General features: G+C 43.2%; 3 protein-coding genes across 13 annotated transcripts; all 3 read right to left on the bottom strand.

Moving 5' to 3' along the window:
* Positions 1-34,994: 34,994 nt before the first annotated feature.
* ITGB6 (integrin subunit beta 6) lies at positions 34,995-257,122 on the bottom strand. Of its 2 annotated transcripts, none has more exons than XM_073634069.1 (16): positions 256,917-257,122; positions 164,912-164,988; positions 150,260-150,339; positions 132,703-132,907; positions 126,553-126,799; positions 122,745-122,907; positions 119,893-120,054; positions 113,696-113,791; positions 88,389-88,478; positions 75,492-75,626; positions 66,883-67,291; positions 58,640-58,862; positions 54,096-54,193; positions 50,358-50,477; positions 39,716-39,882; positions 34,995-36,745 (listed from the first exon to the last, which is right to left on the bottom strand). In XM_073634069.1, the coding sequence occupies exons 2-16, from the start codon at positions 164,970-164,972 to the stop codon at positions 36,659-36,661; spliced, it is 2,343 nt and encodes a 780-aa protein (XP_073490170.1). In that variant the 5' UTR covers positions 164,973-164,988; positions 256,917-257,122; the 3' UTR covers positions 34,995-36,658. The 2 variants fall into 2 exon arrangements, with proteins under 2 accessions (XP_073490170.1, XP_073490171.1); XM_073634070.1 differs by lacking the exon at positions 256,917-257,122 and having other exon boundaries at positions 34,995-36,515; positions 36,633-36,745; positions 164,912-165,212.
* A 40,892-nt stretch (positions 257,123-298,014) lies between these two features.
* Positions 298,015-829,727, bottom strand: RBMS1 (RNA binding motif single stranded interacting protein 1). Of its 10 annotated transcripts, none has more exons than XM_073634059.1 (15): positions 829,350-829,727; positions 447,162-447,337; positions 397,268-397,326; positions 382,299-382,390; positions 354,016-354,173; positions 348,254-348,333; positions 337,787-337,893; positions 336,635-336,693; positions 333,493-333,583; positions 329,334-329,384; positions 321,876-321,986; positions 319,291-319,344; positions 316,432-316,512; positions 313,738-313,824; positions 298,015-300,365 (listed from the first exon to the last, which is right to left on the bottom strand). In XM_073634059.1, exons 1-14 carry the CDS (start codon positions 829,422-829,424, stop codon positions 313,747-313,749), a joined length of 1,272 nt encoding a protein of 423 aa, XP_073490160.1. In that variant the 5' UTR covers positions 829,425-829,727; the 3' UTR covers positions 298,015-300,365; positions 313,738-313,746. The 10 variants fall into 10 exon arrangements, with proteins under 10 accessions (XP_073490160.1, XP_073490162.1, XP_073490159.1 ...); XM_073634061.1 differs by having other exon boundaries at positions 336,647-336,693; XM_073634058.1 differs by having other exon boundaries at positions 337,778-337,893; positions 829,350-829,726.
* On the bottom strand, positions 306,882-309,382 carry LOC141147798 (uncharacterized). The gene is made up of 2 exons (XM_073634975.1): positions 307,714-309,382; positions 306,882-307,587 (listed from the first exon to the last, which is right to left on the bottom strand). Exon 1 carries the CDS (start codon positions 309,199-309,201, stop codon positions 308,188-308,190), a length of 1,014 nt encoding a protein of 337 aa, XP_073491076.1. The 5' UTR covers positions 309,202-309,382; the 3' UTR covers positions 306,882-307,587; positions 307,714-308,187.
* Positions 829,728-1,153,433: the final 323,706 nt, after the last annotated feature.

Raw genomic sequence — 1,153,433 nt, 5'->3', positions numbered from 1 at the left:
GGAAAACCCTTTTTAAGGTGAGGTTTCTGACGTATCTTTTCAAATCTTTGAATAATACGAATGGATCAGGTTTGTTGGATGGGGCAAAATTGAAACCATGGCTCAACAAGGATGTTTCTGCAGAGGATGTGTTGGGACAAATTAAAGATTTTAACAGTTTGCATTTTTTGGATGGGTTGACGTCTGTGTCTACCTCAACAAATAAATAAAAAAACATCTAGGGAGCTATTGGATCCAAAAGTGATGGGTTCACTATTAGTGAATCCTGAAAAAGTTGTGGTTAATGTGCCATTATTGTTCTGGACTATAATGACATGTGACTCAGAAATTGTTTCTGGCCTCATAGTAATGGCAGCAGTGTATAATGTTTCCACTGAAGTGGCTGGATCTGTCATTTTTGTCTGGCAAGTAGTGATGGGAGATATATGTGAGGGAAGATCATTACAGGGTTGTAAAGCTAAAATAGAGGGACCATGATCCTTAGTTATCTGCATTAGGTCACTCATGTCCTGCAGCGATGTACTACTATGAGTCTGAGCAAAAGTCTCAGATCGAGGACGATTGTAAAAATTGTTTAGGTCATGCAATAATTTGTTCTGTGGAGGTTTTTGGATTGGAATATTATTTTTTATGTGCAGTGCTATCCATAGGAGGATAGGGTCTCAGTGCATTTTGATGGCCATGGGTATTTTGTCCTTTTGATATTAGAGTTGTAAGGAGGATTAGAGGCAAAGGATGATGAGGCACCAGCTTGATGAAGCTGGTAAGGGGATGGTGAGTGATATGCAGATGGCAAATGGGGTATAGATTTCTGCATGTAAAGACTTTGTTATTGGTGTAATCCTTAATATCACGCCTAAATTTTCTTAATTTATTGTAGATAAGGTCACCGCCTTGTTTTTTGGTGCTCCTTTTAAGGATGTCTAACCAGGGTAGGGGGACCTTATGACCCATATCAACTATCACTTGGGATAGAGTTTGTACTGACTTCTTTAGTTGTTCAAATTTTGATGTTCTATGTTTCACCAAAATGTGAATCCATTTTGATGTACAGAATTCGGTCAAACTACCATCTTCAGATTCCAAAAAGGAGCAGTTTTTTAAATTTCAAAGGCCTCTAGGTGAGATTCTGTTGTCCAAATATTTATTTAAAAAATATTTGTCCCACCATTGGGAATTTACAGAATGCATAAGGCGTTCCAGTTTCTTAAATTTCCCACATAATTTGTATCGTATATTTTTATTTAATGAGGTGTTGGGACAAAAAATAGAAGGGGGTAATATGGCATACAGTTGATCCAATACACTATATTTTTGTGACTCTATTTTTACAATAAAATCAATACTGAAAATATAGAAAAAAGGATGGAACTTAAAAGGTGTTTTTGATGGAGAGTACTTATTATGCTATGGTTATGAAGGTTTTAAGAAGTGCGTTTGCAGTGAGACCATACAAAAAAACTACATATATATATATATATATATATATATATATATATATATATATATATATATATATATATATATATATATGTATGTATATATGTGTGTGTGTATATATATATATATATATATATATGCAATATTACCAACAATGTTTCTGTAGAAAAGAAAGAACAAAAACGATTATATGGCAAAACATATAAACATATGTAGTAATCTCATAAAATCATTAAACCAGAAAATGATTGAATATAATAATAAAAAAAGTTTTAGGGGAAATAGCAACCATAAAAGGATGGACTTACTGAATGGCCAGTGACATTAATACTAGCTGTTGCAGCCAACAAAAAGCTTCAATAGTTAAGCAAAAAATACAGTGGATAGTGGCGCAGGCTGTAGTATATAGAATGCAACATGAGTCCATACAAGAGTCCTTTGAGCTCTCTAGCTCTGTGTGAGAAGACAGTCTGTAGTATCATGGCAGCCTTGCAGGGGGAGTTGAAGCACACTCTAAACATGTGAAGAAAAAACACGAAATAGGCGCCTCTAAGTAAGACTGTTATGTTTTTCTCCACATACCTGTTTAATTCCTTTAAAAGGTATGTTTCAATGTAGCAAGCCTTTATGTAAGACTTGTTCTTTTGTTAAATATGGCAAAAAACAATTCACCACTAAAGAAAAGACGTATATTTTAGGAGATTTCTACAATTATGGTTCAGATTTTGTAGTTTACGGCCTTGTTTGTCCTTGCCATCTACTGTATGTGGGATACACCATACGACCACTCCGCCGGAACACCAAAAGAAAATAGAGGTGGGCAAGGACAAACACAGTGTTCCCCGCCATTTTGCTGAACATCATAACAAGTGCACTGAGGACAAACTAGAAAAAAATCTGCGAGCCACAGAGAACTTATTGCCTAGAAATTATCACTAATCAGCTGCATGCATAGAACACGTCTCATATAGCGTGCAAACAATAAGTGAAACAGAAAAATATGCTGCGCTAAAAGTGTACTATATTACACTATGTAATATTAGATACAAACTAAAACACATAAAAATATTTAAACGTGTGCCCTCCTAAATTGAACACAGAATACTGGTGACTGAATGGTTAAAATAAATACATTGTTAAAATAGTTGCTTCATAATCCTGAAAAATTGCTGAGTATAAATATACACAACTATAAGTGTAAACACACTGAAGTGCAATAAACAAAATCAAATCAAATAAACATGCTAAAGTGCATCATAAATAATATTAAATAATGCAAAAAAAGTGCCAAAGTCCTTATTGTAATATAAAAAAGGTGGAAGTAAAATCCTGTAAATAAATAGTAGCAAAAGTGCTTATAACAAGTGTCCACAGTAGTTAATTTCCAGCATGCTCATAACTTCCTCTGTGCTGCAAAACCATGCCAAAGGTGTGATCCGGTGGCCCCCTAGGTAATGTGCTCACCTCAGAGCGTGCGACACAGCTGCTACACTGGGTCAAAACACGCTATTGAACCACAGCAGGGCTCAGTACAGATCACCGGGTCTCAGGCTGCAATGCGGTTTCCAAAGAGATACATGAGAAAGAGAGCTTGATAGTGTGATATCGTTTAAAAATTGTATTAAATATTGTAAAAAACACACTCCCCAAATGGGGTACTTACACTCTTAAGGTGCGTCAGTGCACTGCTCTATAGAAGACGTTTAAACAGTACAACAGTCTGGGGGTATGATAGGTGTCTCATCACTAGCAGATACGCTGCCACTCGCTCCGTCCTGGCCCCTCCCCTACGCGTGTTCGACACAGGGATCACGTGTCTTCATCAGGGGGATTATGATTGGACGGCCACTCTATCATTTAAATACAGCGTCCGTGGCCATTTTGTCATGGACCGCGGACATTCTAGTGTTGGATATCAATTAAATTGGAAATTAATTGGAGTCAATTATACGGTAGGGGGCAGAAAATAAATTACTCAATAAACATGAAGCAAAATATTTGGTTCCTACGGTCAGTAAGATTCCGGTGATTTATTATTTACCGAAGATTCACAAGAACAACATTACTCCCCCGGGAAGACCAATAGTGAGTGGGATCAATTCACTAATATCCAGACTGGGAGAATGCATTGACCTTCATTTGCAGCCCTTTGTGAGCAACATGCAGGCCTATCTTAAAGATACTAAACATATTTTACAATTATTAAGGGAATGCCCAGTAAATGACAAATGATGATGATGACAGGTGATGTAGCTTCACTTTATACCAATATTGACCATGAGGGGGCCAAGGATGCTGTCAAATGGGCCTTAGAAACCAATAATGACATTGAGGTGAATTTACGTGCATTTATCCTAAAGTAGTTGGAATTCTGTTTGCAAGATAACTTTTTCTGGTATGATAACAATTTTTATTTGCAAGTAAAAGGTATTGCTATGGGCGCAAAATTTGCCCCAAGTGTGGCGAACCTGTATATGGCCAAATGGGAGGTGGAGGGTATTCTGGGTGAAAATCACACAGGTATCATGTTGTATAGAAGATTAGTTATATAGTTATTGGCGTCTATGAATGATAATGATCAAAATATTTCTCTAACTTGAAATATTAGTAGAGATAAAATACACTTTTTAGATTTGGAGATATGCAACACCGCACGGGGTATTGAAACTAAATCTTTCTTTAAGGAGACTGATCGCAATTCTTACATCCCCACCACAAGCTGCCACTTCAGACCATGGCTTGATAACATACCTCGAGGTCAATTTGTAAGAATGTGTAAAAACTGTACACTGGATGAAGATTTTGAGATTGACATCTGACATGTTAAGCAAGATGTTTATGGATAAAGGATATCATAAAGATTTTCTTGAAAGTGAAAGAACCAAGGTCAGGAACCAAAAGAGAGAAGATCTATTGAAAGAAAAAGTTATGAGTAGTGGAACCAATGATGATAGTGGTACATGTTTAGTACTAGATTACAATCTGCAAAGTAAAGAAGTGGAAAAAATCATGAAAAATCATACAAAAATATTGGAATGTATTGAAACAAGATATCCATCTTAGGAGTTGCCTACCGGAAAAGCCACGGTTTGTTTATAAAAGAGCACCAAATTTACGAGATCGCCTGGTCCATAATGTTGTTGAACCACCCCCTCCGAAACCTAAGATGTTTTGGGATTTAAAAGGTTTTAACGGGTGTGGACGATGCTATAGCTGTATAATGCCCCGTACACACGGTCGGATTTTCCGATGGAAAATGTCCGATTGGAGCATGTTGTCGGAAATTCCGACCGTGTGTGGGCTCCATCGGACATTTTCCATCGGATTTTCCGACACACAAAGTTGGAGAGCAGGAGATAAAATTTTCCGACAACAAAATCTGTTGTCGGAAATTCCGATCGTGTGTACACAAATCCGACGAACAAAGTGCCACGCATGCTCAGAATAAATAAAGAGATGAAAGCTATTGGCCACTTCCCCGTTTATAGTCCCGACGTACATGTTTTACGTCACCGCGTTTAAAACGATCGGATTTTCCGACAACTTTGTGTGACCGTGTGTATGCAAGACAAGTTTGAGCCAACATCCGTTGGAAAAAATCCATGGATTTTGTTGTCGGAATGTCCGAACAAAGTCCGACCGTGTGTACGGGGCATAAGAGTTCCTGCTATTATTAAGAAAGTAAGAGAATTCTATAACCCACATACCGGACAGGTGCATACTATCAGAGATTTTACCTCTTGTGATACTATAGGGGTTATTTATGTGGTTAAATGTCCCTATAATTTATTGTATGTTGGTCGCACAATAATGCCCCGTACACACATTGATCGGACATTCCGACAACAAAATCCATGGATTTTTTCCGACGGATGTTGGCTCAAACTTGTTTTGCATACACACGGTCGCACAAAGTTGTCGGAATTTCCGAACGCCAAGAACGCGGTGACATATACCACGTACAACGAGATTATAAAAGGGCAGTTCAGTACCAAGCGCGGCACCCTTTGGGCTCCTTTTGCTAATCTCGTGTTAGTAAAAGTTTGGTGAGAGACGATTTGCGCGTTTTCAGACTCGTGGTTTTCAGATCGTATTTCTGGTGTTCAGTTTGTGCTTGTGGGTTTGTATCTGGTCTTCAGTGCGTGCAGCGAGTTACCTTTGACTTTGTCATTGTGTTCTTGTTCGTTCGTTACTGATTTTCAGGTCCCTCTTCACAGGCCTTGCTGTTCTTCAGTGCGTTCTGTTACTCCGTTCTGAGCAGCCAACCGTTTTCTAGCCATGTTGCGTGTACGTACTTATCGTGCTGTGCAGGAGCTTGGTGTTGGGGTCCTTACTTTGACACAAGCCCAGTCCATGAACAGGGTGAGGAAGAGTTCATGGACCAAGAATTGGTTGCTCCAGCGTGACCAGTTCTGTCACATGCCTTTGCTCCGTGAGATCCATGAGAAAAATCCTGATGAGTCCAGGAAATTTCTCCGGGTGACGGTCCCTGTATTTCACTGTTTGTTGACTTTGCTAACCCCTTATATCAGCAGGGAGGATACCTGCATGAAGCAAGCCATCACTCCAAAGCAGAAGCTAGTCGCCACCCTGCAGGTCATGACGACGGGGACAAGCCTGCAGGACCTTAAGTTCTCGACAGGCATCTCCCCCCAGGCTCTGGGGATCATTATCCCGGAGACCTGTTCTGCCATCATCCAGGTCCTGCAGAAGGAGTATATGAGGGTAAGATTTTTATCCTTTAACATAACATTTTTTTGTATTCAATGTTTGATAATATATTGTATTTCTTTCCTCAATCCCTAATTATCATGATTGTAATATGCTGTGAATGTTCCCTTTGTCCTCATGCATACTGGATTTTTATGTAATTTGTTTTTGTCCTTCATACATATTTGCCTTCACTAACCTCCCCTGTATGCTCTCCTGGGCCTATATTCACCTCGTGTAGTCACTTAACAATGTATTTTGTCAGCTCCATAGTAGTGCTTTACTCTAAACACCCCCTAAAATGTGTAAAAATGTGATTTGTGCTTGAAATTCTGGCAGAGTGCTAGAGGCTTTTTTTTGGGTCCCAAAATCATTTGGAACCCTCCCTCCCCCCCCCCCAACTCCTAACTCAGCTGATACCAATCCTCTATCTATCCTCAATCTTCATCCTCTGCTGACTTTGCCAAACCCATACACACTATACCCACCTCTTTTGTGGTCATATTTATGGATGATTTTCCCAAAGCATGTAGTGCAAGGACCTGCCTGAATACTTTCAAATGGTACTGTTTATAGTTTTTGTATCCTATTATTATCTTGATAGGTAATATCAGAATGTAAAAATGTGCTAAAATGTGTACAGTGTGTATTTATATGTTTGTATTATGACACTTCTTACCTGTCCAGTGGGCTGCCAATAGTGTAAGTAAGGAGGGGCTGGCCAAAGTAATACACATTTTTTAGGCATTCATCTCTCAATGAAGTGGAGAGGTTTACCTGTCCAAAACATCTCCCCCCCATAAATTTGTATAAAATGGCCCATGGGAGGGGGGAGGAATCTGATAGGTGGACCTTATACCTTTGTCTTTAAATACTCCCTAAAATAAATGTTATACTGATGTTGGCCAAGAATGTTTGTGTCTAATTTGCTTTCCATGTTTATGTGCAAAATGATTAATTTATTTTTCTTGTTTGACTCCACAATTTCCTTCCAACCCACAGGAATGGCAGACTGTGGCATCCCACTTTGCCCAGCGGTGGGACTTTCCTAACTGCAGAGGAACAATTGATGGGAAACATGTCCACATCGTCCCACCACCCTACTCGGGGTCATACTATTCCAACTACAAGGGGTTCAATAGTATTGTGATGTTGGCGGTGGTGTCGGCTACTTACGAGTTCCTGTATGTGGACATGGGGAAGAATGGCCGGATGTCAGATGGTGGAGTCATCGCCCACACGGAGTTCTATAGGCGTCTCCAGAATGGTAGCTTGGAATTGCCACCTCCAGAAGAAAATGCGGAAGGACTCCCATTCGTCTTCGTTGCGGATGAAGCTTTTGCGCTGGGGGACCATCTTATGCGGCCATTCCCTATGAGGACTCCAACCCCGGACCAGAGGGTTTTTAATTACCGGCTGGCCAGAGCCAGAAGAGTGGTGGAGAACACGTTTGGAATAATGGCCAGCCGATTCCGCCTATTTCTTACACCGATACACATGGCGGAATATAAACTAAATCACATCATCCTGGCTTGCTGTGTTCTCCACAACTTTTTAAGGAGAAATTCTGTGAACTATGCTGGCTCAGTTGGGCCTGAAGCCGGAATTAATCTCAATGAACCAACCCAGCTTGAAGCTGGCCGTCCTGGCTTGCCCCCCCAGAGTGCCCACGAGGTCCGTCTAAGATACATGGAATACTTTGCGGGTAGGGGGGCCATCAATATGCCAGACAATGTCTGAGACATTTTTTAAATACATTTTTTTTTTAACTGAACAAATATTTGCTTAGATTTACTGCTTGTCTTTCTTTTAGCTGACCCTGACTGAAATTTGGGGAGTCGTGAACATGGCGTGATTGTGTAAAATTAGAAAGCACTGTTGGGTGTTATTTACTAAAGGCAAATACACTTTTCACTTGAGACTGCACTGAAACTGCACTTGTAGTGTAAAGTGGATTTGCCTTTAGTAAATAACCCCCATTGCCACTGAAAACTCCAATTTTACAACAAAAAATGCTTTTGAACATTGAAAGAAGAAGCCATACATTGTTGATTATCAATCTTTTTGATCCAAGCACAATCACATGTGCATTTATAAAAGGTTTTTAGAACAAACCAACATGTTTGTTGTATAACAAATTTTTAGGTCACATTAAAAGTAGAAAGTTTCTTTTAAGGTAAAACAGGCATGTTTAAAACCAACAAGAAATACACAAATCTGGAACTTACAAAGTTCAACTTTTGTAGAAATTGAAGGCAATATCAGACATGAGTATTTCTAAACTGTATTTGATATTGCGTTCAGCAGATGGGGTGAAGTCACCCCTGGAAAAGCCAAATTTTGAAGATGCACACAAATTGTCGAATGTCAACATGTGCTAGCTGCCATCATGGGGGATCAATGGACGTGTTTTGTGGGTGCAACCCCTTCCTCTCAGCTACTTTATTATTGAGGAAGGGGTTGCACCCCCAAAACGCATACATTGATCTCCCGTGATGACAGATAGCACATGTTGACACACTGTGTGCATCTTCAAAATTTGGCTTTTCGAGAATATGTCAAAAATGTGCAAAAAATTTTCACGCAAAAAAAGCTGAAATAATTAGGGATTTCAAGGGGTTTTACACTCTCCCTAAAACATCAATGATGTTCTTCATTTTGTTTTGAACATCACTGATGTTTTGCTTGATGTTTTCCAAGTCCCTATTACACCCCATGATCTCCCCGATCAGGATCTGGGAACTTTCACTGGTGAAATCACCTTCATCAACAACATCACGATCACCTAAAAATATTAAAAAAAACATTATGTATTATAAATATGCCAGCATCCATCTCTTACCTGGGCCTGTGGTCGCAGACACTCACCTGTTGTGGTGACAATTTCCACCACGTCTCCCTCCTCCTCCTCCTGTTGTGTTTGTGGGATTTCCCCTTCTTCCTGAGGTGGGGGGTCTGTTGTCTCCTCTGATGAGTGGTGTCCTCCAAGTCTTTTCTCCCCTATGTAAAAAAAAAATAGGTATACTTAGCACACAGATATTTTATGACAGAAATAGGAATATAAAACATTGCTTGGAAGTGGGGTACAATTGTCTGTTTTGGCAGAGTTCCAAAATGAAGAAATATTGTTGTCCTTTGTCAAGCTTAAATACTTACCTGTTTTGTACAAGCTTCACAGATAGAGTCACCCATGGCGAATACACTGGAGCACCTGTGTGGGCCCCCTAATAAAAAGGGTGTTCTGGTGTCCCACACTAATGCTCCAGCGTCCCGATGTGTAAACAGCTGCTGAGTGTCCTCTCCTTACACACAATATATTTTGCATTTCATTCTAGTTACAAACCCATCTAGACACCAAAATTATTTTAAGAGAAGGGCCAGAAAAAATGTATTGAAATGCATCTGGACAAAACATGGTGTTTTATTGGCCGAACGAACAATGTTTCCTACGAACGAACATGAACATGAAAGTTGCCATTTTAAACTGTACAACAGTAAAGAAAAGCACATGGAGCAGCACGAACATAATAAAAATAAAGAATAGGAACACAGGACAACTACTTACTTTTTTGCAGCACTCTCCTGATCCTTCTATACTGATCGTGCTCCCTTAATTTGAGGTCCGACCACCATTTCCTGAGTTGATCCTTGGATCGCCGTACCCCAAAATTACGGTGCAGACTTTTCACAACTTTCGCCATGATCTTGGCCTTTCTGACATTGGGGTTGGGGTAAGGTCCATACTTCCCGTCATAGTCGGCCTCTTCAGTATGTCGACCATCTCCACCATCTCTACAAAGGACATATTTGATGCCTTAAATGATCTCCTCCGGGATCGTGACATTTCTGGCTCCGGCCTTCCCTCCTCCTCCTCCTCCTCGTTGCTGTAATTAGCACTCACCTGTTGTATCTCCACCATGAGCTCTTCCCCAGTGCGCCAAACGAGAAGGGGCGGGGAATAGACTAGAAAGGATGTCAGGGGCAGGCAGAGCTTCACGCATGCGCAGTGTATATAAAGCATAACACGCATGCGTAGTACGTACGATCTGTGAGCGGAGGAAGGAGTATCGTAAGCGTCAATCGTGATAACGAAGGTAACATTTAAACTTGGGCCTATACTGCTTAGAGATTGAGGCCTATATTGGGACAAGATCAGGAGACTTTAGCCTGACATTAGGGTTTGTCTTGTGTATTGCATATAAAATGGATGGCTTCAATGACCACAATTTCCTCCTCCTGTTCATAGACAAATACAGGGAGCTGCCCTGTCTGTGGCAGGTCAAACACCGGCAATATAATCATAAACAAAAGAGGCAGGCAGCGCTGGAGAAACTGCTGGAGTTGGTGAAGCCGGTGGTCCCCACGGCAACCATCCCCTATTTAAAAGCAAAAATTGGTGGCCTGAGGAGCACATATCTTAGGGAGCGCAAGGAGGTCCAGGATTCCCAGAGATCCGGAGCTGCAGCAGATGACATTTATGTCCCCAGGCTCTGGTACTATGAGAGACTGCGATTTCTATCAGACCAGACTGAAGTCAGGGAATCCCTCTCAACCCTTCCTTCCACTCTTCCTTCAACCCTATCTTCCACCCCAGCTGAGGCTTCCGATGCCCAACCTGGGACTTCCAGCCAGGAAGAAGTGGAGGAGCCTAGCTGGAGCCAGGTATATCATTCTTCTACAGATTTCTGGTCAATAAATAAATGATGTTTACTAGATGTTATTATTGATCACTAATTGATTTAATAAAGTGTTTTACATATCAATAGACAGTAATGGGCAAAAATAATTGGGACAATAATGAAAAATGCTGGGCTCAGAATGATAGTCTGTTATATTTGTTAACATTCAATTTGCAACAGTAATGAGATGAAAATTGTGTGTGATTGATGAAGAAAAAACTAAAACTATGTCCCTTTTTCATACACAGGAAGACCTCAGCCAGGAGGAGGCTCTGGAATGTGGCACACAGGAGGAGGCTGTGGAATGTGGCAGCGAGGAGGAGGTGGGGGTTAGTGGCAGCCAGAAGAAGGAGGGGGTAAGTGGTAGCAAGGAGAAGGTCGGGCCCAATAGGAGCCTCACAGAATCCCAGGTCCCTCCCCTCCACCTTCCGAACAAAAGACCCAGGAAGGGGAGTAACGTGGAGGATTCAGCACTCAGGCTGATTCAGGAGGCTTCTGCGTCCCTCAGAACCACCCCCACCCATGAAGAGGCCTTTGCCTCCATGGCTGCCACAAAACTGCAGGACATGCAGGAGGGGCAACGCCTCATGCGTGAGGACATCCTTTATAAAACATTAACTAAGGGGGTGAAGGGCGAAATCACACCCAAAACCCACCTGTGAGAGTTGGACCATCCTCCTTCTCCTCCTGCCACAACTCCACCACCACAGACACAGCGTGGAAGAAAGACAAGAGTGATGACCCTAGGTTCAGTCTGGCCTGACAAAAGATGCAGGCTCTTGTATGACCACAGCCTGGGGACATACATGTCATCTGCTGCTGTTCATGATCTCTTGTACTTCTGGACCGATTGTACTCCCTTATATATGGACTCCTCAGGCCACCAATTTTGCATTAAAATAATTGATGTGTGCCCTGGGGGCCAAAGGCTTCGCCAATTTCTGCTGTTTCTCCAGCGTTGCCTCCCTCTTTATTTGGTTATGAGCCCTTAAGAAATTTTTGGTTTGATTTATTATACTCGCCTATGTGTGTTTTCCTTCAAAAAGGACAGTTTGTGAGGAGGCAGGTACATTTCAAAAATACAATGTGAAATTAACAAGAAACACCAACACCAAGCAATCTCCTTGAGATTAAATAATACAAGATAATAATGGTGTTGTGGTAACTTGACACACAAAACACACCCAAAAATATTCTGGAGTTAAAAAAAACAAAAAAAAACACAAGATCAGGCTTTAAAAAAATCAAAACAAAAATGATTTAATCTAAAAACATCAAAAAAAAATATAAATAATGATAATAAATTTTCGGTAGATGTGACAAATAAAAATATTATATTGATGAAATCACGATAAATAATAAAGAAAGACGTTTGTGAGAACTCTGTGTGAATATGAGCAGCAAAACTACTTCATTCTTCTAGCATTATATAGAAGAACAGAGTGCGCTGCATTAAACAATTTGAAACATTGCAGCGTGACGAAAGTGCTATATCCATTCTGAATGCTAATTTTTCCAGACCAAGCAGTTCCGTCTCGGAATTTATTCTGAGCATGCGTGGCACTTTGTGCGTCGGAATTGTCCACATACGGTCGGAATTGACGCAATCGGATTTTGTTGTCGGAAAATTTTATAATAACAAGACTCAGGTGCGCTACTAATGTCTATTCAACCCACACATAAAAGGAAATGGTGGCTGAAAAATGAATATAAGTGTAAAACAAAAATAAGTAATTAACGTGACAAAAGTCCCCTTAGGAATGAATAGTAAAAAAACCAATAAAAAATCAATTCAAAGGGATTTTAAACAGTCATGGAATTCCACATAAGTCCTTTTCATAGGAGAAATTCCCTATAGAAGGTTTTAGGATCCTAGGATGAAATAGAAAAGGCGGCCGCTTACCAGATGCATGGGACCCCTATTACGGGGGTCTAACAGGCTCAGATACGGTAAATCTTGCAGGTCGGGGCAGTTATAGGAATTCCCACAAACTCAGATATTCACCTGCTTCCAAACTCCCACTGGCATAGGCGATGTCCCGCTGGGTGAAAAAACAGCTGATCTGTACTGAAACAGCTGATCGGAAGAGCAGCTTGTCTGTGTGTTAAACCGCAATCCTTCTCCTGCACCGTGGAATCAGAAAAGCCGGCCAGCTTGGTTCCGCATGTATAGAGGGGATTAGAAGAGAAAAGCCTCCATGGTGCAGTAATTAAAAACTTCTTTTATTTATTAAAACCACGATGGGCAACAAAAGTTTGGCAGAAAATCAAAAATCACACAAATGCTGGAGCAGTGTTTCCCAAGCCTCCTTTCCCAGCCGATGCCTCTTATGGAGAAACGCCAGTGTAGGGTGGAGCTATGAAGTCTGACGTCACCACACAGTAGCAGTTTAGCCGTAATGGGAAACACTGCTATATATATATATATATTTTTATATATATATAGTTTCATTTTAGTTTTTAATTTATATTATTTAATTATTAATGTTTACAGACAAAAATATTTTTTACATATATATTTTAAAAAGATTTTTTATTTGGTTTCACCATACACGGTGCAATATCGGTTGCATTAACCGATGACCGGTCTATGCATAAAGGAACCAATGAGGAATCTATGCATTGTAGGCTCTTTTACTTTGTTGTTATTTATGTAGTGGACATATTTGATATATGCACATATGTTAATATTTTATGTTCCATGTTTGACATAAAAATTGAGTACTGCGGTATATTATACATTAGTAGGGTATGGTGAGCTGAACATCATCCTGGATAAATAGACAAATTTCTTCTGCATAGTTTAATATATTCTCCCATTTAAAATCTCACATCTAGTGATGGTTGTCACTGTATTCTATATTGGATTATTTGCACTTTACATGGCTTTATATTATTGGCATAGATACGATTGGGTTTGCCAATAGCTGTCCGCTGAGCATGTCTTAGTATTTAGTGTTCCAATTTAATTGATATCCAACACTAGAATGTCCGCTGTCCATGACAAAATGGCTGCGGACGCTGTATTTAAATGATAGAGCGGTCGTCCAATCATAATCCATAATCATAATGAAGCTACATCACCTGTAGACATAACCACGTTGTCATTTACTGGGCATTCCCTTAATAATTGTAAAATATGTTTAGTATCTTTAAGATAGGCCTGCATGTTGCTCACAAAGGGCTGCAAATGAAGGTCAATGCATTCTCCCAGTCTGGATGTTAGTGAATTGATCCCACTCACTATTGGTCTTCCCGGGGGGAGTACTGTTGTTCTTGTGAATCTTCGGTAAATAATAAATCACCGAAATCTTACTGACCGTAGGAACCAAATATTTTGCTTCATGTTTATTGAGTAATTTATTTTCTGCCCCCTACCGTATAATTGACTCCAATACATTTCCAATTTAATTGATATCCAACACTAGAATGTCCGCGGTCCATGACAAAATGGCCGCGGACGCTGTATTTAAATGATAGAGTGGCCGTCCAATCATAATCCCCCTGATGAAGACACGTGATCCCTGTGTCGAACACACATAGGGGAGGGGCCAGGACGGAGCGAGCGGCAGCGTATCTGCTAGTGATGAGACGCCTATCATACCCCCAGACTGTTGTACTGTTTAAACGTCTTCTATAGAGCAGTGCACTGATGCACCTTAAGAGTGTAAGTACCCCATTTGGGGAGTGTGTTTTTTACAGTATTTAATAACATTTTTAAACGATATCACACTATCAAGCTCTCTTTCTCATGTATCTCTTTGGAAACCGCATTGCAGCCTGAGACCCGGTGATCTGCACTGAGCCCTGCTGTGGTTCAATAGCGTGTTTTGACTCAGTGTAGCAGCTGTGTTGCACGCTCCAAGGTGAGCACATTACCTGGGGGGCCACCGGATAACACCTTTGGCATGGTTTTGCAGCACAGAGGAAGTTATGAGCATGCTGGAAATTAACTACAGTGAACACTTGTTATAAGCACTTTTGCTACTATTTATTTACAGCATTTCACTTCCACCTTTATTATATTACAATAAGGACTTTGTTCACTTGTATTGTGTGGCACTTTGGCACTTTTTTGCATTATTTAATATTATTTATGCTGCACTTTAGCATGTTTATTTGATTTGATTTTGTTTATTGCACTTCAGTGTGTTTACACTTATAGTTGTGTATATTTATACTCAGCAATTTTTTAGGATTATGAAGCAACTATTTTAACAATTTATTTATTTTAACCATTCAGTCACCAGTATTCTGTGCTTAATTTAGAAGTCCACAGAGGGTTTGAAAGTCTGGATCGTAGAACAAATTCCTAAAAATCTCTCTGAGGCTGAGAATTTCCTCAGATTATACGAGCGCGAGACATACTGTTTATATTCATTAGACACATTAAATCCTGGAGGAATTAATGAGGAATTAGAAATATCCACCATATTATAAAATTATGTCTAATTATACCTCCCATTTTCCTTCCTTTCCTCAGGTGATGTTCTATATATTGATTACATACAAAATACACATAAGATAACAGGGGTGGTAGGCTGCTCCATCCTATAGTAAGTAATCCTTATAATGCATACATTTGCCAATCTGGCTTTGATATGACCCTGTATTTCTTCAAAACACTCCCTTCACTTTTCCTTATTACTTTTCTCTTTTTTTCTTACCTCTCCTTTTCTCCTTTTTTTCCCTCCTCTTCCCCTCCCCCCTCCTTTTCTCCTTCACCCCGCCCCCCATTTTTTCCCTGCCCCCCCTTTTTTCTCCTTCTTTTTCCCTTTTTCCCCACCCCTCCCTCACTTTTCTTTCCTAGTCCCTCTCCTAGTGATATATTAATTACACCCATTTTTTCTATTAATTATATATTAATTATTGATATATACATTAATTACACCCATTTTCCTATTCATTTTAATTCAAGTACTGCATTCATGATCTGTTCCAAATAATTTTATTCATAACCAGATACTAGAGCCATATATATTATTATTATGAAATATATATTTTTTTATATTAAGAATAATCATTCCCACATAATAACTAATATATACCATCATCTATAAAAATAACTTATTCATAATAATATTAATTAATCCCCATCAAATTTCATTAAACACTATTCAGGGCTCCAGATTAACTGGACAAAATCCTCCCTAATGCTCATTGATGAAGAGGGAAAGCCTCCCAATCATAACTCCATACCCTTGGCCACATCCTTTAGGTATCTGGGAGTCATGGTGACACCTACAGTATGGGAATATGGGAGGCTGAACATCTCCCCAATACTGCAGAAATTTTGAGATCGGATTAAGACGTGGAACTCACTCTGCTTGTCGATTGCTGGTAAGGTGAATCTGATAAAGATGATGCTTATGCCCCAGCTCTTATATGTGCTCTATAATTCTCCAGTAGTGGTCCCCTTGAAGACATTTAGAATTGTCAACTCCCTATTCCGCCTACTAATTTGGAAAAATCGTCCCCCCAGTATTAACCACTTGAGCCCCGGACCATTATGCTGCCTAAGGACCAGAGGTCTTTTTCCAATTTGGCACTGCGTCGCTTTAACTGCTAATTGCGCGGTCATGCAATGCTGTACCCAAACGAAATTTGCGTCCTTTTCTTCCCACAAATAGAGCTTTCTTTTGATGGTATTTGATCACCTCTGCGGTTTTTATTTTTTGCGCTATAAACGGAAAAAGACCGAAAATTTAGAAAAAAAATGATATTTTCTAATTTTTGTTATAAAAAAAATCCAATAAACTAAATTTTAGTCATACATTTAGGCCAAAATGTATTCGGCCACATGTCTTTAGTAAAAAAAATGTCAATAAGCGTATATTTATTGGTTTGCGCAAAAGTTATAGCGTCTACAAACTAGGGTACATTTTCTGTAATTTACACAGCTTCTAGTTTATGACTGCCTATGTCATTTCTTGAGGTGCTAAAATGGCAGGGCAGTACAAAACCCCCCCAAATGACCCCATTTTGGAAAGTAGACACCCCAAGGAAATTGCTGAGAGGCATGTTGAACCCATTGAATATTTATTTTTTTTGTCCCAAGTGATTGAATAATGACAAAAAAAAAATATTTACAAAAAGTTGTCACTAAATGATATATTGCTCACACAGGCCATGGGCCTATGTGGAATTGCACCCCAAAATACATTCAGATGCTTCTCCTGAGTACGGGGATACCACATGTGTGGGACTTTTTGGGAGCTTAGCCGCGTACGGGACCCCGAAAACCAATCACCGCCTTCAGGATTTCTAAGGGTGTAAATTTTTGATTTCACTCTTCACTGCCTATCACAGTTTCGGAGGCCATGGAATGCCCAGGTGGCACAAAACCCCCCAAAATGACCCCATTTTGGAAAGTAGACACCCCAAGCTATTTGCTGAGAGGTATAGTGAGTATTTTGCAGACCTCACTTTTTGTCACAAAGTTTTGAAAATTGAAAAAAGAAAAAAAAAATGTTTTTTCTTGTCTTTCTTCATTTTCAAAAACAAATGAGAGCTGCAAAATATTTCATATTTTTTTTTTTAAATCATTTTTATTGTTATCTCAGGGAATGTAAATATCCCCTATGATAGCAATAGGTAGTGACAGGTACTCTTTTTTGAAAAAATTGGGGTCTATTAGACCCTAGATCTCTCCTCTGCCCTCAAAGCATCTGACCACACCAAGATCGGTGTGATAAAATGCTTCCCCAATTTCCCAATGGCGCTATTTACATCCGGCGAAATCTAAGTCATAAAATGCTCGTAGCTTCCGGTTTCTTAGGCCATAGAGATGTTTGGAGCCACTCTGGTCTCTGATCAGCTCTATGGTCAGCTGGCTGAATCACCGGGTGCATTCTCAGGTTCCCTGTTGAGACAGGAGAGCCAGAGAAAAACACGGAAGACAGTGGGGGGGGGGGCATTCCCTCCCACGGCTTGTAAAAGCAGTCTAGAGGCTAATTAGCTGCTAGGATTGCTTTTACATGAAAGCCGACCACTGGCTGAAAAGAATGATACCAAGATGATACCTAAACCTGCAGGCATCATTCTGGTATAACCACTCAAAGTCGTGAATGGCATACCTGAAGACAAAAAAATGGTTAACAATAAAGCACAGTAAACGGTAAAGTATAAAAAATTGCATACCTGAAAAGCAAACATGATAAAACATAACAACAATAAAACATTGCAGAATAGAATACAGTAAAAAAGAGCAGAACAATAGAGAGAGAGAATAGAGAGAGAGAACAATAAAACGACAACTATTTTTTTTATTTTATATATTTTTTTTTTTTGACACTTTTTTTGTAACTAACTTTTGTAACTGTAACCGGTTCCAGGTTCGGGTCTCTCAAAATGCGATGGCATCTTGGGAGACCCTGTGAAAGTGTGCCTAGTCTGTGCAATGCTGTACCCTACGCTAATACTCAACTAATGAATGGTAACATTCACCAATGCAAAGACCAGGATTGTCAGGACAGGAGGGACAATAATAGCGGGTGTCACGCCTATATACGCGATTGCTGCAGACACAACATCTTTTTTGGGGGGGTTCGTTGGGTAGGGGTACTCGGGAGGACATAAAAATGCCTCTCATGCAGCCGACTGCATTTGGTTGGGGATGTGAATGGGGGAAGTACGGGCGCTGCAGAAGTAGTGGGTTCCCAATTAGAATTGGCGAATGCAGCAGGAAGGGCATTATGGGCACGACGGGCCTGTGTTTGTCTTTTTGATGGCAGCGGGACACTACTTGTGCTTGCCACCTCACCAGCTTGAACTGCACTTATGGGACTCGCCACGTCACCAAGTGTTACTGCAGTGCTGGTTTGACTACGACCGGGGTGTACTACGCCGCTGGTGCTTGCCAGTTCAATAAAAAGCTACCAAAAAAACTGTTAGCGATCGCAGGGATCAGGCCTGACTCTGCGAACGCTGCAGTTATGCGTTAAGTGTTTTGTAAGTGACAGTGATCGATCGATACTGCACTTGGGTGGGCTGGGCTGGGCCGGGCGGAGGGGCAAAATGCAGGTGCTAACAGGTATCTGGGCTGATCCCGCTAACACTGCGTTTTTGGGAACCCTAAACTGCTGGGGACGCTAGTATAGATCTGATCGGATCAGATATTGATCCGTTCAGATACTGTACCACTAAGGGAGGTGTATGCTGCGTGCATGGGTGTTAGCGGTACTGGCGCTAATCTGACGCTGCCTGGGGCCGGTGCTTGCCAGTTCACCAAAACACTACCAAAAAAACTGTTAGCGATCGCAGGGATCAGGCCTGACTCTGCGAACGCTGCAGTTATGCGTTTAGAGTTTTGTAAGGGACAGTGATCGATCGATACTGCACTTGGGTGGGCTGGGCGGAGGGGCAAAACGCAGGTGCTAGCAAGTATCTGGGCTGATCCCCCTAACACTGCGTTTTTGGGAACCTTAAACTGCTGGGGACGCTAGTATAGATCTGATCGGATCAGATATTGATGCGTTCAGATACTATACCACTAAGGGAGGTGTACGGTGCGTGCGTGGGTGTTAGCGCTACTGGCGCTAACCTGACGCTGCCTGGGGCTGGTGCTTGCCAGTTCACCAAAATGCTACCAAAAAAACTGTTAGAGATCGCAGGGATCAGGCCTGACTCTGCGAACGCTGCAGTTATGCGTTTAGTGTTTTGTAGGTGACAGTGATCGATCGATACTGCACTTGGGTGGGCTGGGCGGAGGGGCAAAACGCAGGTGCTAGCGGGTATCTGGGCTGATCCCGCTAACACTGCGTTTTTGGGAACCCTAAACTGCTGGGGACGCTAGTATAGATCTGATCGGATCAGATATTGATCCGATCAGATACTATACCACTAAGGGAGGCGCATGCTGCGTGCGTGGGTGTTAGCGGTACTGGCGCTAATCTGACGCTGCCTGGGGCGACGCATATCACCGCCGGGCGATTAGGGGGCTAAACCTTTATTCGGTAATAAACGGCGGGTGCCCTGACACTATAAAAAATAAACGAACTAACCAGCGTCAACCGTAACGGTTATACAGTGATCAGTGGTGAAAGGGTTAACTAGGGGGCAATCAAGGGGTTAAAACATTTATTAGATAGTATATGGGGGTCCCTGATGCTATAAAACGCTGACGGCGAACCTAAATATTTACCTCACTAACTAGCGTCACCAGCGACACTAATACAGCGATCAGAAAAATGATCGCTTAGCGACACTGGTGACAGGGGGTGATCAAGGGGTTAAAACTTTATTAGGGGGGGTTAGGGGGGTACCCTAGACCTACAGGGGGGTAACAGTAACTGTGCTAACACTGTAACTGTCACAAACTGACACCATGCAGTAATCAGAAAAAAAAAAAAAAAACCTGCTTGGTGTCAGTTTGTGACGGGGGGGTGATTGGGGGGGGGATCGGGGGGCGATCGGGGGGGGGGGATCGGGGTGTTTTGTATGCCTGGCATGTTCTACTGTGTGTGTGTGTGTGTGTTGTGCACTCACATTGATGTCTTCTCCCCTCGGCGCTGGAACGGAAACTACCGAGCCGAGGGGAGATGACATTAGCATACAGCAGCAAAGGAATGTTCCCATTGGCCGGCGGCGATCGCGAGGGGGGGGCCACGAACGGATGGCCTCCCCCTCCACTCCGATCGCCGGGGAACAAAACGGGACCGCCTCCGATCGGACCCCCCACCCACGGGAGGCAAATCACGTACATGTACGTGATTTTGCCTGCCCGTGCCGCCTTGCCGACGTACATCGGCGTGAGGCGGTCCTTAAGTGGTTAAACTTGAGCATTTACAGCGCCCTAAGGATAAGGGGGGGCTAGCACTACGGAACCCATGGTTATACTATTTGGCAGCGCAGCTCCAGCACCTAATAGGGGTTATGGGTGGGGAAGCTGACAGAATGAGTAATGCCCGCAGCTCTTCAGAGAAGGTGATGCTACACACGGTGAAATGAGACTCGGTGCCAGCGGCACTCGAAGCTCTAGCCTTTGGGAAACCAAATAAGAAATACCCAACCTATAATCTTCTCCAAAAAATTTGGAACAAAATCAGATACATACAGGGAGTGACAGGATACACAGAGTTTACCCTGATATGGTCCAACGGAACTTACCCAGAAATAGCACAGCTACAGCTTGGGGCCTTATGGAAGAGATATGGGGTGATATACATACTGGAAATTTTTCTAAACGGTATTCTAATGCCTTTTGAGGTTCTGCAGGAAAGACATGGCTTGCCATTCAATATGCGGTTTCATTATATGCAATTGAAACATGCCGTGAAGGCACAGAGCAGTGCTTCTGAGTGGTCTCCTTCACTAGCACCATTATTTAACCTAGTCTTGAGAGCTGACAACACTAAAGGTTTCATTTATCAATGCTATAATATGCTCCTGCAGAGTTTTCTGAATAAACACCCCTTGCGAATGATGGACAAGTGGGAGAGAGATGTGGGACAGATAGATGGAGACCAGTGGGAGGAGATTTTACAGGCAGAACCCACAAGCTTGCTGAATGTATCGCAGAGGCTAACACAACTATATCTCATCTTGAGGGTGTATTATACTCCGCATAGATTGCATAAAATGGGTCTCAGACCTACTCCGATGTGCACTAGGTGCAAAAGAGATCATGACGATATGATCCACCTACTGTGGAGGTGCCCGAAGCTTCATTCCTATTGGAGTGGAGTGGTGGATACCATAAACAGGGTATTTCAGATCTCTATGCCTACTGACCCAAAATACTGTTTGTTAAATATATTGGAGGTTTTTGAATGGGAGGAGAGCGTCAGAACAGCAGTTACCAGGACCCTACTGTTAGAACATAAGATGATAATTCTCCACTGGATTTCAGAGGACCCTCCCACAGTTAAGGAATGGATTTCCGCAGTTGGGAATATGATCAGTTTGGATAAAATGGTATATCAGCACAGGGGATGCTCCCGAAAGTTTGAGAAACTTTGGGGCCCGTGGCTGGATGTACCTGGACTGGTCCCGGTGGATCTAGTGATGGGTAGATTGTTGGGTTTGAATGCTGGTTAATTGCACTGGTACAGTTAATTGGTCAAACTGGAAAAAGACGATGGGTCACAGGGAAGCACGGGAGGAGCAAGAAGTAGAGGGCTAGATTGGTGCGTGTTGTGCCTTACCTATGATGGAATTACAGCCATTATGTAAAGAGTTTTTGCATAATATGCATTGTAACTGTGTATTGATGAAGCCTGGCTATTTATGTTTATGTTGAACTTGATAAACTTTTCTTTGGATAAAAGAAAAAAAAAAATCATTAAACACCATGAATTTGTCCCATGCGTGCAGGCAGGTCTTGTCAGCTTGTATGGCTATATAGTCATAAAATTTCCTCATATACTAGCTATATTTATATTATTGTTTATAGAAATAATCAATTAATACCCATCCAATTTTTTAACTAATCATCATGAATTTATTCCATACTTGCAGACATGTCTCGTCAGCATGTATATAATAATTTTGTCAATCAGTAATTGAGTCATATGGTTATTATTGTTTGTTGTTTGTTTTTAAAGCGTATACACAATTTACATATTATCTTTGTATTGATGATTCATTCTTATTGTTTTATATTATTGTGCATTGAAGTATGTAGAGAGATATGTATTTATATATCCCCCTTTTTTACTCTATCCAATTTTATCTATTAACAAAGATTTTGTATGCCTCGATTGTATGTATGGAGTGCAGTTACAAATTTTCCCCACCTGGTAGCAGCACCACCAAGGCACATAAAAAGGCTGTTTACAGCCTATTCTCGTTAGCTTGACAAAGGAGCGTGCACTGCAAACATCTTCTCAGTGTGCACGCTCTGAAACGCGTCACAATAACGTCTGTAACGCCATCCCGCCATACACTGCATTCCATCCCTCTCCTGTGATCCACAAGCTGTGCTCCAAACCTCGTTCTGGATCCCATCTGAGCGCCAAGAGATTCCTGCTGGCCAGGATGCCGGCCCCATGCAGATCAACAGGACGAAATCACTGCTGACAGCCAAGACAGAGATTGTGCATTTTCACTGGACTCTACTGTGCCTGTTTAAAGATACTGCAATGTGAGGTTTTTAGTATGCTTTGTCTATTAAACATAACAGTCTTAACAGTCTTACTTAGAGGCGTCTATTTCCTGTTTTAAAAATGTACATGCCAACAGTTTTTTTTCTATGGATAGCTGCCATTTTAAACCCTGGTTATACAATATTCCAAAAGGTCAGCTTATAAGAATCAAGAGGAACTGCACAAGAGAAGAAGACTTCATGACTCAGGCAACAATAAACGGAACTAGGTTAAAAAATAAAGGGTACACTTATTCATTCATACAGAATCAAATTGACCTTGTCAGTAAAATGGACAGAACATCAATGTTACAAACTAATAATAAAAAAACGCAGTATAGCTCGGAAGCTCCCTGTCTAATATTGGACTTTAACATCCAGCACCAAGAAATAGAAAAGCTGGTAAAACAACACTGACACATATTAAAGAATGACAGACAATTAAATAGCATTCTTCCGGAAAAACACAATATTGTTTACAAAAGAGCTTCAACTTTTAGCGATATTATTGTAAAAAATGTTGTGGAACCACCTCCCACAAGAGGTTTCACATTTTTTACAGGGAAAGGTTTTTTTCCCTGTAAATATTGCTATGCCTGTCAACATTCCAAGAAACCTCAGAGAAATTAATTGATTTTGCAGCAACTAGGGGTAGTCTACGTTCTTCAATATAGTTGTAATTTACAGTATGTGGGAAGAACTAAAAGAGCTTTTAAGGAGCATGTTCAAAATATTGTGAATAGTTTCCCTAAACATAGTGTATCGAGACATTTTGCACAAATTAACAATAAATACCCTACACATTTACAGTTTTGGGGTATAAAAAAAATATAATAGATCATGGAGAGGGAGCCACATGGTGAGAACCATAAATCGGAAGGAATCTAAATGGATACACACTTTAAGGACACTCACACCTGAAGGTTTGAACGTTGCATTCGACCTTAACTGTTTTCTAAGCAATTTCTAATATATATGTGATATCATTTATTTATCATTGTTCATGTCAATATTATGTTATGCTTGGTACTTCATTTCCGGTGAGCGGCACTGATATATACATTTTATTTGATTGTCGTCATGTCTATTACTTTTTTAGACATCAATTTTATGTATACATATATCTTTTTTATACATATCTTAATTTTTTAGAACATATCTGCTTTTTTATATTATTAATTATCAACGGATTAAATATGGACTACAAGAAAATGACCACGTTGTTTTTTGCCCTCAGAGTCTATGTTGCTTATTCAAACCAAGAAAATAGCCACAATGTCTATTTTGACATTGTCTTCAAGAAAATGGTCGCTGATCAACTTCCTGTCCCCGTATATAAATACAGTTACCAACGCTCCAATCCAGTACTCCTGTGAAGTCACGTGATGTGACGTAACACGTAGGGCGTGGCTGAAGTGAGGCGCGGACCGGAAGTGATGTGACAGGCATTCTAACGCTGTTGTTTTTATCTCATTGCATTTTATTATTAACATATTCATTTATAAGGAGCAGGGCATTATTGTTTTCTAGTGGGATCTGTATCATATGTAGTTATTTTGTTTCCAGCGCCACATTCAGTGGTCATGCAGTTATGTGTGGTTAAAAAAATTGAAGATTTGCTATGTTAAAAGGAATGTCTAGAAAATGTAATTTTGCCCCAGCAGTACCCTGAAAAATGTTCCTTTTACCATCAATTCCCTATGAAAAATAGCAGTACACTTCCTGTGCCTTGAACCTCATAGGTGTATATCTGCAGTGTGAGCTCATCTAAGGCACTGCTATTCCTCTGACTGCCAGTCTTATGGGATTTGGATTTAGAGATTGTGGAGCAACTCAATATTAAAGCAGTAGTTCTATGAAAAGGAAAGTTCTCCTTTTACTGAAAATTGTATGAAAATGTGCTCCAGCAGATTGCACGCTGTAGTTCCTCCCACTAGCTTATATGTCCTATAGTGACCATGTTGGAATGGGAAGAGTAAGTATTCACTATTCACATGCCCAGTAATGTGGAATACCTGCAGTGGTCATAGACAACAAAGCACCAGAATCTGAAAACATGGGCAAAGTGAGTATAGTAGATGCTCTTCTTTCCAGGCTGGGCTTAATTTACAAGCTACTCTACAAAAAAGTGGCAATCGGTCCGGCCTCAACTATAAGGCTGGGTTCACACTGCAGTGCAGAGTGTCTCACAGCAGGGGTCAGGTGCGTCCCTGTTTTCCATTCCAGGGACGAATAAGGCCCAAATTTTTAGCCAGATTTGGACCTGAAATGGACCAGAAGATGCACAGGACTCTTCTGCAAACTGCTCCGCAGCCATCCCAGAGCTGTGTGAACCGGCTCCTTTGAGAGCCTGTCACAGTCTCCTAACATACGAATTGGATGTGGAGAAACACGCATCCAATTTGCACTAGTGTGAACCCAGCCTAACTGGTCTTTGCAGCAAGGTGTATATGGAAGGGCAATGCACATCACAAAGAAACAAAAGATTTCCCAGCACACTTACCAGACAGCCTGCAAGACAACCAAATTGGCCTTGTCTAACAGTTTACATTAAAAACAGAGGGTTTTGTTTGCACACATTTGCAAATATATGTAAGCCGCAATGCCCATGTCAAGGGACCTCTGTATATAATGCGGTCCTAAATTTAAGTTTCCAGAGCCTTCATAGTAGAAACACATATAATAATGGATGCCTTTAAGGAGGGGTGAGCTCGCTCCAGGCATACCTGCCCTTAATTTTTCCATTCTTATATGTGCTCCTACTATGGAGGCTCTGGAAATTTAGTTAGGACTGCAGTATATATACAGAGGTCCCTTGGCATAGGAACTGTGGCTTACGTATATATTTGCAAATGTGTGCAAACAAAACCCTCTGTTTTTAATGTAAACTGTTAGACAGGGTCAATTTGGTTGTATTGCAGACTGACTGCTAAGTGCACTGAGAAATATTTTGCTTGTTTGTAATTTGCAAGTTACCCTGTGTTGACAGAGTCACTAAAGATGAAACAGGAGGTGATAAAATGTACTTTATTTGGGAACACTTTTATGGTGCAAGGAACAATGGGTAGTTAAAGCAGAGAAAACTGCATTGTGCCAGAATGCTGATAGTCACAAAGTGTTAAAGATCTAGGATCACATGTGAGCCAATACTGAAAAATTATGCATCATTGATACTGGCTACCCAGGGTTCCTCAATATCATAGAGAACCCCATAATATTATTGCCACTATCTCTCTATCTCACTATCTCTACCACAGTTCTCTCCCTCTGTGCATAGATGTCAACACTTTGCAAGAGCTAAGACATGTTGATATTTTGAGTTTATGAATGCCTCCTCCTTCTGAGTCATGGCGCCCTCCTACACCTCAGTCCTGGCTTTATTTGTAATGTCACTCCTGACTTAACCTTTGGCTGCCAGGGGATGCCTTCCATCTCCCATTGCACCTCAGGTGGATAATATATATTTTCTGAAAGCAGAAAACCTGTACAATATAAAGTAGTTGCAAAGGTCACACAATATTTGTACAACTGTTTATCAAACCTATACTTTCGGTAAAAAAAACAACACATTACCATTCATTTTAAGGCCTTCGTATTGACGTTGCATTGCGGCCATCTCAAGACATATAGGGGGTTATTTACTAAAGGTAAATCCACTTTGCACTGCAAGTGCACTTGAAAGTGCATTCACTGTAGTCCTGAGGGGGACATGCAAAGAAAATAAAAAACAGCATTTTAGCTTGCACATGATTGGATGATTAAATCAGCAGAGCTTCCCCTCATTACAGATCTACCCCTCAGATTTAAAGCAGGTGCACTTCCAAGTGCACTTGTAGTGCAAAGTGGATTTGCCTTTTGTAAATAACCCCCATTGTGTCTGAATGGCTTTCCAGCTAGCATGGCTTGTAATGCCATCCTTGTGAGTCTATTTTTTACCTTTATAAAGAATAAATATTTTATACAGAGAGCACTAGATTTTGTCTTCTCTTTTTACATACTTATCCCTTATGGAGATATGATTGGGGTTCTTTGGAACCCAAAGAAGCAGGTGTCTTAGAGGAAGGAGTGAAGTTTATCAGCATCACGTCATTAATCTCCACTATCCCCAGAGGGGAAAACTGATGATTTGACTCATGTGCGAGGTGAACAGCCTTTGAGATTGGTGGAGGTGAGCACAAGCACTTTGGATACTTTTGGACCAGTGGTGAATTGATAATTTTGGATTCACTTCAATCAATCACTTGATATGTTTGATGAACCTTGACACACTTATATTTCTATGAATTTATATCCATTTATTTTGCATTTTTTGGATATTAAGTATATTGATTAATACAATTTGTTTTGATTATTTAGTAGCACAGCACGGTTTCTTGCCATTTATATAATTTGAGTGGAGTGAGAGCACTTGTTAGTAATAGCAGCTACTGCCATTTATCAATTACTTTTTTTCACATTTGTTTGGTTGCTCAAATTGCTATTTATTCATCTCTTTAAAACAAAGCAATCAGTAGCTTTAAATGTTTAAAACACAAGGCCCGCAGGCCATTTTTTATTGCTATCATACCTCTCCTGCAGCTGTACCCCCCTCACTCATCTCTCCCCCCACCTTTTCTCAGCAGTCAGCAACAGAAAGGAGGACAGAGCTTATCCACCAGATCCTGCGCTTCTCAGTGCATCGGAGACTACTCAGACGGAACATCATGGCAGAACCATGTTCTGTCTGCGTGGTCTCCAATAAAGTTTCTTTTGGATGATACCAGCGGTGTGCAACCCTTCTTTTTAGACTTGCATCATCTGCAGCAGGAGTGTGAATAGGCTCCATTTCGGTCTGCATTGGTCCTCCACAGCTTAAGTCTTATGCCCCGTACACACGACTGGACTTTCCAACAACAAAAATGTGGATTTTTGTTCGAAGGTTGTTGGCTCCAACTTGTCTTACATACACACAAATGTTGGCCAACAATTCCAAACGTGGGAACGTGGTGACGTACAAGACCTACGACGAGCCGAGCAAAAGGAAGTTCAATAGCCAGTGCGGCTCCTTCTGCTTGATTCCGAGCATGCGTGAACTTTTGTGCGATGGACTTGTGTACACACGATCGGACTTTCCGACAACAAAGTTTTGTTGGCGGAAAATTTGAGAACCTGCTAACCAACATTTGTTGGGGAAAGTCCTACAGCAAATGTTCGTTGCAGCATACACACGATCGGACTTTCCGACAACAAAGTTTTGTTGGCGAAAAATTTGAGAACCTGCTAACCAACATTTGTTGGCAGAAAGTCCTACAGCAAATGTTCGATGGAGCATACACACGGTCAGACTTCCAGCCAACAAGCTCACATCCAACATTTCCCGTCGGATAATCCAACCGTGTGTACGCGGCATTAGGCTATTACTAAAATTTGTAATAATTGAATGCAGAGGCAATTATTTAATATGATAAAGCAGGGCTGGACTGGGACAAAAATGTGGCCCTGGACTTTATCCAGACCGGCCCAGGGCACGGCACATCAGGGCACAGCACATCAGGGTACAGCACATCAGGGTACATTGCACATCAGGCCAGAGAGCAAATTGGGGCACAGCGCACTTCGGGGCAACAGAACACAGCACATCAGGGTACAGCACATCAGGGTACATGGGACACATGAAGGTACATGGGGCACATGAGGGTACATGGGGCACATCAGGGCACATTTGGTCACATCAGGGCACTTTCGGCACATTCAGGGCACATCAGGCACATGGGACACATCAGGGGACATCAGGCACATTCAGGGAACATCAGGGCACATGGGGCACATTCAGGGCACATCAGGCACATGGGGTACATCAGGGCACATTCAGGGAACACCAGTGCACATCAGGCACATGGGGCACATCAGGCACATGGGGTACATCAGGGCACATTCAGGGAACATCAGGGCACATGGGGCACATTCAGGGCACATCAGACACATGGGGTACATCAGGGCACATTCAGGGAACATCAGGCACATGGAGCACATTCAGGGCACATCAGGCACATGGGGTACATCAGGGTACATCAGGCACATGGGGTACATCAGGGCCCATCAGGCACATGGGGTACATCAGGGCACATTCAGGGCACATCAGGCACATTCAGGGAACATCAGGGCACATGGGGCACATCAGGGCACATTCAGGGCACATCAGGCCACATGGGGCACATTCAGGGCACATCAGAGCACATTCAGGGAACATCAGGCACATCAGGCACATGGGGTACATCAGGGCACATCAGGCACATGGGGTACATCAGGGCACATCAGGGCACATTCGGGGCACATCAGGCACATTCAGGGAACATCAGGGCACATGGGGCACATTCAGGGAACATCAGGGCACATAGGGCACATTCAGTGCACATCAGGCACATGGGGTACATCAGGGCACATCAGAACACATTCAGGGAACATCAGGGCACATCAGGCACATGGGGTACATCAGGGCACATCAGGCACATGGGGTACATCAGGGCACATCAGGGGACATTCGGGGCACATCAGGCACATTCAGGGAACATCAGGGCACATGGGGCACATTCAGGGCACATCAGGCACATGGGGTATATCAGGGCACATTCAGGGAACATCAGGGCACATGGGGCATGTTCAGGGCACATCAGGCACATGGGGTACATCAGGGCACATTCAGGGAACATCAGGGCACATGGGGCACGTTCAGGGCACATGGGGCACATTCAGGGCACATCAGGAACATGGGGTACATCAGGGCACATTCAGGGCACATCAGGCACATTCAGGGAACATCAGGCACATGGGGTACATCAGGCACATGGGGTACATCAGGGCACATTCAGGGCACATGGGGTACAATCAGGGCACAGCGTTTACTTGTTGTTTTCTTCACATGCAGGCAGCCTCTGTAGTAAGTTCTCTCTCTCATGTCACGCTGCTGCTGCTCCCCCCGGCGGCCCCTCCCCCTCCTCTCTTCTTGTCCATCCCAGATGACGTCACAAGCAAATGGAGATGGACGAGAAGAGAGGAGGAGGAGGGGCCGCCGGGGGGAGCAGCAGCAGCGTGACATGAGAGAGAACTTACTACAGAGGCTGCCTGTGCTACTCTGCATGCATCTCGATCTACCCGTCAGGCGCCAGCTGTCGGCGATTGACGGGTAAATCGTAGACACAATAGGCAGCCGCTGAAACCGGCCCACTGAGCCATTCGGCCCACCGGGAAACTCCCGGTAGTCCCGATGGCCAGTCCATCCCTGTGATAAAGAGTAGATGCATTTATATAGTCTTACAGATACAACCATAATGCTGATGCGGCCCTCGATTAAATTGAGGTTGACATCTCTGGTCTACAATAAACAAAGCAAGACATTACCTAAACAAAAAAAGACACTTTTTATTATCATAATAACCACCAGTAATACACATATTATTTTAAGTTACATTTATTGCAGTTGTTCTATTCAAAAATACAGATAATAGAAACATTTTTAAAAATCAAGATTTTTACCTCAAACAAGGACCAGCCTATGTTCAAAACATTTTTGTACAAAAAAGTTGATAATGTATCAAATTCTTCAGCTACAAAACAACAACTATTCTCCATTGACGGAACACTATAAAGTAGCAGAGTAACCATTTAGTAGTCTGTTTTTTTTTATACAGTCTTTTATACACCAGTGTTATATGTGAAATATAAAAAAAAAGGTCAGTTATACACATTCACACTCAAAGGAAACATCCAGTCTTATTATTTTAATTCCATTGGCTAGATTGTTCAACAGGACAGTAACCCTAAAAAGTGTGTTACGTCATTGTAAAATAGAACTAATGCCATTTACAAAATTCACTATATTTACTGTTTGAAGATATCTGAATTTGTATTTTTTTATTTAGTATGAAGACAAGCTATGCATAAAGTTCTGTATGGTCAGCCATTTTTAGTAAACTTAGAAAGATTTGTTTTATGACTTCTAACAGGGTGTGCAGAAAATTGACTGCCCCAGGACCTTTCCTCAGTTACCCAGCTCTGTTTTGTATCCGCAGCTTTTACATATGAAAGTCCACTATATGATAAAAAGTTTGAGGACTGACCATCAGGCCTATTAAATGGCCAAAAGTATGTGGCTAATCCATAGCACCGGTGTTTCTAGTGAAGGGAACTGAACTTTTAATGCTACAGCACACAACTACATTTTAGATAATTGTTCTCTTCCAACCTTGTGGCAACAATTTGGGGATAGTGTTTTTTTCCTCTTGCGTTTCTCATTACACATCGGTAACCTGAGCTCTTTGGCGAAATGGGCAGAAATTCCATCAAAAACACTCCAAAATCTTTTGAAAAGCCTTCTGGTTACAAAAGCTTGCTTTGTAGAGATGCATTTTTAAAAAACGTTTCCAAAATCGAAGCCCCAATCCCACTCTAACATACTAGTGCTTCAAGTTAGTGTTATTTAAGTTATTTAAGTGCTTGCTTTTCTAAAGGTCTGTAGTGATATCAGAGCCATCGAGAATAAGCTTCACAGGTTCTGATGTATTCAGGACCTTTAAGGGTGACCCCCATTCTGGTTAATACATTAATAAGTAAATCAATGGTGAGAAAGATATTAAAGTAATTAAGTAAAAAAACAAACAAAAATCACAAAACTTTTCAACCATATGACACAAAGTAAAAAAAAACAAACCAAGTCATAAAAAAAGATTTCACCATTTAAAAACATTTGGAAGTGTGATGGTGAAACTATTGCCATAGCAGCTCTATGTTGTGGTCAAGAACAGGTTGCTTCCTTAATACACTAGTGACCACTGAAGCTCAGAGGTGACAATAGTGCCCTAGTATACTGCATGTGCTCTCTGGCTTAATTACCATGATTTGTATGTAAAACCTTTTTTTTTTTTTGCCTTTGGAAGAAGTTCCAGTATTTTGCTACTGTTAAAAGAAATTTCTAAGAAAACAACATATCTCTATATGTAGTAGCATGGGAAGGTTCCCCTACCAAAAGCTCCCTGGTCTTGGTATAGGAAGCTACAACTGCATATTGAAAGTGAATCTGAACTCAAACAGTAAACATTTTTCTATGTTATAGGAAATATATAAAAATGCTTATTATGCCTAGGGAGTACCTTGAAAAAATCCATCCTATGTTTTATATACCTCCTATTTTTTTGCCTTGTGCTTTATACCTACATATCTGCAATGTGAAATCATTAAAGGCACTGTAGCTGCAACTGCTAGTCTAGTCTAATGAGATTTGGAGTAAGATTACCTGAAATCATTACTGTACTACTTAGTTCTCCTTGCTGGAGAAGAGACTGTACCTGAGGATCTGCAGTGCACGAATCTTTCTGATTCTGCTTAATCTGTTTTGTGGATTTGTGTCCAACTCTCCTGTTGCTTTTTGATTATTACCCCCATCAGATCCCCAGTCACTGGGGAAGGGGGGTAGCAGCTGTGATACGAGAAAGCAAAGTTTCTCTACCAAGATGGCCATCTCTACACAGTGCAGAGTAATGTATGACAAGTAAGGCTTCATTTAGATGTGCAGTTGGGGGTCAGTAAAATGCACAGTTGAGCTGCGTTTCTGCCACCTGCTAACCGTCCCCCTCAAATAGCAATAGACAGCGGATGGGGGTGTTTACATGCTGCAATCATAATGCTTTTCACCCACGACAAAGTTTACCCGACATGTGAATGCTACACACTTAAGCAAATTGGGTAGCACCACAAACGCTCCGCAACTGCATGCAATACATGTGGTGTGTTAGCAAAAATTGTAATAAAACAGGCGTCACATTGCTTCCTTACCATCTGTCAGTAGCTTCTTAAGTGCTATCCAAACGTGGCTTCAGAGGAGGACACACGTCTAAATCTACCCTAATGGAGAAAAGAACAGCTGAATGGTGATCATAGGCAATACCAATGACTACTCATTAGCCATTCTGTTTGCCCTTGTTTTAGAACACAACTACTTTGCTGGTTAGGCTTCAGTTAACTAAGAAATATAAGCAAGGGGAGCTTTGAGAGAATGAGAGCCCTCCATTAGTGTGCATAGAGGGCCTGCAATCAAATTTTCTTGAAAAGCAAATAACGTCAATCTGAAAGCAGCATGAAGTTGACAGCAATTTTATGAATTGCTGTTGGAAGGTCTATAGTTTTGATAATATTTTCTTTAGTGAAAACACCAGTGGTATATAGATAAAATACCAATGCTAATTCAAGTCTTATTTTAGGAAATTAATGATTTCAGGTTACCTGTGAAACAACTATGTAATATACGGTAAAACTGCATTTTAAGGTCTGTCAGTAGCATCAACTAAAGATCCAAAATCTTCAACTATTTTTATAGCAGCAAATTTGATCAACGGTAGATTGTAGCTCTATAAAACCCAGACCTTTCCTGTTCAAGATGATGGTATAATTACCGCCTTCAAAAGTTGGAAAAATAAGCACAGAATATATGCCAATAAATCTGGAAAAACAATATTTTGTTTTAGTCTAGTAAAACAGGAGCAAGATATACAGTATCTCACAAAAGTGAGTACACCCCTCACATTTTTGTAAATATTATTATTATATAATACACTACTATATCTTTTCTTGTGACAACACTGAAGAAATTACACTTTGCTACAATGTAAAGTAGTGAGCTTGTATAACAGTGTAAATTTGCTGCCCCTTCAAAATAACTCAACACACAGCCATTAATGTCTAAACCGCTGGCAACAAAAGTGAGTACACCCCTAAGTGAATATGTCCAAATTGGGCCCAAAGTGTCAATATTTTGTGTGGCCACCATTATTTTCCAGCACTGCCTTAACCCTCTTGGGCATGGAGTTCACCAAAGCTTCACAGGTTGCCACTGGAGTCCTCTTCCACTCCTCCATGACGACATCACGGAGCTGGTGGATGTTAGAGACCTTGCGCTCCTCCACCTTCCATTTGGGGATGCCACACAGATGCTCAATAGGGTTTAGGTCTGGAGACATGCTTGACCATTCCATCACCTTTACCCTCAGCTTCTTTAGCAAGGCAGTGGTCATCTTGGAGGTGTGTTTGGGGTCGTTATGTTGGAATACTACCCTGCAGGCCAGTCTCCAAAGGGAGGGGATCATGCTCTGTATCAGTTTGTCATAGTACATGTTGGCATTCATGGTTCCCTTGATGAACTGTAGCTCCCCAGTGCCGGCAGCACTCATGCAGTCCGAGACTATGACACTCCCACCACCATACTTGACTGTAGACAAGACACACTTGTCTTTGTACTCCTCACCTGGTTTCCGCCACGCACGCTTGACACCATCTGAACCAAATAAGTGTATCTTGGTCTCATCAGACCACAGGACATGGTTCCAGTAATCTATGTCCTTAGTCTGCTTGTCTTCAGCAAACTGTTTGTGGGCTTTCTTGTGCATCATCTTTAAAAGAGGCTTCCTTCTGGGACGACAGCCATGCAGACCAATTTGATGCCGTGTGGTCTGAGCACTGACAGGCTGACCCCCCCACCCCTTTAACCTCTGCAGCAATGCTAGCAGCATTCATACGTCTATTTCCCAAAGATAACCTCTGGATATGACGCTGAGCACGTGTACTCAACTTCTTTGGTTGACCATGGTGAGGCCTGTTCTGAATGGAACCTGCCCTGTTAAACTACTGTATGGTCTTGGCCACCGTGCTGCAGCTCAGTTTCAGGGTCTTGGCAATCTTCTTATAGCCTAGGCCATCTTTATGTAGAGCAACAATTCTTTTTTTTCAGATCCTCAGAGAGTTCTTTGCCAATAGGTGCCATGTTGAATTTCCAGTGACCAGTATGAGAGAGTGAGATAACACCAAATTTAACACATTTGCTCCCCATTCACACCTGAGACCTTGTAACACTAACAAATCACATGCCACAGAGGAGGGAAAATGGCTAATTGGGCCCAATTTGGACATTTTTACTTGCCAGAGGTTTAGACATTAATGGCTGTGTGTTGAGTTATTTTGAGGGGACAGCAAATTTACACTGTTATACAAGCTGTACACTCACTACTTTACATTGTAGCAAAGTGTCATTTCTTCAGTGATGTCACATGAAAGCTATAATAAAATATTTACAAAAATGTGAGGGGTGTACTCACTTTTGTCAGATACTGTACATAGAAAGTAAAATAAGGTTTATGTTTGTTTAAGTAGATAATTAGACTGAAGTATATACTGAACAGAGCGCTATGATCGAAGTATTGTCCCGATCCAAGATAGCTCTAATTTATCACTGCAAATTAATTCTTTGTGGCCTATCAGTATAGAGGGCATGGAAACACACAGCACAAAGATCCTTTTGCTCAATCAGCATCTAACAAAGAGATGAATGTTGACATAATTTTGGAACTTGTGCTAAAGGTTTGTAAGCTAGCTTTAGAAAGAGTAGGGAATGGCTAAGACCTGTGCCAGGTTTATTCTCTTCTAGTTACGTCTCATTGGGGAGAGATCTCTCCAAAGTGATAGGATATCCTTCTTTATACAGCTGTCTACCCATTGGAAGATTTCCCCACACCACCTATACCTGTGACAACTTAAAAAAGTTTGGACTTACTTTGCACTACTTTGTCTACCGAAAATAGTGGTCACCAGGACCAACAGTGAGAGTCAATAGGGTAAATTTCCCTCTGTGGTGACAGAGACAGCAATAGGAAATGGGATCTGGGTGGATCCCAAGATTATTGTCAGGAACCCTGCAGAGCCTGGACTGGCTCTGTGATGTCAGTCGACAACAGGCTTTAGCACACTGTTGGCTATATCTGGGTCACAGGAGTGCACAACTAAGTGCACCTATGTGACCCACAGGAGAAGTATGGCTAACAGAGCTTTGGCCATACTTCTCCTTTATGTTTGAGTTTACATGCACTGTAAACCAGTCATTATTTTGTAGTGTTATTATAAAAGTAAACACACTGAGAAGCTGGGTTTTGAATTACAGTTCTATTGCATGAACTTTTTAATGAATGTGCAGCAGGTCACTGTAGTGTTACTGTAGAGAGGCAAGGTGTCACCAGCACACTAAATTATGTAGAGAATTAGGGACATGTATTGTCACAAGCTTACAGTGCATAATTGTACCTATGTTTGCATCATTTGGTATGTCAGTGATGCCTTGTTGCCACTCTATTCTTTACCATAGAATGGGACCATTCCTTGTTTTGTCATTACAGCACCCACTACCACAAAGTTTAAAGCTGTGAAGAGTGCACTGGATCTCACTGTAGTGATAATCTCTACTAGCTTAGCTTGTCCCAAACACTTTTGAATACCACATGTTCCTTTTCAGAAGTGTTTCTGCAACTGTGGCATTGTGTAACGTAACCATGGTCATAGTAGCAATTATTGATCTTAAGAGTGATGCAAAAGCACAAAGTAGAAATAGTGCAAATACAATGCATAAACACAGTTCAAACAGCAATATGCACATACCATAATTTACAGTCCTTTAAGAACACAGAGGGCTCTTATTATTTTGCTACGGGCCCCTTTATTTGCAGTTATATCCTTGTCCGAATCAACGCTTTATTCAGTAGTTCTTTCTTCTTCAGCACTCTGTGATGCATGGATTCTGCCTCGGCCTAGGGCTGTGAACGGATGAATGGCAAAGTCATGAATTTTTACAAGAACTAATGAACTCTCAGCTCAGGGCCTTGAATTGTGTAGAAAACTCCAGGAATCTGGAATACATTAATCTTCTATACCTCCGCATAGCCACTGGAATATGTCCTCACGCTGCGCCGTCTCTTCTTATTGCTTTCTTATAGGTGACATTTTTAAATGTACTGATGGTGTCTTTGTACAATGGGTTTGTATCCTGGAAAGAAAAACAATTCAACTGGTTACAATGCTGTGTTGGCACTGACACTGAATTATAATATATTGCTAACAGGGTCATCAAACAGTATAGTGTTCAGTACTTGAGAAGAACAGCCTTCTTCAATAAATAGTGTAAGAGAAAAGGGCTGATTTTAAAAGTTTAGTCCATTGCTTGGACCATTTGGGGTTTATTTACTAAAACAGCTCTGCATGGAAACCAATCAGCTTCTAACTTCAGTTTGTTCAATTAAGCTTTGGCAATAAAATCTGGCAGCTGATTTGTTTCTGTGCAGAGATGCACCAGAACTTTCACCCTCCAGTTCTAGGAAATCAATCCATGTGTGTCATGTTATACACATATTTAAAGGGGCTGCAAAGGCAAAAGTTTTTTTTATCTTAATGCATTCTATGCATTAAGATAAAAAGCCTTCTGTGTGCAGCAGCCCCCTTCAGCCCCCTTAAAACCTATCTGGGGTCCCTCCCTATCCAACGATGTCCAGGAATGTCCAGGAATGTCTCAGCCATCCCAGATTCTCCCTCCTGATTGGCTGAGACATAGCAGCAGCGCAACTGACTGCCACCGCTGCCAATCAAAGTCAGCTAGCCAATCAGGGGAGAGAGGGGTCAGGGCTCCATGTCTGAATGGACACAGGGAGCTGTGACTCGGCTTGGATGTCCCCATAGAAAGCTGCTTGCTGTGGGGGCACTGAACAGGGGGGAGGGGCCAGGAGCACCAAAGAGGGACCCGAGAAGAGGAGGATCCGGGCTGCTCTGTGCAAAATACACTCCAACAGAGGAGGTAAGTATAACACGTTTGTTATTTTTATAGGAAAAAAAACAAGACTTTACAATCACTTTACGGTGTACCATGCAACATGATTGTGTACCTTATCCCTGAAACCCAAACCAACCTTGTCTGAATCATTTGGTGCCCCTGCCAGGGAAAATACTTTTCTTTTTATTTTATTTAGTGCGCTGCCCACAGAGACATGCCATCAAGGCCTGGGATCCATGAATCACAAAACACGGCAGCAGCTAGGCAGTGAAGTCTCCACAATTGTAGTCCTGCCACACAGAAGGCCTGTGCAGAAGCTGGGACTGGGGTTAACAGAGCCTGTGCATTGTGTCTGCAATGCACTGATCCCAAATGCAGGCTTCTCTGACACATAGGAGTTGATTTACTAAAGGCAAAACGACTGTGCACTTTGCAAAGTGCAGTTGCACTCTGCAAATGCAGTTGCTCCAGAGCTTGCACAGTCTATTTGCCCTTAGTAAATCAACCCCATAGTGATTGCATTGTGGACAGCCTTCCCAGAAGAGTTGAAGCTGTTATAGCTGCAAAGGGTGGGCCAACTCGATATTGAACCCTATGGACGAAAACTGGGATGCCATTAAAGTTCATGTGCGTGTAACGGCAGGTGTCCCAATACTTCTGACAACATAGCGTATGTTAAATTCATTCTCACTTAAAATATAAATGAAAGAGAGCAAAACATTGTTTATGATGCATACGGGGAGATTTACTAAAACTGTAGCACTCAGAATCTGGTGCAGCTGTGCTTGGCGGCCAATCAGCTTCTTCAATTAAGCTTTGGCAATAAAACCTGGAAGATGATTGGTTTCTATGCAGAGCTGCACCGGATTTTGCACCCTCCAGTTTTAGTAAATCTCCCCCATAGCGATTTAGCAAACTAAATATCATCCAATTAGGGTTTATATGTACTTTAGAGATGGTAAATGAAAGCTGAAAATGTTTTAAAAAATTATTTTTAAAAGTATTAAATCTTCTATGACAGTTTAGTCATTTGGTTTACAGATACTCATGCATATTAAGCAATTTTGCACATATGTCCTTCCATTCTGATAATTCAAATTTCCTGCCTGATGGCTAACAAACTAACTGTAGGCATATTAACCAGAGTAGTTACTGTATATCAACAATGTAAGTATGCCCAACATTCCGATAGAATAGATCGTCGTGCCACAAACTTCTGCAGAGATGGTCAAGTAGTAAGCCTACCTACAGTAATTGCGGGATTTTGTAGGATGCCTTGCTTTCCACCATGGAAATTTAGTCTGTCTGTCTAAGGATTTCCCTGTACAAGTTAACTGTTAGTTGTAGCCATTTCCAATGCCCCTTCTGGACTGCAGAAGTATTGATTTTAGAACTTGAAACTCAAGTGTGAGGCAAAAATAACAGTTTGGCCCCTTTCATACATACGGCCCCTTTGTCTGTTTTCCATCCATCCGTTGACAGATGAAAAACGGACATCAATGCATCTCGATGGAAAAATGGATGTAAACGGATCCATTTACATCAGTTTATAGCCACATCCATCAACATCTGTTTTTTTTAAATGGATCAAAGGCCTATTTTTGTTCCAATCAATGGTCCGCATGTGTAAAAGGGGCATTCATTGTTATAAAAAAGAAAACAAGTGATTTTAGGTGAATTATGTTTGTAGCAAAATTATAATTTTCTCTATCAGTGAAAGTTCACCAAAACAGAAACCCTCAATTTCACTCACTGAGCTGCTTTGGGGATTTTTTTTTTCTTTTTGATCGTCATACTCATTTTTTTTGACCATCATGCTACTTTTTTAACCATCACCCTAATTTGTTTCTTTTTTACCACTAATGTACTGTGATCTGTAGATATGATAATTATTGGCAGGGTTCCTCAGTGTTAAAAAGTTTAAGAAAGACTGGCCTAGTGGCAAATGCAGCTGGAATGATGTGTATGCATTACATTTACGGAGTCATCTACACCAGCGTTTCCCAACTCCAGTCCTCAAGGCGCCCCAACAGGTCATGTTTTCAGGATTTCCCTCAGATGAAACGGCTGTGGTAATTACTAAGGCAGTGAAACTGATCAAATCACCTGTGCAAAATAATGGAGAGCCTGAAAACATGACCTGTTGGGGCGCCTTGAGGACTGGAGTTGAGAAACACTGATCTACACACATACCTGTGGCCATTTTGCTTTCAATCTCTCTGCTTCAAATTTGGCAACTTCCTTCCGATCATGAAAGGATACCAGCAGCTTCCATATACACAACACCACAAAGCCAATTAACACAATGGCAATAGAGACACCCGTTAGGATCATGGGAATATTTGGAGGCTCAGGACAATCTAGAGTTTGAAATAAAAATACAAAAAAAAATGTAACATTAGAAAACACCATGAAAATTTCAGAATGTGTACCTTATAGCAAATAATATAGTTGGTCTTGTGTAAAAAAAACTGTAGGACAAAAAAGCCAAAGTGTCAACAGTTTAAATTATGTACTTGAAAATACATATTTTTTGTATATATATATGTAAAATATATATATATATATATATATATATATATATATATATATATATATATATATATATATATATATATATATATATCATAAATCACATCTACAAATGACCTACAATCATAGGCGTGCGCACAGGGTGTGCACCCTAATCACCCTGTGTGATGCAGATTCCCCTCTTTTAGACCCCCTGATATTTCACCAAAGCCCCCTAAGAGCCCTAAGCTCCTGAAAAATTGTAAAAAATAATAAAAAAATAAAATAATAAAAATAAAAACAACTGACATCGTCCACTGCCTTACTGACACCAATCTCCAATATACTGTATATACACATGCACACACACGCATATGTGTTTGAGCTTTGGTGTGCACATCCTAATACAATAGGCCGTGCACACCTGTGCCTACAATACATAGTGAGTTGCATGCTATTAATATTGGCAAATATTGGCTGGTCTACAAGCACTAGGAATAGATAGATAGATAGATAGATAGATAGATAGATAGATAGATAGATAGATAGATAGATAGATAGATAGATAGATAGATAGATAGATAGATAGTGGGCGGGCGGGCGGTCGGCATGTGGGTAAAGCTGAAAGTACAACTAAAGGAAAAACGTTTTTTTAAGTTTTGGACAGAGCGGAGAGGGATTAGAACACCTGACAGTTTTTATTGCTGTCTGTCTCCGTTAGGGAGATTTCACCCTCTCTATTTGTCCTGTTTACCATTATCATTGAAAGTAAAAGAAAACTCCAAATTTTAGGGTTGTCCCCAGAAAAGTAATAGAGGGGAAATCTTCCAATGGGTACACTAGTTCTGGTGATGTGGGGGTCCCCAAGAAAATTCCCTTAATTTGCAGGGATTTCATATCACTTTTTGTTTGGGGAAAGGAAGTGAAGGGAGATCTCCGCAATGGGAAACAGATTGTGAAAAGAAGTCTGACAGGGGTTATAATCTTCCCCTTTTCTATCCAAAATGAAGAAAAAAGTTTTGTCTGTATTTCTACTTGAAGTTTAGTTAAAAAAAAAATCATTGTTTGCGCTACACAGCTTCAGCTACATTACTTACCTGTCATGAGGAATGTCTCACAATGTGCAGGCTGCTGGATTCTGTAGAAATTTCCACTGCAGGGCTGCCCTGTCCTCTTCCTGCTGCTGAACTTCTAGCACTGTGGGCCTAAGGCCGGGTTCACACTGGTACGACACGACAGTCGTACCACTTTGGATCCGACTTTGCCCTGCGACTTGAAGTCCGACATGCGTCCGACTTCAATGAACAGTGATCTGACTTTGATCCCAGACAATACCAGGCACTGTGTCTGGTATGAATCATTAGAGGGAACTCCATGCAAAATGTAAAAAAAAACGGCATGGGTCCCCCCCAAAATCCACACCAGACCCTTATTTGAGCACTCAGCCAGGCAAGTCAGGAAAGGGGGCGGGGACGAGCAAGCGCCCCCCCCTCCTGAACCGTACCAGGCCACATGCCCTCAACATGGAGGGTGGGTGCTTTGGGGCAGGGGGGGCCCTGCGCCCCCCACCCCCAAAGCACCTTGTCCCCATGTTGATGAGGACAAGGGCCTCTTCCCAACAACCCTGGCCGTTGGTTTTCGGGGTCTGCGGGTGGGGGGCTTTTCGGAATCTGAAAGCCCCTTTTAACAAGAGGGTCCCTACATCCCGGCCCCCCACCCTATGTGAATGAGTATGGGGTACATTTTACCCCTACCCATTCACCTAAAAAAAAGTCTCAAAAATAAAACGCAGTACACAGGTTTTTAAAGTAATTAAGGCAGCTCCGCCATCTCTTCCGACTCCTCCCCTCTCCAGCTCTTGTGCCTCCTCTGCTGATATCTTCTGCCTCTGCCGGTTCATCTCCCCTCTCCGGGTCTTCTCCGCTCTCCGCCGATGTCTTCTAGCCCTCTTTGGTTCTTCTCCCCCATCCGCTGTCTTCTGCCTCTGCCAGGTCTTTCTGCTGGCTTCTCGCTCTTTGCTGGGTCTTCTCCCTCTGTTCTTCTTCCGATGTTGACTCAACGCTCTCTCCCGCTCTAATGCTGGGTGCGCGGTGTGCCACTACTTATATTGACATGGAACGGGGTCACTGGGTGACGTCATCGGGAGGCCCGTCCCTTATGACGTCACCTCCCGGTGCATGATAGGCGGTGACGTCATAAGGGGCAGGCCTCTGGTGACCCCGGGGACAAGAGGACAAGATGACATGGGGATAAGGTGCTTAAGGGTGGGGGGCGCAGGCCCCCCCCTATCCCAAAGCATCCACCCCCCATGTTGAGGGCATGCGGCCTGGTATGGTTCAGGAGGAGGGGGCGCTCGTTCCTCCCACTCCCTTTCCTGACCTGCCTTTTTTTGGCATGGAGGGTTTCCCTTAAAATCTATACCAGACCAAGGAAGGAGGGGGAACCCATGCCTTTTTTAAAAATTTTATTTGGCGTTGAGTTCCTCTTCAAGATCATCAGAGCACGCCAAAGTAGAATCAGTTAAGATGGCGATCCGACTTTGATCCAACTTCAGTGATATTCAATGAGCTGAAGTAGGATCAAAGTCGGACTAAAGTAGTGCAGGGAGCATTTTCAAAGTTGGACCAGTTAAGATGGCTCCCATAGGAAACATTGATTTCCACATGTCATCCAACATGAGCTCCCAAAGTTGGAGCATTTGTCGTACAAGTGTGAACCCGGCCTCAACAGCTCCAGGTCTCCAGGCTCAGCTGCACTAAAAATGATCCGACAGGGACATGCCCACTCCTGTCCTCTCTGTCTTTGAGAGAAGTCATTTTTTTGATTACACTACCTATTACACATTCTGTAAATGGGGGAGAGTCCGATCAGTCACAGGAGTCACTTCCCATAGAAGAGGACAGGACAGTCCAGCAGTGAGAATTTCTACAGAATCCAGCAGTCTGCAGATGAAGGGGCATCCTTCATTATAGGTAAGTATTGTAACTAAAGGTGTAAAGAAAAAAAATGCTTTTTAGATAAACTTCAGCTTAAAAAAAATCTATTTTTTTCTTTTCTATTGCTGTAGCTCAAAAAAGCATGGCTGTAAATTTAAAGTGATGTCTGAGAAATAACTGCATGACTAAATTGTATCTGATGGACCATTCTGCAACCACTAGATGTCACTGTGAGCTAAGCGCTGCTTTGCAGACGTATTGCAGACCTGAGGATATTAAACAGCTGTTATCAGACAAAACAAGGTATTGAGAAATATATTCGGAGACAAATCCTCTTTCATGTAGCAAACGGGATAAACATCTGAATGGCTTTATTGTGGCTCTAATAATGTTTGGCATAAACTACTATTGATGAAAGATGAACAAAACTGACAGCTTTCATTCCTTTAAAATTTTGTTTCAAATATTTTTTTTGGGTACAATTTGCTTTATATGACTCCTTAGGGTAACGGAAGCTGCTTTTAACTATCCTGAACCTATCCTTTATGTCAAAAACAGCCCCTTATTACTTCCGTTATTTTACGGTATACTTTCCATTATTACAGCAACAGAACACAAATAATAAATATATAAAAAAAATAAATAAATATGAAGAACATTAAATGAAATAAGCTAAACTATCCTAAATGCACAAAAAGCCCCCAAAACATCCTCTAAATTGAGGATCTCCAAACTTTCTAAACAAGGGGCCAGTTTACTGTCCTTCAGACTTTAAGAGGGCCAGAGAGTGCCCATTGGGAGTAGAAAAGGTCCCAGTGGGAATAAACAATGCCCCATCTTTGGTGTCAGTGGAGGGAATAGTGCCCCATTGTTGGTGTCATTGGGTCCCATTGTTGGTGTCAGAGGAGGTAACTATGCCCCACTGTTGGTATGAGTAGATGAAAGAGAATGATAGGTATCCCGGGGGCTGCAAATCAAGTCAAAGCCTGCTGTGTGATGGTGAATGCCAGTCTCAGCCTGGACCCCCGGCCTGGCCACGCCACTAACGCATTTCACTCCGCCCACCAGAGCTTACTCAAGGAGCAGGAGCAGACTTTGACTTAATGTGCGGCTCCCAGGACACATATCACTCTCTATCATTGGCTGGAGTATAGATGAGCTCCCTTACTGGCCATCACTCACAGCGGTGGGCACAGGACTTTCGTCTCATACAGCCTGAGTGGCTCACACACATATCTTGGTTCACTATCAGTAGATGAAAACCTTGCCCCAAGGGATGGATAAAAGCAAGGAAAGGGCCGCAGCTGGCCTTCCGGGCCACAGTTTAAAGACCACTGCTCTAAATAAAGGAAAGAAAGTGATTCTCATTTTAAGCAAATATCACCAGAGAAATTAAGCAGTTTTACTTTTTAAGTTTTTCAAAATTTGCCAGAAACACCCTGTCTGTTCATCTCTACTATTAATAAAATAAGAATAGGAAGAAATAACTACCAAAACTTCTCATATAAACAGTATCCTTTTAATCTAAATTTAAAAAATACAACTAAAAGTAACTGTCAGGTTACCTCGAGGCTAGGTGACAGATGCACACCGTTGGGATCAGGAGTGCACCGCAAGGCAGTGGACCCTACGGCTGACTGCTGCGGATCGGAGTCCGGGTATAAGGAAGGCAGGGCCGCTGGAACACCAACACGGATCCCACCGGGGTTAGAGCATAGGATTCCCTGGGGCACGGAGTCTAAGAGCCAGCAGGTGTTCACCAGAGCCTCTAGTGGTGAGGATGGACTGGGCTGCAACTGGCTCCGGGTCGCGACCCCCAGGGTCCCCCAGCTCACAAGAGATGGGACGATTGTATCATTTTGGTGCAGACAATCCCTCCACAGGAGATGGCTCTACACACTGCCTTTGTCAGTATGGATATTGGGAAGATTTTCTTTCACTTTCTGTTCCCCAGATACAACTTTGTAATAGGTGAAAGATTTGCCCTCGCCTCCTGTTCTCGTGACAACTGTAAAATTATGGATTTTCAATCACTTTTCCGTAGACAATGGTAGGGTGGATCTTGCAATGAAGACATATAGACAGGAACAAACCCTTACAGGGATTCTACGTGTTCTCTAATCTACCCAATACTTAGCTAGAGATAAACCTAAAGTAATGCTGGGTCACCTGTACAAAATGCTAAGCCTGTAAAAGAAGAAGTTCTATACTTAGTGATGGCCCATGTGTTTGAACCCCTGCTTTGCTGCTCCCAGGAATATGCAATACCTATTCCCCTGCCACAGACACTAGGGGTTCATTTACTAGAACTGGAGAGTGCAAAATCTGGTGCGGCTGTGCATGGTAGCCAATCAGCTTCTAACCTTCAGCTTGTTCAATTAAGCTTTGTCAAAAAACCTGGAAGCTGATTGGTTTCTATGCAGGGCTGCACCAGGTTTTGCACTCTCCAGTATTAGTAAATCAACCCCATTGCCTTCTCCTGCCAGCTTTTATGTATATACCTCAATAAAGCATTGATTGCTCATATACATTGGATGGCTTGCCCATATAGGCAACAATGTATAGGAAAATTCACGCAAGAGTGTTACAACATGATATAGACAACGAAAACCCTTGAGCAAAACAAGCCATTCTGCATGGCAATACACGTAATTCGACTGAAATGTTTGCACGGCATTCTGTCAGCTCAAAGGCTCTCATTTTCATTCTTTAGAAATTGATCAGAGTGTCATGTGACACTTCAGCTTTGAGACAGCTGGGAAACGCTGACAGATGAACAGACTGATGATTACTCAGGGGATTCCACGTCAGACAACACTAGAGAAGGGCTGTGATTTACAAAAAACCTAATTCAAAATACTTCCCTGGAGATAAGCCACCACCCTGGCCATCACTGTATTAGCTGACCTTGTAACGGTGAGCTGTAAGAAACAGGTGATCACATATAGAGGACAGCACATGACCATCACACCCATGAGCTGGAAATCCCATTCCCAAACCAGGCACAACAATATGGAGTTGGTCCACCCCACCCCCTTCCATTGTGCCTCTAATGGCTTACTCTCTTTTAGGAAGGCTTTCCACAACATTTTTGAGTGTGCTTGTGGGAATTTGTGCCTAGTCAGTCAATAGAACATCTGTGAGGGCAGGTATGGATATTAGTTGAAAAAATCTGGCTCACAATCTAATGTATCGCAAAGGTGTTCACCTGGGTTGAAGTCAGAGCTCTGTTCAGGCCACTCAGGTTCCTCCATGCCAAACCCATCAAACCATTATCTTTATGGAGCTGGCTTTCTGCCCAGGGGCACAGTCAAAATGTAAAAGAAAAGGATCTTGCATATACTCAGCTTGTAACTACGTGTGATGACGCCCCATAGCAAATCAATGAAAGGGCCCACTGCCTCCCATCTAGTGACGTTGTATACTAATTGCTTTCACTGCAATAGTTGTAGAGCAGTGGCGGTCAACTTAGTGAATAAAGATGGCTGTGAGTGTGGCCCGAGATGTCCAGAGAGCGGAACAATACCATAAAATGTGCATTAGCACCCAGCTACGAACATACTGTTTGTTCTGTTTTGCCGCATTGCAGTACACCAGCAAAAAATTTGCAAGTCCATTAATTGTTGCTTTGACATGCGTTGGCAGCCTATTCTTAATAAATGGGCTGCCCTAACACAAGGGGGGTTATTTACCAAAGGCAAATCCACTTTGCACTACAAGTGAACTTGGAAGTGCAGTCGCTGTAGATCTGAGGGGGGACATGCAAGGAAAATAAAAAACAGCATTTTTGCTTGCACATGATTGGATGATAAAATCAGCAGAGCTTCCCCTAATTTCAGAGCTTCCCCTCACATCTACGGCGATCTACAGCGACTGCACTTCCAAGTGCACTTGTAGTGCAAAGTGGATTTGCCTTTCGTAAATAACCCCCAATGCACGTTACATGTGCATTAATGCATTGCAGTGAGTGTACCATATACAGTAGGTGTAAACAGGCCCTTGAAGTGGATTTAAACCCATATACCCAGTGAAGTGACTAGACTCAGACAACACAGAGATAAAACAAATCCTTCTACATAAGTTGTACCTGTTTATCTGCACCCTTCTTTTCTCTACATCTGTTTAGAGTACAAAATTTATAAAAGCTTGTCTGAGCTGTCAGAAGAAAGGGGACGGAGAGCTGAAGTCACATTCTGCAGATCTCAGTGGGGAGAGCTCTTATAGCTGATTTGAGGGAAAAGACACACCCCACTTCATACAACACACAGGAACAGTGTGGAAGCTGTCAATCAGCTGTAGATCCCTCCCCTGTTATCATTTTTCTCTTGGTGTCAGGAAAACTTGTCAGAAGTGACTCATGCTGATAGGAGAGGAACGAAGTAGCAGACAGAAATGACACTTAGTGCTCTTAATTGAGACAAGTACACACTATAGAGAGATATGCTTTGTTCATATTTCATGTCTTAGGTTTACAATCACTTTAAGGTTTAATGTACACGGGACGTCTTACAACCTCTCCTAAACAATTTAACGACAGATAGTAATCAACGTTTAAAAAAGTCCTTTTTTCCGCATTTGCATGCCGCGTTTCTTTTTTTTTTTTCAAATAGTCAAAATTTAAAAATGCCTATAAACGAAATGCGGCTAAACGCAAGTTACCGCATTTACAAGCTGTGACAGGCATTTGGCGTTTCAAATGCCTCTGAACATCCGTCCTGAACACATTTTTGTTTTTACTTTCCAAAAAATGCTTCTAAACTCAACTGCCTAGAAACGACTATAAACGACCCTGTGTACATGTACTGATAAGATAACATAGATAGAATTCAGGAGCAGCTGAAAAAAACACCCAACTGCTCCAAAACATCCGTTTACCAGCAGCAGTGTATATGAAGTCTAATGCCCCGTACACACGGTCGGATTTTCCGATGGAAAATGTCCGATCGGAGCGTGTTGTCGGAAATTCCGACCGTGTGTGGGCTCCATCGGACATTTTCCATCGGATTTTCCGACACACAAAGTTGGAGAGCAGGAGATAAAATTTTCCGACAACAAAATCCGTTGTCGGAAATTCCGATCGTGTGTACACAAATCCGACGGACAAAGTGCCACGCATGCTCAGAATAAATAAAGAGATGAAAGCTATTGGCCGCTGCCCCGTTTATAGTCCCGACGTACGTGTTTTACGTCACCGCGTTCAGAACGATCGGATTTTCCGACAACTTTGTGTGACCGTGTTTATGCAAGACAAGTTTGAGCCAACATCTGTCAGAAAAAATCCATGGATTTTGTTGTCGGAATGTCCAAACAAAGTCCGACCGTGTGTACAGGGCATTAGGGTTGCATGGTAAATAAAAAAAAAAAAACACTTAAAGGGGTTGTAAAGGTTCATGTTTTTTCACCTTAATGGATCCTATCCATTAAGGTGAAAAAACACCTGTCAGTGACCGGCCCCTCAGCCCCCCCCCCCTCGTTTTACTTACCTGAGCTCCTTCATCTCTTCGGCAGGGACACACTGTCCCTCTCTCCACAGGGTTTGGGTTCTTGATTGGATAGATTAATTGCAGCGCAGCCATTGGCTCCCGCTGCTGTCAATCAAATCCAATGACACGGGGGGCGGGGCTGAGTCCGGCATTCGTGTCTATGGACGCAAATGCTGGACTCGGGAGCGCACCCGCAAGGTAACCCCCTCGGGAGAATGCTTCTCCTAGAGGGTTATCTGATGCAGGGAGGAGCCATGAGAGCTGCCAGGGGACCCCAGAAGAGGATGTTCGGGGCCACTCTGCAAAATGAGCTGGTCAGTGGTGGTAAGTATGACATGTTTGTTATTTAAAAAAAAAAAAAAACGATCCTTTACAATCACTTTAACAAAATGCATGGCATTGTGAATGTCATTTTACTGCGGCAAAATGGCACGGCTGGGCGGAATGACGTTATTTTACGTCACTTCGCCCTGTGACCACTAGGGACGCCCGCTGCTCGCTCCCAGAGCCGATGCGAGTGCCCGGCGGTCGCATTCACTGCCGGGCTCCCGCGATCGCTGCTGACACACCGAGAACCGGGATCTGTGTGTGTAAACACACAGTTTCCGGTTCTCTGAGGGGAGAAGAGACTGATCGTCTGTTCATACAAAGTATGAACAGCGATCTGTCATCTCCCCTAGACAGTCCCCTCCCCCCCTTCAGTTAGAACACAGAGAGGGAACACAATTAACCCCTTGATCGCCCCCTAGTGGTTAACCCCTTCCCTGCCAGTGACATTTTTACAGTAATCAGTGCATTTTTATAGCACTGATCGCTGTATAAATGCCAATGGTCCCAAAAATGTGTCAAAAGTGTCCGATGAGTCAGCCATAATGTTGCAGTCCCGATAAAAATCGCAGATCGCCGCCATTACTAGTAAAAAAAAAATAATAATAAAAATGCCATAAAACTAACCCCTATTTTGTAGACGCTATAACTTTTACGCAAATCAATCAATATACGCTTATTGCGATTTTTTTTTACCAAAAATATGTAGAGGAATACATATCGGTCTAAACTGAGGAAAAAAAATGTTTACATATATATACACACATATATATATATATATATATATATATATATATATATATATATATATATATATATATATATATATATATATATATTTTTTTTTTTTTTTTTTTGGGGGGATATTTATTATAGCAAAAAGTAAAAAATAATGCGTTTTTTTAAAAATTGTCGCTCATTTTTTTGTTTATAGCACAAACAATAAAAATCGCAGAGGTGATCAAATACCACCAAAAGAAAGCTCTATTTGTGGAGAAAAAAGGACGTCAATTTTGTTTGGGTGCAACGTCGCGCGACCGCGCAATTGTCAGTTAAAGGGACGCAGTGCCGAATCGCAAAAAGTGCTCTGGTCAGGAAGGGGGTAAAATCTTCCGGGGCTGAAGTGGTTAAAGAAGTACTGTACTAAAAGTAAAGCTTTAAAAAAATCATTCCCTACTTTTCCTTTACCATAAATGTTTATATTTTCCTTTTTTTATATTTCTGGATGCAGAATTCAGCATAAAAATAAATTGCCAATATACGGTTTGAACATATATCTTGTAATAAGACTCTATACGATGGATCATATGGGAGGGATCTGCGGCACAGGCTCGAACGCGTCTTAAAATTCAATCAATATGTCTTTCCACGCTGTATATTTGCCTGCTTTGCATAAACCTGATAATGGGTACTGCTTATAAAAACATATTTCCGCGCTCCCTGTCAGCGGTAAACGAGATAAGATATATGCACTAAATAGCCGTATTGTGTTTGCCAGCCATTTTGTTAGGCCAGCTCAATTTGTCACATTTCCACCGCTCACATTATAATCTGTGACAGACAATATTAAATGCCTACCGTTTTGGCGCAGGTTATAAATGACTTTCTTTCCGAGCTCGTCCGTGGCCATCCAAAATGTAATAGCACATTCATTTTCACCTTGCATGCTACAGAAAATAGATTTATCCTCGGAGAAATCTGAAGGGATGAGAAGAGAAAGAGACAGCTGAAATAAAATGCATGACATCAAAACAAAAGGTCTGATGGATTGTCATGTCAAGTCCAAGCTCACCAATGGTTAAGATGGAAGCAGACGGAGAAAATTGCCCGAGAAAGTTCAATATTTCGTTGTTTTTTTGTTTTTTTCTGTCTTGGTTACAGGGACATACCTGCGTCTGGCTTTGATTATTCTTGTCTAAGTACATTCCGGATATGTCAGTCACCGCTGCTCATCTGAAGCACAAAATGGCCGCCTAATTCGGCAACCCTTAACAACGTGACTTGGACTGAGCCAGAAGCACATAATAGTCTCATTTGTGTTAAAAGGCAACCGAGTGTTTTCTATTACTTCCAGTTACCTGTTCGGTCTTAGCAAAAATTCTTTTATTAAGGGATAGTGATACCCCAAGGCGGCGTCTTACCATGCATGGCTTGCTATAGATTGTCACAACAGTTGGAATCACTTAAGTAACGAAAACCAGGAATGTCAACCCTGTGAAATGCGACTCGCTTGCAGAAAGAAGAGGAAAAGTTATTTATGGTTAAGGTCTCTGTGAGTGATGTATTACTCCCTGCTTAGTGGCAGATACACGCTGATAAGATCCTGTACATGGCTGGAGAATAGATTGTAACTGTGGCTAAAACAGCTTATATATTTTATGTGTTATTACAGGAAAGCCACTGAGTGCTTTCAGTAAGAATTATTTGTGTGCCTGTAATGTAATGCCTACCTGAAACAATTTTTACATTTAATAGTAGGTGGTAGGTGGTATGTCCTAATAGATACGGCACCTCATCCCTAAATGATAGTATATAGGAGGGACAAGGAAAATGGGATTATTGCGGTGCCACAAATAGATTAGAACATGTTTTTATAAAATTATATTTTTATTAATATATAAATCTAAAAAGTATACATAGTTAATACATATACATTCTGAACAGATGAAATCAATCATATACAAATAACCATCGAAATATTGACCGACACCAAAGATGATAAAAGGTAGTCGATAATTAATTCATCCCAACTAGTTTCGCCAATACATTGGCTTCATCAGGGGATTAAACAGTTAATACAAACGAATAAAAATGACACGTCCCAAACTCACGGGACCCAAAGTCAGTACCATCAAGTAAGCGGACGAACCCAACCCTGTAATTGGCTACAGGGGGCCCAGGAGGTGCCTAGAAAAACCTATTTACACATATAAAAGGCACAGGAAAATGCGCTGGATGGATAACAATGCTGTGATCAATGCGTAAATCAAGAAATGTCCGTAATGGCCTGGGAAGCAAACAAAAGCAAAGGCCAATGTTAATAGTAAGGTGCACAGTGCACTTGGGGTGCAGCCTTCAGAGAAACTGGACAGGGGAATCCCTCACATAAAGCCAAGCCTCCAGATGGATCCAAGGGATATTATTGTCTTAATGAAGCACAACCGGACCGCAGCGCATATCCAGCAGCAAGTGAATGGTTTTTTTAGATTTTGATTTTTTAGATTTAGTTTCAGCATTTTTACATATGCTATATTACCAAAAGTAATGGGACGCCTGCCTTAATGCCGCGGAATGTCCAACAGAAAAAGTCCAACGGAAGCTTTTCATCGTCTATTCCGAACATGTGTATGCCTCATCTGACTTTTTTTTTCGAAAATTCTGACGGACATAGAAAGAGAACATGTTCTACATATTTCTGACAGAACCAGATGCTATCGGGAAAACCGCTCATCTGTATGCTGTTCCGACATACCAAAAACGACACATGCTCTGAAGCAAGTATGAAATGGAAGCTATTGGCGACTGGCTATTGCACTTCCTTTTTCTAGTCCCGTCGTACGTCACCGTGTTCTGGACGGTGGTGTGACCGTATCTAGGCAAGACCGCTTGGGCGGAATTCCGTTGGAGTTCGGAGAAACCTTCTGAGTTTATTCCGACGGCAAAACCGGTCGCGTGTACAGGGCATTACATGCACATGAACTTTAATGACATCCCAGTTTTAGTCCGTAGGGTTCAATATTGAGTTGTCCCACCCTTTGCAGCTATAACAGCTTCAACTCTTCTGGGAAGGCTGTCCACAAGGTTTAGGAGTGTGTCTATGGCAATGTTTGACCATTTTTCCATAAGCAGATTTGTGAGGTCAGGCACTGATGTGGATAAGAAGGCCTGGCTTCTATCGGGTTGAGGTCAGGACTTTGCGCAGGCCAGTCAAGTTCCTCCACCCCAAACTCACTCATCCATGTCTTTATGGACCTTGCTTTGTGCACTGGTGCGCAGTTATGTTTAAACAGAGAGGGGCCATCCCGGGAGGGAGCAAGAGAAAGTGGCTACATTCTTACATACAGTGGGACTGTGGTGAACAAATGTAGTCACTGTTTAACAGGAACTGGATCACAACAGCAGTCAAAAATAAAAATGGAGATTTGAAGGTGACTGAGAGCAATATAAGGTACTTTTTGGAGTTAATAATACATAAATGAATAGAATTTCTTTTAAACCAGAGTTTAATGTCACCTTGATCACAAATTGGCTATTGGACAATCTGACTACAGTAAACTGAAAATGAGTGTTGGGAGAATTGCAGCAATCACTCCGTATCGCTACAGCTGTGCCCATAACTGATAGCTGTGAATTAAAGTGGTTGTAAAGGTTGATTCAGGTAAAAAACATTCTGTGTGCTGCTCCCCCCACAATCCCCCCTAATACTCACCTGAGCCCCCTCTCAATCCAGCAATGTGCACGGGAGTCCCAGCTGTCCCAGGTCTCACTCTCTCCTCATTGGCAGAGGCAAGCAGCAGAAGCCATTGGCTCCCACTGCTGTCAATCACAGCCAGTGTCTTATGGACGCATAGAGTCAGGCTCGAGAGCGAGCATGCACCAGGTCAAGGGGAAGGAGTCAGGAGCGCGGGCGGGGGACCGAAGAAGAAGAGAAGCTGCACAAAGCAGGTTTTTTAAACTATGCCCTTAATATCGCTTTAATTGTACATCAGTCAGTTTATAACTCATGCCCCCTGCCAGTTAAATGGGATGAGAATATTCATTAACATCAGCGTATACAGTCAGTTCTTGATTCCTGGCAGGAATGTATTTATCATTCTAAAAATGGGGCAGATACCCTGAGCTCCTACCACACTAACAGCTCCTACTGGGCTATTATATTCTAACAGCCGGCACCGCCGGTCAGCCAGAACTCTCAAGCAGTGCCTGCATCTGATTGGATGCAGTTGTTTGGCTAACAATTTTCTAACAGACTAATTCCACAAAATTCCATCCAACAATCAACTTTTGTTGAACAAAACAGTGCCAGTAGGGCCAAACACTACTTAAATTTTGGCAAAGCCAGCCGGAATCAGCAGAAATTTGAACAGTATATGGCCAGCTTAACACAGAATTCTACACATGTACGAAACCAGATAAGATGAGACCTTTTAGTGTTACTTTTTTATAGTGGGCAGCACAGTGACATCATTTGGTGCCAGAGATGACATCATTCCCATGTAGGGTCAACATAACCCTGTGAAAGAATATCTTTGAAAGCTTTATTGCAATACCAGTTACTACAAGCATACTACTTACTACAAACTTGCTACTACGAACCTTGATCTTTGCTGACCGTGACATCCATTAGGTGACATGTCTCTGCACATGCTGCTCTTTTCTCCTCCTCTGAAAACAGATGGCATTCTATACAGGGTCTAGGAGAAACAACATACAGCTCATCAGTTACTAAGAATGAAGACAACATACGTGTCCCAGCCAACACCGAGCCAAGCATTCTATTGTGAACTTTCGCAGGACCTAAGTCATTGTGCTGAAAGCAGCTTTAAAAAGTCTCCACTATCTCATGAATTGCATAGATATCCTGCAGGCTAGCTTTGTCAGACAATCCTGTATGATAAACAGCTCTTTAGTCATCTTACCTGAATTCAATGCATAATCAGTTTTTTTTCATAGCTTAAATGTCATGCTCCAGACTCCTAACCTTGCTCCTGTCACTGCCCGAGGGCCCAAAATTCATCAAAACTCTATTTAGAGTATTGCATTTAAAAGGATCCGGTAAATAGGGCAATGCTTTAAAAATAATGAAGTGGCTTCATCTACATTTACTTACACCAAGGGGTCCTAGCAAAATCATTACCTGGGCCCCCCTGGCTCTCTAGCTTAAAAGAAATTCCTGCTACTGAGACACAATATTCTAAGCTTTAAAAGATCATCAAGTTTTGGAGTGGAGATATTAGTGCAGACTTTTTTTTTTATTGGAATCAAAATTTGAAAATATTTTTTATTTATCACAGTGACATTATAAACTTCACATGAGATTTAGAGTTCATTCTAAGATACAGGTTGGGGGTTGACTTTAGAAGTTACATTTGGATTGAGAGTAGTGATCAGCTTGGGTTTGGTCCGAACCCAGAAGGCAGATGTTATTCCTGGGCCTATGAATTGCAGCTGGAACATTCCCCACCCCACAGTTGCATGTATACAAAGGGGCAGGGATGCATCTGATACCATTAATCTAACAAGGCCACATTAGTTCGATAACATTGACCATATGGCTATTTGGCCATATTAGGTCAATATTGGCCATATTAGGTCAATTATGTCACTGACAGCTGACTTCAAGGTTTACCCGAACATGGGTTCGAACTGAACCCAGAGTCAAACTTTATCCCAAGTCAAAAGCTAATGTAAAAGTATATCTAAAGGCAACTGTTTTTTTGTTGTTTTGGAAAAAAAATGTTTGTGCTTTACATATACTTTTAAGTTTATGTGGTACTGTATGTCGAGGTTAAATATTTGGTTAGGTCAGCAGGTGGCTATTACTAATTCAGGTGTGATACTTAAAGGTGAAATACAACCAAAGCTCGTTTGGCTGTAATTCTCTTCTGGATCACAGGAGTGCAGTTTGTATTGCACTCCTGTGACCTGTTTTCGTGATAGCGGGCTGAAGCCCACTGTCGGCTGACATCATAGAGCTGGTCCAGATTCGAGAAAGATCGCAACCATATGGTCGTGATCCACCCACATGCCTGGACCAGCACTCGGCTCAGCCTTTCAGTGCACCGCTGAGAGGCTGAGCTGGCTGTTCCTCCCCCTTCCGGGAACTGACATTCACCAGCTCTCTGCTCAGGGAGCTCTGAGAACCGAGCGATCGGCTGTGTTTGATCACTCGGTTCTCAGTGTTAGAGGTGGTGGGGGACAAATGCAGCATCGGACTGCATCCAACTAGGTAAGTGTGATTCTAAAATTCATTCCCATACTTTTTTAGATAACACTTACTGTAGATAGCAGTTTCGTATGTTGAAACTTTGAGTGCAGACATTTCTGGGGGAGAAATGGCTACTTCAGAAATGAACCAAGGCCCAGTTTTTAGAAGTAAAAACATCTAACATTGATGCATATTAATTCCACTCATGGCTGTCGCATGGGGATTGAAAGAGCATCCTCAGCCCTGTGTATGCTTCAAGTCTTTATTCTTGTCTGTTGAACTGAAAGGCATGGAAGAGGAGTATGTGGGATTAGCATAAATCCCATGGCTGTGCCCTGCATGCACAATGCACAGGGTCACTTTATGACCTCCAAACATTACCATTTGCAGAGGACATTTTCTAAATGTTGTACCAATTAAAGTGAGACAGGGCAAGTATGAGCAGGGTAAGGTAGATCAAAATGCTGCATTTATGGAAGGGACCAAGACACCTCTTACTACACTAAAATAAACGCACCTTTGCTGGGACTACTTTTTTTCTTAAAGCGGAGTTCCACCCAAAAGTGGAACTTCCACTGATCTGCTTCCGCCGCCCCCCCCTTCGTTGTCACATTTGGCACCTTTCAGGAGGTTGGGGGGGAACAGGTACCCTTCCCAACTTCCAGGAGACGACACTGCGGCGCTGTCCCTGGGAAGTTCGGCCCCCCTCCTCCTTCCCCTGCCACCGGGCCAATTAGAAAGCACCGCAGCAGGGAACCGACTGTGAAGCCAAAAGGTTTGACTGCCGGTTTCCCTCATGAAGAATGGTGGTGGCAGCACCCGACAGCTGATCCAAAAATTGGCTGGGGTGCCGACATTGTGGGCTCCCTGGACAGGTACGTTTCCATATATTAAAAGTCAGCAGCTACAGTATTTGTAGCTGCTAGCTTTTAATTTTCTTTCCCCAGGTGGAACACCGCTTTAACATTGTAATGCGATATCCAAATGAAAAAAAATCTACAGTGTATGATTATTTTAAACGACATCAGAACAGTTTACATACCAAAAAACAATGACATATTGATCATACATAAATATCAGTGGTGGGCCGTCAGAGTCAGCAAGGCCTTTTTGCTGGCCCAAACATTGCCTAAACTATCAGAATCACTGACTTGTCTTTTAATAGATTTTTTCCATGGATATGTTATTCCCAATAGTCTAGTCTCTTCCTTTCATAGCTTTTCGACTTAGTTTCACTGCTTCCAGTAATGTTAGAGCTTTTATTCAATCATATTTCAGCCATGATAGCCATCACGTGTTGCCAGGTTCAAAGAAATTTGCCTTGAGGCGTTCAGAATTAACGGTGCAGACACCTGTAGCTTATGGTAAATGTCAATGAAACTGTAGATTTAATCAGATTTTGAGTTGGTGACACTCGGGCCATCTAGCAGGCGCACAATCACGACTGCATCCTTTTCTATTTTTCCAGACCTAAATGTGACAGATCATATGTCGCCTGATGTAAATGGACACAGCAGACCTCTGTGTATCTCTACTTCTGTGGCCTTCTGGGATATGTGAAAGTTTTATATAAATAAATAAAATCTGACCATTGTAAGCACCTCTTTTAGTGGTAAATGGTTTGTCTCATCCCTGTAAACTGATACTTCCATGAGAGAGCTTGTTATTTAAAAAAAAAAACACAGACTTACTGGCTAGATCACCAAATTAAAGTAAAAGAAAGGCTAAAAAAGAAAACAAATGCAGCCATCACATCTAAGAATTGTTAAGCTGCAATATAATAAATGTTTTCTTTTGGGTTTAATGACACTTTAAGTAATTTTGCTGATATATAGGTAGTCTAGGCTTTGTCTGTGTCCCTGTTTTTTCTGTACTGAATTTTTAAAGGTAAAGCCAAAAATTGCTGGATTAATTCTGGTAGGACATCACTGAAGACCTAGGTATGAAATGCAGGGCCCACCACTGGTGATTATCATGAGTAAAGAATAAGTGCAATAACCAAAAATCACAGACACACGGTAATAACAACCTATCAGACCTATGACAATGCTTTTATCTTTTATGTCGCTGAAGCCCCTTAAAATCTCCTGGCTTAGTGTGTTTAGAAACGAATGGCCATGAAGAAGACCATGCCCCCCCCCCAGACTTTTACCAACTACTCCTTATCACCTCTTCCTTCATACCTTTCTCTTTTGTACTGTACCTCTGACTTTTTTAGAAATAAAGTTGTATTTGAACCTCTTAGCAGTGGTGTGGCGCTTCAATATCCATTTTTGTTACGTTACACTAAAAGCCAAGGAGACCATGGAGATCCTCTGGGGTGTAGAAATTGCCCGCTTGGGGGCAAATAATTTACATCAACATTAATACTTGGAGATAGCAATACCAATGAGATAACCTTACAGGTGCAGTGCTGTTATAACCCCTTTTCCTCAATAATCCTTTTCCAAGTCTCCAAGTTTTCCAAGTTGTGCTTAGCTTGGCATTGTCATTAGCTCGCCACAGCCCATAAGGCCCAAGCAAAGAAAATCCATACAATGTTTTTTTAAAAAGAAACAAGCATTGAACCTGAGAAGAAAAGCTAAACAACACCTTCTACTACTGCCACCATGCAAATGAAACAAAGGGGAGGTGGGTGGGACTCATTTTGCTTATTTACATGGAAAATGGTCAGTTTCATACCTAAGCTCAACACAAACCATCAAACCCACCTACCAGCTTTTAGGATTCAAAAAACGAAGTCCACTCTTCTTTGCTAACACCAACCTTTTAAAAAAACGTTAAGCCTTGGACTGCCTGGCCCTACCCCAGTCAAGCCTCCCCTATGCTAAATGCTCCAGGGGGGTACATTGTAGACTGCAATGCTAAATTACATGATTGTTCAGAGGAAAACAAAGCTAAATGTAAAATACACTTTACAACAGCAACTTACCTTTGAAAGTCACAGGGATCGCCACAAGTTGGACACCTCTCACAAGTATCGCCAGAGACGCCTGCGCCGTAGCAGATACACTTTCCGCACTCACATTTACCTCTTCCACTGCACACAATTCCACTCTCCGAGATACAGGGGTCTATGTTTATGGTACAGTTACAGTATGGACCGGTCCATCCACTGTGGCAAGCGCACTCTCCACATTCACAGTTTCCATGTCCTGTAAAGGTGTCATAATGCAAAATTTTAGCCTTATCTCACCAGAGATGCTCCATAGTTAATTCAAATGATACACAGACCAAAAACAATTATAATTTACATATCTATGAAAGTTTTCAGCATCTATTGATCCTTCATTTTACAATATCTAAAATATATACAATATTTACAATTTTGAGAAGTGTGGAATTCTTGGAAAAAATTTTTGAACTCGTCTCAATTATTGTTGTTCCTTCAATGATTTAGGGCATCTCACCAAAAAAAAAAAAATTGTGGCTTCAAATTGTGAGATATCATCCTAACTTATGACTTACTTTTGCATTTGTGGTGAACTGCATTCACACCCGCCTTCGTCTAATACATATTGATAATATACAGTCATCCTAATAGTTTGGATTTGTTATTTATTGTTATTGATATATACAGTAGTTACATAGTCACATAGTAGGTGAGGTTTTAAAAAAGAAGAAAGTCCATCAAGTCCAACCCATGTGTGTGATTATATGCCAGTATTACATTGTATATCCCTGTATGTTGCGGTCGTTCAGGTGCTTATCTAATAGTTTCTTGAAGCTATCAATGCTCCCCACTGAGACCACTGCCTGCGGAAGGGAATTCCACATCCTTGCCACTCTTACAGTAAAGAATCCTCTACGTAGTTTAAGGCTAAACTGCTTTTCTTCTAATTTTATTGAATGGGCACGTGTCTTGTTAAACTCCCTTCCGCGAAAAAGTTTTATTCCTGTTGTGGGGTCACCAGTACGGTATTTGTATATTGAAATCACATCCCGTCTCAAGCGTCTCTTCTCCAGAGAGAATAAGTTCAGTGCTCGCAACCTTTCCTCATAACTAACATCCTCCAGACCCTTTATTAGCTTTATTGCCCTTTTTTGTACTCGCTCCATTTCCAGTACATCCTTCCTGAGGACTGGTGCCCAGAACTGGACAGCATACTCCAGGTGCGGCCGGACCAGAGTTTTGTAGAGCGAGAGAATTATCTTTTTATCTCTGGAATGAATCCCCTTTTTAATGCATGCCAATATTCTGTTTGCTTTGTTAGCAGCGTATAGATTGCATTCGTATTTTTGCCACCCAAATGCATTACTTTACATTTTTCTACATTGAACCTCATTTGCCATGTAGTCGCCCACCCCTTTACTTTGTTCAGATCTTTTTGCAAGGTTTTCCCATCCTGTGGAGAAGTTATTGCCCTGCTTAGCTTAGTATCGTCAGCAAATACAGAGATTGAATTGTTTACCCCATCCTCCAGGTTGGGGTATGTAATTGAATGCTAAATCATTTACTGTCTATACAGTATATATATGTTTAGCACATCTTTAATAAACATATATTGGAAAAAAAACTGTGGAAGTGTAGAATGCTTGGGAACTTTTTTTTAACTCGCTTATTTTCGTTCCTTCAATGACCTAGCTCGATTTAGAGCATCTTACTAAACTCCCTCGCAAATTCCTCCCTCATCTTCATTAGTTTTTTTTTTTTCTTCCTTTTTTTCTTATATTTTCTTTCTTTTTCTCTTTACTATAAAAATTGTGGGATATCATCCTGTATTCACACCAGCCTTCCTCTAATGCTTTAAGAGCGAGCCGATGTGCATAGCCGCCGGCCGCAATGTCCACTGGCCTCCCGCTATGTCCGCCGGCCACCCGCGATCACTTCAGGGAGCCAGAACGGGGATCTGTCAATGTAAACAGACAGATCCTCGTACTGACAGGGGAGTTGAAAGAGATCTGCTGTTCCTAGTGATTAAGAACAGCGATCTCTCTCCTGCTCCAGTCAGTCCCATCCCCCCACAGTTAGAAACACCTCCCAGGGAACACAGTAAACCTCTTAATCGTCCCCTAGTGTTAACCCCTTCCCTGCCAGTGACATTTACACAATAATCAGTGCATTTTTATAGCACTGATCGCTGTATAAATGTCAATGGTCCCAAAAAAGTGTCAAAAGTGTCCGATCTTTCTGCTGCAATGTCGCAGTCCCGCTAAAATTCACAGATCACCGCCATTACTAGTAAAAAAAAAAAATTATGATAAAAATGCCATAAATTTATCCCCTATTTTGTAGACGCTATAAGTTTTGCACAAACCAATCAATATACGGTTATTGCAAATTTTTTTACTAAAAATATGTAGAAGAATACATATTGGCTGATGAAGAAATTATTTTTTTTATTTCTTTTTTGGATATTTTTTATAGCAAACAGTAAAAAATATAGTTTTTTTCAAAATTGTCGCTCCTTTTTTGTTTATAGCGCAAAAATAAAAGCAGAGGTGATCAAATACCACCAAAAGAAAGCGCTATTTGTGGGGAAAAAAGGACATCAATTTTGTTTGGGTACAACGTTGCACCATCGCGCAATTGTCAGTTAAAGCAACGCAGTGCCGTATCACAAAAAATGGTCTGGTCTCTAAGGGTCCTTCCAGTCCTTAAGTGGTTAATAAACATATATTTGAAAAAAAAAATTCTACAATATCAGAGTGTGAAATAATGAAAATGTTCATACTTTTTCCACTTTTTTGGCCCTAGTATATGTAGGAATGTGAGTTAAAGGCCTTAGATTGTAAGCTCCTTGAGGGCAGGGACTGATGTGAATGTACAAAATATACAAAACGTACCATAAGTTTACATACCCCGGCAGAATTTATGATTTCTTGGCCATTTTTCAGAGAATATAAATGATAACACAAAAACATTTCTTTCACTCATGGTTAGTGTTTGGCTGAAGCCATTTATTATCAGTCAACTATGTTTACTTTTTTTAAATCATAATGACAACAGAAACCACCCAAATGACCCTGATCAAAAGTTTACATACCCCAGTTCTTAATACAGTGTATTGCACCCTTTAACATCAATGACAGCTTGAAGTATTTTGTGGTATTTGTGGATGAGGCTCTTTATCATCTCAGATGGTAAAGCTGTCCATTCCTCTTGGCAAAAAACCTCCAGTTCCTCTAAATTCCTGGGCTGTCTTGCATGAACTGCACGTTTGAGATCTCCCCAGAGTGGCTCAATGATATTGAGGTCAGGAGACTGAGATGGCCACTCCAGAACCTTCACTTTATTCTGCTGTAGCCAATGACAGGTCAACTTGGCCTTGTGTTTTGTATCATTGTCATGTTGGAATGTCCAAGTACGTCCCATGCGCAGCTTCCTGGCTGATGAATGCAAATGTTCCTCCTATTACTTTTTGATAACATACTGCAATCATCTTGCCATAAATTTTGACTACATTTCCTGTGCCTTTGTAGCTCACACATTCCCAAAACATCAGCGATCCACCTCTGTGTTTCACAGTAGGAATGGTGTACCTTTCATCATAGGCCTTGTTGACTCCTCTCCAAATGTAGTGTTTATGGTTGTGGCCAAAAAGCTCAATTTTGGTCTCATCACTCCAAATGACTTTGTGCCAGAAGGTTTGAGGCTTGTCTCTGAGCTGTTTGGCGTATTGTAAGCGGGATACTTTGTGGCATTTGCGTAGTAATGGCTTTCTTCTGGCGACTTGACCATGCAGCACATCTTTCTTCAAGTGTCTCCTTATTGTGCATCTTGAAACAGCCACAACACATGTTGTCAGAGAGTCCTGTACTTCACCTAAAGTTATTTGTGGGTTTTTCTTTGCATCCCGAAAAATTTTCCTGGCAGTTGTGGCTGAAAATTTAGTTGGTCTACCTGACCGTGGTTTGGTTTCAACAGAACCCCTCATTTTCCACTTCCTGATTAGAGTTTGAACACTGCTGATTGGCATTCTCAATTCCTTGGATATCTTTTTATATCACTTTCCTGTTTTATACAGTTCAACTACCTTTTCCTGCAGATCCTTTGACAATTATTTTGCTTTCCTCATGACTCAGAATCCAGAAACGTCAGTGCAGCACTGGATGAAAGATGCAAGGGTCTGCCAGGAGTCCAGAAACTCATTGACCTTTTATACACACACACTAATTACAAGCAAACAGATCACAGGTGAGGATGGTTACCTTTAACCGCTTGCCGACTGCCTCACGCAGATATACTGTGGCAGAAGGGCTCGTACAGGCAAAACTACGTACCTGTACGTTCCCCTTTAAAAGGAGGCCAGCTGGCGCGCGAGTCGGGTCGCGGGTCCTGTGGACTCGATCGCCGCGGGGATACCCACGATCGCCTCATGGGGAGGAAGAACGGGGAGATGCTAATGTAAACAAGCATCTCCCCGTTCTGCCTAGTGACAGTGTCACTGATCTCTGCTCCCTGTCTTCGGAGCAAAGATCAATGACGTGTCACACACAACCATGCCCTTCACAGTTAGAAACACGCCCCTAGGACACACTTAACCCCTACACTGCCACCTAGTGGTTAACCCCTTCACTGCCAGTGTCATTTACACAGGAATCAGTGCATTTGTATATCACTGATTGCTGTATAAATGACAATGGTCCCAAAAATGTGTCAAAAATGTCCGATGTGTCCGCCATAATGTCGCAGTCACAATAAAAATCGCTGATCGCCGCCATTAAAAAAAAAAAGAAAATTATTCATAAAAATGCTCTAAAACTAGCCCCTATTTTGTAAACGCTATAACTTTTGCACAAACCGATCAATAATCGCTTATTGCGATTTTTTTTACCAAAAATATGTAGGAGAATACGTATCGGCCTAAACTGAGGAAAAAAATTGTTTTTTATATATTTTTGGGGAATATTTATTATAGCAAAAAGTAAAAAATAATGCGTTTTTTTCAAAATTGTCGCTCTTTTTTTGTTTATAGCGCAAAAAATAAAAAGCACAGGGGTGATCAAATACCACCAAAAGAAAGCTCTATTTGTGGGAAAAAAAGGACGTCAATTTTGTTTGGAAGCCACGTCGCACGACCGCGCATTTGTCAGTTAAAGCGATGCATTGCCGAATCGCAGAAAGTGCTGTGGTCAGGAAGGGGGTAAATTCTTCCGGGGCTGAAGTGGTTAATAGCTATTCAAAACCCTTTGTGTCAACTTGTGTGCATGTTATCCGGCCAAAATCACCAGGGTATGTAAACTTTTGATCAGGGTCATTTGGGTAGTTTCTGTTGTCATTATGATGTAAAAAGAGTAAACACAGTTGATTGATAATAAATGGCTTCAGCCAAACACTAACCATGAGTGAAAGAAATGTTTGTGTTATCATTCATATTCTCTGAAAAATGGCCAAGAAATCATAAATTCTGCCGGGGTATGTAAACTTATGAGCACAACTGTATACATAGTTACATAATAGGTGAGGTTGAAAAAAGACACAAGTCCATCAAGTCCAACCTATGTGTGCGATTATATGTCTGTATTACATTGTATATCCCTGTATGTTTTGGTAGTTCAGGTGCTTATCTAATAGTTTTTTGCAACTATCGATGCTCCCCCGCTGAGACCACCGCCTGTGGAAGGGAATTCCATATCCTTGCTGCTCTTACAGTAAAGAACCCTCTTTGTAGTTTAGGTTAAACCTCTTTTCTTCTAATTTTAATGAGTGGTCACGTGTCTTGCGCAAAAAAAGCTTTATCCCTATTGTGGGGTCACCAGTATGGTATTTGTAATCATCATTTGAAATCATATCCACTCTCAAGCGTCTCTTTTCCAGAGAGAATAAGTTCAGTGCCCGCAACCTTTCCTCCAGACCCTTTATTAGCTTTGTTGCCCTTCTTTGTACTCGCTCCATTTCCAGTACATCCTTCCTGAGGACTGGTGCCCAGAACTGGACAGCATACTCCGGCTGGACCAGAGTCTTGTAGAGCGGGAGAATTATCATTTTATCTCTGGAGTTGATCCCCCTTTTAATGCATGCCAATATTCTGTTTGCTTTGTTAGCAGCAGCTTGGCATTCCATGCCATTGCTGAGCCTGTCATCTACCAGGACCCCCAGGTCCTTTTCCATCCTAGATTCCCCCAGAGGTTCTCCCCCAGTGTATAGATTGCATTATTATTTTTGCCACCCAAATGCATTATTTAACATTTTTCTACATTAAACCACATTTGCCATGTAGTTGCCCACCCCATTAATTTGTTCAGATCTTTTTGCAAGGTTTCCACATCCTGCAGAGAAGTTATTGCCCTGCTTAGCTTAGTATCATCTGCAAATACAGAGATTTGAACTGTTTATCCCATCCTCCAGGTCGTTTATGAACAAAATAAATAGGCTTGGTGCCAGCATAGAACCCTGGGGGACCACACTACCCACCCCTGACCATTCAGAGTACTCTCCATTTATCAGCACCCTCTGAACTCGCCCTTGTAGCCAGTTTTCAATCCATGAACTCACCCAATGGTCCATGCCAATGGACCTTATTTTGTACAGTAAACTTTTATGGGGAACTGTGTCAAATGCTTTTGCAAAATCCAGATACACCATGTCTACGGGCCTTCCTTTATCTAGATGGCAGCTCACCTCCTCATAGAAGGTTATTAGATTGGTTTGGCAAGAATCAATTCTGGTCTGTAATTCCCAGGGATATATTTTGGGCCCTTTTTAAATATTGGTGCTACATTGGCTTTTCTCCAATCAGCTGGTACCACTCCAGTCAGTAGACTGTCAGTAAAAATTAGGAACAATGGTCTGGCAATTACTTGACTGAGTTCCCTAAGTTCCCGCGTGAAAACTGAGGAGAAGAATAAATTCAATACCTTTGCCATCTCCTCATCCTTATTCTTTTAGGGGCCAATATGGTCTTTCCTCCTTTTTTTAATGTTTACATGCTTAAAGAATTTCTTGGGATTTTTTTTTGCTCTCCTCCACTATGTGTCTTTCATGTTCTATCTTATCTGCCCTAATTGCACCCTTACATTTCTTGTTGCATTCTTTATAAAGTCTGAATGCTGATGATGATCCCTCAACCTTGTATTTTTTGAAGGCCTTCTCCTTTGCTTTTTTATGCATTTTTACATTGGAGTTAAGCCATCCATGACTTTTGTTCGCTCTTTTAAATTAATTACCCAATGGGATGCATTAGCTAATGCCCTAATTTAATATGCTCCTAAAGCAAACCCATCTCTCCTCCGTGTTCTTTGTTCCTAATATTTTATCCAAGTTCATGCCTTCTAGCAAGGTTTGTAGTTTAAGAAGTTGGCACTTTTGAAATTCAGTGTATTCCCCTTATGTTTCCTATTTGTGTGATTTATACTAAAGCCAATTGACCTGTGATCGCTGTTTCCTAAATTGCTCCGTATTTCCACATCCGTGATATATTGTTGGTAATCAGTAGAACCAGTAACGCTTTATTTCTAGTTGGTGCGTCTACCATGTGAACCATGAAATTGTCCTGCAAGACATTTAGGAACTGGCAAGCCTTATGCTGGTCATACACTATACGAAAAATCGGCCGAAATTCGGTCATTTAGACAGTTCGTTCGTTTTTCGGCCAGTTAATGGGCACAAAATCGATAATCATTGGGACATTTTTGAGCCGAAAAAACGAAGGACAAGTTTGGAAATTTTCTGCCGAACGAACGATAAATTGAAAGGTTAATGTGTTTCCCGTCCGAACTGTCTGCACTAGGTATATGTAAAAAAAATGAACAAAAAATGCAATCATTATGTCCGCTGAACAATTTATCGTCATTACATGATGGCACTATCATTTGCGCTCACGGCCGAACGTTTGTTTTTCAAAAATGGGTTTGGCCGATTTTTCGTATAGTGTATGGCCAGCATTAGACAAATGCGTGGTTCCCTCCGCCCAGTCTATGTCTGGATAATTAAAATTATGTTAATTCTTTCCATCCTTGCTGCTAATCCAACTTGTGATAGGAGATCTGTCCCTCCTCCCTCAGGTTAGGGGGCCTATAGCATACTCCCATATATATTTATAAAGCGCTGCGTAAACTGACAGTATTATATAAGTACCTGTAATAAATATATTTTTTATGTAAAATGAGATCCTCACATTCAGTATTATTGTTCTTTCGTGTGAAAGATTGCCTTTATTCACCGACATAATCATTCTGTGCTATTATGCCTAGAATGTTTTAAAAACGTGATTTTACCATTGTTATATTTACCTCCACATATAAGTCCCCTGTGCCGAACACAGGAAAAGTCATCGCATTCACAGTGAGGTCCATAGACACGTCCATATATGGATGGATTACAGAAGCACTGTCCACAGAAGCACTCCCCGCGGCCACTGCACGCATCCAGTTCATTGCAGGAGCTGCTGTTCAGAGAGGCCTCATTACATTCACACTGAGCTCCTAGGAAGCCTGGCTTACATACACACACTCCACACTCCAGCGAGCCATTTCCCTGGCTGCACTCGGGGCTCTCCTCCTCAGCTTCTGACTTGCATGAACAAGAGCAGTCCGATTGAATCTCAATCTCCAGGCTCTCCTGAAGACCCAAAGGCTTTATGGCTATATGTCGTGTTTGCTTGGTGCAGGAAGTTGAGTTTATTGTCACACTGAAGGAAACCTAAAGAAACAAATAAATACATAAGAATCAACTTGTTTTATTTCCTTATGATATATATAGGCTGACACGTCTATATATAAATGTTTTCACACAAGGTTTACTCAACTTTTGCCAAAATTCACACAACTGTAGAGATGCACCAAAATTTGGGCAGCTGAAATATAACGGACGCAAAATGATGTTTTCGGCATTTTGCTGATAGAGAAAGAGGTGCCGACATTGGCGCTGATAACACACGTGGTTTTGCTGCGATTTTACCTCAAATTTACTGTGCTTATGGTGTTTTATTTATAGGTCATGTGACTCAAAAGCCACATCAAAAACCTAACATGGGTGCCTTATTGATGCATTCTTGTGCAATTTCTGACCAAAAATGCCGGAAGCAAAATTTTTAACACATCAACGGAAGCACAACAGGCCAGTGCGAAGACATACTGTACATAGCATTTAAAGGGATGCATTTTTCTTGAGCTTTTCTTGCGCTAAAGGTGCCGATAATGTCTAACAATACATTCACATTAATTTAAATTCATGATAATAATTAAAAAAAATCGAATTATATATAAAAATATATTATTTAAAAAAAAAAAAACTAATTTTCGGTTTTGGTTTAGACCAAGTGCATCTTGAATTTTCGGTTTCAGCACCAAAATTTCTATTCGGTTCACCTCTAAAAAAAAAATGTGTAAATCTTGGGTGAAAGATAAGAGAATGTAGTGTAAAAAAATTACAAATAGACTCCATTTATTTGGTCTATCAATTGGTACACATTCAGCTTCTTCTACCGGGCCTACAGATTCCTAGGTGTTTTGATGGTACGAGATAAAAATCCAGGCATGTCAAAATATATATATCCTATCACAGCTTACTAAACTATAGAACATTCACCCTACTTGTATTATTATTAGTTTTAATAAAATAATTTGTCATCCAAATTCAATAATCCAAAACACCTATAATTGTTGAATGAATACAGCAAACGAACAGTTTTGAAACAAACATGTAAAATGAGTTAACAAGCCAATCTAAAAACCAAGCACTTAACAGATACTTAATTTCCTTGGATCCAATTCAAGAATACAAATAGCTATAAAAACATTCTATTAAACTAAATAATCAGAGATAAATAGTGATTTTAATTTTGAAATTACCGTTATATCTGTTTTTGGGTTTACAGACATCAACATGAAGCTAAAAGTTTGCTGGTTCTGAAGAAAACAGTATTTGTGTTTTTTATTTTCTAATATTTTTTACTGTTGGTTTCTATACCTACTATGCGCTCAGGTAGATTTATTCTTGTTTAATACTTTATAATGCTTCATTTTCTGAACCCTCCAGATCTCATTGGAATACTACATCATGAATTGTACTTTTTTATTCTTACTGCATTGATGTAACTTTTTTTTTCACAATATCTTGTCAAAATAAAATTAGCATTATAATAAAAGTCATTGGTTTGGAACTGGGTTCAGTTTTTTCTTCTACATGTCACTGGCTGTTTGCTTGTTCTGGTGCAGCGACTTACTAAGCAATGGAGATATAAAGAAGACAGAAACAGACAATGCAGGATTGAAGTCAGTAGCAGCTTTCTATTCTGACAAGGAATCAAGCAGGTTGGTAACAAAAAAAAAATCTGTAATTACACAAAAAATCTTTACACGAAAAGGTCAGGTTTTTTTTTTTTTAGATACCTACAGAGACAATATCATTAAAATAAAATTATTTATTATTTTTAGATTACAGTTTGATAAGAGCATAAAACATTGTGGCAACAACTGTTCACTGGACAATTGCACAATAGAAGAATAGAAAAACGTTGCCTGGTGTGATGAGTCTCAATTTCAGCTTTGACATTCAGATGGTAGGGTCAGAATTTGCCGTAAACAACATGAAAGCATGGATCCATCCTGCCTTGTATGAACTGTTCAGGCTGGTGGTGGTTTATTGATGTGGGGGATAATTTCTTGGCACGCTTTGGACCTCTTAGTACCAATTGAGCATTGTTTAAACGCCACGGCCTACCTGAGTATTGTTGCTGAAAATGTCTATCCCTTTATGACTACAGTGTACCCATCTTCTGAAGGCTCTTTCCAGCAGGATAATGCACCATGTCACAAAGCTCAAATCATCTTACCACTGGTTTCTTGAACAGGACAATGAGGTCACTGTACTCCAATGACCTCCACCGTCACCAGATTTCATTCCAATAGAGCACCTTTGGGATGTGGTGGAACTTGAGATTTGCATCATGGATGTGCAGCCAACAAATCTGCAGCAACTGTGTGATGCTAGGATATCAATATGGACCAAAATCCCTGTGGAGTGTTTCCAACACCTTGTTGAACCTATGCCACGAAGAATGAAGGCTGTTCTGAAGGCAAAAGGGGTCCAACCCGGTACTAGCAAGGTGTACCTAAATTGGCTGGTGATTGTATGTACAGTGGTACCTTGGATTACGAGCTTATTTTGTTCCAGAAGCATGTTTGTAATCCAAAGCACTCGTATATCAAAGCGAGTTTCCCCATAGGAATCAATGGAAACTCATATAATTGTTCCAGTGTCACTACTAGTGTATGCAGTACCGCATGTGGTCAGAGGTGGGGGCGGGGGTGGCGCCGGAGACACTTGGAAACGCTCGGAGACCACTCAGAGACACTCAGAGACACTCGAGAATGGGGTGTTTCCAAGTGTTTCCAAATGTCTCCGAGCGTCACCGGTGCCCCCTGCACCTCTGGCCACATGCGGTACTGCACACCCCAGAGGCTTGAATCCGTCTCATCTTGCGAGACAAAGCTCGCAAACCAAGTCAGGATTTAAAAAAAAATAATTGATCGTATTGCAAAACGCTCGTAAACCGCGTTACTCGCAATCCGAGGTATTACTGTAACTGCATAACTGTGAACATGGCTGACATAGATGGTGAAGGTAGGAGATCAGCAACAAGGACATGGAAAAAAGTTCTGCTTTAAGCCTTGGACCTATTTTTTTGGAAAGGAAGTGCTTTTTATTCCCCTGAGATGCGACTAAAAAATCTTTTGATATGTTTAATGCCATTAATGTTAAATAAATCATTAGATTGATTCCAGTATATATGTGTAAGCTATCCTTTGGATGCTTCTGTCCAAGTCTATTACACACCTAATTGGGAAAGCCCTACATTGGCTATAGTGATGAAACATCCTTCATCTACGGCTATGAACGCTTATAACCTCTTGGGTAGGTGCCCAAATATATGATATACAGCTTATAATGTAACTACAATTTAAATAATAGCTATGGCCTCTGCATATTTATTTTCCAGCTGGTAGATTATGTTATGAATAAATGTATATTAATATACTCTCATATACACATTTCTTAGAGCAAATATGATCTGCATAGGAGTCCTGATGGTGTGGCTTTTCTCTAGATGCCCCTGTGCTTGCGTATGAGAACTTTTGAAGGTTTGAACTATGGCACAGTAAGGCCCCTTTCACACTGGGACGTCTGCGCGTCGGCGGTAAAGTTCCGCTATTTTTAGTGGCGCTTTACCGTCGTATTTGCGGGGCTATTCGGGCACTTTTTAACACTGCAGCAGCGCTTTGCCAGCGGTATAGCCACGCTGCCTCATTGATTTCAATAGGCAGGAGCAGTGGAGGAGCGGTATACACACCGCTCCTTCACCGCCCCAAACAAGCTGCTAGCAGGACTTTTTTTAGCGTCCTGCCAGCGCACAGCTCCAGTGTGAAAGCCCTCGGGGCTTTCACATTGGAGAGACAGCAGCGGCTCTTTCAGGGCACTTTGCAGGCGCTATTTTTAGCGCTGTAGCGCCTGCAAAGCGCCCCAGTGTGCAAGGGATCTTACAGATAAAATAATTATTTGATGTGCACATTATATATACACAGGATTTTCACTTTGATAAGGTATTGTTTATGCACTGATTATCTCACTTTCTCTGCATTTCCGTGTGGTTGTTTTAGATATACAGCCATTATCCACCCCAAAAAAACAGATCTTGTATCTGAGAAACACATGGGGAAGATTTACTACACTTGGTACACGCAGAGTCTGGTGCAGTTGTGCATAGAGACCAATCAACTTCTATGTTTTATTGTCAAAGCTTAAAGTGTTACTAAATCCACAGCAGTAAAATCAGTCTGGACATGCAGCATAGCATGCTTGTTATACTCACTGTGGAACCTAAGGGGTTAATCCTCCGCATTGTGTAAAAAGGCTGTGTGATCTTGTACGCACAGATCATCCTCTTCTTCCAAAACAGGTCCAGGTAAAGACAGAGTTAATGGAGTCAGGCTGCACATGCTCAGTATGGTGTGTATTGCTATAGAGATTTTTTTTTTTCCTGAGAGAGTGCATGTGGTCAGCACAGGGCCAATTAGCACTGTCCAGACAGAGGGTCAGGGAGCCCTGCATACTGATATGTCAATTGTGGGAAAATGAAAACTCCTCCTACAAGCTTTAACAAGACACTGATAGAAGTCACAAGACTGCTATATACTGCTGACGAGAAATATATATCTATATATATATAGCTATAGATATATCTATATAAATATATCTATATCTATATAGATATATCTATATGTAGATATATATATATATTTTTTTTTCTGCTATAAAACATATTCAATAAAAAAAAAATGAAAAGAATTGAATTTCTTCATCAATTTAGGCCAATATGTATTCTGCTACATATTTTTGGTAAAAAAAATCCCAATAAACATATATTTATTGGCTTGCGCAAAAGTTATTGCATCTACAAAGTATGGGATATTTTTATTTATTTATTTTACTAGTAATGGTGGTGATCAGCGACTTATAGCGGAGCTGCGATATTGTGGTGGACAAATCAGACACCTAACCGACACTTTTTTGGGACCAGTGACACTAATACAGTGATCAGTGCTAAAAAAAATGCACTGTCACTGTACTAATGACACTGGCTGGGAAGGCGTTAAACATCTGTGGCGATCAAAGGGTTAGCTGTGTGCCTAAGTTGTGCTTACTCACTGTAGGGGAGGTGCTTTGATTAGGGGAAGGCAAAGATCTGGGTTCCTGCTTAGCAGAAACACAGGATCAGTACCTTCCCCTCTGACAGAACGACAATCTGCCTTGTTTACTTAGGTTAAACAAGCTGAATTTAGAAGCTGATTGGCTACCATGCACAGCTGCACTCACCAGTTTTAGTAAATCAATCCTAATAACTTACATACATAGTAGGTGGTGTATAGGGTTAGATATATACTAAAGAGGCTTTAGCAATAGAAAAATAAAACAGTTGTAGACACAATGTTTTTTATGATCTTATCAAAATCTGATCTGTAAATAAATAATACAACACTTACTTTTACTAATCTTGTCTCTATCTAAAAAGTCAAACTTTTCATTTAAATAAATGCCTTGACTACTGCAACTCACTCCTCATTGGCTTACCTTTAAACAGACTATCCCCCCTGCAGTCCATCATGAATGCAGCTGCCAGACTTATCCACCTTACAAACCGCTCAGTGTCTGCTACCCCTCTCTGCCAATCCCTCCATTGGCTGCCACTCGCCCAACTAATTAAATTAAAAATACTAACAATAAGTTACAAAGCCATCCATAACTCTGCCCCCAGCTACATCACTAACCTAGTCTCAAAATACCAACCTAATCGCCATCTCCGTTCCTCCCAAGACCTCCTGCTCTCTAGCTCCCTCATCACCTCCTCCCATATCCGCCTCCGGGACTTCTCCCGAGCCTCGCCCATCCTCTGGAATTCCCTACCCCAATCTAATAACTGCACTATTTTCTCCATTAGCTCATCCCCCACAGCTATTACCCTTTTGTATAACTTGACCCTCCCTCCTAGATTGTAAGCTCTAACGAGCAGGGCCCTCTGATTCCTCCTGTATTGAATTGTATTGTACTTGTATTGTCTGCCCTAATGTTGTAAAGCGCTGCGTAAACTGTCGGCGCTATATAAATCCTGTATAATAATAATAATAATGTACTCGACAAATTCTCTTTAAAATGTATCTAAAGAAAAGAACAAAAATGTCACATATTACAGCTAAGCAGTCCTTAGATGTGGCGGCTGCATTCTCTTGAATCGATGTCACCCTAGGCAACTAACTACTGTTTGAAACCCCCCTCTCCTCATCTTTCTGTCACTAGGCGAGCTGCTCAGGGCTGGTAGCGCTACTGGAGATAAAACTGCAGAAAAAGTTACAAGCTCAATGGATTTCAAGCGGGGCCAACAGCTATTTTTTGCAGTGTTAGAACAGGTATGACAAACACGCTTTTAGTGAAATATTTAATTAACCAAAAAAATGGAGCAAATCAAAAGAAAAGAAATACATTCTTAGGCCTGATTCACACTTGTGCAGGTTGCAGTTTGCATACTGCAGGTGCATTTTGTGTTTTTTCAATACACATCTTTAAACCATTGAAGTCTATGGAACCAAAAACCAGAATAAAAACCCTGGCCCTTTCCATAAAATGCACATATGTGAACTACATCCATAGGAAACCATGTTAAATGGACTGTAGTGTGTTTCTGCAAAACTGAAAACGCACAAAAAAATGCATAGGTGTGAACCAGGCCTTAGGGTTTACATGCACCTTATAGAATAGACGGTGGTGTGCTAAATCAAATACTGTTTTTTTTTTTTAATTTATGTGTGGGCCTATAAAAAGATCTGGATGATAGCTTTGCTCCCTCTACTTACAGAGTATCCCTCCGCCTACAAATATTTTCAATAACGTAAGCTACATTTGACTCAAAATTGGCAGGAAACAGTCACATGATAGCAGGCCGCCAATAAGCTGTGGCTGTGGAAATTCCTCACCCTGCAGCCACACGCATAGCTCCCAACTGTCCCTGATTTCGAGGGACTGTCCCTGATTTGGAGCAATGTCCCTCTGTCCCTCATTCCTCCTCCTTTGTCCCTCATTTTGGTCTGATCTATATAGATGTATATAAAATGCTTTTTATTTATCAAAAAGTGTTTTCCAGTGCTAAACCTTAAATCTTATTTCTAAATTGCTGCATTTGTAAATTCCAAAGACCAATATAAAGGAATAGTAGTGGTTAAAAAGGCACTTGTTGGTTTAACCAATCTTGTTTTTTTGTACAATTCTCCTTTAAGGGGGCGTGGCAAGGTGTGTATTATGCCTGCATACTTTTGCCGATAGGTGTCCCTCATTCCCATTTCAAAAAGTTGGGAGGTATGCACACGTAACAAAGAGGCAGGGATGTTGGTGACACCATTGACCGATTATAACCTCATGGCCATATTTATCAATAACATTATCCAGGTATATACCAATGACGTCACCATTTTGTTACTTGTGGCTACGGGATAGGGAATGGCTGCAGCTAATAGGGCTAGAGTCCTGCTATCATGTGACAGTTTCCTGCGGATTGTGGTTGATCTGAGTACAGCTCAAACCTTAGCTCATCCCTAATTAAAAATAACAATGTTAGCGAGCGCCCCCTTTGTGGCTGTGACAGGTGAGCAGAGCTGGCAACAGTGTAGTTCCAGAATGATAAAAGTAATATGCGAATGAGCCTGCCGACATCTAGCCAAACGCACATCATGTTACGCACACCTCCCAACATTTTGAGATGGGAATGAGGGACACCTACTAGCAAATGTATGTAGGCATAGGACACGCCCCCCTCCACACCCCCTTAAGGGAGAATTAACAAAAAAAGTTAATTAAATCCGCAAGGGCTTTTTTATTTATCACTACTATTCCTTTATATTGGCTTTTAAAATTTACAAATGCAGCAATTTATAATTTGGATGAAAGGTGTAGCACTGGGAAACACTTTTTTGAAAGATAAATAAAGCATTTTTTATTCAACTATATGGACCAGACCAAAATGAGGGACAAAAGAGGAGGAAAGAGGGACAGAGGGACTTTGTTCCAAATCAGGGACAGTCCCTCCAAATCAGGGACAGTTGGGAGCTATATGTTACGGATGGACTGACCTTTATTTCTGAGAATGGATTACATGTGCTCAGATTTCAGAGATAAGCTTGCAAACTGAACTCTGTAATTTTCAAAATACTGAAAATAAATATCTATGAATAATACTTCTAGATCAACTCTTCCAGGGATAAAATCGACTTCATGCATACTAACTTTAACTATGAATAAAAGGCCCTCTAAGAACTCTCTTTCTAAAATTGATATATATATTCTGAGTACTCACTCTGTCCCCAACTTTAATTTGCTGGCACCGCCTGCTGTTTGGGGTGGATGTTTCGTTGTTACAGTGTGCGGTGAAGAAGAGGTTAAGTCCTTCGGTGTCTCCAGATACTTCAAGCTCAATTTCCGACCTCAGTTCCTGGAAACAGAGAAGTGATTCAGCAATATTGCTAACACTCCAACATTAACATTTAGCCGATTTTCTGCCAAGATGTCAGCAATTTCTCGAGTCCCCTTAAAGTGCTCCGTGAGTCATGCCAGCTTTAGTCACCTTTTCAATATGGCGAAAATTAGATTTTTATGTATTGTTTTGCTTTGCATTTATGTAAAACAATGACATAACTATACAGTATGCATTAATCTAAAACCAAGCCACTCAGTCAATTTGTCATTAAGCCATGAACGATTTTGAAATAATAAACCGGGATTTCCATAATTCAATGCTTCAGTTTCTAGTGTAGTTTAGAGATTAAGGCTCAGTTCGCACTAAGTAGACTCCAAAGTGATTTTCAGCGCAACTTTGTAGTCAGACTTTAATAAGACTTTGATGTGACTTTGAAAGGACGTTTACACTCTGTGGCATTGAAGTTGTGTCAAAGTTGGATCAAAGTAGTACAAGAACCTTTTCTAAAGTTGGAGCGACTTAAGTAGTGCTAATTAAGACAGCTCTCATTGACTAACATGGGATTTCACATGTCACGTGACTTGGGGTCTCACAAGTCGGATCCCAAGTCGCGGCAGTGTGAACTGATTGGTTGTTACAGTGATCTGTGCAGGAGCCTTTTTATGGCACCCAATCTAAATGCAGCCTTTACTGCTGCACAGTCTTAAACTGGCCACAAATTGATTGACTGCTTGTGCTGTTTTTTTCCTTTCCCAGTTGGATCTCTGCTGTACAGGGACTGCATGAGGCTGATATCAAGTCAAATGTACATACTTACTTATTTAGGTACTTTTCCCCCTCTTACCTCATTGGCTGGGTTGTCCTTAAGGTGGTTGTAAACTTTAAAAAAAAAAATTTAAAATAACCGACTTGCATATACTATACAACCCCGATCCTCTTCTTCTGCTGGTGCTCCAGGCTCCTCCTCTTCATCGGGTGCCCCCACGGAAAGCCGTTTTCCATGGGGGCACCCGTGTGAACACGCTCCCGAGTCCCGCTGCTGCGTCCATTGACACCGACAGTGGTCCTCAGCCCTGCCCCCCCACTCCCATGTCACAGGATTTGATTGACAGAATGGCTCCTGATGCTATCAATCTGTCCAATGAGGAGAGAGACAGCAGCTGGAGCCGCTGCGCTCGTGCACATCACTGAATCAAATTGAGCTCAGGTAAGATAAAGGGGGGGGCTGGGGGGGGGCGCTGGAGCACAGACAGTTTTTCACCTTAATGCCGCGTACACACGGTCGGACTTTTCGACCGGACTTGTTCGACGCACGCCGACAGACCAAATCCGGCGGACAATCCGATCGTGTGTGGGCTTCACCGGACCTTCAGCGGACTTTTCCAGTCGCAAAGCTGACGGACTTTAGATTTGGAACATGCTTCAAATCTTTACGTCGCAACTCTGCTGGACTCAGAAATCCGCTCCTCTGTATGGTAGTCCGACGGACAAAAACCCAAGCTAGGGCAGCTATTGGCTACTGGCTATCAACTTCCTTATTTTAGACCGGTGTACGTCATCACGTACAAATCCGTCGGACTTTGGTGTAATCGTGTGTAGGCAAGTCCGGTCGTTAGAAAGTCTGTTGAAAGTCCGCCAAAAGTCAGTCGAAAGTCTGTCGAAAGTCTGTTGGATGGGCTGTCGGACTTTTGTAGCTGAGAAGTCCGACCGTGTGTACGCGGCATAAGGCTTTACAGCCACTTTAAAAAAAACATACTCACATGCCTAGCGAAGCCAGCCTTGTCTAGTGTAACCTGTTGCTCCAATGCTGCATGCTGAGTCCCACCCTGCCATCTTCTCTGCTTATGTCATCAGGGGTTCGGCTGTCTCTCCTGAGTTTTTGTAGCTGGCCCCCTGATTATGTATTGCAACACATGTGATGTGATATGGATTGTCCTGCGCATGTGCAGTGTGGAATATATTACCCCAGCTGCTCACAACCACCCGGGGTGCATGACGTGAGTATTTCAGGAGGTCATGGGCAGCCAGGGCTATGTCATCCTTGCTTAGGCAAGAAAGTCGGAAACTCTATTTGTTTTTCTAAAAAAAAAAAAAAAAAAAAAAAAGATACTGTAAAAAAAATATACAGTGTGTATATATATATATAGAGAGAGAGAGAGAGAGAGAGAGAGAGAGAGACAGTCCCCGATTTACGAACGGGTTAGGGACTGCCTGTTTGTTCTTAAGTCAAACTTGTTCATAAGTCGGAAGCGCATGCGCAGAACGGCAGAGACATCGTTTTCCGATGCTCTGTCAAGTAGCCGTGCATGCGCAGACGTCATTTTCCGATGTTTTCCGCTGTTTTACAATGTTTTCCGATGTGCCCGCCGTCAAAAAGTGGCTGCGCATGTGCAGAACGTCACGCCACCTCCCGTTCGTAAGTTGAAGTCGTTCACAAGTCAGAGGTTCGTAACTCGGGGCCTCCTGTATATATATTTTTGGTGATTCTGTTACGCGAGAGGGGAAGAAGCAATTCAATGTAAAGAAGGAGCCTAGGTTCACACTTGTGCGTCTGTACTTTCATGCATTTTTATGTGCTTACTTTGAAGTCCATGGGGCCAGAAATGCACTAGGCTTCACCAAAAGAAGAACTTGCACTGTTTTCCAGGTTGTACGGAAGTGTGTTGCTTAGGTGTGAATGGGACCCATAAACAATAATCATATTCCTATTGTCACGCATTGTCCTGAGATGACTGAAACGTGACAAATAACACATGTGTGAACCCCCCAGTTTTCCATATGGAGCTCATTCACACCTATGCAACTTGCTTCTGAGCGACTTGGAAAAAAGTGCAGGTTCCTCTTTTGCTCTATTTTTGGACTCATAGACTTCAATGAGAGCTCATGAAAAACACAAGAAAATGGAATGAAAAACAAAAAATGAAAAAAAAAGAGCATTAATAAAGGATGCAAATGCAGAGGCAGAAGTGTGAACCCAATAATTACAGAGTTGTATATTTGGGGCTTTTCTGTCTGCCTAGAGTCCAGCTTTAGCTTTGCACAACGTATGTTTGGTTTCTGGATGAAAGATCTGTAATGAAAGAATCTCAGACAAGCTTCGGCTTGTAAACCCAGAAGCTCATTGACAATCCAAGGCCTGAGGACACTGCAGCTGACTGCCGAGGAGAATTTACTACTGTTTATAGAAACCTCAGCAAACTCTCAGTGTAGGAGACTTATGTGCTTTCAGGAGTCTCCTTTTGTATGGCTTTACTATGACTTTACTCATAATTCTCCAAAACAAACAAAACGAATCACAAAGTGTGGAAATAATTCTTACTAACACCCACACATCTATAGATCAGACAGTGACATTGTGACGTATAATGTACTAAACCTAAATTTATGATCTTATATCTATATAAAGATAAATGTGTAGAGAAAAAAAGTGCAAGTGCCCTGTGTAGTGTAGTATTTATAAGCTGCGCTTAGCTTCTTTAAAGAAGTATCATGTACAGCACACCAAGGGACATATGTTATATTTAATCTATATTTGGATTCTGGTCTCTTTAAGGGGGATGATTTTGGTGTACAGTTGGTGTACTCAGGGGTTTATACCTGTGCAGGGTGAGGGGTTCTGGATAGTCCGATCAGAAAGAAGAAGACTAACTTACAGTCCTTTTTGAATTGATAATTTCTCATTTGTAACCCAGAATTAAAGGCTTCAGAGAGATATTTGTGTGGAAAACAGGGCCAGATCCAGCCTGTCTGATGTGGGAGTGCAGTAAATATGTCAGGGGACAGAGGATGGGAGGTCAGCGAGGCAGTGTACAGGGGGTCAGCAGGGCAAAGGACAGGGTTCAGCAGTATGTAGGGCAGTGTATGGGGTCAGAAAGGCAGAGGACAGGGGTCAGTAGTAGGCAAGGCAGAGTTCAAGGGTCAGTATGTGAGGCAGCGTTCAGAGGCCAGTATAAAGTGATGCAGAGGACAGATTTTGCCTAACAGTGGGAGGAGCTTAAAGGGGGCGATTAAACAGAATCTGTGCCCAGTCGCTGTATACTTTCCATATATATATACCACAGTCATTGTACCCACAAAACACTCTACTTCCTAAGTCAAAAGTGACAGTGTCACAGAAATACTAAAAACCTCAAAAAGAAGGATCATTTTGAAAAGTGATCATGTTGTCTGTCTGAGCCTACCTTAAAGAAGAACTTAATCAAAACCAGTAACTGTTGGGACAATAAACACTTCGGTCAGGACTATGTAATGTACAACATAATGTATAGAATGCAGGAGTCAGAGTAACATACAAAAGAACATGTAGAGCACAGCAGCAGGACAAGTCCACCTGTTCACATGAGATCCAAGCCCTTACATCAAGAATCCCCATCAGATTCTCCCTTAGAGTCCTCCCTCTACATCAGGGTTCCCAGAGTCACCCCCTCTAACATCAGGGAACTTAGAATCTTCCCCTTACATCAGGGACCCTTGGGTTCCTCAGCCTTACCGCAGGGTCCCCAGAGTCACCCCCCTTAAATTAGGGTCCCCAGAGTCACCCTTACATCAGGGTCAACCAGAGTCAGTGAACAAGTGTGTGCAGGGCAAATGACCCCTAAAGGGGAAGAGGGGCCTACTGTGCCCTGCCACACACTGCACACCGGGAGTAATCCAGCTAACCCCCGGAGTACCAATCCCCTGCCACAGGAGGATTTAGCTTTTTAAAATAGACCCCCCTGCTGCTCCGATTCCCCTGTATTGATCCCCTCACCGATTCCCCTAGGATGGATCACTCCTGTGCTCATTGTTGTGTTACACTATGGGGATGATTTACTTAAGGCAAATCCACTTTAAACTACTCAGATCTACAGCGACTGCACTTCCAAGTGCACTTGCAGTGCACTTGTAGTGCAAAGTGGATTTGCCTTTAGTAAATCAACCGCTATGTGATTTATTATCATTTATCTGTTTTCATAACTGGGTTTATAATTTCTCTATGTCTTTAAGCTGTGTTCTTCTGTCTAAGCTGAACTCTCTCTACCAACGTACTTCTGTATATCCCCTCCCCTTCCTTCTCTCTGGTATCGTTGCTCAGTATTCCACCATGCTGTAATCATCTTTCCATGTGGCTAACAACATCAATGTTTTTCTACCTATGAATATCCTTCATTAAACGGAAAATTTGAAAGGCTTCATTGTCTGTCTCCTCAACAACTGAGTTTATTCATCGAATTAACCTGTCTGAATTGATGCAGGGGATAAATAGATCACCAGGTTGTATAAGCCCTATATGAAGCTGGAGATAAGCTTATGGCCTTGTAGTTGAGTCAGAACAGTGGAAAAACTGAGTTTCACAGCATAATTACAAGACTTCTGCATGACAATACTGATACAGACAAGAGTTACTGCCCTCATTGCAAGAAAGAACAAGAGAGCAGCATGTGTAAGCCTCATAACCTTAGTCCAGGCTGCATGGCTGGCTTATCACTCACTCATTAACTGCCTGTGTCATCATGAGTTACAAAGTCTCTGAATGTGAACACACAGGAGCCCCAGCACAAGACCCTAAGCCAGTTGAGTTACCCAAATGCTCAGTCAAACCAACTTGGGAAGTAATGGAGAATTATGAAGCTTTAAGAACTGAATTGACAGCTAGCTTGAAATTATTATGGGAAAAAATTGTTACTTAATCGAACACGCTGTCTGTTGAACGTGAGCTATTGCCACTAGAGGGCTCCATTAAACAGCTGTCTGCCTCATATGAGCTTTATCAGTTTACCAGTAATAAGTTAATTAATGTCTTACAAAGTATAAACATGGAAGATTCACTAGAGAAATTAAAAAGGACAAATTAGTGTATATTTAGTCCACAAACTATGGTATATATATATATATATATGAAAATCTATCAATCCTGATGTACTGAAGGCGTATCTAATTTCTTGAGGCCTGAAAATGGCAAGACAGTACAAATACCCTCCAAATTACCCTTTTTGGAAAGTAGACAATCCAAGGTATTTAGTAAGAGGCATGGCGAGTTTTTAAAATATTTTTGTCGCAATTTTTTGGAAAATTAAGACATTTTTAAAAATTGCCTTTTTCACATTTTTTTTCTACATCTTGTCACCAGTGCAGTACAGTGTTATCATATAACTAGTGTGGCGGTGATCAGGGACACTGACTGGTGACAGTATGTGTAAAAAAAAAAAGAAAAAAATAATACATTTTTTTTCTTTTTTTGTTACATTTGATGCATTACAACTGATGCACCCCACAGAGAAAACAAATTGTACTGGGAGAGTATGTTGGTGGTCATTACTGACCCCTTCTAAAAATGCCAGTTGTCTGGCTGCCATGTTTATCCAATCTAGAAAGAGACAGTTTTTTCCAGCAAACCAAATTAAAGGCAGAAGCAAAGATAGAGTTGCTACAAGACACTGCATCTCACAGATCTGTTTCCACCAGACTTTCTAAGAAGTCCTCTAAAGTCCTTACGTCTGAAGACCCACTTCCTGATTGGCTGAGAGGAGAAGCAATCATTTTGGCCACCGAGGGAAGGAGGAGGGAAGCCACCGTGAAGCTGGAGATGCAGGGTGAAGCCGCCGCTGAGGAGGAGGAGTAGGAAGGAGCCAAAGCTGCAAGATTGGGTAAGTGCGGGGCTGGGGGGGACGGACGAGCGATGGACGGATGGACCGACCGGGGGGGTTTAAGTAACATTAAACTCTAAAACAAATTCTATTCAAGTATGTACTCTTAATTCAAAAAAGTACCTTCTATTGCTCTCAGCCTCCTCCAGATTATTTTTTTTTAGGCACCCTGTCCTAATCACTTCAGAGATAGACTAGGACAGTGGTGGCTGGTGCTGTATATTTGGGGGGACAGCAAACAAGACACCCATTGCCCCCCCCAAAGTATACAGCAGCAGCCGCCACTGCCCTAGTCTGTCTCTGAAGTGATCAGGACAGGGTGGCCAAGTTCCTACATACAGTGGGACTATGGAGATTGAACGTAACCAACCTAAACAGCAAGTCAGATCAGAGCAAAAAAAGTAAAAAATCTGGAGGAGGCTGAAAACAATAGAAGGTACTATTTTGAATTAAGAGTACATACTTGAATAGAATTCGTTTTAGTGTCACTTAAACTTTCAATTGTGTCAGAAAAGTACATTTAGTCTTTGAATAACACTGCACTTGTCCTCTGATACACTCACAGAGAAAGGGCATGCTGGAGCCAAGCCGTGACTCACACCGTGGAATTATGTGTCATTATTGCTCACTCCACAAACATTTTGAAAAGTGATTACTCGCTCCATATGTTTTAGATGTATACCTGTCATCCAGAATTATTGATTAAGCACTTAGTACTTTATGTTTTACTGCTGAGTTGATAAAAAAACAACTGATGCACCCCACAGAGAAAACAAATTGTACTGGGAGAGTATGTTGGTGGTCATTACTGACCTCTTCTAAAAATGGCAGTTGTCTGGCTGCCATGTTTATCCAATGGTTCCACTTTTTTTTAGAGCCACTGACCTGGAACAGGTATACAGATTTTGACTTCCCCGTCCCTATCATACCAATTGGGATGCAGCCGCTGCACGGACACAGGCGCTGCTCCCAATTTGAAAATGTGAGGTACGGGTACATGGCCCAAACGCACACGGTCTTCAGGTGTGTCATCTTCAGATGAACAAAGCACTACACAGGAAAAAAAAAAAAGAAAATACAAAAACATGCAGTTCTGCACGCTGATGTCAAATCAACAGTAATTTGTTTAAATAAAGGTTTTAGCTGTTATGCCCCGTACACACGGTCGGATTTTCCGATGGAAAATGTCCGATCGGAGCGTGTTGTCGGAAATTCCGACCGTGTGTGGGCTCCATCGGACATTTTCCATCGGATTTTCCGACACACAAAGTTGGAGAGCAGGAGATAAAATTTTCCGACAACAAAATCCGTTGTCGGAAATTCCGATCGTGTGTACACAAATCCGACGGACAAAGTGCCACGCATGCTCAGAATAAATAAAGAGATGAAAGCTATTGGCCACTGCCCCGTTTATAGTCCCGACGTACGTGTTTTACGTCACCACGTTCAGAACGATCGGATTTTCCGACAACTTTGTGTGACCGTGTGTATGCAAGACAAGTTTGAGCCAACATCTGTCAGAAAAAATCCTAGGATTTTGTTGTCGGAATGTCCGAACAAAGTCCGACCGTGTGTACGGGGCATTAGCCAGGCTGTTTGCGTCTATTCAGTCACACAGCCTGGCTTAGCCCTATCCCCTGCTCTCTTCCCAATGGCTGTGACTGACAGCAGCAAGAGCCAATGGCTCCCACTGCTCTCAACCAAACCTGTGAGAGCCAGGAGAGGGGATCATAGCTTCTGTAAATATGCACAGTGCTGGATGGAGATCGGATCAGGTGAGTATTTGGGGGGTGGGGTGGGTGTAATTACTATTAAAAGTTTTCTTTTTCCCTAAATGCAGAGAATGCATTAGGCTACAAGATCTTTTAGCAAGCACTTTAATCGCATGCCCATGCACAGCCCAGTGTACAATTTTGGCAGCTGCCGAGATGAATGATGTCATTTCAGTCCGGCCAATCAGTACTGGAACCTGGAAAAGGACCGGCCAAAGTGTCCATGGTGTATAGTTCTGCTTTAAAGCGGAACTAAATCCTCCTCTCCTTTACAGCTAAGGAAACTGCCATTTTAGCCTCTGTTTGATCTGTCACTAATGCAAAGTCCATCTAAATCTATTAGTCCACCAAACATAATCCTCTTCACTGATTGACAATGGTGCTGCCAAACGGTAGCTTTGTTACTGCTGTATAGATGCATTCTAGGAATGAATGTAGCCACCGTAAGACAGGAGGTGCATTTTTGGCTGATCACCAGGTGAAAATAAAGGAATAAAAGCCTGAAAAAAAAGACTAATGCAGCCACCACATCCAATGATTGGTAAGTTACAATATATTACATTTTTGTTTTTGGGTTTAGTTACACTTTAAAATCTACTAAAGTCAAGATCAAAACTTGCCCCATCAGTCATCTAAAATGTAGATACTGTGTAGTACCAATGGTAATCTTTAAAGTATCCCTGTGGAGTCCTCTTGTATCCTTGGTCCATAGTCTACATAGGACCTCAACTTCTACACTTTGTCAACATAAAGCCCTTTCCCATCAATTAGATAAAGTTTAGATACTGTGTGCTACCTCCAACTACCATATTAATCTTCAACGTGTCCCTGTGGCGCCATCTCATATCCTAGGCCCAGGCTGTATTTGGGGCCTTGACTTCTGCTACAGTCAAGATAAAGCATTGCCCCATCAATCGTCTGCAGTGCAGACACCTTGTTAGACTTCCAAGTACCAGTATTAGTCTTCACAGTGTCCCTGTGGAACCCAGTTGTATTCTAGGCCTAGGGCAGATTTTGACTCCTGCCGTAGCCAAGCTGAAACTGTAACAGAATAGATAATCAGCCAAATGATCAGTCAGAGAGTAACCTAAAATAACTTTTTAACTGTTTACTAAACAGGTCCAATGTTAGAATCAATAATGCAAAACAGGGTCCGAATGGCAAACAGCAGGCATACAATAGAGAGTAATAGAACACAGATTATGAAATCTACACAAACAAGGACTCATTACAGCAACATCTCTATGACTCAATCATGGTAACACGTTGCTGCATAGCATAGTCTTTATAGGACTTTTAATAACAGACAGGCTAACTGAGAATCTCTGCATTGCTAAAACACAACACAGGCACTTGCATTGTCCTCATAACAGCTTCTCTCGCAAGGAAATCCAGGATAGCTTTGATAACACAGGTAAACAGCTGGGAAGAATCTCAGAAAAAAGGACAAAGCTCCACTCTACTGCAACTGCAGTATTCTGGTAGCATCCAGGAGGTGCTCCCCACAATGCTGGGGTCTTTTTGAGAAGCCACATGCTATTAGGATCCTGATTGACTGCCTACACGCTAGGTCCTGATACTGGAGGACCTCCTACCTGGCAGTAGATAATTTTCTTAGCTACCTCTGCCTCATCAGGTGTGGCCTAACTGAGCTGCTGAGGGAGGGAAGGAGAGAAAAAACATATTTTCTCTGGACCTGTCCAAGAAGTCAGTGTGTTGTGAGAAAAGGACGTAAAGGAGCCTGTATCTGAGAACAGTGAATAAATTAGCCTACACCATATACTCTTAAATGCCAGAGTCTCTACTGTCCTCGAAGTTGAAAGAGGGTGGAATTTAGTATAGAGAGTAAGCAGGGATTAATCTGAGCCTAGATTTCTAAGGTATTTACAGGGACAAAAGGATCAATTTGAACACTAACACAGTTACGTACAGGCACTACAATGTTCTGCAATTTAGGACTGTTATAACCATTGTAAGCCAGTTCAGGTTCACTTTGCAGAGGCTACGTAAGTGACCACAGTGACTTAATGATATAGCTAGAAATAGGGTTTTCACACACTGATGCCTTTTACTACACTGTTTGCATAACTCTCCATGGTAATCAATCATTGGGCTTAGAATATGCTAACTGTGCCACTGGCGATCATGGAGGAGCGAAGGGAGGGACTTTTCATTCTAACTCCTGATAGCTATTTGAAAGATAAAACCTACGCACCATGCCTACGTACTGACAATATCATTAGAAGCCAGTCTTTCAGCCAACTGCTATGAAATGAAGGAAGATCATTTTGTTTATTTTCATACTAGCTCCATCACAAGGTCCCGAGCTTCAGTGACCATCCTAATTTAATGAACTCTTCAAAATAAACTCCTATGGCTTTGGTGCTTGGTGCTGTAGAGAGCCATGCATGGGATAATATTGCGCTTTCCTCCGTTCCTTGCCTTGCTAAATTAAATTTCCCCCTTTCCTTGGCTTCATACTGACTTAACAGCATTATAATAGTCTTAGTCATGGGCAGCTTTATTTTGTAAGTCTGGGCCATTAACCAGCTGCTGCAGATAAAATAGTGTGTCATATTATACAGCCATTAATGTCAAATGTGATTACACAGCCAAGATGGGAAGAGGATAGAGATGGAGCCTAATGTAGGCTTCTGAAGAACAAGGCCTGAGTTCATTACCAACGCCGCATGATTCAACATATCTATATTGGTTTTGCCACTGTAGCACTTAAACAGAGAAGCGATTTGTATCATCAGAATCCCCATGAAATCAAATAGTCCAATAATGGAGTTTTTAACCCATCTCTAGCCAAGGGGAACAGCAAACCATTGCAAAGAACAAAGACAGGGTCCTTGCAGAAATGAGTAACATTTATCTTGTAGCATCCCATTATTGCTTATAAAGATGCTGAGATTACATTTTTGGCTTTACATGCTTTAAAAAGCAAAGCTGATACATGTGAAACACGTCTACACCCTGGAAAAATTGCCCAAGTAAGTAAACTCTTTTGAAATGGGCACCAGTAGGCTTCTACCTTGATGCAGTCAATAGTTCCCGCAGTCACCGAATAACAGTGTCCAGGGAATGACAGATCTGTGCATCAGGAGTAGTAATGTCGACTAATGTGGATTGCTTTTCTGTTTTATTTCACTCTATGACTTCTCAAACAGGGTGACCTTCCCCAGGCTTGGCTCTTGATCATGGATCATCTCATAACAGTTTGTAACCCAGTATATACTATAAATATAATATTAGCAGAGCATGCAATTATTTAAAGCGGAACTAGACCCCCAGAAATACATCCCTCACCAATCTCTGTCATCTTCTCCCCAGCTATTTCTGGGTGCTGGGTTTTCAGCCTTTTGATTGGCCAATGGGAAAATGATGGACATTCAATTGTAAGCTCCTCTGGGGACACGATTTAATGTCAGAGGAACAATTAATTGTGCAATATGTTGTTACTATATCAATATGGGAGATAAATTCTCTTAAAGGAGAAGTCCAGCCAAAGTTCGTTTGGCTGGGCTTCTCCTATGGGTCTCCGCTCTCTGCTGACGTCACAGATATCAGTCCAGGCACCGTGTCATCACGACAGTAGAAGTCTGGATCCGCCAGGTGCCTGGACTGATACCCGTCTCAGCCTCTCAGCGAGCCGCTGAGAGGCTGAGACGGCCGCTCCCTGCCCCTCCACAGCTCAGCGCTCCAATGAGCGCAGAGGGAGAGGAGCAGAGAGCTGTGACTGACAGTCTGCAGCTCTCTGCTCACGGAGCTCTGAAAACCGAGCGATTGGCGGGTTTCGATTGCTCGGTTTTTAGTGCAGAGCTCCCGGGGGACAAATGCAGCATCGGACCTATGCTGCATCCACCGAAGTAAGTATGAATGTGAGAAAAAAAATTCCCATACTTCTCTTTTAAGCCTATTTCACACGGGCTTCAACTTGTAAAAGAGCAGTGTGAACAACAAGCTATGACAAAGCATTTGCAGAGCTTTCAGTGAGTTTTGTTGAAACTTTTAAAGTATCAATCAGCTCCAGTTTGTAAATGTTGAACGCAGATCCTAGTGGGAATGTCGATTGCCACTTTAAGCAAGCTGCTAGCAGGCTGCAACAGACTTTCAATAAGCTTCAAGAAGTGCTGAAGCCTGCTAGCAGGATGTTTAAAGTAGCAGCCAGCACTTCCATTAAGATCTGCGTTCCACATTTACAAACTGGAGCTAAATGATATTTTAATCGCTTCAACAAAGCTTTCTGAAAGCTCTGCAAATGCTTTGTCAAAGCTTCCTGTTTACACTGTTCTTATACAAGCCAAAGCCCCTGTGAAACAGACTTAAAGGTGCTCAAAAAGCAAAATAAATAAGTAAATAAATATAAGCCTTACTTTGTATGCAGTTAAAATCAGCTGTAATATGTTTCTGGAGTCTTCTTGCAGCAATCCAACTGTGGCTCCAGGTATGAGCTTGGTGTAATTCTACAATAAATAATGAACACAAACACGTTAAAACCATAGCCCACAGGAGCGCATGCCATGCCTTCTAGAAAGTTTTTGCCCAAATGTAGAGAGAATGCGATTAGAGCTTTTTCCACTGAGATTATTATAAGCATGTACTTCTACAGCCCATAGAATGCTTTCCTGTGTGACAGAAATGAGTTCTTATATTGTGCTGAGGTGGTGATTTTTCCTCCAGGAAAATGCACATAAGGTTGTTGTGAAAGAACATCTACATTAATTTTTTATAGTGTAGCTGCCACTTAAAATGAACTGCAGGCAGATATATAAAAATGTTTTCCACTCATAAAGAATCGCAGAATCGCTATCTATGTATGTGTATATATATATATATATATATATATATATATATATATATATACACACACACACAAACACACATACATATACACATATACATAGACACTGTATTACCAAAAGTATTGGAACGCCTGCCTTTACACGCACATGAACTTTAATGGCATCCCAGTCTTATGCCCCGTACACACGGTCGGACTTTGTTCGGACATTCCGACAACAAAATCCTAGGATTTTTTCTGACGGATGTTGGCTCAAACTTGTCTTGCATACACACGGTCACACAAAGTTGTTGGAAAATCCGATCGTTCTAAACGCAGTGACGTAAAACACGTACGTCGGGACTATAAAAGGGGCAGTGGCCAATAACTTTCATCTCTTTATTTATTCTGAGCATGCATGGCACTTTGTCCTTCGGATTTGTGTACACACGATCGGAAATTCCGACAACGGATTTTGTTGTCAGAAAATTTTATAGCCTGCTCTCAAACTTTGTGTGTTGGAAAATCCGATGGAAAATGTCCGATGGAGTCCACACACGGTCGGAATTTCCGACAACACGCTCCGATCGGACATTTTCCATCGGAAAATCCGACCATGTGTACGGGGCATTAGTCCGTAGGGTTCAATATTGAGTTGGCTCACCCTTTGAAGCTATAACAGCTTCAACTCTTCTGAGAAGGCTGTCCACAAGGTTTAGGAGTGTGTCTATGGGAATGTTTGACCATTCTTCCAGAAGTACATTTCTGAGGTCAGTGCACAAAGCAAGGTCCATAAAGACATGGATGAGTGAGTTTGGGGTGGAGGAACCTGACTGGACTGCACAGAATCCTGACCTCAAGCGGATAGAACATCTTTGGGATGAATTAGAGCATAGACTGCGAGCCAGGCCTTCTCGTCCAGATCAGTGCCTGATCTCACAAATGTGCTTCTGGAAGAATGGTCAAACATTCCCATAGACCAGGAGTGCCCAACCTTTTGAAGAGTGAGGGCCATTTAAGTCACTTGTTAACCGGTCGAGGGCCACAATGAAATGAAACAGTTCCGAATGTAAATTTTTTAATTTTATTTTGAATAGCATAATAAAGATCTTAAACAACAATTGGAATCATCATTTTGTGTGTCCCCAATACCCATTGGATGTTTACCCACTGTTTACTCACAATCACAAAAAAAAGAGTGGATGACACTAGTGTGAACACTGACTATGTTTACTTTTTATAAGGGACTCTATGTCAGGTTTTATTTCAGTTATTCCTAAGCGGAGACACTGTTCCAGGTGACAGTCCGTTAGTCTTGTTCTAATTTTCGATTTTGCATGCTTCATTCTTGAAAAAAGTTGTTCACAAAGGTAAGTGCTTCCAAACAGGAAGAAGACCTTAGCTGCGTTTCTTCTTAAATTTGGAAAGTTGTCCTTCGACAAATACTTCTGATAAAAACTCAGGATGGGTAGTTCAGAGTGTTTGATTTTAAGTTCGGCATTAGCCTGAAGTTCAACTAGTTCCATCTGAAGATCTCTCTCCAGCAGCCACATCTGCAGAGAAGGGGTTGATCACCAGCATCATGCTCTTCTCCTTGAAATCTGTCCTGGAACTGACTCTGCAGCTGACTTATTGCAACGACCTAACCAGGTGCATACTCTGCGACCATGGTTTTCAAACGAGTGAGATTTCGACTCTCCAGTTGACTTTTGAACAGTTCCAATTTCATTAGAAAAGACTTGACGTGGTTAAACATAGTGTGAACCAATTGATTTTTTTGATTGAAGCTTTATGTTAAGTTTGTTCAAATGAGAAGAGATGTCTGTAAGAAAGGCAAAGTCAGCCATCCATTTGGTGTTGTTAAACTCAGTTACTGGTTTGCCTTTTCTGTCATGAACTCTTGGATGGCATCTTTCAATTTAAAAACCCATTGCAGCACTTTTGCACGGCTCAACTATCGCACATCACAAAAGTAGACAACATCATTGGGACCTTTATCATATTCAGTTTCAAGAAAATGTTGGAATTGCCAGTGATTAAAAACCCTTGCCCCGATGAAGTTCACAATCTCAGTGACAACTTTAATTACATTGTCAAATCCTAGGGATTTTGCACACAGATTTTCTTGATGAATGATGCAGTGGCAAGAGATGAAAGTTGGAGAATTTGATTCTTCTCTTAAAAGTGCCACAAATCCAAAATTCTTGCCAATCATACTCGGGGCTTCTTCTGTCACCACTCCTACAAGATCTTGGATACTAAGCTAATATTTTTGGAGGATAACTTTTGTTGCAATTATCGACTCCCCTCGTAGTACCTTTCAGTGGACACAGTGCTAAAAATTCTTCCAACACTTCTAAATTGTCGTTCACTCCACGAATTAAAATGGCTAGCTGAACAGTGTCTGTTAGGTCAGTGCTTTCATCCAGGGCTAAAGAAAAACATAAGAACCTTTTAATTTTCTTCTCCAAGGTTTCTTCTACATTTTCAGCTAATTCCTCTACTCTTCGTGTGATTGTCTGTCTAGATAGGCTTATTTTTTTGAAGGCATCAATCTTCTTAGGGCACATGCCTTCCACAGCTGCTAAAATACACTCTTTTGCGAATTCTCCGTCCAAAAAAGACTTTGTTTTTTTTCGCAATAATTTCAGCAATCACAAAACTTGCTTTTTCTACGCTGTTGGCATCATCTGACACTCTCTTAAATACAGACTGTTGTGATTTCAGTGACTTCTTCAGTAAGTTTATCTTGTCTGTTCGCAGTAGACCCTGAAGAGATTTGAAATTCTTTACATGCTTTGTTTCATAATGTCTTCTAAAATTATATTCCTTCGCAATCGCAACCGTTTCCTTGCATATTAGACAAAGAAGTATAGATCTGTAAACTTTTCACCGAAATTCCGAGACACTTCACCATGACTTTGCTTCTTGGCTGTTTTGGATACATTCGCCATCATTGAGCTGAATGACAGAACTTGAATACAGGTCAGGGGTAAGCAGAGATGGCGATCTACCTGAACAACATGAAAGAGATCAAATATAACTGGGGTTCAGGGTTTTTTACAATTTCATTTTTTATTTGTTTTTCACAATGCTTTTGGGGGGGGGGGGGGGTGGATGGTGTCATTAGGGCAGTGGATAGTGTCAGTAGAGCAGTGGACATTGTCAGTAGTTTCTTACTTTTATTATTCTATTTTTTATTATTTTTTTACAATGTAATTTTCTATTATTTTTTTTTTCCGTGTGGTTTTGGGGGAGGGGGCAGAGGACATTAGGCCAGCGGATGGTGTCCGAAGTTTTTTACTTTTATCAATGTATTCTTTTTTATAAGTATATTTTTATTATTTATTAAAAAAAGATTTAAACACTTTCTTTTTTTAAATTTTATTTTATTTTCTATTATTTTTTTACATTTTTTAGCTGCCCTTTCAGGGGGCTTCGGTGAAATATCAGGGGTCTATCAGACCCCTGATGTCTCACTTTTGAGACAGAGTTAGGGACTAAGGATAGAAATGCCCCAGTCCCTTTCTCTGCAGTCTCAGCTGCACTGGACAGTGAATAAATGGGAAGTGCTCTGTGCTGAACGGCTTCCTGTTCATTCACGTTGTATATCGGGTGTAAACTGACAAAAGTCGGTTTACATCTGCTGCTCCATAGAGGTGAATGGAGGGTCCGACTGGGTTTGCCTGAAAAACAGATGGATGGACCTGATCGGACCGATCGTGTGAAAGGGGCCTAAGGCTGCTATCACACTGATGCGCTGCGGTTTATCTGCACCGTGGGTTGGCGCTCAGTGCACCTGTGGCTTTCCTGTGGGTTGATTGCACTTTGCCTAGAAATCTATTATATCCTGCAGGTGTGGTGCACTTTCTGAAAGCACACCAAAACTCCTGCATTCAGGTACAGTGGTTGGTACACTGATAGGTATACTGCCGGGTACACTGGCTGGTACAGTGGTGGGTATACTGATAGGTACACAGGTAGGTATACTGGTGGATACACTGGCTGGTACACTGGTGGGTACCCTGGCTGGGACAGTGGTGGGTACCCTGGCTGGTACAGTGGTGGGTACACTGGTGGGTACCCTGGCTGGTACAGTGGTGGGTAGACTGGTAGGTATACTGGCAGGTACACTGGTGGGTACCCTGGCTGGTACAGTGGTGGGTACCCTGGCTGGTGCAGTGGTAGGTATACCGGTGGGTAAAGTGGTGCTATTGCTGGGTGTTTGGTGTGCTCCTGTACCTTTAAGGAGGGGTGGGCTCCCCTTCAGTCCACCTGCTCTCATTTATCCATTAAAATGCATGTGCCTTCACTGTGGGGACACTCATAGTTTAGTGTTAGGGCCAAAGATACAAGGGTGCCGTGACGTGGCTCTGTGGCTCACGCATGCGTTTGCAAATGCGTGCGGACTAAACCCTTGTTTTTAACGTGTACTGTTAGACAGGTCAATTTGGTTGTCTGCAAGCTGGTGGTAAGTAGGCTTTGGTTTTTTCCTGGGCATTCCCCAGACTTTGTTGGTACCTGTTTTAGCCTTCCAATGCCGCTTACTGCGATAGCCAGCTATAAATGAGGGTGGTGGCAAGCTTTTGTTATCACTGGTGGGTACAGTGGCAGGTACACTGGCTGAAACAGTGGTGGGTACCCTGGCAGGTACAGTGGTGGGTACCCTGGCTGGTACAGTGATACTGGTGGGTACAGTGGCGAGTACACTGGTGGGTGCACTGGCAGAAAAAGTGGTGGTATTGTAGTGGGCACCCTGCCTGGTATAGTGGTGGGCACACTGCCTGGTATAGGGGTGGGCACAGTGCCTGGTATAGTGCTGGGCACACTGCTGTGTATGGAGAGGAAAGTTGATACTCACTGATGTGTGCAGAAACAGAGTCCGCGCTACAGGAAGCATGCGGCTGCAGTAGAGAGCAGAGCCGATGCTTCCAGTATAGCACCGGCCCTTGTCATAGGTTGAGTGATACCAAATGCACTCCGCCTGTGATGGAAGCAATACAGGAAGCATCGGCTTTGCTCTCTGCTACAGCCACATGCTTCCTGTAGTGCAGGCTCTGTTCTACACAATGATACTTGGAGATAGAGGGTGAGAAACCTGCAATCAGAGGGGTTGGGCACCTCTGCCATAGACACTCCTAAACCTTGTGGACAGTCTTCCCAGAAGAGATGAAGCTGTTATAGCTGCAAAGGGTGGGCCAACTCAACATTGAACCCTACGGACTAAGACTGGGATACAATTAAAGTTCATGTGCGTGTAAAGGCAGGCATCCCAATACTTTTGACAATATAGTATATAGTATTTCATCCAATCATCCACAGTCCACGATTGCCTTTCCTTAGCCAATTGTAACCTTGTTTTTTTGTGTTTAGGTGTTAGAGATGGCTTTCTTTTAGCTTTTCTGTATGTAAATACCATTTCCTTTAGGCGGTTTCTTACAGTTCGGTCACAGATGTTGACTCCAGTTTCCTCCCATTTGTTCCTCATTTGTTTTGTTGTACATTTTCTGTTTTCAAGGCATATTGCTTTAAGTTTTCTGTCTTGACGCTTTGATGTCTTCCTTGGTCTACCAGTATGCTTGCCTTTAACCACCTTCCCATGTTGTTTGTATTTGGTCCATGTTTTAGACACAGCCGACTGTGAACAACCAACATCTTGTGCAACACTGCGTGATGATTTACCCTCTTTAACCTCCCTGGCGGTATGATTATTTCGGATTTTAGGTGCTGAAAGCGGTACAATTATTTTGCATGGAAATTTGGTGTTTTATATTGTAGGTCTGTAATTCTTAACAATAACACACTTAAATCTGTCCAAACAAGAGTCTAGTAGATATCCCGGGTATGATAAAGTTTGAAACACAAAAACATAAATTATAATATAATAAAAAAAAATAAAAAAATAAAAATAAATAGTAATAAAATTAATTTCCACACGATTCACTATCGCTCAATTCTGCAAGTGTTCTAATTTACTATCGCTGTTTTCTAGCTGGTCTAAAGCCATTTTTGACGTAAAGGGACACTTTTTGGTTGCTATGGACAATCTCCAGTTTCCAGGCAGAAAGAACAGTATATGCAATATAAAACTGCATGCAGGGCATGGGCCAAAGCACTGGGGACAAAAGGGATGTGAAATCATTTCATACAGTACTGTAATCTGTAAGATTACAGCACTGTATGTGTTATGATTTTACACTTTTTTTGAATTTGCCGCCAGACTCCGCCCCTGTGCGTCGCGCCGCTCGCAGGGAACGGAGCCTGGCACGGAGAGGCTTTGGAGGAGGACAGAGCCCGCAGACACAGCGGGGGACATCGCAGGATCCCGGGGACAAGGTAAGTAAGGAGGCACCAGGATCCTGCGATGTAATCCCGAGTGTGGATCGGGGTTACCGCTAATGGTCCTGAATTTTAACCCCGAGCCACACTCGGGAAAACCGCCAGGGAGGCTACAGAGTTTGATAATCCTCTCCTTTTTTTCAATTGACATCTCTGGTGTTGAAGCCATGCTTCATGCCAGTCCACTTGTTGCAACAGCTCTCCAAGGTGTGATCACTCCTTTTTACCTACATACTAACAAGCAGATTTAATCTGATGCAGGTGTTAGTGTTTGTAATGAAAATTTACAGGATGATTCCATAATTTTTTCCTCAGAATTGAGTGATTCCATAATTTATTCCCTGTGCTTGTTCTATAAATCTAACTGTTACTGGCCACCACAATTATTTTTCTTGATTTCTTTTAGTGTTTCTTAAAGCCAGAAAGTTGCCATTTGAAATGCCTTTAGTTTTTGGCCATGTCTGCGATCTGCTTTTTTTCTACAACAATAAACAACTGAAGGAACATCCTCAGGGACTGGTGATTCCATAATTTTTGCCAGGGGTTGTATATATTGTACATATACAATTTAATCTGTCTTGATATCAGCTTTCTGTATTTCCCTGCAAAGGAGCACTGACATTGGAAGAAGGAAAGGAAAGCACTTTGTAGCCTACTGTCAGTCAAGAGTGAGTGATCACAGCCTAGGAACAGTCTGGTGGCCAAGCCGTATTACTTAAAGCGGTATTAAACCCCAAACCAAAAATGGAATATATTGTAGCTTACCAATCATTAGATGTGGTGGCTGCTTTAGTCTTCCTTTCTTAAGGTTTCCCCCCCTGTTTTAACCTGGTGATCTGACCAGTAACACACCTCCTGTATTAGAGTCTCTGGATGAAGGAGAACAGGAGGCACCTTTGGTCAGCAGCATTGTCAGTCTGGGGGGAGGGGAGTGTTAGATGTACAAGTAGATTTAGATACATTAACAAATTGAAGCCAAACGACAGCTCACACCGCAGTTACACAAGCAGTTACAGTAACAGTTTTTTTTTTTCTTTTGGAATAAAGATTTTACATGAATAAATAGAATCTGATCACTGTAAGCACCCCTAACAGTAGTAAATTGTTTATCGCAACACTCTAACTGCTACATTTGAAATAAAGCTGTTACAAAACAATAGACTTACTGGCTGGATCACCAGATTAAAATAAACGAAAGAAAGCTTAAAAAAGAAAACGAATGCAGCCATTACATTGAAGAATTGGTAAGCTGCAATATAATAAATGTTTGCCTTTAGGTTTAATACTGCTTTAACGGCAACAGAGAAAAGTGAGGTCACCAAGTGGTTAGTATCTGGCAGGGACTGTAATCCGATCAGATGTGCTACCGGCGCAAAACTAAAAATGTACTAGTTTGCTGCAATCATGTAAGCCTACACAAAAACGGTAGAGTATCAATAAAATATAAAAGTGGATTGCGCTAACTTCTGTGTATGATACCACTGCTGAAATAAGCAAAAATAGGATATCTATCCTATGTAGCGTGTTTTTCTGTATCAATTAATATTGTGTCAAAAATATACTGTTCACATTATTTTATTATTATATTATTTTGTCACTGGTAACACTATGTGGACAGTTAGCGCAATCCACTTTTATATTATATCTGGCAGGGATTGCTCAATCATAAGTCTGGCTGGACACTCTTTCAAATTGTTCAATTGAAATACAAAAGCTATTGCCCTTTTTTTTTTTAAAAAAAAAGGTTAGCAAATCCATGTACCAAATGCCTAACAAACTGAAACAAGTGAAGTTTTGCTTTAGCTTAGCTGTGTGTGGTCACTTCTTCCCCCCTCCATGCTGTATCTGTCCAAGCCTGAACTAGAAATACAGGATGTGCACCTCATAAAAGCATGGTGGTGATTACGGTAAAAAATCTGTAGTTGTGTAAGGCCCTTTATAACACATCTATGAATGTGTGCTATATACACGCGTGTTTGAAGGGAACATATAGTATTTTCAGTTATTTTTAGATATCCATGAAATAGATCAGTTTGATGAATATAAATGTATCAATGTATTTTACTGTTAACCACTTCAGCCCCGAAAGATTTGGCTGCTCAATGACCAGAGCATTTTTTGCGATACGGCACTGCGTCGCTTTAACTGACAATTGTGCGGTCGTGCGACTCTGTACCCAAACAAAATTGACGTCCTTTTTTCCCCACAAATAGAGCTTTCTTTTGGTGGTATTTGATCACCTCTGCATTTTTTATTTTTTGCGCTATAAACAAAAAAAAAAGGCGACAATTTTGAAAAAAACACACTATTTTGTACTTTTTGCCATAATAAAAAGAAATAGCTAATTTTTTTCTCAGTTTAGGCCGATATGTATTCTTCTACATATTTTTGGTAATAAAAATGGCAATAAGTGTATATTGATTGGTTTGTGCAAAAGTTATAGCGTCTACAAAATAGGGGAAAGATTTATGGCATTTTTATTTATTTTTTTCTTTACTAGTAATGGCGGCGATCTGTGATTTTTATTGTGACTGCGGCATTATGGCGGACACATCAGACACTTCTGACACATTTTTTGGACGATTGACAATTATACAGCGATCAGTGCTATAAAAATGCATCGATTACTGTATAAATATCACTGGCAGGGAAGTGGTAGGGGAAAGATAGGGGAAAGATTTATGGCATTTTTATTTATTTTTTTTCTTTACTAGTAATGGCGGCGATCTGTGATTTTTATTGTGACTGCGGCATTATGGCGGACACATCAGACACTTCTGACACATTTTTGGGACGATTGACAATTATACAGCGATCAGTGCTATAAAAATGCATCGATTACTGTATAAATATCACTGGCAGGGAAGTGGTTAACACTAGGGGGCGATCAAGCTATTAACTGTGTTCCCTGTGTGTGTGTTCTAACTGTAAGGGGAGGGGACTGACTAGAGGGGATGGCAGATCCTGAGTTCCTAGCTATTATTATTATTATACAGGATTTATATAGCGCCGACAGTTTATGCAGCGCTTTACAACATTAGGGCAGACAATACAAGTACAATACAATTCAATACAGGAGGAATCAGAGGGCCCTGCTCGTTAGAGCTTACAATCTAGGAGGGAGGGTCAAGTTATACAAAAGGGTAATAGCTGTGGGGGATGAGCTAATGGAGAAAATAGTGCAGTTGTTAGATGGAGGCAGGATAGGCTTCTCTGAAGAGGAAAGTTTTTAGAGATCGCCTAAAAGTGGATACATTTGGAGACAGTCTGATAGATTGGGGTAGGGAATTCCAGAGGATGGGCGAGGCTCGGGAGAAGTCCTGGAGGTGGATATGGGAGGAGGTGATGAGGGAGCTAGAGAGCAGGAGGTCTTGGGAGGAACGGAGATGGCGATTAGGTTGGTATTTTGAGACTAGGTTAGTGATGTAGCTGGGGGCAGAGTTGTGGATGGCTTTGTAACTTATTGTTAGTATTTTAAATTTAATTTGTTGGGCGAGTGGTAGCCAATGGAGGGATTGGCAGAGAGGGGTAGTAGACACTGAGCGGTTTGTAAGGTGGATGAGTCTGGCAGCCGCATTCATGATGGACTGAAGGGGGGATAGTCTGTTTAAAGGTAAGCCAATGAGGAGTGAGTTGCAGTAGTCAAGGCGAGAGATAACCAGGGAGTGAATCAGGAGCTTTGTGGTTTCGTTGGTTAGAAAGGGACATAGTTTAGAGATGTTGCGGAGGTTGAGGCGGCAAACTTTGGAAAGTGATTGGATGTGGGGCTGAAAGGAGAGTTAGGAACTCACGCTCTGTCTCTCCTCACAGAACAGAACAGGGATTTGTGTGTTTACACACACACTTCCCTGTTCTGCCTCTCATGCCCACGATCGCTCGTGGCCGGCGGCCAACGCGACCGTTGCCACAAGCATCGGCACCCCTGCAGTGCCTCCAGCTATCCCGCTTAAAAGAGCTGACGTATAGCTTCAATGGCTCGCGGGAGCGTGCCGACCTGCCGCAGTATAATGACGGCGACTGGTCGGCAAGCGGTTAAAATACAGTACCTTTTTTTGTATAGTTTGTAGTTTTACATGTACATGGGGACCACCATATTTGCTGGCTACATTGGGCTCTGCTTCCTGCTTTAAGGGTTCTACACAAAAAAAGTCTTGTGACATTAACAGTATCCTTCAGTGGAGACAGCTGAATTCCATGATTTGGAAGGGTGTCCATTTGGCCATATAGGCAGGGCTGTGTTTTGGCCTAGGCCGACAAGGCCTAGGCCTAGGGCGGCACTTTGCGGGGGGCAGAAAAAAAAGCCGCTCCCCGCATGAAAGAAAGTCCCCCCACCCAATTCCCGGCTCCCGCGGCCACCCCTGCACACATGCACCCCACGGCGGCCGCCTTGCTGTAGCGGCGCTGCTGTGTATGGGCGTGCTTGGCAGAGGGTGGAGGGGCGTGTGTATGGGCGTGCTTAGCAGAGCTCACGCCTCTCCACCCTCTGCCAAGCACGCCCATACACAGCAGCGCCGCTACAGCAAGGCGGCCGCCGTGGGCTGCATGTGTGCGGGGGGCAGCCGCGGGAGCCGGGAATCGGGTGGGGGGACTTTCTTTCTGTCATCCGGGGGGGGCGGCATGTGACTCACGCCCCCATAAGCAGCCGGTGAGTGGATAGGATGCCCAGTGGCTACAATTGATGGGCACAGTGGCTGCAATTGTGCATAGGATGCATTAAGGTGAAAAAACACAAAGGTTTCCAACCCCTTTAAGAACTACAAGCCTACATCCACTAAGGCTGTCGGGACTTGTAGTTCATTTACACACAGAGCTCTGTGTATGAATGACATGGCCGTATGAGTGGAGCCCCGCACGGCTGCACTGCTTTCAAAGACAGACACTTAGTAGGGGGAACTTCTCCCCATACTGCTGGTACAGGGAGAAGGGGACGGTGGGCGGCTGCTGCAGCATTGGGAACATGTTACATATTCCACCCTAAAATTGGGTGGCACATGCAACATGTTTCCAAAGGTGAGCTTATCCTTTAATTTTAGGTGCATTTTGAGTACATATGCGATACACCAAAGAAATACCCATTACAGCATTTTCTAAGGTACAAAAGGTCTCTTGGACCTGAAAACGTACCCAAAAAAAAAAAAAGCTGCATGTGGTCTTTGCCTAAAAAAAGTACCGTATTTTCGAACCTAGTGATGCGAGCAGGCCCCATATCAATAAATGCTGCTACAACATGTCATGTTTCACAGGAAAACATACACCCTTTTAAACTATATTACCCTCATTTTATTGGAGAATCTCCTGCCAGAAGGATAATTACCCAACTGTGACTTTCTGCCAACATTCCTTAAATTACATGGCAGGCACAATATCACTATTTTACATGGAACTCTGCCTGCAGCCATTTGTTAGCAATACAAATATTTCTTAATATTTAGATGTGTACCCTGTGCCTGGGCTGGCAGTGTTGTGATAGCTGACGTAAAACAGAGCTTTTATAGGGAAGTATCACATTTCTTCATCCACTTGTTCGTGCTGTAAAAAAATCAACGATGTTGTAAAGGTATATTTGTAATTTAATATTTTTACAAATATTGTAAGTAGAGAAGATCAAACCGGTTCACTTGAAGTGTTGCTAAACCCACAACAGTAAAATCAGTCTGTATCTGCAGTAAAGCATGCTTGTTATACTCACTGTGGAACCTAAGCGGTTAATCCTCTGCATTGTGTAAAAGGGCTGTGTGTTCCTGTCTTCTCTGATCCTCTCCTTATTTTACTAACTCCAGGCCATTTTATGATTGAACAGAGCATTAAGAGTCAAGCTGCACATGCTCAGTTTGGTGTGTATCGCTAGAGAGATTTTTTTTTTTCTCTTGGGAGAGTGCATGTGATCAGCACAGGGCCAATCAGCACTGTCCAGACAAAGGGTCAGAGGATAACGAAAACTCCTCATACAAGCTTTAACCAGACACTGATAGAAGTCCTAAGACTGCTATATACTGCTGATGAGAATAGATATTTAGCAGTTTATATTTACTAAAACTATTGCATTTCCACGTTCTGTGTCCTGCTGGAGACCGGATATAGTGAATGCAGGGTCCTGGGTTTAGTAACACGTTGAGTCAGGAATCTCGGTGGTGACAGTAGATGAGGCAAGTTAGATCACAGTTAAGCGGGGCTCCGCATGGGTGGGTTCACTCTGTATACCAGTTAATTAGTCTAAAGGGATACTTATCAGTTAAAGTGACATTAAGCAATATCCATATTCTCCAAAGATAATCCATACACATCAACTACTTAAAAGCCCTGATTTTTTTTCATAAAATAATTTTCTTCTGTGTTTTTCTGCCTCCTTGTAATGTCCTCTATGAGATCCCGAACCTCTCCTTTTCTTCTTCACCTTTGTTTATCTGGAACACGCAGTGCACATTAGTTGTGGCTATGTGTGCTGCTCTAGGCATACTGCAAATCCCATAGTCCATCTTGGGAACAAACAAGAGAGGGTGGCTGCGTTCCTACATAGAGTGAGAACATTGAGAACGAATGTAGCCACCCTCAAACAGGAAGTCAGATCACAGCGACAAAAAAATAAATAAATAAGAGAAAGGAATTTGGAAATTTGGAGGTGTAATAGAAGAGACTTTTTGAGTTAAAGTGGACCTAAACTCACCTTTCTTTCAATGATCCCCATCCCTCGCCTGCATCTTCTGCTAGGTGCCGGCCTTCGGCCACCTGCACTAAAGAGCCTGCCTGCATGCAGTTTTTGGCAGCAGGACTTTAGTTTCTTTTTAGAAAACATACTTGAGTAGAATTTTTTTAAGCCTGAGCTTAATATCACCTTAGCTTTATTAAAAAATAAAAGCAACCCACAACCTATCTCAGATATATACTTACCTGTACACTAGAGTCAATGGATACAGTTGAAGAGTTTGTAAAACCAAAACTTTTGCATTAGATAGTAGTCTCTAGTACGGAATTTCTCAACTAGGGTTCATCCAGGAGCTGCTAGGGGTTTCTTGAGCTATGAGCAGTTTCTGCCTTTCAGATAAGGCCTAGTTCACACCTATGCAGATTGCAGTTTGCATATTCCAGGTGCATTTTGCATTTTTCAATACACGTTTTTGATCCATTGAAGTCTATGAAACCAAAAACCAGAAAAAAAGTCCCTGGCCCTTTCCATCAAATGCACAGATGTGAACGTGACCCATAGGAAACCATGTTAAATGGACTGTAGTGTATTTCTGCAAAACTGAAAACGCACAAAAAAATGCATAGGTGTGAACCAGGCCTTGTAGATACAGTGTATCGGGAGATTATTCACAGCGCTTCACTTTTTTCACATTTTGTTATGTTACAGCCTTATTCCAAAATGGAATAAATTTATTATTTTCCTAAAAATTCTACAAACAATATTCTGTAATGACAACATGAAAGAAGTTTGTTTGAAATCTTTGCAAATTTATTAAAAATAAAAAAACATTAAAAAAATCACATGTACATAAGTATTCACAGCCTTTGCTCAATACTTTGTTGAAGCACCTTTGGCACCAATTACAGCCTCAAGCCTTTGAGTATGATGCTACAAGCTTGGCACACCTATTTTTTCTTTCTCTTTTGCAGGACCTCTTGGATGGATGGGGAGCGTCGGTGCACAGCCATTTTCAGATCTCTCCAGAGATGTTCAATTGGGTTCAAGTCTGGGCTCTGGCTGGGTCACCCAAGGACATTCACAGAGTTGTCCCGTAGCCACTCCTTTGTTATCTTAGCTGTGTGCTTAGGGTCGTTGTCCTGTTGGTAGATAAACCTTCACCCCAGTCTAAGGTCCAGAGAACTCTGGAGCAGGTTTTCATCAAAGATGTCACTGTACGTTGCTGCATTCACCTTTCCCTTGATCCTGACTAGTTTCCCAGTTCCTGCTGCAGAAAAACATCCCCACGGCATGAAGCTGCCACCACCATGCTTCACTGGGATGGTTTTGGCCAAGTGATGAGCAGTGCCTGGTTTCCTCCAGACATGACGCTTGCCATTCAGGCCAAAGAGTTCAATCTTTGTTTCATCAGACCAGAGAACTTTGTTTTTCATGGTCTGAGAGTCCTTCAGGTGGCAAACTCCAGGGGGGCTGTCCTTTTGGCAAAACTCCAGGGGGGCTGTCATGTGTCTTTTACTGAGGAGTGGCTTCTGCCTGGCCACTCTACCATACAGTTCTGATTGGTGGAGTGCTGTAGAGATTGTTGTTCTTCTGGAAGTTTCTCCTCTCTCCACAGAGAAATGCTGGAGCTCTGTCAGAGTGACCATTGGGCCTTAGTCACCTCCGTGACTAAGGTCCTTCTCCCCGAGCGCTCAGTTTGGCTAGGTGGCTCGCTCTAGGAAAAGTCCTGGTGGTTCCAAACTTCTTACATTTACGAATGATGGAGGCCACTGTGCTCATTGGGACCTTCAATGCTGCAGAACTTTTCTGTACCTTTCCCCAGATCTGTGCCTCGATACAATCCTGTCCCGGAGTCCTACAGACAATTCCTTGGACTTCATCTCTTGGTTTGTGCTCTGACATGCACTGTTAACCGTGAGACCTTATAAAGATAGGTGTGTGCCTTTCCAAATCATGTCCAATCAACTGAATTTTTTCTTTTTTTACAAATAATACTGAATTTACTACAGGTGGACTCCAATCAAGTTGAAAAAACATCTCAAGGATGATCCGTGGAGACAGGATGCAACTGAGCTCAATTTTAAATGTGTCATGGCAAAGGCTGTGAATACTTATGCACATGTGATTTTTTTTGTTTTTTATTTTTAATACATTGAAAGATTTCAAACAAATTTCTTTCACATTGTCATTATGGGGTATTGTTTGTAGAATTTTGAGGAAAATAATGAATTTAATCCATTTTGGATTAAGTGTGTAACATAACAAAATGTGGAAAAGGTGAAGCGTTGTGAATACTTTCCGGATGCACTGTATAGTAAATTATAGCAGGGATTCCCTGAGACCAGAAAGTTATTTCAAGGGTTACTCTGGTTTGAAAAGGTTGGGAAAGGCTGCTATAATAGATACAGTAGCTAAGGGATAAAACCCCTAGCAGTTTATTTTTCGCTGCCTTTGTCCCCACTGGGTAGATTTTCCTTAATTTCTTGTCCTAGAGATGTACCAGGAAGTTAGAGGAAATTTACCCCAAACAAAAAAAATTCTTCTCTTGGGGAGTTGTCACAGGATTAGTGTCCTCATTAGAGGGGGTGACAACTCCCAGGTTTGGGACTTCCCTTCACTTTCTGCCTCAATGACATTGTTCACTAGAACATATAGAGGGGTAAATTACTCCAACATGCACAAAAATGGCAAAAAATCCCGACAGAGAGTCGAATCCCTTCCCATACTATCCAAAACGAAAAAAAAAATATCCTTTACATACACATCAAGTATGGGTCTGGGGCTGGCAAGAGTTTTTTACTTTAGTTCAGGATGTAAACATTACGGCAGGCCGTGAATTAGAAAATAAAGAATACCCATGGGGCAGGGGGGCTGGGATACTTTGGGTTGAGGGGGGATAGAAAGGATAAACTGTACTCATCTTTTAAGCAGAGAGTCAGCAGCAATGCTGAGACAAGGTCTTCTGACATTCAAAGTGAAGGTGCCAACGTGCACCTTCCCCCCCCCACGCCTTCTCCGAGCTGAGATGAATGGAGCCTTACATGTCCACACAGACATGTACAGTGTCCAATGAAGGGTTGAAGGGTGACAAAATAACACTCCCTAAGATTACCATATTTTAGTCCACAGAAATCTGAGCGGAATGGGGGGAAGTTTTGTCACATGGATAAACTGCTGTAATTTAATCATAATAAGTATAAGAAAAGAGAGCTGGGTTAGGGACAGATGTGCACGCCTGGGTGCAAGCTGTCTGCATCCAAGGGCGCACATCCTAATTGACCTTATGCATGAACCCTTAAAGTGACACTAAAAAACAAACCACTTTTTTTTTTACAAGTTTTAAGTTTACATATAAGGCCTCATTCACACAGGTAGGTATTATACAAATAAATAAATAAATAAATGGGGATGATGGGTCTAATAAACGCAACTTGAGGCTTTCTAAGGCTCAGTGAGGGGATGCAACTTTTTATTTAAACTTTCCACTAAACTCTCTGTGTAAGCGGCAGTGCTGAGCTGTCATTGATTCTGACAGCCCACTCTTGCAGAGCAAAAGAAATGGTTAAGGTAATGTGGAGCAGTGGTTCTCAACTGTTTTGAGACCAGGGCCTGGCAAATTCTTTCTAATCCTTCCATGCCCCAACAATAAAAAAAATAAAAATTATATCTGCACAATAAAAATACGGGAATGCAAATATGTAATGAAATCCTGGAAGGCTCTGGGTGGGGCTGGGTATCATTGTTGGGGGGGGTTGTGGAATGAGTAATGCCGTGTACACACGGGCGGACTTTTCGGCATCAAAGGTCCGACCGTCTTTCTGACGGACTTTCGATAGACTTTTGACAGACTTCCGACGGACTTTCGAACGAACGGACTTGCCTACACACGATCACACCAAAGTCCGACGTATTCGTACATGGTGACGTACGACCGGACTAAAATTAGGAATTTGATAGCCAGTAGCCAATAGATGCCCTAGCATCGATTTTCATCCGTTGGACTAGCGTACAGATGAGCTGATTTTTCGACCGGACTCGAAACATGTTCCAAATCTAAAGTCCGTCTGATTTTCGACCGAAAAAGTCCGCTGCAGGTCCGGTGAAGCCCACACACGGTCAGATTGTCCGACGGATTCGTCCCGTCGGACTGGTCCGGTCGAAAAGTCCGCCCGTGTGTACACAGCATTAGGGGACTCTACAGCAGACTTGATGGCCATGTAGGAGTTGAGGTTTCTGGAGGGGGCTGTGGGGCACTGTGAAGACTGAGGGGTGTCAGGGAGCCTGGAGCCACTATAAGCCTCTAAGGAAGGTTGGGAGGCACTATGGAAGCTTGGAGGCACTGTGGGAGGTTAAGGGATCTATAGCGTGCCAGAGGCCTGGGAGAAAGGAGGTCACAACCCGACAGTGGGCCACAGCCCGATGGTTGGAAACCACTGATGCAGAGTCAAAAAAAATCTCACCCCAGCCTCCCCCACCCACCACGGTGCCTGAGACTGGTAACTCTCCTGTCTTGTGTCATCCAAGCCCTGGACAGCAGGACTCCTCTCCCCCCAACATCCCCTGTGTGACATCGATTTCCTAATAATGTACTACTCTATACGTAGAAGTATATTACTTTGTTACAAGGCTGCTGTTATAGTCACTGGGATCCCCCTCACCCAGGAACGGAACGGGATCCCCGGACCCTCCCGTCGCTCCACCACCCCCACTCTCACCGCTCACCATGCCGTCACGGCAAGAACGCTATCCGCTGATCTCAGCTGTCAGCCTCCAGAGCAGCCCCACAGGACACACTGCGGCTCCGGCCAGCTCCGCTAACGCGGCCCGCCGCTCACCCCCCAGCCTCCATCGGAAGCCGAGCACTCCATCCTACCGGGCCCAATCAGCAGACGGGACCACAACCACCTGGGAGGCGAGCATCAGGACAGCCCGCGGCTCGGGCCTAGCCCGTCGGCCATCTTGGTCCACCCAAGAGGCCGCAATCTCCACCCTTCTCCGGAGCTCAGCCAGATCGCCACCCAGCAGGTCAGTATCAGGACCCGCTCCCTCCCGACCCTCCCAGGTCTGCACCGACCTACCTCCAGGTAGGACCCACCATCCCTCGGACCCCCTCTGCACGGTCCCCGTCCCCTCTCCCCAGGGCACCACCGCAGCCACCGTCCAATCATCCCCACTGCTCTAAGTCACTAGACTCGGGGGACAGACCACGGCTGCGGCATAGCTCTGGCTAGCCAGCACCTCATAACCCTCCCACACCCGTCCAGGGGGCTCCGTGCCCTATTTCACCTTGAACACCCCCTGCAGGGACACAGGTTAACACCGGGAACCAGGATTCCACGGCTCTGGCCTGACTAGCGTCCTCCATAGATCCTCCAGGACGCAGGCACCACCAGGCTAATCAGTAAGCCGGCACCCCCCTACCAATTGCCCCCTCCCCCTTGCCTCCGGATCTTCCTGCTCAGGTAAGCCCACTGGGTACCCTAGCAGTTGATACAGGCTCCTCGAGTCGATCGCCCTTCGGGAGGTCAGGAAGGAATTTTTTCCTCTGCTGTAGCGATTGGCTAGCTCAGCTAGGGGTTTTTTGCCTTCCTCTGGATCAACAGGAGGGAGGTAGGTAGCCCCCCCATCACCCCCAGTACACCACACCATCATTCAGCCGGCAACTATATCTCCAACAGCAGAAGCAGCCATCCAATCCTTCCATCCCCCAGCAACTCAGCATCCTCCTTCAGCAACAGTCTTTACCATCATGTGCAATTTCAAGTACACTGCGGACGCCCTCCACAGGCTAAGAAACACCGCCTTAACTTTACCAACCGCCACTCAAAAAAGACTAAAAAAAGAAAAATTATTACGGACCAAACCACAATCAAACCATCAAATACAGGGAGACACCAATCCGACCACAACAACTAGCATGCGCCCTGATCAACACCAGATCTTCAGTCAAGCACAGATTGGAAATCCATGACTTCATCACCGAAAACAACATAGATTGCCTCTTCATTACAGAAAGCTGGCTAACATCCGACTGCAACACCATTCTAACGGAACTGGTGCCTGAGAACTACAGCATCCTAACTGAGCACAATAGGAAAAAAAGGAGGAGGCCTAGCAGTAATCTTAAAATCGCACCTTGTGTTCACCAAACCAACTTCACAGAACTCAATGCCTTTTATGGAAACACTCTCCCTGCGGCTTTAAACAACACCCCAAGACACCATGCACATACTACTATGGTACAGACCACCAGGACCAAAGACCAATCTCCTTACACCACTCACTGAATTTATTTCAATGCACACCCTGAAAAACAAAAATTTTCTGATACTTGGGGACTTTAACCTCTGGGCAAACTCTACCCAAGACCCTATCGCGACCGCCTGCATTAACCAACTGGAAGAACTAGGTCTTCAACAGCTGATAAATGCTCCCACGCATGGTTCAGGACACACGCTAGACCTCATCTTCAAACAGAATATGGACATCAACATATTCGACAACACACCGCTTCCATGGACAGACCACCAAGCCATCAAGTTTAAAGTCACCACCAACACCACCCTCCAAAAATAGAAACATATAACAACAACTTAAACCTCTCAACGGAACAAACACTCAACTTCCTAAACAAGGCACTACTACAAACAGCAGACTTCGTGGCGCCAAAACGCAGAACACTCATCCGCAAAAAAAACTCCAGATGGTTTAATGGCACCCTAACACTACTCAAACAAGAATGTAGAAGAGCTGAAAGGGCATGGAGAAGAAATCCTACCAAGGAAAACCACACAAAATACAAAGTACTCACTGTGAAATACCACAAAGCAATCTTCAAAGCCAAAAAAGAAAATTTTTCGAGCACCATCTCAACTGCTTTAAACCGACCACGGGAACTTTTCAAAATAGTCCCCCAATCAATGAACCCTACCTGCTTAGAGCACCCAGCAAATGATACTCAAGAATTCTGCAATGAGCTATCAAATTTATTCATCGACAAAATTGACAATATTCGGAAATCAATTCATCAGAAAAAAACAACTCACCCAAAGCAAGAAGAGGATATCGACATGAACATCACAAAACCACCAGATTTCTCTTTAACACCAATCTCCACTGACACGACTAGAAACATTATGAGAAGTCTTCGAGACAGCACATCTCCAAATGATATAATTCCCACAAAACTCCTGAAAGAGTGTTCCGACATTCTGGCCCCTACTATAACACACCTCATAAATCAGTCATTCAAAGAGGGGATTGTGCCAACCACCCTCAAGCAAGGTATCATCAAACCCCTACTAAAGAAACCCAATCTCGACCCTAAGGACCCTAACTACCGCAGACCAATAACAAGCCTCAACACCATCTCCAAGATTATGGAGAAAGCGGTAGTACAACAGCTACAGCACCACCTGGACACACACCAACTCCTGGATCCTCTGCAATCAGGCTTTCGCCCAGGGCATGGCACAGAAACAGCACTTCTCAAAATATGGGACGATGCCCTGGAAGCAGCAGATGACGGAGAATCATGTCTCCTGGTACTATTAGACCTCAGTGCAGCATTTAATACAGTGGACCACAATACTCTACTCGCCCGCCTCACAGAAGTGGAAGGAGTCACAGATTCTGGTCTAAAATGGTTTGCATCCTTCTTAGAGAATCGCTCTCAGACAGTGAGACTGGGAGAATTCACCTCTGAAACCCGCATAATCTCCTGTGGAGTCCCGCAGGGTTCACCCTTATCACCAGTCCTATTCAACATCTACATCCGCCCACTCCTCAAAATCATCAGAAAATCGGACCTCTGCTTCCACTCATACGCTGATGACACCCAACTGTACCTTTGCATCACCGGACGAAAAGACCACCATCAACAATTAGAGAAATGCCTCACTCTGATAGATGACTGGATGACCATTAGCTCCCTCAAACTCAACGGTTCAAAAACAGAACTTCTTCTCCTACACGCTAACCAAAATGCCAAAAACAAGACTCCATGGACACCTCCCACCATCTTAGGGCAGACCGTCTCTCCGAGCACCAAAGTCAAGAGTCTCTGAGTTATCTTTGACTCAGAAATGACAATGGATGCACAAATAGGATCCGTAGTTAGCGGATCCCACCATCTCCTCCGCCTGTTACGTAGACTTATCCCCTTCATCCCAGAAGAGGACAAAGCAGCAGTAGTTGGAACAATCATCAATTCCCGACTCGATTACGCTAACTCGCTCTACATAGGATTAACCCAATATCAGCTTGCTTGCTTACAACTCATCCAAAATGCGGCGGCAAGACTGTTAACAGGAAAAAAACCCTGGGAGTCAATCTCCCCATCCCCGAGGAGCCTACATTGGCTAACCGTAAAGAATCGGATCACATTCAAGACCCTCTGCCTCACCCACAAATGCATACAAGGAAACGCGCCCCAATACCTTCGAGAGAAAATAAAATACTACACACCCAATCGCAATCTTCGATCATCTAACCAAAACCTCTTTCTCATTCCCAAATACCGCTACAAAGCAAAGGGAGAACGAAGATTCGCAGTCCAAGGACCTCGGCTATGGAACGCACTTCCGCCCCACATCCGCATGGAAGAAAACCACCTGGCTTTCAGAAAAAAACTCAAGACCTTCCTCTTTTAGAAGCTGACAACACCAAACGCATTAGCGCCTTGAGGCGATTCAGTTCGCATTTGCAGCGCTTTATAAATTTTTCATTCATTCAAGGCATAGTTGGTAAAGCTTACATAGTCCAAACTTCAAGAAGCAATTCCACCTAGCTCACTTGTAAGGAGTGCTCTAGACTCTGGCTATAATGGATTACAAAGACCTCAGATTAAATACATTTTATGACTTTAGCACAGCTGTAGTGTCTTCTGGATAACAGTAGCAAACTGGCTGTTTTCCCGTGTTGCTTAGAATTAGCTTTTTTTAGTCATTTATTTTGTTTAAAAATACAAAACAAAGCTTTTGTCCAGATCATGTTAAGCAAGACATATTTCACTGGTAAAATAAAATCCGACCAGATGCAAAAATAAGAGAACATTTTCTGCATCTGATGCCAAGTATATGACATATCAAACATTAACCATATTTTTCTGATTATGGTTTCACATTCATAAAAATAAATTGAACACGACATTTCATGCTCAGATCACATCTGCTCTGCGGCTCCACTTCCCTAAGTCATTCAATGAACGTTATCAGATGGATAGCCAAGTCTTTCCTTTTTTCTTCATAACAAGAAAGAAGATTCCTTTATTTCAAAGGAGCCATGATGCATATTAAAATAAGTAATGGGTTTTAAAGATTACGATTCAAAATATCTACATTGACTTTGCCACTGTAGCACTTAAAGTAGACCTAGACTCAGGCAGCTTTATTCTTAAAAAAAAGTGTGAGACAAGTCAGTTGTAAATGATATAGGGACTCTGGATCATTAAGTAATGGCAAATCTCAATTTGAGACAGCAATCCTTCACTAATCTAGCTGAAAGCTTTTGGATTTAAAGGGGAATTCCACTTTGGTTCAAAATATATTAGAGCATATAAAATTGACACAGAAGCCATTTTGTATTTAAATGTTATTAAAAATGACCCTTCCATTTCAATCTGAAACTTCTGTATTTTTTAAAGCTGTCCCCAAAATGTAATGTAATATAGTAACCTGGAGGTCATTGTGCAGAAAGCCCCCAAACATGTCATTTTCTTATTGTGTGATTGGCTTACTGAACTTCTCAGACATCTGCAGTAGAAAACAAATATAATTTTAGGCATCCTCAGCAGTAGAAATTTCACTTCAGTTAGATATTCCCTAAGTGGTAATTATTTTTAAAGGGATGCAGACACTGCAGCTTCCATCTATAGAAATGTTCCAGGTGACTATAATGAAACAGATTTTCCCATTCAGAAATCAGTCTGTAAAGGACACAGGGAAACAAAGCTTTTCAGCAGAACAGAAAAAGTTAGGACTATGCTACAGTTTGTTAAAATCCCTGCAATGTACATTGATCACCCAGCCAGGATTGTTTTTTTTTCCTTAACAAAATTAAGTGTTATTAAACCAAGGACCCTGCATTCACTAAATCTGGTCTCCCACAGTACACAGCACATGGAAATACAATTATTTTAGTAAATATAAACTGCTAAATACCCTTTTTCCTCAGCAGTCACAGTAGTCATGTGACTTCTATTAGTGTCTGGTTAAAGCTTGCAGGAGGAGCTTTCATTCTGCTCTGACTGTCCTATGAGAATGCAGGACCCCTGACCCTCTGACTGAACTGGCTGATTGGCCCCGTGCTGGTCACATGCACTCTCCCAAGAAAAAAAAAAAACTCTCTAGCAATACACACCAAACTGAGCATGTGCAGCCTGTCCCCTGGCTCTCTAAATATAAGGAGATACATTGGAGTCAGTGGAAGAAGGAGATGATCAGAGTAGACAGGATCAAAACAAACTTTTTACACAATGCAGAGGATTAACCTCTTGGGTTCCACAGTGAGTATAACAAGCATGCTTTACTGCATATACAAACTGATGTTACTGTTGTGGGTTTAGTAACACTTTAACCACTTCAGCCCTGGAAGATTTTACCCCCTTAATGACCAGAGCATTTTTTGCAATACCGCACTGTGTCGCTTTAACTGACAATTGTGCGGTCGTGCGACGCTGTACCCAAGCAAAATTGACGTCCTTTTTTCCCACAAATAGAGATTTCTTTTGGTGGTATTTGATCACCTATGCGGATTTTTATTTTTTGCGCTATAAACAAAAAAAGACCAACAATTTTTGAAGAAAATGCAATATTTTTTACTTTTTGCTAAAATAAAAATCCCCCAAAAATGTATAAAACAAAAAAATCTCTTCGGGCTCTTTCTCACGGGGCGGATCAGTGATGATCTGCCCCGTGAATATCCGCTTGCTCAGCGGGGATCACTCCGCCGATCCCCGCTGAGCAGGAAGATGACAGGTGCATCGCTGCACACTGTGCAGCGATGCACCTGTCAGAGCGCCGCTCTCCCCTATGGGGGGATCGGATGATGACGGACCGTAGTGTCCGTCGTCACCCGATCTGATCCGAAAACGGATGGAAAAGTAGGTTTTTCCTCCGTTACACTTTTCGGATCGGAGCGGGTCGGATGTCAGCGGACATGTCACCGCTGACATCCGACGCTCCATAGAGATTCATGTATGTCCGTTTTTCATCCGAAAACGGAAGGATGAAAAACGGACATACGGATCGTTAGTGTGAAAGAGGCCTTCCTCAGTTTAAACCGATATGTATTCTTCTACATATTTTTTAGTAAAAAAAAAAAATCGCAATCGTCGGAATTGCCACAGATGATCGCATTTTCGGATAGGAACTTTTCCCGACCGAAAAATTGAGAGCATGCTCTCAATCTTTTGCTGGCTGGAATTCGGCCAGCAAAAAAACGATGGAGCATACACACGGTCGCATTTTTCGATGAAAAACTCTCATCTGTCGTTTGCGGGCTGAAATTCTGATCGTGTGTACGCGGCATGAATTTCTTTAACAGGAACACAAGGGCAAGAAAACAATTTGTCATTAGTAGAGTTATAGAAGACTAGAATCTCCATTAGCTTTTTATTGGTGTGTGTGTCTTCTTTGGAGATTGCCCCCCACTTCTTGTCTCATTGACAACTTTCTTACCAAGATAGTAAGCAGAGGGAAATGCAATGGGATGCAGACATGGACATGGACATGGACAGGGGTTCTAACTCTTCCCTATTCTATAAACAAAACTATTTTGGCTGAGGATAAACTATACATACAGCTACAATAATAGTAAAAAAAAATCTACAAATGTTGTAGTTATTTTTCCTACCGTAATGACTAACCCAGTTTTCTAGTAAGAATGAAGAGGGAACAAAGGCTGGGTCTTGTTCTTACCTGATACAGAGGAACTTGTTTTTCCGTAACAGCAAAAATAAGCAGAATATTATTCTCCACAAGCTTCTCAATCAGCTGACCAAGAGACGGATATTCCTAAAGCAGAAATCAAACAAGACATTGGTGTCCTTTTATGAAAGTGCGGTAAAATACCGCTTTTCAGTTCTCAGGCATTCTCAGAGGAGATCGCTCTCCTCTGAGTGCCTGTTTATGAAAGTGTGTAGATCGCTTCTCATGTTGAGTTGAGGAGCGATTTACAAACGCCGGGAACTCCTGAGAATGGCTCCTCTCACTGTAATCTCGTGTGATATAGCGGGATTACAGTATGAGGAACCATAAAATACAAAGTGTAACACGAATCAGCACACATTATTCCCCAACATATTAATAAAATAATAAAGATAAATTCCCCCTACACAATATACATTAACCTAATTATAAAAAAAACATTGTTTTTATCAATATTTAAAGATCATACATGTTCCTATTTAAATGTGAATGGTGTATAGTAAATGAATGTAATGCACATATGTAATGCAGCTATACACCATTCATATAAATGCAAAATACATTTATAATCATTAAAAAAATAATTTTAATAAAGTATACAAGTATAAATATTTATTAATAAATTAAAATAAAATATATTTCATTATAGATAAACATAAAAATTGATAAACTGGTGCGATGCGAGAACACTGCGAATCCACTGCGGGTTCCCGCATCGCACCGACTCGCATGTCAGTTCACACTGCCATATGCGAATCGCTGGGGAGTGTCAATACATTGTTAAGGACACCCCCAGATCAGCTTGCATATCGCACTGCGAACTGACAGTTCGGACATGAATCGGATTACATATGTGTGAACACACATGCGATCCGATTCTGGTCCGAACAGAAAAAAGGGTCCTGTGCGTGTTTGCACCGAATGCGGTGCGATATCAGCCATACTATCTGTACAGCTGATATCGCACCGCACAGACATCGCATGTAATGTGAATGGCAGTGTGCTGCAAATAACATGCGATGCCTGTGCGATGTCCGGCATCGCACAAGTGTGAACTGGGCCTAAAAGTTAACACCCCCAAATCAGTTCGCATATCGCAGTGCGATCTGCAAACTCAGACAGTAATCGAATCGCATGGGTGTGAACACCCATGCAATCCGATTCTGCTGTGGACCAAAAAAAGGGTCCTGTAAGAGTTTGGTCCAAGGGCAATGCAAATTTAGCAATACTATCTGTATGGCTGAAATCGCATCGCACAGAGATCGGATGTGATTTTGCACTGCGGTGCGAATCACATCCGATCTCGGACACCGCAGCAGTGGGAACTGGCCCTAAATCATATTGCATTTGCACCAAAATGGTACAGGACCCTTTATTTGGTCCGCACTGGAATCGGATCGCATGGGTGTGAACACCCATGCGATCCGATTCCTGCACCATTACATAGTTCGCACTGCAATCTGTGAAATGATCTGGGGGTGTCATTAACTTTACATTGACACCCGCAGTGGTGCGCAGATGTCAATGTAGGTGCGATGTGAAAACCCGCACAGGAATCACGCTGGTTCACGCATCGCACAAGTGTGAACCCAGCCAGAGACGTGAACATCTAAAAAAAAAAAAATATATATATATATATATATATCTATATATATAGCTATATATAGATATATATATATATATATATATATCTATATATCTATATATGTATCTATATATAGCTATATATATATATATATATATATATATATAGATGTATATATATAGATATATATATGTGTATGTATATATATATATATATATATATATATATATATATATACATATACACACACACACACACATACACATATATATATATATATATATATATATATATATATATATATATATATATATATATATATATATATATATATATATATATATATACACACACACTATAAATTCCTATCCTGCTGGTTTTGGGGTGTGTAATGGTGGGGAAGGTGTGCTCTGACTGTTTGGTGAAAGAAAGAAGTCAAAAGACTTCTTTCTTTCTCCAGAATATCAGCCAGTTTCAGGCTTCTCACTCTGATTCTCCACTTCTGAAATGGTGAATCAGAAAGTGAGAATTCTGTCACAGATCGCCAGTGAGGTGTGGAGATCGCACCTTCATAAACTGGCCGTTTCTGTGAATTCTCACAGTGCTGAGATAATCAGCGGAGAACATGTTCTCCGCTGATTATCTCAGTTTCATAAACTGGTAAAGCGCTGAGATCAGCGGTGAGACTCGGGATCGCCGCTGATCTCAGTTTCATAAAAGGACACCATTGTGTATTCTGGTGTGTATCAACTGGTTACTGACCGTAAACAAAGGAAAGTCATTTGCAAGTCAGATGGTTTGCTGTTCTCACACTTCTATTTTTACTTCTACCTTCCACTCAAAAAGACACTTCTACCTAGAATGATAGAACCCTGGATCAAATTTGCAAACTGCCCTTTTTTTGGCTACACATTGCCTGGTTCTTTCCTTTTGGATCCCCGGAAGTTAAAAATTTGAACCTTCTGTTGAAGAGGCTGCATGTCTGTAATCAATTTCAGATAAGAAAGTACTAAAAGGGTTTTCTGATACATCAATGCTGATTTTATTATTAGCTTCAATAATGGAATGAATAACATCATAACTATCTCACTTTTAATATATTCTTTAATTAGTATGTTAATCAACAAATTATTAAAGCAACAGTTTGCAATTAAGCAACTTAGACTCTCGATAAAAGCTAACATATGGCCTCTTACAAAATTAGACAATGTAATTTAGCCCTCTATTTTGTCTGAACATAAATAAAGCAAAATCCTGCACGTACTTTCCTGATCTGACATTTATTAGTGCAGATATAAGAAACTCATGTAGAAGGTTCAGCAAAGCCAGTACCAACTACCATTTCATGTGCTACAGCAAGCTTCCTCAAGGTTGTGGGTTTGCTAAATCTCAAGACTTTGATACTTTTGTAATATCTGAGTTTGACATGACAGCAGTCACTGTATATTATATATTGCATAAAATACTTAGGCCCCTTTATTTTTAGCGCTGTTTTACCGTCGCTTTTGCGGCTGTATTAGGCCGCTAGCGGTGCGGTTTTAACCCCCGCTGGCGGCCGAAAAAGGGTTAAACCCGCTCGTTCAGTGCGGCTATAGCCGCGGTATTACCGCGGTATAGCCATGCTGTCCCATTGATTTAAAAAAAAAGACCGCTCCTTCACCGCTCCAAAGATGCGGCTCGCAGGACTTTTTTTACCGTCCTGCCAGCGCACCGCTTCAGTGTGAAAGCCCTCGGGCTTTCACACTGAACAAACAGCGGAGGCTGTTTAGGGGCGGTTTGCATGCAGTATTTTTAGCGCAATAACGCCTGCAAACCACCCCAGTGTGAAAGGGGCCTTAATGGCTTTAGCAAATGCAAGAACTACCTGGACAAGGTAGCTCCTCCAAACAGTACAGCTTTTTCAAAGGAGGTCTGAAAATCACCCACAACCACTTTACACATTTAGGCAGGGGAGAGTTGCCACCTTTTCTAAAAAAAAAAAAATACCATACCATCCTACAATTTCCTTCCTTCTAAAAACACTGTAAGTCCCATTCTTACAGACACATATTTAATCATGCAAAAACTGTTGCAGCTTTGCATAGAAACCAATCATCTTCCAGGTTTTATTGTCAAAGCTTAATTAAGCAAGTTAGAAGTTGATTGGCTACCATGCACAGCTGCACCAGATATTGCACTTTCCATTTTTCGTAAATCAACCCCATTTTGTCTGACTGAAACCTTTGAATGAGGGATAAGTAACTGCTCTGACTTATGCACATACTGTGACTAAATCTAACCTTGAGCTACAGAGCTCTATAAACAACAGGTTTTGATGAATCCAAGGAGCAAAGGAAACAGAGGAAAACACGTGGAGCCTAAGGCTAAGACACCACCTGCTGGCTGGATAGCAGACAACATAATATTTACAGTGCATCCGGAAAGTATTCACAGCACTTCACTTTTTCCACATTTTGTTATGTTACAGCCTTATTCCAAGATGGATTCAATTCATTATTTTCCTCAAAATTCTACAAACAATACCCCATAATGTCAACATGAAAGTAGTCTGTTTGAAATCTTTGCAAATTTATTAAAAATACAAAAACGTAAAAATCACGTGTACAGTTGTGCTCATACGTTTACATACCCTGGCAGAATTTATGATTTCTTGGCCATTTTTCAGAGCATATGAATGATAACACAAAAACTTTTCTTGAGGCTGTAATTGGTGCCAAAGGTGCTTCAACAAAGTATTGAGCAAAGGCTGTGAATACTTATGTACAAGGGAAGTTACTGGCGCACAGAATTTAGGGTATATGATAAAGCCAGCACTCTATATACACATGCTGGTAGGTTAATCGGCTTTTGTCCAAAATTGGCCTTAGTATATGAGTGGGGACCTTGAATTGAGGGTAGGGACTGATGTGAGTGTGCGATGTACAGGGTTAGGGATAATTGTAGACACGCACCCACACTCACTTGGGTTGAACTGGATGGACTGGTGTCTTTATTCAACCTTACTAACTATGTAACTATGTATATATAAAAAAAATACCAATGTTCAGGATGATAATGGTGAATCTATAGAATGTCAATAGTCCATGGTAGTTGGTGGTACAATAGGGAATTCACAGGACCACCTGCGGCTGCTATCCACCTGTGGCTGGCTCTGTGTAGGCCAAAGGAAAAAAGCAAAGAGGGAAGGAAGCGCCAGCTAAGTGTAATATCCCAGTAAAACATTTTTAATGAAGACAGATTAAAAACACTCACAAGATTAAAATGTAAAAAGACTCATCTGGTCACACTAGGTGTGGATGTGAATCCTCCTGATCCCATCCTGCAGGACCGCTATACTCTGTTGGGCATGGAGATGGCTGGCTCGGGAGCCTGGAGGAGCCCCTGGAAGCACGGCGGAAGTGACGGTACCGGAAGGAAAGGAGGTACCAGGTGAGGTGGTACCCAGCAGCTGGAACAGATTACAGCGGTCCTGCAGGACATGATCAGGAGGATTCACATCCACACCTTGTGAGTGTTTTTAATCTGTCTTCATTAAAAACATTTTACTGGGAAACTACACTTAGCTGGCACTTCCTCCCCTCTCTAAATACTTATGTACAGTAGATGTGATCTTTTTTCGCCTTTTATTTTTAATAAATTTGCAAAGATTTTAATACAAACTTTTTTCACATTGTCATTATGGGGTATTGTTGGTCCAATTTTGAGAAAAAGAATGAATTTAACCCATTTTGGAATAAGGCTGTAACATAACAAAATGTGGAAAAAGTGAAGCGCTGTGAATACTTTCCGGATGCACTGTAAATAATAAATTATAATAACATTTATATGTAACAGTTCATATTTACCTAACTAAACTATTTATTTTTAACCCTGACCATAATAACTAAACAAAATACATGAAAACCACCATACTTTCAGTTTAAATTAAACAATGTTTTTTTTTTTTAATTGGGCAGCCTATGGCTGAGACATTGTGGCTGATTGTGCGGTTTTAATAGTAACTTATATAATGACATTGACTGGCCAGCTTTGCCCCTCTCCCCATATGTGTTACTGATAGGACAGTTAAAGGGGTTGTAAAGGTAAAAATTTTTTCACCTTAATGCATTCTATGCATTAAGGTGAAAAAACTTCTGACAGAACCGCCGCCCCCAGCCCCCCCGTTTTACTTACCTGACGCCTCGAAAGTCAGCTTCGCGTTCCCGACATCTGTTCCTCCGCTCACCCTGGCCGCTGATTGGCTGCAGTGGATGGATTGAAAGCAGCGCAGCCATTGGCTCGCGCTGCTGTCAATCACATCCGATGACGCGGCGCGCCGGGGGGCGGGGCCGAGTGATACAGCGAGCGGCTATAGCCGCCGGCTGTATCACGGGAGCGCGCCCGCAAGCACTCACCACCGTGCGAGGGAGCTCGCATTAAGGTGGTGAATGCTTGCGGGGAGGAGCTGAAACAGCCGCCGAGGGACCCCAGAAGACGAGGTTCGGGGCCACTCTGTGCAGAACGAGCTGCACAGTGAAGGTAAGTATAACATGTTTGTTATTTTAAAAAAAAAAAAAAAACACCTTTACAAACGCTTTAAGTATACAAACAAAATGACATATACCTGGACAGTTGACATGTAGTATTCATTATTGCTGTCTAGATGACACTGACAATCATTGGGTATCACAATACCAGCCAGTTTACTGTCCATACCATAGTGGGAATCAGCATCTGCCACAAACACCAGCAAATGCATCGATCTGTTCCTCCATCCAATCCTGTCCTGAATTTCAAATAATTGATATTAAAACAGTTCTGTTTGAATAATATGACAATATAAACAACAGCCTCATAACAACTCAAAAACAAAATACATTTTGAAATGTTACCAAAAAAGTAAAAATGCCCCATAGTACTTTCAACCCCGTATGCAAATTTTTATTTGACAGGCAACACTACTCCGCCTGTTCCTTCCTTTAAAGAGTTTTGTGCCATGTTGGGGTGGTATTGTATATTTCCTCTACATTTCTCTGTTTGCAACAAAGAGGAATAGACAAGGCCTTCCCAGCTTGAGTGTGGCTTTGGGCCTGGGAGAGATGACTAAGGCTCAAGTGAATTGTAAATACAATTAGGTAACCTTTATTTTTTTGGATAGACAGAGGAGGGTTGTTACTTTATGGGTCTCCTTTGGGGTGATTTCAGTTTTCATCCTGAGACCACTGCCTTTTCCTGAGATATCAAGTTTGAGTAGAAGACAGCACTGGACTAGTGCTGCTCGCTGCTGTCTAGAGGCAAGTTACTTTGTGGCAGGTGTAAAAAAAAAAAAGGGAATTACTTCCAATGGGTTGTATCCCAATTGTAGGCAGTAAGTGATAGACTCCGTTGGGGTCTAGGACTGCTACCTTTCTGATACTGACAATGGAGGCCTTACCACAGTGAACACTTTGGGTGATTGGAGAGGAGCACCCGGTGTTCAAAAAGAGAAAGGTCTCACGTGATGAATTTTATAGTTTGTTTTTGGAGATAAAAGTAAACAAGTAGAGCCAACACGTTTTGGGGGAATTGTCTCCCCCTTCTTCAGGGCTAGTATATAGAGAAAAAGATACATAGTAAAAACCCATAGCTAGGCCATAGGATACATACAAAATGCAAAAAAGAAAAAACATCTGTGTAGTTGAAAATAATTTAAAGATAAATTAAAACACGAATCAAAACAATACTTAAAATTGATGGAAAAGTGTTTCTGTTTGCTTATGGGCTCTAAAAGAGAATGTGGTCAGTGGTCACATCTGTAAAAGAGAGATTAAATAAATAGGGCTATGAGACTGACTTGTATTTCTGGAAGAGTGGTTTGCCTGAGATAGGCTTTAAGCATGGGCGTAGCATAAGGGGTTGCAGGGGTCACAATCGCAACCCTGCCCCTAGCTCCAGGGGGCCCCTGCAGCCTCCCTGCCATATTATCATATCGTCAACAAGTCCAGCTCTGATCTGCCCTAGGGCCCCACAGCCATGCTCCAGCACTCGGCTTCCACTTTGCCTTCCACAGGCCACACCCCTCTGTTCTCATTGGCTGGGAAGAAGCTGTGAGCCATTTTAGCCCAGGATGGGGAAATGTCTGGCAACATGGAATGGTAACCAAGCTCAGTGAGTTAAGAAGAGGAGAGTGCCGTCTTGTATCCATGATACGACCAATGTCACTGGTGAGGTAAGACACCGCTCAGTGTCTCCTAGTCACCAGCTGGGTTTCTCCTGTACCCCCCACACCCGGAGATGTCCGCTTACCCCACTTCCCTGACAACTGGGGAAAAGACACACATCTCTGGTAAGTTACCTTCCCCCAACATCTGCCAACACTGACAGAGAAACCTTCAGAAAATGCTAAACCAAATCCCTTAACACCTCCCGAGGGGCCCCTGAGGGTCCGCAGGTTCCGGGTTTTGTGTCACAAGGCTTTGCCCCCCTATATCTAAGTTGCGCCCCCCCCAAAGCCCCCTGACCACCCCCCCCGCCCTGGATGCTATGCCTGGCCGCTGAGCTCCTTTCCCATTACGGCACTCTATACTGCTCCTCCTCCGCAGGGCTGAAATCATGTTCCTTTACAACACAGCCAGTCAGCCACAATCTGCACAGGGTGTACCGCCCTACTGCAACTGCACTGCCATTCTGACCAGAGAATTTCACAGGTCTGGACGGCAACATAAAAGCCAGATACACCCTGTGAAGGCTGACAGACTGTGTGTAAAGGAATATGATTTCAGCTCTATGTAGCGTGGGGGGAGAAGCTGTATACAGTGCTGGGGTGGGAAAGTAGCTCTGCCAGGTGACCTGCCAGAGGGTCTATGTCCTCTAATTTTTAAGCGGTGATCCCTGTCCTCTGATGTAAGGAGTAACTCTGGGAACTCAAAACTCTTAAGTCACTTTGAGTATCTTGGTGTGCGGTGGGTGTATCAGCACGCACAGTGGAAGTGGGGGGGGGGGGGCTAGCTCAATTTTTGCATCAGAGCCCACATGCTTCAAGCTATGCCTCTGCTAAGGCTTTGTTACATGTCACTGGCAACCCAGGGAGTGTGTCAGTTATCAGTCCTGTATTTGGTTTCAATTTGGTTTCAACCTTCCCACCTCCTGAGTCTTCCAGCTGATGCTTTCATGTTATGGCCAGTCTCACTGGTCAATGGTGGGCTAGGAAAATGGGAGGGCGGTGGGGAAGCTAGACTTTCACAGGTCAAGTCAAGATTAATGTATAAATGCAACAGCCTAAATATTTACTGACTGGTTTGACTTTTGCTTGTGCATTTGTCATCAAATGCTTAGTCTGAATTTCTCTAGCTTGTAATAGTATTACGGTAATACGTCCTGTCACTCAGTTTAGAAATAGTGATCATTTGGCACACTGTCCTTTCATTAATGTTACTTCAAACCACATAATGACAGTTTCAACTCACAAAATGGAATTTACACAATAAAGAAACGTACTTTGCAGACAGTTGCTTGCATGATTGCATCAAATCCCCCCTCTGGAGTGTCGATATTTGCTGAAATTGTCTGTTTCTTCACAATGTCATTAAAATCTGTCGTATTATGGGTCAGGGACAAAACATGCTTGTATCCAAAGGTTGGTAAACAAACTGCATATGGACTGCAAAATAAGAATATCAATTAAATCCCTTGGATCTCTTGAAGGGAAAACAAACATTTTTATCGTCATCATTAATATTAATTTAATGTAGGAGGGATAAACAATTGGTCCAAGGGTAAACACAGGCATAGTACACTAGAGGACTGTATGACGTGGTGGGGTGTACAGCAATTTGTGAAAAAGTGATCTCACTGTGTTGTGGTTCAAAGGTTAGGGTGGTTGTGCATTCAGCTCTGACTGAAGGATGTAATTGATTTATTTTTATATGTTAACAAGGGTTGATGTTTAAGTAGATAAGAGAACTAACCAACCAAAATTTAATGTCAAGTAACCAATAAACCACTAATTTTGCAGCCAACACCTGGTGCCCAATTCAAATAACTAAAGTAATATTTTTATGTGCAGTCTTATGATCTGAGTCAGTCCTTGGGTTCTTATATTTCCTGGTTACATTTATAATATCTCTCTACCATGGGACTCTTGTGATGATGTTTGGTTGTCCCGTCACCATTGGTTGGAGGTGAAACCTGCAGGTTCAAGATTCTCGGTTCTATCAATTTTATAGGCAGATTATACACCATAATGCTTTGCATGGCCTTTAAACCATGGCCAGCAGGCTTAGAAGGCACAACAAGGGGGCTTTTGGTTGAGCCAGCCCCTCACTATAAAACGGGGGTGGTGGGGGGAGATGGCAGCCTAGAGCAGTCATAGAGGTTGGTTTACTAAGGCAAATGTGCTGTGTACTGCAAGTGCACTTGCTCTAGACCTGAGGGGAAGATCTGAAATGAGGGGAAGCTCTGCTCACTTCTATCATCCAATCATGTGCAAGCAAAAATGCTGCTTTTTTATTTTCCTTGCATGTTCCCCTCAGATCTACAGCGACTGCACTTGCAGTACACTTGTAGTGCACAATGGATTTGCCTTTAGTAAATCAACCCCATGGTGTCAGTGAGTTGGAAGCTATTACAGGGAAAATATAGGGAATGCTGACAAACTGCACAGGGAGGGATTAAGATCCATTAGGAAACTACTTTTGTTCTGATTCCTAGCTTTTTGGGGAATCAACCTTTTTGCTGCCCTCTTTTTGTTGTTTTTACTATTGAGGGCATTTTTGTCTTTCATTTGATTTTGATTTTGGTTGATTTGTTTTCTTTTTTTACTGCAAGGCTTTTTTTTCCATAGGCTGGTATTTTCATGGTTCTCATTTATTTTCGGGGTTTATTCTTTTTAATTTTACGTTAATAGGACATTTTTTTCAGGTCAACCTGCTTTTTTTAAAAGAGTTTCCATTAAAAAAAAAAAAAGGGGGGCATTGGTTTCAGGAGTGGTATTTGAGGGTTTTTATTTTTTTGGGTTGTTTTAAAATTTTATTTTATGTTTATTACTTATGTTTGTGGTGCTCAAATTAGAGTTCTCACTAGTTGCTGACAATCTGTTATTGAAGCTGCCTTTTATTCAGAGGACACAGCTACATTATTTGAAATATAAAAAAAAAAAGCTAAGTGCAAAAACAGTGTGCATCTAAACCACCTCAGGTTATATCCCTCACCTTCTCTGCATCCCCTATCTCCATAGATAAAAAATAACAAAAAATAAGTTTGGCATAACCCAGTTAGGCCTACTATCTCTAACATAAAGTGCCCTGCTGCTGGCCAATTTTACACTGTTGTATCCTCTGCAGTACCCTGATTTCTGTAAAGTCTCAGCTTGGGCTCTTTGTTTCTAGTAAATTTAGGTCTAACTATATGCATTTCTACTGCTGCTGGCCAGTTTTACACTGCTGTGTTATCTGCAGATCTAAATTGTACAATGATATTATATAGTTTATGGTGAGCTTTACAGACTTCTAGGGACACACTTCTGTTTTCAATACTACTGTCTGCATGTCACTACAGAGGTGGGTGGAGGGGGAGGACAGGTGCAGGGTGTGTGTTCATGAGGTTACCTGGTGAAGTACTTCCCGAAGCTTAACAATTTCCATGTCCTAAATCTACATACTAGGAAGTCATGAACTTTTGTATTTAACAAACAGGAGGCTGAGGTAATGCCTCACCCTAAAATACATGGAAAGCTTTTGCTTTTCTGCAACTGAAGTACATTAATAGTAAATTGCTACTATTACTACTATTGCTGGAATTTAGAAGAAAAAAAAGGTGAACTTAGCCTTTAACAACAATATTGACCCCTATAGAGGAACTCTCTACAAAAAGAAATTAAATCCCTTCTTAGTTATAGGAGCAGGTGTCTTCATAGATTACACCCAGCTGTGACATATCCTTTCCCAGAAACAGCATTCACCAGGACAGGAAATAGAGGGACATCTCTACTAAGAGAACAAAATATTACAGCGCACACATGCAAAAAAGACATTTACCTCCTGCAAGGCTATTTAAAACACCTGAACATTTTCAAAAAATATGGGGATTTGGTCACACCATATTGCTATATGGTGCTTAAGCCCACTTACTGCGACAAAGCACCATGTAGCAATATGTTGTGACCAAATCCCCATGTTTTTTGAAAATGTTCAGGTGTTTTAAATAGCCTTGCAGGATGTATATGTCTTTTTTGCATGTGTGCGCTGTAGTATTTTGTTCTGTTGTATGGTCTTATGGCTGCACCAGCTATAATGCATCTTTTAGGGTGTGCCCCCCCCCCAAATATCTTGTTTATCTATTGTATGGATTCTAACCAAATCCTTTTGGGCAGGAGCACACCACTCCCTCATCAGTGCCTCTCATTAGTGTCCACCTGTGTCATAGGTGGAGACCTTTAGTTCTCCCATATAGAGGAGTGTATGGCTCCCATGGTTCAGAGAAGCAGGATCTCCCACTCTATGGATAGTGTAGGACCCACTAATCATGGGGTACTTTGTCGCAGTAAGTGGGCTTAAGCACCAAATAGCAATATGGTGTGACCAAATCCCCATATTTTTTTTAAATGTTCAGGTGTTTTAAATAGCCTTGCAGGAGGTGAATGTCTTTTTTTCTTGTGTGCGCTGTAATATTTTGTTCTGTTTTATGGTCTTATGGCTGCACCAGCTTTAATGCATCTTTTAGGGTGTTCCCCCCCCCCCAAATATCTTGTTTATCTCTACTAAGAGGACAAAGACAGCAACTAAATCATTTATGATACAGATGTGAAGAGTTAGAACATCCATTGCACTTGAAATTCTTTCAACTTTCCCTTACTTCTTGTCCTGTTGACCGCTGTGTACGGCACAGTGAGAGGGACTTTACTTAAAAAGAACACAGACATCAACTATTGGCTGGAATCCCATTTTCAAAGATGAGAATCTGGTTTGCAGAAAAGGTGGAACCTTGTGGCACATACTGAAAACTAGGAACATTTCGAGACAGACATTTCTCGGGACCAAACTATGATATAGATGTTGCATATATACCAAAATTAATATGCTGTAAAACACTGTAATACAACTAATTGTATTCACATGTGAAAAAGTATGGGAATGTTAGTTCTGTGTCAAAGGAAAAAAAGTGATGTCATTTTGGCATCCAATATAATGTTCGAAAGTACCAATGCTGTCATTTTTCAGCAAGTCACAGATGAGTAATACGTTATACATTGGAGTGACTACAATTGATTCAAGGAAAGCTTCTGACTAAAAATGAGTAAGTTACTTACTGGCAAGGGTTTTCCATATCTTTCGGAATGGTTTTAATATACGGTGAAACTGGCTTCTCTACAAATGACCCGAAGCCAAGGCGAAAGTTGCTGGTTAGCTTGGACATCTCTTGTGACAGAGTGGACCCCAACACCCGAATGGTCCTCAGATCATCTTTCATGGAGGCTGACAGGTCCATTAAGTAATATAAATCTACGGGATAATCTTCACTTTGACGCACATGGACTTGAAATGTTACCTCTTTTGCTAATGAAAAAGCAGAATATAATAACTATTACATATAACACTAAACTCAACAATATCAGTGTTGCCATTCTATCAGATTGAAATGTACTGACACAACACCCAAAAATGTAATGGCACAGCCAAGTTTTTACTGGCATTTCTGAAAGTTACAAAATTACAGTTTTAAATGCAAATGTCAGTATTTAGGCTACAAACAAGCAATTAGCAATGTGATTTATCAAAGTAAAAAGGCAAAAAATAAATGTATAATTTTATTTTGGATATAGTAAGTAAGTAGCTCAGGGACAGGACTCATTGCGGCTCCGGCCAATTACACAGCCTAAGTGCGTGAACCCGGAAGGAAGACTGGGAGAAGATGGAAGCCCTCTCAGCAGTGACAGCGTGCCACTGGAGGGCTGCGTTTTAAGGTAAGTATTTCATGATGTGCTAATATGCGATGCATACTAGCACAGTATGCTATTATTTATTTTTTTAATTGCAGCAGTTTACTACCCCTTTAACCACATCCCGCCTGGCCTATAGCAAAATGACGGCTGGGCGGTGGTTTTATTGTTGTGACTGGGCGTCATATGATGTCCTTCACAGCATGCCGCTCGTGTGTGCCCCTGGGGGTGCGCAGCACGGCGATTGCTGGTACGGTCTGTCGCTGGGACACACCACATCTCCAAACACAGTAAAGAGCCTATGAGGTAGATGTGTCCAATCACAGGTGATCACAATGTACATAGGAAGTGTCGGTTATCGGCATTCCTCTATTCACGCTGACAGCACGAGAGTAGAGGAGAGCCGATAAATGGTTCTCCTGACAGGGGGGTCTGTGCTGATAATTAGTGCATTGATTATCAGTGCAGTCCTATCAGCGAAACCTGCCAGTGCCCACCAGTAATGCTCACCCGTGCCCACCAGTGATGCCAATCAGTGCCCATCAGTGATGCCAATCAGTGCCCATTAGTGCTGTCTTTCAGTGCCCATCAGTGCTGCCTATCAGTGCCGCCTATCGGTGCCCAACAGTACTGCCTATCAGTGCCGCATATTAGTGCCTCCTCATCAGTGCACATCAGTAAAAGAGAAAAGTTTACTTATCTACAAAATATTGTAACAGAAACTAAGTAAAACTTTATTTTATCCAAAATTTTGGTCTTTTTTCATTTGTTTAGCAAAAAATAAAAAACTCAGTGGTGATTGAATACCACCAAAAAGAAATCTCTACCTGTCTCCAAAAAAAAAGATAAAAACTTCATATGGGTACAGCGTTGCATGACCACGCAATTGTCATTCAAAGTGTGACAGCCCTGAAAGCTGAAAATTGGCCCGGGCAGGAAGGGGGTGAAAGTGCCCGATATAGTGGTGAAGGTGGGGAAGCCTCTCCGCTGTCAGAATACAATAGCTCTGTGGGAGGGATTCCCCCAATCACCTCCAATGTGTGGATGGGGGAATCGATTATTTTCTTTGGTTCAACCTGCTGATTGAATGAGAGAAAATACATCAGGATTGGCCTGCCTCACTAATCATGGGAATGTACCAAAAGCTGTAGGTCTAATCATCTTAATAGGGGGTCCGTGAGACCTGAAAACTGTTTTAAAGGTTCCTCTGTGTTAAAAAAAAAAAGGTTGAGAGACTGCTGTAGACTGAAGATAATCTACAGCCATGAGTCACACAGAAGCGAGCCAGTAGCACGGAGATTGGAGTAAAATACAATAAAATCTGATTACATTTTAGCTTGTTTGGCTTACATGTGGACAATTTTTCAGCGCTGGAAAAATGAGTAATACACACGCTGTTGGATTTGTGATGATTCTGTTAAAGGGCATGTACGGTATATCTGCCAGCTGCTTGTTTAAAGTGGCAGTTATCTCTCTCAATAAAGAGGACCTGAACTGTGGAAGATGCACCTGAAAAAGGCAGACATACGGCAAAGGACTAATCATGAGTATTGCCTATAGGCTCCCTCCAGCTGATTTTTTTTAAACATTGCTGAACTGCACCCAATTCAAAAAACCTGTACTTCTGGTGTTTTAATTTGAAATAATAATTTATATAAACCAGTCTGTATTAGTGTATATGGTTCTTAGAAGCAGATTGGATCAATTCAATACTGATATAAATGTGAATTTATTCTATGCAGTAATTTAAAGTGATACTAAAGGGTTTTTTTTTTTTTCAAATAACAAGCATGTCATACTTCCCTCCACTGTGCAGCTCATTTTGCACACAGTGGGGTCCCTCTGCAGCTCTCTCAGCTCCTACCTGAATCAGATAACCCACTGGGAGAAGCGCTCTCCCGGGGGGGGGGGGGGGTTACCTTGCAGGAGCGCTCCCGAGTCCAGCATTCAGCATCCATAGAGGCCGAATGCAGGACTCGGCCCCGCCCCCCGGTGGCCACGTCATTGGATTTGATTGACAGCAGCGAGAGCCAATGGCTGTGCTGCTATCAATCTATCCAATCAAGAGCCGAGAACCCCAGGCAGAGAGACGGCGTGTCCCAGTGGGACAAGTTTGAGGGTTCAAGTAAGTAAAACGGGGGGCTGGGGGGACGGTCACTGCCAGGTGTTTTTTCACCTTAATGCATATGAAATGCATTAAGGTGAAAAAACACGAACCTTTACAACCCCTTTAAAGCTGATCTCCAGCCTTACCTTCAGCCTTGCACAGTTGTACAGTCTCCTCTCCTGTACTGAATTTGCTTACTCTGAGGTCACTGCACACTGTGAGCTTCTCACAAACTGTATTAGAATTTGCAACAAGTCAGATTGAGTTTGTCACATTTCTTAGCTGGAGGACATACAGCATCCTCTAAGCCTTTCCTCCCCAACCTGACTCTTCTTGACCCACCCTTTCATTCATAGGATTTCAGGACTTTAACCACTTCAGCTCCAGAAGATTTATCCCCCTTCATGACCAGGCCATTTTTTGCGCTACGGCACTGTGTTACTTTAACTGACAATTGCGCGGTCGTGCAATGCTGTACCCCCAAAAAATTTAGTACCCTTTGTTCCCACAATTTTCTTTTGATGGTATTTGGTCACCTCTGCCGTTTTTATTTCTTGCGCTATAATCAAAAAAAGACCGACAATTTTGAAAAAAGACCAATTTGTTTTTTTTTTACTTTCTGCTAGAACACTTCAATTTCTTCATCAATTTAGGCCAATATGTATTCTGCTTCATATTTTTGGTAAAAAAAATCCAATACATGTATATTGATTGGTTTCCACAAAAGTTATAGCATCTACAAACTATGGGAGTTTTTTTTTTACTAGTACTGGCGGTTTTCAGCGACTTATAGCAGGACTGCAATATTGTGGCAGACAAATCGGACACTAACTGACACTTTTTGGGGTCCAGTGACACCAATACAGTCAACAGTGCTAAAAAATATGTATTGCTTTTACTAAGGGAAGGCATAGATCCGTGTCCCTGCTTTGCAGGAACACAGGATCAATGCCTTCCCCGCTGACAAAATGGCGATCTGCCTTGTTTACGTAGACAGATCGCTGTTCTGCCTGTGTACTGTACAATCGGTGGGTGTCAGCAGACATCGAGTCCGCAGTACCCGCTGCTGGGCACAGTGCGCACCCCAGACTAGAAAGTAAGTGTCAGATCACATACTAGGTACGTGATCTGGCGCAGAGCGGCCCCCTGCAGTATATCTACGGTGGGTGGTCGTGAAGCGGTTAAATCATGGGTTTCTTCCAGGTACTCCAGTTTCCTCCCACACCCCAAAGACATGCTGGCAGGAGCGTTGCTAAGTCTACAAAAGATCTGGGGCTAGAGCCCATAGCAGCGTAGTAAAGAAAGTCATACGCTTGGGCGGGCATACACATGTATATACAGTAATATACATGTGGGTGTATATATATCCCCAGAGAGCCCCCCGCTTACATCAGAGTCCCCAGAGAGCCCCCCCTTACATCACCTTACATCAGGGTCCCCAGAGAGCCTCCTCCTTACATCAGAGTCCTCAGAGAGCCTCCCCCTTCCATCAGGGTACCCAGAGGGCCCCCCCACTTACATCAGGGTTCCCAGAGAGGCCCCCTTACATTAGGGTCCCCAGAGAGCCTCCCCCTTAAATCTGGGTCCTCAGTGAGCCTAGGCCTTAAAATCAGGGTCCCCAGAGAGCCTCTCCCTTACATCAGGGTCCCCAGAGAGCCCCCCCACTTACATAAGGGTCCCCAGAGAGCCTCCCCTCCCCTTGGGGACCCCTGCAGAGACTCGGGGCTATTGGCTTCAGATTCGGGGCTATAGCCCCAAAAGCCACCCCCTAGCAACGCCCCTGCATGCTGGTAAATTAAAAGAGTTGTAAAGGCAGACGTTTTTTTTATCTTAATGCATTCTATGCATTAAGATAAAAAGCCTTCTGTGTGTAGCAACCTCCCCAGCACCTATTAATACTTATCTTAGTAAATAGTGAAAGTGCAGCTAGCAGCTCACCTCATGACGTGGACCCCTGACTTAACAGATGGGTCAAATGCTGCTTCCCTTATAGGGTCAAACACCAGGAGTCTTTATCGATCTTTGATATCTCACAGAGCCGGATAATCAAGCAGGCAGCACTGACATATGTCAGACCAATCCAATTGTCCTCAATATGGGAGCCGGAATTTGAATCTGAGAATATTTTGTTTGAATATCACTATTGTCAGGAATAATCCCAGTCCCCTGATCGATAAAGACTCCTGATGTTTGACCCTCTAATGGAAGGCACATTTGACCCATCTGTTAAGTCAGGGGTCCACGTCATACGGTGAGCTGCTAGCTCTATCCGTGGTGGAAGCTTTGCACAATGTCACCAGCTTGACCTTTGACCCCCGGGTGAACACTCTTTGGGAATCTGTTTATGGACTCTATTTGAACATTTAATATTCACTTGCTGCACTTTTACTATTTATTTTTCTAGCTGGGATTTGATTTGTTGACCTTCAGTGTTCAGCTGCTTAATTGATTTGCGCTGATTGATTTTTTTCATTAATACTTATCTGAACCATATATCTGTTCAGCGATGTCCACGGGTCCCTCGGCTGTCCGGGACTCTCCTCCTAATTGGCTGAGACACAGCAGCGGCGCCATTGGCTCCCGTGGCTGTCAGTCAAAGTCAGTTAGCCAATCAGGAGAGGGGGGGCGGGGCTGAACAGCAGCTTCGTGTCTGAATGGACACACAGAACTGCAGCTCGGCCCAGGTGACCCCACAGCAAGGGTGACCCCGTAGCAAGCTGCAAACAGGAGGGAGGGGCCAGGAGCAGCGAAGAGGCACCGGAGAAGAGGAGGATCCGGGCTGCTCTGTGCAAAACCAACTGCACAGAGCAGGTAAGTATAACATGTTTGTTATGTAAAAAAAACAAAAAAAACAAGACTTTACAATAACTTTAATTGGCTCCTGTCTGGATTGGCCCTAGTATGTGTATGTATGAATGTCAGTTAGGGACCTTAGATTGTAAGCTCCTTGAGAGCAGGGATTGATGTGAATGTACAATATACTGCATATGTGTAAAGAGCTGCATAAATTGACGGTGCTATATAAGTACCTGTAATAAATAAATACACGATGGCTCAGCATCAAAAACGGATGTTACTTAAGACAGTCTGCATGCAAATGCAGTTTGTCGCACAACACCTACACTTCCAGACTGAGGTCCACCCATCAAGGTATTTTGACATTTGCTGAGGGCTTTTAGTACTAAAGCAAGGTGATGTTTTTTAAAGGTAGCTTTTTACAAACCCCTGCCAGCCCCTTTCACAGCCATGATCTGCCTGCACTGCACGGAGAAGCACAGAGATCCAGGAATGACAAGATAAGGCATATATGGAAAATGAAACATTTAAAAATGTTATTAGCATGTTCATAAAAGTGAAAGGAGGAACCAGGGAAGGCAAAACATAAGCAGATTAAACTTCAGCTGAACGCTTACCTGGCCTCAGTTTTAGCACTAGCTTCTGTGGGGTTATCTGTGTAACATCTAAACTGTTTGCCTGGGCTCCTTCACTAAGTGGCTTACTCCTGTGTATTTCTACTTTAGATTCAGGGAATTCAATGTGGCTTAGTAGACAACCCTTTGACAAGAGAACCGCGGGAGTATCACATCGTGCAGCAACACCTGAATAATCTGTAAAGTTCTAAAAAAAATAAAAAATAAAACCGGTACATTATATGGCACATAATTATATTAAGCACATATATCAGTTTCACAGACTAGTTGTGTGTTATTACACTTAGAACAATGCATTTGGCTTTATTAAATAATGACAGTGCTTCTAATCCCCTCGATCTCTTTATTGCTCATAGCAATAGGGAATCACACCCCGAGAAAAGTGATGTTCCTCCTGTGTTATAAAGAACAGATAGAATCCTCAGCTGTTGGTGGGCCTGCACATCACCAGGGCCCACACACTGATATTGATTCACTTTTCCATGCCTCTGTAAAGTCAGCTCTAGTTGTGCTGCATGATACAAATGGTGTCTTTTGTTTAGTTGGATGTAGGAAATGAACCTGAGAGTTTAGAAATGGCTCAGTGAATTCCTCCCACAGTTTTTTTCGCACTCTGGAGATTCATGAGAAGCCTAGATGAAAAGTTATCACTCCTCCGTGCTTTGATCTAGAGCAAGCGGCATGACTAACTTTAGTGATATACCTAACTGCATGGCTTACAAAAATACCAGGTGTCTGTTTGAAAAAAAAATTATATGGAACATGCAAGGATGCTTCTGAAAAATGATAACTGTAGAGATGAGGCAGAAGTTTCTCCACCACCCTCCCAACAGAGAACCTTTGTTACCTCCAATCACCCGTATGAGCGGGATCCAATGGGGATTTCACTTACATAATAGCAGGTTATTATGGGGTGAGAGTCCCCATACTCTTTTACATCACTGCACTAATAAGGAAATTCTATAGTTTCACCTTAGGATATAACCAAAGGTCACCAGTGATAGGTGTAGAACCCACACTCCAATGGCTTCCTGTGGGGAAGGGGTCCAGGGAATTGCTGTGCACCCTGAATAGACCCTGACATTTACTAGAAAAAAGCTCAATAAACTTCTTTACTGTTTCCCTTAAAGCTGAGCTTCAGGAAAAGATGACCCTTGCAGTGGGGCCCTCCCAGCACTTCAAGGATTAAATGATTGTTTCATCTAGGGCAGGGTTCTCCAATCCTTTGGAATATTGTAGCCACGTATTATATTTTAGAAGTATTTATGGGCCAAAAAAAATCTATTATTTTTTTAAATAAATGAGTTTCCCCTTACATTAGAGTCCCTTCTTAAATCAGGGTCCCCACTACAGTTCCTCTTAAATCAGGGTCCCCATCAGAATTCCCATTATTTCACAGTCCTCCATTGCATTAGGGTTCTCATCAGAGTTCCCCTTACATCAGGACAAAGCATATACCATAGGCAGTCTCTACTGACCGGAATCCTCAATCTGTGCACATTGAGGTTATACCACTGAAATTAGCCAGGGGCCAGAGAAAATCTTTGAGTGGGCCAGATTTGGCCTATGGACAATACTTTGGTGACGCCTGGTCTAGGGTAAACAGAAAAAGCAACTATACTTACCTTCCCTGGCAGTCAGCTCTCTTCTCCTCTATCTAGCGCTCTGGGTAGTGGACTGCCCCTGGGGATGCTAATGTACAATGCAGGACTGCTGGTCCTTCATTGCATGTGATGATGACAGAGTACCTGCAACCAACAGATCAGCATAGATAAGGGGTTTTGGTGAACCAAGTGTGCAGCTGGGAGGAAGTCTGAAGGACTAAGGAATGAGGTAGGTATGTTCTCCTCTAGACAAAATAAGCATTTGTCCTTTGCAGTATGGTGGAAGCTCCAATGCAAGGGTAATTGTTTTTCCCAGAGTTCAGTCTAAGAAAAGAACAGGACAGGAGACAGACATTCAAATATTTACATATTCCTAACAAGCAGTAAATAGGCTTTAAAACAAGCCCTCGTTGACAACTGCAGCTATAGGCACTGTTGAGCAATGTATCCTCAAAATAAAAAAGGGTAAAGTGGTTTAAGTTTGGTCTCAGCACTTTTCCTGGTCTCTCTTCCTGTACACCCTCAGTACTCTTTACATTAGAGACAAGAAGGCTGGCAGAGGGGAGCTGAGCTACAGAATGGAAGTTGAAGTAAAACTGAGAAGCTTCAGCTGAAAACTTTGAGAAAAAATTATTCCACAGTTTCTGCAACTTTGGAGGTCTTTGAGAGCTTGTTTTTTAAGCTTTGTCTTGCCAACCTAAGAAAACTTTCAGAATATTGATCAGGAACAAATTTTAAAAAGCATTATACAAAACTTTTAGCTACCTTCAAATAGTTTTCTTGATGCGCTTTTAGCACCTTTGACTCCACTCTGGCACCTTTGAACATTGACCCTAAGGGAAGTGCTAACTGTTCCAGCAAGCTGATTTAAGCAACAGCAGCCAGCATTCCCAATTGATGGTGTCATATAAAGGGGTTAGGGATAGGTTTCATGTCAGGGCATGGCTGTACACATTGTATTTATATTTATTTTGTGCTCTGAAAGCCCAATGCCAAATACTAGCATACTGATCTACTCAGTGCATAATCATACATGCACAGCAGGTAACAGCATCGATGTATTGCACCCCACAGACCCCCGGAGGCATGGTGGCGACCCCCAGGGACACAGTGGGCAGACATTCTATCTCAGATTTTTAGGTACGTGGGATAGTAACAGATGGGCACCAGTCACTTTAAGTACAACAAAAATGTTTAAGCTCTTACAGTGAAGTTCTCGGGAGAGAGGGGTAGGGGCTCAGGACACCCAAGACAAGCAGACTAGCGGACTCCTCCAAAAAACAGACAGCAGTTCAGAAAAGAGCCTTTAAGCAGTACCTAGTGTTCTGTATTTTCTTAGCAACAGCTGTCCATCCTGTTGCTTTCCCAAAGCTCTCAACAGTTTCTGCCTATGGAATAATCTCTGGTACTTAATATCAGATCCTCATCAGATCTTTCCATGTCCTATAGCAGGCCCAACTCACAGAGCCTTAAGCACATGGTTAGGCCTCAGGCTTCAGGATTAATCACACACCTGCTCCACGCACACCTACCCCAGGTCAGGGCCTGGGTGGAAGAGAGCGATCGCTTGGCCCAAAAATGTTTAAGCTCTTACAGAGAAATTGTCAGGGGAGAGGGGTAGGGGCTCAGGACACCCAAGACAAGCAGACTAGCGGACTCCTACAAAAATAGACAGCAGTTGAGAAAAGCGCCTTTAAGCTGTACCCAGTGTTCTGTACTTTCTTAGCAACTGCTGTCCATCTTGTTGCTTTCCCAGGCTCTCAACAGTTTCTGCCTATGGAGTAATCTCTGGTATTTCATATCAGGTCCTCATCAGATCATTCCATGTCCTATAGCAGGCCCAACTCACAGAGCCTTAAGCACATGGTTAGGCCTCAGGCTTCAGGCTTAATCACATACCTGCTCCACGTACACCTACCCCAGGTCAGGGCCTGGGTGGAAGAGAGCGATCGCTTAGCCTCCCCAAATATTTATAAACTCCCTCAGCATGCACCAGCACTAAGGAAACTCCCACTGCAAATATTTGTAAGCCAGTTTTACTGTAGCTCATCATACTAACACCAAAGGTAGCAGTGACATCTGCTGGAAAAAAGAAGGAAATACAGTTACACTGGATTTAGGGATAATCCAAATGATCAAAAAAACTACAAGTCAGCTGGGTTACCCACCACCCAGCAAAGCTAAATTTAACCATTAGCCCCTATTTAAGACAGGCTGGCTAGACATGTTTATACAATCAATGTGAATTTAGTGCCATCTGTGTTGATTTTGATAATAAAGGAATGCCCTTGCTTTCACCCTGGTATCATATTTTCAGTTTATCCTTTGTGTGCAGCAGAATGCTAACTGGCACTGCGTTGAAAGGGTTGGATAACTCCTCCTTCAACTCAGCATTAAGGGTCTGATCAAGTCAAGCATGGAAATTTTGTATTTTAAGAAAAATGAGAGGCTCCCATCATGCCGCACCGAGCATGGTGGTCTCATCCCTATACATAGGAACAAAAGAAGTGTAATAACCCCCTTGATTGAGACTTTAAATAGACCACCCACTCAAAAAATACGAAAAAATGAAAACTTTAATGATACAAAGACATCTAAAATTCACAAGTGTAAAAGATACACGACATAAATTACATGGAATATCATAATAATGTTATACACATCTTGATATGAGAAAATGAATGCCCAGATGCCCGTCGCGTTTCCGGTATAAGTTGTTAAAATACCTTCATCAGGGGTCAAAGGTTCAGATAATATTTAGCATTCAAAAGTATTCCAGTGTAATGATTCCATGTGAGCAGGTACTAAGGGCCGAAGCGTCCCTATTTATATTATAACGTGCGCAGGTTAAAATGTTGTGTGTGTATGGCACAATCATAAGGTGCACATCAACATCGACATCTATTAAATGACAAATATTCATAGATTAAGCATCTGAGAAGGTGGGACGATCGGTTTGCTAAACCCAGTAATGGAAGCTAAATAGCCCAGGGATGAATATCCAAGTATCCCACCACAGATGAATCCTGTGGTTTTGGCTGTGCGCCGTGAGGCGTGTGATGCCTGGATGTGTGTCTGGCCAGCCCACACATCGCTATTTAGCCTCCATTACTGGGTTTAGCAAACCGGTCGCCCCACCTTCTCAGATGCTTAATCTATGAATATTTGCCATTTAATTGATGTGCACCTTATGATTGTGCCATACACACACACAACATTTTAACCTGCTCACATTTTAATATTAATAGGGACTCTTCGGTCCTTAGTACCTGCTCACATGGAATCATTACACCGGAATACTTTTGAATGCTAAATATTATCTGAACCCTTGACCCCTGATGAAGGTATTTGAACAACTTATACCGGAAACGCGTCGGGCATCTGGGCATTCATTTTCTCATATCAAGATGTGTATAACATTATTAAGATATTCCATGTAATTTATGTCGTGTATCTTTTACACTTGTGAATTTTAGATGTCTTTGTATCATTAAAGTTTTCATTTTTTCGTATTTTTTGAGTGGGTGGTCTATTTAAAGTCCCAATCAAGGGGGTTATTACACTTCTTTTGTTCTTTTGTATTTTAAGGGACTCAAGGACCTTGTTGACTGGCTCCAAGGATCACTCAGGCACTCATATTCCACATCTTTTGCCATGCCACAGTATGCTTGTTTAAGGTACGTAACAGAAACTAGACATTCGGGCAAATAGCATTTTTAGGAGACAAGCAATGACTGCTTCCATTCTCTTACAATAGTTGTACTTTAAAGTTAGCTTCACTGAAACTGATGTTGAGTTGAAGCATGGCCAGCTCAATGATGTCATCATCTCATGGCTTTGACAACAGCGTCATGGCACCAGGACCTACAGATATACTCCAAGTTCATGCAATATTGCATTTTTTACTTGGAAATTAATTATAATTGTAAGATTTATTATATCGTAACAGTATATATACATTTTTTGTTGCTATTTAACAAATAAAACTTGATTGGTTGTTATACTGTACAGTGGGGAAAATAATTATTTGATCCCCTGCAGATTTTGTATGTTTGCCCGCTTACAAAGGAATGAAAGGTCTATAAATTTTTATCATAGGTGTATTTTAAATGATAGAGACAGAATGTTAACCATTTGCAAATAATCGCTCCAACAGTTGATGATGCCCATTATGATGGTGAGGCCCATGATGGTGAGGTTTGAATAGAAGAAAGAGATTCTGTGGACAGGAGTATTTTATACACATAACGAGTTGTCTTTAGGAACACCTTTTTAAATTGACAGGACTAATCTGTGTACCACATGAGCACATACTGTAGCCAGTCTGTAGAAGCCAGAATTATTGTTGGTTGGTAGGGGATCAAATAATTATTTTACTCACTGAACTGCAATTAAATGTATAACATTTGTATCATGTGTTTTTTCTGGATTTTTGGTTGATATTCTATCTATATAATTTAAAATACACCTATGATAAAAACTATAGACCCTTCATTTCTTTGTAGGTAGACAAACTTATAAAATGATTATTTTCCCCAATGTAGACAACAGTTACACCTTTGCTCCAATTTTTGGAAATCAGCATTTTTGTTTATCTTTATTGGTTTTTGCAGACGCAGCCCTGTAGAGCGGACTGTTGTTTTAACACACACTGCATGTAGGAGCAGGAAGGAGTAACCGGATCATCGGCAATGATGTTTGACACTGGCACCCATTCAGGACCTCCTGCGTTTCACTAGAATACCAACCTGAACAATTAATCATTTACCCTCCAGAATGTTTGCAGGCAGCAAATTCCTTGTGCGATCTCATGAATCACTTACTAAAGAAGAACTCTGGTCTAAGCAAAAAAGCAGATTATTCATTAAAGCTGAACTCACAACCAAGAAATATGGCCTAAATACAAGAGACGTGTTTATTCTTACTTGAATCTTGGATTTCCTTGTGCATTTCCTCCAAATCTGTACAGTAATGCTGCATGCAGCAGCTCCTGTAATTTTCCCAGTGCAGGAGCTTCCTGTAATAAAGACTGCTCTCTTTACTTATACAGGGTGACTGGTCATGTCTCCGCCCCCTCCTGCAGCTTTCAGCAGGCAGCCTGAAGTGGGTGGTCCTGCTATGTCCTTCCCACAGATCTGCTCTGTTATTGGGGAGATTTCCCTTTACTTCCTGTCTCATAGCCAAAATGGAAAGGGAGAGGAAATCCCTCCCAGAGTAAGGGACATCCTTGGTAGTCACCAGGGTCGCTAGAACTAGTGTCCCTATTGGAAGATTTCCCATTTTTTCCTGTTCTGGAGACAACTCAAAAATTTGGTATTCAGTGTTAATGGTCACCAGGACAAAAAGAGAGGGCGAATCTCCCTAATGGGGACACAGACAGCAAAAAAAAAAAAAAAACTTAAAATGATACTAAACATAGAAGTGTTAATTGCCATAATTCATTCACGTAAATATATAGTGTATCACGCCACTGTATTTGTTTTTTGTTAATCCCATAAGTACCATATTCCTGCAGCGCTGTTGTGTGGTCAAATGATCTTTCCAGTTCTATGGCATCTGCAGGGAAATATCTTTGGGAGGAGCTTCTATTACTCTGCTAATGTATACTCTCTACAGTGTAAGTCTGTGTCTGGTCAGCCCCGATTGGTGCTATGCCAGTCATATGACAAGAAAAAAAAACAGTTTCAGAAGAGCAATTCAAATTAGATTATAAATATCAAATAACTGTTTTACTGCTCCCTATAATACTTTATTGAACACCAAATGTGTATTTTGTGTGCATTAATATGGTGTAAGCAGAGTCAGAGATGACCGACACTAGCAGGGTGGATAAAAATCAATGATTTAAAAAAAAAAAAAAAATCTGATTTTTCTTTATTTAAATCAGATCTTTTTTGATTAAAATCAATTTTTTGGATTTTTATTACATTTATTTTATTAAATTGTTTTTTGAGTAAAAATCTAATTAAAGATTTCTTTTTTTTTTTCAAAAGAATTTTATTGTTTATATATGTAAGGTTACATAAACCATTGAACATACACATTGAACAGAGCATTATGATCTATAACAGGGAGAACAGTCATTCATAAATTCAGTTACATTGCATCCCCATATGTTGAGGTGAACTATGTGTGCTTGAACAGATCTTTTGCATGTTTCAAGTTTAGATCTGTTGGGGTTGTGGATTTGTAAGGGTTTCCAAGTCCCATTTGTCTTGTCTAGTGAGTAAGCTGTGTTTAGAGGTGTGTCTGTCACGAGTCATGGTATGTGATTATGTATATGTATAACCCCCCAGGGGCTATTCGGGGATTTTCTCCACTTAGAAGGTTGTTTTGTGTAGCACTGGATGTGTTGATAGTGGAACAATAGCATTGTTCATTGGCATCCTGTTCAATTTGCTGATAGTAGGTTTATCGGGGGGGGGGGGGGGGGGGGGGGGGGGGGGAATAAACAGGGAGTAGGTGGGGGAAATTATAAGTTATAAATTCCTAAATGGGTTCTCTTAGGCATGGTGAAGGGGCTGGTGATCTGAGTGTATATGAATGTGGAGTGGATATAAAGAAGAAAGAATAAATTATATTATTCACTGCAGGCGGTTTCCATCTTCATTGTGGGCATTTGAAGCCCACAAGCATTTATTTCCTGGATGTGGTGAATGCTGTGCTCCCAGCATTCACCGCTCATTCCCGCACATGCTCAGTGGCATCCTGGGAAGCCTGAGACTAGCTCCCAGGAGTCTGGGAGAGGCTAGAAACACGCCTACTCCCACGGGAGGAGAACCAGGAAGTGCAAAGAAGAATAGAAAAATAAAAGGTAATTACGGCGATTTAAATTTTTTTAAACGGCATGTCAGCATCTAGGCAAGGAAAAGAATACATACAGATATTGTTCAAAATTTGGGTGGAACCCCGCTTTAAGTAGAGCATATTCTGAGGTCGTTTGGTAGTGCTTCCAACATGCCCATTTGACACCACATTTTTGAGGTGTGTCTCTCGCTATGTGAATTAATTCCTCCATTTCAGCGGTCCTGTTAATTCTGTCAAACCATTCTTTAATTGAAGGGGAGATACGGGATTTCCAGTGCACTGGTATGCATTGCTTTGCTGAATTTATCATGTGCATCTCCAGCGATTTGTGGTAGGTTCGGTGAGATAGGCGTGAGTGGTGCAGGAGAAACTGCAAGGGGGTTTTGGCTAGGTCGTAGGTGGTGACATGAGTAATTAACCCATGTACTTCTGTCCAGAACTCTTGAATGTGGGAACAGTCCCACCATATGTGAAGTAATGTGCCTGGTTGATCCGTACATCTCCAGCATTCCTCAGGAATTGCTGGGTTAAATTTGTGAAGTAAGGCAGGTGTGCGGTACCAGCGAGTCTGGATTTTGAATCCATTCTCTTGAGTGGTCACATTGATCGATCCCTTATGGATATTGATATACATTTTTTCCCATTCTTCTGGCGAGATAGATATGGACAAGTCTCTTTCCCATGCAGCACACATTGTCGAGTTGTTGGGCTTATGGTCTGCGAAAAGAAGGGAGTGCGTGATTGAAATCAAATGTGTCTGGGGTGATTTTTGAGAGCAGAGGTGCTCAAAAGGGGTCAGTGGTCTGGAATGGGAATATTGTTTGTCAAGTTTTCTTAAGAAGTGTGTGATCATGAGATATGGTATCTGATATGGTATCTGGTATCATACCAGACATGAGTCTGGTATCTGAGGTTTTTCATGTTTAGACGAGAGGTGTGATGCGGAACAGAATGTTTCTAGGTCATAAAAGTCGTAAGCCAGAACCCTTTCCTCAGACCAGTGTTGCACTAAGAAATTAGCATGCATGCCTGGGGGAAAGTCCGGGTTTAGTCGGATTGGGGTCATTGGGCCTTGAACTGTCGAAAGGGAAGAGTGTTTGCAAGTCTTGTGAAAGCATTGTATGGTTGGTCCAATTAGAGGGTGGAGTTTCGATTCAATAGGGACATGTCGTTCCAGAATCCAAGGCAAAGTGGCCAATGAACGATTTGTGAAAGATTCTTCCAGTCTAACCCAATCTTTTGTGGGTCCGTGAAGGTTCCAGTCCAAAATTCTGGTCAGGTGTATTGCTTTATAGTAATTGATAAGATCTGGTAGACCTATTCCTCCTAGATGTTTGGGTAAGGCTAATTGCGAATATTTAATCCTGGGTCTACGGCCTCCCCAAATGAAATTTGAGCTAATGTTTCAGTAATTTTTGAAAAAGGTCAGTGGTACGTGGATCGGAATTGTTTGTAGTATGTATAGTATTCTCGGTAAGGCGTTCATTTTAAGAATCGCTTCTCTTCCGAACCACGAGAACACTGGTCTATTCCAATTTTTGAGATCTTCTGTTTAGTATCGGCAGATAATTTTTCTTGTACAAGTCTGATAGATTTGCAGGGAGTTGTATGCCCAGGTATGTGATCACCTCTGTTTGCCATTGGAAGGGGAAGTTTGCTTTGCAGTGTGCGACCAATGACGGGGGCAAGGAAATGTTAAGAGCAAATGATTTGGTGAAATTAATTTTGAGATTGGAAATTAAGCCAAATTTTTGGAATTCGTCAAGTAATACCGGTATGGTAATGTGCGGATTCGAGAGAAATAGGAGAATGTCATCCGCATAAGCGGCTAATTTGTATTCTCTTTGTCTGGTAGAGATACCACTTATGTCGGGATTGTGCCGTATGGAGCATAGTAGGGGTTCGAGTGTGAGGACAAAGAGAATGGGGGAAAGGGGACAACCTTGCCTGGTACCATTGTGGATGGGGAAGGCATTTAACAGGGTGTTATTCACTCTAATTCTGGCTGTAGGTTTGGCATATAGAGAGAACATGAAACTAAGCATACGCGGGCCTAAGCCTAAGGATTTTAGAACTGCAGCCATATAATCCCACGACACCCTGTCGAATGCCTTCTCCGCGTCCAAAGAGAGAAAAAAGATTGCCTGGTTGTAAGTTGTCATAAGGTGGCGTAGGTTGATTGCTTTTATAGTATTGTCCCTGGCTTCTCTACCAGGGACAAAGCCAACCTGGTCTCGGGAGATGATTGAGGGGAGTAATGGTAGGAGTCTATCGGCTAGTATTTTGGAAAAAATCTTGATGTCCACATTAAGTAATGAGATTGGTCTATAATTTGCCGATTGTGACAGGTCCTTATTATCTTTAGGTATGACTGTAATGTGTGCTTGGAGCATTCCTGGAGAAAGTGGGGTCGAACTAGATACGGAATTGAATGCTTTTAAGAAGGGTGTGCTTAGTGTGTCAAAGAATGTTTTAAAGTAAACCGCCGATAGACCATCGGGGCCCGGGCTTTTGCCTGACTTTAGGCTTTTGACAGCCTCTTTAAGTTCTTAGAAGACTCTGAAGAAATTCCCTTGGGGCAGTGCTTTTCTAAGAACTGTTTAATTTTGTTTCAGCGTTCTTCGGTGGAGGGTGTGGGTATATTTGGTTTGTCTATGTTATAAAGTGTCATGTAGAATCTCTCGAATTCGTGGGATATATCGGTGTTACTTGTGTATGTGTGTCCTTCTGAGGAATGTAATTTGTGAACTGTCGTTTTGGCTTTCCTTGCTTGTAATGCTTGGGCCAATAAGTGCCCACTTTTGTTTCTGTTCTTCTGTTTTTGTAGAACAGCTTTTGAGTCAGCATAAATTTTTTTCTTACATTACGACCCAGTTCTTCCTGTATTAGTTTGCGTGTTTCAGTGAGATCTAGGTAAGAATTTTGAGCTAGAGTCCGTTTGTGGAGGGCCTCCAATGTTTTGAGTTTCTGAAACAGGTTTGTGAGGGTTTGTTGTCTTTCTCTTTTAATAGTTGCTGCCATTGAGATAAGCCTGCCTCTTATCACACATTTGTGTGCTTCCCATTGGGTTGGACTGGAAGTCTCTGGTGTATCGTTGTCCTTAAAGTAGTCAGTCAAGCATGTCGTGAGTGTCGATATTCTGGACTTATCTGTCAGTAACATGGGATCAAGTCTCCAAATATTAGTATACGTGGTTTGGTCGGGGAATGTCAGAGTAATAGTAATGGGGTGGTGGTCCGAAATGGTCATGGGTTCTATTGTCGCTTTGTACAGGAGAGGGAGGATCCTTTGAGTGAGAAATAGATAGTCCAGTCTTGAATATTTTTTATGTGGGGCCGAATAAAAGGTGAAGTCTTTTTCTTGTGGTCTGAGGGTGCGCCATGTGTCAATAAGAAGAAGTGATTGGATGCTCAGTTTGATTTGGCGTAATGCTCTGTACGGTAGGCTTGATGTTCCCGTAGATGTATCAAGGAGGGGGTCTAGAGGTACATTAAGATCTCCCCCTAGTATGAGCATGCCACTTTAGAAAGAGGTTAAGGCATGCAAGGTTTTGCGGATAGATGGAACTTGGGATACATTGGGGCAGTAGATGTTTGCTAAAGTGATTGGTCTATCTCGTATTTTCCCTTTTAGGAATATGTATCTCCCCTGTTCGTCGATTAACGTGTCTGTGATTTTGAGAGATGTGTTTTTAGAGATAAGAATTGTGACTCCTTTAGTTTTGGAGTTCGGAGTTGGAGCGTGATAACTGATTGGAAAGTCTCTATTGGAGAGTTTAGGAACTGCTTTGGTTGAGAAGTGAGTCTCCTGTAAGAACACAACATCTGCTTTAGTACTCCTCATGTATGTTAAAACTCGAGAGCGTTTTTCTGGTATATTGAGACCTTTAGCATTGAGCGAGACTACTTTGAGGGAGACTTTTTTTGTCATGGTGTTGGTAGTGGCCATAATGGTTTGTGGTGTAGCCGTATCGGTATGGGCTTTCCAGAGGAGGGAGGCAAAAGAGGGCCCGTGCGTTAAGGGTAGAGGAAAGGGGGGTGTATAGAAGTGGGGGGGGGGGGTGTCTAGTATGAAGAGTGTGGGATACGAGGGGTGGATTATTTTTGGGGTAGTAGGAAGGGATGTGGGTGAAGACTAAATAGAGCGGTGTGGTCTTCGGTTAACTGGTGGTGATTAGGAGTTTTTCCAATAATCACTAATAATGTGTCCAGTAGAGGTCAGCCGGTACTCACAGAGTCCGCTGTGTGTGGGTGTGATTGGTTGAAGTTCCGAGGTGGAGTGGTACTCTTGTTCCGTTGAGGTCTGGGTTTGTTATGAGGGTATTGGTTAGTTACAGGTGGCAAATAAGCCTGCGTAGGTACGGATCCGAATGGGATTAGGTGTGTGTGTGTGTGTGTGTGAAGGCGGATGTGAAGAGCAGAGGTAAGATTCTGATACTGAAGCCTCAGTCTGTGTAGTTTGAAGGTACGTGTAAGTGTTATGGGAGGTGTGATTGTCAATGTTCGTGCAGAATACATAAATGCTTAACATTCTGTACATGAAAACACGAGATGTTTAACAGGGTAACACTGTTAATGGTATAATAGTATCATAGAACAAACAAAACCTATATAACTCTATATAAATGTAATAACAATGTAATAACAGTACAAGTCCCGCTATAATCAGTGTATGGTCGTGTTCCTGGAAAAGAGGGGAGGGGAAGAGGGAATCCAGTCTTCAGGACCGGGTGATGGCTTTGGGGCCTATGTGTTTGCAATAGGCAGAGCAAGGGTCTCTAAGGGCCTGGTATTTTGGAATGGAAAGTATTATGTGACTTCATGTGTGTGTAGCAGGTCAAGGATTGGCATCTTTTTAAGTCAGTCCATACTCAATATTGGTACATTGGTGCGTGGTGATCAGGGTAATGGTTGTATGAGCCCTTTCTAGTTCAGGGTGCGGGTGACAGTTAGGGTCAGCCGATGTTGGTAGCAATTAGGCATTGAGTGTCACTTGTGAAGGGGTACGATAATAGTACCTTAATTGAAATTTCATTTATATTAGGTCTCTATTAGTCATTACATACATAGTATGACATAACTTGTGTTTGATCCTCGGTGTCTAATCCACCGAAATGTTTGTAGTGGTATGGTATTGTATTATACATATCACCATCGGCTGTATTTCTATGTTACATACATTCTAAAGATTTATATTCATAAATAATATTACCTTAAAGGTGTTTCCCATCTTAGTTTGATGTTAATTAGGTATAATCAGGTAGGGGAGTTAACAAAGGCATTAGAGAACAGGGCTTTTAGCGGTTTAAATCAGTATAAATTCTGTCCTGCAATAGACAATATCAGTTACCGTATGTGAGAGTCTTCAACTTATCAACGAAGGATAAATTTTGTGGAGAGATAATCACAACAAAACAAAGAAAAAAAAAAACCCTGTTGGTGATAGAAAAGACTGAGTACAATGTTAGTTTGAGCGAATTCCATCAGTTCCACATCTGAAAACATGGCCGGGGGGGGGGGGGGGGGAGTAAATGCCAGGGCTGTGTTTTCCCCCTTCTGCTAAGTCAGTCATAGTGAAGATGTATGGAAGTGTTTTACTCCGGGTAGTGTGATAGTAGAGTTAGCATTGATTTCCTTAGATCCTCTGATGGCGGACTGACCTAGATCGTTGCCGTCCCTTTTCGTTCTGCTATATTGTTAGCCCCTGGGAAGCAAAGAGTAAGTCTCCAAGTATGCGGGTTGACCTGTCTCAAGTAGTGCTAGGAATTGTTTATGGGTAGCATTGTTAGGCTGTGCATTTGGGTGTGTTGTCAGATGATCGACATCCAGAGGTTTGCTCAGGCATTGGGATGGTGAGGGCGGGATGAGGGCTTCCAGGAATCATGTCAGAGTGCGTCTGCGGGTAAGGGGGAAGGAAAGTAATAGCGAGGTCTCCAGCGATTGTGAGTTTCGTTCGTTCTTAGTGGAGGAATCTCTACCTTATTAGGAATGTCTGGCTCTGCGGTGATCTGGGGAAGCAGTCGGGCTCCCATTTTTCGGTACCTCTGGAGCTTTTGGCGGTGACAGCGGAGGATGGGTGCGGCGACGTCTGATGCTAAAGTGTTCATTTCCTGCTTCAGTGATGCCATCCATGGATGTGGCTCTTCGTAGTGGTGGTAGGCGGAAGTCGCTGTACCAATCGGGTAGATCTATCAAGGGTATATTGAGGGTTTTGCAGAAGTGTTCTAGATCCTCTGGTACCCTGAGGTTCGCTGTGTGATTGTTGTGACTTGCTGAGAGGCAGAAAGGGAACTTCCAGCGGTAAACAATTGCTCTGGATCTTAGAACATCTAACAGTGGTCTCACTTCCCTCCTTCTCTGTAGGGTGATAGTGGATAGGTCTTGAAAGATCTTAATTTCAGTGCCCTGAAATGTGAAATGTGAGGTGTCTCCTGTTTCTTGCTTTGCGCAGTATTTCTTCTTTCATCAAGAAATCATTCAGGCAGCATACGATATCTCTAGGCGGATCTGTGTCCTTACCTCTTGGGCGCAGTGCTCTGTGTATGCGTTCCATTGCTATTGGAGCAGCGGGGGGGTCTTTCCAGGAGATCATTGAAAATGGCGCTGACTGCTCATGTGACCTGAGCGGCTTCCACGGTTTCAGGGAGACCTCTAACTCTTAGGTTGCGGCGTCTGCCACGGTTATCAAGGTCCTCCATGTGGCGGTTTAAATCCCTCAGGTGGATGGCGTGGGATTCTGTCACCTGTTGGACATGGCACAGTGAGGCATCATGGCGATCTTGTGTTTCCTCTACTTCTTCCACCCGCAGGGCGATGGCCTGTATGTCAGAACGGAGGTCTGAAATAGCCGCTGATAATGTGGATTTAATATCCGCTGCTACCGAGCGGAGGTCTGCCAGGCTCAGTGCAGAGGTCGGATTCGGGTCCTGTGAGGGAGGACTGCAGCTCCGATCCCTCAGTGTGTCTCTGCTGTAAGAGCGCGCCTCGTGTGAGGAGGTCTGAGACGCCATTGTAGCTCCCTGAGGCCGGGTCCGGAATATCTCTGGTATTTGACGGCTGAGCTGCGTGTCTTGGTCCCTGGGCGAGCGGGAGCGTGTTGCTGAGGCACGCCAATGTGTTTTGTTCATGTCGGATCCGCTGCGGGGTTAGTTTAGGCAGATGGCTGGACCTCGGGAACAGGAGTTCAGAGCTTACGTGTCCATCTAAGGAACTGAGCCAAGCCACGCCCCAAGATTTCTAATTAAGATACGTTAATAACTTTGTTTATTCAGCATGAAATGATGCTTGGCTATGTAGCATGAGGCTGTATATTCTGCAATATTTAAATTTTTGGTAAATTCATTCAATGAATCCAAGCTCTGCAAGCTGAGATAACATGCACTACATTGATGCATTCACACAATTTCACAGTAACCATGAGATAAAACAATGTTCAGGGATATTCCTTTATCCCATTGTTTTGCAAATCTTGGTACACTACAAACTGTATGATGGAATCAGTTCTGATATCGCTGTTTTACTAACCTGCCAGCTTATTATTTTAAATAGGAAACCTTCATTTTGCTTGCAAATTTTAAAGATTCTAACTACCAGCGAGAATGAGTCCTTACATTTAAAGAGCAGCTGTCATTTCAGACCATCATGGCAGCGCCTGTTAGCGGGCATCCACTCATTTGCTGCTGACACGTCCCTCACCTTGTTGAGTCACTGACACATGACCAGCCGTCCCATTAAAGTTAATGGGACTGTCGGCGAGCCAACAACGGAACAGAGGAGGAGCCACTGTGGGACAGAGGTGATAGGGACAGAGGTGATAGTTGCTGTTTAAAAATTATGATTTAAATTAAGCCTTTTTACTAGTGATTTAAATTATGATTCAAATTGTGATTTAAATCGACTTGATTTAAATCAAATCCACCCTGGACATTAGCTTTCAGTTTGTTCAAATGGCATCGGCATCCAAGGCTCTTTTTTACTTTGCAGATATAAGTAATTACATTTGATATTAACAGTAATTTGTATTAAAACTAAGCATGTTTGTGAATTTCTAAGTGAATGTCATTAATCTGCATACTATATCCCACCCAATAGTGTTTAGGAAAAGGAGGACATAAAGGAGGAGGGAGGGGGGAAAGTGTAATTTACCACTGTGTATATGCCCACGTATGTGATTCTTTAGTCACGTGGGCTGCATAGATGAGAAAAATTAGAAAATTAAGACCTTAGGAGGGACTGAAATTAAACATGCTCCATTGAGGACACCAGATGCTCTACACAATCTCAGGTTGCAGTGGGGACACAGAGAAGATGGGAGGGACAGCTGAAGGCAGGATCAACCGGGTATATTTCACTCTACACAAAACAAACGCCTTAGTGGCTTTGTAAGTATGCATACTCTGTTATGTAGCATGTAATGAGTTTTTCATAGTCTGGGTTTAATGACACTTTAACAGGTGTGATTACTCTCACCTCTATTCAAAACGTAAAAAAAAATATATAAAAAAAATGTTTACCTTTAGTTATTCTTTTAGTGAACCTATAATTTAGGGGTGTCAAACTCAATTTCATCGTGGGCCGCATCAGCATTACGATTGTCCTCAAAAGGGCCGGTTGTATCTGTAAGATTAGATGTCCAGCACATCCCCTCCCCTTACATTAGATGTCAAGAGCCACCTCACCATCAGAAGTTGAGTCCCCCACTCTCCCTAACATCACAGTGCACCCCCTTTCCTTATGCTGCTGCTGGGAAGAAGCTGGATGCATTGCTTGAAAGCAGAAAGTAGGGGTCTGGAGGAGGACCAGAGGAGGGCTGGAGCTCTCCTGCAGCTACAGGAGAGGTGTGAGGGCCACATGAAATGGCCTGGAGGGCCGGATTTGGCCTGCGGGCCTTGTGTTTGACACCAATGGTTTATTCTATAGAGAAAAGGCACGCTATACTTACCTTCCTCCTGCTCCCACTCAGAATGGGCAAATCACATGTACACTTTAAAACTTAAAATACACTTTCTCAGTAGAAGGGACTAATATTATATTTCTGTGTGAATTGTACTTTGCTGTGAAATATGTTGACTCGTATAAATAAAATAATGCAGCTCTCCTTTAATTCTAGAACAGGTCGCAGAGCATTACCTTTTGGGAACACCAAGCGCAGTGTGGTCCTGATTTCAGGCAGTCTCCACAAGTCATTGCACTTCCCAGAGAACAAGAGCCTAAAATTCAATAGAGATGGGGATAAGTATTAGTACTTGTGTAATATAACATAATCCTCTAGAAATGTTTACTTTCTGTGTGTTTGGATTGGGATTGCAACATTATTCAAGCAATGTTGTAAAGCCGAACATCAATATTACCATAAGCACAGGGATTTTTTTCTCATAGAACAGGTGCAGGAACTCCCCCCTTCTGAGTCACCCCTTGTATCTGCCCCTACCCACCTCTGAGCACCATCCCTTAGTTCCACCCCCTTTCCACCTCCCAGTACCGCCCATTTTAGAGAATACAGAACCAAATATAATTTTGTGCTACTTAGTAATCTGTATGGAATGTGTTACTGATAACAAGAAAGACAGTAAAACAGTGAGCAACAGATCCCCAACCCCCTTCAGCAGCAATAGATCCCTCACACAACAATAGACTTCCACCCCCCCCCCCAGCAACAATGGACCCCCCGGAACAAAATAACTCCTAAGCAACAATAGACTCCCAGCAGCCAGTAATGCCGCGTACACACGGGCGGACTTTTCGACCGGACTGGGCCGACTGACTTTTGACGGACTTCCGACTAACTTTTGAACGAACGGACTTGCCTACACACGATCACACCAAAGTCTGACGGATTCATACGTGATGACGTACGACCGGACTAAAATAAGGAAGTTCATAGCCAGTAGCCAATAGCTGCCCTAGTGTGGGTTTTCATCCGTCGGACTAGCATACAGATCAGCAGATTTTTCGACCCGGACTTGAGTCTGTAGGACAAATTTGAAACATGTTCCAAATCTAAAGTTCGTCAGATTTTTGACCGAAAAAGTCCGCTGCAGGTCCGATGGAGCACAAACACGGTCGGATTGTCCGCCGTATTCGGTCCGTCGAACCAGCTCGGTCGAAAAGTCCGCCCGTGTCTACACGGCATTAGGGTTGTCACCTCAAACCTTTAAACCCGAACACATATTAATTACACAGGTTCTATGGCTGGTTAAGGTGGTAATTAAACTCACTAGGTGCCTTATCTGCATTAAATTAGCCTCAGAACCAGTGGCGGCCCATCCATAGGGAGCGTACGAGCGTTGCCCCTCCACGCGGTTCAAAAAAAGCCAGCATCAATAGACTCTTCAGCATACCCCAGCACTCCTTGCCATTACATGCATTCAGTGCTAGAGGTGCTGGAAAAGCGTTCCCCTGCGTTCCTGCTGAAAAAAAAGCCCTGCATAAACATATATAATGAGTCAAAATGAAGATGACAAGAGATGTTGGATTACAGTCTCCTGTTCTGTCCAATTTAGGTCTCATTCACGTGGGCAGAAAAAAACATTGCATTTAGATGTGTACAGCACATAGTTTTGTATGCATCTAAACGCAGCACTATAGTAATCAATGAGCCCATACACACAGCTACGTCCACATATGAAAGTGGACGTAGCTATGTATAGTTGTGCAAAAAAACAGTCGATTTTATGCATGTAGATCTGAAGATTTTACTCACGTACGTGATCATGTATGCGACTTGAGTCTCACAGAATCCCGTGACAAGGGAAATCACATTATTTTCAATGGTGCCTGTCCACATTTATGCGACTCTGTGCGATGCGATTTTGGAAAAGGTTCTGTGCTACTTATTTCAGTGTGATTTGGGTCCACAGAATATGAAAACCACATCCAAAGTCCCAGTGCATACTCACTCTGAAAATCGCATCCAAAGCGCATCGCAGTAATGTGAACCAAGCACTGAACTTAACTCTACCACTCTGTCCAATGTATGTAATAAAGTTTCCATCATTACTCAACAACCTTTTAAACTTTCCCTTTGTTTCCCTGGAGGTATAAATATATTATATTCACCTGTTCTCTTCCTGATTGAACTGTGCCAAAACTCCCACGTGGGACAATCCAACCATTTCATCAACCAAATGATCTTACTTCTTACGGAATAAAAAAAACCCCAAAGCAGATATAAACCCATGTAAAATAAAAACCAGTGAATTTCCTCCTGAACATGACCGAACCCTTGTATTACATATGCGGTGTCCAGCAACACAACACCTGTCCTCCGTTCTCAGGAAAATATACTCACCACAAGAATGCAGCACACTCACAAGTTTGTGTTAATACAATTTTCAAAGTAAATACTCAACCTTTCAACACAAATATGTGTCTTAACCACTACTGTGCACCGTGCCAGCTCCGTGACCACAAGTAATCCTTTAAAAAACAAGACCTGGTTCACTTATTTTACACAGACTTTCCTCTATCCGGGGAAGTCAAGGATATGGGCAATTCCAGGGCCTATGGGGCTACCAAAGCTGTTGCTTGGTTTAAAGTGGACTTGTGACCAGGATATAAACATTAAGACCCCTTTCACACTGAAGGTGCTTTTCAGGCGTTTTATCGCTAAAAATAACGCCTGTAAAGCGTCTGAAAATCGCTTCTAATGCCTCCCCAGTGTGAAAGCCCGAGTGCTTTCAAAATGGGGCGGTGTGCTTGCAGGACGGAAAAAAAAGTCCTGCGAACAGCATCTTTGGGGCACTCCTAAACCGCCCGTGCCATTGAAATCAATGGGCAGTGCTGCCGAAGCACCTGCAAAGCACTTCAGCAGCAGAGCTTTTAACCCCTTGTTAACCCCTTCTTTGGGGTTAAAAGTGCCCCGCTCCCGCCCGCACAGGGCCAGTAAAGCGCCACTAAAACTAGCAACGCTTTACCCGCTCCCCAGTGTGGAAGGGCTCTTAAAGCGGAGTTCCACCCAAAAATGGAACTTCTTCTTCAAGGGAAGGTCCCCTGACATACCCCCGCGCCAGAAGGAAGTTCACCTCTCCCCCCTCCCTCTCGGCAATCATCTGGGACACGCACAGGTCCCAGATGATTGCCCAGCCAGTCACAGTGCGTATGCGCAGTGCGTGCCCAGCTGTGAAGCCACAGCCGGGCGCCCACAGTGACAATGCCGGCTCAGCCAAACTCAGCCAAACAAGCGGGGCTTCGTTCCCCCACCTCGCTGGACCCCGGGATAGGTAAGTCTCCGATTATTAAAAGTCAGCAGCTGCAGTATTTGTAGCTGCTGACTTTTAATCTTTTTTTTTGCCGGAACTCAGCTTTAGGTATTTACAGATTGTTTACAAGCAGAAAAGGAGCTTAGCTTGGGCTCTTGACATCACTTCCCCTTGGCGCAGGAAGGGCTCAGCTCTGCCCCCTCCCTCTTGTCAATCATTTGGGACACTTGACAGGTCCCAGATGATTGCGCAGCCAATCATGACGCCGCTCGCGCATGCGCAGTGTGTGCCCAGCTGTGAAGCCACAGCCGGGCGCCCGCAGTGACAATGCCAGCGCCGCAGAGAGGAGGCGGAGACAAGCGGGGCTTCGTTCCCCCGCATCGCTGGACCCTGGGACAGGTAAGTCTCAGATTATTAAAAGTCAGCAGCTGCAGTATTTGTAGCTGCTGACTTAAATTTTTTTTTTTTTCCGGCGGAACTCCGCTTGAAGTATGTTTGTTTACAAGCAGAAAAAGAGCTTTGAAACAACCCTATTTTGTATGTGGGTGCGAGGGCTATGTCTCTAAAAATTGGACTTTATCCCCCAATTATACATACTATGTAGAAAAATATAAAACAAGCCTCCAATTAACCAATATAAGAGTGGCGGATGTATTGTCACTACAAATAAAATATAAAAATAAATACAACTTTATTTATATAATAAAAAACACATACACTTATTGAAAAGTAATCCATATCCCAATTGTAATCATGATGATACAATTGTAGAGTATTAGTGGATCAACGCATTTCACATATATCCAGTGCTTCATCAGGATCCATGTGCCCTTAGTTTACATGGGTATGGTACAATATAGTACAAGATAATATGATAATGCATTAAAATGTTGTACATTTCCATACATATATTATAGTACATCACACAGAGGAAGACCGAGGAAGAGAAGGAGAGGAAGAAAAATGTTTTTCTCCTTTTTCTCTCCCTCAGTTTTCCTCTGTGTTATGTAATATAATATATGTATGAAAATGTAAAACATGTTGATGTATGCTCTTATATCTTTCATTGTAAATATTGTATTATATTCCATACCCATGTAAACTAAGGCCACGTGGATCCTGATGAAGCACTGGCTATATGTGAAACACGTTGATCCACTAATCATCATGATTACAACTCTTTGGGATATGGATTACTTTTAAATAAGTTTGTGTTTTACTGTATAAATAACATTGTATTTACTTTTATATTTTGCTTGTCGTGACACAATATATTCCCCCCACTCCAATATCCCATATTAGTTAATTGGAGGTTCATTATATTTTTCTACAGAACTTTGAAACACACTCTCACTGACCACTGTAGCTACAGGATTTGCTGAGCAATTAATTCTTGTAGCTGACAGCAGAAACACTGAAATCATCTAAGACAGGGGTGTCAAACTCATATTCACTGCAAACTGCATCAGTAGTATGTTTGCCCTCAAAGGGCCAGTTGTATCTGGGGTGAGCTACTTACAGATTGCAGGGTTCAGGAGAGTGTAGTGTACAGAATTCCGGGGTGCTTAATGTACTTAATGCAGGGTTTATGGGAGTGCAGAGTTCAGAGTTCAGGGGTGTGCTGTGTACAGAGTGTAGGGTTTAGGGGTAGGCTATGTACAGGGTGCAGGGGTTAGGAGTGCATTACGTACAGAGTGCAAAGTTCAGGAGTGAACTGTGTACAGAGTGCAGAGTTCAGGAGTGTGTTAGGTACAGAGTGTAGAATTTTGGGGTGCATTGCATACAGAGTGCAAAGTTCAGAGGTGTGCTGTACACAGAGTGTGGGGTTTAGGGGTGCACTATGTACAGAATGCAGGGTTTAGGGGTGCACTCTGTACAGTGTGCAACATCTCATTTCCACCCCTCTCATCCTCCTGGGCTCTGACCTCTGCACACATCCCTCTTAATACCTCCACAGCCTGCATCCCCTCTCCCCCCCCCCGAGGTTCTGTCTCCCCTTGCAGGAAAATCATTCTGTCAGTTTCTGGAGATCTGTCCCCGCTGTGCCCTGCAGTGAGTGCCTTGTGGGATCTTTTAGAATAGAATCGGGAGCCACCGAGGCCAAAGCTATCACTGTAAACACAGAAGCCTTCTATGTTTACATTGGGAGCGGGAAGCAGAGGGTGAGAGCCAGAGCTGGCGCCGGCTGAAAAACTGTGAGGCCCACGTGACTTGGCCTGGTAGGCCGGATTCAGCCCGTGGGCCTTGTGGTGCCATATGTGATCTAAGATATTCTCTCAGTAGATCACTGCCCTTCCAGCAGAAACTTGAAAGCCTTCTGTTCTTGAAAGCTAGCCATAGATGGACCGAAATTTGGCTGGTTCAACAGGGATCCATGAGTGGCCACTGCTGCTCAACAGAAGTCAATCCATCAATTTGACTTCTGTCGAACGGACCTGTTGGAAAAAAATGCTTGATTAGCAGCAGTGCTGATCTTTGTGAAAAGGAAAGATGTGTATATATCGCGCTGTCTGCTATAAATTTAACTGAATAAGCAGCTGACACGTAACAAGTGATCTAATCTTGCAAAGGAATATACTATGTGAGAAAGTGCAGCGCTAGAAAGTATTTAAATAGTCTTAAGGCTATTTGATATATTACAACCAGTGATATTTTATAAATCTGTGATACCATATAAAAATATTGTGTAAAAGATAACTATAGTTAAGTAATGGTGTTGGTTACATAAACTTAGTCCATATAAAGGTGACACATAAACTTAGTCCATATAAAGGTGACACAACAAAATGTGACACAAAAAAATAGTAAGTGTGTTGATAGAAGATCCACCACTGCTCTTAGTAAAGGCTTACCAGAAATATTGGACCCAGATGGGCTTATACCCACTGGGTCAATCAGGCTTGTAAAGTGGGGATCCTTGATAGTAGCTACCGCAGAGGACACAGTTCCAGGTGGCCCGGGTGCTTGCAAAGATGTGTTTTTTAAAGATAGGTCCAATCAGGCATCAAAGTTATATGTGAAAGAAATATGAGAGCACATAGCGTAATACTGTATAAAAAAAGGCTCATAGCATGTTTATTAAGGGTAAAAAAACTCACATTTCTTGAAGATAAAAAAGCGCTTTGTAAGTAGAATGTGTGGCAGTACCAGTGGTGTCAGTAGGGGACCCCAGATGATGTCCTAGAGGACGAAACGCGTTGGCACGGACTACTGACACCACTGGTACTGCCACACATTCTACTTACAAAGCGCTTTTTTATCTTCAAGAAATGTGAGTGTTTTTACCCTCAATAAATGGCCTATGGCCATTTAAATCCAAAAAATGTGTTGCGTATTTATTTAAGGTGATGGTTGGTATAAGGGTAATAGAGGTAAGCTGTGGCAGCCGCAACATCAGCCATACTTCTGGTATGTCTGGTAAAGTGCAGTGCATTTCTCTGTATGTTGGGAAAGCACGCAAATGCACTTTCCTGACATGCAGAGAAGTGCACTGCACTTTACCAGACACACAGGGAGCCATTAAAGGGATTGTAAAGGCAGAAGGTTTTTTTTTATCTTAATGCAGTCTATGCATTAAGATAAAAAGCCTTCTGTGTGTAGCAGCCTTCCCAGCACCCCTAACACTTACCTGAGGTCCCTCTCTGTCTAGCGATGTCCTTGAGTGTTTCAGCTGTCCGATATTCTCCTTCCTGATTGGCTGAGACACAGCAGCTGCGCCATTGGCTCCCACTGCTGTCAATCAAAGTCAACTAATATAGTATAGCTAATCAGGGGAGAGAGGGGGTGGGGCCAGGTCGGGGCTCCATGTCTGAATGGACACAGGGGGCTGTGACTCAGCTCAGGTGCCCCCATAGCAAGCTGCTTGCGGTGGGGACACTAAACAGGAGGGAGGGCCAGGAGCACAGAAGAGGAGGACCTGGGCTGCTCTGTGCAAATCCACTGCACAGAGGAGGTAAGTATAACATGTTTGTTATTTTTATAAGAAAAAAAACAAGACTTTACAATCACTTTAATTGTTAATGGCACCCCCGCGTATCTGCAAATGCACTGCATTTTTGCATGCATCAAACCCCATAGTGCCGCAGCACCATTTGGATGTTTGATATTTTCTACCCCAATAACAATGTTGACTAGGACAAACTGAGAGAGTGATTGTCGCCATCGGTAAAAACTCCAGTGAACTCCGGTGAAAACTTCTTCCCACACTTTCCAATTTAGATTTATTCCTAAACACAAATTTTAAATGAAGCAGAAGAATTCTCACTGCACAGGTATGATCCACACCAGGTGTAAACTTTTCAGTTGTCTCCCAAGATAAAGAGCTCCAGGTGCTGGCTAATGCTGAGTCATGTTGAAGGCAAGAAAATCCGGACAGCCGCACTCAAGGAAAATGTGGTTCAAAGTTGATTTATTATAAATTCAAGGACATAGAGCATACAAAATACAGTGGCAGAAAGTACAGGAAATGAGCTGACGCGTTTCGCACCTATGCCAGGTGCTTACTCATAGCTAACAATAAAGGGAATGAAACCACATTTATACTTTCTACTCAGAACCATGTGACTGTGTAATAATGATCAAATCTATATCAGGTGTGATCTAGCAGTGCGAAGTATGTGCACCTGTTTGTGTACAACCAGTGCTGTGAAAAAAAAGGTTACTGTAAAAATATACTAAAATGTGTGTGGGGAATGGGATCTACTGCAGACAGTGGAGATCTAAAACCATATACCGTATTTATCGGCGTATAACACACACTTTTTTCCCCTTAAAATCAGGGGAAAATCGCGGGTGCGTGTTATACGCCGATCCCCTGCGATCCTGAGCTTCAAAATCGCTGACCGCGATTTGAAAATGGCGCCGCCGGCGCCGAAATACACAGAGCCGGTCCTCGGCTCTTCTCGGCCACTTTCGGCTTCACTCGAGCGCCGCCCGAACCTCGGCTAGGTTCGGATAGCTCCGCTCACAGTCACGCCCATCCCGGGCGGGACTACGAGTGGAGCTGAAAGGGAACGAGAGCCGCCGAGAAGAGCCGAGGACCGGCTCTGTGTATTTCGGTGCCATTTTCAAATCGCGGTCGGCGATTTTGAAGCTCAAGATCACAGGATCGCAGGGGATCACAGGATCGCAGGGGAGCGGCGCCATTTTCAAACTGCGAGCTGCAAGGTTGCACTGGGGCAAGGCTGCACTGGGGCAAGGCTGCACTGGGATAAGGCTGCAATGGACACTGGGGAAGGCTGCACTGACAAGGTTGCACTGACAAGGCTGCACTGACAAGGCTGCACTGACAAGGATGCACTGACAAGGATGCACTGACATGGCTGCACTGGGGCAATGCTGCACTGAGAAGGCTGCAATGATGGGCATTTAAATGTAAGTTTTTTTCCCTTAAACTTCGCTCCTAAAAGTTTTTTCCCCTTAAAATTCCCTCCTAAACTTGGGGTGCGTGTTATACGCCGATGCGTGTTATACGCCGATAAATACGGTATTTATTTAATTTATAAGTGGATACATATGTAGCCTTTTTGTATTTGCATTTTTATCTAGATACATGGTCCCGTTGAGAAAGATAAAGGAGACACACATTTGGATGTCTCATACAACCTCGTGCCTCATTTACATACCAGAAGTTTTCCACATTACATTTATATATTTTTTTTTTAACATCCCCCTTTTTTATACACCTTTTTCATACACTATTTCATAGTCAATGTATATATTATTTATTTATGTATTTTATTATAACATTATGTGATATTTTGAATTTATTAATACATCATCATTACTGTCACGGTTGTTCGTTCAACGCGCCAATCATATATTTTCTTTAAAGTTTCACACTGAAAATATATATAAACACACACACATACGTTTCCTTTTCAGTATATATTTTATACTGACATATTCTTCATATTGACATCTACTTATTCATATTCACTATTGTTCACAAGTCATAGAATAATTATTTTCACTATTTATTCATTCCCTTATATTTTTCACTTTTAATTTTTTAAATTTTTTATTTTTTTATTTTTTATCTCAATTCAAATTTCTTTTTAACATTTACAATTTCACTAAGTTCTCTCCCGTTCCCCACACACATTTTAGTATATTTTCACAGTAACCTTTTATTCACAGCACTGGTTGTACACAAATAGGTGCACATACTTCGCACTGCCAGATCACACCTGATATAGATTTGATCATTATTACACAGTCACATGGTTCTGAGTAGAAAATATAAATGTGGTTTCATTCCCTTTTTTTGTTAGCTATGAGTAAGCACCTGGCATAGGTGTGAAACGCGTCAGCTCATTCCCTGTACTTTCTGCCACTGTATTTTGTATGCTCTATGTCCTTGAATTTATAATAAATCAACTTTGAACCACATTTTCCTGGAGTGCGGCTGTCCGGATTTTCTTGCCTACCTTCAACACAAATTTTAAATGTTGGGGCTGCCTCCTGGTAGGTTTTACCCCCATCATGACCAGGATATTTTTTGCTATTCAGCACTGCGCTAATTAAACTGGCAATTTCTTGGTCATGCAACACTATGCAAACAAAATTTATATATTTTTTTTCACAAAAATAGAGCTTTCTTTTGGTAGTATTTAATCCCCATTGGGTTTTTTTATTTTTTGTTATAAAAAGTAAAAAATAGTGAAAATAGTTTCTGCTATAAAATTATGTGTATATCAATTGGTTTATGTGAATGTTATAGCGTCTACAAACTATGGTATATATTTGTGCTAAAACGCCAGAACAGTACAAATACCCCCCAAATTACCCCTTTTCACAATTAGTTTTTTTTTTACATACTTCCACCAGTGCAGTAGAAGGTCATCATATGGCTGGCGGGGCAGTGATCAGGGATACTGACTGGCGATAGTAGGTAAACAAATTTTTAAATCATTTTTTATTCAATTCTTTAAACATGTTTTTCTTTTTATTATTTTTTTTGTTTTTTTTCAAGACTTTTTATTTATTTTTTACATACTCTCATCAGAGTAGTTCATAGTGTTCATGTCCATAGTGACACTGTACTATACTGGGTTGGGGTAATCAGGGATTTGTATTTTTATTTTTTTACACTATAATTGCTTATAACAGTGATGATCACTGTTATAAGCAATAGTTTTAGCTGTCATCTATGGCTTTCATTCATGGCAGCTTGCTTACTACTGTGATCTGTCATTGGTTACAGCTGTGGACCAATAACAGCATCACAATAGTACGCAAAACAGTCATAAATGGATAAATGGAAGCCATTCATGACAGTTTTGTATACATTGCAATCATGTGATCGCTATGATCAATCAAAGGGATCACATGATACCAAGCACCTAGGGAGGCATGACCGTGCGTATGTGTTCAGCAATGTACCAGTACGTCACTCAGCCTGTAGCTACCACCCGCTCTCTAAAAGTACTCTGAGCGAATCTGCAATTGGTTAAGGATTTTCTAAGCATACTAATTACCTGGCTGTGTGTGTTATCAGTATTTTCTATGTCAATGTCCCAGTACAAGCATGATTATTACACAGAGTGCAGTCAGAACTCCCGACTGCAGAGTTGTTCCAAATCAGCACAACAACCAGGCAACTAGCATTTTTACATCAACCACATTTTTGTGATTGATGTAAACAGATCAGGAACTTTTGCCAAGTACACCCGGCCAGTGGTCTTATGACACTACTCAGCACTAAGTGATCCATCCAGGAGCATGTATCTCTGGGGTCCTTGCAAGGTGCCTGGTTCCCTGTTCAGCCGTTTAGGTGAACTATTCTTAAAAACTTTCCCTCCCCCCTCCTCCTATCTTTCCTGTATAAAAAATATCTGTGTACTTATATTTAATCCGGTCTGATCATGTGGTCCAGCAGCTCTGGCTCTCTTGTGTCAGTGAGTGGCTGCTGCAGGGGAGAGGAGGGAGCACCAACAACAGATGGGCCATGGGAGCCTATGGGTGATGTCGAGGCTCCAGGAATTTACAACTGTTGCTGAGCGCTCTCTTACACAGGGCAGCCAGAGCTGCCCGGCCAAGTGACCTGACCTAATTAAAAAGTAAATACACAGATCTTTTTTATATAGGCTACGCAAGATAGCTAGGAGTAGGGGAGGGAATGTTTTTAAAAACAGTTATAGTTAGCCTTTATTACCAATTTATGGCATTTTTATATATTTATTTTTTCTTACTAGTAATGGTGGCAATCTGCGATTTTTAGCTGGACTGCGACATTGCGGCGGACAGCTTGGACACTTTTGATACTTTTTTGGGACCATTGACAATTATACAGCGATCAGTGCTATAAAAATGCACTGATTACTGTGTAAATGTCATTGGCAAGGAAGGGGTTAACACTAGGGCGCAATCAAGGGGTTAAATGGGAGGTGTTTCTAACTGTTTACATTGACAGATCCGCGTTCTGGGTTTCTGTGGAGCAATCGTGGGTGGCCGACGGACATCGCGGCTGCCGGCCACGTGCATCGGCTCCAACATCGTGCTGCATGCGCTACTTAACCCTCTTAAAGAGGCCGACGTACACCTACGGCGATTTGCCCAGGAGAGCCAACCTGCCGCAGTATAATGACGGCGGCTGGTCCTTAAGCGGTTATAACACCTCTGCAGGTAATCCGTTGTTGGGGTACAGTGTAGCATGACCACGCAATTGACATTTAACCACTTGCCAACCAGCAGCCGCAGTTTCACTGCGGCAGAATGGCACGGCTGGGCAAAATGGTGTTATGTTATGTCACTTCGCCCTGTGGCCACTAGGGGCGCCTCCTGCTCTCCCCCAGAGCCGATGCGAGCAGCGATCGCGGGAGCCCGGCGGTGATAGTGACCGCTGGGCTCCCGCGATCGCTGCTGACACACTGAGAACTGGGATCTGTGTGTGTAAACACACAGTTTCGGTTCTCTGAGGGGAGAAGAGGCAGATCGTCTGTTCATACAGAGTATGAACAGTGATATGTCATCTCCCCTACACACTCCCCACCCCCCTTCAGTTAGAACACACACTAGGGAACACAATCAACCCCTTGATCGCCCCCTAGTGTTAACTCCTTCCCTGCCAGTAACATTTTTACAGTAATCAGTGCATTTTTATAGCACTGATCGCTGTATAAATGACAATGGTCCCAAAAATGTGTCAAACGTGTCTGACGTGTCCGCCATAATGTTGCAGTCTCGATAAAAATCGCAGATCGCCGCCATTACTAGTAAAAAAAAAAATAATAATAAAAATGCCATAAAACTATCCCCTGTTTTGTAGATGCTATAACTTTTGCACAAACCAATCAATATACGCTTATTGCGATTTTTTTTTTTTCACCAAAAATATGTAGAAGAATACATATCGCCCTAAACTGAGGAAAAAAATGTGTTTTTTATATATATTTTTGGGGGATATTTATTATAGCAAAAAGTAAAAAATAATGCGTTTTTTTCAAAATTGTCACTCTTTTTTTGTTTATAGCGCAAAAAATAAAAACCCGATAGAACACCTTTGGGATGAATTAGAGCGGAAACTGCGAGCCAGGCCTTCTCATCCAACCTCAGTGCCTGACCCCACAAATGCACTTCTGGAAGAATGCTCAAGCATTCCCATAGACACACTCCTAAACCTTGAGGACAGCCTTCCCAGAAGAGTTGAAGCTGTTATAAATGCAAAGGGTGGGCCAACTCAATATTGAACCCTACGGACTAAGACTGGAATGCCATTAAAGTTCATGTGTGTGTGTGTAAAGACAGGTGTCCCAATACTTTTGACAATATAGTGTATACTAAATCAAGAAGAGGGAAGCAAATTAGAGAATTTCATTGTAATGCCGTGTACACTTGAGTGGACTTTTGACGGACTGAACTCCGAAGGACTTTTTGACAGACTTTCGATGGAGTTCTGATGCAACGGACTTGCCTACACACGATCACGCCAAAGTCCGACTGATTCGAATGTGATGACGTACATCCGGGCTAGAATAAGGAAGTTCATAGCCAGTAGCCAATAGCTGCCCTTGCGTCGTGGGAAAGATTTGAAACATGTTCTATTTCTAAAGTCCGTCTGATTTTTCGACAGCAAAGGTCCGATGAAGCCCACACACGATCGAATTGTCCAGCGGATTCGTTCCATTGGACCTTTGCTGTCGAAAAGTCCGCTCGTGTATACACGGCATTAGAGTTTACATGTACTTTAACCCTGATTTTTGCCCTTAATCTTCACATACCCCTACATTTATACTTATGCAGCGTACACACAGTCGGACTTTTCATCCGGACTTGTCCGACGGACGCTGACGGACCAAATCCGGCGGACAATCCGATCGTGTGTGGGCTTCACCGGACCTTCAGCGGACTTTTCCAGTTGCAAATCTGACGGACTTTAGATTTGGAACATGCTTCAAATCTTTACGCCGTAACTCCGCCGGACCCAGAAATCCGCTCGTCTGTATGCTAGTCCGACGGACAAAAACCGACGCTAGGGCAGCTATTGGCTACTGGCTATGAACTTCCTTATTTTAGTCCAGTGTACGTCATCACGTACGAATCCGTCGGACTTTGGTGTGATCGTGTGTAGGCAAGTCCGTTCGTTAAAAAGTCAGTTGGAAGTCCGTCGAAAGTCCGCTGGAAAGTCTGTCGGACCAGTCTGGTCGAAAAGTCCGCCCGTGTGTACGCGGCCTTAACCTAATCCCAAAATCGAAACGTTTAAGCCTCATTCACACAGCCAAATCGGCCCTGGTGCAGCAGGTATGTTGTGAAAAGCTGCTCCCGGGAACCCAGGTGTGACAGCCAAGGCCACAGAGCCTGTACAAAGCAATGACAGGTTGTCAGAAGCCACAGTTGCCAACCGGTTTTCAGACGTAATCACACAGCCAGCGATTACCTGCAGTTAGGGACCGATGATCCCCCTTGTTTACAAAGAGCTTGAGTCAACAAGCTGGAAACCACAGATGACTGCTGGCTGTGCGATTACATCTGAAAACCAGTGACTGCATAATACAGGCTCTACGGCTGTCTGCGCATACCTGGGCTCGCGGGAACAGTTTTTTGCAACATCTTTGCTTCACCATGACATTCCAGTCTTGTGAATGAGGTTTACAGTGAATATAGCATGATAATAAAATAACAGTAATACAATAAAGACAAAAATAGTATTATCAAAACAAACAAAACTTTATCACAGCAATAAAAGAAAGGCTGTAAAAAGATTACAAAAACTACATTTTTTGTGTGCAAAATGAAACATTTGGCTAATGTTGGCTTGACACACAAACACATAAAACTATTTTATGAATGTCAAATTCACAAATTATGCATTATTGGACGTAATCAATGGAAGGGATATACCGCCCAATCAGTCTCCAGCATTCGCAAAGTGTTTGCAGCCATTCAAGACATTAACATTTCAAAAATATTTAAGCAGAGGGCCTTTCATGGCAGAAGCCTATGTAACAGAAACAGGAAATGGGAAATAATAATAGTAAAAATACAGTGTTGGTCACAATGGGCGTGTATACATTCATCATATCACAGACGCTTTGAATGGTATTTTTACGACCCCCGTGGTAATAATGAACTTCGGTCTTACCTTGTACATGATTTTTCCCATGCAGAAAGAATGCTAAGAGACAAATCAGTTCAATCCCCATTCGTTTTTACTTCTGGCTGGATGTAGAAAAAAAAAATGAGAAAGGAACAATATTAACTAGTCTTCCGCCTTGTAGAGATGAAGTGGGATCTATATGTGGGAACAGGTAATAATCACTAAAATTCCTCGTGAATCGGAAGCAGGAATGGAATGTACTATAATCCACACTAGACAGGCTTGAATGAGCTGAGCAAGAGCTTGTAAGGAATGAGAGAGTCAAGCAGGTAGAAACACCTATCAGCATAACCCCGCCCACTTCCTTGTTATTGCAGGTATCCTTACCTAAGAAAGTGGAGAACAGGGGAAGGCCCCGTGTGACAGCCCTGTACAGTCACTGGCATTTCTCCCTACACGGCTCAAGTTTCTAATCTGAACATCATATTGTTTCATCCTCACAAATCCCTCTAGGAATGTCATCTTCCTTTTATTTTAATTTAATTTAATTTTAATTTTTTAATCATGCTGGAAGACAGATATGATCAGATCTTTGGTGCAGCTGAAGTGACTATCTGGTCTCCTTAGAGGGCGTGCATAATTTTTTTAATACTTGAAGAGTGAATATGGAGGTTGACCGGGTCAAGAAGTCACAGAGATTTATAACAACTGAATAGATGTTCTACTCCTTCCCCATTCTATTAAATAAAAGTGATTTTGCTGCCATCCCTGTCTGTTTTAGGCTTGGTTCAAACTGCCGTGACCTGAAAGTCGAGCGAATTACAGTGCAACTTTCCTAGGCGACTTTGAAGCAACTTCAGGGAATTCCTGTGTAATGTTCCTGTGATATTGGATACAAATCACATCAATTAAGATGAGGATCCGACTTGGAGACAACTTCCATAAAAGTATGTGGGCACAAGTATATAAATACTGTATAATAATAATAATAATAATAACAAGTCGGATAGATGTCGCCTTGAAGTAGTGCAGGAGCCTTTTCTAAAGTCAGAGCGACTTCAGTAGTGCTAATTAAGACAGCTCTCATTGACTAACATGCAATTTCACATGTCATGCGACTTGGGGTCTCACAAGTCGGATCCTAAGTCATGGCAGTGTGAACTGAGCCTTAGGGCTCTTTCACACTGGCGATCCGCCCAATGGGATTTTGCTTTGCTCAGCAGTGGATCGATCCGCTGATCCCCGCTGAGCAGGCGGATGACAGGTCTGTCCACTCACTGTGCAGAGATGGATCTGTCAGAGCCCCGTTCTACTCTATGGAGATGGGATGAAAACGGACAGCCTGTCTGTTTTCATCTCATCCACCAGACAGGATTGGATAGCAGCGGGTGTCAGTGGACATGTCACCGCTGACATCCACCGCTTCATAGGAGTGAATGGAGTGTCCGATTAGGTCCGCCTGAAAAACAGACAGGCCGACCTGATCGGAAAGCCCGTGTGAAAGAGGCTTTAGAGAGTTATTCTATCACTTCCTGTATGTGGAACATTGGGATGGTTTTACTAAAGGCATATAGACTGTGCACTCTGCAGTTGCTCCAGAGCAGGAATCTCCAAACTATGGCCCAAGCTAAGGTGTTGTAAAACTCTGACATTCACAGACATGACTAGGCATGATGGGAATTGTAGTTCCTGAACAACTGGAGGGCCATAGTTTGGAGACCCTTGCTCCAGAGCATAGTAAATCAGGGGCAGTTCTGCTGAATTCCATCATCCAATCATGTGCAAGCATGTGTTTTCTTATTTTAATTACATGTGATTGAGTATTCTTTGCAAAATGAAGCTTCATCTCATTTACTAAGCTCTGGAGCAATTGCACAATCTGTTTGTCTTTAGTAAATCCACCCCAAGGCAAAAAGTGAGGGCAAAAGCAACCCTCTCAGTTCCCAGAAAAATCAAGATAAAAAGTGCCTGACTGCAGCCTCTGTGAACCTCCAGGAGTGTAGTATGCCAATGTCCCTTGAAGCACACCATGGTTCCATCCATCAGTCTCTTATGTCACTACAGGACTCAACAGAGATGTAGAGGTCAGATGATGGAGCCATGTCATGTGCTCATTGAAGTGTTGAATGCCAAAGAGTCTTAAGGAGCATTTAGGGTTGGCTCAAAAGGAGGTTGAGAGAAGTGAGTATAAAAGCTCTTCTTTTGCAGGGACTAAAAAAAAGTTTGGGAAGGAGTTGGCCTTTAACATTCACCAACCCAACTAATAGGGGTGGGTTGAAAAGGCATATGTAAACTGTTAGGAGCTAGCAGGGAACTTAAAAGAGTAACCTTTGAAGCAGAGTGTCAGAGAGGGAGAGCAACAGAATTAGGAGGGTCTGATAAAACCATGAAAAGTCTCCTTTTTGACAGTCCGTTTAAATATTTTTTAACTTGGAAGATTACAGAGATAATAAAAAAAAAATCATATCTGCAATAACTCCTAGGTGTAAAAGACTATCTGGGGAGAGAAGCAAGCCATAACCTTCATCTAGAAGAATATTAGGTTGACAGCATTTTGAAATCACTATTGTCTTTAAAGAACTAAACCTTCCTATCCTTTACAGCCAAGGCAAGCAAAGGCAAGCTCCTATCTTCCTTTGTTTGGTGCTGCACATGGGATCAATTATGACACCAGCCATTTGATGGCTTGACATTTATGAGAACAAGCAACTCTGACAGTTATTATTCATGGCATGCATAACTCTTTAGGAAACAGTTACATTGATGGATTAATTTCCACTTTATGTTTTAAGATTTGTGACAAGCTTTGCTATTATCTTACTTTTTTTGGAAATATTCTCCTAATTGGAAAGTTAATATTGTACTTTTAACACATCTTGTATAGACTAAGTGTTTTGAAATACAAACAAAGAAACAAGAAAAAATGTTGAGTGCATAGTTCTTGTGGAAGAAGGGGTCCATTCATGAAACAGAGAAAAGACGTGATCCTCAGGATCGCGGCTGATCTCTCGTGTATACCAGTTTATGTAGCTGAGATGGGAAGCTGAGAACATGTTCTCGGCACCTTATCACAGAACCCAACCATTCTGTCACAAACGGCCAGTTTGTAAATGTGAGATCTGAAGATCTCACTGGCCGTTACTCTGAAAAATCTCCTTACCGGAGAATCTGGGAGAGAAGCTGGTGCGATTAGAGGAAGAAGACTTCTAAGAAGACTTCTTTCTTCCTATATATCAGCACCAGTGGGTTAAACATTAATATAAATTATATATATATATATAATATATACATATAAACAGGTGCACTCTCATAAAATTAGAATATTATCAAAAAATCTATTTATTTATTGAGTGATATATTTCAAGCATTTATTTCTTTTAATTTTAATGAATATCGCTTACAGCTAGTGAAAACCCAAAATTCAGTATCTCAGAAAATTAGAATATTACATACAGTGCCTTGAAAAAGTATTCATACCCCTTGACATTTTCCACATTTTGTCATGTTACAACCAAAAACGTAAATGTATTTTATTGGGATTTTATGTCACAGACCAACACAAAGTGGCACATAATTGTGAAGTGGAAGGAAAATGATAAATGTTTTTCAAAAATGTTTACAAATAAATCTGTGAAAAGTGTGGCATGTATTTGTATTCAGCCCCCCTGATTCAATACTTTGCAGAACCTCCTTTCACTGCAATTACAGCTGCAAGTCTTTTTGGGGATGTCTCTACCAGCTTTGCACATCTATAGAGTGACATTTTTGCCCATTCTTCTTTGCAAAATTGCTAAAGCTCTGTCGGATTGGATGGAGAGCGTCTGTGATAAACAATTTTCAAGTCTTGCCACAGATTCTCAATTGGATTTGGGTCTGGACTTTGACTGGGCCATTCTAAGACATTAATATGCTTTGATCTAAACCATTCCATTGTAGTTTTGGCTGTATGTTTAGGGTCATTGTCCTGCTGGAAGATGAACCCATGTGCCAGTCCCAAGTCTTTTGCAGACTCTAACAGGCTTTCTTCTAAGATTTCCCTGTATTTGGTTCCATCCACCTTCCCATTAACTCTGACCAGCTTCACTGTCCCTGCTGAAGTAAACCATCCCTACAACATGATGCTGCCACCACCATGTTTCAAGATGGGGATGGTGTGTTCAGGGTCATGTGCAGTGTTAATTTTCCGCCACACATAGCATTTTGCTTTTACACCAAAAAGTTAAATTTTGGTCTCATCTGACCAGAGCACCTTCTTCCACATGTTTGCTGTGTCCCCTAAATGGCTTCTTGCAAACTGCAAACAGGACTTCTTATGGCTTTCATTCAATAATGGCTTTCTTCTTGCCACTCTTCCATAAAGGCCAGATTTGTTGAGTGCACGACTAATAGTTGTCCTGTGGCAGATTCTCCCACCTCAGCTGTGGATCTTTGCAGCTCCTCCAGAGTTACCATGGGCCTCCTGGCTGCTTCTCTGATTAATGATCTCCTTGCCCGGCCTGTCAGTCTAGGTGGAGGGCCATGTCTTGGTAGGTTTGCACTTGTGCCATACTCTTTCCATTTTCGGATGATGGATTGAACAGTGGCCTGTGAGATGTTCAAAGCTTAGGATATTTTTTACACCCTAACCCTGCTTTAAACTTCTCCACAACTTTATCCCTGATCTGTCTGGTGTGTTCCTTGGCCTTCATAATGCTGTTTGTTCACTAAAGTTCTCTAACAAACCTCTAAAGGCGTCACACAGAACATCTGTATTCATACTGAGATTAAATTACACACAGGTGGACTCTATTTACTAATTAGATGACTTCTGAAGGCAATTGGTTCCACTAGATTTTAGTTAGGGTTATCAGAATAAAGGCGGCGGAATACAAATGCACACCACACTTTTCACATATTTATTTATAAACAAAATCAAAAACCATTTATCATGCCTTCCACTTCACAAGTATGTGCCACTTTGTTTGGTCTATCACATAAAATCCCAATAAAATACATTTACGTGTTTGGTTGTAACGTGACAAAATGTCGAAAACTTCAAGGGGTATGAATACTTTTTCAAGGCACTGTAAGACCAATAAAAAAAGGCTTTTTAATACAGAAATGTTGGCTTACTGAAAAGTATGACCATGTACAGTATAGTATGCACTCAATACTTGGTCAGGGCTCCTTTTGTATGAATTACTGCATCAAAGCAGCGTGGCATGGAGGTGATCAGCCTGTGGCACTACTGAGGTGTTATGGAAGCCCAGGTTGCTTTGATAGTGGCTTTCAGCTTGTCTACATTGTTGGGTCTGGTGTCTCTCATCTTCCTCTTGACAATACCCCACAGATTCTCTATGGGGTTTAGGTCAGGCAAGGTTGCTAGCCAATCAAGCAAAGTGATACCATGATCACTAAACCAGGTATTGGTACTTTTGGTAGTGTGGGAAGGTGCCGAGTCCTGCTGGAAAATGAAATCAGCATCTCCATAAAGCTGGTCAGCAGAGGGAAGCATGAAGTGCTCTAGAATTTCCTAGTAGAGGGCTGCGCTGACTTTGGACTTGATAAAACACAGTGGACCAACACCAGCAGATGACATGGCTCCCCAAATCATCATTGACTGTAGAAATTTTACACTGGACTTCATGCAACTTGGATTCTGTGCCTCTTCACTCTTCCTCCAGACTCTGGGACCTTGATTTCCAAATGAAATGCAACATTTTCCACAGTCTGTGATAATTTGGGGAGCCATGCCATCTGATCCAAGAGTCACATAGGATGGCAGCATCCAATAGGATAGCTCCCCAAGTGACCCAGGAAACCATAGAGGAACCCTGTTCCTCTGGACTTCTTCAACAACAGTGCCCCAGCGTAAGAGTGTCACCTGTTGTGGAGAAAGTAGACTGCATCTGCCTACACACTGCTGGAACGGAAGAGATCAGGTAAGTAAAACTGCTCTTATCAGTGCCTTTACCCCCCCCCAGCCCCCACATATACTTATCTGAGTCCTGTATCGATCCAGCACTGTACTTGACTGGAGGTCTTCTCTCCTCTCTCCATTCTCCCACAGGCTTGGCTGAGAGCAGAGGGAGCCGCTGTTAGTAAAATCAGTTGAGGAAGAGCAGGGGACGGGGCTGAGACACACTGTGTTTGTCAATAGACACCCAGAGCCCAGCTAGGGAGCGAGCCTGTATGTGTGCTTCCATAGGAAGCAGCTTCTTATGGAGGAGCCTATTCCTACTATTACTTTACTCACACCATGGATATGTAACTTTTAGTAAGTCTCCACAAGTTTAGTACGTGAACCATGGCACAGTTTGACAAGGGATTATGATAATACAATAAACATGTATACCTCTGTCAAAATCTCCTCTGTTTTATAAACATGATCCCCTTCTCGGCAGGGGATCCAAGAAAGGGAATACTATTGCACAGAGTAGGTAAATATAGCATGTTTTTTTATTTTCGGGAAAAAAATTAAACTTTAACCCTTGCCGTGCAGGCACAGTCTCACTGCCAGGGAGTACTTTTAAGTTTTCTGGAATTCAGCTTAAAAGCCAAATGGAATTTTTAGGTTACTTAGTAAATCAACAAAATAGATGCCAGGTGCACCAAGACATAAGGTGTTCAAGGTCCTAAACTGTATTTAGAAATCAGCCACAACAGAGTAGAAAAGCCGATCCACTGCAGAGAAGGACCCTGCCTTCCTGTATGGTAGCAGTGGACTGACACACCCTCTTATGAGTCAAACTAGTCAGCAAAGCTCATTCTGTCCTCTGATTGGAGAGCTCCAGCTCTAACTCAACAGGGGGCATGTGGGACCTCTACAGAGAGAACAAGGGTTCCAGCACAGGTTTTTCTAATCAGGTTGTGGCTTTCTAAGGCGTAGTTTACATGCATTGCTCTTCAGAGGGCAGCACAAGTGAAAACGAGGACTTAAAGTGGTGTTCCGGCCGAAATTATACTTTTTAAATAAAAATACCCCTATAATACACAAGCTTAATGTATTCTAGTAAAGTTAGTCTGTAAACTAAGGTCTGTTTTGTTAGTTTATAGCAGTAGTTTGTTATTTTATAAACTTACAGCAGGCCGTGGCCATCTTACGTCTGGGCATCTGAAGCCAGACTGTATTTCTTCCTAGATCTCATCCTTGCAGATCTCGCACATGCTCAGTGCAGCACAAGCAGTGTAATAGGTTTCAGGTCAGGTTTCCATAGCAACAGCAGTGTCAGAGGAAGTTGCCGCCCCTTCCCAGAAGGCATTGCAAACAGGAAATGATGCGATGGGCCGCGGCCAGGGAGGAGGAAGTGAAAAATGAATACAGCAGATATACAGTAAGTGCTGAGAAAAAAAAATTAAAAATATCCAATTCGTTTACAGTGCACAGTTTAATGAGGGATGCTCAAGAGTTGTAAAAGTGGGTGGAACTCCACTTTAAGAAAAGAAACTTGAAGAAATTGATGCACCTGAATGTATTTAATAGACACTGAAAGTTCAGTTGGCTTTACTATTCGATCCTTGTGAGACCTTTAATTTACAGACTTCCCACATTGTTCCTTCTTTCGGAAAACAAGCTGCAGAACAAGTGATTTAGCCGATACTTGGCCATGATCACAGATACGGAGCCTATTAACGCATTTGTCAACCGATAACTCTGAACTAACTGAGAATAAAGAGCCTGACAGGGTGGAACATTCTGGGCAGATCTTAAAGATATACAGATGAAAAGCTAATGGATTTCCTGCATGCAGGGAGAGGTTACCTTTCACTTATTCTTTCAATGGAACCTTCCTGGAAAGATGATTCTACAAGACTTTTATTAAAGAGACACACCAATAAAAAAAAATTTTGGTGGTTATAATGGCGACTGCCTATCTGTGAAATGACTTTCATTCCTGAGCAGTTAGTCCTTTCTTTCTCAGTGTCCTTCAAACATTATGGCTGCTTTTGTAAAGTCAGACACTCCCATTTTTTTATTGATATTTTCTTTTCATTGATAATCTCACATTCTTTTATTTAATTTTGGATAGAGTGGAGAAGGGTTAGAACCTCTGTCTGAATTTTTCTTAATTGCACCTCCACCCATCAGCACCTGGAGCACCAACATCTGCTGTACCACAAGTGTCTTTTATGGAGTATCAATAAATTTGGAGATATTTAGGCGCATGTATGGAGTTGCGGATTGTCTTCTTCTACTAATGGGGTTAGGTGTGGCGCAATTTAAAAAAGGGTTGGGGACTTGTGCATTTCTTGTGGGTACAGCAGCTCATTCAAATAACTGAGCTGCTGTACCTGCTTTGTGTGCATGCAAATGCATAGCACTGGTGTGAACCAGGGCTTATTCCTTGTCAGGACAAGAGTACACAGAAAAAAATGAGAGCAGTGATCACCAAAGTACAGCCCATGGCCCACTATAATGTTTTATCTGCCCCGCTGCTGATATGCACAGTCTCTGCCTCCCCCCAAAAGCTGACGTGCAGTGCCTCTGCTCCCCCACCTCCCCAAACAGTAAGGGAGGGCTCTCATGGCAACCTTGAAATAATTACTCTGATGAAGACCCTGATGTAAGAGGTGACTTAGGGAAGCTAGGGAAGTGATGGGGGACTCTTTTGTGGGATCTCCAATTTAAGGTGGGACACTCAATGTGTCTCTAATGTAAGGTGGGACACTGATGGGTACTCTGATGTTAGCAGGTACATTGATGTGGACCCAGATGTAAGGAGGGACACTGATGGGGGACCTAATGTAAGAGGGGACTCTGTTGAGAAGGGTGCAGGCTGAATTTATTTTTGTTTGCTCTTTATTAATGGCTTATATTTGTACCCTTGTACTGAAAAATTGGGAGACTCCTGGCCAAGACATACACTTTTACCAATTGTGTCTCCCCTCTTTATTTGCCTAAAACTCTACCAACACACTAACTCAAAAATATAACACACATGCAGCTTGCAATATGCTGTCTTCTCACTGCGTATTGTCTAAATAAAATATGCTAAGATTATGAATCCTTTCTGCAGATTGCATACTTGCTTTACATTCCATGTATAAGCCACATATTTCCTAATGGTATGTACATACCAGAGCAGTAGATGTACAATGTAGATAAGACGCAGGCCTCCAAGGGAAGGGGATCATGTTTATAAAACAGAGGAGATTTTGACAGAGGTATACATGTTCATTGTATTATCATAATCCCTTGTCAAACTGTGCCATGGTTCACGTACTAAACTTGTGGAGACTTCCTCAAAGTTACATATCCATGGTGTGAGTAAAGTAATAGTAGGAATTTGATTAGATGAATCAGTTAGTAGGGACTTTAGAAATGCTTTGGATACTCCTAGTTTAGAGCAGGCTGCTAGGCTAATTTAGTTAGCGCCTCTGTAATCATTGGAGCTGGGTTTGATTGCTTTGGGCTGTTCAATGTCAGGCTGCTGTTCTGCTACTTACCGCTGTCTTCTGGAGATCTAGAGTGCAGAGTCCCAGGGTCCAGCCTTGTAAAGTAGACCCCCTGTGCTGGGGGCTCTGCCTTTGGGGCAGAGAGAGAGCTAGAGAGGAGAAGCCTGAGCATTCCTTTTGGAGACATTGAGGTCCCTGCTAGGCTTAGCTGGGGGGCCTACTGAAGAGAGCCTGGATGAAAGACTGAATAGAGCCAAGAGAGCAGTTGTAAGAAAGCTCCACTATTCTGGGACAAAGTAGGTTTGATCCTGCTACACAGTGGGGAAGTGACTGTGCAAGCAAGTGCAGCCAAAAGTTGTGAAAGACAGCCAAGAGTTTGCAATACTGCCTGAGTGTGCCCAGTGCAGCCAGGAGCTGTGCAATACAGCAAGGAGCTGTACAAGTCAGCCAAGAAACAGTATAGTGCATAAGGTTGTGAAATACAGCCTACATTTTGTACAGAGCAGCCAGAAGCTTAGCAAGTCCTCTAGTTCTACAGTTTAGGGTATCCCATGCTCTCCACCCCTATCCAAGTTCCTGTTCAATAAAACCCTAAAAAGAAACCCCCAGACTGATTCTTGAGCCAAAGGAAGAATGCTGAAAATGCCTTGTGCCTGGCAGAGCATACTATGAGTGGGGGAAATAGGCCCAAATTACCAGCGGCTCCTGCAGGGTAGTGCTATGCTTGTAGTGAGTCACATTACAGGTAACTTCACCTACGGCATCCAGTTATGGCTTATGGCGAAGAGCCATTCATTTTCTGTTTCGAGAAGTTTTTTTAGGAAACAACAAAAGAAAATGTCAATACAAATGGTACAAAGAAATCTTAGTCTAAATAGAATGTAAGATAAAGCATAGCTAGGGCTCATTATACATACTTATGCATGCTCTTGTATGTGGGGGAAGCTGGCTCTTGTATGTGGGAGAAGCTGGCATATGGAATTTTTTTGGTGTGAAATGGTTTATAAGGTAGAGAGAGAAGATAAGCAACAGAAATTAGGAGAGCAGGTGAAGGAGAAAAGGGGAAAGGCCAACTTGGGCTCAGAGGGACCCCACAAACACCTCTCCACGCAAGTTATTCCCTTTCAATCTCTTTTTGAAGTTAACGCTGCAAGCTTAGAAAGCTTCTATCGAAACAGGTGTCTGATGTGTGCAATAGCCCTGGACCGAAAGTGAGGCTTGGTTCTGATGGACGTACAATGGAGTGTGTCTTCCTTCAAAGGAGTTGATCTGTGACGAAGGTATAGTGTATATGGACCTGGTTATGGTCCTAGGCTGCTACCTCTCTGATTGTGACAAAAGGAGCACATTAAACTCTGTGGTGGGTATTGAGGAGTGCCTAGTACAAATGTTCATATTACTTGGAGGTCTTTTTGAAGCATTTATTGGTTAAGAGCAGGGGTCCTCAAACTACGGCCCTCCAGTTGTTCATGAACTACAATTCCCATCATGTCCCAGTCATGTCTTTGAATGTCAGAGCTTTACAATGCCTCATGGGATGTGTAGTTCCAAAACAGCTGGAGGGCCATAGTTTGGAGACCCCTGGTTAAGAGCATCAAATGTAGCTAATATTGAGGAGCACTTAGTACAAAAGTTCATGCCAGTTAGAGGTCTTTTTTAAAAGTTTACTGGTTAAGAGCATCAAATACAGTCAACCTTCGCTGTATTTGATGCTCTTACCAAATTAACATGTCAAAAAGGCCTTTTAAATTATACTAACCTTTGTACTAGGCTCTCCTCAATGCTGGCTACATTTGATGCTCTTAACCAATAATCGTTTCAAAAAGACCTCCAAGTCATATGAACTTTTGTACTTGCCACTCCTCAATACCCACTGCAGAGTCCATCAAATAGGTTGAAGGTAATTATCTATCCATGAGCTGGCGGTGTGGACAAGGGTGTTCCCATGCCCTGTACACACGATAGGATTTTCCGACAACAAAATCCATGTTTTTTTTCCGACGGATGTTGGCTCAAACTTGTCTTGCATACACACGTCACAAAAATCTTGTCAGAAATTCCGAACGTCAAGAACACGGTGATGTACAACACGTACGACGAGCCTATTAAAATGAAGTTCAATAGCCAGTGCGGCTCTTCTGCTTGATTCTGAGCATGCGTGGAATTTTGTGCGTTGGAATTGTGTACACATGATTGGAATTTACGACAACGGATTTTGTTGTCGGAAAATTTGAGAACCAAGTCTCAAATTTTGTGTGACAGAAATTCCAATGGAAAATGTCCGATGGAGCCCACACACACACCGTCAGAAAATCCTATCGTGTGTATGGGGCATTAGGGTCCTAATAGATATGGGGCAGCCATGGGCACTTAGACAGCAGCCCCAGTCCAGAAAAATAAGGCACTCAGAAGAACATCACAATAACCTTGCAATTAAACTGCTTGCACCACACCTTATGCTAATCTTTGTTTCTAATTTACATAGCTATTGAATAAACTAATACTTGGACATAATAATGATGACATAAATGAAATAAAAAAACAACTGCTTTGAAAAAAAATAAACAAACAATGCAGGTAATTTTTGGCATGCAGTAATTTATTAAGATTGACAGATTCTCAAACTTGTCTACCTAATTTAGTTATAAGGGGTTGAGAGGCAAGATACACCTACTGGTGAAGATGTGGGAATGAATATACAAGAAAATAACATAACTGAAGAAAAACAAAGATTAAAATATATTTGTTTACAGGCTCATTCTTGGGATGGCAGCAACAATTCTTGCACAGGGAACCTGGAGCACTCAGTAGAAAACCCTTGGTAGGTTCTATGGGTTCCAGGAGCTAGCAGCTGGGTATGGAGAAATGTAGGCATTGTGTCATACAGTTTAGTGTTTCCTTAAAGTGATTGTAAAGGCAGAAGGTTTTTTTTTTTTTAATCTTAATGCATTAACAGCTTGCCGACCAGCCGCCGCTGGGCGAAACTACCTTACATCGCTTCGCCTTTTAGCCACTAGGGGCGCGCGCGTGTGCCAGGAGCTGATGCGAGTGCCCCGTGATCGCTCGTGACAAGGGAATAGAGACTGATCGTGTATTCGTACAAAGTATGAACACCGATCTATCTCTTCCCCTAGCTAGTCCCATCCCCCCTACAGTTAGAACACAGTGAGGGAACACAGTTAACCCCTTGATCGCCCCCTAGTGTTAACCCCTTCCCTTCGATAGCACTGATCGCTGTATAGTTGTCAATGGTCCCAAAAATGTGTCAAAAATGTCCGATCCTCTGCCGCAATATCGCAGTCCCGAAAAAAATTGCAGCTCTCCACCATTACAAGTAAAAAAAAAAATAATAATAAAAATGCCATGAATCTATTCCCTATTTTGTAGACGCTATAACTTTTCCGCAAACCAATCAATATATGCTTATTTCTTTTTTTTTTTTTACCAAAAATATGTAGAAGAATATATATCGGCCTAAACTGAGGGAAAAAAATGTTTTTTTTTGTTAAAAATGTGGGAAAAATGTGGGATATTTATTATAGCAAACAATAAAAGATATTCTGTTTTTTTCAAAATATCTTTTGTTTATATCGCAAAAAATAAAAAACACAGAGGCGATCAAATACCACCAAAAGAAAGCTCTATTTGTGGGAAAAAAAGGACGTCAATTTTGTTTGGGTACAGTGTCGCACGACCACGCAATTGTCAGTTAAAGCGACGCAGTGCCGCTTCACAAAAAAATGGCCTGGTCATAGAGCAGTCAAATCTTCCGTGGCTGAAGTGGTTAAGATAAAATGCCTTCTGTGTGCAGCAGCCCCCCTAGTACTTATGTGAGCCCCATCTAGATCCAGCGATGTTGTAGGAATGTCTTGACTGCCCGGGACTCAACTCCTCATTGGCTGAGACAGCAGCGCAGCGACATTGGCTCCCATTGTTGTCTATCAAAGTCAGTCAGCCAATGAAAAGAGAAACGAGCGGGGCCGGGCTGCAGCTCAGTGTCTGAATGGACACAGGGATCTGTGACTCTGCTCGGGTGTCCCCATAGCAAGCTGCTTGCTGTGGGGGCACTCAACAGGAGGGAGGGACCAGGAGAGCCGAAGAGGGACCCGAGAAGAGGAGGATCCAGGCTGATCTGTGCAAATCCACTGCAACAGGACATGTTTGTTAATTTTACCTAAAAAACCCCCAAGACTTTAGTATCACTTTAACCATCTTCAAAGGGATGCTTCGCTTAGAGGTGGTAGTGGGTCAAAGTTCTACTGGTCACCTATGACTGTGAGAACATTTCTTTTTGAGGAAAAACAAATGACAGGTAAATGTAGGAATACCCAAATTTTGGTCTTTTCCCTTCATATAGTAAAAAAATAAAAATCTCAGTGACTATAAAAGTAGATCTAAAGTCAAAAGGTTTTTTTTTTAAACCTTAATGCATTCTGTGCATTAAGGTTTAAAAAAACCTCTAAAACCGCGTACACACGAGCGGAATGCCCGACAGAAAATGTCAGACGGAAGCTTTTCATCGTCTATTCTGATCGTGTATGTATGCCTCATTGGATTTTTTTTGTTGAAAGTTCTGACGGACCTAGAAATGGAACATGTTCTAAATATTTCCGATGGAACCAATTCCTATCGGGAAAACCGCTCATCTGTATGCTGTTCCGACGGACCAAAAACGACGCATGCTGTGAAGCAAGTACGAGACAGAAGCTATTGGCTACTGGCTATTGAACTTCCTCTTTCTAGTCCCATCGTAGGTGTTGTACATGTATGCAAGACCGCTTGAGCCGAATTCCGTCGGGGTTCCGTCGGAGAAACTTTTGGAGTTTATTCCGACAGCAAAACCGTTCGTGTGTACAAGGCATAATACCTATATCGATCCAGCACTGTGCCCATCTACAGTTGTGCTGCCTTTTCTCCCTCGTCTCACAGGGCAGATTGATAGCAGTAGAAGCCATTGGCTCCTGCTGCTGTCAATCAAATCCAGTGAAGAGGGAGCTGTGGGTGGGGCTGAGCCACGCTGTGTGTGCCTAGGGTAGGGTGACCAGACATCCCCAGTTTCTGGGGACAGTCCCCGAATTGAGGACACTGTCCCCAGACCAAGTCTGTCCCCAGTTTTGTCCCCAGATTGGATTTGAACAGGGGCTGGGGCAGATTCAAAGACAGCCCATGCAGAATAAAAATCTGATTTGCACCCCCCTCTCCTCTGCCGCTCCTACTAGCTTATGGGAGTTTATTTTTTTCCATTATCTGTTCCCCTTTTTGATGATCATGTGCTGGTCAGAGCAGAGGGAGTATTTCTTCAGTTTGGGGCGCATGCCGATTCAGCTTCACTGGCATGTTCTTCTGCCTTGGCTCAAGTCCTGGCCTGCTTATCTCCTTGCCTTCCCTGGTGGAGTGATCTTCGCTGCTCCCCACCCAGTAGTAGCCGGGGCCCGAAGAGTAAAGGCCCCATACACACTATCAGATTTTCTGCTGATTTTTGTCTTCAGATTTACCAAAACCATGTAGTGCAAAGGCCTGCCTGATTGCATACAAATTGAAACTCCTAAGGTTTGACCTCATATTATATGGTTTTGGTAAATCTGAAGGAAAAAATCAGCAGAAAATCTGATAGTGTGTATGTGGCTTTAGACTTGACAGGATGTGAGGTGGCAAAGAGTCTTCGATTACTGCCAAGTAAAAAAAAAATATGTCCCCGGATTTCATTTTAAAAATCTGGTCACCTTAGCCTATGGACGCACACAACCCAGTACAGGTGTGAACCCGCACGTGTGCCTACATATGGTGGCACACAGAAAAGGGGAGGAGCCAACAGTGCTAGTGGGGAACCCCAGAAAAGGAGGTTTGGGGCCGCTCTGTGCAAAACCCTTGCACAGAACAGGTAAGTATAACATGTTTATTATTTTGATCAAAAAAGTTTACAACCGCCAAAAGAAATCCCTATCTGTCAAAAAAAAATGGCATAAAGCTCATTTGGGTGCAGTGTTGCATGACCGAGTGGTTGGCGATCAAACTATCACAACATTGAAAACTGAGAAATGGCCTGGTAATAAAGGGGAATATACATGCTGGTATTCAAGTGGTCAAAAGTGCAGATAAGGGTACCTTTGTTCTTCATTTGAAACAGCACAACATAGACATATAAACTCATTGTTTTATCAAAGGGTTTCCAAGGCTGGAGGTGCCTGCATGGTGAAGCCCAGACTGAGAATCAGAGGCCGGCTGTACCGCACTGAATGAAGATGAACAGCTTCAAGTAATAGGCTCACATGCATACATGACTGTGCTTGCTCACGTGAATGTGCATGGATGTGTGAGAGAGCCCTAATTTGATTTTGCTTGCAAGAGACAGTCTAAATATTGTTCATAGAACCGGTATCTATGTTACTGTTTTGGTTTTTGAGAATTTACCTTGGTTACATGGAATAGAAAATTTGCAGTTGTATGGATTATCTGAATTATTTAAAGTCTTTCGAGTGAGGTGTTCTTCTGTAGGAAGCCTAAATATGGGCTTAGCTGACATCTGCAAGACATATTGCTGCATGTACCAGCATGTTGAGTTTTTTTTTTTTTCTACAATTACAAAGTGAATTTACACGCAGGTACACATAGATCCACATAATGCTATCATCAATTACATTTTATGTAACTGAGCTGGTATGCATTCGTAATTAATCAAAAAGTACACTTTGGAGAAAACATAGACACTCTAGATATATTCAGTAGAGTTAATTTTTATTAAAATTAATCAGATCTTTTTTTTTTAATTGAACTGCAGACAGATATGAAATACAAATGTATGCAGCTCTGTAATCATTATTGTATCAGTAAACATATTTATTTAAAAAAAAATACCTTAAAGTGGTTGTATACCCTAATTTGTAATTTTTACCTACAGGTAAGCCTATAATAAGGCGTACCTGTAGGTAAAATTAATATTTCCTAAACCTGTATGATTTAGGAGATATTAACGCAGAGGGCAAGATGTCAGCTTCCTCAGCGTGGACAGGGCTGCGATACGGGGGCTTCGATCTAAGGGCCCTTTCACACTGGGGCGGGGGCAGCGTCAAAGCGCCGCTATTGTAAGCGGCGCTTTACCGTCGGTATTCGGCCTCTAGTGGGGGCGGTTTTACCCCCCCGCTAGCAGCCGAGAAAGGGTTAAAAACCACCGCAAAGCGCCTCTGCAGAGGCGCTTTGCCGGCAGTATAGCTGAGGATCAATGTATCACTGAGGATCAGTGTTACAACAGCGAATATTCAATCGCTGTTGTAGCACAGCTAGGTGGTATCGGAGCGCACTCCGTGCCCACCTATATTGAAGCCTAATAGAACCTCTGGCTCTAATCAGTGCTTCAAAAAAACAGCCCCCCCACATTGGAATTCATGCGCCGGTTTCCTGAAAGGGGCTGGACGCATGAATGGGGGGCAGCGATGGACAGGGGCCCTTAATGGACGGGCTGCCCCTGATAATGACCCAAAGCACACAGTAAAAATGAGCACACAGTGGATGAAGGAGAAAAAAGGTGAATGTCCTTGCATAGCCTAGTCAGAGCCCAGACTTAAACTCCATTGAAAATCTGTGGAATGACTTGAAGACCGCAGTCCACAAATGGACACCATCAAATTTACCTGAACTTGAGCAATTCTGCAAAGAAGAGTGGGCAAATATTGCAAAGTCTAGATGTGGAAAGTTAGTAGAGACATATCCCAACAGACTAAAGGCTGGAATTAAAGCAAAAGGTGGTTCAACAAAAAATTGACATAAGGGGGTGTCCTTTTTCCAACTCAGTGATTCTGCTTTTGATTTTTTTTTTTCTGACATGTTAGTGTTATATCTTTCACTTGGATGTTATAAGTTGCACTGAGTAAATACAGCTGGATAAAACAAAAACTGTGTCTGTCTTCATTTCAGGCTCCAAAGCAAAGGGGGGAGATTCTTTTCTATACCCACTGTATGTGAGAAATGTCAAAATTGGCCCAGTTTTGAAGTGGTTAAACTCTAGGCTTCGGCTGGACAGAGCTCGATGGTGCTCTGAGTCTAGAATTCTTTTGTGCCTAGAACGTGCGTATTGCAATGTATGAGATTTTTCTCAAACCAGCCCTGCTGTTGACAGCCTGTAAAACTTAATGCTGCAGCTGGACGGGGCTTGATGGGTTTTAATGGTGCACCGAGTGTTAATAACAATTAGGGCAACATGCACTGTAAACTGGGGGTGTTTAGCTCTTGTGGTAGAGGCGTTTGTCAAGTCAGCACTTCGGGTTAAGGGGACAGCAGCCCTATTAATCGTTTCCCAACCACCCCATAGCAGCTTACATGCTGTGCTGAATTACATATGATATATATATATATATATATATATATATATATATATATATGTGATTCTGCATTTCCGGGTTTTGGGCGTGAGTACTCGCCGCCAGTGGCTGGCTCCCGCTGTGATCTTACACAGCGGGAGCTGATCAGCGGGTCCCAAGGGCTCAATGTCCACTAGGAACCACCAATCGTCCATTAAACAAGGCAGATCTGTTAGTACAGAAGACATGGATCCTGTGTTTCTGTTTAAGCAGAAACACTGATCCATGTCTTCCACTAGTAAAAGCACCTCCCCCACAATAGTAAAGCACAGGTCAGGCACACAGTTAAAACTTTGATCGCCCCTGATGTTAACCCCTTCCCAGCCAGTGTCATTAGTACAGTGACAGTGCATATTTTTATCAATGATGACTGTAATAATGTCACTGGTCCCCAAAAAATTGTCAAAAGTGTCAGGTGTCCGATTTGTCTGCCGCAATAATCCCATAGTTTGTAGACGCTATAACTTTTGCACAAACCAATCAATATACGCTTATTGGGATTTTATTTACCAAAAATAGGTAGCAGAATAAATATTGGCCTAAATTGATAAAGAAATGAGATCTTTTACATTTTTTTTATTAGAGCAGAAAGTAAAAAATATTGTTCTTTTTTTCAAAATTGTCGGTTGTTCTTTGGCTCTAGCGCAAAAAAAAGTAAGAGGTGATCAACTAGCACCAAAAGAAAGCTCTATTTGTGGGAAAAAAGGACATATATCTTATTTGGGTACAGCATTGCACGACCCCGCAACTGTCACTTAAAGTAACACAGTGCTGTATCGCAAAAAAATGGCCTGGTCAGGAAGGGGGGTAAGCCTCTCGGAGGTCAGGTGTTTAAAAAGAATCAGGAAGTCCAGATAACATAAAGTTTCCCACGTAGGTGTCCACTTCAGCAAAATACAAACAATGGAAAACGCCAAGCCACCCGGCTCTTAAAGCTCACTCTGCCTCGGCCACAGTACTCCACTGCACAGGTTCACTCTTAAGCCTCTAGGAAGAGGTTCTCTTGATACCTCAGGCACTTTCACTCCTCCAAGACTCACAGATTCCTCTGGTCATCTGGACTCTCTTCCGGTTGCCTCATTTCTAGTCTCTTAAACTTGTAGTCTCCCAGACTTTCTCAGCTGGCCCACTCCTCTTGTTGGACGAGCCCTGTTGATGTCATTGTGTTACCCACAAACTTCAATTTTAAGCGCTTGATCCACTTTCTAAATGTGAGTCTTTCACAATTTTCTTCTAATACATTGTACGTTTATACGGATTCACACTGGAGTATTTTCTTTTTTGGTCATGCTAATTTGAACACTTGAGAGGATTTGGTCTGACAAGTTGGCTGCTTCTGAAGACCTCTTCTTGGTGACATCTCTTGACCAATTGGATTGCCTTACAACAGGCATGTCCAAAGTCCGTCCCGCGGGCCAATTGCAGCCCGCATTCCAGTTTTGAACGGCCCACCTGGTTATTTGGACATATATATCTTTTGTGGCCCCCAAAGATCTCCCAGTGCCGGGGCCACAAAAGATATATATGCTGGCTGCCTTGGAGGGGACAGGGAGGAGGCGGGACGAGTGCCGTACACACAGGAGAATTTCCTGTTTACACGGCGACCTCTGTAATAGGAAGTCCATCTCCTGCGCTGCCATTTGATGACTGTTCTGTCCATCTGTTACGTACCTGGGATATGAGTCTGACGTGTAGAGGAAGGCCTCTCGTACAACTCCGGCTCGAGGACCACTGGTAGTGATACAGCAGCCGGTGGGGTATGAGTGCCTGTAAACAGTTCAATAGTCCGTGTAGTAGAGGTGATCAGCAGGCAGATAGTAGATGAGCTGACACAATGCTTGACTGGTGGCAGGCTGGGATGAACCACAGAGCAGTACCAGATGCAGGCTTGCAGGGCTGGAAGCTGTAGCAGGCTGGATGAGCGAGATGCAGGGTCAGACAGGCCGGGTCGGTAATAATCAGGCAGATCAGGCATAGACGGTAGGCAGAAGAGAGGTCAGGTCACAAGCCAAGTAGTACCGGAAGATCAGCAGACAGAATCAGCAGGCAGGATCAGAGTCTATGGGAAGCCGGGATCAGAACAGGCAGCAGGCAATCACAGGTAACAACAAGCTGGATCAGAATCAGAGGTCACACAGGAAACAGGATACAACACAGGAGCTGCAGACCAAACAGCAATGAACCTCTGTAGGAGCTCTGTTTAAATAGCCCGCCTGACTTCAGTATTAGTGACAGGTGTGTGTCTTAAAGTGCTAGTACGCATGCGTGCACGCCGGGCGCTTACATGGAAAGCCTGTCTTCCCTGACACCATCAAAGGAGACAGGACTCTGTATTAAAAATGCCGCCGAGAAAACAGGAGTTTTTTCTGTATGTAATCTTTTGGCGCTCATCCCTACCCCCTCCCTGTCCCCTCCAAGGCTGCAGATGGATGGGCATCAAACAGGCTGCACTGGTGAGTCTGCATTCCTGGCAATGGTGGGTGCTGCATTCCTGGCAATGGTGGGTGCTGCATTCCAGGCAATGATGGGTGCTGCATTCCTGGCAATGGTGGGCACTTGTGAGGCTGCAGATGGGCACTGACCCTTATTTTGCTTCACAGTTCTTTATTTAAAATTGTATTTTTTTTCCTGAAACTACCCTCTTAAAGTGAAGGTGCGTGTTATACGCCATCAAATAAGGTATATCCAAATAACACGCCCGAGCTCATCTCTTTACTCACACACAGCCACAAAGGCAAGAGAATTCTTGTTGAGCGGTGTATTAGTGCTCAAATGAACACACTTAGACCGAATTTTAATGGTTCAAAGAATGTCAGGCAAAATGGTCGGCCCTCACGCATGTTCACTTTATCAAATCTGGCCCTCTTTGAAAAAAGTTTATATATGTACATATATATGTATGTACATATACATATGTATTTCAATTGTTTTGAGCCCTGCACATAATTTCACTTTTTACTTATTCCTTGATTTACACTTATCTTATGCCCTGTACACACGATAGGATTTTCCGACAACAAAATCCATTAGATTTTTTCCGACGGATGTTGGCTCAAACTTGTCTTGCATACAAACGGTCACACAAAGTTGGTCGGAAATTCCGACCGTCAAGAACGCGGTGACGTACAACGAGCCGAGAAAAATTAAATTCAATAGCCAGTGCTGCTCTTCTGCTTGATTCCAAGCATGCATGGCACTTTGTGAGTTGGAATGGTGTACACACAATTGGAATTTCTGACAATGGATTTTGTTGTCGGAAAATTTTATAGCCAGCTCTCAAACTTTGTGTGTCGGAAATTCCTATGGAAAATGTGTGATGGAGCCTACACACAGTCGGAATTTCCGACAACAAGGTCCTATCACACATTTTTCATTGGAAAATCCTATGTACAGGGCATTAGTGTTGTGCTAGCTGCTACTAGATATATGTCAGCGCAATATATACACATATTTTTTCCACTCCTCTTGTTCCTATGGCCTGGAACCTCTCCCACATGGAGTACTGTTTCAAGTGGATTGCCTTGGTTTCTAGGCAGGAACACACCTTCCTCCTGGCTGCAGCAACAGCAACTCCAACTGCTCCCCTAAGCTAGATCTGTCTTATATTGATCTTGCACTGTATATTCACACAGGTTGTAAGAGTCAAGCAAAGCATGACACCGGATTGAAGGTTCCATCCAGCCCAAGACAAATCAGGAGATATGCATTACCATTTACCACCAAATGAAAGCCCAATATGTCCTGAAAAAAAAAAACGCGGTATAATCCACCTGGATACACAAAGCAAGTTGTGATGATATGTACGGTTTTACTAACACAAGTTTCAAAACTGGGCTTAGGCATTAAGATTTGTTTAAAGCTTAGGTGCGAAGGGTTGGTTTGTTCCATCCTGTTCCTTCTAATTTTCTCACCATTACTAAGAAAACGAAAATTGATTTAAAAAAAATCAAGTAAACGTTCTAAAAACAGAGCAGTGTTGTGACGACTATACATTACTAGATGTGTTGAAAGGTGTGCTGTGATGTGGTAAATGCTTTGTAAGACTGGAGTCGGTTTACACAAGCTTTGGTAATCATGCCAGCTTTCATCTAAAGATCAGAAACTCTGTTTTATATTCTCTCTTCTAAACAATTCCATCACTCTGGAATTGCCCTTGTCTTTTATATATCTCCGTACGTACAGCACCAATGATCTCATATTTCTCCCCTAAGGATTCCACCTATCTGACAAATTTAATACTGGACAAGTAAATCAGCAACTGACTTACCCTAGTACATCACCATAGCGCAAAAAATAAAAAACGCAGAGGTGATCAAATACCACCAAAAGAAAGAAAAAAGGACAAATTATGTTTGGGTACAGCGTTGCATGACCACGCAATTGTCAGTTAACCTCTTCAGATCCGCGCTATTGCCAAATGACGGCAACAGCACGGACCTACATTGCCGGGACGACGTCTATTGACGTCGTCCCGTGCATTAGCGGCCTGTGCGCCCCCTGCAGGACGCGCGCGGCGTGCTCGGTGATCAGAGATCACAGATCAGAGTAAGGGTGTCGGTCCCGACCCCTTACCACATGATCAGCTGTCAGCCAATGACAGCTGATCATGTGATATAAACAGAGCCGGTAGTCGGCTATTTTTTCTCCTCACGCAAAAAAAGCCGATCACCGGCGGCCGTGAGAGGGACACCAGTCCCGATCACGACGATCATCTGTGCCCCCTGCCAGTGACACAGCAATAGGCAGCAGTGCCGGCTACCAGTGCCCACCAGCGTCACCCATCAGTGCCCACAGTGCCATCCATCAGTGCCCACAGTGCCACCCATCAGTGCCCACAGTGCCACCCATCAGCATCCACATCAGTGCCACAACAGTGCTGCACATCAGTGCCACCTATCAGTGCACATCAGTGTCACCTACCAGTGCCCATAAGTGCCCATCAGTGCCGCCCATCACTGCCCATCAGTGCCACCCATCAGTGCCCCCCATCAGTGCCCCCCATCAGTGGTACCTATCAGTGCCACCTATCCGTGCCACCCATCCGTGCCACCCATCAGTGCCACCCATCAGCGCCTATCCGTGCCCATCAGTGCAGCCTATCAGTGCCCACCAGTGTCGCCTCATCAGCGCATATCAATGAAGGAGAAAAATTACCTGTTTGCAAAATTTTATAACAAACTATGAAATATGATTTTTTTTTTTTTCAAAATTTTCCATCTTTTTTTGTTTTTTTAGCAAAAAATAAAAATCCCAGCTGTGATTAAATACCACCAAAAGAAAGCTCTATTTGTGGGAAAAAAATTAAAAATTTAATTTGGGTACAGTGCTGTATGACCGCGCAATTGTCATTCAAAGTGCGACAGGTTGGTCTGGGCAGGAGGGGGGTTTAAGTGCCCAGTAAGCAAGTGGTTAAAGCAGTGCCATATCGCAAAAAATGGCCTGGTCATGAAGGGGGGTAAATATTCTGGAGGTCAAGTGGTTTAAGTGGGTACCAAACACAAAATACCTTCATGTATACAATGCATATAGGTGAAACACCTTCAACTTTTACAACCACTTTAAAGCAAATGTTTATTATCCTTTTGAGATAAAGGTTTTACAATAATGAATAAACGCTGATCATTGGAAGCACTCCTGTCAGTGATAAATGGTTTGTCTCAAGCCTCTAACTGTTACTTTTGTTGGACAGCTTGGTCTGTTAAAGGAGGTTGGAAAATGACAGAGGATCACCAACCAGAAAACATATGGAAAAAGACAAAAAAATTGGTAAGCTGCAATATAACATTTTTGTTTTTGGGTTTAATATCGCTTAAAGTGGTTAAAAACACAGAAGGTTTTTAATCTTTATGCATTCTATGCATTAAGGTAAAAAACCTCCTGTGTCCAGAATTCCACATCTTTGCCGCTCTTACAGTAAAGAACCCTCTACATAGTTTAAGGTTAAACCTCTTTTCTTCTAATTTTAATGAGTGGCCACGTGTCTTCAGCAAAAAAGTTTTATCCCTATTGTGGGGTCACCAATACGGTATTTATTAAATGAAATCATATCCCCTCTCAAGCGTCTCTCCTCCAGAGAGAAAAAGGTTAAGTGCTCGTAACCTTTCTTCATAACTAATAACCTCCAATCCCTTTATTAGTTTTGTTGCCCTTCTTTGTACTCGCTCCATTTCCAGTACATCCTTCCTGAGGACTGGTGCCCAGAACTGCACGGCATACTCCAGGTGAGGCCGGACCAGAGTCTTGTAGAGCGTGAGAATTATTGTTTTATCTCTGGAGTTGATCCCCTTTTTAACGCATGCCAATATTCTGTTTGCTTGTTAGCAGCAGCTTTGCATTGCATGCCATTGTTGAGCCTATCATCTACTAGGACCCCCAGGTCCCTTTCCATCCTAGATTCCCCCAGAGGTTGTCCTCCCAGTGTATAGATTGCATTCATATTTTTGCCACCCAAATGCATTATTGTACATTTTTCCACATTAAACCTCATTTGCCATGTAGTTGCCCACCCCATTAATTTGATCAGATCTTGCAAGGTTTCCACATCCTGCAGAGAAGTTATTGCCCTGCTTAGCTTAGTATCGTCCGCAAATACAGAGATTGAACTGTTTACCCGATCCTCCAGGTCATTTATGAACAAATTAAATAGGATTGGTCCCAGCACAGAACCCTGGGGGACCCCACTACCTACTCCTGACCATTCCAAGTACTCCCCATTTATCACCACCCTCTGAACTCGCCCAGTTTTCAACCCATGTACTGTACAGTAAATGTTTATGGGGAACTGTGTCAAAATCCAGATACACCACATCTGTGGACCTCCCTTTATCTAGATGGCAGCTCACCTCCTCATAGAAGGTTAATAGCTGTTCTTAAAAGAAAAAAATTTGAACAAAATTTGCCTAGTAAATGGCCAGCTTGACGGAGGGCAAATAACTCTTACACTGACCCTAACACCAGCTTAACATCTATGTAAAAGCAAAACCTTTTTCTAACTTTGGATAGAGTTTGGAAGGATTAGGGCCCTATAAAATGTGTGTGTGAGGTTTGTTTCCCCCTCTATCCTGGAGATTTCCAGAATCTAGTGGGAGGGAGAGTCAAGCAGGCAGCCTGAATATTTATGCAGCTCTAGCCAATCCCTGGGGTGGTGTTCCCAGATGGTGGTTGAAGGAAGCATAAATAGTTTGGAACCACGGAGAGGGGTTCTTTTGCTAGGAGAGAGGTTCTCAGCCAGGAGGGCTGCCTGCTCTTCCTGGCCGTCCTGCTGAGGGTCCAGCCTGTTCATCGAAGCCCCAGCTATTCTCAATTTGAGGGGTGTGACAGACCTCTTGGCACACGGCTTGGGTACTTCCGCCAAACCGTGCCTCATGCCCTCCATACCCTTCCAGCAGACCGAGAGCTAATACCAGCCCTTTACCCCAAGCAGCCTACACAGACAAGACGTTGAGATAAAACCAAAGGAATGACTGTTTATTGAACAGAAATTCAGGTTTTTATACACTTCAAAGGTAGGGCAATGACCACATGAACAATAAAGCAAGATATTGAAATGGAACGACACTCATTGAGAAGAAAATGGCTGCACACCCCGGATAACGTTATAAAAATAAGGAATTGTCCATTTTTAACAAAATGTCAAAAGAGACTATAAACACAGTCAATCAAACCATCAGCTGTGGTACAGAAAATAAAAACAACGTTGCTGATGTGACAATCACAATAATATATAGAAATCAAATAATGAGGTAGATTGGTACATGATTCGTGTATATAAATGCTAACGCATTTCGACCCCACCGGGTCATCTTCAGAGGATTGTTGTAGACTGTAAAAATGTTTATGGGGCGTGGCCAAGATGGCGAGGTAGGCGGCTGCTTTTCCAGAGAGCTCCGCTGATCCATATAGAAATCTGGATCCATCGACCCTAAAAACTTACCAATCCCATCCCTGTTGACTAGTGGGGGACCGGGGATCCTATTTCGGACAAGGAGTGGGGAACATTTTCGATTCCTGGCGCGAGATTGGGGTCCCACTGCGCTCCCGGCCTAACACGGGTGACTAGGCTGAAGCCTTTCCTGACGGGCCGCGCGGCGAGCCGGGAACCCCCTGCCGCGATCGGATTGATTACCGGGCCTCGCTGGCTGCTGCGGACCGCAGGTGAGGGCGGGAGAGGGAATCCTGGACTGTACTTAGGCCGTGTTCTGGGCCTGGACTCTCTCCCCCCCGCGCGATTTACTAGGCCGCGACTGCGGCCTTTCCTGGAGCCCCAGGGCCGCCGGATCGATAGGAGGAGTGCTGAATCCTGCTGGCCTAGTGGAGGGGGCCCTGTGACCGCTGGGAGAAATTGCCAAGCCACAGGAACAGATCCTGCAGTGCCCACATCCCTTTCACCCCGGTAGTGAAGTGAGGTGGCTGGGCTGAACATCCCTGTGGGCCTGTGTAGACCTGAAGTCAGCGGCTCCTGAGCCATTTGTTTGCAGGTGAGGGGGGAGGACTGTTAAGGGGACACAAACTTTATCCTACCCGCTGCTTGAACACCCCTGACTTCGCAGACAGGCTTCTACAACCAATTCCTGAATACTGCCCGGATCTGGGCCCCCGGCACCTGAATGAGGCGCCGGAATTCCAGCGCAAAATATAGTAAAGGGGGTAAGAGGTTGACCTTCCCACCGCAGCCGGACTCCCCCCAGACGCCTACCTGTCCCCCTCCGGAGGCCCCTAAAATACACGGCACCCACAGAGTCCCGCAGACAGACACTATGGAGTCGGATGACTCTCGGCCCCCCTGGTTGGCGGATGTCATGGCGGCCATTGCAACTTGCCAATCAACACTAACAACAAAGATTGAAACAGTTCAGTTGGACATGGGTCTAATCCGCCAAGATATAGATAAAATCAGATCACGAGTCACTGAGACGGAGCAAAGACTGAGTACCACCGAAGACACCATTGCGGAACATGGGGCATCACTCCGTACTCTCCAAACTAAAGTAAAGGCCCTTTAATATAGAGCCGAGGACGCGGAGAACAGGAACCGGCGTAATAATCTTCGCATTGTTGGTTTACCGGAGGGGGTGGAGGGGAATAACCCTACCTCCTTCATAGAGGGTTTGCTCCGTGACCTTCTACCCGAGGCCCGCTGGTCACCTTATTACACGGTGGAGAGGGCGCACCGCATCCCGCCTAAGCCAGGGCCTCCTGGATCCCCCCCTCGCACCTTCATTCTACGTCTACTTAATTTTAGAGATAGAGACGAAGTTCTCCGTGCCTCTAGAAACGTTGGGGACCTCAGATTCCAGAACACAAAGTTGATGATCTTCCCCGACTATTCGGTAGAGACCCAGAAGCTTAGGAAATCTTTTGACCAAGTTAAGGCGGCTCTGCGATCACGCAACATTCGATACAGTGTACTCTTCCCTGCTCGCCTGAGAGTCCAGGATGGCGAGACAACTCATTTCTTTACCTCTCCAAGGGAGGCCTCAGCCTGGCTGGATTCGTTACAGGTTATGCCCGGTTCAATCCATGGTGCAGGCAGACTTGGGAGGAGACGTTTATTACCCCTTCCAGGGAAATTCTAAGATAATGCCCCTGCCAAAGAACTTGGTCAGGAGACCGTTGAAATATGAAGTTCCTTTACAACTGCTTGTTTTCTTGAGGGGTGTTGGGAACATTTATGTTCAGTATCTTCACCCAAAGATGGATAGACTTTACTGTGGGGTCACAGTATGGGATATTTCCCCTTCATCTGACTTTCTAAGTCCCCACAGCCTGTTGTATCACAAGCGGAGCTCTCAAGTGTATAAGCCAATTGAAATGCTGCTTCCCCCCCGTGTGAAGTTTCGGGGGGGTGAGTTTGACCCTCTGTTGCAGCTGGCGAGCTGAATAAGTTCCGGATTGAAACCCGCCTCAGTTTTGGGGGGTCGGGTGGGGGGTGGGGTAAGTTCCCCTATTAGGGCTATTTTTATTTTCATCTACTTCAGTTATTGGGATCCTTTATCTGTTTTTGGTTTGGTTTTGTTTTTGTTTGTTATTTGTGCCAAAATAATTGACTTATCAGCATTGCACTGTCTACAAATGTGTCCGGTTCGGGTCCCGGGGTCCAGTCCGAGAGCCGCGATTTCCATTGATCCTAACATTCTTAACACTCCTGGTGTTCATTTCCTCACTTAACATCATATCCTGGAACACCAGGGGACTGAATTCCCCAGTTAAACGCTTCCTGGTGTTCCAGTTCATTAAATCTTATAACCCACAGATATGTGTGCTCCAGGAAACGCACCTAACAGGTCGTAGGGTTCTGGCCCTTAAAAAACCATGGGTGGGACACCACTACCACTCCACGCACTCCACATTCTCTAGGGGTGTAACTATACTGGCATTGAAGTCACTTCCCTTTCGGCTCTTGGATTTGGCCCTGGACCCTGATGGACGGTACGTTATTCACGCTAAAATATATTCTCTAACGTGGACTATTGTGGGCTTATATTTGCCTCCCCCGGCCTCCTTGCTGGTGCTCAAACAGATCACCGGTAAGATGGCCGACTATGCCTCTGATACGCATTTGTGGCGGGAATGGCGGCGGAGCCGGGACCCTCCTCCGGAACACTGGGGGAGCCACACATGGACTGCCGCAGCTGCGGCGCGGTCCCTGCCGGGGAGGGTGAACGTGGGGAGTGGATCCTAGGCACCTGCATATCATTGAGGTTAATTATCCATGGTAGGTTTCCCCTTATAATGGCATGGAGCATTCTGGGGATTTGTTGCATTCCCCAATTCTCCACCTGGACGCCCTAACATTGGTTGTACCTTTTGAGAACTGGTAAGTTTATCTCCACATATACCTCTGACTCCATGGTGTGTGCTTCATGCCATGGACGCTTCTCTACTTCCTTACACCACAAACGATCTAACTGACTCATTGATATACGTTTTTTGACACTACAGATCCTCCTACACAGTGTACATACCCAGTCGGAATATTTGCTGTGTGACTTTATACACACACACCTTTCCTTCCTGCTGAAATGTATTTTTCTGCAACATACACGGTACCCACACCTACTTTAGTTTACAATGGCCCTCTTTCACCCTCACTTCTCCACATACATGCACCTTTTTGTCATCTTGGGGTTTCCCTTTTATTTATTTATTTATTTATTTCATGGTTTGTTGGGTGTCATTTATTTTTATATATTTTTTACACTTACCACTTGTCACTTTAACCTTCACACATACACTGCTTATTATACACTAGTACTATCACTCACGCCATTCTTCAACCCAATGTATCTGGATCCCCTTCACTCTTTTCCTCCCCCTTTTCCCTTCCCCTTCTTTCCAGCCCCCCGTTTTTCCCTTGTTGGCGTCTTTTCTTCCTTCCTTCCTCACCAGTTTTTCCACACACCTTATTTTCCTCCCTTTCGTTCCTCCCTCCCTCCATTCTACTTCCAGACACATTGGCTACAATATGAGACATATTGTCTCATATAGCATATAATACCTCTATTTCAGGCATCACTTATCCCCCTCCACCACTCCCCTAGGCCTCTGGGATTGCTTTATATGTGTGACTCCTCGCAAGACACGCACAGGCAGTCTGACTCCCTCTTGGGATCGTGCGGACCGGTTGAGTTGGACCAAGCAGGGGGATTTCCCCTTTAGAGGCTATCCAATACGGCTTAATCTATTATGATCGGTAACTATATATGAACATGTCCAATACTGTTTTCTCCCTTATTTACTTAGTATATTTTTCTCATTATGAACTTCAACTTTTATAAACATTTTTACAGTCTACAACAATCCTCTGAAGATGACCCGTGGGGTCGAAACGTGTCAGGATTTATATACACAAATCATGTACCAATCTACCTCATTATTTGATTTCTGTATATTATTGTGACTGTCACATCAGCAACGTTGTTTTTACTTTTTGTACCACAGCTGATGGTTTGATTGACTGTGTTTATAGTCTTTTTTGACATTTTGTTATTAAAATCCCACTCACGTAACCTCATGTAGTACTCTTGTACCCTCTTTTTTGCTGCCTAGAAAACCCCACGGGGGACAATTCCTTATTTTTATAAAGCCAGATATTACCCAAAACGTCACACAATGGTTAGATAATGAGGTCGAGTTCACACCAGACTAATCCCATCATGTAGGAACCTCCAAGAGGATTAGCCAACGGACAGAAACAATAAGTGACTCAATTAACTTAATTAACAATGGGAATTCACACCTAGGAGGCACACAATGGGAGAGACACACTTTACAATAAACACCTTAATAAACAGATTATAGCAAGAAACCCCAGCATCAGGTTGTTTTGAGCTGATTATATTAATGTCTACTCTGAGTCTAGGGGGAGGAGTGAAGCAGTCATTGCTGATTTGAGCATGGAGGACCCAAATCTGTATCCGGGTCCTCCAGTTGTCAGAGTCTGTGTATTTCGGGGAGACATGGAATTGAATCTGAAGTAAAACCACTCCAAAGGTCCCCAGGGCACACACCTCCCAAAGAATAGAGCCACCTAAAACGCCAAGGCCCATAGTCAGTATGCAAGAGGCTAGCCTGCAGTCCAAAAGTCCCTGTCCCGGTTGGGTCTTTCATAGGGGGCTATTCAAACCCAAGCCCTTTAGGAGCCAAAGAAGGATGCCACTGAGGACTTGCCTTGGGAATTGCACAGAGGAGCCTGCCTACTGAAGTCTGGAGTAGACATTTCAAGCCTTGGGGGACACTGTGAGTACAGACCTAAGAGGAGAGCATCTAAGTGACTGTTGCTCTTGTTAACCCCTGCTACACAATGTATGAGGCTTTCTTGGCCTGGGATGTTGCTACAGGTGCCCCAGCGCTGTCCACTTCATGTCCTATTAGTAAGGGGACTGGGCCAGAAAGCTGCTACAAGGGAGAGTGTCCTCTTTATTTCTGTTAGTGTCTTAGAGTATCCCATAGCTTCCCAAACCCCATCCAAGTTAACTTGCACTACACTTTGAAAAGGCAACCCCTAGACTGTTTTCTGTGCCAGAAGTGTGGAAGCTGCTGTTTGCCTGGCTGGGGTTGCACTAGTGGGAAGAGAACCTGGGACACAAAACCAGTGGCACTTGCGGGGGTAGCGCTAGACAAGTACTAAAATCAAATCCCCGCCTATTTCCAGAAGACAGCTGCTTTTACATATAGCAGGCCGGGATGTTCAGCCACTTTACTTTTATACATATCTAAACTCCAAAACTTTTAGTCTTTTTCGGGCTTCTTCCCCTTCATTTTAATTTGGTGATCCTGTCAGTAACACACTTCATGTCCTAGGGTGACAACGCTCACCTTATCTATAGAGGAGCAGCATTGTCACCATCAGACAGGATGACTAATACTTTCCAGTTTTGTCTTCTCTATAACATTGAAGGTTGGGGTTCTGTAGTCCTTAGAGATAGCTGGAAAAATGTAACTGAAATGAGCGCAGCAGTTAGCAAGAAGTTAACAGCCGAGAAGATTTCTGTCGGGATCAACAGATACTTTTTACACTAATTGAACAGATATAACAGAATGCATTCAGTGGTATATCTGTTGAAAGCTAAACTCCAGCTGGATATAAAATACAGAAATTATGTAAAATACACAAATTAATACAGTTCCATATTCATTGCTAAGTCATTATTTATTTTTATTGTTAGCATTGTAAGGATCTGATTTTGACTCTGTATTAGCAAGATTAAATCCTCTGTACGGCAGAGCTCAGACTGCAAGAAGCAGCACAAGGATCCAATCATTTGTGCTGCAGTGCTCATGTGATAACAAACGGCATGCTCATAGAAGGAGAAAGCAGAGTGCTTGTCATTCTGCTTATTCTTCTTCACTGTCCAATCACAGTCTGGAAAGGGATAAATGTAAATGTAACTTAATTTCAGCAGAAAAAAATCAGGTCTTCTGCCTTGGTAGCGGAACTGTGCTGTGTGGCAGAGCTGTGTAAACCTCAGAACTGAATGGTCAGAAATACAAATACTTTGGCAGGTTAAACAGCCTCCTTATATGTATTAATTTTGTGTATTTGACCTATTTGCTTGGATTTCAACTTTGACTGTCAGATTAAGCATTGCATTGGATACTGTGCAACAGTAGAAAAAAGCAGAGCAGTCAGTACGCGTTCCCTGATAGAATTTCAAGGGATTATTTTCAGTTCTGAGTGGAGCAAGCCTTTAAAAATAACAGTAGATTAAAATTCTATTGTAAATATGGTACAGCTTAAAAATGAGCAGGTGTAAATGGTGACATTGGACTTTAAAAATAAAGAACTCACCCAAATACAGGCTGTGTCTTCTTCATTGTTTTATGGAGCACAGTCGGGACTTTATTGGAGATTCATATCACAGCCTTGGCTGCATTGCTATGTGCTCAGGTGCCGTGCCAAGCAGACTCTCCCATCTCTGGTGCCTTAGGGCAAAGTGACTAAATCCGACATTTTTACTTCACATGTTGGGTCTGGGAAATATGAATGTACTCGGGCAAAAAGACACAGAGCAGGACATGTGTGGACAGTTTTCCAGACGGATCTCACAGACATTGCTAGAAATTAGATTGTGCACCAGACTGCTTTGTTTGTATTGCCTTAAAAGTAGCAGACGGCTTGTGCTTGCTGGCAATGGATGGATTACAGATGGTGTATTGAAGAGACTTAAAGTGGTTGTAAAGGCACAAAGATTTTTACCTTCATGCATTCTATGCATTAAAAAAACCTTCTGTGTGCAGCAGCCCCCTCAGCCCCTCTAATACTTACCGGAACCCCCTCTCGATCCAGCGATGTCCACAAGAAACTTGGCTCTCCGGGACTCCTGTTTGACTTTTTGCAGCAGAGGGAGCCATTGGCTCCCACTGTTGTCAATCACAGCCATTGAGCCTGTGAGACGGAGGGGGCAGGGCCAAGCCACGGCTCCATGTGTGAAGGGACACGCAGAGCTGTGGTGCGGGAGCACGCCTGCTTGGGTGCCCCCATAGCAATCTGTTTGGGGGTGTGTAAGTATAACATGTTTGTTATTTTAATGTAAAAAAAACTGAGGGTTTAGTAACACTTTAAAGTATTGAAACCCAAGTATAAAAATGGATTATATTGCAGCTTATCAGGCTACATTCATTTTATTTTTTCACACTTTCTTTTCCTTTATTTTACCCTGACATTGGCTCTGGCATTGGCCTTGGCATTGGTCCTGACATTGGCTCTGGCATTGGCCTTGGCATTGGTCCTGACATTGGTCCTGACATTGGTCCTGGCATTGGCCTTGACATTGGTCCTGACATTGGTCCTGGCATTGGTCCTGGCATTGGTCCTGACATTGGCCCTGACATAGGTCCTAGGGTGACAACCGTACTGAGTACATTTGTCACCCAAGGACCAGAAGTGTGTTAGGACTACATAACACCTCCTTCTCTTCTCCATAACGGGGAGATAGTGTCAGGGATCAATGCTGTGACGGGAGTCACTTGGGACTGGGGGGGGGTGTGTGGAACCCAGAATCCTTTGGGGAGGTTGGGAAACCCTTGCTTCAGTTCCCCATGCACCTCCTATGTGTAAGTCACCCTGTGTCCATTCAGGGCACAGGGTGATCGAGAACCCCAGTCTGATCTGTACTAGTCAGACTCACTGAACAATCACACTGGAATATTGTATATATGTATATATTGTGTGTTGTCTCATGCTGTTGGACTCTTTGCTGAGATCGTTTGTGGTGTGTCTGTGTCCCATTGTTCTATTGTATCTGTCTGCCTTGTGAGAAACGTATTATGGGATGGATATTTTTTTGTGTTCCTTATTGCTGATTGGACAGTTTACCCCGCCCTAAATCCAAGGGAGGGGGCATTGTCCCTGAGTGGATATCTGTTGTTGCATGTGTTTCGATAAACAGTTCCATGTTCAAGCTGTGTAACTGAGCTAGTCTCACCTGGTTCTTACAATATATGGGCTGTAATATCTGATATCTGAAGTTCCAGACTGGAAGAAGCAGTCTGATGACGAAAGCACTCAAGTGGAGTGTGACGGGATTCCGTTACAAATGCTAACTGATAAGGCCCCTTTCACTTGAGCGGTCCAATCGGGTCCGCCTGTCCGTTTTTCGGATTCTCCATTCTCCTCTATGGAGCGGCGGATGTAAACAGACTTTAATCTGATCCGATAAAAACAAATGGAAGGGGATCTGTTCTGTCTGGCCGAATAGGTTCAGAGGGTAGTCGGGTGTAATAGGCCAGCTGGTCCATTTATATCTGACTGCCCATAAAGCAGAGTGGGCTGTGTCGGTGTCCATTCTGCATAAGCAGAGCAAACACAGACCTGTCATCTCAGCTCAGATACAATAAAATGCTTTCAATGGAACATTTAACAGACCAAGAGGGAGCAAATAAGGGCTAGAGTTTACATATACTTTTAAGCGGAACTAAGCTGTATCTGAGCACCACAAACTAAAGACGCTGTTTAATTTATTTTTAACATCTTCCCACCCGAGTTATACCCGAAATACGGCAACAGCGCTAGCTTACATTGCTGGGAGGGCATTTATAGTCGTCCTCCTGTGATCACGCTGCCTGAGCGTCCCCTGCGGTGTGCGGGCGGTGCGCTCTGTAATCGATGCATCCTTAGGACATAGCTGATCACAGATCGGGGTAAAAGACCAATAACAGCAACCCTTTACCACGTGATCAGCTGTGTCCAATGACAGCTGATCATGATGTAAACACAAACAGCTTATTGGCATTCCTTCTCTTACGCTGACAGTGTGAGGAGAGGAGAGCAAATAACCGGCTTGTTTGAAAAGGAACAGCTACACTGATAATCAGGGCACTTATTATCAGTGTCTTGATTATCAGTGCAGTCCCATCAGTGCCCACCAGTGCTGCCAAACAGTGCTCATCGGTGCTGCCAATCAGTGCCTATCAGTGCCTCCTCATTGGTGTCATCTATCATTGCTGCCTATCAGTGCACATCAGTGCTGCTCATCAGTGATACCTGTCAATGCCCTTCAGTACCACCTATCAGTGCCCATCCGTGCCACCTATCAGTGCAGCCTCATCAATGCCCATCAGTGATGGAGAAAAAATACCTGTTTGCAAAATGTTATAACAAAATGAAAATTAACTTTTTTTTCCCTAAAATTTCTGTCTTTTTTCATTTGTTTAGCAAAAAAAACAAAAAAAAAACAGAGGTGATTAAATACCACCAAAAGAAAGCTCTATTTGTGTGAAAAAAAATGATAAAAATGTCATATGGGAACAGTGTAGCATGGCCGTGCAATTGTCATTCAAAGTGTGACAGCGTTAAAAGCTGAAAATTGGCCTGGGCAGGAAGGGGGTAAAAGTGCCAAGTAGGCAGTGGTTAATCGCTTGCCGACCAGCCGCCGCAGTTGTACTGCGGCAACATGGCTCAGCTGCGCGAATCTCCGCCATGTTACGTTGGTAACATATTCGGCCACTAGGGGGCACGTAGGCGCCGCCGGAGGGGCGCGTGCGCGCCCTCTGCTCGCCCATGGAGCCGATGTGAGTGCCTGGTGGTCACCAAGAACCGGGATCTGTGTGTGTAAAAACACAGTTTCCGGTTCTCTGAGGGGAGAACAGACAGATTGTCTGTTCATACAGAGTATGAACAGCGATCTGTCATCTCTCCTGCATTGTCCCATCCCCCTTCAGTTAGAACACACACTAGGGAACACATTAACCCCTTGATCACCCCTAATGGTTAACCGCTTCACTGCCAGTGACATTTTTACAGTAATCAATGCATTTTTATAGCACAGATCGCTGTAAGAATGACAATGGTCTCAAAAATGTGTCAAAATTGTCCGATGTGTCCGCCATAATGTTGCAGTCCCGGTAAAAATCGCAGATAGCTGCCATACTAGTAAAAAAAAATTAATACTGAAAATGCCATAAATCTATCCCCTATTTGGAGACGCTATAACTTTTGCGCAAACCAATCAATAATCGCTTATTGCATTTTTTTTTACCAAAAATATATAGAATACATATCGGCCTAAACTGAGGAAAAAAATTTTTTTTTATATATTTTTGGGGGATATTTATTATAGCAAAAAGTAAAAAATATTGCGTTTTTTTTCAAAATTGACGCTCTTTTTTTGTTTATAGCGCATAAAATATCGCAGAGGTGATCAAATACCACCAAAAGAAAGCTCTATTTGTGGGGAAAAAAAGCACGTCAATTTTGTTTGGGTGCAATGTCGCACGACCGCGCAATTGTCAGTTAAAGCGAAGCAGTGCCAAATTGCAAAAAGTGCTCTGTTCAGGAAGGGGGTTAAATCTTCCGGGGCTGAAGCAGTTAATATTCACAGCAAACTCCCCCATACATCCATGTCTCTGTGCTCTATTCTGTTGAGAAATCACTTTGAAAAAACACCCCATTTCTAGCCATGGCCATCTTGAGTAAGGGTAGATGATTCATGTAGCATTTTTTAATCCAGAAATCCATCTGCCCTTAGCTCAGGCATGCAAGTAAATATAGTATAACTTCCTATCTATTTACTAATAATAGCAGCATAAAGATTACAAATAGTTAATGTTGACTGAGCAAGTATGTTCTGCTTTAAGCTGCCCACAGACACATCCACGCTATACAGCGGGATTGGATAAATCTTCCACTGCGCCACCCAATGTTGCTCATTAAAAGGTAATTGGGGCAAGCCGCAACCGCCCTGCGGTGCTGTGTTTTAGCCTTTTTAGGGAGGTAACATTTTGCCACCTCCCCACCATGGATCGCTTTCAGAGGGATGGCATGGGCTGTTGTGCATGTGAATGAGCCCTAAGGGCTTGTTTACAGTAGCTTTGGTCTCTGAAGAGTGATCCATGTTCTGACTGTTCCTCAAAGAGCATTTGACAGCGATCAGGCGTTGTATTGCTTGCTTTAACCCCTAAAACCCCACCCTAGCACACTTGAATAGGTTGCTCTTGGCAGGCGTAGTGTTGGGACTGAAGGTATAATTTGTACTGTGGCCATGAAGCAAAGCATCGCGGCTGTGGCATGTATACACCCCTGGTCACTGCTGCTGCAATTAAAGGGGGAGCAAATGGGGACAGTAAAAACACGGCTCATTCATAGGGTTTTACTGCTGCTACCACTAGTGTGAACGAGTCCTAAAGCCAGCCATACATGGCTTGTAGACATGTGCAATTTGTTTCCTTTCCGAATTCGTCTTTTAATAAATTTCGACAAATTCGGAAATATCCGACTTAACGAAAACCCGTTTAGCAAATTCTTTCCAATATTCGTTATGTTCACTAATGGCCAAATTTGAAAGGAAATTCCAATACCTATAATTTATTAGTTAGTTATTATTAGTTAGTTATTCTTTCGAATTTTCGGATTTTCTTTCTTATTTTGGGAATTTCGAATTTACGAATTTTCAAATTTTCAAATTTACGAATATAACGAATGATCCAAAAAACGGAAAAAAAAATGATGAATGAAACAAAATGGAAAAAGATTTTCAGCAGTGCACATGGCTTGATCCATTGATCCACTTGGGAACAACCAGCCTGTCGGATTTGTCTGCATGCAATTACTGCCAGAGGCTATAGCTGCTACCAGTAATCATTGTATTCTGCTGGCCGGAAAGGTTTCTCCGCGCCCGGCAGAATACAGTAGCGCTGCGGGAAGCATGACTGTGTTTATTGAGGAGTCAAGCAATTTTGTTTCCTTCCACCAAATCATATCATCTATGGCTTGCTTTGCCACCCCACTTTTATTATTCAAGCTGCTCTAATTTCTCTGAATTCTGATTGGCTACTGTTAATTACTGCTCTTTGCACATCATTATTACTCTTTGCATTACCTCATTAAAGTGGAACTCCAGCCAAAGCATTTCTTCTAGTATTGGGTGGACTGTGTGGGGGTTAGAACTTGGCAACGTTTTAGTGTTGCGTCTCATTTCATAAAATTGAGGATTTTTTTTTCTGGTGTTCAGAGTGAAGGAAAAACTGTAAGGAAATGGATGGGTTATACAGTGCCTTGCAAAAGTATTCACCTCCTTGGCTTTTTACCTATTTTGTTACATTACAGCCTTTAGTTCAATTTTTTTTTAATCTGCATTATATGTGATGGATCAGAACACAATAGTCTAAGTTGGTGAAGTAAAATTAGAAAAATATATACATAAAGCTATTTTTCAAAAATAAAAAAATGATGATTGGCATGTGCATATGTATTCACCCCCTTTGTTATGAAGCCCGTAAAAACTCTGGTGCAACCAATTACCATCAGAAGTCACATAATTAGTGAAATGATGTCCACCTGTGTGCAATCTAATTGTCACATGATCTGTCATTACATATACACACCTTTTTGAAAGGCCCCAGAGGCTGCAACACCTAAGCAAGAGGCACCACTAACCAAACACTGCCATGAAGACCAAGGCACACTCCAAACAAGTAAGGGACAATGTTGTTGAGAAGTACAAGTCAAGGTTAGGTTATAAGAAAAATCCAAATCCAAAATTGATGATCCCTAGGAGCACCATCAAATCTATCATAACCAAATGGTAAGTACATGGTACAACAGCAAATTTGCCAAGAGACGGCCGCACACCAAAACTCACGGACTGGGCAAGGAGGGCATTAATCAGACAGGCAGCACAGAGACCTAAGGTAACCTTGGAGGAGCTGCAGAGTTCCACAGCAGAGACTGGAGTATCTATCTATACATAGGACGACAATAAGCCGTACGCTCCATAGAGTTGGGCTTTATGGCAAAGTGGCCAGAAGAAAGCCATTACTTTCAGCAAAAAACAAAATGGCACTTTTTGAGTTTGTGAAAAGGCATGTGGGAGACTCCCAAAATGTATGGAGGAAGGTGCTCTGGTCTGATGAGACTAAAATTGAACTTTTTTGCCATTAAAGAAAACGCTATCTCTGGCGCAAACCCAACACATCACATCACCCAAAGAACACCATCTCCACTGTGAAACATGATGGTGGCAGCATCATGCTGTGGGGATGTTTTTTAGCAGTCGGGACTGGGAAACTGGTCAGAGTTGAGGGAAAGATGGATGGTGCTAAATACAGGGATATTCGTGAGCAAAACCTGTAGCACTCTGTGTGTGATTTGAGGCTAGGAGGGAGGTTCACCTTCCAGCAGGACAATGACCCCAAACACACTGCAAAAGCAACACTTGAGTGGTTTAAGGGGAAACATGTAAATGTGTTGGAATGGCCTAGTCAAAGCCCAGACCTCAATCCAAGAGAAAATCTGTGGTCAGACTTAAACATTGTTGTTCACAAGCGCAAACCATCCAACTTGAAGGAGCTGGAGCAGTTTTGCAAGGAGGAATGGGCAAAAATCCCAGTGGTAAGATGTGGCAAGCTCATAGAGACTTATCCAAAGGGACTTGGAGCTGTGATAGCTGCAAAAGGTGGCTCTACAAAGTATTGACTTTAGGGGGGTGAATAGTTATGCATATTGACTTTTTCTGTTATTTTGCCCTATTTGTTGTTGCTTCACAATAAAAAAAAAAAATCTTTAAAGTTGTGGGCATGTTCTGTAAATTAAATGATGCAAATCCTCAAACAATCCATGTTAATTCCAGGTTGTGAGGCAACAAAGCACGAAAAATGCCAAGGGGGGTGAATACTTTTGTAAGGCACTGTATATCAGTTAAAGAAGAAATCCTCTAACTGCGACATGGCCATCAAGCTTCAAGTCAGATCTCCAGCTAGAATCTGAATGTCATTATTAGTCAGAGGATTTCTCCAGTAAGCAGTTTGTTTTAAAATAGATCCAGATGTGATACAGAGTGTGAAGGAAAATAGAAGTTTTATTTTTAGTCTATTACAGGATATAGTGAATCAGCACATGTATAGTGGGGATATTTTTTGCACAATACTGATGAAAAAAAAAAACATTTTAAGGGGATGTCAGCATAGATTAAAGGGGCCTGCCATTATTACCTTTTTTTTTTTTTTAATTGCTATCTCCCTGGCTGTCATTCTGATGCTTTGACTTCAGGGCTGTCTGAGAAGCTGACCTGGAACAAGTTTGGAGATGCAGAGTTCTGACACTCATGGGGGAGATTTACTAAAACTGGTTCACTCAGAATCTGGTGCAGCTGTGCACAGAAACCAATCAGCTTCTAACTTCAGCTTGTTCGGTTAAGCTTTGACTATAAAACCTGGAAGCTGATTGGTTTCTATGCAGAGCTGCACCGGATTTTGCTCTCTCCAGTTTTAGTTAATCAACCCCTCATGCTTGTTCTGGGTCAGTACCCCTGCAGTCACAGAGGTCAGTGATGGGTTTTTAAAGTGCTTTTACTGATCGTTAAATCCCAATCTAACGTTCAGTCTAAATGAGTTACATTGTACATGTAGTGCTACCCCCTCAGGAGTCGCTGAGTATTTTGGGTTCCATGTACACTTCTGTGTCCTGTTTGGAGCACAACCCCTGCTGACACCACCATAATACCTTGGTCAGCTATCCCCCTGGTTATCACACAAAGGATAAACACCCCTATTGGTGAATAATTATTCAGTTCATATTAAGGTCAGATTAACAGTAGTATAAGCACAAAAATTCAACTTCTGATGTACACAAAAGAGGAGCACATACAAGGAATAAACAATATAACACAGAACAGTGCCACTTAAAGTAGACCCAATTGCCCTGCAGAGTTTAAACATTAGCTCTCCCACTGAGAGGATTTCCCCAAAAGAGAAAAGAAGAAGAAATGTTAGGCTGGCTGGCTTGCAGGCTCCCTGTGAGCCAGGGTTTAACTATCCAAAAAGTTTGGTGAGAAAATGTGTCATAACGAATCCATCACAGAACACGGGAAAGAATCTTCGGCTTGATGGGGCCCTTATGTTGGTGCACAGTAAAGGTGTAGTCTCTTTGAGTGAGAAAAGGCATTTCCCCAGGGATGGTGAAATAGCAAGCAGAGTTCCTCTCTAATAGATGGCAACAAACCTTGGAAATCACTTTAAGGACATCAGATAATTATAGAGGTTGCTTAAGCTGGGAAGGGGTGGGTGCAGAATTTAGCAAAGATGCGTCCCTTTAAGTCCAGAACTGGGCTTGTGAAACTTGCTTTTTCCTTGGGTAGAATAGGTCTGAAGTGGAATTCATACAGAGTTCCTGCTTATCAGGGAGCGTTAATGCTGAAGTCCTGCGTGCAGAGCATCAATGAGCAGTTAATAGAGATAGGCTGCAGCCCTGAATGGGCTATGGAGTCTGTGTCTCTATGTAGCAGTATGTACTGTAGGAAATCTTAAGCTTAAGTAACTGGCAACCAGAAATAAGCTTGTAACCTGTGGTAGCATGGTATGGGTTAAGAACCCTCTCACCCAGTCCTTCAGTGTAGCAGGGGGAAGTAATGACCTTGCTGTTGGGGGGCCCCTTTTCTCTCTGTCTACCTACAGATAAAGTGGTGCCAATAGTGATGACCCAAATCTGTCTGCCTGCAGGCTATCCTGCCTTCCAGTGTGATCAGCAATCTGAAATCTCCCTTTCAGCTCTCCGGCCCGATCCAATGTGGACAGTGTCCTCCTGGATCCACACTACCTGATTATACACGTCCTGACTCTCACAGTCTTCTCCTTTCTACCCCTGAATGTTCCCAGGCTTTTCTTTTCTAAAGGCTTCCGCCCCTTTGCCCATTCTTCTGGGATCTGTAGTTCAGCTCCAGCTTATCTGAGTGAAGAAATCCTACTTGTAGCATACAAGTCCCAATATTCTTAACATTGTTATACTAGATCCTGTATTAGCTAAACTGCAAAACACTGCCATCATGTGGACATTTAACATCCTGCAACCAGTAACAATGCAGTGTCTTACATACTGTATACAGTATATACAGTATATTGCAGGTACTTTAAAACAAATGGTGTTCAAAGCCTTACAGTTTGTTTCTTTTAGAAAGGAGCCACAGCCTGAGTAAAAAAAAGCCTTTGCCCTGCCAGCATGATGCAGAGAAGGCCCTTTGCTCTCTGTGTGGACGCAGTGGTCTTTCTGGCATCTGGCATGCTGCCTGCTGAGTCAGACCTATAGCTCTGCAGCCAGCAAGGCTCATCCTCCCTGCTGATTGGAGAGCTCTGGCCCAGGTTGTGGCTCAGCACAGGGTTTGTCAGACCACTGTTTAAACACAGAGAGCAAGTTGGTATGGAACAGACCTTTCTACAATTGGTGCACCTGGAATGGATTTAATTTAAAGCTGAATTCCATTTGTTTTGACAGTTACATTGGTCCAGCTTGGAGCAAAGTAACTATCCATGTGACATACCTGGCCAATCCCCTTGAAAGCTGGAAATCACTGTAGTAGGCTCAGCTACTACAGTGATTGATGTCTTCCGGGCTGAGCAGCTGCCCTGCTACTTAGTAAACACATGAGGTCACTTGCTTGCCATGAGTGCAATTCAGAGACGCGTTCTCTAATTGGATGAGGTGGATCGACAGGGCAGTGACATTACAATCACTACCTGATCCAATCAAAAAAACGCTAGGCATTCATTGAGAAGATCAAAAGTGTTCTTTGAATGGCGCTTATGCCGAGCTGGTGACTTCCTGTGTTTACTTAGTAGCATGGCAGCCACACAGTACAAAACCCAGGATCCAGGGGCAATCTCTGTACTAGCAGTGCCTACATTCTGTTGGCAAGTGGGACTCACAATAAAACCAGGATTTAAAGTGTCAATAAACCCATACTATGAAAATCTCTCATTACGTGTTATATAACAGAGTGTGCATACTCACAAAGCCACTAAAGAATTTGTTTCATGCAGAGTGAAATATACCTGGTTGATCCTGTCTAAAATGCCCCACTGCATTAATACCATTGGTCGTCAAGGATGACCTGAAAAAGATTGATTGGTCATGGCAGGGGTCCTCCCAATCTATCCAGTGAAGAAAGACAGGCCCTGTGCGAATTAGAACAAGCCACAGATTTAATTATAAAATAAAGCAATAAGGGCGGAAATTTTGTGCTGATTCCTAGTGATATGTATGAAAAAGAGATCCTTAGACAACTAGATCTCTACCTATGAAAAAATCTCAGTAAACCCATTCCCAACCAGTGGCGGCCCATCCATTAGAGGCGCAGGGGCGCCGCCCCTCTATCCATGCGTCCAGCCCCCTAATCTAAATGCAGGGCGCCGGACACATGAAGTCCAATGAGGGTTTTTTTTTTTTCTTGAAGCACATGATTAGAGCCTGAGTCTCCTGATACCCGTTTCCTGATTGGCTGAAAGGAGAAGCCATCCTATTGGCCTAGACAGTTGGGGATCCGTATTGGCGAACACGTCAGAAGTATTAGGAATGCCAAAAAGGGAGAAAAAATGCAAGAGGTGAGCCTCTTAGCGGAATTCCATGACGAGAGACCTGAGGGAATGAGAGTCAAAGGCATTTACACATTGAATTTGCTGACATGCAGAGGTGATTTTAACACCATTCTGCTACAAATAGAAAAAATGTGGATATACAGGTCTAATACTCTCATTCCCTCAAGACTCAACACAGAATGCAACTTTACGTGGGTTTCCCTGCATTCAATTTGCATGACAGGCAAGTGTGATGGGCTCTCAATTGAGCCGGTTCACACATGTCCGGGGCGGCCATGGTCCGGATTGAAAAAGGGTCCGGTGCGTGTCTGGGTCTGGTTCAGGTGAAAATTCAGGGAAAAATTTGGATCTGAATTGCACCCAAAGCGTTGAACAGACACGCACCGGACCCCAGGCACGAACCCGCTCCACATATGTGTAAACCCGGCCTAAGTCACATAAATTTGAACGGGTTCCATTGAAATGAATTGGCTGTGGCTTGTCATGCGACTTTATGTATCCAAAGTCACACGACAAGTCACACAAGTGTGAATAAAGCCTAAGTCACTAGGCTAAACCACATATGCTCCTGGAAATGTTCTTCCGGCCATGTCTTCTTCTCCGATTATTCTTTCTTAGCAGCAATCAATAACCAACACATGTATGACAATAGAAATATGGTCATCAGCACAAACACTTGCTAAAGTATCTCACAAAAGTGAGTACACCCCTCACATTTTTGTAAATATTTTATTATATCTTTTCATGTGACAGCACTGAAGAAATTACACTTTGCTACAATGTAAATGTATATTTATATATTCTTAGCAAAGACTGGAGAATAAAATGGCGGTCATTGCAATATTTTATGTCATGCGGTATTTGTGCAGCGGTCTTTCAAACGCAATTATTTTTGGGGAAAAAAATACACTTTTTTAAATTAAAAAATAAGAAAACAGTAAAGTTAGCCCAATTGTTTTCTATAATGTGAAAGATGATGTTACACCGAGTAAATTGATACCTAACATGTCATGCTTCAAAATTGCGCACGCTCGTGGAACGGCAAAAAACTTTGGTACTTAAAAATCTCCATAGGCGACGTTTAAAAATGTCTACAGGTTACCAGTTTAGAGTTACAAAGAAGGTCCTGGGCTAGAATTATTTCACTTGCTCTAACAATTGCGGCGATACCTCACATGTGTGGTTTGAACACTGTTTACATATGTGGGCGCGACTTGTGTATGCCTTTGCTTCTGTGCGTGCGCTTTGAGGGACAGGGCGCTTTACAAAAAAAAATGTTGATCACTTTTATTCCTATTACAAGGAATGTAAGCAGCTCTCCCGCCATTCATAAAAGTGATCTTGGGGCAAATCAGTCGTTGAGAACAATGTTATGGTAAAGCGGACTGCCTGCCGTTTAAAAAAATACCGGGGTTATGGCAGCTATCTGCTGCTCTAACCCCGGTATTTAAAGGCAAAGTAGCGATGTATATCCATGGTGGGTGGTCCGGAAGTGGACACTGACCGGTGTTCTAATCCCTCTTCACTATATACAAAACGAAAATAAAAGTTGTACCTTTAGTTATACTTCAAGGTTGGCAGTAAAAGGGCCTTAATATATTAAGGGGCTTCCTGGAGCTGCTGCCATCTCTGAGAATATAATACAGACCTAACACAGTGTGGTTGTAGGAATGCTAAATGTTGGAATATCTTATTTAAAGGAGGCTTTTGCAGGCCCGCTTCACTCCTAATAGCACTTAGTCTGATCCCCCTCCTTTGTGTATACTTGCCGCCTTCATTCCTTGACCTTTTTTTTCCATTGTTAAACGGCTGAGGAGACAGTCGATATATCTGACCACCACATTAGAAGTGTTGAATGTGAGAAATGGTTCCTCCAATCCATCAGTCTCCGGAAACACTTCAGGGAAATGGTGGCCCAGCTCATGAATACGTATACGTCTGAGGAGAAGTCTACCTGTCTGAGCCTCATTTATAACCCTTCCCTCCCTGCTTCCATTACAGCTCTCTCTGTCAGAGTCAATGATCGCTCCGGCCTCACCGCTTTTTATTAGTCCAATTTTCTGGCTCTGCATGAGGATAAGAGAATGTATACTACCAAAAGCTGGATTTCAGCAAGGTGATGCCATCTTTTACCCAACCTCCTCTGCTGAGACGACTATGGGAGAGATAATAGTGATAATTATCAGGCTTATACAGTATAGTGATATTAAAGAATATGTTACGCAAATATTTAATATTCCTGATATGTGCCTGCTGTACCAGGTACTTGTATGGGAAAGTATCCTGTTGTCTTTATATTGCTTCCTTTATGTAACCACCCCACCCCTTTTCTCTTATTTCAAACTGACCAATCTAGGCATAGAAGCTCATCCTTCCCAGCATGGTCAGTTTTCTGGCTGTGCTGATACAGTCTGCCTGTCCTTCAGTGTCTGTGTTGTACCAAATACCTTCCACTTCTTAATAATAGACTTCACTGTGCTTCTGGGCATCGACAAAGCCTTTGAAATTTGTTTGTATTCATCTCCTGACTTGTGCCTGTCCAAAACTTTATCCCAGAGATCCTTTGGCAGTGCCTTGCCACCCATAGTTGATTGTTTGCTTCAGTTGCACTACAAGGGACTGAAATACTCCAGGAAAGCTCTTTTCATGCTGAGCTAATCAAAATGACCACAGCTGATCACCGTTGAAAGTCAAATGGCGTTGTGTGCCACTGAGAAGGTGATTAGCTACACCTGATTGAGTTTACAAGTCATTTTTAGGAGGCGGGTGATCCTTTTTACTACTCAGTGATTTTGTTTTTGATTTTTTTTGTTGGTGTTATATCTTTCACTTGGATGCTATAAGTAACTACAGCTGGATAAAACAAAAACCGTGTCTGTCTTCATTTCAGGCTGCAAAGCAATGAAATTTGATTCTTTTAGAGATGGGTGATTCTTTTCTATACCCACTGTATGCAGCTATAAATTAACTTGGACATACTGTATATAGCGATTAATTAACTGGGACATATATGGCAATGATTTTTGTGGGACATAATTTGGACATATATCATAATGAATTTATTGGGATATATACCATAATTAATTGATTGGGACATACTGTATACAACAATGGAATTATTGGGACATACTGTGCCTTGCAAAAGCATTCACCCCCCCCCCCCTAGGCTTTTTACCTATTTTGTTACAATACAGCCTTTAGTTCATTTTTTAAAATCTGAATTATATGTTATGGATCAGAACACAATAGTCTAAGTCGGTGAAGTAAAATTAGTAAAATATATACATGAAACTATTTTTAAGAAATAAAAAACAGATAATTGGCATGTGTGTATGTATTCACCCCCTTTGTTATGAAGCCCATAATAAGCTCTGGTGCAACCAATTACCTTCAGAAGACACATAATTAGTGAAATGATGTCCACCTTTGTGCAATCTAAGTGTCACATGATCTGTCATTACATATACACACCTTTTTGAAAGGCCCCAGAGGCTGCAACACCTAAGCAAGAGGCACCACTAACCAAACACTGCCATGAAGACCAAGGAACTCTCCAAACAAGTAAGGGACAATGTTGTTGAGAAGTACAAGTCAGGGTTAGGTTATAAAAAAATATCCAAATCTTTGATGATTCCCTGGGAGCACCATCAAATCTATCATAACCAAATGGAAAGAACATGGCACAACAGCAAACCTGACAAGAGACGACCGCACACCAAACTTCACGGACTGGACAAGGAGGGCATTAATCAGAGAGGCAGCATGGAGACCTAAGGTAACTCTGGAGGAGCTTTAGAGTTCCACAGCAGAGACTGGAGTATCTGTACATAGGACGACAGTAAGGCGTACGCTCCATAGAGTTGGGCTTTATGGCAAAGTGGCCAGAAGAAAGCCATTACTTTCAGCAAAAAAACAAAATGGCACATTTTGAGTTTGGACAAAGGCATGTGGGAGACTCCCAAAATGTATGGCGGAAGGTGCTCTGGTCTGATGAGACTAAAATTGAAGTTTTTGGCCATCAAAGAAAATGCTATGTCTGGCACAAACCCCCCAAAAAAAACATCACCCAAAGAACACCATCCCCACAGTGAAACATGGTGGTGGCAGCATCATGCTGTGGGGATGTTTTTCAGCAGTCGGGACTGGGAAACTGGTAAGAGTTGAGGGAAAGATGGATGGTGCTAAATACAGGGATATTCATGAGCAAAACCTGTACCACTCTGTGTGTGATTTGAGGCTAGGATGGAGGTTCACCTTCCAGCAGGACAATGACCCCAAACACACTGCTAAAGCAACACTTGAGTGGTTTAAGGGGAAACATGTAAATGTGTTGGAATGGCTTAGTCAAAGCCCAGACCTCAATCCAATAGAAAATCTATGGTCAGATTTAAAGATTGCTCTTCACAAGCGCAAACCATGCAACTTGAAGGAGCTGGAGCAGTTTTGCAAGGAGGAATGGGCAAAAATACCAGTGGTAAGATGTGACAAGCTCATAGAGACTTATCCAAAGTGACTTGGAGCTGTGATAGCCCAGTCAGTCCCACCCCCCACAGTTAGAACACACAGTGAGGGAACATATTTAACCCCTTGATCGCCCCCTAGTGTTAACCCCTTCCATGCCAGTAACATTTATACAGTAATCAGTGGCTATTTTTAGCTCTGATCGCTGTATAAATGTCACTGGTCCCAAAAAAGTGTCAAACATGTCCAATCTGTCTGCCGCAATGTTGCAGTCCCAATAAAAATCGCAGATCGCCACTATTACTAGTAAAAAAAAAAAAAATAATAATAATAAAAATGCCATAAATATATCCCCTATTTTGTAGATGCTATAACTTTTGCGCAAACCAATCAATATACGCTTATTGTGATTTGTTTTACCAAAAATATGTAGAAGAATATTTTTTGGGGGACATTTATTATAGCAAAAAAATACAAAATATTGTTTTTTTTTTTCAAAATTGTCGTTCTTTTTTTGTTAATAGCACGAAAAATAAAAACCGTAAAGGTGATCAAATACCACCAAAAGAAAGCACTATTTGTGGGGAAAAAAAGGCATACATTTTGTTTAGGTACAACATCGTACGATCACGCAATTGTCAGTTAAATCGACGCAGTGCCTTCCGGGGCTGAAGAAGTGGTTAAATGAAGCAGTGACCTGGTAAAGTCACATGCCTCCATCCCTATCTTTATGAGAAAAAGAAAACAAGAGGTGGGACTTTAAATGAAGCACGCAGTTAATATACCACAATTAATTGATTATAAGATATGTTCCACAATGTATTCATTGGTATATACTGTATAACATAATGAATTGATTGGGACATATACCACAATTAATTTATTGGGATATATACCATAATTAATATACTGGGGCATACTGTATACCACAATAAAATATATATATATACAGCAATTAATGTATTGGGACATATATTGCAATTAATTTATTGGGACATATAACATAATGAATTGATTGGGACATATTGTATAACATAATGAAATTATTGGAACATATACTGCAATGAACTGATTTGGACATATACAGTAATGAATGTATCAGCACATGTGCAGCAATCAATTTATAGGGACAGATACAGCAAATAATTCTTTGAGATCAGGAAATGCTGCAACCAATCAAGAAAAAAAGAACCGTCATCACATGATGTAAGTTGTCTATTGAATTTTATCAGGACCATAGAATTCCTGTAAATAGTCCTGTCTATGCGGTGATTGTGCTTCTATTCAGGTAAGCTGGTAAAATCAATTCTTTCCTCAAACTGCCTGATTAATCTAAATGTTCAATACATGAATCACTGTCTAGCGTACTGAGATAGTGTGTGGGTGTGTGCCAGTTGTTTGCCATGTGTTTGCTGAATTCAGACCTCTATTTGTACAGGATATCTTGGCTCTAGTGCTGCATTTTCTCTATTTCCTCAAGAACTAGACAAGACGTCACAGTTCATGTTTGTGTCACACTTTCGCACAATGGTATTAAAACCTATTCTGTGACATGGGTATGTCTACCATGTAATTCCATCTGATAGCAACCACACAAAGGTGAAATATCGGTTTTGGCTGGAGTTTGCCTTTAATGAATGGCTGAATGGAGCTAACTCTAATGCCGTGTACACACGATCGGAAATGCCGCCAGCAAAATCCTATGAGAGCTTTTGGTCGGAAAATGCGACCGTGTGTATGCTGTATGTGTCGGACTTTTGCTGGCGGAATTTCAGCCAGCAAAAGATTGAGAGCAGGTTCTCTATTTTCTGGGTCGGAAAAAGTTCCTATCCAAAAATGCGATCGTCTGTATGCAATTCCGACGCACAAAAAATCACACATGCTCAGAATCAAGTATGAGACAGAAGCGCTCGGTCTGGTAAAACTAGCGTTCGTAATGGCGATAGCACATTCGTCACGCTGCAAATTATTGGATCTTTTAATGCAGCGCATTCTTTTGTTCTTTATAATGCTAGAATAATGAAGTTGTTTTGCTGCTGATATTCACACAGAGTTATGACAAACTGATTTCTTTATTATTTCTCGTGATCTCATGAATAATCTTTTTGAAGCCAGATTTCCATAATAATGTTTAGAATTATTTTTTATAATCATCTTTTTTTATTTTTAATCAAGATCTCCTGTTTTTTGGATTATTTTTCAATTAGTTTCTAGTGATCTCCATAATTTTTTTTTTTTGTGTGTAAAGTTTCCACAACAACATTATTATCTTGTATTTTTATAAAGCTCAAGGAGGTTGGTTTGTGTTGGTGTCCCTTGTTAATTTGACATTGTATTTTTGAAATGTACCTGACTACTCCCAAACAAACTGTCCTTTTTGAAGAAAAACACATAGGCAAGTATTTTCATATAAAAAAAATCTCCATTTATTCTGGCTCATAATAACAAAATAAAGAGCAAGGCAACGCTGGAGAAACTGCTTGAATTTGCCTTTTGCCTTTGGCCCCCAGGGCAGACATCAACTCTTTGTAAATTAAAATTGGTAGCCTGAGAAGTCCATATTTAAGGAAGCACAATCTGGTCCAGGACTCCCGTAGACCAGGAACAGCAGCAGATGACATATATGTCCCCAGGCTGTGGTACTACAACAGGCTGCGTCTTCTGTCAGACCAGACTGAACCCAGGCCATCACTTTCTTGTCTTCCCTGCAGCCTTCCCTGCAGCCTGTGGCTCTGGAGGTGGGATTGTGGCAGGAGGAGGAGGAAGAGGAGGATGGGCGAGCGCACATAAGTGCATGTTCTCACTAATTTGGCCCCTCAACCCCTTCCAAAGGGAAAAATTAGATTCTCACACATGAAGCGTTGGCCCTCCTCTATTTGCTGAAATTTGGCAGCTACATAGCAGTCATAGGCCTCTTCAGCGTCGGGGGGTGTTTTCAGGGCTGCATTGGCCTCCTTAATGAGGCCCAGTGCTGCCCCCTCCACGTTTATCCCCTTCCTGGCCCTTTTTGTTGTAAGGCGGAGGGGAGGTACCTGGGATTGATTAGGGGCTACAGGGCCTGGCCACCTCCTGGCTGACACTTACCCCCGCCTCCACCTGTGTGCAGGGCTGGACTGGGACAAAAATTTGGCCCTGGACTTCATCCAGACAGGCCCACTTTAATTGTGCAAACAAGCACAAAAACAGTATATAAACTATACGCAATTGTGCAAAAAAACATAAGTAGCATAACATAAGGAGTCCTCACTAACCTCTTTTATTATTTCACTTATTCTCCTCTGTATTTTTCTCATCTTTCTCACATCAATGTGTGAGGTTGAGGGCGAACCGTGCAGCCATTACTTTGACAGGCTGTCACTGAAACCGGCCCACTGAGCCATCGGCCCACCGGGAAACTCCCTGTTGTCCTGATGGCCAGTACATGCCTGCCTGTGTGCCACATTCCAGAGCCTTGTCCTGGCTGAGGTCTTCCTGTGTATGAAAAAGGGGCATAGTCTTAATTTTTGGTTCATCAATCACACACAATTTTCAGCTCATGACTGTTGCTAATTTAATGTTAACAAATAGAAAAGACTATGATTCCGAGCCCAGCAGTTTTCCTTCTTGTCACAATCATTTTTTGCCCCTACTTTCTATTGATATGTAAAACACTTTTTGTTAAATCATTCATTTGTTATCAATAATAACATCTAGTCAACAACAATAATTTTCGGACAATAAATATGTTAAAAAATACTATACCTGGCTCCAGCTGGGCTCCTCCACTTCTTCCAGGATGGAAGCCCAGGTTGGTCCTTGGAAGCCTCAGCTGGGGTTGAGGGAAAGGTCGAGGGAAGGCTGGATAGAAGTGTAGAAAGTGATTCCCTGGCTTCCATCTGGTCTTCCAGAAACCGCATCCTGTTGTAGTACCACAGACTGGGTACATACACATCCTCTGCTGCTGCTCCTGATCTCATGGAAGCCTGGACCCTATTAAGCTCCTTCCTATACGTGCTTCTCAAGCTACCAATTTTCTTCTCCACAAACTCAATGTCTGCGTTGGGGACCTGCGTCTTCATAAATTGCAGCAGTTTCTCCAGCGATGCCTTCCTAGTTGGTTTATTGCGATATAAGGGGTTCTTAACCTCCCACAAATTTCTCATATCTCTGTATTTGTCTATGAACTGGCCCATGAATTCAGGGTTTTTGAATTGTTTCATATTTCCCAATATAGGCCTCAATCTAGAAACAGTATAGGCCACTGATGTCCCAAGTTAAAATGTTACCTTCGTTATAACGTTCAGCACTTCTGGTCCTCCTTCCTCCGCACACAGAACGTAGGTACGACACACGCATGTTAGCTTTATATACACTGCGCATGAATGAAACTACGCCCGCGTTGCCTGCCACCGACGTTCTTTCTAGAATTTTCCTTACCCCTTCTCTTTCGGGAGATGAACATGGTGGAGACACAGCAGGTGCGTAATAGCAGTAACGAGGAGGAGGAAAGCCCGGAGCCCAAAACGTCCCAATCCCGGAGGAGAAGATTTAAGGCCTCAAATATGGCCTTTGTAGAGATGGTGGACATCTTGAAGAGGTCCGACTATGAGTGGAAGTATGGACCGTACCTAAACCCAAATGTGAGAAAGGCCAAGATTATGACTAAAGTTGTGAAGAGTCTGCACAGGAATTTTGGTGTACGACGATCCAAGGAGCAATTGAGGAAACGCTGGTCAGACCTGAAATTGAGGGAGCAGGATCAGTACAGAAGAATCAAGAAAGTGCTTCTAAAAAGTAAGTAGTTGTCGTGTGTTCCGACTATTATAGGTACATAGTTACATAGTTAGTTAGGTTGAAAAAAGACACAAGTCAATCCAGTTCAACCTTAAAAACAACAAATAAATAAAATAAAAAATAACGTACAATCCAATATACCCAGGGTTTTTTTTCTCAGAAAATAGGTGCAGGAACTCACCCTCCCCGCCCAAATCCCCGCCCCCCCAACCATGCCCAAACCCCACCCAACCACGCCCCAAACCCCAAACCCCAGACACACCTTCCTTAGAGGAGAGCATATAGACCTGTGTACAGAGGGCAGGGGTCAGCAATATGTAACATAGAGCCCAGCACAAAGAGAGCAGTGGTAAAGCAGATGTAATATGCAGTCCAGCATACAGAATGCAGGGCTCAGGAGTATGTAACGCAAAACCCATTGTACAGAGTACAGCATTAATAAGGAGTACCATCCAGAGGCCTTTATTATGTAACATACAGCACACAGAGTATAGCAGTTCTGAGTATGTAATGTACAAGGTGTTCCAAAATTCTCACCCTACACACAGTGCTATACATTACATACTCACTGCTTATCTCTTTGCTTACCTCTGTGTCCTCCATCCACACCCAACCTCTGCAACCCTCATCCACAGCTCACCTCTTCTTTCCCCTGTCCACAGCTCCACTCTGCACCCCTATCCACAACTCACCTTTGCCTCCACCCTTCAACATCTCACCTCTGCAACCCTCTAACTACAGCTTACACCTCCAACTCACCTCTGCACCATATTATCTCTGCTCCCCTTCTGCACCCCCATCTAAAGCTCACCCCAATCCACAGCTCTCACCACCCATGTTTCTCCTCTGCACCTCCAGCTTCCCCTACAGCTCTCACCTCTGCACAGCCGGCATCATTCTCCACAGCTCTCATTTTGCACAACCTGCCTTCTGCCCTCTGCAGCTCTTACTTCTGTACAAAGCTCCCTCCTTCCCAGTTCTCCTCTCAAATTTCCACCCCCCCCCAGATGTCCTCTCTGCTAAAATTCCCCCTCTCCTCTCTGCACAAATCCCTGCCCACTTTCCCAGCTCTCCGCTCTGCATAAATCCCCCCACTCTCCTCTCCGCACAAATCCCCCCCCACACTTTCCCAGCCCTTCTCTCTGCACAAATCCCCCCACTTTCCCAGCCCTTCTTTCTGCATAAACTACCCCCACTTTCCCAGCCCTCCTCTCTGCACAAATCCCCGCCACTCTCCTCTGAAATCGCCCCCCCCACTTTCACAGCCCTCCTCTCCGCACAAATCCCCCCCCACTTTCCCAGCCTTCCTCTCTGCACAAATCCCCCCTACTCTCCTCTCCGCACAAATCGCCCCCCACCACTTTCCCAGCCCTCCTTTCTGCACAAATCCCCCCCACCACTTTCCAAGCCCTCCTTTCTGCACAAATCCCCCCCCTCCTCTCTGCACAAATTCTTAGCCCTCCTTTCTGCACAAATCTCCCCCCCCACCACTTTCCAAGTCCTCCTTTCTGCACAAATCCCCCCCGCCACCACCACCACTTTCCAAGCCCTCCTTTCTGCACAAATCCCCCCCCTCCTCTCTGCACAAATCCCCCCCCCCACCACCACTTTTCCAGCCCTCCTCTCCGCACAAATCCCCCCCCTCCTCTCTGCACAAATTCTCAGCCCTCCTTTCCGCACAAATCCCTCCCACTTTCCCAGCTTCCCTCTATGCAAAAATTCCCCCCACCTCCACACATACTGTACATTTTCCCAGTTCTCCTCCATACTCAAATCCCCCCACACACTTACACAGTTGTCTCTGCACAATCCCCCCCCCCCCCCTTTCGTTCACAGTTCTCTCCGCAAATTCAGCCTCTGCGCAGCTCTCCCCCCCCCCCCCCGTTTTCATTCCAAACTCCCTCACCTCTTCCACCAGCATTTCTCCAGTCCACCTGGTATGCGCGGGCTTTTTTTACAGCTGATTGAGGAGCTGTAGCTGGGGCAGAGTTTCAGGGCTCCTCCGCTCTCCCTGCTACAATGTGACTAGAGGCGGGGACAGAATCTGCCTCCTGAACTAACACAGGCAGCTGTACATTGCCGTGTTGTGTCTCGTAAAATCACAAGGGCTGCACAGCACTTGTGTGTCATGCAAGGTTGGAGCAGAGAGGGCTGTCATAGGTCCCGGAACGGCGTTCCGCCGGAAAAAAAGCCCTGAATATACCCAATTTTATACCCACAGTTGATCCAGAGGAAGGCAAAAAACAGCATAGCATGTTCCAATTTGCTACAGCAGGGGAAAAAATTCCTTCCTGATCCCCCAAGAGGCAATCGGATTTTCCCTGGATCAACTTTACCTATAAATGTTAGTACCCAGTTATATTATGTACATTTAGGAATGTATCCAGGCCTTTCTTAAAGCAATCTACTGAGCTGGCCAGAACCACCTCTGGCGGGAGTCTATTCCACATTTTCACAGCTCTTACTGTGAAGAAACCTTTCCGTATTTGAAGATGAAATCTCTTTTCCTCTAGACGTAAAGAGTGCCCCCGCGTCCTCTGGGTTGACCTTAAAGAGTATGGGCGGCACAGTGGTGTAGTGGTAGCACTCTCGCCTAGCAGTAAGAAGGGTCGCTGGTTCGAATCCCAACCATGACACTACCTGCCTGGAGTTTGCATGTTCTCCCTGTGCCTGCGTGGGTTTCCTCCGGGTACTCCGGTTTCCTCCCACACTCCAAAGACATGCTGGTAGGTTAATTGGATCCTGTCTAAATTGTCCCTAGTATGTATGAATGTGAGTTAGGGACCTTAGATTGTAAGCTCCTTGAGGGTAGGGACTGATGTGAATGTACAATGTATATGTAAAGCGCTGCGTAAATTGACGGCGCTATATAAGTACCTGAAATAAATAAATAAATAAAGAGAATAACTCAGCACCAAGTTCACTATATGGACCCCTTATATATTTGAACATGTTGATCACATCCCCCCTTATTCTCCTCTTCTCAAGAGTGAATAAATTCAGTTCCTCTCATTTTTTCCTCATAGCTGAGCTCCTCCACGCCTGTTATCAGTTTGGTTGCCCTTCTTTGCACTTTCTCCAGTTCCCCGATATCCTTTTTGAGAACTGGTGCCCAAAACTGAACTGCATATTCCAGAGGAGGTCTTACTAATGATTTGAACAGGGGCAAAATGATATCTCTCTCTCTGGAGTCCATACCTCTCTTAATACAAGAAAGGACTTTGCTCGCTTTGAAAACCGCAGCTTGGCATTGCATGCTATTATTGAGCTTATGATCTACCAAAACCCCCAGATCCTTCTCCACTATGGATTCCCCCAGGTGTACTCCCCCTAGCATGTATGATGCATGCATATTCTTAGCCCCCAAGTGCATAACTTTACATTGCTCAACATTAAACCTCACCTGCCACATAGTCACCCAATTAGACAGAGCATTGGGGTTGGCTTGTAAATTGCAGACATCCTGTAAGGACGTTATTCCACTGCATAGCTTGGTGTCATCTGCAAAGACAGAAATGTTACTTTTGATCCCAGACCCTATATCATTTATAAAGATATTAAAAAGTAAGGGTATTATTACTTGCATGTTGCTCCATGTGCTTTTCTTTACTGTTGTACAGTTTAAAATGGCAACTTTCAGGCTCGTGGGCACAGTAATCGTTCGCAGTAAACATTGTTCGTTCGCCAACTAAATACAATGTTTTTGACAGATACATTTGGTCATGCTAATTTGTATTAAAAGAAGTTTAGGACATTGTTGTCTAGATGTGTTTGTAACTAGAATGAAATGCAAACTTGATTTAGTGTAATGTAGGGAGAGGACACTCAGCAGCTGTTTACACATCTGGACTCAGGAGCACTAGTGTGGGACACAAGAACAAACTTTTTAGGGTGTCCCACACAGGTGCTCCAGTGGATACTTGGGGTGTCTCCATGTGTAAAACTTGTCCAAAAAAGGTAAGTATTCCAGCTTTGTTAAGGGAATAGATCATGTCTTCAGCTTGGAACTCTGCCAAAACAGACGATTGTACCCCACTTCGAAGCAATGTTTCACATTCATATTTCTGGTCACAAATATCGGTGTGCTAACTATACCTTTTGTTTCATTCTCATAGGGGAGAAAAGACACAGGACGTCTGAGGACACCAGGGACCCCCCACCTACTAAAGAAGGGGAACTCAGCACACAACCAGAGGATGTGGAGGAAGGACAGGTGGTTGAAATAGTGACCACAACAGGTGAGTGTCTGACACCACAGATTCAGGTAATAGAGGTATGCCTGCATATTTATAATACATGGTGTGTATTTTTCTTTTAGGTGATGTACATGTTGTGGAAGAACAATCTACTCATTCACCACTGACAGTGCACAAAGGCTAATCCAGGATATAATGTTTTGTAGTAGGGATTTAGACTTCATAAAGGAAAAAAACAAGGAGATTGAACAAAGAATGAAGAACATGATTGATGTATTAGGGAGAATCTAAATCCAAAAAAATTACAATTTTTTTTTTAAAGAAAATTTACCTAAAGTTTTAATACAGTTTAAAAGCCAAATTTGGAAGATGCACACAGTGTGTCAACATGTGCTATCTGCCACCAGGGGATATCAAAGTACGCGTTTTGTGGGTGCAACCCCTTCCTCGCAACTCTAGTAGGTGAGAGGAAGGGGTTGCACCCCCAAAACACGTCCATTGATCCCCCATGATGGGAGATAGCACATGTTGACATCAGGCATGGGATCAGGAGGGAAATCCCCATTTTGACTCCCAATTTGTGTGCATCTTCTAAATTTGGCTTTTACAGGGGTGACATCACCCCATCTGATGAAGGCAATATCAACACATTTTTAACACTATAATGTCTGATTTTGCCTTCAGTTTTTCAACGTTGAACTTTGTAAGTTCCTGAGTTGTGTATGTTATGTTTAGAAACATGCCTGTTTATGTAAAAAAAAAAATTTCAAGGTAAAACTTTATAAAACCAAGATGTTATTTTTTTACCAAAAAAGGTTTTACAACGCACATGTGCATGTGCACGGAGTAAAAGGTTTCATACTCAACAATGTGTGGCTTCTTCTTTCAATGCTCAATACCAGTTTTTGTATTAAGTTGGTGTTTACAGTGACAATGGGTGTTATTTAAATAATGGAAACACCACTTGGCACTACAAGTGCATTAGGAGAACCTAGGAGACAGATAAAAAAAAAACACAAGCAATAAATCAAATTCAAGATTATATCATATCAATTTTTTTTTTTATTTTGAAAATATTAAAAAATTTGCTGGCTTAGCACTGGCCCCCCTATCTGTAAAATAATCAACATATTTTTGACGCACTTCACGGGCGCTATGGGGGGGCAAGCCAGGACGGCCAGCTTCCAGGGCTGTCAGTGTTGGTTCATGAAGTCCGGCCTCAGGCCCAACTGAGGCTACATAATTAGGAGCATTTCGCTTTAAAAAGTTGTGCAGTATGCAGCATGATAACACGATGTGGTTAAGTTTGTACTCCGCCATATTTATTGCCGTTAGAAATAGGCGGAACCGGCTGGCCATTATCCTAAAGGTATTCTCCACGACTCTTCTGGCTCTGGCCAGCCGGAAATTAAAAACCCTCTTCTCCGGGGTGAGGGTCCTCTGGGGGAATGGCCCCATCATGTGATCACCCAGACCAAATGCTTCATCAGCAATAAAAACAAATGGGAGTCTTTCGACGTTCTTTTACGAAGGTGGTAATCCCAAGCCACCACTCTGGAGATGTTGGTAGAACTCCGTCTGGGCAAAGACTCCACCATCTGACATCTGGCCATTCTTCCCCACGTCCACATATAAAAATTCATATGTCGGCGACACCACCGCCATCAACACGATACTATTGAAACCCTTATAATTAAAATAGTATTACCCCGAATGGGGTGGTGGGACGATGTGAACGTGTTTCTCATCGATTGCCCCTCCACAGTTGGGAAAGTCCCAATGCTCGGCAAACTGGGAGGCCACAGTCTGCCATTCCTGTGGCGTTGAAGGAAACTGTGGAGTCAAACCAGAAAAAAAACAAATTAGTACTTTTGCACATAACATTGCAAGCAGATTAGACACAAACATCAGTATAACATTTATTTTAAAGAGTATTTAAAGACAAAAAGATAAGGTCCACTTATCAGATTCCTCACCCCCTCTGATGGCCCATTGGAAAAAGTTTAGGGGGGGGGGTTCTAAATGAGTTTGGGAGCCAAAAAAAGCCTCTTGCACTCTGCCTGAATTTAAGGACACAAATGACATTTGAACACTTTTTTAGGGGGTGTTTAGGGTAAAGCACTACAATGGAGCTGACAAAATACATTGTTAAGTGACTAGGCTAGGTGTATATGGGCCCAGGATAGCATGCTGAGGAGGTTAGTGAAGGTAAATATGCATGTAGGCCAAAAAAGGAGCATTAAAAGCTTACAGCATGCATGAGGACAAAGGGGACATTTACAGCATATTCCAATCATGGTAATTAGGGAATGATGAAATAAATACAATACATTAGCATACATTAAATACATAGAATGTGACGTTAAAGGAGAAAACTTACCCTAATATAGTCCTTCTGCAGGATCTGTATGATGGCAGAACAGATCTCTGGAATAATGATTCCCTGAGCCTGGGGGGAGATGCCTGTAGAGAACTTGAGGTCCTGGAGACTTCTCCCCATCACCAAGTACTGCAACATGGCGACTAGCTGACTAGCTCCGAAGTGATGGCTTGACGCATGCAGGTGTCCTGCTTCATAATATAAGGGGACAGCAAAGCCAACAGACCTTAAAAAACGGGGTCCGTCATCCTGAGAATATTCCTGAAATCATAAGGATTATTCTCCTGGATCTCCCGCAGCAAAGGCATATGAGAGAATGAGAGAATTGGTCATGCTGGAGTAACCAATTCTTGGTCCATGAACTCCTCCCCACCCTGTTCATGGACTGGGTTTAGGTCAAAGCAAGAATCCCAACACCAAGCCACCGCATAGCACGAACTCTACGACGAGCACGTACCCGCAACATGGCTTCAAAACAGTTGGCTGGTCAGAACGAACTAACAGAATGTACTGAAGAACAGCAAGGCCTGTGAAGAGCGAGCTTAAAATCAGAAACGAGTGGACAAGAACACACTGAAAAACAGATACGAATCCACAAGCACAAACTGAACAGCAGTAATGGACTGAAAAGCACGAGGCTAAAAAGCGCAAATCGTCTCTCACCAAACTTCTACTAACACGAGATTAGCAGAAGGAGCCCAAAGGGTGGCGCACTGGCTATTGAACTTCCTTTTTCTAGTGCAGTCATACCTGTTGTACGTCACCGCATTCTTGGCGGTCGGAATTTGGTATGACCGTGTGTATGCAAGACAAGTTTGAGCGGAATCCAAAGCCATCATACCTTTTTCTGACCAAAATTCCAATTGTGTGTACACGGCATTATCCATAGATACTGTCAGACACACCCAGCCTTTCTACCAGAGTTCCTAGAACATCAGCACATGATGTGTACAGTATGGGTAACAAACATCAAAAAAGAAGAGAACACATTCAGCATCGATTGCAGAGCTCTTTAATACTGTCTGCTGGGAGATGTAAACATTCTTCGCCGACAAGCATTAGCTGAGAAACAAGAACATTTACTTTACTTACAGAGTTGAAAATTGAAGGATTAAAGAGTGGCAATCTCTGCAGAGTTCCTTTCCATCAATTGCAAATCTTTTTGAAAAGCCTTTAATACAATGTTATAGAGCAGGGATCTCCATACTATGGTCCAGGGGTGAAATTTGGCCCACTGCAAGACTTTATCCGGCCCGCAGCTAGGACCAATGGCCTCTCGTACAGGTCTTCAGCTAAGCCTACACTCTCGGTTTCTCTCCAGCATCCACAAATTACACCCCCCCTCCAGTCGCCAGGTTCCCGAGCTGTGGTGTCATTCTACCGTCGTTGCTTGCTAGGACCCCTGGTGTCCTGACAGCCAATCACATGCTTGCCCCAGCTTTTACAGAAGGCTAGCACTTCCTCCAGACAGATCTACTTTGTCTCTGCTTGATGCTACAGTTACACTCCCAGGCTATGCTGTAAGTGTGCTGGGGAGGGACTCTGATGTATGAAGGCACTCTGGTGGGGACCCTGATGTAAGGGAGGACTCTGATGGGTTTTCTTGTGTTAGGGTGAACTCTGATGAGGACTTTTATGTAAGGTAAGACCCTGACTAGGACTCTCATATAAAGGTGAATGCTGAAGGGGTCTTTTATGTAAGGTGGGCTCTGAAACAAACTTTAATAAAAAGGTAAACTCTGATGGGGACTTTTATGTAAGGAGGGCTTGGACTGGGACTCTCATATAAGGGTTACCAATGCCTGCTAATAGGAAATACTTTGTATTATACTTTATTAATATTTACTATCTCTTATGTGCTGCCAAGTTGACATATATGTATCTATTACGTTTATGCCATGTGTATGTGCAGATATATGAAATTACTTTTTTATCTGTTTTATATTATTGTTACAAATAAATAATGTTTACCAACCACTCTACCTCCTCAAGTCAATTGCCTCATTTAAAGTCCCACATTCCCTTTTCTGTTTATGTACTCGTACCCGGGATGGAGGTGCATATAATGTGCCTCATTCAAAGTCCCAAACTCCCCTCCTCTTGATCTCATATAAGGATGAACTCTGATGGGGACTTTTATGTAAGGAGGGCTCGAACTGGGACTCTCATATAAGGATGAACTCTGATGGGGAATTTTATGTAAGGAGGGCTCGAACTGGGACTCTTATATAAGGGTGAACTCTGATTGGGACTTTTACATAAGGAGGGTTCTGAGTTGAACTCTAATATAAGAGTCCCAGTCAGAATTCCTCTTTACATAAAAGGGTGAACTCTAATGGGGACTTTTATGTACAGAAGACTCTGATTGTGACTCTCGTATAAGGGTGGACACTTATGGGAACTCCCATGTAAGGGGGGGGGGGACTCTGAGAAGGACTCTCATGTAAGGTGAACTCTGATGTATGAGGGCTCTGATGTAAGGGCATAAGTTTTATTCATTCAGTTATAAAACTGTTGAAGCCCGTGAATATTTGTAAAATATATGATGTGGCCCTCATACTAAATTGTTCGATCAACTTAGGTACAATCAGCCTGCTCATACATGGTTCGAATTTTGACTGGTCCTTGTTGAACCGACTGTTTTTTGAACCTTCTATGGCCAGCTTAGCTCTAGTATGTTTATGGATCCTCCAACATGACTAAAACTGGCCATAGATGGATAGAAGTTCAAGCAAAAATTCTTAGGAAAGTAGAAGGAAATTTGTATGACAATTCTCAGAACGTCGTTCAAGATTTTGTTTGCTTCTAATATTTGATTTTGGATTAAATGGACTTTACCCAACAAAAGCCACATACACTTTTAGAAATGCGTTCATTCAAGAAAACATTTCCATCCTGCTCCTTCAAATTTTCTCATAACTGCGAAAACAAATGTCGATTTGACCCACTAATGTTTAGAAAAATTAACAAACTTTCTTAGACCATTTTTTTCTTTAGAATTTTCATTTCAAATTCTACCCATCTATGGCCAGCTTTACTCCATAAGGTCCATCTCACATTAATGATTTGCTAGAGACAAAAATAACTAATCTCAACTCGCTGACTAATTATAAATATGTAACTCTACCCCCGAAGGAGCAACTTGGTAATTTGGTTTCTCGATTCTGCACCTGGACTCTAAGAACACCCTCAGCCCCTTCTGTCACACCTGGTTGAGTAAAAGTTATTGAACACACTTATAGGAACACACGTGTGGATACCTTTAACTCGACTGTGAATTAATATCAAGAAATAGAAACAAGATTGTTTAGTGGTCAATGAACTTAATGTGTTGGTATGGGTTAGAGCAGTGGTCTCCAAACTGCTCCAAGAGGGGCGGATGTGGCCCTCAGCTTGCTTTTATCCAGCCCTTGGAGCATTATTCCTCCCACAAATACAAGGCACTATTTCCTTTACTGACACCAACAATGAGGCATAATTTCTGTAACTGATACCAACAATGGGGCACTATTGCACCCACTGGCACCAGTGATGGGGGATTGTTTACTCCCATTGACCCCAGGGCATTTCTACTTTCACTGGCCACAGTCCAGTAAATTGACCCTTTGTTTACAAATTTTCAAGACCCCTGAGCTAGAGTCAATGGTGGTTTGAGCATAAATGAGCACACAGAGGAAAGATTCAGGCACAGTTGCTAAACAATGTGATCCCTAGACTGAAGAGACTTAGGTTACACTTTTGTACCAGTTAACAGGCATCAGCTCATAAATCAGCGCAATCAATAATAAGCAGTGCATATAAACATTAACTGCAAAGTGAATAAAAATACTACAACTAATCTAGAGTGCACACTAGGACAATGGCTAGGATATGGTGCAATGCCCCCTGAGAGGCACCTCTTTGCATAAGCAGTAGGTAAAGGTCTTTGTGTGGCACCTGTAAAGGGACAGTTTTTAGTCCTAACTCTTCCTAACTGGGGTCCAGTTGTACCGTTGGTGCACATGAGACTAGTCTCAGTCAAGCCTGCAGGCAACAAAAAGACTACTATATGTCTGTATGGTCAGTTCCTAAAGAGTTCAGGCTCTCTTTAGCAGAAGATAGTAAAACCCCACTGTAGCAGCAGCTCCCCAGTCCCAAAGATATTGCAGCTCACTGTTGCCTGACTCAGTCTATTAAATGCTTTCTGCTCAGCAGCTCCTTCCTCTTGCTGATAGAGCTGGTAACCAGTTCAGCACTGCAGGGCAGCAGCTACAGAAAGCAGTGTTTTGCTCACTCTCTATTCGTAGCCAAGCACCTAGCTAAACATAATTTATTCACTGCTCAAACAGCAAGATGTTCCTTCTTCAATATCTATCATGACAGGTCTCTAGAACCATGGAAAAAGAGAGTCCTTAGTAAGGGAAGAAGGAAGAAATGTTTTATTAACATACTCCTTTTTAGGTAGCCATTGTCACAGCTATATTGACAATGTTTTATGCTTTATGTTAGCTGTGGGTAGTCAGGTACTTGTCTGGATCTCATGGTGATGACAACTGTAGGACTATGTTATGCTAGTTGGGTGTTCACTGTTTATCAGTAACTTGCCAAATGGGTGACCTCCTGTGTTCAGTAAGCAGAAGGGCCTCCATTCAGCATGGGACTCAGAATCTAGTGAAGATCACTGTAGTAGCAGTGCCTACTTCCAGTGTGATCGGCCAAGTATTGTATATTTAGAGCTATATTGGTCCAAGCTGGATGAATGTAACTATGTAAAATATCCATACATGGAATTCATCTTCAAAGCCGAACTCTGGTCAAAAAAAGTGTTCCTGCACTGGTCAAGAGTTTGTTTTTGTCTAGGGCAGGGTTCTCCAAACTATGGCCCTCCAATTTTCCATGAACTACAATTCCCATCATGCCTTATCATGTCTGTGAATGTCAGACTTTTACAATGCCTCCTGGGACATGTAGTTCCGCAACAGCTGGAGGGACGTAGTTTGGAGATCCTTGGTCTAGGGGACTGGATAAAGCTTATACTCATCCGATCCTCCACTCCACATACAATGGTGTTCCATCATGATCCAGTGGTGGACTGTTCCAGACATCCTCACATCCAGAGCAGGTCTATGGGCATGATGATATCAAGAACAGTCTAGACCGCCTGGGGGGGGGGGGGGGGGGCAGGAGCCACAGGGAGTGGTCTTGAATAAATAAAGGTAAATATATCATATTGTTTTCCAATCCCCTAGGCAAAAGTGAGTAGTTGATCCATGCAGTGCAGGCACAGGCCCACTGCATGGGAAAACTTTTTTGCCCGGAGTTCAGTTCAGCTTTAAGCAATGGGGTGACTACCAATGGAAAGGTGTCGGTTTGAAGGAGGGCAGTGAAGAAAGAAGATGGTCTTGCAAGTATTTAAAGAATACCTGTCAAAGGGTGATTTTTCTCAGCATGGTAAAGAGAAGTTATGGAATGAAGCATTTGTACTTTAGTAAGTAAGCTATAGTGGAGTTCCCTGCATTGTAAGGACATTAGCTCCTTTAGGGTAAGGACTGATGTGAATACTTAATGTATTCTGTAAAGCTAAACAAAAATTGTTGTTTCGATATAAAAAAATTCTTAATGGGTAAAGACATAAACTCTCGTTGAAAACAAATGCAAGACCCCTGTATATGGCCAACGTTAACGAAGGCTTGTACACTACGTCTGGCACTCTTTGGGTGTTTTACCGTCAGTCGAGTATTCAATGCTCTGCTCTGTTTTGGTGTTCAAAGTTCAGTGAGCATGATAAACAAGCAGACGAGAATGAGACAGCGCTGAGTGTGCGGCACCCTGAGACAGGTGAGGACAGGGAGAAAGAATGAAAGATGAGTCATTGGGAAATAGACAACAGCGGAGGAGTCATTACATCACTGACTGCTAACAGAAAAAGAGTCTATAAAGGAGGCAGATAGGGTCATTCATGAAGTGCCAGCTATGCAGGGGCGGACGTGGCAATCATCCAATTTGTCCAACTCGATCATAAGCAGAAAGCATATCAAAGTGCCCTTTTAGTCCTTCCTTGCGGCCCTCTTAATCTTTCCTTGCAGACCTCTTACTCATTCTTTGTGGCTTGCATCCAGCTTAATAATTGGGTCCCCAATTGTTCTGTAGATAATAAGGCTACATTTTTTTCGGCAGGAAGATATACCAGAAGATATTTCTTGCACCTTTAAAAGTCTAAGCATACATCATGAATTATTACATATTTTACTATATATTTGTAATTTGATTGCTAATTTTCAGAATGACATTTAGCTCATTTCTTCTGTTGGCTGTTTGGCTGGCTATCAGGTATTAAGGAGGAATGAGCAGACCTGATAGGCAATCCAACGGCCAACTGAAGAAGTGTGCACGGCTGGCTGACAACGCTGCTGTTAATTACAAGGCAGAAGCTTAGCGATGTCAGCAGGGCCGTCTTTAAGGCAGGGCAAAAGGGGCAGCTGCCCTGGGCCCTGTCATTGTTGTGGGGCCCAAAGCAGCTGCCTCATACTTGCCAACTATACCAGTTTAAATTCCCTTGTCCCTTGAAGTTTTAGTCCCTTGCTGTGTCCTGATATCTCAGTGTGAAGTGCTGCTACTAATGCTGCCCAGCTCTGCCCTATTGTTGTGTACAGATGACTGCAGACCCTGTCTTTACATGTAAATAACCTGCATTCATATGTAAATAGCAGCAGCATTCATATGTAAATAGCTTCATCCGGCGGCATAGATATGTAAATAAAGGCGGCATTCATATTTATATTTTGCCCCCTGCAGTGAGGAGATGATGGGCTGTAACCTCTAGCAACCAATCAGTGAGCAGTATTATTGTACAGTACTCTCTAGCAACCAATCAACAAGCAGGAATCATGTGTTGTAACATCTAGCAACTAATCAGTGAGCCGTAATGTGTGCTGACACCTCTAGGAACTAGTCAGTAAGCAGTAATGATACAATGTAACCTCTGGCAACCAATCGCAATCGCTGCCTGATCTGATACAGTAAACGGATTTTAAGTCTAGCTGCTATTTATTGTATGTCTCAGAGCAGGGGGAGAGCGAAATTGAATGGGGGGGGCAAGAAAACGTTTGCCCAGGGTCCAATCAATATTAAAGACGGCCCTGGATGTCAGCCTGAAACAGGAAGCGCCGTTACTGGCAGGATCCCTAGGGAAGAAACTTTTCAACGGATTTACAGAAAATGATATTCTTAAGAAGACTGTATACAGCGAGCTATGATACCAGACATAATGAAAAATACATTTAGGGTTTGCATATGCTTTAAAAGTATCAAAAGAAAGGCCATTGTTGATCTGATGTGATCTTTCTGAGCTGGAAAAAATTCTTTGTGATCCAATGGCTCAGTACTTTTGTGACTTCAAAAGTACTGAGCCATTGGATCAGTATGATAGACAGAGAAATAGCATTTTCAGAAAGAAAGATCTGCCACCATACTACCTCATTTCAAGATTCCTTCCTTCTTTTTTTTTTACAGTAGCAGTTGCAGGACGTTAGATATTTTGAGACAGAGGAGTTCCATTCACACGAGCGTTTTTCTGCTGGATTCCCTACGCCTGACTATGCCTTACTACCAGGGTTGCTGATAGGCCAGTACAACCGACCCTGTTGTACCGGGTCTGGCATCCTCAGCTCAGCGGGGGGGGCACGGACAGCCCCACATACGGCGCAGAGTAAAAACAAAAACAAACCGGCTTTCTAAACTACACCCCCTCTCAGCTGCTCCAGCTAGCTGTATTATTGCTATCTTTGGGCCCCTCCTCTCTGATGATGTGGAAGTCGAGGAACTTTTTTCTCAGTTTCAGGTGCATGCGCAGTGCATTCCGTGCCCGCTCCACTGCTTAAAGTACCGGCCGGTAGGGTCCCGTCAGGTAGGCTGTAAGGGGCCCCTTGATTGCTATCAGCTGCCCTGCTTACTACTCAGAATTCCATTCTTTCTGATTGTGCCTGTTCACACTTGTACTTTCAGTCATTCTAAACTCTACTCCCATTGCTCAAAAAAGTGCATGCCTTTTTTTTTTTTAGGTTTAAGTATTTAGGTGTTTTTGATCCCATAGATTTCAAAGGAATGCCTCTAAACAGTGTTAATTTTAGTCTTAGGACTAAAATGGCATTTTAGTTTTAGTCCCATTTTAGTCTTCTGCAGTTGTTTTAGTTTTAGTCGTATTTAGTTGACTAAATCTCCAGTACATTTTAGTCAATTAAAATGTCCTACGTTTTAGTCGACTAAAATCTCCAGTGCATTTCAGTAATTGCAATTTAGTTTTAGTCATAGTCTTTTGACTAAAATGGCATTTTAGTTTTAGTCTCATTTTAGTCTTTTAACTAAAATGACTTTTAGTTTTAGTCGTATTTTAGTCATCTCAATTGTTTTCATTGTATTCGTATTTTAGTCGACTAAAATAGTATTCATTTAGTCGACTGAAATGTTTTAGTCATTTTAGTCGACTAAAATGTTTTAGTCGTTTTAGTCGACTAAATTAACACTGCCTCTAAATGTGTGATACATACGTTTTCATGTATTTTTATGCCTGAAGAGTTCCTCTCCTGCTTCCCTTACCTTGCCCAGGAAACAAACTCCTGAAGCCTAAACCATGTGCAAAAACACCTGAAGAACCCCTGTAATACGCCTGAAAAAAACCTGAAAAACACTTAAAAATCGAACACTGTACTTAACCCTTTGCTTGTCAGCAAAGCCATGTGATTACATTATTTTGTTGATAAACAAAAGGTTCAGGTTGGCTCTGTTTATCAAACATTGTTCATCATATTAGGTCTTAGGGCTCTTTCACACGGGGCGGATCAGTGATGATCCGCCCCGTGAACACCCGCTTGCTCAGCGGGGATCGCTCCGTCGATCCCCGCTGAGCAGAAAGATGACAGGTCCATCGCTGCACACTGTGCAGCGACGGACCTGTCAGAGCGCCGCTCTCCCCTATGGGGGATCGGATGATGAGGGACCGTAGAGTCCGTCGTCACCCGATCCGATCCGAAAACAGATGGAAAAGTAGGGTTTTCCTCCGTTACATTTTCGGATCGGAGCGGGTCGGATGTCAGCGGACATGTCACCGCTGACATCCGACGCTCCATAGGGATACATGTATGTCCGTTTTTCATCCAAAAACGGAAGGATGAAAGACGGACATACGGATCGTCAGTGTGAAAGAGCCCTTACATGGTGATCATAAGGCTTTGTTAGAAAACAAATCCATGTGATCCCTTTTTTCTGAAGCAAATTTTGCCTAAGAAGTCCTCCTGGTAAAATCTGGGGCTAATTTCGACTACACTTTTTGGCAAAGGTGACATTTCACTGCAAAACCAATGACTGAACACAGGTTTTAATTAATATTAGTGAATTATTACTTTATTGTTTAGAATTTATACTGAAAGCAGTTACAGTGTCTGCTTTGTACATGATGTCTTGTATGCAGTATTTTGGATATTGTTTAAATAGCTACCAGGATAGCACAGTGATTGCCTCAAGCTCCCACTCCAGGCATTTGCTGAGCTAGGTTAATTCTGCTGAAACAAGTTTGGAAGAAGCTAATAACTGCAGCTGTTCCCTCCGTGTTATTTTAAATAATTCTGTGTCCAATTTGTGTGGGTTCACAAGGTTATTTACTGCTGAAGGGACGGGAATTATTTGTACTTTAGTGAGTAAATCTTTGGCTTTTGCTCTCAATATTTAAAAGGTCTTATAAGCACTTCTATGTCTAACAAATACAATATTTTAATATTTGTTTTTAAAGGCAAGTTTTGGGTCAAATGCATTTTAGATTTTTCTTTATTATTTATGCCAAGTGTTCATTTTACAAATAAATGTTTTATACAGAGTGCAGCCATGGCTTTTACACAGAAACTTCTAAACAGAAACCACATCAGTGCCTTACCCTTGCCATGACTAATGTATAACCTATTTGTTTTCAGATATAAACCTATACTCCAACCTTACCCCTTATTTATTAATGAAAACCAAACAACTTCTGGAGTAAAATAGGCCGTAACAGCCTTAATTTATTAAACCAAAATATATATATATCAATATAAATATATTTTAAATAACGTAAACATTAAGGCTCGGTTCACACTGGGGCGACTTGTCAGGCGACCTAGTCGCCTGACAAGTCGCCTCCCGTTCTGTGCTATGGAACCGTTCTAATCGGAGCGACGCAAGTCGCTCCGACTTAGAAAAAGGTTCCTGTATTACTTTGGGGGCGACTTGGGGCGACTTGCATAGACTTCTATGCAGAAGTCGTCTCGCAAGTCGCCCCGGCAGTCGTTTGCAGGTCGCCTCGCTGAGGCGACCTGCAAGTCGTGCCGCCCATGTGTGAACCGAGCCTAACATTATCAACAACAACTGTTACGACAAAACCTTCAGCTCCTCCTAGTGTTGGTCTTTGCAGGTCCACCAATAACCACTCCTCTGTATCCCAAAAAATTTGACACTGTGGTCCCTCTGCCGTGGGTTTTTTAGGCCTCAAGCCGACAGGCTGACTCAGAGACGCCCACTTACCGCAGTGCCCCATAAACCAAACTCCAGATAACCTCCGTTATCTGGTTACCACCTTCAGGACCCATACCACCAGCAGATCCTGACTCTCCGTTCCGAAATCTCATCCTCACCCGCAAAGACCAAACACCAGCCACAGCAACGACGTCAATACTGCTCTTGTCCTGTAAAAAAAACAAGGAAAACAAATACAACACACAAACAACCTGCCCAAACATTAAAATAACTTTTTTGGGCGGGAGGGCGGGAACTTTCCTTGGCCCTTCTGCTTCCGAATGGGGGAGGAGTCCACCCCTACATTTGCTAAATGATCCCTCCTCTCAGCTTAACCTGCCAATCCTATCCTCTAACACATCCCACCAATCACTGCAAGGTTAACAATGTCATGTAAGCCCTCTGCTTACTTCGTTGTTAACTCATGCAGCGCCGGGCTTGTCTTGACTAATGTATAACCTATTTGTTTTCAGCTATAAACCAATACTCCAACCTTACCCCTTATTTATTAATGAAAACCAAACAACTTCTGGAGTAAAATAGGCCGTAACAGCCTTAATTTATTAAACCAAAATATATATATATCAATATAAATATATTTTAAATAACGTAAACATTAACATTATCAACAACAACTGTTACGACAAAACCTTCAGCTCCTCCTAGTGTTGGTCTTTGCAGGTCCACCAATAACCACTCCTCTGTATCCCAAAAAATCCGACACTGCGGTCCCTCTGCCGTGGGTTTTTTAGGCCTCAAGCCGACAGGCTGACTCAGAGACACCCACTTACCGCAGTGCCCCATAAACCAAACTCCAGATAACCTCTGTTATTTGGTTACCACCTTCAGGACCCATACCACCAGCAGATCCTGACTCTCTGTTCCGAAATCTCATCCTCACCCGCAAAGACCAAAAACCAGCCACAGTGACCAAGGGGAATCCCCTTACCCTTGGGAACCCCTCCACACCCTCCATGCTCGCTGTGCTCCATCCTGGATCCCCAGGGCCCACAGGTCAGTACCTATATCATTCAGGTGCACTCTGTCTCCCCTCAAGTACCGCCATGTCTCCACCTCCAACTCCAAGTGCCTGATTCCTAAACCCCCGTTCCTCACAACAAACTTACTGATGTCCCTGTTTATCTTGTGTTGGGCCCTATTCACTCCCTCCACTGATCTGGCCATCCTCCACGATGTACGAGCCACCATGTCCGACCAAACTATGATCATGTCCGGATAAGACATGCGCAGTCGCAACAAATCAAATTTAACATCTCTCGTAATATCCAGCATAGACCTTACCCCCAAATCATTTCCCACGTGCAAAATTAATACAATGGGCGGTTTATCCATCCGTGCAAAACGGTGTACCTCCGGGACCACTCTGCTCCATAACATGCCCGGAAATCCCAGCCACCGGACACACGCTTCCTGTCTGGAAAAGTCCAGCTGGCGCCCCTTTGGTCTGACATCCGCCCTTCTTGCCCCCCAGCACACATATGAGTGGCCCAAAATCCATATCAGGCACAGCTCAGCAGCTGCAATAGAAAAAAAACAAATGTACTAATCACCCCAACTTACATCACAACCCCCAATACCCCTGCCAGGCAATACCCGTTTCTACAATAGCTGGGGGCGGACATATAGCCTAAACATCCCAGACTCCCAACACCCAATGCGCTTCACGGCCTCATCATTCAACCTACACCTAGCCGCTTCCGTCACCGCCCCTATTCGGAATGAATGACCGCTGGCCTCCGTCCTAAAAACCCCCTAACCACCTGCACCGGACACAATGATGAACCCTGCAAGGGATATAAATGCACCATCCTGCCTCTACCTGACTGATCCATTTTGGATCTGCGTAGCAGTATCGAAACCCCTTCTTCCTTGTAATGAACATCCCGACACCCAATGCCCCCTTGAACCTTCTTGGAGGGGCTAACCAATTCCCCAATTGTAAATGCCCCAAAGAAGGCCAATAGAAAAGCCACCTTGAACAACTCAGCCTCATAGTCCGAGGAGCATACACCAGCCAATTGCTTGAGCATGCCCCCCAGAATATCAAACGACACTGGACGCCTGACGTCTTTCTGCCCCACTGTCCTCCTATATCCTTTTAGAGCTTGGCGCACCCAGAAATCCTTCGTAAAATCCGGCAGCCCTTGCCATTTAAACAAAAATGCCAAGCCCGCCATTTTTTTTACTTAGGACCGACCCCGAGGCCCCATCCTCCATGTGTCTAGCTAAATAATAAAGCACCATCCACTTCACTTCGGGGCCCAGTGGATCTTCCCCTACCCCTTGAAGGAAAGCCCACCATTCCTGCCATACCTTACCATACGCAGCCCACGTGGACTCGCTCACCGACTTCCTGATCCATCCAGCGACTCGTCCAATGCAATCATCCACAACCAGTCGGGACAAGGAACTCCGTGTTGCTCCGCTGCCGGCGCCAACTCTCGGAACCTGTCCCACTGAAAGCGAGATAATGCATCAGCAATCACGTTTTCAACACCTGGCAAGTGCACTGCATGAATAAACACATTCAGTTGCAGGCAGCGCAAAACGAGGTCCTGCAACAGCCTTATAACCGGCGGGGATGATGCAGATACTCTGTTGATCACCTGCACTACCCCCAGGTTATCGCAATGGAAACGCACCTTCCTATCTGAGAACGATGCACCCCACAGTTCCACTGCCAGTACCACTGGAAACAGTTCCAGTAGCACTAAATTATTTGTGAACCCCGCAGATATCCACGACTGCGGCCACGGACCCGCACTCCATTGGAAGAAGGCCCAAAACCCTGATGCTCCCGCTGCATCGGTGAACAACTCCAAATCGAAATTGCTCACCGGGCCGGACATCCACAACGCTCTCCCGTTAAAGGATTCCAGGAAGCGATGCCAGACACATAAATCCTCCCTATGCACCTTCAGCAGGCATGCAAAGTGTTTCGGCCATCGCACTCCAGCCGTGCTCGCAGACAGCCGTCTGCAAAACGCTCTGCCCATCGGCAGTATCCGGCAAGCAAAGTTGAGCTTCCCCAACAACGACTGCAGTACCTTAAGTTGAACCTTGTGCTTGCCTAGCATATTGTATCCCTTTTTTGAGATCCTCCAGCTTATCCTCAGGCAACCTGCATTCCATGGCCTCTGAGTCTAGCACTATACCCAGGAAGGTAATAACCTTCCTGGGCCCCTCAGTCTTTTCGGGTGCTAGTGGTATGCCAAAACGCTGCGCAATGTGTTCCAGTTTCACTAGTAAAATCCCGCATATCCTGGAATCTGGCGGTCCCACGCAGAGAAAGTCATCGAGATAATGTATAATGGAGTTTAAATAGGGCACACGATATGGAGCAACCCATAGGGAGGCATTGGTCCACGTAAAATTGGTTGTTCCAATGACACCCCAACAGCCGGAAACTTTCCGGATGGACTGGGAGCAGCCGAAAAGCCGACTCAATGTCGGTTTTTGCCATCAACGCCCCCCTCCCATACCGGCGGACCCAGCCCACCGCTACATCAAAGGACGTGTAACTCACCGTACACTCCTCCGGGTTAATAGCATCATTCACCGACCCCCCTTTTGGGAAAGACAGGTTATGAATTAGCCTAAACTTATTTGGTTCATTCTTAGGAACCACTCCCAAAGGGGAGACCACCAAATCGGAAATGGCGCTTCAGTGAAAGGTCCCCCCATGCACCCCAATTCTATTTCCTCACGCAGTTTTGCCAAAATCACGTCTGGATGTAGCAAAGCCGATTTTAGGTTCCTTGGTATCGGGGGAACCACCTCCGGTGCACCCAGTATCCTGAAACCTTCCCTAAAACCCATCTCCAATAGTCTCGCCGCTTTTGTGTCTGGATACCTACCGAGAAATGACCGCATCCTTTCCACTATCACCGGCGTCCTCCCTCTTGTGCGCAGAGTCTCCAGTCCTGCCCTTTCCTTGTTTGAAACATCTAGACAGAGGGTGGTCTCCGCTGGTGAAACTGTTTGTCATACCTCAGCCACGCGGTGCCCCCGTATACTCTGTATGCTTCCACTATGGAATCCATGTAACAAAAGAGAGCTGAACAATGTTCAGCGTTCTTTTCTCCAATCACACTTGCCATGATGGCGAATGCCTGCAGCCAATTGGCAAACGTCCTCGGGATCAGTCTGTACCTTCTCTTTTCCTCGTCCTCCTTCTTGGAGTCATCAGGTTTCACTCTATCAAGGTTGAACTTCTCTAGCGGCAGTAGTGAAAATATTTCCACATACTCCCCCTTCCATATTTTTTCTCGCACTTCCGGTTTCAAGTGAGCCCCAAGCGGCCCCTCAAAATACACATATACCTCGCATTTTGAGGAATGCGCCAAATGGACAATATCTTGTCTGTTCATGGACTCACCCTCCCCTGCAGCCTTAGGTGGTGTCTGCATCACCGGCACCGCGGACCCCGCCCCTGTCTTAGCAACGGCAGGCGGTATGGTGCCCGCCTCTTCCCCGTGTCCCGGAGCCCCATCAGTGGACCTCTCTTGTTTTTCGAACCTGCCCACCAATTCCTTGATACCTGCCAGAAATCCCAGCAGGCCACTCTCAGCCCCTCCTGCCGAACTAGCCACAGAGCCTCCCCCCCTGAGAACCTCTCTACCCCCCGTCAGCCTGTGCTCTGACCCAGGGTGTGCCTCTACTCCCTTAGTGCGGCCCAAGTCTGCCCCGCCAACAGCCTCCCCACCATCAGGTAAATTTACATTGTACTCACCAGGCTGCACGGGTGCAGTCCCATCAGCCGACCGTTCTGACTCCCTCGCTGGGACTTGCCTCCTGGGCACCTCTTCATCCGACCCGGACACTTCTCCTTCCGATCTCCGTTCAGACCTCTCCTCCTCCTCACCAGACAGCCTTCCGGGGGACACGGCCCTGGATGCCGAGGGTAACACAGCAGTTCTTGCTTGCCGCCATGCCGCATACCCGCCCACCGATTTCCTGGTCACTTTTGATGGGCCGGTGCGGTCCACCACTGCCCTGTCGGTCATTTCTTGTCTCGACGTCCTCCTCCCTCCCTCCTCCTATGGCCTGGTGGCCCTGGCCGTGGGGGTGGAAAGCCCAGCCACCTCTGCCCGTGATCTCCCTCGTTGAGGCCCTGAATCTGCAGGCAAACCGCGGGGGCAGAGCCCACCTGTGTCCGCCCCCCCCCCGCGTTGTGTCTCCCGATCCACCTTCCCTCTGCGTGCTGACAAGTCTATGCCTAGTGGGGGAAGTGCTGTTATGCTGCCCCCGCTCTTTCTGTCCGCCCGTTTCGCCGGGGGGCCCGATGGAGCCCGCCCTGGGCCTCTCTGGGGTGTTGTAAACCTGGGTGAGGGATCAGGTGAAAAACGGGATGGCGGCCAGGACCTCCTCCACGCTCGCGCCCCCCCCCCCCCCCATTACCGGGTAGCTCTGCAGTCTCTCCCAGTACCTGTCCCAAGGTCTCAGCAAGCCAGGATGGTCCCTGGTTGACTGCTTCATGCCTACAATGGGCCAGCATCTCCTCCATAGCTGCCACGCTGCTACCAACACTTGGGACATTAAAAACAAGTGGCTGAACTGTGGTTTTACTGCTTCCCAACTTCCCAACAGTCCATGAAGCTGTACACATGGTGTGGTCACAGCAAGTTTAACGCAGCTTGTCAAGTTGACAAGTGGCACTGAATGTCAAATTTTCCCATTTGAATCAATTAGGCCACAGGGCTAATGCTTGGATCACAGTTGCGGTGATTTTTTTCTATTTTAAATTGCTATTCGCTATTCCAACTATCTTGGAGACCACTTTTCTCTGGTTCAAATATTTTAGTAAGCATATTTCAACGTACATATCAATATATATGACAAAAAAAGCGTCAAATCAGGAAAATTCGGATAACATATTATAACATCATGACATAAAGTGAGGGAAAAAGTATTTGATCCCCTACTGATTTTGTACGTTTGCCCACTGACAAAGAAATGATCAGTCTATAATTTTAATGGTAGGTTTATTTTAACAGTGAGAGACAGAATAACAAAAACAAAAAAATCTAAAAAGTTACAAATTGATTTGCATTTTAATGAGTGAAATAAATATTTGATCCCCTATCAATCAGCAAGTTTTCTGGCTCACAGGTGTCTTCTATACAGGTAACGAGTTGCGATTAGGAGCACTCTCTTAAAGGGAGTGCTCCTAATCTCAGCTTGTTACCTGGATAAAAGACACCTGTCCACAGAAGCAATTAATCAATCAGATTCCAATCTCTCCACCATGGCCAAGACCAAAGAGCTGTCCAAGGATGTCAGGGACAAGATTGTAGACCTACACAAGGCTGGAATGGGCTACAAGACCATAGCTAAGCAACTTGGTGAGAGGGTGACAACAGTTGGTGCTATTATTCGCAAATGGAAGAAACACAAAAAAACCGTCAATCTCCCTTGGTCTGGGGCTCCGTGCAAGATCTCGCCTTGTGGAGTTTCAATGATCATGAGAACGGTGAGGAATCAGCTCAGAACTACACGGGAGAATCTTGTCAATGATCTCACGGCAGCTGGGACCATAGTCACCAAGGAAACAATTGGTAGCACTCCACGCCATGAAGGACTGAAATCCTACAGCGCCCGCAAGGTCCTGCTCAAGAAAGCACATGTAAAGGCCCATCTGAATTTTGCTATTGAACATCTGAAAGATTTAGAGGAGAACTGGATGAAAGTGTTTTGGTCAGATGAGACCAAAATCAAGCTCTTTGGCATCAACTCAACTCGCCATGTTTGGAGGACGAGGAATGCTGCCTATGACCCCCAAAACACCATCCCCACTATCAAATATGGAGGTGGAAACATTATGCTTTGGGGGAGGGTTTCTGCTAAGGGGACAGGACAACTTCACTGCATCAAAGGGGCGATGGACGGGGCCATGTACCATCAAATCTTGGGTGAGAACCTCCTTCCCTCAGCCAGGGCATTGAAACCTTAAGGACTTATTGTCTTACAATACATGTCTTTTATATTATTACTTTGTATTGGATAAGTTTCAGGAAACAAGACATGGTCAGGGCAGGCAGAAGATAAGCACAAACAGAAGACAAACCCGGGGTTTGTACACGGGAAGTCAGACACTAAATGCACACATCACTAGGCAAACAGGAGCTCAGAGAACTCGGAAGTTGCTCAGGCAACGTGGGCTGCACTGACTATGTCTTATAGAGGTGGGCCAGGAAGTGATAGAAGGCAAGGAAATAAAAACCCACACTGTAGCAGGTGACACCCATAGGTGAGCACAGAAGTCAAACAACACATGTGAAAAAAAAATCAGTGGTCTAGCAGAACCATTACAGCAGGGAGGTAAGAATATCACAGGCAGGAAACTGCAGGCTAAACCATAGCAATCCACTGCAGATTGCTTTCCAGAGACAGCCGCAGTGTCGACCCCACTTAAGTAAATTTGTCAGCAAGAGTTAAAAAGTACAAGTGGAGTGGCCTAGCCAATCTCTAGACCTTAATCCCATAAAAAATATGTGGAGGGAGCTGAAGGTTCGAGTTACCAAACGTCAGCCTTGAAACCTTAATGACTTATTGTCTTACAATACATGTCTTTTATATTATTACTTTGTATTGGATAAGTTTCAGGAAACAAGACATGGTCAGGGCGGGCAGAAGACAAGCACAAACAGAAGACAAACCCGGGGTTTGTACACGGGAAGTCAGACACTAAATGCACACACCACTAGGCAAACAGGAGCTCAGAGAACTAGGAAGATGCTCAGGCAACGTGGGCTGCACTGACTATGTCTTATAGAGGTGGGCCAGGAAGTGATAGAAGGCAAGGAAATAAAAACCCACACTATAGCAGGTGACACCCATAGGTGAGCATAGAAGTCAAACAACACATGTGAAAAAAAAAAATCAGTGGTCTAGCAGAACCATTACAGCAGGGAGGTAACTAGGTAATATCACAGGCAGGAAACTGCAGGCTAAACCATAGCAATCCACTGCGGATTGCTTTCCAGAGACAGCCGCAGTGTCGACCTCACTTAAGTAAATTTGTCAGCAAGAGTTAAAAAGTACAAAACAAATGTCATCCAAAAATAACCTGGACAGACTGTAATTAAAGAATACACTTGAATAGATAACTGATCTCATGTTCATTTTGAGAACTACACTTGGGAAAACAAATTTTGATCTTACACATGAATCTCCTCTATACGCCCACCTCTTGCCTCCCAAACTACTCCCATGCCCTGAATTCCAATTAACATTCTCATCCTCCTAAATCTTCATCAACAAGAGTGGGCGAGTGTTAGTAGCGGCAGCACTGGGTACTATTCCCTCCACTTCATCAGACTGCCAGCAAAACAATCGTCTTATACAACATTTGAAATATAGTATTATAGTATTAAAGGAGATACTTGTCACAAGCAGATACTTATCTGAGCCTTTAAAAAGTTTAGGAGTCTTACTGAGTGTTTATTCACATTTGTGTGTTGCAGTGATGCAAGCTTAAACACATGAGTTAATGCCCGTTATCGCAAATCAAGTGCATGGTATAGTACAGTGCAACCCACAACAGCGAATCACAACCAACACAGCATGTATTGTATTGACCTGTCTTGCAAAAAAAGGGGTCAGTTGTGTTTTGTTAATCTATTGACTTGCATCTAGTTTTAATACATGGGCTGCCTCAACGCAATGCATGTTAATGCATGTTAACACACCAATATCTTAAAAGTGCGTAAAGGTGAGTTTTGCATTTTCAGATGGATCTACAGTTGCAAACACTTAAGGGCCAACTGTGAGAATTACAAAAATTACCCTTGTGGTGGGAACCTCTGTGGTGTTCAACCTTAATGCACACCTTTGAGACAAAAGAAAAAAAGTACTGCACCCGTCAGAAGCTCTCCTCTCATTATTTACTCATAGCCAATGGGGCCGCTACACTAGGGGATGAGGGATAAGGTGTAATATCTACTTTCACACTTTGGCAGGCTTTCTCTATTCCCTTGAAGCCACTTCTGTTATGTGCCCTGGATCATGGTCACATGATAATGTCATCAAGTGGGCCCCACTACAAGGGTAGGTTTTTTTTATTCCTTACGTTAGGCTTTAAAGTTGTTGTAAACCTCAGACATCAAGTTTTAGCAAAGTATACCCCTGTATAGTGTGTACTTGTCCCAATCCAGAGCATGAAGTGTTATTTCTGTCCACTGCTTTGTTTCTGTTATTTGTATTTGTATAGTCACTTCTGACAAGTTTTCCTGACACCAAAACCAAAAAGTTGATAGGGGAGGGACGTCCAGCTGATTGACAGCCTCAGCTCTGTTCCTGTGTGCTGTGTGAAGGGGGGTGTGTCCTTTCCCTCCAATCAGCTGTCAGAGCTTTCCTCACGAGCTCTGCAGAGTGTAATTTCAGTGTAATTTCAGCTCTCCGCCCTCTGCTTTCTGGAAGCTCAGACAAGCTTCATAAATTCTGCAGTTTGAACGGCTGTACAGAACAGATGGCTGCAGATAAACAGGTATAATTTATATAGGTGGTTTTGTTTCATCTATGTGTATCATCTGAGGCCAGTCACTACACTGGGTATATGAAAGGCTCTACACAAGGGGTTTTGACAGGGGAATCTTTCTTGCCGAGCCATTGTCTGCTCTTGGCGAGGGGGGTGGGGGCGGGCGCGGGAAGAATTCCTCACCGGAAGAAGACAGTGATCATCACTAGTGGCTATAGCAGCCGCTAGTGATAATCATAAGAGAATCCCGCAGGCTGGTTGTACCTAAGTTGATTGATCGATCAACTTGATACTGAATATTCAGCCTGCCCATTAACGGTCTGAATCTCAGCCGGTTCCTGCTGAACCCTCCGAGATTCAAACCGTGTATGACTGGCCTAAGAGGTGACTCTCTTACTTTGGAAAGGTTTTCTTTCACTTCCTGCTGTGTCTGCAGTACAGGAAGTGAAGGGAAATCTGCCCCAATGGGATGGAAAGATAAGGTAAGGTTATCTACTCTATCCAAAGAGAAGAAAATATGGGATTTTTGTACTCACTGTAAAACCTTTTTCGCTGCATTCATTGAAGAACACAGCCCCTGCCCTCATTTATGTGGTTATGCCATGTTTTACCAACGCTGGGCTGTTTGTTTGTTTGTACCTACCATCCTATTCCTGCAGGTGGCACTGTATCCCATCAGTCAAGATCTAAAGATCCAACTGTGTCCTCCAAAGATCACAAAGAAAATGATTTTAACGCCAAGTACAAAAATCCAGTTTCTGCTTTTAGATATATTTTAACCAATTGCAGACAGTCACATCATTAGGCTAGAGCTACACAGGTGATTTTACAAAGCTCAGATGAACTACTAAAATTACTTGCAAATAATTCCTAGAAGTAGAAACTGATCATTAAACAGATGGAAAAAGTGACTCCCTATGGAATAAGCTACACAAGAAGCATGTAGCAGTATCTTGTGATGAAATTGATTGCTATACATGTTATATGTGAAACTTATTTGATTCCTCTTATATTTCCCTGAAGTATATAAAAAGCCAATTTCCATTTTGGACAGAGAAAGGAATGTTATAACACCTAACAGTTTTTTTGCCATTGGGGTTCCGTTTGAAAAATGTCCCTTTATTTCTTGTCCTGTAGACTCAACAAGAAATCTCTAAAGTGAGGGATGCCTCTTCTTAGACAGTTGTCACTGGAATATTAACCCCCAATTAAAAGATTTCTCCTCAAGTTCTTTTCTGGTGACAATGCAAAATCTTGAATTTCCCATCACTTTCAGTTTCAATGACATTGGTCACCAGTAGGGATGAGTTTGGGTTTGGTCTGAACCTGTCAGTGCTGGCCCAATCTGCTGCAGCCATTCTCCAGCCTGCAGCTGCATGTACACAATGAGGCAGATATGCGCACAGCCATATTGTATCAATGATGTTACAGGCATCCCCACCTCTTTGTGTACATGAAGGTGAGGGGGCTGACCGAGCTGGCAGTGACAGCTTCCTTTCGGCATTGGCCAAAGGTGGGTTCCGACCAAACCCAAACTCATCCCTAGTAACCAGGACAAACAGAGAGAGTGAATCTCCCTAACGGGGACACAGAGTAGTAAAATCTGCTAGAGGTTCTAACACACTATCCAAAACTAAAAAAAAGTTTTGAATTTAGATATAGTTTAATGTAGTTCAAAAAATATTAATTACAATGTAACAGTTCTGGCACTGTAGTATTGGAATAATCCTCAGCTCTACCAACTATAGTGACTAAAAAATATCAGTCCTCGATGTTGGCTTCAGTAAGTTTAGTAAGAAATGTCATTACTTCATCAGATGGGAATACCTCTGTACTATTATTTACAGTCATTTTCCTCTGCCTGATCTCTGCTTGTGTATCCATTGGTCCTTCGTGTCATTATGATTGGGTTGTAGCAGACACCATGGGTGTGGTAGAACAGAAAATTGGAGCTCAGCAAAGGCCAAGTCACCAGTAACATTCATGGCTCAGATTTCTGTACTCAGTGCTAATAAACTGAATATAAATATCACAGGGCAGTCTGCAGCGTAGGTGCTAAAGAAGATTCTTGACAGCAGGTGTGAGTTCAATGAATAGCAGACTTAATCCCTGCGTGGCCTGACCATGGCACTGTCGTAGCAGCTGCTTTCATCCTGTAAATGCTTTAATCCACACTTTATGTTTTCATTTTATACCTTATACATACAGAGAGAGGAACATTGAATATATATTAAAATGAGAACACTTTTTCTTTATTTGTCACAAAACAGTTGCTTATATTATCTTTTTATTGTACTGTGTACTTCTGCTGCAATCCTTCTTTATATTCAATTCTTGTCACCCGCGCACACCAGATTTCTTTTCTTTTCTTCCTTCACTCCTTCTTTTTTCCTTCCCTCCCTTTCTTCCCTTTCCCTTCCTTTCTTCTCTCCCTGTCTTCCCTTTCTCTTCCTTTCTTCTTTTCCTTCCTTATCTTCTTTTCTTTTCTCCCTTTTTTCCCCTTTCTCCCCTTTCCTTCCTTCCCTCCCTTTCTCTTTCTTCCTTGCCTATCTTTCTTTCCTTTCCTTCTTTCTCTCCCTTTCTCCCCTTTCCTCCTGTAGCGCTGGTAGATTTTAATCTACAGCTGATAGGTAAATCTAGTGGGTTACTTATTATAGGAAGTTAGATTTGCCTCTGTTCCAGCTTGGCTGACGTTGCGTGTAGTTCCACACTGTGCCGGTGGGTGTTGTTGTCGCCATGGGCCAGTGTTGGAAAAGCAACGTGTTGAAGCGTATGAGTGCTCCTCTGTCCCGGAGATAACTCGGTGGAGGTGGTCCTCCGAGTTGCATTCTGGGAGAGGGTATTTATGGGACAGATGCCATGTTCTGGGGTTCGTTTTCAGCCACCTGCTGGCCCTCCTGGCCGACAGGTATGTGTTAAGAGTACCACCTCGTGGTCCTCCGTTCCGGAGGCCCACGTCGCTGTGGCGCATGGGTGGGCCCAGAAGCTTGTCTGGGGCCTACCACAGCAGCAGAGGAATGGTCCTGAGCTGTCTATCCTGAGTGAAGAAGCTGGACAACCAAGAAGATCCCAGGGGAGGACCCGTCATGGAAGGATCATGCAGAGTGCTGGTCTGGAGAGGGGCCTGGTGACTCGGTTGGAGGACGTATCCTGAAGTAGTCTTACTGCATAGTACTGCCGGGTTGGCTTAAAGGTTCAAGTACTGTATCTGACATTCATCGCAAACCATTACATCCTGTGGCAGAGGATCGTACGGGTTTTATTTCAAACAAGTCTGTGGCAGAGACTTTTGTTCATGCTACATACTGGCTGCTAGACAAGTGAGAGAGGTCTATCCAGGCGGGCAAAGATTGAATCCCACAAGGGGAGCGCATTCAATTACAAGTGTTCAATTACAAAGAATGTTCTGAAGAATACTAAGGAAAGGTATATGAGCTTCCCTGCAGCTTTCCTTCTGCCTCTTTCCTGATACTTCCTTTATTTGTTCATTAAAGCATTGGAAAACCTACTCAAGTGTTTGGTGCTTATATCGTCCAGAGGTAAACTCAACGGAACCCTAGACCCGGTGCCGGTGAAACAGAAGTATCGAGAGTGAAGGTAACAAGCCCACTTTAAACCAGCAACTCCACCGAGAGTTAGTGCTACACTCCCTTTCTCTTTCTTCCTTCCCTATCTTTCTTTCCTTTCCCTTCCTTCTTTCTCTCCCTTTTTTCCCTTCCTTCTTTCCATCCCTTTCTTCGCTTTCACCCCCCCCCTTTCTTCACTTTGCATACCTTCCTTCCTTCCCTTCATTTCTTCCCTTTTACTTCCTTTTTTGCTTCTTTAAGTGTCCTTCCCTTTTTCTTTCCCTTCCTTCCAATCTATATACACTATATTGTCGAAAGTATTGGGACGCCTGCCTTTACACACACACGATTCCATGGACCTTGTCTTTTTCCCTTTTGCCGTGTACACACGGGTGGACTTTTGAGCATCAAACATCCGACATTCTTTCCGACGGACTTTCAACGGAGTTACGACCGGACTTGCCCACACACGAACAGACTAAAGTCCGTTTGAAAGCCCTAAAGTCCGTTCGAAAGTCCGGTCGTTTGAACGTGATGACGTACGACCGGACTAGAATAAGGAAGTTCATAGCCAGTAGCCAATAGCTGCCCATTTTTTGTCCGTCAGACGAACGGATTTTTTGATCGGACTCGAGTCCGTCAGAAAGATTTGAAACATGTTTTAAATCTAAAGTCCGTCTGATTTTTGACAGAAAAAGTCCGCTGGAGGTCTGATGAAGCCCAGTCCGGTCAAAAAGTCCGCCTGGGTGTACACGGCATTTCCCTTTTTTGGACCTTGTCTTTTTCCCTTCCTTTCTCTCTTTTTTTTATTTGCTTGGTTCATTCTTACCTTTCTCTCTTGCTCTTCTTTCTTTATTTCACCCCTTCCTTTCGCTTTCCTTCTTTCTTTGTATTCCCTTGCCTTTCCTTCCTTTCTTGGTATCTTTCTTTCATTTTTTCTATACCATCACTTTTTAATCTTATATTTCTATATGCATCTATCTTGGAACGTTCTATCTATCTATCTATCTATCTATCTATCTATCTATCTATCTATCTATCTATCTATCTATCTATCTATCTACAATCTGAATCAGCTCTGCTAGATGATTTAGTGAAAACTGAATGATGATGTCAGAAGATCCAGAAAATACCTGGCTGACAAGAAGGAAAACCTTTTCCCTAATTAAATATACACTGAGGTCCACATGAATTTTCTAAAAAAGCACCTGACCACATCAAACAGAGCTGTATGGGGCCTGGAACTTTCCCACATTAGCAGAGATGAGTCAGCGGGCACAGCGCACACAGGGGGGTCAGCCGGAAACTCCCACTTCTCTATCACAGCTTTCACTCTGGCAGGCCGGGTGCTACTGACACACCAACAGTCCTCCAGACACTCCAGTGTCAAAACCACTTCCTACAAATCTCATTCATATGTACATATGTGCCAGCTGTCTCTGCTTTCCAGGGACTGGGCTTTAAATTTGTCTCCAGCAATGTATATCCAAAAAAATACCTGATTTCCAGTTCCGATCAATTAAATAAATTGTATTTCTACATGGCGGGTGTAGTTATCATAAAGGAGCCAACAGACATAAGATTTTTCTGATTTCAGCCAGATCAGGCAGTTATGACAAAGTTAGCAACGACTTAAAAATAGTAACTTAAAGCCGAGTTCCAGCTGGACCCATGTTTATTGAAAGTCAGCAGCTACAAAAAGTGTAGCTGCCGACTTTTAAGAAACACACACTCACCTGTTCCACGGTCCAGCGATGCGGCCTCCCGAAGCCTCCATTCTCCCCCCCCCCTTTCCGCGGCACCGGCATTGCAAGTGTGGGCACCCAGCTGTGACAGCTTGCAGCTTCGGCAGGGTGAGAGGGGGAGAGGAGGAGTCGCCTAGGCCGTGCGGGCAGAAGTGGGAGCTGGGTACCTGTCAAAACTAGGTACCCGCCCCCCCCCCAAAAAAAAATGACATGCCAAGTGTGGCATGTCAGTGGGTCAGGGTACCTTAAAGTGGAAATTCCACTTTTGGGTGGAACTCTACTTTAATTTGGGGTCCATATCTAACAATGACTTAATATCTGTATCAAGTTTAAAGTGAAACTCCATCCAAACAATTACACATTTGTATATATGTATGTATATGTTAATTATTTGTTTTTATCAATTTACAAAATATGTTAGTAAACAGAAAAAAAAAAATCTAAATCAAATCAATATTTGGTGTGACTACCCTTTGGCTTCAAACCAGCATCAGTTCTTACACTCGCACAATTTGTACACTTGCACAAAGTCAGGGATTTTGTAGGATTAGTCAGTTGTATGATTAACCAATTATACCAAGCAGGTGCAAATATACGTTGATTTTGCTGGAAATGAATTTCAGCGCTCAGCAAATTCTTTCCAGTCTGGGAATCCTTGTACTTGTAATTACTGGAACAGTGTCTATGCACATATAAATATCAGCTAGATTTCATATCCCAATACAAAAACATTCTTATATTGATAGTAGGAGACAAACCATGTCCATGCAATTGCAGGTTATGAAAATATATTGGATCTCACCCATGTGATTGTCAGTATCATCAATCCCAAGTCTGGTTTCAATTTTGTATCAGAATTAGCATTTAGGATTACTGAGCACTTGACGTGGATTGACGAAATCATAAGATATCAGTATCAATCCAATACTAGGCCAGTTTAGTTAGGCTGCATATATTGAAGTGGATCAATATCCCATGTGTCTAAATAGATACAGTACTTGGGTTTTATTCCAAGAGGGAGATAAACGTTGTGGGCCTATAGGTTTGATATTTATTTCAAGTTTGAATGTGATATGATGTACAATCATTATATATTGGGCACAGGGCCCTGCAACATTTTTAATTGTTTTTAACAATGTATTTTATGTGAAATAATAATACAATCTCATATAATATATTATTATAATATACAGTATATATATATATATATATATATATATATATATATATATATATATATAATTATTCTCTCTCTCTCTCTCTCTCTCTATATATATATATATATATATATATATATACACACACACACACACACACACTCACTATTACCAAAAGTACTGGGACACCTACCTTTACACGCACATGAACTTTAATGGTATCCCACTCTTAGTCCGTAGGGTTCAATAATTAGTTGCGCCCCCCCGCCCCCTCTTTGCAGCTGTAACAGCTTCAACTCTTCTGGGAAGGCTGTCCACAAGGTTTAGGAGTGTGTCTATGGGAATGTCTGACCATTCTTCCAGAAGCAAATTTGTGAGGTCAGGCACTGATGTTGGACGAAAAGGCCTGGCTCGCAGTCTCCGCACGAAATCATCCCAAAGCTGTTCTATTGGGTTGAGGTCAGGGTTCTGTGCAGGCCAGTCAGGTTCCTCCACCCCAAACTCGCTCATCTGTGCCTTTATGGACCTTGCTTTGTGCACTGGTCCAAATCATTTGGTGGAGGGGGGATTATGGTGTGGGGGATGTTTTTCAGGGGTTGGACTTGGCCCCTTAGTTCCAGTGAAGGGAACGCTTAAGGTGTCAGCATACCAAGACATTTTGGACAATTTCATACTCCCAACTTTGTGGGAACAGTTTGGGGATGGCCACTCCCATTTCCAACATGACTGCGCACCAGTGGACCAAGAAACCCAAAACTTTTCAAATCCAATTGTCACAGGGACAGAAAGGTGAAATCTACTGAACAGGGGAGCAGACAGCAAAAGAAATGTTACAGTGGTGTTAACCCTTCCCTATGCTATCCAAAAAAGTATATTATTCTTTTTAATCAGTTGTTCATCCTAAAGGAATAATGTTATATAGTTGCTAAAAACAAAACTAGTAACAGTCAGACCGGGAACAATAATATGTCTCTAGGTCCTTCTCATCACCATATGAACAAGGTAGCCAAACGCCCAATGGACACATTTTTAGAATGCTTTTTTTTTTTCTTTGATATAAGGCGCTTCTTAACTACAAAAGTGTTATGATTTACTAAACCTTTTATCCAACGTCAAAATTATTGCATTTGTTTGTTTTTTTTTAAGCCAGTATATAAGCTGTGAATGGTAGATAAAAAAATGTGTGGTTTTAACCAATAACTTTTGCATATTAATTCCTCATAATTTGCATCAACTAGGGGTAGGGCAAGGGTGTGTCCTTTGGTTTGTGCTAAAATGTGTCCCACATTCCCTGTTGGAGGTATAATCACTCCCGCTGGCCCACAATTGCTCTCTAGTAAATAAAACCTGTTCGTCCCCAAGGAAAGAATTAGGTTAGATATAAGCCTATGGTATTTTCATAGTTGCTAGCATTGAAACAATCAAACACATACACTTTATGTGGTTATTAAAAAAAATAAAATAAATAAAGACTATCATATTAACAATGGATAAGACAGCTTGCTGGTTTGAATGATCTTTTACGAATGAGAAAGAGGAGTAGGAGCTATCATGAGTCAGCAAAGATATATTGAAGTATCAGTTGGCTCTGCAGAGATCCTCAATCATAAAAAGAGTGAGTACAAAGGAAGAGTGGACCTTATCTGCAAACACTTGTTTATGATGAGTAAGTGAACACCTGCTGTGGTTGGACACACAACGATAAAATAAATCAATATGCCTCCACTATGAGTAATTTACCAATTATATCACGCATTTTAGATGCTGAGCTCATACTATATTTGTGAATAGTAGGATACTGTGTACACCTACATTTCAGCAGAACCACTGAAGACGAGGCAATGATAGCGCTAAATAATATGCTGTCACCTTCCCATTCAGGCCACAGTGGAAGTGTCTCATGATAGGCCACCCCTACCCAACAAAGTATTCTTCCCATCCCGGCTTCCTTGCCTCCTCCCCACTGCAGGTGTCCACCTTGGGTAAGCTCCAGAGTTAAGTGGGGTTGGAGCGTACCCAGGTGATTGATGCCACAGCTCCCACTACTTGACATCGTACCTGCCTGAAAACTGGCTAATCGGGTAACAGTACTGCCACATGGGGAAGGCCACATGCTTTTCCATTAGAAGAATGAAATGAGTAGACCTCATCTGGACTGTGCAGTTCCATTTTGGGCACCGCTTCACAAAAAAGATATCGGTGGAACTGAGGAACCAAACTAATAAGAGGCATGGAGGAGCTCAGCTATTGGGAAAGATTAGCTGAACTGAATTTAGTCTCTCTTGAGAAAAAGCAATTAAAGTGGTTGTAAACTCTGTTACACCACTTTTACCTACAGGTAAGCCTATAATAAGGCTTACCTGTAGGTATCGTGAATATCTCCTAAACTTGCACAGTTTAGGAGATATTCAGTATATGCCCTGCTGCCGACATCATCGGCGCATGCGCACTGAAGAAACGGCTCGCTGGTGCCGTTTCTTCAGGACTCATGCCGTGAGTGACGTCATTGCGGTTCCGGACAATCACAGCGCCGGAGCTGCGAACCCAGAAGTAACTCTGGTGGAAGATGTTGGCCGTGTACTCGGAGTACCGATGCCGATTCAGGGCATTGTTCTGAGGTAAGTATTCCATAATGAGTATGCGATGCAAACTAGCTCATTATGCCTTTGTTTTGCAGGGGGGTTTTTTGTGTTTTATTCTGAGGTTTATAACCTCTTTAAGGTTAAGGTTAAGGTATAACTACATTAGTGATCCATATAGTGAACTTGGGGTAGAGTGTTTTATTCACTTTAAGGTCTTTGCAACGGACAAGGGTGCACTCTTTACGTGAAAATGTGGAATAGACTCGCTCAGGAACTAGATCTGGCCAGCTCAGTAGATTGTTTTAAAGAAAAGCTGGATGCATTCTTAACCACTTGTCTGCGGAAGATTTACCTCCCTTTAAAAGCAGACCTTTTTTTGCTATGTGGACTGCGCTACTTTAATTGACAATTGCGCGGTCATGCAACACTGTGAAATTTTTAGCATTTTTTTCACATATATAGAACTTTTTTTGGTGTTATTTGATGACCTCTGTGGTTTTTATTTTATTACATAAATGAAAAAAGACCCAAAATGTTGAAAATATAAATATTTTTTACTTTTTGCTATCAACATAACCAATACAAAAAAATCTAATTTCTTCATAAATTTAGGCCAAAATTTATTCTGCCCCATGTCTTTGGTAAAAAAAAAATCCCAATAAGTATATATTTATTTATTTACATGAAAGTTATTGTGTCTACAAATGACAGTATAGATACTGGAATATGTATTTATTTATTTATTTTATACTAGTAATGGTGGTGATCAGTGACTTATAGTGGGACTGTGATAGTGTGATGGGCAATCTGACAGTAGCTGACACATCTAACTAGCTGGGAACTGACTAACTGCCACTGACATCACCAGTGATGCTAATACAGGGATCAGAGCTAATAATATGCACTGACGCTGTACCAATGACACTGGCTAGAAAGGAGTTAACGTTTGGGGCAATCAAAAGGTTAACTGTGTGCCTAGGAAGTGTTAATGTGTGCTAATTTTATTAAGGGATCTTGGTTTTTTCCCTGCTTAGTAGGGAATGAAAAAACAACAAGATCGCCTGTCACTATACAGAGCTCTGTGATGTTTACCATCACAGAGCTCTGTCCATGAATCAGTGAGCCGATCAGCAGGTCCCGGCAGTCATTCACTGGCCGATCCAGCACAGAAGAGCTGATCTGCTGCCGTATGTAAGTTATGCAGTCGGTAAGCGGTTAAATGCACAAAATATAACTGGATACTGACATTTATATTTAATAACACCAGGGATTGTTGATCCTGGGAATATCTGATTGTCTGTTGGGGGGATCAGGAAGGAATTTATTTTTCCCCAATGGAGCAAATTGGACCATGCTTTATAGAGGTTTTTTTTTTCCTTCCTCTGGATTAACTGTGGGTATAGGATGGAGGTTTTCTATTTAGTCTATATAATTCTTTTTTTTTCTATTGGTCTTTATTTCAACTTGACTAACTATGTGAGGGCTCTAGTGAGAAAAATTAGCTGCACACCACCAAACGTCCAACAGGTTTATTGAAAGACTGCCACCAGGAATAAAACAACGGACCAAGGGGTGACGGTGTTTCACACATACATTGTGCTTGGGCTCTGTCATGGCTGAGAGGCTGCAAGGGAATGAGAATTGCTGAGTATACCATACTGGGGAGGTTTAATTATTAGGATGTTCTTTCAGTGTGGCCTGAATGGGCAAGGTGCTTCCTTAAAATTCCAGCTTTCTGTCCTTCTGAATTCTGATCCACCTGAATTTCTGAAGTGTGATATAAGGTAGAGCACATATGTCAAACACAAGGTCCGCGGGCCGAATCTGGCCCGCCAGCCCTTGCTATGTGGCCCTCACACCCATTTTTAAAGCCAGAACGTGGTGGAACTTCATTCTACCACCTCTGGGAGAGAGAATGATCTTCCTGCAGGGATGCCGCCTACACAGATAGCTACTAGAGCCGAGCCAAGTAGGCGAGAGAGAAATTCTAGGAAGCTTTGGAGTGGGTTGGGGTTACACACGCTGCACTCTGTACACAGCACACTCCTGAATTCTACACTCTGTACACAGCACACTCCTGAATTCTACACTCTGTACACAGCACACCCCGGAATTCTGCACTCTGTACATAGCACACTAACAAAACTCTGTTCTCTGTACACAGTGCAGCCCTGAACTCCGCACTCTTCTTGTAGCGCAACCCTAAACCCTGCACTCTGTACATAGCGCACCCCTAAACTCTGCTCTTTGTTCACAGTGCATCTCTGAACTATGTATGTAGGGCACCCCATAAACCCTGCACTCTGTATACAGTGCAGCCCTGAACTCTGCACTCTGTACGTAGTGCACCCCTAAACCCTGCATTCTATACATAGTGCACCCCTGAACACTGCACTCTGTACATAACGCACTACTGAACTCTGTAAGTAGGGTAGTCCTGAGCTCTGCTCTCTGTACCTAGCGTAATCCAGAATTGTGCACTCTCTGTGTAACGCACTCCTAAACCCTGCACTCTATACGTAGTGCACTCCAGATACAACTGGCCCTTTGAGGGCAACCATACTGCTGATGCGACCCGCAATGAAATTGAGTTTGACACCCCTGAGGTAGAGTGAGGTGAAGTGAACCTGTGCACACTTAAAACATCCAATCATGTGAGGTCTCCTTTACACTTTTAAGTAGTGGTGCTTTACAATATGTGGTAATTTGTGTATTAAGGAGCGCTGCCTTAAAATAGCCCAACCCACCACAATGCACACAAAACCAGACATGTGCCATTATTTTCAATGTACCCCACCACAACACAAAGATGGTTCACATCTATGCATTGAGGAGTACTGAAATGAATATGCGTTGAGGTGCGCTTTAACAGTGCCGAGCCACGGTCATCCAGTGCCCATGGAGAAGATGCCACATTGTTTTCTCTTCTACCCTGGTTTATTATGCAGGAGTTAGTACATGCCGATCATCTGAGATCCCACATCCAGATGTCACTGCTCTTGTCTCAGCATCACTGCACAGCTCTAAATCCACCAATCTAGTTTTTTTTTTACACAGAAGAGTGCAGTGATCTTTTGGATCTTTTACTGCTGAGTGACTGTAACTAGAACCAGACTGGCAAGGGACAAGACTAAAGACAGGGTATGAATGTGATGAGGAGGACACAGCTCATCACACATCACCTCCCCCTCCCATATGAAAACACTGCTCCTGGGGCAGCTGCCCCTCCTGCCTCCCCTCATTCCGGTCCTGGCTGGTAAGGTGTATCATGGTACTATTAAAAACCAAGAAGCCAAAAGTTTTCCCTACTCTGCATTTTACCATGCATTACCAAAAGGCATAGGTGTGAAGCCCTTCTCAAGGACCTTGATGTACATGAATGTATTGTTAGTAATTAAATCAAAGAACATGTCCAGATTCAATAAATGCAACCCTGAGCCACAGATTACTGAACTTCTTGGCAATCTTTTACATTTATTCCTCTTCCCCCCTTTTTATTTATAATAGCTACTTATATATTTTCTTTGTGATATTCCCTAATTCATAGAAACCACAATAGCATCAAATAAATAACCACATAAATAGTATTATAAAATAGACCACCTTGCTAATTCAATAAAATAATAATAATAATAATAATAATAATTTTATATATATATATATATATATATATATATATATATATATATATATATATATATATATATATATGTATATATATATATATATATACACACACACACACATATATATATTTATTTTTTAATTATTTTATTCATAGTATTACTATTAAAAACTATAGTAAACTCAGATGAGATTCAGCATTCAGCCCTAAATGTAAAATTACCTTATTAGATAGTTTAAAAAAATAATAAAAGGGAAAGTAAAATAAAACTGCAACTGCTATTTGAATAACCACAACACCTTTCATCTGCTAATTTTTTAAAAAAAAAATCAAGGATGCCTGATGTATCAACTGGAAAAATAAACTACCCAAAGAACTAAATAATTTACTTTTTATCACTGTAAATCCTATAGTAGAGATCTGACAGCTGCATTTGATTGGTTGCTATGAATACCCCAATTGCCTTTGTAAGCAGATCCATACCTATCACAGAAGACAATAAAAGAAGACTACCTACCTCTTGGCCTCTTACATCAGAAAAGACTCGGATTCACAAACAGATCCATTCTTAGTGTTTCCTCTTGCTGCATTATCATTCACCCGACCTTGATGCAAATAAATTAATCGCGCTTGGCTACTAAGAGTCGAGATAAAAGCAGATTAATTTTAATTCACTTGTGAGTGATTCTGTGATAAAGCCCATCATTTAAAGTCCTACAGGGATAAAGCAAAAGTGAATCAGAGCATGCATGCTGCATGGGGCCAAATGCTCAGTTAAAATTAGACGAGTGAATGCAAACCACAAACTGACAAATGGCAAAGTTATGTCAAAGTATGTCTTATTCTGAAGTGGTGTGTAACAGGCTCCTGGAAGCCCCCTTATCTCCCTCCCCCTCTTTTAGGGAGGAGAAGGGTCTGACTTTAAAAAGAAAAGGGTCAGGCACCTAGATAGAAGAAAGTTTAGTCCTGATACCAGGTGTACAGGCAAATTAATGGTGCTTGAATTATTTGTGTGCGTTCATGGGAAATAATTAGTAATTCAGGGATGTTGTTTCAGCTGTTGCTTATCTTCTGCTTGTTATATTTATTATCTAACAACAAATGGGGAACATTTTACACCTTACTGTACCTGTGTTTAAAAGCGAAAAAGGAAGTTAAAGTCGAACACTAGATATATAATGGTTACGCATGAGTGTAGCTCTATGTTCATTAATACTTAATTAAAGCTGAACTCTGGGGTAAGCAAACATTATCATAATACAAAATAAATGTTTATTCATTCTTTAATCTTGGTGTGCTTTGTGTATTTTTTCTAGATCTGTGCAGTAGTCCAGTATTAAACTTTTCCTCTGTGCAGGAGCTTTCTGTAATAAAGACCAGTCACTGCTGCTCTCTCTCCTTGTGCAGGGTGGCTGGTCTTGTCTCCGCCCCCTCCTGTAGTTCTCCTATAGTGGGTGGGCCTAATGTGCCCCTCCCACAGCTCTACTCTCTACAAAGGCTATGTGCAGTACAGTGATGATGTCTTTCTACTTTCACAAGGTAATATCTAGGTTTGTAAAGGCATTTTGTGAACACAAAATAGTTTCCTTATGAGGCTATTAAAGAATGATGTTTAAATGAAAGTTTTTTTTAAAACCTCATGGAACCGAAAACTCAGGGCAGATTCCAATTGCTAAAAGCAAACAGCAATGTTCTCTTTCATTTTATGGAATATCGAACAATATTTTTGAGTGATAGCTATGAGTAACAAATTAAATTTTGTACTTTTTTTATTTTTATTATTATTTTTATTAGTAGTAGCAGTGGTGGTGGTGGTGGTGGTAGTAGTAGTAATTTTATCCAGAATTTAGATTTTCAGTTATCATTAATCATTCACAATATTTGCTTTTTAAGACCCCTTTCACACTGAGGCAGTTTTCAGGTGTTTTAGTGCTAGAAATAGCGTCTGTAAAGCCCCTGAAAACTGCCTCCCATTCTCTGCAATGGGTGCTTTCACACTCAGAGACGTTAGAAAAAGTCCTGCAAGCAGCATCTTTGGGACAGTTTGGGAGCTCTGTATACATCTGCATCCACAGCCTTACAGAGCAGGTTCGCTGGACATCATCTGCGGCTACAGCCATAAAAACATGTTGGTAGGTTAATTTGATCCTGTCTGAATTGGCCCTAGTATGTGTATGTATGAATGTGAATTAGGGACCTTAGATTGTAAGCTCCTTGAGGGTAGGGACTGATGTAAATGTATAATATATATGTAAATTGCTGCGTAAATTGACAGCTTTATACAAGTACCTGAAATAATAATAATACAGAGTGGGTTCGCTAGAGCGCAAGCCACCATCCCATTAGAGGCCCCCCCACTGTCTGAATCCACCAGTGATGCGCAGGATTGGTAAGTGGGTTGCAAACCCACCAAGCACTCTGCACCACAAAACCAAGCGAGTCTCCAGTTACACAGATTGCCATAAGGCTCCTTAGACACTACCATACTTACTTACGCTCAGATCTTAACCCCTCCCTGCACCTGTTGCTTGCCCTTTTCATTACTGTTAAGCCTTGTTCAAGTTATTCCTGTCCAGTCCCCACCTTCTTGAACTGGAAGTATCTGGAAGCCACTCAGCCTCACCATTAGTGCACCACCAATGTGGCCCCAACCACGCCGGAAGATATGACTATTTTTTTTCTCATTTTGGAGATTATTCTTCACAGTTTCATAGTATTTACATAGACTTTAGCAATTTTTCACCTTCCTGAACACTGAAGTCCTGCAGGCAGACCTAGCAAAGTCACTCCAGGCAGCATAGCCTCTGGGGGTTTATACTATTAGTTTCTAGCTACCCGTATGATACTCTAGGTGACTCTAACAGTTTAAGCTAATCAGTAAAACTTGGTCCCTGTTACTCGCAATTGTCCTGTTTTTAAGTGTATTAATACCATTATTGTTCATTTCACCCCTTGCCTCTGTCTGCCTTTACCTATTTTTTGACAATATATTTAGTTTGTTCTACTAATTGGTCTGGTGTTTGCGTTCTTTGAAATAGCATTATAGCTGGGTACTGGTGTCACCGTCTGTGATTTCACTGTGAAATTGTTTGTTTGTGTACTAGCATGGTGTGTCAGAGGGGCTGAGGTCTTTGAGAAGATCGAGGCCAGCAACAGAGGATCCGTCTTAACTAGCAGCTCCTTTGGGGTAGTGCTACAGAAGTGTTGGAATAGAGTTGTGGAATGGGTTAGGAATATTGTTTTTAGAATAATATCTGAAATGTAATATCTGAAATGTCACTTTCAGCAGGTGGTATCATGTGTTTCTATAAATTGATTCATCATTCATCATATCCAGACATTGTAATGATCTTATCCTGACCCACTCTACCTTGGTTGTCAGTGATATTACCAAAGGTGCAATCTGATGCATATAGAGGTCAGGTTGGTTAACTGGCAGATGCGCTTGGAAACCAAGAGACTCTCAACAAAAACAGGTGACCTGACACTATTGTAGGTCAGCTTTAGCTGGCGTCCAGTCTAGCTGAGATACTGTTATTAGTGCCCAGAGGTCCCTATACAGTCCTATGGAGTATCGGGCATGGGGTGCTGCACACACATTCAGTATCATGCCCTCTAGTGAATTTTTTACAGGACTATGTGGAAGTGATAGTGAGCAGTGCTGGAACAAATACCCCCTCTAGGTGCTATGAACTACTTCAGCATCATAGTTTGCAGGTCCTGCTCTTTTGGTACACACCCTCTACTAAAGTGCAGCCTCTTCTGCCTACCCCTCAACCCGGTCCTAGTACTGAGAGATCTCCCTTTTGGGAAGACACTAGTAAAGATCTGGAAATGTATGGAATTCTGTCTGACTTGTCAGTTTTGGATGGGCCTGATCTATAATTTAACATTTGTTATACATATTAATGTTGTGTATGTTATCATGCTCATAGGAAACATAGTGCTACAGGAGGAAATTACATGATGGTCCTACTGTATGAGCTGCAAAAGTGCTCATAAATTTCTATATGGCATTCCCAATTAACGCACCCTAAACAATTTTTTTTTTGACACAGTGAAAAAAACATAGTAGGACTGACAAAGCAATTTTTTTGCTTTTCTGCATATGTTTAAAGCTAAAGCTTAGGTATAGATATTTTTGCATTGTTATATCAACCAGCTTGGACCAGTGTAAGTATGTATGCTCCATACTTGGGTGAACCCCATGAAAGATGGAAATCACTGTAGGAGGTCACGGTAAAGGGTGTAAGTCCTCAAACTAAGTCCCATGGGAGAGTAATGAGGTTGCGGCGAGTAGCCTCTCACCACTATGCAGTCTGTTGTGTAGCCTACTCCCGTTCTCTGGTGTCCAGAACCCTGGACATTCAAGGGGTGCCTCCTGTGGAGCCCATGTCTCGCTGGATTATCCCTTATGAAGTCAGAGATGCCTCTCTCCTCCAGTTTGCTGCATCTCTCTGAAACAGTCTCTGAGTGAATTTAGCAGCACAATCCAACGCCAACATCATCGTGAACTCTGGCACCAACCAGCATACTCCAAAATATCACCTCTCACTCCCTACATGAGACTCCCCATGTCCAGGTGTCTCCTTCCTTTTTCCTCCTCTCCCAGCACACCATCTCTCCTGGGGCTTGAAGTTCCATACAGTACTTTCCTTAATAGAGGTTGTCTCCTGGTGGACTACATCCCCCATAATTTCAGGCAGCTCCCAGCAGTTCTTTACCATTCCCTGGGCAGACTTTTCCTTTCCCAGGCTGTACTGCAGCCAATCACAGTGTTTTGTATCCTGGTCGGTGGCCTCATCTCTGGCCAAGGCTGCAAAAGTCTCTGGCCAACTCTCTCTCTCCTCCCTGTAAGGCCACTCTGCACACCCATGGGCAGGGAGGGAGAGATGACATCTACTGCAGTTGAATTATCTGTATGTGGGTGGCTGTATATACTACTAATACTTCATATTCCCATCGCACACGTTGCTGGTATAAGCTCTCAAGGTGTCCAAACGGGTAGTGGTGTCCAAACGGGTAGTTTACTGCATGATCACAACACAAGAAAGGTGCAACGTTTCAGAGTCACGCAGGCATGCCTACCTTGTGGCTGTATATACTGACACAGCCTGGTCTGGGAGGCAAGGGCAGGGGGATATGTTACCATGTTATTTCTCAAAGTGTCTGAAATAGGAACTGTCTGTGTTCATTGCAATCAGCCAGATTCAAACCTGCACTGGAGGGTTCTAGTTTAACAATGAAAGGGAGAATCTGATTGGTTGCTGCTTATTTAGACACTTGGACAAGTGAGACCCATCCCTCCACTGCTTATTGGCATAATGGAGAAGGGAAAGCTCCCATTGCATCTATATATATTTTTTTTTATATCCTTGAATTTACAATTCAAATGAGTGCATAGGTGCTAATTTATAGGCACAGCTAATAAAATGGGACTTTCCTGGAAAACTCCACCATGATGCTCTGGCATTTTATAGGGGTGGTAGTTTATTCATGCTGGCAGTAGTTTATTGTTTTTACTTCTTCCTTTAATGTTTAATCAGAGCTGACTAGGATAATCAGACCTGTATCTGCCCCAATAGGAACAAATAATCTCTTTCATACTGTGCCAGATAAGGTTCACATTGCATTCCCACACAGCTTTAGTAGGAAAGTACCTACATCCAAAGTCTTATGACCATCAAAGAGGACCTGATACTTTGTAGTAAGCCTTAAACCAATACTTGTGCCACATTTGATATTTCTCACAGCAAGATCCATTATAAAAAAAAAACAAAAAAAAAATGAGAGAAAAAAACAAAACAAAAAAAACCCCATAAAAAGTTAAAATTGATGGGCAGCACAAAAAAAGAGAAATATGTGAAAGAAAGAAAACACATTTTTAAAGTGACTCTAAACCCTAATAGTGTACCCACAGCTAAATGATAGGGCACACTATCAACCGCTGATTTACATGGCTTTTTTTTTTTCCTTTTGTAAAGTGGTGGTCACATGATTTTTTTTGCAGCCTGGGGGTGGAGCTTAGCTGGAGCAGGTCACGCGTCCTGTGACGTCACCTCAGCTTTTTAAGCTCCTTCCCCAGGCATTGCAAAGAGGGTTGAAACTGTCAGTCAAGGATCTGATCTGCCTGCCACTAAGCTCAGCACAGGACAGCTCAGAGGCTTGTATAGAGCTGGAAATCTTATGTTCCAGTCTGTGATCTTTCAGCTCCTGCTCAGCTGAGAATGCTCCATGATGTGAGCTGGATGCTCAAATGCCAGTTCTGGTCCAGTAGACACTGTTAGGTCTAAATTTTCTATTGCCCGCTCTCAGCTGATGAGGTAGAACTGCTGCATGCTTGGGAAGCACGCTGACAATATTGTCAGGATCTACCCTGCTGTCTGATTGACACCTGGCTCTGAGCCAGGCACTTCTCCCCCCTCCGCAACTCAACGCTCTGAGCTCTGGAGGGGCAGAACAGAGAGTGGTGACTGACAGCCACTGCACTCCACTTGGAGCACACCGAGAACTGAGCCATCAGCAGACATTTAATGGCTCAGTTCTTGGTCTTAGGGCTAGTTTACAACACAAAAACTTCCTCCAGAACCGTTACAGATGTGTTTGTGAATGCATGTTTTTTTATGTGTTTCCAGATGCTTTTTTTCTTCCTGTTTTTGTTCACTGTACTGGGGTCCGGTGCATTTTTGATGCAATTAGGTGCATCCTGGTGCGCTTTTGATGCATTTTACCACGTTCTGGTACAGTTCTGTGCAGGAAAAATATAGCACGTTGTACTTTTTGTTTCTGGAACCGGAACACACTGGAACTGCTATCAGAATGAATCTCTTCTGAGAAGTTTTTCTGACACCAAGAGAAAAATGGTGACAGGAGAGGGATCTCCAGCTGATTGACAGCCTCAGCTCTGTTCCTGTGTGCCGTGTGAAGAGGGGTGTGTCCCTCCCCTCCAATCACCTCTCACAGCTCTCCTCACTGAGCTCTGAAGTGTGTAATTTCAACTCTCTGCTCCTTTTTTCTGAAGACAAGCTTTGTAATTCAGCACTTTGAATAGATGTAGAGAAAAGACTACAGATAAGGTACAACTTGGTGTGCGCAGCCTATTGCATTAGGGGTGTGTACCCCAGAGCACAAACACACATGCATGTATATCAGCAGAGCAGCGGACAGTGTCAGTAGAGCAAAGATTGGTGTCCATAGTTTTTATTTTTATTATTTTTTACAATTTTATTTTTAAAATGATTTTTTACAATATTATATTTTCTTTATTTTTTTTACAATCCTTTTAAGAGCCCCGTGAGGGGGGCTTTGGTGAAATATTGGGGGGTCTATACAGACCTCTGATGTCTCACTTTTGAGACAGAGAAAGGGACTGAGGACAGAGCTTCCCTAGTCTCTTTCTCTGCAGCCTCAGCTGCACTGGACAGTGAATGAATGGAAAGTGGTCTGTGCTGAGTGGCTTCCTGTTCATTCACAAACTGAAGCATAATAAACATAGTTTACTATGCTTCAGTTAACAATGAACACAGAAGTAACTGGTATAGATCAAGAGAGAGAGAGGAGCGGCACCACTCTGAGTGCAGTATGTCAGTTGAAATTCAATGTTTAATAGAAGTAAGATCAACTCACATTTTGGTGCGATATAATGTGCATGGCATAAGTAGCTTGGGCTCATGTAGTCCAGCTGGGCAGCGGTGGTGGTCAGCAGTTAGACATATGCCCGATGAAGGAGCACGCATGCTCCGAACACGGGCTCGACCACACCCCCCGTCCATCACCGCTGACGTGCTTGTTGTGTGATGACTTCAGCCTTGGAGCCTTGGGAACCACTGGAGCCACCAGGAACTGCAGACCACCACCGCTGCCCAGTTGGACTACAGCAAGCCCAAGCTACTTATGCCATGCAAATTATATCTCACCAAAACGTGAGTTGACTTTTATTAAACATTGAATTTTAACTGACATACTGGACTCAGAGTGGCACCTCTCCTCCCTCTCTCTCTCTCTCTCTCACCCATATCCACAGAGTCGCTTCTGCTCTCTACAGCTGGCTGTCCACACTGATTCAGACCAGAACCCCTAAACCCTGGTCTGGTCTCAGCAGTAAATGAACTTTGCCTACTTGCATACCTGGACCTTGGAACTTTTTCCATATTGCACTAGCTGCGTTTCTAGCGCTCCATCTTTTTTCATTTTAATCTCTGGTACAAATCACTCACTCAGTTCATTCAGAAATGGAAGGGGGCAGTTAATGAAATATTTACCGGCCTCTTCCCCCGCTCTCCATCCTGTAACATCCCCCTGCAGCAGCCGGCGGGAGAGGAGAGAAGGGAATCCGGAAGCACTGCAGGGGGGAGACTTGGGGCGCTAGGAAACAGGGGAAATTAGCACTGCACAGGGGGATTAGGGTGTGCCCAGGCACACCCGGAACACCCTGTGCGCACGCCTATGATAGAAGGATTTGTTTCATCTCTATGTATCATATGAGGCCCCGGTGAATTTTTTTCGATCCATCTATAGCCAGCTTTAGTGATTTAGTTTTAGTTTCAGTTCTTTAAACCTAAAAGAAGTTTAAAACCCTTCCCAATCTGTTAAAAAAAAAAAAAAATTGGCTTTAGATATTAAAATAAAAAACAAAACTGCTGATCACTTGGCAAAAAAGTCTGCATTCTAATCTGATCTGTACTGTAATCTTGCTTTGTATGTGACAGATCCACTGTAAAATCTTCTCAGATGTTCCCCCAGTCACTGTGACACCCGAGCCGGCCGCTATGATCCTATTGTGCTTCTACTGACAGCTATAATGTCATATCGTTCTTTGATGTTTGACCTATATAGGACCTATACATAAATTTGCACAAGCAGATTTCCACAGCCATGATAGCTATTCCTGTTAGAGTTATTCAGCTGTTATCATGTTCATCTTTATTTGAAGTGTTCCAATAGCTGGTATGTTTCGGATATGTTTGTCAACTTTCATTTAATCTTGGTTTAGGATAGTTCTACTAAATACCTTTGCATTAAATAAACTATAATAATCTCAGATCCGAATATTAATGCTGAAATGAAGTAAGCTGACAGGGCAGCTGGCCCCGAGTGCGCCTTTCTCTTGGAAGATTATGGAGGAATGGCTTTTTCTTGTAGGGCTCATTCACACTCTCTGCTATGAACTGCGTTTTTCTGCACTGAATAAACACAGGGCATCCCAGGGCACATAGAAAACTATTGTTTTTAGGGTTGCCAACTGTTGGGGATTCACCCGGACAGTTCGGGTTTTTGAAACCTGGACACATGATTCAAAACCCGGACTGTTTTGATATTATTCAGAAAAGAATATGGCTCGGAACAGGGCCTGACAGGAGAGGGAGGGGGCACTATGTGTGCCGCATTACTATTCTCTTTGGAGTGCCCAAAGGTGTCCCAGGTCTGTTACAATCCTATAGTGTATACTAAAAAAAAAATTGCTGTGCGCCGACTAAAGTGTTTGGGTTTGGCTTGAAAAAAAAGTGGCAACCCTAATTGTTTTCTATGTGTCTCATTCACACTACAAGGCTGGTGAGAGGGGCAGTATGAAAAATTCAGCACACTGGATGGCACTGCCCTGCACTGCAGGACAACTCCGAGCTGCCGACATGAAAGGAGAGATTTACTAAGCCCCCCGGTTCACACTGCACAGTGCGGGGAACCGCATGGGAGTTTGAACAGGAATCGCATCGCATTCTTGCTCTACTCACATGCAAATCTTCAGCAGTGCGATTTCAGCCATTATTCTGTATTCTGTATGGCTTAAATCACACTGAATTGGCAACAAAAACGTGCAGGACCCTTTTTTTCACCAGAATCAAATTGCATGGTTGTTCACACCTATGCGATCCGATTCTGCAAATTGCACTACGTTTTGCAAACCGATTTTGTGGTGTCGTTAACATACACTCCCGCATCGATTCACATGAACGGAGTGAAATTTACATGCGGTGGGGAATCCGCACAGAACGCGAATTTGCAGCACACAAGTGTGAACCTGGGCTAAAGCTGGTGCACTCAGAATCTGGTGCAGCTGTGCATGGTAGCCAATCAGCTTGTTCAAGTAAAGTGATTGTAAAGGATCTTTTTTTTTTTCAAATAACAAACATGTCATACTTACCTTCACTGTGCAGCTCGTTTTGCACAGAGTGGCCCTGGACCTCCTCTTCTGGGGTCCCCCGGTGGCTCTCGCGGCTCCTCTCTGCATCAGATAACCCCCTAGGAGAAGCGCTCTCCTGAGGGAGTTACCTTGCGGGTGCGCTCCCAAGTCCAGCATTTGCGTCCACAGACACGAATGCCTGACTCGGCCCAGCCCCCCTGGTGCTCGCGTCATTGGATTTGATTGACAGCAGCGGGAGCCATTGGCAGCGGGAGCCAATCTATCCAATCAAGAGCCGGGAACCCATGGAGAGAGTAACGGCAGGGACGCGCCAATGGAAATTCGGGTCTCAGGTAAGTAAAACGGGGGGGGGGGGGGTGGCGGGCGGCTGGGGTGCCGGTGACTGCAAGGTGTTTTTTCACCTTACTGCATGAGATGCAGTAAGGTGAAAAAACACGAGCCTTTACAACCCCTTTAATAGTTAGTAATAGTTGAGTTATTATTAGTTACTATTTCAGATTTTCAAATCTTCAGGTTTTCGGGTTTTTGAATGTCGAATTTACCAATATTCGAATTCATGAATATTCGGAAAAATGCATTAACCACTTGCTTACTGGGCGCTTAAACCCCCCTCCTATCCAGACCAATTTTCAGCACTGTCGCACTTTGAATGACAATTGCACAGTCATACAACACTGTACCCAAATGAAATTTTTATCATTTTTTTACCACAAATAGAGCTTTCTTTTGGTGGTATTTGACCACCTCTGCAGTTTTTACTTTTTGTTAAAAAAAAAAGTAAAAAACTGAATTTTTAAAAAAAAAAATCTTTTATTTTTTTATATTTTGTTATAAAAAATTTAAAACAGGTCATTTTTCTGCTTCATTGATGTATGCTGATGAGGCGGCAGTGATGGGCACTGATAGGCGGCAGTGATGGGCACTGATGGGTGGCACTGATGGGCAGCACTGCTAGGTGGCACTGATTGGCACTACAGGTGGGCATTGATAGCTGGCACTTGTGGGCATTGATAGGTGGCACTTGTGGGCACTGTTAGGTGGCACTGTGGGCACTGTTAGGTGGCACTGTGGGTACTGTTAGGTGGCACTGATGAGGCAGACGTGCCTCTTCCACTTCGGGACAGATGTCCCTCACATCCGAGCTGGGGATCGGCTTTTTTTTCTACTCACGCTGTCAGTGTCAGTGGGTGGCAGTGATGGGCACTGATGGGTGGCAGTGATGGGCAGCACTGCTAGGTGGCACTGATTGGCACTACAGGTGGGCATTGATAGCTGGCACTTGTGGGCATTGATAGGTGGCATATGTGGGCATTGATAGGTGGCACTTGTGGGCACTGTTAGGTGGCACTGTGGGTACTGTTAGGTGGCACTGATGAGGCAGATGTGCCTTTTCCACTTCGGGACAGATGTCCCTCACATCCGAGCTGGTGATTGGCGATCTATTGTTTACATCATGTGATCAGCTGTCATTGGCTGACAACTGATCACATGGTAGGGGCCGGGACCGGCCCCTTACTTGGATCGGTGATCACCCGAGCCTCCGTGGCTCAGTGATCACAGCGCACTCAGGGCGCGCACCCTGCGGCCCATAGACGGCCTCCTGGGAATTCAGGTCCGCGCTGTGGCCGTCATTCGGCCATAGTGCGGATGTGAAGTGGTTAAATGGGTTTTCGTTAATTCGAATATTTTCCAATTAACAAATTTGTTGAAATTCGTTAAAAAATGAATTTGAAACGAATAAACTTCTCGATCCCCTTCAGTCCAGATTTCGTCCCCAACACTCCATGGAAACCGCTCTCCTTAAACTCTCAAATGACCTACTAACAGCTAAAACCAGCGGACACTATTCTGTACTACTTCTCCTGGATCTCTCTGCTGCCTTTGACACAGTGGACCACCCCCTCCTCCTCAATGAACTCCACTCCTTTGGTCTCCGTGACTGTACTCTTCGCTGGTTCTCATCCTACCTATCCCACCGCTCCTTCAGTGTCACTTACAACTCTACTTCCTCCTCTCCTCTTCCTTTCTCCATTGGAGTCCCCCAAGGTTCTGTTCTTGGACCTCTCCTTCTCTCAATCTACACCACCTCCCTGGGTCAGTTGATTACCTCCCACGGCTTTAAATATCATCTCTACGCTGATGACACCCAAATCTATCTCTCCACCCCCCAGTTCTCTCCATCTGTCTCCTCACGCATCACCAACTTACTAGCAGACATATCAGCCTGGATGTCACATCACTTCCTCAAACTCAACCTATCCAAAACCGAGCTCATGATATTTCCTCCCTCAGGTTGCTGCGTCCCCTAATTTCTCTGTCAATATCAACTGCTCAACTATCAACTTGCCCCCCCACGCCAAGGTCCTAGGTGTAATCCTGGACTCTGAACTAACCTTTCAGCCCCACATCCTATCGCTATCCAAAATTTGCTGCCTCAACCTCTGCAACATCTCCAAGATACGCCCCTTCCTAACCAATGTCACCACAAAGCTTCTAATCTACTCCCTCGTCATCTCCTGCCTTGACTATTGCAACTCCCTCCTCATTGGCTTACCTCTTAATAGGCTATCCCCACTTCAGTCCATCATGAACGCTGCTGCCAGGCTCATCCACCTCACAAACCGCTCAGCGTCTTCTATACCCCTCTGCCAATCACTCCATTACTTGCCACTCAGTCACAGAATTAAATTCAAGATATTAACTATAATTCTCAAAGCCATCCACAACCTGGCCCCCAGCTACATCTCTAACCTGGTCTCAAAATACCAACCTAATCGTTCTCTTCGCTCCTACCAAGACCTCCTGCTCTCAAACTCCCTTGTCACCTCATTCCATGCTCGCCTTCAGGACTTCTCCAGAGCCTCTCCCATCCTCTGGAATGCTCTACCCCAATCTGTCTGATTTTCTCCTACTTTATCCGCTTTCAGACGATCCCTGAAAACTCATCTCTTCAGAGAAGCCTATCTGGCCCTCACCTAACAGCTGTACATTTATCTTCTCAATCGGCATATCACCCACAGTTCTTACCTCTTGTACCTCTTGACTAGGGATGAGCTTCGTGTTCGATTCGAACCCATGTTCGACTCGAACATCGGCTGTTCGATCGTTCGCCGAATTGCGAACGTTATGGGCCGTTCGCGCTAAATTCGTGTGGCGCGTCACGGCCCATAATTCACTGCGGCATCGCAGTGCATTGCTGGCTGATGATTGGCCAAGCATGCACTATGACCCGCATGCTTGGCCAATCACAGCGCCGTCAGTAGAGAGAGCTGTAATTGGCCAAAGCCAGGGTGGCTTTGGCCAATTATGGCTCAGGGGATTTAGTACACACCCCACACTATATAAGGCCGCCTGCACGGCGGCCCTGTGTAGTGTGTGTTCCGGTGTGCTGAGAGATAGAGAGAGAGAGAGACAGTGTCATTTGATTTGAGTTAGATAGATTAGGCAGAACAGTCAGTCAGTTAGCTGCACTTACAGTGTATTGTGTATATATATGCATCCCAGGTGTTGCATATATATATATACACTGTATTCAGTTTAGCTAGATCCGTTCCTGTTATCTTCTATCTAGACTATTTACATTTAATGCAGTGCGTCCTGCTCACAGTGTTCAGCTAGATCCGTTCCTGTTATCTTCTAGACTATTTACATTTAGTGCAGTGCGTCCTGCTCACAGTGTTCAGCTAGATCCGTTCCTGTTATCTTCTAGACTATTTACATTTAGTGCAGTGCGTCCTGCTCACAGTGTTCAGCTAGATCCGTTCCTGTTAAATTCCTACTGACAGGCAGGCTTGTCTGGTTACAGTATATAAAGCTACCTGAAGAAAATTACAGGTGTTCTATTTGATCCTATTAGTACCACGGTCAGGCAGCTAGACTATTTACATTTAGTACAGTGCGTCCTGCTCACAGTGTTCAGCTAGATCCGTTCCTGTTATCTTCCTACTGACAGGCAGGCTTGTCTGGTTACAGTATATAAAGCTACCTGAAGAAAATTACAGGTGTTCTATTTGATCCTATTAGTACCACGGTCAGGCAGCTAGACTATTTACATTTAGTACAGTGCGTCCTGCTCACAGTGTTCAGCTAGATCCGTTCCTGTTATCTTCCTACTGACAGGCAGGCTTGTCTGGTTACAGTATATAAAGCTACCTGAAGAAAATTACAGGTGTTCTATTTGATCCTATTAGTACCACGGTCAGGCAGCTAGACTATTTACATTTAGTACAGTGCGTCCTGCTCACAGTGTTCAGCTAGATCCGTTCCTGTTATCTTCCTACTGACAGGCAGGCTTGTCTGGTTACAGTATATAAAGCTACTTGAAGAAAATTACAGGTGTTCTATCCCAGCTTAGTGCAGCTACAGGCCATTAGTATGTCTGGAAGGCCAAGAAGGAGAGGCAGACAGTCACAAGCCAATAAGAGAGGGCAAGCAGGCTCTGTGTCTAGTGCTGGTCGTGGAGACGGTGCATCCTCATCAGCACGTGGCCATGGGACACGCTTGGCCTTTTTTTCGGCAGCTGGCCGTGTTGAGCCGCAACATGCGGAAGACTTGGTCGAGTGGATGACCAAGCCGTCCTCATCCTCCTCATCCTCTCTCACCCATGCCCAGGGTGCTTTGTCTGGCAAAGCAGCGGCCTCTTCCCTCAGCTCAATGTCATCAGTGACTCCTTCCCTAGCTCCACCATGTCCTCATGAGGATTCCCTCGAACTGTTTGACCACAGTGTTGGGTACATGCTCCAGGAGGATGCCCAGCGTTTGGAAGGCTCTGATGACGATACTGAGCTCGATGAAGGCAGTAACATGAGCACGGACAGAGGGGGTGCCCAAGAAGGACAGCAATCTGGCAGTCATGCTCCCCCTGCTGCAGCATACTGCCAGGTTTGCTCCAGTGATGAGGAGGGAGGGGATGATGAGGTCACTGACTCAACGTGGGTGCCTGATAGGAGAGAGGAGGAGGAGGAGGAGGAGGAGGAGGAGGAGGAGGAGGAGGAGGCGGCGGCACATCACCAACGAGGCAGGATGCCCTCCAGGGGCCAGCCTAAGGGCAGCACATTGACTGCATCACACCCCAAAGCTCCACATGTGCAGGGCACTGCAGTCTCTGCGCGTTATTCAAAAAGTTCTTTGGTGTGGGCCTTTTTTGAGACGAGTGCATCAGATCGCACCGCTGCTATTTGCAACATATGTCTCAAGCGTATCTCGCGTGGCCAAAACATCTCCCGCTTGGGTACCACATGCTTGACCAGACATATGTTGACCTGCCATGCAGTTCGTTGGCAAGCGTATCTAAAAGACCCACACCAAAGAACAAAGAGGATCTCTCCTTGCTCCTCATCAGCTGAGATTTCCAACCCCACTAGACCTTCAGTCCTCTCTGAGACCTGCAGTGAGAGGAATGAAGGTGTAGAATTAGGTGTGTCACAGCCAAGTACTTGTGGGCAATCTGCTTTTGGTACACCGACGTCAGATTGTACCAGGCAAATTTCCCTGCCCCAGCTGCTGCACCGCCGAAAGAAGTTTGCTCCCAGCCATCCACATGCCCAGCGGTTGAATGCTAGCTTGGCAAAATTGCTAGCACTTCAACTGCTGCCTTTTCAGTTGGTAGACTCTGCCCCCTTCCGTGAGTTTGTGGAATGTGCGGTTCCTCAGTGGCAGGTACCCAAACGCCACTTTTTCTCACGGAAGGCGATTCCGGCTCTCTACCGGCATGTGGAAGGCAATGTCCATGCCTCGCTGGACAGGGCGGTCAGCGGTAAGGTGCATATTACCGCTGACTCATGGTCCAGCAGGCATGGACAGGGACGTTACCTAAGTTTCACGGCGCATTGGGTGACTCTGCTGGCAGCTGGGAAGGATGCAGGACAAGGTGCAGTAGTGTTGGAGGTTGTTCCGCCACCACGCCTCCAAAATGCTGATTGTGACACACCTCTCTCCTCCACCCCCTCCTCTTCTTCTTCCTCCATGGCCTCTTCCTCGGAACCAGCGGTGCTCCGTAGGCGTTCAAGGGGCTACGCAAGTACGCAGGCCAAAAGATGCCATGCGGTGCTTGAGCTGGTGTGCTTGGGGGACAGGAGCCACACTGGGGCAGAGGTTTTGTCAGCTCTGCAGGGGCAGGTTCAGAGGTGGTTGACGCCACGCCAACTTAAGGCAGGAATGGTGGTTTGCGACAATGGCACCAACCTCCTCTCTGCCCTCCGACAGGGACAAATGACCCATGTGCCCTGTTTGGCTCACGTCCTTAACTTGGTGGTGCAGCGGTTCTTGGGCAGGTACCCGGGCTTACAGGATGTCCTGAGGCAGGCCAGGAAAGTCTGTGTGCATTTCCGCCGGTCATATAATGCCAGTGCTCGGCTGACGGACCTCCAAAAGGAGTTTAACCTGCCCAAGAACCGCCTAATCTGTGACATGCCCACCAGGTGGAACTCAACGTTGGCCATGCTGCAGCGGCTGCACACGCAGCAGAGGGCCATCAATGAGTACCTGTGCGACTATGGCACCAGGACAGGGTCAGGGGAGCTTGGTTTTTTTTCCCCACGCCAGTGGGCCATGATCAGGGATGCATGCACTGTCCTGTCACCATTCGAGGAGGCCACGAGGATGGTGAGCAGTGACAGTGCATGCATCAGTGACACTGTCCCCCTTGTCCACCTGTTGGAGCACACGCTGCGTGGAATAATGGACAGGGCACTTGAGGCAGAACAGAGGCAGGAAGAGGAGGACTTCCTTAGCTCTCAAGGCCCCCTTTATCCAGACAGTGTTCCTGCGCGCCCGCCGATCACACAGGAAGAGGACGAGGAGGAAGAGGAGGAGGAGGAAGATTGTGTCAGTATGGAGGTGGAGCCTGGCACTCAGCATCAGCAGCAGTCTTTAAGGGATCAGTCCCAAGAAACACATGGACTTGTACGTGGCTGGGAGGAGGTGGCTGCGGACCATGTCGTTCTTAGTGACCCAGAGGACTCCGGACCGAATGCCTCAGCAAACCTACGCTGCATGGCCTCCCTGATCCTGCAAAGCCTGCGTAAGGATCCTCGTATTCGTGGTATCAAGGAGAAGGACCAATACTGGCTGGCAACCCTCCTTGATCCACGTTACAAGGGTAAGGTTGCGGACCTTATCTTGCCATCGCAGAGGGAGCAGAGGATGAAACATCTTCGGGAGGCCTTGCAGAAAGGTCTGTGCAACGCGTTCCCAGAGACTGGGAGGTTACAAACTCCTGTTTCTGGACAACGTGTTGCTGAGGCTTCGGTCAGTCAAAGAAGGAGCGGTGGAGAAGGTGGCCGTCTGACCGATGCGTTCAGACAATTTTTTGGTCCGCAGCCCCAAGGTATGATCGGTTCCAGCAACCATCGCCAGCGTCTGTTTTACATGGTGCAGGAATACCTAGGGGCAAGATCAGACTTGGACACCTTTCCCACCGAAAATCCTCTGGGTTACTGGGTCTTGAGGATGGATCACTGGCCAGAGCTTGCACAGTATGCAATTGAGCTACTGGCCTGTCCTGCATCCAGCGTTCTTTCGGAACGCACATTCAGTGCTGCTGGAGGCGTGGTAACCGATCACAGGGTGCGTCTGTCCACCGACTCGGTCGATCGGCTGACCTTCATAAAAATGAATGAGTCTTGGATCACCACCAGCTACCAAGCACCTGATGCTGATGTAACCGAATAATTTTTTTTGAAATCTCAGATCCCTTCAAAGACTGCCTATGCTGATGCTGAGTGACTATCCCTGAGTAATTATCCTCTTCCTCCTCAATCATCACGCTGATAGCTTGTAAGAACATTTTTGGTTCTGGGCGCCACCACCAGTGCCTAAGGCACAATTTTTCAGCCCCTGTTTAACAGGGGCGTGTAATTACAATTTTTGATGTAATACTTTGCAGCAGGGCTCGTTCCTGCATTCCAACTAGAGTGTCTGTGAGGGGTTGCAGTGTTGTGGCACCAGCACCAGTGCCTAAGGCCCAATTTTTCTGCCCCTGTCTAACAGGGGCGTGTAATTACAATTTTTGATGCAATACTTTGCAGCAGGGCTCGTTCCTGCGTTCCAACTAGAGTGTCTGTGAGGGGTTGCAGTGTTGTGGCACCAGCACCAGTGCCTAAGGCCCAATTTTTCTGCCCCTGTCTAACAGGGGCGTGTAATTACAATTTTTGATGCAATACTTTGCAGCAGGGCTCGTTCCTGCGTTCCAACTAGAGTGTCTGTGAGGGGTTGCAGTGTTGTGGCACCAGCACCAGTGCCTAAGGCCCAATTTTTCTGCCCCTGTCTAACAGGGGCGTGTAATTACAATTTTTGATGCAATACTTTGCAGCAGGGCTCGTTCCTGCGTTCCAACTAGAGTGTCTGTGAGGGGTTGCAGTGTTGTGGCACCAGCACCAGTGCCTAAGGCCCAATTTTTCTGCCCCTGTCTAACAGGGGCGTGTAATTACAATTTTTGAAGCAATACTTTGCAGCAGGGCTCGTTCCTGCGTTCCAACTAGAGTGTCTGTGAGGGGTTGCAGTGTTGTGGCACCAGCACCAGTGCCTAAGGCCTAATTTTTCAGCTCCTGTTCAACAGGGGCATGTAATTACAATTCTTGATCTAATATTTCACAGCAGGGCCCTGTGAGGGCTTACAGTGTTGTGGCCACAGCAACACCTAAGGCCCAAATTTCTGCTGAGTATATAGGGCAGGACCCTACTTTCAAACATCTAACTTACAAACGACTCCTACTTGCAAACGGAAGGAGACAACAGGAAGTGAGATGAAATCTACCCCTAGGAAGGGAAATTCTTTCCTGTAAGAGTTAATATGGGAAAACAATTTCTCCTTTCCACTGATGCTTTCCAATCCTTGTTCCACAAAAAAACCCAAATTTTCAAAAAACATTTTTCATTGGGACAAAAAAGTGAGGTGAAATCTTCTGAAGAGGAGGAAAGACAGCAAAACAAATGTCACAGGGGTGATAACCCTTCCCTATGTTTTCCAAAAAGCTTAGAAAAGATTTTTTGGCTGGAGCTAAACACGTTAAAAATGTTCAAAATTACAAACAGATTCTACTTAACAACAAACCTACAGTCCCTGTCTTGTTTGCACCGCCTGTATACTGCTGTTCAGAGTATATAGGGCCTGGTGGCCCCACACCTTTCCTTATTTTAATTTGGGTGCGGGGTTCCCCTTAATATCCATACAAGACCCAAAGGGCCTGGTAATGGACTGGGGGGTACCCATGCCGTTTGTCTCACTGATTTTCATCCATATTGCCATGACCCGACATGACATTAAACCCGCAAGCAGTTTTAAATGAGATTTTTTCCTTTAAAAATGACATTTGGTGCAGGGACTGTTCTAAACATGGGAAACACGCGTCACTTTACAGGCATACTATAGACACCCCCCAGGTACGATATTTAAAGGAATATTTCACTTTTTTTTTTTTACTTTAAGCATCATTAAAATCACTGCTCCCGAAAAAACGGCCGTTTTTAAAAGTTTTTTTTGCATTGATACATGTCCCCTGGGGTAGGACCCGGGTCCCCAAACCCTTTTTAGGACAATACCATGCAAATTAGCCTTTAAAATGAGCACTTTTGATTTCGAACGTTCGAGTCCCATAGACGTCAATGGGGTTCTAACGTTCGTGCGAACTTTCGGTCCGTTCGCGGGTTCTGGTGCGAACCGAACCGGGGGGTGTTCGGCTCATCCCTACTCTTGACCTTCCCTCTTAGATTGTAAGCTCTAAGGAGCAGGGCCCTCTGATTCCTAATGTATTAAAGTGTATTGTATTTGTACTGTCTATCCTCAAGTTGTATATATTGTCTATATAAATCCTGTATAATAATAATAATAATTGCACATGTCTACTATAGACCCCTTCCAGTGACAATAGATCCCCCAGCAGCTAGCATCAATAGATCCTCCAGCATATCCCAGCACCCCTTGCCATTACATACATGCAGTGCTAGAGGTGCCAAAACTGCATTTCCCCCATGTTCCTGCTGAAAAAAACAGCCCAGACTGGATCTATGGAGGAGCAGCATTGTGGCTGTTCTTTTACAAATCCAGCTGCATTTGATGTGCACAAAGATCATACATCTCTTAGGGCTAGTTTTACAGATCAGGGAATTGTCCAATTTTACTCTTAACCTTCCTTTAGCCTGCTTTTCTCCTGGAAGTCTAGAACAGAAACTTTCACAGAGATCTTCCACTATGAGCGCCATGTCAGGGGAATACCCCTAATGATATGCACTCTCCTGCTCTGGACAGGCTGCTGCTTTGTAGCAACACTAATAGTAACACCTGTCATGTTTCTGATTCATGTTTTCTCTACATGAGAGCCTTGCTGAGCCCCAAGTGTCTTTGCAGTTACTGAGCACTGATACATGCTGCATCCAAGAGCTTGTTCTCCTGCGGCTAAATAAATCAGAACAGTGAGCGGGTCAGGTGATTCATTACTTCCAGCTCTTTTCACATCCACCATTGTCTTCCAACTTTTTTTTTTTTTTCTTTTACAAATCTCTTTTTTTCTTTTTCTACCCCTCCCAGGCATGACCTATTCTCAGGTTTTTCTGCCCCCTTGTGGATAGAGGGGCTCATTTTCTGGTTATATCAGGCAAAACTCTACAGTGATGGTTAAATAGAGGAGTAGAGAGGTACGATCACTTAGCATAGGTGAGCTGAAGTCACCTGAGATATCAAATCAAGTGCGGAAAAAAGTATATTTTCACTTTTGACACCTACTTTATATGTGTTTATATGTTCCCATTCACATAGCATAACTTAAAGAACATATAAAAAAAATGCTCACATTTTTACTCAGTTTTTTTCCAAAGCTTATATGTAATGTTAATGAAGGGGGCTAAGGAGCGAACGTTTACCACTTGAAGACCAAGCTTTTCTGTATCAGTAATCAGTATTTTTTGCTAGAAAATTACTTATAACCCCCAAACATTACTATTATTATTATACAGAATTTATATAGCACCAACAGTTTGCGCACTTACAATATTAGGGCAGACAGTACAGTTACAATACAGTTCAATATAGGAGGAATAAGAGGGCCAACATTATAAAAAAGATTTTTTAGCAGAAACACTAGGAAATAAAATGTCAATCATTGTCATATTTTTATGTCGCACTGTATTTGTGCAGCGGTTTTTCAAACTGAATTTTTTGGGAAAAATTACTGTTATTAAAAACACTTTATTTTAATGAATAATAAAAAAAAAAAAAAAAAAAAACCACAATATATACCCCAATTTTTTGTATAATGTGAAAGATGATATTACGCCAAGTAAATAGATACAGTGGGGATGGAAAGTATTGAGACCCCCTTAAATTTTTCACTCTTTGTTATATTGCAGCCATTTGCTAAAATCATTTAAGTTCATTTTTTTCCCCTCAATGTACACACAGCACCCCATATTGAGAGAAAAACACAGAATTGTTGACATTTTTGCAGATTTATTAAAAAAGAAAAACTGTGAAATATCACATGGTCCTAAGTATTCAGACCCTTTGCTCAGTATTTAGTAGAAGCACCCTTTTGATCTAATACAGCCATGAGTCTTTTTGGGAAAGATGCAACAAGTTTTTCACACCTGGATTTGGGGATCCTCTGCCATTCCTCCTTGCAGATCCTCTCCAGTTCTGTCAGGCTGGATGGTAAACGTTGGTGGACAGCCATTTTTAGGTCTCTCCAGAGATGCTCAATTGGGCTTAAGTCAGGGCTCTGGCTGGGCCATTCAAGAACAGTCACAGAGTTGTTGTAAAGCCACTCCTTCATTATTTTAGCTGTGTGCTTAGGGTCATTGTCTTGTTGGAAGGTAAATCTTCGACCCAGTCTGAGGTCCTGAGCACTCTGGAGAAGGTTTTCGTCCAGGATATCCCTGTACTTGGCCGCATTCATCTTTCCCTCGATTGCAACCAGTCGTCCTGTCCCTGCAGCTGAAAAACACCCCCACAGCATGATGCTGCCACCACCATGCTTCACTGTTGGGACTGTGTTGGACAGCTGATGAGCAGTGCCTGGTTTTCTCCACACATACCGCTTAGAATTAAGGTCAAAAAGTTCTATCTTGGTCTCATCAGACCAGAGAATCTTATTTCTCACCATCTTAGAGTCCTTCAGGCGTTTTTTAGCAAACTCCATGCTTTCATGTGTCTTGCACTGAGGAGAGGCTTCCATCGGGTCACTCTGCCATAAAGCCCCGACTGGTGGAGGCCTGCAGTGATGGTTGACTTTCTACAACTTTCTCCCATCTCCCGAATGTATCTCTGGAGCTCAGCCACAGTGATCTTTGGGTTCTTCTTTACCTCTCTCACCAAGGCTCTTTTCCCCCGATAGCTCAGGTTAACTCAGGTTTCTGTCAATATGGGGTGCTGTGTGTACAATAATGAGGAAAAAAATGAACTTAAATGATTTTAGCAAATGGCTGAAATATAACAAAGAGTGAAAAATTTAAGGGGGTCTGAATACTTTCCGTCCCTACTGTACCTAGCATGTTATGCTTTAAAATTGTGTAAGTGAATGTTTATCATAGCCACTTGAAGACCAAGCCTTTTCTGTACAATTTAATACAGGAGGAATCAGAGGGCCAACTATATATATATATATATATATATATATATATATATATATATATATACATATATATATATATATTTTTTTTTTAGCAGACACCCTATGAAATAAAATGGCAATCATTGTAACTTTTTTTATGTCACACTGTATTTGCGCAGCGGTTTTTCAAACTCAATTTTATGGGAAAAAGTACTTATTAACAATACTTTATAAAGAGAACAGTGCAGAGCGCTGGACAAATGTCATGAATAAAAAATATTGTGAAATTATTGTTAAAAAAAATTAAGCAATCAATAATAAATAACACCTAATAATAATGACTAGTGAGAAAACAATAAAGCAAAAATTCCATATGTGATGAAAAGGCAGATACAGTGAATACAAATAAAAGTTCTGAATTATAATGTGAGTAAAGTCCAAAAGTTATTCCATGCGGAGTTCTGGATCAGTAATCCACCGCCAGTGCTGCCCACCACCTGGTGATAATGTAATGAAGGCTTATCAGAGAGCAAGCGACTACCCTTACTCAGGGGGGTCAAAACAGGCATAGTAGAGGGAGAAGTAGCGATGAACTTCGATGGATATCCCTTGAAAGACTCTGTAAGGAATCTTGCCAACCTGCTTCCTGAGCGACTACTCTACAACAGAGCGCCAATTCGGAAGATGTGGTCCCAAAGGTACTTCCTGTATGGTGATCAGTGTTCATTCCCAGAGAGACCAAGAGGAGATGAGCCACATATCCAAAAAGAAAAAAAAGGGGGGACTCCAGTAGTGCAGATAACCAATACTATTTTGGCCACTTGCTTCCATGAAACTGAACTCTGGCTGGATCTGCAATCTGTTCAGGTCCACTCTCTCTGATATAATGAGATCTAGCTAGATTATTAAAAATACTTTATTTTAATGAATAATAAAAAAAAACAAAAATATATACCCCTATTTTTTGTATACTGTGAAAGATGATATTACGCCAAGTAAATAGATACCTAACATGTTATGCTTTAAAATTGCGCACGCTCGTGGGTTAGCAACAAACTATAGTACTTTTCATAGGCGACGCTTACCGACATAGGCGACACCTTTACAGTTTACCTGTTTAGAGTTACGGAGGAGGTCTAGTGCTAGAATTATTGCTCTCGCTTGGACGTTCGTGGCGATACCTCCCATGTGTGGGACGAACACCGTTTACATACGCGTGCAAGCATGGAGGGATGGGGCCCATGTTTTTCCTTATTTATTTTATTTTTACATGTCCCTTTTTTTATCACTTTTGTTCATATTACAAGGAATATAAACATCTCCTGTAATAGAAATAAGGATGACAGGTCCTCTATATGGAGAGATCTAGGGTCAAAAACACCCAAAATCTCTTTATTACCTATAAAAGCAAAACTATTTTTTTTTTATCTTCTGCTTTAAAAAAAAAAAAAAAAATACTTCCACCCCGGGCCAGAAGTCGCTCCAGTTCTTCAAGGCCATAGAAGCGATCATAGACACCTCTGTGACCAGCCAGTGTCACCATCTGATCGATTCTAAAGTGAGCTGGCAGAAACTGTAAGCCTGAAAAACACCGGTGAGCAGCGGGGGGGGGGGGGGGGTTATGGGGATGCTGGGGGGTTGTCCCGTCCTGCTGCTTCTGAAAGCAGTCCAGTGGCTCATGAGCCTCTCAGAACAGCCAGCCGCCTTCTGACAAACACAATACCGGGGTAATGGCTGATATTGTCAGCCATAATCCCAGTAAACCACAACGTGGTTGCATATTGCAGCTGGCAAGTGGATAATTAACCTTATCTGTAATGTGCTGGCAGATCTTGTCATCAGTTGTATACTAAAGTTGAACACTGTAGGGGTTGCATAAAGCTGCTGTGCCACCTTTGTGGCATTAAAAAAGTGCAGCCAAAGCTTGTTTGGCTATGCTTCTCCTATGGATCACAGGAGTGCAGTTCCTTCTGCACTCCTGTGACCCGTTTTCAGCCAACAGTGGGCTGAAGCCCTGCTGTCAGCTGACGTCACACAGCCGATCCAGGATGAGGAAAGATCGTGACCATATGGTCGGGATCCACCTAGATGCCTGGACTGGCACCTGGCTCAGCCTTTAAGCAAGCTGCAGAGAGCCTGAGCCAGATGCTCCTGCTCCCTTCACAGCCCAGCTCTCCAGTGAGCAAGGGATGGGGGGCAGAGCAGAGAGCCAGTGACTGACAGTCAGCAGCTCCCTGCTCACGATGCTCTGAGAACTGAGCTATCAGTGGTGCTTGATTGCTCAGATCTAGACATGTGCAGAACGAAAAAATATGTTTAGTTTTGATTAGTTGTTTAGAATAATTATTGTTATTTGTTTTTGGAATTCGCTTAGTTTATTCGTATTCTAATCCATTCAAATTTTCCAAATTCAGATTTGAATAGTTTTCAAATCAATTTCGAATAGTTTACGAATTCGAATAGTTTTCGATTTGTTTTCCAATCTCCAAAGAGAATAATATAGAATAGAAAATAAAGGAGAAAAAAATATAAAAAAATATAATAGAATAGAAAAGAATATAACGGAAAATAAAAGAATATAATTTATTGGAGTAAAACAGAACAAAATATAATAGAGAATAAAAGAAAAGAATAGAATAGAGTAGAAAAGAAACAAATAGAAGCCTTGATCCACTTTTATCTAGCGAGTGCTTTTTTTATTGTCTTTTATACTTTTTAATTAAATCGGAACACCTAGATGGAGGCGCCCTCTTGTGTTTGTTTTTTATATGCGCATTAGGATCTCAAGCCATAATTTGAGTGGAGCTGCATCCATTGTACCTGGTGTTCCCACTCTCCTGGCCCTCTCATGTGCCCCATTTAATGACGGTTGGGTTCCAGTCAGCGCTATAGCTTATGTTTTTTTTTGGGAGCATACGAGGAGTTCAAAAATTCATATTATGTCTTTGGTGAATTTTCTGATTGCCTAAGGCTGGCCATACATTATACAATTTTCTTATTTAATTTCCTTTCATGACTAAGCCTATTTTTGAAATTTGGTGTTTACAAGATAAAATCCGTATTTTTTGCTAGAAAATTACTTAGAACCCCCCAACATTATATATATTTTTAGCAGAGAATCTAGAGAATAAAATGGCAATTGTTGCAATATTTTCTATCACACGGTATTTGTGCAGCGGTGTTTTAAACGCAAATTTTTGGGAAAAGGGACACTCATGAATTTTAAAAAATCCAAACAGTAAAGTTACCCCAATTTTTTTGTATAATGTGAAAGATGATGTTACGCAGAGTAAATACCAAACATGTCACGCTTTATAATTGCAATGGCGACAAACTACAGTACCTAAGAATTTCCATAGGCGACGCTTTAAATTTTTTTTACGGTTACCAGGTTAGAGTTACAGAGGAGGTCTAGTGCTAGAATTATTGCTCTCGCTCTGACGATCGCAGCTATACCTCACATGTGTGATTTGAACACCGTTTACATATGCGGGCGCGACTTCCATATGCGTTTTCTTTGCTGCGCGAGCTCGCGGGGATGGGGGCGCTTTAAAAAAAAAAATGTTTTCTTATTTATTTTATTTATTTTTACTTTTATAAATTGTGTTTAAAAAAAAATAATTTTTTGATCACTTTTATTGCTGTCACAAGGAATGTAAACTTCCCTTGTGACAGTAATAGGTGGTGACAGGTACTATTTATGGAGGGATCCCTCCTTTGCACTTCACAGTATTCACATTGCCGAAAACGGCGATTCTGAATACTGTGTATCTTTTTAAAACCGGCACCATTGGCAGCCGAGTAAACGTGAAGTGACGTCATGACTTCGCTTCCGCGTTTACAATTAGAAGGCTGGAATGAAGCTGCCCACAGCTTCGTTCCAGCCCGCCCCCAGCTGCCGGAGGCAACCGATTGGTCATCGGGCCTCCCGATGGCACGGGAGGCCCGGTAAGAGCGGCGGGAGGCGGCGGGAGGGGGGGACGTCCCCTCCCACTGCTCCGGTATAACAGCCGAGCGGCTTTTAGCCGCATTGGTTGTTATATCTGGATAGCCGATCGCCTGCTGTAAACAATGGTACCGGGATGATGCCTGCAGCTGCAGGCATCATCCCGGTATAACCCTGGAAAACCGAGTACGCACACGTACGCTCGGCGGGAAAGGGTTAATTTCCTTTAGATTTACCTTCCACTATGTAGTGCAAGGGCCTGCCTGATTTCATACAAATTGAAAGTGTTTAGGTTTGACCTCATATTATATGGTTTTGGTAAATCTAAAGGAAAGTTGTACAAGTTAATTGTATAATGTATGACCAGCCTTATGCCGCATACACACGGTCGGACTTTTCGACCGGACTGGTCCGACAGACTTTCCAGCGGATTTTCGACGGACTTTTGACAGACTTCCGACAGACTTTTTAATGAACGGACTTGCTTACACACGATCACAACAAAGTCCGACTGATTCGTACGTGATGACGTACACCGGACTAAAATAAGGAAGTTCATAGCCAGTAGCCAATAGCTGCCCTAGCGTCGGTTTTTGTCCTTCGGACTAGCATACAGATGAGCGGATTTCTGGGTCCGGTGGAGTTACAACGTAAAGATTTGAAGCATGTTCCAAATCTAAAGTCCATCAGATTTGTGATTGGAAAAGTCCGCTGAAGGTCCGGTGAAGCCCACACACGATCGGATTGTCGGCCGGATATGGTCCGTCGGACAAGTCCGGTCGAAAAAGTCAGACCGTGTATAAGCTGCATTAGGCAATCAGAAAATTCACCAAAAACATAATATGAATTTTTGAAAAAAGTATACCAGGTTTTTAAGTACACCAGTGTGACAGGGCCCTAAGTAATTGATAATTGCAGCACATGTGGCTTACCTTTTTGTTGATTTATAATACATAAAAAGTATAGTACACAGAAGGTTTGGGCAGTGAAGGGACGAAATAGCCACCACATCCCAATTGAAGGCAAAATATAGGGATACAAAAAAAAATTGGCTTTTGAAGGTGCCAAACAATGAGTTTGCAACAGAATCATATGAAATAAAAATTGTTGTTTTATTCAATATCAAAATTTAAAATGACAAAAAAATTTGTCAAAATATGCAATTCATACAACAGTGCAACCAAGTCTGCTCTACGTGTTTCGTCCAGAAGAGCTTACTCAGGAGACTTTAGAGTGCTGCATAGGGTTGATACTATAGGAGAAAAAAACTAATATTTGTAAATATTTACAGTAGATTGTCATTACAGTTACATTAAAGACATATTAACATACATAATTATACAGAATAAATAGTATTAGACTTTAAAATATAACTACAGAACCTACAGGCTTCCCAAAGCAATAAAATGCCAAAAAAAACTGACATGTACTTTTCAAAACACACTGTATGGCAGCATAAACAAGGCTAAGCTCCGGGGGGGGTGTGTGTGTGTGTGTGTGTGTGTGTGTGTGTGTGTGTGGAGTGAAATGCGTTGGAGGCGTGGCCTGGTCGGAGTCCAGGCTGAAGTTGCCACTCCATTCATTGCAGTAGGACACCATGGATGTGCACCTTCTAGGGGTTACCCTTCCTTTCTTGAACCTTTGCAGGAGCCAGGATGCGCTCCATCCCCTGTCAGCACTCTAGTAGCAGCTGCCGATGCACTCAAAGTGCTCAAACTCTCAAACAAATAATACTATGAGACAGCTGAATTCACTATTATTTGCACACACAAATAAACAGATCAGGGGAAAAAATGTGTTGTGCTGCCTCTTTAAATTATTAATTCAACAGAAATACATAAAATCTATTGTGTAACAGTCAAACTGCTATATAAAACATATAGTAATATCCAATCAATATAAATCCCAGTCAGGGGCGTAACTAGAAATAGCAGGGCCCCATAGCAAAATGTTGTATAGGGCCCCCCTGCAAACAGCCCCCCCCCACACCTGCCCTAGTGTCAATGCAGCGTGACCTGTGCCACATACAGCGTGACCTGTGCCCCATACAGTGTGACCTGTGCCCAATACAGCCTGGTCTGCCTGTACCCCATACAGCCTCACCTATGCAGAGGAAGAGGAAGCCACCCGGATCAGCAGAGAGCGGGATTGCCTGCTGTAATAGCTTTCATTTGAATTTCCTGTCTTCCCGGGGCTCATCATCACATAGCCCCACCTCTTGGCCCGAAGCCTTTGATGACGTCACATGTTCTGCATTGGATCGGCGTTCTGTCTATCAAAGGCACCGGGCCAAAAGGTGGAGCTATGTGACGTGAGCCCAGGGAACACTGGAAGTTCTAATGAAAGCTCTTACATCGGGCAATTCAGCTCTCTGCTGATACGGACAGCTTGCCTCTTCCTTTCCTCTCTCTTCCCCTGGCTGGAAGACTGTGCCGGCGGTGCTCTTATCCTCACTGGGCCCCACTCAGCTGCGGGCCCCATAGCGCCCGCATGGGTCGCTATGGTGGTAGTTACGCCCCTGATCCCAGTGCTTAGTATTCATCAGTGATAAAATAAAAGTCCATCTACCTATGAAAAACATGCTTCAGGTGTGTGAGATCCATCCAGCGCTCCTCCGCCTGCACACACAACTGCTTACCAGAGCCATAAATCCCACATTCTGAGGTCATACAGAGCTTTAGCACAAATCCCGGACGACGGCTGGATCAGACTATTTCCCCTTTTCGAGATGACAATATCAGTCTCCACAACTCAATATTCAGGAGGAAACAGTGAAAAACTCCATAGTGTAGTATTATGGACACCATTTTTTGTTGTAAGAGATATCAGTACTTGCAAACAAATATACTCATGCAGCATAAGAGAAAACGCTGTGCTTTCTCTGGTGGGAGTACGATCGTCACCTCTACATTCTGGGGAACTTGGAATTTAGTTTTAATGCAGAGGTCCATAGACGTCAATGGCAAGGCTTTCATTTAAGGTGCAGGCCTATTTTTTACACTAAAGTTAAAATAAAGTTAGAACTTAGAACCCCCAAACATTATATATATTTTTTTTCAGACAGCCTAGAAAATAAAATGGCGGTTGTTGCAATACTTTGTCACACCGTATTTACGCAGCGGTCTTACAAACTCATTTTTTTTGGGGGAAAAAAAATACTTTTTTAAATTAAAATTAAAAAAAAAAAAAAAAAACAAACAGTAAAGTTAGCCCAATTTTTTCTTTTTATATTGTGAAAGATAATGTTACGCCGAGTAAATTGATACCCAACATGTCACGCTTCAAAATTGTGCACGACTCATTTAATGGCGACAAACTTTGACACTAAAAAACCATAGGCAATGTTTAAAAATGTCTACAGGTTACCAGTTCTGCACGTGGGGACGGAGCGCTTTAAATGTATTTATTTGTTTTTCTCTTATTTATTTTATTTATTTATTTTATTTTATTTATTTTATCTCTTTTGTTGGTATTGCAAGTAATGTAAATAGAAAAAAAAAAACATGACAGGGCCTCTTTAATGTGAGCTCTGGGGTCAAAAAGACCTCGGATCTCATATTTACACTTAAATGCAATAAAATTTTTTTAAAAAAAGTCTTTTTTTTTTTTTCAATAAAGAAAAATGGTCCCTAAGGGCGTTGGGCATTAGTGACGTTTGACGTCGCTTCCGTCATCCAACAGCATTGAGTCAAGTGGGGGCCATCATTCCCTCACTCGATTTCCTGCCTCTCAGTTGACAGCATCAGATCGTCTCCGGCGCTACCGACGGATCAGGTAAGAGGCGGAGACGACCGAGACGCAGCGGGAGGGGTGCCGCAAATAAAAGTGGTCTTTTGGCAAATCCGCTGCAGAGACCATTTTTATCTCAAAGCAGACCGCCCCCGTTTAAGAAAGTACTGGGGTTATGGTAGCTATCTGCTACCATAACCCCAGGATTTAACGTCAAAGTACGGTCCAGAAGTAGTTAAAATGCATATTACATACACTATATCGTCAAAAGTATTGGGACGCCTGCCTTTACACGCACATGATATTTAATGGCATCCCAGTCTTAGTCCGTAGGGTTCAATATTGAGTTGGCCCACCCTTTGCAGCTATAACAGCTTCAACTCTTCTGGGAAGGCCGTCCACAAGGTTTAGGAGTGTGTCTATGGGAATGTTTGACCATTCTTCTTCCAGAAGCGCATTTGTGAGGTCAGGCACTGATGTGGACGAGAAGGCCTGGCTCGCATTCTCTGCTCTAATTCATCCCAAAGGTATTCTATCAGGTTGAGGTCAGGACTCTCTGCAGGCCAGTCAAGTTTCTCCACCCCAAACTCGCTCATCCATGTCTTTATGGACCTTGTTTGTGCGATTGCGCAGTCATGTTGGAACAGGAAGGGGCCAAACTGTTCCCACAAGGTTGGAAGCATGAAATTGCCCAAAATATCTTGGTATGTTGATGCCTTAAGAGTTTCTTCACTGGAACTAAAGGGCCAAGCCCAGCCCCTGAAAAACAACCCGACGTTATAATCCCCCCTCCACCAAATGATTTGGACCAGTGCACAAAGCAAGATCCATAAAGACATGGATGAGCGAATTTTGGGTGGAGAAACTTGACTGGCCTGCACAGAGTCCTGACCTCAACCCAATAGAACATCTTTGGGATGAATTAAAGCCGAGACTGCGAGCCAGGCCTTCTTGTCCAACATCAGTGCCTGACCTCACAGATCTGGAAGAATGGTCAAACATTCCCATAGACACACTCCTAAACCTTGTGGACAGCCTTCCCAGAAGAGTTGAAGCTGTTATAGATGCAAAGGATGGGCCAACTCGATATTGAACCCTACGGAATATGACTGGGATGCCAATAAAGTTCATGTGCGTGTAAAGGCAGGTGTCCCAATATTTTTGGTAATATAGTGTACATTCTGATGAGTTGGTGACCGGTATGAACAAGTCCTGGTCAATGACTGTTAATGCTATCGACTCCAAATCCGAACTTCAAAAATGTTAACACATGACAACACTGCTACTAAAAAAAAGCACCTCTACACACATGTATAGATCTAAATTGGCCCTTAAAGTGGTTGTAAACCTCAGACATGAAATGTGAGAAAAGCATATCCATCTATAGCAGTGGTCTCCAAACTGAGGCCCGGGAAGCGGGTGTGGCCCTTTGCCTGTGTTTTTTTCTGGCCCCTGGGGACAATATTTCATCTTCTGACACCAATGGGGCATAATCCGCCCCCCCCCCACTGACACCAATGAAAGGGCACAATTTCTCCCAATGACACCAATGAGGCACAGTTCCTACCCAATGACACCCAACGATGGTGCATGGTTTACTCCCACGGATGCCGGGACATTTTTTTTACTTCCAATGGCCACAGTACGGCCCCCTAATGTCTAAAGGACAGTAAACTGGCCATTGTTTAGAAAGTTTGCAGACCCCCTGCTCTATAGTGTGTACTTGTCTCAATCCAGAGCACTAAGTGTCATTTCTGTCTGCTGCTTCATTCCCCTCCTATCAGCATTAATCACTTGTGACAAGTTTTCCTGACACCAAGAGTAAAACGGTGACAGGGGAGGGATCTCCAGCTAATTGACAGCCTCAGCTCTGTTCCTGAATGGAGGAGGGGTGTCCCTTCCCTCTAATCAGCTGTAAAGCCTCTCCTCACTGAGCTCTGCAGAGCGTAACGTCAGCTCTCCACCCACTTTTTTCAGAACTCTCGGACAAGCTTTAAAAATTCTGGACTTTGAACAGATGTAGAGAAGAGAAGGCTGCAGATAAACAGGTACAACTTATGTAGGCGGATTGGTTTCAATTCTGTGCATCACCTGAGGCTAGTCACTTCACTGGGTATATGTAATGGTTTACAGCCACTTTAATATCATATATATATATATATATATATATATATCTATAGTATATTAAAGACATTTCTTTCTACAATGCAGCCCGGTCCAATGCTGCTCTGAAGGTCTCTTGCAGACTTTCCTGGTCCAGGTTTGGTCTCATCTACTTCTCTAGACTATTCTTGATTTTCTCGGTCTACTATTACACATGGATCATCCCTCTTCTCCTCCCTGACTGACACCTTTAATCTGTAGAAGTGAGCAGCAGGGGCAGGGAGGTATTATGTTCAACAGCTGCCCTGAAATGAGACTATTCCATAGGGAATGGCAGCGGCACTGTTATTGCAGTTCTTCTATTCCACCGTGACGGCTCTAAATGCTATTTTATATAAATAGACAGCCTTAGATCCCCAAGACAATGGCTGATGCCATGTGAGCTCTTTTAGCACTATATCTCACTTGTCTAGAAGTGTAAAGCTGAGCAGCTCCATACACAAAAAAAAACACAGAAATCCATTTTACTTACCAAAGGATTTGTATTTGTCCATTCAGTCCTGAGATTCACACAGCTCTGCCACTTTATAGAGCCCTGTCTGGCAGGGCGGTAGACATGGTTTTTCTCTGCTGCAATTTGGTTACACTTACATTACAAGTGTCAATCATTCCCTCCCCAGCCTGTGATTGGACAGTGGAAGTAGCATAGCATTTTGACCCTCTGCTCTCTCCTATCAACATGCTCCTTGCGCTGTAAAACTGATTGGCTCCTTGTGCTGTTTCTTCCTCACTCAGCCCGAGTTCTGCTGTACAGGGACTGCAAGAGGCGGGCACCAAATTGAATTCTGGTACTTATGCTGCTTGCATTTTTTAAAGCCCAACTCCGGGCAGATTAAAAAATAAATAAAATAGTTCTTTTGACTAGGGTTGTACCCACACCGCAAGGGTTAATAGTTCATTTTGTCTAGGGGAGAGGAAAAGTAACTTTAAGACCCCTTTCATACTAAGGCAGTTTTCAGGCGTTTTAGCGCTAGAAATAGCACCTGTAAACTACCTCTCATTCATTGCAATGGTTGCTTTCACACCCAGGCGGTGGGCTTGCGGGACGTTAGAAAAAGTCCTGCAAGCAGCATCTTTGGGGCGGTTTGGGAGTGCTGCATACAGCGATACCCAAAACGCCCCGCCCATTGCAATAAATAGGAAGCGCTGCAACGCTGGAGTTTTTAACCCCTTCTTTGGGATTAAAAGTGCCCTGTTAGCGGCCAGAAAGCTGAGCAAAAGCACCGCTTAAACAGCAGTAAAGCGCCGCTAAAACAATCGGTGCTTTACTGCTAATGGCCGGTGCTTTCAGTGTGAAGGCAGCCCAATTATCCGAATCTCCGCTCCCCCACCATCCGGCGGTGGACTGTCCCTCTCCATTCTCACATCCAGAGCTTGGCTATGGACCCTGCTCTGGTCTTTTTGATGTCAGGATCCTAGAAATCTGGAGCGGAGGGGTGCAGAAGCTGTGGGGACCAGTTTAGCTGCAGGGAGGAGCGGCGGATTGGGAAAGTATATCTCTGTTTACTGTTCCCCTAGACCAATGTTTCTCAACGCCAGTCCTCAATACGCCCCAACAGGTCATGTTTTCAGGATTTCCCTCAGATGAAACCGCTGTGGTAATTACTAAGGCAGTGAGACTGATCAAATCACCTGTGCAAAATAAAGGCAAGCCTGAAAACATGACCTGTTGGGGCGTCTTGAGGACTAGAGTTGAGAAACACTGGTCTAGACATAAACAAGCAATTAACCCTTGCAGTGCTGGCACAGCCCCCCAGCACCCGCCCCACCCCCCCACACACATACTCACTGCAGGGGATATTATATTTGTCTGGAGTTTTGCTTTAATAATAAAAAAAAATTAAAAATGCAATTAAAGATGCATTGGAGTGGAACTAAAGTCCTGCTGTAAAACTACAAAGCAGGCTGACTCGCATTGCCAAAGAGACTTGCACTCATTTGCAAAAAATTGCACCTGCCTGACGGCTTTGCTGTACCCTCCAGCACTGTAAACAGAGTTGTGCATGTGCAGCTTAGCTTACAGTGCCAGGCTGGTCTCTGCATGCTGGGATGACGACATTGGGTTGGCTCTGAGGAAGAGGGAAGCCTTAAAACGTGTTAACCTATGGCATAGCTCCCAACTGTCCCTGATTTTGAGGGACTGTCCCTGATTTGGAGCAATGTCTCTCTGTCCCTCCCCCCCTCATTTGTCCCTCATTTTGGTCTGATCTATATAGTTGTATATAAAATTCACTTTTTATATCTTTCAAAAAGTGTTTCCCAGTGCTAAACCTTTCATCCAATTTCTAAATTGCTGCATTTGTACATTTAAAAAGCAAATATAAAGGAATAGTAGTGGTAAAAAAAAAAGTCCATAACCAGTACAACCTGGCAACTCAACAGCTTCTCCATATAAAATTTTATTGTAGCATTATAGCAGTAACATCATCCAAAAACTGACGCGTTTCGGCCTAAGTCTTCATCAAAACTATGCACACTAATTACATTATACAGCGGTAGAGCTTGGGTGAGTTTTCTTTTGTAAAAAAAGTCCTTGTGGATTTAACCAACCTTTTTTCTGTTAATTCTCCTTTAAGTGGGTGTGGCAGGGGGCGTATCCTATGCCTACATACCTTTGTTAGTAGGTGTCCCTCATTCCCATCTCAAAACGTTGGGAGGTATGCCTATGGTACTGTACTGCAAGATAACCCTTTGTGATGTGGGTGTTCCATCATGGACTTGAGCTGATGGTTTTATGAAAAGCTGTGATACAAGAATTCGTTTGTGAGTATAATACTCACCTGTTTATTTATTAAATATATTTATTGAGGATAATACACTAGGCCTGTGCGTAGGGTTGTCACCTCATCCCTTTAAACCCAAACACATATGAATTACACAGGTTCTGATGCTAATTTAAGGCAGATAAGGCCTTTGCCTTGATGGCATGGAGGGAGGCTCCTGCTGTGTGACGCTTCTCCTCTTCTGACCGTTCTTAAATAACGGGGGGGGTGGGGCCACCCGGTGACCCCACCCCCCTCTGACGCACAGGGACTTCCGTGGCATTCCCCGTGATGTCAGAAGGGGGCAGGGTTACGTAACGGGTGACCCCGCCCCCTCCATCACGGGGAATGCCACAGGGAAGTCCCTGTGCACCAGAGTGGGCGGGGTCACCAGGTGGCCCCTCCCTCCCGTTATTTAAGAACTGTCAGAAGAGGAGAAGCGTCACACAGCGGGAGCCTCCCTCCATGCTATCATGGATGTGGAGCTGCCCGAGGAGAAAGGAAGAAGACGCTGCGGAGGAAGATGCCGCACGAGAACACCAGAGGAAGAACCAGAAGAAGAAGATGGAGATGGAGGAAGAAACCGAAGGAAGATAGAAGAAAGAAGAAGCATTTAAATAAAGGAATTGTCAAAAAATGTCTCTTGTCATTTTTAACACTTTTTTGTGAAATGGTAGGGGTACTTTTGTACCCCCTTACCATTTCACACAGGGGGAGGGCCAGGATCTGCAGGGTCCCCTTGTTAAAGGGGGTTTCAAATTCCGATAAGCCCCCTGCCCGCAGACCCCCACAACCACCAGGCAAGGCTTGTGGGGATGAGGCCCTTGTCCCCATCAACATGGAGACAAGGTGTTTTGGGGGGCTACCCCCAAAGCACCCTCCCAATGTTGAGGGTATGTGGCCTGGTAAAGTTCAGGGGGGCGCTCTCTCATCCCCCCCTTTTCCTGCGGTCTGCCAGGTTGCGTGCTCGGATAAGGGTCTGGTATGGATTTTTGGGGGGATCCCACGCCATTTTTTTTATTTTGGCGCAGGGTTCCCCTTAAAAACCATACCAGAGCTGAAGGGTCTGGTATAGATTTTGAGGGGAACCCCACACCAATTTTTTATTTTTTTTTTATTGTGGCTGGGGTTCCCCTTAATATCCATACCAGACCTGACCAGGGGCCTGGAATGGAATTTAAGGGGACCCCCACATCTTTTTTTTTTAATTTTGGTTTGGGGTTCCCCTGTGGGGAATTCCCATGCCGTTTTTATCAATGAACTTTTATGGGTATTGTCGGACCGACAATTCATTATAACCGCGAGTAGTTTTAAATGACTTTATTTTTCCTTTGAAATGTCATTTTGCTGTCAGACTATTCTAAACCCGGGAAACATGCGCCCCTTTACAGGCATACTATAGACACCCCCCAGGTACAAAATTTAAAGGAATATTACACTTATTGTTTGACTTGACTAAGCATTATTAAAATCACTGCTCCCGAAAAAACAGCCGTTTTTAAAACTTTTTTTGCATTGATCCATGTCCCCTGGGGCAGGACCCGGGTCCCCAAACACTTTTTATGACAATGCCATGCATATAAGCCTTTAAAATGAGCACTTTTGATTTCTCCTATAGACTTTTAAAGGGTGTTCTGCGGCTTTCGAATTTGCCGCAAACACCCCGAATTGTTTGCTGTTTGGCAAACAGTTGATATTCAAGTCGAGCATGAGTTCAACTCGAAGCTCATCCCTAGTGGTAACTATATTGTCAGGAAAGCTGGATTATCACTGCTGTTGGATACATGATACTTGCTGCATAAGCCTGGTCTGCTTCAGTACCTGTGGAAAGTGAGCGTAGATCTGGAGGTTTGTACAAACAATAAATTATTATAATGGTTATGTTTGGCATTGCCTTTTCCTATGGGCTGATGAGCGGCGGTATTGAGAGGCATAAAACTTGAGGCATCTGTGAAATCCATCAATCTGGGAATGTTTTATTAAGCCCACAATGGAGAACGCAAGCATTTAGAGACCATCCTTAATTGTACAGTCATCAAACCCAGGTGAGAACACATCTGGCGGAGGGCAGTCATGTCACCAAGTATCATTGGAAGAAGTGGTGGATTGACATAAGTAGTGATTAAAGAGGAATATATAACAGCACCATGGACTGCATTTAGTGCACAATGATCTGATATGAGGATTACTTTGTTGCATATAGTGCACTACCTATGGTATCAAATTGTGAGACGCAGCACAAGTTGGTTACATTTATTTTTTGTAACTATATATTCATGCTAGGGTGCAAAAATATAAATAAGCAGTCACTTTAAATCTGTGATACCAGTCAACCAAATAGTGCAAATAGAAAGCAGCACTAATACCTCATTCAATTCACAGCAAGTGTTGCTCACTAAAAAAAACAAAAAAAAAAAAAAAAAAAACACAAAACAAACAAACAATACAAAAATGTATGCATTTTCACTTAATTGGTGAACACTTATCACTTGCTGTGAATCGAATGAGGTATTAGAGCCGCTATTTGAGCTATATTATTTTTATTTTAAAAGTTAATGCATGCTTATTATTAAATCAGATTGTGAAGCACAGCCCCAACTGAATATTCTATGTGCCTTTGTCACCAAAAAGAAGCTCCTGCTCCTTTTTGGGCGACAAGCTTAGTGCAATTTTTAAACACGTTTTGCTACATGCGGCTGAATCACACCACGTTTTGGGATTCCATTAAAGTGGAAGTCAATGCAAAATCTAAAACCCCTGCATTTATACACCAGGGATCTAACACTAACCTCTCTATCCCTGTAAAGAAAAAAATTATTATACATACCTTTTTGGAAGCCGATCTGACCCGCTCCAACCGGATCTCCAGCAAAAGCTCTGCAGAGGACACAGCCGACAACAGCTGTGAAATGAATGGGAAGTGATGTAGAGTAATAGTAGACTTACTATGGGGATTCAGTTGTCCTCCGTCTCCTCTGCACCCACCTACACAGAGAAGCTGCGGCTGATAGCTCAGAGTGGGGTCCGGTTGGAGCGGGTCAGATCGGCCTCCAAAAACGTATACTCTTTTCTTTACAGGGATAGAGCGGTTAGTGTTAGATCCCCAGTGTCTATAGGTGCAGGGATTTTAGATTTTGCATGGACTTCCACTTTAAGAATAAAGGCACCAAAATGTGCATCTTGCTGCAATTAGAGATCACGGGCAGAATCGCGGCAATTCCCAATTACCTATTTAAACAGATCCTCAGGGTTATTGCCCTTAAGAATTAGCACTTTACCCCATGCACGCTATTCAGTAGATAGTTCTGTAAATCAATATTTATTTTATATACCATTCTCACACCTTTGTTCTTTTCTGAGCCACGGTTCTCCGTTTTTATATATTGTGGAAATTCTTTCCATTTCTATTATGCATTGCAGCTCACTTGTCTTAAAGAACAGTTCCAGTCAACGAGACCGAACGATTGGTGGTTTCCTAGTACTGATCTTTTGATCCATCGGTCTTTCTGTATTTGGGAGACAGGAAGGGTGCAGCGGGTGTGTTTGGGAAGAACTCTCCTGCATTACAACCAGGTAAGCAAAAGGAGTCAAGGATCACCAACCAAAGGAAGTGGGCAGCAATGCCTGGATGAAGTTCAAAAGCCCTGTGTTTTCCTCTATGCATAGTAGGGCTTATCCATCAGTATTTGATATTTGTGTATAGCTAAAAAAATGGTACTTTATGTTCAGATCACCAATATGGTCAAATCTTTGTTTTTCACAAAGAGCGAGCAGTTAGGACACAAACTTCATGAATGCACTAGTAGGAAAATAAAAAAAAATAAAAAAATAAAAAAAAAAACAAACACACACCAAACAAAAAACCACTACATTTCCCCTCTTGGTGATCAATGTGCATTTTAATAAACTTTATTGCAGACTCCTACCCTGCTCTGAAGAAAAAGCGATTTGTTATTCTAATTTTAGATACAGATTATGAATGCAAATTACTTTTTCATTATTAATGTACTGATCTAATTAAGGAAAGTCGCAGGAGCCTGCATATCTTTAGAATTAACCCCTATATGACCATCTCACCAAAAATGACACTTTTGTTGCAGAGGATGCCTAATGTGTGACTTGTATATTGTATTTTGGTGCAGACTTCTGGGAAAATCAGTGAGCCAATCAGCAGGGAATTACATTTTTGTGGGAATTCCGTACACCAACTGTGTATAGAATTCCTCCAGGTTGCCATATCGCATTGAATTTTACAAAAAATTACTGATTGAAAAGGAAAGGTCATTTTAAATAACATTATATTACAATAGGTCTTGTGTCGCAGTTATGTAGGGTTTATATATTTTTTTCCATTTGCTAAAATGTTTTACCCTTTAAGTGCTAAGAAGCCATTTAAGTACTAAGAAGCCATACAGCTTGAACTATAATTTGTTGTAATATTCATGGACAGATTGAACTTGTATTAACCCCCCCCCACTTAAAATAGCATTAGTAATAGCAATTAGTCATCACCATTTGCATTAGTAGTAGCTGTAGCATTGAGGAATAAAAGTCACTTGACATATGCATATAGCAATAATTGAAACTACTATTAAGAATAGTAGCAAATGAAAAAAGTCAATCAGGGGAGGGTTAAATATTGTTGTGTTAATAGAAGTACAAATATCAAAATTGAGCCGATTTACAAAAGTAGAACAGAATGTTCACTTCGTAAAAGGAAAAAAATTACTGACCTGAATGAGGTATAAAAATGTGTTCACTTTAATTATCTAATCCAGTGCAAATAATGTGTTTTCTAACTTCCACATGCATATAATTGAGTATAAAAAGTGAATGCACCAACATTTTATTCACTTAGCTTAACGGAACATTCACTTTGGAAAGTGAACGGTCTTTATTCCTTTCAGCCCTAAATTTTTTAAATTATGTATTAATTTTTTAAATTTTCTTTCCTGTTAACAGTCTAGTAAACTGAGCTTTCTGTAAAAGCAAAGATAAAAGCAAAAAAAATAAAATAAAGTCTTTTACATCAGCACAAATTTCTTTATAAATTACATAATGGGATATCAACTATAAACAAATCGTTATTTATTAAAATCAAGCCACTCAATGCATATGTTCAAACTTGGTGCATTTGCATGGAAAAAAAAGGAGGAAAAGGTAGTTGACACAGTTTACTCGAATTGCACAAATGTAAATACAACAAGATAGGATTTTATTGAAACAAAGGATAATGACATGTACTAAGTGTCACTTGGCTCCTCCAAGGCCCAGAAATTGTGGTGTGAAATTTTGACAAAAACACTGTAAAAAGTATAGACTCTCCATATATTTGATAGACTGTGGTCTTTTCTCAAACCCCTTGTATCCAGGCACATTTACATGTATATCCGTGGCTTCATTCAAGTCAACACTTTTTAATCTGAAATTGTATCAGTTGTGATTGTCAACTAGTTGTAAATAAAACCGTACGCTCCTAACTTAGTATTGTCAAAATTCTGCTGTGAAACAAAAAAATGAAAAAAATAAAAAAAGTCAAATAATTTTTTTAACCTGATATTACTGCACGTAAATGGAATAAAATCCTGTGGATTTAATGAAAAGATTTATATTCTGATTTAACAAACAACAAAAACACATTTTCTTTTGTATCTTTTTTATTCAAAAGTTTTCAAAAGAAACAAAAAACAGAAAAAGCTAACAATCTAATCAAATTTACAGTTCAAAAATTTTTTTATTTTGGCGTTTTAACAATAACTACAGAGTTGTCTTGAACCGGACAAATAAGTTACCACTGGCAAGTTTGTGGCACTAGTAAAACAAAAATAAAAAATTAACTCTCTTGATCATATAGATATCTCTATGAAAATCTTTTTTCAATCTGTACAAAAGGTCTTTCTTCATAAATTAATTTTATTTATTTTTTTCTTATAATTTAATGGCTGTCTACTATGTGATGTTTAACTGATTATTTTTATGTACAGAGGTTATGTTTTAATGTTCCAAATCTTACCCAGACACAAAGTATGGCACATTGTTCAGACACCTGCAGCAGTGATTGAAATCCCCTTTATTGAAACTATATGAATTTACCACTACTTAAAACATAATTGAGAATTTCATTTTAGTAGGAGTTTTAGAGTTCAGAATTCATTCAATAGAGGAGGACTACTTGCATGTCTGAACTTCTATGTCTTTACTGCTGAAGGGGCTGTTTGAACATCCATAATAACTAACCACACACCTCAAGCAGCAAAGGTGTTCAATTAAAGCAATTATATCCCAGGGAGCTTTGAACCAATTATACCACAACTTTTGTTGTATTCCTCTGCAAAAAAAAAAAAAAAAAAAAAAAAAAAAAAAAGAAAAGAAAAGAAAAGAAAAAAAAAAAAGAAGAACAAAAACACTTCTCATGAATATGCATTTTTTTTTTTTTTACTAAAATCTAACTCAGAGCAGCAATTACTTTTGAAACTATGAAATCTCACCGCTTTCTAATAATCAAATACATGCAGATTATTACTAAATACTTAAAATAGGAAAAAAAAAAATTTAAAAATGATAAAATGAAAATAAAAAAGTAACCATAAAACTGCTTAGCCCTAGCTCCAGCTAGGAGGATTTGGTCAGAGGAAACAGGCAATGCCAGCAACCTGTTCCAATAAAAAAGGAAATAAAGTTTTGAGGTAGATAACTGATCACACTGCTGACCAGGCGAGTACACAGTTTTGGAAGACAACAAAATTCATTTCTTTTACATATGCAATTAGAATAAAAACAGCCATAATATAAGCAGTAATCAATCTAATGTGTTAATAAAAATATATATATATAAAAGGAAACAAAAATTGCTGTATTTGACCAATCAGGAATTTCATAGTTTCAAAAAAGGTGTTTTTATTTTTATTTTTTTTTTCGTTACAATTAATACTTGTAGTGATGATGTGAAGTGTGGCACTGCTTGGATCCAAGTCTTCCTTCATGCTTTTGATATTGTGTCCATACATTTACTAAAACTATTTAAAAAAAATGCAAATGTACAAAAAAAGGCACATTCTCCTAACCGCAAACTGGCCCGGCAAAAATAAAGAAAACAGAAAAAAAATCATGCTGAGAATAATCTGGAAGATTGGTTACTGGCTCTTTGTTCTTTGGTAAAGTTACCTTTAAAAGTGCCAAGTCTTTTTTTTTAATTTTTATTATTTTCACCTAATAGAGAGCGAGTACCCAATGTACTGACAATTCCACTTATATCTCAGCTTATTTCTTCAAAGTCCTTTAGCTTTTTGCCATGTTGCTGTAACAGCACTTTTCGTTTGCAAGGTTTGAGCACAATCAACTAAAGTACTATCATTAATTGTATAAAGAAACAACCAAAAACAGAGGAAAAAAAAAAACAAAAAAACAAAAAACAACAAAACAAAAAAACCCAAAAAACAAGAACATTCGCTGACAAATCCCCTATCCCAATTCCTATATTCTACATATGCTAAAACATCAAGTTAATTTGAAAAAACAAAAAAACAAAAAAAAAAAAGCAAAACATTTTTACATTGCATCTTACAGCAGATTTCCTAAAATCGCTTAGACTACCAGAGCAAATTGTTGGCATAAGGCCTTACAAACAACTGATTCTACTAAAACATCCCCCCCACCCCCAATCAGAAACTGTTTCACACAAAATAAAACATTTTCCCACCTCCCCACCCAACATTTTTTTTTTTTCACTACCATACATATTACGTGAAAAAAAAAAATATTAAAAACATCTATTACACATTAAAAAGCCAGATTTTCAGCAATTTTATTAACTACCTTTTAAAAGCCCTATGCTGCTGTTTTACAAGGCAAAACCGACCAGCTTACTTGGTCTAAGCAATCTACACTTTTTTTCTAGTAATTGCGTGGAGGAAAAAAAAGCTACAGCATTAAAAGTTTTTTTTAAGGCAAATTGGAATTCATTGGAAAAAGATAAGACACTTCACGCTATGAAAAAAAAAAAAAATTACAAGGAGTCAGAAAAAACGGACAGCAACTGCAACACTGCACTACAGCAACACTCACACTGCAAGCACGGAGGCATCACATTAAAATGCCTTCTTGTTGGAATCAGTTACAACATTGAGAAACCAGCGAGGTTTATTTTTGCAATTATTTTTTTCGCTGGGCAAAAATGGTGAACCTTGAGAGAAGAAAAAAAAAAAAAACCCCAAAAAACAAAAAAAAAACAAAAATCCCAAGTCCTTAAAAATGTAACAATGGAAATCCCATACAAAACAAAAAAATAAAATAAAAAAAACTAAAGAAAAAATAAAAATAAACACAAAAAAATGTGTCTGTTATGCACATATCCTCATACAAATAGCCACCTGTGCATATCCAGAGATAAACCTGTAGTCTGTCTCTTTTTGTGTTCTACTACTTGATAAAAATTTCCATAATAAAATAAACCTGTTCAGGGGAACAGACACTAGATGAATTGAAGGTTTTTATGCACTTCATAGAACTTATAGCAAAAATAGTTTGAGTTGATTTTGTTATAAATAATGTTTTTTTGTTTTTTTTTTTCCCCCCCCAAGAACCTGTGCAAAACGGTCAATTCATAAAGCACGATTGTTCAGAAAATTCCGTGATTGTTTAAGCATCTGAACCTCATTTCCCCCAATCAAGGTCTTCGCTCCATCTGTGAGAAAGAGAAAAGAAAAAAAAAAAAAAAAAATTATGTTTTTTTCCCCCTTTAGGTCTTTTCAAGTACTAGATTGGTATTAACTGAACAAAATAAGGCAATATTAATTCATTTCATTACATAAAATATGATTGTATAATTTAATACAGAAATCTTGGACACTTGCTTGAAATGGTAAAATTTATTTTTTTCGTATCCGGTCTCCAAATGGATGGATGTAAAACCATGAACATCAAAATAGAAAAATACAATTACCACCGTAGACAAATAAATATCATTCACCAGTCTGGGATATTCCATACAGAAAAATAAAATATATACAATAACTGATAATTATTTTGTGAAATTACTTGTTGAAAGGTATTTGCTGCTTACAATTGCATCTGCATGAGCGTTAAATGCAACAATATGACTCAACTGCAGATCCCTATCTTTCAGTCATTTAGCACACATGCAAAAATTAAATAAACTTGAATTTGTTTGTAAAAAGCATACAGCAATATACACCGTAAATAGACAAAAAAAAAAAAAAATCATAATTGCACGATACCACAGTCAATGTCTATATTGGATAATGTAATGACTTTGTTTTGTCACCAGGTGGCACCATAGCTAAAGTTCTTCCCTTGTTGAGATTGCAAGTCATTTTCACCTTGGCTCCCTGTTCATGTCAAATGCCGGGCGAGTCTTGCAAGAGCCAAGCTGCTTGCTTCACCAATCCCTGCACTTCAGGTAGTCAATCACCGATTAACACTCCGATGACCAAAGTGAATGCCATCAATTTTGCATTATGGCAAGATATTCAGACAATGAAATTAGCAAGCAGCATTCCCTGGGTCAAAAGATTTTCCAGCTATTCTTTAGTAATTGCAACTGAATATCATGACATTCTAAAACAATAAGGTTAAGTTCACTTTAAACCGATATCTAAACAGCAGTATACATTGCATCGCTATTTACTAAAAAAAAAAACCTCATAATTTCTAGAAATATGTGGAATATATACACAGCTACCAGTCTATTATTTTGGGCAGTTCTAGGTTTCTGCACTTGACATATTCCTGATGCTAATAATGGTCTATGCTTCTAGCTTAGGAGAAAACCATACTATGTTTAACCACTTCAGCTCTGGAAGGATTTAACCCCCCTTCGTGACCAGGCCATTTTTTTGGAATACGGCAATGCGTTAATTTAACTGACAATTACGCGGTAGTGCGACGCTGTACCCAAATAAAATTGATGCGCCCCCCCCCCCCCCCCCCCACAAATAGAGCTTTCTTTTGGTGGTATTTGATCACCTCTGCAGTTTTTATGTTTTGTGCTATAAACAAAAAAAAAAACAAAAAAAAAAACCTGACGATTTTGAAAAAAAAAAAAAAAAAAAATTTTTACTTCCTGCTATAAAAAAATCCAATTTCTTCACCAATTTAGGCCAAAATGTATTCTGCTACATTTTTGTTAGAAAAAAAAAAAAAAAAAAAAAAAATAAAAATCAGCGTATATTGATTGATTTGAGCAAAAGTTATATAGTGTCTGCAAACTATGGGATATATTTATGGATTTTTTTTTTTACCAGTAATGACGGCGATAAGTGATTTTAAGCAGGACTGCAACATTGTGGCGGACAAACTGACACCAAGCGACACATTTGGGGACCAGTGACACCAATACAATGGTCAATGCAAAAAAAAAAAAAATCCCCATACGTCTGATACTTTGTCTCAACAGCTGTTAACAGATGCAGAGTAAAAACAAGCCAATTAGAAAAGCGCTGATTTTTCACTGCCAGACATACAATTACAGCATGAATTTAATATGTAAAAATTATTTCTAAATTCTTTCAATCTGCTGCTATATGACATTACACCTGGATTCAGCTTTTGCAGATTGGCATAAAATAACTTTGTAAAAAGCATTGGGATGCACAGATAAAAACTAGACAAATAAAAAGCAATGGGATACGTAGATTGCAAAATTATACTAATAAAATGTGCCAATTATTTGTATTGCTCAACACATAAATAGCTCATTTATCAATGTGTCATACTATATGCTCTAAACAATTAGGGATACTTAAAACAAGAACAGAACAATAGAGATTGTAGCAATTTATTAAATTTCTTGTTGCCATTTTTCTAGTGGAGTTAGCAAATGAAAGCAGACACTGGATTGGTTGTACTTGTGACATCAGTAGCTGCAGGCTGCGATATGCTAATAGGTCTATATTAACTGGAGCATCTGCAATTAAGATAGATTAATGGCTTTTAATGTTTGCCAAATGGAACTTTCAAGTCTGTGGACGCTATAGCAGTTTATAGTCCACCCACTCCTGCCGCTTTATTTGCTTATGTGGTTACCACCATAACATTTCATAGCCAATATGGAGATGTGGGCCAGAGTGTGACCATCCAGGCTGCAGTATAACATCTGCAGGCGGACCCACCTCCATCCTGGGGTTGATGCCTGGTCCCAGGTACACACCTCCAGGGCTCAATAATCCAAAGAAATCAGACAACATATAGAACACTGAGGGTCAGAATATCTTAAAGTCGATTTGAAATTTCAGCTAAGATGGTAAAAATGTAAATCTGGGTGCAGTAAAAGGCTGATAGTCAACCTTTGTTTTTATCTGTCAGTCACCCCCAGTGGAATAGTCCTCCTCCTGCAATGCCCTGCAAAGGGGACTATGTGTAAGGACAATCATCCTCTCTGCAGTTCCCTCATGTCAGTTCTACAGCTCTTCAATCGGCAATACTTGCTCTCCTCTGCATTTCTGTGCACCCCAATTACATTTTTACCATTTCAACAAAAGCTTCAATTGGTCTTTAAAAGAGAAGCATGGCCATAGCATTTTTTCCATTCTTCTCTTGTGGGTCACAGGATTGCACCTACTTTTGCTCACTTGTGATCAGAGTCAGCTAACAGCGTGCTTTTGCCCACCAACAGCTAATGTGGCAGAACCGCTCCAGACACTGGAAGGATCCATGACAATATTGTCAGGATCCACCCAGCTGCCTGACTGACAGTTGGCTGCACTTCTAAGAGCAGCTGAGAGCCAGAGCCAGCTATTACCATGCCCTCCCCAGTCTGGCGCACCAGTGAGGGCTTCAGGAGCAGAGTGGAGAGCGGTGACTGACAGTCACCCCTCCACTTCGAGCGAACCAAGAACTGAGCAATCAGCAGTCATTAGATTGCTCAGTTCTCAATCTCTTGGTTAGAGCAGGTGTGGGACAGCTACAGCATCACACAGATGCTTCAGCATAGAGGGGAGTATGTATGTTTATTTTTTTTATTTAATCCATACTTCTCCTTGAGGTCAAAATTACAAACACGGGTGTAGCATAAAGCACCTTAGGGTGTGTGTGTATGTTTCTCGAATACAGCTTAAAGGGGTTGCAAAGGGGTTTTTTTTTTATATAACATACATGTTATACTTGCTTCCTCTGTGCAAGGGTTTTGCACAGAGCGGCCCCGATCCTCCTCTTCTGGCGTCCCTCAGAGGTGCTCCTGCCACCTCCCCACATCAAGTGCCCCTATGGAGAGCCGTATTCCATGGGGGCACTCGTGCGGCACACTCCCAAGTCCTGCTGCTGCCTCCATTGATACAGAAAGCAGGGCTCGGCCCCGCCCCCATGTCACTGTATTTGGACAGCAGTGGGAGCCAATGGCTCCTGAGGCTATCAATTTATCCAATGAGGACCGAGGCAGTGGCTGGAGCTGCTGTGCTCGTCGCCTACCTGGAAAGATCAGGTTCAGGTAAGTAAAAGGGGGGCTCTGGGGGCTGCTGCACAGAAGGTTTTTACTTTATTGCATAGAATATATTAAGGTGAAAAACCTTGAGGGTTCACAACCCCTTTAAGGTGTCAAGACTCTTCATGTAACAACTCGGTTATATTAACCTGATAAAGAATCTCCAAGCCTTAGTATTTGCATCAAGTGCTCCTCAAGTTGAGGCTCTCAGTGTGATGCTGGAAATTCATAGAACGCTGCATGCTGGAACTTGTAAAGACCTGCTGTAGAGTCCTCATAGTTTTCGCTTTTATGTTTAACAGAAAACAGATTTCCATTGGCTCTAAACACTCTCCAGAGTAATATCAGTGTTGGGAGTGCGTGTATACAGTGTTGCTATTGTGACCAAATCCGCCTGTAAGACGGTATGCGTTGATCAAGCCAGAGGCATCCCAGCAATGCTGAATCAATGTGAACTCACCTGACCTGACTTCATCTCACTGGCAACTACTACTAAATACAATCCATTCTAGGCTGCTACACCCAAGCAGTGATAACTGGCTTACAGCCATTATGTTCACAAGGCCTATAAATAGACAATCCTCACCCCCTTTTGTTAATACTTTCTTGGTCAGGTAAACTGTTAAAGGGTCAATCCATCCTGCACTGATATTTAGCTGTGTGTCGGTCGGTCAGTCAGTGCTGAACTAATAGAAGCAAGGTATTGATGGATATGAAATAATCCAGTCCTCCTTCAAAAGGGGCTGATGTGCCATTAAGGTGCAGTGTAGGTGGAGCTTGTTCTGGTTTTGGGTTGCTGCCTCTGATAGTCTTGAGAACACTCCTGGATGATAGATGACAAACTCTGGGGTGGGTATTGAGTAGTGCTCGGTACAAACTTCACGACATCCAAAAAGGTCAAATCCAACCATTTGCTAAATAAAAGTATCAGATGAAGACCACACACTTTCTACCTCTCCCTTCCTCAGGGCTGAAACTATAGATCTGTTTGGACTCATGATGAGAAACTGTTAGGAGACCTATAATAAGGCTTCATCCAAACGGTCAGACCTGGACACATTGCAAACTGCCAGCAGTTAAGATGGATGGAATAGCCACATTCCTTTTTCAAGCATGGATACACAATACATGGAGGTCCGCCCCTCGTTCCGCCTATATTAAACCCCTCCATGTATTGTGTATCCATGCTTGAAAAAGGAATGCGGCTATTCCATCCATCTATAGCTAGCAATTTCAGAAACGCATCGCATGTTGATGACGTCACGGCTCGGCGCCGGCCTGTGTCTGCTCTCCAAGCCACGTTTCCATCTCACACACACGGCCGTGTCTCTTCCCTCACCATACAGGGACAGTACAATCGCCGGAGATACAGCGCAGCCCTGCCATCCAGCCAGACGTCTCTCTCCTCCTTTCCATAGATATTTATGCTACTATTGAACTGATTCCTTCCTTTTACACTGGACTACTGACACCATCCTCCAGGGACATTGCATTACACCAATGTGTGTAGGTGCTCAGTCATCTGCACCCCTGCTTGCCTGGACTGGATTGTGCTCCAGCTACACTGATACAGCTTCTACCTGCAGCCCTGTGTTTTTCAACCCTCCAGCCTTCACCATGCTCCTGTACATGCCTTCTCTTACTTTCATGTGAGTGGATATTTTATTTAAATAAAGTGTTTGATAAATTTCTCAGAGGCACCCCTATTCCTTGTCTTTTTTTACAGTTGTAATAATGGCAACTTACATTTTACTTAGGCCCCTTTCACACTGGCGCGACTTAAAAGTCACACGATGCAGCCGCAATTGCAGGGAATGCCTGTGTAAACTTGAGGTCTATGGACCTCAACTCACATCAAAGTTGACCAAAGTAGTACAGGGACTACTTTGAATTCAGTGCGACTTGAAGTCACAAAGAAATTAATGGTACTCATTGAAAATCATGGAGTACGACTTGTAATGAGACTTTGCAGTCCCAAGTCGCACAAGCGTGAAAGGGGCCTTACAGAGTCGCATTATATTTCTAGTTTTTTTTTTTTTTCAGAGGACCATTTTCCCTGTACTGTACAGTTATCGGTGACTGGATAATATAGTGCTAATATAGTATTGTTTCCTTTATTTTCACTTCAAGATCCTGCCAGTAACACTTCCTGTCCTAGGATGAGAATGCTCACCAACCGTACAGTATCTATGGAGAAGCAGCGTTGTCATCCTAAGCTGCTTGCTACAGATTGGGACTAGAGAACTCCTCAGACTCTCCTCATAAAACAGAAGGTGGTGTTCTATAACAGGAGGTGGACTTGGGAGGGCTAATAACTCTGCTTAGGATTCCAGTGCAGCTGAGGCACTGGGGGTGATTTCCCAAAGGCAGTTCACTTTGAAAGAAAGTTTAAACTTTGCAAGGGGGATGTTCCCTTATTTTAGTGAATTTGGTAAAAATTTGCTTTGAAAATACCCAATCACGTGCACTTTTTTTAATCAAGCAGATATGACAAAACCCTTTCGGGGGGGCATTTAGCAAACCAAAAGGGAGGAAACAAGAGAAGTTCATTATTAAATTTGACATACACTTTAAAAAGAGTAATGCCATAATTTAATGCAACACGTACATTTGCTATGCAATTATTTTTGTAACACAATGGTAAAAAAAAAAATAGGATTTTTAAAACAGCTTACCTGTAAAATCCTTTTCTTTCGAAGGACATCACGGGACACAGAGCTACAGTAATTACTGATGGGTTATAGGTATCACTGGTGATTGGACACTGGCACACCCTATCAGGAAGTTCAACCCCCTATATAATCCCTCCCCCTTGCAGGGATACCTCAGTTTTGTAGCCAAGCAATATAGTGTATTAGAAGAGGGGCGGGACCTCTGTGTCCCGTGATGTCCTTCGAAAGAAAAGGATTTTACAGGTAAGCTGTTTTAAAAATCCTATTTTCTTTCTCGAACATCACGGGACACAGAGCCACAGTAATTACTGATGGGATGTCCCAGAGCAATGCTACCTGAGGGGGGGGGAACCACGACCAAGTAGGGTGCAATCAGATCTGAGGACCCTGTACCGCTGCCTGCAGCACACTACGCCCAAAGGCGATATCCTCATGCCTTCTCACATCCACCTGATAGAATCTGGTGAATGTATGAACTGAAGACCAGGTTGCGGCCTTGCAGATTTGAGCCATAGAGGCCCGGTGATGCACTGCCCAAGAAGCACCAATAGCCCTTGTGGAATGTGCCCTGATCTGAAACGGAGGAATCTTCTGTTTCAAACCGTAAGCTTGAATGATCAACTGTCGAATCCATTTAGAAATTGTAGCTTTTGACGCTGCCTGTCCTCTATTGGGACCCTCTGGCAGCACAAACAAAACATCCGTCTTGCGGATCTGAGTAGTTGCCCCTAGATAGGCCTTAACTGCTCTTACTACATCCAACGAATGTAGAGATCTCTCTTCCGGAGAACAGGGATCTGGAAAAAAGGAAGGTAGAACAATGTCTTGGTTTAAATGAAAATCAGAAACAACCTACGGTAAAAAACTAGGATGAGGGTGTAGTACCACTCTATCCTTGTGTATAATCAAATAAGGCTCCTTACAGGAAAGAGCTGCTAATTCTGATACTCTTCTAGCAGAAGAGATGGCCACCAGAAAAATTAATTTCCTTGTCAACAAGACCAAAGGAATCTGACTTCTTGGTTCAAAAGGCTGTTTCTGTAACACAGCCAGGACCAAATTCAAGTCCCAGGGGTTTAGGGGCGCTTTAACCGGAGGATTAAGACGCATCACCCCCTGCATAAAGTTTCGGACCAAAGAATGCGAAGCAAGTGGCCGCTGAAATAATACTGATAAAGCGGAAACCTGGCCCTTGATGGTACTCAAGGCCAGCTTCATCTCTAATCCCATCTGTAGAAAATCAAGGATTCTACCTATGACATATTTCCTGGGATGCCAACCTCTGGATTCACACCAGGTTATATAAGCCTTCCGGACTCTATGATAAATCATCCTGGAAGCTGGCTTCCTTGCATTATTCAAGGAAGATATGACAGGACCTGAGAGCCCACGACTCTTCAGAACGTGGGTCTCAATAGCCAAACCGTCAAATTTAGCGTTTGTAAGGCAGGATGGAACACTGGACCTTGAGATAACAGGTCTGGGCGTACCGGTAGGGTCCACGAGGAACCCACCGTCACCCTTACTATTTCTGCATACCAAGTCCTTCTGGGCCAAGCGGGGGCCACCAGAAGTACCGACTTCCTTTCCTGCCTGATCCTGCGAAGGAGTCGTGGTAGTAGCAGAATAGGTGGGAATGCGTAAATCAGTGAGAACCGATGCCACGGAATCACCAACGCATCCGTCCCGCATGCAAGAGGATCTTTTGTCCTTGCCACAAATCGGTCTATCTTTTTGTTGAATCGGGATGCAAAGAGATCTACATCTGGAACCCCCCATCTTTGGCATATGGCCCAAAAGACGTCGGGATGCAGAGACCATTCCCCTGGAAGTAACTGCTGGCGACTTAGATAGTCCGCCTGCCAATTCTCTATTCCCGGGATGAAAACTGCCGATATGCATGGCACATGCATCTCTGCCCAGACTAAGATCTGGTTCACCTCTTTTTGAGCAGCTCGGCTCCGGGTGCCTCCCTGATGATTGACATAAGCCACTGCTGTGGCATTGTCGGACTGGATCCTGACCGGACAACCCTGTAGCCTGATAGTCCAGGCTTTTAGAGCTAGATGTATCGCCCGGATCTCCAGAATGTTGATGGGTAAGGTCCTCTCTGTCTTGGACCATACCCCTTGGACCGCAGCCTGTTCCAGAACTGCTCCCCAACCTGACAGACTGGCATCTGTTACCACCGTCCAGGTAACCGGTAGAAAGGATTTCCCCTTCTGCAGGTTTTCGGGTATGAGCCACCAATTGAGGCTCTGACGCACCGCATGCGGCAGGTGCATCGGAAAGTCTAATGCCTGAACCTTCTTGTTCCAGGTCGACAGAATACTGTGTTGCAGCATTCTTGAGTGAAACTGAGCATAGGGAACTGCTTCGAATGAAGACACCATCTTCCCTAGTAGCCTCATACAAAGGCGGACTGAGGGACCCTTCTTGGTCCTTACTGTCAGAATCAGCTCTCTCAAAGCAGTGATCTTTGCCTGGGGTAGAAATATTTTCTCCTGGCTTGTATCTATAATCAGACCTAAATACTCCAGTCTTCTTACTGGTTTTAGGAAAGACTTTTCTAAGTTGAGGATCCAACCCAGGTGTTCTAGATACCTGACCGTGGTCCTCAAGTTTCCATTCAAAGAGGCTACCGACCGGTCTATCAAGAGCAGGTCGTCTAGGTATGCTATGACAGCTATACCCTGAGCCCTTAATCTGGCCAGAGGAGGAGCCAAGATCTTTGTGAACACTCGAGGTGCAGTGGCTATCCCAAAAGGCAGAGCCACAAACTGGAAATGGCGCCCTCCTACCTCGAAGCGCAGAAACTTCTGATGAGCAGGAAAAATGGGCACATGCAGATATGCATCTCTGATGTCTATTGATGCCAGAAATTCTCCTCCCTGCAGGGTGGGAACTACTGTTCGAATTGATTCCATGCGGAAGGATTGAATACTTAGGAATCGGTTCAGATCCCTTAAGTCCAAAATGGGCCTGACATCCCCATTTGGGTTTTGGACCGTAAAAAGGTTGGAATAGAAGCCCAATCCCTGGTCCTTTGCGGGAACTATCATAATGACCTCCTGCGACAAAAGTCGCTCTAATGCTAGAAGGAGCGACTGCTTCTTCTCTGGGTCTCTGGGAACATTTGATCTGAGGAACCGAGGAGAAGGGAATTCCTGAAACTCCAGCTTGTACCCTAAGGTTACCGTGGAGACTACCCATCTGTCCTGGAAGTCCTCATGCCAGAGCTCTGAGAACTGTCGCAGTCTTCCCCCCACTCGAGTGAGCGGGGGCGCCCCCTCATGCAGAGGTCTTAGTGTTTTGCCTAGTAGGCTTCTTTCCCCAGGACTTCTTTTGTCCCTGGGGTTGACTCTTGTCTCTGGACCCCGATGGAGGCGGCCGTCGAGACTGCCTGGAGGCTGAAGCCCCCGGCGCTGGGGAAAGAGTCCGTTTGAAAGAGGGACGCTTACTCTTCTTCTTGACAGGTAAGAGAGTGCTTTTCCCACAAGAGATTCTCTTGATATAGTTATCCAAGTCCTCTCCAAACAACCTTGCACCACGAAATGGAAACCCAGCCAGTAGCTTCTTACATGGTGCTTCGGCTGACCAATTTTTCAACCATAGGATTCTACGTATATGCACCAACCCCAGTGAAAGACGGGAGGTTTGCACGATAGAATCTCTAATGGCATCAACCACAAAGCATAAGGCCGCTGGAAGGTTAGCAAACCCCTGGGCCTGCTGTTCAGGTAATACTTTGATGAACTGCTTAACATGGTCTCTTAAGTATTGACAGACTCCAATCGCTGCTACTGCAGGTTGGGCCACTGATCCTGCTAAGGAGAAAACATCCTTCAATAGGGATTCCATCCTTTTATCTACAGGATCCCTGAGCATCTGAGCATCTGAGCATTGTCTACAGGACAAGTCAGGCTATTATTTACGGAGGAAATGGCGGCATCAATAGCCGGTATTCCCCACATTTTAATAAACTTTTCTTCCATCGGATAAAGTGTTGAAAACTTTCTCGGCGGAAAAAAACGTTTGTCTGGGTGATCCCACTCAGAATAAATAAGCTTTTCAAGTAAAGTGTGAACAGGAAAAGCATGTGCTGCTTGGAAATGTTTCAGTGACCCCAAAGCAGAAGAGGATTCTTTAGCAGTTTCAGGTATGGGCAACTTAAATGTGGAGCGGACCAATCCAGTGAGGATCTGCACTAAGACTTTCTCCTCTTGGGAAGTCGCAGAGGGTCCCTCTCCACCTGAATCCTCCGAAGAGGAATCATCCATCCCATCCCGATCCTCTGAAAGGGATTCATCTCCTTTATCCCAGAGCTCCTCTGTCTGAGGGTCTTGGGGAACAGAGGAAAGCCTAGTGCGTTTTCTTCCACTGAGTGAAGACGTAATCACGGCCATTAATCTTTCCTCTAGACCATTAATGGTTGAGGAAAAAACCTCTTGTGTAATATATACAGGGGCTGAAGTGCCAGAAGCAGGTGTAGCCCCTGACCCCGATGGCTCTCCCTGGCTAGCCGTCCCTGGCCCATCTTTAGGGGGGGAGGATGCTGCCGACAGGGGGCCCTCAGAACCTGAACGAGATCCCCTAGTGTCTCTGGTTCCTGGGGTGCTTGAACCTCTTCTACCCATAGTGCAAAGCAACAAGGTGTGAGGTATACAAATGAACACTGCCCGCTGAGCGATGTAGTCTGGCTAAAAGCCTTGCTACCCAATGCTCAGTCTGGTGTTACTTCAGTAAATGCTGCCTAGGAGAATGCCTGTGTCCCACCTTACATGCGACCGTCAGCTCTGTGTCTCTCAGAAGGCTGAGTGCACCTGTACAGAGTGCCTTTAATAGCCTGCAGCTGGCCTGAGTGGGAGTCTAAACACTCTGTGCTGACATCCTGCCCCCTCCTCTACCGCCCCCCCCCCCCCCTCGAGTTTTGAAAAAAACGAGCGCTTCCCGCACTGCCGACTCTCCTGTCATGCTTCTGGAGAAAAGGCTGGGGATGGGGGGGGGGGGGGGGGGGGGGGAAGAGACTGGTAACAAGATCTGCCTGAACGGCTATCTTCAGAGATGGTGGCCATTAGGCCGCAGAGCCCGGGTGGTATAACCACTTTCTAGACCCCTGTGGCCCCTCTCTAGCCTGGGGGGGAACATTCAAACATGAGAAATCCCCCTTTCCACCTTACCTGCTTGCAGCCTGCTTTGAGATGCTGGGACATAATCAGCACTGAACACCTGAGACAGTCAGTCAGCATGTGTAGGTTTGTGCTCTTGGCAGCCCCCGGTGGTCACAATAGGCATAGCATGCATTTACCTTAAAGGAGAAAAGCCACTAGAACTCAAAAATTCTGTGGAATCTCCTCTTACCTTATCCAGCCGCAGGGTGCTGTTTACACAGACCCAATCTTCACCTCTCACGGTGGGCTCCGTTTGAAAAAACCGTCAGAGACTGGGGCCCCCATCAGTAGGGGGATCCAACAGTTCTGGGACCGTAAAGCACCTCGCCAGAAATTAGGAAGTTTAAAGCCATTTTCTGATCTGCGGGGTCCAGCTCTCCAAAAAGAGAAGCATTACGGGTAAAACCTCGTTTCTTCGGACACGAGGCCCGGGTACCATTCAATTCGGCCATGAAAAGACACTTTGAATGGATCTGGTTCGCCTGGCTTGCCCCAGTATAGGATCTTAGGATATTCCCTTTGGAGCTCAGCACAGGACATCTTTACACGTCCATCACCTAAGACACTGGCGTAAAAACTGAGGTATCCCTGCAAGGGGGAGGGATTATATAGGGGGTTGAACTTCCTGATAGGGTGTGCCAGTGTCCAATCACCAGTGATACCTATATAACCCATCAGTAATTACTGTGGCTCTGTGTCCCGTGATGTTCGAGAAAGAAAAAGGCTTTTCTAGTCCAGGAAGGGTTAGAACCTGTGTTGGGTTTTGAATTGCTGCCTGTGCCTCTGCTATAGCGATTCACCCTCCTTTGTCATGCTGACCTTAGTAACCATCACTAAATATCCGAAATATTAAGTGGTCACCAGAACAGGTAAAGAGGATGGGTGTACCATTGGGCAAACTTGTTCTGGTGACAACTATGTAAGGAGAAATTCTCTCACCTTCTTACTTTCTGCTGTGTCCAGGACTGAAAGTGAAGGGAAAAATCCCCAATGAGACACAGAGGGCGCAAAACCAGGAGTTTTATCCATTATATACTCGAAAATTTAAACAGTTTGGATGTGGATACAGTATACTTTTGCATAACAATTTCCACAATATGGGTAGGCAACACTGTACAGCTCAGTCTCTGATACAGAAAACGATGGCTCCTCTATATAAAGTGGTGTGGTGACAAACATCCTTTCCTTTTAACAGCTTATTCTCCAGTTTGTCTTCTTAGTTCGATTTATAAGATTTATAGCTCCATAAATCTAACAGAATTCACCAGCTTGCCCTCTGATCTAGGGGAAACCTATTTTTGGTCAATGCATGTCCCCTGGAAATAAAGAGCATTTGTCTAGAACAGAAGATCTATTGAAAGCCAATCACAGATTTGTTACTTTATGTTGCTGAACAATCGTTAAGTCCAATATTTACAATCACCGGTTTGAATATACTGGCAATACTGCCCATCTAGCAAATTTTCCTGGATAGTCACTTATATAAAATGTATTATAGTACGCTTATGCTTTCATGTTCCCTGGAACACAGCATGCAATATAGCACAAAAAACACAGCACAACAGCCAATCAGAACAAGAGGAGGCATATGGTAAACCGCAGGAAACATGTCCCCAAGGGTAATATAAATCACAGGAGCAACATCAATGAATGGAGGGAAAAAACAGGGACCAAGGGATGTAATGAGAGGTCTTCTGAATATACTTTTTACTATTTAGAAATTTCACTCCTAAGAAATAATTTTTAGGTCTTTTCCAAAGTATACTCTTTCCTCACCTTTTAGAGTTACTTGTTCTGTTGATAGGTGTATGGAGAATGTTCACTAGACGTCTCTACTGTCACTGACTGGGTTTGGTTGGGTTCCTGGAAGAAATGACACATTATTATTATAGCAATGAGACTGGTATAAAGACAAACAGGATACAACTTCCTTCCAAGTAAGCAATTTTTTTAAGCGATCTTATTTAAAAAAGGTAAGCTGCAGAGTATTTTATGTAAGGACACATTTTAAAAGTAAATCCTCCGCATTTATTTATTTCATGATAGCCCACATAAAATTCAACCTTACTTATATAGCTGTAAGCTATGTGCATACCCCCCACCCCCCACCCCCGACTCCTGAAGCCACAGCAAGTTCTCACTGGACAAGGAAGGAGCAGAAGTATATTGCTGAGCTCATCCCTATGCTCTCCCCTCTTGTAAGCAAGGTTGAATAGCAGAGTGCCAAGCAGTAGAGCTTAGCTGAGCCCCTTCCTCTCACAGTCTAAACCCCCATACACACGGGCAGAATGTCAGGCGCCATCGGTCAGTTCAATAGAAAATCGTCCGACATTCGGCCTTGTGTGTACGGCAGTCGGTCTGACAGAAGCCGACCATTCCCGAAAAAGGTCTGCCAACCAGCTCATGATCAGCAGACCAGAGTGTCAGAACACAATAGCACAGCAGGGGAGATCACTGTACTAACAACAGCTCCGAAATGAGCAGTCAGTTTTTATTCCCATTTAGCCTTCTGGAAAAAAAAAACAAACAAAAAAAAAAAAAACCTATCGGAGAGATCGCTTCTCCACCCTCTCTTGTCAATCATCTGGTACATGTGACCGGTCCCAGATGATTGCAGGGCCAGTGACGGCGCACGGCTTGCGTATCCACAGTTAAAATGCCGGCGCCGCCGAGCGGAGGGGGGGGGCGAGCGGGGCTTCGATCCCCCGCATCGCTGGACCCAGGGACAGGCAAGTGTCCGATTAAAAGTCAGCAGCTGCAGTATTTGTAGCTGCTGACTTTAAATTTTTTTTTTTTTTTTTTTTTTTTTAAATGGGAACCCCGCTTTAAGCAACCCAGAGATTATTTTGTGTTCAACCAGCACATTGAATGGGGGGACACAAAGACGTGTGGTCGAGTAGGCCTTATGCACACTTTGCTCCTGGTGAGAAAAAAAATACACATAAAGCTGCATTTTGCAAACAAACAAAAAAAAAAAAAAAAAACTAACCACAATCGTAAAGATGGTGTTGTAAGTTCATCAGCGTGCATGTGGCCCTATTGCCAGGGCTGCTGATAAGGCAGTACAACTGGTCCTGCTGTACTGGGCCCAGGCCTCATCAGCTAAACAGGGGGGCCCAGGGCAACTGTATTGTTCATTTCTGTCTAAATTAATGGATTTACTAGACTGCACCCCCATTCCTACTTGCTTAAAGCTTAAATTACATTTCTCTGGTTCCCATCAGGTCAGAGGGGCCCAAGAGGTGGGACTACTTTTTCCATTTTTGGGACGCAGGGGGATAAAGTCAGTGCCAATGTTTCGCTACACACAACAGGGAGATGTGTGGCGTGTAGACGGGGATGGGTGGGCCCTGTCAGGAAGGCTTACGGGTCCCCATAGTTTCTAACAGTGGTCCTGCTTATTACTAAGTGGAAGCAATGAAAACCATCACTGTATCCCAAATGGTTGAACAAGGAAAATAACGGCCATAATGAGCTGTGAAATAACACGCGAGTGGATATAATTGTTGTGAACACAAATAGGAAAAATGTAAGTATGAGAGCAAAATGGTAATTTCTATCAAAGCGCGGCTATATGTTGAAAATGCCAGGATTTATCCTCAGTGTAACCAGAATCCCAAATGGGATAAAACGTGGTCAGGCTACCCTCTATAGTATGAGCACCATCAATCATCATAGGCCTATCTACTCGATTGATTATTTGTACAGGGAAAGCAAAGCCAGTCTGAGGCAAAGCCCATTGTTCTGCTCTGGCTATTGTTGACTATATATTTTGCATGATCTTCTATGCTTTGAATATTTTATCTATAGATCTGAAGTTTTACCCTCTAGGTCTGGGAGTGTGGTGAGCTGAATGACAGTCATATACAGAGATTCTAATATTTCCTCTAGAAATAACACTAAACCATGATGTAAAATACTAGGGATTCTGCATACATACCTTCCCCCTGGTCTATACAAGGTTTAAAAGCTTAAAAAAAAAATGCTTTATTTATTCTACTAAGATTGACAAGGTTGATCACGTTCAATAAACCTGTCACAAACCTTTTCAATTCGCACTTAGCATATGATTAAAAAAAAAAAAAGCCTGAGCTGAAGTTACTTTTAATGAAAGCTGCATGTCAAATTGTCCATCTTCCCTGTAAAAGTCAACCTTGGGCTGACCCCCGGCTGCCTCTCAACTGGTCAGTGAGGGAATCCATCTTAAAGGATCAATAGGGTGGTAGGAGGGGCGGGGCCAAGTTTGACTTCAAGAAAAATTATGCTTTAGATACATCAGCTGCTTAGATCTCAGGATTATTCAAACATGCCGTTTCACCATTGGTAACTTATTCTAATGTTTTTTTTCACCCCGAGCTCCTTTTGAATTGCTCAGGTTTGTGACCAGACATCTCACTCTGGCATTCAAGTCAGGCCTGATCTGTTCAGTTTATTTCAGCACTTTGACCTAAGCCAGACATTAATACTGACCTCCACAGAGACGGCAGCTGTTTGGACGTGTGTGTACTGCGGTATATACGCTCCTTGCATAGCTGTTGTGGCAGGCATATACTAAAATAAAATTAAAAAAAAAGCACATTAAATATTCAGAAGACAGAAAAAATATATTTGAGCTTCCAGCTTTCTGCCCATTTTTTTTTTACATCAGTTTATTATAGGATTAGTCTAATTAATCTATGGTGTATAGCAGGAATCTTCAAACTACGGCTCTCCAGCTGTTGCAGAACTACACATCCCACAAGGCATTGTAAAACTGACATTCATAGGCATGATGGGAATTGTAGTTCCTGAACAACTGGAGGGCCGTAGTTTGAAGACCCCTGGTGTATAGTATGGGTATAGTATTGTCAGGATACTAGTGCATCACACTTAAAGCAGATATCCAGGCTAAATCTAACTAGTCCAAAAAATGCTTCTTCCACCTATGCTGACTAACGTGTGTAAGAAAGATGTACAGCAGTGGTCGGCAACCAATTGATCATGAGCAGGTGACCGGTAGACTGCTAACCATCCTTGCCGACTCCTGGAACCTGGACAGGAGGGGCGGCATTTACTGGAACCAATCTGCATTTTCTTCCTGCAGCAGCTGAAAGCCGGCTTCTCCTCCTCTTCCTCCTGACAGCACTCGGTACCAGTTAATGCCACTCTTTCTGCTTCCTGGAGAGAGGGGGAGGCCTCTTTCCGGCAGCGCTGCCAGCTTCCCTCCTCTCCCCTCCCACCGGCTTCTGCAGGGGATCGTTTCAGGATAGAGAGTGGGGGAAGGAGCAGGTATATATGCCATTTACCTGCTCCTACCTTTTTTGAATGAACACAGTAAGTGATCGGTATTGTGTTCATTCATAACTAAAGCATAATAAACTGTTTACCATGCTTGAGTTTGTAAAATGAACAGTAAGCTGCTCAGCAGAGAGCGTTTCACCATTTACTGTCCAGTGCAGCTGAGGCTGGAGAGAAAGGGGCTGGGGAATCTATCCTCAGTCCTATACTCAAAAGTTAGTCTGTTCAGAACCCTAATTTCACCAAATTCCCCCCCAACAGGACTCGTAAAAAGAAAATAAATAAAAATTAAACTACTGCCACCATCCACTTTTAAAAAGGTAGGCAAAGTTTATACTTTTACAGTGACATTTGTTATTATATTTTTCCTTACAATTTAGTTAGGCCTTGAAGAAGAGAAAAGTGGTGCCGATCCCTAGTGATCTTTGTTTGCTTTCAAGTTGTTCAGCTAGAACTCAAAAGGTTGCCTACCTCTGATGTACACCCATATTCAGCCCGCTCCAGTCATGTAACCTCAGTAAGTCAGCAGCAGCCGCACAGGAGAAGAGCGCTAGACAACGGCTGGGAATTCCAGGAGCAGTGATGTCCCCTATAGGCTCCCATGGTTCATCCTTTACTGGCACTCAGGCTTCTCCCCTGCGACAACCGCTGGCTGCAGTCGCATGGAAACCACATGGTACCCTTGGGTGTCTGCTAAAGAGCAGTTTGCATGCCCTCACCTGCACAAGTGAGAACCTATGCAAGAAACCCAATTTGAATATGAATCCTAAGAGTGGTATTCCAAGTGGTGCCTCACCCTAATTATAGGGGAAGAGCATCTATATTATACATACAAAAAAAAAAAAAAAAAAACCACACCCCACAAAGGAAATGTGCTTCTACTGAGCCTACCAGTGGAAAAAAAAAATCCATTCATTGGATGAAAATTATGAAATTAGTAAATCTGACAAGGCAATGTGAAGATAGGGGTGGGTGAGGGTCTAGGAGGGGAACCCCCCCCAGTGGTATAAGCAATTGTTTGTTGGGGGGGTGGGGGTGGGGGGGTATTCACATGGCCTTGTCATAGCATCAATTTTTTGCCGCTGATCATGTACCCAGGTCTCCCTTGCTAGTGCACAGGCTGCCAGTCAAAACCACATTTCCATGGACAGTGACAATACAGGCTAGGTCAAGGGGGGTGGCTTTTTAGAATTTATTGCCGAGTATCTTGGAACAGGAGACGGATCAAGATACTCCAAATAACAAAAACAGGAGTTTAGCTTCTGACTAATTTTCTCTAAACTGCTGTCACACATGAAAGTCACAAATCAGGCCCTACTCACTGTCCCAGGAGCTGATCTCCCAAATTTAGCCCAGCAGCCTAACTAGAAGGAGTTACATATGTAATTTACTGTACATCTACTTTAAGCCAGGTCAGGCTGCCTGGTCTTCATGCAAGTGGCAAGCTTTAGTGCCTTTTGTGTGAAGATATAAGAGTCTATATCCATCAATACAGCAGTGATTCCTCTGCAGTATGGAATATCACATAATTTCACATTTCTATGCAGAAGCACAACAGTATGTGTTTATCGAAGATGACCTATGAACGGAGACATGACAGCCAAGGCACCAAATTCATGACATGGGTAGAATAACCATCTAGTCTGTAGGGTTCCAGGAAGACACTACCTCAACTTTTAAGAAGCTCTCATCTCTCTACATCTCTGCATTAGAGAATACCATTCACTGCCATCAACTGGGTGTTGCGCCAGCTACCTAACTGCGCCCGTATGCTTGTGTTACTGATCAGTGTTTGGTGAAAGTTAATTAGAGGAGTCATAAGCAACAGTGGGGGTTCCATTATATGCATAGGTGTGGTATTACCACTGCCCCGCTCCTTGCTTTCATCAGTGAAATCTTTTTAGCTACCGACAGTTTAACAACCTGACCAACACACATGTGACCTGCTGAGACCCAGGATGATACTCTTATCTTGGTGTTCACCTGGAATCATTTGTCAAGGTTAAAGCTATCCATACACCAAGAGTTTCAACTAGTTGTTGAAGAACCTACCAAAATCCACAACGTGGATGGCTCTGTTGGCTCTTCCTGCCCCTCATCCTTCAACTGAAAAACAAAGCCAGGCAGAAAATTGTTGGCCAATCAGATGCAGCCACTGTTTGGGTATAAGGACAGCTGCATGTGGTGGCTGTTAGTAGATGGTACGATAGCCTAGCATGGCGGACTTGTCCATCCATGCTGTTAGCATTGAAAAAGGAATCTGCTACTTTTCATTCAGCTTTCAGGCTGAACAAAAAAAAATAAAAAATAAATCTGTACAGCCAGTTTAAAATACAACTAAAGGCAAAACTTTTTTATTCAGTTTTGGATAGAGTGGAGAGGGATTAGAACATCTACCAAGTTTTTATTGCCGTCTGTGCCCCCGTTAAAGGGATTCACCCTCCCTGTGTGTCCTGTTTACAATGATCATTGAAAGTGAAAGTAGAAGATCACAAATTTTGGGTTGTCCCCAGAAAAGTATTAGAGAGGAAATCTTCCAATGGGGATACTGGTTCTGGGGACCTGAGGGGGGGTCCCAAGGAATTCCCTTACTTTGCAGGGATTTCCTCTCACTTCCTGTTTAGCTATGGGACTGGAAGTGAAGGGAAATCTTGCCAGTGGTATACAGATGTTAAAAAAAAAAAAAAAAAAAAAAAATCTGACAGGGGTTTTAATCCTCCTTTGCTCTATCTAAAATGAAAAAAAGTTTTGCCTCTAGTTCTACTTTAACATTTCTTTTAAGCTGGCTGCAGGCATAAACACAATGCTTGTATGGCTGTCTGTGACCGTGTGATAGGGAAGGATTGGCCATCTCTTGATTTCCAACATTAACATTATCTCTTGATAAGCCAGCATTAACCTGGAAAAAGTGTTGTAGCCCATCTGGAGACCTAGTAGCGGAGACTCTGCAGGTGCTCACAGAGATGAAGTGGTCACCCAATCTAGCTAAAAGGGACCAGATTAGCAGACTACGAGTAGAAGTATAGGCACTTTTGGGGCTCGTGTAGATGGGTCAATGCGGCATTTCCTTCATGCGTATTCAGCTTGCATTTGTGACAAATTTGAGCCACCATTGAGATTCTTCAGAGGTGCTTCAGATCTTTCTAAATTGCTTCTGATTTATTGCTAAACTGCATGAAGCTGCTTCAAGCATTTCTTGGTTTTCTGAGTCAATGAGGTTTAATGCCAGCAATGTCTCAGTGTAAAAGGCTTTTGATTTTAGGCTCTCCTATAAGCCATAAGCCTATGTGAGTGGAAGGGATCTATGCTGTCTGAAGCTGCTCAAATAGTTTAGTTCAAAAACGCACCCCTTAGAACAGTGGTTCTCAACTCCTGTACTCAAGACCCACCAACAGGCCAGATTCGCAAGATAACTGAAATACATCACAGGTGAGATCATTTGCTGCACAGTGATTGCAGTATTCTTGTCTGCATCTCCCCAAGGTAATACTTATAATCTGGTCTGTTAGTGGGTCCTGAGGACAGAAGTTGAGAACCACTGCCTTAGAGAAAAAAAAGTTAGATTTCTTTGAACCTACATTTTCGATCTCTGATTTTAATGGGGGTTTAATATTCCAGTTTCAATGAAGAAAGCCGAAAGCAAGCGTGAGACCTCTGTAGAGTCTCAACAGCAGGTGGGCAAGAATAAAAACACAGGAGCAGACATGTCCCTGCTTAAGTTCTAGACAGACATAGCTAGTAAAAGTAAACATCAGTAATTTTACAAATCTGCAAGAATTCTTGACAATTCCCAATATATAAGAACAGCAAATTACAAAAAAAAAAAAAAAAAAAAAAAAGGGCCTTGATCGCCAGCCCACTGACTTTTGCCTAGGAAGAAAACGCCTCTCCCCCATTGGTCAGTCTACGTTGTTATTTTAAAGCAAGTCATAATAAGAGAGGCTGAAGTGGGGGCTGCTCTGTCTCACATTTGTGACCACCACCAAGTACTGTGCTGGTACCAGAATGTACAGGATTGTCTCATCTCTGATCCACCATCTTAGTTAAGGTAGATGCAGACCCTGGCTACATCTGAACAAGAATGATTCCATCCTTCTGATCATAAAGCACACAAAAAGGTATATTGCCAGGCAGATTACCTCGATCATTGAGAGGTAATACATTAGCATGCATGCACTTAACATGAAAAAATATATATCTGATGCTAGGTCCACTAAAGAAACCTGGTTGTTCTAAAGGAACGTTTGAATAAATTATGAATTGGAGATGCAGCGTGGAGGGCAGGTCTCATTTTGAAAGTTACAAGGAAATCAATCAGCTTCCCATTATCTGCTTTTCTCCTTGAATGTGCATTAAAAAGTCATAAAACATTCAGGCTCAGCACAATTTCCTCTTTGATCATCGCTAAGCCAACAGTTCTTTCCAGAAAAGGGAAAATTTATTTTCATCCAAGTCTCACCATTCCCAAAATAAGCCACCAATCTTCCCAAAGCACCAAGACTCATCTGCGTTTGTGATAATTTACCTATTCCATACAGCAGTATTGGCTCCCACAGTGTAAAGAAGCTCATTACAAACATCTATAGAGTGTAGTCATACAGTTTCCTATGACACAAAACAATGAAGAGGCCACTTACTGTTCCACTGCTGCTTAATGACAGATGACCCATCTGCTGGGACAGAGGGCTCATCATCGATGTAGGCTGTAGTGACATGGTATGGTCCATGGAGGGAGTTAAGACAGCTCCCTAAACAAGAAAATAAAAGAAGATTAAACCACTATCCACTCCTACACAATTTATCAAAGCACATTCAATAAAAGGAAACTCTTTAGGGATTTACAGAAGTGGGTTTTTAATGACCCTTGTACCATTTCCCTAAAACCAAATTTGTAAAAGGATGATCCTACCACCAAAGAGGGAGCTTGTTTACATTTAAGCTTGAGCTACTGAGATCTGTAAATATCAGGCTTTTTGGAACAGGTGGCAAGAAAATAACATAAAATATGGAAAAAGGAGGCTAAAGCACTGCTTGCTAGATTCATGAATACTAAAAATCATATGCTATTGTTCACAAAAAAAAAAAAAAAAATTAAAAGTTGTATTCATGATGGTTTCTGCTCAAGATTCTCACTGTCTCCTACCTCCATGATCTGCTACGGTTGTATTTATTAAGGGAATGAGTGGTGTGCACCAATGTAGCATAGAGTGATTTACTACAGTCACCTGGGTATCAATGCTCACACCTATACATTATGTGCATTTCCCGTGCATGTTACTCACGTTCTGGGTCTACATGTTTTGGGGATGTTCCAATTTCTTTATAGCGTGCCCTCAAAACACAGGAATGCATCAAAAACGCACATGCCCTTAAAGTGACACTAAACCATATCCTTAATCTCTAAATCTTCTTTAATCTTTTTGCCCCCCTTGTAACATCCACTGAACTGCTGAACCTTCTTCCCCTCATATCTGTTTGGAACAGGCAGTGCGCATTAAGCTGGCCATACCATACATAGACTGAAATTTGGCCAGTTCAGCAGGAACTAGCCAAATTTTGATCCATGTATGGCTGTTCCCATTCATAAGAAGTTGATCGATAGATTGTTGAAAATTTTTGTTTTGATCAGCAGTACTGATATATTCTAACAGTGAGGGAGTTACACTTTCAGAATACATTGACACAGCAGAGCGGATTCCTGCATCCCGTATGTGTGAATATTGGTTCAGTCTTTCCTTAAGCCAGCTTGCAAAGTGAAACTACTGATCACGTCAGCTCTAGTTGCAGTCACATACACGGCTCTATGCACATTGACAAACCTAGTGTCCATCTTGGGAGTGAGCAAGAGAAGGTGCCTATGTTCCTACATACAGTGGGGCCAAGGAGAAGGAAGATCCACCCTCTAACAGGAAGTCAGATCACATCGCAAAAAAATAAAATAGAATAAAAAATAAATAAATTGGAGATTTGGATGAGGCTGAGAGCAATAGCAGGGATGTTTTGAGTGAACACTCAAATAGCATTCTTTTGTACACCAGAGTTTAATGTCACTTTAGGGTCACAAGTCCCTTTAAAGCTTTACTTTTTATATGAACTGGGACTTCATGTTGTTTATTAGATGTATCATATCCAATAGGAGTTGCATTGGCTACATATGAATTGCAAAGTTTATTAGTTTATTTTTTTCTAGTGCTGCGCTGACTATCTGTAGTATAATTAACCTTAATGAGATATTTCAGTTTAGAAAAAAGTACCATTGGAAAAAAAAATAAAAATAAAATAGAAATCTTAGGTTATGTAAACCCTAAAGCAGAACTTCTCAAATCTGCTCCCTTCCTTTTGGTCTGTTAAATAAACCATTCAAGGGGTTTGGTTATATCTGTTTAATAGTTATAAAAAATAATTGTAATGTTACTGCGTGTACATCGGTGTCAGACAATCGCATGACTGTATTGTCCAACTGTAAATTTGTAGTATGACTATGCAACTTTTGTACAGTTTCCTACTTAAAAATTCTCCAATGAACGATTAAACAAGAAAACAACTATTGATCTTCCAGAAAGCTTGTGAGCTTATAATGTCATGTGCTTTGCCTGTGCTGACTGATAATTATTTTGATCTCAGCTATCTGAGGGATAGAGAGATATGTTCCTTCTAGGTCATGGAGTATAGGAAAGGGTGAGGTCCAGTATCTGACGGCCAAGGAGGCCCGGATCCACCGGCGCAGCGGCCAAGGAGGCCCGGATCCACCGGCGCAGCGGCCAAGGAGGCCCGGATCCACCGGCGCAGCGGCCAAGGAGGCCCGGATGAGAAACGTAAAAAAAAAAAAAAAAAATCACTCATTGCTAGAACCAAAATTTGTATCCTGCGCTTCATGCATCAGCCATACTGATGCAATGTGGGGGAAGCCCAGACAAAAAATGGCAGATTTACACTCCCCACCTTAGACGCCAAGATACAATTTTACCAGCTGAACTCCTGGCAAGAAAAATAAATGTATTTTTACATGCCACAAATAACTTCTGAAAAGTACCTTCATCTTAGCTGCCTCATATACAGCAGCATTTGCAATGAGAGAGGGAGAGTCAATTAGATATTCCAAAGCCAAATTCTTTTTTTTCTATTTTGGATAGCATAGGGTAGGGTTAAAACCCATGTCAGTTTTGCCATCTCCCCAAATGGGACATTTTCCGTCACTTCTTGTGCCATAGACAGGAAAGTGAGGGAAAGGTCCTTCTAGATTGCTGCCACCGGACGTATCCCCTTTTATTGAGTTCACCTCTATTCCTTTTCTGGTGAGAACTCAAAATTATAATTTTTGCTCACTTTCAGTGACATGGTCACCAGGACAAATATAAAGAAAGACTGCTCCTAATTGGGGACACATACGGCCATAAAATCCTGACAGGGGCCCCTTAAAGTGGACCTTCACCCTAAGGTCATGTTTTGCCCTGCTTCCCCTCTTACAAAATTAACGCCACGTACTCAGATTTGCCACAGGGCTGAAGTCTAAAGAGAGCCTTGCAGCACATCTGGACATGTGCCGTTTCCATGTCCATCTGCTTATGCTCGGGGTTTCTGCTGTGCTACCAGGAAGTCAGATACCTTCCCCGTTTTTGTGCATGCGTGGAAAATTACGTGCACATGAGCAGATGTGCCGATGGCCACTGCCAGGGCGAGCCCATGTGCACATCTGCGCCTGGGGGGGGGGGGGGGGGATTTAAAAACAATTAAAAAAAAAAAAAAAAAAAAGCCTGTAGATGCACTTTAACACTGTAAACACGCTTACAGGAGGGCACGGAACAGAGGTTGCTTTTAAGGGTGTTCTGATGCTACTTGATGGTCACCTTGTCTTTCTATTTGTGATTTGAAAAGCTCATTCGATAAAATGTTCTATTTTCCTCCCAATTTTTCCTGCAGTTCTGCTTTAAATTAATTAAATTCTGTTGCATGTTCTTGGCTGTTTTGTAAGATAATAAATACTGTATGGCTCTACAAAAGAAGACAAAAGAAATGTGTATCTCCCTATGTAGCATTCGTTTGAGAAGCTTGTTACATGAAACATTCATAGGCCCTTTCAAACATAACGAACATGTGACAATTGGGAAACAGGGCCGCAGGCGCGTGCTGTGTTCTCAAAGACTTTCCTGCAAGAAGGAAATTGACGAAAGCGCGGTTTGTGGTTACTGAGGCAAAGCGAAAGATACAGAGATTGAGCTTGATAATTTTTATGGGGAAATTACTTTATGAATAAAATGTGAAAAAGTACAGGAACCTGGCCTACACTTGACGTCAATATCCCCTTCAAAAATAGGCCTGAATCTTGAAATGTAGACAATGTGTGATATGTAGTGTCCATAGCAGGTCGATCAGTCAACCAGCAAATGCCTGAATGTTTTTCATTTATACAGAATAGAGTGAATCTTAAAAGATTATGGCCACTAGTAAAGACAATAGAAAATATCTTACAGCAGAACGAAGGCAAAACTTATTTTGGCTGTAGTAAGGGGGATTGGGGTTTATAACCCGCCTTTTTTTGCGCCATTTGTGTCCCAATAGAGAGATTTCCCTTCACTTCCTGCCTCATAGCCAAACCAGGAAGTGAGAGAAAATCCCTCCAAAGCGAGGGAATCCCTGGTTAAAACTATAAAGAACAGGGTCTCGACTTCTGCTCTGGTGACCCAAAATTTTTTCACTTTTAGTGATAATGGAAAACCAGACAGCTAGAAAGGGCTAATCTTCCTAAAGGGAAGGGCAGAAAGCAATAAAAACCCCTCTGCATGCTTCCAAAACAAAAAAATAAAACTAAGAAAAAAAGTTTTTCCTTTAGGTACTAAGACAGTCTGTTTCATCTAGTGGCCAGAATGTGGAATTTACCTGATTCGGAAGAACATTTAACCTAGAAAGAAAAAGGCCTAATACCATTAGTTTTTGCCCCCATTTACACAGAACAAATGTACATGTGGTTTCACGGGGTAAATAGCCCTGCAATGTTTTTTTAAAAATAAAAACACATCCCATAGTGGTTGTAAACCCTCACGTATATCCAGTGAAGTGACTAGTCTCAGATGATACACAGAGATTTAAGTGGTTTCCAAAGGTTCAGCAAAAAAAAAAAATGTTAAACTTACCTGCTCTGTGCAGTGGTTTTGCATAGAGCAGCACCTTCTTCTCAGGTCCCACCACCAGCACTCCTGGCTCCTCCCCCTTGACCAGTGCCCCCGATAGCAAGCCACTAGCTATGGGGGCACGGGTACGTGCTTGATCCCGAGCCCCACTCTATGAATCCATAGGACACAGAGCCGTGGCTCAGCCCTGCCCCTACTCTATTCCCATTGGCTCATTGCCTTGGACAGCAGTGGGAGCCAATGGGGAGAGAGAGTCCCGGGACACCCAAGGCTCTCATGCACATGGCTGGATCAAGAGGAAGCTCAGGTTAATTTTGGGGAGGGCAGCACACCCCATTAAGGAGGTTTACAGCCAATTTAAGGAGTGCTTACTAGTATTTGGAGTCATAGGGTGCCATTGTAGGTTTTGCACCCTTCTATACTGTCCGGTTGACAGTGTGGGACAAGATGTAATGTAGACTTTTATAGGAAGGACACTATGGCTACTCTGTTCCCTACTTTTACACTAAAGTGGCTGACTGGGGTTCAAAGGCCATGCAGTGCATTATGAGATATAGATATAGATATAGATATATCTATATAACCAAGTTTCCTCAGACATTTTAAAAATGATGCCTACTCATTGAGTTCCTTATTGATGTCAGCCATTCTGAGCACTTGTGTCTCCCAGCTTCTATTGTAGGGACAGACGGGGTTTACAATGTTGAAGCCCCAAAGCAGAGGTCTCAATATTGAGTAAATGACAAGGCTTTAATGTTCCTCCAGTTTAAGAAGAATTCCTTTCAGACTGTTCAGCCCCAGCGAGCGGGCATAACAGATGTAAGAGCGGAGGGGGCCCCAAGGCTGAATGATTAAATACGCTGACACTGTTTACTCGGGGAAGGTGTGTTAACAATTACAAAAAGAGAGCAGCCGCATATAATGCAGTCTGAGCATAATAAGGAACTCACAATAGGTTTCATAATCCAAGAATCGCTCTGCAAACTGCTTTTATATGGGGAGTGGGATTTTATGGCGCAAGTCATACTTTAAGAAAAATGAAGGCATATTTGCAGTGTGCAAATATTGGAGTCATTATTGCAGAAAGTTTGGCGTTTGAGTAATGCTCTTTATTGGCTACCTTTAGTTGTTAATGATGGAAGCTCATAAAGTTATGGCACGTGTATAGCAAGTATTTATTTGGCATCACTTGACAAAGATTTAGGTCTCTTGCACGCACAAGAGCGTATAATGTAAATTGTGGGCGTATTTCTATGTCTAGAATTGTTTCTAGCTGCAATAGAAACCAATGGCTGCATGTGGTTTATGCCGCAACTTGGGTACATAAAGTCCTACAACCATAGACACAGAATGTGCCCAGAGTTGTACACATGCGCAGGATTACGCAAGTAGCCCCATAAACCTGTGTACAGCTGCATACAGCTTTCATTCATTACTCAAGTCTGCTGTACATAGAAACTGTACCCTGGGAAACATGCCTGCAATTTATGTGATAGAGCCTCACACGTCTGTGTGTAAGGCCTTAAAGTGGTAGTAAAGCTTTTTTTTTTTTTTTTTTTTTTTTTTTATAAACTTGAACCAACGGGTAAGACTATAATAAAGCTTACCTGTAGGTACAGTGAATATCTTATAAACTTGCACTGTTTAGAGGATACTCACACTACATGCAGCCGGTAATGCCTGCGGCACATGCGATCTGAAGGAACGGCACGGGTAGCACTCAATGCCACGACTCCCGACGCAGTGATGTCATTGTGGCTCGGAGCGATGCATACTAGCACATTATGCCATTGCCTTGCAGTTTTGTTTTTTTTTTTTTTTGTTTTTTTTTTTATTAATAAAGGATGGGGTTTACTTGCTTTACTTTAAAGTGGTTGTAAACCCTTACATATACCCAGTGAAGTGACGGACCGCAGATGATATACAGATGAAAAAAATCCTCCTATGTAATTTGTACGTGTTTATCTGCTGTCTTCTCTCCTCTACAGCCGTTTAGACTTTATAAAGCTTGTCTAAGCTTTCAGAAAACAGGGGTGGAGAGCTGAAATTACACTCTGCAGAGCTCAGTGAGGAGAACTCTAAGAGCTGATTGGAGGGAAGGGACACACCCCCCTCTTCACACAGCACACAAGGACAGAGCTGAGGCTGTCAATCAGCTGGAGGTCTCTCCTGTCACCTTTATTCTCTTGGTGTCAGGAGAATATGTCAGAAGTTATTCATGCTGATAGTAGAGGAACAAAGCAGCACACAGGAATTACACTTAGTGCTCTGGATGGAGACAAGTACACACTATAGAGGGATATGCTTTGGTTTACAACCACTTAAAATCCTATCTCCAGGTTTCTAGTGAATTTTCATAGTTTGGACCAAGCTGGCCCAAACCATTTGCTTCACTAGTAGATGCACCCACTGGGGGCGCTGTATAAATATGCAATATTTGTAACATATTAAAAAAAAAAAAAAAAAAAAAAAAAAGTAATATATATTATATATACACACACACACATATATATTTTTATTACACATAATTTTTCTTTTTTTTCCTTCAGTTATTTATTATCTCTGTAGAGTCAGTGTAGGTTTGGGTAAGGTTGGATAAGGGTCAGGATGTGGGTTAAAATAGTTAAAGCATCGCACAAGGAGCATTTTAAGAAATTGCTGTCAATTGGCAACAGGCATGTAACCACATACCACAGGAAGAAGAAATAATAAAAAAAAAAAAAATCTAACATTGCAACACATTTGTAATTCTCATTTAAAAAAGTCCCACCAAGCACGCAGGGATGTCTGCATCAAGATTGAAGCAAGTCTATAGATTTAAAAAAGTAATGCTGTGGGGGAAAAAAAAAAAAGTTTTCGAATAACCTTTAACATTTCTCGATTTAAAAGCTATGAGTGACAAGTGTCACAGTGTAGTACATTTGTGGCCTGTAGGGGTCACTGTTTACTGGCCCATATGGTACTTACAGCATGCTGCATGATGTAGGGTTGGGGCTGCATCCAGGATGGACTTGGCACCTGCAAAAAACAAAATAAAAATATATAAAGTTAGAGAAACAGATTTCCTCTTGTTTATTGTCAAGGCGTAACTGTTTAGATCAGCTAAATGCCAGCATGGTTCAAATGACTTGTTATACCGGTGACACACGGGCTGTCTTTATGAAAATACCCTGTACTTCTGCAAACACGGATGCCTTGATTTGTTACAGGTTGTGTTATAGTTTCACATCTGCAGCACGCATTTGCATAGCTAGCTGTAAAACAGAAATAAAACATTCCTAGAACCCAGGTCATCGTCCACAACATCTGGGGTCTAAAGCACAGCCAAAGTTAAGTAGGATCTATATATATATATATAATCTACTGGCCCGGGACTTGTAAATACAGAAAGTATTTTGTCAATCGAATGCTGTGACAGATAGTTTTTATTTTGCCCATGGTTTCCTTTAACTTCAGATTGTAATGCCTGGAAGAGCAAACACTTGGAGCTAGCGGATACATTCAATAAAACAAAAAAAGGTATTTGCAAAGCGCAGCTACCAACAGCGCCAATCAGAAATCATCACTGATCTAATTATTCAGCAAAATAAAAAGCGATTGTTGTAGGTTGCTCGGCTTTTCATGTCATCATTGTCCTTTGCACTAAACAAGCTTGTACATCACTCAGTGCTGGCCGCAGGCAAAATCCAAGTCTCGTGCAAACTGAATTCGAATGGACTCCGGGAGAGCACCACTGACCACATCAACGTCTGAAAAATACATATTACTGGTGGTCTGTGGCTAGTTTCTGGATGCACATTAGAATTCTCCTCCAGCATACCCAAAATACTATGGAAGTTTTTAATTTAAAACCAAAATTGCCATTGTTTAGAGGCAAAATGTTCAGGCTGGGATTGACCACGCAAGTTTCAGGCCAAGTTTTGTGGTTAAAAGCACTACCCAGTATTCACATTCCAACAAACTCACAGAATAATGAGCTGGCCCATTCTAAGGACTGGTATGCTATGGCCATGAATCATGTTATTGTGCTCCAATTTAATTCCCTAAAGTGACTCTTTCATTTGTCCTTGCACAGCAAACAAGAGTCACTTAACCGCTTCAGCCCCGGAAGATTTTACCCCCTTCCCTGACCAGAGCACTTTTTGTGATTAGGCACTGCGTCGCTTTAACTGACAATTGCGCAGTCGTGCAACGTGGCTCCCAAACAAAATCGACGTCCTTTTTTTTCCCCACAAATAGAGCTTTCTTTTGGTGGTATTTGATCACCTGAGATTTTTATTTTTTGCGCTATAAACAAACAAAAAAAAAAAAAAGCGACAATTTTGAAAAAAATAATTTTTTTTACTTTTTGCTATAATAAATATCCCCCAAAAATATATATTAAAAAAAAAAAAAAAAGTTTTCCTCAGTTTAGGCCGATATGTATTCTACATATTTTTGGTTAAAAAAAAAAAGCTAATAAGTGTATATTGATTGGTTTGCGCAAAAGTTATAGCATCTACAAACTAGGGGATGGATTTATAGCATTTTTTTTTTTTTTTTTTTTTTACTAGTAATGGCGGCAATCTGCAATTTTAATCGTGACTGTGACATTATGGCGGACACGGACAATTTTGACACCACTGGCATTAATACAGCGATCAGTGCTATTAAAAATGCATTGATTACTGTAAAATGTCACTGGCGGTGAAGGGGTTAACACTAGGGGGCAGTGAAGGGGTTAAGTGTGTCCTAGTGTGTGTTCTAACTGGAGGGGGATGGGGACTGTGCAGGGAAGATAACAGATCAGCTGTTCATGCTCTGTATGAACAGACGATCTGTCACTTCTCGCCTCAGAGAACCGGAAACGGTTTGAGATTGCAGGAGCCCGGCGGTGATCGAGACCGCCGGGCACTCGCATCGGTTCAGAGGGAGAGCGGGGGGCGCACGTGCGCCCCCTAGTAGCCACATGGCGAAGCGACATTACATAACGTAGTTTCGCCCAGCCGTGCCATTCTGCCGCAATACAACTGCGGCGGCTGGTCGGCAAGTGGTTAAAGTGTTACTAAACCCCTTCACTCATATCTGGTCTCCCACAGTACGCAGAACACAGAAATGCAATTATTTTAGTAAATATTAACAGCTAAATACCTTTTCTCATCAGCAGTATATAGCAGTCTTGTGACTTCCATCAGTTCCTGGTTAAAGCTTGTAGGAGGAGTTTTCATACTGCACTGAGCTGCCCTATCAGGATCCAGGACCCTTTGCCCTCTGGACAGTGTTGATTGGCCCTGTGCTGATTGCATACACTCCTCCCACGAAAAAAAACAAAAAATGCTCTAGCAATACACACCAAACTGAGCATGTGCAGCCTGACTCCAGTAACTGTCTTATGTGGACCAGTTCTGGAGTCAGTGTAAATAGAGGAGGATCTGTGCATACAGGATCAAACAGCCTTTTTACACAATGCGAAAGATTAACCCCTTAGGTTCCACAGAGTATAGCAAACATGCTTTACTGCATATACAGACTGATTTTACCATTGTGAGTTTAGTAACACTTTAAAGTAGGCAAAAAGAAAAAAAAAAAAAAAAAATCTATACATACATACATACATACATACATACATACATACATACATAAGAAAAGGGTTAAACCCGTCCCGCTAAGGTGATTTTCTACTGTCCAGGTCCCACGGGGGAGATTTCCCTTAACATCCTGTCCCAGTGAGGCAACAGGAAATAGGAAATCTCTCCAAAGTGAGTTCTATCTTAGACAGTTCTCATTAGAACATTTGTCCCCACTGAATCTACTCTCACCTATTGCTCTGATGACTATGCTAAAATGTGTGATTTCCTATCACCTGTTGTGGTGACAATGAACAGGGAGGTGAATTGCTCCCACAAGGTTCTGTTTGGCTGCTGGGAGCAGGGAAGAAAAAAAAACAGTCACAAGAGTGGGTCACATGCTCATCCCTACCTGGAAGCAACCAATATTTTACTTCGCTCCCGGAGGAGCCAGGAAAGAAATGGAATTATTGGAAGGGGGGGCGGGTTTTAAGTGACCCTTTTACTTTGGGGAAAAAAAAAAAGCTCTAAGGAAAAGGGCTTGAACCTTGAAACATGTCAGTATTCCACACCTGTTTGCTGGTAGTGCTGGAGTGGTCTTCTAACTGTACATTCAGTCTCTAAGGATGTGATACCCGGTGTGCTCGCTTTGTTTAATTATCAAACATTTCCCCAATTAGAATAGCGCTGCAAGGTCAGGGTTAATTTCATTACACCTTAAGAGCTGAACAGCATGAAAGGAGTTCCACCTCGTTCATACGGTGTACTACACCATACACCCATCCCGTACAAGGGCTGAGTTTGACCATAACTGAGATGCACAGGTTTTCTCCCATCTCTGCAGGCAGTCCCCATCATACATACCCGTGTGGACCCTCACAGGTGGACATTGTAGTGTGCCCAAGTGAAAGTGACCCTTCTTAGCCTGCCATCTCTCTTTCATGTCCTAAACACTTTAGCTCTGACATGGTGTATATTTTATAACCCTTTTACTTTACGCCACCCTAAAGGGAGCAAAGAGGTTCAAATAAGGGGCACAGAGGGTCTAACGTTTATGAAAGTTTTTGTACTTCATGTGTCCCTTCTGGTTGATTTGCCATTCCTTACTGTTCCATTTGGGGGCAGGAAGTGAGTAAAAGTCTCCTAAACAGGAGATGGACAAAAAATAAAAAATTATGTTGACAAAAAATCCCAAGCTTCTATCCAAAACTAAAAAAAAAATAAATGAGACCCCTTTGTTATGGCTGTTATGGTGCTACAGTTGAGATTTCTGTACCTGAATACTCATTACCAGTGTCCCATATACACATATACAGTTGACGGTAATTCACATCACCATCCACTGCAAAAACCTGCAAGCCTCAATCCAACTAAACTCAGACACATTAGAAAACTGAAAACATTAGACAAAACAGGAAAGGTTTAATGCAGAAAGTGCCGCTTTTTAAATCAAAGCAATTAGCATAACAGGCTCCTTCCTTCAGTCCCCTCATTTATGAAAGAGTACTTTTGTTTGAATAAACTGTAAAGCTCAAAATTATCCTTCCAGTTGGGTAGTTCTCAATATCTCGTCCACTCACCTGGTACGTAGAGACGGGAGATGCGATATAAGGGGTGATAGAAGTCTGTGTAATCATCCTGTTTGTGGCGATGCTATACGGTGGATAGAACCTGCAGAGGAAGAGAAAAACATCATATGAGTCTACTGCGGATGTACAGCTATTGCTTACAGACAGTGGTGGCAGCTATTTGGTGACCATTTCAGATACTGGTGAGAATGCAGTGTGGTACTCCTTTTAAATGAATTAAAAAAGCCAATGCGCCATAATATCCTAATGGAGAACAGAACCCACATATTTTATTTATTTGACGCACATCAGTCCTTGCCCTCAAGGAACTTACTATCTACGGTCCCCAACTCACATTCACACATTAGGGTAAATTTAGACAGGAGCCAGCTAACCTACCAACAGGTCTTTGGAGTGTGGGAGGAAACCCACGCTGGCACAGGGAGAACATGCAAACTCCAGGCAGGTAGTGTTGTGGTTGGGAGTCGAACCAACAACCCTAGTGCTGCTAGGCAGAAGTGATAACCACTTGGCCAGGAATATGATTGGTAATTTAGTTTTATTATGGAGGCAGCCTTCGTCAGCTGGGGTACCCCAATATGTCCCTAGAGTTGTCTGAAGAGTAGGAGAGAGATGAAAGCGACACAGGTAGGATATTAGACCAGTAGGTCTTTTTTACTAAACACAACAGGAGGTCACAATATCGTCCAATGTGTTTCGGGGACTCCCCAGTACCCCTTCAGAGATTTCATGCCAGCAAAAAATAGTTACTGGACAACAAATTTGTGATGTGAAAAGATATGATTGTGTTCAATAGTAGCTGCCTGACCAGTGACCTGAACTAGCACCAACTTATCTTTTCACATCACAAATTGTTGTTCAGTAACCGCCATATTATTGTCAGCATTAAAGCTCTGACTGATGAAGAGGGGCTGCTGCATTGGCTATTATTGTGACCTCCTATTGTGTTTAATAACATGTTACTGGACTAATATCATACCTGCCGTGCTCTCATCCTACTCTTCAAACACTTTAAAAGATAAAGCCTTCAGTACCTGGGAGAGCTCACCTCTGCTCTTTTAGGCCACAGGATATTAATAACAGACTCTTTCATGTACACACGTGCAAAGTGTTAGGGACGTGCACTTGATACATTAAGGGAGACTGGTTTTGTAGGTCTTAAACTGTAGTATGCAAGCCAACGGAGGAAAAAAAAAAAATGCATCTAGGAGGAAGATCAGTAATGTATTACAGGAAACAAAAAAAACAAAAAAAAAAAAAAACAAACAAAAAAACAAAACAAAAAAACACTGGACAAACTTTAAAGAAATACGCAAATCTACAAATTATGCATTTCAGAAAAGTGTAAAAAATGCATTATAAACAGTTTGTAGGAAAAAATAAGCAGTTTAGAAAAAAAAACAACTCAGCATTAGCCATTTTTTGTTTTGAAAAAAGTTCCCAGTTGATTTTGATAGGACTTGCATTTTCATGCACTGCCCAATGACTGCATAATGTGGCCTCTTTATAGGCAAGCTGCAATGGAAGGGTATGGAGTATCTGATTGTTGTTGTGGGCTGCAGAGCCCGTTTTGGACACAGTGCTGGATTTATAAGGGTACAAAGGGGGCAATTGCCCCAGCCCCCCGCTAGAGGAGACTCCCAAAAAAAAAAAAAAAAAAAAAATATATATGTAATTATAAAATTTGTTTTACTACTAAAAAGTTTAACATGTACCTAGGTGGCAGGATATGGAACAGGTTATCCTGACTACAGAGGCAAAGGGATGAGGTCTTCTGGCAGATGTTTTACATCTTGTTTACTAGAGACAAGTGGTGGGACAAGGGAACAATTCGAAAAACGTTGGAAAGTGCCAAGCAACAGCCCCGACCCCATTGTGTGAGTGAATTTAATGAACAGCATTGATTTATTACAGTGAAAAAAAAAAAAAAAAAGCCATGAGAGGAGCTTACTCTACCGTTTGACCCCAAATGGGTTAAGGGGTGGGTGAAGCCGACACCCCCAGATCTTGAACAGGGTAAAAGTTTAACAACTTTTACCCAAAATTAAAAGATTGGTCGAATTCAGGAGGGGCTCCCCTCCAACTTGAAGTGCCCTGCACCCCCCCCCCCCCCCCAGGGTCTAAATTCAGCACTGTCTGGAAAGTTCTTTTCAGACACACACAGTAAACGACACCCAATGAATTCCACAAGAGGGCCATAGGGAGAGGTGCAAACAGATCATCTATAAATGTGCCTGAGGCATAAACAGCCAAACGGACATTCCATTTTATGCTTGTGGGGCAGATAAACAAATGGAGAACATTACTGGTTATGGGAAACACATTCTTTGCCTGGTAAGGCATGAAACAGTGGCCGGCTCATGTCAAAGTGCCACCTGAGACCCAACACTCACTTAGGATAATTGTAGCTTTTACCTGCAGGGGTGGTGGTGGTCATATTGGGGTTTTCAGTAACAGAACTAATAAAACAGCGCAAGGACCAAAGCAAAGAAGAAAAGTGTAGTACATACAACAATCAACAATTGCTCATGGTTCAACCTTCAGTAAAGTAAATTAAGATTGTTTGCTATAGGTTTCTGGATGTTGCGTTTTGCATCCTGCATTGATTATTGAATATGGTCATATATGTGGGCTGGTGTGAAATTCTTTGGGCTTATCAACATCAAGGATGTCTTTTTAATGGAGAACACCAAAGATTACAGCAGTTTATACACATTTGGAACTCGAGCCCCACAATGGTAGCAGACTTGGCTGAAGTGGCATCACATTACTACTCCAATGGCTGTGGTCGTGGGCCCGATTATAGTCTGTAGTTTCAGGTTATGCCAAACCTAGTTTTAACTTAGTTCTCATCTTGCTCCAATATCAGGATTTTGTGAACCTTTCATACGTCTAAAGACTGCAATCTCCTCAGCACTGCTGTAGAAACATCAAAGCCTCATGTACAAGCATTGCTATTTTAGGGTGTTGCCTACACCTACAAATCAAATTAAAAGTTCCTATACAGGAGGCCTTCTGAGATATTGGAGTTTCCTGGTTCCCAATAACATTGGTTCAGACCACAAAAAGCTGCACCCACTGTGTTTCAGGACAAAACAAACATGAATGAAAAGATCAGAGTTGGGAAAATCACCTTCTGACATACCCATTTTGAATAGCAGCAGTGGGGTCATAGGTCAATGTCATTCCAGCCTGTGAAGAGGAAAAAAATTGAATCAAAACTCTTGCATCTTTACTGACGTTCAATGAAAGCAATAGGTACAGGCATATACATAGCCATAACAAATTATTGTTTAATTTATTAAGCAAGTAGATCCAACATCAGCCAAAACTTTGCAGCAAGAGATAAGACACCTGTCCTGCACTTTACTCCCTGCAAGTGTACCTAGGTAAAGTCATAGGAAATACAGGGCTTAATTCAACCCTAATTTAAATACTCAACCTTGGTAGATCCCCCTCCTGTGAAACAGTCTTCATAAGAGGGAGAGTGGATGCAACCTTTAAGGGTTCTCACGCACATTCAGTATACACAGTCCTATCATATGGTACCTGACAGAGCCCAATATGCAGACTTTCACACCATTTACCATCTATGCGTGCTGAAAATTTAGGTCCTCTGAGAATAAACTGCCCAGTGTCACCCCTTCATGTGAGCCCAGGCTGTCAATGATTCACCCCCCTGAGCTAGTGTCATCACAAAGCATGGACTCTGATCATCAGCTAACCAGCTGGAATCCTTTGGGAGTAAAAGGTAAGCTGGAAGGTTTTTAAAAACTTTGGGGTTTGCAGATGAGGGGTAGGCGTGCAAGTAGGTAACCATAGACTAGCAAGTCCGTTTGATATACGATGATCATAGATTGCTGTGGGTTGCAGATCTGAGCATGTACGATTATGCTCATTCCCTATGCCATTCCTCCTGGTTACACCTATGGGCCTTGACATTAGACTCATGGATGGCATAATTTTTTTCATCATTCTGTAATTGTTGGTTTACTCCACTTTCTTCCTCTGGTTTACATGCCTTCCCATGCATGGGAAGAAAAGTAATGGTAATAGGTAATATACGAGCCAAGCTGCATATCTGTGAAGAGTCCACTGATGGATATGTGGGTGAATTTTAGACAGGAACAGAAGAGATTGAGTACACGAGTGCAACAGCAAAGTTCAACACACCCATGATGTGGCTGCTCTAAGCCAAGAGCTGCAAGTGTGTGTGAGTCATGTTTTTAAGCAAATCGTTCATGCACCCACCCCGAAATTGTATGGAAAGACTTACAAGTCTCACCTCCCCCTCTCTCGGCCAAGCTCTTCCATTCTGGACATATTTATTCTGGGTCTGTCTCTTCTTTTGACCTCCATCGGCAAACTTGCACAGTAGAGCTTCTGTGGGAGCTGCAAAAGAATAGCAAAGGCATAAGCAAGTCACAGGAAAAAAAAAAAAAAATACTATACACCCCATCACCACTACTTCTATTAGAAGAGAGGCACACTATTTTTAAGTGTGCCTGTTCAAGTTGAAGTAGCCATTTTGTGGTGAAAAACTATAGAAAACCGTCCATGAATTCCCTCCACATAACCAGTGTGACGTCATTTGTTTCCTCCCCAAATAGATTTTGCAAATGGCATAGCTAGCAGCACATTTAAAACGGCAATTCAATATATTAAAGTAGAACTGAAAGGTATTTTTTTAAAGATTTGGATAGACTAGTGAGGGGTTAAAACAATTTGCCAGGTTATTGCCGTTTTTGATGCCATCAGGGAGATTCAATCTCTAAAATTGTTCTCATCACCAATGTCTCCAGGAATGAGAGTGAGGCCGGCCATAGACTCTGCGATTGGTTGCAGGAAAGAAAATGGCTTGATCTCCCCCCCATCAGACAGTGGGGAATCCCTCCCACAAAGCCATTGTGTTCTACCGGTGGCCATCCCCACTAGGAGAACACAGTGATTAACACAGTGATTAACACAGTGATTACTGCTAGCAGCTATAGCAGCCACTAGCAATAATCGCATGTAAAATCCAGCAAGCTGGTTGTACTCAAGTTGATAGATTCATCAACTTAGGTATATTTAGCCTGCCCATACATGGTTTGAATCTCGGCTGGTTCCTGCAGAACTGGTATAGATTTGAAGAGTCTATGACCGGCTTGAGGGTAAGCCTAAAAATTTGAGTCATCACCAGAACAGAAATAGAAGGGACACTTCCCATGACAATTATTTAAGAGTGGATTTTCTTTAACTAGGAAAGATATACACTAAAAAGACATGCTGTTCTTTATAAATTTGTCCACACAACCGATTGTGGACAATTACCTCCATCAGTGGGCAGAGGTAAAGCTGGACAACTAAAAGGACCTCTTCATAAAGATTAATTTCCAGCAAAAAAAAAACCTAGATTGAATCGAACTGAATTGGTGAGAGTTGGCAACCCTACAGCAGTGCAATGCAGAAATCACATGTGTAGCAATGTTCTATGCATTACCTACATCACTTGTAGTAACACCTTAAGCTTCAGACTATGAGTCAGCCAGTACAAGCCCTTTCTCACATGATTACAGACAAAGAACACTCTCCTCCTGTCACCTCAAAAATTACTACAATCATAGTACATATATCTGTCAATTATTTCTAGTTATCCTAATGCATTCATGTTCATACAATACCCTTTAAATTACAAGTGATTTGTTCAGTAGTACAGCCCAGCTATGACTGATACCATACCAATCTAATAGAAGTTTCCAACATATGAATGGCTTATAAATGTAGAGCTACATCAGCCTACACCTTGAGTGGTAATACATTATTCATTATGTGTCACTTAATGTTGTTAGAGAGAACAGGGAGTGGATGGCAGTCTTGGCAAAAAGAAGAAATCGTTTACTTCTATGTATTGCAGTGAATAGATCTGCCTTCCAGGAGAGTCCAACCAGAATGAAAAAATCATAATCAGAGCAATCCCTTATGGCTTACAAGCTATTGGCTAGCATATGTATCAATAACTTGCTAGTGAGACTAGTGAGACTCCAGCAGCTAGCAGTTACCCCATCCTTGTATGTTACATTATATTACCTGACCTCACAGCAAATGGCCTAGTGTCTAATATGCATAGGTGTTGATTTACTGGAGCGTGCAAAATCTGGTACAACTTTGCATAGAAATCAGCTGCCAGGTCCCCCCCCCCCAAAGCATAAAGTTGTAAAGGCAGGTTTTTTTTTTTTTTTAACTTAAGGAATTTTATGTATTAAGAAAAAAAATAAACCCTGTGTGCAGCAGCCTCTCCAACACCCCCCTAATAACTTACCTGAGCCCCATCGCTCTCCATGAATGTCTAAGCCGTCCGGAACACCTCCTCCTGATTGGCTGAGACACAGGAGCGGCACCAGTGGCTCCCACGGCTGTCAAAGTCAGTCAATCAGGGGGCAGGGCGAGTTGGGGCTCATAGTCTGAATGGACACAGGGAGCTATGACTTGGCTCCAGTGCCCTACAGGAAGCTGCTGACTGTGGGGGCACCAGATAGGAGGGAGGGGCCATGAGCAGCAAAGAGGGACCCGAGAAGAGGAGGATCCGGGCTGCTCTGTGCAAAACCAACCACACAGAGGAGGCAAGTATAACTTGTTTGTTTTAAAATGAGACTTTACAATCACTTTAATTGAACAAGCTGAAGGTAGAAGCCGATTGGCTACCATGCACAGCTGCACCATATTTTGCACTCTCCGGTTTTAGTATATCAACCCTATAGACTGACTGTTGCTGGAAATGCCACAGAAATGAATGCAGCATAGACCAGCCTCTCAACCTTTTACCCCAGAGGAACCACAAATATTTTTTCAGATCTTGAGGAACTTGCTAAAACCATTTTATTAGGGGTCAATGGCACAAATATCCCTTATGGAGGAGGTCAGACAACTAAAAATATAATTGGTTTTATGCTGCTGGGCTTTGCCAAGTGCCTCCAGTCATGAAACTATGAAGGAACCATTAAATGAGAGGTCAATCAGCCACTGCTCAAGGAACCCCTAGCATCCTCTGGAAGATCCCTGTTGAGTGCCGGATCCAAATCCTCAGACATTTAACAAGTGGAGTTCACCTTTCCTAAGTAACCTCTCTGAATTAATCTTTCCATGTTGAACTTGGTTAACTCACCCCAGGAATTGAAAGCAGGCACCCAGAGGTTCCTGGACATCCTCAAACACTGGGCACTCAATTATGCAACCCCTCCTACAGTAGAGAATGCTGAACTCCAGTCGGTCCCTTCCATCCTATTAGCCAGTAAGGCTGTCCATCATTCTAAAGAACCAATAGTTAGCTGGAAAAGGTAAGGGGGTGGGTAAACATCCTAGTCTTCCAGAACAGCACATGCAATGTTTTAGGGCTTATAGGCTGCTTTAACGGCTATGTAGTGATGTGTGTGAATGCAAAGTGAGAGGCAATGAGGTTTCATATATACAATTATATTCTCATATCTTTTTATTAGACTGGAGACAGTTTAAATGTCTTTTTACTGTTCGTAGAATGTAGATACGTTTTTCGGCAGAGAATGTAATTTTAGAGATTCTACCCATGCCGCTGATGAGTTCATCAATTAGACTGTAGTCCTTTTTCGGGGCAAATTTAAAGCTTGCAGCCCTGTGCAATGCCATCACTGTTTTCTACTCTTCAGCTGACATGTCTGGTGGTATCAGTAGAGAAATCTAGAAATGCTCCCTGTATACCTGCTGTGTATTGTGCCAGGAAAGCACAGAGCATCTCAGCAAAACTAATTATTCCATTTTATCCAGTCTCAGTTCAGAGTCTACAATGGCCCTGAGCAAGCTCATTTCCCAACAAAACCTACAAAATAGGATGTGTGCATCCTCTGAGATACGGCTTAACAATCAACTTCTAGCCTTTCATTTCTTTTAGCTAACATTTCATTTTAGCCTTTTTTGTTTAATGTTACTGCCCTACTAGGTTTACCTAACATTTTACGATTTATATACACTTTAACCTTTTTTTCATATATTAGGCTGATGGACCGATGCTGGTCAAACTCTAGTTTGCCAGTTTTGCATTCATAAGAATCTGCGTGTGTGAAAATTTTCAGCGCAGTTATGAAGCTGCAGATAAAGCTGCTGTTCATGATCAGAATGATATCAAGATAAAAATGTGCACATCTGTATAGAGCAGATACAGGTACAGCGTACAAAGCTCATGTGGTAAAAAAAAAAAAAAAAAAATCTGCAATAATCAGTGGTTAACTTTGGGATGGAGGTCACAAGTGTGGCCCTCAACATCAAAGAGCCACAATTAAAATTCAGTAAATATTCTGTGTCAGACTGCAGGCAGGACACAAGGTGGTCAGTGACTGCAGGCAAGATACAAGGAGGTGGTCAGAGACTGCAGGCAAGATACAAGGAGGTGGTCAGAGACTGCAGGTTTTATTTGAAAAGATTTTGTTCTTTCCGAGCGTGCATTGCCAAGAAAGCCCAGTGAAACTCTCTCCCAGCCCCCACAGTGATGGTGTGCTCAAGCACCCAAGAACCAGCAGTGTCATATGGAAGAGTAATGGGTCACAAGCTCCTTCAGTTTTCAACCCTGATATGGAGAACATTAGTGTTTTCAATGCATCGTTCGTAGCCTTGTCTGCCAAGGACTGACTGTTTAAAAAGAAGTCCATGACTATAATGTGCAAACTACAGCCTAAAATAGTTAAACCGCCCTAAATATGACATATTTGGCCATCTAACGTATTCATTTGTCTGTCATACATCCAAGTAAAGTCCTCATTACAGGAAGGTCCTAAAGTCCTGGAGCACATTAAAAAATTATAGTAGGTTTGTGATCATGTCAGCATAAATAATTCTTCATCAGAATGATGGATAATGCCAATGGTGATTATATTAAACCCAGAGCAGTCATAGAAGGGTGTTTCAGATCCTTCCTGGGAAGTCAAGCTGCTCGTAAATCACCCCCAACACACGCTGTAATTAAAGGCAGTCCGGGTGCTCTATCTAGGAGGCTGAATCACATATAATTACATTCATTTCTAAATCACTCACCCTGTGACTCGCACACCTGAGAAATACATATTAAAGGTAGCAGAGTCACCGACATTAAGGAAGGCCTGCAGAGATTAATACGTCTCTGTGCGGAACGCTGGACAGTGAATAAGGATTCTTAAATGGCAAAGCCATTTTTACTTTCTAAAGGAAAGTTCCATTTAGAGGAGACCTGGTAATGATGGAGGTGGTGGTGTTGAAGTGCAATGTGTACATAAAACATTCCGGTCTGTACTGTTAGTTTAAAGTGGAAAAGAACTTACTCAGGTAACATTAACCATTTTTAATCCTTACACTACTAAATAGATAGGAAGGGAGGGTATATATTTACAAATTTTTTTGTTTTTACATTCCTTCAGTTGCTTCCTGGTTTCTGGGCTAGGCAAAATGGATTTCATACATTCTAGTCATCATGGGCATTTTTCATCTTTCACCTGGATGGCAGGAGAAACTCACAGCTAAGCGCATCCTCCTGCCTGCATGCCTGGGCAAATGGATTCCAGAAGTAAATGCAGCCTGGACATCTACCCTTACTCAAGATGGCCACAACTAGAAATGCTGGGGGGGGGGGTTGGAGTTTTCTAAAGGGATTTCTCAACAAAATAAAAATTATGGAGATAAGGATGGATAGGCGAGTTTGCCTTGAATATTAAAAAGGGATATTAAAGTCATGTTAACAAAACATGTCATACTTCCCTGCTCTGTGCAGTGGTTTTGCACAGAGCAGCCCTGAGATCTTTCTCTTCTCGGGTCCTTTACTGGCGCTCCTGGCCCCTCCCTCCTGCCAATTGCCCCCACAGCGAGCAGCTTGCTATGGGACACCTGAGCCATTGCTCTGTGTCCATTCAGACACGGAGCCATGGATCGGCTCTCCCCCCTCCCCTCATTGGCTCACTGACTGACAGCAGCAGGAGCCAGAGGCGCCCACTGCTGTGTCTCAGCCAGTGAGAGTCACGAACAGCTGAATCGAGATGGGGCTCAGGTAAGCATTGGGGGGGGGGGGGGGGCTGCTGCACACTGGAGGTTTTAGAACCACTTGAGTGAATTAAATAGCTTTTTTGGATTGTGCTGCTCAGATAGTTAGGTTCTGCATCTAAATTTTTTTGACAGAGTGGTGAGGGGTTATATTCTCCATCAGGATTTCACTACTGTGTCCCCTCACTAAAGTGATTCAGCTTTTTGGGCCTTGAGACCACTATCGCCATGACAAAGTGATGGGAAAGTCCAAAATTTTGAGTTGTTACTAGAACTGGAAGAGAGAAATCTTCAAATAGGGTCACTTTCTAGGGACAAAACAGGAGTTACCTCACTTGAGAAATTTGCTCTTTTTATCATGTAGTCAAAAAACCTAAAGCAAAAAAGGACAGATGATTGCAAAGTAAAAAAAAAAAAAAAAAAAAAAAAAAAAAAAAAATAGACAAGGCTGCCCATACACTGAAAAAAAACAGACAAAAAACCCAGAATGTGGTCTTCCCTACTCGACAGTTAAATAAAATGTAAAGCTGAAGTTTAGGTATAGACTATTTTGTATAGTTAATTTGGCCCAGCTTGGATCAATTATATGTTTATGTGCCATACCTGTGAAAACCCAGTGGAAGTTACTGTAGTAGGAACCGCTACTCCAGTGGTTGCTGCTAGCTTCTGGGTCCTGCTTTGAGCATCTGCCCTGCTGCTTAGTGAACACAAGCAGCCACTTGCTCAGCTAAGGGTCCCATTCAAAAGAAAACTTTCCTTTCTCAATGAATTCAGTGTTTTCTCAGTGTTTTTCAGGGCAGCTGCTTAACATGGGACATAGAAGCTAGTGGTGATCACTGTAGCAGTAGGGCCTACTACCAGGATTTCCAGCTTTCATGGTGATCCCACAGGTATGGCACATACATACCCTCACTGGTCCAAGCTGGACCAATGTAACTATACAAAATAGTCCATACCTATGCTTCAGCTTTGATTGCTGTATGGCCAGCCTTAACCATTGCCTACCTTAGCCAAGAAAAAAAAAAAAACAAACAAAAAACAAACAAACACACGACGTTAGATCTATCTCAATGACCAAATCTGCCTGTATTTCACTTGCCCCTGTATCCTCTCAAACAAAGCCAATATAACCTCTTAGGTTATCTTAACTGAAGAGGACTTTGGTTTTAATCAGCTTGGCCTACCGCCCTCCTGTGCTGTGTTCAAACGAATGGGGAAAAAAAGTAGCTTCTCCTTACTGCCACTAGAGGGTACTGTTGAGAGTCCGACTTTAAGCAGAGCTGAATGAATTCACTAGCCCATACCCAAATATCACCCTCTAGTGGTGGCTTGGAGGGGTTATTTGAAACTCAATTATCTTTAGTAATGGGAAAACTGACCACTTTTTCAGAGGCTGCAGGCAGGGGCAGATTGGCCCACGTGGGGACCCCCTGGTAGCCCCCCCCCAAATAGGGCTACCAGGGGTTGCCATGAAAAAGAATCCCCATAAAAAATAATGAAAAGCACCTGCTAGTGGTGGGCCTGCTGGGCCCCATGGAAATAGGGCAAAAATGCTCAAAGCATCTGGGATCTGGGAAAGGGGGGGGGGGTAAAGGTGGTCCCATATCATGTCCTAGCAAATGAGAGGCGAAGTTGAACGGCAGTGCGCAGTCGAGTGGTGTGGGGAGTGTTGTAGTCCTTACTCCACCAAACAGGAAATACATTGGGTCACAGCATTCCTGGCCTCTGGTGTGGAGTGTACAGTCAGGTGACAGGGCGTGTCACTTCTTCCCCAATCTGCCTTCAGGTGTGGAGTGGGGGAATTGAAGGATCATCTGCAGCATCGCTGGCCCTGTTGACTGCCTCTTCTGGCATGGCACCTCAAGTCTGTGGTTCAATGCTGCTTAAGATCCATGTTACTTTCCTTTAGTGAGTAAAGATTGAGTGATATTGCGCCATTACCATGCATTCTTCACCATGGTGAGCCCAATTTTTTTTTTTTGGTGCCGCACAGTGTGCCCTCTTCCTCCCTTTCCCCTATGGGCCCTAGAGTCCCAGTCCACCCCTGGTTGCAAGAACAAACACGAATTACTGGTAAGGGTACGATCATCATCTACTAAGACAGACCTGTAAAGCTTAGGAACTCAGTGACCAAACTATGCCTTTTATCAGCAGAGAGTGGCAAGATGCATAAAATACATGCACTAGGTTCTTTAGCCCCATAGTGGTATGGCATGAAATTAATCTCTGCCTTTAGGTTTACTGTCAGGAGTTGATTGAAAGATAAGGGGAAAAATAAAAGTTCAGGTTAACACAAAGAGCAATGTGTTAAAGCAGCTTAACAGCTGAATGCCTGCGTTTCCAGAGCAAATGCTACATGCTAAGTATTCAAAGAACTATCAGAATGTCCTACTTGCTTCATGATATATCTGATCAGTTAGTCACAGCAGCTTTGTGCAGGCATTTTCAGGCTTCATGCACATGAGACGCTGGTGCAAACTCTGCTGAACACCTTTTTAAAAGCTGAAACCGACGTTTAGAAAAGCCTGTTTTGCCGCATTTGCGTCTAGAAGCGTTTAGTTAAGATAACAAAGACCCTCCCCAAGCACTTTTCTGCAGCAGAGAATGACATTTTGCAACCCGATTTTGGGGCCCTGTATCTCGGAGGCCACTTGGTGCCAAGAACCCCAACTTTGGATATGTTTTAGTACTAGTTCCATTGTGTTTGCACACCAAATTTGGGGTTCCTAGCGCCAAGTGGCCCCCAGATATGGCAAAATGTCATTCTCTGCTGCAGTTTACCATCATATTTCTGCGTTTTCTGGTCCAAAAAATAGGGTTCCTTCAAAAACACTTTTAAACGCAAAACACGGCTAAACGCAGTACCGGCATTTAGCGTCTGAAACAGGAAAACTTTTGCGTCTGAACCCATTTTTTTGCTTCTGGAAAAATGAGGTTAAACGCAACTGCAAAATGCCAAAAAATGAGACTGTACATGGACACATAGGATAACATTGAATACGTTCAGGGGCAGTTGAAAAGTGTCCAACTGCCTCTGAAGGCGCATTTAACAGCGTCTCATGTGCATGAGGCCTAAGGAATTGCACACTTTGAACACCAAGTTCTTTACACGCGTATCACCATTTTAACAATTCAGTGGGGCCATTTCAGCTCTGTTAACTGGGAATCATCAGCAACAGAAAGTGGATCTAGCATCATATTTTTCTATGTTAACCACTTGATCTTCGGAAGGTTCACCCCTCTTCTTGACCAGGCCATTTTTTGCAATACAGCACTGTTACTGACAATTGCGTGGTTGTGCAACTCTGTACCTAAAACAAAGGGTATGTCTTTTTTTCCCCCAACAAATAGCTTTCTTTTGATGGTATTTGATCACCTCTGGGGTTTTTATTTTTTGCGCTATAAACAATCCAACAATTTTTTTTTTTTTTTATTGAATTTTTAAAAAAGTGCTTAAACTAGGAGAAAGCATAGATCAGTGCCGCTGCTTAGCTGAGAAACATCCATGTCTTCTGTACTGACAGAACAGCGATCTGCCTCATTTACATAGACAGACCGCTGCTCTGCCTGTGTACTGAATCATCGGCAGACAGAGACCGCTGTACCCGGGTCGCCAGTGGCGAATGCCTCAGACCTAGAAGTGCTGGATCACGCACTAGGTACGTGATTCGGCGAAGGAGAGCTGCCTTGCTGAATGAAAATATAATATAATACACACACACACAGAATATGGTTGGCAAGTGGTTAAAGGATAAGGTCACCTATACAAAAAAATAAATGCACATTTTCTTGCATGTAAAAAATATGCCCGTAAAGCATTAATGCCACGGTCCTGCAGACTGTCTGTATTTGTCTGGCCATACCTCCGATCTGGGCAAGCAGTTATACTGAGACTGGAAGACTTAATGAACTATCACAACGTTCAGTAGCGCTATGGCAGTTCATTGAGAACTACAAGCCGCATAAGGCTGTCGGACCTTGTAGTTTCCCCCATTCACAGAACACGATGAATGCATAGCCCTGTACAGCTGCGTTTTTTGAAAATTTTCACAGCTAGCAGGGGAAAGCAGATCCCCGCTAACGGTCAGAATGGGGGATAGGGGGCTGGTGGATCTGTAACCTGTTACATGTTAACCCGGAATATGGGTGTAACATGTTACAGAACATGAACTAATCTCTGAGTTAAGCATGCACTTAAAGGATCACAGTACCTCTCCTGACAAGGCCTTCATCTGCTCTCTAGAAGGATGGAGCCATCTTTGTTCATAATCTTTTTCCTGGACAGATATGCTGACTCAGCCATATACAGTAAATCTTATTGCATGTGCAGCTCAATTTATTTGTATTAGAACAAATCTAACTTGTTTTGGGGCCTGAAACGCGTTGGATTTATTCTATGTATCAATGTTATCATTAAAATTACCTTGGATGTTATCTGTGTAGATTCTAAACTCTGGATCCTCTTTTTCCTGAGGGTGGTGTACCCAGTGATGATTTCAGTGACCCTTAGACAATCATAATCCAGCGCCCCTTTTGTTCATGTGTCTGGACTTGTGCAGACAAAAACAAAATCAGCCCTTACTGCTGCGTTTTACTTTGCGGTTTGCTACATATGTTTTGATAATTAAAACATAGTAAAAAGTGGACCCCTCAAGACTCAGTATCTGAACAGCTGTAGGGTAATTATTCTGTTTTGCCCTATGGAAGGGGCTTTAAAAGTATATCAAAATGTACCAACCTGAAACACCAGGAAGCGTTTTAATAAACTTTCCATTAAAATGATTGATCACGGCTTCACATTTCTCTGTGGATTCCATCCTGAAAGTGAGGGAGAAGCAAAGTTAATAACGTAACCAAGTTAACTGAAAAGTTCTTGTTATGTGCAGCTTTCAGCTACACTAGAAATTGGGCAAAATGCCTTCATTTAAACAGGACAGACCCATTTCTATGTTTAACAAGCTAGTGTAGAGGAGGATGGGGTTCACAGTGGCATTTCCAAGTCCATTTTTGGTGCACAAAACTTGGCATTTGCAGTGTGAAGATTTTATGTGCAGAAAAACTGGATTTTTGTGCTCACCATAAAATCCATTTCTGAGTTTGACGGATACAGCGTCTCCTTAATCTTGACCATTGGGTTATATCGCCTCCGCAGGAGGACTAGGCAGAACAAAAAACACCTGGCTGCACCCATGGGCTGTCCTCAGTGTATAACCCCCTCTCTGCTCTAGGTATTCAGTTTAGTAGCAAGCAGTAATAGAAGTATCAAAAACTCCATAGAGGGGTGGGTGCCGTGTCCGAACTCAGAAATTGATTTTACGGCGAGTAAAAAAAAAAAAAAAAAAATCATTTGCTCTTTTGTTTGATGCCTCCTTAAGCTTGACCATTGGGACATCCAAAAGCAGTGCCCAAGAAAAATGAGGGGTGGGCAAAATAACCCAAGGCTAACCACAAGAGCCCCAACCAGGACACAGGAGCCTTAACCGGGTCACAGGAGCCCCATATGAAAAAGATTTAAAGAAAAACACCCTAAAAAAAAAGAGAACCCCCCTCTTTAAACAGCAGCCTGCAAAACCTTGTGACAAAAAGAAGTATCCGCAGATGCAAAAATATCTACTTTATAGCATTTAGTGAAGGTATGCACTGACGACCAAGTGCACACTTGGTCGTCAGTGGCCTCACAAACCTGTGATATTGACGCTTGACGACGGAAGGCCCAAGAAGCACTAAAGCATCCAAGTAGAATGCGCCATGACAGGGAAAGGAGGAACCAAACCCTTAATAGAATAGGCCTGAGTGAGTCTGACCTCCGGAAGGACTCAGTGGCTGCCAGATACACCCGAATTGCACGAACCACATCCAAGGACGGCAACACAATGTCCCCATTCAAATTGAAGTCAGACAACCTTGGGCAGAGATGACAGACAGAGATGAAGAACCACTTTATCCCAATGGAGTACTAAATGGGGAATACAACAGGATAATGCCGCCAACTCCGAAACCCTGTGGGCCAAGGTAATAGCCACCAAGAATGCCACCTTCTGGAACAACGTAGGTAAGGGAATCTCCCAAATATTCCTCGAATGGAGGTTTCTGGAGAACTGATAATACCAAGTTTAAATCCCACAGAGGCAAGAGAGACTGTACAGTCACACATTAATAGCAGCAAGGCTCACCATAACCAGCCTCTGAAAATCCAGGGACGCACCCAACTTATCAACTGCTATAGCTAGACTAAATATACAAGCTCAGTATGAACTTATGCTAGCTTATAAAAACTGCTCCACCATCACATTCAAAACAAAAACGGAATACCTGGCTATCTCATCCTAGAACATCCAACTACTTAAAAGAGTGTAATGTGTAACTTATCCCTAAGTTTGAAATATCCTTAAGCCATATGTGTATATTTTTGATGTAGTTTATCATCTTGGACCTGCCGTCTTAATCTGATTTGCAAGTTTTGTTTTCTTTTTCATTTTATAGACGCAACTATCTAATTAATTTGGTGGCCTGTCCATGCCTACAGTTTGAACTCATTAGGGGTAGACTGGTACCTTTCTGAATCACTATTTTGTTAAAAAAGAAAAAAAAATTATTAAAAGTTATTAACAATACAAGACCGTACAGGCGGAGCCACATGCCGGACTCCTTGAATGAAGGTACGAACTAAAGAGTCGGCCGATTCAGTGACATATTACGCTGCTGCAGAGCATCCTTCTGGAAGCATGCAGGGTTCTATCCCTCTGGGCTGGAGCTGCAGGCTTTGTGTCCCTTGGTAGGCCACAATCCCCTCACACAGCAACAAAAGGTTGCTCTCCTGATGGGATACAGGAAAAAAAAAAAAAAAAAAAAAAAAAAAAAGGCCTCCTTGGCCTGGTCTGCCCTGTACTTTTATAGTCTCTCCCACAATCCTCTTGACTCTATGCAGTGCAGCCTGGGATTTGCAGTCCTGCCCCCTCACACAGTCAGGCTGCTTTGTGCTGGGACATCATATTACACAGTTTTGATGCTGCTCCCTAATGATTGGCTCTCAGTCTCTTCCAATAGGGAGGCTACAAAGTAAACAGTTCTGTGTGTCCGCGTGTGTGAGAGGAGAGGAAGGGGGGTGAAAAGCCCACGCAGTTGCTAGCAGGCAGCTCTCTTTCCCTTGTAGATTCAATCAGCCTGGAGAGGTACCTGCCAAGTACGTTTTCCACGTACGATTGTACATCTTACTAGAAAGTTGACTTCACCATAGTAGGGATCACTGATCCCGACAGACCTCTATCTCTCAGTACCTGGCTTTCAATGGCTAGGCCATCAACCACTTCCGGACCGGCTCACGTCGATATACGTGGGCACTTTGAAGAGGGATATCGTTATGGCAGCAGCTACCATAAACCCGGTATCCTCTTCTTCAGTGAACAGTCTGGTTTCAGAAAAAAGTGGTCTCTGCGGCGGAGTCGCACCACTCTCCGATGCCCTCCGCCGTCGGTAGCGGCGGAGGCGATAGCAAAGAAGACCCTGTGGTACAAAAGGAATCTTTGGCACCAAGGGACACCCCAATGGCCAGGGTACCTATTAGCAGAGAGGGAGATACACAAGGACCCCCAAAGACTCACCCTCCTAGCGGAAGAGCGCCTCAATTCGGACCCAGCAAACACCAATGGTCGGCATCCATTTCATACATCCCGGACAGGAAGAAGAGAAGAGGGAGAAGAGAAGAGGGAGAGGGAGAAGAGAAGAGGGAGAGGGAGAAGAGAAGAGGGAGAGGGAGAAGAGAAGAGGGAGAGGGAGAAGAGAAGAGGGAGAGGGAGAAGAGAAGAGGGAGAGGGAGAAGAGAAGAGGGAGAGGGAGAAGAGAAGAGGGAGAGGGAGAAGAGAAGAGGGAGAGGGAGAAGAGAAGAGGGAGAGGGAGAAGAGAGAAGAGAAGAGGGAGAGAGAGAAGAGAAGAGAAGAGGGAGAGAGAGAAGAGAAGAGAAGAGGGAGAGAGAGAAGAGAAGAGAAGAGGGAGAGAGAGAAGAGAAGAGGGAGAAGAGAAGAGAAGAGAAGAGAAGAGAAGGAGAAGAGAAGGAGAAGAGAAGAGAAGAGGGAGAAGAGAAGAGAAGAGAAGAGAAGAGGGAGAAGAGAAGAAAAGAGAAGAGAAGAGGGAGAAAAGAGAAGAGAAGAGGGAGAAAAGAGAAGAGAAGAGGGAGAAAAGAGAAGAGAAGAGGGAGAAAAGAGAAGAGAAGAGGGAGAAAAGAGAAGAGAAGAGGGAGAAAAGAGAAGAGAAGAGGGAGAAAAGAGAAGAGGGAGAAAAGAGAAGAGAAGAGGGAGAAGAGAAGAGAAGAGAAGAGAAGGGAAGAGAAGAGGGAGAAGAGAAGAGAAGAGAAGAGGGAGAAGAGGGAGAAGAGAAGAGGGAGAAGAGAAGAGGGAGAAGAGAAGAGGGAGAGGAGGAGACCTGGCATCTCCATGAGGCTCCAGCCATCTCTAGCGTCTTACCAGACTAAGGAAAAATGGCCACCATGATATCACCGGCCACACAAACATGGCCGCAGGCCGGAGACAAGTCAAACCAAGGGAAATGGCCGCCGTGATGTCATCGGACCTCCCAAACATGGCTGTCAGCCAATTGACATGCTGAAACATGCTGCCAGGATCCTCTGTGCCTTCAACATCATTGCACCCTCTGCAAGGCGACCCGCCTTCAAAAAAGGTACTGTACTCACAGTACAGACAGGGTGAGCATTTAAGGGGACACCTCTGTGCTTTTTGCACTGGAACACACCACCCAAAAGGGGAATGGCAGGTGAGACCCCCAGGGGTCTCTGCTGCCTGCCCTGGGACTCCCACCAATCCGTTGGGGGAGGGGGAAGCCCAGCTTAACCATGGAACTTTAGGATGGGAGGAGGGATCCGGCAGGCAGGTCCGACCATCCCTGGAGGGTACCTGCATCCACCCCAAACCGCACAAAGGAGTACTTACCGATCCATGGTGCAGGTGACCCTCCAGACAGAACTCCTTGCCACTGAAGTGGGGGGGCTGTCAGCCAAGGGAACTCTGCAACTCGGACCAGAGCCCGTTCGTATGCGACCTTGCGAGACATTTAACTCGCGGGCCAGCCTCCGCCCGTTGAGGCTAGGTCGTGGCCGACCTAGCATGTAGCTGCAGTCTGCACACGCTTGCTGGCTGGACTGGGGAGACCACTGGATCTAGATCAGTGGTCTCAAACTGGCGGCCCTCCAGCTGTAGTGAAACTACAAGTCCCATGAGGCATTGCAAGGCTGACAGTTACAAGCATGACTCCCACAGGCAGAGGCATGATGGGAATTGAAGTTCCACAACAGCTGGAGGGCCACCAGTTTGAGACCCCTGATCTAGATTATCTAGCCAGTCGCCAAGCCCGGCAGTTGACTGTAGATCTTCCAGGAGAAAATGCATGGAAGAAAGACAAAAAGCAAAATTTGCTAGGACCAAAAGATCCCAAGCAAGGAGCTAGGTCCTTACTCCTGACTAGACAAAAATAAACTGAACACCTAGAGCAGGGAGGGGGTTATATACTGACTGAGGACAGCCTATGGGCACAGCCAAGTTTTTTTGTCCTGCCTAGTCCTACTCTTGTGGAGGCAATATAACCCAATGGTCAAGATTAAGGAGGCGCTGTGTCCGAACGAAAAGTGAATAAGCAACCTGTCATTAAAGAGCTAGAAAAGTCCGCTTTGTGATTTTAAATGGTGCCCGTTTAAGAGATATTCATTTTACCTACAGGTAAGCCTTATTACAGGCTTACCTGTGGGTAAAAATGAATATCTCCTAAACGGGCACCATTTAGGAGTTCGTCACACTGGATGCAGCTGGTGAGGTCACCAGTGCATGCGCTCTGAAGGTCCGGAGTCCGATAGAAGACTGGAGAAAGATGGAAGCCCCATCAGCGGTGACAGCGTACCACTGGAGGGCTTCATTCTAAGGCAAGTATTTCATAATGTGCTCGATTCATACTAGCATATTATGTAATGGTCTTACAGGGGAAAGTTTTTTTTTTTTTACTGCAGCAGTTTACAACCACTTTAACTTACAACAGAACTCCAGCCTCAATGTCTTCTGTCCCATCTGCTTCTGCCTTTGGCACTTGGTGCAAAAATTGTCCCACTCCCATTGTGTTCATCCAAATTCTCATTGAAGCAGTCACACTTCCTGCCTGCAAACACCCAACCTCCCACAAAACCCACCAACTGCTCTTTACAAACCCCCCGGGGCTCAAGGGGTGTCAATCATAGCTGTGTCTTTTGTAGTCCACCTCTCATAAGCTAGCCATAGATGATTCGAATCGCGGCCCGTTCAGTAGGGACTGGCTGAGATTCGAACAAAGTATGGGCAGCTTTACTGGAATAAAAACGTATCTGGACTACTGAACAGTTGTGTGGCATTTGAGTTCTTATCCCCCAAGCAGGTGGGTGGCCTCCTTGTGCAGGTTGCAGAGTTTAATATCCAAATTTGACTGGAGGTCTTTAAACCATTAAAACCCAGTGCCCATTAAGCCCACCTTGCAAATCCGACTCCGCGACTGGTGCCACTGGAATCACGCAGTATCCTTGTCGATATCACCTGTCCAAACGGCTTCAGCATATTTTCCAGCTCTTGTTCATCCATGGACAATGGCAAGTTTGATATATACAGGTTTGTTGGATCTTGTTCTTGTTGCTAAAAGGAAAAAAAAAAAAAAAGTAAACCGGATTAGAACCAAGCACAACAGTTCCAAATTCTCCAAATTCCTCTGATGGTATCAGAGCTAGACAAAGCAGAGTTTAAAAATATACACAGACCAGTGACGCACAATACAGAGCATATTAAGGCCAGTCACAAGTGACACCACGTGACATCTACTGCTCTTTATTTTCACGATTATTTTTTTACATACAGGATTTGTTGATTTGTCATTGGTACGTTAGACTAGTGCAATTCAACCTTGTTGGAAGAACACTGAAATAAAATCAGTTACTCAGACAGACTATTGTTTTCATTCTCAGCCACCTGTCAGTAATGCATTGAAAATGGAACCACACAGCAGAACTTTGTACCACACTAGTAGGCAGGAAGCAGAGCCTGCATATGTAATGAACAAACGTGGCCACCCACAAATACAATAAAAAGTAACATTTTTTTCTTACATAACGATGATGCAAAAGATGGTCAGAAGAGGATTTGAAGGGACCAATGCAAGGGAGAGCATGCTGTGGATAATCAATGGTGAACCTCTTGAATGGCTGAAAATCCAGCAACATTGGAAACGGAGGACACCATGGTTGCAAAGATACAAATGCCATACCTCAACTTTTTGAGATGAAAACGAGGGACACCTATTAGCAAAAGTATGTAGGCATAGAACACACCCCCTGCCACACCCACTTAAAGGAGAATTATACAAAAAAATGATTGGTTAAACCCACAAGTGCTTTTTTTAACCACTACTATTCCATTATACTGGCTTTTGAAATTCACCAATGCAGCAATTTAGAAATTGGAAGATTTAGCACTGGGAAACACTTTGAATTCTAAAAAGTGCATTTTATATACAACTATATAGATCAGACCAAAATGAGGGGCACATGGGGAGGAAAGAGGAGCAGAGGGACTTTATTCCAAATCAGGGACAGTCCCTCAAAATCAGGGACAGTCGGGAGCTGTGATAATGCTAAAGGCCATCCTTACTGAACAGAGATCCACTGGTTGATAAATATATGGATTTTTGCTACAACTGAGTGAACGAACTGAGATATTGCCGATTTGTTAACTGGAGCAAATTGAGGTGGAATACTTCATCCTAATAGGAATGTAACATGGAGTGAGAATAAATTAAAACGACACTAAACTGATGAAAAATGAAAAGAAAAATCTATTCCATTATGTATTGCTAAATCGTCTATTGCGCTCAGCCTCCTCCAAATCCCCAAATTACTTATTTTTTGTTTTTTGCTGCTGTGATCAGACATCATCTTAGAGGATGGATATGTTACATTTGTTCTCCATGATCCTGCTGTATGCAGAAACGTACCTACCCTCTGTTCCTCGTTCCTGAGATGGGCTAGGGACTGGGCAATATGGGATTTCTAATCTGCGCAGAGTACATGACTGCAAATACCATGCACTGCTCATTCCAAACATATGGGGGGGGGGGGGGGACGCTCAGGAGTTTATGGAGGAATTTACAAGAAGGCAGGAAAACCCAAAGAAACACGAACCGTGACTGTGGTCCTAGATGAATGCCGCTCAAGCTGGGAAAGCCAAACTCCCGCAGTCACCGGGGAGAAAGGTGCTCGTCTGAAGCGATGTATAAAAAGCGCCACAATCGTGTCCAGCCAACCTGGTGTAGACTTCAAATTTGCCTCAGCCCATGAATCTCCACCAAAACCACACCCCTGACATGTTTTGCTCTGCCCACCAGAGCTTCATCATCATCAGGTAGTCTAGGTACCCTAGGATTAAGCTCCGGTGGGTGGAGCAAAACGTGTCAGGGGGCATGGCTTTGGCAGACACTCACTTTCAAGTTTACACTAGGTTGGGTGGGGACAGGTGCTCTTTGATTTTATAAGAATAAAACCATACGGTATGGTTTGTGAATACCTTATTAGGCAGTTACAGCAAACCATTTTTTTTACTTCTGGGATAAAGCCTTTACATGAACGCTGATCATTGTAAGCACCCGTCAGTGGTAAATGGTTTGACTTATCCCTGTAAACCAGGGATCTTCAAACAACGGCCCTCCAGCTTTTGCAGAACTACACGTCCCATGAGGCCTTGTAAAACTTTATAATTCACAGACATGACTAGGCATGATGGGAATTGTAGTTCCTGGAGAACTGGAGTAGTTCAGAGACCCCCTGCTGTAAAATCAACACATCTGCAGAATGGCTTGTGAAAAAGATTTGCTGGCTGGATCACCAGAAGAAAATAAAAGAAAGGAAACCTAAAAAAGAAAACTCATGCGGCCATCAAATCTAAGCATTAACAATACCCAGAATTAATAAACAGAAGAATTAATAAACCCAATACTTTTGGGTTTAGTACTGCATTAAAGGATAGGCAGGGCCAAAGTCGTTTGAATTTTGATCCATGTGTGCCCGGATTTACAGTAAGCTCAATTTTTTTTCTCCACTGAAATTTTTCTTCCTTTCCCAATTGCTGTGGTCCCTTTATTGTATAGCAAGTTTTATTAACAAAAAAAGTGAACTTGCCCTTTAAGGAGCTGACTGCCAGTAATACGGACCCACCATAATAATCTAATCGGGTCCTGAGATCTGTCTGCACAGATTTTGTATTCTCATTGGTGAAGTGGTATACTGTGTGCTCTGGGATGGATCCCTTACCCCATGCTTCTCTAAGGCTACATTAAAACTGCTGCAATTGTCATGCAGTGTAGTGCTTTGTAACTGCATTATCATTCATCACTATAGAAAGTAGAAATGTAACTGATTTTTTAATAGGATTATTATTCTGTATAGTGTTATTCCCTGTGCTGAGCAAGGCTGCACACTTGTCATACTACACCAAAGGCATGGAACAGTTCTGAGATTGCTGCAGAGCGATGAGCAGTGCGCACATCAAGGTAAAAATCGCAATCAAAGTTAGTGAGGAAGAATCCAGAGGGCCAATATTACCTGATAAGAAATGCTCTCTGGGCTGCTGGAGCAGAGGGGAGCATTCATAAAACTGTCAAATAAAGACCTTTCTGTATTCTCCCGTATTCCTGATTGCACCTTTCTTATTTGACAGCTTAATGAATACCAGTCCCAATCTGGAGAGCTGCAATTTTATAACAGTTGAAGGCTAAACTCCAGGCAAACAGCTAAATACACTATTAAAAAAAAAAAAAAAAAAAAAAAAAAAAAATCTATGTAATCTGCCATATGATTTAAAAAATTCTGATCAGTGTTGTGTCCAGATATGCCTGTCAACAATATAGCCAGGTCTCTGACCTCTTAGGGATCATGAACACAGCTGCCAAATTGGCATTTTTTAGATCACTAAGCTATGGGTCTGAACGCAGGTGAATTGTTTTCTATGGGCTCATGCACACAGCTGCAAAAAACAAAAAAAATACAAACTGTACATTTCTTCAGAGGCTCGACCAGACCATTTATACTGTAAAACTATACCATGCAAGTGTTGCTTAGGAAGCAACCTTTGGTACAGTCAACTGAGCCAACTAACCTACCAGCAGGTCTTGGGACTGTGTGAAGAAATCAGAGTACCTAGATGAAAACTGAAGTGTTAATCACAGAGCCACCATGCTGCCCCTATGAGATTTAGGTACTTTGGTACTGCGCTCCTCCTAATCGCTAGGGTTAGTGCTGTAGGGAACGAGATAACAGAATGCAATGACAGGTGCAGGTACTTGCCAATTTCAATTACAGTAAAACCTTGGATTGCAAGCATAATTCGTTCCAGAAACATGCTTGTAATCCAAAGCACTTGTATATCAAAGCAAATTTCCCCATAAGTAATCATGGAAACTCTGATGATTCGTTCCACAACCATTTATTCATAGGTCCTTCAGTTTATAGTCCATAAAAAAAGATCACAGCAATGTGATAGGTTGTGTAACCATAACATTTCCATTTACAAATGGAAGCCTCCACAAGGGGATTAGAAGCAAAATCCAGCAGGAGCTACAGAGTATAAAAGAAGAGAGGCGCCTTTAAGTGTAGCAACATGGTTACATTTAATGAAGGTACAACATTTAGCAACTCACATGGTTGATGATTAAAAAACTGGCACATGTAAGTATTCAGGCATCCGGGGTAAAGCTATCCACAGACCATCCTCCGCACCGCCGGCTCTCACCGCTGGCAGTCTGCAAGCCTGACTGGGAAGACTACCCTGTAGTAGAGGGATCTGAAATCGAGGCTTGAAGAGCTCATGGAGTGCAGCGTGGAAGGGATGATGTTGATGGCGGTGAGAACGATGATGAGTTGGGAGGATGTGAGTTACTAAATGTTGTACCTTCATTAAATGTAACCATATTGCTACAGTTAGAGGCGCCTCTCTTCTCTTTTATACTCAGTTGTGACATGACACTACTTGTATATCAAGACATCGCTTGTATATCAAGTCAAATTTATGAAAAAAATGTTGCTCGTCTTGCAAAACGCTCTTAAACCAAGTTACACTCAAACCAAGGTTTTCCTGTATATGGCATGATTTTTAGCTACACCAGATTAAATGGTGGCTTTTTATATATGCCTTGAGTTTATCTTTAGGAATGGAGATTGCGATTACCACAAATGTCCACTGACTGATTCTTTTAATTTCCACTAGCTGTCAGTAAATAGAGCACAGTGATGTAGCGTAAAGCAAGACTGGCCATACACCTATAGATTGATTATCTGCAGATTTTCTATGGTCAGATGGAAAAAGTGGAACAGATTCCTCCATCTACACTGAACTGTGTGGATGGAAGAATCTCCCACTGGCCCAAGCTTTCATATCTTGCTAGTCGGCACCTCTGGCTCTCGCAATACCTGAACATTCTGATTGGGTGCAGGCATTGTTTAGGTTGAGAGCCAGTGGGGGCAGACTAGCCAGATACTGAAGCTTGGCCCAGTGGGAGATTCCTCCATCCACGCAGTATAGCATACATGGAGAAATCTTTTGGATAGAGTAAGGAATGGTTATAACCCCTGTAAGGTTTATTTTTGCCATCTTTGTCCCGTCGGGAAATTTAACTTCATTTCCTGTCCCATTACCAAAACAGGAAGTGAGAGGAAATACCTGCAAATTCATTCTGGTGACCTGGGGGTCCCCAAGAGATTGCCTTAGTTTCCCCATTGGAAGGTTTCCCCTCTATTACTTTTCTGGGGACAACTCAAAATTTTGGATTTTGGTTTACTTTCACTTTCAATGATAATGGTAAGCAGGACACAGAGGATGGGGGCACAGAGGATGGGGGCACAGACTGCAATAAAAACGGAAAGGTGTTCTAATCCCTCTCCACTCTATCCAACACTAAATAAAAAAAGTTTTGCCTTTAGTTATTTTCAGCAAAAAGTGTCCTCAAACTAAAGTTACTTTCACACTGAGGCGCTTTACAGTCGCTATAGCGCCTGCATAGTGCCTGTAAAGAGCTGCTCCTGTCTCTCCAGTGTGAAAGCCCGAGTGGAGGAGTGCGCTTGCAGGATGGTAAAAAAAATCCTGCAAGCCGCATCTTTGCAGCGCTGTAGGAGCGGTGTATACACCGCTCCTAAAGTGCCCCTGCCCATTGAAAACAATGGGGCAGCGCTGCCAAAGTGCCGCTGCAGTGGCGGTTTGTGGGCGGTTTTAACCCTTTTTCGGCCGCCAGCGTGGGTTTAAAACCGCCCCGCTAGTGGGCGAAATAGCGGCGCTATTTACCGTCGATGCCTGCCCCAGTGTGAAAGTAGCCTAAGGGCCCATTCATACACCTCCCACTCCAACAGAAACACCGAGTTAATATAACCAGTAGCATTCCAGATGCCCTAGTAAAGAGTTTAATAGAAAAACAACTTTTTTTTTTTTTTTTTTTTTTTAGACTTTAGATTGGGAAGTGGTTGGATGGCACTGCCAAGCTTTTCTATTGTGTTAATCGGACATTTATTACCGTATTTATCGGCATATAACACGCACATTCATTTTAAGAGAGAAGTTTCAGGAAAAAAAAAATTTAAATTTTAAATAAGGAACTTTGAATCAAAATAAGGGTCAGTGCCCATCTGCAGCCTCACCATTGCCATCAATGCAGCCTGATCAATGCCCACCTGCAGCCTCACAAGTGCCATCAATAGAGCCTTATTAGTCCACATCAATGCAGCCTCACCATTGCCATCAATGCAGCAGCCTCGCCATTGCCATCTATTGACTTCCTATTACAGAGACCGCCAAGTAAACAGGAGATTCTCACTGTATGTAATCTGACGGCACTCGTCCCGCTCCCCCCCCCCACCATTGCCTCCGAGGCAGCTGAAATTGAAGTATTGGCGTATAACACGCACACGCCATTTGCACCCGATTTTCATGGTGAAAAAGTGAGTGTTATACGCCAATAAATACAGTATTTCAGTTACTTATATAGCGCCGTCAATTTATGCAGCGCTTTACATGAACCGATAGGTTTAAATTAAATGGTTACCAAAGATTCACACATTTTTCTCATTAAAGTCAATTGAAAAATGTTTGAATTTTGTGTGAAAGTTGCATAAATGTAAAATGTGAAAATGGTTATAAAGAGACCCCAGTGTAATAAATGTTAACTAAAAAGTCAGCCCACCTACAGGTCAGTTTTTGGTAGATGGACAAAACCATCTGACAGTGGGCAAGATTTGGGGGGGGGGGGGGGGGGGGGGGGCTTGGTTGGTTTGAGGTGCTCCCCCCTGCCAACAGAAAGAAAAAAAAAAAAAAAAGGCAAATTTTGGGGTATTGTCAGCCCAGATTGTGTGGGTGCGTGCGTGCGTGCCCCCCCCCCCCCCAAGTGAGCATGTGTCAAAAGTGGGCTAGGTTCTCAGGAAATTAACAGAATGACAGGACTGGTGGTGGTATATGGAGGATCAAAATGGCGACAAAAGCTTGGGCATATGGTTATGGGTATCGCAGCGATTCCCGCATCCAAAACACACTGCTGTTTAAAAATGCACAGGGCTGCCATTCATTCCTAATGGTACCCCCATGCATCTCAAACCGCAGCGCCGCTTGCGGGTACAAAAGCACAATGCGATTTCCTTGCCGCAGCATTTCCAAAATGGGCTGCTGTGCTCACGCAACAGTAGGTTGCAATCCCACAATGTGAACTGGGCCTTAAAGCAGGAGGAGAGGAGTCAAATTAAAAAAAAAAAAATAACTAGAGTTCCATTTTATGTAAAGCAAAACCCCTTTGTACAGTACATCTAGGAGGTAAAAATGTTAGAGTATAGAATGTTTAAAAGAAGGTTTTCTTCTTTTGTGGTCCGCTTTCCGTTCACATCCTTTCCCGGAGACAAAACAAGTAGTGATTGGAAATCTCTAGAAGGCATGGGAAATCCCCTTTTACAAAGGTTGTCAACAGATGTCCCCACTAAAAGATGACCCTCTACCCCCATTTCTGTTCAAGGGACAACAGCAAAAGTTTGCATTGCCATTTTTCTATTACCTGGTTAAAGAAAAATAAGAAAAAAGAAAAAAGAAAAAAGAAAAAAAAAAAGAAAAAAGAAAAAGGGATTTGGCTTAATATACACTTTAGAGTTGATCTGTAGGATTTGTCTCCTGAGGTCAGTGACACAATTTCACTAAATGAAATGTTCAGAAAATTCTTCACCTCCCGGACACATCAAACCTTTCCATTGTGAGCAAACCGGAGGCAAACGTGCAAAAGTTTTAATAATTCCGCATTGCTATTTGCCCTTAGAACATGGGACGGTATTTGAAGTATTTGTGTACAAATCACATTACATTTCTTCTATTTTCAGTAAATACAAAAATTCCTCCTAAACGTTCTTGTCAGCAGACAACACACCAGACTTTGGAGAATGTCGGCACAAAGTGTTCTACTGTACTGTAGAGCTGCATGATTCTGGGGAAAAAAAAAAAAAAAAAAAACCAACAACACACAAACACCATTTGATATGGTTTTAAGATAAGTACCAGTATTGCTAAAAAACCCAGAAAGTGAGAGGTAATCTCTCCATAGTAAAAGGGAAATCCCCTCTTAGCCAGTTGTTACCAAAACAGGTGTCTTCATTGGAAGCTTTTCCATCACCTGTTTCAGTGACAACTCCAGTGGCAGCTGGTGCTCAAATTTTTTTTTTTTTTTTTTTTTTTTGGGGGGGGGGGGGGGGGGGCACAAACAAACTGAAAAATTTTGAAAAAAAAAACCCCCATCAATGCAGCCACTGTTCCCATCGAACACTGCCCCCCCCCCCAGCACTTAACTGTCTCAGTGGGGCAGCGGAGATAATGGTGAAAAGTGGCCGGGCGCCTGAATAGGGGGTGGCAGCGGCGGCCATGGATAGATTCATGCAATGCAGGAGGGGGTGGCTTGAGAGAGGGGGCAGCACCCGTGCTCCTGTGGACGCACCACCACTGGACAACTCATCAGGACAAAGAGGGTAAATCCCCCCAATCCCCCCCCCCCAGCAGACACACAGATAGCAATTAGTATAAGGCCTCATGCACACTGGACGTTATAAAAACACCAGTAACATTAGCTGTAGAAAGCTGTAGCAGTAGAATAAGTTTTGCAGCATTTTTGAAAATTTTTTTTTTTTTTTGTTTAGCAAAACTATACTACCACAAAAGCTTATGGCTCAAAAATGCCGACAGACGCCAAATGGACACGTTATTCTGCGTTTTAGAGCTTTTATCAGAGCGTTTTTACAGCTGAAAAATTCATCTGAAAACCCTCTAGTTCTGGGGGTTTTTTCCGCCAGAAAATACCCCTGCCAAAAAACACCGATAACAGCCTATGTGTGCATGGACACATAGGATAACATGCTGGTGAGTGTATTGGCTGCAGAAAAAAACAAAAAAAAAAAAAGCCTGAAGCCAAAAGCGGCAATTGTAAACACATTAAGTGTGCATGAGGCCTAACTGTGCAGAGGCTATTTTTTTTTTTTTTTTTTTTTTTTTTTAAAACACATTTACCTAGCGCAAGTAAAGCCAGACAATTTTTAGGCTTTTTTTGTGCGTTTTTATATGTGAGCTGAAACACAAATGTTTAGCCCCATAGACATTTAAATGGGAGTGCCTGAGAAACGCACACAAACACACATTTTCAAGCATTTTTCAAATGATCGCACTAAAAACCATGAGACCAAAAATGCATAATTCTGTCCCAAGAGGCTCATGTATTTTTTTTCCCCCCCCAAGTCTCATGCCACAGGTGACACTGTCAATGTGTGAATGGAAGATTAAGGTGGGTTTCCCTGCCCTCTATTTGCATGACAGGAGAGTGACCGGCTCTCAATGAAGCCGGTTCACACATCTCCGGGGCGGAGGGTCTTTTGCTCTGTTTCAGGTCCGAAATCAGCCAAAAATTCAGACCTGAAACGGGGACACACCGGACCCCCTGCTGCGAGCCACACCACACACAGTGTCAATCCAGGCTAAAGTGGAACTATACTCTTCACTCCAGCACTGAGGTGTCCCAAAACTCCTTGCCAGCTGACGACATCTTCAGCCGTTCTTCCAGGTTCTGATTCTTGGCCACTGTGTGTGAGCAGCTCACTGTACAATGCAGACAAGCAGGAACAAAACTATTGCAGAAGAGACCTAGTAAGTCTCATCCACAATATAAATCCTGCCTGATCAACAATTTTATTTCTCTTTTTTAAAATCCCACTTTAAAGTCTTCATTACTCTATCCAAAGCGGAATAAAAATGGTTTTAGAAAAAAAAACTAAAACCAACTCAACACTATCCACATTGAATGGCTCCAATCTCCATCCTGGTATTTATATATACTGTACCCATTTTGCCACTATCTAATCTCAGGAGCGGTGTGAGAAGCCTGCTGAATATGGCCGATTAAGGCAAACTCAAAACAACCTTTTGACAGATGAGTTACAAAGATTTCCAAATAGTGTGGTTTGGAGGATTTTGGAGAGGACTACCAAACCAAAAGCCTTTTCACTTCGAAAGTTGTGAAATTTTGGCTGAGAGTAGAGAAGGAGTAATCTAACCTGGCACTGCCCCTGTGTGTTGGGACGCACAATTCTTTCCCAAGCTCACAATCTACATGGCTATTTAATAATTAGCCAGCATTTTCCTCCGCTAGCAGCAGCGAGCGCATGGAATAAAAAGTCTCTTTGTTGCCGATTTTTTTCCACGTTCCCTGCTCCCCCCTCTACGCCGCTTTGAAGTTCTAAACTGTCTAAACTTCGTAAAGATGCATTTCAAAGAACAGGCTTTGAACCCCTGCCAGTGTGGAAGCCAAGCCGCAAAAACATGGCCGAGCAAAAGATTCTCACTTCTGAAATAACATGCAAGAATTTAAAGAGACTGACTCATCCCACGGACAAACTGTACCAGTAAGCTGTGCCTTAACCACACCCACATGCTTAATAAAATGAGGCCTACACCGGGGGATGGAAAGTTTAGCTCACATTCAAAAAAAAAAAAAAAAAAAAAAGTCAAGTAAAAAGGTTCTTTATAGCTCACACTGCATTTACAATATTTGAGGAGTTACCAGGGACTAGCATGTGGAGAGAAAAGGGGCAAGTTGTAAATGCAAACTGATGTGGAGCGTATTGTGCCAAATTAATAAAAATGGCACACAACAATTGGTTATAGTGATACATGTTATGCACAGTCAAAGCTCCTTCAGTTTCCCCATTTAACAAATGTTTCATGTAAGACAGAGGTTTACAACTAGCTAAAAACACTCACACATTATATACATACATATTACATACAGATCGACTTCTGTACAACTACCCTGTCTGGGTTTTTCCCAATCAGTGCCACCAGCACTAATCCATGTATTTTGATGGTGGGGAAGACTCTTTGCTGTCAGACTGCAATAACCTAGCAGAAAGAATTCACCAATCCACCTCAAGTATGTATATGGGGGAATAAGGTTGTTTTTCCAATTCAACCTGCTGGTTAAAAGGGAAAAAAAAAAAAGAAAAAAACAAAAAACACGACTAACGTATGGGCGGGCTTGGCCAGAAACTTGACATGCTCGTAGGGTAAAGGACATCCAGCAGGAGACAGGCAAAGCCTAAGGACAGGTTACATAAGACTGCTAGTGATCACTGCTTAGCACAGTGGCTTAGTGGTTAGCCCTGCCTGTGGTTAGTGCCTTGCAACACGAGGGTCATTGGTTTGATTCCCAACCATGACTCTACCTGCATGGAGTTTGTATGTTCTTCCTTTTATTGCGTTTTGTGTTTGCATAGATTTCCCCCCCAACAGTCCAAAGACAGGCAAGTTAACCGATTCTGGATTAAATTGCCTCATAGTATGCGAGTCTCTGGGTATGTTTCCTGGTGTTGGCAACAATGGACCATGCATGCATAATGGCTGTAATTACCACTTGTAGTCTCCATCTGAAGCTCATGAGGTAGGGTGACATAAGTAGGAGCACAACTGGGGAGGAACAGAGAATAAGAGAACCCAATAAAAGGAAGTGCCTCAAGAGCTTTCATGGCCAGATCACCAGGTATTTTAATAAAAAGTGGATATTGAAAATGTTACCATTACACTATAAATATTTTTAAAAAATATATTTTTTACTTGTATGAAATTTTAGTGACTAATACATCTACTTTAAAGTGAGGTTTGCATTTGGTTTGATTTGCACAGGGGTACCTTTAAAGGTTTATGCATACAGTGCATCTGCTGATACTTTGCCTGAGTCACTTTATTGGAGCTTTTGAGGTGCACGGCATTTAAAATCTCAGGCACGGCAACATGCTGGTGGTGATGGAGGATTTCATACAGGCATATAGGTGACAACCTATAGCTCATTCTATAGGAACACTGCCATGATCTCTAGGAAGACAGGCATTCCATTTAATGACCTCATACATGAAGATTGCTGAGATGAGGAAATATTTAACTGTCGATCAGTTCAAGCACTGCATTCCTCTAATTGTTCAAGCTGCAGCATGTCTGAACTTAATGGCTGCTCTACTAACTTTAAAAAGTATCTATTGTGAATCAAATTCAGATCAGTGAAACCCAGCCACTCACTGGAGAAATATAGAGCAGGTACATTCACTCATACCAATAAGTCTGAAGCTGAAGAGACAAAAGGCTCTGAATGAGCTAGGACTTGGCAAGAAGAACTGGCTTCACATTCTTGGAAAATACTGTATAAAAAGCTTGGGGTGTAGTGGTGATCCAGCATGCCAGCATCTACCCCATAACCTACAGGAAACCAGAGATTTATGAGTGTATGACTAGCCTTAGAGGGCCAACAAACCAGATTGTTTCTATATCCAACTTCAGCTTGATTGTGTGATGGATCAAGTCATGTCTGCGTAGCCGAGATAGATACTCCGCTCCCCTGGGGTTAATTTTATTAATCCCTAAATTGGCTGGCATTGTGGGTTGAGCCGACATAACACTTGTCTGCCAAGAAAATCCAGCTCTGCCATTCGCCAAAAAAAGCCACACACTTCGGGTCCCACGTCTCCATCTTCTTTGCAAGATCAGGAGGCTGGCTGTCTCTCCCGGGTCCTAGCAGCTGAGCTCCTGATGATTATCACGGTGCATGTGATAATCTACACAGCCCTGAAGCCCCCTGGGATCCGTGATGTGGGTATCCCAATAATCTTAGGGCGGCGGGCGATGTCATTTTGGCCTAGACCAGCTAGACCGGAGCGGAGGCTGCACTCTGCAAAAAAAACGCAAAGTATAAAATATGAGTTGCATTCCACTGTAATGAAACTAAAGTCTGGACAATGGATATGAGAAGAGTCCCAGGCAAACAGGATGTTCCCATTGTGATTGTAAACCACCTTTAGGGCTTGTGTAGACTGCGGTTAGTGAACGTTGCCTTTACTATTCTGTGATCAAATGCAAAAAAACTCAATGCAAATTTGCTTTGGAGCCACTTTGCCTGCAAAGTGAACTGATCCACAGATCTGTTCCCTCAAAAGAAAAGCTGGTCAAATGCAGCCTCAGAATGGACATGGGCACCATTAGAATGAATAGAGGTCTGCTGGTCTGGGTTTCAAAAGCTCTTCAAACACCCAAAAATACATGAGCTGACCAAATGTGCAAACATTAAATTAACAATATCTGTACTCATTAATACTTGGCTCTTACCTGCCCCATCTTTGGTGGGACATTCCAGATGTTTAGAAAAGGTTTTTCAAAGTCAATATCTGACCAAGACTGGACTGGTATCTGTATGATATACAGATCTGTATTAGGCCATAATACAAACCCTGAAGAGAAAGGGTGTTTAAATGAAAGAGCACAAACTCATCTGAGAGAAATTAACGAAACCTCCCTTTGCGTGTGGAACGGTTCCTAAAATGTAGGGAAAGGGGGGGGGGTTAGAATTACTTGGCACAACTGAAGAACATCTGTTTTCTCTTGCTTTGAATAGGGTCACTAGCAAGAGATCTCCGCTGACTGTCATGTGACCAGCCGGGCTCCCTGCGTGGACGATCCCCTGGCAGATAGGGGAGAGATTAGAAACAAGTCTGCTGATCTCCCCGAGAAAAACATTCAGTCTTTCAGCTCGTCTGCTTCTCATTTCTGTGCCAGCGGTGTTCTGCATGAGAAAAGCAGGGAAGTTGGCTGCCCATTCGGCAGAGTGGCGGTAAATTGTGCAAAGTTCTTTCACGCCTGTCACTGGACCCAGGAGAGAGATTTTTTTTCCAGCATATGTTAAAATGCTCTAGTAAAAACGAGTCTTTACTCAACTGGACACAATTTACTCAACTGGACACAATTAAACAATTTTCCTAACTTCTGTTATAATGTTGCTTCAAAAGTCGATATCCCAGTTACGTTTAGAAGCAGCCAGCGTATATAAAACCTGAGTTTAAGAGTTTTTGGTGTTTTTTTTTTTTTTTTGGCCAAGGCCCCTAAACTTAAGCTTTTAGCAGAGTTTAGGAGGAGCCATGTTTAGGGGAGGTTAAACCTCCTTGTCCTGAACGCAAAAGAATTGCAATCAGGAGAGGATCGTTTGCCACGTTTAACGTTTTTCCGTGGCCGGTGTCCGGGGGAGGTTAGTGCATATGAAATCTTACAGGTAGACGTTGCTAGACTGAATCGACCAATTCCCATTTCTGTCTTTTGCAGCGAGATTTTGATCTGGCTAATCATACAGCAGAAGTGACTGCAGAAAAAAGACCAAGTGGTTTATTTTTATGTCTTAGTATAGATCTAGGTTTGCCCCAAGCATGTTTAAAGACGGAAAGGAAGAAGGGCAATTTTAAGTCCAACGGTCATTTGGCCAAACCGGACCCAACAATATTAAATCTGATCGTGAAACCAAGTTTATGGTTTCTTGCATTGCCTTCTTTTCATTCCATAACATGTGCTACAGTTTTTATAAGGATACAGATCAAGCTCTTAATCCTTCATACTATTCTCTTGTACATAATGCATAACTTTTTCAAAACAAATATATTCAACACTAAATCTGACCATGAAATCTCCACAGGTACCAGCTCTCACTTCCGGCTGAGTTTGCCGCGGCACCCGATAGCTGATTGAAAAATCAGTTTGGGTGCAGACACCTCTGGATTCCTGAACAGGTAGGTGTCCTAATATTAAAAGTCAGCAGCTACAGTATTTGCATCAGCAGCTGACTTATTTTTTTCTGCAGGAGCCTGGAGCTCCTCTAAGTAGGGGCACATAGCCTGTTTTAATCTAAAGTTGATTACAGACACTCTATGGTCAGATTGCAACATGTAAGGCATTTCTAAAGCCCCATACACACAAGTTGATATTGGCCAAAATCAGCCAGTCGAGTAGAAACTGACATTCGGCCCATGTGTACAGCTCCTTGTCTGACAGAAGCAGATCTTACGACTGTCCAACAGGCATGCTGGAAAACCGGCAGCCAATCAGCATTTGGTCAGCACTTGCAGCCAATGGTTGTGAGTACTGACCAGCGTGTTCTGGTTGGGGGGTGCCTGGAGCTGGGAACTCAAGATTCCTGAAAGATGCAAGTAACGGCCAGGTGATTCACATAGTACAGCAAGCTCCTCTTTTTTCGTTCAGCCCACAGGGTTGAATGAACTAAAATGTACCATGTGTATCAGGCAGTAGTTCACCTATAGAATTCAAAATTTTCGTTAATCACCACACAGTTCAGGTCTTCCTACTCAATTGAGGAAGGAGGGGTGGGTGTAGTCTTTTTGTAAAAAAAACTGCCGAAAGAGGACTTTACTTGTGGTGGCTCAGCTGGGACAGGTGCCTGAAGCTGGGAACTCAAAATTCCTGGCATATACCCACAACTAAAACCTCAGTTTTGGATGGTCAGATTAACAAACATCTTAATTAGAAAATTTTTGTAAAGGAGGAGTTCTTTATTTTGAAAAGTTGTACATGCCGCCAGTGATTTGTTGGATAGAAAGAATTCTCAAAGATCCACCCTAACAGCTTTTAAAGCCATCCATTTATCATGGTAGAGTTCCAGCCTAAAGAGAGAAAAAAAAAAGAATTTACACAGGACCAGAATATCACCTTTCACGATATAGGTTAGGGCATCTCTGGAGGCTTCTCTCATGCATAGATACACCTGCAATTACCATCACAGGAGCAGAAATTACAGTGGCACAACAAAAGGAGACAATAGTGACATCTGCTCCAAGGTCCGGAATCTGTAAGGCCCTCTTCTGAGCCAAGTACCCATGACATTGTCCTCTCCCGGGTCGCCGGAGTTCAAGTACAATGCTGATCACAATAGGTGGTCTACTAATTGAAAAGCTCCTTGTGGAGACATTGCAGAGAATGCGGCTAAGCTGTGATCTCTGACAAATTGTTCCATAACACTCATTTGTAGTCCTAAAATAATGGGACTTTTATACTTGAATAGGTGCTGTGCTGGAACAAGTTTTTTTTTTACTTCTTTTCAGTTGTTTATCAGACAATTACTTTGAAGAGGTTCTTTTGAAGCTCCACACGGTGTATAATAATGAGAAGCGGCTTTGTGCATGTGCATCTGTTGACTTATTTATGATGGCGCATACCAGCAGTCTCTACGGAGAGCTGAGCTCCACCATCATTCGTTATCTGATATTCATGTTGGTATCGCAAGCTGCGATGGTCTGCTGCTTCTCCAGACATAACTAAATCCACACTACGTCATGTCTATACTTAAATAGTAAATTCAGCACAATCTAGAAAATAAAAAGCTCCATTAAAGAAGCAGACCACTTTAAAGGAGAGCCATCAAGACACCTAAAATATCTGGTTGTTTGTGAAGGGGGGGTTAGTGCACCACTTTATTTTGATGCCTTTATTTTGTGAATAATAAAGTTACAATCAAAAAATGTTAACTGTAAAAGGAAATGATGAAATAAGCAGATATGGGTGGTGAAGTGGTAGGTTAATTGGCTCCTGTACAAGTTGGCTATGTACATGTATTTTTACATTCTGCATGCCAGTCACAAGCCAAGCAATTTGGGAGGGTTGAGGAAAGCCCTGGTGACCTGTCTGTACCAAGAAGATTCTATGAAAAAAGCCTTCCAAGAGCATCAGACATGATGCCCATAGAACCGCTGAGATGATTATATACACACACACATACACTGGCACTCTAGGTGGGTCTGCTTAACCATCCCCTCATTCTATGGACATGTCAGGTACCAGCTGCGCTTTTCCAGCCATATGCAGTAGTAACAAATAGGATCCAATAAGCTGCACTTCCATTAAATCATCCAGTTTATTGTCAATGTAAAGAAGCCCCCAAAACAGCAAAAAAAAAAAAAAAAAAAAAAAAAGTCAATGCGGTTCGCATCTAGCGCTTACGCATGACTACCTTCAAAGAAAATATACTATCTACCGGTATTTAAAAACCTTCTAAGTGAAGCACATGTGTCCCATGTGGAGAAATAAGATGTGATATAAGTGCTATGTGCTTTAAAGAAAATAATGGTTACAGTGACTGAGATCCTCTGCAAATTAAAAATGATCAACAGACAGATTAAGCTTACATGCCCTATGCGGTTGACATATCTCCAAACACTTCCAAATTAAGACATCATTAACATCTGTCATTTGTTCATTTAACCCTGTATAAGCACATCTATATTTAAAAACCACACATTTTCTGGATGCCTGTCACATTTAGGATCTAAAAATAGGAAGACCACCAAATGTAGGAGTAGGTGGGTAACCGTTTCATAAACCATACTAGCACCGACTGCCTTGGCAAGAACTAGTACACTAAATTATGTGACAATCCAGGATGCTGTTATTCTAGACAGATCCACTTAGAATTCATAAACCACTAGTAAACCATTAACTACATCTTCATTTCCATGACTCGAAAAATCTGCCCTTTCTGTGTCAGCGGTACTGAATCATAATACTCCAGAGACAAGTAACTGCAGAACTAATTAACATCTGACTAATTTTCTGCAGAAATAAAAATCAAGCAACTTTTTTTCCCCCAGAAATTCATTACTGAAATGATGTCACTGTACCACAGTTATAACAATTGAAAAAGATGAATGTCATGAAAAGCAGATATCAGGTTTTAATTAAGTCCATTTGGCTAAGATGATGCCCCAGTGTGCTGCCCAGCAAGGATGGGAGGGTAGATGTACAGTCAGTGCCTACGTAGCCTCCTTTCCTCCTTTGCCAAAACCGCTGCACTAAATGAAAGAAGAGCTCCTGTTAACACAGACTGTTCAATTACGTGATGTACAGTATAAATACCTTGTTTGATATCTTCAATGCATATTTAGCATACAAGAAAAAAAATAAAATAAAAAAGGTCTTCCAACTTTTTTTTTTTTAAATATTAAAAAACCCTCAAGAGTCTTTTACCACCATAGAAGGGGATGTGGGTGAGCGTGTGGACTCTCCTCTGTAGACCCTTCCGTAGTGTGGGCTATATCAAGGATTACTGTATCTGAATGATCAGAGTATTTATTTATATTCAGAATGCCAGTCTACACCAGCAGTCTTAGGAACGTTTTGGGTTCTTTGGGATTGGAGGGGGTTTATCCATTGCCTTTTTATTCCCCTATTGGCAGGACTTGAGATCTCAATATTCCATTGAGGGACAAATTTTCAGCTATAGACATTTAGACCGTTTCCACAGCTTCCAGATAAGGCAGGCTGTGTAGAATGAGAAACGAGTTAAATCACATCACTGCCCCATGGGTAGAACCATTATCTTTCAAAAGGAAAGGCCAATTGTCACTTTATATATGATAAGGTCAAGCCAAACCTTGGGCTATTTGAAGGTATGGTTGGTGGAAACTTTGTTCAACTTATGCATGGTTAACTGGTAATCAATGTATGATTTTATTTTACATTAATGCTGCGATTTTCTTTTTTACATAAATTTCTATTGATTATAATTAATGACCACCTTTTACTAAAGATGTTGTTGTACACATTGCATATCCTTTAGTAGAACCTGAAAAGTCCCATTATGCTATCGTTTGGTGTTTTTAATCCATAACATTTGTACAACTGTTTTTAAAATTTTAATGCATTTTTGGCAATCAAAAAAAAATGCCTTCCCCAGGCTCTACATTGTAAACATTTCAAAAGTTTCTAAAAACACACCAGCTTTCCTGTGTGAATAGTAGGAATGACCAGCCATCATAGACAATGAAATACTGATCCGGTTGTGGACAGTCCTCTAAGCCGCACCTTGCAGTTGCTCACTGCTTGGAAATGATTAGGGCCCTCATGATAAAAAACACAAAGTGCATACAATCAAGATAAGATTTGTTTATTGGATGGCCACAGGGGCATAAAGGAAATGTTTGCAAGGCTGCACCCACTATCCTACAAAGTGGAACAATCCCCTTATTTTTGAGCTATAGGGTGAAATGAAACCTGTAGATATGTTCTGTTCTAAAAAGGCTCTGCTGGGCTTCACACTGGAGCATTTGATTCTTTTTGGCCCACCTCACCATAATGTTGCGTCATGATGGCCAACAAACTTGAAACAGCTGTATGCCATTGGGAATGAATGGCTGTATAATATAATATGAGGCTTTATCTCTACTATAAACCAGCCGTTCTGGATGTACATTTGGGCAACGGGGCATCAACGGAATGATTGGCATGGATCCAAACACTATCCTAAAAGTATGAAATAATCCTCCTGTTTTACAGATTCGTGATGCAATGAGACAACCATTTTATGTTCTATGAAGGCATCGCTGTGCTTCTATAATCGGTCTTAAAAATGTCAGTCCATGCCAAATTAAATGTTCCCATTTTGGTAAAGTATGAAGTTGTTTTTTTTTTGGATAGAGCGGAAAGATATTAGAACACCTGTCAGTCTGTGTCCCCGTTAGGGAGATTCGCTCTCTCCATTTGTTCTGTTTACCATCAACAAAAGTGGGGAGAAAAAAAAAAAATAAATAAAACATTTGGGGGTTATTCCCAGGTAAGTATAGATGGGAAATCTTCCAATGGGAACACTAGAGCTGGTGACCCTGGTGTCAACCAGAGTCTCACTTTGAAGGGATTTCTTCTAACTTCCTGTTTTGGCTATTTGACAGGAATCTACTTAATGGAACACCAATAAAAACTGACAGGGGTTGTAACCCTCCCTTACTCTAGCCAAAATTAAAATGTTTTGCCTTTAGTTCTAGTGTAAATCTTTTTTTGGGACTCCACTTATGAGTTTTGTACGTCTATAGTTTAAAGGGGACACCACTCCCTAGTGAATTTTTAATCCCATATCATATGGAATGCAAAAAAAAAAAAAAAAAAAAAAAAAAAAAAAAAAGGGAGTGGGACCAGTCAGAACACCCCTATTTCAGCATCCAGCCAAACTGAGGCAGGAGACATTGCTGAAATGCTCAAAAGAAACCAGCGGTTGACTTGGCCTCCTTATAACTAAAATATCATATATGGAAACGTATGATCCATTAACTACATTAAACTTAAAGCAGAGTTCCACCAAAAAGTGACACTTCCGCTGATCTGCTCCCCCCCCACATTAGGCACCTTTCATGGGGGGGTGTTACTTTGACAGGTACACTTCCCCACTTCCGGGAGACGGCGCCACGCCCTTGGATGTTTGGCCCTCTCCTCCTTTCCCTGCCGCAGGGCCAATTAGAAAGTGCAGCGTGCTTCACGCTTGCGCGGTAGGGAACCGGCTGTGAAGCCAAAGGGCTTCACTGCCAGTTTCCCTTACAACGAATGGCGGCAGCACCCGACAGCCGATCCGAAAATCTGGGGTGCAGACATCGCGGGCTCCCTGAACAGGTAAGTGTCCATGTATTAAAAGCCAGCAGCTACAGTATTTGTTTTTTTCCCGGCTGGTACACTGCTTTAATGGATTTTCTTTTTATGACTTTTTAAGTGGTATTGAACAGTTTTTAAAGGGGTAGTCAAGCTATACTTTAAATTAAAAATCAAACCAATACACTGAGCTTGCCAGTATGAATCTTAGCCAGGACACCATCTACATTGAGTGTGCATATTCTTCCTGTGCTTGCGTGGGTTTCCTCTGGGTACATGCCAGTAGGTTAATCGGCTCCTGTCTAAACTCACTCTATTTTGTGTATGTACGCATGCGTGATGGGGACCATAGATTACCAGCTCCTCGAAGGCAGGTACTTATGTAAAAGCACAGTAAGTAAAAGCATTGAAAAAATTGACATAGTTATTTCTTTCTTAGTCCTTTATAGAACAATCGATTCAAATGATCAGCGCTCCAGGACAGAATGTGTGGGCCCTTGGTGTTGCTCTAGACTTCTCGCTGCTTGTCAAAGGTCTCTGAAAACCGGTCTGGCCTTGGATCACTTTTAAAGGAGCAGCAGTTCTTGCCACGTGTGTAAAATATTTCTAGCTGAAGTTGGAGAATGGTTGCCATTCACAACTGCTCCAGATTCTGACTTCTCCAGTTTGGATAAATACCCCCCATATGTGGCCCTTTGGTGAAATTACAGGGAAAAGCTAAAGCCTTCCATCAGTTGTCAATTACTATGCCAGACGTCTGTTGGCATTTGTATAGCAGTAACCTGAGCTGGAGAATGTACTCTTTCACTCTCAACAGCACAAAAAGCTACATACCAACTTCTCATTTTTCAAGGTCCATTCGTTGTTTGTTTTTGTCCTGCCTTACCTTGTGGTATATAGACTGGTATAGAGCAGATTTACGCAACATACTTCCCCACATCTTGTGTAGCAAAGCTTTCTGTCACTGCAATTTTCCACTATTATAGATGGTCTACACTAGGGGTCACAAACTGGTGGCCCTCCAGCTGTTGCCAAACTACAAGTCCCATGAAGCATTGCAAGGCTGACAGTTACACGAATGACTCCCACAAGCATGATGGGAATTGTAGTTTCACAACAGCTGGAGGGCTTCCAGTTTGAGACTCCTGATCTACACAAAGATTTTAAACATGGAGGCCCTGGTTGCTAGGCAGTGCTGCTGAAATATTAGCCAATATGTGCAATGTGGCGGCTCCCACTAAACCATGTTTAAGATATACAACACCAGAGAATTACACAACCGGCTTCTTCCATATGTTTTCTGCCATTAGAGGAACAGACAGATGAGCAAATCAGCAATAGATCACAGAGCTGTATATGGAAGCGTTATAGATCTTCTTTGGCTTGCACTGTGCCTTACAGATGGACAGCTTGGCATGTGTATTCATTCAACACATTGCCGCTTCAGTCTGCTTTCTTACACCGGCTAGGCTGACATCCAAGCACTGATTTATAATACCCAGGTGGAGGGTGTAAATCTCCAGGATGTTGTACGCTATAATATGTTGAATGCAAAGCTCACATCTGCACAGATTCCCTATTAATGTTTATAGATGTCTAAGCTTCGGCTTCCAGTTCTATACATATGGTTCCCTTTTCCATGGGCTTGGCCTCTCCCCAAGGATGAGTCTGATGTGCGGTTAACAGTTTGTGACCCATCAGAGAATTCTGTGACACAGATTGTGACTTCCCATCAAAAAATGCTAAACGTGACTCCCGCGGCGGATCGTCTCGAAGACGGTATATCTTTATGTAAGGAGGACTTTCTACGGACAGTAGAACAAGATTAAAGCCCAACTCCAGTCACTTTTTTTTTTATTATTTTGGACAGAGTAAAGAAGAGTTAAAGCTGTCAGGTTTTATTTCTACCATGACCTCATTAGGGAGATTTTTCCCACACTTCCTATAATCTATAAACACCTGTATAAGCAATGGGGGAGTGATGGTCACTGGGACAGGAAGGTACAGGTACTAATAAAACCATTGTCAGAACGTCTAATCTATCCGCTCTACTAAAAATGTGTTTGTGTACCTGTTGAGGAGGAAGGGATTTACTCCAGAAGGGTCACACATGGCAATATCAGAGGCTTTAACCCTCGCCTTATCCATTAAAAAAAAAAAAAAAAAAAAAACAGCTTTTTTTTTAAAAGAAAAAGGGATATTAAAAAAGGAGAAGTCCAGCCTGATCTCAAATCATAGATAGTTTTGCACCCCTGTGACCCGTTTTCAGCAGAGTGGTCTGAAGTCAGCTCTCTGCTGACGTCACCAAGATCAGTCCAGGCACTGCGTCATCCCGACTGCGGAAATCTGCATCCGCCAGGTGCCTGGACCGATGGCAGTCTTAGCCTCTCAGCAAGCCACCGAGATGGCTGAGCCCCGCCCCTCCACAGTTCAGCACTCCAGTGAGCGTGGAGGAGCAGAGCAGGAGAGCTGCCGATTGACAGGCAGCAGCTCTCTGCGCAGAGAGGCGAGACAACCGAGCCAATCAGCGGTGTTTGATCACTCAGTTCTCAGTGAAGAGGCGGCGGGGGACAGATGTAGCATCGGACCGATGCATGAATATGGGATTAAAAAAAAAAAAAAAAAAAAAAAAAAAAAACATAAATCCCATACTTCTCTTTTAAACCCTCAGTTTAAGAGCACTTTCAGCAGCTAATTTACTACTTGACATCCGGAAGTTCTACCCCCCCACCGTCATGACCAAGCCATTTTTTATGATACAGCACTGCGTTACTTTGCGACTCTGTGCCCAAATAAAAATTTTTTTTACGAAAACCCCCCCACCCCCCTTTCTTTTGGTGGAATTTGATTACCTCTGCGGTTTTTATTTTTTGCACAGACTGACATTTTGAAAAAAAAAATATTTTTTACTTTCGGCTATAAAACATAGCCAAAAAAAAAAAAACTTCATAAAATTTAGGCTAATATGTATTCAGCTACATATTTTTGGTAAACAAATTCCTAATAAGCGTATATTGATTGGTTTGTGCAAACGTTCTAGCGTCTACAAACTATGGGATATTTTTATTTGTTACTAGCAATGGCAGCGATCAGCAACTTATAGCGGGACTGAAATATTGTGGACATTTTGACACTATTTGGGGACCTGTGACACCAATAGTGATCAGTACTAAAAAATATGCACTGTCACAATAACTAATGACACTGGCTGGGAAGGTGTTAACATCAGGGGCGATCAAAGGGTTAATTGTGTGCCTAACCAGTGTTTTACTATAATGTGGGTGGTGCTTTTACTAGGGGAAGAGATGGAATTTATTCTGTCTCTCCTGTCAGAACGCCGTTCTGCCTGATTGGAGAGTGCGTTACCCACCGATAGGCTCCCGATGTATAATCACAGCAGGAGCAAGCCACAGGCATGCGTGCCCCCTTCCGGGAATCTCTCTAAGTGGCTAATGAGAAAAAACGACTATTACAGCGCACACATGCAAAAAAGACATTTACCTCCTGCAAGGTTATTTAAAAACACCTAGACACTTTCAAAAAACATTATAAAAAAATATGGGGATTTGGTCACACCATATTGCTATTTGGTGCTTAAGCCCACTTACTGCGACAAAGTACCCCATGGTTAGTGGGTCCTATGCTATACATAGAATGGGAGATCCTGCTTCTCTGAACCATGGGAGCCATACACTCCTCTATATGGAAGAACTAAAGGTCTCCACCTATGACACAGGTGGACACTTATGAGAGGCAATGACGAGGGAGTGTCGCAGTAAGTGGGCTTAAGCACCATATAGCAATATGGTGTGGCCAAATCCCCATATTTTTTGATAATGTTTTTTGAAAATGTTCAGGTGTTTTAAATAAGCCTTGCAGGAGGTATATGTCTTTTTTGCATGTGTGCGCTGTAATATTTTGTTCTGTTGTATGGTCTTATGGCTGCACCATCTTTAATGCATCTTTTAGGGTGTGCCCCCCAAATATCTTGTTTGTTAAAGTGGCTAATGAGTATGCAGCTTCTTTATCTTTTAATCCTTGCCTTTGTCCCAGTTTAAAACTGGTGTCATGACTACTACCCCAAGTTTCCGGTTTCACTGTGGCGCCTTTTTTTTGCAGGGTTATCTAAAGTCACCCTTGCATGCAGGGACTAGAGTTTTCTCTCCCTACAGTACACTGTGTGCACCAATAGAAACATAGCCCTCTAGCCTAGGATGGGAAGACAGTCCTCTGCTTCTCCCTTATCTTCCCTTCTTCAAACTAACAGACTGAATGGAGACAGCGCTGCCCACTATTAACACTTCCCTGTAAGAGCAGTTTTTACAGCTGCTGTTTCTGGCTTCAGATTTTTTTTACAGTTCATAAACTCTCCAGCAAGTTATCCTATGTGTCCATGCACACAGAGTGTTAACATTTTTTCTGTTTTTTGTTGTTTTTACAGCCAAAAAACACCAAAACTAGTGGGATCTGAGAGTTTTTCAGCTGTAAAACGCTATGACAAAAAAATGCTCAAAAACGCATCTCACCGGCATTTAACATTTTTGATCCAAAAAAAACAAAAAAAAAAAAAAAACACGATTAAAAACACTAAAAAAAAAAAATGCTGAAACTATTGCATACACATTGAAAAACTTACTGCAAAGCTACAGGCAATTTTATAAGGTTATAACTTCCAGTGTGCAAGAGGTCTTCAAATTGTAAATCACAATTGCTAAGGTAACCATTTTACCAAAGTTTACTGGGGAATGTTTAACACTTTGAGCACAATATAATAAAGAGAAGCTCACCTGTTCCAGCTCCTGCAGCCTTTATCCCGCTCTCACCTCAGTGTGACAGTGGGCAGAGGATCCTCTCCCTGCATCCACTGTCACAATTCAATTCAATTGTGTCGGACTCCACCCACACAGCCATGTCATTCATTCACAGTTTCCTGTGAATGAATAGACTACAACTACCATCAGCCACCATGATTGATGGCTTGTAGTTCTGAATGGACTGAGGGTGCTGATGTGCATGCTTCTAGCTCTGAATGGACTGAGGGTGCCGATGTGCACGCTTCTAGCTCTGAATGGACTGAGGGTGCCGATGTGCACGCTTCTAGCTCTGAATGGACTGAGGGTGCCGATGTGCACGCTTCTAGCTCTGAATGGACTGAGGGTGCCGATGTGCACGCTTCTAGCTCTGAATGGACTGAGGGTGCCGATGTGCACGCTTCTAGCTCTGAATGGACTGAGGGTGCCGATGTGCACGCTTCTAGCTCTGAATGGACTGAGGGTGCCGATGTGCACGCTTCTAGCTCTGAATGGACTGAGGGTGCCGATGTGCACGCTTCTAGCTCTGAATGGACTGAGGGTGCCGATGTGCACGCTTCTAGCTCTGAATGGACTGAGGGTGCCGATGTGCACGCTTCTAGCTCTGAATGGACTGAGGGTGCCGATGTGCACGCTTCTAGCTCTGAATGGACTGAGGGTGCCGATGTGCACGCTTCTAGCTCTGAATGGACTGAGGGTGCCGATGTGCACGCTCGTAGTTCATTCACAAACCCTGCAGCTTGTAAACAGCCAGCCCGTATTGGAGATAGGGGCTGAAAGCTGCGGGGCTTATCTGCAGAAGCCCCACATTGTACCCCTGATCCACTGAGCACGGGTCCAATGCTTTCCAGGATCCTACAGTAAAAAAAATAAAGAAAATTGCACATTTTTTCTGCAAAATAATGTGCATTTATTATTTTCTGAAAAGGTGAACTTATCCTTTAAGCTATAAATATGCTGAGGGTTTAATACAACTTTTAAAGTACACCCGTCATTGACAGTTGCTGACTTTTCTGGAAATACTGGCTGCTCATCTATCTCTGCTTTTAGTATACTATGAATCATAGACATGGAAGAAGCATGCAGCAAGTGAAGGTAGATAGAGACAGAACGCCTAGCTTTCACAGTTGTCCCAGTTTAGAAATTAGCGAAGCAAGAAGGTCAGTATGACATTCAGGCAACTAACATTTTCAGGAGATCAGCAATGGCAGTCTCCGTGCTTCTATCCTAACATGTGTCCTTTAGGCTCAGCAGATATTCTACGAACTTGTTAGTAAGGTTTTCTAGGCCCGTGGCAAGCATTTAGTCATTTTTTTCAAAATGCCTAAAAACTTATGAGGATAACCTACCTAAATGCTCAATTAAGATCACCTCTTTCAGGGAGCGAAGCAGAGAAAGCTGTAGGTAGTAAAACATTTTTATTTATTCTACACTTCATAAATGGAAGGGAATGCTGGGGGAGGAAAAAAAAAAAAAAATGCAAAAAAGATGCCTCTTAACCCTTTCATGACAAAAAAGGTAAAACAAACCTTAAACAGCTGAACACATTTTTGCAACTTTGAAGGTGCAGGAATCTAACCTGTTCACCACTCTCAACCACCCACATCCAAACTGCACTGCTCGCATTCTGAATGGCACCACCACATGTCAGCCCACAGCACTTTTGCGGGTACCACATGGTCCTTTTGACCATGCCGCATGTCCCTGCGGCTGCATTTTTTTTTTTTTTTTAAAAGGCGAATGCATCCATTTCCTGCATGAAATGCGGGCATAGCAGCCCACTCAAATAAATGGGCTGCTGCGCCTGAGCAAATGCAGGGCGCATGGCCCACACTAGTGTAAACCGAACATGAGGCTGTACAGTAGATAGCATCGCAACTACATAGTGCTTCCAGGTGAATACCAAAGAGGGCTTTTTTTGGTGGCAAATGGTAATATCTCTTTATATTTTTTTTTATTTAGCTGCAGTTTTTTGATAGTACCATAACCTAACACCAAAGCACAACTCAAAACGAATGATACTCCTGACAATCACAGCGACATATGTATTGTATATATTTTCTGTTTTTATTAGTGCCTTTTTTATCCTGCTTCACACACACACACACACACACACACACACACACACACACACACACACACACACACACACACACACTTCAAATGCTACCTAAAATACACTGATCCTGACCTTTGAACCTAACCTTGATCCCAACCCCGACCTAGTTCAAATCCTAATTTATTTTTTTTTGGAAAACACTAAGGGCTGATTATGATAGCTAATCACAGCGATCAGTTGATCAGGAGCCAGTCTCCATGGTTCTCATTCGTTACTTTGAGACCCAGAGCAGTCGGTGACAGCAAGGTCTCTGTGCTAGGAGCATGCTGTGCATATATGCGGCCCCCATGAACAAAGATCCACTTCTGCAAGTCTACGTGTGTACGCCCAGCGAGAGGGGGTTAAAGTAAATCTGAACTGAAATAAAAATGAAGAGTGCTATGTTCGAGAACATCTAGAAGTGATAATTGTGCCTAAACAATAACCCTGATTATTGCTGTGTCTCCATTAAGGAGATTTCCCCTCACTTCCTGTCTAGATGACATGTTAAAGAACAGGAAGTCCAGAGAAATCTCTTCAGACAACATTTAACCCTCACAGAAGCTTTAACTCTTCTAATCTAAAGTCTTGGCAGCAGCTGTGCTTTCAGGTACATGATCTGGCTTTTCTGACACACGCAATGTATACAAGTTAACATAAGGCAACATTTCTTTGTTACATTTGTCTCTGATTGGACTCAAAATGCAGAACCCAGTAACTGAGACTGATTTTTGGGATGCTGTACAGCTGGCGTTTTTAGCATCTGGTCAGAAACGGGAGGGAAAAAAAAAAAAAAAAAAAAAAAAAAAAATTAAAAAAAGTTGACAGCTGCATTCTGATTGGTCGGTATACCCAATACCAAATTTTTTTTTTTTTTTTTCTTCGCAATTTGGATCAATCAAAGCCCATTGTGTCTCTGCTGCTGTGATTGATAGAAATTTTAGTCCAAACAAATGGAAGCCATGTTTAACTTAATCAGATCACGGTTAATCGAGAACAAGAGACAATGAAAACACATGTGAACAGAAGGAAATTTTATCCCCCGACTCCTCCCAGCCTGGAAAGATCTCAGCGATTGATAGGTACCTTTGCCATCTGTGCTTGGACTCCAGTTGCCTTCAGAGCTGAGACCGCTTTCTGAGCAGCTGCCGGGCTGTCAAAGTCTACAAATCCATAACCTGCAGATCATAAACATGACAATTTATACACATATCAAAGAAAGCAGCTTGTGCACACAGACTGCTAAAACATAATCATACTCGGCGAACAGAAGAGATGGCAAAAGTGATTTGCTGGTCTGGAAAGAAGGATATGACATGAAAGGAGCTAAAACTAGGAGATGTTTTGTTCGTTTCAAAAGTTCTTTACACATAAAAGCTGTATGTGCATAGCTCCTAACTTTCTGAAATATCACAAACATGCCTAAGACCCAGTTTTGCACTTAAAGTGGAACTAAACCCATCGATTCAACAGTTTTAAAAAAAACATTACGTTCCTGGCACGTGCTGGGAATGTGAGGGTCACATTTGCTTGTGCTGTCAAACCATCAAATGGCTGGTGTCATAACGGATCACATGTGCAGCATCATTGCAGCTGAATATCAAACGAGGCCAAGATGGCAGCTTCCTTGGCTGAAAAGCATAGGGGGGGGTTTAACCCAGATCCATGTGCCAGCTATTCAAAAGAGTCAATATATCATATATAAAGTGATCTCGCGCAGTGTTAAAAAGCATTCACTCAAACACATAAAGTGCAATCCACAAAGGAATTGATGAAGTGCAAACCACAACGGAGTAAATAAAGTGCCAACGTCTTAAGTGCAAATTCTAAAGAGACTACAGTATTAGCTGGTGGCTTGTGTTGCTGTAAATGATTGTGCACTGGAGACTACTACTACTCTAGAATAGCAGATCTAGGGACAGTTATCTGTGCAAGACTAGAGTAGTAACTGGGGTTTGTTGTGAGCTTGTGTTTTTGTACATGACAGCACTTTCTCCAGTGGGCCATCATCCACAACACCACAAGCAGTTAGCTAGTACTCCAAGACCAGTGTTTCTCAGCTCCAGTCCCCAACAAGTCAGGTTTTCAGGCTCTCCATTATTTTGCACAGGCAATTTGATCAGTTTTACTGCCTTAGTAATTACCACAGCCGGTTTAAAGAAATCCTGAAAACATGACCTGTTGGGGCGCCTTGAGGACTGGAGTTGAGAAACACTGCTCTAGACCAGCCTCTTCAACCAGGGTGTCCAGGCTCCCTGGAGCGCCTTAAAGGTTTATTCAGGGGTGCCTTGGCAAAATGCCTAAAAATTGCCCAAAAATTGTATACAAGCCAGAAGATGGATCAAGCCTGCCTTTTAGTTATACAAAGCCACATGTTTTTATTGTACACCATTACGACCTTCTAGCCGCAGGCGTCCTAACAGCCAATGACATCAGTTGAAAAGGAGGATGTCAGTCATCCGCACAGCATCCTTGTTTGATTCTCCCCTGCCCTTAATCAGTGCTGGGGTCACAGTAGTGGAGTGATGGAGGAAAACTGAGGAAAGAGAAACACTGGAATACTAGTCAGTGTGCAAAAGTGTATTTGATTTGTTAGAATAAAACACGTCCAATGTGTCCTACGTGTGTGGATGTTGCATTGCGTAAAACTTTTATAGAATAGCTTTTTACATTTTAAAATGGGGCTCCAAGGCTTTCCATAATTTTAAAGGGTGCTTCGAGACTGTCCATAATTTTAGAGGATGTCTTGACTGAAAAAAAAAGCTTGAAACACTGCTCTAGACCCTCTCCAATAAAGAAACTTGGGATCCCTGCAAATCTTGCTCACATGCTCTGGCATCCCTTCACCTTAGCCCAATCGCTTCCCTGTACTTGCTCTACACATGTACTCCATCTTCTGTCCTGAACACTGGCAGAGGAGGGGCTTGTGTGGGCTCTTGGTTTACCGCCTTCTCCATGTACCAAACATTCAGATCTCATAGATTTGTCTCCCTGTAAGCAGCGGTGTTGGACTGCAGTGGGGGGAGAGGGGGCATGCCTTCGACAATGCAAGCTCAAAAAGCCCAAAAACAAAGTGCACTTGTTTCCCTGTGGGTTTCAACAAACATTTTCAACTTATGGGGATTTCTTCTTTAATACAGCAATCAATGGCTTTGTTGGAAGGTGCAACAGGCTTAAATCAAAAAGATATATAAATTTACTCTTAATTATAGCTAGTGCAAGTCCCCAATTTTGACTTGGGATCAGTCTCTTGTAAACCACTGTATAGCCACAATCACTCAGACTGGGAGAGGAAGGGGCAACAGTAGGAGCAAATTAGTAGTGCTGTTGTTCATATGAGCTGGCAAGCAAAAGTCTGGCAGGAACACAGGGATGCCATATCACTGTCCAATCACAGGCTGGCAGGGAGGTGATCAGGCTGCAAAGCTCAACTACAGCAGAGAAATATGAGGCCACCAGCATGGCTTCGCTGTCTAGTAGAACTGTGTATATCGCAGGAGCGGCTGCATAGTAATACAAACCGCTCCCATATTAGTATTTTAGTGGCACATCTCAGTTTACCTGACGTTCAGTAAGAAAGAGCAGATGAAGCCAATTCCTGGGGTTATTTAGGGTTCTGATCCTCTTATTATCCAACTGAAGGCTAGGGTAAGATACATGACAACGATGGATGCCCTAACTACAGTACACAAAAGAGGTCATCAACCTGGCAATGCTGTCCAGTAGGAGTGCCTGAACCAAAATGAAATTCTTTGACAGTTAATACACATTTCATATATAAGTATGCATTTCACCTCTGTTTGCTGAAGGGAAACGTCCAAGTGTTCCTGTATGTGGATAAAGTCTGCTAAACTGACCTTATTTGCGGATAGCAAGCACCATTCAGGGCCTGCAGACCACTAACTTGAGTGTACTTCCACTGTGCCCCGAGAACATCAGCATTTCCCATCCTACAATGCCATGTAGGCATATTCAACAGGGGACAAGAGGAGGGACAAGGGGATTTTGGGTCAAAAACAATTATGGTACCGAAGAAAGGGGTGACCCAGGGAAGAGCAATACAATCCAAGGCATCCCCGTGGCCAACATATCAATTTCTAACAATCTTTTTACTAGAACTAACAAGGCCCTGTAACCAGATGAGATGAAGATGGTTTCAGTTTGTGTGAGCTTAGACTGGTGTGTGGATTTCAACCCGTACACAAAGATATTTAGTTATACCCCATTCTCCTAGAGTCACTAAATGGAACGTGGGGATGCATGGTGGTCCTGTGTACAAAATGTATAAACTTGTGTTCATTTTCTTTATATAAAATATCTTTATTTTATCACACATTAACCAGAGTGCATCTGACACAACAGTTCTGGTACCTCTAGCCCTGAATGTATGTAATGGCAAGGGGGTAGTGGGGTGTGCCAGAAGGTCTATTGTTGCTGGTAGGGGATCTACTGTTGATAGATGGGCCCATTGTTGTTGGCAACTGGAGGATCTTCTGATGTTGGCTGCTGAGGAATCTTTTGTTATTGGGGGGAGTCGATGGTTGCTGGCTGCAGGGGATCTATTGTACTGGTCTTATCAACAAAATTACTTAGCAACACAAAAATATTCTTTTGGTCTGTATTGGTAAAAAGGGTCATTTGTGTGTGTGGGGGTAGAGTGTGCAATGACAAGCAACCCTTGAGGTACCATCCCTGGAAAGATACTCCTAGAAATACAAAAAGGGGGAAGTTTGGACTTTACATGTACCTCCTTGGGTTCAATAAACACTTAAACCTATTTAAAAGAATTTTTGACTTAGACTTTATACAATTTCTTAAAAGTGGGGTTCATGTTTTTTTAAAAAAAATATATAATAAACTAGTTTGTCCAGGATGCTGCTATCTGGGCTTGAGATCCGTTTATAGCCAACGCATTTCACATGCTGACCCGATTCCCCACTGCTCCCCAGGCCACTTGCTGCCAGCTTCGATGTAATAGCAATACAGTATATAATAGGATCTATGGCCCAGACGAAGCGGGTCAGCCCACAAAAAGCGTTGGTTATAAAACAGATCTCAAGCCCAGGATAGCAGCATCCTGGACAAACCAGTTTGTTATATTGCTTTAAACGAATTAACTCAAGAAATTGTATAAAAATCCACCAAATAAAGTTATGTGAATTTTTTTTTTTTTTTTTAAATCAGTTTGTCAAGTGTTTATTGAACCCAAGGAGGTACATGTAAAGTCCCAAACTTCCCACACTTTTTTGTATTTCTAGGATTGTCAAAAAGGGGCAGCACTGGGGAGGTGAAACCAAGGGAGGAGGACTTGGAGGTGGGCAGGGGAAGATAAGGGGGCGACTTTCCTTTTGGGTTCAAATCAAAAATTCTTTAATCACACACAGTATTCTTTAAAAAGTCAGCCCAATCAAACCTGACATTTTGCTTTTCAGTACATACTCAGGCTGAATTATTTACTGGCTTCTAATACCTCATGGGGCTTCAAACAGTGAGACCTCTTCACCTGACTTCTCAGAATCCCCAACCTGCAATCATTATCACCATCCTGATCTCCCTGTTGAACTTCTCTCATTTGTTAGCATCTTGTCGTGCTAAACTACAATGATTGCAGCGGGAGGATTGAGTCTCCAAGGCAGGGATGGTAGACATGAACACACTGCTGGACAAAGAACACTACTCTAGGAAAAAAAAAAAAAAAAAAAGAGAGATTCAACCAGAGTCCACTAATAAAAATGAGAAAAAAAGGTTTTCATTCAACTGACCCTTTAACTTGCCTGAAAAGTTAAGTTGGACAGGCAAGTGGGTCATCCACATCCGCCACACAAACGGTTAAAACTGCTCAGAATGGGAGAGAGCCAGTGCGCTAATTTGGAGCACTAACAACCATAATGAGCGCCTATGTATGTGACCAAGCTATGCCACGGCGGAGGCACTGTCAGGAATAATTGCAGGATTGGTGCTGACATGGTCAATTAAAGCTGTAGTGCCAATTACTTGTCTGTTCCAAGGACAGCAGCCAACTCTGTATGCCTGGATGGAGCTGCAGCTTAATATTGAATATTCCCCTCCGAAAGTGGACATGCTGCAATATATCTCAGTGCAGAGGAGGATTCTAATTAAAACATAAAATTTACTGCAGAAGGAAGACCAGAACCAGAGGTGTCAGCTGTCCTTTAACAGACTGTTTGTCCAGCAGAACATTGGCCAGTTGCATATTAATTTTGCAGAGGGACGCAGTCTGTTGCAGAGTTTATCGAAGTGAATATACATTTAATTAAATTTGAATGCCACATAGTATAAAGCCAATTTCTGGCACCACCTTGCAGTTATACGTGGATGGGGGCAGAGTGCTATCCCAACGGGTTTAACTGCTGTTTTGCCCTCTGTGCAAAAATGTCCCCCTTACTGCTGGTATGGTTTCAGTTTTCTGAATTAGCTAAATGTGGATATATTACCAAGGTTAATGTGGACCTTTGACAGGCAGAACCAAACTCAACCCATGCAATTGCATGGGACTGCACCACAACCGTTTGTGGTGCCGTGCTGCAGACTCAGTAGTTAACGAAGAACTAGAGGCAAAAGTATTTTCTTTATTTTAGGAGTAAGGGAGTGTTATATCCCATGTCAGTTTTTTCCCTCCCCATCATCTGTGTCACTTTTTGGAGATTTCCCCTCACTTCCTTTCCCATAGCCAAAACAGGAAGTGCGAGGAATTCCCAGGTCACCAGAACTAGTGACCCCATTGGAAAATTTTCACTATTACTTTTCTGGGAACAACACAAAATGTGGGATTTTCTTTCAACGTGAACGGTAAACAGGACAGAGAGAAGGTGACGCTCCTTAACGGGGGAGGAGAGAGAGAGAGAGAGAGAGAGAGAGAGAGAGAGAGAGAGAGAGAGAGAGAGAGAGAGAGAGAGAGAGAGAGAGAGAGAGAGAGAGAGAGAGAGAGAGAGAGAGAGAGAGAGAGGAGAGAGAGAGAGAGAGAGAGAGAGAGGGAGAGGGAGAGGGAGAGGGAGAGGGAGAGGGAGAGGGAGAGGGAGAGAGAGGAGAGAGAGAGAGAGAGAGAGAGAGAGAGAGAGAGAGAGAGAGAGAGAGAGAGAGAGAGAGAGAGAGAGAGAGAATTAGTTTTGCCTTTAGTTATACTTTAAGACCATCTTAGAAGTATAAAAACACTATATAACTGGATCGAGGTGTTATGTCCATCAGGCTGTCCATCTACAAGGGCATGGAGCCATCATTCAATTCTTCTAAATAAGCATATGTGTGTAGCACCCTCCTAGGTAGGTAGGCTGCAAAACAAAAAGTGGGGAAGACCTGGACAACACACCAGCAGCTCTTGTGGTGGTAGCGCTACATGTGGGCATTAGAATAGCATGCTGCTAGATATGGGGCCTGCCCAACGTGTTTGTACATGGATTTCTGAATAACAACTTTTAATAAAGAGTGGCTTTGGAAATGCATTTGTGGTTTCGGTACATTTTTGAATTTTGCATATAGGTTTCCTCCAGTGTATAAAGAGTGGGGAACTGAACAGTGGTGATCTCTGGAACCCTCATTTACTTTTGGCCTCTGCACGGTTTCTGCATTTTTAATTTGTTAGCACATTTTTGTAGCACGTCAATGTGCATCTCTGAAGCATTAATGCATTTTTCATGCTTTTTTTGGTTTTGACCAATGACAAGCAATATCTGATGCGACATCATTAGGCATCCTCCTCCTTGCATCCGCTGGTTCTGTGTTGTGTTGTATTGTGCTGTTGTGCTATCTGAGCAGTCATGTCTGCTATGCCATATATTTTGGCAGCAGTCGAAGCTACTGCCGCACGGTTCATATAAGAGGTGGAGAAATTTCTATATCCCATTCCGAATAAACCTCATGGGCAATGTCCTCACAGGCCCCCTTGCACTTGCAGTGATCTGTGTAATTGTTATCACCCAGACTGTACACAAATGTCCTTGCCCTCACTATTTGTATTAGTTCTTCTGTATCAAGTATGGTGTGACCTGCTCTATTACATCTTCCTATGTGGGCTGTTTACAGTGGATATTGCTGGGAGAAGACTTCTAATAAATAAAAGTTTGCCAAAAACACATGAACAATGATGTCTATGGTGCTAGAAATTCACTATGATGCACAAAAATAAACACCTGCACCTTAAGATTCCTCCCCCCAAGTAACGTGAAAGATTGTTGCATGTGTGAACAGGCCCCACAATCAGCAGGATTTCTTTTGTCGTGCATTGTTGCACACCAAGCCACACGGGCGTGAACAAAGACTTACTCAGGAGAATGTCAGCGCTACATAGAGCAGCATTATGTGAAATACAAAATGACAGGTCCACTTCAGCAGACCTATAACTCTGTATTGTAGGCAGTAGATATTCTACGCAGCATCATAAAAATAACCAACATATCAAATTTGAATCAAAGTTCTGTCTTTATGGAAAGGAATGGCAGATGAAAGCCAAAGCTGGCAAGAACTATACTAGCGGCTTGCTTCCACTCAGCCCAGTGTGGAAAGGTATTGATTCCCACTGTAAAGTGGAAAAAAGCTGAACGCTTTTTTTCCTACACATAGACCTCGCCTGTACTCAGCATCAAGAGGCAGACAAGGACAATTAAAGCAGTTATTTAAAGGACCACTAAATCGAAAATTAAAGATCCTCGATGTAAAACAGCTTCTAATAACACACTATGCGCATAAAAGAAAAGTATCTGCTGCTGTGTAGAAAGTGAAACACTTGACATTGCTGGTAAGAATGCGCGATTGCTGTACTGGTGTGTCGTGGATGCAATGACGTCTTTACCTCCATGCCCTCCAAAAAAAGTCACCAGCAAAAATAGAATCCTGACCTTCTCTTAAGTGTACCACTCTCCAGTTGTTGATATAATACCCGGGGATATCCGTGGGGCTTATGCCGCGTACACACTATCGGATTTTACAGCATACTTGGTCCGGCGTACCGTATTTCGTCGGACAAGTCGATCGTGTGTGGGCTCCAGCAGACTTTGTTTTCTCAAAAGTTTGACGGACTTAGATTTGAAATATGTTTCAAATCTATCCGATGGAATCGAGTCGAAAAGTCCGCTCGTCTGTATGCTAGTCCAGACAAAAACTGACGCTAGGGCAGCTATTGGCTACTGGCTATGAACTTCCTTGTTTTAGTCCAGTCGCACATCGTCCGTCGAAAAGTCCGTCGGGCAAAGTATGCCGTAAAGTCTGGTCGTGTGTACGCGGCATTAGAACTAAACTTGGTAAGCTGCAGAGTGGTGGCAAGTGGGTGAAGGCGTGCCGGGACCTGAAACTAAATATCTCAAACTTGGGGGGGGGAATTTGCACATTACTGATCTAGGTCATTGTTTTTTGTAAACGTCTGCACCAGTACTTCTCAGCATAGGGCTGCAACCATCAGAAGCTCTAATAAAATATTGAGCTTATAGTTACATTCTGAGAAAATCGTTACATTGGTACGAGTTTGGTAAGGGGTTATGGGGCTCACATTCAGGGTTAGGAGTGAGATAGGGTAAATAGTTTGATGGTTAAAGTCCCCACCTGTCGGCACATATAAACAAAGGGAATGCCGGTGACATCAGAGCTCTTTTATAGGACATGCCCATGTTTGTTCAAAATGCGACTAAATATGGGCATATGCCCATATAAAAACAAGGCATGGACGTCACCAGCATCCCACAATGATTACTGCTAGCGGCTATAGCCACTGGTAGTAATCTTATGTAAAAAAATCTGACAGGCTGGTGCACCCTAAAAGGATCGACTTGGGTACAATCAGCCTGCCCATTCATGGATCGAATCTCAGCAGGGACTGGCCAAGATACATATCTGGCCTTCTTTAGATTTTGGCCCGTTAAGTGCACTATACAGATCAGTGCAACACAAGGACATATAGAAACAATTGTTTTCTATGCGTCTTATTCACACCCTAATGATGTGTTGAGGTGCGATGTGGTTTCTGAAATAAAAAATACAGTAGGTCTACATTTTTACACAGCACAATGCAATGCTCTGCGATGAGCAGACGTGACTCAATGGAAACCATTAAAAAAAAAAAAAAAAAGAAGAAGGATGTAATGTACAACTGTCAGTTGGTTTAATAATTTATTATCTGCCAAAATAAAATAAAATTCCAGTTTTGGATAGACTGACCCTTTAAGCACCTTAGACTTTATGCAGCGCCCAACAGCTTATCAGACCTAACGATTTCTCTACCGCTAGCCAGCACTGCGGTGACCCTCAGTGAAGTTTCTAGCTGCTTACTCATGGGTGAACAGTGAAATCAGAGTCATCTGACTGAATTCCTTTCTTGGCCCAGGGATGCAATCTCCCCTTTCAAACTAGCAGGAGGGATCACCATTGACATAAATAGCAGGGAACATGATGCTTTAGCATGTAGAGTTCCCTGTGTCCCACCCGTGTCACCATAATAGTTGCAGGTTATGGCGTGGCTTTCACGTGATGAGCAAGTCCTCCAAAAAAATGGGTCAAGAATGATTTGCCTGCTAATTAAAGGGACAGAGAGATAGCTCTCCACTATGCCTTACACAGAATAAAGAACGCACACTATCCAAAGACTATGTGTAATTAAGTGGTGCTTAAATTGACCCCTTCTAATAAGCACAGCCAATTTGCACAACGCCTAATCCTTTCAGATTATTAATACTGCTAAACAGCCTCAGTGACGGCAAGAAACCAGTTCCTTTCATAGAAACCTCGCAGCCAGCCGGAAAGGTTTGGCGTGTCTACAGAGCTGCGTCTGAACTGGCAGAGGAGTTCTTTAAGGGGCATTTGCCCTCCCCTCAATATTTACTTTCTGTATTGCATGACTCAATTAAATGTCAACTCAAAAAAAAAAAAAAACACAAACTTTGCTAGATGACTGCAAAGCATATGGTACTTGCAATTCTACAAGCTCTTGCCACTGCCCCACCTCCCATACACTCGTTAACAGACAAATTAAAAAGGATTGCATGTGGTCAGCTTAACATAAACAAGTCCCCAGAAAACCATGTTAGCTGCCGTTGGCCAATTTTTTTTTTTTCTTGAAAGATCTAGTTGCCAGGCTGATTTTCTATTTGCTTCAGTACTGCATAAATCACTGAACATGGAGGCAAAACAGGAAGGTTTGAAAAAAGTCAGAACTCTGATTTGCAAACTTGTTCTGGGTTTCTTACTCAAAAGTACTGAAGCAAGGAAATCTGCATGACAGCCAGGGAGCTAGCATTATAAGGACAATGGTGGGCTCCCCTCATGACAAATTTTCTTTAAAGTGGAATTCTAGTCAAATTCTAACTAAAGCAGGCCATAGATTTTACAAATGTTCTTTCCTTCCACCACAGGTGAAAGCAAACAAAAATAGCTTGATTCCCCAATCACCAAAGTCAGCGTTGAGGGGAATCATTACCATAGTGCTACCGTTTTGCTGGGGGGGGGGGGCCTTCCCTGCCGGCAGAACACAGGGATCATGGCTAGCAGCTATAGCCAGGCACCAGTGCAGGGGGGGGGGGGGGGAACAAAAATTCTACCGGATGGCTGTACTAAAGTTGAACGATGGATCGACTTCATTACAACCAGCCTGCCCATAGATGGGTCTCATTTCAGCTGGTCCCTGCTGTACTGGCCCAGATTCAATCCATCTATGGTCAGCTTAAGGCTAGACTATTCTATCTAACCTGTAAAAGAACCTCTACACTAAAGGCAGCTCTAGAATCCAGTCATGTGATCGAACCGGAGCAATTTCAGAATTAGAGAAGAATTAGAGAGAGGGCTAGGGCCAGGACACTCTTGAGTAGTTGCAAGTTCAATTAGCAGACTCCGAGACTTCAAGAAGAGAACAGCTGTGCAGGGAAAAGCCTCCAGCAAGAAGCCACATCTGCACGTGCAGGAATGCGGTCTCTTATGGCAACAGTATTTAACAGTTCCTTCACTTTCACTACAACTTCTCCTTGTAGTTCTTCAGCCCACTGAGCTCCCGGTCTCTCACTAGACCCTCTGATTCACTGCCACCGAATCCCTTGAGCTCCTCCAATCTTCACTGTAGTATATTCCTCAAGAGTCACCCCCGCTTCTCTGCTGGGTACCTAGATTGGCACTCCTGATACTTCTCAAGCTTCACCCCTGGTGGCCTGCTCAGCCCTTGACTTGGAACACAAGGCTGCTCTGCAAGAGTCACCTCCACTGGCTGGGTCCCTGACTTGATCACCGTATGAAGTTACCCGATTCTCCACCATGTCCGTTCGGTGAGAATACTGCTCTGGTACTTGTTTCAGTTACTCACTGTGGTCCCTGGTAATAAGGCGGATGTCCCTATGTGCCAACAGCTTCCCCTCTACCTCCAACCACTGACAGGTTTTCCGACCGGCAGTACTGTCACTTCTTTTTGGTCTGCAAGCCGCAATCCCAACCCTACGCTGCTCTCTTGCTTCTAGATAGGCCCTTAGACAGCCTAACAGCCAGATGCCCTGGGGATAGGCCCAATCTCCAGCCTAGAAGCCCGGAGCAACATGACACGTCTACCTAGCCATCCAGGTGGCACAGAACATAAATCACCTGACTCCACCCGAATATATAGGTTCTCCCAGCAGGCCAAGGGATTCAAGAAAACTCCCCTGCCCATTGGCTGAGATACCCCATATACCCATAACCTGACCTTGAGTTGCCCTTCTAATATCTAGTACCACCAAGTACCCAGCCACCTAGTGGTAGAAGAGAAAAAAGAGCAATAAGGCCAAACTTAGGGAGAAATCAATGGATCTCTAACAACTGACCAGGTGGACTACTCTTGGCATGTGAGGAGCATCCCTGCTGGGAAGGGTGTAGCAGTATGCAGAGGGTCCATCCAGAATTTGCAATAATGTTATGGGACGCAACGATTTCTACTTTAGGGGTTCCCACAGATCAGTAAAAAATTTCAAGGGCTGGTCCGGTGTAAAAAAGGTTGAGAAAAGCCGCTTCAGATGAACAGAATAATAATTTGAGGATTTTGAGGCACACAAGTGAACTAGTACCATGTAAACCAAAACCAACATCTGAAAAGGCTTATCTCTACTCAAATGACACAACAACCATGAGCTCCCAGTGCCGACATCTTCTCCCTGGCTCTTTGCAGCCTTCTTTGGCAGCCTTGATTGGCAGCCTTGATTGGCTGTCGCAGGACATAACTTCCATGCATGTGTGGAAGAGTTTGTTTATCCCGATACCAACACATGCCAAGTATGTACACAGACTTTTGCTCGTGCAGCTCAGTGAACATTCTAAACAAAACTGCAACAGGCAAGTGTCATCGTTTTTTGCAGAAGAAGCAGGTCTCCTCTGCAATAGAAATCCTGCCTGCTCACAATTTACTTTTAACTTTTTTTCTGCTTTAATAATGTATTTCATTGTGTTGAGGCCCATAAGCCATTGGTATTGTATATGGACAGTGATATTAACAAAGTGATGGATTCTACGCCGTCCTGAAATATTGACCCTGCTAAAATGCTAGTAAGCAGCCTATTTAAAAAAGGGACTGGTGCCAAGTGCTACCCTCCCATCATCCTACCAGGCTGGCATCTACTACACTGTGAAGACAAGATCCAGCCCGTCCTCCCCACAGAACAAAATCGCTTAGCTTTGATTTCAAAGATGGATTCTGTGTGATTGCCATGTGTCAACAGCAGATGTTTTTATGAATAAACCACTAAATACCGTTGCTGCAATTCACAATATATCATTCCATGGAGGGGTTCAAAAACTTTGTGCATACCTGGTTTTGGAAGCAAAATCAAAATTTAGGGCCAGATGTGTCAGTCTCACAGCTTTGCTGCACATACAGGTTTTATTAACATTAACTTTTGCAGGTGGGTTGGCTGTCCGCCCTTCATATGTGTAAATGTATCTGTTCTGTAAATAGCTTTGTGCTTCCACATCACCTGGCACCGTCTCCAAGCAAAACACCTGCAACCACATCTCATTTTATTACATAGTCTTTTTATGTCTTCATAAAGTTGGCTTGGTTGTTCCTGTGCTAGTTTCTCTTCTGCAATACCGAATATTTTGCAGTTGTCAATCCAGGCGGATACCTCCCATCAGGTCGGACAATATATGCACATCCTAAAATCAGTCTTTTGTGCCTCTTTTTCCTCTGGTGGTGACAGCAGTGCAAGGTAGTAGTTTGAGGGCCCGTTTACACTTGAGCGTTGTTGGAACACCATGTTTAAAACACGTCAGAGTGCAACGCATAGCGCACAAAAACACACTGTTTGCAAAAAGGGTCAAGGACATTTGAAAACTGGCTGCCTTAAAGCAACAGGTTAACATATGCCATAACGTGTGTTAATGTACTAAAGCATATCTTGTGTGAATAGGCCCTGATTTTTGCCACCCTATCTGCTCACAGGGATGACAAAAGGCCACCAAGTGCCCAAGGAGCCCATTATCACCCTCTCAAAAAGGTTAAAAACCTGGTGACAATGCTTCAAGCCTGAGAACATCACTTACTTAGAATTATTGGGCCATCTAATGCCACCTTTAGGTGCCAAGAAAAAGTTTTATTCTACTCTTCTCTTGGCAATACCTTAAAGACAAAACAGTCTATAAGAGTTAAAGTATATGTAGGCTCAATCACTAAAATTCCATATAAAACTTTAAAATCTCAATGAAATTTTGGAAGTAATTGTCAATAAATATAAAAATCTGCAGCTATATTGGTCCAATATCAGGTGATGTGGCCAATAAAATGTTTTGAGGCCCTTCCTGTTTCAAGGTGCCAACGCTCTGTCCCGGTCTCCCAAATGTGCTCCTGAGTTGTCACCCTGTCATATGGGTTTGCAGTGGAGACAAGCAGCCTTTAAAAACACATTACCTGAGGAAACCATGCAGACAGCACAGGAGTATCCATGTAGGCAGGATGTGGCAGATTTGTTAAAATACAGTAAGCTAATGCAAAGATCTTACTGATAGGAGACAGCACAGGCATCAATAGTATGCTGCTGTTCTTACATTATCCAATGACAATTTAAAGCAGGTCCATGGATAAGCTATAATAGTTCTTAAACTGAGGCCAGGGACCTGGCTATGCTGTATCTGTTGTACCTACCAAAAGGGTTTCCAATTCTATTCATCCATTTTTGTGACTTGCTCAGTCTAGCTAAATGACAGATAAAATACATATATTACTTATCTTTTTGCCTAAAGTCAAAATGAACCCTTTAATGCAGTCAGCCTACATATTACAGTAATATTCTGGTCTTTTGCTTTTTAAAACACCAAGTCCGGTGCATCTCCATTCACCGAATTTTGGGCTGAATTCTGACCTGAAACGGACAAAAAGACGAACAGGGCCCCTATGCAATTCGCACCGGAGCCGCTGCGGAGATGTGTGAACCAGCTCCATAGAGAGTCGGTTACAATCTCTTGCTATGCGAATTGGAAGCAGGGAAACCCACATCCAATTGGCGAAATGTGAACCCAGTCTAAGTGCTACAGCGAGGGCTTAAATACCCCGGGTTTACAATACACTGAATAGTCAGACCGCGGCTGTCACAAACAAAACAGCTTCCATGGCCTACAGTCAAACTTTCCCACACCACAAAGCTCCAATCAACAGCACTGTTAAGGGAACAAGAGCTCGAGTGATCTGAGCCATGTGCAGCGAGTATCAAACTGCTGAAGAGTTGGGTTGATGTGTGGGAGCAGCGGGCAAACTCTCCAAAGTGTTGCCAGCACAAGGTGTTTTGACCTTTGCTGTGCAAAAAGACAAAGACCAGCGCATTTATTATTGTATATGCAGCCTGACTGCATTCCAGTAAGACACAGTGAGGGTTCACTTGGGTTGCACAGGAAGATTAAAAATAAAAGCAGTATATCTATCAGATTATAAAGACTACTTCAGCCTGCACAGAGAAATTTGCACCCCACAAAAGGGACGTTGAAAAGTTAGAACCTTGCTGCAAGAATCCGATGTAAAACGCGCATACTAAAATTTAGGGTGGAAAATAACGAAACAAACAAAAAAAAAAAAAAAAAAAAAAAAAAAGAAGGACGTAATTCTGGAAACATACCTTTACATTTGTTTGTGGTTTTATCCAAGATAGCTTTTGTGGAAACAATCTTGCCATATCTAAGAATAGAAATTAGAAACAAGGAGAGATTAAGATTGCTAAATACATACTGACTTTCATAATAATATAAACATCAATAACATACATGTAATATAGATTATATAATAGATTATAAATATTTGGTAGAGAAATTATGGGCTAAAATAGGCCTTTACAACCAAGAGTTATATCCCCATATCAAATTTCTAAAACTTCTCATGTCTGTTTTACAATTTAAAAAATTAGTGATGGCAATTCTCCTAAACTTTAAAGTCTGAGGTTTACTTTACAAAAGTGGAAATCAAACCAACAAGACTTCCTAGTCTGCTGGTCAGGTGAAGTCAAGCCGCAATTGCTACGTATTCTGAAGACCATTAAATATGGCAGTTTCAGAATACAACGGGGATGAACACCTTACAAAGGCCAGAGAATGACACTAGAAACTATGGTATGCAGTTACATTGACTTGGACATTCTTACAAGACAGGTTATTTAGATTTAAAATGAGGCCCTTTAAGGATTGGTTAACAAAATCTGACCAAATCATCCACCCAGTGGCTTCCAAGTGACTTCAGTAGGAGAATTTGTTGACACACATTGAGACTTGATGAAGTGAGTCACTAAATAATTTCCTGTACGGGGAACAATAAGTTATACACCCAAGATCCTGGCTGCACCTATTTTTAGAGGCTGATATCGGGGAGTTTTACACTCTCCAGAGTCTCTGGTAAATCTTATATTCTATGTTACAAAGGGTTGCAGGTGTGCCCCACAACTTGGCTTACTAATGTTTTCAGCATGGGCAAAGGCAGGAACACTGATAAGGCATCACATTGCTTGAGTGCTTTATGGTGGCCACACATGTATCGATATGATTTTGTTTGATGCGACTAATTGGACTGAAGCACATACAAATAGAGTGTAAAACACATTGCCCAACTAACAAAGTCAAATCGACAGTTTGACCTTGTTAACATCAATAGGCTGGTCCAAAAATGTATCCATCACTTCTTTGTATGCAGAGCCTGTGCTAAACGTCAAACTGACCATCGGCACTGATCGATTATGCAAATAGCGTCTCAATTGATTTTTCAATTGACACTGAGGAAGGAGTGTATCAAGGTGGGTTGAGTGACTTCATATTGCAATTGATGTGACATGTAATGTAGGGTGGTGGAAAATTTTCTACAGTATTCAGGATCGCATCAATCCACTTTAGGAGTCAACAGGCCCTTTTAGGAGTTTGGATGCCAATTTTTTGGGCACATTGCCTGCTCCCTGACGCCACCTTCACTATCCCACATATTACCAATAACGTCAGTAAGTTTAAACTGACTAGACTGAACCTAACCAAATCAGTAGTGTCTGCATAGAAATCAATTATTGAGGAATCTTTTTTTAGGATCACTTTTTAAATTGATCATTTACTGGTATGTGCATCATGTATGGTAAACACTACAGATACAAAAAGTTGTTTCAACTCCATAAACCACCCAAAACTGAAGTACAACATCTGCACGTTATTAGCTTTTAAAATATGCAACTTGGGCTGCCAAGAATAAGGGTGCAAAGCAGAAGACTTAAAAAAGCCGCCTATCAGCTCATGAACTGGTTAAAAAAAAAAAAAAAAAAAAAAAAGTGAAGTCTTGGTTTCCATTTCCTCTTGCTGCTCCTCCTTACTGAGATATGAGTGTGTGGGGAGGCCCTGCCCTACATTCCACAGCACATCGGCACATCGCCCAACCCACGTCCTCTGGCTCACTCTGGATCCTTTCACTGACAGGAACATGGCTTGTACAGCTTTTGTACTTGTCCACACTCATGACAATCCCAAGAAAACCAATAGTGATAATGTTTGCTTTAAATACAATAACACTGAGGGAAGCCAATATTACTGTTTACAATGCTGTACAATGAAAAGAAACTCCATCAAGCCACGCTAACCGGACACACATAACATTCCATTCAGCATCATAGGCGTCATGAAGGAGAAATGTTTTTCTGATGGACTCCAATGTGACTGTAGATAACATACGACTTTATTTTTACCTTATCTGCAATCTGTATGTGGGAATATTGTTCCTACTTCTATAAATACTCCAGTCATAGACTCGAATGCAAAACCTCAGCGGAAAATTCTTGAAAAGTGGTACTGCAAAGTTACTGTAGTCATAGCAACTCGCCCAAGGTTTTTTTTTTTCTTCAAACAAAATCTACGAATTAAAAATAAAATGTCATCTATATTGCTGACCAACTTGGTCATTGCAATGAAGTTTTTACCACTCTTAGAACATCTATAAATAAGGTTTAGTGCCAATTTTCTGCACTTCCAAATCCAGTTTTGCTTTAGGCCTTACTCTGCAATGACTACCAAAGGAAAGGAGAAGACAGCCACTGACTAAATGCGACCGTTGTTGCAGATTGAGAGCAGCATACAGTAAATGCAAGCCAAATAGAATAAAGGAGCCCATGGATAATTATAATTGTAAAGGTTACAGTTCTACAGAATTCAGGACCAGTCAGTCCATTTTATGGGTCAACAGGTACCTTTCAGGCACTAGGATACATAGGATTACATTAGTTAAAAAGAGCAGTAATGGTTTGGGCACATTGACTGTTCCCTGATAACCCAGACTTCTTAGAGTTACCCAAACCTAATGTCACTCTTTTGTGAGGATTGTCCTCTGTTTTACACCCCACCCCCTCAATCACCTGTTGCTTTACATCAATAGGTTTAAAACAAGTAGAATGGACAGAATCATAATAGTTGTGTTTATGTTGGATGCCATGGGGTAGACTTTGCCAATATAAATCCTCCTCCCAGGCTTAAAGTGGTTGTTACCCCAAAAAAATAGCACGAGATATAGCACAGTGCTTTTGCCACATCAATTGTCCATTTCTATGTTGTACAATACCTGGCTGATCCAGCCTGCTCCCGTCTTCCCCTCTAAACTGACCAGGTTTCTCATGGCTGCTGATTTGATAGTGTAATCCGTTTACGTGCCGCCATCAACCAGCCATCTCCTCAGCGTCTCTGCATCTCCCCCCTCCCCATTAGTTCCGTAGCCTGTGTGAGAAATCTCCCTGCCCCTCTTCCTCTGCCAGTGTAATTCTATTCCCAGCAATTATGCCAGTGCTTGTAAAGTAAAAGAAACATGTATTCATTACTTTGATCCTCTCCGTTTTAGGTCCCTGATCAGTACAGCGTGTTTTTTCCTATAATGTTGCTAAATACCCTCTTTGCAGAGCCCTGCTGTGCTGTCATGTGACCTCCCTCTGCCAGTTTGCATGCAGAGGGAAATCTCAGCCCCTCCCACTGTACTCACTTGTAAAGGGAAGCAAATGGAAGTCGTGTGTCTGCACAACAGGGCTCTGCAAAGAAGGTGTTTAGCAGAATTTTAGGAAACACACAAACACACTGCTGAGAAGGGACCTAAAACCGAGAGATTCAAAGTAATACATGTGACTTTACAAACACTTTAAAAGCAAACCTGATCTTTGCTGATTCAGCAACATTTTCTTTACTCACACCATATTTAGCAGCATATACGTTTCCTGCACTCCACCATTGCTCCATTCGCCACAAGCTGAAGAAAATGTTTGTTACATTGAGTATGAAGGAGCATACGACAGCACTGGACCAATCGGTGTGGTCACATGGGGAGTCTACATTCCTATGTAAGCTAGGACTCCAGTATGTGTAGCTGACCTATTGCTTTCCTTTAGCTTATGAAAGCTAATATGCTGCTGGTGATAGGATTAAAGCACACTTTGTGCTTTTCTCATTCCAGGGACAAAGCAATAAGTTCACTCCAAAGAAGAATTGCACAGAGGCCAATAACTGCTTTCTTTGATTTGGCATCAGGAGTGATACTAAGCACTGCACTTTGTTAGTCTACTTGAGTCACACAGACTACCTTAGTCAGGATAATCAGTCAAAGTGGCAGCTTCTGAAGAAGAGGGAATGCTAGAGAATATCTTATCGTTTTTAAAGGTTACCTCCATTCACAACTGACATTTCTTCTTACCCTCCAATAATAATATATTTCTGCACCCTCCTACAAGGTCATAATGAAGGTGTTCCTCTCAAATTGTTAGTCTGCTATACATCAGGGGTCTCAAACTTTCTAAGCAAAGGGCTAGTTTACTGCCCTTTAAACTTTTGGGGGCTGGACTATGGCCATTGGGAATAGAAAAGGTCACAGTGTCAGTAGGAAAAAAAAGAATGCCCCATCTTTCTGGTCAGTGGGAGGAACCCCCCCCCCCCCCCCCCAATTATTGGTGTCCTTTGGAGGAATTGTGCCCCTTCGTTGGGGTCAATGGGGGGGGGAGGATTATGCCCCATTGTTGGTATCGGTGGATGAAATAGGGCTGGATAAAAGCTAGCAAAGGACCAAATCTAGCTCCTGGGCCGCAATTTGGAGACCACTGCTCTACATTATAGAGATCAATAGGGGGAGTGTGACACCATTATTTGACTTTGAAATTGTCTTATCCTTTGGAGACACTGAACATTTCTACCAAAAGTCTGACGCTTTTTTGCAATCACGCGACTTACAAATAAGGAAATAAAAGGTTGCCGTGATTTAGCACTAAGAAAAGTAAAGGGTTGTCTTCTACGATACACTTAAAGAAAAAGTAGTAATTAGTACTAGTACTTTGATTAACATGATCAAGGAAACAAACTGCCAGCTGTCTATAAGAGCTAAAATGAATATGCACCCCAATCAGAAAAAAAAAGATACAACATTATTGATTGCATATCTCCCTGCCCTATGTCATTGCTTGCCAGGCAGTGCAGCTGGGTTTCTGGAATGCCAGGCACACCTGCCTTCTGTTTCCGGAACACAAGGATTGATAGCATATTAAGGTCTCAGGAAACAACCACCTTTTCCTTCCTTCAGGAACAACATGACTGTCATGGGACTGACAGGAGCGTAGAACCAGGATCCAGAGATTGGGGGGGGGGGGGGGGGGTAATATGGTCTCCCTTATCAGGAAGGAAAGAGGACATTCACTACCAAAAATGGGAGAGAGAGTCCTTATTAATTCTTAACCCTAATTTACACAAAAAGTAAAAGTGGAATATCACTGATTTCTAAGAACAACGCGTCTACCTACCTCAAGTTTCCTAAAGGCATCTTTTTGTGTTAGTAAAAGGTATACTTTTGTCCAATACAAATATACGCATATGTGATGTAAAAATATAATCAGTTTTGCACATTTTTAGCACATGGGGATATGTTGTTGCATGGGATCACACTATTGCATGTTTGTTTAATAGTATAGGTAGCTGGCAAAATTGTTTCACTTGTTACCTGAACTGGACTGATGCTTTGCCAGTGCCAGATTAAACTCTGAAGTCCCCTTCAGAGGTGCTTTGGTTGGTTCGGAAAGGTTCTTTATAGATATTGTTCCGATAGTAGGGGGTAGGGTTTAAATGGTAGCAGAGGAAGGATGTGCATTTTTCAAAACACCCTAAAACTGGAAAAAACGAAAACCAAAAAAAAAAAAAAAAAAAAAACCTACTCTACTTGTCTTCTGTACAGCATTTTCCCTCTCTCAATGACTTCAGGTGCACTTTAGCTTCTTAATAAAAACAAAAAAGGCTAGACTGGTTTGTGAATATTAAGGCCCCACTGGATATGAGCGGCACATATTTTCTCTATCTCCTTTAGTATATGGTTACCCGGAGCCAGCAGATTATCTGCCTATGGCAAACAGACGGAAAGTAAAGTAATTTGTGATTTCCCTTTAGGCAAAATTGGTAATGCATGTGTTTACAAAACACATATGTGCAAATAATGGTGAGGAACACAGATCAAGACAAGTGCCGTCTGATTACTTCTAAAGACTGTAAATTCTTGGCAATGAGAGAAAGTATGTAAAAATAGGACATAGCAATATTACAAATCTCACAGAAGGTCAACAGACATCTTTGCTGCCGGTCTTATCTGTTTATACATGTGCAATATCTGGTTTAAGGTCCCCATAACACTTTTATCCACTAACTGGTTATTTTAATCAGTGAATGGTTGCATAACAAAGTGCTCTTTTATACCCCTTTTGAAAAAAACATAATGCACCTCCAACTGAATAAAAGTTCATTCATGCAACTTACGCCACACTCAAACACAAAACTATAAAGTAAACACCCTTATGACTACCCTAAGGGCAATGATGTTTGGCAACAACATCTAATTAACAATATTTATTCTGCTGTCATGCTAGTGGGGCCCACCCAATGGACCTCCTACAACTTATCACACCTCATCCTCGTAAATGCTGACTTGGGTTAGGGAGGATGCTTCATAATTAAGCAGTGCTAAGAAAAAACATCTAGTATTAAAGTGAAACGCTAAATCATAGCTCAGGAAAACATGCCTCCTATCATGTGCTCATACTTTGCATTTAGAACATTAAAATATAGGGTCAACCATTTGCTGGCAAGCTTGAACATTTATATTACCAAGTGCTCATGAGTTAGGCTTTGGAGATTAGGGTCACTTAATGCACAGATGTGCTTTGCGCAAGCAAACAGTTTCAAGTTAACATCAGCTTCTATGGAAACATTTATTTAGGGCCTTTATATAGTGAAGAACATTTATGAAGTGCTTTACATAGTGTAGGTCCCTCAGCTTACAATCAAAAGGTCCCCATCTCAAATGTGTACATACACATAAGGCCAATTTGGACAGGAGCCAGCTAACCTATTAGCACATCTTTGGAGTGTAGAAGGAAATCAAAGTACCCAGAGCAAACCCATGCAAGCAAGAGGAGAACATGTGTTCCCAACCAAGGACCCTGTGGCTGCAGGCCGAAGAGCCCAAGTCACTGTGCTGCCCCATTTGACCACTAACCCACAAGGACTGCATAAGCTCCAGGTTGATCCTAGTCAGAGCTTACACGGGATTACGGACTCTCTCCCCTTCCTAACTAAACCTGAGCAACCAAGCACCAGTACTGCTACATGGCAGGACAGTGAGTCACACGTTTTCCTATACCCAGAGGTACAGGGCGTTTCTCTTCTTCACTGCCATCACAATGGAGCATAAGCATGTGCAGCCATAGGGGCTAGAATTAAATGGACCTGCTATGTTTGCAAGAGCAAAGCACAGCTTCATTTTGGCGGTGGCTACAAGAGAATTTAACCAAAAATGAGGCCATTAAGGCCCCTCCCTTGAAAGATATCCCCTGGCTGAGTCTCCTTGGGAGGCAAGTCAAATCAGCCAGGCTGGATTTTCCCAGCCAATCCCTATTGTTTTCTCCTGGGAGAGACCAGTGCCAGGAGATGTTTGAAGAGTGCTCCCCCTCCCCTTTACAGATAAACATTCACATTTTCCCAATTAAAACATTGTTTCATTTTTATATTTTTGTAGAACAATCTTTTGTATAAGACCACAAGATCAGGAGGACAGCTGCCCACCCTATTGGCAGCTTTACAGTGACATACTGCAGGACAGGTGAGGCAGAGCCTCACCTGCCATGAAAAAAAAAACAAAAAAAAAACAAAAAAAACAAAAAAACAAAAACAACACACACACACACACACACACACTTCAGTAATTTGTCCATTAAGTCACCTGCTTGAGTACAGTTTCTGAAAAAAAAAAGTAAATTACCTTAAAAACCATATATAAAAATTGTATATTATATATGGTAATTAACCCCTTGCCACTCAGGCCAATTTGGACACTCTTCTACATGTAAAGATAAGATATATAATTTTAATATATATATATACACACATACATATACACACACACACACACACACACCCCCTAGAGAATAAAATAGTGGTCGTTTATGTCACATGCAAAAAAAAAAAAAAACTAAAGTTAGCCCAATTATTTTTTTTTGTAGAATGTGAAAGATGTTACGCCGAGTAAATAGATGCTCAACATGTCACGCTTTAAAATTGCACATTCTTGGAATGGAATGGCCCCAAATTTTGGTACTTAAAAGCGGGGTTCCACCCAAATTTTGAACATTATCTCTATGCATTCTCTTCCTTGCCTAGATGCTGACATGCTGTGTAAAAAAAAAAAAAAAAAAAAAAAAAATTTTTTAAATCGGCGTAATTACCTTTTTTTTCTAATCTTCTTAGCACTTCCTGGTTTTCCTCCCGTGGGAGTAGGCGTGTTTCTAGCCTCTCCCAGACCTCCCACAGTCCCCTGGGAGCTAGTCTCAGGCTTATCAGCATGCATTGTGCAACAGCGTCATCACAACATCTCGGTGAATGCTGGGAGCACAGCATTCACCGCATCCAGGAAATACATGCTTGTGGGCTTCAAATGCCCACAATGAAGATGGAAACCGCCTTCAGTGAATTTTATTCTTATTTTATTAAAGTTATTCTTTACAACGAAAATCGGACACAGGCGGACTTATTACACAGAACATGTGAGTAGATAATCATGAGAAGAAAAGTTTATGAATGAACTCCAAAAAAACAAAAAAAAAAAGATAGATAGGTGGACCCCCGCTTTAAAAATCTACATAGGTGACGCTGTCAATTTTTTTTACATTTTTGTTACATGTTTAGAGTTACAGAGGAGGAGGTCTACTGCTAGAATAACTGCTCTCCCTGTAACCCGTGTGTATCTGGCTCTGATACTAGCCGATGCCCCACCAGCCACCTATCTCACCACACATCCCTGACATACTGGGGTGTTGAATGACAATTGTGGCCAATTATCCTATACAGTGATCTCATAGCATTGCTAGGATATCAAGTGATCAATATAAAGAGACACCTAGAATAGGTCATAAATATCGCAATTCTATAAATGTACTAAAGCCTGTATCAAACAGAGCAAGAAACTTCATCCTCTATCCATTTTTGAAACTGGCTTTTTTTTAAAATTGGCTTAGCCTTACTATTACTTTAACGTCTTATGTAATTCTGTACCTCGGAAATTTCCACAATTCTGGTGCTGTGGCTGAGAAGGCTGCTTTGCATTGATCTCTAACTGATGTGAACACTAAACACACTTTGGCGCAGTCCTTCCCATTCTTTTTGACATGGAGGAACCTCTGGAAAAAAATCCAGAATCCCTGCCAATTACTATATCTACAGCTCACAGTATATTAGCATGGTGATCAGTGGTAAGAGAGCTTCTTACATTGAGGGTCAGTGGAAAAATGATCCCCCACAGATAGCTCAAAAGAGCATTGGTGTTCGTGATTAAAGATCTGAGAGGCAGAAACTGCTCAAGGAACCCCTAACAATCTCTGGAGGAATCCTATGGTTACACGGAACCCTGGTTGAGAAAGGATATATTTTAGTGGTACACACCCCCCCCCCCCTCCCCCCTCCGTGATCTAATGGATTCATTTTACTTTTTTTTTTTTTTTTTTTTTTTTTCCACGGCACAGGCAACCCCCTGCACCATTCTCACTCAAGCAAGAATGATGCCTCCTGAGATATGCAGAGCCTATATCCCAGGAGGCACCAGCTTCAATACAATGGACCTGATGGTGCATCAGAATGGTGGCTGCCTTAAAGTGTATCTCCACTTTTGTTGGTACCCCCCCCCCCCAAAAAAATACACAAATCCCTTTGAGTGAGGAATGTACAATGCATTGCAAGGCAGATACCTACCTTCTATGCACCTGTATATATCTTTTTCAAAGTATTGAAACCTTGGGAAGTAACTCACCAAAACTGAAATTCCTACTACAGGGGTGCCTAAAATTTGACTTGCATTTTAGTCTGAGAAAAAAAAATCAGTGAGGCAATTAAAGCAGGAAATATTTCTGGGGGCATTCTGTACAGTTTAGAGAATGCCTTCAGATTGCCATATTGCACTAAGCTTTAGAGAAAGCTACAACAGCTGCAGATTGGAATGGAAAGGTCATGGTTAAGAACATTAAAATTAGTAAATGGCTTTGGCGGCAATTGCATATGCTTTTTTTGCAACAAAAACTGGACTGCAGCACGAAGCAGTAGGTCACAACAGACCAACTCTGGATTTGCCGAGTGTTTTTTTTATTTTTTTTATTATTAAAACGATAACCTTCAGCTTTAAAAAGTTAATAAAAACAAATAAACAGGGTTGGTGAAGGGGTGGGGAGTGCCATTTTATTCCATTCATACAAAAGCTCGTTTTTGATCACTCATGGTAAGAGAATTTGAAAAAAAGTTGGTGGGGCCACAGATGGCAAACTAAAGAACCGAAAAAATAAAGACACCAAACACAATAGAGAAAGTGATAAATGTGGCAAATATGCTACCGGAAAGACTTCTGAAAACTGAACACAGGTTTTAAAGAAAGAATATAATAAAACCAAGTCATGGAAAAATACAGCCATGATTCCAAATTTGTCCTGATCACCGCAAGAGAATGTTTTCACTCTAGTTTTTCCCAGAACAGGAAACCGGCTGGGGCCTTCGCAGTCGTAAGTGGGATGAGTAATGTAATCAGATGAATGCGAGTCCCGCTCTCGCCTGGATGGGTGGGGGAGAGACACGGAGAGTAAAGTAAATGAGAAGCAGAAGATGGAAATGAGAAGCCAGAAGGATGACTCGGTACTCTGACAGTCAACGCAAATCAAAACATTTTGATAAAACCTGCAAATGAGCGTCTACATGTTCAGTTCTGCTAAAAGTAAACCTGCAGAGCAGTCGTATACCAGAAGACAAGACTGCAGTGAGTGAGCAGGAAAGTGCTGCATCCTATCATACAGTATTTGTCTGCCCTCCATATTCTCAATGGAGCACACTAAAAGAAATCTAGGCCCAAGTATTGACTTTCAAAAAACTATTTGCATGAGTACTTTGGTGAACTTCAAAAAATGAGACATTCAAGTGATCTGGCATATTTCCATTAAGCTGGTCATACATGGAGCAAACGTCAAATGGTTCTTGATGACGTAAGTAAAATAAAAAAAAAAAAAAAAGTCTAGTCGGTGACCCCGTCAGCACCCAACGGCTTCATGTACACTGCTGCTGGTAAACAGACGTTTAGGAGCAGTTGGGCTTTTTTTTCAGCTGCCCCTGAACTCTCCTCTATGTTATCCAATCAGTACATGTACACAGGTTCATTTATAGTCTTTTCGAGGCAGTTGCGTTTAGAAGCTTTTTGGGGGGGGAAAAAAAAAAAAAAAAAAAAGGGGAGGAAAGGCTTCATGTAAACGGGACATTTTTAGAACCTCTCCTGAATGATTTAACTTGACAGATAGTAACCGACATTTAAAACGTCTGGGTTGCCGCGTTTAGAAGTGTTTCAAAAAAAAAAAAAAAAAAAAGTGTTCAACTGCCTCTGAACGTTTGTTTAGCAGCAGCAGTGTACATGGGGCCAAAGAAGGAAAGAAGGAAAGAAGGAAGCCGATGGAAAAAATGTTGGGCAAACAGCACCTGCATCCAAGCAGATGCAGACACCGTTCTGGTATTTTGACAGCCAGAGGCACTGGCTGTCTGAACACAGTAGCAGAAGGAAATTCCTCTTTGCACCATTTAGGATGTACTCATTTTACAGGTGCAGGGATCTCTCCTGCTGTATTCTGAGCACAGAGATGCTCCCCACGGTGAGGTCACTAGTACATACATATTGCATCACACGCTCTCGGCATCATGCCATGCCGGGATGTGCAGATCACCTATGCCAGATCAATATCATAGGTCTCTCGCACAGGAACTAGCGTACTTATGTCCACTTGGTTTGGCACCATGTGAGGGAATTTGTGGATTAAGTTGGTGGAAGAAGGGATACAAGAATGACAAATACAGTGCGGAGAAAAAAAGTATTTGATCCCCTGCTGCTTTTGTACGTTTGCCCACTGACAAAGAAATTATAAGTCCATCATTTTAATGATTGGCTTATTTTAGAAAATAGAGACAGAATTTCAAAAAAGTTACAATTTGCATTTTAAGCCCTCATGCACACAGGCTGTTAAAAAAAACGTTATGAAAACGCCAGTATTTTAGCAGTGACTTTTTTCGGCGTTTTTGTAATAGCGTTTGAGCGTTTTTCCGCGTTAGCGTTTTTTTTCAAATTTTTTTTTTTTTCAATGGATCAAAAACGCTAAAAAACTTTGGTGAATGATGTTTTTCAGCGTTAGAGCGTTTTTACAGCTGAAAAACGTCTCTCAGAACCCACTGGTCCTGGGTTTTTTTTACAGCTTAAAAACACCTATGCCACTTGCAGCTCAAAAACGCCTAGGTGGGAATGAAGCCATAGACTAACATAGACGGGCCTTTTTAAGCTGCAAAAAAAGCTCAAAAAACGCCCGTGTGCGTGAGGACTAATGAGTGAATTGAGTATTTAATCTCAATCAGCAAGATTTCTGGCTCCCAGGTGTCTATACAGGTAACAAGCTGAGATTAGGAGCACTCTTCCAGGAAGTGCTCCTAATCTCAGCATGTTACCTGTATAAAAAAAAAAAAAAAAAAAAAAAAAAAAGACACCTGTCCACAATACAATCAGATTCTCAATCTCTCTACCATGGCCAAGACCAAAGAGCTGTCCAAGAATGTCAGGGACAAGATTGTAGACTTACACAAAGCTGGTGGGCTACAAGACCAAATGCCAAGCAGCTTGGTGAGAAGGTGACAACAGTTGGATTATTAAAAAAAAAAAAAAAAAAAAAAAAGGAAGAAAACACAAAACTGTCAATCTCCCTCAGTCTGGAGCTCCATACAAGATCTCACCTCATGGAGTTTCAATGAGCATGAAAAACGGTGAGGAATCAGCCCAGAACTACACAGGAGAATCTTGTCAATGATCTCAAGGCAGCTGGGACCAAAATCACCAAGAAAACAAATTAGTAACACTACGCCGTGAAGGTCTGAAATCCTGCAGCAGGTCCCCCTGCTCAAGAAATCACATGTACAGGCCTGTCTGAAGTTTGCTAATGAACATCTGAATGATTCAGAGGAGAACTGGGTGAAAGTGTTGTGGTCAAACAAGACCAAAAACACACTTTTTGGCATCAACTCAACTAGCTGTGTTTGGAGGAGGAATGCTGCCTCAAGAACATGGAGGTGGAAGCCTTATGCTTTGGAGCGTTTTTCTGCTAAAGGGGGCAGGACAGCTTCACAAGGAACGAGGGATGAGGCCATGTACCGTCAAATCATGGGTGAGAACCTCCTTCCCTTAGCTAGGGCATTACAAATGGGTCGCATGACAATGACCCAAGGCACAGTCAATGCAACAAAGGAGTGGCTCAAGAAGAAGCACATTAAAAAGGTCCTGGAGTGGCCTAGCCAGTCTCCAGATCTTAAACCCATAGAAAATATGTGGAGGGAGCTGAAGGTTTGAGTTACCAATATCAGCCTCGAAACCTTAATGATTTGGAGAGGAAAGAGGAGTGCGACAAAATCCCTCCTGAGATGAGTGCAAGCCTGGTAGCCAACTACAAGAAACGTCTGACCTCCGATTGCCAACAAGGATTTTGCCACCAAGTCATGTTTTGCGAAGGGGTCAAATATTTATTTCACTAATTGAAATGCAAATCAAATTATAACTTTTTTGAAATGCGTTTTTCTGGATTTTCTTGTTATTCTGTCTCTCACTGTTAAAATAAACCTACTATTAAAATTATAAACTGATCTTTTTTTGTCAGTGGGCAAACGTACAAAATCAGCAGGGGATCAAATACTTTTTTCCTCTCACTGTAAAAGAGGACACCGGCATTCTCAACAGAGTGTGCGTGTGTGTGTCCATCCTACGCCAAACAGCCATCACTGAAATACAGGTCTTCGGAGCATTGATCAATCATTTGCTGAAGGAAATAGGTTTCCGGATTTGCTTTTGCAGCAGACCTTACTTCTGCTTTTAGTATTAAGGTTACTGGAGCCTGACCATGAACTGCTATTTGCATGTCCAAGGAGACTGCCTAAGTGGCCAGGGAGAGTAGTGCCACTGGATGGTAGAATTGCAGATGGTAAAACTTAGTTAAGAAGTCATTCGTGTAGGCTGTGCCCTTTGCAATACAGTTGGTTTAAAAAAAAAAAAAATTATTTTTATACAATAATAATGCAGGGGGAGTGACCATCATCCTTTTCACTGCCGATTGACAAGCCTGTAGCTTGTCAATCAGCATTTGGCCACACCTAGTCCTGCCCTGTGCTTTCTAGGTTGACAGCAATGCCTTGTGTCCAAAACCCCACCACTGTGAGCTGCAGTGTCTGGGAGGGAGAGCACGAGACACAAATGAAGGATGATTTGGCTCAGTCAGGGAAGGTAAGGAAAGTTGTTTTTTTATAATGCTTAAAGGGTGCACAGGTTTACTTTGTGAATTAGCACTTTGAAGAAATCAGATTAATATGTAATAAATACATTAAAAAAAATAATAAATTGTATCGAGGACTGTGTATTATACACATGCATATAAAAAAAAAAATAAAAATATACACGACTCATTACATTAAGTGCTGTGTTACATCACTAGCACATCTTTTTTGTACACCAATTAGTGCATCAAAAGTGCATTCAAAATTATTTTAATTGGATTTAATGGTGCCTTTCACACAAATGGCCTTTAAAAGTGTTAATGTTTCTCATCAGCACAAACTCATTAATATTAGAAGCTATGGAAACCATGGCGATAAGAAACATTAGTAAGATTTTAATTCAACTTTGATGACCTCTTACTCTGGTATCAGACGCAGAAATATACTAGGAAGCACCTAAGGCCAGCCATAGGCACTGAACTGGCCAAGATTCGAATTGTGTATGGGCAGGCTGAATGTACCAAGTTGATCGATAGATCAAGTCGGTACAACCAGCCTGCTGGATTTTAGTTACAATTATCTCTAGCAGCTACCATAGCTGCTAGAAAATAATCACGGTCTTCACTACAATGTCTCGGCAGGATGGATTCCCCTGTCAGCACTGTATGTGAAACGTGGCTGTAGGAAAGAAGTTCACAAATGTCTATGGCTGGCCTAAGTTTGGGCTATGTTCTACCTGTGCTCAGAGCACTTGTTCAGAGAATCAATGTTATAGAATGGTCTGCCATTGGCTAAAAGCAAACACAAAGCACAGAGAACATGACATTATTGTGTAGGAACCTCTTTTGAAACCATGGAGAAACAGCCCAAGACATTAACATATACACTATATAACCAAATCTTAAGGGACACCTAAAGCTTTGTACACACAATACAATTGTTGGACAACCAAGCGTCTGATTTTTGTCTAAAGGACGTGTTTCAGGTTCTAGTCTTGCATACTAAAAACGTTACACAAATTGTCATGCCAAACACATATGTAGTGACGTACTACAAGGAATTTCAGCTCTTGAGCGCAACCCATTGGGACCCCTCTGCCAATGTCGTGTCTGGTGAGCATTACTTCCGAGCATGCGTGTTTTTACTTTCGACTTGTGACAGATTTGTGTACTGACCATCCGAAAATCTGACGTGGAGCTGTAGTTTGACAAAAATTTACTAGCCTGTCAGCCAACATCTGTTGGCCGAAAACTGGAAAACAATTGTTGAAAGGAGCGTACCAACGGTAAGAACTTCGAACAGCCTGTCAAACGACAATCCCCTTCTGATTTAAGGCTCGGACGTGCGTCGAGGCTTAACACTTATATGCCCTTGTAGGATATTCCATACCCATTAGGTATAAATATAAAGTTATAATCCCTTGTAGCTTTAAAAGCCTTCACCTTTCTAGAAAGGCTTTTGGATGGTTTTGGAGGAGAAGGTCTATGAAAATTTGTGCACATTCAGCCAAAAAAAGCGTTTGTGAGGCCAGGTTCTTACGATGGAAGAAAAAGTATTTGACATTCAGTCAGCATTCCAATCAACCTCATCGATGTTTAGTAGGGGTGAGGTCAGGGCACTTGAGTCCCTCCACACCAAACTCATTAAACAGTGTCTTTATGGAGCTGGCTTTGTACATAAGGGCAAAGTCAATCTGGAACAGGAATGGACCTGCCCAAAAAGTTGGAGTTGCGCAACTGTCTAAAAAGGTGTCTTAGGCTCTGTTCACATCTGGTCGATTTGATTCGCAGGTGGAATCACCCCAATTCCGCCTGCAACTCAGAATAGCAGCAAAACGCAGGACGTGTTTGCAATGCCATTATTTCTCAATGGCACCCAAAATGCGGTGTGATTTTGCTGCAATTGTCGCACAACAATTATGCAAACAAAAGCTCTGGACCTTTTGGGCGACACGTGTCTTTTTGGTACAACCAAATTCACAAAAGAAGAATTTCCATATTGCACTTTCAAATTTTATTTGTCACTTCTACTAGTGCATGCCCAGCTTACAGAGAGTCTTCCGACTCCACTCAACATCAGCTGCTCTACCAACTACTGAATTTAGGCCACAAGGGTCCAGTGCTGACAAGAGAAGGGAAAAACGACCACTGTCTCGACACTGAGCCTTGGGGCTGCACCTTAAGGTTCAGTCGCCCTAGGGTAAATCTTAGCCTTAAATAAGAACATGACACATAAAATACACTAAATCTATCAAATTCTGGAAGAATGCACATTTCCTTGTGATTAACCACAGGATGTTCTCTACCTCCTCCTATGCTCTAAGACACAGACAGTTTCAAAGAGCTCATGATCTCATTGTGCTAAATTTAACAGTCTTCGAAATCTGGGGGAGTTTCTAGACACCACACCCTGAACTGCACCACAGTGCCATGGTAGAGTGCACGGAAGAGTGGACCATGCAGAGCTGTGAAAGCCGAGAGCTCTCTTGGTGCAATTCTTTCTGGACAAAAGTTCATTATTTCTCAACTGAAGCACTTCTCCATGCACAATATCCTTCATTAGGAAACATTTCTGTCATTCTTGCATGTAAGCGCTGCTGGGAGGAGGAAGGGCAGTGCAGCCGCTCTGTCTCTCATGTGCAGACAGTAAACAGACTGACTCCTTAGCTGTAGTGCAGTCCAAACAGCAAAGGCACATCTGAACGCCAGCAGCTCATTTAGCCAACATGAAATCTGTAATAATGGAAATACCACCTGCTCTGTGGCAGTTAAATGGAAAAAAAAAAAAAAAAAAAAAAACAGCACAGAGCTTTTCCAGCAGGAAATGTGGTGAGGGAGTATTGGAAAGACTCTGAAAACCACATTTGCGCTAGGAGTATAAACTATGGAAGTTTTGGTAGCAATGCAGCAAATGCAGATGCTGGTAGAAATAATCTCATAGCGAGGGATGTTTATTAATCCCACGGCAGTTTAGAGAGCCATTTTTATAAACCCTTTCCTCCAAAAGGAGCTTGCAGTCTTATAAAAGGTCTAAAGCCAGTGTGACCAGAATTCTGTTCATAGACCAGTAGGTTTAGAAAACCACATACAAAAATTACATGCAAGCACAGAGATGCAAGCTCCATGCAGATGAAGCCTGTAGGGAAAACGACGAAACCTGGACTGCTAAGCCCCAATGCAGCATTTAGTGAAGGTTGAAACCTGGGCAATTACCCATTCATCTAAAAAGGGGGGGGGGGGGGGATAAAAAAAAAAAAAAAAAAAAAAAAAAAAAGGGGGGGGGGGGCGGGAATGCCCCATTTGACACAAACTATGCTCAATTGCAAAGAAAATTTCCACTTTCAGTCAACTAGGTGGCTGCTTTAAGAGGGATTGCAAGGGATGCCTAGCTCAGAGAGAATTGGTAACATCTGAGCTGCCTGGTGTTAACCACGTGTGGATTAGTTCATCAGAACCCGATTTGAGCTGCTTGGTGCTAACTATGTGTGGATTCATTCATTGGAACTGGATTTGCAGAGGATTTAACCACCGCAAATCGAACCACAGCTAACCGATCAGCCCCGCAGATTACTCAATTGCGTAGGCTGAAAAAAAAAAAAAAAAAAAAAAAAAAGGGGGGGGGGGGGGATATTTATCTAGCAAAATGGTAAAAGTTCCCCAGTCTGACAAATTATGCCACATTTTTCTTTTAGTCAACTTGGTGGATACTGTCAGTGGGTTTCCAATGAACGCCTGCATTGCTCACGGAAAAAAAACAAAACAAACTACATGGCTCAAAGAATTGGTGGTAACGTCTGAGCTGTTCGGTGCTAGCCATGAGTGGATGCGTTCATCAGAAACAGATTGATTTGTAGAGAATAGAACTGCAGTTAACAGATTAGAACCAAAGACTTCTGAATGGATCTACCAGGTGAACTGTGGACTGCCAGAAAGGGGGGCGTCGGGTAACTCAGGGTCCTTTGCCCATCCTCTCCAACAATCACATTTTTATTTTTTAAATACCTTTTTCTGGTAACAGGGGAGACGGACATGCCCGCTGCCTGCAGCTTTCTGGAATACTTATATCATTCATGCTAGGAGGCCTTGGAACACTCTAGGGTACCATGATGCATCCACAGGGACTGGGTGCAGAACTGGAGCAGCATATCCCTAGAGAACACTGCTGGGTGTTGAAGTATGTTTTTGTGCATAACCCTGTAAAAAGGTAAGGGTGGCATGAAGTTCCTCTTAAAAGGCCCGTAAATTTGGCGCCAGAAAATGGGATGAAAAATTCAGCTTTTGTAGCACTCTTACGAACACAAAAATCTTCATCTAATCAGTATAGTTTACACCTGAAAATACCAAATCATACATCACTGCCGATGTTTTGTTCTGTTGTACGAGAATTTTCATGCTTTAGTAACCTCTTCATTCTTGATATGGAGACTAGCATGGAAAAAAAAAAAAAAAAAACAACACACCACACACACACACACACCCCGAGATTAAATTGGATGAATGATCGTCAGGTGTACCAGGCTTAAGAGGGGCTCCCACAGCCTCAGACTGGACATTGGTTTAAGGGTGGGAAGATTTATTCTTGGGACAGACCCTATACACTAAGAAACTAGGCATCCCATGGACTCATTTACCAGCTCACCACATACTGGGCAGATTGTGAAGATCTAAAATTCAGCGTCTGATATGCTGAATCAACCAAGTGCGTTTTCTAAGTGCTGCTCATCATTACTCGGTGTCCTACCCACTGCAACCACAATCAAGGACATTTTCACCAAGTGCACAAAAGGCAGACCCCCCTTAAGAAAAAAAACCCCACACCACACACGTTCGGAAGAGAAGCTGTCTGTTCATGACAAGAGTTATCCAATTTTTGTGTAGCACTATGCCAAGTCCTGACAGATATTTTATAAAATGAGTCCTTTAGGTTAAATTTGTACATGTTGATGCAGTTCTAAATGCTGAGCACATCAAAAAAAGGTGTCCGGAACGGTTTAGCTCCGTCAGCATCTGAAACTGAATTAATGTGTACAGATCCTACATTTTACATTGAAACGAACAGGGAATGTTTCACATTTGCCAAATGCGGTCAGCTATCGACAACTTCTCAGCAAAAGCATAGCCAGGAGCGTTTGCATTAGATGGGCTGCCCAGAGTCCCAAAAAAATTCACCTCCTACCCACCCCCTGCAAGTTAGAGCCAATCCTTTGTGGTTTCCTACTTACAGTTGTAGCTGTTCCTGCTGCAAATTCTACAATCCTAGGTTGCTCCTTTAGTAGCAGGAACCTGCTAAGAGACCATGAAGGAAGGAGAATAGCCACCCTCAGAGGAGCTTCCAGTAACTTTACAAGTTTGCCTTAATGAATTCTGGACATGTCACAATATACAGCCACAGTATAACTAAATTTGTAGCGTTTATCATTAAAAAGCAATCACTGAGCTCTATACTCAAGTGACTAGATACGATGATGCCATCAGTCTGCTGCATGCAGGGGAAAGAATTTCCTCAATCTCCTCTCCACTAGCGTTAGGCAGCAAGCCATGTGAGGAGAGGCTGCAACATGGGGCAGACATGTCACACTCATGGATCGGGGATGTACATACATCTGAGCCAACATCTCTGTCCAGGAGTTAGAGGTTGACCTGGGATGAGGCCTTAAAGCGGAAGTAAAGTTTTTTCTAAACAGATGGCTGACAGGCAGGGTATTTATGACAGAAGAGACCCTATTGGTCTCTGCCATAAATGCATCCTTCTGCCTGTCAGCTGTCATGTTCATTAAGGCTTGCATTTGCAGCTCAGCGAACATTTATGGCCCTGATCCGTGCCACTGCGACTCCCGTGCGCATGCGGGGGAGTGGAGTCATCGCCTATCAAATGTTCGAAAGCATGGGATGGGGGAACGAGGACCAGGCGAAGATGGAATTGCCGGGGGTTCAACAGATCGGTCCCGGCGCTGCATAACACCATATGATAGTTAAGTCTGCCATAATGTACTAATATGCTGTGTAGACTAGCACATTATGGCATAACCCACCTGGGGGGGGGGGGGGGGGGTGTAATATCTATATCTTCACTTCCACTTTAAACAATGATGGCTCAGTTCTTCCTGATGAAAAAAAAGCAGTTGAAGACATTGTCAGTACAAGGAATGTGATGTTTGCATGAGGCAATACCTGTAAGTAAGTATTACATAGCCCGCATGCAAGTTACCATGAAAAGATACATCAATGACATATCGGTTAATCCTGCCCTATGATGGGAGCATTGATGTATAGCAACCATACTAAATGCATAGTGTAAAAATACTGTATCATTACTAAAAACCTCTGAGATGCAACTGCAGCCACAACTCTGGATTTGGACAGTTCAATAGGAACTTCTTTCATGTTTTTATTGCAGTTTCACAACTGGAGAGATTTTCTTCACTTCCTGTTTTGGTGATAGGTTGTCTTAAGGACATGGAGTGGTGGGAAATGTCAAAGAAAAAAAAAGTTAAAGGGGCACCATGCTGCAGAGCCCTGAACGGCCGAGATAGCCGGTGTTCCGTCAGAATCAGCAACCTGTCAGATCAGGTGAACTGAAAAAATGCTCTGTCCACCGCTACCATGTTTTTGATTCTGGCAGTATGCAGTCAGAAGAAGGCATCGGACATCTTACTACGCCCAGCTACGTCTTGAATTTAAGAGCACTTTTAGCAATAAAGTGAGCATATGGAAATATAGTATATTGACATCCATGATTCTGTTTGGAAGTTTTATTTTGAAAGCCTAAAGATTTAGCGCTGAGCAGTGTGCGGTGTACCAACATGGCCTCCGCTACCTTCCTACTGCTGGTGTCCAGCTTCTTTCAAAATGCAACATTAAAACAGCATCACAGATGTCAACCTACTATATTTATATACGCTCACTTTATTGTTAAAATTATTCTGAAATTCAAGACGTAGCTGGATGTAGCAAGATGTCCGCTGCCTTCTGACTGCAGGTGTCCTGTCAGATTAGGAAATCCAGTAGCGGTGGACACATGTTCAGCTGATGAACGTCACTTCCATTACCGTGTAATCTGACGGGTTGCAGATTCTGACGAAACAGCGGTCCTGCTACCCCTTTGTACAAACCACTCATTTTGGGACCAGATCACATCGAATTTTTGTTAGGAACCTGGTGCCAAATCATTTGTAGACCTGATTCTGTGTCAGGCTTTAGTGCGTACCAGAGCAGCTTTCTCGCCGTGATCCATTGAAAGTCATCCCTTGAACCAAGCATTTGCCTGAACAGCTTGCTGACCTCCCGCCATCTGACGGCGGCAGAATGGCTCCCCTGTGCGATTTGGCGTAGCTGTATGGCGGCTGCTTTAAGGGGCTTGCGTCGGCCGTGGTGCCGAGGAGCCGATGTGCGTGTCCGGTCGCCATGTACGCCGGGCACCCGCGATCGCTCCTGACATCTAGAGCGAGGATCTGTGTGTGAACACACAAATCCACACATTCTGGCAGGGGAGAGGAGACAGATCGCCTGTTACTAGTATACAACATCGATTGGTCTCCTCCCCCAGGCAGTCCTATCCTCCGACAGTTAAAACACATTTAACCCCTTGATCGCCCCTTAGTGTTTACCTCTTCCCTGCCAGTGACATTTACACAGTAATCAGTGGCTATTTTTTAGCTCTGATCGCTGTATAAAATGTCAGTGGTCCCAAAAAGTGTCCGATCTGTCCGCCTCAATGTCCCAGTCCCAATAAAAAAAATAAATAAATAAATAAAATAAAAATCGCAGATCAACGCCATTACTAGTAAAAAAAATAGAACATAATATAAATTCTCCTATTTTGTAGGTGCAATCAATATACGCCTATTGGAATTTTTTTACCAAAAATATGTAGAATATATAAAAATCAGCCTAAACTGAGGAAGAAATGTTTTTATTAATTTGGAGAAGGAAGAAGGAAGAAGGCAGAAGGCAGAAGGCAGAAGGCAAGAAGAAGAAAGAAGAAGGAAAGAAGAAGGAAAGAATAAGAAAGAAGAAGAAGAAAGAAGGAAAGAAGAAAAGTTTTCCAAAAAATTATCCCTTTTTTTATAGCGCAAAAAATAAAACCGCAGAGGTGATCAAATACCATCAAAAGAAAGGTGTGTGTGTATGTGTGTATGTGTGTATGTATGTGTGTATGTGTGTATGTGTGTATGTGTGTATGTGTGTATGTGTGTATGTGTGTATGTGTGTATGTGTGTGTGTGTGTGTGTGTGTGTGTGTGTGTGTGTGTGTGTGTGTGTGTGTGTGTGTATGTATGTATGTATGTATGTATGTGTGTATGTGTGTATGTATGTGTGTATGTATGTGTGTAGAGGACGTCAATATTGTTTGGGTACAATGTCGCACGACCGCACAATTGTCAGCTAAAGTGACGCAGTGCCGTATCGTTAAAAATGGCCCGGTCAGGAAGGGGGTAAAACCGGGGCTGAAGTGGTTAAAAAAAAATTAAAATAAAAAGGGTGGTAGAAATTCGAATTCTGCTGTCTTGCCTGGATTTGGGTATCTTTATAAATTCACTAGGTGACGGCTTGCTGTGTTTAAAATGCAAAAATCTGATTCACTTTTAGATTGTGAGCGCCAAATGAGCTGGGCCCTCCAATTCCCCTTGTGTTGAGTTGTTTTGCAACTGTACGGTCTCCCCGTTTTGTAAAGCGCTACACAACTGTAATTATATTCATTTTATATAGCAACAAGATTATTATTACACATTCCAAGCAGAAAAGACAAAAGCATACCTTCTAAAAATAAAAGCCTAATATACGCTCTGCATATCATGGCATATAGATGCACACACAGAAGCTGCTCCGCGTTTTAGAGAATGTAATTTCTGCTACTTTTCAGCATGAAACATGCTTTTAAGAATGAACTTGATTACCATTACACGCCAGAGGGGTAAAAGTGACATCCCACCGCCGTGCTAAAAAATAACAGAAAAGGACATTCTGCAGCTGGTGACAGCAGAGTAAATTAGCTATTTAATTTCCTTTAACTCGATCACGGTGAAGGGGTTACAGCACATTGCCAGTGCCAAAGCTCTTTGTCAATCAAACACAATACTGCAGAATAGGCCTATTCAGGCCTCGAGTGTGTATTTAGTGAGCCACCGAAGTGTACACATTTAACACACTGAATGGTTTCAATGACACAAATGTGTCAGCTAGCAGTACAATGAATAACAAAAAGAGGTTCAATGCCCTGAAACGGGGACAACAAACTGTACATTCGCACATCTATAGAAGGCATTGTGCATGAGGTCTGTGGTTCATTCTGCTAAAGCCCGACATTGTACAGGCTGTAATCTACACTGGCAGTGCCAGCGCCAGTCTGCGGAGAGCCTCTGGGTTAAGAGGAAAGATGGTTATCCAGGTTCTTATTAAGAGAACGTAAAAGCTCAGCTTCAAGCAGGTAGAGCAAAAGAGCATTTAATCTAGCTCTGCATACATTTGTGAATCATTAAATGGATTTTTAAATAGAACTTTCATAAGTACCTGTATTTTTTTCTGTAATCAGCCGTATTCAGTCTGGGAAAAATAGGGTCAGCATTAAGAGCCCATTGAGGCGCTGCTGCTTTCCCACTCTCTAGCAGCGCCTTGCTCAAAATTTTTTAGCTAAACGGAACCCTTCCAAAAAAACAATTCATTGGTGGCCAGTGGGAAGAACACTTCCTTTACAATGGTTTTCAGACCACTGAAAATATGGTTATATAGAAGGCTGTCAAGGAAGGCATGTCTGTAGTGCAAATTGAGTTTTGGCGCACATATGCGCATGTGCAGACTGGCAACTGGCCGGGGAGATGTGCAGTTGTGAGCATAGGCGTACACATCAATGCACACATCTATCATGAATGCTGGCGCCAAGCAGACTATTTAAACAGGCTTCCATATGGGCTCATTGCTGTTTGCTCTGCAGCTTCTATGTGTTCCCGATTCCATGTGACCTATGATCTGGTTTACTTCTGACCAGAATTTGTCTGCTACCTGCCCCATACTCGGCTTGTCTTTGGATTCTGTCTCCTGTTTCTGCTTGAATGATCTCCAGTTACTGTCTTGGCTTGCTACTGACCAGTCGGCTGTCGGCCGTCTATGCCTGATCTGCCCGAATGTAACCAACCCGGCTTGTCTGGCCCTACATCTTCCTCATCCAGCCTGCTACAGATTCCAGTGGCTTACTACAGTCTGCCGCCAGCCAAGCTCCATGCCAGCTCATCTACTACCAGCCAGCTCTGCTGCCACATCCCTTTGCTGACTGCTGCCATGCAGACTACTGGACTGATTACAGGCACTCATACCTTGCCATGCTCCTGCGGCTGCTGTCTCACTACCAGTGGCCCCCCAAGCAGGAGCTGCACAAGAGGTCTTCCTCTGCACATCAGGCTCACTGACCAGGTACGTGACACTGGCTCTGCCAGGTTGACATCGGCCCTAGGCAGGCACTATCAAATAGGGGTTCCTTAAGCTGTTCCCAACAAACTCTGGAGGAACCTTAGTGGAGAATGGCTTGTCTACACTAAGTCCACAACAAAAATGCCCTTTTGCTTAACTTAACCTTGCAGCACAGAACTAGGAATGGCCAGTTGTGTGTGTCCCTAGCTCTCGGGCTCAATGTCAAACTGAAAGAGTAGCCAGTTATTGCTAAGTTAAAACACTGCTAAACTTGTTCTGGGCATCGAAGCATCAAAATCTTCTGCTCATGATAGGGTTAGTCAATGCAAAAAGCGAGGGTCTAATTAAGGTGACCCTGGTGGCTACCCAAGTCTTCAATATTCCCCTAGTGAGAGCTCCCTGTCATAATTCCTGACTTTGAAGCCCATCCGGTTATATTCTCAATGCATGCAAACAATTCAACAGGAAGAGTTGCAACCCCCCGTTCTAGCCATGGCAGGTGTACAGACCTCAGTAACTGAAGTGCCAAGATCTTACCTTATCTTAAAAGGTGTCAAAAGATGTAAGAAACAGTAAGGTGGTTTAACTCTTCTGCAGTTACACGAAAATTAAATATCAGTTTTACCTGGGCCACTTTATATATGGAACTGCATGCATAAAAAAGTCCCATCAAAAATGAATGAACTTTGACCGATTGTAACTTTTTACAATACCAGCAAGAAAAAAAAAAAAAAAAAAAAAAAAAAAAAGAAAAGTGTAAAACAAAAGTGGTTGGATTGCTTTCAATCATTCGACCACCATCTTAGGTCTATGACCAGCTTAGCTTTTTTTTCAAAACAGAAGAGACAATTATGTTAATGTAAGCTCCCGTTCCTTTATTATATCAGATTAGGCTAATTAGAAATCTTGAGCCCTGGGTTATTTCTGTTCCCTGCCTCCCTGGAAGCCAGATTGTAGCATGGGCTGTGAATCATCGAGAGCAAAATTTAATTTAGAACTCTGCCTTGGCTTGTGAGATCTGTATGCACAGCAAACCTGCTTCCTGCAGAGGAGGATCCTCCAACGCCAACACTGGTATGTTGCTTACATTGCTTTTCAAGGTGAATATCTACCCTGGGTGCCAATGAACTATTTACTTAAAATGCTGGAGCCAGAGGTAAAGTGAGTGCGGAACTGGGGATTAATAGAAGCCCCGTTCTACAAGAATATATTTCAGCCGCTGAAAAAGATTAAACGTTTGCGGGAAGAACGCTGATGCTCTTGTGTGCTAGGTCAAAACAGGGTCAACCACTTAAAATCCCCTTTGCTACTGTCAGATTACGAATGCCCGTATGCTCTCCCTGAAAGGTAAAGCATTTTGGACAACTGTTGAAGTGTAGACAAGAAAATAAAGACCACTACATACTTGCACTGTAGCTTCAAATGTCCATATAAAAATTACCAGGATTGCCATAAACTTCCACTATATTTTGAATTAGGATTTTTGAAGATTGCAGGATGGTCACATCACTTTGTCCAGCCACAAATTCAGGATCTTTTCAAAAGATTTTCAAGATGTATATAGTGTTCAGCAGATTAAGGTCCCCCCCCTTTTTATTATAAAATATACTGCATATTCAAACCTTTAAAGAACACCAGAATTACCCACAAGGAGATGTTCTCATTAAAACATTTACCTAAAATGCATTTATAAATAGTTGAATATTCAAAAACATCCATTATATATGTTCCCAAAGACTGTACCATTTAAGGCAAATTGTGCATCTCAGATTTTTAGGCTGGCCATAATGTAAAAAACCTGTGGCTCTACCCCTGGATCATCACTTTTCAATCCAGCACAGAGTGCAAGTGTAGTAACCACATTTCTCTATTGTAGCCGAGGATGGTGAATACAGCTGCAGTCAAGGAATCCTGAGGTCCAATACTCAAAAAAAGATGCCCCCCTTTGGTAATCCCAACACTCTCAAAGGATTAAGTTAATGCTTCTGATCAAAAGCACAATAAAATAAACCACACAAGAGCTTAAAAAAAAAAATGAAATCAAAATTAAAACCACTCCATGTGCACTGCATTTGAAAAGAACACACAGGCTGCAGTGTCCGACTGCACTGACTTTCCTCCAAGTTGATATCAATCCCCACCACTCTCAATACTAAGCATTGCAAGCAACGTCTCATTGTGAAATACCAGTTCCTTTGGTCCAAGATCCAGGATCCTCCTTAAAGCGGGGTTCCACCCAAATTTTGAATATCTGTATGTATTCTCTTCCTTGCCTAGATGCTGACATGCCGTTTAAAAAAAAATTTAAATCGCCGTAATTGCCTTTTATTTTTCTATTCTTCTTTGCACTTCCTGGTTCTCCTCCCGTGGGAGTAGGTGTGTTTCTAGCCTCTCCCAGACTCCTGGGCTAGTCTCAGGCTTCCCAGGATGCCACTGAGCATGTGCGGGAACGAGCAGCGAATGCTGGGAGCACAGCATTCACCACATTCAGGAAATAAATGCTTGTGGGCTTCAAATGCCCACAATGAAGATGGAAACCGCCTGCAGTGAATAATATAAGTTATTCTTTCCAACAAAATCTGACACAGGCAGACATATTACACACAATATGTGAGTATGTAATGCTGAGAAGAAAAGTTTGTGAACAAAAAAAAAAAAAAAAAAGGGGGAGGATGATAGCAAAGTACATCATATTTACTGGTTTTATTTTTTATTTTTTTTTATTTCTTCAGTCACTTTCTGGTTTCTTGCTTAGGCAAATGAGGTCATACATCCCAGGAGTCTTCAGGAGGGGATTTCTCAGCTGAGCACACACTCCTGCATGCTTGAGCTAAGAGCAGATTGATTCCAGGAAGTAAATAGTACATGAATCATCTGCCCTTGCTCAAGATGGCCACGGGCAGAAATGCTAGGTGGATGTTTTTCAAAGTGATTTCTCAAGAATAGAGGATAGAGACATGGATGGAAGAGTTTGCTTTGAATTTTTAAAAAAAGAATGAAAGTGTTTTTTGGTTTGTGGTGCTCAGATGCAGTGAAGATCTGCTTTAAGTACTTGAACATTCTTTGATGTGCTGAGAAATACAATACATGTATGAATGAGACTAAAATCTGCCTACTATAAGCTGCCTACAGACTTAAGGGAGCAGTTGGACTTACCCTTCCTGGAAACCAGGATTGGACAGCGCGTTAGTGAACAGGAATGTTCTGCTCAGTTGAATGTTCCGGTCTGTACATGGCGGTGGGACCGCACTTGATTGAGCCTCTGAAGCAGCCGGCGGAGACCAGCGAAACCCGTCAGGCTACTCAGTCGTCCACCTTGATTTTGACCATGTGACACATTCTTTTTACTGTGGCGGGGCAGACTCTGCAAGGAAAGATCTGACTCATGCGTTATCCATTGAACACTTATACGGAAAAACTGACCCCTTTTTTTGGTCCAGGATAAGGACGATTAGCCCTTTGCAGGAGTACTAGCCAATACCTTGGTTTCTGTGTATAACCCTCCGTGGAGGCAGCAAGAGCCAGAGGGTGAAACCATAATTTCTCAAACCTATATCCTCAATTTGCTATACTTCTGGTCATATTTACATGTTTATGAAAGGTGGACATGGCGTTTTACCTGTATGAATGTTATGCTTGAATGATACCGATTTTGTGGAGGTTTTCTTCATGTGTTTTGATACTAATAAAATTAGCATTTTTCTAATTACGTACAGTGGATTGTGTTTATAGGTCTTAACCTGGGATGGTTGAGCATAAATCAAGTTTTATCTCAAGTCATACAGTATCTCACTAAATAAACAAACACACACACACACACACACACACACACACACACACTTCGAAAACACTGAAGAAATGACACTTTGCTACAATCTAAAGTAGAGAGTTTACACTGTTGCTCTACATAAAGATGGCCTAGGCTATAAGAAGCTTGCCAAGACCCTGAAACTGAGCTGCAGCATGGTGGCCAAGACCATACAGCGGTTTAACAGGACAGGTTCCACTCAGAACAGGCCTCGCCATGGTCGACCAAAGAAGTTGAATGCACGTGCTCAGCGTCATATCCAGAGGTTGTCTTTGGAAAAGAGATGTATGAGTATTGTCAACTTGTCAGTGCTCAGACCATACGCCGAATACTGCATCAAATTAGTCTGCATGGCTGTCGCCCCAGAAGGAATCTTCTAAAAAAAATTATGCACAAGAAAGCTCACAGTTTGCGGAAGACAAGCAGACCAAGGACATGGTTCCAGTAATCCATGTCATGTGGTTTGAGGAGACCAAGATAAACTTATTTGGTTCAGATGGTGTCAAGCATGTGTGGCGGCAACCAGGTGAGGAGTACAAAGACAAGTGTGTCTTGCCTACAATCAAGAATAGTGGTGGGAGAGTAAGAGCCCATTTACACAGGGGCAACACGACTTGCAGGTCGCCTCAGCGAGGCGACCTGCAAAACAACTTCTGTATAGAAGTCTATGCAAGTCGCCCCAAGTCGCCCCCGAAGTCGTACAGGAACCTTTTTCTAAGTCGGAGCGACTTGCGTCGCTCCCCTTAGAACGGTTCCATAGCACAGAACGGGAGGCGACTTGGCAGGCGACTAGGTCGCCTGACAAGTCGTCCCTGTGTGAATGGGCTCTTAGCGGTTTAGACATGAATGGCTGTGTGGAGTTATTTTGAGGGGACAGCAAATTTACACTAGCTGTACATTAACTATTTTACATTGTAGCAATGTACATTAACTATTTTACATTGTAGCAAAGTGCAATTTCTTATGTGTTGTCACATGAAAAGACAATAAAATATTTACAAAAATGTGAGGGATGTACTCACTTGTGAGATACTGTAGATCCTGTCTATATGATCAGAGAAGAGCGGTAATAGCAAACGACACCTCCAACACGATTCATCTTAGGAGGGTAAGCATAGCAATCAAGACATGAGATCATCCCTTTTAGCCATGTTGGGTGACTACCATGTCATAGCTAAGGGTCTCACAGATCTTCTCTGAAAATCCAATAACTCCTATGTTTTATACCAGCCCATAGACCAAAAACATAATACAGCTGTCTTTTTCTTTTAAGAACAAAGTCATAAATTAGAGGAATATTAATTTCCTAGCACGGTCACTGTAAAAGCACAATATGATAATAGATCTTTTTCTTTCAGGTTTTAAACAAATGGGTCCCTTTTATAAGAAAATCAATATTTTTCACTTTAAATAATGCAACAAAGCTCTTGATCGTCCACTAAAGACACCAAGTCATAAATAATATATGAAGAGGAGAAATAAGCAGAGACAAGAGGAGCGTCTGGGTGTTCGGGTCGTCCATCAATAACCGGCGCTTGTGGGGGCGGCTTGTGTACAGAGCCTTTCCAGCAGATGCAACAGAATTTAATTGTCCCCAAAGAAACATCACAAAATGTCACTGAATATCACGCTAGTAATTCAGGATCTCTTACTCGAACAATATTTAGTCATGCCAGCTCCCTCATTACCAGGCAGCGGAGAGGAGGCAGCAAATTAAAGTAAGCAAATAATGAAACTGATGGCTAAAAATACTGCAGGAAAAGGCTGTGTAAGGCAGCCAATCAAGTGCAAATTGTTAAAGGAAATGTTGCCTTCCTACCCCTAAAAGTATATGAAAAACTTAACATTTTGTAAACAGATGCCATTTCTTGGAATAGACTAGCCAAATCTAATTGTTTGAAAAGGTTATAAAATTAGTAAAAATAATTTGTTGATTCTGTCACCTTCGCAGTGCCCATAGGACTTCCTTTAACATAGCAACATTGCAAACCCATCCACTTCTAGTGCTGTGGGAGCTTTGTCACCCTTCCGTGCAAACCACAAGCAGCCCTGGTCATCCAATGTGCAGGAATCAAAAACCCCTGATCAGTAGTCGGATAGTGGGCTTTCCATATATGATCAGCTGAGGGCTGGAATTACTTTTGAACAACATCTTCCCAGCCACATCCCTGGCCTGCAAAGACAGATTCTCAAACTAATATAGACCTGAACTTACGTGTCAACTTAGGCATTAAGAAAAATAAATAAATATGTTAGTGTGATTTTTGCTAAAATGTATGCAATAGGAAGCAACATTTTAGGGAAGATGTATTTTTTAGCCTTTCCCTTCACTGTATAGCTGCATATCTGCAAGTGTGATAAAAGGCAAGGTGTGTCCGCTAGTCTCATGAGATATGGAATGAGATTTGGTGATGTTGACCTTGCAGCTCTCGCTGTTCTGCTTGCTGGAGTGGAAGCTGTACCTGATGACTTGCATATAACCATCGCCCTGCTTAAACTTTGTTAATTCTCTGGATCTGTACTTTAACATGTCCTACTGATGCTTAATTATTCCTCCAACAATCTCTAATCATAAAGGGAGCAGATCCGACTGAGAAAGGACAACCGTTACTATTAATTCTCCAAATTAACCAAAAGCCTATGTAGTACAGCTTTTTGACATTTTTAAATTTAAAATTCTATCTTGATCTTGCTCTGCAGGACATCAATGAAGACTTTTGAAGCAGGATCCTATCAAGCAGCAAGGTTATAGACAGTGATTTGTGGAAGTTTACGCACAACCATCATTTGTGTGCACATTCCTTCCACCCTCCCCCACCCCCCTGGTGTCAGAAAAAAAAACGCTGTCATTGCTTGTAGGTTCTGAGTAGGGGCTTTGATCACCTCTTCAACATCTGATTCTAGTAGCAATCTGATCTTTGAAAGAGAAAAACACCAATCATGTATTCCTTGCTACACAACCCTCCTCTCCAGCAAAGCTGCCAGGTGACATTGATGAAAATTGTTCAACACTAGTTCTTAACTAGCCAAATGTATCCAATGCCCATCTTTGAAGCGACTGTAGCATCTTCAGAGGAAAAAAAAAAAAAAAAAAAAAAAAAAAAAAAAAAAAAAAAAAGGAGGAGAAGGTGGTCTATGCAATTGAAGACTCTGAAAACTGCCTGTCTTCCAGTGCTAAAGTCCTCAACATTCTACACTTCCGGGAGTGGTTCTTCTACCTGGTCCCCATGCTACTGCAGAAACCCAGCCCAACAAATAAAAAATAAAGGGGGGGGGGGGGTACCCAGTAAGGTTCAGTGGATTAAACCAATAGTACCCTCTTGTCCCTTATATGGGAAGGGGAACCAATTCAAACGATGATGAAAAAGAGGAAAGAAAAAAAAAAAAAAAAGGAAGAAGAGCTTACACTTTGCGTGTGTTCTATATAAAACATTCAAACGTTCTGGCTAGATTTTAAGCCAAAATTTATCAGGAAACTAGCCAAATATGTATTTATAGGATTTTTTTTTTTTTTTTTTTTGTAAAAAAGTGGTAGGTCACAAGGGCATTTCCACAGCCATAGTCAAGAAATACCCACAGACACCTATGATCCATTCGGACTACATGTAGTGCTAATGTGTAGCGCTGGTAGATTTGCAATCTACCGCATGTTAGGCAAATTTAGTAAATTGTGTGTTAGGAAGGTTAAAAGTTCGCCTCTGTTCAAGCTTGGCTGACGTGTGTGTTTCCGTGCTGACCGGTGGGTGTCGCTGTTACCACTGGTCAGGGTTGGAAAGGCAACGCGTTGAAGCGTATGGATGCTCCTCTGTCCCGGAGGCACGCTCGGTGGAGGTGGTCCTCCGAGTTGCATTCTGGGCGAGGGTATTTATGGGACAGACGCCATATTTTGGGGTTCGTTTTACAGCTACCTGCTGGCCCTCCTGGCCGGCAGGTATGCGTTAAGGAGCTACCTCGTGGTCCTCCGTCCGGGAGGCCCACTATACTGCGGCACAGGGGTGGGTCCGGAGGCTTGTCTGGAGCCTGCCACCGCGGCCGAGGAATGGTCCTGAGCTGTCGGTCCTGTGTGACGAAGCTGGACAACAGAGGAGATCCCAGGGGAGGACCCGTCTTGGAGAGATCATGCCGCATGCTGGTCTATAGAGGGGCCTGGTGATTCGGTTGGAGGACGTATCCAAAAGTAACTATATACAGCATAGTGTTGCCGGCTTGGCTTAAAGGTTCAAGCACTGTGACTGACTTTCACTACCGCAAATCTATACATCCTGTGGCAGAGGATCATACGGATTTTATTCCCAAACAAGTCTGTGGCAGAGACTTGATTCGTGCTGCGTACTGGCTGCTAGACTGGTGAGAGAGGCCTATCCAGACAAGCAAGGAGTGTGTCCCATAAGGGGAGCGCATTTCAAATAGTATTTGAATTATACCAAGACCTTTCGCCAAGAGAACCCTTTCAGAGAATATTTGAGTTTCTTCGGCGAGTTTCCCTTCTACCCCTTTCCTGCTACTTCTTAAGTCGTTTGTTTAATAAAGCATTGAAAACGTACTCCAGTGTTTGTGTGTGTGTCGTCCAGCAGTAAACTCAATGGAACCCTAGACCCGGTGCAACAGAGGGAAGCAGAGTGAAGGTAACAGACCCACTTAAACCAGCAGCTCCACCCTGAGTTAGTGCTACATATGTATGCACCAACACAGTGCATTATCACTCATTAAAAGGCATGACGCGTTAAGACCGCCTATTTGTTGTGAATGGGCTGACAACGTACTAGTGCAAGAAAGTTTAACCCAGGGCACAAGGTACACCAGAAGGAATGAGCTCAGGAGTGGCCGGACAAGCGCCCAAACCCACCTAAATTATCCCACGAGAAGCTGTCAAAGTGGACAGCTAATCATAGGCAGGGGAGGCATTCTTTGCCCTGCAGTTGCACATATTTAGGAGGCATGTACTGTATATGTGCGTTTGTAGGGCGGGGAAAGCCTCTGCTGCTGCCAACGATTGGTCATCTCCTTTGACAGCTTCCCGGTGGGGCAGCTCAGATAGGTTCAGACTTGTCCAAACTTGCCCGAGCGCATCCCTGACCAGGAGGTAAGGCAGCGAGTAGAACTATTCCAACAGGGACACATGTTCCAGTGACATCTGTCTGAGGCAAAATTTCCTCCCGATTCTGAAGAGATTTGCTTTACCTCCCCTTTTGCGTCATTTGAGCTGAGAATGAGGGATAACCTATTCAATGGAAAAGAGCAAAAAAAATTCCAAATACCAGAATCAAAACAAATTATCGTATTTGTGCTGTGATGCCATATCCTCTTAGCCTGCTGCCATGGCACTGAACCTCATGTTTCCTGCAGTAAACACTGTCTTGAAAACGTATAGCATGAACACAAATATAACAGCATGCTCTTCCACATCTCATTTGCAATTTGGCAATAATTCCTGTAATCAGTTACATTATGATGTATGGCACATTGATGCTAAAACAAAATGTATTATTCAGATCTGCATGGAGCAGACATGAACTTAGACAGCAAAACATTACCACAGAGAGACCTCTCTGCCTGTAATATCGTGAAATCCAATAACTAGGCAAGACTTTTGTTGCATTATGAAGATTCAATGTTCCATCCTGGAACAGCACAATGGTCTTCAGGGGTAATTATATCTCTAATTGTATTACTTTCAACCAGCAGCTGTCCTAGTTTAATCCAATTAAACGTCTATCTCCTACCCACTGCAGTGATAAAGCAACATGCAAAAAAAACATAAGCTGAGGCAAAGTAATGGGCTGAAAACGTTTTTTTCCCCTCATAACATCTTTTCCTTTGGAAACAAAAACACCGTAATTATAACTCTACATCCAGATACGCCATTGGCAACACTGCTAGCAAATAAAAAATTAAAACCATCAAAATTTCTGAACCCGATGGACAGGTGACTTTCAGCCTAGGTAACAAATTAATTACATTAAGCTAATTTTCCAAAAAGCGTGAAATAAATTGCCAACAGCCATGTAGATTAAAACTGCCATGTTCTTTAAAACTGCACTGGATAGACAAGTGATCCGCACCCACAGGAGTCTTTTTCAGCGCTAAAAAAAAGGTGCAAGGCAGTCCTTCCTAACCTTTCAATCCCAGTGGATTCCTTGAAATAGTTTTCAACCACATTGGTGGTCATTGGCATGGTCAGGGGGGAAGATATGGGTAAAGAATTGGATTCTTGGGAAAAACGCTCCTTACACTGGTGGTCCATGGGAACAATGTCCTTAATATGAACAGCTAAGGTTATTGGTGTCAGGTAGTGCCAATGAATTTAAAAATTGTGCTAGCACCATTGGTAGGTCAGTCACAGCTTAAGGAACCCTTAGTCACCTTTAGTTGACTAAGGGTTGACCATATGAAAATTTAGAGCCATTCCCTGCACTCTACAGTCTTGTCTCAGGCGATCTAAACCTTTTTCCTAGCACCTCACCACATGGCGAGTAGGTATTCTGTACTCCAGGCGAAGATGGAGAGGGGGTGGTATTCTGTAGCTCAGTAAAAGACATTTCTTGCAATTTCCTTGCAGTAAAGGCTGTGTTTTGTCTGCCAAAAAAACTGAAATTAGGGGCAGAATCTATTTTTGCCAGGATCAAAAAGTATGGTTCTGTACTTGCAGAATCGTTCTAGGGCTAAAAAAAACAGTGAGTGGCCATGTTTTGCAGACATACCGAATATGCTTTTGTATTTTGCTCAAGCATTTAAGGTTTAAATGGGTTTTACGTAAAACAGATTAGGGGCAAATGAATTGCCCTTTGACCTAGACATTTTGCTGTATAATCTTATTCATGGTTTGATTTCACATGTTGCCTTCAGCTTGAATGTGGTGGTGTGAACCGACCAGGTAGATGAGGCATTATGCCTTGTATGATTGCACATCATTTAAGTGCAATTTATAATACAGGAGGGAAATCCCGCATTTTTTGGCCCAATCGACTTTGAAATGGAAGCACCAGAAAAACACGCATAAAATTTGCACTTTTCAGACACTCCCATTATGAAAAAAAAGTCTATGGGACTAAAAATGTAATTCCTCTTTAGGTTCCATTCACACCCAAGTATTGATTTACTGGCGTTTTTTAAAAAGTTTTTTTTTTTTTTTTTTTAAAGCGTTTCAGAAACATATAAAAAAAAAAAAAAAAAAAAATTTTTAAATCCCACACTACTTCAGTTTCAAGCAAGCAATTGGGACTTTTAGCTTTTTTGTAATGGCGAGAGAAAGGTTTATTTGCCTGGAGATGAGGTAAGTATTTATATAATCAAGCATAGGTTGGACTTGGACGGAAGATAGAATTCCAAGTGTCAAGAAGAAGAAATACATTGTGAATAACATACATCTAGAAACCACAGGACAAAAAGTAATGCAAAAAAAAAAAATTGTGCTTGTACTGTATTTATTCCTAGAAAGACTCAAAAGGAGGATTTACACCAAGAATTATTCCTAACCTCAACAACATACCTGCAAACAGTGGAGCAGCTACAAGAGGGTGGAAGATTGACAAGTGGTTTTATCCCAAACAAAAAGCATAATAAAAAGTGTAGCGGGAATGTGGTGAGGGAAGCTGTGAATGTGCGGGTCAGAGCTGGCTTTTTTTTTATTCAGCTGAGCAAACAAGGAATGAATAGGGAAGCTTTGCAATAACACCGTATCAGACCAACACTAAACAACTCACTCAGTGTCAGGTCACAAACATTGGCCCCGTATTTTTTTTAATAAACTCTCCTTCAGCTATACAGTTGTGCTTATAAGTTTACATACCCCTGCAGAATGTATGGTTTCTTGGCCATTTTTCAGAAAATATGAATGATAACACAAAAACATCTTTCACTCATGGTTCGTGTTTGGTTGAAGCCATTTATTATCAACTGTGTTTACTCCTTTTAAATCATAATCACAACAAAAACTACCCAAATGACCCTAATCAAAAGTTTACATACCCTGGTGACTTGGGCCTAAAAACATGCACACAAGATGACACAAAGGGGTTTGAATGGCTATTAAAGGTAACCATTCCCACCTGTGATCTGTTTTCTTGTAATTAGTGTGTGTATAAAAAGGTCAATGAGTTTCTGGACTCCTGACAGACCCTTGCATCTTTCATCCAGTGCTGCACTGACGTTTCTGGATTTTGAGTCATGGGGAAAGCAAAAGAATTGTCAAAGGATCTGCGGGAAAACGGTAGTTGAACTGTATAAAAAACAGGAAAGGGATATAAAAAGATATCCAAGGAATTGAGAATGCCACTCTAATCAAGAAGTGGGAAATGAGGGGTTCTGTTGAAACCAAACCACGGTCAGGTAGACCAACTAAAATTTCAGCCACAACTGCCAGGAAAATTGTTCAGGATGCAAAGAAAAACCCACAAATAACTTCAGGTGAAATACAGGACTCCCTGAAAACATGTTGTGTGGCTGTTTCAAGATGCACAATAAGGAGGCACTTGAAGAAAGACGGGCTGCATTGTTGAGTCGCCAGAAGAAAACTATTACTACGCAAATTACACAAAGTATCCCACTTACAATACGCTAAACAGCACAGAGACAAGCCTCAAACCTTCTGGCACAAAGTCACTCTCATGAGTGATGAGACCAAAATTGAGCTTTTTGGCCACAACCATAAGGCTGCTTTCACACTGAGGCGCTTTGCAGGTGCTAAAAATAGCGCCTTCAAAGCACCCTGAAAGAGCTGCTCAATTCACTCCAATGTGAAAGCCCGGAGGACTTTCACACTGGAGCGGTGCACTCAGTCAAAAAAGTCCTGCAAGCCGCATCTTTGGAGCGCTGTATTTACCGCTCCTAAAGTGCCCCTTCCCATTGAAAACAATGGGGCAGCGATGCGAACCTGCCGGCAAAGCGCCGCTGCAGCAGCGCTTTGCGGCGGTTTTAACCCTTTTTCGAATAGTGCCGCTAAAACGGCGCCAAATATAGCGCCGCTTTACCACCAGCCCCAGTGTGAAAGTAGCCTAAACGCTACATTTGGAGGGGAGTCAACAAGGCCTATTGACTCCATTCCTACTGTGAAACACAGAGGCGGATCGCTGATGTTTTGGGAATGTGTGAGCTACAAAGGCACAGGAAATTTGGCCAAAATTAATGCAGTATGTTATCAAAAAAATACTGAAGGAACATTTGCATTCATTAGCTAGGAAGCTGCGCATGGGACGTACTTGGACATTCCAACATGACAGTTATCCAAAACACAATCCAAGTCGACCTGTCATTGGCTACAGCAGAATAAAGTGAAGGTTCTGGAGTGACCATCTCAGTCTATTGACCTCAATATCATTGAGCCACTCTGGGGAGATCTCCAACGTGCAGTTCATGCAAGACAGCCCAAGAATTTACATTAACTTCCAGGGCACTGTACAAAAATGTAGCCTGGTGGTATAATGAGGACACTTTAAAAAGCAATTGTTTTTATAGTCTTTGTAGAGACCTGCGTTTTATAGAAGCAGAATAAACGCAGGTGGGAATTAGCCCTTACACAGGTTGGTGACCTGAATTCTTTGCTACTGAGCAATGCAATTTTGTTAACTACCTATTCCTAGATTGTGACCTGGACAGAAGGCCCGCCATAGACTGTTTGAATTTGAACCATGTATAGGCAGGCTGAAGGTACCCAAGATGATACTCGATCAATTTGGGTACAACCAGCCTGCCAGATTTTACATGCAATTATTGCCAGCGGCTGTTCCGTGCCAGGAAAACAGAATAGCTCCATGGGAGGGATTCCCCTGTCAACCGCGTCTGTTTCTTTCCTGCAACCCATGCAAGAAATTGCTCCGTCTGTGCATTCTAACCCAGCCACTGATGTGAACAAGCCCTTAGTCCAGCCAGCCGCTGCCTTGCAACAGGACAACAGCAGTGCTCATTTTCCGATCAAAAGGACATTGGACGGTTGACTTTTTTTTAAATGAACTGTATTGAAATGTCATTGACATTTTAGAGGTTCTGTTGGCTACACATTTCTCTTGCACATTTTCAAACAAAGCATTTTTGTTAAGGCCAAAAGAAAAAGGTTACTAAAGATGAACAGAGTGGCTTATAGGTTGGAAAAAAAAAAAAAAAGCATATTATGTATGCTTTTCAGGTGCTCCCCAGTGAAGTCTATGAGGCCAGAAAGAAGCACCTGCACTGTTTTTTTTGGCACGCCAAGTGACACCACTGCCAGATGTGAATAGGACACAGAACAAAATTTGACTCGAGTGCTGTCGTACTTCTGGAAAAACACACAAAAAAAAAAAAAAAAAAAAAAAAAAAAAAAATCGAACTCCAGGCAGATAAAAAAACAAAAAACAAAAAAAAACGTATGTATTTCGTTAATTACATGAAACTCCCCTTCACCCCTAAAGTTATATTCTAGATATAAGCAAGAGTAGGCATAAACAGGCTTACATCTACAAGCAAAGCGGTTTTACATGACTTGCAGACCATTTCAAGCAGTACTGTCCCCCTGGGGAGACATTTGCCTCTCTGTGACCACCCTGTATCTCTGAAGGAACATGCTAGTGACGTAGCAGCCAGCAGGTGGAACCACAGTACACAGCGAGAAGCAGAAATGCGACATTCTCTGAAGTGTTGGATGCTTAAGAACCCAATATGGTTTCCAGCTCGGAAGATAGTGAAGAGTCAGTGGACATGGTACAGGTAAGTACATGTAGTTACATGGTGCATGTATCCTAATAGGGCCTCTTCAAATAAACCACAGATGAGTTTTTGGCCAACATTTTTCTCTGTGGCCTGTAAACCATATGGCTACATTTCTCTTACCGCTTTTCCCTTCATACAATGCACCAACGTTTTGAAAGCATCTTCTATAAAGAACAGTAGGCTGGACATAAAAACCCAACTAAATTTCCTCCTGTCAAGATCAATCGGCTTGCTGGACCCGTATGATGCCCGCAAGAGGGAAAAAAAAAAAAAAAAAAAACCCACACACCACTGATCTTGCTAAGGTTTTCCGCCAGATGACATAATGATTAACTAATAACCACCCTTCGATTCGACAGCACCTTACCATCTTCTGCTTCTTTATCAGTTACACTGTGCCTTGTATACATTTAAAGGATTTTCACAAATTTGTAAAGTTCTACAAAAACATGGCAGTGGATGAGTAATGAGGTTTATGCATCCTAGAGGGTTTACAGGTCATACTTAATTCTTGCAACTGAGCATGCAATATATTTTTTCAAAGAAAACATTTCTCCAGCTATCTTCATATTACGACACTTTCATCCATAAGTCGGTGAGCAGTCATTTTCCTTTGTCTTCTCAATCCATGGTTACATTGTTGACATGAAGCAATACAGGAGGTCCACAATGATACTTCCAAATCCCTTTAGTAATAAAGTCTAATGTACCAGTAATTACCAGGGAGTAATCATGTCAGGAGGAGCAAGGAAAAATCTAATCATAAAAAGGACGGACATGTACTTCTATCTGGGCAGTGTAGGGGGATATAAAATTAAGGTTTAACCACCACCACGGTCTTATAACACTGCTAGCAATGATTGCCGACTACTGTGATCATCATATACTTAATCTAGAGCCATCATTAAAAAAAAAAAAAAAAAATACTGACAATACGCTCGCTTCTCTTGCCAATCAGTGTGACAATACTGAACATTCATTCACTATCACACAACTGGGTGGGCTCTGGGAAAAAACCCCATTGGAATTCATGCGTAGGGGACACGCCCCTGCGCTCCGTACTGAGGCTGCCACTGGCCAAAAACAAAAATTTTATTAATTGCAGCTTACTAGTCGTTAGATGTGGTGGCTGCATTAAGTATAAAAAACACTGGTTGATCTTGCTGGAACTGAAAGGACAAACAAAGATCTCCAGTAAACAACTAATTCCCCTCCCCTCCCCTCCCCTCCCTTTCCTCCATATAATGCAGATGAAGAGAAGGCGAAATGTTTGAAGTCCAGCTTCTGTGAGAACGGACCCCTCCATAGATAAACTGACTGAGCTTAGCCACCTTTATCCACTGCCCCCCCCTCTTTTCATTCGGTGAACCTGCAGTCACCATATATAAGGAAAGTTGCAATATAGATTTTTTGTTTGTTTTTGGGTTTAAGTACACTTTAACCAGTACAGAGAAATTGAAGGATAACACTTTAGAAAAAATAAATAAATGCACTTTTGCAGGTAAACTGGGATAAGTTGGGCAGCGACCGCAGCACCGGGAACAGGTTACATCTTCCACCCTAAAAAAACAGGTGGAACATGTAACATGTTCCCAAAGGTGAAATTATCCTTTTAAGTCAGAGCTTCTGAGTTGCATACTTGCTCCAGGCCAGTTACTATAAAAGTACTGAAGCCCAATTAGCATGACAGCCAGGCAACTAGCATTTTCAGAAGGAGAGCAAAGGCAGCCTGCATAGTTTTTTTTCTTGGGACACTAACAGCAACACAAAACAGAGGTGAGGAACGTTTATACAATATTGGCAATCTGCAACCATATGCAAGTTAAAACTGCAGAAAAATTCACCAATGTAGTTTATCCATTAGCGAAAGGGCTTAAAGATAGATATATCTATATATCTATATATCTATACATCTATAGTCAATTTACACTTCAGCATTTCAGCTCGTGGCAAGGCCTAAAAAGTTACATCTCTCACTAGTGTTTAATAGCTGTGTCTGCTGCCTTGCCATTGGAGTCTCACTCCTACTGTATCCTGATTCCTTCATAATATAAAATAGACAAAAACTCCCAATGAAGACCCTGTTCATATAGATGTGGCAGACAGGCTGAGCTAGGAACTCAAGATGTGTCATTGGTGGAGTCCCCGTAGAGAAGCCTTTCTCAAATATTTTTCATCAACATAGCTCTTGAAATAATTTTCAGGCCTCAGGGAACTAATTGGAGGTCAGTAGAAGAATGCCTCTTTATATTGGTGGTCAGTGGGAAACCCCCCCCCTTACAGTGATTGTCAACCAAAAGATATTTGGTGTCATTCCACTTGCTCTGCAAAGTGGTTTTAGACCCAGATCAAGGAAAGCACCATCAGATGGTAGGTCAAAAAAGCCCCAGCTCAAGGAACCCCTAGAAACCTCTAGCGGGACTCGAGTGCCATGGAAACCTGGTTGAGAATGGCTGCTGTAGATTGTCTAGCCATAATATAACAAAGCATTTTAGAAAAGACTAAAATATAACACTTATCCGGGGCTCCTTTTTCTATCAACAGTCAATCAGGTCAATCTTAGCTCCGAGATAGGTGAGAAAACACAGACATCATAAACACAATAGCTTGTGATATGAGAAGTGAAACCATAAAAAGGATGCTTGGAGGAAAGCATCACTGATTTTTACAGTTTCACTTCTGTGAACTCCCTTACTGACACATATCAAATTAGGACACAGCCACTGCCCAGGATGTTGTATATAACAGGGCTGACAATACTAAATTGCTTCTTTAAAGAACTTCACACCACATCCCCCAAATAGATGCAATAAATCTCAGATATGGAATGGCAATTGCCCGGTTTAACCATTGTCTTTTATATCTATGGCAGCGGCGTGCAACCTTTAAGCTGCCATCAAAGACGAAGGAAAAAAAAAAAAAAAAAAGTGATCAGGGTTTTGTCCATCTGTAGCTGTGAAATCAGCCTTTGCCTCCATTCAGCTAAACATGTAAGCGTATGCGAGCCAAATATACATGTTAGGTGGACCACTGGTCAACAAACATGCTTCCACTGGAGAGAGCCTACCCGCACGTTGGAGCTTTTACGACCAGAAAAAAAAAAATATATGAATTTTACCTTTTGAAGTATATTACACATTCCACCCATATTTGGAGTGTGACATTGTCTAGGACTGCCCGCTGCCCCCGCAAAGCTACAAAAAGCATGTGTAACCAGGTTCTGGGCTACAGCAATATGGAGAAGGAGATAATGCCTTTTAGTCTTCTCTCTCTACTGAATTACTGATGTTTTGTTGCATCATTCTTCTCTGGCCAGCAGGATGAGAGCCAAAACCAAGCAAGCCTATAGCCTTCTATACAGAGTGCTGAGAATCCTGGGAGTTCTAATTTGGGACGGCACCAATATAATGGGAGTTAGACTCTGGACTAAAGATCCCAATGGACACTGCAGTAGGAGGAGTGGAGAGAGGATTTTTGTTAAACTGCATGGGAAAAAAGTTCCTCTTCGGTACAGAGGAAGAGCACCCCCATCCGAATATTAACACGTCAGTGGGGATTGCGAGCCAGGGAGAGCGAGGACACTCGGGGGCAGCGCAGCTCACACAGATACCACACTGCTGCAACATAGGCGCTGGGGCTTCCAACCACTGATCACCGGAGGCTTTCAGAGAACGACTGAGGGCCCCCCCCCCTTCTACAGTGATCATCAACAGCAACATCCTGGGAACTGATGAGAGGGCTATCCATCCATCCATTGAGACTGCTAGCAGAGACTGAGCCATTGAGAACAGGACACCAAGTGTACCCAATCCATACTGCACTTATTCCAGACCTAGACTGCACCTATATCAACCCTATACCGAATTATACAGAACCTTCACCACATCTGAGCCACGTCTACCTTGCACCTGTACCAAGACTATACCATACCTATACTGCATGCTGGTTAACGGTTCAGTGCAATGAGGCTATTAAAAAAGGGTCCTCAACGATAGCCAGAACAATTCAAGGAATGCCCCCCTCAAAGTCCCTTGTTGGTCGAGGACTAGCATTGGTGCTATAAATGCACTGGCAGTATAGTTCCAGAATCAGTAGATTGAGCTTTACTTCTGCTCACTGCTGCATGAGGTGGCCTTGCTACTGTCTATGCTGATCTGGACACAGAATGTCATCTTATGCCTAGTCCTTACTGTTAATCAGGTTATATGCCAACTTGTGTTACCATTGTTAATCCATTTTGGGTGTGAGTCCCTTATTACCTGGCTAAATGCCTGTTTTCTTTGATATAGCACTACAATTGAGTACTAAAGTATTACTTTCAGTGATTTCCTGTGAGATTGTAGGTTTTTACACTCAACCTGGTGTTTCAGAGGGGCGGAAGTTCTTAAAAAGGCAAAGAACACAGGACCCATCCTATCCAATGCAAGTACCTGGACTTAACATGGTATCAATCCCATGTATGGTGGAGTTCAGACTGGAAGAGGTATAAGCAACACCAGGAATAAATTGGTGTCGCAGTACTCAAGTGTTAACAAGGGACATGCTCCTAGAGTAAGACAGTAGAGTCACAACTGATAAGCCTGTTGCGTCTTCCACTGCCAAGTCAAAGGCAGGTAGGAAGGACAAGACCTGCAAGTGATACTTAACTGCACCATAGGGAAAAAAAAAAAATCATAATATAATATAATATAATGTCTTCAACCTTGCCAGACAGAGCTGTGCAGTGTGGCAGGCAAGATGTGTAAATATTAGGAATAAAAGGACAAATAAAAATCCTTTGGCAAGAACTCCCATAAATGGATTTAAATCTAGGTTTTTAGTGATTTGCCTGGAGTTCAAGCTTTAATCCTCAACCAAAAAAAAAAAAAAAAAAAAAAAAAAGGGAACTGCTCTTTAAGTGGTCTACCAGACTAGTCATTAAAATAATTTAGGGGAAGAAATCTGAAAACTGCCAGCAGCATTCTTTGTTGGACAGAAAATAAGGTCTTCAACACCCAGGTGAACACTGAAAATTAGAAAAAAAAAAAACTATAGTATGACTCGCAAATCTTACAGGAAGTCTCCTTACTACCAAACTGTACAGAAACAACAAAAAAGAAGTTTCCTTACTCTTGAAGATAGACTTCCGCTAAATGATTGTGAAATATGGACAGCATGGTGTACAGCCAAATACAATGCTACATTCTGTTTAGACAGAGGGTACAAAGCCGGCTGACAAATATTTCAAGTGACTCATCGGTTCTTAACTACTGCATTGACTGGGCTGCTTTATTTGCTCATCTGTTTCCACTTTGTTGTACTGTTGCTGATTCAAAATCTCAATTTGAATGTATTGTAAATTTACAGAAGAGTTAAAGCTCCTTAGGAGCAGGTAGTAAAGGCAAAGGCCAGCAGGCAATGTACAGCGTGTGGACTTCAGGGGACGAAATTTCCAGGCCGGTGGAATGCACGCCGCTCCGCCATATTTGAAGAGCAGCGGTAGGCTCTTGGAGGCCAGTACACTGATCGAATCTGCTGGGTACTGGTCTAGGCACTGTAGCATGTGAATTTCTATACCATTGTAAAGGTTATACCCATTTTAATAAACTGGTTGCACGGATATGGTTCTTGGCCTTTTATCTGCGAGTTGTAAACACAGGGGGGAAAACAAAAAAAAAAAAAAAAAAAAAACAAAAAAAAAAAAAAAACACCCACCACAAGGGAGGTGGATATCCAGATACTTTGATCCGGGAACCAAAACAAGCACATATCCCATCTAAAGGGTCTAGAAGTCTGGCGAGTCTTAGTGTATAAGGAGGATGGAGTGGAATCACTAAATCACCATTTGGAGCGCACTTTGTTGGCATGAATTGTGGCCTTCAGGCACACTAATTTTTTTATTTTTTTTTTTTAATAAGTTATTAGAGACAAGACAGACAATACAAAAATGCTTACATTCAGTGTTCGGGAGGTTTCTCAACCACACCACATATCGGATCATGTGTGTCCTTTAATATGCACTAATATGTATCCCAATAGGGATTGAGCAGCATTGCCTAACATCACAAGTTTTCCGGGTCTTGTCATTTTTATGAAGACTAACAGAAAGAAAAAGAAAAGAAAAGACAGGAGGAAAAAGAAATATAGGAGAGGAAAGGGGGGAGGGGGGGGGGGGGGGGGTGTCCGTCTCAGACATGTCTCTTACACTAAAAAAAAAATTCTGACAATACTACTTTATGCCTTTGAGGCCATGATTTCTGCGTAAGCGGAAGTATATTTAAAGGCAAACCAACAGGACCATATATTCTTTATTAATTTGGTTTTATTTCTAAGAGAATACGTTAAAGTCTCATATAGTATATTTGGTCTACCGCCAATAACCATTGGCGCAGCGTAGGTGCCATGGGTTTTTTCCAATACTTGGGTATAAGCGCCTTGGCCGCATTTAATAAATGTGGGGTAATAGATCTTTTATATGGTCCTATTGGCCCGTCCGTACAATGTAACACTGTCCAGGGATCATTCAAAACCTCCAAACCCTGAATCTCCTTGATCAAATACAGAATTGTCAACCAGTATGGTCTAATAATTGGACAATACCACCATAAAAGCGTGGAAGGCCCGTTCCCCACATCCACGCCAGCAAAGTGGGGGAATGTCAGGGAATAATCTGTGAAGAGCTTCTGGGTGTAGTGCCACCGTGTCAGCAGCTTATAGTTCACTTCTTCCAGTTTAGAGGACATTGAAGATGTATGAGATAAAATGAGAATTGTGGACTTCTGGGTTTCTGTAAGGTCTTTATGAAGGTCTTTCTCCCAATTGTTGATATAGCTAGGATGGCCAACAGAGGCTAGTGAACGTAAAGCTTGATAGAAGTATGAGAGGGGTTTCTCCACTGGTTGATCTATAAAAGCTGTCTCTATGGGTTTTAAATTAGCTGTATCACGTATAGGTTGTGGGAGAGACTTAACGAAGGTCGACAATTGAGGATATCGCCATTGCGTCATTAAAGGCACCGGTGATGTAGATGCTAGCGACGAGATTGTTACCACCCCAGAGGCAGTTGTCACCTGGTGGAGTAGAACTGCGTGTCCAAGATTCCAGGAATGGGTTTTGGGATCCATATTGCCTGGTGGGAAGTAGTTATGCCCCGTGAGAGGCATCAGAGGAGATTTATATGGCCAGTTGTGGGATAGACATAAGGAGTCCCAGGCCATTAGGGTGGATCGTGTGAGTGGCGCCGTGCTGGCAGCCAGAGATCTATATTTCCTTGGAATCCATAGTAGTGTGTAAAGATCTGATCCACAGAGCTTTGTTTCTAATGATACCCAAAGCTTGGAGTTTTTATATTTCCAGTCCAAAACCCTGTTCAATATAACCGCCTGGTAGTATCCTCTAATGTCCGGTAGAGCCAGTCCTCCCTCTTTTTTGGGTCTAGTAAGCAAGCTTCTAGCAATTCTAGGACGCCTCCCATTCAAATCATATCTGGTAATAATAGATCTCACTAATGTAAAATATCCTACAGGGATTTTATACGGAATCATCTGAAATAAGAATAGCAGTCTGGGCAGAATGTTCATTTTCACCACACATCCTTCCCAACCATGAGTGAGCTAGCTGTGACCATTCTGTAGATCAGATCTGATGGTGTTCAGTAATGGGATAAAATTAGTACAAAACAGACACGGGATTAGGGGTGAGAGAGATACCCAAATATTTCAATGAGTGAGATTGCCAAGTAAAAAGAAATGAGCCCTGTAATTGGGTCGCTCTCTTTTGGTATTGAAATATTAAGGATCTCAGATTTCATCATATTTATTTTAAAATTAGAGACAAGCTTAAACTTTGAAAAGGCTGCCATTAGATTCAGGAGAGTAATCTCCGGTTGTTGTATATAAAAAAGTACGTCATCAGCGTAAGCTGCATATTTGTGTTCCGTATTCCCCACCGAAATCCCGTGTATGTTGGTATTGTGTCTGATGGTTGAGAGGAATGGCTCTAGGGACAAGGCGAATAGAATTGGTGAGAGAGGGCATCCCTGGCGAGTGCCATTATATAAGGTAAATGAGTTGCTTAGAGTGCCATTTATTCTTAATTGTGCTGTCGGGAAATTATAAAGAGCTGATATTTGATGTATAAGTATAGGGCCGAGACCTAAGTGGGATATGCCAATAAATATTCCCAGTCCACCCTGTCAAACGCTTTTTCAGCATCAGTTGACAATAACAGGGTGGGCTGGGAAGAACCCCTAACATGAGCAATCAGGGAGAGGGTGCGGAGGGAGTTGCCTGTTGCCTCTCTATCGGGGACGAAGCCCGTTTGGTCAGCAGTAACCCATTTTGGAAGCAAGGGAAGAAGCCTCTTTGCTATAGCCTAAGCATACAATTTGGCATCAAGATTTAAGAGGGAGATGGGTCGGTAACTTCCACATATACTAGGGTCCTTACCTGGTTTCGGTATAATCGTAATATGAGCATGGAGAGTCTCTGGGCGAAAATTGCCACCTGCCGAGATTGCATTAGCATATCGAGTCAATCTGGGGATTAAAATTTCTGTAAAGGAACGATAGTATGCTACTGTAAGGCCATCGGGGCCCGGAGCCTTACCGTTGGTCATAGATTTTAAAGCCACACATAGCTCAGCAGATGTGAATTCCCCCTCCAGAGCAGCTAGGGCTTCATTTGGCAATTTTGGGAGGTTAGCTTATAACGGGTATTTATGAATGAGTTTTGTTCTAGTTTCGTGGTCTGATGTGTGCTGGTGGACATGATATAGGTGTTGGTAGAATGTTCTGAATTCTTCTGCTATGGCAGAGGTTTCATGTACTAATACATCTGACGAAGACTTAATTCTGGCAATAAAATTTGCAGCTTTTTTCTGTTGTAGGGAGCGAGCTAGCACCCTACTGGGCTTATTACCCAATTTGTGCAGTCTTTGAGCTACAACACGGAACTGTCTCTTCTGATCCAAGTGTAGGAAGGCCTTCAGTTCCTCTTTTTAGATTGCATTGAATACTGCAAGTGACAGTCCGGACTTGTGCTTTTCCTAGTTTGTTATAAAATTTTGCAAAAAGGTTATTTTTCTCCTTCATTGATATGCGCTGATGAGGTGGCACTGATAGACTGCACACCAATGGGCACTGATGGGGACAGATAAGGCGGCACCGATGGGCAGCACTGATGGGTGGCACTGTGGGCACAGATGAGCTGGCAGCAGCTCTCCTCGATTGGGACCGATGTCCCTCTCACAGTCGCCGGTGATGGGCTTTTTTTCCCCCCTCGTGACTGACAGCTGATCTTGTGGTAAGGGGGGGAAAATCGACCCCTTACTCAGTTTTGTGATCAGTTGTGTCTCAAACTCGCTGATGCGCCCTGCAGGCCGCTCGGGCACATGAGGGCATCAACAGATGTACTCCTGGCAAAGTAGGTCCGTGCTGTAGCCGTCATTAGGCTATAGCGCAGATCTGAAGCAGTTAAATGAGTATTTACAATCACTTTAAATTGAATCTTTAAAGTGGGGGTCCACCTATCTTTTTTTTTTTTTTTTTTAAGTTCATTCACAAACTTTTCTTCTCAGCATTACATACTCACATATTGTGTGTAATATGTCCGCCTGTCTTAAATTTCGTCAGAAAGAATAACTTATATTATTCACTGCAGGCGGTTTCCATCTTCATTGTGGGCATTTGAAGCCCACAAGCATTTATTTCCTGGATGTGGTGAATGCTGTGCTCCCAGCATTCACCGCTCGTTCCCGCACATGCTTAGTGGCATCCTGGGAAGCCTGAGACTAGCTCCCAGGAGTCAGAGAGGCTAGAAACACGCCTACTCCCACGGGAGGAGAACCAGGAAGTGCAAAGAAGAATAGAAAAATAAAAAGTAATTACGGCAATTTAAATTTTTTTAAATGGCATGTCAGCATCTAGGCAAGGAAGAGAATACATACAGATATTGTTCAAAATTTGGGTGGAACCCCACTTTAATAGCTACAGCACTGCAATTTTAACTGAGGAAGTCAAACACAGCAACTTAGTCTCATATTTAAAATTTTAGGGTTGTCATACCATTTGGAAAGACCATAGGGCTTGCACAATAGTCTGGCGTTTACTTGCCTAGTACAGTTTTAGAACATTTTTAATGAAATAATCCAGGCTAAGCTAATACAGATATATAGAACTGGACCACACACCGATCTAGGCTAACTTTTTTTTTTTTTTTTTAACTAAGCAACACATTAGAGCAACTACGCTGTGCAGTCATAACCCTCAGAAACCTATCAGAGACAAGAAACAGGAAAGCCAGGAAAAAGCAGCGTTAAAAACATGCTGTTAGCCGCGTGTTTAAATAGGGTTTTTTGGCTTTTTTTCCCCCCAGTAAAACACTCCCTATAATGTAAAAATGCCTGAAAATGCCAGACAAAGCTAAAACGCTTGGTAAAGCTTTTGGCATTTTTCACGTTTACAGCTCAACAACCTCTACTCCTGGATGTACAGGCTGTTTTTTTTTTTCTACTGCCCCTAAACACTTATGCCTCTGAAAGTGTATGTGTGCATGGACACATAGGGGCGTCTGTTTTTAACTGCCTCTAAACTCCCCCTAACAGCAGCTGTAAAAACATCCTGTGTGCATGAGCCCTAAGGGTTACTGCACTACAAATGCTTTTCTTTAGCTTACTGTATAAACATCTCTTGTTCATATTCCTTTTTAAGTGGGAGGCAACAAAAAAATGCCACCAATCACACTGCAGAAAAATTTGTCATTAATGCAATGAGACCATAACACAAAGCCCAATGATAAATAGCCATACTTACGGTTGACATAGCTTCACTAGGTCCTGGTCTGTGGTGTTTGGAAGGAGTCCTCGAATATACAAATTCGTTTTGCTTAACTGATCCCAACCAGAACTGCTACTGCTACTGCTGCTATTGTGGTTGCTGGTTGTGCTGGGGCTTGGAGGAGCCATGGGGTGAGCAGGCACAATGGGTTGCTGAAAATCAAAGAGAAAGAAGGTCCCATTAATAAGAGAGTATTTAGTACTGTCCGACCTAAAAAACATGGCAATCTGAAAAGTAAGGCGTTAAAAACTCCATGGAGACTGACAGGCAAGAACGATAACCGGGGCACAAGAGTTAAAATTATATAAAATTCACAATTCTGAAAGCAAAAAACAGACTTCTGGGTAATGACACTTTAGCTTTTTATTTACTTATAACAGAGTGCTTATAGTACAGAACACATTCAATGCTTTATAGACACGACATAAATTAACATGAAGAGTCAAAGAGTTAAAAAAAGTTAAAAAAAAAAAAACCTAATAGGCATACAGTGAAAAATGACCGAGTGCTATGGATTAGCCAATTGCAGAGCAGCAAACTTTGAGGCTTAATTTGTCCGATTAAAACATTGGACTGAGCCATCAGAATAAGACTGATGTCAGATAGGTGATTCTGTTGCTAGAGACAAACAATAGTAGGATCTCCAACAGGCTGCCTGTCTGTCCCCATGAAAAAAAAAAACTGCTCTATAGCCCGGCGCAGCAAAATGTTGCTCACCCTGAACCTCAAAACACCAGCAATGGGAGCAAAAGCCTGCTGCATCTGGCTACAGTGACTTCCATAGGGCCAAACAGGCTGCTTCTTAGTAACTTCACTGTGGATGTCAAGACATTGCAACGACAGGGTTGCCTGTCGGACATCGGTCCAAGGCACATGAGTCACAAGGATCAGTGCATCAAGCAAAAGGCATTGCTTATCATAAAAGATAATGTCGGTGGTCTTAAAAAAAACCAAAACAAGCCAAAAGAGCCACCTGCTGGCTCAAAAGCAGGAAGCAAAATGCTGTACTAAAAGCTATATTTCGTTCTTCCATGTTATTTTCCAGACCATAGTAAAAACACAGAACCACTACACATTCCCTTTTACAAAAAGCTAATTAACCATTTAGCAACTGTGGAATAGACTGGAAACCAGCAAGCGCTCCAGGTAAAGGCCTGTTGGATATTAATCCATGCTTAAACCAGCAGCTCTTTTTCAGTGAAGCACCAATGTTCATGTATAGTACCAGACAACTCCCAGGAACCAGGCAACCAACACAAACACATCAACTGATCCAGCGTTTGACTCTAGCCTAGCAGCATGTGATTGCAGGCTCCTAACGAACGTCTGCCGGGGCCCGGATTATGCAGACCTGAAATGCACACTAATTGCTCAGTTACAGAACGATGTAGTAACATTACAAAGAGCTGCATACAGGAACATTACCATGAAATCCTTCCAGCAGTCTGGTGCCATAAAATCAGAGACATACCTCCACCAAAAACGGCCACAACAATTACACGGTCTTACGTACGCATCGACCGAATGCGGTCCCTATCCCATTGCTAATTGCAAACTATCTATAGATCTATATTGACTGCCCGGTTTTATGGGTCATGTGTCCGGTTTACTGATACAGCTGACGAGCAAGCCTCAGCGAGTCATCTATCATTTTTAGCACAAGTGATACAGAAAATGACATACGATCGGCAATACAACACTGCGCATATTAAGTCATTATGCGTCTGCCTAATGGGGCTTTGCCCTTTTCGGATGCTAAATACAGAGTGCATTCATCGTCAAGGTTTCCTAATAAAAGAAAAGCTTTTGCGATGGGAGATCAGGTTGTCATTTCTGCTAGGTCCAAACTGCAAGATCTGGGCTTCTGTCTACTGGATTGTAAGCTTTCATGAGTAGGGCCCTCCCAGCCCTCTTGTATTAAATTGAAACTGTACAGTCGGTTTGCTTTGAAAAGTGTTGAGCAAACGGTGGTTACTATAAAAATCCTGTATTATAATACAATTTTTTTATTAGATTGCCACGACTTACACTATTATCAAAAAGTATTGGGACACCTGCCTTTACGCACACACAAACTTTTTAATGGCATCCCAGTCTTAGTCTGTAGAGTTCAATATTGAATTGGCCCACCCTTTGCAGCTATAACAGCTTCAACTCTTCTGGGAAGGCTGTCCACAAGGTTTAGGAGTGTCTATGGGAATGTTTGACCATTCTTCGAGAAGTGCATTTGTGAGGTCAGGCACTGAGAAGGCCTGGCTCAAAGTCTGTTCTAATTTATCAGGTGTTCTATCAGGTTGAGCTCAGGCCAATCAAGTTTCTCCACCCCAAACTTGCGCATCCATGTCTTTATGGACCTTGCTTTGTGCACAGTCATGTTGGAACAGGAAGGGGCGACCCCCAAACTGTTCCCACAAGGTTGGGAGCATGAAATGGTCCAAAATGTCTTAGTATACAGATGCCTTAAGAGTTCCCTTCACTGGAACTAAGGGGCCAAGCCCAACCCCTGGAAAACAACCACACCAGAATCACTTCAGAGGGGCAGCAGTCCCTCCTGCACGTGTGAACAAGCCCTTAGTCAGAAGGTCAGTGATCTGGCAAAGAAGGCATCTTCAAGACAGTGCCAGGAAACTGGCTTTTCCTACTATTGGTTTTCACTCTTAAAGCTTGCAGTGAGCATCCAAACAGTTTTTACATCCTAGCAACTAGGGCAGGACATGGAGATTGCCAATAGAGGAGCTTTTCAGCCAGGCTTCAAGTGTGGCCCAAATGACCTATAAGCACAACAATAAAATTAAGGAACATTTTACAAAAGCTGTACAGTTATCTACTGGAGCCCCTTGACTGCATAGACTATTTTCTGGAAAAGATTTTGCTGCTCAAGTCACATGCATTTCATTCAAGAGGATACAGTCAGTCTGCTCAACTGTCACACTTTAAGAACATTATAACAGAACCAAGAAGCTTTTCAAAGCCAGAGGCCATCCAGACCAGCTGACAATTAAGAGGATCCAAACAAATTATGCTTTATTAGAAAATCTTAATGGAAAAGCCTTTCAAGTTGAAATCAATCTTTTTACTGTGTTTTGGCCAGGCGTTCAAGATACAGATGAGGTAAAACAGAAAAAGAATAAAATCATATCACTTAAACAAGGTTAGAAAAGTCAAATTTAAAATGCGTACAACTGACATATAACCAATAGCAGCCTTTACTTTCCAAGACAGCATGCAGTAGGAAAACACAATTACATAGCAGATTTAAAGCGTTCTTATCAATTAACTAAATGGGTCAGTCATAGAGGAAAGTGATTTACTGACGCTGTTCAGAAAACTAAACCCTTCCGGTTAAAAACAAACAGAAAAAAAAAAAAAAAAAAAAAAAAAAAAAAAAAGCACACACACACACACACACACACACACACACACACACACACACACACACACACACACCTCTGCTCACAAACTCTAGGCCACACTCAGAACCGCGATTATTTTTCCCTACATACATGTCGTCTTACTAATAGCTGCAAGCATCTTCAACTGAAAGGAAATAATGGCTGTTGAATTCCAATCCACGGGACCCCGCAGCTGAACAAAAAAAAAAAAAAAAAAAAACCACTCTACAGATCAACTTCTGTTCAACTGCCATGTCATATAAAAGCTGCTCTATCAGCTGCTGCAGCCAACGGCTACAGCCCTGGTCTGTGTACTCTGACAGTGGGAGAGCCTCCCTATAGTGCAGCAGAGATTTCCCCATCCACCACAAAATGTGTGTATGGAGGAAAAGAGGTTCAGGTTTTTTTTTTTTTTTCGGTCCCCGATGTCCTCATCAACCAACCATGTCAGCAGTTGTTAGGATGCTGGTGGCTGCCCGGTCCAGTGCCCAAGGTTGCACAATGAAAACCTTTGGCTTTGTGCAACACAAAGCAATCTTGATCCATTGCTGGCTTGTACACAATTGTTGGGCAATTGGGAGCAATTTTTAGGCATTCTGCCAAGGCACCCCTGGAGGAACCCAGAAGGCAGCCTGGTTAAAAAAAAAAAAAAAAAAAAGGTTTAGGTGAGCAATTTTTTTGCCCCTATGCTTCTTTGTACTTTGCAAAAATCCATTGCATATCAGCCACAACTGAAATTCAAGTTGACATAAGTACCTGTTTTGGCTGCAGAACTAACAAGCAAAGGGTATAGAAAAATGGTTAAGGTTAAGCTTAGATTTCAATCTAAACTGCCCTGCCTCTGAAAAGGGAACAGCACTCACACTGGCTTCTGATAAGCTGTGAAGAGGAGATATGTCAACTCCTCACTGCTGGTAATCCCATAAATGCCACAACACAACTGCAGATATTGCACATGGTTTTGGGGAGCTTGCATTGCAACCCCATTTGCTTGAATGGGTTGTGTTCTGCCATGGTACTGCCGGCATGGCAGAAGCATTCATTTTTTGTGGCGGCCACAAAGCAAAGCACCACAATTGTGGCATGTAAACCCCTCTGTTCAGGGGACAGTTCAAGGAGTTTAGGGGGCACAAGTTTTAATTCCCTACAATTGAAAATCTAAACAAGCCCCAAAAACAAAATCCAGTCTGCAACAATCTGCAAGTAGGACCCAGAACTAAAATTGAATGGAACATCTAATTCCTGTCTGTACCTTCCTGTAAAAAAGTTCTTCACTTCCTACAGGTCAAAATGATGATAGGAAGCGGTGGTGGGAAATTTCCCCAAAGTAAGGGGAACTCCCATCTTTAACAGTTGACACCAGGAAAAGGATTAACCATTGGAAGACTTACACTCTTGCTCTGTAAATTGAATTTCCCAGTGGGGACAAGGATACTATTAAAAAGTGAAAAATTTTAAAGTTCTCACGTTAGGAGGCCTAGGGTGCTAAAATTGCTCACATTCATATTTACTCATTTCTGTTTTGACTAGAGCACGTCTTCCATTCCTACGATAGAGGTTATTTCTCATCAGCTTGGACGACATAACACATTACTAAACACGCATAATAAAAAGTCAGACACACGTAAATTCCACATAAATGAAATAAAAGCACTGGGATAATGCCCAGCATGTGTGAACCTCCACAGGACACACAAACACAACCAGTGTTTTTGTATTAAGTTATCAGCCCGTGATGCCAGCCATAATTAATGGGAAACACGGTGAACAGTGCCATAGAATTCTACAAATCAGACGGCTCTCAGATCTATTCAGCAAGGAAGGGTTAGAAAAGAAAAGTCTCCTCTGCTTGGACTAGAGGGGATTACCACGGAACATGATGAGCCCCAAGGGGTGACAGCACTGCCTGTGGCTCTTCCATTTTTAGGAAAAGCTCTTCAAGGGTAATGTAACTCAGTGAGGCTATTATGGGAATCTTTGTCAAGGGGCCAAGATGTGCCACCATTCATACCATTCTATCTTTTACGCAGCATTTTTATGTCGTTATTTTGTATTTTGCACATAAAATCTGCAAAAGCATGTTATATCTATGCAGCAAAGCAGATAAAGATTAGAGGCATAGCTCATAAATATCTGAATTGATAATGTAAGGCCGGCTGAAAGAATCTGATCAATTAAATAAGATGGCCATTCATAAAAGTGAACCTGCAAAAGCGTTCATTGGTTATAACTTATTCCCATCCCAAGTCCAGGATAGCAGTAAAAACCCATCAGGAAGTAAAAAAAAAAAAAAAAAAAAAAAAACAAACTTCCCCACTCTAGCCAAAACTAGAAAAAAAAAAAAAAATTTGGGGTTGATATTTACATTTAAGTGGTGGCCAAATTAGTTTGGGGCCAATCTGTCCAATTCAGTAGCCAACAGGAGCCAGCTTTGACCTCAGAAGTCACGTGCCAGCTGTAATTGTTAAGAAGCATTGCCTGGTTTTGGAAAGTTGTCCAACCCTGCTTTTAAATGACATCTATAAGTTGGCCATACACCAGTAGAATATCTCCATCTTTGTAACGTTTGATTTTTTTTTTTTTAAATCGTGGGGTCAAATTGACCTTCGTTTTTAAAATGTAGCGACAAAATTTGAAGGAGCAGAATGGAAATTTTTTCTTAAACAAAAGTCAAAATTTTGCTCTGAAAAAGTATACTTGTTATAAAGCCTGTGTGATGCATCTGGGATCCCATTCAAATTGCAGGTCTGGATAAAATTTCAAGGGCCTCTGAACATGAGTTGACTCAATGATGGCAAGGAGGAATGTTCTGAATCAAATTTTCCCTGAAAAACTAAACAAAAATCTCTATGGCCCGCTTAAAGCCAAGACTTAGGCCTGATTCACACCTATGCATTTTTAGTGCTTTTTGCATTTTGCAGGTTTGCACTACAGTCCATATAACATGGTTTCCTATGGAACACATTCTGTAGTTCAAATCTGCAAAATGCAAAAAAGCACAAAAAAATGCATAGGTGTGAATCAAGCCTAAGGCCTCATGCACACGAGACGCTGTTAAACTCACGTTCAGAGGCAGTTGGACACTTTTTTCAACTGCCCCTGAACCCATTCAATGTTATCCTATGTGTCCATGTACACAGTCTCGTTTTTTGGATTTTTTTTTTTTTGTTTAGGCAGTTGCGTTTAACCTAGTTTTTCCAAAAGCAAAAAAATGGGTTCAGGCGCAAAAGTTTTCCACATTTCAGACACGGCTAAACGCCAGTACCGTGTTTAGCCACGGTTGCGTTTATAAGTGTTTTTTACAACCCGAACTTGGGGCCCCATATTTCGGGGCCACTTGGTGCTAGGAACCCCAAATTTGGTATGCGAACACAGTGGAACTACCACATATCCATATTTGGGGTTCCTAGCACCAAGTGGCCCCAAGATATGGTGCCCCAAATTCGGGTCACAAAATGACATTCTCTGCTGTAGAAAAGTGCTTGACATTTTGCGACCCAAATTTGGGGCCCCATATCCCAGGGTCATTTGGTGCTAGGAACCCCAAATTTGGTGTGCTAACACAGTTGGACTAACACTACAACATATCTAAATTTGGGGTTCCTAGCACTAAGTGGCCCCAAGATACGTGGCCCAAAATTTGGGTCGCAAAATGTCATTCTCTGCTCTGCAGACGCTTCTAGACGCAAACGCGGCATGCAAACTCGGCAAAATGGGCGTTTCTAAACACTGGTTTCAGCTTTTAAAAACCCGTGTTCAGCAGAGTTTCCACCAGCGTCTCGTGTGCATGAGGCCTTAGAGGGTGCAGCATAAACAGCACAGATTTTTTTTTTTTTTACACTGGCTGCAACACTTAGCCATTCACTGGCCTGGAACAACCAGGCAGCCATTTAAGCCTCAGTAATCTGGACACCCATCCGGCATGCTTGTTCAAGTCAGTGACTCACTAGGTAATACCTTCGGCATCCCTTATCCTTGCTGCTGCTGTTTGCCTGCTCTTTTGGGTAAGCAACCAAACTTCTTTCCTCCCTCATTTATGGGTAAACCATATAATACATTACATTGTATTGTTATAGATGAACTGTCTATAACTCCTCCTGAAAAAGCTGTTCATGTCAAGGACCCAGAATACATCCAAAGAGTAACCGCACCTTTTAGCAAACATCAGCTTGTAATAAGAATGTTTGTAATGTTTCTCTAATTATTGTACTTTTATGGACATGTGTCTGTTTTTAACGATGGATAAATAAAAAAAGTTTATATATTCAAGACGTTATTGTAATCTTGGGGCATCAAGTGATAATTTCAATTGCAAGCATGATCGGGCCCCCCCAACATTTTATCATCATTTGTGTTAATCTTTTGAGGCCTACATTTTAGTCACCGGGCAATGAAGCCAGGAAAGAGGACAGCCCTAGAATTTACACCTTTAAAACCAAGCAAGCACTGGCTTCTGCCATTTTGCTAGGTTCCTTTAAGGGGCCAGATACACGCTAAACTATTTTAGGTACTGGCTTCTGATATCGCCTGGGGGGTTAAAGTAGGGAGATATCCCTAAAAGGGCTGCTTCGCTGTTCAATTGCTGTGACCACTATTAAGCTAATGAATTTTCTAGGAGCACTAGAAATGGTTAAGACTAGCTGCAAAGGAGCCCGACTGGGACCAAGAAAAGACCATTTTAAATTGCTAAGCAAAAAAAAAAAAAAGTGTACCCTGTAAATGAAGATGGCCAATACATAACTGATGGGTGAGGAGTCCATCTTTCTCAAGTTGGCAATAGATGGATCAAAATGTGTGGTTCAGCAGGGACAGAACGAATTTGGATCCATGTGTGGCCACTCCTGCTCAACAGAAGTTGATCTAGCAATCAACTTCCATCGAATGTGCTTACTGGAAAATTCTTGTCAACCATGGGCTGCAGCAACTGATCAGTATATTCTGCAAGCGGAGAGTCCCCAGTGTCAGAATAAAAGGACTCCGTGGGGAGGATTCCTCTATCCATCTTAATAGTGTGGCCTGCTGGCTGAATGAAGGAAAACAATTAACCTATGGCCATCTTTAAAGAGTCATGGCTGCTGCGTGTATCCAACGCTTCTAACTGTGTCAGATGCCTGGTCTACTGTTCTGGGCCACTATTCATCCCTCCGGCCAGCATGTAGAACCACACTGGGCAGGCATCCGACATCCTGAAAAAAGGTAAAAAAAAAAAAAAAAAAAAAAGTGTGGGATGTAAAAAGGATTAAAAGGATGCTAAAGATTCTGGAAGAAAGTGGAAACTGGACTTTCAGCCCACTAGAAAAGTATTAATCACTTTCTTGTACTGCTTCCAACTTATTTCTTCATGTCTAGCGACACAGTCACTTTAGTGCCAACAAAAGCCATCAGAACCCTAGAAATATAATAATTATGGATGGAGATTATTCTTGAAAATAACCTGTGGGTGACAGGTACCCTTTGATGACCTACTCCGCTTCATTTTTAAGACAAGGTTTCGCAATATAACTGCTCTTCTTGCTTACTGGTGTAATGATTTAGGCCATAACGAAACAAACACTTGTAAATCTTGGAGTTGCTCATGCCCATATAAAGTTAACTTCAGCAAAGGAGCTGCAATCAGTGTTTTCAAACTGCAACATGTTCGAGTATGTGGTGGGTGTACACAAGACTGCCAAGCTTAAATAAAGCGCAGCCATCATGTAACACTGAAAAAGTTAGACTGCAGCGTATAGTTCTAGTATCATTCATAAATCTTTCCCAACTAGGTTTTTGCAACCCTTTTAGGACCCGCTACATCCAAAGAAGTGTAAAGCAGCAACGGTAAACTCAGAATTGTCATCCACACTACAATGTTCAAGCGTTTTGTAACAAACGCATCTCAAAATTTGCTGAGAAGCATGACATATAGCCATTTGTCCCTTTAATCCCTCAACCAATAAGAGTTCATCATCTGCATGAGAATATCTTAAAGCTGCAAGCTCTGATGAAGGGGCACTTCCACACTGTCGAAATGCGTTGTTTCCCTTTGTGGATTTTTAGCAGACTTTTTTTCAAGGCTCATGCAAATCAAGCATTGCAAAGATCGTATATGATTTGAATTAAGCAAAATTATAGCAACCTATCAAACTTTACTTTGCTATATTTTCTACTAACAAGACCGTCTTGGGTAAATGCTTGCTGTCTTGCAGTTTGTTTTTTTCAGTGTTATTTTGGTTTATATTCTAAACTCCTTTGGGGAACTAATACCAATATATCCTGTCTGTGCTAAAGATAATAATTTCTATACAGAATAAACCGAATGCTTGCCATACACAGTGAGATAATGAATGGTTGATGAACTTAATAGTTTTGAAATTATGGTTTCTTTATAAAATGACAGATTAAAAAAAAAACAAAAAAAAAAAAAAAAAAAACACACAACAACACACACATACACACGTCCAATCATGGTTTTTAAAATAAAAAATTAATGTAAAATTGATATCTGGAAGATATGACTATTAAGAGTACAATAATTCGATTTAACACTCATTGATGGTTTGAAAAAGTGTATTGCCAGCATAACACTAAATTCTTACCAGTGATGTGCAATAATAAAGGGGATAAAGCGTATGCTTTGCAGCATAGGGTATAATGGTTCAGCATGCGGCCCTTGTTAGGAAAAATTCTGAAACAGGTTCTCTTGTAGGTGTAACTCCTAAGGGATCGAATATCTCACAATCACACCCCGCATAATGCAGAAGCCGGCTCCAATGTATATATGAAAAGCAGCTCCATTATTCAGACAGAGTTGAGGTTTCACAATGAACATTCCCCAGAGTCCGAAGGACAGAAAAAAAAAAAAAAAAAAAAAAAAAAAAACTAGACTGATGCAAAAGAGATAGCGGATGACAGATGACATGTTCTTCGGCAAAAGGAGCACAACTCCAAATGACAGGATATAGAGGGAAAAATATCTTGATCGACATCCATTCAAAAAAACTCTAGAGATCACGTACATCTTGGGGTGACAGCTAAATTAAATAGCCTATAATTCACTGCATTATTCTATGAGGAAGTGCCAAATTCACATTCCAGGTATATTGGGATACATTCTTTTAATTAAATGTATAAAATATAGGCAAACATGAAACGGCAGCAAAGATGTTGTACGTTGTGTATTAAAATGTACGCAAATCCGAACAAACTTATTTGCTCCATTTTGTTGTGTCTAATATACCATTTGAAAGGCTTTGGCTATATCTGTTGTCAGAAATTCTCAGCTGTCCTGTGCACACATCCTGTTATCTCAAAAACCTTAATTAGCCCTCCCAGAGCTGATCTTGCAATACAGAATAATTAGTCCTTATTTTGGAGGAGCCTGGGATGAATTCAGTAGTTTAGCAAAATACATTTGGGCAGGGCTGACACCATTCAGTTCACAAAAACGCTAGGCGTTAGAAAAAGGAAATCAGGAGCAAAGTGCTTTTCTGGTAGAGCAGGTAATTTTCTGTATTTGCAGAGTCTATGAATAAAACATGGGTATGTGTGCATGCATTTTTTTTTTTTTTTTTTTTATCTTGACATATTTAAGGGAGCATACGTTTTGATGAGTGGAGTCTAAAGCCCTGTACACATGGGCAGAACGTCGTGAGACATTTGCCGGTACAAAAGATACCGGCCAACATTCTGCCTGTTTGTATCGGCCAGCTTCTGTTGGACATGCATGCTGGAAAACCAGCAGCCGACCGACCCTCGATCAATGCTCTCAGCCAATGGCAGAGAGCGCTAATCGCAGTATACTGGCAGGGGGGCCGTCCCCCTATCAGAACACAACAGCTCAGCAGGAGAGATTGCTGGACTAACCTTGCATAGTTAGTACAGCGGCTCCCGACCGGTCAGTTTTTTTTTTCGTGCAACCGGGAGTTGGGGGGGAAAGCTCCTAAAAAAAAAATCAATCAAGTTTAGGAGCCGCTAGTGTACATGAAGCCTAAGAAGACCACAGCAACATCTTAAGAATTCAAAGTCTTATTGATTCCACAAAAATGCAACAGGCAGCTACTGCATTTTGGAAGGCCCCCTTCATCAGGGCCCAAACGACAAGTTATGTTTAGAAGACTCAAGGCCTCCGAATGATCAAATCTGTGGCAGGAGATATAAAAGAATGCAGGCCGTGTGTTACACGACAAGGTCTGCGGCAAAACTACAGAACTTTTCAATTTTTCTGCCGCCACCACTTTTGTCCCCACTGACTAGAGATCTGCTTCCAATGCCCAGTTTTAATTTTCTTTTATTTAGTCTTTTTACTATTGCTATGGGCCGCTTTACCAGACATATGGCCACTAATGCCCCATACACACGATGAGATTATCGGACGAATGATCATCCGTTTGTTATTGCATGCTAATCTCAGATTGAATCTGATGAGTTTACTAAAGTCACTAAAATTCCTGCAAGACAGAAAAAAAAAATTCGGAAGTGATGTCATGTGTTGTAATGCATTAGTATTGCATTTTCGAACGATAGCTGTACTGATGAAAACGAAAAAAATCTCATGCACGTTCGATAGAATAATAAAAACGGTCATGATTGGCTCTCGAAAGCCCTGTACTAATGAACCGATTATCGTACGATCGCTTAGAAAGCGGTATTTTCCGTACGATTTTCTGATCGTGTGTACAGGGCTTAAGGCTCTATACACTTAAGCCCCATACACACTATTGGAGTTTCTGCAGATTTTTGCCTTCAGATTTACCAAAACCATAATTAACATGAGGTCAAACTTTAAAAGTTTTGTATGCAATTAGGCAGGCCATGCAGAAAATCTAAATTGAGTGTAAAGTCCCATACACACCATTTTATATTCGGGTTCAATTAGAGTTTGGAGAGTGCAAATCAGCTGTGCATGGTAGCCAATCGTCCAGCTTCTAACTTCAGCTTGTTCAATTAAGCTTTGCCAATAAAACCTGAAAGCTGATTGGTTTCCTGGTACAGCTGCACCAGATTTTGCACCCTCCAGTTTTAGTAAATCAAACCTTCTATCTAGGAGTTTTTGGTTCCAACTCCATGCTAGGCCACTGATATCATCCCGATTATCTGGGAGTCTCATTCACACTTCAGAAATCATACTTGGATTGTGTGTGCCTGGTTGGGCAACTTCCACCACCAACTGTGACAACCTGAAATACGAGAAGCTGTGTACGAAACACCAAGATTAACTGCAGATAGGGGTTTGTCAATCACTCCTGCTTTGAGTCACAAATAAATTAGTCATTGGCTCTGCAATCTTTTAAAGCAAAGACCCCTTTCACACTGGAGGCATTTTTGGGCTAAAAATAGCATCTGTAAAGCGCCTGAAAAACCAGCTCCCCTGCAGTCTCAGTGTGAAAGCCAGAAGGCGATAGGCTGGCAGGGCACAAAAAAAAAAAAAAAAAAAAAACACACCACTTCTGCAAGCAGCATCTTTGAAATTCATTGAAATGAATGGGCAGCACCACCAAATTGCTGCTTTGCGGGTCGTTTTAACCCCATTTCGGCCGCTAGCGAGGGTTGAAATGCACCCTGCTAGCGTCCGAAAACCTCCGCAAAAACGACGCCAAAAATAGCAACGTTTTACCATCAATGCCCGCTCCAGTGTGAAAGCAGCCTAAAAGGATTATTTTGTCTTAAATCTGAATGGAGTTTAGCTTTAAAAGATTGCAGAGACGATGATTCTGCAATCTTTTAAAGCTAAACTCCATGCAGATTGAAGACAAAAATATTGCAGCTGTTTTCCTGGCTACATAATGAAATGGAAGCAGTGCAAGTACCTGCATTTGACTTGAACTACAGCAGAGCTCAGACCTGGAGACAGAAAATCAGGACAAAACCACTCAGTTGTGCTTCAGTGCTCATGCCAAGGAAAAAAAATGCTGATAGAATGAGAGCGCAAAGTGACGCCAGATTAAATAATCACTCGGCTGTTTCTACTTTTACTGTAGAATCAAAGGCTGGGGGAGGAATAATACCTGCAAGAGGTACTGAGCTGTCCATACTTTATAGGATTACATACCACAACTAGCCTCATCCGTTTGGTCCAGCCATTTTCTACTAATCTCCATCAAAAAAAAAAAAAAAAAAAAAAAACAAAAAACACACACACACACACACACACACACACACACACACACACACCACCACTAAAAGTGGAAGCTCCGATTGTCTGCCTCCTCCTCCTGTGTACCTGGTTTTGACAGTTTGGCCGCCCTCCTCCTTCCTCCTCTGCCGGGCCATTCACAAAGCGCAGCGCACTTCACGGAACTGGCCATGAAGCTGCAAGGCTTCACTGCCAGTTTCCCTTAGCCGAGATGGCGGCAGCAGCACCTGAGAGACGATCGAAAAATCGGCTTGGGTAAGGACAGCTGGATTCCTGCACAGGTAAGTGTCCCAATATTAAAAGTCAGCAGCTACAGTATTTGTAGCTGCTGACTTTTTCTGCAGGAGCCAGAAGCTCCACTTTAGGCTCGATTCACACCTATGCATGTTGCTTTTGAGCGTTTTTGGAGGGTTTTTTTTCATGCTTGCCACGTTTTTGAGCCGCGTTTTTGCCGCGATTTGCGTTTTTTTTTTTTCTTTTTTTCATTTTTTTTACAGTCTTAAAAAAAAAAATTACAAAAAAAAAAATAAAAAAAAAAAACGCAGCAAAAACGCAGCAAAAACGCAGCAAAAACGCAGCAAAAACGCAGCAAAAACGCAGCAAAAACGCAGCAAAAACGCAGCAAAAACGCAGCACTTGCGTTTTTGATGCTTGTCCATTGAAAACCATTACATGCAAAACGCTGCTTTTTGCATGAAAAAAAGTCCCCGACCCTTTCCAAAAACGCTGAGATACAAAAAAGCATTGATGTGAACATGTTCCATAGGAACCCATGTTAAAAAATTCCCGTGCATTTCTGCAAAATGCATCAAAAAACGCGCTAGTGTGAATGGGGCCTTAAACATGGTAGGATAAAAAAAAAAAAAAAAAAAAAATTCTATCTAAATATATCTATATCTATCAGAATGTCAGTATCTCTCTCTATTAATCTTCTAGCTAGACTAGACTACTTATTTGCAAGTAAAGTTAAGGGGGAATTTTCACAATGAGTCACTTCCACTCTGATATCACATGACTAAAATTCTTGAAAACTCCATTTATAGCAGTATTGGAATTTATATTAAAATCAAAGGAGAAAAAGGATTTCTGCTCCAGATGTGTACAATTTCCCCCCCCATAAAGTTCATTTTGTTTTTAATGTTCAAAGGGGGGGGGGGGGGGGGGGGACAAATCTCTATTATGATTTTCTTCTATATCATTTTCAGCACTAATATACATCATTAAACTTTTTTTTTTTTTTTTTTTTTTTAGACCAAAAGTTTAATATATTAGTTTAGTTGGGCAAATGCAATAACACTGGATATGGATATTTCATACTTACTGCTTGCAGCCAAAAAGTTCTAAGTAAGAGAACTAACTTGATTAGGTTGATTTACAGATGTGTTGAAAAAGAACTGGAAAAAAAAAAACAAAAAAAAAAAAAACAAAACACACACCACGTTTAAAAAAGTGAAAGTCCCAACCTAAATGCTACCTACCAGGGAGTCAGCAAGTGTGAGGTAGTGCTGGGCTTTCCCATTAGCAAGCTCACCATTGTTACAAGCCAAGTGCCGTTCAACACTGCATTTTTTTTTTTTTTTTTTTTTTAAATACAAAAATCAGTAGGTAAACCCCCCCCCCCAAAAAAAATAAATAAATAAAAAGTCAAACAAAACACAAATCAAAACACTGCAATTTATTATTTTTTTTTAAATGGTCAGTTTAGATGCAACCCGTACTTCAAGGAGAACTTGTTGAGGCAAATGGCTCCTATACGGCCCATGTACAGTCAGTTTTTCAGCCTACACAAATGCCAGTTGCAGCCTTGAGAGGTGCTTGATTAATTCTCTCTTCAGATAAGCGGCTGTGGGTGAACAGGATTATGATCCCATTGAAGTGTGGACCTGCCTTCCTCGGCGCTGTTTAGCCTTCAAATATACAATGGACAAAGGACAAATGACAACTTGTTTAAAAGGTCCGCAAAGATCAACGGGGAGATCAAACGCTAGTCTGGCAAAGAATCAAATAGGACTGATGGCAAAAAAAAAAAAAAAAAAAAAAAAAAAAAAGCGCATTTCAATGACAGGTCCTAGCCGTGTTCCTTCTGCCAAGAGAAAAGCTGACAAACTACTAAATCGTATTTATGTAGGGGGGGGGAAACAAACAAATAGTCTGGTCTGAAAAATAACGTTTAATGGCATCAAACAATAGAACACAAATATTGTTACTGTCTGCCGTTCCTTTGAACAGATATTTTTGTTTCTTTTAAAAATCCAAACCCGGTGTCAAACCAATATTTACAATATGGTCCAGGGGAAGAGATATAGAATATCTAAATTTTTTTAATTTGTCTAAAGCCCAAAAAAAAAAAAAAAAAAAAAAAAATTACAAGCATTGTAACGTTCTGGTTAAACGATTCCAGAAAAACTAAAAGTTATAGCCCTATCTAAAAATAAATAAATGTAAAAACAAACCACACAAAATCATAAATCTTCAGATTAGGCCAATACATTTCTATGTACTGCAACTATAGATCTCTAGATTATCTATTTAGGCATCAACATAATTTTATACGAGTAGTCGCGACAGTGTAAAATAGATAATCCCACACACACCTATATCTGTCTAGATTTCGATGTGTCCTCTCAATCCAGCCATGAATTTCCTTCCTTGTCCCCCTCAATCCAGCCATGAATTTCCTTCCTTGTCCCTTTCGACTTCCTTTCATCTCTATTGATTTATGTATAAACTTTGTATCTCTATCCATCTCTCCCATCTATGCATCTGTCAACCTATGTATAAATATGTAAGCTTGCATCTGTTGGTCTTACCCATGTATTGATCTCTGTACTACAAGCAGATAAGGAAACCTGTCACCAACCTAAATTTGGGGCTGCCAACACCACTTCCGAGATGGTGGCACCCAGCATCAGCCTCACAAATTTTAGATGTCAGTACGAGGGAGGATTTTACAGGTAGAATACCAGGTCTACAATTTGTTAAGTACACCTATAATCTTAAGGGGAAGTTTTTGGAGACATGGTCTTTGAATGTACAAAGATATCCATAATTCCTACACTAAAAATTATCAGTAAACCGAGCACAGCAGCCAATTTAAAAATTGGGTTTAAGGCCAGCCCATACACAGTTCAGCAGGAATGGGCCAAATTTCAAGCCATCTATTTGAGTTAAAGCGACCATCACCTGAAGAAGGAATTTCTGGGTTATCAACCCCCATTTTTTTTGGGGGGGGGGGGGGGATCATGGGGGAGATGATGCCTGGTATCTGATATGTTAAAACTAGGTACCAGTTTCCCTGAAGAGAAGGAAGAGAAAAAAAAAAAAACCCACACACACACACACACACACACACACACACTTCTGCTGGATTGCCTAGGTGATCCTCGTTGAAGTTAGTGTTTTTTGGGGTTTTTTTGTTTTGTTTTTTTAAAGAGAGACTGAAGAATCTTTCCCACTTTTCGCAGATATACTGTGGCAGAAGGGCACGTACAGGCAGATTAACGTACCTGTACGTTGCCCTTCTCGTGGGCACCAAGAGCTCAGTGACCGTGATCCCCAAAATTTTCGCTATTTTTTTTTCGTTTATAGCACAAAAAATAAAAAACGCAGGTGATCAAATACCACTAAAAGAAAGCCATTTGTGGGGAAAAAAAAAAAAAAAGTCAATTTTGTTTGTGACCCACGTCGCACGACCGCGCAATTGTCAAAGTGACGCAGTGCCGAATCGCAAAAAGTGCTCTGGTCTTTGACCAGTTAATGGTCTGGGGCTTAAGTGGTTAAAACTGGCCATAGGACTGATTCCATATAATTGGCTGTAGAAATCAGCTGGTTCAGCAGAGCTGGCTGATCAATCCATCTATGGCCCTCCCCGCCCAACAGAAGTCAATCTTACTTAGTGCCGGTTCACACAGGGGCGACTTGTCAGGCGACCTAGCCGCCTGACAAGTCGCCTCCCATTCTGTACAATGGAACCATTGTAATAGGAGCGACGCAAGTCGCTTTGACTTAGAAAAAGGTTCCTGTACTACTTTGGGGGCGACTTGCATAGACTTCTATACAGAAGTCGTTTTGCAAGTCGCCGTGGCAGTCGTGTGCAGGTCGCCTCGGTGAGGCGACCTGCAAGTCGTGCCGCCCCTGTGTGAACCGGGGCTCATGGTTGACTTCTATCTAACAGGAATGTTGGACATTTTTCTGGTTCGTTAGCAGCTGCAGCCAATCGGCAGAAACCCTGATCAGTGTATTCTGACAGCAGAAGAGTCCCTGCTGTCAGAATACAATAGCACAGCCGGAAGGATTACACTATCCACCTCACTTGTGTCTTTAAGGGAATCCATTTTTTTTCCCCCTTCTTAATGGGACGACCCATGTATGCCCAGTTGTAAGCCTGCAGGCATTGCTGAAGTGAGAGCAGACAATAGAGTGACTGCCAGACCCCCATTTACAGTCTCGCCTGTGTTTCTTTGCAGCAGCTATGACAAGAATATTTTAAAGGGACACTGATAAATCCTCAAACTGTACAGAAAAAAAAAAAAAATATATATATGTTTCCCGACTACAGCAGTGCTTGATCTTTTGTTCTTTTACTACTGGAGTTGCTGACTGGAGGATAAACGATAAGCTGGGGGGATGTGTCTATAGTGGAGTACCAAAACATAGCACTGTACACAGCGAGGAAACGCACAGCTATGCAAGAGGGGGAAAAAAAACAAACACAAAAACAAAAAAAAAAAAAAATCAGTTGTTACCCACAAAACAGACATTATGCAGCCTGTCTGCCCCTCACTCTGCGCTCCTTGTGCCTCTCTTGGTGCAAGATGAAGGAAGCGTGGGGGCCTGATCTCTACTTCCTGCAGCGTCTGCACAAATTGTCCTCCATCCTACCAGCTTGTGATTTCCTATTTAAGGAGTTTCTACTCATTTCACATTCCTCAAAAAGTCATACTTCTGTGTATCCTAATTATACATTTAAGGTGGCCATAGAAGAGAGTTTCTAACAAAAAAAACTTAGAAAAAGTTGTACGAAAAATTTTCCTAACATTGGAAAGTGGTTTGAAAGGTTGCGTTTGCTTTCGGAATGGACGGACTTTGCAAAAAAGAAAAAAAAAAAAAAAAAATCCCAACCGCTGTCACTGTCAAAATCGAACATTGATTTGACTCCACTAATAGAATTCTCATTCAAGATACTACTGATCTATGGCCAGCTTAAAGTGGAAGTTAACTTCCATGCATGACTTACCTATAGGTAAGCCCATAATAAAAAGGCATATTGTATTTACTGTACATGCAGCCAGTGACATCAATGGCACATGCGCTCTGAAGGAACGGCGTGATATCATTGCGGCTCCAGCCAGTCAGAGCCAGAGTCCACGAACCCAGAAGCAAGACAGGTGAAGATGGAATCGGCCTCCAGATCTGACATTGGAGCAGGAGGACTTAGTTTTAAAGGCAAGTTTAACATAATGTGCTAGTATGCAATGCCTCTACAGACCAAACAGGAAGAATGAGAGGAAATCACTGCAAATTAAGGGAATTTTGGGGGGAACCCCAGATCACCAGAACTAGTGTCCCCAATGGAAGACTTCCCATCTAATACTTTTCTGGGGACAACCCAAAATTTTTCCACTTTCAATAAGGGTAAACAGGACAAATAGAGGGCGAATCTCCCTAAACATGGGCACAGACAAAAAAAAAACAAAAAAAAAAACCCACACAACACACCTAAAGTGCTGATTTAAAGTGGAGTTCCACCCACTTTTACAACTCTTCAGCATCCCTCACTAAACTGCGCACTGTAAACAAATTGGATATTTTTTTTATTTTTTTTCTCAGCACCTACTGTATGTTTGCTGTATTCATTTTTCACTTCCTCCTCCCTGGCCGCGGCCCATCGCATCATTTCCTGTTTGCAATGCCTTCTGGGAAGGGGCGGCAACTTCCTCTGAAACTGCCGTTGCTATGGAAACCTGACCTGAAACCTATTACACTGCTTGTGCTGCACTGAGCATGTGCGAGATCTGCAAGGATGAGATCCAGGAAGAAATACAGTCTGGCTTCAGATGCCCACACTTAAGATGGCCACGGCCTGCTGTAAGTTTATAAAATAACAAACTACTGATATAAACTAACAAAGCAGACCTTAGTTTACAGACTAACTTTACTAGAATACATTAAGCTCGTGTATTATAGGGGTATTTTTATTCAAAAAGTAGAATTTCGGCCGGAACACCACTTTAACTGCCAAAGTTTTTGCACTTCTGTCTGTCCACTCCCAGAATTTAAACCGCTCTGACAGCACAGCCCTGGCTGGCAGGGGAGGAGACCTGAGCCTTTTCTGTTGGTTTCGTTTTCAGGTCCTTACCAGCTCAGTCCTATGGGAAAAAAAAAAAAAAAAAAAAAAAAAAAAAAAAAAAGGAAGAACAGCAGCACACCGATGAGCTCACCTCTCTGCTCTCTCCTATCACCATGCTGTTTGCAATGCAACATACTTGATTGGCTTCTTATGTGGTTTCTAACACTTCTCTTGTTAACTACAGGGGGCTTTCTCTACATAGTGGAAATAAAGGGGGGGGGGGGGTGTCCTATAGTCCAGCACCTTCAGCAAGCGTCATCACCCTAGTACAGGAAGTGTTACTAGCAGGGTCACCAGGTTAAAAACAAACAAATGTCGCCCCACATCGAAGTACTGGCAAGCTGCATAATACAGTACATTTCTGTTCTTGGGTTTGGAAAACACTTAAATCCGTATTTTATTTTTTTTTTTGTTTTTCTTTAAAAATACTGAGACCCATTAAAATTCTAAACAAATTATTAACACAGCAGCTGACTAGACAAATCAATATGTAGCCAGACAATACTGGGTCCCATAGCACTCACCCCGTCTGCTATAACGTGTGTCCTTTGAGTGAATCAATAATTCATCACCATGTATAAACATCCAAAAAGAACTACTAAAGTAGGTTAAGGTGGTGTTTGCTCTTCAGGCACCAGGCTTAAAGGAGATATCCATAATTTAACAACCCATGATTCAGAAACCCCATGCTCTTAAAATAAAGGTGTGTGCCAACTGCTTCCACATAAGTGTATTCCTATAGCACTTTTCTCTCAGGAGAATCAAGGCACTTAGGAGGCAAGTCGGCCATTTTGAACACGCAAATGAGCCAACTAGCCTACCGAGCAGGTCTTCAGAATGGGGGAGAAAAACAGTACCCACAAAAGCACAGGGAGAAGATGCAAATCTTACGCACGTGTCCTTGTCGTAATCTTACATTGTAGACCCCAATGTTACAGGGTGGTTACAGGTTACCACTAAGCCACTGTGTTGCCTGTGGTAGTCCATTAATAGTACAAATAGTTATTTAACCAGCTTATGATGGTCAATACAACTAAATGGATTGGCTTCACAGCTCTGAACGTTGTAAGCAATAGTGTACCACTCATGGGAGGCCTGTGCCGGGCCACTTGCCCTCTGGGCCAGTACAATCAGACATGCTGGCCAGGCATAGGAGACATTTCACTAAAATCATCGGGCATTGAGGAGAATGGGACCTTCAGTCAAATACTGAAAGCAAAAAAAAAAAAAAAAAAAAAATTTACATGTGAAAAAGTTGTGTCACAAGCAATCCAGCTCTTACCAAGCCAAATAATCAATGGTACACCATGGCACTCTGCTCATGGAAGGCTTTCCCTACAACTAAAAAGCTAGACAATTGTGTTTGCCAAATATGAAAAAGGAAAAAAAGGTTTGTCTTAATGAATCTAGTCTTTTTAAAGAACACCTAGCTCTCTCAACAAAACCTTCTTTTGACCTCCCAGATCAAAATATACATACACCATTAAATAGTATAAATAAGGAGAGACTATGTGATTTACCAGTAAAACTATATGAAATAAAAAGTACAGCACTTTTTGTATTTAGTCCAGTGAGTGGTCTATGGATATTTCTATTTTGCCTTTGATTAATTCTCTCCCCCCCCCCCCATAAAAGAGTTGGTAGACTCTTGGCCACCAATCAATTCGATAACATGGCACATTTTTGTATTGTATGCTATAATTCATGGAAAGCTTTTGCTACAATGAAGGGGTCAGTTGGTTGTGTTTAAAGAATGCCTAAAAAGTGGGAAAAAAGTGGGAAAAAAAAAAAAAAAAAAGTTAGATGTGAAAAGGTTTGGCACAATGAGCCCAGTCCTTTAGAAACACCCAGCTCTCACCATGCCCACCAATCAATGGGACACCACGGCACACCTTTGCATCGTACACGGTCTTTAGCCCATGAAGTCTTTCCCTACAATGAAAGGGCTATTTGAGGAGGTTTCCTCCCCCCCAGTCCTTATGTTAATACAAAGAGACAGAGGCAGGAAAACTGTACAATCAGATGTGGGAAGATCAGGGGTCAATAGGTTCATAAGAGGATTGGTAAACGGTCCCCTTCAAGACCATTCATCAAGTAGCCATCTCAGACAAGGTCCTTACCAGATCCAGTAATGGTCAGCTCACATCTGCAGGCAGCTTTGCCTTAATCCATCAGATCCGAAAACACACACACCAAAAAAAAAAAAAAAAAAAGGGGGGGGGGGGATTTTTTTTTTTTATATATTAGAGGAAATGACAGCAAGTAGTGTGTGATTGAATATATATATATATATATATATATATATATATATATATATACATACATACACACATACATATACACACACACACATACATACACATATACATATACATACACATACACACACTCTATTTTTTTATATTGTATACACACACTTCTTGCTGTCATTTCCTCTAATCTGTCTCAGCAACTTTCATTTTTTCAATCCATTGTCATTCAATGTTCCGAATCTTATCCCTGTACTTTGGTCCTAGCTGTTGATGCAGATGAGACATTTTTAACAAATAAAAAAAATAAATAAGATGACCAGCGTTCTGTTTGAGACTCTGCATGCTACGGGGGTTGTGAAGATTAGACCAGGCAATGAAACATGATTAAGAGGGAGCATTTGCGTTTAGAGTTTAGATTTGAGAGCTTAGAGCTTGAAAAACATATCTGACAAATACAGGCCACTCTCATTTCACTTCTGTCCCGCTTATCATACGCTAAGCACTTGGGGAGAAAAACAGGAAATTTCAATGCAATTTGCATTAACTATTTATGCATTAGGAAATTCATTATCCTGAGACAAACAGGTCTGATGCATGCAACACTCATTTTTGGGATTAAAGAGGAGCCCTGATAAAAAAAAACACAAAACAGCACTGATGTAGCTTGAGAAAACCAAAGCCTATTTTCCGAAAAGAGCCGTTTATGGGGATCTTGCACCTCCAATAGCGAGCATGCATGCTTTAATAAATGATCGGTCGCTTCTGAAAAACGGACAAACTGATTCAGACCCCGAGTCAATACTTTGTAGAACCACCTTTCACTGCAATTACATTTGCAAGTCTTTTTGGGTATGTCTATCAGCTTTGCACATCTAGAGCTAATAAGTGAAATTTTTGCCCATTCTTTGCAAAACAGCTCAAGATCTGTCAGATTGGATGGAGAGTGTCTGAAAAGCATATTTCAAGTCTTGAACTAGATTCTCAATTGGATTTAGGTCTGGACCATTCTAAAAAAACTTGAATGTGCTTTGATCTAAACCACTTCATTGTAGCTCTGGCTGTATATTTAGGGTCATCGTCCTGCTGAAGGTGAACCTCCATCCCAGACACTGTTCCTCTAGTCTTCCTGTTGAAGCACACGCTTCATGGAATCATGGACAGGGCACTTAAGGCAGAACAGCAGGAGGAAGAGTAGGACTCCCCTTCCTCTCAAGGCCCCCTTTATCCAGATAGCATTCCTGCCAAACACACAGGCGGAGGAGGAGGAGGATTGTGTCAGCATGGATGTAAAGGATAACGCTCAGCAGCAGCCTTCAAGGGATGGATTTCAGTCTCCAGAAACCCAAGGAGTTGTATGTGGTTGGGAGGAGGTCGTTACAGATAATGTGATCCTTAGTGACCCAGGACTCAGAATTGAATGCCTCTGCAAACTTGACCTGCATTGCCTCCCTGATTCTGCAAAGCCTGCGAAAGGACCCTAGGATTCGTGGTATCAAGGAGGGATCATTACTGGCTGGCAACCCTTCTTGATCCACGTTACAAGGGTAAGGTTGCAATCCACCACTGTGGATTGTAGACACAGAGGCTACTTGCCCTCTTAGTGGCCTGCGAGCATCTGCCTGTCCTTGGTGGCCTTCCTGACATGATGTATTTTTGTTTTGCAACACCACACTACACTGTATTAGTGTGTATACCGCCTGAAGTGTATTAGAAACTGTACATAGTGTATCAGAGATACTGTGTACACTGCCTGCACTGTATTAGAAACTACTACAGCTGCACTATTTTATACTGTGTACACCACCAGAAGTGTAGTATAACCTGTACACTGTATTAGTACACCACCAAATGCTCTCTCTCCTTTAAGTCTGTACAGAGCCTACACCAATTGCCCCCTCAGCCAGCACTCCTCAGATGCATGGAACAAAAGACTGGCAGGTTAAAGATTCGGCAGCAACAACACGCGTAAAATGGCTGCAGTACACGGCGTCCTCCGCCCCCTCTATACCTTTCTCCTCCTAAAGCACATAAATCAAAAGCAGAACAAGTGCGGTGATGAACAAGATCTCCCTTAGATGCAGCATCTGCTTCCCTGGCAGGTTTCTGTGTGTTGGTGTCACTGTAATTGTTGCTGGTTGTTTGTCAGAGGGTTAGGCCACAGATGGGTTTTCTGGCTGACAAAATATCCGGGATATTAATTTATGTTCATTTTTTTTTTTTTTTTTTTTTTTTTTATTCTCTGGAAAAGGATGAAAATTCGCATTTCAAAAGCACAAAAAAATAAATAAAAAAACCCACACGCACGATAAACACCCCCCCCCCCACACACTCAATTTTCCAAGTAACACTTCTCGATGTTGGAAAATCTGTACTCTACAGTGACCAAACTACGCAATGGAGAAAACGAATGAGTAAATGAGAGGATGCAAAAATTTATGTCTGTCTGACACAGGTCTTGTATACACAAACCCTGATGCCAGGCTTGAATGGGTGAACAACCACCCACAACTGCACAACTGATGGGTTCTCTTTCCCTGTAAGATACTTCATGGGATATCTAATGCTGGTCACAAACACAAGAGGACAGTCAGCCAACCTGGCCAGTTCCAGTCACATAGATAAAGATTTCATGCCTAGTGCTACAGCAGACACCCGTTGGCAAGATCCTCTTGGAGAACAAAAGTGACTGGACAGGTTTGAGAACCTCGCCTGACCGCCATTGCCCCCCCCCACCCTGAAATTAGATGGTACTGGCGACTTGTAACAGCTTCTCTCAAGTCTCGTTCAAAGTACAGAGTTGAACATCCATGTTTAGAACACTGCAGGCCAACAACATACAAGGCTAAACCTGCCTACATGCATTTGTGTGCATACTTGGCTTTGACAAGGGCCCTGGGCCCAGTGTTTGGCTCTCTGCCGTTTGTGGTCCCCTGAAGATAGTAGTTTGCATCTTTCATAGCCGGGTTCTTACTCAGGTAAGAAGGAAAAAAAAAAAAAAAAAAAAATAATCTTTAGGGCTGGGTTCTCAGTTAAAGTGGTGTTCCAGCCAAAATGATACTTTTTAAATAAAAATACCCCTATAATACAGAAGCTTAATGTATTCTAGTAAAGTTAGTCTGTAAACTAAGGTCTGTTTTGTTAGTTTATAGTAGTAGTTTGTTGTTTTATAAACTTACAGCAGGCCGTGGCCATCTTAAGTGTGGGCATCTGAAGCCAGACTGTATTTCTTCCTGGATCTCATCCTTGCAGATCTCCCACATGCTCAGTGCAGCACAAGCAGTGTAATAGGTTTCAGGTCAGGTTTCCAAAGCAATGGCAGTTGCAGAGGAAGTTGCCGCCCCTTCCCAGAAGGCATTGGAAACAGGAAATGATGCGATGGGCCGCGGCCAGGGAGGAGGAAGTGAAAAATGAATACAGCAGATATACAGTAGGTGCTGAGAAAAAAAATTTAAAAATATCCAATTTGTTTACAGTGCACAGTTTAGTGAGGGATGCCGAAGAGTTGTAAAAGTGGGTGGAACTCCACTTTAAGTGGCCTGGTGCTTTTTTTTCTGTGCTCTCCATCCCTTTCCTCTTTTTTGGCCTTGTTCACACTGGAGGCAAAAGTTTGCCACCCTGCTGAAAAACCATCCGCAGTAGATCCCTCATGTAGAGATGGTTGAATGTCAATTTGCACTTCTTTAGCAGTTGATAATGATGCTTCCTGAAGATCTTTTGATCTCAAGCGGATTTTACAAATATCTGACATATATGAAATATCATGCAAGCAGTGTACCATTCGGTCCCATTGACATCAGTGCATTTGGCAGCTGACTGTAAAACATAGGCGTTAAAAATTTGCCACAATGTAGAGACCGTGTGAACAGCAATAGGGTAAGGCCACCATTTTTAGGTGGACAGAAGAAAAAAAAAAAAAAAAAAAAAACACTGGGAGATATCTATAGCTATATCCAGGGCTTTTTTTCAGCAGGAACTAGGGGGAACTCAGTTCCACCACCTCTGGCTCAGGTCTTCTGCTCCCTGCTCACCACTATCACTTGGTAACACTGAAGTCCAGCTTCTGCATTTACAAGTGATAGCTTATCTCCCAGTAGCTCCCACAGGTCAGATCTCCTGCGCAGATCCCACTAAGTGCCGGACAGGGACAAGGGAGATACTGAACAGGTGCCCAGGGTTCAGTGCCGTAATGGGCAGGAGAGGGTGCGTGGTAGGCCGCACCCTCCATTTTTTCCCTGGTGACCAGTTGTTGTTGCTCCTACTGCATAATCTCCCTTGCAAGTGACTGTAGTATAGTATGCTGGGAGGTACTACAGCCAGATAGGTGTTTCAGCTTAATATTGCAACAAAAGGTAAGATATATGACAGATGGTGGAGCTTTTAAGGAGGGGGGAGAAAATGAGGGCAGTGGAGGGAGGGGGGGGGGGGGAGCTACTATTTGATGCCATTTGGCAGGTATGTGAGTGTGGCGGACATGGTTGAGTTCCTGCACCTATTCTCTGAGAAAAAAAGCCCTGGCTATATCTAATGACCTGGTAAAGTTAAAATTACATTCTTATATTAGGTTACAAAATTTTGTAATGTCACACATAAAAAATAAAAAACACCCCACACATGGTCGTTTTTCTTCTGAAGTGAATAAATAAAGGGTGAAAATGTAAAACAGCCAACAACATCATCTGTTTCCAGCCTACATGAAAACACTGCAAGCCAAACTGTGAGACTAATTAGAGACAGAGTTAGGAGAGTGCCAAAGGATTGCCTCAGACACTACAGAGAACATTTAAATAGCAGCACGCTGGGACTCTCCCACTGAGGAATTAACGGCAAAGTTTACATTTTATTCTATATGTGTCCAATGGACTACTTTACATTATCTGCATGTCATTTTCACTACAATGTACCCAATGGTCATTTCTGTCTTCTTGCAGGGTCTAGGCCATGCCAATATGCAAATAGCGACTAGCTCCTTTGGTTACCACCCAACCTCCTGTGCCCCATTTTTCATTAGTAAGGGTAACCCTTACAATGGGAAGGCAGAAGAGGCAGGGTGGGTGTGTAAGAGATTGGAGTCTTTTAGAACAACCACTACTTGGGGCTCATAAGGCACTCAAATAATAAATCAGAGGTGAAACAAACGTCTGGGGGTGACAGCTATGCAGAGTAAGTGTCAATTTGAGAGGTTTTATTATTCACAGGATTGCTTTAAGTAGACTACCATACTATATATAGTGCAAAAATGGTTTGTAATGGCAGAGCAGGTAGCAATTTCATCTCTATGAAGAAGGGAAGGTTGTCAATATGCAATTTAGTTGAATCTCCCAGAGCTGACACCCAGAATGATTGGAGGTCAGTGCCCGCCCTCTGGTAACGTTGGCAGCTATGCGTTTGGTGCACTTAACCTCTATAGTAGATGCATATCCTAAATTGATGACAATGGGTCTGCCAAAGCACTGAGCATCTTTTTTGTGGTTGCATCTCAGGGGCAATGGCCTTCGGCAGCCACTGTCTGTGTATACAGATCCACTCCAGGAATGGCTACAACAATGGACCCTGCCTACATAATGTGTGATGAAACTGCCATTTGTAATCTCCATGGGAAGCCGGTGTGATGACACAGGAGCAAAGCTGAGGGCAAGCGGACAGAACATTGGCACCCTATAACAAGAAGTCCCTGTACCTTCATGGAAGGATCAACCGGTGTCATCTTAATGAAAGCTCCATACTTAAGAGAAAAAAAAAAAAAAAGATTTTTTTGAAATTCAGAACATTAAATCTTATATGGGATTTTAGTAATTAGGTTTACATATGCTTTATTCTACCAATTGGCACTACAAATATGCCTGCTCATACTATTAGTGAAAGCGGAGTGGGTAGATTCAGTAATTAATAGAGAAAATGCCTCCTATGAACAAACGCCATTGCCAAGCGCTAACTTAAGAGCCTGTTCACATGCACAGCAGCCCTTGCCACATTGGGCGGGCAGTGAGGTGACAGGTTACACCCCCACAACCTTATTTACCCCTGTAAATGCTGCACCAATACACATGGTTGCTATACGACGCGCCGTTTCATTATTATTGCGGTTGCGAAATAGCATTGCACCCCCTTAATGTATACAACCCTGAGTGTCTGCGCTCGGGTGGCTGTAAACTATGGCTCAATCACTTGGTTTTACCAACCACCTGGCCACATGTGGATGAACACTACAGCTGGCCATACAGCCACCTAGATTGTGTGGATAGGGGTAAGCGGCACTTCTACATTCAACCCGCTGGATGGAAAAAAATAAAAGCGCAAACAAGGCAAAATGGACGGTTTTTAAACGTTGGTTACCATCTGTCAAGTTAAATCATGCAGAAGAGGTTGTAAAACGTCCCGTGTACATTAAGCCTAAAGGCCCCATGTAAAACATTTCCAGAGGGACATTTGAATTACGGGGCCTATTCACATATCAGCAATATAAAAGAGCATTGCGTTAAAACACAGATGTTGGTGCAAACTCCAGAAGCTCAGAGTTTGTCCCATAATCCTCCGTGCACCAAGGCCTTCATGAAATATATTGACCACCCATGGTGGTTGCGCATACTAGGTCACAGCATGAGGACCTAGCTCTAGCTAATGAACGCTACCCAAGAAATATATATATATATATATATATATATATATATATATATATATATATATATATATATATATATATATATATATATATATATATATATATATATATATATATATATATATATATATATATATATATATATATATATATATATATATAAAAAGCCTGCACAACTTAAGTTTTGGCCTTCAAGCTTACAGCTTTAAAGTTATTGACAAGTTTTACTACTCAGACAGATAAGCCTTGAGCACCCAAAACCTGTACAGAACAAAGCCTGAGACTATCCAGAAGGCAACCATTATCATAGAAACTAGAAAACAAGACAAGGAGATAAGATCTTATTCATCCTACCCATCTGGCCAACCATTTACAACCCTTGTTCACACCAGCGATCATACCTACCCATATAGCGTGAAAGGGGCAATTTTTACCTCCAGGTGCTGAAAGCAGACAACCCATTAGGACATGAGGCTGCAGGGACATAGCTGCTCTAATGAGACCAGCATTAATGCCCCCAAATGCACACGGTCAACATTTGGGACCCACACACATCACATGAGTACAATTGGCTGCGACTGTGTGGTGCTTCCTAATAGATTTCAATGGACTGCCTGCGCACAGCACCTGAAGTTACAGACCCTGCCCAAAGGCCTGTTCAAGCTATACGGACATAATCTCCCCAGTGAACAAGACCAAAAGTTTGTGGACCCATGACTACCACACCTATAGGAGATTCTTGGACATTCTATTCCAAAACCATGGTCATACATAATTGAGAGAAGGCCACATGTACGGGTGCAATGGCCTCCACTCTTCTGAAAGGGCTTGGAAATTTGTTACCATTCAGGACGAGAAGCCCTAGCTCACAATTCATCCGCAAGATGCTCAGTTGGTTTGAGGTCAGAACTCTGCAGGCAACTGCTCCACGCCAGACTCAAATCACATCTTTATGGTCCTGGCTTTGTGCCTAGGACAGGTATGACGACACGGAAAGAGTGGAATTCTAGGACAGTGCCACTTTTAGGGATTGTTCACACTAGCGGTTGAGGGGGTGGTAAAACCCCACAGCTGAGCAGTGCTTTTACTGCCCCCTTCCTACCCTCTCCTAACCTCTACCTCTTCGACTTAGAGGCCTGGGGTGTACACATGCAGTGCATCGCGGCCAGAATTATACCCACTGTTGCTATTGTGGGCTTCAAGGGGCTAAAGCAGGCAAAAAAAGAAGATGAAAAACACCTCATCTCCTGTCAAATGATCTGAAGAGCAATCCAAAAGCAAATTTCTCTTTAGAGACCAAAGCACATGTAAACAAGCCCTTAAAGTCACTAAGATTCTCAATAGAACCCATTCTACAGCCAATGTTTGCCAAAGATTGCAAGGCTACGTGCTAGATTTTTTTTGCACCTGTTAATAGGCTGTTTATCACAATTCCAAAACTAAGGTCATGACGCTTTCCACAAGATCTACACATACTGCACTTTATACCTTGACCAGACTGGTTTCTATTTCAGTGTACGAGGAGCCTATGCTGTACTAGTCCTCTTTCCTATAAACGATCCACCCAATATATTCTCCAGTAAGGCCAATTACGTAAGCAGTGTCAGAAATAGTTTGAATGACAAGCAAAGCCCTAGAAAGGAATGTCAGCTGTGGCGTATGCACATACGCGTTGTTAAGCATTATACACAAAGTGTGATGTCAGATGGCCCTGCACAATAAAAAGGTGAGCAGTTATGTGCCCGACAGACGGATTATCTTTAATAAGTAACCGATTGTGATAGTTGAACAGCAGATATAATGTGTACTGATTAGCTCCAATTGTTGCAGACTTATTTTTAGATTCACTGTATTCTTTGGCTGACTATAGATAGATATTAAATAAAAGGCCATACAGGCAAGATCTGAGTGCCGTTTTTTCTTTTCAGGCCGAGATATAAACAGGCATGTTCAGATGGACTGATCATGCATGTTTATGTCATCATAGGAGGATGAAAACAAATGGTATCAGAACCGCTTCCCTAAATATATCAAAATCAACAGGAATGTAAAGGCAGGTTGAAGAGGGCTGATGCAGTATAGGTGGTCAGGTTAATGAACTTTCAAAAAACTGATCTCAAATGCAGACTGAAAGCCCACTGCATTTCCCCATTGAGACAAGTTAACCAGTAGCGCCTCTTGTGTGGTCTACTGCTACCCAAAGATATGAGGGCCCTTCTTGTATTCTCTACTAGTGGTTATAGACAGTCCTCATATCTATCATTCTAACTGGCTTACAATCCACTGAAAACCTCAAAATTCATTAAAAGGCATACTGCATTTAAAAAAAAAAAAAAAAAAAAAAAAAAAAAAAAAGGGGGGGGGGGGGAGAATTCTAGGTATGGCAATTTTTATACAGCAACATTGGTCCAGCCTGGATCAATGCAAGTAAGCCTATACCATACCTGTGGGATTCTACTGGAAGTTAGAAACCACTGTAGTAGGCTTCCCTACTATATGAATCTTCACTAGGTTCTGTGCCAATTGCACGCCCTGCTGCCCAACAAGCACAGGAGGTTGCTTAGGACAGCCATAGACTGTTAGGCTCAACGTACAAAAGCACGTTTTTACAACCTCTCCTGAATGTTTTAACTTGACAGATAGTAACCCACGTTCAAAATGTCGGTTTAGGAAAAAAAAAAAAAAAAAAAATGCCCAACTGCTCCTAAACGTCCGTTTACCATCAGTGTACACGAGGCCTTAAAATTCTCCCCACTCAATAATGACCGTGGTTGCAGGAAAGAAAAACGCTCCCATCTTTATCTGGCTTTACTCAACATGGTAGTCATTCAAAAGAAACACTTTGCACTCACTGAATGCAAAACACTGATTGGACAAGTTGGAGAGATGGGGTGGTGATGTCACAATTTCCACCTCAGGGAATGTTTTGCATTCACTGAGAACATGCAAAGCATTCGATGAATGGCACCCATAGTGAGCGAGGGACCTTCTGTGCTAAGGCAGCAGGGCAGCTGCTAGGCACGAGACCCAGAAGCTAGTGAAGACTGCAGTGGCAGTGCTTACTACAGTGATTTCCAGCTTCCAGGGGAATGCCACATGTATGGTGTACGCATAGTTACAAGCAGATCATGTGACCTGCCCATCCCACCATCAAATGAGCCCCAGCCATTAACAGTGCTTTTATTGGACACTAGGCTAGAGTGGGATGGGGTATGGCCCTTAAGCAGAAACAAGAGTCAAAGCCACCAATAGAGCATGCACTCTGGTTCACTGGGCTCCCAACTTCTACAGAAAATAATTTGAGTTCAGGGAGGTACATTATGGCATTTAATGCTTGGTCACTGACATGTTCACTTGAACCTCTGTATATTTATTTAGGATGCAATCTCTGGCTTTAAAAACACTCATTTGCATATCCCCAAAAAAAAGGTCACACACAGGCCATGGCTATCAAACAATGCAGATTACACAGAACAGTCTATTCCCTGCTCTACAGGATTCAAATAAAAGGCAAGCTGGATATTGAGTTAAAGCCATAGGCAGGCAGCACTGTCCCTTTAAACAATGGGCAACAGAGAACTAGTAAGCCAAGTGTCGATCAACAAGATTTCCACCATTTCACATCCATTCTCACCAGCTATTGGAGCTTGGCACTGACCAAAACAGAAAATGACAAAAAGAAGGTGAAGACTAGAAAGGTGGGGGGGCGCAAATTTCTTTTACAACCCAGGGTTGAAGAACAAAAAATTGGTTAACTTATGGCCCGTCTTAGTTCTAATAACCCCTGCCACTCAAAGATTATGATGGAGCATCAGTAGGAAGGGGAGGACACAGAAGCACAAAAGGGACACACCTCAAAGTAGTAACGTTTCTTGTTCCTTTCTTTATTCTAGGTAAACTTTGGCCTATAAATTTATTTCTATGGGTTGCCCAGCATCACCAGCCATTTGATCTCCACCAGCCAAAGTAAAACAGTCTTTCAAAATCAGGCAAACCGCTTTCTTCAGCAAAAGCAAAATATAAACAGTCTAAGTTCTGGCATAATGGGGAAAAAAAGAAACCACACACACGCACACACACTATCAGTATACCTATCCCACGGCAGGTATACGATTCCTAGCTACTTCAGAGGGCTGCAAAGGCCACAAGAGCTCAGTCACCAGACAGTCTTCACTTCCTCAAAGCTGTGACTTGCCTCACACTCCAACTCAGACAGGTGCCGACTCCTTCCTGCTCCTTTTCAGGTCTCCCCTGCAGGTGGGTTAACCCAAAGCCCCTGTTTATCAGGATTTGGATGCTCTTTCCCACCCAAAGTCTCTGCAACACTCTGAATTCTGGTTCCCAAACGAGGTCTTGCCCATCCTGAGAGAACTGCCAGTCCTCTCCTCTCCAACTGGACTATCCCAGAACTCCTCACCATGCATGGGACCAATCCCCAGTGTCTTAAACACAGGGTGTATAGGAACAGTTGCAGATGAAGAAAGCTCAGATTTTGGTCCTGTAGAGTGCCATCTTTGCATCTCTACATCAAACATATGGATGTTTGATGTAGAGATATACAGGCGATATGGGGTGGTGTAGACAAAACCAACACACACAGAGAGAAAACCTAAAAATCAATAGCCAAGACAGAAAGGACTCAACCTGGTCATCACCAGCGCTTAGCATAAAAACCCGATAACACGAATGACATCACCGCCCTGTGTCACACAGCCATTAATGACATCACTGTGGCACTAAAATAAGCAGTTAACATCGATCAGCGAAAGGATTAGGTTTTCTATGCGCACCTTGGCTGTGACATATTTACTACTCGAGTCTAAAAGGGTGTGGGAAGTCAGTCTCCCTGAAATAAATGTCTGCATGTTTTGCCAACTATTTCATAATGTAACAATTATCTAATCAGCAAGAGGGGGGTGAATAAAAAAAAAAAAAAAAAAAAAGCTTCTCCCAGACTAGTTTTCTGCTGCAGAAAAGCGTTTGCACAAAAGCCTGAGCAGGAAGGAAGCTGGGAGTTTCCAGGCTCTTCATGCTTCTGACAATTCAAAATGAAACCCAATGATGTATAGAGTATGACGAACGCACTCTAGGACACAAAGCGCAATCAGGGCTTCCTTTTCACTCTTTCAGCATATGTGTGCATCGATATAGATGTCACGAGTCCAAACTTTTCAGCACCAGGACCGCATTACCAATTTTACAAATTGACTGGGGTTTTTTTTTTTTTTGCCCACAAAGTCCCAGTGACTTTAGGGTCCCCCCTTTAAAGCCCTTTTTTTCCCCTCAAAGTCTGCCCTGCCTTATAAATCCCCTCTTATTTCAGGTTCCCCCCTTACATCAGAAGCAGAGACCATAGGCAGACTCTGCTGACCTCAATCCCCAATTAGTATACACTGAGTGTGCAACTGACCCAAAGTGCAGGCCAGATGTGGCCCGCAGGACATAGTTTGGAGACACACCCCCCCCCCCCCCCCCACAGTTACTGTCCAACTGTGGTTTCCTGCACTGCTCCTGTGTGAACCCAAGCTGAAATCGTTATGACAATCCTGCGTTCACACAGGAGCGGTGCGGGAACCCGCATGCAATTGGGGCAAGAATTGCACCGCATTCCTGCTCAAATTACATGCGATTCTTTGCAGTGCGAATTGAGCCCATTCATTTTCTATAGGCTCAAAATCACACCGCAAAAAAAAAAAAAGTAAAAAAAAATAATATATATAATATATATATATATTATATATATATATATATATATATATATATATATATATATATATACACACAACACACACACACACACACACACTTTTTTTTTACCATTAAGTTAATTATATTAGGGTTTTTTTTAGTACTCGCTGATACCAATTGCAGACACCCACTGCAACTTATGTTTACACGTCAGCAATAGTACAAAGCATTGAAAAGTTATTTCAAACAAAATACAATGGAAAAATATTAAAGAAGACAGAACACAGGAGAAAAAAAAAAAAAAAAAAAAAAAAACAAAAAACACCCCAGCAGGAAAATTAAATTAAGAAGGAGAATAAAGGAATTAACAAGGCTAAGTAAATTAAGGGTTAAGGGGGTTAAACAGAAGAACAATTGCAAACCCTAAAATTTTTTATTACTTGGACAAGGTTGCTTTAAACTGACTTCATTTGCAGACCAAATTTCATCCCTTCAACCTGTAAATGAATAAAACAAAAGAATACGTTTACCTGTCCTCTTTCAGCCTGAGAAATGTTGTTTGATAAACATTGCCGGCTGCTTTTCTTTTTTTCTTTGACAGCTGTGAGCAGGTCTGCACTTTTTACATGAATGGTTGGATCGAGATTGCGATCTTTTTTTTCATTCAGACTGCCGTAAATCACCGCGTACATTGTCGGCACTATATAAATACATTTTGGATGAAATTTTCAATATTTTTACAATTTGAAGCCAACACTGACACGTCAAAGCTTATGAGATTTTAGCGATGGTGTTTACATCTACTTTACCGGTCAAAAACCCTGTCATAATAAATCCCAAATGCATGTTGATTGAAAAAGGATGACTTGCGTTTGAACAACTTTACAAATGCCGCTAATTGAAAGCCATCTACAGGAGGCCTAATGAAGATTCATGAGCTGCTGAGAAGTTTTTGTTCGAGTCGGATAAATCCTTAAACTTGCTGCTGAAATTCCGCTGACAAACCGACAGTTACTGTCCAACGACACAAATACAGAATCCTGTACACAGGCAGACATAAATCACAGTTCTACAAAATGACTTCATGCATTTTTTGTGCATCATCGGCAACAAAGGCCTTCTTTTACCGCCTAGAGGAAGCTGGAGAAACCTCTTCAGTAAAACGCTAGGTATGCGGCACGCTATCTGCCCCTCAACATCATAAATCATTGTCATCCAAACTTTGTTTGGAAGATTTGCTGGGAATGGCTCTGCGATTCCAATGCACATCTGAAAATGCAGAGGATGAGAGAGATTCTAAGAAAATGATCATCTTACAAAGAATATTAGAGTAGGAGAAGGGGAAAAAAAAAAAAAAAAAAAAAACCCTTGTTTTCTGGGAACGACTACATATGAGAACATTTTCACGGGCTCCTGTGGGAATTCTCTGTACACGGCATGTCTTCTTGACCGGAACGACTTCCATGAGCTGAACTGGGTGGGAAGGCCAGCTGCTTTGAAGAGAGATCTTGAACATCTGTTCAGCAATTACACAACACAAGATGGAGCTGGGCTGAGCAGTCATCAAAAACCTTGGGCTACATTTTTGTCAGCAAGACAGAGGGGCTGATAAAAAAAAAAAAAAAAAAAAACACCAAACTAGTCCAACAATTAAGACAATGCCTAGAGCTGCCAGATTGTATAAATAGTCAAAATGAAATAGGAAATCTGACAGCCTCAATTTCACTCTAGTTTTTTGCTCTGGGTCTGCCAAGTGGTGTTGGACCTGAAAACATGTAGGCACCATCACATGGGAGGAGATCAGTTAGCCACAGCTCAAGGACCCCCTGGAGGAACCTTAGGGTTTGGATTTAAATCAGATTAAAAAAAAAAAAAAGGGGGGGGGGGGGGGATCAAGGCACTGATCTCCTACCCCTTGACTATCAACTATTGGCCCCTCAGTGATGGATTGCCTCACTGGTGAAGAGTGGGAGGTGGGGGCAGCCATATTTGCTCATTACATACACATGCTCCACTTCCTGCTTAGTAGTTCTACACAAGGGTTGCGTTTTGCTGAGTCTTCTTTTATTGCAAATGTAAGATGCCAGGAAGCTAATTGAAAACAAAGCGCTGGTGCGGCGTGTCAGTTGGACACATTGCTGCACCGATTTCGGTAAAGAGCCTCTTTAACCACATGATCAGCCATGTCCAATCACAGCTGATCACAGTGTAAACAGGAAAAGCCGTTTATCGGCTTTTCATCTTGTGTCTGACAGATGCGAGCCGATCGGCGGCTCTCCTGACAGGGGGGTCTGCACTGATTGATTATCAGCACAGCTCCCCTGCAGATGCCCACACTGGACCACCAGGGACAGCCACCACGGATGGAGGACCAGGTGTGCGACAGTGCCCAAAATATGCCAGTGACCACAAATGGTGCCAGTCAGTGCCCATTACTAATGCCTGCCAGATGTCTCCTCACCAGTGCCACCGATAAGTACCCATCAATGCAGCCTTTCAGTGCAGCCTCATTAGCGCCCGTCAGTGGAGGAGAAAAAAAAAAATTCTTTCCAACATTTTCGGTCTTTTTTTGCACAAAAAATAAACCCCAGCAGTGATCAGAGCTATTTGTGGGAACAAAATGATAAAAAAAAAATATAAATATAAATAATGTTTGGGTACAGTGTAGCATGACCGCGCAATCATTTAAAGTGCGACAGCGCTGAAAATTGGCCTGGGCAGGAAGGGGGTGTAAGTGCCTGGTATTGAAGTGGTTAAAAGCTGTTAAAGTGGAATTCAAAGCTAGAGCTAACCAAGCTTAAACCTGCATTGTAAAATTTTTCTATCCTGCGCCTTCAATGCTTCTCATCACTACGGTTGAAACGGGTCCTCAAATTGACCCCCAATCATTCGTTTGAAAACTGTTCAATTTTTCTAATGAAATTCTGTGGGTGCCAGCTTCTTATCCAGTATGGATCCCCACCACCCCACAGACATCCCCCCTCTTATCTGTTTTACACATGTCATGGACCTTCCCTGGAGACTTTCCTGCACCCTGCCTTTCCAGCGTTATGGTTTCACTGTTGCAAACCATTTTCCTCTCTGCTGCCCAAGGTTACCATGACAACAGGATATTGTATAGGGCACCAGGGAGGCATCAGTTTAACTTTGTGAGAATTTAATATTTCAAATGCACACAGCTTAACAAATGATCATTGGAAAGCACACATGCTGCATTATACGTCCACACAATCTGTATGCACCATTAGCATTAAAACGTAACGCGGCCAGATAACCGCAGGGCCGACTTAAAGGAAAGGTGTCAAAATGTGCATTTAAGTTGAATAATTTTGCTAAAAAAAAAAAAAAAAAAAAAAAAGTGTTACTAAACCCACAACAGTAAAATCAGTCTGTATATGCAGTAAAGCTTGCTTCTTATACTCCCTGTGGAACCTAAGGGATTAATCCTGTGCATTGTGTAAAAAGGCTGTTTTATTCCATCTTCTTTGATCCTCCTTCCACTGTCCCCAGTCCATCTAATAGTACAGAGCCCTAACCGGCACTTTGCACATGCTCAGTTGTGTGTATTGCTAGAGTTTCTCTTTTTTCTGGGAGAGTGCATGTGGTCAGCGCAAGACCAATCAGCACTGTCCAGACAGAAAGTCAGGGTTCATGTAGCTTCATAGGACAGTCAGAGGAGAATGAAATTCCTCCTGCAATCTTTAACCAGACACTGATAGAAGTCACAAGACTGCTATATACTGCTGTTGAGAAAAGGTATTTAGCACTTTATCTTTACTAAAAGAATTGCATTTTAATGTTCTGTGGAAGACCAGATATAGTGTGTGCAGGGTGCTGGGCTTATTAACACTTTAAAAGAAGTGTGGGAATATTGGGTGGGGGTGGGGGGGTAGGAAACTTTCCTACATGCTACAGCATTGATACGACAGCACCGTTGTCCCTCACCTCCTCTAAACCTAAACACTGAGCAATCATGTGACTGCTGATCATACAGTTCCTGAGTCCACTGAGCAGAGAGCGGTGACTGTTAGTCACCGCTGTTACCCTTCCCGACACTATCCAAGACCGGAATATATATTATATTATATTAGAACACACACATTCTTTACAAACAGTATATTATGCTGAAAGGCTCATTAAAAGCATAGTTCAGCTTTGCAAAAAACCTCCCTTTGCAGGTAGAGGGATGTTTGTAGATTAAAACAAAACAAATTAATAAACTGTGCAGCTCTGACTAAAGATGAATAATACCCTTGCTATAGGTGTAGGCCATTTACATACCTTATGAAGCCTGACTGCTAAGCACTCCCAGGACTTTGCCAAGGTCCCTTTCACACTGAGGCAGTTTTCAGGCGTTTTAGCACTAGAAATAGTCTCTAAATAATAGCACCTGAAAACTGCCTCCCATTGATTTCAGTGCGCCTTCACACTGGGGCGGTGTGCTTGTGGGACGTTAGGAAAAGTCCTGCAAGCAGCATCTTGGGAGCACTGTAATTAGCGCTCCCAAAATGCCCTGCCCATTCAAGTGAATGGGCAGCGCTGCCAAAGCTCCTGAAAAGCGCTGCAACACGGGCACTTTTTACCCCTTCTTTGGGGTTAAAAGCGCGTTGCTAGCGGCCAAAAAGTGCCGCTTAAACAGCTTAGCGCTAATGCGGCCCCAGTGTGAAAGGGGTTTAAGTGAGGCCAAGTCAATACTATTTACCTCCACCATCATAGGAGTAAGCTCTTTCTCCGATTAAAAAAACTCCCTCACACTCTCTCGATGACGTAGCTCTGAGCAGCATTTGAGAGCTCAATCCTGTGATGGAGGTGAGCAGTGATGACTAGGCCTCACTTAGCAACCTCCTGAGGAGTATTCCAGTCAGGCTTTATAAGGTATGTAAATGGCCTACACCTATATCAAATGCTTTCTTCAACTTTAGTTAGAGCTGTACAGTTTTTCTTCTTTTATCTCCAGATCCCCCTTATCTGCATAGGCAGTTTTGTGGTAAAAGGTGAACTATCCTTTTAAGCTTGAACATTTGGCAAAGCTCTAATTTTTCTAGGAAAAAAAAAAAAAAAAATCAGTTGCTGTAGCTACCCCTATCTGTGTTTTCTATGCCCGTCCCCCACAAGAGCACTGACGACATTACAGGACATGTGAAATGGGAGCACCCCCGAACACACAGCTCGTGTGTACAAGCCATACAAAGAAACCGTCTGGACAAACAGAGGGTCTTCCCGGGATACGTGCGTGCTGGACTGCAATAAAGGAGGCGAGAAGAGGCTGGAATTAGCTGTGAATAGTGGAGTGTGAATTACTTCATTCAACAGCTCATTGCACAAGTTTCTAAACACTGGGAAACCCTGCTAAATTCCTCACATGGGGAAACGCCCCGCTAATCTCCCCGCAAGCCAGTTTGGAAAGTCTGAAAAGAGATAAATACCCCCCAGCCACAGCAACACCAGGATTTGTGAAAAAAAACAGAAAAATAGGATTTAAAGCTGAACTCTGGGCAAACCACTAAATACATAGATCAATCGGTTTTAACTGCCAAAGGATTCGGATTCCTATCTATCCTGAGATTTGCACAGCTCTCCCAGCCCCGTCCGACAGGCTAGAAGACCCAAAATGAACAGTGATAGGAAAAAGCAGCACCCCAATAAGCTCAATCTTATCAATTTGCTCTCTCCTCCTATCAGCATGCCCCTGCACTGCAGAACGCATGTGTTGCTTCCCCCTCTTCCAGTCTGAGCTGTACAAGGACTGCAAGAGGCGGATACTACTAAAGGAACAGACTGTAATCTTCTGTTAGCTTATTGAATGAGGTGAAGCGCTGATGACGTCTATCATCCAATCATGTGCCAGCAAAAAAAATATGGCAATTCCTTTGCAATGTGAAAACTTTTTTTTTTTTATAATATTTAGAGCAAAAACATTCCCATCCATCCATGTCTCCACGCTTTATTTTGTTGAAAATTTACTTTGAAAACCCTCCTAGCATTTCTGTCCGTGGTCATTTTGAGCAAAGGCAGATTCATGTAGCATTTACTTCCTGGAATCCACCTGCCTTTAGTTCAGGCATGCAAGCAGGAGAGGGTGTGCTTAAATGAGAACGCCCCTCCTGCCCTACAGAAGACTCCTGGGATGCATCACATTTGCCTAGGCATTGAAACCAGGAAGTCACTGAAGAAATGTAAAAAAAATTCCATGCAAAACCTAAACTACTCTTAAAAATGCTCCCTTCCCAGTTCCATAACCTGTGCAAGAAAGATCTGTATACTTATTTATAAGCCGCTCCATTCCAGTCATGTGGTCTGGCTCCAATAGGGTCAACAGTGGCTGAAGGGAAGAGAAAGCACCAACAATGGATGGACCATAGGAGCCTACGGGTGACGTCACCACTGCCAGGTATTCCAAACAGTCTCTCTCTTCTCTCTCCTGCAGCTGCCGCTGGTTGACACAGGGGAGATCATGCGACTGGAGCGGCCTGAAAAATTGGCAAGCACAGAGATCTTACTTACACGTATTAGTCAGCATAGGTTGTAGAAGGGCTTAAAAAAAAAAAAAAAAAAAAAAAAAAAAACACACTTATCCTGGACCATTTTAGACAATCTTTGGAAATCGCAAAATTCAAAGCTTTTTTTTTTAACCCCCTTACCCAACACCCTTCCCCAGTTCTTTTCCTTCTCTTTGATCACCTCTCTTCTGTCCTCTTGATCTCAGTTTCCTTTTAACTACTCTTCCATGACCACACATGAGCCACAATTTATTTTTACAAGGGGGGGGGGGGGGGGGGGGGGTTGGGCCTCGGAGAATATAGATCATTCAGGCAGGTGACCTACATCACAACTAGCTTGAGGTCAACTTTACCAAAACCATCTATATTACCCACCTCTATATCGCTATGGCGAGACCTACATTGGCCATACACTCTAGACTGAACAAGACCAATCCATAGATTCCTCCAACCACAAACAGTTTGTATGGCCGAATCCCTCACTGCTAGTTATTGCATTCTGACAGCAGACACCCATGACTTTCAGAATACTCAAAAGTGACAAACCGATTGGCTGCAGTCAATGTTTTAGGTGGCTTATCGCCCCGACCTCTAAGTTGAAGTTAGTCAAGCCGGGTGGTATTGGCTGGGCCATGGCTCCAGCTTCACAGCTGGAGCCATCGGGACTAGAAAACATCCCAGCATCAGTTGAAGTAAACAATGCCCCATCTTTGGTGTCATTGGGAGCAATTGTGCACCATCGCTAGGCCCAATCGAGGCCCCATCGCTTTTGTAATTGGGAGGAACTGTGCCCCTACATTGGTGTCAGTGAATGAAATAACGCCCCAGAGGCCAGGTAAAAGCAACCAAAAGGGCCACATATGGCCCGCAGTTTGGAGCCCACTATGCTATATGAATCATCTGCAAGAAATGCTAGTGGGCTGTTTCTCATAGTGATTTTTCAACAAAATAAAGCATGAAGGCATGGATGGATGAGAGCTCTTTGCTCTGAATATTAAAAGATGCGATCCTCATATCGTTTGGTTCAGTTTTAAGATTAACTGGAGATCAAGAGAGAATATAATATATATTTAGGGGGGGGGGGGTGGATGCACTATATATTAATATAATATTTGAAATAACCACGCAAACTCCATACTAGTTAAAAATGAAGAGTCTAGCAGCAAACACCTGAATGTTTGCAAAATTCTCTACAGTATTTTAATAAATCCCCTAGGGTAACTTGTTTGTGGATATTTCATTCCCATTTATCACCCCCCCCCCCCCCCCACACCCCTTTTTGTCTTTATTTTGCAGCAGAGAATTGCTTAGGTCTGCAGACCCTGTGTCCTCCCCCTCCCCCTCCCCCTGCAGGGTCAGCACCTAAGCAAACAGAAAATGCAACATACCAGTGACTGCTAGCAGGCTGACAATTTTTTTTTTCAACAAAAGGAAAAAACCCACCCATATGTGGTGCTCCCAGATTTTCAAAAACCATGTTTGTTTATTTCTCTCAATTTCTAAAGCTTCCAAACTTGCTAATTGGATTGGGTGCAAATGACATGACTACGTATTTCCAAGATTGAGAGAAGGCCTTTTCTGTGTAAGGGGTAGGAAGTCAATGTTTACTGCCAGACATATGCTGGCCCCTCCCTGCTGGGACAGGATTAGAGACACTGAATATTTTATCTATTAACTGATGTCATTATGGGTACAGTGCTCGCCTCGTTTACAGCTGGGACGCTGAATGGGAGGCGTGGTGGGAGAGAACGGCTTTTCTGATACATGCACACCCATCCTGACAGCCAACAAGACGGGTCTTTTAAAAGGTGCACCAGTGCCATTAGAGTTTAAAATGACACCGACCCTACAGCCCAAATTGCTTTGCATTAACAATTTAACATAACTTATTGCTAAATTTTAAGCTACTGTTTTATAAATGCGACTAAAAAGGACATTTAATGGTTTGCTGCATAGGCACATGTAAGCCACTGTATTGACTTGGCTGGCTAATGGTGGTACCCTACACTAGTGGGTTTTTGTACGAACATTTGTAAAAAAAATAAATAAAATTCTCAGCACATCCGATGACTTGGCAAATGTTGTTAAAGTTTAAATTTGCCTTTTACATTCAGTTTTGGAATAAATGAACATTCCAAGAACAAAAACCAATAACACAGTAAAAAAAAAAAAAAAACCCCAACACACACACACACACACACACACACACACTTCAAGCTTTCTCATTTCCAAAATGGATCTGAACCCACTAGCGAAAAAAATAGTGGAAAATTCAGTGAACATTCTTAAAATTCATTAGGAACCCACAGAAATGTGCCTAGTGTATGGGCAGTTTTTGTACAAAACGATTGCCCCTATTCACACCTGAGTGTTTGGTAGTGCAATTCCTGAAGCATAATAACACCCAAGATGAAAAATCAGATTTTTAGTGAGCCCATTCACAGATAAGCACTGTGTCACTTGTCACCTATTGCGTGAAGTTCAACAAAGTACATGAACTTTGTGTAAAGATGTGGGGGGAAAAAAAAAAAAAACCCAAGACACACACACACACACACACACACACACACACACACACACCTCTAAACTGCCTGGCTACATTCACACTAAGTGCGAATGGGATACTGAAGCAAGAAGTTGTCAGGACTTCAAAGACACTTTTGACAATTTATGGTGGAAACATTGGGATCGATTTTAGTAATGGCAAATAAGCGGGTCACTTTGCAAGGGAATATTCCCCTAGCTTAATGAATGAGGTGAAACTCTGGACTTCCATTATATGTTAGTGGATATTCTTTGCAAAGTATTCACTAGGATAAAGGGAAAAATTCCCCCTGCAATTGAACAGCTTATTTGACTTTAGTAACAGATGTTCACACATTTTAGTAAAGTCAAGCGTTGTTGTAGCATCACACCAACTTTTTGGGACCCTATGGGGGGTGGGGTTCGCATAACTTTGCACAGTTACCAGTGAAGGTTGCCGAAGTACAGTTTTTAGGTGAAGTTGGGGTAGGCTTCCCTGAATAAGTGAATTTTCAGATTCTAGAGATGTCCCCTGGGCGAGTATGGGAGGAAGTAACGAGGGAGCAAGATGTCTTGGGAGGAGCAGAGTGGACAATTTGGGCAATATGTTGAAACGAGGGTCATGCTATAGCTGGAGGCAGAGTGGTGGTTGGGCTTTGTATGCTGTAGTTAGCATTTGGAAGCTATTGAAGGGATTAGCAGAGTGGGGCAGCAGCCACAGATCAGAAAGGTGAACAAGTCTAGCAGCATTCATAATGAACTAAAGGGAGTATAGCCTGTGGAAAGGTAGGCCAGTGAGGAGGGAGTTTGCAGTAGTCAGGGTGGACGATAACTAGGGAGTGAATAGATCCACATCCAGCAGATGTCTAGAGAGATTAGCAGCTTTGCATAGCCCTCAACTGTCCCTTTTATGGAACAAAATCCCTTTGTCCCTTGTCCTCCTCGGTCATTCCTCTTTAGTCAGATTTACAAACTTCAGACTAGTTAACTACCTAAAAGGTGTACTATTGTAAAAATAAGGGTCTTTCTATAGTAATGCACCTGGACCTTGAGCCAGCCACACTCCCTGGTTGGTATCAAAGATTTTTCCTGTGTGTGGTCACTACAAAGTTTTGGGTCCCACCACTCATTGCTTTACAGGGCCCTGCTACAGAAAGGTGCCACCTGAGGTAGCCTTTTTTGCCATCCCCTCCTCCACCACCATTGGTAAGACACTGGTGGCAAGGCTGTATTATTGTCATTAGTTGTTACGGTGCAGATGGCCAACAAATACTGTTGTGCAACCTGGGGCCTCAAGACACAAAAGGATTAACATGACTGGAGGACAGAGTGTCTGATATGCATGCTTCGGCAATGCCCACTGTGCCTTCATGAGTGAGCCTAAGGCAGCCACCTCAATTGGCCTCATGGTCCTGTCCATAGACCTAGCATTGACAGGTCCTTGATTGACTTGCGTAGTACCTCCCCAATTTGGTTGATGGCTGGAGGTGGCCAACACACAATAAAAGCTCCACTCCTTTTCTTCATAGGAAGAAAGAAATGATTAGTATTGAAAAGATTGTGGAGCACAGTGAAATATATATATATATATAATTTTTTTTTTTTTTTTTTTTTGGGGGGGGGTTACAAGTAATTTTCTAGCAAAAAAGAACAGATTTTACCTTGGGTCAGAAAAAGGCCTGGTCTTCAAGTGGTTAATTAGCAGCCCCGTTCATGTGTCTTATGCATGACACATCATAGAGTAGATTTTAATTATTTAAAAAAAAAAAAAAAGAAAAAAAATGGGGGGGGGGGGGGGGGGGGGGGGAGGAAGGAAGGAGATTTATTTATTTTATTTATTTATTTCAGGTACTTATACAGCGCCGTCAATTTACGCAGCGCTTTACATATATATATTATACATTCACATCAGTCCCTATACCCTCAAGGAGCTTACAATCTAAGGTCCCTAACTCACATTCATACTTATACTAGGGCCAATTTAGATAGGATCCAATTAACCTACCAGCATGTCTTTGGAGTGTGGGAGGAAACCGGAGTACCCGGAGGAAACCCACGCAGGCACAGGGAGAACATGCAAACTCCAGGCAGGTAGTGTCGTGGACAGGATTCGAACCAGCGACCCTTCTTACTGCTAGGCGAGTGTGCTACCCACTACTCCTCTGTGCCGCCCAATAATACAACTATATCGGGGACTAATTTTAGATTTTGCCCATAATACCACTTTTAATAAAGCCTGCATTATCTGCCTGAATTAAAGCTGCAGCCTCCCTTTCTCCTCTCCCCCCCCCCCCCAATCACTTCCAAGGATGCTGGTCGGGATTTTGGAATCAAGAGACCCAAAGGAACAAGGAATATAAGGACTCCTAATAGTAAAAGATTGGTTTGTATTTCATTACGGACCGAAACTTGGACAAAGCCAGAACTGTAATCATTAGTTCCGTTTGAGGGGGGGGGTGGGATGGGAGAAAACACATGCTTGTATCAGTAAGGAAGGCAGGAAATCCTAAAGAACAGATAGGTCTTGAGGGCTCGGAAAGTCTTTGGTAATGAAGAAGAGCATTCCAGGAAAGGATTAAGGCTGTTCCCATCGCAATCTGTTCTGAAGAGCCTGAATCCCTGACACAGACTAAAAAACGCACAAAGCTGATCCCTGACATAAAGGAAAACACTCAGAAAGCAGGAAAATAATGCTGCAAACCTCTCCCGGCAAACTGACAGCAAAAACAACCAAGGCAATTTCATTACTATGCTTGTTTACCAGAACACACCTACCTGGAGTCGTCTGTTTTAAAAGTAAACCCACATTTGCAAAAAAAAAAAAAAAAAAAAAAAAAAAAAAGGGATTTTTATTCAGAAACAGTAAAGGGGGGAAACAGCTTCACTCTACAGTCCGACACACTAACTATTTCTATGTGGACCAGCAACATCCAAACCTTCACCGCATCCGTAAGAACATTAGATGCGGCAGCCAGGAATATAACAAGCTAATCAAAAGTATGATAAGAAAGATAGGATCTTTGTTTTTCCTGTAGTCCTTGGTAACAAAAATACATTTACACAAAATTCATTCAGCAAATATGCAACATATATAGAAAAGAAGTGAAGTATAAAAAAAAAAAAAAAAAAAGTGCACACACACACTTCCCTTATCCTAGAATGGTTGGAAAACATTGTGATGATTTCTAGACTAAAACAGACTCTTTAGGGGAGGTTTACTAAAACGGGAGTGCAAAATCCTGTGCAGCTCTGCATAGCAGCCAAGCAACTTCTAACTTCAGCTTATTCAAATAAGCTTTTGACGATAAAACCTGGAAGCGGATTGGTTTCTATGTAGAGCTGCACCAGATTTTGCACTCTCTAGTTTTAGGCTCCATTCACACCAATGTGTTTTTTCATGCTTTTTTGCTGAACAGATAATAATAATAATAATAATAATAATAATAATAATAATTTAACATGGGTTCGTATGGAACACGTTCACATCAATGCATTTTTGTGCCTTTGCATTTCTGGAACGGGTCAGGGACTTTAACCACTAGCCGACAAGCCGCCGCAGTTGTACTGCAGCAGAATGGCACGGGCAGGCGAATCGCCACTATGTTACCTTGCTCCCTCTGGTGGCCACTAGGGGTGCACGCGCGCCGCAAGTGCCCAGCAGTCTCGATGACCGCCAGGCTCCCGCGATCACCCGTAACGCAGCAAGAACCGGGATCTCTGTGTGTAAAAACACAGAGATCCCGGTTCTGAGGGGAGAAGTGACAGATTGTCTGTTCATACAAAGTATGAACAGCGATCTGTCACCTCCCTTAGACTTCTCCCCTGTTCTGTTCAGTTCACACTAGGGAACACAATTAACCACTTGATCGCCCCCTAGTGTTAACCCCCTTCACTGCCAGTGACATTTTTACAGCAGATCTCTGCATTAATGCCAATGGTCCCAAAAATGTGTCAAAATTGTCCGATGTGTGCCATAATGTTGCAGTCATGATATAAAAAAAAAAAAAAAAAAAAAGAAAGAAGAAGAGAAGGGGATATTATAGCAAAAAGTACAACATATGTTTTTTTTCAAACTTGTTGCTTTTTTGTTCACAGCGCAAAAAATAAAAACCGCAGAGATGATCAAATACCACCAAAAAAAAAAAAAAAAAAAAAAAAAAAAAAAAATTTTGTTTGGGTACAACATCGCATGACCGCGCAATTCTCAGTTAAAGCGACGCAGTGCCAAATCACAAAAAAGTGCTCTGGTCAGGAAGGGAGGAAGGAAGTTAGGTGATATGTCCCTCGAGAAGTTCCAGTAAACAGTAAAAACCCATCCAGAGTTCTAATCCTTCCCCACTTTATCCAAAAACTGTTCTGGCTGGAATTACTTTAAGCTTCCTGCCGATAAATGCACACACTTCAAAGGGGTCTTGAAATAACTAGTTGTACATCAAAAGGTTTTTAAGGTAAACATTGGCAGCTGTTAAAGGGTACATCATTTGAACTGAAGCCTAAAAATAAATAAAATCAATTAGGATCACATGACTAAATAAAATTATATTTCTGTAATTTTATGCACTGGGGGTCCTCTGTTTGAATCCCAACCTGTATACTATCTGCATGTTCTCCCTGTGTGGGTTTCCTCTGAGTACTCTGGTTTCCTCCCACACTCCAAAAAGACATGCTGGTAGGTTAAAGGACTCCTGTCTAAATTGGCCTTACTATGTGTGTGCGGATCGGGAACTTGGACTGTAAGCTCCTTGAAGATGGGGACTGATGTGAATGTACAATAAGTAGCATGCTGTTTAAAAAGGCATCAGTGCTATACAAATACCCATTAAAGATATTCCTGGACCAAGTTCTATAAAGTGTCAAGGATCCTTTTTTACAGGCGTTACTGAATCACAAGATGGCCTGAACAAAAATGAAAAACCCTTTGACAGCCCACAAAAGATTTAAACTTTAGATTTAGCAGTTTGTCCGATTTTAAGCTTTAACCCCTAAAATGCTGTACCTAGAATTATAGAATACTAAACCACCACAGTCAACATTCTTCTTATATCCACCGATAGCAAAAAGCTGAACACAAAAAAAATTAAACCACTAAAGGCGGTGTTCACACCTCCAACGGCTGCGGCTCGCAGCAGGGGTCCAGTGCGTCCCTGTTCTCCATTTCAGGGACGATGGTTTGCCTGAATTTGGCCCTGAATTGGAGCCAAAAACGCACAAGCAGTCCTGTGCCAGCTGCTCCGCAACGGAGATATGTGAAGCGGCTCCATAGAGAGTCAGTCTCCTGTCATGCAAATTGGATGCGAGGAAACCACATCCAGGTCACATAGGTGTGAACCCAGCCTCAAAGAAAGTTCTAATTCCAGTTCCCTCAGCGGGACAAAACATGGTGGCAAAAAATTATCAGCCAAAACCGACCTTCACCATACATGACAATGTTCACACACACACACACACACACACACACACACACAACTTGTTTGTTGAAATATATGAAAGAATCCCTAAAGCAGATTCAACAATGGGAGAAACTGTTGCAAACTTTTTCCCTTTGAAGAAGCACGCAGTCTGGTCTTTTGCGATTAGGCACCCTGTATATTATATTTCTCCTAATGATATCCAGAAAGCAATGCAGCTGTGCTAAAGCCAGGGGGCTATTCAATTAACCCTAAAAGTAGAAATACACTTTTAAAATTAAACAGGTAGGAATTTTATGACCGACTATTGGTCACTTGTGTCAAATCCTTCTCCCTGCCTGTTGCCATTTGTTTAAGGCTGGGTTCACACTTGTGGCATTAAATGCGCACCACATTGCTGTGCAGATCACATGCGATGTGAATTTAGCCAAACAAACTGTATGGCTGAAATCGCTTTTGCACCAAAATGGTGCAAGACCCTTTTTTTGGTCAACACTGGAATCGGATCGTATGGGTGTTCACACCTCTGTGATCCAATTCCTACACCATTTGACAGTTCACACTGAAATCCGACCTGGGGGTGTCATTAACTTTACATTGACACCCCAGCAGTTTCTTAGATGTCAGCGTGAACCAGTGTGCGATTCAGGAACCAGCACGGAATTGGAGGTTTCCCCACATCGCACCAGTGTGAACTGGGACTTGGCTGCATGCACAGATCAGCTTGCATTTACAGCATGGCTTTGTGGCAAAAAAATGTGAATCCCATGTGCATGCGCGGGAGTGATGTCATCACATCTGAGAAAAAAAAAAAAAAACAAAAAAAAAAAAAAAAGAAGAAGAGGACAGAAGGAATCTGAACCTGGAAGGCACACCGAGAGAAGATAGAAGAGCCAGTGACCAACAGGAGCACTGACAGTGCAGCAGTGTGTGCGCTTACATACACACTTCCCCTTTATTTTTACCTGGTGATCATACCACCAGCAACAAACCTGTCCCAGAATGACAATGCTCATTTAATGTACCGCATATCTATGGAGGGGCAGCATGGTCGTTCTGGGACAGAAAGTGTGTGGCGCCTATAGAACACATAGGTCTCCCACTAAACAGGGCTGATGTGTGTGAGATAATACAGGCAAAAAACACAGAACATAGGACTGCAATGGATTTCTAGCATAATTTATTAATCAAATTTTGCACTTATCAGACAAATGCAAAAACACTTCCAATAGTGCCAAACAGTCCTTCATTGATAGGGTTTACATACAAATAACAAAAAGGAATTTGTACATAGTTTCAGTTTACTCTGCCACACTCCAACCCTTGCTTAACAAGTGACAGCTTTACTTTAAAGTGAAACTTAAGTTTTTTTTTTTTCTTTGCTTAAAAACATATTATACTTAACTGCCCTGGGCAGTGGTTTTGCACAGATCAGCCCAGATCCTCCTCTACCCGGGTCCCTCTTCTGTGCTCCTGGCCCCTCCCTCCTGATGAGTGCTCCCACAGCTAACAGCTCGCTATGGGGGCACCCGAGCCAAGCCATAGCTTGCCGTGTCCATTTAGACACCAAGTTGTGGTTAGGGGGTCTCTCTCTCGTGGTCTCAGCCAATGAGGGAAAAGTCTTGGGCAGCAGAGTTTCTGCTGCAACATTGCTGGATAGAGATTGACTCAAGTAAAAAAAAAAAAAAAAAAAAAGTAAAAGCGGGGACAAAGGGGGGGGGGGGGGGGAGCTGCTGCACACAATTTTTTTTATCTTAATACATAGAATACATTAAGGTAAAAAACTTCTGACTTTACAATCGCTTTGAGCCCTTGCTCACACTGGTGCGATTTGACAGTTCAAAAATTTTAATGAAAAGCCACACCCCATTACCAGCAATGTAATCGTTCAAATAGCCAGGACTCGTGTCAGAGACTTTGAAAAAAACAAAAAAACACACAAAACAAAAAGGTTCCTGCACTACTTTTTTTCTGATTACATTATGACTTGCATAGACTTCCATTAATGAAGTTACAATGAAAATCGGGAGATGCAAATCGCACTGATCTGCGCCTTTGAAATTGCACCAAAAAGTAGAGACTTCAAAGTCGCACTGATTTGAACCAGGGCTTAGGCTCCTTTAACACTTGTGCGACTTGGGATCTGACTTGTGAGACCCCAAGTCACAGGACATGTGAAATTCTAAGAGCCGTTCAAATTGACACTGAAGTCACTGCGACTTTAGAAAAAGGTTCCTGCACTACTTTAGTCCAAAAAGCTGCACTGGAAATTGTGCAACTTTGGAGAAGCAGTAATGTAAGAGGAGCCACAGACTCCTCCTGTGAAATATTCAGATGCATTGATCCTGGAAGAGTCACAAGAGACATCATTACCCAGAAGTCTTACTGCTATTCCCAGGCTGATTGGAGAGGGCAGCCATCACTCCCAACTCCCTGAATGATGAAACACACACAGTACTAGGTCTTAAATTACAGGGCTGTCATACTATAATTTAGGATTCACTTTGTGCTTGTGTGTGTTTAGAGCTATAAAAGTTTACAGTTTGAACATTGAGGCTGCAGCTTTTAGACCAAAACCAAACAACCCGCAGGCAGGAATTTTTAGAGTAACCACAAGATCCAGCATGCCTACCAGTCTTCACCTATATATAAAACTAGACTTATCTATAAACGTGATAATCAAAGTTGATCGCTAATATTAACCACTTCACATCTGGGGCAATTTAATTTTTTACACTGCTCGTAAAAAAAAAAAAAAAAAAAACACCCCACAGCATTTTTTTGCTAGAAAAATTACTTCCAAACATTAGAACTTCACCACTGTACAAGTGATCGCTACAGATGCCCAGATCACTTTGGCTAAACAGCTAATAGCTGGCAAAAACAAAAAAAGGCTCCAAGATGGTTAAAGAAGTAGATACAAAACCTGGTCACCAAAATCCTATATGAGCTATAGTCGTGATATTCCTTCAACCTACGTGTTTGCTCATCAGTCCTATTCGTCAAATTATAAATTCTTGACCAAAAAAAGGCTCAGACTCAGTTTCTGTTCATCACTCCTATTTATGCATATGGGGGAGATCACTTTGCCATTACTGGCGATGATGATTATGTGAGATCCTTCAGATATTTGGACACCAGTTACACGTAATCAATCATTGAAGCCTTGCGGCTTTGTAGCCAGTCCTGTTACTGCGCATAGCAGGATACGCTTTGTGAATGGCGCCCAACTGCAGGGGAGGGAGCAGAAGTTCCAGAAGTGGAGGCGGGTACCCAATCTCCCCTCCACCCCAAAAAAGGTGCCAAATATGGCAGCAGGGGTTCGGGGAAAGAAGCAGGGAGAGGGAGAGGGATCTTCGTTGAAGCATTTCCCGTCAGTGACAGCTCTGTCTTTTCCTCCCACTTGTGCTCCTGTGTTGTCACCAAGTCACACAAGCTTCTGACCGAGGGTACAAGAGGCATCCTGACCAGAACTCTACAAGGGGTATTCTTCCCACCAACGTAAAGGCCCCCCCCCCCACTTGACTAGTCAAAAAAAAAAATTTTTCATGGGGGAAATGTTAAGGATTCCTCTGGGTTAAAAAGTTTAAGACTGATGTAGACGGGAGATCAGCAGTACAGATGCAACCAAAGGATGAAAGAAGCTTACAAACAAGCATAAAAAAAATGTTTACGATACGCAATACTTCAGAAAACTAAAGTGACAGCAAATCTACATCTACTGTGAAGGACTAAAATCTCAATTTATTTTTAAAGACAGAATAAAAAAAAAGTAAAAAGGAAAGAAGCATTGAACAGCATTAACAAATGTACAGTATAGATAAAAGCTCTCTAGGCGAACAGAAGAAATGAGGATGAATTCAGAAAACATTGAATTGTGACACTTTCCTACAAAGAAGAAGACTTCCTGTCTAGTAATCCCATTGAAGGACAGTGCAGGCCACCCCAGATAAGCCTAAAATGGCTGATAAGATACAGCAATGGTTTGCATTTATCACCCCATGCTTTATACGATAGGGAACAGAGACAATTCTTAGATCTACATACAAAAGGTTTACAGCTCTGGTACAGAAAAGGTAACCTGTATTTTCCAATACCCCTGAGGTCTTTATCATTATGAATAGACCATGGTTCACGGCCTTACGGAAATCAGGGCCTGGCAATTTCTTCCAAGATTCAAACAGGGGAAAAAAAAAAAAAAAAAGTTAGAATAAAGTAGAGCTGAAACAACTAATCGATTAATCGACAACTAAGAGAAGGTGGAGGCTGATAGACTGTAGGTAATAGAAGGCGTTACAATTACATTTAAAGTAAACTTTTACATGGAGGCAAGCCACATTATGTGGGAGCAGGGCATATTACATGCAGGCAGGACACATGGTAACAGGGCACATTACAAGGAGGCAGGGATCATTACATGTGCCCCGGTGTGAAAGGGGTCCAAAAAAAAAAAAAAAAAAAAAAAAAAAAGTGATCTCCTAGTCTGATATTTACCAGATTCAACCTCCATTATATACAGTATATCTCTTCTGTATGTTATTCTCAGAGTGGATTAGAGATTTTTCTCCCTAAACATATAGTTGGTTGTTTATATACACCACTGCATAGAGATTAAGAATACATTTTTTTTTTTAACTTTACATATTAAATTATACGCCACACTTTTTTTTTAAAGGTTATTATCCAATTAATAGATTATGAAAATAATCGTTAGTTGCAGCCCTAGAATAAAGAAAGTTTATATTAATAAACAAAAAAGTGTGTACTGAAATTCTGGAAGGCTCTGCATGGGGCTGGTTACCCATGTGGGCGTGGGGAGCAAATGAAGGTTCAGGAGGTGTTAGGGGGAAAGGATACTTAGAACCTGCAAACATTTTCTAAAAGCAAAGGCTCTGGAGAATGAAGTGGTGGCTTTGTGATATTTGCACAAATGCAAATTTTCAGGAAAATATACAATCAAATGATTTTTGGCGCACACAAACAATATATAGGGGTCCATTTACTAAGACTGGAGAGTGCAAAATCTGGTGCTGCTCTGCATTGAAACCAATCAGCTCCAGGATTTTTATTTTGTTAATTTGAACAAACTGAATTTAAACGCCAATTGGCTAGCATGCACAGCTGCACCAGATTTTGCACTCTTCAATTCTAGTAACTCACTTCCTATAATGTTCATTTTTTTGATAAAATATAAACGTGTCAAGTAAATAGATACCAAACACGCATGTGAATATTTAAACTTGCACATGTCTGTAAAAAAAATGGCAACAAAACATGGCACTCAATTACACATAGACAACATTTAAAAGCCTTTACAGGCTACCAATGCAGAGAGTTAAACCTGGAGGTCCGGCAATAGAATTATTGCTCTCACTCTGACATTCGTGGGGATACCTCAGTAGTGCAACCACCATTTACATATGCATGCAGGACCCACATGTGTTTAAAGCACATTAGGCTTTAAAATGTATTTTTTTTTCAAAAGGCAGACCCCCCCCCCCCCCCTTTTGTGATAGCTTTGGGCAGTGACAGGCACTCTTATGGAGTGATCAGGGGTCTAATCAACCCCTCATCTGCCAAACATATCAGTTTGATCGGCTGCCGGAAGTGATGAAATCCTTATTACCTTCATTTGCTACAAAGGAGATTGGGGGAATGAATGTTCCTCCTACATCTCTCTGGGCATCCGGCCCAAATTACTTCATACAAGTCTTATCACCAACCCAACTAGTATTTAAAATGTCCCCTAACAGCTATGCTGACTAATCTAAGATCTGACTACTTACCCTGATTTCAGCCTGCTCTGGACCAGGCACATGATCCCCGGTGTCAGCCACTGGTAAAGACTGTAGAGAAGGAGAGCATGCGACAATAGCTGGTGAAGCCTGGAGCAGTGACATCACAGACTCCTAGGGCCATTCTATTAGCCATGTCCCCTTCCCTGCAGCAGCTGCTGACTAACAATGGGAATCATGTGACCAGACTGGAGTGGGCCGATAATTGGCAAGTATACACATTTTTCTTACACAGGTTAAGCCTGGTACACACCCTGAGGTTTTTTTTTTTTTTTTCGTTCAACCCAACGGATTGGTGAGCATTTTTAAGACTATTTGGGTTTATCCTGGAATTCCATTTTAAATGTGGGACAGGCAAGTGAATTTAGCACTACTGTGTTTAAATCTGGACCCCAGGAAAGAAAAATCCTTCCTTGTACTGAAAGGGGTTAAATTTACCAGTACAATAGGACACATATCCCTCGTTCCCCCAGCAGTCATTGCCCTCTTCTCCGTGAAGTTCCAGCTTGTGGGCGGACTCTCACCATCCTCAAACAATGCAAGGCCTGCATTGTAGTCGATGACGTCAGAGTGCCTGCGACCACCAGAGGCTGCAGGAGCTAAGGATTACGAAACCAAAAGGCCTTGACAAATCCCAAGAGCCAAAGTCAATGATCTATAAAAATTACAGCTAGTGCCCAATTTATGGCACTCTAGTTGTTCAGAATGGAGATGGACCAAAAAAAAAAAAAAAAAAAAAATTTATATATCCTGCCAGCTCCTGAATTCCATAAGAGTTTGCCCATCCCTGCCTTAGGCATAAAACAAGCATTTAACTCTTGCAGTGTTGGGGGAGCTCCACTGCAGTGGAGTATTTTGCTTTCCCCCAGATCAGCTTTAAAACTAAAGGAATGCACCAGTTTCACAAAGGTTTTTAGCAGCAAAACATCCACAATGGCCGGCACCACTAGAATGAATGCTTCACAACCAACCAAGCTCCTGCAACCTACGCCCCCAGGATAGGGGTGGTGGGGTCCAAGTGAAGTGGTACCCATGTCAGCAGAGAGGGAGAGGCAGTACTCCCATCGTCCAAGGATGTATTTGCCAGGGGATAGGGAGCTGCTGAGATGTGCAGGCAGTGGGGAGTCACTGCCAAACACCTGCCTCTACCCCCGGCCCTTCCTGTGGCCTCCTTGCTTGGCAGAGAAGGAACCTTAGGGAAAACCAAGAAGGTTATGGGGAGGGAAGGTCCCACAGCTAGGATATTTACAAAAGTAGCCTAGAGAAGAAGGAAAAAAAAAAAAAAAAAAAAAACCCCACCCTAGATATGCGACCCCTCCAAGCCACTGTCCTGGAATTATGGGAAAGCATATACAGGGAGGCCCCTGCAACTAGCACAAAGGCCTGAGGGAAGAAACTAACAAACCATTTAGATGTTCCTGCTAGGCCGAGGACACTGGGTGACTGCTCTTTTTTTCTCTTGTGGATGATATGTTTCCTGTTTTAGGTGGGTGGAGCCACTCATGCTTTCCTGGAAGATGAAATGTTAAAACTGGTTACCACTTTCTTCCTCCAAGTTTGATCATTTTCTTGATGCTCAGCCAGAGCCATCGCTGCCAATTGGCTGGAAGTGATGGCCAGTTTGTACAAATGGCAGGGACTTAAATCAACATGAGCTTATAATCTGCATTTTCCCCTTGTTCAAGAGAAATTGCAATTCTTGATTATCACAAATGGGGTTCAGCAAGCAGTGCTGGACCAAGGTCAACTAACGCTCAGGGCGAAGATGCCAAACTGTACCCCCCCCCCATTCATAATGTGCAAGCTTAGGGGATCCTATACCCATCCTTACAGTAAACTATTGCGCCCAGGGGAACCATGTCGCCCACCCACCTCTTGTCTCGGCCCTGTCAACGGGTTACCCACACCTTTGGACTATGACCAGCACTTACTGAGAATTCCTAGTTCATGAGAAATAATTACCATCCTTATTGCGAAGTGGGGTTCGGCAGGTTACCCACAATTTTGGTAAAGGGTAGTAGTTCTGCGTAGCATGTGTGCAGTCCCGGACCTCTAAGAGCATCACAAATCTTATTGCTCGATCGAGGGAGAGAGGGAGAGAGGGAGAGAGGCCAATTCACAATGACTTCCAGGTCCCCGAATGAGCCGTACAGAGCATCTTATCTGCATACAACAGAATTGCTCGAGACTAGCCTGGAAACTCACATCCGCACAGAGAAGAGCTCTTTTCCAGTAAGAGGCCTCACCCTTTTTTGGTGTGTATTTCAGTGCTAACACCCTGTGCTGACAAACGAACGAAACACACAACTTCGAAGGTGAAGCACTTAATTAAGAGTTACAGGTGAAATATTACAGTACACCTTAACAATTTGTCCTTTAGAGTGCAGCAAGGCAGGGTGTGTTTCATAGAATGCATTTTTATGGGTTTCCTTTGTTGAGCTGAATGAACGCAAGCACAAAAAAAAAAAAAATTAAAAAAAAAAAAAAAACACACCACACAACAAAAACCACACACCACAAACACAACCCTATGCAATATGCAGAAAAAATAAAATAAAAATTCTATACATAAAAATGTCAACACCTGCGATTTTATTTTTTAAAGATACGGATTGCAGTTTGCCTAAAGAAAATACAAAAATAAAAAAAAAGGCTCTTAACTTTTCAGTTTGTTTTTGTATACAAAACAATTAAATTGATACAATTGTAGGATGTGTTATATTGCTACAAGCTCTTTAAAATGTATCAAAACATTAGTAGCGATATCCTTGTTTTGTCAGGTAATCAGCTTGTCATTGACAACTAAACCTTTTATCCTTCAGAGTGACTCTCTCAATAAATAAAGGCTTCACATCTCCAGGATTGATGGTAGATCAAGAAATATTAGAATGGATTGATCACATAAAATGATCAAGCAATAGAGTGTTTAGTATAATGAATTTTTGCCATAGCCTTTGAACATTATTTCTGTTTCTTGTAATACACTGACGGATCCATTTCACATTCAGGATGACTGAATGAATAAAAAAGGTCTCAATAGCTGGAGAGGGTCACCGATGTCATCATGTAAATGACACAAGCCAAAGATCAGCCATGCCCTCCATCCTTGCCTGGAGTGATACACAAGGTCACAGTGCCAGTTACCCTGCATGTATAATCATACCACCAGGATATAATGTGCAATGTATAACCCCCCCCCCCCCTCCCCCCCCACTGTACATTAAGGAGATCAGATCACACATCATCCACCGCCTACACACCCAGGATATTCAGCTCCTATTGATCAATCCTAATTCTATACATTGGATTACAAGGATCTTCCAGCAGCCCCATCACATCCTACAGACTACAGTTATAAATGCACAATATATACCTAAAGTACCCGTACTGAAAAGCTGCTTTTGTATACAGCCAAATACTGTGCTAATATATATATATATATACACACACACACACACACACACACACACATATATACACACACACACTTCTAAACTCAAAAGACTCTCTCCCTATGTTCCTCACAGCTAAGATCTCATCAGATCCCAATCACTCTGCGTCCATACAGGATCACATTCGTCATGGATATACATCTCATCTTCTGTATAGGTTAAATGTATCCACCACCACAGCTCCTATACAAGTCACCAGATCCCACATGCACTCCAGGACATTTAAAGATCCCAAAGACATCCCTCAGCTCTGTGCATCATATGGGGTAAATACAATACATGCATATAGGGCAGTAGGTTGTGAGTCCTCTGTGTCCACCCAAGTCAGAAAAAGATGAGATACCATCAGATTTAATAGTCACGATTCCTACTCTCATAAGACAAATATCACATCTGTGAAGCCAGGGCATTAAATCTCATTAGATCCCACTGGGGCTGTACAGGGATACATCTGGCACCCAAATCCTATCACTCTCTGCAAGCTTTACATGTATGTGTCCATGACATCAGATCACAGGAAAGATGGCATCTGTCCAACTCTGGATCACATATCTGAGCATGTACAGGACAATGGATCACAGCAGATCTATATTCATAGCTATAGCCAGCTTTTACTTTAAATCTCATCTGCACAGCAAAGCCAACAAACATTTGTGCTTGTATGGGACTGCTAGATCACATATGTAACCAGGACAGCAGATCCCATCAGGTCTCTGTCTAAAGGAGGACTCTACACCACATCTGTAAAACCAAGAAAGCAGATTCCATTACCTACAAAAGGACAGCAGATCACATCTGTACAACCAGGACTGCATCTATATCTGCACAGCCATTCATGCAGATCCCTCTAATCTGCACACCCAAGACAAGATTTCATCAAATCTTTGTGCTTGTACAGGACTACTAGATCACATAGGCAACCAGGATAGCAGATCCAATCAGGTCTCTGTGCCTAAAGAGGATTCTACACCACATCTGTAAAACCAAGATAGCAGATCCCATTGCTTACAAAAAAGGACTGCAGATCACATCTGTACAACCAGAACCCCCATCAGATCTCATTGCCTACAAAAGGACTCGATCACATACAAGCCAGCCAAGCAGACCACCAGATCCCTATGCCCATTACAGAACCCAACATCTGCGCACCCAGCACAGCAGATTCCGGAGCCCACCCAGGACATTGGATCAGATCTGCACACCCAGGACATTGGATCAGATCTGCACACCCAGGACATTGGATCAGATCTGCACACCCAGGACAGCACATCCCATCATCACCTCTTCCAGGACTAGATCACATCTATTCCACCAGGAGAGCAGATCCCATACAGGACCGCAAATCACATCTGTCCACCTTGGACAGCAGATCCCATTGTCTGTATAGGACTAGATCACATCTGTTCAGCAGATCCCTGTGTCTACCAAAGGACACTAGATCCCATCTGTGCAACCACCACTGCACATCCCATTAGATCGCTGTGACTTGTAGTTCACCCAGAAAAGAAGAAGGTCTTTCTCCGCCCAAGGCGGACCCTATAGAGAACACATCTGTGCAGCCACGACATCAGATCCCCGGGGACCGGGTGGGGAGAGGGAGGTCGGAGGGGAGGGATCGGGAGGGTTGGGGGATCCCCAGGGACCGGGTGTGGAAGGTCTGGGGCTGATCTCCGGGGATCGGCAGAGTTGGGGGACCGGGTGCGGAGGAGGAAGGTCTGGGGAGGCAGTGTTGGAGGACCGGGTGGGGGTGAGGAAGGTCCTGGGGGTGATCCCCGGGGATCGGCTGAGTTGGGTGCGGAGGAGGACGGGGATCTCTCACCTGCTTCCTATACGGGGTTCTCACGGGGTTGCTGCTACTTGGAAAAATCATCCCCGTTCCGGTGTCGGGTCCCCGGCCGTGTCCGTCCTCCGGCAGCGATGAAGGTAACTTTGTATCTAAGTTTCCCCAAAGTCCGCTCCGGTGTCTCCAGCTGCGAGCGGCCAGTCCCGGGCTACACAGCGCCCACCTCCCCGGCTGTGCCCGACCGATGCTCGCCCCCCGCTGCTCGCTCTTCCTCCCGTTACCCTGTGCTTGGCGCTCCGCTCAGTTGGCTGACTCTGCCATCAAAGCGAATTCATTGATCTGCCAGAGACTTCCCCGCAGAGCCGATCCCACCTACCACGGAGCACACCAAGGCCAGGCGACGCGGGGGGGACCGGAGGACTAGGGGGCTGGGGCCCGGGGGATCGGGGCTTTGTACGGAGGACACGGAGAGGCTGGAGACGCAGGAGAATTGGGGTGGAGGTGTACCCGGGAGAGAGATACACAGCCCGCCCCGCTCCTCCGAAATGACAGGGAGGTGGTGCGATCTGAACCCTCCCACCCCCCGGGCTGAGAATGGTTTGCTCCAGCGAGCATACCATACATTCCACAGTGCAGCCATCACCTCCTTCCTGTGCTCAGAGCGGGCGGCTGCATGGAGGGTGTAGAGGGGGGGGGATCGGCTCCTTGTCTGGGGGAGATCACCTGACAGCACCAGAGCAAGAACTGCTGCAGAACCTCTTTATAAGAGGAGATCAGCCAGGGAGGGCAATCTGCTCTGACCTGGAGGACTACAAGTCTCAGCACACACGTCACTAAAGTTTAAATATATATATATATATATATATATATATATATATATATATATATATATATATATATATATATATATATATATATATATTTATTATTTCATTTCAGGTACTTATATAGCGCCGTCAATTTACGCAGCGCTTTACATATTCATTGTACATTCACATCAGTCCCTACCCTCAAGGAGCTTACAATCTACGGTCCCTAACTCACATTCATACATACACATACTAGGGACAATTTAGACAGGATCCAATTAACCTACCAGCATGTCTTTGGAGTGTGGGAGGAAACCGGAGTACCCGGAGGAAACCCACACAGGCACAGGGAGAACATGCAAACTCCAGGCAGGTAGTGTCGTGGTTGGGATTCGAACCAGCGACCCTTCTTACTGCTAGGCGAGAGTGCTACCCACTAGACCACTGAGATAGATTTATCCCAGATATAGATCTATTCTCTAAAATATTAATTTGTTTTATATCACTTTCATAAAAAAAAATAATAATAATAATGAGAGATAGATATAAACATTTTAGTTATTTATTACGTTTTGGATGAGTATTGAGGGTTAGAGCCCCAGCCAGGTTTTTACTACCACCTATGTCCTCCCATGGTGGCCATACACACACTTCAGTTTTATTATCCAGTCAGTACAATCGAATTGGCAAATAATATCCATATCTTCCCTTCTGATTGATTCAGACCAGATTGAGATTAGATCTGATTAAACTGGGCATAGGGCAGAAATCAGCATCTATCAGTGCCCTGAGATGCTTTGTTCACGAATACCATTGCATTTCGATCAGATGTTGGGGTTGCATGAGGTTAAATAGAAACGCTATCAATTCACAATCATTCATCGAAAACCCCCTTCCCCATTGTCCAGTTTATCAATTGGGTTGTTGACTATAGATCGATTATTCCTAGCGAGAGATTTCTGTCGGATAAGAAAAATCAATCAAAGCCATCATGGTGGCCATATATAGAACAGAAAATTGTATCAAATACTTACTGTAATTTCCCTTTCCTGGCACCAATCGTGGTAGTATGCTGCCATATTGGCACCAGGAAAATATGATTAAAGATACAGGTTAAGGAAAAAAAAAAATAAAAAAAAAAAAAAAAAAAAAAAAGGGTTCTATGAATCGATCTGGACAGAAAGTCAAAATGTAGGAACGTGGATGAATCATTAGGTCTATGACTATAATCACAAAATGAATCAATATCATTAAGTGTATGGTGCATTGAACAATCTCTCTGATCAGATTTTTCTCCTGGGCATTAACTTAGTCAACAATGTGATTGTATTTAAAAACAGTGCATGTACGGACAGTATTAATGATCATATTGATCCATCTGCTTTCCTACAATCAGATTTTAGATCCAGACTGATCAGAATAATTTCTATTAAATTGATCAGTTTTAAATAGATAAATATGGATTATCAATGGTGGCCATACACAGAACACATTTTGTTTTGTCAACTGATTTATTGCCTGGGAGGAAAGTAGAACTGGAAAAATTGTTGGATGGGTCATACACTTAAGGATCATATTGATCTACTTTCCAAGGATTAGATTTTCTGTTTGAACCAATCAGAATAATCTCAATGAAATTAATGGCACTATGGGGGAGATTTACTAATAATCTAGAGCACTCAGAATCTGGTACAGCTGTGCATGGTAGCCATTCAGCTCCTAACTTCAGCTTGTTAAGTTAAAGAAAAAACTATAGGCAAAACTCCCCCCATATGTGATAGATTAAGACAAGGTTATAACCCCTGTAAAGTTTTTTTTTTTTTTTTTTTTTTTTTGTGCCCTCTGTGTCCCTATGACTAGATTTACCTTCACTTCCTGCCCCATAGCCAAAACAGGAAGTGAGAGGAAATCCCTGCAAATTAAAAAAGGAATCTCATGAGGACCCCCAGGTTCCACTCTATTACTTTTCTGGAGACAACCCAAAATGCGGGAATTTTCTTTTACTTTCAATGATAATGGCAAAAAGGACAAATAGAGAGGGTGAACCTCCCTAACGGGGGCACAGACAGCATTAAAAACTAACAGGCGTTCTAATCCCTCTCCACTCTATCCAAAACTAAAATAAACAAAAAGTTTGCCTTTAGTTATAATGGGCTTTGACAATAAAACCTGGAAGCTGATTGGTTACTATACAGAGATGCACCAGGTTTTGCACTCTCCAGTTTTAGTAAATCAATATTTTCTCTTTGTCATACATTTGATCATTAGGCGTGTGCCCACCACAAGTGTATGGCACATCGAAAGAACCTTTTTCGATCTCCTATCGCATTTTTCTCCTGCACATCTAGTGACAATATACAATCGTATATAAAATCATTCTGTGGAATAGATTGGAAGTGATGGGATAATCCAATATTTTGAGTTGTCACCAGAACAGGACCCCCCCCCCCCCCACAGGGGGCAATTTTCCTAAAGAAAGCATTTCCCTCATTTCCTGTTGTCACTACAGGACAGGAAGTGAAATCTTCCTTCTAAAGAGACACAGATGGGCTTAAAAAAAGTGTGTGTGTGTATATTTTTAGTATGGTAGTATGGGGGTGTGTGTGTGTGTGTGTGTGTGTGTGTGTGTGTGTGTGTGTGTGTGTATGTATTTTTAGTATGGTAGTATGGGGGGGGGGGTGTATAAATAACAAAATTTCCCCCCAATCTGTGTCTCTTTAGGAAGATTTCCCTTCCTGTCGCAACAACAGGATAGAAATAGAGAGTTTTTTTTATTAATAATACATTCCTAAATAAAAACCCATTTGCTACATTTTATAGATCTATTATTTTCAATGATCAGTCACACTTCTCCAAGCTACATAATACTTACAGAATCGCTACTCAACTGGAGGGAATGACTCTGCTGGGCGCAGCAGGGGACATCATCGTCTCGTGAGCAAGCTATACCAAAATGGCAACCACTGCAGTTTATAGCTAGACTTTGGGGTACGGCGCTCATGGTTTCCCAACGCGCTTAGATTGCAATTAAAAAAAAATACAAATTACACGATCTAAAAATTTACACTAAAAAAACAGAGGCTGTAGTTGCATGGATTTGCAGCTATCTGTGTTTTCTGCCCTGCCTCAGTGAGGCTCCCCTGTAAAGGGCACTCCTAACTCTGATATACAAGATTCTCCATGTTGGAACATATATATATATATCAGTGAATAAATTAAGAGCAGGTATGCCTGGAGGCAGCCCATCCCTCCTTAAAGGCAAAGGGGGTCATTAGAAGCCCAGTAAGAGCACAATGGCTGGGATTTTTTTTTTTGGTTTGTCCTGTGCAAAGCCCTTCCATGTGCACCTTGCTTCGGATCTAGGTATAAATTGGGGTGGCTGTCCTTTTTGTGTAGCTTGCTTGCTGGAATTGGCGCAGGAACACATTGTACACCTTCAGCTGCCATTGTGCTCTTTGTAGGCTTTTATTGTGTTCCTGCGCCTTTAAGGAGGAAACCTCCAGACATGCCTGCCCTTAACAGTTGTGTAGTGGGTAGCACTTTTGCCTAGTAGTAAGAAGGGTCACTGGTTTGAATCCCACCCACGACACTACCTGCCTGGAGTTTGCATGTTCTCCCTGTGCCTTTTGTGGGTTTTACTCCGGGTACTCCGGTTTCCTCCCACACTCCAAAGACATGCTGGGAGGTTAACCGGATCCTGTCTAAAATTGTCCCTAGTATGTATGAATGTGAGTTAGGGACCTTAGATTGTAAGCTCCTTGAGGGTAGGGACTGATGTGAATGTACAATGTATATGTAAAGCGCTGTGTAAATTGATGGTGCTATATAAGTACCTGAAATAAATAAATAATTTATCCATTGCTATATATGCTGAAAAATGGAGACCCTCAAATATAAGAGTAAGGATAGCACTTTACAGAGGAGCCGGTGTAGCTGCCACACATATGTGCAATTGAGAAATATAGAAAAGTGACAGAAAAAAAAAAAAAACCCAAGTGGTCTATTAAGGCTCCATGCATACTAGTGTTTTTTTAAACTAAAAAAATGCTGGTAGTAGCATTTTGTAGTAGTGTTTTAGGAGCATTAGTGTTGTATTAGCATTTTTGCAATAAAAGGGGGGGGGGGGGGAGCTAAAAAAATTTTTAGGAGCGTTTCTGCTGGAAAAACGCTCCAGTAAACCCTGTAAAAACAATTAATTTTTTTTTCTGCTCCTAGACACTGAAACTCAAAAAACGCTAATAGCCTAAAGTAGTGTGCATAGACACATAGGATAACACCATACAGCTTCTGGGAGCAGAAAGAAAATGCTAATAGCTTCTTAAATAAAACCGCTAGTGTGCACGGTGCCGAAGTGCTTTATTTCTTTATTTTTTGGTCTGAATATAGATCTGATTGTCCCAAGCATGTCTGAATGCAACAAACAGCTTTGGTTTTATTGCAGATTATTAGTGTCATTTTGTTTTATTTGCAGGCTAGCTGGTAAGTGTGCTGGGAAAACTTTTTGTTTGTGCACTGTCCTTCTTACCGGAAATTCATCAAGTTTTCAAGTGATTGTAAAGATTTACATTTATTTTTCTAAAATAACAAGCTTGTTATACTTACCAGCCCTGACCCTCCTCCTCTTGGATCCCCCTGTTGTTGGTCGTGTTCCTTCTCTTCTACGAGTGCCCCCATACAAGCCATTTCCAATGAAGGCTTTTATAAAAGTAAAGGTGGTATTAAAGGATAAGTTCACGTTTTGGAACTTAAAGTAGATGTGCACCCCTACCTGTCCTAAACAAGGGTAAAAGCTCTGAAGGCTTGGGTAGTACATTGTATGTTCGTTTACTTTTAAAACCAATCCATCCCTAAAACTTGTCCCCTACTTGGACATTGGAAACAATAGAAGTTGCCGTTGTGAGACAGGTTAGTTTTACCCTACTGATGATGTGTGGTCGCAATAGTAATCCTGCTCAGTACAAGAGGAACCGCAGGTTCCCAAAGAAACAACTAGAAAGTTCAGAAATATTTAGTTTTAATATTTTTATATAGGGTAACCTAATAATGAAATTACATTTTCAATTTTTTTTTTAACTTTCCCCATATGTCACAACTTTTTTAATTATACAGTTTAACTTCCCCATATATTATATTAAAAAAAAATATTTTTCTATGTATGCTGGGTAAATGGGAGCACATATAGTGAGGGGCTTCAAAGTTGACACGTTAATTTTTTTTTTTTTTTTACATTTTGAATAGAGTAGGGGTGGATTAGAACTTACGATCTGTGTCCCATTGGGAACATTTTCCTTCACTTCCTGTCGCAGGGACACAAGAAGTGAGAGGATATTGCTTTTTACTTTACTTTTTTTTTTTTGGGTCTGCATTTGGTCAGTGAAGACTAGATCCAGACCACTCCCATGCCAGCTGTGTAGCAACAGATCGCTTTGAATAGTGATTTATTGCTTGGTGCAATCAGCAAGTAATGGATCACTACATGCATTTATTGCTATAGTGTAGAGAGACCCTAGACCAGTGATGGTGAACCTTGGCACCCCAGATGTTTTGGAACTACATTTCCCATGATGCGCATTCACTCTGCAGTGTATTGGAGCATCATGGGAAATGTAGTTCCAAAACATTTAGGGTGCCAAGTTTGGCCATCACTGCTCTAGACAGAGCTGAAACAGCTCTGCATCAGCTTCCAGGTTTTTTATGTTTTTTTTTTTTCCCTCAAAGCTTAATTGAAAAAGCTGAAGTTAGAAGTCGATTGGCTACCATGCACAGCTGCACTGGATTTTTGCACTCTCCAGTTTTAATAAATCAACCCAACTGTGTTCAGTGATCTGCTACAGCAGTGGTCATCAACCCTGTCCTCAGGACCCACTAACAGGCCAGGTTTTATGTATTACCTTGGGGAGATGCAGACTAGAATACTGCAATTATTGAGCAGCATATGATATCACCTGTGACGTATTTCAGTTATCTTGCAAACCTGGCCTGTTGGTGGGTCCCGAGGACAGGGTTGATGACCACTGGGCTACAGGCCCTCTATGAAGCTTTGTAGTCTACAGGCATCATTCAGATATCCTCATAGTGGCAGTTCCGCTGCTTGATCGTTCTTACAGGCAACGGGAGGGAACACCCCCCCCTCCCACCGCCATCCGGTGCTTCTCCGGGCCCTCCCATTTCCATCGTGGACCCGGAGAAAGAATCGACTGCCACCAGATGACGACCATAGAGATTTCCGGTGACCACATGGTCACCAGTCATCTCTATGACCGGCATAGGCCCGGGCGCAACGTTATGACATTACGTCTGGGCCGCGTATGTAAACAAACCTGCGATCGTGGCTGGTAAGCATGAGATTGTGGATTCTTTTTTTTCCAATCTCCTGCTTTCCAGCCTGGAGGAGAGATGTGGGGTCTTATTGACCCTGCATCTCTACATAAAGAGGATCCGCCACAAAAGATTCCTATTACAAGGGATGTTTAGGCTACTGACATAACACCCAAAATTTACTGGCACAGCCACGTTTTTACTGACATTTCCAAAAGTTACAAAATTACAGTTTTAAGTGCAAATGAGAGTATTTACGCTACAAATATGCAATTAGCAATATGATTTAACCACTTCCCGCCCGCCCTATGGCGGATTGACGTCCGGGAAGTGGTTCTGTTATCCTGACTGGACGTCATATGACGTCCAGCAGGATAACATGCCGCAGCGTGCATCGCGGCGATCGGTGGATCAGTGTGTCAGTCTGACACACCGCTACACCGATCTTGGTAAAGAGCCTCCGGCGGAGGCTCTTTACCACGTAATCAGCCGTGTCCAATCATGGCTGATCACGCTGTCAATAGGAAGAGCCGTTGATCGGCTCTTCCTCACTCGCATCTGACAGACGCGAGTAGAGGAGAGCCGATCGGCGGCTCTCCTGGCAGGGGGGGTCTGCGCTGATTGTTTATCAGCGCAGCCCTCCCTCAGATCACCACACTGGACCACTAGGGATCGCCACTAGGACCACCAGGGAAGGGGCAACATGTGGATGGCCAGGTATGTACCCCATGGCCATCCACATGTGCCCAGTGTGCCAAATCTGTGCCAATCAGTGCCCACAAATGGGCACTGATTGGCATCATTATGTTGCAGTGATGCCCAGCAATCCACCCTTAGGGGCATCACTGCAAACAAGCAGTATCATCAGTGCCACCCATCAGTGTCCATTCATGCCACCTGTCAGTGCCCATCTATCAGTGCCCATCCGTGCCCATCTGTACCAACTATCAGTGCCACCCATAAGTAGCCATCAATGCCACCTATGAGTGCCCATCAGTGCCGCCTATAAGTGCCCATCAGTGCCACCTATGAGTGCCCATCAGTGCCGCATACCAGTGCCACCTATCAGTGCCCATCAGTGCTGCCTATCAGTGCCCATCATCAGTGCCCATCAGTGCCACCTCATCAGTGTCACCTCATTGGTGCCACCTCATCGGTGCCCATCAGTGCCACCGTATCAGTGCCCGTCAGTGCAGCCATATCAGTGCCCGTCATTGAAGAAGAAAACGTACTTATTTACAAAAAGTTTTAACAGAAACAAAGAAAAACTTGTTTTTTTTCAAAATTTTCGGTCTTTTTTTATTTGTTGCGCAAAAAATAAAAACTGCAGAGGTGATCAAATACCACCAAAAGAAAGCTCTATTTGTGGGAACAAAATGATAAAAAATTTGTTTGGGTACAGTGTAGCATGACCGCGCAATTGTCATTCAAATTGCGACAGTGCTGAAAGCTGAAAATTGGCCTGGGTGCGAAGGTGTCTAAGTGCCTGGTATTGAAGTGGTTAAAGTAGATAAGGCAAAGAAACATATTTCTTATTTTATTTTCGATATAGTAAGTAAGTAGCTCAGGGACAGGACTCAGGAGGGTGAGAAATTAGAATGGGCGCACACTCACATAAAATTCACTCTCACAGTGACAATGACAGCGATGTGCAGCAGCACAGATGATGATGAGACTTCTCTGACACAACATGTCCCCTCCTGAGTCACAGTGACAGTCTCTCTCCAAGCCAAGCGCTCCCTCCAGTCCACTCCAGTCTAAACAGCACTGAGGGGTTCCGGTCCCAGCTTTCCTTGCTCCAATACCGCAGACCCGCACATGAGGCTCTGGCCACTCTGCTTGGCTCCATTGCACCATGACATCACACGACATGCTCAGGCACCGCCTCCGCCTGAACTGCCCAATCACACTGTAGCAGGCACTGGGATGGTCTCAGCCAACTCCGGACCAAGCCGAGCGTCAGAGCCATATTTTTTACTGGCAACCTTTTACTTTTACTGGCATTTACTGGCAGGAGAAAATTGCCTGTTTTTTACTGGCTGCCGGTAAAAATACTGACGGTTGCCAACACTGGTGGTGTGTACTAGGCTAAAGACTGGCGATCTTTCCTTCCTATATCAGTTGGGCGATCGGAATCTTCCGCCACCATAGATTTGAGACGATTGCCTTATCAGTCTGAAAACGGTCAGATTGGGTGACTCCTCTTCCATGTCTGCGCCCAGTTTTTAGTCGTAGATTGCACATCCTCCTCTGCCTGACACGGTCACCTCCATTCCTCACTGCAAAGCTTATGGAGCAGCTGTAGATTTTACTGTAGTGAACTCCAGGGTGGCCTGAAAGCTGAAAATCACAGAGCTTAGCAGAGGTGGGGGCATTTACCGTCAAGGACACGCTGCTCTTGGTCACCGCTAAGCTGAAGCCACACTTAACACAGAGGTCATCGGTTTCATTCACACTGATGCTCCTTGCCATATGTTCAAGCTTTACCTGTGTTAGCTGGTGTAAACCCTGCCCGCTGACATATGTACAATAAGTTAACTCTTTTATCCAAGAAAGGAATTCTTTTTACTGCATTCTGTCAAGCAAGATTAAAGAGCTATGACGTGTTTAGTATTCTGTCCTGGGTCAGAGGTTTGGGTCGCACCAAGGACACAATATACAAAGAATTTGTATGTTACCCCCATTTTTTGGTGCTTTCCATTCCAAAATCTGATAACATATGGCGAAATTAACTACCGAAACTCATCCTACTGTGGTAGGGGCATTGGATTGTAAGTTCACAGACTACTGTCAAGAATTTAGGGCCCATTTATGTGTATTTTAATGCTTCTAACACGCTATAAACCACGTGTTATGGGGAAAAGGAGAGGAGCTCACAGAGACGTTACAAAGAGGCAGTGAAACACACAAAAAAATAATAATAATTGGGGTGTCGAAGGGGGATTGAGGCTTTAGCCTATCTTAAAATAAGCAGGAGTACTACTTGAAATTATATGGATATGGTCAAAGTCAAAAATTGATATTATATTATTTTATATTTTATTTCTCTATATTGTTAATTCTGATTAACACAGTGGCAAGATAATCAATAGATTGTGTTATATTTTGAATTCACTGTGCATTACATTGTAATGATTTTACTATGATGATTATACTGTAATAATTTTTCTTTAATGATGATGAAAAAACTTGAATGAAAAAAAAAAAAATATATATACTGTATACATGAAAAATAGATTACAGTGTCATTAAAGGGGTTTTAAACCTTCAGCCCGGGTTCACACCTATGCGAATTAGAGGTGCGTTTCCGCACCTCTAATTCGCATAGCAGGAGAATTTGACTGGCTCCCTATGGAGCCGGTTCACATACCTCCGGGGCGGCTGCGGTGCGCACTGCACAAAAACGCTGTGCGTCTTTGGCTGCGTTTCAGGGCCGAATTCAGGCATAGAATCGGCCCTGATTCGTCCCTGAAACAGTGAACAGGGACGCACAGCGCTCCTGTGTGGTCCGCAGCGCATTATAGTGTGAACCCGGGCTCAAGATTTTTCACATCTATGCATTGAGGTGAAAAACCTCCTGTAATGCTGCAGACCCCCCCGAGCCCCCGTTTTACTAACCTGTACCCCCTCTATTACGTCCCGGGGATGAGCACACCAGCAAAAGCCAATGTCTCAGGCCCTGATTGGATGGATTGAAAGCAGCGCAGTCATTGGCTCCCGCTGTTGTCAATCAAATCCAATGACCTGGGGGGACAGGGCCGAGTCATACATTCGGCTGCTATGGATGCCAAATGAATGACTTGCCCGCAAGGTAACCCCCCCCGGGAGAGCGCTTCTCCCAGGGGGTTATCTAATGCAGGGAGGAGCCGTGAGAGCCGCAGAGGGACCCCAAAAGAGGACGTTCGGGGCCACTCTGTGCAAAACGAGCTGCGCAGTAGAGGCAAGTATGACATGTTTGCTATTTAAAAAAAACAAAAAACGAAGCTTTAGTGTCACTGTAAGGTATTTGTTACCCCAACATTTCATATTCCTGATACACTATATTACCAAAAGTATTGGGACACCTGCCTTTACACACACATGAACTTTAAAGGCATCCCTGTCTTAGTCCGTAGGGTTCAATATTGAGTTGGCCCACCCTTTGCAGCTATAACAGCTTCAACTCTTCTGGGTGTGTCTATGGGAAGGTTTGACCATTCTTCCAGAAGGGCATTTGTGAGGTCAGGCACTGATGTTGGACAAGAAGGTCTGGCTCACAGTCTCCGCTCTAATTCATCTCAAAGGTGTTCTATTGGGTTGATATCAGGACTCTGTGCAGGCCAGTCAAGTTCCTCCACCCCAAACTAGCTCATCCATGTCTTTATGGACCTTGCTTTGTGCACTGGTCCAAATCATTTGGTGGAGGGAGGAATATAGTGTGGGGCTGTTTTTCAGGGGTTGGGCTTGGCCCCTTAGTTCCAGTAAAGGGAACTCTTAAGGCATCAGCATACCAAGACATTTTGGATAATTTCATGCTCCCAACTTTTTTGGAACAGTTTGGAGATGGCCCCTTCCTGTTCCAACATGACTGCACACCAGTACACAAAGCAAAGTCCATAAAGGCATGGATAAGCGAGTTTGGGGTGAAGGAACTTGACTGGCCTGCACAGAGTCCTGACCTCAACCCGATAGAACCCCTTTGGGGTGATTTACAGCGGAGAATGCAAGCCAGGCCTTCTTGTCCAGCACCAGTGCCTGACCTCACAAATGCGCTTCTGGAAGAATGGTCAAACATTCCCATAGATACACTCCTAAACCTTGTGGACAGCCTTCCCAGAAGAGTTAAAGCTGCTATAGCTGCAAAGGGTGGGCCAACTCAATATTGAACCCTATGGAATAATGCCACGTACACACGATCGGAATTTCCGACAACAAATGTTCGATGGGAGCTTATTGTCGGAAATTCTGACCATGTGGAGGCTCCATCGGACATTTTCTGTCGGAATTTACGACAACAAAAATTTGAGAGCTGGATCTCAAATTCTCCGACAACAAAATCCGTTGTCGGAAATTCCGATCGTGTGTACACAATTCCGACGCACAAAATTCCACGCATGCTCGGAATCAAGCAGAAGAGCCGCACTGGCTATTGAATTTCCTTTTTCTAGTCCCGTCGTACGTGTTGTACGTCAGCACGTTCTTGCCGATCGGAATTTCCGAAAAAATTTGTGCGACCGTGTGTATGCAAGACAAGTTTCAGCAAACATCCATCGGAAATAAATCCACAGTTTGGCTGTCGGAAATTCCGATCGTCTGTACGTGGCATAAGACTGGGATGCCATTAAAGTTCATGTGCGTGTAAAGGCAGGCGTCACAATACTTTTGGTAATATAGTGTATATTTAAATGGCTGCTTAGCGATCACTATAAAAGCAATATGAAGAATATTTCAATGTTAAGTTAAAAAATGACGTATCTGGTAACTGTGTTTTGGTTTATACATTTTGCATTTCTGCATACATGGCAATGAATGGCTTTCAATGGGAATACGCTGGTAATTTTGTTATCCCCACACATGCATAAAGCTGTATACCCCTGGACTGTCTGCATCTGATGGGCTTGTTCCAGCACATGTGGATGCTGCATAGAAAATAGTTATTAGGAAGTCATTTGTCCTTATGTATGAGTACCCTCCCTCACTTGGCGTTTGCTGAATGTTTGCACCCCAAACCTCTTGGGGACATCCTAGTGAGATCTCTGTGCTCCGTTCCTAGGCCTGCACCACTGCTGTGGGGTTTCCACTCTCCCTTTTAGAGTTTTATTTTATATTACAGAGAATGCAGCAGTAGCCGAGGCGGGCGGAAACGTTCTAGGTGGACAGGTGTGGAGAATAAGACGGGAGATCTGGAATGACTAAAATAATACTTTTGAGTGGATTGAGCATTTGGGAACATGGAAGGGTCTGAGATACAAATTTGGATCCTTATATAGTAAATATAAAAATGTTATAGATGCTGTAAGTTAAAGCTGACCTCCAGCCAAAAATAACAAGATAAAGACGAATTATCCATTAAAACATAAAATAAAAACAGCTTGTGCTGCAATATTCACCTTCTGCCTAGAGATTTCCCCAACAGTGCTCATTTCAGCCACTAGATGTCCTCAATCCGACAGCCAGCATCATTCAACCCACTTCCTCTGAGCTCAGATCTTCCTAGAATCACCCCAGCCTGTGACTGCAGAACGAAAGGTGAAGCGGCACAGTAATGAGTTTAGCTCTTGGCAACTCTGCTTTCTCCTCCTATCAGCATGCACAGGAACTAACTGGCCCCTTGTGCTGTTTCTTCTTCTCACACTGCAGCACTGCTATACAGAGACTGCAAGGAGATAGCAGGTCAAATTCAGGTCAGGGGCAGATCCAGGGGGGTGCCACGGGGCAATTGCCCTCTCCGAGAATGCGGGAGAGAGCGCAGGCGGCTGGCTCAGCGGGTGAGAGAGCGGGCGGACCGGGCGGGTAAGAGCCTGAGAGAGCAGGCGGGCTGCTGGCCAATCAGGGAGCCGGCAGGCGGGGGAGCAGAGAGATGACATCATCTCTCACCGCCCGCCCTGCATCCCTGCAGTTCTGCCCTCACTGTGCAGGCAGCCGCGGGCAGCAGAGAGATTAGATCATCTCTCTGCTGCCTGATTGGTAATCTGCTGCCTGACTCTCTGGGACAAAGCATGAAAGTGACACAGCAAGTGACAATTGTAGCAGGCAAGTGACAACCTGCATCTGGTGGCAAGTGACAACCTGCATCTGGTGGCAAGTGACAACCTGCATCTGGTGGCAGGCGACGTGGAAAGTGACAATCCGCATCTGGTGGCAGGCGACGTGGCAAGTGACAATCCGCATCTGGTGGCAGGCGACCTGGCAAGTGACAATCTGCAATGTGTGGCAGGTGACATGGCAAGTTACAATACACATCTGGTGGCAGGTAAAGTGGCAAGTGACAATCCGCAACGTGTGGCAGGTGACGTGGCAAGTGACACATTCAGGGCTCCCACTGATTCTGCATTATGGTGAGTTTAACAATTTCATTTTATATAATAGAAATAATGTGCTTCAATCATCCTGACACCATAACAACCATGGTGCCATGATGATTGAAGCACCAACACCAGCCATTTTCCCGATAAATTGCCCCAAAAAAACATATTTTCTGGCAGTGCCCTTGCCGAGACTAGACTCTGGATCCGCCCCTGATTCAGGTACTTCCACTGCTTGCATTTACAAAAAAATACAGGTAATTATACTCAGTGGCGGGACATGGTCACCCAGTGCCCAGGGCAAAGATGCCAAGCTGTGTCCCCCCTCTGTTCATGATGTGCAAGCTTAGGGGATGCTACGCTTGTCAAAATCGGTACTCCTGTCAGGCTTGTAACAGGAGGAAGGCACCCTTATCCCTACAGTAAACCATTGAGCCCAGGGCAACTGCTCCTCTTGCCCACCCCTTGACCCGGCCTTGATTATACTGTATATTAATTATTACAAGGCTACATTAGTTTGCATCTACTGTATATCTGCCTAGAGTTCATATTTAAAAGAACAAATCTTCTCTGGTATAGTATAGGTTAAATTTACAGAGCTTGGGAGTTATGAAAAAAAGAAGTACACGCTCATACTAGACATAAATAATAATAATATGAAAAAAAAAAAGTGCACAGACACACAATGAGCAGGCTGGTAAGCAGGACTATTGGAGCTTATAAGGTCAGTGAAGCTGGAAATTAGATTAGTCACAATACAGCGTGATATGAATGGTACAGTATGGGCATACACAGTCAGATATTAATAATATGGTAATAAAAATACCTGTGGTTTTGTATGCTAAAAGGAAATCATTTTCCAACTATTAATCTTCCCGCTCAACAGCTGCCCAAACTAAAATACTGAATTATTTGTACAAGGCAAATAGGAAAACGAACCAGCCGTATTGGGGAAAAAAAAAAACCCTAAATCTAATGTTTGGATCTACAGTTCTATTTAAATATACATTTTATAAGCTACTTCAAATAGCTGTCAAGATCAAGAGCAAGATAAGCCACAGTGCGACCTCAGATTTTGTCTGGAGCCAAAAAAGAGCAAGATTGGGTTGGTAGGTGGCAGATTTTTCTTAAATATATATTTTGTGTTCTACATCAAATACCCTGCAGAATGCCGGACATGATAAACCATTGTGCTCCGATTTTACCTGGAAACCAGCAGCCAGGAGGTGCATGGGGTTTGTAGTGAGTGGCAGCCTGTGTATATCTGACTTTTCTAATGGGTCTATGTAACCTACACTATATTACAAAAAGTTTTGGGACTCCTGTCTTTACACGCACATAAAATTGAATCCCAGTCTTAACCACTTGCCGACCAGCCGCACAGTTGTACTGCGGGAGAATGGCATGGCTGGGCGAAACTACGTTATGTTACGTCGCTTCGCCCTGTGGCCACTAGGGGCACCCGCGCGCCCGCTGCTCGCCCCCGGAGTTGATGCGAGTGCCCGGCGGTCACGATCACCACTGGGCTCCCTCGATCGCTGCTGACACATGGAAAACCAGGATCCGTGTGTGTAAACACAAAGTTTCCGGTTCTCTGATGCCGCGTACACACGATCGGAATTTCTGTCAGAAATACTTGGATGGTTTTTCTGACGGAATTCTGCTCAAGCTTGCCTTGCATGCACACAGTCACACAAAAGTTCTCTGAACTTTCGACCGTCAAGAACGCGGTGACGTACAACACTACGACGAGCCGAGAAAATTAAGTTCAATGCTTCCGAGCATGCGTCAAATTGTTTCCGAGCATGCGTGATTTTTTTGCGCGTCCGAATTGCATACAGGCGAACGCATTTTCAGATAGGAAAATTTTCCCGACCGAAAAATAGAGAACCTGCTCTCAATCTTTTGCTGGCTGGAATTCCGCCAGCAAAAGGCCGATGGAGCACACACACGGTCGCATTTTCTGACAGGAAGCTCTCATCTGAGTTTTGCTGGCGGCATTTCCGATCGTGTGTACGCGGCATGAGGGGAGAAGTATGAACAGCGATCTGTCATCTCCCCTACACAGCCCCCTCCCTGCTTCAGTTAGCACACACACTAGGGAACACAATTAACCCCTTGATCGCCCCCCTAGTGGTTAACCCCTTCACTGCCCGTGACATTTTTACAGTAATCAATGCATTTTTATAGCACTTATCGCTGTATAAATGCCAGTGGTCCCAAAAATGTGTCCAAATTGTCCGATGTGTCCTCCATAATGTCGCAGTCTCGATAAAAATCACAGATCGTCGCCATTAATAGTAAAAAAAAAAAAAGAATAATAAAAATGCCATAAAACTATCCCCTATTTTGAAGACGCTATAACTTTTTCCCAAACCAATCAATATACGCTTATTGCGATTTTTTTTTTTGTACCAAAAATATGTAGAAGAATACATATCGGCTGTTTATAGTTTATTGTTTATTTTTTTTTGTTGATGCCTGCACTGGGTTTTAATATTGAACCCTACGGACTAAGACTGGGATGCCAATAAATTTAATGTGCATGTAAAGGCAGGCGTCCCAATACTGTTGGTAATATAGTGTATTTGTAAACTGTAACCTATCTATCAGGTCTATCAGATAGGTAGCCTAAAGCTGGCCATACATGGTTCAGTTCTTTTCCCTCAGCCAGTTAACAGAATCCCCCAATCCACATAACCAAGGTGGATGGAGGAATCCCCCCACGTTGTGTCATTGAATTCTGACAGCGGAGGACTCGGCTAGATTCCTTCACTGTCAGAATACACTGACAGCGCTGCGGCACTAATCGGACTAACGTTTTCCAGCAAGCCCAGTAGATTCTCTTCTTTCTTTATTTTTTGGGAATATGGAATAACACAGGCAAGCATGTTTCTTCTTTACTTTCTTTGCTTCCTTCTCTCAATTCCTCCTTCCTTCTATTCTTCCTTCCTTCCTCTCTTTCTTCCTTACTATTCTCCCTCCCTTCCTTCCTTTCTTCCTACCTCTCTTCATTTCCTTCCTTCCTTCCTTCCTTCCTTCCTTCCTTCCTTCCTTCCTTCCTTCCTTCCTTCCTTCCTTCCAGTCTCTCTTCATTTCTTTCTTACTTTTCTTCCTCCCTTTCTTCCTTCCTCTCTTCATTTCTTTCTTACTTTTCTCCCTCCCTTTCTTCCTTCCTCTCTTCATTTCTTTCTTACTTTTCTCCCTCCCTTCCTTCCTTTCTTCCTTCCTCTCTTCATTTCTTTCTTACTTTTCTCCCTCCCTTCCTTCCTTCTATTCTTCCCTTCCTTTCTTAATTTCTTCTTTACTTTTCTCCCTCCCCCTTTTTTTATTCTTCCTTCCCCTCCTCATTTCTTCCTTACTTTCTTTGCTTCCTTCTCTTATTCCCTCCTTCCTTCTAATCATCCTTCCTTCCTCTCTTCATTTATTCCTTCCTTTTCTCCCTTCCTTCCTTCCTTCCTTCCTTCCTTCCTTCCTTCCTTCCTTCCTTCCTTCCTTCCTTCCTTCCTTCCTTCCTTCCTTCCTTCCTTCCTCCCTTCATTTCTTCTTTTCTCTCTTCATTTCTTCCTTTCTCTCTTCATTTCTTCCTTTCTCTCTTCATTTCTTCCTTTCTCTCTTCATTTCTTCCTTCCTCTCTTCATTTCTTCCTTACTTCCCTCCCCCTCTTTCCTTACGTCCTTTTCCCTCTGTCTGTCTATGTGTTTGCAGTATTTTATGTGAGCTTACGACTGTGGAATAGATTTGCATTTCTTTTACAAAGCTAGTGCTCTGAGATATACTGTACAACGACTGTCACTGGTGGATTTGTCCCAGAGCAAACAACTGTTGGTTTAGGCTGATGTAACCGAGAGGTGGGGAATGGCTCTTAACTCACCTAACAATTAGCGGACACTAACTTTAGCTGTGATCCCAGTGGAGACCATGGTGTAACCTGCTCCCTCCTCAGAGACATCCTCAGGAGCGAGCTGTATTCCAGTGATCAATGTGCTGCTAGAGAATATCACGAAGAAGATGCCACATTGTACAGGAAAATATTTTTTCTTTATTTAAATGGAGCTATTATTTTATTCATGTATAAACCAATACAGGTCTGTATTACGGGGCAGTGTGCACAGCAGGGCATGATGGTGCAGCACTAGAGCAAATTACTTTTGGGGTTTATGTATGAAAAATGGGCGAACAAGAAAACATCTGAGCAACCAATCAGCATTCAGATATCATTTCCATAGTGTAGAGTTCACAATGAAGGATATTAATTGGTCGCTCACACTTTTCATACATAAGACTGGTGGTGGGTTATAATAAGTGCAGAATGGGCAGCCGCCTGGCCCCAGACTCCAGAGGGGTCCATGAGGTTGCAAACAAAGTTTGTGGCTTATGGAGGGGACTGGTAAACCCCATGCAGATGGTGCATTGGTGGCATTTCAACACAGATCTTTAGCACAACAAGGCAGCCTCATATATGCTCATGTCACGTAGAGACTGTAGAAACTTCTTGTCCTGGAAAAGTAAATATATTCTAGCAAAAGACAAGGCAGGCCAAGCCTGGCCAATCAAATGGGTGTTACAAAAGCCATTGAATGGCACTATGACAATGCCAATGTGTTATCAGTACACCTCCATCTTCCTTGAAAATCCTTTAATGGGCACATAGTAGGCTATATATCAAGAAGGACATGTAAACAGTGGCAGATAGAGTCACCAAGGGGCCCCTATGCAAGATTAATTTTTGGGCCCCCCATTCAACTGTTAGTCAAGTAAAAATACCTTTTGCTGTGTGTTGATGGATGGCTACATAGAAATGAGATCTTTCCAAGTCTGTGTGACAGTGGGAGACATCTAGTATAAATAGACCCCAGAAGGCCCTTGTGCAGCTGCTAAAACTGCACAAATGGTATGTCTACCTGTCCATCTCGCAGTGCATTGATGGTCTTGCAGTGCATTATGGGGCGTTCCGCGGGAGCTCAAATTTCCCGTGAACGCCCCATAATGTTCTTACGTTCGACTCAAACATTGGGGTCATCCCTAGTGGTCAGTAAATTATAAATATAATAATACATAAAGAATATAGAATGTAGTGTATCTAGAATATTTGACACTCAGAGCAGATAGTTTTTAACATTCCCCTGCTCAATAAGAAAAAATTGTTTGTAACAAATTGAAAGAATAATAGCAATGGCCAGAATAGAAACACTAACAGTGAAAATGGTTGTGCTCCTTACATTTGTGGTCAGTGGAAAAGTATCTTCTTAGTGGTAGTTGGGGTAGTGGTCCCATACATTGGTGGTCAGTGGAAAAGTGCCTTCTTATTGGTAGTTGGTGTAGTGGTCCCATACCTAGATGGTCCCCTTATATTAATGGTCAGTGGAAGAAGGACACTCTTATGTTGTTCTGGTATGATAAGAGGAGGTGAAAATCCCATCCGTGAAACGAATGGCAGAAGTGCCCCTGTGGTGTGTCTAAGGATGGCTTAGAGTCGTCAACACAGACACACTCAGGTGGAAGAGAAAATCAAGAAATGTCAAACACTTGAGCATCACCTTAAACTGAGGAAGTGACAAGTTATAGCCAGGAAACACATCTTTTGGTGAAATAAAGCCATCTGATGTTTGTTTAGCTTAATGACTCCATGCCATCCTTAGACACACTGCACTGCCATTCATTTTACTAACAGGCTTTTTACCCACATACCAATACGAGGCCCACCTGAAAACCCATAGAGGATCCAGGATTGGGACCCTTATGGCTTCAATAGTGACTAATGTCACCCTGCATGGAGATGGGGCCTTTTCTTCACCTACATTCATTTAAGATTGTGTGGTTCACCGCAACCTAATTTTTCTTTTTTTTTTGTTTCTCATAATTAACAAAATAACTGCATTTAGATACATACTATACTATAAGGGCTCTCCTGCCTCTCACATTTTTTTTAGGTGGATTATTTAGGCCTTTTAATGGTTCTCCAATCTGCTTTTTCAGTCTGACCCCTCTGACCTTTGAGGACCACCACCACATGATTTCCAGACTCTTAAGTTGTTGACCAGTGGTTAAAACTGCCCCCCCCCTCACCTTACACACAGCAAAAAAGAGAGTTGATATCAATTGTTAGGCCTGGTTCACACCTATGCAGGTTGCAGTTTGAATATTCCAGGTGCATTTTGCAGTTTTCAATACACGTTTTTGGTCCATTGAAGTCTTTGGAACCAAAAACCAGAAAAAAGTTCCTGGCCCTTTCCATAAAATGCATAGATGTGAACATGACCCATAAGAAACCATGTTAAATGGACTGTAGTGGGTTTCTCAAAATGTAAAACGCACTAAAAAATGCATAGGTGTGAATCATACTTTACTGGGAGTTAGAAAATCTGCAAGGTTCAAAGAACCCCTAGCAACCTCTGGAGGAACTCCATGGTACCACAAAACCCTAGTGGAGAAACCCTGCACTAAAGACACATGAGTAGGGTAATTGGATTCTGTCAAAATTGGATGTAGTATATGTATGCATGTGAGAAAGGAACCTTAGATTGTAAATTCCTTGAGGACAGGAAATTATGTGAACATACAATATGTATAGCACTGCATAAGTTTTCTGCCTGGAAGTGCTAGGGTCGTCGGTTTGAATCCCAACCATGGCACTACCTACCTGGAGGTCGCATGGTATCCCTGTGCTTGCATGGGTTTCCTCTAGATACTCTGGTTTTCTCCCACACTCCAAATACATGCTGATATTTTAATTTGACCTAATATATGTATGAATGCAAGTTAGGGGCTCTAGAATGTAAGCTCCCTGAGGGCAAGGACTGATGTAAGTGTACAATATATATAGTATGTAAAGTGCTGGGTAAATTGACGGCGCGATACAAGTACCTGTAATAAATAAATACATATTTGGTGCTAAATGCCTGTAATGAATGAATTGTATCTTTAACAGGCTGGATCAGTTGTACAGATAATATTTCTGTTAAATGGGATAACAGTGAAGTGAAATATACTGGTTTTGCTGAGTTGCTTACCAGTTCAATATACTGTATATTAGAAAGACATATCTCAGTTGTATATAGGTAAAATTTTATTCTCACCAGTGAACATTTTTACCACAATCGATTTGCCAGTGATGTGATGTGTAGATAAAGGCTATTTTTAGTCAGTCTAGTCCCAGTACAATGGAATGGAATTTCTAGACGGAGAACAGCAATTATTATAAGGCATAGAACTTATTCTTTTTAATGAGTCAATAAAATCGGGACATTCTTTAGATGCTTTGTTATGCAAATGAGAACATATTTTATCTGAAGGCCTTTTCCAATATGTCTCTAACAAGGTCTGAGAATTTTAAATCTACACCAGAGGGTTGAAAAAAAAAATGTGGAATTTATCACCAAAAGAGAAGACAGGGAGGATTTGCATATTCTATAATTATGCTTAAAAACTACTGGGACATCATTATGGAAGGATGCAGCTAGATAAAGAGAACCTTCAGCAAGGCTGGATGATTTGCAATTTACACAAAATGTGGCAGGTCAAGAAAATAAACGTAACAATGAAAGTAAAAAAACAAATAGGCAACATAAACAACTGCAGTAATAGCAAAATAATACATATTGAAAATAGGCAGATTCGCCAAGACTTGTTAGTGTAATTAATTTTATGAATGACAAAAAAATATTACAATAACAATTTCTTACAAATTGTAAACTCAAGAAAACAAACAAAAAAAAAAAAAAACTAAAACCAAGTTCCCTAAGAAAATTAGCTGTGGGGTTAATTGGTCTAAAATATTGTAGGTAGATACCAGAAGGTAAGTAGTGAGCACTCTTCCTTAAAGCTCTAAGTTCCTATGTTTGATATTCCCCAAGAAAATTGCTAATTACTACAAACAAATAGGCAGTTCACTATGCAAGGTGATTTTCCCTAGCCTTGTGTGTTGACTTCCACCGTTATATGGAAGCAAAAAATACAGTTTTTTTTTTTTTTTTTTTTTTTTTTTTTATTTACCTTGATTATATGGGTATTCTTTGCAAAGTGAAGTTTCACAAAATATTCCATTGCAAAGTAAAAATTCCCTTCCAAAGTGAACAACCTATTTGCCTTTAGTAAGTCAGCCCCATTGAGCCTAATTTATTCAAGGAGTACAATTTTCACTTCGCTCAATGAAGCTGTAGTTACATCAATTACCCACTCATGGACAAAAAAATCCTTTAATCTTAAACTCTGCTGCAAATAATTGAGTGTTTAAAATTAACACATAGGTTCTCTTTTGCCTTAAGGAAACGGAAAATGTATTTCTTTAGTAAATGACCCCCCAGTGTATGCATGGAGATTACTTCTACAATCCACAAACATGTTTGTAAATGAACTGACCCTGCTGTATATACATATATGGCTAGCTTTTGAATTGTAAGCTCCTTTGGATAAAGTGAAAGATGTGGACGGCTCCTTTTAAAATCCTGTGTTAAAAAATCATCAGTCCTACATAAAAGAACAAAGGAGAACAGAGATAGTTTGATCTTCTATAAAACTGAAATATTTTATTGTGCATTTCACCAGTATTCAAAACCAGGGACTTTTCAAATAAGACCTTTACTCCCTTTTTCTTCTTTGAAGTATCCTGCTCCTTTAACCTCTCCTTTAATTAAATCACATATCTATTTTTTTTCTTCACAAATACCTTTTTTTTTAATAAAGAGCTCAGCCTGCAATTCCACCTTTCTCGCCATGGCAAGAATGACATCCCCAGATGCCTGAAGCCTTCAGGAATTATACTCAGGTCATACATCTCAGGAGACTTTGTGGGCAATGTAGAACACATACATCATCTGGGGGCCAGCTACAGAAACCCGGAAGAGCCAGCTGGCTCCCAACGACGCGACAAAGAAGATGGTCGCACACCTAACATGACAGCCTTTGTCAGATTATAGCAGGACAGCACTGGATGTCCCAGCAAACCAAGTAAGAGGGGAAAGAAAAAAATACACGTGGGATGAAAATCCTTTTTAAGGAGTTTTTTCCAGGTGTAAACCTTCAAAACTAGGCATGATTCCTGAATATCAGAGGCAGGCAGTAGCTATCTTGCTTATTTTGTATAGCAGAACAGTGATCCATACCTATAAGCCACACTCTGCTATATTTCTAAACAAAACAAACTTTAGCAATGTTACCAATGCCAGATCAGGTCAGATAGACATTCTCTGCCCCATCAAAGGTGACTCTGCCCTACTAACGCATTTCACAAAATCAGTTCAGTCATAGGGGGAAGAATGGTGACAGTGACGATACAGTAATAATATTCACGAGCCAATTAGGTTTCAGATTACTGGATTTAGAAAGCGCTTTGATTGCTGTATACTGCCCCGCACATTGCTCTGCTTTACTGGACCAAAGTGTATGAACCCCTGATAGTGAGCCTACCATGCGTGAACTCTTATGCCCTGTACACACGATAGGATTTTCCGACGGAAAATGTTCGATGGGAGCTTGTTGTCGGAAATTCCGACCGTGTGTAGGCTCCATCGGACATTTTCCATCGGAATTTCCGTCACACAAAATTTGAGAGCTGGTTCTCAAATTTTCCGACAACAAAATCCGTTGTCGTAAATTCCAATCGTGTGTACACAATTCCAACGCACAAAGTTCCACGCATGCTCAGAATCAAACAGAAGAGCCGCACTGGCTATTGAACTTCATTTTTCTCAGCTCGTCGTACGTGTTGTACGTCACCGCGTTCTTGACGTTCGGAATTTCTGACAAGATTTGTGTGACCGTGTGTATGCAAGACAAGTTTGAGCCAACATGCTTCGGAAAAAAAAACATGGATTTTGTTGTTGGAAAATCCTATCGTGTGTACGGAGCAATAGGCTCTGCTACTGGTAAAGATATGGGGCTTGTACAAATATTTTTGTCTAATTATTTTGACAAATTATACAAATTACAAGTTTCACAGATAATCTGTATTAGAAAACATTATTTTATATTCCCAATACATGCTGGAACTTGAACTTTTCCAAGAAATGGGAAATGCCATATTTGTGCAAGCTTGCTTACATCAAGACCTAATTGGAAAACCTGTGCTTCATTTTAATGTTTTAAAGGCTAAGTAGGCTGCTGTCAAGGCTTTGCCGGGAGTGAGTTGTTGGAGTCGTTGGCCCCTCTTTGGTATTATCTAATTGACTACATGAAGGTCCTTCTTCTCCGGATCTGGTAAGCTGTTCTATCCATTGTGTGGGGTAGCCGTTGATGCCATAAAGCGGGTCATATAACAGGTGCACACTGTTGCTTTTTTTTTTTTTTTTTATATGACCCCCTGGATTTCTACTGTCATTTCCCACTGTTTTCTAGTTTATTGTGTAAGCCCTGGCCTGATTTGTACATGGCCCTTCTCCTGTCTCTTCAAAAGGCTATACGCAATCCTAGCAATATACACCCACTGGCCACTTTATTAGGTACACCTATTCAATTGCTTGGTAACACAAATTGCTAATCGGCCAATCACATGGCAGCAACTCCATGCATTTAGGCATCTAGACGTGGTGAAGACGACTACTAGCTGAAGTTCATACTGAGCATCAGAATGGGGAAGAAAGGGGATTTAAGTGACTTTGAATGTGACATGGTTGTTGGGTCCAGACGGGCTGGTCTGAGTATTTCAAAAACTTCTTATCTACTGGGATTTTCACCCACAACCATCTCCAGGGTTTACAGAGAATGGTCCGAATAATATCCAGTGAGTGTCAGTTGTGTGGACAAAAATGCCTTGTTGATGTATGTCAGAGGTCAAAGGAGAATGGGCAGAGATGATAGAAAGACAAGAGTAACTCATGTAGCAAGGTTTCTGGCCCTGTCCAGTCTAATGAGAACCTCCAAGGCCAAAAATAGCTGACATCCTTCAATATGTAGTGAGTGGTGAGGCATAGTGGGTGCAAAGATGGTGAAAGTCACTGGGCGCCAGACACTTCTTGGATGTAAAGAGGTTTTATTTCTTTTGTCAGTCCTTTTTCTATTTTTGGGGGAAAGAGGGTTAGGGCCAGGACACCCTTAAGTAGTTGTAGATTCGATTGGCAGACTCCAAGATTTCAATAGGAAGACAGCCGTGCAGGGAAAGACCCCAGCAAAGCGCCACATCTGCACATGCAGGAATGCTGTCTCCTATGGTAACAGTCTTTAACAGTTCCTAACTCAAACGTAACAGTTCCTTCGGCTTCACTACTACTGCCTCTTGTAGCTCTTCAACACTGAGCTCCTGGTCTCTCACTAGAACCACTGATTCGCTGATTCTGAATACTTTGAGCTCCTCCAAGATTTGCGGTGGTATCCCCTCAAGCATCACCCACGCTTCCCTGCTGGGTCCCTAGCTTGGCACTCCTGATACTTCTCAAGCTTCACCCTTGCTGACCGGTAAGGTCCCTTTCTTGACTCACAAGGCTGCTCTGCAAGCGTCTCCTCCGCGGGTTGGGTCCCTGACTTGATCACCGCCTGAAGTTTCCCGATTCTCCACCGTGCCCATTTGGGGAGAATGTAGTTCCAGTACTTCCTTCAATTCTACCTCAGACCACGACAGGTTCTCCGTCCGGCAGAACCGTCACTTCTGGTTGGACTGCAAGCCGCAATCCCAACCCTGCGCTGCTCTCTTTACTTTTGGATAGGCCTTCACACAGCCTAGCAGCCAGATGCCCCTGGGATAGGCCCAATCTCCAGCCTAGCAGCCCGGGGCATACGACACATGTCCACCCAGACAGCCACCCAGGTGGCACAGAACAGAGATTACCTGACCTCACCCGAATATATAGGTTCTCCCAGCAGGCCAAGGCATTCAAGAAAACCCCTGCCAATTGGCTGAGATACCCCATATACTCATAACATGACTTGGGTTGCCCTTCTCATATCTAGTAACACCAAGTACCCAGGCCACCTAGTGGTAGAAGAGAAAAGTGCAACATGGCCAAACTTAGGGAGAAATCAGTAGACTCTATCAATCGACCAAGATAACTACTCTTGGTAAGTACATTTGTGAGGAGCTCCCTGACTAAATCCCAGCGTGCTACACTCAAATAACCACTCTTTATAACCAAGGTATGCAGAATATCATCTCTGAATGCACAACACATTGAACCTTAAAGAAGATGGGCTACAGCAGCAGAAGACCACACCAGATGCCACTCCTATCAGCTAAGAACAGGAAACTGAGGCTACAATTTGCACAGGCTCACCAAAATTGGAAAATAGAAGACTGAAAAAATGTTGCCTGGTCTGATGTGTCTCAATTTCAGCTGCAACATTCAGATGGTCGGGTCGGAATTTGGCATAAAAACCACGGAAAGCATGGATCCATCCTGCCTTGTATTAACGGTTCAGGCTGCTGGTGGTGGTGTAATGGTGTAGAAGATATTTTCTTGGTACACTTTGGGCCCCTTGGTACCAATTGAGCATCGTTTAAATGCCACGGCCTACCTGAGTATTGTTGCTGACCATGTCCATCCCTTTATGACTACAGTGTACTCATCTTCTGATGACTAACAATGGCCTGTTTTACCTGTTCTATGTGTCTTTTTTTGTTTCCTCCCAGTATTGTATTTGAGAAATACTAAATAAAGAATACAAAAACAAAAGTTTTGAGCTAAAAGAGCTGCCTAATAGTAAGAACAATTTGTTCCATATTAGTGTAACACCCAGAGAAGCCTCTTCTGTGCCCCTCTCTGATTTCATTTTGCTTTATTACTGTGGCATGACTTCCTCTGACATCTTCTCTAGTCCTTCGAACTGCCTTTTCTGTGTCCAGTGAGAATGTCTCAATGACCAGTAAAGACAATCTCGCTGAACAGTGGAATGGCAGAAGGTCTAGGTTCACATCTATGCGGTTGTGGTTGATGCGTTTTTTAGGCGCGTTTTGCGCTGTGTTTTTTAGCCCATGCTTTTGCATGCATTTTTCATGTATGTTATGTTTTTTTTTTTGGTTCCCTTTTAAAAACACTGTATATACCTGATTGCTGAGGAGCAGGCCGGGAAGCAGGCTGCCGCGTCCTTAACATCCGATGATTCATCAGCTGTCAGTGGGCTGAAAAAAAAAGGGCGTGGGGTTCTCCACCGAATCCCATACCAGGCCCTTCGGGTCTGGTATGAATTGGAAAGGGAACCCCATGCCAACATTTAAAAAAAAAAATGGGTTCCCCTCCAAAATCCATACCAGACCCTTATCCGAGCATGCAGCCTGGAAGATCAGGAAAGGGATGAGCGAGCACCCCCACACATAAACCATACCAGACCACATGCCCTCAACATGGGGGGGGGGGTGCTTTGTCCCATGCACCTTGTCCCATGTTGATGGGGACAAGGGCCTCTTCCCTACAACCCTGGGCTGTGGTTGTGGGGGTCTGCAGAAGGTGGCTTATCAGAATCTGGAAGCCCCCCTGCCCCAAAGCAGGCCCCCATGTTGAGGGCATGTGGCCTGGTATGGTGCAGGAGGGGGAGGGGGGGGGGCTCGCTCGTCCCTTTCCTGACCTGCCAGGCTGCATGCTTGGATAAGGGTCTGCATGGATTTTTTTATTTTGGTGTGGGTTTAGGCGGCAATTCTTTTTTTTATATACAGCTGTCAGTGGGAAACCCTGCTTCCCGGCATGCTTTCTAGCAACCAGCTATATACAGTGTTTTTAAAAAGGAAAAAAAAAGAAACACAAAACCCAATAAAAAAAACACATAAAAATGCAACACTTGCATTTTGGGTGCAACTCCACTGAAGTCTATTACACGCAAAAAGCAATCTGCTGCGGGAATAAAAGTACCTGATCCTTTCCAAAAACGTACCAGCTGAAAAACGTATAGATATGAAGGTGTACAATAGGAAACCATGTTAAATGGACTATGGTGCGTTTCTGGAAAATGGAAAACACAAAAAAAAGCGCATAGGTGTGAACATGGGGTAGGTAAAGTTTAGGCTTTCCATACATGGATTGAAAGGCAGCAACTGCCATTGCTGACCTCTTCTTTTAAAAATTCTAGTTCTCTGGCTGTCATACTAATATTATGGCTTATTAGATTCTGAGCCACTGACCCAATACAGGTACAGAGATAAGGACTTCCAGCTTTACACAGACTTCATTTTCTGCGTGACTGTTCCAGGCCTGATTCAGAAGGTCCTCAGCCAAACAACCCGCATTTTCAGCAGGAGGACAGCAATCTTAGCTATCTCTAGAAGACATGGCATGCAACCCAGACCAGGCCATCTAGCTCTCCTCCGTATGATAAATGGCATGGTAAAAGTGTCATCTACAGATATAAGCTGCAATCTTCTTTTATTGACAACACAGAAAGAAGCCACCGTTCTCAGAAGCCATTAATTATGGTTCACTGGCTCCAATCCTGAGCTCTGCTATAACTCTGCTGGCAACTCCATTTGATTAAATTACAATCAAGTCAAGCAGCGCTCTCATGTTTTGGAACCAAGTGCAGCTGCAGTGTCAAAATGTCATGGTAAATATATATATATATATATATATATATATATATATATATATATATATATATATATATATATATATATACTAGTTTAATCAGAGGCAGTGCGGTGAGCAATTGTGGGGTGTGAAGTGCACTAACAGCAATGTGAAATCACCCTTCACTGACCTGACTACTCCAGCAATCTAATCGGTTGTAAAGGATTACTGCTTATAGCATATCATTATTGCTCCATGTTTTGCTTTACAGAAGAAGGTGTGAGTGCCATAAGTAACAGCACTTGGCTTATTTAATAAGATGGTGCAAAGAGTGATGATGACATGATGTAACTAGTGATGAGCAGATTGTCACATGATTGCCACTTCACTCAATCAAGCAAGCTCATTAAGTCTACAGATTAGTAAATCTATAGGTCCTTAGAACCCTTTACCATTTCATGTACCTGCCATTTATTGGAAGCCGTCTCTCTGTAATCTCTGGACTGAAATTGTGCAGGATCGTATAATGATTCAGCTTTTATTTAGTTGCAGAGCAAACTTGACAACATGTTTGTCCCTGCCCCCAGGACACTGTTACCCCTGCCCACACTCAACATGTCCGTCTTCCTCTTTCGGGTGGTCCAGTCTAGAATAAACCTACTTTTTGGGTTGTCCCACCCCTAATTATGTGTGAGCCCCGCCCTCACAGCCCTGAGGTCTTCAGTTAATTAATTTATTTTTTTAGTTATTGCACATGCTCTGTAACTCAAGTAAGTGGAACTCAGAGCTTAAAGTGATACTAAGGCAAAATAAAAAATGGCATACACTATATTGGCAAAAGTATTGGGACACCTGTCTTTACACGCACATGAACTTTAATGGCTTTCCAGTCTTAGCCCGTAGAGTTCATTATTGAGTTGGCCCTCCCTTTGCAGCTATAAAAGCTTTAACTCTTCTAGGAAGGCTGTCCACAAGGTTTAGGAGGGTGTCTATGGGAATGTTTGATCATTCTTCCAGAAGCGAATTTGTAAGGTTCTGATGTTGGACGAGAAACCCTGGCTCACAGTCTCCACTGTAATTCATACCAAATGTGTTCTACTGGCATGAGGTCAGGACTCTCTGCAGACCAGTCAAGTTCCTCCACCCCAAACTCGCTCATCCATGTCTTTATGGACCTTGCTTTGTGCACTGATGTGCAGTCATGTTGGAACAGGAAAGAGCCATCCCCAAACTGTTCCCACAAAGTTGGGAGCATGAAATTGTCCAAAATGTCTTGGTATGCTGACATCTTAAGAGTTACCTTCACTGAAACGAAGGGGCCAAACCGAACCCCTGAAAAACAACCCCACACCATAATCCGCCCTCCACTATATGATTTGGACCAGTGCACAAAGCAAGGTCCATAAAGACATGGAGGAGCGAGTTTGGGTTGGAGGAGCTTGACTGGCCCGCACAGAGTCCTGACCTCAACCCGATAGAACCCCTTTGAAATGAATTAGAGCAGAGACTATGAGACAGGTCTTCTCGTCCACATCAGTGCCTGACCTCACAAATGCGTTTCTGGAAGAATGGTCAAACATTCCCATTGACACACTCCTAAACCTTGTGGACAGCCTTTCCAGAATAGTTGAAGCTGTTATAGCTTCAAAGGGTGGGCCAACTCAATATTGAACCCTACGGAATATGACTGGGAATCCATTAAAGTTCATGTGCGTGTTAAGGCAGGAGTCCAAATACTTTTGACATAGTGTATGTGATGAAGTCTGTCACTAGCAATAACAATGCAGTCTTTGTCTTTCTTTTTTTTTTTCCAATCAAATAATTTTTTATAACATTTTTCATAATACAACAACAGTACAAAAAAAAAAAAAAAAAAAAACACACAAACATTTCCCACAAATAACCCCTCCCAATCACACCTCCCAAAAAAAGTCTGTATTTTTCTGATTCCCCCGTAACTTTGTTACTTATGGATCCTGACGTTATTTTTCAACTTCCATTAACAGACCAAGCTGTTCAGCAAAAGTAGCAGTTGAAGGGGTGAGAGAAACCATTTACCACTGGCAGGTGTGGTTACAATGTTCAGCTTTTTATCTATGTAAAACCTTTATCCCAAAATCAAGACAAAAACTGTTTGCTGTAACTGCTTAAAAAAGTGTTAGCTGGAGTTCAGCTTTAATTTGTTAGCCAAATCCATCTAAATCCATTAGCCATCTAATACTACTCTCTCCGCATACTGACAATACTTCTTTCCAAGGGTGTCTCTGTCGCTTCTCCATGGATAGAGGAGACACCCTAAGACAAAAAGTGTGTTACTGGCTGGATCACCAGGTCCAGGTAAAGAAATAAAACTAAAAACAGAAAACCAAGGTAGCCACCATATCTAAATATTGGAAAGCTGCTAAATATTCAATTTTTGTATTTTGGGTTTTGATACACCACTACTGATACTACTACAACAACAGTAGGAGCGCCGGACCAAATCCGTAAAGGACTGCAAAAGAACTTTAAAGGAGAAGTATAGACAAAGCTTTTTTGGCTGTACTTCTCCTATGAATCACAGGAGAGCAGTTCAGTCTGTTCTCCTGTGACCTGCTTTCAGCCGACAGTGTGCTAAAGCCCTCTGTCGGCTGACATTACAGAGCCAGTCCAGACTCTGAAAAGATCCTGACCATATGGTTGGGATCCATCCAGATGCCTGGACCGGCAGCTGGCTCAGCCTCTCAGCGAGACACTGAGGACCTGAGCCAGCTGCTCAGGCCCCCTCTATAGCCCGGCGCTCCGCTGGAGGGGCAGAGCAGAGAACCAGTAACTGACAATCACCAGCTCACTGCAGCCTGAAGACCATGAGCTGAGCGATCAGTGGTGGACCAATGCTGCATTCACCTAGGTGAGTAGATTTTTTTTTTTTACCTAAACTTCTCTTTCAATGATTCACAAAACATGCTGGCTGTTGTGTGAAACATTAAAAACTGTTTTGGACCCCTTTATAAATTTGCTTTGGTACTCCTTCTGTTGTTTTCAGCACTGTGTGATGTTCTTGGGCACCCATTGTAGGGTAGTCCTGGTTGCATGTGAGCCGTCTAATCAGAACCAGCGAGCTCTTCAAATGACTGTCTTTTCCTCTTATTACTCTGGATTGATAAGCAGTGAAGTCCCAGCAGCACCTCTAAGATGTATCATTTTAAACCTTTGTACTCTTGGAATTTTCAAATAAGGGCGATGCTGTGATCTCGGGAAGACACAGCATCATTGGATAGACCACCTAGATGTAAATCAGAGACATATGACATCTATGAGATATTGTGCAGATGAATATGGAGTGAGAATCTCAGACTCCTGTGATATAATGAAATTCTATACTTCATTATTTGGCCAATGCCTTTGCGGGTTCCTTCCCCGTCTTCAGTCTGTCCAATCACACGCTGGGGGCAAGGGCGGCCCATCCATTAGGGGCGCACGGGCGCCACCCCCTCTGTCACGCCACCCCCCTCTATGTAGAATGGATAGATTCAGCATGAGGGCATCCGGACCCTTTTAGGACGCCGGGCACCTGAATTACAGCGGCGGGGGTATTTTTTTTTTTTTGAAGCACCTGATTAGAGCCATAGGCTCTAATAGGCTTCAAAAAATGTGGACTTGGAGCGCAGAGCATTGCGCTCGTAGTCCACCCAGGTGTGTTAGAAAAGCAAATGAATATTAATAATTCTCATCACCTGATTGGCTGAAGGCACAGGCGATCCCATTGGCCGCCTAGCAGAAGGCAAGAAGAGACACATGGAGGACACAGGAGCCGTCGCCTGACCTGCGCTACCCATCCTACAGCTCGCTACCGTCACCCGCTGCCTGACCCGCCACCACGATGGGGTAAGTGCAGGTCAGACAGTGGGCAGGCAGGGGGTGTCACAGTGGCTGCATTTTCCAGGCACAGTTAGCTGCGTTTGCTAGGCACAGTTGGCTGGCTGCATATGATGGGCACAGTTAGATGCCTTTGCTGGGCACAGTTGGCTGCATTTGCTGTGCACAGTTGGCTGCATATGATGGGCACAGTTGGCTGCATATGATGGGCACAGTGGCTGCAAATGATGGGAACAGTGGCTGCATATGATGGGCACAGTTGGCTGCATATGATGGGAACAGTGGCTGCATATGATGGGCACAGTTAGCTGCATTTGCTGGCCACAGTTGGCTGCATTTGCAGGGCACAGTTGGCTGCAATTGATGGGCACAGTGGCTGCATTTGATGTTTTTGTTTCAGTATTTCTCAAAATTTTTTAGTTCATTTGCGCCCCCCCCAAAAATTTTGAGCACAGCCACCACTGGCTGGGGGCAAGGAGATGACCCGGCTGTATTGCTCAACTGTTGCAGAAAAAAAGTCAGGTCACCAGCCTCACTCTGTTGTCTGGTAGGCTGTGCATATCTCAGGACTTGATTGGAAGAAATATAATTCCTTTTGTATGTAAAAGAGCTTGCTTATAATAATATATTTAAATGTTTGTCTGGCATTCAAAAATTACCTTACTTTAGCATTAAAAATGACAGCTTTAAAGTGATATTAAAGCTTTATTTTTTTTTTTCCTGCTCTGTGCAGTGGTTTTGCACAAAGGAGCCTGGATCCTCCTCTACTTGGGTCCCACACCGGCATTCCTGGCTCCTCCCTCCTGCTAGGTGCCCCTAGAACAAGCAGCTTGCTATGGGGGCACCCAAGCAGGCACGCTCCCGGCCCGCGGCTCTGTGTGTTCATTCACACATGGAGCTGTGGCTCGGCCCTGCCCCTCCATCTCCTGATTGGCTCACTGGCTGTGACTGACAGCAGCAGGAACCAATGGCTCCCATTCCTCCAAAAGCCAATCAGGAGTGTGAGTCCCCGGAGAAGCAAGGCTCTCGTGGACATCACTGGATCGAGAGGGGCTCAGGTAAGTATTGGCGGGGGGGAAGGGGGTGCTGCTGCACACAGAAGGTTTTTTGCCTTCATGAATAGAATGCTTGAAGGTAATAAACCTTGTGCCTTTACAACCACTTTAAGGCTACATACAGTATATACAGGCAGATGTTTTTTGAGAATGATGGGAGGGAAGTCATTGTCTGCGCACCAGATTCCTGTACAACCCATTCAATAGGCTGAAATGGCATACACACAGTAAACACTGTCCTTTCCACTTCTTATTCAAGTATAGTATGTAAACCCACACCTTGTAAAACAACCCATTGAATTTAAAATAGAAATGAAATGTAAACCATTTATGTATACAAATAAAAACATTATAAATCCCCCCCCCCTTTTTTTATAAGTGATTACATACCCTCTGTTCTCAGCTGCATAAAGGAGCTCAGAGAGTTGGAGAAGGAGAAACAACAGCTCACTGATCTTCCCAGTGAATGGTTGTGCAGGGGGTGGGGCATGCCTGGACAAGTCTGATCATTGAAGAAGAGCAGGCTGAGTTTTCATCACAGCTAGAGAACTGACCATGCTGTGTTCTCCTGCTTAGTGTGGTCACATTTTTTTTTAGGAAAGCAGAGGGACTAGCAGGATCACCAGGGTTTTCACACGAAGGAAGCAATACAAAGAGAACAGGATATTTTCTCATACAAGTAGATGGTACAGCAGCCACATATCAGGAATATGAAATGTTGGGTTTACATATTCTTTAATACTTTATTCTTCATTGTATTTTAAAACCAGGTATTGGAGGTGTTCATAATCCACTCCAGGGGGTACCTGTAAAATGGTTCAATACTAAATCCCGCTTTAGGGTGGAATTCGCCACTCCCCCATACTGCAGTGTGTTGCGCATATGTGCATTTTTTGCACATTTTGCATGCTTGTCATGCATCGTGCATAGAGCAACCTATCCATTTCAGTGGACTGCTCCACACACAACAGACATGCTCAAGTATCTTTTTGAGTTTTGCGTGGTTTTTTAACCGTGCGCTTGGGTGTGTTTGCTTCACGGTTCTTTGTGTGCAAAACCACACATCTTGCTTGCTGGGACTGGGGTGTCAGTAACAATGAATGACGCCCCCTATGTTTTTTTTGTGCATTCTGTGCAATTTTGCATGCGTTCACATGCTCCACAAGTGTAACTGCAGTCTCTGTGTATCTGCAGTCTAATAAAGATTATTATTATTATTATTATACAGGATTTATATAGCGCCAACTTTTTACGTAGCGCTTTACAACTTGAGGATAGATAGTACAAATACAATACACTTTAATACAGGAGAAATCCGAGGGCCCTGCTCCTTAGAGCTTACAATCTAAGAGGGTAGAGATAAAGTAGTCTTTACTTTTTCTGATTCCATTAAAATTTCACAAAGACGAGCTGCACATGAAATTAACCATACAGCCTTTATACTGGACACCAACAATGGCAAATCTCACTTGACACAGCAATTCTTTTGATATGGAATAACAATGTCACTGCACTGACTTTTCAAATGCTCTCTTGATGGTGAATATAGCCACTTGTTTTCAGATGTGGGAACATACAAGAGTGACGTCAGTAATATGTGCTGTGTTGGGACCAGCATTTAATAAAAGACTGCATTCCACTCATGGGAACTGAATGAGCCAAATGTCAAAATGTGCGATAATAGAGACCACACCATCTGGTCTACCTAAAGTGTATCCAAACCCAAGAATAAAAACATAATACAGTGGGGACGGAAAGTATTCAGACCCCCTTACATTTTTCACTCTTTGTTATATTGCAGCCATTTGCTAAAATCATTTAAGTTCATTTTTTTCCTCATTAATGTACACACAGCACCCCATATTGACAGAAAAACACAGAATTGTTGACATCTTTGCAGATTTATTAAAAAAGGAAAACTGAAATATCACATGGTCCTAAGTATTCAGACCCTTTGCTCAGTATTTAGTATAAGCACCCTTTTGATCTAATACAGCCATGAGTCTTTTTGGGAAAGATGCAACAAGTTTTTCACACCTGGATTTGGGGATCCTCTGCCATTCCTCCTTGCAGATCCTCTCCAGTTCTGTCAGGTTGGATGGTAAACGTTGGTGGACAGCCATTTTTAGGTCTCTCCAGAGATGCTCAATTGGGTTTAAGTCAGGGCTCTGGCTGGGCCATTCAAGAACAGTCACAGAGTTGTTGTGAAGCCACTCCTTCATTATTTTAGCTGTGTGCCTAAGATCATTGTCTTGTTGGAAGGTAAACCTTCGGCCTAGTCTGAGGTCCTGAGAACTCTGGAGAAGGTTTTCATCCAGGATATCCCTGTACTTGGCCGCATTCATCTTTCCCTCAATTGCAACCAGTCGCCCTGTCCCCGCAGCTGAAAAACACCCCCACAGCATGATGCTGCCACCACCATGCTTCACTGTTGGGACTGTGTTGGACAGGTGATGAGCAGTGCCTGGTTTTCTCCACACATACCGCTTAGAATTAAGGCCAAAAAGTTCTATCTTGGTCTAATCAGACCAAAGAATCTTATTTCTCACCATCTTGGAGTTCTTCAGGTGTTTTTTTTAGCAAACTCCATGCGGGCTTTCATGTGTCTTTCATTACTCTTACACACAGAGTAATATATTTCAAACATTTCTTTTTTTTAAGTTTTGATTAATATGACTCTGAATTTTGGGTTTTCACTAACTGTATCTATAACACCAGCAGATGACATGGCTCCCCAAATCATCACGGACTGTGGACAACTTAGCATTTCATTTGGAAATCAAGGTCCCAGAGTCTGGAGGAAGAATGGAGAGGAACAGAATCCAAGCTTCATGAGGTCCCACAGTCACAGTGATGATTTGTGGAGCCATGTCATCTGCTGGTGTTGGTCTACTGTGTTTTATCAAGACCAAAGTCAGCACAGCCCTCTGCCAGGAAATTCTAGAGCACTTCATGCTTCCCTTTGACCAGCTTTATGGAGATGCTGATTTCATTTTCTAGCAGGACTTGGTACCTGCCCACACTGCCAAAAGTACCAATACCTGGTTTAATGATCATGGTATCACTGTGCTTGATTGGCCAGCAAACACGCCTGACCTAAACACCATAGACAATCTGTGGGCATGGGCGTCCGCAGGTAGGGGCAAGAGGGAGCAAGTGTCCCCCCTGGAATCAGGGATTGGCAAGGTGTCCGCCATAGTCATGCGCATGAGTTGTACCCAGGCACACCCTAATCACCCGAGCGCAGGGCGCAGACTGTCAGCGAGTGCCGGGCGCTGGAACGCCCTCCATGTACCAGAACCCGGCACAGGAACGAAGATTGCATTGTGGGTGGCACCCGGCAGGGCTTTTCATCATCCGGAGCTTCTGCCGCCTCCAGCGCTGACCTCTAGCATCGGGAGTCAGCACACACAAAGCCCTTCCTGTTCTCCCAGCTCTGCATATACAACAGAGGAGGGGGCTGGGCGGGTTATCCACACAGCCGATCAAACTTGCAGTGTGTATCAACAGAAGCCCGTGCCATGAGCCTGACCTGGCACTGTGAGGTATAGATGATTCTTTTCTGTGGGGGGATTGGGTATGCATACTGGCATAGCACACGAATCTGCACCCTGTACATAGCACACACCTGGAATCTGCACCCTGTACATAGCACATGCCTGGAATCTGCACCCTGTACATAGCACAAACTTGGAATCTGCACCCTGTACATAGCACACACCTGGAATGTGCACCCTGTACATAGCACATGCCTAGATTCTGCAACCTGTACATAGCACATGCCTGGAATTTGCACCTTGTACATAGCACATGCCTGGAAACAACACCTTGTTAATAGCACATGCCTGGAATGTGCACCCTGTACATAGCACACACCTGGATTCTGCACCCTGTACATAGCACATGCCTGGAATCTGCACCCTGTACATAGCTCATGTCTGGAATCTGCACCCTGTACATTGCACATGCCTAGATTCTGCACCCTGTACATAGCACATGCCTGGAATCTGCACCCTGTACATAGCACATGCCTGGAATCTGCACCCTGTACATAGCTCATGTCTGGAATATGCACCCTGTACATAGCACATGCCTGGATTCTGCACCCTGTACATTGCACATGCCCGGAATCCGCACCCTGTACATAGCACATGCCTGGATTCTGCACCCTGTACATAGCACATGCCTAGAATCTGCGCCCTGTACATAGCACATGCCTGGAATAAAGTCTGCCGTTTCCCCTTTAAAAATAAATACTTGTGAGTTGCGGCTAAGCCCCTCCCCTTCATGACATTGTCAAAAGGGGCAGGGCATTGGTGATCTTAAAATGATGCCCCTGTCTGTGGGGTATTGTCAAGAGGAAGATGAGAGACACCAGACCTAACAATGCAGACGAGCTGAAGGCCACTATCAAAGTAACCTGGGCTTCCATAATACCTCAGCAGTGCCACAGGCTGACCACCTCCATGCCACGCCGCATTGATGCAGTAATTCATGCAAAAGGAGCCCCGACCAAGTATTGAGTGCATACTATACTGTACACGGACATACTTTTCAATAGGCCAACATTTCCCTATTAAAAATCCTGTTTTTTATTGGTCTTATGTAATATTCTAATTTTCTGAGATACAGAATTTCATAATCCATGCCATAATCATTCATTTTTTTTTTTAAATGCTTGAAATATATCACTCTATGTAACACGTCTATATAAAATATATGAGTTTCACTTTTTGAATTGAATTACTGAAATAAATTAGCTTTTTGATGATATTCACATTTTTTTTTCAGGCTGCCGAAGGAGCTGATCCTGATGCTGTACATGAGGCTGCGTTTGGTTCTGGAGACCACCACCAAGAGGAGTCGTGTGATCCCGGGCATGATGAAGTTGCTGGCCGTGCTACATTTTCCCTGGAAGGCATCGTATCAAATGGTGGCTGGGGATGTTGTCGGCATTTCCCAGGCGTCATTTTCACGTGTCCTCGGACGAGTGCTTTAGGGATTCTGTGCCTTTGCACCCACCTACATATACAGTACATGCCATCATCCTGTCTGTCTCTCGCTCAGGCCCAACAACGCAGCGGAAGTTATCAATGCCCAGCTCCACCCACAGGAAATGTCCTTAAATAACCCTTAACCACCGACACCTGCGCTAAATTACAGCATGAGAAAATGCGGTAGTTACCGAATAATTAAAAAAAAAACACCTTCGTTATTTAACGCTAAATTCTTAGTGAATTGAACTTTCACAACTGATTCATTGCATGCGTTATTTTACCGCATGTTCTTTTCCATTATTTAACTCTTCGTGAATTGACTCCATTGTACAATAACATTAGTTCTGATTGACAATTAGCCCATGAGCTGGGAAATCCAACGTGTTTTAAATTTTTTCTAATTTTCTTTTCTTCTTCAGCAATAAATGTACCATTCTGAAATAGAGGTACCCAAGAAAGACTTAGGCCTGATCAGCCATTACACTAATTAGATTTTTTTTTTTTTTTTTTTGCAATAAAGTTTGTAAAAAAAAATATTTTTGTATCTTTCTTGGGTGCCTAAAAAAGTCTTCTATATTTACTCTTTAAAAAATGTTTTTTTATGATTCCTCTGGATCTGGCAGTCTAAGCTGAAACAGATCATATAGTCTTTCTGGTAAATACGAGAGTCATGTGTATTCTTTCTTGAATTGCTGTGCTTTGTTTATTTCTGGCTTCCACAGGGCTTTTACACTGGAGCGGTGCGCTAGCAGGACGGGAAAAAAAGTCCTGCTAGCAGCATCTTCGGAGCGGTGAAGGAACGGAGTGTATACCGTTCCTTTACCGCTCCTGCCCATTGAAATCAATGGGACGGCGCGGCTATACCGCCGGCAAAGTGCCTCTGCAGAGGCACTTTACGGTGGTTTTTAACCCTTTCTCGGCGGGGGGTAAAACCGCCCCGCTAGCGGCTGAATACCGACGGTAAAGCACCGCTTACAATAGCAGCGCTTTACCGCCGACGCCGCCCCCGCCCCGGTGTGAAAGGGCCCTTAGGGTGTGCACCCCAAATCTCAAACATATGCCTTTCTCTGCAGCCTCAGGTGCAGTGGACGCTGGACAGTGAATGAATTGGAAGTGCTCTTTACTGAGCGGATTCCTGTCCATTCACAAACTGAAGCAAACATAGTTTACCATGGTTCAGTTGTGAATGGACACAGTGAGCGAGTATGTTGTAAATTACATGTAGCCAAGTCCCGGGTCCCCTTTGGTCTAATGAGAACCTCCAGAGTTAGGGATAGCTGACATCCTTCTATGTAGAGTGGGTTACGAGACATGGTGGGGGTGATGCAAAGTAGATTCATGGGCACCAGACACTTCTTGAATGCAAAGAGATTTATTGTCTCTTAAACAGAACTGTGGGAGAGAGGGTTTAGGGCCAGGGCACCCTTTAGTAGTTGCAATATTAATTAGCAGACTCTGAAACTTCTATAGGTAGATAGCCATGCAGGGAAAGGCACCCAGCTGGACACCACATCTGCATGTGTAGTAGACACACTGTCTCCTATGGCAATAATCTTGAACAGTTTTTAACAAAGGTTACAATGAACTCTTTCACTTCCTCTCCTACTGTAGATCTTCTCTAAACTGAGCTCCCAGTCTCTCTCACTAGACTTGCTGATCTACTGCCACTGGATCCCCTGAGCTCTTCCAACCTACTCACTCAGTGTCTTCCTCAAGCGTCACCCCCGCATCCCTGCTGGGTCCCTAGCTTGGCTTCCAAGATACTCCTCAAGCGTCACCCCACTGGCCTGCTTGGTCCCTGGCTTGACACACAAGGCTGCTCTGCAAGTGTTACCTCTGCTGGCTGGGTCCCTGGCTTGACACCTGCTGAAGTTTCTCAATTCTTCACCATCCTCGGTCGGTGAGAAAACTGCTCTGGTACTTGCTTCAGCTACTCACAGTGGTCCCTGGTGACAAGGTGGATGGTCCCTTAGTGGCAGAACCGTCACTTCTGGTTGGACTGCAAGCCGCAGTCCCCAACCCTACACTACTCTTTTGCTTCTGGATAGGCCCTCAGACAGCTTAGCAGCCAGATGTCCCAGGATAGGCCTCAGGCTCTGGCCTAGCAGCCCAGGACAGCACAACACACGTCCAACCAGACAGCCGTCCTGATGGCACAGAACCCCGATCACCTGACCTCGCCCAAATAAATAGGCTTTCCCAGCATGCCAAGGGACCCAATAAGATCCCTGCCCATTGGCTGAGATACCCCATCTATTCCTAATCTGTCCTTGCAATGCCTTTGTCTTATCTAATGCCACCAGATACCCAGCCATCTAGTGACAGAAGAGAGAAGTGCAGCAATTCCAGAATTAGGATGTAATCAATTGAACCCCTATCAATTAGCCAAGGCGACTATACCTGGCAGGTAAATTTACTAGCAACCCTGCCTAAACATCAGGGTGCTACATACATATTTACTAGGCCCTTCCCCCGCTCTTCCTCCCTAAACATCCCCCGCAGAAGCCGGGGGGAGAGGAGAGGAGGGAAGCCATCAGCACTGCAGGGCGGCCAACAAGGGGGTCAAGCCCGGGCATTAGGGGGAATCTGAACCACACATAGTGATTAGGGTTTACCCAGACACACCTGGCACACCCCCTGCGCATGCCTATGCAAACACCAAGCAGTACTCCCCTACTAGCAACTGAGCCCAGAACTGCCACTTTTACTAGGCCACTCCAAAACCTACATTTTGCTTTGTTTGAACCATTTGGAGGTGGACTTGCTGTTGTGTTTTGGATCATTGTCCTGCTGCATAACCCAAGTGCACTTGATCTTGAGGTCACGAACTGATGACTGGACATTCTACTTTAGGATTTTCTGGTACAGCTCAGAATTCATGGTTCCATCAATTATGGTACGTCATCCAGGTCCTGAAGCTGTAAAGCATCCCCAGACCATCACGCTACCACCACCATGTCTGACTGTTGGTATGATGTTCTTGTCATGAAATGCTGTATTAGTTTTATGCCAGATGTAACGGGATGCACACCTTCCAAAAAGTTAAATATTTGTCTCATCTGTCCACAGAATATTTGCCTAAAAGTCTTGGGGATAATCAAGATGTTTTTTGGTAAATGTAAGATAAGCCTTTGTGTTCTTTTTGGTCAGCAGTGGCTTTGGCTTTGGAACTCTCCCATGGCTGCCATTTTTGCCCAGTCTCTTTCTTATTGTTGAATCATGAACACTGATCTTACCTGAGGCAAGTGAGGCCTGCAGTTCTTTAGATGTTGTTCTGGGTTCTTTTATGACCTCCTGGATGAGTCTTCGTCATGCTCTTGGAGTAATTTTTGTAGGCCGACCACTCCTGGGAAGGTTCACCACTGTTCTAAGTTATCTCCATTTGTGGATAATTGCTCTCCCCGTGTTTCACTGGAGTTCCAAAGCCTTATGCCATGTACACACGAGCAGACTTTCAATGGACTGAACTCCGAAGGACTTTTTGATGGACTTTCTACGGAGTTCTGACTGAGTTTGGACTGAGTTCGGACGCAACGGACTTGCCTACACATGATCATACCAAAGTCCGATCGTTTCAAACGTGATGACGTACGACTGGACTAGAATAAGGAAGTTCATAGCCAGTAGCCAATATCTGCCCTTGCGTCCTTTTTTGTCCGTCGGACTAGCATACAGACGAACAGATTTTTCAATCGGACTTGAGTCCGTCAGAAAGATTTCAAACATTTTCTATTTCTGAAGTCCGTCTGATTTTTCGACAGCAAAGGTCCGATGAAGCCCACTCATGATCGAATTGTCCGACGGATTCGTTCCATCAGACCTTTGCTGACGAAAAGTCCAGTCATGTGTACACGGCATTAGAAATGGCTTTGAAACCCTTGTTAGCCTGATACATGATCATTACTTTGTTTCTAATCTGTTCTTGAATATTTTTAGATTGTGGCATGGTGTGTGGCTTTTTGTGATCTGTTATGCCCAGTACACACGGTCGGATTTTCAGACAGAAAATGTGTGATAGGACCTTGTTGTCGGAAATTCCGACTGTGTGTAGGCTCCATCACACATTTTCCATCGGATTTTCCGACACACAAAGTTTGAGAGCAGGCTATAAAATTTTCTGACAACAAAATCCGTTGTCGGAATTTCCGATCGTGTGTACACAAATCCGACGCACAAAGTACCAGGCATGCTCAGAATAAATAAAGAGATGAAAGCTATTGGCCACTGCCCCGTTTATAGTCCCGACGTACGTGTTTTACGTCACCGCGTTCAGAACGTTCGGATTTTCAAACAACTTTGTGTGACCGTGTGTATGCAAGACAAGTTTGAGCCAACATCCGTCGGAAAAAATCCTAGGATTTTGTTGTTGGAATGTCCGATCAATGTCCCACCGTGTGTACGGGGCATTAGTGTGCTTCACTTTGTCAGACAGCTTCTATTTATGTGATTTCTTGATTCAACGGGTCTGGCAGTAATCAGGCCTGGGTGTGGCAAGTGAAATTTAACTCCGCTTTCCAAAAAATTGTGGTTAATCGCAATTCATTCATGATTCAGCATGGGAGGGGGCAATTACTTTTTTTCACACAACTGTATATAAAAGGCATATTATCAAACTATTTGAATTGAACAGATTGTATAGTTTCAAGAGCTGTCCTATCCATTACATCATCATCATATACAAACTCCCAAGAATTTTAATGCATCTTGGTATTTCATCTTTTTTTATGCAAATAATGTATTAATATCTTTTTTTCTTACTTTTATAACATTTGCATTAGTACATTTGTATTATTTGCATGGGCTATTGCTTACATTTTATTGGTATGCAATGTATATATGTGTTGATAAGTATATGCATGTATTTATTGCTGCTGTAAAAGAGCTACCCTGTACAATTTCTTTGTATTATATACAATGATAATAAAGAATCTAATTTAATTTCAAACTCTGACAAACGGATGAAGCTGATATATAATACTGTATATCCAGTAAGATGCACAGCATCCATAGCCCTGTTTGGAATATTTATGCATCCAGATATCAAACTTTCTCGGTAGATTGTGACCAGATATGCAATCAATGAGCAACTGCACTCCAATGTAAAGCTTCCTCTGATTCTATTATTGGTAACAACAGTGTTCCACAACCTTTTGGCCATTTCCTGTGGCCTTTCACAAGTCATTGGATGGGGGATGTGGCTGCATGCTTGTGAACAGTTTGCTAATAAAAAGTATTGAAGGAACTATAATGCACTCATATATATATACAGCACACCCCTGTAGGAGCCGTTGGTGCATGCAGTCCTATTTCCCCACTGAGAGCACACACAGCCAAGTACACAGCATGGGGTGAGGAGAGAGAGCATGGGATACCCCAAAATCTGTACAACGGAATAAATTGAGGAATCCTAAATTTCTGTATGAACTTCACAGACTGCTGGCTGCACTGCACACAACTACTGGCTGCATTGCACATACTGCTGAATGTCTCACAGAATCTCTATACTGTTGGTAACCCGTAGTACTTCCAGAGTTAATGTAGAACTGTAGGTCAAACTTTCTTTTTTATTTTGGATAGAGCAAGGGAGGGTTATAACCCCTGACAGATTGTTTTACGCCATCTGTGTCCCATTGCGGAGATTTTCCTTCACTTCCTGTCCCATAGCCAAACAGTAAGTAAGAGGAAATCCCTGCAAATTAGGGGAATTCCTTGGGGACCCCTAGGTCATCAGAACTAGTGTCCCCATTGGAAGATTTCCCCTCTATTACTTTTCTTTTCTTTTACTTTCAATTTTAACTATAATGATAAACAGGACAAATAGAGAAGGTGACTCTCCTTAACGGGGGCACAGACAGCAATAAAAACTGACATGCATTCTAATTCTTCTGCACTCTATCCACAAAAAAAAAGTTTTGCCTATAGTTATACTTTAAAAGCAACACACAGTCACTTTCCTTCAGCACTCGGGGTCAACTACTCACTCAGCCACAGGATCATTGGTTGCCCATGCTGATGTCCACCAGGCTCCCTCTGGTGAGGGAGATGTAGATTCACATCATCATAGAACAGCTGGATTCTTTCCCACCAACTTCCTCCTGGCTCTCTCTATTGAGCTTCTCCAGACCCAACTTGATCCCTTTACATAGATCTGCAAAGAGGCCCCCAGGTAAGATTAGATGGGACCACGGTGGATTCCTCAGGGCTTCCTCTAGGATCCAGCACCAGGGCAGATCTCCCACACAGAGGTATCCTCCTGCAGGACTGGACCTAGGAACACTGCACTTACTGCTCAGGCCTCAGACTATTTATGAGCTCTCTCTCCACCTTCTGGGCACGCCTCCCCAGGGATTGACAAGAGTCCCATAAATATTCAAGTTGCTTGTTCTGTCCTTCCTTCCACTATTCTTCTATAATCCTATATATATATATATATATATATATATATATATATATATATATATATATATATATATATATATGCCTGTCAGCACCTGCGGGGGAATTTCTCCCCCTCCCTTTAAGGGAGTTTTACGGGGCCCTGCCTCAGAAGCTATCCACAATCAGAAGCTCAGCAAGCAAGATTGTGTTGTTCAAGACTACCTGAATATTCTGCAGGATGTATTTGGGCTCACTGAGAAGGCTTCCGACCCCATGTACCAGCTCGAGCATACTTACCAGAATGAAGGGGAGAAGTTATCTGACTATGTGAGGTGTTTGGATAAGATACTGCATCAAATCCTGCTGAACAAGGGTTTAGAACCCCAGAAAGTGGATGAGGACTGTGCATAGCAAGTCTTTCGGGGTGCCCAGCCCTTAGACCCCATCACCATCCAGTTGAGAGCCTGATGAGATGGTGGTATTCTGAAGTATCCTGATCTGATCCGGGTTGTGCGGGAAGAGTAAGCTATGCTGGAGAGCAAGAAGAGGGGTCGGAGGTCGGAGTCTGTTGTCGGGGTCAGGATGTCCAGTACAGCCGACAGTGACCCCGAGATCGAGCTTCTAAAAACTCAGGTGTTCCAGTTAATAGAGATGATGACTGAGCCATTGAGCCAAGTCAGTCAAGTTGCCAAAGTGGACAAAGTCACCACCCCCAGGTTGTGCAAAGAAGCAAGTCATTTAGTCTGAAATAGCTGCATTGAAGATACAGATATCCCAGATGATAGAAGTGATGAACCTGCTGGCAGCAAAACTCAATGAGCTGATGAGAAGTCTGCCTAAATTGTGGAGGTGTAAGTCATTGCCAGCGAGAATGCCCAAATCCGTTGAAAACGGACGAAGGCTGGTGGAGGCCACAGAGGAGAAATGAAAGGTGCAGCATGAGATCATCTGCCAGGTGTCAAGCCATCTCAGTTACTCCAGCTAGCCCCCCTGGTCAAGATGACACACAAGGATGGAGAGAAGGCCTGGGCCTTCAAGAAGAACCTTTCCTGATGCTGTAAGGGAGCGACTGAGGACCCCTCCAGCTGTATCAACTTCTGCTGTTTCAGTGAGAAATGTCAGCCAAACCTACTACTTCAAATGCTTCTACCAAACTTCTTGCCAAGTTGGTAGGTCCCTTGTCTGTAGTACTTGTCTTAATTAAAGGAACATACACAAGAGCCCTTCTTGACTCAGGTGCCAGGTTACTTTGCTGACTAGAGACTTTTATGAAAAGTATCTGTCATACATACCCCTGCAGAAGTTGAAAGACATAGAGATCCAGGGTATTAGAACAGAGGATTATCCTTGTGAAGGTTAACTGCAGATCAAATTATCATATGATCCATTAAGGGTTGGACAACCTCAGAACTTCGACACACTGGCCATTGTGTGTCCTCAGTTGCCAGGGTCCATAGGAAGTTCTTTGATTGTAGAAAAAAACACAGATCTGGTGAAATGGCTGTTAGCTCCTGTTGTCCCCAGACATGATTCCTTACCTTCCCTGCCAGCAGCAGACTCCGAAGACTCCCACTCTTCTGTAGTGGAAGAAGAACAACCTGTAGTGGAAGAGAAGGAGCTGATCTGCAGGAGACAGAAAACAGTCATGCCATAAGAAGGGGCTATTGAGCCTACAACGCCTGAACCTGGGGAACAGAGAGAGCGAAGGGTTATTTACCTTCCCAAGAGACCGACCTATGATGTGTTGGGTGAAAACTCTGTAAAAGTTATCCTCACCTCTCAGGGGACTCTTGACATGCCTGACCTTTCCACCACAGATTTGGTGAAGGGCTACCCTAACTCACCCCCTGGAACAACTGGCAGGGCCATCCCAATAAAGGTGGCCTGTGGACAGGACAACCCCTCATCGTATGACAATTGGTGGGAGATTTCTCTGTCAGCTTGGTGCTATGAAATGAGCTGTTTGAGTCTGAGCTCTGGTTCTTGTAAATGTTAACTGTTTGCTTTGTTGTTTTCATTAACCTGTTTTCTCTGTGTGTATATTGAAAGCATGTAACAGGTTTGAGACTTTGCCGCCTTTGGAGGACCAAATGTTCTTTGGTGAGGGGAGTGTGTAGCGGGTGCTGTTTGGCCTGCCCACGGCCCTGCATCTCTTCTTGGCCGCCACTGGAACACAGACACTGACAGACTCATAAGGGAGAGCATGCCTGTCAGCACCTGCAGGGAAATTTCTCTTCCTCCTTCTCCTCGCCTTACACTGTATACGAGCAGAGCTTGCAGAGAGACCGGACGCCCGTTCTGTTCCCTCCCCTGCTTCCCTATTGGCAGGGGGAGGGAACCAATAGAACTTAAGCATGACTGTAGCAAAGCATCTTGAGGCACCACAAGGTAAAGGAGAAGACCGGACCCAGGAAAGAGGTGTTGCCTTCCGCGTGTATCGGAAGAAGTCGTCGATAGTGTTTACAACACCATTCAACGAAGCCTGGAAAAATCAGCGCAAAGGGTGAGTTGTGAAGTGCAGATTTCACAGCCCACTATGTGGAGAATTTTGAGAAAGAAGCTCAAAATGATTCCATGCAAAGTGCAGATGTTGCAAAATCTCACTGACCTTGACAAGACAAAGCGCTTTGAATTTTGTGCCAAAATGCAGCACCGTTTTGAAAATGACGATTTTGCTGATCACTTCATTTTCACCGATGAAGCTACATTTCACATGAGTGGTCAGGTAAACAAGCAAAATGTTTGCTTTTGAGGAACGAAGAATCCCAGATTTACAGTGCAACGTGTGCGAGATTCCCCTAAAGTAAATGTGTTCCGTGCTGTGTCCAAAAAGAAGGTGTACAGCCTCTTCTATTTTCACGAGAAAACTGTCACGGGAGGCTCTTTTCTGGATATGTTAAGTCTTTGGTTGATGCTACAGTTGCAGGACGACAGTGACAACTTTATTCTCCAATTGGATGGTGCACCTCCACACTGGTCAGCCTGATAACCGGGGCTTCAGATCCGGCTGTAAGGTGATACCTTGTCCCAGAACCTGTGGATACATATACCGAGGCTTGTTTTGATCTGAAAAATGTGAGTGGAACTTGTTTTATGCTTCATATAAGTAAATTCTTTTAAAACGGTAAAGCATTATTTCAATCTTTGTACCTTACGTGTGGGCGGAGACCAATGGTAAATAGTAAGGAAGGAGTACACCTTGTGATGTGAGACACCTAAATAAAACGAATGAGCTATATGAAGGAGGAAAATCTAAGGAGGCCAAGCAGAGGATTTGTGATCTAAGGCGCTATTAATAAGACTATACGGTGAGGGCACACCTGGTGGCGGTGACACAAGGATGTTTGTATGCACAGAGGTGGATAAATGTGAAGACATTATATCCATGTATTGTGATATCACAAATCAACAAATGGACTGAAAACAGCAAATATTATTATTATTTATTATTATTATTATTTAAGGTACTTATAATATAATTTCTGATCTTTTTACTAATGCTAGCAGCATAAGGATTAAAATGAGTCAATCTTGATTGAGCGAGTGAAGTTCTCCTTAAAATCTGTCTACGGCGTCAGTTCCAACATGTAAAAAGAATGGCAAGTGACAGTACATGCAGGGATACATGTGTAATGGAAATGGTTAACAAATTGTACAATAGGGGCTATCACTTACAAGAACAAAACATGGAAAAGATTAAATTAACTGATGAAATATCTTTTGGGAGTGATTAATCAAAAAATAAATGACCCCATGTTCCATTTGTAGCTCAATTACATCCTCATTGCTAAAGAACAGCAAATCTCAGCTAGGGTTCTGTGGAAACTTAGATTTCCTCCGGAGGTTACTAGAGGTCCCTTGAGCTATGGCTGATTGACCTCCCATTTGATGGTACATGCATAGTTTAGGGGCAAATGGCACATGACAGAGTCAGCGCCATGGCACCAGTGATCTTTTTAGTTATCTGTAAGGGTGACATTCTAACCTCTACTGTAAGGGGGCATTATTTTCACTGACCAACCAATATAAGGGGTCTTTTTCCCAATGAGCCTCGGTGAATTGGTTTTAGCAAGGGTTTCCCAAAGCCTAAAAATTATTTCACGGGTTTGTCAGGGTACATTGGCATCTACCTAAAGAGAACTACCCATACATACCTGAGTTCCAAGCTCCCCTACAACTGTTTCATAAAGGTAAGATCATATCTGACAGAGATGTTAGTGCTGATTTCCTTATAGAAAATATTGAAAAACCACTTACATTTTTAGGACCTAAGAAAACAGGCTCTTACCCCTGTATACACTGTTCCACCTTAATTAAGTGTGATTCTTTTTCTCGCCCCCTTACAGCTAGAAGGCTTCAAAAGAGGATTTTACAAGGATTGTCAAAGTGGATTCACAATTTATATAGTCAAATGCCCTTCGGGACCATATTATGTGGAAGAAACCAGCCAAAAGACTTGAGGAGCACATGCCAAGACACACATAATAAGAATTCACAGACACAGTTGCCAGTTGCAAGACACTTTATTGAACATTAACACAAAATATATCAACTTAAAGCAGAACTTCACATAAATAGGGAAGTCCCGCTTATCCCGCCACCCCCCTTCCTTATTCCAATTTTTTTTTGGGGTGTAGGGCACCTTCCTACAAGTCCCATGAGGCATTGCAAGGCTGACAGTTACAAGCATGATTCCCACAGGCAGAGGCATGATGGGATTGTAGTTCCGCAACAGCTGGGGGGCCGCCAATTTGATACCCCTGGCCTAGACGATCAGAAGCAGAAGTTTAGCCCCCCTCCCTGGCCTCAACCTCCTGGGACACAACTCAGGTCCCAGGAAGCTGCGGGTCCATTCAGATAGCACAGTGCGAATCATGCTTGCTCAGTGGGGAGCTGGCTGTGAAGCCACAGGAAGTCACAGCCCTTTCACACGTGCGGATCCGTGTTGATCCGACCCGTGAACATCCGCTTGCTCAGCGGGGATGGCTCAGTTGATTCTCGCTGAGCCGGCAGATGACTGGGCGGTCCCCGCACAATGTGCAGGGACCGCCCTGTCAGATCTCCGCTCTCCCCTATGGGAGATCGGATGAACACAGACAGTCTGTCCGTGTTCATCCGATCCACTCTGCAGACGGATAGAAAAATAGGATTTTCCTCCGTCTGCAGAATCAGACAATAGCGGGGACGGATGATATTGAGTGTCAGCCCATAGGGATGCATGTATGCCTGTATTTCTTCCGAAAACGGATGGATAAAATACGGACATACGGTCCGCATGTGTGAAAGGGGCTTGGTTTTGTAATTATTGTTTTATATGTAGCAATAACTCTCGGTGGAGCTGCTGGTTTAAAGTGGGCTGTTACCTTCACTCTCGCCACTTCTGTTTCAGCGGCTCCGGGTCTAGGGTCCCATTGAGTTTACCTCTGGACGATGTATACACCAAACACTTGAGTATATTTTCCAATGCTTTAATGAACAAGTATTAAAGGAAGTAGCAGGAAAGAGACGGAAGGAAAGTTGCAGGGAAGCTCAAACACCTTTTCGTAGTATTCTTTAGTACGTTATTAGGAATTGAACACTTGTAGTTGAATGCACTCCCCTTGTGGGATTCAATCTTTGCCCGCCTGGATAGGCCTCTCTCACTAACCTAGCAGCCAGTATGTAGCACGAACAAAAGTCTCTGCCACAGACTTGTTTGGAGCAAAACCCGTACGATCCTGTGCCACAGGATGTAATGGTTTAGGATGAGTATCAGACACAGCACTTGAACCTTTAAGCCATCCCGGCAGTACTATGCAGCAAGATTACTTCAGGATACATCCTCCAACCGAGTCACCAGGCCCCTCTCCAGACCAGCACTACGCATGATCCTTCCATGATGGGTCCTCCCCTGGGATCTCCTCAGTTGTCCAGCTTCTTCACTCAGGGTAGACAGACCAGGACCATTCCTCTGCTGCTGTGGTAGGCCCCAGACAGGCTTCTGGGCCCACCCACATGCTGCAGCGATGTGGGCCTCCGGAACGGAGGACCACGAGGTGGTATTCCTAATGCATACCTGTCGGCCAGGACAGCCAGCAGATGGCTGAAAACGAACCTCCAAACATGGCGTCTGTCCCATAAATACCCTCTCCCAGAATGCAACTCGGAGGACCACCTCCACCGAGTTGTCTCCAGGACAGAGGAGCACTCATACACTTCCACACATTGCCTTTCCAACACTGGCCCATGGGGACAACGACACCCACTGGCGCAGTGTGGAATCACACACAACTCAGCCAAGCTGGAACAGAGGCAAACCTAACTTCACCTAACAAGTAACCCACTAAATTTACCTATCAGTAGTAGATTAAAAATCTACCAGCGCTACATATGGGTTTTTTTTCCAGTATGTTTTTTTTTTACATTTCCTTTCCTGTGTGTTTGTGATGTTGCATAAAAGCATTTGCTGCTTTTTCTCTGTGTCAGAGCTTCTGCATTTAATTGGACAGTAGTTCACTGTTAGTTATAGACTTGCTGTTGCTTGAGAAAGGGCATTGGCCTGAAACAGTTTCATCTGTATGACATGTCTGTATATGCTAAATGTTTAAATACATTTTCGTTCGGTGCAGCAAACCCTGATTGATGTTGTCCACATATTGGATCATTGGGCTGATGCTGTTTGCTGTTGCTTGCACTGTGCTTGCGGTGACCGTGCTGACCACCAGTACTAATTGTGTGTGTGTATATATATATATAATTTATGTAGTTACTGTGTTCATTTGTTCGCAGGCTACAAAGGCAAAGATATTAATATAGTTTGCCTCAATATTTGAATTATGTCTGTCTATTTTGTATTACGACTACAGGGACCAGAGGAAAGTTACGTAGGCATAGGACACACCCCCTGCCACGCCCTTTCAAAGGAGAATTATACAAAAAAAAAAGATTAGTTAAATCCACAAGTGCTTTTCTCTTTTACCACTACTATTCCTTTATATTGGCTTTTGAAATTTACAAATTCAGATGTTTATAAATTGGATGAGAAACACGTTTTGATGGATAAATAGTGCATTTTATATACAACTATATAGATCAGACCAAAATGAGGGCATATGAGGAGGAAAGAGGGACAGAGGGACCAAATTAGGGACAGTCCCTCGATATAGGGACAAGTGGGAGCTATATTATTCACTTACGATTGTGATCCGACATTTTGGGGTAGGGAGCGATGCATGCGCGCTGGCAGCGGCTCGCTCCCACATTGATTACACACAGCGGGAGCCTATTGGTGGGTACCGCAGACTTGATGTCAGCCGACAATCATCCTGCAGAGAGACAAGACAGATCACCTTTCTGGCAGGAGAGAAGGCATGGATCCTGTGTCTCTGCAAAGCAGGGAATAAATGCCATCTCTTTCCCTAGTAAAAGCATCTCCCACACTGTAGTAAAACACTGGTTAGGCACACAGTTTACCCTTTGATCGCCCTTGATGTTAACCCCTTCCCAGCCAGTGTCATTAGTACAGTGACAGTGCTTTTTTTTTTTTTTTTTTTTAGCACTGATCACTGTATTAGTGTCACTGGTCCCCAAAGTGTCAGTTAGTGTCTGAATGTCCGCTGCAATATCACAGTCCCACTATAAGTCGCTGATCGCTGCCATTACTAGTAAAAGATAAAAATATCCCAAAGTTTGTAGATGCTATAACTTTTGCACAAACCAATCAATATACACTTAATGGGATTTTTTTTAACCAAAAATATGTAACAGAATAAATATAGGCCTAAATTTATGAAGAAATTAGATTTTTTCATTGGATATGTTTTATAGCAGAAAGTAAAAATTATCGTACCCGGAGGAAACCCACGCAGGCACAGGGAGAACATGCAAACTCAAGGCAGTAGTGTGGTGTTTGGGATTCTAACCGACAACACTAGTGCTGCTAAGCGGAAAATTTACGCAACGCTTTTATCTATATTTTTCCCTGGTCATCCTGTGTGTAACTAGCAGTGAAAAGGGTCGCTGGTTTGAATCCCAACCACGACACTACCTGCCTGGAGTTTGCATGTTCTCCCTGTGCCTGTGTGGGTTTCCTCCGGGTACTCCGGTTTCCTCCCACACTCCAAAGACATGCTGGTAGGTTAATTGGATCCTGTCTAAATTGTCCCTAGTATGTATTAATGTGAGTTAGGGACCTTAGATTGTAAGCTCCTTGAGGGTAGAGACTGATGTGAACGTATAATGTATATGTAAAGCGCTGCGTAAATTGATGTCGCTATAGAAGTACCTGAAATAATAATAATAATAATAACACACTTCCGGGTCTAGGGTGACAACACTCGATCACTCTAATGTATCTTTGGAGGCTGCTGTTCTGATTTGGACTACAAACACCTCCCAATCTCTTCTTATTACCATTGCATAGGAGGAGGTGTTTTGTAGTGCACAGGACGTAGGTGGGAGAGCTGATAACGTTGTTTGAGATTATAGATCTGTGCACAAAAAGCCCTGGTAATTAGCTGCTCAGGCACAAGAACTATCACATGGGAGTTGTCACCTGCTCCCTGATAGGCGGAAGCCCCACTCCATTAACAAGGATACATTTAGATTAGTATTAAACCCAAAAGCAGACATTTATTATATTGTAGCTTACCAATTCTTAGATGTGATGGCTGTGTTCATTTCCTTTTTTAAGCTTTCTTTCTTCAATTTTCATCTGGTGATCCAGCCAGCAAGTCTGTTGTTCTTCAAAAGCACAAGCTCTCCAGCAGAATGTATCAGTTTACATGGATGAGACAATCCATTTAACACAGGCACGCGTAATTAAAATGATCAGCTTGTACTTATTCATGCAAATCTTTATCCCAAAAAGAAAAAAAAACAGTTTGCTGTAACTGATTATAAAGTACGAGTTGGAGATTGGCTTCAATTTGTTTAGTGTATTTAAATCTGCTAATATATTCAACACTACCCTCCTTCCAGACTGACAATGCTGCTGTCTGCTGTGCCTCTTGTACTCCTCCATTCCAGAGATGTCTCTCACTAATACATGAGGTGTGTTACTGGCCAGATCCCCAGGTGAAAACAGAGGGAAAGAAAGCCAAAAAAAAAAAAAAGAAAACAGATGCAGCCACCACATCTAATGATTGTTAAACTGCAATATACACATTTTGATTTTACATGGTTTTGGGTTTTGATACTGCCTTAATTCTTGCCTAAGTCACCCTTGCATGCAGGGACTAGAGGTGTGTTTACCTACACTGTGTGCATCAATAGAAACACGCAGCCCAATAGCCTAGGATGACAAGGCACAACTCTGCTCCCCCCCTCTCCAAACTAACAGACTGGCTCCAGACTGCCCTGTCTACTGTTAAAGTGTTACTAAACCCACAACAGTAAAATCAGTCTGTATATGCAGTAAAGTATGTTTGTTATACTCACTGTGGGACCTAAAGGGGTTAATCCTCTACATTGTGTAAAAAGGCTGTTTGATCCAGTCTTCTCTGATCCTCCCCTTTTTCCACTGTCCCCAATCCATCTCCTGATAGTACAGAGCCTTATCAGCACTGTCCAGACAGGGGGTCAGGGGCCCTGCAGCCTCATAGGTCAGTCAGAGTAGACTGAAAACTCCTCCTACAAGCTTTAACCAGACACTGATATAGGCAGGGCTGGTGCAAGGATTTTTGACACTCTAGACGAGACCTCATTTTGCCACCCCCCCCCCCGGCTTCACCCCCTTTGCCCTGCCCATGTGTACCCTACCTTTTTAATGAAGCGCCCCCTAAAATGCAACCCACCAGTGCTCATCAAATGCAGCCTACCGGTGCCCATCAATGAATGTTTGCTTGCTTCCAATCATTCGGGAGTCGGGACACAGACACAGTCCTCCATTGCTGCTGCGCCCCTGACACTATGTGCAAACGAAGCGGCAGCTGCCTGCTGATGCTGAGACTTAGTTACTTGCTGCAGAGAGAAGAAAGTAGGAACACCAGTGGCCGGGCGCCCTAGGCAGCTACCTAGTTTGCCTAGTGGTCGCACTGTCCCTGGATATAATTCACAAGTCTGCTATATACTGCTGATGAGAAAAGGTATTTAGCAGTTTATATTTACTAATAGAATTGCATTTCCATGTTCTGTGTACTGTGGGAGACCAGATATAGTGAATGCAGGGTCCTGGGTTTAGTAACACTTTAACTCTTTCCCCGTGAAGATTGGAAGTTCAGGGAAGCAGCACAGAGAGCAGGAGCTAGCATAACCGCTTGCCAACCAGCCGCCGCAGTTGTACTGCGGCAACATGGCTCGGCTGCGCAAATCGCTGTTATGTTACATTGGAAACATAAATGGCCACTGGGGGGGGGGGGGGGGCGCTTGCGCGCCGCCTGAGGCGCGCGCGCCCCCCCCTGCTCGCTCCCTAAGCCGATGCGAGTGCCCGGCGGTCTCGATCACCGCCAGGCTCCCGCGATCGCTCGGGGCACAAGGAGAACCGGGAGCTGTGTGTGTAAACACACAGTTTCCGGTTCTCTGAGGAGTGAACTGACAGATCGTCTGTTCATACAGAATATGAACAGCGATCTGTTAGTTTCCCTGCACAGTCCCCATCCCCCCTTCAGTTAGAACACAAATTAGGACACACATTAACCCCTTCACTGTCCCCTAGTTTTAACCCCTTCACTGCCAGTGACATTTTTACAGTTATCAATGCAATTTTAATCGCACTGATCACTGTATTAATGACAATGGTCCCAAAAATGTGTCAAAATTGTCCGACTTGTCTGCCATAATGTCGCAGTCACAATAAAAATCACTGATCGCCGCCATTACTAGTAAAAAAAAATTATCAATAAAAATGCCATAAATCTATCCCCTATTTTGTAGACGCTATAACTTTTGCGCAAACCAATCAATATACGCTTATTGCGGGTTTTTTTTACCAAAAATATGTAGAAGAATACATATCGGCCTAAAGTGAGGAAAAAAAATGTTTTTTTATATATTTTTTGGGGATATTTATTATAGCAAAAGGTAAAAAATAATGCATTTTTTTCAAAATTGTTTTTAGCGCAAAAAATTAAAACCGCAGAGGTGATCAAATACCACCAAAAGAAAGCTCTATTTGTGGGGAAAAAAGGACGTCAACTTTGTTTGGGAGCCACGTCGCACGACCGCGCAATTGTCAGTTAAAGTGACGCAGTGCCGAATCGCAGAAAGTGCTCTGGTCTTTGGCCAACCAAATGGTCCGGGGCTGAAGTGGTTAAAGCAGTAAATTGCAAGTGCTGGCGGTAAGAATTATAACAAATAGATTACATTTATAAGCTGAGTAAAAATGTGAAGTCACATACTCCTCCACAGTGAAAAGTATCAGGTTTTTCCTTCCACTCCTGGCACTGAATAGCGAGGGTTAGAAGGCAAGGTAACTATCAGGGGCGTAACTACCACCATAGCGACCCATGCGGGCGCTATGGGGCCCGCAGCTGAGTGGGGCCCAGTGAGGATAAGAGCACTGCTGGCACAGTCTCCCAGCCAGGGGAAGAGAGAGGAAAGGAAGAGGCGAGCTGTCCGTATCAGCAGAGAGCAGAATTGCCCGATGTAAGAGCTTTCATTAGAACTTCCAGTGTTCCCTGGGCTCACGTCACATAGCTCCACCTTTTGGCCCGGCGCCTTTGATAGACAGAACGCCGATCCAATGCGGGACATGTGACGTCATCAAAGGCGTTGGGCCATGAGGTGGGGCTATGTGACGATGAGCCCCGGGAAGACGAGAAATTCAAATGAAAGCTATTACAGCGGGCAATCCCGCTCTCTGCTGATCCGGGTGGCTTGCCTCTTCCTCTGCATAGGTGGGGCTGTATGGGGCACAGGCAGACCAGGCTGTATTGGGCACAGGTCACGCTGTATGGGGCACAGGTCACGCTGTATGGGGCACAGGTCACGCTGTATGGGGCACAGGTCACGCTGTATTGGGCACAGGTCACGCTGTATTGGGCACAGGTCACGGTGCATTGGGCACAGGTCACGCTGTATGTGGCACAGGTCACACTGCATTGACACTAGGGCAGCTGTGGGGGGGCTGTTTGCAGGGGGGCCCCATACAACATTTTGCTATGGGGCCCTGCTATTTCTAGTTACGCCCCTGGTAACTATATACTGCTGGAAGTGGAGGGGTTAAAGGAAACCTGTTGCTTCATCTTGATTGGGCAAAGCTCGCCTCTGTGCTTTCCAGTGAATAATAGGGATTGCTCCCAAAGTGAAGATGTCTAGCCATTTCCAATTCACAAAAAAAAAAATAGATTTATTTTTCTGCCCGCCTGACGAACTTGACGTGTTAAAAATAAAGATGATAGAAAAACAAAGCGCCAAATCTGTAGATGAAAATAAATATCAGCCCATCATCCATTTTCCCGATTTGGATTTAATTCAGGAAAGTAATGAGGTCGCCTCCGCTCTGACCTTCTGCAGCGCTGGAATACCAGAGGTCACTTCCAATTGGTGACCCCATACACAAAGGGCCAACCTCCGTGTTATGGAGGAATCGCTCGGGACTGCCTCATTCTGTGTATTTCTAAATGAGACATTCACAGCGGGGCCGTGATCCCGGAGAGGGGCCTGGAAGAGACGCTCAAAGAAAACTCCGACACTTTAGATTTTGTTATAAAGCACTCTGATTTCCACTTATTGTATACATTGTAGCTGAAGTTTAAAGCGGAGTTCCACCTCATTCCTTTAAACCCAAACACATATTTATTACACAGGTTCTGTGGCTGATTAAGGTGGTAATTAAACTCAATTGATGCCTTATCTGCATTAAATTAGCTTCAGAACCCGTGTACTTCATATGTATTGAGGTTTAAAGGGATGAGGTGGCAACCCTACTGTCATAGGTGTGCGCAGCCTTTTCTTTCCGGGAATCTTCTTTTCTTGCACATGCGCATTTCTTTTTCGATTACATTTCTCGCACGATTCTCCCATCATTGATTAGAATATCGTTTGTTTTTCAAAAGATTTCCAACATGTTCGATTACTCAAATTCGATGGCCGCACGAAAATCGGCTTTTGCTGCAGCCAACTAATGGTGTGAAATATGAACTAAAACTTATAGATAAGATTTTCGAAAGAAAATTCTTTCGAAATTGGACCCATGTATGGTCTGGTGCAGCTGTGCATGGTAGCCAATCAGCTTCTAACTTCAGCTTTTTCAGTTACTGCCGGTTCACACAGGGGCAACACGACTTGCAGGCCGACTCTGTGAAGCGACCTGCACACGACTTCAGCGGCGACTTGCAAAACAACTTCTGTATAGAAGTCAATGCAAGTCGCCTGAAGTTGCCCCAAAAGTAGTACAGGAACCTTTTTATAAGTCGGAACGACAATTCGAACGGTTCCATAGTACAGAACGGGACACGACTTGTCAGTCGCCCCTGTGTGAATCGGGGCTCCAGCTCCGACAATAAAACCTGGAAGCTGATTGGTTTCTATGTACAGCTGCACCAGATTTAGCACGCTACAGTTTTAGTAAATCTCCCCCCCAGACTGGGATGCCATTAAAGTTCATGTGCGTTTAACCACTTAAGGACCGAGCCTCTTTTTGAGATGTGTTATTTACAAGTTAAAAACAGTTCTTTTGCTAGAAAATTATTTAGAACCCCCAAACATTATACATTTATTTTTCTAACAGCGGTCTTACAAGCGCACTTTTTTTTGGAAAAAATACACTTTTTTGAATGAAAAAACTAAGACAGCAGTAAAGTAAAGTTTTTTTTATATTGTGAAAGATAATGTTACGCCAAGTAAATTGATACCCAACATGTCACTCTTCATAATTGTGACCGCTCGTGGAATGGTGGCAAACTTTTACCCTTAAAAATCTCCATAGGCGGCGTTTAAAAAATTCTACAAATTGCATGTTTTAAGTTACAGAGGATATCAAGGGCTAGAATTATTGCTCTCGCTCTACCGATCGCGGCAATACCTCACATGTGTGGTTTGAACGCGGTTTTAATATGTGGGCACTACTCACATATGTGTTCGCTTCTGCCTGCGAGCTCGGTGGGACAGGGCCCATTTAAAAATTTTTTTTTTCTTAATTATTTTACCTTTTATTTTTTTATTTTTACACTTTAAAAAAAAAAAAAAAATTGTGCCACTTTTATTCCTATTACAAGGAATATAAACATCCCTTGTAATAGAAAAAAAGCATGACAAGACCTCTTAAATCTGAGATCTGGGGTCAAAAAGACCTCTCATATTTACACTTAAATGCAAGCCCTTTAAGAGCTATGGGCGAAAGTGACGTTATGACGTCGCTTCCGCCCTGCATTGTTGTGGAGACAGGTGGGGACCATCTTCCCCTCACTCGTCTCCCCGCCCAGCAAGGTGAAGATCCGATCGCCTCCACCGCTGCCGACGGCTCCGGTAAGCGGCGAAGGATACCGGAGCGCGGCGGGAGGGGGGCGCGGTACCTTTCCCACCGCCAATAAAAGAGATCTTGCGGCGAATCCACCGCAGAGACCACTATCATTGGAAACCGGACCTGTAATAGACAATAAAATAAAGAAAGAAAATCCAACAATAGGAAAACAAATGCAACCACAACAAGTAAGGACTGGTAAGCTTACATGTTTGTCTTTGGGTGTAGATCCGCTCTGATAGCGAGCATAGACACCTCTGTTTCTAAACTGTGCATGCTTGTTATTAATTACTTACAGCGGGAGAGAACTTCCATAACCCCCTACTGAAGGCTGCGGCCAATGGTTGGGCACCCCAGTTCTAGATAACTGATCTATAGCAATGAAATAAATACACACCTCCCAACTTTTTGAGATGGGAATGAGGGACATCTATTAGCAAAAGTATGCAGGCATAGGACACACCCCTTGCCACGCTCCTTTAAAGGAGAATTGTACAAAAAAACAAGATTGGTTAAACCCACAAGTGCTTTTTTTTACCACTACTATTCCTTTACATTGGCTTTTGGAATTTACAAATGCATCAACTTAGAAATCGGATGAAAGGTTTAACACTGGAAAACACTTTTTGATAGATAAAAAGGGCATTTTAAATACAACTATATAGATCAGACCAAAATGAGGGACAAATGCGGAGGAATGAGGGACAGAGGGACATTGCTCCAAATCAGGGACAGTCCCTCGAAATCAGGGACAGTTGGGAGCTGTGTAAATAGGATTTGTTTTAGTGTTTCGTGCAGTACATTGAGTACCGGCTTTGTGTACACACAAGTATGTAGCAAGGGTGGAATTCTTGCAGTGCTGCTGGCAGCTAGATTGATGGAGGAAGGTGCCCCCCTCCCTGTTGGAGGGTCTCTTCCCAGGCAACATCCTGTTCAAGGGGAGATTCCCGGGGGATGGCTGCAGCTGTGTTACCAAATCCAACACAAGGCTGGCCACATAGTTTACACATATGGTACAGTGCACCCTGGGAGCCAAGAGTTCAACCTCTGGGCTCTACGCAGCACATTTCACGTTCGGTCACTTTCCACAGGAAACCTTTTCATAATCGGAGGGCCATAGAACTCATCACTAATTAAAGTGCAAGTGGCTGTTAAATCACAGTGATGGTTCTGGAATTATTGTGCAATAGAAGAGACAAAACATCCCAGAATGATGAGGAACTTCCTATTGCCTGTGGTTTGCAGAGCGGAATGAAAAAAAGGCTCCAGTATGTCATGTAAAGCTGAACTCCAGGCACAAAAATGGTGGTTTAACCGCTTAAGGACCAGGCCTATTTTTTAAACTTGTTGTTAAAAAGTTAAAATCATTTTTTTTTCTTGCTAGAAAATTACTTAGAACCCCCAAACATGATCTATATTTTTTTAAGACACCCTAGAGAATAAAATGGCGGTCGTTGCAATACTTTATGTCACACCGTTTTTGCGCAGCGGTCTTGCAAGTTTTTTTGGGGAAAAAATACAATTTTTTAAAATTAAAAAATAAGACAACAGTAAAGTTAGCCCAATTTTTTTCTATATTGTGAAAGATAATGTTACGCCAAGTAAATTTATACCCAACATGTCACGTTTCAAATTTGCGCCCGCTTGTGGAATGACGACAAACCTAAAAATCTCCATAGGTGACGTTTAAAAATTTCTACAGGTTCCCAGTTTTGAGTTACAGAGAAAAATAGAATGATTGCTCTCACGCGATACCACACATGTGAGGTTTGAACACCGTTTTCATATGCTGGCGCAACTTATGCATGCGTTCGCTACTGTGTGCGAGCTCGACAGGACGGGGCGCTTTAAATTTTTATTATTTTTTTCTTATTTATTTTACTTTTTATTTTTACACTGTCCATTAAAAAAAAAAATTGGGGTCATTTTTATTCCTATTACAAGGAATGTAAACATCCCTTGTAATAGAAAAAAAGCATGACAGGTCCTCTTTAATGTGAGATCTGGGGTCAAAAAGACCTCAGATCTCATATTTACACTTAAATGCAATAAATAAAAAAAAAGTATTTTTTCAATAAAATTTTTTTCCCCTTTAAGACCATTGGGCGGAAGTGAAGTTTGACATCACTTCCGTCATCCAATGGTATGGAGCCGAGTGGGGGCCATCTTTCCCTCACTGGACTCCATGCCTGGCAGGGGAAAGGACCCGATCGTCCAATGGCTCTGGTAAGCAGCGGAGACCACTGGGGAGCAGCAGGGGAGGGGGGGGGGGGTTTGTAGGGGCACCTCTCCCGTCGCTGATAAAAGTGACCACTTTTATCTGAAAGCGGACTGCTCGCTGTTTAAGAATATACTGTGTATATGTATCTGCTGCCATAACAATTTTATTCTACGTCAAAGTACCGTTGTATAATGACTGTGGGCGGTCCGGAAGTCGTTAAAATGAATGTAAAGGCTTGCTTTTTTTTTTTTTTTTTTTTTTAATTAAAATAACAAATGTTTTATAGTTACCTGCTCTGTGTAATAGTTTTGCACAGAGCAGCCCCAATCCTCTTCTTTTTGGGTCCCCCGCCGGCTGTCCTGGCTCCTCTCTTCTTGCCGAGTGCCCCCAATAGCAAGCCTAGGGTTGCCGCCTCATCCCTTTAAACCCGAATATATATTTAAGCGGAGTTCCGCCTTCCCCTCAAAAAATTTTATGTCAGTAGCTACACATACTGTACACATACTGTACACATACTGTAGCTGCTGACTTTTAATATTAGGACACTTACCTGTTCTGGAGTCCAGCGATGTCGGCACCACAGCTGATGTTTCCATTGGCTGTCGGGTGCTGCCGCCGCCATTGTTAGTAAGGGAACCCTTTGCACGGCTTCACGGCCGGGTCCCTACTGCGCATGCGTGAAGCGCGGTTGCGCTCTCCTAGAGGCCCGACAGTAGGGGAAGGAGGAGGAGATGGCCGGACTTCTGACATACCTCGCTGCTGCAAGGGCCGACGGAAGTGGGGAGAGGGTACCTGTCAAAAACAGGTCCTCCCTCCCCCCTGAAAGATGCCAAATGTGGCACCAGAGGGGGGGAGGGGACAGATAAGCGGAAGTTCCACTTTTGGATGGAACACAGCTTTAATTACACAGGTTCTGAGGCTGATTAAGGTGGTAATTAAACTCACTTGGTGCCTTATCTGCATTCAATTAGCCCCAGAACCTGTGTAATTAATATGTGTTTGGTTTTAAAGGGATTAAGAGCCCTTTCACGCCGAGCCACCCATAGCGTCGGCGGTAAAACGCCGCTATTTTTGGCAGCGTTTTACCGTCGGATTAGCGGTGCATTTCGGCCGCTAGTGGGGCGCTTTTACCCCCCCCGCTAGCGGGCCCTAGAAAGGGTTAAAACCGCCCGCAATGCGCCGCAATAGCGGCGTTTTGCCGGCGGTATCCCAGCGCTGCCCCATTGATTTCAATGGGGAGCAGCGGTGGAGGAGCGGTAAACACACCGCTCCTTCACCGCTCCAAAGAAGCTGCTGGCAGGACTTTTCCTGACGTCCTGCCAGCGCAGTGCTCCGGTGTGAAAGCCCTCGTGCTGCAGCTGTTTGAGGGCGGATTGCAGGCGCTATTTTTAACGCTATAGCGCCTGCAAAACGCCCTCAGCGTGAAAGGGGTCTAAGTGGCAACACTAAGCAAGCCACTTGCTATGGGGGCACTTGAGCAGGCTCAGGCCCCAGCCCCAATCTGGGGGTAACAGGCTCCTGTCACAATTGGCCCTAATATGTGTACAGTATATATGAATGTGAGTTAGGGACATTAGATCGTAAGCTCCTTTAGGGCAGGGACTGATGTGAATGTACAATGTATATGTAAAGCGTTGTGTAAATCTATAGCGCTATATAAGTACCTAAAAATAAGTGGTCCATATAGTGAACTTGGTGTAGAGTTATTCACTTTAAGGTCATCTGGAGGAAAAGAGATTTAATCTCCAAATACGGAAAGGCTTCTTAACAGTAAGAGCTGTGAAAATGTGGAATAGACTCCCTCAAGAGCTGGTTCTGGCCAACTCAATAGATTGTTTTAGGAAAGGCCTGGATTTTTTCTAAATGTACATAATATAACTGGATACTAACATTTAGGTAAAGTTGATCCAGGGAATATCTGATTGCCTCTTGGGGGATCAGGAAGGATTTTTTTCCCCCACTGGAGCAAATTGGATCATGCTTTAGCCAGTTGCCGCTTTACTGCTACAGTGCAGGCTGGCTGTGCAGAATCACGTATATATAGATGTAGCCAGGAGCTGGATACCTACCTATTCCTGCAATCGGAAGACGCTGTGTGGCATTGTTTTAGGGCAGTGGTTCTCAACCCTACTAGTGCCGTGACCCCTCGATAAAATTTCCCAAGTTGTGGGGACCCCTAACAGTAAAATTATTTTCGTGGTGTGGGTTGTCAGCACCCAAGGCAAGACAAGTAATTTGCGCCCCTAACCCACGGACATTTAGCGCTACCTGAGTCCCTTCCACTCGTACAGTATTACAAGCCCTCGTGGTAAATTTTAGGATGTACCACTCTCTCTTTGTTCTCTTTTCTTTCCCTTTTATCTCTCTCTATCCTAATTTCTTGTTTTTTTCCCCCCATCCCTCTCTCTAGCCTTGTTTCTTGTTCTTTCTCTTATTCATTCTCTCCCTTTTTCTTTGTTCCTCCCTCTCTTTTCCTCTCCCTTCCAGTGCTGGGGGGAGTTCTGATCAGCCAACTTAGGTACTCTTGATCAAGGTCATCTGCTGATCTGAGAACTGTAGTGAGGACTTTTAATGGCAACTATAATCACAGGTAGTGTTACTCACTGTGTCTCCGGCTTCACTGTGTCTCCGTCTTTGTGGTATCTCGTAGCAGTGACACCTATGCCGAAATCAGGAGCTGGGGTCTCCTCCAGCCCGTCCCACTTCACATTCCTCACCAGTCAGCTGACCTCTAGTCTCTGCTCCCCCAGCCGTGAACTGAATGGGCGGCTGCAAAGAGGCTAAGTGGGCGGCCACGGGCTCCAGGAACAGCACAGCTGGGCGGCCACAGGCTCCAGGGTCAGCCCTTCTGGTTGGCCGCGAAAAGGCTGGGAGAGCGGTGCGGGCTTCAGGAACAGCCCAGGATTCGGTGACCCCCGGCAAATCGTCATTCGACCCCCGAGTGGGTCCTGACCCCCCACTGTTTTAGGGGAAGCTGTTTCCCTCTAATGTTCCAGTGTGAGATGTCTTGTTACTTTCTTAATTAGAGACAAGACAGAGCAAAGCATCTTGGGACATGTAGTCAATACAGATAGGATTTGCCCTCTGGCTGTATTATGTGAAACTAAAACTACCAGCTGACTGATGGAGAAGAGCAAACCACTGGGAGGGACTATAAGAGGGAAGGCTTGAGCCCTGGCTGGCACGCTCCCATGGGACCTGCATGCAGGGAATCTGTTATAGGTTGAGCTGCAGCTGAGTTGCGGCCTGCTCTGACGGAGTTACTCAGCAGATATCTGGAAGGACACCTGCAGACAGTTCCCCTTCACTGTCCGGCGGCAGCCTGGAGGCGGCTCCTGTTCCATCTACCTTTGCAGAGATATCGGATTAGTGTGAGCCGTGGTGCGATGCGGCTGAGGCCAGATGTCATTCCTTGAGCCACATTCCTGAGAGATCATCATCCTCATCATCATCATCACTATCCTCATCATCCTCATCTCCTTTTCCAGTGTGGTGAGTGGGCAAAAGCCCAGTCTTATAGACACTGTAAATAGACATCATTGTCTCCTGCACTCATTACCATCTTTAGTTCAATGATCTGTTCCAGCATATCATAGACACTATATACAGATATTATCACAGTCACCTGACTGTGTGTCAGGTGACGTCACTGGCTCCGCCTGACGCGTTGCGTCACATGTCACATCCCTTGATAAAGTCAAGTGACATGTGACGCAACGCGTCAGGAGGAGCCAGTGACGTCACCTGACACTCAGTGTTAGCGGTGAGAGGAAGATAATATGATACTGCTTTCTGATCGCTTCTCAAGCGCTGTTTATTTCTCCTACACTATGTGAGTGAATATGATGCGGATGCTGATTACTTTATACGTGAGCTGTCATTGCGCAATGATATATTTCTTTCTTCTCTCTCTCTCTCTCTCTCTGCAATATCAATTACGAACTGGGAGGACTATTATCCAACTACTGAGTCAGCCTCAGAGCTGCAGGGCTGATTTGTGCAGTTCCGTTTTGATTAATTGAAGAAAATCGGTTCCACCATATCTGAATATTAAGAGAGCATGTTTTATTTTTTTAAAGACTGAGTTTTAATTGCTGGTATATTTCTCCATATTTTGAGCCTGTTTCTTATTTTGGACGTTTTATGAAGATATCCAATCAAGTGGTTTTCACATTTTGTACACCATCATTTAGGTTTTATATACTTCCCTGTATTGATTAGGGATCATTATATTTTTTTTTTACTCTCACGGATACACAATCTTTTTAGTAGGAAGTTAATTATTAGTGCACTTATTTATGTATTAATAATTATTGTTTTAGTGGGTATCAGAGCACTTTCACGTAATAGCAGCTTTTAATTATTTGGTTTATTCCTATTTTTCACTTTTAATTAAGGATACTGATATATATTTGAGTTATTGACATTCCTATTTTTTCACCATTTTTTTCTATTTATATCTTTTCACTTTGTTCCACTGTATGCACTGTGCATTGTGTATTTGAATTTTAACACCAGGCCACTATCAAATAGCATATCAGCGCTTTAGTATATTTTTATTATTTGTTTGCACACTATATACAGATATCTTTGCCATCCATTTGTTCTGCTGTGGCTTGTAGTTCCACAAAATGTTAACATCTTTAAGTCAGTGATCACTGTGAATTCAATTACAGTTCTGATTTCCACATGAATATTGTTTGTTGGATATACATCATCTATTGGATCAGCTAATTTGCTTTACCATTCAATATTTCTTGCATGCAATTAAACACCTAAGAGTTAGCTGAAGATTCACTGGATTGCCACACAGCAGCACAGGACTACTTTCACCTCCCTCCCCACTTCAGGGATTTTCTTTGCTGAAGCTTGTAAAGCTGCAGTTCACCAAGAACTCTCTGTAAGAGCAGGATGAATTGTAAAACAGTTCCTGTTTGCTAAAGTTGTACTTGTTTATCTACTGTTTTTCCCATTTATGTATGAAGGAGCAGTAGAGAGAGGTCTGACACTCATAAGAGTCATTCCTCTGCTCTCTAGTAGCCTATTCACATAGACATTATATGCACTTATTTGAGTATAGAAATGATAGTGTACACTTTTGAATGTTTGAATCTTAAAGGTTATAATTGTTTTGCTACCAATAACATTCTTTGAGAGACAACCTTTTGAGCTGTAAACTCAAGTTGGCTCTTTGATTCCTTTTCCATTCATCTCATTGAGTAAACTATTTCTGATGTACCCAATTCTGGTGTATTTTCTTATTGCTGCTGTTATCTAGTAGGAAAAAATGTTTGAACCCAGGGTGTCAGAGGTGGCAGAGGACTCACAGGGTCAGGGCAACCAGAGGGGTACTGATTTATCTTGTGACCCTCAAGAGGGCAGCGCTACATATACAGTATGTGACTCTGCACTTCTGAGTAGGGGGCGCGTCTCTTGTGCTGTGTTTAGTCACAGCAGAAACCGACCAGCGGGTTCCAGCCAATGCATGACCGTCGGCACCTGCCGACTGGCGAATAGGAAGACAGGACAGAACAACGCAAAGCTCTGTCCTGTCAGTGGGGATGTGCTGGATTTTGTTTCCCTGCAAAGCAGGGAATAAAAGCCAGCATATCCCTTAGTGTAAGCACCACACTGTACACACAAAAACACTGGCTAGGCACACATTTAACCCTTCGATCACCCTAGATATTTAACCTCTTCCCAGCCAATGTCATTAGTAAAGTGACAGTGCATATTTTTAGTAGTGATCCCTGGACCACTTTCAGGGTCACTGGTTTCCACAAGGTGTCAGAAGTGTCAGTTAGTGCCAGATTGTCTGCCGCAATATCGCAGTCCCTCTATAAGTTTCTGATCACCACCATTACTAATATAAAAAAAAATAAATAAATAAAATTCCAGTATATATACCATATAGTTTGTAGATGCTACAACTTTTGCACAAACCAACCAAAATACATTTATTTTTTACCAAAAATATGTAGTAGAACACATATTGGCCTAAATTTATGAAGAAATTTGATTTTTTTAATTTTTTTTTTGGAATTGTTTTTATAGCAGAAAGTAAAAAATATTGTTTTTTTTTTTCAAAAATTTCGGTCTTTTTTTCGTTTATAGGCCAAAAAATAAAAAATTACAATGGTGATCAAATACCACCAAAAGAAAGCTCTATTTGTGATAAAAAAAACTATATAAATTTAGTTTGGGTACAGCGTTGCATGACTGCGCAATTGTCAGTTAAAGTAACGCAATGTCATATAGCAAAAAATGGGGGGGTGAATCTTCCATAGGTCAAGTGGTTATTGGGGTTTGGGGGGTTGGGGTTATTGGGAGGGTAAGAATGGTTCTAGGAGGGGAAATTTGGGGAGGTGTGCTAGAAGTGGTGATTTTTGTTGGGAGGTGTTTGTGGTGTTTGTGCTAAAAAAAAATGATGAGGTAGAGGAGGAAAGGGATTTGTGCTAGGAGGGGATTTTTTTTTTCTCAGGGGGATTTATGCTATTATGGATGATTAAGGGGTATTTGTGCTAGGAGGGGAACTTTGGAGGGATGGAACTTGTGCTAAGATTGGGAATTGGGGGAGAGGAATTTGTGCTGGGGGGATTTGGAGTGGGGAGGGGGAGTTGTGTTCGGAGAGGACATTTTTAGGGGTTTGTGCTAGGAGGGGGAGATTTTTTTGGGGTGGGGATTTGTGCTGGGGAGAGAGGATTTTAGCTGGGGGGATGGGGGGCAAAGATGCGAATTTCAGTAGGGGAGCAGATTAGTACTGGGAGAAGGGTGAATTTATGCTTTGGAGTAATCATGCAGTTTAGAGCTCGATTTTTATGGGATGATGTATTTTTGCTGACACATAATGCTCATACATTTGGTGGGGGGGGGTGGGGGGGGCAATTTGACATGTTCGCCCTGGGCACTAGAGGACCTTGTCCCTCCATTGCTTACGCCATACTATATTTTTTAATAATTTCTATAGTAAGGATTTCCTTTTTAAGTGATGGAATGGGGGGGGGGGGGATTGCAATTTGGCATGTTTGCCCTGGGCACTAGAGGACCTTGTCCCACCATTGCTTGCGTCATACTATATTTTTTATTAATTTCTATAATAAGGATTTACTTTTTAAGTGATGGATTGGGGGGGGGGGGGCGCAATTTGGCATGTTCGCCCTGGGCTGTAAATGACCTTGCCCCGCCACTGCGTGCGCCATACTTTATTTTATATTAATTTCTATAGTTAGGATTTCCCTTTTAAGAGATGGATCTGGGGGGCGCAATTTGGCATGTTCGCCCTGGGCTTTAGGTGACCTTGTCCTGCCACTGGTTGTAATTGATTCGACCCCACTAACCAATAGAAAAGTAAACAAAACGTTCCGAATACGTACTTTTTCAAACAAAACTCTACTGGAGTGTGGCCAGCTTAAGATCTGTGAGTCTGAGAATGACTGCTTCTATGGAATCCTTCTCACACAGGTGTTTTGCTTTAAAACCGAGCCCCTTTAAGAGACCCCCTTCCTTTCAATGAAGATTTGAAATGCATAAACATTAGCCCCCGCCTAAAGAAAAAAGTAAAAAAAAAATCTAAAAGTCAAAGGAAAAAAAACAAGGGTCTAATTGCTCCAAAAAACTCAGCCTGTAACTTGATTCGTATGAGAATTGCACGCATTATGTCAGTGGGAAAATATGCTCGTGTCAAATGCTTTCAGTGAGCGCGTCTCGAATCTGGCTGGATACATGTTGATGTAAAGCAGGCCTCCAACCAAAGTCAACGAGATCACAAGAGATCAGACCCACTCGGATATCTTATACCTTAATAACAGACCTTCTTGGCTTTGGGCATTGCAACCCCCTTCGGCACCCCAAAAGAAGGACTGGTGCTGATTACATTTAAACGCTTCCATGCCACCTCAGCTTAACTCAGCACAAGGTTTATAGTGTTCTCCATCATTGTCAGAGTTCTTAGAGCTGAGCGCAGATCTCACATGATGATGTCATTGTTTACCCCGCACTTCATTTCAGAGTCACATTAAAACAGCTGGAAAAAGTCGCTGCAACGCGGTGTAAATTTAGAACGCTTTTATTTAGAATGGTATCTTTTTCTGTGTGATGTATACAGAGGTTTACAAACAATTGATATAATATAATATCTGATATTATAAACTATTGTTTAAACTTGTTTATTTCAGAAAAAGTAACAAATGAGAGTGTATGTGTGTCATCTTTTTCTATCCATCCATTCACTTCATCCATCCATATATTCATTCATCCATCTATCCATTTATTCCAATCCAATCCTTCCAATCCATCCATCCATCCATCTATCTGCCTATCAATTCACTGTATCCATCCACCCATCCATTCACTTCATCCATCTATATATTCATTTATCTATCCATTTATTCCAATCCAATCCTTCCAATCCATCCATCCGTCCAACTCACTCTATCCATCCACCCATCCATTCACTCCATTCATCCATCCATCCATCCATTCCTTCCATCTATCCACTTATCCATTCCTTCCAATCCATCCATCCATCTATCCATTCCATCCATTCCTTCCAGTCCATTCATCCATCAATTCACTCCACCCATCCATCCTATTCATCCATTCCTTCCAATCCATTCCATCCCATCCCATCCAACCATTCCATCCAGTCCTTCCAGTCTATTCATCCATTTATTCACTCCACCCATCCATCCTATTCATCCATCCATATATTCCTTTCAAGCCATCCATCCATCTATCCATCGATTCATTCTATTCATTCCTTCCAATCCATCCATCCATCTATCCATCGATTCATTCTATTCATTCCTTCCAATCCATCCATCCATCTGCCCACCCATTCCATCCATCCATAGCTGTCCATAAATTCATTCAGTGGTCATAAACATCATGATCTGACTGAACGATTCTTCACAGGATCAGATAACATGATCAAATCTATGAATTATTGTATTGTATTGTATTGTATTGTATTGTACATACTGTGTCAGCAATCAATTCTAAGCAAAAGCGATTGATTTAACTGAAATGATTCTGATCAGTCTGCAAGAAAACTACAATCATAGGAAAGTAGGTAATTCAATATGATCGAATGTGTATGGCACAAACTTTTCAAATCTTCTGATCATATTTACAATCATACAGTAAACTTATTGACAATATGATAATATAGTGAATCATTCTGTTTATGGACAGCATTCATTTTTTTTTTCATTCAGCCTGTGAACTAAACAAAAATATCCAACAGATTCGTCCATCCACACTATATAGTGTGGATGGAGGAATCTCCCGCTGTGCCTACTGTATTCTAACAATTTCCAGCAGCAGCTGTGCGAATACCTGAACAGTGGCTGCATCTGATGACCCTAAATGGCAGGGTGTAGGCAGTTGTAGTCTGGACTCCCCACTGCAGGTAGCGCTCGACTGAAGCGGCAATGCAGAAGGGGAAGGAAAATGTCACTTGGTTCCTCTATGACTCCCCCGGTCACATGGAGATAGCTGTGAGATTGGCCCCCTATGTAACTCCAGTGGCCATCTTGGGCCAGGCAGAGTCTATTTAAGACTTCCGGCTCCCGGGTCTGGCGCGCTTTATGTAAGTGGCTAGTATAGGGACAGGATCCCCATCTGACAGGGATGGTGTTTAGATGTAGGGAAGTGTTCCAAAGATGTAGGGACAGTGCAAGGACAATGTCTACCTCTCTTCAGGAAGCCTCCTCTTTGAGTGTGGACAGACCATGCCACATTCCACTCCTCATTGCAGATGCCGTTGGCATCTTCAAGTCTTCACTGTTTGTGTGAGTAGCTCTGGATGGGTGTGCCTACTTGCTGGACCTGAATAAGTTGTGTTTGAACCTTTTCAAGAATATAACTTTGTTGCCGACTTGGACCCTTTGGGGTTTGATTTACTAAACTTGGAGAGTACAAAATCTGGTAAAGCTCTGCTTAGAAACCAATCAGCTTTCATTTTTTCTTTATCAAGGCTTCAGGCTGGGCTCACATATATGCGGCTGCAGGTTTGTGTCTGGGGTCCGGTGCGTGTCTGTTCACTGGTTCAGGTGTGATTCAGGTTTGAATTTATGCCTGAATTCGCACCTGAACTAAACCCAAACACACACCGGACCCTTTTTCAATCCGAACCGCCCAGACATGTGTGAACCGGCTCTGTTGAGAGCCGGTCACACTTGCCTGTCATGCAAATTGGATGCGGAGAAAACCACATCCAATTCGCATATGTGTGAACCCAGCCTAACTGAACAAGCTGAAGTTAGAAGCTCATTGGCTACTATGCACAGCTGCACCAGATTGTGCACTCTACAGCTTCGGTAAGCCCTGTATGTTTACTGTCCGCCACACAATGATGCACCTTGCTCACAAGGGGGATGAAACTCAGGAAAATAGAGGACTTGAGTTCTAGGCAGTGCGGTTGTTGGTGACAATCTTACAGATGGTTCCAGATAGAACCTGATGCATATGCGGGTGGCACAGTGGTGTAGTGGGTAGCACTCTCACCTAGCAGTAAAAAGGGTCGCTGGTTCAAATCCCAACCACAACACTACCTACCTGGAGTTTGCATGTTCACCCTGTGCCTGTGTAAGTTTCCTCCCACACTCCAAAGACATGCTGGTAGGTTAATTGGCTTCTGTCAAAATCGGCCCCAGCATGTGAATGTGAGTTAGGGACCTTAGATTGTAAGCTCCTTGAGGGTAGGGACTGATGTGAATGTACAATGTATATGTAAAGCGCTGTGTAAATTGATAGTGCTATATAAGTACCATAAATAATTATACTGCTAGTACAAAGAATGTCCTACACTGCTTATTATCTCCACCACTAGACCCTTGTTTTTGATTTTTGAAGCACTCAAAAACACTTGAGTTCTGTCTGTGATACTTTTTTACTTTGCACAATGAAATTTTCAGGACAAGCTTTGGATTGTACAGCTTTCTTCAAGGTCCAAGCAGTACTAATATACACAGTTGTAGCAGTGTTAATAAAACAGTTTTATTTTCCATCGCTATAGGGACACACCAAACTCGTATAGGAACACATTCCATTAATTACAGGCTTGCTCATGGAATTCCTCAGGGTAGTTGGTACCACCACTTTCTTTGGTCAGTTCATTGCTGCAGTGGGCAACTTCACCATAGCCAAGAAGTCCAATCTTTCAGTATTAAGTATTTTTGGACTGGTTCCTTAATCATGTGTCATGGAGCATACTAGCTTCTGCTTCTTGGTGGTTGTTCCGCAAAGCTTGGGAAATCTATTATGGACCCAATTTTTACAGGTTGAGGATGCTTGTTGGACCTCTCCTGGCCCTTCATCATCTCTTCTATTGACCTTCAGAAGGCACAGGGCTGCACATCCTCCAGTCTTTTAGCCACTACAATTTCTGACAGCTGCCAGATCATGATGCTCTTTCCTCACGGTGGAATTAGTGGGTCAAGACTCCATAATATACACTACCTTCATAACATCTCTGTTTTTTATTTTGTTGTACATTCAGTATCATAAAGAATTTACTTACATTTTCAACAATTCCAATAGAGCCTGCAGCAAACCCAGTCTGCAGTGTACAAATCTGCCTGTGATCTACCTTTTTTTAATATTAAAGATATAATTGAAAGTAAATACACATTTAATGCAAGGTGTGGCAACCAAGGTTCCCATTTTTATAACTAGGACAGCCTAGTAAACTCTTGTGTTAATTAAATACAATAAATCACATTGGTATGTTCTTGGCAACTGTAGTAATAGAAGTTAAAAAGTTCACAGTTCTGGTCGTAAGTGCATGTTACATGATACTATGCTACCATGTTCAAAGAGCACCTGTCAAACAGCATAGCACGAGATATCTTAGAAGAGGGATATCAGATCACAGTGGTTTTTATACAAACACTGCCTATTAAAGAATATTATTTAATTTAATCAAAGTGAATCTGTTATGCTAAATACCAAACTCCCCGCTATATTATAACAGAAAGCAGTGGTGGCCGGTGCTCCATTTTTCTGGTAGGGGGTGGGGGGCGGGTGGTTTGTTTGGAAGCTCCCCCAGCCCCCCCCCCCCCCAAAATGGAGTTTGGGGTATTTAGTGTAGTTGTACCCCCGTAGGGGCTGCTGAAAGTTTGGATTGTCTGTCACCCTGCCCAGCCTGGCATTTAATTCGCAAACACTCAGAGACATTGAACAGTCCACATGCTTTATTTTTTTTTGTTTTATTGAGGGGATTGAACTTGGATAGGGTAAGGAAAATATGGGATGCCCAGTAAAATAGGTAGAACTTGCTTGGGACAACTATATACAGTCCAGTATATACTCTCCACACTCTCTCCAGCTCTTCCTCCCAACAACTCCTCCCCAGCTGGGTTGACACTAGGTATTTAAGGAGGCCTGCCCCCTGCCAATCCAGGTTGGGGTTTGGTCAGGGCTCCCTAAAACACCCCAGGCAGCTTCACCTCTCCTCTCCTCCTCTCTTTCCAGAACTTTCCAGCAAACTCTGGAAAGAAGAGGGGAGATCTCACTGATGCTGCCTGTGAGTCACCAGCTGCTACCCTGAGCCTCTCCCAGCCCAGAATGAAAACAAACAGGCCTAGCAACCAGCCAGGCCTGCTTAAATGTACTTATCCTAACAAAGAATCCTACCTCTAGAACCTACCTGCCTAGAGGGTGCTACATTAGCATAACAGATTCACTTTGGGTGCCTCTGATGACATCATGTATGACGAAACACGTATGGAAGAGACACGTACACATGCCACCACGCATGCGCGATTGATGGTCTGCCATCTTGCTTCCTGGGACCACGATTGTTTTACCACACGCTTGTTTTAAGCTACCCAAATGTGAGTGTCACTCTGTTTTAACAATAAATTAGTATAAACAATATTATGCCATGTGGATCATCCTTTTATTACATGCTTTGTGATCTATGACCACCCCGGAGGATGAGCCGTTGCTTGAAAAGTTCACTTCCTGGTCTGACTCAGTCACTGTTTGGCGCATGTCAGATGACGGGTGTGGATGTAAGGGATACCTTTATCCTTTGGCTTGGATACTGTCATTAAACACAGTTGACCACTCTTATTAGGGGGTCACATACCCTCTGGTAAAAGTGGCTGCATTTACTTTGATTGGTGACACATATTCTTACCTTAATCACTCTCATGGTTTGAGGGACTTCTTTCTCATCCTGAGTGTTTGTCTATGTGCAACAGCAGAAACTACAGTACTTTTTTTTTTTTTTAATTGAATTTATGCATGTGTTTTGGATTTACACATTTGAATTTAGCACTGCACTGCTTTTTTATATATTTACTTACCTTACCTCATTTCAATACAACATGGGAGAAGCAGCACCTGAATGCTTCCTCTTTGTGGAGGGTATTGGGATTTCTTAGCTGTTAAAAAAATCCTTTTCTTCATTTGCAGCTGTTTAAGGATTGTACTTTATTGTAACTGCCAAACATTTGCACCTGGACTTTATCCTGGGCTGCAGACTTCAGTAAAACTGTCTCTGTTTTCACAGATCACTACCAAACACCCTATTACAGGTCAATACCCTCGGAAAAATACAGGCCAGTTAGCCTACACTATGTAAATAAAAAGAAATAAACACGAATGTGGATTTTTGTGTACCCTCTAGGAATGTCAACATTGTCTTATATTTGAAATGTTTCTTAAATATTAATATATGTAACTATAGCCTAACATCTACAACCAGTTTAGCTCCATTAAAGGCTTGATGTACATTATGTCTGATGCGCTTAATATGTTTTTAACTTATTTCTTTGCGATAATGTGCATTACATTGATCTTTTTTGTTCACAGCATGAGGCCAAATACATTAGTTTTCTCCCTTGAAATGCATTGCCCCGGGTTGTGATGTATTGTATGTGTTGCAGTGTGTTATGCTGAGTTTATATGTAGCATGTTCCATTTACACCCAACGCACACCAACACATTGGTGTGAACTGAGCCTATTGTAAGTGTAGCTCTACTCCCGTAAGAGCCGCTAGTAAATTGCCAGGATAATTTTCCCTGTAGTTTCCACGCAGCCAAACACACAATTTCAGTCAATCTTCAGGCTCATTAACCAGTCTAGGGGTATGCTTTTTATGATGCTTTAATGAGAACTTGGGTGAGTAGTGGGTTATGGGAAAATAGAAAACTGTGAGCCAAGTCCTTGCACAAGTAAAAGATAGACTGAGCTTTGTCCATAGAGGAGATTTATCTTCCTCTCTGGACAGTCTGAGCAAAGTCCTTTCACTAAGAAGCTCAGCTCTTTAGGACACAAGACACAATGTCTTTAAACCCACTGACTCTAGTACAAGAGGGATGGCTACTGCCCACAGCCTCTAGGATCTCTCTCACCCATCAGGACTCACAAATATCCTTCAAAAAATGAGTTGCCTCCTCCCATTCTCCTCCAGACACTTTCACCCCGTGATACCAGACTAGATCCTCAAACGACATTCCCTCAGTCAGCTTTCAACAACTTTCAGCAGCAGGCCTTCAGGTAACCCAACTGGGGCTTTGATACCCTGCAGGCACATGGCAGAAGGGCTTAGGGGCTAGCAGCCCCCTTTAGGCTGTGATCTCCTTCCCAGGGAAAAAGACCAGGCTGTTCTCAGTCTCATAGTATTTATACAGACTCCCAGTGACCATCTTGGCATTTCTCCCCAGGGATTGGCCAGGGCTGTACCAATATTCAGCTGCTGATTAGACTCTCCCTGCCCACTTACTTCCAGAACTTTTCTGGACCAACCAGGGGTAAGCAGTCAATCCTGTAGGCCACAGAAAAACTGACCAGACCAGAACAATCAAACACAGCCACATTGGTTACAGTGAGCCGAAACGAAATTTTCCTAACACCAAAATGCAGCTCCATTAGATACAGTGAGCCAGAATTAAATTTACCTAATCCTAGCACCCTAATGAGGAGGGTGCTACATAAACAATGGATTTTTTTTGTTATCTTATTGAACGCGTGTTTAACAAAACAGGCCTCATTGAAAACTTTATGGCCAGCATCAGACAGACAGGCTTGGCAAGAAAGTAGTACAGGCAAAACCTATCCAAGGATAATGAGTGCCTGGGCTAGACAACCAGCATACTGATTGGCCAGTGCAGAGTACTGCATCCAATGGGCTATAAGATATAGACTCTCAAAATGAATAATAAAGTCTTCGATCATGGATGTTTTCCTGTCTATGTGGTAAACCAAAATTATCAAACTGTCAAGGGCCTAATTTATTTAGTTAGATTCATTTACTATGGCAATTCTTTACTTTCCTTGAACATTTGTCTTAATCATAAATGTCAAAAGAAATATGGAGCCACAGAAGAAAGTAAGGTTCCAAAGTTTGAAGTCCACCGATGATGGCAAGGTGGAGATGGTAGTGAATGGGATGGGAGAAGGTAAGAGAAATGTGGAGCCATGAATGCTGTGTGTTCAGGGCCCATGCTGGCCTTAACGCCCCTGCAGACAAATGAAACCAATTCCCCACAGGCTTCAGCCTTTCCTGTGGAAGTGCACATTTTTTCCATTCCTCGATTAAACTGGTAAAGGACAGTATTTATTACACCTCTGTGCATTCCTTCACCGTCCTTACCCTCCCCCGCTCTGAAGCTCAACGGTCTCTCCAGCTGGGAGATAGTAATTAAGGGGATGACTCTGTGACCTTTGTCTGCTCAGCAGAGTAGCTGTCCATGTCTGAGGCAGGACATTCATATCACCTGAAGCGTATCCTCCTTGGTGTCTTCATCCTGTTAGATACTTGCATGGCTCACTACTGTGCTGTAGTCAAAAGTACGAAATGCCTTGAGGTGTAGTCTGGATTTTTGCAAGACTAACATTCCTGGAAATCTAGAGATACTCTTTCATTAATTTATACCTTTGCACCTGCTGCCATGTCAATACAATCTTTCAGCGTTCCAGATCGTCAGTTCTTAGCAAAAAACACTCAAAAAAACATCAACCAAATCACCGTAAAAGTGCTGGCCAGAGGCAAGGAGATTTTACGAAAGGAAATTGACAGGGCCCACTTTGTGTTTTGACAACTTGTATGTCAACATTCTAGTCAATAGGGCAAACCTTGTATCTGATGTTATGTCTCTCTACCTGATGCTCATTGTCGCTGTACCTTGAAGACTTCTGTTCTCAGAAGATGTAACTATTTCTCTAGGAGTCACAACTCCTACTTCTGATACATGTCTGAGGTCTTCCTCAGAGTCAATCTGCATACAGGACCACACCTCCCAACTTTTTGAGATGGGAATGAGGTACACCTATCAGCAAAAGTATGCAGGCATAGGACACACCCCTTACCACACCCCTTAAAGGAGAATTGTACAAAAAAACAAGATTGGTTAAACCCACTAGTGCTTTTTTTACCACTACTATTCCTTTATATTGGCTTTTGGAATTTACAAATGCAGCCATTTAGGAATCAGATAAATTTGATAAATTTTGATAAATAAAAAGTGCAATTTATATACTATATAGATCTATATAGATCAGACCAAAATGAGGAACAAATGAGGAGGAATGAGGGATATTGCTCTAAATCTGGGATAGTCCCTCGAAATGAGGGACAGTTGGGAGCTATGCAGGACTGATCATCTGTTCCTGACGGCAGGTGATTTTGCTGGATGTCCAGATACATGCGAACATCAGTGGACAGCCTTGGCTCTTCTAAAGGCCCGTACACACGATCAGAAAATCGGAAGTAACATTTTGTCCGATGAACGATCTGCTGATTTTATGATCATTAGTATGGTGCTTTCGACAGCCGATAACGAATTTTTGGACGACAAAAACTGGATGTGCAGGCTCTAAAATTTGTGTCGGATGTGAACAGAACATCCGATTTTCAGTCTTAGGGTTGATTGAATTACAGTTACAATTATAGTTTTCGTCCAAAAAAAATCGTAAGAGTAAGAAAACAAAGGAACACGCTCAGAAACAAAGGAACACATAAAAAACAATTCAACATGTGACATCACTTCTGACGTTGAAGTCTGTCGTACGAGAATTTTGGTATAGTAAGTAACCTCTTCACTTTCGATATCAGACTAGCAGCATACAAAAAATGGACGAAAATTTGTCCGATAATCTGATCGTGTGTACTGTACCCGGATTTAGCCTATCATTGCTTTTACAGGCTGAGCAGCCTCAGCTGTCTGCACACACCTGTGATTTTTGCTGGAGGAACTTGTTGAGTCTTGCTGCAGGAATGCAATGCCAGCTGTAATCACAGGTGTTAAGCCCCATACACACAGGCCGAATATCAGCCAAAATCAGCCGATACAATAGAAACCGGCCAACATTCTGCCCATGTGTACAGCTGTTTGTGGAACGAACATGCTGGAAAACCAGCAGCCAAGTGCCATTTGTTCAGTCTGTTGGGTTGAACGAAAAAAAACAAAAAAAAAACTTATTGTGTGTACATAAGCTCCTTTCACAATAGCAGTTGTATTTACCACCCTCCTGAAAAAAATGGTCTGTGGAGGATTGCTTTTCGAAAGTGAGGTGAAAAGAGGACTGCAAATGTTAAGGACGTGATACTGCCACCTCCTGATGCTTGTTTTTTTTAAATTGCCAAGCAGCAATTTTCCATTGCGGGAATGCGCTGCAACTGCGAACCAAGCCTTCGTCATTTACTTACATAGGGCCGCCAATCATTTACGTAGCACGAAAATTGCAATGCAATGTGTATGTACCCCAGTGGCGTAATGTCTGCTACCAGATGGGCGGTCGGGGTGGTGGTAAAAATGCAGATCAACTGTCTGTTTTTACTGCCTCTGGCCCTCTGTGTGAAAGGAGCCTTTCACTCTACACACTATCAAGTTTTTTTTTCGTTCAACCCTGCACGCTGAACAAAAGAAAAACTGAAGAGCTTGGCAGGGGCTTGCTGTACTAACTATCCAATGTTAGTACAGCGATCTCCCTGCTGAGCTATTATGTTCTGACAGGGGCCTTACACCTCACTCCACCCCCCCACCCCCACCCCACACGCCAGGACACACCAGTCAGTGCCTGCACCCATTGGCGCTGATCGGCATGCCCATTCGACAAAAAACGTTTAATTAAACATTCAGGCGGCTTCTATTGAACAGGCTGGTGTACACACAGACCGAATATCAACTGGTTTCTATCTAGCCAGCTTATACCGGACAATATTCGGCCCGGGGTACCAGGCTTTAATGTGGCCTCACACATACATTACATAACATGATTTCTCTACAAATGCTCTCCAGAACCACTCATGCAAATACCGACTTCCTGAAAGTCAGCGCATATGTTCACTCCCATCGTATATGGTGCTAAAGATATTCATTCAACTGTCATTATTACTGAGGGGAGGGGATTTACTAAAACTGGAGAGTGTAAAATCTGGTGCAGCTGTACATAGAAACCAATCAGCTTTTAGGTTTTATTGACAAAGATGAACAAGCTAAAGTTAGAATCTGATTGGTTACCATGCACAACTGCGCCAAGATCTGAGTGATCCAGTTTTAGTAAATCATCCCCCACCATGTAATAAAGATCTGTCCATTGGAAGAATCCTGTGCCCCCCTTCTATCATATGCTTTAGGCCTCATGCACACGAGACACCAGTGCAAACTCTGCTGAACACGTTTTTAAAAGCTGAAACCGGCGTTTAGAAAGCCCGTTTTGCCGCGTTTGCATGCTGCGTTTACCCGCGTTTAGCGGCGTTTGCTTCTAGAAGCGTCTGCAGAGCAGAAAATGACATTTTGTGACCCAAATTTGGGGCCCCATATCTCGGGGCCACTTGGTGCTAGAAACCCCACATTTAGTGTGCTAACATAGTGGAACCAGCACTACAACATATCCAAATTTGGGGTACCTAGCACTAAGTGGCCCTGACATACGGGGCCCCAAAGTCGGATCGCAAAATTTCAAGCACTTCTGCAGCAGAGAATTACATTTTGTGACCCGACTTTGGGGCCCCATATCTCAAGGCCACTTGGTGCTAGGAACCCCAAATTTGGATATGTTATAGTGTTAGTCCAACTGTGTCAGCACACCAATTTGGGGTTCCTAGCACTAAGTGGCCCTGACATACGGGGCCCCAAAGTAGGGTCGCAAAATTTCAAGCACTTCTGCAGCAGAGAATGACATTTTGTGACCCGACTTTGGGGCCCCATATCTCAGAGCCACTTAGCGCTAGGAACCCCAAATTTGGATATGTTATAGTGTTAGTCCAACTGTGTCAGCACACCAATTTAGCATTTAGCCGCGTTTAGCTGCGTTTGGCGTCTGAAGCGTGGAAAACTTTTGCGTCTGAACCCATTTTTTTGCTTGAATGGGTTCAGGGGCAGTTGAAAAAAGTGTCCAACTGCCTCTGAACGCGAGTTTAACAGCGTCTTGTGTGCATGAGGCCTAACACATACCTCCCAAAATTTTGAGATGAGAATGAGGGACACCTAGTAAGAAACATATGTAGGCATAGGACACTCCCCCTGCCACACCCCCTTAAAGGAAAATTAACCAAAAAAAAGGTTAATTAAATCCACAAGGACTTTTTTTTACCATTACTATTCCTTTATATTGGCTCTTAAAATATAAAAATGCAACAGTTTAGAAATTGGAGGAAAGGTTTAGCACTGGGAAATCCTTTTTGAAAGATAAAAAGTGCATTTTATATACAACTATATAGATCAGACCAAAATGAGGGACAAATGAGGAGGAAAGAGGGACAGAGGGACATTGCTCCAAATCAGGGACAGTCCCTCAAAATCAGGGACAATTGGGAGCTATGCTATCTTATGCTTTACACTACAAATACATTAACGGATTTTCATAAATCTTACACCTGTTTAGATCCATCAGTATGCCTCTTATTTTCAGTGGGTGGCTACATGTCCTCATAAATGTCAGTTGTCTGTATGCCATGTAAATATTGTTTTAACTGAATTTACTGTGACAGAGTACAAGGTAAATAGTAACTTATTGTAGAACACAAACTATGCTTTGTATCCAGGAAATGCTTTAAGTCAAGCTCTGTACACATTACAAAACTGTCCTCAGAGATCGTTTCTGACGGGATGAAGGATTTTCACTCCCTGTACCGTCTCATAAAGTTTCTAAGGACAAGAGTGGGACCTCCAGTACATCCTTGCAAGAGCTAATGTGTGCCTAGCATATGGGGAGAATTTTAACCACTTGCCTACTGGGCACTGATAGGTGGCACTGGTAGGCGGCACTGATAGGTGACACTGATGAGGATGCACTGATGGGCACTGATTGGCAACACTGGTGGGCACTGATTGGCAGCACTGGTGGGCACTGATTGGCACTGATTGACAGCACTGGTGGGTACTGATTGGCAGCACTGGTGGGCACTGATTGGCAGCACTGGTGGGTAATGATTGGCAGCACTGGTGGGCACTGATTGGCAGCACTGGTGGGCACTGATTGGCAGCACTGGTGGGTACTGATTGGCAGCACTGGTGGGCACTGATTGGCAGCACTGGTGGGCACTGATTGGCAGCACTGGTGGGTACTGATTGGCAGCACTGGTGGGCACTGATTGGCAGCACTGGTGGGCACTGATTGGCAGCACTGGTGGGCACTGTTGGGATTGCCCTGATAATCAGTGCCCTGATTATTAGTGTAGATGTCCCTTTAACACAAGCCAGTTACCGGAAAGTTGATAACCGGCTTGTGTTTACATCATGATCAGCTGTCATTGGACACAGCTGATCACGTGGTAAAAGGCCGCTGTGATGGGCCCTTTACCCCGATCTGTGATCAGCTGAGTCCGAAGTACTCGGCGATCTTAGAGCACACCGCCCAGGGGGCACATGGGCAGCGCGATCACAGAAGGACGTCCATGTACGCTCGCCCGACAAAGTAAGCCCGGGAAGCGGTTAAAGAAAGATTTTTTTACAATACAAATACAAATTGTGAACACAGGAGCTCAGCCGCTCAGCATTCAGGGAATGCTTTGCATTTTCTTCATTAAAGCAAAGCGTACTCTGATTGGCGGCAGACCTTCTGTGTTCACAATATGAACACCGGACCTCAGTACAGGACACAGGACACTCAGTACAGTACCTGGAAGCAAGTGGAGATCACTGGTGTAAACTTCAGCGATTTCCTGCTTCCAGGGGCATCAGCCAGGTATGGTACATAATCGTATATGCATAGTTACATTGGTGAAAGCTGGACAACCATGTATAAAATATTCTAACCTGGAATTCTTCTTTAAAGAGAAACTGCAGTCTTCTCACATAATTTGTAACAAAACATCTTTGCCATTCTGAATCTTCCCTCCAACCACTTTGCATATTATTTTATATATATTCTGTGATTCTGTACTTGCCAAATATGCTGCAGAAATCTCCCTCCCTCCCTCCAATCGCCAGAGTCTGACTGCAATCATTTTAACTGTGGGCAGCTGAAGCTGCTGCCTGTTCACTTCCTGGATTTACACAGACACTCAACTAAAGCCCTGCAGCTCTCATTGGCCCACTTATGACTCATCCCCCCTCCCTTCCTGGCAAACTCTCACAAGAGTGAGAGAGAGAGCTTTTTACCAGACAAGAAACAGGAAGTGGGCTGTATAAGGTATTTACTGGCAAAAAAAAATGTTTTACTATCCAAAGTTAAAACAACAAGAGCAAAAGATTTAATAGATGGAAAGTTGAAAAAAATGACTAAAAGGCCGCTTTAAAGTACAAGTAGCTTTAAAATCATACATGCTAAGTAGTTAGCAGCATAGTTATGCTGGCCATATATTGATCGAATTTTGAGCAATTCACCAGGAAAATTTGAGCTGTGGACGGCCTTGTTGGCTTGACAAACTTGGATCAGAAATTGAAAGGTGGCGGGTGGAAAATTTGCATTAATGCATTCTATTAGCCAAAATATGAATTTATTCTGGCCATTAGAATGCATTAACACACTAATGCTCCGTACACACGGTCGGATTTTCCAACGGAAAATCTTCAATGGGAGTTTGTTGTCGGAATTTCCGACCGTGTGTAGGCTCCATCGGACATTTTCCATCGGAATTTCCGTCACACAAAATTTAAGATCTGGATCTCAAATTTTCCGCCAACAAAATCTGTTGTCGTAAATTCCGATTGTGTGTACACAATTCCGACGCACAAAGTTCCACGCATGCTCAGAATCAAGCAGAAGAGCCGCACTGGCTATTGAACGTAATTTTTCTCGGCTCGTCGTACGTCTTGTACATCACCACTTTCTTGACGTTCGGAATTTCCGACCAACTTTGTGTGACCGTGTGTATGTAAGACAAGTTTGAGCCAACATCCGTCGGAAAAAATCCATGGATTCTGTTGTCGGAATATCCGATGGTGTGTACGGGGCGTAACGTTATGTCGTTTGGTGTTTTTTCTGCCCAAACACTGTTCTCCCAAACGCACTGATCATGTGCTTCTTTTTCTGTGTCTAAACGCTCCTGCCTCTAGACGCCTGTAAACGTCTTTGTGTTCATGGACACATAGACTAACATAGAGGGGCGTTTAGAGGCAGAAAAAATAGTCAAACACCTATAAAAGCAGCATTTTTGATGTCCTGTGTGCATGAAGCCCTAAGTGAAGGTCTGCTTTAAAGGGACAGTCCCTTCAAATCAAGGACTTATGGGAGGTGTTAATATCATTTCAAAATCACTTTCAGTATTCTAACATTTGCAGCTTTCATTAAAGTATTAAAGTGTTTGTTACCCCAAAACTTCATATTCCTGATATGTACCTGCTGTACCATTTACTTGTATGAAAAAGTATCCTGTTCTCTTTGTATTGCTTCTTTTGTGTGAAATCGCTGGTGTTCCCGCCAGTCCCTCTGCTTTCCTATTAAAACTGATTGCACTAGGCATGAGAGCACAGCGTGGTCAGTTTTTTAGCTGTACTGAGAACCCAACCTGCTCTCCTCCAATGATCAGGCTTGCCCTGACATGCCCCCCTCCACAGCCATTCCCTGGGAAGACCATTGTGCTACTGTTTCTCCTCCCCCAGCTCTCTGAGATCCGTATGCAGCTGAGAACAGAGGTTATGTCATCACTTATAAAAAAGGGAAAAAAAATATTATAATATAATGTTTTTTAATATCTATACACAAATGTTTTGTCTTTCATTTCTATTTTAAACCAAATGGATTGTTTAACAAGGTCAGGGTTCACATATACTTTAAGGCGTTGAGGAATTTGTAAAATGTTCAGGTATACATTGGTATGCATAGTGCTCTGACTATTTGAATCTTGGACATTATATTGTTGTGCATGTCATTCTCAGTAGCAGATAGGGTAACATCAAATAATTCCGTGTGTGCATACTTTCTATTTCATGCCTTGTTGCCCAAAACTGACTCAGTATTAAAGCTTCCGCTAGAATTACACTGTACTCCTATGCACCGATGAGTACAACTTCAGATAACAAAATGTAGCAAAACTAGCTGTAAACCATAACTGAATGACGTTTCGTTTGCTACAGCACTTTAACATATCATAAACAATGGCCTTATTTGCTTTCGCCTTTTTAATCATTTTGGTAGACTTCAGTTCTGCTGATCTCCTGCAGTCTCTTTGCAGCCACCCCTTCTTTACATGCATGCTGCGCCCCGACAATCACTGCATGATATTTCTCATATGGTGACAACAGTGAGCCATAATGTGTGTTGAGACACCTCCGTCAGAAGCCCATGTGACAGGATGACAACACAGAGTCACTATTGGGAGACATGGACAGGGCGTTGTCACCCAATAAAAGCAAGTTTCTAAACAAGGACTTCCATGGCAGAATCGGCAGATAAAGTGATTGTAAACGATCACCTCGTAAAACTACCCATTCAGTTAGAAATGAAAGGCACATTTTTTTTGGATAAATAAAAAAAAAAAAGTTAAATATCCTTTTCCCCTTTTTTTATAAGTGATCACATTCCCTCTGTTCTCAGCTGCATAAGAACTGGGGGGGAGGAGAAGCAGCAGCAGCACACTGATCTTCCCAGTGCAGCGGGGGGGGGGGGGGGGGTGAGGACAAGTCTGATCACTGGAGTAGAGCATACTGAGTTCCCAGCATAGGTAAAGAACTGACTATGCTGTGCTCTTCTGCTTAGTGTGGTCAGTTTTTAATAGGAAAGCAGAGGGACTGGCAAGATCACCAGGGATTTCACACAAAGGAGGCAATACAAAGAGAACAGGATACTTTCTCATACAAGTAAATGGTACAGCAGGCACATATCAGGAATATGAAGTTTTGGGGTAACAAACGCTTTAATACTTTAATGAAAGCTGCAAATGTTAGAATACTGAAAGTGATTTTGAAATGATATTAACACATACCTCCCATATGTCCTTGATTTGAAGGGACTGTCCCTATATTGGAACCTAATCCCACCGTCCCTTATTTATCGTCGAATATCCCCCTTCCTGATCTAAAAAAATACACTATAAGGATGTATTTATAAAAAAAAAAAAAATTGCAGAGCTACTCATCCTGTGAAACTACATGTCCCCATTCTGTTCAAATGGGGACAAAATCGAATGTTATTAAGCTATTTTCTCAACAGGTCAAATGTAGAAGAATAGAGTGAATCAAGAAAATACTGCATTATGGCCACTAGATGGAGATGACAATCAAAATAAAGGTCTGCCAGGGCTGCACAGTGAAGATCGCATATTCAAGAACAAAGATAAGTATTTCTCCAGTGGGGCGGGGCATGCCTTAAAGGACAACTTGTACAAAGTCTGGCTGAATGACGGCAAACATTTTCCTTTATTTTAGATAATATGAAGAATGCAATATTTTTTTAAAATGCTTATCATAGTTTGTAATTGGATATCTATGTAGAGGCAGTCATATTTCCTCATTACAAATTCAGGCTCTGCTTCCTACAGTGCTGCACAATGGCTGTGCCTTACTGGTCTTCAACATTAGATGCAAGTCTATGAGCTGGCCAACCTGCTGAATGACCAGGCCATTTTTTGCGATACGGCACTGCATTATTTTAACTGACAATTGCGCGGTCATGCAACACGTACCCAAATAAAATTTATGTCTTTTTTTTTGTCCCACAAATAGAGCTTTCTTTTGGTGGTATTTGATCACCTCTGTGTTTTTTATTTGTTGCGCTATAAACAAAAATAGACCAACAATTAAAAAAAAAAAAAAAATTTATTACTTTCTACTATAAACACATCCAATAAAAAAATTGAAAAAAATCAAATTTTCTCATCAATTTAGGCCCATATGTATTCTGCTACATATTTTTGGTAAAAAAAAAAAAAAAAAAAGCGTATATTGATTGGTTTGTGCAAAAGTTATAGAGTTTACAAACTATGGGATATTTTTATTTATTTTTACTAGTAATGGCAGCGATCAGCCACTTATAGCGGGACTGTGATATTGTGGCGGACAAATCGGACATCTAACTGACACTTTTGACACTTTTTGGGAATTAGTGACACTAACACAGTGATCAGTGCTAAAAAAAATGCACTGTCACTGTACTAATGACACTGGATGGGAAGAGGTTAACAGCAGGGGCGATCAAAGGGTTAAATGTGTTCCTAGCCAGTACTCGTATACTGTGGGGGAGGTGCTTCTACTAAGGGAAGGCATAGATCTGTGTCCCTGCTTAGCTGGAACACAGGATCAATGTCTTCCTTACTGACAGAATGGTGGTGTGCCTTGTTTACATAGGAAGATCGCTGTTCTGCCTGTGTACTAAGCAATCGGCAGGTGCTAGCGGACATCGGGCCCTCGGTACATGCCGCCGGGCTGCCGCTCTGTGTGATCACACGTGTGCCCCGAACCTGATCTGGCGTGATGTGATCTGGCGCAGAGCGGTCGCCCTTCCGCAGTATATGTATAGGTGGGGACTGCCATGCGTGCATTTTCTAAGTCTAAGTCTGCGCGACTGTGCTTGCTGGGGGAAGTGTAGAGATAGGAGGGGAGTCCTGTGAGGTCACGACTCTGCCTCCCAAGCTCCGCCATTGAGACCTGCCCACCAATCTCCAAAATTGACAGGTATCATACAGGCGCCGGGCATAAGATTTTTAAGGTAAAACTACATAGATTGCATTTGGATATGTGGGCACATTACTATAGTGCCTTTGTTTTATATAGCAGTGGTCTCCAAACTGTGGCCTAGGGGATGGATGCGGCCCTTTGATTGCTTTTATTCAGCCTTGGTGCACTATTCCTCTCAATGCCGCCAAGGATGATACTGATACTGATGATACTCCAACTGATACCAACAGTGGAGCACTATTCCTCCAACTAAAACCAACAAGAAAGCACTATTCCTCCAACTGATACCAACAATGGGACGCTATTCCTCAAACTGATACAAACAATGGGGCGCTATTCCTCCAACTGATACCAAAAATGGGGCACTATTCCTCCAACTGATATCAACTACGGGGCACTATTCCTCCAACTGATATCAACCACGGGGCACTATTCCTCCAACTGATATCAACTACGGGGCACTATTCCTCCAACTGATATCAACCACGGGCACTATTCCTCCAACTGATATCAACTACGGGGCACTATTCCTCCAAATGATACCAACAATGGAACACTATTCCTCCAATTGATACAAACAATGGGGCACCATTGCTTCAACTGATACCAAGAATGGGTTGCTATTCCTCCAACTAATACCAACAATGAGGGACTATTCCTCCAACTGATACCAACAATGAGGGACTATTCCTCCAACTGATACCAACAAGGGGTTGCTATCCCTCCAACTAATACCAACAATGGAGCACTATTCCTCCAACTAATACCAACAATGGGGCACTATTCCTCCAACTAATACCAACAATGGAGCACTATTCCTCCAACTAATACCAACAATGGGGCACTATTCCTCCAAATGATACCAAAGATGTTTCACCATTCCTCCCATTAAACCCAGTATGGGGTATTGCTTACTCCCATTAATGGCAGGGCATTTTCTACTCCCAGCAGTCACAGTCCAGCCCCCCTAATGCCTGAAGAACTGTAAACTGGCCATTTATATAGAAAGTTTGGAGACCTCTGTTATATAGCATGTGCCGCAGAGTTAAAACCACTTTAACTTTTAAAATGTACATACATCATATCTAGCCTGAAGAGCTGACATTTCTCTACTGTAGCTAAATAATAAAACTGGGTATTGTCCCTCCCTCCGTGACTGAACGGTAAAAGACAAAGCAGCATAGTAATGAACTTTCCTCTCTATCACTCTGCTCTCTCCTCCTATCAGCATCCTACTTGTTAGCACATGAAAACCGCACCACAGCTGACTGACCCCTGCTGCTTCTCCCTCTCCCACTGTGAGCTCTGCTATATATGGAAGTGCAAGTGGCAAATACCAAGTTAAACTCAGATACTAGCTCTCTTTAAAAATACATTTGATGTTTGTTTAATGAGCACATACCTGCACAAAGTGTTTTTTTTAATCTTCCTGTAATTAAAGTGTTAGTTCACCTTTGCAGAAAAAAATAAAAGGTGGACTAACACAGTACAACCTCCCGATCCCCTTATTCCCCCAGAACTTACCTCCCATGGGTGATGAGCTGTCATTGGCCATGCAGCTGGTCCAGCGGTTTGGGGATTTGGAATCTTTTCTCTTATGCCTCTTCTCTGTGCATCGCTTCCATAATGGACCACAGCAATTAACTGTGACCAATCAGAACCGCTTTGATCTGTCCCGGAAGTGCTGCACAGAGAAGAGGGAGTTTAAATCCCCAGACCGCTACATGGGCTGTGTGGGCATTGATAGCTCAGCACCCCCATAGGTAAGTACAGAAGGAACTGGGGAGTGGGTTGGGGAGGGTGTAGAGTGTTAGCTAACCTTTTCATTTTTTTTCTGTAAAACTAACACTTTAAGCTTTAAATGGGAACTACAATTTATATATCATACTTACCTGGATGTACTTCTTCTTTAACAGTCTTTATATCAGGGAATGTGATTAGCATCCCTGCTGAAAGACTGTTGATAAAACATCTATTGGCTATATAAAAAGTAAAAAAAAAAAAAATCCAGCTTCCTTGCCCTTGGATTTGTGTTGTTGTAGTTGTTTGCATTAATAAATAACAGAAAACTGCAGGGTCAATGTCTACATGATGCTACCGAGTGAAGAATCGGCTTAATAAGCACCAAAAAAAAGGAGGCCCCTATGATGGTCGTGGTTAGAAGGCCTAAGGAATCTCAGCTGTGCCTTCTTATGCCCTGTACACACGATCGGACATTCCGACAACAAAATCCATTGATTTTTTCCGACGGATGTTGGCTCAAACTTGTCTTGCATACACACGGTCACACAAATCTTGTCGGAAATTCCGATCGCCAAGAACACGGTGACGTACAACACGTACGACGAGCCGAGAAAAATGAAGTTCAATAGCCAGTTCGGCTCTTCTGCTTGATTCCGAGCATGTTTGGAACTTTGTGCGTCGGAATTGTGTACACACGATCGGAATTTACGACAACGGATGTTGTTGTTGGAAAATTTGAGATCCAGATCTCAAATTTTGTGTGACGAAAATTCCGATGGAAAATGTCGGATGGAGCCTACACACGGTCGGAATTTCCGACAACAAGCTCCCATGGAACATTTTCTGTTGGAAAATCCGACCGTGTGTACGGGGCATTGGATGTAGGTGGCCTGTGCCTGGACTCCGAGCTGCCTAAACACTTCTCATGATAGCACTGATGAGCAACAATTAAAATTATGGTAAAATTATAGTAAATTTGGTAACCATCTATATAAATACTGGTAAATGTAACATTGATCATAAAAGTATTTAAAGAGAGGGTTTTTGGTTCCAGGCCTCTTCTCTCATCATGTTTAAACTCTTCTCCAACCTATTCACGGCACATCAAGCTGGGCCTTCAAACACAGAAGCCAAAGCTAACCCAATCACAGACACATTTGCACAAATTCTCACCCAAGTTTTATAAGTGCACATTCCTAATGAAGTATCCATACTTTCAGTCTGGACAGAGACTGCTAATGAAACATTGACTTCCAAATGGCCCTTTTATGGTGTTTACCTAAATACTCTAAGCAGGTCAAATAATTAATGGTGCTAATTCAGACTTGTCAACATTGCATTTCCCATGGGAGAGATGTTAAAGCACAAAGGAAGCTTTGAAACCAGGAACAAGCAGTAGACCTGTTAATGTAGCACTCGTGCGAGCTTGGAACTCATAAAAGATGTTGAGGAATGGAATAGGCTTCTCGGGCTTGTCTCTGGTGTCTGCCGCCAGGAGGGCCGAAACAATACAAGGGGCCAATGAAAACTCTATAAAAGCAATTGCACTTCCCTTTCCCTCAGCAAAAGATCACATAGAACAGACATTAAGGTCAGGGTAATGTTCGCAAAAAGGAAACACAATTCCGTCCAAAATAAATAACTCAGAGCAATGGACCTAAGATTCGAAATTCCAAATCTCAAAATGAACTTATTCCTCACTTGAGGAATTGTGGATAGAGGCCTTAAAACAATTTGTTTGAAGACTAAAGCTGACCGTACACATGGCAATTTTTATTTGCGTCTAACCACTTTTGAGCCACCGGAATCATAAATGTGAGTAATAGGAAAATAACCACCAGAAACTGAACAATCTGCTACCTGGAATTTGATTGACCACCAGAATTTGGGCAATTTTAAAGTTGAAACTGGGCAATAATTAAACAGTTTATTGAAAGATTGAATCGAAATGGAGTCAATATTGGGAAAAACAACAAAAGTGATAAAAATTTAAGCCACAGTTAATTGGGGCAATTTTCACTCTCATTGTGGTCGATTAAAAGAAGGTTTTTTTTGTATTCAATTCCTTTTCAATTGCAACAAAAATAGAATGGAACAATCTATCAAGCTTCCATAGGTATAGCCAGTTTAAAGTGGTTGTAAACCCTTACATATATCCAGTGAAGTGACTGGCCTCAGGTGATACACAGAGATTAAACAAATCCTCTTACATAAATTGTACCTGTCTGTCTGCCATCCTCTCTTCTCTACAGCCATTCAAAGTCCAGAATTTAGAAAGCTTGTCCGAGCTGCCAGGAAACAGGGGGCGGGGAGCTAAAGTTACACAACTGCAGAGCTCAGTGAGGAGAGCTCTGAGGCTGGGTTCATACCATCACTGCATCCGGCTCCCAGCAGGGGTCTGGTGCATTCTGGTTGACCGTTTCAGTTCTGATTTCAGCCCATATTTTGGGCTGAATTTGGACCTGAATTGGACCAAAAGACACACAGCGTTTTTGTGCAAAATGCACCAGACCTGCTGCGGTGATATGTGAACCGGCTCCGTAGAGAGCCGGTCGAAATCTCCTGCTATTGCAAATTGGATGTGGGGAACCCGCATCCAATTCTCAATGGTGTGAACCCAGCCTGAGAGTTGATTGGAGAGAAGAGGCACACCCCCTCCACACAGCACACAGGAACAGAGCTGAGGCTGTCAATCAGCTGGAGGTCCCTCCCCGTCACCATTTTTTCTTGGTGTCAGGAAAACTTGTCAGAAGTGATTCATGCTGATAGCAGAGGAATGAGGCTGCAGACAAAAGTGACACGTAGTGCTCTTAATTGAGACAAGTATACACTATAAAGGGATATGCTTTGGTCATATTTCACGTCTGAGGCTTACAACCACTTTAAAGGCCCCTCATGTTCGCTTGTTTCTCTAATACCATACATTGGTTCACTCAAAGATGTAAGCTTTCACTAAACGCTTGGTTCTATGTCAGTTTGCATTTCAGTTCTATTGGGTTAGCCAGTAAAAGTGTCACTTTAGGTTGAGGTTTTCTGCATCCATGATTCCTAACTATCACCTTGTGACCTGCTCTATTTTAGGTCACCACCACCAAAGCACAAGGCAACTTTCATTAACAAGCACGGTGACATGGGTTTTGGATAGTGAAAAATAGGATCAGGTTTTTATTGCTATCTGTGTCTCTACTGGGGGACATTCGCTTAGAGACAGATCTTTTACAAGGCAACCTAAGCAGGAGCCAAAGGTCTGGTGGATGTCCAGAGAGTTTAAGCATATTGCTTCTTCAGCAAACTATTGGGATAGCATTATTGGTCAAAGCCATGGACCTGTATGTCACTTTAGGGTGGAAGGATACCCCACAAAGTTTGGGAGGGGGGGTGCTTCTGCGAGCCTATTACAGTCCTTATTCACAGCAATCAAAGGAACCAATGCTTCTGCGCTGCCTTTGGCCTCATTCTGCCTTAAAGTGGACCTTCTCTAAAAAGTGAAAATACTGCTAATTTGCCACCCTCTCCTCTACCAAGTTTGAAAGTTTTTCGTTTTTTTATTTTGGAGGGGGTACAGGTACCTTTTCTTGACAAGTACCTGTTCCTACTTCTGCACTTGCTCACTTAGGCGAGAATTAGGTGAGATGGTCACTTAGGCGAGTCTGGGACGTCCACCACCCACCACCCGAAATCTCCTGGGACATACCATCTCGGAAGCCTGCAGGATCAATCTGAGAATGCAACACAGTGGAGAGCCGGCTGTGAAACAGCAGAATGTCACAGCCAGTTCCTACAGCCAAGGCAGCAGTGCCAGTGATCTTAAAACTGGTCAAGAACTCGACCAGGTGAACAGCGCTGGACTCCTGAACTGGTGAGTCTCTGTTTCTTAAAATTCAGCAGCTACAGTATGTTACACACTTTTGTTAACAGCATAGAGTATTAATAGATAGGGGTGTCTTTTAGACTCGGAATGTAAGACCACCAGGTTACGTAATCGGTCTCTGGAATCTATGTCTATCCTGGTGACCATTGTCACTGTTACAAAACGTGATGGGCAATGTCAAAATTTACAGTTGTCAACTGAATAGGAGGAGAGGGGAAATTTTCAGCTCAGCTAAAAAGCAAAGTTCTAATGCCAGTGTAGGGGAGATATCTTAAGGAGGTCTTGGACACCAGGGAAGACTTGTAGTGACGATGAGTCCACCCAAAATTGAAAAATCTATTTCAGGAGTTGTCCATATGTTTTTGTTCGTGTATAGTATATTCAACTCAAACATCCTAACCTCTGAAACTTGGATTCTCAATTTGGGGACATCACATAATAGATATGAAATGATTGTCCTAATTAAAACTCTATAATAAGCTGTAATTACAGCAGTGTAACGACTAATGCATTCACGTGAAGTATGTTGCCTGCCGATTCAAATTCACAGCAAGGGCCCACTCTATTTTCACAGTAGGAGAAAAGGCAAGAATACATCCCCCCCACATCCAATTAACAAAATACAGCAATAGCAGTTTGCACACTTTAAACTGACTGTTTTATTTGAACACATGTGTGCAGACTGGTGCATTAAGTCACAAACTCAAAAAATAGTTCAAGAAATTAATTATGGACTATTAGAGAGAAATTAACACAGCGGGAGAAGTGTTAGTAATCAGGCAGCCTAATTACTCCATGGCTGAATTAACAGTTTTCTCATTAACCCCTCCCATGTCCCTCACAAAAATACATAAAATACAAGTTTTCCATCTTGCAAACACAACTTTAGAATTATCATATTTTGTGGGCTTATTTAGGCATTCTTATTACTTCAATACATTCAATCTAAATGGAAAAAAAACAGATTAGATTACATTGGCCCTTATATGGGAAAGTGGCACACTTTGGACCAGGACATAAAGTAGAACTATGGCTTCCCATGAAAAATATGTTCTGCCTCACCTAATTTTAAGTACATCTGCACCTACAGTTTATCTTAGTCTCCTTGTTCCACAAATACCAAACCTTACAGTGAAGTCCATATCATGCAGCTTCCTTCGCTGGATAGGGTGACAACAATGCTGCACCACTCATGAATTTAGAACAGAGTAGCCACTCCACATGTAGGTTGTGCCTGCTTACACTACAGTGGGATGAAAAAAATGTTTCAGGGAGCGTGGTTATCGCGCAGTGGCGGCCTGTCCATTAGGGGCGCCTGGGCGCCGCCCCCTCTATCCACGGCCGCCACCCCCTATATGAATGAAGGTTTGTTCATATCCACGGCTGCCGCGGCCACCCCCTATTCATGCGTCCGGCCTCTTTCAGGATGCAGGGCGCATGAATTACAGTGGCGGGGTGTTTTTTTAAAGCACCTAATAGGCTTCAGAATAGGGTGGGCTCGGGTCACAGAGCATTGCGTCAGGAACCCACCCAGGTGTTACAACAGCGAATGGATATTTGCAATTGAAACACTGATCCTCAATCCGGCCAACCAGAAGGAAGGCCTGAGACCTGTTTTCCGAATTGCCAAAAAGAGAAGAGTCCCGATTGACCGCCGAGGAGGAGGGAAGAAACAGAAGCCGCCATGATGCCGGTGGAGAGCAGGGGAACCCGCTGCCGAAGCCCGGGAGAAGTGCTGCCCACCATAGATGGGGTAAGTGTTCCAGACCCAACTGACAGACCGGGAGTTGATATTGTTTGCTGCCCCCCCCAAAAAAAATTACCACCGGCCGCCACTGGTTATCGGCATTGTCACTGTGCTGATTCGCAAGCCTGTAGCTTGCGAATCAGCAATTTTTCCACACCTAGTCCTGCCCACACCTAGTCCTGCCCACTGCTTTACAGATTGACAGCACTGCCCCTGTTGCTGAGAGCCTCCCACTGTGAGCTGCAGTGTCTGAGAGGGGAGCGACACAATAAAGGAGGAAATGTAAAGGATGTTTTTTTATTTAATTTCTGAGGCTTGTGCATCTCATGGTACCTGGATTTGGAACTTTAATTGTATTTCAAGTGCAGGGGGAACCTCTGTGTTTATACAGAGTCGAAGCTGCCCCAGCCCAGACTCTGTCCAGGCCACACATCACAACGCGTTTCACCTCGCACTTAGTAATTGTTTTCGTGACTTTCCATTTCCTCTCAGGGATTCCCCTTCAGGTTGAAGAAATCGCCACTCACATCCAGATCAACAAGTGAAAGTAAGTTTACCCAATGGGGTTTGAAAAATAAAAAAAAATGATGAAAGTTCCAACCAACACTGACGAAACATGTTTTGAGAATAGATAAACTTTAAAGTTAGCCTGCTATGGACATTCAAGTATATACATATAATATAAAAGCAATTAATGAGCTTTAAAGCAAGCCATCACTAACTGATGTAGCTGCAGGCACTGTGAAACAATTCATTCTCAATTTCACAGCAGAGGCACTGAAGAAGTTCAAGTCATTCTTTCATCAGCTCAGCAATCCTTTTCCCCCACCACAGCACCTGCCTGATTTAAAATGAGAGATTAGAAGGGTGGAAGGCTGTTGAGTCATTGCTAGCAAGGGGGAGCAGAATAAGCTAAGGGGTGCTGAGTTCTTGCTGGGAGGGCGGATGAGCTGGTTTAGAGAACGACTTCAGACCTTCTGCTGGGAAATTACTCTTGCAAAGGCAATTTAATTTCTTTTAATTGGGTTAATTTGCTTTTCATGCAGGATACAGTGTCTGCCAGCACATCTGAACATCAGTAGACATACAAGACTACTGTCTGAATTTGGTGTCCACCATCCTGCGGACCAGCACTTCCACAGGCTCTGTCCTTTTCTGACAGAGTACATTTGATAATTATAGAAGAAATATATAAGAATAGGAATCTAGATTGTAAGATTTAAAATTTTGGCTTACGCTTCCCAGCTACAGATCCATGCTCCACAAAACAGAAGTGAATGATCCAGTCTACTTGTCAATGTCACATTCTATTCATTTGCAAAAATAAGACCCTGGTGCATAAAATCCTTCAGAGATTTGCATCATAGTATCAGGATATTTTGTTGAGAGAGTGAAATGTAAATCTAGGCATTAATAAGGTTTTATACATTCAGTAAGACAAAAAAAGGAAATTCCATTCAATACGGTAGTGATGCAACACTAGAGATGCAGTGAACGCAGCTTATTGCTCACCCTAGAGGTTCAGTTAACCGACACCTGTTCAGTAGCCTGGAAACAGAGGCAAAGGTTCATTTATCTCTCAGCTGTAAAAAGCTGCAAGTCCCTAGTGCTGTTAATTAGTTATCTTGCAGTAGATTCAGTAGAGGATTCAACGTAATATTGCAGTAGGTTCAGTGGGAGACCCCTAATGCATCTGCGGTTTCTACTGAAAGCATTAACCTCCATAAAGGCGTATTATTATTATTCTTAATCATTTTATATTATTTTGAATAATAACACAGATATACGCTAGCAACAGTCAACTGGATTGAGGAATGAAATGAAGTAAACTGGAAGATTATTTATGTGTTGAACTGCTCATGATACCAAACATGCAGGCACTGATTAAAGCGACACCTATGGGAAAAAAGGCAGTATTACACCCAACAAAATACTACCACTTATACTTCCGTTACATCTACTCATCATGCTTGTCATTACTGTCTGCAGCAAAAATAAAAAAGCCATGCGGTTCTTTCAAACGGGTATACTAAGCTCTACAAACTGAAGGCATTTCTAGCAATGATCCGTAATTGAAATGTTAACCAGTCAATATTTGTTTGGATAAAGTGGTAAGGGTTAGACACTTTGTCAGGTTTTTATTGTTGCCTGGGTGCCCACTGGGAGACTTTCGCAATGGGGAGATGCGCTGCAAAAAGGAGAATATGTTTGATCATGGGACAGAATGATACATACACTAATAAGAATCCAAAAAGGGTTCTAACCCTGTCCAAATAATGTCTAATAAAAAAAGCTTGAACTGGGGTTGTATTTTAACCTAAAGTGTTACTAAACCCTGGACCCTGCTTTCAGTATATCTGGTCTCCCACAGTACACAGAACATGGAAATGCAATTATTTTAGTAAATATAAACTTCTAAATACCTTTTCTCATCAGGAGTATCTAGCAGTCTTGTGACTTCTATCAGTGTCCAGCCAAGCACTGATTAAAGCTTGTAGGAGGAGTTTTCATTCTTCTCTGACTGTCCTATAAGGCTGCATGACCCCTGTCCCTCTGTCTGCTGATTGGCCCTGTGCTGATCACATGCACCCTCCCCAAAAAACAAAACAAAAAAAAGCCATGGTATTAGATATACACAGGTCGTCCTTGAGGATGAACCCCCCGAAGAGCCGTTGGCCATATTTTGGAAAGCTTCTTACTATCCTAGAGATGTTTGTACAGATATGACCCTTATTTTGTACAAGTTTGTGTATGTGATTTCCTTGTTATTTGTTTTTATTATACAGTAAAAGAAACCGTTGGTATTAAAAAGACAAAACAAAAAACTCTCTAGCAATACACACCAAACTGAGCATGTGCAGGGTGCCCCCAAGGCTTTGTACTATCAGCATATGGATTGGGGACAGTGGAAGAATGGGAGGATCAGAGAAGACTGGATCAAACAACCTTTTTAGACAATGCGGGTTGATTAACCCCTTAGGTTCCACAGTGAGTATAACATGCATGCTTTACTGCATATACAGACTGATTTTACTGTTGTGGGTTTAGTAACACTTTAACATTAATATTATTGGCCATATTGGACAGAGATTAGTGTGCATGGAATTTAACCCCCACTCTCCCTGTAGGAAGAATGCATTTCACAGGAAGATACTAGATTTCTAGGTTCTCACCAGTCACCGGTCATCCATATGAATGGGGTCCAATGGGACTCCTATTTATACTGACACAAAGGGTTGCGAAGAAAGAATCCCTGACTCCTGTTCTATACTTATTAAGAAATAACAAAATTGGAATATATAGAACTTTCTTATAGGACAGAGATTGCTCATCTCTAATCACCACTCTTTGCTAAAGGCCCGTGTTGACATCCTTTGGGCTTGCGTTGATGGCATAAGTTTGACATGAGTTTGAGACCCTTCTATGATCATTCAGAATTTATTGACAGATGTGTTTGATTTGCAGTTGACCACCTTATGACCTGCATTTTACCTGCTTCGAGCACATTGCACATTTCCATAGACTTGTGTGCAGGGCTTTTTTTTTTTGCGGGAACGTGGGGGGAATGCAGTAGCGGCACCACCACCACTGAATGTATGTAATGGCAAGGGGTGCTGGGTTGTGCTACAGTGTCTATTGATGCTGGCTGTTGTGGAATCTATTGTTGCTGGAGGCGATCTATTTCTGCAGGAGGGTTTATTGTTGCTGGGAGGTCTCTTGTTGCTGCTTGATGATCTGTTGTCTCTGGAAGGGATGTACTTTTGCAGGGGGAATGGTCTATTGTTGCTAGGGAGGTCTATTGTTGCTGGGGGTCTATTGTTGCTGGGGGTCTATTGTTGCTGGGGTCTATTTTTGTTGGCTGCAAGGAATCTATTTTACTGCTTTTCTTCTTATCATTACCAAATTCCACACAAATTACTTAGTAAGACAAATGTTACTTGGTTTTATATTCTCTAAAAGGGACAATACTGGGAGGTGGGCATACCTCCCAACTTTTTGAGATGGGAATGAGCGACACCTATCAGCAAAAGTATACAAGCATAGGACACACCCCTGGCCACGCCCCCTTAAAGGAGAATTGTACCAAAAAAAAACAAGATTGGTTAAACCCCCAAGTGCTTTTTTTTACCACTACTATTCCTTTATATTGGCCTTTGGAATTTACAAATGCAACAATTTAGAAATCAGATGAAAGGTTTAGTGCTGGAAAACACTTTTTGATAGATAAATATCTATTAGACTGTAAGCTCATCTGAGCAGGGCCCTCTTAATCCTCTTCTATTTTATTGTATTATAACTGTATTGTCTCCCTTTTATATTGTAAAGCGCTGCGTAAACTGTTGGCGCTATATAAATCCTGTATTATAATAATAATAATAATAAAAAGTGCCTTTTATATACATTTATATAGATCAGACCAAAATGAGGGACAAATGAGGAAGAATGAGGGACAGAGGGACATTGCTCCAAATCAGGGACAGTCCCTCAAAATCAGGGACAGTTGGGAGCTATGGGTGGGTAGAGGGTGGAACCAAGGAACGGTGCTCAGAGGTAGGTAGGGACGGAGACAAGGGGTTACTCCGAAAGGGGGAGCTCCTGCACCTATTTTCTAAAAAAAAAAAACCCTGCTTGCATAGTAAAACAAAACTTGCCTGACGCAAACAACCCAAGTTGTAATACTTTTGTGATAATTTGTTAAAGCCAGCATTTACTATCCCGATTAATGAAGTAGCCTACCCTGTTGACCACTGTTTATTTAAAGAGAAAAATAGTAGGCTTCATTTAATGTATACATTTTGATGGGCACAGTTCCCAGAGCCCCCCAGATCCACATCTAAGTGCTGACCCTAATGCATCACCATCAGGCCTTTATATATTTGAACAAGAAGGAGAAAAATCCACTTGCAAACTACATTTCAGTGTAAACTCCCTGCTCTGGTTAAATAAAACTAAACAACTTCTGCCCAGTAAATGTCAAGCTTTCCCAAGTGTAGAACGTCCAAGGCAGCTTTTCCGAACATATGTTCAAAATATTTCCTACTCAAAACACACCAAGTATGTTTCACAATTACAGAATCGGATTTCAGTTTGAAAAATGTTCCAGTTGTCTTTGCTGAATCACACACACAGGACTTTGTAAAAGTAAACTCATGCCTAAGAAAATAGACTGAATCACGGAATACATGTTAATTTTTCCTCGCGGAAAGCAGTATTTTTTTTTTTTTGTTGTTGCAATTATCGCTTTATTGGTATTGAGGAGATATAAAAAATTCAGACAGCATAGCCTGTTGGGTATGAAATTGCTGAGTCTTCATGGTTACACAGATCCTGCCGACACAGAGATATAAATGCAGCGTTGCATGACACCTTACTAGACTTCCTACATGAGTTCCTCCTGGCGTGCTCTGAACTAGTAGAAGATTTGGATTAAGTTGGATGACAAGTGCTCAGTGCATTGCATTACAATCAAAGCAGACTATATTGTCTAAGGGTGTTAACACTAAAATTTTATTATTATTATTATACAGGATTTATATAGCGCCAACAGTTTACACAGCGCTTTACAACTTGAGGGTAGACAGTACAAATACAATACACTTTAATACAGTAAGAATCAGAGGGCCTTGCTCCTTAGAGCTTACAATCTAAGAGATCCCCATTAGACTTTGTTGCTCTCCCTGGTGAGACAACATAAGAATCCAGATGCAGCAAGGGGGCTGGATGCATAGCTCCCAACTGTCCCTGATTTCAAGGGACTATCCCTGATTTGGAACAAAGTCCCTCTGTCCCTCCTTCCTCATTTGTCCCTCATTTTGGTCTGATCTATATAGTTGTATACAAAATGCCCTTTTTATCTTTCAAAATGTGTTTCCTGGAGCTAAACATTTCATCCAATTTCTAAATTGCTGCATTTGTAAGTTTCAAAAGCCAACATAAAGGAATAGTAGTGGTAAAAAAGCACTTGTAAGTTTAAAGTGGTAGTAAAGTCTTTTTCTGGAATGTACCTACAGGTTAGTCTATAATAAGACCTACCTGTAGGTACATTGAAAATCTCCTAAACTTGTGGTGTTTAGAAGATATTCCCAATGGATGCAGCCGTTGACATCACCAGTGCATGCTCTCTGAAGGTCTGAATACAGCTCCATGCTGTAGCCAACAGCTATCGTGCCCATGTGCGGGAGTGATGTCATTGCGCTCCGGCCGCTCATACAGCCGAAGCCAGCAAACCCGGAAGGAAGACCGGTGGGAAGATGGAAGCCTGGAGGGCTTCGTTCTAAGGTGAGTATTTCATTATGCCATTGCCTTTGCTGGGGATTTTTTTTTCCGCCAGCCATGGCTGACTACCGCTTTACCCAATCATTTTTTTGCATAATTCTCCTTTAAGGGGGTGTGGCAGGGGGGGTGTCCAATGTCTACATATTTTTGCTAGTAGCTGTCCCTCGTTCCCATCTGAAAAAGTTGGGAGGTATGTGGATGTGTGTCTCCATCAGCATCCTTATGCAAAGCCTACTCCCTGTTTCATCACATATTAAGGTATTGCACACCAGAGCACCACATTTTATTCTCTGTATTGCCATATCTGCCATTAAAGTGATTGTAAAGTTTTTTTTTTAATAACAAACATGATATACTTATCTGCTCAGTGCAATGGTTTTGCAAAGAGCAGCCTCGATCCTCCTCTTCTGGGGTTATCCACCAGCACAATGGGCTCCTCATCTTCTCTGTGTGTCACCATAGGAAGTCACTTCCTATGATGGTACACATGTGGGCTCGATCCAGAGCCACACTTTGTGTGTCTATTGACACACACACAGTGAGGTTGATTTAGTAACTGGAGAGTGCAAAATCTGGTGCAGCTCTGCATAGAAACCTCAGCTTTCAGTTTTTTTGTTTTTGTTTTTTTTAATCAAAGCTTAATTGAACAAGCTGAAGTTAGAAGCTGATTGGCTACCATGCACAGCTGCAACAGAATCTGCACTCTAGTTTTAGTAAATCAACCCCACCCCCTGCTTCAGCCCCACCCCCCTGCTTCCTTGTTACTGAATTTGATTGACAGCAGCAGGAGCCAATGGCTCCTGCTGCTTCTACTGAGTCCAGTGAGGAGGGAAAGAGCACTGTTCTTGGGCACAGCACTGAATCAAGGACAGGCTTAGGTAAGAATTTTGGGCAGGGTGGTGCTGTCAGAAGGTTTTTTTTATCTTAATACAGAGAGTGCATTAAGAGAAAAAAAACTTCAGCCTTTACAACCTTTAAAGTTAGATAATGCAACTTATTAGAAATGGCAGGCAGCTTAATAGGGAGAGCGCATTTGTGTTGGAGCCTATTAGGTTCTGGAGGACAAAGCGGTGGCCAGGCTACAACATCTAGAGGCAGGGAATGTCTGCCCTTTTCTACATTTAAAGAGCCCATACTATACAGCCACAACATGCACAGAAGATAGTTAAGTGGCTGACAAGCATCTTCTTGGTCTTCCTCCCCCCAGGCAAAGAGTCTGCAACTGCTGCTAATGCACCTTCTCCTTCTTCCTCCCCCTCATCAGCTTTTCCTGCAATAGCCCACAAATTGGCATAAGTCAGCATAACTGTTTGATCACACAATCATTGATTTGCTGCAGAAGGATGACCTCAGTCACACGCAGGTATTCCTTGTTTCAGGTATTGAGGATATGGAAGATAGTTTTAGGACCATGGAGGGAGGGGACATCAGGCCAGGAGCAGTAAGAGGCAGTGCCAAATAGGCTCAAATGAGGAGGTGTGGTTGACAAGGTGGCAAACTGTCTGTGGGTGCCATTGACTATAAAAACGCAAACTATCAGATAGCCATTATAGGTGGTCATAAATGTCCAGTGTTCACCTGGCTGAAATGCAGTTGACTGTCAACCGCCTGATATGTGGCAATCCCACATGCTGGAACTCAATGTTGGCCATGCTACAGAGGCTGCTCTGGCAGCGTGGCATCAGTGAGTACCTGTGCAATTATGTTATGACAATAGGATCTGGAGGTCTGGGGTTCTTTTCATTGGGGGCGTGTGCAGCATTTTTGAAAAATTAAGCAGAATAGTAAGCCATGGAGAGGTGGGCATTAGTGATACAATGCTGTGTGTTCCTCCTGGAGCACACACTCTATGGCCTGATAGACAGAGCACTGGAGCAACAGGAGGAAAAGGATAACTTGTTTCTTTCTCAAGGCCAGCAAGATTATTTGCTTGGATCCATCCCTGTGAGGCAGAGGCAGCATGATGTAGAGGAGGAATTTGGGTGGGCAGAAAGTTTTAGTGCTAGTGGAGTATGAGGGTATGTTTCAAACCTATCTGACACTGAGTATGGGTGGGTTGAGATTGTTGAGGACAGTGTTGTCCTAAGTGACACTGAGGACATGGGTCCGCTGCTGCAGGCAATATGTGGTAAATGGACTCTTGTGACTATTGTCTCTTAAATAATACACTCCAATTTCTATATCAAGATAAAACCCGCCTCGTCTCTCCCTCCTACATTGCAACCTTACCAAACTGCTTACGTACTGCCCAGCCACTGAACCGTATTTGCAGCTATTGTCTCTCAAATAATACAGTATAATTATTTATTTAAAGCTAAAACCTATCTCCTATCTAGCTCTTATATTGCAGCCTAACCAAGCTGCTTACATATTGTCCTGCCACTGAACAATATTTGTGATTATTGTCTCTCAGATAATCCAACGTTTATTTGAAGATAAAACCTGCCTCATCTCTCCCACTTATATAGCACTATGAAATATAGGTACTATGAAAAAAGAAGATGACAAACTATACTATTAAATGGTTGGGCCACTGGCCAATTTATACAAGGTTGAGAGTTTTAGCTTTATATTTTTAAGAGTATACTTTCTATATCATTTAGATCTGTTGTGGCTGCTACTTTCACTGTTCAATTCAGGTCTATTAAACAATGAGGTATTGCAACCCAAACACAAACAGGATTTTACCCTTTCCCACTCAATACAAAACGAAATAAAACATTTTGGTTGGAGTTATGATTTAGCTAAAGGGGAGTCAAGAGCATATTCCTTATGGTGGGGGTGCCTGGATTGCAAGACTAGCTTTACAAAGCCTTTGGGATATGAAAAAGCTCATTTAGTTGCTTACCTAGCATTTAGCTTTACCCTAGTCCTCTCCTTTCTGCTAGGGAGGAACAATACTGAGAGTTTTTAACCCTCTGTAATGCAAATCCTAAGATTTCAGCAAAATGTCACCATTTTTGCTAAATGTGTTGGAGTCAATAAGGAAGATGAAGTAAGGGGGGTTTGTAGTTTGTAAGGGGGCAGGCTTTAATTGACTCCTGGGGTGGTAAAGAAGAAGTTTACTTCTTTTGTATTATAGTGTAGTACTTTGTCCCTTTTTCCTGTCTTTCTACATATGGTGGAAGGCTAACTATGTGAATATGATGGGATTCTCCTCTTCCACTATGGCTGTCTGACAATGCAGCTAACAAGGACCAGCGAAGCAACATTCTGTATTGTAGTCTCAGGAAGGGTTAGTTAAAGATCTGTCACAAGGTCTAAAGTATCTCAAAGGGAGATAGCTGAGTAAAAAAACAAAAAAAAAAAAACAAAAATGAAGGAGAACCTATCCCGAGATCTACCCATTGGATGTCTAAATGAAAAACCCATTTATGCCAAGAGTCAAAACAGCATAGCATCGAAAAGTATAGTAAAAGGAAGGAGGAGAGGAGAGAGGGGGAAACAAGAGAAGAGGCAAAGAGTATAGGACAGGGGTGAGGACGGAGGAGATGCACAGAGGGCTATCGCAAGAGGGTATCCGAGGGCAGACCCGGAAAGGATTCCAACCTATGATCTATGAATCCAGTTTACAGGGATATCCCCACCTGGGAAGCCCAAGGCTCCCAAATAATTTTGAATTTATCCACAGTGTCCAGGATGGTATTGAAGATCTTTTCCTGCATCATTATCCAAGAAATTTTGTGTTTGGCTAAACGAAAGGATACTGTCGGAGATTTCCAGAACCGGGCAATGGTCATTTCGGCGCCAAGGAGGATAAACCTAATCAGAATCTGGTTAGATTTAGAAGTTTTAGGGATTAGACAGTTAAGTAGAGCAGTAGTTGGTTCTTGCTTAAGCGCACAGCCAGTGGTTCTGCGAATAAGGAAGAATATCTTATTCCAAAACATTCTGATTCTAGGACATTCCCAAAAAATGTGTAGAAGAGTACCCAAATGGTCGCGTCCTCTGAAACATAGAGGGGATGCTTGGGGATAGAATTTGGCTAGATGAGTAGGTACTAAATACCAGCGTGTTAAAATTTTGAGGCTAGCTTCAGTCAGAGAAGTGTTTAGGATACCTTTAAAAGAATGGGCAAAATTGGAGTGCCATAGGTCCAGGTCCCAGCTGAGGTCCAGATCACGCTCCCAGCTCAACATGTAAGACGCTTTCTCTAATGGGTCCGCTAAAGATGAGTAAATAAGGGAGATACCCCCTCTCGTGTCCATGGCTGAGGAACACCATTGTTCATAGGGAGTTACTGAGAGTGGTATTTTGCTGCTCTTCCAAATGAGATTCAGAAAATGTGATAATTGGTAGTACCTAAATTTTTCTGAGGGGGGCATATTGAGTTTTGAGGTACAGTATGGAAAAGTGAGGGGACCATTTGAGTTAAAGAAATGGCCAATTCTGTAAAGGCCTTTGTCTAACCACCATTTGAAAGCCTGGATTTCTAGACCTGGGGGGAATCTAGGGTTACGAAAGATATGGGCAAGAGGTTGCCAAGAAGAGATTAGGGGTCTCATCTTATGAAGGGAGTCACATAACTTCATCGAATGGGTTGATTTCCAATATATAAGATTTAGCACATACCACATGGGGGATGTTGGCTTGGCCTACAAGTCCCTGTGGAGTTTCTCCACCCAACATAAATACATTAGGTGCTTTGGGCACTTTATGCTTATAGGTACATATTTTAGCCTTATTACTAGTTGCAATCAAGTAGTTATATTTTTAAGTTAGCGGTTAAATATATGTGAATACCGAGCAATATAGGTAACATAGTATTAGTCTGATAGGAATTTATTACTAGCTTTTACTTTTTATTTTTTTATATTTTATTTTTTATTTTACACACTAGGGATCAGTGTTAAGTCTATTTTCTCCTGCCCCGTGTCCCAAATTTGGTTCACACCTGGAGTTTGGAGCCTGTATGGAGTTCTAAGGTTATTTCACCTTGATTTACCATTCTTGTGCCCTTTGGTTAGAGCTCTCCGTTTAATGATTAAAAGTATGATACCATTTAAAAGCATGTCAGTCTGCTATAAAAATATCCCTGAATATAGATTAACTGGAGATTTGACAAGTAAGAACAATTGGGGATGGTTGTTACATCCCCATAATATTAGTTAGGCATTATTTGTCCGTAGGTAGAATATTTTGGTAGAATATTACATAACACTTTAATGTTTTTTTTTATATAGTACATTTTACTCCTTTTAGTAAGGATAGTTTTGGTGTATGGGTTAGTTTGCCAGACTCCGTCATGGAGTATTGGGATCCGCCGCCTGAAACTCAGATCTTCCTGTGCACCATATAGCGCGATGAGTCACCCGTGCCCCAGGACGTTGTCAGCTTGTGATGAAACACGCCTCGGGAGGAGTGTCGTGCTGACGTCATCGCGTTGTGATGCCGAGAGGACAGGTGTTCGATAGCCGGCCGGCTTTTTTATACTTGATGCTACTTTTTATGCTTCCTATGTGTGCAACCTTTAATCTTAATAAATCCTATGTGTTTTGATTTACACTATGGTGAGCTTTTTTCCTTTTTGGGTTAACCTGCCTGGCTCATGTTTATGACCACTGGATAATCAAGTTGCCCTGGTTCATTGGTGGATGCTCTGCCCAGTATTTACAAGGAGTTCCTTTGTGAGCTGATATCCCAATATCCCTTGGATAAAGGCCCTGGCTGGGTTGATAGCCGCAAGCACAGCTAGCGTGCCTTCCGGTAAGCACGAACTTTATGTGGTGGAGGTGTTCTGGAACTGTTTCAATGGCTGAACAATCCAGATATGCACATTCATTTGTGTTAAAGGACATTTTTATGTATAATCTTTATTTGAGTTCATACGGAATTGTAGTTTAATTTTGTCAATCAATATTTATATATTCATGTCACTTTCTAGGGTGGCTCCTTTCTCCATTTTCCTTTCAACTATCCTGGACTCATTCTTGGGGCAAAACATGTCCCCTGCCTCATTATTTTTAATTCTTTCACAGATAAAAAATGGTGAAAAAAGCAAGATAAAGCATTTAAACAACAGTACACAAACAATGACTGAATGCACAAAGAAGAAAAAAAAAACACAAATACAAAGGATACTAAGGCTCTGTTTCCACTACTGTGAGTTGTTGTGCGACTTGACACATGTGAAGTTGCATGACAAGTCAAAACAAAAAAAAAAAAACACACACACTTACACACACCCTGTGTGGAACTTCTTAGGTTTTACCTAAGGAGTTCCATAAGCAAAACTGAGGATTCCTGACAGGCAAATTTTGCAGTAAAATCTTCTCTACTTTCCGCCAGTACAGAAAAGCAAAGACTTTTTATGACTATTTTGTGCCATTTTTTAGAGTCCCGTCAGTTATGTTTATGTCGTTCTGTCCCAGTGTCCCTTGCTGTCATTCTCCGCAGTAAATCAATGTCCATCTCCCATGACTGTGAACTCTGTCTCACATGGCGGTGGATTTGGAAGCAGGGACTGGGGCCTCCTCAGAGGAAATGCCACAAGCTAAAATCACAGGAAGTAATCAAGCCCACAAGAGAGCGTACATTGCAGAATACTCATGGAGGAGTGGAGGAGCAGAGGGAAGAAAACCAAAACCTTCTCCTTGCTGGGCGTCTCATTGTTTCAGCAAACATTTTCAGCACAAGTTAGAGCATTTTGTATCAGCATACAGAAAGTTTTGACATTATGTTTACATATCCACTACGGCAACTTTAGAGGAAAAAGATCAATACTACAATAGAAATTCTAGTGAAATAAGAACGAAAAGCCTCTTTTTAAGGAATCATTCACACCAACCCGCATGCTATAACACATGCACACTGAGTTGTGTAGAGACGGCGAAAGGCAGTGCCGTGTCTTACATTCCATTGCACTGTTAACCCTTTCTTTGTTTATTGCAAAGAATCTTCATTCAGAGCTATGCACCACAGCACAATGCAGTCAGGTGACAATCGACGAGGTGCAGTGCATAAAAATGCAGGCATGTTGTGTTTTTATCCACTGCAATGCACCTGTACGTTGTAAACATTGCACCAGCAATTGTCCTCTAAGTGTTCTTGCATTGAGCCTGTGATGATCTTTGCACATGAGGTAAATGAGCCCTAAAGGAAATTTACCAGTGCTAATCTCCTCTTCCCTGCCTGGCTGTTATGCTTATCCAAAGGTTTCAATACTTGTTCAGTCAATGTACAGTCGTGGCCAAAAATTTTGGGAATGTCACAAATATTAATTTTCACAAAGTCTACTGACTCAATTTTTATGATGGCAATTTGCATATACTCCAGAATGTTATGAAGAGTGATCAGATGAATTGCAATTAATTGCAAGGCCCCTCTTTGCCATGAAAATGAACTTAAACCCATAAAAAACGTTTCCACTGCATTTGTGAAGAAGGCTTCAGGGCGCCCAAGAAAGTCCAGCAAGAGCTAGGACTGTCTCCTACAGTTGATGCAGCTGCAGGAACGGGGGCACCACCAGTGCAGAGCTTGCTCAGGAATGGCAGCAGGCAGGTGTGAGTGCATCTGCATGCACAGTGAGGAGAAGACTTTTGAAGGATGGCCTGGTGTCAAGAAGAGCAACAAAGAAGCCACTTCTCTCCAGGAAAAACATCAGGGACAAATGTATATTCTGCAAAAGGTACAGGGATTGGACTGCTGAGGACTGGGGAAGAGTAATTTTCTCTGATGAATCACCTTTCAAATAGTTTGAGGCATCTGGAAAAAACCTTGTCTGGAGAAGAAAAGGTGAGCGCTACCATCAGTCCTGTGTCATTCCAACAGTAAAGCATCCTGAGACCATTCATGTGTGGGGTTGCTTCTCAGCTAAGGGAGTGGGCTCACTCACAATTTTGCCTAAGAACACAGTCATGAATAAAGAATGCAAAAATATCCTCTGAGAGCAACTTCTCCCAACCATCCAAGAACAGTTTGGTAAGCAATAATGCCTTTTCCAGCATGATGGAGCACCTTACCATAAGGCAAAAACCATAACTAAGTGGCTTGGGAAACAAAACATCAAAACTTTGGGTCCATGGTCAGGAAATTCCCCAGACCCTAATCCCATTGAGAACTTCTGGTCAATCCTCAAGAGGTGAACAAAAAAAACCCCACAAATTCTGACAAACTCAAAGCAATGATTATGCGAGAATGGGCTGCCATCAGCCAGGATGTGGCCCAGAAGTTGATTGATAGCATGCCAAGGCGAATTGCAGAGGTCTTACAAAACAAGGGTCAACACTGCAAATATTAACTCTTCGGATAAACTTCATGTCATTGTCAATAAAAGCCTTTGACACTTATGAGATGCTTGTAATTACACTTTAATATACCATAGGCACTTCCGGACCGCCCACTGTGGACATACGTCACTAGTTTGACATTATATACCGTTGTTATGGTGGCAGATAGCTGCCATAACCCCAGTGTTTGTATCCATGGCCGGCGATCCTCTTTAACAATAAAAGTGGTCTCAGTGGTGAATCTGCCACAAAATCACCTTTACGGGCGGTGGGAGAGGTGCCCCGCTGCCCCCCCCGGGCATCTCCGCTGCTTACCGGAGCCATTGGAAGCGGCAGAAACTATCTGATCCCCGAGATGGATGGGCAGGAAGTCGAGTGAGGGCATGATAGGATAGGAATAAAAGTGATCCAAAACATGTTTTAAAGGGACAATGTAAAAATGAAAAATAAAAAGTAAAATAAATAAGATTTTTTTTTAAAGCATCCCGTCCCTCTGAGCTCGTGCGCAGAAGCAAAAACGCATACACAAGTCGAGCCCACATATGTAAACAGTGTTCAAACCACACATGTGAGGTATCACCACGATCGTTATGCCCCGTACACACGGTCGGACTTTGTTCGGACATTCCGACAACAAAATCCTAGGATTTTTTCCGACGGATGTTGGCTCAAACTTGTCTTGCATACACATGGTCACACAAAGTTGTCGGAAAATCCGATCGTTCTAAACGCGGTGACGTAAAACACGTACGTCGGGACTATAAACGGGGCAGTGGCCAATAGCTTTCATCTCTTTATTTATTCTGAGCATGCGTGGCACTTTGTCCGTCGGATTTGTGTACACACGATCGGAATTTCCGACAACCGATTTTGTTGTCGGAAAATTTTATCTTCTGCTCTCCAACTTTGTGTGTCGGAAAATCCGATGGAAAATGTCCGATGGAGCCCCCACACGGTCGGAATTTCCGACAACACGCTCCGATCGGACATTTTCCATCGGAAAATCCGACCGTGTGTACGGGGCATTAGAGTGAGAGCAATAATTCAAGACCTCCTCTGTAACTCAATATTGGTAACCTGTAGAAATGTTTAAATGTCGCCTATGGAGATTTTTATGTGCCAAAGTTTGTCGCCATTCCACGAGCGGGTGCAATTTTGAAGCATGACATGTTATTTACTCAGCATACCATTATCTTTCACATCATAGAAAAAAAATGGGGTAACTTTACTGTTTTTTTAATTTAAAAAATTTCGTTTTTAAGACCGCTGTGACATAAAATATTGCAACGATCCCCATTTTTATCTCTAGTGTGCTTAAAAAAAATATAATGTTTGGGGGTTCTAAGTAATAAACATGTAAATGTAATGTAAACAACAAGTGTCAGAAATAGGCTCGGTCCTTAAGTGGATAGTAACATCTGACAAAAATATCTAAAAACACTGAAGCAGCAGACTTTGTGAAAATTAATATTTGTGTAATTTTCAAAACTTTTGGCCACAGCTGCATGGAGATTGGGAATTCTGACTTAGTTACGTAGTTACATAGTAGGTGAGGTTGAAAAAAGACACAAGTCCATCAAGTCCAACCCATGTGTGTGATTATATGTCAGTATTACATTGTATATCCCTGTATGTTGCGGTCATTCAGGTGCTTATCTAATAGTTTCTTGAAACTATCAATGCCCCCGCTGAGACCACTGCCTGCGGAAGGGAATTCCACATCATTGCCACTCTTACAGTAAAGAACCCTCTAAGTAGTTTAAGGTTAAACCTCTTTTCTGCATGCCAATATTCTCATACTTGTATGTGTAGCAGATTCTCTGACCTCTTCCAGTTTAATGGGAACCTTCAAGGCCAAAGATAACTGACATCCTTCAATAAGTGGTGGGTTGTGAGGCATAGTGGGTGCAAAGGTGCTAAAAGTCATTGGGCGCCAGACAAAATAACCATCAATCATCCTCGGCCTGGAGCTCCATGCAAGATTTTGCCTCATGGGGTAAAGATGATCATGAGAAAAGTGAGGGATCAGCACAGAACTACACGGGAAAGCTTGTGTGAATTATCTTAAGGCAGTTGGGACCATAGACACCAAACAAACCATTGGTAACACAATACACCACCATGGATTAAAATTCAGCGCCCGCAAGGTCCCCCTCCTCAAGAAGGCACATGTACACACCCATCTGAAGTTTGACAATGAACATCTAAATGATTCAGAGAAGGGAGAAAGTGCTATGGTCAGATGAGACCAAAATTGAGCTCTTTGGCATTATCTCGACTCGCCGTGTTTGGAGGAAGAAAAATGCTGACTATGACCCTAAGAACACCATCCCTACAGTCAAGCACGGAGGTGGGGACATTATGCTTTAGGGCTGTTTCTCTGCTAAAGATACAGGCTGACTTTGTCGCATTGAGATTGGGCCATGTATTGTAAAATCTTGTATGAGAAACTCCTTCTTTCACCCAGAACACTGAAGATGGGTCATTGATGGGTCTTCAAACATGACAATGACCCAAAACATACCACCAAGGCAACAAAGGAGTGGCTCAAGAAGAAGCACATTAAGGTCATGGAGTGGCCTAGCCAGTCTCCAGACCTTAATCCTATAGAAATTGTATGGAGGGAACAGAAACTTCGAGTTTCCAAGCGACAGCCAAGAAACCTTAAGGATTTAGAGAAGATCTGTAAAGAAGAGTGGACCAAAATCCCTCCTGAGATGTGTGCAAACCTGGTCAACAACTACAAGAAATGTCTTACCTCTGTGCTTGCCAACAAGGGTTTCTCCAGCAAGTACTAAGTCATGTGTTGCTTGGGGATCAAATACTTGTTTTACTCACTGAACTGCAACTCAATTTATAGCATTTGAATCATCTGTTTTTTCTGTATTTTCGGTTGATAATTTGTCTCTGTCATTTAAAATACAACTATGATAAAAGTTGTAGACTCTTCATTTTTTTGTAGGGGATCAAATAATTATTTTCCCCACTGTATATATATATATATATATATATATATATATATATATATATATATATATATATATATATCAAATACACTGCCTGCACGCCACTAACTAACCTGCCTAATCTCTCTTCATTCATAATTACACTATATACGGCTGCCAAGTAAGCAGCCTTATATAGTGTGGGCTTAGCCCCCTGAGCCATGATTGGCCAAAGGCACCCTACATTTGGTCAGTTATGGCTCTCTCAACAGAGCGCGCTGTGATTTGCCAAAGCATGCAGGTCAGGTGCAAGCTTTGGCCAATAATAAGACGTCAATGCACTGAGATCTCGCAGTGCATTATGGGGCGTTCCGCGGCCCTTGAATTTGCCACGAACACCCCATAATGTTTGTTATTCACCGAACGACTCGAACATCAGGCTCATCCCTATTCTCTATTCATGATTCGCAGCTCTCCCAGGTACCAGAGTAACTACTGTACGTCTGCAAAGAAGGGGCAGAATTGTCTGGGGCAAATCCTGCTACCATACAGCTGCTCGTCCTAATTTGATGAATGCACACTGTTTGTGTTTGGGTCTGCTCACTTGCACCTGTATGTCTGTCATACTAGGACGAGCATCTGTGTCTGTGCTGCCACGCATCCTCACATACTTACATGGACTGTCTCCATGCAGCACATGGCCCATGGTCTATGGGCCTCATCAGAGCCCATGTGAATGAGGCCCAAGACTTTAGGGCTGGCCATACATTATACAATTTTCTTTTTAAAAATTCCTTTAAATTTACCTTCAACTATGTTATGCAAGGGCCTGTCTAAAGGCCTTACAAATTGCAAGTGTTTAGGTTAGACCTCACATTACATGGTTTTGGTAAATCTAAAGGAAAATTGTACAAGACTATTGTATAATGTATGGCCAGCCTTAAGCCTAGTACACACTAGTAGTTTTTTTTCATTTAACCCATCAGGGCTGAACGAAAAAAAACAAAAACCTGACAGCTCAGGAGGAGCCGCTGTACTAACTATCAAATGTTAGTACAGTTAGTACAGCGATATTCCCTGCTATGCTATTGTGTTCTGACAGGGGGATGCCACCCCCACCAGAACACTCCGGTCAGCGCTCTCAGCCATTGGCTGAGAGCGATGATCGGGATGGGAACTGACTGGCAGACCTTTTTTGGTTATGCCCCTTCTGTTAGACTTCCATTGAACCGGCAGATGCCGCCTGACATTCGGCTCTTGTGTACTAGGCTTTAGGCCCAGTTTCTAACAGATAAGAAACATCTGCTTCTTGTTTGTTGGCAGGCTGCCAAGATTCTAGAGCAATACAATGTAATAAGAACAAAAATAAGAGTTCAGTGTCTGTTGTGAATTAATTTCTCCACAGTGCCTTTAGCTACAGAGGTGAATCGGGAGTTGTTTTAAAGGACTTTTACTGCTTGTTCAAAATATGTAATATGGCTTAATGTAAAATCATATATTCATTTTCACATAAAATTTAAATTATTTCCAACTTACTCCAATTACTCTGAATAATCTTGAAGTTTGTTATCTTACTTTGTGAAAACACATTTCACAGTGCCTGCCTCCCAAACTACAGAGCTGAAGTCAGTACAGGAAACCCACCGTACCATGAAAGATTGCAGACAGCAAGGTACCACAGGATTTGTAGTCCTTAGAATTTAAAGTAAATCAACAAAATAAGCAGAGGGGAAGCTGAAAAGCATGGAAGTTGTGGAAATAGATGGCCAGCAGACAGGCAGCACTTATAATATGAATGGAGATTTTTCACGTAAACTTATATTGGATTGTCAAAAATAACTATTGTTTGTATTCTTTTATGATGCTGGTTTTATAAAATTAAAGTGTATACTGTGACCATAGAACTCATTTAATAAACACTAGCACTGGATCAAAGGGTGCTGTGATTTGTGAGCAGGTGAAATACCAGCCAGGCATCAGCCCTGTTTGAGCTATAGCTTGTCAGCGTCCACCTGTTCTTTATCACTGGGCTGTACATTAATAGATTCCCTAATAGACTGTAAGCTCTTCTATCTTTTTTATGCCTTCCTTATACCTTATTAAACTACGTTTTTCCACCTACTGTATCCCTCCCTTATACCCGAATAGAGGATATGCTCTTCCACCTTCTGTATCCTCCCCCACTGTAAACCCCCACGGGTTCATTATCACTGGCTTATACTCTAATACAGCCTTTGTCAACCTTTTCAACACAGAGGAACCCTTGAAATGCATTTCTGGTCTCAGGAAACCCCTGCTAAAAATGACTGTATCTAAAACTTATAACATAATAGTGTAATGGTCAGTGGGAAGAATTCTTCTTATGCCGCGTACAGACGATTGGAATTTCCGACAACTAATGTTCGATGTGAGTTTGTTGTCGGAAATTCCGATTGTCTGTACATGGCATTACACTTGTGGACATTGGGAAGAACTACCCCCTTACAGAGAGATAAAAAGATCAATGGTGTCAATGGGAACTTATCTGAGAGGTAGAAATTGGCCATTGCTCAAAGAACTCCTAGCCACCTCTGGAGCAGTGGTTTCCAAACCAGATGTGTCCCTTTGCTTGCATTTATCTGGCCCTTGGGGCAATATTGCTCTCACTGACACCAACGATGAGGCATTATTCCTCCCACTGAAACCAATGATGGGGCCCAATCCTCCTACTGACACCAGTGATGGGGTGCTACTCCTACCACTGACAGCAGTGATGGGGCACTATTCATCCTACTGACACCAATGATAGGGCACTATTCATCCTACTAAAATCAATGATGAGGGACAATTCCTCCCACTGATACCAATGACGAGGGGAAATTTCTGCCACTGATACCAAAGATCAATCACTATTCTTCCCATGACACCAAAGATGGGGCTCTATTCCTTCTACTGACACAATTTTCTAATCCCGCTGGTCATAGTCCAGCCCTCGTAAAGTCTGAGGGGCAATAAACTGGCCCTTTGTTTCATAAGTTTGAAGACCCTTGCTCTGGAGGAACCCTAGGGTTTCATGGAACTCTGGTGGAAAAACTCTGCTCTAATCAATGGTAAGCTCCTTCACCTTCTGTACCACTGTCTTAGACCTAATAGATTGTAGGCTCTTCTACATTCTGTTTCCTGCTTTATGCTGCAATAGATTGTAAGGTCTTCTACCGTCTCTATCCCCCTTTATACCTGATAGAAAATAAACTTAGTAATCCTGGGCTCCATGCACTCATGAATATATGTCAAGGCACATACGGTTACCTCTGGATGTCTACTTTGTAGTCTCTGTTGTCACTTTATTAACTTTAAACTAAGCACAGAATAACTTTAATGTAATACAGAAAGTAGAACTTTAAATCTTGACATATGCCTATTAAATACCACTTTAAATAATGGTTCTCTTATCTAAGGTTTTCAAGCTAGCCATTTTACATATTTCTGTTGAGAGGATCAGCATTTTCAGACAGTATTTCAAAATGTGCATGTTGAAAGTTCGATTTTCATAATCTGAAGGATTCTTTCTGTTGTCATATTCCATGAAATATATTGAAATGAAATATGTCAAAATGATACATATCTGGAGAAAAAAAAAGAAAATGTGTCTAAGTTTCTGGATACAAATCTGTTTCAGAGTCAAACAAAATTGTAAGTTCAAAACATATTTGGTTGGTATCTTTAATGGGGGTCGGGGTGCCACTTACATTTTTTTTATTATTTTTATTTTACTGTTAAAGGGGAACTCCTGCCCATGTCATATTGGTTTCATATTTAGATTGTAAGCTCCATGAGCAGTGCTCTCCTATTCCTTCTGTATTGAACTGTATTGTAATTGTATTGTCCTCTATCATTTCTTTCACACAATTATTATTATTATTATACAGGATTTATACAGCGCCAACAGTTTGCTCAACGCTTTACAACATGAGGGCAGACAGTACAGTTACAATACAATTAAATACAGGAGGAATCAGGGGGCCCTGCTCATTAGAGCTTACAATCTAAGAGGGGGGTTCAAGTGATAAAAAAGTTAATAACTGTGGGGGATAAGCTGATGGAGAAAATAAAAATACAGTTGTTAGGTGGAGGCGGGATAGGCTTCTCTGAAGAGGGTTTTTTTTAGGGATTGTCTAAAAGCAAGCAGAGTAGGAGATGGTCAGACAGATTGGGGTAGGAAGTTCCATAGGATAGGAGAGGCTCAGGAAAAGTCCTGGAGGTGAGCATGGGAGGAGGTGACGAGGGAGCTAGAGAGCAGGAGGTCTTGGGAGGAATGAAGAGAACGAGTAGGTTGCAAAAAGAGCTTTCTTTTGGTGGTATTTGATCACCAGTGGGTTTTTTACTTTCTGCTACAAAACACACACATATATATATATATATATATATATATATATATATATATATATAGAGGCCAAAATGTATTCTGCTACATGTCTTCGGTAAAAAAAATTGCAATAAGTGTATATTAATTGATTTGCACGAAAGTTATAGTGTTTACAAATGGTGGTATATATATATAATATAATCTCTCTGAGCTTTGGAGGCTGAGTGTGACGTTATGACATCACGCCCAGCCTCAGCAGATGTAAACGCTGCCGTTTTTTCGACTGGGAATCAGAGATCTTTTATTTTTTATTTTTTTTGCTCTCAGGCTTTGCAGCCTAAAGGCAAGATCTAGGGACCTTGAGACCCCAGATCTCCCTGTATCTCCCTATTCCTATTACAATGGATGTTTACATTCCTTGTAATAGGAATAACAGCGATCAAAACAATAAAAAAAATAAAGGGAAAGTGTAAAAATAAAGTTTTTTAAATAAAATAAACAATTAAAAAAAAAATTAAAGCGCTCCCATCCCCTCGTGCGAATGAATACGTAGGTCGCATCTGCATATGTAAACAACATTCAAACCACACATGTGAGGCATCGCCGCAAATGTTAGAGTGAGAGCAATAATTCTAGTGCTAGACTTCCTCTGTAACTCTAAACTGGTAACCTGTAGCCTATGGTGATTTTTAAGTACTGAAGTTTGGCACCATTCCACGAGTGTGCACAATTTTAAAGCGTGACAAGTGAGGTATCTATTTACTCAGCGTAACATCATCTTTCACATTATACAAAACAATTGGGCTAGCTTTATGCCCTGTACACACGGTCGGACATTGATTGGACATTCCGACAACAAAATCCATGGATTTTTTTCAACGGATGTTGGCTCAAACTTGTCTTGCATACATACGACCGCACAAAGTTGTCGGAAAATCCGATCGTTTTGAACGCAGTGACGTAAAACACGTACGTCGGGACTATAAACGGGGCAGTAGCCAATAGCTTTCATCTCGTAAATTATTCTGAGCATGCGTGGCACTTTGTGCGTCGGATTTGTGTACACACGATCGGAATTTAACCGATTGGATTTTGTTGTCGGAAAATTTTATAGCCTGCTCTCAAACTGTGTGTGTCAGAAAATCCGATGGAAAAAGTCGGATGGAGCCTACACACGATCGGAATTTCCGACAACAAGCTCCGATCGCACATTTTCCATCGGAAAATCCGACCGTGTGTACAGGCCATTACTGTTTTTTTTCTTTTATTCAGGAAAGTGTTTTCTTTCCCAAAAAATCATGTTTGAAAAATCGCTGCGCAAATACCGTGTAACATAAAAAATTGCAATGCCTGCCATTTTATTCTCTAGGGTCTCTGATAACAAAAGATATAAAAGGTTTGGGGTTCTGAGTAATTTTCTAGCAAAAAAATGATGATTTTTACATGTAGGAGAGGAATGCCAGAATTGGCCCAGTATGGAAACGGTTAAGCTATGCAAAAGGAAAGTAAGATAAAACGTTTGAGAGGTAGGGGGTTACAATAGTTGTTTTTTAGATTTTGACATCTGTGTCTTTTTAAAATACAGATTTTTTTTTTTGTAGCAATATGAATGATCTCAAAACAGCATTAAATCCAAAAGCAAACATTTATTATATTGCACCTTACCTTTGCTTAAATGTAGTGGCTGTTCTAGTTTTCTTTTGTAGGCCTTCTTCTATTTTCATCTGGTGATCCAGCAAACAAGTCTGCTGTTTTTCAAAAGAACAAGCTGTCTTGCACATGTATCAGTTTACAGGGATAAGACAAACCATTTACCACAGACAGGGGTGCTTACAATTATCAGCTTTTATTTATTTATGTAAAACCTTTACGGGGGGTAAAGGTTTTAGAAAAATAAATAAAGGCTGACCAGCACCTTTGGACAGCAGCATTGTCAGCCTGGGGGGGGGGGGGGGGTTATATGTACTAGCATATTTATATACACTAACAAAATAAATATGCTAGTACATCTTACACCCCCCCCCCCAAGCTGACAATGCTGTTGTCCAAAGGTGCCCCCTGTGCTTCTTTATCCAGAGTGGGGGCACTCTAATACAGGAGGTGTGTTACTGGCCAGATCACCAGGTGAAAACAGAGGGGGGAAAGCCTAAAGGCCCATACACATGATCAGACTTTTTGACAACAAACATGCAAATTACCTGTTTTATAGCAACATCCGACCGTGTGTACGCTCCATTGGACAAACTATTTCGGTTTTCATCGGACAAATGTTAGCTGTGCGAACAGACAAACTTTCCTGCAACAAAAGTCCTACGTTGGCTAGTCCGATCGTGTGTACGCAAATCCATCGGACTTTAGTCCAAAGCACAAACATGCATGCTCAGAACCAATGCATAAGATCAGACAATACAGAAGTTGTCCAAAGGGTGGCAGTAAAAAGCTGAAAAACCACGTGATTTGGTGAAAGTTGGCTGAAAAAGTCCTGCCGTGTGTATGCATACCAAGTTCACGGCCAACGCCCTTTGGACAGAAATCCACGGAAAAGTTTGTTTGAAGTCCGATCGTGTGTACGAGGCTTAAGGCTCCATGCACACTAGTGTTTTTTTAAGCTCCTAGAAGGTATTACCATTTTTTTCTACTCCTAGAAGCTAAATAGTGTTATTCTATGTGTCCATGCACATTACTTTAGGCTACTGGTGTTTTCTGAGCTTCAGGGTCAAGGAGCAGAAATTATTTTTTTTTTGTAGAGTTTCCTGGAGCGTCTTTCCAGCAGAAATGCTTGAACGCTGCTAAATGCTACTAATAGCATTTTTTGAGCTTTTTTTTCCCTTTTAATGCAAAAATGCCACTAAAATGCTAATGCTCCTAAGCTCTATTAAACGCTCCTAAAACGCTGCTAAAACACTACTACAAAAAGCTATTACCAGCGTTTTTTATCCAGTGATTTTTCCAGCGTTTATTTTTTAGCTTAAAAGAAATGCTAGTGTTCATGGAGCCTAAAAAGAAAACGAATGCAGCCACCACATCTAATGATTGGTAAGGTGTGGTATATGACGATTTTGATTCTGGGTTTAATAGCACTTTAAGAAGACCTCTTTCCTCCACAATCCTCCTGCCTCCAGCTGAAGCTCCTGGGTTTACTAGTGAATAAGAAGCTGATTTGTATCCCGAAATTGAGAGATGTTTTCTGCATTGAATATGTGTCATTTTGACACATCTCACTTCAGTATACTTTTATAGGATATGACAACAGAACTGAAGGGAATCTTCAATTGAAAAATCTAATTTTAACATACACGTCGTGAAAGACAGGCTTGGAATGCACAGAGCTCAGGAAACATATGTAAAATGTCTACATTTTAAGGTGTCCATATCTCCCTATGTTATTCAATATAGAATTTGACATAGCCCAGTCTGCCCCAATTTGTTCAACTATGCACAATAGGATAGAAAATGTTTTTGTTATATTTGGGCCCTAAAGGCACCTTAACCACTTGCTTACTGGGCACTTATACCCCCTCCCTACCTAGGCCAATTTCCAGCTTCCAGAGCTCTCACAATTTGAATGACAATTGCGCAGTCATGGAACACTGTACCTAAATGAAATTTTTATCATTTTTATCACACAAATAGAGCCTTCTTTTGGTAGTATTTAATCACCACTGCTTTTTTTGTTTGTTTAGCAAAAAAAAAAGAAAAGAAAAAAGACCGTAAATAAAATTAAAAAAAAAAACAAACAAAATGTTTTTGTTATATTGTTATATATGAATGTTTGTCATTTTGTTATAAAATTTTGCAAACAGGTAATTATTATTATACATTATTATTATACATGATTTATATAGCACCAACAGTTTGCGCAGCGCTTTACAACAGGGCAGACAGTACAGTTACAATACAATACAGGAGGAATTAGAGGTCTCTGCTCGTTAGAGCTTACAATCTAGGAATTTTTCTCCTTAACTGATGGGCACTAATGAGGCGGCACTGATGGGTACTGATAGGTGGCACAGATGGGCACTGATGAGAGGGCACTGATCAGGAGACATTGACGAGGCTGCACTGATGAGTGGCACTGATAAGCACTGATAGGTGGCACGGATAGGTGGCACTGATAGGCGGCACTGATGGGCACTGATAGGTGACACTTATAGCTGGCACTGATCAGGAGGCATTAATGATGAGGCACTGATGGGCACTGAATGGCAACTCTGATGGGCACTAGTAGGTGGCACTGGTGGGCACTGATTAGCAGTACTGATGGGCACTGATAGATGGCACTGGTGGGCACGGATTTGCAGCACTGGAGGGCACTGATCAGCAGCACTGGTTGGCATTTAGGGGACCGATGTCCCTCTAACAGAAGCTGGTTACCAACTTCATTCTTTTCTTCACGCTGACAGTGTGAAAAAAAAAAAAGCCGGTAACCAGCTTCTGCTTACTTCCATGATCAGCTTGTCAAAGCTGAACTCCAGGAATACTCTATCTTGTAACCCTACACTGGACCAGTTTGGTTACATGTGTTCCATTCAGTGGGCTGCTAGGGATGCTGAAATCCACTGTAGTAGCCTGTGCTACATGCGGTAAGCGTTGTTCTGTTCCGGGTATTTCTGGAGCAACTTGCCACCTGTACACTGAACACAGGGAGTCACTCACTCCTGTACCTCCTCCATTCAGTAAATGTCTTGTCATTTTTTCAGTCGATACAAGGCGATCATTGATTAGGCAAGATGGTGATGGCGTAGCTCCCAAGTGTCCCTGATTTCAAGGGACTGCCTCTGATTTGGAGAAAAAGTCCCTCTGTCCCTTTTTCCTCCTCATTTGTCACTCATTTTGGTCTGATCTATATACAATGGGGAAAATAATTATTTGATCCCCTGCAGATTTTGTAAGTTTGCCCACTTACAAAGAATTAAAGGGTCTATAATTTTATCATAGGTGTATTTTAAATGATAGACAGAATATCAACCAAAAATCCACAAAAAACACATAAACCAAATGCTATATATTAAGTTACAGTTTACTGAGTAAAAAAAGTATTTGATCCCCAAGCAAAACACAACTTAGTACTTGGTGAAGAAACCCCTTAAGGTTTCTTGGCTGTCTCTTGGCAACTCAGAGTTTCAGCTCCCTCCATAAATGTTCTATAGGATTAAGGTCTGGAGACTGACTAGGTCACTCCACGACCTTTTATGTGCTTCTTCTTGAGCCACTCCCTTGTTGCCTTGGTGGTATGTTTTGGCTTATTGTCATGCCAGAAGACCCATCCACGACCCATCTTCAGTGTTCTGGCTGATGGAAGAAGGTTCTCATCCAAGATTTTACAATACATGGCCCCATCCATTGGCTCCTCAATGCAGCAAAGTCGGTCTGTACCTTTAGCAGAGAAACAGCCCCTAAGCATAATGTTTCCATGCCCCTGGTTGACTATAGAAATGGTGTTCTTAGGGTCATAGTCAGCATTTTTTTTCCTCCAGAGGACGGCTTCTGCTGGCACATGATGGTACATTTGGTACCAAAGTGAAACTGCACGCTCCTATTCCAGGCACCAGACAGTATCCTGAAGTGCAGGAGGCCTCCCTGATCTATCTCTTCTCATCAGGAACCTTTCCCTCACCAGAGCATACCTGTCCCTGACCTCCCAGATAGAAAGCAATTGTGCAGCAAGTTTGAAAATGACTTGCTAAGCTATTCCTAGGCTTGCCAGGCTTCACAAGTTTGTTGCACAATTGCAGCAAGCCCACATTGCATAACTCCAGATCAACTTTCTCTGCAAACATACTGCAAGCCTGCTTCAAGTTCTGGTTCAGTTATGTTGTGTAATAGTCATTCCACCACAGGGGTCACTGTGGCAAAATTTTCATGCAGTAGACTTGCAGAACTCTTGCTGTAGAGTGTAGACCAGGGGTAGGCAACCCCGGCATGGGTTCCGCAAGTGGCACACGAAGCCTCTTTTGCCAGCACTCGACTCCCTCCCCATCAGCAGAGCAGTGCAGGGAAGTGTCAGCGAGACACAAACGCATTCCAATTTCAGAATTCCTCACACCGGACCTGCACTGAGGGGGAGGCACTGTGCCCCCACACATTGTAAAAGATGGGAAACATTGTTTGGTACACGCTGTAGCTACAATCGTCAGCTTTTGTGATGGGGAAGACATTGGGTGCAGTTCTGCCTGGGGGGGGGCGGTCCCTGTTTTCAGGAGGAGGAGGACAGTGATTGGCCGCTGCTAAAGCCAATCACAGTGCTGCTAGCCCAGCCTACCATCTGGAGGAAAATGACTCGCTTGGTTGCCACTACCAATCTCAGATAGAAGAGATTTCATTGTTATCTGATTGTGGTTTTCTCAATCACAGTTTGTGGAATTACTGTTGAGCTTCTGGGAACTTTGTTGAAATTATTCCTGAACCTTTGCACCACTTACTACTGAACTCCCCGGCACTCTGTGTCCCTTTAAGCCACAGCCAGTATTCAGCGCAATGAAAATAACACCCAACTTTTGCTGCAGTGCCGAGAGCTGCACTTTTTCTCAGCTGCAGGGGCCCAACTTATGATCCTGCACACAGGCCTACTGCTTTTAGAGAATACCCCTGACCTGAGTTCATCATTGCGCATCCATTTCAGATGCTTGTATTTGACATCAACTACATCACATACATTTCAGAGGTGAGACAGATCTGCAGTAGGTACATTGGTGGGGCAGATGAGAAAGCAGGTTACAGTGGTGGGGCAGATGAGCAGATGGGTTCAGTGTTAGGACAGATGAGAAGGTGAGAAAGAAGAGCATGGGGATATGGCGGTGGAGCAGATGTGCAGGGAGGTACTGTAGTGGGGCAGATGAGAAAATGTGTACATTAATGGGGCAGGTGAGCAGGGGGGTTACAATGGTGGGACAGAAGAGCAAGGGGGTACAGTGGTGGGGCAGATGTGCTGGAGGTACAGTGGTGGGAGGGATGAGAAGGGGGTTCAGCCGTGGGGAAAAAAAGCAGGGGGTACATTGATGGGGCCGATGAGCAGGGGGGATTCAGTGTTGGGCAGATAAAAAGGGGTTTCAGCTGTGGGATAGAAGAGCAAGGGGGTACAGCGGGGGGGGGGGGGGGGGCATATGTGAAAGGAGGTGCATTGGTGGGACAGATGAGCAGGAGGTTACAGTGGTTGGGCAGAAGAGCAGGGGGTACAGAGGGGGGGCAGATTTACAGGGGGGTACAGTGGCGGATCAGAGGAGAAAGAAGGTACATTGGTGGGACACTTGACATACAGTGCTAGGACAGATGAGAAGATGGTTCAGCGGTGAGACAGAAGAGCATGAAGGTACGGCTGTGGAGCAGATGTACAGGGAGGTACAGTGGTGGGGCAGATGAGAAAGGGGGTACATTGGTGAGGCAGATGAGCAGGGGGTTGCAGTGGTGGGGCAGAAGAGCAGGGTGGTACAGTGGTGGGGCAGATGTGAAAGGGGGTTACAGTGGTGGGACAGGGAGGTACAGTGGTGGGGCAGATGAGAAAGGGGGTACATTGGTGAGGCAGATGAGCAGGGGGTTGCAGTGGTGGGGCAGAAGAGCAGGGTGGTACAGTGGTGGGGCAGATGTGAAAGGGGGTTACAGTGGTGGGGCAGGGGGGTACAGAGGTGGGGCAGATGTGCAGGGTAATAAAGAGGTGGGGCAGATGTGCAGGGTAGTACAGTGGGGGGACAGATGTGCAGGGTAGTACAGTGATCCAAGGTGTGAAGGTGCAGGAATTGGGGCTGATCTGAAGCGCGAGAGTGCAGGATGTAAGTTTCTCACTATTACTTAAGTAGTTTACAGCATTTACTTTATAAGAAATCTTTTTGGTGATTGAGAGTGTGAAGTTGACATTTTTTTGTTATAAAATCGTCACGCTCAATTTCTTTGAAAACATTTTTCTGCGCACTGTGCTCAAAAGGTTGCCTACCCCTGGTGTAGACTAACCACAGCAACTTTGCTCTTGCTAGAGACTTGCCACACAAATTTGCTACAAATTGCAAAAGTATCAACTAGAACTTGTGCTTCCAGTGCTCTGCAACTTGCCGGTGAAAATGTACAGCAAGTTAACAGACTTACAATTCAACACTGCCACAAATGTGTGGCAAGTTATCCTTTCTATCTGGGCTACAACTCGGTTTTCCCAACAAGATGGCCACCTGAGATCTTGCAGGATTCCAGCGTCCAATCAGATGACTACTGGAGTCCATAAGGGGCACAATGCCATTAACAGGCTGGAAGAGAACCTACACCTGCCAACAAAACTGCAAGATGCTCCTACAGCACCTGAAGCAGGACAGCACTGACTCTGTGTAGCACTAGGGTGCAGCCAAAGACACTGGTTGTACTGTTTGACCTTGACCTATAGTAGTCCCTGACATTTTATGTTTTTTTTTTTTTTTTTTTTATGCCTGGATCTTTTGAGTCATGTGGGCATCTTGTGCATGCACGGTTGAACTGTGAGTCTTGGACCAGGCGAGCCCTGCTCACTGGATGGGGGACGGGTGTGGGCAGTGTGTTCTCTCCCATAGGGATTATGTGGTAGGGTAGCTTGGCAGGTCATTTGGCCTCTTGTGGAGGCACTGGTGGAACTACCCTTTGTTTCTTTCGCTGGATGGGGCAGTTGGACTGGTAAGCCTTTCACCGCCTTGTCTTTATTCAGGGGCTGCATTTCGCTGCACACTATCTCTGAGGTTTTTTCACCTCCTGTTTTTCTTCAAAGATATAAAAGATTGCTGATTGGGTGGATGCAAGTAGCAGGATGCAAGTAGCAGGTCTTGCCTAGGGTGCAAAATAGTCTAGCATCGGCCGTGGTAGCACAGACTTCTGCAGTGAATTTCAGCATCCCCAACAGGCCCTCAGATGTGACACATGGATAATTGCATGTAACCAAGCTGACCCAATGTAGGTTTAAAAAATTGAGTTTTGGTTTAAGTCAACCTTCATCTTTTCTGTTAGTTCAGACTTTTTTTGAACACTATGGGGGTTATTTACGAAAGGCAAATCCACCTTGCACTACAAGTGCAAAGTGCACTTGAAATTGCACTGAAAGTGCACTTAGAAGTGCAGTCGCTATAGAACCGAGGGGGACATGCAAGGAAAATAAAAAACAGCATTTTAGCTTGCACATGATTGGATAATAAAATCAACAGAGCTTCCCCTCATTTCAGATCTACCCCTCAGATTTACAGCAACTGCACTTCCAAGTGCATTTTTAGTGCAATTTCAAGTGCACTTTGCACTTGTAGTTTGCACTTGTAGTGCAAAGTAGATTTGCCTTTCATAAATAACCCCCTATACATCCTCACAGTGACTTATTGGGGTGGATTTACTAAATTACTAAATTACAGTTGCACTAATTTTCTCAAGAGCTTAGTAAATGCAGTGAAGCTTCACTTTGTAAAGAATACCCAATCAGGTGCAAGGAAAAAAAAAAAAAAAAAAAAAGACATCTTTCTTGCACATGATTGGATGATGGACATTAGCAGATCTTTACCACATTTACTAAACTCTGTGGAAAATGAGTGCAACTGCACTTGAAAAATTGCATAGTCTATTGACCACTAGTAAATCCATCCCACTGTGTCATTGGTTATCACACAACAGCTGTTCAGCAAAGATTCTGACTGCACAGCCTAATGCCCTGTACACACGATAGGATTTTCCGACAACAAAATCCATGTTTTTTTTTCCGATGGATGTTGGCTCAAAATTGTCTTGCATACACACAGTCACACAAATCTTGTCAGAAATTCCGAACGTCAAGAACACGGTGACGTACAACACGTACGACGAGCCGAGAAAAATGAAGTTCAATAGCCAGTGCGGCTCTTCTGCTTGATTCCGAGCATGCGTGGAACTTTGTGCGTCGGAATTGTGTACATACGATCGGAATTTACGACAACGGATTTTGATGTCGGAAAATGTGAGATCCAGATCTCAAATTTTGTGTGACCGAAATTCCGATGGAGCCTACACATGGTCGGAATTTCCCACAACAAGCGCCCATCGAACATTTTCTATTGGAAAATCCTATCGTGTATACGGGGCATAACACATATAAAGAAAGCAGATTAAGGGTCATTCCTGGGTATAATGGTACACTTTTCTTTTGTTAATGGGATTGATGTGGTATTCCCTTGTGTTTATGTTTAGTGGTGTAAAGTGATATAATATATAATAAAAGGAATTCATTAATTGTTGGGGGGCCAACTGGCCATATTGAAAATGGATATGTGTGTGTGTGTGTGTTTTTTTTTTTTTTAATAGAATGGGGAAAGATTAGAACTCCTGTTGTGTTTTGTTTTCATTACTGTTTTACAGGAGTTCAAAGGATTCTCCATTTTACTATATTCTACTCATATCATCATTTTTAAGATGGTCATAGACATAACATGGTGGTAAAAAGATATGAACACAACATGAAAATGATCTTGGCATAAACACTTAGGCTGAGTTCACACTACTGTGAATTGGATGCAGGACTTCAGCTACCCACCCCCAAAATTTGGGGTCTCCGTGACCCTAGGTCGCCGAACTACGACCCTTGAAGCTCAAAGCTTTTTTTTTTTATGTTTATGGCCCTGCCTCCCCTGACTGTACGTCCCTGATATACTGTATACATACATACCCCCGTTGTGTGGGTGGTGTTGGTTAGTGAGCTAGACCCCTCTAGGTAGATAATGTATCAAAGCAGATAATAACATATAGGATGAAAACATGTGACTCTCACCAAAGGAGTAAGTGGTTGCATAAGAAGCACCAACAAAAAACAGTGAAGCAAAACAGCCAAAATGATCCATCGTTTATGTTATTATCTACTTTGATTCCTCACCTGGGTTCACTTACTGACACCATGCTTCGAGCTTTATGCCCCGTACACACGGTCGGACATTGATCGGACATTCCGACAACAAAATCCTAGGAATTTTTCCGACGAATGTTGGCTCAAACTTGTTTTGCGTACACACGGTCGCACAAAGTTGTCGGAATTTCCGATCGCCAACAACGCGGTGACGTCAACCACGTCCGACGAGACTAGAAAAGGCCAGTTCAGAACCAAGCGCGGCACCCTTTGGGCTCCTTTTGCTAATCTCGTGTTAGTAAAAGTTTGGTGAGAGACGATTCGCGCATTTTCAGACTCGTGGCTTTCAGATCGTTTTCTGCAGTTCAGTTTGTGCTTGTGGGTTTGTATCTGCTCTTCAGTGCGTGCAGTCAGTTCGTATCGGAGTTCTCTGTGCGATCTTGCCCGCTCGTTGCTGTTTTTCAGGTCGCTCTTCACAGGCCTTGCTGTTCTTCAGTGCGTTCTGTTACTTCGTTCTGAGCAGCCGACCGTTTTCTAGCCATGTTGCGTATACGTACTCCTCGTAGAGTTCGTGCTGTGCGGGGGCTTGGTGTTGGGGTCCTGTACCTTGACACAAGTCCAGTCCATGAACAGGGTGGGGAGGAGTTCATGGACCAAGAATTGGTTGCTTCAGCGTGAACAGTTCTCTCATATGCCTTTGCTCCGTGAGATCTGTGAGAATAATCCTGATGATTTCAGGAACTTTCTCAGGATGACGGACCCCGTATTTCACCGTCTGCTGGCTTTGCTGACCCCCTATATCAGCAGGCAGGATACCTGCATGAGGCAAGCCATCACTCCGGAGCAGAGGCTCGTCGCTACCCTGCGGTACTTGGCAACGGGGAGAAGCCTGCAGGACTTGAAGTTCATGACAGGCATCTCCCCCCAGGCTCTGGGGATCATTATCCCGGAGACCTGTTCTGCCATCATCCAGGTCCTGCAGAAGGAGTATATGAAGGTAAGATTTTTAACCTTTAATATCACATTTTATTGTATTGAATGTTTGCTAATATATTGTATTTGTCTCCTCATTCCCAAATTACCATGATTGTAATATGCTGTGAATGTCCCCTTTGTTCTCATGCATGCTGGATTTTTATGTCATTATTTTTTTAGTCCTTCATACATATTTGCCTTCACTAACCTCCCCAGCATGGTCTCATGGCCCTATATTCACCTCATTTAGTCACTTAACAATGTATTTTATCAGCTCCAAAGTAGTGCTTTACCCCAAACACCCCCTAAAATGTTTTGAAATGTGATTTGTGCTTTAAATTCAGCCAGAGTGCCAGAGGCTTTTTTTTGTGGTGTCCCCAAATAATTTTTATTAACCCTCCCTCCCCCCAACTGCTAAGTCAGCTGATCCCAATTCTATATCTATCCTCAATCATCTATTTGCTGACTTTGCAAAACCCATACACACTATACCCATCTCTTTTGTGCTCAGATGTATGGATGAATTCCCCAAAGCATGTAGTGCAAGGGCCTGCCGGTATACTTTCAAATGGTACTGTTTCAAGTTTTTGGATACTTTTATTATCTTGATAGGTAATAGTAATCTTTGTATTAGGACACTTCTTACCTGTCCAGTGGGCTGCCAATAGTGTAACTAAGGAGGGGCTGTTCCAAGTAATACCCTGTATTTAGGCATTCATCTCTCAATGAAGTGGAGAGGGTTACCTGTCCAAGATTCCTCCCCCCCCTATAATGTTAGAAATGGCCCATGAGAGGGGGGAGGGGGAATATGATAGGGATACCTTATATTTTGGTGTTGTAAAATTCCCCTTAATAAATTTTATCTGGAGGTTGGCCAAGAATGTTTGTGTCTAATCTGCTTGCCATGTTTATGTGCAAAAATAGTAATTTTTTTTGTTTTCCTCAACAGTTTCTTTCCATGCCACAGGAATGGCAGACTGTGGCCTCCCACTTTGCCCAGCGGTGGGACTTTCCTAACTGCGGAGGGACAATTGATGGGAAACACGTCCACATCGTCCCACCACCCAACTCGGGGTTGTACTATTATAATTACAAGGGGTTCAATAGTATTGTGATGTTGGCGGTGGTGTCGGCTAATTATGACTTCCTGTATGTGGACGTGGGGAAGAATGGCCGGATGTCCGATGGTGGAGTCATCGCCCAGACGGAGTTTTACAGGCGTCTCCAGAATGGCAGCTTGGACTTGCCACCTCCAGAAGACAATGTGGAAGGACTCCCATTCCTCTTCGTTGCTGATGAAGCATTTGCGCTGGGGGACCATCTTATGCGGCCATTCCCGATGAGGACCCTCACCCTGGAACAGAGGGTTTTTAATTACCGGCTGGCCAGAGCCAGAAGAGTGGTGGAGAACACATTTGGAATCATGGCCAGCCAGGTTCCGCCTATTTCTGACACCCATCCATATGGCGGAGTATAAACTTAATCATATAATCCTGGCGTGCTGTGTTCTACATATTTTTTTACGCCAACATTCTGCCAACTATGCTGGCTCAGTTGGGCCTGAGGCCGGAATTCTACATGAAACAACCCTGACGGCGCTTGAAAGTGGCCGTCCTGGCTTGCCCTCCCTGAGTGCCCGTGATGTCTGGTTAAGATACCTTGAGTTCTTTGCGGGTAGGGGGGCCATCAATATGCCAGACAATTTGTGAAGCCTTTATATTAGCTGACTCTGACAGCAATGTGGGTAGTCCTGAAAATGGCGTGATTGTGTAACCTTATACAAAGCACTGTTGGGTGTTATTTACTAAAGGCGTAGACACTTTGCACTAAAACTGCACTTGTAGTGCAAAGAGGATTTGCCCTTAGGAAATAACCCCCATTTTTCACAGAAAACACTAATTACATCACCACAAAAGTGTTGTAGCGTTGAGACAATAATCCACACATTCTTGATAACAATCTTTTTAATACCTGCACAATCACATGTGCATTTAGAAAAGGTTTTTAAAACAAACCAACATGTTTGTTGTATAACAATTTTTGGGGTGGCATTATCAAAAATAGAAATGTCCATTTAAGTTAAAACAGGCATGTGTAAAACCAACAAGAAACACACAAATCTTGAACTTACAAAGTTCACATATGGTAAAACTTGAAGGCAATATCAGACATGAGTATTTAGGAACTGTGTTTGATATTGCGTTCAGATGGGGTGAAGTTACCCCTTGAAAAGCCAAATTTGGAAGATGCACACCAATTTACGAATGTCAACATGTGCTAGCTGCCATCACGGGGCATCAAGGGACGTGTTTTGGGGGAGCAACCCCTTCCTCACAGCTACTTTATTATTGAGGAAGGGGTTGCACCCCCAAAACGCGTCCATTGATCTCCCGTGATGGCAGATAGCACATGTTGGCACACTGTGTGCATCCTCCAAATTTGGCTTTTCGAAACATCGCTAAAACATTTTTAAGATTGTAGCACACAAAAAAACAAAGTGATTTTGAGGGGTTTTAAATTCGCCCCAAAACATCAATGATGTTATTATTTTTTTGAATAACATAATTGATTTTTTTCTTGAGGTTTTCCAATTCGAAATTACACCCCATGATCTCCCCGATCAGGATCTGGGCACTTTCTGATGTGAAAGGATCTGGATCCACAACATCACGATCACCTAAAAAGAGAGAAACCAAACAAAAACAGGTATCAAAAATCTGCCGGCATCCATCTCTTACCTGAGTCTGTGGTCGCAGACACTCACCTGTTGTGGTGTCAATTTCCACCCCGTCTTCTTCCTCCTCCTGCTCAGCTTGGGTTGGGGGTATTTCCCTTCTTCCAGAGGTGGGGGGTCTCTGGTCTCCTCGGATGAGGGGTGTCCTCTGAGTCTTCTCTCCCCTATGTAAAACAAAAATGGTATAATTAGCACACAGATATTTGATGGCATAACTATAAATAGGAAACATTGCTTGGAAGTGGGGTACAATTGTCTATTTGGGCAGAGTTCCAAGATGTAGCATTTTTATTGTCCTTTGTCAAGCTTCAAGACTTTACCTGTTTTGTACAAGCTTCACAGATGGAGACCCCCCTATAGTATACACTGGAGCACCTGTGTGGGCCCCCTAATAAAAAGGGTGTTCTGGTGTCCCACACTAGTGCTCCAGCGTCCAGATGTGAAAACAGCTGCTGAGTGTCCTCTCCTTACACAGAATCTAGTTTGCATTTCATTCTAGTAACAAACCCATCTACACAACCAAATATTTTTCATACAAATAGGCCCTAAAAAATGTAGGAAAATGCATATGGCCTAAACAATGGTGTTTTATAGGCCGAAAGAAAAATGTTTGAAACGAACGAATAATGGGCCCATGAACATTAAAGTTGCCATTTTAAACTGTACAACACTTAAGAAAAGCATATGGAGCAGCACGAACGTAATAAAGACAAAAAGGATAGGAACGCAGCACAACTACTTACTTTTTTGCAGCACTCTCCGGATCTTTCTGTACTGCTCGGGCTCTCTTAATTTCAGGTCCGACCACCGCTTCCTGAGCTGATCTTTCGATCGTCGTGCCCCGAAATTCCGGTGCAGACTTTTGACCACTTTCGCCATGATCGGCCTTCTTCAGGATGTCGACCATCTCCAACATCTCCCCAAAGGACATATTTGTGGCCTTAAATTGTCTCCTTCTGGATCGGGACGTTTCGGGATCCGGGCTTTCCTCCTCCTCGTTGCTATAATTAGCACGCACCTGCTCTGACTCCGCCATGTGCTCTTCACCCACTGCGCCGAACAAAAAGGGGCGGGGAATAGACTAGAAAGAATGTCAGGGGCGGGCGGAGTTACACGCATGCACAGTGTGTATAAAGCGCAACACGCGTGCGTAGTACGTACGATCTGTGAGTGGACAAAGGAGTATCGGAGGCGCCGATCGTGAATACGAAGGTAAGAGCCAAACTTGGGCCTATACTGCTTCTACATTGAGGCCTATATTGTAACAAGATTAGGAGAGTTTTGGCTGACATTAGGGTTTGTCTTGTGACTTGCAGTGAAAATGGATATCTTGAACGATACCGACTTCATGGCAATCTTCATTGACATGTTCAGGGAGCTGCCTTGTCTGTGGGAGATCAACCACCCACATTATAAGAACCAAACAAAGAGGAAGGCAGCACTGGATCAATTGTTGGAAATTGTGAAGCAGGTGATCCCCATGGCAGACATCACCTATTTGAGGATCCTAATTGGTGGCCTGAGGAGTACATATGTAAGGGAGCGCCAGAAAGTCCAGGATTCGCAGAGATCCGGAGCAGCAGATGACATCTATGTCCCCAGGATGTGGTACTATGACAGGCTGCATTTTCTGGCAGGTCAGACTGAACCCAGGCCATCACTCTCCAGTCTTCCTTCCACGCTTCCTTCCCCCCCAGCTGAGGCTTCTGATGCCCAACCTGGGCCTTCCAGGCAGCAACATGTGGAGGAGCCCAGCTTGAGTCAGGTATAGCATTCTTCTAAATATTTCTGGTTGTCCAATCAATGATGTTAACTAGATGTTAGTTTGGAGTACTAATTTCTGATTGTGAGTGATGATGCAAAAACTAAAACCATGTCCCTTTTTCATACACAGGGAAGTCTCAGCCAGGAGGTGGCCGGGCCGAGCAGGCTGCCTGATATGCCGGTCCCTCCCCTACACCTGCAAAGAGAAAGTGGCAGGAAGAGGAGTACCCTAGAGGAGGCTGCCATAGGCCTCTTTTGGAAGGCTACAGAGGCCCTGGGAGCACCACACACTGTGGAGGAGGACTTTGCTGCCATAATTGCCTGTAAATTGCAGTGGATGGAGGAGGGCCAACAACTCATGTGTGAGTCATTAATGTTGGAAGCTCTCAAGGGGTTGAGGGCCCAACTAACATCTGATACCCACATTTGTGACCTCACACATGGTCCTCCTCCTCCAGGTCCTTCTACTTCTCCTCCTCCTCCTCCTCCTCCTCCAGGTCCTACTAGTCCTCCTCCTCCTCCAGGTCCTACTCCTCCTCCTGCCACATCTCCAACAGCAGAGCCACAGCCGGGAATGAAGCGTGGAAGGAAGACCAGAAAGTGATGACCCTGGATCCAGTCTGGTCTGGCAAAAGATGAAGCCTCTTGTGGTACCACACCCTGGGGACACAGATGTCATATGCTGCTTTCCGGATCTCTGGGACTTCTGGACCAGACTGCACTTCCTTACATATGGACTCCTCAGGCCACCAATTTTGATGTTAAAGAATTGATGTCTGCCCTGGGGGTCCAAGGCTTCGCTAATTTCTGCTGTTTATCCAGTGTTGCCTCCCTCTTTGTTTGGTTCTGAGCCCTTAATAAAGGATTTTTGTTTTCAATTATACTTGCCTATGTGTTTTTTCCTTCAAAAAGGACAGTTTGTTGGTGAGGATTCAGGTACATTTCAAAAATACAATGTTAAATTAACAAGCGACACCAACACCAAACAATCTCCTTGAGATTAAATAATACAAGATAATAATGGTGTTGTGGTAACTTGACACACAAAAAACACACAAAAATATTCTGGAGTAAAACTAAAAATAAAATAAAACAAAGATCAGCCTTGGAAAAAATACAAACCTAAAATCTAAAAAAAAAATGCCTTTAAAAAAAAAAATAAAAAACTTTGTCAGATGTGACAAATCCAAATATATTGAGGGAATCCCGATAAATAGTAAAGAAATAAGTTTGTGAGAAGTCTGTGTGAATATGAGCAGCAAAACTACTTCATTCTTCTCACATTATAAAGAAGAAGAGAGTGCGCTGTATTAAACCATTTTTAACATTGCAGCGTGACGAAAGTGCTGTATCCATTCCGAACGCTAATTTTACCCAACCGAGCAGTTCCGTCTCGGAATTTCTTCTGAGCATGCGTGGCACTTTGTGCGTCGGAACAGGCCACACACGGTCGGAATTGACGCGATTGGATTTTGTCGTCGGAAAATTTTATTGCCTGCTCTCAAACTTTGTGTGTCGGAAAATCCGATGGAAAATGTCCGATGGAGCCCACACACGGTCGGAATGTCCGACAACACGTTCCGATCGGACATTGTCCATCGGAAAATCCGACCGTGTCTACGGGGCATTAGACATCTACACTGAAATATATTTTATTGCTTTTCACAGAGTTTCCTTTGCGATACACATTGCATCACTTTTGATTTCCAGTGAGGACCCCACTTCCCATGATTTCAATGATGTGGATTGTTATTGCATGAACTGCAACTGTAACAATTTCTAACCAAATACTCAACTACAGGTATCTGTGCTTTTAAAGCACTTATGACAAAGGAAAAAGAACAAGATGTACTGTAACGTAGGTAAGTATACTGTATGGGGTTGATGTAACAATAGAGTTATATCCAGAATGGGTAAAAGGATAGTTGCCTGAGGCCAACCAACCGACTTTTTAGTATCGGAGTCCCATGCTGTCCAAGTAAGATGTGTTTTAAAAACAGCCATTTCATAATTTATGAAGGGATTCAGATGCCTCTGGGATGTCTAGTGGTGATCTTAGTAGTTGCCCCAGGCCCATGTGTTGTTTACAGCATCTGTACTCACTTGTACAACAGGACTATGCTCTCAGTTCACTGAATTTTCCAGTTTTTAAAGATGGTGATCTATAGATATTGTAATATACATTTTCCTCAGAAAAGGTTAGTCAATTAATTGAAGAAAAAAAAAGTAGAAGAGCCTTCATGACCAAGATGAGTTATAATGATAATTCTGGTTAAAGCAGAACTCCACCCAAAAGGGGAAGGTTTACAACCCCTTTAAAGTGGAACTTCCCCTTTCCTATTCTGTGCATTAAGGTGAAAAACTTCCTGTGATGCAGCAGCCCCCCAGAGCCCCCCTTTTACTTACCTGAACCCGGTCTTTCCAGCAACAGGGACGAGCACACCAGCTCCAGCCGGTGTCTCGGGTCCTGATTGGGTAGATTGATAGCAGCGCAGTTATTGGCTCCTACTGATGTCAATCAAATCCAAAGACGCAGGAGCGGGGAGGTGGGGCCGAGTCCTGCTGTCTGTGTCAATGGATGCAGCAGGACATGGGAGCGTGCCCGCACGAGTGCCCTGAGGGTGAGTGGCTCTCCAACAGGGTACACGAGAAGAGGAGGAGCCAGGAGCGTCGATGAGGGACCCCAGAAGAGGAGGATCGGGGCCAATCTGTGCAAAACAAACTGCACAGAGGAGGTAAGTATGACATGTTTTTTTTTGTTCTTTTAAAAAATGAACCATTACATATCTTTTAAGCACTCCTCCCATCCTCTTCTGCTACATTTGGTATGTCATTTTGGAAGGGGGGGGTATCTAGTTTTGTCAGGTACCCACTCCCACTTCACCTCTCTCCCTGCAGCCTTCTGGGACACGTCACAGGTCCCAGAGGAGTACGGGCACAATCACAAAGCGCAGCTCGCACTTGTGCGGTGGGCAGCCGGTTGTGAAGCCAAGATCCGAATATATGGTTGCCCACAGTTTGGATGCCGGCACCAGGAACCTGAAGGCTAGTAAACAACTAGCCCGGGTGAGGACAGCGCTGGATACCTGGACAAGTGAGTGTTCTTTTATTAAGAGTCAGCAGCTACAGGATTACCTACAGCTACATTTAGTGCTTGAGCATTCATTCATCTCAATGGCTGGAATATATTAATATAATATGAGAGTGTAGCCTAAGAAGAATTTAATGTATGTATACGCATGTATGCATTTACATGCCTTTATGCACATTTACGCAAGGTCTTTACGTAGTATTTTATTCAGGATCTTTCTGTCAACAAGACCCTGAGTATGAAAATCAGTAAATTATTATGTCAAGTATATATATATATATATATATATATATATATACATATACACAGTATATATATATATATACTATATATATATATATATATATATATATATATATATATATATATATATATATATATATATATACAGTGGGGCAAAAAAGTATTTAGTCAGCCACCAATTGTGCAAGTTCTCCCACTTAAAAAGATGAGAGAGGCCTGTAATTGTCATCATAGGTATACCTCAACTATGAGAGACAAAATGTGGAAACAAATCCAGACAATCACATTGTCTGATTTTTTAAAGAATTTATTTGCAAATTATGGTGGAAAATAAGTATTTGGTCACCTACAAACAAGCAAGATTTCTGGCTCTCACAGACCTGTATGTAGCGCTGGTAGATTTTTATCTACCGCTGATAGGTAAATTTAGTGGGTCGTTTATTAGAGGGAGTTAGATTTGCCTCTGTTCCAGCTTGGCTGACGTTGCGTATAGTTCCACATTGTGCCGGTGGGTGTCGTTGTCACCATCGGCTGGTGTTGGAAGAGCAACGTGTTGAAGCGGATGAGTGCTCCTCTGTCCCGGAGATAACTCGGTGGAGGTGGTACTCCGAGTTGCATTCTGGGAGAGGGTATTTATGGGAGACAGACGCCATGTTTTAGGGTTCGTTTTCAGCCACCGGCTGGCCCTCCTGGCTGACGGGTATGCAATAGGAATACCACCTCATGGTCCTCCATTCTGGAGGCCCGCGTCGCTGCGGTGTGTGGGTGGGCCCAGAAGCCTGTCTGAGGCCTACCACAGCAGCAGAGGAATGGTCCTGAGCTGTCTATCCTGAGTGAAGAAGCTGGACAACCGAGGAGATCCCAGGGGAGGACCCGTCATGGAAGGATCACGCAGAGTGCTGGTCTGGAGAGGGGCCTGGTGACTCGGTTGGAGGACGCATTCCGAAGTAATCTTACAGTATAGTACTGCCAGGTTGGCTTAAAGGTTCAAGTACTGTGTCTGACTTTCACCACAAACTAACACATCCTGTGGCAGAGGATCGTACGGGTTTTATTCCAAACAAGTCTGTGGCAGAGACTTTAGTTCGTACTACATACTGGCTGCTAGACAAGTGAGAGAGGCCTATCCAGGCAGGCAAAAATTGAATCCCACAGGGGGAGCGTTTTCAGCTACAAGTGATCAATATTCAGAGAAATGTTCTAAAGAATACTAAGAAGAGTATTTGAGCTTCCCTGCAGCTTTCCTTCTACCTTTTTCCTGCTATTTCCCTTGTTTGTTTATTAAAGCATTGGAAAACCTACTCAAGTGTTTGGTGCTTATATCGTCCAGAGGTAAACTCAACGGAACCCTAGACCCGGTGCCGGTGAAACAGAGGTATCGAGAGTGAAGGTAACAAGCCCGCTTAAATCAGCAGCTCCACCGAGAGTTATTGCTACATGTATCTTCTTCTTTAAAAAGCTCCTCTGTCCTCCACTCATTACTTGTATTAATGGCACCTGTTTGAACTTGTTATCGGTATAAAAGACACCTGTCCACAACCTCAAACAGTCACACTCCAAACTCCACTATGGTGAAGACCAAAGAGCTGTCGAAGGACACCAGGAACAAAACTGTAGACCTGCACCAGGCTGGAAAGCCTGAATCTGCAATTGGCAAGCAGCTTGGTGTGAAGAAATCAACTGTGGGAGCAATAATTAGAAAATGGAAGACATACAAGACCACTGATCATCTCCCTCGATCTGGGGCTCCACGCAAGATCTCACCCCGTGGGGTCAAAATGATCACAAGAACGTTGAGCAAAAATCCCAGAACCACACGGGGGGACCTAGTGAATGCCCTGCAGAGAGCTGGGACCAACGTAACAAAGGCTACCATCAGTAACACACTACACCGCCAGGGACTCAGATCCTGCAGTGCCAGACGTGTCCCCCTGCTTAAGCCAGTACATGTCCGGGCCCTTCTGAGGTTTTCTAGAGAGCATTTGGATGATCCAGAAGAGGATTGGGAGAATGTCATATGGTCAGATGAAACCAAAGTAGAACTGTTTGGTAGAAACACAACTCATCATGTTTGGAGGAGAGAGAATGCTGAGTTGCAACCAAAGAACACCATACCTACTATTAAGCATGGGGGTGGCAACATCATGCTTTGGGGATGTTTATCTGCAAAGGGAACAGGACGACTGATCTGTGTACATGAAAGAATGAATTGGGCCATGTATCGTGAGATTTTGAGTGTAAACCTCCTCCCATCAGCCAGGGCATTGAAGATGAAATGTGGCTGGGTCTTTCAGCATGACAATGATCCCAAACACACCGCCCAGGCAATGAAGGAGTGGCTTCGTAAGAAGCATTTCAAGGTCCTGGAGTGGCCTAGCCAGTCTCCAGATCTCAACCCCATAGAAAACCTTTGGAGAGAGTTGAAAGTCCGTGTTGCTCAGCGACAGCCCCAAAACATCACTGCTCTAGAGGAGATCTACATGGAGGAATGGGCCAATATACCAGCAACAGTGTGTGACAACCTAGTGAAGACTTACAGAAAACGTTTGACCTCTGTCATTGCCAACAAAGGATATATAACAGAGTATTAAGATGAACTTTTGATATTGACCAAATACTTATTTTCCACCATAATTTGCAAATAAATTCTTTCAAAAATCAGACAATGTGATTGTCTGGATTTGTTTCCACATTTTGTCTCTCATAGTTGAGGTATACCTATGATGACAATTACAGGCCTCTCTCATCTTTTTAAGTGGGAGAACTTGCACAATTGGTGGCTGACTAAATACTTTTTTGCCCCACTGTATACTCCGAATTTAGTGTAGACTAGATATTCAGTGTTGACGCTATATTCAGTTAATGCAGGCAGTGTACATTATATAACACAGTGTACTGAAGTGGTTGAGGGGAACCCTGTGCCAAAATTTAAAAAACATGCCCTTCAGGTCTGGTATGGATTTTAAGGGGAACACCGTGCCAATTTTTTTTTTTTTTAAAGGCATTGGGGCCCCCCAAATCCATACCAGGCCCTTCAGTTCTGGTACAAATTTTAAGGGAAACCCCCTGCCAAATTTTAAAAATAAAAAGGCGTGGGGGTACCCCCAAAATCCATAACATACCCTTATCCGAGCATGCAACTTGGCAGGCCACAGGAAAAGGAGGGGATGAGAGAGCGTCCCCCCTCTCCTGCACCATACCAGGCCCCATGCCCTCCAAATGGGGAGGGTGTTTTGGGGTCCCCCCAAAGAACCATGTCCCAATGTTGATGGGGACAAGGGCCTCATCCTCACAACCCTTGGCCGGTGAGTGTGGGGTATGCGGGCGGAGGGGCTTATTAGAATCTGGAATCCCCCTTTAACAAGGGGGCCCCCAGATCCACCCCCCCCATGTGAATAAGTATAGGGTACTTGACTGCCAATTTATTTCTCTGCTAAAATATATATATATATATATATATATATATATATATATATATATATATATACACACTGATTTTACCTTGTAAGCAACAAGTGTCAGAAAAAGGCTTAGTCTTTAAGTGGTTAAACTGACGTAATTTGCAGACCAAGTTCATCCCTTTGATCTCTACAAGAATACAACAATACAATGGGGGTAATTTACTAAAGCAAAATCCACTTTGCACTGCAAGTGCACTTGGAAGTAAAGTCGCTGTAGATCTGAGAGGGACATGCAAGGAAAATAAAAAACAGCATTTTAGCTTGCACATGATTGGATGATAAAATCAGCAGAGCTTCCCTCAATTTAGATCTACCCCTTAGATTTAGAGCGACTGCACTTCCAAGTGCACTTGCAGTGCAAAGTGGATTTGCCTTTCGTAAATAACCCCCAATGTTTCTTTTTATCTCTCTTTGAGGGCAGGTTGTTGATAAACACTGCCGGATGCTTTTTTTTTTTTTGACAGCTGTGAGCAGGGAATGGCTCTGCACTTGTTACATCAATTGTGGAAATGCCGGATTAAGATCGTGAGGGGGGTTGAATCGAGATTGCGATTTTTTTAATGATTAATCGAGCAGCTCTAGTTAACAGTGGACACTGCAGCCTCCAGTCAGCCTGTTAGCCTGGAGTGGGGAGGAGGAGGAGGGAAGAGCAGGGGAATGCCTTGCTACCCTAGGCTGCAAGGCTGTGTGTTTCTATGGATGTACACAGTGTTGGTAGACACAACTCTAGTCCCTGCATGCAAGGATGGCTCCATAGGATGCTGCAAGAGAAAGCAGCCACCCTGGAACAGGAAACCTGGGACAGGGGCCATGACAGCAGCCTAAACAAGCACGTAAGCAAGGATTAAGAAGAAGCTACATACTCAGTAAATGATTAAATCAGCTGCTGAACATGCTTAACCACTTCCCGCCTGGCCTATAGCAGAATGACGGCTGCTCTCCTGACAGGGGGGGTCTGCACTGATTGATTATCAGTGCAGCCCCCCCGAGGATGCCCACCCATGGCCAGCAAGGATACCCACCCATGGCCACCATGTAAGGCCACTAGAGCCCACCAGGGATGGCAATCATTGCCCATTAGGGATGGCACTCTGTGCCCATCAGTGATGCCTGCCAGCACCTCCGATCAGTGCTGCCTATCAGTGCCATCTATCAGTGCCGCCCATCAGTGCCCACCAGTGCCATCTATACGTGCCCTCCAGTGCCAGCTATCAGTGCCAACTATGAGTGATATCAGTGCCGCCTATGAGTGCCTATAAGTGCCCATCAGTGCTGCTTATGAATGCCCATCAGTGCCCATCAGTGCTGTATATCAGTGCCACCTATCAGTGCTGTATATAAGTGCCACCTCATCCGTAACACCTCATCAGTGCTCGTCAGTGCAGCCTCGTCTTTGCCGTTGGTGAAGGAGAAAACTTACTTATTTACAAAGTTTTGTAACAGAAACGAAGAAAAATTGTTTTGTTTTTTTTTTATTTTCGTTTTCATTTATAGCGCAAAAAATAAAAACCCAAGAGGTGATCAAATACAACCAAAAAAAGTCTATTTGTGAGAAAAAAATAATAAAATGTTGTTTGGGTACAGCATCACATAGCCACGCAATTGCCATTCAAAATGTGAGAGCTCTGAAAGCTGAAAATTGGTCTGGGCAGGAAGGTTTATAAGTGTCCTGTATTGAAGTAGTTAAAAAGCTGACCGTTTATTATCACTTTAAATAGTATAGAAGTCCTTACATCAGACCCAAAATAGGTAAAACTGATCAGAACTGGCTGAACTGGCTGAATTTCGATCCGTCTATGGCCAGCTTAAGTGAATTAGCCATATGTATGCATGTCCCTTATCATGGCCTGCTGTTAGACTATGCCTTGGCTCTTCAGCATATAGTTAGATAATCAGCTTTGAGACAAAGTATTAGTCACAACTGCCTCCGCTGTAGAATAAAACTTGAAATAATGTGATATATTTTTGTTGCGGTCAATGTATTTCTCCAACAAAACTGGGTTTGTTTTTCTCTAAGAAAACATATGGTGTGCCATTCTGACATTCATTAATGCTGTTAACTGCTGAGTCGTTAAAGAAGGTAATATAGAGTTTGTCCTGGTTGCTTTATTACACATCAAAGACAAGTCAGAGACATTTGGAGATTTTTAAAGCACCTAGTTTTTTTGTAAACAGTGCAATGTGTTGTAGAGCCCTCTAGACATAAAGCAATTAAAGCTGATTTACAAACCATTTACACCAAGCTATTATCATTAGCACTTAATAATGTCTTCACTCTACCCTGGTCAGTGCTGGCCCTATCATTTCATCTTCTGTCTCAAGGCTACATTGAGGATTTCAATTAAACGGATACTTAAGGTCGGTTCAATCGGCAGAAGTCACACTATTTTTGAAATTAAGCTGAGGAAGGAAACGTCTAATGGCGCTGATGGTGGCGACTTAAATAGAAGCAAAAAAAAGAAAAGAAAAGGAAAATATCAGAGAAGCATAACATTTTATAATGATAAAATGAGAGATAAAAAGGGGTACTAAAAATACAACATATATGAAGAACACATGAATACAATGTATGCTTGTATCAAAGACGTAACTAGAACCTTCAGGGCCCTGGTGCAAGAAACCATAAAGGGACCCCCATGGTGGCGGAACGCCAAGGCCCAGTTGAAAGTGTGACCTTTGTGACCCTAGTACTTCCGCCACTGGTGTCAGTAGTTTTTTATTATTGTTATTTTATATTTTTTACCATTTTTTTTATTTATTTACAATTTTATTTTTTATTATTTTTTTTTTTTACAATTTTTTAAGAGCCCTGTTGGGGGGGCTTTGGTGAAATATCAGGGGTCTAAACAGAGCTCTAATGTATTACCTTTTAGGACATTGCTCTGTGAAGAGTGATCCATATTCAGATTGCTTTTCAGAAGGCATTTGACAGGCGGTGAGGAGGCATTATATGACCTCCTCACCACTTGATTTAACCCTATAATGTATCATTACAGCACTGCATTCATGTGCATTGCACACAGTTGCTGCGTGATCCCATTGAACTTATGGGCCATGTCTGACAAGCCGCCGCTTATCAAACTCTGAACCCCGAGTTAAAAATGCCATGGCATGTGAACACCCTCATTCAGTAATTTTACAGTGGGCAACCAAATACAGTCAAGTCTTTCAGCTGTGCATATAACTGTTTGAATGGATTGTTCCTTTAACGCTCAGTGACATCTACTACCTTCCCATGTCACAGTGGGAGGTACTATACACTGTATATAGAGAAAGCAATATGTAGTGACACAATAGCCAGGGAAGGGGGAAAATGACACCATATTGATTGTGCAGAAGTCTCCATGATTGCTGAATCACTTTAAACACAGTGCCGCAATGAGGGATTCTCTGATTACATTTCACTGTACAAGCCAATACATAATGCAATCAGAAAATACAAGTGCTTAACACAGCTGCAGAGCGAATGCTGCAATTATAAGGCAGAGATACTTAGTAATAACAACAGTATACAGAATCACAAGCCTTTACACATGCCGCAAGCTTTGTCAGAATTGTTGTCCTTTTAGCAGCTTAAAATGGTCTACAGAACAATTAGTAACTGTGGGCACTCTAGCTATTGTAGATGCCAAATTGCCAATATTTGCAGGAATGTTCCTTATTTCCATTAAAGGAGAAATTAAAGTTGACCTAGCGTTAGGTTAAATGGATATAAGAGGGGTAGGCAGGTGGTAGTTTGTTTATCATGTCCTCTATAATTCCCTCCTTGTTGGGCGCCAAGCACTAGGCACTTGATACAGGGTCACTTTACTACACATGGGGTACCTTTGCTTTATGCCGTTTTCTTCAATGCCTTGGGACAAGGCTGAGGCTGCCGTGGGGGAATACTCAACCTTAAGGCGGGCCTCTACTCTTAGAGATTAACTTAGACCCTGCGCACTTGCACTTGCACTTCAACTGTTCTCCAGTTAACTCTCAGGTCCCCATGACAATGTACACCTTCTCTGTAATTCACATTCAGGAAGGACGCGCTGAACCTTGTCCACATCCACCTGTCAAGCGTTTTCCACTACCGTTCCCCATTAGCGGAATGGGCCCTGCTGTGCCCCCTGCACGGGCTCCACACATGCACTTAACGCTTGAACTTCTGTACCCCTGTACATCACAAATCCACTCCTGTTGCTCTGGGAGACAGACCGCTGGCGAAAGGAGTGCCAACATCTCCCTCGCTGCTAGAGTCTGTTCCACCTATAACAGGTACAGGCTACCAACAGGCTGCTTGTTAAACTTCCATTACCTTAGGTAGCCACTTAGGTGGTTAGGTAACCACTTGTGTCTTCACACTACTCCACTCTACACGGATATCTTTATACCCCAATGTGTTAAGACCCACTCAGTGAACTAAGTGTCCTGGTTACTTGCAATACACCCATTTCCGTAACTTCAAACCAGGCAAGGACATCATTTCAATACTTTGCTTAAGGAAAGTGCAAAATGAACATTTCAGAGTTCAGCATACAGTGCATCTAGAAAGTATTCACAGTGTTTCACTTTTTCTGCATTTTGTTATGCTGCAGCCGTATTCCAAAATGGATTAAATGTATTATTTTCCTAAAAATTCTACAAACAATACCCCATAATGACAATGTGAAAGAAATTTGTTTGAAATCTTTGCAAATGTATTAAAAATAAAAAACAAAAAAAAAATCACACGTACATAAGTATTCACAGCCTTTGCCATGACACTCAAAATTGAGCTCAGGTGCATCCTGTTTCCACTGATTATCCTTGAGATGTTTCTACAACTTGATTGGAGTCCACCTGTGGTAAATTCAGTTGATTGGACATGGTTTGGAAAGGCACACACCTGTCTATATAAGGGCCCACAGTTAACAGTGCATGTCAGAGCACAAACCAAGCCATGAAGACCAACAAATTGTCTGTAAACTTCCGAGACAGGATTGTATTGAGGCACAGATCTGTGGAAGGGTACAGAAACATTTCTGCAGCATTGAAGGTCCCAATGAGCACAGTGGCCCCCATCATCCGGAAATGGAAGAAGTTTGGAACCACCAGGACTCTTCCTAGAGCGGGCCGCCTGGCCAAACTGAGTGATCTGAGGAGAAGGCCCTTAGCCAGGGAGGTGACCAAGAACCCGATGGTCACACTGACAGAGCTCCAGCATTTCTCTGTGGAGAGAGGAGAACCTTCCAGAAGAACAACCATCTCTGCAGCACTCCATCAATCAAGCCTGTATGGTAGCGTGGCCAGACAAAAGCCATTTCTCAGTAAAAAACACATGACAGCCCACCTGGAGTTTGCCAAAAGGCACCTGAAGGACTCTCAGACCATGAAAAACAAAATTCTCTGGTCTAACGAAACAAAGATTGCACTCTTTGGCCTGAATAGCAAGCGTCATGTCTGGAGGAAACCAGGCACCACTCATTACCTGGCCAATCCCATCCCTACAGTGAAGCACGGTGGTGGCAGAATCATGCTGTGGGGATGTTTTTCAGCGGCAGGAACTGGGAGACTAGTCAGGATTGAGGGAAAGATCAATGCAGCAATGTATAGAGACATCCTTAATGAAAACCTGCTCCAGAGCATTCTGGACCTCAGACTGAGGTGAAGTTTCATCTTCCAATAGGACAATGATCCTAAGCACACAACCAAAATAACAAAGGAGTGGCTATGAGACAACTCTGTGAATGTCCTTGAGTGGCCCAGCCAGAGCCCTGACTTGAACCCGATTGAACATTTATGGAGAGATCTGAAAATGGCTGTGCACCGACGCTCCCCATCCAGCCTGATGGAGCTTGAGAGGTCCTGCAAAGAAGAATCATGCAGATGTAAGTCCCTCAGTGGCATACTCCAGTCTCTCCCCCCTATGGACACCAGTCTCAGCTCCCCTCTAGACCTTTGTCGGAAACATGCTGATGGGAAACACTCGAACCAGAACCGACCTTAGCCGGCATCCTTAGGGCTCTAGACTGCAACCTTCTGAGCTCTCTCGCTACTGGGGGCTCTCTACTCAGAACCTATTGCGGGACCCCTCATACTGGACCACTGTCCCATATTTTCATATCACTGAATTAGAGGGCCAGACCCAGAGAAGAACCTTTTAAAAACCAAAGAACCGGGAAAGGCATTAGCTCCTACCATCCCGGCCGGGACAGCACCTAACTGGCTAATCTGACCATGCTTACATGCAGATTAAGTAACTTTCACTTTCATTTAAATATGCTTCTCAGTAACCACAAAGGATATATATCAACTCTGTTTGCACCAAATGCCTCTGCAAACCCAGTAATTTACTTATATAATTAGTAGTGACATTGCTGTAAAAGTCACTTTGCTGTAAATAGTTTTTGCAGAAAGCAGTATTGGCGGAGGGACCCAGAAGGTCCACCCACCATAGGCGGCCTGTAGAGAACTAAAAGAGACCAGTCAACCTGCTTATGGAAAGAAAGCAACAGTGAGCAGTCTTTTTTATTAAAGGAAACTCCTGCAAAAAGACAAAGTTTTACAAATAAAAGTAAGTGGTGTCAGCCCTGCCCAGTTTTCCTATGCAAAACTACTCAAACCATCCACTTAGTCTATTATCCACAACATAAAGACTTATTATTCTGTAGTCCCAAGATAACAACGAGGATTAGACTCCTTGAGATAACACAGGAAGTGAAGTGTGTAAGCAGGTTGGAACGGTTAGTGGGCGCTGTCCCGGCTGGAAGGGTTGGGGTTAATGCTCTGCCCGCTCTCCTGATCTTTTTGGAAGGTTTTTCCTGTCTGGGTTCAGCCTATTTGCCTGTGTTATATAATCGCATTAAAATGTATGTAAAATGTTTAACTTTTTTTTTTTTTAATAAGGACATATCTGTCTTTTTTTTTTAATTCCAATTTAGGCTCTTGTTGTTCCTTTCGTCCACAACCAGCAATAATGAACAATGTCAGCTGTGAAGCAACAAAGTGCGATCTGGCCAAATACATCCCGATGATGGCACGCTTTAGTTGAATTGGCAGCTGGCCTTCTGTTTTTCTGATTTTAGTATGTTGGAAGGAATTTGTATATGTCATCCACCCATGGCTGCCAACTGTCCCTGACTATGCCCTTGGAACTGTCCATTTTTCAACTCTGAGAAACAGCACAAGAAATTTCCCTGCTTTCTGTACACTGGGGTTTTAATAAAAAATGTATTACAGCTGCTCAAAGGCACAAAGGGAAGTACAATCTTCAAACCCCAGAGCAATATCTAAAAGAAGTAAATTCCCGATGGTGGCTTTTTTGGAGCAGTAAAGGTTTACGGGGCAAATTCATACATTGGCAAATTGTCTGTGCTTTTGCTGCGAAATCTTACCCAGCATTTCGAAAATACATTTGTTGGTCAAGTTTGACAATGCGTTTGCCTGGTAGAGGGATATGTGGCATCCAGATTTTTTAATTTTTCAATCAGAAATCAAGGTTTCAGCAACAGTGACTGTAGCTATAATGTGGTGAATGTTACATTTACCAATGACCTTTTGTATGACCAATGCCTCCTTTTGATGCCTGCAAATACAGTTACTATATTTCCAAAGCAGTGGTCTCCAAATTGTGGCCCTGGGGCCAGATGTGACCCTTTGCTTGCCTTTAGCTGACCCTTGAGACATTATTCCTGCCGCTGACACCAACAATGGGGAATAATTCCTCCCACTGACAACAAAAATGGGGCACTAATCCTTCCATTGACACCAACTAGTTCTCCCCCTAATACCAAAGATCGGCATTTGTTTACTCTCCCTGGGCACAGTCCGGCCCCCCTAAAGTATAAAGGACAGGCCTTTTCTTTAAAAAGTTTGGGGACCCCTGTTCTTAGGCACCCAGTGTACTTGAAAAATCAAGTGCTGCAATACAGAAAAATGTGACCAGTAGCTCTTCCCTTCCTGCTTTCCTTTCCTTATTGTTGGCTGCAGACTGTGATGTGACAAATAGAGAGGAGCATACCCTATCCTGAGGGTAACAGTTGCCTGTGGATGGAACGAATGCAGGGTCTTTTTTTAATAGTTTTGTGAATGATGAAGGCGAGTGTAGCAAATGTATGTAAAGTCACACACAAAAATATGTCTGAACTCGTCTGACTTCCACAGATATGCCTCATAAATGTCAAAATATTTATTTCTGTACTCATGGGTGTGTGCAGTCTATTGCATTAGGGTGTGCACCCCAAAGCTCAAACACACATGTATGTATAATGTATGTATATACAGTTGTGCTCATAAGTTTACATACCCTGGCAGAATTTATGATTTCTTGGCCATTTTTCAGAGAATATGAATGATAACGCAAAAACTTTTCTTTCACTCATGGTTAGTGTTTGGCTGAAACCATTGATTATCAATCAACTGTGTTTACTCTTTTTAAATCATAATGACAACAGAAACTACCCAAATGACCCTGATCAAAAGTGTACATACCCCAGTTCTTAATACCATGTATTGCCCCCTTTAACATCAATGACAGCTTGAAGTATTTTGTGGTAATTGTTGATGAGGCTCTTTATCTTCTCAGATGGTAAAGCTGCCCATTCCTCTTGGCAAAAAGCCTCCAGTTCCTGTAAATTCTTGGGCTGTCTTGCATGAACTGCACGTTTGAGATTTCCCTAGAGTGGCAGGTCGAGTTGTGTTTTGGATCATTGTCATGTTGGAATGTCCAAGTATGTCCCATGCGCAGCTTCCTGGCTGATGAATGCAAATGTTCCTCCAGTATTTTTCGATAACATACTGCATTCATCTTGCCATCAATATTTTGTGTCATTTGCATAGTAATGGATTTCTTCTGGCGACTCAACCATGCAGCCCATCTTTCTTCAAGTGCCTCCTTATTGTGCATCTTGAAACAGCCACACCACATGTTTTCAGAGAGTTCTGTATTTCGCCTGAAGTTACTTGTGGGTTTTTCTTTGCATCCCGAACAATTTTCCTGGCAGTTGTGGCTGAAATTTTAGTTGGTCTACCTGACCGTGATTTGGTTCCAACAGAACCCCTCATTTTCCACTTCTTGATTAGAGTTTGAACACTGCTGATTGGCATTCTCAATTCCTTGGATATCTTTTTATACCACTTTCCTGTTTTATACAGTTCAACTACCTTTTCCCGCAGATCCTTTGACAATTCTTTTGCTTTCCCCATGACTCAAAATCCAGAAATGTCAGTGCAGCACTGGATGAAAGATGTGAGGGTCTGTCAGGAGTCCATAAACACATTGACCTTTTATACACACACACTAATTTCAAGAAAACAGATCACAGGTGAGGATGGTTACCTTTAATAGCCATTCAAACACCTTTGTGTCAACTTGTGTGCATGTTATCAGGCCAAAATCACCAGGGTATGTAAACTTTTGATCAGGGTAATTTGGGTAGTTTCTGTTGTGATTATGATTTAAAATAGTAAACACAGTTGATTGATAATAAATGGCTTCAGCCAAGCACTAACCATGAGTAAAAGACATGTTTTTGAGTTATCATTCATATTCTCTGAAAAATGGCCAAGAAACCATACATTCTGCCAGGATATGTAAACTTATGAGCACAACTGTATATATACACAATATATTACCAAAAGTATTGGGACACCTGCCTTTACACACACATTAAGTTTAACCACCTCAATACAGGGCACGTACACCCCCTTCCTGCCCAAGCCATTTTTCAGTTTTCAGCGCTGTCGCATTTTGAATGACAATTGCGCGGTCGTGTTACACTGCACCTTAATTAAATTTTTATCATTTTTTTCCCACAAATAGAGCTTTCTTTTGGTGGTATTTGATCACCTCTGCGGTTTTTATTTCTTGCGCTATAAACAAAAGAAGAGGGACAATTTTGAAAAACACAATATTTTTTACTTTTTGCTATAATAAATATCCAATTTTTTTTTTTTTTTAACAAATTTTTTCCTCAGTTTAGGCCGATACGTATTCTTCTACATATTTTTGGTAAAAAAAAATTGCGATAAGCGTATATTGATTGGTTTGCGCAAAAGTTATAGCGTCTACAAAATACGGGATAGATTTATAGCATTTTTATTATTTATTTATTTTTTACTAGTAATGGCGGCGATCTGCAATTTTTATTGTGACTGCGATATTGCGGCGGACACATCGGACACTTTTGACACATTTTTGGGACCATTCACATTTATACAGCGATCAATGCTATAAAATTGCATTGATTACTGTGTAAATGTGACTGGCAGGGAAGGGGTTAACACTAGGGGGCGCTCGAGGGGTTAATGTATTACCTAAGGAGGTGATTCTAACTGTGGGGGGAGGGGACTGACTGGGGGAGGTGACCGATCGCTGTCCCTATGTACAAGGGACACGCCATCGGTCTCCTCTCCTCTCTGACAGGACGTGGATCTGTGTTTACATGCACAGATCCACGCTCCTGCTGTGTTACCCGGCAATCGCGGGTGCCCGACGGACATCGCGGCCGCCGGGCACGCGCACCGGGTCCCGAGTGACACGGCGGGCGCGCGCCGCCGCCGGCGCGCGCGCGCCCCCTAGTGGCTCGGGAAGGCGAGGACGTCATATGACGTCCTCCCAGAATAACAGAAGCCTCGTCCAGCCGTCATATGACGGTGGGCGGTGGCTTAGTGGTTAATGGCATCCCATTCTTGGTCTATAGGGTTTATTATTGAGTTGGCCCACCCTTTGCAGCTAGAACTGCTTAAACTCTTCTGTGAAGGATGTCTACAAAGGCGAGTGTGTCTATGGGAATGTTTGACTATTCTTCTGGAAACGCATTTGTGAGGTCAGGCACTGGTATTTGATGAGAAGGCCTGGCTTGCAGTCTCCGCTCTAATTAATTCCAAAGACGTTCTGTCGGGTTAAGGTCAGAACTCTGTGCAGGCCAGTCAAGCTCCTCCACCCCAAGCTCACTCATCCATGTCTTTATGGACCTTGTTTGTGCACTTGTGCACAGTCATGTTGGAACAGGAAGGGGCCATCCCCAAACTGTTCCCACAAAGTTGGGAGTATGAAATTGTCCAAAATGTCTTGGTATGCTGACGCCATAATCACACCATAATCCCCCTCCACCAAATGATTTGGACCAGTGCACAAAGCAAGGTTCATAAAGACAGGGATGAGCGAGTTTGGGGTGGAGCAACTTCACTGGCCTGCACAGAGTCCTGACCTCAGCCCGATAAAACACCTTTGGGATGAATTAGAGCAGAGACTGCGAGCCATGCCTTTTCGTCCACATCAGTGCCTGAACTCACAAATGCACTTCTGGAAAAATGGTCAAACATTCCCATAGGTACACACCTAAACCTTGTGGACAGCCTTCACAGAAGAGTTGAAGCTGTTATAGCTGCAAAGGGTGGGCCAACTCATTATTGAACCCTATGGAATAAGACTGGGATACCATTAAAGTTCATGTGCGCGTAAAGGTAGACGTCCCAAAACTTGAACTTTTTAAACTGAAGCATAGTATGCAGTATTACATAGGTTGGCTCAAATGTCACTAATGGTGCGATCCATACCTTAAACATAGAGAAATCCTTGAATCAAGTTCTTATGAGTGGAGACCCTAAGGAACGGGTCCCATTAAACGGTGCAGGAGAAGCAGTACACTGATGAGATCATCCATGTGTTTGATCTGCTATTGTCTTCTGCCAGCTCATGTGAACTGCAGTGGGTTTATTTTTCAGTTGGTCAGCAAGGGAAAAAATATTGTTTGTTGCCCTACTAAAAAAAAAAAGTAGTTTTGAACATAAACAAGGTCCCTGAATAGGGGAGTAGCTGACCATATTGCCCCCTAGGGGCACTTGAGTGACACTTACAAAATACCGTAACAGTTCACAATGAACACTAACTTCAGGTGGCATTACTCTTTCAGGCTAGTAGCCCTATTACAGATATAGTAGCACATCATGACAGAAGGACAGCGTCTTCCTCTTCTTCTTTCCAGCCCGTGATATAGTTTGCTTCTACCCATCCCGACAAATGACACCGAAGCATTTTGAAATGGTATTACTGAGCAAGTATTCATCTCCACCATACTAATGCCCTGTACACACGGTCGGACATTGATTGGACATTCCAACAACAAAATCCATGGATTTTTTCCGACGGATGTTGGCTCAAACTTTTCTTGCATACACATGGCTGCACAAAGTTGTCGGAAAATCTGACCGTTCTGAACGCGGTGACGTAAAACACGTACGTCGGGACTATAAACAGGGCAGTAGCCAATAGCTTTCGTTTCTTAATTTATTCTGAGCATGCGTGGCACTTTGTGCGTTGGATTTGTGTACACACGATCGGAATTTCTGACAACTAATTTTGTTGTCGGAAAATTTTATAGCAAGCTCTCAAACTTTGCGTGTCGGAAATTCTGATGGAAAATGTGTGATGGAGCCTACACACGGTCGGAATTTCTGACAACAAGGTCCTATCACACATTTTCTGTCGGAAAATCCGACCGTGTGTACAGGGCATTAGACTCGCAAAGCCTTGCACATTGTGATCCCAGGCTTGGTTCCTAGGCAAGCCCTGTACTGTAGCAAGCTCCAATATGAAGTCCCAACCAGTAAGTGGGGGACAAGAAGAACTAAGCTGCCCCCTCACTATCAGGCCCCCAGTCACCTGCCATAATCACTGCTTCCTCTGCCAGCTGGCTGCTTCTCCGTCTGATTTATTTGCACTGGATAATACATGAGTTACCAGTTAGCCATATAACACTTACTGTCCATCACACCTTTTTTCTAACCCAGAGGGTTGAGTGCCTTCTCCTCCCCGATTCCTAGTTTTTCTTGATATACCGTAAATACACACTGTTAGGCATATGGATTTCCTCATTATCGATCAATTGACACAGACAACTTCTTCTTTGAACGATTTTCCGTTTACTGGTTCATTTCCAAATTACAGTTGAGGTAGGACAAATCAGTGTATTATACATCCTTACACACATTGTTGTTGGACACTGAAATTGGCTGTGCACGATTCAGTAGTACATAGATTGGCTCAAATGTCACTAATGGTGCGATCCATACCTAAAACATAAAAAAGTCTTTGCATCAAGTTCAAATGAGTGGAGACCCTACAGAACAGGTCCCATTGAAGGGTGTACTGAAAAGGAAAGTGATTATGTGCTGTTCTGGTCCACATGCTGAAGTTCCCACTCCAGACTCCCTCTCACTGAGGAGGGTTCCCCTGTATATATCCCCTAAGAAACAGGAAGCGGCACACATGCTGGGGAATCACATAATACATTAACCCCTTGAATGCACCCGCAATAATTAAAGGAACAAAACACAAGGTTAACCAAAAACTATTTAAAATAGGCATCTACCTATGCTTGCGCTGCCTTCAATAGTGCATTCTAGCATTATCTGTTACTAAAATAATAACATGACAAGGGTGTCTTTCTTCAGGTTTTTGTAGAACAGGTGACATCTCAGTACATTTCTACATGGCAAAACCATATTCTGTAGAGCAAGCTTTCTCAATCTTTTTACTCCACAGGAACCCTTGAAATGTTTAGGTTGCGGTGAACCAATGCCAAAACCAATTCATTGGGGGTCAATGGGGAAAATGCCCCTCTTACAGCAGTGGTCAAAATGCCTCCACTAAAAAAGTCATTGGTGTTATGTCCCTGACTGTGGCAAGTGGCGTTAACCTTGGAGCTTTGAAGACATCATCAAATGAGAGGTCAATCAACCATAGCTCAAAGAATCCCTAAAAACCTCTTTAAGGACCCTGGTTGAGAATGGCTGCTGTAGAGCATTGTTTCTCAAAGTGTGGGACAGGAACTACTTCTAGTACATGTCCTCACTACTGGCAGTACACTCCAGCAGGTCAGGACTTTGACTGTCTGTTTGAAGGTCTGGGTATCTCCTATGCAAAATGAAGCCCTGGTAACAGGTTCCTGTACCTATCAGATACCAGGGGATCGTATTAGATGGTACCGGCAGACTAGTAAATTTAGCACTGTACAAACAGAATGAAGAGGAGAGACAACATAGCTACCTAGTGACTTCTGAAGGTAAACCTGAAAAAATACAGTCAAAGCAGTTCAGAGATCGGTGGTCCTCATAACTTTAAAGCCTTATGCACCAAAAATATTAGGAGAAATATATATAACTTTTACAAGTACAAGTGCAAATCTACAAATATCAAGTTGGCATCACATGACTGACTAAAGTATAGGAAACTCTGTAGAGACTAAGGAGTCTCACATCACCACCTGCACCACTGGAGCTAGCATTCCCTTTATTTCTACTGTATAAACAGAACATTTCCCATATAACATTAAAGGCATAGCTCCCAACTGTCCCTGATTTCAAGGGACTGTCCCTGATTTGGAGCAATATCCCTCTGTCCCTCATTCCTCCTCATGTGTCCCTCATTTTGGTCTGATCTATATAAATGTACTTTTTATCTATCAAAAAGTATTATCCAGAGCTAAACCTTTCATCCGATTTCTAAATTGCTGCATTTGTAAATTCTAAAAGCCAATATAAAGCAATAGTAGTGGTATAAAAGCACTTGTGGGTTTAACCAATCTTATTTTTTTGTACAATTCTCCTTTAAGGGGACGCGGCAAGGAGTGTGTCCTATGTCTGCATACTTTTGCTGATAGGTGTCCCTCATTCCCATCTCAGAAAGTTGGGAGGTATGTTAAAGGCAGCTGCTGCATATGAAAAACAAGAACTTCTGTGTTAATGCTATTGACAGAATGTATCATATATGTATTTTTTATTATGCACACAGTTCCTCTTAAGGTGTTGTGTATTGAAGGCTTAAGGTTTATCCTGTCTGTATATACAGTTGTGCTCATATGTTTACATACTTATGATTTATGAATGATTTTTAGAATTTATGATTTCTTCACAGAATATGAATGATAACACAAAAACTTTTCTTTCACTCATGATTAGTGTTTGGCTGAAACCATTAATTATCAATCAACTGTGTTTACTTTTTTTAAATCATAATGACAACAGAAAATACCCAAATGACCATGGTCAAAAGTTTACATACCCTGGTGATTTTGGCCTGATAACATGCACACAAGTTGACACAAAGGTGTTTGAATGGCTATTAAAGGTAACCATCCTCAGCTGTGATCTGTTTGCTTGTAATTAGTGTGTGTGTATAAAAGGTCAATGCTTTTCTGGACTCCTGACAGACCCTTGCATCTTTCATCCAGTGCTGCACTGACATTTCTGGATTCTGAGTCATGGGAAAGCAAAAGAATTGTCAAAGGATCTGTGGAAAAAGGTAGTTGAACTGTATAAAACAGGAAAGGGATATAAAAAGATATCCAAGGAATTGAGAATGTAAATCAGCAGTGTTCAAACTCTAATCAAGAAGTGGAAAATGAGGGGTTCTGTTGAAACCAAACCACGGTCAGGTAGACCAACTAAAATGTAGGCCACAACTGCCAGGAAAATTGTTTGGGATGCAAAGAAAAACCCACAAATAACTTCAGGTGAAATAGAGGACTCTCTGAAAACACGTGGTGTGGCTGTTTCAAGATGCACAATAAGGAGGTACTTGAAGAAAGATGGGCTGCATGGTCGGGTTGCCAGAAGAAAGCCATTACTATGCAAATGCCACAAAGTATCACACTTACAATACGCCAAACAGCACACAGACAAGCCTCAAACCTTCTGGCACAAAGTCATTTGGAGTGATGAGAACAAAATTGAGCTTTTTTGGCCACAACCATAAACGCTTCATTTGGAGAGGAGTCAACAAGGCCTATGATGAAAGATACACCATTCCTACTGTGAAACACGGAGGTGGATCGCTGATGTTTTGGGGATGTGTGAGCTACAAAGGCACAGGAAATTTGGTCAAAATTGATGGCAAGATGAATGCAGTATGTTATCAAAAAATACTAGAGGAACATTTGCATTCATCAGCCAGGAAGCTGCGCATGGGACGTACTTGGACATTCCAACATGACAATGATCCAAAACACAAAGCCAAGTTGACCTGTCATTGGCTACAGCAGAATAAAGTGAAGGTTCTGGAGTTGCCATCTCAGTCTCCTGACCTCAATATCATTAAGCCAAACTCTGGGGAGATCTCAAACGTGCAGTTCATGCAAGACAGCCCAAGAATTTACAGGAACTGGAGGCTTTTTGTCAAGATGAATGGGCAGCTTTACCATATGAGAAGATAAAGAGCCTCATCCACAAATACCACAAAAGATTTCAAGCTGTCATTGATGTTAAAGTGGGCAATACACGGTATTAAGAACTGGGGTATGTAAACTTTTGATCAGGGTAATTTGGGTGGTTTCTGTTGTCATTATGATTTAAAAAGAGTAAACACAGTTGATTGATAATAAATGGCTTCAGCCAAACACTAACCATGAATGAAAGAAAAGTTTTTGTGTTATCATTCATATTCTCTGAAAAATGACCAAGAAATCGTAAATTCTGCCAGGGTATGTAAACTTATGAGCACAACTGTACATGTTTTAACATTTATCAGCTCTCCAACAGTTTGCCTCTAATCCAATTTACTGAACAGAAAATAGGTCTTTGTTGTATTGCTTTCTTCTTGAACTAGGACTACGCTTTATTAGGACAAAAGGGTGCACATGAGGGTGAGAACTAAGCAGGCCTTGTGGGCTATCACCTTTGGATTTATGTTATAAATACACAAGTACGTATAGGTTTTTATTAAAAATGTACACGTAGTTGGTAACATCTCTTGTCTGCTACTTACATAAATGTTCAATATTTTAATAATATTGTGCATTTAATATTGACTGTTCGTTCTAGCAGTCCACAGACAGACATCAGTTCACTGCAGGACTGATTAGAGCAACGGTCTGCCCAGAGGCACATTTTATTAATAAATGGCTATAAACATTCATATGGCGCTCTTCTTGATTTTATGCTCCTTCTACTCACTGCAAGTCTATCCATACTCATTACTGGAATAATACGTTCTCTTAGCAGCGCTTCATCTACATTCTGCCTTTCTAATGAGTATAGATTTCCTGCTGCTAATAAAACAGTTCCTACTGCGTTTTCTAATGATAATCAGATTTTAGACCAATTTCCGGCCCTCCACAAATATCAATGTCGGTGGTTAAACAAGTCTGCCTATTTTGTAGTTTATGGAAATCCTTTGATTCTGTGTGTAGATGTTTACATATTTCAAAGCTATATTTCTCATAGGTGATCTTGCGTGTAATCAAAGCATAGGTATCAACATTTTTGAAAGATGAATGCTTCTGTGTGTAGATGTTTACATATTTCAAAGCTATTTTTCTCATAGGTGATCTTGCGTGTAATCACAGCATAGGTATCAACATTTTTGAAAGATGAATGCTTCTAATACCCATAGCAGCCAGATCAAATATTTGCTTTCATTCTTCTGGCGCACTTAGTAAAAAAAGAATTTGGTTGGTTTCAATGGACAGCACAGGGAGCTCTTGTTCAATTCTGATCAATGTATAATTTAGGAAACCAATAACTGAATAAACAGCACAGATGGCATTTTATCTTTATGTTTCTGTATGTTTCCTTCTAGTTGTCCAGTTTCCTTCCACAACCCAAAAAAAGTTAAAGTGAACCTTCATTGTTATATGCATGTCACACATCCCAGGAGGCATAGCCTTCTATTCAGGAAAGGAGGAGGAGGCTGGCCTATCGGCACATTATTGGGAGGCCCGCTGAACCAGGAAGAGCTGGCGGTTCTCTCAATGACGTCAGAAAGAACACGGAGCCGTGGGACAGAATTGTGTCCGGGCATAAGAGGATCTCAGCGGGACAATGTTGGATCCGCTGGGTGGGTAAGTATCTGAAATGTACAGATACCACCATAAAGCGGAGTTCCACCCAAAAATGGAACTTCTGCTTTAAGTGCTGGTGACCCCCTGACATGCTACATTTGGCATGCCATTTTTTTGGGGGAGGGGGCACCCAGCTCCCACTTTCTTCCCTGGCGCCGCAGCGCGGGAAGGAAGATCACCTCTCCCCCCTCCCTCCTTGCAATCTTCTGGGACACGTCACAGGTCCCAGAAGATTGCCCTGTCATTCACAGCATGCAGCGTGGCGCGCGCATGCACAGTGCGTGCCCGGCTGTGAAGCCAGGTGCCTACAGTTAGAATGCCGGTGGAGAGGAGGAGGAGAGGGAGAGGTGCGGGGCTTCATATGCCCGCATCACTGGACCTTGGGACAGGTGAGTGTCTGATTATTAAAAGTCATCAGCTACACTTTTTGTAGCTGCTGATTTTTAAATGGGTGGAACTCCGCTTTAACCACTTGAGCAGCCTTGGAAGATTTGGCTGCTCAATGACCAGGCCATTTTTTGTGATACGGCACTGCGTCGCTTTAACTGACAATTTCGCGGTCATGCAACTCTGTACCCAAACAAAATTCACACCTTTTTTCCCACAAATAGAGCTTTCTTTTGGTGGTATTTGATCACCTCTGCGGTTTTAATTTTTTGCGCTATAAACAAAAGAAGAGTGACAATTTTGAAAAAAACACAATATCTTTTACTTTTTGCTATAACTAGAAATATCCCAATTTTTAAAAAAAAAAAAAACAAAAAACATTTTTTCCTCAGTTTAGACTAATATGTATTCTTCTACATATTTTTGGTAAAAAAAGTTTGCTTTTTTTGGTAAAAAAAAATTTGCTAAAAGTGTATATTGATTGGTTTGCGCAAAAGTTATAGCGTCTACAAAATACAGCTAGGTCACCTACCTGCCCCTGTGACTGACCTTGCAGTTTAGCATAATGCCCCGTACACACGGTTGGACTTTACGACGTAAAATGTGCGATCGGAACTTTTTGTCGGAAATTCCGACCGCGTGTAGGCTCCATCGGACAGTTTCCATCTGAATTTCCGTCGCACAAAATTTGAGATCTGGTTCTCAAATTTTCCGACAACAAAATCTGTTTGCGTAAATTACGATCGTGTGTACACAATTTCGACGCACAAAGTGCCACGCATGCTCAGAATCAAGCAAAAGAGCCGCACTGGCTATTGAACTTAATTTTTCTCGGCTCGTCGTAAGTGTTGTACATCACCGCGTTCTTGACGTTCGGAATTTCTGACAAGATTTGTGTGACCGTGTGTATGCAAGACAAGTTTGAGCCAACATTCGTCGGAAAAAAATCCATGGATTTTGTTGTCGGAATATCCGATCAATGTCCGACCGTGTGTATGGGGGGCATAAGAGTTGTCACGTGTGATGAATATTGCTGCAAAAGTTATAATAATAGTGCAGAAACATTTTGAAGAACCCTCGTATAAAAGCTAAGAATTAATACCCAGTATCTTTCTCGACAGTAATATAATTGTTCATTGTACAGACCCCTCCTGGTAGTTGTTCCCAATGCCTTTCAGGTTCTCCCAGAAGTAGCTGTAACCTTAGAGCAGTGTTTCTCAACTACAGTCCTCAAGGCGCCATGTTTTCAGGATTTCCCTCAGATGAAATGACTGTGGTAATTACTAAGGCAGTGAAACTGATCAAATCACCTGTGCAAAATAATGGAGAGCCTGAAAACATAACTTATTGGTGCACCTTTAGGACTGGAATTGGGAAACACTGCCTTAGAGACACATGGAGTTAAACACTGACAATATGGCCCATCTATTTAGATGTGTCATAACTCTACTAAAACTGTTGTATGGGTGAAAAAAAAAGATGTTGTGACTAATAACAGGAAGATGCCCTACAGCAGTGGTCTCCAAACTGCGGTCCGAGGGCTGGATGTGGCCCTTTGCTAACCTTTATTCAGCCCTTGGGGCACTATTCCCCCCAATGATATAAGGTACTATTCCTTCCACTGACACCAACAGTGGGGCAAAATTCCTGACACTAATGATGAGGTACTATTCCTCCAACTAACACCAATAATGGGGCACTAAGTCTTCCATTGATACCAATGACTGGGCACTACTCCTCCTATTGCCCACCAATACTGAGGCAATGTTTATTCTCACTGATGCTGGGCCTGGGACATTTTCTACCCCCACTAGTCACAATTCGGCCTCCGTAAAGTCTGAAGGACAGTAAACTGACCCTATGTCTGAAAAGTTTGGAAATCCCTGCCCTACGGTTTCCTAAAATGCTGTTTGAAGCAATAAATGAAATTATTTGGTGAACGTTTAATGCTGTTCAGGAAACATTGTGCTAAAGTCAGAACATTCACTCAATTAATTCAACTTTGGGCTGGCAGGAAAAGTTCAACGTGTACCTCCTCCCTCAGCATGTGTATGAAATATTGATTGTTTTTCCAGGAGATGATTTAAAGAATGTTACCCCAACATTTCATATGTGTCTGATGCACCATGTACTTGTGTTAAAAAGTATTTTGTTTTCTTTGTAATGTTTCCATTGTGTGAAATTCCTGGTCATCCTGCCAGATCCTCTGCTTTCCTATTTCAAACTGATCATGCTAGCCATGACAGCACATCTGTCCCAGTGTGGTCAGTTTTCTGCCTGTGGTGGGAGCACAGCCTGCCTGTCCTCCAATGGTCAACACTTGTGGTGACATGCCTTCCTGCAGAGCCATTTACTGGGAAGATTGGTGTCCTGCTGTTTCTCAACCTCCACCTCTCTATCTCTTTCTCTCTAACCCCCTTATGCTGCTGAGAGCAGAGATTATGTGATCCCTAATAAAAAAAAAAAAGTGTATATACACTATATTGTCAAAAATATTGGGACACCTGCCTTTACACACACATGAACTTTCATGGATGAATTAGAGCGGAGACTGCGAGCCAGGCCTTCTCGTCCAACATCAGTGCCTGACCTCACAAATGCGCTTCTGGAAGAATGGTCAAACATTTCCATAGAGACACTCCTAAACCTTGTGGACAGCATTTCCAGAAGAGTTGAAACTGTTATAGCTACAAAGGGTGGACCAACTCAATACTGAAGTCTACGGACTAATGCCCCGTACACACGGTCGGATTTTCCGATGGAAAATGTGTGATAGGACCTTGTTGTCGGAAATTCCGACCGTGTGTAGGCTCCATCACACATTTTCCATCGGATTTTCCGACACACAAAGTTTGAGAGCAGGCTATAAAATTTTCCGACAACAAAATCCATTGTCGGAAATTCCGATCGTGTGTACACAAATCCGACGGACAAAGTGCCACGCATGCTCAGAATAAATAAACAGATGAAAGCTATTGGCCACTGCCCCGTTTATAGTCCTGACGTACGTGTTTTACATCACCGCGTTTAGAACGATCGGATTTTCCGACAACTTTGTGTGACCGTGTGTATGCAATACAAGTTTGAGCCAACATCCGTCGGAAAAAATCCTAGGATTTTGTTGTCGGAATGTCCGAACAAAGTCCGACCGTGTGTACGGGGCATAAGACTGGGATGCCATTAAAGTTCATGTGTGTGTAAATGCGTCCCAATACACACATTTTGTCTTTCATTTCTATTTTAAACAGAATGGATTGGTTTACAAGGTAAGGGTTCAAAAAGAGAAGATTATTTACCTACACTCATGGTCCTGTAGCCTTCCTCTCCACTGGTTTCAGTAGTGACGACTGGTCCCCCAAAGCCATCCTTCTCTATTAATGCCACTGCCTTTCTCACCAACATCATCAAGCGCAATGTGGGACACCGCTGGCCCTGAATTGTACTTGATGATGTGGCAACCCTGTATACATTTTGGCGCTAGAGAGAAGAGGAGTGGAGTGTCCACAGTCACATGACCCTAATTCAAGTTCCCCTGGACCATGGACCAGTGGTGGTCAACTTGAAAATTATGGGGGGTGAAAGCAAAAATGAATCCCAACATTGGTGTCTGTACCATTAGCCACCCCCCCTCCCCAATTTGGTGTTCCCTGGGGATGAAATCCCCCCCCCCCCCCCCATCCTGGTGGTCATTGCAGTGAAAGTTTCAGATATTTACAGGTGTTTTACTGATGTATTACATGCATTTTACAAGAATTTTTGCATGTGTATCAAGTAGCTGAGCTTACAAGTGTGAACAGGGATATTTAGAAAGAATGTGATTCTGCATATTGAGCATAGTCAGGCATAAGGAAATGAGCAGAAAAATACTCCAGTGTGAATGTGGGCTAGAGAACTGACACTTTAATACACCAGGCTATCACCAGGTAAGCAAAGTGGGAACTCTGAAAAAAAAAATTGGACTGCTGCAAAAACTGACACGCTGAGCACCTAAACTAACTAGACTCAATTTGAAAACTAAAGAGAGTTTATGAACCTGCAGGAGCTAAAACAGTGTGGGTTCAGCTGGAGACATTTTCAGTATAACAGAAAGAAGAAAAACACATTACCTTTAAAAAAAAAAAACAAAAACCTTTAACTGTTGATAGGTTGAACAAAGATTATTCTAAGCATGTTCCCAACCATGTTTTTTATAAATGTGCAATCATTAGGAAATGGAAACTGGAATATAATAAAGGGCAGACACTTCTCCTAGAAGTGTGTAACATGCATCTATTCATATGTGGACCGCTGATAAATGATAATATATACTGACTTTTAACAGTTCCGCTGGCTCAGCACTTGCTGTCTCCGAGCTGTCACAATGTTCTTCTCCAGCATCAGCGCTACTGTGTTGTTTATGCCGAAAGCAAAATAAATTCTATGATAATGGAAATGCTTTCCTGTGATTGTCTGTTTTCTTTCTTTAAATATCATATATGAACAAGTTCAAGGAAGAAGAATCTGCAGCGGATATAATCGCCAACATTGCCAACAGGGTAGTTTTGTTATAAAAAAAAAGACAATGTTTCAAAGTGTCACGGTATGAATTTGTGTACGTAGGTAAGCTCGGCAATCTCAGTGATGTTAGATAGTAAGATCTGCACACAGAAATGTTTTTTTTTTTTTAAAACTATGACATTAAAGGAAAACTAAAGTTCTTTTATTTCTTTTATTTATTTACACTACATATGGAAATGGATAACCTATTTAGGACAAAGTGACAGGCTCTTTTTTTTTTTTTACACCCTAGATCCCCTTATGCCTAGCCCAGTGGTCTCTAAAATGTGACTTGGGGGCCAAATGTGGCCCTTTTGCTTGTTTTTATCTGGCCCATGGGACACTATTTCCATCCACTGATACCAACAATGGGGCATCATTTCCCCCACTGACACCAATGAAGGGGCAGAATTCCTCCCAATGACATCAACGATGGGGCAGAATTTCCTCCAAGGACACCAAGAATGGGGCCCAATGGCACCAACGATAGGGCACAATTCCTCCCAATGACATCAACGATGGGGCAGAATTTCTTCCAAGGACACCAAGAATGGGGCCCAATGGCACCAACGATAGGGCACAATTCCTCCCACTGACACCAAAGACGGGGCACTGTTTATTCCCACTGTTCTACTGCTAATGGCCACAGTCCACCCCCCCTTCAGTCTGAAGGATATTAAACTGGCCCTTTGTTTAGAAAGTTTGGAGACCCCTGGCCTAGCCCTAGAGTCATCCCCAATGCTCCCTTTTCCATGACTGCCAGCAAAAAATACCTTATTGCTTTCAGGTATGGGGGAGCATGTGACCTTCTCCCATAATACAATGCTCATGTCTACTGGCCAATTGCTATGCCCGAGTACTGTTACTTGACTGAGGGGGTGATCTGACACCAGCTGACAATGACTATATTGCAGCAGCTGCAACAGTCATGCCCCCTGACATGTTTCGCCCTGCGCACCAGGGCTTGGTCAAGATATGACCAAGCCCCATTGTGCAGGGGGTAAACATGTCAGGGGGTGTGGCTGGAGCAGCACTGGCTAAGGCCACACTCATTCACATATTCGTGTACAGGGTCAGTGAGTGGTGCTCATTATTTCCTCTGATGTTGCTTCAACACCCCTGAATGATGCATTTGCGCCTATCCCTTCACTGTAACTGGTGGGGAGATCTTTATCTCAGCTTAGAGCGGCACTGTGAGTTATACCTGGATCACTGTGTGTTAGGAGGGTGGGCTGAATAGACAAATTGACAGGGTCTATTGAATATTAATCATGTATAACTGTGCACCAATGCAAAAACTTTGTTCTTTTGTATAAATGTATAATTAACTGAAAAAAAGTTTTATTGAATAAATAAACAAATAAATAAATAACAGTGTGTTTTCGAATTCCAAATACAGTGTTACTTTTTTTTTCAAAGTTTTCAAGTGCAGCAATCCTGGACTTTTTTGTTATACTATATATAACCAAATGGGAAGGCTTCATTGCAAATCACTTGTAAATGTGGCTGAAGTGTGGCTCAAATTTATTTTTAATTAACTATCTACATGGGGGCCAACATTGTCAGACAGGCTGGTGGAGCTTGAGTTTTTTTTTAGGGGGAGCAATGGGAATTGGTGGTGTGTGGTCAACAAGAATCACAAGGCCATTACCTGTCAACCAGTCAATTACCAGTCAACTATAAACAGTCAAATCACAAAAATGCCATCTCATGTATATGGGCACTATACCACAATTACCAGATCTGGCTGAACATCTCATAGCACAATCCTGATGTGGAGTTAAGTTGGGTTCCCAATCCTTCCCTCACTCAGGATTCTCACAATATTCTTTACATCATTTACTCCCTTCCCTACTTCCCCCCAATTGGAAACCCTGGTTGCTAATAAAATGAGGAGACATCATTACTAAAACTGGAGCATTCAAAATCTGGTACAGCTCTTCATAGAAGCTGATTGGCTACCATGCACAGCTGCCCCAGATTCTGAGTGTTCCAGTTTTAAAAATTCTCCCCCAATGTAATGCACCCAATAACAGCTTAAAGTATATAAACCATAGACATCAGGTTCATATTACAGTGTGTCTAGTAAAAGCTCATCTCCTTTCAGCTGTCAGTTTGTAAAAAATGTTGTCTGATACCCCTAACTAAAATCTAGTGGGACCAATTGCCTTCAGAAGTTACCTAATTAGTAAATATAGTCTACCTGTGTGTAATTTAATCTCAGTATAAATACAACTGTTCTGTGAAGAACAAACAGCATAATGAAGGCCAATGAACACACCAGAGAAGTCAGGGATAAAGTTGTGGCGAAGTTTAAAGCAGGGTTAGGCTATAAAAAAATATTCCAAGCTATTAACATCTCATGGAGCACTGTTCAATCCACCATTCAAAAATGGAAAAAGTATGGCACAACTGCAAACCTACCAAGACATGGGCGTCCACCTAAACTTACAGGCCAGACAAGGAGAGCATTCATCAGAGAAACAGCTAGGAGGCCCATGGTAACTCTGGAGGAGCTGCAAAGATCCACAGCTCAGGTGGGAGAATCTGTCCACAGGACAACTATTAGTCGTGCACTCCACAAATCTGACCTTTATGGGAGAGTGGCAAGAATAAAGCCATTGTTGAAAGAAAGCTGTAAGAAGTCCAGTTTGCAGAAGCCATGTGGAAGAAAGTGCTCTGGTCAGATGAGACCAGAATTTTACTTTTTGGCCTAAAAGCAAGACGCTATGTGTGGCGGAAAACTAACACTGCACATCACCCATCACACCATCCCCACAGTGAAACATGGTGGTGGCAGCATCATGTTGTGGGGATGCTTTTCTTCAGTAAGGACAGGAAAGCTGGTCAGAGTTGATGGGAAGTTGGATGGAGCCAAATACAATCTTAAAAGAAAACCTGTTAGAGTCTGCAAAAGACTTGAGACTGGGGCGGAGGTTCACCTTCCAGCATGATAACGACCCTAAACATACAGCCAGAGCTACAATGGAATGGTTTAGATCAAAGCATATTCATGTGTTAGAATGGCCCAGTCAAAGTCAAAGTAACAAACAACACACACAGAAAAATGATTTTATAATTTTAAGTTGAGTACTTCCGTCTTTACTTTATATTTACATAGTTACACACTTGATTGTGTCAACCATAAAAAGGGCTTGTATTCTAAGAACCCCCAATCCCTGATTGATCTAGAGAAAGACCATGGCCTAATTTTCTTTAACTAGGACAAAAACTATTCTGTATCTCCAAAGGCAATCAAAGAACTTCCTGAACCAAAATTCTGTGTATTTCCTATGACTATAAGTAGCCATCTCTTTATTACCTTAAACAGTCTAGAACAGTCTTTCTCAGCCAGGGTTTCTCCAGAGGTTGCTAAGGGTTTTTTGAGCAGTAAGCAGTGGCAGATTGATCTGCAACCTACAATACCCACCAAGTAAGGGGGCAATTTCCTACTGACTTCCAATGTAAGAGGTCACTTCTACATGGGTCACCAATGAAGAGGGACTTTTCTCCACTGACACTGACACTTTTCCAGGAGACATTACCATTTTCACAGTTTTTTTTGTTGTCTTGCCACCATTCCTTGCCTTATTTATTATTATCATAAAGAGCGGGTGAATATTGTAAAATAATTTGTTCTGGGCGTTAAATACTCTAGTTATGCCATTTTCTTAATACCTCTATTTTAAAAAGTTTTTCAACTTACTGATCAAACTAATGTAACGTGATCTGTAGATAAAATAATTTTTACCTTGGGCTCCTTGAGACGTCTAAATTATTTCAGTGGTTCCTCTGGGCTAAAAAGGTTAAGAAAGGCTAGTCTCGAAACTAATTCAAATTCACTTATTCTATTATCTTAACTTTAGTATTTCATGTTCTTATAAATTTGCTGCCCTTCTATGCACCCTTTCCAATTCCAAGACATCCTTTTTGTGAACTTATGCCAAAAACTGAACTGTACATTCAAGATGAGGTCACATCAATGCCTTGTAAAGGTGGAAAATTATGTCTTACTTTTTTGAGTTGATGCCTCTTCTGATATAATACATTAATTATTTGGTTTAGAAGTTGTGGATTGGCATTGCATGCTTTCTGCAAGGACACATAACTCCTTCTCCATCACTGATTCACCCAGGTTTATGGATTCCAAGTGTATACATAATTTTAGGAAAATGTCTGAGAGATACAACTTTGCTTGATCAGACAACAGTGAAACTATTGTAGACCTGATGAGTTTATTAAAAAGTATTTGTGACTTAAACTGGCCATACACTAGTAGAATTTTACTTGAATTTTTTATAAGAACATTTGTACAATTTTTCACTCAATATTGGGGTCAAATTGATGTTTGCGCTTGACCATAGTGATAAGATAATTCAAAGGAGAAGGATGAAAAACTTTTCTTGAATGAACAAATTTCAAACAGTGTATATCACAGGTTTGCTTTCCCCTCTACTATGTTTTACCACTATTTACAGCTACAACACAAGGATGATGCGGGAGGTTGGGTGCAATCACCTACTCCTGTTTTTCACCTGCTCCAATCTATTTCAGAAACTAAAGGATTTATCTCCCAATGTTATCATATGCTCTTAACAAAAATTTAAAGACCCACCCACCTAAGGTGATGTCCCAGTGGAAGGTGGACCCGGGGTCATTGACAGGGGATCAATGGGAAGAAACATTTCAGTCGGTCACCATATGCTCTCTGAATGTCTCCCAGAGATTGTTACAACTTTACATCCTGTTCTGAGTGCACTTTACCCCCTTAAAACTTTATAAAATGGGCAAGCTTACGGATCCTTTGTGTGGTAAATGGAGGCGGGTACCTGGACACCTCATTCATCTGCTCTGACATTGGCCAAAGCTTCATTGATACTGGAGTGGGGTCCTATCAACTCTCAATTGAGTTTTTCAAACTGCTGTACCTCTGGACCTGATCTGTTGTTTGCTGGGAGTTCTTGAGAAGCCGATTCGGGAGGAGACAGGCTACAGTAGCCTTTGCTCGTGCCTAATTTCAGGCCAGGAACGTGATTCTTGGAAATTGGCAACTCCACCAACCATTAAAACATGGGTGACTCATATGGGGAATACACTTCTCATTGAATGGTATATATATCAACATGCAGTAGGGGACGGCTAGGCATGTTTGAGAGGCTTTGGCTCAATATGCCTGGGTTGAGCCCAGGAAAATCATTCAGATGAGACTATTACAGTGTCCAGTTGGATAATCATAATTAATGGCGCTGAGAGTATATTTGGTTTCTTTTTTTCTTACTTGAAATTTTGTTATCTGGGTCAAAGATCTTTATTTCTGATTGATCCCTTTTTTTGGGATGGCTTATTCTATACTTGGCCGGTCAGGGCATTGCTATGTTATGGTGCAACAAACATTTATTATAGTATACCGGTAATTAGAAGTCTTCTTTTTTCAATGTATGATCACTGAATTTTTATATATTCTCAATAAAACTTCTTTGATATGGGCCGCATTGGAAGAAGAGGAATTGTCTTGGGCCACACATAAAATACACTAACAATAAGATAAAAATCAATAATTGGTGTTGCGCTCTAAGTTATAACTAAAATAACAGTAATATATAGAAAGTGTTGTAGGAACACTTAGAAAGTTGTAGTAAACATAGAAAGTGGACACATATAAGATCAAGTCTTAAATTCTGATCAAACAATGGTATAAACAACCACCAGACATGGATACATTCTAATATATAAAGTGCAAGTGATGAAAGTGACAGAAGTGACATATAATCTTCAAATTGAGTAATAATAAGGTGCTAGTAATAAAAAATGTCCAAATATAAAACTCTTCAAATAAATATTAGAGTGCTCCAATGAAAAAATAGTGTCCATATAAGCGAGTGAACTGAAACTGTGAAGTGCTGCTCCGGTTGACACTCTGTGCAGAGAATGTGAATGATGACTTTGTGGTTGATTTCTTCAGTGCAATTACACCTATGTGTGGAATGGCCCCTTATTTTACCGCTGTAAGCTAACAGCGTGAGAAATTACAATAGCAGCCAGCGAAATCCAGACTCCTGCAGTAGATAGCTGGGGGTTTTTCTCTTTTGTGCAGCTCAGCAATACGTGAAAAAAGTGGAAGATTTCCGGATCCAGTAACGATGTATACAGGGGAAGAAAAAAGGGGGCCCAGATCCTGAAGTTTGTTGAAAGTTACATTTATTTATTTAAAATAACAGCCAGTTTGGTATTCACATTAAAGAACATGCAAACAAACACAGCACCATGAGCGGCGAGCAGGGAATGATGAAGTCACATGACCGTGACGCTACGCATTGGAACAGATAGGCACCGAAAGTGACGTCAGGTTGCGAGCTCGCCGCTCGTAGTGCTGTGTTTGTTTGCATGTTTTTTAATGTGAATACCAAACTGTCTGTTATTTTAAATAAATAAATTCAATTTCCACATACTTCAGGATCTGGGCCCCCTTTTTCTTCCCCTGTATACTCCCTACCTCAATCTGTCTGACTGTCCCCTAATCTATCCATCTTTAGACGATCCCTGAAAACACTTCTCTTTAACCACTTGCCTACCAGGCACCAACGCCCCTTCCTGCACAGGCCATTTTTCAGCTTTCAGCGCTGTTGCACTTTGAATGACAATTGCGCGGTCATGCTACACTGTACCCAAACACATTTTTTATCATTTTCTTCACACAAATAGAACTTTCTTTTGGTGGTATTTAATCACTGCTGGGTTTTTTATTTTTTTTACAAAAAAAAAAAAGACCAAAAATGTTGAAAAAAAAATGTTTTTTACTTTTTTTTCTGTCAGTAAGTTTTGTAACTAAGTAATTTTTCACCTTCACTGATGTGTGCTGATGAGGCGGCACTAATGGGCACTGATAGGCTGAACTGGTGGGCATTGATGAGGTGGCACTTATGGGCACTGATGAGGCGGCACTTATAGGCACTGATTAGGTGGTACTGATGAGGAGGCACTAATATGCCGCACTTATGGGCACTGATAGGTGGCACTGATATGTGGCACTGATGAGCATTGATAGGCAGCACTGATGGGCACTGTTAGGTGGCACTGGTGGGCACTAATAGGTGGCATTCGTGGGCACTGATAGGTGGCACTGGTGGGCACTGATAGGCGGCACTGGTGGGCACTGATAGGCAGCACGGATAGGTGGTACTGATGGGCACTGATGGGAATTAATGGGTGGCACTGATGGGCATTGATTGACAGCAGTGATGGGCATTGATGGGCAGCACTGATAGGTGGCACTGATTGCCAGCGCTGACTGGTATCGCTAATGGACACTGATTGGTGGCACTTGTGGGAAGTGGTGGGCACTGATTGCTGCCACTGGCGGGCACTGATAGCTGGCACTGGTGGGCACTGATTGGTGACATTTTATTCTTTATTGTAATCAGGGCACTGATGATCAGTGCCCTGATTACATTTCTACATATCCCCCTGTGAGGAGATGCCGCTGATCGGCTCTCCTCTCCTCACACTCTGTCAGTGTGAGGCGAGGAGAGCCGATTACCACTCCTCCACCGCCGCAAAGATGCTGCTTGCAGGACTTTTTTTAACGTCCTGCCAGCGCAGCGCCCCAGTGTGAATGCACTCGGGCTTTCACACTGGGACTGCAGGAGAGGTGTATTTCAGGCACTTTACAGGCGCTATTTTTAGCCCAAAAGCGCCTGAAAAATGCCCATGTGTGAAAGGGGTCTAAGGATAGCGGATGAGCAGAAAAAGTCTGGCAGATCACAACTTTTTGATCACTCATACGGATAATATTCCTATGCGAGTAATACAACTTCATTTTTTTTTTTGTCAATTTTTTAAATATAAAAGTAAAATAGGGCAACATAAAACTAGTGCGATATTTCACTTTAAATAAGTTTAGATGTCGTGCTGGGCCACATTCAGAGCCATCATGGGCCATGGGTTGGACACCCCTGGTGTATGTAGTTTTTGTTTGGTAAATTACATTAAAGTGTAACTAAAGGCAAAACTTTTATTTTAGTTTTGTATAAAGTGGAGAGGGATTAGAACACTCAGTTTTTATTGATGCCTGTGTCCCCGTTAGGGAGATTCGCTCTCTCTATTTGTCCTGTTTACCATTATCATTGAAAGTGAAATGAAAAGAAAATCACAAATTTTGGTTTGCCCCAGAAAAGTAATAGAGGGGAAATCTTCCAATGGGCACACTAGTTTTGATGATGTGGGGGTCTCCAAGGAATTCCCTTAATTTGCTGGGATTTTCTCTCATTTTCTGTTTGGCTATGAGACAGGAATGAAGGGAAATCTCTGCAATGGGACACATGGCAAAGGTTACAACCCTCCCTTGCTCTATCCAAAATGAAAAAAAAGAGTTTTGCTTATAGATCTACTTTAACCGCTTCCGGATCACCCACCACATATCTACTGTGTACCTGTATGTGATTTTGTGCACACGATTTGGGACACCAATCAGTGGGTCTGGCAGCCGTGATGGCCACTGAGACCCACCGATCGTTTAGAGGAAAGGCAGAATGGCGGTCTGCCTATGTAAACAAGGCAGACCGCTGTTCTGTCAGGGAGTAAAAGAGAGATCTCGTGTTTCAGCTAAGCAGAAACACAAATCTCTCTTTTCATCCAGTTCATCCACTCCCCCACAGTTAGAAAGCATTCCCTAGGTGCACATTTAATCCCTTGATCGCCCCTGTGTTAACCCTTTCCCTGCCCGTGTCATTTATACAGTGACGGTGCATTTTCTTTAGTACTGATCACTGTATTGGTGTCACTGGTCCCCAAAGTGTCTAAAAGTGTCACTTAGTGTCAGATTTGTTCGCCGCAATGTCGCAGTCCCGCTAAAAAAAAAATCGCTGATCGCCGCCATTACTACTAAAAATAATAAAAATTAAAAAAAAGTCCATAAATCTATCCCATAGTTTGTAGACGCTATAACTTTTGTGCAAACCAATTAATATACATTTATTGGGATTTTTTTTAACCAAAAATATGTACCAGAATACATATTGGCCTAAATTGATGAAGAAATGTTATTTTTTTTAATTTTATTTTTATTGGGTATGTTTTATAGCAGAAAGTAAAAAAATATTGTTTTTTTTTCAAAATTGTTGGTCTTTTTTAGTTTATAGCGCAAAAAAATAAAATAAAAAAAAAGAGGTGATCAAATACCATCAAAAGAAAGCTCTATTTGTGGGAAAAAAAAGGACATAACTTTTATTTGGGTACAGTGTCACACGTCCGCGCAATTGTCACTTAAAGCAACGCAAAAAAATGGCCTGGTCAGGAAGTGGTTAATTCCAAATCTGATTGTTAAAAACAAAAACAAAAAATTGTAGTTGATTGAAAGGACATTCGTCAAGTCCTCGATTGTACTGGGAATTTTTCTAAGAATATTCATAGGAATATTTATTTTTAAAATCTACTAGTGTATATCGCACTTAAAGAAACACTTTAAAATTTTGGAATGCTGCCAAAAAACAAACCACTCTGTACTTGTCACTATTGGCAAACTAATTCTAATGTTTCCACAGTTTTATAAAACATCAACTTTAATTTTATTCCTGGAACTGACAGATGTACCTAGTGAGTTTCATAGATATGCAGAATCACACAGATAATGAGCTCTGCACCATATTATTTTGCAGAGGTGATGCAATGAAATAGACTTTGCAGCAGTGTGTTTGATACAGAGGTTTGCTGAAAGCTATCTACCCACAAACACCATCTTTTGCAGATTTGTGGTGACAGTTACATATGTGAGCAATACTCTTGCACTGGAAGAGCACAGTGTAGTATGGTGTAACAGCGGGGAAATGGAACAAAGTCAGCTACTGAATGAAGATCTATACAGAGCACACAAGATTCTACGCATGTTGCAATATTACTTTGTTACCAAGTCTGGAAAAAGAGGACAGAAGGTCATAGGGATTTATCTTTGTACAGACAGAAAACGCTAATACTTTCCCCCATTATTACAGGAAATGACAATGTGGGAGTTGCTGTGTTTATCAATGTCAGTCAAACCATTTAAGTTATTCTGTTGCCAATTCTGGCGTCACTTTAATTTCGCCACTGTTGTTTTGAGTTTTTTTTTTGTGGGGGAGGGAGGGATTCCAAACGAGATTTCATTTATAAAAGCTATTATCACATAAGTCACCTTTTTTTATGTTTATGCAATTTTTGCTCTTTACTTTTTTATACACACGCACATCGATCATTATAATATGATCAGTAGGGTCCCCCAGGGTTCTGTGCTGGGACCAATCTTATTTACCGTATTTATCGGCGTATAACACGCACAGGCGTATAACACGCACATTCATTTTAAGAGGGAAGTTTCAGGAAAAAAACTTAAATTTTAAATAAGGAACTTTGAAGCAAAATAAGGGTCAGTGCCCATCTGCAGCCTCACCATTGCCATCAATGCAGCCTGATCAATGCCAATCTGCAGCCTCACAAGTGCCATCAATGCAGCAGCCTCACCTTTGCCATCAATGTAGCAGCCTCACCATTGCCATCAATGTAGCAGTCTCGCCAATGCCATCAGTGCAGACTGATCGCTGCCCATCTGCAGCCTAGAGGATACAGGGAGGGGGGCGGGACGAGCGCCGACAGATTACATACAGTGAGAATCTCCTATGATAGACAGAACAGTAGTCCAATGGCAGCCCAGGAGACGGGACTTCTTATTACAGAGGCCGCCAAGTAAACAGAAGATTCTCACTGTATGTAACCTGACGGCGCTCGTCCCACCCCCTCCCTGTCCCCTCTGAGGCAGCTAAAATTGAAGTATTGGCGTATAACACGCACGCGCTATTTGCACCCGATTTTCATGGTGAAAAAGTGAGTGTTATACGCCAATAAATACAGTAATTTGTTCATAAACGACCTGGAGGATGGGGTAAACAGTTCAATCTCTGTATTTGCAGACAATACTAAGCTAAGCAGGGCAATAACTTCTCTGCAGAATGTGGAAACCTTGCAAAAAGATCTGAACAAATGAATGGGGTGGGCAACTACATGGCAAATGAGGTTTAATGTAGAAAAAAGTAAAATAATGCATTTGAGTGGCAAAAATATGAATGCAATCTATACACTGGGGGGAGAACCTCTGGGGGAATCTAGGATGGAAAAGGACCTGGGGGTCCTAGTAGATAATAAGCTCAGCAAAGGCATGCAATGCCAAGCTGCTGCTAACAAAGCAAACAGAATATTGGCATGCATTAAAAAGGGGATCAACTCCAGAGATAAAACGATAATTCTCCCACTCTACAAGACTCTGGTCAGGCTGCACCTGGAGTATGCTGTCCAGTTCTGGGGACCAGTCCTCAGGAAGGATGTACTGGAAATGGAGCGAGTACAAAGAAGGGCAACAAAGCTAATAAAGGGTCTGGAGGACATTAGTTATGAGGAAAGGTTGTGAGCACTGAACTTATTCTCTCTGGAGAAGAGACACTTGAGAGGGGATATGATTTAAATTTATAAATACCGTACTGGTGACCCCACAATAGGGATAAAGCTTTTTTGTGGAAGGGAGTTTAACAAGACACGTGACCACTCATTAAAATTAGAAAAGAGGTTTAACCTTAAACTACATAGAAGCTTATTTACTGTAATGCCATGTACACACGGGCGGACTTTTCGACCAGACTGGTCGGACAGAACAAATCCATCGGATAATCCGACCGTGTGTGGGCTCCATCGGACCTGCAGCGGACTTTTTCGGTCGAAAATCAGACGGACTTTAGATTTAAAACATGTTTCAAATCTTTCCGACGGATTCGAGTCCGGTCGAAAAATCAGTTCGTCTGTATGCTAGTCCGACGGACGAAAACCGACGCTAGGGCAGCTATTGGCTACTGGCTATGTCCTTCTTTATATTAGTCCAGTCGTACGTCATCACGTACGAATCCATTGGACTTTGGTGTGATCGTGTGTAGGCAAGTCCGTTTGTTCGAAAGTCTGTCGGAAGTCTGTCAAAAGTCTGTCGAAAGTCTATCGGACCTTTGATGCCGAAAAGTCCGCCCGTGTGTACACAGCATAAGAGCGGCGAGGATGTGCAATTCCCTTCCACAGGCGGTGGTCTCAGCGGGGGCATCGATAGTTTCAAAAAAACTATTAGATAAGCACCTGAACGACCACAACATACAGGGATATACAATGTAATACTGGCACACAATCGCACACAGGTTAGACTTGATGGACTTGTGTCTTTTTTCAACCTTACCTACTATGTAACTATACAAATAACCCAACTAATACTGAATAGGTCCCCCTTTTGCTCCCAAAACAGCTGTGACCCATTGACACATGGACAACCTTAGACCTCTGTAGGTAATGTTGTGGTATCTAGCACCAAGACATCAGTAGCAGATCCTTTAGGCTGGGTTCACACCTCAGAGGGATGTGGCTCACAGCAGGGCTCCAGTGCATCCCTGTTCTCTGTTTCAGGGACGAATCTGGTCCGAATTTTTGCCTGCATTCGGCCCTGAAACAGAGCCAATGACACACAGCATTCCTGTGTAAGCCTCTCCGCAACCGCAACAGAGATATGTGAACTGGCCCCATAGAGAGCCGGTCACAATCTCTTGTCATGCGAATTGGATGAGGGTAAACCCTCATCCAATTCGCACAGGTGTGAACTCAGCCTCAAAGCCTGGTAAACATGAGATTAGCGGACTAATAAACATCAATTTTTTTATTTTTTTTTGCATGCCAGTCTCCATATCAAAAATTAAGAGATTACTAAAGTTATGAAAATTCTCGTAGGACAGAATAAAAATTCAGAAGTGATGTAATGTATTTTCGGAGAAAAACTGTACTGATTAACCACTTCAATACCGGGCAATTTCACCCCCCCCCCTTCTCAGACCAATTTTCAGCTTTCAGCGCTGTCACATTTTTCTAGTTTCTGTTATAAAATTTTGCAAATAAGTCATTTCTCTTGTTAGATTTTGACCAAAAATGATGCTGCTTCATTTATTTGGTTAAAAATAACCTAAATCAGAGTCAGGGGTATCAGTGGTGCTTGGTGCACTGTTTGTGGGGGAATCTGTGACCGCTCTCTGTATAAAATCATCCTCACACAGTGAGCTGTCACAGATCTGCAGATTCCCCCTCTCCCCCCGCACTGAGCTCTCACTGAGCTTGGTGGGGAGAATTGTCACAGAGACATGCGTTTACATTGTGACGGCTTGGATTGGACACGGCTGTCATGTGATCGGGAGGGCCAATCACAGCGCCCATATCCCGATCTCTGCTCAGCTGGATTCTGTGATCATAATGATCACAGGATCGAGCACTCGTTCTGAGGGACGTTCCTGAGAACGAGGAAAGGACCACCTGGCCGTTTATGTGCAGTGGCCAGGTGGGTGGTGGTTAAATGAAAATCGTACGATCTGTTATCATACGAGAACATTTTTCTTGTTTGTCCAAACAGGAAATGATTTTGGACGAACTGTCTTGATCGTCTCTCGAAAGCTGTGTACTAATGATCAAATTATCGTATGATGGCTTCGAAAGCGGTATTTTTCATTGGATTTTCTGATTGTGTGTATTAAGCTTAAAGTGGAGGGCCACCCTGGAAAAAAAAAATGCCACCAAAAATCCTAAAAACATAAAAAAAAAACCATTTGGAAAAAAATTTTTTTTTTATACTTACCTAAACCCTTGTTGCTAGGCAGTCTTCCTAATCTGCCTCTTCCTATTCCGCTGCGTGTTCTTCTCCTCGGTGAGCGGCCCCGTTGTCTTCTGGGAACTGTGTGTGTTCCCAGAACACCACGGGGCCATTCACAGATCGCTGCGCCGCTCGCGTGTGCGCAGTAGGAAACTGGCAGTGAAGCCGCAAGGCTCCACTGCCTGTTTCCCTTACCTAGGATGGCGGTGCCGGGACCCGAGAGCTGAGAGACGGGTCGGCCTCGGGCAGCCGATATCGCAGGCACCCAGGACAGGTAAGTCTACTTATTTAAAGTCAGCAGCTACAGTGTTTGTAGCTGCTGACTTTAATTTTTTTTTTTAGCTGGCCGGAATCCCGCTTTAAGTCCTATAAGATGCAAAGTGGGGTCTCCATGTGTTTTTCCAGCACATCCCACAGATACTTGATTGGCTGGAGACCTGGAGATTTTGGAGACCAAGTTACCACCTCAAACTCATTGTTCTGTTCCTCAAACCATTCTTGAACCATTTTTTCAGTGTGGCAGGGCACATTGTCCTGCGGAAAGAGGCCACTGCCATCAGGAAATACCATTTCCCTAAAGGGGTGTACTTGGTCAGCAACAATGTTTAGGTAGGTGGTATGTGTCAAGTAACATGCAGATGAATGACAGGATCCAAGGTTTCCTAGCAAAAGCATCACACTGCCTCCGCCGGTTTGCCTTCTTCCTATACTGCATCCTGGTGCCATCTCTTCCACAGGAAAGTGACGCACACGCACCCAGCAATCCACATGATGTAAAAGTAAACTTGATTCATCAGACCAGACCATCTTCTTCCATTGCTCTGTGTTCCAATTCTGAAGCTCACATGCCCGTTGTAGACACTTTTGGCTGTGGTCACGGGTTAGCATGGGCACCCTGACCGATCTGTGGCTACACAACCCAATACACAACAAACTGCAATGTCCATTTTTTCCTCTTTCAACACATCAACTCCAATGACAACATGTTTTTTTTTTTTTCAGTGACAACATGTTTACTTGTTGCCTAAAATATCCCACCAATCTTCAGATGCCATTGTAACAAGATAATCAATGTTATTCACTGCCCCTGTCATTGATCTTAAAGTGTCATTAACCGATTAAGGACCACCCCACCTACATTTATTCGGCAGGTCGGCTCTTAAGCGCAAAATCACGTACCTGAATGTGATTCCGATCATCGACTCTGGGGCGCGCATGCGCGCTGCCAGAGCCCCATTCCTGCTTGTGATTGGATACAGTGCGAGCCAATCAGTGGGTCTGGCGATCGTTCAGAGAGAGACAGAACAGTGGTCTGCCAATGTAAACAAGCTAAGCAGTAACACGGATCTCTGTCTTTCTTCAGTTAAGCCATTCCCCACACAGTTAGAAAACACTCCAAGGGAACACAGTTAACCCTTTGATCGTCCCTGATGGTAACCCCTTCCTTGCCAGTGTCATTTATACAGTGACAGTGTATTTTTTTAGCACTGATCACTGTATTGGTATCACTGGTCTCCAAAAGGTGTCGCTTAGTGTCAAATTTGTCCGTCAGAATGTCGCAGTCCCACTAAAAATTGCTGATCACCACCATTACTAGTAAAAACAATAAAAAAAAATAAAAAGTCCATAAATCTATCCCAGTAATTCTCAATTCCAGTCCTCAAGGTCATGTTTTCAGGCTTTCCATTATTTTGCACAGTTGATTTAATCAGTTTCACTGCCTTGGTAATTACCATAGCTGTTTCATCTGAGGGCAATCTTGAAAACATAACTTGTTGGTGCACCTTGAGGATTGAAATCGGGAAACACTAATCTATCCCATAATTTGTGGATGCTATAACTTTTGCGCAAACCAATCATTGTAAGCTTATTGAGATTTTTTTACCGAAAATTTGTAGCAGAATACATATTGGCCTAAATTCATTAAGAAATTTAGATTTTTACATGTTTTTATTGGATACGTTTTATAGCAGAAAGTAAAAAATATTGTTTTTTGTTTTTTTTTAAATTGTCGGTCTTTTTTTGTTTATAGCGCAAAAAATAAAAACCGCAGAGGTGATCAAATACCACCAAAAGAAAGCTCTATTTTTGTGGAAAAAGGACAGTCATTTTATTTGAGTACAACACCGCACGACCACGCAACTGTGCAGTTGTCAGTTAAAGTAACGCAGTGCCGTACCACAAAAGATAGAAGTGGGTAAAACCTTCCGGAGCTGAAGTGGTTAAAGTCAGACTATGAAAAACTCTCATTACCTGCTAGATAACAGTGTTCATACTCACAAAGCCACTAAAACGTTTGTTTTGTGTAGAGTGAAATATACCTGGTTGATCCTGCCTTCAGCTGTCCCTCCCATCTTCTCTGTATCCCCACTCCAACTAAGACTGTGTGGACCAGCTGGTGTCCTCTATGGATCAAGCTCCTCCTACCGGTTTCATCACAGTCTCCTGACTTCCTCTGGGAATAATCATACTCATACTTGAGTATTCCCAGAGGAAGTCACGAGACTGTGACGAAACCGGTAGGAGAAGCTTGATCGGCTGACAAGAGAGGTACCAAGAAGTGTTGCAGAGCTGGGATAGGACAGGGGGAACGCCGTGTTAACCTGGGGCTGTAGAACCGGACTACAGGTGACGCTATCACCCCTCAGCACTATAGCACTTTAAAGGTGATTTTTATTTATTTGAAATGTGAGTTGTATATATATGGAGTTCTGTTTGCAATTAAAAATTTTTAAACGTTTTAACGCTATTGCATACCTCTGTCATTTTCCGCATGTGATGTATATGAGGAGAGTCTCTTAACATATGAGGAGAAAATAGTGACCTCTGAGCTGGGTTATTATCGGAAGTAGCAGGTGGCCTGTGTTCCATACAAGTGTCCCATAAACCTGCATAGGATAAAGGAAGCTAAGGAGGATCTCTGCAGGCTATTGCTATCAGTTACAGGCTTATTTTTTAAGCCCCTAAGGTGAGGGTACACCCGGTGGGGGTTGTGTGTGTACAACGCATGAAGACACAATTATCACATGGTTGATGTTAATATGGACTTTTGTTGTTTAGTTTAAACACTTATCATGGATTAATTTAAAGTCACGGCGCTCGAGCATTTTATTTTCATATACCTGTATATGGACTGTGGTTGTTTAGTTTAATAACCTCATTGAGGACTGAGTGCAATATCACGGAGCACAAGCACTTTATTTATAGTGTTTATATGTTGTTATGTTTTAGACATTTATGTTATATATAGTGTTTACTGGACTCATATATTTATAAAGTATTTTTTCCATATTTATCAGCGCTGCACAGTGTGTTATATAGATTGCATTATCACCATCTGGAAGTGCGGGCGGCTGATTATAGTTATATCACTTGTGTTTAATTTAGGTTAATTTAGGCTAATGCCGTGTACAGACGATTGGACATTCCGACAACAAAACCGTGGGATTTTTCGGACGGATGTTGGCTCAAACTTGTCTTGCATACACACGGTCACACAAATGTTGTCGGAAATTCCGAATGTCAAGAATGCAGTGACGTACAACATGTATGACGAGCCGAGAAAAATGAAGTTCAATAGCCAGTGTGGCTCTTCTGCTTAATTCCGAGCATGCATGGAATTTTGTGCGTTGGAATTGTGTACACACGCTCGGAATCTCCAACAACAAGTTTTGTTGTCGGAAAATTTGAGAACCAGCTCTCAAACATTTGTTGTCGGAAATTCCAACAGCAAATGTCCGATGGAGCATACACACGGTCGGATTTTCCGACAACAAGCTCACATCGAACATTTGTTGTCAGAAATTCCGATCGTGTGTACGCGGCATTAGTGTGGCAGCTCCCAAGGCTTTTACCCATTAAATGCACTAATGACACTGGCTGGGAAGGGGTTAAACATCTAGGGCGATCAAAGAGTTAACTGTGTGCCTAACCAGTGTTTTTGTGTAAACTGTGTGCTGCTTTTACTAAGGGAAGCAATGGATTTTATTCTCTGCTTTGCATGGACATAAAAGCCATCACTTTTCCCCTGTTAGAATAGAGCTCTGCCTTGTTTACATAAGCAGGCCTCCTTTCTGTGTACTGCCCTATGATCGTCGGGGTGCTGGCAGACATCCATTGCCCAGCACCTGCAGATCAACTTCTGCTGTGAGTAATCACAGCAGAAACGGCCCACCGGCGGCGTGCCCGTGTGCCCCCTAGGTGGAAGTGCAAAATCACTTATATATACGTGATTCTGCACGAAATGGTTGCCCTGTAGCAGTATATCTGCTATAGGGCGGTCCTTAAGTGGTTAAAGAGATTCTGTTGCTTAAAGAGTAAGTTCACCTTTTCACAAAAAATGAAATGGTGAACTAAGGTTGTCCACAGATGGATTGTTTTTTATTTAATAAGCCAGCGGACAGATTCCCCCATCCACACAAGTGAGGCAGATGGGAAATCCTCTATGCTGGGCTATCGTATTCTGACAGTGGGGATTCCTACACTGTCCAAATACACAGATCAGCACTGCAGCTGATTGGTTGCAGCTACTGACTAAATAAAATTTTCCAACATTCCCATTTAGCATAAGCCGATTCCTGTTCAGCCAATCAAATTTTGATCCATCTATGGCCAGCTTAACTCCACATATGCTAGCCACCCCTCCGGATTCAACTGCAGAATGTGATCATGATGTCAGTGCCATGGTCCATACACTGCAATACACAGCCTGGAGTTAGCACCCATCATATTGCTTCCAATGGCAACCGCTCATTGGTTATCGCTGCCCGTGGGATTAGAAAATGCCCCAGTGTCAGTGGGATTACAACATTTACATATCACCCTTGGTCAGGAATAATGCCCCATCGTTGGTGTCAGTGGAAGGAACAGTATCCCATCCTTGGCGTCAGTGGACAGAATACTGCCCTGCCTTTGGTGTCAGTGAATGACTGATACCCCATAGTTGGTGTCAGTGTAAGGAATAGTGCCTCAATGTTGACGTCAGTGGATGGAATAGTACCACATAGTTGATGTCAATGGAAGGCATAGTGCCCCTTCAATAGTGTCAGTGGAAGGAATAGTGCCTCATCGTTGATGTCAGTATATGGAATAGTGTCCCATTGTTGGTGTCAGTGGGAGGAATAGTGCCCCAAGTGCCAAAGAAAATGCAAGCAAACGGTGCATCCAACCAAAGGTGTAGCTTGAAGCTTGTGGGCCCCGATGCAAAAGTTGATCTGGGCCCCCCCACTACTTTCAAAGTGAGTGCAGATACATCAACCGCATGCCAAGATACTCAAAGTGGCTCAAGAGTTTTTAGTTCCCAGGTCCTCTTTACATTCGAGGACAGGGATTACCGTTGGAGAAGCAGAGGACAGGGATCACCTCTGGAGAATCAGAGGACAGAGACCCCTGGCAGGTCACTTGGCAGAGCTCCTTTCCCATCCCAGCACTGTATACAGCTCCCCCCCCCCCCCACACACACACACACACACTACACAGGGCTGAAATCACATTCCTTTACACACAGTCTGTCAGTCTTCGCGGGGTGTATCTGGCATTTATATTGCCTTTCTGACCCGTGAAATTCTCTGGTCGGAAACGCAGTGTAGTTGCAGTAGGCAGATACACCCTGTGCAGATCATGGCTAACTGGCTGTGTTGTAACGGAATGTGATTTCAGCCCTGTGGAGGAGGAACAGTATAGAGTGCTGTAATGGGAAAGGAGCTCAGCAGCCAGGTATAGCATGCAGGGTGGAGGGGGTGGTCAGGGGGCTTGGGATCTGGTTAGGGCTTAGATCTGGTAGGGCAAAGCCATGTGACACAAAATCTGGAGCCTGCAGCCCTTCAGGGGTCCCCCGAGGTGTTAAGGGATTTGTTTTAGCAATTTCTGAAGGTTTCTCTGTCAGTGTTGGCAGGTGTTGGGAAGGTCACCTCCCGGAGGTGCTTGTCTTTTCCCCAGTTGAGAGGGAAGTGGGGTAAGTAGACATCCCCAGGTGGGGGGTACAGAGAATCCCAGCTGGTGATCAGAAGACACTGAGCAGTGTCATACCTCACCAGTGACATCGGTCCCATCGTGGCTACAGGACGGCACTCTGCTCCTCTTGCCTCAATGAGATCGGTTACCATTCCATGTTGCCAGCACACAGCAAAGACACTTCCCCATCCTGGGCTGTTCTCAGCTCGTGCTCCTCTCCATTCAGAAAATGGCTCACAGCTTCTCCCCAGCCAAAGGGAACAGAGGGATGTGGACTGTGGAAGGCAACGCAGAAGCCCAGTACTGGAGTGTGGCTGTGAGGCCCTAGGGCAGATCAGAGCTGGATTTTGTTGAGGAAATGATAATATGACAGGGAGGCTGCAGGGGCCCCCTGGAGCTAGGGGTTGTGACCCCTGCAACCCCTTATGCTACACCCATGCATCCAACCCATGGACCACAGTTTGGAGAACACTACTCTACATGATACATTCAAGCGCACTTGCTGAAATCATTCAGCATAATGTTAAGTAGGAGGGTCTGCCTCTAATATAACCCCTGATCAGTTCTAGTGTTGTAATAGGAAACAATGCATCCCCAGTATTTCATTAGACATGTTTAGTCCGTCTTTGACAGTGAAATTCCTTATGAAGTAAAGTTAGGAGATGCAAGTAATCTGACCTCAAATTGCATACAGACTTCTGGTAAATACAAGTCAATTGCAGGAGCAAGGGGATAAGAATGCTGGGAAATCCTGTCTACAGGCTGGTTCCACGAAATAGAAATCTGAGAAAAAAATTATAGTTTTACATATTCATAATTGAGATGGAATAGCTAGAGATGGTTAATCAAATTCAGCTGGACTTGGGGGCGTGGGCGGATGGTGAAGAGAGCAGTCGCATAGACACACAGCTCCGGCTCTCAACGGCCATCCTACAGCTATCCTTGGTCCTAGATCCTCGTGGAAGGCATTATTCTGTTCCCCACGGCTGTGGGCACCCACCAGACTGGCTGACATGGTGAAATACGGGCCGCCGCGGCCCTCACATACAGCGGAACAACTGGCGCGGTTCCGGAGGCAAAATGGCACCGAGACACATGCAGGGCACTCAGACACGCTGCAGCCCTCCTCCTCAGCCATCCAGGACTCTGTTACAGGGGTGAGTGCATCAATTCCTGCTATATTCCGCACACCTACAGAACCCCTGCAGATACTAGAATCACAGCAGTCTGCTGAATTTAGTCAGACTGTGGATTCTCCCCCTGCTGAACCTACACTATCTACTATTATGCTGGCTATTCAGGATTGCAAGGCCTCCCTCTCCACTCAAATAGCTTCTATCCGTATGGACTTTTCACTATTGAAACAAGATGTCCAGAATCTCAGAGACCGCACAGGGGATGCTGAGGAACGGATTAGTACATTAGAAGATACTGTACATCCCATGTCTGTTACTATACGTGATACTACAAGCGAGATGGCGGCACTACGCGCTAAAATCGACGATTTGGAAAATCGCTCTCGCAGGAACAATCTCTGATTTGTGGGATTTCCAGAACGCGCGGAAGGTTCCCATCCTGAAAAGTTTCTTTATTCATGGCTGCGGGACATTTTTGGTAAAAACGCGCCCTCATTCTCACATGTTATAGAGCGCGCACATCGCACTCCTCCTCGTCCACCTCCAGTGGGAGCCCCACCACGCTCCATCATAGCACGTATCCTCAACTTTCAAGATAAAGTGGCCATCCTACGCCTGGCACGTGAAAAGGGCCCGCTCACATTTAATGGCAATAATATTTCTGTTTATCCGGACTTTTCTGCTGAAGTTCAGCGCCAGCGTTCCTTCTCAGCAGTGAAGTCTAGATTGCGCACAGAAGGCCTCTCCTACACCATGCTCTTCCCTGCTAAATTGCGCATTATCCATGATGGTAGGGCTCTTTTCTATACCAACCCCAAGGAGGCCATGAAATGGCTGAACGATCAATATGGTGCAGCACATAGAAGCAGAAGAGACTGAGGGCACTCTTAACCTGCAAGAAAAGATCCACACCCTGCTATCCAAGTTACAGCGTCAACAGTCTGCATGTCTCTCCATTGTAATGTTTTTTTTTTTGTTCCTGATCTTCTACTTTACAATCCAACCTGCACTGCTACGATTTACATCGTATGGTAACTTGCGTACTGGAACAATCATACCAGAATAATCACCCGATCAAAGAAGAGAGAGAAGGAAAGGGGAAAAGAGAAGAAGAGAATTTTTCAGCTCATCTATCCTTCAACAGGACATGTCTACTAGAGGGGAAGGAACAGAAGTTTTTTATTTCTCTTCCATCTCTCCTCGGTCAATAGTTGGGAGCCCCACCGGACCCCACGTTACCCCCCTACCAGCTTGTGGCGAGGCCACGGTACAGTTTTTCTTGACTTCCGCAGTTGCTAGTTAGGAAGGACTTCTAGTTTAGGGATCCAAAGCTTGCTATGTTTGGGATAGCTGAGTGGGGTGGGGGGCACAAAGGTTTAAAGAAAAAGGTGGTTGGGGTTTTTTTTCAGGTTTTTTGTTTTTTGTTTTTTCCTTCCTTTTTTACTTTTTATGTTCTTTCTAACACACCTATACCATTTGCTAATGGAAAGTCATCAAAGGCAAACTGGGACATTGCATATAGGGGTTTATTAATACCTCTGTGGTCAGTTATATGCCTAATGTTTTTTTCTAAGGCAAAGAAGAGAAAATTTTCCTGGTCCATGTTACCTTATCGGCAGACCCACGCACTTTTTTGTCATGTGCTTGTGTGTGCTTCAGGTGGCACGGCCTATCTACTCATATTAATATCAATTCAGAGGTTTACTTATGCATCTTTATTACTTCATGTTTTATTATGGCACAGCCCCTCAGGATAGTCTCCTGGAACACTAGAGGCCTGAATGCACCTCAGAAAAGATCCTTGGTTTTATCTGTGTTAAAAAAATATCACCCTCACATTATTTGCCTCCAGGAAACTCACCTGACAGGTTCTAAGATAAGGGCTCTAAAACGCCCCTGGCTATCTAAGCTATATCATGCCACCCACACTAACTACTCAAGAGGTGTATCTATACTCCTGGCTAAATCCCTTCCAGCTGAGTTGATTAGCGTTAAAACAGACCCAGAGGGGAGGTATATTGTTCTTATATTGCGAATTTCTACTATAATTTTTACATTGGTGAACATCTATGTTCCCCCTCCATTCTCAGTAGAAGTACTCTCTAAATTATCTCTGCAATTACTGAATAGGCTCTCGGGCCCTCTACTTTATATAGGGGATTTTAATGCAGTCCTGGACCCAACGGTGGATCGCCTGGGTGGGGGAGGCAGATCTTTTCCCTCATTTGTAGACTGGGCTCAGGTTCATGGTCTGACCGAGGTGTGGCGATGGAAACATCCGGATGAACGCCAATTTTCCTGCCATTCGGATTCCTTCCATACTATGTCTAGGCTAGATATGGCTTTTGCTCCGACGGAGACCCTTCCGGTTGTCTCCGCCGTCTCATACTTGCCCAGGCGGGTTTCCGATCATGCCCCCTTGTCTGTGTCCCTTCTCATCCTTCCAGGTTCGGGACCTGCTTTGTGGCGCCTGAACTCATACTGGCTGGAAGACGAGATAGTACAGGGTGAGTGCAGGATGAGTATTTCTAATTACTGGAAGCAAAATTTAAACAAAGTAGACCCCCCCACGGAGTGGGATGCATTTAAGTCCACGTTAAGAGGTACCTTTATGTCTATTACAGGTATTTTATGTAAAAATAATAAGATGCGCACTGAGGAATTAGAAAATGCTATGATAAGTTCGGAATCTGCTTATACCTCTAACCCTGTCTCTGACACTAGGGAGACATGGTTAAAGTGCCGTAGGGAATATGAAATTCGTTTGCTAGATCTCACACAAAAACGCATGTTATATGTCTCACAAAAGTCGTTTGAATATGGTAATAAAGCAGGACGTCTCTTGGCATATTTGACCAAACCTGACCATACCCCCATTTCTATACCACGAATCCTGACTACTCAAGGTACGATCAGTGACAACCCAAGAGACATCCTAGACTCCTTTCTAAACTTTTACAGAAAATTGTACACTTCCAGGGTTGACTATGATGATTCCCAGTTGTCTGACTATCTGGCTGACATATCCCTTCCCTCCCTGTCAGATGAGAGACGGGACATGTTGGAGGAGCCTATCACGGTAGAGGAGATTGCAGCAGCTATCTCCCAAATGCCTGCACATAAAACCCCTGGACCTGATGGTTTCCCGACTGAATGGTATGCTAAGTTCAAGGACCTCCTATCCCCCTTCCTTCTCCGAACCTATAACAAAGCCCTAGAGGCTGGGATCCTTCCTCCATCAAAGCTTTGATAGTTCTTCTGCTGAAGCCCCGAAAGGACCCACTTCACTGTGAATCGTATCGTCCAATCTCGCTTATAAATGTAGACGTTAAGATTCTGGCCAAAATATTAGCAAATCGTTTAAATACTGTGGTCACATCCTTGGTTAACAGCGACCAGGGTGGATTTATCCCTGGCAGGTCTACCAGAATGAACATACGCAGACTGTTCCATAACTTGCAATATCTACATGACTGCCCTCCTACACGCGTCATCGTGTCCTTAGACACCTGTAAAGCATTTGACAGTGTGGAATGGCCGTACCTTTTTCAGGTGTTGCAGAAGTATGGTTTTGGTCCCCGAGTGATAGAATGGATAAAAATTCTGTACACCTCCCCAACGGCTAGGATAAGGGTTAATTCATTTATTACTGATTCCTTCCCAATTACTAGGGGCACTCGACAGGGGTGCCCATTGTCGCCCCTGTTGTTTGCCCTGGCTATGGAGCCGCTTGCAGTTCGCATTCGCTCCTCCCCTATAATTAAAGGCCTCCCAATTGCAAATATAGAGGAGCGCATTTCTCTTTACGCAGATGATACACTGGTATACCTGGCAGATGCTGATGAGTCTCTGGGGGCGTTACTGGAAGAGGTCAACACCTTTGGGGACTACTCTGGATTCCGAGTTAACTGGGATAAGTCCAGTCTTTTCCCTTTGGATGTGAATGACCCCCCTCGGGTGCACCCGGACTCTAAGCTTCAGGTGGTGTCTTCTTTTAGATATCTTGGGGTGTTGGTTCAGGTTCCCTTATCTTTATATGCTATTAATAATCTTGACCCTTTGCTGACCCGCCTCCGGGAACAAACTAAACAATGGATGGATTTACCGTTAGACCTCATGGGGAGGGCCAATATACTTAAAATGATTTATTTACCTAGACTGCTCTATATTCTCTCTAACTCCCCATGTAAAATATCCAAAGCTACTTTCAAACGTATAGATGTGATGTGTACTTCTTTCCTGTGGAGGGGCGGATCCCCCAAAGTGGCACTGGAGACCTTGAGATTGCCAGCTCATCTGGCAGGTCTGGCATTCCCTAACTTTTTCCTTTACTACATGGCATCTCAACTGGTGCATATACATGACTGGATGAACCCGGATCCAACTAATGCCTGTACAGCCACAGAGGGGGCTATCGCATCCTCCCATGAAACCTTACATAATATAATATATAGAGGCCAGGTCCCAGACCGTCCTGGAACCTCTCTACTCTCTATCTCCCTTTCACTGTTTAAATACATTACCACAAAAATATCGAAACATTCTTGGTTGAAATCCCCTAATAACCCCTTGTGGTTTAATCCCAATCTGCAAGAACTATACTCTTTTCCAGATGCCAATCGCTGGTATTCAAAGGGAGTTAAATATCTATGTCACTTATATACTACGCAGGGCTTTAAAACTTTCTCTCAGTTGAGTACAGACTTTGATCTACCAAAATCTCATTTATTTTATTATTATCAACTTAGACATGCTATACATACCCAATTTGGTACCCTAGATCAGAATTTCTCAACTCCAGTCCTCAAGGCGCCCCAACAGGTCACGTTTGCAGGCTTTCCGATATTTTGCACAGGTGATTTGATCAGTTTCACTGCCTTAGTAATTACCACAGTTGTTTCATCTGAGGGAAATCCTGAAAGCATGACCTGTTGGGGCGCCTTGAGGACTGGAGTTGAGAAACACTGCCCTAGATGATATTACTGATCTACCTCCACTGGAAAAACTACTTAGGCAACCAGAACCCTCTAAATTAGTCTCCACCTACTACGCAGCCTTAGTGACAGACTCTAACCCTAGGTTTCACAGAGCACAGGAGAAGTGGGAGACATTGGATATTGAGATGGTAAAAGACGATTGGACAGAATTTAGTGACACATATAAAACCTCTGTCATTTCCTCCCGAGACCGTATCATACAAGTTAAAATTTTTCATCAAACCCACCTCACTCCGGCCAGACTGCATAAAATGGGTCTCTTGCCATCAGCTGTTTGTTTCCGAGGCTGTGGCCAGGAGGCAGACTTTTTACATTGCTTCTGGTCGTGCCCGATAGTTAGTGACTTCTGGAAAGAAGTGGGTGCCTTTATTTCGACTGTACTGGGCCTTCCTAATATAATTCACCCTAAGAACTGCTTGTTGGGAGTATTTGGAGATTTACATATACAATCACATGCCAAGAGACTGCTCCGTATTCTTTATTTTTATGTTAAAAAATCTATTCTACTGTCCTGGAAAGGTGCACAGACCTCTTTGAAGTCCCTCTGGTTAAAACTCATCAATGACTCTATTCCATTATACAAATTAACCTTTGAAATTCGTAAAAGAAATACAACCTTTCATAAAATTTGGGGGAAATGGTTGGATAGTCCACTAACTCTTTCCAAAAATTGAATACAATTGATCATTGATGGGCCGTGCCGCAGGGACCCCCAATACCAGGTCCATTAATATGGTTATGCTGTGTAAAAATACATATATCTGACTGTTGCGATTACTAATTTCTCAACTCTCTTGAAACGAAATGACATGCCTACTACGACTTGTGTGATCTACCTACTAATTGAATATGGCTTGTGTATACTGAATGGATCAGATATCCAGGTGTGTTTTGTTTTTGTTTTTATTTTATTTTATTTGTGACTGTTTTGTGTTTGTTGGTTTGTGTTGAACCTAAAACCAATAAAAATATCTTAAAAAAAAAAAAAATTCAGCTGGACTTGATCTGTAATGTTCAAGACATATTGTAGATTATCAAGCAGCTTCTTAAGTTCCAATGAGTGTCAGGAACATACCTCAGCCTGTAGAGTAGAAGATCTTCAGAAATATAGAACAAGTGCAGTTGAATGTGACAAACTGCTGTCAGCTCTACCATAACCTGGATAGATGAGAACCTTCACAGATAAATGGAATGAAAAAAAAAATGAAATAAAATTACATTTCAAAATGGATTTTGTAGCAACTATACTGTATATATATATATATATATATATATATATATATATATATATATATATATATATATATATACTGTATATACACTCACCGGCCACTTTATTAGGTACACCTTGCTAGTACTGGGCATTTTGCCATCAGAACTGCCTTAATTCTTTGTGGCATAGATCCAACAAAGTGTTGGAAAATTTCCTCAGAGATTTTGGTCCACAAAACTGCCGCTCACTGGATATATTCTCTTTTTTGGACCATTCTTTGTAAACCTGAGAGATGGTTGTGTGTGAAAATTCCAGTAGATCAGCAGTTTTTGAAATACACAGACCAGACCATCAACCATGCCACCAACAACCATGCCACTTTATAAGGCACTTAGGTCCCCTTTTGTCCCTATTCTGAAGCTTGGTTTGAACTTCAGCAAGTCGTCTTCACCACATCTTGCTGCCATGTGATTGGCTACCTAGCAATTTGTGTTACCAAGTAATTGAACAGGTGTACCTAATAAAGTGGCCGGAGTGTGTGTGTGTGTATATACAGTATATATAAACATTATCTCACAAACGTGAGTACACCCCTCACATCTGTGTAAATATTTTATTATATCTTTTCATGTGACAACACTGAAGAAATGATACTTTGCTACAATGTAAATTATTGAGTGTACAGCTTGTATAACAGTGTAAATTTGCCGCCCCCTCAAAATAACTCATCACACAGCCATTAATGTCTAAACCGCTGGCAACAAAAGTGAGTACACCCCTAAGTGTAAATGTCAAAATTGGGCCCAAAGTGTCAATATTTTGTGTGGACACCATTATTTACCCTTAACCCTCTTGGGCATGGAGTTCACCAGAGCTTCACAGGTTGCCACTGGAGTCCTCTTCCACTCCTCAATGGCGACATCACAGAGCTGGTGGAGACCTTGTGCTCCTCCACCTTCCATTTGAGGATGCCCCACAGATGCTCAATAGGGTTTAGGTCTGGAGACATGCTTGGCCAGTCCATCACCTTTACCCTCAGCGTCTTTAGCAAGGCAGTGGTCGTCTTGGTGGTGTGTTTGAGGTTGTTATCATGTTGGAATACTGCCCTGCGGCCCAGTCTCCAAAGTGAGGGGATCATGCTCTGCTTCAGTATGTCACAGTACATGTTGGCATTCATGATTTCCTCAATGAACTGTAGCTCTCCAGTGCCGGAAGCACTCATGCAGCCCCAGACCATGACACGCCCACCATCATGCTTGACTGTAGGCAAGACACACTTGTCTTTGTACTCCTCACCTGGTTGCCGCCACACACGCTTGACACCATCTGAACCAAATAAGTTTATCTTGGTCTCATCAGACCACAGAACATGGTTCCAGCAATCCCTGTCCTTAGTCTGCTTGTCTTCAGCAAACTGTTTGCGGGCTTTCTTGTGCATCATCTTTAGAAGAGACTTCCTTCTGGGACAACCACCATGCAGACCAATTTGATGCAGTGTGCGGCGTATGGTCTGAGCACTGACAGGCTGACCCTCCACACCTTCAACCTCTGCAGTAATGCTGGCAGCACTCTTATGTCTATTTCCCAAAGACAACCTCTGGATATGAGGCTGAGTACGTGCACTCAACTTCTTTGGTCGACCACGGCGAGGCCTGTTCTGAGTGGAACCTGTCCTGTTAAACCGCTGTATGGTCTTGGCCACCATGCTGCAACTCAGTTTTAGGGTCTTGGCAATCTTTTTATAGCCTAGGCCATCTTTATGTAGAGCAACAATTCTTTTTTTCGGATCCTCAGAGAGTTCTTTGCCATGAGGTGCCATGTTGAACTTCCAGTGACCAGTATGAGAGAGTGAGAGCAATAACACCAAATTTAACACACCTGCTCCCCATTCACACCTGAGACCTTGAAACACTAACGAGTCACATGACACCGGGGAGGGAAAATGGCTAATTGGACATTTTCACTTAGGGGTGTACTCACTTTTGTTGCCAGCTGTTTAGACATTAATGGCTGTGTGTTGAATTATTTTGAGGGGACAGCAAATTTACACTGTTATATAAGCTATACATTCATTAATTTAGCAAAGTATAATTTCTTCAGTGTTGTCACATAAAAAGATATAATAAAATATTTACAAGAATGTGAGGGCTGTACTCACTTTTGTGAGATACTGTGTATATATATACATATATATATATATATATATATATATATATATATATATATATATATATATATATATATATATATATGTATAATTTATTTTTATTTTTTTTACTAATAAGGGGAAGTTCACCTTAATGAAAAAAGTGAACGAACTCCAAATATCCTGGCCACCCTTCTGGACCCCGCTTCACATAGTGGCCGTGATTAGGGATGAGCCGAACACCCCCCAGTTCAGTTCGCACCAGAACCTGCGAACGGACCGAAAATTCGCATGAACGTTAGAACCCCATTGACGTCTATGGGACTCGAATGTTCGAACTCAAAAGTGCTCATTTTAAAGGCTAATTTGCATGGTATTGTCCTAAAAAGGGTTTGGGGACCCGGGTCCTGCCCCAGGGGACAGGTATCAATGCAAAAAAAGTTTTAAAAACGACCATTTTTTCGGGAGCAGTGATGTTAATGATGCTTAAAGTAAAAAAAAAAAAAAAAAAGTGAAATATTCCTTTAAATATCGTACTTGGGGGGTGTCTATAGTATGCCTGTAAAGTGGCAGTCCCTGCACAAAATGTCATTTTTAAAGGAAAAAAAGTCATTTAAAACTGCTTGCAGCTTTAATGTAATGTCGGGTCCTGGCAATATGGATGAAAATCAGTGAGACAAACGGCATGGGTACCTCCAAGTCCATTACCAGGCCCTTTGGGTCTTGTATGGATATTAAGGGGAACCCCGCACCCAAATTAAAAAAGGAAAGGTGTGGGGCCCCCAGGCCCTATATACTCTGAACAGCAGTATACAGGCGGTGCAAACAAGACAGGGACTGTAGGTTTGTTGTTAAGTACAATCTGTTTGTAATTTTGAACTGGTACATTTTTAACGTGTTTAGCTCCAGCCAAAAAATCTATTTTAAGCTTTTTGGAAAACCTAGGGAAGGGTTATCACCCCTGTGAGATTTGTTTTGCTGTCTGTGCTCCTCTTCAGAAGATTTCACCTCACTTTTTGTCCCAATGACAAATGTTTTTTGAAAATTTGGGTTTTTTTTGTGAAACAAGGATTGGTGATAAAGCCTCAGTGGAAAGGAGAAAAGTTTTTCCCGTATTAACTCTTACAGGAGAGAATTTCCCTTCCTAGGGGTAGATTTCATCTCACTTCCTGTTGTCTCCTTCCGTTTGCAAGTAGGAGTCGTTTGTAAGTTGGATGTTTGAAAGTAGGGGCCTGCCCTATATACTCAGCAGAAATTTGGGCCTTAGGTGTTGTTGTGGCCACAACACTGTAAGCCCTCACAGGGCCCTGCTGTGAAATATTAGATCAAGAATTGTAATTACATGCCCCTGTTGAACAGGGGCAGAAAAATTGGGCCTTTGGTGGTGGTGGTGGTGCTGGTGCTACAACACTGTAAGTCCTCACAGATACTCTTGGTGGGCGCAGAAACGGGCCCTGCTGTGAAATATGAAATATTAGATCAAGAATTCGAATTACATGTCCCTGTTGAACTCTAGTTGGAGCACAGGAACTAGCCCTGCTGCAAAGAATTGCATCAAAAATTGTAATTACATGCCCCTGTTAAACAGGGGCTGAAAAATTGAGCCTTAGGCGCTGGTGCTGGTGCCACAACACTGCAACCCCTCACAGATACTCTAGTTGGAGCACAGGAACTAGCCCTGCTGCAAAGAATTGCATCAAAAATTGTAATTACACGCCCCTGTTAAACAGGGGCTGAAAAATTGGGCCTTAGGCACTGGTGCTGGTGCCACAACACTGCAACCCCTCACAGATACTCTAGTTGGAGCGCAGGAACTAGCCCTGCTGCAAAGAATGTCATGAAAAATTGTAATTACATGCCCCTGTTAAACAGGGGCTGAAAAATTGGACCTTAGGCACTGGTGGCGGGACTGGCGGCGCCCAGAACCAAAATATTCTTACAAGCTATCATCATGATCATTGAGGAGGAAGAAGATAATTACTCAGCTTAACAGGATAGTCACTCAGCATCAGCATAGGCAGTCTTTGAAGGGATCTGACATTTCAAAAAAAATTATTCGGTTACATCAGCATCAGGTGCTTGGTAGCTGCTGGTGATCCAAGACTGATTCATTTTTATGAAGGTCAGTCGATCGACCGAGTCGGTGAACAGACGCACCCTGTGATCGGTTACAAAGTCTCCAGCAGCACTGAATGTGCGTTCCGAAAGAACGCTGGATGCAGGACAGGCCAGTAGCTCAATTGCATACTGTGCAAGCTCTGGCCAGTGATCCATCCTCAACCGAAAACCCAGTAACCCAGAGGATTTTCGGTGGGAAAGGTGTCCAAGTCAGATCTTGCCCCTAGGTATTCCTGCACCATGTAAAACAGACGCTGGCGATGGTTGCTGGAACCGATCATACCTTGGGGCTGCGGACTAAAAACGCATCGGTCAGACGGCCACCTTCTCCACTGCATCTTCTTTGACTGACCGAAGCCTCAGCAACACGTTGTCCAGAAACAGGAGTTTGTAACCTCCCAGTCTCTGGGAACGCGTTGCACAGACCTTTCTGCAAGGCCTCCCGAAGATGTTTCATCCTCTGCTCCCTCTGCAATGGCAAGATAAGGTCCACAACCTTACCCTTGTAACGTGGATCAAGGAGGGTTGCCAGCCAGTAACGATCCCCCTCCTTGATACCACGAATACAAGGATCCTTCCGCAGGCTTTGCAGGATCAGGGAGGCCATGCAGCATAGGTTTGCTGAGGCATTCGGTCCAGAGTCCTCTGGGTCACTAAGGACGATCAGCAGCCACCTCCTCCCAGCCACATACAAGTCCATGTGTTTCTTGGGACTGTAAATGATCCCTTAAAGACTGCTGCTGATGCTGAGTGCCAGGCTCCACCTCCATACTGACACAATCCTCCACCTTCTCCTCCTCGTCCTCTTCCTGTGTGATCGGCAGGCATGCAGGAACACTGTCTGGATAAAGGGGGCCTTGAGAGCTAAGGACGTCCTCCTCTTCCTGCCTCTGTTCTGCCTCAAGTGCCCTGTCCATTATTCCACGCAGCGTGTGCTCCAACAGGTGGACAAGGGGGACCATGTCACTGATGCATGCACTTTCACTGCTCACCATCCTCGTGGCCTCCTCAAATGGTGACAGGACAGTGCATGCATCCCTGATCATGGCTCACTGGCGTGGGGAAGAAAACAAGCTCCCCTGACCCTGTCCTGGTGCCATAGTCACACAGGTACTCATTGATTGCCCTCTGCTGCGTGTGCAGCTGCTGCAGCATGGCCAACGTTGAGTTCCACCTGGTGGGCATGTCACAGATTAGGCGGTTCTTGGGCAGGTTAAATTCCTTTTGGAGGTCTCCCAGCCGAGCACTGGCATTATATGACCGGCGGAAATGCACACAGACTTTCCTGGCCTGCCTCAGTACATCCTGTAAGCCTGGGTACCCGCCCAAGAACCGCTGCACCACCAAGTTAAGGACGTGAGCCAAACAGGGCACATGGGTCATTTGTCCCTGTCGGAGGGCAGAGAGGAGGTTGGTGCCATTGTCGCAAACCACCATTCCTGCCTTAAGTTGGCGTGGCGTCAACCACCTCTGAACCTGCCCCTGCAGAGCTGACAGAACCTCTGCCCCAGTGTGGCTCCTGTCCCCCAAGCACACCAGCTCAAGCACCGCATGGCATCTTTTGGCCTGCATACTTGAGTAGCCCCTTGAACGCCTACGGAGCACCGCTGGTTCCGAGGACAAAGCACAGGAAGAGGCCATGGAGGAAGAAGAAGAGGAGGGGGTGGAGGAGAGAGGTGTGTCAGAATCATTAGTAGTGGCATTTTTTGGAGGCGTGGTGGCGGAACAACCTCCAACACTACTGCACCTTGTCCTACATCCTTCCCAGCTGCCAGCAGAGTCACCCAATGCACCGTGAAACTTAGGTAACGTCCCTGTCCATGCCTGCTGGACCATGAGTCAGCGGTAATATGCACCTTACCGCTGACCGCCCTGTCCAGCGAGGCATGGACATTGCCTTCCACATGCCGGTAGAGAGCCGGAATCGCCTTCCGTGAGAAAAAGTGGCGTTTGGGTACCTGCCACTGAGGAACCACACATTCCACAAACTCACGGAAGGGGGCAGAGTCTACCAACTGAAAAGGTAGCAGTTGAAGGGCTAGCAATTTTGCCAAGCTAGCATTCAACCACTGGGCATGTGGATGGCTGGGAGCAAACTTCTTTCGGCGGTGCAGCAGCTGGGGCAGGGAAATTTGCCTGGTACAATCTGACGTCAGTGTACAGAAAGCAGATTGCCCACAAGTACTTGGCTGTGACACACCTAATTCTACACCTTCATTCCTCTCAGTGCAGGTCTCAGAGAGGATTGAAGGTATAGTGGGGTTGGAGATCTCAGCTGATGAGGAGCAAGGAGAGGTCCTCTTTGTTCTTTGGTGTGGGTCTTTTAGATACGCTTGCCAATGAACTGCATGGCAGGTCAACATATGTCTGGTCAAGCATGTGGTGCCCAAGCCAAGCGGGAGATGTTTTGGCCACGCAAGATACGCTTGAGACATATGTTGCAAATAGCAGCGGTGCGATCTGATGTACTCGTCTCAAAAAAGGTCCACACCAAAGAACTTTTGGAATAACGTGCAGAGACAGCAGCGCCCTGCACATGCGGAGCTTTGCAGTGTGATGCAGTCAGTGTGCTGCCCTTAGGCTGGCCCCTGGAGGGCATCCTGCCTCGTTGGTGATGTGCCTCCTCCTCCTCTCTCCTATCAGGCACCCACGTTGAGTCAGTGACCTCATCATCCCCTCTCTCCTCATCACTGGAGCAAACCTGGCAGTATGCTGCAGCAGGGGGAGCATGACTGCCAGATTGCTGTCCTTCTTGGGCACCCCCTCTGTCCGTGCTCACGTTACTGCCTACATCTAGCTCAGTATCATCATCAGAGCCTTCTAAACGCTGGGCATCCTCCTGGAGCATGTACCCAACACTGTGGTCAAACAGTTCGAGGGACTCCTCAGGAGGACATGGTGGGGCTACGGAAGGAGTCACTGATGCCATTGAGCTGAGGGAAGAGGCCGCGTTGGCAGCTGCTTTGCCAGACAAAGTACCCTGAGCATGGGTGAGAGAGGATGAGGAGGACAGCTTGGTCATCCACTCAACCAAGTCTTCCGCATGTTGCGGCTCAACACGGCCAGCTGCCGAAAAAAAGGCCAAGCGTGTCCCACGGCCACGTGCTGATGAGGATGCACCGTCTCCACGACCAGCACTGTTGCCTCTAGACACAGAGCCTGCTTGCCCTCTTTTATTGGCTTGTGACTGTCTGCCTTTCCTTGTTGGCCTTCCAGACATACTAATGGCCTGCAGTGAGATGTAGCTGCACTAAGCTGGGATATATATATATATATATATATATATATATATATATATATATATATATATATATATATATAAAAATATACTGATACTGCAGCTAGCAAAATCAACTGCCTGCCTGTAGTTTGAGAACACCACCAATCTTCTACAGGTAGCTTTAGCTGAACACTGTGCAGAGGTCACACTACACTAACGTGTAAATAATGTAGCTGCCTGGGGTAGTGATAGGATCAGGAAAACACCACCAACCTTCTATAGATAGCTTTAGCTGAACACTGTGCAGAGGACACACTACACTAACGTTAAAATAATGTAGCTGCCTGCAGTAGTGATGGGATCAGGAAAACACCACCAACCCTCTACAGGTAGCTTTAGCTGAACACTGTGAAGAGGACGCACTACACTAACGTTAAAAAAATGTAGCTGCCTGCGGTAGTTATAGGATCAGGAAAACACCACCAACCTTCTACAGGTAGCTTTAGCTGAACACTGTGCAGAGGTCACACTACACTAACGTGTAAATAATGTAGCTGCGGTAGTGATAGGATCAGGAAAACACCACCAACCTTCTACAGGTAGCTTTAGCTGAACACTTTGCAGAGGTCGCACTACACTAACGTGTAAATAATGTAGCTGTCTGCGGTAGTGATAGGTTTAGGAAAACACCACCAACCTTCTACAGGTAGCTTTAGCTGAACACTGTGAAGAGTTCGCACTACACTAACGTGTAAATAATGTAGCCGCCTGCGGTAGTGATGGGATCAGGAAAACACCACCAACCTTCTACAGATAGCTTTAGCTGAACACTGTGCAGAGGATGCACTACACTAACGTTAAAATAATGTAGCTGCCTGCAGTAGTGATAGGATCAGGAAAACACCACCAACCTTCTACAGGTAGCCTTAGCTAAACACTGTGAAGAGGACGCACTACACTAACATTAAAATAATGTAGCTGCCTGCGATAGTGATAGGATCAGGAAAACACCACCAACCTTCTACAGGCAGCTTTAGCTGAACACTGTGCAGAGGTCGCACTACACTAACATGTAAATAATGTAGCTGCCTGCGGTAGTGATAGGATCAGGAAAACACCACTAACCTTCTACAGGTAGCTTTAGCTGAACACTGTGAAGAGGACGCACTGCACTAACGTTAAAATAATGTAGCTGCCTGCGGTAGTGATAGGATCAGGAAAACACCACCAACCTTCTACATGTAGCTTTAGCTGAACACTGTGCAGAGGTCGCACTACACTAACTTGTAGCTTTAGCTGAACACTGTTCAGACGACGCACTACACTAACTTGTAGCTTTAGCTGAACACTGTGCAGAGGTCACACTACACTAACTTGTAGCTTTAGATGAACACTGTGAGGAGGACGCACTACACTAACTTGTAGCTTTAGCTGAACACTGTGAGGAGGACGCACTACACTAACTTGTAGCTTTAGCTGAACACTGTGAGGAGGACACACTACACTAACTTGTAGCTTTTGCTGAACACTGTGAGGAGGACGCACTACACTAACTTGTAGCTTTAGCTGAACACTGTGCAGAGGTCGCACTACACTAACTTGTAGCTTTAGCTGAACACTGTGCAGAGGTCGCACTACACTAACTTGTAGCTTTAGCTGAACACAGTGAGGAGGATGCACTACACTAACTTGTAGCTTTAGCTGAACCCTGTGAGGAGGACGCACTACACTAACTTGTAGCTTTAGCTGAACACTGTGAGGGGGACGCACTACACTAACTTGCAGCTTTAGCTGAACACTGTGAGGAGGTTGCACTACACTAACTTGTAGCTTTAGCTGAACACTGTGCAGAGGTCACACTAAACTAACCTGTAGCTTTAGCTGAACACTGTGAGGAGGACGCACTACACTAACTGTAAATAGTCTAGCTGCCTGACTGTGGTACTAATAGGATCAGAAAAACACCAGCAATTTTCTTCAGGTAGCTGTAAGTACTGTAACAACACAAGCCTGCCTGTCAGTAGGAAGATAATAACAGGAACGGATCTAGCTAAACTGAATACAGTGTATATATACAACACCTGGGATGCATATATATACACAATACACTGTAAGTGCAGCTAACTGACTGACTGTCCTGCCTAATCTATCTAACTTAAATCAAATGACATTGTCTCTCTGTCTCTCTGTCTCTCCCCGGCCTTATATAGTGTGGGGCGTGTACTAAACCCCCTGAGCCATAATTGGCCAAAGCCACCCTGGCTTTGGCCAATTACAGCTCTCTCTACAGACGGCGCTGTTTTTGGCCAAGCATGCGGGTCATAGTGCATGCTTGGCCAATCATCAGCCAGTAATGCACTGCGATGCCGCAGTGAATTATGGGCCGTGACGCGCCACACCAATTTGGCGCGAACAGCCCATATCGTTCACAATTTGGCGAACAGGCGATGTTCAAGTCGAACATGGGTTCGACTCGAACACGAAGCTCATCCCTACTCAATAGACTTTTTTGACTTTTGTACTAAAACTCTAAAAGAAAAGTATCTTTTAGAATTATCCATAGCAGCCAATCAGATCGCAGCAGTTATTTTTCTAGTTTAGGTAGGAAATGAAACCTATGATTAGTTGTGATAGACTTCTTTTTTTCTACCTTCCAGTGTTTATGTATTAGCCCCCAGTTGCTCCGCATAAATGATGGCAGCAACAGAGAGAGCAAACAATGTCCGCAATGTAATTCCTAATCCAGTAGAATAAAAAAACAAAACAAATGCAAGTCCTCTCAGTAATTATTCAAAAGATGTATGCGATTCTAATCAAATAATGCTGTTGATTTTACTAGCTTGTTTTGCTTATACCTTGTAAGGTTGGTTTATTTTAGGGTTCATGGTTAATTTGTGTAAATATTTAGATTGCTCCTGCTCCCACTGACAGTCAGGTTAATGTGTAAATGAGGTTTTACGTGAAGACGCACTGCGAGTTCAGATCATTAGGAACAAATATGGTTTCTGAAGAAGGGAAGGAGGTAAAAATAGTCTTACATTTATTGATGTCTTACTCTCAAGTCAAACATTTTGCATTTAGATTGAATAAGACAGTACTTCATAACCAACGATTAGTTCTAATTTTCATTGTGTCATTGATCATTGCCTCCCTCACCAATTAATTCCCTATGGGTGTTGCTATTCTTCCCTTTATTCTTAGTAGCCCTGAATCTGAGTCAAAGAAAGGATCAGTGTGTTTACTGGTTTAAGCACCGCCCTCTCTCCGGCCATACCCATGCACGCTGAAATGGTTGTACAACCATTAAGGGAATTTCAGTACGGCGACTTGCTCATACACTGAGGGAAAAAAGTATTTGATCCCCTGCTGATTTTTATACATTTGCCTACTGATGAAGAAATGATCAGTCTATAATTTTAATGGTAGGTTTATTTTAATAGTGAGAGACAGAATAACAACAAAAATATCCAGAAAAATGCATTTCAAAAAAGTTATAAAATGATTTGCATTTTAATGAGGGAAATAAGTAGTTGATCCCCTATCAACCAGCAAGATTTCTGGCTCCCAGGTGTCTTCTATACAGGTAACAAGCTGAGATTAGGAGCCTTCTCTTAAAGAGAGTGCTGCTAATCTCAGCTTGTTACCTGTATAAAAGACATCTGTTCACAGAAGCAATCAATAAATCAGATTCCAATCTCTCCACCATGGCCAAGACCAAAGAGCTGTCCAAGGATGTCAAGGACAAGATTGTAGACCTACACAAGGATGGAATGGGCTACAAGACCATCGCCAAGCAGCTTGGTGAGAGGGTGACAACAGTTGGTGCAATTATTCACAAAAGGAAGAAACACAAAATAACTGTCAATCTCCCTCGGTCTGGGGCTCCATGCAAGATCTCATCTCGTGGTGTTTCAGTGATCATGAGTGATCATCAGCCCAGAACTACATGGGAGAATCTTTTCAATGATCTCAAGGTAGCTGGGACCATAGTCACCAAGAAAACATTTGGTAACACACTATGCTGTGAACGACTGAATTCCTGCAGCACCCGCAAGGTCCCCCTGCTCAAGAAAGTACATCTACAGGCCCTTCTGAAGTTTGCTAATGAACATCTGAATGATTTAGAGACGAAATGGGTGAAAGTGTTGTGGTCAGATGTTGGCATCAACTCAACTCAAATCTTGGGTGAGAACCTCCTTCCCTCAGCCAGGGAATTGAAAATGGGTCTTGGATGGATATTCCAGAATGACAATGACCCAAAACACATGGCCAAGGCAAGGAAGGAGTGGCTCAAGAAGAAGCACATTAAGGTCTTGGAGTGGCCTAGCCAGTGTTCAGACCTTAAACCAATAGTAAATATGTGGAGGGAGCTGAAGGTTTCAGTTACCAAACTTCAGCCTCGAAACCTTAAAGTGGAAGTAAACCCTCCTATAGTTTTCAGACAAGGAAGCTGCCATCTTGGCTTCTGTTTCATCCTCAACTGCCATGATGCTGCACATGTGAGCAGTTATGACACCAGCCATTGGATGGTTTGACAGTTTAGTTAAGAGCACAACCATGGCATGACAGTAATGTAACTGTTTTTTGAAACTGTTAAATCGATGGGTTTACTTCCACTTTAAAGTGGAGCGCCAGGCAAAAAGGGGAAGCTCCGCTTGTCTGCCGCCCCCCCCCCCTGCTGCCACATTTGGCACCTTTCAGGGGGGTGAGTGGGTACATGGTTTTTACAGGTACCCGCTCCCACTTTTGGCTGACTTCACCGCAGCAAAATCAGTCAAAGATTCGGCCCCCCTGCTCCTTACCCGGCAGCCGGGCCATTCACAAAGCACAGCGTGCTTCGCGCATGCGCAGTAGAGGGCTTGGTTAACCTTAGCCGAGATGGTGGCGGCAGCAGCACCCGAGAGTTGATTGAAAAATCAGCTTGGGTGCTGGATTTGTGGACAGGTAAGTGTCCTAATATTAAAACTTATTTTTTTCTGAAGGAGCCTGGAGCTCCGCTTTAATACAATGATCAGTGCTAATAACACTGGCTGGGAAGTTAAAGTGGTGTTCCGGCCGAAATTATACTTTTTAAATAAAAATACCCCTATAATACAAAAGTTTAATGTATTCTAGTAAAGTTAGTCTGTAAACTAAGGTCTGTTTTGTTAGTTTATAGCAGTAGTTTGTTATTTTATAAACTCACAGCAGGCCGTGGCCATCTTAAGTCTGGGCATCTGAAGCCAGACTGTATTTCTTCCTGGATCTCATCCTTGCAGATCTCGCACATGCTCAGTGCAGCACAAGCAGTATAATAGGTTTCAGGTCAGGTTTCTATAGTAACAGCAGTGTCAGAGGAAGTTGCCGCCCCTTCCCAGAAGACATTGCAAACAGGAAATGATGCGATGGGCCGTGGCCAGGGAGGAGGAAGTGAAAAATGAATACAGCAGATATACAGTAAGTGCTGAGAATAAAAATTAAAAAATATCCAATTCGTTTACAGTGCACAGGGATGCTGAAGAGTTGTAAAAGTGGGTGGAACTCCACTTTAATGGCTTGGAGAGGATCTGCAAAGAGGAGTGGGACAATATCCCTCCTGAGATGTGTACAAACCTGGTGGCCAACTACAAGAAACGTCTGCCCTCTGTGCTAGCCAACAAGGGTTTTGCCACCAAGTACTAAGTCATGTTTGCGAAGGGGTCAAATACTTATTGCACTCATTAAAATGCAAATTAATTTATAACTTTTTTGAAATGCGTTTTTCTGGATTTTATTGTTGTTATATCTCACTGTTAAAATAAACATACCATTAAAGTTATAGACTGATAATTTTTTTGTCAGTGGGCAAACGTAAAAAATCAGCAGGGGATCAAATACTTTTTCCGTCACTGTAGATATGCGCATGTGCACAGCATTGACAACCCAGCTTGTTACTGATCTGATCCTAGATTCTGCTTGTACCTATGCCCACCTGTTCCTGACTTTAGCTCTGTTCCTGACCACGCTTCCGCCTATGCTTCTGTACCTCATTGTCCACCTGCTACTGACCTCAGCTACCTCTGTGACCTCAATCCGGCTTCAGACTTGGATTCATACCGCTTCTGAGTGCCTGCTTTGGCTGTCCTTCATAACGGCTCCAGTCATTGCAGTGTGTTCCTGCCTAAAGCTTGCTGAAAGCTTTGACAAGCAACGTTTCCAGAACCTGTAGTACATACATAGTGCCCCTTTAACCTCGGCTGGTCCAGCGTGCATCACATCTGCTCCTGACCTGATGTCCTGCCTGACTTCTCAAGCTTGCATCTACTGCTGCAGGTTCTGCTATCAACACCTGCCGGCACTCGTGTTCCTCCTGTCCCATGGCACCATCTATTCCACCTTCCATGGGGCCTGGGCTGGAGATACAACAGAGGCCAACCTTCTCAGTTCAGTCTCCTACCAGGTACGTGACATGGAATCATGTAAAATGGCTGCACTCCCAGTCAAAGACCCTTTTAAATAGATTTTAAGAAAACCCAATAAAAATATTTATTTTGGATAGACCGGGGATTGGTTAGAGCCTCTGCCATATATTTATCGCCATCAGTTTTCCTGCTGGGAAGACTTTTGTTCACTTCCTGTGAAGACAGGAAGAGTTGAGAAATCTCTCCAATTGAGACATGGACAGAATTTTTTTTTTTTTTAGTAGAGTGGGGAAGGTGTAGAACTTCTAAATATGTTTTAATTACTGTCCGCCGCCCCTTTGTTAGAAACTACAGTACCTTTTTCTATGGGTATCACACACACACAGGAAATGAGTGAATATCTCCTGCAGCATGCATTATCATAATCACTGATCATGGCTTCACAAAAAAATAACACAAAGATCAAAACCACCAAAAATAATTAAATAAATATTTTTTTTTAAATCTTGTTACTCCTTTCTCATTTTTGGGTGTATTTGGGGTTATTTGATGTTTTCTTAATATTAGAAAAAAATAAATAAGCACACCAAAATAGTTAAAACATTTTATTTACAATTTTCTTTTCTTGTATTTTTTTTTTGCTGTAGTTTTTTTTTTAATATGGCTTTCTAGACCATAGGAAAAAAAAAATGCAAGCCAGGATAGCAACTTCTGCACTTTTAGCAAACTTTTATTACAGTTTCATTAAATGCTTTTATTTTGTATTTAGAGTTTTTTTGTAAAATAAACAAAAATAAAAACAACAAAATACAATAAATATCTAGCTTTTATTTCTTTTTTTGAATATATATAATTGTGTCTTTATTATGTCAACAAAGATCCATTTATTGAGGATTATGGTGAAAATAAAGGACATTGGCATTAGTAATCAACATCCTCAGTTTATCTTCTCACTCATATTCTAATGAACGAGCTTCTAGTCCACTGATAAGAAGCCATTCATTAGAGCAGAACCATTTTATCAATGAAATTGTAGTCCATTTATTAGAATATGAATGAGAAGGTGAACTGAGGACTTTGATGACTAGATTATGAATGAGAAGGTTAATTGAAAACTTTGATGACTACCCAATAAATCAATAAATTGATCTTTTGTTCACATAACAAACATTCGTTCAGTGAAAAAAAAAGTGTGCAGCAGCGGCGGCAATCGAAAACACACAGTCCATTGGCTCACTTTACAAAGCTTTAATACAAGGATTATTTTATTATGTGATTATTTTAGCCATGTGACTGGTACTTTAAAATCTCATTGGACATTTTGTAAAAACAAGTAATCTTGATCTGGTCTGTTAGCTTTGTGATTTGATTGTTTTTTTTTAGGCTTCCTGCTTGGGTAGCTTCAAATCACTTGCATTCTTTATTTTATTTAATATTGCTATGCTGCCAGGCAAAATTAAAGGTGAATGCCTATGAAATTATAATGAACGCAAATTTGCCAATTCACCAAATCAAGTCTTAGGCTGACATTTCATGGTTATCTCTGCTGGAGACCATGTGCCCCCTTTTCTAAATCCAATTTTCCACCCAGCCAAACTTATTAATGTGGTCTCATATTCCATTTTGGCTGCATCCTGCACTCTTTATTGCATTTGTTTATTTTATAGCTTAGGATTCAGGATCTGTTTACTTCAGCCAAAATAAAATAAATGAATCCGGAATACCCAAACCTCAGCTGAGCCTTAAAACTGCCTCTAGAGGAAACAAGCTTACCTGCTTTATATTCTTTATACAGCAAGGCAAGCTCTATTATAATCGCTTGCAAAACGCAGTCTCACCTATATTAATTGGTCATTCCTAATATCAGCAGAGGTTCCAGTTCCCTGAAGAGAAGGTGAAAAGCAATTAGTTCAAATTATATTCGGTGAACTCCTTAGCCCAACTACAAATGGAATCAAGATTATGCGGAGGGTTAGAAGAACATATTAGTAAAGAGAATATTTAAATTGAAGTAATATAATTGTATAACATGAAAGGGTTTTATAGGATGGTGTTTTTAAGCACGCAAATATATTATATTTATTAGCAAGCTGCATTGTTATTCTAATACCCTGGCGCATTGTTAATAACATATACCGTCTTATTAAAAGATGCTGTGCCAAGCACAATAAGCAAAGAACAGTAACTCACAGCAATCTATAGGTTTCCAAGAAAAGAAGGAAGCTGGTTAGTCATACCTTCCAACATTTTGAGATGGCAATGAGGGACACCTACTAACAAATGTATCTAGGCATAGGACACGCCCCCTCCCACCCCCTTAAAGGAGAATTAACCAAAAAAAAAAAAAAGGTTAATTAAATCCACAAGGACTTTTTTTACCACTACTATTGCTTTATATTGGCTTTTAAAATATACAAATGCCACCATTTAGAATTTGGATGAAAGGTTTAAGCATTGGGAAACACTTTTTAAAAGATAAAAAGTGCATTTTATATACAACTATATAGATCAGACCAAAATGAGGGACAAATGAGGGAGAAAGAGACAGAGGGACATTGCTCCAGATCAGGGACAGTCTCTCGAAATCAGGGAGTTTTGGGTTAGTGGCTATTGGTTCCTGCACTGTAAAAAGTTGCTACGCTTACTAAACTTGTTTAATGGGACAGTGGCACTTGCACTTCAGAGCAAAGTGACAGTACCTCCTGAAAGACTACCCCCCAAGCAAGATAAACTCACTGATTGATTTTCCCTGGCAACTTAGCTGCTGCATTGTAGCCCTTGCTCTGCTCCTTTAATGGAGCAGGACATATATGGGGGAGCATGTGACCTGCCCATATTACCAGGACGCATCATATGGGGGTGACATTATCCACCCCATTAAATTCTAACACAGGGCGAACTTCTTCCATGGGGAGGTGGTGAAAGAACATGGATCTTTGAATATATAATGGCGCGAGGGAGGTGGAATTAGGTGGGCTATCATGAGGCACTGTCAATCTTCTCTTCCTCATTTTGACTTTAATCTATCTACTTGAAGGGTAAGGAGGCCCAAATATTTAAGAAGGCGTGGCTTACAAAGTCACCCTTTCAAAATAGAGCAGAAGTAGGGTGCTACTATCCAATATGATCAGAAGATTGTTTAGAGCTACCTGGGTGCGGAAAGGCAGTCGCACAACTGCAGTAGCAATCATGAGAAAAGATGGTCCGCAACTCCTTGCTTGCTCTATAAAATCTTTCAAATGTATTGATTCTTCATAAAAGACACAGACAACAGATGTAAAGGCGTTTCAATACAAAAACTAAAGCTGCATAAGCAGAGAGATTGAAAAAAGTAAGCAAGAATGCCTAGTGGGAAAAGAAATAAATAATAGTACTAAAACGCAAGAGGCAGGTAGTGCAAAAAAAGAAATCAACAAAAATGGAAATCTAGGTCCCATCTGAGGTTTATCACGCCCCCCCCCCATCACCACCCATTGGCAAAGGAGTCAGTCTCTCAATGCCAGTAAACCTAAAGAAGGACATGTTACCAGATGTTTTACATTTTTCTGTTTACTCAGCTTTAGTTTTTGGATTTTGTATTTTCTTGGATTTTAATGTCCTTTTTTGATCATGCAACCAATCATGTTTGTATGTCAATTGAATCTATGTCTGCCCATGTATGGTGTTTCACCTTTCCAAGTAACTCTGATTATCTACTAATTGGCAAATTAATGACGTGCTGCCAGGAGGGGTTTATACACTATATATTGATGCATTTTTGTATATGGCATTTGTAGCGAACAAGGCCCGCAAGGCTGATACATGTTTACATCTGCTGTCTGTGTCTTTTATGGAGAATCAATACATTTTGAAGGTTTTAAAGAGCAAGCAAGGAGTTGCGGACCAACTTTTCTTATCCTTTTAAAATATGCTTGTTGAATTAAAGAAGAAAACAAAGACATGACCCACCATACCTGCTCTCCTCTTTGACAGAATATTATTTTTTAGCACGGTGGTCCCTGGTTCCAGTGCTAGTCAGGGCACTTTCTGCATGTAGTCTACATGTTCTTACTGTGCATGTATGGGTTTTCTTCGGGTACCCTGATTTTCCTCGCACATGCCAAAGACATGCTGGTTGGTTAACTGATTCCTACCTTTAAGTGTTACTAAACTCAGGACCCTGCATTCACTATATCTGGTCTCCCACAGTTCACAGAACATGGAAATGCAATTATTTTAGCAAATATAAACTGACAAATACCTTTTCTCATCAGCAGTATATAGTAGTCTTGTAACTTCAATCAGTGTCCGGCTGTGCACTGGTTAAAGCTTGCAGAAGGAGTTTACATTCTCCTCTGACTGCCCTATGAAGCCATATGACCTCTGACTTTCTGTCTGGACAGTGCTAATTGGCCCTGTGCTGATCACATGCACCCTCCCCAAAAAAAAAAAAATCTCTAGCAATACACACCAAACTGAGCAGCATGTGTAGAGTGCCTCCAAGGCTCTGTTCTATCAGCAGATGGACTGGGAACAGGAAAAGAAGGGGGGATCAGAGAAGACAGGATCAAACAGCCTTTTTACACAATGCGGAGGGTTAGCCCCTTAAGTTCCACAGTGAGTATAACAAGCCTGCTTTATTGTATAGTAAAAAGAGAAAGCGATACTGGTAGTGAGATAAGGATTGCTGCACGCCCCAATAGAATATAGATAGAATATAGATTGGAAAGGTTTCCCCGTGGGGTCTTGTGTTGCAAAAATTCAAAATTAAATAGAAAAAATATATATTTTATTGAAAAAATGTTGACATACAATTGCATGAATTATGTTAAAACATGAGCTTTGTGAGTGAGGCCATTACACATGCATCATGATGATACAGCCCTAAGTATACATAAAAAACAGCATGATATAGGTTTATATAATCATACTGAAAAAACTCGGACACGTTTCGACCATTAGCAGTAGAGGTCTTCTTCTGGGGGAAAGGAGTACAAGAACTCTACAAGAAAATATATTGTGAGAATACATACATTTACAGAACAATATATGTTAATATTGACACATAAATTGCAATTCTACGATCATATTTACCACTAACGGCTGTAAAGGTAGCCTCCAAAGTACTGTACCTAGAGATTGCTCAAAGATCCAGGCAAACGTGGCAAGGACTCCCGGCCCACGGCACAGAAGAAGGGGCGAACTATCCAGAAAGCCAGGGGAAGGGCCCACGAGAGGCCACGCTTGAGCACACGCCCGGGGGAGGGCGAGGAAGGGTCAGGAACCAAGAACAGAACCAAGAAGACTTATCAAGGCCACTATTGGATTATATAATGATGATACTATATTAAAAGGGGTATCACTTAATCCTAAGCTGAAAAAATGTGGTGCGGAGGTATCTGAGTGAGGGTGGTGGTAAATGAATGTGAAATTGTGAATGTTTCACATTCACTTACCACCACACTCACATACCTCTGCTCATGTTTTAACATAATTTATGCAATTGTATGTCAACATTTTTTCAATAAAATATATATATTTTTTATTTAATTTTGAATTTTTGGCTGAAACACAAAAGCCCACGGGGAAATCTTTCCAATTTGCTTTATTGTATATACAGACTGATTTTGCTGTTGTGGGTTTAGTAATACTTTAAGCTGGTCATTTAAGCATAAATGAACACATAGAAGGTAGGTTCAGACATAGTCCGCTAGACAGTATAATTACTATGTCAAGGTAACTTAGTTTAGAGTTCTGTGCCAATAGACTGGGATTAATTCAATAATCTGCAAAGTCAGCAATAAACATTGCATTATGTAATAAATGCAATGTAAATAAGAATATAACTAGTCCAGAGTGCGTGCTAAGAAAATGGCTAGCATATGGTGTTCTCTGAGAGGTTCCTCTTAGCATAAGCAATAGATGAAGGTCTCTGTGTAGCAGCTGTAAAGGGACAGTCTTTAGTCCTAATTCTTCACCTAGCTAGCATTGGGGCCTAGTTGTACCTGTGGTGCACATTAGAATAGTCCCAGTCAAACCTGCAGGCAGCAAGATATCGACTACATGGCTGTATTGTCAGTTCCTAAAGGGCTCAGTCCCTCTAGCAGCAAACAGTAGATTCCCGCAGCAGCAGCTCACCAATCCCAGTGATATTGCAGCTCAGCATCTGGTCACACATTAGTGGACTAATCACACACACACATTAGCGATTAGTCCACTGTCTGCTCTGCACCCAGGTAACTCTGGTGGCACACCTAGATTAAGCACTCCAGATCCTGCTCAGGCTGCTTTTATGCATCAGTGGTGGTCACATTGCACAGCGATGTACGCTATCCGTATTTCTTCACGGCAAGAGAGCTGTGTCTTGTACAGCCTGGAAAAATGCAGCTCTTTGCCCTCCTTCTGTTGCAGGGTCTGGTGGGGGCCTCAGTTCAGGCCCCATTACTTTCAGTGGGCAGCACTTCCAAGAGGAATACATCTCCCATGATCCTCCTCTAGCCTTTCCTGGTTAGTTCCTTTGCTGCTTGCCAGGAGGGAGAGGGAGCGAGTGGGGGAATCAGACATAGAACTGCTCTGAAGCTGCACAGCAGGGAACCTCAGGGTGAGAAGTGACTGCTGCATACACAATATGCTGATTACACAAATCCCAGCATCAGGAAGGGGGAAGAGTGGGGGACCGACACGGCCATCAAGGTACCTAGCTACATGTGTAAGTATGCATGTGATGTAGGGACCTTAGATGTTTGAAAGCAGGGATTAAAAGTGCAGTGTAAATTGTCAACGTAGTGATTAAAATAATAATATTATTTGTTGCTAAATCACAGATTCACTTTAAAAGAGAAGTATGAGAATCCAGTTTTTTTGAGAATCATACTCACCTCGGTGGATGGAGCATCAGACCGATGCTGCAGCTGTCCCCCGCTGTCTCTGCACTGAGAACCGAGCCACTGAACATCACCGATGGCTCCGTTTTCATAGATCCCGGAGAGGAGAGCTGCTGACTGTCAGTCAGCGTCTCTTCTCTCTGCTTCTCCATGCTCATTGGAGCGATGAGCTGTGGAGGGGCGTGGAGAGGCCGTCTCAGTGTCTCAGCGTCTCAGCGGCTGGCTGAGACGCTGAGACTGCCATCAATCAAGGCAGCTGGCGGATCCAGATTTGGAAGTCGGGATGACGCGGTGCCTTGACTGATGGCAGTGACGTCAGCGGAGAGCGGACTTTAGACTGCTCTCCAACGGGTCACAGGAGTGCAAAACGAATTGCACTCTTGTGACCCAGAGGAGAAGCCCAGCCTAAAAAGCTCAAGCTGGACTTCTCCTTTAAATAATGTGGCAACCTTCCTAAATAAATCCCCTAAAAATCTAATTTACTGCCAGGATTTCAGCCAGAATTTATTAGCTGTGACTCAGCAAATGTTGCAACTACACTAACCACAACATGTTAGAGAAAATGCATTACAAAGGCCATTTACTGAGTGCTGACAATAAACTTCAATGACACTTACAAAGAATAAAAACCATGCGTAATACAAACAAGCTTCTAATTGGCCTCCCTAATTTGTCGATGTTTTCAGCTAGGATGGGTTGATTTCCCATCAGATGCAGTATGAGAATTGGCCTCATCTGCGGAAGCAGACAAAACGGTATACAGTTACTAATGTATGAGCCCCAAATTTGTTTATGTTGAATGTCTGAAGGCTGACTGGCACAGGGGTACAATGAGAGTCTTTTAGCACCACGCTGACTTGAAAGAGCAGTTGAGCCCTGCAGTTTAATTGTGTGTATAGCAGCTCTAGGCAACTGTCCAAGCCGTATTGTAAACATTGTGAGCGCTGTCAAGTGCAAAAGCCGTACAGCCGTGTGCATGGAAACCCTCTGTTTTCCTTTGTCAGCTAATCAAACACAGAGGTGGAGGGACATTTTTTTTTGTATACATTTAAGCATGTTTTCACCTAAAAAGCTGCAGTACAAATTAAGCTTATTATATAAAACATGTCATTATTTATTTACAGTTTTGTATGCAAAATCTGGCGGTGTGCGAGCAAGTTTAGCTTTGTCCAACCCTCGGGCAACAGATTTGGAGATGTCTGACCATGCAAAAATAGTTTGAAAAATGGTTTTGCCATTTAAAGAGCACCTGTATATAATTGTATGGGGTTGATTTACTAAAGGCAAATAGACTGTTCACTTTGCAAGTATAGTTGCACTCTGCAAGGAAATTATCCCCAGAGCTTAGTGAATGAGTTGAAGCTCTGTTGACTTCCATCATCCAAAAAATGCATTTTTTTTCCCTTGCACAGGTTTGGGTATTCTTTGCAAGGTGAAGCTTCACTAAATTCACTAAGCACTGGGGAAAATTCCAAAGTGGAGCTTCACTTGCAAAGTGAACAGTGTAATTGCCTTTAGTAAGTCTGCTTTCACACTGAGGCGGTTTTCAGGCGTTTTAGCGCCTGAAAACCACCTCCCATTTATTTCAGCGTGACTTTTCACACTGGGGCGGTGCGCTTGCGGGATGTTAGGAAAAGTCCTGCAAGCAGCATCTTTAAGGCGGTTTGGAAGCGCTGTATACAGCACCTGAAAAGCGTTTCGGAAGCGCCATAACATGGGCGCTTTTAACCTTTTTTCGGCCGCTAGCGGGGGGTTAAAAGTGCCCTGCTAGCAGCCGAAAAACACCGCTTAAACATCGGTAAAGCGCAGCTAAAACAAACAGCGCTTTAACGCTAACGCAAGGCGGACCCAGTGTGAAAGGGGTCTAAATCAACATCACATCTCCCAACTTTACAGGATCAGAAATAGGGACGCTTTTTAGCACAAAGCATGTAGGCAAAGGAATGCACCCCGGCTATGCCCCAGTTACATGAACCATGAAGAACTAATATGTAAAAAATGGTTAAACCCACAAATACCATGACTTTTTCTGGCTTTTCAAAATCACAGATTTGATCATTTAGAGGTTGGGAGAACTGTTTAATGTAGTATAACACTTATGGAATTTAAATAATACATTTTTAGGAGGTCTATATATCAGGTCATATAGAAGGACAACTGAAGAGGAAAGAGGGGCAAAGGGATATGGTTCCAAAAAAGGGACCCTCAGGAGCTAGGTAATTCTGCTAAGCAGAAGGAGGAAGCTAGATCATGTATTTGGCTCATCCAGTGACTAGTCTTGCTTAACTCCATATTTTAGATATTATCAGGATGGCCTTTTTAGATTAAAGGGGTTGTAAAGGCAGAAGTTTTTTTTATCTTAATGCATACTATGCATTAAGATAAAAAGCCTTCAGTGTGCAGCAGCCCCCCTTAGCCCCCCTAATGCTTACTGGAGCCCCATCTCTGTCCAGCGATGTCCACGAGTGTCTTCACCGTCCGGGACTCTCCGTCCTGATTGGCTGAGACAAAGCAGCAGCGCCATTGACTCCTGCTGCTGTCAATCAAAGTCAGTTAGCCAATCAGGAGAGAGAGGGGGAGGGGCAGAACCACAGCTCTGTGTTTAAATGGACAGATGGAGCTGCAGCTCGGCTTGGGTTCCCCCCATAGCAAGCTGCTTGCTGTGGGGGCACTCAACAGGATAGAGGGGCCAGCAGCACAGAAGAGGCACCCAAGAAGAGGAGGATCTGGGCTGCTCTGTGCAAAACCACTGGAACAGGACAGGTAAGTATAACAGGTTTGTTATTTTTATAGAAAAAAAAAGACACTTGGCAATCACTTTAAGGCTCCATTCACACTTGTACGACTCCAAAGTTACGCCAACTTTGGAGTACAACTTTGGTGAAACTTTGATGCAACTTTGACACAACTTTGGATGGGTGCGACTTGGATATGACTTTGGCTTTGGCCAGTGATAATGGACATCTGTTGCACAACTGTTGTATTGTATAGCATTCAGGTATGACTTTCATGCAATTTTTGAGGGTTAACTTTGAAGTCTATGGCCCTCAAGTTGCATGAAAGTCAGACCAAAGTAGTGCATGAACTACTTTGAAGTCGCTGCAACTTTAAGTCGCACATATATGAATGGTTATCATTGGAAAACTTGGGGAAAGATTTGTCATGCAACTTTGATGTCCAAAGTTGCATGCCAAGTCGCACAAGTGGGAATGGAGCCTTAGTCCAGAGAAAGGCAGGTGTAAATAGCTTGGCTGTTATTTAGTGTGATAACAGTTCTATAATAGAGATAAATGTTCTCAGCAGCTTATCCCCATTACAGCTGCCATAATAGCAAATGCAAAAAGGAGGTACCAAAAGCAAAAGTTAACTGGTATGAAAGGGCCTAAAGTCATACATTTTTTCAGTTTGCATTACATAGGGCAGGGTCATAATCTCTGACTGGGTTTATAAGTGTCTGTGGTCCTTTAAGAGGGAGGTTTTCCTCTCTTCCTGTCTCAGTGCCAATGCTGTTATGAATGTAAACCAGGAAGGGCGAGGAAATATCCAATGAGATAGCAATAAATGGCAGATGGGGGTTCAATTTTTAAAAAACTAAATTGCTAAAATAAAAAATATTGGTATTGCTGTTGTGACCCTGTTGAGGAAGTTTTCCCCTATTTCCTGTTCCAATGACAACCATATACAGGAATTGGGGAGAAACTTTCTCCAGCGGAGTGAGTGGAGCAACAATTCTCATACAGGTTCTAACCCTTTTCTGCTCTATCCAAAACCAAAAACATGAAACATAGACTATAAGGCAAAGCGATGTTGTAAGTACTGGTAAAAAATGGGTAGATTAATTATTTTACAATTCTTTAGGACTATGGCAATTCAAACCCCCTAATAATTCCTGATTGTACCCCACCAATAAGCCCATTACAAAAAAAGGTCATAATCTTTATGGAAAATATTTTTTTCCCAAAAGTAGCACCCAAGACAATAACATAAATTCATTTTAGCAATGGTTGTTTTTAAAAAAAAAAAAAAAATTAAAGTTTTAAAAAATTTTGCCTGGAAGATTTTGTAACTTAATTTGCTGTGTGAGGCTTGGATGTGAATTTCTATGGATTCTGTAGAGCCCTTTAGACTTTCATCACAGAAACGGTCCTTCAGAGCCACAGTGGAATGTTTAAAGAGGGCCTTTCAAAGCTAAGCAGAGATTGCTGGACTTCTTATCAGTGGAATTCAAAGAAACACTGGTTGAACTCCATCACTGTGAATTCTATACCAGGGTAAAAGGGTGAACAGTTGAGACACTCACATATTTGGCCGTTTGCCTGTCTATTGGGAAACTGAACTGGAAAGCAAAGCAGATTGTTCTGGCAGCTTAGCAAGCTGTAGAAATGCTTATATTTAAGAAGAAGCAACAGTAAGGCACAACATTATAATTAAAGTGACTCTGTCCATTTGAAAAGAAATCCACCCAAATCAGCCTGCAATAGAAGAAGCTAAATACATTAAATATAGAGAAGCTTGGATTGTTCTTAGCTATCGCTTGTGCCCAGTACACACGATAAGATTATCGGACGAATGATCGTCTGTTTTTTTTTTTGCATGCTAATCTCAGGTCGAATCTATCGATGAGTTTACTAAAGTCACGAAAATTTGCATACGACAGAATAAAAATTTGGAAGTGATGTTATGTGTTGTAATGCATTTGTATTGCATTTTCGAATGACAGCTGTACTGATTCAATTAAAACCGTACGATCTGACATCGTACTGAAAAAAAAATTGTGCATGTCCGATCAATTAATATCGAACGAACTGTCCTGATCGGCTCTCGAAAGCTCTATAGTAATGATCAGATTATCGCGTGATCGCTCCGAAATCTGTATTTTTCGTGCGATTTTCTGATCGTGTGTACCAGGCATAAGACTGATAAGCTTTGAAAAGAACAAAAAGGGTGGGAAGAACACTTGATGCAACTGGGTTAAAACTGTATGCAGTGTCTAAGTAGCTAAAACCTGGTAGATATGGATCTTCATCTACCCCTGGTTCTGTGTTGGATAGTTTTGAAAAGTTCTGCAGCCTTAAGTAAGGCAAGCTCAATAACTTCGGAGTTCCCATGAGCTTAATTTAATCTCTCACATACAAGGCTAAAGCCCTTAATTGGTTTCATGGATGTAAACAACTTTAGGTCTGTCAACACTGTCTGATGATCAAGGGCCCAACCATCTGATGAGCAGACCAAGTTCATGTATAGGTGGGATTAGTGGCAGCAGGTGGGGTTTTTTGGGGGCCGCCGGTGGAGCGTCACTACCCCCCCGTGGCACTACCCCCCCGCGGCACTAACACACTCCCCCACCAGGACCCGCTGTCCTTACCTTGGATGCAGATGATGAGAGCGTGGCGGGCTTGGGGAAAGCTGCTCCTGTGTCCTCTTCTGAATCAGCTTCCGCTGTGTCTCCTCCCGGCTCTAGGGATCCAATAGGATCGCCAGACATTTTGGCCTATCGGGAAACAGGTTTCATACCTTCTTCCGATTGGCCGGGAGGAAGATCAGTGTTGCAACAGCGAATTTTCATTCGCTGTTGCAACACACCTGGGTGGGCTCTGCCTCCCGAGTCCACCCTATTTTGAAGCCTATTGGAGCCTCTGGCTCTAATCAGTGCTTCAAAAAAACCCTGGCTGCTGTAATTCATATGCCTCTTGACCCGAAAGGGGCCAAACACATGAATAGGGGGCAGCTGTGGCAGCAGTGGATAGATTCATGCTATGCATGAATCTATCCATTATGCATATAGAGGGTGGAAAGTATAGGGGGGCGGCGCTCGGGCACCCCTAATGAACGGGCCTCTCCTGGGTGGGATGCTAAGGTCCTGGACCACAGACTTAAAGGTGGATCTCCAGCCTCTATAGCAGGCATCACTAAATGGCGGACCACGGTCCGAATCCTGACCCAGTAACAGTCCTATCCAGATTGCAGCCTCACCAAATAGTTGCCTGAGGATTTTCTCACCGCCGCCGGCTCGCCTGTCCGCCACTGCCGCTATCATTCTTGATTACATGGGAGGCACAGCAGGTCTGTCCCTTTTTATCATCGCAGCTTCCTCCTCCCTCCCCACACTGCCCTAACTTATTTACACAAGCCGAGAAGCTTGGCAGGTCCAGACAAAGGGCAGGACTTTTGAAGTTACAAAGCGGGTGATTGGTTGCTAGGCAGTGGGACGGTCCCAGCAACCAATCACTGCTCTTTAACAGGAAAAGTCCCGCCCTTTGTCCGGACCTGCCTTGCTTCCCCTCTTGTGTGAATAAGGTAGGGCAGTGTGGGGAGGGGCGAGTGCTGCAATGTTATGAGAGGGACAGTCTGACTCTGTGGTGATGTCCACGAGAACCTTGCCTCTTCAGGGACTCGCACTCCTGATTGGCTTTTGGCAGCAGTGGGAGACATTGGCTCCTGCTGCTGTGAATCACAGAAAGTCAGCCAATCAGGAGATGGAGTGGGTGGGGCCGAGCCGCGGCTCTGTGTGTAAATGGACACACAGAGCCATGGCTCGGGAGCAGGCCTGCTGGGTGCCCCCACAGCAAGCTGCTTGCTATGGAGGCACCCAGCAGGAGGGAGGAACCAGGAGCGCTGGCGTGGGACCCTAGAAGAGGAGTACCACTGCACAGAGCAGGTAAGTATAACATGTTTGTTAAAAATCGGAAGTAGCTGTGCTAAAAAGTTGAGTAATAAACAATTAAATCACCTCTTAATGTGAAAATTATGCACCCACAATAAAGTGACAAATATTAAAAATTAACAAAATTGTTATAAACCACACATGGAAATAATTAAATCCAGCATGGAAAAAATAAGTACATTGAGTCTATTCAAAAAGGAATAAACGAAAGAGAAAGTTCACTGTCAGAACACTCCTTCAGAGGTAGATGTGACAAGCATCCATGTGATGTGAGTCCTACGATCATTACACCCAGAGGGATATGGTGATAAAAGGGTTCCTCCACCAATGTAAATGCTGCCCCTTACCAGCTCCTTTGATCCCTTTTTACAGAGATCATACAGGCGTGTGGCTATCTACCCCAGCCTCGGGTTTTGGTAAGGATGGATCCAAATGAGTCTCTCCACCAAAGGTCTTCTATGCCGTGGTTGGGCACTCATCCCCCATACATAGATAAACAAAGAAGGCTTCCATAGTGTAATAAGTTTAACACAATTTATTAAATAAAAGGAATTGCACTTACAGTTATGCTGTAAAAACACAGGCTCGTATAAAAACAAATGCCGGCCAGCTTCAGTATGCTGCCCTTCGCTTCCGGCATCAGCGTAGTACTGTGTGGTGACGTCAGCACGCCGCTCCTCCCTACGCCGTTTCGTCACACCTGACGTCTTCCAGGGGTTCGGGCGGCGTACTGACTCACCACCTTAAATGTTATACATAATTGAAAGGAACGCCCCATTCTGAGCTCCAGGCGTTCCGCAATCAGAAGCGCCATCTTGAGAGAGGGCAAATGCCCTCCTCCCCGGTAAACGCTTGTATTATTGTGAATAATCAATAAAAGTTCACTCAGTATTCCTGCAAAAATCTAAAAAGAATTAAAATTAAAGAAGGATCATGTAGGAATTTCGAAAAACATCAATCAAAGAAAAATCTATAAAACGGATAAAAAACCTCACCGTCCAATGACTGGGCAATATGGGTTAACAGTCAAAAATAAACAATGGAACTAAGGTTGCCCCACCTTAAATAGGGTCCCCATGGCCAGTTTGAGCCATATTTAACTGGGTAAATCCCAGTACGTAACGCAACTTGAACAGTTTTATCTAAACAAGTACCCAGGATCTGCCTGTAAACAACCAATATTCTCAAATAGAATCAATCTATGTGCATAGTATACCAGATTATTTGATCCATATACACCACTACATAGATTGAATATATAATGGTCTCATTTTCCTTCCCCAAGGTTAAATCACAATCTACCATCTGTGACCCCCCTAGCAAGGCAATATATGTCCAGATATCGAGAGTGTCGTATAATAAAAAGGTAATCAACCATCTAGAAAAATTAATCTGGACTATGTACAAATCTTTACATGACAACTCTAATAACTCCACAAAAAATAATCGAAATGAGAGCGAAAATGAAAACTTCCACTCCCTAATAACAAGGAAAAAATACCAATAAAGGACAAATAAATAATGGTATCTATAAAAATAAACAAACAGGCTGAATGCCCTGACCGATTTAAATATGGCCCAATTACTGTGATGGTTAAAAAATACTTATAGACACCCCATGTGAACAACAAAGTGAAAGGCCCAATATTTGAGCCCCCCTTAATATAAAAAAAATGTTCAGGTCAACCATGAGCTCAGAGTGGGGACCAACACAAAATATTTAGCTATTATCAATAAACGTATGAACGTCTGTGTCAATATTAAGGCCATATGGGGTATAGCACCGGACCCGATGGATCCATGCCATTTCAAGTTTTGATAACTCCCTAACTAGGGAGCTACCCCTCCAATGCGCACTATACCTATCGAACATGTTTGTTATTACAAAACAAGGCTTTGATATTGCTCTAACTTTCTAATAGAACACTGAAATTGAATCCAACTCAATCTTATTTCATATTGCAGAATAGAGGATGTTTTTCTAGTTTTGTGTAAAAAGTGTAAAAAGACAATGACTTTCCCAAGCCCTGTCTCTACGAAGAACTAACACTGACTGCAGCCTGGATCATACTAGTGTGATTTTACATGCCAATTGAGTTGAATGACAAGGGAAATCACATTGTTTTCAATGGTGTTCTTTCACATGAATGCAACTCAGCATGAAGCAATTTTGGAAAAGGTTCCTGTACTACTTTGGTGTGATTCCAGTGCAATTTTGACCCCATAGAATATACAAACCTTATCAAAGTTGCATCCAAATAGCACTACATAATCACACTGAAAGTCAGATCAATCGTATCCCAGCAGTGTGAAAACCTAGCCAAATCACCAAATCATATCAGTAAATAGACTGTAGTGGCCCCAAACCGCCACTAAATGTCAGTATACACCGAACAATAGTAAACTAATATAGTTTAATACAACAACAACAACATACAACAACAGAAAAAATACAAATAGTTGGGTTATTAGCTGACTTTTGGCTAGAAGCCAGTATACAGTGTGCAAATGCCTCCCTCATACTAACAGCCTTCATCTCTCCTAGCACAGCCACCAATTAAAGTAAACCTGTCACTAAGTCATTTTCTATGCACCACATATAACATTCATTTTGATAGCTCACCAGAGCTACTTTTAGCATTCCAAAACAATATGTGCACACCAAATATCATCCATCGGTAACAGTTGGTAGCTGTTCACCGCAGCTTGATGTTTTCCTACAGCCAATACTGCTAAAGGAATGGTGTTTGAAGAGCCTTGCTGACAGCAGACAGAGAGTCACAATCTGCTCCAACCCTCTGGCTATGATTCTTGAATGAATGCAGCCTTGCCTACAGCATTGCAAATAAATACTTAAGCACTAAAGTTTATGGAAATGAAAAGTATACATGGCTAACCAAAAAAAAAATATTTTCTTCAAAAGGGGCTAACAAACAGCAGCTTTCCAAAAGAAAGATTTCAACAGGTAAAGTCAAGCGATATCACTTCTATAGACATGTTAGGACCCCTGGATATTGGCCATGAACATCTATTATAAACTAGGCTCATTTCCTAGTATAGTTTTTACAAGCTAAGAGGGCTCAAATGAAGCAAGTCATCATTTTTCCACAGAATAGTATTAGCCAGTATGTAACACTAATCAATCAAAGGCTGTCACCAATTCTATAGTATCAGACCTGGTCAAATTCATCTTCTTCATGATTATAATTGAATTATGCAGATTTTCCACAGCATCCAAGAAGAGAGTTTGTACGGCTTTATTGATTTTAGCTGCCATGGCTACAAAGTGAATCACCCTATAACATGGGTTTATTGCGCCTTGGTATTTCTTCCCCAGAAGAAGGACTGAGGAGGCTCTAGGGTTTGTAGAAAACTGCAGTTAGCAACATAATACTTTGAGTCCAGAAAGAAAAAACAACTGGACACAGCTACCATATATGAACCATATAAAACGGTACCTCCTGTGAAATATGTGTCGCATCCTCCAGTGTGCTAGAATAAGTTTTTTAAGTGTAGGAAAATTGTTCAGGCTTGGCTGGCAGCCAAGCCTGTGTTGTTTTATCTGGGTCAGGGTGTGAGTGACTCAGGGAGGGCTGGATGGCTCACAGGCAGCATCTCAGAGACCTCCCCCTCCTTCTGGAACTTGCTGGAAACCTTAAGTGGAATGGGAGTGGAGGTGAGGAGGAGCTGTATGGAGTATTCTGATAGCCCTGATCAATCCCCAACAGATACGTTGGCAGCGGACAGGCCCCCTCAAATACTCTGGGTCAGCTGGGGCAGGAGAGTTTGGGTGGAAGCTAGAGATGGAGTATAATGCCGTGTACACACAAGTGGAATGTCCGACAGAAAAAGTCCGATGGGAGCTTTTCATCGTATATTCCAATTGTGTGTATGTCCCATCGGACATTTCACATCGACAATTCTGACGGACCTAGAAAGAGAACATGTTCTAAATTTTTCCGACTGAACCAATACCTATCGGGAAAACCGCTCGTCTGTATGCTGTTCCGACGGACCAAAAACGACGCATGCTCTGAAGCAAGTACGAGACGGAAGCTATTGGCTACTGGCTGTTGAACTTCCGTTTTCTAGTTCCGTTGTAGGTGTTGTACATCACCGCGTTCTGGATGGTCGGAATTTGGTGTGACCGTGTGTATGCAAGACAGCTTGAGCGGAATTCCATCGGAACTCTGTCGGAAAAACCTTCAGAGTTTATTCCGACGGGAAAACCGGTTGTGTGTACAGGGCATTAGGCTGCTGGTGGCCCTTGAGTGTAACCACCTAGTCTGGGGGGGTGACCTCAGGCCTGGGCTTGGGTGCAGAAGGGACCCTCTTCATGACACACAGGGGTGTCCTGACCGGAGGCAAGGGAGCAGGAGAAGGACCGCAGGAGAACACTGCTAGGTAAATATCCAGGGAGGAAGACAGCCAGGTGATATAGTGAGTGTTACAGTTGGAAGTGGACTAAGAGGCACACTTTGGGAGGACTGGGTGGAAGCAGTCTGAGATGGATGCAGAGTCAGTCTGGGAGGACTGTGGAAGTTTAGCCAAGAGGAATGGAGAAAGGGGCAGCAGCACCCAGGTGGGCAGGCAGTGCCTGAGGAGGTGGTGCTGGGATCAGTAGCCACAGAAGGACAGCTGAGCACTAGGACTTTGCTACACAAATAAGGGGCCCGCAGTCCATGCCTGTAAAGGGCTTTGCTACCTATCTGACTGAGCCTTTTGTCAGATCATCCAATAGTGTGCCAACTAGTCCTGGGAATTGTAGTTCTGCAAGCAAGATTTGTGCAGGAGAAGTGTACATATGAGGACTGTATATAGGTGAATGTCCCTGAAAAGTTGTTGCTTTGATCAAGTGGGCATTCCATTATATTCCTATCCCTATCCAAGTTTATTCCCCTCAATAAAATAAACAAAAAAAACACTGGACTGTTCTTCTGACTTAAGTTTGCTGTGAAGATGCGGTGTGCCTGGCTGTGCAGGATGGGGGATCCCTTTCTACTTGTGGCTCCTTAGGGGGTGCACTACATATGTAGATAATACCAAAAATCTCCTGCACAGAAGTGTGATGTTTGGACCTCTATGCTTCTCATTTGTCCACTGGGATTGGAGATGCCCCAATATCATAATACTACAAAAGCAAAAAAGAGAGGGCTCACCAACCTAGCACATCACCTTAATAAACCATTTATTGATAAAAGCTAATGGATGTATACTCACAAACAACTGTGAACCAGAAACTCATCAAAATCTTTAAAGACCATATTGCTTGATCCAAAGCAAGTGCTCCTTAGCTCAGGAGACACCACCTGGATCTTTTTGTCTTACATGTTTTGAGGGGTATCCCCTCTTCATCAGATTCAGGTCAGGACTCTGTGTAGGCCAGTCAAGTTCCTGCACCCCAAACTCGCTCATCCATGTCTTTATGTACCTTGCTTTGTGCACTGGTGCGCAGTCATGATGGAACATGAAAGGGCCATCCCCAAACTGTTCCCACAAAAGTGGGAGCATGAAATTATCCAAAATGTCTTGGTATGCTGATGCCTTAAGAGGAACCCAATCCCTCCACCAAATGATTTGGACCAGTGCACAAAGCAAGGCCTATAAAGACATATATGAGCAAGTTTGAGGTGGACGCACTTGACTGGCCTGCACAGAGTCCTGATCTCAACCCGAAAGAACACCTTTGGGATGAATTAGAGCAAAGACTGCAAGCCAGGCATTCTCGTCCAACATCAGTGCCTGACCTTACAAATGCACTTCTGGAAGAATGGTCAAAAATTTCCCATAGACACACTCCTAAACCTTGTGGACAGCCTTCACAGAAGAGTTTAAGCTGTTATAGTTGCAAAAAAGTGGGCCAACTCAATATTGAACCCTATGGACTAAGACTGTGATGCCTTAAAAGTTCATGTGCATGTAAATGCAGATGTCCCAATACTTTTGACAATATAGTGTAGTTTGCTGTAGCCATTTGCTATTAAAGAGATTTTTGTGACAACCTCCAAGCCACTGACAGATAACTCAAGTCTGGTCACCAAGCACTCGAGTCCCTGACAAGAAGCATCACTTTGTTATGTGCTGTAGAAGAACTAGATAGTATGCGACTGGTCTAAACTATGTGGCATGTTCACCAAATGCAGGAGTCTGGCGGATAAGATGGGTGAACTAGAACTACTTTTGTATGAGGAGAATTTAGATTTTGTAGAAATTTTACAGACTTGGTTCAACAGCTCTCATGATTGGCTGGCAACCATTCAAGGGTATTCCCTATATCACAGGGATAGAGAGAGTAAAAAAGGGGGAGGGGTATGCCTGTATATCACAAATAATGTACAAGTGAATATGAGCGATGACATCACTAATGGAGCAGGGGAGGAGGTGGAATCCTTATGGGTAGAGCAACAAAGGTAGGAAACTCAGGGGAAAGTAATGCTGGGAGTATTCTATAGGCCCCCTAACCAGAGGGAGGAGGCAGAGGCGGACCTCCTATCACAATTTGGATTAGCGGCAAGGATAAGAAGTGTCATTATAATGGGGGATTTTAATTATCCAAACGTAGACTGGGCGGAGGGAACCACGCATTCATCTAAAGCTCACCAGTTCCTAAATGTCTTGCAAGACAATTTCATGGGTCAGATGGTAAATGCACCAACTAGAAACAAAGCGTTACTAGACCTACTGATTACCAACAATACAGACCTGATAACGGATGTGGAAATATGGGGCAATTTAGGAAAAAGCGATCACAGGTTAATTAGTTTAAGTATAAATCACACAAATAGGAAACATAAGGGGAATACAAAAAAACTGAATTTCAAAAGAGCCAACTTCCCTAAACTACGATCCTTGCTAGAAGATACTAACTGGGATAAAATCTTAGGAACAAAGAACACGGAGGAAAAATGGGTATGCTTTAAGAGCATATTAAATAAGGATATTAGTCAGTGCATCCCAATGGGAAATAAATTTAAAAGAGCTAATGGTGGGTTAACTCCAACGTAAGAATGCATATTGATGCAAAGGAGAAGTCCTTCAAAAAATATAAGGCTGAGGGATCATTATCAGCATTCCAACTTTACAAAGAATGCAACAAGAAATGTAAGGGTGCAATCAGGGTGGCTAAGATAGTACACAAAAGCACATAGCAGAGGAGAGTAAAAAATCCCAATAAATTCTTTAAGTACATAAATAGTAAGAAAGGGAGGTCAGATCATATTGGTCCTATTAAGAATGATGAAGGGAATATGCTTACTAAGGATGGAGAGATGGCGAAGGTATTGAATTTATTATTCTCAGTCTTCACAAGGGAATCGGGGGGCTTCAGTAACCAAAACTGCAATGTTTATCCTCATGACACATCACAGGAAGCACCCTCATGGCTAACAGAGGACAGAATTAGAAATAGACTTGAAAAACGTAACATTAATAAGTCACCGGGACCAGATGGCTTGCACCTGAGGGTCCTTAAAGAACTCAGTCAAGTAATTGCCAGACCATTGTTCCTAATTTTTATGAACAGTCTACTGACTGGAATGATACCAGCTGATTGAAGAAAAGCCAATGTAGCACCAATATTTAAAAAAGGGCCAAGATACATCCCTGGGAATTACAGACCAGTTAGCCTAACATCAATTGTATGCAAGCTCTTGGAAGGGATGATAAGGGACTATACAGAGTTTTGTAATGACAATGGTATCATTAGCAGTAATCAGCATGGATTCATGAAGAATCGTTGTTGCCAAACCAATCTAATAACCTTCTATGAGGAGGTGAGCTGCCATCTAGATAATGGAAGGCCAATAGACGTGGTGTATCTGAATTTTGCAAAAGCATTTGATACAGTTCCCCATAAACGTTTACTGTACAAAGTAAGGTCCGTTGGCATGGACCATAGGGTGAGTAAATGGATTGAATACTGGCTACAAGGGCGAGTTCAGAGGGTCATGATAAATGGGGAGTACTGGTCCGGGGTGAAAGTGGGGTCCCCCAGGATTCTGTCCTGGGACCAACCCTATTTAATTTATTCAAAAACGCCCTGAAGGATGGGATAAACAGCTCAATCTCTGTATTTGCGGGCGATACTAAGCTAAGCAGGGTAATAACTTCTCCGCAGGATGTAGAAACCTTGAAAGAAGATCTGAACAAATTAATGGGGTGGGCAACTACATGGCAAATGAGGTTTAATGTAGAAAAATGTAAAATAGTGCATTTGGGTGGCAAAAATATGAATGCAATCTACTCACGGGGGGGAGAACCTCTGGGGGAATCTAGGATGGAAAAGGACCTGGGGGTCCTAGAAGATGACAGGCTCAGCAATGGCATGCAATGCCAATCTGCTGCAAGCAAAGCAAACAGAATATTGGCATGCATTAAAAAGGGGATTAACTCCAGAGATAAAACGATAATTCTCCCGCTCTACAAGACTCTGGTCCGGCCGCACCTGGATAATGCCGTCCAGTTCTGGGCACCAGTCCTCAGGAAGGATGTGCTGAAACTGAAGAGAGTCGAGAGAAGGGCAACAAAACTAATAAAGGGACTGGAGGACATTAGTTATGAGGAAAGGTTATGAACAGTGAACTTATTCTCTCTAGAGAAGAGACGCTTGAGAGAGGATATGATTTCAATTTACAATACTGTACTGGTGACCCCACAATAGGGATAAAACTTTTCCACGAAAGGGAATTTAATATGACATGTGGCTATTCACTAAAATGAGAAGAAATGCGTTTAACCTTAAACTGGATAGAGGGTTCTTTATGGTAAGAGCGGCAAGGATGTGGGATTCTCTTCCACAGGCGGTGGTTTCAGCAGGGAGCATAGATAATTTAAAAAAACGATTTGATAAGCACCTGAACGACCACAAAATACAGGGATATACAATGTAATAATAACATAAAATCACACACATAGGTTGGACTTGATGGACTTGTGTCTTTTTTCAACCACACCTACTATTTAACTATGTAACTAGACATAGAAGGCTCTTGGATTTCTGATAAGTGGTGCTCCATCAAGGGGATGGTGTTTATATGAAACCACTTTGCGTTTCTTTACAATGTTGAAAACTTTTTGAAAATCTTTTGTGTTAGAAGGCCAGGCAAGCTCTAAAAATTAAAACTGAACCTGGGCACAAAAAAGTAAATTTATATATATTCCTCAGTAGCAACCAGGGTGGATTTGATTTAAAGGAGAAGTCCAGCCAAAGCTCGTTTGGCTGGACTTCTCCTATGGATCACAGGAGTGCAATTCGTTTTGCACTTCTGTGACCCATTTTCAGCAGAGAGCGGGCTAAAGTCCAGGCACCGTGTCATCACTACAATAAAGTCTGAATCCGCCAGGTGCCTGGACTGACACCCGTCTCAGCCTCCCAGCGAGCCGCTGAGAGCCGGAGACGGCCTCTCCCTGTCCCTCCACATCTCAGCGTTCCAATGAGCACGGAGGGAGAAGAGCAGAGATCTGTGACTGACAGTCTACTGCTCTCTGCTCATGGAGCTCTGAAAACCAAGCTATCAGCAGTGTTTGATCGCTCAGTTTTCAGTGTAGAGGCGCCGGGGGACAGATACAGCATCAGACCAATGCTGCATCCACCTAGGTAAGTATGAATGGGGGAAAAAACAGAAACCCATGCTTCTCTTTTAAATCAAGTCGATTTAAATCACGATTTAAATCATGATTTAAATCACTGGTAAAAGGCTTGATTTAAATCAACTCGATTTAAATCAGAAGAGCAACTATCATCTCTGTCCCGCAGTGGTTCCTCCACTGACCCGCTATTGACTCACCGACAGTCCCATTCACTTTAATGGACGGCTGATCGTGTGGAAGTAACACAACAAGGTGAAGGACGTGGCGAAAGCAGGTGAGTGGATGCCCGCTAACAGGCGCTGCCATGATGGATCTGAAATGACAGGTGCGCTTTAAATGTAAGGACTTATTCTTGCTGGTAGTTAGAATCTTTAATATTTGCAAACTAATTTAGAATAATAAGCTGTTAGGTTAGTAAAACAGCGATATCAGAACCGATTCAATCATACAGTTTGTAGTGTACACAGATTTGCAAAACAATGGGATAAAGGAATATTCTTGAACTTTGTTTTATCTCATGGTTACTGTGTAGTTGTGTGAATGCATCAATGCAGTGCATGTTATCGCAGCTTGCAGAGCTTGGATTCATTGAATGAGTTTACCAAAAATGTAAATATTGCAGAATATACAGCCTCATGCTACATAACTAAGCTCCATTTCATGCTGAATAAACTAAATTATTTATTTAAATGTATTATCAAAAAAATCCAATTTTTTTTTCTTTTTTAAATCATTGATATTTATCCACCCTGGTAGCAACAGAGGATATACTGTATATCCTAACCTGTGCAAAAAGCAGAGCTCTGGGTAGGTCCCTTCAGGCCCTCCCATTCTAGGTTTGTTGAGCGGTCCCAGCTGTTTCTTTCATGTGGCCCCTATGGATAGCCAGGAGACAAGCTTATATGAAGGTTGCAGGGTGTCACACGTTGTTCAGCCCAAACCCAGATACTGTCCCTGGCATGAATGGGGGCTGGAGGCCTAAACTTCACATTTCCCTGGCCCTTACATTGCTAACTTCCTCTGCCCAGGAGTACTTACAGCCTTGATCCAATCGCATACCTTCAGGACCTGAAGTACATCTCTCATTCCATTTGCCAAGCAATGGCTGTAATAGGCACTTCTCTAGATATTCACATGGATGCACATGGTTGTAAACAAATTTCTTTTTCATTCTTAGGTGTAGCAATAACATATAACAAGATCGGTAAAGACAAAGTCCAAATATTGGCTTGCATTAGATAACATTGCAGTGGACAGGAAGCATGAGGTGTCTTGTGGCTCACCTCTATAAGAACAGTTTTTCTCTTACTTTATATCCTGTCCCCTATGATGTGGCACTACCCTTTCCAGAGGGGACAGTCAGGGAAAAAAAAATCTTTTCCCTGATGGTTCCAAGCCTAGAATCCTCAGAGCAGCCCCACCATCACAAAGGTGTGAGCAAGATCAACCAAAGCAGGCCTCCCTCCTCAGTCTTTTTGGTCAGAAGACCCAGAGCCCCAGCTCTCAAATAGGGCTACCCATGAGTATTCAACCAGCAGGAGGAAAATACCTTAAATGGGACCCCTGCCTAATTATACTTGCCTAAAGTTGTCCTACAGAAAACTACTGGGTAGCGGATTCTAGACCAGTCATCCTGCAATAGGAGGTAGAGTAGTACAGAGGCAAAGTTCATGACTTGATGAATTCTGGATCACTGCAAAAATATAGAGAAAACACACAAATTACAGTAGGAATACACATGGCTCTTGTATATAGTTAGCTTTATTGAGATGCCATCACCTGCCCATTTAGGGCAGAGTGAGAGTGCCCTCCGATAGCTACCCCTACCATTCCCAGCAAGGTATATTCACCCATCCACGCTCCCTTGCTGCCTTGTGGGAGTCTACCTCTGAGTAAGCTCCAGTGCCAGCTCTTACTTAGGTGGATGACATGACTGATCCTCACACGAGTGTTTTAGGGACTAGCAGTTGGCCAATCAGGTTCAAAGCACTGTCACATGGTCCTCCCTGGAAGCCCCTTTCTGTTGCAGCATGGCAGCATGGGCTCTCTCAAAGCTGAGATGTGACAAAAAGATCATAGATTGGTAAGTCTCCTTAACTTGATGACTTCGAGGATACATTGTCTCTTTTCCCTGAATGGGCAAAATCTGTTTAAAGTGGGAAGAGTACTTGCAAGTTAAGGGCTTGTATGAATCGCATACTAGGACATTATGAAAGACTTGCCTCAAAATGAAGCCCTCTAGCATTGTGCTTTCATCGCTGACAGGGCTTCCATCTTCACCCGGTCTTCCTATGCAGAATGGTCAAACTGCGATTACGTCACTCCCATACATGTACACGGGAGTCACGACCACAGCACAGAGCTCAATATTCCGCTTATTGCATATGCACCAATGACATCACCGACTGCCGAAACAGTGAATATCTTCTAAATGGTGCATGTTCAAAAGATATTCCTCATACTAAGCTTTATTATAAGCTTTCCTTTAGGTACAAGTCACCAAGTGGTGTTTACTACCGATTTAATTATTAGGAAAGTATGCTGTATTAAATATTTACTTGTAATATAATGATTTTAACTAATGAAACATAATATTGCTTGCCAACTTGTAAACTTCTGATTGAACAAAAAGTGGTAGTTTCCCTTTAAGGTGATGTCCCCTGAGAAAGGGATGGAATGTCGTCTCCAGTTTACTGTATTATATAGAGCCCAACTTCAATTTTCTAGGCATTTAATGTTCAGAAATATTGATGTACAAAATGCTTCTCCCTCACATTACAAAGTAACCAGCAGTTGTAGTAAAATCAATACCGGGGTATGCTACTAAAATGATAAAATGGCATATTTCAATGTCTAAGAGCGACCTGACTGTCAATATCTCCAACTTGTGCTGAATTCAGCCGATGCTCACTGCATGAGGCCATTGTGCCGCTGTACATTGCTGTAATTGATTCATATTTGAAAGGAAGCCATCGGGATTTATTCAATAAAGTGGTTGAAAGAGCAAAGCTAAAGTGCAAAGAACTGTAACCTATAGCAGCCAATCAGATGTCTGTCTACTGATGTCAGATCTCTGAAGAATGTTGATGAGTTGCGATTAGTGTACTGCACTTTGTCCTTTAGTGAAAGGGCCTGCATGTGAGTTATTCAAATCAGTGAACCTGTCAGGGTTTGCTAAGTTTTCGCAGAAACATAGAAACACTTATCGACAATTTCCATAACATGTCAGTAAAGTACAAATGGGTCAGAGGGGCCTGATCAAATCATATCATGGGTAATGCCTATATTACTTTACAAAATGCAAGTATCAAGAACAATCAGTCCATATACTTATAAAAATAGGAAACAACCCTCAATTCCAGTCTAGACCATACAATGTACAGAAACATGTATCTTAAAGTGATTATTAAGGGTTTTTTTGTTTTTTTTTAAATAACAAACATGTTAACTTAACTTAACTGCTTAACTTAACTTAGGGTTTTGCACAGAGCAGCCCAGATCCTCCTTCTCTGGGGTGCCACGGCAGCGCTCTTGGCTCCTCCTCTTCATCAGGTGCCCCTAGGGAGAGCCACTTTCCATGGGGGCACCCGTGCAGGCGCGCTCAAGAGTCCCGCTGCTGCGTCCATTGACACAGACAGCAAGACTCGGCCCCGCCCCCAGCTCCTATGTCACTGAATTTGATTGACAGCAGGACCCGAGACAGTGGCTGGGCTCATGCTCGTCGCTGGAACGATTGGGTTCAGGTAGGAAAAAAGGGGGGGGGGGTCTGGGGGGAGGGGGGGCAGCTGAAGCACAGAAGTTTTTTCACCTTAATGCATAGCATGCATTAAGGTGAAAAACCATGACTCTTTAAAAGTAGGAGAGAGAACAAAGCATATAGCTATGTAATAGTTATATTAACCAGTGTCGGAACAAGGCCATTCAGGGCAAAAATGCCAAACTGCGTCCCCTCCCCTCATTCATGATGCGCAAGCTTACGGGATCCTACGCTGAACAGTCACTTGCTTGTCAAAATCACTGACACTGTCACTACTCCAGTCAGCCTTGTAATAGAAGGAAGGTGCCCCCATTCCTATAGTAAACCATTGCGCCCAGGGCAGCTGCCCCTTCTGCCTACCCCTTGTCCTGGCCCTGATACTAACACAAATAATCCTATAAAAGGAGCACTTCAAAACTTAGTATAATAACAGATCAGCAGACAGAGTATAATCAGGAGCAGCAAAAAAAGGAGGGGAGCGAAAGAGAAAAAAAAAGAGGGGGGAGGGGAATTGTTGATAGTAATATTAATAATAATAAGGGGAGGGGAGGGGAAAAAAGGCCATGGGTCTCTACAAAGACAACAGAAGGCCACATGTGCTGATAAGAGGATCCCGGAACCAGTAGTGTATTTAGGTTTTGTGCTGCCCTAGGCCTGACTAAACTTGTGAACCCCCTAATTTAAATATGACCCACCTCTTCCTGTCAAGGCCACACCCCTTGCTGTTTAAAACCTGCCCTGAAATTTTCGAGTGGGGACACTAGTTCTGAGGGCTTGGGGGGGGGGCAAGGGATTCCCTTAATTTGCATAGATTTCCTCTCACTTCCTGTTTGGCTATGGGGCAGGAAGTGAAGGGAAATCTCTGCAATGGGACAGGGATGGTAAAAAATAATAGCCCTCCCTTACTCTATCCAAAATGGAAAAAAAAAGTGTTGCCTATAGTTCTACTTTAAGCACAGATTTCTGATAATTTTATGGAGAGGACTAAGAAGATATAACAATGCCAATGGTGCAGCAGAAAACAGCACAGTGAGGAAGGTTTGTGGTCCAGGATGATAGGACAATCAAAATTAGAAGCTACGCCCCCCCCCCCACAGTTGCACAATGCCGGCTGCCCGCATACCGGAAGCAGTGTGGTCGCTTTATGGGGGCGCTAGACTAATTTGCCTCTCGGCCCAGTCCACCCAATAAGACTGGCGCAACACTAACAGTGTAGCACAAGCCGGTGGGGACTCTTTCCGTGCTGCCCCCCCTGTAAATTGCTGCCCTGGGCCTGGGCCTTGTCGCCCTAGGCCAGGATACAGCATTGCCCGGGACAACTCGCTAGACTAAAGCGCGGTGGAAGTAAATGTATTAAAGGTTGATGAGTACCGGAAATGGTTCCAGACAGTCCAAATGAGATTGTGAGAGTCCCAGGCTACCATATTCTCTAAGGATTAAGGGTGATTTATTTCACAAGCCCAAGCGGCCAAGGTTCAGATTGGCACCAGCATCTGGCAATAACAGATCGAGATGATGTCAAGATAAATTTAATCATACTCTTTTTTGATCTGTTTGTATGAGCCTGGCACCAAGGACAAAACCGTGAGCTGGAGCTGGTTGGGGTATGTAGCACCCACCAGGTCAGCGAGATATTGCAATACCTTTTCCCAAAAAGGGGCAATACGTGGGCAAGTGCCCCAGATATGAGTCATAGTGCCAAGAGCCTGCAAACAGCGCCAACATAGGTCAGGGATGCTGGGTTCAATTTTATGAAGAATGGAAGGGCAGTGATACCATCTGGAGAGTATACAGTCATTTTGTTCTTGGGCAATGGAAGATGTTGAAAGCTTATAGGATAATGCAAAGATTTTAGGATACTCCAGTTCATCTGCCAGTGTATTCATTCCCTGCTCCCATTTGGATAGATATAAAGGTGAGTTTGTATAGGATTCCCACAAAAGGATTTGATATAGCTGAGAGAGAGGGTGGTCAGGTCTGGAGGACCGAGAAATCAATTACTTAAACCAGTGGCGGCCGGTCCATAAGGGGCGCAGGAGCACTGCCCACCTAATCTCTATGTGGAGCATCGGACGCATAGATTTCTACGAGTTTTTTGAAGCACATGATTAGAGCCCGAGGCTCTAATTGGCCTCAAAAAGGTTGGGCTCAGGGTGCAGATATTCGCTTGTCTTTCGGCTTCTCCTCCCGGCCAATCAGGACAGGAAGCGGGTCTTAAGACTGGATTGGCCGGGAGGAGAAGCCGGGGAATCCGTGACCTGGATGGGGTAAGTGTGGACCTGGCGGGGGTGTTGTTTGCCTTCCGCCCCCCCAAAAAAAATGGGGCACCAGCCGCCACTGACTTAAACTCTGTAAGTGGTCTAATCAGTAGATGTTTTTTTTAATTAAAATAATTACAGTACCATCATCCATATACAGAAATAGAAAGGACAGTGTGTGTTTACTATCACTTTAGGTAATCATATTATTTTAAAGCCCTTGTCCAGGAACAATGTATCATCAGGTTGGTATCCGGCTATGGAATGCTCTGTGACATCCTGAGAACTCACCACTCTTTTGGAGATGGTGAACACATGTCCAAGCCTAAATCACCTTACTTATGAAAAGGAAATCTTCTGTTATCGAAGGCAGGTGAAAAATCAATATGACCAGACATGATACTGTATACAGCTACCCTTGATTAGCCTGCATTTCTACTGTCCTAACATTTCTTGTTGGCTTTCCATCCTATGAGGAGTAGTAGAATAAAAGGAAAAGCTCTTGATGTACCAATGGCAGAGAGCTTTTTTGTTTTTTGTTTTAGACCTGCTCAGCTATGGTGTGCTACAGAGGTGAAATGGGCACAGATATGACCTAAAATTTCTCTACTGGCATGTGACAAGATCATGGGGGCACCAACTTTATTTTTCCACTAGAAAGGGTTTTTTTTTTAAATAATGGACAGGATCACTGGACATCCCCCTATGCAGAGAATAATATAGTGGTTCAAAAATCTTTACTATGGAGCGCTAAAGTATGTGTTGATAGTCCAGAATCAGCGGCATCTCTTATAGTGGTGATGGAGTCACCAGTGGCTGAGAGTCACACCATGCAGATGACCAGCATTTGAAACAACCTGAGGAGTCTGGCTTGAGATGAGCTAAAGGCATCTTCAGCTTTTTCTTTCATCCTTCATTATTTATTAAATATATTGTTAAAGCAAATCTGTATTTTGCCTTGACTAGGCAAACCAAAATGTTCTAATGTGTACTTGCTATGGGATTTCTGAAGTGTTAATTTAAAGGGAACGTGCAAGAGTTTTGCCGTGTACACACGGGCGGACTTTCCGGCCGGACTGGTCCAACGGACCGAATTCGGCGGACAATCCGACCGTGTGTGGGCTGCATCGGTCTTCCAATGGATCGTTTCAATCGGAAATCCGACGGACTTAGATTTGAAACTTGCTTCAAATCTTTATGTCGTAACTCCGCGGGACCTGACGGAAGCCCATTCATCTGTATGCTGGTCCGACGGACCAGATACGATGCAAGCGCAGGGTACTGCATCTCGCGCTCGCTGCAATAGGAAAAACAAATTTTCCTATTGCGGCGAGCATGGGGCATACCAGGCCCTTAGGTCTGGTATGGATTTTAAGGGGATGTTGACCATGCCCCCTTAAAATGTCATAGTCCCAGCATGCCCAGGGACTGTGACGTCTTAAGGGGTGGGGTCACCGCCTATATAAGTCATAGTGGAGCGCTCAGAGAGCATTACAGCCGGAGAGAGCGTTGTGTCAACATCAGAAGAAGAGAAGAGGGAAGAAGACAAGAAGGCAGAAGGCAGAAGTCCGGGCCACTGCTAGCAAAAGAGCGGCAGAAGATAGCGGAGGAGCCGGCAGAAGAACTGGACACCGGGAGAAGAGGCCGGAGAGACCCCCGAAGTCAGAAGAAGACCCCTGAAGTCGGAAGAAGACACTCAGAGCTGTCTAATAAATTACTTTAAAAACCTGTCTAGTGTGTTTTTTTATTGACACTTTTTCCCTAGGTGAATGGGTAGGGCTACCATGTACCCCATACTCATTCACATAGGGTGGGGGGCCGGGATCTGGAGGCCCCCTTATTAAAGGGGGCTCCCGGATTCCGATAAGCCCCCCGCCCGCAGACCCCAACAACCAACGGCCAGGGTTGTCGGGAAGAGGCCCTTGTCCTCATCAACATGGGGACAAGGTGCTTTGGGGTGGGGGGGCCGCAGGGCGCCCCTCTCCCCCAAAGCACCCACCCCCCCATGTTAAGGGCATGCGGCCTTGTACCGCTCAGAAGGGGGGGGCTCACTCGTCCCCACCACCTTTCCTAACCGGCCGGGCTGCGTATTCGGATAGGGGTCTGGTATGGATTTTGGGGGGGACCCCACGCCGTTTTTCGGCGTGGGGGTTCCCCTTAAAATCCATACCAGACCTAAGGGCCTGGTATGCCCCACGACGGGGCTTGCAAGGTGTCAATCTCGCCGATAAAAGCGGCGAGATTGACTTCCTTTCTAGTCCCGTCGTACCCAAGTCACGTTCAAAATGAACTGACTTGTCCATGTGTGGGCAAGTCCGCTCATTCTGAAAGTCCTCTGTAACTCCCCCGAAAGTCCATCGGGAAGGCCGGTGGACCTAGTCTGCCGGAAAGTCCGGTCGTGTGTAGGCAAGTGCGTCCGTTCAGAAAGTCCGCCGGAAGTCCGTCGGGAAGACCGTCGGACCTACTTTCCCAGAAAGTCTGGTCGTGTATACGCTGCATTTGCGTTAGTATTGTAATATGTACCTTAATTCCAGGAAACCAGCTTAATACGCAACTGAAATTCCTACACCATATGGGAACTTTTTTACCAGAAAAATGAATTGCAAGTATTATCAACCACTTCTGTGATCAAAGCTTGGATTTGAGCCTTAAACTTAAACCTTAGACTTCTACAGGTAATATAGAATACCTCTGATTATCATACCTGCTTGTTATGCTATCTGGTGAAGCCCTACATAAAGAACACAGATTGGTATCACTTGTTTTTTATTAAGTCATGTATGTCTGCCCCAAAGCTGGTTATAGAATTTCTGATATGTTAAAACATCAGACGAGGAAATATTTCTCTACCTTTTGAATGGAGGGCATCACTTGTCGCCAAGCCTTTCCAGAATGGCCCAGCCACTGCTTCTACTCCCTTCCCTTACCATAGCTAAAGTAAGACAAGCTTTTAAAAGTTTCTCCTGCTTCTACATCCCCAATACCCTGCTCCACTGATCTTAAAGTGTATTGTTTTTATCTTTAGAGAAGGAAAGGATTAGACACTATGGGGTGTATTTATATATATAAAAAAAGATCATAAAGCTATTTGCCCCATAAAACTGCATGTGCATTCCTTCTGTGCAAAAGCCAGCAAAATGGAAAAGCACTAGGCTAATTTCCTTCCAGGCTGGATGTTCTTCATTCATAAGAGAATCATGCATCAGGAAAATACTGGACTATGGCCACTAGATGGAGCTGATGATAATAGGAAATAAATACTTATTTACTATGAATGTCAGCTCCATGTTGTGGTCATAATGCTGTATTCTCCTGAATCACACTATTTTTTTGTGAATGATGACCATCTGATCTGAAGAGAAAATAGTCTACTGACATTCAATTTTGACAGCACAAAATGACTGCACAAGCAGTTTTACAGAACAAATAGCTTAGCAAACTTTAAAAAAAAAAAAACTATTCCCCTATGTGATGTGTTAATTGTTGTCTGTGCCCCTGTTGTAGAGATTCACCCTTTGTGACCATTGTCACCAAGACTGAAAGTGAGAGGACATCTAAAAAGTTTGAGTTGTCACTAAAGCAAGAGGTGAGGGGAAATTCTCCAGTGGGGACACCTGTTCCTGTGTCAACTTTTTGAATTTTGTTCACATTGGAGAGATTTCCCCATAGTTTTTGTTGTATCTCCACTACAGGAAGTGAAGCAAATCTCCCCAGCGTGACAACAGAATAACCTGATACAGGTTTACATGAAAACCTGTACTGAAAGAAATTAAGAGACTGCCACTGCTCACTTTCTGAGGTTCTCTTTATAACTCTCTGAGCTGATTTCTGTAGTTGGGTCACCCATGGGTAGCCTTAGGCTAGGCCTTTTTAGATGCTCTATTCTGGACCCTCCAGCAAGGAAAGTCCTAGGTAGTTTTCTTTGCCTATGAGGGGGCTAAGCAACTGTGTTTGCCATAATTTACCTTGTCTGTACAGTGCAGGCAGATCTTCATTATCAATTATAACTAGATTTGAACACTGTCTGGGGAATAGAAAAGCATATCAAACATATAGTGGGCTCTTCTCAAATTTGACTGTAAAAGTGGAAATATGCTTTAAAGTGTAACTACACTGCATCTGAGCACCACAAACCAAAAACGCTATTTAATTCATTTTTCTTATTCAAAGCAGACTCCCCTATCCAATCATGTCTCCATGATTCATTTTGCTGAGAAATCACTTTGAAAAATACCCCCTAGCATTTCTAGCTGCAGCCATCTTGAGGAAGGGCAGATAATTCATGTAGCATTTACTTACTGGGATCCATCTGCCCTTAGCTTAGACATGCAGTCAGGAGGGTGTGCTTAGCTGTGAAAATCCCACCTCCCCTCCTGAAGACTTCTGGGATGCATGTATGATAAGAAATGTAAAAAAAAAAGTTCTAAAACAAGTAAATATGATATACTTTACAAAATTGGGCTCGACTACCCCTGGGTGTCATGGGACGCATCAGTCTAGTCAAAATCATACTTCTTCCAAAGATACTTTATTTGGTGTGGCATGCTCCCCTGTATATACCACAAAAATTTTTCAAAACAATTGAATCTATTCTCAATTCGTTCATATGGGGATCCAGCAGACACAAATTATCCTGGAAAATACTTAAAAACCCAGTGACATTAGGAGGAGTTGCTCTTCCAGACTTTCAGGACTATTATCTTGCCTCCCAACTGTCCCATTTCTATCATTTTGACAAGAACGAGCTACCAAGATACCAGCTACTACTCTGTGAACACCCTGATAACCCAGCTCATACCCCACTTCAATCAGTCCTAAGGGCACCATTGACACGGCATACCCCCCAACATAAAGCAGGCATGTTGACACATCACCGGAGGGTGTGGCGGTTGGCACTACAAAAACTCGGGATTCCACAGGTTCATTCCCACACCCCCCTTTGGTTCAACACAAGTCTACCTGAGCTGTTGTCTGTCCCGGACCCCGCAGTTTGGATACGTTGCGGGGTCTTGTATATACATCAGATCATGACGACTACGGGACTTAAAACATTCCAAACACTAAAAGACGAATTCTCACTTCCCAATCACCTCTTTTTCAGGTACTTACAACTTCGCCATGCTATACAAACTCAGTTTGCTGGCTCCAACCCATCCCTGACAGTCCCCTCCATAATTGACACGATCACAGGCGCTGAGCCAGCGAAACTAATCTCTACTCTTTATTCCGCCATCCATCTTCCCAACTCCACAGCCCTGGCTTATAGTGCTAAGACTAGATGGGAGGTGGAGGTTGGAATGATTGAGGATGAGGATTGGGATGAGATCTTGGAAGGCGTGAAAAAAGTTTCCCCTAAACTGTCAGACCGCCTTAGGCCCCTTTCACACGGGACGGATCCGTGTTGATCCGCCCCGTGTTTATCCGCTGCTCAGCGGGGATCGCTCCGTTTTCCCCAGCTGAGCAGGCAGATGACAGGGCGGGACCCGCACACTGTGCAGGGACCGCCCTGTCAGATCTCCGCTCTCCCCTATGGGGGATCGGAGGAACACGGACCGTCTGTCCGTGTTCATCCGATCCGCTCTGCAGACGGATAGAAAAATAGGATTTTCTTCCGTCCGCAGAATCGGACGAGAGCGGAGCCGGACAACATCGGGTGTTAGCGGATGTACATCCGCTGACACCCGCTATCCCATAGGGATGCATGTATGTCCGTATTTCATCCAAAAACGGATGGATGAAATACGGACATACTGTCCGCATGTGTGAAAGGGGCCTAACACAGTTGTATATCATACATAGAACATATCTGACTCCCCAGAGGATAGCGCGTTTTAAACCCATGCATAATCCAGGATGCCGTCTATGCGACCACACCCCAGGCTCTTTCTATCAACTTATATGGTCCTGTCCAATTATCCAAGCTTACTGGATACAAGTGATACGCTTCCTCCACGATCAGATGGGCTCTCCTGCTACCCTAGACCCAAAGATGTGTCTGCTTGGTCTGCTACCTGACTTAGACGCTGACAAACCCCTCCGTATCTTTCTACATGAAACGCTATTCTTGGCGAGAAAAGCGATTGCCGTAATTGGATGCAGGCCCTACCCCCTACAATCCAGTGTTGGAAAAAATAAATTAATGACACTCTCCCATATAAGAAGCTGATTTATGTACATAGAGGATGCCCACTTAAATATGAGCAGGTCTGGAACAGATGGCTGGAGGATGGTGAAACATGTACTTGAAATGTTGATATGTTCCTCTCTTTTTTTCTTCTCTCCTCCTCCCCCTCCTTCTTTACTGTGTACTGGCTTCATGTCCGGTGGATATCTCACCCTATATCATGTAGATAACTCAATGTGCTCATGTATGTACTGCTGCTCTGGCCACGTTGGCTTATATTATTTTTTATGTACCAAGCATATATTTTCTTAATAAAGTTGGTTTTCCAATTAAAAAAAAAAAAAAAATACGATATACTTTTCTATTTACTAACGCCAGCAGCATAAGGATTAAATCTAGTCAATGTTGACTGCCAGAGAAAAGTTCAGCTTTAAGGCATTGTGAATTATCATATACACATCTTCAGATCTTGTCCATGGTAATAATACCAATAATTACAGATTTTTATTTTTCTTAAAAAAGAAAACCAGATATGGCACAACAATGTTTGCTCTATACCATTACATTTCACATATATATATATATATATATATATATATATATATATATATATATATATATATATATATATATATATATATATATATATATATACTGAAATATTTTAGGGAGGGGAAGTAAAAATAAAAAACTAAAATAATGTGGTTATATAAGTGTGCACACCCTCTTACAACTAAGGCTGTAGCTGTGTTAAGAATTAAGAAATCACATTCAAACTGATGTTAAATAGGAGTCAGTACACACCTGCCATCATTTAGAGTGCCTCTGATTAACCCCAAATAAAGTTCAGCTGTTCTACTAGGTCTTTCCTGACTTTTTCTTAGTCGCATCCTACAGCAAAAACCATGGTCTGCAGAGAGCTTCCAAAGCATCAGAGGGATCTCATTGTTAAAAGGTATCAGTCAGGAGAAGGGTACAAAAGAATTTCTAAGGCATTAGATATACCATTGAACACAGTGAAGACAGTCTTTATCAAGTGGAGAAATTATGGCACAACAGTGACATTACCAAGAACTGGACATCCCTCCAAAATTGATGAAAAGATGAGAAGAAAGTCAAGGAGGCTGCCAAGAGGCCTACAACAACATTAAAGGAGCTGCAGGAATATCTGGCAAGTATTGGCTGTGTGGTACATGTAACAACATACTTCCATATTTTTCATATGTCTGGGCTATGGTGTAGAGTGGCAAGACGGAAGCCTTTTACGAAAAAAAAAACATCCAAGCCCGGCTACATTTTGTGAAAACACATCTGAAGTCTCCAAAATGCATGTGGGAAAATATGTTATGGTTTGATGAAACCAAGGTTGAACTTTTTTGGCTATAATTGCAAAAGATAGGTTTGGCACAAAAACAACACTACACATCACCAAAAGAACACCATACCCATGGGTAAAGCATGGTGGTGGCATTATGCTTTGGGGCTCTTTTCTTCAGCTGGAACAGGGGCCTTAGTCAAGGTCAAGGGAATTATGACCAGTTCCAAATACCAGTCAATATTGGCACAAAACCTTCAGGCTTCTGCTAGAAAACTGAACATGAATAAGGAAATTCATCTTTCAGCATGACAACGACCCAAAGCATTCATCCAAATCAACAAAGGAATGGCTTCACCAGAAGAAGATTAAAGTTTTGTAATGGCCCAGCCAGAGCCCAGACTTGAATCCCATTGAAAATCTGTGGGGTGATCTAAAGAGGGCTGTGCACAGGAGATGCCCTCACAATCTGACAGATTTGGAGTGTTTTTGCAAAGAAGAGTGGGCAAATATTGCCAAGTCAAGATGTGCCATGCTGATAGACTCATACCCAAAAAGACTGAGTGCTGTAATAAAATCAAAACGTGCTTCTACAAAGTATTAGTTTAAAGCCCCGTACACATGATCGGACTTTCCGCCAGCAAACTCACATCCAACATTTCCTGTCGGAATATCCGATCGTGTGTACGCGGCATAAGGGTGTGCACACTTATGTAACCATATTATTTTATTTTTTTATTTTTACTTCCCTCCACCTAAAAGATTTCAGTTTGTTGTTCAACTGAGTTGTACAGTTTATAGGTCACATTAAAAGGTGTAAAAAGTTCTGAAATGATTTATCTTTGTCTCTTTTTTTACATCACAGAAACCTGACATTTTAACTGGGGTGTGTAGACTTTTTATATCCACTGTATATATATCTATATATATACATACACACACATATTAATCTGCATAATGGTGACCTCTTAAATTTTTAAATGTGTTTCTTACATCATAATACATACAAACAGAGATATTTTCTTATTTAATATCTTGCCAAACAGGAAGCTGCATGGAGCCAAATGAATCAAAGGAACTCTGGTGGGGGGAAAGGGAATCCCTTTTATGTAATGTGCAATGAGACCAGACCAATTTTTTTTTAAAAAGCAAATAGAGAAGCAGCAGCATGAGGTCTTGTTTGGAGCCTTCAAGGATTGGAGTATGAATAATTACTGGAGCCATATAATTGTCTCATTCCAAGGAAAATATTCAAAGCTGAAGACAAGGGTAATTAAATTCTCGAGATGGCATTTGGAATTCAAGTATCTGTTGAATAATGCCCACCAAGACAAAAAAGACAGCTAGTTAGAACAGACATAAAAACAATTAAAACATAGTTAGAATCAAAAATAGGACTAAAAATGGAATGCAATGAGTTAGGTATCTAAAAGATATTTTTTATTTATAAAGCATAAATGCAGTAAAAAGGAATGGCATGTATAAAAATATGATGCAGTGATCGGGTCTTAGTTTGACATCTGGTTCTGACAATTAAATGGATAGGTGGGGTGGTATGGTGTCCCCATTATGGCGGTTCTGGCTGTCCCTGTGGTTTTCTGTGTTTCTGCTTTGGCCATATATATAGCTGACACAGTTAACTGAATGACTAATGCCGCGTACACACGAGCGGACTTTACAGCAGACTTTGCCCGGCGAATGGGATTTCGTCGGACAATTCGATCGTGTGTGGGCTCCAGCGGACTTTGTTTTCTCAAAAGTTGGACGGACTTAGATTTGAAACATGTTTTAAATCAATCCGTCGAACCCGAGTCCGGTCGAAAAGTCCGCTGGTCTGTATGCTAGTTCGACGGACAAAAAACCACGCTAGGGCAGCTATTGGCTACTGGCTATGAACTTCCTTGTTTTAGTCCGGTCGTACGTCATCATGTACGAATTCGACGGACTTTGGTGGATTATGTGTAGGCAAGTCTGTTCATTCAGAAAGTCCGTCGTAAAGTATGTCGAAAAGTCCGCCGGGCAAAGTCTGCCGTAAAGTCCGCTCGTGTGTACGCGGCATAGTTCCAGGCAGTGCTTTGGGGATGTATCTGGAACAATAAAGTTTCATTAATGCTGAAATGCTTGATGTGCAGCAGGTTTTCTATTTGCAGTCTTTACTGTAAGGAGCATAGACAAGCTCCAACTTGGCACTGGCATGTGACAACCAGGAACAGCTGTGGCACTTGGGAGCGATGGACATCTGCTACAAGTGCAGAGCTAGTGCTGGACATTCTTAATATGGAAACTGAGCAATTTTTCAAACTTAAGCATATTTGTGCCCTGAGTAGTACTGGCAGTTTACTGTTCGAGTACCCATCTTTCTTCCTACTGGCTCCCAAGCTTTCCCTTTTGGTTCCTTACTATGATATCAGTGCTACTGACAAGGAAGCTTTTGGGAAAAGAAAGGATGGGACCAGGGCCAAGCTTAAAGCGGAACTTCACCCAAAAGGGGACGGTTCACTTTAAAGGAGAAGTACAGCCAAAGCTCGGCTTCGTTCTGCACTCCTGTGACCCAATTTCAGCAGACAGTGGGCTGAAGCCTGCTGTCGGCTGACGCAGTGGCGGAATTACCAGGGTCGCAGCAGTCGCACTTGTGACTGGGCCCTTGAGTTCCGACACTGTAGGGGGTCCGCCGCCGCCCAGGAGATAGTACACTGGTCATTCAAGGGGCACACAGTTCCCGCCACGCTCCGCCTATCCTCCTTGCCCGCACTCACAGGCACACTGCAAGTCCCAGCCCGTTCTGCCCATCCTCTCCGCCTGCTCCGCCCATCCTCCCAGCCCGCACTCACGGGCACACTGCACAGTCCCCCCCGCTCTACCCATCCTCTCAGCCCGCACTCAGGGGTACTCACAGGCCCTGTCCATCCTCTCTGCTCACCCAAGCAATACCTAGCATAGAGGGGGAACAAAGTGATCTGCGAGTGATCTGCAAGTAAGTGGCACTGATCCCATCCCTCAATATCAACACTGCTACTGATTCCTCCCCACACCACCACTACTGCCACTGATTCCCCCCCACCCCACTACTGCCACTACTTATACCCCCCACCCCACTACTGCCACTGATACCCCCACCTCACTATTTCCACTGATACCCCCCACCCCACTACTGCCACTGATACCCCCCACCACCACTTCTGCCACTGATATCCCCCACCCCACTACTGTCACTGATACCCCCCCACCACCACTACTGCCACTAATCCCCCCCATACCACCACCACCACTAGTGTGACTGATACACTCCCCCTCACACCACCACTAGTGACACTGATAACCCCCCCACCACCACCACCGATGATACCCCCCAGACCACCACCACCACTGCTGCCACTGATCCACCCCCACACTACACCACCATGACCACTACTGCCACTGATCCACCCCCCACCCACACCACCACGACCACTGCTGCCACTGATCCCATCCCGCAACCACCATCCCTGCCACTGATCCCACCCCCCCACCACTGCCACTCATCCCATCTAATCCCCCCTTCCACTACCACTCATCTCATCCCATCCTCCCCAACCACCACCCTCAACACTGATCCCATCCTCTCACCACCACTGTCACTCATTTCATCCAATGCCCCCCACCACTACCACTCATCTTATCCCATCCCCTCCCCCCAACACCACCCTTGACACTGATCCCATTCCCCCCACCACCTCTGCCACTCATTCCATTTAATATCCCCTAGTACTGATCCCACCCCCCCAACCACCACCCTTGCCACTGATTCCATCCCCCCTCACCACTGCCACTCATTCAATCCCCCCACCACCACCACCACTGACACTGATCCCATCCCCCCAACCACCACTGCTGCCACTGATCCCGTCACCCCCCCACTGCCGCCACTCAACCCATCTTTCCCTCACCGCTGCCACTCATCCCATCCCCACCTAACCACCACTGCTGCCACTGATCCCATCCCGCACCACCACCGCTGCCACTCATCCCAGGGGCGTAACTACAGGGGTCACAATTGCAATGGTGCACATGTTGCCCCTGTACACCTGGATGGGGGGCATATAAAGGAACAAATCCCCTCCATTTTTCTCCTGCAGCCGCTAAAAGCCTGCTTCTCCTTCTCTCCCTCCCATAGGCATTCAGTGGCTGCAGGAGGAAAATTGAGGGAATTTGTCACCCCCACCGCCCCACATATCCAGGTCCTGCTGTCCCTGAGATCAGTGGAAAGGGCCCTGCCCAGAGGTCAGGGGTGCTTCATGGTTTCTTGCACAGGGGCCCTGAAGGTTCTAGTTATGCCTCTGGGCTGATGTCACAGAGCTGGTCCAGGCTTGGGCAAGATCATGACAATGAAGTCAGGATCCACCCACATGTCTGGACTGGCACCCGGCTCAGCCTCTCAGCGAGACCCTGAGCTGGCCACCCCCACCCCTCAAGAGCCAAGCGCTCCAATGAGCATGGGGAGGGGCAGAGTAGAGAGCTGGCTACTGACAGTTACCAGGTCTCTGCTTGAGGAGCCCTGAAAACCAAGCGATCTGCGGTGTTAGATTGCTCGGTGCTTAGTGTTACAGCTGGCGTGGGACAGATGCAGCAGCGGACTAATGCTGCATCCACCTAGGTAAGTATGGTTTAGAAAAAACCTAACCCCATACTTCTCTTTTAAGTCCCCCCTCCTCTGTCACATTTGGCAGGTACCTAGTTTTGACAGAGGAGTTTTTGATTTTGATTGGACATTTTCCTCTCTCCCTCCCTCCTCACAGTCTTCTGAGACACGTCACAGGGTCTTCTGGGACCATTTACAAAGTGCAACGCAGCTCACACATGTGAAGTGGCCAGCTGGCACTGAAGCTGCAAGCCCCCAGGTACAGGAAGGCTAGTGAAGAACTAACCAAGGTGAGGACAGCACTGGATCCCTGGATAGGTAAGTGTCCTGTTATTAAAAGTCAGCAGCTACAGGATTTGTAGCTCCTGACTTTTTTTTTTTTCTAGAGTGAAGAACCCCTGACTTTTACAAGAAAACTGTTGTGATTGGCAGATATACCGATCAGCCATAACAGTATGACCATTGACAGGTAAAGTGAATACCATTGCTTATCTTACTATAGCATCTGAAAATGGGTGGGATGTATTAGCCAGCAAGTGAAAATGCTGTCCCTGATGTGTTGAAAACAGAAAAAGTGGACAAGCATAAGGACTTGAGCGACTTTGACAAGAGCGAAACTGTAATAGCAAGATGACTGGGTCAGAGCAACTCCAAAACTGCAGTTCTTTTGGGATTTTCCCAGTGTGCAGTGCTCAAGGCCTACAAAAAGTGGTCCAAGGATGGAAAACTGGTGAACCGGCGACAGGGTCATGGATGGCCAATGCACATTAATACATAAAAAGCTATTGTAGCTCAAATTGCTGAAAAAGTAATGCTGGTTCTGATAGAAAGGTGTGAGAACACACTGCATTGTAGGTTGTTGCATATGGGGCCGTGTAGCTGCAGACCAGTCAGAGTGCTCATAATGACCTGTCCACAGCCATAACTGCCTACAGTGGGCACGTGAAAATCAGAATTGGCCAATGGCACAATGAGGAATTTGTCTTTGAGGTTTTGACTTGGCATTCAAATTCTCCAGACCTCAGTTCAATTGAGCATCTGTGGGATGTGCTGGAAAAACAAGTCCAATTCATGGAGGCCCCATCTTACAATTTACAGGACTTAAAGAATCTGCTACTAATGGCTTGGTGCCGGATACCACAGCATACCTTCAGAGATCTAGTGGAATCCATGCCTCAATGTCAGGACTGTTTTGGCGGCAAACATGGGACCTACTCAATATTAGCTGGGTGGTCTGGTCATGTTTTGGTGAGTGTATATATTTACTGAAGCTTTTTTTTAATGTTTCAATCATTTTTATTGTTTTGTAGTAAAACAGAAGTAAACAGTGTATACATTGTACGTCGAGGTACATTTGGTAAGTACAGATAAAAACATATCACCTTAAAGAGGAGTTCCCATTTAAAAAAAAAATAAATAAAAGTCAGCAGCTACAAATACTGCAGCTGCTGACTTTTAATTGGACACTTACCTGTCCCAGGGTCCAGCGATGCGGGGGATCGAAGCCCCGCTCGTCTCCCCCTCCGTTCGGCGGCATTGCAACTGTGGGCGCCGGGCTGTGGCTCCACAGCCGGGAACCCACTGCGCATGCACTAGCGGCGCCGCGCGCCGTGATTGGCCGCTCAGTCATCTGGGACCTGTAATGGTTCCCAGATGATTGACAAGCGGGAGGGAGCAGAGCTGAGACCTTCCTGTGCCGAGGGGAAGTGATGTCACCAGCCCAGGCACTGAAAGAGGCAGACTACGAGGGACCCCCTAGCAACAGGCATTTAGAGGTAAGTTAAAAAAAAAAAATTCCAAATGTTATTTTTTATTTTTTTAGGCACATTCATGCATTTTTTTTTTTAGGGTGGAACACCACTTTAACTATAGAGAAACAAACAGAAATTTCCTTATGTATGACCTGTATTCTTAAAGAAAGGAGGTGAAAGAGATAGAGATATATGGTCCTTCAGAAGGCGTGTTTGCTGCTCCTCCAAGAACCCCTAGTGGGGCCTCTTTTGTTGCTTGGGGGAGATCAGGTGTTACTGTTGGACCATATATACAAAATCTCCAGTTATTTTTAACCAAATTTATTGCTGTATCAAGACAAATTTAATTATTTCACTATTATAAAAAGTTCACAGCTCCAGACCATTATTTCCATGGTATCCACACCATTTACTGAAGCTTTTGAGATGTCATCAAGTAGATATTTTTTCATCATAAGGTCTGATTGCCCAAATTTAAGGCAACTTTATTTCGAAGCTAGTTAAATTAAAAGACCTTGTCTTAACCTATTCTTAATTTTAACCCTAATGCCCCGTACACACGATCGGATTTTCCGACGGAAAATGTGTGATAGGACCTTGTTGTCGGAAATTCCGACCGTGTGTAGGCTCCATCACACATTTTCCATCGGATTTTCCGACACACAAAGTTTGAGAGCAGGCTATAACATTTTCCGACAACAAAATCCGTTGTCGGAAAATCCGATCGTGTGTACACAAATCCGACGGACAAAGTGCCACGCATGCTCAGAATAAATAAAGAGATGAAAGCTATTGGCCACTGCCCCGTTTATAGTCCCGACGTACGTGTTTTACGTCACCGCGTTTAGAACGATTGGATTTTCCGACAACTTTGTGTGACCGCGTGTATGCAAGACAAGCTTGAGCCAACATCCGTCGGAAAAAATCCTAGGATTTTGTTGTCAGAATGTCCGAACAAAGTCCGACCGTGTATACGGGGCATTATTCTAACAATAACGCTAGCTGAACCCACAGGTATGGTGGTGTGATAATGACTGAGTGTCAAGTGGCAGCTTGGGCAATGCTATAAAAAGGAACTGGTCATGTGGTACATGGAAAAACAGAAATATTTTATGACATTCCCTTAGAACAAAAATGCTGCAATGAAACAGAAAGAGGACAGCCTGGTTTCTTTTTCTCGAAGCATCAAGACGGATGCTGTACATTATGAGCTATAGCTAGCTCTCTTGTTTCCATTAATACCAATAATCCTCGATGACTGTGCAGAAAGAACATATGTGATCTGTGCCAAGTACATCAATAATAGTATGTCTGCAAGACACCTTGAAATGTATACACTTGTACGCTCAGAGTAGCTGGTATTTAGACATTAATAATGGTGCATTTAGTGTTCTGTACTCTTACATAAGCAATATATATATTTTGATTTTGCAAGCCAGTGTTTAATGTTCTTGTCATAACCCACACAAGCTTTTTACACGAAGGGGGCCCTGTTATATTAACGTAAGATATTTTCCTAGTATTGTTTGATAAATATGTGGACTGTTACAGAAATATATTGCATTGACTGCATGCCCCATATTGCCATCCCCCCCATCAATCTGCTATGAATCAATTTTATCATTATATTACCTTGGACTGTTGGACATTTGTTTAGCACTCTCATTGGATTGTACAGTATGTGTGTGGATCCCGCATCAATGACCTCACAAACCCAACCTCCCCCAGATGAGAGCAGCAATCTCCTATTCTGCCTACACAGTCTTCAGCTGGGAGTTTATATAGACACAAAAGTAAATAAGTCATCGCTTATTGGGCAACTCCATCCAAAGTGTCAATGAGAGAAATTAGATTGGAGATACTTTTGCAGCCATGTCTCTTTAGCTACCTCACAGTGCTCTGGGAATCCTTTGTTATATATGAAATACATGTGTATATTAGACATGTACACGCTGGAAATTTTCGTTTCAGATACATCCGTTCATTGAAGAATTTCATTTCGTCATACTTGTTGACCCAATTTATTTTCAGGATTAATTTCATATTTTTGGCATTTCTTTCCTATATGGAACAAAATTCGGATCCATTTGTTATCTGAATCATCAAACAAATTTGAAAACTGAATTTATTTCCCCATGAGCTCGAACTACTAATGCATCATGTGATGTCATCCGAGTGAAACAAATGCACTAGTTAATTCTGTTATACATTTTTTTTCATATTTGTTAATATTCGTTACTATGTCCATTTGGAGATTTGAATACATCCGAATCTCCGAAAATTAAATTCTGGCTTGAAAAACAAATCGAAACCAAACAAAATGTCTAATGTATACAGTTGTACCTTGGATTACGAGCATAATTCGTTCCAGAAGAATGCTTGTAATCCAAAACACTCGTATATCAAAGCGAGTTTCCCCATTGGAGTCAATGGAAACACAGATAATTTGTTCCACAGTGACTGCTATTGTATGCAGTACCGCATGTGGCCAGAGGTGGGGGGCGCTGGAGACACTTGGAAACACTCGGAGACTACTCAGAGCCGCTCGGATGCACTCGGAGACGCTCGGAGAGGGTCGGAGACACTCAGGAATGGAGTGTTTCTGAGTGTCTCCAAGCGGCTCGGCGTGTCACTGGTGCCCCCGCACCTCTGGTCCCATGGGGCACTGCACACACCAGAGGCTTGAATTCTGCTTGTCTTGCAATCCGAGTTATTACTGTATATTGTACAGGAGAAAGGCTCAAAATATTGGCAGCAAAAAACTATGCACAAGACAGGGACACCCAGGAACAGTCTAAGTAGGTTTCTCCTACGCTTTTATTCAGCAAGACAGCAAACAAACACAGAGGAGCTTTGTACATCAACTCCACAAAACAAGCAAAAATTTGCTTGTCCAAGCTGCTAACTAAATTAATTTCCTGACTTACAGGATTCCATCTTAATGAGTTCCCAGAAACCAAAAGACAGCTCTTGACCTTTTTAAGTGTTCTGTCCATGCTCTGTTATTTCACCCAGCAGCAGACAGAGTAAGAGAAAGTGGGCCCTGAACATCAAACAGCTCATATTTAAAAATCACGACTCAGACTAATTTTTGCGCTCTGACTACCAGGTAAAACAAAGACCTAGAAATGTAGGCGTTTGCCAACCAGTGCTCTACAAAGTCTCTGGACAAAAGTTTGCTTTGTCCATATCAGGCACAAACCCTGGAGCCCCTCACCATGCATAGGTGAGAAATACACCATCCACAATCATGCCAGCCAGTGTCTCACAATATATAACTATTTCCTTGCTCCCCTTTTCCTCCAAACTCCTTGAACGCCTGGTCTGCAACCAACTGAGTGACCACCTCATTAAGAATAACCTTCTTGATCCCCTGTAGTATATGTATCAACACTCCACAGAAACTGCTCTCCTAAAACTCAAAAATGACTTACTAACAGCAAAAACCAATGGACACTATTCTGCTCTTCTACTTCTGGACCTTTCGGCTGCCTTTGATACGGTTAACCACCTCCTCTTTCTCAAAAAACATTACTCCTTTGATCTCTGTGGCTGTGCTCTTTGCTGGCTCTCATCCAACTTATCCCACGACACCTTCAGTGTCACTTACAATTTTACTTCCTCCTCTCCGCTTCCTTTCTCTGTCGGGGTCTCCCAAAGTTCTGTTTTTGGACCTCTCCTATTCTCAATCTTAACCTCCTCTTTGGGTCAGCTAATAGCCTCCCATGACTTTCAATATAATTTTTACATTGACAACACCCAAATCTATTTCTCTACCCCTCAGCTCACTCATGCATCAGTAATTTACTAACAAACATATCAGTCTGGATGTCACACCACTTGCTCAAACTCAACCTCCCCACAACCAAGCTCATAATATTTCCTCCCCCACATGCCCCTTCCTCTGAGTTCTCTGTTAAGATCAGTGGCATAACCATGAACCCATCACTGTATGCCAGGGTGGCTTACTATTAACCCCCCTGGCGGTATTCCCGAGTCTGGCTCGGGGTGGATTTTCAATACCAAAAGCGGTATCCCCGAGCCAGACTCGGGATCGCATCGCAGGATCCAGGAAGAGTTTACTTACCTTGTCCCCTGGATCCTGCAATGTCTCTCCGCTGTGATCGGCGAGCCGCCGTGTCTCGCTCGATTCACAGTGCCAAGCTCCGTTCCCTGCGAGCGTTGCGGCGCATGGGGACGGAGTTCGGCGGCAAATTCAAAAAGTGAAACACACAGTATAGATACAGTATACTGTAATCTTACAGATTACAGTACTGTATCAAATAATTACACATCCCCTTTGTCCCTAGTGGTCTGTCCAGTGTGCTGCATGCAGTTTTATATTATAAATACTGTTCTTTTTGCCTGGATACTGGAGATTGTCCATAGCAACCAAAACTGTCCCTTTACATCAAAAGTGGTTTTAGACCAGTTAGAAAACAGCGATAATAAATTAGTATCACTTGCAGAATTGAGTGATAGCGATTTGTGGGAAAATCCGTCATCAAACACTAAAAGTAACGAAAGCGACTATTCTGCAACTGAGCAAATTTCAGTGTTTTTGATTTGATTACAATATTGAATAATTTTTATTATTATTATATTATTATTTGTTATAATTATTTATAGTTATTTATTATATTATAATTTTTTATTTCGTTTTTCAAACTTTATCATACCCGGGATGTCTACTAGACTCTTGTTTGGACAGATTTGGGTGAGTTATTCCTAAGAATTACAGGCCCACAATATAAAACGCCAAATTTCTGTACAAAATAATTGTACCGCTTTCAGCACCTAAAATCTGAAATAATCATACCACCAGGGAGGTTAACCACTTGCTGACTGCCTCCCGCATATATACTGCGGCAAGGCGGTTCGGCTGCGCAAACCTACGTACCTGTACGTCGGTCTGTGCATGAGATACATTGGGCGTGCTGATGTCCGCCGGCCACCCACGATCACGGTACAGAGAGGCACAACGGGGATCTGCTCATGTAAACAAGGCGGATACCTGTTCTGACAGTGGACAGAACTGAGATTTGCTGTTCCTAGTGATCAGGAACAGCCATCTCTGTGTTGTCCCAGTAAGCCCATCCTCCACACAGTTAGAACACACCCAGGGAACACAGTTAACCCCTTAATCGACCCTAGTGTTAACCCCTTCCCTGCCAGTGTCATTTATACAGCACTAATCACTGTAATATTGTCACTGGTCACCAAAAAGTGTCACTTGGGGTCAGATTCGTCCAGCCGCAATGCTGCAGTCCCACTAAAAATCGTAGATTGCCGCCATTACCAGTAAAAACAATAAAAAACAATAAAAGTCCATAAATCTATCCCATAGTGAATTTATTAACGAATTTCCCATCTGGAAATATAAAAGGAATTTATGTGGGGGCACAGACTAGAACCTCTCTATAAACTGGAAAATTCCTGGCCCAGGCTGGTGGTTGGAAGAACACTCCTTTACTCTTTCTGGGTCCCCTTTCTCTTGAAGCACTGCCCTAATACTGAGAGTTTGTATCACTATAGCAAGAGGGCACACGCTAGAGCCTCTTTAGAGACTGGCACTGGCTGATTTTTAGAAAAGGACAACCATACTGTTTTTGGAGCTCCCTTTCTCTTAAAGCGCTGCTCTGATACTGAGAGTTGGTATCACTATAGCAGGGGACACACACTAGAACCTCTGGAGACTAGAACATTTCTTGCCCAGGTTGATGTTTGGCAAAGACACTCATACTGTTTTGGGGTCCCTTTCTCTTGAAGCACTGCTCTGACATTGAAAGCTGGTATCACTAGAGCAGGGAGTCATGTAGACAGGTGCAGTCTGTACTCGGCGCTTCAGGTAGCGCTTGACCGAAGTGGCAATGCAGAAAGGGGAGGAAGCTGGGGGGGGGGGGTTCTTCTAGGACTTCCTGTGGTCACAAGGAGACAACTATCTGACTGTGTAGAGTCTATTTAAGACTCTGGTTTGGTGCACTTCATGTGAGTGGCTAGTATAGGGATATGTTCTCCATCTAGTAGTGACAGTACTAGAGGTAGGGAATAGTTCCCAAGGAGTAGAGACAGTGCAGTGACTATGTCTACTTCACTTTAGGAAGCCTCCCCTTTGGGTGTGGACCAGCCAGGCTGCATTCCGCTCCTTGTGGCAGATGCTATTGGAATTTTTAAAGTCCACAGACCACTGTTACAGTTCGTGGTTGTCTTCAGATGGCCATGCCTACTCGCTGGGCCTAGCTATCTTGTGTTGGACCTTTCTACAATATATTGCTATTGCCTAACTTGGACTTTGTGTGTTTACTGCCCACCACACCACGCTGCACCTTGCTCTCAGGCGCACACTGGAACTTTTCTTTAGCATAGAACCTCAAGGGTCCAGGTGATGTTTAGAAAACACCCATGCTGTTTTTTTGCGGCCCATTTCTCTTGATGCTGGTGGCATGCTGTCTAGTATCACTATATTAGGGAGGGGGCAACATCTACAAAACATTCCTCTCGGCTGGCTTTGTAAGGCTCATAAATATGGAAAGCGCGTTTTTAAAAATATGTATTATAAAATACATTTAATAATGGTGGACCAGGTCCAGCTGATTGGTAGATATTTGCAGATATCCATTGTTGGCTTGATTCAGGTCAGAAACTGAGGGAACAGAGATTCTTAGGTAAGCCCCTGCCATGATATGTAGGTCTTGCTGTTTTAGCACATATACAGTTAAAGATTACAGACGTGTCATCTTCATGAAAGAGCAATGGACCCGAGAGGATGCTAAAGAAACATCGCGGTCACGGGGGGCTGAAATCACATTTCCAGCGAGGAAATTCTGTCCTGTTTACATTGAAGTTATTCAAATAGACAAGGGTAATTTGCTTTGCCTTTCATTTTAAAAGGGATGTTTAAGAAGGTACAGGAGTGTAAAATTGAGGATAATGTTACTTGCGCTTGTTAAACATTTCGGTCATAATCTTATTTGGCAGCATGAAAAGGAATGACTGTGTCTTTATTTATACAAATGCATCATTTGATACAGTGTGAAGTTAAGGGTTATCATGATATAGCAGATTAACTCTTGCCATTCTGGATGTATGCTGGCAGATAGCAATTTTTAAAAGACAAGGTGAGTGTTTACATTGTGTATAATGTAATTGCAATATTGAAAAAAAAAAAAATCAGTTCATTAAAAGATAAATTAACCTGGGCTTCTGCAGGCTGACAGGTTATTAAATTTCACAGCATGCTTGGAAAAAAAAGAAAACTAATTTGTAAGCAGGATTTACTCATTTTTACATCGTCAAAATTTAAAGAGCGATTCTAGACAACAAGCAAATCCAGTAAGTGAACTGCTAATTCTATTCAGCCAACACTGTAGCTGTGATGAATTCAGAAATTCTACTCCATTTATTTTCATTTGCATTCTTTCTAATCCAATGAAACTATAGAGATTCACATATGTGGGTTGAAAGGGTCTATTTTCTGAAGCCTGTGCTTCTTTGTGATTGGCTTGCTGTATCCGATTCACAAGATTATTTTTTTCATATAAGCTATTTTTTAATTTTTTTCAACTCATTATTGCTGATTTTCTTCACCCTAGAACAGCCATTTCCTATTTTCAAGCACTCACTCTAGATTTAGATTACATCATTGCTCTGGACAAGCTTTTTGACAATGGGCATGGCCGCTTGTAGTCTACATTAGGGTCACATCCAACATTGTGACAACACAGATCGGAAGACAGTTGTCACCCCATAACAAGAATTTACTGAACACCAGCACTGAGGCCAGAATGTCCACACCACAAACTATATCCTCGGTGCACCTCCTTACACTGAGCCTGTGAATCTCTCTCCCAAGCCACTGTGCCCACCACAGAGACAGGCAGAGGGGGTGAGAAGAATTGCTGTGTGGTAGGCGTAGCCTGATAGGGAACTCTTAGATTATTTTTTTTTTTTGTGATTGACAGCATAAACCTTAAACTGGCTTTCCTGAATGGTTATTTTAACCACTTCAGCCCCAGAGGGATTTACCCACTTCCTGACCAGGCCATTTTTTGCGATACAGCAATGCGTTACTTTACTCACCCTATATACTTACAGTGAGACTGTCCTCGCCTCAAAGGCGACCTTCTCACTTTAGCAATCAATAATCATCACATAGAGGTTGCAAATGTATCCAGTCCCCTAAGGGCAACTCTTGACTCGTCGTCCTGTAGTATTCTTCTAATAGATAAACAGAACAACATCTTAGTCTGACTTACTGGACACAGTTCACATTTGAACCATATGACTAGCAATAGTCTCAGTCCCTCTCAATCACCAGGGTACTGACTCTTGTCTATCCTAGTCAGACCCACAAGTTAGGATGAAGAGGTGCGGAGTCCACCTGACTAATGCCCGCAGTATGACTTCCTCTGCGGCACCGAGGCAACACGACTTCTCCTGGTGGCCTGCTGTTATTGCTGGAGCCTGATCAATAGCTGGCTTACTTGTAAATGTTTGTAGAAATTCTTCAAGGGAGCTCTTTCTCTTTGACACTTCTCTGAAGAAACAATCAGACACTATCCCTTTTTTCTTTTCACAGGGTAGCAACTCGCACACATTACACTGGCCCACTGGACCAAAGGAATCTTCGCAAAGTGTCCTTGCAGAATGAAGTATCTTCCCAAAGTGTCCTTTTTCTTTTCTTTTCCGAACAGCACTTGAGTAAACATAAGGGCCCTTTGACCCAAAGATCTTCACAAAGTGTCCTTAGCAAAGTATCTTTGCAAAGTGTTTCTGACAAAGTGTCTTCGCAAATTGTCTTTGTGAACTAGGAGTTTACCCCCTCCAGGTAGCAGCCCCTGGTTTTAACAGGAGGAATCCTCTGTGGAAAAATGATTTTCCTCCCAGGTTATGAAACATGTGTAGCTTCAATAGTTCCCTCCTTCATTTGCAAGGATAGAAGGGAAGGGGAAACTTTGATGAATAGGTCCTTTAACCCTGTAAACAACTGTGGCAATCCTTCGGGCTCAATAGCCCCTTTCCTGACAGTCCTTAATTCCGGCTTGGACTTGGCATTCCTCAATAATAGTAATCTGGATGAAGGATCTACACTATCTTGCCTTCCGGACTTAGGATGTTGAGAGACCAAGTCTGGCTTCTTCCATTTGGGCGGTTGATCTCTACTCGGTCAATACGGAGACCCTTGTAGCATAGGCCTCGCAAAACCCCAGATTCCTTGCACACCTCATGCGAAATTCCACTCAGTCTCTGCCTCTGATCTCCAATCACTGATTCCCTCTTCCAGGGACCCAAATCAGTGGTCAAGCCGGGGTGACCCCATATCAATGATCCCTGCCCTCTCTGTCTCTTCACTGACCGAACTATAGGACTTTCACTTCTGGATCAATTGACGCCCCTCTGCCTCTGTAAGAGCTGGACTGTTAGCTGCTGTGGCTGTTACTGAAGCACCCTGTGGCCACAACTCGGCCCTATTGGCCTGCAGACTTTGTACTTCGGACACATGGATCTCCCTGGGTTGAGAGATGGTAGTGCAGGTGTGCACCACTGGTCCCGGCCCCAGCGGTGTTCTTGGCACTCCCCGTTCTCTCCCAAAGGGAACAGCCACTACAGGTGTCAGTGTTTCTGAAGTGGTTCCCACTTCCCAGTTCACATACAGCCCCCTGGATTTACAATCAGTCCGCTCCAGTTGCAGCAACATGTCGCCGGAATGCCCACACTGGCTCCATGCTTGCAGCCTCACAGATACATTCAGGCACTTGTTACATACCAGTCAAAGATGTTATGTGTCTCCTTCGCTGCACAGCGCCAGTCCTCCCTTGGGCAGCAATCGGACCCCTGTATCCATGTGGTTGGATTCTGCGGCTCAGTAGGCTCTACAGGCTCTTCGCCAACACATGAGCTCCACGCTTCAGCTCGCTCCGGTACCCGCCATTTTGCTACTCTTCACACATGTCTCCTCTGCAGCTACACCCGCAGGCAGAAGTGACACCGTAGTTCTCTTCCCCTCCTGTGATTGGTGGCTCGCAAGCGGCGAGTCCGCCCATGGCCCCAGACTAGCTGACTCTCTGGCGGTGGCTCCTCCTGCTAGGCAGATCTATTTGGTGCGCCCTCTCCCACGCGGTACAGTAACCCCTTCACTGCTGCTATGACGCTGCCCAGCTTCCCTGAATGGTACTGTAATGCAGACTGTGTTCCCTGCCACGGAAACACACTCATCTGCTGACACTTAAACCCTGGCTGCATTCTCTTGTTCTCATGCCAGCCTGACTCTCTCACTGCTGTTGGAAACTGTCCTGCTGTTGCTAGCTGCAAGGCAGACATTTCCACTCCCAGCACAGTCCCTGACACGCCGATCCCTGCATCCTGGATTGATGCTTTCTTGCACACAACTTGAAAGCACACTTTCACTGATGACTGTGAAGCAGACATCACTTTCTTCCACAGTGCAGCACATCCTTCTTTCACTGACACTCCAGCACTTTTCTTTAGAAGACAAAGCATTTCTTGGGTACATACTCTGCCACTTCTGGTAGCAACCACTGCTGTAACTCAGAAAGACATCCCAGGCGATGCCCCCTAATGTAGCACTGTCTCCGTAGGGCTTGCTGAGTGTTGACTTCATAGGCTTCTCTCTGGTTACCTGCAGCTGGTTGCCAGAAGTCCCCACTTAGTTGCTGAGGGTCCCCACTTAGTTGTCGAGGATGCCCACTTGGTTGCTGAGGGCTTCCCACAGTGTTGCTAGGGGTTTCCCACTTGGTTGCTAGGGGTTCCTGCTTGGTTGCTAGGAGTTCCTGTTTGGTTGCTAGGAGTTTTCTCTTGTTCCACCCTTACTCCCGCTTGGTTGTTACTCAAAGACCAGTGCAGGGTATTTGGGTTTTTGTATTTTATTTGGAACATGGATGGGAGAAGGAATGAGTAAGATACTCCAACTGGAACCATTCACAACAGGTAATGACAACTCTCACTTGACCTCACCGGATTTCTTGAGGAGGCAGTCACACTGCTTTAAAAATACAGCCACATGTATGGAGGGGTTAAGTCTTCTTGCTCTCACTAGCAGCAGACTTGATGCACTTATCTTCAGGTCACTCTCTAGCATCCCTTTTGTACCGATACCCATCCACTGACTTCTCTAGCTGAAGGTGGCGGCCCTCACTCAACAGGCCCCAAAGACACAGATGTGTACTCACAGTAGGCAGAATCAGATCCTTCCTGGTGTCTCCCTTCCACTTTCAGCTCTGTAGGACCTCTGGATTTAGCTTCACTCTCTCTTTAGGCCCCTGGGCCGATCACCCAGGGCAGCATGGTCTCCTCTGTGGAGGAGAGGGCAGCTTCCCCTCTCCCTCCTGGGCTCTGTTCCCCGGCTGAACTAACTCTGAGTACATGTACTCTGGCCTTATATACAGTATGCCACTATGCACTGCAGCACTTTCCCTCTGCCAATTGCCAGGGCTGTAACAAAGCCTGTGAACCCACTTGCCAGGTCCACTCTCACTGTCCAATATGCCTCCCTATTGGACCAATGGGGGACAGTCAGAACAAGCTGAGCTGTACCTGAGTGCAATGAGCAGACCTAACTAATAGATTCTGCTCTCTGGTAGGCAGAGAGCACATTCATTTTTACCCAATCATCTTCCTGGTAAGCAGAAAGACCAAAAACTATACTCTCTTCTAGCACCTACCTAGGAGGGTGCTACATCTGTATGTTCTTTGAATTGGTATTACACTTAAGCATCAAATTTTGCCCTACAAGTGAGCTTATAGTAAGTCTTACCTGTAGATACCATTTTATGGTCTAGCCGCCAAAAATTATCTACTAAACTTGTGCCATTCAGTAGATATTCACATCGGCTCTTGTCAATTATGACTCTGAGCACATAGGAAACCATCAGTCCCAACTTTGTGCAGTTGACTACAAATCTCAGTCCCCCTGCACACATTTTACTGCATTTTACTGCAATGCACAGCACTCTGTGCCCTGTTCAACTAAATGGCACTCCAACACACAGTACAGTAGGTAAAAAATGAGGCTCACTGTATGGCACCACAACACACAACCAGACCTAATTTTTTTCCATTACCATGTATTGGCAGTCCGTTCAAAATGAAAAATGCTTGAAATACTGTACGTTGATGTACTTGCAGTAACACAATGCAATGGAATGAACAGAGACTCTTAATGATTAATCACTAGCAAGTTTGTCTGTGAAGGTTCTCATTTATCCAGGTCATGGTATATCTAGTAGTAGTTAGTCACATTCAAGCCACTTCTTCAGTTCTAATGAGTGTCCTCAGCATGCTGGGGTATTTCCCTGAAACTCACTGGAAAGTCATATTCTAAAAGAAAGACATAAAGGGTAAATGGCACTTATAAAAGGACAATACAAATGCCACCTGTGTGTATTTCACAGAACCATTAATATGCTAAATGTTGTGCTGTGTATACAATTTTGGAAAGAGATTCTGGTTTGCAGTTACCATGCATAGACTGCATGAAGGTAAAAAAACCTTCATCCTTTAGAACCACGTTAATGCATAGAATGCATTAAGAGCACTTTCACACTCACAGCACCTGGGCCTCAGCGGTAAAGCGCCGCTATTTTTAGCGGCGCTTTACCGTCAGTTTTTGCAGTGCTTTTAACCCCCGCTAACGCCAAAAAGGGGTTAAAAGCGCCGGCACTTATACTCCACTCCTACACCGCTTCTACAGCGCCTCAAAGATGCTGCTTGCAGGACTTTTTTAAGCATCCTGCCAGCGCACCGCTCCAGTGTGAAAGCCCTCGGGCTTTCACACTGGAGTAACAGGAGAGGCGTATTACAGGCGCTTTGCAGGAGCTATTTTTAGGGCTATAGCACCTGTAAAGCACCTCAGTGTGAAAGGGGTCTAAGGAAAAAAAGTCTTCTGCCTTTAGAACCACCTTAACTCTGACTGCTAGCTGTCTGAGTGATCAAACCCTTTGTTACTGTATCTTTTTTTTTTTTTTTTTATTATTACTGGGGGATTTTTTTTGTGTTTGATTTTATTTTGTAGTTGATTTGAAGTCAGCACATTTAGCTGCTGCCCCATGCACAGCAAACTTTTTTTTGCTGCTGCAAGGCTTTCCTATAAAAAAAAAGGAGGGGCAAGTTGTTTAAGGGGGTATTACTTTTAGTTTTTTTTATTTATTTTGAGGTATATTGGTTTATAATTTATGTTGATAGGGTGTTTATTTTAGGAAAATTTTTTATTTTTTTTTTTTTTGGTGCAAGGCTTGGAGGAGGGACTAAACCCTTTTTCAGGAAGAAAAAGGGTATACGAAAAGACAATATTTTTGTAGTGGATGAGGGGTGGAAAGGAGGGACTTTGGATTTGCGAGTGAAGATCTGCTTTAGAGTGGAGCATTCACTTGATATTGACCATCTGTTTTTATAGATGTATTTTGTTCACAGAATTCTGTTGCATCATTTGAAAGGAAACAAATTAAGTGCAGAAGAGTAGTGTTCACCTAACCATCTTACATTATATTACCCGCATTCAACAAACCTACCTACATTCAACAATCCTCATAGATAAATTAAAAGTTAAGCATACACCAGTTTGGCCTATTATCCCTGATGAAAACTGTCTTGAAGTTCGCCACTTTTACACTTCTGTGTCATCTGTGCTGTGACAATTAATACTTGTAGTAAAACACCCACCCGTTTTCTTTTTCTCTGGTACATTTTGTCCAATTCTCCTTTATTAAAAATGTCTTGCTGTTGGCCAGTTTTACACTGCTGTATCATCAGAACATGGCCAAGAGCCATAGCAAACTACTGGCCAATTTCTAAACACAAGTCAAAGCAGATCTATTACTGTTTGATGAAAACACATATGTCACTACTAAAGCGACCTGAAAAAAGCCTTTTTTCAAACCGAAACAAATCAGTTGGAGTGCCACTGCTGTATGTAAGTCAAGCTAATTGTAAAAGAAAAAAATCTATTCCCTAGCCATATATGAACTACTATTGTGTATGCTTTCACTGTGACTGTCTGTGAAAACTGTACTGTTCTGTAATACCACCTGTAGCTGTAAATCATTCCCCAAGCATGTATGTGTGCTTGGGGAATGAATTCCCCAAGCACACAGAGGAGCCATCAAAAAGACTCCCCCCATCCCTGTTCCCTGCCCACTGTAGTTTTTTTTTTCACATTGGTACATGTCCCCATGGTAGTGCTCTGCTTACCTTTTTGGACAGTAATTTGCCTATTAGATCTCTAAAGTTGCCAGAATTTAGCACAATTCTTTCTCTATATTCTTCAGTGAGATTCACCTCTAAGTTTTGGTTTGCCGAATTTTGAACAAGATTTGCTGAGCCCTTGGTGTATTACCCATCACTAATACAGATGAATGTTGCAGCTATAACATAGATCATTGACCAGTCTAAAGCCCAGAGTTATGAAAGACTGTTTAGTGGCTTGAAGGTTATTTAAATGTCTTTTGACAGTATATATCATTTTGATCCAATTCTGCTTTCTTGAAAGACACAGGTATCCAATATTCAATATTGCCTGCTGTAACAAGGATATGGGCTAATAGAATTTAAGTCATCCTAATTGTGTAGCAAAAAGTGCAAGACATGTTTTCAAAATGTCATTGACTGTAACAGGGATCAATAGTAAATACTTTACACAGGAAGTAGACTTTCATAAATGGGTCTGAAACCTCTGTGTAAATCCTACCATCATTATCAGTATGTGCTATTATGGCCTATCTCCCATTTAAATTATTTACACAACACAAGAGCCAAATGCCATTGCATTAGATAGAATTTGCTCTCAATGTTGAATTCTACTTTGGCTAAGGAAAAAATAGTTACATATTTATTTGTTAGCATTTATATTTATTTATAGAAAATATTTATATTTACACGGTATATGTTAGCATATTTATGTATATGATTATTTATTATATTTAAATAAATGTATTAAATGTATTTATAATTTATAGTTATTATATGTTTGCATATTTATATGAATGTTAGCATATTTATGAAAAATATATTTTGCTGTCAGTCCTGTTATTTCTAAAAGTACCTTTTCCCTCTAATTATGTTCTCCAGAATAAAGTATATGTTAACCCAATCACTAAAACTTATTACTGTAATTCTAAAAGTAAGGGCCTGTTCACACATAGTAGAGTGATCTGCGTTTTGCATACTGGATCAACATAGATCACCGCTAGAATGCATAGAAAACACAGCCAGGAGGTTTAATCTCATTAAAATAATACCTGGTGGTCTTGCCATAAAGGTTCCTGTTAATAAATGTTCTATTCTATAGTAAAATACTTTGGGGGTCATTTACTAAAGCTGGAGAGTACAAAATCTGGTGCGGCTCTGCATAGAAACCAATCAGCTTCCAGGTTTTATTGCCAAAGCTTAAATGAAAAAGCTGAAGTTAGAAGCAGATTGGCTACCATGCACAGCTGCACCAGATTCTGATTGCACTAGTCTTAGTAAATCTACTCATTTGCCTCCCAATTGTGCTCCAATGTTGTCACACAGCCTTTCAACACACATTTTGTAGGCATATTCTATTGTTGTCATCATCAGGAAACAAAAAAACATTAAAGCACAAGTCCTTCTAAAAGTTATATATTATATATAGGTGGAACATATTGGGCTTCACCAGGATGGTGCTACAGCTTACACAGGGTTGATGACGTCCTCCTCCTTCACGTGGTCTGGCTACTGCCGTGTAAGAAGAAGTAACATGCTCTCCCATTCCCAAAAGAACCAAGTAATCGTGACAGCTCCAAAGAATAACAGATCAGAAATGGGTGCCCTGAGAAGAGGAGTTAAAGCGAGTTGGGTGGGTTAGGCTAGCAAAAGACGATACCAAAAATTGTGGACATCTGACCATGACACCTATTTGAGCATGTTGGACATCCCAATCCAAAATCATGGGCAAACCTTTATGCGGCTATAACAATCTCCGCTACTCTAGGAAAGTTTTCGATAAGATTTTGAATTGTGCCTGTGGGAATTTGTGTCTATTTTGCCAAAAGAACATTTGTGAGGCCAGGTACTGATGTTGCACTAGAAGACCTGGCTCATAACCAGCATTACAATTCAGGTATTCAGTAGGGCTGAAGTCATGGCTCTGTATAGGCCACCCAAGCTCCTCTACACCAAACACATCAAGCCATGTCTTTATAGATCTTTATAGATTTCTGTAAACCTGGCTTTGTTCACAGGAGCACAGACATGATGGAACAGAAATGGCCGTTCTCCAAACTGTTGCCAAAAGGTTGGAAGCGCCCTGATGTCTAAAATGTCTTTGTATTTTGTAGCAAGAACAGCACTCTTTACAGCAAACACTGGAACTCAATAATTTGGAGGAGTGTCCATGTACTTTTGGTCATAACGTGGTGTGATGGTCAGGCATCCACAAACTTCAGGCCAAATAGAACATGCCACTCTGCACAGAATGGAAGAGAATTTTTTTTTTTCAAATTGGCACTATTAGAGTAACAGCAATAATAATAATAATAATAATAATAATAATAATAATAATGTGACTCCTCTCAGTAAGAGGGACAATTATATTTGAAATAACAAACTAGAACTAACCACCAGTTATAAATAGAATACAGCCTTCCTGTAAAAGTAACAAAAATGACAATGAAAACAAGTCCTGCAGTTTTAGAAGCAAAGATTCATGGTTGCCATGAAGACATTTTCAGTCACATTACGGGAAAGCCAAGTAATATTATTCCGAGAGCTTCCAAGAAAGGTGTTAACATAAAGACTTTTCTTGAAGTGAAACATTGATTGAGATGCTTTCCTGGTCAAATAAACTGTATTAAGCTGTGCCCGAGCCCAGACCAAGAAAGGGTGGCTGGAGTCCAAGAACTTATTCTCCGTGGATTGAAAGCCAGCATTAAGGTTAAAATAAAGAAATGTGCCGACTTTATTTCCTATATCTGGTTTAATATGCGTCAACTTATCTACAGATCTCTGGAAATTACCCTAGGTATAGTTGTATTAGTAAAAACAATAGAAAATCTTTTCCATATTTGTGTTTGATTATGGTAGACAAAGAATGTTGTAAAAATAGGTTTTCCAGCAGGTCACCTCTAAGTCAGATATTCCTTGACATGCTAAACCATTGTAGTGGGTGTCGGTCAGCCGGCTCACACACCTCACCATGCCGCCGCTGGCATGGCGAGGTGTGTGAGCACAAGGAGAGGAGAGCTAGAATTTCTATAGATAAAACAATGTTTATTCCCTTTTCCTAGCATATGGTAATGGTTTCCGAGAAGATGAAACCACAGGAACATATGCAATTACTGGAGGCATTGGAATGGGCTATTTATGTTTACCTAATATTATGTTTATGGAACTTGTATATGGATATATGAGAAGCATGAGAACTCCAGTAGGAGACTGACTATATCATAGTAATACAGAATAACTGGAATGTGCTGACATTTCTTAACTTATTGGAGGCGGAAATTTTTCAATGGTGGAGAAGTTTGCCACATAGTGGTCAACCAGTATGCTAAATAAAACAAAGCATCTGCAGGCCACTACAATGCCATTTGTAAGGAATATCCTGGCCAAAACTCAAGAGTAACCTGGGAAATGTTAAGGTAGGGGTATGTGGCGCTGCCTATAATGGGTTATCTATTGTAACAGATGTGCTAAATATGTGATAAAAAGCACCTGCTCAACAGCAGGAAAAACTTTGTGCATAAGTAATATCCCCACCTATTATGTGAAGGGGGTCTAATCTGTAAGATACCCCTCTATAATCTGTGTAGTGACCCAGTTAATTGCAATATATAAAAGTGAATGCTCATAGAGCCAACAAACATATGTTCAGTACCCTCCAACCATCAAATAGACGTGTCTGGTCACGGTAGGAGGTGTACTAGACCATCATTACTCCATGTGAGTGATTAGTGAAACAAATTATTTGTAAAAAAATGTTATAGATCATACAAGTGTGAGCATCTAGTCCACATATAAAAGAAAAAATATATATATAAATATATAGTCCCGGCATAAAACTCCAGTTCCAAAAATATATATATGGATCAAATACAGTCCCAAAAGAATATATAAAGTGTGTATAAAATTCCAAAAAAATCAAAAAAATATATATATCGATATATAGTGTTCCAGCAGTGATCCAATAGTATTCTTATTAGTGACTTTCGTGTAGGTAATCAGCTAGTATCCAGTGACTTGCGGTGCTCCCCCTCAAAGGTCCCCACTCACCAGCTCCCTGCACCCCTGCAGGGGTAGTAGGCATATAGTGTTAAGCCTTGATGTGGTCTCCTTGGTTCCAGTAGATTAGTTCCTGGGTATTCCCGCTCCAGGCACAGAGCCAATCCGCAGTGTGGTCATCCACATAGGAAAAAGAAACAGGGCTCCCGTAGTGTATTACATTTTTTTTAAAAGAATTTGTTAAAAACCTTTTTTGATTAGCCACCAGCTCGGGCTCATATAGTAAATACACTAAGGATAAAAAGCAAAAACAAAAACAAAAACATCCAGTCACACTGCGTATAGTGGTAAGCACAGAGAGAGCTCGTGGAACCCAGAGCCAACAGCTGAGCGGCGTGCGCTTCAGCTGCGTTCCACACTCCCTTCCACTTCCGCGTGTGACGTAATCGTGTAGATCCGCCTTTCGTCATCGACGTTGTCAAAGGCGTAGCTAGCGTACCTCATACTCAGCTATATGTAGGCAAGCGGGCATACCGAGTTCCCACATAGCTCCTCCCATGGGCGGAATACTTAGCTATTATACAAATCCTAACCTGTGGGTTGACTCATTGTGGTAAAGGGGTTTAGCAGAATTTATAAATATGAAACCTTATATCCCCGCTTGCCGTCATATGGGGCAGACATATATGTTAACACAATATGCTCTTATACAAGAATGATAAAATTATCAGTATAATGTACTCTTTCCATGACATTCGGACTATTTAATAGGAATATACCATTTCCTTACTCCATGAAGCTGAACTATAAAATCATCGGGGAAACCTATCAGGCCAACATATAGTAAAACCCCTATGGGTGGATACTATGTACTACCATTCCATATCCAGAACAGTTACTTGTATTCTGACTGCCAAGGCCACTTGAAAAATGGCCTCAATAATCACCCTTAATCATTCATTCATCCATGATCGAATTAATAACCATATATATTAGACTGAGGGGTAAATATTACCATGTGTGACCTGTATATATATGTATATATCAGGGACTACTTGTTCTAGGGAACCAGTTCAAATGGCCCTATACAGGGTATACCCTGTGCTTTATCAGATTAGTTTACAGATGCGAGCCATGCATATATATGTGTATACCCACATAGGGGATAAGTTGATACACATCCTATGTGGGATATATACACACATAAGGGGAATGGGTTATATCCAGGTCAAAGGTGGATTTTAACCAATTAGATTAAACCACAGGAATAACATCACCTGCAACAAAGGGGATGTGAACCCCAAGGTGGTCCTCTCTATTTTAATATTTTGTATGGGGGAAGAGTCTTTTATTATTTATCCTACTGCATTTTACCCTTATTTTAGGGGGAGCCAACGGGTAGGCCCTTACCCCCAGGTCATCTATATGGTCCCATTAACCACCTATGAGACCCCCATAGGTGTAATAGGGTGGGCCCTTCCCCCTTCTAAGGGTTGGCTATAAAACAGTTAAGATCTATGTCTAAATTTAACCCCGTAGGGGCCAGAGATTGTAAACGATAGATCCATTCAGTTTCATTTTTAGAGATAAGTGTTAGTTTATTGCTCCCTCTCCAGTGGTCTTCAATATGATCTATGCCATAGAATACAAGCCCTGTGGGGTCCCTCTGATGCACCTCATCAAAGTGTCTGGATAGGTGGTGCTTAGGGAACCCTTTCCTAATGTTATTAATGTGTTCCCTTATTCTAACTGCTAGAGGTCGAGTGGTTCTCCCCACGTACTGGAGGTGGCAAGGGCACTCTATAACATATGTCACATGCGTGCTTTGGCATGTGATTAGTTTTTTTATTTTATATTGTTTATGATCCACTGTGGACTTGAATGATTCTTTCTTTCTGGGTTGTGGTCTGCTGACCCTGCAAGGTAAACATCTTCGACATTTATAGAATCCCTTAAGGCTGCTATTGATTTTTACCTGTTTTGGGGGATCTATGGCATTGTGTACTAGGTAATTTCGGAGGCTGGGTGCTCTCCTGTACACAAATTTAGGTCTCCTGGGTAGGATTTTAGATAGTACTCTATCCTCTTGCAGTATTGGCCAGTATCTATTGATAATGCGTTCCACATCTTTATATTGGTTGTTATATCCCGTAATAAACAAGATCTCTCCTAGTTCTTTTTTTCTCTTGTTGTTTTTATTAAATAGGGTCTTTCTATCCATTTTCATTATCTCCAATTTTAATTTTTCCAGATTGTTCGCTGCATACCCTTTTTCTTGAAATCTCTGAATAAGCATATCTGCTTGTTTTTCAAAGTCCGCCGTCAAGTCACAATTCCTGCGTAAACGCATTAATTGGCCCTTTGGGATATTCCCCTTCCATCTTGGATGGTGGCAGCTGGAAACGGGTATATACCCGTTCCGGTCTGTATCTTTAAAAAAGGTGCGAGTGTACAGGGATGTTCCTGACTTGAAAATTTCTAGATCTAGATAATCTATACTCTGAGGGTTCCACTTTCCTGTAAATGTAATTCCATATTTGTTGACATTCAGTTGTTCAAGAAATTGCTCAAAAGCTTCCGATGTTCCGTCCCATGGAATGATCAGGTCATCAATGTAGCGCCTGTACATCTTAATCTGAGGGATTTTTCGGTTATAGATATATTCCTCTTCCCACATATCAAGGAACAGGTTCGCCACACTAGGGGCATAACGTGCCCCCATGGCTACACCTTTCGTTTGTACATAGTAATTGTTGTTGTACCAGAAATAATTGCATTCCATGGCCATCTTGAGCCCCTCTAGGATATAGTTGATTTGCTGTTGTTTCATCCCGGTATTCTCATGCAACGCTTTTTCTACTCCCGTTAATCCGTCTTTTTGGACAATACTGGTGTAAAGCGAGTTGACATCTATAGTTGCCAGAATCCAGTTGCCACCATCCTTGATTTCTTGTAATTCCTGGATAAGTTGTTGATTATCCCGTAGGTAGGATTTTCCTTGTTGGACTAGCGGCTTCAGGTATTTATCCAGATATTCTCCTAGTCTTGAAAAAATGGAGTTAATCCCACTTATTATGGGCCTACCTGGTGGTTTGTGCATTCTTTTGTGTATTTTTGGCGTATAATACATGACTGGAGTTTTTGTAGATTTTGAAAACAGATATTCAGCTTCTTTTGCATTTAGGATCCCCATTTTTTTCCCTTTCTCAATAAAGGTCTTCAGTTTCTTCTCATATTTCTTCTTGGGGTTACTCTTTAGTTTCTTATAGGTATTTTCTACTCCTAGAAGATTTTCCATTTCCTCCTGGTAGTCCTTTTTATTCAGGACCACCAATCCTCCCCCCTTATCCGCTGGTCTTATAACTACTTCGTGTCGTTCCCCTATTTTCTTAATAGCATCCCAAACGTGTTTTCCTTTTCTATCCCTCTTTCTTAGGTTTCTTAGATCTTCTTCCACCATCTTTTTGAATGCGTTCAGGCATTGACTCCCTGGCGTTTTAGGGTTATAGATGGAATTATTTTTTAAATTAGTTTGTATATACTCAAGAACCTCCCGAGTATTGGCTTCTTGGTTTAGAGCAAAGTGTTTTTTAAGGTTGAGTTTCCTCATAAACTTCTGGAGGTCAATGAAAGTTTCGAATTTATCTAGCGTTTTTTCAGGGGCAAACTTGAGTCCCAGATCCAACACTTTAATTTCTTCAGCTGAAAAAGTGGAGTTGCTAAGGTTGAAAATCCCTTTTCCTAGTACACTCTCCTTCTTTTTCTTCCTACCTCCTCTCCTTCCTCTTGTCTGCCTCTTCTTTCCGGGTATGTTGGCATTGTACCCCTGTTTCTTTCCTGAGTGGGCTCCCACCCATTGTTGGGGTATGTTCTCTCTCCAAATTCTTGTCTCCCGATAGGGGTGGGGTCCACTGTTCTCCTCTGTCCTCCTCTCGCTGCTCCTACCCCATATCCCCGTTGTCCTCTCCAGCCTGGGGTTCTGTAGGGTGCGCGCGTCTTCCATCTTCCTGGGGGTCTGTCCCGGTGACCTTCCCTGCGAAAATCCCTCTGCTCCTCACATTCTCTCCCATACGGAGGGCGCGAATAATATGGATTTCTTAAGGGGGAGAATCTGTTGTAAGTAGAAACATTGTAGCTCCTGTGAGACGTTCTTTGATCTGAGGGTTCTCGATAACTCACTCTCCTATAGGTGGGTGTATCTTCATACTGGTTAGGTGTTCTAGGCCTTCCTCTGGTGTTAGTATTAAGGTATGTTGGCGTCCCTGGTACCGGGGTGTTATCCCCTATTCCTAGTAGTCTAGGTTCAAGGGCTTCTTCGGAATGGTCATCCATTAGGGTGTCCTCTATGTCGTTATTGGGATCTCCCATAGTGGTCTGCCATTTGTAAACCCTATTATTTTTGTAATCAAGGACATCCCTCTTGAATTTTTTCTGTTTTTTTGCCTGAACTTCACCATCATATTTTTTAATGTAATCTTGCAATTCTTTTTCTTTGTCTTTATGATCCCTCTGATTAGCAAATGGCACTAGTAGGCTTTTTATTTCTGTGACCGTGCTTTCTATCAACCTCAATTTAAATTGTCTCCTTTTCACAATGTTTTGGAGCAATTCTCCCTCGCATTTATTAAAAATGGAGAACCAATCGGCCATAAGGCTAGCATCATTGATATTATCATTAGGATGTACATCCCATCTCAGCCTTCTTGGGGTCATTTTGGCCGTAATATATGTTTCTAGTGTGGCCATGTCCCACCACACTCTCAGTTGTTTTTCTAGAGTATGTTTAAGTTGTTTCATAAGGCTATGCATATCCTGTGCATTGGTGACCTGTTCTTGGCAAAAAATGCCCCCTAGGTCAATGCTTCTATTTGTCATGTACCCAAAAATGTCCATAGCTGCAGAAAAAACACACCGACAGGTGAGAGGTAAATGGATAAAAGGAGGGTTTCCGCGCTCACGGACTTAGGTGTGCAGCCTCCCCTTAAACAGCCCTCGTGGAGGGTGGTTAATGATATGGGAAATGTTAAGGTAGGGGTATGTGGCGCTGCCTATAATGGGTTATCTATTGTAACAGATGTGCTAAATATGTGATAAAAAGCACCTGCTCAACAGCAGGAAAAATGCCGGGACTATATATTTATATATATATTTTTTCTTTTATATGTGGACTAGATGCTCACACTTGTATGATCTATAACATTTTTTTACAAATAATTTGTTTCACTAATCACTCACATGGAGTAATGATGGTCTAGTACACCTCCTACCGTGACCAGACACGTCTATTTGATGGTTGGAGGGTACTGAACATATGTTTGTTGGCTCTATGAGCATTCACTTTTATATATTGTAATTAACTGGGTCACTACACAGATTATAGAAGGGTATCTTACAGATTAGACCCCTTCACATAATAGGTGGGGATATTACTTATGCACAAAGTTTTTCCTGCTGTTGAGCAGGTGCTTTTTATCACATATTTAGCACATCTTCTACAATAGATAACCCATTATAGGCAGCGCCACATACCCCTACCTTAACATTTCCCATATCATTAACCACCCTCCACGAGGGCTGTTTAAGGGGAGGCTGCACACCTAAGTCCGTGAGCGCGGAAACCCTCCTTTTATTCAAGAGTAACCTGACAATCGCTTGGTATCAAAAAATGCTGGATCTGTAAAGAGGAGAGGTCTAGTACCCTGGGCTGAATTTCTGCAGTCATCTGAGCTGCATTATAGGGCCCCCGAGGCTGCCAGGGGCAACATGCAGCCACCCATACATTATGTTGCTACTAGCAGACAGTTTGCCCAACTTTTCTGTTTGTCAGTTCTAGATGTACTGGGTCAGTATGAATAAACGGTCTCCTTCAGTTTCTCCATTCTGAGCCCCGATGCGTTTTGTGTGGCTACAGTATGTCATCTGTTTTTGTGTTTCTAGGGACAGAAAAGTCACCTTGGTTTTGGAGGAGAGCAGTACAAGAAACTAGGCCTAGGTGGGCAGAAAGAATAAATGTGGCCATGCTAGAACCCTCTTATATTTTAGGCTGTAAAAGTCATCCTGCTGTATTACATGGATTGGCAAAATACTAGGAAATATACATTTCACCATTTAGAGAATATACTTAAAGTGTTACTAAACCCACAACAGTAAAATCTGTCTGTATATGCAGTAAAGCAAGCTTGTTATACTCACTGTGGAACTTAAGGGGTTAATCCTCAGCATTGTGTAAAAAGGCTCTTTGACACTATATGGACAGATCCTTCCCTCCCTCCTGCACTGTCTATCTTGGCAAGGCCATATAATACAGTGAGGGTAGCCATCAGGCACATGCTCAGTTTATTCTCTATTGCTGGTGAGAACATTTCCTGTTTCAGTTGAACTGTTCAGGTCACATGATATTGACATCACACATGTGGGCGTGTATACAGGCTGTAGTGCAAATCTCCTCCTACCTGAAAACTCAGCCCTGGACAAACTGTGCAGTTTATTATGCGACCTTGGTATACAGATCAGCAAAAAAAGGTTTATAGTGGCAGTATTTTAATGTAAAAAGAAGATTTATAAGCTGTGGGTACTGTGGGGGGGAAGGAACTATTTTCATATTACTGGGTTTAGTAACACTTTAAAATATAACCAAAGGCAGGGCCGTCTTTAGCGCAGGGCAAACGGGGCACTTGCCCTGGGCCCAATCTTTGTTGGGGGGCCCGCGCTAGCCGTGAATTGGGGCCCCGATGACAGCTTTGCAGAGCGCACAGAGGACACGGGAGGATGTATTCCTCGCTAGCCAGCTGAGAGGGGGCGAGGCCGGGAGCTCCACTGACGCTCTGACCCCGCCCACGTGCAGCCTGTGTACTCGGGAAAAGAGCTTCTGTAGTGAGAGCCAGTGATCGGAGTGGGAGTGTCAGTGGAGCTTCAGGCCCCGCCCCCTCTATACTGGCTGGTGAATACAGAGGTCCGGGGCGGGGCCGGGAGCTCCAATGACACTCCCACTGCGATCACTGGCTCTCACTACAGGCGCTCTATCCCCAGTACACAGGCTGCACGTGGGCGGTGTCAGAGCATCAGTGGACCTCCCGGCCCCGCCCCTCTCAGCTGGCTAGCGCGGAATACATCCTCCCATGTCCTCTGTGCGCTCTGCAAAGCTGTCATCGGGGCGACCATTCACGGGTGATGTGGGCCCAGGGCCCACCCAACAAAGCATCAGTGGAGCTCCCAGCTGCTTTAGTGAGAGCAGAGAGTGGAAGCCCCGCCCACAGTCCTGAATGTATGTAGTAATTTTGGCTGGCCAGGTATGTCCTTACAACCATAGAATGCCTGCCTGTTTAAACCCTAAGCTGTGTTATTCAACTGTAAAGCTGTGCATTGCTGAAAGTTCTCTGACCATCCCCTGTATAATGTCTGCAGTCTCTGATTGTCTCCTGCAGTATGTCCGCAGTCTCTGATTGTCTCCTGCAGTATGTCCGCAGTCTCTGATTGTCTCCTGCAGTATGTCTGCAGTCTCTGAGTGTCTCCTGCAGTATTTCTGCAGTCTCTGATTGTCTCCTGCAGTATGTCCGCAGTCTCTGGTAATCTCCTGCAATATGTCCGCAGTCTCTGAGTGTCTCCTGCAGTATTTCTGCAGTTTCTGATTGTCTCCTGCAGTATGTACACAGTCTCTGATTGTCTCCTGCAGTATGTACACAGTCTCTGATTGTCTCCTGCAGTGTGTCCGCAGCCTCTGAGTGTCTCCTGCAGTATGTCCGCAGTTTCTGATTGTCTCCTGCAGTATGTACACAGTCTCTGATTGTCTCCTGCAGTGTGTCTGCAGCCTCTGAGTGTCTCCTGCAGTATGTCCGCAGTTTCTGATTGTCTCCTGCAGTATGTACACAGTCTCTGATTGTCTCCTGCAGTGTGTCCGCAGCCTCTGAGTGTCTCCTGCAGTATGTCCGCAGTTTCTGATTGTCTCCTGCAGTATGTCCGCAGTTTCTGATTGTCTCCTGCAGTATGTCCGCAGTCTCTGATTGGCTCCTGCAGTATGTCCACAGTCTCTGAACCTCTCCTGTAGCATGTGTATTAATGTGCCCCTTTACTTGCTCAATTATTTGGGATTGCTCCACTGCTCAGTGAGAGGTAATGATATGTATGAACCTCTAGCAACCAATCAGCAAACAGTAGTGATCTGCTTTAATCTCTAGCAACCAATCAGTAAGTGCTAATGATGTGCTGTAACTCCTAGCAACCAATTAGTGAGCGCTAATAATGTACATTAACCTCTAGCAACCAATCGGCAAGCAGAAATTATGTGTTGTAACCTCTAGAAACCAGCCATTGAGCAGTAATGATAGGCTGTAACCTCTGGCAAACAATTGCAATCGCTGCGTGATCTGCTGCAGTAAACTGATTTTGAGTCTACCTGCTATTTTTTGTATGTCTCAGAATGGAGGGGGGCCCCAAGAAAATGTTTGCCCAGGGCCCAATCAAAATTAAAGACGGCCCTGACCAAAGGCAAAACTTTTTTTTTTGTGGATAGAGTGGAGCAGGATTAGAACGCCAGTTTTTATTGCTGTCTGTGCCCCTGTTACGGAGATTCAACCTCTCTAATTTACTGTCACAAAATACTAACACTCCCCACAGATTTTCCTGCCAGTCAGCAAAAAAGTCTTCTTAAACTTTTTAAAAAAATTAGGTTAAAAAGAGATATTTTTTTCTACATGCATGATATTGTAAATAGATGTTAAGCCACATTGCCATGTCAAGTAGACATGTGCACAGCCAAAAAATTTGTTCATTTTCGTTTTCGTTTCATTAGTTTATTTTTTTTTTTCGTTTTTCGGGTCATTCATTATGATCGCGATTCGTAAATTCGTTTATTCGTAAATTCGTAAATGCGTTCGTTCGTACATTCGTAAATTCGAACATTCGTTCATTCGTACATTCGTTCATTCGTACATTCGTACATTTTGACATTTGTTCATTTGTAATTTCGTACATTCGTAGATTCGTAAAATCGTACATTTGTAAATTAGAAAATTCGGAAATTTGTAAATTCGAAGTTTGAAAATCCAAAAACCCAAAAATTGAAAAATCTGAAATAGTAACTAACTATTAAATTATAGGTATTGTAATTTCCTTTCAAATTTGACTGTCAGTGAACGTAACAAATACGAATTTATCCGAAGTTACGAATTATCCAAAACGAATGCTGCATCTAAACAAATGGAACGGAACAAATTAATAATAAATAATAATAATAAAACATTGTTTTTTATTATTATTGTTATTTATTATTATTAATTCATTACGTTCCATTCCATTTTTTCGGATCATTTGTAACTTCGGATAAATTTGTATGCGTTACGTTCACTAAAAGCCAAATTTTAAAGGAAATTACAATACCTATAATTTAAAAGTTACTAGTAATTACTAATAGTTAAGTTATTATTAGTTAACTATTATTTCAGATTTCTGAATTTTCGAATTTACAAATTTACGAATTCACTAATTTACTAATGTGCAAATGTACGAATGTATGAATGTACATTCGTAAATTGCGAATGTACGAATGTACGAATGCCCGAATTTACGAATGTCCAATTTTATCGAATTTAAAATTCGTTAAACAAGTTTTCGTTAATTCGGATATTCCTGAATTAACGAATTTGTCGAAATTCGTTAAAAAATGAATTCGGAACTAAACGAATTGCACATGCCTAATGTCAAGGAACCTCTGCCTTATGGTCCATAATTTTAAAGAGACTTTGTTGCTAGACCACTCATTTCAACAACAATTTTCCCATAGCATTATATGCGCATTTAACATTTTATATGTTATTAAAAATTATAATGTTATTTACTGTACTTGAAAAAGCCTCCCTTGTGTAGACATCCAAAAGCCCTGAGACTGTGCTGGGTGCCACCATCTTGGATGTAATGTCATCCTCCCCAGAAAACTCAAAGACCCCTTTCACACCAAGGCGCTTCAAAAACGCCCTAAAAACACCATAGCGTAATTACGGCGTTTTTACAGTGTTTTAGAGGCGTTAGCGGTAAAATTAACGCAACGCTGCAGGCGTTTTAACAGCGTTTTTCAAGCGTTATTGAAGCATCAGCGTCAAAGAACAACTCCACCTCCCTACATCACTTCCTGTGTACTTCCTGGTATCTCGTTGAATTGAAAGAGGGTAAATAAAGAAGATGGAGTTCATGGAGCTGTTTTTGTTATTTGTGCTACTCTATTGGGAGCATATCCACCAACAGAGGCAGCACCGTCGCTATTGGGTTCATCCCATCCTCCAAGCACACACCTCAATTGGACAATTTGCATTGCTATACGAGGACTTGAGAGTGCACCCAGACAAGTTCAGAAATTATACTCGGATGAGCATTGCAACGTAAGTATCTATATCCTAATCCCACTCCCACATCCCTAACCCCGCTCCCACTACTCCCTAACCCTAATCCCAACCCTAATCCCACTCCCACTAGTCCCAAATCCCTAACGCTAACCCTAATCCCACTTCCAGTAGTCCCAAAACCAGAACCCTAATCCTGCTCCCACTAGTCCCAAATCCCTTTGATGGTCTGTTTAATCATTCTGACCTTCCCAGAATTTCAGTCCTGTTGTTGTAGATGCTCTCATTTCTGCTTGCATGTTTACCTTTTTGTGAGATCATGTGACTTTTCTACAGCTCAGGGCGGACTATAGGCGTTTTTCAGGCGTTTTTACAGCGTTTTCAATTCATTTCAATGGAGAGGGGCGTTTTTGCAGCGCTTTTTTCAATGCCCAAAAGCTGCTCCAAAGATGCTGCTTGCAGGACTTTTCTCAACGCCCTGCCAGCGCAACGCCTCAGTGTGAAAGGGTCCATTGAGATGCATGGGGAGCGTATTATGAGCGTTTTATGAGCGTTATTTTTAGCACTAAAACGCTGCAAAAACGCCTTGGTGTGAAAGGGGTCAAAGTCTATATTGTTCACCTTTTCTCCTTCCATGGGCATATACATAAACTGGTCAGTACAGACAGTAATAAGACACTCCCAGAAAAAGGAGAAGGCTATGACTTGAGGGAGGGGGAAGTCTGGCAATGCTAGGGAATCAACTCTTCTTATGCCCCGTACACAGGGTCGGATTTTCCGACGGAAAATGTGTGATAGGACCTTGTTGTCGGAAATTCCGACCGTGTGTGGGCTCCATCACACATTTTCCATCGGAATGGAGCTTGCTATAAAATTTTCCGACAACAAAATCTGTTGTCAGAAATTCCGATCGTGTGTACACAAATCCGACGCACAAAGTGCCACGCATGCGCAGAATAAATTAAGAGATGAAAGCTATTGGCTACTGCCCCGTTTATAGTCCCGACGTACGTGTTTTACGTTACTGTGTTCAGAACGATCGGATTTTCTGACAACTTTGTTTGACCGTGTGTATGCAAGACAAGTTTGAGCCAACATCCGTCGGAAAAAATCCATGGATTTTGTTGTCGGAATGTCCGAACAAAGTCCGACCGTGTGTACAGGGCATAAGAGTGATCAAGTTTCCAAGCATGTTCAAAGGCATATTTGAAAGTGAATAAATCATTGCTTATGGAACGGAAGAATGTTGCAGGTAAGAATTTAAAATACTTGTTATGACTTTACCTGAAAAGTTTTAAGTTGGTTATAGGGTTTCTTTACGTCTGATAGTTGCTACCACTTCAGGTGTCTGAGCTTACATACTGTCTCCAAGCTCATGTTCAAATAGCAGTATTACATGCCAAAGCTCTGTGTTTGTCAGGAAAGAAGCAAGTACCAGTCTCACCAATATCGCTGCCTTCCTTCGCACATGCGCGGTAGAGCGGCACTCTGGCGCATCCCTGGGCACAATACAGCGAAACGGCTAATGCGCGTGTGCAATTCAGCTAAACAGCTAATGTGTGTGTTCAATTCAGCGAAACGGCTAATGCGCGTGTGCGATTCAGCGGAACGGCGAACGCGCGTACGCAATAGCGCACGCACAACATGAGCCTCCCACTGGCCTATAAAGCCACTGCCATGACCAGATTGCTGGTTTGTCTTTCAGCTCCCCGTGTGTTTCCTGCTTGTATCCTGATTTTTGATTACCTGTTGTGACCCGGATTGACCTTGACCTGCTCTGATCTCTTCCTGCATCTGACCCTCGGCTTGCCTCTCGGACTTCTCCACTTGCTTCCTGTGTTTGACCCTCGGCCTGTCTACGGATATTGCTTCCTGTCTCCAGTAATTGACCCTCAGCCTGCTCCTGGACTTTGCTATTGTCTTCAGTGTTCGACCCCTGGCTTGCTCACAGACTTTGCCTCCAGTTACCTGTGTTTGACTCTCAGCCTGCTTACGGACTTTGCTATCAATCTTCAGTACTAAGTCATCAGCCTGCTGACAGACCTGCTAACAGTCCTTTGCACTAGACTGTTTTTGCCTATCTAAGAGACTCTTACCAGTCATCGGTGTTTGACCCCCGGCCTGTTGTTGGATTAGCTGTTCATCTTCATTCTTGAGCTTCAGCATCTTCCAGTCCTGCACAGCTGTCTCCCTGCCAGTGATCTTCATGCAAGACCTGCCCAGCCTGCTGGTGACTCGTGCCTCTTTGTGCCCTTCACCCCCTGTACCAACTCCAGGAGTGAAGTGCGCTTAGTCGCAAGAGGTTACCGCTCTCAGCATCTCGGCCTCGGTGAGTACCCTTATCTGACAGTGTTTGTTAAATTTCTTTTACTTATGTTCAGGGCTTTTTTTCTCAGAGAATAGGTGCAGTAACTCCCTCTTCTAAGCCACTTTGTGTCTCCTCCCCCCAGGGGTGGATCCAGAGTCTAGTCTCAGGACGGGCACTACCAGAAAATTTTGTAGGCAATTTGTCGGGGCAATGGCTGGTGTTGGCACTTCTATCATCACGGAGCCATGGTTGATATGGTGTCAGGATGATTGAAGTGCATTATTTCTATTATTACATTGTAATATAGAATTAAATAGTTCAACTAACCATAATGCAGAATCAGTGGGAGCCCTGAGCGTGTCACTTGCCACCATTGCCTGCCACCAGATGCAGATTGTCACTTGCCATGTCATTTGCCACATCCCCTGCCACCAGATGTGGATTGTCACTTGCCAATTTCACCTGCCACAAGATGCGGATTGTCACTTGCCAGTGGCTGTGTCCCAGAGTGAGAGCGGGCAGTGAGAGACGATGTAATCTCTCTGCTGCCTGCGCCTGCACAGTGATGGTGGTGTTCTGTTAGAACCTGAGCTGCGGTGATGCAGGGCGGGCGTTGAGAGATGATGTCAGAAAGCCGGTAGCCATCAGAAAATGCAACCAAAGTGACGTTGCATTGCGGCCATCTTGGTACACCCGCACTTGTCCACAGTAAGCCTAGAGTTAGAAGTCGGCAAGCGGACATCTTTATACACCCACTGGAGTCATACTTTTCACAGTTATAGTTATGAAATATAAGTTGAGTTTACTGTTAAAAACAACTGTGAAAAGAAAGACTCTGGTGGGTGTATAAAGATGTTTGCCGACTTATAACTCTAGGCTTACTGTGGACGAGTGCGGGTGTACCAAGATGGCCGCGACACAACGACACTTCAGTTGCATATTCAGATGGGTAGCGGCTTCCTGACAGAACACCTGCCTGCTCACTCAGTCACACGCCAGCCCGCTCACCAGCCTGACTGCCAGCCGGCATGCTCAATCACTGGCTTGCACACCAGAATGCCCGTCCGCTGGCTCACCCGCTGGCCTGCTCAGTCACCCGCTGGCTCACCTGCTCACTATTTTCTCGGGGGGGGGGGGCAATTGCCCCATGGTCCCCTCCTGGATCCGCCCCTGTTTGAGGCTCCAGCTCCTGTCACATCGGCCATATAATGGGCGAGTCCAACGTAACTCACTGACGTCACTCGTTGCTAGACGTCAGGCGGCCCATGCGCTAGCAACCAGTGCAGAGAAGAGGCCAAGCCAGCGGCGCAGCTCCACCCACCTCCTCCTGGTCCAGGCGTCCAGTGGCAGACCAGCAGTGTGGCGTAATTACATTAGACAAGTCTCTCTCTCTGTGCCGCTGATCGGCTGATGTGAGACAGAAAGAGAGACTTGGGCAGAGCAAGTGACATGTCAGTGTGATATTTTCGGGGGGGGGGATTGCCCTGTTGCCCCCCCCTCGATCCACCCCTGCCTCCCCCTACCCACCTCCGAGCACCAACCATTGGTTCCACCCCCTACCCAGCTCCTAGTACGGCCCTTTTTATAGAATATAGAGCCAAGTATAATTTTGTAAAAAGGATTCGCTGTAAAATGCTATAAAAATGATCATTTAGAGTTCACTATTCAACAGGTGAGCCAATATTCCCAAGCTCTTTGCCTGGTGGACAAAGAAAAAATAAAGGACCCGAGGCAGGAGTGGGGTTTTATCAGCAATTTTCATTCACAATTCAGAGAAGTGGAGGAGATATTTAAAAGACATTGGGGACATTGGGGAAATCCCCATCCTTTGGTGATAGTATTGTTAAAAAGGTGTTAGACCCCCCCCCCAAAAAACACGCATGTTTTGGGACAGCAATGGCTTTTATGCCTGTCGTAGATGTAAAGCGGGCAGACAGGTAAACCCACATCTGAGGGGACTACCTTTAGAGCGACCTCCAATGGACTGGAGTTTGCTATAAAAGAGTTCATATCTTGTAACTCCTATGTTGTGTACACCTTACAGTGCCCTTGTGGGTTAATGTATATTGTATAATGTATATTGGGAGAACCAAAAGAACTTTATCTAAACGTGTGACCAAACATATCTATAATATCTTGATTGGTTTTTAAGACCACAGTGTTTCTCTTCATTTTAGGCGTAAACATGCTGATCCGACAGTTCAAGTCCAGTATTATTTCACATGCATTTATATTGTATCATACTTGAACAGTGTGGTGTGTGGTTACACCAGTTTAATGGCATTGGATGTAACAAAATGTATGACAAAATTACTGCAAAGAATATATTAACCCCGGGGAAATAATGACAATATATTGGTATAGTGTGCATGAATACATGCGGCTATGACCAATGGAGTTAAACGATTCCTTGTATGACTATGCCTACATAGAGTATTTTAGGATCAGTAAAAAAGGGAAATTATTTGGCGGGATTTTATGGGTGCCAGCAAAGGAAATAAACAATTTCAATCCATGATAGATATAAAAAAAAATTTATAAGAATTTTATTGTTACAGACAAAACATGGTAAACAATTGGGTAAAAGTTGTTTACAAGGATACATCTAGAATTCAAAGCAGATGACAAAGTAATCACTCGAAGAGAACATTGGAGCGATTGTCCCGACATGTTTCGCCCCTCTGGGCTCATCAGGGGATGTTTTAAAGACATTTAGATGTAACACCAAATGAGGATCTTACGTCTGCGCTTCAGGGTCAAGTCACGAGAAGACCGTCAATGGGTAGTGCACATGGAAGAGCACCATTTGGGACTCAAATGGGGCTTTAGGGTTGCATCAGTAAAAACAATAATTGAAATAAAGAGCCAAGGGTGCCTGAACTGCAGACAGAAGTCTGTTGAGAGTGTTATAATGAGTAACTTGATTAGCAGTATTCATACCTTAAGATCCCGTAAGATCCTCATTTGGTGTTACATCTAATTGTCTTTAAAACATCCCCTGATGAGCCCAGAGAGGCGAAACATTTTGGGAAAATCACTCCAATGTTCTCTTCAAGTGATTACTTTGTCATCTGCTTTGAATTCTAGATGTATCCTTGTACATGTGCACATAACTTTTACCCAATTGTTTACCATGTTTTGTCTGTAACAATAAAATTCCTATAAATTTTTTTTTATATCTATCATGGATTGAAAGTGTTTATTTCCTTTGCTGGCACCCATAAAGTCCCGCCAAATAATTTCCCTTTTTTACAATACGTACAGGGATGTTGGTGCCCTTTTCTTGCTGTTGTCACCTACCCATATTGTTACTCTCCATATTTCAGGATTAGGTGTCCTATATTTCCTCCGACTAGCTTGTGGCAATACTAATGGGGCCACATCTGTTGGTAAGAAGTAATTAATCTTAGATGTTTGCCACTATGCTACATTGTTAATATATAATTTGACACAAGAGACAATTATAGGTTTTAAATTGTTGACGATTATGGGTATGGAAACATATTAAGTATTATTAGTTTGATACCGAATCAGACATTCAATATACGTGTTTTATAAGTGTAGTTTTAATAAGATGGTATAGATCGTTGAAGATCTACACAGCAGTTTCCACTAGTTAGTTTGACTAGGCCTCATGAGTGGTACATCATTGGATTACTGATTTAATGAGCTTGGTGCAATTATATTATTAGATTCCAGTTTACAATATAAGGTTTTTATAATGTTTTTATATATGTATCTAATTGTATATGTGATGTTTTAGCTGTGTAGCAGCAGTTGTAATATTATGCATGATTTATATATGCTAACGTCCCGCAGTGAGAACCGGTGAGGAGCTATGATGTGTTTATGCAATGGGTTAAATTACCCAAGCACACAGACTATAAAGTTGTATGGCCGCCCCATCTAGTCACGCCTATTGAGAAAGACGTAATGACAAAATGCGTCTAGGCGTGGCCAGACGTCTTGTTGTAACTGTCAGCTGCTACGATCTACACCCGGGCATCACTGTGGACGAGATATCTTTGGAACGGTGAGAGAATATCGGGCTATGCTATACAGACCAGATGGTTATACCATGAAATGCTTTTTTATATCTAACAGTTTGGAAGTGTAAATCTTATAGGGGGGTTCTTTTTGCTGGAAATAACATTTTAAAACAAGTTCACGCTATAAGGATTGTTTCTGTTTCGTTATATCACGAGCCAATTATCCAGCAATGAGCCATTAAGTGGAAATCCTGTCTGACTGAATATATCTGTTGGGAGTGATGTACTAACCCTTTATGAGTATTGATAAGGATTTAAGGAAGTGGGGTTGCTGCTTGACAAATATCCATCTTTATATACCAAAGCTGTTTTATCAGATCTTTCTGGTGAGTGTTAAATTTGAGGGGAGCGGAGTCACGTGGTGTGGTGAAGGCCTGTCATCTCTTCTGACAAGATCCCATATGAACACTCTATAGGAATACCAAAGTCTTTTGTTTTTTTGGACTCGCACTTTATAGGACACTTTACCACTATTCTGTGTTTATTTCTATCACCTTCAAGCGCTGCTTCAACCTATGATTTACATGTTATGAACTTGCAAGGGTTGTTTGTTTTTAATAATTTTGTATTGCTAAGTAATTTGTATGGAATTTAGCATTGATGACAAGAAAAGCAATAAAATAGATCCCTCACAGCCAACAGTAATAGACCCCCCCAGCAACAATACCTCTGACACCCCCCCCCCCCCCCACCCCCAGCAACAACAGATCTCTCCAGCAGCCAGCAACAGTAGACCCCTCCATAAACAGTAGATCCCTTCCAGCAACAATTGATCCTCCAGTAACAAAAGATCCCCCACCAGCAACAATAGATTGCAATGCAAAAATAGATCCCCTCAAGCAACAATAGATCCCCCAGAAGCCAGCATCAGTAGACCCCCATCACACCCCAGCACCCTCTGCCATTGCATACATTTAGTGCTGAAGGTTCCAGCACTGCGTTCCCCTGCTTTCCCGCTGAAAAAAAGCCCTGCTTATGTTAATCAATACTGTTATCCGTACTAGTATTTGAGGTCAATCTGTGGATATGGCAGCAGATGACCTCACCTAACCTGAAGGTTTAAATAAAGAAAGTAAAGCTATATACAAGTGTATATACAGTAAATATTAATTTTCCCTATGCAAACCTGAATAATTATTATTTTGAACTGATCATTCTGATTCTTGCACAAGTCCAACTCGTCTGGTTCTCTTTGCTACTGTATATGTGTTACTTTACTGATAGCCAACATTAACACGGCTAAACCAGCATTCTATTTTCAAGGGCATCGACTCAGCAAAGCAGAATCCACCAGGCGATTCCCATTTCCTGCACTTCTCTTCGGTATACAACTAATTATGGAAAACGCCAGGGGCAACATTCTATCATCTCGCCTTCTTTATTAACTGTGATATGATTAAGATCTGAGGATCAAGGAACGAGAGACATATGCTGGCCAACACCTCGCTGCGCCACTGAATTGTAAATTTCTTGTCTACGACAAGGTGTGCTGAAAATTCCCCATGCATGTCGGTGAAATATTAAAACATGCGGAGATCAGATACACGGCCCTCATTACACGCTAACAAAGACTATTCTGCCTTTCTCAGCAAAAGCAGACATATCTCTCTAGCACCACACGTGAATGCTAATCTGCTGATACCAGGAGCATGCAAAGGCATAGCTAGTGCCAGGAAGATATTGCAGCTCCTATGGATGGACATCTCTAACCTACTTTAATAAATGCTCACGGTGGGGCTATTTTATGTTCATAATGACTTTAAAAAACCATCCTGCTTTTTTATGTATTTTCTGCAGTTCTTATAAACATCAGTAACCGCCAATCTCAGCAGTTCTTAGCGGTAGCCAATTCCTGCTGAGGTTTTTAAAATTCAGCATATGTCCATGTAAATTTTACACTTTACAGGCATATAGATTTAGCTCACCATATGGCAAAATGGGTTCATGTAATGGACAGACTTCTAAATGCCTGGATTGGCCTCTGTTTTAAAATTCAAACATAGTTATGACATACAAAGCATGACCGTCCAGGCAATTCATGACCGAATGACCAGAAACTCTACTGTATTTTTAGCTAGTATGTTACTATACATATTATATATATAGTGCCAACAGTTTGCGTAGCATTTTACAAAATGTAAGGATTTTTAATTCTAATTCCAATGTTTACTTAAAAGGTGCATTGATGTATTTTTATTCTATTCTCCTTTCATTATGACATTTTTAATATAGAGTTTAGATCCTTTCTGGAGTGACTACAGTGCCTTAGTATTCAAACCCCTTGAAATTTTCCACATTTTGTCATGTTACAACCAAAAACGTAAATGTGATTTATTACGATTTTATGTGATAGACCAACACATAGTGGCACATAATTGTGGAAGGAAAATGATAAATGGTTTTCCAAATTTTTTGAAAAGTGCGGCGTGCATTTGTATTCAGCCCCCTTTACTCTGATACCCCTGACTAAAATCTAGTGGAACTATTTGCCTTCAAAGTCACCTAATTAGTAAATAGTCCATCTGTGTGTAAATTAATCTCAGTATAAATACAGCTATTTTATGAAGTCCTTAGAGGTTTGTTCAAGAACCTTAGTGAACAAACAGCATCATGAAGGCCAAGGAACACACCAGTCAGGTCAGGGATAAAGCTGTGGAGAAGTTTAAAGCAGGGTTAGGATAAAAAAAAATATCCCAAGCTTTGAACATCTCGCAGAGGACTGTTCAATCCATCATCTGAAAATGGAAAGGGTATGGCACTACAAACCTACCAAGACATTGCTGTCCACCTAAACTGACAGGCCGGGCAAGGAGAGCATTAACCAGGGAAGCAGCCAAGAGGCCCATGGTAACTCTAGAGGAGGTGCAGAGATCCACAGCTCAGGTGGGAGAATCTGTCCACAGGACAACTATTAGTCGTGCACTCCACAAATCTGGCCGTTATGGAAGAGTGAGAAGAAGAAAGCCATTGTTGAAAGTCATATGAAGTCTTCTTTGGAGTTTGCGAGAAGATGTGTGAGGGACATAGCAAACATGTAGAAGAAGGTGCTCTGGTCAGATGAGACCAAAACTGAACTTTTTGACCTAAAAGCAAAAAGCTATGTGTGGGGGAAAACTAACACTGCACATCACCCTGAACACACCATCCCCAACGTGAAACATGGTGGTGGGAGCATCATGTTGTGGGGATGCTTTTCTTCAGCAGGGACAGGAAAGCTGGTCAGAATTGATGGGAAGATGGATGGAGCCAAATACAGGGCAATCTTAGAAGAAAACCTGTTATGCCCTGTACACACAAGCGGAAATTCTGCCAGCAAAAGTCCGATGAGAGCTTTTGGTCGGAAAATGCGACCGTGTGTATGCTCCATCTGACTTTTGCTGGCAGAATTCCAGCCAGCAAAATATTGTGAACATGTTCTCTATTTTTCGGTCGGAAAAAGTTCCTATCCAAAAAGGCGTTCGTCTGTATGCAATTCGGACGAGCAAAAAAACATGCATGCTCAGAAACAATTCAACGCATGCTCGGAAGCATTGAAATCCATTTTCTCGGCTTGCTGTAGTGTTGTACGTCACCACGTTCTTGACGGTCAAAAGTTCGGAGAACTTTTGTGTGACCGTGTGTTTGCAAGCCAAGCTTGAGTGGAATTCCGTCGGAAAAACCATCCAAGATTTTTCCGACGGAAATTCCGCTCGTGTGTAGGGGGCATTAAAGTCTGCAAAAGACTTGAGATTGGGGTGGAGGTTCACTTCCAGCAGGACAATGACCCTAAACATACAGGCAGAGCTACAATGGAATGGTTTAGATCAAAGCATATTCATGTGTTAGAATGGCCCAGTCAAAATCCAGACCTAAATCCAATTGAGAATCTGTGGCAAAGCTTAAAAATTGCTGTTTACAGACACTCTCCATCCAATCTGACAGAACTTGAGCTATTTTGCAAAGAAGAATGGGCAAAAATTTCACTCTCTAGATGTGCAAAGCTGATAGAGACATCCCCAAAATGACTTGCAGCTGTAATTGTAGTGAAAGGTGGTTCTACAAAGTATTGACTCAGGGGGTTGAATACAAATGCATGCCACACTTTTCACATATTTATTTGTAAAACATTTTTAAAATCATTTATCATTTTCCTTACACTTCACAATTATGTGCCACTTTGTGTTGGTCTATCACATAAAATCCCAATAAATTATGTTTTGGTTGTAACATGACAAAATGTGGAAAATTTCAAGGGGTATGAATACTTTTTCAAGGCACTGTATTTGGACAACACCAGGGCTTTTTTTCAGCAGGAACTAGGGGGAACTCAGTTCCACCACCTCTGGCTCAGGTCTTCTGCTCCTGCTCACCACTATCACTTGGTAACACTGAAGTCCAGCTTCTGCATTTACAAGTGATAGCTTATCTCCCAGTAGCTCCCACAGGTCAGATCTCCTGCGCAGATCCCACTAAGTGCCGGACAGGGACAAGGGAGATACAGAACAGGTGCCCAGGGTTCAGTGCAGTAATGGGCAGGAGAGGGTGCGTGGTAGGCCGCACCCTCTGTGGTCTCCATTTTTTCCCTCTTGACCAGTGGTTGATGCTCCTACTGCATAATCTCCCTTGCAAGTGACTGTAGTATAGTATGCTGGGAGGTACTACAGCCGGATAGGTGTTTCAGCTTAATATTGCAACAAAGGTAAGATATATGACAGATGGTGGAGCTTGTAAGGAGGGGGGAGAAGATGAGGGCAGTGGAGGGAGGGGGTTGTATGCAGAGGGAAGAGCTACTATTTGATGCCATTTGGCAGGTATGTGAGTGTGGCGGGCATGGTTGAGTTCCTGCACTTATTCTCTGAGAAAAAAAGCCCTGGACAACACAATCAGTATTATTGGAGAACAACTACTGATATAAGGTTTTAAGGCTAGGTTTGCATTTCTGCGGTCTGATTTTGATCCAATTTTCAGTAGTTTCAGTTGATTAAAATTGTAGGTAGTGAAAATTGGATGTGGTTTGCATATTCAATGGGGACAAAATTGCGCTGAAATTGCACCAAAGTAGTAAAGGAACCTTTTCGAAAATCGTGCTATGCTAAATTACATTGATGTGAATAGACACCCTTGGGACACCCAATGTGATTTTCTATTGTCATGCAATTCTGTACAAGTTGGATCTGAAATCATACTAGTATACACTGAGCCTAAAATGTAATTAAACTCAGAAAACAAACATTTTGTTGCATATATTTCAGTAATGTTACACAGTTTACATTTTTATATTTACTGTGTATAGTTAAATCATATCTGGTGATCCTACAAGCTACAGGCACTTCATAAAGAGTCAACACTTCAGCTGTTGCATTGCCACCATCTAATTTCATCTGATTTGGACTACAAGCAGCCATGCCAACCCGCAGAGTTCCAGCAAGTTCCATCAAAGTCACAGCATTAAAAACACGATCTAGTCTACAGAGCTAAATGATCTTTTGAGAGATTTTAGTTCTACTTTAAAAGCAGTAACACCAATTAAACCATCTAGAAACACATTGTGTTTGATAAATCGTTATTGATCAGAGATGGCCTACAGGCTTTCATGAGGATAAGAGGAGCCCCCTCAAACCTTTGTGCCCTATTGTCTATGTATCCCACAGGAGTCTGCTAAAGCTACTGTATCGGCTATAGCCTCATTATGGTAAATACGGCTCCTGATACCTTTTATGTATACTAAAACTGAAGAGCAATGGAAAAGAAAAATAACAGGGAGTTGACTCTCCTCTAAATATGACCACTCTACGCTAATGCACGGTACACGCGATGAGATTATTGGACGAATGATCGTCCGCTTTTTTTTTTTTTTTTGCATGCTAATCTCAGATTGAATCTGATGAGTTTACTAAAGTCACGAAAATTCACGTAGGACAGAAAAAAAAATCGGAAGTGATGTCATGTGTTGTAATGCATTTGCATTGTATTTTCGAACGATAGCTGTACTGATTAAACTAAAATCGTACGATCTGGTATCATACGAAATTTTTTTTCGTGCATGTCCGATAGAATAATATCGGACGAACTGTCATGATCGGCTCTCGAAAGCTCTGTACTAAGGACACGATTATCGTACGATCGATTCGAAAGTGGTATTTTCCGTACGATTTTCTGATCGTGTGTACGTGTGTATAAGACATACACTCACCGGCCACTTTATTAGGTACACCTGTTGAACTGCTTGGTAATGCAAATTGCTAATCAGTCAATCATATCGCGGCAACTCAATGCATTTAGGAATCTAGATGTGGTGAAGACGATTTGCTGAAGTTCACACCGAGCATTAGAAAAGGGAAGAAAGAGGATTTAAGTGACTTTGAACATGACATGGTTGTTGGTGCCACACAGGCTGGTCTGAGTATTTCAAAAACTGCTGATCTACTGGGATTTTCACGCACCATTCAGGTCAGGATTTCAGCTGCAACTTTCAGATGGTCGGGTCATAATTTGGTGTAAACAACATGATAGCATGGATCCATCTTGCCTTGTATCAACGATTCAGGCTGCTGGTGGTGATGTAATGGTGTAGAGGATATTTTCTGGGCACATTTTTGGCCCCTTAGTACCAATTGAGCCTCGTTTAAATGCCACAGCCTACCTGAGTATTGTTGCTGACCATGTCCATCCCTTTATGACTACAGTGTACCCATCTTCGGATGGCTCCTTCCAGCAGGATAATGCACCATGTCACAAAGATCAAATCATCTCACCTGCACCTCACCTTGTACCACCTGCCCCACCCTATTAGATTGTAAGCTCTTCTGAGCAGGGCCCTCTTAATCCTCTTGTTTTTTATTGTGTTGTAACTGTATTGTCTCCTTTTATATTGTAAAGCACTGCGTAAACTGTTGGTGCTATATAAATTTGTATATAATAATAATCATAATCTTGTATAATAATAATCTCACCACTGGTTTCTTGAACATGACAATGAGATCACTGTACTCCAATGGCCTCCACAGTCACCAGATCTCAATCCAATAGAGCACCTTTGTTATGTGGTGAAATGGGAGATTTGCATCATGGATTTTCAGCTGACAAATCTGCAGCAACTGCATAATGCTATCATGTCAATATGGACGAAAATATTTAAGGAATGTTTCCAACACCTTGTTGAATCTATGCCATGAAGAATGAAGGCAGTTTTTAAGGCAAAAGGGGATCCAACCCGATACTAGCAAGGTGTTCCTAATAAAGTGGCCAGTGAGTGTATATTGCCTGCCTATAAAACAAGGCTCACCTATGCCTAAGCATCCCATGGGAGTCCACAAAAGCTTTTGTACAAGGCTACATTTTAACTGTATCAACCTCCAAACAAGAGCAACAAGATTTGGTTTCATGTTTCAAGAACTATAGCGACACTTACATAGTTACATAGTAGGTGAGGTTGAAAAAAGACACAAGTCCATCAAGTCCAACCCATGTGTGTGATTATATGTCAGTATTACATTGTATATCTCTGTATGTTGTGGTCATTCAGGTGCTTATCTAATAGTTTTTTGAAACTGTTGATGCCCCCTGCTGAGACCACCGCCTGTGGAAGGGAATTCCACATCTTTGCCGCTCTTACAGTAAAGAACCCTCTACATAGTTTATGATTAAACCTCTTTTCTTCTAATTTTAATGAGTGGCCACGTGTCTTGTTAAACCCACTTCTGGGAAAAAGCTTTATCCCTATTGTGGGGTCACCAGTACGGTGTTTATAAATTGAAATCATATCCCCTCTCAAGTGTCTCTTCTCCAGAGAGAATAAGTTCAGTGCTCGCAACCTTTCCTCATAACTAATGTCCTCCAGTCCCTTTATTAGCTTATTTGTCCTTCTTTGTACTCGCTCCATTTCCAGTATATCCTTCCTGAGGACTGGTGCCCAAAACTGGACAGCAGACTCTAGGTGCTTCCGGACCAGAGTCTTGTAGAGCGGGAGAGTTATAGTTTTATCTCTGGAGTTGATCCCCTTTTTAATGCATGCCAATATTCTGTTTGCTTTGTTAGCAGCAGCTTGGCATTTCATGCCATTGCTGAGCCTATCATCTACTAGGATCCCCAGGTCCTTTTCCATCCTAGATTCCCTAAACAGGGCAATAACTTCTCCGCAGGATATGGAAACCTTACAAAAAGATATGAACAAATAAAAGGGGTGGACAACTACATGACAAATGAGGTCTAATGTAGAAAAATGTAAACTAATGCATTTGGGTGGCAAAAATATGAATGCAATCTATACATTTGTATCGTCTGCAAATACAGAGATTGAACTATTTACCCCATCCTCCAGGTCATTTATGAACAAATTCAATAGGATTGGTCCCGGCACAGAACCCTGGGGGACCCCACTACCCACCTCTGACCATTCCGAGTATTCCCCATTTATCACCACCCTCTGAACTCGCCCTTGTAGCCAGTTTTCAATCCATGTAATCACCCTATGGTCCATGCCAACGGACCTTATTTTGTACAGTAAACATTTATGGGAAACTGTGTCAAATGCTTTTGCAAAATCCAGATACACCACATCTATGGGCCTTCCTTTATCTAGATGTCATCTCACCTCCTCATAGAAGGTTAATAGATTGGTTTGGCAAGAATGATTCTTCATGAATGCATGCTGATTACTGCTAATGATACCGTTCTCGTTACTAAAATCTTGTATATAGTCCCTTATCATTCCCTCCAAGAGCTTGCATACTATTGATGTTAGGCTAACTGGTCTGTAATTCCCAGGGATGTATTTTGGGCTCTTTTTAAATATTGATGCTAAATTGGCTTTTCTCCAATCACCTGGTACCATTCCAGTCAGTAGACTGTCAGTAAAAATTGGCAACAGTGGTCTGGCAATTACTTTAATGAAGTTCCCTAAGTACCCTCGGATGCAAGCCATCTGGTCCCGGTGATTTATTAATGTTAAGTTTCCCAAGTCTAATTTTAATTCTGTCCTCTGTTAACCAAGTCATGAGGATAAACACTGCAGTTTTGGTTCCTCATTCTTTATGGGGCCAATATGGTCTTTCCTCCCTTTTTTACTGTTTACATACTTAAAGAATTTCTTGGGATCTTTTTCGCTCTCCTCTGCTATGTGTCTTTCATGTTCTATCTTAGCTGCCCTAATTGCACCCTTACATTTCTTGTTGCATTCTTTATAAAGTCTGAATGCTGCTGATGATCCCTTAACCTTGTATTTTTTGAAGGCCTTCTTCTTTGCTTTTATATGCATTTTTACATTGGAGTTAAGCCATCCAAGACTTTTGTTCGCTCTTTTAAATTTATGACCCAATGGGATGCATTGGCTAATGCCCTTACTTAATATGCTCTTAAAGCAAACCCATCTCTCCTCCATGTTCTTTGTTCCTAAGATTTTATCCCAATTCATGCCTTCTCACAAGGTTCATAGTTTAGGGAAGTTGGTTCTTTTAAAATTCAGTGTCTTTGTATTCCCCTTATGTTTCTTATTAGTGTGATTTATACTGAAGCCAATTGACCTGTGATCGCTGTTTCCTAAATTGTCCTAAATTCCTAAATCCATATTTCCACATCCGTGATCAGGTCTGTATTGTTGGTAATCAGTAGATCCAGTAACACTTTATTTCTAGTTGGTGCGTCCACCATCTGAACCATGAAATTGTCCTGCAAGACATTTAGAAACTGGCGAGCCTTAGATGAATGCGTGGTTTCCTCCGCCCAGTCTATGTCTGGATAATTAAAATCCCCCATTATGATAACACTTCCCATCCTTGCTGCTTGAGACATAAAAATCCAAAGATGGACATAGAGGAAGCAAAAAAGGAAAAAGCTTTCACAATGTAGCCCATGAGTATCATTGTGGTAAACATAACCCTGTACATGTTAAAAATATATACAAAATTTTAGGATTTATAAAATAATGAAAGATATGGGGTAGTTTGCTATCCTCTGGAATCTGACTGTCCTACGCCTATATTGTTCCTCTAAACCAGGCTCACCTATGTCTGAGCATCCTACAGGCATCAACTAAAGATATTATCCATTGGCTTCTCCGGCAAATTCCATACTTGCCAATTTGTCAATGATAGCTGCATTATCCTCTTGTGCTACCCCGGGTATGAAATTAAAAGCCAGTACGTTTGCCTGAAATCCCTCCTCTTACTTTATCACATTTAATATAACCAATTGCAGAAATTCTTATGAATAAGTTATTACTTACTTCCCATTTTAAATATTAAAATGCTCCAACTAATCCGGACCTATATAAGAGCTCATAAAAGTTTAATTCTTCAGGAGCAGAGAGGAAATGCAGAAGTACTCACCTAAGATGTGGCGTGTTAACAAGGGTATAGCAGCAGTCAATTATAGCCTGCACATTTTACTATGGATGGGCAAGTTTTTAATTCGCCCAATTGTCCCAATCAGTGAAAATGGTATTGAATTAAATAAAAAAAGTAAAAAATCCGGTATTATTAATGTGTGCCTTTCTATTTTATATGAAAGTCACACTTTGTTCTGTACATTATATTACAAGGATTACTGGTGGCACAACTCCTTGACCTGAGGTTAGACAGGGTCTCCTCTACTGCAGAGATTTATTATTCTCCCTGTGATATTGCTGATTAACATATGAAGAAGAAGAACCATGGGGCAATTGAATGTCAGTCAGGAAATTATTTGTTATAATTTATTTATTTTTATTTTATTTCAGGTACTTATATAGCACCGTCAATTTTACAAAGCGCTTTACATATACATTGTACATTCACATCAGTACCTGCCCTCAAGGAGCTTACAACCTAAGTTCCCTAATGCCGTGTACACACGAGCGGACTTCTCGTCGGACTGAACTCCGAAGGACTTTTCAACGGAGTTACAACGAAACTGACTTGCCTACACACGATCCCACCAAAGTCCGATCGTTTCGAACGTGATGACGTACGACCGGACTAGAAAAAGAAGTTCAATAGCCAATAGCTGCCCTTGCGTCGTTTTCGGTCCGACGGACTAACATACAGACGAACGTTTTTTTCGATAGGAATCGAGTCCATCGGAAAGATTTGAAACATGTTCTATTTCTAAGGTCCATCAGATTTTTCGACAGAAAAGGTCCGATGAAGCCCACACACGATCGGAATGTCCGACGGATTTGTTTCGTCGGACCTTTGATGCCGAAAAGTCCAGTCGTGTGTACGCGGCACTACAAACATTCATACATACTAGGGCCAATTTAGACAGGATCCAATTTACCTACCAGCATGTCTTTACAGTGTGGGAGGAAACCAAAGTACCCGGAGGAAACCCACGCAGGCACAGGTAGAACATGCAACCTCCAGGCAGATGGTGTCGTGGTCGGGATTCAAACCAACGACCCTTTTTTGCTGCTAGGCAAAAGTGCTAACCACTACACCACTGTGCTATAATCTAAAACTCTACGCTTGATTCTTGGGAGGTGTAGTTCTCGGGGGCATGCTAAACGCCAACACAAACTGATCCCTCCACTCGGCAACTGTCCCTACAAGAATTATCAGACCTGGTGATGACATCACAGGGAGTAATAATATCTTTTAGAAGTAAGACAGCACTATCACAATTAAGAGATGTTTAGATTACTACATATGCTTCTCTTTAAGTAGAAAGAACAAAAAAACAGACAACATGCATGAACAAAAACTAATTTCCATGTATATACAGACACCACATTCATTGTGAAGATATACAGACATGCATCAAGAAAACTTAACGCGTTTCACACTAGTGCTTAACCACTTAAGGTCTGCTCTATAGTAGTTGTACTGCTACAGTGTGCCGCATCACGTACATATACGTGATTCGACACTTCTAGGTAGAGGGCGCGCACATGACTACACATAGCTGAAGCTGACCGGTGGGTGCACGTTACGCAATGTCTTCTGGCACCCGCTGATCATTAGGCAGAGAGCCAGAACTGAAATCTGCCTATGTAAACAAGGCAGATCGCCATTCTGACAGGAGGGAAGGGATGGAATTTGTGTCCCTGCAAAGCCGGGAATAAATTCCATCTATTCCCCTAGTAAAAGCACCTCCCAAAGTTCACATAAACACTAGCTAGGCACACAGTTAACCCTTTGATTGACCCTGATGTTAACCCCTTCCCAGCCAGTGTCATTAGTATAGTGACAGTGCATATTTTTTAGCTCTGATCACTGTATTTGCATCACTGGTCCCCAAAAAGTGTCAAAAGTGTCAGTTAGTGTCAGAATGGCCGCCGCAATATTGCAGTCCCGCTATAAGTGGCTGTTCACTGCCATTACTAGTAAAAAAATAAAATACCATTTTTTACAAATAAATATCTGAAAAGTGTGGCGTGCATTTGTATTCAGCCCCCTTTACTCTGATACCCTTAATGAAAATCTAGTGGAACCAATTGCCTTCAGAAGTCATCTAATTAGTAAATCTCAGTATAAATACAGCTGTTCTGTGAAGTCCTCAGAGGTTTGTTAGAGAACCTTAGTGGACAAACAGCATCATAAAGGCCAAGGAACACACCAGACAGGTCAGGGATAAAGTTGTGGATAAGTTTAAAACAGGGTCAGGTTATAAAAAAATATCCCAAGCTTTGAACATCTCACGGAGTGCTGTTCAATCCATCATCAGAAAATGGAAAGAGTATGGCACAACTGCAAACCTACCAAGACATGGCTGTCCCATGGTAAGTCTGGAGGTGCTGCAGAGATCCACAGCTCAGGTGGGAGAATCTGCCCACAGGACAACTATTAGTCGTGCGCTCCACAAATATGGCCTTTATGGAAGAGTGACAAGAAGAAAGCCATTGTTGAAATGAAGCTATAAGAAGCCATGTGGGGGACACAGCAAACATGAAGAAGATGTTGCTCTGGTTAGATGAGACCAAAATGGAACTTTTTGGCCTAAAAGCAAAACGCTATGTGTAGCAGAAAACTAACACTGCACATCACCCTGAACACACCATCCCCACCGTGAAACATGGTGGTGGCAGCATCATGTTGTGGGGATGCCTTTCTTCAGCAGGGACAGGGAAGCTGGTCAGAGTTGATGGGAAGATGGATGGAACCAAATACAGGGCAATCTTAGAAAAAAACCTGCAAAAGACTTGAGACTGTGGCGAAGGTTCACCTTCCAGCAGGACAACGACCCTAAACATACAGCCAGAGCTACAATGGAATGGTTTAGATCAAAGCATTTTTATGTGTTAGAATGGTCCAGTCCAGACCTAAATCCAATTGAGAATTTGTGGCAAGACTTGAAAATTGCTGTTCACAGACGCTCTCCATCCAATACGTTTTTGGTTGTAACATGACAAAATGTGGAAAATTTCAAGGGGTATGAATACTTTTTAAAGGCACTGTAAAAATATCCCATAGTTTGTAGACACTATAACTTGAACAAACCAATCAATATACGCTTATTGGGATTTTTTTTTTTTTTTTTACCAAAAATATGTAGCAGAATACATATTGGTCTAAATTTTTGAAGACATTTGACTGTTTCAATTTTTTTATTGGATGGGTTTTAAAGCAAAAAGTAAAAAAAATATATATATTTTTTAGTTGTTGTTCTTTTTTCTGCAGATTTGATCAAATACCACCAAAATAAAGCTCTATTTGTAGGGAAAAAAGGGCATATATTTTATTTGGGTACAGTGTCGCACAACCAGGCAATTATCAGTTAAAGTAACGCAGTGCCGTATCACTAAAAATGGCCTGGTCATGAAGGGGGGTAAATCTTCCGGAGGTCAAGTGGTTAAAGGAAGTGTGAAACGTGTCAATGTTTTGTTTGATATTTGTTCACCTATGCATGCCTGTACATCTTCACAATAAATGTGGTCAAGCAAGGCAAAGATGCTAATGAAGCAGTTTCATTTTACTGGAATTTTGGTGAACTTTGGTGATAACAACAATCCTGTGGTTTCATTTCGTGTCTCTCTATTTAAAGAAAACCACATCAAGTAATCTGAATGTCTACACTTGAATTGTTCATTTTACTAAAAATATGCTGACTACGCTAAGGACCAGGCAAGGTTTGAAAGCCATGATCCTTGAAGCATGGGGTATGTAAAGTCTCTGTTAGCTAAGATGGTCACTATCAGATAAAAATGCATATTATAAAGCAATATACATTAATAAAAAATTCTGATATTTTTAAAAGCAGAAATATACTCCCCTCCACTCCAGCAATTCAATGTGTGTGAGTTTCCGCGGGAACTGTCATCTTCCTGCTGGCTTCTTTCTGGTTTGTGATCTTCTGCCATTTTGATTTGGCTAGGATGATGTAACTCCGCATGCGCATGGTTGTTCATACATTTCCGGACCTGGGAGATGCCAGAACTGTTCATGTGTACAGCTCAGTCTACAGTTTGCAAGAGGGGAGGTAAAGCTGGCCCTGTGAAGTGACATCACTCGACTGCCCCATCCGCTGTAAGCAGTGTGGATAATTGCAGTGTCGGCTATTGTACTCAGCAGAATTTGGTGGTGCCAAAAGGGCCACTCACAGGACAAGCTTCTCGCTGAACTGGTTGAAATGTGATTTGTGTATGGCCAGCTTAACAATTCTTTTTTTTACAGAAGAGACAGATCAGAGGTCATTCATCGAAAATAAAATAGGAATGGGGAAAATATCTCATTATGGCCACTAGATGGCCCTTAGTATCCCAGGAAAAATGTATGCTCCTCAGCTCTACCTAGTGGTCATAATGCAGTATTTTCTCCATTCACACTGTTTCTGTCAATGAATAACATTCAATCTGCAGAGAATATAGGCTGAGGAAATATAGGCAGGAAATTATGTTTTTTTTTGAGGGGGGGGGAGGGGTTCTGTACCACCTCCATGTAGCCATATTGCATTGTATTTTCAGAAAAGGACAGAGCTGCAGATTGAAAAGGAAAGGTAATTTTTAATAACATTCAATTACAATATGACTTGTGTCGCAATTGCATACACATTATAATTTTTGCTATTTTTTCCCACCTCAACAGTGGAGTTACCCTTTAAATCTGTATTAGTTAAAATATAGAAAATATAGACATACAGAGGGGATGGAAAGTATTCAGACCCTCTTAAATTTTTCACTCTTTGTTATATTGCAGCCATTTGCTAAAATCATTTAAGTTCATTTTTTTTCCTCATTAATGTACACACAGCACCCCATATTGACAGAAAAACACAGAATTGTTGACATTTTTGCAGATTTATTAAAGCGGAGTTCCACACAAAAATGGAACTTCCGCTTTTCGGAACCCTCCCCCCCTCCGGTGTCACATTTGGCACCTTTCAGGGGGGAGGGGGGTGCAGATACCTGTCTAAGACAGGTATTTGCACCCACTTCCGGCATAGACTCCCATGGGAGTCTATGCCTCTTCCCGTCCCCACTGCGCTGTCTGCTGGGAACACACAGCTCCCAGCAGAGAGCGGGGACCACTTGGGACGCGCAGCGCGACTCGCGCATGCGCAGTAGGGAACCGGGAAGTGAAGCCGCAACGCTTCACTTCCTGATTCCCTCACCTAGGATGGCGGCGGCAGCTGCCGAGAACCGAGCGGGTTCTCGGCGTCCCCTGCCGACATCGCTGGACCCCGGGACAGGTAAGTAGCCATGTATTAAAAGTCAGCAGCTGCAGTATTTGTAGCTGCTGGCTTTTAATATTTTTTTTTTTTTTTGGCGGTGTGGGTGAACCCCCACTTTAAAAAAGAAAAACTGAAATATATCACATGGTCCTAAGTATTCAGACCCTTTGCTGTGACACTCATATATTTAACTCAGGTGCTGTCCATTTCTTCTGATCATCCTTGAGATGGTTCTACACCTTCATTTGAGTCCAGCTGTGTTTGATTATACTGTTTGGACTTGATTAGGAAAGCCACACACCTGTCTATATAAGACTTTACAGCTCACAGTGCATGTCAGAGCAAATGAGAATCGTGAGGTCAAAGGAACTGCCTGAAGAGACAGAATTGTGGCAAGGCACAGATCTGGCCAAGGTTACAAAAAATTCTGCTGCACTTAAGGTTCCTAACAGCACAGTGGCCTCCATAATCCTTAAATGGAAGACGTTTGGGACGACCAGAACCCTTCCTAGAGCTGGCCGTCCGGCAAAACTGAGCTATCAGGGGAGAAGAGCCGTGGTGACAGAGGTAAAGAAGAACCCAAAGATCACTGTGGCTGAGCTCCAGAGATGCAGTTGGGAGATGGGAGAAAGTTGTAGAAAGTCAACCATCACTGCAGCCCTCCACCAGTCGGGGCTTTATGGCAGAGTGGCCTGACGGAAGCCTCTCCTCAGTGCAAGACACATAAAAGCCCGCATGGACTTTGCTAAAAAACACCTGAAAGACTCCAAGATGGTGAGAAATAAGATTCTTTGGTCTGATGAGACCAAGATAGAACTTTTTGGCCTTAATTCTAAGCGGTATGTGTGGAGAAAACCAGGCACTGCTCATCACCTGTCCAATACAGTCCCAACAGTGAAGCATGGTGGTGGCAGCATCATGCTGTGGGGGGGGTTTTCAGCTGCAGGGACAGGACGATTGGTTGTAAAACGAAAACCTTCTCCAGAGTGCTCAGGACCTCAGACTGGGGCCGAAGGTTTACCTTCCAACAAGACAATGACCCTAAGCACACAGCTAAAATAATGAAGGAGTGGCTTCACAACAACTCCGTGACTGTTCTTGAATGGCCCAGCCAGAGCCCTGACTTAAAACCAATTGAGCATCTCTGGAGAGACCTAAAAATGGCTGTCCACCAACGTTTACCATCCAACCTGACAGAACTGGAGAGGATCTGCAAGGAGGAATGGCAGAGGATCCCCAAATCCAGGTGTGAAAAACTTGTTGCATCTTTCCCAAAAAGACTCATGGCTGTATTAGATCAAAAGGGTGCTTCTACTAAATAATGAGCAACGGGTCTGAATACTTAGGATCATGTGATATTTCAGTTTTTCTTTTTTTAATAAATCTGCAAAAATGTCAACAATTCTGTGTTTTTCTGTCAATATGGGGTGCTGTGTGTACATTAATGAGGAAAAAAATGAACTTAAATGATTTTAGCAAATGGCTGCAATATAACAAAGAGTGAAAAATTTAAGGGGGTCTGACTACTTTCCGTCCCCACTGTATATATATATCTAGATCTACATCTAGATATATATATATATCTGAGGATATGTATATATATCTGAGGCATTAACCCCTGGTAGGTCTGAAGCAGAGGCGCCTAATGTTTGTGAATAATTACATAGGGGGTGAGGCTCAATCATCAATAAAATACAATTTTATATTTGGAAGCAACAACACTATCTACAACACAATTTAAAAGCATTCAAAAAGGATGTGTGCATGTAAAAAAGAGAAGGTTGTTATGTTTTAAGTCAACAATGTATAAACAGGTTGCAAAAAAAAATATTATTTAAAAAAAATATTATTAAAAAAAAAAATCTATATAGATCTATATCTATATAGATATAGACAGATAGATATATATATATAGATATATCTATATAGATATATAGATACATATATATAGATATCTATATATCTATATATCTATATAGATATATATAAATATATATATATATATATATATCTATATAGATATATATATAATATATATATCTATATATATATATATATATATATATATATATATATATATATATATATATATATCTATATAGATATAGATATATAGATCTATATATCTATATCTATATAGATCTATATCTATATAGATCTATATAGATATAGATAGATATATATCTATATATATATATATATATATTTTTTTTTTTTTAAATAATATTATAATATATAGATAGATAGATAGATAGATAGATAGATAGATAGATAGATAGATAGATAGATAGATAGATAGATAGATATTTTTTTTTAATAATATTTTTTTAAATAATATTTTTTTTGCAACCTGTTTGTACATTGTTGACTTAAAACATAACAACCTTCTCTTTTTTACATGCACACATCCTTTTTGAATGCTTTTAAATTGTGTTGTAGATAGTGTTGTTGCTCCTGAATATAAAATTGTATTTTACTGATAATTGAGCCTCACCCCCTATGTGAATATTCACAAACATTAGGCGCCTCTGCTTCAGACCTACCAGGGGTTATTGCCTCATCTGCTATGTGATATCATTATGTTGCTCTCAGGATGATGTCACCAGCTCTGGCATCCAGCCACCCAGATATATTCCTGTGTTAATAATCTTGAAATAAAAGATTATATATCTTTATAGATTGGATGTGTAAAGCAAAAACATGGAGCCAGACCTCCGGAATGCAGACTTGTAGGACTGTCGGCCACAGTGATACTCAGAATTCGTGAATATAGCCAGTTCATTTATACCAGTACTTAAACGCTATGGCCTAAGGCACCGAGATCTATTCCACCCCCCTTCTTGCTGCATGCCAAGCCACTAGCTGCAATGTCAGTGGGGTCATACCAAATCCTTGTGCATAGTGCATGTCAGAATTTCTATGGGTAACAGAATAAATCAATAGACAGAAAGAAGGATGGGGGATGAACAGATGAATAAATGAAGCGATGGCTGGGCAGTTAGAACTGGGTTGTGGGTTCAAGGACACTAGGTAGTTTGTGTAGGTTTTCTGCTCAGTATACTGGTAGGTTAATCAGCTTCCACCTAAAGTGTGATTGTGATAGGGATTTTAGATTTAATCTTCTTCTTGGGTATTGACTGGTTTATCATATAATCTGGAGAACCACGTAAAATGTGTTATCACTTTTTTAAAAATTATGAAATTGTATAAAGTATATCTAAAGCCAATTTATTTTGGATAACGTAGGAAAGGGTTAAAACAGCTGTGCTAATTTTTCTTCCATCTGTGTCTCATGAGGGATATTTTCCTTCATTTCCTGTCCTGTAGACTCAACAGAAAGTGAGAGGATATCTTTCTATGGAAATCCCCTCTTGGATAGTTGTCAAGGAAAGTAGGGTCCCCATTTAAAGATTTCACCTCTATTCCTGTTTTGTTGACAACTGAGAGAGTGAATTGCCCCAATAGGGACACAGACAGTAATAAAAACCAGACAAAAGTTCCCTCACCACCCTATCCAAATCTAAAAAAAAAAAAATCGCCTTTAGTTCTCCTTTAAAGGGTTAGTTTATCTCTGTTATTCCATACATGTAGGCTGTACACAGTCTGTCTGCAAAAACTTCAAGTAGGCAATTATCCTTCTGTTTTTTTCCTAAATGGCAGGAGGGGCTTGACTATACAAGCACACTCCCAAAACCAAAGGATCCAGTGTGCTGGTTGATTCAAAGACCGCGCATGCGCAGTGCATACAGTTTCTTTTTGTAGTTGCAGTGGTTGAGCTCCGAGAAGGAGGCATCATGCACTTCTGCTGTCTTTAAACAAATTGAGAGTAAGGATTCTGGCCATTATAGCAATGCTTCTCAATCTGGGGTGCCACCAACACAGGACCCAGTTTGCCCTGGATCAGTCTCATGAAATGCCATGTTGTGGGCAGGCCAGCCACCAGCACCATAACAACCAGGCCAAGAAGCATAGTGTCATTGGTTGCTATGGTGATGGCAGCTGTCTATTCTGAACCATGGCAATGCATGACTCTGATTCAGGATAGGTGGCATGCAGGGCCACCCCCAACATTCTGGAGAAGTTGAAAGTCTGCCTCCTCCAGATCTCCTCCACCTCCTGCCCTTTGCCACACTGCCTCTGATATGAAGAGAGAAATGTTTGAATGTGGGGCTCTGTGAAGGAGTGACTTGTGATTGGGGGGGGCTCTGTGAAGGAGGGGTCTGTGTGGCAGGGGAACTGCAATTGGGAAGCTCTGTAATGGGGGACTCTGTGATGATGGGGGGACTCTGATGTGATGAGGAGGCTCCAACGTGATGGGGGGGACTCTGATGTGACAACCTGGTTGGATATTATTAGCACTCTGAAAACATCTTCCGGTACAGTCATCAACTGGAGACCTATTGTGGGGTACCTACCCCCCACCACAGGAAACTTCCAAGGCTTTTTATACTCCTAATAGAGATAAGCGCTCGGTGTCAAAAATCCTTGAACCAGCCCTGATGCTGCGTTGCTGGAAAATTAATCAATACTGAAATATCATACAAAACAGTCACATAATACATGCACATAAACTTAAAATATTCTAGTGACTTCATCAGGAGATCACCGGATGAAGTCACGTGACCGTGACGTAACACGTAGGGTGGAGGCAGACACGGATCGGAAGTGATGTCATGCGATAGCGAAAGCCTGGCAATTTTGTAATACCGTGCTTTTTTTATCATTTTAAATGTAAGTGCATTTGAATTTTAATAAACTGCATTGCACCATAATACTGCACCATAATAGGCTCTTTTAATAGCCCCCCATTATATGAGCTGGGAACTTGGGCAGTGTGAATGTGTACGGATCTTAAAGGAAACACAACTCCTGTTACTGGAAACCATTGGGGATCCTAACAGAGAGCCCCCTAGAGGTTAAGAGGAGGAGGCCACCACCATCACCTAGGGGGATATGTGAGAGACCACCACCATCACCTAGGGGGATATGTGAGAGACCACCACCATCACCTAGGAGGATAGGTGAGAGGCCAGAGAGCACATAGCACAAGGGTGGTACAAAATGTATGAAGTCACAAGTACCCCTGAGGAATTTTGTGCTTTATTAACCCATGAAACTATATCCCTATCACCATTTTCACCTTATCCCTGGAAACCCCCAGGATCACTTGGATAGCACAAACTGTCACAGCCATTCACTGATTGCTTAATTTTAGTTGTTTAAATACTTTACACAGTACTAGATTATTTTAAGTTTATGTGCACGTATTATTTCTGATTGTTTTGTGTGATATTTCAGTATTGATTATTGTTCAGCAGCGCAGCATCCAATACTCAATTTCTTGTTATTTTACCAGTGTGGGAACACACAGTGATGCAGCAGTATTTGTATGATATATCATGTAGTATTGTATTTTAATCACCACTCCTAGACTTCATTACCAAGGTAGTGCAGGAGTATCACTCTAATGCAACACATTACATCACTTCTGTATTTTTTATTCCCTCGTACGAGAACTTTAGTAACCTCTTCAGTTTCGATATGGAGACTAGCATGCAAAAAAATGGACGATCATTCATCCGATAATCTCATTGTGTGTACCAGGTTTTACCAGAACTGCAATTTATCTAGTATTTCTGTAATATTCTAGTGCTGTGTGAAGTATCCAAGTGATCCTGGTGTTTCCAGGGATAAGGTGAAAATGGTGATAGGGATACAGTTCTGTGGGTTAATACAGCATGTATTTTTCCTGACTGTTTTGTATGATATTTCAATATTGATTATTGCGCAGCAGCGCAGCATCCGAGACTCAATTTCCCGTTGTTTTACCTGTGTGGAAACACACAGTGATGCAGCAGCATTTGTAAGATTTATCATGTAGTATTATATTTTAACCACTTGACAACTGGGCACTTAAACCCCCTTCCTAACCAGACCAATTTTCAGCTTTTGGTGCTCTCACATTTTGAATGACAATTACTCAGTCATATAACACTGTATCTTTATGAAATTTTTGTCCTTTTTTTCACACAAATAGAGCTTTCTTTTGGTGGTATTTAATCACCGCTGGGTTCTTTATTTTTTGCGCCGTAAAAGAAAAAAGACCGAAAAATCTGTAAAAAAAATACATTTTTCTTCATTTCTGTTATAATATTTTGCAAATTAGTAATTTTTCTTCATATATTTTGGCCAAAATTTATACCGCTACATATCTTTGGTAAAAATAACCCAAATCGGTGCATATTATTTGGTCTTTTTGAAAGTTATAGAGTCCAAAAGCTATGGTGCCAATATCTGAAAATTGATCACACCTGAAGTACTGACGGCCTATCTAATTTCTTGAGACCCTAACATGCCAGAAAAGTACAAATACCCCCCAAATGACCCCTTTTTGGAAAGAAGACATTCCAAGGTATTTAGAAAGATGCATGGTGAGTTTTTTGAAGTTGTCATTTTTTCCCACAATTCTTTGCAAAATCAAGGTTTTTTTTTTACTTTTTTTTTTTTCCACAAAATTGTCATATTAGCAGGGTATTTCTCACAGACCGCATATGCATACCACAAATTACACCCCAAAACACATTCTGCTATTACTCCCGAGTACGGCAATACCACATGTGTGAGACTTTTACACAGCGTGGCCACATACAGAGGCCCAACATGCAGGGGAGCACCTTCAGGCGTTCTGGAGCACCCAGGCCAATTCTGACATTTCTCTCCTACATGTAAAAATCATCATTTATTAGCTAGAAAATTACTTAGAACTCCAAAACATTATATATGTTTTTTTAGCAAAGACCCTAGAGAATACAATGGCGGTCGTTGCAACTTTTTATCTCGCACGGTATTTGCGCAGCAATTTTTTTAACGCTTTTTTTTGGAAAAAAAAATGTTTTGTGCTTTACAAAAACAAAACCAGTAAAGTTAGCCCAATGTTTTTGCATAATGTGAAAGATGAAGTTACGCCGAGTATATAGATACCCAAATGTCACCCTTCAAAATTGCACGCACTTGTGGAATGGCGCCAAACTTTGCTACTCAAAAATCCCCATAGGCGACATTTTAACATTTTTTACTGGTTACATGTTTTGAGTTACAGAGGAGGTCTAGGGCCAAAATTATTGCTCTCCCTCTACCAATCGCAGCGATACCTCACGTGTGTGGTTTGAACACCGTTTTCATATGTGGGCGGGACTTACGTATGCGTTCGCTTCTGCATGCGAGCACACAGGGACAGGGGCGCTTTAAAATTTTTATTTTTTTTTTATTGTTCATTTTACTTTATTTATTTTAGTTTGATGCTTTTTTCCAAAAAAAAAAATTTTTGACCACTTTTATTCCTATTACAAGGAATGTAAACATCCTTGTAATAGGAATATGGCATGACGGGTCCTCTTTACAGTGAGATATGGGGTCAATAAGACCCCACATCTCACCTCTAGGCTGGGAAGCCTGAAATTAAAAAATAAAAAAAAAAAACGATCCTGGCTTCGATCGTAGCTGTGAGTCGGTAGAAGCGCGGGAGGGGGGGACATCCCTTCTCGCCTCCCGTAAGAACGATCAAGCAGTGGAACAGCCGCTATGATTCTTATGGTGTAGGGAATCGCTGGCTGAAAAAGCTGATATCTGAATGATGCCTGTAGCTGCAACCATCATTCAGATATCCCCGCACAAAGTCAAGGACGTTGTATGACGGCCGGCTGGCGGGAAGTGGTTAAAACACATTTTTTTTTTTAACACAAAGTTGTCCATTTATACAATATTTCTACCACATTACATGTACATACCAAAAATGACACCCCGAAATAGATTCTCTTACTCCTCCTGAGTACGACGATACCACATGTGTGAGACTTCCACAGCCTGGCCACATACAGGGGCCGAGTACAGCCGAGCATGGCTCAGCATGGCAGGGTATGGCGGGGTATTGCGGAGTATGGCGGGGTATTGCGGAGTATTGCGGAGTATTGCGGGGTATGGCGGGGTATTGCGGGGTATTGCGGGGTATGGCGGGGTATTGCGGGGTATGGCGGGGTATTGCGGGGTATGGCGGGGTATTGCGGGGTATGGCGGGGTATGGCGGGGTAATGCGGGGCTTTGCAGAGTAATGCGGGGCTTTGCAGAGTATTATGGGGGTATTGCAGAGTATTGCACAGCAGAAGGGATGGCTGAGCATGGATGGATGGATGGATGGATGTCTCTGTGCAGCGCTGTGGGCACTACACATCCAGCCCACAGCGCTGCAGCCATCCATCCATCCCCCTCTCCTCCACAGTGTACCGATCGGTACACAGGAGGGGAGGAGAGGAACCGGCGTCATCAGATGGCGCCGGTCTGTTTACATGTGATCGTGCCGTCATTTGGCGGTGCGATCACATGGTAAACGGCCGCGATCAGCGGCCATTTACCGGGATGCGTGATGCGCCGGCTCCTCTGGACCCGGCGGTCACGGATGTGCTCGGGTGTGCGCCCCAGGGGGCGCGCGAGAGGGGAATTCCGGGAGGACGTCATATGACGTCCTCCCAGAGTTAGGCAACCACCCTGCAGCCGTCATTCGGCTGTGGGCCGGTTGTTAAGTGGTTAATCACCCCTCCTACACTTCATTACCAAGGTAGTGCAGGAGTATCACTCTAATCCAACACATTACATCACTTCCGAATTTTTATTCTGTCGTACGAGGATCTTCGTAACTTTAGTAACCTCTTTATTTTCAATATGGAGACTAGCATGCAAAAAAAAATAAAAAATGGACGATTATTGTCTGATAATCTCATTGTGTGTACCAGGTTTTAACAGAACTGCAATTTCTCTAGTTAAACAGTTCACAGGAGTTCAGATACAAGAAACAAAAATAAATAAAAACGCTACTTTATTAATTAAAATGAATGATTGTATTACACTGATTTACAGTACACACAGCAGGTTTTGACACTGCCCGATTTCAAATAAAGTATCACACAAAAGGGACTCTGCAGGTTGCACTGGACAAGGCTGCTGTGCGTCCCTGAACTTATGTGACTTCACATGATGGGCAAAAAAATACACTATAAATGATTTTCTTACATAACAATAACATATGCTTTTCATGCTGACATGTGATCGGTCCAGTATTCTGCACAGTAATAGCAAACTGAGGTCATCTCAGCTACTTAACACTGAGCAGCTTCATCCATCAGGAGTCATGTGGCTTAACTGAAGGTCAGGAAAGCTTGAATCATCATTCTCTGAATAATGTAATTTGGGGGATGGCAGACCAGCTCGCTCTGTAGTATTTTATCATTCCCTGCAATAAACCAGGGAATAAAAAAAGGAGTCAAAAACAAAGAAAAGCCTTATACCAGGCAAATGTTAAAACCCTCACCTATTCCACATCCACCTGTCTCTTTCATTTTTTTCTCTCTTTCTGTATCTATGTACTGTACAGCATTTGCTGAAATTTCATAGTAGACTGTTAGAAAGAGTGCACTTTCTGCTGAATAAGAGGAAGAAGAAGAAGAGCAGGAGCAATTGACTTATAGGGTTTTGTCAGGGCTGCTGTTAGAAATCAGGGGGCCCCATAAAGCCTACCTGAGAGCCCCCCCACCCCCTTTTTTTTTTTACATTTTTTAACAGCCTTGTGCTGCAAGTTTGAAAATGACGTGCTAAGCTATTGCTAGACGCAAGCAGGCTTCGCAAGTTTGTTGCACAGTTGCAGGAAGTCCACTATGCATGACTCCAGATCATCTTTCTTTGCAAACATTCTGCAAGCCTGCTGCAAGTTCTGGTTCAGTGGAATAGTCGTCCCACCACAGGGGTCACTGGAGCTGAATTTTAATCCTGTAGACTTGCAGAGCTCTTGCTGTAGACTTACCAATGCAACTTTGCTCTTGTTAGAAACTTGCCAAGCAAATTTGCTACAAACTGGAAAAGTGTCAACTAAAACTTGTGCTTCAAGTGCTCTGCAAGTGCTAGTGCAAGTAATAAGACTTACAATTAAAAACTGCCACAAATTTGTGGCAAGTTATCCTTGCTATCTGGGAAATGGTTTGCATATCACTACCACCAGGGAAATCGCCAGGAACCCTTGTTTGCTGGGGACCCCTTAAAACAGGGACTGTCTCAGGTAAACTGGGACAAATGGCAACCATATTATTCAGATCTATTTATAAAGTTGTGATTGTGGCTTTTACCAAACTTTTTCTGGTGGAGAATCAATCAATGCCAAACAGGAGTCTGGAAGATTCTTCTGCAAAGAATAATTGCCTTCAGATGTCAGATTTATTACTATATAAATGTATAAATGTGCCCTATAGTGGTTTATGAAGCGCTACCCCTGTAGGTGTAGCTGGATAGGATGGGTCCTCTGTTCTCGACCTTCTTAAGAATCTCAGCCCCTCTGACTTACCAGGTTGAGTGTACAAACATACGATACCACATGAAATCCCTGAAAGTAATACTTAGTAGCCAGTAGGAGTGTTATATCAAAGAAAATAGGCACTAAACCAGGTAGGTAGGTAAAGGCAAATGTAATATATTGTCACCCAATATGGTTGAAAACTAATCAAGCAGAACAAAGAATACCAATGGTAATAACAGAATTTATCATACAATGTGATTATCAGTAAGGACTAGGCATAAGATGACATTTGGCGTCCAGATCAGCATAAACAGTAGCAAGGTCACCTCAAGTGCAGCAGTGAATAGGATTTAAGTTTAATCAACTGGGTTCTGGAAATATACTGCCAGAGCGCATTTATGATGGCAATGCTACTTTCAGACCAACTGGGTATGCACTGTTCAAATGAAAAGGAGAATGCTAGTGGAGGGAGTAAGGAAACAAAGGGGGCTTGCAGAATAATTATTACAGGAGGGTAGTCATTTGAGATGTTCTTCTGCCAGCTATCACTGGGGCCTTTTAAGAACATTGTTGCACTTAGCAACAGTCCCAGTTAACCTGCATGCAGTATAGATGTAGTATAGGTATGGTATAATCTCAGCACAGGTGCAAGGTAGATGTATTTCAGAGGCGGTAAAGGTTCAGTTTAATGCGGTACAGGGTTGGCATAGGTGCAGAATAGGTTTGGAATAAGTGCGGTATAGAGTGCAGCATGGGTGCGGTATGCATTGGGCACACTTGGTGTCCTACTTTCAGGTTCTCAGCCCCTGCTAGCAGTATTAGCAATGGGCAAATAGCCCTCTCACCAGTCCCCAGGATGCTGCGGTGACTTCTTGCAATAGAAGGGGGGGCCCTCTCTGTCTCTCTCCAAAAGCCTATTGTGATCAGCAGTGAGAAGTAAAGGGTGAGTGAACACTCACTTCCTGTGCCAGTGGTGCAGGTGCTGTGATGTGGGTGGTTCTGTACTGCCCCAGGGTGTCCTCACTCTCATTCTCAGGTCTCTGCTGGTATGGTCTTCCACTGGCCGGTGAAGATCCAGACAGAGGTGTCTCTTTCCCACCCGCCAAGAGGAAGAACTTTTCTGTGCAGTTTAATAAAAATCATCTCTCCACTCCTCCTATTGCACAGTGAATTTTGGGATATGTAGTGTAACCATTATACTGTATTATCTATAGTATCTATTATATGGCTGCTGCCTCAAACTAAATTTCCCAGGATTCTCTGCGCACTCCATAAAAGTGTTTGGGCTTGCTTGGCTTTAGCTCTCCCCCTGCTGGCTGGAGGCAGATGGTGCAACATAACATCAGTATCTCAGTAGAGGGAGAGAAGAATAAAAGGCAATGTCTCCTTTTCTATATTGCTGTAGCCCAGCATACCGTATTTATCTCTCCATAAGATGCACCTTTCCCCCCCCAAAAAATGGGGGGAAATGCCTGTGTGTCTTATCGAGTGAATACTGACCAGGACGGCCCCCCGCTGCCGCCACCATGTTAGAATACCGAGCACCCATCTCCCGCGAGCGCCGGGCGATCCTGTCATCCTGAGCCTGTCACCTTTTACTCGGCTTTGCCTGTCACAGACAGAAGACAGAGCAGGCCAAATGGGCGCCAGCTCGGGCTGCTCTGTTGGATGTGATGATGTCCTTGCCAGGCAAATGTAAGGCTGCATTGTATGGCACAGGCAGACTGCATTGTATGGCACAGGTAGGCTGCATTGTATGGCACAGGCAGGCTGCATTGTATGGCACGGGCAGGCTGCATTGTATGGCACAGACAGACTGCATTGTATGGCACAGACAGGCTGCATTGTATGGCACAGACAGGCTGCATTGTATGGCACAGACAGGCTGCATTGTATGGCACAGGCAGGCTGCATTGTAGGGCACAGGCAGGCTGCATTGTAGGGCACAGGCAGGCTGCATTGTATGGCACAGGCAGGCTGCATTGTATGGCACAGGCAGGCTGCATTGTATGGCACAGGCAGGCTGCATTGTATGGCACAGGCAGGCTGCATTGTATGGCACAGGCAGGCTGCATTGTATGGCACAGACAGGCTGCATTGTATGGCACAGGCAGGCTGCATTGTATGGCACAGGCAGGCTGCATTGTAGGGCACAGGCAGGCTGCATTGTATGGGACAGACAGGCTGCATTTTATAGCACAGGTCAGGCTGCATTTCATGGGCACTAGTAAATATTTTAGTACACCATTTGGTTCAGAATATTTTTTTTTCTTGTTATCCTCCTCTAAAACCTAGGTGCGTCTTATAGTCAGGTGCGTCTTATGGAGCGAAGAATACAGTATATACATATTTTCAGGAACCTTTTATTTTTATTTTCTTGAATTATGGCAGGGTAAATGTCGAGCATTGCAAATGAATATTACATATTTACCACTTGCAGCCAGCAGGTGGTGCATTTAGGTTTTATTCTGGAAGGATTTACTGCTATGCTTTCAAAAGCTGGTGTCAGTCAGCTGTATGCCTTTTCGTAACCCCCATAAATGAGTTAAAAAAAGGAATATGCAATCCTTCTGCTAGCTGATATAAAGCTATATGGATTTTCAGTAAGACATGGGCGGTTAAAAAGTGAACAGGCGGTGCTGGGCTTTGTCAGTGTATTCTGCAAAAACAATATTGTTGACAACATCCATCTCTGACTCCTAATTAACATAACATCTGCTTGGGATAAATTTTTTGCAATTCACTGCTTAAATGGCGATAAATTGGTTACAGTTTATAAACCACTGAAACCATTTTTCGTGGGGACAGCTTTCACTACCCAACACTATGGAAAGGAACTTCTTACGTGTGGCTTTAGCACTGCAGCACAAAAACTTAGAGCCTGAGAGTTGCCATGACACAATATAATTTTTCTTGCTTTATAACAGGTTTAAATGCATCCTTTATTTAAAGGTTTAGATGCATTGAGCATTGTCAGTTATAGCAAATCAATTGTCCACTGAATCAAACACATCTTGCAATCAAATGCATCATGCTTTTTATTTATGCTTATTTTTCTATATGGTCCAGAAAGTTCTACTGTCTATATTTGAATATACCTACTTCACACACACATAGCTGAAGTTCATCAACTTTGACCCATCCGTTATGGGTTGCCTCCAAACATGCAGCATTCAATTTCTAAATTCACATTGAAGCCTGCTTCTTGACTTCTGGCTCACAATGATATTAGCCACTTCTTTTACTCAATGTTTCTGCTTGGATTGTCTAGTCCAAAACCTTGAATGTTACAGTTGTCCTTCTTATAGGATGTATATTCATATGTTGGAATTATGAACTTTAGGTGACATTTAAGAACAAAATAAGGCTCAATGTACCCTGTGAGGCTCCTCCATCCCTGTTATGCATACAAAAATACAGAGTTTTGCCCGAGGGAATTTAGATGAGGGGCAACAAAGTCGGATAAAAAAAAACATAGCAGAGATTTATTACATGTAGTACCAATAAAGTCGTCTGAAACAAACTGGCCCAACTTGGTAAGTTTCACTTTAACTTTATTACACAAGTCTCCACATGGACGTTTTATTTCAATTTTATTTTTATTATTATTTTTGTATCATAGTCATGTGGGTCATGTTCTTCACTCACAATTGTGCCAACTTTTGGGTGCATTGGGTTATGTTTGCTACTTTTTATGTTGTACACATTAATACACACATACACCTTTCTCTTTAGTCACCACCATGGAGGCTATGTTGGATTGTCCCGACGATCCTACATTCCACTCAGTCCTGCTTGTGCCACTGGTCCCCTTTGGATCTTTGCCCACAGCTCCCATGTCAGACCTCTGGTGGCTGCCGTTGGGTTAAGTATGCGATATCCTGCAATTTCGTAAGTATGGATCCCCCAACTTGATCCCCACATGTGTATACATACAACATACTTCCTACTATCCATGTTATACATTTTACAATTATTTTACCCTTTAGATATTTGTATATGGATCAACCTCTAAACAAGTGAGAACATACTCACGTAACGTGTCGGGTCATTCAAGATGTTATGTTACATTTACTATGGACTTACTGTGAAATGTGTAATTCTATGGATTGTACATGTATAGTTGGGCCAATTTGTTTGGCAACATGGAACCTTCTTTCAGATGACCTTACTGGTACTACATGTAATAAATCTCAACTATGCTTTTTTTTACCAGCTGTGTCGCGCTTCATCTAAAGTCCCAGGGGCAAAACTCAGTATTTTTATATTTAGGTGACATTTGATTCATCTAAACTTGTTCATGTTGTACTTTCTTTTACTGGCTTGATGATTCTTTATATCACATCAGGATTTGCTTGGAAATGGTATTTCCCATACCCGGATCATTTATTTATATTTGGTTATGGTTTATTTCAGCACTTTTGTATTATTATTCTCATGCATCAGTACTGACAATCTGTATTATTTATTTAATGCTTGTATTGCACAATGTATATTTTGTTACACTCTAGTAAATTATTTTAATAGTCCTCCACCTAAACAAAAGAGGCCAGAGTCCTCTTCTGTTTTTCTTAGCAGACCTGATCAGACCCCGAGGTAGGTGGGTGTAAATACCCACCTATCTCTAGGAATACATGGACGTTCTGGTGTGCTTGAAAAACTGACAGGTGGACCTGTTTTGGATGCCCATGTGAAAGGGACCTAAGGCACAGAATAGTATCAAAATGAAGACATAATGAAGAAGTACTTATGGTACCCAGAGGAGGAACAGAGAAGGTAGGAAAGGGAGGGATACTCACTGGGCAATCCAAGGCTGCCAGACCTTGTTGTACTTCTTAGGACAATTCTTAGTCAAATACGCCAACTTGTACATAGGCAGCAGTGCATTAATTGAGGATTCCTAAGAGGAGAGATTCTAGTAAATTTTTTTTTTTTTTACTTTCCTACTTCTGTTTCACAACTGTCTGTTTCTCTTCGATCAGGCGCTTGCTATGCCCCAAATGGAAATTGGCTTCTATTGTTTTAAATAGCAACAAATGTTTTTGAGCGTGTGCTGTAAGACACCGGAGATGTGTTCCATTATTATTAATAATAATAATAATAATGTCAGAACAGATTTTTTTTTGGCAAATGTCTAAGCCAATTCAGCCATCTCCAGTGCTGGAATGCATGCGGTACTGCAACATGCTTTTACACATATTACATGCATTGGCAATTTGCACTGCCAATCACTTTCAGTGGCACTCCATTACATTAACCCAACGTACCACCAATGCACATGTGCAGTGCTGTACATTGTGGTGTGCTGCAACGAATGTATGTCAGAGGTGTGGTCTCCACTAGCTGCTCAGTCCTGGGCCAAGCGGCGTCTCTGCTGCATTGTGAACACACTGGGCACAGTGTGTGACATCGCTGACCTGCCCCTCCACCTCGTCCAATCAGAGAATGATTTGCATTCATTGACAAAAGGCAGAGCAGTGTCTCTGAATGATGCCCATGCCAGCCGGGGGACCTCTAGTGTTCACAATTCAGAAAGGCAAATGACGTGGAAGTGGAGATCACTGTAGTAGTGACATCTAGTACAGTTTTTTCCATTTTCCAGGAGGATCCCACAGATGTGGTATATACAATATTTATATCGGTCCAAGCTGAACCAATGTAACTATGTATAAAATATACCTGGAATTCTTCTTTAAAACTTAAATAAAAAGAAAAACTTTGGCTTTGGACTTTAACTTATACACATCAAGGAGCGTAAAACACAAATTTACATAAAAAATATAACAAACATTTATCTTTTAGAAAAGAACAAGCACTTTCCAGTAGGGAAAGGGTTAGTAAATACAATAATTCATGTACCCCTGTGACACATTGGCCTGTGACCTCAAAGCACTGACACACTGATTTTTTGTTTGCTCAACACATAACAATGGATTGCGGTCTTGTGTTAAAGGAGGGGGTGTCCATTTGTATTACCTAGGCCAGCAGATCATAAGTCCACCTTCACATTTTGCTGAATATCCATCCCAGGCTACACAGACATGAGCTAGCTTTCTCTTTGGATATGCATGGGGGTGGGGGGCTTAGGTCCATTGTATCAAAGGTCACATAACTTTTTTTTGTACAAAAAAATATTTTATTGCAATAGATCAACATGTTACAATAACAGTTAGGAGTAAAAGTGGTATGGTCAAATATAAAATTGGTACAATGAATAAGATATAAGCCTGTCCAGACAAAACTATACAAAGTCAAGCAAGTAAGGCCCCTTTCACATGGGGCAAATTCCTTTCTAATCATTGGGGGATCTGTGGGCTGTTCCCTTGCTGATCAGAGCAGACTAGATGTCCTCTCATTTTCCTCATGTAGGAATAGGAGCGACACTCACTGGGCCATCCAAGGCTGCCTTACCTTATCGTCGTTATACATCAACTTGTACATAGGCAGCACTGATTTTTCAAGGATTCCCATGAGGAGAGAGAGCGTGGGGGTGTCTGAATTCCACCTATATAGAATTTCCTTTTTCGCATAATATAACAGATACAAGATCAGAAGCTTAGTATGCTGAGACCTCGATGCATCACTGTGAATGCCCAACAAAGCCAACTCAGAGGACATAGGAAAGGACTATTGTAGATGGATATTAATGAGGTCAAAGATCCCTGGCCAAAATTGCATCAACCTGGGGCAGTCCCAAAACACATGAAAATATGTACCAGCTTCCCTCAAACACTAATTGTAATCTATGCAATCGTTGTAGGGTGAAGTATACCCTATGCAAAAACTTAGTGTGTATCAATTTATCTCTAGATGAAATAACCAGTTTAGAGTAGCCCTCAAGACAGTCCTCCAAGTCCAATGTCAGAATATCAGCTCTCCACTGTCCCCACAGTTTATCAATCTTGGAAGAATATACACAGAGAAGAGCTAGATTCTCACTCGGGTCTGTTTCAAGCACAGGAGGGTGTGGGAACTGAAATTGAGCAGCACCTGTTAATTGCAGGTAGTGAAAGTGCATCCACCTGGGTAATCTATACATAGAGGATAGGTCCTGAAATGGCAGTAGCAAACCAGCAGGCATAATATCTTGCAACATTTTATTTCCGATACTTGCCCACACTTGAGAAATGGGCAAAGATCTAAAGTAAGGTAGAGAAGGGTTACCCCATGAAGAGTGATGGGGTGACCAATGATTAGGTTTAATAAATCTCTTCCTACAGATCCCCATACTTGGAGAGTTGTTCTAGTGGGACTTGGGAAGTTGCCATAGGTCCTAGATCCCACTAGGATACTATACACTAGATTACTAAGTTCCATTAAGAAACTCAGAATGGCCGCCTCTGGGACATTGGACACAAATGAGTAAAGATCAGTAATACAGCATTGAGTACTGAGCAGTAAAACAAAAATAAAACATTTTTTACATTTGTGTGCAGTAATTTACTTGCGTGTTTACTCGTTTAATGTTTACGCGAGTATAAGTGAGTATATTACAATACTGTACTGGCAAAGAAGAAGAATTTTACTCGTCTATACTCAACATTACTCAAGTATTTACACACAGTTTTTGGCCCCTTGCAAATGGGTGTCACAAGTTCCTGAATAAACATCAGTAAATTATGATGCCCATGTGCAAGGGGCCTTCAGAAGGATCTAGGTGTCCAAGCAGGACAATTATGGTGACATAATTAGTACAAATGACACAGAGCTGTCACCTACTTGAATCTGTTACTGACAGCTCTAGTTTCCAAGGACTTGCAGGAAGAAGCTGACTGTGGTCCTGTAAACCATCTGTGTCGGCAACATCCTTGTGTCAGTTATTTCTCTACAGCTAAAAAAAACTGCCAACGGTGCTTCTTTCTCACAAACCCGCAGACAATAGCTCGATGACACACACAGTTACAGGGATGAAACAAATCTCATGTTTGTTATGCTGCAAGAAGCCAAGGCATTTTTATCTCAGTAATGTGATTTTCCCTTAAAGGAACTTTAATCTCATATGTTTTCATTTTCCACTGCACTTACTTACTTTAAAATGCTAGAATAAATGTAATAGCTGTATCATTATGTTTCTTCCTATTTTTTTGTGAACCCATTAGGGCAGCCTGAAAGCCCATCTCCAGGAAAGGAAAAACGTCTCCCTTGCAGTGAGGCTGTTCCTGCTTCCTGCACTGTCTGGGTTATATTGTCGTTTGGGTTGATGGCGCCACAAAAAGCAGTTTTACTTCCCTGATTCTCCATTCTCCCAGAAGCCCTGTCCCTCAACGTCCTTACATCCAGTGTAGGGTTATCGACTCTACATTCGACTTGATGATACCAGAGGACTTGTGTTTGCAAGGACATAGGGGAGAAGAGGCTGCAGGGACTGAAAAGAGTCCGCAGACTAGGAGGATCAGATATGTAAAACTGCTTTTTGCAGCCCCTTAGACTTAAAGAGGAGGTCCGCCCACCGCTACAAATATTAAAAGCCAGCAACTGCACATACGATGTCGGCACCGCAGCTGATGTTTCCATCAGCTGTCGGGTGCAACCCGCCTCCATTGCGAGTAAGGGAATCCGGCAGTGTAGCGCCGGGAACCCTACTGTGCATGCGCGAGGCGCCACTCCTCTCTCCTACTGGCATAAATAAAGGCAAAACTTTTTTTTAATCTTGGATAGAGTGAAGAGGGATTAGAACACCTGTCAGTTTGTATTGCTGTCTGTGCCACCATTAGGGAGAGGCATCCTCTCTATTTGTCCTGTTTACCATTATCATTGAAAGTGAAAGTAATTAAAAAACTAAATTTTGGGTTGTCCCCGGAAAATTAATAAAGGGGAAATCTTCCAATGGAGACACTAGTTCTGGTGAGCTCGGGGTCCCCGAGGTATTCCCTTAAGTTGCAAGGATTTCCTCTCACTTCCTGTTTGGCTATGGGACAGGAAGTGAAGGGGAATTTCGACAATTAGACTTTTTAAAAATAATTTTGCAATATTTGCAAAAACTGATAAAAGGACACTCTGTGGGACATCATGGACAATTGGCGGAACAGTATTCAAAATCAGAATCTGCCCTGCAGAAAGGACATTTAGCAATTGTGTACTTGGACTTTACAAAGATCAGTCACAAGAGAACTTATAGCTTGTTGAAAGATCGACCTGCACTCAACATTGGTGGTGCCACTTCCCATAATATAACTCTAAAAAAATGGCAAAGTAAAATCTGACAGAGGTTACAACCCTTCCTTGCTCTATCCAAAATGGAAAAAAAAAGTTTTGCCTATAGTTCTACTTTATCTGAACAAGCTTAAGTTAGAGGCTGATTTGCTACCATGCACAGCTGCACCAGATTTTGAACTCTCCAGCTTCAGTAAATAAACCCCTTATTCTTACCTAGAGTTGCTTCTACTGGCTGAAAGAATGCCAGTCGCCTGTATATGCATTTTTTTTGCCAAGTGTGCAAGAGGCCTTAGGGACATTTGTACATTTCCCTATATCATAGCAAATGTTCACTTTTTTAGTTCAATTCCACTTTAAAGGGTTGGTTCACCTGTTCAGAATAAATGAAAAGGTTAACTAATACCGTACACCCTCCTTCCCCACCCCCATCCCCACTGTACTTACCACTTGGGATGCTGAGCTCAGTGTCCACCCAGCCAGTGCAGTAGTTTGGAGATTTCAAATCCCCACTCTTCTCCTTGTTCTATTTGCAGTGCTTCAGGGATGGATCAGAGTGATTGTGATTGGTCAATGCCGGCATAGCGCATCACTCTGATCTGTCTCAGAAGCGCTGCACAGAGAAGAGGGAGAAGAACAAGTAAAATATGATGGCCCCATTCTAGGCATCTCCTCTGCCCCTCACCGGGACAAGGCCCCTTCTTGGCAACAACTCTGCCTCTCACCAGGACAAAGACAGGGAGAATATGTGACCCAAAATACCTAATTATGAAAACTTTTGGGCCCAAACTGGGTCTCCACTGTCAAAAGCTAGTAGCATTATCCTGGTGCCTTGAGAACTGGTTTTAGAGAACAGTGTGAGGGTATTTTGTTTCCACGTTACCATTAACACCTTGTGTGGGTACCGCCAAATATACCACTGCATCATACTACCAGGGCCTGGAATGATATAACTGTATGGCTGGGTCCCACCTGTTCTTAAAACAGTTGCTGAGTACTGGGTACAGTAAGTTCATGCAATGAGCAATGATAATATGCATGGTACATTAACCCAGGACATACAATCAGGTTTAATTTTTCTGTAGTCAGTTAAAAATATTTTTGCAATATTTGCAAAAACTGCTAAAAGGACACTCCGTGGTACTACATGGACAATTGGCGGGATAGTAAGCAAAATCTGAGTCGGCCCTGCAGAAAGAAGGACATTTGGAAAGTGTGTACTTGGACTTTACAGAGATCAGTCACAAGAGAATTTATAGCTTGTTGAAAGATCAACCTGCACTTAACATTGGTGGTGTCACTTCTCATAGTATAACTGTATCGTGTGCCGCTCAGCCCGCCCGTGTCCCACACCTCCTGTCGGCTGTGCCGATACATACACAGGCAGGCTGGCAGGGGCACACACTCAGCCTGTCAGCAGAAAGAAAACAGAAGATAGGCACCGCTTAAGTAAGACTGTATTTTTTTAATAAGACAAAGCGTATTAAAAACTCACATTGAAGTATCTTTACAAAGGCACAGTGGAGTCCAATGTAATCGTCCAATCTCCATCTCTGCTATCAGCGATGGTCTCATCCTGTTGCGCTGTAGGAGGCCGGTGTCCTGTCCACCAGGGATTTCTCGGCTCTTGGGCGGGAACCAGAACGAGATATGGAACACAGCTGACAGGTTACAGGAGAGGGCAGGAATGCAGCGTATACTGGGTTGACGTCACAGACATGATGCAACGCGTTTCAGAGCGTGCGCAATGGGCAGATGATTACAATGCGTGCTCCTTTCTCAAGCTCAAGCCTTTGTAAAGATACTTCAATGTGAGTTTTTAACACGCTTTGTCTTATTAAACAAATACAGTCTTACTTAAGCAGCGCCTATCTTCTCTTTCCTTTATACATGTTTGGAGTGTGCTTCAACTCTCCCTGCAAGGCTGCCCTGGTTTTACAGACTGTCATCTCACACAGAGCTATATAGCTCACAGGACTCTTGTATGGACTTAAATTACATTGTATATACTACGGTATGCACCACCATTTCTTGTATATCTTTTCAGCCTGTCAGCAGCTGCTGGAGATTTTCCCCCCTCCCTCTCCTCCTCTCACTGTGCAGTGAGTGAGAGACACACACAGACACAGCAGCTCATTCTGCTCCCTCCCCTGCTTCCTCATTGGCAGGGGGAGGGAACCAATGTAACTCCAGCACTGGAGGAACAAAGCATCATGGGACATGTAGTCCACAACACAAATGGCCCCATAGAAGTTCCTGAGGACAAAAACTGCACAAACCAGCTGCCCTCAGGAGAAAAGAAGCAAGGAACTCCAGGGGCTGACTGGGTGCTAGGGAGAGACCATGAGGTGAGGAGAAAACTGGACACTGGAGAAGGGTGCTGCCATCCAGAGTAGGTGTTCCTGCCACAGTTCCACAACTGTGTACAGAAATCCCACTAGAGAAGGACCCAGGGTGAATCTCCAGGCGCATTCCTGAGGCATGAAACATTCCAGGTGTGGGGTAGCCAATCGGGCTATCTGAAAAATCTGCTTGTCAGGACATCTCCTTTTTTGGGTCGCGGATTGGTGAGCGGGCACTTCCCCACCTTACAGACACTGCATACAGACAATGTTGCCTTAACTGTGCTCACACTTCTAGGAACACTTACACCCTGCTGAGCAGTCACAGTATCCATCTTGCTTACCAGGATACTACCAGCACACTGTACATCACTTTGTCTGCCAGAATACCTTTAAATACATTTGCTCATGATGCCAAACAGGACACCATAGTTACATAGTTACATAGTAGGTGAGGTTGAAAAAAGACACAAGTCCATCAAGTCCAACCAAGTGCACCAATGCAAGGCTAGCAGAAGATACCGGACATTTCCAGTGCGAGGACCTTGTTCTGTTTTTCTTTATTTAGCAGTAACTGAGTGGAAATAGTTATACTCACTAAGGAGGAACTCTAATGCCCCATACACACGGTCGGACATTGATCGGACATTCCGACAACAAAATCCTAGGATTTTTTCTGACGGATGTTGGCTCAAACTTGTCTTGCATACACACGATCACACAAAGTTGTCGGAAAATCCGATCATTCTGAACGCGGTGACGTAAAACATGTAAGTCGAGTCTATAAACGGGGCAGTAGCCAATAGCTTTCATCTCTTTATTTATTCTGAGAATGCATGGCACTTTGTGCGTCGGATTTGTGTACACACGATCGGAAATTCCGACAAGGATTTTGTTGTCGGAAAATTTTATAGCCTGCTCTCAAACTTTGTGTGTCGGAAAATCCGATGGGAAATGTGTGATGGAGCCTACACACGGTCGGAATTTCCGACAACAAGGTCCTATCACACATTTTCCGTTGGAAAATTCGACCGTGTGTACGGGGCATAACTCTAAGTTTAACATTGATAATTCACATTATTGCTGGTTGTATCACGTGTTTGCTGCCTGGATCTGTGGTCTCAGGATTTTAGGGAAACAAATTGGCTGTCATCAAGTCAGCTATTTAAGCCGTTTAACTGTGCTATTTGAAATCTGCATATGGTCTTGATTTACACTGTTATAGAACTGAGCTTTGCTATCTCTAGCTACTGGGTTACCATCTCATTGTTTGCTTGATTGTGGAAAGTCTTCCAGTAAACAAATTTCCTGGTTCACCATAGTTTGTGTCTTTCATTGGTGGTGTTTGCACTAAAATTATTGCCAGATGTGCCAGAGGGGCTGAGACTGTTCTTGGGGTTAAAAGGCAGAGTACAGAACCAAATATACTGCTCCTCTGGGGGTAGCGCTACAAAGGGGGACTCATCCGAGATATCCTTTTACACTGCTATCAAGTCACCAATGCAGTGCCCCTGCTAACATCAAGATGGATCCCGCTGTAACGATCCAGTGGTGTGCAGGATAAAAACAGAACAAGGTCCTCCCACTGGAAATGTCCGGTATCTTCTGCTAGCCTTGCGTTGGTGCACTTGGTGTCCTGTTTGACATCATGAGTGATGTGTATTTAAAGGTATTCTGGCAGACAAAGTGATGTACAGTGTGCTGGTAGTATCCCGCTAAGCAAGATAGATACTGTGACTGCTCAGCAGGGTGTAATTGTTACTACAAGTGTGGGCACAGTTAAGGCAACGTTGTCTGCATGCAGTGTCTGTAAGGTGGGCAAGTGCCCGCTCACCAATCCGTGACCCGGGGCCCAAAAAGGAGATGTCCTGGCAAGCAAACTCTTCAGATAGCCCGATTGGCTACCCCACAACTGGAACGTTTCACGCCTCAGGAATGCTTCTGGAGATGCACCCATGGTCCCTCTCTGGTGGGATGTCCATAAACAACCGTGGAACTGTGGCAGGAACAGGCACACCGACTCTGGATGGCAGCATCCCTCTCCAGCGTCCAGTCTTCTCACCTTGTTGTCTCTCCCTTGCCTCCCAGTCTGCCCCTGGTGTCCCTTCCTTCTTTTCTCCTGAGGGCACCTGGCCTGTGTAGTTTTTGTCCCCAGGAACTGCTATGGGGCCGTTTGTGTTGGGGACTACATGTCCCATGATGCTTTATTCCTCCTGTGCTGGAGTCCCATTGGTTCCGTCCCCTGCCAATGAGGAAGTAGGGGAGGGAGCAGAATGAGCTGCTGTCTGTGTGTGTGTCTCTCGCTCACTGCACAGTGAGAGGAGGAGAGGGAGAGAGAAAAATCCCCTGCAGCTGTTGACAGACTGAATGTGTGTGCCCCTGTCAGCCTGCCTATGTATCGGCACTGCCGGTGGAAAGTGTGGGGCACAGGCGGCTGAGCGGCACCTGCTACATAACTATTGTCTCATCACAACAATCATCATGTCTGGCTGCTTTTGGTGCTCAGCACTTCTTCTTCCGATAAACCTTTTATTTCTTCCAAGAAACCTCCTATCTGTCTTCCTGAGGTGTTTAAACCTTTACAATACAGTACCTTGGGGGCAGGGCCTATATTTGTACAGTTAATTTGCAACCTCACATGGCCGGAGCATGTTCTTGGGCATGACATAATCTGTTAATACATATAAATAACGGCCTTAAAGCCTGAATTTGCATGAACCTGAGAGGTAATATAAAACTTAAAACTCTGCATCAAACACAAATTTTAAAATCGAAGAATCAAGCATTAAAGATCAATTCAAAAATACAATATATGACCAAATAGTTGGGGACAGCGACCATCACACCTACAGTATATTACCTTTTTGGACATTTCATACCAAAACTACCCTTTGCAACTTAAGATCTTTTGTGGTTTCTGGTAAGACGATGTTAGAAAATTAAAGAATCGAGGAAATACATGACCAAATGTTTATTGACACATTGCCATCAAACCTATACGAGTTTGTTAAACATCTTAAACCTAAACCACAGTATTTAATGGAGTTGGGCCTTCATCCCTTTGCAGCTTGAGAGCTTTTGTGAGGTTAGGTACAAGGATGTTGGATGAAAATATCTGGTTTACAATTGTTGTTCCAATTAAACCCAAAGGTGTTCAGTATTGTTGAGGTCAGGGCTCTGTGCAGGCTGCTCAAGTTCCTCCACTCGAAACTTGTCTTTACAGACCTTTGCAAAGGACCACAGTCATGCTGCAACAGAAAAGGGCCTTCCCCAAACAGTTGATGCATGATTGGAAACACACAATTGCCTAAAAATATCTTTGTACCATATGCTATAGCATTAACAATACCCTTTACTGGAAATACCCAAACTCAGTAAATTGGACAAGTTCACATACGTTTGGCCATATTTTGTATCAACATTGCCTCTCGACTCCCTAGGCTGTTTTACCAAGATCACCTGATCTTTGAGATTGTTATACACAGTGATCTTCTTAGTACACAACCTATGTGGAGTCTACTACAACCGGATGTTTAAATCCGCATCTTCGAAAAGCCACTGTATTATGGCCAACTGGGGCAATGATCTACTTAGGGGCACTCAGAAGAGGAAAACCGAGATCAAATCCATAGACCTGAAATCTGAACAAGGCTATGTTTGGATACTGTGCCTTTAATTCCCCACCCCCTTGTTAGAGCTCCATCGAGTTCCTGCCAGTATAACACTGATCAGTGATACTGTCATTCACCGAACAGCTTCTTATAAATAATATGCATGCTAAGCTTCCTTCCAGGAGTCAGTAACAATGTACCAGTGTCGTAGTGCCTACCTTAGCCTGCAGATACTGAGGGTAGTAGTAGGTGGTGTACTGGGGGTACATCTGCTGTTTCCACACTTTGCCCATGAAGATGCAAATATCAGAGAGGTGCAGCGCAATCCCAAATCCCAAGTTCTGTCTCCTCTGTGGATGTCCTAGTGCAGCAGCAGCCTGGTGTCTCCTCTTCTGCCAGCTGCACCAACCTCACCCAAGGAGAAAAGGCTTGTCCGCCCCCCTCTTTCCAGGCAGCCAGTGTGAGTAGTAGGGCTCTCTCGCAGGAGTTTCTCCAGAGGGCAGGTAATGCTGTTTGATTTCAAGCAGCCAGCAAAGCCCAGGAAACAATCAATAAAGTCTGCAGCTTTCTGTTCAGTGACAGCCAGCAGGGAGAGAGAGCCTGGCAAACAGGGAACATAATGGGGGCAGGGAAAAGAGGAGGGATTGTGTAGAATTGTAAACCCAAGGGCTGAGGTGTGCATGCAGCACTTTAAATATGGGTACCCCCCTGGAAGGGGTAAGCGTAAAACTGTGCTTGAGGGTTAAAAAGCAAGAAAAAATACCCCAATGATGAAAATGTATATAAAAATTAATAAGTAGATAGTTTGGTAAAGATGATGCGTTTGTGTGATGTTAAAATTAGATCAGATGTGTTATATGTTGCACTGGTGCACACAGAATCTGGTGCAGATGTGCATTGTAACCAATCAGCTTCTAGGTTTTATTGGCAAAGCTTTAGCCTATGTTTACACTGATCCAATGCAAAAGTTGTACAACTTTTGACTTTGCCCTGCGACTTCATGTCCGACTTCCATACGACTTCAATGAATGATCCGACTGAGATTATTGAGACTTGTCCTTTGACAAATCAAAACAATTCCTTTGCTTCTGGTATGGAGAATACCCCTCGCGCTGAATTTCTAAAAAAAAACAAACAAAAAAAAACAGCGTGCCCCCCCCCCCCCCCCCAAGACCATACCAGACCCTTCACTCTGGTACGGATTTTAAGGGGGGACCCCACGCCATAAAAACCTGGCTTGGGGTCCCCCAAAAATTCATATAAGAAACCCTTATCTGAGCATGCAGCCTGGCAGACCAGGAAAGGGGGGATGAGCAAACGCCCCCTCCTGCACCATACATGTCACATGCCCTCAACATTGGGGGGTGATCCCCATGTTGATAAGTACTGTGGGCAGGGGGCTTATCGGAATCTGGAAGCCCTCCTTTAACAAGAGGGCCCCCATACCAGGCTGCATGCACTCAATATGGGGGGGTTGTTTACATGTTGATAGGGACAAGGGTTTCATCCCCATAACCCTGGCCGGTGGTTGTGGGGGACTGTGGGCAGGGGGTTTATCAGAATCTGGAAGCCCCCTTTAACAAGAGGGCCCCCATACCAGGCCACATGCCCTTAACATGGGGGCTGGTCCCCATGTTGATGGGCACAGGGGCCTCTTCCCCACAACCCTGGGCTGTAGTTGTGGGGTCTGTGGGGGGCGGGGGCTTATCAGAATCTGGAAGCCGCTCTTTAACAAGGGGGCCTCCAGATCCCAGTCCCCCTCCTATGTGAATGAGTATGGGGAACATTGAACCCCTACCCATTCACCCATTCACCCATAAAAAAGAAGTGTAGTACTACAAAAAACAAAAAGACGGTTTTTGACAAGTCTTTTATTAAAAATGATGTCCCTCGGCATAGCTCCAAGGTGTCTTTTTCCTCCGGTGAGATCTTCCTCCGCTGCCTCAGCCAACTTGCTCAAAATAAAAAAAACATCCTGATCTGACGCTGGCTCCTGTGGTTATGTCGGCTATGGTGTCTGCCAGTTCTTAAATAGCTATGGTGTGTGGTCATCCAGTGACGTCACCCGGAGATCCTGCCCATTGTGATGTCACCACCCAGGACATGATGTGACGTCACCGGATGGCCATGCCCCATAGCTATATAAGAACTCAGAGACACCATAGTGCAGTGGTCATCAACCCTGTCCTCAAGGTCCACTAACAGGCCAGGTTTTGTGTATTACCTTGGGGGAGATGCAGACTAGAATACTGCAATCACTGAGCAGCAAATTATATCTGTGATATATTTCAGTTATCTTGCAAACCTGGCCTGTTAGTGGGCCCTGAGGACAGGGTTGATGACCACTGCCATAGCGGACATAAACATGGGAGCCAGCGCTCGAGCAAGATTTTTTTTTTATTTTGAGCGGGTTGGCAGCGGCGGAGGAAGAAGAAGAAAAAGAATAAGAAAACATTTGCGAAGGGAGAAGACATCACCGACGGGAGAAGACAGTGGGGGGAGAAGACTGGCGTAAGAAGACATCACCAGAGTAAAAAGGCACATTGGAGCTGCGACGGGGGACATTCTTTTTTTTTTAACTGTCAAGAACCATCTCTTTGATTTTGTAACACTATACTTTTTTTTTTTTGGGTGAATGGGTAGGGGTACAATGTACCCTATACTCATTCACATGGGGGGGGGCCGTGATCTGGGGGCCTCCTTCTTCAAGGGCAGCTTCCAGATTCTGATAAGCCCCCTGCCCGCAGACCCCCACAGGCACAGCCCATGGTTGTGGGGAAGAGGCCCTTGTCCCCATCAACATGTAAACAACCCCCATGTTGAGGGCATGTGGCCTGGTTTGAGGGCCCTCTTGTTAAAGCAGGGCTTCCTGATTCCGAGAAGGCCCCTGCCCACAGACCCCCACAACCACTGGCCAGGGTTGTGGGGATGAGGCCCTTGTCCTTATCAACATGGGGACCACCTCCCAATGTTGAGGGCATGTGGCCTGGTATGGTGCAGGAGGAGGGGGACGTTTGCTTGTCCCCCCCTTTCCTGGCCTGCCAGGCTGCATGCTCAGATAACGGTCTGATTTGAAAAAAAAAACGGCATGGGCCCCCTCCCAAGACAATACCAGACCCTTTGAGTCTGGTATGGATCTTGAGGGGGAACCCCACTCTAAAATTTAAAAAAAAATTGCGTGGGGTCCCCCCTTAATATCCATGCCAGACCAAAGGGTCTGGTATGGTCTTGGGGGGCCCTACGCCATTTAAAAAAAAAAATTGGAGTGGGGTTCCCCCTCAAGAGCGATACCAGACTCAAAAGGTCTGGTATTGTCTTCCCATGCCATTTTTTTTAAATTTTGGCGTGGGGTTCTCCCTCAAGATCCTCAGAGTACAAGCCACAAGTCGGATCAGTTAGGATGATGATCCTGATTTCCATTCAAATCAATGGGCTGAAATCATGCCCATTGCCTGACCAAAGTAGTGCAGGAGGCTTTTTCAAAGTCGGACCGACACAATTCAGACCAGTTAAGATGGCTCTCATAGGGAACTATTGATTTCGACATGTCATTCTACTTGTGCTCTGGAAGTCGGAGCGCATGTCAGACGAGTGTGAACCAGCCCTAACTGAACAAGCTGATCAAAAAAAGGGGAAGTGGGACTTTAAATGAGATGGATGACTTTGTGGAAGCAAGTTTGAATAAATACAGATTTTATTAGTAAACATATTGAATACAATGAATATATCAATACGTATCAAATCCACCCGCACAAGACATACAGGTGCGGCATGGATAAAGATTACAAGAGTATAACAAATCAAAACAATTCATGGTTACATTGCATGGAATGGGTTCATATAAGTACATATCACACAAAAAGCAGCACCAACAGCGAAAATGTGAATATAAAAGGAGAAAGTTTTATGGACCATAATAGATATATAAAAATGTCAAAATTGTTAATCTACTGTAAACCAGAGTAAATATGTCCATTACAGACATAAATCTGCATCACGTGTGACCGACGCGTTTCGTGTAGAGACACTCTTCAGGGGCGGATGCTCAGGTATGTCTGCAGAGTATAAAATTGATAAATTATATTAGTCTATCTATTAGGTAATATAAAGGGATGGCAGATTTGCCAAACCTAAATACTCACAAAAAGTCCAGTGCGGTGAGGTGCTGCGATCATGCGATCAGGGTCCCCAAAGTAGTCCCCCCCGGGAGCTGAGGTAATCATGGCCGTGTGCAGCAAAGCGCCCATGACGGAAACTCCCGATGGTCCGTGACACAAAAGCTGGTGCAAGAGTAAAAAACCAGGGTAACCCAAAATGGTAACCTGGAGTGATCTAAAAAGAGTGTAGATGGGAATGTGTGAATGAGTGAACAAAAAATGATGAATATAAAAAATAACGATGATTGAAACATGATGTAAAAATGTGAGGAAAAAAAAAAAAAATTTGAATTAAGTGGACAAGATGATGGAGAGCTGACATGACAACAAAAAAAAGAATATAGGGGTTTAAAGTGATAAGGAAAAGGAAAAAGTTGGGGCAAAGGGTGAAAAAACATACAAAATGCAGGGAAACCAAAGGTGGCGTGAGAGAGTGTGTGTGAACCTAGTAGGAGACTTACGTGGAGACAAGGCTTGTACCTGAAATGATGTGCTGAATCACTATGAAATGACTGAAAAGTGTAGCAGCAACCATTGTGTCAGGGGAGGCCGTTTATAGGAGCCCCACACGTGCACGCCGGCCAGTACCAGCGTCACGCTGGCGTAGCATAGGCTGGGAGGGGCTCCAGCGGAGGCGGTGTCTCCGCCCTCCGCAGAAGCCTGATTCCCCGCCAGAGCGGCTGAGATGGAAAACACATGTGCTGCGTGCTGACGTCAGACATGACGTCACACGCAGGGCAGGATGCGTGGCGCCGATGCTCTGTAGGTGCCCACCCACTACCCCACACAACCCCCCGCCCTAGCTGGGCGGGGAGAAGAGAAAGGGGGGGGCGCGTAGAAAGCATCGCAGCTCCCGGGTACAGACCAAAGGGGGGACCCCGAATGGCTGGGGTCGCAGAGCATCAGCACTGGAGTGACGCAATGGTGCTGTATGATAGCAGGGATACCACATTACTGTACCCCAAGATGCAAGAACCCGGGTAAGGTGACATTGCCCCCCAGGATCTGCAAGCCTCTCACTTGGGCGGCAGGGGAACACTGCCTACCCAGTCACCCATCTCCATCCCTAATTGGTTACAAGACATGGAGGGGAAAGGTGGGACTTTAAATGAGGCACATATGCGGTGTGCCTCCATCCCTGTAGTATATGATCAAAAAAAGGGAAAGTGGGACTTTAAATGAGATGGATGACTTTGTGGAAGCAAGTTTGAATAAATACAGATTTTATTAGTAAACATATTGAATACAATGAATATATCAATACGTATCAAATCCACCCGCACAAGACATACAGGTGCGGCATGGATAAAGATTACAAGAGTATAACGATTCAAAACAATTCATGGTTACATTGCATGGAATGGGTTCATATAAGTACATATCACACAAAAAGCAGCACCAACAGCGAAAATGTGAATATAAAAGGAGAAAGTTTTTTTTTTTTCCTCACATTTTTACATCATGTTTCAATCATCGTTATTTTTTATATTCATCATTTTTTGTTCACTCATTCACACATTCTCATCTACACTCTTTTTAGATCACTCCAGGTTACCATTTTGGGTTACCCTGGTTTTTTACTCTTGCACCAGCTTTTGTGTCATGGACCATCGGGAGTTTCCGTCATGGGCGCTTTGCTGCACACGGCCATGAGTACCTCAGCTCCCGGGGGGGACTACTTTGGGGACCCTGATCGCATGATCGCAGCACCTCACCGCACTGGACTTTTTGTGAGTATTTAGGTTTGGCAAATCTGCCATCCCTTTATATTACCTAATAGATAGACTAATATAATTTATCAATTTTATACTCTGCAGACATACCTGAGCATCCGCCCCTGAAGAGTGTCTCTACATGAAACGCGTCGGGCACACGTGATGCAGATTTATGTCTGTAATGGACATATTTACTCTGGTTTACAGTAGATTAACAATTTTGACATTTTTATATATCTATTATGGTCCATAAAACTTTCTCCTTTTATATTCACATTTTCGCTGTTGGTGCTGCTTTTTGTGTGATATGTACTTATATGAACCCATTCCATGCAATGTAACCATGAATTGTTTTGAATCGTTATACTCTTGTAATCTTTATCCATGCCGCACCTGTATGTCTTGTGCGGGTGGATTTGATACGTATTGATATATTCATTGTATTCAATATGTTTACTAATAAAATCTGTATTTATTCAAACTTGCTTCCACAAAGTCATCCATCTCATTTAAAGTCCCACTTTCCCTTTTTTTGATCATATACTACAGGGATGGAGGCACACTGCATATGTGCCTCATTTAAAGTCCCACCTTTCCCCTCCATGTCTTGTAACCAATTAGGGATGGAGATGGGTGACTGGGTAGGCAGTGTTCCCCTGCCACCCAAGTGAGAGGCTTGCAGATCCTGGGGGGCAATGTCACCTTACCCGGGTTCTTGCATCTTGGGGTACAGTAATGTGGTATCCCTGCTATCATACAGCACCATTGCGTCACTCCAGTGCTGATGCTCTGCGACCCCAGCCATTCGGGGTCCCCCCTTTGGTCTGTACCCGGGAGCTGCGATGCTTTCTACGCGCCCCCCCCTTTCTCTTCTCCCCGCCCAGCTAGGGCGGGGGGTTGTGTGGGGTAGTGGGTGGGCGCCTACAGAGCATCGGCGCCACGCATCCTGCCCTGCGTGTGACGTCATGTCTGACGTCAGCACGCAGCACATGTGTTTTCCATCTCAGCCGCTCTGGCGGGGAATCAGGCTTCTGCGGAGGGCGGAGACACCGCCTCCGCTGGAGCCCCTCCCAGCCTATGCTACGCCAGCGTGACGCTGGTACTGGCCGGCGTGCACGTGTGGGGCTCCTATAAACGGCCTCCCCTGACACAATGGTTGCTGCTACACTTTTCAGTCATTTCATAGTGATTCAGCACATCATTTCAGGTACAAGCCTTGTCTCCACGTAAGTCTCCTACTAGGTTCACACACACTCTCTCACGCCACCTTTGGTTTCCCTGCATTTTGTATGTTTTTTCACCCTTTGCCCCAACTTTTTCCTTTTCCTTATCACTTTAAACCCCTATATTCTTTTTTTTGTTGTCATGTCAGCTCTCCATCATCTTGTCCACTTAATTCAAATTTTTTTTTTGCCTCACATTTTTACATCATGTTTCAATCATCGTTTTTTTTTATATTCATCATTTTTTGTTCACTCATTCACACATTCCCATCTACACTCTTTTTAGATCACTCCAGGTTACCATTTTGGGTTACCCTGGTTTTTTACTCTTGCACCAGCTTTTGTGTCATGGACCATCGGGAGTTTCCGTCATGGGCGCTTTGCTGCACACGGCCATGAGTACCTCAGCTCCCGGGGGGGACTACTTTGGGGACCCTGATCGCATGATCGCAGCACCTCACCGCACTGGACTTTTTGTGAGTATTTAGGTTTGGCAAATCTGCCATCCCTTTATATTACCTAATAGATAGACTAATATAATTTATCAATTTTATACTCTGCAGACATACCTGAGCATCCGCCCCTGAAGAGTGTCTCTACACGAAACGCGTCGGGCACACATGATGCAGATTTATGTCTGTAATGGACATATTTACTCTGGTTTACAGTAGATTAACAATTTTGACATTTTTATATATCTATTATGGTCCATAAAACTTTCTCCTTTTATATTCACATTTTCGCTGTTGGTGCTGCTTTTTGTGTGATATGTACTTATATGAACCCATTCCATGCAATGTAACCATGAATTGTTTTGAATCGTTATACTCTTGTAATCTTTATCCATGCCGCACCTGTATGTCTTGTGCGGGTGGATTTGATACGTATTGATATATTCATTGTATTCAATATGTTTACTAATTAAATCTGTATTTATTCAAACTTGCTTCCACAAAGTCATCCATCTCATTTAAAGTCCCACTTTCCCTTTTTTTGATCATATACTACAGGGATGGAGGCACACCGCATATGTGCCTCATTTAAAGTCCCACCTTTCCCCTCCATGTCTTGTAACTGAACAAGCTGAAGTTAGAAGCTGATTGATTACTATGCACATTTGCACCTGATTCTGTGTGCACCAGGTTTAGTAAATCTCACCCAACATTTTTCAAGGGCCATTCCACCCAGAAAACTGAAAATTGTATACTCACTTTTCCGTAATTTTCCTTTAATGGTGCATCTTCATGGCAGCATACAATGTGCTGTGACTCCTCCCCCCCCAACCTGATAGGACTGGTTAACTACAAATCAAAGACAGAACCAGCTGGCAGCATTCTCTGTAATGCTCACCATTTGGGTGGGAATCTGTCAGGAAATGTTCCATCCGCTGGTAATATCTGTCATTTGGCATGCAGTACTGAGGTCCACCAGCGGGTGTCTCCTGGCAGTTTGGAACTGTCAGGAGAGCTTTTCCCTGCTGAGGTTATGTCATCTTTGGGCCGCAGTACTGGCGTCCACCAGCGGATGGATCCTGGCAGTGTGGAGCAGACGGTACCTCCTACAATCAGGTGTCACTTGAGGCCAATCACAGGCCTATAAATACACGGCAAGCACTCACATGTTTGCCTTGGTTTCTTCCTTGTGCCCTGACCTGCTAGCTTGTGATCTGATTCTGATTCTGAGCCTGTTCCTGTGCCCTGAACCTGTGACCTGTGTTTCTGATCCTGTCTCCCTGTCCCGATCCCTATCCTGTCCCACCTGTTACTATGCATCCCTGCCTGCAGTCTGATCCATCCATCCTCTCCCTGTCCTGTGTTCCTTACCCCATCTGCTGATCTCCCTGTGTATGACCTTGGCCTTGCTTACGTTTATGTCTCTGGAACATCCCCTGTCCATCTACTGATCTGCTGTGTATGACCCTGGCCTGGCTATTGTTTATGATCCTGGTATTTCCCATTTATTGTACTTATCTGTCTGTTGTTTTTTGTGGGTCTCTGTCTATGGTTGGTTATTGCACTGTGTCATATTGGAGGTGGTTGTACTATATTATTCACTTACTTTAATAAATTATTTTCACTTATATACGTTTTGGTGTCCTCTGTCACAGATCACACGGTTCTGGTCACACCTGTTCATGACATTAAACCAAGGCCATCTCTGACCAGAAGTGACTGCACAGAGGAACCATTGTAGTGCTGTTACTGCTACTAAAATGCAACCAGAAACAGTTGTTCTCCTTGCCTCACTGGTGTTGGAGGATAACAATTACTGTCGTCTGGTATTGAAAGAGTGGGCCAGGGATCAGCTCCTGGAGTGTATCCGTCTGGCCCATTCTCTGGTTGATCAGGGTAGATTACTGTTTAAAAACGTTCAGCTCCTGATACAGGTGTGTGCTGAGCTAGCCTTGTCTAGCAGTCCTAAAGGAAGTGACGATTTTTCTCCCCCCTTCAGTAGTGATCAGGTGGAGTCTCTGGTATGGCTGTTGGAGGATGATGCTGTATACTTTCTGGAGCATTATTCAGCTTGTCCTAAACAAGTGCCAGTGGATTGTATAGATTCGGTGCAGTCCCTGGTTAGACAGGCAGTATGTGAACCCACGTTTGTTCAACCTGTACTACAAGCATGGTCAGACTTATTATTTCCAGCCTCGGTCAGCTCTTCACAACCCAGATCTGCTATTAGACACCTGCCTGCCCAGGAGTCTTTTTCCCCTTCACCCATGGCAACCTCCGTTTCAGCCCAATATACCCTGCTTCCCACCAAATATCAATACCCTGTCTCTACCCGCTGCACTTATCCTGCCTTTAACCCGCCTGCCTCTTCTCTGCTACCTACAACATCCCCACAAGAACTTCCTCTGGCCACTGTTCCCTCTTCCTTGACATATCCCAGCCCTTCTCTTCAGTACGCCTCACCTCCTACCTACAGTCCTGCGGTCACCTACAGATCTCCAGCAGTTAAGCCAAAGAAGAAACGGAAGTTCTTTCCAACCCACACGACCCTGCCAGTAACCCAACCTGCCTCCACACCAACCAACCTGCTCCAGTCTGCTTGCATGCCAGTTGAATCTGATAACCCATCTGATTCTGCCAAATCTCTGCCTGCTATCCAGCCAGTGTATCAGCCTGATGTGTTCCTATCTGCTGCCCAGCCTAATGTGTTCCTGTCTGCTACCCAGCCTGATGTGTTCCTGTCTGCTGCCCAGCCTGATGTGCCACCGTCTCCTGCCCAGCCTGATGTGCCACCCTCTGCTGCCCAGCCTGATGTGCCACCGTCTGCCACCGTCTGCTGCCCAGCCGGATGTGCCAGTGCCTGTGTCTGCTGCCCAGTCTGAAGTTCCAGTACCTGCTGCCTGGTCTGATGTCTTGGTACCCACTCCAGTCCGATGAGCCCACATCCCAGTCTGATGTGCCCGCTTCCCAGTCTGATGTGCCCGCTTCCCAGTCTGATGTGCCCGCTTCCCAGTCTGATGTGCCCACTTTCCAGCCTGATGTGCCCACTTTCCAGCCTGATGTGCCCACCTTCCAGCCTGATGTCTCGGTGCTTGCTTTCCAGCCTGGTGTCTCGTTGCCTGCCTTCCAGCCTGATGTCTTGAAATTAGTATCTCAGCCTGAAATTTCAGTGCCCTTGTCTTAGCCTGAAGTTTCGGTGCCCGTGTCTCAGCCTGAAATTTCGGTGCCCGTGTCTCAGCCTGAAGTTTCGGTGCCCGTATCTCAGCCTGCTGAACCGGTGCCCGTTATCAAGTCTGCTGAACCGGTGCCGGTTACCCAGTCTGCTGAACCGGTGCCCGTTACCCAGTCTGCTGAATCGGTGCCCGTTATCAAGTCTGCTAAACCGGAGTCCGTCACTCGGCCTGTTAAGCCAGTACCCGTTAATCGGCTTGCCGAACCAGTGCCCGGTGTCCAGCACGCTGAGCGGGGGCCCGTTACCCAGCCCACTGGGCCAGGGCCCGTTACCCAGCTTGCTGAGCCGGTGCCTGTGATCCAGCCTGCCCTTACGGTGCTCGCTGTTTGGCCTAATGTTCCAGAGCCTGCTGCCCAGCTCGACGACCTGGAGCCTGCTGCCCAGCTCAACGGCCTGGAGCCTGCTGCCCAGCTCGACGGCCCGGAGCCTGCTGCCCAGCTCGACGACCCGGAGCCCGCTGTCTGCTCTGATGTGCCTGCTGGCTGCCCTGATGTGCCCGCTGTCTGCCCTGAGGTGCCTGATGCCCAGCCTGAAGTGCCTGTTGCCCAGCCTGACGTACCCCCATCTGTTGTTCTGCTTGATGCCATAGAATATGGACAATTACAACCAGTTGGAGCGTCCGGAGGCCGCTCCTTTGGGGGGGGGGTACTGTCAGGAAATGTTCCATCCACTGGTAATATCTGTCATTTGGCATGCAGTACTGAGGTCCACCAGCAGGTGTCTCCTGGCAGTTTGGAACTGTCAGGAGACCTTTTCCCTGCTGATGTTATGTCATCTTTGGGCCGCAGTACTGGCGTCCACCAGCGGATGGATCCTGGCAGTGTGGAGCAGACAGCACCTTTTACAATCAGGTGTCACTTGAGGCCAATCACAGGCCTATAAATACCCAGCAAGCACTCACATGTTTGCCTTGGTTTCTTCCTTGTGCCCTGACCTGCTAGCTTGTGATCTGATCCTGATTCTGAACCTGTTCCTGTGCCCTGAACCTATGACCCGTGTTTCTGATCCTGTCTCCCTGTCCCGATCCCTATCCTGTCCCACCTGTTACCTTGCATCCCTGCCTGCAGTCTTATCCATCCATCCTCTCCCTGTCCTGTGTTCCTTACCCCATCTGCTAATCTCCCTGTGTATGACTTTGGCCTGGCTTACGTTTATGTCTCTGGAACATCCCCTGTCCATCTGCTGATCTGCTGTGTATGACCCTGGCCTGGCTATTGTTTATGATCCTGGTATTTCCCATTTATTGTACTTATCTGTCTGTTGTTATTTGTGGGTCTCTGTCTGTGGTTGTTTATTGCACTGTGTCATATTGGAGGTGGTTGTACTATATTATTCACTTACTTTAATAAATTATTATATTTTCACTTATATAGGTTTTGGTGTCCTCTGTCGCAGATCACATGGTTCTGGTCACACCTGTTCATGACAGAATCTGTATGCTGCCATGAAGATGCACCAGGAAAGGAAAATTATGGAAAGGTGAGTATACAATTTTCAGTTTTTGTGGCGCATCATGACAGCATACAATGGAAACTAACTCGCCATACGGGAGGGTGCGAAAAAATTTTTGTAATGCTCAGTAGCGTAAGCCGAGTTCACCTAATAAAGTGTAATGAAGGTGTCCTGGGAGGACCATATTGCTGACTTGCAAATAGCCTCGAGAGACACTCGGCACTGCTCTGTCCACAGAGCTGGCACTGCCCTAGTTGAATTTGCTCTTAAGTCCTCCGGAACAGGAAGGTCTTGTGAAGTGTAGGCTCTTTTAATTTGTCTTAACAATCTAGGAGATGACTGTACGTGTTGATGCTGACTGACCCTGTCTTGAGCCATGCCGAACCAAGCACAGATTTTAGCTTTCCTGAACGAAAAGTTAGTTGCGAAGCAGGTCATCAGAGTTAGATCAACATGCAGGGGATGTGGTTCTCTCACGTAACCAAGAAAGACAGTAAATTGACTGCCTGGTTAGAGTGGGAGGAGAAAGACACCCCATGGATGAACTATTCTGTCCGGGTAGAACATTAGGTGAGGCTCCTTGAGTACAAAGCCTGCAGCTCTGACACCCCTTTCACAGAGGTTGTGGCAACCAGAAATGCAGTCTTTAGGGTTAGATTGCAGAGTGTAGCCAATTCTGTAGGATAGAAATGTAGTCTTGTTAGAACTGAGGGCCATAAGCAAGTCTCACATAGGGAACAATGGTTTCCTGGCAGGTCTATAAATTCATGCAAGCCTTTTAAAAATTGCATCACTAAATGGTTAAGGGTTCCTTAAACCCTTGTAAGTGCAGACTGAACTTTGAACTTTAAACATATTTGAACCTAGGCCCCTGTTCAGCCCCAGTTGTAAGAACAGCAGAACCTTGGCTGGCTTAGGTGATAAAGGACTCCAGGCATTTGCTGCTTGAGATCTGCATAATTTACCCATATTCTCTGATAAGTCTTATTCATGGAGACCTCTCTGGCTTGACGCAAGGTATCCACTATCTGCACTGAGCACCATTGACTTGGCAACCTCTCAACTTCCATGTCATCAAAAGTAGTCTCTTGGAGCTGGATGGCAAAGCTGGCCATGAGAGAGTTGATCCGTCATCACTGGCAAAGGCAGTGGTGACTCAATACTCAACTGTAGGAGTGACAGACACTAGAGCCTTTTAAGCCAAAATGGTATCATTGCAGTTATTGATACATGAAGTTCCACTGACAGCCTAAGAATTCTACTCTTTCACTGCTGTCTAGGCACAGCACAACTCTTGCTCCTCTTATAAAAGGAGTGAAAGACAGAAGGGCCTTGAACACTACTCTCAGTTCGAGAGCATTCAATACCATGCCTTCTAAGCTGAACATCCCATGACCTTGAGCAGCCTGCTCTTTGAAATGCATCCCCCAACCTTTCTGGCTGGGGTCTGATGTAATAATGTTACATTCGAAAACAACAATTGGTCAGTGTTGTAGAAATTTGTATTAATGTATGTTGTCAGATGTCCCCCAGTGTCAGTTTTGCTGTAATACGCTCATGTGAGGGTATTCGCACATACAGATGTTGGTGAAAGACCATTGGTTGCGGAAACCTTCCCGTGGACACGGCAGATCTGTTTGCTCTTTTAAGTATGTTTGTTTATGCCTCACCAAGGGACTGGCCACTCCATGGCGACCGCATCTAAACTCCTAAGTAAGCAGATCTGCGTACATGGGAACCATAGCATAACCATACAAAATCATGGCCCACTGAGCCATGATAGAGTATGGCTTGCGTCATTGGTAGCAGTGGGAATGTGCACACGATCGTGTTCAGAGCCATGTAAGTAATGTTCAAATTGTGAGTCCTTTGTGTGTCACAAAGGACTTGCCGCATGGCCCTGAACATGAGCGTCTGCACACGTCACTACTGTATTTCTATTTCAATATATACATGTGTGTGTGATTGGTTCTTTTGCAATACACGTGTCTGATTGGCTGATTCTGAAGCCACCACCTTCCTTTGTTATTCATGTTTATAGTATAAATAAATGGAGCTGGCTATTCTCTCGAGGATTCTGCTAAGCTCAAGGTGATACCAGCATCTGTCTGTGTTACTTGGAGAGATACAAAGCGCGCTTTCCCGGCATTATATGAGAGAGCTGTTTTTGTACTTTTAAGCGTAAAGAAATTATATGCTTATAGTGAGAAGCTTAAAATTTCCATGGCAGTCAGTTACGAAGAACCAAGTATACTGAGGCAATGTTCTGCTGGAATAAACTTCGCTCCCCAAGCACCTTTGACTTTCTGTATCAGAGGACGGATCTTCCCTTGTGGAAGTTCTACTGAAGACCTTTGTGAATGCCCTGGGAAAGGTGTACAGACCGAAGGGGAGGCACTAAAACTAGTAGAGGAATTGAGGATGGATTTGGACAAGTAAGTAGGTGTCTGATAAACCTACAGAGCATCCAGTCTCCCAGATTTATCAATATTAGAATTGATTGGAATTGATTGGAATTAGAATTGATTCTGTGCTTGTTGAGTTTTATCATGTTTAGCACTGGGCACAGATTACCTGATTTAGATTTTTTTTTCACTAGGAACAGAAGTGAACCAAATCCTCATCCCCTCTGGGCACTTGGAACTTGAACTTTTTTTTTTTTTAATCAGGCTTACAAACTGGACCCAAATTTTTTACTTTTCATCAAATCTGGTAGCCTGGCTGGCTGGAAGAGATTGGAAGGTGGACATCCCTTAACCACTTCAATACCAGGCACTTCCCCCCCTTCCTGCCCAAGCCAATTTTCAGCTTTCAGTGCTGTCACTTTTTAAATGACAATTCATGCTACACTGTACCCAAACAAAATTTTTATCATTTTGTTCCCACAAATAGAGCTTTCTTTTGGTGGTATTTGATCACTATCTATGTTTTTTTTTTTTTTCATAAACAAATAAAAAAACACCGAAAATTTTGAAAAAAAAAGTTTTTCTTTGTTTCTTTTATAAAATTTTGTAAATAAGTAGGTTTTGGGCATTGATTAGGCATGTGCTGTCCATCGAGACTACCGGCAATTTCCCGGTGGGCTGATGGCTCAGTGGGCCGGTTTGAGTGACAGCCTGTCAAAGTATTGGCTGCGCGGCCATTACTTTGAGCACTGCTGTAATGCAGGGGTGGACTGACCTATCAGCACTTTGGTGCCCCATGACAGGCTCTGCAACACTAGCACTGGAAGTGGCTGCAATAGGACCTCTCACAGTGTTCTGTTCCCCGCCGGCCCTCCTTCCCTCCCATCCACCCCAGGTGCTTGTACATGACATCATCTGGGATGGACGAGAAGAGCGGAGGGGCCGACAGAGAGCAGTGCGCCATGGGAGGTCTTATTGCAGGCATCGGGTGAGGCTGTGTACTATTGCCATCATTAGGGAGGGGAGAGCAGAGGCAGCCAGTACAGATGTAGGGGGCCCGGGCCCCAACAGGGTCACAGGAGGCCCCATGATACTCTCCTGTTTCCCCCCTGACCTTACACCCCCCCACGGTGTCCTCCCCCCCCACGGTGTCCCCCTGTGTCCTCCACCGCCCACGCTGTCCCTCTGTGTCCTCCCCCTCACTGTGTTCACCTGTGTCCTCTACCCCCCCCCCAACAGTATATATACTGTTTTTGGTCCGGTTTGGATGAAGTCCAAGGCCAAATTTTTGTCCCAGTCCAGCCCTGGCCCTGATGAGGCGGCACAGACGGGCACTGATAAGGCGGCACTGATGGGCACTAGGGATGGGCTTTATGTTCGAGTTGAACATGAGTTCGACTTGAACATTTGCTGTTTGCCCGTTCGTCGAACAGTGAACAACCCTTTAAAAGTCTATGGGAGAAATCAAAAGTGCTAATTTTAAAGGCTTATATGCATGGTATTGTCATAAAAAGTGTTTGGGGACCTGGGTCCTGCCCCAGGGGACATGTATCAATGCAAAAAAAAGTTAAAAACGGCCATTTTTTCGGGAGCAGTGATTTTAATAATGCTTAAAGTGAAACAAAAGTGTAATATTCCTTTAAATTTCATACCTGGCGAGTGTCTATAGTATGCCTGTAAAGGGGCGCATGTTTACTGTGTTTAGAACAGTCTGACAGCAAAATGACATTTCTAAAGGGAAAAAAAGTCATGTAAAACTACTATCGCTAGCGCCGGCTATAATGAATTGTCAGTCCAGCAATACACATAAAAGTTCATTGATAAAAACGGCATGGAATTTCCCCACAGGGGAACCCCGAACCAAATAAAAAAAAATGTTTGGGGGTCCCCCTAATTTCCATACCAGGCTCTTCAGGTCTGGTATGGAGATTAAGGGGAACCCAGCACCAAAATTTAAAAAAAAATGGCGTGGGGGTCCCCCTCAAAATCCATACCAGACCCTTCAAGAAGAAATTAATAAAGGACTTGTCAAAAACCATCTCTTGTGTTTTTTAACCTTTTTGACACTTTGTTTGTGAAATGGTAGGGGTACATTTGTACCCCATTACCAATTCACACAGGGGGGGTGGGATCTGGGAGTTATCTTGTTAAAGGGGGCTTCCAGATTCTGATAAGCCCCCCGCCCGCAGACCCCCACAACCACAGGGGCAAGGGTTGCGGGGATGAGGCTCTTCTCCCCATCTACATGGGGACAAGGTGCTTTGGGGGGCTACCCCAAAGCACCCTCCCAATGTTGAGGACATGTGGCCTGGTATGGTTCAGGAGGGGGGGGCACTCTCTCGTCTCTTTTCCTGCGGCCTGCCAGGTTGCATGCTCGATTAAGGATCTAGTATGGATTTTTAGGGGGACCCCACGGCATTTTATTTTTAAATTTTTAAAAATCCATACCAGACCTGAAGGGTTCCCTGTTTCCCCTGTGGGGAAATTCCATGCCGTTTTTATCAATGAACTTTTATGTGTATTGCCAGACCGACAATTCATTATAGCCGCCACTAGCAATAGTAGTTTTACATGACTTTTTATCCTTCAGAAATGTCATTTTGCTGTCAGACTATTCTAAGCACAGGAAACATGCGCCCCTTTACAGGCATACTATAGACACCCCCCAGGTACAAAATTTAAAGGAATATTACACTTTTATTGTTTCACTTTAAGCATTATTAAAATCACAACCATTTTTAAAACTTCTTTTTGCATTGATACATGTCCCCTGGGGCAGGACCCAGGTCCCCAAACACTTTTTATGACAATAACTTGCATATAAGCCTTTAAAATGAGCACTTTTGATTATTCATGTTCGTGTCCCATAGACTTTAACGGTGTTCGCATGTTCGAACAAATTTTTTGCCTGTTCGCATGTTTTGGATGCGAACCAAACCGGGGGGTGTTCGGCTCATCCCTAATGGGCAGTGATGAGATGGCACCAATGAGGTGGCACTGGTGATGTGCACTGATGGGCACTGATAGGTGGCACTGATAGGCAGCACTGATGGGCAATGATAGGTGGCACTGATGGGCACTGATAGGAGACACTGATGGGCACTGAAAGGCTGCACTGATGGGCACTTATGGGTGGTACTGATAGGCCACACTGATGAGCACTGATAGGTGGCACTGATGGACACTGATAGATGGCACTGATGGGCATCACTGATGGCACTGGCAGGCATTGCTGATGGGCACTGATTGGCATCTCTCTGGGCACTGATTGGCATTTGTATGGGCACTGACCGTCATCCCTGGTGGTCCAGGGTGGCATATCTGGTGGCCATCCATTGTGGGCATCCCTGGTGGTCCAGTGTGGGCATCCGCGGAGGGGGGCTGCACTGATAATCAGTGCAGACCCCCCCTGTCAGGAGAGCCGCAGATCGGCTCTTCTCTACTCGCGTCTATCAGACGCAAGTGTGGAAAAGCTGATAAACGGCTCTTCCTGTCTACACTGTGATCAGCCATGATTGGACACGGCTGATCACGTGGTAAAGAGTCTCCGTCAGAGACTCTTTACTGAGGTCTGTGTTGCGGTGTGTCAGACTGACACGCCGCACCACCAAATGCTGCGCGTTCCCACTAGCGCACGCCGGCTGTTATCCTGAAAGACGTCAGGATAATGGAACCACCGCCCGGCCGTCATTCTGCTATAGGCTGGGCGCTAAGTGGTTAAACTTCCACCAATGTCACACCAATATAGCTGATATGGCCCGCTGATCCTGAATATTTTTTATCCAGGTGTGTGCGCAAAGCTTCACACAGGCACCCCCTGGATGAGTACGCACTTAAAAGGACTTCCGCTGTTCTCCCAAGAGAGATGCCTTAGATTTTTAAGGCATCAACAATGAAGATTGGGTACTATGGATGGATGTATACTGTCTAAACCTAAATAGATTGGATCCGTTGCTTGGTATCTTGCACCAGTTTTATTTTTAAGGCGGGGTCCGGCGACCATGGCTTCAGCCATAATGCCCTCCTTGCCGTGACTGCGGGGAACCTTGCTGTTAAAAAACATCAATTGACGTCTACTGATGGATCCGCCACAGAGTCTCCCACCAATTTAAGCTTTTACAAAGCTGTTACCACCTCGTCTCTCTTCACTTCCTCCAGAAGGGCTTCTTTAAAGGGGTTGTAAAGATGTTTTTTTTTTTTTTTTAAAATAACAAACATGTTATACTTACCTTCACTGTGCAGCTCGTTCTGCACAGAGTGGCCCCGAACCTGGTCTTCTGGGGTCCCTCGGCGGCTGTTTCAGCTCCTCCCCGCAAGCATTTACCACCTTCATGCGAGCTCCCTCGCACGGTGGTGAGTGCTTGCGGGCGCGCTCCCGTGATACAGCCGGCGGCTATAGCCGCTCGCTGTATCACTCGGCCCCGCCCCCCGGCGCGCCGCGTCATCGGATGTGATTGACAGCAGCGCGAGCCAATGGCTGCGCTGCTTTCAATCCATCCACTGCAGCCAATCAGCGACCAGGCTGAGCTGCAATGAAGCTGACGAGGACGAGGAGCGAAGATTCGAGGCGTCAGGTAAGTAAAACGGGGGGGCTGGGGGCGGCGGTACTGTCAAAAGTTTTTTCACCTTAAGGCATAGAATGCATTAAGGTGAAAAAATTTTTACCTTTACAACCCCTTTAAAGGAACTCCACTTTCCGTTTCAATCTGCAGGGCTGTAATTTTCTGTAAAATGCAATGCAATATGGCTATGTGGAGATGTTCTGTACACAGAATGAGTACAGGACACCCCCCTGAAACATAATTTCCTGCTTGTGTGATTGGCTCAATGATTTTCCCAGAAGTCTGCACTAAGATGCAAGTCAGATTTTTGGCACTAACTGAACCAAAAATCTCATTTTTGGTAAGATACTCCCATTAGGAAATCACGTCTAAGGGGATGCAGACCCAACCACTTTCCTCAGATTAGACTCATTCAGCACATGGGCTGGTTACTGCTGGTCTGAAGGAGCACTTCAGATCTAGATCTAATTTTCGGACCAAAGCCTCGAACGTAAATGCAAGGTGACGTATCTTGCCAGCTGCATTAATGATGCATCCACCATCCGAGGAGACCACAGCAGGTTGACCTTTAGCTTTTCCAGGGTATACAGTTTTGACAACCTGTTTATACAGGCCTTTATCTCTGACCCCTTCCATTCTTCCTGGATTAACTCCTCCAGTTGTTCAGTGAAGGGAATTAAGTACTTTCTAATCTTGTGTAGAGTTTCCTCCACTTTACCCCAGGCAATTGAGCCCTTAACTGCCCTTGCAAAGGGCTCTATTGGGCAATCGTCAAAGCCTGTGGACCATTTAATGCCTTTTTCCTCCGACAAGCTTTCCAGTTTGGACACCACCTACTGGCTCTGGCTGGAAGTGCTAGGCAATTTAGCCACTGACTGGGGAGTACAGGCTTCATGTATCAACTCCTTGACCGATTTTTTTATTCAAGGCGGCTACATTCCAGACATCCCCTTCTTTGTCAGTTGTCGCTTCCTCCAAGTGGACTTGACATACTAGCTTGTCAGCGTTGCCTGGTTGTGTGCGCTTAAATGGTGACTGTTTTGGCTTTTACAAGGCTCCCTGCATCTTGAAGTCCTTGCAGGGCTGTATCCTGCTTGTTCCAAGCAGACTTGACATATTAGCTTGGCAGGCAATGGCTTTCCACCACAAATGCAGCAACTATTAGGGCTGGTAACCTGTGATGTTTGTAAATGAGGAGCAATGATAATGAGAGGTGAGATTATTATTATTATTATTATTATTATACAGGATTTATATAGCGCAGACAGTTTATGCAGCACTTTACAACATTAGGGCAGACAGTACAAGTACAATACAATTCAATACAGAAGGAATCGGAGGGCCCTGCTTGTTAGAGCTTACAATCTAGGAGGGAGGGTCAAGTTATACAAAAGGGTAATAGCTGTGGGGGATGAGCTAATGGAGAAAATAGTGCAGTTGTTAGATGGAGGCAGGATAGGCTTCTCTGAAGAGGAAAGTTTTCAGGGATCGCCTAAAAGTGGATAAATTTGGAGACAGTCTGACAGATTGGGGTAGGGAATTCCAGAGGATGGGAGAGGCTCGGGAGAAGTCCTGGAGGCGGATATGGGAGGAGGTGATGAGGGAGCTAGAGAGCAGGAGATCTTGGGAGGAACAGAGATGGCGATTAGGTTGATATTTTGAGACTAGGTTAGTGATGTAGCTGGGGGCACAGTTGTGGATGGCTTTGCAACTTATTGTTAGTATTTTGAATTTAATTTGTTGGGCGAGTGGTAGCCAATGGAGGGATTGGCAGAGAGGGGTAGCAGACACTGAGCGGTTTGTAAGGTGGATGAGTCTGGCAGCCGCATTCATGATGGACTGAAGGGGGGATAGTCTATTTAAAGGTAAGCCAATGAGCAGTGAGTTGCAGTAGTCAAGGCGAGAGATAACCAGGGAGTGAATCAGGAGCTTTGTGGTTTCACTGGTTAGAAAGGGACGTAGTTTAGAGATGTTGCAGAGGTTGAGGCGGCAAGCTTTGGAAAGTGATTGGATGTGGGGCTGAAAGGAGAGTTCAGAATCTAGGATAACACCTAGCACCCTGACATGTGGGGACAGGTGGATGGTTTTGCCATTGCTCTTCACAGAGAAGTCAGGGGAAGAGGCACGTGGGGGGAGGAAATATTATAAACTCGGTTCTGGACAAGCTGAGTTTGAGGAAGTGGTGTGACATCCATACAGATATGTCGGTTAGTAAGTTAGTGATGCGTGAGGAGACTGATGGAGTGAGTTGAGGGGTGGAGAGATAGATTTGTGTGTCATCAGCATAGAAATGATATTGAAAGCCGTGAGAGGCTATCAGCTGACCCAGGGAAGAGGTGTAGATTGAAAATAAAAGAGGTCCAAGAACAGAACCTTGGGGGACCCCGACAGAGAAGGGAAGAGAAGTGGAGGAAGTAGAATTGTAAGTGACACTGAAGGTGCGTTGGGATAGGTAGGATGAGAGCCACTGAAGAGCACAGTCACGGAGACCGAGGGAGTAAAGTTTTTTGAGGAGGAGGGGGTGGTCAACCGTGTCAAAGGCAGCTGAAAGATCCAGAAGTAGGAGTACAGAATAGTGTCCGTTGGTTTGTGCAGTTAGTAGGTCATTTGTGAGTTTTAAAAGAGCAGTTTCTGTGGAGTGTTGAGGGTGAAATCCAGATTGAAGGGGTTCAAGAAGGTTGTTTTTAATGAGGTGGTCACTCAGTTGGTTGTAAACCAGGCGTTCAAGGAGTTTAGAGGAAAAGGGGAGCAAGGAGATAGGGCGTAAGTTGTTAAGATTGGTAGGGTCCAAGGACAGCTTTTTGAGTATGGGAGTGACCAGTGCATGTTTTAGAGCATCGGGGAAGATGCCAGAGGTGAGAGAGAGATTGAAGATGTGGGTTAGAGAGTGTAGGATGGGGTCAGAGGGTGACCGTAGCATTTGAGAGGGAATAGGGTCCAGGGGACAGGTGGTTAGGTGGGCGATAGAAAGGAGTTTAGCAACTTCGTCTGGAGTAGCAGATTTGAATAGGGGGAGTGTCAGTTGTACCTGTTGACATGGGGTCTTAGCTGGGGAGATACCTGTAGAGTGGAGATTTCATCACGGGTTGTATCAATCTTGTTTTTAAAGTGATTAGCGATTTCCTGGGCAGTGAGTAAGTCAGTGGGGACAGGCGGTGGAGGACAAAGTAGAGAGTAGAAGGTAGAGAAGATTTTACGGGGATTGGATGAGAAGGTGTTAATAAGAGTTGTAAAATAGGTTTGCTTGGCAGTGTGGAGAAAAGAATAGTATTTTTGGAGGGCAGATTTGTATTGGTTGAAGTCTTTGAGAGACTTAGTCTTGTGCCACAGACGCTGAAGAGCGCGACTACATTTTTTGATAATTTTAGTGTCATTTGTTTGCCAGGGTTGTAGGGGTCGAGGCCTGATTCTGCATGTAGTGAGGGGAGCAAGGTTGTCCAAGGTGGAGGACAGAGATTTATTGTAGATGGACATGGCTTGGTTGGGGCAGGACAGGGGAGAGATTTTGTCATAGAGGTGGTCAGTAGCAGAATAGAGGAGAGAGGAGTTGAAGTTGCAAAAGTTTCTACGGGTGATGGTTAGGCGATTGGAGGGAAAGGTGGTGGAAGACAGGGGGAGAGAGAAACTAATAAGGTGGTGGTCGGAGAGAGGAAAAGGATTGTTTGAGAAGTTGCATGGAGTGCATAGGTAAGAGAATACAAGGTCAAGGGTGTTGCCATCAGAGTGAGTAGAAGCCTGTACCCATTGCTTCAGGTCAAATGAAGAGGTTAGACTAAGAAGTTTAGAAGTAGCAGGAGTGTTTGTATTAGCAGGGATGTTGAAATCACCGAGAAGGATTGTGGGAATATCCGAAGAGAGAAAGTAGGGTAGCCAGGCAGAAAACTCATCAAGGAAAGTCGATAATGGTCCAGGGGGCCGGTAGATCACAGCAATTCTTAGGGAAGTAGGAGAGAATAGACGTATACAGTGGGCTTCGAATGATGAGAGTGAAAAAGAGGGAGGAGGGTGAATAACCTGGAAGGTGCTCTGGGGGGATAGGAGGATTCCCACTCCACATCCCTTGAATCCATTAGGCCTGGGGGAGTGAGTCCAGTGAAGGCCACCCTGGGAGAGGGAAGCAGGAGAAGGGGTGATGATGACCTTGATCAACATTACCTGGATGTCTGCTCTTAGATAGTGACTTGTCTTGACCTTTAGAGGGCTCCTTCATCTTGAGGTCCTTACAGGGCTGTAGATATCTTTTAAATAGGGTCCCTGAGAGATATTAGAAACTGCCAAGTGATTCAAATCTCAGCATCCGCCATAAACTGAAAAATCAGTCGTGCATCCTAAACTGCCCATACACCAGTAGATTTTTATAAATGGTGAGTACTGCGCTAAACATTAAACCTACAGTGCCTTGCAATAGTATTCACCCCCCTTCGGCATTTTTCGTGTTTTATTGCCTCACAACTAGGGTTGCCACCTCATCCCTTTAAACCCGAACACATATGAATTACACAGGTTCTGAGGCTAATTTAATGCAGATAAGGCACCAAGTGAGTTTAATTATCAGCTCAATCACCCACAGAACCTGTGTAATTATTATGTGTTCGGTTTTAAAGGGATGAGGTGGCAACCCTACTCACAACCTGGAATTAACATGGATTGTTTGAGGATTTGCATCATTTAATTTACAGAACATGTCCACAACTTTGAAGATGTTTTTTTTTTTTTGTGAAGCAAACAACAAATGGGACAAAATAACAGAAAAATGCAATGTGCATAACCATTCACCCCCTTAAAGTCAATACTTTGTGGAGCCAGCTTTTGCGGCTATCACAGCTCCAAGTTGCTTTGGATAAGTCTCTATGAGCTTGCCACATTTTAACACTGGGATTTTTGCCCATTCCTCCTTGCAAAACTCCTCCAGCTCCTTCAAGTTGGATGGTTTGCTCTTGTGAACAGTAATCTTTAAAGTGACACTAAAGGTTCGGCGGGTTTTAAAAAAAAAGAAAACAAATATGTCATACTTACCTCCACTGTGCAGCTCGTTTTGCACAGAGTGGCCTGGCCCCCAATCGTCCTCTTCTGGGGTCCCTCGGTGGCTCTCCCCACATCAGATAACCCCCTGGGAGAAGCGCTCCATAGAGGCAGAATGCAGAACTCGGCCCCACCCCCCGGTGCCCACGTCATTGGATTTGATTTTTTTCATTAGTGCCTTATAGCGCCACACCTGACAGTTAATTATGAAACCACCCCCATTAGACCTACTCAGAACAGAGGCACAGACACACATGGATTTCTTCAGAATAACAAAAGGTAGGAATATACAACAAAGTTTGTTATAATCCTTGCAATGTACATTGAACACCCAGAGGGGAATGTTTTTTCTTTTCAAAAAAAGTGGAGTTACACTTTAAGAAAACAGTCATGACTTGAAGACATATGGAGATTCCTGCTAGGTAGTGCCATTGGAGGTACTGCATTTTCAATACAAGTTTGATATTAATGGGGTTTTTTTTTGTTTACAGAGCAAAGTCGCAACATAATTGATTTATGAAAACTGGAGGCAAGTAATAATAGGGTGTTGTTGATAGCAGCCAGGTTCTAACTGCGCTTTTTTTCCAGTAGATGTTAGAAAATAAAAATAAACCTTTTATACCTTTATACCTCTCCTCAATGACCTCCTTAATGGTGAATAATTTTGGCCTAGATCGCCTCGCAAAAGCTGTATTGCCAAGGGTATGTTAATGTTAGGAAACAGTCTGTACAAATGTTTAAATAATTATAACTTTTTATTCAAAACTATTGTTTACAAAAAATAGATACTGTATACTGCATACAAAGCAGTTTAAAATGAAATATATAATGGTTTTTAAAATATTTTATTGTGTATTAATTTTCTAGTAATTTTCTTGATTTGTGTTGTATTTTCAACTGGGGGGGCAACAGCTGCCTGTAAGGGTCAGAGTTTGCATTAGAGTTCCACCTGCTGGCTGCAAATGATAAATATAAAATAATCATAAGCAATATGTCATATTTACCCGATTAATAAGAAATAAAAATAATTTTGGTTTATACAGCCTGTTCAGATGGGAGCTGGCAGGCACCCTGTGTGCAGGCTGCCTTTTTTTTTGCACCTGCACTTGCTTTGAGCGTCACATTTTGACATCTGCATGATGGAGGCACAAAACAAAGACAGCCTGCATGCAGGATAGGTTCCAGTGTCTGAACCTTAAAGCCCAACTCAAGGTTGGGTACCCCAGAGTCATATGCCCAGTCTGGTTCTGTAGTGATGTAGCACCCAGAGTAACGAATCACAGTGCTCAATGGTGATCAGGTATCTATAACTCCCTGCTGTGTCAAGGACTAGGTACCCAACATTCCTGGAAGTGTCAAGGACCAGGTATGCAACACTTCAAGAAGTGTCGAGGACCAGGTACTTGGCATTCCCTGAAATATAAAGGACCAGGTATCTGGCACACCCAGAAGTGTTAAGGTCCAGGTATCCAGCACTCCTGAAAATGTAAAGCACTAGGTATCTGGTACTTCCTAAAGTGGTGCAGACCAAGTGCTTGGCACACCTGGAAATGATGAGGACTAGATATCCAGCATTCTTGGAAGTGTCAAGGACCAGACATCTGGCACTCCCAGAAATGTTGAGGACCAAGTATCCAGCACTCCTTGAAGTGTTAAGCACCAGGTATCTGACACTCCTGGAAGTGCTTAGGACCAGGTATCTAGCACTCATGGAATGTTGAGGACAAGGTATCCAGCACTCCTTGAAGTGATGAGCACCAGTTATCTGACACTACTGGAAGTGTTAAGGACCAGGTATCCAGCAGTCCTGGAAGTGCAAAGCACAAGGTATCCGACATTGCTGGAAGTGTTAAGGACATGGTATCCAGCACTCCTGAAAGTGTTGAGGATCAAGTGTAGCACCCTGATGTTTAGGCAGGGTTGCTATCAAATTTAGTTGCCAGGTGATAGTAACCTTGGCCATTTGTTAGGAGATCAATTGATTCCTCACTAAATCTGGACTTGTTGCACCCTTTCTCTTCTGTCACTGGGTTGCACTATGCTAGTGACATTAGATAAGACAGGGGCTTTGCAAGCTCAGACATGAATGGAAGGTGTGTCTCAGCCAATAGACAGGGATGTTCTTTGGTCCCTTGGCCTGCTGGGAGGGCCTATTTGTTTGGGTGGAGTCAGGTGATCGCGGTTGTGTGTCAACCGGACGGCTGTCTGGGTGGACGTGTGATGTGCTGCCTCGGGCTGCTAGGGCAGAAGCCTGAGGTCTATCCTAGGGTTGTTTAGCAGCTAGGCTGCCTGAGGGCCTTTCCAAGAGAGCAGCTTAGGGTCGGGACTGTGGGCTTGCAGTCCAACCAGAAGTAGTGGTTCCGCCGGACGGGGAACCAGCTGTGGTCGGAGGTAGAAGGGGAAGCTGTCGCCACTAAGGACCAACCATCTTGTTACAAGTGAGTAAGCTGAAGCCAGTACCAGAGCAGTCTTCGCACCAGCTGGGGATGGTGAAGAAGTGGGAACACTTCAGTGAGTGCCAAGCCAGGGACCCAGCGGGACAGCAGAGGTGATGCATGCGGAGCATCAGTGGGTGCCAAGCCAGGGACCTAGCAGGTCAGCAGGAGTGACGCTTGAAGAGTATCTGTGAGTGTCAAGCCAGGGTCCCAGCAAGGCAGCGGGGGTGACGCTTAAGGAAGATACTGAGCACTAAAGTGGAAGGGTGCAGGGGATCCTGTGGCTATTGGATCCGAAGTCTAGTGAAAGACTGGGAGTTCATTGAGTAAAGACCCACAGTGAGTGACTGTGGAGTAAGCGGAGAACTGTTTGTGTTGCCAATAGTTGAATATAACTACTGTTAGTAACTGCTACGAGATGGTTGCCACAGGAGACAGCGATCCTACCTATACAGAAGTGGTGTTCGGCTGGAGGCTGTAACCCTCTCTCCCACAGTTCTGTTCAAGAGACAATAAATCTCTTTGCATTCAAAAAGTGTCTGGTGCCCACCTTTTCATCTTGCAGTACACCCACCATGCCTTGTAACCCACTCTACACAGAAGGATGTCAGCTGTTCCTGACCCTGGAGGTCAATATTTTCTAGAGGTCTCGGACCTTGCTACACAAGTATTCAAAGCTCCTAGAGGTATCAAGGACTGGGTATCCAGTACTCAAGTGTCAGATACCAATGGTACCTGAAGCTCTTTATTTAAGACTTTGTTGTAGAGTAGGGAAGGAATGAAACCCCTATCAAGCTGTGTACACTGGAGAGAGTTCCTTCACTTTATGTCCTAGAGGTGCAACAAAAATGAGAAGAATACTCCCCAAAGTGAATAGAATTTCAATCTTAGAGAGTTGCCAAAGTAACAGTTGTCCCCTTTGGAGGATTTTTTCTTACTTCTTGCTCGGATGATTTCCCATCACTTTCTGCCTCGGTGCCAAAGGCAATGCTCACTAGTGCAAACAGAGGCAATAAAAACTTGACAAAGTGCCTGACCCTTCCCTACTTCATCCAAAACGAAGAAAAAAATGCCATTATGTAGTGCTCACCCCTGCAAGGGCCACTGATTTGTGCCCCAGGTTCTTTTTCCACTAGTGAAGCATTAGCCAGGCAAACAGCAACACTCACTTCTGTGGTTTAGAAAACAGTCTAGGGGTTGCCTTTTTAAAGTTTATTGCAGATTAACTTGGATGGGGCTTAGGGAAGCTGTAAGATACTCCAGAACACTGAACAAGAATGTGAGGACACTCTTCCCTTTGCAGGTACTTCTCAGAACAGTCCATTCATCAGTAGGACATAAAGTAAGCAGCACAAACACCATCAGCAATGTTCCAGGCCAGGCATGCCTTAATGTTAATGCAGTGGGGTTAACAGAAACTGCAGTCACTAGAATCCTTCTCTCAGGTCTGTACTGATAGTGTCCATGGGACCTGGATGCCTCCTTCCAGACTCAGGCAGTCTTCTCAGTGAATCTTCCAGACTGAATCCTCAGTGAAACCCCTCTCTTAGCTCCAAAGAAATTTTCTGCAGAATAACCCCCCAGCTATGCACAGCTAGTACCTTATTGAGACTAGCAGAATCTTCAGCTGGACTGTAGCAGCACTTCTGGTCAGGAATATCTCCTCCTGGGTAATAAGAACCCTGCTCTCCCAGGCTCCAGACTATTTATGCCTATTCCCAGCCACCATCTGATCAGCTTCCCCCAGAGATTGGCTGGAGCTGCATACATTTTGAGGCTACTCATTTGACTCTCCCACCCACTATATTCTGTAAGCCTCCAGAAGACAGGGCAAAGCAATCAAACTTGCATCCGGCAGAGCTCAGAGCAGACCAACGTATCCTAGTAGCCTAATATGGCAGGGTGCTACAATTACATACTCTTTTTCCTGTATCAATTGGGTTGCTTTAACTACTGTATTCAACTAGAAAAATATACTATTTCTCAGTTACTGACATAGCACAATAATCTCCTAGGAGTACTTCATGATGTATAGTGTACTTCATGATGTATAGTACAAGACCCCATCCTAAATGACCATAGGGAAAATGTAAACAGCACAAGATATCACATTACTCCTGTGAAATGCAAAATACTTACAGTACTTACAAAATAGTATATAAAATATCCTATGCAGCAAGTATACAAAATTCATGTAACAGTATAAAAACAAGAAGATCCTTTGAAGAAAAAGCATCCAGACAACCATTTTAAGTGATTAGACTAAAGAAAATTGATATTGTACCATGCATATCATAATCACTCTTTATTGGATAAGCCTGATGGTGTATTAATATTACTTAATGCATCCTCTGATACAGTGACCCCTGAAGGTTAGGTAAAGAATCACTGTGGGAGTGTAAAATTTAATGTGGATGATTGCACAAGGCTGTGGAATATATTAAAACTGTGCTAATGTAATTTAGTACATATAGGAAAACGAAGCAAAGGTGAAAAAAAATATGGCATTATGTTCTTGTCTTCGCACTTATTATTTAATTGCAACACCTGGGGCAATATTAAATAATTGATTGTAAAGGTGTAGTCGTCATGAATTATTTAATACAGCCCAAGGTATTGCAATTAGAAAAATAAATTGGAAAAGAAAAAGCAGAAAGTTCTCTCGCTGCGAATTAGCTTAGATGCTGACAGCCTGCTTACTCTATAATGTCCACCAAGTGGTCCTGAGGTTGGTGGTATCATTAAGAGGATCCTCCCAATATGTTTCATATAATATAAAATCATTTTTTTTATAATTTTATAGGGAAACTATAGAGTATTTTCAGGGAGCGTGTGTATTGAATTATTATTATAACATTTTCACATGCTCACTGTATCATTTTCTCATTATTACGTTAACTTGTAGATTCTCCTTATAGTAGCAAAGCCTAACTATAGCTGACCTTGAATAGCTGACCATTAGAACTATAAAAATGGCTGCCCCAAGGAACAGAGAAATTGTGGAGAAAAAAACACCTAATTAATGTATAGGATCCAAATAGAAAAGTCTCTTTTAATTAGCAACATAGAGTCAAAGAGGTCAAATCACTAACGTTTAGCATATGCGATAACAGTCATTTGCATAAATTATTGCATGCAGTAAAGTCCAAATCACACAAAATAGTGATTATGCTGTATTTACTGCAAAATGAAAAATGTAGTCCAAAAACCTGCTGGTTACAAAGGAACGGGCCGGGAAGCTGGCCGTCGCATCCTTAACAAAGGATGACTCATCAGCTGTCAGAGGGTGGGGGGGCATGTTGGAATCTGGAAGCCCCCTTTAACAAGGGGGCCCCCACATCCTGCTCCCCCCATGTGAATGAGTATGGGTACATGCCCCTGCTCATTCACCAAAAAAGTGTAAAAGTGAATAAAGACAAAAAGATTTTGACAATTCCAAAAAAAAGACGCTCTGCTATCAAAGGCTAACCACCTAATGCAAGCACTGCCGTTTGACTGTTCGCAAATAGGTAAGGGGTGTGGTCGCCTGGTGATGTCACCTGGTAGCCCCACGCCTTGTGACATCACTGATCCAGCATGCACTGGTCGGTGATGTCACAAGGAGGCAGGGCCACCAGGTGACGTCCCCAGGTGGCCCCGCCCCTTACCTATTTAAAATATGTCAAACGGCGGAACCTTCAGTAGGCGTTTTTTTTTAAATCTGCCAGGCTGCATGTTCGGAGAAGGGTCTGGAATGGATTTTGGGGGGGGGCATGCCTTTATTTTTTAAATTTTGTTTTGGGGTTCCCCTTAAAATCCATAAAAGACCCAAAGGACCTGGTATGCATTGGGGGGATCCCACACTGTTTTTTTTCTCAAAATTTTTAATTGCTGGCATGTTTTTTATACATTCAGCTGTCAGTGGGGAACCTGCTAACAGCTGATGAGTCAACCATTGTTAAGGACATGGCAGCCCTTAGCAACCAGCTCAATGCAGTCAATTTCCTCATCAAAAAATGCACCAATTACCGCTTAATTGAACAAATAACGCATTCATTAGTTAAGGCAAAATTATTTAATTATTTAATCAAATCTTTATTTTTTTTGGCAATAACTTGGTGTGGGTGGATTTATGCCAGTCACAAGCTGTGTCACACCACTCTAGCCTGTGTCTTAGAATAAGAGGGAGGTGAAGCCACCATTAATCTACATGTATTACCCTGCCCCCCATTGTGTTTAGCTGGTTAGTGGACATGGAGGAGGAGGGAGGGAATGAGCTGTCATTTACCACTGTGTATACACCCACATGTGTGACTCTATAGTCACATGGGTTGCTCAGATGTGATAGGGAAGAAATGCTCAGCATAGAAAGTCACCGAAAACTGAGCAGGGGCACTAGCTACCAACACTGCTCTGCAATAGGGATGAGCCGAACACCCCCTGTTTCGGTTCGCGACAGAACATGCGAACGGACCGAAAGTTTGTGCGAACATTCGAACACCGTCAAAGTCTACGGGACTCGAATGTGAAAAATCAAAAGTGCGAATTTTAAAGGCTAATATGCAAGTTATTGTGCTAAAAAGTGTTTGGGGACCCGGGTCCTGCCCCAGGAAACATGTATCAATGCAAAAAAAAAAGTTTTAAAATTGTCCGTTTTTTTCGGGAGCAGTGATTTTAATAATGCTTAAAGTGAAAAAATAAAAGTGAAATATTCCTTTAAATATCATACCTGGGGGGTGACTATAGTATGCCTGTAAAGTGGCGCGTGTTTCCCGTGTTTAGAATAGTCCCTGCACAAAATGACATTTCTAAAGGAATAAAAGTCATTTAAAACTGCTTGCGGCTGTAATGTAATGTTGGGTCCTGGCAATATGGATGAAAATTAATTAGAAAAACGGCATGGGTACCCCCCCCCCAGCCCATTACCAGGCCCTTTGGGTCTTTTATGGATAGTAAGGGAAACCCCGCACCCAAATTAAAAAAAGAAAAGGTGTGGGGCCCCCAGGCCCTATATACTCTGAACACCAGTATACAGGTGGTCCCAAGAAAGACAGGGACTGTAGGTTTGTTCTTAAGTTGAATCTGTTTGTAATTTGGAACAGGTACATTTTGTAAGTGTAGCTCCAGCCAAAAAATCAATTTTTAAGCTTTTTGGATAACATAGGGAAGGGTTATCATCACCCCTGTAACATTTGTTTTGCTGTCTGTGCCCCTGTTCAGAAGATTACACCTCACTTTCTGTCCCAATGACAATTGGATTTTGAAAATTTGGGGTTATTAGGGAAACAAGGATTGGTGATAAAGCATCAGTGGAGACACCTTTTTCCCATATTAACTCTTACAGGAGAGAATTTCCCTTCCTAGGGGTAGATTTCCTCTCACTTCCTGTTGTCTCCCTCCGTTTGTAAGTAGGAGTCGTTTGTAAGTCGGATGTTTGAAAGTTGGGGACCGCCTGTAAATACTATACGGCCTGCCCAATTGGGCCTTAGGTGTTGGTGGTACCAGAACACTGTAAGCCCTCACAGTTACTCTTGGTGGGCGCTGGAACAGGCCCTGCTGTGAAATATTATATCAAGAATTGTAATTACATGCCACTGTTAAACAGGGGCAGAAAAATTGGGCCTTTGGTGGTGGTGGTGCCACAACACTCTAAGCCCTCACAGTTACTCTTGGTGGGCAAAGGAACGGGCCCTGCTGTGAAATATTATATCAAGAATTGTAATTACATGCCACTGTTAAACAGGGGCAGAAAAATTGGGCCTTTGGTGGTGGTGGTGCCACAACACTGTAAGCCCTCACAGTTACTCTTGGCGGGCGCAGAAATGGGCCCTGCTTTGAAATATTATATCAAGAATTGTAATTACATGCCACTGTTAAACAGGGGCAGAAAAAATTGAGCCTTTGGTGGTGGTGGTGGTGGTGGTGCCACAACACTGTAAGCCCTCACAGTTACTCTTGATGGGCGCAGGAACGGGCCCTGCTGTGAAATATTAGATCAAAAACTGTAATTACACGCCCCTGTTAAACAGGGGCAGAAAAATTGGGTCTTAGGCAGTGGTGGTGGTGCCACAACACTGTAACCCCTCACAGATTCTGCTGTTGTTTGCAGGAACGAGCCCTGCTGTGAAATATTAGAGCAAATATTGTAATTACATGCCCCTGTTAAACAGGGGCAGAAAAATTGGGCCTTAGGCGGTGGTGGTGGTGGCACAACACTGTAAAGCCTCACAGATACTCTTGTTGAGCCCAGGAATGGGCCCTGCTGTGAAATATCAGAGCAAATATTGTAATTACATGCCCGTGTTAAACAGGGACAGAAAAATCGGGCCTTAGGCACTGGTGGTGGTGCCACAACACTGCGACCCCTCACAGATACTCTAGTTGAGCACAGGAATGAGCCCTGCTGCAAAATATTACAGCAAAAATTGTAATTATATGCCCCTGTTAAACAGGGGCAGAAAAATTGGGCCTTAGGCACTGGTGGTGGTGCCCTGAAACAAAAATTTTCTTAGAAGCTATCAACATGAACATTGAGGAAGAATAGGATAATCACTCAGCATAACAGGATAATCACTCAGCATAGGCAGCCTTCAAGGGATCTCACATTCATAGAAAAATTATTCAGTTATATCAGCATCAGGTGCTTGGTAGCTGGTGATCCAAGACTGATTCATTTTTAGGAAGGTGAGCCGATCAACTGAGTCTGTGGACAGGCGCACTCTGTGATCGGTTACAAAGCCTCCAGCAGCACTGAATGTACATTCAGAAAGAACGCTGGATGCAGGACAGGCCAGTAGCTCAATTGCATATTGTGCAAGCTCTGTCCAGCGATCCATCCTCAACACCCAGTAACCCAGTGGATTTTCGGTTGGAAAGGTCTCCAAGTCTGATCTTGCCCCTAGGTATTCCTGCACCATGTAAATCAGACACTGGTGATGGTTGCTGGAACCGATCAGACCTTGGGGCTGCGGACTAAAGAATTGTCTGAATGCATCGGTCAGACGGCCACCTTCTCCACCGCTCCTTCTGTGACTGACCGAAGCCTCAGCAACATGTTGTCCAGGAGGACCAGGAAATTGTAACCTCCCAGGCTCTGGAAACGCATTGCACAAACCTTTCTGCAAGGCCTCCTGAAGATGTTTCATCCTCTGCTCCCTCTGCGAAGGCTGGATAAGTTCCGCAACCTTACCCTTGTAACGTGGATCAAGAAGAGTTGCCAGCCAGTAATGATCCCTCTCCTTGATACCATGAATCCGAGGGTCCTTTCGCAGGCTTTGCAGGATCAGGGAGGCCATGCAGCGAAGGTTTGCTGAGGCATTCGATCCGGAGTCCTCTGAGTCACTAAGGAGGACATGATCCACAGCCACCTCCTCCCAGCCACGTACAAGTCCATGGGTTTCTGGGGACTGAGAACGATCCCTTGAAGACTACTGCTAATGCTGAGTGCCAGGCTCCACCTCCATGCTGACACAATCCTCCTCCTCCTCCTCTTCCTGTGTGATCAGCGAGCCCGCAGGAATATTGTCTGGATAAAGGGGCCTTGAGAGGTAAGGAAGTCCTCCTCTTCCTCCCTCTGTTCTGCCTCAAGTGCCCTGTCCATTATTCCACGAAGCGTGTGCTCCAACAGGAAGACAAGAGGGACAGTATCACTGATGCATGCACTGTCACTGCTCACCATCCTCGTGGCCTCCTCAAATGGTGACAGGTCAGTGCATGCATCCTTGTTCAGTAGCCACTGGCATGGCGAAAAAAAGCCAAGCTCCCCTGACCCTGTCCTGGTGCCATACTCACACAGGTACTCATTGATGGCCCTCTGCTGTGTGTGCAGCCGCTGCAGCATTGCCAACGTTGAGTTCCACCTGGTGGGCATGTCACAAATGAGGCGGTTCTTGGGCAGGTTGCATTCCCTTTGAATGTCAGCCAGCCAAGCACTGGCATTATATGACCGGCGGAAATGCACACAGACTTTCCCTGGCCTGCCTCAGGAGATCCTGTAAGCCCGGGTACCTGCACAAGAACCGCTGCACCATCAAATTAAGGTCGTGAGCCAAACAGGGAACATGGGTCAAGTGTCCTTGTCGGAGGGTGGAGAGGAGGTTGGTGCCATTGTCGCAAACCACCATTCCTCGCTGAAGCTGGCGTGGCGTCAACCACCTCTGAGTCTGCCCCTGCAGAGCTGACAGAATCTCTGCCCCAGTGTGGCTCCTGTCCCCTAAGCAGACCAAGTCAAGCACCGCATGGCATCTTTTTGCCTGCGTGCTTGCGTAGCCCCTTGAACGCCTACGGAGCACCGCTGGTTCAGAGGAGAAATCTGCAGAGGAAGAGGCCATAGAGGAAGAAGAAGAGGAGGGAGTGGAGGAGAGAGGTGTGGCAGATTCACCACTACTAGCATTTTGGAGGCGTGGTGGCAGAACAAGCTCCAACAATACTGCACCCTGTCCTGCATCCTTCCCAGCTGCCAGCAGAGTTACCCAGTGCGCCGTGAAAGAAAGGTAACGTCCCTGTCCATGCCTGCTGGACCATAAGTCAGCGGTAATATGCACCTTACCGCTGACTGCCCTGTCCAACGAGGCTAAAACATTGCCTTCCACATGCCGGTAGAGAGCCGGAATGGCCTACCGTGAAAAGAAATGACGTTTGGGAACCTGCAACTGAGGTACTGCACATTCCACAAATTGACAAAAGTGGGCAGAGTCTACCAGCTGAAAAGGCAGCAGTTGGAGATCTAGAAATTTAGCCAAGCTAGCATTCAACCGCTGAGCATGTGGATGGCTGGGACCGAATTTATTTCTATGGTTTAGCAACTTGGGTAGGGAAATTTGCCTGCTACAATTGGATGTTGGTTTAGTGATAGTAAATTGCCCGCAAGTACTTGGCACACCTAATTCTACACCTTCACTCCTCCCAATGCAGGTTTCTGAGAGGACTGAAGGTATAGTGGGGTTGGAGATCCCAGCTGATGAGGAGCAAGGAGAGGTCCGCCTTGTTCTTTGGTGTGGGTCTTTTAAGTACTGTTGCCAACGGACTGCATGGGAGGTCAACATATGTCTGGTCAATAAAAAATATGTCAGTATCCGCGCTAATCTAAACAACAAAATGGATCAAAGCAGCCAGCACTGTCCGTTGACTGTCATTCGTGGGGCAGCAGAGGCAGTGAGAGGAATAGTGTTATTGCAGGCTTCATTATTGGTCACTTATTTCCTTCACTGGGTACTGCTGATTGATAAACTGAATGCCTTACATCTGATGTGAGTTCCTGGAGAAGCGTTTTGAGGGTGAATACCATCTGGAGACCTTTCATCTGCCTATATGGGATTTCATTTAGAAGTAGGATATGCAAGATGCGCCTTGGGTTATCATAACATGCATACCACTTCATGCTATCTGGTAAGCAGATTACTTTACCATGTGGTGGCGAGTGCTGTCGTTTATATACACTGAAGTTGGTGACGGGTACATCCATCTCCTCTATTTTGGACTCAACATTACTTGTTATTTTAAGCGCCTCATCTTTTGGACTTTTATATGTCTGGTCAAGCATGTGATGCCAAAGTGGCTGCTGTTTTGGCCATGCTTGATACACTTCAGACATATGTTGCAAACAGCAACGGTGCAATCTGCTGCACACTAGGGATGAGCCGAACACCCCCCGGTTCGGTTCGCACCAGAACCCGCGAACGGACCGAAAGTTCGCACGAACGTTAGAACCCCATTGACGTCTATGGGACTCGAACGTTCGAAATCAAAAGTGCTCATTTTAAAGGCTAATTTGCATGGTATTGTCCTAAAAAGGGTTTGGGGACCCGGGTCCTACCCCAGGGGACATGTATCAATGCAAAAAAAACTTTTAAAAACGTCCGTTTTTTCGGGAGCAGTGATTTTAATGATGCTTAAAGTAAAAAAAAAAAAGTGAAATATTCCTTTAAATATCGTACCTGGGGGGTGTCTATAGTATGCCTGTAAAGTGACGCGTGTTTCCCATGTTTAGAACAGTCCCTGCACCAAATGTCATTTTTAAAGGAAAAAATCTCATTTAAAACTGCTTGCGGGTTTAATGTCATGTCCGGTCATGGCAATATGGATGAAAATCAGTGAGACAAACGGCATGGGTACCCCCCAGTCCATTACCAGGCCCTTTGGGTCTTGTATGGATATTAAGGGGAACCCCGCACCCAAATTAAAATAAGGAAAGGTGTGGGGCCACCAGGCCCTATATACTCTGAACAGCAGTATACAGGCGGTGCAAACAAGACAGGGACTGTAGGTTTGTTGTTAAGTAGAATCTGTTTGTAATTTTGAACATTTTTAACGTGTTTAGCTCCAGCCAAAAAATCTTTTCTAAGCTTTTTGGAAAACATAGGGAAGGGTTATCACCCCTGTGACATTTGTTTTGCTGTCTTTCCTCCTCTTCAGAAGATTTTACCTCACTTTTTTGTCCCAATGAAAAATGTTTTTTTGAAAATTTGGGTTTTTTTGTGGAACAAGGATTGGAAAGCATCAGTGGAAAGGAGAAATTGTTTTCCCATATTAACTCTTACAGGAGAGAATTTCCCTTCCTAGGGGTAGATTTCATCTCACTTCCTGTTGTCTCCTTCCGTTTGCAAGTAGGAGTCGTTTGTAAGTTAGATGTTTGAAAGTAGGGTCCTGCCCTATATACTCAGCAGAAATTTGGGCCTTAGGTGTTGCTGTGGCCACAACACTGTAAGCCCTCACAGGGCCCTGCTGTGAAATATTAGATCAAGAATTGTAATTACATGCCCCTGTTGAACAGGAGCTGAAAAATTAGGCCTTAGGCACTGGTGCTGGTGCCACAACACTGCAACCCCTCACAGACACTCTAGTTGGAACGCAGGAACCAGCCCTGCTGCAAAGTATTGCTTCAAAAATTGTAATTACACGCCCCTGTTAGACAGGGGCAGAAAAATTGGGCCTTAGGCACTGGTGCTGGTGCCACAACACTGCAACCCCTCACAGACACTCTAGTTGGAACGCAGGAACGAGCCCTGCTGCAAAGTATTGCATCAAAAATTGTAATTACACGCCCCTGTTAGACAGGGGCAGAAAAATTGGGCCTTAGGCACTGGTGCTGGTGCCACAACACTGCAACCCCTCACAGACACTCTAGTTGGAACGCAGGAACGAGCCCTGCTGCAAAGTATTGCATCAAAAATTGTAATAACACGCCCCTGTTAGACAGGGGCAGAAAAATTGGGCCTTAGGCACTGGTGCTGGTGCCACAACACTGCAACCCCTCACAGACACTCTAGTTGGAATGCAGGAACGAGCCCTGCTGCAAAGTATTACATCAAAAATTGTAATTACACGCCCCTGTTAAACAGGGGCTGAAAAATTGTGCCTTAGGCACTGGTGGTGGCGCCCAGAACCAAAAATGTTCTTACAAGCTATCAGCGTGATGATTGAGGAGGAAGAGGATAATTACTCAGGGATAGTCACTCAGCATCAGCATAGGCAGTCTTTGAAGGGATCTGAGATTTCAAAAAAAATTATTCGGTTACATCAGCATCAGGTGCTTGGTAGCTGGTGGTGATCCAAGACTCATTCATTTTTATGAAGGTCAGCCGATCGACCGAGTCGGTGGACAGACGCACCCTGTGATCGGTTACCACGCCTCCAGCAGCACTGAATGTGCGTTCCGAAAGAACGCTGGATGCAGGACAGGCCAGTAGCTCAATTGCATACTGTGCAAGCTCTGGCCAGTGATCCATCCTCAAGACCCAGTAACCCAGAGGATTTTCGGTGGGAAAGGTGTCCAAGTCTGATCTTGCCCCTAGGTATTCCTGCACCATGTAAAACAGACGCTGGCGATGGTTGCTGGAACCGATCATACCTTGGGGCTGCGGACCAAAAAATTGTCTGAACGCATCGGTCAGACGGCCACCTTCTCCACCGCTCCTTCTTTGACTGACCGAAGCCTCAGCAACACGTTGTCCAGAAACAGGAGTTTGTAACCTCCCAGTCTCTGGGAACGCGTTGCACAGACCTTTCTGCAAGGCCTCCCGAAGATGTTTCATCCTCTGCTCCCTCTGCGATGGCAAGATAAGGTCCGCAACCTTACCCTTGTAACGTGGATCAAGGAGGGTTGCCAGCCAGTATTGGTCCTTCTCCTTGATACCACGAATACGAGGATCCTTACGCAGGCTTTGCAGGATCAGGGAGGCCATGCAGCGTAGGTTTGCTGAGGCATTCGGTCCGGAGTCCTCTGGGTCACTAAGAACGACATGGTCCGCAGCCACCTCCTCCCAGCCACGTACAAGTCCATGTGTTTCTTGGGACTGATCCCTTAAAGACTGCTGCTAATGCTGAGTGCCAGGCTCCACCTCCATACTGACACAATCTTCCTCCTCCTCCTCTTCCTCCTCGTCCTCTTCCTGTGTGATCGGCGGGCACGCAGGAACACTGTCTGGATAAAGGGGGCCTTGAGAGCTAAGGAAGTCCTCCTCTTCCTGCCTCTGTTCTGCCTCAAGTGCCCTGTCCATTATTCCACGCAGCGTGTGCTCCAACAGGTGGACAAGGGGGACAGTGTCACTGATGCATGCACTGTCACTGCTCACCATCCTCGTGGCCTCCTCGAATGGTGACAGGACAGTGCATGCATCCCTGATCATGGCCCACTGGCGTGGGGAAAAAAAACCAAGCTCCCCTGACCCTGTCCTGGTGCCATAGTCGCACAGGTACTCATTGATGGCCCTCTGCTGCGTGTGCAGCCGCTGCAGCATGGCCAACGTTGAGTTCCACCTGGTGGGCATGTCACAGATTAGGCGGTTCTTGGGCAGGTTAAACTCCTTTTGGAGGTCCGTCAGCCGAGCACTGGCATTATATGACCGGCGGAAATGCACACAGACTTTCCTGGCCTGCCTCAGGACATCCTGTAAGCCCGGGTACCTGCCCAAGAACCGCTGCACCACCAAGTTAAGGACGTGAGCCAAACAGGGCACATGGGTCATTTGTCCCTGTCGGAGGGCAGAGAGGAGGTTGGTGCCATTGTCGCAAACCACCATTCCTGCCTTAAGTTGGCGTGGCGTCAACCACCTCTGAACCTGCCCCTGCAGAGCTGACAGAACCTCTGCCCCAGTGTGGCTCCTGTCCCCCAAGCACACCAGCTCAAGCACCGCATGGCATCTTTTGGCCTGCGTACTTGCGTAGCCCCTTGAACGCCTACGGAGCACCGCTGGTTCCGAGGAAGAGGCCATGGAGGAAGAAGAAGAGGAGGGGGTGGAGGAGAGAGGTGTGTCACAATCAGCATTTTGGAGGCGTGGTGGCGGAACAACCTCCAACACTACTGCACCTTGTCCTGCATCCTTCCCAGCTGCCAGCAGAGTCACCCAATGCGCCGTGAAACTTAGGTAACGTCCCTGTCCATGCCTGCTGGACCATGAGTCAGCGGTAATATGCACCTTACCGCTGACCGCCCTGTCCAGCGAGGCATGGACATTGCCTTCCACATGCCGGTAGAGAGCCGGAATCGCCTTCCGTGAGAAAAAGTGGCGTTTGGGTACCTGCCACTGAGGAACCGCACATTCCACAAACTCACGGAAGGGGGCAGAGTCTACCAACTGAAAAGGCAGCAGTTGAAGTGCTAGCAATTTTGCCAAGCTAGCATTCAACCGCTGGGCATGTGGATGGCTGGGAGCAAACTTCTTTCGGCGGTGCAGCAGCTGGGGCAGGGAAATTTGCCTGGTACAATCTGACGTCGGTGTACCAAAAGCAGATTGCCCACAAGTACTTGGCTGTAACACACCTAATTCTACACCTTCATTCCTCTCACTGCAGGTCTCAGAGAGGACTGAAGGTCTAGTGGGGTTGGAAATCTCAGCTGATGAGGAGCAAGGAGAGATCCTCTTTGTTCTTTGGTGTGGGTCTTTTAGATACGCTTGCCAACGAACTGCATGGCAGGTCAACATATGTCTGGTCAAGCATGTGGTACCCAAGCGGGAGATGTTTTGGCCACGCGAGATACGCTTGAGACATATGTTGCAAATAGCAGCGGTGCGATCTGATGCACTCGTCTCAAAAAAGGCCCACACCAAAGAACTTTTTGAATAACGCGCAGAGACTGCAGCGCCCTGCACATGTGGAGCTTTGGGGTGTGATGCAGTCAATGTGCTGCCCTTAGGCTGGCCCCTGGAGGGCATCCTGCCTCGTTGGTGATGTGCCGCCGCCTCCTCCTCCTCCTCCTCCTCCTCCTCCTCCTCCTCCTCCTCCTCCTCTCTCCTATCAGGCACCCACGTTGAGTCAGTGACCTCATCATCCCCTCCCTCCTCATCACTGGAGCAAACCTGGCAGTATGCTGCAGCAGGGGGAGCATGACTGCCAGATTGCTGTCCTTCTTGGGCACCCCCTCTGTCCGTGCTCATGTTACTGCCTTCATCGAGCTCAGTATCGTCATCAGAGCCTTCCAAACGCTGGGCATCCTCCTGGAGCATGTACCCAACACTGTGGTCAAACAGTTCGAGGGAATCCTCATGAGGACATGGTGGAGCTAGGGAAGGAGTCACTGATGACATTGAGCTGAGGGAAGAGGCCGCTGCTTTGCCAGACAAAGCACCCTGGGCATGGGTGAGAGAGGATGAGGAGGATGAGGACGGCTTGGTCATCCACTCGACCAAGTCTTCCGCATGTTGCGGCTCAACACGGCCAGCTGCCGAAAAAAAGGCCAAGCGTGTCCCATGGCCACGTGCTGATGAGGATGCACCGTCTCCACGACCAGCACTAGACACAGAGCCTGCTTGCCCTCTCTTATTGGCTTGTGACTGTCTGCCTCTCCTTCTTGGCCTTCCAGACATACTAATGGCCTGTAGTTGCACTAAGCTGGGATAGAACACCTGTAATTTTCTTCAGGTAGCTTTATATACTGTAACCAGACAAGCCTGCCTGTCAGTAGGAAGATAACAGGAACGGATCTAGCTGTACACTGTGAGCAGGACGCACTGTACTAAATGTAAATAGTCTAGCTGCCTGACCGTGGTACTAATAGGATCAAATAGAACACCTGTAATTTTCTTCAGGTAGCTTTATATACTGTAACCAGACAAGCCTGCCTGTCAGTAGGAAGATAACAGGAACGGATCTAGCTGTACACTGTGAGCAGGACGCACTGTACTAAATGTAAATAGTCTAGCTGCCTGACCGTGGTACTAATAGGATCAAATAGAACACCTGTAATTTTCTTCAGGTAGCTTTATATACTGTAACCAGACAAGCCTGCCTGTCAGTAGGAAGATAACAGGAACGGATCTAGCTGAACACTGTGAGCAGGACGCACTGTACTAAATGTAAATAGTCTAGCTGCCTGACCGTGGTACTAATAGGATCAAATAGAACACCTGTAATTTTCTTCAGGTAGCTTTATATACTGTAACCAGACAAGCCTGCCTGTCAGTAGGAAGATAACAGGAACGGATCTAGCTGAACACTGTGAGCAGGACGCACTGCACTAAATGTAAATAGTCTAGAAGATAACAGGAACGGATCTAGCTGAACACTGTGAGCAGGACGCACTGCACTAAATGTAAATAGTCTAGAAGATAACAGGAACAGATCTAGCTGAACACTGTGAGCAGGACGCACTGCACTAAATGTAAATAGCAGGAACGGATCTAGCTGAACACTGTGAGCAGGACGCACTGCACTAAATGTAAATAGTCTAGAAGATAACAGGAACGGATCTAGCTGAACACTGTGAGCAGGACGCACTGCACTAAATGTAAATAGCAGGAACGGCTCTAGCTGAACACTGTGAGCAGGACACACTGCACTAAATGTAAATAGCAGGAACGGATCTAGCTGAACACTGTGAGCAGGACGCACTGCACTAAATGTAAATAACAGGAACGGATCTAGCTGAACACTGTGAGCAGGACGCACTGCACTAAATGTAAATAGTCTAGAAGATAACAGGAACGGATCTAGCTGAACACTGTGAGCAGGACGCACTGCACTAAATGTAAATAGCAGGAACGGATCTAGCTGAACACTGTGAGCAGGACGCACTGCACTAAATGTAAATAGCAGGAACGGATCTAGCTGAACACTGTGAGCAGGACGCACTGCACTAAATGTAAATAGCAGGAACGGATCTAGCTGAACACTGTGAGCAGGACGCACTGCACTAAATGTAAATAACAGGAACGGATCTAGCTGAACACTGTGAGCAGGACGCACTGCACTAAATGTAAATAGCAGGAACGGATCTAGCTGAACACTGTGAGCAGGACGCACTGCACTAAATGTAAATAGCAGGAACGGATCTAGCTGAACACTGTGAGCAGGACTCACTGCACTAAATGTAAATTGCAGGAACGGATCTAGCTGAACACTGTGAGCAGGACGCACTGCACTAAATGTAAATAGTCTAGAAGATAACAGGAACGGATCTAGCTGAACACTGTGAGCAGGACGCACTGCACTAAATGTAAATAGCAGGAACGGATCTAGCTGAACACTGTGAGCAGGACGCACTGCATTAAATGTAAATAGTCTAGATAGAAGATAACAGGAACGGATCTAGCTAAACTGAATACAGTGTATATATATATATGCAACACCTGGGATGCATATATATACACAATACACTGTAAGTGCAGCTAACTGACTGACTGTTCTGCCTAATCTATCTAACTCAAATCAAATGACACTGTCTCTCTCTCTCTCTATCTCTCAGCACACCGGAACACACACTACACAGGGCCGCCGTGCAGGCGGCCTTATATAGTGTGGGGTGTGTACTAAATCCCCTGAGCCATAATTGGCCAAAGCCACCCTGGCTTTGGCCAATTACAGCTCTCTCTACTGACGGCGCTGTGATTGGCCAAGCATGCGGGTCATAGTGCATGCTTGGCCAATCATCAGCCAGCAATGCACTGCGATGCCGCAGTGAATTATGGGCCGTGACGCGCCACACGAATTTAGCGCGAACGGCCCATATCGTTCGCAATTCGGCGAACGGGCGAACAGCCGATGTTCGAGTCGAACATGGGTTCGACTCGAACACGAAGCTCATCTCTACTGCACACGTATCAAAAAAGGCCCACACCAAAGAACTTTTCAAAATACGAGGGGAGTCAGCAGCACCCTGCACATGCAGAGCTCTGCGGTGTGATGCAGTTGGGTGGATGCACTTAAGCTGGCCCCTGGAGGGCACACTGCCTCATTGGAGACGTGCCTCCTCCTCCTCTCTTCTATCAAGCACCCACGTAGAGTCAGTGACCTCATCATCCCCTCCCTCCTCATCACTGGAGCAAACCTGGCAGTATGCTGCAGCTGGGGGAACATGACTGCCAGTTTCTTGTCCTTCTTGAGCACCCCCTCTCTCTGGGCTCACATTACTGCCTTCCTCAACCTGGGTACCATCATCGGAGCCCTCACTGTAGTTGAACAGTTCGGGGGACTCCTCCATGCATGATGGTGGGGCTAGGGAAGGAGTGACTGAAGACATTGAGCCGATGGAATAGGTCGCTTTAGCAGCTGCATTGGCAGGCAAACTACTCTGCGCTTGGGTGACAGAGGATGAGGACGTCTTAGTTATCCACTCTACCAACTCTTCTGCATGTTGTGGATCAACATGGCCAGCTGCTGAAAAAAAGCACAAGTGTGCCCCACGGCCACGTGCTGAGCATGCACCGTGTCCACGACCAGCACTGTTGGCTGTAGACACAGAGCCTGCTTGCCCTCTTTTAGTGGCCTGTGAGCGTCTGCCTCTCCTTGGTGGCCTTCCAGACATGCTGTAAAATTTTATTAGCAAAACACCGCCTGAAGTTTACTAGAAAAAGTACACCAGGAATGGCCTGCAGTCAGATTTAGGCTTGGCTAGACTAGAATGCAGTGGATATATATGTAGGAGACTGTATATATATATTTTATGCACTGCAGATCACTGAATCACCTGCCTGCCTGAAAGTATATTTGAAAACGTACACCAGCAATGGCCTGCAGTCAGATATAGGCTTGGCTAGACTAGAATGCAGTGAATATATATGTAGGAGACTGTATATATATTTTATGCACTGTAGCTCATTGAATCACCTGCCTGCCTGAAGTATATTAGAAAGAGTACACCAGGAACCGGACTGCAGTCAAATCTAGCTAAACTGGATACAGTGTGTGTGTGTGTGTATATATATATATATATATATATATATATATACTGTATACAAGCCTGGATGTATATATATATATATATATATATATATATATATTAAATACACGGCAGCTAACTGAATCGCCTACCTGCTCAATCTAAATGAAATTACACTCTCTCGGTCAACGCCAGCAACACACTACACAGGGCCGACGTGCAGGCAGCCTTATATAGTGTGGACTTAACCCCCTGAGCCATAATTGGCCAAAGGCACCCTGCCTTTGGCCAATTATGGCTCTCTTTGCTGACAGTGCTGTGATTGGCCAAAGCATGCGGGTTATAGTGCATGCTTGGCCAATCATCAGACAGCAATGTACTGCGCTCCCGCAGTGCATTATGGGCCGTTACGGACAAGGAGGGGGAGACAGAGAACAGCTGGATCAACCAGGTTTTTTTGCAGAATACAGAAAACAAATCTCATAGTGACTGAGTGAGTATGAACAGCATATAATACACCATTTATTGATCATTTTTAATGATGTGGGTTTAATTACACTTTAATGACTTCAGCCCTGGAAGGATTTACCCCCTTAATGACCAGGCCATTTTTTGTGATACGGCATTGTGTTACTTTAACTGACAATTGCGCAGGCTTGCGATGCTGTACCCAAATAAAATTGATGTCCTTTTCCCCACAAATAGAGCTTTTATTTTTGCGCTATAAATGACACTGGCAGGGAAGGGGCTAACACTAGGGGACGATCAAGGGGTTAAGTGTGTACTAGGGAGGTGCTTTCTAACTGTGGGGGGAGTGGACTGACTGGGAATACAGAGAGATCGCTGTTCCTGATCACTAGGAACAGACGATCTCTTTGTACTCCCCTGTCAGAATGGGAATCTGCTTTGTTTACATAGGCAGATCCCCGCTCTGCCTCTCCGAGGAGCAATCATGGGTGGCCAGCGGACCCACGCATCGGCTCCCCTGCTATGCAGCGGGCACGCTCCTGCAGTGTCTCGTGCACAAAACGACATACGGGTACGTAGTTTCGGCAATAGAGCTGCCCTGCTGCAGTATATATGCGGTGGGCCTTCCTTAAGTGGTTAAATGAGACTTCTATGGATCACAGGAGTGCAGTTCATTCTGCACACCACCTGTGACACATTTTCACAGGTGGCCGACATCAGCCAGCTGGTCAAGGCACTCGATTGATCCTGACTTTACAGTTGGGATTCACCCAGGTGCCTGGACTGGCAGCTGGCTCATCCTCTCTCAGCTTGACTTCTGTGAGCACTGTAGAAGCAGAGCAGAGCGCCTGTAACTGACAGTCATCGCTCTCTGCTCAGAGCAGAAAGGAGAACACAGTTCTCAGTGCAGAGACGGTGGGAGACAGATGCAGCATTGTGAGTCTGTTATTTTATTTCAATTTTTTAAAACCCATACTTCTCTTTTAAAGTGTTTGTAAACCCTTACATATTCCCAGTGACTAACCTCAGGTGATGTACAGAACTTAAACCAATCCTACTACATACACATTGCAAGTTGTACCTGTTTAGCCCTCTCTCCTCTACAACCTACTAAAGCATATATTTACACAGCATTTATGAACTGTGGAAGGCAGGGGGAGGGGATCTGATGTAGAAACGTAGATAAGTAATGGCAGAAAAAAGACCAAGTAGTCCATCGAGTCTGTCCCATTTTTCTTTTAATTTATAAATGCTTTTGTATTTTTTGTTTTTGTTTTGTTAACTTTTTTGTGTGAGTATAGCTCTAGGATTGTCTCAAGCATGTTTGAATCCACGTCAGTGGCGGCTGAGGCTGGAGGATTTTGGGGGGGCGTGTGTGGCCCCTTTCCAGGTCCGCACTCACCCTACGGCGGAGCTCCCCTGGACTGTCCGATGCTGCAGCTCCTGTCTCCTTTCCAGCTTCTGAATGGCTGGGAAGCCGGAAGCCGATTCGCTGGCATCGCAGGGTGAGAGGACTCGAGGCACAGAGCACTGTGCCCCAAGCACAATGTAAAACTAGCCAATTGGGGCATCGGGATGTGGTCATGTGCCTGTGAGGGGGTGACAGATCTGGTAGAAACCTATTGATCTGGCGCCCAACACAGTGCACGGCCACACAGATAGTACAAGCTGGGGGGCGGCACTGTGGGCTGGGGACCTTTGCCCCTGCTCCCCTTGTGGACCAGCTGCCACTGATCCACGTACTGTTGATCAGCTCACTACCTCTGCCATCACACACTGCATAGAATAGAACATAAAGCTGAGTGTAATCTAAAACCTGAGCAGAGGGAATGGACACACCCCCTTTACACAATCCCATAGGTAAACATGCACAGCTGCGGCTGTCAATCACCTGCAGAATTCAGTGGTATCAGCATAATGTGTCAGAAAAGACTCATGCAGAGAGCAGAGGGAGGAGAAAGCAGAGAGAAATAACAGTAGGTTCTTTGGGCTGAGTCAAGTACACATTATAGACGGGTATGCTTTGTTCGTTTAAATTTCAGAGGTTTACAACCACTTTAAAGCCCAACTCTGGAATCAGCCCCTTCCTACTTCTCCTTCCCACTCTCACCGATCGCTAGCATGACAAAAAAACTTTTCTAAATAACATCTTCACTTGCCCTAATCTGTGGTCATATGATCATTCCGCTCTTGGTCCTTCTCTCTATTTCCTCCTGCAGTGCTGGATTAGTGGTCTGCAACCAGCAACGGACCTGGATGGAGGGAACCCTGTGACTATAATTTGCTTACCATGTTAGAAAATGTAAACACCTGGAAAGATGGGTTAGAGGGTTGGAACTTGGAAGACAATTGTTTCCCCAGAGTTTGTGTTTTATGTGTTTTAATTTCTTGATAGATTAGGGAAGAGTTAAGACTAGGGATGGGCGAACGGTTCGGCCCGAGCATAAGTTTGGGTCGAACTTTGGTTGTTCGGACGTCTGTTCAGCAAACACCAAACAATATGCGGTGTTCGTGGCAAATTCGAAAGCCGCAGAACACCGTTAAAGTCTATGGGACACTAACATGAAAAATCAAAAGTGCTCATTTTAAAGGCTTATATGCAAGTTATTGTCATAAAAAGTGTTTGGGAACCCGGGTCCTGACCCAGGGGACATGGGTCAATGCAAAAAAAAGTTTTAAAAATGGCTGTTTTTTCGGGAGCAGTGATTTTAATAATGCTTAAAGTGAAACAATAAAAATGAAATATTCCTTTAAATATCGTGCCTGGAGGGTGTCTATAGTATGCCTGTAAAGTGGCACAGTTTTTAGAACAGTACTACAGCAAAATGACATTTCTAAAGGAAAAAAGTCATTTAAAACTGATCGCGGCTGTAATGAATTGCCAGGTCTCGGCAATATAGATAAAACTCATTGAAAAAAACGGCATGGCACATTTAAAAAAAAATGGCGTAGGGGTCCCCCCAAAATCCATACCAGACCCTTCAGGTCTGGTATTGATTTTATTGGAATCTGGAAGCCCCCTTTAACAAGGGACCCCCAGATCCCGGCCTCCCCTATGTGAATTGGTAATGGGCACGTTGTACCCCTACCATTTCACAAAAAAAGTGTCAAAAATAGTAAAAAAGACAGGAGACACTTTGGGACAAGTCCTTTATTAAAAGATAAAAAAATATAAATGTCCTGCGATCTCCATTCATTTTAATTTCCATTCATTTTCTATCACGCCGTCTGACGAACCGAAAAAAGAAAAAAAAGCAACAGCTCTGCCTTCCATGTGATACTTCTTCTTGGTGACACTTGTTAAATAGCTGAGGGCAGGGCCACTCGGTGACGTAAATGGGTGACCCCGCCTTCCTCTGACGTCACGAGGCGAATTTGATTTTAAAACTATTCTAATTCGATTCTAAAACTATTCAAATTTGATTTGAAAATGATTTGAATTAGAATTTCATCCGAAATTTTGATTCCTTATTTCAGATTAGTTTAAATTCATTACTTTTGTAATTTGGAAATTCGGATACATCTAAATTTCTGAATAACAAAAAATTTGACCGAATTTCAATTCGGAACAAATGAACCTCACATGTCTAATGAGATACAGAAGCCTAAAAAAAGTAAATAAAACACTTCCTTTACTTTCACTAACTTATTCATTCTGTCTCACCCCCACCCTCCCACCCACTGCAGCACAGAGTGGGAGGGTTTCAGCAGCAAATGCAGTGCTGTCAATCCAGAAAGCAGTGGGCCGGAGTAGGTGTGGCCAGGCGCTGACTGACAAACTACAGGCTTGTGGATCAGCAGTGACAATGCTGGTACCAATGGCCCTGCAATATTTTTTCATACCACTGTAGTGCAAGCAACCACAGCCTACATGAGAGTGGGAACATTGCTCTGAATTCAGGAGCAGTGCAGCATTGTTGTCACCCTATCACAGGAAGATGTATTAGGTGGATTTTACTGGCAGGATCAACAGGTGTTTGTGGGGCTTTGCAGGGGGAAGAGAAAACTTTAACTGCAGATGCCATTTGTGTTGACATTGGAGGCCTTGGTTCTAAATTAAGCTCTACATGTGTTTTTCTACTCTGTATTTCAAAACTTGTGCGATAACACAAATGAGTGATTTTAATTTATTACAACCTTAGAGCATGGCAAACTTAATTTTTAGTTATTTGCTTCATAGATTTTCATGGAAGAAACACAAAATTAAATAGAAAAGGGAATATTCCCCTTGGGCCCTCAATATCAACAAGATCAACAACAACAAAAAAGACATTATGGGTATGAAAAACATTCTGAAAAGCGTGCTATAGAGCAATTACTTATTTATGTGGCAGTAATGCACTTTTACAATACTGGGAGTCCTGCCATCTTAGCCATATCTTACTATTCCTGAGACTGTCTGTGGCTCTAATGTTTCCCTAATGGAGTTATTGTAATGGGCATTACTGTATTTCTTTCTTTTTTTTATGAAATGTACAGGATGTCCAATTAGTTTTTAACTCCTGTAACTGCTCATCATGCAACTGTAGTGAAATGTCCAAATTACAACCACATTACAAGAACATTTTTCTAACAACTGTCCACATCCTTTATTCCATAGCCGACACCTGTCATTAGAGGGCGGCTCCAGCTGTCATGAGTCTGAAGGTTTACCGTGTTACAGAATCACCTGTAGCGAAAAGGCGTGGAAGGCAGGTAGCTTATTATCAGTTCTGCTAGCAGTAGTGATTATGGTAGTTGATTTCCATCTTAGACTCTTAGCAGTGCAGTGACTATCCAGATCATTAGCTGTGATTACAGTTAGCTTGATTGTGGCATTAATTATAATTTAAAGCAGAGTTCCGCCGAAAAAAAATAAAAACAAAAGTCAGCAGCTACAAATACTGCAGCCGCTGACTTTAAATATATGTACACTTACCTGCCCAGGGTGCCCGCAATGTCCTCACCCGAAGCTGATCTGTCCCTTGGCTCCTGGGTGGAGGCGCCGGCATCTTCGGTAAGGGAATCAGGAAGTGAAGCTTTGAGGCTTCACAGCCTGGTTCCCTACTGCACATGCGTGAGTCGCGCTGCAAGATCTCACTGGTCCCTGCTGTCTTCTGGGACCTGTATGTCTCCCAGAAGACAGTGGGGGGGACGGAGGAGGGGGCCGGACATGGCGTAGATAGCCGCGGATACTGCAGTAATCTATGCCTCGAAGTGGGAGCAAATACCTGGATTATATATGCTCCCCTTCTCCCTGAAAGGCTGAAAGGTGCCAAATGTGACACCGGAGGGGGGGAGGAATCCTAAAAGGATTTACTGTAAAATGCTTTTCTTGGAGTACATTAAAGTGGTTGTAAAGGCAGAAAGTTTTTTACCCCTAAGCTTTCTACAAGTGAGGGAAAAAGTATTTGATCCCCTGCTGATTTTGTACGTTTGCCCATTGACAAAGAATTGATCAGTCTATAATTTTAATGGTAGGTTTATTTTAACAGTGAGAGACAGAATAACAACAAAAATATCCAGAAAAATGCATTTAAAAAAAGTTAAAAATCGATTTGCATTTTAATGAGTGAAATAGTAACAGTAAGTATTTGATCCCCTATCAATCAGCAAGATTTCTGGCTTCCAGGTGTCTTCTATACAGGTAACAAGCTGAGATTAGGAGCACTCTCTTAAAGGGAGTGCTCCTAATCTCAGCTTGTTACCTGCCTAAAAGACACCTGTCCACAGAAGCAATCAATCAGATTCCAAACTCTCCACCATGGCCAAGACCAAAGAGCTGTCCAAGGATGTCAGGGACAAGATTGTAGACCTACACAAGGCTGGAATGGGCTACAAGACCATTGTCAAGCAGCTTGATGAGAGGGTGAGAACAGTTGGTGTGATTATTCGAAAATAGAAGAAACACAAGATAGCTGTCAACCTCCCTCGATCTGGGGCTCCATGCAAGGTCTCACCTTGTGGAGTTTCAATGATCATGAGAACAGTGAGCAATCAGCCCAGAACTACATGGGAGAATCTTGTCAATGATCTCAAGGCAGCTGGGACCATAGTCACCAAGAAAACAATTGGTAACACGCTAGGCCGTGAAGGACTGAAATACTGCAGCGCCCGCAAGGTCCCCCTGCTCAAGAAAGCACATGTACAGACCTGTCTGAAGTTTGCTAATAAACATCTGAATGATTTAGAGGAGGACTAGGTGAAAGTGTTGTGGTCAGATGAGACCAAAATCGTGCTCTTTGGCATCAACTCAACTTGCCGTGTTTGGAGGAGGAGGAATGCTGCCTTTGACCCCAAAAACACCATCCCCACAGTCAAACATGAAGGTGGAAACATTATGCTTTGGGGGTGTTTTTCTGCTAAAGGGACAGGACAACTTCACTGCATCAAAGGGATGATGGACGGGGCCATGTACAGTCAAATCTTGGGTGAGAACCTCCTTCCCTCAGCCAGGGCATTGAAAATGGGTCATGGATGGATATTCCAGCATGACAATAACCCAAAATAGTGGCTCAAGAAGAAGCACATTAAGGTCCTGGAGTGGCCTAGCCATCCCATAGAAAATATGTGGAGGGAGCTGAAGGTTTGAGTTATCAAACGTCAGCCTCGAAACCTTAGTGACTTGGAGAGGATCTGCAAAGAGGAGTGGGACAAAATCCCTCCTGAGATGTGTGCAAACCTGGTGGCCAACTACAAGAAATGTCTGACCTCTGTGATTGCCAACAAGGGCTTTGCCATAGAGTACTAAGTCATGTTTTGCGAAAGGGGTCAAATACTGATTTCACTCATTTGCATTGAAATGCATTTTTATGGATTTTTTGTTGTTATTCTGTCTCTCGCTGTTAAAATAAACTCACCATTAGAATTATAGATTGATTATTTATTTTTCAGGGGGCAAACGTACAAAATCAGCAGGGGATCAAATACTTTTTTCCCTCACTGTATGCCTGAAGGTAAGGCAGCTTCCCCCCTTATTCTTACCATTGGCTCCTGCTGCTGTCAATCACAGTCAAAGAGGAAGGAGCGGGGCTGAGCCATGCTCTGTGTGTCTTATGGACAGGGGGCTGGCTCGGGAGCAAGCTCGCATGAGTGCCCCCATAGCAAGCGGCTTGGTATGGGGGCACTCAGTGGAGGGGAGGAGCCAGGAGTGCCGGCGGGGAGTAGTTCAGGAGCATATACAAAGAAAAAGATTGGGACTTTAAATGAGGTATAAGACGTGTAAGTCCAACGCTTCCATCCCTGATATCCTTGATAAGACAAAGGGGGGGTTTGGGACTTTAAATGAAGCATGTACCTAGACGCAAAAACGCACTGTGGGTCTGTAAAGTGTTTTTATTAACATATACTAATACAGATAAAATAAAACCACTTTTGAGTGCTTTTCACATTACTACACACATGGCTGTTTACAGCTCATCCCCTTTTTACATTCTGGACAGTGTCGTGTTTTTGTGTTGAATGGCCAGTCATGTGGTGATCACTGTGTTTCATTATGGCCCAGGAGCTGCGACGCACACCGTGGTCCTCCCCCCTATGCCTTCGCAGGGCGGATCGGGCGGACGTCCCGCTGTGCGTCGACGCCACGCCTCCAACATCGTGCGAGTGACGTCAGCATGGATGCCATCACGCCAACGCTTTGTGCCGTTCCAACAGCGATTTACACTAGGGAGTTCTATTTGGCGCCAACTACTGAGTAGTTATTCCACTCAGGTGCTGACGCCTTCCCCTCCACACATGCCAGCGTGACGCTGGCAGTATATACATCGCCCAGGGCAAGCGAGCCTTCACTCTGGCCTGCTACCTCTGGGGATCTAAAAACCATTTTGATTTACTATCGCTGGTGTGCTTTCTAGGCAGCATCATGGTAGGCTTTCCTTTGGAGGCGTTTCACATTACTACACACATGGCTGTTTACAGCTCATCCCCTTTTTACATTCTGGACAGTGTCGTGTTTTTGTGTTGATTGGCCGGTCATGTGGTGATCACTGTGTTTCCTTATGTCCCGGGAGCTGCGACACACACCGTGGTCCTCCCCCTCCACCCATGCCTTCGCATGGCAGATCGGGCGGACGTCCCACTGTGCAACGTCGTCACGCCTCTGGCGTCGTGCGTGTGTCGTCAGCATGGATGCCATCATGCCGACGCTTTGTTGCATTCCACCAGCGATTGACACGAGGGAGTTCTTTTTGGCGCCAACTACTGAGTGGTTATTCCACTCAGGTGCTGACTCCTTCCCCTCCACACACGCCAGTATGACGCTGGCAGTATATACATCCCCCAGGTCAGCATCATGGTAGGCTTTCCTTTGTGTTGTGGTTTCTATTCTGGTCCGTTTTTTCTCATTTTTGTCACTACTTTTTTTCTTTATATACTAAATATTTAATCAGAGATGTCTGTGAACTACCACAATCCTCCCACAGGCATCTAGGATAAAATGAGAGGCGCTTTCAAGCAAAGTTCAAGTGCATTAAACACAATGATGGTGTGACCCCCTACAAGTGTGTTTAGACACTAATGCAAAGTGGGATCTTAATCTAAACAAATCTAAACAAAATGTATATTGGTGTACATGTACCAGCCATATAAGTGTTCAAGTGTCTATTAACACAGTGATAGTGCGAACCTCTTAATGTGTATAAGACTTACATACAGTGTATTCTTTAGAAAACTCATATCTCAATACATTTCCAGTGATATAATCTGTACTGCCACTTTATATCATGCTGCACATGCAAAAACTATCAAAAATCTTCAAATTAAATCAGTCCACAAAAAAAACGTGACCACACAAGTGAAAAAAATGTCCAAATAAAGTGATAATAAATCTTGATAAAGGCACAGGTGATATTGTGTCTCTTCCACCTCTCCCCTCGTGAGCAGTGATTCCACTCCCTCAAGAATTGCACTCACCGACTTAATTTGCCAGCACTTTCATGCAAGGCAATAATCGCTTGTCTACCACACACCAGGGTAGTTGGATCAATCGTTGTTCCACAGTGAATGTTTTAAACCCGGTCCACATAGTGTAAACCAGTAACACACATTTATTAAAACCACTGCAATCTTCAATCATTACACTCACATTTAAAATGATAAAATACAGCCAAAGTAAAGTGCAGATCCCATCAAACGCAATTCAGTGGAACCAAATATAACAAGCGGTCACGGCGGACCCGAGGTGTACTGGTGCCGAGCTTCCAATCTCACCCCTCCCTTGGATGTCCTCCATCCCTCCGTGTAAACAATGCTGCTCTCCTTCAGTGTGGCTCACAGTGCTAAACGTTACGTCTCACAGCCACGCCCCCGACATGTTTCGTCATAGGTTGACTTACTCATGGGATCTCATCCTTGCGGCTTCACTGCCTGTTTCCCTTACCTAGGATGGCGGTGCCGGGACCTGAGAGCCGAGGTAGGTAAGTCTAGGTAGGTAGGTAAGTCTAGTTATTTAAAGTCAGCAGCTACAGTGTTTGTAGCTGCTGACTTTAAAAATTTTTTTTAGCTGGCCGGAATCCCGCTTTAACAATGATATACTCGCATATAAATTTACAATTTGTTCCCATAGGTCCTTATTGATGATTTATATTCCATCACCTCTCACCACGTGGAGAATACATTCCCTGACACACCTCATTTTTTTACACCACCTGATGCTAAGCCTTGGTATATATCTGCTTCAGCTCCCATGAGATGTGATGATCTCAGTCCACCTTGTGCCTGCCACCACATGCCACACCCACTGTCCATTTTTGTGAGTATGGGTAGATGAAGTTTATTTATTTTATCTGCCTTTCTCATATTTCTTTCCTTAGTCAGACCGATGTTCATTATATTTATATATACTCTATAGATATTCCTGTTGCATATGCTTCTGAGTGGACATATCTACGAAACGCGTCAAGCTCTCTTTGATGCCACAGTTACATCATCATACATAATTATATACATATATATTTTCTACCAATTATGTCTGACTATGTTACATTTTGCCAATCATGTTTTGTGCCATATCATGTGCAACATGGATGTCGATAGTGGGCATGATACCATTGCACCTCCATGTTATGTTACTATGTGTAAATATTGTATCATATGTTACAGTTATACTTTTTTACCTGCATTGTGGTTTTATTTTTTCTGTATTAGTATATGTTAATAAAAACACTTTACAGACCCACAGTGCGTTTGTGCGTCTAGGTACATGCTTCATTTAAAGTCCCAACCCCCCCTTTGTCTTGTAATTCAGGAGCATAGGGTTATACTGCTGCCTTCAGGATATTAGACACTGGCAGACAAAGCTGTAAGGACAGCCTAGTATAATCCATCATGCCTTTGTAATCAGCAATAGTAGGAGTAGATCATAAGAAGAAACATGTGTCCCTGGACACATGGTACCCTAGTCGGAATGGTTAAAGGGAGCTGAGACTCAAGCAAGGTGTACCACCATCTCGACAATAGAACAATATCTCATTTGGATAATGTGAATCTGGACATAGAGAAGGTAGAACAATGTCCTGCTTAAGGTGAAAGGAACAAACCACCTTGGAAAGAAAAGAGGCTTTTAGCCTCAAGGCAACATAGCTTCTGTGTAGCACCAGAAAGGGTTCTTTACAGAAGAGAGGGCATCCTCTCATTGTGAGGAGGATCTGTCTGTGGATGTGGTGTTCTTCTGATCCTATTAGTACCACAGGCAGCTGCAGGATTTACAGTTAGTGTAGTGCATCCTCTGCATAGTGTGCACCTAAAGCTACCTGAAAAAAATTGGTGGTGTTCTTCTGATCCTATTAGCACAGCAGGTAGCTGCAGTATTTACAGTTAGTGTAGTGTGTCCTCTGCACATTGTGCACCTAAACCTACCTGAAGAAAATTGGTGGTGTTCTTCTGCTCCTATTAATACCACAGGCAGGCAGCTACAGCAATTACAGTTAGCGTACTGTGCCCTCTGCACCGTGTGCACCTAAAGCTACCTGAAGAAAATTGGTGATGTTCTTCTGATCGTATTAATACCACAGGCAGGCAGCTACAGTATTTACAGTTATTGTACTGTGTCCTCTGCACAGTGTGCACCTAAAGCCACCTAAAGACAATTGCTGTTGTTCTGTTCGCTCTATTAATACCACAGGCAGGCAGCTACAGTATTTAAAGTTAGTGTACTGTGTCCTCTGCACAGTGTGCACCTAAAGCTACCTGAAGACAATTGCTGTTGTTCTGATCCTATTAATACCACAGGCAGGCAGCTACAGTATTTACAATTAGTGTACTGTGTCCTCTGCACAGTGTGCACCTAAAGCTACATGAAGACAATTGCTGGTGTTCTGCTCCTATTAATACCACAGGCAGGCAGTTACAGTATTTACAGTTAGTGTACTGTGTCCTCTGCACAGTGTGCACCTAAAGCTACCTGAAGACAATTTCTGGTGTTCTTCTGATCCTATTAATACCACAGGCAGGCAGCTACAGTATTTACAGTTAGTGTACTGTGTCCTCTGCACAGTGTGCACCTAAAGCTACCTGAAGACAATTGCTGTTGTTCTGCTCGCTCCTATTAATACCACAGGCAGGCAGCTACAGTATTTACAGTTAGTGTACTGTGTCCTCTGCACAGTCTGCACCTAAAGCTACCTGAAGAAAATTGGTGGTGTTCTTCTGATCCTATTAGCACAGCAGGTAGCTGCAGTATTTACAGTTAGTGTAGTGTGTCCTCTGCACATTGTGCACCTAAACCTACCTGAAGAAAATTGGTGGTGTTCTTCTGCTCCTATTAATACCACAGGCAGGCAGCTACAGCATTTACAGTTAGCGTACTGTGCCCTCTGCACCGTGTGCACCTAAAGCTACCTGAAGAAAATTGGTGATGTTCTTCTGATCCTATTAATACCACAGGCAGGCAGCTACAGTATTTACAGTTAGTGTACTGTGTCCTCTGCACAGTGTGCACCTAAAGCTACCTGAAGACAATTGCTGTTGTTCTGTTCGCTCTATTAATACCACAGGCAGGCAGCTACAGTATTTAAAGTTAGTGTACTGTGTCCTCTGCACATTGTGCACCTAAAGCTACCTGAAGACAATTGCTGTTGTTCTGATCCTATTAATACCACAGGCAGGCAGCTACAGTATTTACAGTTAGTGTACTGTGTCCTCTGCACAGTGTGCACCTAAAGCTACATGAAGACAATTGCTGGTGTTCTGCTCCTATTAATACCACAGGCAGGCAGTTACAGTATTTACAGTTAGTGTACTGTGTCCTCTGCACAGTGTGCACCTAAAGCTACCTGAAGACAATTTCTGGTGTTCTTCTGATCCTATTAATACCACAGGCAGGCAGCTACAGTATTTACAGTTATTGTACTGTGTCCTCTGCACAGTGTGCACCTAAAGCTACCTAAAGACAATTGCTGTTGTTCTGTTCGCTCTATTAATACCACAGGCAGGCAGCTGCAGTATTTAAAGTTAGTGTACTGTGTCCTCTGCACAGTGTGCACCTAAAGCTACCTGAAGACAATTGCTGTTGTTCTGATCCTATTAATACCACAGGCAGGCAGCTACAGTATTTACAATTAGTGTACTGTGTCCTCTGCACAGTGTGCACCTAAAGCTACATGAAGACAATTGCTGGTGTTCTGCTCCTATTAATACCACAGGCAGGCAGTTACAGTATTTACAGTTAGTGTACTGTGTCCTCTGCACAGTGTGCACCTAAAGCTACCTGAAGACAATTTCTGGTGTTCTTCTGATCCTATTAATACCACAGGCAGGCAGCTACAGTATTTACAGTTAGTGTACTGTGTCCTCTGCACAGTGTGCACCTAAAGCTACCTGAAGACAATTGCTGTTGTTCTGCTCGCTCCTATTAATACCACAGGCAGGCAGCTACAGTATTTACAGTTAGTGTACTGTGTCCTCTGCACAGTCTGCACCTAAAGCTACCTGAAGAAAATTGGTGGTGTTCTTCTGATCCTATTAGCACAGCAGGTAGCTGCAGTATTTACAGTTAGTGTAGTGTGTCCTCTGCACATTGTGCACCTAAACCTACCTGAAGAAAATTGGTGGTGTTCTTCTGCTCCTATTAATACCACAGGCAGGCAGCTACAGCATTTACAGTTAGCGTACTGTGCCCTCTGCACCGTGTGCACCTAAAGCTACCTGAAGAAAATTGGTGATGTTCTTCTGATCCTATTAATACCACAGGCAGGCAGCTACAGTATTTACAGTTAGTGTACTGTGTCCTCTGCACAGTGTGCACCTAAAGCTACCTGAAGACAATTGCTGTTGTTCTGTTCGCTCTATTAATACCACAGGCAGGCAGCTACAGTATTTAAAGTTAGTGTACTGTGTCCTCTGCACAGTGTGCACCTAAAGCTACCTGAAGACAATTGCTGTTGTTCTGATCCTATTAATACCACAGGCAGGCAGCTACAGTATTTACAGTTAGTGTACTGTGTCCTCTGCACAGTGTGCACCTAAAGCTACATGAAGACAATTGCTGGTGTTCTGCTCCTATTAATACCACAGGCAGGCAGTTACAGTATTTACAGTTAGTGTACTGTGTCCTCTGCACAGTGTGCACCTAAAGCTACCTGAAGACAATTTCTGGTGTTCTTCTGATCCTATTAATACCACAGGCAGGCAGCTACAGTATTTACAGTTAGTGTACTGTGTCCTCTGCACAGTGTGCACCTAAAGCTACCTGAAGACAATTGCTGTTGTTCTGCTCGCTCCTATTAATACCACAGGCAGGCAGCTACAGTATTTACAGTTAGTGTACTGTGCCCTCTGCACAGTGTGCACCTAAAGCTACCTGAAGAAAATTGGTGGTGTTCTTCTGCTCCTTTTAATACCACAGGCAGGCAGCTACAGTATTTACAGTTAGTGAACTGTGTCCTCTGCACAGTGTGCACCTAAAGCTACCAGAAGAAAATTGGTGGTGTTCTTCTGATCCTATTAATACCACAGGCAGGCAGCTACAATATTTACAGTTAGTGTACTGTGTCCTCTGCACAGTATGCACCTAAAGATACCTGAAGACAATTGCTGTTGTTCTTCTCCTATTAATACCACAGGCAGGCAGCTACAGTATTTACAGTTAGTGTACTGTGTCCTCTGCACAGTGTGCACCTAAAGCTACCTGAAGACAATTGCTGGTGTTCTTCTGATCCTATTAATACCACAGGCAGGCAGCTACAGTATTTACAGTTAGTGTACTGTGTCCTCTGCACAGTGTGCACCTAAAGCTACCTGAAGACAATTGCTGTTGTTCTGCTCGCTCCTATTAATAACACAGGCAGGCAGCTACAGTATTTACAGTTAGTGTACTGCATCCTCTGCACAGTGTGCACCTAAAGCTACCTGGAGACAATTGCTGGTGTTCTCATACTAATAATACTACAGGCAGGCAGTTGATTCTGCTAGCTGCAGTATCAGTATATATATACATTCCAGCTTTGTGCAGCTACATCTCACTGCAGGCCATAAGTATATCTGGAAGGCCAACAAGGAGAGGCAGACAGTCACAAGTCAATAAAAGAGGGCAAGCAGGCTCTGTGTCTAGAGGCAGCAGTGCTGGTCGTGGAGACGGTGCATCCTCATCAGCATGTGGCCGTGGGACACGCTTGTCCTTTTTTTCGGCAGCTGGCCGTGTTGAGCTGCAACATGCGGAAGACTTGGTAGAGTGGATGACCAAGCCGTCCTCATCCTCCTCATCCTCTCTCACCCAGGCTCAGGGTACTTTGTCTGGTAAAACAGCTGCCAACGCGGCCTCTTCCATCAGCTCAATGGCATCAGTCACTCCTTCCTTAGCCCCACCATGTCCTCCTGAGGAGTCCCCTAAACTGTTTGATCACAGTGTTAGGTACATGCTCCTGGAGGATGCCCAGCGTTTTGAAGGCTCTGATGATGGTACCCAGCTAGAGGAAGGCAGTAACGTGAGCCTAGAGAAAGGGGGTGCCCAAGAAGGACAGCAAGTCTGGCAGTCATGTTCCCCCAGCTGCAGCATACTGCGAGGTTTGCTCCAGTGATGAGGAGGGAGGGGATGATGGGGTCACTGACTCCACGTGGGTGCCTGATAGGAGAGAGGAGGAGGAGGAGGCACATCACCAACGAGGCAGGAAGCCCTCCAGGGGCCAGCTTAAGGGCAGGACACCGACTGCATCACATCGCAGAGCTCCGCATGTGCAGGGCGCTGCTGTCTCTGGACGTTATTCCAAAAGTTCTTTGGTGTGGACCTTTTTTGAGACGAGTGCATCAGATCCCACCACTGCTATTTGCAACATATGTCTTAAGCGTATCTCGCGTGGCCAAAACATCACCCGCCTGGGCACCACATGCTTGACCAGACATATGTCGACCTGCCATGCAGTTCGTTGGCAAGCGTACCTAAAAGACCCACACCAAAGAACAAAGAGAACCTCTCCTTGCTCCTCATCAGCTGGGATCTCCAACCCCACTATACCTTCAGTCCTCTCTGAGACCTGCACTGAGAGGAAATCTGCTATCGGTACACCAACGTCAGATTGTACCAGGCAAATTTCCCTGCCCCAGCTGCTGCACCACCGAAAGAAGTTCGCTCCCAGCCATCCACATGCCCAGCGGTTGAATGCTAGCTTGGCTAAATTGCTAGCACTTCAACTGCTGCCTTTTCAGTTGGTAGACTCTGCCCCCTTCCGTGAGTTTGTGGAATGTGCAGTTCCTCAGTGGCAGGTTCCCAAACGCCACTTTTTCTCACGGAAGGCGATTCCGGCTCTCTACCGTCATGTGGAAGGCAATGTCTTGGCCTCGCTGGACAGGGTGGTCAGCGGTAAGGTGCATATTACCGCTGACTCATGGTCCAGCAGGCATGGACAGGGACGTTTCCTATCTTTCACCACACACTGGGTGACTCTTCTGGCAGCTGGAAAGGATGCAGGACAAGGTGCAGTAGTGTTGGAGGTTGTTCCGCCACCACGTCTCCAAAATTCTACTAGTGGTGATTCTGCCACACCTCTCTCCTCCACCCCCTCCTCTTCTTCTTCCTCCATGCCCTCTTCCTGCGCTGATTTGTCCTCAGAACCAGCGGTGCTCCGTAGGCGTTTAAGGGGCTACGCAAGCACGCAGGCAAAAAGATGCCATGCGGTGCTTGAGCTGGTGTGCTTGGGGGACAGGAGCCACACTGGGGAAGAGATTCGGTCAGCTCTGCAGGGGTAGGTTCAGAGGTGGTTGATGCCATGCCAGCTTATGGCAGGTATGGTGGTTTGCGACAATGGCACCAACCTTCTCTCCGCCCTCCGACAGGGACAACTGACCCATGTGCCCTGTTTGGCTCACATCCTTAACTTGGTGGAGCGGTTCTTGGGCAGGTACCCGGGCTTACAGGATGTCCTGAGGCAGGCCAGGAAAGTCTGTGTGCATTTCTGTAGGTCATATAATGCCAGTGCTCGGCTGGCTGACCTCCAAAAGGAATTTAACCTGCCCAAGAACCGCCTAATCTGTGACATGCCCACCAGGTGGGACTCAATGTTGGCCATGCTGCAGCGGTTGCACACGCAGCAGAGGGCCATCAATGAGTACCTATGCGACTATGGCACCAGGACAGGGTCAGGGGACCTTGGTTTTTTCCCCACGCCAGTGGACTATGATTAGGCATGGATGCACTGTCCTGTCACCATTTGAGGAGGCCACGAGGATGGTGAGCAGTGACAGTGCATGCATCAGTGACACTGTACCTCTTGTCCACCTGTTGGAGCACACGCTGCGTGGAATAATGGACAGGGCACTTGAGGCAGAACAGAGGGAGGAAGATGAGAACTTCCTTACCTCTCAAGGCCCCCTTTATCCAGACAGTGTTCCTGCGTGCCCGCCGATCACACAGGAAGAGGAGGAGGATTGTGTCAGCATGGAGGTGGAGCCTGGCACTCAGCATCAGCAGCAGTCTTCAAGGGATCATTTACAGTCCCAAGAAACCCGTGGACTTGTATGTGCCTGGGAGGAAGTGGCTGCGGATCATGTCGTCCTTAGTGACCCAGAGGACTCCGGACCGAATTCCTCAGCAAACCTACGCTGCATGGCCTCCCTGATCCTGCAAAGCCTGCGTAAGGATCCTGGTATCAAGGAAAGGGATCAATACTGGCTGACAACCCTCCTTGGTCCACGTTACAAGGGTAAGGTTGCGGACCTTATCTTGCCGTCGCAGAGGGAGCAGAGGATGAAACATCTTCGGGAGGCCTTGCAGAAAGGTCTGTGAAACGCGTTCCCAGAGACTGGGAGGTTACAAACTCCTGTTCCTGGACAACGTTTTGCTGAGGCTTCGGTCAGTCAAAGAAGGAGCGGAGAAGGTGACCGTCTGACCAATGCGTTCAGACAATTTTTTAGTCTGCAGCCCCAAGGTATGATCGGTTCCAGCAATCATCGCCAGCATCTGTTTTACATGGTGCAAGAATACCTAGGGGCAAGATCTGACTTGGACACCTTTCCCACCGAAAATCCTCTGGGTTACTGGGTCTTGAGGATGGATCACTGGCCAGAGCTTGCACAGTATGCAATTGAGCTACTGGCCTGTCCTGCATCCAGCGTTCTTTCGAAACGCACATTCATTGCTGCTGGAGGCTTTGTAACTGATCACAGGGTGCGCCTGTCCACCGACTCGGTCAATCGGCTGACCTTCATAAAAATGAATCAGTCTTGGATCACCACCAGCTACCAAGCACCTGATGCTGATGTAACCGAATAATTTTTTTTGAAATGTCAGATCCCTTCAAGACTGCCTATGCTGATGCTGAGTGACTATTCTGTTAGGCTGAGTGAGTATCCTCTTCCTCCTGAATGATCATGCTGATAGCTTGTAAGAACATTTTTGGTTCTGGGCGCCACCACCAGTGGCTAAGGCCCAATTTTTCAGCCCCTGTTTAACAGGGGCGTATAATTACAATTTTTGATGCAATATTTTGCAGGAGGGTTTGTTGCTACACTCAACTAGAGTATCTGTGAGGGGTTGCAGTGTTGTGGCACCAGTGCCTAAGGCCCAATTTTTCAGCCCCTGTTTAACAGGGGCGTGTAATTACAATTTTTGATGCAATATTTTGCAGGAGGGTTCGTTGCTACACTCAACGAGAGTATCTGTGAGTGGTTGCAGTGTTGTGGCACCAGCACCAGTGCCTAAGGCCCAATTTTTCAGCCCCTGTTTAACAGGGGTGTGTAATTACAATTTTTGATGCAATACTTTGCAGCAGGGCTCATTCCTGCGTTCCATCTATAGCATCTGTGAGGGGTTGCAGTGTTGTGGCACCAGTGCCTAAGGCCCAATTTTTCTGCCCCTGTTCAACAGGGACATGTAATTACAATTCTTGATCTAATATTTCACAGCAGGGCCCATTCCTGCGCCCACCAAGAGTAACTGTGAGGGCTTACAGTGTTGTGGCAACACCACCACCACCACCACCAAAGACCCAATTTTTCTGCCCCTGTTCAACAGGTGCATGTAATTACAATTCTTGATATAATATTTCACAGCAGGACCCGTTCCAGCGCCCACCAAGAGTAACTGTGAGGATTTACAGTGTTGTGGCACCAGCACCACCATCACTACCAAAGGCCCAATTTTTCTGCCCCTGTTCAACAATGGCATGTAATTACAATTCTTGATCTAATATTTCACAGCAGGGCCCATTCCTGCACCCACCAAGAGTAACTGTAAGGGCTTACAGTGTTGTGGCAACACCAACACCTAAGGCCCCAATTTCTGCAGAGTATATAGGGCAGGCCCCTACTTTCAAACATCCAACTTACAAATGACTCCTACTGACAAACGGAAGGAGACAACAGGAAGTGGGATGAAATCTACCCCTAGGAAGGGAAATTCTCTCCTGTAAGAGTTAATATGGGAAAAACATGTCTCCTCTCCACTGATGCTTTATCACCAATCCTTGTTTCACTAAAAACCCCACATTTTCAAAAAACATTTGTGAGGTGAAATCTTCTGAAGAGGTGCACAGACAGCAAAACAAATGCTTCAGGGGTGATAACCCTTCCCTATGTTTTCCAAAAAGCTTAAAAAAATATTTTTTGGCTGGAGCTACACTTTAAAAATGTACCAGTATTCTTGTTAAAAAAAAAATGTACCAGTTCAAAATTACAAACAGATTCTACTTAACAACAAACCTACAGTCCCTGTCTTGTTTGCACCGCCTGTATACTGCTGTTCAGAGTATATAGGGCCAGGGGGCCCCACGCCTTTTCTTTTTTTAATTTGGGTGCAGGGTTCCCCTTAATATCCATACAAGACCCAAAGGGCCTTGTAATGGACTGGGGGGGGTTACCCATGCCGTTTGTCAAACTGATTTTCATCCATATTGCCAGGACCCAACATTACATTAAAGCTGCAAGCAGTTTTAAATGACTTTTATTTCTTTAAAAATGTCATTTTGTGCAGGGACTGTTCTAAGCACGGGAAACACGCACCACTTTACAGGCATACTATAGACACCCTCCAGGTACGATATTTAAAGGAATATTTCACCTTTTTTTTTCACTTTAAGCATCATTAAAATCACTGCTCCTGAAAAAACGGCTGTTTTTAAAACTTTTTTTTGCATTGATACATGTCCCCTGGGGCAGGTCCCCAAACCCTTTTTAGGACAATACCATGCATATTAGCCTTTAAAATTAGTACTTTTGATTTCAAACATTCAAGTCCCAAAGACTTTAATGGGGTTCTAAAGTTCGCGCAAACTTTGGGTCCGTTCGCAGGTTCCGAACCGAACCGGGGGGGGTGTTCGGCTCATCCCTACTCAAGGTACACTACACTATATCTGTTGCACAGCAAAAATGAAATACCAGAGAAACCTGAACAGTATTTGGCTCATGTAAGCAACAAAGTTGGCAAAATGCCAGGTGTATTGCGCACAGACAATGGACCTGAGTATTCAGGTGATAACACACAGACAATTCTCAAAAAGCATGGCATTATATTTCAAACTACTTTACCATGCACCCCAGAACAAAATGGGGTTGCAGAAAGAATGAACAGTACTCTATGTGAGAAGAACTATGCTATTTGATGCAGATATGCCAACCACATACTGGGGGGAGGCAATTATGATTGCATGCTATCTCCAAAATCGACTACCAGGAAAATCAACTGAGAAAACTCCATATGAACTGTGCAATGGAAAAGCCCCGTATTTGAATCATCTAAAAATTGTTGGAAGCAAACCTATATGCACATCTCGAAAGATAAACATACAAAATGGGATGCTTGTGCAAAGGAAGGTGTACTTGTGGGGTACAGTGAATCTCAAATGGATACAGAATTCTACACCAAGACACAAACAAGGTAACCATCAGTAGAAGTGTAATTGTCGATGAAACTTCTAAGTGTGTTCAAAATTTCATGAACTAACACAAATACTTCAAATTGAGGGAAATTTCACATAAGTATCACATGACGATGAGCAACAAAGTGACACAGAGATAGAAATTAACGCAGACAATCCAAATGTTGTAAAAGAAGAAACCAGGCCACAAGAGGCTTCAATCAGGAAATCCACCAATAGCAATAAAGGCATCCCAGCCAAATGTATGTCCTATGTTGCTTGCATAGCATTAAAACCAGAGTCAGATTCATGGGATGAGATGCAAAGGTTTTCAACTCATGAGAAACAAAAGTGGATCAGGTGCTGTTTACAAGAAACAGATTTATAGAACTGAGATCCGAAATGGGACTAATATAAGTAGTAATTATTGAGCGGGGGTGTTGGAATACAGAATTGTATTTTGTGCAACAACTACAGTACATCAGTATTTAGTATAGATATAGTCTTAAACCAGTAGATGGCAGTGTTTATAAGTTTGTAGCTGCATCTATGTTATGCTCTATGTCTTTTCTCTGTAATAAAGTTTCCTGTTTACTGTTTGCAGTTAAACAGCAAAGCCTATGTGGAAAGTGCACTGTCTGTTCTGTAGGGTTATATACAGAATTTCTAACAACAGCCCACTTTTTAAATACCCTTCTTTAGTAGAGTATTGCTGAGCAAAACATTTGGGAGAAGCAAAAACCTAATCAGTATTAAAGTGGTTGTAAACCCCCCTGAGGCATTTTTACATATAGGTAAGCCTATAATAAGGCTTACCTATATGTACTGAAAATATCTCCTAAACGTGCGTCGTTTAGGAGATATTTACTTTGTAGTGCGCCGATGAGGTTATCGACGCATGTGCAGTGAAGAAACGGCCCTCTGTTCTATTTCTTCACCAGAATGTGCCGTGAAGAGGGTTTACTTCATCTTTAAGCTGTTTTATACAAGACAGGATGCAAAAGTGAACGTACTGGAAAAGTCTTAATAGAGTGAGGACTTTTAAGAGAACACAAACTGGAAACTTTAAGTACAGCTGATTCAGGTAAGCCAAGCCTAGGCATGTGCTGACTGTGTTAATAAGGACCAATATGGTATCCTTACGTTTTGGAGTTATGTCTTAGAATTGAGACTTCCTCTGTTCCAACCCCACAAATACAGTTAGGTTACAATCCTCTTTTCCATTATCTAACTAGACAGAAGCAGCTGTAGCCCTCGGGAAATAAGAAATAAACTATTGAGGAGAGGGTGTGGAAGTATGCTTGCAGCACCTGCATTCTGAGCCAGTTAACATGACTGTAATAAAACTTAGACATAGTAGCAGAGAACTCCTTCCTGAATAAGACAGAGGAGGGTATCACCACTAAAGGGGCTAGGGAAAACACTAAGGAGTGCTGCAAGACCTTCTAGCACTGTTAGAAGATCATAGACTGTCAAGGCCCCCCAGGATTCTTGCCCTTGCAGCAGATAAAAAGACCAGGCAACATCCAGAAGATTGTGGAGGTGGTGCATAAGCAGAGGAGATTGTGGGAGGATATCAAGATGTGTGCATGTACAGGAGGGGACCCATGCAGGAACAGTAGGGCCAGTGTGCCTGTGCAGCCCCAATAGAAGGCCACTAGCGCATCAGTAGTGTCACTGCCAGAGCCCCGGAAGTTAACCTCTTAGTATAGTGTAAGCACAATAAGGCACACAAAGGCCAAAGTCCACACTCACCGAAGCTGGGGTCCTGAGAGGGCCCGTAGTTCCCACACATGCACACCAGACATAGAGAGGTAAGATTCATGGAACATGCTGCTTCCACCAGTCTTCGTCCCTCTGGTGTCTTCATAGACAAGGATCCACTGTACAAGTGCACCACAAGCCTGGACCTGTAAATCGCTATGCAGTTGACTCACACTCTGCACACAGGTGTCTAGGGAAGCCTAGTACTCAAGGACACATTATAGTTTAGCCCCACTTCTTCCTTTCTGTGGGGTATGGGTAAGGCTTTCACAACAATGTCAAAGATTAGCTGATCTGATCTCTGCAGCAACTGAAAGAACTTACTATAAGAAAAATTAAAGAAAAGGTTTTGCTTCTTACAGAGGATATAAGATATATTTTCCTTAGATACTAAAAACTAAAAACTGAGGCATGAAGGGAATGGAAGTGTTTAGAATAGACTGGCCTTACAGTTTTGTATCTCAATGTCCAATTTCTTGAAAGTAACAGCATAACCCAATGTACCTGAACTACTATATCCTGTGTCCCTAAATGCACAATTAAGAAACTTATTTGTTTTGGATAGAGTAGAGAAGGATTAGAACCCATGTCAATATTATTTAATATTGTCTGTGCCCAGGGGTGGACTAACAACTCATAGGGCCCCCGGGCAGTATGAGATCATAGGGCCCCCTGTGTCCCCCTCCAAATTTAGGTCACACCCACACAAAGCCCCACCTACATATTGCACTACCCACATTACATGCGGTCAGGTATCCCCGGACTCCCCTACCACCAGTTTTTCTCACAACTCCCCAGCCCCCCTCCCCCAAGTATCCCTTCCCACCGGTGGTGTCCTTATTGTCTCTCACCAGATCCTTCATCCTTAAGCTCTTGGCCAGGGATTTGCAGCCCTCGATCTCCTCGATTTGTCTCTTCTTCATGAAGGCAGCTAGTAGGTTCAAGTCACTGACCCTGGTGTCCTCCTCCCCAGGAAGTCCCACCAGTACCAGGCTCTGTAGCTCCATCCCACCCCAGACGTTCCGCCGCTTCTCATCACCAATGGTCCATGGGCGCAGCAATATTGGCTGCTCCGGGCATGCACTGCATGGACAGATCCGCTGGTCTATATTCCCCACACACCTCTGCACCCCTCAGAATACTCTGTATCCCCAAGTACCCCCAGGACACCTCTGCAGCCTCCCTGTACTCCCCAGCAAACCTTTGTTACCCCTAGCAGGCCTCTGCACCCCCCTCCCAGCCTACATCTGCACCCCCAACACACTTCTGTTCCCCTTTGCACATCTCTGCACCCCCAGAGTGCATCCAAACCACTTAGCATGCCTCTGTGCCCCCAGCACATCTCCATACCATCCAAAAATTCCCAGTACCCCCTTGCACACCTCTCCACCCCCAGCACACGTCTATATCCCCCACGCACCTCTGCACCCCTCAGAATACTCTGTATCCCCAAGTACCCCAGCACACCTCTGCAGCCTCCCACACACCTCTGCACCCCCAGCATTCCTTCGTACTCCACAGCAAGCCTTTGTTACCCCTAACAGGCCTCTGCACATCTGCACCCCCAGCAAACTTCTGTACCCCTTTGCACATCTCTGCACCCCCATAATGCATCCAAACCCCTTATCAAGCCTCTGTGCCCCCAGTACATCTCCATACCCTCAAAAAATACCCAGTACCCTCAGGGCACCTCCGTACCCCCTTGCACACCTTTGCACCTCAGCACATGTCTATATCCCCCACACACCTCTGCACCCCTCAGAATACCCTGTATCCCCAAGTACCTCAGCACACCTCTGCAGCCTCCCACACACCTCTGCACCCCCAGCATTTCTGTGTACTCCCCAGAAAGCCTTTGTTACCCCTAGCAGGCATCTGCAACCCCCTCCCCAGCATACATCTGCCTCCCCAGCACACTTCCCTAGAATCCTCTGTGCCTTTCAGTATGCCTCTATACCCTTAACACTCCTCAGCATATGTACTCTTCTGCACATCTCTGCCTCCCCCCGCCCCACACACACCTCTCTACCCCCAGCACCCTTTGCATCTCCCAGCATCCTCCATAGCCCCAGCACACTCAGCAAGCCTTTGTAACACCAAGCAGCTGCATGACTCCCATGGCACCAGTCCTCATGAAGGATGTACTGGAACTGGAGAGAGTACAGAGAAGGACAACAAAACTAATAAAGGGACTGGAAGACATTCAGCAAAAGGGAATTTAATAAGACACGCGGCCATTCGCTAAAATTAGAAGAAAAGCTGTTTAACCCTAAACTGCATAGAGGGTTCTTTACTGTAAGAGCAGTAAGGATGTGGAATTCTCTTCCACAGGCAGTGGTTTTAGTGGGGAGCATCAATAATTTCAAAAAACTATTAGATAAGCACCTGAACGACCACAACATACAGGGTTATACAATGTAATACTGACATAAAATCACACACATAGGTTGGACTTGATGGACTTGTGTCTTTTTTCAACCTCGCCTACTATGTGACTCTGTGACCCCAGAACATTCATGTACTCCACCACACATCTCTGTATCCAACCCCCTTCCCAAACACACAAAACTCTGCATTTTTGATTGGCAGCTCAAACACTTGTGTAATGTGTACTAAAGTCGATGCCCAACCGGTACAGATGCCCCTCCCCCTCCACTGTATAGTGTGAACTGCTTGGTGGAGGTGGAGATGCCGGACACCAAAGAGCTGTATAGCAGGCTCAATCTTCTCCCTGCTGTCTGCCTCACTCCCTCCTCCTCCCCCTCCCTCCCTGCACATCGCTCGGCCACACTGAGAGGAGCGGAGCTGCTTGCCAGCACGCTCTACGGAGGACTACAGCTGGCAAAGAAATATCCCCCCTGGCTCCAGTCCTGCCACAAGCCTCTCATAGGGTCTCTAGTGGCCTCGGGCACTGCCTGAATTGGCTGAATGGTCAGTCCGCCCCTGCCTGTGTCCCTACTGGGAAAATTTACCCCTTCTATTTTGCGTGGTGGCCATTGTCGCCGAGGCAGTAAGTAATAGGAAATTCAAATTTTTAAACTGTCTGCAGATAAGAAATAAATGGTAAACCTACCAACGTGGACAGTTTTTCTAGTGTGTGATAGAAGTAGTGTAGGTTTTGTTAGTGTAGGTAATTTTTAGTTAGCTCAGGGCTAAGCCAGGTTCAGTGAGAATGTGAGAATGTTCAGCGAGAATGTTCTAGAGCTAGTGAGCAAGAGTTTAGGAGGAGCTGCCTGGAATATTAGTAAGACTAGGCCACGACCCAGTAGTGGGCTGGCAGGGGGCAGAGTTTACTTCATAAATAGACATGGGCCATGCCAGCAGGGGCAGTGAGGTGGAAGATGGAGATACAGTGCTGAGGAGGCTGTCGGTGGCCCTCTGGAGGGGGTGTCCTGCCTTGGGCCGGGGCTCGGGTGTTGGAAGGATCCTGCCATAACACACAGGAGGAAGCCCTTCCTTGAGGCACGGGAGCAAGAGAGAGGACAGCATGAGAACATCAGCACTGTTGGGGGCTTACAAGGGGGGAGACTGCCACATGTAGCAAGTTCTCCCTGAAGACAGCGGTGGGCTTAAGTCTTCATCCTTCCCCAGGAGATCTCCTGAGAGTCAGTCGGGTGGGCTGGTGAAGAGTCTGTCTGGAGGACTGACATCATTTACAAGAGTCACCAATGACAAGAATTTACGCTTGCCATCATCATCGTGTGATCTCGGTAAACATTCTGCAGCCTTTTGTGGATGTCGGACAGCCTGCTCCACTGCTTCGTATAGAACTCAATGATGACATGTTGCTTCTGTTTGGATTCCACTATTTACCTGCAATGAAAAAGAAGAAGAGTTACTATAGAGGAAGAGTTACTCTACCAATATGTGAAATTTGAACAGCCTATGTAAATTAAAGTGATTGTAAACTATCATCGTGTAAAACAACCCATTCAGTTTAAAATAGAAATGAAAGGCAAAATATTTTTGTATAGATGTCAAAAAAACATTATAAATACCTTTTTCCCTTTTTTTATAAGTGATCACATTCCCTCTGTTCTCAGCTGCATAAGAGTTGGGGGGAGGAGAAGCAACAGCACACTGAGCTTCCCAGTGCATGGCTGTGCAGCAGGGATGTGTCAAGACACAGGCACAGTGTGCTCTCCTGCTTAGTGTGGTCAGTTTTTAATAGGAAAGCAGAGGGACTGGCAGGAGCAGCAGGGATTTCATGTAAAGGAAGCAATACAAAGAGAACAGAATACAAAGTACATGAACCAGCAGGTACATATCAGGAATAGGAAGTGTTGGGATAACAAACGCTTTAATCAAAAAGTTGTGCCCACTTTTGCATCACTTTTGGTACAACCCTGGTACATTTACTTATTTGTAAAGAAATATACAACTGCATTAAACTGCATTTTTTTTATACATACCTTGAGTTCTGCTTTAACGGGTTCATCATCATTGCCCTGTGAGCCATCACTTCCGTGAGAATGAAAAGACTGATCTATTTTTACCAAGTCTCTTCAAACGATGACTGTTTTTCCAGAAGCACATACATCAGAGAGACAGCAGTGGATAAAATCTCCACCTACAGATTTGTAAAGTTTATGTTTATTTTTACCTAAATCGCAATTTGAATCCTAACGCTGAGTCACATATAATGATGTTATCCAAGGAACATATTCTGACTTTTCCAAAGCATTCTCTTTACCACTCTTTACAGGAGCCAGGGATATTGTGACGATCACTGAAGTAGTGATCTTCTACGATTGTCAGCTTCCACGGGTTCCTCAGGTATAGGATATGCATACTTACATTGGTCCAAGAAGGATGAACATACGTATGCAATTAAGATCTTACCTAGAGTTCAGGTTTAAATACTTTACAATAAAAATGTACAGGCTGCTGTTGCGGGCATATGTGCATGCACATTATGCTGACCCCACTTCTATGCATAAGCGAAATGCCAGACATGCATTAGTAGGAAGATGAGTGTGTGTGTGTGTGCGCAAGAATTAGCGTGCACACTTGACAAAGGTTTTGGTACTTAGTGCCCTATATAAACTGAAGCATTGCAGAAGGAAGTTGCTGAGTGGCCTTCAGCTTATCCTTGTTTACCTGAGACCTGACCTGCTGAGTTTGCCTCCTGATATTGATATTACACTGCCCAGCTGCTACTAATGAATTGTTTCCTGGACTCTGTCTTCCCCTGATTCTGATACCATCATGCCTGGCTGTTGCTGACCTTAGCTCGTTTCCTAAACTCTGTCTTTGCTTCCTGATCAGGTACCATACTGTTCCTGTGCTCGGTTCCTGTCAGGTTGTCTTCAGCTTCCAGTTCTATTCATCTGGCAGTAACATCGGTGCAGTCCAGCCTGCAAACTTCGGTACTCATGCCACTCTTTGCCTTCACACTCCACCTATGTATCCACCTTCAGGAGTGTTGGGCAGGAGGTGCAAGATACGTTCCCTCAGCTGACTGCATCAGGTATGTGATACCTTTACATCTCTATCATATAGAAAGTTTAAACTGGAGCTGGGCTTTGGGATAACCTGCTTAAGGTGAATTGTGAGAAAGTTGGAGGCAGATAGTGATGAGAGAGAGAGAGAGAGAGAGGGAGAGGGAGAGGGAGAGGGAGAGGGAGAGGGAGAGAGAGAGAGAGAGAGAGAGAGAGAGAGAGGGAGAGGGAGAGAGAGCGTGTGAGAGAGAGAGGTAGTGATGAGAGAGAGAGAGACAGAGAGATAGTGATGTGAGAGAGAGAGGTAGTGATGAGAGAGAGGTAGTGATGAGAGAGAGAGAGGTAGTGATGAGAGAGAGTGAGACCACCCACTCAGTCGGTATGGCAGAAAAGATACAGGCAGCTAGGAGGATGTAGGAGAGTGTTCTTGTTCCCGATTCCAGCAGGGCTGCTATTCGCCTGAGTCTAGGAGCCTTTTGTGCAAAATTTGCAATGTAGGAGGATTGCTGGAACTTAAAGTCCTTTGTAAAAAAATGTATAGGGACACTTTTTTGTAGGCGTGACATAGCAAAAAATGAAAATGTGGAGTGCGCAGTGCTGAAAAATGGGCGTGGTTTACACGAATAGTGGGCGTGGCTTATATGGGCGTGGTTTACATGGGGGTGTGGTTAGAGTCTGAGATGAATGGGAGATGGAGAAAGAAAGGGGAAAAGAGGGAGGGAGAGAGAAAGAAGGAAAGAAGGAGGGAAGGAGAGAGAAGGAAGGAAAGAGGGATGGAGGGACAGCAGGCCCAGATCCTACACCACAATAGAAATGTGTATTCCAGAGTTTACCAAATCAGCAGATAAAGATACTCCAAACACCTGGTGTTAGCGCTTCAATCATCCAGCACCATGGTTGTTATGGTGTCAGGATGGTTGAAGCGCATTATTTTTATTAGTACATTGTAATATAGAATGAAATCATTCAACTCACCATAATCCAGAATCAGAGGTACCCCTGAGTGTGTCACCTGCCACGTTGCCTGCCACCAGATGCCATCAGGTGCCCCCAGCAGAGACCGTCCTTGCATTAGGTGCCCCCAGCAGAGTCTGTCCTTACATCAGGTGTCCCCAGCGGAGCCCCCCTTACATTAGATGTCCCCAGCGGAGCCCTCCTTACATCAGATGTCCCCAGCGGAGCCCCTCCTTATATCAGATGTCCCCAGCGGAGCCCTCCTTACATCAGATGTCCCCAGTGGAGCCCCACTTACATCAGATGTCCCCAGTGGTGCCCCTCCTTACATCAGGTGTTTCCCCAGTGGAGCCCCCCTTACATCAGGTGTCCCCAGCGGTGCCCCTCCTTACATCAGGTGTCCTCGCCGGTGCCCCTCCTTACATCAGGTGTCCCCAGCGGTGACTCTCCTTACATCATATGTCCCCAGCGGAGCCCCTCCTTACATCAGATGTCCCCAGCGGAGCCCCCCCTTACATCAGATGTCCCCAGCGGAGCCCCCCTTACATCAGATGTCCCCAGCAGTGCCCCTCCTTACATCAGGTGCCCTAGTAGCGGAGTTTCCACTGCCATTACAGAACAGAGGCCAAGGGGGAACAAAATGGTGTTTCTGCCGGCCGCGTGGTTACAATAGAACCACCGCCCACCCCCTGCCCCTTTCCATAACAGAACGTCAGCGGGGCGGAGCGGGGCTGGGGGTGGGCGGACCGGAGCGGGGCAGGGGGTGTAGCCACCCAGCCGTGTTCCTGGTCTTCTTAAAAATGGCATTGTCTCCGCCGGCCGCGGACCTCTAGTGGCAGGGAAAAATCTGGAAAAACTGATTTTTCGGGACATTTCCTGGGAAACAATAAAATCGGGAAAAGAGTCTAAATCCCGGGAATGTCTCAGGAAATTCGGGACAGTTGGTAAGTATGAGATACCATCCATGGATTATACCAAGCATGGACTCTGCAAAAGCTGGACTCTCCTATGCAGGTATGCTGGGGCAGCCACAAGCCTAAAGTCAGCGACTACGGATGGCAGGGAAATGGCTGTAATTTATTCTGAACTGTTACCTGTTAATGTTCACATGTTAATTTATTCTTCAAGTAAAGCTTTTGAAATGTTGCCCTTGTTTGGTCTGAAGTTACTAAAGGGGTGCAATGTAAGTAACCTGCACATATAGCCGCAACTCAGGTCACAAAACACATTGGGGTATGAAGACAACAGTACAAGAGTTAATACAGTGTGAAGTTCCAAGTGGTTACAAGAGTAACAAAGGTTTCTCTAGCGACCTGTCGTTAAGCGTGTGGCAGGTGAGATAGCCTCTTGCAACGAGGGAGATGTTCTTGGCACTATTTCAGCTGCGATCGGTCTCCCATAGCAATGGGAGCAGATCTGCACTGCCGGAGCCCTCATTCTGCACACAGGTACGGAAGAGAAAGAGTAAAGTGAAGTGCGTGCATGAAGTCTGTGCTAGGTGCACAGTGGGACCCCATACTGTTACTGGGCGTGAGGTAGCCATGATACGCTGGACAGGTGGAGAGGGCAGTGGCTCTGTGTGTCCCTCCTAAATGCACAAGTAACTGTGGTAATGTTTAGTACATTAAGAGAGATTTTATTAGAGTTTGTTCATATTTTTTGTCGAGTCGTGGGCGTGGCTCAAGTAAAGGTACCCCATGTGTATGACAATGACCCTGAACAAAGTGCCTAGCGTAGCCCAGAAGAACTGACCCCGGGGTAGGCCTCTCATGTGACCCTTGCTTGGCACCTAACAAGGAGAGAAACATGGAGGATGTGATGATAACCCTGTCACCACAACTGGCCCCTGCTCACAAAGTGCCTGCATAATAACAGCGACAGTGATTACTTGCTTAGCACCCAGAGAAAACACCACCTGTGCATTGCTGTACTCATAGAGTGCTGGAGATTTGACAGGCTGCAGCCAGACACCCTCAAGACAAATTAGGGCCAGGTAGGGAAGGAGGGTTGAAAGTTAAAGAAACTAACAGCACTATTACCAGTTACTGACCAAAGAAATAATAATTTGTTATGGCAAGGGAAGCATCGGTAAATACTAATTTCATACATTTTATTTATGTGATCAGCATGAAAGGTGTTAATTGATGAATGTCTCTTTAGGCTCAATTCACACTAATGTGTTTTTGATGCATTTTGCATTTTGCAGAAATGCAGGGAAATTCTTAACATGGGTTCCTATGGAACAAGTTCACATGAATGCATTTTTGTGCCTCTGCGTTTTTGGAAAGGGTTGGAGACTTTTTTTCCTGCAAAATGCAGTGTTTTGCATGTAATAGAATTCAATGGACCCGCATCCAAGACGCAAGAACCGTGTTTTACTGCGATTTTGTCGCAATTTGATTTTTGTGGGTTTTTTTTCATTTCTTTTTTTTACACTGTATACAGCTGGTTGCCAGGAGGGGGCCAGGAAGCCGGCTCCCGCGTCCTTAACAACTGATGAGTCATCAGCTGTCAGTTGGCTTCCTGCTCAATGTGAAAAAAAAATGACGGCTACAAAAAAAATTGTGAAAAAAAATGGCGTGGGGTCCCCCCAGGTCCATGCCAGGCCCTTGGGTCTAGTATGGATTCGGAGGGGACCACCACACACCAAAATGTAAAAAAACATGGCATGGGGGTCCCCCCAAAAATCCATACCAGAGCCTTATCCAAACATGCAGCCCGGCAGGTCAGGAAAGGGAGGGGATGAGCGAGCGCCCCCCCCCTCCTGAACCATACCAGGCCGCATGCCCTCAACATGGGGGGATGGGCGTACCCCAAAGCACCTTGCCCCCATGATGGGAACAAGTGCTTCTTCCCGACAACCCTTGCCCGGTGGTTGTCGGAGTCTGCAGGCGGGGGGCTTATCGGAATCTGGAAGCCCCTTTAACAAGGGGGCCCGCAGATCCTACCCCCTTCCGCTCTTCTTCTGTCTTCTTTGTCCGATGTTCTTCTTCCTCAGTCGCCGCTCCCGTTGACGACCCTCCTCCGATGCTGTGTCCCACTGATCTTTAGGCTCTGATGTCCTGCATTTCTTAAATAACGATGGGGGGCGTGGCAATCGGATTACATTATCCAGAGGCCACGGCCCCTTGTCACGCCACAAAAAAAAATTTTTTTAATTTGGCATGGGGGTCCCTCCGAATCCATACTAGACCAAATGGGGACCCCATGCTGTTTTTTCTCTTGATTTTTTTTTAAAGCCAGCAATCCTTTTTTTTTTTACATTGAACGGGAAGCCAGCTGACAACTGATGACTCATCGGTTGTGAAGGACGCGGCGGCTAGCTTCCTGGTCCCCTCCTTAGCAACCGGCTATATACAGTGTACAAAAAAAAGAGCAAAACACAAATCGTGGCAAAATTGCGGTAAAGCCGCGATAAAACTCATGTCCAAAAACGCGGCAAGCACTGCAAACAGCACTGCAGAAACGATCAAAAGCAACATGCATAGATATGCATCGAGCCTTAGGGAGCGAATTGAGTTTGCTACTACCCAGGACAGCCACCAGAAATTTTGGGGCCCCTTACTCAACTTTAGGCCTGGGCCCCCCAGGCCTGAGCACCAACATTCCCCAGGGCCCGCCCACTGGCTGTCCCATGATTCCGCTCATTGGCTGTCCCACCGATTACACCCACTGACTTTAGTGCAACCACTTTTATTTTAACACTCTTACAACTTAACACGTGAAAATGAAAAGTATATTCCAAGTCATCAGTGCTTTCAAGATTTAACAGCAAAGAATTATATTTTTTCCAAAAAATATGAAGCCTGCCACCACAACAAGGTAGACTATTTTGAACAGGACCATACACCTACCTTTTCAAAGAGACAGCCCAATCCAGCAAATAGACAGCCCCATATATCCAGTTAAGCGACATCTCAGTCCAGCAAAGAGACATCCTTATATATTCAGCAGAGAGACATCCCCATTTTTTCAGCAGAGACAGCCCAATCCATCAAAGAGATATCCCCATATATCCAGCAAAGAGACATCCCAATCCAGCAAAGCTCCATATGTCCAGAAAAGAGATACCCTAATCCAGCAAAGGGACAGCCCAATCCTGGGAGACATCCCAATCCAGCAAAGAGAGACATCTCCATATATCCAGCATATATCCAGCAAAGGGATATCCCCATATATCAAGCAAAGAGACATCCCAATCCAACAGAGACATCACTATATATACACTAGGGTCAGAAAGTAGTCAGACCCCCTTAAATTTTTCATTCTTTGTTATATTGCAGCCATTTACTAAAATCATTTAAGTTAATTTTTTTTCCTCATTAATGTATACACAGCACCCCATATTGACAGAAAAACACAGAATTGTTGACATTTTTGCAGATTTATTAAAAAAGAAAAACTGAAATATCACATGGTCCTAAGTATTCAGACCCTTTGCTCAGTATTTAGTAGAAGCACCCTTCTGATCTAATACAGCCATGAGTCTTTTTGGGAAAGATGCAAGTTTTTCACACCTGGATTTGGGGATCCTCTGCCATTCCTCCTTGCAGATCCTCTTCAGTTCTTTCAGGTTGGATGGTAAACGTTGGTAGACAGCCATTTTTAGGTCTCTCCAGAGATGCTCAATTGGGTTTAAGTCAGGGCTCTGGCTGGGCCATTCAAGAACAGTCACGGAGTTGTTGTGAAGCCACTCCTTCATTATTTTAGCTGTGTGCTTAGGGTCATTGTCTTGTTGGAAGGTAAACCTTCGGCCCAGTCTGAGGTCCTGAGCACTCTGGAGAAGATTTTCTTCCAGGATATCCCTGTACTTGGCCGCATTCATCTTTCCCTCGATTTCAACCAGTCGTCCTGTCCCTGCAGCTGAAAAACACCCCCACAGCATGATGCTGCCACCACCATGCTTCACTGTTGGGACTGTATTGGACAGGTGATGAGCAGTGCCTGGTTTTCTCCACACATACCGCTTAGAGTAAAGGCCAAAAAGTTCTATCTTGGTCTCATCAGACCAGAGAATCTTATTTCTCACCATCTTGGAGTCCTTCTGGTGGAGGGCTGCAGTGATGGTTGACATTCTACAACTTTCTCCCATCTCCCGACTGCATCTCTGGAGCTCAGTCACAGTGATCTTTGGGTTCTTCTTTGCGTCTCTCACCAAGGTTCTTCTCCCCCGATAGCTCAGTTTGGCCGGACGGGCAGTTCTAGGAAGGGTTCTGGTCGTCCCAAACATCTTCCATTTAAGGATTATGGAGGCCACTGTGCTCTTAGGAACCTTAAGTGCAGCAGAAATTTTTTTGTAACCTTGGCCAGATCTGTGCCTTGCCACAATTCTGTCTCTGAGCTCTTCAGGCAGTTCCTTTGACCTCATGGTTCTCATTTGCTCTGAAATGCACTGTGAGCTGTAACGTGTGGCTTTCCTAATCAAGTCCAATCAGTATAATCAAACACAGCTGGACTCAAATGAAGATGTAGAACCATCTCAAGGATGATCAGACGAAACAGACAGCACCTAAGTTAAATATATGAGTGTCACAGCAAAGGGTCTGAATACTTAGGACCATGTGACATTTCAGTTTTTCTTTTTTAATAAATCTGCAAAAATGTCAACAATTCTGTGTTTTTCTGTCAATATGGGGTGCTGTGTGTACATTAATGAGGAAAAAAAAAAACTTAAATGATTTTAGCAAATGGCTGCAATATAACAAAGAGTGAAAAATTTAAGGGGGTCTGAATACTTTCCAATTCAATCACTTCTCATCAGTGGACCCTTTACCTGTGGAGGAGCCGTGCAGCTCTAAACCAGGGTTATTTAATTAAAAAGTCCCTTCACAGCCCCTCTTCCTTGCACCCCTATCCCCTTTACAGCTCCCCTTTCTTGCACTCCAGCACCCCTTACAGCCCCCCTTCCTTGCACCTCCATCCCCTTCAAATCCCTTCCTTCCTTGCACCCCTAACCCTCTTCACAGCCCCTCCTTATTTGCACCTCCATCCCCTTCACAGCCCCTCTTCTTTGCACCTCACTCCCCTTCACAGGCCCCATACAGTGGGTGGTAGCAGTTTTCGGGCAATTCAGGGTGCTCGGGCCCCATACGTGTGTTTTGGCTGTCCTCCCTGATGGCGGACCTGCTACCACCCAATGAACCCTTACCTGATTTGCGGCAAGTTCTAACTTATGTGAGTTTTGTTCATCCCTACCAAGGACATACCCAAACTCCAGACTTTACCAAGGTGCACAAGTGGTTAACAGTCTTTGAAAAACCTGTAATGAGTTTAATATAAACACACCAAACTTCCAAGGCACTAGCATTGCTTTGCTTCCAGAGTTATTACTTATATCTAAATGACTTCCCCATCTTAGTGCTCAATCTGTGTTAGTTTTACATTATCTTCATAAATAGAAGACACAAATCAGAATAATATTGCAGCATCCTTCTTTGTAAAAAGTAATAAAAATACGGGAGTTTAACAGGAAATATTCTTGCTCATCTCAGCATTTGCCAGGAGGGAACATTGAAACACTTCTCATTTACTTAAGATGTACCAAAAGTTCTCCATGTCTTATAATGGAAATAAAGTTGAATAAATTACATGTATAACCATAGGTGTGCACAGCTTATTATATTAGGGGGTGCACCCCAAGGCTCAAACACACATGCACACATATGCATGTGTGTGCATGTGTATGTATACTGACTCTGTCAGTAAAGCAGTGGGCAGTGTCAGTAGGACAGAGATTGGTGCCAATAGGACATTTTTTAGGAGCCCCATTAGGGGGCTTTGATGAAATATCAAGGGTCTAAACAGGGGGAATCTGCATCAAACGGGGTTGATTAGGGTGCGCCTAGGCACACCTGGCACACCCTGTGCGCACGCCTATGTTATAGTATTATACAAGGACTCTAACTGTAAACAGATTTTTAAAGGAACCAATAAAACTAAAATATGAGGTTCAGCAACCCTGCCAGGCTCTAACCTTGCAGGGTCATTTCAAATGGATATTTTTGGTGGGGCCTTAAAGGGTCCTTTTGAAATAAAGTTACTAATAAGATTTGAAAATAAATATGCTAAAAAACCCTCTAGCAATACACACCAAACTGAGCATGGGCAGAGTGACTCAAAATGCTCTGTCTTATCAGGAGATGGTTAAGGGACAGTGGAAAAAGGGGATGATCAGAGAAGAAGGGATCAAACAGCCTTTTCACACAATGCGGAGGATTAACCCCTTAGGTTCCACAATGAGTATAACAAGCATGCATTACTGCATACACAGTCTGATTTTACTGTTGTGGGTTTAGTAACACTTTAAGTAGTGGGTGTGGCGCTGCTCTATGGGATAATGTGCAAATACATAAAAATAAAATGTACAAACTCAATATATTCCTGTATTTTTGAAAATTCACACTATATAAGTGTCAGGTGTTGTAAATCATGTGTCAGTGTTAGAAACACATTTTTCATTGGTGTAAATGCAACCACTAAATATTCCTAGAAAAAAATTAATGTGATATAAGTTCATAACCATGTGCAAAAATATCCTCAGAATTGACAAATAAATAAGTCCATCAATATTTGATTAAAAAAATAAAGTGACAAGTGCTCTTTAAAAGTGCTTCTATATCTGAAGTTTGATTCATATGATATAGGTTCATAAACATATGTAGCAAAAATATATAATATACATATCCTCAAAATTGGTAAAATATTAAGTCCATCGGTAACTGATAAAGTAACAGGTGCTCTTTAAAAGTACTTCAATAGCCGTGTATACTAAATTCATGTGTTTTCTGGTGCTGCAAATTGTGCTCTCCCTCTTTTACCGCACTCATCAGAGAGCTTTCCCCTCTAGGGGATAGACAGCATTCACAGCACACACTCAGATCCACAGTTGGTGTATTGCTCCTCTATCCTTTATCTTTTTTTGAAAACGTTTGAACAGCATAAAAATCAAGGAAGTCCGGGCCGCGATGCAATGCACTGGTAGTTTCTTCCTATGCGTTTCGTCAGAATGATGTTATCTGGAACGTTTAAAAAAATCCCCTCATCAGTAATGATGTTAAACACACTTCCCACCCAAGGTACGTCATATGACATCATGGACTTTGAGTGGGAATATCTGGATGATGCCTGGATCATCCAGATATAATTTTTTCAGCTGACAATTCTGTCCACTGTAAGAACAATCATAGTGGCAGTTCAGCCACTTGATTGTTCTTACAGGCGGCGAGTGTCACATACCTTACAGCGGAGCCCGAAATGATGAGGGTGGCCTCTTGCCGGTCCAAGCACCCCTGGTGGTGGGTACAGGGAGTGCAAGGGCAAAGAAAGGGTGCAGGTGCCTGCAGGCAGAAGGCTGGAACTTGGAGATACAGGAACCTCTGCTGAGGAGATGTGGAAACTGATCACCAGACTTGTTCAGTGGAGCCAGACCAGGATCAACTGCAGAATCAGGAACAGGCAGGAGTCGGCAACAGGCTGGCAGCGGGGAACAGAATCAGAAGGCAAAACCGTAGTCAGGAACAGGCAGAGGTTGGCAACAGGCTGGCATCGGAGTACACAATCAGAAGGCAGAGCTGTAATCATAAGTCCAAACCAAGGTCAGTATTGCAGGCAGAGGCAGATTCAGCAGGCAGGGGAAATCCAAGAGAATGGTCAGAGGATAGCCGGGTTTTCAGAAACAAGGTCAATCAGGCAGAGTAGCAACAGAAACACAGGGACAAACTGAAGACGATCCAGCTCTGATGCTAGGCAGACTCTCTGTTTATATAGGCCGTGTGCCAGGATTCGTGGCAGCGTGCGTGTTCGCATGGAGGTGCCATTGTGCATGCCCGCTCTGGATCTCATTTGTCTCTGACTAAGGTTCCGCGCATGCGCATTTACATTAGCGGAACGAGGGTTGGCAGCTACTGCACAGAGACGAGTGCTTGCTGTGTGAGTTCTGACAGCGGGAGGGGATGTCCTCCCCCTCCTTCCGCACTCTGGTGCCTCTCCGGTGCTTCTCCGGGCTCGCCTGTATGATCGCCAAACTGGAGGACGAATCAGTCGCCGCCAGAAGTTTGCCAGATGGTTCCAAGTCATCTCTATGACCCTCGGAGGCCCGGGCGTGATGTTATAACGTCACGTCCGGCCCGGCGGAAGTAAACAAAGCCGAGGAAGCGGCTGGAAAGACCGAGTGAGTTTATTTCTTTTTTGATCTCAGCCTTTCCAGCCTGGAGGAGAGATGTGGGGTCTTATTGATCCCACATCTCTCTATAAAGAGGACCTGTCATGCACTATTCTTATTACAAGGGATGTTTACATTCCTTGTAATAGGAATAAAAGTGATCAAAAAAAGTGTTACAATAAAAAAAAAGTGAGATAAATAATAATAATAAAAAAAAATGTAGGCGCCCCCGTCCCTGCGTTCTCGTGCACAGAAGCAAACGCATATGTAAGTCGCACCCACATATGTAAGCAACGTTCAAATCACACATGTGAGGTATTGTCACATGCGTTAAAGCAAAAGCAACAATTCTAGCCCAAGACCTCCTCTGTAACTCTAAACATGTAACCTGTAAAAATTTTAGACCATAGAAAGAATCCCCCTTTGGTTGGGATTTTAACACCATCCCCATGAGAGTATATCCACCATTTTCACTCTGTATATACTTTCTGGTTTGATTTTGTATCAATGTTGTATGGAATGTTTTTTTTATCCTGTGTATTATAGACGCTTTCACGCCTTTTTTAAGCATATTAATAAAACATATATTTTTATCTCAAGCTGGTGGTCTGTCAAAATCCCAACCAAAGGGGGATTCTTTCTATGGTCTATTATAGAAGGGATGGGACCACCATGCCCTATACTTGTTATGATGGAAGCCCCCTTCTTGTTTACTGTAAACATTTTAAAGCGTCGCCTATAATGATGTTTAAGTACCGAAGTTTGGCACCATTCCACGAGTGTGCACAATTTTAAACAATGACATGTTAGGCATCTATTTACTCTGCGTAAAATCATCTTTCACATTATACAAACAAATTGGGCTAACTTTACTGTTTTTTTTTAAATTCATTAAACAGTTTTAAAAAAAAAAAAAAAACAGGCATTTGAAAAATCGCTGTGCAAATACCGTGTGACAAAAAAGTTGCAATGACCGCCATTTTATTTCCTATGGTGTCTGCTAAAAAACATATATAATGTTTGGGAGTTCTGAGTAATTTTCTAGATAAAAAATTATGATTTTTAAATGTAGGAGCGAAGTGCCAGAATTGGCCCGGATGGGAAGTGGTTAACTGAGCAGTTCTTTAAACTTGTAAATACATATCCCTGCATGTGAAATAGTATATTAATTTGCAATAGTGCCAAAAAATTAATATAAACGGCGCTAAGAAGACACTTCAAACGTGATAGGGTGAATGCCTGTTTGCACAGACCTACAACATAAACAAACTGAAATTATATCACATAGATCACCCTGTGCCAGTAGTGAAAAAAATATATAATATAATATAGAAGTGTAAATAATAAAGTCCATAAAACTCAATGAAAATGTTGATTATGTACAGAATTCCTCTAATTATCCACCACACCCAAGTGTCAGTGATTCCTCTCCCGTCAGATAAAACACTCACCAACTAGATATGCCTCGCACTCTCGTGCTCGGCAAACAGACGTGATAAACCTCAAAGAGAGGTTTTGACGAATACTCCAAATTCCATCCATGTAAATACAAGATCATTCCACATGTAAATAAAAAATTGCACTAATGGTGTGATATCGTAAAAACAAATTTAATAACCACTGTGTACACTTCAATCATTGCACTCACATCACAGCAATATCACAGCAATTCTTCCAGTATGTGCCCAACACCAGTGCAATATGGTCACGGCGCACCCGAGATGTACGGATGAACTCTCACCACAACTCGCTGCTCGGGCTTGGATCTTCGCTTCCTGAATCGGCCGATTCAGGAGGGGCAGATTTTGCTGGGTTACCATTGTTTTTTTTTTACATATCCCTGCATATGACTGATCTATCCTGACGAAGATAGAGCACAATGCGCGTCAGGCTGTTCTGTGAATGGATGTTGGCTCAAACTTGTCTTGCATACACACAGTCACACAAATGTTGGTCAACAATTCCAAACGTAGTGACGTACTAGACGTACTACGTGTTTTTTTAGCGCCATTCTTTGGGCTCCTTATGCTAATTTCGTGTTAGTAGAAGTTTGGTGAGTGTTGATTCGCACTTTTCTTTTCGCGTTTTTCATTTAGCGCTTTTCAGTTCGCGTTTTTCATTTCGTGCTTTTGAGTTTCTTTCTGAACGCCCGTTTGTCAACCAGACATTTTGCGGAATCGGAGGAGATAATGTGTTATTTATTATTGGCCTTGGAGTTATTGCTTTGACATTATTTTTTTGGTTGAATAATGATTTGGTTTGGTATATTTTCTATATTTTTAGATGCATAGAATGCACTTTTTGGCTAAGTTATATTGGCAGATAGCATGTCCAATTTTATTTTTAAATTTTTTTTAATGCACAATAAAAAAATTGTGGAGAATAATACTTGGCTATGTGTTTTACTTCAAATGACAGTTTGGGAGTAGGCAGTTACATTTTAAAAAATACAAGTAAAATTGACAAGGGACACCAACATAGTTATATGTTTGTTCTTAAAAACTACGGGATAATGGTGTTGTGGTAACTTGCACAAAAAAAAACAAAAAAAAAAAAACATAATAATATTATTCTTGATATCACTAGAAAAAGAAGCCTTTGAAAATGTGTTTGCAATAACTCCATCAGTATCACCAGCAAAGCAGCTTCATTATTATCCCATTAAAGAAGAAGAGAATTGTGCGCTGCATTTGGAGATTTCATAATTTGCCACGTCATGAATGTTAATTCTCCATTACAAATGCTAGTTTACAAGACCGATTGCTTCTGCGTGTTTGGACCTGTGTACACACGATCGTAAAGTCCGACAACACACATTTGTTGACGGAAAATTTGAACACATGCTAGCCAACATTAATTGGTGGAAAGGGTGGGGGGGCTCATGATCTGGGGGCCCCCTTGTTAAAGGGGGCTTCCAGATTCCGATAAGTCCCCACCCGCAGACCCTGGCATCCACCGGTCAGGGTTGTCGGGAAGAGGCCCTTTTCCTCATCAACATGGGAACAAGGTGCTTTAGGGTGGGGGGGGCGCAGGGCCCCCTCTGCCCCAAAGCACGCATCCCCCCATGTTGAGGGCATGTGGCCTGGTAGGGTCCAGGAGGGGGCGGGGGCACTCGCTCATCTCCCCCTATCCTGACCTGCCAGGCTGCATGCTCGGATAAGGGTCTGGTATAGATTTTGGGGGGAGCCCCACGCTATTTTTTTTGGCGTGGGGGGTTCCCCCTAAAATCCATACTAGACCAAAGGGTCTGGTATCGTCCGGGGGGAACCCCACGCCATTTTTTTTTTTTCATTTTTGCGGGGGTTCCCCTTTAACATCCTCAGCACACAAGTTGCACCGCAATTCCGATCATCATGATCCGACTTCTGGTGTGACTTCTATTCAAATCAATGGGCTCCCATAGGGAACCACTGATTATGAATAGAGGCTGAAAAATGCTTGACGAGGCTTAACGCACTGTTTGCGTTAAACCACGTTTAGCAGCCTTTACCGGCGTCTGGCGTTTTTAGGACTGCTCTTGAACGTGATTTTAGGGCGTTCAGACAACAGCCCATAAACTCCCCTGCTGATAAATGTCCAAAAACATCCATGTGTGCATGGACACATAGGATAACATAAAACAAACTCCCCAAAACGGCCGTTTATGAGCTTCAGTATGCATGGAGCCTTATAACTCAGAAGAGCCCTGAAGTCTCTGGGTGTTTGACTGTCAGTCCTGACCCTATTAGAAAAGCAGGAAGCAGGCCTTCCACTTGGTTTCTGGCTTGATAATGTTAGTCTGCTTTCTATGAAAGCCCAACTCTTGAGTTATCTTTTTTTTTTTTTTTTTAAATATAAAATAGTTCAACTCACCATAAGCAGAATCAGTCGGAGCCTGAGCGTGTCACCTGCCTTCAGATGCGGATTGTCACTTGCCACGTCACTTGTCAGCGGATGCAGGGTGTCACTTACCACGTCACTTGTCAGCGGATGCAGGGTGTCACTTGTCAGCGGATGCAGGGTGTCACTTGTCAGCGGATGCAGGGTGTCACTTGTCAGCGGATGCAGGGTGCCACTTGTCAGCGGATGCAGGGTGTCACTTGTCAGCGGATGCAGGGTGTCACTTGTCAACGGATGCAGGGTGCCACTTGTCAGCGGATGCAGGGTGTCACTTGCCAGCGGATGCAGGGTGTCACTTGTCAGCGGATGCAGGGTGTCACTTGCCAGCGGATGCAGGGTGTCACTTGTCAGCGGATGCAGGGTGTCACTTGCCACATCACTTGTCAGCGGATGCAGGGTGTCACTTGCCACATCACTTGTCAGCGGATGCAGGGTGTCACTTGCCAGCGGATGCAGGGTGTCACTTGTTAGCGGATGCAGGGTGTCACTTGCCACGTCACTTGTCAGCGGATGCAGGGTGTCACTTGTCAGCAGATGCAGGATGTCACTTGCCAGAGGATGCAGGGTGTCACTTGTCAGCGGATGCAGGGTGTCACTTGTCAGCGGATGCAGGGTGTCACTTGTCAGCAGATGCAGAGTGTCACTTGCCAGCGGATGCAGGGTGTCACTTGTCAGCGGATGCAGGGTGTCACTTGCCACGTCACTTGTCAGCGGATGCAGGGTGTCACTTGCCAGCGGATGCAGGGTGTCACTTGTCAGCGATGCAGGGTGTCACTTGCCAGGGGATGCAGGGTGTCACTTGTCAGCGATGCAGGGTGTCACTTGTCAGCGATGCAGGGTGTCACTTGTCAGCGATGCAGGGTGTCACTTGCCAGGGCATGCAGGGTGTCACTTGCCAGGGGATGCAGGGTGTCACTTGCCAGCTGATGTAGGGTGTCACTTGTCATGTCGCCTGCCACCGGGTCGAAGGGGGCCCCGTCAGGTAGGATGTACGGGGGCTTCATGATTTGTAACATTCGGGGGGGCCGCAAACTCCCGCCTGCTAGCCAGCCCATTTTGTCGGCACCGCTGCTTATCAGGCTTGTGTAATCTCACTTCCTGGTAGCGGTGGAACGCACGATAGGGCGGACGTGATGTCAGCCAGAAATGATGCAAGACATGGGAGGCCCTATCTTGCGTTCCACCGCTACCAGGAAGTGAAAGTACACAAGCCCAAACGGTCCCCGTTAAATAATAAGCAGTGGTGCCGGCGAAACGGGCTGGCTAGCGGGCGGGAGTTTGCCGTGGATCCGGCCCTGCTGCGGGGCCCCCTATTAGGCGGGCCCATGGGCTTGAGCACACTCAAGCCCAATGATAAGTCTGGCCCTGTCTGCGCCATATCCAGAGGTTGTCTTTGGGAAATAGACGTATGAGTGCTGCCAGCATTGCTGCAGAGGTTTAAGAGTTGGGGGGTCAGCCTGTCAGTGCTCAGATCATACGCCACACACTGCATCAAATTGGTCTGCATGGTTGTCGTCCCAAAAGGAAGCCTCTTCTAAAGATGATGCACAAGAAGCCCGCAAACAGTTTGCTGAAGACAAGCAGACTAAGGGCATGGTTTACTGAAACCATGTCCTGTGGTCTGATGAGACCAAGATAAACTTATTTGGTTCAGATGATGTCAAGTGTGTGTGGCAGCAACCAGGTGAGGAGTACAAAGACAAGTGTGTCTTGCCTACAGTCAAGCATGGTGGTGGGAGTGTCATGGTCTAGGGCTGCATGAGTGCTGCCGGCACTGGGGATCGACAGTTTATTGAGAGAACCATAAATACCAGGTACAAAAACAGGTACGGTGACATACTGAAGCAGAGCATGATCCCCTCCCTTCCGAGACTGGCCCCAGGGCTGTATTCCAACATGACCCCAACACACCTCCAAGACGACGACTGCCTTGCTAAAGAAGTGAGAGTAAAGGGGATGGACTGGCCAAGCATGTCTCCAGACATAAACCTTATTGAGCATTTGTGGGGCATCCTCAAACGGAATGTGGAGGAGCGCAAGATCTCTAACATCCACCAGCTCCGTGATGTCGTCATGGAGGAGTGGAAGAGGACTCCAGTGGTAACCTGTGAAGCTCTGGTGAACTCCATGCCCAAGAGGGTTAAGGCAGTGGTGGAATATAATGGCGGCCACACAAAATATTGACACTTTGGGCCCAATTTGGACATTTTCACTTAGGGGTGTACTCACTTTTGTTGCCAGCGGTTTAGACATTAATGGCTGTGTGTTGAGTTACTTTGAGGGGACAGCAAATTTACACTGTTATACAAGCTGTGCACTCACTACTTTACATTGTAGCAAAGTGTCATTTCTTAAGTGTTGTCACATGAAAAGATATAATAAAATATTTACAAAAATGTGAGGTGTGTGTGTATTATACACTGTACATCGCTAAATGCACCGTATATATACGCTTCTCTGAATGCAGAGTATATATATATGTATATATATATATATATATATATATATATATATATATATATATATATATATATATACATATACATATACATACACACACACACACACACACTAGACTTTATATATATATTAATACACCGCCTGATGTGTATTAGAAACAGTACACCACCGAATGCACTGTAGATATAGGATACACTGGATGATGCAGAGTAATATATATATATATATATATATATATATATATACACTAGACTGACTGTATATATATATATATATATATATATATATATATATATATATATATATATATATATATATATATTAATACAGTCAGTCTAATATATATATATATATATATATATATATATATATATTTATACTAGACTGACTGTATATATATATATATATATATATATATATATATATATATATATATCAAATACACTGCCACTAACTGAATAACCTGCCTGCTTAATCTAACTCAAGCTATCTCTCTGTCAATGCCAATGTAAGCAGCCTTATATAGTATGGGGCGTGGACTTAGTCCCCCTGAGCCATGATTGGCCAAAGGCACCTTGCCTTTGGCCAATTATGGGTCTCACAGCAGAGCATGCAATCTCACAGTGCATTATGGGGCATTCCATGGAGCTCGAATTTCCCGCTAGTGCCCCATAATGTTCGTGGTTCTGCAAACGGGCAAACACCCGATGTTCGAGTTGAACTTCGAGCTCATCTCTACTGACAAGTAAACAAAGCAAGACTTTAATTAAAGCCATTTATACAAGGTGAGATAATTTAAGATCCCCAACAACAGTTTGAATTTTGACTCAACCGTGGGTGGCCCTGCCAGCACCACTCAGCTTGAAAATAAGTCAATGTAAAAATCAACTGAGCCGGCCAATTTTGGCTGAATATTCTGGCTACAACAAGGTCAAAACCAGGGACCAAGGACCAGGGCAGCACCAAGGAATACAGATCCAACACGTAAGTATAGAAAATATTTCCAAATGTATTAATCATTAATCACATGATACAAAAATGTAAAAGAATGACATATGATGCTCAGTACAACACTTTTTTTGTGATAAACAACAAAGACCACTTAATTATATGTACTATACTGAGTGTCCCAGATAGCAAGTTGTGGTAAACGCATCTTGTAGTCAAATTGATTTCATCAGGACATAAAGTAAAAGGCTTACAAGACATCCATGCAATTCAATTGATCTCAATAATGTGGTCTCAATTGGTTTATAGCATCATATGGTTACAGCAAGGGGAGATTAGTGACTCATTGACTCTGTTCATTCAGAAAAGGAAGAAGCCGGTAAATTACATATTTACCAGCTCCTTCTTCCGCTCTACATCTTGACAGATCTGGGATGAGGGAGGAACCAGGGGAGGACCCAGAGAGCTGGAGGAGCACAGGGAGGACTCGGGAAGCTGGAGGAGGATACGGGGACAGTCGGGGGTGATCTATGCGGCGGTGGGGACAGTTATAAGCACCAATCTCCCTGTATAGCTTTCAATAAAGCAGCTGACAGCGACGGGAGGGAGAAGAGGAGAAGCGGCTTCCTTCCTCCCTAATTGTCACTACCATCACCTGGTTCCCAACATCGTTCCGAGTGATATAGCAACCTATGGTTCATCCCATAAACATCACCCCTCCGGGCCATCTACAGCCACTGACCACCTAAGCCTTGTTTGACCCAACTCGGCATATGCCCCCTTGGGTCCACTCAATCTGGTAAGCCTCCTCATTGTTGGTGGTGGTGTGTCTGTCTTCACTTGAGATGTCATATACCTGTTGATGTACCCTTGGTTTGAAGTCATACAGTTCCTGAGGACTTCTTATCATTTGGATTCATACATATATGGATGGTTTCCCCTCCACATTTCATAATTGGAAACCGTTGGTTCACCTTTTTATTGTGGACATTGGACATTTCAATACCTTTTAGCCCTACACTTATTTTGGTTTTCATACACTAATTTAGAAATTTGTGCTGCACCAAATCGCATGGTACTATGGCATCATGTGATCTGGTGCCCACAAGTGCACTGCGTGTGCAAAATGTATTTGGGGTGCTGTTAACAATGTATTGACAGTGCATTTTGAATGCTGTGTGGGAAATACGCATTTTACGTGCCTTTCTAGCATTGCATACTGGTGTGAACTGGAATTGTTGATGTGTCAGTGTCAATGCTCCACATCATAGAGGACCACTTAAGACATCTAGAAAACGTATGTGTAAAAAAACATAAAAAACAAACCAGGGAGCTTCAAGGCAGGTGGTGGTCCTTTAAAGCTAGGATTAATAAATACTGTCTAAATACAAGAGGCATGCATATTTGTACTGGGTTTTTATTGGACTTTTACTGTAGTAATCAAATGTAACACTGAACAAATGTACAGGAGCTTCCTGTAATAAAGACCAGTCACTGCTGCTCTCTCTACTTGTGCAGGGTGACTGGTCTTGTTTTCGCCCCCCCCCTGTAGTTTTCTGCAGGCAGCCTGCAGTGGGTGGAGCTGTTTAGTCCCTCCCACAGCTCTGCTCTCTGCACAGGCTATATGCTGTGCACTGCTGATGTCACTACTAATTTTTGTGTACGTTCAGCTTGAAATAGTATAGAGCTACCCTTTAGAAATACTTATTTTTCACCATTCACTGATAAATCTGTCATTTCCAAATAACTATGTCATCCCCGATCTCCATTCTCCCATTTCATAAAATGACCTCTATGTGCAATAATACCTCCTCCTGGTAAACACTGTTGATCCAGGAGACGGCATTTTTATGTATACAGTTCCTCTGGATCAGTGAGTATTATTTTATTACATTTAAAGGTCACACTGTGTTGGAGATATATGTCGCTATTTGAGAAAAGGCCAGAGCGAGTTTACGTTTCTTGGATAGAGCCATGCTTGCTGCGATATGATCTCAGAACAAGGGCCATTGTAAACTGATAGAGAATAATTTACAAGCTTATGAATATTCCGCTGCTTAGAGTTAATTTCCTTCTATGCTAATTACACATGTAATTTACAGAGAAGAGCACAGCTAATTTTATTTCTCCACTTCGTAACACACGTTCTGGAGAATGTTGGGGGAGAGCAGAAGGCGCTGTGCTAATAAGCCAGTGTGTCTGGGAATGTAAAGGGCTCCTACAGACCATTATTCACTTAAATGGCAGGATTTCTTTTTTAAAGGAAAACATTTTGGTTGCTAAATCAGCAGCCAAATGAAAAAGATATAAAAAGGTAATAGCATAGCTGCCATCATATTAAAATATATTACACTGTCACTTTGCTTGTGATCTGGTTTTCCAATGCTCGTCATCACGTGCTATCCCTGTGCAAGCAGTGAAGCCAGTCTAGAAAATGTAAAGCAAGAAATAGTGATGAGGCTTTGAAGGACTACACCAAAGAAGAGGTGAATATTGCAGCAAAAGCTACTTTTTTATTTTAGGATATAAAAAGTGATGGCTTTTTTAATTTTTTGTTGTTTCAAGCACCCTTTATGCATTGATATACTTTCGCTAGACCTCAGTCCATCCAGCCAATATGATCACCTGCTGAATAGGGATGAGCCGAACACCCCCCGGTTCGGTTCGCACCAGAACCTGCGAACGGACCGAAAGTTCGCACGAACGTTAGAACCCCATTGACGTCTATTGGACTCGAACGTTCGAAATCAAAAGTACTCATTTTAAAAACTAATTTGCATGGTATTGTCCTAAAAAAGTGTTTGGGGACCCGGGTCCTACCCCAGGGGATATGTATCAATGCAAAAAAAACTTTTAAAAACGGCCGTTTTTTCGGGAGCAGTGATTTTAATGATGCTTAAAGTAAAAAAAAAAAAAAGTGAAATATTCCTTTAAATATCGTACCTGAGGGGTGTCTATAGTATGCCTGTAAAGTGACGCGTGTTTCCCGTGTTTAGAACAGTCCCTGCACCAAATGTCATTTTTAAAGGAAAAAATCTCATTTAAAACTGCTTGCGGGTTTAATGTAATGTCGGGACCTGGCAATATGGATGAAAATCAGTGAGACAAACGGCATAGGTACCCCCCAGTCCATTACCAGGCCCTTTGGGTCTTGTATGGATATTAAGGGGAACCCCACACCCAAATTAAAATAAGGAAAGGTGTGGGGCCACCAGGCCCTATATACTCTGAACAGCAGTATACAGGCGGTGCAAACAAGACAGGGACTGTAGGTTTGTTGTTAAGTAGAATCTCTTTGTAATTTTGAACGGGTACATTTTTAACGTGTTTAGTTCCAGCCAAAAAATCTTTTTTAAGCTTTTTGGAAAACATAGGGAAGGGTTATCACCCCTGTGACATTTGTTTTGCTGTCTTTCCTCCTCTTCAGAAGATTTCACCTCACTTTTTGTCCCAATGGATTGGAAAGCATCAGTGGAAAGGAGAAATATTTTTCCCATATTAACTCTTACAGGAGAGAATTTCCCTTCCTAGGGGTAGATTTCATCTCACTTCCTGTTGTCTCCTTCCGTTTGCAAGTAGGAGTCGTTTGTAAGTTAGTTGTTTGAAAGTAGGGTCCTGCCCTATATACTCAGCAGAAATTTGGGCCTTAGGTGTTGCTGTGGCCACAACACTGTAAGCCCTCACAGGGCCCTGCTGTGAAATATTAGATCAAGAATTGTAATTACATGCCCCTGTTGAACAGGAGCTGAAAAATTAGGCCTTAGGCACTGGTGCTGGTGCCACAACACTGCAACCCCTCACAGACACTCTAGTTGGAACGCAGGAACGAGCCCTGCTGCAAAGTATTGCATCAAAAATTGTAATTACACACCCCTGTTAAACAAGGGCTGAAAAATTGGGCCTTAGGCACTGGTGCTGGTGCCACAACACTGCAACCCCTCACAGACACTCTAGTTGGAACGCAGGAACGAGCCCTGCTGCAAAGTATTGCAGCAAAAATTGTAATTACACGCCCCTGTTAAACAGGGGCAGAAAAAATGGGCCTTAGGCACTGGTGCTGGTGCCACAACACTGCAACCCCTCACAGACACTCTAGTTGGAATGCAGGAACGAGCCCTGCTGCAAAGTATTACATCAAAAATTGTAATTACACGCCCCTGTTAAACAGGGGCTGAAAAATTGTGCCTTAGGCACTGGTGGTGGCGCCCAGAACCAAAAATGTTCTTACAAGCTATCAGCGTGATGATTGAGGAGGAAGAGGATAATCACTCAGGGATAATCACTCAGCATCAGCATAGGCAGTCTTTGAAGGGATCTGAGATTTCAAAAAAAATTATTCGGTTACATCAGCATCAGGTGCTTGGTAGCTGGTGGTGATCCAAGACTGATTCATTTTTATGAAGGTCAGTCGATCGACCGAGTCAGTGGACAGACGCACCCTGTGATCGGTTACCACGCCTCCAGCAGCACTGAATGTGCGTTCCGAAAGAACGCTGGATGCAGGACAGGCCAGTAGCTCAATTGCATACTGTGCAAGCTCTGGCCAGTGATCCATCCTCAAGACCCAGTAACCCAGAGGATTTTCGGTGGGAAAGGTGTCCAAGTCTGATCTTGCCCCTAGGTATTCCTGCACCATGTAAAACAGACGCTGGCAATGGTTGCTGGAACCGATCATACCTTGGGGCTGCGGACCAAAAAATTGTCTGAACGCATCGGTCAGACGGCCACCTTCTCCACCGCTCCTTCTTTGACTGACCGAAGCCTCAGCAACACGTTGTCCAGAAACAGGAGTTTGTAACCTCCCAGTCTCTGGGAACGCATTGCACAGACCTTTCTGCAAGGCCTCCCGAAGATGTTTCATCCTCTGCTCCCTCTGCGATGGCAAGATAAGGTCCGCAACCTTACCCTTGTAACGTGAATCAAGGAGGGTTGCCAGCCAGTATTGGTCCTTCTCCTTGATACCACGAATACGAGGATCCTTACGCAGGCTTTGCAGGATCAGGGAGGCCATGCAGCGTAGGTTTGCTGAGGCATTCGGTCCGGAGTCCTCTGGGTCACTAAGGACGACATGGTCCGCAGCCACCTCCTCCCAGCCACGTACAAGTCCATGTGTTTCTTGGGACTGATCCCTTAAAGACTGCTGCTGATGCTGAGTGCCAGGCTCCACCTCCATACTGACACAATCTTCCTCCTCCTCCTCCTCCTCCTCCTCCTCCTCGTCCTCTTCCTGTGTGATCGGCGGGCACGCAGGAACACTGTCTGGATAAAGGGGGCCTTGAGAGCTAAGGAAGTCCTCCTCTTCCTGCCTCTGTTCTGCCTCAAGTGCCCTGTCCATTATTCCACGCAGCGTGTGCTCCAACAGGTGGACAAGGGGGACAGTGTCACTGATGCATGCACTGTCACTGCTCACCATCCTCGTGGCCTCCTCAAATGGTGACAGGACAGTGCATGCATCCCTGATCATGGCCCACTGGCGTGGGGAAAAAAAAACAAGCTCCCCTGACCCTGTCCTGGTGCCATAGTCGCACAGGTACTCATTGATGGCCCTCTGCTGCATGTGCAGCCGCTGCAGCATGGCCAACGTTGAGTTCCACCTGGTGGGCATGTCACAGATTAGGCGGTTCTTGGGCAGGTTAAACTCCTTTTGGAGGTCCGTCAGCCGAGCACTGGCATTATATGACCGGCGGAAATGCACACAGACTTTCCTGGCCTGCCTCAGGACATCCTGTAAGCCCGGGTACCTGCCCAAGAACCGCTGCACCACCAAGTTAAGGACGTGAGCCAAACAGGGCACATGGGTCATTTGTCCCTGTCGGAGGGCAGAGAGGAGGTTGGTGCCATTGTCGCAAACCACCATTCCTGCCTTAAGTTGGCGTGGCATCAACCACCTCTGAACCTGCCCCTGCAGAGCTGACAAAACCTCTGCCCCAGTGTGGCTCCTGTCCCCCAAGCACACCAGCTCAAGCAAAGCATGGCATCTTTTGGCCTGCGTACTTGCGTAGCCCCTTGAACGACTACGGATCACCGCTGGTTCCGAGGAAGAGGCCATGGAGGAAGAAGAAGAGGAGGGGGTGGAGGAGAGAGGTGTGTCACAATCATTAGCATTTTGGAGGCGTGGTGGCGGAACAACCTCCAACACTACTGCACCTTGTCCTGCATCCTTCCCAGCTGCCAGCAGAGTCACCCAATGCGCCGTGAAACTTAGGTAACGTCCCTGTCCATGCCTGCTGGACCATGAGTCAGCGGTAATATGCACCTTACCGCTGACCGCCCTGTCCAGCGAGGCATGGACATTGCCTTCCACATGCTGGTAGAGAGCCGGAATCGCCTTCCGTGAGAAAAAGTGGCGTTTGGGTACCTGCCACTGAGGAACCGCACATTCCACAAACTCACGGAAGGGGGCAGAGTCTACCAACTGAAAAGGCAGCAGTTGAAGTGCTAGCAATTTTGCCAAGCTAGCATTCAACCGCTGGGCATGTGGATGGCTGGGAGCAAACTTCTTTCGGCGGTGCAGCAGCTGGGGCAGGGAAATTTGCCTGGTACAATCTGACGTCGGTGTACCAAAATCAGATTGCCCACAAGTACTTGGCTGTGACACACCTAATTCTACACCTTCATTCCTCTCAGTGCAGGTCTCAGAGAGGACTGAAGGTCTAGTGGGGTTGGAAATCTCAGCTGATGAGGAGCAAGGAGAGGTCCTCTTTGTTCTTTGGTGTGGGTCTTTTAGATATGCTTGCCAACGAACTGCATGGCAGGTCAACATATGTCTGGTCAAGCATGTGGTACCCAAGCGGGAGATGTTTTTGCCACGCGAGATACGCTTGAGACATATGTTGCAAATAGCAGCGGTGCGATCTGATGCACTCGTCTCAAAAAAGGCCCACACCAAAGAACTTTTTGAATAACGCGCAGCGCCCTGCACATGTGGAGCTTTGGGGTGTGATGCAGTCAATGTGCTGCCCTTAGGCTGGCCCCTGGAGGGCATCCTGCCTCGTTGGTGATGTGCCGCCTCCTCCTCCTCCTCCTCCTCCTCTCTCCTATCAGGCACCCACGTTGAGTCAGTGACCTCATCATCCCCTCCCTCCTCATCACTGGAGCAAACCTGGCAGTATGCTGCAGCAGGGAGAGCATGACTGCCAGATTGCTGTCCTTCTTGGGCACCCCCTCTGTCCGTGTTCATGTTACTGCCTTCATCGAGCTGAGTATCATCATCAGAGCCTTCCAAACGCTGGGCATCCTCCTGGAGCATGTACCCAACACTGTGGTCAAACAGTTCGAGGGACTCCTCAGGAGGACATGGTGGGGCTAGGGAAGGAGTCACTGATGACATTGAGCCGAGGGAAGAGGCCGCTGCTTTGCCAGACAAAGTACCCTGGGCATGGGTGAGAGAGGATGAGGAGGATGAGGACGGCTTGGTCATCCACTCGACCAAGTCTTCCGCATGTTGCGGCTCAACATGGCCAGCTGCTGAAAAAAAGGCCAAGCGTGTCCCATGGCCACGTGCTGATGAGGATGCACCGTCTCCACGACCAGCACTAGACACAGAGCCTGCTTGCCCTCTCTTATTGGCTTGTGACTGTCTGCCTCTCCTTCTTGGCCTTCCAGACATACTAATGGCCTGTAGCTGCACTAAGCTGGGATATATATATATATATATATATATATATATATATATATATATATATATGTACAGATACTGCAGCTAGCAAAATCAACTGCCTGCCTGTAGTATGAGAACACCACCAACCTTCTACAGGTAGCTTTAGCTGAACACTGTGAGGTGGACGCACCCCACTAACTTGTAGGTTTAGTTGAACACTGTGAGCAGGACGCACTGCACTAACTGTAAATAGTCTAGCTGCCTGACTGTGGTACTAATAGGATCAAAAGAACACCAGCAATTTTCTTCAGGTAGCTGTATTTACTGTAACAAGACAGGCCTGCCTGTCAGTAAGAAGATAACAGAAACGGATCTAGCTGAACACTGTGAGCAGGACGCACCCCACTAGCTTGTAGGTTTAGCTGAACACTGTGAGGTGGACGCACCCCACTAACTTGTAGGTTTAGCTGAACACTGTGAGCAGGACGCACCCCACTAACTCGTAGGTTTAGCAGAACACTGTGAGCAGGACGCACTGCACTAACTGTAAATAGTCTAGCTGCCTGACTGTGGTACTAATAGGATCAAAAGAACACAAGCAATTTTCTTCAGGTAGCTGTATTTACTGTAACAAGACAAGCCTGCCTGTCAGTAAGAAGATAACAGAAACGGATCTAGCTGAACACTGTGAGCAGGACGCACCCCACTAACTTGTAGGTTTAGCAGAACACTGTGAGCAGGACGCTCTGCACTAAATGTAAATAGTCTAGCTGTCTGACTGTGGTACTAATAGGATCAAAAGAACACCAGTAATTTTCTTCAGGTAGCTTTATATACTGTAACAAGACAAGCCTGCCTGTCAGTAAGAAGAGAACAGGAACGGATCTAGCTGAACACTGTGAGCAGGACGCACTGCACTAAATGTAAATAGTCTAGCTGCCTGACTGTGGTACTAATAGGATCAAAAGAACACCAGTAATTTTCTTCAAAATACTGTAACAAGACAAGCCTGCCTGTCAGTAAGAAGATAACAGGAACGGATCTAGCTGAACACTGTGAGCAGGACGCACTGCACTAAATGTAAATAGTCTAGAAGATAACAGGAACGGATCTAGCTAAACTGAATACAGTGTATATATATATATATATGCAACACCTGGGATGCATATATATAGACAATACACTTTAAGTGCAGCTAACTGACTGACTGTCCTGCCTAATCTAGCTAACTCAAATGAAATGACACTGTCTCTCTCTCTCTCTATTTCTCAGCACACCGGAACACACTGCACAGGGCCGCCGTGCAGGCGGCCTTATATAGTGTGGGGCGTGTACTAAATCCCCTGAGCCATAATTGGCCAAAGCCTCCTTGGCTTTGGCCAATTACGGCTCTCTGTTAAGGCGGCGCTGTGATTGGCCAAGCATGCGGGTCATAGTGCATGCTTGGCCAATCATCAGCAAGCAATGCACTGCGACGCCGCAGTGAATTATGGGCCGTGACGCGCCACACGAATTTGGCGCGAACGGCCCATATCGTTCGCAATTCGACGAACGATCGAACAGCCGATTCGAACACGAAGCTCATCCCTACTGCTGAATAAGCGCTCTTCACAGAAAGCTCAACTCTCCAAAAAGACACAGCAGTTTAATGCAACATAGTTTTACTTGCGAAAATGCAGTACATGAATATTAACCGGTCTTGTCAAATTGTAAATGGACAATAATCTACTACACCTTGAGTCCACTATGAAGGCTGGAAACTAACTGGAGGAACAAGAAGAAGAAGCATATCTCTCTATAGTGTGCACTTGTCTCAATTAAGAGCACTAAGTGTAATTTCTGTCTGCTGCTTCATTCCTCCGCTATCAGCATGCGTCACTTCAGAGAAGCCCGGAGTGGGAAGCGGGCTAAAGGGAGGGCTGACATGACAAGGTTGCTGAGGAAACAAGCAAGGAGTTAAAATAAGGGGGGTATACGAGCCAGAGGAAAGGGGTGGCTAAGCTAGAGGGTAGGAGGAGCCAAGATCCTGGGCTCAGTCTCTTGCCACCAGAAGAAGAAGCAGCTTCCACCCTCTAGCCCCTTTTATTTTGTGTTTCTGATTATTTATATGTTGAATATGTATGTGTTGGCGTTGGGGGATCTTTGGAGGCATTAGGAATTAAGAATAACGTGGCTGAAGTGGGGAACCATCTCGGTATGGTATCCTTGGTTGATGCCAGTTAACCGAGGTTTAACTGGCATCGGGTGATGGGCATCAGCGTGTAAGGCTGAGTGGTTTCGCCTGAGTCGGAGCGGCCGTGACTGACGGCCTGGTGTGGACACGCTGATACGGTGAAAATGTGGTTAGTGCCTCCAAGGATCCCTAACACTGGTTTAAAATGTATCTGAAGGAATATTGTGTTTTTCCTAATAAAAATTTATGGTTAAAATGTTTAATAAAATGGCCAAGGCGGGCAATTTACTCCAAAACAGGTGTGGTCTGGTTACTTTATATGTTAAGTTGTGGGGTGGTATTTAATAGGTAAGGACAGGTTTGTATAGGCTATACCATTGTCATGACAAGTTTTCCTGACACCAAGGGAAAAATGGTGACAGGCGAGGGAGCTTCAGCTGATTAACAGCCTCAGCTCTGTTCCTGTGTACTGTGTGAAGGGAGGGGGGTGTTCCTTAGCTCCAATCAGCTGTCCACACTGAGTTCTGCAGGTTGTAATTTCAGCTCTCAACCCCATTTTTTTCTGAAATCTGAGACAAGCTTTCTAAATGCTAGACTTTGATCGGATGTTGTATATCGCCTGAGGCCAGTCACTTTACTGGGTATATATGTAAGGGTTTACATCCACTTTAAAGACAATTTTACCTTTGCTGAAGGTGTCCTTGAAACATTTCCTCTGACCCTCTATATGCAGCCCACCCAGTAACATTCTTATCTTCCCCTAATAAAATACAGATCGGTTCCACTAAATTTCACCCCCACCACTTTTCCTGTCCAGTTTGAGGGTCTGCAAGAAAGGATTGCGTTTTACCTGTCACCTGCTCACCATTGACGGTTTGCCAACCACAGGATTAGGGTATGCCCAGGCACACCTGGCACACCCCTTGCGCACGCCTATGGGCACACCGCACCGTTTGGAAGCTCTTTCATTTTCATACCTCTACTCAAGGTAAACACATATGCGACCTTATGGTAGTGCTATCCCAGCATGTCTCCTCTTTCTTCCCTAATTCTCCCATCATTTTGGTTAATGGACTCTCCATGGTACTTACTACAGCACACTTGAGGTGGTGCATACTACCACCTTTCTCGTACACTATATCTCACCCCTCTATCTGGGTCTCTATCCCCACATAATTTTCACCAACTAATTGTCACCTTACTCATCCACTATAGGTCACATTCAAACCTCCACTCCTTTTCACTATTCTGGACATACTTTGGAGATGAGGGATCTGTGTTTTTTGGGGGTTCTGCATGTGCGCCCTCTTGGTTATGGGGTACATGACCACCTCAGCTCCCAGGAGGGACCACTCCTATGGCCCTGGTTCTGCTTACACTGCACACCGTTGTTACCTGTGGCACGTAAGTATATGTTTTTATAGATACCCTACAACATCCGCCCCTGAAGAAGTGTATTTACACAGAAATGCATCAGGCTCTGAGGATGTAGCTATATGCTTTATTAGGATATATATTTGGATACATCATTCATTTTTGAATTTATTGAATTACCAACTATACTGCCAGCTGATATGTGAATTGACCATGCTATATATCATTGCTATGTGCTGACCTTGTATACATTTATGAACATGATGGTATTACTGTTATGCATATGTACAAATATGGTAACATTTATCCATTGACTCTTTTATATGAATTATACTACTGACATGTATTTATATACTTCAATAATAAAACTTGACCATATTCATCTACACGAGCCAACCACTTCATTTAAAGTCCCAAATTTGCCTTTTCTTGTCTTGTTGAACCCGGGATGGAGGCACATTGTATGCAAAAATATGGCCATACTGCAGCTTTACTGCTGTCTTAAAATCCAGGACAATGTGCAGAGTGGCAGCGGGGCACCGAGTGCTGGAACACCCTGCACCCAGCATCTGGCACTGCAATTAAGCCAAACTGTCACGTGATGTGATTCCCTGCCAGCACACCCCTGACTTCAGCAAAGAGGGAGAGACGCAGCCTGGGAGTGTGTGATTAGGTAAGTAGCCACCAAACACCAATGCCTATTTGACACCAACTATGGAACTTATTTGATCCCACTGACACCAAGGACTTGAGTTTGTTTTTAGTTTTTTTATCTCCCACTGATACTATTACTATACAGGGTTTATATAGCGCCAACAGTTTAAGCAGCACTTTACAAAATAAAGAAGTCAGTACAGTTATAATACCTTTTAAGACAAAAGTGAAGATAATGTCATCAGCACACCAAGGATTCCTCAAAAGGGTCCAAAGCTTTATTCCGTGGTCACATGATAGATATACAGCAACATTTTGGAGCCACACAGGCCCCCTTGGTTAGGCAAATGCCTGACCAAGGAGCCCTGTGTGGTTGCAAAACATTGCTGTATATCTATCATGTGACCACGGAATAAAGCTTTGGACCCTTTTGAGGAATCTTTGGTGTGCTGATGACATTTTCTTCACTTTGATTATCCACGCTTTCCAGCCTATGGTCATTACATCACCCAGCATCACTAAAGCCGGTTATCTTGAATGTGTGCGTGGGGATCATTGCATTTGGATTTTTCAAGACAAGAGGGTTGAAAGGGCCCAACACATGCACGCTTACATATGGGGCTAGTATTCTTCTTATGAACACCAAAAATATGGGGATTATTTAATCTCTCTGACACCAAAAATGGGGTTATTTTATCCCACTGACACCAATGATATGGGGCTTATTTTATCACATTGATACCAAAGATGGGGCATATTTAATCCCACTGATACCAGCGATATAAGGGTTACTTAATCCCGCTGATACCAAAGATGATGCTTATTTTCTTCCTACTGACACCAACGATATGGGGTCTATTTTACCCCACTGACACCAACAAAAGGGCTTATTGTATCTCACCAGCCAGGGGGCTTATTTTATACCAATGATGGGATTTGTTTTATCACACCAACACCATTAATGGGGTTGATTTTCCTCCAACTGAAACCAAAAATGGGGATACATTTATCTCACTGACACCAATGGTGGTATATATTCTATCCCACTGATAGGGCTTACTTTACTTTCACCGACACCAGTGATGGGTTCTTTTTTTTAGCTTACTCCCACCAATAGCAGGTTTTAAATTTACTACGACTGACACAAATGATGGGACTAATGCCCCATACACACGATCAGAAATTCTGCCAGCAAAAGTCGGATGAGAGCTTTTGGTCAGAAATTCCGACCGTGTGTATGCTTCATCTGACTTTTCCAGTCAGCAAAAGATTGAGAGCAGGTTCTCTATTTTTCGGTCGGAATAAGTTCCTATCCGAAAATGCGTCCGTCTGTATGCAATTCGGACACGCAAAAAAAAATCACACATGCTCGGAAACAATTTGACGCACGCTCGGAAGCATTGAACTTAATTTTCTTGGCTCGTCGTAGTGTTATACATCACCGCGTTCTTGACGGTTGAAAGTTCAGAGAACTTTTGTGTGACCGTGTGTATGCAAGGCAAGCTTGAGCGGAATTCCGTCAGGAAAAACCATCCAAGTTTTTTTTCTGACAGAATTTCTGATCGTGTGTATGGGGTATTACTTTACTCCGACATCTTGTGACTTCTCTCATCAGTGCCTTCATCATCGCCTTTGTCTTCAGTTATAATGCTGTATTCACTTACAATGGTGGCCAGCAAAGGCAAAAAAAAAAATTAATACAAAATAGTAAATGTTTTCCTTTGGTTCTTCCCCGTCTCGCTCTGGTGCCCTAGGACGAGGCTTGCATGGTCAAAATGACTCAGAATTTGACTGTAATTTCAATGGTTTTGATACTGCAGGCTTACTATGTACAATATTTTCTACAGAGGAGCTTGGATGAATCATCTATAACTGAATGAATGAGTCATGTAGATTTTAGCCCCTCTGACCTTTTCCTCAGCAGAGAGAAAAAACTGCAGCGGTCACTCAATACATCCTTTTTATTTTGCAAATCTGTAAATGCGGTCTGTAAATCTTCCAATAATAAATCCTAAAATGTTATTTAACACTATTAATTAACCTTCTTACATAGAATTTTAATTAAAATGTGCTCATAAATAACTTGTCATTGTAATTAGATCGGAATTTATTACTGTCATCTCATTTAACGACACATCCCACTTGACGTTTGATTATTTTATTTAGGATTGTTGAATTCGTTTTTTTTTCAGCTGTGAACTAATTTTGTGTATGTTATTCTGTCATAGCTCAGAAACCCTGGCAAGTGGATTCAGTGAGGCAAGCTCTCTGTGCAGAATACAGTAACTCTGAAGAAGCCAATCAGAATTAATTTTTCACATTCCTGACTTCAAAGGTGAAATTGGATACTGGGATTTTCTGGGATACTGGGGTTTTCACGCACAACCATCTCTAGGGTTTAAAGAGAATGGTCCAAAAAAGAGAAAATATCCAGTGAGTGGCAGTTGCGTGGAGGAAAATGCCTTGCTGATGTCAGAGGAGAATGGGCAGACTGGTTCGAGATGATGGAAAGGCAACAGTAACTCAAATAACCACGCGTTACAACCAAGGTATGCAGAATACAATCTCTGAATGCACAACACAATGAAGCTTGAAGCAGATGGGCTACAGCAGCAGGAAGATCACACCGGGTGCCACTCCTGTCAGCTAAGAACAGGAAACTGAGGCTACAATTCGCACAGGTTCACCAAAATTGGACAATAGAAGAGTAAAAATTGTTGCTTAGTCTGAGTCTCGATTTCAGCTGCGACATTCAGATGGTAGGGTCAGAATTGGGCATAAACAACATGAAAGCATGGATCCATCCTGCCTTGTATCAATGGTTCAGGCTAGTGGTGGTGGTGTAAAGGTATGGGAGGTATTTTCTTGGCACGCTTTGGGCTCAGTACCAATTGAGCATCATTTAAATGCCACAGCCTACCTGAGTATTGTTGCTGGCCATGTTCATCTCTTTATGACTACAGTGTACCCAACTTTTGATGGCTACTTCCAGCAGGATAATGCACCATGTCACAATGATAAAATCATCTCAAACTGGTTTAATGAACATGACAATGAGATCACCAGGGCCGCATTTAAGGCAGGGCAAAAGGGACAGTTGCCCTGGGCCCCATCATTGTTGTCGGGCCCAAAGCAGCTGCCTCATCCTTGCTAACTATCCCAGTTTAAATTCCCTTGTCCCTTGAAGTTTTAGTCCCGTACTGTGTCCTGATATCTCAGTATGACTTTCTGTTAAAAATGCTGCCCAGCTCTGCCGTATTGCCATGTACAGATGACTCACCTGCAGACCCTGTGTTTAAATGAAAATAACCTGCATTGATATGTAAATAGCAGTGGCAATAATATGTAAACAGCCGTAGACCGCAGCATTGATATGTAAATAGAGGCGGCATTTATATGTACAGTTGTACTCATAAGTTTACATACCGTGGCAGAATTTATGATTTCTTGGCCATTTTTTTAGAGAATATGAATGATAACACAAAAACATTTTTCACTCATGGTTAGTGTTTGGTTGAAGCCATTTATTATCAATCAACTGTGTTTAATATTTTTAAATCATAGTGACAACAGAAACTACCCAAATTACCCTGATAAAAGTTTACATACCCTGGTGATTTTGGCCTGATAACATGCACACAAGTTGACACAAAGGTGTTTGAATGGCTATTAAAGGTAACCATCCTCACCTCCGATCTGTTTGCTTGAAATTAGTGTGTGTGTATAAAAGGTCAATGAGTTTCTGGACTCCTGACAGGCCCTTGCATCTTTCATCCAGTGCTGCACTGACATTTCTGGATTCTGAGTCATGGGGAAAGCAAAAGAATTGTTAAAGGATCTGCAAGAAAAGGTAGTTGAACTGTATAAAACAGGAAAGGGATATAAAAAGATATCCAAGAATTGAGAATGCCAGTCAGCAGTGTTCAAACTCTAATCAAGAAGTAGAAAATGAGGGGTTTTGTTGAAACCAAACCACGGTCAGATAGACCAACTAAAATTTCAGCCACAACTGCCAGAAAAATTATTTGGGATGCAAAGAAAACCCCCCAAATAACTTCAGGTGAAATATAGGACTCTCTGAAAACGTGGTATGCTGTTTCAAGATGCACAATAAGGAGGGACTTAACCAGTTCTGGACCAGCCGCCACAGTTACACTGCGGCAGGTTGGCCTGGCTGCGCAAAATCACGTAGCTATACGTTCCGCGCATGGCCGGTGCGCACCCCCCGCCGGCCACAATGATCGGATTCGATCAGGAACCGATTAATCCCCAGGCCCAGGCCAATGAAATCTGGCCTGGACCTGGTGATCGGTCCTGACAAATGAGATCCTTCCCCTGTCTGCGTGACTGTAAACACTGACAGGGGAAGTGATGTCATCTCTCCTCGTGTCGGTCTTTTCCGTTCCAGACCGAGAGGAGAGAGCATCAAACAGTGAGTTGCACAACACTACACTGACACCAGGTCACGTAGGCACACAATTCACCCCCAATCACCCCCCCAGTTAACCCCTTCACCCCCTGTCACTGTGACACCCAGTACAGCAATCAGATTTTTTTTTATCGCTGTACTAGTGTCATTAGTGTTAGGGTAATTAGTCTTAGGCCCAGATAGATCTAGGGACCCCCCCTAACCCCCCCAAATAAAGGTTTAACCCCTTGATAACCCGTAGGTTCGGCAACAACAACTGGTCGTTGAGGTCCACCCCTCCCATGTTAAGGTTGTATTCGTGGACACAGAGGGGTTTCTCCACAACACCAGTCGCTGTAGGAATTTGGACTGCTGTGTCTGCGTGAAGCGAGGACAGAACAAAAACATTCCGTGAATCCCTCCACTTCACTGCTAACAAATTATTACACTTCAAGCAGGCTCTCTCCCCTGTCTAAGTCGGGATTCTACAAGCCGTAGGCGTGACACCCGCTTTTATTGTCCCTCCTGTCCTGACCAACCAGGTCTCTGCATTGGTGAATGTTTCAAACGCTACCACACACTAGTTGAGTATTAGCGTAGGGTACAGCACCACACAGTCATAGGCACACTAACACAGGGTCTTGGGGTCTCGAAAGATATGATGGCAATCACATTTTGAGAGACCCTAATCTGCAATGTTCAGTTTGAAGTTTTTTTTTACAGTTTTTATAAAAGTGAAAAAATAAAAAATACACACAAAAACAATAAAAAATAAAAAAGACAAAAATAGTTGTGGTTGTATTTTTTGTCTCTCTCTTTTAGGTTTGCTCTCTACTGTCCACTCCACTGTTCGCTCACTAATGTTCTATATCTATCGTTCTCTCTCTGTTTTATTTTTACTATGTTTTATTGTATTTGCTTTGCAGGTAGGGTATGTTATACTGTAATGCTTGTTTTATTGTTAACCATCATTTGCTTAGCAGGTACGCCATTCAGCTGCAGCACAGGTTTATTTATCTTGACAGCAACAGCGTTTGCTCCCACAATACATAAAGCCGTGACTCCAGCGCTGTCGGAGGTGATTTCACCACCACAGTTAACAAAAAATGGTGCATGTATGCCCATCATTAGAAGTGGGTGAATGAAGGGCGGTATTCTAATGGTGGGCATACCCACCGATCAATCTCTTTTTTCCGTTCAGCCCACAGGCTGCATGAAAAAAAGAACATTACAATGAATGCCTAACAAGGACCAGCAATGTACTGGTATGTTGCTGGACTTTGAGTGGTTATACCAGAATGATCATCTTGGTATCATTCTTTTCAGCCAGTGGTCAGCTTTCATATAAAAGCAATCCTAGTGGCTAATTAGCCTCTAGACTGCTCTTATAAGTAGTGGGAGGGAACGCCCCCCCCTCCCACTGTCTTTCATGGGTTTCTCGGGCTTTCCTGTCCCAACAGGGAACCTGAGAATGCAGCCGGTGGTTCAGCCAGCTGACTATAGAGCTGATCAGAGACTTGAATGGCTCCAATCATCTCTATGGCCTAAGAAACCAGAAGCTACAAGCATTTCATGACTTAGGTTTCGCTGGATATAAACAGCGCGATTGGGAAATTGGCAAAGCATTTTATCACACCGATCTTGGTGTGGTCAGATGCTTTGAGGGAAAAGGAGAGATCTAGGGTCTAATAGACCCCAATTTTTTCAAAAAAAGAGTACCTGTTACTACCTATTGTGATCATAGGAGATATTTACATTCCCTGAGATAACAATAAAAACTATAAAAAAAAAAAAAAAAGCACCCCTGTCCCCCCATGCTCACGCACAAAGGTGAACGCAAGCGTCGGTCTGGTGTCATATGTAAACAGCAATTGCACCATGCATGTGAGGTGCACGCTGCACTTTGTGCACAATTTTAAAGCATGTCCTGTTTGGTATCCATGTACTCGGCATAAGATCGTCTTTTTTATTTCATCAAACATTTGGGAAATATAGTGTGTTTTAGTGCATTAAAATTAAAAAAATTAGTTTTTTCCCAAAAAATTGTGTTTGAAAAAATCGCTGTGCAAATACTGTGTGAAAAAAAAATTGCAATCCCCACCATTTTAATCTGTAGGTCCTTTGCTTTAAAAAAAAATTAAAAAAATTATATTATATAACATTATTACATATATAATATATATATATATATATATATATATATATATATATATATATATATATATATATATATATATATATATATATATATATATATATGTAATGTTTGGGGGTTCAAAGTAATTTTCTTGCAAAAAAAAAAATATATGTTTTTTCACGTAAACACAAAGTGTCAGAAAGGGCTTTGTCTTCCAGTGGTTAGAAGAGTGGGTGATGTGTGACATGAGCTTCTAAATGTTGTGCATAAAATGCCAGGATAGTTCAACCCCCCCCCCCACCCCACACTAAATGTCCCCTTTTTAGAAAGTAGACACCCCAAGCTATTTGCTGATAGGTATGTTGAGTCCATGGAATATTTTATATTTTGTCACAAGTTCCGGGAAAATTACACTTTTTTTTTTTTTGCACAAAGTTGTCACTAAATGATATATTGTTCAAACATGGCATGGTTATATGTGGAATTACACCCCAAAATGCATTCTGCTGCTTCTCCTGAGTACGGGGATACTTCATGTGTGAATCTTTTTGGGAGCCTAGCCGCGTACAGGACCCCAAAAACCAATCACCACCTTCAGGATTTCGAAGGGTGTACTTTTTTGATTTTACTCCTCACTACCTATCACAGTTTTGAAGGCCATAAAATGCCAAGATAGCACAACCTGCTCCCAAATGACCCCATTTTGGAAAGTAGACACCCCAAGCTATTTGATGAGAGACATGTTGAGTCCATGGAATATTTTATATTTTGCCACAAGTTGCGGGAAAATGAAATTTATTTATTTTTGCACAAAGTTGTCACTAAATGATATATTGTTCAAACATGGCATGGTTATATGTGGAATTACACCCCCAAAATACATTCTGCTGCTTCTCCTGTGTACAGGGTGTAATATTGGGGTTATTTAGCTTCAATGTAGAGCTTACCAGTGAGTCGAGTCTACACCAGATATGCAGTTTAAGGGCTTTTTTGGCCCATGTTTTATTAAAGTAAAAGAAAAAAAAAACAGTCAATCCAGGATTCCCACGCAGAGGTTTCAACTTCAAAGCAATAATGAAATAAATGGAAAATACCGAGCCACCTGGCTCTCTGGTCAGTACTGCTATTCAGGCATTGACCTCAGTCCTCTTGAGCCTACAACTGCGTCCCTGTTTGGTACCCACACTGTACCTCTGGTGACACTCTCTCTCACAGCTTCCTGGCTGCTTCAGCCCAACGGCTTGGGCCCTCTGTCTGCTCTGTCAGACAGTCCTGTGCCAACAGGCACACTTCTCCCTTGCACATCTGGACTTCTCGGGAGGGTGGAGCCCAGAAGCCCAGGACCCACCTGTACAATCAACAAGCCAGATTCCATCCCACCCCGATTGCTATGAAATCTCCAGGCTCCAGGTCCCCAACTGGATTTTATCAACCACAGAGGAAACTGATAAAACAGTTTCCTCCAAATTAAATAATCCTCCTGGAGCCTCTCAGCCTGCCTATTTGAGAATCCTGGGCGACATTCACTAGGACAGGGATCCATTCTGTCACATATCCTCCCCCTTTGTTTCGAACCAGAAGGAGAAACACACAAATTTATTTTGGCACCTCTGTGCCAGCTACCATTTACAGTAGTCCAATCCTGTCTCATCATACTTTTTTTCCTAAAGGGGAACTCTACCCAATGCTTCCTTTGGTGTCTCCCTCTAAGCCTCACTGCCACTCTGCTACAGGCTCTAATGAATCCTTCCCAACCTTTTTTCCGGGTCCTCTTCCAAAAGCACTTTCTCTTCTGAAATTTTACCAGGCATCACTCGACGTTGCTTCCCTTTATACATCAATACCCCACGATGTGGGTATTGCTGCTGTTCAGTACTTTTTGTGTAGAAATGGTGATATGAACTCTAGATAAGCTGATTTTTTTGCTTCACAGCATAGATTTCTGTTTGCGCCACAATTACTTCACGTTCTTAGACCAATTTTATCTTCAAAAGAGGGGCACAGCTATGGGGGCCAGCTTTGCCCCAGCATATGCGAATTTGACCATGGGGTATTGGGAGGAGAAATACATATGGGCCGACAATCCTTTTTCCCCAATATATAATCTTTTTCGGCCGTTACATTGACGATGTTCTATTAATTTGGAGCTGCGGTCCTGACCTTTTTTTCACCTTTAAGCCTATTGCAGTGACAATCCATTTGGATTGTCTTTTACACATGAGATCAACCAGAATGAATTTGTGTTTCTTGATCTGGTTTTATCTCATGATAAATATACCATTATCACCAGCAATCACAATAAGCCCACATCCGGTAATTCCTATCTCCACTATAACAGTTGCCATCATCCCATGTGGAAAAACAACATTCCCAAGGGTCAATTTCATAGATTGCGGAGAAATTGTACAAAAACAGAGGATTACATGGAACAAGGTTGACTCATGCAAAAAAAGTTCGAGGAGAAAGGATACCTAAAGGATCTAGTGATGGACGCCTTTCACCAGAACTTAATCCAATTACCTAAAAATCAAAATACAAATGATAGGTCCTCTACAGTAAGATTTGTATCAACATTTAATAGCAAATATAGGACCATCACCAAAATAATACACAAACATTACAATATTCTGAAACTTGTTCATGTTTTAGCTCCCACACTTCCATCTAGGCCACACGTCACATATAGACGATCACGCACGGTAAAGAACATCATTGCCCCCAGCAAACTAACAAAACCTAACCATGGATCCTTTCTTGACAATAGAACCTTCTTTGCTAATAGGACCGGGATATTTCAGTGTCGCAAGAGAGGCTGTCTCACTTGCCAATCGGATCCCCATGGTCGTTCAGAAATAACCAACAATAGAGGCAAGTCCTTTAAGATAAAACAATTCATCACTGGTTCTACGGAATTTGTTATATATGTCATATGTTGCTCATGTGGTCTTTTATATGTTGGTCGCACTATACGCACTCTGCAAACCAGAATAGGTGAACATCGTAGACCAAGAAGGGGTGCATCAAACACAGCGTTCCGTGACAACACAGCGTTCCAAGTACACAACAAAGATTTTAGACATATGGAAGTACTTGCAATTGAGGCCATTCCTAAGGGGACCCTAACCGAAAATGAGAGGTTTTTCCTTCTTTGTAGGAGGAAGACTTTTTGGATATATTGGACTCCCTTTCGCCTGAGGGCCTTAATGAGGAAATTGATGTCCTCAGTGTTTTCAAATAACAAATAGGTTGGGGCTGCCACTATATAGTTATTATTTCTTATTTTCCATCTTTTACGATCTTCATTGATTCCGTGCTGATGGCCTATATTTCCCCACCTCTCCCCCACCCCCACTTCCCCCCCGTACCCGCACCAATTTTATCCACTTCTCTAATTAATATTTATTCACATCCATTTCAATCTATCTAAAAATATATTCACAACCTTAGGAATTCTTGTCCACATGCGATTTGTTCAGCATATCGCATCATTGCCACTCAGTAATTTGTATATCATTACCATTTTCATTATTTATATTATTATTTAATTTAAAACATTTTTTCGTACCATCATTTTTTAATTTCATCATATTTTTAAATTTTTAGTTACATTTATTTATTCTTATTTTTATTTTCAATTTTAGGTTTATCTTTTTCATGTCCACATCTATCTGTTCGTAGATATTTTTTCCCTTTTTTCCCCACTGCATTGGAATCTATTTATTTATTTGCCTTTTCCATCCATTCATTATAATACACTTTCATTTTATTTTTGTCGTTGAGATTGCAACATTTCTTGTCACTTATATCTATGAGTTTGTGTAACCTGTGTACCTTTGTTTTCCATTAATCAGTGTACGCAAGGGGTTAATACCACAAGAGCCGACAGTCTCCTCCCCTCCACACTCACAAGCCTATTTAAATTTGCCTCTGCCGATGGCGCCCGAGACTTTGACAAAAAGCAGGCGCGCGAAACATGTTAGTCTCGGTCGCCACGGCAACACTACGTAGTTGACGATCCACAAGCACCCGCCTCCTCCTCACTCCCGACTCTGACACCGAGTTCCGGTCCCCGTATCCATCGTGGATGTTCCACAGCGCAGGTCTGGAAGCAAGGCTCCAGCTTGTCTGCTAAACCAGCCCGACTGCAAGGTTCTGCTAAGCCAACCCTTCTACACTCCCTGCCCAAGTCAGTCCGTCATTTTAGCACTGTTACACTACACAGAACGTTTTTGTCTTCCACCTTTCTGGACACATCCCACTTATAGGGCTCGCTATTGAGGATTCTGACACAGGCACACTTGCTGGTATTAAGCCCGTACTTTCTGGTGTCATGGCGGTATTGCTTTCACCACATTTGGAGTACTTCTAGCAATGAACTGTTTTTAATCAATGTGACTTGATTTTATTTATTTATTTTTTCAGTGCCAGCTGTTGTTGTTTTTAATTTTATGTGCATCCATTAAATGACTTTGACTATTTACTTAATTCATCATTTTTTTCCATTGCCGGTCCCATTGAGCGCTGCATTTTTTGCTTGTCTTGTTACCCACTTCTTTTCCAGGAGTTAGCAGCTGCACTGGGCTCTTGCCGTTTTTTTAGCATCATGACATGACAACAGTTCTTTATATACGTGTCAGTTCTAGCACTTAAGGACCCATTGTGTGTTTATCTTTCACTGCCACTCTGCTACAGGCTCCTTCCCAACCTTTTTTCCAGATCCTCTTCCAAAAGCACTTTCTCTTCTGAAATTTTAACGGGGTCCCCCTCGATCAACCCTTCTACCTCCACACTTCAAGTTCCCAGTTTTCCCCAAACCTCTCTCAGCATTAATTAATGAAATCAGAACCGAGGATTGGGGCCGTGATCTGCACAGACTTTCAAATGGGGTTAATGTGTAAGGGGTAGTTTGTGATTTTATGAGGGATTGGAGAAAGTGTCTTATTTGTGTGTATCTAAAATTTTCTCTGAGAGGGATATCGTGGGAAGAGCGTAAGGCTGCGAATGTTATAATTCTAGTTGGGGAAAGTAAGGAGTGGACATCCGTGAAGCCGTTTTCAGACCACCACCGGAATTGCTGTGGGTTATCAGTTCCTGGTGGAAACAATGGACAGTGAAGAAAAGAAAGCAGAGGAAGATGTGGGGAGATGAGACCTGCTGAGTATTTGACTGAGTCCCATAACCGTATTGAGTGTGCCAGGCATGGACCTATATTATTTGGTCGGTATGTCTGAGGAAGCCATGGGAGGGAGGCTAGAGGTATCGGGTGTGAATCTACCATGTCCATCGTGGCCCATAGCGGCATTTGTTGTTTCTCATAATGGTGCTATAGCTGCTGCTGTGTAATATGCCTGTAGGTTGGGTACTGATAGACCCCCATTAATCTTATGAGCAAAAAGCACCTGATTCTTAATTCTAGGTTTCTTGGAGCCCCATATGAACTGCATGATTTTGCGCTGATGAATACGGAGTATATGAGACGGGACCTGAACCGGTAAAACCCTAAAATAATAAAGCAATTTTGGGAGATAAGACATACGGATAGTAGCAATCCTACCAAACCAGGATAACGGAAGATTAGACCACGAGGAGAGCATACCTGCAAGTTTATTAAAAAATAAGGGAAAGTTAGCTTGATATAGGCCCGAATAATTTGGGGTAAGTCGAATACCTAGATAGGGTAATGAGTTTAACCATTGGAAAGAAAAGTGTAACTTAAGGGTCACTATTTCAGTGGGCGGAAGATTTATCGACATTGCCTTAGATTTTGCGGGGTTAACAGATAGGCCCGACAAGGTAGCAAAAGTGTCCAGAAGAGCTAGTAAATTAGGCAGGGTGAGTCTCGGCTTAGTTATAGTGAGTAAAATGTCATCCGCAAACATTGACAGTTTGTGTAAGGTGCCCGCTATTTCCACGCCTGCAATATCCGGATGGGATCTAATGGCTTCCTCCAGGGGTTCAAGCGCTAAAATGAATAATAATGGGGACAACGGGCACCCCTGACGAGTGCCCCTTCTGATAGGGAAGGTATTTGATTCAAACCCATAGTACTTCACTTTGTCTTGGGGGGAGTTATAGATAGCTGAGACCCAACTCATAAAAGAGGTGCCAAATCCAAAATGTTTAAGTGTTTGTGTTAGGTAGGGCCATGACAGTGTGTCAAAAGCTTTGTTAATGTCCAGTGACAAAAACATCGTTTCTAGGGACCTTTTATGAGCAATATGTTGTATTTGCAAGAGACGCCTAATAGCATCACCTGCCTGTCTCCTTGGAACAAAGCCTACCTGATCTTTCTTTATTAAACGTGGGAGGAAGGAATTGAGGCGGGTGGCTAGAATCTTTGTTAAAATTTTCATGTTGATATTAATTAGGGATATTGGACGGAAATTAGCCCAGGATAAATGATCTTTATCAGGTTTTGGTATCATGACAATATTGGCCCTCAAGAGTTTGGACGTAAAGGAACTACCATTTTTAACAGAATTACACATCTTAGTTAAATAGGGGGCCACGACTTCTGCCATTTTCCGATAATAAAGGGCTGTAAAGCCGTCTGGACCAGGTCTTTTACCCACCTTCAACTCCTTTATACACTGAAGAATTTCCAAGACCTGAATATCACGGTCCATCAGGGCTGTATGGGTTTCAGATAAAGAAGGTAGAGATAAGTTTGTGAGAAAGGAATCAAGACCCTGCGTTGAGAGATGGTCTGGTTCTGCGTAAAGTTTTGTAAGGCGATACCTGAATTATTCCAGGACTCACTGAGGATTACCAGTTAAGACGTTGTGACGGGTACGAAGGGTAATGGGGGTAAATTTCGGGGTAAAGGTACGTACTCTCTTGGCTAGCATTGCATTTGGTTTATTCGCTTTAATATACCAATTCTGTCGGGCCCAACGCAAGGTTCTTTCTGCTTCCTCCGTTAGGCATAAATCTAGTTCTGTGCGAGCCTTATCTAAAAGTATGTGGTTAGCAGGGGTAGGTGATTGTTTGAAAGATGTGGACACAACCTCTAACTTTAATTCGAGATCGCGTCGAATTTTTGCCCTCTCTCTCTTGCGTCTAGACGCTATACGGATTACATGGCCCCTAAGAACAGCTTTATATGCTTCCCAGAGTGTGACTGGGGATGATACTGTGCCTGTATTAATTCTAAAATATTCAACGGAAGCGGTATGAATATCATCAAGGATCTCCTTGTATGATAGAAGAGAATCGTTCATCACCCAGGGAGAAAATTGTGGTTTGCTTAGAAGAGAGTGACAGACCGTCAGGATAGGGTCATGATCCGACCAAGGGACTGTGAGGATTGAGATTGATTCTATTAAGGGAAGGTGTTTGCGAAGAACAAGCATATGGTTGATCCTAGAATGCAAATGATGGGGATGAGAATAGTGAGTGTAGTGCCTACCCAGAGGGTGAAGCTCTTGCCATATATCTATGAAATCATGGGTTTGTAGGGACTGTGAAAAAGATGGGCAATGGCCCATTTTTGATTACAGCTTTTTCTCTGCAAGAACCTAGGGTTTTCCCAACAGCAGTACATTTTCCATAATCACTAACAGCATTCTTAGTTTTCGCAGGCTGTCCTAGCCCACTGCCAACTTGGGAATGACAGACATTAGATACATCACATTTAGTCATCAACACAGGTGCAGCTTGGACTCAGGGCTGGTGCAAGAATTTTTGACACCCTAGGCGAAACCTTATTTTGCCGCTCCACTCCTGACTCCACCCCTTTTTCCCTGCCCATGTAAACCCCACCTTTTTAATGAAGAGCCCATCAAAATCAGCCCACCAGCGCCCATCAAATGCAGCCACACCAGCGCCCATCAAATGCAGCCTCACCAGCGCCCATCAAATGCAGCCTCACCAGCGCCCATCAAATGTAGCCTCACCAGCGCCCATCAAATGCAGCCTCACCAGCGCCCATCAAATGCAGCCTCACCAGCGCTCATCAAATGCAGCCTCACCAGCACCCATCAAATGCAGCCTCACCAGCGCCCATCAATGAATGTTTACTTGCTTCCATTCATTTGGGAGTCGGGACACAGACACAGTCCTCCGCCGCCGCTGCGCCTCTGACACTATGTGCGAACGGAGCGGTGGCTGCCTGCTGATGCTGAGACTTAGTTGCTTACTGCAGAGAGAAGAGAGTAGGAACACCAGTGGCCGGGCGCCCCAGGCAGAGGGGCGCCCTAGGCGGCTGCCTAGTTTGCCTAGTCGTAGCACCGGCCCTGCTTGGACTAACCCCTGCCTCCCCACTGTACATAGTAAAGTCACTCTCAAAAGCACATTCAGTGGCCCCACTATCTGGGGTCACCCTCACATCGTCATGGACAGCCTCATAACCAGTCCTTTTTAAAATAAACTCGGCGGTTCCAGTCATCATTTCATTAAAGACAGTCTTACCCACCGCAGTAGTAGGTTTACCGCCTTCATTTGAGTACGTTGTCTCACAAACCAGTCCTCTGCTTCACTTTTACTGGGCCACTCTCCCTGGTGGCCACAGGATGAAATTACAGCAGGCATCTCCAACTGTTTAGCACCCCCTGCCGACACAACAGGAAACTCCTTCTTGTTGCTAGGGGAGACTGCAAACATATTTGCACGGGAATCTGGGCCCGCAGATAAAGACTTTTGCTCAGCAATATTATCTCCAGCTGAATTCCAGAACCTAGGGCAAGAAAACATGCCATGCCCCAGCTGGCCACATTCCAGGCATGGTACTGGAAGACTTTCTCAGAGCGCTTCTCTCTTGGTGATTCCCAGCTGGCTGGAATGCACAGGGCTCTTTGTGGGGACGCTTAGCCAAATCTCCACTACAGCTACTCCTTTCCTTTGCCATGTAGAGTTGCCACCTCATCCCTTTAAACCCGAACACCTTTGAATTACACAGGTTCTGAGGCTAATTAAATGCAGACAAGGCGCCAAGTGAGTTTAATTACCACCTTAATCAGCCACAGAACCTGTGTAATTAATATGTGTTCGGGTCTAAAGGGATGAGGTGGCAACCATATCGCCATGGGAGACCGCACTCTCCCAGCAGAGCTTTGCTGATTCTCCCAAACTCTTTGATGCATTGTGGCTTTCAACTTGCCACGACTCTCTGCAGGCAATACTTTTCTCAGGTGGTCTGCAGACTTGACATCACCGCCGTTGCTACGGGCAACCGCATACCTCTCCAACTTCCGGTCAGCCTGTTGGTCACTCCTGGCACTCAAATCAGGCCTCCCAAACACTGTTACAGACCTTTGTCTGGCCATGTCACTTTGTACTGGAAGCTGTGACAAAGGGCACTTGGAGCAGCATGCCCCCACTCGCTGCACCGCAAACAGTGTTCTGGCCTACTTGCACAAGCGTTGCCAGAGGCAACAACACCGCCCTCCCAGGTATGAACATCCAGCCGCTCTATCCTTGCACTGAGGGTTGGCTTGCTTTCCTCTTTAGCTTGGTTCAGTGCTCCTAGGTGCTGCTTGCACCAATCCACTGCAGATTCAGACACTGGTGAACTCTCCATACTCGCAGTCACTTCGCTGCACAGAGCAATAACAGGAGCACTGTCTCTTTAAGGGGCCTCTCCCTTCTAGGTACACCATCTGCTGCACACACTGCAGAGCACAGGCAGTTTCTGGCAATAGCTCACTGGTATATGTGAGGATCTTCAGTTCTGCCCGCATTCAAGCACCAATTGTAATATTGGGGTTATTTAGCTTCAATGTAGAGCTTACCAGTGAGCCAAGTCTACACCGGATATGCAGTTTAAGGGCTTTTTTGGCCCATGTTTTATTAAAGTAAAAGAAAAAAACAGTCAATCCAGGATTCCCACGCAGGGGTTTCAACTTCAAAGCAATAATGAAATAAATGTAAAATACCGAGCCACCTGGCTCTCTGGTCAGCACTGCTATTCAGGCATTGACCTCGGTCCTCTTGAGCCTACAACTGCATCCCTGTTTGGTACCCACACTGTACCTCTGGTGACACTCTCTCTCACAGCTTCCTGGCTGCTTCAGCCCACCAGCTCGGGCCCTCTGTCTGCTCTGTCAGACTGTCGTGTGCCAACAGGCACACTTCTCCTTGGCACACCTGGATTCCTTGGGAGGGTGGAGCCCAGAACCCTAGTCCTGGCTGTGCTATAAGCCCAGGACCCACCTGTACAATCAACAAGCCAGGCTCCTGGCTGTTCCCAAAACCTGTAATTCCACATATAACCATGCCATGTGTGAGCAATATATCATTTAGTGACAACTTTGTGTAATTTTTTTTTTGTCATTTTTCAATCACTTTTGACAAAAAAAAAATTCAATGGGCTCAACATGCCTCTCAGCAATTTCCTTGGGGTGTCTACTTTCCAAAATAGGGTCATTTGGGGGGGGGGGGGGGTTGTATTGCCCTGCCATTTTAGCACCTCAAGAAATGAGATAGGCAGTCATAAACTAAAAGCTGCGAAAAATTCCAGAAAATGTACCCTAGTTTGTAGACTTTTGCGCAAACCAATAAATATACGCTTATTGACATTTTTTTACCAACGACATGTGGCTGAATACATTTTGGCCTAAATGTTTGACTAAAATTGAGTTTATTACATTTTCTTTATAGCAAAAAGTAGAAAATATCATTTTTTTTTCAAAATTTTCGGTCTTTTTCCGTTTATATCGAAAAAAAAAATCGCAGAGGCAATCAAATACCATCAAAAGAAAGCTCTATTTGTGGGAAAAAAAAGAACGCAAATTTCGTTTGGGTACAACATTGCATGACCGCGCAATTACCAGTTAAAGCAGCGCAGTGCCAAATTGTAAAAAGTCCTCCAGTGATTAAGCTACAAAATCCTCCGGTGCTGAAGTGATTAAAGAAAGATGGGCTGCATGGTCAAGTCACCAGAAGAAAGCCAAACAGCACAGAGACAAACCTGAAACCTTTTGGCAAAGGTCATTTGGAGTGATGAGACCAAAACTGAGCTTTTTGGCCACAACCATAAACGCTTCATTTGGAGAGGAGTCAACAAGGCCTATGATGAAAGGTACAGCGGTGGATCGCTGATGTTTTGGGGATGTGTGAGCTACAAAGGCACAGGAAATTTGGTCAAAATCGATGGCAAGGTGAATGCAGTATGTTATCAAGAAATACTGGAGGAACATTTGCATTCATCAGCCAGGAAGCTGCGCATGGGACGTACTTGGACATTGCAACATGACAATGATTCAAAACACAAGGCCAAGTCGACCTGTCATTGGCTACAGCAAAATAAAGTGAAGGTTCTGGAGTGGCCATCTCAGTCACCTGACCTCAATATCATTGAGCCACTCTGGGGAGATCTCAAACGTGAAATTCATGCAAGACAGCCCAAGAATTTACAGAAACTGGAGGCTTTTCGCCAAGAGGAATGGGCAGCTTTACAATCTGAGAAGATACAAAGCCTCATCCACAAATACCACAAAAGACTTCAATCTGTCATTGATGTTAAAGGGGGCAATACACGGTATTAAGAACTGGGGTATGTAAACTATTGATCAGGGTCATTTGGGTAGTTTCTGTTGTCATGATTTAAAAAGAGTAAACACAGTTGATTGATAATAAATGGCTTCAGCCAAACACTATGAGAGAAAGAAAAGTTTTTGTGTTATCATTCATATTCTCATAAAAATGGCCAAGAAATCATAAATTCTGCCAGGGTATGGAAACTTATCAGCACAACCCCTGAGGTCATATCCACCATCACTTCTGCTGAATGCTGCCCACTGGAGAAGTAAAGGGGCATGCTTAAAAGTCCTGTGTACAACTGTCTTCATTAAGCCTAACATCAGCCTGTTCTGTAAAGGTAAGCAAATTGGAGGTGGAACCCTTTTTCAAAATAACATGGTGCCACAGCACCGTGAATTTTGGTGCATGTGAAAACGCACATCTCAGGCGATGTGTGAGGGTGTCATTAACAATAATAGTACTGCTGTGTATCTGCTAAAGGGAAACATGTTTCTGTGGTGTCAGAAAAGCAATTTTGCATGTGTTCCTGTCAGAAACCATGAATCAGACTGAGACAGAAGTACAGTTAAATCACACTTGTTTAATAATAATAATAATAAAAAAAGGTAAACAGAGTAAACGTATTCAAAACATAGCCAGAGTTCAGGAACCAGAAGGAATAGTCAGACAAGCCAAAACATCAGGGAGCCAGAGAACAGCGTAGTAGAACAGCAAGCAGGATCTGGAGCCAGAAGGAATGTCAGCCAAGCAAGTCTTTAACAGGAACACAGGAGAGCGCCTCTAGAGATGTGACCAAGGCGAAGGCAGAGATCATCTGGACTGGACGGCTTAAGTAGACAGGACTGACGAGCAGGTTTTCATCAACAGGTGAGTCACTGTGGAGATATAGGAGCTGGCAAATAGCTGACAGCTGAGCGAGTAGTTCAGAGAAGGAAGGTCTGAGCCCAGCCCTGAAGTTCCCCACACACACAAATGTGAACACAGGCTAAATGTCTCAGTTACATTGGTGGTCAGTGTAAATCTTCTCATTACATTGGGGCTTGGTGTACAATCCTTTCATTCACACTAGTGGCCAGTGTGAAGGTCCTCCTTACATTGGTGGTCAGTGTAAATCCCTCCTTACACTGGTGGTTACTGTGAATGCTCCTATTACATTAGTGGTCAGTGTAAATCCCCATTATATTAGTTGTCAGTGCAAATCCCCATTACATGAGTGGGCAGTGCAAATCCCCATTACATGAGTGGGCAGTGCAAATCCCCATTACATTAGTGGTCAGTGTAAATCCCCATTACATTGGTGGCCAGTCTACAAACTCCTCTTTGAGAAAAAAAATCATTTTTTTTCAAACTTTTCAGTCTTTTTCCGTTTATATCGCAAAAAAATTAAAATTGCAGAGGCAATCAAATACCATCAAAAGAAAGCTCAATTTGTGGGAAAAAAAGGATGCAAATTTTGTTTGAGAACAAAATTGCATAACCGTGCAATTACCAGCTAATGCAGCGCAGTGCCAAATTGTAAAAAGGGCTCTTGTCATTGAGCAGCCAAATCTTCCGGGGCTGAAGTGGTTAAACCGCTGTATGGTCTTAGCCACCATACTGCAGCTCAGTTTCATGGTCTTGGCAATCTTCTTATAGCCTAGGCCATCTTTATGTAGAGCAGCAATTCTTTTTTTCAGATCCTCAGAGAGTTCTTTGCCATGAGGTGCCATGTTGAACTTCCAGTGACCAGTATGAGAAAGTGAGAGTGATAACACCAAATTTAACACACCTGCTCCCCATTCACACCTGAGACCTTGAAACAGAGATCAAACAAGCATAATACACCGACACCTCCCGGTGTCCAGAGGCTAACTGAATCCGGTCCACTGGATCCCAGGCTATGGTATCCACTGGCTTCAAGTGCTTTATTCCCGGGTCCTATGTATCTCAAACAACCGCCATAGAGGAAGAAGGACAAAGGGCTCTCATAGCGTGAATACTGATAGATGTGTGTTTATCTGTTAAAAGTGAAAAGGTACTCACACCACTAAAATCTGACACAAGCAATCAAACAGTAGAACCCTTGCCGACAGTCGGCATCAGTGGGCATGATGATGTCACAGGTTTTGGCTTGGCTCAATGTGTTTAACCTACTAACATACAGCAAGGTTACCACTGCACATGCACACTGTGTTACAGACTGAACTAACTACTATAGTGCGAGTGTGAGATAACAAGGGGACAGATATACTTCTGTCACCAGTCTTTTCATACACCTACAATATACACTCAGAAGCTATAGGCAAAAATAGTAAACCAATAACATTAGAAACACTTGCCCAATAATCCATGCTTCTGGTCTGGATTAATAGCAGCTCCTTCCTAGTGGGCCATGAGCTCTTAGACCCTCTCTCTCTCTCTCTTTACTTCCTCTGGGGTTTCCAAGCCAGCCACACAGAGACAGAAAGTGATGTACATAATTAACTGTGGCATAAGGCAGCACAGCCACTTACAAAAATACAGAGAGTAGAGGGCAGCGGATCCCTACAGTGGCTAAGGTTTTATAGGCTTTTAGAGAAGAAAAATAAATGAAATTTTCAGTAAATACACTATTATAATAGTAAACATACTATTGTTATAGTTGTATTTACCAATGATGGAGCCTATTTTTCCCACTGACACCAATGACTTGAACTTATTTTGAGTTTATTTAGTTCTATTATACAGGATTTATATAACGTAGACAGTTTGTACAGAGCTTTACAAATAAAGTCATTCAGTACAGTTACAAAACAGTTCAAGACAAGAGGGTTAGAAGGACCCTGCTTGTGAAAGACTGCTAAGAATTCCTGAAAACTAATTTTGATGTAACGTTTTCAATTTTACATGTTTATTGAAAAATGTTTTACAGAAAGATTTCAAGGGCAATCTTGCCATATTATTCTTTGGATTCTCTTTATTGAAGCAAAGTAGCAAAGGCTAAAAACACTTTAAATCAATCCATATGCCTTGAAAAAAGCGTACTGCATGGGAAATGGTCATCGGTCATATGGATTTAAGTGATTTTATCGTTGGCTACTCTGTCCTGATAAAGGGAATCATATGCCATGAGTGTCCTTGAAACCTATCTTTGGAATGTATAATTTATTGAACTGTGACCGATAAGCACCGAGACCTGCTCCAGTAAATGATGTTGGAAAATCTGTGGCAGAGTTTCCTGTGTCAATTTCTCCTAAACATACAGTAAAAGTCTTTTCCTTGGGGATATCAACTGTGAGTGCCACCCAATTTTTAGTTACAATTTATTTTTAAACTATCAAAAACCTGGGCAAATACAACTGGGCATGTGGTGAAAATGTTACAAACTCTTCTTTCAATCACCCTAAAGAATACCCCCCTCTCTGTGTTATGGAAATAAGGAGAAGTGGAGGTGTTCTTTAGTCCAAGCACATTTTATATTCTATGGTGACAAGTTTAAAAATGTTCCTCCTCCTGCAAACTAGGTAGAGGTAAGTGGGGTGGCCATAGAGGATATTTGGAAAAAAGGTGAACTGGTATATTTAAAGGTATAGTCCACACTGAACACCTTACTTTAGTAATAAATCAATACATGTTTCAGCTGGCAAAACATGATTATGAGTAGTATCCAGGTAATAAAGAAGTCACCAGAACCACAGATAAGTCTTTGAAGTGGACCTTTACCATCTTCAATGACTTTCCATAATTCCCCCAATCCTCCCGTGCGTCCATCTTTCTAGGGGGCTTCGGACTTCAGATCATCACCATGCTGCACATGCACTATTATCAGGAGGCCAGCTCAAGAACCAGGAATAGACAACTATCCCCCTGATGACGTAAGAAAACAATATGTGATGGGGGACCTGGCATTTGGTAGTGGAGTGGAAGATTACACCAGACAACAATGGCTTCGTTGGGTGTGTGAAGTTCCTCTATAATCCAGTAGTTTTTTGTAGCTGTAAAAAACAACACTTTTTGGGGGAGACAGGGTGGAGTTATCAAGACGTAGACATGTCTCTGCAATAAAACCTTTTACTAACTGTTTGCTTCCCCCAATCCCTAAATACTTACCTGAGTCATGTATTGATCCAGGGCTGTGCCTGTCTGCAGCAACGTTGCTCTTTCTCCCTGGTCTCACAGGGCAGATTCATTGTCAATCAAAATCAGTAAGGAGGTGGAGGTGGGCGGGGCAGAGTCATGTTGTGTGTGTCTATGGATGCACACAGTGTGGTTAGGGCCGGGAGCAATCATGCATGTCTAACCCTAAAGCAAGTGGCTTGCTATGTGGCCAGACACAGAAGAGAAAGAGCCGATGGCAACCACAGAGAACCCCAGAAGGGGAGGTAGGGGGCCACCCTGTGCAATACCAGTGCACAAAGCAGGTAAGTATAAACCTCTTCTTTTTTTGTTGGGGTAAAAACATTGGAACCTTTAGAATCACTTTAATTAAGAGTCAGAACATATTTCTGAACTTGCCATAAACTACTGGAATTATGAAGACTTGTGGTTCTGAAGGTTGAAGATAACTTACACAACAGCAGCATGACTTTGCTCTGATGGTTCTCTGACATAGCTATGATATGATGTCACTGTAAATTACATCATTAATCTGGTCCACTGGAAGCCATGCATGCTGCCTCTGCTCATAGGAAAGGCTCCTTTTGAAGTGAGCTTACAATCCAAAATATATCCCAGTTAATTTATTATATGTGTATAATTCTGCACCATGTTGATTGGTTGTTTGTCTCCAAGATTACTTTTGGAATTCAGACACAATCTGTCAAGCTTAGCATGGACAGTGATGACGTGTGATGATATGGCTTTAAACTTGCATGGCTAAATGCTTCAAATGTATTTCACCTGACACGTAAGGAGCTTCCAAGAAGACCAAACATATCTGAGCTTATCATATAACTAAATTAGGTACGGGAATATTTCTGTACTGTTAAGGGACAGCAGCAGCATACCAATATATTTACACTGATTTTCTATTGTGCTTACTCTTAAAGGAAACCTATGCTAAAAGAAATACTACCACTGCTGAATATTTTTTCTAGATATGCTAATCACCTGGCAGTCAAAACGATCCAAAACATACAGGTTGATCCAAAACATACAGGTTGACTGGAGGGTGCAAAATCTAGTGCAGCTGTGCATGGTAGCCAATCAGCTTCTAAATTCAGCTTGTTCAATTGGGCCTTGACAAAAAAAAAACGAGGCCTTGACAAAAAACAAAACAAAACTGAAAGCTGATTGGTTTCTATGCAGAGCTGCATCAGATTTTGCACACTCCAGCTTTAATCAATAAACCCCATAGGCTGATTTACCAAACCTAGGAGAGTGCAAAAGCCAGTGCACCTGTACATGGTAGCCAATCAGCTTCTAACTTCTAGCTTGTTCAATTAAGCTTTAACAAAAAAAACCTGGAAGTTGATTTGATTCCAAGCAGAGCTGCAACGTGATTTCACTCTCCAATTATAGTAATCAGTCTGTCAGTTTTCAATACTTTGCGAACCACTGACCCCCAATTATCATGCAACAATCAAAGTGACAGTCAAGTGAGAACTCCTGATCTTTATATTAGTTCTGAAAGGATTGAAGCCCCTGGCATGATGTTAGAAATTCTTTATATAGCCCTACAGGCAGTGCACATGGCCTTAGCTGCTTAACTGCAAACAGGAAACAGGAACATTATTCGGGGAAAAGACAGAGCATACAGTAATATAGATGCAGCTACAAACTTACAAACACTGCCAACTACTGGTTGAAGAATATATATCTCTACTAAGTACTGATGTACAGTTGTTTCTGCACAAAATGCAATTCTGTATTCCAACACATGACAGTCAAGCAAATAATATTTTCAGAAACAACCTGTATAAGCTACTTTAACCAGTTGCCGACCGCCGCACGACGATGTACGTCGACAGAGCGGCACGGGCAGGCAAAAGGGCTTACCTGTACGTCCTTGCCTGCCCGCGGGTGGGGGGTCCGATCGGACCCCTCCCCGGTGCCAGCGGCGGTCGGATCGAGGTCAGGGTCGATCAAAGGTGAGGGGGAGGCCACTCATTCGTGGCTCCCCCCTCGCGATCGCTCCTGGCCAATGACAAGCTTCCTCGGCTTCTGTGAATGTAAACAGAAGCAGAGGAAGTGATGTCATCTCTCCTCGAGCCGGTCTTTTCGTCCCGGCGCAGAGGAGAGAAGACATCCAAGTAAGTGCACCAACACTACACTAACAGTAGAACACGCAGGCACACTTGTCACCCCCCTGTCACCCCCCAGTCACCCCCTGATCACCCCCCTGTACCCCCTGTCACTCTGACACCAATAGCAGTTTTTTTTTTTTTTCTGATTTATTGCATTGGTGTCAGTTTGTGTCAGTTACAAGTGTTAGGGCAGTTAGGTTAGCCCCCTTTAGGTCTAGGGTACCCCCCTTTAGGTCCAGGGTACCCCCCTAATAAAGTTTTAACCCCGTGATCACCCCCCGTCGCCAGTGTCACTAAGCGATCGTTTTTCTGATCGCTGTATTAGTGACACAGGTGACGCTAGTTAGGGAGGTAAGTATATAGGTTTGCTGTCAGTGTTTTATACGACAGGGACCCCCATATACTACCTACTAAAGGTTTTAACCCCTTGATTGCCCCCTAGTTAACCCTTTCACCAGTGATCACCATATAATTGTTACGGGTGACGCTGGTTAGTTGGTTTGTTTTTTGTAGTTTATTACAGTTTTAGGGCACCCGCCGTTTATTACCTTATAAAGGTTTAACCCCCTAATTGCCCGGCGGTGATAGAAGTTAAGTTTTTAGGATCAGATAAGGTCTGTGTCGCCCCAGGCAGCGTCAGGTTAGCGCCAGTACCGCTAACACCCACGCACGCAGCATACACCTTCCTTAGTGCTATAGTATCTGAACGGATCGATATCTGATCCGATCAGATCTATACTCCCCAGCAGTTTAGGGTCCCCCAAAAAAATGCAGTGTTAGCGGGATCAGCCCAGATACCTGCTAGCACCTGCGTTTTGCTCCTCGGCCCAGCCCACCCAAGTGCAGTATCAATCGATAACTGTCACAAAACACTAAGCACACATAACTGCAGCGTTCGCAGAGTCAGGCCTGATCCCTGCGATCGCTAACAGTTTTTTGGTAGCGCTTTGAATCAGTCGCTGACAGTCAGGAGCTTTTTTGCCTGTGAGTCTCACTAGTGTACCCCTAAATTTAGAGCCCAAAATGGCAAATCGAAGGTGCACTAGTGAAGAGGCCTACACGTTTCTGAGCATGACAGATAGTGAAGAGGAAGTCACTCATCTGTCAAGTTCAAGCTCAGAATACGAACCTGTAGAGGACAGCGGCTCCATGACAGATAGAGTCGGTCCCTGCTAGGGTCAGGCGTACCAGACCCCGAACTTCTTCTTCTGTCCTTGAAGTGCAAGAACCGCAGGGCTCTCGTATGGAGCAGAGAAGTACTAGTGCCGCTACTCCTTCTGGTGAACTGGCAAGCACCAGCGGCCTAGTACACCCTGGTCGTACATCCAGCACTGCAGTAACACTTGGTGACGTGGCGAGTCCCATAAGTGCAGTTTAAGCTGGTGAGGTGGCAAGCACAACTAGTGTCCCGCTGCCACCAAGAAGACAAAGACAGGCCCTTCGTGCCCATAGTGCCCTTCCTGCTGCATTCGCCAATCCGAATTGGGTACCCACCACTTCTGCAGCACCCGTACTTCCCCCTTTCACTGGCCAACCCGGAATTCAGGTGGAAACAGTTGACTTTATGCCACTGGATTTTTATTCACTGTTTTTCACCGAAGATCTCTATAGATCTATTGTGGACCAAAGCAATTTGTACGCTGGTCAACACATCGCCGCTAATCCCCAGTCCTCCCTTGCCAGAGATTGGAGACCAATTACGGTCTCCATATTTAAGATCTTTCTGGGCCTTTCCCTCAACATGAGCATAACCAAAAAGAGTGAGTTGTGGTCATATTGGTCCACTGACCCAATTCACCATATGCCCGTGTTCTCTGCCTCCATGACCAGGGCACGATACGAGCAGATTTTGCGGTTCATGCACTTCAACGACAATGAACTCTGTCGTCCTCGTTGAGACCCTGCATACGATCGGCTTTACAAAATTCGGCCCCTCGTAAACCACTTCAACCAACGTTTTGCAGACTTGTTTATTCCCCATCAAGTTGTCTGCGTTGATGAGTCCCTTATTAAGTTTTCTGGCCGCTTGTCCTTCAAACAGTACCTTCCCAGGAAGCGTGCCAGATACGGGGTCAAGATGTATAAGCTCTGTGACAGGGCCACTGGCTATACATGTAGTTTATGGTTTACGAGGGCAAAGATAGTCACGTAGAGCCGACAAACTGCCCTGACTACATAGGAAGCGCTGGCAAGATAGTGTGGGACTTGGTGTCACCCTTATTCGGAAAGGGGTACCACTTGTACGTGGACAATTATTATACGAGCGTGCCACTTTTTAGTCACTTGTTTGATCAGCAGATTGGAGCATGTGGCACCGTGCGACCTAATCGCTGGGGCTTTCCTCAGCGGCTTGTCCCGTCTTAGGCTGGGGGAGAGAGCCTGCTTGAAGTATAATAATTTGCTCGCTATGAAGTGGAGGGATAAGAAGAATGTTTTCGTTCTCACCTCCCTTCATGCAGACACGACGACCCAAATTACTACGGCGACTGGTGTTGTGGAGAAACCCCTCTGTGTCCACGAATACAACCTTAATATGGGAGGGGTGGACCTCAACGACCAGTTGTTGGCGCCGTACCTAATTGCCCGTAAGGCCAGACGCTGGTACAAAAAAGTGTCTGTTTATTTATTTCAATTGGCTTTGCTGAACGCTCATGTGCTATACAGAGCTTCAGGACGGACTGGATCCTTCCTTAAATTCCAGGAAGAGATCGTCAGAGCCCTTCTGTTTCCAGACGGTGCTCCACCTCACCTTCCCAATCCAAATGCAGTAGGCCGGCTGCATGAGAGGCATTTTCCTTATGTCCTCCAGAGTACCCCTACCCAACGAGCCCCCCAAAGAAAATGTTGTGTCTGCAGAAAGCGCGGATTTAGGCGTGACACCCGGTATTATTGTCCCTCCTGTCCTGGCAATCCTGGTCTTTGCATTGGTGAATGTTTTGAACGCTACCATACACTAGTTGAGTATTAGCGTAGGGTACAGCACTGCACAGACTAGGACACACTTCCACAGGGTCTCCCAAGATGCCATCGCATTTTGAGAGACCCAAACCTGGAACCGTTACAGTTTTAAAAGTTACAGTTATAAAAAAAAAAAAGTAAAAAAAAAAAAATACACAAAAAAATATAAAATAAAAAAACCAAAAATAGTTGTCATTTTATTGTTCTCTCTCTCTCTATTTTCTCTCTATTGTTCTGCTCTTTTTTACTGTATTCTATTCTGCAATGTTTTATTGTTATGTTTTATCATGTTTGCTTTTCAGGTATGTAATTTTTTTATAGTTTACTGTGTTTTAAACATTTTTTTGTTTTCAGGTACGCCATTCAGCTGCAGCGCGGATTTATTTATCCTGACAGCAACAGCGTTTGCTCCCACGATACATAAAGCCGTGACTCCAGCGCTGTCGGAGGTGATTTCACCACCACAGTTACATACTTCAGCATATATGCCGAAGCGTGGGGGCAGAAGTGGGTGGAGGAGCGATTTGCTCCTGCCTTTTGCGGGAGGATGCCCCCATGCTTCGGCATATATATATTTTAGGTAGGCACAGGTTGCGTTAAATGTTTTATTTTTGACTATGTTTTTTTTTTGTATTTGCTTTGCAGGTATGGTAAGTATTACTGTTATACTGTAATGTTACTTTATTTTTTGTTAACCATCATTTGCTTAGCAGGTACGCCATTCAGTTGCAGCGCGGATTTATTTATCTTGACAGCAACAGCATTTGCTCCCACGATACATAAAGCCGTGACTCCAGCGCTGTCGGAGGTGATTTCACCACCACAGTTACATACTTCAGCATATATGCCGAAGCGTGGGGGCAGAAGTGGAGGAGCGATTTGCTTCTGCCTTTTGCGGGAGGATGCCCCCATGCTTCGGCATATATATATTTTAGGTAGGCACAGGTTGCGTTAAATGTTTTATTTATGACTATGTTTTTTTTTTTGTATTTGCTTTGCAGGTATGGTAAGTATTACTGTTATACTGTAATGTTACTTTGTTTTTTGTTAACCATCATTTGCTTAGCAGGTACGCCATTCAGTTGCAGCGCGGATTTATTTATCTTGACAGCAACAGCGTTTGCTCCCACGATACATAAAGCCGTGACTCCAGCGCTGTCGGAGGTGATTTCACCACCACAGTTACATACTTCAGCATATATGCCAAAGCGTGGGGGCAGCAGTGGGGGGAGGAGCAATTTGCTCCTGCCTTTTGCGGGAGGATGCCCCCATGCTTCGGCATATATAAATGGTGCATGTATGCCCATCATTAGAAGTGGGTGGATGAAGGGAGGTATTCTAATGGTGGGCATACCCACCGATCAATATCTTTTTTTCATTCAGCCCACAGGCTGCATGAAAAAAAAGTTTACAATATATGCCCAACAAGGACCAGCAACGTACTGGTATGTTGCTGGACTTTGAGTGGTTATACCAGAATGATGCCTGCAGGTTTAGGTATCATCTTGGTATCATTCTTTTCAGCCAGCGGTCGGCTTTCATGTAAAAGCAATCCTAGTGGCTAATTAGCCTCTAGACTGCTTTTACAAGCAGTGGGAGGAAATGCCCCCCCCCCCCCCACCGTCTTCCATGTTTTTCTCTGGCTCTCCTGTCCCAACAGGGAACCTGAGAATGCAGCCGGTGATTCGGCCAGCTGACCATAGAGCTGATCAGAGACCAGAATGGCTCCAAACATCTCTATGGCCTAAGAATCCGGAAGCTACGAGCATTTCATGACTTAGATTTCGCCGGATGTAAACAGCGCCATTGGGAAATTGGGAAAGCATTTTATCACACCGATCTTGGTGTGGTCAGATGCTTTGAGGGCAGAGGAGAGATCTAGGGTCTAATAGACCCCAATTTTTTCAAAAAAGAGTACCTGTCACTACCTATTGCTATCATATGGGGATATTTACATTCCCCTGAGATAACAATAAAAATGATTTTAAAAGAATAAAAATGAAAGGAACAGTTTAAAAATAAGATAAAAAATAAAAAAATTAATAAAAAAAAAAAAAAAAAAAGCACCCCTGTCCCCCCCTGCTCTCGCGCAAAGGCGAACGCAAGCGTCGGTCTGGCGTCAAATGTAAACAGCAATTGCACCATGCATGTGAGATATCACCACGAAGGTCAGATCGAGCGCAGTAATTTTAGCAGTAGACCTCCTCTGTAAATCTAAAGTGGTAACCTGTAAAGGCTTTTAAAGGCTTTTAAAAATGTATTTAGTTTGTCGCCACTGCACGTTTGTGCGCAATTTTAAAGCATGTCATGTTTGGTATCCATGTACTCGGCCTAAGATCATCTTTTTTATTTCATCAAACATTTGGGCAATATAGTGTGTTTTAGTGCATTAAAATTTTAAAAAGTGTGTTTTTTCCCCAAAAAATGCGTTTGAAAAATCGCTGCGCAAATACTGTGTGAAAAAAAAAATGAAACACCCACCATTTTAATCTGTAGGGCATTTGCTTTAAAAAAATATATAATGTTTGGGGTTCAAAGTAATTTTCTTGCAAAAAAAAATTATTTTTTCATGTAAACAAAAAGTGTCAGAAAGGGCTTTGTCTTCAAGTGGTTAGAAGAGTGGGTGATGTGTGACATAAGCTTCTAAATGTTGTGCATAAAATGCCAGGACAGTTCAAAACCCCCCCAAATGACCCCATTTTGGAAAGTAGACACCCCAAGCTATTTGCTGAGAGGCATGTCGAGTCCATGGAATATTTTATATTGTGACACAAGTTGCGGGAAAAAGACAAATTTTTTTTTTTTTTTTTGCACAAAGTTGTCACTAAATGATATATTGCTCAAACATGCCATGGGAATATGTGAAATTACACCCCAAAATACATTCTGTTGCCTCTCCTGAGTACGGGGATACCACATGTGTGAGACTTTTTGGGAGCCTAGCCGCGTACGGGACCCCGAAAACCAAGCACCGCCTTCAGGCTTTCTAAGGGCGTACATTTTTGATTTCACTCTTCACTGCTTATCACAGTTTCGGAGGCCATGGAATGCCCAGATGGCATAACCCCCCCCCAAATGACCCCATTTTGGAAAATAGACACCCAAAGCTATTTGCTGAGAGGTATAGTGAGTATTTTGCAGACCTCACTTTTTGTCACAAACTTTTGAAAATTGAAAAAAGAAAAAAAAAACGTTTTTCTTGTCTTTCTTCATTTTCAAAAACAAATGAGAGCTGCAAAATACTCACCATGCCTCTCAGCAAATAGCTTGGTATGTCTACTTTCCAAAATGGGGTCATTTTGGGGCGGTTTTGTGCTATCTTGGCATTTTATGGCCTTCAAAACTGTGATGGGTAGTAAGGAGTGAAATCAAAAATTAACGCTCTTAGAAATCCTGAAGGCGGTGATTGGATTTCGGGGCCCCGTATGAAGCTAGGCTCCCAAAAAGTGCCACTCATGTGGTATCTCCGTACTCAGGAGAAGCAGCAGAATGTATTTTGGGGTGTAATTCCACATATGCCCATGGCATGTTTGAGCAATATATCATTTAGTGACAACTTTGTGCAAAAAAAAAAAAAATTGTCACTTTGCTGCAACTTGTGTCAAAATATAAAATATTCCATGGACTCATCATGCCTCTCAGCAAATAGCTTGGGGTGTCTTCTTTCCAAAATGGGGTCATTTGGGGGGGTTTTGTGCCATCTGGGCATTTTATGGCCTTCAAAAATGTGATAGGTAGTGAGGAGTGAAATCACAACTTTACGCCCTTAGAAATCCTGAAGGCGGTGCTGGGTTTTCGGGGCCCCGTACGCGGCTAGGCTCCCAAAAAGTCCCACACATGTGGTATCCCCATACTCAGGAGATTAAGCAGAATGTATTTTGGGGTGCAATTCCACATAAGCCCATGGCCTGTGTGAGCAATATATCATTTAGTGACAACTTTGTGCAAAAAAAAAAAAAATTGTCACTTTCCCGCAACTTGTGTCAAAAAATAAAATATTCCATGGACTCAACATGCCTCTCAGCAAATAGCTTGGGGTGTCTACTTTCCAAAATGGGGTCATTTGGGGGGGTTTTGTGCCATCTTGGCATTTTATGGCCTTCAAAACTGTGATAGGTAGTGAGGAGTAAAATCAAAAATTTATGCCCTTTGAAATCCTGAAGGCGGTGCTTGGTTTTCGGGGCCCCGTACGCGGCTAGGCTCCCAAAAAGTCCCACACATGTGGTATCCCCGTACTCAGGAGAAGCAGCTGAATGTATTTTGGGGTGCAATTCCACATATGCCCATGGCCTGTGTGAGCAATATATCATTTAGTGACAACTTTTTGTAATTTTTTTTTTTTTTTGTCATTATTCAATCACTTGGGACAAAAAAAATAAATATTCAATGGGTTCAACATGCCTCTCAGCAATTTCCTTGGGGTGTCTACTTTCCAAAATGGGGTCATTTGGGGGGGTTTGTACTGCCCTGCCATTTTAGCACCTCATGAAATGACATAGGCAGTCATACACTAAAAGCTGTGTAAATTCCAGAAAATGTACCCTAGTTTGTAGGCGCTATAACTTTTGCGCAAACCAATAAATATACGCTTATTGACATTTTTTTTACCAAAGACATGTGGCCGAATACATTTTGGCCTAAATGTATGACTAAAATTGATTTTAATGGATTTTTTTTATAACAAAAAGTAGAAAATATCATTTTTTTTCAAAATTTTCGGTCTTTTTCCATTTATGGCGCAAAAAATAAAAGCGGCAGAGGTGATCAAATACCATCAAAATAAAGCTCTATTTGTGGGAAGAAAAGGACGCAAATTTCGTTTGGGTACAGCATTGCATGACCGCGCAATTAGCAGTTAAAGCGACGCAGTGCCAAATTGTAAAAAGTGCTCTGGTCAGGAAGGGGGTAAATCCTTCCGGGGCTGAAGTGGTTAAGGTCAAATCCACCCAAAACTAAAAAAGGTAGAACTAGGGCATCCGGGTTGGTTGCATGCCCTCTTGTGACAACAACCAGCTTTTTGTAAGTTGTAGCTTTCCAGATCAGAATAAATATCTTTTTATAGTGATTGTTATTTAACAGCTTTGCACCCCTTATAGTTATTTATTTTTTAGGCAACTGGAGTTCTTCCTTACAAGTTGAAATTACCTCTTTTCAAAGTATAAGGCCACCTTTTGCGACTTTCTGAAATATTAAGGAATATAAGTTATAGCAGGGAAAACAATGTGGATCTGGAAATTATATTCGTTATCTATTTTGTTACTTGTACATGCTCTTAGAGCCCATTCACACAGGGGCAACTTTGAATCCGACTTCAAGTCGCCCCAAGTCACCCCTAGTCGCCTCAAGTCGCGCTACATGAAAAAATCAATGTAAGTGAATGGATCCATCTTAATGCACACTACTGCAGTCGCTCCAACTTCAGAAAAGGTTCCTGTACTACTTAAATCCGACTTCTAGGCGACATGTACCCATTGATTTTAATGGAAGTCGCCTCCAAGTCGGATGCCCATTCATAGTGAGGCAACTTTACAGGAAAAAGAAAAGAATTTACCCAGGAAGAGCGACCGTGATATGTCAGCTGGCTCACTCATTGGGAAAGGAAAAATGTGTTTTTTCCTTTCCCAATAAGCGACAAGCAATACTGACATGTGTTTGGTATGAATCACGAAGGGGAACTCCACGCCAAATTTTAAATAAAAAACCAGCATGGGTTCCCCTCCAAGAGCATACCAGGCCCTTAGGTCTGGTGTGGATTTTAAGGGGAACCCCCTATGCTGAAAAAACGGCGTGGGGGTCCCCCCAAAATCCATACCAGACCCTTATCTGAGCACGCAGCCCGGCTGGTCAGGAAAGGGGGTGGGGACGAACGAGCGCCCCCCCTGAACTGTACCAGGCCGCATGCCCTCAACATGGGGGGTGCTTTGGGGAAGGGGGGCGCCCTGCGGCCACCCCACACCAAAGCACCTTGTCCCCATGTTGATGAGGACAAGGGCCTCTTCCCGACAACCCTGGTCATTGGTTGTTGGGGTCTGCGGGCGGGGGGCTTATCGGAATCCGGGAGCCCCATTTAATAAGGGGTCCCCCAGATCCCGGCCCCCACCCTATGTGAATGAGTATGGGATACATCGTACCCCTACCCATTCACCTGGGGGAAAAAGTGTCAATAAAAAAACACATTACACAGGTTTTAAAAAATAATTTATTAGGCAGCTCCGGGGGTCTTCTTCCGACTTCGGGGGTCTCTTCTGACTTCTCCGCTCTCTCCGGCCTCTTCTCTTCTCTCTCTGGCCTCTTCTCCTGGTGTCCGGTTCTTCTGCCGGGCTCCTCCGCTATCTTCTGCTCTTTTGCCGCTCTTTTGCTAGCGGTGGCCTGGTCTTTTTCGTTGTCTTCTTACCTCTTCTCTTCTTCCAATGTTGACACGACGCTCTCTCCCGCTGTAATGCCGTGTACGCGGTGCGCAGCGACTTGTATAGGCATGGGGCGTGGTCACCAGGTGATGTCACCCGGTGACCCCGTCCCTTATGACGTCACAGTCCCATCATGCCCTGGGTATTTTGGCGTTTTTGCAGCGTAGGGGGTTCCTCTTAACATCCACACCAGACTTAAGAGCCTGGTATGTTCAGCTCCCTGCCCTGGAGGCGACTTCAAGTCGTGTTGTAAGTCGCGCTGAAGTCGCCCCAAGTCGCGCTGTGATTCATACTCAAGTCGTGTCCAAGTTGCCTCCCAAAGTCGTGGAAGTCATGTTGCCACTGTGTAAATGGGCTCTTAGTGTCCATTCTGGCTTGAAATTTCACTTGTTTTCACTGAGCAAATGTAGCAATGTGTGGCAAACTTAACAAACTTTGCATGCAAGTTATGGTGCATTGCCATTAATTTTCAATGGCACCCTAATGCGCATTCACGGAGCAGACAAACACGCTTATCCTCAATGCATCACAGCATATGGAAACAAAAAACACATGCCTTGCCTTTTTGCCTCATGCAGTAATTAGGAGCCTATTGGAAAAGAACATGCAACGCACTGCTGCTGCTGGCACTCTCCTCTTCTCTCCAATGCTCCAGGTTGTGGATGAGCCCTTGCTGTCCTCACATACAATATAGTACTGCTGCTCCTGCACTGAACAAGATGACAACAGAGTGCACCCACTTTTTAGCGAATGTAACTTCAATACCCTAGGAATTTTGGAATATTTATAAAGTTATAGGTCAGAATAGGTTAATAATGCAGTCTCACAAATAGGTCATAGTTATAGGTCAGAATAGGTTAATAATGCAGTCTTGCAAATGTGTTGCATCTGCTCAACAAGTATTAGCTGGAGTTCAGCTTTAGTTTGTTAGTCAAATCAATCTAAACTACCCTCTCCCCAGAGTGGCAATGCTGCTGTCCAATTGTGGCTCTGTTGCTCCTTCATCAGGAGAGGAGAAACTCTAAGAGAGCAAGTGTGTAACTGGCCAGATCACCAGGAGAAAATAAAGGAAAATAGACTAAAATACAAATGCAGCCATCACATTTAAAGGGTACATTCACCTTTATCTGCATTTTGGATGGAACATGTAACATGTTCCTGCTCCTGCAACCTCTCCCCGATCCTTCTTCTAATTGTGACAGTGGGCCTGGGATCTTCTTCCTGTGCCCGCTGTCACAATTCGAAAAGAACGTGGGCATATGGGCGGAGCCCCACTTGGCCTTCATTCTTTTCAAATTGTGTTAGTCATTTATTCACAGAGTTCTGTGAATAGGAGAACTACAACTACCGCCAACCATTGTGGCTCACAGCTTGTAGTTCTCAATGAACTACCAGCACTGATGAGCACTCTAGGTTGTTCATTGATCCTTCCTGTCATTCAGTAGCTGCCTGGCCGTATGAGGTACGGGCAGACAGCTACACTAACAGTCTGCAAGAGCCTAAGATTGCAACCGTGATCTGCGAAGTAGGGATGGGCTTTACGTTCGGGTCGAACATGAGTTCGACTCGAACATTGGCTGTTTGTCCGTTCGCCGAATAGTGAACAATTTGGGGTGTTCGCGGCAAATTCGAAAGCCGCGGAACACCCTTTAAAAGTCTATGGGAGGATTCAAAAGTGCTAATTTTAAAGGTAAATATGCAAGTTATTGTCATAAAAAGTGTTTGGGGACCTGGGTCCTGCCCCAGGGGACATGTATCAATGCAAAAAAAAGTAATAAAACGGCCGTTTTTTCGGGAGCAGTGATTTTAATAATGCTTAAGGTGAAACAATAAAAGTGTAATATTCCTTTAAATTTCGGACCTGGGGGGTGTCTATAGTATGCCTGTAAAGTGGCGCATGTTTCCCGTGTTTGACAGAAAAATTACATTTCTAAAGGAAAAAGTTTAAAAAAAAAATGGCGTTGTGGTCACCTTCAAAATACATACCAGACCCTTCAGGTCTGGTATGGATTTTAAGGAGAACCCCGCGCCAAAATTAAAAAAAAAAATGGTGCGGGGTCCCCCCAAAAATCCATACCAGATCCTTATCCGAGCACGCAACCTGGCAGGCCGCAGGAAAAGAGGGGAGACAATAGCGCCCCCCCTTCTGAACCGTACCAGGCCACATGCCCTCAACATTGGGAGGGTGCTTTGGGGTAGTCCCCACAAAGCACCTTGTCCCCATGTTGATGGGGAGAAGGGCCTCATCCCCACAACCCTTGCCCGGTGGTTGTGGGGGTCTGTGGGCGGGGAGCTTAGCGGAATCTGAAAGCCCCCTTTAACAAGGGGACCACCAGATCCCGGCCCCCCTGTGTGAATTGGTAATGGGGTACAAATGTACCCCTACCATTTCACAAAAAAAGTGTCAAAAATGTTAAAAAAAGACAATAGACGGTTTTTGACAATTCCTTTATTAATGTCTTCTTTTTTCCAATTCTTCTTCCAGTCTCAGTCTCTTTCCCGATTCTTCTTCCAGTTTCAGTCTCCTGGTGTGTGACACTTCTGTTCAGGTGACAGCTCTTATATAATGGAGGGCGGGGCCACCCAGTGACCCCGCCCCCCTCTGACGCGCGGGGACTTCCCTATGGGTTTTCCCCTTGGTGTCAGAGGGGGCGGGGTCACTTGTTTATGTAAAACGACACAGGGAAAGTACCTCTGACAACACGGGGAAAGCCATAGGGAAGTCCCCGTGCGTCAGAGGGGGGCGGGGTCACTGGGTGGCCCCGCCCTCCGTTATATAAGAGCTGTCACCTGAACAGAAGCGTCACACACCAGGAGACTCCCATTGAGGCGGATCGTCCGGAGGACAAAGTGGAGAAGAAGAAGACCGGAGGAAGATGCTGGACAAGAAGACCGGTGGAAGAAGTGGAGGAAGATAGAGGAAGAAGCGTGGGAAGAACAAGATGGAGGAAGAAGAAGAACACCAAAGGAAGACCAGAAGAAGATGGAAGAAGAAGTGGGGAAAGAAGAAGACTTTAATAAAGGAATTGTCAAAAACCGTCTATTGTCTTTTTTTAACATTTTTGACACTTTTTTTGTGAAATGGTAGGGGTACATTTGTACCCCATTACCAATTCACACAGGGAGGGCCAGGATCTGGGGGTCCCCTTGTTAAAGGGGGCTTTCAGATTCTGATAAGCTCCCCGCCCGCAGACCCCCACAACCACCGGGCTGTGGGGATGAGGCCCTTCTTCCCATCAACACGGGGACAAGGTGCTTTGGGGGGCCGTACCCCAAAGCACCCTCCCAATGTTGAGGGCATGTGGCCTGGTACGGTTCAGGAGGGGGGGGGGCACTCTCTTGCCCCCCTCTTTTCCTGCGGCCTGCCAGGTTGCGTGCTCGGATAAGGGTCTGGTATGGATTTTTGGGGGGACCCCACGCCATTTTTAAAAAAATTTTGTCATGGGGTTTCCCTTAAAATCCATACCAGACCTGAAGGGTCTGGTATGGATTTTGAGGGGGACCCCCACGCCATTTTTTTTTTAAATTTTGGCGCGGGGTTCCCCTTAATATCCATACCAGACCTGAAGGGCCTGGTATGAAATTTAGGGGGACCCCCACGCATTTTTTTTTTAAATTTTGGTTCGGGGTTCCCCTGTGGGGAATTCCCATGCCGTTTTTATCAATGAACTTTTATGTGTATTGCCGGGACCGACAATTCATTATAGCCGCGAGTAGTTTTAAATTACTTTTTTTCCTTTAGAAATGTAATTTTGCTGTCAGACTGTTCTAAACACGGGAAACATGCGCCACTTTACAGGCATACTATAGACACCCCCCAGGTATGACATTTAAAGGAATATTACACTTTTATTGTTTCACTTTAAGCATTATTAAAATCACTGCTCCTGAAAAAACGTCCATTTTCAAAACTTTTTTTTGCATTGATACATGTCCCCTGGGGTAGGACCCAGGTCCCCAAACACTTTTTTAAGACAATACCATGCATGCAGTCAGGTCCATAAATATTGGGACATCGACACAATTCTAATCTTTTTGGCTCTATACACAACCACAATGGATTTGAAATGAAACTAACAAGATGTGCTTTAACTGCAGATTTTCGGCTTTAATTTGAGGGTACTTACATCCAAATCAGGTGAACGGTGTAGGAATTACAACAGTTTGTATATGTGCCTCCCACTTTTTAAGGGACCAAAAGTAATGGGACAATTGGCTGCTCAGCTGTTCCATGGCCAGGTGTGTGTTATTCCCTCATTATCCCATTTACAAGGAGCATATAAAAGGTCCAGAGTTCATTTCAAGTGTGCTACTTGCATTTGGAATCTGTTGCTGTCAACTCTCAATATGAGATCCAAAGAGCTGTCACTATCAGTGAAGCAAGCCATCATTAGGCCGAAAAAACAAAACAAACCCATCAGAGAGATAGCAAAAACATTAGGTGTGGCCAAATCAACTGTTTGGAACATCCTTAAAAAGAAAGAACGCACCGGTGAGCTCAGCAACGCCAAAAGACCCGGAAGACCACGGAAAACAACTGTTGTGGATGACCAAAGAATTCTTTCCCTGGTGAAGAAAACACACTTCACGACAGTTGGCCAGATCAAGAACACTCTCTAGGAGGTAGGTGTATGTGTGTCAAAGTCAACAATCAAGAGAAGACTTCACCAGAGTGAATACAGAGGGTTTACCACAAGATATAAACCATTAGTGAGCCTCAAAAACAGGAAGGCCAGATTAGAGTTTGCCAAACAACATCTAAAAAAGCCTTCACAGTTCTGGAACAACATCCTATGGACAGATGAGACCAAGATCAACTTGTTCCAGAGTGATGGAAGGAGAAGAGTATGGAGAAGGAAAGGAACTGCTCATGATCCAAAGCATACCAACTCATCAGTGAAGCATGGTGGTGGTAGTATCATGGCGTGGGCATGTATGGCTGCCAATGGAACTGGTTCTCTTGTATTTATTGATGATGTGACTGCTGACAAAAGCAGCAAGATGAATTCTGAAGTGTTTCGGGCAATATTATCTGCTCATATTCAGCAAAATGCTTCAGAACTCATTGGACGGCGCTTCACAGTGCAGATGGACAATGACCCAAAGCATACTGTGAAAGCAACCAAAGACTTTTTTAAGGGAAAGAAGTGGAATGTTATGCAATGGCCAAGTCAATAACCTGACCTGAATCCGATTGAGCATGCACTTGCTGAAGACAAAACTGAAAGGGAAAATGCCCCAAGAACAAGCAGGAACTGAAGACAGTTGCAGTAGAGGCCTGGCAGAGCATCACCAGGGATGAAACCCAGTGTCTGGTGATGTCTATGCGTTCCAGACTTTAGGCTGTAATTGACTGCAAAGGATTTGCAACCAAGTATTAAAAAGTGAAAGTTTGATGGATGATTGTTAATCTGTCCCATTACTTTTGGTCCCTTAAAAAGTGGGAGGCACATATACAAACTGTTGTAATTTCTACACTGTTCACCTGATTTGGATGTAAATACCCTCAAATTAAAGCTGAAAGTCTACAGTTAAAGCACATCTTGTTCGTTTCATTTCAAATCCATTGTGGTGGTGTAAAGAGCCAAAAAGATTAGAATTGTGTCGATGTCTCAATATTTATGGACCTGACTGTATAAGCCTTTAAAATTAGCACTTTTGATTTTTCATGTTCGTGTCCCATAGACTTTAACGGTGTTCGCGTGTTCTAACTAATTTTTTGCCTGTTCGCGTGTTCTGGTGCGAACCGAACGGGGGAGGGGGAGGGTGTTCAGCGCATCCCTACTGCTAAGCATGGGTGCAATGCTTTGCAGGCTCCTAATAAGAAAAAAAAAATATATGCACTTTTTTACCTGCAAGAAGATGTGCATTTATTTCTTTTATAAAGGTGAACTTATCCTTCAAGCATAGGTAAGCTGCAATTAAGTTTTTGTTTTTAACAAACACGGTATATTTACCTGCTCTGCGCAATGATTTTGCACAGAGCAGCCTCGATCCTCCTTTTCTGGGGTCCCCTGCCAGCGCTTCAGGTCCCTCCTTGGTGAGTGCCCCATGGAAAGCCAGGCTTTGACCTTTGACTGACACAGACCGGGCAACTCGGACCCCCTCCCCCCTTCCCGCTCCCTCATCACAGCATTTGATTGACAACAGCAAACAGCTTCTATCAATCTGCCCAATGAGGTGGGAGACAGTGGCGAGAGCTCCTGCTCTTGGGCACGTCACTAGATCGGATCAGGCTCAGGCAAGAATGAGGGGGGATTCTGCAGCAGAGAAGGTTTTTTATCCTAATGCATAGAATGCATTAAGGTAAAAACCTTGAGGCTTTATAACAACTTTAATACCGCTTTAATGTGCACACCAGACTATTTACAGCATGGCCTTACGACACGGCCACAGCAGGAATGGACTGTTTTAGTCAAATGTGCTGTCTTTCTTGACTACTTAGCACATATAGGAGACTGTCTTGTTACTGCCTTTTGAATTTTGGAGAAAATGAGGTTGGCGTTGTATTTAGTCTCCCTTCCCAATCCTAATAACTCAGTTTGGGGTTCATCAGCCTTTGCTAATATCACAACAAAGTTCAGCACAATGGCTAAGTGGTTAGCAATTCAGCTTAGCAGCACTAGGGTTGTTGGTTTGAATCCCAACATCCATGACACTACCTACCTGGAGTTTGCATGTTCTCCCTGTGCCTGCGTAGGTTTACTCCAGGTCCTCTGGTTTCCTCCCACACTCCAAAGACATGCTGGTAGGTTAATTGGCATTTGTATGTGTATGTATGAATGTGAATTAGCGACCTTAGATTGATATATCAAGGTACAATATATATATATATATAGAGAGAGAGAGAGAGCACTATGTAATTGTTGGTGGTAAATAAGTACCTGTAATAAATACTATTTTTCTGCCCTACCATTCATTGATATATAACATCTGAGGGGAATGTGGAGTTGCACTTTAAATGATTGTATTTGATCTTGGTGAAAGCACACCCATTTCCCTTAGATGTTGTTTCTAAGTAATGCACCGTGTATGTTTCCTGTTATTGATCAGTACAGGTCATGATGGAAAGTGGAAAAACTCCAGGAACACTGTTGACCTAACCGACCTGCTGTCTAGACAGTAATGCATTTTAGGCTGTATCCTATCAGTGATGCTGCTTTACTACACATTCCAAGTCCCCTTACTGCTGCATGTGTAACATGAATCAAGTTCTATTCCTCTGCTGGCAAAGGCTCAGCACACTGCGACTCAGTATAAATATATCAAATCTATGTAGAAAATTGATTAATGGGGTAAATGAAAACAGCTGCCAACATGTTAAAATTATTTTTATTTTCAGGCATACTTCACTGCTAAACTGGCATTTCAGTCAAGTGGCAGAATACTGGCATACTGACAGCCACGATCCTGATCATAGCATAATTATGAGAAGAAGAATTATTTAAAGGAAAGAACGAATATATAATATATATATATATATATATATATATATATATATATATATATATATATATATATATATATATATATATATATATATATATATATATATTATTCTTTATTTTCATTTTTTTTTTTACTCATCTTAATGTATTGTTTCCTTTTCCACTTGCAGATATCAGATTGCAAGGTTAAAAACAAGCAAGAGCAGCAGTTTTATAAAGCTAAGATTACACTGGCTGCAGAGTGAGTCACACAGAGGGGATACCCATGGGGGTCAATTTACTAACGTTTACCGCATGCAGTCACGTTACTCATTTGCATAAATTAAGGCATGCAGTAAATTAAACCTAATTCATAAAAAAAATTTAAAAAATTGAAATAACGGTAATATTTACCACAAAATGAAAAATGTGCCGGTAAATATCATTTAACAACCTCAATACAGGGCACTTTCACCCCCTTCCTTCCCAGACCAATTTTCAGCTTTCCATGCTCTCGCACTTTGAATAACAATTACGCAGCCATGCTACACTGTACCCCAATGACATTTTTATCATTTTGTTCACACAAATAGAGCTTTCTTTTGGTGGTATTTATTCACCACTGGGTTTTTTATTTTTTGCGATATAAGCAGAAAAAGAACAACAATTTTGAAAAAAAACAATATTTTCTACTTCTGTTTTAAAAGAAATCCAATAAAATTGAATTTTGTCATAAATTTAGGCCAGAATGTATTCTGCTACATGTCTTTGGTAATGTGATAAGTGTATGATAATTGGTTTGTGTAAAAGTTATAGTATCTACAAGCTATGCTATGTATCACTGAAAATTAATCAGTTCTGATGTACTGATTGCCTTGATTTCCTTGATTTTAGGGCCTCATTTCTTGAGGCCCTAAAATGTCAAGACAGTACAAATACCCCCCAAATGACCCCTTTTTTGTAAGGATGATAGTCCAAGGTAGGGTTGCACTGATACCGATACTAGTATCGATATCGGTACCGATACCGAGTATTTACCCTAGCACTTGTGCTCTGTGCTCGGGTCCCCCTCTGTGTTCGGGTCCCCCTCTGTGCTCCGGCCCCCCTCCGTGCTCCGGTCTCCCTTCGTGCTCTGGTCCCCCTGCGTTCTCCGGTCCCCCTCCGTGCTCCAGTCTCTCTCTGTGTTCCGGTCCCCCTCTGTCCTCGATCTGTTAGGATGGAGACCAGAGGAAGGAGCTGGTAAATAAGTCATTTAGTAGCTCCTTCCTTTTCTGAATGCACAAAGTCAGTGATCACTTCATAACGGTCACTGAGCATCATAAACTATGTTTACGATGCTTCAGTTTATGAATGGACAGGAGCCTCTGTCTCCTGTCCATTCATCTTCAGTGCAACTGAGGCTACAGAGAAAGGGACTGGGGAATCTGTGTCCTCAGTCCCTTTCCCTGTTTTTCACTGTGTGGGGACACTGTGACAGGACACTGTGGGGACACTAGCTGGGTGATCAGTGTGTAAAAAGCTGTAAAAAATAGCTCATGCACACTGCACACTGATCCCTGGCTCGCAGCACAGATCTGCTCGTGACAGGCTCCGTGTGAGGAGAAGGAGAGCCGATCACCTGGCAACGTCTCTCTATTTATATTACATGATGGCTGTGATTGGACACAGCCATCATGATCAGGAGGGCCAATCACAGAGCGCTCCTGCCGATCGAAGATGTGCTGTGTCTGGGGGACTTGAGCGCATCGGGATCGCGCTTCTTCTGAGGGATGTTCAGGAACGTCCACTCAGAATGACGAAATGCCCACCGGGCAGTTTATATGCAGTGGCCAGGTGGGAAGAAGTTAGAAAGCTCTTAAGTCCAATTCGAAACAGACCAGAGAGTAAAAAAACATGCGATATTTACCACCAGGGTTTCGCTGGCGGTATCATATACAGTAGCCGGCCACTGCGTCCTTAACAACTGATGACTCATCAGCTGTCAGCGGGTTCCCCACTGACAACTAAAAGTAAAAAAAATGCTGACAATAAAAAATGATTAAAAAACCCAGAGTGGGGTCCCCCCCAATGCATACCAGACCCTTATACCAGCATGCAGCCCGGCAGGTCAGGAAAGGAGGGGAACAAGTGAGCGCCCCCTCCCCTCCTGAACCATACCAGGCCACATGCCCTCAACATGGGGAGCTGGGTGCTTTGGGGCGGGGGGTTGATGGGGACAAGGGCCTCATCCCCACAACCCTGGCCGGTGGTTGTAAGGTCCTGCGGGCAGGAGGCTTATCAGAATCTGAAAGCCCCCTTTAACAAGGGGGCCAGCGTCATGATTGATGATGGATTTACATCGGGGGATACTGTTTTTTTATTTTTTAATAAAGGAAGTGTCAAAAACTGTGTCTGGGTTTTTATAACATTTTGACACTTATTTGGTGAATGGGTAGGGGTACCCCCTACTAATTCACATGGGGGGTGGGATCTGGGAGCCCCCCCGTTAAAGGAGGCTTCCAGATTTCGATAAGGTCCTTGCCCGCAGACCCCCACAACCACCGGCCAGGGTTGGGGGGATCAGGCCATTATCTTGGCTTTGTCCCCTGCCCAAAAGCACCCACCCCCCCTTATGCTGAGGGCACATGGCCTGGTATGGTTCAGGAGGGGGGGGGGGCATTTGCTTGCCCCCCCTTTCCTGACCTGCCAGACTGCATGTTCTGATAAGGGTCTGGTATGGATTTTGGGGGGACCCGTGTCTTTTTTTTAAAAAAATTGGCGTGGGGTTCCCCTTAAAATCCATACCGGACCCTAAGGGCTGTTTTTTTTCATTATTTTTAATTTCCAGCATATTTTTTTTACATTCAGCTGTCAGCAGGGAACCCGCTGACAGATGATGAGTCATCTGTTGTTAAGGATTCCTGACCTGCTCCTTAGTAACCAGCTCAATGCGGGAAATCATTGCATTAAATAATGCAGTAATTACCGCTAAATTAAACAAATACCGCATTTGGTATTTAACACAAAATTCTTAGTGAATTGTACTTTCACAACTGATTTACTGCAATCGTTATTTTACTGCATTTGTTTGCCCGTTATTTAACTCTTAATGAATTGACTCCTATCTGGTTTATTTTTGGTGTAGGTATACACAGGTTGCCAACAAGCATATCTGTGAAAGTGAACGCAAAAAGTCCCAAGATATGCTATCTTATAGGGAGGATTGAGAAATGTTGCCATGCCCTGGAAAATATACCTTTTGTCTTGAATTCCTCCTGAAAAATTGCAGTGTACTTTGTATGAGAATGCCTAGGCACTCCTGTATCTACATCCTCTACATGTGACTCTTTGTAGAGAAGATGTGACTCTTGTTGGGAAGATGTGACTCTTGTCTGGGGAAGATGTGACTCTTATAGAGAAGATGCGACTCTTGGTAGAGAAGATGTGACTCTTGGTAGAGAAGATGTGAATCTTGTAGAGAAGATGTGACTCTTGGTAGAGAAGAAGTGACTCTTGGTAGACTCTTGGTAGAGAAGATGTGACTCTTGCAGAGAAGATGTGACTCTTGTCCTTTGGCCTCTTAGGTGTAGTGCATCACACATGCAATGAATAATCATCCCTCTGAGGATCACAAAAACTTCAGCATCCAACATTTTATTTTTCCTATGCCGCAGTGGACAACACCACATGCAATATTTTAGAAGTGGTTCTGATACAGTAAAAGAGCAAATATAAATATGGTGTGGACAAGCCCCATGGCACAAAATAGAGAAGATGTGACTCTTGGTAGATAAGATGTGACTCTTGTAGAGAAGATATCACTCTTGGTAGAGAAGATGTGACTCTTTGTAGAGAAGATGCGACTCTTGTAGGGAAGATGTGACTCTTGTAGAGAAGAGGTGACTCTTGGTAGAGAACATGTGACTCCAGGAGATGTGACTCTTGCAGAGAACATTTGACTCTTGTATAGAAGATGTGACTCTTGTCCTTTGGTCTCTTAGGTATAGTGCATCACACATTCAATGAATAATCATCCCTCTGAGGACCACCAAAATGTCAGCATCCAACATTTTATTTTTCTTATGCTGCAGTGGACAACACCACAGGCAATATTTTTATTTTAGAAGTGGTTTAGATGCAGTAAAAGAGCATGGGGACACATCTAAAATATAAATATGGTGTGGATAAGCCCCATGGCACAAAATAGAGAAGATATGACTCTTGGTAGAGAAGATGTGGCACTTGTAGGGAAGATGTGGCACTTGCAGGGAAGATGTGACTCTTGTAGAGAGGATGCGACTCTTGGTAGAGAAGGTGTGACTCTTGGTAGAGAAGATATGACTCTTGGTAGAGAAGATGTGACTCTTGCAGAGAAGATGCGACTCTTGTAGAGAGGATGCCACTCTTGTAGAGAAGATGTGACTCTTGTCCTTTGGTCTCTTAGGTATAGTGCATCACACATACAATGAATAATCATCCCTCTGAGGACCACCAAAACTTCAGCATCCAACATTTTATTTTTCTTATGCTGCAGTGGACAACACCACAGGCAATATTTTAGAAATGGTTCAGATGCAGTAAAAAAGCATGGGGAATAAAATATAAATATGGTGTGGACAAGCCCCATGGCACAAAATAGAGAAGATGTGACTCTTGGTAGATAAGATGTGACTCTTGTAGAGAAGATGTGACTCTTGGTAGAGAAGATGTGACTCTTATAGAGAAGATGTGACTCTTGTAGAGAAGATGTGACTCTTGGTAGAGAAGATGTGGCTCTTGTAGCAAAGATGTAACTCTTGGAAGAGAAGATGTGACTCTTGGTCTTAGTTGTGTGCACAGGGTGTGCCGGGGTTGTCCGGGCACACCCTAATCACCTAGGGCACATTAGCATTATCGCTCTGTGTAGCAGTGGGGAAATGGGAAAGATCTCCCTTTTACCGGCTGTGCCATCAGAGAAGTACTTACGCGCTTCTCTTTCACTGTGCTGGCAGGGAGGTCAATGTGCCAGGGCCATAGATATACAGTATATAGACACACACACGCATGTGTGTTTGAGCTTTGAGGTGCACACCCTAATGCAATAGGCTGCGCACACCTATGCTCTTGGTAGAGAAGATGTGACTCTTGGTAGAGAAGATGTGACTCCTAGTAGAGAGAATGTGACTCTTGGTAGAGAAGATGTGACTCTTGGTAGAGAAGATGTGACTCTTGCGGAGAAGATGTGACTTTTGTAGAGAAGATGTGACTCTTGGAAGAGAAGATGTGACTCTTGGAAGAGAAGATGTGACTCTTGTAGGGAAGATGTCACTTTTGTAGAGAAGATGTGACTCTTGGTAGAGAAGATGTGACTCTAAAATATAAATATGGTGTGGAAAAGCCCCGTGGCACAAAAAGAGAAGATGTTACTCTTGGTAGAGAAGATGTGACTCTTGCAGAGAAGATGTGACTCTTGCAGAGAAGATATGACTCTTGTAGAGAAGATGTGACTTTTGTTGGCACTAAAGGCTTTGGTCCTTTAGATTTCAAGTAGATAAATCCAACATGGGGAGTGAGACCCCCTCATAATTGTTACAGCAAATAGACTTGAAAGCTGTTATTGCTGCTGCTGGAAGCCCTGCTGGTAGATGATAGAGACTGGTGATTTAACCCTCTGGCATCTACCACCAACTAGGCTATCAGTTTTGGGGGTACTGACCTGATGAATATTTTAAATATATGGACACAAATAACAACCTCACACATGTTGGCCTTCCTGGGCAGCAGCTGGTTTTATTGCTGCATTAAATTATGAATGGAGAACAAATGCAATCGTTAATAGAGGCTGTTTGATCTAGTGATCAGTGAACAGAAGGTGACTCAAGAGATAAAAGACAATTCGTCATCTCCTATAACTGCTCACTGATGCTCGCATTGTCCATCTCTGCAGTATCTCATTAGCTGCACAAGCTTAATATAGTAAGGACCTAGACATGAAATATGTATGACATGAGTTAATGCCTGGCCCTTTCTATCTGTCAGCAGGCCAGGCGGTATTATGACCAGTACATGGGGAAAGCAGACATTTCCTTTTTTTTCATTTTAAAGGTTTTACTGAATTTTGAAAGGCTGATAAGTAGGTATGAGATTCAGGTTGAAATGGGCTTCAGGTTGAATCCTGCGGGTTCATGGTCTAGTGAATTTATGTAAACTATACAAGAAGGTAAGGGCCAAATCAGTACCACATCCGCAATACCAAGATACCATTCAGACTTTACAGGTACCCCGTAGGATCTCAAATATATAAAAAATGTATTTGAGTTTTATTAATTTAAAAATAAAAAATTCAAAATTGATACAAAATATTTATCATTTGTACTCAAAACACTGTTCTGTATAGAATGCTTCACACCATTGCCTAGGTAAGTACTTACTTAGCACTTCTATCATAGATACAATATCATATAAACATTTCTCAATATCATGGCCAATGGTGAAGTGGCATCCCATCTCAAAGCGTTTCACAGACTTGGTCCGCTTCCTCAAGATGGAAGGAATTCGGCCCCTATAGACTTCATCTCCAATTTTGAGTTGGATCTTGAACAAGATTAACTGAACCCTTATTGGATCAAACCTGGGCAGATTCACCCATCGCTAATGAAAATAAGTTGCACTTCTAATACTAATTAAAGAGTATGTAAACCCAACATTTTCCTGATATGTGCCTGCTGTACCATGTACTTGTATAAAAAAGTCTCCTATTTTTTTTGTATTGCTTCCTTTGTGTGAAATCCCTGGTGTTCCTGTCAGTCCCTGTGCTTTCCTGTTAAAACTGACCACACTAGGCATGAGAACAGAGTGTGGTCAGTTCTCTAGATATGCTGAGAACTCAGGCTGCTCTCCTCCAATGGCCAGGCTTGTCCTGATACCCCCTTCCCCTGCACAGCCTTTCACTGGGAAGCTCAGTGTACTGTTACTTCTCCTCCCCCAGCTCTTATCTTATCTGAGAACAGAGGGAATTTAATCACTTTTTAAAAAGGGAAAAAGGAAATTTTTAATATTTTCCTTTTTATATCTATACACAAATGTTTTGCCTTTCATTTATATTTCAAACTGAATGGGTGTTTTACAAGGTGATCGTTTACAATCACATTAAGGCCAACCCTTTGATACCAGTTGAGACCTCCTCTCAAAACTAAAACGTGGACTAGATTGTATAAGACTGCTGCTACTTAAAAAGAAACTTGAGATGTTCCTAGTGTAGATATACACCATCAGCCGATGAACCAGGTGTGTTTGCCGATTTATAAAGGCCTTAGCAGTACTTGTATATAATTTCCTTTTCCTTTTGTATATATATATATATTTTTTTCATGTCTTCTATGTTCCTACCTTACTTTATGTGAGCCTAAGATTCTGTAAGGTATCATTTTTGTGCAGCGCAGTGCAGCTGATGTGCTGTACATTGCAACATGATACAGCATATACAGTACTATAGAATTGCATCGAAGTTTAAAAAAAGGGAAAAAAGGTTTTCCCACTGCATACGCATTATGTGCACAATAATGCACACTATGTGGGGTGAACAAGCCCTTAAATGTACTCCATGGACGCAACACATCTTCCTTTTGGCTTCATTTTTTAAGTTTGTGTAGCTCTACCATAAGAACCATGAAAAACTTCTGAACGGTTTCCAAAGCGAGCAAAATCCTTTCTTGTATTAAGAAAGGTATGGATTCCAGAGAGAGCTATATCATTTTGCCCCTGTACAAATCATTAGTAAGACCTCATCTGGAATATGCAATTCAGTTTTGGGCACCAGTTTACCAAAAAGATATCGGAGAACTGGAGAAAGTGCAGAGAAGGGCAACCAAACTGACGAGAGGCATGGAGGAGCTCAGCTATAAGGAAAGATTAGAGGAAATTAATTTATTCTCTCTTGAGAAGAGGGGATTAGGGGGGGATATGATCGACATGTACAAATACATAAGTGGTCCACATAGTGATCTTTGTGTTGAGTTATTCACTTTAAGGTCATCACAGAGGACAAGGGAGCACTCTTTATGTTTAAAGAAAAAAAGAAAATTAATCTCCAAATACGGAAAGATTTTTTCACAGTAAGAGCTGTGAAAATGTGGAATAGACTCAAGAGCTGGTTCTGGCCAGCTCAGTAGATTGCTTTAAAAAAGGCCTGGATTCTTTCCTAAGTCTACATAATATAACCGGATACTAACATGTATAGGTAAAGTTGATCCAGGGAATATCCGATTGCCTCTCGGGGGATGAGGAAGGAATTTTTTTCTCCTGCTGGAGCAAATTGGATCATGCTATTCTGAGGTTTTTTGCCTTCCTCTGGGTCAACAGTGGGTATAGGATTGTGTATATGGGACTGCTTAATTTTTTCTCCCCCTGTTATTGGTTGAACTGGATGGACTTGTGTCTTTTTTCAACCAGACTAACTATGTAACGTGGCTGCAGTGGATTATACAGAATTTAGATGAAGGTGGACTTGCAGCCAAAACCCAACCCAATGGCAAACTGAAGAAGAACACAAAGATCAACACTGTTGTTTACCGCGAGGCATTGGGCTTACCAAAAAAAATTTTGGTTAAGTGTATACAATGGGACATGATAACAAACTACTGAACACATAAATAGGTTCAGAGTTTATCTTTAAGGCCCCTTTCACTATTTTGCCGCGATTTTACTGTGATTTTGCCGCAAGTTTGCCACGATTTCAGGGAATGCCTGTATAAACTTGAGGTCTATGGACCTCAACTCGCATCAAAGTCAGACCAAAATAGTACAGGGACTACTTTGAAGTCGGTGCGACTTGAAGTCGAACAGATATGAATGGTACTCATTGGAAATCATGGGGTACGACTTGTCATGTGACTTTGGGGCCTAAATCTGAACTCCAGGTGTAGATTGTTTTGTACAGTTTCATTGGTCCTTGCTGTCTTCTGTGTCCTGTGCCCAGTGGCTGCATAGTTACCACAGGGTCACTTGCTTGACACAAAGAAGAATCTCATGATCACCACCTTGTCCAATCAGAGATTGCTTTGCAAAATGAAAGGCATTCACTGAATGATGCCTGTGCCAAATTGGCGACCCTTTGTGGTTACTATACAGCAGGGCAGTCTTTGGCAGACAAGGATCGATGTAGTAACCACATCCACAGGGATTGGTCAGGTATGGAATACGAATACTTGCATTGGTCCAAACTGGACCAATGTAACTCTATAATACAAACAGTACCTGGAGATACGCTTTAAGGAATTTTCAAGGAAAAGCTTTCACTAGGTGGCAACTATCTTGCCTTGCCCATTATTGCATTATGAAAATTTGGATATGGTAATTGTGATACTGGGGTTGGTTAACTAAAACTGGAGAGTGCAAAATCTGGTGCAGTTCTGCATGGTAGTCAAGCAGCTTCTAACTTCAGCTTGTTCAATTAAGCTTTAACAAAAAACAAACAAACCTGGAAGCTGATTGGTTTCTATGCAGAGCTCCACTAGATTTTGCACTCTTCTGTTTTAGTAAATCACCCCCACTGTGTCCATCTAAGGGCTCGTTCGCACTAGTACTTGAGGGGTTTTACTACTTCTCTGTAAAGGAGCAGCAGCTGGTGGTCTACACATGCTGTGGCCATGATGCTTTGCTTCGTGGCAGGAATTATACCCCCTGTAGCACCTGCCGAGTGAAACTCATTCACATAATTAGGACCTCTCTGCAAGTGCGCTGCAACCACATACAATGTACATGTTGCAGCGCACTAGTGCAGAGTGCACGGTGTTAAAGCAGGTGGTGAGGAGGTGACGCAATGCCTCTTCACCACCTGTCAAATGCTCTCTCAAGAGTGATCTGCATTCAGAACCCCTAAGGGCTTGTTCACACCAGCCTGTATGCTAAAACCTTGCCATGGGGCAGATTCTGCCCAAGGCAGTCAATTTGGCCATGACACCATTCAGCTCTGAAGTCACATGCAATGCGGTGAGTTGCACATTTTTATGCAGCGTACATCACCACACTTATATGTTGTGAGCGAGGCACACAGAAAACAATTGGTTTTCAAATGAACAATATACCATACGTAATTAGACATATATCTAAAAGTGATTCTACACACCAAATAAAATGTGAGAGTGTATAGAATAAATTAGTCCATAAAACACAATTGTGTAAATTCTTGAAGTGACTTCCAACACCAGCGTGAAGTCTTGCACCTCCACCACATAAAGTGCGTGCTTACCATGGCAAGTTATCATGAGCTTGCAGCTAATACCCAGCCAGGGCCTTTATCCAGAAAGTAAGGAATGGCAGCTCTGGACCACTTGATATGTGAGTAAAAAAGGTATACAGCAAATGACAAGGGAGACTCGAACATTCAAAAGGTCATGGATGTAGACCAGGTATTACCCAAAATAGAAAGGAGCTCACCATATTGTAAATTGTTAAATATACATTTATTAAAAGCTAAAAGACGCACTTACAAAAAGTAGAAGAAAATGTCACAGTTTAAAAGCCGGCCGGCTAGTGAACACCCGTCCACTCAAATAAACAACACGATGACGTCAGCACGCCGCTCCTCCCGACGCGTGTTTCATCACACACTGATGTCGTCCTGGGGCACGGGTGATGCACTGACTCATTGCATTATATAGGAGCAAGGAACCACGCCTCAATGTGAGTCTCGAGTAACAGAACCAGAACCCTCCATATAGGATACTGGCAATATGACTGGAACCTAAGTTAAAAAGTAGTGTTAAAATTGATTAGTAATATATTTTTTAAGAGGAAGAGAACAGTATAAGGAAACAAAGCAACCCTACAGGGCAAAACGAATCCCACAATATTTCGGTAAGGATCCGAGGGCTGCACATAGTTGAAGGCATATGTAGGCAGGAGACAGACTTCTAACAAGAACAATAAGTCACCCACAATGGGGTTGACCCATTACCCATCATAGGAATATCCCTCAGGGTGTTAACCATATCAGTTAAGGAAAACGCTGTTGGCACAAAATCATTGCCAAATGACATCTCCCGGATATGGATCAATTAAAGACTAGGGGGGCAGGGAAAAAACTTGTCTGTGCCCCTAGTGGTGAGAGTAAAAAATTACGGCAGGTGTAATAAAAGCACACACATTGCTCGCAACACATTGGATCATTCTCCAGTCGTCATAACGAGTCAACCAATGTAGCGATACTTCTAAAAAATGTTCCATATTCAATAGAGAACGCTGTCAGCACTAAACCATCGCTAGGCAGCATCTCCCGGATATGGACCAAATGTAACCTAGGGGGACAGGGAAAAAAAACACATCAGTGACTTATTGCTAAAAAAAATATATTAAATGTTGAGGCAACTGTGATTTAAACGTATGCAAAGTCACAACACCATATATGATGGACAGTTAATTCAAAATAATATTTAATATGTCAGGAATAGGGATGAGCTTCGAGTTCGAGTCGAACTCATGTTCGACTCGAACATTGGCTGTTCGCAAGTTCGCCGAATAGCGAACAATTTGGGGTGTTCGCGGCAAATTCGAATGCTGCGGAACACCCTTTAAAAGTCTATGGGAGAAATCAAAAGTGCTAATTTTAAAGGCTAATATGCAAGTTATTGTCATAAAAAGTGTTTGGGGACCTGGGTCCTGCCCCAGGGGACATGGATCAATGCAAAAAAAAGTTTTAAAAACGGGCGTTTTTTTCAGGAGCAGTGATTTTAATAATGCTTAAAGTCAATCAATAAAAGTGTAATATCCCTTTAAATTTCGTACCTGGGGGGTGTCTATAGTATGCCTGTAAAGGGGCGCATGTTTCCTGTGTTTAGAACAGTCTGACAGCAAAATGACATTTTGAAGGAAAAAACTCATTTAAAACTACCCGCGGCTATTGCATTGCCGACAATACACATAGAAGTTCATTGATAAAAACGGCATGGGAATTCCCCAAAGGGGAACCCCGAACCAAAATTAAAAAAAAAAATGACGTGGGAGTCCCCCTAAATTCCATACCAGGCCCTTCAGGTCTGATATGGATATTAAGGGGAACCCCGGCCAAAATTAAAAAAAAAAAATGACGTGGGGTTCCCCCTAAATTCCATACCAGACCCTTCAGGTCTGGTATGGATTTTAAGGGGAACCCCGCGCCAAAAAAAAAAAAAAAAACGGCGTGGGGTCCCCCCAAAAATCCATACCAGACCCTTATCCGAGCACGCAACCTGGCAGGCCGCAGGAAAAGAGGGGGGGACGAGAGTGCGGCCCCCCTCCCTCCTGAACCGTACCAGGCCACATGCCCTCAACATTGGGAGGGTGCTTTGGGGTAGCCCCCCAAAACACCTTGTCCCCATGTTGATGAGGACAAGGGCCTCATCCCCACAACCCTGGCCGGTGGTTGTGGGGGTCTGCGGGCGGGGGGCTTATCGGAATCTGGAAGCCCCCTTTAACAAGGTGACCCCCAGATCCCGGCCCCCCCCTGTGTGAAATGGTAAGGGGGTACTTATACCCCTACCATTTCACGAAAAAAGTGTCAAAAATGTTAAAAATGGTAAGAGACAGTTTTTGACAATTCCTTTATTTAAATGCTTCTTCTTTCTTCTATCTTCCTTCATCTTCTGGTTCTTCTGGTTCTTCTGGCTCTTCTGGTTCTTCCTCCGGCGTTCTCGTCCAGCATCTCCTCCGCGGCGTCTTCTATCTTCTTCTCCTCGGGCCGCTCCGCACCCATGGCATGGGGGGGAGGCTCCCGCTCTTCTCTTCTTCTTTTCTTCTCTTCTTCATTTTCTTCTCCGGGCCGCTCCGCAATCCATGCTGGCATGGAGGGAGGCTCCCGCTGTGTGACGGCGCTCCTCGTCTGACAGTTCTTAAATAACGGGGGGCGGGGCCACCCGGTGACCCCGCCCCCCTCTGACGCACGGGACATGACGGGACTTCCCTGTGGCATTCCCCGTGACGTCACAGGGAAGTCCCGTCAAGTCACCGTGCGTCAGAGTGGGGCGGGGTCACCGGGTGGCCCCGCCCCCCCGTTATTTAAGAACTGTCAGACGAGGAGCGCCGTCACACAGCGGGAGCCTCCCTCCATGCCAGCATGGATTGCGGAGCGGCCCGGAGAAGAAAATGAAGAAGAGAAGAAGAGAAGAAAAGAAGAAGAGAAGAGCGGGAGCCTCCCCCCCATGCCATGGGTGCGGAGCGGCCCGAGGAGAAGAAGATAGAAGACGCCGCGGAGGAGATGCTGGACGAGAACGCCGGAGGAAGAACCAGAAGAGCCAGAAGAACCAGAAGAACCAGAAGATGAAGGAAGATAGAAGAAAGTAGAAGCATTTAAATAAAGGAATTGTCAAAAACTGTCTCTTGTCATTTTTAACATTTTTGACACTTTTTTCGTGAAATGGTAGGGGTACTTATGTACCCCCTTACCATTTCACACAGGGGGGGGGCCGGGATCTGGGGGTCACCTTGTTAAAGGGGGCTTCCAGATTCCGATAAGCCCCCCGCCCGCAGACCCCCACAACCACCGGCCAGGGTTGTGGGGATGAGGCCCTTGTCCTCATCAACATGGGGACAAGGTGTTTTGGGGGGCTACCCCAAAGCACCCTCCCAATGTTGAGGGCATGTGGCCTGGTACGGTTCAGGAGGGAGGGGGGGCCGCACTCTCTTCCCCCCCTCTTTTCCTGCGGCCTGCCAGGTTGCGTGCTCGGATAAGGGTCTGGTATGGATTTTTGGGGGGACCCCACGCTGTTTTTTTTTTTTTTTTTTTTTGGTGCGGGGTTCCCCTTAAAATCCATACCAGACCTGAAGGGTCTGGTATGGAATTTAGGGGGAACCCCACGTCATTTTTTTTTTAAATTTTGGCCGGGGTTCCCCTTAATATCCATACCAGACCTGAAGGGCCTGGTATGGAATTTAGGAGGACTCCCACGTCATTTTTTTTTTTTTAATTTTGGTTCGGGGTTCCCCTTTGGGGAATTCCCATGCCGTTTTTATCAATGAACTTCTATGTGTATTGTCGGCAATGCAATAGCCGCGGGTAGTTTTAAATGAGTTTTTTCCTTCAAAATGTCATTTTGCTGTCAGACTGTTCTAAACACAGGAAACATGCGCCCCTTTACAGGCATACTATAGACACCCCCCAGGTACGAAATTTAAAGGGATATTACACTTTTATTGATTGACTTTAAGCATTATTAAAATCACTGCTCCTGAAAAAACGTCCGTTTTTAAAACTTTTTTTTGCATTGATCCATGTCCCCTGGGGCAGGACCCAGGTTCCCAAACACTTTTTATGACAATAACTTGCATATAAGCCTTTAAAATTAGCACTTTTGTTTATTCATGTCCGTGTCCCATAGACTTTAACGGTGTTTGCGTGTTCGAACGAACTTTTTTCCTGTTCGCATGTTCTGGTGCGAACCGAACAGGGGGGTGTTCGGCTCATCCCTAGTCAGGAATATTAAGCCCCAACCATCTAATGGTATACTTCCCGATGTGCAACATAAAAGGTGCACATTTTGGGACTCAACCACAAAATCCAACAATTGGCTGTCGATAAAGTCGACCAACAGAATAATTGCAGAGAAAGGCCCAACAAAGGCTGCTAATCCAGCCCTGGGAGGGGGAAACAATAAACCCAATTGGATAAATAATTCACTAATACCCCCAACTAACAGTATTGCCACTAGAGACTCACATCAAGTTCACATCATAAATATTAACATTTAGCAGGAAAAACATGCACAAATTGTCAATAAAGGCATTTATATCTATATCAACATTTAACCCAAAAGGAACGTAACTCTTAATCCTGTGTATCCAGGACATCTCAAGTCTGGATATACTTCTCACCAAAGAACTACCTCTCCACTGAGGACGATATTTGTCTATTCCCAAGAGTATTGTCTTTGAGGGATCTTTATTATATTAGGTACTATTAGGTAGTGTTTGGAGACTGAATGTTTCAAAAAGCCATTTTTTATGTTTGTAATGTGTTTGTTTAATTTCACCGAAAGGGGCGTTTAGTCATGCCCACATATTGAAGCCCACAGGGGCATTGGAGCAAGTAAACAACCCCCTCGGTGGAACACGTAATAAAGGGTTTTATCTCGTATTCCATAGATGTGCTAGATGAGGTAAATTTCTGAGTTCTCCTGTGTGTGCATCCATTTAAGGAGCACATATGGCATCTCCTACACTGATAAAAACCAGTGAGGTTCTGAAAAAAAAAAACGTTCTGGATGGACAGAGGATTGAGAATATTGGGTGCCACTCTATCCTTAAGAGAGGGGGCTCCCTTATAGATAACCTGGGGTTTATCAGGCAAAACTGTATTTAGTATCTGGTCATTACCCAAAATGTGCCAGTGCTTTTGTATCAACCTTTTTCTATTCATATGCTGCACAGAGAAGGAGGTAATAAAGGGAACTGTGGATACCCTATTATCACGTGGGGGTTTGTCCTTAAGTAGATCACCTCTCTCCATGAGTGTAATCTCAACGAGGGTATCTCTCAAGGAATTGCTGGAATAACCTTTTTCCTCAAAGCCTCTCGTTGGGGTCTCTGTCTGCTCCAAGAACTCCTTCCCACTTGTGCAATTGCGTTTCAACCGCATATACTGACTTTTAGGGACAGATCTGAGCCATGGCTTATAATGGCAACTATGGACAGGAATATACAAATTCCTGATGGTAGTTTTAAAAAACGTTGAGGTACTAAGATGGTCCTCTTTCATTGTGATCTTAAGGTCTAGGAAATGAATCTCAGACTGACTAGCTTCATAATTGAGGTATTTCAGAAAGTTGTCCAGATCAGGTTGGTTGCCATCCCAGAAGAGGAGGATGTCGTCTATATATCTTGCCCACAGTATCAGCTGTGGCCTCCGATGGGCATAGATGACATCCTCCTCCCATAAGGCCATAAAGAGGTTAGCTAAGCTGGGGACATATTTAGTCCCCATAGCAACCCTTCTATCCTGGCGAAAGAATTGACTTTCAAACCAGAAATAATTGTGTGAGGCCGCGAACTCTAATAGCTCCATAATGAAAGTGGTCTGTTCATCTGATAAACAACCAACATTGGGGTTTTCACAGGCCCAATCAGGGTACGAAACTTCTTTATTGACAATTCGTGAGTTAATATTCATGATGTGAACTTGATGTGAGTCTCTAGTGGCAATACTGTTAGTTGAGGGAATTAGTGAATTATCTCTCCAATTGGGTTTATTGTTTCCCCTCCCAGGGCTGGATTGGCAGCCTTTGTTGGGCTTTTTTCTGCAATTATTCTGTTGGACCTTTTATGTTGCACATCGGGCAGTATACCATTAGATGGCTTAATATTCCTGACATAGTAAATATTAGTTTGAATTAACTGTCCATCATATATGGTGTTGTGACTTTGCATGTGTTTAAATCACACTTGCCTCAACATTTAATATATTGTTTTTTAGCAATGAGGCACTGATGTGTTTTTTTCCCTGTCCCCCTAGGTTACATTTGGTCCATATCCGGGAGATGCTGCCTAGCGATGGTTTAGTGCTGACGATGTTCTCTATTGAATATGGAACATTTTTTAAGAGTATTGTTACATTGGTTGACTCGTTATGGCGATTGGAGTATGATCCAATGTGTTGCGATCAATGTGTGTGCTTTTATTACACCTGCCGTAATTTTTTACTCTCACCACTGGTGGCACAGACGAGATTTTTCCCTGTTCCCCTAGTCTTCAATTGACCCATATCTGGGAGATGTTGTTCAGTAATGATTTTGTGCCAACAGTGTTGTTCTTACCTGACATGGTTAACACCCTGAGGGGTATCCCTATGATGGGTAATGGGTTAACCCCATTGTAGGTGACTTTTTGTTCTTGTTAGAAGTCCGCCTCCTTCCTACATATGCCTTCAACTATGTGCAGCCCTCGGATCCTTACCGAAATATTGTGGGATTCGTTTTACACTGTAGGGTTGCTTTGTTTCCTTGTACTGTTTTCTTCCTCTTAAAAAATATATTACTTATCATATATTTTAACACTACTTTTTAACTTAGGTTCCAGTCATATTGCCAGTCTCCTATATGGAGGATTCTGGTTCCGTTACTCGAGACTCACATTGAGGTGTGGTTCCTTGTTACTATATAACGCAATGAGTCAGTGCATCGCCCGTGCCCCAGGATGACGTCTGTGTGTGATGAAACGTGCGTCGGGAGAAGTGGTGTTCTGACATCATCGCGTTGTTTATCTGAGTGGACAGGTGTTCGATATCTGGCCAGCTTTTAAACTGTGACATTTTCTTCTACTTTTTGGAAGTGCATCTTTTAGCTTTTAATGAATGTATATAAAACAATTTACACTATGGTGAGCTCCTTTCTATTTTGGGTAATACCTGGTCTACGTCCATGACCTTTGAATGGTCGAGTCTCCCTGGTCGTTTGCTGTATACCTTTTTTACTCACCTATCAAGTGGTCCAGAGCTGCCATTCCTTACTTTCTGGATAAAGGTCCTGGCTGGGTATTAGCCGCAGGCTTATGATAGCTTGCCATCTGGTAAGCACGCACTTTACAGTATGTGGTGGAGGTGCACGACTTCATGCTGGTGTTGGAAGTCACTTCAAGGATTTACACAATTGTGTTTTATGGACTAATTTATTCTATACACTCTCACATTTTATTTGGTGTGTAGAATCACTTTCAAATATATGTCTAATTACATATGGTATATTGTTCATTTGAATACCAATTTTATCGCAGCTCCATTCCAATTATTGCCTCATATATGTGTGTATCTCACTTATGAGCTGCTGCTTTTCTTTATGTATTTGTTTACTTAGCGTGTTTTTTTTCTATATATTATTACATAGAAAACAATTTTTGTGCCTCCGTGCTGTGTTTGTGTTGATCAATGCAGCCCAACAGGCATGGAACAAAAAGGTGCGTTTACTTCTAGCTCATTCAAAATCTATTAGGCAGTTCAAAATATGAAAAAATTGAGAAAACAGGGTAAAGGCCAAAGAAAATAAATGATTCATTTCCTTGTGAAAACACATGAGGTTTAAGTTGCTCTGGAAACGATATCCACTCTTTTAGAAAAAAAAATACACTTCGCTCCCAAAGAGCTTTCATGTATCAGGACTAAAATATGGTTTTACCAGTGACCTGAAAATGACCCGAGCCTCGGAGCAAGTCCCGCTTATGGGTGGGTATTAACAAAATACTTTCGAGAACAATCACCGGACTCTAATAAGTGACCAAAGTGAAGTCTGACGTGCTGTGGTTAGCGAGCGTTGCACAAGCAGCTTTCATAATCGACAAAAGTTTATGACGTTTCTCAAAATGTCTTTGTTCCTCTTCTCTGGACATAATTATCCACAACAAGACAGCGGGATAAATCATGCTATTATGTAAAGAACAACCACTATTCCGAGGAACTGCTAAGTCATAGACTTGTATGTTTGGCGACAAGCAGATGGAATCATAATGTGAAACAAACTAAAAAAAAAAGAATGAACTGAGCATTTGCCTTTACTGCAAAGGAAACTTCATGACTTTTCACCCAAAAACAAAGTGAATCTAGTTTCAGAGAGGTGCACACAGGGAGATATTATGGCAAACAAAACAACAGTAGGAATCTTATGATATCTACCATTTTTCATATGTCTGATTGGTTCACCTTAATAGCCCACTACTGGAGGGGAAAAAAGGTTAATCTTGTAGACCCCCCATCTCCCCCCCCCCCCCCCCCCCCCCCCCTTTTGCCTACACACTGTTTGTTACCTCTAAAGCTGGGGTAAAAAGTTAGTTCACCTTTACAGAGGATTGCAAAGGAAACTAACACCATACACCCTCCCCCCCACCCCTGCTGTACTTACCTCTGGCGATCTGGAACTGTCAGGGCTCCTGCAGCTGGTCCAGGGATTTGAAATGCCAGTTCTCCCTTCTTCTTCATGCTGTGCTTCCAGGATGGACCAGATTTATTCACCAAAATCTATCTTTTCCATCCCAGGAAGCAGAGGCGACTCTAGGCTTTGTGAGGCCTTAGGCAAAACTTAGACATGAGGCCCCACTCAAGCCCCTAATGGAAAAAAAAATGTAAGCGATACAAATTAACTGTACGGGTGGCACAGTGGTGCAGTGGGTAGCACTTTCGCCTAGCAGTAAGAAGGGTCGCTGGTTCGAATCACAACCACAACCATGACACTACCTGCCTGGAGTTTGCATGTTCTCCCTGTGCCTGCGTGGGTTTCCTCCGGGTACTCCGGTTTCCTCCCACACTCCAAAGACATGCTGGTAGGTTCATTGGATTCTGTCTAAATTGGCCCTAGTATGTATGAATGTGAGTTAGGGACATTAGATTGTAAGCTCCTTGAGGGTAGGGACTGATGTGAATGTACAATGTATATGTAAAGCTCTGCGTAAGCTGACAGCGCTATATAAGTAAATAAAGGTATAAGGTAAGGTGTATAAACTGCATATATTAAGAACCTTAAAGTGCTGTTGTCAGTTTCCTCTATCTCAACGCTGGCGTCAGTGTACCTTCTCAGCACTGACATCCGTGTGCTCTCAGTGCTGGTGTTCGGGCACTCTATCTCAGTACAGTGTGTCTTGGAGCTGGTGTCAGTGTCCTCTATCTCACGCTGGTGTCACGGTGCTCTATCTCCATGTCCTCTATTTCAGTGCTGGTGTCATGGCACTCTTTCTTAGTGCACTTTGTCTTGATGCTGGAGTCAGTGACCTCTATCTCAACACTGGTGTCAGTGCTGGCATGCTCTCAGTGCTGGTGTCAGTGTTCTCTATCTCAGTGCTGGTGTCATGGCACTCTTTCTCAGTGCACAGAGATGGGGTCCCTGTCCCCAAGTAAGAAGTGGTCCCTGTCCACAGGGGAGATGGGGTTTCCCATTCCCAGGGAAGATGGTGGGGGCCCTGCCTCCAGAGAATAAGGGGTCCCTGTTGCCAGGGGGATGATGGGGGCCCTTTCCCCAGGGGAGATGAAGCGGCCCCTGTTGCCAGGGGAGATGATGGGGTCCCTGTCACCAGGGGAGAAGGGGTCCTTGTCCCCAAGGGAGAAGGGGTCCCTGTCTTCAAGTGAGAAGGGGTCCCTGTCCCCAGGGGAAATGGGGTTTCCATCCACAGTGAAGATGGTAGGGGCCCTGTCCCCAGAGAAGAAGGGGTCCCTGTTGGCGTTGCCAGGGGAGATGATGGTGGCCTTGTCTCCAAGTGAGAAGGGGGTTGCTGTCCCCACATGAGAAGGGGTCCCTTCCCCAGGAAAGATTAGGTCCCCATCCCCAGGGAAGATGGTGGGGGCCCTGTCCCCAGGAATGAAGGGGTCCCTGTAGCCAGGGGAGATGATGGGGGCCCTGTCCCCAGGGGAGATGATGGGGGCCCTGTCCCCAGGGGAGATGACGGGGGCCCTGTCCCCAGGGGAGATGACAGAGGCCCTGTCCCAGAGCAAGAAGGGGGTCCCTGTCCCCAAGTGAGAAGGGGGTCCCTGTCCTCAAGTGAGAAGGGGGTCCCTGTCCTCAAGTGAGAAGGGGGTCCCTGTCCTCAAGTGAGAAGGGGGTCCCGTCCCCAGGAAAGATGGTGGGGGCCCTGTCCCCAAGTGAGAAGGGGTCTCTGACCGCAGGGGAGATGGGCTTCCCATCCCCAGGGAAGATGGTGGGTGCCCTGTCCCAAGAGAAGAAGGGGTCCCAGTTGCCAGGGGAGATTATGGGGCCCTGCCCCCAGGGGAGATGATGGGGGCTTTGTCCCCAGGGGAGATGATGGGGGCCCCTGTCCCCAGGGGAAATGATGGTGTTCCCGTCCCCAGGGAAGATGGTGGGGGCCCTGTCCCCAGGGGAGATGATGATGGGGGCCCTGTCCTCAAGGAAGATGGGGTCCCTGTTCCCAGGTGAGATGATGGGGGCCCCTATCCCCAGGGGAGATAATGGGGGGCCCCTGTCCCCAGGGGAGATGATGGGGTTCCCATCCCCAGGGAGGATGGTGGGGGCCCTGTCCCCAGGGGAGATGATGATGGGGGCCCTGTCCTCAAGGAAGATGGGGTCTCTGTCCCCAGGTGAGATGATGGGGGGCCCTGTCCCCAGGATAGGAGGGGTGGGGTATGGGATGGTGTGAGGGGATATGGGGTCAGCTCACTTACCATATCCAAGCTGCAGGGCACTCATCCATGGTTGCCTGGCTGGGTCTCTGTCCCCAGGTGAGATGATGGGGCGCCCCTGTCCCCAGGGGAGATGATGGGGGGCCCCTGTCCCCAGGGGAGATGATGGAGGCCCCTGTCCCCAGGGGAGATTATGGGGGGCCCCTGTCCCCAGGGGAGATGATGGTGTTCCTGTCCCCAGGGAAGATGGTGGGGGCCCTGTCCCCAGGGGAGATGATGATGGGGGCCCTGTCCTCAGGGAAGATGGGGTCTCTGTCCCCAGGTGAGATAATGGGGCGCCCCTATCCCCAGGGGAGATGATGGGGGCCCTGTTCCCAGGAGAGATTATGGGGGCCCCTGTCCTCAGGGGAGATGATGGGGGGCCCCTATCCCCAGGGGAGATGATGGGGTTCCCGTCCCCAGGGAGGATGATGGGGGCCCCTATCCCCAGGGGAGATGATGGGGGGCCCCTGTCCCCAGGGGAGATGATGATGGGGGCCCTGTCCTCAAGGGATACGCTGTCCCTGTCCCCAGGTGAGATGATGGAGCCCCTGTCCCCAGGGGAGATGATAGGGGGCCCTGTCCCCAGGGGAGATGATGGGGGGGCCCTGTCCCCAGGGGAGATGATGGGGGGCCCTGTCCCCAGGGGATATGAAGGGGCCCTGTCCCCAGGGGAGATGAAGGGGGGCCCCTATCCCAAGGGGAGATAATCGGGGGCCCCTGTCCCCAAGGGAGATGATGGGGTTCCCGTCCCTAGGGAGGATAGTGGCGGCCCTGTCCCCAGGGGAGATGATGATGGGGGCCCTGTCCTCAAGGAAGATGGAGATGGGGTCTCTGTCCCCAGGTGAGATGATAGGGCGCCCCTATCCCCAGGGGAGATGATGGGGGCCCCTGTCCTCAGGGGAGATGATGGGGGCCCCTGTCCTCAGGGGAGATGATGGGGGCCCCTGTCCCCAGGGGAGATGATGGGGTTCTCGTCCCCAGGGAGGATGGTGGGGGCCCTGTACCCAGGGGAGATGATGATGGGGCCCTGTCCTCAAGGAAGATGGAGTCCCTGTCCCCAGGTGAGATGATGGGGGGCCCCTATCCCCAGGGGAGATGATGGGGGGCCCCTGTCCCCAGGGGAGATGATGATGGGGGCCCTGTCCTCAAGGGATACGGGGTCCCTGTCCCCAGGTGAGATGATGGGGCCCCTGTCCCCAGGGTAGATGATAGGGGGCCCTGTCCCCAGGGGAGATGAAGGGGCCCTGTCCCCAGGGGAGATGATGGGGGGCCCCTGTCCTCAGGGGAGATGATGGGGGGCCCTATCCCCCAGGGGAGATGATGGGGGGCCCTGTCCCCAGGGGAGATGATGGGGGGCCCTGTCCCCAGGGGAGATGATGAGGGGGCCCTGTCCTCAAGGAAGATGGGGTCCCTGTCCCCAGGTGAGATGATGGGGGGCCCTATCCCCAGGGGAGATGATGGGGGGGCCTCTGTCCTCAGGGGAGATGATGGGGGGCCCCTGTCCCCGGGGGAGATGATGGGGGGCCCCTATCCCCTGGTGAGATGATGGGGGGCACCTATCCCCAGGGGAGATGATGGGGGGCCCCTGTCCTCAGGGGAGATGATGGGGGGCCCTATCCCCAGGGGAGATTATGGGGAGCCCTGTCCCCAGGGGAGATGATGACGGGGGCCTTGTCCTCAAGGAAGATGGAGTCCCTGTCCCCAGGTGAGATGATGGGGGGGCCCTGTCCCCAGGATAGGAGGGGTGGGGTATGGGATGGTGTGAGGGGATATGGGGTCAGCTCACTTACCATATCCAAGCTGCAGGGCACTCATCCATGGTTGCCTGGCTGGGCTCCCTCCAGCAGCAGCACAGACAGGGCGATCAGCATATCTCCAAGGCGAGAGAGATCTCTGTATGACGGGGGAGGAGGTGGGGGCTGGCAGACAAGCCTGCAGTGTCCTCTGGCTCTCATAGGGCTGCTGCACGTGTGTCCTTAAACTTCCTTAGCGCGGGGGTGTGCAGAGCATCTCCAGATCAATGCAGAAATGAATGGATGTAGCCGACTTGGGGGGGCGGGACTCTGGCAGGAGAGGACACTGAGCTGGGCGGCGCTGCATTAAGCAGGAGAGAGGAACCTGGAGGAGCTGGCCTAGGACAGGGCATGCAAAACATAGCAGCCAGTGCGATAGAACGGGGAGCTCTGCTACAGAGCTGGCTCTTCAGTTAGGCAAATTAGGAGCCCGTGGGGCCCCTATGAGTTGCGAGGCCTTAGGCGGTTGCCTAATTTGCCTAATTAGAGAGCCGCCTCTGCCAGGAAGCTCTGGGGTATCAAATCTCCGAGCTGCTTGACCAGCTGAGGTAGTGAGCTAAGGATCGCTGGAGGTAAGTAAAGCAGGGGCGAGGGGTGGAAGGGTGTATGGTGTTAGTTCACCCTTACATTTTTTCTGTAAAGATGAACTAACCCTTTAAAGTGCTACTAAACCCGGGAACCTGCATTCACTAGATCTGGTCTTCCACAGTACACAGAACATGGAAATGCAATTATTTTAGTAAAAATATAGCAGTTAGAGCAGTCTTGTGATTTCTTTCAGTGTCTGGTTAAAGCTTGTAGGAGGAGTTTTCATTCTCCCCTGATTGTCCTATGAGGCTGCAGGACCCCTGTCCCTCTGTCTGGACAGTGCTGATTGGCCCTGTGCTGATCACATGCACTCTCCCAAGTAAAAAAAAAAACTTTCTAGCAATGCAGACCTAACTGAGCATGTGCAGAGTGCCTTCAAGGCTCTGTCTAATCAGAAGATGGATGGAAGGAACAGAGAAGACAGGATCAAACAGCCTTTTTACACAATGCAGTGAATTAACCCCTTAGGTTCCACAGTGAGTATAGTAAGCATGCTTTACTGCATATACAGTCTGATTTTACTGTGGATTTCTGGATTTAGTAATACTTTAAAGTGGAACTTCAATCATTTTTTCATCTTTCCATCTTTTAAATCGTCTGCCCTTATTGTTTTAACTTTGGATAGTAAATGTATTTTCTCTGCCAGTAAATACCTTATATAGCCCACTTCCTGTTTTTTGTCTGGTAAAAAGCCTAGGCTTATGACAGCATGCACAGCTCTCTCTCTCGCTCTCATGAGTGTTTGCAGGAAGGAAGGGGGGATGAGTCATAAGAGGGCCAATGAGAGCTGCAGAGCTAGAGGTGTGCCTCTGTGTGTCCATGTAAATCCAGAAAGTGAACAGGCAGCAGCTTCAGCTGCCCACAGTTAAAATGGTTGCAGCCGGACTCAGTGGAGGGAGATTTCTGCAGAATTTTTGGCAAGTGCAGAATCACCGTATTTATAAAATAATATGCAAAGTGGTTGGAGGGAAGCTTCAGAATGGCAAAGATGTTTTTATTACAAATTATGTGAGCAGACTGCAGTTCCTCTTTAAGGCCAAAGTTGACCATACACCATGTGAATTTTGGCCAGTTCCTGATAAACTGGATGAAATTTGGGTCCTGTCCTGTCTCCACCCTACTGACCGACATTTTTCATTTGAAGAATCGAAGAAACTGGACAGAAAATTGTCAGCTGAACAGCAATTGCATCCAATCAGGTATTCTGATATACACAGGCAAACAAAACAGCAAGCTGAATGAAAATAATGTAAGGCCCCTTTTTCACTTATCTGCTGCGGTTTCCCCGGAGCGCAGTGTATTCACGTTTTTTGTGCGGGTTACCTTTGCCATAGACTTTAAATTTAGATGGAGAGATTTTGGTGCATTTTCTGAAAGTGTGAACTTCAATGGAAACACACCAAAAATACATGCATATGCGTTTTTGCCACATTTTTGCAGGTTTTTAAGGTTACTTAACAACTGGCATCCAGTTTCCTTCCCCTACCGAAAAATGCAGTAGTAATAAAAATGCATCAAACCTAACCTAATCTAAGGCTGAATTCACATTTGATCAGAACATCTTTGATCAGTTACAGGCCTTTTTTTCAATGTTTGTGCGGATCTTTTTGAGCGTTTTTGCAGGTATTTTCTTGTCAGCATTTTTTATTAACATGATTTTTAACCAATGAAAAGCTAGTTACTAGGGCAAAAAGCACAATACGTGCATACCTCCCAACTGTCCCTGATTTCGAGGGACTGTCCCTGATTTGGAGCAATGTCCCTCTGTCCCTCATTCCTCCTCATTTGTCCCTCATTTTGGTCTGATCTATATAGATGTATATAAAATGCACTTTTTATCTATTAAAAAGTGTTTCCCTGTGCTAAACCTTTGATTTGATTTCTAAATTGCTGCATTTGTAGATTCCAAAAGCCAAAAAAAAGGAATAGTAGTGGTAAAAAAACAACCAATCTTATTTTTTTGTACAATTCTCCTTTAAGGGGGTGTGGCAAGAGGTGTGTCCTATGCCTGCATACTTTTGCTGATAGGTGTCCCTCATTCCCATCTCAGAAAGTTGGGAGGTATGATATGTGCATTTTCACATATTTTTCAGATTTTCCCTTTGAAGTTGATAGAAGCCAAAAATTCTTGAAGCTTGAGGCTTGTAGCTCAAAAGAAGAAATGTACTTTTTCGAGCTACTGTCTTCAGGTGTGAACAGGGTTTACACAGCCCAGCAGGTGACACGCTTAAAGAGACACTGTTACCGTGCCCATTCAGGGTAAGGCAACAAGATCTCTGGGAAGACTGAATTGTATACTGCTCAAGGGAACACAGCTCCCCTACTGCTCTGCTGTTTCTGCACATAAGACAGCCCTGCACGCATCGGAGACATGTAGAAGAAGAAAGTCTGGACGGCCTCATACTGCTTCAGCCACCTTTATTGGTTCCAATTATTAAAGCAACAAGCCATACAGAAAGTGGTAATGAAAAATAGGATTATCTAACGCATTTCACACCCTTCCTGATGCTTAGTCATCGGACTAAGCACAGGAAGGGCGTGAAATGCGCTAGCTGATCCTGTTTTTCACTACCATTTGCTGTATGGATTGTTGTTTTAATAATTGGAACCAATAAAGGTGATTGAAGCAGTGTGCGGCCGTCCAGACTTTCTTCTTCTACATCTCTGAGAATGCACCCTCCCTCTGACTACTTTATATTCACATTACTTTTGCTCCCTCGCAGTTGGCAAGAATACACATAATTTCCACTTATGTGATCTGTTCCCTTTTGACAGTGCTTAAGTCTAGCAGCCATTAGCTATGTCCGAACACTGTCATGTGACTGGTTGGGTGACATCACTGCCCCCCTGGGTCACCGACACAGCCAATTTCAGAGTGGCAAGAATCAGCTAGTGCGCATTGGTAAGATTAGTACTGTACAGGAGGGTCAGGGGGGGCCCTAGAGATAGTCATTTTTCCCTGCACAAGAGGGCAAAATCTGGTGCAGCTCTGCATAGAAATTAATCAGCTTCCAGATTTTTTTTTTTGTCAAAGCTTGAGTGAAGCTGAAGTTACTGTATAAGCTGATTGGCTACCATGCACAGTTGCACCGGATTTTGCACTCTCCAGTTTTAGTAAATCACCCCCCCCCCCCCCCCCCCCGTCTCTTTAAAGTATTTCCTACTTCAGCAGGTGCTCTATACTGCCTCTGCAAATACAGCAACCATTCCGATTTTGGTGTGACAGACACATCGGTTTGGGATCCATCCCCATTTACCATTAGCATACAGCAACAGCCCTGAATGGGGGAAGTCTCTGTTCCCTTGAAATGTGTTGGCTTGATCACAGGTGGGCAGGGCTTAGTCAGAAAAGTTAGGGCCCTGTGTGGAGGGACAGGGCTTAGTATTAAAATCTGTGCTGAGCAGAAAGAAGAGGGCTTAGTAAGGAGGGGGCACTGTTTTGTGGGAAGGGCCAGGGTTTAGTGGAAAAGGGTATAGCTTATTAGGCGGGGACAGTATTTAGTTAGGGCTTTGTGGCAAAGAGTAGGGCTTTTCATGTGGCATCACTGAAGAAATGACACTTTGCTACAATGTAAAGTAGTGAGTGTACAGCTTGTATAACAGTGTAAATGTGCTGAACCCTCAAAATAACTCAACACACAGCCATTAATGTCTAAACCGCTGGCAACAAAACTGAGTACACCCCTAAGTAAAAATGTGCAAATTGGGCCCAATTAGCCATGTGATGCGTTAGTGTTACAAGGTCTCAGGTGTGACTGGGGAGCAAGTTTGTTAAATTTGGTGTTATCACTTTCATTCTCTCATACTGGTCACTGGAAGTTCAACATGGTACCTCATGGCAAAGAAAAAGAATTGTTGCTCTACATAAAGATGGCCTAGAAGATTGCCAGGACCCTGAAACTGAGCTGCAGCATGGTGGCCAAGACCATGCAGCGGTTTAACAGGACAAGTTCCACTCAGAACAGGCCTCGCCATGGTCGACCAAAGAAGTTGATTGCACACGCTCAGCGTCATATCCCCAGGGTTGTCTTTGGGAAATAGACGTATGAGTGCTGCCAGCATTGCTGCAGTGGTTGAAGGGGTGGGTTGGTCAGCCTGTCAGTGCTCAGACCATACGCCGCACACTGCATCAAATTGGTCTGCATTGCTGTTGTCTCAGAAGGAAGCCTCTTCTAAAAATGATGCACAGCAGACTAAGGACATGGATTACTGGAACCATATCCTGTGGTCTGATGAGACCAAGATAAACTTATTTAGTTCACATGGTGTTAAGCGTGTGTGGCAGCAAACAGGTGAGGAGTACAAAGACAAGTGTGTCTTGCCTACAGTCAAACATGGTGGTGGGATTGTCATGGTCTGGGGCTGCATGAGTGGTGCCGGCACTGGGAAGCAACAGTTCATTGAGGGAACCATGAATGCCAACATGTACTGGTGCATACTGAAGCAGAGCATGATCCCCTCCCTTCAGAGACTGGGCCACAGGGCAGTATTCCAACATGATAACGACCCCAAACACACCTCCAAGATGACCACTGCCTTGCAAAAGAAGCTGAGGGTAAAGGTTATAGACTGGCCAAGCATGTCTCCAGACCTAAATCATATTGGGCATCTGAGGGGCATCCTCAAACGGAAGGTGGAGGAGCGCAAGGTCCCTAACATCCACCAGCTCCGTGATGTCATCATGGAGGAGTGGAAGAGGACTCCAGTGGCAACCTGTGAAGCTCTGGTGAACTCCATGCCCAAGAGGGTTAAGGCAATGCTGGAAAATAATGGTGGCCACACAAAATATTGACACATTTGGCCCAATTTGGACATTTTCACTTAGGGGTGTACTCACTTTTGTTGCCAGCGGTTTAGGCATTATTGGCTGTGTGTTGAGCTATTTTGAGGGGACAGCAAATTTACACTGTTATACAAGCTTTACACTCACTACTTTACATTGTAGCAAAGTGTAATTTCTTCAGTGTTGTCACATGAAAAGATATAATAAGATATTTACAAAAAATGTGAGGGGTGTATTCACTTTTGTGACATACTGTATAAACTGTAAATATATAATATATATATATATATATATATATATATATATATATATATATATATATATATACTGTATATACAGTGAGGGAAAAAAGTATTTGATCCCCTGCTAATTTGCCCACTGACAAAGAAATGATCAGTCTATAATTTTAACAGTGGGTTTATTTTAACAGTGAGAGACAGAATAACAACAAAAAAAATCCAGAAAAACAAATTTCAAAAAAGTTATAAATTGATTTGCATTTTAATGAGTGAAAAAAGTACTTGACCCCTTCGCAAAACACGACTTAGTACTCGGTGGCAAAACCCTTGTTGGCAATCACAGTGGTCAGATGTTTCTTGTAGTTGGCCACCAGGTTTGCACACATCTCAGGAGGGATTTTGTCCCACTCCTCTTTGCACATCCTCCCCAAGTCATTAAGGTTTCAAGGCTAACATTCGGTAACTCAAACCTTCAGCTCCCTCCACATATTTTCTATGGGAGTAAGGTCTGGAGACTGGCTAAGCCATTGCAGGACCTAAATGTGCTTCTTCCTGAGCCACTCCTTTGTTACCTTGGCCGTGTGTTTTGGGTCATTGTCATGCTGCAATATCCATCTACAACCCATTTTCAATGCCCTGGCTGGGGGAAGGAGGTCCTCATCCAAGATTTGTCGGTACATGGCCCCATCCATTGTCCCTTTGATGCGGTGAAGTTGTCCTGTCCCCTTAGCAGAAAAACACACCTAAAGCATAATGTTTCCACTTCCATAAGGTGTTCTTGGGGTCATAAGCAGCATTCCTCCTCCTCCAAACAGGGCGAGTTGCGTTGATGTCAACGAGCTCGATTTTGATCTCATCTGACCACAACACTTTCACCCAGTTCTCCTCTAAATCATTCAGATGTTCCTTAGCAAACTGAAGACAGGTCTGTACATGTTCTTTCTTGAGCAGGGGGGCCTGCAGGATTTCAGTCTTTCACGGTGTAGTGTGTTACCAATTGTTTTCTTGGTGACTATGGTCCCAGCTGCCTTGAGATCATTGACAAGATTCTCCCATGTAGTTCTGGGCTGATTACTCACCGTTCTCATGATCATTGAAACTCCACAAGGTGAGATCCTGCATGGAGCCCCAGACTGAGAGAGACTGACAATTATTTTGTGTTTCTTCTATTTGAGAATAATCGCACCAACTGTTGTCACCCTTTTACCAAGCTGCTTGGCGAGGGTCTTGTAGCCCATTCCAGTCTTGTGTAGGTCTACAATCTTGTCCCTGACATCCTTGGATAGCTCTTAGGTCTTGGCCATGGTGGAGAGATTGCTACTACTTTAGTCATCTTCTCTGAACAAGCCTGCGGCTGTGGGAGGTTGCTAGCTCAATTATTTAAAAGTAACTAAGGGAGCTGTCCCGTAGCTTGGACAGGGCCTCCCTTTCAACTCTGAACCGAGCACCCCTGGATATGGTGACAGGGCATGCAAGGCACAAAGTAGCATGGGGGCCGAGGGCTTGGGGGCCATGTGCCAGATAGGAGTTATTGAAACAGGTCAGCAAGAACAATGTCTGAGCAACTGACGGGACTCTCAAAAATACCCCCAGGGAGGATCCATGACTGGCAGGCTGTACATCCATGAAAGATAATGTAGGGCAGGACCTGTAGGACAGACCTGCAAGACAGCAATGCCTTGGTCATGCACAGGTACGTAGGAGAGAGATGTTGTCTCAAAGTTGGGCCAGGATTATATACAGGTAAGTGGAAGAAAGCTGTGGTTTTGGAGCTGAGCTGAGGTCATACACAGGTAGGCTATACAACTGGAGATAGCAGAGGTCAAGAGCCAGTTCTTGTTTGGTTCTAATTAGGAGATCAGATGTAAGTGAGGTCTATCAACAAATCAGTAACAGGTAATCAAGTAGCACAGAGACGGTATATACAGGAACAGGAATCACGGATAGCTGAAGATCATCTATCAATTACCAGTCATTCTTTCCTTAAATAGGCTGCTTGTTGCCAATTCTGGTATTGGACATCCACAATGTGCGTACACTTGTGGATGCGCAAATGTGCATGACCACACAGGTTATTGGCAGAAATTTCCAACCTGCATATTGACACATGTGCACCTCTGTTCTGATTAGATCCTGACAGAAGCAGAGGAAGCATGGCTGCAGAATGGAGAGGGGCTATGGGAGGTTGCAGGCTCAGCCTTATATAAATGGAGCAGAGGAGGCAAAGGAATACATGGCAAACAGGGCTGCAGAATTAAGAGGGTCCCATGGCTTCAGTGCTGCCTGTACCTACCCTATAGGAATGCCCATAATTTGGGCTTCTGCCTGGGGGTGTAACTACAGTTAGCACTGACAGTAATAAAAACATAATTTTATTTCCAAGTCATAGCACTGTTTTTATCGCACACAAAGCACTATGCCTTGGAGATTCAGCAGGCCTTTCTAATGTCAAGAGTTCTTTAAGCTAAATGCAGCAAAACCAACAAAATTAAGGTGTTTGGGGAATATACAGTACGTACACTACAATTTCCTTTTAGGCTAGTTTGAAACTGTGCTTGAATATACAAATAACATTTCTTGCTCGCCTGCTAATATATTTCCAGCATAATGTTTCACCTCTGAACTCTATTATTCCGACTATCGCATGTATTCCATACACATAGGGTTGTCACCGAAAGCACGAAAAGCAATCTTCCCATTTTAAATTATGTACTATATGGATAATGAATATTATACATTCTTTAATACTACTTTGCAGTCCAACAAATTGCTGTAGGCATTAATGGATTACTAGACGCAATCTTTGTGTGCATTTCCTTTCTTCTGGGCACACGCCATAAAATATGAATGAGCCATAATTGCTTACCAACGAGGGTTGTTGATAACAAGAAGAGATAATTGTAACAACGGTCATGTTTTTAAAAGGACCATTGAAATATGTGGACACCGCACACCTTTCAATAGAATCGTCAGCGGATTCCCAATCATCACTCTACCACCCTGAATCATTCCTCATTCTTTTTATATGAAAATGGGTTTTTTATTTATTCCATAGAACATTGGTCAAAATGATGTAGCACCACCCCCCGTGGGGGCCGCTAGATATTTCTTGTCCTCCTGGTCCATATTTCTTTTCCTGCTTGTCCATCTGGCACTCTAGTGTATACTCCTTTAAATGAAACACAGACACAATGCAAACTGAGTTCAACAGTATTTTGTATTAACTAGACAGCAAAAGGGGTGTATAAGAGCGTCAATCAGCCAAATCCTGGGAAACTCCCTAAAACAGGTTGAATTGAACACTCAGCAGATTGATATGTACAAATAGCAATAACAGCAAGATAGACACTTAGCAGTAAGATTACTAGAGCGACTTTAACTGATTATGCTACCATTAAAAGGGAAAAGGACCGATCTAAAAAGACTCTGATCCTAATGAGAGATTGAGTTATGTTGGAACCAGTCACTCTACCATTTGAAGGCAAGAAAGTGGTAGTAGTCTGAATGTTAGGCCTGAGGGTTGTCTTCATCAGCAGTGTTGGAGCTCAGATGTGAACAGGAAATCTTCTGTGTAACATAAGGGGTTAATAATCAGCAGAGAAATGTTAGATATGGCAATGTACCAGTTCTCTTGATAATCCAGGTTATGTGTCTGCATGCAGTGTCTACAGATTGTATGGTACTGACAGACTGGAGGAGATTTGGGCATAGGGTTGCCACCTGTACGAAAATGACTTGGACAGTCTGCGTTTTGACACTTATGCCCAGGTTTCTGTCCTCCTGAAACCCGGACACAGCAGCTTACCTCCAGTCCCACAGATTACTGGAGCCAGTGTGGGAACTCAGTGGGGCAGATCCATCAATGCAGCAACTGTGGCTTCACTCTCTCCCTCCCTTGCACACATGCCCCCTCCCAGATGAATGAATGGAGCCAGTGTAGGAACTCAGAGAGGGGTATCCTACTATCCTTGAATGCAGCTTCACTCTCTCACTCTCTCCTTCCCTCGCAACCCCCCCATAGATGACTGGAGCCAGTGTGGGAGTGGGAACTCAGTGGGGAGTATCCTTCAATGCAGCGGCTGTAGCTTCACTGCTGCATTCTCTCCCTCCCTCGCACTCCACTCTGCCCTGCCCCCCCCCCCCGTGTGTGGTAGCGGGCGCCGTCACCGCCAGCCTGTGGATGCTCAGCTTTGCTAGAACACCGCCGGTGTCCTAGCAACCAGTGACGCTTTTATAGAGGAACCCATGGGATACAGCCGCTCCACCTCCCAATCCGCCCTCTGGCCGGTTCCCAACTTCCCACACTCATCTTTGCAGTGGCTCCAGTGATGGGCCCTGTTCCTGCAGGTAAAGAAAAAACACTTTGGGGTTGATTTACTAAAGGAAAATCCACTGTGCACTACAAGTGTACTGCACAAGTAGTATTTTTGGAAGGAAATGATATTTCCAACAACAGATCTATTCAGGGCTCATTCACACAACATGCACTGTGTATAGCTTGGATTGATACTTGTTTAAATGCAATTGAGTTGATTTCCATTTTTAATGCATTGTGTTGCGTTGATGTGTGTGTTTTTTTTTAACAGCCTGCCTTACTTTTTGTGTGTTCCAGTGCACCACATGTGAACGCACAAAAACGCACTCTTTATGGTGTGAACCAGCCCTTATGGCTGAAGGAATTCCTCCATCCACCTAATTCGTGTGGATAGAGAAATCTGTTTGTTTTTTTCATTCAGCCTATTGGCTGAACTAGTGAAAACGAACTGTCTATGGCCACCTTAACAAAGTCTTGCACTATATACACTATATTGTACATTAAACATTACTCCTCACCAAAGTGTTCAGTATCCTAACAGTTGCTGGTTGCTAAGCAATCTCTGACTATAAAGGTCTTCTTTAAGGTCGGCTCAAACAAAGTGACTATTCTCAGCGTATGCAAAATCATATGTAATGTAATGCCCCATAAATACGATAGGATTTTCCGACGGAAAATGTTTGATAGGAACTTGTTGTCGGAAATTCCGACCGTGTATAGGCTCCATTGGACATTTTCCTTTGGCATTTCCGTCACACAAAATTTGAGAGCTGGTTCTCAAATTTTCTGACAACAAAATCCGTTGTCGTAAATTCCGATCGTGTGTACACAATTCCGACGCACAAATTTTCACGCATGCTCGGAATCATGCAGAAGAGCAGCATTGACTATTGAACTTCATTTTTCTCGGCTCATCGTATGTGTTGTACGTCACTGCATTCTTATGCCCCGTACACACGGTCGGATTTTCCGATGGAAAATGTCCGATCGGAGCGTGTTGTCGGAAATTCCGACCGTGTGTGGGCTCCATCGAACATTTTCCATCGGATTTTCCGACACACAAAGTTGGAGAGCAGGAGATAAAATTTTCCGACAACAAAATCCGTTGTCGGAAATTCCTATCGTGTGTACACAAATCCGACGGACAAAGTGCCACGCATGCTCAGAATAAATAAAGAGATGAAAGCTATTGGCCACTGCCCCGTTTATAGTCCCGACGTACGTGTTTTACGTCACCGCGTATAGAACGATCGGATTTTCCGACAACTTTGTGTGACCGTGTGTATGCAAGACAAGTTTGAGCCAACATCCGTCGGAAAAAATCCTAGGATTTTGTTGTCGGAATGTCCGAACAAAGTCCGACCGTGTGTACGGGGCATAAAAGTTCGGAATTTCTGACCAACTTTGTGTGATCGTGTGTATGCAAGACAAGTTTGAGCCAACATCCGTCAGAAAAAAAACATGGATTTTGTTGTCGGAAAATCCTATCGTGTGTACAGGGCATAAGAGTTTTTTTTTTATTTAATGATTGTGCTGAGGTTTATACATGTCTGTGAAACTCTTACTTGTGGTATAGCAATATAAGCATATTTTATGGGTACAAGAATGCTATTGTTTTATTTAACCATGCCCCTTTAAGCTCCTCCCACTGTTCACACAATTTGACCATGCCCCCATTCACAGCAGCGCATTACACACACTGCATTACTACTCTCCTTGGGGCAACCAAAGGTGTCCCAGGTCTTTTACAATCCTATAGTGTATACTACAAGAAAATTTGCCATGCGTCACTAAAGTGTTCAGGTATGGCTTGAACAAAAGGTGGCAACCTTATTTGGACATGAGCCCGCTCACCAGATCCTGGGAACGGCTGTCACACACACAGGAAGCGATGCAGGGTCTGTACCCTGGTCAGCAGGAGCTGGATGCGGTGGATCAGTCGGATGGACTCGGCGGTCTGGACTGTCACCCGCTGCGCTGTCTCCCTCCCACTGGTAGAAGTCACAGGATGTCGTCAGTGTGGTGCTGTACAGCGGATCCGTTTGAGCAGTAACAGAGGTGACCTCTGGCGCCGTGGTATGCCGCAATCCCACAGCCGAGCGGCGAGGCCAGTGCTCAATCGATGGGTCTCAGGATGAAGAGAACCCTTTTAGGGGGATTGGGCTACCTCCAGGCCCACCTGCCCCTCATCTATCCATTTAATGCATGTGCTTCCATTGTGGAGACACTTATAAATTCAGTAGTGTTAGGACTGCAAGCATACACAGGGTGCCGTGAAGAGGCCTTGCAGCTTATGCATGCGTTTGCAAATGTGTGCTAACAAAACCCTGTTTTTAACGCAGACTGTTGGACAGGTTAATTTGGTCAGTTGGCAGACTGGTTGGTGAGTTGAGCTATGGAATGTTCTGTTTTTGTCTTTCATGTGATAGCCCTTCCATGTAGTCCTTGCTGTGAAAGCCAGTTATAGGTGGGGGCAGGGGCCATTTGTTTGTTACTGGTGTAAAATATGGTCCGGGGACACACTGTACACCTTTGCTGCCACTGTTCTCCTGCTGGGTGTCCGGTGTGCTCCTGTTCCTTTAAGGGGGATCTGGCTGCCTCCAGGCCCACCTGCCCCTCATCTATCCATTTCATGCATGTGCTTCCATTGTGGAGACGCTTATAAATTCAGTAGCATTAGGACTGCAAGCATATACAGGTTGCCGTGAAGAGGCCTTGCAGCTTATGCATGTGTTTGCAAATGCATGCTAACTAAACCCCTGTTTTTAACGTAGACTGTTGGACAGGTTAATTTGGTCAGTTGGCAGACTGGTTGGTGAGTTGAGCTATGGAATGTTCTGTTTTTGTCTTTCAGGAAGAAGAGAGCCTGCTGGCCAGACTTATAGTCTCTCCAATAATTCTCCCCTGGAAAGAGTGGATTGTTGGGGGATGAAGTCTGCTGAGGGTTGAGCAGGACAGTGATGGTTACGCAGGGGACTACAATTCCAACGATGCTCCCCTTCACCGGCTCAGGAGTCTGATGCAATATTATCTGAGTCTAGCACTAGGGGGAAATAGGAACAGTCTGAAGAAGTGGAGATTAGGTCTGCTGAATCAGGTTACCGTAGTCCTCTCCCGGCTACACTGAATACTTAATATTGTCTTATAGGAGTTGTGGCAATCCCTATGTAGCCTGAACACTTGGGAAAATTAGTGTCTGAGGGGCCACAATTCAAACTTCTCCATGGGTTCCTGACAGATGCACACACATACCTCCCAACTTTTTGAGATGGGAACGAGGGACATCTATTTGCAAAAGTATGTAGGCATAGGACACACCCACTTAAAGGACCGTTATACAAAAAAAAAAGATTAGTTAAACCCACACATGCTTTTTTTAACCACTGCAATTACTTTATACTGGCTTTTGACATTTCCAAAAAAAGCATTTAGAAATTGAATGAACGTTTTAGCACGGGGAAACACTTTTTTGAAAGATAAAAAGTTCATTTTATATATATTTTATATATGAAGGACAAATGAGGGGGGGGGGGGGGGGGAGAGGGACAGAGGGACTTTGCTCCAAATCAGGGACAGTTGGGAGCTATGCATACAGATACTATATAAAGTAAGTTTTTAAAAAAAGTTTTAATGTGTTGTAGGTCAAAGCTTTTTTTTCCATAAAGTTTTTTTCTGAGGTTTACAGGCAAACAACAGAAACAATAAAACATTTCTAGTACAGCAGATAAACAGAGACCATAGTAACATCACAACATCATTGGATAAATTTAGTGAGGTTGCAATGAATTCTCAAATAAGTAGTACAAAAATCTGCTACTTTCAGACTTTCTGAAAAAGCGGAACTGAGAGGTATGTATGACATTGTTACATGAGCATCTGAAATGTATCATATTAGAGGTAAACACAGTGTAGCCCTACCCACGTAAGGGCTGCTAGTATCAACTGGTTCTTCCCTAAAAGTACAAAGGCAGCCTGCCAACCAGCACAAGCACCAGCCCATTCATACCAGCTTCAATAGCACAGTCTAGGGCAGCAGTTCTCAATGTTTTCAACACAGAGGAACTCTTGAAATAACTTTCCCGCCTTAGCGAACCCCTGCCAAAAATTACTATATCTACAACTTGTGATACATTAGTGTGATGGGCAATGGGAAGAATGCTCCTAACACTTGTGGTCGTTAGGAAAAATTACCCCCTTACAGATAGCTAAAAAGATCAATGTTATCTGAAAGGAAGAACTCGCTCATTGCCCCAGGAGCCCCTAGCAACCTCTGGAGTAATCTTATAGTTCCATGGAACCCTGTTTGAGAAATCCTGGTCTAGGGTACGTACTTTTAAGATTTATTGCTTGAAGAAACTTAGCAGGAGAGGTTTAGGGCGTGGGGTACTCCAAAACAATTAGCACATAGCAATTAGAGGACAATCTTCTCTTTCTTCTATAAGGCAAGTTTCTTTGATATCTGGTTACCTTGCATCCACACACAACCACTGGTAGCCAATGCAATTTCCAGAACACTGCACGGTCACAGCGATCAATTTAGGGTCTTTACTCACAAGTCCCCAGGACAGCTGCCACCTTCCAGCTTACAGGGTCCAGTGAGTGAGACGGTTCTTCTCCAGACCAAATCCCTTGTGGTCAGGTCCTGCAATCAGCTTCTAGGAAGAGCAACCTGGGACATCAGCCCTGACTCCACTGAGGCCTCTCAAACAGCTACACAGGCCATGGGCTGCCTCACAGCAACAACTCTGGAACCCTCCTGGGGAGAGAGAACCCAGTTCTCTAGTGCCTTAACCTATTTACCAGTGGCGGCACCTCCATTAGGGGCGCCGGAGTGCCGCCCCCTCTGCCCATGGCCGCTACCCCCATGCTCTATCCATGGCCGCTATTCTGACAGGACACTGCCACCCCCTATTCATGCATCTGGCCCCTTTGAGGACGCTGGGTGTGTGAATTACAGCTGTGGGAGGTGTTTTTTGGAAGCACCTGATTAGAGCCAGAGGCTCTAATAGGCTTCAAAATAGGGTGGGCTCGTGGCACAGAGCATTGTGCCAGGAGCCCACCCAGGTGTTACAACAGCAAATGAACATTTGCTATTGAAACACTGATCCTCAATCCAGCCAATCAGAAACAGGTCTGAGATCCGTTTTCCGATTGGCTGAAAAGAGAAGCGTCCCAATTGGCCGCCGACAAGGAAGGAGGAAACGGAAGCCGCTGTGATGCCGGTGGAAAACAGGGAAAGGGAAAGCCATCGCCGCTTAGCAAGGGAAGCCGCCAGTGAAGCCCGGGAGAAGCGCTGCCCACTATAGATGGACCGACCGCCAACCGACCCGGGGGGAGGGTGTGTTACTGTTTGACGTCCCCCCAAAAAAATTACCACCGCCCACCACTGCTTTTTACCACCTTTCCAGCCCCCTTCTGGACACTCCTCTTTAGGGATTGGCTGGAGCATGATAAATATTCAGGCTGGTTATTTGTATCTCCCTCCCTAAGCTCTTTTTCTATTTGCCCCATTCAAACCACAACCCTAACTAGAGGCAGATATGTATATATGTATAACAATAACAGTTCAGCAATCAGCAGTATGCTTCCCTATTTCTACTGCTTGCCAGCCTGTTGGGGCACAACCATTGTGGTTGAGTTCTCCAGGTGATGTCCCTTTAAGAATTTGAGCAGACACTGCCACTGTATTATTTGCAGACAACTCTACCCCTCTTTTATCAAGGTATAATGCAGGGCTGGACAGCGGCCTCTCACCATTCTGTGTCAGCAGCAAATCTCCTGCTCACAAGCAAAGTGTGCTCTTGTCAGTGTCCGCAGTGTTTGGCATCTCACCCAGGCAGCAGGCTCAGCCAGCTTTCAGGATGTCCTCTAAAGTTCTTGAATGGCTGCCACCTTTTACTCGGGTGCAGGCTGCAGCTGTCCCCTTACAGCCTTAGTTTTGATTGCAAGTTGTCTCTCCTCTGATAAGGTGGTCTCTGGCAGGTTTAACAGTTTAGTCCTTATCTAGGTACACAGGGAGCACTGACACTTAGCAGTGACACCAGTCTCAGCACACCAGCACCTTCCCCTTCTTGAGAGGTGAGACTTTATATACCTAGCCAGGGTTTCCTCTCTACACCTTGCAGCAGCCCTTCCTCTTGGGACTTGTAGTCCCTCATAGTAATTTTGTTTTTCTTCAGGGCTGCTTCCTGGAAACTACATGTCCCACAATCCTTCAAAATCAGAGTTTCTAGCATTTCACACCCTCAGTGCACCCCTTAGTTGATGGAGGGCGGCTTAACATTGACTGTTATATTTTCTGCAAAAGAAGCCTCCCCAGCATCTGTGACTGTGTAAAAGTATTCTCTGCAGCACAGACACAGAGTCCCCTTCCTACTGGAGCTGCAGACTGGGCTACATCTGTAAGTGACAATACATACCTGGCGGTGTAAAGCTTCGTACACACGATCAGATTTTCCGACGGGAAATGTGTGATGACAGGCTGTTGGTGGAAAATCCGACCGTGTGTATGCTCCATCGGACAAGTGTCAGAACAAATGTTGGATCGCAGGTTTCAAAATTTTCCGCAGACAAATGTCTGTTGTCGGATTTTCCGAGCGTGTGTACACAAGTCTGTTGGACAAAAGGCCAAAGTACAAACACGCATGCTCGGAAGCAAGGAAGAGCCAGAAGCGATCGGTCTTGTAAAGTAGCGTTCGCAATGGAGAATTAACATTTGTGACGTGGCAAATTATGAAATCTCGAAATGCAGCGCACAATTCTCTTCTTCTTTAATATATAATGAAGCTGCTTTGCTGGTGATACTGATGGAGTTATTGCAAACACATTTTCAAAGGCTTTTTTTTTCTAGCAATATCAAGAATAATATTATTATGCTTTTTTTTTTTTTTTTTTTATTTGGGTAAGTTGCCACAACATCATTATCCCATAGTTTTTAAGATCACTATGTTGGTGTCCCTTGTCAATTTTACATTGTATTTTTTTAAATGTAACTGCCTACTCCCAAACTGTCATTTGAAGTAAAACACATAGCCAAGTATTATTCTACACAATTTTGTTATTGTACATTAAAAAAAGAAAACAAATAAAATTAGACATGCTATTTGCCAATAGAACGTAACCAAAAAGTGCATTCTATGCATCCAAAAATATAGAAAATATACGAAATCAAATCATTATTCAACCAAAAGAATAATATCAAAGCAATAACTCCAAGGCCAATAATAAATAACACGTTATCTCCTCCAATTCCGCAACATGGCTGGTTGACGAACGGCCATTCAGAAACGAACTGAAAAGCGCAAAATGAAAAGCGCAAAATGAAAAGTGCGAAATGAAAAGTGCAAATCAACACTCACCAAACTTCTACTAACACGAAATTTGCAGAAGGAGCCCAAAGGGTAAAGGGCTGAAAAGACAACGTAGTACGTCACTACATTTGTATTTGTTGGCCAACAATTCCTTGCCGTTTGTATGCAAGACAAGTTTGGGCCAACACTCTTCGGACAAAAGTCCACGGTTTTGTTGGCCAACAATCTGATCGTGTGTACAAGGCTTTACACTTACATGATACTTAGCATGCATGTAAGGTCCACTTGTACAGGCTTCTTCCACCATATTTATTTGAATAGAGTGGATTGTCCTTAGTCCTGGATTGTTTTCTGAGATGCACATTGTAGCAGATTGTGAACATCTGGGTGTAATTAATTCCCAGCATACATCCACAGGATCACCTGTCATGTGCACTCTAATGTGTCACTAATAGCTCATTCTTCACATCAGTCTGTCTGCAGGTCCACCGTGTACACATCAAAGGAGAAGATGGTAATGTGAGTTCAGATCTAGCATAAATAATCAGGATACGCAGAGGGAAAATATATAAAGCTCTATAAAGCAGACCTGTTATAGGAGAATGGAAGCTACCGTTTCTGATCTTCTCCAAATTCTAGTTTCCTTTCTCTCCATAACCTCAATACTCCCTGGGACACTGGCCTGAAAAAAAAAACCATGACAAAGGCAGTGTTAAAGGATAACTTCACCTTTTAAAAAAATAAAAATAAATGCACATCTTTTTGCAGGTAAAACAATGTGAATTTATTTTTTTATTTTTTTACTTGGAGCCTGTAAAGCATTGCACCCACACTCAGCAGATTGCAGGTACTATGTAAGACTCTTGCAGACTTGTCAGTGTATCTGTCTGCTCGTACCACATATGGGTAGGCAGATACACACTGACAGGAAGAGAGAATGACAAGAGAGCTCAATGGTGCCCTGGTAGTTCATTAAAAACTACAAACCGACAGCTGCAAAGGCAATTGGTACTTGTAGGTTCTCATTCACAGAACTCTGTGAATGAATGAACATGTTCCCAAAGGTGAACTTATCCTTTAATGCATTTGGTATAAAATCAAAACAGTGCGCAAAACCAGGTGAAAAGCGGTCTGTGTCTGCATATATCTATGCACAAAATATATTTCTGCTGTATTTACATCAATAAAAATAATTTAAAAAATCACTGATTACACAGATACAAAGTACAATCAACAGTTATCTCTTATAGTAGTTTAAAAAACATATGTGAAAAAAAAATAATCCACATCCAGTGTCAACAAATAGCCCGAAGGGCTGCTAACACGTGGTTTGAAACGTGATGAAATCAAGCTTTTGGTGCTCCCAACTTTCCAGACCACCAAAAGTGCCAACTTCTTACCGGAAATATATGATCCCTATATTAAAAAGAGATCAAATGCAGTTGTGAAAAGAGTTAAACCCCACCGGATCTGCTGTATGCTTACATGTGTTTCTCCTTCTGGAACACAGCGAAAACTCTAGAACGCACAGCTCACCTTTAGGAATAATACGAAGAAAAGCAACCCAACATAGGCTAAACATGCTAAAAGGACCTAGCCGTTTTTTACATTTGTTGTGTACAAGTAAAAATCTTTTTTTTGCTAGAAAATTACTTAGAACCCCCAAACATTATATATTTTTAATTTTTTTAAATGTCACTCATTGCAATTTTTTATGTCACATGGTTTTTGCACAGCGGTTTTTCGAATGCATATTTTTTGGAAAAAGTACACTTTCATGAATTAAAAAAAAAAAAAATACACTTTAATTAATAAAAAAAAAAAAACATATTATAGACCCCAATTTTTTTGTAAAATATAAAAGATGATGTTACTCCGAGTAAATAGATACCTAACATGTCATGGTTAAAATTTGCATGCGCTCGTGGAATGGCGCCAAACTACGGTACTACTCAATTGGCAACATTTTAAAATTTTGACAGGTTACCAGTTTAGAGTTACGGAGGAGGTCTAGTGCTAGAATTATTGCTCTCGCTCAGACGTTCATGGCGATATCTCACATGTTTAGTGCAAACATAGTTTACATATGTGGGTGTGACCTGCTTACGCGTTCACTACTGCACATGGGGACGGAGAAACTTTAAAAAAAAATGTTTTTATCTATTTTATTACATTTTTAAAATGGCAGTCATTGCAATTTTTTATGTCACATGGTTTTTGTCCAGCGGATTTTCTAAAAAGTACACTTTAATGAATTAAAAATAAACATACACTATAATGAATAAAAAAAAAATTATCATAATTTATACCCCAATTTTTTTGTAAAATATAAAAAATGCTGTTACTCCGAGTAATTGGCGATATCTCACATGTTTGATGCAAACATCGTTTACATATGTGACCGGCGACATGTCTCCTGGAGTTATTTCCGGGTTCGCGGGCTCCGGCACTGTGATTGGCCATAGCAGCGATGACGTCACTCCCGCGCATGCACGCGGGAGTCGGTGGTCACAGCATGCTGCTGAAGAACCGTCAAAAGCAAGCTGTTTCTTCAGTGCGCATGCGCTGATGACTTCGGCGCAAGTGTATATGGTAAATATCTCCTAAACCGTGCAGGTTTAGGAGATATCTACAGTACCTACAGGTAAGCCTTATTATAGGCTTACCTGTAGGTACAAGTGGTGTAACAGGGTTTACAACCACTTTAACATGATACATGTTAGTGCTCGTTAACACATGTGAGTTAAATGCACCACAGCAGACTGTGCAAGTGAGAAAGGGTCTTTAGGGCTTGTGAGTTTTGTTGGACAATGTAGTCCCAATGCATGAACAATGTAAAGGCAAACAACACATAGCGGATAGGTGTGCACAACCTATTGCATCCTAAAGCTCAAACACACATGCTTGTGTGTGTGCCTATATATACAGTAGATATACACTATATTACCAAAAGTATTGGGACACCTGCCTTTACACGCACATGAGCATTAATGGCATCTCAGTATTAGTCCGTAATGTTCAATGCTGGGTTGGCCCACCCTTTGCAGCTAGAAAAGCTTCAACTCTTCTGGGAAGGCTGTCCACAAGGTTTAGAAGTGTGTCTGTGGTAATGTTTCCCAACTCCAGTCCTCAAGGCACCCCAACAGGTCAAGTTTTCAGGCTTCCCATTAATTTGCACAGGTGATTTGATCAGTTTCATTGCCTTAGTAATTACCACAGCTGTTTCATCTGAGGGAAATCCTGAAAACGTGACCTATTGGGACGCCTTGAGGATTGGAGTTGAGAAACCCTGGTCTATGCGAATGTTTGACCATTCTTCCAGAAGCGCATTTGTGAGGTACTGATGTGGACAAGAAGGCCTGGCTCGCAGTCTCCGCTCTAATTTATCCCAAAGGTGTTCTATCGGGTTGAGGCCAGTCAAGTTCCTCCACCCCAAACTTGCTTATCCATGTCTTTATGGACCTTGCTTTGTGACTGGTCCAAATTATTTGGTAGAGGGGGGATTATGGTGCGGGGTTGTTTTTCAGGGGTTGGGCTTGGCCCCTTAGTTTCAGTGAAGGGAACTCTTAAGGCGTCAGCATACCAAGACATTTTGGACAATTTCATGCTTCCAACTTTGTGGGAACAGTTTGGTATGACCCCTTCCTGTTGCAACATGACTGCGCACCAATGTACAAAGAAAGGCCCATAAAGACGTGAAAGAGCAAGTTTGGGGTGGAGGAACTTGACTGGCCTGCACAGAGTCCTGACCTCAACACCTTTGGGATGAATTAGTGCGGAGACTGGGAGACAGGCCTTTTCGTGCACATCAGTGCCTGACCTCACAAATGCGCTTCTGGAAGAATGGTCAAACATTCCCATAGACACTCTACTGATACCATCCACTGCTCTGCTGATACACACACATGTCTTTGTGCTCTGGAGTACACACCCTAATGCAATAGGCTGCGCACACCAACGCCTATAACAGTACAGCACAGAAAGAGAGCACAGGAATTTATTAGCTTAGCAGGCAATTTATTTATACTTATCGAAGAGATATAGTGAGATGTTTTTAATGGTAGATAGAATAGTATATAGAATATATAAAATAATAAGAGTTAAGTTGTACACAACTTATTGACAATAGCTGTCCAACCCCATGGTTGGATTATTTATTTATATATTTATATATATTTATTTATATATTATTTAATTCCATATTTTATCCTCATGTGGGCAATATTGCTATAGAATAAATGTAGGGATTATTTTATCATTGACTTTTAAAGGTAAACACTGCATGTCTTCTGCACTGATTTTTGTACATGAGGCTTATAATTGTTGGGTTCTACATTAATGATATATGATATAATGATATATTTGCATTTTGCACGCACCCTTCACTCCAGTTTATGCTTTCACCTATACCTTCCTTGAATTGGGTTTGCCAAGAGAAAGAGAAAAGCAAAGCCTAAAAAGCAGTTATTATTTCAGCCTCTGAAATGGATCGCTTTGTCAGCATTGGGCTCTGGGCCAAATCCCGATTGATCCAACGTCTATCTGGCTGAGACGATACTACAACAGAAAAATGTATATTTAATTTTAACTTAATTAAAACATTTTGGGAATACCTGGTGTGATTACTTTTATGTTAAGCGGGCTGTTTATCCAGCCAGTAAGATGATATGCACTTCATTATAGGGAAGGCGGTGGGGGTCGCTCATGGGTTTTCCCATGGCCTATAAAGGAGAAAGCCCTTTGTCTTTCTCTCTTTTTTTTCCTTTACTAGAGAAGCAAAGACCTACAGCAGCTTGTTTATGTTACCTACTGCTGGGACGAAAAGAAAGCTCGTGGCACAGAAAGAATGATTTACTGGTCCTTTTAAAAGCAAGGTACATAACGATCTCTGCTGATACAATGTCCTAGAATAGGCACAAATGAAGGTAAAATACCCAGAATGTAATTTAGAAAAACGCATTGGACCTGAACGTTTTGAAAGTTTTTGGAAAATTAAGGACTATTTGATTATTATTATTTTTTTTTTTAAATACAGCTGCTTAATTGAATTTCAGGGATCCCAAACCCAGAGACATATCCTATTGAAATCAAGGTGGGCGAATTTTGTTGCAAAATGCCCTCCTTACCTTCTTAAATTGTATTGTAGCTGAACAGTCTCTCTTTATTTTGTTGAGCAAACTGTTGGCACTAGATAAATCCTGTATAATAATAGGCATGGTCCCGATGTTCGAATCAAACGTAAGTTCGACTCGAATATTGGGTGTTCGTTTTTCTGCAAACGAACAGAAACATATGGGTCGTTCGCGGCAAATTCAAGCGTTGCGGAGTGCCCCATAATGCACTGCAAGATCGCAGTGGATGAAGGCTGCTGATTGGCCACAGCATGCACCTGACCTGCATGCTTTGGCCAATCACAGCGCGTTCTGCTGGGAGAGCCATGATTGGCCAAAGGCAGGCTGCCTTTGGCCAATCAAGGCTAAGTCCACGCCCCACACTATATAAGGCTGCCTACATGGCAGCTATATGTACTGTGATAACGTGGAGAGATTGAGAGAACTTGAGCTGGATTAGGCAGGTTAGTTAGTGGCGTTCAGGCAGTTTAATTCATATATATATATATATATATATATATATATATACAGTGCAGTCAGTGTAGAATGTATATACAGTGCAGGCAATGTATTAATTTATACTGTGAAATATATATATATATATATATATATATATATATATACTGTATATATATAGTGCATTCAGTGTAGACTATATATACAGTGCAGGCAGTCTAGTATATATATATATATATATATATATATATATATATATATATATATATATATATATATATTTATATACAGTGCAGTCAGTGCAGCGTATATAATAGTGCATTGAAGTGGTTAAGGGGAACCCTATGACAGGATAAGGGAAAAAAGGCATGGGGTCCCCCCCCAAAATCCATACCAGGCCCTCTGGGGGGATATCCCCCCAGACTTTAGTTGTGCCCCCCCAAAGCCCCTCCTCCACTCCACCATGAACACTCTGCATACAGCTGCACTTTCCCTCTCCTTGCAGCTTTGTAAATGTACAGTGCTAGTCAATGTACTGCCCGTCTGCACCGATGATCGGATCAGCAGAGGGCCAGGTGGGAGAGGCTGCCTGTACCACTCCCCTGTTGTCACTGCAGCTCAGTTGAGCAGTTACATGTGAACAGTGTAACTATTACTCCAGTTAAGCAGCACAGATATAGATAGTAGTGGAGTGGGGCAGACAACACTGAACAATGGGTTGGCAAGTGAGTGTCACCAGGTGCACGGCAATGAGAACTGAGTTTTCAGAACTCCTCCTTCAGTGATTGGCAGTCCAGTGGGAAATGTTAAAGTGGAAGAAAAGCCTAATAAGCCTCGTACGCATAACAGAATATCGGAGAAATGATCGTTTTTTGGGGGTTTTTTGCATGCCAGTCTCATATCGAAAATGAAGAGCTCTCAACAGCATGAACTGTTGTGATCGGCTTTGGAGAGCTGTGTACTTATGATCGGACTATCATACAATCGCTTCGAAAGTGGTATTTGAATCTGATTTTCTCATCGTGTGTACTAGGCAGACAGACCAGGCTACATTTTTTTTTTTTCAAATTCAACCAGCAGCACTGATATAGCCAGAGGCACTGATCACTTAAGAAAAACCTGGCAGGCCGGCTGTACAAAACGTTATCGGTAAATCAACTTCTGTACGATCAGCCTGCCCATACATGGATCGAAATTTGGCTGTTCCTTGCTGAATCAGTTGAATTTCAATCCATTTATGGCCGGCTTAAGTCTAATATTAAAAATGTTCTCTCCCCTCCTCCTACCTATCCTGCCTAACCTGTATAAAAAAAGAAATGTGTACTATTTTAATCCATTCATGTGATCCTGCAACTCCAGCGCACCTGTGTCAGCTTCTGCAGGGGAGAGGAGGGAGCGCCAACAAAGACCATGGGAGACTTTAGTTGACATCACAGCTCCCTGAATTCACAGCTGCTGTCCAGCACTCCTGAGTTGAAACTAGACATGTGCATAATGCTTTGTTTCGTTTAGATTTGTTAATCTAGTTATTTAGTTTTGTTAAATTGATTCATTCAATTCATATTCGGGATTCGTATCTGAAATTAGTTTTGTCTTTTTTGAATTTTTCTTCGAATTTACTGATTTTCTCGGTTTGAAACGTTCAAATCGATAAATTTCGAATTGGTCGAAACGAAAATGTTAGATTTTTTTCGATTAGAGTGAAAAAACAAAAGAAATATCTTTATCAAATAATTACAAGGATTCTTTAAATCACCTTTTGCTTAACAAAAACAGCATTATTTCGAAATGGTACTCTTAGGCCTTATGTACATTGCTGCTGGTAAACTGACGTTCAGAGGCAGTTGGATGCTTTTTTCAGCTGCCCCTGAACTCATCCAATGTTATCTTATCAGTACATGTACACAATGTTCGTTTAATGTCATTTTTAGGCAGTTGAGTTTAGAGGCCTTTTTTGGAAAGCAAAAAAATGAGTTCAGATGCTGAGTTTAGAGGTATTTCAAGCGCCAAATGCTTCTAAACGCGGCTAAACGTGGTAACTCGCGTTTAGACATGTTTCGTTTACAGGCAGTTTTCATTTTTGGCTATTTAAAAAAAAGAAAAAAGTTTGAATTTGAAGGGAATTCGATGTAAAATTCTAATCGAATTTCAATTATTATTATTATAATTATTATTCGGAGCATTCGTTTATACTGTAATTTGGGTATTCAGATACAACCGAATCTCCGAATAACGAAAAATTTGTCCGAATATTAATTCGGAACGAAACGATCCGCCCATGTCTAGTTGAAACTGCGGGATCATGTGATGGCACCAGAATGGTTTAAAAATAGGTAAACACACACATCTTTTTTATATAGGAGGGGGAGGGAACATTTTCAAGGATAGTTAGCCTAAAGCTGGAAACACACTGTACAATTTTCGTTAGATTTATCAAAACCATATAATATTTATTTATTTATTTATTTATTTATTTATTTCAGGTACTTATATAGCGCCGTCAATTTACGCAGCTCTTTACATATACATTGTACATTCACATCAGTCCCTACCCTCAAGGAGCTTACAATCTACGGTCCCTAACTCACATTCATACATACTAGGGACAATTTAGACAGGATCCAATTAACCTACCAGTATGTCTTTTGGAGTATGAGGTCAAACCTAACCACTTTCAATTTGTATTCAATCAGGCCGGCCCTTGCACTACATAGTTGAAGGTAAATCTAAAGGAAATCAAACAACAAAAGTTGTATAGTGTGTATCCAACTTTAGGATTTGTTTCCACTTTAACTTCAGTGTTACACCTACTTCTAGCAGCACTTTTACAAACCTTTTTCAGGGTGTTCTTTTTTTTTTTTTTTTTTTTAACTATATTCAAGTATGCTGAAATAATGAATGAGTGAAAGTGTGAAAGCAAATAGCTAAAAAAAACTGAGCGAGCAGTAAAAAAAAGAGTATGTAGATTTTAGCCCCACTCACTTCTCGCTCTTATGTTTTAATGTGGTATAAGAACCAACAAAGGGTCGTTCACACATGTTAGATGAGTGCTGAAGGATCCTTCCAAAATGTTCAGTTTCGGGTGAAGATTAGAGCGTCTTCGCAGTAAGGCTGCATTCACACCTGAGCGTAGCGTCTTCGTGCGTTTTTTTCCGCACATTTTTATGCAGCGTTTTTGGGCTTTGGGATTTTTTTTTTTTAGCCAATATAGAAAACTATTATCTGTTGCATCATTTGTTGCTAGGTATTTCAGCCCTTTTAGCTTTTCCATTAGCTTTTATTTCTTCTTTTATTGTTATTCATTTATTATAATAAAGTAAAAAAGAGAACAAATGCGGGATTTTGAATGAGGTACACGGGAGCAACAGTATAAACTGAATAAAATAGCACTTTTTAATAAATTCATACAAATATTTATATATTTACATACTTAGGCACATAGCTCTATAATGATAATTTGTATTACATTATAAAATACATTCCAACAAGGACTTCTTTGCAAACATATGAGGACATAGGTATATGAAAAAAATAATAATAAATCGATAAATATGTGACACAAAAAAGTGTCACTAGAAAAAAGTAGCAGAATCAAAAATTAAATAAATTGGAACGTCCATACATAGTTGATAATTTTGTACACATAACGTTAGTTGTAAGTTCTACGCGTTTCAGGACCTTATAGCCACTCATCAGGAGCAAAACCGTAGTGACCACCTATGAATAGGGGAAACAGCAGTATTTAAAAGGTTTGAAAAGCAAGTGGGCAAATGTAAAAGTTTCTAATTCTAATTCTAATTCTTTCTAATTCTTTTTCATCACTTTCTCTCCTTCCTCCTCTCTTCCCTTTAACTATTTCTATCCCACTTCATCCTCAATTGTTCTTCACTCTTTCTTACCCTCTGTACACCATATTATCTTTACTCACTCAGGTTATGTTTGTTTTTTAGGGTTTTTCCCCTCTTTTGAGGTCACCTTTATCATCACCCCCATGCATTTATTTCCCACACTCTGACCCAATCTGGGGGTTTCTCTGTGCTGGGTTTCGTCGCCCGGACACGCTCCCTCAGCTTTGGTTCATGGCATTTCTGGCTGGCTTGACATTCAGGGCTGCACCGCCATTGCGCAGATATATCTGTAAGTCCGTGGTCTAAGTGTATTAATGTGGGATTTCATGTTTTACATTTGCCCACTTGCTTTTCAAACCATTTAAATACTGCTGTTTCCCCTAAACATAGGTGGTCACTAGGGATGAGCTTCATGTTCGAGTCAGGGTGGCTTTGGCCAATTATGGCTCAGGGGGTTTAGAACACGCCCCACACTATATAAGGCCGCCTGCACGGCGGCCCTGTGTAGTGTGTGTTCCAGCATTGAAAGAGAGATAGACAGAGAGACAGTGTCATTTCATTTGAGTTAGATAGATTAGGCAGGACAATCAGTGAGTTAGCTGCACTTACAGTGTATTGTGTATATATATGCATCCCAGGTGTTGTATATATATATATATATATATATATATATACACTGTATTCAGTTTAGTTAGATCCGTTCCTGTTATCTTCTTACTGACAGGCAGGCTTGTCTTGTTACAGTATTTACAGCTACCTGAAGAAAATTGCTGGTGTTCTTTTGATCCTATTAGTACCACAGTCAGACAGCTAGACTATTTACAGTTAGTGCAGTGCGTCCTGCTCACAGTGTTCAGCTAAAACTACAAGTTAGTGTAGTGAGACCTCTGCACAGTGTTCTTCTAAAGCTACAAGTTAGTGTAGTGCATCCTGCTCACAGTGTTCAGCTAAAACTACAAGTTAGTGTAATGAGACCTCTGCACAGTGTTCATCTAAAGCTACAAGTTAGTGCAGTGCGTCCTGCTCACAGTGTTCAGCAAAAAATACATGTTAGTGTGGTGCGTCCTCCTCACAGTGTTCAGCTAAACCTACAAGTTATTTTTTTGCAAGCTCTGCACAGTGTTCATCTAAAGCTACAAGTTAGTGTAGTGCGTCCTGCTCACAGTGTTCAGCTAAAACTACAAGTTAGTGTAGTGAGACCTCTGCACAGTGTTCATCTAAAGCTACAAGTTAGTGTAGTGCGTCCTGCTCACAGTGTTCAGCTAAAACTACAAGTTCGTGTAGTGAGACCTCTGCACAGTGTTCATCTAAAGCTACAAGTTAGTGCAGTGCGTCCTGCTCACAGTGTTCAGCTAAAACTACAAGTTAATGTAGTGAGACCTCTGCACAGTGTTCATCTAAAGCTACAAGTTAGTGCAGTACGTCCTGCTCACAGTGTTCAGCTAAAACTACAAGTTAGTGTAGTGAGACCTCTGCACAGTGTTCATCTAAAGCTACAAGTTAGTGCAGTGCGTCCTGCTCACAGTGTTCAGCTAAAACTACATGTTAGTGTGGTGCGTCCTCCTCACAGTGTTCAGCTAAACCTGCAAGTTATTTTTTTGCAAGCTCTGCACAGTGTTCATCTAAAGCTACAAGTTATTGTAGTGTGTCCTGCTCACAGTGTTCAGCTAAAACTACAAGTTAGTGTAGTGAGACCTCTGCACAGTGTTCATCTAAAGCTACAAGTTAGTGCAGTGCGTCCTGCTCACAGTGTTCAGCTAAAACTACAAGTTAGTGTAGTGAGACCTCTGCACAGTGTTCATCTAAAGCTACAAGTTAGTGCAGTGCGTTCTGCTCACAGTGTTCAGCTAAAACTACAAGTTAGTGTAGCGAGACCTCTGCACAGTGTTCATCTAAAGCTACAAGTTAGTGCAGTGCGTCCTGCTCACAGTGTTCAGCTAAAACTACATGTTAGTGTGGTGCATCCTCCTCACAGTGTTCAGCTAAACCTACAAGTTATTTTTTTGCGAGCTCTGCACAGTGTTCATCTAAAGCTACAAGTTAGTGTAGTGCGTCCTGCTCACAGTGTTCAGCTAAAACTACAAGTTAGTGTAGTGAGACCTCTGCACAGTGTTCATCTAAAGCTACAAGTTAGTGTAGTGCGTCCTGCTCACAGTGTTCAGCTAAAACTACAAGTTAGTGTAGTGAGACCTCTGCACAGTGTTCATCTAAAGCTACAAGTTAGTGTAGTGCGTCCTGCTCACAGTGTTCAGCTAAAACTACAAGTTCATGTAGTGAGACCTCTGCACAGTGTTCATCTAAAGCTACAAGTTAGTGTAGTGCGTCCTGCTCACAGTGTTCAGCTAAAACTACAAGTTAGTGTAGTGAGACCTCTGCACAGTGTTCATCTAAAGCTACAAGTTAGTGCAGTGCGTCCTGCTCACAGTGTTCAGCTAAAACTACAAGTTAGTGTAGTGAGACCTCTGCACAGTGTTCAGCTAAAACTACAAGTTAGTGCAGTGCGTCCTGCTCACAGTGTTCAGCTAAAACTACAAGTTAGTGTGGTGCATCCTCCTCACAGTGTTCAGCTAAACCTACAAGTTATTTTTTTGCGAGCTCTGCACAGTGTTCAGCTAAAGCTACCTGTAGAAGGTTGGTGGTGTTTTCCTGATCCTATCACTACTGCAGGCAGCTAAAAAAGCTACAAGTTAGTTTTTTGCGAGCTCTGCACAGTGTTCAGCTAAAGCTACCTGTAGAAGGTTGGTGGTGTTCTCATACTACAGGCAGGCAGTTGATTTTGCTAGCTGCAGTATCAGTACATCAGTACATATATATATATATATATATATATATATATATATATATATATCCCAGCTTAGTGCAGCTACAGGCCATTAGTACTGGAAGGCCAAGAAAGAGAGGCAGACAGTCACAAGCCAATAAGAGAGGGCAAGCAGGCTTTGTGTCTAGTGCTGGTCGTGGAGACGGTGCATCCTCATCAGCATGTGGCCGTGGGACACGCTTGGCCTTTTTTTCGGAAGCTGGCCGCGTTGAGCCGCAACATGCCGAAGACTTGGTCAGGTGGATGACCAAGCCGTCCTCATCCTCCTCATCCTCTCTCACTCATGCTCAGGGTACTTTGTCGGGCAAAGCAGCGGCCTCTTCCCTCAGCTCAATGTCATCAGTGACTCCTTCCCTAGCGCCACCATGTCCTCCTGAGGAGTCCCTCGAACTGTTTGACCACAGTGTTGGGTACATGCTCCAGGAGGATGCCCAGCGTTTGGAAGGCTCTGATGATGATACTGAGCTCGATGAAGGCAGTAACATGAGCACGGACAGAGGGGGTGCCCAAGAAGGACAGCAATCTGGCAGTCATGCTCCCCCTGCTGCAGCATACTGCCAGGTTTGCTCCAGTGATGAGGAGGGAGGGGATGATGAGGTCACTGACTCAACGTGGGTGCCTGATAGGAGAGAGGAGGAGGAGGCGGCACATCACCAACGAGGCAGGATGCCCTCCAGGGGCCAGCCTAAGGGCAGCACATTGACTGCATCACACTCCAAAGCTCCACATGTGCAGGGCGCTGCAGTCTCTGCGCGTTTTTCAAAAAGTTCTTTGGTGTGGGCCTTTTTTGAGACGAGTGCATCAGATCGCACCGCTGCTATTTGCAACATATGTCTCAAGCGTATCTCGCGTGGCCAAAACATCTCCCGCTTGGGTACCACATGCTTGACCAGACATATGTTGACCTGCCATGCAGTTCGTTGGCAAGCGTATCTAAAAGACCCACACCAAAGAACAAAGAGGACCTCTCCTTGCTCCTCATCAGCTGAGATCTCCAACCCCACTCTTCCTTCAGTCCTCTCTGAGACCTGCACTGAGAGGAATGAAGGTGTAGAATTAGGTGTGTCACAGCCAAGTACTTGTGGGCAATCTGCTTTTGGTACACCGACGTCAGATTGTACCAGGCAAATTTCCCTGCCCCAGCTGCTGCACTGCCGCAACACTTCAACCGCTGCCTTTTCAGTTGGTAGACTCTGCCCCCTTCCGTGAGTTTGTGGAATGTTCCTCAGTGGCAGGTACCCAAACGCCACTTTTTCTCACGGAAGGCGATTCCGGCTCTCTAGCAGCATGTGGAAAGCAATGTCCATGCCTCGCTGGACAGGGCGGTCAGCGGTAAGGTGCATATTACCACTGACTCATGGTCCAGCAGGCATGGACAGGGACGTTACCTAAGTTTCACGGCGCATTGGGTGACTCTGCTGGCAGCTGAGAAGGATGCAGGACAAGGTGCAGTAGTGTTGGAGGTTGTTCCGCCACCACGCCTCCAAAATGCCACTACTAATGATTGTGACACACCTCTCTCCTCCACCCCCTCCTCTTCTTCTTCCTCCATGGCCTCTTCCTGTGCTTTTTCCTCGGAACCAGCAGTGCTCCGTAGCCGTTTAAAGGGCTACGCAAGTACGCAGACCAAAAGATGCCATGCGGTGCTTGAGCTGGTGTGCTTGGGGGACAGGAGCCACACTGGGGCAGAGGTTCTGTCAGCTCTGCAGGGGCAAGTTCAGAGGTGGTTGACGCCACGCCAACTTAAGGCAGGAATGGTGGTTTGCGACAATGGCACCAACCTCCTCTCTGCCCTCCAACAGGGACAAATGACCCATGTGCCCTGTTTGGCTCACGTCCTTAACTTGGTGGTGCAGCGGTTCTTGGGCAGGTACCCGGGCTTACAGGATGTCCTGAGGCAGGCCAGGAAAGTCTGTGTAGTGTAGAAGTCTTATAATGCCAGTGATCGGCTGGCGGACCTCCAAAAGGAGTTTAACCTGCCCAAGAACCGCCTAATCTGTGACATGCCCACCAGGTGGAACTCAACGTTGGTCATGCTGCACCGGCTGCACACGCAGCAGAGGGCCATCAATGAGTACCTGTGCGACTATGGCACCAGGACAGGGTCAGGGGAGTTTGGTTTTTTTTCCCCACGCCAGTGGGCCATGATCAGGGATGCATGCACTGTCCTGTCACCATTTGAGGAGGCCACGAGGATGGAGAGCAGTGACAGTGCATGCATCAGTAACACTGTCCCCCTTGTCCACCTGTTGGAGCACACGCTGCATGGAATAATGGACAGGGCACTTGAGGCAGAACAGAGGCAGGAAGAGGAGGACTTCCTTAGCTCTCAAGGCCCACTTTATCCAGACAGTGTTCCTGCGTGCCCGCCGATCACACAGGAAGAGGACGAGGAGGAGGAGGAAGAGGAAGATTGTGTCAGTATGGAGGTGGAGCATGGCACTCAGCATCAGCAGCAGTCTTTAAGGGATCAGTCCCAAGAAACACATGGACTTGTACGTGGCTGGGAGGAGGTGGCTTTGGACCATGTCGCCTTAGTGACCCAGAGGACTCTGGACCGAATGCCTCAGCAAACCTACACTGCATGGCCTCCCTGATCCTGCAAAGCCTGCGTAAGGATCCTCGTATTCGTGGTATCAAGGAGAAGGACCAATACTGGCTGGCAACCCTCCTTGATCCACGTTACAAGGGTAAGGTTGTGGACCTTATCTTGCCATGGCAGAGGGAGCAGAGGATGAAACATCTTCGGGAGGCCTTGCAGAAAGGTCTGTGCAACGCGTTCCCAGAGACTGGGAGGTTACAAACTCCTGTTTCTGGACAACGTGTTGCTGAGGCTTCGGTCAGTCAAAGAAGGAGCGGTGGAGAAGGTGGCCGTCTGACCGATGCGTTCAGACAATTTTTTGGTCCGCAGCCCCAAGGTATGATCGGTTCCAGCAACCATCGCCAGCGTCTGTTTTACATGGTGCAGGAATACCTAGGGGCAAGATCTGACTTGGACACCTTTCCCACCGAAAATCCTCTGGGTTACTGGGTCTTGAGGATGGATCACTGGCCAGAGCTTGCACAGTATGCAATTGAGCTACTGGCCTGTCCTGCATCCAGCGTTCTTTCGGAATGCACATTCAGTGCTGCTGGAGGCTTTGTAACCGATCACAGGGTGCGTCTGTCCACCGACTCGGTCGATCGACTGACCTTCATAAAAATGAATCAGTCTTGGATCACCACCAGCTACCAAGCACCTGATGCTGATGTAACCGAATAATTTTTTTTGAAATCTCAGATCCCTTCAAAGACTGCCTATGCTGATGCTGAGTGAATATCCCTGAGTAATTATCCTCTTCCTCCTCAATGATCACGCTGATAGCTTGTAAGAACATTTTTGGATCTGGGCACCACCACCAGTGCCTAAGGCCCAATTTTTTAGCCCCTGTTTAACAGGAGCGTGTAATTACAATTTTTGATGCAATACTTTGCAGCAGGGCTCGTTTCTGCGTTACAACTAGAGTATCTGTGAGGGGTTGCAGTGTTGTGGCACCAGCACCAGCGCCTAAGGCCCAATTTTTCAGCCCCTGTTTAAGAGGGGCATGTAATTACAATTTTTGATGCAATACTTTGCAGCAGGGCTCGTTTCTGCGTTACAACTAGAGTATCCGTGAGGGGTTGCAGTGTTGTGGCACCAGCACCAGTGCCTAAGGCCCAGTTTTTCAGCCCCTGTTTAACAGGGGCGTGTAATTACAATTTTTGATGCAATAATTTGCAGCAGGGCTCGTTTCTGCGTTCCAACTAGAGTATCTGTGAGGGGTTGCAGTGTTGTGGCTTCAGCACCAGTGCCTAAGGTCCAATTTTTCAGCCCCTGTTTAACAGGGGCGTGTAATTACAATTTTTTTATGCAATACTTTGCAGCAGGGCTCGTTCCTGCGTTCCAACTAGAGTGTCTGTGAGGACTTACAGTGTTGTGGCACCAGCACCACCACCAAAGGCCCAATTTTTCTGCCCTTGTTCAACAGGGGCATGTAATTACAATTCTTGATCTAATATTTCACAGCAGGGCCCATTTCTGCGCACACCAAGAGCGAGTGAGAACTTACAGTGTTGTGGCACCAGCACCACCACCACCACCAAAGGCCCAATTTTTCTGCCCTTGTTCAACAGGGGCATGTAATTACAATTCTTGATCTAATATTTCACAGCAGGGCCCATTTCTGCGCCCACCAAGAGTGAGTGAGGACTTACAGTGTTGTGGCACCAGCACCACCACCAGCACCAAAGGCCCAATTTTTCTGCCCCTGGTCAACAGGGGCATGTAATTACAATTCTTGATCTAATTTCACAGCAGGGCCCTGTGAGGGCTTACAGTGTAGTGGCCACAACAACACTCAAGGCCCAAATTTCTGCTGAGTATATAGGGCAGGCCCCTACTTTCAAACATCTAACTTACAAACGACTCCTACTTGCAAACGGAAGGAGACAACAGGAAGTGAGATGAAATCTACCTCCTATGAAGGGAAATTCTCTCCTGTAAGAGTTAATATGGGAAAAACATTTCTCCTTTCCACTGATGCTTTCCAATCCTTGTTTCACAAAAAACTCCAAATTTTCAAAAAACATTTGTCATTGGGACAAAAAGTGAGGTGAAATCTTCTGAAGAGGAGGACAGACAGCAAAACAAATGTCACAGGGGTGATAACCCTTCCCTATGTTTTCCAAAAAGCTTAAAAAAGTTTTTTGGCTGGAGCTAAACACGTTAAAAATGTACCCGTTCAAAATTACATACAGATTCTACTTAACAACAAACCTACAGTCCCTGTCTTGTTTGCACCGCCTGTATACTGCTGTTCAAAGTATATAGGGCCTGGTGGCCCCACACCTTTCCTTATTTTAATTTGGGTGCGGGGTTCCCCTTAATATCCATACAAGACCCAAAGGGCCTGGTAATGGACTGGGGGGTACCCATGCCATTTGTCTCACTGATTTTCATCCATATTGCCAGGACCCGACATTACATTAAACCCGCAAGCAGTTTTAAATGAGATTTTTTCCTTTAAAAATGACATTTTGTACAGGGACTGTTCTAAACACGGGAAACACGCGCCACTTTACAGGCATACTATAGACACCCCCCAGGTACGATATTTAAAGGAATATTTCACTTTTTTTTTACTTTAAGCATCATTAAAATCACTGTTCCCGAAAAATCGGCCGTTTTTAAAAGTTTTTTTTGCATTGATACATGTCCCCTGGGGCAGGACCCGGGTCCCCAAACCCTTTTTAGGACAATACCATGCAAATTAGCCTTTAAAATGAGCACTTTTGATTTCGAACGTTCGAGTCCCATAGACGTCAATGGGGTTCTAACGTTCGATGCGAATTTTCGGTCCGTTCGCAGGTTCTGGTGCGAACCGAACCGGGGGGTGTTCGGCTCATCCCTAGTGGCCACTACAGTTCTGCTCCTGATGTGTTGGTATAATGTCCCGAAACACGTAAAGCTTACAACTACCGTTATGTGTACCCAATTATCAACTATGTCTGGACGTTCCAATTTATTTAATTTTTGATTCTGCTACTTTTTTCTAGTGACACTGTGTCACATATTTATCGATTTATTATTATTTTTTTCATATACCTATGTCCTCATATGTTTGCAAAGAAGTTCTTGTTGAAATGTATTTTATAATGGAATACAAATTATCATTATAGAGCTATGTGCCTAAGTATGTAAATATATGAATATTTGTATGAATTTATTAAAAACTGCTATTTTATTCAATTTATACTTTTGCTCCCGTGTGCTTCATTCAAAGTCCAGCATTTGTTCTCTCTTTTACTTTAATATTGAAAGGGCGGAGGAGGGGTTGTAAATGGCCCCACTATCCTCATTTAAAGTCCCAATATTGCATTTCTTTTCTCCTTTTAATCGTGTATTATAATGTTTTTTCCTTAGGGTAAGGGGTTCGAGTTCAGTTTAGGTTAGGGTTAGGATTAGGAGTTGGGGTTAGGGTTATTTAATTTAATTTTATTTATTTATATGAATAATAATAAATGAATACATAAATGTAAAATAAATACACAAATAAATAAAAATCATAAATAAAAAATAAATAAATACAATAAATTAATACTAAGTAACAATAAATAAATAATAAACCCTTAACTTTAACCCTTACCCCTTAAAAAATAAAATAATAATAAATAACTAAACAACCTAGCCCTAACACATAATAAATTATTATTATTATTATTATTAATACTATATTTTTTTGTTTGAGTTTTTATTGTTAATTTCTTATTATTACTATTATTATTAATAATAATATATTTAATATTTTTTAAGGTTAGATGTTAATTATTATTTATTAATTTATTTTACTTATTTATGGTGATTTTTAGTTATTTGTGTATTTATTTTACATTTATTTATTCATTGATAAAGATGCAGTGATAAAATAAAATATAATTATCACAACATTAACGGCGCTTTTTAGGCTGTTAATGTTGTGATAATTTTATTTTATTTTATCGCTGCATTTTTATCAATTCATTTTATCTATATAATAGCTGCTACAGTGCATCAATTTCTCTTTTTCCTTGAGCACTGGGATCAGTGATACGTAGTGTTTCTGATATACCTCCTACATTTATTTATTCATATATTATTACAATTTTTTTTTTTTTATTTGAGCAGAAAATCATGCACAAACGTGCAACAAAATGCATGAATATGCACAAAAATGCGCAAATGGCATGTTTCAATTTATTCCTATGGGAATAAAAATGCGTACAAAAATTCCAAATCTGCCCATTTGAGTGACAAAAAAAGCTCCAGAACTTGTTTGAGCTTCAGGCGATTTGGAGTGGAGATGTGAACCATCTCCATAGAGAATCATTGATTTTTCCCCCTCCAGCGTTCAAGCTTGAAGCTCCAAAACGCTCAGGTGTGAATACGGCCTCAGAGATCCCAGTGCCTTCTTAACAGATGTGTTAGGTGTTAAGACCAATGATGAGCTCTGGTGTGTTCGGATCCTACTCCAAACCCACCAGAGCTAACCCACGAGGAAGCTGTCACTGCGCAAAGCCAATCATAAGCATTCCCTGAGGCATTTCCTGTCCTGCAGTCACGAGTCACATGTTGAGTGTGCAGTGGCTACTACTGGAATATACAGTATTTAACCCTTTCATGACTAAGCCTATTTTTGAAATTTGGTGTTTACAAGGTAAAATCCGTATTTTTTGCTAGAAAATTACTTAGAACCCCCAAACATTATATATATTTTTTTAGAAGAGAATCTAGAGAATAAAATGGCGATTGTTGCAATATTTTTTATCACACGGTATTTGTGCAGCGGTGTTTTAAACGCAAATTTTTGGAAAAGTGACACTTTCATGAATTTTAAAAAATCCAAACAGTAAAGTTACCCCAATTTTTTTGTATAATGTGAAAGATGATGTTACGCCGAGTAAATAGATACCAAACATGTCACCCTTTATAATTGCACGCACTCGGTACCTATGAATTTCCATAGGCGACGCTTTAAAATTTTTTTACGGTTACCAGGTTTGAGCTACAGAGGAGGTGTAGGGCTAGAATTATTGCTCTCGCTCTGACGATCGCGGCGATACCTCACATGTGTGGTTTGAACACCGTTTACATATGCGAGCGCGACTTCCGTATGCGTTTTCTTCGCTGCGCGAGCTCGCGGGGACAGGGGGAACTTTAAAAATTTTTTTTTTTTTTTTATTTATTTTATTTATTTTTGTACTTTTATAAATTGTGTTTAAAATTTTTTTTTTTTTTTTTACTTTTATTGCTGTCACAAGCAATGTAAACATCCCTTGTGACAGTAATAGGTGGTGACAGGTACTCTTTATGGAGGGATGGGGGGTCTAAAAGACCCCCCATCCCTCCTTTACACTTCAAAGTATTCAGATCGCCGAAAACGGCGATTCTGAATACTGTGTACTTTTTTAAATTCGGCGCCATTGGCAGCCGAGTAAACGGGAAGTGACGTCATGACGTCGCTTCCGCGTTTACAACAAGAAGGCTGGAACGAAGCCGTTCACAGCTTCGTTCCAGCCCGCCCCCAGCCGCCGAAGATTCCCGATTGGACACCGGGCCTCCCGATCGCACGGGAGGCCCGGTAACAGCGGCGGGAGGCGGTGGGAGGGGGGGGATGTCCCCTCCCGCTCCTCCGGTATAACAACCGAGCGGCTTTTAGCCGCATCGGTTGTTATACTCGGGTAGCCGATCGCCCGCTGAAAACAACGGTACCGGGATGATGCCTGCAGCTGCGGGCATCATCCCGGTATAACCCCGGAAAGCCGAGTACGCATATGTGCATACGGTCGGCGGGAAGGGGATATATATATATATATATATATATATATATATATATATATATATACTGCATATAGATTTATATTTATAGATACACTGTATACAGTGGGTAAAATAAGTATTGAACACGTCACCATTTTTCTAGGTAAATATATTTTTAAAGGTGCTATTGACATTAAATTTTCACAACCCATGCAATCCATACCTACAAAGAAACCAAAATAAGTTCAGAAATTAAGTTATGTTTAAAAAACTGGAATGACACAGGGAAAAAATATTGAACACATGAAGAAAAGGAGGGGCATGGAAAGCCAAGACACCAGCTGAAATCTATCAGTAATCAGGAAGCAATCCTGCCCATTGTCAGTGCAAATTAATATCAGCTGGTTCAGTCTCAACTGATGGCCTATAAAAAGGTGTCTCATTACCAAGGTGTCACACAAGAAACATCTCATGATGGGTAAAAGCAAAGAGCTCTCTCAAGACCTTTACAACCTTATTCTAGCAATACATACTGGTGGCATTGGTTACAGAAGGATTTCTAAACTTCTGAATGTTCCATTGAGCACTGTTGGGGTCATAATCCAGAAGTAGAAAGAACATAATTTTACCATACAAGATTTCTGACAGAGGAGTGAAAAAAATTATCAGAAGAGTTGTCCAAGAGCCAAGGACCACTTGTGGAGAGCGTCAGAAAGACCTGCAGTTAGCAGGTACAATTGTTTTGGAAGAAAATAAGTAATGCACTCAACCACCATGGCCTGTATGCATGCTCACCACGCAAAAGTTTAAAGTTTGCTGCACAACATTTAGACAAGCCTGTGAAATACTGGGAGAATATAGTCTGCTCAGATGAAACCAAAATTGAACTCTTTGGATGCCATAATACACACCATGTTTTGAGGTCAAATGGCACTGCACATCACCACAAAAACACCCCCATACCAACAGTGAAGTTTGGAGGTGGGAACATCATGGTGTGGGGCTGTTTTTCAGCATACGGTACTGGCAAACTTTGTATCATTGAAGGAAGGATGAATGGAAAAATGCACCAAGACATTCTTGATAAAAATTTGCTGCCATCTACCAGGATGATGACGATGAAACGAGGGTGGACATTTCAGCAAGACAATGATCCCAAACACAAAGCCAAGGAAACTCTCAATTGGTTTCAAAGAAAGAAAATAAAGCTGCTAAAATGGCCCAGCCAATCACCTGACTTGAATCCAATAGAAAATCTATGGAAATAACTAAAGATCAGAGTTCATAGAAGAGGTCCACAGAACCTTCAAGATTTGAAGACTGTTTGTGGTCAAGAATGGGCCAAAGTCACACCTGAGCAATGCAAGCGACATATATATATATATATATATATATATATATATATATATATATATATATATATACGGAGGGGACGGAAAGTATTCAGACCCCCTTAAATTTTTCACTCTTTGTTATATTGCAGCCATTTGCTAAAATCATTTAAGTTTAAATTTAAATTTTTTTTCCTCATTAATGTACACACAGCACCCCATATTGACAGAAAAACACAGAATTGTTGACATTTTTGCAGATTTATTAAAAAAAGAAAAACTGAAATATCACATGGTCCTAAGTATTCAGACCCTTTGCTCAGTATTTAGTAGAAGCACCCTTTTGATCTAATACAGCCATGAGTCTTTTTGGGAAAGATGCAACAAGTTTTTCACACCTGGATTTGGGGATCCTCTGCCATTACTCCTTGCAGATCCTCTCCAGTTCTGTCAGGTTGGATGGTAAACATTGGTGGACAGCCATTTTTAGGTCTCTCCAGAAATGCTCAATTGGGTTTAAGTCAGGGCTCTGGCTGGGCCATTCAAGAACAGTCACGGAGTTGTTGTGAAGCCACTCCTTCCTTATATTAGCTGTGTGCTTAGGGTCATTGTCTTGTTGGAAGATAAACCTTCGGCCCAGTCTGAGGTCCTGAGCACTCTGGAGAAGGTTTTCGTCAAGGATATGCCTGTACTTGGCCGCATTCATCTTCCCTCGATTGCAACCAGTCGTCCTGTCCCTGCAGCTGAAAAACACCCCCACAGCATGATGCTGCCACCACCATGCTTCACTGTTGGGACTGTATTGGACAGGTGTTGAGCAGTGCCTGGATTTCTCCACACATACCACTTAGAATTAAGGCCAAAAAGTTCTATCTTGGTCTCATCAGACCAAAGAATCTTATTTCTCACCATCTTGGAGTCCTTCAGGTGTTTTTTAGCAAACTCCATGCGGGCTTACATGTGTCTTGCACTGCGGAGAGGCTTCCATCGGGCCACTCTGCCATAAAGCCCCGACTGGTGGAGGGCTGCAGTGATGGTTGACTTTCTACAACTTTCTCCCATCTCCCGACTGCATCTCTGGAACTCAGCCACAGTGATCTTTGGGTTCTTCTTTACCTCTCTCACCAAGGCTCTTCTCCCCCGATAGCTCAGTTTGGCCGGATAGCCAGGTTTAGGAAGGATTCTGATCATCCCAAAAGTCTTCCATTTATGGATTATGGAGGCCACTGTGCTCTTAGGAACCTTAAGTGCAGCAGAAATTTTTTTGTAACCTTGGCCAGATCTGTGCTTTGCCACAATTCTGTCTCTAAACTCTTCAGGCAGTTCCTTTGACCTCATGATTCTCATTTGCTCTGACATGCACTGTGAGCTGTAAGGTCTTATATAGACAAGTGTGTGGCTTTCCTAATCAAGTCCAATCAGTATAATCAAACACAGCTGGACTCAAATGAAGGTGTAGAACCATCTCAAGGATGATCAGAAGAAATGGACAGCACCTGAGTTAAATACATGAGTGCCACAGCAAAGGGTCTGAATACTTAGGACCATGTGATATTTCAGTTTTTCTTTTTTAATAAATCTGCAAAAATGTCAACAATTCTGTGTTTTTCTGTCAATATGGGGTGCTGTGTGTACATTAATGAGGAAAAAATGAACTTAAATGATTTTAGCAAATGGCTGCAATATAACAAAGAGTGAAAAAGTTAAGGGGGTCTGAATACTTTCCGTCCCCACTGTATATAGATATATATAGTATATATGTATACACTCACATATTTACTATATATTTTTTTTAAATCTTTGTTTATGATTTGTTTCTCTGCAGATCAAACAACCCTAGTCAAATCCCAGTCTGATCTATCTAGTGACACCATTCTAGCCAGGTGCCATAGAATGGTGAAAAAAAATCATAAAAGAGGAACTATGTTTTTGATCTATTTTATTTTATTTTTCAATGTTATGATTGTACTGGCTATTCACATCATAGTAACAAGTCAATTTAGCTGGTAAGCAAAAGGATAGGCTAAAGTGATTGTAAAACAACCTATTCAGTTTAAAACAACCCATTCATTTTTGTATAGATATAAAAAAACAGAAAATTCCTTATCAAATACTTACCGTAATTTTCAATTCTTGATGGACTCCATGGCAGCCTACGTATGGGTTAATCCCGTCTCTCATACCTCATAGGACCCCTCTCCCATAAATCTTTGCTCCGAGCCAGAGGCTGTGTTCCATAACTTAACCTACTCCAGCAAATGGTAGGGAACTCTTGCTGCCATGGAGTCCATCAGGAAAGGAAAATTACAGTAAGTATTTGATAAGAAATTTTCCATTTTCCTGACAGACTCCATGGCAGCCTACGTATGGGAAATAACTAGCCATACACACCCGGGTGGGCAATTTCTGGTTAAAGAAAAAAAGGTTTAATTGGCACCGTCCACAGACAAAATATGTAAACCAAAATTAACAAAAGACAACTAGGCCGGCTCTACGCAGTAGTGCGCCATGAACATATTCATTGAGGACCATGAGGCTGCTTTGCAAATCTCTTCTGGGGCGACATTGCGGGAAGCCACCCATGATATAGACACGCTCCTGGTTGGATGAGCGGTCACTGTCTCCGGAGGTGCCAAACCCTTAGACTTATAAGCCCTCTGAATGGCCTGAACAATCCATGCTGCGATAGATCTGGAAGAAGCGCGCAATCCTTTGTTTTTCCCATGGAAGAGAACGAACAGATGCTCAGACTGGCGAAAAAAGAAGCTGTTGCTTCTAAACACTGTTCCAGAGCTTCTCCAATATCTAGAGGGTGAATACTAGAGTCCTCAGCTGCCCTAAACGTTGGAAGAGCTCCTGATTCTCGTGAAAGACAGATGATACTTTGGGGTCTGAACCCAGCATAGGAATCAAGACTACCCGATCAGGATTTTTTTTCAGGAATGGCTCCTTGCATCCTAGAATGCCAATTTCAGAGACCCTCTTAGCCGATGTTATGACCACCAGGAAAGGAACCTTTAGAGAAAGTTCCTTGATAGACAACAGATCCATGTGTTGCATCTCTCTTTCTGAGAAGAAATCCAAGACAAGGGGAAGGACCCACTTGGAAAACCTCGGCTTTCTCTGAGGTCTGAGCCTTATTGCTCCTCCGAAGAACTACCTAGTAAGAGGGTGTCTAGCCCAGGATATACCCATGAAGGCAGATATTGCAGAGACTTGAACTCACAAGGAGCTGACAGACAAGGAAGGATCCAGGCCCCTTTGTAGAAAACCTAGGATATCCTGTATCTTTGGGTTATTGCAGGAACCTTCAGTGGTGGAAACGTAGGCTGCAAACTTCAATCAAATCCTTTGGTAGACTCTGTTGGTACCTGCTCCTCTGGCATTCAGCAATGTAGAGATAGCCCTGCTTGGACTTAGGGCCTCCAGCCTTCTCCTCTCAAAAACAAAGCCATCAGGTGCAGATGTGTCAGGCATGAATGTAGAATCGTCCCTTGCGACAGAAGATCTGGCCTGGAGGCTAGAGGAACTGGGTTCTGGAAGCTGAGTTGCATCAGCAGAGGAAACCATAGCCTGTTCGGCAAAATATGGGACTATTGCTACTATTTCTGCTTCTTCCCACCTGAGTCTCGACAGGAACTGGAGAATGAAAGGAACCGGGGGAAAAGCATAGGCCCTGTGGAATCTCCACTGGTCCGTCATGGCTTCCACTCCAAAGGCCTGGGAACAACGACATCTCGTGTAGTACCTCTTCAGTTTGAATTTGCACGGGGAGGCAAACAGGTCCACCTCCAGTATGATTCCCAGAGACAGGACCCAATTGAAGACCCGGTGTGGAGAGCCCATTCGTTGTTATCCAGGGATACTCTCGAAAGAAAGTCTACCTGACTGCTTTGACCAGCTGTGCTACTAGGGAAAAATCAAAACCCACGCCAGGGCCATCCACCTCCAGCTCCCTGTCCGAGGCTTCACTTAAGGAATGACTATGATGAGAGGGACCCGGAGCCTCAGCGTCATCCCCCGCAGGGATTGATGCTGTGTCAATAGAAGGGTTGATGGTACAGCCGGAGTCTGTTTAGGGTTTCCTGAACCACCTTTCTGACCAGTGCTTCCACTTGTTGGTCTCCACCTTCTCTTTCCCCCACAGCTCGGGTATAGCATGGCTGACAAAGGGATTTACCCTCGGGAACTTGGACCCCACATCCCCAGCAAGCTTTCTTATCAGAGCTGCTGGAATGGCGTTGAGATTGAGATTGGTGCCCAGACATAGTTTTAGGCTCTTCCCTGTGACGTCCAGATCTAGAGAATGATCTATGGCGTGTGGAACTCGACGAAGAGTGATGGTGTTGTGACCTAGGATGGTCTTTATCTTCGCGTGCCGCATGATGGTGTTCAGACCTAGAAGGGCTGAGAGGGAAAGAAAATATAACACGCTACTGGTGAATAACCCCAAACAAACAGGCAGGATAAACAAAAGAAAAGAAACTTTCTCTTTTTTTTAAAAATAATCCTACCTGCTGTGTAAGGGTTGGCCACTGGGGATCGATGACATATCTATGGCAGAGGGTAACAGGACTGTAAAGCAATAAAACAGACCATAAACAATGAATAGAGAGCAGGTAACAGCAGCTAAGCCTGCAGCCTGGTCACCTACCTTAGCTGTAGAGTAAGCGGACCATCACCGACCGGCGGCAGGCGTGAGCATGCGCGACCGCCGCCATCTTGCCAATACCGGGCATGCGTGAACGAAGCATGCGTGAGCCTAAAAATGAACTTAAATGATTTTAGCAAATGGCTGCAATATAACAAAGAGTGAAAAAGTTAAGGGGGTCTGAATACTTTCCGTCCCCACTGTATATAGATATATATAGTATATATGTATACACTCACATATTTACTATATATTTTTTTTAAATCTTTGTTTATGATTTGTTGCTCTGCAGATCAAACAACCCTAGTCAAATCCCAGTCTGGTCTATCTAGTGACACCTTTCTAGCCAGGTGCCATAGAATGGTGAAAAAAAATCATAAAAGAGAAACTATGTTTTTGATCTATTTTATTTTATTTTTTAATGTTATGATTGTACTGGCTATTCACATCATAGTAACAAGTCAATTTGGCTGGTAAGCAAAAGGATAGGCTTAAAGTGATTGTAAAACAACCTATTCAGTTTAAAACAACCTATTCATTTTTGTATAGATATAAAAAAACAGAAAATTCCTTATCAAATACTTACCGTAATTTTCAATTCCTGATGGACTCCATGGCAGCCTACGTATGGGTTAATCCCGCCTCTCATACCTCATAGGACCCCTCTCCCATAAATCTTTGCTCCGAGCCAGAGGCTGTGTTCCATAACTTAGCCTACTCCAGCAAATGGTAGGGAACTCCTGCTGCCATGGAGTCCATCAGGAAAGGAAAATTACAGTAAGTATTTGATAAGAAATTTTCCATTTTCCTAACAGACTCCATGGCAGCCTACGTATGGGAAATAACTAGCCATACACACCGGGTGGGCAATTTTTGGTTAAAGAAAAAAAGGTTTAATTGGTACCGTCCACAGACAGAATATGTAAACCAAAATTAACAGAAGTCAACTAGGCCGGCTCTACGCAGTAGTGCGCCATGAACATATTCATTGAGGACCATGAGGCTGCTTTGCCAATCACTTCTGGGGCGACATTGCGGGAAGCCGCCCATGATATAGACACGCTCCTGGTTGGATGAGCGGTCACCGTCTCCGGAGGTGCCAAACCCTTAGACTTATAAGCCCACTGAATGGCCTGAACAATCCATGCTGCGATAGATCTGGAAGAAGCGCGCAATCCTTTGTTTTTCCCATGGAAGAGAACAAACAGATGCTCAGACTGGCGAAAAGAAGCTGTGGCTTCTAAACACTGTTCCAGTGCTTCTCCAATATCTAGAGGGTGAATACTAGAGTCCTCAGCTGCCCTAAACGTTGGAAGAGCTCCTGATTCTCGTGAAAGACAGATGATACTTTGGGGTTTGAACCCAGCATAGGAATCAAGACTACCCGATCAGGATTTTTTTTCAGGAATGGCTCCTTGTATCCTAGAATGCCAATTTCGGAGACCCTCTTAGCCGATGTTATGACCACCAGGAAAGCAACCTTTAGAGAAAGTTCCTTGATAGACAACAGATCCATGTGTTGCATCTCTCTTTCTGAGAAGAAATCCAAGACAAGGGGAAGGACCCACTTGGAAAACCTCGGCTTTCTCTGAGGTCTGAGCCTTATTGCTCCTCCGAAGAACTGCCTAGTAAGAGGGTGTCTAGCCCAGGATATACCCATGAAGGCAGATATTGCGGAGACTTGAACTCACAAGGAGCTGACAGACAAGGAAAGATCCAGGCCCCTTTGTAGAAAACCTAGGATATCCTGTATCTTTAAGTTATTGCATGAACCTTCAGTGGTGGAAACGTAGTCTGCAAACTTCAACCAAATCCTTTGGTAGACTCTGTTGGTACCTGCTCCTCTGGCATTCAGCAATGTAGAGATAGCCCTGCTTGGACTTAGGGCCTCCAGCCTTCTCCTCTCAAAAACAAAGCCATCAGGTGCAGATGGGTCAGGCATGAATGTAGAATCGTCCCTTGCGACAGAAGATCTGGCCTGGAGGCTAGAGGAACTGGGTTCTGGAAACTGAGTTGCATCAGCAGAGGAAACCATAGCCTGTTCGGCAAAATATGGGGCTATTGCTAATATTTCTGCTTCTTCCCACGTAAGTCTCGACAGGAACTGGAGAATGAAAGGAACCGGGGGAAAAGCATAGGCCCTGTGGAATCTCCACTGGTCCGTCATGGCTTCCACTCCAAAGGCCTGGGAACAACGACATCTCGTGTAGTACCTCTTCAGTTTGAATTTGCACGGGGAGGCAAACAGGTCCACCTCCAGTATGATTCCCAGAGACAGGACCCAATTGAAGACCTCGGTGTGGAGAGCCCATTCGTTGTTATCCAGGGATACTCTCGAAAGAAAGTCTACCTGACTGCTTTGACCAGCTGTGCTACTAGGGAAAAATCAAAACCCACGCCAGGGCCATCCACCTCCAGCTCCCTGTCCGAGGCTTCACTTAAGGAATGACTATGATGAGAGGGACCCAGAGCCTCAGGGTCATCCCCCGCAGGGACTGATGCTGTGTCAATAGAAGGGTTGATGGTACAGCCGGAGTCTGTTTAGGGTTTCCTGAACCACCTTTCTGACCAGTGCTTCCACTTGTTGGTCTCCACCTTCTCTTTCCCCCACAGCTTGGGTATAGCATGGCTGACAAAGGGATTTACCCTTGGGAACTTGGACCCCACATCCCCAGCAAACTTTCTTATCAGAGCTGCTGGAATGGCATTGAGATTGAGATTGGTGCCCAGACATAGTTTTAGGCTCTTCCCTGTGACGTCCAGATCTAGAGAATGATCTATGGCGTGTGGAACTCGACGAAGAGTGATGGTGTTGTGACCTAGGATGGTTTTTATCTTCGCGTGCCGCATGATGGTGTTCAGACCTAGAAGGGCTGAGAGGGAAAGAAAATATAACACGCTACTGGTGAATAACCCCAAACAAACAGGCAGGATAAACAAAAGAAAAGAAACTTTCTCTTTTTTTTTTAATAATCCTACCTGCTGTGTAAGGGTTGGCCACTGGGGATCGATGACATATCTATGGCAGAGGGTAACAGGACTGTAAAGCAATAAAACAGACCATAAACAATGAATAGAGAGCAGGTAACAGCAGCTAAGCCTGCAGCCTGGTCACCTACCTTAGCTGTAGAGTAAGTGGACCATCAACGACCGGCGGCAGTCGTGAGCATGCGCGACCACCGCCATCTTGCCAATACCGGGCATGCGTGAACCAAACCTCAACCCCACTCGCGGCCAGCGGCTGCGCAGAGGGCTAAGAGGACTCGGGAACGGCGAATTGGAACGCAGATGCGTTCCAGACGCCATAGCAATGGGCACCACCGTTATACCTGCAAGACAGACAACACAGATAACAGCTTCCATGATATCTTATACTTTACCACCACCAGCAGTATCGCGACCAGACCTGGAACCGGGGTTTGAAGCTGTACCCGTTGCATGACCGGGGTGTGTGGTAAGGAGGCCTCCCGCTAATAGCTGGGACGTTTGGCCATATTGCCGCTTACCTGCCAATGGCCAGGCTAGTAAGCTCTTCGTGGCATCGCAGATATCGCCTGTATCCACCCTGCTAATAGCTAGGGATTACTTGACTCAAGAGAAGGTACTGCCATAAAGAGGTCGTGTGCACACCACCAGGCCTGAATTGCAGAAACTTCATAAAAGGTAAAACTTCATTATGGTCCTAGGAGGAGGACAAAAAAGGAACATGGCCTCTGGCTCGGAGCAAAGATTTATAGGAGAGTGGTCCTATGAGGTATGAGAGGTGGGATTAACCCATACATAGGCTGCCATTTAGTCTGTCAGGAAAAAAAAAATTATAAGTATCTTTTTTTTCCTTTTTTATAAATGATCACATTCCCTCTGTTCTCAGCTGCATAAGAGCTGGGGGAAGGAGAAGCAGCAGCACATTAAGCTTGCCAGTTAATGGCTGTGCATCGGAGTGGGAGGGGGGGTCAGGACAAGTCTAATCATTGGAGGAGAGTACACTGAGTTCCCAGCATAGCTAGAGAACTGACCACGGTGTGCTCTCCTGCTTAGTGTGGTCAGTATTTATTAGGAAAGAAGAGGGACTGGCAGGAACACCAGGGATTTCACATAAAAGAAGCAATACTAAGAGAACAGGATACTTTCTCATACAAGTACATGGTACAGCAGGCACATATCAGGAATATGAACTGTTGTTGGAGTAACAAATGCTTTAAGCACACCGTCTGCTGGCTGCAGATGATAATCATATGGCTGTATATGAATGATTTGCCCTAAACATATTAAAGAAAGAATTTTTAAATTTTTTATATGTATTATTTATTTCTAATATTTTAAAGTAACGACATCACAGCCACACAGAGCTTTACAGAGCACACAGATCCATTGACATCAGTCAGTAGAGATTCCTTTTAAGGGCTGATTTACACTGAAAGTCACACGCCCCCTTCCATTCCTGTGCAGTGCGGCTTTGACAGCGAATGGGCTGCAAAAATCACTGGACATAGAAAAAGTAGTGCAAGCACCCACAAGGACAGCATATTCACCTGCGGTGCGGGAAACGGACACGGAAACCTCCTTTCCCACACTGAGCTTTGGAATAAACCAGCCCAAAATGTTCGATCCACCAAAAAAGTATTTTGCAATTAAAAAATCAGCATGCAATTCAGCATGCCAGCAACTGCATTTTGGTAGTTTTTGAATGTAACATTATTGTAATTACTGAGCAACAAATCTTTAGGTTGAACACATATAGTCAAGCATGATAAATTAGCTGATGTTAAAAACTGCCTTTAACAGTTTGTTGCATGGCATTAAATTTACAACAGTGATAAAAAGAGCTGTACTTAAAAGAACAATAGAATCTGCAAACGACAGATATAATGGAGCGAGAACAAAATGCAGAATGGGAAGACAGATGCAGAGAGTTAAACAGATGGATGTGTGCTTATCACATGACTGTGTAACAGCTGCGTATTCATGATGATTCAGGTATAGAACCTTCCTTGCCACAGTGTATGTCCAGTATATAGCAGCAGTGTTATAACAGAGGTAGCAAATGTTTCTGGACCTCGTCCTGGGAGATCAAGCTTTGACCCTTATTTAAAGATGTCTGTCCTTTTCTTTCTCATTGCACCAATGGCAGAGTGAGCTCATGATGGTATGTGTGAGCTACGGGCAGGGCTGGACTTACCATTGGGCTTGACTGGGCTCAAGCCCATGGGCCCCGGCCAACAGGGGGCCCCGCCGGCTTTGAAAGCCGCCGAGAGCGGCTGAAAGCCGCCGAGAAACACAGGACATCTGGCTCTGTATCTTGGCGGCGCCATTTTTAAACTGAAAGGCCGCAATGACAAGGCAGCAATGACACTGGGGCAAGGCTATACTGACACTGACAAAGCTGCAATGACACTGACAAGGCTGCAGATGGACACCGATAAGGCTGCATTGATGGGCATTTAAATGTAAGTTTTTTTCCTTAAACTTCCCTCCTAAAAGTTTTTTTCCTTAACCACTTGACGACCGCTGCACGGCGATATACGTCGGCAGAGCGGCACGGGCAGGCAAAAGGGCGTACATTTACGTCCTTGCCTTCCCGCAGGTGGGGGGTCCAATCGGACCCCCCCCCCCGGTGCCAGCGGCGGTCGCCTTTGGTCTGGCAGCGATCATAGATGAGGGGGAGGCCATCCGATCGTGGCCCCCCCTCGCGATCGCTCCCAGCCAATGAGATTCTTCCCCTGCCTCTGTGTAGTACACAGAGGCAGGGGATGCGACGTCATCTCTCCTCGGCTCGGCAGTTTCCGTTCCAGCGCCGAGGAGAGAAGACTGTAATGTGAGTGCACCAAACACACACACACACAGTAGAACATGCCAGGCACACATTACACCCCCCTTTACCCCCCGATCCCCCCCCGATCACCCCCCGATCACCCCTACCCCCCCTGTCACACTGACACCAAGCAGTTTTTTTTTTTTTTGATTACTGCATGGTGTCAGTTTGTGACAGTTACTGTGTTAGGGCAGTTAGGGTTAGCCCCCTTTAGGTCTAGGGTACCCCCCTAACCCCCCCTAATAAAGTTTTAACCCCTTGATCACCCCCTGTCGCCAGTGTCACTAAGCGATCATTTTTCTGATCGCTGTATTAGTGTCACTGGTGACGCTAGTTAGGGACGTAAATATTTTGGTTCGCTGTCAGCGTTTTATAGCGACAGGGACCCCCATATACTATCTAATAAATGTTTTAACCCCTTGATTGCTCCCTAGTTAACCCTTTCACCACTGATCACCGTATAACCGTTACGGGTGACGCTGGTTAGTTCGTTTATTTTTTATAGTGTCAGGGAACCCGCAGTTTATTACCGAATAAAGGTTTAGCCCCCTGATCGCCCGGCGGTGATATGCGTCGCCCCAGGCAGCGTCAGATTAGCGCCAGTACCGCTAACACCCACGCACGCAGCATATGCCTCCCTTAGTGGTATAGTATCTGAATGGATCAATATCTGATCCGATCACATCTATACTAGCGTCCCCAGCAGTTTAGGGTTCCCAAAAACGCAGTGTTAGCGGGATCAGCCCAGATACCTGCTAACACCTGCGTTTTGCCCCCTCCGCCCGGCCCAGCCCAGCCCACTCAAGTGCAGTATCGATCGATCACTGTCACTTACAAAACACTAAACGCATAACTGCAGCGTTCACAGAGTCAGGCCCGATCCCTGCGATCGCTAACAGTTTTTTTGGTAGCATTTTGGTGAACTGGTAAGCACCAGCCCCAAGCAGCGTCAGGTTAGCGCCAGTAGCGCTAACACCCACGCACGCACCGTACACCTCCCTTAGTGGTATAGTATCTGAACGGATCAATATCTGATCCGATCAGATCTATACTAGTGTCCCCAGCAGTTTAGGGTTCCCAAAAACGCAGTGTTAGCGGGATCAGCCCAGATACCTGCTAGCACCTGCGTTTTGCCCCTCCGCCCGGCCCAACCCAGCCCACCCAAGTGCAGTATCGATCGATCACTGTCACTTACAAAACACTAAACGCATAACTGCAGCGTTCGTAGAGTCAGGCCTGATCCCTGCGATCGCTAACAGTTTTTTGGTAGCGTTTTGGTGAACTGGCAAGCACCAGCGGCCTAGTACACCCCGGTCTTAGTCAAACCAGCACTGCAGTAACACTTGGTGACGTGGCGAGTCCCATAAGTGCAGTTCAAGCTGGTGAGGTGGCAAGCACAAGTAGTGTCCCGCTGCCACCAAGAAGAAGACAAACACAGGCCCGTTGTGCCCATAGTGCCCTTCCTGCTGCATTCGCCAATCCTAATTGGGAACCCACCACTTCTGCAGCGCCCGTACTTCCCCCATTAACATCCCCAACCAAATGCAGTCGGCTGCATGAGAGGCATTTTCTTTATGTCCTCCCGAGTACCCCTACCCGATGAACCCCCCAAAAAAGATGTCGTGTCTGCAGCAAGCGCGGATATAGGCATGACACCCACTATTATTGTCCCTCCTGTCCTGACAATCCTGGTCTTTGCATTGGTGAATGTTTTGAACGCTAGTTGAGTATTAGTGTAGGGTACAGCATTGCACAGACTAGGCACACTTTCACAGGGTCTCCCAAGATGCCATCGCATTTTGAGAGACCCGAACCTGGAACCGGTTACAGTTATAAAAGTTACGTAGTTACAAAAAAAGTGTTTAAAAAAAAAAAAAATATATAAAATAAAAAAAAATAGTTGTCGTTTTATTGTTCTCTCTCTCTCTATTCTCTCTCTATTGTTCTGCTCTTTTTTACTGTATTCTATTCTGCAATGTTTTATTGTTATTATGTTTTATCATGTTTGCTTTTCAGGTATGCAATTTTTTATACTTTACCGTTTACTGTGTTTTATTGTTAACCATTTTTTTGTCTTCAGGTACGCCATTCACGACTTTGAGTGGTTATACCAGAATGATGCCTGCAGGTTTAGGTATCATCTTGGTATCAATATTTTCAGCCAGCGGTCGGCTTTCATGTAAAAGCAATCCTAGCGGCTAATTAGCCTCTAGACTGCAAGCAGTGGGAGGGAATGCCCCCCCCCCCACTGTCTTCCATGTTTTTCTCACGACTGCCGCTACACGATTTACATGATATTCTTATCTTCTAAAAATGTGAGTTTGTTTTTTATTGTTAATTTTTAAATAAATCCAAGTTTAAACGTTATCACACTATGTGAGTGTTTTCATCCCTCACATGCAACACAAATCTTTCGCTTGGCTTATGGTGGTACATCTATTAATGAGGAAGCCGTGCTGACCATTTCCCCGTTTTGTGTGGTGATGACATCTGACCAGATAACACATCTAGACCTGTTGGTCATCAAGCTTTTCTGACCTGTATGGCATATGCTATTTCAGGCCATTACTTCTGGTAAGCCTCCATAATTTCTGGTGATGGTCCTGGCACTGTTTTCAACCTTCCGTGCACCTCTGGTTTTCCATGGTCCATTTATCTGCCAGGCTGCCGGGTCTAAATAATCCTTCTGCACGTACAAGAAAACACCTGTTTATCATCGTCTATGCACTGTTATCACAGACTTTTTTTTTCTTTTCATATTTTATCCATTGTGATATGGACTTTATATATAATATCGTCTCTGATGTTTATTTGAATTGAACACATACATGTATTACTATTTTGTTCACCAGTCACTGTCACACATGCTCACGTGGCATCTTTCTTGTTCACATTGTAATGTTTTGATGTCACTTAACGTTTAGGAGTTTTGTGTTTTATACACAGAGCAAATAGCGCCACACTTTGAATTTTCTGTTGTTATTTTTGATCCTGAGTCTACGGGTGTGTTGGCTGCTACCTTAGTTTACTTTAGCGCAGCGCTGTACTTAATCTTTTTAAATCAAAAATTTACACCCTTAGAAATCCTGAAGGTGGTGATTGGTTTTCGGGGCCCCGTATGCGGCTAGGCTCCCAAAAAGTCCCACACATGTGGTATCCCCGTACTCAGGAGAAGCAGCTGAATGTATTTTGGCCTACATTTTGGCCTAAATGTATGACTAAAATTGAGTTTATTGGATTTGTTTTATAACAAACAGTAGAAAATATAATTTTTTTTCAAAATTTTTGGTCTTTTTCCGTTTATAGTGCAAAAAATAAAAACGGCAGAGGTGATCAAATACCATCAAAAGAAAGCTCTATTTGTGGGAAGAAAAGGACGCAAATTTCGTTTGGGTACAGCATTGCATGACCGCGCAATTAGCAGTTAAAGCGATGCAGTGCCAAATTGGAAAAAGTCCTCTGGTCCTTAGGCAGCATAATGGTCCGGTCCTTAAGTGGTTAAAATTCCCTCTTAAACTTGGGGTGCGTGTTATATGCCAATGAATATGGTAATTATCATTTTATCCATTTTTATTGCTTTTATTAATCGTGGACCCAGGGCGAATACCAGTACAGTATCCCCCATACGCTTATAAATTTACTAATGTGGGTAGCCATTTGGCTGTTTTGTCTTGTCCAATTAAACAGAAGTTCTTTAATACTGCACTGAGTCTGGCGCACCTTGTCCTTTTCTATTTCTGTTATATAGAGCTGTGCATATGTATAGAAGGGTAGGGCCCGAAAGTGACTCAAGCCCAGGGGCCCCCACCACCCTTATGCCCCGTACACACGGTCGGACTTTGTTCGGGCATTCCGACAACAAAATCCTAGGATTTTTTCCGACGAATGTTGGCTCAAACTTGTCTTGCATACACACGGTCACACAAAGTTGCCGGAAAATCCGATAGTTCTAAACGCGGTGACGTAAAACACGTACGTCAGGACTATAAACGGGGCAGTGGCCAATAGCTTTCATCTCTTTATTTATTCTGAGCATGCGTGGCACTTTGTCCGTCGGATTTGTGTACACACGATCGGAATTTCCGACAACGGATTTTGTTGTCGGAAAATTTTATATTCTACTCTCAAACTTTGTGTGTCGGAAAATCCGATGGAAAATGTGTGATGGAGCCTACACACGGTTGGAATTTCCGACAACAAGGTCCTATCACACATTTTCCGTCGGAAAATCCGACCGTGTGTACGGGGCATTAGTCCTGCCCTGGCTACGGGACACATTTATGCTCAAAAGCCTAATTTTGTATATTTGTAAGATTTTTAGACATTAAAAAATAATAAGCTGTATTGAAGCTTTGATGCACATACAGCATATGTTGGGCACTCCCTAAACTCGCCTGCCACCTAGATGGGGTCCGCCATGCTCAAGGACACCGGAGCAGTTGCCCGCAGCCCACCACCCGCCACCTTGATGGGGTAAGTGCCAGACCGACCGGCAGACAGCGGGTGGGAGGGGTAGTGCCACCGCCGGACGCCCTGGGAGGGGTGGTTGTTTGCCGCCCCCCCCCAAAAAAAAAACACTAGCCGCAACAGCTCAAATCTCTGGGTGTTTTTATAGATTCTCTCACCCTTCATCTCTAGCTACTCCTCCAGCCAATCCATTTCAAGATTACAATGTTCATCAGACCCTGGACTCCAAGATGTCTTGCGGACAACTTCAGCCCTGAAGAAAGACCTGGAGTCCCTGCATCTGATGTGACAGCTTCTCATCTGGTAAAAATATTCTATCTCTGCTTTCCATTGAAACCAGGACCTCAACAGTTGGGAAGCCCTGTAAAAGGGATGGTAATGTCATACTCACAATTCCTAGGATCCTGCACCGGGTTTTCCCTCTGTTGTGCAGCCGATGTCACTTTTGGGTTTTTCCTTGAGTACTGAAGCTGACACCAATTAGATAGCAGGGTCAGTCTTAAAGGGATAAGTGATGCACTGCTCGGTGTTTGAGTAACATGTCGCTATACCTAAGCTGAGCACCCCTGTGCCTCCAGAATTTGCTTGCGCCTCCTATGTTTTCCTGCTTCCAGTGACTGTAACTTCTGTGCCTTCAGAGACCCCTGCATACCTATGACTTCACAAACCCTTGCAGTACCAAGCCTCCAGCAAATCTTACACTCCTGTTCCTCCAGAGGCCATTTTACTCCTGTGAATCCCTGTACTCCTGTGCTTCCACAAACCCTTGCACTCCTGTGCTTTCTGAGACACTGTGTCCCTTGTGCACTCTGTGACTCTGGTGTCTCCAGTGAACCCTGTGCTCCTATGCCTTTAGTCTCTCTAACCCCTGTGCAATCTACTGACTCTTTGCCTCCTGAATCCTGTGCATCTCCAGGGGTTCCTGTGTCACCAGTGACCCCTGTGTTTCCAGTGACTTCTGCACTCTGGTGTCTCCAGTGACCCCAGAGTCTTCAGAGATCCCTATTCTCTGGTGTCTCTAGTGACTCCTGCATCTCCACTGACACCTGTGCCTCTGTGTCCCCCAGGGTCTCCTGAGCTTCCTGAGTCACCCAGGGACACCAAAGCATTCCAGTCTTACACAGTGACTCCAGAGCATTCTGTATCACCCTATGACTCTCTCCATGTAGCCTCAGGTCCGCTCCCACATTTTCTCAACTGTATCTCCCCCTGTGGAATTGGATCCCTGCCCATGATAAACCAACTAAATGACTATTAGGCCTGGTTCACACCTATGCAGGTTGCAGTTTGCATATTCCAGGTACACTTTGCATTTTTTAATACTCGTTTTTGATCCATTGAAGTCTATGAAACCAAAAACCAGAAAAAAATCCATGGCCCTTTCAATAAAATGTACAGATGTGAACATGACCCACAGGAAACCATGTTAAATGGACTGTAGTGTGTTTCTACAAAATTGAAAATGCATAAAAAAATGCATAAGTGTGAACCAGGCCTTAAGAAGTGTCTTGTGTGACAACCAATCATACTCATGTTTGATTTGGTCTCCCTTTAAGCTTGCCTATTATATCTAAAGTGAACATCTTAACAAATGCAGTTTAACATTTACAGCAAAGAGGACCGTCTGCAAAGAAGAATAACACTGAAACGGGATTCAGAAGTTTTTGTGAATAGTAGAATACAGATCAAAGCTTTCATTTCCTGTATGAAATCAAATCTTCTGGTTCTACTAGTTAAGTACTGTAAAAGACTACAAATGTTCCTTTACATTTAAACATAGAGCATAAATGTCTGTATTCTTTCTAAAGGGGCGGCAGAAAAGGTTATTCTGAATTATAAATATGGTTAAACTCAACATTCAGTGTGTTCGGATCAGGCTTCAGTCAATTAATTTCTGTTGGATAGTCCCCAAACTACGGAAAGGTCATGTTCGGTTTCAATCTCTGCTGTTTAACGATTTTGAGTGAGCTCCATAATTCAGACTTGTTTGACAACCTGGCCTTTGATACTATCAGGAGTTCTAAAGCTCATCCATGTGAATTTTACTGCTGGGTGTTATATCTGTATCTGAACACAGCCAGCATCATTCGGATGTATTGATTCGTATTTGTGATACTGAGGATTATACATCAACATCAATCTGCTTCTTGCAAAGCATCTGCTCACAGAACTGAATCTCAGTAGATGCTTCACTTTCAAATTCCTTTTCTTTTTTTTCTTGGACTTTTCATTTCAGCCTTGGATGGATGATAAAGAGACATAAAAGAAGAGAGATTTGCAATTGCATAAAAATACATTCTTTAATTCTAAAAGAGATGCTTTTCTTCAATCATTTGTAACTGGCACAGCACTGATGTTGGTGGTGTCCTCATTTTAGCCAGTATTCTGTCTTGCTTTATAGGGTAATGTACTGACATCTATATCAAATTGATAGATTCAAGGGAACTCCAGCCAAGCAGATAAATAAACATCTGAAACACATATACAAAGTGTTACCTGCCAAAAACTTTACAATGCCAGAGTGGCATGGGACTGTCCAATTACTACAAGCCATGCTGCTGTTTAACCACTTCAATACCAGGCACTTAGACACCTTCCCGCCCAGCCCAATTTTCACCTTTCAGCGCTGTTGCAATTTGAATGACAATTGCGCGGTCATGCTACACTGTACCCAAACAAATTTTTTATCATTTTGTTCCCACAAATAGAGCTTTCTTTTGGTGGTATTTGATCACCTCTGCGGTTTTTAATTTTTGCGCAACAAATAAAAAAAGACCGAAAATTTAAAAAAAAAACAAGTTTTTCTTTGTTTCTGTTAAATTTTTTTGTAAATAAGTACGCTTTCTCCTTCAATAATGGGCACTGATACGGCGGCACAGATGGGCACTGATACGGCGGCACTGATGGGCACCGATGAGGTGGCACCAATGAGGTGGCACTGATGAGGTGGCACTAACGGGCACTGATGATGGGCACTGATAGGTGGCACTGATGGGCACTGATAGGTGGCACTGATGGGCACTGATAGGTGGCACTGGTATGCAGCACTGATGGGCACTCATAGGTGGCACCGATGGGCACACATAGGCGGCACTGATGGGCACTCGTAGGTGGCATTGATTGGTATATATGGGTGGTACTGATGGGTACGTATGTGTGGCACTGATGTGTGGCACTGATGGGCACTGCTAGGTGGGCACTGATGGGCACAGATGGGCACTGATGGGCACTGACAGGTGGCACTGATGGGCAATGACAGGTGGCACAGATGGGCAATGACAGGTGGCACTGATAGAGCATTGCTGGGCAGATCTGGGCATATCATGGACATAATAGTGCCAATCAGTGCCCATTTGTGGGCACTGATTGGCACAGATTGGGCACATGTGGATGGCCATGGGGTACATACCTGGCCATCCACGTTGCCCCTTCCCCGGTGGTCCTAGTGGCATCCCTGGTAGTCCAGTGGGGTGATCTGAGGGGGGGCTGCGCTGATAAACAATCAGCGCAGACCCCCCCTGCCAGGAGAGCCGCCGATCGGCTCTCCTCTACTTGCGTCTGTCAGACGCGAGTGAGGAAGAGCCGATCAACGGCTCTTCCTATTGACAGCGTGATCAGCCGTGATTGGACACGGCTGATCACGTGGTAAAGAGCCTCCGCCGGAGGCTTTTTACCAAGATCAGTGTAGCGGTGTGTCAGACTTTACCCGCTCCACCGATCGCCGCGATGCGCGCCCCCGGGGGCGCGCTGCGGCATGTTATCCTGCTGGACGTCATATGACGTCCAGTCAGGATAACAGAACCACTTCCCGGACGTCAATCCACTATAGGGCGGGCGGGAAGTGGTTAAAGCATCATACTCAGTAACTGAGCCATCTCACACTCCCATAGGGGGCAGTAATGAGCAACTCTAGCTGTTGTACACGCTCAGTAAAGTGTATATAAACCCTAACAATGAACTTATCATATTTGCTTCTATTTGGTCTGTTGAATATACAATTGAAAGTGTTTTGTTATATCTGTGTCTGCCTCTATGTGAGAGGGGATCTCAAAGTGAGTTTGAAAGAGGACCTTGTTAATGGACAGTGTGATGGTGCTGAAGCATTATGGATGGAGCTGCATATGAGTGTGTGTACTTTAAAGTACATTTTTGGAGCTTGTTACAGGTCACCCAGTGTTACAGGATAGGTTACATGGTACACCCATATTAAGGGTGTAACATGTAACATGTTATGAATACACCGACCCCCGTAACCCTCCTCCCCCCCAGATCCCTACTGTGACAGCATTCCAGGGATCTTCTCCCTGTGTTTGCTGCCACAATTAAAAAAAACATGGTCATGTGGGGCTCTGGCCACCTGGCCGCAGTGTTCTGTGAATGGAAAGCTACAACTACCGACAGCCTTTGCTGCTGTCAGGTTGTAGCTCTCAATGAACTACCATGACACTGTTCCGGCCAGTATCCCTGTCATTCTGTAAGAGCCCTGCATAGCACCCACGATCTGCTGATCGTCGGTGCAATGCTTTGCAGGCTCCCAATAAAGAAAAAAATGCAAATTTTTTTACCTGCAAAAAGATGTACAGGCATTATTTTTTATGAAAAGGTGAACTTATCCTTTAACCACTTCAGCCCCGGAAGAATTTACCCCCTTCCTGACCAGAGCATTTTTTGTGATTCGGCACAGCGTCGCTTTAATTGACAATTGCGCGGTCGTGCGATGTGGCTCCCAAACAAAATTGACGTCCTTTTTTTCCCACAAATAGAGCTTTCTTTTGGTGGTATTTGATCACCTCTGCGGTTTTTATTTTTTGTGCTATAAACAAAAAAAAGCGACAATTTTGAAAAAAAAACACATTATTTTTACTTTTTGCTATAATAAATATCCCCAAAAAATATTTTAAAAAACATTTTTTCCTCAGTTTAGGCTGATACATATTCTTCTACATATTTAAGGTAAAAAAATCGCAATAAGCGTTTATTGATTGGTTTGTGCAAAAGTTATAGCGTCTACAAAATCGGGCATAGTTTTATGGCATTTTTATTGATAATTTTTTTTTTACTAGTAATGGCGGCGATCAGCGATTTTTATCGTGACTGCGACATTATGGCGGACACATCAGACATTTTTTACACATTTTTGGGACCATTGTCATTTATACAGCAATCAGTGCTATACAAATGCACTGATTCCTGTGTAAATGACACTGGCAGTGAAGGGGTTAACCACTAGGGGGCAGTGTAGGGGTTAAGTATGTCCTGAGGAGTGTTTCTAACTGTGGGGGGGGGGGGCATGGCTACGTGTGACAGGTCACTGATCACTGATCTCTGCTCCTGATCACAGGGAGCAGAGATCAGTGACACTGTCACTAGGCAGAATGGGGAGATGCTTGTTTACATTAGCATCTCCCCATTCTACCTCTCCGTGAGGCGATCGCGGGTATTCCCGCGGTGATCGAGTCTGCGGGACCTGCCACCTGACTCATGGGGCTCCCAGCTGGAGTGCCGCAGGCGGCACGCATGCAATGGCATGGCGGCAAATTTAAAGGGACGTACGGGTACGCCCATTTGCCCAGCCTTGCCATTCTGCCGACATACATCGGCGTGTGCTGGTCGGGAACCGGTTAATGAGGAGATAGAGATTCACACAAATAGAAAGTGCTGCAAGGGCTGGGATGGTGATAGTAATGGGGGATTTTAACTAACCTGAAATTGATTGGAGTAATGGCACTGCTGGAACAGTATAAGGGTGGAAATTTATAAACCTATTACAAGACAATTTTATGGTACAGTTTATAGAAGCCCCAATTGGAAATGATGCTCTGCTGGACCTGTTAATGTCAAACATTGTGCAGCTTATTACTAATGGATGGCAGAACCATACCATTATTTCATTTCATGATAGCTGTAAACATGAAGCACATACTGGGAGAATAAAAACACTGAATCTTAGGACAACAAATTTTCCAAGACTCTCCAAGATTTAGATTGCGAGAGAATGTTGTCATTAAAGAACACAAAACAGAAATGGGAATGCTTCAAATCAATTGTATATAAACACACTGCAAATAATTTTCCCATGGGCAATAAATTTAAAAAGCTAAAAATAAAATTTATGTGGCTCACGTGTAAAGTAAAATTAGCCATAAAAAAATTTAAAAGAACATTTACAAAATATAAAAGTGAAGGAACACTATCATTATTTCAAAGGTACAAAGACTATAACAGAACATGTAAAAAGGAAATCAAGAGGGGAGGGGAAGAAAGCGCCAAACCGGCATAGTGTAGCACAATTATTAAGATAAAAATCAATGTTAAAACAAATGTGTCAGAAACCATGAACCAGACCGAGACAGAAGTACAGTAAAATCACACTTGTTTATTAATAAAAATAAAAAGGTAAATAGAGTAAGGCTAGTCAAATAGCCAGAGTCCAGTAACCGGATCGGGTAGTCAGGCAAGCCAGAGTTCAGTAACCAGATCAGGTAATCAGCCAAGCCAGAGTTCAGTAACCAGATCGGGTAATCAGCCAGGCCAGAAGTCAGGGATTGAAGTAGAGGAACAGCAAGCAGGATAAGGAGTCAGAAGGAATGTCAGTAAAGCCAGTCTTTAAACAGGAACGCAGGAGATGGTTTCTTGTGATGTGACCAAGACGAAGGCAGGAATGAAGTGAGCTGGAGATCTTTAAGTAGGCGGGACTGATGAGCAGATCCACAACAGCTGGTTAACTGTGGAGAGAGATAAGAGCTGGCAATTATCCGACAGCTCAGGGGCCAGCTCAGAGAAGGAAGGGCTGAGCCAGCCCTGACAAAATGGCACTCACAAATGGATGAGGGGGAAAGAAGATGACAGGTCGCCATGGATGTGTAATCCAAGTGTAAGCTGGGAGCTGTGTAATTGTCCGTTGTCAGAAGAAAGCAGGCCCTTGTAAGGAGCAAGATGAGCCTGGAATCCTTACAGGGGGACCGGTGTCAGGCTGCCCTGTGTGGCAGTGGTGATGTGTCCGGTAATTGGATGTCCACCCAGAGATGATATATCCAGCTGGAGTAGTGAGAGAAACTGTCAGTCCATCCGCTGTGAGGGCCAATAGGAACGTGTTTCGGAAGCTAGCCATGCCTCCATCATCAGCCTCAGAGGCTTCATCAGCCTCAAAGGCGTAATAGGGATAGTTTTGAGATAGCCCCAAATGATCCACAATGGCTCAAAACTGATATGGTTCAAAACATTTAGACAAAAAATGGTGAATAAAGCACCTGGAACAGATTCCATACGGGTCTTCAAAGCGCTAAGATCTGTGATTTCTAAGCGATTGTTTCTAGTTTTCAGTGGCTCTTTAATGGCCAATGTAGCCCCTATATTTAAAAAGGGATCCAAGTCTTTACCAGGTAACTAAAAACTGGTTTGTTTAACATCTATAGTTGGGAAGATACTTGAGAGTTTAATCAAAGACCACATAGAAGAGTTTTTGCTAGAAAATAATATTTTAAGCAATAGTCAGCATGGATTCACGAAAGACCAAAAAAAAAAAAAAGAAATCTGATTTCTTTATACGAGAAGATAAGCAAAAAATTGGACAAAGGAGTGGCTGTGGACGTAGTATACTTGGATTTTGCTAAAGCCTTTGACACAGTTCCCCGCATACGGCTAATGAGTATGTTAAAATGGACAGGCTTAAATGGGATCCATGGTTCAAACATGCTGAAATTCTCTTTCCTTGTCAAAAGAAGTTTATTGAGTATACAATGTTATAAAGATACATAAAGTAAGTTTACAAGGATCTGTAAAGTAAGCTCATTGTTTTACAGTAGGGTTTATATAGGTAAATATCATGAAATTTCAAATATTAAACATTGGGTTCACGTAAACCTAAATTAAAGATATATATCATTTCCTTAGTTACTTTTGTAGGTATTTAAATGATTTATACCTACTACACATATTGTTTACAAGTAGAGTGTATATAGGTCAAATAAATTCTGATAATGAGCTTTAATCGTAAGGTGGAGAAAAGGAAAGAGAAAGAAGAAAAAGGGTTGAAAGGTAGAGGTATGGTCCACAAGGTTGTCCCGCTCGTCAGTTTATTATTCTTTTTAGTTCTCTTTGAAGCCTTAGAATGGGTGTCTCTGTAAGTCATTTAATCTGTTACCATGGCAACAGGACAGAGTCATTGAAGTTCGACAGGAACTGTTGTTTTATCCAAGGATGCCAAAGTTTTTCAAATTTTGGAATTTGATTTTGATCGATGGCTACCATCTTAGCATGGGACATTGTATTATTCATTCTGTGAATTGTTTCTGCTAGTACCAATGTAGGAGATTTCCATGCCTTGGCCACTGTTTGTTTTGCAGCCGTTATTAGTTGGATCATAAGTTTGAATTGAGAGAGTGTTAACCATTCTGGTTTTAGATTAAGTAAAGTTAAATATGGATCTGGTTGTATTATTTTTTTAAATATTTTAGATGCAATCACGAAGACTTCCTTCCAGAAGGTTTGGATTACTGGGCATGTCCACCATATGTGTAAATATGTGCCTATTTCTGGGCATCCTCGAAAACAAAGAGCTGAGGTATTAGGTGAATATTTTGCCACTCTAGCGGGTACAAGGTACCAGCGAGTTAGGACTTTATAATTTGTCTCCAGTGCTAAGATGTTGGGTGAAGATGACTTAGATGTGAGCCATATGTTAGACCAGTCCGTGTCTTCTAAAGTTCGTCCCAGGTCCTCCTCCCACCTCTGAACGTAAGAGGGTCTATTAAGATTTGCTACTCCATATAATTGATTATAAAGTGATGAAATTGTACCTTTAGCAAATGGATCTTTTGTACAGATTGATTCAAAAATGGATAATTGGGATAATGGTGTATCCCCCTTTAGGAATGGTGTATAGAAATTTTTGATTTGGAGATATCTAAATATCTCAGAGTTTGGTAGATCATATTTTTCTCTAAGCGATGGGAATGAAAGGAATGATTTAGATGCTATGAAGTCATTTAGTGTCTGAATGCCTGATGTTGTCCAAGCTTTAAAAGAATTTGGGTAGATCCATGCCAGATAAAAGGCCGGATTTCTGATAAAAGAAAGGAGAGGATTGTGTGGAGATTGTAACTGATATTTGGTTTTTAGTTTATCCCAGAGAGATAAGAAGTGTTTAGTTATGGGATTATGAATTTTAAAGCGGTCTTTAGGATCAAGCCATAATAAATTTGATATTAATAGAGGGTCATTTTCTGAAGCCTCTATAAATACCCATAATGGGATTTCCTGTTTTGCATGGTATTTGGACAGACTGGCCAAATGTGCCGCTCTGTAGTAGTTAGTAAAATTAGGGTATCCCAGGCCTCCTTTATTTTTGGGAAGATGTAGTGTGTGTATAGGTATACGTGGTTTAGAAGAGCCCCATATAAACGAAGTTGCTCTTTTTTGTACTATTCTCAAAAAATAGGAAGGAATTGGAATAGGGAGGACTCTGAATAGATAAAGCAATTTGGGTAGAATAGTCATTTTGATTGCATTAATCTTCCCCATCCAGGATAAAGGATAAAGTTGCGACCATTGTTTTATTAGATTTGTGATCTGTCTTAATACAGGAGGATAATTGGTTGAGAATAAGTCAGAATGAGAGGCTGTTAAATGAATTCCAAGATATGGGATTGATTTTTCTACCCATGTGAATGGGAGTGCAGCCCTAGCCGGGATCAATTCCATGTTTGTGAGTGAAATATTAAGCACTAGGCATTTCTTAGTATTAATCATAAGGCCGGATAGGGCTGCAAATCCATCAAGAGCTGGTATTAAGTTAGGACCAGAGACCTGTGGTGATGATAGAAAAAGTAATATATCGTCTGCAAATATACATAATTTGTGTGTAATACCTCCTACCTCAATGCCAGTTATAGTTTGGTTTGTTCTGATATATTGGGCCATGGGTTCGAGTATAAGGGCAAATAATAAGGGAGATAATGGGCAACCCTGTCGGGTACCTCTTTCGATATTAAAGGCTTCAGATTTGTATCCAGCATATTTTATATAGGCTTTGGGTTTATTATATAATGCTTTGACCCATGTTAAAAAGTGGGGTCCAAAACCCCATTTTTGTAATGAATATTGCATATATTGCCAGGATACTGTGTCAAATGCCCTCTTAATATCGAGAGATAGAAAACATAAAGGGATTTTCCGTTTTTTAGCAATATGTGCCAATAACACTGCCCTGCGTATAATATCGCCTGCCTGTCTATTTGGCATGAAGCCTACTTGATCTCTATGTATTAATTTTCCTATAATGCTATTGAGGCGTTTTGCTATTATTTTTGCTAATAATTTAATATTGAGGTTTAACAGAGAGATAGGCCGATAATTCACACAGGAAGTATCATCAGATAGGGGTTTTGGGATCATACAAACAATTGCCATTAGTGTTTCTTGCCGAAAAGAATGTCCATCTAGAAGTTTGTTAAAAGTTTCAGTGAGAATGGGAGAGAGTATTTCTGAGAATGTTTTATAGTATAAAGCCGAGTAGCCATCTGGGCCTGGTCTTTTGTTAAGTTTTAGGTCTTTTATGGCGTTAGCAACTTCATCTATAGTTATAGGCTCATCCAAACTGCTTTTTTGATTCTGAGATAACTCAGGTAAGGTTATTTTTGAGAAGAAGGATTCAGCCTCTGTAGGATTAAATTCATTGTTTGTCTTGTATAAAGTTGTGAGATGTGAGTGAAATTTATGGACTATTTTAACTGGATTACAAGTGTAAACATTTTTTGATAATTTCAAACGTATTGGTTTGAAAGATTTGTTAGTTGAATTTAATGCCCGAGCCAAATATGTACCTGGTTTGTTTGTATTCATGTAGAAATTGTGTTTGGAGCGTTTGAGGGATTTATCAACTGACTAAGTGAGAAATAGATCGTATTCCAATCTAGATTTTTCCAGATGAGATTTTGTACTCTGAGATGGATTATCTTGAAATGATATGTAGCCTGCATTAAAATTGAGTTCTAGTTTTTTTGCTAGATTTTTGCGTTCCCGTTTAAATAGTGCCATTTGTCTTTGTATTGTACCACGCAAGACAGGCTTATGAGCTTCCCACAGTGTTATTAGGGAGATATAAAAAAGGAAAAGAAAGGCGCCTCTAAGTGCAGTATGTAAAATTTAATAGAGTGCACAAAGGGTTAAAAGCACTTACAAGATTGTTGAGTGTTAAAAGACATGATAAAATCAGGAGTCCTCATCTGTGGCATGTGTCCATCCTCAGCACGGTGGTAGAGAGCCGTGTAGAGCCGTCCAGCAGCTGTAAAGCGTTCTCATGCGTGTTGAAAAGAGGAGGCAGCAGGGAAGCCTGTATTCACTGCGGGACACACAAGGCTGATGGTGTCAGTGTAGAGAAGGGGGTGGTAACGCGTTTCGGAGCATGTGCGGCTCCTTCGTCAGACCCCTGACGAAGGAGCCGCACATGCTCCGAAACGCGTTACCACCCCCTTCTCTACACTGACACCATCAGCCTTGTGTGTCCCGCAGTGAATACAGGCTTCCCTGCTGCCTCCTCTTTTCAACACGCATGAGAACGCTTTACAGCTGCTGGACGGCTCTACACGGCTCTCTACCACCGTGCTGAGGATGGACACATGCCACAGATGAGGACTCCTGATTTTATCATGTCTTTTAACACTCAACAATCTTGTAAGTGCTTTTAACCCTTTGTGCACTCTATTAAATTTTCCATACTGCACTTAGAGGCGCCTTTCTTTTCCTTTTTTATATCTTCAGAGTTGCTTCTCCTCTAACCAAAGTGCTGCCAGAAGTGCCATCTCATCACTATCATCCCTCTGACCAGCTACCCACCTCCACCAGAGCGCCCTTATCACCTCTCTGTTATTAGGGAGATGTCTGTTGTATTATTAATTGATATGTATTCCTTTAAAGCTTGTTCAATGGCCATCTGATGTAGTGGGTGTTTGAGCATTATGTCCGGTAAGTACCACGTTGGGTCATGCGCTTTTGGTATGGCTGAGGCTATAGTAGTGTATACTGCATTATGGTCAGACCACGGAATCGGAATTATATCTGATGCAATAATTTCTGGTATCATTCCTATTGTTAGAAAAATATGATCTATTCTGGTGAAGGTTTGATGAGGGTGCGAGAAATAAGTGAATTTCTTTTTCATTGGGTTACTTTCTCTCCATGAATCTACCAGATTGTATTTGGAAAGAAGTTGAGAAAAAGGTAATCTAGAGGTTATTTTGGATGGTGTAAAAGGTGATTTATCTAGAAATGGGAGGAGGACCTGGTTCGAATCCCCACACATTATCACTGTTCCTATTTTGGCTGAAATTCTCTTTCAACCCTTAAATAACTGATCTCATATTTTGGTAATACCTATGGAAGAATTTAAATGCTCATGCATCATAATGATAATATATTTTCAAATGTTAAAAATTAAATAAAAAAGTTTGTATTAAAAATGGACAGGCTTAGTAAATTCAGTTTGTAAATAGATTGAAAACTAGCTAAAAGACCATATTCAGAGAGTAGTGATTAATTCACACTCTGAATGGTCTAAGGTTAATAATGGTGTACCCCAAGGTTCAGTGTTGTGGCTTTTGATTTTTAACTTACTGTATTTATTGGCGTATAACACGCACTTTTTCACCCTAGAAATCGGGTGCAAATAGCGTGTGCGTGTTATACGCCAATACTTCAATTTTAGCTGCCTTAAAGGGAACAGGGAGGGGGGCGGGACAAACGCCATCAGATTACATACAGTGAGAATCTCCTGTTTTCTTGGCGGCCTCTGTATTAGGAAGTCCAATCTCCTGGGCCGCCATTGGACCACTGTTCTGTTAATCATAGGAGATTCTCACTGTATGTAATCTGTCGGCGCTCGTCCTGCCCCCCTCCCTGTCCCCTCTAGGCTGCAGATGGGCATTGATCAGGCTGCACTGATGGCAATGGTGAGGCTGCTGCATTTAAGGCAATAATGAGACTGCTGCATTGAAGGCAATGGTGAGACTGCTGCATTGATGGCAATGGTGAGGCTGCTGCATTGAGGGCAATGGTGAGGCTGCTGCATTGAAGGCAATGGTGAGACTGCTGCATTGATGGCACTTGTGAGGCTGCAGATGGGCATTGATCAAGCTGCATTGATGGCAATGGTGAGGCTACAGATGGGCACTGACCCTTATTTTGCTTCAAAGTTCCTTATTTAAAATTTATGTTTTTTTCCTTAAAACTTCCCTCTTAAAATGAATGTGCGTGTTATACGCCTGTGCATGTTATACGCTGATAAATACGGTATTTAGAAGTGATACAGAATTTGATATTAAAAGTACAATTTCAGTGTTTGCAGACACAACAGCAAACTATGTAGTGGAGCAGTGGAACAACATCCTTAAAGGATATCTCCAATTTTCAAGCCGACCAAGCAACATTTATGATGAAAATTTTGTAAGAGGGAAATGTCCCCCATTTTGGAGAGATTTCCTCTCACTCCCCGGTGTGTTACATGGAGAAGAAAGCATGTCTCTCCAGCAGACAAAGGATTTTACCCATAATATATATTTTGTCCTACACTAAAAAAAAAGTAAAAAATAAATAACCTTGGCTAGAGATACACTTTAAGTGCAACTAATCAGAGGTCACTTTTCTTAAGTAAGACCAGTCCATAATGGAGTCTGTTTGCTTGCTATAGGTCAAAATTAGCACTCTTTATTGAATAAGCCCAATAATGTAATTTTTCACAACTGATGACATTAAGCACCATCTAACCATTAGATAATGGATAAGCTGTCTGACAGAAAAAAAGGAAGCAAAGCAGACTGGAACATGTCTTTGTTCCTAACGACCATATGACTGTAGTAATAATGATATTTAAAGATCAGATCAAAATATCAGAGGCAGGAGAGACATTGAGATAGAGTGCAGAGCGATGGAGGACATCTGCACTGTGAGTGCTAGAAATTGAACACACTTAGACCCAGTGACCTATGAGCGAATATTTATTTTTCTTGGATTCACTGGGAGACATATCCTTAAGATTAAAGCTATAGGATAAAATCTTCGACTTATACCCAGAAAGCCTCTTGTCTACTTAATGTGTACAGAATGAGATAGAACAAGCAGCACCGGGGATGAAACAGGCAGGATTACATTCACAGACACTATAAAAGGAACCTACGCAGAAAGTAATTGTCTCAAAAGGCAAAAATAGCATGAAAAATCTCTATGACTATAAAACCTGTATAATTCTTAAAGACTTTGGTTGCCCATAAATAGCATGATCCAGTTTCTAAATTCATTTGGATTGCTCATGTGAGGATTATGCTATTTTTCCTTTAGGGGCAACAGTAAGTACTTTCTTTCTTTGTTCTCCACAACTTTTGAAAAACCTTGCATGCTGCCTTGTAAATGAAATCTATACATAAAGTTGGCCACATAAGTAGGAGCAGGGCTTTTTTTCTGCCGGTGCTCCGTAACGCCACCTCCGGCACTACCCTGTGCTCAACAACCATTTTTTGTGTTTAGCAGTGACAGCACGCCTTTTTGAGCAGCTCAGGCACACTGAGCCACAGCAGCCTCACTGCTTCTCCTGTGGCCCTCACCAAGGACCTCTCCCAGGCACTCTCAGGTGAGTGGGGGGGAGCTCTGTGCTAGGGAGTAAAGAGGTGGGGGAGAGCGCTGTATTGTGCTGTGGGGGGGGGGGTCCGTACTAGGGAGTAAAGAGGTGGGGGGAGAGCGCTGTATTGTGCTGTGGGGGGGGGTCTGTACTAGGCAGTAGGGAGGTGGGGGGATCTCTGTATTGTGCTGTGGGGAGGGGCTCTGTACTAGGGAGTAAGACGGTGGGGAGAATTCTGTTTTGTGCTGTAGGGGGAGCTCTGTACTAGGGAGTAAGGAGGGTAGGGGAGAGCTGTGTATTGTGCTGTGGAGGGAGCTCTGTACTAGGGAGTAGAGAGATGGGGAGAGCTTTGCTTTGTGCTGTGGGGGGAGCTCTGTATTGTGCTGTGGGGGAGCTCTGTACTAGGGGGGAAGGAGGGTGAGGGATAGCTCTGTACTGTGCCCCATGTAAGCTCCAAGTTGGGCAGGTAGGAGTCTATGCAGGGCTATTACACACCTACATGAGAATGATTGAGCCTTGTGACTGGCCATGGAAATGATGGTAAAGCATGCCAAAAATGTATCCATCCACCTTGGTCTATCAGTCTCTATTTGAGTGTTTATTTTTTTACCTTCAAAAGGTTTTTCATTTTCTGGCTTTTGCAAAACTGCTGACAGATGTGATTTGTGATTCCACTCCAGTATCCCACTTTTAGCCTACTACACTTTACTAATGCACATTGTAGCAACAGAGAGACAAGGTACTGTAGACAAGAGGCTGCAATGCTGCCCAGATGCTCTTTGAGTAGCTTGGTAAATCCCACTGCATATTGTCTTTTTAAAAATTAGATAATAGATCAAATGGACTTTCTGCATAACTTAGTTGCAACATTTCACATATAAAATAGCAAAAGTGAGTACCGTGCTTGTGAAAGAAAAACAAAAAAGCAAGCACGCTATAGAATATTTGACATAGTGATAAACAGATGAACCAATGTGCCTTGCTAAAAAAAGCAAACAAAAAAAACTAGTGACTTACTGAAAAAAATAAGAAAACAAATGTCCAACAGTCAGTGTGAAGTTGTTGCAGAAAAGGAAAAACAAATTCTCAAAAAAGCTCTTTAGTTGTGATCCGCCACCAGCAAAGAGGGACTAAGCCCTGGTTCACACTGCCGCGACTTGTCATGCGACTTGAGAGTTCAAAGTCGTGCCCCATTAATGGCAGAAAGAAAAAGAAAAAGGTTCCTCTACTACTTTGGGGCAACTTCAACATGACTTGCTTGACTTCTGTTAAAGAATTCGTAAGCAAGTCACGATGAAGCCGCGCAGGGATGTTGGATTCAAAGTTGCGTGACTTTCGAAGCCACAGCAGTGTGAACAAGGGCTAATAAGTGTTTACCAGATGGATTTGACACTCATATTATAAAGAGTCATATCAAGATTGAGGAAAAAACCCATCCAGGTCTTCATACACGTTCTCCAGGATTCTTCCTCTCTGGAAATGATCTCTGAATGCCACGAAATGTCTCTGCTGTTTCCGCCACGTAAGAAGCTCATGCATGCAAGCAAGTACCCAAATAGAGAATTATATGCTCCACATAGTGTGAAAACCATAAAACTTTTATAAAATTACACTCGCAATAGTATAAAACAAGACACTGCTGTTGAAATCAATAGAACATCCAAATATACCATATGTTCGGCTCACTTCCAGTGGACTGTGATGATGTCACAGCAGGCTCCGTCCCGTGCGTTTCATCAAAGATAACATCTTCCGGGGCATTTATAGTTCCAGTAGCCCATTCTTAGCCTTCTACACTTTACCATTGTAACATTAGAGCAGTGTTTCTCAACTCCAGTCCTCAAGGCGCCCCAACAGGTCATGTTTTCAGGATTTCCATTATTTTGCACAGGTGATTTAATCAGTTTCACTGCCTTAGTAAATACCACAGCTGTTTCATCTGAGGGAAATCCTGAAAAAATGACCTGTTGGGGCGCCTTGAGGACTGGAGTTGAGAAACACTGCATTAGAGAGACAAATTAGGCAAGAAGCTACCCAGTTGCCCTTTGAGAAGCTTAGTAAATACCACTGCATTTTCTTTTATTAGATAATAAATCAAGTGGACTTTCTGAACAACTTAGTTGCAACATTTCACGTATTGCATTTCACTTACTTTCTTTGTTTCCTGGAATTGCTATTTAACTGCACAGCTTGACAACGGGGGGGGGGGGGGGGGGTTATATCACCATTGGTATACTTGGATGTATATTTTGGAATTCTTAACAACTGAAATCTAACCTTTATAGAAGCTCTGTATCATTTTACACTGTTACTTTTCTAAAAATGTAGCTTTTACAACAAAAACAAGATGTGGGAGTGAATGAAACCAGCAGCCCCCCATTCATGGAGGAACATTATGTTGAAATCCCTGATTGAACTTAAGTGCAAAGTTAAAATCATGCTACTGTATACAAACCCTTATTTCACAATCTGCAGAACTCCTGTATGCTCAAGAAATGCGAATTAGGGCTTGAGACATAAAAGCATAGCCAAATGAAGGTGGTTTCTGTAAAGTTGTTATATACAGTAGGTATGCACTAAGTGTAATGAAATACTGCAGATATAATCAGATACATTAAATTATAGGTTTTATACTGGAGTAGAGGCTGTTCACGTGTTCACTTTGCAAAGTAAATAACAGTAACTATGTTAAAGCTTGTTCACTTTAATTATGCAATTGTATGTAAGGGAAAGTAAAAACAGGAGTTTTGCTAGCACATGAATGGCTGTTTGAAGATTCATTTTATTTAATAATCTCAATGAACATTACATTTGCTAAGTGAATAGTCTTTATTCTTAGTAAACCAATCACACTGAGGAAGTGTTTACAGTTGTGTTCTCTTTGGTATAATATGTGATGTCTATATTTAGAGAATAGTTCACCTCTGTAATGGTTTATGACAGGGATATGCAATTAGCGGACCTCCAGCTGTTGCAAAACTACAAGTCCCATCATGCTCTGCCTCTGGGTGTCATGCTAGTGGCTGTCAGAGTCTTGCTATGCCTCATGGGACTTGTAGTTCTGCAGCAGCTGGAGGTCCGCTAATTGCATACCACTGGTTTATGAGGACGAAGAAGTAATTCAGTCTTATTCAATAAAAGGCTTCTGTGGAAGACTCTAGTTGGTGAACATTTTTGTTTAGAAAGGAATCTCAAACCAAGAAAAGTTTGCACTAATATGTGAGCCATGGCATTAATTTGAGCTGATGGACTACTACTTTCCACCTCTGTTCAGCATTACAGCATAATAGGCATAGGCATATTAGGAATGCTCATGTGTTCTAATGCTTGTGTCATGGATTCTGCAATGCTCTTTCCTGAGCTGCCCCATGGGATCTGTATGGAGATGACAAACTAGTTTTTGTCAACTGGACCACCAACAGTATTTTCTTCAGGGTCACGTGTCCTCTCTGGCTTTAAAATGAAGCAAAACTTGTCTTTTTGGAGGCTGCCAATGCTGATGTTCAAATTGGTATATGCCTAGTTGCAATGTTGACCTTCTGGCTTCAATATTTGAAATTACTGGTCCAGAGCCAGAATACAAATGAGGACTTCTGTTTTTCTGATGTGTAAACTTCTTCAAACCCAGCAGGTCAGAATAACAAGCAGGCACTAACATATGAAGAATAATGCCATTAGGGCAGAAAGGCAATAAAAACATTGTCTTAGGTTCTAATCCCTCCCCACTCCGCTAAAATAAGCTCTTGTGTTTCATTGGAAAGATTCACCATTATTCTCTTTACAGGAAAAGAGGGGAAATCTCCCAAATAGGGACATAGGTGGCAATTATAACTGACAAAAGCTCTAATTAGCTCTTATAAAAAGCTCTTATTCATTTTATCCAAAACAAAATACAAAGATTTGTCGGTAGCATAGATGAGCTCAGGCATGTTCGGATACTAGTCCAAACCCATCTGAGCTATCCACCTGTCACTGTGAATCGCCTGTAAGGGTCTCTTATTGGGCGGTTATTCATGCCATGCTGTCTCTGGAGTTGCCCTGCTTCTTCTTGGATGGGAGTCACCACCTTACATTATAAGAATAACTCCACCATATTGTGTCCCAGTCTCCTGGCCTGTCGCCCACCTCCCCCATATTCCCAGCCTAAGGCCTGCTACCTGGAATAAAAGAATGCTCAATCTGGTTGCATTTTAAATGCTTTACTGCAAAACTCAGTTGCTGGTTCAGTATATCTCATATAAATACATTCACTTTACAGCTTAGCATCCCCTAATATGATTCACTGAGCAGAAGACTGAAGTGCAGAGCACTATTCCTCCATTATATGACTTCCTGAACAGCAGTCCCTCAAATGCAGAACACTCACTAAATCACAGAACTATTGCAGTCATCTTCCCAGATGTTACCAGTCTCTTACTGTATAACAGATGTTCCACACATTGAGTAATCCTTCCCCTCACATAAAGGGTGCTCCCCACATAGGCCCCAAGACAATCTTAAAACAAGCCACAGAACCTTCTAGACGAAGGTCATGGGCAGCAAGGTTTTCTTTCTGTCCCCCATGTGTCCACCTACAGATACCCCAGTGGTTCAGCCCTGCAGAGGGCTCTCTCTTCAGTAAACAGGACTATATCATGCTGGTCAGAGGTATAGAGGTATCCTTTTCCCATACCCCAATTACCCTGGGCCCCACCCACAGCTGGCATATAAAGGGGCACTAACTCCACCCACCACATCACTAAAAGAGGGGGAATAACTAAATGACTCTAACACCTACCAATTCTCCAGTCATAAGCATCCAAGGCATTCCCTACTGTTACGGACTTTGGCCTGCAAGGGAACAATTCCCTGGAGAACTCTGTGTTTTAGTGTGTTCTTAAGTTATCCAGACAGAGCTGGTCACTAATTGCTATCCGTCGCGCTGTATAGAGGGATGCTTCACTGCTAACTGCATACCCGGATTTTGGTCTATGTGCCTGTTGTGCTTGCAATCTGGTAAGCGTGCATTTTAGGTGGTGGAGGATCACTGTGAGGGGTGTTTCCATTTCCTACCTTTCCACATTGGCCCTTATGAAGAGCTATTAGGGGATTCTCCCTATCTCCTTAGAAGATTCTCTGGATTTCTGACTTATGGACTTTGCTATATAATATCATTTTGTACACTTATGTTTTGATGAATTTTTATGTCTTTGCAAATTTTTATTTTACATGAATTGATTTTTATGCACTTATTATCATTCATGGTATAGCGCAGTTTTTTCTTTGTTTTCCTGTATTGTTGTGTATATTGCACAGTTGCACTGATGCTTTTTAAGGGGTTTCTTTGATAGCGCTGTGTTTTCCTGTCTCTCTGCTTTTGAAGCCATACCTGGGGAAGACAAAAAAGGCTACGAGCGAGTCAAGGAGCGGCTGCTGGCAAGATACGCAATCACCCCCGAAACTCATCGGTCCAAATTTCGCAGCCTACAATGAAAAGAGGACCAGCCCTATACGGAATGAGCTCATCAGATGTCCAGATCGGGGGATGCATGGTTCTCAGGCTGTCAGGTGACTACCTTAGTGGGTGCTGCCCTACTGATTCTACTTGAACAGTTTTACAACCAATTCCCTAGTGAAGTTTGCCAGTAGGTCAAGACCAAAAGCCCTTGACAGTAGACAAAGCAGCGTAACTAGCTGACCAGTATATGGATACCCAGAGATTCAAACAACTGGAGCCTCGCGGCATCTCCAGACTGCAGCCAGCACCTTCCCATATCCAGCCATCTGCTCAGCAGTCAGTCGCCCTCCCTGCAATGGCCACAAAGAAGACCGGGCCTCACTGCTATGGGTGTAAACAAATGAGCTAACTGTCCTCGGAATGTCAACACCACTTCACGGAACCGTGCTGCCCCTGGCCCAGCCCGAGCGGCCTCTCATTACCTGGAAGCCGCCTCACTATCTACCTCAACTGGCTGGGGTGAAGAGGAATTTGGGGTACTTCATGAGGTGAACACGATACAAGCTGCTGCCAATGACAAATGCAGGCATCACCTGCGTCGTATGGGTGAATGGGCGACCTGCCCAAGGACTCAGGGATAGCGGAGCTACTATTACTTTGGTGCAAACCAGGATGGTTACAACGACTGGGAAAACTGGGAGGTCCATAGCTGTCTGTGTGGCTGAAGGCAAAGTTTTATGCAAGTTTTATGCATCCCTGCCGCCCAAGTGCATATGGATTGGGGCTTGTGGTAAAGAGATGTGGAAGTTGGAGTTATGAGAGATTTACCCGCATATGTTCTACTTGGAAATGATTTGGAACATCTTTCTTCATCTTTCCATGTGGATTTTTCCCCAGAAGCCTTCCCTGTGACCACCCGGCAGCAAGCAAGGCAAGTGGAGGAGGCACTCAATGATGAGACCCAGGTGAGGCCTAACTTCCCTAACCCCAACCAGACTGTACCACCCTTTACCTGGGCTACCCTGACTGACTTTACCCGGGAACTACTATCTGACCTGACATTAGCTAGTTACCGAGAGAGAGCAGGGATGGACCCCGGGGGATTAGAAAGGGAACGGATAGAGTGGGATCGGGAATTACTTTATTGGGTGACCGAAGGGAAGGGATCTTATCCAGTGCCCAAGAGACAGCTGGTCGTGCCGCAGAAATATCGGCATGACATGCTTAGCATTAGGGATGAGCTTCGAGTTCGAGTCGAACTCATGTTCGACTCGAACATCGGCTGTTCGCCAGTTCGCCGAATAGCGAACAATTTGGGGTGTTCGCGGCAAGTTCGAAAGCCGTGGAACACCCTTTAAAAGTCTATGGGAGAAATCAAAAGTGCTAATTTTAAAGGCTTATATACATGGTATTGTCATAAAAAGTGTTTGGGGACCTGGGTCCTGCCCCAGGGGACATGGATCAATGCAAAAAAAAGTTTTAAAAATGGTCGTTTTTTCGGGAGCAGTGATTTTAATAATGCTTACAGTGAAACAATAAAAGTGTAATATTCCTTTAAATTTCGTACCTGGGGGGTGTCTATAGTATGCCTGTAAAGGGGCGCATGTTTCCCGTGTTTAGAACAGTCTGACAGCAAAATGACATTTCAAAGGAAAAAAAGTCATTTAAAACTACTCGCGGCTATTAATGAATTGCCGGTCCGACAATACACATAAAAGTTCATTGATAAAAACGGCATGGGAACACCGAACCAAAACTAAAAAAAAAAATGACGGGGCGTGACCGGATGTAAGAGGAAGAAGACGTGCTGAGGCCGAGCTCCGCTCTTACACTTATCCTGACGTTTATTATACTGCTAAAAACTCCTCATTTTCGGCTCTAATCTGGTATCCTGGGGTCGAAGAGGAACACCAGCACCCCAAGGGCTCCTCCGCCGTCTCCGGGCCAGCTCCGTTCTTCCTCCGCGGCAATCACCCGGTCGTCGGCCGCCATCTTGCACACGAGGCTTTCAGCAGTCACAATGTCTGTGAGTACTCAGACCCCCTCTGACCTAACTGCAGCTCAGTCAGCATCCCATGCTGAGCTTCTGGCGGCCATAAAAGCGGGGAATGACTCAGTAATGGTCAAAATAGACCACCTGGTGACCGATGTCAGCCTGATTAGACATGACATGGATAAATTTAGGTCCCGGTTTGTGGAGGCTGAAGGCCGCATATTCCAACTAGAGGACGACACGGGATCAGACTCCCGGGACCTGCGTGCATTACAATTACAGGTCAAAGCCCTGCAAGATAAGTCTATAGACACCGAAAATAGACTTCGCAGAAATAACATTCGTGTACTAGGCCTTCCGGAACGCGCAGAAGGCACCAGGCCTGTTGAGTTTGCAGAAACCTTCCTGGTCTCCCTGCTGGATTTACCTGCCATGCCTCCTACCTTTGTGGTAGAGAGGGCGCACAGGGTGCCTCCTGTGCCACCGATCCCTGGAGCCCCTCCAAGGCCTTTTCCCCTTCGTTTATTGAACTACAGGGACCGAGACAGGATACTTGCAGCTGCCAGGGAAAAGCAGGACCTACGTTTCAATAATGGGAAAATCATGCTTTTCCCTGATTATTCACCAGAGATACAACAACGCCGTCGCTCTTTTACTGAAGCCAGACGCTGTCTCCGGGAAAAAGGCCTGAAATTCAGCTTACTTTATCCGAGCAAGTTACGTGTGATCGACGGTGATCGGGCACATTTCTTTACTGACCCAGAGTCAGCGTTATCCTGGCTAGATAGTCGCAAGGGATAGCCCTGTATGAAATGATGAAACCTGTTATACTCGACATTGACTTCTACCTGAGAGTACTACAGCCGAATCCTCCTGTTGGATAAGTGCTATAAACCGAACAGTTGTTCCTTGCACAATAAGGATCTGATGCCTAAACAGGACTTCTGCGGTCCCCCTTGCTATCTTTTTCTTTAATGTGTTTTTTCAATTTGTTTTTCCTTTCAGCCTTTTTTTTGGGAGCTTTTAGACAATTTCTTAGAGCTGGACAGCTCGCCTTCACCTGCGGACATAGCCACTTCTATATATATAGATAAGGCAGAAGCTCTTTCTGGGACGGTCCCCCCCACCCCCTTCCCTCCATTTTACCCTTTCTTGTTCCAGAGGCCATCACTTTTGACCACATCCCCTGTGGGTGGATTTGGCTGTGGTCACCTCTACTCCTGAACACTCGCCAATTATGCCTCACAAATTCTAGAAGACTGACTGAGGTCTATCCTCATTTTCTGGACTAGGGTGCTAGTGTAGTGCACCAAGTTGAGGTTGCCACTACAGTTCTAAAGTTTTTCTTTAATTTAGGGGTAAAACTATCCCCATTCTTCTCCCTGGTTTTGGAAGAGAGATGGGGCATAGTAGGAAAGGCACACCGTGCTTGGGTTGTTTAGTAATGTTCTTACAAAAAGTTGTTTTTCGTTAGTTTTTTTCTTTTTGGTGTATGGTTTTAGACATAATCCAACTGGTGCTAATACATGGTATGGTATGTCGGGGATATTGCTGCTCATGGTTTCCTTTTTCATCCAGTCTCCCATTTATCCTATTTGGAGCCCGCCGTATATATTAGATGGCTAATCCTCCTGCTGATTCCTTCACTGTTCTTTCCTGGAATGTCAGGGGTCTGGGATCTAAATTCAAACAAGCTCTCCTCTTTCAGTATTTAAAATCTCAATCACCCCAACTCATTCTTCTTCAAGAAACCCATCTCATGGGCAGCAAGATCCTGACACTGAAAAAACCATGGATACAGAGGGCTATACACGCCACATACTCTACTTATGCAAGGGGAGTGTCAATTCTTATACACAAGAACTTCCCTTGTATAATTGAGGAAGTGTGCACCGACCCACAGGGAAAATTTGTTATTGTTGTGTTCACACTCTGGCCGCATAGATATATTGTTATCAATATGTATATACCTCTGCCTTTCTCACCTGAAATATTATATGTGGTTATTAATAAGATTGCACCTTTTTGCCCCTGGAAAATTTTAATTATGGGAGACTTTAATGCCACAATGTCCCCGGACTTGGATAGACCTGCTCCACCTAAAAACCATTACACAGACCTTTCTGCTTGGGCTCAGGCAGTATTCCTAGAGGAGATTTGGAGGTGGAAACACCCTGCAACCAAACTCTACTCGTGTTTCTCAGCATCACACAAAACTGCATCCCGTATAGATCTGGCATTCTCTAATACCCCATTGTTGGCTGATGTGCTGGAGGCATCTTACTTACCTAGTGGATTGTCTGACCACAGCCCATTGGTAGTAACGCTCCGCTCTCCGGCATCTCGTAATGCTGCATTGTAGAGGCTGGGAGCTCATTGGGTCTTTCATCCGGAACTAACCGAAACAATACCCCCCTTTTAGTTGATTTCTGGGAGCAGAACACAGGGTCCTCTCCCAATGAAATCACGGATGCTTTCAAAGCGTATATTAGGTAACAATACATCTCATCTGTAGCCCACATTAAAAAGCAACAAAGAAAAGAGTCCCAACTGCTGCAGCGATCAGTGACAAATCATACCACTACATACAGTTCAGATCCCACACCAGCTAACTTTGATTTACTTATGGCAGCTCAGAGAGAACTGAATTTAGAGTTGAAAATGTTTTTATTGTTATAAAACAACAAAAGAACTGATAGTTATTAAGTTAATTTTTATATAAATAAATCATGTCAAGTATCAGGATAGAAGGTCAGGAAGAAAAGAAAAAAGGAAAAAAAAAAGGAAAAAAAAATTAGAAAATGAGTAGGGAGAAAGAAAACAGAAAAGAAAAAGGGGGGAAAGGGAGGGAAGGGTAGGGAGAGGGAGTTCCGCTGGCTGGGGTTGAGAAGGAAGGACCCCAGATCCTCAGACATGGTCAAGGGATCAGCGGATATTCGAATTTATAGGGGAAGCTGTAATCTGGGAGGCAGGAAGCAAGGAAGACAGCGTATCTGAGGAGGAGAAGCGCCGCCAGACCGACCATAAAATTGTGAATTTCTCGTAGGTGTCATTGTCAAGCGCCAGCATCTCCTCCATACGCATAATATCATTCATGGTGGAAGTCCAGAGAGACAGTGGGGGGGATAGTCGCTGTCTTCCAGAAAAGGGGTATGAGTTGGCGAGCCGCAGACAGGAAGAAACGTAAAAGATTGCGCTTTTGAGAGGCTATTGAACCTGGCAGAATAGATAGGAGGGCTATTTCAGGAGTCAAGTGCAGAGGATCATCGTAAATTTTTTCATAAACCTGGGATACCTGATTCCAGAAGGGCCGGATCCGATCACACTCCCACCAGATATGTAGATACGACCCTGTTGTAAGAGAACAACGCCAACACAAAGATGAAGTTGAGGGGAAAATTTTCCGTAGAGAGGCGGGGTCCCTATACCACCTCGCCATGACCTTAAAATTTTTTTCTTGTGAATAGCATGAGATTGAGGACTTATGTGTGAAATGGAACGCAGTTTGCCAATCCGCTCTGGAGATGGCCTTTCCCAGGTCTGCCGACCATACTCTAGTGTAGGTGGGTAGGTCTTTATGTGTAAGAGATTGAATAAGACTGTAGATACGCGAGAGTAAGTGTCTAGGTAATTCTTGCAGAGAGCTGAGGTGTTCAAAGTCAGTCAAGGGGCGATGGACCTGAGAGGAAGTGAAAAGATGTTTGGTAAAGGTGGAAAGGTGTATGGAAGTGAGCCAGTCTCGATTTCCTGGAGGGATATTTGGTGTTCCATTGTCCGCCTGAATAAAGGAGTGTGCTTGGGGCCAAGAGGAGCGGGAGAAAGAACCAATAGCATAAGCCCCTATACCTTGTGGAAAGGCGGGATTATCGAAAAGTGGTGATAAGGGAGATGGGTCCGAAGATAAAATCTCGCATAGACCTCTCTTATACCAAAGTATGAGGGCAGCTGTAGTGAGGGGTGATGAATCAGCCAAAACTGATAAGTTACGTTTATAGCCCCAAAGTAAAGCCCTAAGGTCAATGGGGGACATATCCTGTTCAACCATAACCAAAGCTTTTTGGGAAGGTCGTGGGAACCAATCAAGGATACGTGCCATTAATGTGGCTTTGTAATAAAGCTCAAAATCAGGTAGACCTGTACCTCCTTGCAATTTTGGCCGAGTGAGTAACTTAAATTTGATTCTCGATAATCCTTTATTCCACAGAAAGCGGATGGAAAGAGAGCGCAGAGTAGAGAAAAAGGATTTGGGTACTATGATCGGGATGGTTTGAAATAGGTAGAGCTATTTAGATAAAGTGTCCATCTTAAGGGTATTTATGCGTCCAAACCAGGGTATGGGTTTGTCCCCCCAGGAGGCAATATCTTTATGAAGTCGGGAGAGGAGGGGGATGTAGTTCAGTGTAAAGAGAAGTGATAGGTTAGCCGGTATGGTTACGCCTAAGTACTTAATGCCCTTGGTCTGCCAGTGAAAGGTATAGTTGGATTTGAGGGAGGATAGTGTGGGAGCAGGGAGAGAGATATTAAGCGCCTCAGTCTTGGAGATATTGAGTTTAAAATTACTCAAACTTCCGAAACGTTGGAACTCCGAGAGCAAGGAGGGGAGTGTAATATGTGGTTGGCGTGCATAAATGAGTAAATCATCAGCGTAAAGTGCAAGCTTGTGGTGTGCGGAAGGCGTGCGTATGCCTTGTATGGAATCATTTTGGCGAATGGCACATGCTAGATGTTCCATTACTATAACAAAAAGAAGGGGTGAAAGGGGGCATCCCTGGCGAGTCCCATTGGAGATATCAAATGCAGCTGAAGAAGTACCATTAACCAGGACCGAAGCAGAGGGATTGGAGTAGAGTGACATAATTTTGGAGATGAAAGGGGATCCCAACCCAATTTGCTCAAGGGAAAGTTTTAGGAAACGCCAGTTAACCCGATCGAAAGCCTTCTCGGCATCAAAGGAGAGAAGGCAGATCTGTTGATGGTGGCGTTGGGCATAGGAGATGAGGTTAATAGTTTTGGTGGTGTTGTCTCGTGCCTCTCTACCCGGGATTAAGCCCACCTGGTCTCTATGTATGATCCCGGGGAGAGAGGGAGAGAGACGATTAGCAAGGATTTTGGCAAAGAGCTTAAGGTCAATGTTTAAAAGCGATATCGGGCGATAACTGCTGCATTGAGAAGGGTCCTTATTGGGTTTCGGTAAGATGGAGACATTGGCTGAAAGGAGTGCTTTGGAAGGGAGGGTGGTGTCATCTATGGAATTAAAGGCTTTAGTGAGAAACGGTACCAACAATGGTGCAAAGGTTTTGTAAAACCTCAGGGAGTAGCCATCGGGGCCTGGGCATTTACCCGGTTTTAATTCCTTGATGGCGCCTAGGAACTCCGGTTCCAACAGGGGGCCATCCAAGTCCGCGGACATCTGGGGGTCAATCACAGGTAGTGTCGTTTCCATTATGTAGGTCTGCATTGGGTCTTGGGATGGGGGCAGAGAACTAGGTGGGGAGGATTGCGGCAGGTTATATAACTGGGCATAATAGTCTTTAAATGTGGTGGATATGTCTTTGCAACCAAAAACTTTAGTCTGGTCCGGTTTGGTGATGAAGGGGATAGGAAGACGTGGAGCCCTGGGATGAATAACCCGTGCCAGATGTTGACCGCATTTATTGGCTATAGAGTAGTAAGATTTTCGGGCGCGATCCCTAGCTATGAGAGAGTGTGAATCTAATAATTGGAGTAAATCCCGACGGGAGTTGGAAAGGGCCACAAAAGTGGAGGGGTCTAGATTTAATTTGTGTAGGGATTCTAGATCCGAAATGTTGGTCAGGAGGCGCCCGATGTCGTCAGACCTAATTTTTTTCAAAAGAGAGCCGTTCTGAATCAGGACGCCCCTGACCACACACTTCAGAGCCTCCCATTGGTTGAGTGGAGAGGTTGTATCTGCTATGTGGTCAATTTTAAAGTTATGAATTGCTTTAGTAACTTCAGCGATGCATACCGAGTCTCGTAAGAGATTATCATTGAGGCACCAGGAGTGCCCCCTACGTAACTGTGGGAGTCGGGCGAAAGACAGATATACCGGGGCATGGTCAGACCAGAGGGCATGTCCTAGAGAGGTTAGTAAAGGTGTATCTAGGAGGGATTGGGAAATGAGAAAATAGTCCAGTCTGCTATATGAGTTATGTGCTATAGAGAAGTATGTGAAATCTCTGTCTGTAGGATGATGTATACGCCACACGTCCACTAATTGATAAGAATGTAAAAGAGATTTTATGTGTGAGAGTGAGGTCGTGAACATGGAAGACTTACCAGTAGAGGTGTCGGCAGACGGGGAAAGAGCCACATTGAAGTCGCCTCCAACGATAACACTAGAACCTCCAAAAGAGGTCAGTCTGGCGAGAGTGGATGATAGGATCTGATCTGTGTTTGGAGCGTAGATGTTGGCGACTGTAAAAAAAAAATTATTAAATTTTAATTTGAGAAATATAAAGCGACCGTGATCATCAGTATATGAGTCAATAACCTCAGGGTGAAAAGACCTATGAAACGCGATCGAAACCCCTTTGGATTTTGCAGCGTGGTTGGTACTATGAAACCAAGTGGTATAGTATCGACTGCGCATCATGGGTATGGAATCGGTCCTGAAATGGGTTTCTTGTAAGAAGAGAATATTAGTTTTCTGTTTATGGAAGTGATACAGGATCTGGCTACGTTTCTCCGGGGTATTAAAGCCTCTACAATTGTAAGAAGCTAAATTAAGTGGTGGAGTAGCGGTCATATCAAGGTGGGTATAAGGGGAAAGGGGAGAAAAAAGAAACAACGAGAGTCCCTCGAGAGACCGCCCCAGCCAGCGGAGGAGGGGAAGGGGAAGGGAAAATGGGAGGGGAGGGGATAGATGCAAGGAAGGAAGCAGGAAAAGATATAAGAGATATGAAAGAAATATCAGGAAGGAGCAAGAGAGGGGAGAGAAAGAAGGGAGAGAACGGGGAAAGGAAAAGGGTCCCAGTATCCATAATTGTCCAGTCGGTATTACAGTCTGACCTGAAAAGATCAGAAGAGGGAGCCCGGGACCCTGATCCTAGCAAATTAAACAATATACTGATTGTAATAAGATAGACCACTAGGTGGTACCAGTTAATCAAAAATTGAGAGAAAGAAAATAAAATACAATACAAAAAACTGTAAAGTATAGAACATCTGTAAACCATGGTACGGTGCCAAGTGGGGGCACCGAGTATTCCTAAGGGGGGGTTAGTGTTTAGCATGGCGAGAGCTCCCGGAGCCCCGGGGACCACAGGGCCAATAATATGTAAAGTAAACTGGGCTGTACTTGTAAGCGTAATAAGCATAAATGAGTATAGATAATAAATTATCATAATCAGAAACACAATGGGGAGAAAGCATGGGTTAATACAACATTATAAACAGTTGAGTGTGCCATGAAAGCAATAGTAGGATGCAAACAGGCACACCAGTCCCAGGGAAAAAGGAAAAGTGGTAGTTCAGAAGTAGCGAGCAGGAACCTCCGGTTTGAAGAGACTGGAAGAACAGTGAGATCAGTTTCACAACAGGTAAGAACCGCAGCAGTCCCAGAAGGCCAAGGTGAATCTTCCTGACGCAGCTTATGAGCCATTGTGCAATTTTTAGCAGAGGAGCCTGGTATCTTCTAAGGCATAAGGACCCCGAACGTGGGTAACAATAAAATGAAAGAAAAGGTTACTATCTTCCAATTGAAGAAAAACCAGTAACAGAAACTGCTTGCTGGAAGAGGTGTAAGAGAGTGAAGACCATCAACAGAGGCTCGAGGAATGAAGGTCCTTAGGGATCCAAGGTAGTTCAGTAAGCATTCCTGCTCAGGTAGAGAAAAAGATAGGTGACCAGCCGGTCCATATAACATCAATCATCAGGGTCTATGCGGGGTGAAGATCCAGGACGGCGTTTGCGGCTGTGTTTCTGCCACTGCGGGATGTACGGCAGGCCTGGTGTAGTTGGAGAGAAAGGCCAATCTGGCAAAGACACCTGTGGCAACTCCAGGGTGCCCAGGAATGCAGGGAGGTCACCCAACATGCGGAATGTGGCAGTCTTACCATCATGGTGCACCCGCAACTGAAAAGGAAAGCGCCATTGGTATTTTATTTGGCGTGATTGGAGAAGCTGTGTGAGAGGCTTCAGGGCTTTCCGCATGGTCAGGGTCAAACGTGAAAGATCAGGTAACAGCATCACGGGAGTGGTATTGAAAAGAATAGAGTCCTGCATGCTGGCTGCCCGCATGATGGATTCCTTAATGTTGTAGAAGTGCACTCTGCAGAGTGTGTCCCGAACGAATGAGGGGTCAGGATTCCTGGGGCCTGAGGTCCTGTGGACCCGGTCTAGTTCAAGTGGATTATCTTTGGGTAATTGTAAGAGCTGATTAAAAATGGCCGTCACCGCCGCCCTCAGGTCCTTGGGTTCCACAGATTCAGGGATGCCGCGTATGCGAATATTATTACGCCTGTTTCTGTTTTCGATGTCATCCTGCTGAAACACAAGGTGCTGCAGCATGGTTGTGTGGGAGTTAGGTATTTCCTCATGCTTCTGAACAGAGGTATGGAGTGTCTCTGTTGTGGCTTCAATAGCCTCAAAGCGAACACCAATGTCCCTTTTAAGCTCAGAAATCTCCTGTTTGTAGGTTTTCTCTATGCAGTGTACACACTGCTCAAAATCAGCTTTGGTAGGGAGAGACCGCATGTAATTGTGCAGGGATCTCATCTGGGATTCTAGATCCCATCCATCCTCAGATCCTATGGATGCAGTGGAACGGCACCTGGAGAGTCTGGGGGGAGAAGCTTGAGGCACAGGGGTAGTGTGGGATGCCTGTGAGCAGGCCATAGAGTCCAGGGCTGACTCGGAGCGGGCCGGGGATGGAGGCACCGGCGCCATCTTGGATCTCGGCTGGCGCTGGGCCGCGGCCGAAGATCGGGTGAAAAAGTTCCCCAAATCCCGTCCTGGGCGAGAACCCCCCCTTTCCCTGCTGGTCCCGGTACTTAGCTTTCCCCATCGGAGTCTTTTAAACAGCCGGATTCGGTTCAGAAACGCCCTGTAGAGCCGAGGGATCCGGGAGCTGTGGAACAACACGTCCTCTCACTCAATGCGTCAGGCCACGCCCCCCAGAGAGAACTGAATTTACACATGTCGGAGATCACACGACTTGACACACATAAAGGCAGGCAGAGAACTTTTGAACAGGGCGACAAAAATGGTCGCCTGCTGGCCTTATTGGCACAGAGCGACCAACCACTTACACTTGTCTCCACCCTGCAGACCTCTGATGGTGGAATGGCAGCATCTCCGTCGGAGGTTTTACAAACGTTTAATGCCTTTTATGATAAGCTGTATACCTCCACACTTGCCTCTGATTTCCGGCCTGGGCGACCGCGGGGCCTGTTAGATCCCTTGGCGCTGGGTTGGCTCTCGGACCAGGAGCGTGAGATACTAGTTCGGCCATTTACGACACCAGAAGTTCTGAATGCCATTCAATCTTTTCCCACTGGAAAGGCACCGGGGCCAGATGGCTTTCCAATTGATTTTTATAAGGCGCATGGAGATCTTTTGGCACCCTTATTGGCCCAGTTTTATAATACCTGTTTTAAGGCTGGGAAGTTGCCTGACTCAATGTATCATGCATATTTAACCTTAATATACAAACCCGCAAGGATCCAACATCTTGCACCTCATACCGACCATTTGCATTATTGAACAATGACTTTAAAATTTTGACAAATTACTTGCACTACGTCTATATCCCCTACTACCGTCAGTGATTGATTCAGATCAAACTGGCTTTATGCCCCGTAGATCCACTGATGTTAACCTCAGAAGACTATATACTAATATACATACCCAACATCACAATACGGGTTCCAGGACTATAGCCTCACTTGACATAGAAAAGGCTTTCAATACTGTAGAGTGGCCTTTTCTCTGGGAAACATTACGCAGAATGGGATTTCCCCTGGTGTTTATTCAATGGCTTCAGGTACTATATAAATGCCCCACTTCATCGGTGAGATTGGGGGGTGGACTATGGGCTCCCTTTAGACTTACAAGAGGAACACGGCAGGGCTGTCCTCTTTCTCCAGCGTTATTTGCCTTAGCTATTGAACCTGTGGCGGAAGCACTACGTTCATCCCCGCATATTAGAGGTCTTCGTGTTGGCTTGCTGGAGGAGAGGCTGGCCCTGTATGCGGATCACATGCTGCTGTTCCTTAATGATGCAGGTCCATCCTTGCAGGGTGTTCTAGATGTATTAGACACGTTCACAAGTGTTACCGGGCTAAGGGTTAATTGGACAAAGTCCATACTCTTTCCAATAGACCAGGCTGCCAAAACTACATCCCCCCCGGACTGTTCCCTACAATGGGTGGAAACTTTTAAATACTTAGGGGTCCATATTTCCACTCAAGCATCAGATTTGATCTCGCTTAACCTAGCCCCAGTTCTTTTAGAAACAAAGAAGAAATTTAAAACGTGGAGTAGCTTGCCTCTCTCAGTTTGGGGATGAGTAAATCTCCTTAAAATGAAAATAATCCCTAAATTCACATATCTGTTTCGCCATTCCCCTCAGTGGATACCTAAATCTTTCTTTAAAAAACTGAATCAATTATTCTCATCCTTTATATGGGGCCCCTCACCACCCAGATATCGATTAGCGACTTTGATGCGGCCGACAACGCAGGGTGGTATGGCATGTCCTGATTGCTACAAATATTTTCTAGCCACCCAATTGGTGACGGCGACCTGGTGGTTGCATCCTGACAAAACTAACTCGTCCACAGTCCTAGAAGCTACGATAGTGGGCTCATTAGAAGCTCTACAACTCCTTCTATTCAGAGGCCTTCGAGCCCCGTATCCTCTGACCCCCTCAATGCGTACCATCCTGCGGGCTTGGCAGGCAGGCCTGGCCATAGAGAAGTACAAATCAAATGAGATCTCTCCTAACACCCCGATATGGCTGAACCCCACCTTAACCCACATGTACAAACTTCCTGACCCCTACGCATGGACCAAATATGGTATAAAAATCCTTTCTCATATAGTGTCACAAATGTCACTGTTTTCCTTTTCACACCTTTCTTCTCTGTATAACATACCATATCATTATCGATTTCGCTATCACCAACTATCCCATGCTTTCGCTGCACAATTTCTTCATACCTCCAGCGTCATGGTCCAGTCGGGGTTAGAGAAGACACTAAGAACTAAATGTGCAGAAAAACCTACCTCACAGATATATGCGCATTTGGCATATGTGTCTCTTCTACCTCTTGATAAGCTTTGGTCTAGGTGGCAGCGTGACATCCCCTCGCTGGACAATGATGATTGGGATGATGTCTGGGATTTTCCTTTCAGCTCATTAGTTTCTATGCGTGATCGGCTGATCCAATTTAAAATAGTTCATAGAGCTTACTTTACCCCATATAGACTTTCCAAAATGAACCCCTCGGGTTCGTTGGAGTGCTGGAGATGTGGAATCTCCCCAGGTGATTTCTCTCACATTTTTTGGCATTGCCCACAAATCCAGCAATACTGGAGTGAGGTGCTCGATATGGTGAATAGGGTTGCTTCTAATATACTACCCCTTGCAATGGAAATCTGTCTTTTGGGTTTGATCGAAACACATGTACCAACAATAGCAAAACGCACACTGGTCGGGTTACTACTTTTTTATGCCCGGAAAACCATTGCCTTGCAATGGAAGAAACCCGCCCCCCCTTCGTTGGCACAGTGGAAAAGCATGGTTAATAATAATCTTCCCTTATATAAAGACACCTACGCTAATAGAGGATGTCTGGCAAAGTAAGATAGAGTCTGGCGTGCTTGGTTAGATGAAGCAGAAACAGCTGGTTGAATATCTAACGTACCATACTAGGGGTGATAAATGTTTATTATATTGAGTCCTTTGGTTTTACTTAGAGGAGAAGACATGAAGTCTTTTTGAAACCTTTGAATGAATATGGGTAACAGCACACTATGAGACAGCTTGTTATAGGATATTTTGAGCAATATAGTACTATGCCATGTGTTGTATATGTCATACTGTACATGCACCATAGTTTTTAGGTTATATATGTATTGTTTGTCTTGAAAATTCAATAAAAACAATAAAAAAAAAAAATGACGTGGGGGTCCCCCTAAATTCAATACCAGGCCCTTCAGGTCTGGTATGGATATTAAGGGGAACCCCAGCTAAAATTTAAAAAGAAAAATGGCGTGGGGTCCCCCTCAAAATCTATACCAGACCCTTCCGGTCTGGTATGGATTTTAAGGGAAACCCCGCACCAAATTTTTTTTATAAAACGGCATGGTGACCCCCCAAAAATCCATACCAGACCCTTATCCGAGCATGCAACCTGGCAGGCCGCAGGAAAAGAGGGGGGACGAGAGAGCGCCCCCCTCCTGAACCGTACCAGGTCACATGCCCTCAACATTGGGAGGGTGCTTTGGGGTAGCCTCCAAAACACCTTGTTCCCCATGTTGATGGGGACAAGGGCCTCATCCCCACATCCTCACAACCCAGAAGAAGAACCAGAAGAAGAAGAAGATGGAGGAAGAAACCAAAGGAAGATAGAGGATAGAAGAAAGAAGATAGAAGATAGAAGAAAGAAGAAGCATTTAAATAAAGGAATTGTCAAAAACTGTCTCTTGTCATTTTTAACATTTTTGACAGTTTTTTGTGAAATGGTAGGGGTACCCTTACCATTTCACATGGGGGGAGGGCGGGATCTGGGGGTCCCCTTGTTAAAGGGGGCTTCCAGATTCCGATAAGCCCCCCGCCCGCAGACCCCCACAACCACTGGGCAAGGGTTGTGGGGATGAGACCCTTGTCCCCATCAACATGGGGACAAGGTGTTTTGGGGGGCTACCCCAAAGCACCCTCCCAATGTTGAGGGCATGTGGCCTGGTATGGTTCAGGAGGGGGGGGCGCTCTCTCGTCCCCCCTCTTTTCCTGCGGCCTGCCAGGTTGCGTGCTCAGATAAGGGTCTGGTATGGATTTTTGGGGTGACCCCACGTTGTTTTTTTTTTACATTTTGGCACGGGGTTCCCCTTAAAATCAATACCAGACCTGAAGGGTCTGGTATAGATTTTGAGGGGAACCCCACGCCATTTTTTAAAAAAATTTTGCCCGGGTTCCCCTTAATATCAATTCCAGACCTGAAGGGCCTGGTATGGTATTTAGGGGGACCCCCACGTCATTTTTTTTATTTTTTATATTGGTTCGGGGTTCCCCTGTGGGGAATTCCCATGCTGTTTTTATCAATGAACTTTTATGTGTATTGTTGGACCGGCAATTCATTAATAGCCGCGAGTAGTTTTAAATGACTTTTTTTCCTTTGAAATGTCATTTTGCTGTCAGACTGAAAAATGAGCACTTTTGATTATTCATGTTCATGTCCCATAGACTTTAACGGTGTTCGCGTGTTCGAACAAATTTTTTGGCTGTTCGCAAGTTCTGGTGCGAACCGAACAGGGGGATGTTCGGCTCATCCCTACTTAGCATGGAACATGACATTCCCCTAGCTGGTCACTTTGGAGTGACCAAAACCGTTCACCGTTTGACTCAACTATTCTTCTGGCCAGGGATAACCAGGGTTATTAGACAGTATTGTCGTACCTGTGATATTTGTCAGCGTGTGAGAAAGAAAGGCGACAGATCTAAAGCTCCTTTGTAGCCTCTACCAATCATAGCTGAGTCCTTTAGCCGGATAGCCGTAGACCTGGTAGGACCGCTACCCTGACCCAGTCCCTCTGGGAAGAGATATTTCTTGACGGTGGTGGATTATGCTACTCGTTACTAGGGATGAGCCGAACACCCCCCGGTTCGGTTCGCACCAGAACCTGCGAACGGACCGAAAGTTCGCACGAACGTTAGAACCCCATTGACGTCTATGGGACTCGAACGTTCGAAATCAAAAGTGCTCATTTTAAAGGCTAATTTGCATGGTATTGTCCTAAAAAGGGTTTGGGGACCCGGGTCCTACCCCAGGGGACATGTATCAATGCAAAAAAAACTTTTAAAAACGGCCGTTTTTTCGGGAGCAGTGATTTTAATGATGCTTAAAGTAAAAAAAAAAAGTGAAATATTCCTTTACATATCGTACCTGAGGGGTGTCTATAGTATGCCTGTAAAGTGACGCGTGTTTCCCGTGTTTAGAACAGTCCCTGCACCAAATGTCATTTTTAAAGGAAAAAATCTCATTTAAAACTGCTTGCGGGTTTAATGTAATGTCGGGTCCTGGCAATATGGATGAAAATCAGTGAGACAAACGGCATGGGTACCCCCCAGTCCATTACCAGGCCCTTTGGGTCTTGTATGGATATTAAGGGGAACCCCGCACCCAAATTAAAATAAGGAAAGGTGTGGGGCCACCAGGCCCTGTATACTCTGAACAGCAGTATACAGGCTGTAGGTTTGTTGTTAAGTAGAATCTCTTTGTAATTTTGAACGGGTACATTTTTAACGTGTTTAGCTCCAGCCAAAAAATCTTTTTTAAGCTTTTTGGAAAACATAGGGAAGGGTTATCACCCCTGTGACATTTGTTTTGCTGTCTTTCCTCCTCTTCAGAAGATTTCACCTCACTTTTTGTCCCAATGGATTGGAAAGCATCAGTGGAAAGGAGAAATGTTTTTCCCATATTAACTCTTACAGGAGAGAATTTCCCTTCCTAGGGGTAGATTTCACTTCCTGTTGTCTCCTTCCGTTTGCAAGTAGGAGTCGTTTGTAAGTTAGTTGTTTGAAAGTAGGGTCCTGCCCTATATACTCAGCAGAAATTTGGGCCTTAGGTGTTGCTGTGGCCACAACACTGTAAGCCCTCACAGGGCTCTGCTGTGAAATATTAGATCAAGAATTGTAATTACATGCCCCTGTTGAACAGGAGCTGAAAAATTAGGCCTTAGGCACTGGTGCTGGTGCCACAACACTGCAACCCCTCACAGACACTCTAGTTGGAATGCAGGAACGAGCCCTGCTGCAAAGTATTGCATCAAAAATTGTAATTACACGCCCCTGTTAAACAAGGGCTGAAAAATTGGGCCTTAGGCACTGGTGCTGGTGCCACAACACTGCAACCCCTCACAGACACTCTAGTTGGAATGCAGGAACGAGCCCTGCTGCAAAGTATTACATCAAAAATCGTAATTACACGCCCCTGTTAAACAGGGGCTGAAAAATTGTGCCTTAGGCACTGGTGGTGGCACCCAGAACCAAAAATGTTCTTACAAGCTATCAGCGTGATGATTGAGGAGGAAGAGGATAATTACTCAGGGATAGTCACTTAGCATCAGCATAGGCAGTCTTTGAAGGGATCTGAGATTTCAAAAAAAATTATTCGGTTACATCAGCATCAGGTGCTTGGTAGCTGGTGGTGATCCAAGACTCATTCATTTTTATGAAGGTCAGTCGATCGACCGAGTCAGTGGACAGACGCACCCTGTGATCGGTTACCACGCCTCCAGCAGCACTGAATGTGCGTTCCGAAAGAACGCTGGATGCAGGACAGGCCAGTAGCTCAATTGCATACTGTGCAAGCTCTGGCCAGTGATCCATCCTCAAGACCCAGTAACCCAGAGGATTTTCGGTGGGAAAGGTGTCCAAGTCTGATCTTGCCCCTAGGTATTCCTGCACCATGTAAAACAGACGCTGGCGATGGTTGCTGGAACCGATCATACCTTGGGGCTGCGGACCAAAAAATTGTCTGAACGCATCGGTCAGACGGCCACCTTCTCCACCGCTCCTTCTTTGACTGACCGAAGCCTCAGCAACACGTTGTCCAGAAACAGGAGTTTGTAACCTCCCAGTCTCTGGGAACGCGTTGCACAGACCTTTCTGCAAGGCCTCCCGAAGATGTTTCATCCTCTGCTCCCTCTGCGATGGCAAGATAAGGTCCGCAACCTTACCCTTGTAACGTGGATCAAGGAGGGTTGCCAGCCAGTATTGGTCCTTCTCCTTGATACCACGAATACGAGGATCCTTACGCAGGCTTTGCAGGATCAGGGAGGCCATGCAGCGTAGGTTTGCTGAGGCATTCGGTCCGGAGTCCTCTGGGTCACTAAGGACGACATGGTCCGCAGCCACCTCCTCCCAGCCACGTACAAGTCCATGTGTTTCTTGGGACTGATCCCTTAAAGACTGCTGCTGATGCTGAGTGCCAGGCTCCACCTCCATACTGACACAATCTTCCTCCTCCTCCTCCTCCTCTTCCTCCTCGTCCTCTTCCTGTGTGATCGGCGGGCACGCAGGAACACTGTCTGGATAAAGGGGGCCTTGAGAGCTAAGGAAGTCCTCCTCTTCCTGCCTCTGTTCTGCCTCAAGTGCCCTGTCCATTATTCCACGCAGCGTGTGCTCCAACAGGTGGACAAGGGGGACAGTGTCACTGATGCATGCACTGTCACTGCTCACCATCCTCGTGGCCTCCTCAAATGGTGACAGGACAGTGCATGCATCCCTGATCATGGCCCACTGGCGTGGGGAAAAAAAAAACAAGCTCCCCTGACCCTGTCCTGGTGCCATAGTCGCACAGGTACTCATTGATGGCCCTCTGCTGCGTGTGCAGCCGCTGCAGCATGGCCAACGTTGAGTTCCACCTGGTGGGCATGTCACAGATTAGGCGGTTCTTGGGCAGGTTAAACTCCTTTTGGAGGTCCGTCAGCCGAGCACTGGCATTATATGACCGGCGGAAATGCACACAGACTTTCCTGCCCTGCCTCAGGACATCCTGTAAGCCCGGGTACCTGCCCAAGAACCGCTGCACCACCAAGTTAAGGACGTGAGCCAAACAGGGCACATGGGTCATTTGTCCCTGTCGGAGGGCAGAGAGGAGGTTGGTGCCATTGTCGCAAACCACCATTCCTGCCTTAAGTTGGCGTGGCGTCAACCACCTCTGAACCTGCCCCTGCAGAGCTGACAGAACCTCTGCCCCAGTGTGGCTCCTGTCCCCCAAGCACACCAGCTCAAGCACCGCATGGCATCTTTTGGCCTGCGTACTTACGTAGCCCCTTGAACGACTACGGAGCACCGCTGGTTCCGAGGAAGAGGCCATGGAGGAAGAAGAAGAGGAGGGGGTGGAGGAGAGAGGTGTGTCACAATCATTAGCATTTTGGAGGCGTGGTGGCGGAACAACCTCCAACACTACTGCACCTTGTCCTGCATCCTTCCCAGCTGCCAGCAGAGTCACCCAATGCGCCGTGAAACTTAGCTAACGTCCCTGTCCATGCCTGCTGGACCATGAGTCAGCGGTAATATGCACCTTACCGCTGACCGCCCTGTCCAGCGAGGCATGGACATTGCCTTCCACATGCTGGTAGAGAGCCGGAATTGCCTTCCGTGAGAAAAAGTGGCGTTTGGGTACCTGCCACTGAGGAACCGCACATTCCACAAACTCACGGAAGGGGGCAGAGTCTACCAACTGAAAAGGCAGCAGTTGAAGTGCTAGCAATTTTGCCAAGCTAGCATTCAACCGTTGGGCATGTGGATGGCTGGGAGCAAACTTCTTTCGGCGGTGCAGCAGCTGGGGCAGGGAAATTTGCCTGGTACAATCTGACGTCGGTGTACCAAAATCAGATTGCCCACAAGTACGTGGCTGTGACACACCTAATTCTACACCTTCATTCCTCTCAGTGCAGGTCTCAGAGAGGACTGAAGGTCTAGTGGGGTTGGAAATCTCAGCTGATGAGGAGCAAGCAGAGGTCCTCTTTGTTCTTTGGTGTGGGTCTTTTAGATACGCTTGCCAACGAACTGCATGGCAGGTCAACATATGTCTGGTCAAGCATGTGGTACCCAAGCGGGAGATGTTTTGGCCACGCGAGATACGCTTGAGACATATGTTGCAAATAGCAGCGGTGCGATCTGATGCACTCGTCTCAAAAAAGGCCCACACCAAAGAACTTTTTGAATAACGCGCAGAGACTGCAGCGCCCTGCACATGTGGAGCTTTGGGTTGTGATGCAGTCAATGTGCTGCCCTTAGGCTGGCCCCTGGAGGGCATCCTGCCTCGTTGGTGATGTGCCGCCTCCTCCTCCTCCTCCTCCTCTCTCCTATCAGGCACCCACGTTGAGTCAGTGACCTCATCATCCCCTCCCTCCTCATCACTGGAGCAAACCTGGCAGTATGCTGCAGCAGGGGGAGCATGACTGCCAGATTGCTGTCCTTCTTGGGCACCCCCTCTGTCCGTGCTCGTGTTACTGCCTTCATTGAGCTCAGTATCATCATCAGAGCCTTCCAAACGCTGGGCATCCTCCTGGAGCATGTACCCAACACTGTGGTCAAACAGTTCGAGGGACTCCTCAGGAGGACATGGTGGGGCTAGGGAAGGAGTCACTGATGACATTGAGCCAAGGGAAGAGGCCGCTGCTTTGCCAGACAAAGTACCCTGGGCATGGGTGAGAGAGGATGAGGAGGATGAGGACGGCTTGGTCATCCACTCGACCAAGTCTTCCGCATGTTGCGGCTCAACATGGCCAGCTGCCGAAAAAAAGGCCAAGCGTGTCCCATGGCCACGTGCTGATGAGGATGCACCGTCTCCACGACCAGCACTAGACACAGAGCCTGCTTGCCCTCTCTTATTGGCTTGTGACTGTCTGCCTCTCCTTCTTGGCCTTCCAGACATACTAATGGCCTGTAGCTGCACTAAGCTGGGATATATATATATATATATATATATATATATATATATATATATATATATGTACTGATACTGCAGCTAGCAAAATCAACTGCCTGCCTGTAGTATGAGAACACCACCAACCTTCTACAGGTAGCTTTAGCTGAACACTGTGAGGTGGACGCACCCCACTAACTTGTAGGTTTAGCTGAACACTGTGAGCAGGGCGCACCCCACTAACTTGTAGGTTTAGCAGAACACTGTGAGCAGGACGCACTGCACTAACTGTAAATAGTCTAGCTGCCTGACTGTGGTACTAATAGGATCAAAAGAACACCAGCAATTTTTTTTTAAAATACTGTAACAAGACAAGCCTGCCTGTCAGTAAGAAGATAACAGGAACGGATCTAGCTGAACACTGTGAGCAGGACGCACCCCACTAGCTTGTAGGTTTAGCTGAACACTGTGAGGTGGACGCACCCCACTAACTTGTAGGTTTAGCTGAACACTGTGAGCAGGACGCACCCCACTAACTTGTAGGTTTAGCAGAACACTGTGAGCAGGACGCACTGCACTAACTGTAAATAGTCTAGCTGCCTGACTGTGGTACTAATAGGATCAAAAGAACACCAGTAATTTTCTTCAGGTAGCTGTATTTACTGTAACAAGACAAGCCTGCCTGTCAGTAAGAAGATAACAGGAACGGATCTAGCTGAACACTGTGAGCAGGACGCACCCCACTAGCTTGTAGGTTTAGCTGAACACTGTGAGGTGGACGCACCCCACTAACTTGTAGGTTTAGCTGAACACTGTGAGCAGGACGCACCCCACTAACTTGTAGGTTTAGCAGAACACTGTGAGCAGGACGCACTGCACTAACTGTAAATAGTCTAGCTGCCTGACTGTGGTACTAATAGGATCAAAAGAACACCAGCAATTTTCTTCAGGTAGCTGTATTTACTGTAACAAGACAAGCCTGCCTGTTAGTAAGAAGATAACAGAAACGGATCTAGCTGAACACTGTGAGCAGGACGCACCCCACTAGCTTGTAGGTTTAGCTGAACACTGTGAGGTGGACGCACCCCACTAACTTGTAGGTTTAGCTGAACACTGTGAGCAGGACGCACCCCACTTACTTGTAGGTTTAGCAGAACACTGTGGGCAGGACGCACTGCACTAACTGTAAATAGTCTAGCTGCCTGACTGTGGTACTAATAGGATCAAAAGAACACCAGTAATTTTCTTTAAAATACTGTAACAAGACAAGCCTGCCTGTCAGTAAGAAGATAACAGGAACGGATCTAGCTGAACACTGTGAGCAGGACGCACTGCACTAAATGTAAATAGTCTAGCTGCCTGACTGTGGTACTAATAGGATCAAAAGAACACCAGTAATTTTCTTCAAAATACTGTAACAAGACAAGCCTGCCTGTCAGTAGGAATATAACAGGAACAGATCTAGCTGAACACTGTGAGCAGGACGCACTGCACTAAATGTAAATAGTCTAGAAGATAACAGGAACGGATCTAGCTAAACTGAATACAGTGTATATATATATATATATATGCAACACCTGGGATGCATATATATACACAATACACTTTAAGTGCAGCTAACTGACTGACTGTCCTGCCTAATCTAGCTAACTCAAATGAAATGACACTGTCTCTCTCTAAGCACACCGGAACACACTGCACAGGGCCGCCGTGCAGGCGGCCTTATATAGTGTGGGGCGTGTACTAAATCCCCTGAGCCATAATTGGCCAAAGCCTCCTTGGCTTTGGCCAATTATGGCTCTCTGTTAAGGCGGCGCTGTGATTGGCCAAGCATGCGGGTCATAGTGCATGCTTGGCCAATCATCAGCAAGCAATGCACTGCAATGCCGCAGTGAATTATGGGCCGTGACGCGCCACACGAATTTGGCGCAAACGGCCCATATCGTTCGCAATTCGGCGAACGATCGAACAGCCGATGTTCGAGTCGAACATGGGTTCGACTCGAACACGAAGCTTATCCCTACTCGTTACCTGGAGGCAGTTCATCTGACAAACCTCCCTGCAGAGACAGTAGTGGAGGTCCTGCTCCGGATCTTTGCCAGGGTGGGTTTCTCTCAGGAAGTAATTTTTTTTACTGCGGCCCTAACCCGGCAGTTGTGGAAGGTCTGTGGAATTAAGCCTATACACAGCTCTCCCTACCATCCCCAGACTAACGGACTATGTGAGCGGTTCAATGAAACGCTGAAGCAATCACTGGGGACATTTCCTAACTTCTCACCGGGATTAGGAGAAATTTCTGCTGCACCTCCTGTTCGCTTACAGGGAAGTGCCGCAGGAATCTACGGGTTCTCCCCATTTATGTTATTGTATGGGAGACGGGTGAGGGGGCCACTAGATCTACTTAGAGCCCACTGGGAAGGAGGTGTAGGGGCTGAAGAGACCTCTGTGGTAGGGTACATACTAGCGCTCAGGGACCAGCTGAAGGAACTTACGGACACTGTACGGGAGAACCTTCAGACCGCACAGGGGTGGCAGAAGCGGTAGTATGATCGTATCGCCTGGAATCGCACCTTGGCTGTAGGGCAGAAAGTTCTTGCCCTCAAGCCTACCAAGTCGGGCAATTACAGGCTTCTTGGCAGGGACCTTATAAGGTATCCTTCCTAGCATGTCATGACTGAGCAGATCTGAATCAGGAACAAAAAACATTTCCACCAGAGATGAAAAACTGCTTTACTTACATCCGTTAGGATAACTTAATAATGGAGGTAGGTTCGGACACAGCTTGACTCCAACTGATCTCTGAAGATTGTAAAGAAGGGACAGCAAACCACAAATTGGTCTGGACATTTAGTTTTAGAGGCTAGCTAATTTTTGTATTAAAGCTGTAGTAAACTGCATAAAAAAATAATAAAAATCAGGGCCCCCGGCCGGGCAGTTTAGGTCATAATGTGCTAGCATGTATCACATGCGTGTGGGAGTCGCTGTTTACGGCACAACTCTGAAAGAATGGCATGGGTATGGCACGTTTAGGAGATTTATTTTACTTATATTTAAGCCTTATTATAGGCTTACCTATACGTAAAAATAATACAAGGGAGTTTACTTTCACTTTAAGGGCTCCCTAACCACCTAAATTGATCTGGGGCTAAATCTAGAAACTTAAAGTGGTAGTAAACCCTTTTGTGCCCTTTTTACCTACAGTTAAGCTTATAATAAAGCTTACCTGTAGGTAAAATGAATATCTTCTAAACATGCTCCATTTAGGAGATATTCCAGCGATCAGCAGCCGGTGACGCCACCAGCGCATGCACTCTGAAGTTACAGCAGAGCTCTGTGCCATGCCCAATGAAGTTATTGCGGCACTGGCCAATCAGAAGACCGGAGCTTGCAAACCTGGAAGAAGACAGGGTGAAGATAGAACCCTTGACAGTGGTGACAGGGCGCCGCTGGAGGGATCCATTCTAGAGGTAAGTCTAACACAATGTGCTAGTATTCAGTGCATACTAGCACATTATGGCTTAAACCTACAGGGGGACCCCCTTTTTTTTTGGTTTACTTTACTACCACTTTAAACAACTTTGCCATTAGAAATAGCAGAGTATTTATTTTTGTATTATTTGTTTAATCCCTTTTTTGTTTTTTATTGTTGATTTGCAGTCATTTCAAACATAATCATTACAAAGCCAGCCACAATCAATTACAATGCTATTGTAATATGAATGCTCATGCATGATAATTGTATTTTCTCAGCCAATTATATTATATGGCATGTTGTTTTCTTGTCAAAGGTATACACATAATAAAAAGGAACAAACTCAGATTATGGCCATCAAACTGAGGTAGGAACACCTACAGAATTATTGTGTACTCCACAGTCAGCAGCATAGTGATCATTCAAACTTTTAAAACTGCACAAACATGTGTTTTAAAATATGGGAACCCTATTATTTGTATCCACCGCGGCAGTGAGATGACAATTTGTTATGACACATACAGATTTTTTTTCCTGGAAAACTATACTGAGACTAATATGTAGTTTGTCATTCTCTCATTCACTGACCCAGCGCAAGAATGAAGCCAGGTTGAAGTCGCAACGCTTGATCCAGTGGCGGCTGGTGCTCCAATTTTTTTTGGGGGGGCGCAAACAAACTGAAAAATTATGGAAAAAAACCATCAATTGCAGCCTCACTGTGCCCATCAAACGCAGCCACTGTGCCATCAAACACAGCCACTGTACCATCAAACGCAGCCACTGTATCATCAAACGCAGCCACTGAATCATCAAACGCAGCCACTGTGCCCATCAATTGCCACCACTGTGCCCATCAATTGCAGCCACTGTGCCCATGAAACGCAGCCACTGTGCCCGTCAAACGCAGCCACTGTGCCCATCAATTGCCGCCGCTTTGCCCATCAAACACAGCTACTGTGCCCATCAAACGCAGCCACTGTGCTATCAAACACAGCCACTGTGCCCATCAAACGCTACCACTGTGCCCATCAAACGCTGCCACTGTGCCATCAAATGCTGCCACTGTGCCATCAAACACAGCCACTGTACCATCAAACACAGCCACTGTACCATCAAACGCAGCCACTGTATCATCAAACGCAGCCACTGAACCATCAAACGCAGCCACTGTGCCCATCAATTGCCACCACTCTGCCCGTCAAATGCAGCCACTGTGCCCATGAAACGCAGCCACTGTGCCCGTCAAACGCAGCCACTGTGCCCATCAATTGCCACCGCTTTGCTCATCAAACGCAGCCACTGTGCCATCAAACGCAGCCACTGTGCCCATCAAACGCTACCACTGTGGCCATCAAACGCTGCCACTGTGCCACCAAACGCTGCCACTGTGCCATCAAATGCTCCCACTGTGCCCCATGAAATGCTGCCACTGTGCCATCAAATGCTCCCACTGTGCCCATCGAAGGCTGCCACTCTCCCCCCCACCTGCCGTCTGCCCGGCACTTACCCTGTCTCGATGGGGCAGTGTGTGACGGCAATGGGCGGTATCCTTCATGCTCCTTCATGTCCTCGATGTAGTCTTCTCCTGTCCTCTCCTCCCATCCCCTCCTATGATTGGACGCCTGATAGGCGTCCAATCACATCGCCTGTCGTTTCAGCCAATCAGGTGACAGGTAACAGACCTGATTGGCGGAGAGGCCGTTCAGTGTTAAAAAAGCGAATATTAATTTGCTTTTCTAACACAGCTGGGTGAACTGCGAGCGCCCAGGATGGCAATGCTGTCTTCTATTCGTTACCCTCTTGGATGAGAACGAGATTGTAATCTCCGAGAGGGGAAATATGTGTCCAAACGGGATTTTGGCCCCTGGGAGTAATTCAATAGGACAGTCATATGGCCGATGTGGTGGTAGAACATCAGCTTTTCTATTGTCAAAGACATCCAGGAACTCTTGGTACACTCTGGCTATTGGCAGATACAGGTTGGACTGTCAGGCAACTGGTGGCATCTCTAGATTCAGGGACAAGGCAGTGCTGCTGGCAGTAGAGAGACCCAAGATCTTCGCTTGGTTCTCCATCACTCGCATCAAAGCATGATACATATGAGTTTGAGCCTGAGCCACCTGGGCCATCAGTTCGGTTGGCCCGATTTCTGCGCCTGGTTTATGGATATCGGGGAGAGCTGGTCCATTTGGTTCAGGCTCAGTCCCACCATCATCGTCAGAGAACTTCATCTCTGCGTGGACGGCGCGGGCCACCACTTTCTCTTTGTTCTCAGTAGCAGAATTCAAATCTCTTGATCGTTCACTTTTCTCTTCCAACAAAGCCTCTTCCTCTCGAACTTCCCCTATCAACTCAGGATAGGTAGGTACCACCTGGGTTCTTTTCAGCAATAATTTCAACACAATAGGATGATTGGGTTGTCCCCCTGGCAGAACCTGATCCAGACGGGCCTGGTCAAAATCTTTAGGGTCAAGGTCCTTCTTAATGATGGTTTAATGTAGCATCTGGTCTACCTGAGAGATGTATTCGGACAGGCTCCCCCCCCCTCTGCTGGTGAGTGTGGTTGAATTTATAAATCAAATCAGCAGTAGTTTCAACTCTTCCAAAAACAGCACACAAGGCATTGATGTAGTCCATGGCAACACAAGTTCTCTCGCCCGTCCTCAGGTTACGGATTACATCAGCCGCTGAGCCTCAAAGGCTCTCACTGAGCTGTTGTCATTTCACAGCCTCTGAAAAACTCCACTCTTCCATAGCCTGTAAAGCTTGGCTCATCCATGTTTCAAACTCGTCTTCTCCCACAGGCGTTGGAAATTGTCCTGAGAAAAATCGAAGTCTTCAATAACTCTGATTAGCATTCCCAGAACCATTCTTCACCAGACTATCGACTAAGCGACTCATATCTGTGTAGAAAGAGAGAGGAGGGGCACTGGTCCCTTGTGAGTCGGCTCCCACAAGTACAGGGCTTTTCTTGTGAGTTTGCTCCTCGGTCTGTCCTCTCTCGAATTTGAGTGGGAGCACCCTTGCAGTCAGTTCTTCCGCCAGACAGATCTCTTCCACCTGAAAGCACACTGGCACTTCTTCCTATCATTCCTTCAGTGCCCTTACTTGATATAACTCCTCTAAGGCTTCAATCTCCACCAGGTAGGCCCGGTGTCCTGGTGCCAGAGTTCTCAACCACCTTCTGATCTCCCTCTCGATGTGCTCATTTCCCGAGATCTCCAGAACGGTGCTTCTGCCGGTTGGGGTCCCATGACTTCTACCCTAAGCAACCCCAGCTATGGAGACGGCTTCCTGCGCAGATTGCGGCTCCGATCTAAGTTGGCTAGGGCCAGCTGTAGATAGCATCCCGGATGAGCCCCCAAATGTAGCACAGCCCCCTAGAGGACTGCTTAGAATTACCTACTCATCTGCATGGCCATGACCTGGTGAACTTTCCAACCCACTTGACACTCTGGATTTAGACATCCTTGTATCACTGTGTGGTAATAATCAAACAACTCAATTTATTTACATTATATGAATATTTTACTTGAACCAATCAAAGGGGAAGTTGTCACAAGAGGAGGCAATAAATCTGCTGAGTTCTAGCCAACAGCGCCAACTCAGCAAAAAAATTCCTCCGAAAGGCACAAGACAAAATGTTAACAAAGACAACACTATATACATATATGTACACTTTCTTTAGATGTAATGTTTCAGTTAACTGCATATACTGCCACACTATAGACGATGGAACCTGGCCAGCCTACACGGTATCCTAGGAAGGGAGAGTGGGTCTAGAGAACAGTAATATAGGGACCTTTCTATAAGTAATGGCAATAAAGTCTACGTTGCAGATCGGATGTTCTTCACCGGCTAGTCGGAGCTTGTTAACTGTAATTTGTTTGGGGGTAATGGGAACAGTAGATACCTTGTAGTGAAGAAAGCTAAAGGTGTCTGAGCACAGTGTTCAAATAAAGCAGTAAGGTGTTCTTGAAGTAAAGATGTCTGTGCAAAGTGTCTGAATGTAACAGTGGCAAAGAATGGATAAAGGTCGAGCAATTTGCCCTCTCACGAACGACCAGACCATCCCGATGTTTTCCGAACAGGAACTCGTGTAGCGACACTTAGCTGTCTTGATCTTGCGACGTAAAGCATGGCACACACACCAACAGGCAGACGACCAGGGTGGTGCTGGAAAGGATGTCCGACAGTGAGCACCAGAGCTAGGCCCCTCAGGCCACAGGTTGGAAGTAAAACTCTGCATGGTAGGATGCGACCTCTCTCTCCCTGTTGCACAGAGAGGTCGGTCTTGCGTCAGGCCCAGGAGGAAGAGACCTTCCGCACGGGCTTATGCTGCTTTTATAGCTACTCCCAGCAATCTTCAGATAGCAGCAAGGATCCCTGGGATATGTAGTCATGGCACACAATCGTGCAAAGCAATTATCTGACGGGGGAACTATTCGTCCCACAATCCTTTTATTTGGCACACAGCTATGACGTCACTGGATACATTGATCACTAAAGGGACCGCCAATACCTCGAAATGCTAGAAGGTACGGTGCTTTATGTTTGTAGTCCATATTGCTACATCAAAAATGTGCAGATCTGTTCATCATAGAAACTGCATGTACATTTGTTCTGTGTGAATGATGATTGTTGCTAAAGTATGTTCTCTTCAAGTTGGAAGTCCTTCATTCATAGGAATACAGTTAATCAGAAATATGCCACATTATGGCCACACACTTATTTACTATGATCGGCTGCTCCATCTAGTGGCCATAATGTGTTATTATCCTGGTTCACACTATCGGAAGAGATCAATTGGAGAAGAAATGACCACTATAAGGTTGATATGAGCAAGATTTAGGAACTATGTAGCTGGGCTGTCGACTATAGATCAATTATTCCTATCGGAAGAGATCAATTGTAAGATAAATGACCACTATAAGGGAGATATGAGCAAGATTCAGGAATTATGTAGTTCCAAAAGGGATCCAGATTGGCCTTCTTTTGATATAAGTCTATAAATCCAAGCCTACCTCTGTCCTAAAGTTCTGAATATTCTCATTATTATGGTGCTGTAACTGACATTTACAACAAAAAAAATATTATTATTATTTTTTAACTAACTTACTGCCATCCCTTAAAAGTTTTACGCAGAAGTTTCAGTCTTGAGGCACTCAAACATGCTGTGCAGCTATGTAGGTTGATTTGTGCATAATGATGACGGCTGCCACAGAAGAATTTCCTGTTGTGTCTCAGCCACATATGAATGCAGGCAAAAGACTGAACAACTCCCTCAGCTGCAAGAGACAGAAAAGAGCCCTAGCCTGTATATATGTATGTACGTAATAGGCTTACGCTCAGCTTAATCCAAGAACAAAGCAGTTGAAATGTTGCATAGTGATTTTTTAAAAGCACTCTCTTTTCTCCCTTGTTTTTCAAAATGCCACACTGTATGCACTGGCATTTCAATGTAAGAGAAACTTTTTATTTTGTTTTTCATAATTCTGCCTCATTTTTGAGAAGAAAAAATCAATAAGATTGGGGGAATTTGCTTAGGTATAGTTCCCTACTGTCCCTTATTTAAGTGGACTTTCCCTCTTTTGCAACCAAATTCCTCCTCAGCTGGGCCTCTTTTTGGGTTGACATACATATATTTATGAAAACGTACTATTCAAGTGTTCTTCTGCACTAAACCTTCATCCTGTCTCTGAACTGGCTGGAACTATAAAATTGTTATTTCAATGCAGAATCTTTTTTTGCCATTTTAAAAAGACAGGATAAAGGAAAAGTAATAGTGGAAAAAATCATTCTCTGTATAACCTGTAGGCAGATGCAGTCTACTTTCTTCCCTGCTAGTGGCACTATTCTGCAGTGGCAATGCAGTTGGAGAGGAGGTCAAGAGGAACATGGTTCCTCTATGGCTTCCTGCATCACTGGGAAAGCGATCCAATTTGATGCTTCTGCCTTATACGACTCAAGTAACCATCTTGGATCAGGCAAAGCCAATTTAAGGCCCTGGCTCCCAGGCTTGGCATGCATTTTACAAGTTGGCAGAGTAGGAAAAGGTGCCCCATCTGTTAGGGACAGTGCTAGCATTAGAGAAAGGTTCCTGTTGAGAACAGAAGATGTAGGGTCGCATCTCTTCTGGACACCTTTTTGACTGGGCATGAGACGGCCAGGCTGCATTCTGTCCCCTCTCAATAGATTCTGTCAGTCTGTCTGGAATCTGCTTTTTTCATGTTGCTGGAAACTGTGAGTGCAACTGTGGGTAGACTTCCCACCAGGTTGGTTGTAAACTGTTGCTGCATTGCTTCAATACGCACCTGTCTATGTAAATTATTGCCCCAGCACCACGCTGCACCCTACCTACAAACCAATTATGTTTGTCATTGTCACTTTTCTGCATAATTGAGGTTGTGGCAAGCGTATGTTCATTGTCTAAATACTTTGTGTTGGAGGATGTCCCTCCTTCTCATCAGAAAGTTGGAAGATATGCCCATTAGTATGAAATGAATGTCACCCATTCTGTATGATACACTATGTGGCCGACCATTGGTGGACACTGGGTCATGACACAGCAAGAGTACAGGCTTATTGAAAATCCCATTCCATATCCACAGACATTATTATAAAGTTGGTTCCCCCTTTGTGGCTATAGCAGTTTCTAGTCATCTGAGACTGTTTTGACAAGATTTTGGAGTGTGTATGTGAGAATCTGCGCATTTGTGAGGTTGTTCCAATTCAGAAGGGTTGAGGTCAGGGCTCTAGGCAGGCCATTCAAGTTCCTCCACACCAAACTCATCTGGCTTTGTATAAAGGGGCGCAATCATGCTGGAGTAAAAAGGGTCTTCATCTGACTTTTTTCATAAGGTTGGAAGTTCGCAATTCTAATTCATTCTAAAATGTTTTTGTAGAATGTTTGTAAAATGTTGCTGCAGATTTAATGGCACCTTTTACTGGAAAACCCTAAACTCAATCATTTTAAAAGTTGTCTACAAACTTTGACACAGTAGATGACATCAGTCCCTCTCAGTTGCCTGACCTTGGGAAACAGAACCAGAGGTTAAATTGAATAATTAAAAAAATGAATGCACAAGTTGTGAATGTTAATATTTTAATTTTTAATAACTGGCATCAGACAAAAAACATTGTTCACAAGCTTACAGTCAGGCAGTAGAGATGAATGAATAATGTAAAATCCATTTCCCAATCCAGTGGGGTAGACATTGTTTTGTTTAACTGGTTTAAATGGGTCCAAAGGGTCCCTTATGAGTTGGGGTCATTAAATGCAAAATATGGATCCTGATGTGGAAGCAATATTCCTGTTTGATACCATTGCTCTAATAAAATATTATTGGTACAGCAACTAATAAGAAATGGAACTTCCGCTGATCCGGTTCCTCCCTCCGGAGTCACATTTGGCACCTTTCAGGATGGAGGGGGTTGCAGATACCTGTCTAATGTAGGTATTTACTCCCACTTCTGGCAAAAGATCACTGCAGTATCGGCGGGCGATCTACGCCATTTGCCTCTCCTCCGTTCCCCACGCTGTCTTCTGGGAGACACACAGGTCCCAGAAGACAGCAGGGACCACTCAGAACGTGCAGCGCCACTCGCGCATTTGCAGTAGGGAACCAGGCTGTGAAGCCGCAAGGCTTCACTTCCTGATTCCCTTACTGAAGATGCCGGAGCCTCCACCCAGAGCCGAGGGACGGGTCGGCTTTGGGCGAGGATATCGCTGGCACCTTGGACAGGTGAGTGTCCTTATTTTCAAAGTCAGCAGCTGCAGTATTTGTAGCTGCTGACTTTTAATTTTTTTTTTTTAGGCGGAACTCCACTTTAACAGCAGAATTTGCCTTGGAGTGTCTGCTTCCTGTTTGAGAGGGACATTGCACTCTACCTTGATAACTGTAAACTGGTAAGTAGGCTTTAGGGCCAATTTACTAATTTACTTGAGTGAATTGGGTTTGAAGACTTCCCAGAGAACCATGCCTTAACAGAAATTGCCAGTAAAACCCATGGATCTGGTGAAAATATTTTTTTGCTAGCTTTGAGTAGATTGAGTACCAGTTAGAATGTTGGGTTTTATTGCTGCCTATGTCCATGTTTGAGAGAATCACTTGTTTTCTGTTCTGGTGGTTAGGGCAAAATTAGAGAAGGTAAATCTAAATTTCAGATGCCACTGGAACAAGGATAAAGGGTAATATGTTTCAGGAGTGACACCTGTTTTATGAATTTCCTCTTTGTCATGTCTCTGACACGCAGTAAAGAGAAATCTCAGTGGGGAATAAAACCCAGACAGAGGTCTTTGGTTAGGCTCTCTGTGTTATATGCAAAGCTGTTCTTGTGCATGATTGTTAAACATTTTTGTATCTCAATATAACTCTTATTGGAAAAAAAGAGCCCAGACAAAGCTATTCTAAATTCTATCCAAATCTAGAAAGCGGTCTTGGCTAAAGTTCCTAGAAGGTGTCTAGAGGTGCCTGTATGAATTGTAGCACACCAAGAAAACAAGGACTAGTATACCTTGATCAGCTTCTAACAGGCATGCACTGGCCATCGGGACTACCGGGAGTTTACCGATGGGCCGATGGCTCAGTGGGCCAACTTCAGTGACAGCCAGTGGCATTGCTAGGGGGTGGCTTTTGGGGCTATAGCCCCGAATCTGGGGTCCATAGCCCCGAGTCCAGGGGTCCACAACCACAGGGCCGCAGCCCACTACCAGGCCATGGCCTCTCTGCAGCCGTGCGGCGGGCAGCACGAAAGAGCTGGAGAGCAGGCAGGCAGCACGGGAGAGCCGGGCAGACGAGAGAGCAGAGAGATTATATCATCTCTCACTGCCAGCCCTGCATCACTGCTGTTCCGCCCTCACTGTGCAGACACGGGCAGCAGAAAGATTACATCATCTCTCACTTCCCGCCCTCTCTCTGGTGACCCTGATGTAAGGAGCAGCTCTCTGGGGACTCTGAGGTAAGGAGGGGCTCAATGGAAACCCTGATGTAAGTGGGGGCTCTCTGGAGACCCCGATGTAAGGGGGAGGCTCTCTGGGGACCCTGGTGTAAGGGGGGGCTCTCTGGGGACCCTGGTGTAAGGGGGAGGCTCCCTGGGGACCCTGATGTAAGGGGGGCTCTCTGGGGACCCTCATGTAAGTGGGGGGCTCTCTGGAGACCCTGATGTAAGGGGGGGCTCTCCGGGGACTGATGTAAGGGGGAGTTCTCTGGGGAGCCTGATGTAAGAGTCAGGCTCTCTGGAGACCCTGATTTAAGGGATGGCTCTCTGGGGACCCTGATGTAAGGGGGCTCTCTGGGGACCCTGATGTAAGGGGAGCTCTCTGGGGAACCTGGTGTAAGACGGAGGCTCTCTGGGGACTCTGATGTAAAGGGGGCTCTCTGGGGACCCTGATGTAAGGGGGAGGCTCTCTGGTGACCCTGATGTAAGGGGGAGCTCTCTGGGGACCCTGATGTAAGCGGCGGGCTCTCCGTGGACCCTGATGCAAAACTTAGGCTCTCTGGGGACTCTGATGTAAGGGGGGCTCTCTGGGGACCCTGATGTAAAGAGGGGCTCTCTGGGGACTCTGATGTAAGGGGGGCTCTCTGGGGACCCTGATGTAAAGAGGGGCTCTCTGGGGACCCTGGTGTAAGGAGGGGCTCTCTGGGGACCCTGATGTATGGGGGGATCTCTAGGGACTCTGATGTAAGGAGGAGGCTTTTTTTTGCACAATTGCGTATAGTTTATATACTGTTTTTGTGCGTGTTTGCAAAATTAAAGTGGGCCGGTCTGGATGAAGTCCTTCTAATCTGAAGAGCTGTAGCCCCCTGTGCTTTGCTTTTGAATGTTAGCTCACTTATAGTTAGACCAAATGTGAGGTGCAGGAGGTATCTGGCCTAATCTCTGGACCATTGGGGATGGTTGAATTAGCAAAATAGAGCACCTCAGGATTTGGGCTCCACCGGTATTTGACCATTTATGCAGGATCCTCTAATAGGCTGCAGTGCACGTCTGGTGACAGTTAAAAGTGAATGTTACATAATGCCGATGAATTAAACATGGCATAAACATTACCTTAACATTAAACAAACAAATTCTACTGATGATCACACATCAATATTTAAATCTATAGGTACAAGTCTTCCACGAATGAAAGGGACAGACTAGGGACTAGAAGCACTAGGCACGAAATTTCGTGCAGAAAACTGTAAATAGTTCAGACTGGATTCCAACTACAAAGCAGCCATCTGTATTGCAGTCTGAATACAAATAAGCCGGCTTGTTCTATTTTTTTTTTTTAATTGTGTCTACTGTGTAGCAGATGTTAAAGAACATAAAACCAGACTGACAATGACACAGAGTAATCAATAAACCAAGACTTGAGGCACAAATCTTTCTTCTGGAGGACCTGCAAAAATTCTTATAATATACAGAAGCAAAAAAAAAGTAATTCTGTAAAAGGTATATTTGTTTATTTAGTGACTTTATGGCAACAAATGATTTGTTAAAGATTTGACTATGAAAATGTTTTAACTTGGTGAAGTGCAAAGGCACTCTGAGTTATTAAAGGGGATGTGTAGGCAAAATATATCAACACTCTCAAGAGATTGCAAAGGTTAAAGAGGCAACAAATAAAACTATTCATTAGCTACTACTACCCAGAAAACATCTAAATTAGATCCAGAGAAAGAAGCAATCTGGGCAATGTGAAAATATTTTCCTATAAAAGATGAACTTGGCTCGACCTCTTCCTTCTTCCCAAGTCCCTGTATTGTATACTCCAATGACAGGTGACCTCACTCGCCAATACAGAGTCTTGGGATATAGTAGGAGCAGGACCAAGTATATCATTTCAAACCCATCCCCAACATCCATTTAAGTGGGATCGGGTGGCAAGTTGAACCTCCCGATCACTTGACCACTGTGATTGGCTGTCACAGTGGTCAAATGATTGGGAGCCTGTCCTGCCAGCTCTTGATCATGACTACAGACCAGGCGCTATCTATGATAACTTGGTCACTGTGCTGGTAGCGTCCAGTGAGCATGCTCTAAGCACAAAAACCTTGGCCGTCCATGTACACATATGTGCAGCATCTGGGAAATAAAGCCTGCCTTCTTTGTCCCCCACCCATATGCGTTACTTAGGTGGCAAAAGGTTAACAACTTCGGAAGTGTAGCCCTACCCCCAAAAGGAGCCGATGGTATTAACTGGTTCTTCTCTAATAATACAAAAGCTGCCCATCTCTCCAAGTACCAGTGCATTCACACTGGCTTCAATAACACAGTCTAGGGGATGACTTTTTAGGATTTATTGCCTGAAGAAATTTGACAGGAGCAGGTTTAGGGCATGAGATACCACAAAATGATTAGCACAAAGCAAGGACAATCTTATTCTTAACTAGATGTGAATGTCAGACAGTCTAAACCTCCACAGCTAAAGACTTTGAGCCAAATTTATTTGGCATCTGGTTACCTTGCGCCTACACACAACTAATGGTAGCCAATACAATTACAGAAGTATGTTTTTTGATTTGACATAGATCATAATTTAAAGGGTAATTCCACTTTCATGGGGAAAAAAAATAGCAAATAAAGAAAAAATAATATAGCGTGTACAATTGCGATACAAGTCATATTATAATGGAATGTCATTAAAAATGTACTTTCCTTTTCAATCTGCAGCTGCTGTAATTCTATAAATGCAAAGCAATATGGCTACATGGAGTTGTTCTGTACACAGAATGTGTACTGACCACCCCCCAGAAAAAGAATTTCCTGCTTGTGTGATTGGCTCACCAATTTTCCCAGAAGTCTGCCTAAGCTACAAGTCAGATTTCAGGCATCCTCTGCAACAAAAATTTCATTTTTGGTGAGATATTTCCAATAGGAACACGTCTAAAGGGATGCAGGCCGAGCAGCATTCCTCATTAGTGCTCTGCAGGTGCCACAGCTGATTGATAATTATAAAATCACTCCCATTAGATCCACTCAGCCAAAAGGCACAGACAGGCATGTACTGGCCATCGGGACTACCGGGAGTTACCCGGTGAACCGATGGCTGTCAAAGTAATGGCTGCGATCCATTAATTTGAGCACTGCTGTACTGCCTATCAGAGAAATAAAGTAGAACGGCTAATGGCCAGTGAAAGGGGGGGCTTGGGTGGCCACCTGGGTTGGTGGGTTGGCTGGCCGGGTTGGGGGGGCCAGTTTATCCGGCTGTCTGGTTTGGGAGAGACCTGTCATCTGCACTGCCCATCACCTCACTTCATACTGCGCAACCCAGCTCAGTCTCAGAGCCGCCGCATTGCTGAAAGGCAGCCAATGGCTGTGCAGCAATGCCGTTTTCTGAAATTCTAGCCAATGAGGCTGTAGAAATGTTCCTGCATGATGTTAGCACTCCCACTTCACGCAGTGATGTGAGAAGGAGAAGAAAAATACAGAGGAGAATAAGTGAAATAATTAAAGAGGTGGGTGAGGAGTTAGAGTATATTTTCAGTTAACACATTTTATGTTTTGTATTTATGTTGATGTCAACAGAAAAGTACATCCTCTGCTCTCTTGACTCTGACAAAGTTGCAGAGAAAAGTGCATTGTTTTCTAAGCTTCTGCTATAGGCAGAAGCTTAGATTATTGATTGAACTGTTTCTTGTTAATTATATATTCAAAAATAAGATGTTATTAATTGATTTATAACTTTCTTCTTTATTTATGACACCTGCCATTGAACGGAGTGTAATTTAAACATGTCATTCTAAAGGTGTCTGTAATGTTGGAATGCATCTTTTTCTCTAAATAGTTTAAAAAAAAAAAAAAAAGAAAAAGCAGTTTTTACAGTAGAACGTTTTTACTTATGGTTTTTTTTTGCACTATTGTGTATAGTTTATATACTGTTTTTGTGCGTGTTTGCAAAATTAAAGTGGGCCGGTCTGGATAAAGTCCAGGGCCAAATTTTTGTCCCAGTCCAGCCCTGGGCACAGCCAAACACACAGGTTTTTCTTCAGAATAACAAAAGGTAGGAATCTGCAACAAAGGTTGTAATAATCCTTGCACTGTACATAGATCACCCAGGGGGGAATGTTTTTTTCTCAACAAAAGTGGAGTTACGCTTTAAAGGCGTTGTAAAGGTAAAAGTTTTTTCAGCTTAATGCATTCTATGCGCGCTCGCCCCTGACATCCTCTTCATTGATCAGCCTGGCCGTTGATTGGCTAGAGTGGATGGATTGAAAGCAGCGCAGCCATTGGCTCGCGCTGCTGTCAATCACATCCAATGACACGCCACACCAGGGGGGAGGGGCCGAGTGATACAGTGAGTGGCTATGGCCGCCGGCTGTATCACGGGAGCGCGCCTGCAAGAACTCACCACCATGCGAGGGAGCTCGCATGATGGTGATTAGTTCTTGCGGGGAGGAGCTGAGACAGCCGCCAAGGGACCCCAGAAGACGAGGTTCGGGGCCACTCTGTGCAAAACGAGCTGCACAGTGGAGGTAAGTATAACATGTTTGTTATTTAAAAAAAAAATATATATATCTTTAGTGATCCTTTAAGTACATTGGGGTAAAAACCTTATTTTACAGAGAAGCTTGTGGATAGGGTGTACGCCCAATAGTAACCAATCAGGGAGAGACTACCAAAACAGCCAATAATGTGGTAATTATCTAATATATTAGTAGATAGATTAGCCTTTAAGAGATAAAGGCAGTCTAAATAGGCACTGATTGCAGAAAATTGAGCAGATGGTAACTGCACAATATCACCAGGCTTGGGCTGTGTTACCGTAGGATAGCTTCTGGCAGTATGCTGGGATAGCACTTAGATGCTGCTAAGAAGAGCCCCATTTCACTGGACTGGATAAAGGTATGTATGCTCTGCACGAGTGAAATCCCTGCACTGATCCTGTTCGAGGAAAGACGGCCGCACACCATAGAAGGCATCTTCTACCAAACAAACAAAAAGTTTATTAAGTGAGCCAATGCACATATATATATATGTGCTAGACACATGATTATTTTGCAGTTACCAAGACTTTATTGATTGTGCTGGGAATAGGATTATTGGTATTTCCACATCAATTTCATGTATATGTTATTTTGCGATTATTTTTACACAGGTTTCCTTTGAGATTATTTATCATTTACGATTTGAAAATGAATGTTGTTACTTTGTATTTTGTTATTGTTTAATATTATTTTAGTATTTATCATGGTCTTTATCCCAAGGTTATGGATGTACACAATGGGAGAAGTTGAATAATGCGAACATTGAAAATAATCATGTGTCTAGCGCATATATATATATATATATATATATATATATATGCGCATTGGTTCACTTAATTAATGTTTCTAGTTTGGTGGACCTTTACAGGCATTATTATATTGTCATATTATCTTGTCTTTGATTTAAATTCAACTTCACATCCCAGGTGTCTCCTATCTCTTGAGTGTCGTTCTAGAGTTTGATTATGTGGGTGGATCAAACTTTAATCATTTAACTATGAATAAGCGCCATGATAGGGCGTGAAACGCTTTAGCTATTTTTCCTGTTCCTCCCTGTACATGAGGTGACTGCATTTGGACTTTATTTCTTCATATCAATAAAGATGCCTTCTATGGTGTACGGCCGTCCAGGATCTTTTTCCTTCCTCAAGCTTGTGCAGAGCCAGCACCTGTGAGTTCTATTAGGGCGGGTGTTTTGTTACTGATTTGAGAGATTGGAGCGGCAATCTTTTGCTTATGATCCTGCTCGCTAGGCACCTTTCACTGCACTATTCACACTCCTTTACAACCAGGGTCTTTGTCCCTAACCTACAACTGGCTCCAGGTGCACCCGAATGACAAAGGAACCCACCAAGATGGCTGCCAAAGATAAACAGAAGTTGCAACATCCAATCTGACAGCTGTTTCCCCTGGGAGTCCTTGAGGTAACATTTCCCTTAATGCCGCGTACAGACGATCGGAATTTCCGACAACAAATGTTCGATATGAGCTTGTTGTCGGAAATTCCGACCGTTTGTATGCTCCATCGGACATTTGCTGTCGGAATTTCCGACAACAAATGTTTGAGAGCTGGTTCTCAAATTTTCCGCCAAAAAAACTTGTCGGAAATTCCATGCATGTGTACTCAATTCCGATGCACAAAATTCCACGCATGCTCTGAATCAAGTACGAGACGGAAGCGATCGGTCTGGTAAAACTAGCGTTCGTAATAGAGATAGCACATTCGTCATGCTGCAAAGTTTTTAGTCATTCAATGCAGTGCATTCTCTTCTTCTTTATAATGATAGAATAATGAAGTATTTTGCTGCTGATATTTACACAGAGTTCTGCCAAACTAATTTCTTTATTATTTCTCGTGATCTCCTGAATAATCTTTTTTTTTTTTTTTGCCATATCTCCAGAATAATGTTTAATTTTTTTTTTATAGTGATCTACTTTTTTTTATCATATCATTTTATCATTTTTTTATAAGAGCTCTTAAATTTTTTTTTTTCTAGTGATCTCCATAATCTTTTTTGTCGTTTTTGTGTGTCAAGTTACCACAACACCATTATTATCTTTTTTGTTACCTCAAAGAGGTTGTTTGGTGTTGGTGTCCCTTGTTAATTTCACATTGTATTTTTGAAATGTACCTGCCTACTCACAAACAAACTGTCCTTTTTGAAGTAAAACACATAGCCAAGGATTTTATTAAAAACTTTATAAATTTATTAGGGGTCATAACAAACTAAAGAGGAAGGCAACGCTGGATAAACTGTTGAAATTGGCGAAGCCTTTGTACCCCAGGGCAGGCATCAATTATTTGACAGGCAAAATTGGTATCCTGAGGAGTCCATTTAATAGGGAGCACAATATGGTCCAGGACTCCAAGAAATCGGGAGCAGCAACAGATGACATATATGTCCCGAGGCTGTGGTCTTACAACAGCCTGCGTCTTTTGCCAAACCAGACCAAACCCAGGCCATCACTTTCTTGTCTTCCTTCCACGCTTCCTTCCAGGCTGTGGCTGTGGTGTTGGAGTTGTGGCAGGAGGTTGAGGAGGATTATGGTCCAACTCACATAAATGACTCTTTTTTGTGAGTTCGCCCATCACCCCCTTATTTAGGACCTGAAATATGAGCTCCTCACTGATGAGGCGTTGGCCCACCTCCATTTCCTGCATCTTACTGGCCGTCATACAGGCAAAGGCCTCTTGAACACTGGAGGTTGTTGTGAGGACCACAGTAGCCTGCCGAATCAAACCAAGCGCTGACTCCTCCACGTTCCCCCCCTTCCTGGACCTTTTTGTTGGAAGGCGGAGGGGAGGAACCTGCGATTCTGTCAGGCTACTGGACACAGCCACCTCCTGGCTGCCACTTTCCCTGGCCACCTCCTGGCTGCCACTTTTCACAGCCACCTCTTGGCTGCCACTTTCCATGGCCACCTCCTGGTTGCCACTTTCCACGGCCACCTCCTGGCTGTCACTTTCCCCAGCCTCCTCCTGGCTGAGACTTTCCTGTATATGAAAATGGGACATAGTTTTATTTTTTGGCCATCAATCACACACAATTTTGAGCTCATGAATGTTAACAAATAGAAAAGACTATCATTCTGACCCCAGCATTTTTCATTCTTGTCCCAATCATTTTTGGCTACTACTGTCTGTTGATATGTAAACCACTTTGTTAAATCTGAAATTAGTGATAAATAATAACATCTAGTTAACTCCATTAATTTTTTTGTCAAGAAATATGTTGAACAATGCTATACCTGACCCAAGCTGGGTTCCTCCACATCTTCCTGGGTGGAAGGCCCAGGTTGTACGTCTGAAGCCTCAAACTGCAGTCTTTTGTAGTACCAGAGCCTGCGGACATAAATGTCATCTGCTGCTGCTCCTGATCTCATGGAATTCTGGACCTTTTTTGCGCTTCCTATTATACGTGCTCCTCAGGCCACCAATTTTGCACTTCAATTAGTTGATGTTTGTCATGGGAATCACCGGCTTCACCAATTCCAACAGTTGATCAAGCACTGCCTTCCTCTTTAGTTTGTTATTATAAAATGGGTGTTTCACTTGCCACAGACAGGGCAGCTCCCTGTATTTATCAATGAAGTTGGGGAGGAAGTCATGATCATTGAATTTATCCATATTCTCTGCAAGACACAACACAAGACAAACCCTAATGTCAGGCTAAACTCTCCTAATCGTGTCTGAACATAGGCCTCAATCTATAAGCAGTATAGGCCACTGATGCCCCAAGTTAAAATGGTACCTTCGTTTGCACGATCGGTGCTTACGCTACTCCGTCCTCCGCTCACAGATCGTACGTACGACGCACGCGTGCTATGCTTTATATACACTGCACATGCGTGAAACTCTGCCCCTGACCTTCTTTCTAGTATATTCCCTGCCCCTTCTCTTTCGGCGCAGTGGGAGAGCACATGGTGGAGAGACAACAGGTGCCTGCAGAGGAGAACAGCAACGACGAAAGCCCAGAGCCAGAAACGTCCCTATCCAGGAGGAGATTTAAGGCCTCAAATATGGCCTTTGTTGAGATGGTGGAGATGGTGGACATCTTGAAGAGGGGCGACTATGACAGGAAATATGGACCGTACCCAAACCCAAATGTGAGAAAGGCCAAAATCTTGACTAAAGTTATGAAAAGTCTGCAGAACAATTTTGGGGTACGACGATCCAAGGAGCAATTGAGGAAACGATAGTCAGACCTCAAATTGAGGGAGCACGATCAGTACAGAATAGACATGTGCACACTGAAATATTTTGTTTCGGAATTTTGTTTTCGTCCGAAAAATACATTTATTTAGTTACTCCCGAAATTCGTTTTCATTCATTTTGTTTTACGTTAAAAATTGTATTCGTCCGAAAATCCAAATTAATTAAAGGTCGAATCTGTCATTGAAGGCTTATGGTGTCTGTCGAATGTTCAAAGAAGGTTAGACGGAGCAGCTAAACTGTACGATGCCGTATAGTTTAGCTGCTCCGTCGAATCTTCTTAGAACTTCCAACAGACACCATAAGCCAAAGATTTGACGTTTGTATGTTTTTCGCTGCTTTGTCGAATCTTCATTGTTCATGTTGAATGTATATAGTTCAAACAGAAAATGGACTGGTGATAGTGATCACTGATCAGACAGGTAACAAGATAGGGTATATCAAAGCTATATAGAATCTCAATCTATAATGTAGAATCTATAATAATAAATCCCCCCCCCCCACAACACGGGAAGCCACTGAGGCTATCACAACACTAGCAACACTGGTACCACTATCAAGTTCACAACACTAAAACAATAGCAGCAGATTATTATGAAAAAGTTAAGTTGAACTGTAGCTTGCTTCACTATTGTTTTGCTACTGTGCTTATGCTTAATTGGTAAATAATTCAGGTTCTCTGACAAACGGACCAGCTTAGATTGACTGTCTTCTGAAATGATTCAGTGTGTGTGTCTCTCTCTGCTAGCAAATCGTAAATGAAAGTAAGTTGGCTGTACGTGTGTACTTAGTGCTAGCTATTTTACTGCTCCTCCTGTTTGGTTACATTCAGCCAATAACATTCATCATCATCAATATTTTTATTTTACTTCCCCCACCCAATGCCAGTAGCGATCTTTTCTCCCCTATGTCGAATCTTTTCTCTCTATGTCGAATCTTTTCTCTCTATGTAGAATAATCTTGGACTAATAGAGTTAAGGTTAGGCACATTCGACCACAGGTTTGATGGACACAGATTGTTATTGTCAGCATCATGTCGAATCTCCTATCTATATCGAACTGTTGTAGCAACGAAAACGAAAATAAAGCATTTGTTTATGCCGGATCTTTGGTTTTTCGGATTCTGCACTTTCGTTATCGTTTGTTAAAACGATAACAAAAATACCTGAAATTCGGACGAAAATGCATTTGGACGAAAACTAATGCACATGTCTAGTACAGAAGGATCAAGAGAGTTCTGCAAAAAAGTAAGTATTTTGTCGTGTGTTCCTATTATTATTATTACTTGCGTGCTAAATGTGCTTTTCTTTACTGTTGTACAGTTTAAAATAGCATCTAAAATGGCAAGTTTCAGGTTCGTGGGCACAGTAATTGTTTGTAGTAAACATTGTTCGTTCGCCCACTAATACGATGTTTTTGACAGATGCAGGTTAACTACATTTGTTCAGGCCTATTTGTAGTAAAATAAGTTTATTACATTGTCTAGATAGGTTTGTAACTAGAGTGAAATGCAAACTTGATTCAGTGTAAGGAGAGGACACTCAGCAGCTGTTTACAAATCTGGATGCAGGAGCACTAGTGTGGGACACCAGAACACCCTTTTTAGGGTGTCCCACACAGGTGCTCCAGTGGATACTAGGGGTGTGAAACTATAACAAAAAAGGTAAGTATTCCAGCTTTAAGAAAGGGAAAAAAAATCACGTCTTAAGCTTGGAACTCTGCCAAAACAGACAATTGTACGACACTTCCAAGCAATGTTTCATATTCATATTTCTTGCCTCAAATATCTGTGTGCTAAGTATACCTTTTTTTTTATTCACATAGGGAAGAAAAGACTCAGGACATCAGAGAACACCAAGAACACCACACCTCCTAAAGAAGGGGAAATCCCCACACCACTGAGGATATGGATTCTAAGGTACATGAATTGGGCAAAATAGTGACCACAACAGGTAGGTGTCTGAGACCACATGTCAAGAAAGATGTTCCAGCAATCAGAATGGCAGAAGAATACCTGTGACCTGTGCGCAGAGTTCCCATTAAAAGAGCCATCTGGTGCATGTGCGTTAGCATGAATGATGGCGCACGTACGTGCACGGGCGGGCGCGCGCACCTTGTGACAGCACTTGGTGCCAAGAAGAACTATTTAAAGGAGACTGTCACCTTGCTGCCTTGCTGTCCGGTCTACAGCATTTCCTGAGACCCTTGCTGCTTGTTATTATACTTACCTGATTCCTGTTACCCGGCTTGTTCTTGACCATTCCTGCTTGCTGCCAGTCTCTGATCCCAGCTTGTCCTGACGTCCCTTCTGCATCTCCCTTGGTCCCTTTGCTGTCCACCTGATACCGACCCAGCTTGATTCACGACTTCGACTTGACTACTGCTTCTGTACCTTATTTGCCCACCTGTGTATGACCCGGCCTGCCTGCACCTGCTTGTGTTCTGAACTACAGGACACCTCCCTGCTGTTTGCTGATCTTAGCTGCCAGTCTGATCCTCCTGAGCTACAGAACACCTCCCTGTTGTCTGCAGTCTTCAGCTACCAGCCGGTTCTTCCTGAACTACAGAACACCTCCCTGCTGCGTGTTGTCTCCAGCTTCCAGTCTGTTCCTGCTTCCTGCCAGGTCCCTGCTCTGGTCTGTTACTGGTCTCTTCATAACACATTGGAGGTCCAGATCAGCCCCTGCATTTGCTTACCTGTCACGCACTTGTGCCCCTTTGCACTCCCGAGCCCCTGTCTGCTCTATCAGGGGTTCTCGAGCCAGATGAATACGAGAAGCTGCTCCCTGCATACTGGGCTCAACCACCAGGTACGTGACACCACAGCTTCAGGTAATAGATGTATGCCTGCATATTTATAATACATGGTGTGTTTTTTTTATTTTAGGTGATGTGGATGTTGTGGAAAAAGAAAATAATTTCACCAGTGCAAGTGCACACGTCCTCATCGGGGAGATTGTGGTGTGCAATCGTGATTTAGAAAAGATAAAGGAAAACATCAATGATGTTCAACAAAAAATTAAGAACATCATTGATGTTTAAGGCAGAATCTAAAACACACAAAAATTGTACCATTTTGTCATAGAATTTGTTCTTTTAAATCAAGTTTTAAAGTAATTAGAAAGCCAAATTTTGAAGATGCACACAGTGTGTCAACATGTGCTATCTGCCATCACGGGATATCAATGTACGCGTTTTGTGGGTGCAACCCCTTCCTCGCAACTCAAGTAGGTGAGAGGAAGGGGTTGCACCCCGAAACACCCCTGAAACACATCCATTGATCCTCCATAATAGGAGCTAGCACATGTTGACATTAGGCATGGAATCAGGAGGGAAATCTACATTTTGACTCCTAATTTGTGTGCATCTTCAAAATGTGGCTTTTACAGGGGTGACATCACCCCATCTGATGAAGGCAACATCAACACAGTTTGGACATACTAATGCCTGATATCGCCTTCACTTTGTAAGTTCCTGAGTTGTGTATGTTATTATGGTTTTAAACATGCCTTTTTAACCAAAAAAAAGGATATTTCTAATGTCAACCATAAAAATGTTATACACCAAAGATGTTGGTTTGTTCAAAAACCCTTTTCAAAGCACATGTGAATGTGCACGGAGTAAAATGTTTTCTACTCAACCATGTGTGGCTTCTTCTTTCAATGCTCAAGACCAGTTTTTGGAGTAAGTTGGTGTTTACAGTCCCAATGGGGGTTATTTACTAAAGGCAAATCCACTTTGCACTACAAGTGCACTTTCAGTGCAGTTTCAAGTGCAATTGCAGTGCACTTGTAGTGCAAAGTAAATAAACCCCACAGTGCTCTAAAATTTGACCCAATCAGGCCATTTTAGGGACTCAAAAAAATGTATTCATGGTGCTGAAAAGGATAATTATTTTTATCATTAATGCATTACCTACATTAACAACAAAAACAATGTGTGTGTGTGCAGCAGACCCACAACATAATAGTTAACTGAAGAAGAGATTGTCACCTCATGTATCAAATAAATTATGTTTGCACTATTAAAGTAAAAAAAAAGCCCATTGGAGAACCTAGGAGACAGCTAAAAGAAACACAAGCAGTAAATCAAATGAAATATTAGTTCCGTTTATAATAAAAATGTATTTAAAAAATGTTTCACACATTGGCTGGCATATCAGTGGCCCCCCTACCCACAAAGTACTGAAGATAATTTTGTCTCACTTCGAGGGCGCTTTGGGGGGGCAAGCCAGCATGGCCAGCTCCAAAGTGCCATCAAATCACTCGTTGGTAATCCGGCCTCAGGCGCAACCGAGGCCACATAGTTTGTAGAATTTTTGCGTAGATAATTGTGTAGAATGCAGCAAGCAAGCACAATATGGTTCAGTTTATTTTCCGCTATGTGGATTGGTGTCAAAAATAGGCGGAACCGGCTGGCCATTATTCTGAAAGCATTCTCCACCACTCTTCTGGCTCAAGCCAGCTGGTAGTTAAAAACCCTCTGATCTGGGGTGAGGGTCCTCATGGGGAACAGCCTCATCAGATGTTTACCATGCCCAAACGCTTCATCAGCGACAAACACAAATGGAAGACCACCCACATTGTCTTCCGCAGGTGGCAAGCCTAAGCCACCATTCTGGAGACGTCTGTAGAACTCCGTCTGGGCGATGACTCCACCATCTGACACCTGGCCATTCTTCCCCACGTCCACATACAAAAACTCGTATGTCGCCGACACCACCGCCAACAACACAATACTATTAAACCCCTTATAGTTATAATAGTATGACCCCGAGTTGGGGGGTGGGACGATATGGACGCGTTTCCCATCTATTGCCCCTCTGCAGTTAGGAAAGTCCCACCACTGGGCAAACTGGGATGCCACAGTCTGCCATTCCTGTGGGTTTGAAGGAAACTGGAGTCAAACAAGAAAAAAAAAATTGTACTTTTGCACATAACCTTGCAAGCAGATTAGACACAAACAATCTTGGCCAACATAAGTATAACGCAAGAGAGAACTCCCAGAGAATGATGCAAAAAAAATTGCCAACATCCCTCAATGTATAGAAAGAATAAACCTCAATAGTGGGATTTTCAGGGCAATTAAAGGAAAAGTAGAAGAAATCTTTTTATAGAAAAATAGATAAAATTAATTTATTAATATACAAAATTTAAAAGCATATAGCCAAAAAAAAAAAAAAGACCACACAAAAAAACACGATTACAAAAGTAACATAATGATCATATTTGACAGTAATGGCAAGTAGATCCCACTGCACCAATGAACATCATCAATGAGTGAGAGTCCAACGTGTTTCGAGAGTATACATAATTACAGTCTTCATCAGGGACAATTTGCCATCTCTGAAATTGCAAAATACGATATCAATGAAAAGAATACAAAAACATTCATATGATTTGCAGGATCAACAAGCCAGTATGGTTCCCCGAAGGGGTATACCAAAACTTACGTGTCAAAAGGGTTGCCGCACACCATCCAATATCCACAAAATCCGTATTGGCCATTACACATGCAAAGGAACCCCCAGATATTCTAATTCAAGCGAGGTGCCAAAAAAGAGTGTAGTTGCCACTTGGAAAAACCAAGATGACAAGGGATGGGAATCTAAAACGAAAAATAAATGCCAATAGTGAAGCCAGCATTTTAATTCTATGGTTGGTATAGAGGCCAGCATTTTAATTCTATAGGTGGTATAGAGTATTTAACTCCATGTTAAGTATAACATTTATTTTAAGGAATATTTAAAGACAAAAGTATAATGTCCACTTATCAGATTCCCCACCCCCTCCGATGGCCCACTGTAAAAAATTTATGGGGGGGGGGGGTGTGTGTTTTGGACAGGTAACCCTCTCCACTTCATTGAGAGCTGAATGCATAAATAACGGGTGTTATTTTGGCCAGCCCCTCCTTACTTACACTATTGGCAGCCCACTTGGCAGGTAATAAGTGTTATAATACAAAAATATGAATACACACTGTCCTAATTGAAGCACATTTTTACATTCTGCAATTACCTATCCTATCACGATAATGGGAGAACAAAACTTTAAACAGTACCATTTGAAAGTATTCAGGCAGGCCCTTACACTACATGCTTTGGTGAATTCATCCATAAATATGACCACAAAAGAGGTAGGTATAGTAGGCATGGGTTTGGCAAAGTCAGCAGACAGAGCATTGGTATCGGTTGACTTAGCGGTTGAGGGGGGGGGTTCCAAATGAGTTTGGACCCCCAAAAAAAGCCTCTTGCACTCTGCCTGAAATTAACAACAAAAATAACCTTTGGACACATTTTAGGGAGTGTTTAGGGTAAGCAATACAATGGAGCTGACAAAATACATTGTTAAGTGACTAGGCTAGGTGTGTATGGGACCAGGATAGCATACTGGGGAGGTTAGTGAAGGCAAATATACACGAAGGACAAAAATGGAACTTTAAAAACTTCCAGCATGCATAAGGATAAAGAGGACATTCACAGCATATTACAATCATGGTAATTAGGGGATGATGAAATAAATACAATACATTAGCAAACATTAAATACATAGAATGTGATGTTAAAGGTTAAAACTTACCTTAATATAGTCCTTCTGCAGGACCTGTATGATGGCAATACAGGTCTCTGGAATAATGATTCCCAGAGCCTGGGGGGAAATGCCTGTCGAGAACTTGCTATCCTGCAGACTTCTCCCCGTCGCCAAGTACCGCAAGGTGGCTACGAGCCTCTGCTCGGGAGTGATGGCTTGCCGCATGCAGGTGTCCTGCTTGGTAATATAAGGGGACAGCAAAGCCAACAGACGGTGAAAAACGGGGTCCGTCATCCGGAGATAATTCCTGAAATCATAAGGATTATTCTCCTGGATCTCCCGCAACAAAGGCATGTACGTGAATTGGTCACGCTGGAGCAACCAATTCTTCGTCCATGAATTCCTCCTCACCCTGTTCATGGACTGGGCTTGGGTCAAAGTAACTGGCTATGGCAGTAAGAGGCATTGGAAGGCCACTAAGAGATAACAACAAAAACCTGGGGAATTCCCAGGAAAAAACTCCAAGCCTACTTACCACTAGCTCGCAGACAACCAATTAACCTGTCTAACAGTATGCGTTAAAAACAGGGGTTCAGTCCGCATGCATTTACAAGCGCATGCATAAGCCACAGAGCCACGGCACGGCACCCTGTAATATGTGGTCCTAACACTAAAATTTGGGTGTCCCCACAGTGGAGGCATATGCATTCCGATGGTTAAGTGAGGACAGGTGGACTGAAGGGAGCCCACCCCTTCTTAATGGTACAGGACACATCAAACACCCATCAAATAGCACAATGGCTGCAAAGGTGCTGGTGCGTTGCTGGACCAATACACACCCCAGCGTGATTTCAAAACCAGATTACAGATTTGTAAATGCTTGCGGACTGAACCCCTGTTTTTAACGCATACTGTTAGACAGGTTAATTGGTTGTCTGCGAGTTGGTGGTAAGTAGGCTTCGAGTTTTTTCCTGGGCATTCCCCAGGTTTTTGTTGTTATTTGGGTCAAAGTAAGAACCCCAACACCAAGCCCCTGCACAGCACGAACTCTACGATGAGTATGTACCTGCAACATGGCTAGAAAACGGTCGGCTGGTCAGAATGAACTAACAGAATGCACTGAAAATCAGAAAGAAACTGAGAAGAACAATCTGAAAATCAGAAACGAGCGGACAAGAACGCACTGTAAAACAGATACAAACTGACAACACGCACTGAAAAACAGATACGAACCCACAAGCACAAACTGAAGAGCAATAACGAACTGAAAAGTACGAGGCTGAAAAGCACGAACCGTCTCTCACCAAACTTCTGCTAACATGAGATAAACACGAGATTAGCAGAAGGAGCCCAAAGGGTGGCTAACTTGGTATTGAACTTCCTTTTTATAGTGCCGTTGTACGTGTTGTACATCACCGCGTTATTGGCAATGGGAATTTCCAACAACATTTGTACGACCGTGTGTATGCAAGACAAGATTGAGTCAACATCCGTTGGAAATAAATCCACGGTTTAGTTGTCGAAATGTCCGATCGTCTGTACGCGGCATAAGAGACACCACTCTATCTGTATGATGACACCGTGCCACCTACTGGAAGGAGGAAATCTGCACTTGTCTACAAGCTTATTGGTGGGAACAGGGTCAGTGCTAGACTATTCTGTGCCTAGGCAAAACCAGCTACTTTCACCCCCCCCCCCCCCAAATGAAATAACACTTCAAAATGTTTAAAAACATCAGAAAATTATCTAATATAACAGGAATATGGCATTATAAGGACAGGCTGGCCAGACAGAGGAGGGGTCGTATATCTGAATGAATGAATGGAAGTGTGCCAATGAGTGATGTAAGCAAGGTGATGGTAAAGGGCACTGGACGCAGTTCAGTTTGCTAAAGAGATTTTGGTACTTGGTGTATTTGCATGAATATAAGCAGATTCTGTTGGTTTACTATTTCAATCTCCCAGCTCCTCCTTCACCGCTCTAGAGTCATATACACTTTACAAGTTAGCATAGCTTAGCTTGTAATTTTAGTGCTTCACATATATAGCATGCCAGCAGCGTAGTCAACTAGCCTACTCAAATGACTGCCCTCCTGAATCTGTGGGCAGCTTAAAGCAAACCTAAAGTTAGCCTAAATGTCCAAAACTAATAACTGACCATTACAGTGATTTGGTGACACAGGGGGCAGAGGAGGCATGAATAGGCTCTAGAGTGGAGCCAGGCTGGCCTAGGAGAGCTCATAAAAATGTGCATGCCAGAGTGTCACATGTTTCAGCACTCCCAAAGAGCTTAGCTGGAAAACTAGACTGAAGCATGGCCATGGTATGGTTACTGCATGGCACTTGTGATGGCGATGGTGAACCTTGGCACCGCAGATGTTATGGAACTACATTTCCCATGATGCTCAACTACACTGCAGAGTGCATGAGCACATCATGGGAAATGTAGTTCCAAAACATCTGGGGTGCCAAGGTTTGCCATCACTGAATTAGGAGAACCTGAAGTTCATTTGAAAGTAGAACTAAAGACAACCGTTGTCAAAAAGATGTGTTAGGGAGCCATTGAGAATGGAAAGCACCACATTGCACCATCACAAGTAGTGTGGGGTGCTTTGCATTGCAGTAATGTACATGAGAAAGTGCACATTATCACAATGTGATAACGTGAACAAGGCCAATTTTCTGTGTATTTACAATAGTAAATAGTTTACAGTGATTAAGTGGTGCATTATAAATGGGCCTAATAGTAATGCCGCGTACACACAAGCAGAATTTCCGACAGAAAGAGTCCAATGGGAGCTTTTCATCGTATATTCCGTTCGTGTGTATGCCTCATCTGACTTTTTCTGTCGAGAATTCAGATGGACTTAGATTGGAACAACCGCTCGTCTGTATGCTGTTCCAACGTACCAAAAACGACGCATGCTCTGAAGCAAGTACGAGACGGAAGCTATTGGCTACTGGCTATTAGGGCTGGTGCAAGGATTTTTGACACCCTAGGCAAAACCTTATTTTGCCGCCCCTGACCCCACCCTCTTTGTCCTTGCCCTGACCTTTTTAATGACTGCTCAAAAACTTAAAATAAAAATACCTTCAAAGTTGCTGCTTTATCCACAAACCAAACTTCTTCTGCAATCCCCACTCCCAGCACCCTGCCATTCCTGCTCCCAGCAATCTCCACTCCCAGCACCCTGCCATTCCTGCTCCCAGCAATCTCCACTCCCAGCACCCTGCCATTCCTGCTCCCAGCAATCTCCACTCCCAGCACCCTGCCATTCCTGCTCCCAGCAATCGCCACTCCCAGCACCCTGCCATTCCTGCTCCCAGCAATCTCCACTCCCAGTACCCTGCCATTCCTGCTCCCAGCAATCTCCACTCCCAGCACCCTGCCATTCCTGCTCCCAGAAATCTCCACTCCCAGCACCCTGCCATTCCTTAGCCCAGCCTGCCACCTCTGCCCCTGCAAACTTTGGTCAGGATGTTGAGGGGTGGACGGTCCCTGATTGTGCATAGAGCAGAGCAGGAGAAATTATCCCCTCTCCAACCTCCCTCCCAGGCTGGCTGAGTCACACACACAAGGCTGATTCGGAGTTACAATGCTAACTGACTACACTCACCCCTGGAGCTGAAGTGTCATACAGTCCAACGGCTGCATAAAAAAAACCCAAAAAGGCATTTTTGGAGACAATTTGTTTGCCTCCATGTCGCTCTCTGCCCCAGAAGGACCGCACAATCATCTCTGAGGTCGGCTGCTCCGCTCCCTACCCCCAGTGACAGATGGGATCACCTTTTGCCTGGTCACACCCCCTCACAAGTCCCGACCACTGACCAGTGACAATGAAGGATGCGTGCCAGCTGCTCGGTATCAATCAGAGCCCTAAGCCACCGAACAGCTTTGCAGTTGGGGGAGCGAGAGGAGGGATCTATCTGTCAGTCTGCTGCATGTGATAGTTCCCTCCCCGCGCCCCTGCACGATTCCTCCCTCTCCTCCTCCGGACCTCCGATACACTCGTGCAGACTTGCCACACAGGCTCCAGGTGTGACATCCACTGGGGATGAGAAAGTGACAGGCCATGGCTGCGCCCTAGGCAGCTGCCTTGTTTGCCTAGTGGTAGCGCCGGCCCTGCTGGCTATTGAACTTCCGCTTTCTAGTCCCGCCATACGTGTTGTACGTCACCTCGTGCTGGACGGTCGGAATTTGGTGTGACCGTGTGTATGCAAGACAAGCTTAAGCGGAATTCCGTCGGAACTCCGTCGTAAAAACCTTCAGATTTTATTCCGACGGCAAAACCGGTTGTGTGTACAGGGCATTACAGGGATGAGTCTTTGGTCTGTAGTTAAAGCAGACTTTGCAGTACAAACACTTATCAAATCTGTGCCCCAACAGTAAAAAAAAATGTAGTTAAAAAAAAAGTTATTAACCACTTCCAACCCAGCCACTGCACATAAACGGCCGAGTGGGAGCTCCCTCCTTCTGACTGGACGTTCCCGAACGTCCTTCAGAAGGAGCGGGATCGGGCGGGCGCGCAGCCGTGCGATCCCGATGCACGCGTGTCACTCGGACACGCCGCATCTCGGAGCGGCAGGAGAGCAATGTGATTTGCCCTCCTGATCTGCACGATGGCTGTGTGTAATCACAGCCATTGTATGGTAAACAAGGGGGAGGGGTGGCAGTTGACAGGAGATCGCGCCGCCACGTGCCTGCGCAGCGGTGCGATCCTGATCTGCCTGTGCCCCCCAGAGACAGTACAACACAGGAGGGCCCTGTGATTGGCCCTCCTGATCACATGACGACTGTGTCCAATCACAGTCGTCATGTAATGTAAATAGAGAGCGTTGTAACTGCTCTAATCTCTTCCTCTCCTCACACAGAGCCTGTCAGTGAGGAGAGGAAGAGAGATCTGTGCTGCAGCCGGTAGATCAATGAGTTTTATAGCTGTTTGTCTGCTGTTTACCCACTGATCACCCAGCTAGTGTCCCCAAAACAGTGAAAACACCTGTCAGTGAACATCTGCCCATCAACAACTGGCACATCTGTCCACCAACAGTGGGCACATCAGCACGCCAACAGCGGGCACATCAGCCCGTCATCATCAGGCACATCTGCCCGCCAGTCATCAGGCACATCTGCCCGCCAATCATCAGGCACATCTGCCCGCCAATCATCAGGCACATCTGCCCGCCAATCATCAGGCACATCTGCCACCCGCCATCAGGCACATCTGCCGCCCGCCATCAGGCACATCTGCCGCCCGCCATCTGGCACATCTGCCGCCCGCCAACATCTGGCACATCTGCCGCCCGCCATCTGGCACATCTGCCGCCCGCCATCTGGCACATCTGCCGCCCGCCATCTGGCACATCTGCCATCCGCCATCTGCCCACGATCAGGCACATCAGCCTGTCAACAGCTGGCACATCACCCCGTCAACAGCTGACACATCAGCCTGTCATCAGCTGGCACATCACCCCGTCAACAGCTGACACATCAGCCCGTCAACAGCTGACACATCAGCCGCCCACCATCATCAGGCACATCTGCCCGCCAATCATCTGGCACATCTGCCGCCAACATCAGGCATATCTGCCGCCCACCATCAGGAACATCTGCCGCCCGCCATCAGGCACATCTGCCGCCCGCCATCAGGCACATCTGCTGCCCGCCATCTGCCCACGATCAGGCACATCTGCCCACGATCAGGCACATCTGCCCATCAACATCAGGCACATCTGCCCGCCAACATCAGGTACATCTAGCCACCCACCATCTGGCACAGCCGCCCACCATCTGGCACATCTGCCGCCCGCCATCTGACACATCTGCCGCCTGCCATCTGACACATCTTCCCGCCAACATGACGAAAAGATCTTACAGGGCAGAGGAGGCTCTCCAAATACTCCAGAGTATGTCGGACGAGAGTAGCGGGGAATTCTCTCCATCAGACTCGGATAGCGACTATGAGCCAGTGGAAAGTAGTGGCTCCGAGTTGGAAACAGAGGAAGATAGAATCCTAACAAGGAGAATCAGGAGAAATGAGCAGGAGGAGACATTCACCAGCAGCGCAGCACTCTAGGGCATCCACCAGCAGGCATCCACCAGCAGCGCAGCACTCCAGGATGATATGCAGGCATCCACCAGCAGCCCAGCACTCTAGGATGATATGCAGGCATCCACCAGTAGCGCAGCACTCCAGGGCATCCACCAGCAGGCATCCACCAGCAGCGCAGCACTCAGGGATAGGTAGGCATCCACCAGCAATTCTACAACCTTCCTAGAAGATAGGTCAGATGCTAGCAACGGATCCCATCAACGAGGCAGTGCCCATACTAGCCTCCCAGATGTTCTATTGTATCCAACATGGCTGCCCGATACATCAGTAGAACCTGTAATACACCTTTTTACAGCCCAGGCAGGCCCTCAGATGCAGACGGAAAATGTAACCCCACTTTATTATTTTCATTTATTTTTTACCAATGATCTCCTAACCTACATTGTGGAGCAATGTAATCTATACGCCAGCCAACATATAGCCAACAATCCAAGTTCCTCATATGCCCCTCCTTTTGTTTAGAAACCCCTCACCGTGGAAGAATTTAAAATTTTCCTTGGCCTAACCCTCAACATGGGGCTGACAAAAAAAATGAACTCCATTCCTACTGGTCTACCCAACCTATCCACCACATGCCGGTCTATTCGTCATTGATGCCCAGAACCCGTTATGAGATGATCATGAGATTTTTACACTTCAATAACAATGCTCAATGCCTCCCTCGAAATCATCCCAGTTACAATAAATTATTCAAAATTCGGCCCCTAATCAATTTTTTTTGCGCCAGCTTCAAAGAGATGTTTACCCCTGATAGAAATATATGTGTGGATGAATCCCTGGTACACTTCACCGGAAGACTCGGAATAAAACAATACCTCCCCAGTAAAAGAGCCAGACGTGGGGTAAAATTTTATAAGGCGTGTGACAGGGCCACGGGTTACACATATGACTTTATAATTTATGAGGGAAAAGACAGACAGCTAAACCCCCCTGGATGCCCTACCTACATGGGAACAAGTGGCAAAATTGTCTGGCAGCTGATCCAACCATTACTTGGGAAAGGTTACCACCTATATGTAGACATTTTCTAAACTAGTCTCCCACTTTTCCGCCATTTGTACCTAAAGAACACTGTGGCCTGTGGGACAGCACGGACCAACCTCAAAGGCTTCCCACAAAGATTGGTCGCCAAGAAATTGAAGCAGGGTGAAATGGCCAGTATGCGGACTGAAGAAGTACTAGCGGTGAAGTGGAGAGATAAAAAAAGAGATGTCTACATCCTTCCAACAATACATGACAACACCTTGGTGGAACTTCAGAGAAGAGGAGGCCCCATACAGAAGCAAAAATGTGTGCATGAGTACAATCTATACATGGGGGGGTGGGGTGGATATGAACGACCAGATGATGCAGCCCTACTTGGCCACCAGGAGATCACTATTTTGGTACAAGAAAGTCGCCATTTATTTGATGCAACTTTCCCTATTTAATTCATATATAATTTTTTCTAAGTGCACCCAAAGTTCCCTAACCTATCCAAAATTCTAAGAAGACGTTGTCACAGCCCTTCTCTAAACTCAAGGCCAAGCCCCTCAACTAATTCGCTCCGATTCATTAGCCAGACTCCATGAAAGGCACTTTCCCGAAATCCTCCCTCTTATCCAAACAGGTCGCAAACCCCCCAAAAAATGTTGTGTGTGTGCGCAAGTAGAGGAATTCGCCATGACACCCGATACTACTGTCCCCAATGTCCCTCCCAACCAGGCCTCTGTATTGGAATGTGCTATCGGAGCTATCATACTTCACGACACTATTAGTACAGTGATGATGATCTGCCATTTCTCTGAATGACCCGGACTGTTAACGACTATGCCTCTGCCAAACATGTTTCTGCCCTCAACGTGAATTGACCCGGACTGTTAACGACTATGCCTCTGCCAAACATCTTTCTGCCTTCAACGTGAATTGACCTGGACTGTTAACGACTATGCCTCTGCCAAACATCTTTCTGCCTTCAACGTGAATTGACCCGGACTGTTAAATGACCATGCTTTTTGCCTGCCTCCTGAACTGATCATTTGCCCTGCCACTGTACAGCACAGGGGTCTCACATATGTGAGGGGCTCCAGAAAAGGTTTTCCGAGTGGAGAAAACATTTTTCTCCAGGTTTTTAGTTTTCTCGGATTGGGGTCTGGAGACTCGGAGGCTTCGTAGAGATTTGGGTGGGAAGAAGCCTCTACCCCTGTCCTCAGGTCTTACCTGACCAAGGCCCAATGTACAAAGTGCTGCCTGCTACCACCTGAACTGGTCATGCCTCTGCCTGCCACCTGAACTGGCCATGCCTTTGCCTGCCACATGACCTTGCCATGCCTTTGCCTGCCACATGACCTTGCCATGCCTTTGCCTGCCACCTGGACTGGCCATGCCTATGCCTGTTACCTGAACTGCCTGCTAAACCTTGGACTGTACTGAACCATGTTCATACTTTTCCATATCTGTCTGTTGCCTGGACAATTCCTGGACATTTCCTTTGGCTGTCTGGACAAATACTTTGGCTGCTCTGGAATGGTATTCCTGCCTGCTAAAACCACAGGTGAGCTTTTTTTTTACCTTTTGCTCAGCAGAATGTATTTTGGGGTGTAATTCTTGGTGTGTACATGCTATGTGTTAGAAGCCTGGAGGTGCTACTTGCATGTTGGGCCTCTGTATGTGACCAGGTAGTGGAAAAGTCTCACACATGGGGTATCGCCATACTCAGGAAGAGTAGCAGAATGTATTTTGGGGTGTCATTTTGGCTATGTACATGCTATGTGTAAGAAAGATCTTCTAAATTGACAACTTTGTGAGAAAAAAAATAGATTTTCATTTTCTTTCCACATTTTCCAAAAACTTGTGGAAAGATATGACATGTTCAAAAGACTCATTATGCCTCATAGAATATACATTGGGTTGTTTTCTTTCCAAATTGGGGTCATTTTGTGGGTAATTCCATTGTCCTGGTGCTCCAGGGCCTTCAAAAATGTGATAGGTACTCAGGAAATGAAATGTGTAATTTATGCCTTTAGAACGCCTGATGGTGCTATATGGATGTGGGGCCTCTGTATGTGGCCAGGCTGTGGAAAAGTCTCACACATGGGGTATCGCCATACTCAGGACGAATAGCAGAATGTATTTTGGGGTGTAATTGCAATCATGCCTGCACCGTGTGTGAGAAATAACTTGTAAATATGACAATTTAGTGAAGAAAAAAAAAAATCTATATTTCTTAATTTTCCAAAGCATTGTGGGGAAAAAATTTCAACTTCAAAAAATTTACTATGCCTCTTACTAAATACCTCAGACTGTCTTCTTTCCAAAAAGGGGTCATTTGGGGGGTTATTGTACTATCCTGACATTTTAGGGCCTCAAGAAATGAGATCAGTGCATTAGGCCATCAGTGCATTAGGATTGATACATTTTCAATAATGCGTAGCATGGCTTGTAGACTCTATAACTTTCACACAAACCAATGATCATACAATTATCAGGATTTTTTTTACCAAAGACATGTGGTAGAATACATTTTTGCCTAAATTTTCGACAAAATTTAACTTTTTTTGTTTCTTTTAAAAGAGAAAGTAGAAAATGTTGGGTTTTTTCAAAATATTCGCTCTTTTTTTCGCTTATATCACAAAAAATAAAAAATGAAGTGGTGAATAAATACCACCAAAAGAAAGCTCTATTTGTGTGAACAAAATGATAAAAATTTCATTTGGGTACAGTGTAGCATGACTGAGTAATTGTCATTCAAAGTGAGAGAGCACTGAAAGCTGAAAATTGGTCTGGGAAGGAAGGGGGTGAAAGTGCCCAGTATTGAGGTGGTTAAATATACTTAACTCAACCCCTGGCTTCTACCTGTGGCACCAAAGTAAGGCTTCATTTAGATTGATGGTAATTTCTATGGCAGTAGAGCAGCAGCTGCCAGGTATTCAGGAGATAATCTTGCCTTTAACTTTTTCGTCGGCGGATTTGGAATTTTTTAAACTGCAGCTCAACTGCCCATTTTTACCACCCCTCATCTGTCCCATGTAAACAAGGCCAAAAGTGACATTCCCCTGCCAAAGAGATCCCCAGGAATGCTGGGTATTGCAAATCTCACAGAATTATGATCCTGCACTGTTGTGCATCCTCTTTTTATTAGATTTTGGGTTACTTAGTATGACATCACTGCCTGCAGTATGGAAGCAAAAGGAAAGGTAACTATATGTGCTCATTTTTTCCTTACAATTTCTTTTTTTCTGTATGGCTGCCATACATGACAGGGTGCAGAGACATAGTTATGTGTGTGTGTATACAGTATCTCACAAAAGCGAGTACACCTCTCACATTTTTGTAAATATTTTATTATATCTTTTCATGTGACAACACTGAAGAAATGACACTTTGCTACAATGTAAAGTAGTGAGTGTACAGCTTGTATAACAGTATAAATATGCTGTCCCCTCAAAATAACTCAACACACAGCCATTAATGTCCAAAACCGCTGGCAACAAAAGTGAAAATGTCCAAATTGGGCCCAATTAGCCATTTTTCCTCCCCGGTTTCATGTGACTCGTTAGTGTTACAAGGTCTCAGGTGTGAATGGGGAGCAGGTGTGTCAAATTTGGTGTTATTGCTCTCACTCTCTCATACCGGTCAATGGAAGTTCAACATGGCACCTCATGGCAAAGAACTCTCTGAGGATCTGAAAAAAAGAATTGTTGCTCTACATAAAGATGGCCTAGGCTATAAGAAGATTGCCAAGACCCTGAAACTGAGCTGCAGCACGGTGACCAAGACCATACAGCAGTTTAACAGGACAGGTTCCAATCAGAACAGGCCTCGCCATGGTCAACCAATGAAGTTGAGTGCAGGTGCTCAGCATCATATCTAGAGGTTGTCTTTGGGAAATAGATGTATGAGTGCATTGGTGCAGAGGTTGAAGGGGTGGGGGGACAGCCTGTCAGTGCCCAGACCATATGCCGCACATTGCATCAAATTGGTCTGCATGGCTGCCGTCCCAGAAGGAAGCTTCTTCTAAAGATGATGCACAAGAAAGCCCACAAATAGTTTGTTGAAGACAAGCAGACTAAGGACATGGATTGCTGGAACCATGTCCTGTGGTCTGATGGGACCAAGATAAACTTATTTGGTTCTGATGGTGTTAAGCGTGTGTGGTGGCGACCAGGTGAGGAGTACAAAGACAAGTGTGTCTTGCCTACAGTCAAGCATGGTGGTGGGAGTGTCGTGGTCTGGGTTTGCATGAGTGCTGCCAGCACTAGGGAGCTACAGTTCATTGAGGGAACCATGAATGCCAACATGTACTGTGACATACTTAAGCAGAGCGCGATCCCCTCCCTTCGGAGACTGGGCCGCAGGGCAGTATTCCAACATGATAACAAACCCCAAACACACCTCCAAGATGACTACTGCCATGCTAAAGAAACTGAGGGTAAAGGTAATGCACTGGCCAAGCATGTCTCCAGACCCAAACCCTATTGAGCATCTGTAGGTCATCCTGAAACGGAAGGTAGAGGAGTGCAAGGTATCTAACATCCACCAGTTCTGTGATGTCTTCATGGAAGAGTGAAAAAGAGGACAACAGTGGCATCCTGTGAAGCTCTGGTGAACTCCATGCCCAAGGGGGTTAAGGCAGTTCTGGAAAATAATGGTGGCCACACAAAATATTAACACTTTGGGCCCAGTTTGGACATTTTCACTTAGCGGTGTTCTCACTTTTGTTGCCAGCTGTTTAGACATTAACCACTTGCCAACCAGCCGCCATCATGTGGCAGGTCAGCATGATCCCGCAAACCGTTGTAGCTATGCGCGGTCCCTTTAAGCAGGATAGCAGGTGCGCGTGTGCCCACTGCACAGCGGGGATGCCGATGCTCGTGACCGGCTGTCATGATGACCACCGGCCACGAGCGATCGCGGGCACAAGAGGCAGAACAGGGACGTGTGTGTGTAAACAGTTAGAACACACACATAGGGAACACAGTTAACCCCTTGATCGCCCCCTAGTGTTAACCCCTTCCCTGCCAGTGACATTTATACAGTAATCAGTGCATTTTTATAGCACTGATCGTTGTATAATTGTCAATCGACCCAAAAATGTGTCAAAACTGTCCAATGTGTCCGCCCTAATGTTGCAGTCTTGATAAAAATTGCAGATCGCCACCATTACTGTAAAAAAGATAATAATAATAAAAATGCCATAAATCTATCCCCTATTTTGTAGACGCTATAACTTTTGTGCAAACAAATTAATATACGCTTTTTGTGATTTTTACTACCAAAAATATGTAGAAAAATACATATCGGCCTAAACTGAGGAAAAAAATAGCTTTTTTAACAAAAATTGGGGCTATTTATTACAGCAAAAAGTACAAAATATTATGTTTTTTTTTAAAATTGTCGCTCTTTTTTTTTGTTTATAGCGCAAAAAATAAAAACCACAGAGATGATCAAATACCACCAAAAGAAAGCTCTATTTGTGGGAAAAAAAGGATGTCAATTTTGTTTGGGTACAGCGTCGCACGACCGCGCAATTGTCAGTGAAGGCAATATACACTATATTAAAAAAAGTACTGGGATGCCTGCCTTTACACACGCAAGAACTTTAATGGCCTCCCATTAAAGGTCCCTGGTCAGGTACTGATGTGGACGAGAAGGCCTGGCTCGCAGTCTCCACTCTAATTCATCCCAAAGGTGTCCTATCAGGTTGAGGTCAGGTCTCATCCATGTCTTTATTGATGTTGCTTTGTGCACTGGTCCAAATCATTTGGTGGATTAGGGATTATGGTGTGGGGTTGTTTTTCAGGGGTTGGACTTGGCCCCTTAGTTCCAGTGAAGGGAACTCTTAAGGCGTCAGCATACCAAGACATTTTGAACAATTTCATGCTCCCAACTTTGTGAGAAAAGTTTGGGGATGGCTCCTTCCTGTTCCAACATGACTGCGCACCAGTGCACAAAGCAAGGTCCATAAAGACATCGATGAGCGAATTTGGGGTGGAGGTACTTGACTGACTGACCAGAGTCCTGACCTAAACTTGATAGAACACCTTTGGGATGAATTAGAGTGGAGACTTCGAGCCTACGGACGAAGACTAGGATGCCAATAAAGTTCATGTGCGTGTAAAGGCAGGTGTCCCAATACTTTTGACTATATCTATATATAGATAGACATATATATCTATCTATAGATAGATATATCTATATATATATATCTATATATATATATATAGATATATATATATAGATATATATATCTATATATATATAGATATATATATTGTAGTACTGGTATTGTCATATTATTTGAATCCAGTGTGGTTTAAACTCCAATTCCCCTTTAAGCCTCTTCCAGGTGATAAAATGTAGGTCTGTGACACACTGCACAGCATACCCGGGATGACATTCCAAGTAACCGTTAAAAGCATAAGATGCTGTAATGCTTCCTTTTTAGACAGTGTTTCACCAGTCAAAAGTGCGCTACTTGGATGAACTGTCTGATTAATGTCTGTCTAGTCTGGGTGTGTTCTGCTGTCTGGATATTTAATAAGAGTCAGTGACACGGTGGCTGCAAACTGCTTCACATAACTCCAGATTTCTTCAGAATTCTGGTTGCCTGGAGTCCTGAGAAGAGACTGTTATGTCATCCAAACAATTACAAAATGCAAAGGGGGATTTTTAGCTTATGCCAGACTACAAAACTACATAGAATTACCAAAACAATCACTTATACTCTGCTCAGGTTATATGACGTGCAGTTTTAATATATAAATCTTTACTGTCTCCACTTCCAGGATCTGGAGCCAATGGCCTCATTCCAACAGTCGTACTTGACCACTTCAGCCCCGGAAGGATTTACCCACTTCCTGACCAGGCCATTTTTTGCGATAGGGCACTACGTTACTTTAACTAACAATTGCGCAGTCATGCAAAGTTGTACCCAAAGAAAATTGATGTCCTTTTTCCCACAAGAGCTTTCTTTTGGAGGTATTTAATCACCTCTGCGATTTTTATTTTTTTTTGCTATAAACAAAAAAAGACCGACAATTTTGTAACCCCTCACAGATACCCTTGCTGGGCGCAGGAACGGCCCTGCGTTGAAATATTAGATCAAAAATTGTAATTACATGCCCCTGTTAAACAGGGGCAGAAAAATTGGGTTTTGGGTGGTGGTGGTGGTGCTACAACACTGTAACCCCTCACAGATACTCTTATTAGGTGCAGGAACAGACCCTGCTGTGAAATATTATATCAAAAATTGTAATTACATGCCCTGTTAAACAGGGGCAGAAAAATTGGGCCTTGGGTGGTGGTGGTTATGCCACAACACCACAGATACTCTTGTTGGGCGCAGGAACAGGTCCTGCTGTGAAATATTAGATCAAAAATTGTAATTACATGCCACTGTTAAACAGGGGCAGAAAAATTATGTTTTGGGTGGTGGTGGTGCCACAACACTGTAAACCCTCACAGATACTCTTGTTGGGTGCAGGAACAGGCCCTGCTGTGAAATATTATATCAAAAATTGTAATTACATGCCCCTGTTAAACAGGGGCAGAAAAATTGGGCCTTGGGTGGTGGTAATGGTACCCTTAACGAAAAATATTGTTGGAAGCTAGCATCATCAAGATTGAGGAGGAATAGGATAGTCAGCATAGGCAGTCTTCAAGGGATCCCACATCCATAGCAAGTTCAATCAGTTACATCAGCATCAGGTGCTTGATAGCTGCTGATCCAAGACTGATTAATTTCTATGAATGTGAGCCTATCAACGGAGTCTGTGGACAGGTGCACCCTTTGATCTGTTACAATACCTCCAGCAGCACTGAATGTGTGTTCAGAAAGCACGCTGGATGCAGAACTGGCCAGTAGCTCAATTGCATATTGAGCAAGTTCTGGCCAGTGGTCCATCCTCAAGACCCAGTAACCCAGTGGATGCTCTGTTGGAAAGTCTGCTCTTGCCCCTAGATATTCCTGCACCATATAATGCAGACGCTGGCTATGGTTGCTTGAACCAATTAGACCTTGGCGCTGAGGACTGAAAAATTGTTTAAAGGCATCGTTCAGATGGCCATCTTCTCCACCACTTTTCATCTGATTGAACGAAGCCTCAGCAACACATTGTCTATCACCAGGAAATGGTAACCTCCCAATGTTTGGAAATGCGTTGCACAAACCTTTCTTCAAGGCCCCATGAAGATGTTTCATCCTCTGCTCCCTCTGTGAATGCAGGATGAGTTCTGCAACCTTACCCTTGTAATGTGGATCAAGAAGGGTTGCTAACCAGTAATGATCCCTCTCCTTGATACCACAAATTATATGATCCTTTTGCAGGCTTTGCAGAATCAGGGAGGCCATGCAGCATAAGTTTGAAGAGGCATTTGATTCTGAGTCCTTTGGGTCAAAAAGGATCACATGATCCCTAACTACCTCCTCCCAGCCACTTACAACTCCTTGAGTTTCTGGGAACTGAAAACTATCCCTTGAAGACTGCTGCTGAGTGTCATCCTCTACATCCATGCTGACACAATCCTCCTCTTCTTCCTGTGTGTTTGGCGGGCCCGCAGGAATGCTATCTGGATAAAGGGGGCCTTGAGAGGAAAGAAAGTCCTACTCTTCCTCCCGCTGTTCTGCCTCAAGTGCCCTGTCCATGATTCCACAAAGCGTGTGCTCCAGCAGGAAGACTAGAGGGACAGTGTCACTGATGCATGCATTGTCGCTGCTCACCATCCTCATGGCCTCCTCAAATGGTGACAGGACAGTTTATGCATCCTTGATCAGTAGCCACTGGCGTGGCGAAAAGAAGCCCGTCCTGTCCCTGTCCTGGTGCCATACTCACACAAGTACTCATTGATGGCCCTCTGCTGTGTGTGCAGCTGCTACAGCATTGCCAACGTTGAGTTCCACCTGGTGGGCAAGTTACAAATGAGGCAGTTGTTGGGCAGGTTGCATTCCTTTTGAATGTCAGCCAGCTGAGCACTGGCATTGTATGACCGGCGGAAATGACCACAGACTTTTCTGGCCTGCCTCAAGAGATCCTGTAAGCCTGGGTACCTGCTCAAGAACCTCTGCACCACCAAATACAGGACGTTTGCCAAACATGGAACATGGGTCAAGTGTCCCTATCAAAGGGCGGAGAGAAGGTTGGTGCCATTGTCGCATACAACCATTCCTGGCTGAAGCTGGCATGGCGTCAACCACCTCTGAGCCTGCCCCTGCAGAGCTGACAGAATCTCTGCCCCAGTGTGGCTCCTGTCCTGTAGGCAGACCAACTCAAGCACCGCATTGCATCTTTTAGCCTGACTGCTTGGGTAAGCCCCTTGAATGCTTACAGAGCACCGCTGGTTCAGAGGACAAATCTGCAGAAGAGGCCATAGATAAAAAAGAAGATAAGGGATGGAGAAGAGAGCCGTGGCAGAATCACCACTAGCATTTTGGAGGCGTGGTGGCGGAACAAGCTCCAACAACACTGAATCCTGTCCTGCATCCTTCCCAGCTGCCAGCAGAGTTACCCAGTGCACCGTGAAGGAAAGGTAATGTCCCTGCCCATGCCTGCTGGACCATAAGTCAGCAGTAATATGAACCTTACTACTGACCGCCCTGTCCAACGAGGCCAAAACATTGCCTTCCACATGAGAGCCGAAATGGCCTTCTGTGAAAATAAATGGCGTTTTGGAACCTGCCACTGAGGTACAGCACATTCCACAAATTCACGAAAGGGGGCAGAGTCTACCAGAAAAGGCAGAAGTTGCAATGCTAGCAATTTGGCCAAGCTAGCATTTAGGTGCTGAGCATGTGGATGGCTGGGACCGAATTTCTTTTTACAGTTCAGCAACTGGGGTAGGGAAATATGCCTGCTAAAATCAATTGGTGGTGTACTGCTAGCAGATTGGATGCAAGTACTTGGGACACCTTTCGCTATACCTTCATTCCTCTCAGTGCAGGTTTTTGAGAGGACTGGAGGTATAGTAGGATTGGATATCACCGATGAGGAGCAAGAAGAAGTCCGCCTTTTTCTTTGATGTGGGTCTTTCAAGTGCTTTTGCCAATGGACTGCATGGCAGGTCGTCATATGTCTGGTCAAGCATGTGGTGCCCAAACGGCTGCTTTTCTGGCTACGCTTGGTCCACTTCAGACAAAGTTTGAAAACAGCAAAGGTGCGATCTGCTGCACACGTGGCCCACATCAAGGAACTTTTAAAAGTCAGCGGGGAGTCAGCAGCGCCCTGCACCTGCGGAGCTCTGCGGTGTAATGCAATAGGGTGGCTGCCCTTAAGCTCCCCCCTAGAGGACATCCTGCCTCGTTGGAGTTGTGCCTCCTCCTCTCTTCTCTCAGGCACCCAAGTACAGTTAGTGACCTCATCATTCCCTCCCTCCTCATCACTGGAGCAAACTTGGCAGTATGCTGCAGCTGGGGGAACATGACTGCCAGTTTCTTGTCCTTCTGTGGCACCCCCTCTCTCTAGGTTTACGTTCAGGGCCGGTGCTACCACTAGGCAAACTAGGCAGCCGCCTAGAGCACACTGCTGGCTAGGGCGCCCGGCCACTGGTGTTCCTACTCTTTTCTCTCTGCAGCAGACAACTAAGTCTCAGCATCAGCAGGCAGCTGCCACTCTGTTCACACATAGTGCCAGAAGCACAGCGGTGGTGGAGGACTGTGTCTGTGTCCCGACTCCTGAAAGAATGGAAGCAAGCAAACATTCATTGATGGGTACTGGAAGGCTGCATTGTTGGGTGCTGGTGAGGCTACATTTGATGGGCGCTAGTGAGGCTGCATTTGATGGGTGCTGGTGGGCTGCATTTGATGGGCGCTTCATTAAAAAGGTGGGGTATACATGTGCAGGACAAAGGGGGTGGAGTCAGGGGTGAAGCCGGGGGGGCAGCAAAATTAGGTTCCACCTAGGGTGTCAAAAATCCTTGCACCAGCCCTGCTCACATTACTCCCTTCCTTAACCTGGGAACCAACGTCGGAGCCTTACAATCGCTGCGCATCCTCCAGCAGCATGTACCCAACACTGTGGTCGAATAATTCTGGGGACTCCTCCGTGCATGATGGCGGGGTTATGGAAGGAGTGACTGTGGACAAGGAGCCGGTGGAATAGGCCGCTTTGGCAGCTGCATTGAAAGGCAAACTACTCTGAGCCTGGGTGACAGAGGATGAGGAGGATGAGGACGGCTTTGTTATCTACTCCACCAACTCTTCTGCATGTTGTGGCTCAATAACATGGCCAGCAGCAGAAAAAAAGGACAAGTGTGCCCCACGGCCACGTGCAGAGGATGCACCATGTCCACGACCACCACTGTTGACTGTAGACACAGAGGCTGCTTGCCCTCTTTAAGTGGTCCGTGAGCGTCTGCCTCTCCTTGGTGGCCTTCCGGACATGATGTATTTTTTGTTTTGCAACACCACACTACACTGTATTAGATACTGTATACACCGCCTGACGTGTATTAGAAACACTGTACACACTGTATTAGCTACTGTTTACACCACCAGAAAAGTAGAAGAAACTGTACACACTGTATTAGATACTGTGTACACCACCTGGACTGTATTAGAAACTGTACAACGGCTGCACTGTATGGTATACTGTGTACACTACCAGAAGTGTAGTAGAAACTGTACACACTGTATTAGATACTGTGTACGCCGCCTGCACTATATTAGAAACTGTACAATGGCTGCACTGTATTGGGTACTGTGTACACCACCAGAAGTGTAGTAGAAACTGTACATGCTGTATTAGATACTGTGTACACCACCAGAAAAGTAATAGAAACTGTACACACTGTATTAGATACTGTGTACACCGCCTGAAGTGTATTAGAAACTGTACACACTGTATTAAACACTGTGTACACCGCCTGTACTGTATTAGAAACTGTACAATGGCCGCACTGTATTGTGTACTGTGTACAGCACCAGAAGTGTAGTAGAAACTGTGCACACTGCGTTAGATACTGTGTACACCACCAGAAAAGTAGAAACTGTACACACTGTATTGTATACTGTGTACACCGCCTGAAGTGTATTAGAAACTGTACACACTGTATTAGATACTGTGCACACTGCCTGAAGTGTATTAGAAACTGTACACACTGTATTAGATACTGTGTATACCACCAGAAAAGTAGTAGAAACTGTACACACTGTATTAGATACTGTATACAGCGCCTGCACTGTATTATAAACTGTACAACGGCTGCACTGTATTGTATACTGTGTACACCACCAGAAGTGTAATAGAAACTGTACACACTGTATTATATACTGTGTACACCGCCTGCACTGTATACTGTGTAAACCACCAGAAGTGTAGTAGAAACTGTACACACTGTATTAGATACTGTGTACACCGCCTGAAGTGTATTAGAAACAATAAACCACGAATGCACTGTAGATATAGGCTACACTGGATGCAGAGTATATATATATATATATATATATATATATATACACACACACCACCTGAAGTGTATTAGAAACAGTACACCACCGAATGCATATGTATGTATATATATATATATATATATATATATACACACATTGTGAGATTGGGGAATTAAACTCAAGTAGCAGGTGCATTTACAATGAGCTGTGCCAGTCCAAACTGTAGTTTTGGTTCACTTATACATTAGTTGCCCACGCAGGGGATTCTTCCACATAACATGAATTAATGAAAATACCAAGCCACCTGCCTTAGGTGTTGGCAGCACGGCTGCTCCTCTTACCAGTCCTTTGACTGTGTCATTCAGCTCTCTCAGAACACATGGCTCTCTAGCCTTCAGTCGCAGTGCCCTGCTGCGTGGCCCACCTCTGGCCTATAGATTGGGGTTCTCTTGACATCTCTGATAGGAGCTGACCTGACTCCTGGGACTGAGACCTGCTGTATTGTGGCTTCTGGCTGGGCCATCTGACCCCTCGATGAGACCTCCGTGTCATTGCTTCTGACTGGGGCCCCCTGACCCCGGGTGAGATCTTCGGTCTCCATACTGGAATCTGTCTCCAAAATGAGAGCTTTGAGTAATTCTCAGACCTGACTATATAATGACCCTGCACACCTGTGTAGTGAGCCAGGTTGCAGGCATCTAGCAAAACCTGGACCCAGGATTGAATTTTCTGATTCAGAACTACCGAATCTGGAGATATGCTAGTTCCGAACCTTGCATTAACCCTTAATGAGACTCCTGGGTCACCTTTTCCTGTAAACTTATAGCGACAGCGCCTCTCTCTGTCACAACATATATATATATATATATATATATATATATATACAGTGGGGACGGAAAGTATTCAGACCCCCTTACATTTTTCACTCTTTGTTATATTGCAGCCATATATATATACACTGTCTGAAGTGTATTAGGAACAGTACACCACAGAATGCACTGTAGATATAGGCTACCCTGGAGGCAGAGTATACAGCCATGGCCAAATATATTGGCACCCCTGCAATTACAAATGTTTGAGCATTGTCATGTTTATTTCTTTTGTTTGTATTGGTATGTCACAAAAAAGTGAGAAACAAAAAGCCAAATCTGACACATTCCACGCAAAACTCCAAAAATGTACTGGACAAAATTATTGGCACCCTCAATTTAATAGTTGGTAGCACAGGCCCTGGAAAAAAAAACTGAAATCAATCACTTCCTGTAAACATCAATGAGTTTCTTATGCCCTGTACACACGGTCGGACATTGATCGGACATTCCGACAACAAAATCCATGGATTTTTTCCAATGGATGTTGGCTCAAACTTGTCTTGCATACACACGGTCACACAAAGTTGTTGGAAAATCTGATCGTTCTAAACGCAGTGATGTAAAACACGTAGGTCGGGACTATAAACGGGGTAGTAGCCAATAGCTTTTGTCTCTTAATTTATTCTGAGCATGCGTGGCACTTTGTGTGTCGGATTTGTGTACACACGATCAAAATTTCCGACAATGGATTTTGTTGTCGGAAAATTTTATAGCAAGCTCTCAAACTTTGTGTGTCGGAAAATGTGTGATGGAGCCCACACACGGACGTAATTTCCGACAACAAGGTCCTATCACACATTTTCCACCGGAAAATCCGACCGTGTGTACGGGGCATTACACCTCTTTACTGGAATTTTGGAACATCTTTTCATCTTTAACCAACTGCTCCAGGTCTCTCAGATTGGAAGAGTTCCTTTTCCCAACTGCTGTTTTGAGATCTCTCCACATGTGCTCTATGAGATTTAGATCTGGATTCATTGCTGGCCAGTTCGGTACTCTCCAGCACTTTATCTCAAACCATTCCCGGGTGCTTTTTGATGCGTTCTTTGGGTCATTGTCCTGCTGTAAGACTCATGACCTCTGACAGAGACCCAACTTTCTGACACTGGGCCCTACACTGCACCAGGATTCTTTGGTAGTCTTCAGATTTCATAATGCCATGCACACGGTCAAGACATTCAGTGCCTGCAGCAGCAAAGCAACCCCAAAACATCAATGGACTGTATTTTTTTTTTTTAAGGACTCATTTTTTTCTGAAAACACTAGACTGACAGCTTTACCAAAAATCTGTAAATTTTGTTTCGTCTGTCCACAGCACATACTCCTAAAAGGATTTTATCTTCCTCAGTTAAGTTTTGGCAAACTCTAAATCTGGCTTTTTAATGTTTCTGTTTAGCAGTGGGGTCTTCCTGGGTCTCCTACCATACTGTCCCTTTTCATTCAGATGGAGATGTATAGTGCGAGCTGACACATTTGTACCCTGTGACTAAAGGTCAGCTTGAATGTGTCTGGAAAGTGGTCAAGGTTTTTTATCCACCATTCGAACAATCCTTTGTTGCAATCTTTGACAATTTTTTCTCTTTCGTCCACGTCCAGGGAGATTAGCTACAGTGCCATGGGCTGTAAACTTTTTCACAATGGTGCGCCCAGTGGACACAGGAACATTAGAATATCTGGAGATGGACTTTTTACCTTGAGATTGTCCACGCTTTTCCACATTTTTTGATCTCAAATCCTCAAGACAAGTCTTTGCTGCTCTTTCTCTTCTCCATTCTTCGTTTGGCACACAGAGACACACAACAGAAAGGTTGAGTGAATTTTTCACCATTTTAACTGGTTGCCGGCGTGATTTCTATATTGTCAGCATGTGTTACCGGATACAGGTGACTTTGATTACAAATTATAGGAGCATCACAAACTTGGAATGCAATTATTTCTTACAACTTTGAGAAGGTTTGGAGTTTTGCCTGGAATGTGTCAGATTTGGCTTTTTGCGTTTCCACTTTTTTGTGTCAATACCAATACAAACAAAAGAAATAAACATGAGAATGCCTAAACATTTGTAAGTGCAACAATTTTCTGGGCGAAGTGGTGCATTATCTGACAAAAATGCAGGGGTGCCAATATATTTGGCCATGGCTGTATATGTATATATACGAGACTGCACTGACTGAATATTGAGTAAACATGGCATGTATAATCTATGCTAAATGCAGAGTATATATATATATATATATATATATATATACTAGACAGACTGTATATATATATATATATATATATATATATATATATATATATATATATATATATATATATATATAAAATACACTGCCACTAACTGAATAACCTGCCTGCTCAATCTCAAGCTAACTCTCTGTCCACGCCAACAACACTACACACGGCTGCCGTGTAAGCAGCCTTATATAGTGTGGGGCGTGGACCTAGTCCCCCTGAGCCATGATTGGCCAAAGGCACCCTGCCTTTGGCTAAATATGGCTCTCTCAGCAAAGCGCGTTGTGATTGGCGAAAGCATGCAGGTCAGGTCAAGACTATTATTTAGCATTGTTCTGAGTTTTCTCTGTGGACTACTAAACACCCACCCATTTATGTTATAGAGATGACGTTCGGTAGTTCTAAAACACCCCCTGAGTTAAGGTGACAACACTTATCTATAGTTGCAGTGCAGTTAGTAAGCACTCCCACCCTAAGTCAGGAGGTAAAGAAGGCAGACAAAAAGAAAACAAATACAGCCACCACATCTAAGGAGAGGTAAGCTGCAAAAAATTTAGTTTTTGTTTTTGGATTTAGATACACTGTAAGTGGTTAAAACTGACATTACAATTGCACCTGTGATATATACTGGTCACATCAATGGCTGATATTCTAACGGATTTATTTGGCAAGTGTACTATGATAAAGCCAGTAAAAACATGAATTTCCTTCTAATGAATCTTGAACAAATATCAAAAACAGGTTTGAAAATGTCAGACAAATCTGCTTTTAACCTTTCAGTGATGTTTTAGTGACTACGAAGAAATTCATCGCTTTGATCTTCTGCTGTAACAAAATAGAATCAGGAAAAAAAAAGAACAGACCAAAAGAAACAAACATAATACCGCAAGCAAACAGACATCAATATTGTTTGTACAGAACCAAAATAAAACATATAAAGCAATAAAGTACTTCTGTAAATATAAGCTTGGTTCACGCTGATGTGCACTTGTACATATTGAAGGCAGTACAAAGAAAATGACAAACAAGTTTGTTACAAAGACTATAAAGCTGATAATTACCAATGACAATTATTGCAGATTGGGATTTATTGGGGCAACGTTACTGGTTCGGCATGATTATTGCATGATTATCGTGATGCACACTGAGCGTTTGCTCAGCTCCTCTAAGTGCCTTTTCTTCTGGCAGGAGAGAAGCTGCCTAAAATAACGCAGTAAAAGCCGCGTTCTACACACGCATTTATTCATATCCACATGCATGTTTGCACACTTGGCGTCAATGTATTCTATTGGCCAGAACATTAATTGAATTCATTAACACACAAATGTGCAAATGCACCTACACGCATTTACCGTTAACACGCACTTATATGTGTTTTTACACGTTAACACATTTTTCTGCGCTGGTGAATGCACTGTTGATGGGCTGTTTTTTTTTTTCCAGCCTGTAAACATTCCTCTTATAAAACATCTGTAAACACCCATGTGGGCATTGAGACATAGGGGTTGCTTTACTAAAACGTGAGAGTGCAGAATCTGGTGCAGTTATGCATGGTAGCCAACTTCAGCTTGTTCTGTTAAGCTTTGACAAAATAATAAACTAAAAGCTGATTTGCTTCTATGCAGAGCTGCACCAGATTTTTCACTCTCCAGTTTTAGTAAATCAACCCCATAGGCTAACATACAGATTCAGTGTTTAAATATGGGGACCCCTCGAGGAGGGGAGATACAAAACCAAGGGGGAGGGGGGTTACTGGGGACCACCCAGAGAACCAAACAACTACTGAAGGCCACAAGGACTGAGTTATCATCAAAACCAACAAAGAGAGGACACAGAGGTGTAAATTCAAAACATATATAGACCGCCAAAAATTCACAAGGAAATTAATATTAAAAAACATTTTGCTGATAAAGACCCAATCACAAACCAGGAATAAATAGAATATATATACAGTAGTCTTAGAAATCGATCAACTTTTAACCCTACAAAAAGAAGCAACCATTGTTTAGAAGTTTTTAAAATTATGATAGAGAAAGAAATAGAAGCCATAGATGTGAAACCAATTAGATGGGATAAAAATATTACAAAAGGAATAGAGGAATTAGAAAAAAAGAAAAATATTATCATCAGATTGGCAGACAAATGGGGGGAATTGTAGTCCTTAACAAAGAGGACTAAATGAATGAACTTAACTGGTTAATCTCAGATCAAGACACATATGAGTAATTAAAAGGAATCCACCAGTAAATTTAAAGCCAAACTGACCAGAGTGGTGAAAAGAGCAAAAAAGGAAAAATAGGAAGGGATACTAAATAAGAAAGAGGCATTATATTTAATACCAGAGGCCCCAAATACCCCATGGTATACCAAGTCTCCAAGATACATAAAAGCAAAATAAAGACTCATCATTAGTGGAATTAATTTGATATTTTCTAGGATTGGAGAATACTTCCTCCAACCAATTGCACACAGTTAGCCATTTTATATCAAAGACAGTGGGGATCGGATTAACAAATTCAAAAATATATCAGTCAATGACAATTGTATACTGGCCAGGATTGAGGTCAACTCCCTATATACCAATATAGAGCAACGGGATGCCCTCAATGCCATAGAGTGGGGTTTTAATAGCAAAACTTATTTAAATAGGAAACAAAAATAATTTATGACTAATACTCTTGAATTGGCCATGGGTGGAATTTTTTTCCCTGGCATGAAAAACAATTTTATGTGCAGAAAAGGGGTGTGGCAATGGGAGCCAAATATGCCCCAACGGTAGCCAACTTTTTTTAATAAATGAGTTTGAGTTTTTCCACCTTTATTACAAATAAATATGTGAAAAGTGTGGCGTGCATTTGTATTCAGCCTCCCTGAGTCAATACTTTGTAGAACCACCTTTTGCTGCAATTACAGCTGCAAGTCTTTTTGGGAATGTCTCTACCAGCTTTGCACATCAAGAGAGTGACATTTTTGCCCATTCTTCTTTGCAAAATAGCTCAAGCTCTGTCAGATTGGATGGAGAGCGTCTGTGAACGGCAATTTTCAAGTCTTGCCACAGATTCTCAATTGGATTTAGAAATTCGGTGAATAGTGCTAATTGTTTATAGAATAGGAGGTGCTGCCCACATCCCTGAATCAAAATAGTATGCGAGGAGGGGATTGGAATAAAATCCTCCTGCAGCACGAACAAAGGTGGATTTTCCACCTCAATGCGACCAAACCTCCTGGGTTAAACAAATCCATATCCTCTAGGTCTTTTTAAGAATGCTTCACATCAGGAGGACCTGAATGGGAACCTGATGATGTAAATTAAACGTAAACCAAATTTAATATCAACCATTTCTCTGTTTATGGATTCCCAATTGAAGTATTGTTTATCTTCATTATGTATTTTTCTTTCTTTCCCAATTATACAATTATTGGTTAAGCTAAATGGTCCTTATTCCAAGTTCCCTATGCATACAATGCGATTTTGATTTTTGTAACTGCTTTAAATTGTGCAGATGTATATATTCAAAATAACAATTATAAATATGTTCATGTTTGAAGCCAATGTTCTTTCTATATCTCCTTCTGAGGAAAATGTTGCTGCCTGCCAAGATTTAATTGTCTACTGTGGGTGGTGCGTCCTCTCATTTGCCATTCACTTGAAGCACAGGGGCCACCTACGTCGTCCACCAAAGCTGCGGTCGGCCTTCTGTTATTGGGCGCCGATAACCGAGTGTTTACTTTGTTGCCATGGCTCCCAGATGTGCTGCGGGCCGCCAGCTTGGCCCCTCGTCACCACGCCGTCACATCCGGCTCTCCCATTGCTGGGCGGATGATGTCAGCACGTCTCATCCTGGCGTCTGTGGATGCTGGACGTTACCAACATCAGGATGTTTGTGCGGGGATGATTTCGCATGCTGGGGACTCGGGGGGCACTCCCAGCATCACCACCATGAGGATCGAATCCTCAGGATTACACATGCACATACAAGAGGGCACCTTCTTAAGTTCAGTCTTATGCTGTCTACCAGGACTGTTTGAATCGCACAGGGACCAAGCTGTATTGCAGGTAATTATAGGATTAACCTTTCACTACAAGGCTATATATTTGAGTTCATTTGAACTAAATGCCGTCCATATTTTATGGACCACAACTATTCTGCTCAGAATGAATGCCCCCCATTCTTCCACTTGAATTTATGCTTTCCTTCCCCTTACCTCTAGGCTAACAGTCCAAAGTTTGGCGCACAGTCTCAATATTTCATACTACATGGGGTGACCCTGGTGATTCTGTTTTTATTGCTTTAATCCATCCAGCAAAAGGTTTGTATGTTTGTTTGAACAATAACCACACAAAATCAAGTGTAGCTGACACATTTACGTTTTATTTCATCATTTTGTTGTAGTAACTTAGTTACACTAATCTTTTCAGTGACAGTTTTCCTTGATGTTTTCCTTGATGTGGTGTTTTCCCTTCGGGGGTAAGACAGAGTGCACTCTATGGGTGGTTTCTTGTTTTGGGCTCTCCATGCGCCCCCACTTGGTGTCACGAAGGACAAGTCGCCTCCGTTCGCCGGGCTGCGGGACGCATGCGCAGTGGGCTGGTATTGAGACGTGCACCCGTTCGCGGCCTGATGGTGCAGCGCACGTGGGTGCACGGCGGTCCACATGTGCGCGCCGTCGCCCGTGCGGGTGCCTGGTAGCGCGTCACGCTGATGCGCTCACCGGGAGGCTACTTGAGACGACACCAGCACCCAGTCGGGTTGCTGGTTTGTCGTCAGCTGTACCCTGCATTGTGCTTTGATTCCTGTTTCCTGATTCTCAGTTAAACCGATCCCTGCTTGTTTAAACGACCACTCTTTGCCTGCTGGATACCCTGACCTTCTGCCTGTTTAACGACCACTCTCTTGTCTGCTGGATACCCTGACCCTCTGCCTGTTTAACAACCACTCTCTTGTCTGCTGGATACCCTGACCCTCTGCCTGTTTAACGACCACTCTCTTGTCTGCTGGATACCCTGACCCTCTGCCTGTTTAACGACCACTCTCTTGTCTGCTGGATACCCTGACCCTCTGCCTGTTTAAAGGATCACTCCTTTGTCTGCCGGATACCCTGACCTCTGCCTGTGTATACAACCATACTCTCCGCTGAGCTGACACCCCTTGATCTCCACAGTCATAAGGACTTTCTACTTGTCAGTTGAATACCTCTTAACCTTTGCTCCTTGCACTATTAGGCACACCGGTCCTGCACGGCTCCGCCAGGAGGCTTCCCACCATCCAAGCGATCCTGAGCCTTCTCACAGCTATTACCGGAAACCCGTGCCTCCGCGTGCTTCCGATCCCCTGTCTCACCCTCGGGGGTTCGGGTGCGCGTGGTCGTAAGGGCGAGCCACTTTCGGCATCTCGGCCTCGGTGAGTATTGACGTGACAGGTGGACTTGTCTGAATGGTTCATGGCAGCAACTTTTTTCTATGGTTTTTAATCAGATGCAATACCAGTGATCTTTCAAGCAAATTACATGGTCAGTGTATATGTACAATATTGTTTGATTATCTTTTTTGATGTATAATGTATGTAGGATATATTCTTATAACTTTTTTTGTCAATTATAGACAAAATGTTTAGAACCGCTTACCCCTGAAGAAGAGAATCAGTATTGAATACTTGAAATGCGTTGGGTAATCTCTGTTTTTCACTGTATACGACCAAGTAGTGGTTTTCTGCATGTCATGCGTTTTTGCATTCACAATTTGTATTTGCATCATTGTTATTTTTTTATCATGTTTTTCCTACTTGCTTTTTAACTTTTTTCAATAAAATACAATCAATTTTTCAACATGTTTGATGTTTGAGGAGGCCCCCTAAAGTCCCAATAGAGGAAAGCCTTTTGTAGCTCAATTGGATTTAGGTCTGGACTTTGACTGGGCCATTCTAACACAGTGGTCGGTGTTAGGGTCGTTGTCCTGCTGGAAGGTTAACCTCCGCCCCAGTCTCAAGTCTTTTGCAGACTCTAACAGGTTTTCTTTTAAGATTGCCCTGTATTTGTCTCCATCCATCTTCCCATCAACTCTGACCAGCTTCCCTGTCCCTGCTGAAGAAAAGCATCCCCACAACATGATGCTGCCACCACCATGTTACTTGGTGGGGATGGTGTGTTCAGGGTGATGTGCAGTGTTAGTTTTACGTCACACATAGCCTTTTGCTGTTATGCCAAAAGCTAAAATTTTGGTCTCATCTGACCAGAGCACCTTCTTCCTGTCAGGGCTGGGCCCAGCCCTTCCTTCTCTGAGCTGGCCGCTCAGCTGTCGGCTAATTGCCAGCTCCTATCTCTCCACAGTGACTCACCTGTTGATGATCCTGCTCATCGGTCCTGCCTACTTAAGCCGTCCAGTCCAGATGATCTCTGCCTTTGCCTTGGTCACATCTCTAGACACGCTCTCCTGTGTTCCTGTTAAAGACTTGCTTGGCTGACATTCCTTCCGGCTCCAGATCCTGCTTGCTGTTCTACTACGCTGTTCTCTGTCTCCCTGATGTTTTGGCTTGCCTGACTAGCCGTTCCGGTTCCTCAACTCTGGCTATGTTTTGATTATGTTTACTCTGTTTACCTTTTTTTATTACTATTATTAAACTAATGTGATTTAACTGTACTTCTGTCTCAGTCTGATTCATGGTTTCTGACACTTGCACATGTTTGTCGTGTCCCCCACATGGCTTCTCGCAAATTGGAAACGGGACTTCTTATGGCTTTCTTTCAACAATGGCTTTCTTCTTGTCAGTCCATAACGCCAGATTTGTGGAGTGCACGACTCATAGTTGTCCTGTAGACAGATTCTCCCACTTGAGCTGTGGATCTCTGCTGCTCCTACAGAGTTACCATAGACCTCTTGGCTGCTTCTCTGATTATTGCTCTCCTTGCCCGGCCTGTCAGTTTAGGTGGACGGCCAGGTCTTGGTAGGTATGCAGTTGTGTCATACTCTTTGCATTTTCGGATGATGGATGGAACAGTGCTCTGTGAGATGTTCAAAGCTTGGGATATATTTTTACAACCAATCTCTGCTTTAAACTTCTCCACAACTTTATCCCTGACCCGTCTGATGTGTTCCTTGGCCTTCATGATGCAGTTTGTTCACTAAAGCCGCATACACACGAGCGGAATGTCCGACAGAAAAAGTCCAATGGAAGCTTTTCATGTTCTATTCCGATCGTGTGTGTGCCTCATCGGACTTTTTTCTTCGAAAATTCTGACGGACCTATTAATAGAACATACTCTAAAAATATTTCCGACGGAACCAATTCCTATCGGGAAAACCGCTCGTCTGTATGCTGTTCCGACGGACCAAAAACAACGCTTGCTCTGAAGCAAGTACGAAACAGAAGCTATTGGCTATTGAACCTCCTTTTCCTAGTCCTGTCGTACATGCTGTATGTCACCGCGTTCTGGATGGTCGGACTTTGGATTGACTATGTGTAGGCAAGACCGCTTGAATGGAAGTCCGTCGGAGTTCCGTCAGAGAAATCTTTGGAGTTTATTCCGATGGCTAAACCGGTCGTGTGTACGCGGCATTCGGTTCTCTAACAAACCTCTGAGGGCTTTACAGAACAGCTGTATTTATACTGGGATTAAATTACACACAAGTGGACTCTATTTACTAATTAGGTGACTTCTGAAGGCAATTGTTTCCACTAGATTTTAGTTAGGGGTATCAGAGTAAAGTGGGCTGAATACAAATACACGTCACACTTTTCAGATATTTATTTGTAAAAAAAAATTAAAAACCATTTATCATTTCCTTCCACTTCACAATTATGTGACGCTTTGTGTTGATCTATCACAGAACATATCAATACAATACATTTACGTTTTTTTGGTTGTGACAAAATGTAGAAAATGTAAAGGGGTATGAATACTTTTTCAAGGCACTGTACATTGATATTTTTATTGTTTGGGAAGGGACAGAGAGCAGTCTAAAAAGATTTCTGGGGGACATAAACTGAAACAAATACAATATATCTTTTATGGCCAATCATAATAAGGGAAAGGTCCATTATTTGGACCAAGAGATATTCCATTGGGGAGAGAGTTTGGGTACTAAAACCCATTTAAAAAATACTGACCGCAATTTTTATATTCTGATAAGCAGTGGACACCATCCTAGATGGTTAGAGGCAGTCAACTAATTAGAATGAAAAGGAACTGCCACTTAGAAAATGATTATGAGGAAAAGGGGTACAAAGCACAAGAATGGGGAGAAATAAAACTAGTAAAAAAATATGAATAGAGAACAACTATTAAAACCCAAGCAGAAACATCATAAGGATTACAGCATAGCCTTCAACACTGAATTTAATAGACAATATAAACAAATAGAAAAGGCTTTTAAAAACATTGGCCAATTTTGTGCAGAGATCCAACATTACAAAAGATCCTCCCCAAGTGTTCTAAATTCATCTACAAAAGACCACCCATTTTAAAAAATAGATTGGTAAAAAGCATCCCGGACCCACCACGCAAAATAGTCACATTCTTGGAACAAGTAGGATTTTATAAATGTGGAAGATGCATGGCATGTAGGACATGCAAAAACAGTAAAAAAATCACACAATTTCAATCCAACAATACAGGGGAAAGATTTAATATCAAGGATTTCATCACGTGCAGCACCACGCATGTCACCTACCTTTTGAAATGTACGTGCGGGTTGCAGTACGTGGGCAGAACTAAGCAAAGCACTGAGCAAAGAATTAGATTAAGAGAACAAATAAATAATATCAAAAAGGGTTTTAAGCATCACAGCCTGTTGTTATAAGGCACCACAATAGGGATCCCACACAACTGAAGATAAGTGCAAAAGATAAAATTGAGAACCCCTGGTGGTGTACACATAAAAAACAGGCGGTCTCACAGAATGAAACCTTCTGGATCCATAGATTAAATACCATGATGCCCGTAGGTTTAATCAAAGAAATAGACATCAATTGCTTTATTCACAATTTGTAGTGAAATGATTAAGCAATAATTTATTGTGCCTATATTAGATGAAAAGAGGCTAATATTCATAGAAAAGCAACACATATCATGACATCTATAGGAGATCAACATATAATAACATTACAGGGGACTCTCAAGGGTTTGGGGCATATTTCATATACACACTTTTTAATTATTCATTTTTAATGCTTATAATAGATTTTCCATAAATGGCATCTGTGAATGAATCAATAAATTACAGTATGAATTTTTAATACAAAACTATTGATGTTGTGATATTGGGGGTGTCTAGCTCAGTGGTAGATGTGTTTTCAGTGAGTTCACAGCCAACAGGAACTTCAGTTTAAGGGCGCGGTAGCCCACTTTTATTGGAAGTAACAAAAATGAAAGTTCATACATGCATGGGTTGCCCACACAGGGGTTCTTCTCCCAAAAATTACAACACAAACAAAAATACCAAGTCACCTGGCTCTCAAGGCTCACTCAGCCTTGGTCAGAGTACAAAGCTGCGCAGGCCCACTCCTGGCCTCTAGGAAGGGGTTCTTCTGACACTCCAGGCTTTCACACTCCTCCAAGACTCACGGTCCCCTCTGGTCCCCAGGACTCTCTCTTCCAGTTGTCTCAGCTATGGTCTCCCCAACTTTCTCAGCTGGCCCAACTCTCTCAGTCCACTGACCTGGAACCTCTCCCACATGGAGTGCCGTCTCAAAGATATTGCCTGGGTTCTTAAACGGTAGCACACCTCCCTCCTGGCTGCAGCAACTGCACCAACACCAACTCCTCTGAGCTCTGCTCAGATCTTCCTTATAATAAATATGTGCATCTGGACACACACACAACCTGCAGAACTTCTGGAAAGCCCAGACACAAGACTGAAGACTCCATCCCTCCCAATGCTCTTTGAAGTCTTCAAGTTTCCAGCCCCAATCCAGACTTACAAAATCCAGAGAAAACTTAAAGCATAGCTTTCTCTGCTCACAAATCTTCTGCTGGAACTTCTCAAATTGCCTCTTTGAGAGTCCTGTGTCCATTTTACCCTCATTTTCACTGAGACAGGGGCTCTCACTCTCACAATGTATATAAAAGTTAAAAAAAAAAAAAATTGTTTTAATGATAGGGTTTTTGGATTTGTAAAATATGGAAATGTACACTACTGTTTTGCAACTAAGGATCAATCGGGGCACAAGCGTGAATAATTGGTAATTATCAAAAGAAATAGAATTGGACATAGAGGAAAAACAGCAAGTATCACGCCATAATTCCAAAGATGTAGTCACGTATCGATGGGCGGATGTGACTTCAGTGAGGTTGGGGTATAGTAGGAGGAGTAGGAAGGAGTAAGCACGGGAGTAGTAGGAGGAGTCACCAGTATAACTTGCAAACTCGACACAGGAATACCTAGCCTCTGATGATGCTTATTGGGCTTAGTGAAATGCATAAGGCAGGTGGGAACTTCTGGTGTAGTCACGTCCGGGATTTGGAGCGCAAAACTGCGGATATTGAGTTCCAAAGTGGAGTTCTACATGCTTGTCCTCAAGAAAAGATTTTGTAAGTGTTCAATTTGCTTTTAAAATATTTTTTTAATAAAATGGAATTACACTTTGGATCTCTCCTGGCTCTCTTTCCATAACAACATATATGAGGAACCATTTAACCTGTTGGAGTCCAAGACGGATAAACGGACCATTCATCCTAAACATTCTGAGGACTACTAGCTCCCTCACAGGTGCAGTATACAATGAGAGTCGGTGAGTGAGGGCACAGCAGGAGGGGAGCACTGCACCTTATTTTTATCATTGGCACTAAAAATAATGAACAGCACAGCACTTTGAAGGATTTATATATGGATTAATTTGTTGGCACTGTATGCTGATTGCACTTTATCAATTGTTTTCACTCAAAAGTGATTTTGCTTTATTTATATATGTTTTGCATTTGTCAATGATCACAGTTTCAAAAAATTGGGAGTAACGATATAGGATTGTTCACGTTTTTTGATTAGAAAGCGCTGGGTCTATATACCATAACACACAGATTTGTTTACAGGCATAAAAAATGCCAAATGCCTGTAAAAGCGGCCCAGCGTGCATGAGGCCTAATACTTACTATTGACATAAAGAATGCTGACGCAGGACAAGGTAAATATACACAGAAATGATGGTGGGTGGGTCTTATCAGTGCATTTACATCATCGGTATGTATTATACAGGCAGGTGACAAGATTACAATTTTAGAATAAACACAGATGAGCCTAGATGTGCATAGAAAATGTATATTTGGTTGACTGTGTGCTGCAGCAGTGCTTGAGTTGAATTTTCTACACAATGGCTTGTGGTGATATATTTTTGCTAAATTTCTTTTTGCATTTTTTGTTTATTCTGTAATCTGCAGTGGTCTGTAGTCAGTCTAAGGCCCCTTTTACACATACAGACCATTCGTTTCATCAGTTCAGTCACGGTTTTTTATCATCAGTTTTTTTTCAGTCAACATCAGTTTCACATCTGTTTTTCATCCATTGTCATTCGTTTTTCACCTGTTGTCATCAGTTTTTCATCAGTTTTTTTATCCGTTTTCATCTGATTTTCATTCGTTGTCATCTGTTGTCAACTGTTTTCGTCCGATCTGTTTTTTTTTAACGGATGTTGATAGAAGCGTAAGAAAACGGATGTAAATGGATTATCATCCATTTACATCCGCTTTTCCATAGGAATGCATTGATGTCCGTTTTTCATTCATCAACAGATGAATGAAAAACCGAACGAACGGTCCGTATGTGTGAAAGGGACCTAATTGTAATTAAACAGCAGTGATTTTCCAAGCATAGAGTTTATTATCACTACCACATGTTGTTTGAGATTGTGCCAGCAGGGTGTGCTAGAGATTTACCATTCTGTGTTATGAGTGTTTGATAGCCTAGCTAATAAGTGTGCCCGTGGAACCTACTGAAGCATTCTAGAAGAACTATACAAAAACAATATCAAAGTGCGCTGTCCAAAAAGATGTATGTATAGCTATCAAAATGCAATCAAATAATTAATATGAACAAATATATAATTAACCTTATAAAACTCATTACTTATTATATGAATTAATAAACAAAAAGTGTAACGTGCAACATATAAAGTGCAGAAAGTACATACAAGTGCAACATAATCTCCAATTAAAGTGCAAACATTAGCCACAAAGATATCACCCTTGACAATCTCCTCTCGCAGTGTGGAAATTATTGGAATACACCACCACAGGAAAGTGTTCCGAAAGCCTATTCACTGCAAACAGTTAACATGGCCTCTTTACCAGATATTTAGATCCCACAAAGAGATCCAAACCGCCTTGCTGCCTTGCAGCCAAATGTGAGCCTGTGAGCCGCGGCTGCAGCTAGTGTGAACCCAGTCTAAGGCAAATGTGCTCCAAAGAGGGGATTTAAATGCAACAGGAGGACCACATAATGTAGTATTTTACCAAACAAATTTATTTAAAAAGATAAAAATGCACTTACACAATGCAAGATCTTAAATAGCGTGTAATTAGAAACAGCCAGCATGCCTGAGCTTTAACCCGGCTTGCAGAACAACGTCAAGTGTGAGGCTCATCCCAACGCGTTTCTCTGTAACAAGTATTGTCTAGGGGAACATTATTATCACAATTTTGTATATAGTAAGTGCATAAATATACAGTATTTTGGTTTTAGACATTCTAGAAAAACTGACCAGTATCTGATGAAGGGTATGTTAGTGCAAATAGTGCAAATAACAAAAAGTATCATGGTCAGCACTCAATGGTTGCTGGAGATGAGAGTGTAAAGATGACCATACACTAGAAGAATTTCATGTGAAAATTTTCATTTTAAGAATGTTCTTTTGACTTTCTAGTGGTTACTGGAGTCAAATTGACGCATGTTTTTGACTGTACTGATGGGAAATTGGAAGGAGCAGGAAATTTTTCTCGAACAATCAAATTTCTAACAACGAATATGGTTTTTGCTCAGGAAAGCCCATTCTCTATAAAATCAAATGTTAAAAGCAAACTTTTTTTTTTAAGTATTTTCGAGCGACATTTGCCAAGTCTTTCATTCAGAGATCTTTTGCCTACAGGCAGCAAGCTGCAACTGCTCCCACATGTAGACATGTAATTCGCACCCCTGAATGAGGCGCTATTTTCTCAGATCCATTGTTCCCAGAGCTCACAAATCTGTAAGTAGCACTGCGCTCTCTGACACACTTTGACAGAAGAGGGGATATTTTTATATGAAGCAACTAGAGAAAAGAAAATGACAACAACCCTTCAAACAAATATTTGAAACAGTAACAAATACAGTTAGCAAATGTGTGTGTGTGTGTGTGTGTGTGTGTGTATGTATGTATGTATATATATATATATATATATATATATATATATATATATATATATATAGTATATACTGTATATTACCATTGATAAGACGATTGTCAAGATGATGACCCTTAATCTCTATACTGGGGATACTCCTGCCTAAGGGGCAATGTTGCAATAACAGTGTGTATTAAACCATTTCCCTGCTGGCCAGCATGTTAGAGCCCAGATCCGGCACTGGAACTTTCAAGATAAGTTCTTCCTAAC

This window comes from Aquarana catesbeiana, linkage group LG06 (assembly GCF_042186555.1).
Source record: "Aquarana catesbeiana isolate 2022-GZ linkage group LG06, ASM4218655v1, whole genome shotgun sequence".
Taxonomy (NCBI): Eukaryota; Metazoa; Chordata; class Amphibia; order Anura; family Ranidae; genus Aquarana; species Aquarana catesbeiana.
The sequence above is the reverse complement of the archived record's forward strand: the minus strand, read 5'-3'. Positions and strand labels throughout refer to the sequence as shown.

Bases quoted from the DNA above. Each gene is read 5' to 3' on its own strand.
- ITGB6 (XM_073634069.1), bottom strand. From the start codon at position 164,972: ATGGGGATTGAACTGATTTGTCTCTTAGCATTCTTTCTGCATGGGAAA. The intron at 88,479-113,695 runs GTAAGAACAAGA...TATTTATTGTAG, and splicing joins AACAAGTTCCTCTGTATCAG to AATTACACCAAGCTCATACC. The intron at 67,292-75,491 runs GTGAGTACTCAG...TTGTTTCTTTAG, and splicing joins AAATTAAAGTTGGGGACAGA to GTTTCCTTCAGTGTGACAAT.
- LOC141147798 (XM_073634975.1), bottom strand. From the start codon at position 309,201: ATGAGGCTACTAGGGAAGATGGTGTCTTCATTCGAAGCAGTTCCCTAT.
- RBMS1 (XM_073634058.1), bottom strand. From the start codon at position 829,424: ATGGGCAAAGTGTGGAAACAGCAGATGTACCCCCAGTACACCACCTAC. The intron at 354,174-382,298 runs GTACCTATCAAT...TTTTCCTTTTAG, and splicing joins TCCAAGCACAGATGGCAAAG to CAACAAGAACAAGATCCAAC. The intron at 337,894-348,253 runs GTTGGTACATTT...ATTCTTTTGCAG, and splicing joins AACGCTTCCTGGTGTTTCAG to CTCCCACAGAAGCTCTACTG.